General features: G+C 41.0%; 10 protein-coding genes, 2 long non-coding RNA genes and 3 pseudogenes across 48 annotated transcripts; 6 read left to right on the top strand and 9 right to left on the bottom strand.

Moving 5' to 3' along the window:
- Window positions 1-5,770: 5,770 nt before the first annotated feature.
- On the top strand, window positions 5,771-28,705 carry PRDM1 (PR/SET domain 1). Of its 3 annotated transcripts, XM_004264770.4 has the most exons (7): window positions 5,771-6,074; window positions 7,682-7,930; window positions 14,345-14,464; window positions 18,430-18,682; window positions 23,642-24,747; window positions 25,214-25,342; window positions 25,696-28,705. In XM_004264770.4, the coding sequence occupies exons 1-7, from the start codon at window positions 6,033-6,035 to the stop codon at window positions 26,266-26,268; spliced, it is 2,472 nt and encodes an 823-aa protein (XP_004264818.1). In that variant the 5' UTR covers window positions 5,771-6,032; the 3' UTR covers window positions 26,269-28,705. The 3 variants fall into 3 exon arrangements, with proteins under 3 accessions (XP_004264818.1, XP_049551257.1, XP_033274640.1); XM_049695300.1 differs by lacking the exons at window positions 5,771-6,074; window positions 7,682-7,930 and having other exon boundaries at window positions 14,343-14,464; window positions 15,477-18,682; XM_033418749.2 differs by lacking the exons at window positions 5,771-6,074; window positions 7,682-7,930; window positions 14,345-14,464 and adding an exon at window positions 14,471-18,222.
- A 51,404-nt stretch (window positions 28,706-80,109) lies between these two features.
- LOC101278376 (40S ribosomal protein S3a-like) lies at window positions 80,110-89,955 on the top strand (annotated as a pseudogene).
- Window positions 89,956-99,404: 9,449 nt separating this feature from the next.
- ATG5 (autophagy related 5) lies at window positions 99,405-219,018 on the bottom strand. 6 transcript variants are annotated; one of them, XM_004264768.3, is made up of 8 exons: window positions 218,732-219,008; window positions 213,346-213,510; window positions 204,545-204,672; window positions 195,642-195,720; window positions 178,728-178,890; window positions 150,576-150,670; window positions 117,267-117,384; window positions 99,405-101,610 (listed from the first exon to the last, which is right to left on the bottom strand). In XM_004264768.3, exons 2-8 carry the CDS (start codon window positions 213,451-213,453, stop codon window positions 101,474-101,476), a joined length of 828 nt encoding a protein of 275 aa, XP_004264816.1. In that variant the 5' UTR covers window positions 213,454-213,510; window positions 218,732-219,008; the 3' UTR covers window positions 99,405-101,473. The 6 variants fall into 6 exon arrangements, with proteins under 6 accessions (XP_004264816.1, XP_033274637.1, XP_004264815.1 ...); XM_033418746.2 differs by having other exon boundaries at window positions 218,737-219,007; XM_004264767.4 differs by lacking the exon at window positions 218,732-219,008 and adding an exon at window positions 218,480-218,628.
- A 60-nt stretch (window positions 219,019-219,078) lies between these two features.
- LOC125960649 (uncharacterized) lies at window positions 219,079-224,681 on the top strand. The gene is made up of 2 exons (XR_007470526.1): window positions 219,079-219,463; window positions 224,081-224,681. It is a non-coding gene; the product is annotated as an uncharacterized LOC125960649 (long non-coding RNA).
- A 3,920-nt stretch (window positions 224,682-228,601) lies between these two features.
- On the bottom strand, window positions 228,602-229,235 carry LOC101278133 (RNA-binding protein with multiple splicing 2-like). The gene is made up of 2 exons (XM_004264858.2): window positions 228,714-229,235; window positions 228,602-228,664 (listed from the first exon to the last, which is right to left on the bottom strand). Exons 1-2 carry the CDS (start codon window positions 229,233-229,235, stop codon window positions 228,602-228,604), a joined length of 585 nt encoding a protein of 194 aa, XP_004264906.2.
- A 14,969-nt stretch (window positions 229,236-244,204) lies between these two features.
- CRYBG1 (crystallin beta-gamma domain containing 1) lies at window positions 244,205-450,667 on the top strand. Of its 3 annotated transcripts, XM_049695279.1 has the most exons (22): window positions 244,205-244,485; window positions 329,037-329,175; window positions 390,438-391,990; window positions 396,956-399,242; window positions 402,328-402,375; window positions 402,462-402,580; window positions 404,231-404,399; window positions 407,331-407,470; window positions 420,639-420,765; window positions 423,574-423,609; window positions 424,864-425,012; window positions 425,708-425,834; window positions 425,926-426,071; window positions 434,364-434,490; window positions 434,689-434,721; window positions 435,648-435,760; window positions 437,323-437,452; window positions 440,615-440,754; window positions 442,382-442,505; window positions 443,172-443,330; window positions 444,991-445,153; window positions 448,772-450,667. In XM_049695279.1, the coding sequence occupies exons 1-22, from the start codon at window positions 244,313-244,315 to the stop codon at window positions 448,858-448,860; spliced, it is 6,291 nt and encodes a 2,096-aa protein (XP_049551236.1). In that variant the 5' UTR covers window positions 244,205-244,312; the 3' UTR covers window positions 448,861-450,667. The 3 variants fall into 3 exon arrangements, with proteins under 3 accessions (XP_049551236.1, XP_049551237.1, XP_049551238.1); XM_049695280.1 differs by lacking the exons at window positions 244,205-244,485; window positions 329,037-329,175 and adding an exon at window positions 373,689-373,849; XM_049695281.1 differs by lacking the exons at window positions 244,205-244,485; window positions 329,037-329,175 and adding an exon at window positions 389,731-389,765.
- On the bottom strand, window positions 433,984-448,776 carry LOC125960650 (uncharacterized). Of its 2 annotated transcripts, none has more exons than XR_007470527.1 (2): window positions 446,921-448,776; window positions 433,984-443,952 (listed from the first exon to the last, which is right to left on the bottom strand). It is a non-coding gene; the product is annotated as an uncharacterized LOC125960650 (long non-coding RNA). The 2 variants fall into 2 exon arrangements; XR_007470528.1 differs by having other exon boundaries at window positions 433,984-443,949.
- A 524-nt stretch (window positions 450,668-451,191) lies between the features above and the next one.
- On the bottom strand, window positions 451,192-561,965 carry RTN4IP1 (reticulon 4 interacting protein 1). Of its 9 annotated transcripts, none has more exons than XR_004480603.2 (11): window positions 494,772-495,494; window positions 490,284-490,435; window positions 489,419-489,487; window positions 488,379-488,503; window positions 475,857-475,905; window positions 468,503-468,639; window positions 464,660-464,843; window positions 460,429-460,521; window positions 456,144-456,209; window positions 454,937-455,146; window positions 451,192-452,202 (listed from the first exon to the last, which is right to left on the bottom strand). XR_004480603.2 is itself a non-coding variant. In XM_033418743.2 (11 exons), exons 4-11 carry the CDS (start codon window positions 490,407-490,409, stop codon window positions 452,095-452,097), a joined length of 891 nt encoding a protein of 296 aa, XP_033274634.1. In that variant the 5' UTR covers window positions 490,410-490,435; window positions 554,999-555,077; window positions 559,351-559,434; window positions 561,910-561,965; the 3' UTR covers window positions 451,192-452,094. The 9 variants fall into 9 exon arrangements, 7 of the variants coding, with proteins under 7 accessions (XP_033274634.1, XP_033274635.1, XP_004264814.1 ...); XM_033418743.2 differs by lacking the exons at window positions 454,937-455,146; window positions 456,144-456,209; window positions 494,772-495,494 and adding exons at window positions 554,999-555,077; window positions 559,351-559,434; window positions 561,910-561,965; XR_004480602.2 differs by lacking the exon at window positions 456,144-456,209 and having other exon boundaries at window positions 494,772-495,495.
- Window positions 495,553-528,256, top strand: QRSL1 (glutaminyl-tRNA amidotransferase subunit QRSL1). Of its 3 annotated transcripts, none has more exons than XM_004264764.4 (11): window positions 495,553-495,683; window positions 504,554-504,713; window positions 505,256-505,354; window positions 506,826-506,922; window positions 509,206-509,382; window positions 517,510-517,685; window positions 517,772-517,884; window positions 518,761-518,953; window positions 519,501-519,618; window positions 523,517-523,722; window positions 526,389-528,256. In XM_004264764.4, exons 1-11 carry the CDS (start codon window positions 495,660-495,662, stop codon window positions 526,604-526,606), a joined length of 1,581 nt encoding a protein of 526 aa, XP_004264812.2. In that variant the 5' UTR covers window positions 495,553-495,659; the 3' UTR covers window positions 526,607-528,256. The 3 variants fall into 3 exon arrangements, with proteins under 3 accessions (XP_004264812.2, XP_049551264.1, XP_049551263.1); XM_049695306.1 differs by having other exon boundaries at window positions 495,562-495,781; XM_049695307.1 differs by lacking the exon at window positions 517,510-517,685 and having other exon boundaries at window positions 495,559-495,781; window positions 509,206-509,297.
- LOC101277396 (60S acidic ribosomal protein P1-like) lies at window positions 558,575-825,777 on the bottom strand (annotated as a pseudogene).
- Window positions 757,429-762,049, bottom strand: CD24 (CD24 molecule). Its single transcript, XM_004264763.4, has 2 exons — window positions 761,869-762,049; window positions 757,429-759,104 (listed from the first exon to the last, which is right to left on the bottom strand). Exons 1-2 carry the CDS (start codon window positions 761,935-761,937, stop codon window positions 758,937-758,939), a joined length of 237 nt encoding a protein of 78 aa, XP_004264811.1. The 5' UTR covers window positions 761,938-762,049; the 3' UTR covers window positions 757,429-758,936.
- MTRES1 (mitochondrial transcription rescue factor 1) lies at window positions 802,116-811,045 on the top strand. Its single transcript, XM_012539550.3, has 4 exons — window positions 802,116-802,256; window positions 804,583-805,064; window positions 806,692-806,764; window positions 810,769-811,045. Exons 2-4 carry the CDS (start codon window positions 804,595-804,597, stop codon window positions 810,946-810,948), a joined length of 723 nt encoding a protein of 240 aa, XP_012395004.1. The 5' UTR covers window positions 802,116-802,256; window positions 804,583-804,594; the 3' UTR covers window positions 810,949-811,045.
- Window positions 825,778-827,931: 2,154 nt separating the features above from the next.
- Window positions 827,932-877,641, bottom strand: BEND3 (BEN domain containing 3). 13 transcript variants are annotated; one of them, XM_049695292.1, is made up of 6 exons: window positions 859,154-865,383; window positions 844,908-844,955; window positions 844,212-844,414; window positions 828,198-831,116; window positions 828,092-828,161; window positions 827,932-828,056 (listed from the first exon to the last, which is right to left on the bottom strand). In XM_049695292.1, exons 2-4 carry the CDS (start codon window positions 844,942-844,944, stop codon window positions 828,870-828,872), a joined length of 2,487 nt encoding a protein of 828 aa, XP_049551249.1. In that variant the 5' UTR covers window positions 844,945-844,955; window positions 859,154-865,383; the 3' UTR covers window positions 827,932-828,056; window positions 828,092-828,161; window positions 828,198-828,869. The 13 variants fall into 13 exon arrangements, with proteins under 13 accessions (XP_049551249.1, XP_049551250.1, XP_049551251.1 ...); XM_049695293.1 differs by having other exon boundaries at window positions 828,127-828,161; XM_049695294.1 differs by having other exon boundaries at window positions 828,278-831,116.
- LOC117199378 (60S ribosomal protein L17-like) lies at window positions 836,304-836,887 on the bottom strand (annotated as a pseudogene).
- An 818-nt stretch (window positions 877,642-878,459) lies between the features above and the next one.
- Window positions 878,460-1,140,351, bottom strand: PDSS2 (decaprenyl diphosphate synthase subunit 2). 5 transcript variants are annotated; one of them, XM_049695312.1, is made up of 8 exons: window positions 1,139,738-1,140,300; window positions 1,037,340-1,037,474; window positions 988,713-988,911; window positions 969,663-969,737; window positions 932,622-932,795; window positions 931,550-931,681; window positions 914,674-914,706; window positions 878,460-878,594 (listed from the first exon to the last, which is right to left on the bottom strand). In XM_049695312.1, the coding sequence occupies exons 1-8, from the start codon at window positions 1,140,016-1,140,018 to the stop codon at window positions 878,514-878,516; spliced, it is 1,110 nt and encodes a 369-aa protein (XP_049551269.1). In that variant the 5' UTR covers window positions 1,140,019-1,140,300; the 3' UTR covers window positions 878,460-878,513. The 5 variants fall into 5 exon arrangements, with proteins under 5 accessions (XP_049551269.1, XP_004264807.1, XP_033274623.1 ...); XM_004264759.2 differs by lacking the exon at window positions 878,460-878,594 and adding an exon at window positions 884,044-888,105 and having other exon boundaries at window positions 1,139,738-1,140,351; XM_049695311.1 differs by lacking the exon at window positions 878,460-878,594 and adding an exon at window positions 905,449-905,572.
- Between the last annotated feature and the right edge of the window lie 13,082 nt (window positions 1,140,352-1,153,433).

Here is a 1,153,433-nt window from a genome sequence, read left to right as displayed (position 1 = left end):
GAAAGGTTTCCTGGCGTATTCTTAGTATTCTTCTGTCAACATCGGAGAGTTTTTCAAAAGATAAGATGTCTATTAAATTAGGTTTGTCATTGTATTGCCTTCCCTTTCCTCCATCACCTCTCAACTCAGGTGGAGAAGAAAGCATTTAAAGGACCACTCACCAGTCTCCAAACCCAGGCACCGAATTAGGCAGGTTTAATTTTATTCCTGTCACCACCAGTTTAGCATTTAAAAGATTCTACAATAGGTGAGTCTCCCCCCTCCCCCTTTCCTAGCCCACCTGTACTTTAGGCCTCACAGGTGCTAAAGCATCCAGGAGGATGAGGATACGACGCTCAACAGAGCCAGGTTCTGGTTTTGCTCTCTGTGGGAGCTGAGGCCTGCCTGGGGGCTGGCATCTATCTGCCGGGTTCCCAGCTGTCTGTAAGATCCAAGTATGGAAGGAGGGCTGGCAGGGATGAGCTTCCTGACCTCTGGCCGTCAGCTTCCTCAGCAGGAAAATAAGATGTTGGGCTGGGTCTATGGTCCTCACCGCCATTGGCATATGAAATCCCCTTTGGAGCAGAACTGGGGGATGGGGGACATCTTTCTGTCTTTAAACAAATTACAAAGGTCCTACTCCCCCCCACCCCGCCCCGTTTGGTGGGGAGTTCAAAGGATTTCACTATTATTTCTGTCTCTTCTCTCCTAACTCACTCTGGCACATAAAAATCAAGCCTCCACAACCTCGAATCTTTGCTTAGAAAGGATGGGAAGAAACCGTCAGTCCCTTTTTTTTTTTTTTTTTTTTTTTGCAGTACGCGGGCCTCTCACTGCTGTGGCCTCTCCCGTTGCGGAGCACAGTCTCCATCCTGATGCACAGGCTCAGCGGCCATGGCTCACGGGCCCAGCCGCTCCGCGGCATGTGGAATCCTCCCGGACCGGGGCACGAACCCGTGTCCCCTGTATCGGCAGGCGGACTCTCAACCACTGTGCCACCAGGGAAACCCTGTCAGTCCCATTTTTAATAAGAAACCATTCTTCCCTGATCCTTTGTTAAACACTCTGGGATTTCAGGGAAGCAGAGTGTGGCAGGCCCAGCCGTGGGGCATTTTTCCTGTTCCGTGGGGACGGCCCCTGCCTGTGCGGCCTCTCCTGGCCTCACGGCTGCCCTTCTGGCTGCTGCTGCTTCTCAGGGCTCACCTTTGTGTTAAGACAACTCGCCCCTCTTTCATCTCACTCTGCTAAAACATCCTCTCTACAACCATCCTTTGTATTTCCACCTTGGATCCCTACTCCCCCCCACCCCCCGCCCCCGTCCCTTCGGTGTGGTTTCTTCCTCCCACTGGAAGGTGCGAGAAGCAAACTTCTGCCGTGAGGTGTTCCTTCTCCTATGTGGCAGCTGCTTCTCCTCTTCCGTAAAGGAAGAGAAGAGGTAAGAGGAAGTCGAGTTTCAGGATGGACACCTTTCCCATTGCTCTCTTTCTCCCTTATTTACAGCCCATATTTTGTCTCCTGTTAGTTTGTTTTATTCCTTTGTCCCACCAAATGCAAGACTAGGAAATGTTTTCTGGATTCAGAAATGATCTTCCTTCCTGTGTCCTTCCCCATAGCCTTTTCAGACATTTAAATCTCTCTCTTGTCTGACTGTTGGATAAAATAGATATATGAGGAAGAAACACCGACATTGGACACCCACCTTGGTTTCCCCCCAAATCACATAGAAATAATTATAGTTGCTGCTGTTGTTTATTAAGTGGGTGGATGTCAAACTCAATGAATAAATTTAAAATATGTAAATGATTCAATAAGAACACAAGTGTCTGTCTGCAGGGAAGGCTGACAACACTTAGGTATGATGAGACACAGGTGGTTCTGTAACTACTGAGACCTCGGACACTGTGTGGGTTTTATAAAGTCCTTCGGATGGCGCTTGCCAGTGCTTTATTCCTAGGAAGGGGAGGGAACTCAGCTTTGGTTCTTCAATTTACTTAATTTTTGTTTCCCTTATTTAAGAATTCAAAATACTGACCTCATTTCAAAACACCCACAGCCCCCTAGGATCACTGACCCGAGGTTTAGGCCCTGAATACGTCTGTCCAAAGTGTTGGAGCGGTGAGCTGTGTCACGGGAAGGAAGCCTTGTGCTATTTTTAAACTGATGCAACCCATCATTGAAACATATCATGCACATATCATACCAGTGACACACACGCTGCATTGTAACATGGCATGTGTCATACATACATTCTCTCTCACTCACACACATCCCTGCCCTTCTTGTCCGGCTTTAAAAAAGGAAGGCGGCCAGCACACGGAGCACAGTGATTTGAGTTGAAAAGGCTGTCAAAGTGGAAAAACCAAGTGCCCCTCTAGTGCTCAGCGTGGCTTTGAGACATGTGGGAGGCCTTCAAAGCCTCAGTGCCCCTCGTTTAGAGCTCAGGCTTGCAGTTGGTCCCCAAATGTTTACCAGCATGAAGATGCCTGACTTACAGGAAGTGGGAAGTGGGTGTTGGGGTGAGGGTGGGGAGGGGGGAGAGGAGGGTGGGGTGTTCTCTTGATGTGGTTAGTCCGTCATTGACCTTGTCTGGGTAGAGCAGGAGTTGAATTAGAAAATGAAAACACGTTTCATTCTAGGCACATTTCATCCCATTTTTTACTTTCCTCAGGAAAAAAATGTTTCTTTTTTTTCCTGAGTCAGGTCTCCAGATTTGGTACTCAATTTCCCTTCGTTCTGCAGTAGTCTTTGCCCACACTTATCTGACCACCTACATTGCAACTCCCGGGCCACCGAGGACTGGGCCGGCCCGGTAGCTGAGACTGAGTATTATAGGCCTGTCGAGCCGTTGTGATGATACCATAAAAGGGAATAGATGGGAGTTTCTGAGGGCTGAGCTGTTGGGATCATTCATGATTTGCTGCCATTGTGAACACTTGTAAGGAGAGAACTCTGCCTGAGAAGTGCTGATTAAAAAAGGTAACTGATGGGCTTCCCTGGTGGTGCAGTGGTTGAGAGTCCGCCTGCCGATGCTGGAGGACACGGGTTCGTGCCCCGGTCCGGGAAGAGCCCACATGCCGCGGAGCGGCTGGGCCCGTGAGCCACGGCCGCTGAGCCTGCGCGTCTGGAGCCTGTACTCCACAACGGGAGAGGCCACAACAGTGAGAGGCCTGCGTACCGCAAAAAAAAAAAAGTAACTGAGGTTGGCTTTTTTTGTGTGTGTGTGTATTCTAACAGGGAAGGAAATAATATAGTGACTAAAAAGGCACCAAGGTACTACTTAGAAACAAGCATTTTGAGACTTAAGATTCCAGACAGTGGCGGCCTCAGCTAGTTCTCTCTGCACAGCTGTACCAGCACTGACATTGGCCTGCTTGTCAGCATTCTAAATGCCACACTCTGGCCATCTAGAAGCGGGGAGTGAAGTTTGGAAGACCCCTTCTTCTTCCCCCTTAACACTTTTGTGCTGGACACACCTAGATATGATTGTATGAACACGCTTTTCCTTACCATGGGGCCTGCTTCCTTTATTCCTTCTTCTGTTTTTGCAGCTTTCATGTTAAATTATATTACGGCCTACCCTTGACTGCTATGATTGCAATAAAAATGGCTGGGTTTGGTGCTTTTGGTATTATCGGAAGGATCTCCTAGTCCAGTTCTCTGGGTGTCTTTTTTCCTTAAAGCTCCACTCCTGGCCTTCTCCAGCTCAGCTGGAGCACCTGGAACTAATTTTAGGGTTGCCTGGCTAAGTCCCACACTGGTATTTGAAGTTTGCATCCTCCTTAGACTCAAGCCCATTTCACCACCGCTGAAGGTGAGTGCAGGCTGATATCAATTAACAGAGAGCTGATTCACTGGCATCTTCCAGTCATTAAAATAAATATTTGGTTTAAAATAGCCTCTTCCCACCTCAACTCTCCAACTTTTGGCCCCTTCCCTTACCCCACCGTGGTTGACTCACCAGCGCTTGCAGGGTGTATGTGGCCTAAGAACAGCGTTTGATTCTAAAAGGGAAGTGAAATACTCTTTAACATCTGCAGGCGAGACTGTTTGAACAGCAGGCCAGCCTTCAGTATGACTACATTGTTTTTTTGTCCATTGTGGTGCTGACTCAGCATCGGTTAATAAGTCCTCTCCAGAAGCCTGGATTTCTCTTGTTTAATTATCATCTTGGAGCTTTCTGAGAACACTTTAAGGAATTGTTCATTCAGTTTTATACCCCTAGCACATCTACCAACTCAAAGTCCTATTTCCTCTAGGTGCTAGCGTCCCCTCTGGCATAAGATGTAACCACAGGTCACCAGGCAGTGAGCGGGGAGTGTGTTACTTATGTCCCCTAGTGGGAATTTAATTGTTCTGTACTACAGAGATTGAGGAAGGACTTTAGACATAAATACCATTTCCTGGCAAGTAATCTTTTACTTCCCACCTACTCCCCCCAAAAAAAATTCTAGAAAAGTTTCCTAAAAGAGAGAAAAGAAATTTTAAAGATAAACAGACATATTTTTATGATCGAGCTGGGCTTTTTTTTTGCTTTCTTTTGTTTCTTCCTATAAACAAATACTCACATGTCCACTTCACTGTATGACTAAGTTGGTATCATTAGGTGGGGACTGGGTGTGTGTACGTCGGGGTGTGCATGTCTGTCGGGACGTGAGTGTGTAGGCACACGTGTATTTAAAATGTTAGAGAAAACATTGCAGCCTAAGGTTGAAGGAGAGAGATGATTTTAAAAACCACCATGTATAGAAGGCAAGCAGGAATAGTGGGAGACTTGTGTTACAATGACCTAAACAGTCCTTGTAATGGGGTGTCTGCTCTAAATGGACCCTTTGCATCATTGTTTCTCTGAATTAGACGATTCCTTGCTGAAGGCACAAGACCATTGAAGGAAGTAAAGCATCTGGTTTGTTTTGTAATGAGAAGCAGGAATGCAAGGTCCACGCTCTTAATAATAAACAAACAGGACATTGTATGCCATCATCACAGGATGTCCTTCCTTCAACAGAGGGCTGACTGGGGCTGGAGGAAAAGCCGGGCAGGGCTCCCAGCGTAGAGCGCCACTAATTACTGCCTTCGTCTGCCTTCCACTTGCTGCGATCAGTTCCACATTCCCTTTAACTAGGAAACGATTAATGCTCTACACTTTGCAAACACACTCCTCGGAAGTCTGCCTGTGGGCTTTGGGGAGGAGAGAAAAGGCAAAGAAATTTTAATCTGTAGGATTATACCTTTTTCCTATTTCCCTATTTACTAAATAATTGAAAGAGGGAAGTCAGCTCTACCAAAGATGAGTTCCCTTTAGTTAGCAGGAGAAATGGAAGCTTTCAAGTTTGCGGGGAGGAAACGTGTATTTCACAGGCAGTAGCTTGAGGACTAGACAGCTACATCTTATTCCATTCCATGCAAAAATAATTGCTCTTTTCACGTGATCTTTTCAAGTAAGTTTTGTATGTTCTGTAACTGGATCTGAGCCGAGGAACCCAAACGATTTTAGGTCATTTTTAGGTTTCCCTGAATTTAAGGAATGTGCGCCCCCTTATAAAGCCGCAGCAGGAAGGAGGGCGGTCTGGAGTCTTTAGAATACAATACAGCCCGAGTAAACGCTGAGGTTAAGTGCCCTCAAAGGGAAGTCAGAAGATTCCGAGTAAATGTTGAAATTCAGATACGGAGGGAGGAAGCTCTGGGCGCTCCCGGGCTGGAGGAAAGCCCTGGGGTGAGCTCTGCACGGCTCGGCCAGGTGTGGCCACGCCCCCACTTCAGGCGGCTGGTAGGAGTGAATCACGAATGGGAAATCTGCGGCAGGGAGGGGGAAAGGGCCGAGCCGCCGGCCGGGTTAACACAGTCTGAGCGTGCTGCCGTGACACTCGGCCCTCCAGTGTTGCGGAGAGGCAGGGCAGCGGGCAGCGAGGCACCTGTCCGCGCCGGGATTCGGGACACGGGCGCCAGCCGCCGGAGGAGAGGGGCACCGCCGCGGTCGGTGCGCGCCAGCCCTCGGCTGGGAGGGGACGCGGAGCACATGCGGACTGTGTAGGCATGAGCGACATTTATCTCAGATGTTGGATATTTGCTTGGAAAAACGTGTGGGTACGACCTTGGTAAGGAACTTGATCTTGTTTTTCATTCTGAAATTGATCTGAAAACTTTTTTTTTTTTTTCCTCTCTTGGCTAACGTAGCCGTAGTAGAAACCAGAAGGGCTTCTGCTTTCGGGCGCTTAGTACTGTCAAACATTTATAAGACTTTTTCCTTATGAATCATTAACCCTTTCAGTTCTAGGCGTAATTGTCAGTTCATTGAAATTTCGGTAGTGGCTCCCGCCCACACCCGTCCAACAAAGTAACTATTCCGCGTTGGCTTAAGTTTAAATTTTGGTTTTATTTTAACACTCATTTGGCATCGTGACTGTACATGTTGCAACTACGTAGAAATAAGCACGTTTGTTTAAATCGTGGCTGAGGGAAAGACAACTTCGCATCCGACTTTTTTTTTTTTTTTTTTAAAGAGCATCATATTTAGGGAAGAAATAAAAGAATGGAAAAGCCACCCTGAAGGACTTGGACAGTGTTATGTTTACATTCTAACAAGGACATGTTCTTACATGGAAATGATACCCACGTTCCTACTTCTTCCCCAACCCGTCTGTATGCGAAAACACTGCAGACGTTGTTTACCTTTTTTTTCTCTCTTTCTTTGGAAAGCACTTTTCCTGCGTGTGAGGGGGGATTTGCGGGAATACCCTTATCAGTTTGTAAGTGGAAGCAGAGCTTGTCTTCTGAGTCTTCTATATTTGTTATAACTTTAGTTACAGTAACTGTGGCCCATCAGTGACTTCTGGGAATTCGTACACTTTCAGATTTAAATGGAAAGTGCTATTTGTAGCTGAGGGCTCCTAAAGGAATTCTCTCCAGGGAATTCTATTGAACAGTTTTATGTTTTGTTTTTACTTTTTCAATTTGGCGTGAGATGCCCACAGTCAAAAGAAACTGCGGGGAGTTGCCCCCCCTTCCGCCCCCATCTTTCCTTCTCTTTTCCTATGGTCCAAACGATCTCGGAAAAGCTGCAGCTCAGTGATGCTGGCAGGATGCAGCCCTTTTCGGCCTTCCCTGTGAGAGGATGAAAGAGATCGCGCTGCAGAGGGGGGGGAGCGAGTTGTTTTGAAAGTTGTTTTGAGTTGGGAGCTGGTGGGAAAGTTCAGTCTTCCCCATTTGGAAAAGGCAGGCTGGGTTCCGCTCCTGCACCACACGCGCTTTCCATTTTTAGCTTCATTCAGAGGCAGACAGAGCTCCTTCCTCTTCCTCTCCTTGTTTGTGACACTTTTCTGAGGCAGCTTTTCCACAGCGCTGAGGGTCTGGCGGCCATGACCCCAGGCGTCCTGGGACAGAGGACTAGGCGCCTCAACGTTTTTCTGCCGTGAGAGGTAAAGCCAGGGATTGGAGGTGTTTCTTTTCCTTTTTTCTTTTTTTCACTTTGTCCCCCAATGTGGTTGCCACACTTTTTTTTTATTTTTATTTTTTTTCCACTAAGGATAACATTTTAAAACCTTGCTTCTCCAAGGCAATCTTTATACGGCTTTCTGGCTCTTACTCAACTGTACCAAGCACTCTGCATCTGCTTTGAAAGTCTTCAGACGACTGTATTAGTCATAGCCTCTCTCGGAGGAGCCACAGGACAATGGGGATTAAAGGCCTTTCCTTTCTCTTCCAGGCTGCCCCTAAGTGTAACTCCAGTGCTGTGAAGGTTCCAGGGTTGGCAGAGGGGACTGAGGGGACCATGAAAATGGACATGGAGGACGCGGACATGACTCTGTGGACAGAGGCTGAGTTTGAGGAGAAGTGTACATACATTGTGAACGACCACCCCTGGGATTCTGGCACCGAAGGAGGCACTTCGGTTCAGGCAGAGGCATCCTTACCGAGGAATCTGCTTTTCAAATATGCCACAAACAGCAAAGAGGTAAGCCTCTGGTTTCTTGCTGAAGAAGATTGGCACCTGACGCCAAATCTCCCTACTTGCCCTTGAGGCCTCGTATGTCTGTGAGAATCTGTAAGTATCAGTAAATAACTGATCACTTAATTCACTTCTTTCATTGTTTTCTCTTGCCCTAAGTCCATCCCTTCTTATTCCTCCAGCTCTTCACTGTTCCATAAGAATTAGTAAACAGTGAAATCTTTTTGCCAAGTTGACATGTCTTGGAAAAGCCGACTTGCAGCATGGGGTGGGTGAAATCGTCAGCAGCTTTGAGAACTCGTCCCCCAGTGTACTAGCTTTTGAGGGAGAGAAACTTTTTCTTAGAAAAAATGTTTGACATGTTTCTTTTGTCTCTTTTTGGTCATGAGATGGCTTTATTTATTTACTTGTTCAACGAGCCAGCTTTATTAGCTGGGTTTCTAAAATTATTCTCAAAACCTTGACGTGTTTATGAACTGAAGTGATGGTATAAACGGAGAAGAGTTTCATGTAAAAGTGCTCTCTGTCCGGATGACTTCAGAGCTAACCCCTGTTTATCTGCGGCAGCTCCTTTGCTCTGACCGGGCTGGCAGGCCAATTTCTTCTTGGCCTCTGAAGTGGGTACACCCTTTGTTGTTTCAAAGGGGCTGAAAACCCAAACTTGGAATGAGCAAAGGATTTGTGTTTACCCTTTTCTATAATGATTGTATCTAGGCGTGATGTTTGGCTGTGAAATAACTTGCAGAACCACCTCTTGTTTTGAGAATTCAGCTACTGCAGCTGCTTTCATTGGTCTACTGCCTGCCGGGCTGAGCTGGAGGAATCCACCCGTCCACAGCCCTGCCATCACAACCATTCCCATAGGTCACTGTCCGTCCTATCACTGCCTTCAGAAAGTCGCGAAAAGGGGGTCATTTGCTGCAGGAGCCCAGAATTCTATACTGGGACTATTCATTACAACCATGTCAAATCACTTTCCTCCTTCCCTAAGGAACAGCATTTGAAGGAGTTGAGAGCCGGTTTGGGAAATACTTTGTCTCTTTCCTGTTTGTGTATCTGAGTTCAGTGTTTTTGGTGAGGGGGTGACACAGCTGTCTAAAATTAAATAGAGCAACTCTGCTTTGGGTTTCATTAAAGCTCAACTTTTTTTTTTTTTTTTTTTCTTTTTTCCTGCTGGGAGAGAGGAGGCTGATTTCGTAGAAAGCAAAATTTAAATTGTATTTTAATGTGAACATTACCAAAAATTTCACGCCAGAGATCGGCCTTAATTACACCTCTTTCTGAAAGTAACACCCTTTTCTATAGAAGGTCTCTTAGTGTGTGGCCCATGGAATCAGTGTAGGATTTGTTTGGGTATTTAAGGTTTGGCTGTGGCTTTATAAGCTGTAGCATTTTTTCCCATATCAAATCTGACCAAATATTGATCTGTTCCCTGGTTTCGATTGTGCTGTGTTGCCCCATCCAGCCCCTTGGGATTGAAATCAAGACCTCTATTCTGTGGGTCATCCTTGCCCTTTAGTTCTGTAGTGTTCTTATCCTCAGTTTAGCTCTTAGCTTAAGTTTTTCAATTTTCATCATTCTATGTAAAATCATAGCTAAATAGAATAATGCCCTTAGTCCAAGGTTCAGAAAGATAGTCACTTACTTAAGGTATATACTTAGAGCCAGAGCCAGGCCTTGGAGCAAAATTCTTCAGACTTCCCCAACCAGTGCTACTTGATTGTGCTACACTGGCCCCTCTTGGTGTCACTGTGGTTTTAGTTATCGTCTTAACATAACTTCAGGACGATCATTTATTAAGCTTGTTTGGGGTTTTTTTCTCTGAATGTGTAACTCCATATTTCATAAATTCAGCACCCAGAAAGCATACAGTGCCTGTATTCCTAAGGAGGGTCCTTCAAAACGAACCTAATAAGAGATCAGCTTTCTCTTATTCTATTTTCCCCTAGAAATGCTTGAAGAGAGCAGTATATCTGTTGTCCCTCATCATAAAAGCGACCAGGAGACCAACTTAATGTAATGCTGTCTTAAGCTCTCTCTGGAAACGTGTTCCTGTTATTCAGTTTCTCCCTCCTTCCTTTTTGCACTTTGGGGAAGGAGAGCTCCCTCCAGGTGGTGAAAGAGAACCGTAGAATTGAGCCATTGAGAGTATAAGAGCTGCACACCAGTTCTAGAACAGAAATCTTCAGGATGGGTGAAATGTTTACATTATCATTATTCAGTTAGTTCTTTCAGTCCCACAAGCCGTGGAAAGAGGAAAAAGGCCTTTGTACGTGTAGTTTTCATCTGACTGATTTATCTTGCCCTTCTTTAAATGTTTTCATTTAAGTAGCGAAGATGTTACCTTATGTACTGATGTTCTGACATCCTGGGGATTTTTTTTTAGCAAAGACCATTTTTCATTATGAATTTGCGCTATGTGTCAGCACCTTTTTTTTTTTTTTTTTGGTTTAAAAACAAAACATACAAACCATATTTCTGATCTTGACCCTCATTTTTAGATTGGGTTTAGAATCATTCTGCACCTTTAATGAGGCTGTTCTTACTTCCTATTTCCAGAACTCAGACCAAATATAGACATACTATTCAAAAAACTTGTAAAACTTTTTAAACTGCTGGGTTATTCTTTTAGGGGGATTTTCCCCTTGACCTCCTGAAATAATCTTCTGTGAATACTTGAATACAGAAAGATCGATTGAAACACTTCTGTTCTGGAAGCAGTAGCCTGTACTGAGGTTGCTTGAGTTGAATTCAGAGGCTCTGTGGCTCCGAGCCTGACCTCCAGAGTCGTGTGGCAGTGAAACATCAGGCCGAAGATGGGGACTCAGTGGCCATTTTGATTGAAGTCCATTATTCAGCCATCTCTAAAAAGCATCTTGCCATAAGTGCAATTCCCTCTTCATACTGCCTTTTATTGTGGAGACTATGTACCCAGGCATTGCCACATTTCCTTTACTATGAAGATAATTAAGGAGACTTTCCAAAAACATTGTTATCCACTCCACCCCGTTTTTTTAAAAATGGGGTGAAGTACAGGCTGAAGTCTTGATCCAGTGAGTATATACCCACTCATCCATTGAGATGAGCTCTAGTCATCTCATTGCAACTATAATTGTATTCGAAATAGAATTTTAATCGAATGAGTCATTTTTATGGAGGGAGAGGGGAAGAGGTAGCTAGTAATTTAAATGATTTTAATATAATTTGGGGTGAGGCTGCTTATACCACATTTAGACCTGAATGATGTTTCTGCTTGAAACTCACTGCGATGCATGTGTATTCATATATTCTAAAGAGGGAATTTGCTTTCAAAAAAAAAAGCAAATTTGTTCTTCTTACTATCAGACTTTCATTCAGAACCCCCAGTCCATCTATACTAAGTTGTGACATCTTCATTTTGTAAAATGGAAAACAAGCCCTGTTTTTTGTCTGCAAGCCTTGGACTTCAGGGTTTGTTCTGTAACGGAGGCCGCTGACGGATCTGAAGGGGTCAGCCCCACACATAGCACACAGTGGGGAAGAGCGGGCAGGCGGGGAAGTGTTGAGGCCAGTGTCCTCTCGCTGGTGGGTTTATGGGAGGCATGCAGCAATCCGTGCCCAGCAGGGATGCTTTAGGACCCTGGTCAGTTCCAGTGAAGTTTCCTTCCTGAACTAGGTGACCACATTCTTAGTCTTTTTAGCTCTGGGAAATTCAGGGCACATACCAGGTTCCCCTGTATCATAGGCTAGCTCCAAGGATAGAACTTTGTTGGCTAAGATTCACATCTGGATCTTTCCAGGGCCAGAGGGAGAAGTATGACTTGGTCTCCCACGAAAAACTACCCTGGTTCCGATCCCCACTCCGGTTACCTGGCTGAGCACTGGAATCTTAGAATTGGAATCTTAGAGTTGCAGCTCTTCTGTGCTCTTTGAATAATGTCTCAGACACGGATTTGAGGTGAAGGTGCTGATTGTGAGATAGGGTGCTGGACTGGGAACGGATAGAGATGGTATATAAGCTACACCGTTCCTTCCAACCTTGAAATTCTGTGATTTTGTGTCTATTTATTCATATGTGTGAGTTTACATGTACCCAAAGCTCTGTGCATCACACAGCTTAAAATATTAGGGTTCTGTCTCACTTGCAAAGATAATCTAATATTGAGGCTCTTTTTATTTGTTTGGGACATGAGGATTTTCACAGACCTCCCTTTCCTAACAAATTATTCTCCTGTCTGGCCTGCTGAGTTTCATTTGTAAGGTTATCGATGACAAGAGCTACTTCCAGTGCTGTCACACAGCTTCCCCAGTGACTTGCCTATAGCTGTGCTCAAAGGTGTCAGGTGGCTTATGTCTACTTCAGATTCCTTTGTGGGAACAAAATGCTAGTTGACTTCTTCTGGACCATAAGAAAATGGTGTATGTTTCTTAGTGTAAGATTGATAGCTGAATACCACAAAGCCCATTGGTTAAAAGAATGGCAATTCAGAAGAAAAACCCTGGCCTCAATGTCATGCTACTTGTTGGTAATCAAGCTCTGACCCCCAAGACACTGTCTGCGAGAGACTATAATTTAAAACAAGGTTGATAAACCAGTTGAGTACCTTTTTTAGAATTACTGCTTTGAAGTGGATATGTTGAAAATATCAACCGCTAATTATTGGCTCACCAACAAATGACATTATTTGTTTTTCCTGTTTGTCATTTTAATATTATGGAATAATCATTCAGATATGAATGCCAAATGATTTGTGTCATAGAAGCCAGTTCCATGCATTTTTCAAATTAATTATTTTCAATAATATATCATAAACAATGAGCCTCTGAATAAGTAAGTCTACTTAAGCTTTAGGATGTATTTTTATCTCAAGACTGTTCTGAAGTACTCCCGTCCCCCAGAGTTATACTGCCAACATATACCAATAATGATGAACTGTTATTGAAAGGGCAGATAGATGTAAATGAGGCAGAGGAGGATGAAATGAACATCTGCTTTTTTCAGCTCTTGCCAGAAATTCATAACGGGCCAAAAATAACACTAGCTCACCAACCTTGTTTCAACTTGTGTTAGATATAGGAAATTTTCTTTTTTTCTGTCTTTCCAGTCTGGGTATGCTCCATTGGCTTGTATATTGAATACTAAATTTTTTAAAAAATTAATTCTTTAAGTCACGTACATGAGAAAGCCTGGTCTGTCACAAGCATGTAGGTATGCTTATTCCATATTCATTTAAACAGAGACAAATTATTGATGAAATTAGTGAGGTGTCAGTGTATATCATAACCAGAACCTTAGATTCCACTGCAGACATTTATTGCTTCATGTATTGGGGCCTACCATTTCAGGTACACAATTATAAAGGAGCCACCAGGGATAATAAAAACTGGAAATAAATATGTTTTACCTCCTTTCTTGGTCCATATCAGTAAGTTATTCAGTAAGTGATTTGTAGGCTGTTTGGAGCAAAAGGAAAATGAAAAGAGGAGAGTGAGTGAATAAAAACCAAAACAAAATGTACTACAAAATGTACTGCAAAATGTCATAAGGGACTATTACAGAGGAGAAGGAGTTCTTTTGAATAGTAATGAATTGCTTCCTGATTCCTGGTTGGTGACTTTTTTTTCAACCCCCCCCCCCAAAGAAATTTACGACCCAGGAGGAACTGGTATATTTAACATGCTTCTTTAGCAAGGCCCTACAAAGTCAAAATGTGTGATACATCCAAGTCTGAGAAGGTCATTTCCTCAGATCTTAGAACCCACAGCTCTCCTCGGTATAAATTCCACTTCAAAGGAAGACTTTTGACCACTGTTGAGCAGAAGATGCTAGAGAAGAACAAAGTTACTTGAAAGAATTCCCTTCTATTAAACAGAACTTACAAGTTAGAAGAAGAAAAAACAAACCCTCATCTGGAATGAAAAAAAAAATAATATGTTTTGTTTCTGGTTCCTTAGGCCTTTGTGGAACAACCAAAGAACATTATTTTGGTTTCTGAGGTTAAAACTATTTTATTCCCCTTAAGCATACTGTGTTTATGGCTTGAGGGAGAAGAAGAAATAGGAAACTAGGAGCCGGCTGAAGTGGGCTAAACTTGACTGTCTAGTTCTTCAGTATCTGAAACTTGTTCTAATATGGAATGGTTACCCTCTCCGTTCTCGCATAAAAAGTATTAATAGAAAATAGAGGACCCTCAGTCACCGGAGAATGACTGTTTTATACTTGGTTGTGTATTTGCTTATGACCTGCGAGTTTAAAAGATGGTCTTCCCCAAAAGTCAAGCTCGTTGTTAATTATGTAGGCACCATTAATGTCTGCTCTCCATAGTACAATTTCATCATTGTTGGTTATATTACCATTTGACAATTCAACTCATTGAAATGAAAAGATTGATTAATATTTTACAGTTGAACTCATTGTTTCATATGTTTTACCCCCTTTAGGTTATTGGAGTGGTGAGTAAAGAATACATACCAAAGGGGACACGTTTTGGACCTCTAATAGGTGAAATCTACACCAGTGATACAGTTCCCAAGAACGCCAACAGGAAATATTTTTGGCGGGTAAGTAGGGAAATTTTTCCAGACTCATTAAGTATTAGGGGAAAAAAATGAAACTAAAATTGCTGGGTCACTTCCATTTTCAACCTGTCCTGGGGCTCCCCACAAGTATTCAGGGTCCCCATGGACATAGGGAATTCTAAGCAACCGTGATGAACCTGGTTAAATGTTTGGCCTGGGAAACACAGCCTGTAGGTGGTTAGGGATGGAGAGATGGTCTATATGTGAATCTTAATTTTTGCAATTCATTAGAGCTTTGTGATGAAAGGCAAGAGTTTGCTGCTTGCTTCAAGGGTAAGTTCATTTGCATTTCTGTGCAAGGAAGTAGTAATGAGTCACCAAGCCTTAGATTTCACCCCTTGTTGATTTCTTGCTGACTTAACTTTAATTGAATGGACAAGTAATCATAAATGAATTACCTCAAAAATAAATGCCTTTGGGCTTCCCTGGTGGCACAGTGGTTGAGAGTCTGCCTGCCGATGCAGGGGACACGGGTTCGTGCCCCGGTCCGGGAAGATCCCACATGCCGCGGAGCGGCTGGGCCCGTGAGACATGGCCGCTGAGCCTGCGCGTCTGGAGCCTGTGCTCCACAATGGGAGAGGCCACAACAGTGACAGGCCCGCGTATCGCAATCAATCAATCAATCAAACCAATAATGATGAACTGTTATTGATTGATTGCGGCAAACAAAACATTGATTTTGTTTACGCAGAATAAATAAATAAATAAATGCCTTTAAGGAAGGATGGGTAGAAGATGGTACTAGGGGAATGGAGATGGACCACAAGACTCGTCCTGTTTCAACGCACCTGTACCATGAAACTTTTGGGTTTGATAGTACATAAGTTACTCCCATAGCATAAGGGAAATGCTTATAATCATTCGGGATGATGAACTTTCCTTTAACATCCAAAGAGTCTGGCCAATCCAATTTCCTTTGGAATATCACAGTTAGAAAGGATCTCACAGGACTTCCCTGGTGGCGCAGTGGTTGAGAGTCCTCCTGCCGTTGCAGGGGACCTGGGTTCGTGCCCCGAGCATGTGCTCCACAACGGGAGAGGCCACAACAGTGAGAGGCCCGCGTATCACAAAAAAAAAGGAGAGAGAGAAGCCACTGCAATGAGAATCCCGCACACGCAACGAAGAGTAGCCCCCACTCGCTGCAACTAGAGAAAGCGCACACAGCAAGGAAGACCCAGCACAGCCAAAAATAAAAAATTAATTAATTAAAAAAATAAAAAAGGACCTCACAGGTGAACTAATTAGGTGGAATCTTTGAGTAAAAGACCCTGGATTAGGATGAACAGAGAAAAAATTGGACTGCTTTCCGTTTTCCCATAGATCTCTTTGGGATATTTGGTTTCCTTTAATTAGAAAATAAAGCTACATTTACTAAATTTAAAAGCAATTTTTTATATACATACTTGCACAAAATGTACATGATTACTGGGAAACTGTTACTAAAATTCTTTTAAGAAACAGCTGCATGGTAGCAACAAAAATTGTATTATACTTACTCTGGCCAGATTTACCTAGAATGCTTATATCATCTGGACAAGTATATTTATAAAAGACTTCTATTTGGGGATCACTCAGAAGCTGTTCCTAAGAAACAAGGTTTTGTTTTAAATCTGGGAAGTTTTGTGTTTTAAGAAATGTATTTTACTATTTTCCAAACAAAAGAGATCACTGAGAATTTTTCACTCTGAGTTGTGTGCTCACAATTTTTATTTAATTAATTAGTCATGCTTAAAATATATTTAATACCTGACTAATAATGGGCAAAATGTAAGTGAGTTCATTTTCCCCTTTACTGCCAATAAAGTCTTCTCAGAAATGAGCCATAGACACGTGTAGTTTTTGGAGTTGAAGGTCGGAATTAAGAAAATCCAGCATAAGTCTCGTTAATTCATGATCCTTTTGAAAAAAAATGACAAGAAATATTTAAGAACCTCCTATCTCTGTCCCAGTTCCCTGCTTCATTGAAGATTCACTCTAAGTAGCTGAAATGCTTTCCTTGGGAGGATTTATTGAAATCGGCCCTTCACATGCAAAGGATATTGTAGGAGATAACTTCCCACATGTTGTTAAAAGCATCCTGATTTTGCTGGCAGGAATATGAACATCTGTTGTGAGGAAAGAAAAAGTTTCATGCAAATTACACAGTCAAAGAAGAGAAGGGATGTTCAAGTTGAGAAACCAGTGACATTTCTTGTAACTGTGCTATGAGTCAGCACGTTTTTAATCTTCTTGATAATATATGGAAATGTAGTGAGGGTGACAGGGAGCAGTGTTCATCTGACGTATCATTATTTTATTTTCGTGTGTGTGTGACTTCATGGCGTCGACATTTGTTTTTAAATGAGCATACAGTAAATTGTAGTCCGTGGAAGGCTGACTGGAATCAACATAGCCGTAGCTTTAGAAAGCAGTTTCCGCCCAGCGAAGAGTGCAAGAGCGATGGAACCCCGTGTTCCTGGAAGTTTGCACATCAGAGTAAACAAACTTGAAAACCCCTCTTGATAGCAGAATTCACCCGGCCTTGTTCCATTTTCTCTTAACAAAACACACCGCAAAAGCTCTCACAAGCTGCTTTGATGAAGCCACATGTATTTCCCCCTTCACAATTTACAGGAAGTTACTCTTAAAAGAAAGTGATTCTGGTGTTTACTGCCCGTGTTAAAGGGACAGAGTTCCTTTTTGTCTGATAACATTAGAGCGAAATACAGAAACATTTTAGAGACTAACATAGCATGTGACTAAGAAGAAAGCAATAACCTGCTGTCCGGTTAGAGCAAAACTTCTGCTATGAACCAGGCCCTATGACTTGGAACCTCTAAGTTGCAGATAACCAGGTATTTCTTATATATGTGTTAAGGATCTCTTAAGTGTGAAGACGAGTTGGGTACATCTTAAAAAGAGGGAAAGAGAGAAAGTTACTGTGGAAGGGCAAGGAGTTTGTTTATAAAGTTGTTTATAAAGTTTCAGTAAGAATGTATACTTTAATTTTTCCTATTCTTACCTCTACCTTTTTACCGAGTGGCCTGAGGGTATCTGTTAACCAAAAGCAGTATTACTCTAGGGCAGACTTTGAATTCTTCATTTTGCATTGCCTTTAAAGAACAACATGGTTTCTTTCTGTTCTTTTACCAAAAACACGAACCTTATGGCTCTGTGAGTGGTGTTTTAGCCCAACCACCTCACGGATGAGAGGGTTCCCTCTCCCCTCCTCTGCCTTGAAAGAAAAGTGCAAGGCCGAACACGTTTATCAAGAGGAAAAGTGACTTCTCAGTAGACTGTCTGATGCTGGCTTCTGTCCCAGTGCTCACTTTGTTATGGCAGGTGAAGTTCACCTTGGCCTCACCCAGCATTTCCCCAAAAAGGCAAGCTTCCAAGTATTCATATGAACAAGTGTTCCTGCTGGACTTGGAGGCTTGGGGGTGGAGGATGTTTGCATAGTTTAAGCCTTGGGCGGGGGTGTAGGAAACGGCAAGTACAGAGGCCATAGAAAAAGTTGAGAGACTCGGTTTGACGTACTCAGTCGGGTTGGTCTAATACCCAGTGACTCAAAGCATTAAAAGTCTGCATGATCGGAACTCAAGTTAAGTAGCATTGCCTGTGTGCCATTCACTGTGGCAGCAGAAACAGTACTCGGTGGTTGTTTAGTCCTTCTGAGGCAGCTCCTTAAATGAAATCTTGTGTTTCACTCTTCTGTTACTTTTCCCCAAAAGTGAAAAGACACTAAAACTGAAATGGAAAAGGTAACTGACAAAGTGTCCCTTCCCTGTTTCTGCCCTTATTTCTGCTGATTCAAGACAACTCCGGCTAAACTGATTTCCTTTTCTAACCAGGCAATAAGGGACCAGAAATCAAACCCGGTATTTGCTGGGTTTATTCTCAGAGGTGCCAGGGAAGCTTTTCGTTGCTTTGGGGCTTTCTTTTCCATGTCTGTCTTCTCTTTTGGGCAGATCTATTCCCGAGGGGAGCTTCACCACTTCATCGATGGCTTTAATGAGGAGAAGAGCAACTGGCTGCGCTACGTGAACCCAGCACATTCTGCCCGGGAGCAGAACCTGGCCGCCTGTCAGAACGGCATGAACATCTACTTCTACACCATTAAGCCCATCCCCGCCAACCAGGAGCTTCTTGTGTGGTATTGCCGGGACTTTGCGGAAAGGCTTCACTACCCTTATCCTGGAGAGCTGACAATGATGAATCTCAGTAAGTGGATGACAGAACAAAAAAATTAGAAATGCCAGTAACGTCAGTTCTGCCCCTTTGCGCTAATAACATGTTGTTTAATTACATGGCTTCATCTGATGGGCCAAGTAGGTGGCTTAAACTAGGGACTGGGAACAGGAAAACAGCTTTTTTTAGTCTCTGTTTCCTATAATGAAACTTGATCATTTAAAAAATACTAAGAGCTACTTTGAATGTTCAGAAAGTTACAGGAAGAAATCTATGTTCAATGCTAATCTATCCAAAAGGGGGCAGGTAGGATTATAATATAATAGAGATTCGTTCTGACATGCCAAGGATGCACGGTATATAGTTCCTTGTTTGTGGTAACTTGTCAGTGCTTAACATGTACATTGAACTATTGTAGAGATGCACATTTGGTTATCAAGTTATGGTCTGATGTGAAACATAAAAGGTTTCTAGAAAAACTCGGAGATATAATTTTTCAAATCTCATTTGAATATGGATAACCCTAAAGATTTTATATCTTAGCTTCCTCCCTAATGGTAAAAACCTAATTATCTGATCTCCTGATGAGTATTACAGTAACCACCTATCACTTGATCTTAACAAATTCTCCGTTCCTTAGGTCTGCAAGCTTTTACTTTTTTATTTGGTTAAAGTTGGCTATCGTGACCTCTCTGCAAAACCCTACTTCATTTTAGTCATTCTCAAGTGATCTCTATGAATGATTTAAGATTTACCATAAAATTCCAACCTGTTGTAACTATGGTTGTATATTCTCAGACTGCTAAGTTTTAAAGCAGTTTTTTAAATCAGCTCCTTCTGGTTTAAAAGTTTTGGCCTCTAAATGCTGACATTTTTGTAACCTTTTGTTTTGATCTCATTTCCAACCTAAGGAGAAGTTGCAAAAACAGTACCAAGAATTCCCAGAGACCCTTTAACCAGATTCATCAATAGTCCATATGCTGTCCCACTTGCTTTATCTGGAGGCTAAATTGTTTTAGTTCACACTTTGTCCTTTGAGATGAATGTTAATATTAACATAAATTAGAATTTGACTTAAACTTTAGGACCAATTATTTATCCTAGTCAGGTATAATCCAATTGTACAGCTATTTGGTGCTCATCCCACACTGTCTAGTTTACTTTTGCTCTCCCTGTGATCCCAAGACTATATTTATAGTTTTCTGAAAAGCTGGGGCTATAAAAGCTTAAGGACCTCCACCATAAGATCATCTTTAAATTTGTGTTTATGGTCCTTACACACACACATATAGTGCACCTTGAGCTTCAGGAAGAAGTCTTAGAATAGTTGGAACAAATTGGCTTACGGCTTGAGTATGGTGGGTATAATCAGGTCCTGGCCAATGGTGGTGGTTCTTTTCCCTTATCTCTCTTTAGCGCTTCCAAGAGTCTCCATCATGTCATTAGTGCCAAGCATCCCAGGAGCCCTTCGGCTATTATACCACCTGTAGGTGCCAGGCCCAGTGGTAAAAGGCAACTTATATTCCGGCAGGACATCTCCCAGGAAGATGTGCTGCTTCCTCCTGACTTTCTCAGCATAGCCGGTCACTTCCTCTTGAGGGTCTCCTCCCACTCCTTGAGCTTCATCATTCACGGATTCAGAAAAAGACTTTGATTTTTTCTTTTTTGAACAGTAACTCCATTTGAGATGACCCACCCTGGTGACTTTGCTCCAACCACAAAGAAGTTTTTTCACATACATCCCTTACCTCCTGCCAGTCAAAGAAAGGTCTTAAAAGGCCTTGCATTTATTCAAATGCTTATTCTTTGTGTTCAGAAGCAACTGTCCTGTATACTATGAAATGACACCTTTGTTCCCTCAAATGTCCCTTTTTGTTTACGCAGAATTTTTTCTAAATGGTGGTTTAACATTTTCAGGTACCCATTTATTGTCCAGTATTCGTAGTAAAGAATGAGAGTTAACGATAGCCAGTGACAGTAAGTAAGCCAAGACTCCAGTTGCCTTGTGAAACCAGTTGTCGTAGGTGTGGTAACTGATGACTGAGATGCTGATCAGGAAAATCTCCACTGTTTCATCAGGCCTAATAGGCAGATTGCGTCTTCACATGAGTTGTATTGGGTTCCATGCTTCAAGCACGATAGAGGCTTGTGTCAGAATCTCCGTGAGGGCTTTAAAATGGCAGTGATAGTTCAACTGGTAGAGTTTTGAGGAGAAGAGATTTGAAGAAAACTGAGGTAAAGAAAAATAAGTTGCCAGAAATCATAAATAGGCATTTTTTAAAAACCAAAGAAAAGGAGTAGGATCTCTCAGGTTTAACTCTTACCCCTCCCAAGTTTTTTTGGTAGTTTTTTTCAATCTATCTAACTAACCCATCTAGAAAACAGTTGACCAGATTATAGACTTCTAAATGTTAATCTGCGTTCTCAGTTTCAGTTGAAAACAGGCTTTGTTTTGCCTACTGCAGAACTTCTAGGTTCTTTCTTGTAGTCTTGGGGGTTCTTATTATAGATCGAAAATGTGAGTCGGCATAATTAAGCCATTCAGAGCCTTCAGAAGCAGTTCACTCTTGAAATGACTCCGTCCGCCTACAGCCATTTAAGATTTAAGAACAAAAACAGATCTTGATTTTCTTTTTCATGTTAACTCAAGCTGCTGCTGAGTGGGAGAGTCAGAAATGACACCAGCTCCACTGATTACTCAGCTGCTGAAGGATGGTTTTCTTAAATGTACCTTTTCACATAGACTCCATGATCGCCACCTTAGAACACCTGAGGGGGGCTGACGTTGCCCTCCGGATATTGTATTTTTATGAAGGCATAAGAGATATCGAACATATATCATGGATTTACTATATGCTAGGCACACTGTGCTCAGTATTTTGCACAGAAAATTATAAATTCCGACTTTCTGGTTTGTTGGCCCAATCGTTAGCTTATTTTTTAAGTTTCTTTTTTTAATTAATTTTTATTTTGGCTGCACCGGGTGTTAGTTGCAGCATGCGGACTCTTAGTTGCGGCATGCGTGAGAGACCTAGTTCCCCGACCAGGGATCGAACCGGGGCCCTCTGCATTGGGAGGGCGGAGTCTTTCCCGCTGGACCACCAGGCAAGTCCCCCATCGTTAGCTTTGTGGTAGTTCAACAATCGGATTATGGAGGTGCTCAGTAAGAACACCAGGCTAAATAAATAGTAGGGACAGTGCTACGGACAGACGTAAACTTTTTGCTTATGGCTTTAATTTATTGAATTTTAGAACCAAGACAGTGTTGAAGCCAGTAAAGAAAATTAGGAGACTTAGACGTAACTTGCCACATAAAAATGGCAGAAAGTTATGATGGTGAAGTTTCTGTATTTTCATTATTTTTAGGGTGACATCTTTCTGTGGATGCCTCCAAATCATTCTTTTTCACCTCAAAATTCCCTCCTGTGGGTGTGAGATGCCTTGCCTATCAGCTCTCCAACTTACTTGTCTCTCTTCCTTTACCATTTCAGCTTTAAAAAACAAAAGTGACAATTTGAACTTCCTGCCTGCTGAGCCTCACTGAAAGACTGATATTGGCCTGATAAGGGGCTATTTATTTTGGTTTAGTGGCTTCAGAAATCCCTCTCCCTCAACAAGCTTTCCATCACTGCCCCCATCAGCATCTTCCCTGATAGTGTCTGGGCTGTGTTTATTCTGGGGCTGCTGGCTCACCCAGGAGTAACTGATAACAGCCAGCAGAGATAACATTCTCTGAGGGGCTCTCAAACTGGAATCGAATCCCTCAAGCTTGTCAGTCTAGAGAATGGATTTGAAGAATTCAGACTCTGGAGTTCCACAGAGTTCATTTCTAGACCTATCAGGTATCAAGCCTGGAGTTCCTCCTCCGTTAAATCGAACAGGGACTTTTTTAAAGACAGTGAATGATACTTTTACAGAGGCTTCAGCCCAGTCCCCCAAGCCTGTCCTCTTCTGAGGCTAAGGCCACGAGGTCCCTGCCTCTCCTGGCATCTACACACACCGACAGCTGATGCCTATGCCTACGGCAGGTGTGCAGGCTGGAGGGGTTGCCCTCCAACAACCAGAGCTCCGACTAAGCAGCGTGTATTTTACTTTTGGTTTCCAGGGAAGGCTGAGCAGCGAGTGTTTGGTTTTCCCTGCTCTGGCTGGTGTCTTCTCGAAGGCATCGTTTGTTCTGTGTGTTTGGAGGGGCAGTGCTGGCAATGGCCTGGAGAGCCTGTCCTCTCATTGCTGCTGTTCCTAAACAGTCTGTTTACCGAGTAATAATATGCCGTCTTTTGGAATACACGCTTTCGTCTTTGGTGCTCTAAGTAATTGAACTGGCTCAGAAAGTGCCAGTTGTGGTCTGGCAGAGATGCCTATGTCACGCCCTGTGACTCCAGGGGACAGCATTACTGGGAGCCTGGTTATAGACCAGAGCCTCAGTGAAATTCTGGTGTTGTCAGCAGATCGAGGGGAAGGGGTGGCATCACATCGCTAATCTGTCTGTTTGGGAAGAGGCAGTTTGAACAGGGTTTTATCAAATTCGTATTAAACAAGAATGGAGGCGAAAATTGATGACTGCTTATTACTTGAAATGAGTCTTAATCTTGCACATCTAGTTCTCAGGGTGTGCTGATTTCCTTTAGGTAAACCGTGAACATGAGAATGACTTTTATTAACCTGTGACACCCCGTCCCGGTATTGTTCCACGCCATTTTCATGGAGGCTCTCCTACTCTTGGTCGAACAGGACTGTCCTATCATGAGGTTTTTACCGTTGGAAACAAAATAACACAAACGGTGCTATTCGTTTTATCGATTCCACCAGTGACCTGGTTTTGCTGAGAAGGAACTGGAGTGGCGAGAGCCTTCTAGAATGAGTGGGCGTTGAGATGCCAGGTGTCCCTCTTGGGGCAGCTGGGGCTCAGGTTTGCTCAAGGAGAGCGCAACTTGGGCAACGTCGCTCCGATTTTCTGTCTCCATCTGAGTAATCACCCTTTCTTTATTTCAGCGCAAACCCAGAGCCATCCAAAGCAGCAGAGCACTGAGAAACATGAACTTTGCCCAAAGAATGTCCCGAAGAGAGAGTACAGCGTGAAAGAAATACTAAAATTGGACTCCCACCCCTCCAAAGGGAAGGACTTATACCGCTCCAACATTTCACCCCTCACTTTGGAAAAGGACGCGGATGACTTTCGGAAAAATGGGAGCCCCGAGATGCCCTTCTACCCGCGGGTGGTGTACCCGATCCGGGCCCCTCTACCGGAAGACTTTCTGAAAGCTTCCCTGGCCTACGGGATGGAGCGGCCGCCCTACATCGCGCACTCCCCCATCCCGTCCTCCACGACGCCCAGCCCCTCGACGCGCAGCAGCCCAGACCGGAGCCTGCACAGCAGCCCCGGGAACACCGTGTCGCCGCGGGCCCCCGGCTCCCAGGAGCACCGGGACCCTTATGCCTACTTGAACGCTCCGTACGCCGCCGCCGCCGCTGAGGGGCTGGGCTCCTACCCCGGCTACGCGCCGCCCCCGCACCTGCCGCCCGCCTTCATCCCTTCCTACAACGCGCACTACCCCAAGTTCCTGCTGCCCCCCTACGGCATGAACTGCAACGGCCTGGGCGCCGTGGGCAACATCAACGGCCTCGGCAGCTTCGGCCTCTTCCCGAGGCTGTACCCCGTGTACGGCGGCCTCCTGGGCGGGGGCGGCCTGCCTCCCCCGATGCTGGCGCCCGCCTCCCTTCCCAGCTCGCTGCCCTCGGAGGGGGCGCGTCGCCTGCTGCAGCCCGAGCACCCCCGGGAGGTGCTGGTGCCCGCGCCGCACAGTGCCTTCTCCCTGCCCGGGGCGGCCGCCAGCCTGAAGGACAAGGCCTGCAGCCCCACCAGCGGGTCCCCGACGGCCGGCACCGCCGCCACGGCCGAGCACGTGGTGCAGCCCAAAGCTACCTCAGCGGCCGCGGCAGCCCCCGGCGGCGGCGACGAGGCCGTGAATCTAATCAAGAACAAAAGGAACATGACTGGCTACAAGACGCTCCCCTACCCCCTGAAGAAGCAGAACGGCAAGATCAAGTACGAGTGCAACGTCTGCGCCAAGACTTTTGGCCAACTCTCAAACCTGAAGGTAGGCCTGGCGTGGGCCGCCCGATGGCGCGGGGTCAGTCCCCGGGAGTGCACGACGCGCGTGGGTATTTAGTTCACCTCCCGCAGGTTATAACTTGCCATTTCCACAGCGTGAGACCTGGGCTGGGCATGGTCGATGCGGCTTTGCTTTTGCCTTTGCCTTTGCTGCTCTGGCTGCGCCGCTTGGGACACGTTGCTTCCCCTCTCCTGCGTGTCTTCTGAATGATAAACACGTGGGGTTTGCGCTAGAACATCAGTTTCGAGTCCCTGCTTAGCCTATGACTTCTGTTCCTTTAGCTCCAACACAACAGAGTTCTGAAAATCACATCGGGGTTTGATTTGTTCTAAGACTTCACCTTGATGCTTTTCTTAAGAGGTTTGCATCCTAAATGCCCCAGTCCTTGCACGGGAATGTTCGCTTTTGCAGCCAAGTGACAGCCGACCTAACGTGTGTGGCTTCTTCCCAGGTCCACCTCCGAGTGCACAGCGGAGAACGGCCTTTCAAATGCCAGACTTGCAACAAAGGCTTCACTCAGCTCGCCCACCTGCAGAAACACTACCTGGTACACACGGGAGAGAAGCCACATGAATGCCAGGTGGGCAGTGTTTTCTGGGTTGAACTTTCGACCTTTGTAGACAGTGTCTCAGGAGTCGCCCTCCCATCATCCCATAGCCCATAGTTTAAACCAGCACAAGAATTCTGCCTTCTTTGGGCTGCTGATGCGCTGAGATGATGACACACCAGCTTCCAGTGGTTGGACAAGTGGTCTGGAAGGGAAACAACACCCCACGGGCAGTGCGTTCCCATCGCTCCATTTGCCTAACGCTGCTGCGAGTTTTTTCACCTCCCAGGTTGCTGGGTGTGGGTGGGCAGCGCGCCCCTCCGCTTGGCAGTTCTTAACCTTCTGGTCTCCCACCTCCCTCCCCTGCCCCCTTCCCCACGCTGCAGGTTTGCCACAAGCGATTTAGCAGCACCAGCAATCTCAAGACCCACCTGCGACTCCACTCCGGAGAGAAACCTTACCAGTGCAAGGTGTGCCCCGCCAAGTTCACCCAGTTTGTGCACCTGAAACTCCACAAGCGCCTACACACCCGGGAGCGGCCCCACAAGTGTGCCCACTGCCACAAGAGCTACATCCATCTCTGCAGCCTCAAGGTCCACCTGAAGGGGTATTGTCCTGTGGCCCCAGCCACGGGGCTGCCTCTGGAGGACCTGACCAGAATCAACGAAGAAATCGAGAAGTTTGACATCAGCGACAATGCCGACCGGCTGGAGGACATGGAGGACAACGTTGACGTGACCTCTGTGGTGGAGAAGGAGATTCTGGCCGTGGTCAGAAAAGAGAAAGAAGAAACTGGCCTGAAAGTGTCTTTGCAAAGAAACATGGGGAATGGACTGCTCTCAGGATGTAGCCTCTACGAGTCAACAGACCCGTCCCTCCTGAAGTTGCCTCACAGCAACCCACTACCTCTGGGACCTGTAAAGGTCAAACAAGAAACAGTCGAACCAATGGATCCTTAAGATTTGCAGAAAACAAAAGGTGTTTTGTCTTTTTTCTTAACTTATGACTTGGCGAGTCAGGGTGCCTGTAGCAAATGCTTGTACATAATTCCAGTTCTGCAAAGCTCTCCTGACGGCAGATGGTTCCCCCTCACCTCTCTGGAATTAACGAAGGATCCCCAAAGTTACTGAAATCTCAGGGCATAAATGAGGGAAAGACAATATATATACATATTATATATACTTATTTACACCCCCATCTATATATTTGAACCTGTGTATTTTGAATATTTGTGTGGATATGTTTGCATAGCCCTCCCATTGCTAAGACTATTGCCTAGTCATAATTATTTTTTCAATGATAATCCTTCATAATTTATTATACAATTTATCATTCAAAAAGCAATAATTAAAAAAGTTTACAATGACTGGAAGAATTCCTTGTAATTTGAGTTGTTCTATCTTTGTCTGGTGGCTGTTCTTTGTAGATAATTTCTGCACATCTGTTTTAAGTACCTAAGATTTAGTAAACAAATACATTACATCAGCCGACCTCCCTCTATAATAATGGTTTGAAAATGAGGTTTTGGTATTGCCATAGTTAGGCAATTGATGTGTTCATTCATAGGACTGTATCATTTGAACAGCACTGTATAACTTGGGGGTATGTGTGCAGAATTACCCAGTAATAACTCTGGTAGAAGAAATAAGAAAGAGAGAATCTTGTATGTTTCTGTAGATAGTTCAGCATTTTCCCCCCTAATCACAGATTTACCAGAAAGGCTACAAGAAGGCTTTGTCTCCCTCTGTCTCCCTCTCCAAAAAACAGGGTCGCCCCACCCCCAAAGTCATGTGACCATTCGGAGTGGCCACGAGACTTTGGCATCCCAGTGTATTATCTGAAAATGTGAAGACAAAATGCCATGTTTAAAACCACTGCAAAACATTCCCAAAGCACAGGTGGTTTTGTATGGGTGAGGTGAGGAAGCATGAGTCTGGGTGTTTTTGTTGTTGGTCTTTTTTGTTGTTATGTCAAAATTGCACAAACGTGGTGCTCTACCAGGAAGGATTTGAGTTAGATAGGCTCAGGCCACACTTTAAAAACCAAAAACCGGAAAACGGGTATTCTCGTTGTCTTAGGGTCAAAGCGGGTAATGAACATTCCTATCCCCAACACATCAATTGTATTTTTTTCTGTACAACTCAGACTTTCCTCAGTATTTGTGTTTTTACATTTTATGGTTAATTTAATTGAAGAAGAAAGGGCATTGCAGAGTTGTTCAACAATTACCTCATTGAGTGTGTCCAGTAGTGCAGGAAGTGATGGCTTCTCTGATGATTTGCTACTCAAGAGGAGAGAGCCAGCGTGCACCAGAAAGCTGGAATGCGTCGCATTCTGTCTCCTCTTCTGCTAAACCCAAAGATGACATGTTGGCATTTGAGGTGTAGCGGAGAATGATGTATATTTATAAATCTATTTATACCACTATACCATGTGTATATATAATATATTTATAACCACTTAAATTGTGAGCCAAACCATGTAAAATATCCTTCTTTTCCTAATGGCATAAAAAAATAAACAAAACCCTTTCTGAGACTTTGCTTAATTAGTACTCGATGACCTCACAGTCATATTGGTGAGCTTGGGCACCCCCTTGCTATTGTAAGTGACCCTAAAACCTTGGTGCAAAGGTGGGGACTGCATAACAACCAGGGAGAAAGAGACATACTTTTTTACTATTAAGGACAATCTAAGATGGGGTTTTTTTTGGTTTGTTTTGCCACATTCTGATGATGTGGTCACACCCAAGCCCCAGAAATAAAAATCCCATCGACCACTGCAACTTTTCTCTCTCTTCCTCTCCCTCCTTCCTAAATAACTGATGTATCACTCATCAGTCTGGTTTATATATTCAGTATTTTGGTCCATGGCAACTAATGTCAACCTGCAGAAGAGAACAACAAATTTAGGATAATGCAGAGAAACCTAAGAGCCTTACTGATCTGTTCCTTTAACTAACAAAACTGACAGTTTTTTATGGTATTTTTTAGTCAGTGTTTGACAAACACAGTCCTTAATTGTAGGTAAACCAAAGCATCACATTCTGACGTTGACACCAAATACTTTCTATTCCCAATTACTCATTTGTTCTCTTTCTCCCCTTTCATGCTTTCTCATTAATGGGAATTTTTCCTGAGACCTGCACAGTGGCTTGAGACTTCTTGATTCTCTTTACCTTCTGACTTTCCCTGAGGCCTCTTACATGTGAATGTTGAGCCCACAATCAACAGTGGTTTTTTTTTTTTTCCTTCTACTCAAAGTTAAAACCGACCAAAGTTATTGGCTTTTTACTTTGCTAGAACAACAAACTATCTTATGTTTACGTACTGGTTTACATTGTTATTTATGTGCAAATTGTCAAAATGTAAATTAAATATAAATGTTCATGCTTTACCAATGCTTGTCTAGTGTCTTGAGTGAAGGGTGAGTGAACGACACCTTAACCATGCTGCAAGGGTGGCCCCAAAACAAATTCTGAACATGACACAATTTGCCTCTATCCTGCCCACATCCCCACCCCGACCCTTCATCCCCCCCAGAGATGATTCCCTAATTTCACCTCCTCTATCGGCGACTGCTCTAACGGGGTTGGTCTCTTGCCTCTCTCATAACTCAAAGATTTTTCTCTTTAATTATGAGCTATAAAAGTGCCCTCTAAGGAGATCATTTCAACATTAGCCAGTAAGTAGGGGAAGATTTGTTTGCTTTTGTTGGACTTTTTTGTTTGTTTTACTTTGCTGATGGACGGGGTGGGGGTGGCGAGGTGAGGAAGAATTGAGATCAAGTCCAGAAATGCCGTCCTAGCCTCGATCCAGCGTGAGTGTGTGTGGACCCAGCCAGCTGCTGGGTGAGGGGCTCTGGAGAGCCCTGGGAACCTGAGAAGCATTTTGCCCACTGGTGGTTTCGTGTTTGCTTCAGTAGCCAGCGTTGAGCCCCCCACAGGGAATCAGGGCTTTTGTGCTTCTGCATAGTCTTCCTGCCCTCCATCCCATCGTATCTTTTTCCTTCACATCTTAACTCGGGAAGTAGATTTGCCACTGGTGCATTTAAAGCCAATTTCAAGAAAGCTGTTGTTTGGCCAGCCTCTGGGCATTGTTAGTATGAAGCCCAGGGATCATGGTGGCTTGGCCATGTGGTCCCAAGGGTCATATGTTGGGAGCGAGTCTACTTGCTCCTCCATTGATGCTCCAGTAACTCATCTTTCTCCAGTCACAAACAAAAAGGCACAAATTATCTTGAGTCTCACTTGGTAGATGTGAATACGAGAGATGCCTGTATAAAAGTGCTACTGCCCTCAATGAAACAACCAAAAAAAAAAATCTAAAAGCCCTTTGCAAATGGTTTTCGTGCTTGCCATTTCATCCATTACCGACTTCATGGTACCATGCCCATGCTAACTGCATGTTAAGAAAACAATGCTCCCTACATTGAGACACTCAAAACTGCCCACTTTCTTTTTAATGCTGCTTCTTTATATTCACTTAAACATCTGTGCCAAGAATTTGAAATGCTGCCAACATTTCACTGTGGAGTTAAGAAAACCAGAACCCTATTGTCATAAACGGGCCAAATGGTGCTGGTTGCACTACTAAATTCTACAGAACCATTGTGGTAATAATTTTTCAAAACAAAGCCCAAAAGGAGTCAGAGTGTAACAGTTACTACCATAAATCATAGTTCTTTACTTGGCAAATCATGCCTTTTTTTTCTTGAGAGTTATCTATCTCGGGAACACTTGTGGACTTAGCTGTTTAACGAAACATTACATGAGAACATAATATTCACTAGGAGCTCAAGTCTCCCTGGCTGACATCCACCCTGTCGAACTGAGACTTTGGGCAGCTGTTTGTAGAGCAAGGCAAAAATGAAGAAGCCACCTTTTTGAATCTTTCCTTAAACTAAAAGCCCTGTTCAGAAATGATGCATTCAATTCTTCACCAGAAGAAAACATATAGGATATACAGTTCCATGGGAGTATATGGGCACACATCTCAAATTTTTTCTCTTGAGGGACAGGAAACCAATTTAGGACCCATAAGTTTGTATCAGTGAACTTATTTCTGTGTGTGTGTGTGTGTGTGTGTGTGTGTGTGTGTGTGTGTGTGTGTGAAGCCTTCTTTAAAAGAAGATAATGGGGAAAGGCCAGAGCAGAGAAATGAAAGTAATTAGAGGCACATGGTGGAGGAGTTCTAATGTAAAACCAGGCCTCTGGGATAATCTGGTCTACAAAGGAAGGCTGTACCACCGAGGTTGGCAGCTAAAAACATTAATGCATAGAAGCGAAGTTACATAGAATGGGATCATTGAACCAACTGAAAAGACATTTCTATTTCCTTTATTAGACCATAGAGTTCTTTCTCCATAACATGTCTGTTTCATTATCAGTGTCTGGCCAGAAGGAACTGGATCATCCTGAGCACTGGCTACCTCTTTGGAGTCCACTTCTGGGCATACAGCAGCTGCGAGGAATGTTTCAGGACCCAGGAATAAGCCTCCCATCACATCCTTTTTTAAGCTTCAAGTCCTCAGGACCCCCGAGTCCATTTGCTCAAAGTGCTACTGACAGCTGCTCCTTCAATAAGTGAGAAGTGATTTAATCTCAATATAGCTTTAATCATGTAATTTAGGCCCAAAACAGAGCAAGATTCCAAAAAGTTATTTTTAACCTGATTTATGCAAATACTCCCCATGCCCAGTTTCACAGAATACTATAAACTAACAAACACTCTCCTGGTTTGCTCTTCCTTCCAGGTTTGATAAATAACGAACCAGAGCTGGTCATGTACCCATTCCTTCTCTCTGAATTTAAGATAGAAGCTTTTATTTAGCATAAATGTGAACACAGTCACCTTGTAGTTTTCTCCTACTCCCATCAAGAAAGAAAGAGGAAGTGACAGGTAAATGCCAGTGGGTAGTTTTGGTAAGAAATTCTTCAGTGTGTTAACGAAAGGGGGTTGTTCTCATGGAATCGTGGTACAACTTCCCATCTTTAGGTATCTGAAGAATTCATCTGTGGGCTATGGCAACCAGGGTGAGGAATAGAGCAAAAGAAATGAAGTTAAATCATTAGCAGAAGGGACTTTGGTTTAAATGACAAAAAATAACACCCACCTTTAGGGTTGGTAACACAATGGGTTCCTTTCCATGGGAGGGAGGAAGTAGTCTCCTTGCTGGGAGGGCTTAGAGAGGAGCCAGCTTGTTTGAAAGCACAGGATAAGCAAGATGCCTGGCAAGTCCTTCCCACGTCTGTAATTCAAAGGTTTCTCTCAACCTTACAAATGATGGTGCACCTGGAGACGAGACAGAGCTAAGGCTCTGGTAGAGAACTTAAGTTTCCTTAATGTTCCTGAGGCCTCCTAGGAAACTATTTCTATAAATCTATATGGAAGACAAATCTGAAGAGCTTGTCTAATTCTGAGGAAGAGTCCATGACACCGCGAAATGAACTGTGCTGTATATTTTCTAAAATATTTGGAAACGTATTCCCCATTTGAGTTCTTCCCAGGGATTCTGAAAGGGGGTGGAAAATGCGACATGGTACCACTCTTACCTGGCACCCAGCACTCTGCAGAGCAATGTCCAGGCTAGCAGCCCGTCCGTGTAGTTACGCCTTGGGAAGAGAAGGGACCGTCTCCACCCTCCCTCCTTCCACAGCAAGGCTGCCCTATTGGGCAGTACAGTACAAGGCTGTACTATTTCCCATCCACACAGGCAAAGGAAGTGGGATGCACCCTCATCCCTTTCTGTGGGACCCTTTCTTGCCTCCCCAGTTTTAGAACAATTAACGTGAGGGTGATTTGCTGTGAGACTAACCATCTAAAGATCATGAATGGGGTGACTTAAGTCCTTCTTCTGTGCTCCCCAGGCCAGAGTCTAAATACACGCCCAAGGTGGGAACTGAGATTATGTGCTCCTACTCTGCAGGAAAGAGTGAACTGGGGGTTTAGTTCTAGTCCTGGTTCAACGCCTAGTTACCTGTGTGCTCTCAAGAAAGTCCTGGAACTTCTTGGGCCTCAGTTTCCTGATCCATAAAATGAAGGAGTCATTCCTAGGTTTTCTTTGCCTCTTTCGGAAGTATTACATCTCTTAATATGCTAAAAGTCCATCGTTTTCTCTTATTTCCTTCTGGTTTGTTTTCCTTGGAAGTCTGATTGTTGCTATAGGCAGATATTTGCAATTTAGAGAGCAGATGTCAGAGGAAAATGGAAATGAGGGGCAGGCTTATATGGAAAAAACTATTGTGGCTTCTTTTGGCAAGAGATTGGGCTCGCAAAGGTCCTGCTAATTTGTGAGAACCATGAAATTTCCCTAGGAATTAATATGCTCATCTGAAAGGAATCAAGATCCTTTTAATGGAAATAATGATTTGTGTGCAAATCAAACCTCTGCTCAAGTACCATGAATTCTAGGCTGTTTAGTTTAGCGGCTTTTTGTTTTTTCTTATACATCGTTTTTCTTTCTTTCTTTCTTTTTATGCAAAGGCTTACTTGTATGAAGACTAAGAAAGATTTCATTTTGTTGCCACAAAAAGGAAAGGGGGTCAAAAATATGAGAGCTAAAGAAGAGAAGGTGAGGCCAGTCGAGAGAACCCAAGAAGACGTTGAAAGAAACATTCTGGTTAGCAAAGCAATGGAGGCCTTGGTACTGGTCTAACGGTTCAAGGTTTAAAAAGGGGAATAAAGAAAAATGAAGCAGCAAGAGGGAGGAGGAGAGGGAAAGGTTAAGCCAAGACAGAAACTGTGAGCAGACAGATGTGAAAGGGGCTGAAAATAAGTGAAAAGTGAAAAATTGCTTTATGAATAAACCGTTAAAAAATAGTGAGTGAAAAAGCAATCGTGCTTCCAGTTATTACTGAATCACCAGCTCGTGGCAGCCGGAGGCTGACCTGAGCTGCGACTCCAGGCTTAACCTATATGCAGCAGTTGGTGCAGGGCTGCTCCTGTGGGCGGACTCCGTTTTCTACTTGAGTGTCAGTTTCATTGTGATTACTCGCCATCACAGACGCATGTGGCCCATTTTACCGCCTTGAACACAGAAGACATGACTTGATCCTCTCTCCAACCTGCTGACACTACAAGGCAGGCGATAGCTTCTCCGTACATACAGGACACAGGCAAGGCAAGGAGCGAGGGCCGAGGGCCGGGGAGGGTGAACAGATCTTCTAAGAGAAGTTGATGCGGCCTGAACGCTCAGCCTGCCTCTGCGTTTTTCTGAAAATGGGGCTGTGAGTTCATACTCAGTGATTCTTTTCATTCCTGGTGGTGTGTCAGGGCAGGGACACAGTGGCCGTCCCACAATGTCTTCTGTGCCAAGAGCTGACAGAACAACCTCTCCGGATCACATCAGGGCCCGCAAAGAAAATGCCAATCATAGCAGAACTGCCTCTGCCCCCGCCTACTTGAGGAAGCATTGGGAGCCCTAGGAAGTGAACCGGTTCCACCAGTTGACCCCGCCCTCCGAGCCTCCCAGAAGCGTGAGGACCGGAAGTGTTCGCACCCGCCGGAAGACGGCTCAAGCATCACGAGGAAGGGCTGGTGCAAATAGTACAAGCCGTCTCCAAAGCTGCAGGGTCGCCCCCCTGCTCCTTCCAGATGTAGAACATACTTCTCTATCGGAGCTGCCTGCGTGCAGCTAACTTTTGGTTCTGTTTCCACAGAAAGGAGGTGGAAGATGGGTGGTCACAAATCCCGAGATAATTTGCTTGCGAGGGCTTCACTGGTTGTCTCCGGTGGACTCCAGGGAGGCGGGTGGCCCGCCAGGGTTCTAGGGGCTGGCAGAAGCCAGCCCCAGGGAACATTTGACTCAAGTGACCCGTGGAGCAGTGAGCCCATGCACACAGCTGGCTGTAAAATCAAAGAATGAGGCCCAATTTTAATGAATCCGTTTCATTTTTAAGAACCAAGGTAAGACTGTAGTTCTGTACATCTGGCCAACGGGGCTGAGGTTTCCTTCAGAGCCTCACACAGATCTTAGTATCTGCTCTTGCTGTTGCTGCAAGAAGTACCTGGCCTTGTGCTGGTGGAAGGTTTAAGGCTTTCGTCCTTGAATGTTTTCACGAAGGAGGAAGGTAGGGATGGGCTTTGAGCATCTCCATCTTAGAAACGGGACTGTCAAAGCATTGAGGGTCAGGAGAGAGGCCCAAACCACCTGACAAGTTTCTGCTGGACCTGGAAACCGAATCCCAGCTTCCTGATTCTGCTTCCCAAGTTAGCAGGTTACACAGCACTGCTATTGCCTAGCGGGGCAGGGCCACAGGAGTCACTGATGCTGTTTGTACTTAGGGCAGACTTGCCAAAACAGCAGGGTTTTACAGCATTAAGTTACTGTCTTTTGCCTTGTCTGGAGCTCGACTCTTAACGAGTTCTGCAGACATTTCAGGAAAGCAAGGTGGAGACAGCAAGCCTTGGGGAACCGTGGCCTACTATGGCCCAACGTTATTCTGAATCCATCCCAGCTCAACACAATTATTAACGTCTCTGAAACCAAGCTCCCTCCAGATGCCCCTTTTCTGAAAGGCTTTCATCACTCTGGGGTTAGCCAGTTCCCCTTCAAAGAGCCAGATTGAGTTGGCAGTTCCACGTGCGTTAACAGAGGGTGGGTGTCAGGCTTCAGTGGTTCCGGGACAGCCTCAGGTCAGCAGTGCTCCAAAGAGGAAACTGAGGCAGAGAGCACCTCATTCCCTGTCAGGACATGCCTCAGGGACCTGACAACTACAGCTGAGGGGCACAGTGATGCTCAGACAGAAGGCACTGCGCACTTGCAAAAATTCAGCTGCTATTTCGGATAAAGTGAATAAGCTCGTTGCACTTAAAAAGCATGGAGGTCTGTGTTTTCTACAAAGGAGAGGAAACACATAAATGGACATCTTGTCTGCTTCGAGTACACATAAAAATTCTTTTGTTGCTTCTGAGTTTAAGGAGGTATGTTCTCTGTTTTAAGTATTGCCCATATATAGTTAACCAACATACCTGGAGACAGAGATGAAAGTTGAGAAAGAGCAATCTGTTCTACCTTTTTGTTCCCAGGCAGTGTAATCCCAAAAGGCACGATTTCACTAAGAATTATCTGAAGACTTGCAATATACCCACCTGTTATACAGCTTTTGCAACCAACAGAAACCCTGTAGATTTATAGTCATGTTGCTTCAAATTGGTAGTTTTTGTCTTCTCTAGTTTTGACCTGCACATGGATTCCAGACTGAAAATTACATTTATCTGTAGCAAACCATTCAGCCCATCTTAGATAGGTTACAGCTGTTTCAATCATCCCTCCAACTTTAGTGTAATAACATCATATATTATGGTTCATCTACAGCCTGAAGAATTAGGTGCTCTTAAGAGGACTGGCAGGAAAGAAAGAAAGAAAGAAAAAAAGAAAGAAAGAGAAGGAAGGAAGGAAGGAAAGAAAAGAAAGAAAGAAAGGAAGGAAGGAAGGAAAGAAGGGAAGAAGAAAAGAGAGAAAAAGAAAGAAAAAAGAAAGGAAGGAAGGAAGGAAAGAAGGGAAGAAAGAAAGAAAAGAAAGAAAGAAAGAAAAAGAGAAAGAAAGGAAGGAAGGAAGGAAGGGAAGAAAGAAAGAAAAAAAGAACGGAAGGAAGGAAGAAAAGGAAGGAAGAAAGGAATCTTTTAAGACTAGCTATATAACTTAGACATGAGAGAAGCATCTCTTGAATTCAGGCCCAAATCTTGTTCACATCAGAGGAATGAGTTAGAACGTGATCAGGTGGAGATGAGCATTGGCTGGCAGGGATGCTGAACCCCAGCTCACCATGAGTTCTGCTGAGGGCCACTGGCCTTCTTGAAAACAGAAGCATGTATTTCTTATAGACAAAAACCAGAAAAAGGCAGAGCAAAGTCTGTGCTGAAGGTGCACAGACTTCCTTCCTTCCGTATTTGGGTTTTTCTCCCTTCTAAGGGGTGTTTGAAAGTTTTTCCTGTGCTTCTAACTGAGCAGAAACCACATCACGTCTTTTGTCACCGTCACTGCTCACCACTGGAGACCCTGGTGGTTAGAGAGGGAAAGTCCCTTTCGATGGGGGTAGAGGGTGTTGGGGGCCAGGCAGGGGGGTGGTGGGGAAAGGGGAGAGGGGAGAGGAGGGATCACTAAGCTTTCCTCCTGGCCTCTACATTGTACCCACCCCGGCCGGTCTCTCCAATCCTCCGAGCCGCAAAGCATGTCTTTTAATGCCCCTGATCACCTTGGGGTGATGGAGGAAGAGATCATTCAACGAAGGAAAGAACATCCACTTCCAGAGCTCTGTGGTTCTGGGAAGCCAGAAGAGTGGCCACGGGGACCTCTGTGTAGCCTGAGGATAGCTTATACCTGACTCCTTAGCACCCGTCCCGATGGACAGGTGACATATTGGGAGGACAAGGGGAGAGAGGCTGGGGCACAGCTATATATTTGGTTTGAGCTGTTTTAGGGCAGTCTCTGTAGTGACATTTCTTCTTTCTCTTTTTTTAAATCATGGTAAAAGTACACACAAAATGTACCACCTTCACTGTTTTTAAGTGTACAGTTCAGTAATGTTCACTCTAATCACATTGTTGTGCAAAGATCTCTAGAACGTTTTCATCTTGCAAAGCTGAAACTCTAAGCCCGTGAAACAACAGCGCCCCTTTGGACTCCCCCTGAGCCCCTGTGCACTGACGTGTCTTGATCATGAGTGCTCTTTTTTCAGTTAAATCTATAAACTTGATTTCCGTGCCAAGACCTGTTGCAAGTTCATGCACCAGCCTCCCTGTCTAGGGAGCAGTTCAGATTCACTTGGCCATGAATATTCATCACTCACTGGGGATCACGTTCCCAAATGCTTGTCCTCATCACTCCGGCTGGGCTTCAGCAGTTTATGGACTTGTTATTGGCACCACCAAACTGGTCAGGAATGAAAATAACAATCAACTCCTTAAATGTTTACAAGCTTCCTGGGCTATTGCACATGTAATTTCAAGCTGCCATCTTGTCTCCTCTCGCTCAGTAGAATGGAATGTCCTCTCCAGCAGCTTGGTGGCTGCCGGACCCTGGGGAGGACAAGGACCCTTGCTCCGATTTTCTAATGGAGCCTGGGCTGCAGTCGTCTCTGGTGGCGGGTTGTTTGGGCTCTTGTTGCTCTGCACCACTTCCTCATACAAGTTACGTCTAAACAAATCCTCCCAGTAGGTTGTCCTTGGAGCCAGAGCAGGAGGCAGGTGAGGTACTCTCACTCAATCAGCACGATCAGTTTGTCATTCCCTGAAAATAGAGTCGTCCCTCCAGTCTGTCCAGTCTCCCACCCCCAGCACTTGGTGGCGGGGATGGCGAGGAGGGCACGCCTTGGAGCAAAGCCACATTCCAGGGGGAGGGTTCCTCCCACTCACCGCACTGGACAGGCGTGTTGTGCCTCGTGCCTGTAGCCACCCTTGAAGTGTTGCTGTTACACAACAGTCATGAACTCTGGAATGTCTCTGGTCATTTACAGCGTGACTGGGTCACTCCATAAATGACACGGTCAAGCTTCAAGGCTCAGAATGAGGTTGGCTTGTTTTTCAGTAGACCATTTTCTCCCGCCCAGAACAAAGCTTCCAGGCTTTTATGATGTACTTCTTACTCTGAGACTCCTGAGAATGGGAATTCAGGGGAAAGAAAATATGGGAATAGATTACAAATCACACTCCAGTAGTCCTACGGATGCTTTCAGAACACTCTGAGCAATGTGACCATACTATTTGCAGATAAGAAGCTTTCTAGAAATTAGCTGGGCACTTCTTAGAGTAACTTTTCATCTTCTCTCACTCCTGCCTTGACTTTTTCCTTCTTTGGTTCATTTCCTTCATGAGATAAATGAAGAGAGCAACAGATTAAGGTTCCAAAGAACATAGGATTTATGAGTCATGCCTATTTTTTTCTCTACTGTATTCATTGTAAATGGCATTGTTCCAGTAGAAGAAACAGAAAGTAAAATATGTACCTTAAATACTGATTTTGGTGCTTCTGTAGTATAATAATCATTATGAAAATAATGCCTCATTTGATTTATACTGTATAAGTTACTAGGGTCTGCCATGGCCATTTTCTCATTTTATCCTCATGAATACCTTTTTTTTTTTTTTTTTTTTTTTTTGCGGTACGCAGGCCTCTCACTGTTGTGGCCTCTCCCATTGCGGAGCACAGGCTCCAGACGCGCAGGCTCAGCGGCCATGGCTCACGGGCCCAGCCGCTCCGCGGCATGTGGGATCCTCCCGGACCGGGGCACGAACCCGTGTCCCCTGCGTCGGCAGGAGGACTCTCAACCACTGCGCCACCAGGGAAGCCACCTCATGAATACCCTTTGAGATGGGTTCTATTATACATACAAGGAAACAGAGGCCCAAAGAGATCAAATAAATTAGGTGATGCAGGGAAAAAAACCCTTAACCCAGTTCACATCGAAAGTACTCCAAAACAGTAACTGTTCTTAAGTAACTTGCTTAATATCACCCAACGAGTAACTATGACCAGAACCTCCCTAAACCATGGCCACTAACTTCTCTCTCTACTTCAGCATAGCAATCTTAGTCCATGAAATACAAGAGATTTAGTTTTAAACATTTTCTGGAACCTCCACTTTATTATGTATTAGCTATAGAATTAGTTTGTTGAGGAGTCACTAAATGTAATTCATACAACCTTGTGGGGTTTTAACCCATTTCTCCCAAGGGGGGGGGAAAAAAAACGCTGGGAAAATCCTCCCTACTGCTCCTCTTATTTTTAAATCATTTTATCAGAATGACTGAGTTTGGGGTGCGGGGGGCATGTTTTAAATTGTGAGGCTTTCAACCTAATAATGAAAGGTAAATCCAGCATTTTGACTCATGCATTCAATCATTTGTTCATTCAACAATATTTATTGCCTGTCTATTATACGTTAAATATTGGGCCAGGCTAAAGTATCCCAGCTGGCCAAACCAGGAATAAACCCAGGAGCAGGTACAAATAAGACCAAGACCTTGATGTCAAAGAGTTTCCTGCCTCTGGAGAGAGAGAGCTATGTACAATTTGATTGATGTTATTGGCCTCTTTCAAATAAATTAGTTCTATTAATAACTGCTAAGAGGGATCAAATTGAATTAGAAACACAAATTCCTAGCTTTCATTTGAAGCATTTAGTTTTATATGTATTTTGGGTATCTTCTGCATATAACTCACCTTTGGCTCAAAAACGATAATTTAAGTAAGAACAGTGTACATCCTGACTATATTTGGGTTTGGATGTCTAACAGAGAATTCCATGTCCACTTCTTACATTTGTACCAGCCTCCATGGGGCAGTGCTAGAACTGAATATCAGCAAAACACATTGTTAAATCTGGCTGTGCCTGCAAGGAATTTTTTTTAATTAAAAAAATTTTGTTATACATCAGTGATAATTTAGGAGTTGGTGGTCATAGGACTACAGTATCATTTCTGCCTTCAGAAATGTGAGTTTCTGGATGAGATCATAAACAAAGAGAGCTCTAAGTTGTTTGTTCTTAATATTATATAAAACACACTATGCTGAGATGTGCTAGGTTTAACTTTAACTACCCAAGCATCTCATAAGGATTCATAAAATCATGTCAGGTCATTTTTTTCTTTCAAAAAGATGTATTCCCAGAAAAATAGCAATAATGGTGGGGGGGTCTTGAAATGGAAGGGGCGCTATACTGGGGGGAGTTGTGGGGTATGGGGACAGGTAATCAGGACACCTGGGTTTATTCCTGGTATGGCCAGCTGGGCTACTTCAGCAAGAGGTGTAGCTTCTCCAGGTCTATTTCCACATCTGTAAAATGCAGTAGTTAAACGTCTAAGTCCATTTCTACAAATCAATGGATGTAAAAGCTTGTTGCTCATTTTAGTAAAGCTGTATTAACATGAAAAGATCTCAGGGAAACCTCACTCAGCTGGTGGCCTCCCTTCTAGCCATTCTGTGTTTCAGCCAAACACGGTGTTTTGGTCAGGGTGGCAAAGGAAAACAGGGTGGCGTTGCCCTGCAGCTCTTGGCTCAGAGCTTTGGGAGGTATTGATGACTCAACACGTGGCTCTCTGCCCCGTGGTCAGGGCTGCAGGTGCCCAGGAGGGCCTTGTTAGGAGGGAGCTGCCAGCACTTTGGGGTGACGCAGGAACTTGAAATGCAGACCATTCATAAGCACTTAGATTCCAGGATACCTTACTCAAGCTTAGGAGTGTCAACCTCCATCCCTTCATCAAACTGCCACCTTGGATAATTATGCTTCTCACATTAGTCTTGCATTTCAGTGCCATGTGGCATATCCACACTTTTCCCTGGTGTTGTGCAGTTTGCTTGTTGTCATCTAGCCCATAAACCTGATGACAAGGCTTTTATTGCTTGGGGGTGGGAATAAGGGTGAATTGGGATATTTTTCTTAGACCCAATGAATCTGCTCTTTCAGGTCATTAAAGAGAAAAGAGAAAGAGAGAGAGAGAGAGAGAGAGAAAAAAAAAAAAAGCAATCTAACACTCTTCCCAATTTGAGGACAAAGGAAACTTACCACCTCAAAAACATTGGTGTCAATACTAGAGTCACCCTCGGTAGACAGGGGTCTTGGAAATCCTGGAAACATTTTGTAAAGATTAATACAACAATTATTTGTATGGAAAACTATTTTTAAGTGGGTAGTAAGTTGTGAAACTACAAGGCTGTATAATCTTTAAGCTATGAGATGTCGACATAATTGTTTTGAGATCAACCAATCAGACAACACATTTCGTGCTACCAGGTTATAATGAGTGTTCATTAAACATCGTGATAACAACACCCTCCTTCTTTGCTAACAAAGGAGCATTCTCTTTATGTATCACCGATGACAGGTGATGTGGCACAATTAAAGTCATCTACTCATTCCCTTTTTTCCTGATTTCTTTCAGAGCTGTCAAATGGTCAGAGAACATTTTTTTCCTCCTCCTGATATTTCCTCTTTCCTTCCTTCTCCTTTTTTACCTTCCTCTGGGTTGAACTAGGGTTCCTCATGTGAGGAAATGTCTCCCTCCTGACCAGTCAGGCACTTTGGGCAATGCTTGACTTTTCCAGGTCACGTTGGGTGAACTACAGTCAACATTTATGGAGTGAACTTCCAATAGCTGGAGACATCTACCCACCTCCCAATACGACCAGTTTTTCCAGAGGAGTTATTTACTCACCTTGAAGAGCTAGACAATGGAGTGAACTCTTCCATGTGTGCATGTAAATCTGGAAAAATAGCCTACTTTTGGAATATTCTAAATATCTGCTTTTATTTGCATCTATTTTAATTTATTGGTGTTTCCTATGTCTGACTGGTTCTCTGTGATTTTAGGCAAGTCATTGAACCTTTGATTTACCATTTACTTATCTCTGAAGTATCATTGGTACAAATGAGGAGCTTTAATTCTTTCATCCAATATTTATGAAACCCAAACTTTTGTGCATGATGCTGCATTTTGTGTTTTCGGAGTCACAGGACAGAACAGTGTCTGCTGCTGTTCCCTAGAGTTTACAATCTAACTGGAAAGATGGACATTTACACATAAAATTAACACCAACAGAGCAAGGCCATAAGTGATTATGCCCAGTAAGACAAATGTTGTATGTACAAGGATATTCACTGCAGCATTGTTTGTTATAACAACATTTGGGGAAACGTCTAAATGTCCATTAATACAGAAGACTGGTTAAACAAAACACGATCATCTATACAGTGGAATACTATGCAGCTAGTAAAAAAGAATGGGCTGGCTCTCCATCTACTAAAATGGAAGCGCTCCAAAATACAGCTTTAAGAGAAAAAAGCAAGTGTGTAATAGTGTGTTCTATGCTACCACTTGTGAAAAAGACAAAAATGGGCATAGATGCAAAGTCTTATGTATGCATTGGATATCTTTGAACAGAAATACAGGAATCTGGAAAAAGCAAATGGCTCTTGGGAAAGAGATGGGAGGCTAAGGAATGGGGAAGGAGGAAGAGTCACCTTACCTTTAGCATCCTCCTGTCACTTGTGAATTTTCCAACCTGGTACATACATTATCAAATTTTTAAATAAAAATAATAATATTTAAGATGTGCCCTAATCCCTAACTGGAAGATCTACTGCTCTGATCCCTTCAAGTCAGTTCCCATCTGATGCTTCTAACATGTAGAGCAGGACAGAAGGGGTTTCTATAACCTAACATTCCATTAAACTTGGAGTTTTAGGGAACTGATTCAACATGATAATTCAAAAGGATGTGGGACATCGTTGAGGGAAGGAATTTGGGGAACACAGGAGAGCCAGCCATATGTGCCCTGAGTAGAAGGTTCTTTCTTCCCTGAGAACCTCTTCTGACTCTGTCACACTTGTGGGTGTCCTTTGTCACCTGGACACCTGTGGCCAAGAAGGGGACTGACAGCCCTGGCTCCTGTCATAAGGAGGGTCACGTCTTCTTGGTTCTAAGTTCTTCCTGGCGCATTCCCAGAGGGTACGACAGCTTATCAGAACTTTGTTACCATTGGTAGTAACATCTCCTAGACCAGTAGAATCTCAGAGGCAGGAAGGACTCTGGAAACTCTCCTCAGTGCCCTCATCTTACAGTCAGGCCCTGGGGAAGACTGACCCGCCCATGGACATATCAGGCATCAGGCGCAGAGCTGGGATGGTGCCCTCGCTCTTCTAATCCTGAGTCCAGGGCTCTTTTTATGACACTACATAAAGCTACAGTCCCCTTGGATTTTCAGTTGGGGTGATTCTAAGGCCATGATAGCCGTTCCTCCAAAATGGATTGAACACTGTGAGGGCAAACTCAGCAAGTCAGAGTCAGGGCTTCCCTAAGGCCAGGCTGCTGAGACGGGTTTCAGGGTGGGAATAAGGGGGCCAGGAGATTCCCTCTTCCTGCTGGAGAGAAGGTGGGTATCACACAGACTCCCAGCCAACAGCCAGACAGGTAGTCTTCAGGATATATACCCACCACTCCCCCCATGGATCAAGTCCACCCTAGAAGCTTCAGCATGAAAAAATCTTCACCCCAAGATGTAACATACCAATTTTGATCAGTGATGGGTTATATAAAACTTCCTACAGTCTCAGGTCTGGAAACCATACTATAGGAGCAAAGCAGTAAGGGAAATAGACAAATTTGTCCTTTTCTTTTTCTGTTGGAAAAAGAAAACCTCAGTCCTTGGACTAACTTTAAAAAACATAATAAGGGCTAAATGTGCTCCTCCATTCGATACCACTTCTCTTTCTGCTATTTGTATGAGTCCCCTGTGTCTATGGGATCAAGCTAAGTCTCTGGGCATCAGAGTCCACTGGGGTGGGTCTGCAAATGGCTCATCACTCCTGGGCGCTGACCTCTAACCCTACTGAGAGTCTCACATGGGCAGCTCTGACGGCTTTTACTTTCTATTTACTAAAATAAATTTCCTCCTTTATGATGACTTCAGAAAATGGACTCTGGACTTGGAGTTTATAAAGACAAGAACCAGCTTATCTCCGTCCTGGCCATGAATCACTGCCTCTTCCCACCCAGTTCCACAGACACCTGAGTTAATTTAGTCTCATCTAATTCCTCCTGCTGTTCTCAGCGGGACTTCCGCCAACTCGGCAGCATGAGTCAAAACGGATCATCCAACTGCTTAACGAATGAAGGTATTTGTTTGGAGCTGAATGTTTACAATGAAAACCACCAACTATCTTGTTTTTTCGTGTTGGGACAGCCCGGAAGCTGAGCTCCAGGGAGAGAGGCTCTCCATTCCTGCCTAGAAGATGGGGGGCTTCTGATTTCTTGGCTTGTTTGGCTTTCGTTGAAAGGTTCGAAAGTTCTACCCTATGTCCAGTGTCTCAGGTCTCGATGAATAAGAAAAGTGTCAGCACCTAAGTTAATCTTTATTCTTCGTTTCCAGCCACAGCTCAAGGGTTTTGGTGTCTGTCTTTGGAAATGACTCAACTAACAAAAGGGGGGGGGGCGGGAACTGCACCACTGAATTAATTATGCTGCAACTTCAGGCTTTGTCCTGATTCATTTACTGAATCGTGTTTAATTAACAACTCAAGACGGCACTTCCTTGCAGTTGAGTTTGTGTTTCATGAGATCATAAAATTAAAGAAAAAGTCTGCCACACTCATTGCTCACCAGCCCTTGGCCCTTGCCTGACCCCAGCTGCTTTCATTCCTGAGTTCTCTCTGGCACTCCCCCGTCTAACTAGGAAAGTCTCCCAGTAGGGGCAGTGAGTGCTTGCCACTTCAGAAGTCACCTTCGGAGCACTGTCCTTGTCGCCTCTGTTCCCATGACTTTTTCCACTCTCTCTCTCTTCCTTTGTCTTCTCTGAATTTTTATTTGCCAGATACTGGTGGATCGTTAAGCTGCCATCACTATTTACGTACAGTTCTGTTTTAGCTAATGGTCATTTTACGAATAGACACAAATAGTCACAAAGTACCTCCATGGCCTCGCTCCTTCACCGCCATTTTTACCATCCCTTTTTCTCTTTTTTTCCTTTGCCTGAAGCAGGAAGAAGGTAGGGGAGAGGGAATTTACTCTTGTTCTAACCTAGAACCAGTCTTCAGCCCTGGCTCATTTTTCTCCCTGACTAAAAATAAAAGTTCAAAAATAAAATAAAATAAAATAAAATAATAATAAAGAAAAGTTCAAGTTTACCAAATGCTTTACCAATACCAACTCATGTAACTCCCAACAACTGTGTGCTTGTCCTCATTTTACCATGGAGGTGGTCTGGCTCTTAATACTGTGCTTACCCTGCCTCTCACCACCTATGTGCTGCCCAATCACCTCTTGGCCAATTAAAACACACCCACACACACACTTAAATTTAAAAATAATTCCTCTGATGTAATTTGGATCCACGGATATTAACTCCCTTCAATAAGCTGACATCTTTGAGCCTAGGCATTGTCGACAGTGGTGAAGTCTGGAGTGGAAAACACTAAAATGTTGATAAAGGGGGGGAAAGAAACAACATAAAGCTCAAAATATAAGACAGAAATGTTATATTTACCAACACCATGTAAGTTATTTTGATGATAAGACCTTATCCATTGAGAATACCGGCCTCTGATCCACCAGAAAGGGTCTCATAAAAGTTCAGTGCTAAAATCCAGCCCTCGGCGTATTAGCTGAGCCCCTCGTCTAGAGTCATTGACATTCTACTCACTCTTACTTTCTACACAATTCTAAAGGGGCCAGGGATCTTCTTACCAGTCCATAGTAGAAGACTAGAGACCGCAAATCAAAAGGCAAAGCCAGAGGGAAAGACGCTGGAAACCTGCTTCCTAGAGTGGGTAGAAGAGGTGGCCAACACCTGAGTCGGAGGAAGAGGTGCTTTACAAAGGAGCACACGTAGACCATTTAGTGTAGGAGGTGAGGGCTCCACCCGCAGCTACCCGACATCAAGAAACAGAGTAACTGTTCATCATCCCATCCCTAAGTCACCAAGACAAGGACTGACCACGACCAATTATAACACGATGAAGAGGTTCACAACTTTGTCAAGGAATCCCTATACATAATGGTTAGAGTTTTACTGCCTGAAGGATATCAGTAACAACAAGATAGCAAAAATGACTCACTCCCCAAGATTTCTGGTTGGCCAAGTTTTACTTTGTGTGTTTACAGGCAAGTTATCCCAGAGATAAGCCACAGTGTCACTCTTAAACTAGTTTCTGATGACCATATTTTTATATCATCCAGTGACAAGTCCTCAGATTATGTAACAATAATTACCCTTAATGCCATGAGTGTCTAAAGCATGTCTGACTATTTCAAGAGACTCTGCATTTCTGCTAGTACAGGTTTCATGAATGATTCTGGCAAGAGCTGGAGTCAGCCCGGACTGTGGTTATTTTGCATACATGAAAAGTCGGGTCATCTCTTTGAAGGGCCTGGACTGCGTCCAAAGATCCCTTCCTTTTTGCATAATGGGGCTTTACTTCCTGGATTACAAAAATATTATTTTACTAAAGAGAAAAGAACTGGACTTGTGGCATACTTTTGTACAATAATTTAACTTAATTCCCCGTGTTCAAAATGCACCTGTCGGTTATGAAATAATATATTGAAATAATATATTTGAAATAATGAAATGAATATGAAATAATATATTTCAAAATCAACAGAATATTTTTATTCGCTCTTCCAACCTACATAGAGTCAAAAGCCCAACATCATCACCGCCCCAGTCTCTGGTTAAAGAGCATTCTAAGCCTTTCTATTATGGAAATTTCCAAGCATCTATAAAAGTAGAGACAATGGTATAATGAACTTCCATGTACCCATCATCCAGCTTCAACTTTTCTCAGTTTTTTGTCAGTCTTAAAGAGTACACATTAGGACTTCCCTGGTGGCACAGTGGTTAAGAATCTGCCTGCCAATGCAGGGGACACGGGTTCAAGCCCTGGTCCAGGAAGATCCCACATGCCACGGAGCAACTAAGCCCGTGCGCCACAACTACTGAGCCTGTGCTCTAGAGCCCACAAGCCACAACTACTGAGCCCACATGACACAACTACTGAAGCCCGCACGCCTAGAGCCTGTGCTCCGTCCACAATAGGAGAAGCCAGCACAATAAGAAGCCCGCACACCGCAACAACGAGTGGTCCCTGCTAGCTGCAACTAGAGAAATCCCGCGAGCAGCAACGAAGACGCAACGCGGCCAAAAATAAAAATAAATAAATTAAAGAAAAAAAAAAAGAGTACACCTTAGTTTCACCTACATGAAACTCCTTCTATTTTCATTTTCCAGTAGGCCGGAAATATTTGGGGTTGGCCTCCAGCAGGGCAGAGCAGCCACGCATCCAACTACAAGGGTGATTGGGAGCATGTCAAAGGCTCTTTACCCCCCAGATGATGACTGCCACCATTGGTGCTGACATTCCTGGTGCTAACCATTGCACCTTCTCTCTCTCTCTCTCTCTCAAGTTCTGTTTCAAAATGCCCTCCTGCTGGGAAATTCCTAAAAATCTTGTTAATAATTGGTTTTATCAAAGTAAGTTGGTTTTTATCAAGTGATTTTTTTTCTAGAAGAGAAGACTTGGAGAGACAGTCTAACATCCCTGTAGTCTGGAGATACACAGGGCCCCTGAAATGGTGAAAGAAAATAGAATAATGTGAGGTAAAAAAGACAAATTCACAGGGCCGCACAGGATTAGCCCTGGTAGTATTTCCTTTAAGAGAATGCCTTGGAAAAAACTCATAACTGAAACATTTTTATGACCAATAATCAGGGTTTGGGAGTAGTAAAAAGGATAGTCCTTTTGTCACTTTAAAAAAATAGCTTAAAGCCACATCATTTAAAAATACTTTTTAGTTAAGGTGAAATGACATTCAAAAGTTTCCAGCCACCTCCATTTTGAGCAGCTGTGACAACTGGCTGGTCACCTTAGGAAGAATCATTTTGGTGGTCCTTTTCACTTACGTACTATGAGAAACGGTTAATAGGACTTTGTGTGTGTGTGTGTGTGTGTGTGTGTGTGTGTGTGTGTGTGTGTGTGTGTGTGTGGCTTGACAAAAGTGGTCCCTCTTTGGGAATTCCCTGACGGTCCAGTGGTTAGGACTCAGCGCTTTCAGTGTTGAGGGCCTGGGTTCAATCTCTTGGTTGGGGAACTAAGATCCTGAAAGCCACACGGGGCAGCCAAAGGAAAAAATAAAGTGGTCCCTCTTTATATATGTTTTAGGACATCCCTGCAGCAGGGAGTGGACACGTTGTCAGGACTGCCAGAGGAAAGAGACTGAGTTCTTAGTTGTTGTTCTTTGAGGTTCAGTATCATAAGAACATTTCTGATGGATTGATGTAGCCTGGATTGAGGTCAGCTGATGAAAAAGGATCCTAGCATTCCACCCTGTGCCAGCCCTACCCCTGGCCTTGCGAACTCAGCGGGTGTGATGAAGAGTTTGAACTGGTGACCCAGGCTTGGGTCTGTCTTGTTCAGGAGAAAGTGGGTCTGGGAGCAACCATACATCCTGACAGCTCTGCAACCAGCAGCAAGACCAGTAAGCCTCCTGGTTCTTAAAATCATCACAGGAAGAAACAGACTTATAGGCGGGAAGGAAAGACAGACTCATAGGCAGGATGGGGGCTCAAATCTTATCAATTTTAATGTTAAAAGAACTGTGATTATTTTGTAGCTCAAACTGGTTAAGCAGAGCATAAGTTTCTAGAAAAAGATTCTAGGGAATTTTATTCATGGGTTAATTATTTTATCTATAGTGTGAGTTTGTAGTACATTTTTGTTTTCTTTCTTATTCTTTTTTTGGTTCTTTTAAAGTCCACCTTTTCCTCAATAAAAATGCATTGTTTTCTATTTAGGAAATATAAGGACAGTAGGAGTTTTCATTTTTTCACCCAATTATCTTGCTAGGGTGCAATCCGCCTCTCCCACCGGATCACCTGTCTCCCCCTCCTCCTTCCCTCTGCTTTCCTTCCCTCTGGAACACAAGAGAGCCTCTCCTAGAGGTGGGCACTGACTACCAACAAACTCTAGAAAGTTCCAGAGGACAGCAGGATGGGCAGTTTGGCTAGCAGACAATAAGCTTTGAGGAACAGGGATAGCAGAACACCATCTCCAGGAAGATGAGGGGGCGGACTGACAGCCGGGGGAAGCGAGAGATGGGGGTTGAGGGAAGGGTCAGGGCGGTCACTCTCCACAGCGGTTCGCAAATGTCCCCGGGGGCACTCACACAGAGTGCAGATTTCTGGGTCTCACCCCAGCCCCAGACCTGGTTTGGAAGATTCGGGGTGAGGCCCAGGAATCCCCAGGTGATTCTGGCCTGCAAGTAGCCTGAGGGACTCTCTTTAAAATCTGCGGCAAGAGAGGAAGGAGATACGGGGATGTATGTGTACGTATAGCTGATTCACTTTGTTGTAAAGCAGAAACTAACACACCACTGTAAAACAACTATACTCCAATAAAGATGTTAAAAATAAATAAATCAATAAATATAAAATAAAATCTGCGGCAAGGCCGGTAAGTCCACCTGAAGAGGAAACCAAGCTGGGGTTTCGTAAGATGGTGCTCACTGTAACTCAGGAACCGCCTCCCAGCAGCGAGCAAGAAACTCACTGGCTCTGGTTCCACAGAAACTCCCCGTGGACTTGGATGACGTAATGGGGTGATGACGACAGTGTCACGCTGGTTCCTGCTCCACACGCTCCTGGCTGACAACCTGAGGGCAGGACACCGTGACTTTGACGGGCATCACCCGCCAAACTCCCCTGGTGATATGCTCACTTTCCTGATGCCTTCTGGGTGGAGTCTGATCCACACAAAGGGGAGGAACCATCACTTCACCTTCAGTGATTGTCACCCTCCCTTTTGGGGGCAGGGTCTTGCTAGAAGGTCTAAAAAATATATATTTTTAAAATTTATTTTAATAAATTTATTTATTTTTGTCTGCGTTAGGTCTTCGTTGCTGCGCGTGGGCTTTTCTCTAGTTGTGGCGAGCGGGGGCTACTCTTTGTTGTGGTGCGTGGGCTGCTCATTGCGGCTTCTCTTGTGGAACACGGGCTCTAGGCGCTCAGGCTTCAGTAGTTGTGGCATGTGGGCTCAGTAGTTGTGGCTCGCGGGCTCTAGAGCACAGGCTCAGTAGTTGTGAGGCACGGGCATAGTTGCTCCGTGGCATGTGGGATCTTCCCAGATCAGGGCTCGAACCCGTGTCCCCTGCATTGGCAGATGGAATCTTAACCACTGCGCAACCAGGGAAGTCCTATACATATTTTTTAGTGTGTTGCTCCTCAAAGTGCTCTACTGAGTACAATCATATCTACAGTATTGACAAGAATTCACAGGAAGTGTCCTACCATTGACGCTTTGCACAAAGCCTGGCAGGGGTCCCTGGACTCTCTCTTGCTGCTCTGCCAGGCATTTCTGAATCCTGAACCACTGAGCACTGACACAGAAAAGCACTGAGTCCATGGCTGGAAAGAGCCTGCCTGCCCCTGATATTTTGTCACCAATAAGCTCTGCCTGGAATTCCCTGAGCACCGACTCCTGCTCAGCCACGTGGCGGGGGGGGGGGACTTCCTGGGGAGGTAACCACATGACTGTCCTCCGGGAGCCTCCACTGGAGGTGGAGATCAAAGGCTTAAGGAGAGCTGAGATAGGCTTCTCCAGCCTCTGTACTTGACCTTCATAGTTTCCAGGAAAACCATGATTTGTGTAATTATTTCCTCACTAGACAGTAGACTCCAGGGGGTAGGAATGGAGTCTGTCTGCATCTTCAAAGCCTAGGAGAACTCAAGGCACATCCTCAGCCTTCAGTCCCTGGCTGAGGAATGAACAAATGACCCACCAGCTGGCTGAACCGTTAGCGGAGTGCTGGGAAGGGAAGTGAGAGGCGGAACCAGAGACCAGAGTGGGGGACTTAGACAACAGAAGCTCATGGAAAGTTTCTGAGCACAGGATCACATGCAGCCTTCCATGTTTCAGGAAGATGAGCATGGGGCGAGGCTGATGGACAGGAGAAGGGAGGGTGTGCAGGAGGCCACCCCAGGAGGAAAGCATCGCTCTGGACCTCCTGCCTCCCCTTCCCCAGGCACTGTCACAGAATCGGGAGTCCCATAGGTGGGTTTTCAACCACTACTGCATTAGAAGGGATAACACCACTGGAGCTGTTTTTTTGTTTGTTTGTTTTTGCGGTACGCGGGCCTCTCACTGTTGTGGCCTCTCCCGTTGCGGAGCGCAGGCTCCGGACGCGCAGGCTCAGCGGCCATGGCTCACGGGCCCAGCCGCTCCGCGGCATGTGGGATCCTCCCGGACCGGGGCACGAACCCGTGTCCCCTGCATTGGCAGGCGGACTCTCAACCACTGCGCCACCAGGGAAGCCCTGGAGCTGTTTTTAATACACCAAAGAAATGGGGTTGCATGGACGCATCTATGGTGATTTTGAGAGCCGTACCTGTCCACCGGAGTTAAGGAAGCATGGCTTGGCGGTACATGCCTTTGCCATGAACTCTGTCAGGACTTCAAGTATCCTTTAGTTCCTAGAAGAGCTCATTGTCCAAACACACACTCCAGTGCCCTGAGTTAATGGGTGCACATCTCACCCTCGTGGAATATTTTACTCACTCCGGCTGAACAGATGATTATTATGGCTATTATTAATATTGGGCCTAATACTAGTCACAGTAATAAACATGTTTCTCGGGGGCCACTGCATGGATAGCAATTAAAGCCTAAAAGAACATAGTCTCCAGGGACCTACAATACAAGCTAATCAGGCAGTTAGGGAGGATTTTTTTTTTTAACTTTCCCCCTTAATCCCATCCTCACTGTGTGGGTGGAAATCACCCCTTGAGGGGTCAGCCTTAAGGCCACATTCTCGAGCTATTTCAAAAGGGCTAAGGGGTGGTGTTGTGGGCCCAGGAGCCCTGTGAAGTAATGGCTGGTGCCTGAGATAAGTTTCTTTTCCAGAGGATTTGGGTGGAGGTGGCTATTCTACCAAAACACTGCTTTGTTGCTGCCCTTGCTGTTTCTTACTCCATAATTCGTGGCAATCCTGCCATTGGGGGAGGCTGGAAAAAGACAAAAGAAAAGGGGAAATGTGTGTGGGAATGTGGTAGTGAGTGAATGGAGGAACAAAAGATTAAAATAGGAAGGCAAAGAGCAAGGGGAAATGGAAAGGATAAGGAAAATATAAAAATAACCAGAAAAGTTGGTAAACAAATAGTATCAGCGTAAATAGAATCATGGCATATGGTAGCCAGCCCAGACCAGTGCTACCCAACAGAAATGCAGTGCGAGCCACAGGTGTAATTTAAAATTTTCTAGTAGCCACTTTAAAAAAGGTAAAAAGAAACAGGCTAAAGAATTTTAGTATTTTCTTTAACCTAATGTATCCAAAATATCATTTCAACATATAATCAATCTAAAAATTATTAATGAGATATTGGAGGGGTTTTTTTGCTGTTGTTGCTCTAAGTCTTAGAAGTCTGCTGTTTTACCCTTACAGCATGTTTTTCTGCGAACGAGCCACGTTGCCAAGGTAGCTATTGGCTGCCATAGTAGGCATCACAAATGGAGCCCCTCTGGGAAGATGCTGGGGTGTCACCAGGCTGCGGACACTGTGGGCACCAAATGAGGAGGCCCCTCTCGGGCACTAACCACAGGAATTTAGTACTGGGCGCCAAAGGAAGGGACAATGTCCAAAGCTTGCCCCTCCCGGTGCCAGCTGAGCGGAATAAATGCTCTTCCGGTTGAGAAGAAATGTTGGGGCAGAGGGAGGTGAAAGCCTCTATCGGTTCAGAGATTCTGAGATTTTGTAAATCTAAGTCATGTTGTTAGGAGTCTGGGTGGTCAGGGAAGAGAATGACAGGCCCAGGCAGAACCAAGAGAGGAAGAGGAAATGAGGCCGGTGAGAAGGGATTTGCTACACCAGAGTCTAGCGGGGAGGGATTGCTGACTTTGGGGCTTCCTTAGAGATGATCCTGTCTACCTGGGGCTGGAGAGCTTGCCAAGGAAGGAAGGAGCCACCAACTGCACCAGAGAGACTTATCCTTAGGGATGAAAGTAATGTCACTCAACAACCCAAGGGGAAGTGCAGACTAGTGGGCCTCCTTTGGCACAAAGACCCAGCTGGGCCACATGGCCAGTGCCCTGTCTCTAGCCACGAGGCCTTGGGGGCTGGGGGTGCCCACTCCCCCCTTCAGCTTACCTAAATAGAATTTGAAATAACACATTATAAAACGATCCAAATTATGTCAGATGACTCTAAGCGATTAAATTCGAAGCAACAGAGAGGTGGGTAATGGGCAGTGGCTGCCTGCCTCCCCCACTGTCTGTATCACTGAAATGAATCAACCTCGAGACTGAGTAATGCAGGGCAGGGCCACCCCACTCGGGCTGCTGCTTCCTAAAGAGAACTGGGATCTTTCCACATTTCACAGGTTCAGCCAGGGGATCTCGCCACAGGTAAAAGTGCTGCTTCACGCCCTGAAACCACAAGATCTGCCTTCTGCTGCTTGGCAGGAATTTTCCGTTCAAGGCCACAGTGTGAAGTGATGCTTTAGAATTAGGCCTTTTAAAGTGAACGTAGAGTTCCAGGGTCACAGGACATTGACCACTGTGACCGAGACTTTGGGTCAAGTGTCAGCCTATAAGCTGTGAAGACGGCACACGGTGTGGGCCTGGCAGGGCGTGACCCACTGGGTTCCTCCAGGGCCAGGGTCCATTAGCACATTCAGACAGCTGGTGCGTTTAGGCAGCTGTTGGGTTTCAGGCCAATTTCTAAAGAAATTATACATATTTAGGCTTTGGGGGTCGGAAAATGACCATTTGACTGACTTCTGGAGAGCCCAAGGGGACTTCGCAGTCTCGCGGTGTGGGGCAGGGCCACCCAGAGGCCCACCCCAGCCATGTTAGCGATGTGCCCACTCCAGGCCAGCTTGCTTGAAGGCCACACATCTGGCAAACAAACGGGAGGGAAACACGTTCATCCTGGGTTGGCTCCAGTCGTTTCTCTCCCACCGAGGAAACGGCCCACTCCCAGAGTTCAAAGCTTCCCCGCTGCTCGGGAGCTGGGACGATGTGTATCGGCCTACTGGGCTCTCTCTGCTCCGATTCTGAAAGCCCGGACACCGAGGACAGGTATCTGCTAAGTGACGGTAAAGAATGAAGTCCGAGTCTGGCAACGAAGGAGTAAGGCAGGGGAAGTCTTGCTCCAGGGAGGCTGGCTGACCCGACGATTATTTTTTATGACACGGCGTATATTATGTTGATGGTTTCATTTCTGGTTATTACTTTCTATTAAAAAGCATCTTGAGTAAGATGATTATGGGGGCATCTGATTCCCACCTCAGGAATCTACTCTCAAATTTTCAGTGAACTGTTGTTTTTCCTGGACATATTATTATGATTGTTCTTGTTATGGTTGTGGTTATGGAAACTGCTAGTTGTCAAAGGGCTCTTTTTATTAGCCATTGCTCACAACCCCATTGCTTTGAGGTAAACAGGGCACGGAGAGATTAAGTACCCCAGGAAGTTGTCTTCTGGCCAGGGCCCGCTCCTAGACTAGAGGGCCAGCATTTTGCTGGGGCCAGGGATGCCAGAGGGGGTCCCTCTCCTGCCCTCCCCAACCGCCCTGCCAGGAGCAGTCTTGGGAACTGTGAACAAATGAAGAATATGCCCAGAGCGGTGTCACTTCTCCTCGTTCTGGGTCCAGCTCCGGTGCCACGCTGGCGCTGGAGGTTTGCCATGGATCTCCTGAGCTTTTGATTTGAGTGGCTAGCCTAGTGGCAGACAGGATGGCCTAGGCTGGCCGCATTCCAAAATGAAGAGTCAGAGCTTGGAACCACAAATGTCCCTGAATCCTGAATTGGAACTAAAACACTACGGGCCGTTGTCACCTGGCTGTCCCACCAGTGCCTCAATCAATGGGTCTAAATCAGATGTATTATCTTAACCCCAAGCCAAAACTTAGCGTCTCCTGAATTCTGTCAGTGGCATCTCTCAGTTACCCAGGAGAAAAAGACTTAGATTTCTAAATAATCTAACTTTTTAAATTATACACTTATTGCAAAAAAATGCAGAAGCTTATAAAACAACTAAAAATATGCCCTGCAGCCCCAACTTCCCATCCCGCTCCTCCCAAGTACCGGTGTGTGTGTCACTCAACACTCTGTTCTCCGCAACCCAAAAACCAAGTTTCTTGTGTTGTGGCCACCATCTCTGACCCTACCCTTGCCTGCATCAACTCCCCCTAGTTTTTCCTTTATGTTTCTCATATCTTTCCATCCAAATTCCTACTGACCTGCGTTCAGAATATCAGTGTTCCACAGGGAAATGAGAGAGGGCTTTGGAACGGAAAGACTTAGGTCTCCATTTCTCCACTTGAACAACTGACTTTCCTTCTTTGAGTTTCAGTTTCTTTATCTGCTCAAACGAACAATATCTGCCTTCTGAGGTTGATAAAAACGGATAAAGTTGTAAAGTGCTAGGACATAGTAGGTGCTTAATAAATGTCCACAATTAATATTCTCTTCTGAGTGGCCTTGCTGAACACTCATTTCAGTTCCCTCCAAGTTAGCCTGCATATCATGGTTGGATTCATCTTTCTTAAAACACTCCTTTTATTTTGAAAGTCTCTTGCTCATACCCTTTAAAAGGCTTCCCACTGTTTATAGTGCTGGTGACAAATAGTCTTTAACTCACACCTCAGTTCTAGTTGATTAGTAGTGTCTGCTTGAGAGGTTGCCCCTGGGCCTGGTGGGAGAGAGTGCCGGGTTAGATTAGCAATATCTGCTCCGAGAGCAAAGGCAGGGAGTAGCAGGCAGCCCTGACCTGCAGAATAGAGTCCGACCTTACTTCATGTCCTCCACCCCCTGGAGGATTCCCTCCTTACAGGCGTCATTCCTCCCTCTGGACTGGTCTCCTGATGTGCCACACATACTGTAGATCCTCTGCCAGTGAAATCTCCCCCCGCCCCAGATCATGCTGCAGCTGGCTGACTTCCCATCACCTGAGCTCACGTGTTATGTGCCCAAAGAGGCCGAGCACTTTTTATAACACTGCCATTGGTTTTCTTCGTAGCACTTCATCTCTGTCGGAAGCAGTCCTCTTGATTTGTTTTCATGTTTATTGTCTGTCTCCCCCACAAAAATCTGAGCAACTGAAGGCAGGGACTTTCTCTTATTCACTGTGTGTCCCAAAAGCCTAGACCTGGTCTGGCACCAGTGGGAGCTCAGCGCTGGGCGCTCATCGAGCCCAGGGCTCCTTCCGTGACCAAATCCTGTCTTCGCAAGCAGATTGTGGCTGGAGGCCAAGGCCTGGGTCTGATTTTTCTTGGTGCCCGCCACATGTTGTCCAGCCTGCCATATTAAATGTGCTCAGTAAATCCTGGATTGGCTGGTGGCTATGGCCTTCAGGGGGAAATTTACTAAGGCATGTGCTCCCATGAACTGCATCAGATTCTGTGCTCAAAGGCTGTAGGTCGCACCTGTGGCCAATCTGCCTTATACAGGCCACTTGGCACGCCTGCTGGCAATTTCTCTCTGGACTTTCTCCTTGGTAGTTCTCACAAAATCACTTGTTGCTGAGTTTCCTGTTTCCCAGAGATACCTGATAATGTGCTGGTTACCTGCGCCATTTACATCTTGACTTCTGGTCTTCTACTTTCTGTCTAACATCATGTGTCTGCAGGAATGAAAGCATCCAAAGGGCTTAGAATATTAAAATCCACCCTGCAGAGGAATAGCACGGACCTTAGAGAATGCTGCAGAACAGAAATGGTGGGTAACATGGAATGAACAATCTTTTTTTGCCAATGTGAGTTAACTTCCAAAGGACAAATGATGAAAGATTATTAAGTCCCCTGTGTTTAAATATATTTTCATTGGTCATTTTTCTACTCCTGGTCATATTGTTTTAATTGAAGTTTTTTTCTCCAGTTTATGTCTGAGATCACATAACATCAACACTGAAGAGCACATTCTGAAGGAGAAATGTTTTCATATTCTGCCACCCTAACAACTGCTTTCATTTTTCTCTTGTTTCCTCCCAATCTTTCTGCATATGCGTATTTTTTCACATAGTTATAATCAGACATTTTTGAGAAAGATAAACGTTTCACTGCTAAAGCCAATAATAATAAACGTAAGAAAGCACCAAATAGGGCTTCCCTGGTGGCGCAGTGGTTGAGAGTCCGCCTGCCGATGCAGGGCACACGGGTTCGTGCCCCGGTCCGGGAAGATCCCACATGCCACGGAGCGGCTGGGCCCGTGAGGCATGGCCGCTGAGCCTGCGCGTCCGGAGCCTGTGCTCTGCAATGGGAGAGGCCACAACAGTGAGAGGCCCATGTACCGCGCCCCCCCCCCCAAAAAAAGAAAGCACCAAATAGTTTTACTTTCTATAATAATATGCTCATTCCCCCCCAAAAGTCTAGGTTTTTCATTGTTGGCCTTGAACATAGTCCAGAGGTATAAAATATCAAGGAAGAAAATAATGGAAACGTCTGGTAAAGGATGCCCATACCTATACCGAAAGACATTTTACTTGTTCCTGGCTTAGACACATTCCTACGGGTTGCGAAAGGTAAAACACTTCACCCTGCCCCAGGTACCACAGAATTGGCTTCCATGGGTTGAATGCCTGGAGACGATATAAGTCAATCCTTATTATTTGCAGATTCTGTATTTGCAAATTCATCTACTCGTTAAGATTTATTTGTAATCCCAGGATCAATACTCTTGGTGCTTTTGTAGTCATCTGCAGACACACACTTGTGCAGTGCAGCAAAAATTTTGAGTCACCCAATACGCACACTTCAGCTAAAGTTGACCAAGGCAACATTGTCTCCTTGTTTTGGCCCTGACACTGTAAACAAGTGACTTTTTGCAGTCTATTTCATTCCATGTTATGCGCCTCTTGTACTTTTTGTTAGTGATTTCACTGTTTAAAAAGGCCCCAGGCACAGTGCTGAAGAGCTGCCCCATGTTCCTAAGTGCAAGAAGGCTGTGATGTTCCTTACAGAGAAAATATGTTAGAGCAGCTTCATTCAGGCATGAGTTACAGCGCTGGAGTGCTGGCTGTGAGTTCAATGTTAATGAATCAATTTCTATTAAATCAGGTGTCTTTAAACAGAACCACACATAACACAAAGTTATGCACTGATCAGTTGATGAAAATGTTGTGACCAGAGGCTGGCAGGACCCTAACTCTGTATCTTCCCTAGGGGCAGTGGTTCCACACTCGTGAATTCAGTATTCCTAGCAGTCATAGAACATAACCACCACAAGGAACGAGAATTGACTCTGTAAACTTTTGTGTGCATTGGCATTTTTTTGAGAGGGAGAGGACGATGACTTTTATCAAATTCCCAAGGGGGCATTAAGACAGGTTTAGTCATTGCATCACATCTTCTATTAGAAGAGAAATAATGCTGGTCCTCTTGAAAAACCATGGGAGTGTTTTCAGATGACTGGATGGATCAGCCCCCAGATGGTCCCGGCCGTCATCTCGGTCCATGCTCGTCCCAAGGGAATGAAAAGCCAGGGTGTTCTAGGCCAAGCAAAATCAGTCATGTTTCATAGACTTGGAATGTAGAGGTACTCTGAACCAGCTTGGAGGAATGGTGTGTTTTAGAACCCTAAAGAAACAGTGCTCTCATTCGTCATCTACAGGAGGTGTCCTTTCAGTAAAGACAAACCAATATGTAAACTGTAAGAACATAATAACAGCTGCTGTTCATTGAATGCTTATTAGGAACTAGTATTATTGCAGGTAACTTTTTTTTTTTTTAACTTCAATCATTCTTTGGCAAAGACTAGTCCTTTGTTTTATTAACTTATATATTTATTTTTGCTGTGTTGGGCCTTTGTTTCTGTGCAAGGGCTTTCTCTAGTTGTGGCAAGCAGGGGCCACTCTTCATCGTGGTGCGCGGGCCTCTCACTATCGCGGCCTCTCTTGTTGCGGAGCACAGGCTCCAGACATGCAGGCTCAGTACTTGTGGCTCACGGGCCCAGCCGCTCCGCGGCATGTGGGATCTTCCCAGACCAGGGCTCGAACCCGTGTCCCCTGCATTAGCAGGCAGATTCTCAACCACTGCGCCACCAGGGGAGCCCTGCAGGTAACTCTTCCAACCATCCCAGGAGGGAGGGCATGACTAGCCCCAATTAACAGATGAAGAAAATGAGGCTCAAAGGGATCAAGCCGCTTACCGAGGTGACCCAGCTATGGCGGGAGGCGGGGCTGGGATTGGAGCTCAGCTCAGCAGAACTAAAAAGCCCACATTTCCAACCGCTGCCTCAGGGGGGTCATGACTTGTTTGCCCTGATCCTCCCCGCCAAGTCCTGTAACCACGAGGAGCCCCAGTGTGCTCGAGGTGTGATGCACTTTACTAACATCTGTTCTGATCACTTCTCAGAAGCCTATCGGCCACAGTGGAGAGAAGGGTGACGCTGCACTGCAGGGTGATGAACTGTAACTCTGGCTCTTCTCATACCATGTTGTGGTGGCAAATTCTAGGAGTTTCCAAAAATAGCATTGGGACTTCTGCTTTGCTAGAGAAGGGATTGTTCTGACCTTTCGCCCAACAAGGCCCACCTCCTGAGGGTGACAATTGCACTGCTTCACATGACATTTGGTTTCCCTCACATGTGGCCAGTCGGATTATACTTACAGGAAGTCAGAGAGAACCTCTAACCTCCTCCTGCTCTATTTTTTGCTTTTCATTCTCTTTCTCTTCTACTCCTCACCCCGCCTTTGGTTTCTTGAATCTCTGAGAATCTTCTTAACCCCCTCTCCCCCGCTCGCAGCCACAGTAAGTGTGCACTGGGGAACGTGTGTCCTGGGGAGGGAAAGGTGGCCAGGTGACACGGGCCTGGCTTCCACCCACTGAGCCGCCCTCTCTGCCTCTCCCCCACTTCAGAGGTAGGATTGCCCCACCATCCAGTCTCAGCTTCTCGAGGGAGGCGCTGCCTGAAGTCCTCCCAATCTATAAACACCAGGTGATCACTCAGCTTCCGGGCACAGGTGTTGTGAGGATTAATTACTGTCCGCCAGTGCTTTGTGATGCTCGGATGAAAGCCTTTCTGTAGTTAACTCCTGTGGTCCTGTGTTTCTGAGCTTCCCTGCCCTGCACACTCCACCAACGTGACTCTTCAGCTGGGAGGAATGTTATCAGGTTGATGAGGTACATGTGAAATAGGACCAATATTCAGGGCAGAGGCCCGAATTCCTAGCACAGGTTATGCAGAGCTGCGTCTTCTGGAAGGTGCTTGTTAAATGTTGTTGGGGGGCGGGAGTCGGCCAGGTCCAGCCAAAGCCAAACACGACACAACGGCCTGCACACAACCTTTCAAACATGGGGTAGCATTTCAGAAATCCCTTTTTTCCAGCATCTATGCCTTGATGCTTGTAAAGTCCAACTGACTAAAGCAGTGTCTGTAAGTGGATTTTGATGGAAGTGGAAATGGCGTTGAGGGGCTCAAAGCACGGGCAACTAACGTCATTCTGCGCGAGTCTCTCGCCGAGCCGAGCCAGCCTGGCTTTCTGTGTCCCGAGCATGGCGGCTCCACACAGACGCCCACCCAGATCCTGTTCTTCAGCAGCAAAGCTCCTCTGTGTGCTTCCTTCTTTCACCAAGAGCACCATCCCTGGGAAGAAATCCCCCATCAGGTGACTCAACTGGCCTCTCGGCCTTCCTAACACTTCTTGGGCAATTCTTTCACCATAAGAGATCCTGAAATATTTTCTACTTCCACTGAAACCTCTAATTACAGAGATTGTGGATGGGACTGTGGTCTCTAAATACCAAAGAGATGGAAGCCTGGGCTTTGGAGACTGGATGACACAGTTCAAATGCCTGTTCTACCACATACTAGCTGTGTGTCCTTGGGCAGGCCACTTAACCTCTCTGTGCCTTAGCTTCCTCATCTGTAGAAGTGAGCTCCTCAGCTGATGTGAGGGTTAAATGAGAGACTGTATGTAATCGTGCCCGACATGCCGTAAGTGCTCCATTCATGTTAGCTCTGCCGAAAAAGGAAGAGAGGGATGGCTGTGCTGAGTGATGATTCTAGATTTGAGAAGCTACTTTTCTTTTGTATCACTTGGCCATGTGAATTATGCTATAGCTCATGCCAGAAAACTCCAGGGTGGGGTGGGGGTGATTTTTCTGGGATGTGCTTGCCTTACTTTCCCCATGACCAGTGGGTCGGATGCCTCTTCCGGAGTCAGCCTCACCGCTGGCGTCTCTCCTCTGGATGCTGTCTCTCCTCTGCTCTCTCCAGATGCTCCTGAATTCTTCAGGATAAAGCATCTGCTCAAAAGTACATGAGGAGAATCGAATCTGCTGTCAGTGCCCACCTCACCCGCCGCTGTGAGCAGGGCTGTGGCCTCACTCACGGAGCTGCTCTGAACTGAGAGGGGGCAGGAGAGGGTGGAACCCGAGGCTTTGCCGGGTTTTGCTCTGCTTTCTAGCTCCATTCCAGGCCAGGCCTGCATTCTCGATGCACATTTGGCCTTCAATGTATTCTGAAGCTGCAATTTTTAAAAACGGAGCTATGGAATAAACTCACTATTTAATAAAAGAAATCCCACAGCACCTCAGGCCACAGCACTAGGCCACAGAGCTTGGTCAGGGGCGCACACAGTGTGTGGTGTTAGTTGGATCTCAGAGTCACCGAAGGGCCCTTCAAATGGTTTCTGAGGCTGTCCTCACAGCAGCAGTGGCCCCGTCAGGAGAGGCTGCACCCCCGGCTGTAGGATCAGATCAACCGTCCCTCCCAACCCCAAGGCCACATAGCCCCACCTTTGAGGGTTTAGACCTAGAACCAAGTAGTAGGTCTGTTGAGATGCCTCCTTTGGGGAACTAAGCTGGGAGAAGACAGCCAGCGCAATGGTTTGAAGGTTTGCGTGCTCCCAAATTCATATGTTGAAATACTAATGCCCAGGGCAATGTGTTAGGATTGGGAGGTGCTTCGCTCATGAGGGTGGAGTCCTCACGAATGGGATTAGTTCTCTTTAAAAAGGGGCCTCCCGCAGTGGTTGGGAGTCCGCCTGCCAGTGCAGGGGACACAAGTTCGAGCCCTGAGCCAGGAAGATCCCACATGCCGCGGAGCAACTGAGTCCGTGCACCACAACTACTGAGCCTGCGCTCTGGAGCTCATGAGCCACAACTACTGAGCCCACACGCCACAACTACTGAAGCCCTCATGCCTACAGCCCGTGCTACACAAGGGAGGCCAGCGTAATGAGAAGCCCACGCACCGCAACAAAGAGTAGCCCCTGCTCGCGGCAACTAGAGAAAGCACGCGTGCAGCAATGAAGACCCAACACAGCCCAAAATAAATAAAATTAATTAAAAAAAATAATAAAAATAAAAAGGGGCCTCCACACAGCCCCCACCCCTTCCGCCATGTGAGGACCCAAAGAGAAGCCTTCAAACTGGAGGACAGCCCTTCCCCGACCATGTGGGCGCCCTGATCTCAGACTTCAGCCTCCACCATCGGGAGCCATATATTTCTGGTGTTTATAAGCCACCCAGACTGTGGTATTTTGTTACAGCAGCTCAAAGGGCTAAGATAACCAGCAATGTCTGCACCCTCTGAGCCTCCGCTGAAAGAACATCTACCGATCCAAGAAGAGCTCTGTGCTTGGGGAGGAGAAATGCAGCACTCCACATTTGCATTTATTCACATAGAGCAATCATTTGTTTTCAGATTAGTTCTATCATCTCAGAAGGAAATTTTGGAAAATACAGAAAAGAACATGACACCACCTGAAACCTCACCACCCTGAATTACAACTGGCTATTGAGGAAGAAGCCAGGCTGCAGAGTGGGAAGGCCAGCCTCAAGCCTCATTCCCCAGCCAGCTCTGTCATCTTGGACCAGTAGTTGGACTGGATCTCAGATTCGTCATCTGTGAAGGGAGGGCATGACACAGACGGATTCTGAGACCTCTCTGGCCCTGCCATTCTATGGGATGTCAGATTCTGGGTCCACAAGCCTCAGGCAGCACAGTGCTGGGGCTGCGGTCAGCACCCAGAGACCAGGTGCTCCTGAGAGGGTTCGCCTCGGGCAAATGTATCAGGGAGCCTCTTCAGTGTCTTCTGGCATATCCTGCCAGGTGCCTGGAGTCTGCTGCAATCACTGCCCGTGTCGGAGGGCACTGCTCAGTCTGGGGCTCAGGAGAGCTGGGTGCACCCTGGCCCTGTCACTAGGTTCTAGACGCCCTGGGGCCTTAATGTCTGTAAAATGGGGAAAACACCACCTGCCTTCCCCAGCACACAGAGCTACTCTGTCAACGAGCACGTGTACATAGGAGTATCTAGAAAAGAGTTCAGGCCTAAAAATACGTAAAAGAGAGAATGATCAGATCACGTGAACAAGTGAGTCCATCCGCTAAATGGAAAGTAGGGCTTCACTCTGGGCTCCATCCTGCCCTCACACAGAAACGTTCTAATCACCGTAATCAAGAAATCAAATAAACATCAGCGAACTTACCAAACAGGTGAATGGGAAACAGAGCGGCAGTTTCAGAGCCTGGCTTTCGGTAAACGTTAGCATGACAGCCGCAAAGCAGGCAGTGCTTCGAGAGCAGGTGGGAGACGAGGAGAGGTTTCCTGGCCCCTGCCCTTCACCTTGGTCACTGACTCAGTGTGAAACAGCGCCTGCAGAGAGGAGGAGGGCTCTCATCCTAGTTCACAGATCAGCCTGCGGCCACAGTGGGGGCAGTGAGCTGAGTTCAAGGCAAAGGATGACTAAACAGCCTTCTCATCATTAATAATAATAATACTTGGCATTTATCTAGTTCTTTATGTTTTCAAAGTGCTTTATAATCATTAATTAGTTAACTAGCACTCACCACTAGCCCTGCTGTCTGCCTGTTGTGCTGAGCAGACGGAAGAGCCAGGCGGGACCTGCCTGTCCGCCAGGGGATTGCAGATCTGGGGAAAGTGAGGGCCGGGGTGTGTGGGGTGAAGAGTCGGGGGATGGTATCAACATCAAGAACTAAATTTGGGGGCTTCCCTGGTGGCGCAGTGGTTGAGAGTCCGCCTGCCGATGCAGGGGACACGGGTTCGTGCCCTGGTCCGGGAAGATCCCACATGCCGTGGAGCGGCTGGGCCCGTGAGCCACGGCTGCTGAGCCTGCGCATCCGGAGCCTGTGCTCCGCAACGGGAGAGGCCACAACAGTGAGAGGCCCGCGTACCACAAAAAAAAAAAAGAACTAAATTTGGAAGGAGACGGTTATGAATCAGCGCAAATAGATGTGGGCATGTCCCTTGACGAGGATGTCAAGCGCACAGGCAGGGACGTGATCTGCACTTGGACAATGGGATTCAGTCCTCGGTGGGTAAGCATGGTGCTTCACCAGGGGGCTTAGGGTTTTCCTAAAATCAGACTGTTCCAGCCCCTGCCAAGTGAGATGATACAGGATAGAGGTGGCATCTGTGCCCTGGACGGTCAGCTTCACCCCTTCTCCTCTTCAGAATGCCCATGGATTTGGGCATCATTTTCTAAACTCCAGGGTTCTACACGTGGCCAAGACCCAAACTTGCTGGTACTGTTTATCCAACTTGCAGTGGATATGAGGAGATTAACCTCCCTGCGAAAGATTAAAAGTGCAGTGTCTCCCAGACACTCAGCAGTGATCCTGAGTGGGGAAGCAGATGGCAGCAGGTGGGGTGAGGTGAGCTTTCTCTCCTTCCCCCGTGCCCTGAAGTTTAAATGACTCTGGGAAAAGCACAACGAGGCATCTGCGACTAGGTCAACCCACAAGCGTAGTCCATGAAGCTGGATGTGCCAATTGTCAGCTACCTACTTACATGGAAATCTGATAACTGTTGTACTTAGAGAGTAGAAACCGAAGTCATCAGCCAAATAAGTGACCAGAAGAAAGCGATTAGTCATCTTTCTTCATGAGTGATCACAACACTTCTGAAGCTTCCCACCTGTAACTTGCAATTTAGGACCCTGTCTAATGACAGGCTGAGCGTCTCTTATTGATCTCCAGACTCCTTAGTAAATTAAATGGCAGGTACACAAAGAGGCGAGGGACAGGAGCGTGGAAGCAGCCTCACAACTCTTGCTCTGTTCGAACGAGGTTCTAGGAAAGCCTGTGGGTCTCTGGGCTGCCCTGGAACTCCAGAACCAAAGCCTGTGGCTGACAGAGCCTCCCGGGGCCAGTCCCTTGTGGTGAGACATGCACAAATCTGCTAATTAATAACAGCCTTGATTTATGGCCCTTCTCACCACCTGGGGCTATACCTTGTCAGGTCTCAGGAACTAAAAACAAGGCAAGGGCTCGGCTTCAACGTGGCTGAAAAACCCAGAAATGATAATAATAATTAACACAGCTCAACTTCCACTTGCCCGATAAATAGTAATTAATGCACACGGCAGCCCAGGGAGGCATCTAGACTTTGATTATGAGCCTTGTTTTGCAGACAGGGAAACTGAGGCCAGGAAGTTAAGTGGCTTTTTCAAGGCCACACAAGGACTCCATATCATACCTGATGTAGGCTTCCCTGTCTCTCAGTCTGAGGTCTGGATCATACCTGTCAGTCAACGAAGACTTAAGAAAATCACACTTATACACACACATCAGAAAAGGCATTTCCCCAGAAGTCCAGAAAAAAACGATAGACTGAGTGTGGCACTGGCCTACCAGTCACCTGCTGTGAGTGGACAGCATCTAAAACAGATAAGAAATGGTGGTGCTGTGTCCATTCTGTGAGGAAAGGCAGTGTTCCCCAAAACTGCCTTTAATGCATTTAATTGCATTTAATGTCATGCACTCCGTCTGTTATACTTCCTTTCTTTGCCTCCTCCATTTTTGTAGTTTGAACTAAGGAGTTGATGGGGATAGTTGCCTTAACTTGTCATAAACTAAAGAATTGAAGATGTTTTTCCAATAACTTGGACACTGCATGGGAATCACCTTTCCTCATGTTTACCTTGCCCAATTGTTGCTTGAGTATTATAAAACTCTCATGAACTTAAGAAATTCCAAATATTGCTTGTACAATAATTGAAAACAGGCTCATTTGGTCTCTTCCACTCATACATCATATGTCTAATAATTGATACATTCAATATAGAAAAAAAAAATACAACTACCAATCCAGTTATTTTCTCCAAGTAGATACGTTTTAGTTGTCAAAAGGATAACCTTATTCTGGCCTCTTAGCTGTCAGTGACAGAAACTCCATTCAAATTGGTTTAGATGGAGAATTTCAGGGATGGCTTCAGATACAGCTGGACCCCTATGAGCAAACGATGTCATTGGCACCTGAGTTTCTCCATCTCTCAGCCTGGCTCACGGCTCATCTGTGGGGACAAAGATGGCCACTTGAATTCAGGCTGACTTCCCCCAGTGGAGCAGCTCTGCAGGTGGAGAGCCTTTCTTTAATGATAACACAGGCAAAAAGTTCTGGGACTGACCATGGCTGGCCCACTGGACCGCTTGACCCTCTCTGAGGTCACTGTGATAGGAGGACACGTCACTCTTGTTCAGGCCTAGGTCACACACTCATCCAAAGAGCCAGGGTATAGGGGTGGCCCCTCACAGACAACTGGGGTCAAGTATGGGAAAGGAGTGGTTCCCCAAAATTGGGGTGCTGTTTGCAAAAGAAGAGGGAAAGGATGTAAGGCAGTTAAAAGCAAAAGATCTCTACTACCTTTGTATAAAACTTAAAAGTCTACATTTTACCATATAAAGTAACAGAATATTCTTCTAGATGCTATTTCCATTGCCACTCATAAAACCCTAGCTAGGCCCTCAAATACAATTGCTAAGGGACAACACCACCTTGAGGAACCTAAAAGCAAATGTGATTCTCCTACTAGTTCGAGTGTCTGCCCACATCCTTGCTCATTCAGGATGCTTATGGTCATGGACCTCAGAACCACATTCTAGAGCTGGGAGAGGGAGCCAGGGCCAACAAGAAAGCAGACAGCATACCAAGCCAACAAGCACCTCCCTGCCTAAGAGATCTGGCAAATGCCACAGGCCTGGTGCATCTTGATTTTAACATAACACTTGACAAAATGTTCTCCAATGGGCTTCTGCATCATTTGGATTTTCATGAGGAGTACAGATAACTTTTGTAATTAAAAAGAAACCCCAACAATCTACAGAAAATAAAGATGAAGACAAGTGGGTAGGATGATAACAACACAGCTAGAGGGCTGTTGGGCTCATTGACTCCCCCAGGTATGAGTCCACACCCAGAGCATGTTACTTACATGCTAATGTTAAATGTTAAATTGACAGTGTCTGAAAGACTTCCTCCTGTGGCTGAGTGCGTGTAGCCTGGACATCCCACATTCTCCAGCCCTCGCAGGCTACCCTCTCCTGAGTAACCCATAACAGAAAATCCAGCTATGTCCCCATTCCTCCTCTCATCGGTTGGGGACTCCCTAGGAGGATGTCCTTGTCCCCAGAGTCATCCTGTTGTTTTTTTTTTTTTGCGGTACGCGGGCCTCTCACTGTTGTGGCCTCTCCCGTTGCGGAGCACAGGCTCCGGACGCGCAGGCTCAGCGGCCATGGCTCACGGGCCCAGCCACTCCGCGGCATGTGGGATCTTTCCGGACCGGGGCACGAACCCCTGTCCCCTGCATCGGCAGGCGTACTCTCAACCACTGTGCCACCAGGGAAGCCCCTGGTTATTTCTTATTGTCTCTCACTGCTGCCCCTCCTGGTCAGCACCAGCTGCCTCTCTTTCCCCCAAGGACCCTCACAGTTCTCCAAAGCACAGTGAAAACAACAACAGTTTAACAGCATCTACTGAGGACTCTAGCCTAACACCAGGGAATTACAGAGCAGAAGAAGAAACTTCAAGTAGATATCAGCAGCCCCACATGCCACTGGCCTTCCTCATCACCACTACCTTTTCCTTTTTCTCACTAAAGCACTGCTCCATCACATGTGACCAGGATAGGTCATCTCTCCTGGAAGGTTGTCCCATAACATCTAGCCTTATACCTGATGACTTACAAAGAAAAGAAAAGCCTCATCAAAGCGTTTCTTCCAGAACAAAAGGACAAATTAACTCCAAGAGCTAATGTCCTTCCTCCCTAGAATGCAAAAATCACTCACAAAATCAAAATGGAAATTTCTTGGTTTCAACTCTGTCAGGGTTCGGACCCAAACTTCAGTAACAGTAAAAAACTGGCAAATTTGGGCTTCCCTGGTGGCACAGTGGTTGGGGGTCTGCCTGCCGATGCGGGGGATACGGGTTCATGCCCTGGTCCGGGAAGATCCCACATGCCGCGGAGCGGCTGGGCCCGTGAGCCATGGCTGCTGGGCCTGTGCGTCCGGAGCCTGTGCTCTGCAACGGGAGAGGCCACAGCAGTGAGAGGCCCGCGTACCGCAAAAAAAAAAAAAAAATTCATAATGTTTAACCACTATGCTATCTACACCCAAACTTTTTCATCATTCCCAACAAAAACTCTGTACCCGTTGAATAATAACTCCTCCTTTCCCCTCCTCCCAGCCCTTGGTAACCACCATTCTACTTTCTGCCTCTATGAGTTTGTCTATGCCAAGTATCTTGTATAAGTGGCATCATACAATATTTATCCTTCTGTGTCTGACTTATTTCACTAAGCAAATGTTTCCAGGCTTCATCCATGTGTAGCATGTGTGAGAACTTCATTCCTTTTCATGGCTGAATAATATTCCACTGTATGGATGTACCATATCTCTTTATCCATTCATCTGTTCATGGACACTTGCATTGTTTCCACCTTTTGGCTATTGTGAATAATGGTGCTATGAATATGCGTGTGCAAGTATCTATCCAATTCTGTTGGATATACACCAGGAAGAGAATTGCTGGGCCATATGGTAGTTCTATGTCTAACCTTTTAAGAAACCGCCAGTTTGTAATCGTGTTTTGATGGAAATGCTCCCCGCAGGTAGGTAACTTTCTTGGGTAGAGATGGCTGGGACATTTGAGCTGGGAGTAGAGATGAGTAATTGCTTTGACATCAGGACAAAGGACCCAAGAAAAGCCTGGCTGTACCTCAGGCACTTTCCAGGTCACAGTGCTGATGGGCCACCCCAGACACTTTCCTTGTCAGGGTGGTTGTCACATGGATAGAAACCAGAAAACCACTTGACAAACTGAATTATTCACCATCGTCCCCTGATCAGGTGAGCACAATACTGTTGGCCATCACCCAGGACAGGGAAATGGCTTCCTTAGAATTCTTGCATAATGGCGTTCATTTATATATATATATATATATATATATATATATATTTTTTTTTTTTTTTTTTTTTTTTTTGCGGTACGCGGGCCTCTCACTGCTGCGGCCTCTCCTGCCACGGAGCACAGGCTCCGGACGCGCAGGCTCAGCAGCCATGGCTCACAGGCCCAGCCGCTCCGCGGCACGTGGGATCCTCCCGGACCGGGGCACAAACCCGCGTCCTCTGCATCGGCAGGCGGACTCCCAACAACTGCGCCACCAGGGAAGCCCTATATATATTTTTAATTACAAAGTATATCATATGAACAAAAAGAGTACGTAAGTATAGATTAAATCATAATAAAGTTAATGCTGTCACATCTACCACTCAGCTTAAGAAATAGAACATTACCAACCTGTTTGAAGCTCTGCGTTTATCTGTTCCTGAGCACATTTTCATTCTCCACCACATAAGTGACCATTATACTGAATTTAGTCTATCATTCTCTCTTTTTTCTTTATAGTTTACCATACACATAAGTAAGACTACATTGTAATATATTGTCCAATTTTGCATGTTTCTGAACCTCATAAGTGAAAACATCTGGATGTATTTTTCTGTGCCTTGCTTTTTTCATGCATCGTTATACTTTCAAGATTCATCCATACTAAACTGTGTAGCTGTAGCTCATTGATTTTCACCGCTGTGTTGTGGGTTCCATTTTATGCCCATCCTTAATGTATTTATCTATTCAACTGAAGATGGGTCGTTTTGGTTATTTCCTAAGAGCTCATTCTAATCAGGGTTTTTATCCTTACAATAATTAGCACTAAATGATTTTAACTGTCTGTTTTCCTACATGTGCAGGTTTTTCTCCAGATTGTATGAAGGGAACAGGTACTATGGCCCTTTTCTTTTGTTGGATTACTAAATATTGAGTGATCCTATCCCATCACCCACACACTTTTTCTGAGCACTGGCTCTGGCTGACTCAGAAGCCATATTTATACCCATGACCCCACCCTCCCATCAGAGCTGATTGGGCAAGAGGCAGATACAGCTCTCAAGCTGGACCAATCAGATGCTCTTTCTTGAGAATTTTAAACTAGTGCCAAAAGAGAGCGGTCTTCAGGGACTTCCCTGGAGGTCCAGTGGTTAAATCTCTGTGCTTCCAACGCAAGGGGTGCAAGTTCAATCCCTGGTCAGGGAACTAAGATCCCACATGCCGTGCTGTAAAAAAAAAAAAAAAAAAAGAGAAAGAGAGAGAGAGAGAGAGAGTGGTCTTTGTTTCTTTGCTGGTTGGCCCTGTGAAAGTGGAAATTTGGGATCCTGGGTCAGTTCTGCTTTCTCTACCCTGTGTATGGGCGGCAAAGGGAAGGACAAGGGGGGGTTAAGGTATAAATGAGAGAACTGAAGAGGATGGATAGTTTTTTTTTTAAAGGGGAGGTGGGTGCTGAGAGATGGACCAAGAATCCTAAAGCCTTCCAGGCATCAGCCCCAGCCCTTTGCAGAGGCCTGGTCCTTGGGTCCCATGAGATCCTCTGCTGAGTCTTTATAATAAATTGACCTTTTTGGCTTAAATTAGTTTCAGTTGTTTTCTATTACTTGTAATCAAAGACCCTCACTTATCTATTCAATTTACTTCTTCCCAGCCATTCAAAAGAACTGCAGGGCTGCGAGGGACCCCTATTAACCTGAGAATTAGTTAAATTCTTTCCCCGACCAACAAGAGATAGGAAATTCTCCACTTCCAAAGTCAGCCGGCTCCAGAGAGCTAAACAATGGAATGGATACAAGGTATAAAGTAGGTATGCTAGTTTTATCTCCAGTTATTTTGACCAGCTCTTAGAAATGACTGAAGAATTTTGCCCTTAACTTCCTAAAAACAGGTGCTTGATAAAGACACCCCCCCCCCATTATCCTCAGGTGATTGGGAGGGTAACCACAAATAAGTGAATTTTACAGATAATTCCCAAACCTTATCTAAACTCTTATCTTGGGCAATAGCTTCCTCTTCTGCCTTTTAGCAGAGCTGTCGACAAGAAGCAAATGGACTGTGACAACGTGGAGTTTTTATCCCCTTTTATTCCCCTTGCACACCTCCAGTGGAGATGCTAAGGAACAATGGCAAGGACAAAAAGACATGTGGCAGGAGAGCAAAGAGGAGAAACAAAGCCTGGATGGTTTGAGCACTGGCAAGACAGCTTCCAGGAGTTGTCTTAAAGGAGTCGGGGGCTTTGGGAACATGGGTCACCGAGGATGAGGAAGAGAAGCAGCCGGAAGGGGAGCACAGTCACAAGTGGGGAGGGGGAGCCCTTGCTCCGCATTTCACAAAACACCTTTCCCAAGCTGGCACCTCTGCACTTACAAGACAACACACTCCTTGCAGGTATCTGAGATTCTGAAGATGTGGCCCTCACTAAGTGGAAGGGAAGCCCACTTGCCTCCTAAGTTTGGTTTTGCTTAAAATCTTCTATCCGTTGGTACAGCTCCTAAAAAGGCATCGGAGTTTTTACTCTAGCCTCTGCCAAGTGATGAAGCCAGAGCGCAGCCCGTCTCACTCTAGAGGTGGCCATTCAGCTTTGATGTGTAATTTGAGGCAAGCTATCTTCTGCCGCCCCTTTCTTTTTTCACTGAAAACCACTGTGTAGCCACAAAGCTCAAGTTCAGAGGGGAGGATGGCTCCCCAGCAGCGCCATCTTAGAACAGGGGGAAAAGACTCCGTTGCTTAAACCTCAGCCCACTGAATCAGATCATCCTTTGCTGTGATGTTACAACTGTAACGTTTCAAACTTGCTCTCAGAAGCCGTTAGGTATTCCTTGCCGAGACCTTGACTTTGGTGGGCACTACCACTGCATAAGATTGCCAGCAGAGGAGGACAGTGGTGTTTCGTTATTCATGGAAACATGCTGCTCGTGTGCTTCGGGTTGAGCTTTTGATGAACAGAAAATGTGCTCTTTACATTTTCCTTTTTGTGAAATCCTGACACAGCATTTCTGGTTTCAAAGGAAGCTGTATAAAGACCAGCAGAAAATCCCACAAAATGAGACCACCTTAAAAATCAAGTTTACTGGCTAAATGGGATTAAGCTAGAGTTGTGTTTTAAAAAGAATAAACCAGAAGAAAACAAATCTTTGCTGCATGGTGCCCACTTCTATCTAAACAGCTCTGAAGTCCAGATGCAGGCTGTCACTGGAGCATCTCTGGAGAGAGCGTGGGAAGTTAAAAGTCAGTGTTTTTGATTAATTAATAATCATCCTCAGCTGTGTTGGCAAATGATAAAAACAAATTGTCTGCCTTTAAAGTAAGGGTGGAAGACGTGTGCTTACCCAGAACCGAGGGGGAAGGAGGAAGAGCCTAGTCGGCCCTTGGCTGGTCTGGTGGTGGCTGAACAAAAACGACACTGTATGTCTCTTACCCTGTATGGTCATGATAACCACCACAGCTTGGGCAGTCAGCAGGGAGGGGGGTGGAGGAAGCCAGTGGCTAAGGAATGGCCCAAAGGGCTACCCAGTTGTCTTCTAGAACAACCCAACTGAGCATGTGCAGGAATAACCGTTTCACCATGTTTGTCACTGAGGCGCGCTTCAGCAGGCTCCAGCTAAGTGAGTGTCCGCGTGTGTGCGTGCGTGCGTGTGTGTGTGTACCAGGATGAGGTGAAGTTTCATTGGTAGTTTAGAGAAGAGATGCAAAGACCCCTCTCCTTTTAAATTTGCCACCTACAAGTTAAACAGTGACTCCACGTCATTCTTTCTTGAAGACTCTGACTGCAGCTGGACGCCATCTTCCTCCCTCCCGAACCTGTAGTTCTCCAGCCACACTTCTCTTACAGGACTTAGACCATTTGTCTCTTGGTAGGCACCATGTCTGTGGTGTCTCACAGTCATTCCTACTTCCTCACATATAGTGATGTTTGCCTTTGGGGCAGCACCTGGGACAGATTATTGGGTAGAGGAGACATACGATACATCTTAAATATTGGAATGAGTGGAGGAAGGTGGGACTTCCACCTTCCTCTCATTGGAATGAGTGGAGGAAGGTGGGATGGACCTGTGCTGGATGCTATGTTCATTTCGTGGCTCTGTTGGTGGAATTTCTATCTTCCCCAGTGACTGTGACATTCTCTCCTTCCTTCTGTCCCTACTGCCAGAGCCATGATGCAGGCTCTGATTAATTTTTACCTCTTCTCCCCTCATGGTTGCAAATAATCCCCATCTCCTACCTGCCTCTACTTTAATCCATCTTACATACTCAGTCCACCTTGATTCTATTCCTCCCCAGCCTCCAAATTTTCCTTGGTCCCTAATTCCTCACCAAATCACCCAAACACACTACACCTGACGATTCAAGAGCCTTCACACACTGGGGACCCAGAATACTGTTTCTGTCCTAACTCACACTACCCCTGATGTGTCAAGTGTCCAACACGCTATTTCTCTAAAAATTCACTCAGTTTCCTATTTCCATCCCTAAAGTAAAACACCACTCAGCCTTCAGGGCTCAGGTCCAATGTCACTTCCTCTAATAAGTTTTTGATTTCACATACTGGATGTGATTTCCCTTGCCTTGATCTTCTTTGTATTAGACTCTTTCAGTGATTGTCCAATTGCTATATTAGAAGCCCCTGAGGGCAGGAAGGCCAAGTTCATCTTTGCCTCGGAGTTGGCAGCAGAGTGCTGAGAACCAAGAATCCCCCTTATTGCTGAATTATATTCAGAGGGAACCAGGTGGCCAGGCTCTTCTGCTGGGAGTCTACAACCTAAGACTGACATCAACACAAGTGTGGCTGTAGCTACTGACCTGAGACTCTGGTGCCAGGATAAATGTGGAAAATCCACAACTCCAACACAATTAAATATTTACCTGTATTAGTTTTCTATGGCTCCATAACAAATTACCACCAATTTACCAGCTGAAAACAATACCCATTTATTAGTTCACAGTTAAATTCTATAAATCAGAAGGCTGGCACAACATGCCTGGGCTTCTGCTCAGAGTAACACAACGTTGAAATCAAGGTGTTGGCGCAGCTGAACTCTTGTCTGGAGGCTCTGGAGAAACAGGGCACTTTTAGCACTTTCTTGTTGGTAGTAGAATTTAGTTCCTTGTGGTTATAGGACTGAGGTCCCTGTTATGATTAGGTCAGGGCCACTGGGATAATCTCCCTTAAGGTCAAATGTGCTATAAAACGTATCTAATCACACAGGTAAAATCCATCATATTCACAGGGTGTGCATGCAAGTCGGGAAACAGGAAATCTTGGGTCATTTTAGAATTCTGCCTATCACATCACCTTAAATATAAATTTGAGATACTGGTGAGAGAGTTGAGGCCAAATCAGATTTGGGGGCAAATGGCAGCTGGAGAGACCACGATGTTTCTTCAGGCAGTACAGGAAGACATTGCAGAGAAGGAAAAACAGGAGTTCTTGAAGAGTTGGGAGGGGCCTTGAATTCCTGAAAGAGCCTAGATGGTACAGGAAGAGGAGGGCTTTCCAGGCAGAGAAAGAAATGAGGAAGAGGATGCAGGGAGTGGCTGAAGGAACAAGAGAGACCAGTGTGGGTGACAGAAGCAGTAAGGGAAGGAAACAAGCCTGGGAGCCCCAGGTCAGGGCTGTGTTTCTGAGCCACACTGTGTGGGGAGGTTGCCACCATGGCCAAGGCCGAGGGCACGGGGACCACTTGGTGGATGTGCTGGAGTGAGTGGGGAGGCCAACTGGGACGAGTCTGTAAGAGGCCAGTTGGAGTTGGACAACCCGCGAGACGGCCAAAGGGCTGTGTGAAGGGAGACTGAGGAAGGCAGGGCCTCAGGCTGTTGAGCAAACCTGAGGAGAACAGAGAATGTTAGGGCAGGATTCACGGAATGAGTGTCACAAAGAACTCTTGCTATGGATAAGTCAGGAGACATCTTCTCTGAGACCACAGAGGCCGAGGCAGAGCCGAAGGCTGGCCCAGAGGCACAAAATTGGTGTGCTGGGCCCAGTTTACTGCTGACTCACCCTGCGGCAGTGGGTGCCTTACTTGCTCTTTCAATGCCTTTGCTTCCTGATCTACAAAGTGGAGACTAATGACAGCCCTGTCCTGCTCGATCTAATTAGTGCATAGAGATCACTTTCCAGTCACTGGCTGCCGGGAACATGCCTTTCCCATTCCAGGGCTCTGCGCTGGGCCTCTGCTAGTGAGTCGAGTGGACAATTCCGTGCTGAGGGAGCACAGCACAGGTGAAGCTTGGCTGGTTATGTCCACCCCTGGGTCAGGCTGGTTCAGACCATCTCCTAGCTGGGCCCTGAGCCTAAGGAGATTCACCTCCAAATCCGGTGTACATCAGATGGCAAGTATTGTTCAGGAGACTCGCTTTAAGCTGTATAATCATCTCCTGTTAGATTCCTTTCTAGAGGAACTCTCCTTCTAGAGATCCCAGGGCAGAGAAGTGTGTATAAGCCTCATTTAAATCACTATTCACTTTCAAACCGTGTCATTCATGTTGTCAGGTGAAGCCCAAATGTCACTGCTGAAAATTCTGCTGAACTCTGAGACTACCAGAAAATCTTTGGAACAAGAGCCAAGCATTAGCCTCCACCCCCTATACCCCGTAGACATACTCCGGGTGGTAGGAGAGGCAGTAGGAAGCCTCTGTGGGCAGAAGTCCATTCCTACGACGGGCCCAGATCAAGTCTTAAACACTCAAGACAACAGCAGGCAGTCACTGACATGTCTTAGAATTTTCCGGCCCTAAAAAAAAGTGCTTTGAAAGAGCTGGGTTGCCTTTTCAAGGGCTTTGAGGAGCAGGCAGAAATGTGAACTGAGGAGAAACCCAAAGTGAAAGCGTTCGTCCACAGCTGCCACTTCCCAAGAAAACCTAGGACAAAGTGCCTGGCAGGGGGGTGCAGGGTGCTTTGCTCCTGCCTGCTGGGTACAATGTCAGCGGCTCCTATAGTCCAGAGCAGGAAGATCCTCCCGTGATGCACGTGTCCTGTGGCCTGAAGGTCTCCACTGCTGACAGTGTGCCCCTCAGGACTGGGTCTTCTCCATGTGGGGTCTCAGTCAGGCCAAGCAGTTGGGCAGTGGGGTCCCAACGTGAGACTGCTTGCTGTGGGCCCACCTGCCCCCCAACTCCCAGGACGGACCCAGGGCCTGCGGGCTATACTGGATCAGGTCCAGAATCTTCTGGAGTTTCTAGGTAGATAGGCCTGTTGTGATCCAGAACCCAAAGTCTCCTGTGGAGTCTTGAGGTGCAACCAGAGCTTATGTTAGCAACGATCTTCCTCGGGCCTCTCTACCCAACCTGGAAGTTTCTTTCAGTCTTTTTCTAGAATTGAGCAATGTCCGGCCATATCTTCAATTCCAAGTGGCTTTGTGTGCAACAATTCTTGGTGCCTATTTTTGTTTCTGAACATACTACCTTTAACACCTCAAACTCCACCCTGTCCCTGTTCTGTGAGTAGCAGGAATTAGCCCTTTAAGAAAGGTCCTTCTGGGGCTTCCCTGGTGGCACAGTGGTTAAGAATCCACCCACCAATGCAGGGGACATGGGTTCGAGCCCTGGTCCGGGAGGATCCCACATGCCGCGGAGCAACTAGACCCGTGCGCCACAACTACTGAGGCTACGCTCTAGAGCCCGTGAGCCACAACTACTGAAGCCCGTGCGCCTAGAGCCCGTGCTCCGCAGCAAGAGAAGCCACGGCAATGAGAAGCCCACGCACCGCAATGAAGAGTAGCCCCTGCTTGCCACAACTAGAGAAAGCCCGCGCGCAGCAACAAAGACCCAATGCAACCTAAAATAAATAAATTTATTTTTAAAAAGAAAAAAAAAAGAAAGGTCCTTCTGCAGCTTGGGGCTGTGGTTTATTGACTTGTTGACTCTAGGGTTGGTTTATAGGAAAGAATATAACTCCCCCACTAGGGGCTGAGGGACTTTGGAGAAGTCACTGTGTGGCTCTGGACCTCAATTTCCTCATCTAGATAATGAAGAAACTGGAATAGATCAGTGCTAAGGTGCACTGGGCCCTAACGCCCCATCATCTGTGATCTAACCATCTTGGGCTTCCCTGGGGAGCTTCAGTTATTCACTCAATTCATGTTCATTCAGCAACTATCATGTGACAACTCCTATGCTAGATCCTGTTTTTTGTGGGGGCTGTTTCAGACCGGAGGGTAAATTTGGTCTCTATTAGTCCACATGGTCAGAAGCAACAGTCCCAGCAAACTTCTTTGATCATACAATCCAGTCCCCACCCTCTGCAAAATTAGAACCTGTATCCCCATCACATTTATATTTATTTGTAAATGTTATACACATATACTTGCAAATATGTATAGCAAATATTAGTCATATTATTATTACTAGTAGTACTAGTAAAGCTTAATTCCTTTCTTCATTTTTACATTAAAACATAGATGTGGGTACTTCCCTGGTGGCACAGTGGTTAAGAATCCGTCTGCCAATGCAGGGGACACGGGTTCGGGCCCTGGTCTGGGAGGATCCTACGTGCCGCGGAGCAACTGAGCCTGTGCGCCACAACTACTGAGCCTGCGCTCTAGAGTCCGCGAGCCACAACTACTGAGCCCACGTGCCGCAGCTACTGAGGCCCGCGTGCCTGGAGCCCGTGCTCCGCAACAAGAGAGGCCACTGCGATCAGAAGCCCGCGTGCCGCAGGGAAGAGTTACCCTCGCTCGCCGCAACTAGAGAAAGCCCGTGCGCAGCAGCGAAGACCCAATGCAGCCCAAAATAAGTAAGTAAGTAAATAAATTTATTAAAAAAAGAAAAACATAAATGTAAACAGAAGTTAAAATATTTTCTCTTTGCACTTCAGTGGATCATCCGTGTACTCCACAGGTCTAGAGTAGAAGGCCTCAGAAGTCCAGCTCTGTGAACTTTCAAGATCAATTGAAAAAGATATCCAAGATACTTGGTATGGGTAACATTATACATTTAGCTCTAAAATAAGATGGTCAGAAAGGAGATTGGCACACTTTGGCTGATGGCAACTAAAGCTAAGGTTCTATAAAAATAGTTCTTTAAAAATAGAGTTATATGATCCAGCAATTCCACTCCTGGGCATATATCTGGAGAAAACTATAATTTGAGAAGATACATGCACCCCAGTGTTCATAGCAGCACTACTTACAATAGCCAAGACATGGAAGCAACCTAAATGTCCACTGACAGATGAACGGATAAAGAAGATGTGGTATAAGTACAATGGAATACTACTCAGCTATAAAAAAGAATGAAATGTTGCCATTTGCAGCAACATGGATGTAACTAGAGATTATCATACTAAGGGAAGTACATCAGAAAGAGTAAGACAAATACCATATGATATCACTTATATGTGGAATCTAAAGTATGACACAAATGAACTTATTTATGAAGCAGAAACAGACTCACAGACATAGAAAACAAACTTGTGGTTATCAAAGGGGAAGGGGGGTGGAGGAGGGATAAATTTGGAGTTTGGGATTAGCAGATACAAACTATTGTATATAAAATAGGTAAACAACAAGGTCGTATTACATAGCACAGGGAACTATATTCAATATTCTATAATAAACCATAATAGAAGAGAAAAAAATAATAAAATAGAGTTTAAGAAATTACATTCTTTGGTCCTGTTTGGCAAAATTCCTATTATCTTTTCCTTTTATCTTGGCCAGGCCTTACTTAATGCCAAAAGGGTCCATAAATATTAAATGCATTCTCAGCACCATACCAGGTAATATGGGTGAATATAAAAGATCTCTGAATACAGATGTCCATCTTGAGTTTAGCTGTATTTGCTTTCTTGCCTGTGTCATAGGTGAGATGCACCCATGGGTGGGCTTTAACCACTAGCACCAGGATTTGGGCTGCATTGCCTTTCTGGGACTTAAGACCTGTCTCACTCCTTTCTTCAACCAGCCTGTTCAGCCTGGCTTTGGAGCTTGGCTCACACAGCAGCAGCAGAAAGGCATCAAGGGGAGGTCAGGCTGGGGAAAGGTGCTGCAGACGCCGAGGTAGCTGTGGAACTCAGGGTGTTAATCACTTTCACTCAGACGCCGCTGCTCCGGCTGCTGCAGGCTCCCCCCTTGCTGCCGGCAGAGGGTCCATGCAGCAAACCAGCAGGAAAAAGAATGGTCAGGAGAGAGCATAAGAAAGAAACATATCCTTTCTCAGACAGGAGCTTTTATTTCCACCCTGGTCCACAGCTTCAAAGGGCAGCTGCCTCACAAGGAGAGTGTTTGACCAAATTCAGTTTGCATGTTTGAAATAAGAAGACCGCTTTCTTGATCTCTGAAACTGAGTCCTAGAAGGCCCCGTTCCCAGCATCCTTGCCGTCCCCTTCCCCTCCTACCCCGTCAGCTTGCTCCAGCTGTGCTGGTTGACCCTCCGGGAAGGGAGGTGTGGCCAAGAAACTACAGACCTGTCCTCCTCTTGGACAATTTTGCAAACCTTTGTATAAGGACAGATTGCACAAGGCTGCATGGGTGAGGTGGAGGGAAGAAAAAGGGAAGAGCGTTTTCTGCTTATGGCCGGGACCCTGTTATTCATTGGCTTGGGTGTTTCAGCTGAGTTTTGTGGATTAGGAGGCCAAGTCATGTCAGCACAAGAAACCTCCTGGGTCTCTGTCACATGTGCTACCCCACCTCTTCCCCGCAGCCCAGACCATTCCTTTCAGAGAACCCTCCCTGTTTCGCGCTTTCACAGAGCGAAGCTGTTCTGAGTCTTGGGGTCACACCCAACTCACACATCCCAGCAGAAGCTGAGGAGAGGTCTGGGGTCCTTCTCTGTGGCCTCCATCTTCAGCCCTGCCCCTGCTTCCGCAGACGGGCATGAAGCAGGGCTCACAGTAAGAGTTGGTGCTGGCGTCTGGCCGTGGCAGAGCTTCCGTCCTGCCAAATTGGCTCAGGGGAGGGATGCTGGGCAAACGAAAGCTGGGGCGGCTGTGTAATGTGGGAGATGGCGAGGGCCATGTTCCCAAACTGTAAGTCATGATGACACTGTTAAAAAGGGCTGGTGGGTGGGGGAAAGTGAAAGAAAAAGAACAGGGGGAACAGAAACCAAAGTGAGGCACACAGAAGGGTCGAACAAGAGTAATGGCCAATGCACGAACAGAGGCCAGGAAATGGGACAGGCCTGCAAGAGAATCAGGGAAAAGCAGGATAAGACTGTGGGTAGGAGGAGAGAGATTAAACCAAGGAAAACACAATGAGACATGAACGGGAGATGTGATCGTTTGCTGGAGGAAATGGCAGGTAATTTGCCAACACATACACCAACAGAGGATGTTGGAGGCCTAGTCCAAGGACGCCCCTGGGTGTATCACCTTCAAAGCCCCAAATACAGGACAGATCATCCCGGACAATGAAATCTACGTCTCTGCTTGCTTAAGGCCTAGTGAGACACTTAGGAGAAAAGAAAGAGGCTGTAAGCAGAGGGAAAGGATCAGGGAGATCCATAGATGCAGTCACAGCCCTTCCACAAGTTAATCCCCAGGCAGACCTGCCCACGGTCTTGCAGGTGATGCAAAGAAATAGAAGCAATGGCTTTTGGCCTCAAGAAATTCACAATCTGAGAGAAGGGACAAGATGTACATATGCGAAGCAATAAATACCAGCAATATTAGTGGGACTGCTCAGGTGAACACAGTAAAGAATATTGGTTGAAAGAAACAAAGAATGAATTAAGATAAAGAAATGAACTACAGGGCTTCCCTGGTGGCGCAGTGGTTGAGAGTCCACCTGCCGATGTAGGGGACACGGGTTCGTGCCCTGGTCTGGAAAGATCCCACATGCCACGGAGCGGCTGGGCCTGTGAGCCATGGCCGCTGAGCCTGCGCGTCCGGAGCCTGCGCTCCGCAACGGGAGAGGCCACAACAGTGAGAGGCCTGCGTACCGCAAGAAAAAAAAAAGAAGTGAACTACAGAAAGGCTTTCTTGACAATGTTCCCATGTGGAAATTTTTTTAAATGCAGGAATTAAGTGAAATGATGTTGGTTGAACTGGATGAAACATTTAAAACTGGGCCAAGAAGGTGACCTGGGCTTGACTACAGCATAGCACAGGCTCCGAATCAAAGCAAAGAACAGGAGGCATAACTGCCCAATCTGGTCTCCCAGGTGAGTTGGATCCACATAACATGAAATTCAGTTCAATATTCAACATTTTGAATTCAGTTCAATATTCAACATTCAACAAACTGAGATCAAGATCAAATGAATAACTGAGGTTGGGGGGAGACCCAGTAGGTAGGTTGTATACGTGTGAGTCAAAGAGGCAAGGTCATTTAACTTGCGATTGAGAAAAAAGGATAGTGAAGGTAATGATAATTACAGCAACAAACATTTATCGAGTGAAAACTATGTGCCAGGTGCTGGTGTAAACACTTTACATGCATTCGTTTACATGACCCATTATAAAGCAGAAACTAACACACTACCACCCATGAGGGATTTTATTATTATTATTCTTTGCATTTTATATGTGAGGAAACACAGAGAGATCAAGCAATTACACAGCAGAGGTTAGCCCAGGACTCTAATTAAATTCCACAACACTCTCTCTGAAGCCATCAATGTCTCTGTTTCCTCATCTGTAAACATTTGTTATCTAACCTGCCTATAGAGACACTGTAGATGATAAAGCCTCTGTGAGGAGACTGGCTGTGGTGTCATTATGAGAGTATTAGCATTAATAGGAAGGCCATGCTTTTTCCAGGAATGCTAAATATATGCTCACTTTTTCATGTTAATACCACAAGGCCTTGAAGAAGTTTACAGAGGCTCATGAGGTGGATGGACCTAGAGTCTGTCATACAGAGTGAAGTAAGTCAGAAAGAGAAAGACAAATACCGTATGCTAACACATATATATGGAATCTACAAAAAAAAAAAAAATGTCATGAAGAACCTAGGGGTAAGATGGGAATAAAGACACAGACCTACTAGAGAATGGACTAGAGGACATGGGGAGGGGAAGGGTAAGCTGGGACGAAGTGAGAGAGAAGCATGGACATATATACACTACCAAACGTAAGGTAGATAGCTAGTGGGAAGCAGCCGCATAGCACAGGGAGATCAGCTCGGTGCTTTGTGACCACCTGGAGGGGTGGGACAGGGAGGGTGGGAGGGAGGGAGACGCAAGAGGGAAGAGATATGGGAACATATGTATATGTATAGCTGATTCACTTTGTTATAAAGCAGAAACTAACACACCATTGTAAAGCAATTATACTTCAATAAAGATGTAAAGAAAAATAAAATAAAATAAAACCCCCTCCTCTGGGTTCACAGTAGACATTAATGCCAAGTGAATCTTCTCTCAAAAGGTGAAAGGTCTCTTTCTGACACCCCTTTACAATTCTTATAATGTTTGGGGGCTGGGACTCTTGTTTCTTATGAAAAGGTTTCCCACTGAGAAGAGCAGCTTGCCGGAGCCTCTCCCACAAGGCCCAACCAGAGGACCACGCCATCTTAGAAATAGGGTTTTGAGCCTGAGAGGCAGCAGATAGAGAAACAGATAGCAAATACATCTGTTTTTACAAGAGCCTGTTGTTCTCTGTACTAACTGCTATAAAAACGACATGAAACTGGCCACACATTAGTTTTGGTTCTCATGACTAAATCAAGGAATGGCATGATGGTGCTGTGTCATTAGAAATGAAACCAGCTCTTAAACAAGGGAAGAGGGCCGACATTTTAGTAACCTGAACGATTTCATAGAAAAATCAGAGATGAAACTTCAACACCCCATCCCTGAACACCTGCTGCTTAAGTTTGGTTCTGAACCAGTGAAACTTCTTTCTCGCCATGAAGACACGAGATGGGCCCTGACTTGCCCAACACTCGGTGGCCAGGAAAGCCTTCCTTCCACCTGCCGTCCTACTAGGCAGCAACGTGGGCTCAGTCTTGGCTTCTACAAGACTGACTGTAATTGCCACTTTGAGAAAATACAAAAAGTACCTCATTTTATTTTTACTTTTTCAAATATATAACCTCATATATTTTCAGATATATATATATATATATGACATAATTAGATATATGAATTTTACCCTCCCTGAGGTATTTTCATCCACATCTTTTCAGATAAAGAAACTGAGACCTGAAGAGGTTAAGTCACTCACCTAGAAGCAGGCAGAACTGGGGTTCTGAACAAAGGTTTCCTTATCTATATCTGCACTGCCTCCAGTTTGGCCTTTATCACGATAATAATGATGTTGATGTAGTAAACATACATAGGCTGCCTCCCTAGCGTCCCTCTCCTCCCTTTTCCTGCCACAGCACCCACATTTTGCCTTGAGGGAACCACCCACCCCCTCACGGTCTCCCTCTTCTCTAACAGCTGGATACATCCAGCTCCCAGGGGTAGCCCTGATGTGCTTAAGCAGAGAGTACCCATCACCTGGCCATGGTGACTGGCTCAGGCGTGGGCATACAGCCCGATTCAGGCCAGTGGGATTTGAGGAAATGTTTCCTAGGGCTTCTGGAAAAAAGGCTTCCTCAGCCCTCTGTGGGTTTACCAGAGGGGACAATCCCCCTTCTCCTGGATGGTGTATTGGAGAATACAAGGTTCAAAATTCCCTCAGCCATTTGTGCCGCCAAGAGAATTGCCAGCCTGAGGATGAAGCCGACACCCAGAAGAGGCAGTGCTCTAAACAAAACGGGCATGGAGCTGGCACCGCGAGGAAGATTTAAATTCTAGACTGCGTGCTGGAGTTCTCAGGCCGTAAGCTAACACAATCCCTTTGTTTGCTTAAGCCAGTATGAGTTTGTTATTCTGTCATATGAAAATTCTTAACCAATGCAAACACCACTGGCATCACTCCCAGTAACATCTGATGGTTGCTTTGGTTTCTCAGTCAAGAGCATGAAACCCATCTGACCAAAAGGACCAACGCTTCAAAATTAATCAGCATTTCTGGAGCACGCCCATCTCTGGTGCCCGACTTTCCAGAGAGGACTCACATTTTTCTGTACCTGGGGTCTGGCTCCTCCTGTTTTCTGCTCCATGTTGGCTCTGTCTAGGCCTGTCCTTGTCCCAGTCCCTCCACAGTGACAGGAGGTGGCTGCCCTCTGCTGAGGAAGCCAGCGGCCAAGTGGGCAGCCAGCTGCAGACCTCAGGCATCAGCACTGTCAAGAAAAGGAGTATCAAGAAAGGATTTGGCCACAATATATTTTACTAAGACATAAAATCGGGTGGGAGAAGGGTCTTTGGCACATAGCTATACACGATTACCCTCGGCCCCCAGCCAGCTCCCTGTCCGAATGCTAAAACGCCAGGGAGTTTGGTGCCCCTCTGAGGATCTTTATTTGCTAGTGATTGGCGCTCACAGAACTTCAGAGATTTGGCATCAAAGATTATAAAATCTGCGGGTCTGAAAATCTGTGCTAAGAACTGTTTTTTGTGATTCTGCTCAATCTCAGTTTCTCTTGAAAAATTCTGTTATTTCCACTTCTGGCCACTATGACTAAGCACAGAGGTAGAAACAGTCTAAACAGTTAAAGGATCCTGTAACTGCCCAAAGCAGAGAAAGCAAGCAAATGTCAGCACTGGCGGGGTGCAGTGTGTGAGGGAGGGCTCTCACTCTGCCCGTCCACTTCCCCCAGACCCAATCTGTCAGCAAGACTTGCCAGTTTCCAAACATGTCTTGACTCAACCACTTCTCTCCGTCTTTACTACAGTCATGTAACTTACTCATTCAACACGTATACACTGAAGGTCTTCTGTGTTCCAGGCATTGTTCTAGTGGCTGGGAGTACAAGACTGACAATGGAATGTGAACGCATGTCCTAGTGACTCTTCTTGCTGGGGCCTCCCTCTGTACGACCCTTCTCGCTGACTGGCTCCGGCTTCCTCATTTGCCCTCTCCTTCCATTCTCCACATAGGAGCCTAAAAGATCTTCTTAAATATCAACACTTCCCCATTTGAAACCCTCCAATGACTTCCCATTGCTCCTTAATGAAAATACCGAGGCTTCCTGGGCCCTGGCCTTGTTCGAGGGCTGCGCACCTCCCTACATTTACAGCCTCTTCTCACACCCTAGGCTCACTCCCCAGTCGCACTGGCCTCCTTTCAGATCCTCAAGTATGTTACGGCTTTTTCTCTTTTCAGAGCTTTCAATCTGCCTTTATTTCCTCCTAAAACACTTGCTTTCAACTTGTTTTTTTGACAATACTCCCCTGTAAGAAATATTTTATACCATGAACCAGTAAATACATCAACCTATAAATAAAGGCAACATTAGTTTTACATGATAACACTTCTGGTATGTTCTGTCCTTTTTTTAAAAAGCTAGCCATGACCCACTAACCTGCAGTTTGAAAACACTCCTCCCTATGCTCTTTGAATGGCTGAATCGTTCTCAGCAACTTTCTATCTAAATGTTAGCTACCCATGGGGGGCTTCTCTGGCCACCTGATGCAACCCAGGTCCCTGACTTAGGTTATTTTTCATCTGAGGGCCATGTCCCTTCCCTTTGAAGCACGTATCAAAGTTATAATTACGTATTTCTTTGTTGAGACTTGCTCATTGTCTGTCTCGTAGGCCACATCACTAGCTTTTAAAGGCAGGGACTTGCATGCTCTGTTCCCCACTGTATATCCCACATCTGGTTCAATGATCAGCATGAGAGAAGAATATACCTAGGTATTCCTTGACAGGCTGACTGAGTGGGTGGGTAAGTGATGCTGAGGTCTGGACTGAAAAACAGGCCTCCCCAATAAAAGGGACCGGGGTTCCTTGGAGAAATGGCTGATTCTAAGGCTGGGGCAGGAAATATACAGTAGTGCCAGAAAGTAAAGAAACACTCAAAAAACAAAAGGATGGGGCATGTCAAAGGGACACAGGAGCCAACCTAAAAAGAACTCCCAATGGCCAAAATCAGAACAATTTGAGCAGCAAAATAAATAGCCTAGTATCAGATTCTAACCCAAATCTTTACATAAATATGCATGAGAGTCCACACTGATATAAGTGGTTGACTAAATAAATAAAGAGGGGGAGAGTTACATCTTTCTTACAGAAGAATTTAAATAATGTACATAAATACTACCCTCCAGGAGGTGGAGCTTAATTCTCCCCACCCCCTACCCCCTTGAGGGGAGGGGGAAGGCACTTAGTGACTTGATTCCAAGCAACAAAGTAGGTAAAAGGGGAACAGGGTCACCTTCGGTGAGGAAAGCTGGCAAACTGTACCTTGGCCAGGTGTTCAAGATTGATTGTACTGTCCCGTCATGTGGATGGCATGTACCCCCGACAAGATGTGAGAAGGGCACTACTCCTCTAGCCCACAACCCCAGTGCAACCATAAAAAAAGCATCAGGGAAACCCAACTAGAGGGGCATTCTACAAAATACCTAACTAGAGCTCTTCAAATCTGTCAAAACTGCATGAGAAACAAGACTAGAAACTATCACAGACCAGAGGGATTAAGGAGACACAACAACCACTTGTGGTGTGGCATCCTAGATGAGACCCTGGAACCGAAAAAGGATATCAGTGGAAAAGCTAAGGAAATCTGAGTAAGATATAGACTTTAGTTAATAACAACGTATCAGTATTGGTTCATTAATTGTGACAAATATACCATTGTAATGTCAGGTGCTAATGACAGGAGGAGCTGGCTGAGGGGTGTACGGGAACTCTGTACATTATCTTTGCAACTATTCTGTGAATAAAAAAACGTTTTAAAATTAAAAGCTTACTTTAAAAAAAGTTCAGCCTTAATGCCAAGAGCCGGGCCTTCATTCAGTCACTTTTATGGAGTGCCCACAAAGAGCTTCCAACCCTGCTGGGCACAAAGAAGACACTTAGGCACATGGGAGATGAATAGATGCATATACACAGGCAGGGCATCCGGGGTGACGAAACGAAGAGCAGAGAATGCAGGTTTGCGGGTTGACTAGAGAGGGTAGGCGTGTGTGTGTGTGTGGGGGGGGGGTGGGTGGAGGTGTGGGGCGGAGCTGGTAATGAGAGAAAGCAATGACCAGAATGAGGAAGAAAGACAAAGACTGGCTGGCTTTGGTGAGGTGGAGCCAGCTATTCCCCACTGGAATGTAAACTCCCCGAAAGCAGGAACCTTGTCTCTCTTCTCATACCCCTAGGAGCAGAACTGTGCCTGGAACACAGTAAATGTTCATAAATGTGTATTGAATAGATGAGAGACTAGATAAACAGACAAAGTCCTGCTGGAACTCCACTTGAACTCCAGAACCACTACTGTCATGTGAGGTCTCCCAGGTGCCCACTGGATTTGCATTTTGTACATGGTGATGATTGTTCTGCACCATCAGAGGTCTTCTGGAAAGCATGCAGATGTTAGCATTGGTTTGGAATGGTTCTAATGTTCACCCACAGGCATGGAAGTGCCTTGGAGCATTCCTTGATGGTATTAACCGGTAGGTCTGCTGATACGAAGGAGTGAATGGCATCTCCTCTTTGCTCTGTTCTAGCGTCCTGTTAAACCCAGCAGGGGCTCCTAGAATTGTAAGAATGGAGAGTTAGCAGGGGCTTCAAGCTTTTGATACAGTCTCTACAAATATAAGGGAACAGTTTAGAGGGATGTTGAATTTCCCTGTAGGCATCTACTGACATTCCTCCTTAATGGTCCTAAATGCTCAATATATTCAGTTGCATGTAACTTTCTTTATGAAGAAAAATTCAAATTGGGGGAAATTATGGAAAAATCATATCCAATTATGTAGCTATTAAGAATAGTGCAGACTATATGTATTAATATGAAATATTAAACATACAAAGTAAAGCTGTTTTCTGAAATAGACACAAGATACTGGTTGACAAAGGGGAGTTCTGTGAAGACAGCATGGGAGGGAGGAGACTTTCACCGTACACGCTTGGAACCTTTTGCATTTTGCACGTGTACAAAGTATTACAAATGAAGAAAACTTAAAAAAAATTATTTATTTATTTGGCCGAGTCAGGTCTTAGTTGCAGCACGCGGGATCTTCGTTGCAGCATGTGGGATCTTTCGCTGCAGCTCGCAGGCTTCTCTCTAGTTGTGGTGCGCGGGCTCCAGAGCACGCGGGCTCAGTAGTTGTGGCGTGTGGGCTCTCTAGTTGTGGTGTGCGGGCTCTAGAGCATGCAGGCTCAGTAGTTGTGGCGCGTGGGCTCACTTGCCCGCAGCATGTGGGATCGTAGTTCCCTGACCAAGGATCAAACCCATGTCCCCTGCGTTGGAAGGCAGATTCTTAACTACTGGACCACCAGGGAAGTCCCGAAACTTTTAAAAATGATTCCAGAGGAAGAAAATTTTGAATTTTGTCTTCAGGTTATAATAATCTCCTTTTCTGATCTATGCTTGATTACCTTTGAGCCTCTGCTTTCTGCAGGATCTGACCCATGTCGGGTGACAGGCAGGCTATTCCACCTGTCTAGTCCTGGCTTTTAACATCATCTCAAATAAACTTTTACATGAAGTGACAGAAGTATGCTGATGGGATTGAAAGAGGAAGACATTCATCATAGTTTATGCGTTCAAAACTAGGAATTAATAATAAAAAAATAAGTCCTATAGTTATTTTGTAAACAGCATGCTTACATTATATTGCAGTTTTCTGTTAAAAAGCATTACGCTGGCTTTTTGGCTCTCTGAGCACCACCACGGTGGTTGGCAAGAACAAGCACCTTACGAAAGTGGCAAAAAGGGAGCCAAGAAGAAAGTGGTTGACTCATTTTCTAAGAAAGATTGGTATGATGTGAAAGCACTAGCTATGTGTCAATATAAGAAATATTGGGAAAACACTAGTCACAAAAACTCAAGAAATCAAAATCACATCTGATGACCTTACGAATTGTTTTTTTTTTTTTTTTTTGCATTACGCGGGCCTCTCACTGTTGTGGCCTCTCCCGTTGTGGAGCACAGGCTCCGGACGCGCAGGCTCAGCGGCCATGGCTCACGGGCCCAGCCGCTCCGCGGCATGTGGGATCTTCCCGGACCAGGGCACGAACCCGTGTCCCCTGCATCGGCAGGCGGACTCTCAACCACTGCGCCACCAGGGAAGCCCCCGGATTCTGTTTTTGAAGTGAGCCTTGCTGATCTGCAGAATGATGAAGCTGCATTTAGAAAATTCAAGCTAATTACTGAAGATGTTCAGGGCAAAAAATTGCCTGATTTCCATGGCATGGATCTTACCTGTGAGAAAATGTGCTCCATGGTCAAAAAATGGCAGACCATGGTTGAAGCTCACATTGGTGTCAAGACTACCCATGGTTATTTGCTTCGTCTATTCTGTGTGGGTTTTACTAAAAAATGTAACAGTCAGATTCGGAAGACCTCTTATGCCCAGCACCAACAGGTCTGCCAAATCCGGAAGAAGATGATGGAAACCATGACCCAAGAGGTGAAGACAAATGACTTGAAAGAAGTGGTCAATAAATTGATTCCAGGCAGCATTGGAAAAGACATAGAAAAGGCTTGCCAGTCTACTTATCTGCTCTATGATGTCTTTGTTAGGAAAGTAAAAATGCTGAAGAAGCCCAAGTTTGAATTGGGAAAACTCATGGAGTGTCACATGGTGAAGGTAGTAGTTCTGGAAAAGCTTCTGTGGATGAGACAGGTGCTAAAGTCGAACGAGCTGGTGGATATGAGACAGTAGTACAAGAATCTGTTTAAAATTTACACTTTTAATGATGACAAATAAAAGATCTTATTCGTGAAAAAAAGCATTACTTTGCTAAATGTTAACATTTAAAAAGTATATCTAGACCATTAATAATGAATCATACTAATACCCTAAAAACACTTGTAGAAAAGATTGAGAAGTCCCTTTGAATCAACAAACAGTATATCCCTCAAAAAAATAACTGATCAATAATTCACTATAGGGCTTCCCTGGTGGTGCAGTGGTTAAGAATCCTCCTGCCGGGCTTCCCTGGTGGCGCAGTGGTTGAGAGTCCGCCTGCCGATGCAGGGGACGCGGGTTTGTGTCCCGGTCTGGGAAGATCCCACATGCCGCGGAGCGGCTGGGCCCGTGAGCCATGGCCGCTGAGCCTGCGCGTCCGGAGCCTGTGCTCCGCAACGGCAGAGGCCACAACAGTGAGAGGCCCGCGTACCACAAAAAAAAAAAAAAAAAAGAATCCGCCTGCCAATGCAGGAGACATGGGTTTGATCCCTGGTCCAGGAAGATCCCACATGCCGCGGGGCAACTAAGCCCATGCGCCACAACTACTGAGCCTGCGCTCTAGAGCCCGTGAGCCACAACTCCTGAAGCCCGTGCACCTAGAGCCTGTGCTCCACAACAAGAGAAGCCGCCACAATGAGAAGCCCACGCACCACAATGAAGAGTAGCCCCTGCTCGCTGCAACCAGAGAAAAGCCCGCGTGCAGCAACGAAGACCCAACGCAGCCAAAAATAAAATAAATAAAATAAAATAAAATTTAAATAATACTAATTCACTACAGATAAATATTTCATCAAGATCACATTCTGCTTTTAAGCAATTTCGTTTTCTAATATTCCAAAACAATATGGTTTCAAATTCTGAAGACAACCTTTCTTAGCACTGAGAAAATTAATGTTTGAGATACACATGAGCATTTTGAGTTCTTTAAAACTAGAACACATTTGTGATAAGATGTATTTCAACCTTATTTCAGCTAACTTCAGAAGAAAGGGTGTTCAGTATTTCTCACATAAATTCCATTACAAGGTTAGGCCAATGTAAAACATTTACATTCAGCTGCCATTGCAAAAAAAAAAAAAAAAAGCATCCTGGAAGCAAAGATGGAAGGTCTAAGACAGCAGCAACCGCATCCCTGGGGTGTTTTTTGGAAATGCAGATCATCAGGCCCTGTCCCACCTCCTCTTCACAATCTGCATTTAAACAGGCAGTGATTCCCATGCTTGTCACAGTTGGAAAAGCTGCTGGGCTAAGAAACCTTAATCATGTTCAAATTCAGGTTATACTCTTTAGTGAACACTGGATATAATCTTTAGTAATAAGGACAATGTGACTTTTTTATTTTTTGAGACCAGAGAGTCACACTTATCAGAAATGACTGTAATTAATAATCACTGGTCCCACCCTCCTCCTCTTACTTGTGAAACATCCTTCCTCTTTTCTGAGTCCACCCCCTCCACTTGCTCCAAGACCATCTATCACTCCTTCCTCCAGGATGACCACTGTCATTTTCCACTGATTCCTCCCCTTTCACCTATGAACACACTGAGGTCTCCCTTATGCATAAAACACACACACACGCACATGCACACGCACACACACAGACATTTTCTCTCCACCATGTTAACAGCTCAGCTACACCCTTTTTTTCCCCATCACTAAATTTCTCAAGATTAGTCTGCACGCAACCTGACAGCTATCAGACCCGAATTAGCTCTCTTGAAGGTCCGAAGTATTTAACTGCCAAATCCAAAGGCCCGGTCCCTGTGACTTCCCTAGATCCCTCTGCAGGTTATGAATTCTTTCTCTGGCTCTATTGTCTCTGGCCCTTCTTCCTCTTTTTGCCACCCAAGCAGGGGCATTCCCCTCAGCTTAGCCCAGGGTCTTCTCTTTCCACTCCATACCTTTGCTGTGTTCTTCCCTTCCTCCACTTGCTCCTGCTTCAAAGGTCACCTCCACGCAGAAAACTTCCCAGACAGTATCTTCAGTCCTGGCCTCCCTCTAGAACTCTAATAGCCTCTTATTGTTTTCACTCATTTAATATTTATTGAGGGCCTATGACATGCTATTGCACTGTGCTAGGCATTGGTGAACAAAGAAGACTCACCCCTGCCCTCATGGTACTTACAGCCTTACAGGTACCACAGATGTGGATCAATGAATACAAGGGAGATAAATACTGAGGAAAAGTAAAGAGTGAGCTAGGGGAGAGAATAACCAAATCTAGCTGGAAAGCAGGGTTTCCAGTTAAAATACAAGATGTCCGGTTAAAGGTAAATTTCAGATAAACAACTAAATTTTTTTAGTAGAAGTATGCCCCAAATATTGCAAGGGATATACTTATACTAAAAAATTAGTTCTTGTTTATCTGAAATTCAACTTTAACTGGGCATCTTGTATTTTACTCTGCTACATCAGCAACCCTACCAAGAAGGGATTGTGCAGTTACAGAGGAAAGTCCTGAGGAACCGAGAGAAAGGATAAGTAGGAATTAGCAAGCAAAAGCGGGTGGTGGGAGAGGACATTCCAGAGAGAAAGAATAGTCGAGGCAAGAGTTTGTATTAATAGAGCGCTTCATGCTTTGAGAATCTGAAAGACGTACAGTATGGTTGGATCATGAAGAGGAAGAGTAATGGGGAATAAATCTATTGGGGAGAAGCCAGATCTTGCAAAGCCTGTGTATAGTACGGATTTTGGAGTTCCTTAAAGACAACAGGAAGCCATTTCAAGATTTCAAGCAGAGGAGAAAATGGACCTAAAATGGTTCTGTACCAACGTCAAAGTCCAGGGAGGGGGATGTTCCCCACACCACCAATAAGCGATTTTCTAGATACCAGCAGAGAATCCTACAATTCAACTCAATTCTGACACATCTGCCCAGAAATAGCATCACCTTCCAGAACTAAGGGTTTAGTCCCACAGGACTGCCTCCTCCCTCCGGCCACACCTCAGACCCCAATCGCCAACCCGCGCTGCTGCCTGGCCTTCGACCAAGAGCTGTAGACCAGGGGTTCCACAACTCCCGCTTCTTTTCACTTAATTCGCTAGAACACCTCACAAAACTCAGAGTAACATTTTGTTTTCTAGTTTATTATAAAAGGATATAAACCAGGAACCACCAGATAAAAGAAGTGCATAGGGCAAGGTATGTGGGAAGAGGCGCCATTCTCTCCAAATGTCCATGAATTCACCCACGAGGAAGCTTGAGGAAGCTTTTGGGTTTTTACAGAGGCTTCGTTAACTAGGCATAACTGATTAAGTCATTGACCAATGGTGACTGATTCAAGCTCCGGCCTCTCTTCTCCTCCCTAGAGGTCAAGGCGGGGTAGGACTGAAAGTTCCAAACCTCTAATCACATGACTGGTTCTCCCAGCAACCAGCCCCCATCTTTAGGTGTGGTTCACAAGTCATCAATAACATAACGAAAGATATCGTGATTGCTCTCATCACTAGGAAATTCCCAGTTTTAGGAGCTCTGGGCCGGAAAGGACAAAAAGACCAAATATGTATTTCTTATTATAAATCACAATATCATAAGACCTGAGCTGAAGCTTTAAATGATCTTTCTGGCTGCCAGATGGAGAAAGGAATTGCAGGGCCAGGAGTGGATGCAGGAACTCCATTTTTGAGATTACTGTGATAGTCAAGAGATGTTAGTGACTCGATCATCGCAGCCTTTCTCTCATTGGTCTCCCAGACTCAGCCTATACTAAACCTCTCTACAAGATGTTACCAGAGTCATCATCTCAAAAAGTTACTCTAAACATATGATCTAACTACTAAAAATATTCAGTGGCTCTCACTGCACACCAAATAAAATCTCATCTCCTTAGCCTGGTACTCAAGGCTTTCTATAATCTTCTCAGAACAGACCTTTCCTGTCATATCTTTCCTTCTCTCCTGCAAGTGACTTAGCCCAATTAGACAATCTTTGAGGTTTTATTCATATACCTCTCTCTGTATGAATATCTATATCCGTATCTCACTTTCCTTCCCTCTTTTTCAAATTTCTTGAAAAAAGAATTTCCCTTCAAGTTCCAGCTCAAAAGCCTTCTTCAATGAGGCTTTTCCTAACCTACTCAAATAGAAGCTTTAGAAACTTACGCATTCAACAAATATTCAATAAGGCCCTGCAATATGTCAGGCATCGTTAGAGGTAAGAGGATGAAGAGAAGAATATCCCTGCCCTCATGGAGCTTACACTCTGTTGTGAGACCAAAGGTAAGCTAAGGCAATTGCAGAAAGTGGGTGAGAGTGTGGACCTGGCCCGTTCCACCTGGGTTTAAATCCTAGATCTATTACCCACCTCATGATGCTAGTATAGTAACTTAATTTTCCTGTGCCCCAGTTTCCCCATGGGGATAATATCAGTAACTATCTCATACAGCTCTGAAACTAAATGAGTTAATACCTGAAAAGCACTTAGAACAGTGCCTGGAACACTCAATAACTGTTAGCTACATAGCCATGCAGAATCCCCAGAGGGAGAACCATCTTGGTGTATTTAAAGGACAAGGTGGGGAAGGAGGCCAGTACAGACATAATAAAGTAGTGGAGGCAGAGAGTGATGAGGTCAGAAGCAGGGATCAGATCAAGCAGAACTTGGTAACTTTAGATCTATTTTGGTGGGCTGGAAAGACACTGGAATGTTTTCATCAAAGAACTGCCATGACGTCACATGTTTTAAGGAGAGGCCAGATAAGAGGCTACTGTTAAGTAGTCCAGGAGAGACAATGATTGCTGAGACTTTGGTGGAAACAGTGGAGGTGGTAAAAAAAATATATTCAGGGTATATTTTAAGGTAGACTCATTAGGACTCGTTGATGGACTAGACACGGATGTGGAGAAAGAAATTAAAGATGACTAGGTTAGGGGACTTCCCTGGTGGCGCAATGGTTAAGAATCCAGCTGCCGGGCTTCCCTGGTGGCGCAGTGGTTGAGAGTCCTCCTGCCGATGCAGGGCACACGGGATCGTGCCCCGGTCCGGGAAGATCCCACATGCTGCGGAGCGGCTGGGCCGGTGAGGCATGGCCGCTGAGCCTGCGCGTCCGGAGCCTGTGCTCCGCAACGGGAGAGGCCACAACAGTGAGAGGCCCACGTACCGCAAGAAAAAAAAAAAAGAATCCACCTGCCAATGCAGGGGAGACATGTTCGAGCCCTACTCCATGACGATCCCACATGCCGCAGAGCAACTAAGCCCATGCGCCACAACTACCGAGCCTGCGCTCTAGAGCCCACGAGCCACAACTATTGAAGCCTGTGCGCCTAGAACCATGCTCCGCAACAAGAGAAGCCACCACAACGAGTAGCCCCCACTAGCTGCAATTAGAGAAAGACTGCACGCAGCAACAAAGACCCAACACAGCCCAAAATAAATAAATTAAAAAAAAAAAAGATACTAGGCTTTGGGGCTGGGTTGCATTTATTAGGATGGGAAAGAGAGAGCTACAGGTACGGGCAGAAAATCAAGAGTTCTGCTTTGACTCAATAAAATTTGAACTATTAGACATCTAAGATGGTTGTCAAGTAAGTGGTTGGGTAGAAGTCTGGAACTCATGAGAAGTTAATATTGCAGAAAACATATGCTGTTAAAAGCCACAGGATGAGCTCACACGCTGAGTGTAGCTAGAGAAGAGGACCAAAGCCTGAGCCCTAGAGTACTGCAACATTTAGGAGTGAAGAAAAGAATCATCAAAGAAAACTGAGAAAGGGGCTGAGGTAGGCGGAAAACCAGGAGGAGGGTGTGGTGTCCAGTGAAGAAAGTGTTTCAAGAATGAAGGTGTGATGAACTGTCAAATGCTTCTGAGAGGTCAAGCAAGATAACATCTAGTTCGCTCAAAGTAAATCATTCTCTCAGCTCCATTTTTCTCATAGTGGTTTATTTGTATGTTCTCATTGCAATATCCAACTATTATGTTGTAGTTACTTTTGTCTTCTCTCCTCTTACAGAGGTCCCTTAAGGTCAGAGACCATGTCTTTTCTCTCAAAATATCCACTACCCTACTTGCTCAACAAATGTTTGAATAGACGAATCATGTAGAATTCTTTAAGATTTGGGAGAATATGCGGAACACAGAATTAGCAATCAGAGTTGGTTTTTACTAAGATATCCTAAATGCTCTAAGACTAAGGCATGGTCTTCATTCTGCCTAGAATGAAAAGTGTCCACCATGCATCTGAATTAGAGTTGAACTACAGCTAATCACAACCTATCTGGCATTTCTATTTTTTTATTCGAATGTTTCATGCATGGTACAACCCCAAAGTAACTTAACTTTTACCTGATTTGCTTATATATATATACTCCTCCCCAACCCCTGCCCCCACCTGGCTAGCCCTCATCTAAAGTTGGCTCCAGTTGATACCTTCACACGTCAGCAGTATCATCAATAACTTTCTGTGTCACACTTGAATGTTAGCATCACTATGGAACATCAGAGACTGCAGGTAAGTTGACATTTCATATTACATGATAATTAATTTCAAAACCATGACAAAAGGAACTATTGAAATACAGGCACTTAGGAATGACCAAATTCTTAAGGGGGGCATGGTTGAGATGGCCTACGCAGAAAAAGGCTAGTAGTCAGGGCACGAAATTTTTCTCTAGGCCTGCACACAACAGATCAGATACAGGTAACAGGTCACTGAGTTACTGTCTCTGTAAAAGAAAGCTAAAACCCAACAGTTTTGAGTAACAAGAATATCAACGTCCAAATTATGGATTTAAGCTTTCAGCAACATAGCTTATTTGGAAAATGTGCATTAGACAGCACAAAGATATAGTCACCACATCCCAAACAAGTACAGTGTCTCCCTAGAGATAAGAAACGCCTGCCACATGTACCAGTGCCACAGAAAATCACCCATCTGTGGAGCCAGGCTCTCTGCTTGGCCTTTCCATTTGGAGCTCTGGTAATTAGTTCCCTGGAATGCCGCATTTCAGCTCCATGGCTCTTTTGCCTACCTTAATGGAGGTTCCCTGAGAGCAATTATTCACCCCTGATTCCTGCTTACTTTCACACCTAAGGACTGACCATTTGCCTAGTTTTTATACTGGGATGGAAGTCTTGTAAAGAGACCCTGTGGTTTCCAGCCCTTTGACCACATCTTACTCTGTATGTGCCGTCAAATTATGGCACTGCTGTGCACCCAGACCGTCCACCCAGCGTTACGACGACAAGTTCTAACCTATTGTATTTCTTGCACATAGCTTGGCATATATTACTCATTATACACTTGGTGAATGAATTTCAGGAATGATACTGACAAAAATGGAACATAGCTAGAGGATGGCATGAATAGACTCGAGATATTTTTTGGAGGGGTCCTAAGCTTAAGAGCTACTTTCAAATGGAGTTGTCAGAAAAAGTGGGATAAGGCTTACGCTCTAAACCCTAGGTCATTAGGATGTAACGATTTAATGTAGTATTCCCCAAACTAGAGTTCAATATGATGTGGTACTGGAGGAAAAATCCTATAATCAAGAAAATTTGGGAAATGCTAGATCAAATAGGGCTCTTAACCTTAGAATTTCTCAAAGTCTTTAATGTATCAATATGCTTTGGAGTCTAAAAGGGAGATATACTACACAGACTTTTCCAACCTTTTATTCAACAAGTATGTAGTATATAGTCCGCTGTGTTGCAGCACAGTGCTAGGTCCTGAGAATACAATCCTGGGCCAAACAGACCTGGTCTCTGCTCTTATGGAGTTTGTGCTCAGTGTGAGAAACAAATAGCATACAAATATTTATTATAAACCACAGTAAACATTACGAAGGAAAAGTTCATCAGTATTTTCTAAATGATACATGAAGCAGATACCTCTTCCACTGAATATAAAAGACTGAAAGACAAATATTTCTCTTAAAGCTTTTCATAAACTTGGTCCTAAGAGTCTACCTCAGTTTGAAGAACCCTGCTCACAGGTCTAACACATTTCCCTTGCTAAACATGTATTACATTTTCAGAAGTAAGGTCTAAAGGCAAAAGCAAGACACAAACCACTCATTTATGAAAAGGCCAGAATTAATAAATACCTCTAGACGCTTGATGAGAATAGCTCAAACTTTAGGGGCTGCTTAAATTAGAGTCATGTTGAAACAGAAGACCCGTGCTGCGGTCTATGCTACAACTAAAATGAACGTGGACTGACGCAAGGTTCCGATCCACAGTGGTTCCTGCTGAAAGTAGCCAATTTGAGTAAGCCAGTCTTCACCAGTACTGCAGACCTGCACTCACTGCACTTTGTATATTGATTTCTAAACAACAAGGTCCTTCCTATCATTATAGCTGGTATTTTTAACAGGAAAACACAGCATTGATTTTAAAGCATCATTAAATAATCCTGTTAATTTTTTTCTTTTTTATACATAGTTGCAAAGCACCAACTATGTGCAAGACACTCTACTAAGAACCATGGTAAACAAAGAGGAAAAAGCCTGGTTGTGCTTTATTTATTCTTGTCATATGGGGGTGGGGAAGCTATAGAGGGAAAGCCAAATTCATCACTTTCAGAAGAATCAATTAGTATGTTGAAACATGTTGACATTTCTAAATCTTCAGATTAGTCTTTATCTCACTGGTGATCATTCCAACATATTGTCAGTTGACAAGAATAGTTAAATATTAAAAAACTTAAATACTTAATGAACCACCTACAGGATCTAAAAGTAGAGTGCTTTTTCACTCTATGGTTCCTATATTGTGACTACTAAGATTCCATAGTAGTATTACATTTGCCAATAAGTGTGGAGAATCAAATCTGTAATTCATGTTTGAGAAAATTGGACAAATAAATCTATGTGGTAAATGAATTTTTATTACAAAGAATCATTTAATCTCAAATTACTTGAAAAGAGGCATGAGGTCCTTCTCTCCAACACCCGTGTCGGTAATTTTTAATACTTTCAGACCAAGAGATGACTGTATTTATAAAAACATAAGTGGATGACAGAACTCAAGAGACAGGTAAGTATTTTGACTGATTCCACGCCAGTGATTGACCATGAATGGAATGGACTATAAATACTGTCATACTTGATTTTTTCCTATCATACTCCAAGATCCTACACTTCTATTTCAACTGTGTTGGCACATCTAAAAGGAAACCCAACTTACCTCAGACCTAAATATCAACAGTATGATAAATAAAACATGAGACTGTCATTCTTGGGCATGACCCATGTAAACCATATTTCTGAAAATTGAAAGAAAAAAATGTTAACCTCATAGAGCCTACAAAATATAAACATATCCTAGAAAGATTACCATTAAAAGTAAGTGTCACTCAATATCACATCTTGTATATTGTTTTCTTAGCAAACCATCCATTCCCACCTAGCTTCCAGTGAATGGGGGAATAAACATAACAGGAGCAGCCCATCCTGCGTTCACGTCCGACGGACTACAATGTGTTCTGAACATCACCATGCTATAAAGACTAGTAGGTCAGCTTTAACTATGAGCAAGCTACTTTGGGTCTTTAGATACATAAAGTCCTTATCAGTTCACTCTATCCATGAACTTGGGCCATCCAAGTGAAAAACAACATTATGAAGGACAAGCAATGATTTCCTTTATTTAGGCTGCATTTATTCCTTCCTAGTTAAACAATGCCAATAACTTAAGAACACATTTTCATTTCCTTAGGATGCTCACTGCCGAGGATGAGTTAAACAAGCACACTGAGATTTGTGGTCCTCTCCAGTTTTCTTTCATATGTTCTCCTTTAACCCTCCTATCGGTTATTTCTTTGAGAAACTTTTATGACAGGTGTAAGAATAAGGAAATTTTAATGATTTCCCCAATAGGTAACCTGATTTATAGTAAATTTCATTTTCAACTTCTAGAAATAAAGACAGACACAAAATTAATTTAATTTTTTAATAAACCATAAAATTTAAATATTCAAATAAAAAGAAACAAAAATAGATATTTAAGCCAGCACTAATTTCTGTTTTTATTCTTTCTCTGGGTATCAGAAGCTTGACTTACCTGGGACTAGAGTAGAGTAATACAGTTATGATGCTGGTGTAATAATGAACAAGTAGGTAAAAATGGGAAATGGCTTGATAAAACTTACTTTCAAATCTGGAAGTAAAGATCAGTAGCTCACTTGAGCCCACTGCAGAGACCATGCATTGGTCTTGTCTGTGAAAACTACTAAGGCTTACTGCTCTTACCACACTTATCTTCTTCACAGCTTAGCACTCCTGGCATTTTGATCCCTTTGCTCACTGAAGCTCACATCAGTCTGTCAAAACATCAAGAGGGAAAATCCCCAAACTGAATAGATGAATAAACACTTTTAATGTGAACAATCATATTCAGATCAACCTCTTTTGAAAAAATACAAGTCAGTGGGATTTTTAATCCTTAAGTACCTGAAATATTACTATTTTTTCCGCCTTACTAAAATGGCACTTTTCATTTTATTGACATTAGCCAAGTATTTGCTACTTGCTTCTATTTTTCTCTGATCATATTGGTATCCTGTGTTTTTCTTTTTGATTGAGGCATATACTTTCCATTCCAGAATATTTGATCTTTGACTAACTTTATCTCATTCTGTGGATAAGTCTGCTGCTGATTAGTGAAAATCATAAAAGGAAAAAGGAAGCAGTGAGCACTAGCAGGATCTCACTTCACATTCGTACAATTTTTTTTTTTATGAGAAAAACATTCATCTTTATTTTGGAATCTAAAACCATTATTGTATGATACTGTCTTTTAGCATACTCAAACGGGTCAACATTCAATATGAACAGCAAGCTAGCTCACAAGAAACAAAGTGTAATGCACAAGTACGTTCAGCTGGTAGAATCCCAGCAGCGTGGTAATAAAGTGCAGCAAAAATTTCCTTATTTGAATAAGAACTCTAGTAACCTCTGAATATTTTTGGTAAAGTTAAGGAAAAGCTATTGCAGTCTGGAGATCGGTAATCTTTAAACTTCAAAGATTGGCTACCAGGGACCACCGTGAAACATTAGACCTGAGGCCAATGAAAAACACTAGCTTGAAAAGGAATGGGTTTTTCCAAAAAAAAATGTAAAATTATACAGATGCTTAAGATACTATGATTTGACAGATTTACAGTGATAAATGGCAACATTATTTATACTTTTGGTGTAAATAACACAGATTGAAAAATCGGCAGCAAGAAATTCTATGACAGCTCCTGAGACAAGTTATCCTATGCCCTACACCCATTCCATGCCAATGATGACCAGACTGAAAGGTAACACACAGTGAAAACAGTGATCTAATGTATGTGAGTCAGAAAGTACTGGAAAAATGACAAAATTGTATGTTATTAAATGACAAAACATATTTAGAGGCTTTATTTAAAAATCTCTCACTGTTCATTATCAAAGTTACAAGATTGCATACCAATAGACAGACTGTAAACATAGGAAATTTTCATTAAGATGGGTTTACTGTAATTTGATCTTTTACAAAAAATTACTGAAAGTTATTGATAACAGAATTTCTCTTTTACTTTCTTAAGTCTAATGCTCTTGAAAATTAAACCAATGTTTCCACTCCCTTGAGCTAAAGTTCAACCATGGTCACCTTAGGAAATACCCCTGTTTATTTGTTAATCAGAAATACAAATTGAGTGGCACATATTTCCATTTTCTTCTTAGGCCAAAGGCTTCAGCTTCATTATATTTTACAAGAAAACAGAAGACTTGCAGTGGTCCTGTAAAGTCTTTCATGTCGCAGCTGAGGTTTAATGACGGCAGCGGAGGAAAGCAGTGGTGATGCAAAGTAAGACCAGCCCAAGTGCCCTTATCTGACATGGAATCTTTTTCCTGTTTGGCTTGTAGCAGTGTTTCTGGTCAGGCTGCCTCCACCAAACCTGATTGAAGCAGAAAGGTGACATGCTCTGGTAAATCCTGTTTAACGGTGATTCCGTTTAAGCAAATGGTTGATCCTTCAATCTGTTGGTTGCGGGATGATACTAATATGAAGAAAATTATCTGGGTAGCTCAGATGTTCACTCAGCCACTGCAAAGGTGTTTCCAACATTGGTTCAATTCCATGAATCATCACTTGATTCTTTTTTCCCCCATCTATTCCAAGAAAGAAATCCAACAATAATCGATAAGAGTCAAAACAGTTGAAGAAAAAATAATCTGTTGCCTTTGAGAATCCTCAGTGAATTAAATGGATTTTACTGCTTTAACAGGTTAAAAACCTGGTCTGTTTCCTGAGCAGGAAATGTGGACATGGAGAAAGTTCAAATGTTGCAATATGTATCACCCAAAACAGAAACCTGAGGGTTACAATGAATTCTGATAAAAATTCTGTTGCTATATGTGAAAGTATTCATTCTTTCTTAATTACTGTGCTTACCTAAGATTGACGTTAATGAAACCACAGTGGAGAAAACAGCCCATTGTACCCACTGACCAAAATTTATTTTAGTTACACATTAAAAACTGTACTATACGGCTATTAAAAATGACAGGTGGGTGAAGTAGGTCAATACATATTTAAAACATACAAAACAGAAATGTGTCTAGAAGTCATCAAGAATAAGAGCAGTGTTTAGGAAGATGTTTAATAAAACAGATGGGAGCTGTAAGTTAATTTTCAATAAAGCTGTTCATATATGTATGAGAAAATTTTAGGGACTATTAGAAGAAGAGTTAAAGTTTTAATGAGAAGGAACTGGGAGTCTGACTCAGGGATTTCTGTTTCAGAGTACTGAAACTTGATTGATTTTTGTTAACACCCATTCGCTAATTAAAACGTTGCTGAAATTCACACTCTTCTCTGAAGTTCAAATTTTATTACAAATTAAATTTAAGATTAGTTTTGTGTCTTTTATGATTTTTGTATGATATACTGACGATCTTTAAAGAAAACGGAAGCATGCTTGGTTGCTACAGAAAAACAAAGAAAGTAAAACCAAACTCTTTTTCTAAAAACAGAAAACAAAATAAAACAAAACAAAGAACCTTCAAGAAACTTTGTATCACTCCTTTAGCACAATTCTTGGTTTGTCTCTTTTAGTCTCTTCAATCTACAACATCTAAATCTCTCAGTTTCCTGAACACAGAAGACAGCAAGGCAACAGGGAATTCATGGAACTGTATGAGAAGGAAATACCCTATTTTTCCTTTCTGCTCTGTTCAAAATGACTTTTGCATCCCTAGTGCTCAAATGTCTAGGCAAAATGGGCTGATGATGTATGGTGATAATGGCTTGGCTGGCACCTGAAACAAGAGACCCTTTTAAAGAAATATTTAAACTCCCTATTAGAGGCAGCACAGTCCTGGGCAGTGACAGTCAACAGATTGACAATGAGAGGACACAAAAACACTAGAGAATTGCTAAAAGAATGCCAAAAATAAAGACCTAACAAACATATTATCAACCCCAAAGATAACCAAATAAATGTCTCCAAAAAACCCTGAAACACTGTGTCATAGCTTAAAACAATTTTGGAAAAAGATATCACCTTATAATACTACTAACTTAAAAAAATTCTCTCATTGTTTTGATTTGTCCACCAATCTTTGTTGCATCTATACATACTTTTTACACGGTTGTGATCACAGTATTAATACAATGATTGGTTTCCATAATGATGTGAATCATTTATAACTAAAAGATTAAGCTATATACAGAATACTATAGAAAGCACAGTATTAGTACTTTGAGAAGATTTTAAAATGTTGATATTCAAATGGATAAGCCCTCAGCTATCTGGAATGATTCATACTTTGTAAGTTCTAGACTGCCAAGGTTTCACTGTATTAAATCTTTCTTAGAATATTTAAAAACATTTCCGCTGTAGTTCTCTTTATATTCTTGTATATTTCTTTGAAATACCTTAATGGTCTCAGAATCTTCCTCCTACTTAGCACTGAGTCAAAAAAAAATTAAAGAGCACTGGTATAAGAGTCAAAGTTCCTTAACTGTAAAGCTCTTCCTTAAGCAGTGTCACCTTTGGATACTATGAAATAGAGCTGAATATCCAAAATACTCTGCCTGAAGCAGCATGTAGATGTGGCACACTGACGCATGGTGTGTCTGAAAGGCAAAAGGCTATAACCCTGTTACACAAGAGGACAGTTTAAGAACTGTACAGCAGAAGCTGGAGAACATAAGCACAATTCAAACACTTTGTAAAACAAACCCAATAAATCACGTTATCAGAAACCTGAATAGGCAGCCCTGATTCTCTGGTTTAACCTGGGGCCACTTTTAATCTGGAACATAAACGTGTCGCTAAACACAGACAACTAAGCAAGTGATGTCATATCCCTCAACACAACAGTCTAAGATTTTAAATATATAATTTGGTCACTGCTTACATTTGTCCAAATATTTCACCTGTGTATATTTATCTTTTTGGTTTTCTGACTTTCTCTGATGACGTAACTCTCATCAGAAGGATTCTTACAATGGGACAGCAGTTTCCTTGAAACTCTTAAATAATACTTCTCTCTTATTTATCACTGTATCCTCAGTGCCTAGCATGGTACCTGACAATAAGTGTTTTCAGAGCTTGGATCATTTTGCTGCTGGTAAAACACACTATCAAAATTAATGTTTTGAAAATAGTTTCTAATGACTACCACTCCTATGTAGAAGAGCTCTACTGATAAAGACTGTTTTGGTTATTGAAACAACAAAAAGTCAAAATGTTTCCAAATAAGCCAAGAAGTATATATGCCATCACCAAAACTGACGCTACCACAAATAACAACAAAGCATGACTGGACATTTTGGCAATATCAAAGCTAACAAGACTAAATAGTAAAAATTTAGCAGATTTTTTTCCCCTAACAGAAAGGAAACACTTGATGATACTGCTACTAAAGTAAATCGTGTTTTTGGTAAATATATCTTTGTGTTTCAAAATTGGAATCTAGAATTTAATACTTGGGAATAAGAAATATGTCACTACAAAGTAAATGACTCAGGAGAAATATGTTACTCCACGTCCCACCCACTCAGATTTTTAAAAACGTTAGTCTGATGCTTTAAAGTAGGCAAACGTTTGAGACAGTTACCGAGTGAACTCATTCTATATGAAATTTTCACATACAGGGCACTTTTGGGGGTAACTTTTGATTTGGATATAATTTCAAACTTAGAGAAAAGTTGCAAGAATAGCACAAGGAATTCCTCTTCACCCAGAGTCATCAACTGTTTACATTTTTACCCCAATTGCTTTATCATTCTGTGTATATATATAAATACTTTCTGAATCATTTGAGAGTAAATTAGAAACAGAGTCCTTTACCTTTAAATATTTCAGTATATACTTTCTAATAAAAATATTCTTTTATATAACCATAGTACAGTTATCAAAATAAAAAACATTAACATTGATATTATACTATTATGTAATCATTTCAAATGTTACTAACTATCCTAATTATTTTTTTCTCCAGTCTAAGATCCAGTCCAGGAACCACACACTGCATTTAATTTTCAGGTCTCTATACTCTCCTTTAACTTGGACAGTTTTTAGCCTTTCCTTGCCTTTCTTAACCTCGACAATTTTGAAGAACACATGTCATTATTTTGTAGAATGTCCACACAGCAATTTAAAAAAACAACTCTTTTAATTCATCTTGTAAATATAAGGACAATCATTCATAAATACTTTGAGTTTGTGAATTAAGGAAAAGGACAGAAAAAAATATCAGAGACAAGCATTTTCTTTGAGTAGCAATTAAATTCACTTTAAGAGTTAGATGTTAAATCTAAAGAGATCATAAATCAATAGAGAATATCATAATAAAATTTCATTTCTTATATTCATCTTACTTATAAGCCTCAGTATTATGAAAGATAAAAATGTAAACACATCACATAATGTTTTATTATCACCAATACCCTAATAAAAACAAACAATTCTAGCATCTACTTTAAAGTGAGCATTTTAGAGATGTGTGACATTTTAAGAAAAATATATTTAGACAGATTTTGGCTGTATGATTAAAAGAGTAAGAATTACATACAGAAACAAAAAGAAGAGAAAGAAAATTCATATTAGTCAACAAGTCATTAATGAAAATTATGAACTTTAAAAAAAGACACAAATTGGGAGGGAGGCAACTTGAATTCCAATTCTGATAATGAAGGACTCTAGGCAGAACTCATCTCTTTCCTTATATATAAAATGAAGATGTCTGTCTAGATCTATGGTTTGCAAATCTGGCTGACCATCAGAATCATTTGGAAGATTTTAAAAAATATATAACCTCTCCAGACCTGAATCAATCTCTGGGGTAAAGTCTTTTTTAAAATGTTCCCTTAAATAAATCGTATAATAATATGGGTATAGAATTTTTCTTCAAACAAAATCTTATGCAGAAGCACAATATATAACACAGGTGAAGGTGGGGCAGCTTTGGCTGATGTGGGATTGAAGCCCGTCTCCCAAGTCCTGCTGCTTGCTGACTTACGATCCATGGCAGTTTGTGATTCAACGCCACGGGTCAGTTTGTAAAGCACTGGTCTGAAACAGAGGATTGGTAACAAGTCTTCCAGTTCTAGTACATGAGTCTTTTATGCAAAGACAGTGAACTATTTGAGTTTAAACCAGCATAATACACTAGCTTTTAATTCTTAGGCAAATCACTTAACCTTTTGAGTCCCAGTTTCCTCCTCCTACAGTGTAGGTAAAGAATTCTAACCTCCAGGGTTGCAGAGAGGATCAAATGGGATATCCAAATAAAGCACTCAGCACAGAGCCCAGCACAGGGCTTGGACATAGTAGGCATTCAATAAAGTGAGTGATATACCAAAACGTATATAAAAACTGTGGATTTAATTAAGTGACTGGCATGCAAAGGGCGTGAGAATTTGGCCTTATGTTAATATACACTCTGCATTACTCAGACCCATTATTATGCAGTGTGGCACAAGGATTTTATGAATGTGTTAAGAAAAAAAAAAGAGAGAGATGAGAACAAAAAAACCCAAAGACTCTATCATTATGCAAACAACAAAATGAATGACATTTTTAAAAAGTCATTAAGCACTGTAAACCTCTGGATAAATCTAGTACTGCTCTAAATATGTATATTCAGCAGAGCACATCCTGGATAAGTCAAATGAGCCCTACTGTACCATGGTGATGTTACTTAATAGACTTTAGGTATGGTTCTTATTTTATTTTAAAGATGAAAAATTCAAGTAGGGGGAAAAAAACTTCAAAAATCTTTGTTATACATTTTAAAGTATATCATTATTTGAGAACTTAAGAGTATGTGATGAATCTGCTTTTTAGAGATTTCTATTAGCAATGGCTCACAGCCTTCCCCATCCCAATCTGCATTTTAGCCATTATTTTTAAGCCAATTATTAACAAGGAATATGACCTAAATGTCTTTAAAAACAGGTTACTTGAGATTCTAGAGAGATGCATGAGTTTCACTCTTACTATTAATACGTGTAACTAAATATGTGAAACTTCTTTGAATTTAAAGGAAGCTAGAGAAATGGATGATATATCTTTAAGGGAAAGTGCTTTTAATCAGAACATTTCAGATTAGTAACTTGTTTTTTTAGTTCACACCTGTGGATATGGAATAACAGAAATCTAAGGCCAAAGGTTGTAACCACTGTGTTTAGATTTGTGGCTTCACATTTATATTTTACATAGTTCAGCAGAAAATGCCTTGATTTGCTATCTTGGAATGTGTGATGCTGAAGGTAAAACTTCTGAAAAATATTTGATACTTCTGAAAAACAGAGATAAACTTTTTTACTGTCACTATTCTGAACAATGTTGCTCTGACAAATTCTTTAACTTCTGGTATGTTCATTAGTAAAATGCCAACTAATTGAGTCCATCGACATGAAAAACCACAGGCTGAAATCTGAAGTGCATACATCATGCTGAAGGATTTTGACTCAGCTTCAGCGATAATAGTCAGTGAGGTCAGGTCAAAGAGGGTTAAACCAAGCCAGGATATAGCCAAAGGAATACATCAAACGCTGATTTTAAAAGGGCAATTAATCTTAGACAGAAATGCTTCCTGGGGAATGAGATCTCAATCTTAAGAGCATACTACATGATGTAGCAGTAAAAATGAACATATACAAGCTTACAGAGCTTTTATCCTATGATCACAAACAGAAGGAGAGTGCTGTTTATCAGAGAAATACAAACCTATTTAAAAATACTTACATTAACTTCTTCTGGATCTATGCTCACTTAGTAGTATAGGTTTTAATGAACATAGAATATCACAGTTAATATATACCGAATATCTTTTCCCATGCGTAAATTTTATCTTTATATATATTTTTATTATTTCTGTCCAAAATATTACCAAAGCCTTGACTCTTAACATTTTGTATAAGATTTTTCAAAACATGTCTATGTTAATTCTTTCACTGACTTGCTTATAACCTTTATATTTCTTAATGAGGAGGTAATAAACCAAAATTTAAACTTAACCCCCAAATTAGCTATAATTATAAAAAGAACATTGTATTAAGTGACTGTGAGACCATTTACATAAACTGATTAAATGCCTCCTGATAAGATAAAAGTGTGGTACAAGTTAGAAATTAAAACTTGTTCACTTCAAGAAACCTCCCGCCCCCAAAAATAAAACTTTGAAAATATAGGTTCAAATGTTTTTGAACTAATTTTATAAAATGATCCAGTAATTCTAGTTGGGTGTAATAGGGCCCGTTAATATTTGTCAATTATGAGTTACAGAATAATTCAAAACTAATTGTTTTATTTAAAATACAGGCAGTAATTACACTGTTTATATATGGTCAGATTAAGGTCTCACAGGACTTGTTTTAACGAAGAGATGACTTGCTTTTAATTGCCTGCATGTGTTATTATTTTGTTAAGGGAATTGTTTTCTAGTGCTAAAGATGAAATATTAATTGTGTAAGATCTGTTCCCACTTTTCAAAGAGTCAAGTTAATGCATTTAACTTCTTGGGATCTAGATAAAGGAAATCAGAGGCATCTCCTGACAGGCCCAGTAATCCCATCTTCACTAATGGAGAATAATGAAAATAATCAGTTTATTATTTCTTTCATTTTAGAAAAGACATATGTCAATGGGTTAAGTCATTAACAGATTCTGTACCACCAAAATTAGCCCATGTTACCCATGTGTTGGGACAAAGCACAGAGATGGAGGGAGAATCAAACAAACAAGGCGAAGAGTTCGATTCAGTTTAGATTTGATGACATAATCATACATTTAAGAAAATATATTATAATTACCAAGTTTAAAATAAGCCTCATAAGTTACTTCTGTCCAGACTTGAATATAGTAGATCTTTGTTGATGAGGGCTACATTTGAAGAACTTCTTGTATTACCACTGTGAATGACACTGTATCATTTCTTTTACACCCAGAGAGAGAAAACAATGAAGAGTAGAGAGTGTTAGGATAAGACTGCAGTCCAATGACCCAGTCCCACATGGCAGGCTCACGGTACCTCAGTGGAGTTACAAATGGGCCTTCCAGGGTTACTTGTGAATAGATGAAACTTCAAATAAATATGTGATTTGTTGCTTATAGTCTTCAGTGAAAAGCTTTCACTAGCAGCAACACTTCCGGACCTCTTGCCTTAAGATTTTTCCTTTTTAACGTATTTTAACAAGTATATGCTAGTCCAGCTGGCTGCAGGGACTATGGAGATAAGCTTACTTATGTCTTACCAGAGCATTCCTAATCACATCCAGAAGGTAACTTCTAAAAAAAGTTAAAAACTCAGTAGCACAGAACTCTTGCCATAACCTGAGGTATAAGCGGTTCCAACATCAGTTTACATTTAGAGCTCATCCTACATCTCTATTTTCCGTGCAGAGGCTGAATATCAACACGTACTTATCTCTGCAGAGTAGGATTATCAACAAATGACAACAAGAAAAAATAAAACTGGTTCTTGCTAACTCCACTTGGTAAATTTCTTATGAGTACGGTTATTTGTGAAAAAATACTAACAAAACCATAAGAAAACAAAAAAATGTTAATTGTAAAACTGTGAAAAATATTAGATTATGAAATCTCACTTAAACAAATCTTTTGTTCATTTAAACCCTCCAACCATCCTATCGGGTGCGTAGCAGGTAACACCCTTATTTTATTGAGTAAGAACCATTAAAAAAAAAGCAACTACTAAATGATCTTCTAAATCAATCAATCATACCTTTGTATGAAGGTACAAAAGGATACTAGAATGAAAACAAATTTTAAATGAGTGAAAAAAGAATTACTGAAACTGTAAAACGATTATTATTCTTACTCCTAAACCCTCATTCTGATGAAGTTTGGGGTTTGAAGGCTTCATGTTTCTGTGGCATGAACTGGCAAATTGAAATGCCACCTCTTTGGGGGTCAGTGTCACCATGCTGACAAAAGTGCCAATTTGAAGTTCAAACTTCAAATTGAAGGATCTGCCTTGGAAGAATAATGTGAGATTTAGATGTTTCTTCTTTTTTTTTTTTGCGGTATAGATGTTTCTTTTCTCTAATTGCTTTATGTCTGAAAAAAGCTGTTACAACAAACAGTTGATTCACTTTATAAAACAATCTAATCATATGCTATGGGGCTAAGGAGAAAAAAATGTGAATGCACCATCTTTCCTTACTTTTTATAGAAACTATTCTGTGGTTTCTCATAAAGCATGTCAAAAATAAAGCAGTATAATTTTCAAGTTAGACTACCTAAATGGGATATTATGACTCCCTAGCCTCAGTTGTTAAAATTATATTCTAATGTACTGACAAATAAAAGATTTGTACTAATAAAAGATTAGTACAAATAAGATTTGTACTAAAAAAGATTAGCACAAATAAAAGATCTGTACAATAAAAGACTTGTACAAATAAAAAGATTTGTACTAAGCAAATAAAAGATCAATTTTAGTCACTTAGTTCCTCAATACTTTCCCCCCACATCTGACCTCATTGAAAATCTTGTCCACATTTATGGGAGAAAAGTAGAAAAATAAAGCTAGTCTTTCAGGAAATAGAGTAGGGACATTTTAGGTCAGCATTTCAGACTAGACATTACCCCTGAACAACCAGCCCCTGGCTAACTAGTGAAGGATTCTACTACAGTGGGACACTGTGACCTGGTCCCTCCTTTGCAACTAATTTCTGCTCATCTTTTAAGACTTAGCTCAGTCTTTACTGCCTACTCTGGAATGGATAAGACAATGAATCTTCCTACTATCTTTTGCATATCTCCATTCCTACACATATCACATCTGTGCATCTTTCTGTCCACTCCAACTGGACTAAAGTTTCTTAAAAGCAGGGACACCTTAGTAACCCCAGTGTCAGAAGACAGTATGATGTGAAGAAACTGACGAATAATGAAAGCTACAACATCAAATGGAACCCAAAAGTTAAATGGTAGTTGGGAAGGGGCTCAAAGAGTAAATAAAACCCCAGGAAGCAGGGCAGAAATGGAAAAAGGCAAGCAGCAAGAAGACTGTACTTGCTGGTAAGAGAGATGCAGGCAACCCTGACTAATTTGCCACTGAATGTAAGCCTTTCCCTATACACACACTCCATTTGTACAATACCAAATATAAATTCAGGATTATAAGAGCCCAACTGTTACAGAGGACTGATCAACCGGAACTTTGAAATAAACTTATAAGAGTGAGAATGGGGCTTCCCTGGTGGTGCAGTGGTTGGGAGTCCGCCTGCCGATGCAGGGGACGCGGGTTCGTGCCCCGGTCCGGGAAGATCCCACGTGCCGCGGAGCGGCTGGGCCCGTGAGCCGTGGCCGCTGGCCCTGCACGTCTGGAGCCTGTGCTCCACCAACGGGAGAGGCCGCAGCGGTGAGAGGCCCGTGTACCGCAAAAAAAAAAAAAAAAAAGTGAGAATGGACATTATTATTTTTATAACCCTAACTTACTAGGTTTTTATACATTACATTAGAAAACTAAGCAATGAAACATGATTGGGCAAAGCTTATAAGATTTTTGTATTCTCCAAAGTAAAAGAATAAAAGCTATGATTTTTAGTTTTTTAAAAATTTTTGTATGTTGTTTCTAATGGGCAAAGAAAGAAATTTCACTTCAAGCCTGCTACAGAAGCTTAGCTCTCTGAGTCATTTTAACTACTACTGACACCACAGAAAAAATTTACCTGAGTTCACCTTTGGTTACTTCCTGTTACCTTGGCTAACTTATCTAGTCACTTACAAAACAAAAACAGAAACACATGAAGCAGCTCATCATTAGTTACAAGAATAATGACCTAAAGCACGTCTTCATGCATATTAGTACATTCTACCTTCATATGATGAAATAAGGCAAAATTCCTTCATGCATGAATCACTTGTTGTAAGGAATAGTAGACAATGGTGCCACATAACTTTTATGAAGCACTTTCTCCTGTAATCATGTGATGACAGCTAGTTCTTATCCATACACACCCAATCTTAAAGTCTTTCACTTTCAACTTAAGTTGGGTGCAGGTGTTTCAAAATGCTTCACTACGGACAGTATCACAGGTGTACTGAACGAGACAGTAAAGTTTTTTACTGAAAGAGTGACTTGATGTTTTGAATACTCCCCATAGATCCTGAAATGACTGACAGTTATTTTCCAATGAGGTGACAAAAAGAAGAGGCAAATAAAAGTTTTTCCAAAGATAAGATACTGGTATTAGAAATGTGGCCTCCTCCTGGTATGAAATGTACCATCAAGAGTACCTCAAAAGTATACGTACTATTTACATCATTTCAATGAAGTATGTGTATGGTATGTGTATGTTCCCTGATGGATACAAGCATGTGACAGTTTGGGTGGGAAGAAGTCTGTCACAAAAAGATACCTGCCTAAGAGGCAGGTTAGTGGATTAATGCTGTGAGTGGCTACCTCACTGCCCTCCCTTTAAAAAAGAACCAAAAAACAAGGGGAGTCACCTTGTGTATTATTTAGGAATGGATGGGCAGGTAGTGCAGGTTAAAAATTTAGGAGAGGGCTTCCCTGGTGGTGCAGTAGTTAAGAATCCGCCTGACAACACAGGGGACATGGGTTTGAGCCCTGGTCCGGGAAGATCCCACATGCCACGGAGCAACTAAGCCCGTGCGCCACAACTACTGAGCCTGCGCTCTAGAGCCCATGAGCCACAACTACTGAGCCTGCGAGCCACTACTACTGAGCCTGTGAGCCACAACTACTGAAGCCCATGTGCCTAGAGCCCATGCTCCGCAACAAGCCACCGCAATGAGAAGCCCGCGCACTGCAACAAAGAGTAGCCCTCGCTCGCCACAACCAGAGAAAACCCGCGTGTAGCAGCAAAGACCTAACATAGCCAAAAATAAATAAACAAAATAAATAAACATTTTACAAATGTTTTAAAAAAATTTAGGAGAGAATAAAGAGTCTTTAAAGGAATAAAAAAGCCTCACAAATGTGTGTGCCACTCTTGTGCAGGACCACAGTAACTTTGTATATATACTGTGATCTGGGTGTAGGAATGGCAAAAAAGCACTAAGGTGCATTCTGACAAATGTGTCAGCTCAAACCACGTGACTGCTTATCATTTACATGTCAGAACGTCATAGACAGCATTTTCATAAAATCAACCAAGAAGAGTAGCCAGAATTATACACAGGAACACTACAGTAACAACAGCAGCTCAGATCCCTAATATCACGCCAGGGAACACTGAAAGAAAAGTGTAGGTCTTGCGTGCAGGCCAGATTAGGTACTAAACACAAATCATAGAATAAATTGAGTTAGGAAAAAGCAAACATTTCAGAATGTTATTTTAAAGTAAACAAAAAAGTGAAAAGATTGAAAAGGTGAAAATGAAAATAAATGGTAGCATAGTAAAGTGGAAAAACCAATGGACCAGGAGATGAGACTTGAGTTCTAAACCTAGTTCTACAATTAAGCAGCTAAGAGACCTTTAGCAAATCATCTAAAAAACTAAGAGAATGGGGCTTCCCTAGTGGCGCCGTGGTTGAGAGTCCGCCTGCTGATGCAGGGGACACGGGTTCGTGCCCTGGTCCGGGAAGATCCCACATGCCGTGGAGCGGCTGGGCCTGTGAGCCATGGCCGCTGAGCCTGCGCGTCCGGAGCCTGTGCTCCGCAACGGGAAAGGCCACAACAGTGAGAGGCCCGCGTACCACAAAACAACAACAACAACAAAAAACTAAGAGACTGAACTAAAATAACTCTAAGGTTCAACAGTTATATGATTCTTTAAAGATGTCAAATACAAAATTAACACCCAACCAATTTCTTCCTGCTCTCCCTCCACTAAGGTTTTGTCTCATCATTCTGTGGATTTGTTGATAACTGTGCTGCCAGTTGGGGGGCTAGCGCCTTACAGTAGAACAGTTTTATTAAGGTTTTGAGTCTTATTGTGATGTTCTCACTCAATAGTCAAGGATGTTATAAAGAAGTACATTTTACATGACAATGTTCTGGAAAGAAGATTGTCAAAAAACATCTAAGAAAAGTACAATCAGGTAGCCATTTCAACATTAAGCTTTAGCTTAAATTTCAATTTACTCTTAATTGATAAAAGCATTTTTTCGATGTTCTTTAAAATACTGCAAAGTACTCAAAAAGAAAGAAAAATACAGTGCAGAGAAATGAATAACTGAAGGCCAATGCTTGCAGTGGGGGCAGCCTGTGGGTCCTGTCTCTGACAGCAATAAAAATGATCAATCTCTTAATTATACTTCAAATGGAAAAACTAGTCTATATTCCCAAATCTTCAAGAATGTAGCAAAATAGACATTAAATAGATTTTAAAAACACGCACAAAACCCTTATAGCATGGATCAAATGAATTGGAAAAATAAGATTATTCCTAAAATTACTGGGAATATCCCAGTCCAAATTTCTATAACTTGAGTACAAAACTAAAAAGTTTACTTAACTATCTCTGTGAGGATTTACAGGAAAATGGCAACACTGGTTGTCTCTGGAGAGGGGAACTGAGTCAGGATTTTATGTACAGGAGTTGAGATAGAGACTTTTCACTAAATTCCTTTATAAACTTTTAGATTTTGGAACTATACAAGTGTATTGTCTACTAGAAAAAATATTTGATTATTTAACTGAACACATGTATTAAAAACCTTGATAAATAGGACTTCATCAAAATAAAATATTTTTTACTCTTCCAAAAAAATGAAAAGGTAAGTCTCAGACTAGAAGAAAATAATTACAAACCATGTCTGGTAAAGTACTTGTATGAAGAATATATAAATAACTCTCAAAACTCATGGATTATATGACATATAATAATCCATGAAAAAAATGAGAAAAGGATTTACATAAGACATTTCATCAAATATATCCATGAGTAACAATAAGCACATGAAAACACTCAACATCATTAGTCATTAGGGAAATTTTAAAAAACCAACATGAGATACCACTACACAACACTAGGATGGCTATAATAAGACAAAAAATATATACACTGATGAAGATGTGAAGAAACTGGAATCCCCATTCATTGCTGGTAGAACTGTAAAACGGTGCAGCCACTTTGGAAAAGTTTAGCAGCTTCTTAAAAAATTAAATATAAACTTACCATACAACCCAGCCATTCCACTCCTAGGAATCTACCCAAGAAAAATGAAAACATATGTCCTGTATGTGGATGTTCAGAGCAGCATCATTCGTAAAGGTGAAAAGGTAGAAACAACCCAAATGCCCATCAATTGGTGAATAAACAAAATGTGATACATACACCCAATGGAATACTACTCAGTAATGAAAAGGAACAAACTACTAATTTATACTACAATATGAATGAAACCCAAAAACATTATGCTAAGTGAAAACAATCAGTTGCAATTTTGTATAATTCCCTTTATGTGAAATATCCAAAAGAGGTAAATTACAGAGACAGAAAGCAGACTGGTAATTGTCTATAATTGGCAACAGGAGCAGAAATTAGCTACAAACAAGCACGTGGGAACTCTGAGGTGATGGAAATATTCCAAAACTAGATTGTGGCGATGGCTGCACAACTCTATAAATTTAATAAAAATCACTGAATGGCAAAAAAATTATTTAACAAAAACTCTTACTGAAAATGAAAACTATATAGCAATAAAGAAGATTAGGATTATAAGATAGTATTATCCTATTATTAGAGATATGAGTATGTATGACAGTATCAAAAACCTTGACTAGTATAGTACAGTGGTGACAAATGACTCAGTAAATATAGTTTACTATATTTAGTAAACTGTAAGGTTATTATAAGAGGTTATAACTTAGAGGTTATTTAGTAACCTCTTAAACCAATGAAACTTGCTCAATTTTCATAATTTTGAGTGGTCAATGATCTTTTCTATTTATCCCTTCTGGAACTGGTTCTGATGGTATTTCAGATGCCCCTCTTCTCCCCTCCTTTTGAGCCTTTGTGTATTTTCAAAGTGCTAGATATACATAGGAATGCCAGGAAAGGCAAGCATATTTAATTAAGAAAAATAGTTATATTCACAGGCCAAATAGCATATATTTTGAGTTCCATATTCTTTGTTTAGTCTTTTAGGCTAGAATATCAACATTCCTCTCAATCCTACTATTTCTAATTCTACTTAATAGGCAAACCATTTCCATAGATACTATATGATTCTTGAACTGTGTGATATAGTTACAAGTCATGTAAATAATACTGCCATCACCACAACTTAGGATATATTAATAAGAAACACAGCATTATCTACTGAAGTATTACCTTTGTATTTACTAATGCCTTACCTCTTCCCATAAAGGATTTAAAGTGGCAAGTTTTAAATGTTTTTCTATATGATAAATCCAAGTCTAGGCAATATATTAACAAATACAGCAATATGCCACTGAAATTTCCCCTATAGCTTAGTGTAACCAATAATAAGACAAGTCATTCAGTAACAGGGTGATGGTCAAATGATGGTACATTGATATAAAGGACCATAGTGCTGGTATTTAAAAACATAGCTTTAAAGAATTTTTAATGACTATCATGTTATGTTAGGTGAAAAAAGCAGCAGGACATATAATTTTATACACACACACACCCCTCAAATATTCAAGTATATATCTGCATGTGTGTGTCAATAGTGGCCTCTATGGGTTAGGGGTTTATAGCATTTCCCCTGCTAGTTTTCTGCATTTTCCTAGTGTTCCTTATGTTGCAATTAAGAAAAGAGAATTGTGATTTTTATATTTTTCCTCTGCTTACAGGAAAACAATCTTAACCTAAGCTACAAAATGAGGACTACAAAACAGGGCAAGTTCTTGACTGGACTTGTGAAATGTTAAAGCCTCAGAGAACAATGTTGAGTAAAACATTAAAGAGTAGCAAAAAATTCAAATAAAATATGTATCCATTATTCAATATTTTGAAATTTAAAATATCAACCAAAGGCAAGACCTTTTCTTTTTTTTTACTATCTCTTATTCCTTTAGAATGAAGAAACACAATGGGAGATTAAAAATAATGTTTACCAGAACTGAATTCACAAATGAAAGATGCAAGGTCCCAGAAATATGAGAGTAATTTTAAAAGTGTATTTTAGTTTGCTAAAGAGAGTGAAATTCTTATTCTCTTAGTGTCAATAATTTATAAAATAATAAGTTAAATATCAAGTGCTTCTATTTCAAAAGATGAACAAGATAATGAAAATATCTTCCTGAAGTAACTAACAACTGTTATTTATAAATATAGAATGCTTATGTTACTTCAGTAACAAAGAGAAATGAAAGAGATGTTTTAATGTTGCTGATTATATTACCTTCAGGAGCAACTGCAGAAGGACAGACTTCTTTGAGGAGGTCTCCTAGTGTATGCAATTGTCCATCTGTAGCCACAGGACGAAAAAGCTTCTGAATGAAAGGCCGTTCAGTTGTTGTCTATTCGAAAAATGAAAAAAGATTTCAAACAATTAAGTCTCTGTTGCTGCGAATTATGAACTAATAGATCAGAAATTTAAAGCTGGCATTAGCTGTCTTCTGATATAGTGTAATATAGTGTAATATAGTGTAATCAGAAGCATATAACATCACAAATGTGGTATTATGGCCCAAAATGCTTAACACAAACTCAAGTAAATCTAATCACAGGAAGCAATAAAACAAATTCAGAATGTGCAGCATTCTAAACACAGCTGGCCTGAACACTTCAAAAAAGTCAAAGGCATTAAAAAAACAAAAACAATACAAAAAGATTAAGAGAGACTGACAAGATATAACAACTAAATACAAAACACAAAAGTCTGACTGAATACTGGATTGGAGAAAGAAATTTAAAAAGATCAGCTATAAAAGACATTTTTGGAATAAATGGGGAAATACGAAATGAACATTAGATAATATTATTAAATTAATGTCAAATTTCTTAGGTGTGATAATGTTTATAAGGACAATATCCTTATTGTTAAGAAATTCAGGATCCAGTATTTAGGAGTAAGGTACCATGATGTCTGAAACCTACAGTCTAATGGTTTGGGGAGGGGAGTGCGAAAGAGTATGTGTGTAGAAAGAGACAGCAAATGTGAAAAAATGTTAATTACTGGTGAATCCAGGTGAAGGGTATTATATGGTCTTAGTTGTTTTATTATTTTATCTTTTCTATAGGTTCAACAAATTTCAAAATAGTAGATGTATTTCCTCGGACAATTGTTATTAGCACTATGTCATAATTTATTGCTAAGAATTTCAACATCTTACCCATTCGAAAAATTAGGTTTAATTTTCTCAAACTCCCTCTCTAGAAGCACGACAACAATGATGCAGCCTCCCCATGACAGACTGTGGAGGCTCTGGAATCAGCCAATCTATGAATAAATAGCACTGTCGTTTCTGAGTTCTATGATCTTGCACCCAGTTTCTTTGGAAATCTGGGACATTCCATACCTCTTAAGTTTATTCTGGGAATAAGAGAACTGCCAAGAACAGAATAAGTAAATGATAAGGAGAATAATACCCACCACAACTCTTAACTGGTATTTCATTTTAAGATGCTAAGTTTTTGTTTTAAGCTTCCTGGAATGAAAAATCATAAAAACCTACAGGAACAGAGTAATACCTTAATATTTTATAAGAAAATGATTTCAAATACCTAGCTATTAAAGACAAGTTTTTGGTTTGTTTGTTCATTTTTTAATTAATTTATTTATTTAGGCTGCACCGGGTCGTAGTTGCGGCATGTTTAGTTGCAGCATGTGGTATCATTAGTTGTGGCATGCATGTGGGATCTAGTTTCCCAACTAGGTATAGAACCTGGGTCCTCTGCATTGGGCGCATGGAGTTTTACCCCCTGGACCACCAGGGAAGTCCCTGTTTGTTTGTTTGTTTGTTTTTAAATCACAGAGGTATATATCTCAACTTCTTCAAGATAACTTTTACCAGATTTGGTAAAAAAATCATCTGATTTTAAGTGCAGACATAAACTACGATGTAAGAAAAGCTAGATGTGGTGCAAGCATGTGAGTACCTCTCCTGGCTTTACACTGTGTGTTCAGTGAATACATAATAAATGTTAAAAACGGTGTTACAATAATACAGTTGAGCATATATGGAAAGTATGAAAAAAACTAAAATTTTAATAAGTATGCACTGAATATAATGCAATTCACTTCACTAACTGAACTCTTCATTTTTTAAAAGTATAATTGAACAGGGAACTCTACTCAATACTCTGTAATGGCCTATATGGGAAAAGAATCTAAAAAAGAGTGGATATATGTATTTGTGTAACAGATTCACTTTGCTGTACACCTGAAACTAACACAACACTGTAAATCAATTATACACCAATAAAAATTTTTTTTAAAAGTGTGATTGATATCCTTCAATTTTGGAAGCTCATAGTTTTCCCACAGGTGAAACTGAGAATGATATCATGCACAATCAAGGATTAACTATGTGAAGATAATAAAGGTTAGAAGAATTCAGAGAAAAAAGAAATGAATAGGGGACTGCAGTAATAATTTAAAATAGCCACCACCCACTTAGGGCTTTCTATCTTCCAGGCAATGAAGAGGCTTTTAAGACTTTTTAGGAAAGGAAGTGACGTGATGAAAGAGGCTTTTTCTGAAGACTAATGGAAAGCAGCTCTGTGTACAATGACTTGGTGAAGAGGTAACATCAGGATGATCGGTGAGAGGCTGTCTGAGTAATGCAAGCCTATGTGATGACAACTAGGCCCCGGTCAGTAGAAAAGGAGGGGCAGGACTGTACCCCCAATTAAAAAAAAGTCAAAATGTATCATCCATGCTCTGATCTGAAAATACTAAGGTTTTCAGCAAAGCCAAATAAATCTTTTCAAGATTCATTCGCCCCCTACTTAGTGACAGAACTATGAGGTGGCTTAGCTCTAATAATATAATATATATTATAATAATTTGAAAAAATATGCTAAACAGGAAAGGCTGAGTAGTCTTAGCCACATATTAAAAAACAGAAATTCTCCCCTATTCCCATTCCTAGAAAAAATGGCCTGTAATTTCCCTGTACTTCTCTTTTTTCAACTCTCTCCCAAAGTGGAGCAGTTATAATAAAGGTGTAACTTCAACAAACTTTATAATGCAATTTGCTTGGGGGGGAGGGGGAAAGCCCACATATTCTAAGTAAATTCCGTAGAATGGTAACCAAGAAAACTCTCATCAAAGTAAACTGCTGTTTTTCAAATAATAAAAACCTTTATTAAGATACCCCAATAAAAAATCTAATAAACACTTTCTGTTTAACATTTATTCGAGTGCCTTTAAAAACCTGCATTCTCGGGCTTCCCTGGTTGCGCAGTGGTTAAGAGCCCGCCTGACAATGCATGGGACACGGGTTTGAGCCCTGGTCCAGGAAGATCCCACATGCCGCGGAGCAACTAAGCCTGTGAGCCACAACTACTGAAGCCCGCGCACCTAGAGCCTGTGATCCGCAACAAGAGAAGCCACTGCAATGAGAAGCCCACACACCACAAAGAAGGGTAGCCCCCGCTCGCCACAACGAGAGAAAGCCTGCGTGTAGCAGCGAAGACCGAACACAGCCAAAAATACATAATAAATAAATTAATTTTAAAAAATCATATTAAAAAAACATATTCTCATTCTTAAAAAGTTAGTATGTTAGAAAAGAGCCATTAAGTGTCTAAGTTACACCAAAGATTATGAAAACTACTCAATTTTGAGAGTTATTTATCCTTAAAACAAAAGCCCTCCACAGACAGATCAGGAATTCAACTACTGTACAGAGGGGTTCTAAAGGGCAATGGGAATGAAGGGTAAATTCATGTAAATTTCTTAACAGATCTCATTAAACCTAAGTTGGAGTTAAGCAGAGAAGACTAAATTATACTAGGAAGTATTTAAAAGCTATTTTCCTTTTGAATATAGCAAGAATTTTAAAAATACAAAAACTCCACGAACATGAATTCTTTAAACTTTGATTTAGTATACATAAAACCAGATAATGCTAACAATATCCATGGTAATCTGAACCTTAGCCTGATAGATAAGAAAGCCACTGTAATAAAACTACACCACAACACTTAATCTAGCCATGTATTTGTAAATATGCAAACTATTTCAGGGACTTTCAAGAAACAGAATTACTTTCTCATGAGAAATAATATGACTTGGTAAAGTCATATTTGAAACTGCCCTTGCTAGTTTTTAAATTAAATATGTTAGTCATTTCTTTTTTTTTTTTTGCGTCACGCGGGCCTCTCACTGTTGTGGCCTCTCCCACCGCCGAGCACAGGCTCCGGACGCGCAGGCTCAGCGGCCATGGCTCACGGGCCCAGCCGCTCCGCGGCATGTGGGATCCTCCCAGACCGGGGCACGAACCCGTGTCCCCTGCATCGGCAGGCGGACTCTCAACCACTGCGCCACCAGGGAAGCCCCTGTTAGTCATTTCTTAAACACATCAAATGTATATAAAATTAGGATGCTACTGGCTGGCTGTGCCCCATCCCTTCTTTACTTAGGCACCCTCATCACTGTACCAATAACTTTTTCTTGTATGAAAAAGTTATGCTGTTGATTTACCTTGGAGATATACTGAACAGAAGCAGAGGAACTAAATTTGTAAAAATTTTAAGTTAAATTTGTAAGCTTTTACTGAATCAAGTTTGCACACATATGCATGAGTATAAATGGAGGTAATATCTACACTGCAGAGTTTCTGAGATAAAATATATACACAGTACAATCATGGTACACACAACCACCTAAATACACACTAAAACACACACTACCACCGCAACATTACCACCACCACAATCAACAGTTTTAGAGCACTGTAATGAATATTTAACTTAATACTGTCCCAATTTAGCAGACTCAAATTTTATTTCTTTTTAGTTTTAATCTACTTTCTCTAAGTTCACTTATCTAGATGCTAAAAAGTCCAGAATCATGAAATTCAGCTTATGTTGTAATGTTTTTATACGGCAGGGTAAAAAAAGCAAAGTCACTTTAGGACTTGATTCAGAGCTAGTCTAGAACTTAACACCAAAAAGCAAGATCCATAAAAGGAAATATTGATAAACTGGACCCTTATCAAAATAAACTTTTACTCTAGAAAAGATTCTGTGAAGAAGATGAAAAGACAAGACTGAAAGAAAATATCTGCAAGACTACATATCCAACAAAGGTCTTGTATCCAGAATATATAAAGAACTCTAAGAATCCAACAGTAAAAAACACAAAGAATTCAATTAGAAAATAAGCAAAAGACACCAACAGACATTTCACCAAACAGGATATACATATGGCAAATAAGCACGTGAAAAGATGTTTGAGGGTTTCCCTGGTGGCGCAGTGGTTAAGAATACGCCTGCCAATGCAGAGGATGTAGGTTCGAGCCCTGGTCCAGGAAGATCCCACATGCCGCAGAGCAACTAAGCCCGTGCGCCACAACTACTAAGTCTGCGCTCTAGAGCCTGTGAGCCACAACTACTGAGCCCGCATGCCACAACTACTGAAGCCTGCATGCCTAGAGCCTGTGCTCCGCCACAAGAGAAGCCACCACAATGAGAAGCCTGCGCCCCACAACAAAGAGTAGCCCCCGCTCGCCGCAACTAGAGAACGCCCACGCGCAGCAACGAAGACCCAACTCAGCCAAAAATAAATAAATAAAATAAATTAATTAATAATAAAAAGATGTCTGACATGTCATTAGCCACTAAGGAAATGCAAATTAAAACCACAATACAACATCCCTACACACCTACCAGCATGTCTAAAATAAAAAAATGGTAATAATACCAAATGCTGGTGAGCATGTGGAGAAACGAGATCTCTCGTACTATTGCTAGTACAAATGTAAAATGGTTCAGCTCTTATGGAAAAGGGTAAGGTAGTTTCTTACAAAACTAAACATACATTTACCATATGACCCAGCAATTGTACTCTTGAGTACTTCCAGAGAAGCGCAAACATATGTTCTCAAAAAAATTGTACACAATTGTTCATAGTAAAAACAATTCCAATGTCTTTCAACAGGTGAATGGTTAAACTGTGGTATATCTATACCACAGAATACTACTCAGTAATAATAATGTAAAAACCTATTAATACATGCAACAAATTGTATGGAATGCAAAGGAATTACACTACGTGAAAAAAATCCAATCTCAAGCTTATGTACTATATGATTATACTTACATAACATTAGTAAAATGATAAAATTTTAGAAATGGGGAACAAATTAGTAGTTGTCAGAGGTCAGGGAAAGGAGAAAGTGAGGTTGCAGGCTGAGCTATAAAAGGGTAGCCTTTGTGTTGGAACAAAACTAATGAAATATGAATAAAGTTTGTGGATTGTATCAACGTCACTTTTCCTGGCTATGATATTTTACTGTAGTTATAGAAGACGTCACCAGTCGGGGTAACTGGGTGAAGAGTATGGACATGTTTCTGTATCATCTGTTAAAACTTCATCTGACGATTATACATGTTAATTTATGAAAAGCATTTAGAAGAAGGCCTAGTGAACAGTAATTGCTCAATAAGTGCTGTTACTGTTCTTATTAAGCATGACTTGACAGTCAAAGGAAATTTATTAAACACTAACATGTATTTTATATTGAGTTGTAATATGAAATATGGATGATAAGAAGATATACTAATCTTGTCATCACACTGTTACTACATAGCATTAGGGCTGATTTTGTCGTTTTGGTAATATATATTGTATCAATGTAATGAGTTAGAAATGTTAGTTTGTTGAAAATGACAAATTACAGCTGGACACATTTGGTTCACGGACCATGGAGTTAGTGACCTTAAAGAGGAAAGAATCATATCCAATAGGAAAAGGAGATTCTATTCACTGAAACAAAGAGATTAAAAGTTATGAAAGAGAAAAACAAAAATTCAGAAAGGATACAACCTAAAAGATGCCCAGTAGATGCATGATGATTCACTTGTTTGTGAAACTTATAAACGCCCTTAATTAAAAGGCTGGGGGTAGGTGGGTCTCTTACTGATACATCAAGCAGTACCTCATGATGACAAGGGACTCCGTTTGTTAGAACTGCTTGGATAGAATCATCCCAGTAGTAGTACCCAGGTTCAGGATCTCTGATCTGACTCGCTGTAAACTGAATCCATAATATTTGGTCCAGTGAGCCTTAGACTGGTATTCTAAGCCCTTGGTTGGGCTGAAGAAATAAATATTATATTGATACTTTATATATGTTGTAGTTCTCCAGGTACAGCAACAAGTTTTGATATCATCAGCTACTTTGTATGTTTTGCTTTTAAGTCCTATGAAAGAGTCAGGATAATTGGTTTACTATATTTGTAAATAAAATTTGATTTACAAGACTTGCTTAAGTATATCAAAGGAGTTCTGGGCTTCCCTGGTGGTGCAGTGGTTGAAAGTCTGCCTGCCGATGCAGGGGACGCAGGTTCGTGCCCTGGTCCGGGAGGATCCCACATGCTGCGGAGCAGCTGGGCCCGTTAGCCATGGCTGCTGAGCCTGCACGTCCGGAGCCTGTGCTCCGCAACGGGAGAGGCCACAGCAGTGAGAGGCCCGCGTATCGAAAAAAAAAAGGAGTTCACTTGTTAGGTTTTTAGATTTTTTTAAAAAAAATCAGCTATACTGAACTATAACGAATTAGCAATGCCTACTTATTAATAGAGAATGTTAATTAGATTTATTTCATTGACTATATAGATAGTACTATGTGTTTTAGAAGAATTAAATATGGAAAAGGAATAAATTATAAAAATATCAAGAAGTGAAAAAAATTGCTCTGATTTTTATGTAAATCTACTATATTTGTAACTAGCATAAATTGAACTGAAAGGCATTGGAAACACTAGATTTTATAAGTCCAATAAAACACATATAACTGTAAAGTTACTTCCAATATTAAAAACTCCACTAACTAGGGCCATCAAAATCAGTGCATTTTCACTTGACACAATTTTAAAATAACTAAATTTACTATATTTTAAAAGCTTTACATAATAAGTAATGAAGCCTTCATTATTGCCAAAATGGTGACATGATGAACACCAATAAAACTTTCCTTATATCCGTAGAAAAAACCCACAATATATACTTTACTTTTGAGAATCATGTGGCCACTGATATTCCATTAATCCTTGTAATGTGACAAGCATTACAAGGATATAAAGATAAATAAACTGAAACAAAGAATATTACATTTATTTCCTGTCAATGTTTTTTTAAAAAAAGGATTTGAGATTGCTTGTAGCAAAAGCATGCATATAATAACAATAAAAACTATTAACACAACTTTGTCTTGGATAGAATGATCCCATCTCTTATATGCAGAATCCAAAAAATAAAAACAACAAACCAGGGGCTTCCCAGGTGGCGCAGTGGTTGAGAGTCCGCCTGCCGATGCAGGGGACACAGGTTCGTGCCCCGGTCCGGGAAGATCCCACATGCCGCGGAGCGGCTGGGCCCGTGAGCCATGGCCGCTGAGCCTGCGCATCCGGAGCCTGTGCTCCGCAACGGAAGAGGCCACAACTGTGAGAGGCCCGCGTACCGCAAAAACAAAAAACAAAAAAACCCAACAAACCAAGCTCACTGATCCAGAGAACAGATCAGTGGTTGCCAGAGGCGGGGAGTATGGGGGTGGGAGAATTGGGTGAACTGTTTTTGTTTTTAGTTTACAGAAATTGAATGAGGGGAAAAAAGGACTAATCCTGCTACAGTCTATAACATAAATTAAAATTGGAAGAGATTGGAGAATTGGGGAGTCTCTTTGGTTAGCTTGAGAAATAATGAGGATAAGAACTTGTGTGGTGGCAAAGAAAATGGAGAGAGTGGATATAAGGGATGTGGATAGATTGTGTGATCTGAAAATAGATTTGTTTCCTTAATTCATTTGTTTATTCTTACTTTAATTCACCTCTTTTCTGTATCAGGCAGTTGTTAAAGGTATTCAGCAGAAAATGAGCAGGGTTACTCCCCTCACAAAGTTCTCTGACCAGCCCTGAGTAGCTCTCCTTTAATCCAGTAACTCAAAAATTAGTCCCACCCCCTAAGAGTGCTCACAGCCTCCATCCAGAAACATTCCCTCCACATCCTTTCAAATTCTGCTTCCTAGCCTGTTCCCAAATCTCCCAGTTTCTGATCACATCTTCTTTTCCTGACTATGATTCCACTTCACCCCATTGGCAGCTCTCATCTCTGGCTTCTTAGATGCACTTCCTACTTCCTATTTTTAGAGAGTTAGGCTGATTTCATGTGTTTTGGGTAAATTCTTGCCTAGTCCAGTGAAGCCCTGTGGTCTTGGCAACTAGGCACAGTCCTCATGGCTGTCTCCCCACCCGCCCCCAAACAGCCCAGACCCAGACAGTCAAGAGTCCAGCCACAACACAACAAAACAAACAAACAAAAAGAATTATCCCAGTAGTAGTACCCATGTCCAGGATCTGTAACAACCAAAGGGCAGGGGTAAATACATTAGAAATCTTCATTCATTAAACATTTGTTGAGCACTTATGAAGGTATCACTTGTGCTAGTAAATACAAAGATGAACAATGCACACATAAACAAATAACTGTAACAGTGTTAAGTGATAACAGAAATACGTACAAAGTGCTATGAGAAAATTTTAAAGCCCAAGCATAAACTTTTTAACTCTGGACTTTTTGGCAGCTAGAGCAAAAACAAAAGTAAAAAACAAACAAACAAACATCAAACAAAAAACTGGTTACCTAATTTCATTTTATAAGTGTGCAAGATATACCAGTAGGTTCAAAGTAAAATATGCTAAGTGTGGTAGAATGTAATGTATTAAATAAAATTGTAGGGAGTTTCCAAAGAAGATGAAAACAAAGGAGAGAATATAGGTCTTCCAGTTTCCAACTTGAAATGGAGAATTTTTTTTTAAAACAGAGAAAGAGACAAGACTATTTCAGGCAGAGTACAGCACCAATCCTTCCCTTTCATATGCCCCTCCCCACTAAAATATTCAGAGGCAGATGGAATATAACAGTACCTGTGAGAAATTAGTGGATAAGGGGAGCAAAGTGGGCTACAAATTTAGCACATAAAGCGTGGAATGTCAAATGCACTGAATTAGCAGGGGCTTGGTTGGAATCCCAACTCACAACACAACTGACTGGGTACGTAAGGCAAATTACATCAGTCTTTGGGAGTCTGTTTCTAAATCTGAAAAATGGAAATAATATATATTTTTGAATGACTGTTGTAACAATTAAGTAAGATGAGATACACAAAACACCTAGTGCAACAGGTGTTTTAACAATGATTAATTCCTTTCATTTCTCCCTTTAAAACCACGGTTAAATGTGGACCAAAGAAAGGTAACACTATCTAGTCTTTACAGAACCAAAATCAGAGAGAATAAAAAATAATTAGTATCCAACCATGAGTTGTTCCCTTTGAAGTCTTGTTCATTAGAATATGTGGCACAAAGAAAAAGAAAATAGGGGTTTATAGAGGATATGCTGACAGACTTTACCAACAATGACACATGATATGTGCTTCAAACTGTCACATGCATATCTGGCCTTAGATATATTCATGCATGTCAAATTTTGCATCACATGCTTTTCAAAAGAAGCCTCATGTTAAAATTAGCTTAAGAATATACACAATTACAATACCTCATTAAGTAAAAAGAACAGGCCATTTTCAAATGAATGCTTTTAGACCTTTACAGTAAACAGTCCTTTTGGTGGTGGGAAGTAGGGGGACAGGGAGGACAGCGGGAGGGGGGAGTCTGTGCCACTTAATCAGACTACTTTTATCCTTTATGTAGGGAAATAGGAGACTTGAAAATAAGCACTTTCTGTAGTTACGCTACCAGAGTCTGAAGTCCATTTTTAATATTCCCGACAACTCTGAAAAATAATAATTAACATTTGAAAAGCTGTCATTATTATAGTCAGGGACACTTAATCCTCAAGGCAGCAGTGTCTTAATTGAGACTATGTTTAAATGAAAGCACCCATCAGAATTATATCCACACATCTGGTTTGAAGCTTATGTTTTGTCTTATTTAAATTGTTATATTTATTATAATTCTGCCTAGACAATACAAAATATATTTTGCCGCATAAATAATTAAGGCAAATTTTTTTCAGATACAGGCAACAGTTTGTGTCTTCCTCATATCCTTTCACTGAATAAAATGTGTTACAGGGAAGTACCATATCCCTCTTACTCAAGATTGAGATCAATTTGATGCTGTTTATGAGCTAATTTATAAAACAAGTTATATGGCTTTAAAATGTTTTATTTGAAATTATTAGTAGAGTGGCCAACTGAAAAGCTTCCTATAAAAGTGCTAGGATTGATGTGTTTAGTAATAATTATCTTAATTCTTCTAAGGTTTCTCTGGAAAGATTTCAAAACCATACCTGGGGAATCATAGTTTAAATTTCATTATCTATAAGAGCTTTAAAATATCTTTTCTAATTTTACCTAAAAGCCATACTAAAAGGTAGGCTACTACAAGAGTAATGTAATTAATAAACTGTTTTTGACTAAAGAATCAAAGGATATTTTTATATACATATTATTTCTATCTTTATGGTATAATTACATAAAATAACTATGCAGCACTTTTAATTTGTACAAATATAGAAATCCAGGTAGCAAGAAGAAACATCTGGGTAAAAGAGGTTGTGTTGACCTCAGAATTAAAATTCTGTTCTCTTGATGTCCAGTCAAGTGTCTTATCCACTAGAAAAGTGTTTCTAAACTTGGGCCAGGAGCTATGAAGCTCTACAAGATCCTCAGTCCTCTGAGCAAGGTCTGTAGGTTTTACAGTGAATGCTAAATAAAGTTTATAACATGGGAATGTTGATATTTTTGTTTCTGATACAAATAACTTAAAAAAATTATCCTACTGAAGTATCATCAAAAGCAGATTTCATAAATTCCTGTGAATTTTTTACAAGTAGCAAATAAAAACTAGTGATAAATATTTTACAGATCTCACTGTTGAAAGTAATCTGCTGATTAAGAAATTAAAAAAACATAGCCCTTGACTACTGTAAAAAACATATGAAGAAAAACAATGTAGTAAAACTATAAAACTCTTGAAAGGAAACATAGAAGGAAATCTTTATGGCCTCGGATTTGGCAAGACAAGCTGAAAGCACAAGCAACCAAAGAAAAAATAAGCTGAATTTAATCAAAATTAAAAATCTCTGTATTTCAAAGGACACTATTAAGAAAATGAAAATAATATCTACGGTATGGGAGAAAATATATGCAAATCATATATCTGATAAGGAATTAGTGTCTAGAAGATATAAAGAGCTCTTATAATTCAGTAATAAAAAGACAACCCAACTAAAAAAGAACAAAGGTTTTGAAGATATTTCTCCTAAGATAACATACAAATGACCACTAAACGTATGAAAAGATGTTTAACATCGTTAGTAATTAGGGAAGTGAAAACTGACACCAAAACAATATACCCCTTCATACCCACTAAGATGGCTATAATTAAAATGATAGAAAATAACAAGTGCTGACAAGGATGTAGACAAATTGGAACCCTCGTACTTGGCTAGCGAAAAGTAAAATGGTGCACATGCTTTGGAAAACAGTCTGGCAGTTCCTCAAAAGATTAAACATAGAATTATCGCATAACCCAGCAATTCCACTCTTAAGTATCTACCCAAGAGAACTGAAAGTATATGTCCACACAAAAACTAGTACATTATTGTCTACAGAAACGTTTATCCATAACAGCCAAAATGCAGAAACAATCCAAATAACCATCAATTGGTGAACAGATAAACAAGATGTGATATCTCCAAACAGTGGAATATTACTTGGCCATAAAAAGGAATGTACTGAAACATGCTACAACATTGATGAACCACGGAAATATAATGAAAGTGAAAGAAGCCAGACACAAAAGGCCATATACTTTAAGATTACATCTACACAAAACGTTCAGAATAGGCAAATCCATGGAGAGACAGAGAGAGAAAGTAGATTAGTGGTTGCCATGAACTGGAGGCGAGGGAGAATTTGTCATGGGCTGAAAGGAAGGAAGGAAGGAAGAATGAGTGACTGCTAATCAGGTGTAGGGTCTTTTGGGGGTGATAAAAGTGTTCTGAAATTACATAACAGTGATGGTTGCACCAATTTTGTGAATATTCTTTTAAAAAATCAATGAATAGCACACTTTAAAAGGGTGAACTTTAGGACTTCACAGGCAGCCCAGTGGTTAAGACTGCACTTCCGCTGCAGGGGGCCTGGGTTTGATCACTGGTCGGGGAACTAAGATTCCGCATGCCATGCGGCACAGCCGAAAGAAAAAAAAGGGTGAACTTTATGATATCAAAGTTATACTTTAATAAAGCTATTATTAAAAAGAAAACATAATGTAAAAAGTCTTCAAATGGGTGGGCAGTGGTGGGAGTCCTTCTGGGGTGATAATTCAGATTCATCATAGTTTGATTTACAACTATTCATCAAACCATGTTTGTTTCATGAGTTCTTAAAAAACAATAATTATACCACCCCCACAAATTAAAAAATTTTAAAGTCAAGAGTTTCCAAACAATAAGGATCAGGGAAATACCCCTGTCCTCATGAATTCAGAAAAATTATAAATTTTTCTTTAAAAAGTTGTATAGCATTGTGCCAATTTTAAAGTTGCCTGTGGGAATTTAAATAACTCTGCCTTAATTTGTTTAACTCATTTAAAATCATGTTCTGATGCTTAAAATGAAGCCCGAAAGTTTTGAAATTATAAAACCTAGTTTAAAGCATGCATGTGCGGCGGGGGTGGGGTGGGGGGGACTTACTAAAATGAGTTCAGAATTTAATAATAAAGGGTTATATAAAACAGAATTAATCTATCTTACCAAACAGGGTGTCTGGATCATAAAAAATGTCCTTATTGATCAACTGTTGCCCAGCTTGTAGATTCATTACGTCTATTATTTCTGAGATTTCCCAGAACCCGCTCCACCAGTCAGGGCAGGAGGGGAACTCCTCATCTACCTACTTCCTTCCTGCTAGCTTGGAACCTCTGATTCCAACCCACGCTTCTGAGACCCGAATGGAGAGGAGGGACTCTGCAGTAAGAGGGGCTCTTCCTCTCACAGATTCTCGACTTAGAATCTAGAATGGTAAAGGAATGATATTCTAAGTGCAGGTTAGGCTTTACAGTACCAATATCATAGTTCAATTTCATTACTAATTATGTAGCCTATCCTAGGAATTTTTTTTACTTATAATACAAGTCCTATCTCCTTTACAGATCCAAATGTTTGGAACACAATATATGAAGAAAGGACTGTCTGTAGAATCCAAAGTAGGCTAATATATCCCATCAGAATTTTAGTTCAAGATAATTTTCCAATACCACCAATTCAGCAAGTCAGAATTGCAGGTTTCTTTCCACAATGGGAGTTTTAAGATAGCATAAACATTTTGCTATTTAGTACACTGAAGTGGTGATTTTTTAAATAAGGGTCTAAGAGGACCATAGAGAGCGAAGATTAATTCTTGTGTAACTTAAGTGACAGTTTATCCAGCTGAGAAATGGAAGACTGTGGTGAGGCAGAAGAGAATAAACTGTGGCTAAAAGCTATTATCATGACACTTATGAAGAGTTATCAGCTGAACTACAAAATGGGTGAAAGAGTATGTATTTCAACTTAAAATATAGTTCTTTATTTAAGGAATTTTATTTGTTGTTCCAAAAGCAGATCATTATTCCCCAGAATTAATTACAATTAAAGAAAGCCTTCTTTACACAGAACATAAATTACTATATTATTTAATGTGGACATTGTTAAAACATTCCGAAGTAATAAATCTATTCAATTATATGTGATATGACTCAGGAAGGCATGGAAGTAAAAAAGTTTTTAAAACAAGAGCAAATTTGTTATTTCTACTCCATTAAGGATTCCTTAAGCAACGTAAAAACCAGAGTTCTAGTTATACTTTGATGTGTAGATCCTTTTGAAAGCTACTCTACCCTGTTTTATATGAAGCATCTGTAGCTAAAATGAACACCTAGTGAAGAGTACGAATGCTGCATTACACAAGCAGACGTCAGAACGTCCCAAGGCTAAGTTACTTTAAACATGTATGCAGTCAGAAATTAGCTGTGGCTTACTTCTTAGAAGTAACAGATAATTACCCTCATCATGATGAAAAGGATTTTAAATGTAAGCTAATAGAGGTATTTTTCCTTTAGTAAAGCTCTGCTTTTAAAAGTAAACTTCAAAACTTTAATTAAAATAGGAAATGCTGGGCTTCCCTGGTGGCACAGTGGTTGGGAGTCTGCCTGCCAATGCAGGGGACACTGGTTCGTAACCCAGTCCGGGAAGATCCCACATGCCGCAGAGCAGCTGGGCGCGTGAGCCATGGCCACTGAGCCTGCGCGTCCTGAGCCTGTGCTCCGCAGCGGGAGAGGCCACAACAGTGAGAGGCCCGTGTTCCGCAAAAAAAAAAAAAAAAAAAAAAAAAGGAAATGCTTATTACATAGTAAAAACTTCTCAGATTAGTGAGGCAGAGAAAAGGAGGGGTTCTGTAAAAGAAAAAGGTGGGACAGAAAGATGAAGAAAAAGAGAAATGGAGGAGGAAAAGAAAAGAAAGGAAGGAAAGACTAAAAGGACAGAAGTGCCTACTGAAATACATTATTTCTTTCAAATTTTAAACTAACAGGAGAAATTCTTTCTTCTCATATACATGAAATAACCAACGTTTCTCTTATCTATGCTTTGAAATACCTAGACAAACAGAAATCCAAGGCAGTATGTATTCTTAACATTTTGAGTGTTTAGTTTTGAGGACATGTTATTTCTTAGTTTGTTAATTTTCTACATTTGAAATGTAATATCCATTTACATGAATGTTTTGAAGACAGATTTAATATGGTGTAAAATATGGTTAATGAAGTTTAATAATAAGTAACATATTAGTTCGACTTCTCAAAGTTTTGTGCACATTAACTCAGCCACACATCTAATACACAAATCACTCATCAGTGAATTCAATAATCATTTGAAATCCTCAGCTTACTAATTCATACAATTTCACAACTGTATGAATTTTACAATTCATACAATTTCAAAAGTTGTATGAATTTTACAATTCATACAATTTCAAAAGTTGTATGAATTTTACAATTCATACAATTTCAAAATTGTATGAATTTTACAGTTCATACGATTTTAATTAATTTAAGTCGTGTACATAACTGTGTCACAACATAACAGATAGGTGACTTTCATGAAAAGATCACGCCCAAGGTAGACATATGGTCTCCTCATGTGACTGCCAAATGTAGATCCAATCCTGTTGAACTTAATTGTGATCAAGACTCATCATTCCATTGTTAGAGAGCCCTCCCTATCCACTACCCACTCTAAGCAACACACTCAAACAGTGGCTCTTTGAACCAGCATTGACATTCTCTTACATTTACAGGGTTGTTTGAAACAGACCTTTGAGAGACACATCCTGTTTGAGACAAGATATATTCTATAAAATGCTCCCAAGGCATCAAAAGATAACGCAATTGACTGTTTAGTATAGTTTAGATTATATTTCTTAACTGAGAATTAACATTTTAATGTATCACAATCGATCTGCAAAAGGAGCAACTTGCCTAGCCAACAATTTAGAAATTTCAAATATGTATATATCAAGATCTGCATCTATATGTAATAGCAATACAATTGATGCATGCATCAATATATCTACACATATATCTCTGTATTTACATGATCTCCTTAATACTTGTCTTATTATTATAAACAACCTGCATGGATCACAAAGCAAATATATAAACCCCCCCAAAACCTTGAAAATTAAAAAAAAAATTAAAAAAAAAAAAAAAAAGGGTATGACCCAACAACTAAGACACAAACTTCATCAAAGAGTAATATACCAGGATATAAAATGCCAAACAAAATTTTCTAGGTTCAGGCCAGAAATAAAGAATAAGATATTAGCCTGTGTATTTTTATATTGGTTTTTCCTTCTAATATTCCTAAATAATCACACATACATTACCTACTTGAAATTATTAGTAAGTAGTTATTTTAAAAGTATGAGTAATTAGACCAAGAGCAATTCTCATATTTACCCAAAAGAAGGAACCACTACTAAGAATCAAAGCCTAGTAATTCTGTTCTTAACGGACAGGTGTTGTGTGTTCTGGCCTGTTATATGAAAATCATTTATGAGAAGAACAGGAAAAAAAAATCAGAAGGTAGTTTTCACTATTGGAATAGATAAGTGATTAAGCAAATTTTCTTACACCATGAAATTGTCAATAGATTAAATGATCACCCTATAGGGCATCATTTCTGGATGCTGGCATTCTCTGAGATGGAAAGGGACTGAAAGAAAAATGTGATAACGACACACACAGATGATATGGGTAGTAGAAAACTTTCTGAAGGAAAAAAACATTCTTTAGACAGGGACTGAGCTTAACATCTGCCAAGACCTCATTAGGCCAGCAGTAAATCAGGAAACTAAAACCCATGTCAGTTAGAAAAAGATGGGAAGGCTGTAAATCAACCCATTAAAGCAGCAGCTGACCATCCTAAGGTGTAGGTTATCCATGGCATACGGTTGACAATTCCTCCAAGAAACTCAATTATTACCTGTAATATAAGGTGCCTTAATAAATAAATAATAATAATAAACCAAGGAGTAAACTTGAATTGAAAATATTTTCTTAAAAGAGTTATACACCAAGATCTTATTTTGTGATATAAATACTATTGAATACTTAGGAATGAAACAACTCTATTTTCATTTTAGCCAAATTATAATTTTTTATGTCATCTCACAGTTAACCTAAGCTTTTTTCAAATTTCAAACTGACTGGAGTTCAACTTATTTTTACCATATCTACTCATATTCTCAGTGTTTAAGGAGAGTTGAAATTATCAAAAGGAGAGAATGAGAAAGAAAATACACAAGAATAACTGACAGTAATGTTAATTTTTACATATATTAGAATACCATAATAAAATATAAGCATGTTATTAAACTAATAATTTTTTATGGAGGGATCTAAAATATAATTTTTAGTGAAATAATTAAGACCATCTTATCAAAATTTGCCTATCTTTTTTTTTTTTGCAGCATGCGGGCTTCTCACTGCTGTGGCCTCTCCCGTTGCGGAGCACAGTCTCCGGACGCGCAGGCTCAGCAGCCATGGCTCACGGGCCCAGCCGCTCCGCGGCATGTGGGATCCTCCTGGACCGGGGCACGAACCCGTGTCCCCCGCATCGAAAGGCGGACTCTCAACCACTGTGCCACCAGGGAAGCCCTGTCTATCTTTTTAAAATGAGGTATTTAATCTTTCAGTTCTTAAAATTATCCCATAGTACTACATGCTTAAGCAGGGGAGTGAAGTTCATTCTATTCCTAAATTTGAGAGTTTATGCTTTAATGTGATCACTAAAAATCGCTTAATTGGTAACTGGAAAAAGAACATTCTGTAAATAAAAGAGAAAGAAAACCGCACAGCTTTAGCTATCTGTTTCAATCTCTTCACACTAAAGGGAGGATGTCATGTTTTTACTTTCTGTCCATGCATTTTCTCTATTAGAAGAAGAAGAAGTAAAAAAGGACTGAAGGCAGGAAGCAACAGAAAGGGTGGAGTAGTAAGTAGCCTGATGTGTGTAAAAACTGGAAAACAGTCTCAAATGGAAAGTTGTGATAGAAAGGAGTAAGAAAATAAAAGCAATGAACTCAACAATGTATCAAAGGAATAGTGATTAAGAGTGAGAGCTCTGGAGCCAGACTTCCTGGGTTCAAACCCCAGCTCTTCCACTTCCTGAGTGACCCTAGGCAATTTTCAATAACCAACCAATTACTTCATCCATACAATAGGGACAGTACCAGCATATGTCCCAGAGGACTCTAGTGAGAAGTAAATGAACTAATACATGTAAAGTAGTATTTCAAATAGTACCTGGCACACAAAGTACTCAATAAATGTTAGCTATTATTGGTGTTTCTCTATAGCTTACTTTAATTACCAGCAATGTTTTTTATTCTTGAAAATATTAAATGAAACAATGACTTAGCTTAGTGTAACAAATTAGTAATAAGAAAATGTTGACTTCATTTAATAATAACTTTAGTACTTTGGGATAATACTATTAATTTGCATATTTTAACTTAACAATAAATTAAGGACAACATTTGCCATTACATTATCTGTGTTATTTTGGAATTAATAAACGAAGCAAATTTTTAAGAAGCTCTACTATATATCCAATGCCTTAAAAACAAAACAGCAAATCATCTGTATCAAAAAGTTCCCATTCTTATACAAGACAATTTTAAAAAAATATACCCGCCAAATAAGCTTATAATTAATAGTTGCTTTCATTTTTCAAAAATCCACATAGGAAGCAATTTAAGACTAAAACAATCCCAGACAGTAGTAGCTAGCTTATTTAGCAAGGGCAATCAAAATCTGCTGTGTTGGGCTGCCCCCTACAGGCCTCAATTTACCAATTTCTTTTAAAAGGTGTCTAAGGGAATATCATTAGAATCTTACATTAAGAATATTAATTAATTCTAAAGCAAAGTATTATTCATTCATTCATTCTAGCAGGAAACAGTCTCTAAGAAACCTCTATAAAGATACAGAGAGAAATGAAACAATTCCTTGACCTCCAGTAATTCACAGGTTACATCTTACAGAGAAATCACATAGACTTCAACAGATCCATGGTGAAATACTGCAAAATAGCTTAAGAAATGTCTATATTACAATGTTGCATGTAGAAAAAGGACCAGGCTGGAAATCCAAGACTCAAGTTCTACTCTTTTTGTCTCTGCCATTAAGTATCCAGTTGAACATCTGGGCAAGAGTTTTGTGCAAGCTTTCTAAAATTAGGGGGCTGAATTAGATGATTCCTAAGGATTCCTCCTAATGTATAATTACATTTGCCATAATAAGAGGCAGAAGGGAATGTTTTAAAACAAAATTCAGAGAAAGAAGAAATAATTTATACATGGTATGAAGAGTTGGGGCACATACAGAGAAATCAAGAAAGACTTCTTGGGGGAAGTGACATTTGAGCTGCGTTAAGAAGCATTCTGGGAATAGGGGCTATTCCCAGCAGGAGTGAACAGAGTAAGAAAATAAAAATATCAAGCATGTTTTGGGGAACAATACATGATGTTATCTGGTAGGAGTCTAGCTTTGTTTCATGAAAATCAAATTAACAGTAACTGAAATTAGTGCAAATGGCAAGAAAGTGATAAATGCAAATGGTTCTGGTACTGTACAATTCTAAGAAACTAATCAAAAGAGATTCCAAGGTATTTTGTCTAGAAAATTGAAAGAAAGTGGTAAAGAAATAGGGAACTGAAACAGAAAGAGTCGGTTATGTGAGTACTTGGCAGTAATGAGTAATAGATTTGGGGGACCAGACAGAGCCTCACAGAGAAGACTACACTAAGACCAGAAATACATTGATAAATGGAGTGAACTATTTGTCACATATGTTATAGTAGTCATAGGAGGTATGGCAATCCCTATCATCACTGATAAGATAATTCATAGCAATAAAATCTAATAATAATTACAGCAAATAATTTGTAAATTATTTCCTATGTGCCAGGCATAATATCAAAAAGTATTACATTTAATTTTCATTAACAACCCTATGAAATATTATTATCCCTATTCTACGAATGATAAAATTGAGGTCCAGAGATGTGACGTGAATGCCCCAAATCACAGCTAACTGGGATATACTTCCCTAAACGAAACTTCTCCATCTTAACCACTTGGTATATTAATGAAAGTTACAGATTCAATTCCTACAAATTTTTCAAAGTTCTTTACTGGAGAACCTATGTAGAAAAAAAATTCCAAAATAATCAAGGATAGACAACTTTTAGAAAAAGTAATAATCATCTACCATTTATAGCAATATTCATGTTCTTAAGCAATACGTTAAGTTAAAATTTTTGTATTTAGAAATAATTAGAAAGAACAGATTAAAAAAAAAACCTTAGAAAACTCCTCAGTCTTTATTCTCTTTCCCAAATTTCTACAAAATCCACCTATCTAAATTTGGAGGTTAAGAATTATTAGAAGTGGTGATGTCATCAGTAATGATGGAGTAAGGACTTCAAATATCCTATCTTCCATAAAAGCAATGAGGACACTGGCAAAAACTGTTGAGAGACTGAATTATTAATTTTTAAAACTTCCCACAAAGAAACACCCAGAACCAGATGGCTTCCCAGGTGAATTCTACCAATTATTTCAAGATTTAACACGAATCCTTCACAAACTCTTCCAAAAACTAGAAGAGGGAACACTACCCAACTCATTCTATGAGGCCAGTATTACCCGGATATCAAAACCAGATGAAGACATACAAGATAAGAATACTAGAGACCAACAATCATTATGAATATAGACACAAAATCCTCAACAAGAAACCAGCGAACTTGGATTTCCCTGGTGGCACAGTAGTTAAGAATCCACCTGCCAATGCAATGGACACGGGTTCGAGCCCTGGTCCAGGAAGATCCCACATGCCACGGAGCAACTAAGCCCATGCACCACAACTACTGAGCTGAGCACCTAGAGCCTGTGAGCCACAACCACTGAGCTCGCGTGCTGCAACTACGGAAGCCCATGCACTTAGAGCCCGTGCTCCGCAACAAGAGAAGCCTGCGCACAGCAATGAAGAGTAGCCCCTGCTCGCTGCAACTAGAGAAAGCCCACATGCAGCAACAAAGACCCAAAGCAGCTAAAAATTTTAATAAGTAAATAAATTAAAAAAAAAAAAAAGAAAAGAAAGAAACCAACAAACCAAACCCAGCTACATATGTTATATAATCTGACTGACTGGTATCTATCCCAGGAATACGAGGTTGGTTCAACAAAGAAAATCAAGCAATGCAATACATCGTATTAATAGAATAAAGGGGAAAAACCCACATAAGAACCTGAATAGACACAGAAAAAGCACCTGACAAAATCCAACACCCTTTCATGATAAAAATACTCAACAAAATATAGGGAACAGAACTCAATCTTATAAAGGGCATATAAGAGAAACTTACAGGCTAACATCATACTCAATAATGAGAGACTGTAAGCTTTCTTCCCCCTTAAGATCAGGAATAAAACAAGGATGTCTGCTTTTGCCACTTTTATTTTGATTCTGTACTGAAGGTTCTAGTCAGGGAAATGAGGCAGGAAAAAGAAGTAAAAGGCATTCAAACTGGAAAGGGAGAAGTAAAACTATCTCCATTTGTAGTGACATGACCTTCTATATGGAAAATTCTAAGGAAGCAGCAGTAAAAAAACAAACAAACAAAAAAACCCCCCCAAAACTGTTAGAAGTAAGAAACAAGTTCAATGAGGCTACTGGACAAGATCAATATACAAAAAAATCAATACTATTTATACACACTAGCAAAAAGTTCAAAAATGATAATAAAAACTGGATCAAAAAGAAAAAATTACGTAGGAATAAATTTAACAAAAGAAGTGGGCAACTTGTACACTGAAAACTACAAAACATCATTGAAGACCTACATATATGGGAAAAAATCCTGTGTTTACTGATTGGAAGACTTAATATTGTTTGTTAAGATAGCAATACTCCAGGGAATTCCCTGGCAGTCCAGTGGTTAGGACATGGGCTTTTACTGCTGTGGGCCCAGGTTCGATCCCTGGTCAGGGAACTAAGATCCTGCAAGCTGTGTGGTGCAGCCAAAAAGAAAAAAAAGATAGCAGTACTCCAAAAATTGATCTACATATTGAATACAATTCCTATCAAAATCCTAAGTGTCTTTTTTTTTGGTAGAAACTGACAAGCTGATCCTAGTATTCATATGGAAATGCAAAAGATCCAGAATAGCCAAAATAATCTTGAAAAGAAAAAGATGGAGGACTCATACCTCTTGATTTCAAAACTTACTATACAAAGCTACAGAATTCAAGAACAGACATATAATCAGTGGAATAGAATTGAGACTCTAGATACAAATCCACACATTGTGGACAACTAATTTTCAAAAAGAGTGCTAAGACAATCTAATGAGAGAAAGAGAAGTCTTCAACAAATCACGCTGGGAGAACTGGAATATGTACATACAAAAGAATGAAGTTGGACCCCTTTACCTTACACCATATACAAAAAATTAACTCAAAATGGATCAAACACCTAAATGAAAGAACCAAAACTATAAAACTTTAGAAGAAAACATAAGAGGAAATCTTCATCACTTAGTATTAGGCAAGGTTTTCTTAGATATGATAACATAAAAGCATAAGTAACAACAACACAAAAAGAACTGGACTTCATCAGAACTAAAAACTTCTGTGTTTCAAAGGCCATGACCACGAAAGTAAAAAGACAGCCCACAGAACAGAAGTAACTATTTATAAAGCATATATCTAGTAAAGGTCTAGGATCCAGAATATATAAAGAACTTTTACAACTCAACAATGAAAAGACAACCCAATTTAAAAATAAGCAAAGAAGAGACATTTTTCCGAAGAAGATATATAAACCGTCAGTGAGCACATAAAAAGACGCTCAGCATCATTAGTCATTAGGGGAATGCAAATCAAAATCATAATGAAATACCCCTTCATATCCACTTAGGATAACTAATCAAAACGATGTACAATAACAAGTGTTGGCAGGGACATGGAGAAACTGAAACCCTCATTCATTGCTGGTGGGAATGTAAAATGGTGCAACCAATTTGGAAAACAATATGGCAGTTCCTCAAAAGGCTCAATGTGGAGTTATTATATGACCCACCAGTTCCACTCCTAGGTATATACTCAGGAAAAGTGAAAACATATGCCCACCCCCAAATTTGTACATAAATGTTCATAGGAGCTTTCTTCGTAACAGCCCTAAAGTGGAAACCACCCAAATATTCATCAACCCGATGAATGGTTAAACAAAATGTGATGTATCCATACAACGGAATGTTACTTAGTTAAAAAAATGATGCAGTACTACATGCTACAAGACAGATGAACCTTGAAAATATTATGCCACAGGAAAGAAGGCAGACACAAAAAGACACATATGATGTGATTCCATTTATACGTCCATGTAGCACATCCACAAAAACAGAAAGTAAATTAGTAGTTGCCAGGGAGAGGAGGGAAGAGAAGTGACTACTAATGGGTGATATGATTCCATTTATATGTCCATATAGCACATCCACAGAAACAGAAAGTAAATTAGTAGTTGCCAGGGGCCAGGGAGAGGAGGGAAGAGAAGTGACTACTAATGGTATGGAGTTTCTTTTTGAGGTGATGAAAATATTTTGAAATTAGATAGTGGTGATGGCTGCACAATTGTGAAATACTAAAACTGTACACTTTAAAGGGGTGAATTTTATGGATGTGAATTAGATCTCAAAAAAATAACCCACTAGAATATCTGATCCTAAAATTTTGTGATATGGAACCACAAAAGATCCTGAATAGCCAAAGCAATCTTAAGAAGAACAAAGGGCTTCCCTGGTGGCACAGTGGTTGAGAGTGGTTAGGGCAACAGTAGAGAATGATAGTTTACTCAACAGAAAATCCAGCCCAGAATTCTGTAGTAAAAATGTATGGTATGAATGTTACAGTCTAATTTATTATGAGACCAGAATGACCACCACCTTCATAGATAATGAGACCTTCCTTAGTTTGTTATACAGTTTGTGTATTTACCGAGCACCTATTATGTGTATGGCATTGTGATGAACACAAAGATATAAGCACAGTACAGAGGCTCAACTTCTTCTCTGCGCTTACTAAAGAAGAAATTCTCCTTAGCTGTTTAATAAATGTTTAAAATACTCTGACCAACCTAAATGTCCATCGACGCATGAATGGTAAAGAAGATGTGGCACACATATACAATGGAATATTACTCAGCCATAAAAAGAAACGAAATTGAGTTATTTGTAGTGAGGTGGATAGACCTAGAGTCTGTCATACAGAGTGAAGTCAGAAAGAGAAAAACAAATACCGTATGCTAACACATATATATGGAATCTAAAAAAAAAAAAACAGTACTGATGAACCTAGTTGCAGGGCAGGAATAAAGAGGTAGACATAGAGAATGGACTTGATGACATGGGGTGGGAGGGCAAAGCTGGGGCGAAGTGAGAGTAGCATGGACATATATACACTACTGAATGTAAAATAGCTGGCTGGTGGGAAGCAGCAGCACAGCACAGGGAGATCAGCTCGGTGCTTTGTGATGACCTAGACGGGTGGGATAGGGAGGGTGGGAGGGAGGCTCAAGAGGGAGGGGATAAGGGGATATGTGTATGCATATGGCTGATTTGCTTTGTTGTGCAACAGAAACTAACACAGTATTGTGAAGCAATTATACTCTAATAAAGATCTATTAAAAAAAAAGAGAGGGCTTCCCTGGTGGCACAGTGGTTGAGAGTCCGCCTGCCGATGCGGGGGACAAGGGTTCGTGCCCCGGTCCGGGAAGATCCCACATGCCGCGGAGCGGCTGGGCCCGTGAGCCATGGCCGCTGAGCCTGCCCGTCCGGAGCCTGTGCTCCGCAACGGGAGAGGCCACAACAGTGAGAGGCTTGCATACCGCAAAAAAAAAAAAAGAGAGAGAGAGAAAAAAATACTCTGGAAAGAAATTAACTTCATAAGCTCACCTTAAATTTATATATAGAAAGGTGAAAATGAATGATATGCCTTCAACTTGCAGGTTATTTATCATTTTATAACTGTTACCTTCACTTGGATCAGAAGTGAAGTTATTTTGAGAACTGAGCATCCATTCTCTACTTTCTTGTCTTTACATATGAGATACAAATCCTGTTTTTAAGCACAGATGTCTTAATATTCATTGTAGCATGTACCGCCACAGCTAGAGTGTGAATTAAGTATTAGACACCTTGCCCCAAGGATTACCGCCATATAATTCTTTACATGAAAAAACAGCATAATAACAACTATACATGGAGAGGATTCTGGGAGCATGGAAGCTTAACGCTTCCCCCTCCCCCTTCTACTCCCAAATCTATCTCATACCCAACACAGTGGCTCTCCTGAGCTAAGGCACCTATTGGGGTGAGTAGGCAGGGAGGACCTACATGGAGGAGCTACAAACCCTCTGCAATATTCTCCCCTCTGGGTGGACATGAGCCTAAGGACCAACGAGCCTATGGATCCCCAAAGGCTAAGGAAAAAGCTGGGAAAAAAGGCTGAATTCCTGCTAGTAACATTTATTTTCAATACTGTCTTGGCAATGCAATACTAGCAATGTGATAAAGCAAACAAGAAATGGCTGATAAAAATGACAGCAAGAGGTGTTGTTTTTGGGGCTGATGCCATAAATAAATATCTAGAAATGGAAATGAAATAAAGAAAAACAAAATCTAAAAAACACCTAGAAATAAATTAAAAAGAAAGGCACAGGGCCTATTTGAGAACATAAAACAAAATCTGAATAAGAAAGATGTACCTGGGCTTCCCTGGTAGCGCAGTGGTTAAGAATCCGCCTGCCAACACAGGGGTCATGGGTTCGAGCCCTGGTCCGGGAATATCCCACATGCCGCAGAGCAACTAAGCCCGTGCACCACAACTACTGAGCCTGCGCTCTAGAGCCCACGAGCCACAACTACTGAAGCCCGCGCGCCTAGAGCCCGTGCTCCGTAACAAGAGAAGCCACCACAATGAGAAGCCCGCGCACTGCAACGAAGACCCAATGCAGCCAAAACCAAAAACAAACAAAAAAGATGTACCATGTTCTTATGTAGGAAGATTTAATGATATAAAAAGGTGAATTCTACCAAAATTAAAACAGAAATGTATTTCCACTTATTAAGCATGAAAAGACTGAAAAAAAGGTAAGGGGTGAATTGTCCCAGCAGATATCAGAAGACTAAAATCAAATAAAAATAATACTGTTATAAGAAAATACGAATAGGGCTTCCCTGGTGGCGCAGTGGTTGAGAGTCTGCCTGCCGATGCAGGGGACATGGGTTCGTGCCCCGGTCTGGGAAGATCCCACATGCCGTGGAGCGGCTGGGCCCGTGAGCCATGGCTGCTGAGCCTGCGCGTCCGGAGTCTGTGCTCCGCAGCGGGAGAGGCCACAACAGTGAGAGGCCCGCGTATCGCAAAAAAAAAAAAAGAAAAGAAAAGAAAATACAAATAAACCAATGGAATGGTTTGTAAACATTTTTTACATAAAGATACCATAAAAAATCAAGACAAATTTTATAGTTGTGATTATTTTTTACAAAGTGTTTGACAGAAAAATGGTTAATATCTATAAAAATAATTTTTTTTAAATCAGATAAATAACCCAAAAGAAAAGTAAGCAAAATATTTATTTTGCTCCCAACTCTGTGCTCAAGACCAACAGGCTGTCCTCATACTTACAATGTCCCCTCTGCCTTCAAAGGTCCTCTCATTACTCTTTGCCTACCTTAAGTCTATCCACTTGTCAGACCTCAAAAGACATGACACTTTCATCAAAGAAGGCTTCTCTGCCCTATTAAGCTAGATCAGATTCCCCTTAGAGGAATTAGGCTTTATTGCACTATATACCTCTCCTTCACAGCACCAATCACAGTTGTGATTTAAAATTTGTTTGTGTACTTATTTGATTAATTTATTTCCACCTCTAGATTTTAAACTTTTAAAGGATGATGTACCGTATTAATAACCACTTGCATCCCCTATGCACAGTATTAGGCATAGCATGCAATGTCTGTGAACAAATGAACTTGAATGAATGAATGAGACAACCTTTTCATACATGTAGCATATTGGTAGGATAACAGTTATGAATCCACTGCTTCTTGAAAAACAGAAATTATGTGCCTAATTTTTACTATACAACCTAAATACCAATGCCTAAGGATTTCACAGTCACTTTACAAGTCTTTTTAAACAGATATCCTCCTTAATCACACCTGTTTACGTGTGCTTATCTCAATAACATTTTAGTTACATTTTTGAAGCACTTCCTGCCATTAACCTTGTCTCTAGAATACTGGCTAATATGAAGCACCTGGATTTCAGGAACACAGAGGCTAAAGTAAACTGCCATGTAAATGACAGAAATGACACATTTTGGGGTCTGTAATGGATCTCTAAACTACTTTTGGACCTATTTTACTTTTACCACTAAAATTCCATCATTGAATTTAGAGTCATTTTGAGTCCATGGTAATCAAATTACAGATGAAAAAGAACTAAAGTTTTCCAACAATCTGTATAAAAGTCAACCTTTAAACAATATCACCAGTTAGAGATTTTCTAGGTTTGGTCAAAGTGGACTTCACTTTATGTAATACTTGTCTTGAAAATTCTGTAAACTTAATTTTTATAAATAAAATTATATTTTCTTCGTAAGTCTCACCTACGTCTGGATACTAGTTGTTCCACATTTCATATGTGTGCCCCTGAGCAAGTGATTTAAAATTCCTCAGCTGGGGCTTCCCTGGTGGCGCAGTGGTTGAGAGTCCGCCTGCCGATGCAGGGGACACGGGTTCGTGCCCCGGTCCGGGAAGATCCCACATGCCGCGGAGCGGCTGGGCCCGTGAGCCATGGCCGCTGGGCCTGCGCGTCCGGAGCCTGTGCTCCGTAACGGGATAGGCCACAACAGTGACAGGCCCGCGTTCCGCAAAAAAAAAAAAAAAAAAAAAAAAAATTCCTCAGCTTCAGTTTCCTGAGTGTAAAATCAGATAATGATCCCTACATCCTAAGATGGTTTTGAGGCTTCCAAAGATAAAATGGGCCTCACCCAAGCATGCTCGCTGTCCTATCCTTTCTACCCCCTGCTATACAGGAATTCTATTAGAATGCTGCAAAGAAAAAAGTTTAGCAAAATTATGCCCTTTATTTGTCTTATTAATAAACCTGGATTTTCAGGTTTTATTTAAATTTACTTACTAATTTAAGGTCTCAAATAGTACAGAGATCTATATCTAGTATATTAAAGAAATGAAAAGTACAGATTAATCAAAATGCCACATAAGTAAAAGCTACACTTAATCAACAGACTATCCCAACCACACAAACTAATCAGCTGTAGAACAGGAGAAATATGGTATCACCTTTAGATCATATAATTAAGGAAAACAGAAAGCAGATCCCATCTTCCTTTGGTCAAGGTATGAATGAAGATTCAAAAGTACAAAATAGGGAAATGGAAAAAGCCAGAGAATGGACAATGGGCAAAAACTAAGTCTCCTAAATTTTTATATTCACTTATGCATCTCACGTCTAAAATTTTAATCAAGTTCCAGTAAGAACCAAACCAGATAAGGGTAAAGCCAACAGCAAAGTCAATAAAGAGAACCAATAAAACCATGAGGCTCAGGGTCTTCTCTGGTGGCGCAGCAGTTAAGAACCCGCCTTTCAATGCAGGGGACATGGGTTCGAGCCCTGGTCCAGGAAGATCCCACATGCTGCAGAGCAACTAAGCCCGTGTGCCACAACTACTGAGCCTGCACTCTAGAGCTCACGAGCCACAACTACTGAAGCCTGCATGCCTAGAGCCCGTGCTCCACAACAAGAGAAGCCACCGCAATGGGAAGCCTGCACACCACAACGAAGAGTAGCCCCCCATCGCCACAACTAGAGAAAGCCTATGCGCAGCAACGAAGACCCAACGCAGCCAAAAATAAATAAATAGATGAATAACAAAAAACCCTGAGGCTCTGTCTCTCCCTGTTTGAGGAAAAGCTGCCACTGTCTTGACAGAGGAAAGATCAGGCAGCAAGCTCTGCCCTAACAGTCACCACCTGGCAGCCAGGTTTTGTCAAGCAAATTTTGAGAATTCTCTAGCTTCCCACTTTCTATCTAATTATAGCACTTTATGAAAACCATTCTCTCTCACACATACACATTCTCTTTCCCTCTCTCTCTCACATTCTCTCTCTGAATCCTTTTAATGTTATGATATGACAGTAACAGGTATGGATACATCTGACAATATTCCCCAGAAAAGAATGGTAAATACTGCCATAAAGGAAAGAACTGTACTTACTGTAAAAATAATAAATCTGCTCTGAAATCAGGAGTATAAAGTGTTTGAAAAAGAATATCATTGGTATAATTAGATAAACCTGTAATATGGCTTCTTTAAAGAACAATTCTGACCAGATGTATAAATTCACTCAGTCATGCCCTTTTCATTTTGTGCATGAGGAAATGAAGGCCCAGCAAGACAGTAAGCGCCTGTGGACACACAACTCGTCAGTGTCACACCTCCCACAGAGCCTCAGAGGCCTCCCTTCTAGTGCAGTGCTCTTAGTAGGAAACCTGTTTTTCAAGGGAAACTGCTTTGGCCTTTATGTCTCAAATATCTGACAACTTGGCGAGCTCAGAGAGGTTTACATGAAGTCACAAATTGTCAGACTAGGTGAATAAGGCAAAACTGTGATCTTGATCTATCATGCGCTGTTTCTGGATGCAACCCCTCCAACAGCTCTTTTCCACTTGCTCCTACTATTCTCCCACCATTTGAATTAATTTTAGAAGTGTGTTTTCTTCAATTACTACAACAGCACTATCCTTGTTAAAGCCAGCTAGTTCTTTCAGTTTTGGATTATTTGAACTATAAAGTCTTTTTTTCAGCTTCAGAATTATGTGATCTTTGGTGCTTTTAATATTCCAAGATTCAACGAAGTAAGTACTTGTGAAGCACCTACAGTGTACGTAACACTGTGCTAAATAAATCCTACTACACAGATTTAAAAAGGAAAAAACAAAAAAAAAGCCCAAACAAACAAAAAAAACTAACCTTGCCTTCAAAGATATCACTAGCATGTTGAGCGTATTAGTGTATCCACAGTGCTAGTTAGATCAAGAATTACCTAACTTGGGCAAATCACTGAACCTGTCCAGGCCTAGATAAAGAGATTTTCAAACTGTGCTTTAGAATTTCCATAAATATGTGATGCTATAACCACTGGTCCCCAGGAGGACAGAGTCAAGCCACCTGAGTCAATATCACTTATCCCCATCTACCCACCCCTTCCAAGTTCAACCCAAAAGTGGGCTGCTGCATTAAAAAAAAAAAAAAATGAAATCTACTCAGAAAACTTCAGGACCACTCTAAAATTCCATAATAACCTGTTACTGTTTTTAATCCGTATTTTAATCACCAATATCTATGTCAGTGATGGTGAAGACGCAGCCTCTCCCTATGAGATTTACAGACCACATAAAGGATCCTACCCACTATAAGTACTATACTTAGTCCATAAAATCTGACTCCGTTTTGGCTTTTCTCAGTGCAATAATTAAAGCATATCACTACTGAATCTAGTTCTGTAAAATCACTGCTGAAGTTCTCTTAGGGAATACCTAGGTGGTCAGTACCAATTTATGTAACGTGAGACATTTCTTCTCTCCATACAACTAGGCTTCCTGCCACCTTTCTCACATTATTTTATGCAGATATAGAAACTGTCCTATTTGCACACTGTTTAACATTAACAGTTGCCGAAACTGTTCTACTGCTCTGCTGCCTGTACAGAGAAGACTGAGACTCTCTCATGTGAGCAGCGACAATGTTTCCCTTCCTTTTCCTTAACAGGTCTCTGCAAACCTCTCTTCTCTTGGGCTAAAAACTTTACTGGTTAATCCCAATCCTCAACTGCCTTGCTCCATCAATTACTTTCCTTCTTATTTGATAAACACATTCTTCCATAAAATAACCTAAAATTTTATTCTGCCTTAGCCTTCCCATTACTTCGCCAAGTCTTTATTATACTGTGGATGATCCATGGCTTATGACACATTGTCTTTAGCTATCGCTGAGTGACACTTTAGGAAGCAGCTTTACTGAAACTATTATTATATTTTTACTGTAGGTAAGGTATAAAGGATATTGATTGCCCTGTCCCTTCAAAGTGAGGCCATGTGAGAATTTCTTTCCTAGGTGGTGCTCAAGAAAAGTCAGCTTTCCTGATGACCTAGTAAGTTTTCATCATATATAAAATGAAAAACAAAGTTATATCTCATCACATTTCCTTCCCCTTTGCTCTGGCTACAAGGAAGCTTGGGGTCAAATTTATAGGTCAATTTTAATAAATTTGACGATCTCACTTATTCATAGCGTAGTTCATTTCATGCTGGGTTTCCATTTTATATCTTTGGTGGCTCTAATTTTAAATTTCAACCTTTTTCTATTTTGTGACTATACAAAATATATTCTTGTAAATTGCCTCAGATTCTTCATGATATAAGATAAAGTATAAATAAATAAATTATGGCATTTCCAAACCCACTGGGTAATATTTGTGCTTAACAAAGACTCGTGGAATTAAAATTTTACTTTCCTGAAAAAAGGAAGCAGAGGAGTGCGGCTGATTAGATCATCTGGTCTTTATTCCATCAGGCATTTTTCTCATTTTATTTCTATTGTACGTATTATGAATCCATGATCTAAACATAGTCTATTTGCCATTATGTTAATGAAATAAATGAGAAGCAACCTTATTTAAGTCATAAAAACTTTTCATTCTTTGAGTATATTGGGATTTTTGTTTTTTACTTTTCAATTGGACAGTTTGTTTTCCTCTTTGAACACACATTAATCTGATGGCACTATAAAAGATTAAAAAATAACTGTAGAAGTAACTATGAGTAAAGACTGTTAGATAGTAAAAATGGCTACAGAGAGAAGTTATGACACAATCTCTTTGAGTCTGAATCGAAGGCCTGCTAGATGAGAGTCTATGTTTGTGATACTGTGTTTCTAATTCCTATTCTTAACTGCTTTTTCCATGATCGTAGGCAACTAGCTTTCTGGATACCATTCATTCAATGAAAATTTACTCAGTATTGCTATATAGGAAATATATGGTAGTTTTAAAGTACTCTACAGAAACATGGAGTTTCTTAACCCCATGAAAGTGTACAGTAATGAGACGCTACTATTTATTTTGTTGTACAACACTGAGGACCCATCATCTAAAACAAATACAGTCGATTCTCATCTGTGGTACTTATGTTCTATAAAGTTACTGCAAACACTGACTGAATTAACAAATACTGAACCATTGCTCTTAGGGGGACTACAAGGGTTACTGCAAGTCTCTGGTCACATGTCTTCAACTCATCAATACATAACCTTGTTTTATGTATGTTTCTGTATAAAGGTAGCACTTCAGCACTATGCTTGGGAGTCATTTTTAACATCTAAATTACCAACGAAAAGCACAAAAACGTGAAGAACGCGGCACTAAATAGACTGGGAAAAGTCACTTGTTTACAGTATGAGAGCAGAAACAAGAAGGCACAGCATCACTGAAAATGTGCACATGGGCAAAGCAAATTTTTCATCACTCTGCACATGTCCAGGGAAGTACTGTTGAGTACTGACTTTGAGGTTGCAAATAAATTTTAGCAAGCAGGCTAATCTGCAAATACAAAATCTGCAAATAAAGAGCACCAACTAAATGAGTCACATATTTCACAGTACAGTCTCTGATTTGACTGCCACCAAAAGGAAGAGATCTGGAAAACCCTAATAAATGTTATTCAGTTACTATGCAAACTGAAAAGAGTTTGGACTAGAGTGCTTCAAGAAGTAAGATGTCCGAGACTTTCATAAGTTGGTATTGTTAAAAATGTTACTTCCTACCTGGTATATTCTAAAAGGGATGTAACGAAATCCATTTTCCTCTGCAGGATATTCCATGAGTTTCCGATTGATGGCCCAAAACTGGTCAAATCTGTCTGTAATGATAAATTATTCATTAAAAATGAACAACATTATAATTTAATACCTCATATGAAGAGATTAAAGTTGTTAAGCATCCATTCTAATAGAAGTTTCTGAAAGGGCATTATTTCTATATTATTTTTCTTAAACTTATCTTTCCATAACTAAACATAAAGCAAGATATAAAATTTTTTTTTTTCTACATTATTGTTGCTTCCTTTTCCTAGATATCTCCATAGACATTTTTTCTCATAAGAGAAACTCTAAATAGATTATGACTACTGGTGTTATCACAGCAAAAAACATCAGGTATAGATGAATGTCTCGATTCCCTTGGTCCTATTCCTACTGTCTAAACTAAAGGCACAGCTTCAAGTGACCTAAAGTTTAACCACAAATTGTTTAAAGAAACAAAGTAAAAATACCAAACACAGTACACATTAAACAGAAAAAAGATAAAATTATAGGACAGGCTTTGAAAGAAATGTGAAACTGACACTTAAATAACTGTCAGTTGCAGCTTAATCCCAGACTGATTAAACAACTCCTTTTTAAAAATGTAAGGCTTGCTTTAAACAAAAAAACCCCCACTTTACTGATATATAATTCACATACCATAAAATTCACCCTTTTGAAGTGTTAACTGAGTGGTTGTTAGCATATTCAGAGTTGCCAATATATAATTTCAGAACATTTTCATCATCCCCAAAAGAAACCTGTACCCATTAATAATTATGCCCTCCCCCCACATCCCCTGGAAATCACTAATCTCTACTCTATTCCAGAAATTTCATATAAATGGAATCATATAATATGTGGTCTTCTGCATCTGTTTTTCTTTCTTACTATGTTTTCAAGGTTCATTCATGTTGTAGCATGTTATCAGAACTTTATTTTTACTACCAAATAATATGTCATTGTATGGAGATACCACATTTTGTTTACCCATTCAATAGTTTGTAGACATTTGGGCTGTTCCCACTTTTTGGCTATTATGATTAATGCTACCATGAACATTCACGTACAAGTTTCTGTATGGATGCGTATTTTCTATTTTCTTGGGCATATTACCTAAGAATGGAACTGCTGAGTTACACAGTAACTGTTTATCTGCCATATGGTAACTATGTTTTGAAGAACTGCCAAACTGCTTTCCAAAGAGGCTGCACCATTTTACACCCCCACCAACAATGTATGAGGGTTCTGATCTGTCCACATCCTTGCCAACACATTATTGTCCATCTTCTTTATTATAGTCATTCTAGTGGGTATGAAGTGGTATCCCCTTATGGTTTGATTTCCATTTCCCTAAAGACTAATTATGCTGAGTATCTTTTCATTTGTTTCCTAACCATTTATATATTTTCTTTTGGAGAAATGACTATCAAATCCTTTGTCCTCTTTTTAACTGGGTTGTTTATCTTTTTGTTGTTGAGTATTGTAAGAGTTCTTTATGTATTCTGGATACAAGCCCCTTAATCTGATAAATAATACACAACTATTTTTTTTCCCATTCTGTGTGTTGTTTTTTAACGCCTTTAACTCACCCGGATTTCTACCTTAAAATATTTTTTATACACAGAAATTTATCTCAGAATCAAATCTCTGTAAAGTACATGAATACTCCAGAATCTCAGGTCAGCCTGGTATATTCTCTACTACTAGACTCATCTCAACCCAATTTACTGGTAATATATTCATACTGCTTAAGCCATCATAATTATATATAAAAAACAAAGTTTAGCTGTTTCTTCTTAGATGACTGTGACAGGCTCTAGGCCTTCTCTAATCTCATTTTCAACTCCAATCTGGGGAAAGACACATACTACAATAGAACTGGTAGGATAGGGAATTTAGAACCCAGTCAGTCCAGGGCAATTTCACAGATGACAACTAAGGTCCAGCTTGTTATGAGTTTAGTTAAGAACCAAGACAAGACTCTTGGTCTTCTGATTCAAAGCCCACAACCGTTTCAACAGTTGCAACCACAAAACTGCATCTTAATGCTAAGAGTAGCTCCTTTAACCACAATTCTTTCATGTATGAATCAATTATTCAGTCAATGCTTTTTTAAAAGTATCTTTCTGCTTTCAAGTATCAAGCAAGAATGTGATAGCTAAATAAAGTCATTCTTCGTGCACTGCTAAAATTTTACTCACTGCCTCGTCATTAAATCTCTAACACCTACCACAGTGCATGCACAACATATGCTCTTGAATCAATGAATAACAGAATACTACATATATAAATTTTCATTAAAATTTTTGGATTCTTATCCTAGGTCTGTAACTTAATAGCTAGACTAGAAATAACAAATCAACTGAAAATTCTGCCCTAATTCACTTACAGATGAAATAAAAGGAGTTAAATAGTTCTAATACCTCTTCTAAAAATAAAATTTTATAATTATTTAAGACACCTTCTTTATCAAAATATAACATTAAAAACCACAAGCAAACCTCTATTAAATGAAAAATTTATACTGTTTCTAACAGAGGGGAAAAAATGGGCTAAAGCAGTGGTCCTTAACCAGGGAAGATTTTGCTCCACTGTGGGTCTGGGGACATTTTTGGATGTCACCAATATGTGTGTGTTACTAGCATCTAGTGGGTAAAAGACAGGGATGCTGCTAAACATACCACAATGCATAGGACAGCTCTCCACAACCAAGAATTATCTGACTCAAAATGTCAATAGGGCTAAAGGAAGGAAAGCAAACACAAACAAACAAAAAGTACAGAAAGGTAATTAGTGAAAAGCTTTCACGTACCTATACTGCAAAAAAGTAAACTGGAAAAAGAAACATTACTGTGCACATTATCAATTTGCTGACACTCAACTCCAAATTCACCCTTCAATATATACACAGGCATAACGGACACAATTTCTTTAAGCATCTCTAGCGTGACAATCACATTAAGCTTTCTCAGTAGAGAGTACTGAAAGGACACTGCAGGAGAAAGGGGCTCCTGCCTACACACACACACACTGAAGGCTCCTTGCCCAAATTAGCACCCTGCTTTCCTCTGCAGGCCCATATGGGTGGCTGGCCTACAGTTTCCCACAGAGACGCCAGTCCCTCTGCATGCTTGTGCCACTTGTTGCTGGTGGCCCGCACTCCAGATTTTCCTGACTTCCCAGCCACTGCAGACCTGCTCCAATCTGGGCAAAATAGTGAACACTTCTCTACTAACCCAATGCGCTGGAATATACATTCTCCAATGAGTTCTAAACCCAGCCCTGGGAAGGGGCTCCTTTTAAGTGTGACCTTCCTCTTTAGCCCCAGGGTACCAGATAGGATTTTCTTATATCTTCAGTTACTCTTTTACCGGAGTTTAATCATTCAGTATATCATACTTAACCTATTTATCCCTCTGTGTGGTTTCTATCTCCTAACTGGACCTAGTCTGATACAACTATGTTTTAAAGGAATAAAGACATAATAAAAATCTGTATTAATTAAGATTAGCTTTATCTTCTTATAAAAATGTTATGTTCTTATATAAAATAGGCATTTCCTCAACAATACCAAAAACATTCCAACCAAGAATAATCTAACTTTTATAAGTCAAAGTTATTAATTAGAAAGACACAAATAAAAGAAATTAAAAGAAAATCAGTGCTGAGTTTCAGTTTATAACCAAATGTCTTTCACACTGGGTTTTGTAACATCAGGAACTCTTTTATCCCTTAGTCAATAATTAAATAAAATTGGAGTAAGGATGTATTGCTAACTTCCTACATAGTAATGAATCAAGTATATATTAACCTGTCACCAAACAATTAGTTATTATAATTAAGTTGTAAATTTAGTTATTTGTGTCATTGGCCACGAAAACAGTACCTACAAGTAAAAGAAGCTCAATGGTCTTTAGCTGCTCATTTTTTAAACTGTAAAGTTAGGTAAATGTATATCTATTTCAACAGCTTTCATGTTAATTTAGTTCTAATTCTAAAACAAAACAAACTACTAAGTAGAAGAAAAAATTAAAACTAGCAGTCACTTAGCTTATACAAAGAATGGGAGAAAAGAAGGTAACTTAACGTACTTCTTGCCAGAGCTATTAAGAATATGATTGATAAGCTGGTTTCTGTTTTCTATAGCTGTGCTATAGAAAGTCAATCTATTTTTTTTAAAGATATTAAAAACAGAATTCCTCAAAATCCTGGTGGCCACCAATTTTTTTTTTCTCACTCTCTGCTGAATTAAGCTTTTATATTGGTCTTGGAAATTTTTTAAAAATCCAGAAAAAAAATTTTTTTAAACCAAAGATCTTCTTAAGAAGCATGAAAAATAAATTGATTACATTTGTATTCTTTGTTCCTCACATGGAAAAAGCTGCAGAAAAAAGTGGCGATCTTAAAGGATGTTTCTGCTCTTCCACTTAAGCTTTATTAAGAACTCAAGGCAAAATAATTTTTAATATTCAAATGCCACAAACAATGTATTCGTTTACAGGATCCCACAGGAAACGTGGAGGACATCTAAGGGACTGCGACCCAGCCTCAATTCAGTAATGTGGTATTGCTGGCTGGGATATAACCATAGGAAAGGGGTGAAATGGCTTCCACATGCACACCATCCACTTCCTGCTCTTTAAGTCTGTGATGTCAGAAAGAACAGATTTACAGCACCCGAAATAAGTGTCAGATCATGATGGCCCATAAAACACAGGCTTTAAGCTTTTCTTTAAAGAGAAAAGCAAATGGTTGAAAATCACTACTGAAGGGAACACACTCCTCACAGAATTCTGCATTTATCAACAGTATTATTCAAATCAGTACTACAGGTGGTCATGTAATACACATGGTGTTTTGACCAGAGGCTTTCAAAATTTATAGCAGAAAACATATCCAAGTACAGACCTATTCGAATTAATTTCTTAACATGTAATATAGTAAACATCTTTGTGAAGCAAAGTAGGAGGGGAAAAAAAACAGTAATTACCGGTAGGTACCAAACACAGGTGTGTTAAATATGTGACCTGTATCTTCAAACTCATTTGTCCTCTGAGTCATATGTTAACAGGACAGTTAGGGCTGACCCAGGGAAGGGAACATTCTCTGTACGGCAGCAAGTCCACTGGTGCTTGGATGCTTCTTAACAGAACTGCACCCACACATTTCCATGAGAACTTCTGTTTGAGGTTTAAAGTTACTGTGATGTATCTTCAAAGAAGTCTTGAAAATGCTTCAAGGACCCCTGAAAATTTGTCATGAAAACAGACGTAGGCAGGACCAGCAGGCTGGCCTCTGTATTAAGGCTGAGAGGAGAACCAAACCAGGAGAAGGTCAATCCTTAATCCTGTTCGTAAACACTCATCTTGGCAATAGGATTGTACGCTGGGGAATTTGTTGTTAGAGTGAATCAAAAGAGCAATAAAACCTGGATCTGAGGAAATCTTTGACCTGGAGCATCACTGTCTCAGAATAAACTGAGAGAAGACATTTATAGTAGTCTCCCCTTATCCATGGGGGATACGTTCCAAGACCTCCAGTGGATGCCTGAAACAGCGGATAGTACCGAATCCTACACATACTGTGTTTTTCTTATACCTACATACCTGTAATAAAGTTTAATTTATAAATTAGGCACAGTAAGAGACTATCCCGATTGCCAGCATCACTAACATTTTGTGGCCATTATTAAGTAAAATAAGGGTTACTTGAACACAAGCCCAGCAATACCACAACAGTTGATGTGATAACTGAGACGGCTACTACGTGACTAACAGGAGGGTAGCACATACAGTGTGGATATACCAGAATCATCCCCTATACTTCACATGCTGAGGTGAGACGGAACAAGGTTTCATCATGCTACTCAGAACAGTGCACGATTTAAAACTTGTGAATTACTGATTTCTGGAATTTTTCATTTAATATCTTCAGACCATGTATGCCCACAGGAAACTGAAACTGTGGAAAACAAAACCATGAATAAGGAGAACTACCATAGTCCTCTGCCCTAAAAAAGAAGTGCTGTCTATTAAAATAAAGTCAATTACTGGGATTCACTCTTGGAAAACATTAAAGATGCTGTAACACACCGTCTAGAAAACTGGCCTCAAGGAGAGGAATCAATATATATTTTTACAGTGCAATTCTCTCTGTATTCACTGCTACAACTTTCATCTAAACCACTATCAACTCTCATCTGAACCATTGCGACAGCCTCCTAATTGGGCTCTGCCCTTCCACTTGTATCCATAATACACAGCATCCAGAATGCTCTTTTAAAACATAAATTGAATCATACCATGAATGAATAAATTTCTAAACATTTTTCTAATGGGCCATAAGGAATAATGCTTTATAATGTACTTTAACAATACGATTATTTGAAGTTAAGTACTAGAATCATTATTAAAAGAAAAAATCCAATGCATCTCCTTACTGGCTACAAATGGGGCAGACTGCTCCCCACTCAAACTCTGCATGCAAGCAACCATAATGTTGGTAATGAAATACCTCCTTCCCGGGAAGCTGGTTCCTTTCAGCCCCCTCCCACTCCCTTGGAATGCAATGGTTCCTGCATCCCTCTGAGATCTCGCTGCTACCAATCTGCTTACTTACTAAAGCTCCAAATCACACTATTTTTCTTTTCTGTCCCTAGAAAACACCAAGCTTATCCCCATATCACAGTTAGAGGCTTGGAATCCCCCAATTTTCCAATCGTCACATAGCTGCTTTTTTGTCATCAACCAAGTCTCAACAGAAGTGTCACCTCCTCAGGGGAGAATTTCCTCATAATTCTAGCTAAAGTATTATTCTGTTTTCTTCTAAACACTTAACCGTTCTTTGAAATTACCCTATTTACATGTTTAATTAGTTACTCTCTCTCCCCCAATTAAAATGCATTCCAAGAGTCAATCCCAGTAGTTGACTTTATTTTAATAGACAGAATTCAATTACTGTATTTCAACCAATTAAGAAACATTTACTTCAAATTTATTTTCAAATTGGGCCAGTAACAACATAAAAGGGATTCAAAATTCAAAAAAAATCATAATGTTAAAAACCCGCAACTTATTCTATGTGCTCATGTTAAAAATTTAAGAAAAGGAAGAAATGACCCTCAATTATATTCAAGTCTTCACTGGCTCTACAAGACAATTTTTAAAGTAGCTTGTTTGCTAAAAAGAGATTTAAAGAGCTATAGCCAGTGGCAGGCCAGCGCTAATTAACTAAATGTATTCCTGCGTAAATCACCTATAGATTTTTAAGCAGATTACCTGACTTGTTACCTTTCAAAACTACTGTAAATTGAGAAAATATTCTTCCTCTCAGGTTAAGTTACAGTTTATCACTTTCCTAAATTCAGAGGGCCAGAAACAAACTTAACATGTAATCAAGCCCAGTTTTACTTCACTCAGAGCACTCCAAAGTCATAAGACAAAAACAAAAATCTATTTTAACTTTTGAAAGACCAATGGAGAAAAAGATACTCCATTATATTCACTATTATCTTTGCAATGTTTGTTATGCAGGATACTCTATCTTTATTCTAATACAAATTCCTCATGCTTCTGATGAGAAACTGTAAATGAAAAAATTTTATTAATAATTCTTCATAGACCAATGACAAAAGCTTAAAAAGCTGGGTGGGGCACCAGCGGTCACTGGAGATGCAATATATCATGCAACATTTCTCAGCTTTAGCTGCCTACCTGGACCACCTGAGAAACTTTTAAAAAAATACTAATGTCAAGGACCCACTCCAGACCAGTTATTTCAGATTCCCTGGAACTGTATTTTTTGGAAACGCCCAGATGATTCCAATATGTAGCCAGAGTTAACAGCCTCCAGATGGAAAATACACTGGCTTTAGAATCAGAGATCTAAGATCAAATCCTGGTCCCATCTCTTACTAGCCCTGTAAGCTCTTTTCCTCATTTTTAAAGTTGATAATGTTTATCTAATTCTTAGGAAGAATCACTAAGAAGGCATATCCAGGACTGGGACATCACAGGAATTTAGTAAATGTAATATGATTATAGGTAAATTCTGTTCTATTTCAAATCCATCTCATCTGTCCAAGGTGGCTACATGAAAAATGCCTCTTTAAAAGAAGTCCCCCATTTGCAAATAGTTCATATTATGAATCTCCAGTTTAATTCAGGCAAGGAAGAGAAAAGTAAAAGTAAAACAACTGATAGAAGTAACAGTGTACTCAATTAAGTTTTTACTTTGTAGGATCTGCATAGAGTTAAATCTATTAAAGTGTTTATTTACTCCTATTATGTACCTAATTGAGTACTGGGAGCTGTAGAGAATTAAAAACCAAAATATAAAACAAGTACACGGACTCTCCTTTACTTAATATGTAGCTGGGGAAGCCAAACTGACATACATAAAGTTATCACAATTTCTAATGGGTCCGATTGGTCCTTTATTGTGCATTAGTAGTGCCTGATGGTTCAAGTCCTCCCCGCCCTTCTCTTCTAATGCAGGTGACCAAGTGACAGATGCTTAAGTAAAAAGCATGTTAAAAGTTAGGCTGGGGACTTCCCTGGTGGCGCAGGGGTTAAGAATCTGCCTGCCAATGCAGGGGGACACGGGTTTGATCTCTGGTCCAGGAAGATCCCACATGCCATGGAACAACCAAGCCCATGCGCCACAACTACTGAGCCTGCGCTCTAGAGCCCACGCGCCGCAACTACTGAAGCCCGCATGATCTAGGGCCCGTGCTCCACAACAAGATAGGCCATCACAATGAGAAGCCCGCACACCGCAACCTGTTCGCCACAACCAGAGAAAGCCCGCGCACAGCAACAAAGACCCAACACAGCCAAAAATAAAAATTTTTTAAAAAGTTAGGCTGGTAAAAAAGTGGTATTAAAATAACTCAAGTGATGCTAGAGTGAAAAGTCATGGGTTCTGATTATAGTAGAAACTCAGAGATCATTTTTATTAATAACATACCTGAACAGAATTTAACTGTTTTTTTAAAACCCTAAATGAATTTTATGTTGTTTGATTTTCAAAGCAACTTTTGAGGGAAGCTGCGGTTCAAAGCAGGTAAATGATTTGCTTGAGGTCACCAGGTCAGTAGATTCTCAGGGATGCTACCATATCACAGAAAACTTTCAGTTACATTTCTATAAATTAAAACGCTGCTTGCTTGTTAAAACTCCAAGTTGAGTCAATTCAATGACGTATGATTAACAGGAATCTGAGAAACTGTTCATGAACAGAATGTTCACATTATCAAAAATTCCAGTCCTATACTTCAAAATTCATGGTAGTGTCAGGTATAATAGTTTACCAAATCTTGTCTCCTTTGGCAGTTACAGATCTCAAACTGAACAGTTAGCAGTAGCTGCTGCAGAAATACTTAATAAACATTTAAGTAAATAAAAATTTACTTCAACATGCACATTAAGGCATTATTTTTCAATGAGAACAAGGAAAAATGCAACTGATAATTGAAAACATCATTCAACTAGGAACAACTACCTCTTAAAAGCAGACATGGACAATGATGAGGAAAACGGGAAAATTCAACCATAGTTTAGCTTTTAGCTACTAGGATTATTCAGGTGGCAATTACTACACAATTTATTTATTATAACAACTCATTCACTATCAAAACAAAGTTGACTTGTAAAATTATACACATACCCCCCAAAATAGGGCCCATCCAACATTTTATAAACTATATTACTTCCTATAGTGAGTTTATTTTAGAATAAATACTATTATTTTAAATGTATTCAGTAGGTTTTAGTAATAAGTGATATAATGTATCCTAAAAGTTAATCAGGATTTCTAAGAATTCCAGTAGAAATAAGAATAAAGTTATTAAAAATTGAAATTATTCTACCAGTGCTTCTCAACTTATTCATTTACACTCAAATATCTGAATCCCACAGAATATTATTCTGAGTGTAATAACACCTTAAAATAAATGATGATAAAAATATTGGGGGGAAACTTTTTTTTGAATTTTATATTATTTATTTTGTACAGCAGGTTGTTATTAGTTATCTATTTTATACATATTAGTGTATATATGTCAATCCCAATCTCCCAATTCATCCCATCACCACCACCACCCTCCCCTGCCACTTTTGGGGGGAAACTTCTGTATGTAAACCCTTTCTCCTTCACTCAATGAGCCTATGCAGTTGCTCTCTTCTATTCCTCCTTCCCAGATATTAGATGTCCACTAATTGCCTTTTTTCCTCTGCTCCTCCTTCCTTATATTCTGAGTGGACAAATAGCAATACATTTTTTTTCTTGCAAAAATGTTTTTATAGGGTTTTAAAAACCCACATAAAAATAATTTCACCTTAAAATAAGTGAAAAGTTAAGTGCAGGTTAATATACTTGTAGGAAAAAAAAATCTGAGTTTATTAACAAAAACAAGAAGCTACTTTACGAAAAAGAGGCATATATCTTGAAGTGTACTTCTGAGTGTGGTTTATGGTAATGTGAAATAAAGCGAAATCTGAATCTGGTTAAATCTTTTATGCAAATAAACTCCAATTAAAAATACCATTTGGGATATTTTATTGATATTCCTCTACAGAGAAAGATAGAAATAAGCTAGATGTAGAAAAGCCCAGGAACCAGAGATAGTCTGGATCCTAAAGGGACCCTGTGGGAAGAAATGCTTCTTAAGTAGAAAGCCACTTTGAAGATAATGATCAGGACTTGACTGAACACCCTGTATCTTAGATACACAAATTTGTTTATTTTGCACTCATTTTTTATGGGTTGCTTCTTTTCTAGTTTTCCAGCATTTGGGTTAAAATCGTGCAACTCTCTAAATACTAATTAAAACACTGGAATAGTTTAATATTTAAATGTAATTTTCACATAAAAGGATTTCTGAATCTTTTAGTTTCTAAAGCAATAAAAGAGACATGCAACGAATAATAACAAATTAGCCCTGCTATAGAACGGCAGTTACTTCTTTGGTTCAGAAAAAACATCATTAATATGGAGAACTGTGACATCAAGAACTTCTTATCACAGCCACTAGTCAGGACTGGTCTGCACAGGCAGAGATGGAGTAAATAGAATGTCACAGGGATAGGACTGGGAGAGTGGAGGGGGAGGAAATTCTAGAATTCTCAATAAAGTAATTTCTAGGTCTTTGTTAAAAAGTACATGAAATAGGTACCTGGGAATAGGTAACACACTGGCCCGCATTAATTAGACTGTTGAGCTAAAATGTTTATCTGGTCATCCAGACCCTAGAAAGATAATGAAAGAATTGGTCAGAGAGTAGGTAAAAGTTTAAATGAGAGGTAAGAGAGGGAAAGAAGTGTTAGCAACATACTCAGAACTAGATCAAGTGCCACACAGAAAGCTGGAGAGGGAGAGGAAAGGCAGCAAAAGAAGGAAAAGGAAAAATATGGAAGACACATGTTACTTCAAAAAATGTAAACAGGGACTTCCCTGGTGGTGCAGTGGTTAAGAATCCGCCTGCCAATGCAGGGACATGGGCTCGATCCCTGGTCCGGGAAGATCCCACATGCCGCAGAGCAACTAAGCCCGTGTGCCACAACTACTGAGCCCATGCTCTAGAGCCGACGAGCCAGAACTACTGAGCCCATGTGCTGCAACTACTGAAGCCCGTGCGCCTAGAGCCCGTGCTCTTCTACAAGAGAAGCCACCACAATGAGAAGCCCGCGCACTGCAATGAAGAGTAGCCCCCGTTCACCACAACTAGAGAAACCCCGCACGCAGCAACGAAGACCCAACGCAGCCAAAAATAAATAAATAAATGAATTTTTAAAAAATGTAAACAGTCTTACTGAAATGACAGCATACTATTGATTCATTTGTCATTTAACAGTAACCTCAACAAAAATAAAATAATCCTCATCATCCAGAAACAATTATAGCTAAGTTTACAATAAGAAGTTCACATGGTTATGGTTACATACAAGAAGAGTTAACTGATTAAAATAACTTTTTAATTTGTTTACATGTCAAAGTCCTTTTGTTTAAAGAATATAGTTCCAAATACAGCCTAAATGAGTCACTGTAACAACTGAACATAGTAGTTCTCAAAGGCTGAGTTGGTGGAACAGATGAGAAACTTCATAAATAAATTGGCCCAGGCTTTAGACTTTCAAACACATCTTACAAGGCTGTTGAGATGACAGTGATAATTCATGTAAAGTACCCAGGACAGAACTTGGGGATTCAATAAATGATCACTGCTACTTTAATGGAGAAGCAGTTTTATGCATTAATTCTACATCACGGACTCCGGAGCGCGGCCGGCTGCGGCGCTTGCACACTTGGAGCACGCCTGGCTGTCAGTAACGCCAGGAAGTTAGCTGTCGGGATCTAGAAAATTGTTTTCCGTCCCTTTTCCCCAGTTTTTAGTGTCAGGAAACAGCAACGTGTGATTGCCTCACAGCTAGCCGCAAAGCGCAAAAGCCGCCCAAGGATGACAAGAAGAAGAAAGATGCCGGAAAGTCGGCCAAGAAAGACAAAGACCCAGTGAACAAATCTGGGGGCAAGGCCAAAAAGAAGAAGTGGTCCAAAGGCAAAGCTCGGGACAAGCTCAATAACCTAGTCTTGTTTGACAAAGCAACGTATGACAAACTCTGTAAAGAAGTTCCAAACTATAAGCTTATAACTCCAGCTGTCGTCTCTGAGAGACTGAAGATTTGTGGCTCCCTGGCCAGGGCAGCCCTGCAGGAGCTGCTTAGTAAAGGACTTATGAAACTGGTTTCAAAGCACAGAGCTCAAGTAATTTACACCAGAAATACCAAGGGTGGAGATGCTCCAGCTGCTGGTGAAGATGCATTAACAGGTCCCACCAGCTGTATATTTTGAAAAATAAAACTTTATTAAATCAAAAAAAAAATTCTACATCACCTCTCTCAGAGCAGTGGTACTCAAATGGGGTGATTCTGCCGCTTAGGGGATATCTGGCAATGTCTGGAGACATTTTTTAATGTGATGATTGAGAACGGGGAGTAGTGTGCTCCTGGCATCTAGTGAGTGGGCAGAGGCCAGGAATGCTGCCAAACATCCTATAGTGCACAGGACAGCCCCTCCCTGCCGCCACCCCAACATCAAAGAATTATCCAGTCCAAAATATCTAATGGTGCCAACAATGAGAAATCCTGCTCAAGAGTAGTGGCTCTCAAACTTTAGTGCATCACAATCACCTGGAGGGGTGCTGGACCACAAGTTACTGGGATCTGCCCCAGAGTTTCTGACTCAGTTGGTTTAGGATACATTTCTAATCAGTTCCTAGCTAAAACTGATACTTCTGTCCCATTGTCTACACTTTGAGAAACACTGCTCTAGGGAAAAGTGATCAGGAGCTAATTGACAAAACAAAAAAAATATTACGAAAAGTAAGTACACTTGGGGTTTTCCATTCTCTTGAGGAGAATTACGATATTAAGTTTCAAAACAAAAGATTCATTTAAAAACAAAATAAGTTAAAATATATATGCACATATACCTTAACATAGGTCCTGGCAATTTTTTTCAGTCTGACATCAAAAGCAAAGCCAACAAAAGCAAAAATAAACAAGTGGAACTACATCAAGCTAAAAAGCTTCTGCTCAGCGAAAGAAATCATCAACAAAATGAAAAGACAACTTACTGAATGGGAAAAAATATTTGCAAATCTTGTATCTGACAAGAGGTTAATATCCAAAATATATAAAAAAACTCATACAACTCAATAGCAAAAAACCCCTAAACAATCCAATTTAAAAATGGGCAGAAGATCTGAATGGACATTTTCAAAGAAGACATATAGATGGCTAACAGGTAGATGAAAAGTGCTCAACATCACTAATAATAAGAAAATCAAAACCACAATAAGATATCACCTCACGGGCTTCCCTGGTGGCACAGTGATTAAGAATCTGCCTGCCAATGCAGGGGACATGCGTTCGAGCCCTGGTCCAGGAAGATCCCACATGCCAGCGGAGCAACTAAGCCTGTGCACCACAACTACTGAGCCTGCGCTCTAAAGCCCACGAGCCACAACTACTGAGCCTGCATGCCACAACTACTGAAGCCCGTGAGCCTAGAGCCCGTGCTCCGCAACAAGAGAAGCCACCGCAATGAGAAGCCCGCGCACCTCAACGAAGAGTAGCCCCCGCTCGCCACAACTAGAGAAAGTCCGCACACAGCAACGAAGATACAACACAGCCAAAAAAAAAAGATATCACCTCACACCTGTCAGAATGGCTACTGTCAAAAAGAAAAGAGATAACAAGTGTTGGCAAGGACGGGGAGAAAAGGAAACCCTGTGCACTGCTGGTGGGAATGTAAACTGGTGCAGCCAGTATTTTAGTTATTTTTAGTTATTTTATAACTGGTAAGGTACAGCATGGTGACTACAGTTCATAATACTGTATGGCATATTTGAAAGTTGCTAAGAGAGTAGATCTTAAAAGTTCTCATCACAAAAAAAAGTTTTTTACAACTATGTAAAATGACATGTTAACTAGACTTACTGTGGTAGTGAGCACTTTGCTATATATACAAATATCGAATCATTATATTGTACACCTGAAAATAATATAACGCTACATGTCAATTATATCTAAATTTAAAAAATTAAAAACTAAAATAAAAATATAAAAACAAAGTTAAGTTAAATTATATATGCATATATACCTGTGTATATATATGTGTGTTTTGTGTTTGTGTGTATACCATGTTTTGTTTTTTTTTAAGAAGAAAGAGGAATCATACTGTAAATTCAAATAATAAGAATAGGTCATGAGTCCAAGAGTGAAAATCAATATCCGGATATTGATATTGGATCAATATCTGACAGATGTTCATCTGCATTTCCTTTATATAGGGTACCAACATTCATAAGAAAAAGCTTCTTGAACCTTCCCAAACTTACCTTACAAAAAAGTGACAGTACATCACAAGGCATACATTTTTTTAAAGTTTTTTAACTGGACCAGATAAATAAAAGATATGATAAGGTAGTCTTCTTACTGTAGATAATTTGGAATTTTACTTAAAATGACATTACAAACTAAACCTTTGTATTCCTGCAACACTAAGAGTTCACTAAAAATATTTTCAAGTACTGATCAGAGTTTAGACTGAACTATAAATCTAGTCTCATAGATTTGTACATTTATCAACTGAATCTCATACACAAAAATGTATTCTCTCTACCACTGATTAACTCTGGAACATATGACCATTCACTGTAATTAATGGACTCTTCAATAAACTTATGTTAGTATAATTTGTAGTGTATTATGAAATAACTGTCTAAATGTTTTCACCAAGTTTTATTATCCATGACGTTCACTGCCAAGTATACCCAAAGCACTGTAAGAAGCTATGATCCAAGTTATCACCAAATTTATTTATTCATTCAAATCATGTAATTCCCAAGAGCAATCTTTCTCCAGAAGCCAAGCAAAGTATCTTTATGATTTTATATTAAAACACAAATGCATAAACTTTTTAGATTTTCATCATTATTTCTAATTACAGAAAGTTAGAATACCAAGAGATTGATTTAAAACATGTAGCATAATATAGTAAAATGCTTGTTTGTTCAACAGTAAAACTTGAATGCTCAAGCAGGTTACAAATTTTCTCTAAGCAAATTTCTCACAAATTTGTAGATTCTTGAAGCCACACACACAGCTTCAGACTGAACTTATTCATCTTACTATACTGCAGACAAAACAATAAAGGAAACGACTATCTCAGCTGTATGCAGAAAAAAAGCAAAACACAGTTAGTGGATATAAAGAACTCTCAAACATTAGGAATGTATGGGATTGCTCCATATTCATTGCCTTGTATCACTGGGACATCAACTGTCATATCCTTTAAGATAAAATAATAAACAGGGCACTTATTGTTAAAGTAAATGACTATGAAATTAGAAGTTGCAGCATTCGATTCAAATCTGTTAAGCTTTCTTCATCTACTGACACACACTCACAATACTTAATTCTATCAACATCTAACTCAATGCATCTGCACGTGAATGTCTCAGAGACATTTCAAACTTTTCTTTTTAAATTTATTTTATTTATTTATTTTTGGCTGCGTTGGGACTTCGTTGCTGTACACGGGCTTTCTCTAGTTGTGGTGAGCGGGGTCTACTCTTCGTTGCGGTATGTGGGCTTTTCATTGTGGTGGCTTCTCCTGTTGTGCAGCACAGGCTCTAGGCATACGGGCTCAGCAGTTATGGTTCACGGGCTCTAGTGCATGCTCAGTAGTTGTGGTGCACAGGCTTAGCTGCTCCGCGGCATGTGGAATCTTCCCGGACCAGGGCTCGAACCTGTGTCCCCTGCGCTGGAAGGTGGATTCTTAACCACTGCACCACCAGGGAAGCCCACATTTCAAACTTTTGCCTTCAAGGCTGACCTTCTCAATTTGGCTTTGTTCCCCATCCCAAACCTATTTTTTATCTAGTTATTTCATATCATGGTATAAAGCGCTACTATCCATCTAGCTGCCCAAGTCAGAACTCAGGAATGATTCTTTCCTTTCTTTCAACCTAAACTTGAAACCATACACAAACCCCTGTGTCCCTGTCCTTTGAAGTAAAAGGCTTTTGCTTTAGTCTCCCAGGCCTCCCTTGTGTCTCAAAAGGCTGACTCAAGAGTTAATGATTAGGAAATGTGAAGATGTAGAAATAAAGAATAGCTGTTGGGCTGGGAAACTGGTAACAATTTAGACTAAAAATCCACCACACAGCACAGTCACCCAACTCCCAGGTCCCTGAAAGATACAGATAAAGGCCTGACACACATTCCTGAGTTGTCTTTTTTCTTTTTTTTTTTTTTTGCGGTATGCGGGCCTCTCACTGTTGTGGCCTCTCCCGCTGCGGAGCACAGGCTCCGGATGCACAGGCTCAGCGGCCATGGCTCACGGGCCCAGCCGCTCCGCAGCATGTGGGATCTTCCCAGACCGGGGCACGAACCCGTGTCCCCTGCTTCGGCAGGCAGACTCTCAACCACTGCACCACCCGGGAAGCCCTCCTGAGTTATTTTTAAAGGAAGCAGGCCCCCACCAGATGGAAACTGCTGACCACAAGAACACAGATCCTAGTCTGGTTGAAACCAGAAGGTTGATGATGCTTGGAACTTCACCTTGATGCCAACCAATCAGAGAATTGTGCAACAGCTGATCACACACCCTGCAGCCCCTCCCTCACACTGCCTTTAAAACCCCTTCCCTGAAAGCCGTTGGTGAGTTTGGGTCTTTTGAGCGTGAATTGCCCATTCTCCTTGCTTGGTGCCCTGCAGTAAACACTGTACTTTCCTTCACCACAACCCAGTGTCAGTAGATTGGCTTTACTGTGTGTGGGTGAGCAGACTCAAGTTTGGTTTAATAACAACCTAATACCCCACCTAATAATAGATTCTGTCAATGCTACCTCCAAAATAAACCCCAGATTTACTGACTTTTCTCCATCTCTACCATCATCACCCTAAAGGTCACCATCATCTTATACCTGAACCTACTACTACAGACTCTCCACTGCCACTCTTGGCTCCCTCTATTCCACCCTCTATTCAGCAGCTACAATGTTCTTCCGTCATATTCTGCATCTCATCACTCTCCTGCTCAAAAATCCTCCAATGGCTTCGCAATGCACTTAATATCACAATTCTTTCCTTGGGCTTCCCTGGTGGCGAAGTGGTTAAGAGTCCGCCTGCCAATGCAGGGGACACGGGTTCGAGCCCTGGTCCGGGAAGATCCCACATGCCACTGAGCAACTAAGCCCGTGTGCCACAACTGCTAAGCCTATGCTCTAGAGCCCACAAGCCACAACTACTGAGCCTGCATGCCACATCTATTGAAGCCCACGTGCCTAGAGCCTGTGCTCCGCAATAGGAGAGGCCGCTGCGATGAGGAGCCTGTGCACCACAATGGGGAGCGGCCCCCACTCGCCGCAGCTGGAAAAAGCCCGCATGCAGCAATGAAGACCCAACATAGCCAAAAATAAAAATAAATAAAATAAATAAATAAATAAATAATTTTCTTTTCCTTGACTTGAAAGGCCCTATATCACCTAGATCTTTCCCATTTCTCTAACCTCATTGCATGTCACTCTTCCGTCTTGGTCACTGGCCAAGACACACTGGCCTTCTTTCTATTTTTTAAAATGTACCGAACTCCTTTTTGCCTCATGTTCTTAAAACATGCCATTCCCTAATGTGACTAGTTCCCTTTCATCCTTAAGATTTCAGCTTAAATATCATCTTGTCAAACAGGTCTTTTATAACTACCTTAATAAAAACAGGCCCAATCCCTAATGATCTCTATTCTCAGCACTGTTTATTGCTTTCAAAATAGGGTAAGATCACTGCCAAAAGGATGCTTTCTGTCACATGAAACTTATGGAAAGAACCAGATAATAGAAAAGTGACATTTTTGCTACTTAGAATTTTTTTTTTTTAATGATGAGACTATACTATAGATTGTTTCTCACAGGGGAAATATGACAAGCACACTAGAGGAAAACGGTATCCTAGGGAAAAACAACTTATGTTCTCCCTCACTTTTGGTAAAAGCTACTAATAGGATTAAGTCTTCAAAAGTACCTAGCATTTTTCCCCACCTCAGGGGCTTTGCCCCTTCCATTCCCTCTGCCTAGGAAGGTATTAGGAACCCCAGATAAATGTATGGTCCTGCTTTAGGTCTTCATTTAATGTCATGCAATCAGTGAGGCCTCTGAGACAACCTGATTAAAAACAGCAATGCCCTCTCCCAACACAGTCCTTTCTCATCTTTCCCTGCTTTTTCTCCCACAGCACTCCTCATCGTCATAAGGCACATAATGTATGTTACTTTTATGTATACTTATTGTCTGTCTCCCCCACGATAATTTAAGCTGCATAAGGGCAGGAGATTCAGTCTATTTTTTTTTACTACTTTATCTCCAGTATGGATTCAATAATTATCTGTTCAATGAATTAACACTAAAATGACACCCATAAAAGATGAACCAAGTTACAGCAGGAATGTGATGGTTAATTTTATGCATCAACTTGACTGGCCACAGATGCCCAGATTAAACATTATTCCTGGGTGTGCCTGTGAGGGGGTCTGGGGATGAGATTAGCATATGACTATGTGTCATTTCAGTAGACTGCCCACCCCAATGTGAGTGGACATCGTCCAATCAGTTGAGAACCTGAAGAGAACAAAAGGAAAGGCAGAGGAAATAGGAATCTGCCCCCCTTTTTTCTGCCCCATTGCTTGAGCTGAGACATCTCATCTTTTCCTACCATTGAACTGGGATTTACACCAGCAGCATCCTTGGTTCTCAGGCCTTGAAACTCAGAGTGAATTACACCTCTGACTTTCCTGAGTCTTCAGCTTGCAGAGGGCAGATTGTGGGACTTGTAAGACTCCAAAATCACATGACCCAGTTCCTCATAATAAATCTGTGTGTGTGTGTGTGTGTGTGTGTGTGTGTGTGTGTGTGTGTATTCATTCTATTTCTCTGGAGAATCCTGACTAATAAAAGGAGTATGTAAGTATGTAAGAAGAGTGGCAGGAAGGTCAACACCAAGCACAAGATGAGGTTTATTTAAAAAAAAAAAAAAAGGGAGGAAAAACAAAACGAGCTTTATAAACCATGTTTGGCAAAGAAAGAACGAACGCATGGAGAACATTATTGGGAAAGATGGTTATCATATTAAGAGATGACAGAGAGAAAGCTAAACTATCCAACTTCTGTTTAGTTTCCATTTTCTTCAACAAGAGAATGATTTTCAAAGAAGCAAGTGTGAAAACTTAGCTAAAATAAAAATGACATATTCAGACATAACAGTAGGTACTTTGCTTTAAATTAATGCAAGTCTTCAGACAAAGGAAAATTACTTCAGAGGACACTAAAAGAACTTAAAGATAGGATTACAAAACCAATGCCAATAATCTTATGAAACAATGGAAAATGAGAGAGGTGCCTGAGGTCAGCAGACAGGCAAATGTCTCAACCTAAAAATATGAATGGATTTTATCAACTGGTAAGCCTGACGTCAATCTTTAGCAAAGTTTTAGAATGTTTTTGAGCATTCAGAAAGTAAAACAATAATTAGTAGAAATCAGCATAAATTTTAAAATACTTATAGCATCAAAGAGACCATGTTTCTTTTTATGACAGTATTAAGGTACTGGATACCAAAAAAGTGGTTTATCTTAATGTAACGATAAAGATCTCCTTCTGGGTGTCTATAAGCTGGATAAGTGTAGTTAGACACACTCAACAGTTTCTAAAATGTCTGGGAACAAACTATGACAGTTTTCATTCTATTACCCACCACATTCAACCAAATACTAAGTCCTAGCAAGTCTACATCTCAAATATTTCTCAAAACCGTCCACTTCTCTCTACCTTCAAGACTGCCCTGTAGTCTGAAAAATTCATCTGCTACCTAACCACTGGAATGGACTCGTACTTGGCCTTTTAATTCCATATTTGTTCCCTTCTAATTCATTAACCATACAGTAGCCAGAGATAACTTAAAAAAGAACATCTGATTCCTTTATATCCCTGCTTATAATCTTTCAGCAGTCCCCTATCTACCTCGCCTCACTCCCTGGAGATTAAGTTCAATATCACTAAAATGTCCTATCAGACCCTGAATACATAGGGTCCTCTATCCAATTTGCAGTGTTATCTGCCTGCCACTCTCAATCACCGTGCTCTAGTCAGAATTGCCTTCTGGGGCCTTATAAAGAAAGCTGAGGCCTTGGAGAACCGCTGATTAAACACAGAAGAACCACAGGAGGCTTGAAGGGGGAAGTCCAAGTAAAATGGCTTTAAAGATTTGCTTAAAGGAAGTAAAAGTACCCCTTAAATAAAATACTGATTTTGGAAAAAAAAAAAAAAAAAAAAAGAATAGCCTTCTTAGAGCCCCTAGAATTTATTAAGCTCTTTTCTCCTTCTCAGCCTAACCTACATCATTCCCTGTGCCTGGAACACTTTCATCACAACCACACTGCTCTCTATCCCTTCCTCTATAACTCAAGATACAAATGTAATAATTATTTAAAGGCTATCTGTTTAATGTCTGCCTCCCCCACCAGCATGTGAACTCTGAGGGAAGGAACCGTGGCTGTCATACTCACCCCGGCGCCCCCTATGCCTAGCACAGTGCCTGGCATGTGGTAGATTCTTATAATTGGCTAATCCATACTATCAGGATCTGGGCACAACTCTCGTATAATGATTGTTCTTTCCAAGACTTGATTAAATAACAAAGTCTGTGAAGAATATAAATCTGTGAGCAATATTCGTAGCGCTAGATTAAAGAATGAAAATTTCCATAAACTCAAAGTGGGGCAGGGGTGAGAGCAGAGGAAACAAGACTGACCATATACTGCTAACTGCTGAGATGGGTGATAGGTGTGTGGATGCTCATTACACTGTTTTCTTTGCTCTTATTTATACAATGTGATCCCAGTGTTCCCATGACTGATAAACATCTGAGTTTTTCTAAAGAAAGGAAGCTTACCAAATAGTGACCTTTCACTGAGACAAAAGGTTCAAGAAGAATACTTATGCTTCCTATTGACAGTTCTACTTAGTAATCTCCTTCCACACCATCTATACATTAGAACAGTACTGACACTGTGATAACAGCACAGAAATGGAAGCTTCAAGATACAGAGTTAAGTCCAAAAATCTCTTGTCTTTCTGTTTTAGTAGTCTTTCTAGGACACCACATTTATTTTTAGAAAGTTATCTATTGCCTTTTACCTAAGTCCTGCTTGAAAGGACCAGGGAGGAAGAGAGGGAAAGAGGGAGAGGTAAAGAGAGAAAGACAGAGAGAGAGAGAGAGAGAGAGAGAGAAATAAACAATAATTATTCTTCCAGGAAATCCTCTGGAATCAAGAATATCTAATCACCAGAATTCAGGTGTTAAGTGATTACCACTGTACAGTCTTTGAATCTGAGTCTTGTGAGGTATCATCACCTTGACATTTATAAGGAAACTCCATCTCAGAAGAGTGATCTGCCATGGCCACACAACCAATAGGAGATAAGCAAAGAAAGATCAATGCTCCTTTGGAGCATATGTCAATGACCCAATGCTCCTTCTCGGACCAAGAGATTCTCAGTCCATTACTTATACTACTATATTGCAACTGATAAAAACAAAGCAATGCAATCACAACCCAACTGTCTCTATCATATAAGCCTGTTAGAACCATTGCGTTTCTTTTGCATCACCCACCAAACAAAAGAATTTTCAAAATGCTATGACTTACCATAAAATTCACCTTAAGCTAACCACTATTTCCTCTTAAAAACCACTACCAAATAACTGATTTCTCTAAAAAATTACTTAGCTCAAAAGGATTAACCATACTTTATAAACAATGTAAATTTCCAATATTTAGCAGTGAAAACTTGCATTTATTTGAAGGTCTATGGAATTTATTTGATGCCATCTTTTCTTTTTTAGTATACTCAGAAAATCAAAGCTGAAAACTAAGTCATATATTATGTTAAAAATATTTTTTAGAGATTTCCTCAAATCTCTAGCTTATAAGAAAAACCTCCTGACATTTAATAGAAAATAGCCTGCAAATATAGTGACAAGTGCCTCATAAATAATAAAAATGTTACTTTCTTCTCTTTTTTTGTGGTCATTACCTTTGTTTCACAAGGTGGTTAAATACTTTTATATCTAAAATGAAAACCCATAAAAAACACTGAAAGGCACAGTATGTCTTAAATGAGCTTTCTTGGTTTCAAAAGCTTTTCTTATTTCTCTTTCACAGAGATCTGAAAAATTAAAATTAGCATTTGAAAGTATTCAAAAATTGTTTAAATCGTTTAGTTGCTATGCTGGTACAGGTGCAGTTCTGAATGAAAGAAATTTACCATCTGCTTTTTCTCAATTCTGACCAGTTTACAATTACACTAACCAACAGGTGAAATGTCTTTGCCCTAACAAATCTGTAAGACTTTCTTTTGGATGGAAAAATTCTTAAACATAAAATCCACTTCCATAATTAAAAATTTTAAAGGTACTTCCTCTATTTTATCTAATATTAATCTATTTATAAAAAGCTGGTAACAGTATTTCCTTGTTGTACTACATAGGATTAAAATAAAGGAGTCACTCGGTCAGTATTTATTTTGTTCATTCTATGCCTAAGAATATACTAGGTGCTGGGGATACAGAAAATGCATGATACACTCTAACCAAGAGAAATTTATATTCTAGCAGAATACATAAACCATAACTATAACCAGAGAGTGAATTATGAGAGCAAGAATGCATATGAATGGACAAGGAGCCATGAGAGCATGAAAATATAAATAGTTCTGCCTCCACTTGGCTGTAGCTTCACAAAAACAGGATTCATGTTTGTTCTATCACCGCTGGATGATCACTAGCTCCTAGCATAGTGTCAGGCACATATTAGATGTTCAATAAATAGTTTGTTGGCTAAAAAAAAATGAAACAGGGAAGTTTTCACTTAGAGGGTGACAAGACAGATGAGCATTAAAACATTAAGTAAGAATTAAATAGACAAAAAGGGAGGGAAAGGTTATTCTAGGCAGAAGGAACAGAATGAACTACTATACCCACCTTTCACCAATTTACCTTAATGTAGGTAACATTCAACATTTTACCCCAAAATATATTTTCTACAAACAACCTCTAGCCAGCCAAAGATTTTCTAAATGTATATTTCAATTTTAAAAAGTAGAAAATAAACTATCAAGGTCCCCACAGGATACCACATGTAGGATTTTGAGTGTGTAAACTTAATCATTAGCAGTACCAATAAAACCAAACATAATAGCTACAAAAATAATTTATAGCTAAAAGAAGGAACAAAATATATTTTAACCACATACCATTTTAAGTTGGATTTAATGAAACTCAATTTGAAAAGTAATTTAATAAAAGTTAAATTAATAAAAATAACTTTAAAATAGTCATATATCCAAGCAAGAATATAAGCTAAGACAAAAACAGGAAAAAAGGAATTTTATAAAACAATATATTTTTTATATAAAAAATAGCAATGAAGGCAGTTATTAGACTAAGTCTGATACGTTAAGTTATACCAAGTTCTGAATGTGTGACACTGTGAGTCATGCTTTAGATCGATGATAAATACAAGCTGTTGGTTTAATCAACCTTCTATAGGCTGGCAAATGTTTTCTAAAAGGGTTAGAGGGCTTCCCTGGTGGTGCAGTGGTTGAGAGTCTGCCTGCCGATGCAGGGGACACGGGTTCATGCCCCGGTTCGGGAAGATCCCACATGCCCCGGAGCGGCTGGGCCCATGAGCCATGGCCGCTGGGCCTGCGCGTCTGGAGCCTGTGCTCCACAACGGGAGAGACCACAACAGTAAGAAGCCCGCGTATCGCAAAAAATAAATAAATAAATAAATAAAAGGGTTAGAGAGTAAATATTTTAAGCTGTGGGCCACATGGTCTCCTTCACAACTATTTTTTTTTGACCTTTTTTTTTTAGCATCTTTATTGGAGTATAATTGCTTTACATTGTTGTGTTAGCTGCTGCTGTATAACAAAAGTGAATCAGCCATACATATACATATATCCCCATACCCCCTCCCTTTTGCGTCTCTATCCCACCCCTCTAGGTGGTCACAAAGCATGAGCTGATCTCCCTGTGCTAATTGGCTGCTTCCCACTAGCTATTTTACATTTAGTGGTATATGTATGTCCATGCCACTCTCTCACTGTTTGTAGATTTTTTTTTTTTTTTTTGCGGTACGCGGGCCTCTCACTGCTGTGGCCTCTCCCGCTGCGGAGCACAGGCTCCGGACACGCAGGCCCAGCGACCGCTCTGCAGCATGTGGGATCCTCCCGGACCGGGGCACGAACCCACGTCCCCTGCAGCGGCAGGCGGACTCTCAAACACTGCACCACCAGGGAAGCCCATGTTTGTAGATTTTTTGATGATGGCCATTCTGATTGGTGTGAGGTGATACCTTATTGTAGTTTTGATTTGCATTTCTCTAATGATTAGTGATGTTGAGTACCCTTTCATGTGTTTGTTGGCAATCTGTATATCTTCTTTGGAGAAATGTCTATTTAGGTCTTCTGCCCATTTTTGGATTGGGTTGTTTGTTTTTTTGATCACAACTATTTAACTCAGCTGTTGTAGCATGGAAGTAGCCACAGATGTTACATAAATGAATTGTTGTGGCAGGGTTCTAATAAATCTTTATTTACAAAAACAGGTGGCTGGCTCATGACCACACTTTTTGTTTGTTTGTTTGTGTTTTTTTTTTGCAGTACGCGGGCCTCTCACTGCCGTGGCCTCTCCCGCTGTGGAGCACAGGTTCCGGACGTGCAGGCTCAGCGGCCATGGCTCACGGGCCCAGCCGCTCCGCGGCATGTGGGATCTTCCCGGACCGGGGCACAAACCCGTGTCCCCTGCATCGGCAGGCGGGACCACACTTTTTGCCAACCCCTGTTCTCGTGTCTCAAAGTGACTTCTCAATAATTCTTTTTATCAAGACAGCTTTACTTCCTTTCAAACACTTTCACATAAACTGTATTAGTGTTTCGTTAAAGCTTCTAAAAACATTTATAGGAAACCACAGCAGATATTCTCTTATTTTACAGATAAAGAAACTGAAGCTAAAAGGGATTGAGTGACTTGCCCTAAGGAGCTACCAGAAGAGCTGAGTCTAAAAACCACACCTTTGTTATTTCCACAACTCTTACCCATCACCCTCCATAACTAATCCTCTAATGCCCCAACTGAAACAGTTCAATCATTTTTAGAATCCTCTGCTGAATCCCTGGGCTCTCTATAGCTGACTCACCATGCTCACAATAGATTTCAAGAACATCTACTTAAAAGTTCATCTAAATTATTTACTTAAATTCTGAAGACAAATTACTCTCAGATCTCTTCTCTCTTTAGAACATTCCTGTCTTCTTCCATTTCAGCAATCCTCTTATTCACAAGCCTCCTAAAATGTCACTTCATCTACAAATAGCCAGCCAGGAAAAGGAAAAAGTACACCTTCTTAAGGGGTTGTAAACTCTTTTGATCACTTAATAAGAATATGTGTACTCAGTAATATAAATGAAGTGAAAGGCCTGGTGCCTTCCTTTTGCAAACCTTACAACCTAATTGAGAAATATCAGAGGTACAAATATGAAACTAAGGAGCAACTCCATGTAACCTGGGTCAAATCTAAGAAACTTAAAAGAAATGTGAAAATTTAATTTACAGGACACACTGTCATAAAATACGTACCTTTTGTACTAATGAAGTCACAGATAATGCCCTGTATTTTGCATAATGAAAGTTTAATAAATACTAAATAACTACAGACAACTCTGTGAGATGGTTAATGATATAGTCCAAAAGATAAAACTGTATCACATTTTTAAAATTTTTTTTTTTAAGGGGAAAAGAGGGGTCTTCTCTTATTCTAGTTGTTGCTATGAAAGAGCAGCTTATATTGTACCAACTCCTTGTCCAAAAACAACTATTGAAGATGGACAAAATACAGACAGTCCTTGCTTTGCACAGTAGTGCAGGACTGGAAAAATTACCATGTAACATAAAACCATGCAAAGTGATCTTAATAGTTAATGGGAAAATTTATGATTGTTTTGTGATCTTTTAGAAAATTGTCAAAATATTAAAAACTCTGATGGTTATAAATGTACAGGAAAATGAAAAAAGTAAATAAAACTAATATTTATTTAGTACTGTGTTTAACAGTACACTAATTAAAGCATTAGAAACATGGAGAATTAAAGTGCTTTATTTGTAAAAATCTTAAACACAGTTTGAATAGCGCCTGCTTTCTTACAAGCAAGCATCTTTCCTAAACTTTGGCAAATTATCATACTCCCTTTCTAAGTTTGGATCAACTTCAAACATGTTACTTGCACTTTCAACACCATGAGATATCCCTGTTCCTTTAATGTGATATTTTTGCCAGTATCACTCCCTCTGGGATAACTTCATCCTTTTCATCACAACCACTTCCCTCATTTGTGTGGAAGAGTCTGCCTTCACTAACCTCCTGGGGCTACATATCTAAAGTCTCTCAAATGGTGGTAATGTCAACAGCCCCACAGTTAGCTATGTCTTCTATAATTCCACTACCTTCTATTCAAATTTCACTTCCAGCATTATCACTTTTTGTTTCTTTGCTACACTTTCATCTTTCTTGGCTAATTCCCTCTTTCAATTATCCAGTTTTACAAAACGTTATGTGGGCTTATCAATGGACACAAGGGGGCAACACAACTGCATGCTTTGCTGTCTGTGAGTGAATTAAATAACAGCAGCATAATGACGATTCACTGACAGACACTCAAAGAAAGTGACCGGTCACTGATCATGACATGTATCTGTTGTTACATAATGACTGAACCGAAGAGCTCACTCTTACATAATTGTACTTTATGTGATTATTCACAGTTAATACACACAAACGAAATTTGAACCACATTGTTGGGGAACTGGCATTATTTAACTAAAGCATGTTAACTGAAATTCATGCATATTTGACCCATGCAAAGTGAGAACTGCCTGCATACAGAACTGTGTATAGGCACTGGAGGGCAATCAATGCAGGCAAGATTAAGGAACTACGATGGCTAAGAGAAGAAGAATACATCAGTAAATTGCAGATTCCCCTCAGCTTTTTCCTTGAGTGTATTTTCTAAATCCCAGCCAGGAGAGAGAGAATCTGAGCACGAAGCAAGGCTTCCTGTTCTGAGAAAGCAGAGACTAGAGATTGTGCCCTACCCAGGTGGAGGTATTTTGGTACATACACAGGGTATTCAGTTGCAATTCCAGAAGGATTGTGACTAGGACTAAGGGCACTTTTTCCAGAAGCTAAACACAGGAAGTTTATACTGTCTTATATTAGGGGCAAAGCAATCTGTCTACTAGGGAATCCAGGAAGAGAGGGATGCTAGAAGGGTACAATGTAAGAAAGGTATGACCAAAGGTGGCTTCTTTGTGAAATTCTGTGCACAGAGGCTGGAATTTAAACTTGTATCACCAACCCTAAGATGTACCAATTACTCACAGGATTATAGTTACTTCATACTTCATAAAGTGGTATTATGAAATTAAACACTGTTATAGTTACCATTTTGTAAACCCATCCAGAGTTGCTTGTGATCTTTTTTCTGCATTTCATTGATTACTTGACTTTTGTGCTTTAAAGCATCTGCTTCTTTCACACAAGACATAAAATGAGCTTCAATTACATCCTTAGATGGACAGTGCAGAAGGTCCTTTTCTGGAAAACTCTATCAAAGGAAGAAAAAATACACATATAAAGCAGGTACACACATTACAAAGTTAGCTCTTCAAAGAACTGTTATCTCCTGCAATTTTCCAATATTTTAAGCAAACCACCTCTTACCTTTGCAATAAAGAGATTTTAGTATAACTCCAAATACTTTTTTAAATTAACTTAAAAATCTTTAGCTGTCTGGCATATTCTGCACTTTTTCCAAATAATCCTTATGTGATATGGTATGCATTTATACAACATGAAAAAAGATATGAAAGAACAAGAATTTTAAAAATAGCTTTTTGACTGACCATACCTAGTATTGTCAAGAATGTGGATGGAAATGTAAAATGGTACAAACACTGTGGAAAACAGTTTCGTAGTTTCTTCTAAAAAAGCAGACACCTACCATCTGATCCTGTCATTCTACAACTAGGTATTTACTTAAGAGGAATAAAAGCATATGTCTACACAAAGACTTGTACATGAATGTTCACAGCAGCTTTATTTGTAGCAGTAAAAACACAGGAAGCAACCTAAGTGTCAACAGGTAAACAAATATATAAACTGCAGTATAAACTTATCAAAGTGTACACTTTTAACATGCATAGTTTCCTTTAGGTCAATTAGAGCTTAACAAAGGTGTTAAAATGTAAGGTCAAATAGCTAAATTTACATTCTTTACCTTCACTGAATCTTTTAGGCAGTTGAGGCAATGATCATTGGATAAATAAGCAGTAATGTAAATGAGATGACATGTACTTTTCACCGAAAAAAAAGAAAGATATTAACAATAATAGCTAACTGAACGCTTAGTATGTGACAAACATTGTACTAAGACTTTAATATGGATTAAATCATTTAATTTTCCTAACATCTCTTGAGGTAAACACTATTGTTATTGCTATTTTACAGATAAAAAATATATAAATAAAGCTCTGGGAGTGGATGGAATTGTACAGCTTGCTAGTGGTGGAGCTAGAATTAGTCTGACTCAACAGTCCCAGCTCTTAAACCACCATGCAATACCACTTCCTCCCTAAGACCTAAATATGTACTTAATGATTATATTTGAACATTATCTTACCAAAAAAAGACATTGTTCTATAAGTCCTTTAATAAAAATGGAGTCAAATAATAATGGTAGAAAATAGCATTAGTTATAGCCTACTCATGTTATTAATAGACAACATTCAATTATCCAAGTCATGGAAAGCTCCTGAATGATTAGGAAATTTACCATAGATGCCCTCCTACCAAAGGAAAAGGCACTTGACTACCTATGGCTATCTCCTAAAGCATATTTTTTAAACACAAATAATCAGTCACACCTCCTTCTATTTTCATAGAATCCAGTCTCACAGTTTCTGCTGAGTAAACGGTAAGCCACTGTATAACTACCCGCTAGTCCCAGTTGCCTAGAGCAGAAGGAAACAGCTGAGACAATCAAATTGTCTCTCTAGGTACAAATGGATTCCAGTTTCATGGTGCTCTTGGACTAGAAGTCCATAAAGAATTAAGATGGATACTTTCAAACAGGCACACAAAGGCAAAGAATAGGAGAAAATATAAAATGTCTTAAGAATGAAAAGGCAAAAGGAGAGTATGAGGGACAGATAAAACTAAAAGATGAGAGAGGATATGGACAGCAGAGACAGTGTCCCTGCCTTAAGCAACTTTACAATCAGCTGTATTTGCTTTGAATCAGCTAGACTGAAGGGATTTGCCCTGGATTCCTGACCAGGACAAAGAATTAAGTGTACATCATGTCAATTCTATTACAGTCAAATGGATTAGCAATATGATAATGATTAGCATTATGATTTAAGAAAATTTCAATTTTGTTATACTTGATCTATAAAATTAGAAGGGCTTTTTCAGACCAATGCTTTCTTTATTTTTTACTTTTTTAGGCGTGCAGCATGTGGGATCTTTGCTCCCCAACCAACCAGGGATAGAACCTGAACCCCCTGCAGTGGAAGGGCAGAGTCTTAGCCACTGGACCGCCAGGGAAGTCTAGAAGGGCTTTTTCAGTTATGGTACAGTAGTCCCCAACCTTTTCGGCACCAGGGACCTGTTTTTCCTGGGAAGGGATTTGGGCGGGCAGGCGGGGGAGGTTCAGGGGGTAATGAAGCTTCGCTCGCTTGCCTGCCACTCACCTCCTGCTGTGAGGCCTGGTTCCTAACACGCTGGGGACCCCTGTTGTACAGTTCACTACACTGCCAATTATCCACTTTGGTTATGAATGAGTGGCAGAAAATATAAAAGTTCATATTCCAAAGAAAATATTGTCTTCATGTACTTTAATTTATGACCTATTTAAGCTTAAATACCGTTAGAATTTCTTAAAATTGTATACAAGCTGATTATGAAAAAAAGGAGTTAGGATCTCTCAAACCACTGGTTTGAAAAATCAGGAGGAAAAAAATCCCGCCATTTTTTAGTGTTACATCAGCATAGGCTGCTAATTCCTTCAATGGCTCTTGTAACCAGAGAAGGTACTGAGGTTTTCCTTTTCCCAGACTTCCACTGCTTTGCAGGTTTCTAAACTTAACCAATGCCGACACCTATAAGTGACAGCTGACAATTCCAAATGCCTAGTCTTTATAGCAAAAGAGGGGGTCTGTTAAGAATGTGCATGTTTGTACACCTACCCTTTAACAGAGAATGCCCTATCTCCAGATGAACTCTTTAATGAAATGAACTCAGGGGAAGCATGAGAGCAGTAACAGAAAAACGGAGATACCTGCTTAGGCAGCCATAGCAGTTGAATTAATCGTGGCAATGAATGCAGTGTCAGATGTCTCAGCCAAAGCCCCCACAGCTTCTACTCATGAAATGCTCTTCTTTCCATGATTAGCTTGGGCTGGGGTGGGAAATCTTTTTTTTGAAAGCTTCACAATAAAATTACAAGCAGAATCTTGATTTGTTACATTACATTTCTAAATCTCTTCTCATATACATGAGCAGTTGTGTTTAAGTGCATATCTTTTCAGTCCAAATTCTTGCAAATAAAGGCAGCGACTTTAACACCATGTTTACTTGCTTTCATTAATCTTCCAAGTCAGAATCCTAATAAACTAGATCTAATTTCACTTTTTTCCTGAAAGGTTCCATTTACTTATATATTATTACCTGTGTCCTTTAATTAAAATATTAATCCAGGCAGTCTGGAGTATGTCCAGATGCATTAGAGATAACCAAATAACACTAAACGAAACACTAAAACTACTTACAAAGTTAGTGGGAAAAAAAGCTTTTTCAGTCGATTAATAATAATATTACAAGCTCTATTATGACAATAGAGCAAAACAAAAAAACATTTCCCATGTACTGCTGATTCCTCCTTCTCCCCGTCTCCCACATCCAATCAAGTTCTGTTGAATCTACATCCTAAATAGATCTGAATCCATTCACTTTCAACATTCCCAATGCCACTTTCCTAGTACAAATTAACAACTATGTGAAATTTCTCAAAAACCTCGTGACTGGATCCCATGCCCAAAATCTTACCCTCTTTAATTCATTTTTCACATTTGGAGTCATGGTGATCTTTCTAAAATGCAAATCTGGTCTTCTCACTCAGCTGCTCTGTTCTACTTTTAGGATAAAATCAAACTTCTAATGCTTTCAACATTCAAATGATTTCTCTCCCTGCTAACCTCTCCAGCATAATCTCTTACTCGCATTTCACGTACTCCATTCTCTTTCCCTTCTCTCCCACATACAGTCTCTGCTCCAACGATCCTGAATATCTGTCATCTGTTCAGACATTCTTTCAGCCACACTCTCTTTTCTGTTCCTTTACACAAACTATTTCTTCTGCCTGGCACACTCTCCTTGCCTATCTCTCAACCACCTACATGCCTACCCCCCAAAAAAATCCTCCTCAAAATTCAGATTCAGTTTTGATATCACTTCCTTCAGGAAATTTCCCTTACTCCCCAAGTCTAGGTCATGTTCACAAAGTCCTTATACTTAACTCTATAATATCATTTATATTCTTATGTCACCGTACTCTTAAAGCTGGTCTCTGTCGCTACAAGACAGAGACTAAGACTGTTCTCAAGTCTGTGTCATCTCAATAAACTTTTAAAAATAAGTAACTTTATTGAGATATGATTTCACATACAGCCAAATGAAGAAATTTTACACATACAGTTAGATGAATTTTGATACTGCGTAACTGTCAGCCCAAACAAGATACAGAACATTACCATCACCTTCTAAAAAGTTCCTTGGTGCCCTGTGCAATCAGTTCCCCCATTTTGAACCTCAGCTACCACTGATGTGATTTGTATCACCAGAGATTAGTTTTGCCTATAATATAATCACATATCAACAGAATCATACAATGTGCGGTGTTGTGTACTCTAGCATCTTTCACTTAGCATGTTTTTGAGATTCATTTTTGTTACTGCATGTATCCGTAGTTTCTTTTTATTGCATAGTAGCGTACAACTGAATGGACATACCACCATCTGTTAATCCAAAACCCTGTTAGTAGACATTAAGATTATATGCAAATTTTGGCTATTATTAAGAAAGTTGCTATGAACATTAGTGTACAAGTCTTCTGAGAACATGTTTTCATTTTTCTTGAGTATATACCTTGAAATAGTAATGTTGTCATAAAGAAAGTTTATGTCTAACTTTATTTAAAAACTGCCAAACTATTTTCCAAGATGAAAGTACAATTTTACACTCCCTCCAGAAATGTAAGAGAGTTCTGGTTACTACATTCCTCAAACTTAGTACTGTCAGAATTTTTTTTTTTGCCCGCACCATGTGTGGCTTGCAGGATCTTAGTTCCCTGACCAGAGACTGAACCTGCCCCAGGGCAGTGAAAGTGCCAAGTCCTAACCACTGGACCACCAGGGAATCCCTTTTTTAATACACATTTCCCTGATGACTGATGATGGTGAGCACCTTTTCATGTGCTAATTGGTTATTCCCATATGAACATATATGACATACATATATTATATACCTGTTCATATATATACACATATATATGTGTGTGTGCATATATATGTCTGTTTAGATCTTTTGGATGTGTTCCAAAGTGAATGAGGTATTAGGGAACAATTTGAACAATGTAAATTTCATGTTTACTTTTGTAAACATTGTTCACAATAGTAGGTGAAGACAAAAAATGTACCCAGCTAAACCAAACCAAATCAGAACACACAGAACACACATACACCTCAGAAATGGATGCACTACTTCAGTTCATACTATGAGCTACACTCATCCACATCCTATGTTATAATTTTGTCTGATTTCAGATAACCTTCCTCCTATCACTTCACAATAACTAACAAGCTGCAATCCTTTCCAATGCTCATTTCAACAAGCAAATTTCCAGTCTTTTTCAACACAGAGTGCCATATTCATTGTAGTACTTATGTATTCCTTAACCATTAAACATGTGTAAAATTTGTTAAAATGTAAAATTGTGCTTTTATTAGGTTCCTATCTTTTTCATTTGTCATTAATGAAGTTTTGGGGTTTCCTCTGATTTTTAACAACACAGTACTTTTTAGGAATATGTATCCTGCAGTAGAGCAAAACTATGTAGAAGTGGTGAAAGCAGACACTCTTGCCTTTTTCCTGATCTTGGGTGAAACATTCAGTAAGCCACCATTTAGCATGATTTCAGCTGTAGGCTTCTCATATTTAGTCTTTGTCAAATTGAGACAATTCCCTTCTATTCCTAAGCTTGCTAAGAGTTTTGATGAAAAACGGGTACTGAGTTTTGTCAATAGCTTTTTTTGCGTCTATTCATCAAATCATGATTTCTCTTTTTTCTGCTAATATGCTGAAATGAATTAAATCGATTCACTGATAATGAAGTTGAGTCACCCTTGTATTTGTGGGACAATCTCAACATGGTCATGGTGTACTGTCCTTTTTATATGTTGCTACATTCGATTTGCTTGTATTTTCTTGAGTGTCTGCATCTAAGTTCATTAGAAATACTGGTCTGCAATTTTCCTTTAATATCTTTAATAGGTTTTGGTATCAGAGTTATTCTGACCTGTAAAACAAATTGGGAAATATTCCCTCCCCTTCTATTTCTGGAAAAAGCCTACAGATTGACATTACTTATTCCTTAAATGTTTGATAGAATTCACCAATCACGAAACTAGGCAAGGAATTTTACTTTGTGAGGATTTTTCTTTAAATTACAAATCTAACTTCTACATATATTCAGGGGCTATTCATATCTGCTACTTCTTCTTTTCATTGAATTTGTCCATTTGTCAAATTTTCTGGCATAAAGTTGTTCATGATATTTCTTACTATCCTATTAATGTTTATAGGATCTGTAGAAATATCCCATCTTTTTCATTCCTGGTATCAGAAATTATGTTTTCCTACTATAGAAAGATTTTTCTTTTTTTTTTGCGGTACGCGGGCCTCTCACTGCTGTGGCCTCTCCCATTGCGGAGCACAGGCTCCGGATGCGCAGGCTCAGTGGCCATGGCTCACGGGCCCAGCCGCTCCGCGGCATGTGGGATCCTCCCGCATCAGGGCATGAACCCGTGTCCCCTGCATCGGCAGGCGGACTCTCAACCACTGCTCCACCAGGGAAGCCCTGTAGAAAGTTTTTAATTCCCTCTAAGCACTGCTTAGGATGACTCCCACAAACTTCAATATGTTGTGTTTCCATTATCATTCAGTTTGAAATACTTTTAAAATTTCCCTTGTGATTTCTTCTTTGACCCACAGATAATTGAAGATTTAGTGGCCTCATCCTTTAGATAAATGCGGCCACATATTTTACTTACAGACATTATTAACCCTTCCTTAAAATTATATTATTCTTGCCTTAAACTGTCATTTCTCTTTTAAAGAAGTTAAAAGAGGTAATTTTTTCTATTTATCATTTATTTACCATTTCTAGTGTTCTTCATTCCTGCCTGTAGCTTCTTCCAGTGCTTTAAGACATCATTCCATTTTCTTCTGTTCTTCACTATTTGATGAGAAGTCACCCATCATTAACCTACTGTTCTCTTGTGTCATTTTTTTAGTGGCTGCTTTCAAGATTTTCTGTTTATAACTGGTTTTCAGCAGTTTGTGATGTGCTTGGATGTGGTTTTCTATATAGTTACTTGCTTTAGATTTGCTGACCTTCTTTAACACACAGACTGTTTTCTCCCCCAAATTTGGAAAATTATTAATCATTATTTCTTTTTTTAAAAATTGAGAAATAGTTCATATACAATTCACTTAAAATTGACCATTTTAAAGACCAGAACTCAGTAGTTTTTAGTATGCAGTTGCCCTCCATACCTGCAGCTTCTTCATCCATGTATTCAACCAACCACGGATCAAAATGTAGTTGGTTTTACCTGTGGATGCAGAACTTGTGGATACGGAGGGTTGACTGTACTACACCATTTTATATAAGGGACTTCAGCATCCAGCGGATTTTGTTATGGAGAGGGGGGTCATGGAACCAACCCCCCACAACACCCAGGGACAACTCTATTCACAAGCTGTACAACCATTACTGCTATCTAATTACATAATATTTTCAACACTCAAGAAACAAACCTTGTATCTGTAAGCAGTCACTCCCCATTCTGTCCTCCCTCCAGCTCTTGAAAACCACTACTCAACTTTCTGTCTCCATGGATTTGCATATTTTGGACGTTTCATATAATGAATCATATAAAGTGCAGCCTTTTGAGTCTGCCTCCTTTTGCTCAGGCTCAGTATGATGTTTCAAGGTTCATCTGTGCTACAGCATGTAACAGTACTCCGTTCCTTTTTACGGCCAAACTATATTCCATTGTATGGATATACATTTTGTATATCCATTCATCAGTTGATAAGCATCTGGATTGCTTCCACTTCTTGGTTCTTATGACTAAAGCTGCTATGAACAACCATGTACAAGTTGATGGGTAGACATATGTTTTCAATTCCCTTGTGTATATAACTATGAATGGAGTTGGTGGGTCACATGGCATTTGAGGGAATTGCCAGATTTTTCTCCAAAGCAGCTGCAGCATTTTACATTCACAACAGTAACATGTAACATATGAAAAGTACCGATTAGCCCACTCTCTCCAACACCTGTTATTGTCCAACATTTTGATTATAGCTATTTTAGTGGGCATGAAGGGGTAACTCACTGAGGTATTTCTTTGCAGTTCCCTAATGACTAATTATGCTGAGGTTTTGTGGGGTTTTTTTCATTTTTTATTTTTATACAATTTTTAAAGGTTACTTTCCATTTACAATTATTACAAAATACTGGCTATATTCCTCATGTTGCTCAGTACATCCTTGAGCCTATCTAACACCGAAGAGTTTGTACCTCCCACTTCCCCCACCTCTATGTCTCCTCTCCCCCAACAGTGGTAACCACTAGTTTGTTCTCTGTATCTGTGAATCTCCTTCTTTTACGTCATATTCACTAGTTTATCCTATTTTTTAGATTCCACACATAAGTGACATCATACAGTGTTTATCTTTCTCTGACTTATTTCACTTAGCATAATGCCTCCAAGTCTATCCATGTTACTGCAAATGGCAAAATTTCATTCTTTCTTATGGCTGAGTAGTATCCCATTATATGTATGTATGTGTGTGTATATATATATATATATATATATATATGTATATACACCACATCTTCCTTATCCATTCATCTGTTGATGGACACTGAGGTTTTTTCCATGTCTTGGCAACTATAAATAATTATGCTTGGTTTCTTTTCATATGCTTACTGGCCATTTATATATCTTCTTTGGAGAAATGTCTACTCAAATCCTTTTTCCATTTTTAATTGGGTTATTTACCTTTTTATTACTAAATTCTAACAGTTCTTTATATATTCGGGACACCAGACCATATTAAATATATAATTTTGCAAATATTTTCTCCTAATCTGTGGGTTGTCTTTTCGCTTCCTTTGAAGCACAGAAAGTATTTCATTTTGATGAAGTCCAATTTATCTATTTTTTTCTTTGGTTGCTTGTACTTTAGTTGCTGGTACCATGTAGTTGTGTTTACTGTTGCTTTGAAACCAGGAAATGTGAGTCAAATCATATTTCTTAAAATTTTCTTTCTGACCCATGCCCTCCTTCCTTTCCTTCTAGGACTCCAATTACATGACGTTAGACTGCTTGATATTATCCTAGAAGTCATTGGGACTCTGTCCCCACCTCCCTCCAATTTTCTTCTCTCAGTTCTTTACATTGGATAATTTCTATGGATCTGTCAAGTTCACAGAAGCTTTCTTAGGCCATCTCCAATTCACTGTTAAGTCCATCAGTGAACTTTTAATTTCAGATACTGTTCTTTTCAGTTCTGCAATTTTGTTATCTTAAGTCACTGAGTTTTTAATAGTTGCTTTAATTCAGTTTTTGCTAATTCCAAATGTGGGTTATCTCAGGGTCAATGTCTACTGACAGCACTTTTCCCCTTGATATGGTTCAAGTTTCCCTGCTTATTTGCATGTCTAGTAATAGACGATTGTATGCTAAACATTGTGAATATGGTGTAAGGATTCTAGATTATACTGTCTTTCTTGTTGAGTTTGTTCTGCCTGGAGCCTCTCCTTGATCTTAAAAAGGCTTAATTTTAGGCTTTATTAGGGCAGATCTAGAGCAATCCTTACTCTGTAAGAGGAGTTAAACTTTGTAAAGAGCAAGATGGTAAATGTATTATTTGTGGGCCATACAATGTCTATCGCAAGCACTCAACTCTGCTGTTGTAGTCCAAAAGCAGTATGTAAATGAATTAGCATGGCTGGCTGCATCCATCCATTATTTATGGTCACTAGAATTTATATTCCACATCATTTTCACATGTCACAAAATATTATTCTTTTAATTTCTTTTCAGCCACTAACAAATATAAAAAACATCCTTAGATCACAGGACATATAAAAACAGTCAGTGGGCCAGATTTGGCACACAGGCCATAACTTGCCAAACCTTTCCAAAAGCACAGCCTTTCAGGAATCTAAGATTAATATCCAGTATATTAACTAGGTCTTTCTCCACTCTGGATGGGCTGAAATCCAACATCTCCAGGTATTATGATATTTCTCCCACTTTTAACCCCCTAATATGCACTCTCTACTAGGCCTTAAGGAACATCACCTACATGTGTGCAGCCCAACCCTCAGCCAGGCACTCTTGGGGAACTCATACTTCTGTACGTACCTTCTTCTTCAACAACCTGTCTAACAAGTTCCAGCTGCTTCAGCAGCCCAAAACTCCAATCTCTGCACCCTCAGTTCAGTAGAACTTCCTTGCTCTGCTTGAGTTCCACTCCCCATGACATAGTTAGCCAATTACCCTGAAGCACAGAGATGGGCTAAATGTGGGGCTCACCTAGTTTCTTCTCTTTCTCGCTACATCCAGTGCCTGAAAACAGCTCTACTACATATACCTTGTCTGGCTTTATAGCTGCTTATGACTAGAGGAAAAATACAATCCACTTACTGTCAGAGATTAAAGCAGATGTTAACCACAATAAATATTTGATACATAAGTTAATGACTAAACAAACCTTATTTCATAAAGTTTTAAGTATGTGTGACCCTCTGTGATCTCAACCTCTTGGTGTCCACACCTTTCTGTAATCCCTTCCCCTGGAGTGTAGGTAGGACCTGTGATATGCATTAATCAAAAGAATATGGCAAAGGGACTTCCCTGGTGGCACAGTGGTTAAGAATCTGCCTGCCAATAAAGGGGACACGGGTTCAATCCCTGGTCCGGGAAGATCCCACATGCCGTGGAGAAACTAAGCCCATGCGCCACAACTACTGAGCCTGTGCTCTAGAGCCTGTGTGCTGCAGCTACTGAGCCCACATGCTGCTACTACTGAAGCCTGCACGCCTACAGCCCGTGCTCCGTAACAAGAGAAGCCACTGCAATGAGAAGCCCGCGCACCACAACGAAGAGTAGCCCCCGCTCGCCGCAACTAGAGAAAGCCCACATGCAACAACAAAGACCCAAAGCAGCCAAAAATAAATTAAAAATTAAAAAAAATGTGGCAGAGATTATGGGATACTACTCCTGTGATTAAGTCATGTTATATAACTCTGGTCTTGCTAACAGACTAGCTCTAGAGGCTCTTTTTGTTGACTCAATGAAGTAAGCTACCATGCTGGGAAAATCCACATGGCAAGGAACTTCAAGCAGCCTGTAGGTGCTGAGTATGGCCTCTAGCTAACAGTCAACAAGAAGATATATCCCTCAGTCCCACAATCACAAAGAAATGAACTCTGCCAGCAACCTGAGTGAACTTGGAAGCAGATTCTCAAGTCTCGAGGCAAGAATACAGGCCAGTCAATACCTTGACTACAGCCTTGTGAGACACTAAGCTGAGGATCCAGGTAAGCCTCACCCACAGAAACTGTGCAATAATAAATGTGCGCTGTTTTAAGCTGCTACATTTCTGGTGACCTGTCCCACCATGACAGACAGATAATATAATACACTATTGATAAAACACTTCAAGACAGCCACCAATATATAGAGCTGGGAAGTACAGGCAGCAGAAGCATAGGGGAGACCATGATGTGCACTTAAGAACAAGGAAAGCTACCTCAGATCTATGTCATCAACACACAGTGGAAGGAGCAGGGACATGGTAAATTACCTTAGAGAGAGACACAGTGGCTCTTGGCCTAGTAAGAAAACTTGTCCATCAGAAAAAGGGTGTTGTCAGTCCTACAAGTACAGTCAGGACCAGTCGTAGTGCCTTCCCATGCACCGCAGGAAAGATAGAGTGCCTTGATCCAAAAACCTAAGTTTGTCTGGTCACAATCATTCAGCAGTGTTTTACACAGAAACATCTACCTTAATGCTGACCCAATTTTGCCTAGCAAATGTGAGCTCTGACCCCTAATAATCACTGTCAAGATTCAAAATTTAAATGTCTGTTCTTTTCAAAACCTAAATAAATCAGTTTAGCACCATTTTATTAAGAGAAAAAGAAAAACACTGAATTATTGTTGGGTTTTTTTTACTCCATTAATTTTTTTTTAGGATAGATATGCAATAGACCTGAGCATTTTAAAGAGCCCACTCTCTTCATTCGATGTTACTAAATTTCTGAATCACACTAACTTCCCTCTTTAAAAACTGCACGCTGTAAGCAACCTTTTGATTATAATGCAGCTTTGCAAGCAAAATGCCTATAGGAATAATAAAATAGCAAATAAAAAATCAGAGAGAAATAAAGCAAAGGTAGCAAAATACCAATTGGCAAATCCAGGTGAAAGGTATGTGGGTGTTCGACTCTCAATCTTTCTAATACAGGTTTGAATTTTAAAAAATAAAAGCTGAGGAAAGAGAAATAAAATAATTTTCTCAGGAGGCTAATCAGATTTAGGAATCAAAAATGTCCTTGAAGCTAATTAAGAAAACCATGAAGAAGATACCTTTTTCATTCCTGTTTTGGTAAACAGGAAAAGAAAGCAAAGTAAATCTACATGTTTTAAAGTAGTTAACACTTTACAATTGCATAATATTTCTCTCTCAGAATTCAAAAAATAATATAAAAATTCCTACAAAAACAATTTTCTGAATCATCCTTTACAACCTTTTGGTTTTGTACACACCACTAACTTTTTTTAAAAAATAAATTTATTTATTTATGGCTGCGATGCGTCTTTGTTGCTGCGCACGGACTTTTCTCTAGTTGCGGCGAGCAGGGGCTACTCTTCATTCTGGTGCATGGGCTTCCCATTGTGGTGGCTTCTCTTGTTGTGGAGCACAGGCTCTAGGCACACACGCTTCAGTAGTTGTGGCTTGCGGGCTCTAGAGTGCAGGCTCCGTAGTTGTGGCTCACAGGCCCAGCCGCTCCACGGCATGTGGGATCTTCCCGGACCTGAGCTCGAACCCATATCCCCTGCATTGGCAGGTGGATTCTCAACCACTGCGCCACCAGGGAAGTCCAACACTAACTTTTAAACCTACATTGTTTTCTAAACTCTTGTTATTCAACCCATGGTCTGGTGCATCAACAGCACTGCGAACTTGTTAAAAATGCAGAACCTCAGCGCAAACCTATGGAATCAGAATCAAAATCTGCACTTTAACAAGACACACATGTGATTTGTACGTATGTTAAATTTTGTAAAGTACTGCTCTAGACATTAAAATTCATTTACTATAAACATTATGAATCTATTCAAATGACAAGCATCAAAGTCAGTTAAAGATTAGAGAAAATATGTCCTTTCGAAAAATTTTTAACAGGTTTTCTCCCCAAGAATTCAGTGTGAACTATGAACTGACAGAAATGTGTGTGATGGAGGTGGGGGAATCTCTTGGAGACTTCAGTGTTGCACAAAATCTAATTAAAATCAGTATCTTTGAAAGTAACTGTAAAATAAAAATTCTAAGCAGTCTGGTTAAAGCACACACATCATCTGACACACTCAATACAAAATCATAAAAGATAAAATACTGATGCATCAACTGACAGAAAGTTGTTACTCGATAAATTTAACCTGTTGATGAGAAACTATTTTCTAGAAACTTAAAGAAAACTTGCTGCCTCAATCTAAAAGCATTGCTTTTCTACCTGCAAATTTAATGCTTACTCAGTTTCATTATAATCAATCAAAAGCCGTAAGGCACTACAAGGGGATATGGGCCTACATCTGGCCGTATAAGCTATCAATTAAATACCTGAGGATGACCTTTGTGGTAAACCAGGTCTTATAACCCTAAATAAAGGGAACTTAGTATAGGGAGAAAGAAATCTGGGCAATAATTTTCCTCCAACACAGGCCAGGGTCAGAAAGAGTAAGAGCAGCTGACAGAAACACGCTGGTAGTTGGAGCAAATTTAAAACATCCTCTAACATTCTGCTTTCTATTTAATTTCTCTAAAAAACTTTCCATCGGGGAAGACAATGTATGACCTACTAAGGATCCCAAAGAGCAATTCATTTTAAAATATCAAGAATAAACCCAGGGCTTCCCTGGTGGCGCAGTGGTTGAGCGTCCGCCTGCCGATGCAGGGGACACAGGTTCATGCCCCGTTCCAGGAAGATCCCACATGCTGCGGAGCGGCTAGGCCCATGAGCCATGGCCGCTGAGCCTGCGCGTCCGGAGCCTGTGCTCCGCAATGGGAGAGGCCACAGCAGTGAGGGGACCACGTGCCGCAAAAAAAAGAAAAAAAAAAGAATAAACCCATTACCTGTCAACACAAAAACTGTATTTTTGTGAAAAATAACTATATTTTCCAGGATGACAACAACAACAATTTAGGGAGAAGACCGGCACTGCTGTATAGTTTTGCAAATATCTTTATAACGTCTGGCTTAATGGGAAGTAGATGGAGTTATCTTATTTGCTTCCACATTCAATACTATGCAGTTGTTTTGGTTAAAGTATGTAATTATACAGGTTTATAAAAATATGTAGTTGGAAAAAGTAGTATTTTAATAGTTTTTTCAGATTTATGGATATTCTTTTTTGATACTACATCAATTCAATTAGTTTATTATAACATTAATGTGGAATCTGAAAACACATCAATAAACATTTTGACCTCTGTTACATTAAAATTCCTGATGCCAGCCATGCACTTTGAACAGATCTTTCACATATGCATAATTTCTCAACATAATGCATTGATCATTTGGAAAGTATCTGTTTACTGAGTTAAGGTAGGCCTTCTCCAAACGTTTTCATGTTTCACTATATAAAATTTCTTAAAAATCAATTTGTTAAAATGACCACCAATCTCATCAGAAAATTCTTTGAGAATAATAAAGCTGTCAAGCTCATGGTGACAGATACATGTTTTCTAAAATTCTAATTTTCACTTAAAGTGCAAATCTTATTATTGGAAACAAATACTGTCAGTTGTTTTCTCTGCAATGAGAGGTCACTTTGTTTGTTTTAAAGAAACTAACAAATACCCAAGTGTGAATAAACCACAGTTTGTCAGTCACTCTTTCAAATAAAAAATGCTGTTCCGTGAGAAAAGTGGCTCATGTAGCTCTCAAAGTAAACAAGGGCACAATGCTTTTCCTTAAGACAACATCGTATTTGGCACACAGCAGAAGTGCTTTATGTGTATTCCCATTTCACCACATGAGATTAAAAAGACATGTACTTAAGAGTCAAGATTAATAATAATTAATAATTTGTACCACTTCACCCAGGACAGGCCTAGTGTGTGGTGGTGAAGAATACAACGACCACTAGCACATTTTGGTACAGGGCCTTGCTCTGTGCTAAGGTGCCAAAAGTTTTGCTCACCATCGCTTTTGCAGATCAGTACAAATTTAAACACAGTGGAAAGGGCAAATAGCATCTTAATATTATTATGGAAATAGGAATCCCCATGGATCTGGGTCCATCAAGCACTCTGAGAACCATAACACTATACCAATCATAAGAATTCTAAGCCTTTCCTATCATTATTACAATCCATCAACTAATTCAACCAATAATTACAGACGGCCTAACAGGCAATGCCAACTAGGTACCATAAAATTTGTTTGAGTATCTTTTGTATCATTCACTCGTATATCCCAGGCTCCTAGAACAGTGCGTGGCTGGCACACAGCAGGCTCTCAGTATTTGTTGAATGACTAAATAAGTGGGTAACTATGATATATTTTAACCTAGATTTCAAAGTCTTTTAGATGCATTCTACACACACACACACACACACACACACACACACACACACACACACACAATCAATTACTGGAAATGCTTTTCAACGTAATGGGAAAGACCTGTTAGACAATATGGAACCTCTACACTTATTATACTTGGAGTAGTTTTACCTTCCTACCATTCTACATTTAAATTATTATACATACAGGCAGTCCTTGTTCTTCATGGTAACTGAAACTCATGCATATTAGAACCATGTCCTCACTCTATGGTTCCGTGGTAACTAACATCTGTGGTAGCATGGTGCTGTGCAAAGTATATCAGTGCAAATAACAGTGAAATAAATGCAAACGCCCCACAAATCCACTTTCAGTAAAACGGAAAGGAAAGTAACTTAGGAAGACTGGGTGAGCCTTTGGGCAATGACTTTGAATAAGTGACCCTAATGGGAAAGCAAATCAGACACCTAAATGACTTCTCAAACTCTTAGCATGTCTCCCTCCCACTATATGTCACCATTTGAGAATCACTGCCTAGTGATCAATTAATAGAGGGGGTTCAATCCTTCAGCGGTACTTGCTTGTGGGGTGGAGGATGGAGAATCAGGGTGTTTAGTGAGAAAGAGTGATGAGATTTTTATAAAATAATGAGACAAAATTAGGTTACAAAAAATCTAGCCTGGACTCTTAAAAACTACAGGAATTAATATTTCTCAAAACAGACTTGAATCAAGTCTTTGTATTTCTGTCTCCTAACGCTTCTTTTCATTCCATCAAAAGAGCCTTAGAGTTACTCAGTGTTAGGTTGCCTCCTTCCCCATTCCCAAGCCCACATGCACTCAGGATTTTGTTCTTCCTATTTGAGGGTTTTTTTTAATGAATATAAATATTCCAAAATATTATAAATTTTAAACATAGTGCATCCAGCTCCAACAAAGAATAGGCACTTATACGTTAAATGTTTAAATGGTTCTGTCAAGAGTTAAGAAGAAAATGAAAGGCATTTTATAAACACTAATGGCAGCTTAGCAAATAAAAAGTATCATGGGAAAAGCAATAAACAACTTAAAAAAAAATTCTACTCTAAGTCTACTTACTAAGTAGTACCACAAGTGGGACAAATGGGAAATGTTATTTAAACTATACCTTAAAATGTACTGTGATGTTCCAAGGAAGAGCTGAACTTGATGCAAGAAGATCAAAGAGCAAACCAATTGGATAATGCCTAAAAATGAAAGAGTATATTTTAAGATAAAATAAATATTTAAAGTTAAACTACAACTCCAAAATAAATTTCCAGCATGTTTCAACATCAAACATCAGGGGACTTCAACCACAAATCACAGAAAGGTAATGTTTTACACAGTTACTTGCCTGGGCTAATATGGCATAGTTTCTAGGCATCGGGTGTTTTTTTTTTTTTCTTTCTAACCATACTGTTCCCCAGGGAATCCTCAATATACATAATGAAATTGTACTAAGGCACCTTTTATCAGCCATGAGCACGGTTATGTCACAGTACTGCCACATCTAATTATCATCCAAGCACTCACATTGGGCAACCAGTTTTTTTCTAGAGGGGTGGGATAGGGAAGGTGGGAGGGAGGGAGACACAAGAGGGAGGAGATATGGGGATATATGTATATGTATAGCTGATTCACTTTGTTATAAAGCAGAAACTAACACACCATTGTAAAGCAATTATACTGCAATAAAGATGTTAAAAAAAAACCTCAAAATTTTAGAAAATGTTAAGAACTGAGAAGAGCACCTAAAAGAGCATGCAATCACCTATTTTGTACTTATTACTATTAACATTACAGTATATAAATTTCCAGTCTTTTCTTTATGCATACATATCTAAATATACATTAGGCTTATCCTTTACAGACTGCTATAACCTGCTTTTTTCATATAACAATATGTGAACATTTTGCAAAGTCACTAAACATTCTTCTGTAGCCTAATAATAAAATAATAAATTTGGGACTTCCTAAATGAGAGAACATTTCCTAATATAACCATTACCCACAGTGAAGCAAATTATTTAGTAACAAGCAAGTTAATAATACAAACCTTGCAGATTTCAGTGGACAAACCTTATTTTTTACATCCTTTTAAAGAATCTAAAGTAGCTTAATCAGTGAATCAGAATAAATAATCCTCCCAACAAAGACAAAAAGAAGACTGTCTGGTTTTATGTACAGTCCCGTTCTTTCCTATATATTAGTGAATTACTCCTAAATTTAAGAGTGGAAAACTTTGAAAATACATCTAATTTCCTTCCAAATGAGTGACCCAAATATATGACCTGATCAATATTCAAATATTAGCTAATACTATTTATGTTTGCTTACATCTACATAATATAATTGTGGAAAAATCATCAGTCATTAGAGATCATATATTTATTTAGAATGAATTTAAGATGAATGCCCTGCTAGCAAAATAAAACAGTGAGTAGTTTTAGTCATATATGTGTTGTATCTCTTAATAAAACCCTCAAACTTCTCTCTAGTCGAAAGTCAGTATCTAACACAAATCCTTCATAACTAGGAATGAATATGAAGTAAATCTTGAATTAACTAAATTACAGAATGCTTCCTTTAGGAAATTCTCTAATCAGGAAAAACTCCAGTCTCAGTTAAAAACTGAAATAAAAATATTAATTAAAAAAACACAAAAACATTGCACTATAAACAAGTTATAGATTCTATCCAATTCTGATCTTTCTCTCTGACCTCTTAAAATTGCACAGGCTCTACATAATGCCCTGCACTTTTACAAATTAGACCTTTTTTAGTCTTCATGTCCCTCTGAGTTATGTGCAACTAGGTTAAGAATGAATATGGGTACTTAAACTAATAGAGCATACTGCTTTCCAAACTCGATGCAGCACTGCAGATATAATTGTAGAATCCCTTTAGCAAATTATTGACCTATTGGATAGATTCACCAGTAACCCCATAAAATGACTAGCAATTCAGTGTTGTACACGTTCTCCACCATTCACAAATGGAACTATATACAAATTCTAAAGTTAAATAAAATATTATCTTAAAGTAATCTATACAGTCACATAAAATCAAGTACAACCTTAAAAATAAATAACAAGTATTTGAGTTAGAATACAATTTAAACATAAAAAGACTCAAAATAATCAGTTATTTTTTTACCCTCAATATTAAAAAAAAAAAAAAGGCCTGCAAGTGCACAGAATCTTGAACAAAGTAGCTAATAGCTGCTGAATGCATAAATCAAAGATCCACAGAATAGTTAACCCTTGGTATACCATGAAGATCCAATGCACCCAATTTTAGGTTCTGAACTTCTTTTCTGAGCAGCTCTATTTTAAGATTAATACTTTATAACTTTTATTCTTTTTTTTAAAGATTTTTTTGATATGGACCATTTTAAAAGTCTTTACTGAATTTGTTACAATATTGCTTCTGTTTTATTTTTTTGGCCGTGAGGCATGTGGGCTCTTAGCTCCCAACCAAGGATTAAACCCGCACCCCCTGCACTGGAAGGTGAACTCTTATCCACTGGACCACCAGGGAAGTCCCCCCTTTTATTCTTTCTTAAAAGTCTTCCAAAAATCACAGAGAAAACTCACTTAAGAAAAAAGAAGAAAAAAACTTAGTCTGTCTAGAAACTGCCATGTGAATTCACTGGACCCTTCTACAAATCTAAGATATATTGTGGTATCTTAGTGATCCTATTTTTTTCCTCTATCTTGAAACATTTTTCTATTTCATCATTCTAGGGATTTTTTCATCATTACTTATCAATTATTCCTAACTAAAAAAAAGATTAAAATAATAAGAATTTGGAAGAATAATGTTATGCCTAGAAGAAAGATATAATAATGCATCCTTCTTCCATTTTCTTACTTTGTCACCCAAAACATTATATCATATTCCAAAAAGCATAAAATAAGGATGCATACCCCATCTTTGGAGTCTACTTTTATCTCTCATTAATACAGCTGAAAATTCAAAATGTCTTATTTTCCACCTATATCGACAGAGGAAGATGTTACATAATTAGATAAATCAAAAGATTTTTGCAAAGAGACAGATAGCAGTACTTTAGACTTTAATGACATTGGTAAACTGATCATATAAGTGAAATCTCAGACTATGAGTCTTTAGATGATGATTTCCTAGGTGAAGTTTATAAAACTCAAGAACTAATGCATAAACAATGTATTTCTAAGGACATATGGCATTCTTATCCACTTAGTCATTCAAAACAAAGGATTTCTTCATACAGTATTTCATGACTAGAACCTAGACCATTCCATTTTGCTAAAAGGATGTGGATCAGTATTCTTATCTTTAATGCCATTTGTACACTGCAATTTACTTGACAGTAAGTGGGCAAATATTAAAGCCAGATTTGTACACAAAGATGACTGGAAGGAATTAAGATGATGTAGAAATTAAAAACAATTGGACTGCTCATTCAGGATGTTTACTCATGTAATAAAGAAATTATTTTACAACAAAATCACGATCTAGGGCTTTTTAAATTTCGTAAAGTATTGCCGTTAAACGCAAGAAGAGCCAGAAGCGATGACAAGCTGGAACCTCATACAAGTCTATTTGAATGTTTGACAACTAATGAGCAGTAACTTGCATTGAGGACATTGCCCACTTCTGGTATATATATACCTTTGAAACCAGGAAAACATGGAGTGAAAAATTGAATTTCTATATTTAAATGCTTATTAAAATTTCTATAATAAAGTTGTTATATGCCATTCCTTTATACTTCTCTAAGTTATTTATAAAGTGACTTACACACACACACACATACATACACACACACACACACACACACACACACACACACACACACACACACATATTTTAAAGTTCATTGGTCGCAAATAGTAAATGATGGGCTTCCCTGGTGGTGCAGTGGTTGAGAGTCCACCTGCCGATGCAGGGGACACAGGTTTGTGCCCCAGGCCAGGAAGATCCCACAAGCCGCGGAGTGGCTGGGCCTGTGAGCCATGGCCGCTGAGCCTGCGTGTCCGGAGCCTGTGCTCCGCAACCGGAGAGGCCACAACAGTGAGAGGCCCACGTACCGCAAAAAAAAAAAAGTAAAGGATGATGACTTTTTCCTGATATACGAAGGGTTAGGATGGAAATTTAAGTATGATAATTTCTAAAACTTATATTTAAGATTTAAAAATATAAAAAATATTAACCTAAGAGCATTCTAAATAATACAATAGCTAACAGTTACCCTGTAACAATCGTTAGAAATAAAACTAAGCCAGAAAAATTTAGGAGTAAAATAACTATTTACTTCTATCTATTGTCAAAGTATATAGACCATACGTGGATCATCAATGCAGATGCTTATGTCAGAACGATTTTGATGCAAGTATTATACTAACTGCAAACAAATACACCACCTGAATTAACTGGTTCCAAGATTGCTTATTTCTGATGAATCTATTAGTATGCAAGAAAATCTAAAAAACAGAACTGGCAAAAATTACAAGTACTGACTTTCTCTTACACTATTATCTGATTTATGTCAAAGATTTCAAAGTACTAATTTGCACAATTCCTCTAAACAGATATTCCATGTAATTCTGTTATGAGGCTCCTAACCCGTAACACAGAAACCATGTAAGCCATAACTGTGAGTAAATCGTAATGTAGCCATTTGGCTGTTACACTGCTATTCCTGCCAATTTAACCTAAATTTAAAAGAAAAGGAAGTGGTGAGGATTTGAACCTGGAATACCGCAGAAGAGGACCAAACTGGTAAAGTTTCAATCTACCGCGCTATAAAAATTAACTGCACCGGAATATTTAGTGTTGTGTCTACTTCCACATTTTATTCATTTTCTTTCTCTTCCTTAAATTGCTCTAGCCTTTTCTAAATTCAATTCTCTAAATGAATTAACATTTTCTTTTTTTTTTTTTGCATAAGTTGCTTCTTCTTTACCCTTTCATTACTGCTAAAATACATATACATACTGGCACATGGCATGGCAGTAACAGATACGCTTTGACGTCAGCCAAGGGTGCTCATTCTAGTCTAAACATCTGCAGTTAGATAGCAAACCAGTATTTTAAGATCAGTATTGAAAGGAATCTTCCCTATATACTAGAGAACTATTGTCCCACTCCATTTCACTGAAATAAATGCATCCTATTCATAAGTTTGCTACATTAGCGATTCACTGAAAACAGGATTACATTCTAATGAATAAGGGTTTAACTCAAACGTAAACCAAAGTAATTTAATGATTACAATCTATTTTGCGTTACTCTGTCTATAGTACAAACACAGACAATTACAGGCCAGTGCTGTGTTTCTCAGCTTTCTAAGGCTATTCTTATGGATGGAAAAGTACAGAAATAACCAACTAAAGGGATACTACATGTATAAAATGCTAAGTCAACCACATTTCAAAAAATCTAGTTTACAGAATAATTTATAAAATTCTAAAAATGCACAACCTTAGAAAAATGACTGGACATAAGAGAAGAGCCTGCACAATATTTACAATTAAGATGTTTAAATTACTTTGTTAAAATTTACTTCTGAAATCACATAGGTACAGTATTAAATTCTGGGTCACTGTATTATGCCTACATTTAAGATCAACATCAGTATTTGCTGCCTTTTTTTTTTTTAATTCCAAAGGTAGTTTCAACATTTTCAACAACCAGTCCTGAAAATAAGTCAATTTACACAAAGTAATAATATCCTTGTAGAGACACTTGTTTTACAGTTGACAAAGAAACTTTTTCTAAATTTTGTACCTGGAGGCCTAAGAGGCATTAGGGTATACCAACAAAGTATTCTTTAGAAGAACCAAGAACTTTTCTCTTAAGATAAGCCTAATATAAAAGTAACAAATACAAAGTTTGAACACTTGAGTTATGGTAACAAGAAACTTTATCCCTTAAAATGCAATGTTAGAGCACCCTCTGCTGACTAATCAACTCAAATCACTCTTTAAAAAGAGATCCTTAATTTGAATTAAGATCAGCACTTTCCATTTCCCATACAATTTTTAAAAGCACTAATCAGATAAGGCCTCCTTGGCATCTCTCTACAAATCAACAACATATTAAGTATTCATTATGTGCATACCACTGTTCTTAAATACTTTTCTATTCTAATATAGACAAATTAACATAAGTAATTAGAACATACAGAATCAGAGAAAACAACAACTAAGAAAGAGAATATCAGCATGTATGGTAGAAAGAGCCCTCAAAATATGGTCCTACTTGCTCATTTGAGTAAGTTATTTATTTGAGCCTCAGTTTTCTCAATTAAAAAAAGAGACTTATTTAGATTCATTTTTTCATTCAACAAACATTTATGTAGCACCTCTTACAAGCTACTGCTTAAGGTACAGAGCACCTGCTCAAGCATCTCACAGATGATTAAATATTTGTAATAATAATTAATATGAATAGGAGAAAGGGTTACAGAGAGAGAAGGAATATCAATTTATGCTTTCTTCCTTCTTTTATGAATTGTCTAAACTGGTGTTTGATTTCCTTTCTCACTTGAATTTACTTAAAACTCCAAAGAATCAAGTATAAGGCAGATATTATCATCCTACTGAAATAAATGCTCCTCTATGCTTAAGACACATTTATGGTCTCAAAAGTCCAAGTCCTACAAAGCTTCAGTGGTAGCTGCTTCCCTACAATGATTATCCTATCCTATGAAGCCCCTGCTTAAATGCCAGATAGATATCAACATCCTATTTCCAGGAAGATAACTCTTATCACACAAGAGAAAATTGCTATTGTTGGGAGCAAAGAGAGAAAAGATCAGAACTTAGTCCAGAGGTCCTAAATTCTATTCATGCCTCGATAAGTTATTCATTCCTCAAATATATGGAATACCTAACAGTACAGGAAAAGCTGTATCAAAAGCCATTAAATACAATGAGTGTACAGCAAGACACAGCTATGAAAGTGGTATCATGCATAAAAAGCTTATGCTAACACCCCAAAAACTAAAATGAAGATATGTGAACACAACTGCTTTCACATAAGCTCTCTAAAAGGAAGAATAATTTCACTCTTTAATAAAAGACTTTCAGAAGGGATAAATAATGACAAAGTAGGAACACGTCTCTTGAAGCCAAAATCATCACTCTGTCGTAACAGGGAGGAATGAGTCCAAATGTTGTTTACTGATATCATATACAGAATACAAACCTACAGAAGACAAATCATAGCAAATACAAAAATAATCACCACACAAGATAAATTAAAATGGCAGCTGAAAGATGATGACTTAATAATCATTCACTATAAAAACTAAATTGAGGTTTCCCATCTTTTCCAGAGTTTCTCAACTGGGGGTGGTTTTGCACCCCTTGCCCCAGGACATTTAGCAACATTTTTACAATCACAACTGAAGGGCGTGCAACTGGCAATAGTGGGCAGAGACCAGGGCTGCTGCTAAAAACACTACAACATACAGAGTAGCTCTCCCACAGCAAAGAATTATCTGGGTCCAAAATGTCAGTAGGGCCCTTGTTGAGAACCCATGCTTTACAGTGATAAAACTGAAAAGCCCACTGTCAGTCACATGAGTTCTTAAGGGAATCTATAACTAATACACATAAAGCAATACAATTTCAACATCCATCTATAATACAGATAGAACCGTCAAGAACACAGAGATACCCTATTGCTGCTACTCACCCACAATCTTTCCCCCTCCTTCCTCTCCCTCTACTCTCCTGATCCTTGCTCCTCTTATACTTCTTCTAAGCCACCTTCCCATTCCAAAACCTCCAATTCTTCTGAGAAATAAAAAGAAACAGAAAACATTGACTTATCTATGCTGCCAGAGGTCTAGAACTATTCAAGAGTCATAATGAGTCTGATAATGTGATTATGAAGCTCAGTATTCTGTTTTGACTAAATAATGAACGTTATACAAAAAAAAAAAGAAAAAAAAGGTTAGTGATGTGACCCATAACTCAATACAAGATATCACCTTGCATGTCTCTAAATCATTAAGAGAAATCTACCCACTCTTGGAAATTCATCAGCACAAGGTGAGTTCTAAAAGTTCACTCCTTGTTTCTAAGTAATCCTTGGATTCAAGTCAGCTGCACTTATTACACACCTACTAGCTTCCTTTTATTTGCTTTAAGTCTCTTTTAAAACTCTTCATTTTTATTATTCCCAGATTCAAAGAGCAAGTCCATTATTAAACTATTTACATTTTTCATATTTCACTTAAAGCTCAACTCAGCCTGTATCTTTCTCATTCAACTACATCTATATGGCAGCATTTCAACACCTATATCTCAGCGTATCTTGAGTCATTTTTTAACATTCTTCTCCCTGTAATTTCTTCAATTTCATTAAATATTTTTGGAAGCACAATGACCAAAGCTCCCAGTAACAGAGGAAGTACAAAATTACATCATCTATACATGGATAAGCCCAGATTTATGTGTCTGAAAAGGTATTTATTTTAAATGTTTCTGAAAAAATGGTATTCCGATATACTACCAAAATTATTTTTCACACAAAAAGGAAATCAATATAATTTAAATACTAAACCAAGGCTAAACAACATGTGCTTATAGCACAGTGGTCAACTATATATGACAATCAGTTTAAAAGATGCCCCTTTAGGTAATCATGTGTATATAAAGTTCTGTTTATAAAGATTTTAGAGATAGAAACAAAACTGAATAGTGTCACAGAGTGACTTATTCATAAGGGCGTTTTAAATATAGGTTTAAAAAAAATAAAAAACAAAAACTCCATAACCAAATATACTATTATTATGCCGTATAAAAAAATCTATTGATGAAAATATACAAATCTGTCCAGTCTCCCATGCATCCAAATAGAAGACAGAAATATTGCCAATAAAATATTCCAGCATTGGTTTAAAATTCACTGTATTATAGAGCTAGACTAGTGATTTCTTGTATAGAACTTTTAAAAAACTGCTTCAAGGCACTATACCTTCTTAAAGCTAGTATATACTCAACGCTTAATAATGCAGAAAAATTCACTCACCATTTCAGTGGTGTGCCTTCATATTCAAACCATATCTCACTAATGTCTTCTTGTCTCATAACCTTCTGAAAGTGCTTTTTCACTTTGTCAGTTACCAACGTCAAATAACTTACTCTTGGCAAAAGCAACTGAAATGAAAATTTGTAAACCATATTTATTTACTATTTTTTCAAAAAGAAATATACTAAATAGGTTTTTTAATATATTTTGAATATTCTGAAAAACAACCATTTTCTTTGCATTATTTTGAATATTCCACACAATGTCAACTGCTTTTTATAGAAAATCAAAGGCTAAAGGCTAAGATGTTTTAAAATTTCTTATGAGGTCATTACTTATGTATAGCTTATAAGATAAATGCCTGGAATAATAAACAACACAAGTCTATGTGCAATCTTTCTGTAATACTTTTTTCCAAATAAAAATACAATGCAATCAGATGTCATACTATTTAGGATACTTATTAGTTCTATCAAATTTAACTTAAAAATTAATATGATTCACCTGAGTTAATTCAACTTCTGAGAAGATAATCAACTCAGTCTAATGTACACCTTGACTTATCAATCAGGACTTCTCAATTGGTCCATCACATTTTGATAATCTACTGTGTACTGGCTTAGTTGCAGTGAAGAACACCAAGACAAGGACATAATCTATCCTTTTCTATGAGGCTAAAATAAAGTGGAGGCTAAAAACAAAACAAAATAAAGAAAATTCATAAAAAGTACTTACAAAAATACTTCATGGCAGCAATAGAAAGAACTTTGAAGGTGGAATAGAAATTTTCATTTGATAAACAGTGAAGCCTACTATGATACCATTAATGGCATGATGAAAAACAGTACTTGAGGAATATTCTAGCCATTGTATGTAAAAATTGCAATAAGGTAAGATTCTAGATAGGAAATCTGTTAAGGAAATATTACATGAGATGAGAAAGAAGGAATGGAAAAGTGGGGGAGGTCTGGAAGTCAGAACAGATTTTTGTGATTACTAATGAAGAAATCTCAAGGAGAGAGGTAAGTTAGATGACTGACTTTTGAGCTACACATTTAAATATTTAAATGCAATGAAGTACAAGCTTAGAGTATAATGCTGGTAGACTGATGATCCTCCCACTGTCAATCAACTCCCTCAATCTATCCTTATGGAGGCTGGACCTACTTGGACTCTGGAGAGAGAAAAGTCTGGAAAGGAACACTGAGGTTAGTAAAGCCTCAACTGGAATAGTATGAAGGCTGTCAGCGTTTTTCCCCTAGGAAAGGTACCGAGAAAAAAAACATAAAAGAGCAAGAATTTATTTAAAGAACCTACAAGTAGATAAAAGGAGGAAACTGGCAAAAATTCATGTGTTTTCCTCCTTTGCAGCAGACTCTCCAGCCATTTCTTGTTTTCCTAAGCTTCTGTCTTCTTTTGCTGGTAAAACTGTTTTGTTACTCTCTTTCACCTGCTTCTGTGAGTGTAACTCTGCATCAATTTTCATGCTGCTTATTCAAGGTTATGTCTTTTGATCAGTAAATTAAGTAGAATTATGTAGCAGGCTGGGAAATACATACAAAGAGAAATATTCTGGTTAAAGGAACTCTGATACTTAATCACTGAAGATCAAGGTAACAGGTCCCAGTTAGGTAAGGGAACATGACAGTAGTCCTAGGAGCTACAGGGTACAGGGGTATGGGCAGTAGGTGGCATGCTCCAGTATGGAATAAAAGGTACCAATACTAGGAACAAGGTGTTGGATAGCTGTGTGGATTCAACAGAACATAAGTTCCTCTTTTATAAAGAAACAACTAGAATGTGATTAGGGAAGAAAAAAAAAGGAATCTAATACTATGTATAAGGAAAAGCACTAGCTGTTTTACAGGCAGAATTATTATCACCTCTATTTTACATACAGCTTAAATAACTTGCCAAAACCATATTCTATTAAATAAATGGCAAAGAAATGATTCATTAGAGTCAGAAATGACAGAATCAAGTACAGAAGTATCATGGACAGTCTCTAAGAAATTAAAATAGCACGGTAAGTTAGCCATTTTTAAAAAATAAATAAGTATGGTCTATTAGTCCAATAGTTCTATGTTAGTAAGTCAAGGACTTTAATTTAAAATGTCTGTTGGGCATTGCATAGCTATCTATTCTGTAGAGAATGATATTACCCTATGGAGATCATAGGAAGGAAGATATATCAGGACTAAATGAGTAAGGATATCAACTCCTGATTTTGGAAAGAGCTGTACTACATGCATAGGGTTCAACCAAATATGCTGAAAAATTCACAAATGATTTTCATGAAACAAAAACTTATTTACAATAAGGAATGAGGAACATTAGAATGTAAGCTCCAGTAAGACAGGGGTTTTCATCTGTTTTGTTCACTGCTAACTAACATTCCCAATGCCCAATATCGTGCCTGCTTCATAGCAGGCATACAATAAATATTTGCTGAATGAATCGGAGATGCAAAAGGTTAAGTGGGACAAAAGGTCAAAAGTGATAAATTGTAAAAGAATGCTCATTCTTCAGACAGAAGGTACACTAAAATGTAGCTGGAATCTTCTGTCCTAAATTAGCCTGTGTGAGTAATCAGTAACTAACATAAATATCTATACACAGTAGCATTAAGAAATAACTAGAGTAGGTATAGATACTTTATCTAGTAAATATTTAAATAGGTAAAAAGGGAAAGAAAGTAACAGCAAAAAGACATCACCCTGCCTTCTACAACCAGATTGTATCACATAAGGTTTTTCTTTGGTGTACCAAATTGGTTTACTTCAAGTTCATTTTTTAAAATTGTGGTAAAATATACCTAGTGTTAAATTTACCAGGTTAACCATTTTAAGTGTATAGTTCAGTGGCATTAAGTACATCCACACTGCTGTGCAACTATCACCACTGTCCATCTCCAGAACTTTTCATCATCCCAAACTCAAACGCTGTACCTATTAAACAGTAATTCCCCCGTTCTCCTCTTCCCCCCGGCCCTTTATAATCACTTTTTTACTTTCTGTCTCTTTGAATTAGATCATTCTAGGTACCTCATCTAAATGGAATCATAAAATATTTGTCCTTTTGTGTCTGGCTTATTTCACTTTGATTAATGTCTTCAAGGTTCTTTAAGTTCTTTTAATACAAAAAGGATTAACCCCCCCCGGGGACACTGTCCACTACGTGGACTCTGTCATTCCCTTATTCCTCATTCAGCACTGTCAAGTACTCAGTATGACACAAGTGATTCATTTTTTTTTTCTGTACAGCTTATAAGTAATACATGTTTTACATAGTTGTATAGATTACTTATGTTTCAGAAAAAAAGTGCCCGTAATATTATTTGTTTACACCAAATCCTATTTTGTCCAACAATTTTCAATTATAAAATTAGAGATTCACTTATCTAAAAACAAAAACAGAATTAAAATACACTAGAATTCTGTCCCATTTCAATGTGTGAGGCATCACACTAGGTGATGAGGATAGAGCACTGAATGAGACAAAGAATTCTTCCTCTCACGGAGCTCACAGGCTTGAGAGGCAGACAGCAAAAACAAAATTACAAATATGATGAATGCAAAGAGGAAGTAAAGAACATTATAGGAGCAAGTAGCAAAGAAATTTAACCCAACCTAGGAGCTCAGGGAAGCCTTGACAGGAAGTCAATTTTAAGGCAAGGGTCAAAAGGGAAACAGGAATGAACCAAACATGCGTTGGTGTGGATGTCTGGGTGTGAGTAGGGGTGGGAGATACTGCTGCTCATTACAGCAGAGGGAACTGCAAGAAGGCATGGCGTGAATACAAAAGGACAAAGACTGGCACGTGAGGAATTATAAGAAGTTGAATACAACAGGACTGTAGAGGTTTAGGACAGAATAATACTGAAGAAGCAAGGGACCAGATCACGAAGAGCCTTGCAAACTATATTAAGGATCCTAAAGACAATGAAAAGCCACTAAAGGTTTCTAGCTGGCAGGTGACAATGTCAGATACGTGTTCTGAAAAGATGACTCCAACTGCAGACTGGAAAATGGAAAGAGGGCAAGACTGAAACCAGGGAAATTAGTTAATACTATACAATACACTAGTTTTTTGTTGTTGTTGTTGTTTTATAAATTTATTTATTTATTTGGCTGAGTTGGGTCTTCGTTGCTACGCACAGGGGCGAGAGGGGGCTACTCTTTGTTGCGGTGCGCAAGTTTCTCATTGCGGTGGCTTCTCTCATTGTGGAGCACGGGCTCTAGGCACGCGGGCTTCAGTAGTTGTGGTATGCGGGCTCAGTAGTTGTGGCTCGCGGGCTCTAGAGCACAGGCTCAGTAGTTGTGGCACACGGGCTTAGTTGCTCCGCAGCATGTGGGACCTTTGCAGACCGGGGCTTGAACCCGTGTCCCCCGCATTGGTAGGTGGATTCTTAACCACTGTGCCACCAGGGAAGTCCCAATACACTAGTTTTTAAATGGTGTCCTGAACTAGGCTGTATCAGTGGGTATGAAAGGAATCAGAAAAGCGTGAAATATTTGAGATGTAAAATCAGATGGACTAAGTTATGAATTAATGTCAGGGATACGGGAGAAGGAAGTATCAAAGCATGAGTCCCATATTAATTACTGTAAGAGTAATTAATTAGCTGGATGATAAAACAGGAAGGGAAGATGGCAGATAATCAGGTTTTCTGGAGTAAAGATGATGAGTCCAGTTTCAAACTCACTCAGTTTGAGTTCCTTCAAGACATCTAAGTGAGGTCATCCAGCAGAAAGACATATAGGTCTGGAGCTCAGGAGAAAAATCCTGGGGAGCTGTCAATATAAAAATGCTCAACAAAGACATAAAAATGGAGTGAAAGCTCTGGGCGGGGGGGAACAGTGATGTGGAAAAAGAAAAAAAAAAGGCAAAGCCCCAACGGATGCCAACACTGAGCAACAAGCAAAAGAGGTCCCCTGGCAAAGGGGACCACAGAAGCAAAACCAGGAATGAGGCACTGCAGAGCAATGGAGAAAACAGCCAATGACAACAAATAGTGCTGAGAGATCAAGCAAATGAAAGGTCAAAAACAGACTCTAGGTCTGGTAAAAAAAAAAAAAAAAAAGATGTCATTAGTGACAGTGACAAGAACAGTTCTGTTGGAGTAGGGTGAAATATGATTACAGTGAAGTAAGTGATGGGAGATGGGAAGGAAACAATGAGTACAGACAGTCTTTTTAATAAGTCTGGCTGTGAAGGAAAAGCAAGCAGTTGAAAGGAGGATGAGGTCAACAGAGGGCTGTTTTAGGATAGATAGGATTTGAGACAATATAAATACTGCAAAGAAGAAGTCAGTAGATAGAAAAATTTGAAAGTAAAGTAAATAGAGAAGCAGGAGATGGGATCCAGAACACAGATGGAAGGCTGGGCCTTGTCTAGGAAGAAAGCACACCTCTTCCATTAAAACAGGAGAGAGAAGTAAAAATATGTTGAGTGCAGATATGTTTTACAGACTTGGTGGCAGAAAGTTAAGGAAGGTCCTATTGTATGGTTTCTATTTCCTTTGTAAAGTGGAAAGTGAGGTCACCTGTCAAGAAAGATGAGGTCAGGACTCAGAGAAATAGTCCTAGCGGAGAAGAACAGAGACAGCTAACTAAGGAAACATAAAAGGAATGCTGGGAAATGTTTAGGGTCCACTCAAATCGATGACCACGTATCTGTGTGATTTCCTCTGGTAACAAGTCACAAACTATGAATGCGATTTAGTATGTATGTTTCATACTGGACAATCTAAATGAAAAGCAACAGTTCAAATGAATATAACAGAAACAACAAAAACAGAAAAGTTGCCTATTTTCCTTCCTAATACTCCCTGTAAAATAAGATGTAATTCTCAATGATATACATATAGGATGATGGCTGAAAGATTTATACGGAGCCAACAAATAGACAGGAATATGTCTAACATTAACATGCTTTTCCAATGGAAACAGGAAATTCCAGAAGACTATATGAATAATAGTTTATAAATTTGGTACAAGTGGATATTTTTAAATCTAGTTTCTAAGAAATAAGCTATAAACATTAATAAAAATAAACTACATTCCCTTTCACCCATCCTTCCTGCACCTCCACGTGAACGTGAATGGACTCTTCAACCCTTGGTGACAACCCTGTTATGTTACCTCACCTGAACTTTGAGAATGTCTGGGAAAGAGGTCTACTGGCTCTCAGGCTATGATATTTTCATCTCATTTCATCCAGAATTTTTAAAACGTTATCATTATTATAACTCAAAGCAATTAAAAAATACATTCAAGTTTAATTTACAACCAAGAGACAGGTGAACTAAAATCATGTTGGCACTAAAATGCTCACCTGTAATAATTCTAAGGGTAACCACTGCTAGTGGTTTTGTATATTGTCTTTCTTATACTTAAGTACGTATGTGTTTATTAAGTATGTATGTATTTAAAGAACAAAATCTGAATTATGCTGCATGGTTTTAAAATCCAGTTCTTTGTTTAATATTTATTATATGCCTATCACCCAATATTCTGCAAAAACATAATCACAATGACTATGTAAGAGTTTCTTTTGGGGGAAGAATTAGGAAGAATTCAAGAAAAAAATCAATTACTATTAGACAAAACAATCCTCTTCCTCCAACAGTTATCCCCTGTTACTCTTTGCCATTTTTAATTCGATTAGGAACAGACAGAAAACAACTTACCCTCTAGTTCTCACAACGGTCTTTTCATATTTAAACAGATTCATATATAAGGAAGGAAAAATGTTATATTCTTTACTTGGATTTTTTTTTAACTGCAGAAAGTGTGTCAAACATCATACTCTGATTTAAAAGTAAACAGTCTTAAATTACATATTTCTTAGTTTTTGCCACTTTGACCAACTGGACACATATACTCTTTTGTTTAGATACTATCAGAAAGCTACCCAAAGTTAAAAGTTTTCATTAAAATAGCAAAAGCTAGTTTGGAAACAAACATAAATGATATCCTAACCCATGCTACAGGGGGAGAAGAGGAAAAATACATCTAACAAATGAAATGTCTCTAAAAATAAACTATGATCACACTTCATTTTTAACTATGGAAGTTTTTCTAAAGGCAGAAAATTGTTGAGGTTTCCAAAGTTAAAACGACTCAAATTTATAAATGTAATCAGCTACGACTACCTAAATACTAGTACAAAAGACTGCCCAATTTCTCTGAAATTATCATTCATTAAGAAAACCCAGAGAAGTTAAAACAAACCCCTAACATGGGTGTGGAGAGGCTTTCATGCACTGAGTATCTACCATTTGCATGACGTATGCCAGATTCGAGAATGTGCAGAGAAAAATGCAAGTTCCTCTACCCAAAAATTTAGTGAATGGGCCCCTGAAGGAGCTTCTTCCAGCAGTCTGACTTCCCACAGCTGGAGAAGGCTGTGGAATACTGCTGCCTCTCCAACAGACAGGAATAAAGCCAAGCGCAAGCATTACTTAAGTGAAACAAGAGGACTTCCCTGGTGGCGCAGTGGTTAAGATCCGCCTGCCGATGCAGGGGACACGGGTTCGAGCCCTGGTCCGGGAAGATCCCACATGCTGCGGAGCAACTAAGCCCGTGTGCCACAACTACTGAGCCTGAGCTCTAGAGCTCGCGGGCCACAACTACTGAAGCCCTCGCACTTAAAGCCCGTGCTCCGCTACAAGAGAAGCCACTGCAATGAGAAGCCAGTGCGCCGCAATGAAGAGAAGCCCCCGCTCGCCGCAACTAGAGAAAGCCTGCGCGCAGCAACGAAGACCCAATGCAGCCCAAAAAATTAATTAATTTTTTTAAAAAGCGAAACAAGAAATAATCCAGAACCACAGATACATTTCCACTTCTCCAGATCCTCCTGAGTAAACAATATTATGTGTATCTGAGATGAAAAGAAAAAACCTAAAATAACAATTGAGAATGTCTTTGCCTACTAGGGACTATTTAGTAAAAAGGCAAGATACTATTATCTCTGACTGACAGATGCTTATGTTTGGATCTTATATATGCAGTTAGACAAGAAAAAGAAGCAGACTAAAATCAGAAGATAATTGATACTCTTTTTTTTTTTTTTTTTTGTGGTATGCGGGCCTCTCACTGTTGTGGCCTCTCCCGTTGAGGAGCACAGGCTCCGGACGCGCAGGCTCAGCGGCCATGGCTCACGGGCCCAGCTGCTCCGCGGCATGTGGGATCTTCCCGGACCGGGGCATGAACCCGCGTCCCCTGCATCGGCAGGCGGACTCCCAACCACTGCGCCACCAGGGAAGCCCAATACTCTTTTTTTTTTAGAACAGATAATACACTAACTCAAACCTACAAGCCTATATACAGTGATTTATGTTATTAAACAATATATTTCATATAATCTATATTAGCTCATGAACATATGAAGTCACACACACATTCATATGTTCACTCAGCTTGCAAAAGGATTTAAATAGTTGCTTTGAACCACCTAAATACAAAAGAATCAAGTCTGAACTTAGCATTTTCAAAATACCTTCCTGTTAAAAAACCACACATAACTTATGATTCATTATCATATACTATATATGCATAAGAAAAAGAAAGTCAAGAAGGTCCCACATCAACACAACAGTGGTTTTTGCCTCTGAGTAGTAGGATGAGAGGTAATTCTTATTTCCTTCTTTTCGTAGATCTGTCTCCTAATTTTTTCCCACAATAAGCACATACTAATTGTATATAAAATGTTGAAAAACAGCCTCCAGGTTCTTAGAGCTTTATTTACAAAAATGGACAAAGTTATGGTATCCCATTTGCCACCATCAACATACTTACATAATATGGTTCTGCCTCCCGTTCAGTTATCTCATCCTGATAGAGGGTGAAGCAAGTTGGAATTCGTCCAAACCACACATCTCGAAGCACATCTTTGTCATCTGTCATTCTTCCAATGGTTAAAGCAGTACATATAGGCTAAATTCTTTTCCAGCCAAAGCCAAACTGAAAATAAAACAGAGTATTAGATCCTTGCAGGTATAAATGAACCTGCTCCAAAACAAAGAAAGATTATAGGAAAAAAAGAATGCATACAGATTATTCACTTCAAAAAACTCCGTGATGGGCATTCTTTAGAATGAATGCAAAAATCAGTACAACAAATTCTAAATGTGGAGCTATTATTTATTTAAAGAGATCACGGAAGTAACCATTTCAAAATTACATATACAACTAATGAACCACAGCCAAAGTGAAATTATACTTGCATCATTCTCTCAAGCCCCAAAAGTCTACCGCTTTATCTAAAATGAACTCTTCACCTATAACTTCTCTGTGTCTCAGTTTTCTCATCCGTAAAATGGGAATAACAGCACTGACCACATAAGATAGATATGAAAATTAAATTAATACATGTAGAACACTTAGAACAATGCCTATAACACAGTACTATAAAATGTATTTATCATCATAATTGATAGAACCAACCAGAGCATGTCTCAAAAAATGTTCAAAAGTCAAAGACTTTAAGAACTTAGAATAATCAAAAGCATTATTTAGTGTAAACTGGAATTATGAGAGTAAAGGAAAATAACTAAAAATTATACATTGAACACTGCTAATAACATTCAATAGAGAGTCAATAAACATTTGATCATCTGATATGTCCAGCTCTGTGGCAGGTGCTGAGGGCCTACAAGATGATGATGATGATGATGATGATGGTGGTGATAACAACTTTTTTAAAACCTCAGGCATTGCCTAGAAGGTATTAGTTACAAATCTGCTAAACATACCATGCACTTTCATGTCCTTTGCATGGCTTTGCTCATGCCGGTGGTTCCTTACCCTGAAGTAGCCTTCCCCACCTCGCCTTCCAACTTACACATCATTCAGGACACTGCTCAAAATAGCCTTTCTTCTATGTATGAATCAGACAGAACCTCTGTTACCTCACTGTGCCTTTACTTTTCCTCTACTACAGCAGGATTTCCAATCTCATATTTTTTCCATCATACCATACTTACTGCCAAACATCCCTTCCAATTCCAAAATGTCCACGGTTATAACTAAATGTTACTTGTGAGAGCTTTCATAATGCAGGAGGGGAAGAAGTTAAATATTAACAGAACCTATAGTGTTCAGGGAAGAATCTTAAAAGATATTGAACTTGAAGAATGGGTAGAATATGGACAGACAAAAAGAAGACAAATATTCCAAGCAAGGCAAAATAGCATCAGCAAAGGCAGGAAGTGGCAGGCGCAGTATGTGTACCAACTTTTAAGGAAACTTTGTGTTGGGAGGAGTAGTAGATAATGAAACAGCTGAGCTGTGACACGTTTTACTATCATACCTGATCCTAGGTAAGTCACTTTACTTCACTAAGTCTAAATTTCCTTACCTGTAAAAGTCGCCAGGTTGTTCTAGAAAAAAAAAAAGTCTATAAAGTATTTGACATGGTAATGGACACAGCATGTGCTGAGAAATAAAAGCAATTATTATTCTTTTAATGTCAAATTTGTAAATATAAAATGTAACTGGATCATGAAGTACACCAAATAGAAAATTGTGGGTTTTCAATTTCATCCAACAAGCCTACAAAGGTTTTATAATGGTGAAACAAAAACAATTATCTGGTAGCAGTGCACAAAAGGGGATCCAAAGCCAGAGAGAGGCTAGCCAGGAAGCAATTTCAGCAACTAAGGCATATAATGAGTGCCTAACCTAGACTGGTAGCAGTGGATTGATGAGAGACAGGAGGGCTTTCCAAGGAAGAATGAATAGAAGTTGGTAAAAAGACTGGCTGAGGGACAAAGAACAAGGACAGAGAAGATTTAAATGCTTACAGCAGGCTATACAGTAAAGTAGTTAAGGGGTTTTGAAATCAGACTGACATGGGTTTCAACCCTGACTTCCACATATAAGCTGTATGTCCTTGGACAACAAACCTGACATCTCTAAACCTCATATCTATAAACTGAAGATAATTCTAATTTCACAGGGTTGTTGGGTGTTTAGCACCTAGTAACCAACCACTGGAAAAATGGTAAATGTATTTAATACATGGTTTCCCTGTGCTTCCATGGCCCCTCTGCTTGAATACCCTTTGCCCCTTCTCTTGGCCAACTCTTAATCCTCTTTTAAGAGTCAGCTTAACATTAACTCCTTGGGAAGCTTTCCACTAAGCACACTATAATCTAATTACTTCTGTTATTATATCTTTATTGTTATATGGTATAACAATGAATTGCAGCTGTGTATCTTATCTGTCTCTTGCCCCTCCCCACACTGACCTGTCAGTTCCTTGACAACAGAAACTGAGTCATATATACCTTTGTATCCAGGATGTTAGCATAATCAGCACATAATAGGCTCTGGAATTTTTGTTAAACAACTGGAAAATATATAAATAAATAAAATGTGTAAATCCAAAAGTTGTACTAGCTACTTAAACTTTTCCACCTAAACTCTTTCCTAAATATGTACAATCACACTTCATATTCAGCAAATTTCACTATTTTTCCCTCTCATACATATACTATGATATCAACACCATGCATCCAACTTGAAGGCAATGTTTTGGAAGAATAGAAATCCCAACCCATGATGCAGTCTACTAGAAGTAAGCTTCCTGAGGGCAGGGACTACCTCTTGACTGCTGTATTCTCAGCATCTAATTCATGGCCTGGAAAAGAGGCAGGTGCCCAACCAACAACACTCAGCAAACAGCACAGTGAGTATGATAAAAATATTGGGCTGGTCAAAAAGTTCGTTTGGGTTTTTCCATAACCTGTTACAGAAACCTTTTTGGCCAACCCAATATAATGCACAATTAACAGTCCCTTTTACACTACAAACCAAGAAAGGCTAACCTATTACCTGAAGCTGTTTTGCTGACAAAATCCCCAACTACTCATAAATTACTTAAAATATCAAATACCTACTAGTAGTAGTAAATTTGTAAACATCTAAAAATATATATGTTGGCTGGTCTCCCTTTAAATTCATGAACACTGACCTCAGAAGTGGGCTCTGAGTATTGCCCAGTATTCTCATACTTCCCTAGTCCATTTATTCTTCCACTGTCCTAAATCAACTCCCCCTCCTCAAATTTTCACATCTCCTTCCTCACTCTCTCTCAGCTAATGACCTGGCTTTCTATTTCCTTCTATCTGGTTACTGAGGATCACTGGTTCTGAACAGGGGTTTTAAGGAACAGCCCCACCTCCACCCTGGGGGATAGTTCATAACTCCCTCCAATCTCCAAATGCTGAAGTGCCCCACGGTCCTTGAACCCTGCCTTTGGAGATCTCTCAGAGCTTTAAATATCACTTACACATTAACAATTCCCACATTTACATCTTCAGCCTAGACTTCTGAACTCCAGTTTCATATATACTACTGTATACTGAAATTTCATTTGAAAATTCATTTTTGAAACTGAAAATGATTGCAGATCTTCCTCCCTCCTCTCCCTATTACTCTGTGATCTTCCCCAAATCACTGAGTGGTAACTCCATTCTTTAGCTTCTCAGGCCATAAATCTGGGAGTCATCCATGACCCCTCTTCACACTTGATGGCTCTAGCTTAGATATAAATCTAGAATCTGGTCATTTCTCACCACCTCCACTCTTACCACACTGATCCAAGTCACCTTGACCTTTAACCCAGATAAATGCAATGGCCTACCAACAGAGGTCTCAACGTTTCTGCCCTTGCTACAGAGAGACAACAAAGTAATCAGAAAAATCCTTTAAAACAGAAGTCAGATCAGTTCACTCCTTGACTCAAAACCCCACCATCTCATTCAAAGTAAAAACTAAAGTCTTACAAGGTGTTAGCAGGCCCTATATGACCCGACCCCACTCTGACCTGCTTATCTACTTCTCTCCGCAACTTGCTCCCCCAGTTCCAGCCAAACTCGCTGATGTGCTCCCGCCTCAGGGACTTTGTGGTTGCTCTGATGGCCCTCTCCACTACATCCACGGGCACCCTTCTTTATCACTATTAGGTCTCTGCTCAAATGTCATCTTTTCTAAGGCCACCACTATAATTTCCCATGCATGCTACCAGCACTCCCCATTCCCCTTCATTACTTATTTTTTCTCCATAGCACTTTTCACTACCTGACACATATTTTAATTAATTTTTAAATTAATGTCTCCCCCCTCAACCCTCAAAGTGAACTTCATGATGGCAGGGGTTTTTATTGTCTTCCTCACTGTTTACTGTTTTGTTTACTTTTTGTTCAGTGCCTGGCACATAAGTAGCACTTAGTATCTGTTAAATTAATAAAGTGAACCTACACTTGAAGCTTGTACCTTATTCTAAAAACTCTTAACCATATAGTACCATTCTGTTCACTTTCCCCAATTTTAATCAGCATACATTTGAGGATCAAAGCACCTACTTAAATCCAATATAAAATTCTAAAAGTTCCCTCCACTGCTACCCTCAGCCCAACATCTTTACTTTCAAATTCAAAATTCAACCAACAACTCCCTTTATGGAAAACACAAAATAAGTCCGTTCAGATCCAAGTACACACAGTCCCAAAGACTGAAATTTATCAAGTAAACTCCGGAAGGCCTTGGAAATTCAGTGCTGTTTGATAGCCTCTGGGTTCTGATTCTTGCTGAAAACATGCTGTGCCTCCCCATCCCTCAGAAAAATCTAGAACCAGTCCACTTTCCCTAGGTTCCCCAAGTTCAGGTGTGACTTGAAAATAATCCGAACTATAAAGTATGTGAAAGTGCTCTGCCAAGGGAAAATGGCTTTGTTGGCACTAAATATTATTATTAAAATGAGACAATGAATGCGTCTGAGAAGATAAATTGGGGAGAAACCCCACCGATTTCGGATAGAATCGAACTTGCTGTAAAAATAACTATGATCTAAATAACTAACTATTCCACGAAAAATGGAGGTCCCGAACTAAACTCTAGAGCCTGCGACGAGACCCAAGCTTCCCACCTTAGTAAGGAACAGACGTATTCCCCGAAAGACCGCGCAGGCTACACCCTCCAGCCGGCACTAGGGCTCCGAGGTCGGCGCTCGGCCAACGCCACCTCCCCCGGAGGAACCACCTTCACCCGCCACCACCGCCCGGGGGAGCGCTCCTCTCGCCGCACACGCCCCCCTCCTTCTTACCACACCTACCTAGCACTTCCCCAACCCTCTTCCTCCGGGCACTTCCTCACACTGGGGTGACAGACACACACATACCCTACCAGAAGCTCAGGCTTCTCCTCCGCCTTCCTGCACCGGTGAGGACGCTCGGGTCCCGGGCTCTGGCTGGGCGGTGGCGGAGAGCGCCAGACACACAGTCCCGCAGAGGTGCACCAGACTGGAGTCCCGCTGGCCCGCGCAGCCGCAGAAGGCACCAGCGTGGAGGTCGGAGTCGAACCCTGCTGCACTTCCGCCCTCCCGTATCCAGCGAAGACAGCCTGCAGCGCCGCGGAGCTCTGGAAGCCCACCGCAAGTGCAGTCACCCTCGGCGCCCGGAGATGACGTCACGGGGCCCCACGTGGCCCGCACTCCGCCCTCCCAGTTCGGCCCAACCCCGTGAGGAGGCTGGAGCCGCGCTTGAGCATGCGCGGACAGAGCAGAGAGCGTGAATGTTCGGTGAAACCCCTGGCAAGTTCCCCGCTTCTACCCTCTTCCGAGAGTCCTGTGCTTTTGGCATAGTCATTGTTGTTTAGTGAGGTTAATATAACAGTTCCGTGAGAGCAGAGAGTTTTACAAATAATGAGTCACTGCGTCACTAGAGCTTCATCGCAGCATCCCTGTCCTGGCTTCACACAGTAAAATTAATAAAACGTTGGTTTTCAAAGTGTTTTCATATCTATTTTCTCATTTGATCTTCTCCACTTTGTCAGAGCCACAGAACGGATTAAGAGCCGCATTTAACAAAAGACTAAAATACTTGAATACTGAAGCCCAGCCATCTCTCCAATTGTTAAGTACCTATGTCTTCCTGTTGGTGAAAATGACAAGCAATTAGTCAATTTACTCCTAAAAAGTGTTTGCATTAGGTCTATCCAGAAGTCTTAGCAGGCATTTAGCGTTTTTTCTCTTCATTACACATGGCTTTCAACATAATGCTATGCATGCCAAGTGAATACTACTGTGCTGAGACTCGATAGGTTCCTGATAAGTGGGAAGACTAGGAAAATCCTAGTATTAGCCACAGGATTCTTTTTAAAGGAAGAATCTTCTAGGAATTCCCTGGCTGTCCGGTGGTTAGGACTCCACGCTTTCACTGCCTGAGGGCGTGGGTTCAATCCCTGGTCGGGGAACTAAGATCCCACAGGCCCGTGCAGCGCAGCCAAAAAAAAAACAAAAAAACAAAACGTATTGGAGGTTGTCTAGCCCAATGATTTTCCAGTGGGGAATCACAACTCATTGGGGAGTCATCAAATCAAGTTAGTGGGCCATGACTAGCAATTTTTAAGTTAAAAAAGATAGAAAATATTGGCATGCTTCACACATACTAAAGGTAAATATTGTTTCCTGAAGTTTTTACTTTAGTATGTACATGGTTTACACTGTGTAGGAATGTGAAATACATTTCTTGATATGGGTAACAGTCAAAAAAAATTGAAAGCCACAGTCCAGTCCACTCCACTTACTTAATGCAGAAATCCTCTCTATAGCGTCCCCAACAGACAGCCATTAGCCTCTGTAAAAAAGCTCTTGGGATAAAGTTGCCCCCACTTCCCAAAGGTAGGCAAAACTAAATGGAATTTACTCTGAAATGTATCGAAAAAATTAGGTGGATGGACGAATGGCTAGAGGGATGGATAGATGGATAAATATGTGATAATGCAAGTACAGTAAAATGTTAATGGTAGAATCTAGGTGGTGAGAATATGGGTGTTCACTGTAAAACTCTTTCAACTTTGCTGTTATGCTTGAAGTTTTTCCTAATAAAATGTTTGGGGAGGGGGCAGAGAAACGATTTATGGAGAACCCTAATGGGGAGAAAGTGATTATATTGAGCTAAAATCCAGCTTCTTGTAACCTTTAAAAATTGACCCTGTTTATTTCCTTCCTCCCCTTGTCCCTCCTCTACCCCACCCCCAACCTACAATAGAAATAGCTAACCCTTGTTCTAATAGACAGCACTTCAGCTATGAAAAGATATGCCTCATAACCCACTCAGGATAAACACTGTCAGTTCTTTCAGCCATTCTTCACATGACATATCTCTCCTCTGGATATGGTCCAGTTGTTGTACTCTTTCCCATCTCATGGTTATGCTCCTTGAGCAAAAATTTGGAAATAAGAGGAATTCTATATTTGTTCTCCGTCATTTCCATTTGTTAACATTATGTCGTCTCTCTCAATCAGTTACCAAGAGTGACAGATATCCACTCTGCCCTTTAAAATGTTTCTTAAACTCTAAAAAAAAGGGGGAAAATGGTAACAGGTTTCAAAAATTTGGATTTCTGACTTATCCTGGAATCTGACAACCCTGGGACCACATTCCCACATGGCAACCAAGTGCTGGAGTGGAGCTGCAGCCTGCCCCCTTTTAGGCTGGGAATGCCCTCTCCAGTTTCTCACTGTCCCCACACTATCACTTATTTAGACTTTAGATTACCTATCTGGATGCTAAAGGCTTTGGAGCGTAACACTCCTCTATAGCTCTTCTTCTAGTTTCTAAGGCACTGCCTACCTCAGTTCTTTGCACGTAAATATTCATTTTGAACAAAAGACCAAAACAACTAGGCCAGAATGCATTATTCAAATGTGAATAACACACATTTGACTGTGATTGTGATCATATTTATAGTTCTAAGTTTTTACCTTTAGGCAATTCTAAGGACACACACTTGAAAGTTGGGAAAATATCATTATACAGTGTTCTCTCCTGTGAGGTGAGAGAGTATTTGGAGGATTCAAATACTATTTTGAGGCTTTCAAAGCTGAACAGTCATAGACATCCCATTTGTATCTATTTAATTGACATTCTAAAATGAATCCAGGAGCTGGATAGATAGACTCTTTTAGCTTCAGTGACAGCCTTTCATTCACTGTGACAAGTCTTCATTCAGTCATTTAAACATTTCTTGTGTTCACATAATTAGGTACTTGGTAAAGTGAAAATAAGTAACTCTTAAGTAACAACAAAGGAACCTCCCAAATTTCATTACATGAATATATATTTTAAAATCACAATTTGGAGCAGTTTTCTTATGACTACCATGTCAACTATATAATACCATATGTAATTCCAGCACTGCTACAGATAAAATGTGGGTTTTTGTTGAAAATATTGTGTTATAAGACTATGATTCCAGTTACTCAGTACTCTCTATCTACTTGCCTACATAGATTGTATAGGAGTGAATCAAAACAATATGCCGAATATTCTTTGGAAAAAATATATACATTCATAACTTGTATACATTTGTGTTTTAATTTTTGATGCCCCAAATTACTATTATTCTTAAAAAAATCTTTGAATTAGATTATTTGGCTGTTCCCATAGGAATATTTTCTATAAATAGCTCCTATTAAAAACTGGGAAAAATTAGTCAAGCAGCTTTTCAATCTGTTTTCTCAATGTGTGCAGAAGAAAAATAGTCTGGGAAATATAAAACTGAAGGGAAAGTCTTAAAAAAAACAAAACCCAACTGAACAACCTGATTCTTGAAACAGCAAAATAAATCCTTGCAATAATATCTTGCTGTCACCAGGTGTCACAATCAACCTGACACAAAGCTCAGAGCTCCCCAACCAGCAAGTCCAGTCAGTAGCACCCTCAGTGATATAATAGACTGTTTCCCAATAGGAAAGTTCAAGTTATCTCAAGAGATTTTGTGAAATCCTAAAAAAGTTTTCACAACAAAATTATTTTAATTTGAAAAAAAACAAACACTTTCTAAACCTTGTCAGTACTGACAAAATTTCCTTCAAATCCATTCCCTTTCCTTCACCTGTGTTTGTTTTTCGATCATAAACTAGTGCAGTATAGCATAGCTGAGGATGTGCTTTTAAATCCCATATGCGACATCTATTACCTGTGTGGCCCCAGAAAAAAAATTATTTAACCAGTACTGGCTACGTAATTCCACAGGGCCAGTGCAAAATGAAAATGAGGGCTCTTTGTTGAGGAAAGGAATTTGAAGATGGCGACAGCAGAGCATTAAATCAAGTGCTGTGCAGACGACAGGTCACATGCCCAAGAACCTGACTCTTATGTAACTTCTCCCAGCCTCCATTTCTCCATTTTCCTCATGGTTAAATGAGGATAATGATAGCACCTGCTTCATAGACTCGTTGTGAAGGTGAGGGAGGATGATGCACATGAAACATTTACCACAGTGCTTGGTAAATGGTGAGCTCTCAATAAACAGGAGCTGTTGTTTTTATGTCCTTCATCAGGCTCTGTGCCTCCCTTCCCCTGCACCAACCCATTTTACAATCTTCTGCCAGAGTAATCTTCTTTAGCACAGTTCTAATTATGTCGCTGCCCTGTTTTTTACAAAAGCCAAACCCTCACTGCCTACAGAATAAAACCCAAATTTCTTGGACTAACCTAATCCAGTTTTCCAGCTTCATCACCCATCACTTGTCTGGCTCCCTGGTCTCTCTCTGACCTCTGCCTCACATCCTGCGTCTTTGCTGATGCTGTTCCTTCTGCTGGAAATGCCTTCTCCCCGGGACTGTAGGGGAAATACAAGAATAAGAGTCACAGTTCTGCCTTAGAGCTGTTTACAATATAGACTGGGAAACAATATCACACAGAGATTCAGCAAGAACGCAAGACAAGGTGAAAAGAATGGTCAAGGAAAAAAATGTCTTAGAAGTTCAGAAGTAGAAGCCATGACTGAAATGGCACTTTTTAAAGCATTTCATTTCATAGTTTATTAATGGTTACTATGTTATGCACAGACTCTATGTTATATGTATCAAAACACAGAGCTTTGGATTCTTTTTCAAAAATATAATTCATATCCCTCAGTTATTAAATGCTAAACTTAAAAGCAGGGGTAATATATACTTTTAATTAATTATTTTTAGAGCAGTTTTAGGTTTACAGCAAAATTGAGCAGAAAGTCCGGAGTTCCCATATGCCATCGCCACACACACACAACTCCTTCCATTATCACATCCTGCAACAGTACGTTTGTTACAATTGATGAACCTACACTGACACATCTTTATCACCTGAAGTCCATATTTACATTATGGTTCACTCTTGATTTAGTCAGAGAGGCTAAATGTGAGTTTAGTCAAATGTATAATGACAGGTATTCACCATTATAGTATCATACAGAGTTGTTTCATTGCCTTCAAAACCCTCTGTGCTCTGTCTATTCATCCCTCCCTCCTCTGAACACTTGGCAACCACTGATCCTCTTATGTCTCCATAGTTTTGAGTTTCTGAGAATGTTGTATAGTTGAAATGATAAAGTATGAGGCCTTTTTAGATTGGTTTCTTTCAGTTAGTCATATGCAATTAAATTTTCTTCATGTCTTTTCAGGGTACAATGTTTTTTAAATAAAATTTTAAATGAAAGTCACATTTAATTACACAGAGTACTAATTTTTTACTTTAAAAAGTAGGTTTAGGACTTCCCTGGTGCCGCAGTGGTTAAGAAACCACCTGCCAATGCAGGGGACATGGGTTTGATCCCTGGTCCAGGAAGATCCCACATGCCGCAGAGCAACTAAGCCCGTGTGCCACAGTTACTACTGAGCCTGTGCTCTAGAGCCTGCGAGCCACAACTGCGCCTAGAGCCCATGCTCCACAACAAGAGAAGCCACCGCAATGAGAAGCCCACGCACTGCACTGAAGAGTAGCCCTGGTTCGCTGCAACTAGAGAAAAGCCCGCGGGCAGCAACGAAGACCCAACGCCGCCATAAATAAATAAATAAATAAATAAATAAATAATTTTAAAAAGAAGACCCAAAACATACACATAATTTAAAAAGTAAAAAAAAAAAAATGTATGTTTACCAACAACTCTTGTGTTGGGGACCTTTCTGTGGGATAATTTGCCCACATACATTAAGTATCAGAATTGTCATCTCAGACGTGGTATGTTCCTAAAGTCTCTCTCAATTTTAGGGACAAGCGGGGTGGTTTAAAATACTGATTTTTTAAAAAATTCAGGTATTCAGTTTGCCTAAAAATAAAGTCTGTTGTGGAATAACTGCTGAATTTTTTAAAAGCCCATTGTGTAATCATTACTTTTTCATTCGCCTCCCAGATCTGATGGCACAGTCAGTCCATACCTTTCTCCTTTATCTTTCTCCTTTAGTGGTATCGCTACCACACACATGCCATGGTTTACTTTTCATGTTTTCCTAAACACTACTACTGAAACGCTCTATAGCCATCACTGAGTTCCTAGGATCCATTTATTACCTTGGGCTTTATAGGACTGTCATGATTTAAGAGAATGAGAGAGAAGGGAAAGGTATAGGTATTTCAGGAAAGGAAAAAAGAATGATCAAAAGCAGGGATGAAACAGTCACGTTCATGCCTGGATGCTGTGAGTATATTTTATTCTGCAAATGTAAGATACTCTAGGTCAGGAGGTTAGACAATTCATCATACACACTACTTATCTAGTTAGTTAACATTTACAGAGCATACTATGTGCTGGGCATGATTCTATAACACTTTTCTAATATTCTAACCTCATACAATTTGGGAGGTCCTCTTTGGAAAGCACACACACAAAGAAACACAAAATTAGGTGGCCTTAGAAAGGACCCATGTAAGTGAAGAGACCTGAAAATTAAGCTTCACAGTAAACTCACCTCCATTTCCCATGACTGAGAGACTGAAGTAAAGAAGTAAGCTTCAGGCAGCCCAATTCTTCACCTCTCACAGGTATCCAAGACTGCTTCTTGTCCCATGATCTCCATTTCTCCCTAGAAGAGCTCGATTATATTGCCATTAGAGCAAAGGGCAAAATTAAACAAGAAGCTTTCATGTTCTGCTTGCCACACATTTCTAGCCACCATTTATGCACTGATTTTATTCACTGCCTTATTCTTATTAGGCAGATTTTCTAACATTCTTTTCATCTTTTCATCAAACTATAACATGAAATTTCTGTATTCCAGAAAGACGGATATGAATAAAGTATCCTTTTTTGCCCCCTCTCCACACTTTCCCAGCAATTTATAAAATGATTAGTGTTCTCACAGAACAGTGTGTTCATTCACTTAATAGGCTTTTATGTGCCAGGCTGTACCAGGTACTCAGGATACTAAGATGCATCAGAAATTAATTTCTTCCCTCAGGGAACTCACATTCCAGTTTGGCAGAGAACAGATAAGTAAACAAATGATTGCAATAGTCCCTAACTGGCTGTAATAGGACTATGTACAACTGTTATGGGAACCTAGCTTTGAGAATCAGTAGAAACGTATAAAATAAATCTTAGAGGATAAATAGATACAACATGTGGACAAGGAAAGAAAGGGCTTTTCAGCCAGGGACTCTTAACCAAGGGGTCCACGGTTCAAATTACGGAGCTTGAAGAATTTGGATGAGAAAATGAGTACGTCTTTATTTTCACTAACCTCCAGTTTGAAATTTAGCATTTTTTTCCATTATAAATATAGGGCACAAACTGGAGTAGTATTAGCAATACTTGTAACTTGTCACCAGTAGAAACATAGATATATTCAACATAGATATATTCATATTGCAGTTGACTCAGATTCTTGAAACATTATTTTACACATATTGCTACTTTGAAATTACAGTAGGAATTTGACTCACTGCGAGACCTTATTATTTATTGCATACTACATAACACAAATTTGTTTTCCTAACATTCTGATAATTGTATAGGAATATACAATTATCTCTTTGTAGTAATACGTATGTCTATGTAATAATATGTATGTTTATGCATTTAAATATATTATTCTGAGAAGGCCTCCACAGGCTTCACCAGACTAAGAGATTCATTGTGAAAAAATAATAAAAGTAAGGTTAAGAATCGCTGTTCCAGGCAAAGGGAACAGAAGACACAGCAAGTTTGGGACTTCCCTGGTGGTGCAGTGGTTAAGAATCTGCCTGCCAATGCAGGGGACACGGGTTTGATCCCTGGTCCAGGAAGATCCCACATGCCGCAGAGCACCTAAGCCCATGCACCGCAACTACTGAGCCTGCACTCTAGAGCCCGCGGGCCACAACTACTGAAGCCTGCGCGCCTAGAGCCTGGGCTCCGCAACAAGAGAAGCCACCGCAATGAGAAGCCCACGTGCCACAACAAAGAATAGCCCCCGCTCATCGCAACTAGAGAAAGCCCGCACGCAGCAACAAAGACCCAACGCAGCCAAAAAAAAAAAGACACAGCAAGTTTAAAGATGAGGACTTGCTCAAGAATTCAGTCACCAGTGCTGCCTTTTCTTTCTCTTGACTCTGAATTCTTCCCACTCCTCTTTCTGCCACTCCCCTAGTTTGGGACACCTGTCCATTTGGCCCTCTTCTAATCTATGTTCCACACTTCCCACTGTTGGGAATCCATATTCCCAAAGCTGATATTGTGTCACTGCTATCCTGGTTGAAGGGGATCAGGAGAGCCCAGCCTGCTTGGCCTTGGTATTGCCTCTGCAGGCAGAGGCAAGATCAAGGAGCCCTTGGGATCCCTCGGACAGATCTGGAAACCCCTGGCCTAAAAGAGCAAGTGTGGCTTTCAACACCCTCCATGGGGCATTATTACCTCTCCATCCTTATCTTCTGTCATATTCCCTGAGCTCTGTCCTCCAGCCTCACAGAAACACTTTTCACTTTTCATAAAGATCCTGCCCTCTGTCACCTCCGGGGGTATACACGCTATTTTTTCTGCTCGGGACTCTCCTTCTCACCACTCCTTTTTCCTGGTTAACACCTACTTATCTGTTAGGTGTTAGTTTAGAGGTCTCTTCCTCTGGGAAGTCCTTCTACTCCCCACAAGCATGGCCCAAATATCTCTCCTATGTGTTGCCTTAACAGCTTGTATTTACCTTTTTTTTTTTCTACTTTATGTGGCATAAATATTTTGTTACACAAGGTACAAAAATACTTTCACGTTTTGGTTGGTTTCAAAGTTTGAAAAGAATGATGGGGCACAGTAGGGGTGGGGTGCGATGTGGAGAGGTACGCAAAACGGGCAGAGAAAGGATTTTTTTTTTTTTTTTTGGTTGCTTTGGGTCTTCGTTGCTGCACATGGGCTTTCTCTGGTTGCAGCAAGTGGGGGCTACTTTTCGTTGCAGTGCGCGGGCTTCCTATTGCAGTGGCTTCTCTTGTTGCCGAGGCAGGGCTTTAGGCGGGGACTTCAGTAGTTGCAACACGCAGGCTTCAGTAGTTGTGGCACATGGGCTTAGTTGCTCTGCGGCATGTAGGATCTTCCTGGACCAGGGATCAAACCCATGTCCCCTGCATTGGCAGGGGGATTCTTAACCACTGGACCACCAGGGAAGTCCCGAGAAAGGATTTTATTAACGGCTGTTGGCCCATCTGAGGAGGAGGAAGCAGAGGACCCCGATTTGAAGTGACCAGGAAAATGCTCTGTCTTGGCTGGGTGGTCCTTCCTGTTGGGCGGAACTAGCTGCAGGGCTTGGTGCTCACTGAAGCAGGGTGGGTGCAGGGAGGGGTGTGGACAGAGGGGCTGGGAATGATGAACCATTCATGGTCAGGACCTGTTGTTATGGTGACACAATGTGAGAACAAATGGCACACTCACATATACACAGGTTTAAGTGTCTTAATCCATGCCAGAAAACATGCAAAATTAAACGCGTCGTTTCTTTGAGATGGAGCTATGGAAGCACGTTTGGACTGGAGGTCAGGCCTCGCTCAGTCCCAGGGAGGCCTCTGAGCTGGGTCTGGGTGTCCCAGAGAGAAGGCCCCTGAATCCTGCCGTAAGCACCTTGAAGAGGGGTTTTGGGGCAGGACAGGGCTGAGGAAGAGGAGAGAAAGGAAACGGGAAACAGTGCACTGAGTCAGGCTTAAAATTCTCAGGCTTTGGAGGGAAGCAGCAGCTCTGCACAGGCTGCCTGGGGGCAGTGGAAGCTCAGGATGGCTTCCTCCTCAGTGGGGCGGGGGCCTCGAGCTGTGGTGACAAGACTGAAGAACTAACAGAACTGACAAGACTTCCAACCTTGCTGGGTGGTATCAGAGGAAGGGTACCAGCGCACCTCTGGACATCAGTTTCTTCATCCTGAAAATGGGAGAGCGCCACCTGACCTGCATCCTCTGAGCATGTAGGGCAGCGACGGCAGCGGTAGCGGCAGCGGGGTAGGTGAGCGCAGCAGGTGAGGTGCCTGGGGTCAGCTCTGTGGTGTACAGAGGGAAGGGGGCCCAGGACCCTGGGTATGCAGGGATCAGAGGGGCCCCCATCAGCTCTGAGTGTGCTCCTAGGGAGGGGTGAGCGTTGGTGGGATTTGGCGTAGCCGTCAGCTTGTTCTTGGACGTCTTGGTGTTGGCTTTGGCACACTCTAGCCTCAGAGTCTGCAGGGTCTCAGGATCAAAGCGAGTACCGTTCAACGCCTGCTGGGCGGCTTCTGCTCCTGTCCGGTCGTCAAAGGTCGTAAAAGCAGCAGGCTGCCTCGATGTGAGCTTGATCGGGGACGCTTCATACCCCTTGCACGGCCTGAAGAGCAGGTAGAGTTCTTTGGGTTGAATGTCCACAGGGAGGCCACTGGCGAACAGGGTTCGGAGCGCCTCCTCCGTGCGAGCCGTGCGGGCGCTGGGCGCGCAGTCCGGCATCAGGTTGCTCGCGGTGCTGGGGGTGGGGTGTGGTGGCGGTGACAGGGGCAGCCAGCGGGTCCGGCTGGAGTCGCATCAGGCTTCGCGGGCGCGGGAGACGGGGAGGGGGTGCGGCGGACGTGGCGCTGGGAACCCCGGCCGAGCCGTGGTGGCCGCCGCCTCCGCCTTTTCCCTGCGACCGGCGAGTCTTGCCTTCCTTTTATCACGGAATGGTAATAGACCTTTTACTGGTTTCGCTCTTCTCTCTGGTCGGCACTGAGCCTTTACCCACTGTTTAATTCCCCACATAGGGCCTGACAGTAGTGGGCGTTGGGCGGCTACTTACTGGTTAGACGGATAAATGAATGAAGCCAGAATTGTCACCTAGGGCTATAGCAGAAAAAGGCTTGGACACCGAGGTAAGTGGTTTGAACTATATCCCCTAGGCCAGGATTTTCCAAACTGTACCTTATGACCTATTAGTGGATTGTGAGATCAACTTAGTGGTTTGCAATAATTTTTTAATGTGAAATAGAATTTTATAGAACAGAAGAATAGAATAGAATAGATCCGAGTGCATCACAAGAAGCAAGGGTAAGTTTGTTTCCTAAAACTTTTACTTCAGTTATACATATCATGCATATATATATGCACATCCTGAACTAGTATGTGTGCCTTGAGTTGTGATTATTTCTTCCAATAGATTAAGTCAAGAAGATTCTAAAGCTCCTGCTGTAACCACAGGGGAGCCGTTGTGAAGGGTTTCAATTAAGGATGTGATATGATCAGATCTGTGGTTTGGGAAACTTCCTCAGACCATGGCATGAAGGGTATTTTGACCAGCGATGGTGGCAATGGGAGCATCTGAAAAGCTACTAGAGTCAACTGAGAAATGACAAGAAAGATAATGGCGTGGGATGGAAAGGAAGGGGTGGGAAGGAGAAATAGTGACTGACTGGAAGACGGTGCTTTTGAGGGGGTTGAGGTTTAAGATCTAGTACTATGGGCTTGATCTGGAATGCCGTAATTCAGGTAATGGAAACATCACAGCCAATGTCAATTCAGTAGGAGGAAAATCAATTATACTAACTTTTGAATTGAATTGACTGATCCATTTGGTCAGAATAATTAGCCCACATTGATATGAATTGCTCTGGATGCTAAATATAGTAGTGACTAATGGGCTAGATTGTCCCAAGTATAAATTACCCATAACTAGTGTTTGAATCTAGTTGCTTAAACATTTAAGCTACTTTTATTATGCTATCACTACAGTGTATGAAACTATCTATGTTTTTGAGTGGGGAAATCAACCTACATAGCCCATTGCTTATGAATTATCTATAGTTTACTCACCTACCTCAAATTCTTTTCTGGAACAAGACAAATATGAGGGAAAAATCCAGTAATATGTAATTCATATAATTTAATAAGCATTGCATATGAGAATAAATATTATTTTTGTTTCTCTATATAATAATTAAGTCTTCTCTCGCAAAGTCCTCATTCATCTGGAAGAATTATATAATGTTCTCAATTTACTACGGATGGGTAATGCTTAACCTGGGTGGTATGTGGATCACCATATCTTAGTTGTAGGACGGGACCGCCTCCAAGCAATCTGAATGTAAATCAGGTATGCGTGTTGTCCTGAATAGTTATTTAGGAGCAGAGGAGTAATGGTGGACGAAGGTGCAGCCAAGGAATGAGACAAAATAAAATGTATTAGTTTTTATGCATTAGATGAGTAAGCGAATGATAAAATAATGATTAAAGGCTCACATTAGAGCAACAACTCTTAAATTTTGACCCTTACCATTTAATATTTAGTCTTACGTGTTAAACTGGATGTTAAATTCCTAAAGGAGGTTGTGGGCCCCGCATAGCACTTAGCAGTGCCCTGAGCCATGCTTACTGACTGAATGATATATTTATTAAAAATTACAATGTTGCCCATCAACAGACAATTGGCTTGAGGAGATGTGATATATAATGGAATATTACTCAGCCATGAAAAGAATGAAATATTGCCATTTGCAGCAACATGGATAGACTTAGAGAATATTATGCTTACTGAAATAAGTCAGAGAAAGATAAATACTCTATGATATCACTTATATGTGGAATCTAAAAAATAACACAAATGAATCTATAAACAGAACAGAAACAGATTCACAGACATAGAAAACAAATTTATGGTTACCAAAGTGGGGGAGGAGGGACAAATTAGGAGTATGGAATTAACAGATAAAAACTACTATACATAAAACAGATAAGCAACAAGGATTTACTGTATAACATAGGGATTTATGCCCAATATCTTGAAATAACCTATAATGGAATATAATCTGCAAAAAAAAAAAAATCTGAATCACTATACTGTACACCTGAAACTGATATGATATTGTAAATCAACTATACTTCAATAAAAATAAATAAAATATTTTCAAACTCTTAAAAAAAATTCCAGTGTTAATTTCCAATTACCACTAAATTCTTTTTTTTTTTTTACGGTACGCGGGCCTCTCACTGTTGTGGCCTCTCCCGTTGCGGAGCACAGGCTCCGGACGCGCAGGCCCAGCGGCCATGGCTTACAGGCCCAGCCGCTCCGCGGCACGTGGGATCTTCCCGGACCGGGGCACGAACCCGTGTCCCCTGCATCGGCAGGCGGACTCTCAACCACTGCGCCACCAGGGAAGCCCCACCACTAAATTCTTTTTATAGCTAAAATGAATTACTTGAATTAAAGCCATCTGCTTAAAGGTACAACTATAAATTTAGGTGACTTTTAAAAAAAACATAATGAAATATAAATTATGTTGTTCCTCAAAGTTGAAACTCCAGAAGGCTACACACTTGTTGAACAATAATGTAATTACTCAAAATGAAACAGGAGGGAAGGAGGCAGGGCACAGCCTTTGAAAGAATGACATAGCCTGAGGACATGACATAAACTGATTAGAACCAAATAGGTCCAAAATGGTGGACAAGTCGACTTCCACTAGACCTTGAGCCTCAGTATACGCCCACATCAGCAAGCTGAATGACACACCCACAGGCGCCATGACAGTTCCATTAGGATCAAAAAGTGGGCAGTGGCCCAATTCCTAGAAATCCCCTCCCCTTCCTAAAATAGCTGGAGTACTCCTCCCACTCTTTAGCCTATGAAATTTATATATCTTTATATCTTATTTATATATCTTTATATCTCTCCACTCCTATAAAAACTGAAAAGGCCATACCCTGGGGCCTTTCTCACCTTCTGAGATGGCCCACACTCTGTCTGTGGAGTGTGTTTCTCTCTAAATAAATTCACTTCTTACCTAACACTTTGTCTCTCACTGAATTCTTTCTGCAATGAAACATCAAGAACCTGACCTTCGTTAAGTCCTGAAACCAGGTGTGTGATCTCAGTTGGAAGACTGTGGGTTTTGGCTCGGGTTCGAGTCCCAGCTGTGTGGGTTCAAGTCCCAATCTGAGGTGCATGGTTTCAAAAGCATCATCAAACTCTTTTGCAATTGCCTTTAAAGCCAATTTAAGAAACATACAAGAAAAACAATTCAGTTTATAAATACGGCTAATTTCTGTTACCCCTCCCACAGGAAAAAAATACATATTTGGATTGTTCATTTTATTCATCATATTTGGCTTTAGATAACTCTTGGTTGTGTGTGTGTGGTTTTTTTTGTGTGTGTGGTACGTGGGCCTCTCACTGCTGTGGCCTCTCCCATTGCGGAGCACAGGCTCCGGACGCGCAGGCTCAGCGGCCATGGCTCACGGGCCCAGCCACTCCGCGGCATGTGGAATCTTCCCGGACCGGGGCACGAACCCGCGTCCCCTGCATCGTCAGGCGGACTCTCAACCACTGCGCCACCAGGGAAGCCCTCTTGGTTGTGTTTTTAAAAAATGTCCTTGAAGAATAAATTTGTAGCCATTAAATGTACTGAAATAAACATGACATAGGATCATTGTAATATACTAAATCTCCATATTGAGAAATTTTTAAAATTGTATTGAAGTATAGTTGATTTACAGTGTTTGTTAATTTCTGCTGTACAGCAAAGTGACTCAGTTTTATATATATATATATATATATATATATATTCTTTTCCATCATGGTTTATCACAGGATATTGAATATGGTTCCCTGGGCTATACAGTAGGACCATGTTGTTTATCCATCCTATATATAATAGTTTGCATCTGTTAATCCCAAACTCCCAATCCTTCCCTCCCCTCCCCTCCCTTCCCCTTGGCAACCACAAGTTTGTTCTCTATGTCTTTGAGTCTGTTTCTGTTTCATAGATAGGTTCACTTGTGTTGTATTTTAGATTCCAAATATAAGTAATATCATATAGTATTTGTCTTTCTCTTTCTGACTTACTTTGCTTAGTATTATAATCTCTAGGTCCATCCATGTTGCTGCAAATGGCATTATTTCATTCTTTTTCATGGCTGAGTAATATTCCATTGTATATGTATATATCATACCTTCTTTATCCATTCATCTGTCAATGGACTTTTTTTTTAAACATCTTTATTGGAGTATAATTGCTTTACAGTGGTTTGTTAGTTTCTGCTGTATGACAAAATGAATCAGCTATAGATATACATACATCCCCATATCTCCTCCCTCTTGCATCTCCCTCCCACCCTCCCTATCCCACCCCTCTAGGTGGACACAAAGCACGGAGCTGATCTCCGTGTGCTATGCAGCTGCTCCCCACTAGCTATCTATTTTACATTTGGTACTGTATATATGTCCATGCCACTCTCTCACTTCGTCCCAGCTTACCTTTCCCCCTCCCCGTGTCCTCAACTCCATTCTCTATGTCTGCGTCTTTATTCCTGTCCTGCCCCTAGGTTCTTCAGAACCATTATTATTATTTTTATTTTTAGATTCCATATATATGTGTTAGCATATGGTATTTGTTTTTCTCTTGCTGACTTACTTCAATCTATATGACAGTCTCTAGGTCCATCTACCTCACTACAAATAACTCAATTTCGTTTATTTTTATGGCTGAGTAATATTCCATTGTATATATGTGCCACATCATCTTTATCCATTCATCTGTCGATGGACACTTAGGTTGCTTCCATGTCTTGGCTATTGTAAATAGTGCTGCTGTGAACATAGGGGTGCATGTATGTTTTCGAATTATAGTTTTGTCTGGGTATATACCCAGGAGTGGAATTGCTGGATCATATGGCAACTGTATTTTTAGTTTTTTGAGGCACATCCATACTGTTTTCCACAGTGGCTGTACCTATTTACATTCCCACCAACAGTGTAAGAGGGTTCCCTTTTCTCCACACACTCTCCAGCATTTATTATTTGTAGATTTTTTAATGACGGCCATTCTGACTGGTGTGAGGTGATACCTCATTGTAGTTTTAATTTGCATTTCTCTAATAATTAGCAATGATGAGCATCTTTTCATGTGCATAATTGGCCATCTGTATGTCTTTTTTGGAGAAATAGCTATTTAGGTCTTCTGCCCATTTTTCAATTAGGTTGTTTGTTTTATTCTTATTGAATTGTACGTGCTGTTTGTATATTTTGGAAATTAAGCCCTTATAGGTCTCATCATTGGCAAATATTTTCTCCCAGTCCGTAGGTTGTCTTTTCATTTTGTTTTTGGTTGCCTTTGCTGTGCAAAAGCTTATAAGCTTGATTAGGTCCCATTTGTTTATTTTGTTTTTTATTTCTATTGCCTTGGGAGACTGACCTAAGAAAACATTTGTATGATTTATGTCAGAGAATGTTTTGCCTATGTTCTCTTCTAGGAGTTTTATGGTGTCTTGTCTTATATTTAAGTCTTTAAGCCATTATGAGTTTATTTTTGTGTATGGTGTGAGGGTGTGTTCTAACTTCATTGATTTACATGTGGCTGTCCAACTTTCCCAACACAACTTGCTGAAGAGATTGTCTTTTCTCCATTGTATATTCTTGCCTCCTTTGTCAAAGATTAGTTGTCCATAGGTGTGTTGGTTTACTTCTGGGCACTCTATTCTGTTCCATTGATCTGTATGTCTGTTTTTGTGCCACATATTGAGAAATCTTAAACCGTGTATACAGGCTGAAACTGTATAGTGAGGATTGTCTATAATTAACCCATGGACCACTCTCTTTAGGCATTCTTTCTTTTAAAAAATTTATTTATTTATTTATTTTTGGCCGCTTTGGGTGTTCGTTGCTGCACGCGGGCCCTCTCTAGTTGCAGCGAGCGGGGGCTACTCCTTGTTGCAGTGTGCAGGCCTCCCGTTGCAGTGGCTTCTCTTGTTGCAGAGCACGGGCTCTAGGCGCACAGGCTTCAGTAGTTGTGGCATGCGGGCTCAGCATTTGTGGCTCGCAGCTCTAGAGCACAGGCTCGGTAGCTGTGGCGCACGGACCTCGTTGCTCCGCGGCATGTGGGATCCTCCTGGACCAGGGCCCGAACCTGTGTCCCCTGCATTGGCAGGCGGACTCCCAACCACTGCACCACCAGGGAAGCCCTCTCTAGGCATTAAGTTTGCTCAAGCATTAATACTAATAATACACCAATAAAGGGGAGAATTTTTACCGTGCATCTCCTAGGACCCAAAGTTGGTTAATGACAACTATGTTTGTAATATTAGCATCACCAGATGCCACAGCAGTTTGATTAAATGTAGATAGGAGAACAACTATGTTTTGTGACTATAAGCAAACATCTAGGTACACTTCAACATGTCTCCTAAGTACAAGAATAATCTCCTATGTAACCACAGTATAATTACTACACTCAGAAAATCCAGCATTGATACAATACCATCATCTAACATAAATCCATATTCAAATATCCCCAACTGTCCATAGGCCACATGTTTTGAATCCAAAATTGAGAATCCCTCCCAGAAAGAAGTTCTCTACCACTAGGATTATATCTTTCACCTTCTTATCTGCCATATTCCTTGCACCACAAAAAGAAAACTCTTGGTTTGCTCTCATCTCTGCTGAATTTCAGGTCAGCTATTCTTTGTGGAATGTTTCCAAGCCAGCTATCGATTTGTATCTATTTTTGAGACGTTTAATATGTATTTGGGTAATTCCTGGGTTAAAGTCCACTTCTCCCACAAGACTGTTTCACAAGGATAGTGAGTGTTTCCTCCAGCCCCAAATGTATTGCCAGGTGCAAGTGCTTGGTGCACAGTAGGTTTTCAAGAAATATTTTTGGAATGAATGAATATATAAAGTGTTTAAGTTGGCAGAATGCCTGTATTGTCTTTATATCTCTCTGCATCCCATAGAGTGGGCCCTCAATGGGAGTTTAACAGACCTTTGTAAAGTGAAAATATTCAGCACCATAGCTGGAAGTATGTTCTGACTATTTCCTTTGCACTTTCCTTTGATATTTAATAACATTTAAAGAGCAGAAGAGGTATACAGGGAATGCTGAATTTGATCTCCAATTCAGTACACCGAGATGTAGGAATTTATTAACTATGGGGAGAATCATTGCTGTGACAATGGAAAAATTAATTTTTCATAATTTTCATATATTAAACTATCATTTATTATGCACTTACTAAGTGTCAAACACTGTGCTAACTACTTCACATGCATTGAAAATTTTTATTATTATATTTTTAAAGATAAGTTTTACTGAGGTATACTTGACATTCAGTAAAATTCATACCTTTTGGTGTACAGTTCCATGAATTTTGACAAATGCTTTAGTCATGTAACTAACTACCATTACAATCATGATATAGAATATGAATATTTCCATCCCCCCAAATCCTCTTATGTTCCCTATTAACACACGTCACTTACCTTCCTACTTTAGTATATTTTTCTCATTTTTTAAAATAAATTTGTTTATTTTATCTATGTATTTTTGGCTGCATTGGGTCTTTGTTGCTGCGTGGGCTCTCTCTAGTTGCAGCGAGCAGGTGCTACTGTTCGTTGTAGTGTGTGGGCTTCTCATTGCGGTGGCTTCTCTTGTTGCGGAGAATGAGCTCTAGGTGTGCGGGCTTCAGTAGTTGTGTCACGTGGGCTCAGTAGTTGTGGCTCGTGGGCCCTAGAGCTCAGGCTCAGTAGTTGTGGCACGCGGGCTTGGTTGCTCTGCAGCATGTGGGATCTTCCCAGACCAGGGCTCGAACCCATGTCCCCTGCATTGGCAGGCAGACTCTTAACCACTGCACCACCAGGGAAGCCCCTTTCCCATTTTTTTTGGAGAAGAAAAACTGAGGCTAAGAGCAGTTGAGTAATTTATTCAGAGTTACATAATTAGTAAGTGGCAGAGCTTGGACTCCAGCCAAGGTCTGTCTGACTCTAAATCACAAGATTTAACTATGCCACCCTGCCGTTACTACTTTGTGGTATTCCACTTGCTCAGCATTGTATTTCCCATTTTGTTACACAATGGCCATAGAGCTGTAACAACAAGAGGAAATTAAAATGAACCTTTCAAAAATACTAAGAATAGGGTAAATGAATTACAAGATAAATTTTATGTCAAACTAGAGGTATATACTCTATTGCATAAGATTAAAAGCAAGTAAATTTTTGGTTCGTTGATATGGTAGTAAATATTTTAGTAGTTGTGAGTTTTAACTTTACTTCACAACTGAGGACTCTATTAGCCACTTGAATCTAGGAATATCCTAGGATAAAATTTGGGGGTTTGTCGCTGCCTGACATGTCAGACCCAGACAGTTCCTGTCCTCAGGTAGCTTACCACTGAATCTCAGATAAAACGATTACCTGCATTATGGTTTTATTTAGAGTTCTAACATGATGCATCTTAGCCTAAATCAGTTACAGAGTGTTTTGCTGAATTAGATAAATTAAAAATCTACTTAAAAATAATTTTAATAGATGGAACAGGGAATCCTCAAAGTAGCCTTAATATAATAAACATTTTGTATTTGTAGTATATTAGAAAGACAGTGTTCAATTTAACTACTAAATTTGGGGGTGGTTTGTTATGCAGCAAAAGACAATAGAAAACTGATACAGGTACTAGCTTATTGGTCTGTTCAAGCAGGAAGATCAAGTCGCATTTTTGAAGTCTCCAAATTACAAATTAGCTGCATTTTGTAAGTCAGTTGTTTAAAATTTAGAATATATTGTCTCATAGAAACAGATGCATTTTCTTACCAAGTAGTTTGGAATAATTGAATCTTTATGTGGTAGTTCAGGATTTTTCCATTGCCTACATTCATTGCACATCTCTGAGGTTAAGATACAAAAGGTGCTCACAACTGAGTTGGCTGTTTATTGACCTTGTGCCAGGTCACTGCTTTTTTTTTTTTTTTGTTTGTTTGTTTGTTTGTTTGTTTTTGCGGTACGCGGGCCTCTCACCGCTGTGGCCTCTCCCGTTGCGGAGCACAGGCTGCGGACGTGCAGGCTCAGCGGCCATGGCTCACGGGCCCAGCCGCTCCGCGGCATGTGGGATCCTCCTGGACCGGGGCACGAACCCGCGTCCCCTGCATCGGCAGGCGGACTCTCAACCACTGCGCCACCAGGGAAGCCCCAGGTCACTGTTTTTTTTTAAGCAAATGTTTTTAGACAAAAAACTAGTGGCTTAAAACTGCACTATTTATTTGGCTCATGAATCTGCTGGGCAGTCCTGGTCTGGGACAGGCTTAGCTGATCTCCAATGGCTCTTTCGTGTGTCAGGGATCAGTTGGTGGCTTGACTGGGTATTGGCTTGTCCCAGATAATCTCACTCATATTTCTGATGGTTTGCTGTCTGTTCGTTGGGGGTAATAGGGGTGACTTAGCCACACATCTCTCATAATCCTGTAGGCTAGTTTAGGTATGTTCATAGAGCAGCAGGATTCCAAGAGAAGCAAGGAACTAAGCCCCAAAGTGCAAGTTCTTTTCAAGTACTGCTTGCATCACATGTGCTAATGTTTCATTTGCCAAAATAAGTCACATAACTCACTTAGATTTAAGGAGTGAGTAAATGGATTCTACTTCTTTATGGGAAGAGTGGAGAATTATGGGCATTTTTACAGTTTACCTCAATGTCAACTTAAATTCAGATAGAAAATATAAGAGAAGGCTAAAGAAAGAAATAAAAAATCAGTGTAGGTTAGAGAGAGCTGGCCTCTTGACCTCATTCTCTGTTGGAGAATGAGAAGAGATGTTAAATGCACCTGAGATTGCTGGATAGAGGGAGAAGAGTGCAAAGGGCATAATAAGATAGAGGACCCAGCTTCTATCTATCTATAAAATCTTGAAGATAGGCATCACATGACATTGCCAAAGGGATGCACTTTGCCCCAGACAACCTCCTACCTCTTTAACTGCACTGTCTTGCCTCTGTTGTGTGTAGGCTCCCCCTTACCTGCAAAGCACATAAATGTCAGTGTTACTCAGAGTTTTGTCCTTGCTCCTCCTTTATCCTTATTCTACACATTTGCCCTAGGTAATTTCACCTGATTTCACAGCATCAGCTTCCACCTATTCAGTGATGAAGTCCAAATCTACGTATGTAGCCCTGACCTGTGGCCTCCATAACCATATGTTTCAATGAATTCTTAGACATCTGTGCCTATATAGCCTCCAAGCCCTTCAGCCTCAATATGTTCAAAACCAAATTTATTTTCATGCCCAGAGACCCTGATCTTTCTCCTGCTTTCCTGTTTTTAGTTAATGGTTTCACCTTCATCCATTTACCTAAGCTAAAAATCTAACCTCATTGTCATTCTTGATTACTTCTTCTCTATTTACTACAATTCCTGGTGATTCCATCTCCTACATGATTTTGTATCCATCCCCTTCAGTCCATTTCCACCCCATTGCCTTGGTGTGGACTCTCATCACCTCTCCCCTGACCTCTTGCAGCAACCTCTTAACTGGTCTTCCTCAAATATTTTCACCTTTCTAGTTTTTCGCTACTCCATTCCAGTCAGGGACGTTGTAAGACCCAAGTTTGTTCATGTCACTCTATTTAAAAATGTAAGCTGGGCTTACCTGGTGGCGCAGTGGTTGAGAGTCCGCCTGCTGATGCAGGGGACGCGGGTTCGTGCCCCGGTCTGGGAAGATCCCACATGCTGCAGAGCGGCTGGGCCTGTGAGCCATGGCCGCTGAGCCTGCACATCCGGAGCCTGTGCTCCGCAATGGGAGAGGCCACAACAGTGAGAGCCCGCATACCACAAAAAAAAAGAAAAAAAAAATGTAAGCTGGGTCCCTATTGCCTACAAAGCTAAGTCCCAATTCCTTAAAAGCATGGCTCACCAAGTGCTTAGCAATCTGGCCCCACCTGATCATACCAGCATCATCTCCTGCCATCCTGCCCCACCCCATCCCCTTTTATCCAACCTCACTGAACTTCTCACTATTCCCCACCAACACATGCCCCTTGCACAATGCTGGGCTTTGGCCCATGTTGTTTACCCTTTCTGGATTGCCAGCCCTCTCTTCCCTATCTGATAAATTCTTATTCATCAGCACAGCTCATCAACCTGTCACCTCCCTGCTGATGACTTCCCAGAGCCATCCAGAGTTAGTCACTTGTTCTGTGTTCCCATAGCCTTTTGCCCTTTCCTTCGGCAGTGACCATCTTGTGTGCTTTTGGCTGCCTAGGTTCTTTTGAGTATCGGTGTTATGTTTGGCAAATTTTGAGCCACATGAATTCCATCTCTCTGAAGTAGAACCCAGAAATCTCAAATTTCCCTTGCAGCTAAGAAGCCATTAAAGGATCTGAGCTCCCTCAATCAGATGTACCTGAACGGAACTTTTTTTTTAGAAGTGAGCATTAGTGTGTAAGGGGGCAAGGTGTGGGGCTGATCTTCGGTCAAGAGTGATCAGAACAAGTCTTTGATTCTTGGGATGGCAGTAGCAGAGCTGCCTGTGTGTAGCCCCTACTGAGGAGAGGTGATAAGTGTGGTGTTTGCTAGACCAGCTCTCAGGAGTGGCTGGGCATGTTTGGGCTTCAGAGTCTGGCTCTCCAGCTTTGTGGGATAGTCTGTGAGCCATCTCACATGCCATGGTAAGTTAATTTATTGCTTAAACAAGCCTAAGTTTGTCTACTTTTGCAATGACTGGAAAACAGTGAAACACTTTGGTTAGAACATATCAAGTTTTATGGTACAAGTTGTATTTAAGTGTCTATTTCCCTCACTAGATTAATCACAAGTACTGTATTTTAGGTCTCCTATACGTAGTTCTAATTTCTTATAACTCAGATAAAAAAATCTATATTGGGTGCCAACTCTGTGCCATGCACCGTGCTAGTCACTGGGGATATAATAGTAAAAAAGACCCATGTGATCTTTGCTCTTACAAACTAAACAGTCTACAAGATCTGTGCCTGAAACATTCTAGGTATCCAGTTAGTTTAAATACCAATTCATTTGATTAATTATTTCAATGAATGGATATTTACATTTTGAAAATGTAAAAATAAATGAGAAATGTTCTTGTGTTTCAGGCTAATAGGAGACACATACGTAAACAAATCATGTCCGTGCGGTATGGACAGTGTGATAACTGAAATATGTTCCAGATTCCTTGATGGTAGAAGGGAATAGCATGAAGAATCTGCTTGGAGGAGTCAGGAATGAAAGAATGAATTACTGAACTTGTAATATTTGAGCAAGTGTGCTTGAGAAGATGTCCTCTTTTTTCCCTTTAACTTCTCTTTTCCCTCTTTCCCTCTTCCCTTCTCTTCCTTTTTTCTTGCTGATCCCTTTGCCCTTTAAGATTCAACTCAAGGGGCTTCCCTAGTGGCACAGTGGTTAAGAATCCTCCTGCCAATGCAGGGGACACAGGTTCGAGCCCTGGTCCGGGAAGATCCCACATGCCGCGGAGCAACTAAGCCCGTGCACCACAACTACTGATCCTGCGCTCTAGAGTTCATGAACCACAACTACTGAAGCCCACGCGCCTACGCTCTGCAACAAGGGAAGCCACCGCAATGAGAAGCCCATGCACCGCAACGAAGAGTAACCCCCGCTCGCCGCATCTAGAGAAAGCCCGTGCGCAGCAACAAAGAGCCAACACAGCCACAAATAAATAAATAAATAAATAAGATTCAACTCAAGGGCTACTTTTATAATAAACCTTTACTGACCACTCCTCTTCCTCCCTCCCAAACTCCCAGGCTGGGTTAGTAATGTTTCCAAACTCCCATAAGGCCTGGTACATACCTCTACTAATTCTCTTACCCTTTGACGTATATCATCTATGTGTCTGTCAGTCACCAACAACCCTTCCCCCCCAAGTCAAGGCCTGGCACATAATTAGTACTCAGTAAACTCAATAAATGTTTCTTGAGGAAATATAAATTAAGACTACAGTGAGATAACATTACACCTCCATCAAAATGGCTGAAATTTAAAAAATTGATATCAAGTGTTGATGAAAATATAGAAAAACTGGAAGTTTTAAACATTGCTGAAAGGAGAACAAATTGATACAACCATTTTGGAAAATTTTTTGGCAAAATCGATTGACGCTGAACATACGCCCACCGTGTTACCCAGAGGCTGAGCTCCTGGGTACATATCCAAAAGAAATGGATGCTTATAGTGCAACAGGTTCACACCAGCTTTATTCGTAATAGCCCCAATCTGGAAACACCTAAATGTCCATCCACAGTAGAACAGACAAGTGAATTGTGGTATATTTATATCATGGGAGAGTACACAATAATTTTTTAAATGAAAAACTGCTATGTGAAGCAATGTGGATGATTCTCATAGACTAATACTGAGCAAAAGAAACCAGAGACAAAGAGGTACATCTTGTGATTCCACTTCAGTGAAGTTCCAGAAGAGTCAAAATTAATCTCTGGTGATATAAATTGAAATAATCGTAAACTTTTACAGAAGGGAGGGGTAAGGCAGTGGAAGGGGACAGGAGAGGGACTAAGGTGGTTTGGGAAGTATTCTATATTTTTATAATGGTATATTTAAAATCCACATACAGAAGGATTTTCTAAGGCAATGTCAACTGTCCTTTTTAAAAACATTTTATACCCCCAACCACATAAATATGTAAATATTTGAGTTATATACTTAATGGTTTGTGCTTTTTTTTTTACTATATGTAGGATTACATTGATAAAAATGTAAATATAAAAATAATTAAATAAAAATGAATGTTCTTGAATGAATGAATGAATAAGTTGGGTCTTCAAAGAGCAAAGAAAGAAGAAAGTATTACAGTGTAAGAGGGACTTGTACTGCATTGAATTTTAAAGCAGTACTTGGTTCTTCAGCACTTTATACTCCAATAATGCCCAAAGTGAATTGCTCATGGACTTCTTTTGCTTAAGTATTAGTCCCCTTTGCTACTTAACCAGGATTGTGTGGTTAAAAAAGGAAATCATTAACAGTAAAACAGATGTCGGAGAGGCCTGTGGGACTGGCATTAATTCACAATGAGGGATCTATTAAGCCCTTGGGAACTGGGGAATATGCCTCATTCCCTTCAGTTTTTTATCCTTTTGTGCTTTATGAGGTGCAAGTACAAATTAATTTTTCAGACTCTTGAAGGGAGAGGAGAGGAGTTGGCACCCGTGATTACAAACAGGAACAGAAGCCACCCCTCACATGACATTGCTCAAGACACCTAAAGGGCAGAGTAGATGAGTTCTAATTGCCGAGCAGCCCGGCCACGGGATGCGCCTCTCCCCATACTTCTTTCAGGCGGGGCTCGTGGCTTAGCATTCTTCGTGCCAGCCTTGCGAAGGCCAAGAGTGACCAGCAACTCCTCAGACGACCGATGGCACATGCGTCAGAGGTGGTGTCAAAACCCGACCCGACTCTTGCTCCCACTAGGGTAGAGGATGCAGCGTCAGGAGACGCGGTTCCCAGGCTGTCCAGTAGGTGTCGCTGTCCCGCGACCGCCGCGCTCCTCGAGGCCAGGGCCCGGGGGCGTGTCCTCCCTACCTTGGGACTCCGGCGCGCGCACCTCACCTGGGCTCCCGCCCCTTGCCTTCCGCGCCGCGGTCGGTGGGGGGGCGCGCTGTGCTGCGGTCCCGCGACCAGGGGGCGGGGTCGGACGGCGCGCTGGGAAAGGCGGGCCAGCTTGGCGCCCAGGTGCGTTCTTCCACAAGGGCCGGGCGGCGGAGACGGCAGCATCCGAGGAGCCGGAGGAGGAAGCAGACGAGAAGATGCCACTGTCGCTGCCACCTCAGGGCGACCACGGGGAGTCCAGTCCGTCCAGGACCCCCAAGAAGCACGCCTCTTTCCATATCTGGCGCTCCAAGAAGAAACAGCAGCCTCCGCGGTCTGACTGTGGGGTGTTCATTCCTCACCCGCCCCCGGCGTCCTTCGGCGAGGCCAGGTAAGCCCCTCGCCGAGCTCCTCCCTCCCCCCAACAGTCTCACCTCCTCCTGCCCCCTTTCTACTCCTGCTGCGCTGACCCTGGAGTCCTCTCCACCGTCAGCCCGCTCGACCCCTCTCGGAGAAGGGGAAAGGCCCAGGGTCGTTTCCCCCGACAGGAGCGTAACGGGCTCCAAGGGGGGGATGTGGTGGCCGCTGCGTGTGACCGGGTTCCTCGCGGCTTCTAGCTCAGACCAAGCTCCAGCGAGAGGAACTTGTGCCCACACATGTGTTCTTTATTTTGACTGGCAAAGACTCTACACCAGAGTCTATACTATCAACTTGCTAACGAGAGCGTGTGGGTTGTGAAGGGTTATTACCATAACGAACGATGATCGGAGCTCCACCTGGGGATTCTGTAAGACTTGATAGTGGTGCCTGAATTGTGAAGAGTCCCACTCTTGCAGTTGTTATATCTCCATTGTCCTCAGAGGATCCGAATGGAGGAAGAAGTGGGAGGAATGGTTACCCCCATTTTATGCGTGGAGAATCTGAGACCAAAGGGTGAATGGCTTGTCCCCATTGGAATCAGTGGGAGAACCAGGCAGAACCTAGTTATTCAAAGTGTAACTGCCATTGTGCTTTTAAATTCTTTGCCATGATTTTGTGATGATTTTATCCTTTATGCATAATTATTCAATTATACTATCTGAACTGATGGATTCGTTGAACAATAATCAATTGGATGTAACAGTATTTTTATGGAGTACAGGTGTGTGAAATATTTTTAATGAAGGACAGTTGGCAATATCCAGTATATCCTTCTGTATGTGTTTTTAAAACACACCTTTATGAACAATGAGAATAATATTGTGCAAGATTTGCATTGTAGGAATATTTTTCCTTTGTTTCTAAAAAAAGTCTTAATTTGCAACACATTTTCATTCATTTAGCAAATATTTTATTAACTAAGTGCTGGGATATCAAAAACAATGAGAGTGGTCTCTGTTATCAAAGACTTTTTAGTGTCTTGAGGAGCCCAAAAAGTAAACAGTGGGATAAGTGCTATGATAGTTGTTAGCATAGAGGAGGGGATCTAGGGAGGCTTCCTGGAGGAGGATGACTGAAGCGCTTTAGTCAGACAGAAAAGGGGAGGAGCAACAAGGTCTAGGCAGAGGTGCATTATGAGCATCGCCAACACTTGGAAGAATATGGTACTTTCTGAGAAGTACTTCCTGAACAGGTGGTTCAGGGCAGTCTATGTGTGAGGGCATAGGGAGAGGTGTGCTAAGAGAGAAGGTATTTTTTCTCATATTTATCATTCCCGGTAGTACTTGGTTGTAATAGGACATTTTTTTTATCCACATAAAGACTTACTGTGCTTAACTACTAATTGAAATTTCTAACAAAATATGTTACTTAATAATGATGTATCCAACATAAAAGCATTTTTCCTATTACCTCAGTAAATATTTTAAAAACTTCCATAGTGGTGGTTCTTATTTGACCTAGTCACATCATTTCATATCTATCAAATGAGATAATGCACAGCTGTAAACAATTTATTCAAACGCAAATACGTTTTAGATTGAAACTTAAAATAGGAGTCTTTGTTTCTCTCCTCGAGCTTCATGTATTTTAGTTCAGTCTTGAAGCATTCCATTCTTTCCTTCAGAACTATGATGAACTTTGTACTAACAAATGTCCTGAGAACTAAACTTACTGGTCTGTCTTTAGGATGTTTTTCTAGTTATACCATGTTTATAAATATTTTGTTTACTTCTGAGAGATTGTACCTGTTTCTAGTAAAGAGAGCAGCTAAAGCACACTTAGGTTTCCGGCCCATCTTTGGCCAACGTGGCTCTCTTGAGCCATCTGCCCTGTACGTTCATTTCTGTCCAGGATTTGGAGGTGGTGGACCTCAGCTGGAAGGTGCAGCACTCACTGTGGCCTTTGTTTCTACATAACGATGGGACAGTCAGGTGGCCACACGTATCTGCTGGGCATACACGATTAATATTGTGGGCTTTTAGAGCAAATGAAAGTGAATTTATGTCCTGGATGCGTGACCTTGCGCAAGTTACTTCACCTTTCTGAGTCTCAGTTTCTTCATATGGAAAATGGAGAAAAGAGTAATACTAACTTTGTAAGGCTGTCATGAATATCACATGATAATTCATGTGATTAAATGTAAAACTCTTATCACACTTCTGGACACAAAGTAGAAACTCAGTAAATGTGAAGCCACCACCACCACCACCACCACCATCATTATTATAAATGCAAAGGTCTAATGGGAGAAACGGAAAAAACAGGGTTGGGGAGGGGGAAAATGCTTCTCTTCCTAAAAGAGCTTTTACCACTCCAACGATGGTTCAAAGTTTATTGATGTCAGATTTCTGTATTCTGCAAATATTTGTGACTTTCAGTGTAAATGTTCTAAAATTCAGTGACCATTGCTTGCTTTCTTTACATAAAATAATTTGAACATGGCTGACTCTCCTCCTGAAATTCACACTTAGAGGTTTTTTCCAGCTTGGTTTTGGTAAACATGTTAATATGTAATTTTCCATAGAAATAGAGCCTCGCCCTTCTGGGTCAGCCTCATCTCCTGTCTCGTGCATTCTGCTCTTGCCATCAGAGGGACCACGTTGGTGTGTGGAGAGGGCATGGCGAGCTATGGCCAGACTTTCCTTAGCAGCCATTAGTGGCACCGTCATTTATTAGGTTTTGAATTACACTTCATTTTTAAAAAATTTTTTATTTATTTATTTTTGGCTGCGTTGGGTCTTTGTTGTTGCGTGCAGGCTGTCTCTAGTTGTCGTGAGCGGGGGGCTACTCTTCGTTGCGGTGCGCGGGCTCCTCATTGCGATGGCGTCTCTTGTTGCGGAGCACGGGCTCTAGGGGCACGGGCTCTGTAGTTGTGGCTTGTGGGCTCAGCACGGGCTCAGTAGTTGTGGCGCACGGGCTTAGTTGCTCCTCGGCATGTGGGATCTTCCCGGACCAGGGGTCGAACCCGTGTCCCCTGCATTGGCAGGCGAATTCTTAACCACTGCACCAGCAGGGAAGCCCTTGAATTATACTTCATTTTGTAAACAATTTATTCAGAGTGTGGATTCTCTATCTGGGTTTAAATCCCTGTTCTACTTACTGTGACACTGAGCTGTGTCATCCTGGGCAAGTTATTATCCTTTCTGTGCTTCAGTTTTCTCATCCATAAAAGGGACATAATAAGCATTGTTATAAAAATAAGTAAGTTAATGCATGTCAGGTGCTCAGAAAAGTGACTGGCACATTATGAGTGCTCAATAAATGGGAGCTGTTTCTCCTTTTTCTTACTAGTATCTTGCCTATACTTTCTTTTTTTTTTTAATAAATTTAGTTTATTTTATTTATCTTTGGCTGTGTTGAGTCTTTATTGCCGCGCACGGGCTTTCTCTAGTTGCAGTAAGCGGGGGCTACTCTTCGTTGCAGTGTGTGGGCTTCTCATTGCGGTGGCTTCTCTTGTTGTGGAGCACAGGCTCTAGGCACGCAAGCTTCAGTAGTTGTGGCACGCAGGCCCAGTAGTTGTGGCTCGTGGGCTCTAGAGCGTAGGCTCAGTAGTTGTGGCACATGAGCTTAGTTGCTCGGTGGCATGTGGGATCTTCCTGGACCAGGGCTCGAACCTGTGTCCCCTGCATTGGCAGGTGGATTCTTAACCACTGTGACACCAGGGAAGCCCTATACTTTCTTTTGAGTAGTAATTTCATTGTTTATTTTCTGCTAGAAAATAGTTCTTCCTTTTTATTCTCCCTAATCAAGACATCCAGTGTTATTTTGACTAGAAATGGGCTCTTCGCTAAGGTCAGTACAGTGAATTAAAAATGATCACCCACGAACTGAACTGAACTCGAAACCTAGAAGCAAGCATTAATGCTCTCTGCAGGGAAGCCAAACTCAGGTGATGGCTGGGCTCCATAATCCTCTGAAAATCAGCAGACCTGGTTTCATTTGGAGGAAAAAATGCAGCCAGAGCCAGAGAGCAGAGCATCCTCATTTCAGGGTACATAGGTTCAAGTTTTGGGACTGTCAACAGTCCCTTAGTTTTTCTGTCCTGGCATGGACCTTTTCCTTCCATAAAGGGAAAACAACTTAACTCCCTGTTTATATCACTAGAGTGTTGTGAGGATAAACTGCTGTTTTATTCCATGAGAAAAAGAACAATAAAATGTTATTTGAAAGCGTTCTGGAACTGTAGAGTGTTAGTCTTCGTGACTTAATTGACTCTAGTTTTCAGTCTTTTGTGGCTGGTTTAGTGTTTAGAACTCTAAACAGGTTTAATTATTTTCTAATATAAAGGACATAGCTAGATAAGCCTAAGTTTGTTTTACCTAATATTGCATCTAAACTGGTTAATACATACTGGGTTATTTCCCTTATTTAGCTTATGCCAAAGGCAAGAGTTTGACATTTTAAGTTTATGTGGTTTCACCACTGATAAAGCAGGAGTTTAAATTTTAGCCCTGTCACTTACTAGCGGTGAGCTCCTGGGGAAGTTTCTTTACTGCTCTAACTTCAGTTTCATGATCTGCGACCTACCTCTTAGCATTGTTTTGGAGACTTCTAAATATGTATTTACAATGACTAGCACAGTGCCTGGAAGATAACAGAGGCTCAATAAATAGCTCTGAGAGCACGCTGCAGTGGAAAAAGGCATAGACTGTGGTGTTGGACAGACTCAGTTTCAAATTTGTCTCTGCTATTTGGATAAGTTTTGCTAAGCCTCAGCTTTCTCTGTAAAATGGAGACAATAGCACTTCTCTTCTGGGGCTCTCTGATGGTTAAATACTATCTATGTAAAACACCTGGCCCAGGGCCCAACCTGAAGCAGGTGCTGGACAGATGAAAGGTGATGGGAGTGGGAGTGATTGTGGCAGTGATGTTGTAATTGTCGTTGTCTGCATAGTAATGGTGGTAGCATTCATAAATCCCTTTGTACTTTGTAAGTGGAGTCAAACAACTCCAAGTCCAGGAGAGGTTGTAACCAGGTCTGTCAAGACTTGAAGTACCTTTGGGTAACTGGAAGTACCTTTGTAGTTGTAAAAGTGCAGGCCTTTGTGCATTCAATGACTTAAAAGTCTTAATACATCTGATTTAAGAAGCCAAAGATAAACTTTATACTTGAAGTAAGAGGCATTTCTCCTGAAGTGATTTTTTGGTTTTGTTTTTTTAGATTTTTTTAAAAATGTGGACCTTTTTTTTAAAGTCTTTATTGAATTTGTTACAATATTGCTTTCTGTTTTTATGTTTTGGTTTTTGGCCACAAGGCATATGGGATTTTAGTTCCCCAACCAGGGGTCGAACCCACACCCCCCGCATTGGAAGGCACAGTTTTAAACCACTGGACCGCCAGGGAAATCCCTCTCCTGAAGTGATTTTGGAGTCTAAGTTTAGTATAGGATAATTCTTTGCCACTTAGCTCTGTCATTATATTACTTTATCCACTCTATTTCTACACTTTTAGTCATAATCGTCTTAGTCCGTAACCAAGTGATGTGAACACTTTTGGAGACCTTTAGTACTTCTGGGCTTAGGTTTATTTCTTTTTTCTTCTGTAGCTTTCAATTATAAATTTTATTTATAAGGATGAGACAGCGAATCACTGCTTTACTATTCATGCATGATTAGAGCCATGTAGCAAAGATATTCAATATTGAAATTTATTTTCTAACTGCTAATATTCATTCAAAATGCCCATCTTACTATGAACATTAAAAACGCTTATCTGTCTTAACTTTTAGTTCACCTAAGGCGTTGGTTGTGTTTTAGGAATGTCCATGCAGAAAGAAGTGATTTAGTTATTAAAAAAACTGTGTCTGGTGAGATTATTTGAATCTTGAACTGTATGCATTTCTGTTTACCTTGAAAAATTTATCAAATGATTGTTTAATCTCCCTTTCATGTTTTAGCTACTGTATAGAAGATCTAGAGAGCCTGTTCATGAAAAGCAATGCAATCTTACCTACAGAATCATTTTTCTAGGATTAATGATACATTTTTCTATGGCAGCAAATTCCTTTCTGTATCTTATTGAAATGATTCTCAATCCGAAGTTAAAGAGAAGTTTCTTATGTCCAACAAACACTTAGCACTTATTCTGTATCAGGCACTGGAGAAAAGAACAATGAAATTAGAGCTGACCTCTGCTCCTAAGATACTTGTAATTTAGTGGAGGAGGGGCATATAGATGAATAAAGTAGCATATCATGCCTTAAGTGCAGAAATAGAAGATTTAACCAAATGCACTGAGGTCAGAATAAGGATTACCTTGAAGGAGGAGAAAATTTTTTCTCTCCTGAAGAAGTTTTACTCATACTGAATAATTAATGAGAATTTTTATTCTCTCATATAGAGATCGTCAAAGGCTCTAAATCTTCTTCAGATTATGCTCATCTTAAACTATATCCAATACTGGACAAAAAGAAAAATCATGGAAACTTTTATTTTCTCAGTGGCATTTAAAACAAAGAGAATCATGTATTCAGGATTATGCATAAATAATTTTCTATTTAAAATATCTAGAGCCTTAGATTATCTCAGCTATTCTATCGCATTTTGGCACCTAGGAATAAAGATTGGCCTTCAATTGTGACATATTGATTTGAAAACCTTCGCTGAAATTATAGGTAAACATGATATTAATACTCTAAAATTACAGGCTGAAAATGAGTGGTTCTTGACATTTTTTAGATAGATTTACAGATCCAGAGAGGATTGTTATATAGGGTACACAGCTAACTTGGTGTCTACTCAGTCTCCGTCAGAATGATTCTGGAGTCTCCTTCAGGAAGAGTCCAGCATTGCCTGTGTTCTAAAAGCAAGGTGTTCTTCCTTAAGAGCAACCTATCTTTATTGCCATACCAAATTTCCTGGCATATCCAACAGGTGTCTTTTCATATATGCACTTTAGAAAAATGAATTCTGGACTTTTACCCAAGAGAGGATTGAAATGTGAATTCTATATCTTGTCCCAAAGTGAGTTTTCAAGATAAGGTATGTATAAATATCTGACACCTGTGGGGATTTTGGCAAGAAAGGCCAGTCAATTGTTTATGAGTCTCATTAGCTCACTTATTGCTCCCTTAAAACACAGCTGCGTTGGGCCAATGCAAATGCCTCATCAAAATACCTCTGTGCGTTCAGGTTTATGAGACGCCTTCATGCTAGAGAATGAGCACTTGCTTAGTGCTGTCTTTACAGCACTGTGTGTCTCCTGGATTGGCCTATTCAATGGGAGTGAAGCAATGATAGAGAAACTTCATAACAAGGGATCATTTTGACAAAGTACCAGGAGACCCCGAGACACACAGGTGAGGCAGAGAATCCTAAGTCCGTTTGTGGTGTCCCAGTTTCTCTCATCTACAAGTTATAGGTAAGACGAGGACGGGTAGAACCTGTAGCTAACACGGAAGAATGAAACACAGAATTAACGAGTGCCTTTTGTTTTTTAGCTTCCCCTGTATGGAAGTTAAATGAGTGAAAATAAGTTACTGTTAAGCTTGGCAAGATATTGGTTTGTAGTTTGGTTCTCTAGTTGGATAGTTTTTTATCTTGAAGTTGGGGTCAAGAGGCAAAATAACATGTGCTATGAATAAGACAAGAAAATACAGGAGGCATTTGATTTATAATAACTTTAGACCATGTCTATGAAAACATTGTTTTCCATCAAGATTTCGTTGAAAGATGCAGTTTATTTAACATACACTGTGTCTGTCAGACACTGTTCTAAGTACTTTACAACTATTAACTCACTACAGTTAATTCATAACATCCCTGAGAGGTAGGTAATATTATCAATATTATTCCTATTTTGAGGAAGAATGAGGTACAGAGAGGCGTATGGTAACTTGACTGTCAGGGAATTCATTATGGTTGGGGCTAGGGTTCTCCAGCTGGTGGTCTTGAGTCCTGCAGTTAATCACTGCAAATTGAAAGCACTGTGGTTAACGCTACCTTCTTTGTATTCCCACAGTGAGTGTATTTAGGCTGTAGATTTCACATGCAGGAATTATAATATACATAGGAAAACAAATTAATGTTTGGTACTAAACAATTTCTATATTAATTAGTGAAGAGAAAAACTATTTAAATACATTAAAGTACAATGTGTTAAATTCTTGGAAGAAAAAACAATTTTAAAGCAGAAATTCTAAAGTGTATGTTATATCCAAAAGCATCCGTGTCTAGATCCTTAGTCTGGGGCTTCTGCCCAAGCTTCGTCAGGAAACAGCATGACCTGGAAGGGGACCTGGTTGGTACACCCTTCTTCTTCCCTCACAGTCTCAGCCCGGGCAGTAGAGTGCAAAGTCAGATATAAGTGGCTAGCTAGGTGGCCCTCAGAATTTATAGTTGCTGCTCAGGCTAAGTGGGGTGTCAGAATTTCTCAAGGAGTAACTCTCACTTAGGTCTCTAGAGGTCCTGCTGCTTGAATCCTTTGGTTTTACTTGCTGATTTATCATTGAGGGTTCCCTGTTAACGAATACAAGTTTCACCTTATGTTGACCTTACACTTCAAGGATTATAAACTACTGCTGGTATTTTATCCCTCATGAAGCTCGTAATGGCTCTGTGCAGTAAGCCCAGACCCTCATTTTATAGATGAGGGAACTGAAGTTCAAAGAATGCAATGCAAATGGGGAAGTGCAACTAAAAGCAGGTTTTCTGCTTTCTGCTCAGCTGTTCTTTTGGATTCTCTTGGGTTATAGACTGTACCGCTCCATTCCTGGCCTCTACCCAACTCTGGCAGGAGCCCAACTGACTCATCTAACTTCCTGATGACTATTCTCTGGGAAATCTTTGCCTAGATTCATAAACCAACAACTATGAGACTGTCTGATCCCCAGATTGAGTTATTAGTTATTCAGCTGGAATATACACTATAGTCTGGTTACTGACATACTGAATACCTTCAGAGTTCCTGCTATAATTAGTATTTCACCTACTACCTAAAAAACAAAAAAGAAACAAACCCAAAACCCAAACAAACAAAACACGCACACACACAAAATATCTTAATTCATGTTTTCAAAAAATGTTTAAAGTTTGCACAACCCATATTTTATAATAATAAGATGGTCTGTAAAATTATAGAGTAGGGACTTCCTGGTGGCGCAGTGGTTAGGAATCCGCCTGCCAGGGCTTCCCTGGTGGCGCAGTGGTTGGGAGTCTGCCTACCAATGCAGGGAACATGGGTTCGTGCCCTGGTCCGGCAGGATCCCACATGCCGCGGAGCGGCTTGGCCTGTGAGCCATGGCCACTGAGCCTGCGCGTCCGGAGCCTGTGCTCTGCAACGGGAGAGGCCACAACAGTGAGAGGCCCGCATACCGCAAAAAAGAAAAAAAAAAAAAAAAGAATCCGCCTGCCAATGCAGGGGACATGGGTTCGAGCCCTGGTCCAGGAAGATCCCACATGCCACTGAGCAACTAAGCTCGTGTTCCACAACTACTGAGCCTGCACTGTAGAGCCCACGAGCCACAACTACTGAGCCTGTATGCCACAACTACTGAAGCCCATGTGCCTAGAGCCTGTGCTCTGCAACAAGAGAAGCCACCGCGATGAGAAGCCCACGCACCGCAACGAAGAGTAGCCTCTGCTCTCCACAACTAGAGAAGGCCCGCGTGTAGCAACGAAGACCCAACGCAGCCATAAAAAAATAAATGAAATGAAAAAAAGTATAGAGTATATGAATGTGTCCCCCTAAAATTCATAACTGAAGCGCTAAACTCCAATACCTCAGAATGTGATTGTATTTGGAGAGAGGGACTTTAAAGGGAAAAAGTTAAATAATGAGGCCATTAGGGTGGGCCCCAAACAAATCTAACTGTTGTCATAATAAGAAGAGGAGATTAGGATACACAGAGAGACACCGGGGCATGTACGCACAGAGGAGCAACCATGTGAGGAGGCAGCAAGAGAGCAGCCGTCTGTAAGCCAAGGAGAGAGGCCTCAGGAAAATCAGCCCTGCCGACACTTAGGGCTGGGATTTCTAGCCTCCAGAACTGTGAGAAAATAAATTTCTGTTGTCTTATCCAAAAAATAAATAAAATAAAATTATAGAGTCTATCCATATTGTACCCATTCAAGAATTCCTTTTATGGGGCCTGACATAATAATGGTGCTGAGATGGGGAATATATTTTATTTATGATCTGTCATTTAAATGTTTTCGTAATACTGATGAATTTCATAAATACTCTATGAAAGCACAGTTTGATTGTTTTTGCCTCTGCTATTAGAAAAAGTTGACAGTAGAACCAAACTGTTGACATTGATATTGACATACAGTGTAAGTGTCTCCCTTATCATGAGCGCCTCGTGCAAACCTAAGAACTGGCCCTTTTCAAGCCTGTGCAGGGGAGGCTGCCCCAGGCCTTGCCAGCCGTTCTTGGCTCTACTTGCAAAGGTTGGCTTGCTTGCCCACTGTTGCCCTCCTGAGAACTAAGTGGTTGCTATTATCTGCAAGGAATATTATCTTGCTGTTATTATATGCAAAACAAAATGTAGTTGCTCCAAGGTGGGGTTACAAAACTATTCTCTTTTACTATTGACTCCCCAAAACAATTTTGTCTGGAATAGACTCAGTTATCGTTCAGGAATCCTTCATTGGAGGCTACTTTGGATGGAAACAAGAACATTTGTATTCCCCATATGTGTCAGTAAACATGTTTAAACAAGTTAGTCTAAAACTAGAAATTGGATAATTTTTTCAAGATAAAAAAGCAAAGTATGACAAGTATGACTGAATATCCAGCATTGGCTCGGTTTTGACTTTTACCACTTTGCATAATGTGATTGTCCTAATCTGACCCTGTAAGAAGTTTCAAGTACTTTGACCTAGAAGTCATAGTAGCTAGTGCATTACCGGTGCTTAATTGTATCCTTCCTTGTTATTTCACTTTTATTTAAAGCTCTTTTTTATGCCCATAAGGGAACAATCAGTCCTAGATCTAGGTGATAACTTGATGCATTGAGGCTGTGTTTGCTTCATCACGTGGTTTCCCACAGAGAAGCGTCTCAGGAGTTTATGCATCGACTTCCTTGCTCACTACAGGACTCCTGGTTGCTTTCTGTGTGTGTAATCATACTCTGGTTACAATTCCACAAATTTACAAAGCCAGCAGATGTTAAACAAAGGGGAGCACCAATTTTTGTCTTCATGCCACCCAGGAACTGATCAACAAAGAGCAAAAGACAGCCAGTTGGGTTTGGGCCGTTTTCTGAGGAAAATGGGTGCGGAGGTGGGGAATGGAGGAGGGGAATTCTTCTCAGCCCAATAATTCCCAACCTCTCCTATAAGTTAAGTAAACATAAGAAACTTAAGAATACATAGGTGGGGACTTACCTGGTGGCGCAGTGGTTGGGAGTCCGCCTACCAATGCAGGGGACATGGGTTCGATCCCTGGTCCGGGAGGATCCCGCATGCCACGAAGCAACTGAGGCCATACGCACGGCTACTAAGCCTGCGCTCTAGAGCCCACGAGCCAAAAAGAAAAAAAAAAGAATACATAGGTGAAAGGGCACGAGTTGTTGATTACCTATGTGACAGTTGCCTTAATATTCAGTGTATCTCATCTAATCTTCATAATAGCTCTGCTAAGTAGGTGATTTTACCCCCATTTTTACAGTTGAGAACACAGAACCTGAAAGAGGGGAAGTAGCTTACGCAGGCTGATTTAGCTGGTAAATGACAGAACAGTATTTGAACCCAGGTCTTTCAGACTCCAGAGCTCGTAATATTTTCACCACACCATGAGAAAACTAAAGCTGATTGGATGAGCAGTTGGTAGAATGTGTGAATGAGTGTGTGTGTGTGTGTGTGTGTGTGTGTGTGTGTGTGTGTGGTAGTTAAAGAACAGAAGCATCAAACAGAAATGCAGAAATGTAGTTATCCATTTACTCTCAGAGCAATCACCCTTTCAAAGACCAGGAAAGATGCATTTCTCCTTTTTAATTATCTGCACACTACCACATCCTATTTAGAAAAGGGGAATACCCAAGAATGAAGAATTCATGTGTGCTGGGAAGTCCATGAGGCATTCTTGTTTTCCTGGGAACATTTGACTTGAGATAATACTGCCGAGAATCAGTGACTCAGTCCCTGAAGTGTTAGCTAAACTTGTTGCACCTGATTTCCAATCTACTCTCAAAGCCACCAAGCCTTTACCTGTCGCTGAGATGATTTACAGAGTATGCAAAGGAATCTAAGGCGAAAAATGTTGAGGATTTTTCACTCTGCGCAAAGATTAATCATAGCCCTAGAAGAGGAAAGAAAATGCCGGTGACCAAGACTCGGAATTTATAGGAAATACTGTTGGCTTGAAAGATGTAGGTCTAGAGAGTTTGATGTAAAAGGATTATGAAAACCCTTTAAATCTTTCTCTTTATAGGAGCTAGCAAGTTTGTCTTTAGTGCTCATTTCTCTGAAAATTGAATTTTATTTTGACTTTTATGTGTTTGAGTTATTCTTAAAATTACATTTAAGAATGTTCATTAATTTCTATGAGTATTATTATACGCACAAAACTAACTTACAGTAGTTCATAGAAGAGAGTGAATTTCTTTTTCCATTATACTAGGCTAAAACTTCTGCTCTGGTACTTAGATTTATTGTAGTTATTTTAAAGCATAAATTACTATAGTCATTAGTACTGCCTAATTTCCAGAGTACAACTGGAAATTTGCTACTTTATCTTGAACCACACTCTCTGCTCAGTTCTGCTTATTATAGACTTTCTCCAATTTTAAAAACAGTTATCCAGTGATAATGGTAATTGAAGCATCAGGTTTGCTTCTTTCATGTGACTCAAGCAACTGAGCAGATGTTCTCTCTATCAAAAGCGGTCTTAATGTATGGTCTTTGGTGTCTGTGTCTGTCACACTCAGGAAGGTAAGTAAATGTGAGAGTGAAAGTGCACCAATGGGGCTTCCCTGGTGGCGCAGTGGTTGAGAGTCCACCTGCTGATGCAGGGGACACGGGTTCGTGCCCCGGTCCGGGAAGATCCCACACGCCGCGGAGTGGCTAGGCCCATGAGCCGTGGCCGCTGAGCCTGCGTGTCCGGAGCCTGTGCTCCGCAACGCGAGAGGCCACAACAATGAGAGGCCCGTGTGCTGCAAAAAAAAAAAAAAAGTAATTCACTTATTTAACATATGTGGACATCTGCTGTGTGTGAGGCCCTGGGGTATGGACTGGCAAACCAGTTCAAGCTCTATTGTTGGGAAACTGAGTCTCATTCTCCTGTCTCTGAAGACTGTGCAATACTCACCATTAAAATGAAAAGTTGCCCATTTGCCATTATAATAAGGTAGAAGAGTAAATGTTCAAACATGCACAAGACAGAGGCTGAGAGATACAGGAACTTAAGACTCACGGGGGATGAAGGATTTATGATGTTTGAGAGGTCTCAACATTGATACTGCTAAAGGAATTCCAAAGACCACTCGATAATGTTCTATCCATCTATTCTATGGACATATATATGTGTAAAGTACTTATGCTGGCCTGTATGTGTGTGTATATATACACACACTCAGTGTGTATCTTTATATGCACACACCTATATGTATTTATATGTACTCACCTATGCATGCATATGTGTATACACACATGTACTCATATCTGTGCTCAGTGCTAGATTACTTACTTGGTAAATTAAGCATGTGCTTACAATATTAGCAAAGCAGGGAGGGATGAGAAAGAGAAAAAACTTCAGAATATGCCTAGAAGTTTTATGTTATTTCAGAATATCAACACTTTGTTTTAGAGTTTAGAATTGTTTTTATTTTGAGTGGCATATTGGTTGAGAGAGGCATAATCTTTTTAGTGGTTCAAGTGATCATTATACAGATTTCTCTATATTCCTTGTTTAAAGAGCTGCCGGTTGGGGTTGGCGGGGGTGGAGGAAAATATGATGTGAACTATGGAAAGTAAGAGAGAAATGTGCCCAGTTTATTCTCATGTTCTTCACATGAGTTGTATTCCAGATCCCAAAAGTATCATTTTATCTTCCCTGAAAAGGCTTGATTGGTTGATACCACTTTTCAAATGACCTGTCCAGTTCTATGGAAGTGGTCAGAGTAGTGAACCTTCGAAGGGACTGTTCTTTTATGATTGAGACTCTTGTTTTTTTTGTTGATGTAGACTACATTTGCTTCAGCTATTTTGGTAGCTTTAATAAGTAGTTATGAAAACACTTTCTGTTCTTTTTCTGTGCGTATTTTCATATAATTTAGCACTAAAGATGAAATTACAAAGGCAGCATTAGATGCCTTTTGTGTCCTGTTTTATTTTCACTTAGTGTTATATCATAAGCATATTCTCATGTCGTTAAAATATGTAAAATAATTTTCTTACTCATTCCCCTATCGCTGGACACTTAGGTTCTTTCTGATTTTTCATTATTAGTAGTAATGCTGCAGTGAACATCTCTGTGTGAAACCTCAGTCTCTGGATATTCTCTGTTTGCCCTTCCAGATCCACTCTCCACCTTCCTCTGTGCTCCTGAGAGCTGATTGACAGACTGTGTGGACCAAGCTCTCCTGCCCTCTGGTTTCTAGCTGGGTTCAGCCAATGGGAGGCTTTGGAGGAGAGGGCAGGAGCAGGAGGTGGCACTGGAGTGTGGTAGTGGTTTTGTTACTCTGCTGAAAGCTACAGCCTCTTCTACAGCTCAGATCTTGCCAGTTCCAGTACTCACACCCTCCCCTTGCCTATCTGTCTAGAGGTAGCAATGATTTCCTGCTGTTAGGAGCCCTGGGCTGCTCCACTGCCCTTTATTGATTTTCCTTCTCCTTCCCACATCTTGTAAATAGTTCTTTAAACACTTTTCAGTCATCTCTTCTGTGTGTGCCATCTGTTCCCTGCTGGGATCCTGTCTGACATTATCTGAATCTGAGTGGTATGTTCTTTTTATTATATTTTAAGTTAGGGTCTTTGCACTGCAGAAAGGTAAAAGACCATTCAGAATAGGGTAGGAAAGTTCAATGAGGTCAGGACCAAGCTGGTGCTAGATTGAATTAAATTACTCTCATAGAGATATAAGCAAATTGCTTTTGGAACAGAGAGAAGGGGGCAATAAAGTCTTCCGTGCCCTGTGTTGAAAATGCCTGTACTTAAAAGATAAGGAGGATATCTTAGCTGCCAAATGTTTCCAGTTCTCATGTTGCATTTGGATATAATTGGCTCAGTTGATTCATTTTCATTCTGGGATTTTGTGGCTCACCCCTTATATTTTTCCTCCTGTTCTTGGCAGTTTGCACATTCATATATATGGCCTTCTATATCCACTTACATTGTGTTGGCCAAAAAGTTTGTTTGGGTTTTTCCATAAGATGTTATGGAACTTTTTGGCCAACCCAATATTCCTTCTTCATCTACATGTTTCTTATGACCTCTTCCTTATAGAAAGCACACTTAGGATTTTGTGAGCTGAGTAGATGCCATGTGTTTGGAATTCTTCCATATATGAGTGATAACTTTCTTAGTCTTTAAATAAAAAGCAAAGCACCTAGCAAACAGTTAACTTCATTCACTTTTGCTTCGTTTCGAAATCTTAGAGTCTATAATTTTCCAGCACAAATGCCAAAGTGTTCATCAAACTTACTAGGGGCTGTTATTAGTTCACAAATCTTTTCAGTCGAATGATAATGTCATCCATGGCTAATGGGTCATCACTGACCAGATCCCTGACTGACATGGAGTATTGAGGCTTATCCAAGGACTCACCTGGTTGCTCAAAAGTCTAGTCCCTTTTAAAAAATAAATTTTATGTATTTTAGGAAATGTCTTTGTTGATTTGATATTCACATTATATTTCATGCTCTTAGAAATGTGAATTGTTATGAATATATTCTACCCCAGGTATGGAGTAAGGATAATTCACTTAAAATTCAATGTATAAAATTCTCACCATTTAATAATTACCAGTGATGGCAGAAAAGAAAAAACAAAACCAAAAACCCAGCAGTAGAGAAATGAGAGGACTTCGGTCTTAATCCCGTATTTCTCAGTTCCAAATTAGAAAACTTTGGGCAAATCATCTAAACTCTTTGAGCCTCAGGGTATTCATCAATAAAATGGGAATGATACCAACCTGCCTAGCTCCCCACCAGGCTGTTGAGAGGCTCCTTGGAAACTGTGTGAAAAGTGTGGTGAGAACTGTGAGGTTTTCGGTAAACTCCATCACCCCTTGACTCATCCCTTGGCTCTCCTCACTTCTTTTCTGGAAGACTCGTAAATTATTTTCCCTTTTCCTTTGGTCTTTTCAAAACTGAGTGGATACATGGCAGTATTCGCTTTTCCCTATCTTTTCTCCATCCTAATCTCCTCGGTGTCCATTCCTCCCCGTCTCCGGAATTCTGGTCTGAAGCTGGTATGGGGCACTCCCATCCATGTCCCTGTGCAAAGTGACGAGGTGAAAGTGGGGACTCTGTGGATCCTTGTGCTGTTCTGCACGGCCCCTCCTTCTCGGCTTTCTTCCCCTGTCCCTTCAGTCTGTGCCACCTAAATGCCTATGGGAATTGTGGTAGCTGGATGGACACCGCCAGCTATTTATTTCCTCAGCCACTGCCAAGTGGTTGCCTTTCTCTTACAGATGCAGCGTATTTCACAGAGGAGGCTCATGGGATTCCCAAATAATTCTAAGTAGTTAGGTCTGGTTGTCTCCACTTAACAGATTAAGCAGTTGAGGCATGAAGTTTTTTAATGAAAGTGAGCACTATATCCCAGGACTCCAGAATTGTAGCCAGTGCTCTTTCCGCTCTAGCTTCACAGATGTCCCAGCAGGGTAGATAGAAAAAAAAATGTTTGTAGCTTTATTGGTTTTTGTGATGTGCTTTCTTTTTCTTCCCTTTTTTAATTTAACATGGTCAAGTTAATGGAATAAAATGATATTTAAGTAGAAGAAGAAATTGAAAAATATTTATTTGATTAGTAGCGTAAGACATTATCCTTACATTCTATTTAAAGATTGCACTTTAAAAAAAAAATTATTTATTTATTTATTTTTGGCTGCGTTGGATCTTCGGTGCTGCGTGCTGGCTTTCTCTAGTTGCGGTGAGCGGGGGCCGCTCTTCCTTGCGGTGCGCGGGCTCCTCACTGCAGTGGCTTCTCTTGTTGCGGAGCACGGGCTCTAGGGCGCGTGGGCTTCAGGAGTTGCGGCACACGGGCTCAGTAGTTGTGGCTTGCAGGCTCTAGAGCGCAGGCTCAGTAGTTCTGGCGCATGGGTTTAGTTGCTTCGCGGCATGTGGGATCTTCCCAGATCAGGGCTCAAACCCCTGTCTCCTGTATTGGCAGGTGGATTCTTAATCACTGCATCACCAGGGAAGCCCAAGATTACACTATTATAAATATTAAATTTCTAAGATAACATTTCTAAGAAAATTCTATATGTAGAAAATAATGGATTTTTTTTTTCTTTTTTCTTTTGCTATACATGGGCCTCTCACTGTCGTGGCCTCTCCCGCTGCAGAGCACAGGCTCCGGAAGTGCAGGCTCAGCGGCCATGACTCACGGGCCCAGCCGCTCCGCGGCATGTGGGATCCTCCCGGACCGGGGCACAAACCCGTGTCCCCCGCATGGACAGGCGGACTCTCAACCACTGTGCCACCAGGGAAGCCCCCAAAATAATGGATTTTTGTTAGTAACAAATGGATGGCTGTTGAATTGGCAAGTTTGACTCTTACCTATTGTATGCTCTTTTGAAAGACAGTTGTCTCTAGGGCCTTTCAGTGTTTGGAGTTGGATAACCAAAGACACTGTCCTGACTTGTACAACTTCAGTGGAGCAAAATCTCAGAAGTTATTACTCCACCAGACACCTTTCCTATCAGAGCTACTCATGTTCAAGTCCTAGCACACACCTTCAGTTGTGTTTTTTCCCTAAGTGGAAATTTGAGTATCATTGAACACAATGTATTTAGGAAATTCAAATATTTAACAAATAAAAATATCCCTAGGGTAATTTCATTTGGGAACTCGCGATGTGAATTATCAAGAGGTTCTGTAGCCCCAAAGCCAAGGCTTGGGCATGGACAGGAACCCAGAGTAGCTGCAGTCAACTTCCCTGAGCATTGAAGCCTGGTGGTGGGTCAGAGGGCCGATGGACTAGCCACCTAAAGGAGTCTGATGGTTTATTAGCCATCAGAGGAGGATGTAGCTGTTTCTATCACAATCTTTGTATTTTTGTACCAGTCATGTAGATGAATTTTTTTAAAAAAGGAGATTAATAACAATTTGGGGAAAGAGCCAAAGCAGAAATCTGAAGACTTGGATCTCTACTTATTGGCTATGTTAATTCAGTAAAATCAGTTGTCTTTCCTGGAGCTTAGGTTCCTCATTTATAGTAGGAGGGGGTGAATTTGGTCTTCCATCATAAGGTTTGTTCTTGTCTAAGTCCTCTGAATTATGTATTTGAGTTGATCATTTTCCAGGAAAGTTGGTCAAGGTTTAAGTACAATAAACAGCAATGTGTAAGGCATACAGAAACTGAGTTGGTTCTAATGATAAGTAGTTATTTCTACCCTTTTCAATGAGAGTGTCCCTTGATGAAAAGTAGAGCCATCAAGGTCATGAGGTAGGTTGGCAAGGTTAGAGTTTCTATACCTCTTATGAGTAGGAAGCTTGTACGTCTTGCACAGCTGCAAAAGGGAAAAGAAGGAAACATTAAGAGTTATGCGTTTAACTTAGACACATGACATGAAGGGTGAATCATATAAATACTGTTTTGAGGAGTCTCTTAAGATGTATACATCTGTGTCTTTATGTTTGATCGTCATTTCACTAATGCAGCCTAGGATCGTAAAATTCAACTGAGGAATGTGCAGACAATCCTATTTGCAGCCTAGAAGCCTTTACTAATGACACATATTTGGGGAAAAAATGTCGAAAATGTCTATGTCTGGCTTCTACGTAGTCATAAAGTATCTTTTGACTTCATAAAATAGCATACTACTTTCTTTACAGGTTTGAGGCATAGTGTCTTCAGCCCTGAACTTGTGGCCAAAATATCTAAATTCTGCTCCTGGTTCAGCCGTTTCTGATTGTGTTGCCTTAGGCAAATCATTTCACCTCTTTGGAGCTCAGTTCCCTCAGATATGAAAAGTGAACCAGTGGGATGATGAAGGGATTTTAATCAACCTCTTTCCAGATTTTATATTCTGTTTGTCTACAGATTCCAGCTTGCTATTGGGGAGGTTGAACGACATAAACAAATGCAAATGTTATCTCCAACATTTATGCACCAGCCAATCGCAAATGTTAAAAACCGTATCCAGGGAAAGCTAGTTTAACTGAGGACTGGCTCCTAGGAGATGGTTCTCCCAGAAGCAGATGCTATGACAAGGATTCAAGTACAGATAGAACTCAGGAAATACTTCTAGGGAGTGAGAAAGTGAGCAGGGAAGGGAAGCCAGCCAGTAAAGGGGGAATGATCACTTCTGTTTCCACTGTAGGTAAATGGAGGTTAGTCCCCTCAGGGAATCCTGAATGTCACTGTAAAAGTCAGAGCTGTGCTATCTCTGGGGCAGGGGAATTGGAGTATTAGAACAGCAGGTTCTGCAAGTCACTGGTTGAGAGCTGCCCCTGCAGGGCATTGTTTCTCTGGCACTTCCTGCCTCAGGCAATGTGGACTGTTGCAGGCCAGAAAGCCCCCTGGTGGTTGGAAGTGCAGGGTCCCAGGCCACAGTGTCCTGAAGGGATTACAGTGCCTGCCATCATCTGGTTACAGCGGTACAGCCAGAGCAGTACAGCGAAACTACTGCCCTGTGGTGCACCAACTGAAGGTAGGTATGCATCCACGTTCAGAAGGATGCACCACTAAGGGACACTGAAGCAGTTCACCCGGAAGTGATGAGCAGCCCTCCCAGCTGCAGAGATTTCCTGTCTAACAACGTTTTCCTAAACACAATGACCTGTAGCAGCCAGGGAGGGGCAGGCTCCTGAGTGCCTGTTTACGGTAGATCTGGGAGGCAGGCCATGGACATTGCAAAAAGACGTGTTGACAGTACACGTGCCATGAGTGTAGTCAAAATTGCAGGGCCTAATTGCTGGCTGGCTACGTCTGGGACACTTTAAAGGGAGTAGCATCCATGAGAACTTTGTGATGCAAAGGGTGAAACTCGCAAGGAATATGTTTTTATTTTGTAGAAACTGTCCTTTTGATAGAGAAAGCACATTCTCTGAGGTGTTATAAAAGCATGTTAGGAGATACAGAATCTTCTTCTATCAGGTTCTATGGAGAATCAGACCAGCTGTCAGCAACATCCTTGACTGATTTTGAAACATCTGGGTTTTAAAATAGAATGTTTGGCATGAGCATTAAATTTTTGTTCCTTCAGCATCACCCAAAGTTTTGTGAAAACTCTGTTGCTTTCTAGGTGAAGTTGGCTTTTAAAAATCAATCTTTTTTTCTATGTTTTGCTATTTATACAGTGGAAAAATGTGTTTTCGAAATATAACTATATTTCTGTTAGAAATGTAACTTTGTTTCATATTTCTGTAATAATTAAAATTAAATATTTAGGCCAGAATTAAAAGCTAAGTGTTTAAAAATGGTTTCTGTACTCCTGGTATGGAGAAGCTAGCAGAAGACCTTTGATAATCGGTGTACTTACAATTATTATAAAAAAGGTGTTATTAACAATAATATGCCCCAGTGTATAATCGTCCTTGATTTAGTCACATTGCAAAAGAAAATGATAATGAAGGCATCATGACTATATTGCTATTAGGTAATCTGCTTACTACAAGATTATTGATATCCAGGTAGGACTAATGGGAAGTCCTGCAGTCGTTTTCTCATGTCTGCATGTCCACGAAAGGCAGATAAGAAATCAAGAGGGCAGATGGACTCTTTAGGTAAGATCTTTGGGGAAAGGATGTTGAAAAGTGAATTTGAGCTAATCATGAAGCAGAATTTTATGGATTTTTAAAAAGTATGTAAGGAGGTCTAGTGTTTCTCAAAATGTGTTTCTTAAATATCCAAATCAGAATCACCTGGAGAAAAAAGCAGAGTCCTGTCCCCACGTCCAGGAATTAAAATTTGGTAGGTTTGGAGTAGGGCCTAGGAATCTGCATTTTGACCCACCTGTCAATGTTTGAGAACCACAGATCTAGCCCAATGGGGATTAGGATATAAAAATCTCAAGAGGATGGGGCTTCCCTGGTGGAGCAGTGGCTGAGAGTCCGCCTGCCAATGCAGGGGACGCGGGTTCGTAACCCAGTCCGGGAAGATCCCACATGCCGTGGAGCAGCTGGGCACGTGAGCCATGGCCGCTGAGCCTGCACGTCCGGAGCCTGTGCTCCGCAACGGGAGAGGCCACAACAGTGAGAGGCCCAGTACCGCAAAATAAATAAATAAATAAATAAATAAAAATCTCAAGAGGGTCTTCCCGAGGTTACCCAGCTGCCTGGTGGCAGAGCTGGGGCCAAAACCAGGTCTCTTGAGTTTAAAGTTTGTTTCTTTATATTTATAATTTTTATAAATATTTGAACCCATATTCCAAACTTATCCTTTGCATAAGTAATTATTGACTAGAGAACCAAATACAGCAGATGTGTAAAGTCTCAACCCTCTTATATGTATAAATATGTAAATGAAATGTATGCAGACTAGAATAATAGGAACAGTTTTGGAAGGCTGGGCTTTACATCCTAAAAAAATACAAAGCACAACAAATGACTAGTTCTGGTATGAATGGATTTCTAACAAGGCTCTGATACGAATGTATCATATGATTTGTCATACGTATTTTTCCTCTGATCACTTCTTCATTTCCACATCTATTGTTCATATTTGACAAGTTTGCCACAGATAACTTCCTCCTGCAGTTTTTCATATTCAACCTCCTACGTGTTCCAACCAGCAAGTCAACTGCTCAGAGCCAGGTAGTTGATGACTGTGTGGGCTGGTGAGTTTGCATGATTAGTACTTGGGGCTAGGGAAGCTGTAATTGTGGTTCTCATTCCTGTATGTGACCAGTCAGCTTTGCTCTAAGAAAAAAAAAATGCTTCCTTGTTCATAAACTGCATTTGTCACAAGGCAAGTCTTCCTGAAGATGTGCAGTGTTGTCCGTGCAGGCACCAGGTGAGAGCAAGTGTACAGCTCAGCTCAGCACATCACCTGGGAGGAGGGCAACTTGCAGGGCACTTCCTGCTGTTGGTAGGTGGTTAGTGTCACCTTTGTTGAGGATGGGAAATTCCATGAGTTTAAACAAGGCTGCGGAGAATCTTCTGTGACCCTCTGACCCTCCAGGAGCCTCTCACAGGTACCTGGGCCCTCTAATTTAGAGGAGACAGAGTCGCGACAGGTTGATTTTGCACCAGGGTTGATTTTGACATGGATTAAAGCAAAAATAGAATTGGGAGACAATTGCTCTACTTTGTCTCCTCTCTTGCCCTTCCTTCTTGTTCTTGTAACCTTATCTTAACCCAGTAAGGATTTCAAGCCTTTACCGGGGGCATAAAATATAACAAAGTAGCATAATTTACAAATATAGTAAAACAACAATGAAAAAACAAAGGTGGGACCCAAGTTAGTAAGGCTAAATTTATTGATCATAATGACCTACCCACTAGTATGACTGGGCCTCAAATTTGGTGCTGAGTTTTCTAACACTCTCATAAAACAAGAAATGGTTTAAGTCACACAGTTCAGTCCTTAATTTAGAAGAGACCCATAAAGAGAATTACAACACTTCTTTTTATTCAGATCAGAATTCTCTCTGGGGCATCCTTATAAAGAGAATTCTATGATCTAAGGAACAATGCTATTGACAATTTCTTAAAATAGATTAAACAATAAATTTCCTGGGGTGAGGGGTGTTTCTTAAAACCCCTAATGTTGACTTGGAATATAATTTAGTTAAGGCAGTTCTGCAGGAGGCCAATACAAAGCAATCTAGGAATTGATATGCAAATTAATAAAATGACAATATGAAGTTGTAGGGATTTAAAGAATGTGTTGAGCTATTAGAATTTCCACCAACACTGAGGAAAGGTGAGGAAGAAAAAAGCTGAGGAAGATAAACTCAACCTGCCTTTCATGTGCAGGAGAGACAAGTTTCCAAGTTTCCTCATGGGGCCTGGAGCATGGGGCAACTGTACCTTCCTCTGTACTCACAGCCCACCCCTCCAGAGGCCCTTTCTCCTCTCCCCTGCCTGGCACTCTTATTACCAGCATCCCCTTGTACTCTTGAAAAGATCCTTGTTTGAACGATAAGTTATAAGGTCACCCCACCCTGAACTAACTACACTGCTTTTTCTAAGCTTAAACTTAAGGCCCTGCTGCCACATCGGGAGACTGGTGAATTACATGCACTTCCTTTCTGTGTATGTTGAAAAGCTTCCCCAGAAGTCTGCAAATCACTTGATGGGTATTTTTACTACCTACATCTTTGCACCTCCAACTATTTCTGGGCCCTGAACTATCTTGGGGCTAATGCAAGCGCTAATGCACTGCACTTAAATGTGAAGAAGGGAGGGGAGATTTGATTCCCTTTTCCACCCTGTCCCTTTCCTCCATCCTCGCCCAGGAACTAAGTATTCTTCATAAATTATTGGCAATTGTTTAATTGAACTACTTCCTTCTAGCTCTATTAGTAGCGATTTCAGAGCAAACTCTCTTATGGTTCAAAGATATCTTAAATATATAATTTTATGTGTATTAAGACATTTCATTTTCAGCAGAAGCCTCATAAAAAGGGGAATATACTTCAATTCAGAGTAGTATAGTAATTTCTGGCATCAACCATCAATCAGTGTGCAGAGAAAAATACCATCTAATCTATGGCCTTGTGAATTACATTACACTTTTCACTTTATAGGTTCAGATTGGCAAGTTTATTTCTCAAGCTGTTTCTATTTATGTACTCTCCTAATAATTAGAGTAAGATGCCGCCATACAAGAAACAGTATTTGGGTTACAGCCATCTTGTGAAAACCCTTTATACCACAGAGGTGTCTAGCTAAGAGAAAAACCAGTGTCTTTCACAGTTTTATCTAATTTAAAATAAAAATAGAATTCTTTACTATGATACCTAGGAATATTTAGTACTTCTAAACTTTTAAAAAAGTAAATACCTAAGCAGAAAAATAAACACTGGCATAAAGTTGGTACTGATTTCACCAATTTCTAAATTACCCAGAGTTTAGTTTATATTTTTGCTCACCTATTTATCCTCAGCTCAGTACTGAGATTGCACTTTGAATTAAAATTCCTTTCCCCAAAACTTCCTTCATAGTTTCATCTGTCTTTCATAATTTTAAAAATCTCTTTCTTTTTTTTAGGTTAAAAATTGCCTTTTGTTGATGTATGATTTGTATTTATTTGATTACTAGGGAAGTAGAAATTGCCTCATATGCTTATTGGCTATTTATTTGTATTTATTCTTTTGTGGCATGTCCTTTGCCAATTTTAATATTGGTGTGTTTGTATTTTCTTACTGATTTGTAAGAGTTTAGGAGTAAAATTAAAGTGGGCAGAGGGCGTTTATTGGCAATATGCTTTTTCTTAATATGGTGAATGGAACCACTTTTCTTTTACAAAATTCAAGTCTATATGTCCAATTAAAAATTTTTTATGAACCATAGTATTGTTCCAAATTTTGTCAAAATTAATTCTTTGAAAAAAATACTATGAAATAAACCAATCAATTGCTTCAAAATTCAAGGCATCCTGGTAAGACAGAGATCACATATTTTTTTTTTAGTTTGTCATCTTAAGTTATATTTTAGAAAAATAGTAATTATTTACCTCTTTATATACTAGAAATATGAGTTTTCTTTCTTGAGCAGGAATTGGAAGTAATTTATACAACATGTTAGCTGGATATTTTTGTGTGTGAGAGAGATGGTTGAGTCCTTTTTGACATTTACTTTTATGAATTATATATATATATATGAATATTTTATCACTTTATTTTTTGCATAATTTTCTAGTCTAATTGAACCCTGTAATGAGAGGTTGTATTGTATTTCTGTTGTATTGTGATTTTTGGCTTTTTTCAGCTGCCATAACTTGTCATTAATGTTAAAATCAACTTTATTTCATAATTACTGTTAAAGTAATTTAAGTGCTCACTCTTTTGGCAGAAGAAATTATTAATTATGTCTGTAATTGATTTTAATTGAAAATAATCCATAGATTTAGATAAATAGTTTAATTAATTTTATCCCTGAAGACTGTTATTGTTCAAAGACAAATAGCATTAAGATGAATCTTTTGTAAGATGGACCTATAAAGAAAACTGTATTCTGATTAGACCTACCAAAGAACAAATATTCTACCGTTTGGAGATGCTGGGTTTTAAGGGCTTGGTAACAAAGCAGAAAATATTATTGTAGAAATTACCACAGGTTCTTTGGTGCTTCCTTATTAAATCACAGTGTCTGAGGCAGCGGCATGGTGTAGTAGCTCTCATGCCCCCCAGCCCCTGCTTCCTATCCTCTCTCTTTCTTCACTTTCCTTTCCTCTTCCCTTCTTTCATTTCTAATTGTGGTATAGCTTACACAGAGCAAAGTACCAAAATATTAAGTACAGCTATTACTTATTATTAGTACAGCTAGTTTATTTTTTATGTATTTATGTACCCATGTAATCACAACTCAGATAAAAATGCAGAACAATGCCATCACCCCAGAAGCCTTTCTTGTGTAATGCCCCCTTCCTCCACCAATGTGAAAATAACTGCTATTCTGGTCTCTGTTCACCATGAATTAACTTTACTGTTTTTATCTTTATATCATTGGAATCATATGGTATGTGTCTGGCTCTCACTCAATATTACATTTATAAGAGTCATCCATATTTTGCATAAAATAGTTATTGCTGTGTAATATTCTATTATATGACTATGTCATAGTTTATTTTATACATTCTATTGTCACTGGACCTTCGGGTTGTTCCCAGTTTTTCACTATTATGTATAAAGCTCCTATGAGCCTTCTTGTGCCTTTTGACAAACATAAACATCTGTACTCATATCTGTTGGGTATACTCAATATTTGAATGGCTGGGACGTAAGGCAAACATATGCTTAGAGTAGTAGATACTTCCAAACTATTTTCCAAAGGGATTGTACCAACTTACATTCCCACCAGTAGTGTATTAGCATCCCGGTTACTTGTCAGTCCTGTTAATTTTGGCCATTCTGGTGTGCACTGGTGGTTGATAGTGTATCTTGTTGTGGTTTTTTTTTTTTTTTTACAGATTTTTTTTTTGATGTGCACCATTTTTAAAGTCTTTATCGAATTTGTTACAATATTGCTTCTGTTTTATGTTTTGTGGTTTTGGCCGTGAGGCATGTGGGATCTTAGTTCCTTGACCAGAGATCGAACCTGCACCCCCTGCATTGGAAGGTGAAGTCTCAACCACTGAACTGCCAGGGAAGTCCCTCGTTGTGGTTTTAATTTATCTCTTTTCCCTGATGACTAATGATCTTGAAAACCTTTTCATAAACTTACTGGCCATTTGATATCCTTTTTTTGTGAAGTGACTATTAAATATTTTACCCATTTCAGAAAATGGATTGTTTTCTTTTTTATTTATTTTTAAAATTTATTGGAGTATAGTTGATTTACAATGTTGTGTTAGTTTCAGGTGTACAGCAAAGTGAATCAGTTATACATATATGCACTCTCTTTTAGATTCTTTTCCCATAAAGGCCATTACAGAGTATTGAATAGAGAGTTCCCTGTGCTATACAGTAGGTCCTTGTTAGTTATCTATTTTATATATAGTAGTGTGTATATGTCAATCCCAATCTCCCAGTTTATCCCTCCTCTCCCTTACCCCCTGGTAACCATAAGTTTGTGTTCTACATCTGTGACTCTATTTCTGTTTTGTAGTTAAGTTCATTTGTACCCTTATTTTTAGATTCCACATATAAGCGATATCATATGATATCTGTCTTTCTCTGTCTGATTTACTTCACTCAGTATGGCAATCTCTAGGTCCATCCATGTTGCGGCAAATGGCATTATTTCATTGTTTTTTGTAGCTGATTAATATTCTGGACTGTTTTCTTTTAAAATTATTGATTTATATGCATTCTTTTATATCTTTTATATATACCAAGAATGGTATATATAATATACAAATACAACATTAATTTATCAATCTTTTCTTTCATAATTCTTTTATGTTTACTGTTTTGGAAATCTTTGCCCACCATGTAATAGACATGTAGTAAATATTTAATAGATGAATGAGCTATAGGAACAAGTATATTTTCTACATTTTATAAGTAGTATTTCACAGCACCAATTACTTCTATTTGAGGTGTTGTATCTATATTATTTATATTTTCTCTCCAGTCTTATTTCATGGAAATAAATGTATTGATTACTGTTTCCCACAAACTCTGTGCCCCTGCCGTATGGGAATGTCTCCTGCCTCCATCAAAAGTTTGGGAAACACCTGTTAAGGACAGCTGACGAGTCTGGGTGAGGTGCTGTATGTCATGTGTAGCTGAAGATAAGCAAGTGTTTCTTTATTCACTAGTGATGAATCACCCAAGTTTGCCTGGCTCTGACTGTGCAGCCAGTGCCCTCCACATGTAAACACTCCATACTTAGGTGTCTTCTGCAAACGTCATCTTTCTTCTCTGCTTTTTTTGTCCACTCTTTCTAGAAGCACCTTTACTATGAACTTGTACACTTTACGCTTGATTCAACTTCCCTGGCACCACATTTCTTTGGCATCTCTGAACACTGCTTGCTAATAATTGTCTCTAACATTGTTTATCCTTCGCTTTGTCCTGTTTACCCTCATGTTTTCCGAAGGTTCCATGTCTGCTATTTTTCTTAGAAGTACAAAACAGCATCTTACACTCATGGGTGTTCACTACTCATTAAGTGTTTACTAAATATTTATATTTTCTGCATCATGCCCATTTCCATTTATCACAGACAACTGAGTAAACATTTTTACTCAACTGGTAAACATATTGGTAAACATTTTTTTTTCTTTCAAACCTCCAAGCTTCTCTTATGTTCTTATAAGATTATCTTAGAGTTGTTATCAAGGGATTGCTTTAAGCGGCCAAATTCTAGAAAAGCTGGGCATCAAAACACCTTGATTTTCATTCCTGGCATCGTTAAGCACCGTATCTGGTAAAGAAAAAATAAAGTGATTTTAAGTTATTTCCGAAATATAAGCTTGTTTTCTAAAGTAAAGCAGTTTCTAAACAAGTAAGTTGTTTGTTTCATAATAGTGCATTCAAGTTAAATGAACCATGTAATTTCTGCTTATGGATGTTAAGTTAAAAAGCAAACATTTTAAAGAAACTTGACAAGCTTAATCTTTCAAAGAAGAAAAAAAGAGTATTTCTTATTTGGTAGTGCAATGCCTTAGGGAGGTTATAGCGATTGTGTTAAATGCACACAGCAGGAATTGATACTAATCACATTTTAAAGTGCTCTTTCTAAAAATACTTAGACTTCAAAGGAAAAGTGAAGAAACACTGGAGATCTTACTAGAACCTTAAATATAGCTCAGTATATACTTGATAATTTGTAAAGAACAATTTAAGGGAAAAGGAATCACCTATATCAACTTCTGAAAGTAGAAACGTAAAAAGTTTATTTCCTTGAGTTATTCTTGCTACAGTTATTAAAAATATTATACATTATTATTATATCATAGTTTTAAGAGTGCTTTAAATATTGAATCTCCTTTGAAATTATGGATATATTGTAGAGTTCCAAAGAGTGCTAATACCCATCTATGTCTTTCTTGAAAACTTTTTTGTTTTAAATTGTTCAATGTGTATTTCATGCACAAAAAATAGGTTTGCTTTTTTTTTTTACAAACTTTATAATTGTTAACAATTTGCCAATCTGTCTCCTTTTTTTTTTTTAAGAAAAAACTTACAGATTTGTGGGGTTTTTTTTTTTTGTGGTACGTGGGCCTCTCACTGTTGTGGCCTCTCCCGCTGCAGAGCACAGGCTTTGGACGCGCAGGCTCAGCAGCCATGGCTGTCGGGCCCAGCCGCTCCGTGGCATGTGGGATCTTCCCGGACCAGGGCAGGAACCCACGTCCCCTGCATGGGCAGGCGGACTCCCAACCACTGCCAACCAGGGAAGCCCTTACAGATGTATTTTAAGGCTGTCCCCATTCATTCCATTTTCCTCCCTTTCTCTAGTTGTTATTTTTAACTGAAATTGGTGGGTATCCTTCCCACTCATGTTTGAATACTTTTATTGCATGTGCATGTGCCCATAAGTGATATATATTATTGTTTTAAATATTTTAAGTTTACACAAATAGTATTGTATTGCTTTTACCTATCCTTTTACGATCTGCTTTTTAAAATACTCTATGTTTTTTGAGATTTATATATGATGGTATAAGTAGATCTAGGATTTTTTAACTGCTATAGAAATTTACATATTTTTGCAATATCGTAATTTATTTATATCCAATCTCTTCTGATGGATATTTAGGTTTTCCTGATTTTTCTAATTTTTCATCATGTGAAAACACCATCCTATTTGAGTGTGAACACTGAATGAACTACCAATTCAGTGGGAAGCAAAGATCACATGACAATTCTTCCATATTTAAACATCAAATAATTATAGTATTAGCCTTTGTATGTATGACTTCACCAACCTCTAGCAAAGGAGAATTCTACCGCTTTTGCCAGAGTATGTAATTTCATTTCTAGCATTTCAGGAATGACCCATTTTTCCTCATTGACAGCTTTAACACCAGAGTCAGGAAAACCAGCACCTAAAATCTCTGGCATGCCATTCTTAGCATGGGTCAGTGGAAAGGCCAAGTCTAATGATATTGCCTTCTGACCAAATATGCAAACGATGTGGCAGTGAGCACCCTTGTCTACCTCTCTTTATAGCACATGTATAAACGTTTCTCTAGGGTTTTTACCTAGAAGTAGACTTGCTGGGTAATAGGATATGTGCATTTTAAACCTTATTAGAAAGTAAGAAATTCTTTTCCAGTGTGGATTTATCAAAATGTGTGAGTTCCCATTTCCTACATCCTCACCAACATTTGGTATTATCCAACTCTTAAATTTTTGCCAATCTGATGGGTGTAAAATGGTATCTGTGTGTTGGGTTTTTAAGAAAATTTTAATTTGGAAGCATTTTCAAACTTACAGAAATGTGGGGAAAATAGTACAAAGCACTCTCATATACTCTTTACCCAGATTCACCAATTGTTAACATTTTGCCTTATTTGCTTTTTCATTCTCTCTGTATATGCATATTTTTCTGAGTCACTTCAGATTAAGCTGTTTGCATTATGCCCCCTTACACCTAAATGTTTCAATGTATATTTCCTAAGAATAAGAATATCTCTTACATTATCCCAGTACAATGATCAGCTTCAGGAAAATTAACCTAACATATAACACTTTTATCCAATCTACCACTCATAATTTTGTCCATTGACTAATAATGTCCTTTATAGCAATTTTCTCCCTTGTTCAAAATCAGGTATAGTATTTGATTAAAGTCTTTGATCTTTAATCTGGATCAGATCCTCAGCCTTTCTTTGTTTTAAAGAATATAGAATATTTGAAGAATATAAGAATATAGTCCTAGTGTATTGATAGAATGTTCTTCATTTTGAGTTTTAATGTAGTTTAATCTACATTTTCCTGGTGAAATTTTTTTTTTTTTTTTTTGGTGGTTCGCGGGCCTCTCACTGTTGTGGCCTCTCCCGTTGCGGAGCACAGGCTCCGGACGCGCAGGCTCAGCGGCCATGGCTCACGGGCCCAGCCGCTCCGCGGCATGTGGGATCTTCCCGGACCGGGGCACGAACCTGCGTCCCCTGCATCGGCAGGTGGACTCTCAACCACTGCGCCACCAGGGAAGCCCTCCTGGTGAAATTTTTTATATGTGTATTGGTTATTTAAATTTCCTCTTCCATGAATTAATACGTGTATGTTTTGCCCATTTTTCCGTTGAGTTATCCTTCTTGAGTTCTTTCTATATTCTGAATACTAATCCTTTGCTTCTTATATGTATTGTGAATAGCTCCTCTCAGCCTATGGCGTTTTTGTTGTTATTGTTTAACTTTAATGGTTTCTTGTGTAATATAGAAGTTTAAAAAATTTTAATGTAATAACATTTATCAATATCTCCCTGAAAGATTTCTTAGTCTTCCTCAAAATTGCCTTGGCTATTTTTGGCCTTTTGCTCTTCCATTATAAATTTAGGATCATCTCGGTAAGTTTGTTGAAAAGATCTCATGGCATTTCTATTAGAAAAGCAGTGGGTTTGTAGGATAATTGGAAGGAAATTTGACATCTTTGTGATGTGAATTATTCTTATCCATAATTATCTCTCTCTATTTAGATCTTTATTCATGTCCTTTAGGAAAGATTATAATTTTATTCCTGAAAGCCTGGACTGTTTTTTTGAATGCCTAGATACCTTTAGTTTTTGTTGTTGTGGACAGGATTTTAACAGTTTTTTTTACATTCTCTAATTATAGTTTTTGGTATATAGAAACATAACTGATTTTTATACATCAATCTTAAATGTAACAACCTTGATAAACTCTCTTGTTACTTTTAATAGTTTGTAGATTGCCTTGGCTTTTCTTAGATAATCATTTAATCCATGAATAATAACAATTTTGTTTCTTTTATTCTAATCTTTATACTATATTTCTTTTTCTTATCTTTTTCACTGACTAGAAACTCCAGTTCAGTGATGAATAGACATGGTGATAGAGGTATCATGGTCTTAATCTTGGCTTTAAAGAGACTGTTTCTAACATTTCACTATCGTATGATGCTTGCTGTATGCTTTTTGTAGATATCCTTTGTCAGGGAAGAACTCCAACCTCTGTTGAGAATTACAGAAAGTAACAAGACTCCAAAAGAGACACAAGGCATCAGGTTGTCTTGCCATAACTCCACAGATGCCTAAAATAGATAATGAGACTCAGTGGGTCAGAGCATGACAGTTTATTATTCACACACAGCAAACAGCTTGAGCATCAGCATGGCATGCCAGTTCTCCTGACCCCCAAGGACCTTGGTGTGATGTGACGGCCCAGCGTGCCAAGCTGAGAAACCCAGGGCTAAGAGCTCAGCACATTTTATATCAAGCAGTAAACAAGCCAGTCCTCCCCCACAGAATGAGTAGTTGTCCCATAGTCATGTCTCGGTTGCCTTGATCTATTTAGTTGGCTGCAGAAATGGTTCAAGGATGGGCTGGTTAAGGCCTTGAGATTTCGCATACTCAGAAAGGCCCTGTAAGGATGTTTGGAAGTGATAGCAGATTGCATCTCACAACAAGAATTTTTCTATTTAGTTTGCTAGGGGATTTTTTTTTTTTTACTTTTTTAGCTGCGCTGGGTCTTTGCTTCGTTGTGGCGTGCAGGCTCCAGAGCACGCAGGCTCAGTAGTTGTGGCGCTTGGGCTCTCTAGTTGTGACACGCAGCCTCTCTAGTTGTGACGTGCGGGCTTCTCTAGTTGTGGTGTGTAGGCTTCTCTAGTTGTGCTGTGTGTGGGCTCCAGAGCACACAGGCTCAGTAGTTGCGGTGCGTGGACTCTAGTTGCAGTGTGTGGGCTTAGTTGCCCCGTGGCATGTGGGATCTTAGTTCCCGGACCAGGGATCGAACCCATGTCCCCTGCATTGGAAGGCAGATCCTTAACCACTGGACCACCAGGTAAGTCCCTGCTAGGGGATTTTGACATGAATGGCTATTGAATTTTATCATAAGATTGTTCTGTGTATATTGAGAAAACCATATAGTTTTTCTCCTTTAATCTGTTACTCTCATTTGTTATATTAGTAGTAACATTAATTGTCTAATGTTAAATCAGGCTGAAATTTATGGGGTAAATTCTTCTTGGTGAAGATACATTGTATTTTTATACATTGATTGATTCATTTTGCCAATATTTTATTTAGCATTTTTATGACTATGCCTGTAATTGAGATTGGCCCACAGTTTTCTTTCCTTTATATAACCCATATCTGTTTGGATATCAAGTATATATGAGCCTCAAAAAATTAATTGCTGAGCTTTTCCTCTTTCTGTATTCTCTGTAACAGTTTACATAAGAGAGGTTATAAGATAAATGTTACCAGAAGTTTTAGTAAAGGTTACTGTAAAAATATCAGGGCCAATGAGTTTTTGGTAATTTTTGGAATACTGATTCAATTTCCTTAATTTAATAGGACTTTAATCAGTGTGTCTATTTCATCTTGAGTCAATTTTGTTAATTTATATACTTTTAGAAAAGTTTCTATTCTCTTTAAATTTTCAAATACATTGGCATAATATTTCATGATTTAGAAAACCATTTCTGTTTCTGCAGTTAGGTTTCTGTCATTATTCCTAATGTTTTTAGTTTTCTTTTTCCTCTCAAGTATTTGTTTCCTATTTCATTAATTTCTGATCTTATCTTTATATTCCTCTCATTTGTATAAACTGTATAAACTGTTCTTTTTCTAACTTATTATGTGAATGCTCAGTTCATTAATTTTTTATCTTTTTTCTTTTATATATATTTAAAGCTCTAAATTATTTTCCAAGTACTGATTTACCCAAATACCTTTAATTTGTTAAACAGTATAGTATTTTCATTGTTATTCAGTTCTGTTTTACAGTTCTAATTATGATGTCTCCTTGGACTCATGAATAATTTAGGTGTGAGATTATAAATTTTCAAAGATTTAGGATTTTGTTTATTTTCTTTAAGTGGTGGTTTTGCTTCTGCCCTACCTGCAGGAGTCTCATCTATTCAAGACTAGTTTTTATATTAATTCCTCAGCTGTGATTACTACATTACAAAGGTACTATAAATTCAGACCTTGGCGTTTTGTTTTTCATGGGAGACTTTTTTCCCTATCCTGAGCCCTGGGCACATGGCAAGCTTCCTTATTCTTTCCCTGGGCCATTGTGGGGTGTTTCTGCTTCCATTTTCATGGAAGAGGTATCCCACCCATGGATCCAACCTTATGACTGGGTCTTATTTCCAGCTCTCTGCCTTGCATGATCCTAGGGCTATGTGTCTTGTCTCCTCAGGATCATTGAAGCCCTAATCTCTAGATATTAGAGCTTATTTCTGGATCTGCTATCTGCATCAGGATGTCTGAGTGCCAGCTTGTGCACTTACTGCTTTTGCTTTGAGTCCTTTATTTATTTCTGATGCCAGGATATTTGTTTTTCTTTCTTCTCTCTCTCTCTTTAGCTCAGCTATGAATTTTAATTTAGTAACTTTTTTCTCACATTTCTGTGTTTATAGTGAAAGGGTGTCAACCTTTGATTAGCCTCTCAGTGATCTTTCTAGGCAGAATTGTGACCCCTGTTTCAGAGTGGACAGCAAATGAACTCATAAATTGAGTGGGAAGTAAAGAGCACATCACAGTTCTTCTGTAGTTTACATCAAGTAATTTTAGTATTGGCATCTGTGTGTGTGACTTCACCAACCTCTAGCAAAGGAGAATTCTACCACTTTTGCCAGAATATGTAGTTTCATTTCTACCATTTCAAGAAGGACCCATTTTTCCTCATTGACAGCTTTAGCACCAGAGTCAGAAAAACAAGTACCTAAAACCTCAGGCATTCCACTCTTAGCATGGGTAAGTAGAAAGGTCAGGTTTAATAGTATTGTCTTTTGACCAAATGTGCAGACTGTGGACTTGCTGATGCCCTGTTCTGCCAGAAAAACAAGACCTCAGGGCAACACCCACTGCTTGAATTTTGATTGATTACATCATGGTATGCAAAGACACCCAAACGGAAGTTGCTGTGGTATTACATGAAGTCATAGTATTTAAGAACTATATTTTTCCAAATGGCTGTTATCCTGATTCACTTTACTTTTAATATGTATGTGACTGTAGATTCAAAGAGGGCTTGAAATCATTGTTTCAGAAATTGCCTCAAGTAAGAGAAACATCAGGTTAGAGTTTAGGAGCTGAAAGGTTAGGTACTTTTAATGAGCTCCATTCAGTTCATGGCCTGCGACACAATCCTGCTATAATCCTCGGCTCTAGTCCGCTCATCTCTGATAAAGGAGAGGGTGTGATCAAGGAACACAGAGTGCAGAAGTCAGCTTTATGCCCAGAGTGAGGTGGCTTGGGGTCAGTGGAAGGCTATTTTCATACCTGCCTCTATGAAAACAGTGGGGCGTATCACCACCCACTCCCTGACCACTGAGTGATAATCTTCACATTTGAAATATTTCTAATGAAGAATTAACTAGGGATAAATTGTAATACTCACCCACTCCCTATATAATTCCAGGAAATCCTATGTTTTTACCCTTTGCTATTATAAATGCAGGAATTTGAGCTGCTGTATCTCTGCATCAATGGAGCCTTTGGGTGTTGACTGTCTCTAAATCAAATTTATAGGGCCCTACATTCCCTAGCAATTAGTGTCATCATGAAATGTACCCTAGTTTATCAGTAAGTGCCCAAAACACCAAGTCTCATTGTGCTGTCATACAAATTGTCTTTCATTTTTTTTCTCAGGAAGTTATGAAGTACAATATATATATTGAACCCTTGCCCATCTTCCCTACGTTCAAGGATCTCAGGTCTAGTAGACAGGAGTATACTAAGCAAAGGGAACAGAATAATAACAACAAAAATTCAACAAACAACAACCAATGAATTCAGAAGCCATTTCAGCAATCGATGGCAAAAAATCTATCTCCTATAAAATATACAGAAGTGTGTTCTTTTTTTAATTGAAGTGTAGTTGACTTACAATATTGTGTTAGTTCAGGTACGGAGCTTATTGATTCAGTTACTATTTTTTCTGATTATATTCCATTATAGGTTATTATAAGATATTGAATATAATTCCTTGTGCTATACAGTAAATCCTTGTTGCTTATTTATGTATAATAGTTTGTATCTATTAATTTCATACTCCTAATTTGCCCCTCCCCTTCTTTGGTAACCACAACTTTGTTTTCTATGTCTGTGAGTCTGTTTCTGTTTTGTGTATAGATGAATTTGCATTATTTTTTAGACTCCACATATAGATGATATCATACAGTATGTCTTTCTCTGTCTGACTTACTTCACTAAGTATAATATTCTCTAGGTCCATCCATGTTGTGGCAAATGACAATACTTCATTCTTTTATATGGCTGAGTAATATTCCATTGTGTGTGTGTGTGTGTGTGTGTGTGTGTGTGTGTATGTATATATATATGTATCTCACAACTTCTTAAGCCAATCATCCGTAGATGGGCACTTGGGTTGTTTCCATATCTTGGCTACTGTAAATAATGCTACTGTGAACATTGGGGTGCATGTATCTTTTTGAATTAGTGTTTTCATTTTTTCTGGATATATACCTAAGAGTGGGATTGCGGGATCATACGGTAGCTCTATTTTTAGTTTCTTAAGGAACCTCCATGCTGTTTTCCATAGTGATCATGCTAATTTACATCCCTACCAGCAATGTGCAAGGGTTCCCTTTTCTCCATACCCTCTCCAGTCTTTATTATTTGTAGACTTCTTGGTGATAGCCATTCTGACATGTGTGAGGTGATACCTCATTGTGGTTTTGATTTACATTTCTCTAATAATTAGTGATGCTGAGCATCTTTTCATGTGCCTATTGGCCATCTGTATGTCTTCTTTGGAAAAATTTCTGTTTAGGTCTTCTGCCCATTTTTTGATTGAGTTGTTTGTTTTTCAGTATTGAGTTGTATGAGTTGTTTGTGTATTTTGAATATTAACCCCTTGTTGGTTGTATCATTTGCAAATATTTTCTCCCAGTCCATAGGTTGTCTTTTCATTTTCTTTATGGTTTCCTTTGCTGTGCAAAAGCTTTTAAGTTTGATTAGGTCGATTTGTTTATTTTTACTTTTATTTCTTTTGGATCAGGAGGCTGATCTAAGAAAACATTGCTGTGATTTATGTCTGAGAATGTTTTGCCTAGGTTCTCTTCTACGGATTTTATGGTATCATGTTTTATATTTAGATCGTTAAACCATTTTATTTTTGTATATGGTATGAGGAAATGTTTTGATTTCATTGATTTACATGTAGCTGTCCAGCTTTCCCAGCACCACTTGTTGAAGGGACTGTCTTTTCTTCATTGTACATTCTTGCCTCTTTTGTCATAGATTAATTGACCGTATGTGGGTGAGTTTATTTCTGTGCTCTCTATTCTGTTCCATTGATCTGTATGTCTGTTTTTGTGCCAGTATCACACTGTTTTGATTACTGTAGCTTTGTAGTATAGTCTGTAAGGATTGCTTTGACAATTCTGGGTCTTTTGTGATTCTGTATAAATTTGAGGATTATTCTAGTTCTGTGAAAAGTGTCATGGGTATTTTGATAGGGATTGCATTAAATTTGTAGATTGCTTTGAGTAGTATGGCCATTTTAATAACATTAATTCTTCCAATCCAAGATTATGGGATATCTTTCCATCTCTTTGAACCATCTTTAATTTCCTTCATCAGTGTTTTATAGTTTTCTGAGTATAGGTCTTTTAGCTCCTTAGTTAAATTTATTCCTAGTTATTTTATTCTTTTTGATGCAGTTGTAAATAGGGTTGTTTTCTTCATTTCTCTTTCTGATAGTTCATTGTTAGTGTATAGAAATGCAACAGATTTCTTTAAACTAATTTTGTATCCTGCAACCTTGCTGAATTCATTTATTAGTTGTAATAGTTTTTGGATGGAGACTTTAGGGTTCCCTATACAGAGTATCATGTCATCTGCAAACAGTGACAGTTTTACCTTTTCCCTTACAATCTGCATACCTTTTATTTCTTTATCTTGTCTGATTGCTGTGGCTAGGACTTCCAATACTATGTTAAATAGAGCAGTGAGGATGGGCACCCTTGTCTTGTTCCTGAATTTAACAGGAAGGCTTTTATCTTTACACCACTGAGTGTGATGTTGGCTGTGGGTTTGTCATAAATGATCTTTATTATGTTGAGCTATGTTCTTTCTATACCCACTTTGGTGAGAGTTTTTATCATTAATGAATGTTGAATTTTGTCAGATGCCTTTTCTGTGTCTATTGAGATGGTCATGTGACTTTTGTCTTTTGTTAATGTGGTCTATCACATTGATGATTTGCATATGTTGAACCATCCCTGTGATCCTGGAATGAATCCAGGTTGATCATGGTGTATGATCCTTTTTATGTATTGTTGGATTTGGTTTGCTAATATTTTGTTGAGAATTTTTGCATCTATATTCATCAAAGATATTAGCCTGTGTCTTTATTTTTTTGTAGTGTCTTTCTCTGGTTCTGGTATCAGGGTGATGGTGGCCTCATAGAATGAATTTGGGAATATTCCCTCCTCTTCAGTCTTTTGGAATAGTTTGAGAAGGATAGGTATTAGCTCTTTTTTGTATGTTTGGTAGAATTCCCCAGTGAAGCCGTCTGGTCCTGGACTTCTTTTGCAGGGAGTTTTTTTTTGCTTGTTTTTTTTTTAACTACAGATTTTCTCTATGAGTGATCAGTCTGTTCAAATTATCTGTTTCTTCTTGACTCGGTTTTGGCAGGCTGCATGTTTCTGGAAACTTGTCCATTTCTTCTAGGTTGTCCAATTTGTTTATAGTTATTCTCTTATGATTTTTTATATTTCTGTGGTATTGGTTGTTATTTCTCTTCTTTCATTCTTATTTTGTTTATTTGGGTCCTCTCTCCTTTATTCCTGGTGAGCCTGGCTAGAAGTTTGTTAATTTTGTTTCTCTTTTCAAAAAATCAGCTCTTGGTCTCATTGATCTTTTCTATTCTTTAATCTCTATTTTATTTATTTCCTCTCTGATCTTTATTATTTCCTTTGGAAGTGTGTTCTTTTGAACACTAAAATATTCAAAGTCTCTCTGGGGTGACCTTTTTTCTGACCTTTAAGCTATCCTCAAGTCTTATTTATTCATTTTCTTATCCTCCTTCTCAGTTGCTCGAATGTTATTTCAGAGTGCTACCTCTTCTATGAAATCTTCTTGGTTTCCTTCAAGCAAAATTGACCCCCTTCCTTCTTTTTGTCATATCTTCTAAATCCTTCTGTCACAATGCTTTCTTGCATTTGTTTGTTTACATGCCTGTTTCTCTCCACCAGAACATCAGCTTCTTAAAGGCTAGTGTCATCCTTTGTCCCTAGTGCCTAGCATGATATGTGGCACATAATACATCTCCCATAGAGATTTGTTGAGTGAATAAATGAAGACTAGGTTAGTCTTAGTGTTTTTTTACCTAGATTCTGTCAAGAACAATAGTGCACCTTTCTATTAAACCTTTCCAGTGAGGAAGTTTGCCCAGAGAGCCAGTTTATTTTCCATAGTAGAAGCACCGACAAATATATAGAATACTTTAAATACTTTAAAATACCAAATTTAATTCCAACTTGAGTCTGTGCATTTAAAACATAACTGAAGAAGCGTGGTGAGTCACCTTGCCACTTCTTGTCAAAGCCTCTTCACCTCAGAAAAACCTTTTGGTCAGCACTTTGATAATTGAGTATGTAGAAAATCCTGACATGAGTCAATAGATCAAACACTGTAGACAGTTTTTGCAATAAGCTTAAAAGGAATTTCTTTTTCACCCTTTAATTGTCTAAATTACAATTTGTCTCATACTTTAGTTTACCCTTCTAACTTTCTAGACCAAAAAATAACTCACTACTATCTTACAACTTACTTGGTGCCCTTGTTGCACCTCAATCATTAAATATCAAGAACTTAAAAAGTTACATTCATGTTTCTTTTAGACAGTTTTGAACTTGTTGAGAGCAGCCATTTGAACAACTTTTTGGATGTGTAATATAGAGATGGTAAAACCTTTAAAAACTCTGTGGACCCAGGGAAGTAAGCTTTAAATATTCTCTTATTGTTTAGAAAGAGATTTTTCTGTGTGATAACTTTAGTTTGGGTTTTCCAGATCTGTTCTTTAAGATGCAATATTAAACGTATTGCCTCCACATATAAAAACAGACATTGCCAAATCTTACTTGAGGCAGTACCCTTTTTCTTTCATTTTTTATATTAGTGAAATTATGTTTGTGTTTTCTCCATCTCTTATTTCACTTTATTGGACCCTAGAAATGGATGGAAAAAATATTCCAGAAGGATAGGAATGAAAACAGGTGCAACAGAAGGAGCAGTTTAATCACAAGTGAGGGCAGAATATTTTCAGGTAGTCATGAAAAGATTTGCCTTGGTGTTGGAAGAAACTGAATGATTTATCGGAGCCCTTTAAGAGTGGACTCTTAAATATTTATTGGATACTTATAGAACATAGAATGAACCCCAGTAAGTGCCAGCCACTGTGCAAAGAACGAGAATAGAAATAGAAAGATGAATGTGATACACTTCATGCCTACATGGACCTCATAATCTAGTGGTACAGACAGACACTGACCAACTATCTATAATGTCATAAGAAAATTACGACACCCACAGCGTTTATGAGGACATAGAGGAGGGTGATCAGTTCTTTGAGGGAAAGTCAAAGATTTCACAAAGGAGGCACATGAGCTAAATCTTAAAGTAGGAGCTAGGTAGAGGAGGGCTAGGGGAAGAGCATTTTAAGCAAAGAGAAGGTGAGTACAGCTACGAAAGTGCCTGGTGCTTCGGGAAACTGTCTTGCTAGCTAGTTGAGGTATTGATCAGTGACCCAGTGCTATGCTCTCACTGAGGCAGTGCCCGCAGGCACTACCTTTTCTTCTCCAAGTTCCTAGATTATCTAATGATCTTCTGGTCATAACTGAGTTTTCAGGTAAAAAGAGGTATGAAGGATTTTTTTCTTGATATTAACTCTAAAATTGTGAAGATTCTCTGAACCTCTTTTCGACATGCAGAGCAAATAATAGAGTTGGATTCATTTGTAACAAATAACTCTTAAGAAAGAACTGGTGAATGCTTTGGACTTTACTTGTATTTTGTGTGTGTTATCTACCACGGAGAGAGTTTTACCTTCATTTTGCTTTTTTAAATTTTTATTATTTTTAATTTCTAAATTGCTTTTTCATTTTGCTTTTTTTTAAAATAGGAAATTAGATTCTGAGAATTTTTCAGTCATATTTTCTATCACTAGTAATATCATTCTCTTGTCTTGTGAATGAGTCTTTGACACTCGCTCAGGATCATTCAGTGAATGATGGGGACATGTCAGGGGAAGTGACCGTGAGGAAATGACACCCGAGCCCTTTGTCTGTGGCCTGAAAAAGGAATGAGCATTAGATCGTTAGCTCAACGGTATGTGGGCTTGGGGTGCTGGGCCAGGAGTAGAGAGTGAGGGCTGTGTACTGAGCAGACCCACCGGTGGCGAGGAGCATGCTGCATTCAGACCTGCATTGTAAGCTCTGTGGGGGCAGGGAGCTGGTCCGGGCTAGCTCGTGCACCTAGAACATCGTCTGACATGTGGCAGGTTCCTAACCAAACAACCTGTTGAAGGAGGAATTGAAAAGATCCCTTTGTGGCTGGGACACAGAGCACAAGGGGTTGCATGGAATAATGTGATTCTGAGAGAAAGACAGAGCTCTACAAGGCCTTGTGTCCATGTTAAAGATAAGGGGCTTTGTCCTTGGCAGTGGAACACCAGTAAAGGATCTTAAGCATGACTGGATTTGCTCTGCAGTATAAAGCCAGTGCTTTCCAACTCTTTGATGGTGACCAATAGTGAGAAACACATTTTACATTAAAACCCGGTAAAACACACATACACATAACTGAAATAATGTTTATGAACAATGCTTATCCTTACTAAGTGTGATGTGCTCCATTATTTTCTGTTCTATTTGGTATTTTTAAAAAGTAGTGGTCGAAACCAATATGACTCATGGGTCGTAAGTATACTTTGAAATGGATTTGATTCTGTGGGGAATAAAATCTCTACTGATGGAGGCTCTCTGCATAAAATTATAGGCACCATCAACTTTAGGTGATCTAAGAAAGGTCAAAACATGATAGCTTAAAAACAATATGCAAAGCAGAAATCTGGAGAGATGCTAGTTCCAGGGGAATGTATAACAGCTGTGTGGGAAAGATTTTAGGAGTTATAGAATCCAGATGGAAAGTCTGCCATAGAGAAAACCTGCTTCAGGGCACAGGGGAGTACTATCAGAGGGGACTAATGCCCAGACTTCTCCCCTATCTGTGATCTTTCCATGGTTCCCTTCAGCCTTGCCTGTCAGTGCTTTTTCACAATGATCTGAGGCGCGGAGGCTTGCTGATCTTATCACCATTTCATACATCTGGATACTGAAGCCTAGGGAGGTCCTGTGACTTGCCGCAAGGCTACAAGGCTACATGGCTACTGAGAGGATACAGCAGAGCTGGGTTCCGGGCCTCCTTATCACTGGTCTGGCGATCTTTGCATCATACTGCACTGTTTCATACATACGTGTGGAAAAAGAACTAGGCTTATAAAGTGACGGTGCTACGTTTTGACAGGTCTACATTTCTGTGCTAGAACTATGAGTTCTGCTGCTAATACTGTTTAATCAATTTGGTATTAAAAATGAAGATTGAGGTGTATGAACTGCTTCTTCAGAAATCTAGGAACATAATCGTTAATCTGTGTCGTAAAAAGAGTGATTATATCTGAACCTCCAAATCTCAGTCACATAATATCTTCATTGATATTTTGGCAGAAAGAGTGGGAGAGTAAATCAAGAAATGTATTCATCATAAAACTGCTAATGGTTGAAAACCCCTGGGAGATTGATTTCAATCTTAAGAACTGGGTAAAAAGATGAAAGGTAAAATGTGGTTAATAAGTAACATATATAACTTAGAAAGCATTTGTGATGTTGACTTGAGGTAGTAAAATCAGTTTGAAATACGTTTTCTGCTGAGCTTCTAGAGGAGATTGGCTTTTTGAACTATCACAGAGCACTTTGGGCCATAAAATGTTCTGAAAAAAAATTTTGTAACCATGTATGGTGACAGGATGTTAACTAGACTTCTTGTGATGATCATTTAGCAATAGGTACAAGTATCAAATCATTACATTTTATATTTGAAACTAATACAGTGCTGTACATAAATTATACCTCAGTTTTAAAAAAAGAAAAGAAAAATCATGTACACAGCAAAAAAAAAAAAAATCCAACTTGTATTGACCTACTTTTGACTGGGAAATGTTTCTGAGATGAGCTTGTCTGTAGCAGGGTTGATTTCTATGGGCACCCCATATGTGTCCTGGCCTGTGGGGTTACACCCAGGAGGCAGCCTAGCATCTGCCTACTGGTTTCACCAGGGTTCAACAGGTTTTTTTTGTTTTTTGTTTTTGTGGTACGCGGGCCTCTCACTGTTGTGGCCTCTCCCGTTGCGGAGCACGGGCTTCGGACGCACAGGCTCAGCGGCCATGGCTCACGGGCCCAGCCGCTCCGCGGCATGTGGGATCTTCCCAGACCGGGGCACGAACCCGTGTCCCCTGCATCAGCAGGCGGACTCTCAACCACTGCGCCACCAGGGAAGCCCAGAACTCAACCGTTTTAACGTTAGTTTAGTTTCTTGTCTGAGAGCTTCTGTCACCATATATTTGTATCTACATAGGCTTAAGGTCTTGGGTATAAATTTTTTTGAGTGATTTTTTTTACCCAGAGTTCTCTTTGCATCTTATTGCCGGGGCTGCAGGTGAATCTTCTTCTAGTCCTTCTTACAACTTCACCTTCCTCACATGAGGCATGATGCCCCCATGCCCGTCCTGGTACTGGCATTAAAGACCCAGCTCTAGGGAGTGGATTTTTGGCCCCAGTACGCCCCCTCCCCCTATGCCAGGCAGCTTCACACTGCTTTGCTGATGGTTTGAGTCTCCTCTTCTTTTTGGCACCATAAAATTCTCTTTCTTGCTTTTGAGTGTAAATTACATATTTTAAATATTTTATTATGTATCCAGATTTTCTTTGTGTTTGGAATGGCATCACCTGAAGTACTTCCTATTACTTTAAAGTCTGACTTTGTTAGCAAAAGAAGGTATCAATATGTTATTGCAGTATTGTTTTATCCCACACATGTGCAGGGTGGCATGGACTGTAATGGATTGTTACTGTGGTTGTGTGGTCATCACTGCTACATGAGCCTCGCCCTCATGATTAGGGAAATTGGTCTTTGTTTACTTTGTCCTAACAGAAGTTGGGAAATATTAAAGCAAAGAAAATATGACAAAGCTTATTCTCTCTTATTTTCACCTTCAACTCTGAACCTGATGCGGCTCCAGATTTCAGTGCTTTTTGTTCTCCCCAGTGAACTTAGCCAAACTTTTGGAGAAGTTGGCAATGTTCTCATTCCTTGTAGCATCCAACTGAATGAAATTGCTGACACCTCTTGGTACGATCAGCTCCTGGTTTTGCTCCATCCTGTGTGTGCTCTTTCATCTGATAAGACTTTCTGGTTTGTGAGCCTCTTTTGGATACTACAAAGACTTCCATTGCCTTTGAAATATCCAGAAAGTTTCAAAACTTACCTTTTTAAACAACACTTCAGATGGAAGTGAATCTTGACCTTCTGTGCTCTGGTGGAATTCCTTTGATGCATAGCAACACACTTAGTTTGCTCCTTTGGTGAAGAAGAAACTCCACAAGCTGTGCAGGCTCACTGACCGTCTGCACAGGCATGGATTGCCACCATGGGCCTGGCCAAAGAAAGCCTTGTCCGTTGCAGACTACTCCTCCAGAGCCAGAGTCGGGAATTTCTTCCCCTTTGAGAAGTTTTTACCAAGAACTGGAGCAGCATATCAAGTTTTTCTCTATTCCACAGAGGGCCATTGGTTCTGGAAGACAAGTTGGAAATACTTAATTGACCTTCAGAAGTTTCACTTTCTTTTGACAGAGAGATAAGGAAAGTCCATTCTTGGAGCAAGTTTACAGGGAGCTGTAAATGTTTGTTTTGGCTTCACTTATACATTTTTAGCTTTGTCAGTCATGTGAACCTTGATATTCACAGCCCTGCAGGCAATGTTAAGGATGCTGCTCCTAGAGCAGAGGGAAACATGGGGAGAATAGCTGTGAGTTCTAAGCCATCCCTCTGGATGAAGAGTTCGGAGGCACACAATTATGTGGACTTTTCAGGACTAGAAGCAGGGTTGAGGCAGGCTTTCATCACTTTCTTTGTAGGCAAAGATCACCTGGAAACACTATCAATTACTTTCAAGAGTACTTTTTAGCCCACGTGACTTAAAAATTGGAAGTGGATTTATAATCTCTTCCTTTCTCATAGAACCAACATCAGCCACATAGCCCTGGCTGAAGATGATCTCATGGACTTGAGGACAAAAGAAAGAATGCAAATGAATTCCACTGGCAGAATTTTGAAGAAATCCTGACCTTTTTTCACATAAGTTTGACTTTAACCTGGCAAAGTGAGAGATGAGAGTTTTTTCTTTCCAGTTTTATTGAGATGTGATCGACATACAGTGAAAGCTCAGAGTCTACCTGGTTCTACAGCCTTTATGAGTCCAGGTTTTCAGCTGTGATTGCCCTTAATATGCAAAGTTAAAATTGATAGAATGTCAAAGACCATCTCATGGTTTTAGCTTCTTACTCAGGTTAAATAACATTAAGTATCTCATTAGGATGTTTCTTTATATTTTTTATATATAGTTAATTGTTCTTGGGAAATAGATATTACTTTTTTTCATAAAAAAATAGTAGGTGACATAATTCTGCATTAAAATGCTCTTTGAAAAATCTGTTTATATAAAAGTAATCCCCAGTGCTTTTTCCCCAGCTCTACTTTTAAGACTGGGCAGGGGAAGGAGTGATTGGAGGAAGAAGGGCAAAAATCTTCCACTTGGCTGGTAACATTTGACTCTCCTCTTTTGGCTCTGCATATGGCAGGTCTTCAAATGTTGGCTGTTTCTCTCTTGGTTCACTCTTGGGGTGATTTTATGGATTCCTTGGAAGCTTCAACAGGTGATTTGACCCTGCAGCATTCCCCGATACGGGCAGTGATGTGACTCTCCTCTTAACATCCCTTTTCTGGCCTCTGCCCTGGAGTCCAGCCCACAGCCTCTCATTGTCTAGTTCCCTTTGCCAGAGCAGCAGGCCTCTTGGGGGGCCCAATTAAGACGGCGCAAGTCTGGCAACTTTGCAGCACGGATCTCTTCCAAGAAAAACTCCTGCAAACTTACTGGAGACTCCTCCCTCTGCTGCCCCCTTTCTTGGTCTCACAGTTGAGAGTGACTCTAGTCCCTCAGCCTTCAGACTTCTACTGGTAAGAAGCCAGCACTGCCCTCTGTCCGTGTATGTCCCCAGACTCCAGGGCATACTGGTCAGACTCTCCCAAGAATGCTTCTACGGTGGACCCATGGCACCTCCAGGGCCAAATTCCATAGTGCAATAAACAGTATTGGGGGAAGTGCTGTCTTTCCTTCTTGCAGGCATTTCTAATTTCTATTTTTGATTTTCTTGGGGCTTCCCTCACTTGGTTTGCTGCAGTGGAGAGAAAAGTACTCTCTCTTCCCACCATGAGGGAAGGGAAAGACACCCAGGTGTAAGCTTTACTCTGATGGCGCTCTTAGGTCTCCCCTCAGATTTCTAGTCTTGTTTTATTTTAGCCTAAGGTGAAAGGCGGGGGTAGATAGTTGCTAGACTGGTTCTGCTGTATTTTAGTCAGTCTGGCACAGGGTTTTCTGATACCTTTCTTCAGAATGTGTTGCCCATTGTTCTCAAATGTGGAGCTTCAGCTGAAATTTTGAGAACAAAAAGGAAAGCTGTAAATATTTGAATAAATGAATGTTTATCTCAGAGTGATTTAGAAAAGCAAAAAAACTGGAACCATCCAAAAAGTCCTTCAATCAAGGATTTAGTAAAAAAAAAATTATGGTATTCGTTAAATACATTGTGTGTGTATGTTTTGGGGCACAGAAGCTACTCATGATACACTGTTAAGTAAATAAAATAAGAACAGTATGTATAGTCTAATCTCATTTTTGTTGAAAAAGATGTGTGTGCATGTGTGGGTGTGCATACGCAGTGAATAATCTTTATAATGTTTATCTCTGGCTGTGGCATTATGGGGATTTTAATTTCCAACTTGTTTCTGTGGTTTTTTTCTTCCAGTTTTACTGAGATATAATTGACATACAGCACTATATAAGTTTAAGGTGTACAGCATAATTACTAGACTTAAATATATTGCAAAATGATTACCACAATAAGTTTAGTTAACATCTATCATCTCATATAGAGAAAAAAAAAAGAAGAAACAAAAGTGTATTTTTCTTTGTGATGAGAACTTTTAGGGCTTACTCTCTTAGCAACTTTCCTACAGGCCATACAGCAGTGCTAACTATGGTCATCATGCTGTATATGACAGCCCTAGTACTTATTTATCGAGTAACTAGAAGTTTGTACCTTTTGACCACCTTCATTCAGTTCCCCTACCCCTACCCACCCAGCTTCTGAAAACCACAAATCTGATCTCTTCTTCTATGCGTTTTTTTGTTTTTTTGTTTTTAAATAAATTTGAGTTACTTTTTGATTTACACAATACTCCTTTTTTAAAAAATTTTATTTATTTATTTTTGGCTGTGTTGGGTCTTTGTTGCTGCGCACGGGCTTTCTCTATTCGCGGCGAACGGGGGCTACTCTTCATTGCAGTGCGCGGGCTTCTCATTGTGGTGGCTTCTCTTGTTGTGGAGCACGGGCTCTAGGTGTGCAGGCTCAGTAGTTGTGGCACATGGGCTCAGTAGTTGTGGCTCGTGGGCTCTAGAGTGCAGGCTCAGTAGTTGTGGCGAACACGGGCTTAGTTGCTCCGCAGCATGTGAGATCTTCCCGGACCAGGGCTCGAACCCGTGTCCCCTGCATTGGCAGGAGGATTCTTAACCACTGTGGCATCAGGGAAGCCCCTTTGAGTTTTTATTTATTTTTAAGATTCCACTTATACTGTGTTTCTTGAATTGTTCTCCTTTAAGCACGTTTTTCTTTAACAAATAGAAGAAAGCCATAGTGGAATTTACATTTTTTTTAAATTGATTTTTTTAATTTTTAAAAAATATATTTTAAAAGGAGGGCTAGAAATTGGCAGCTGAGATGTTGAAGAGTAAGGAAGAGAAAGTGGCAGCCGAGCTGAGACTAGGGTGAGTCAAGAGAGGCATCTAGGGTTTAAAACAGACGCTCGATCTCAGGGTCGAGCAAGTGGCCTGAGAGTGGGCACTTCTTTAGAGTTCGCACCATAGATGCCTCTCTTGCTCACCCTAGTCCTAGCCCTGTGTGTCAGAAAGAAACCCAAGGAGCAAAATGTGGAAGATATTGCTCTGTTTGACCCTCAGACCACCACCCTAGACACAGGGCATGTATGTCTCCCAAAGTCTAAATCCTGTAAAGATAATCAAATGCTCTTACCTTTTTCTGCTGCTTTATCTTCCATCATTGGTATCTTCCATCAATGGAAGGTGATACATTATCTGTTCTTTACCATTTACAACTCAAATTCAATTCTAAATTCCTTTTCCAAACTCCACTTTTGTTTCAGCCTGAACAGCCTCACCGTCAACTCACAGCTGTTTTCCAACCTGTTAACTGCCATCATGACAAGAGTTTGGCAATGACTTGGGTTCATAATTATGGAATCAGTAGACATGACTCATCTACATTAAGCATAGTACCACGAGAAAGATAAAGAAATATAAGAATTAACATTAGCCCTTCCAAGTTTTAAAGTGACAAGCTAGTCATGCTGGGAAAGTTTAGCACAGAAACGTTACTCCACTAATTCAAAAGAGCCTCCAGCAAGCTCAGCTCTGATTTATGATCAAAAATCCCAAGGCAGGAAAAAAATCCTCCGAGTTGCAAATATAGCTGTTTTGCAATTTTTATTCCTTTCTGAATAGAGATTGAAGCTGTCCCTGAGGCCAGACCATACTGATTTAGATTTGTATCTGTAAAGCCACTGATCTAATAAACTTTGCTCTCTGATTTCCTCGGCAGTTCATCCTAAGTCTAGCAGGTCAGAAACATGTGCTTTTAGCATGTGTTTACAACGGGAGATGGGACCATATAGAAGTCCTCTCAGCCAGCTCAGACAGTACGCTGTAGTAATTTTGTACACTTCAATATGATTCCAAATATTAAAGGAAAGGTACGTTATATTCCGTGTACTCTGAGGGCAAAGAATCACATACTTTGGCACAAATTGCTGTCAAAAATGGTTACGTTTTTGGTAAAGTTACGTTTTTGGTAAGCTTCCATTTTTTAGTATATTCACTTATGGGGAAAGCCTCATTTGCTGATAATGCCAAGTACCGGAGAGGTGAGGGTAAGAGTAGGATGTGCCAACAGAGCAGTGAGGAGAGTGAGAACATGGACACGTGCAAAAAGGAGAGATCTCCAAGGAGGCTTCCTGGCCCTGTGGGGAGGCTTCAGAGGGGCTGGGGCTGTGCTGGAATGGAGGCAGAAAGCCCTCCCACCCAGAAAAACCGAGGGAGTCAACACATCCAGGAGAGAAGCAGTGACGGGGTCAGAGGCCAGGGAAGCCTGGGGATTTGGGAGGCTACAGTGGCAATGGAAAATAAGTCATATATCAGCATAATAATGCAGGGAGACTCATTGCAGCTTAGCTGCTGACCGGTTATGGGTAATGGGAGTGTAGAGGAGTAGAGAATGATTTCAGAATTTCAAGTTTGGGCAATGAAGTTTCCCTTACCATATCCTGAACGGAACTTGATGTAAAGTCATTTTTGGCTGCAGGGGAGATGGGGTGGTGGAAACCATCCTTTTTATTATTGAAGTGTAATTGAATTGCAATTTTATATTATTTTTAGGTGTAAAACATAGTGGCTTGATATTTTTATACATTATGAAATGATCATCTTGATAAGTCTAGTTGCCATCTGTCACCATACAAAGTTACTACAATAGTCCCTGTGCTGCACCTTACATCCCCATGACATTTATTTTTTTTTTTTCCCATGACATTTATTTTATAACTGAAGTTTGTACCTCTTAATCCCCTTCACCTATTTCACTCATCCCCCCACGTCCCCTCCCTGGCAACCACTAGTTTATTCTCTCTATATACCATACTTTTCTACATGTAATCAGTTCCAGATGGTAGACGCCCATATGTGTGGATGTGTTTCTTGGGAGTTTGGGTCCCGATTGCCTTTAGGACCACTGGAGCTAAGCCTGAGAGAGTAGGGCCTCTAGCTTCCATGAGAGGCCCTCGAAAGCAGAGGGCTATGCGTCGGGTGTCATTTGGACCCCACCTTAGATAGACTCGGTATCTTGTCCTTCTAGTCTACGGACTAGGATCTCAAATTTCTCTTGGTTTCAGCTTCCTCTCTCACCTTCCTCCACCCCAGATTCAGCTTTCTTTCAGTGTTTTGGGCCTTGAGGTCAGCTTGCGGTCTTCTCTGAGCTCTTCTCATTAGAGTCGGTGACCCCCTCCTGGATCCAACTGTGGCCTATACATACGTACTTCCTTTATGGCCCGACAACCCTTTTTGCACACAGTCTTTACATGTTTGTCTCCTCAGTAGTTGATAAACTCTTAACAGAAGAAAACATGGCTTTGAAGCTCTAGTGACTAGTGATTTCCTGGAACCAAAGAATCTCAGTAAATGCTAGTTCGTGTGTGTGTGTGTGTGTGTGTGTGTGTGTGTGTGTGAAAAATTCATTCAGGTTTTTCCATAACATCATATATATATATCCTTCGTTTATCCCTTAAAATGTATTATGATTCCTTGAGAGTGGATTCACCAGAATCTGGGATAACCCCTTATATTTCCCCATGATGTCTGATGTTTTTGATTTGGGGCAGGAAGGATCACTTTAGGATAGGAATTATTCTTTGTTTCTCTGGTACTGAACAGTCTGCTTTCTTCTCTCTGCTATTAGCTCATTTGTTAGAATACATAAGGTATTCAAATTAGAATAATATCTTACATTCATACATCACTCTATTAAGCGATTTCATAAACATTATTAGACTAATCAAATAACAAGGGCTTCCCTGGTGGCGCAGTGGTTAAGAATCTGTCTGCCAATGCAGGGAACATGGGTTCGAGCCCTGGTCCGGGAAGATCCCACGTGCCGCGGAGCAACTAAGCCCGAGCACCACAGCTACTGAGCCTGTGCTCTAGAGCCTGTGAGCCACAACTACTGAGCCCATGTGCCTAGAGCCCATGCTCTGCAACGAGAGAAGCCACCGCAATGAGAAGCCCACACACCGCAATGAAGAGTAGCCCCTGCTCCCCGCAACTAGAGAAAGCCCACGCACAGCAACGAAGACACAACGCAGCCAAAAATAAATAAATTAATTTAAAAAACCCCAACAAATCAGCCAAATGAATGCCTTAACAAATGGACAATTAAAAAAAGATAAACTTCTGGACAATTAAACTACATACATATATTATAATTTTCCATGTGATTAGTTATTTCTCAAAAAAAAAAAAAGGTTAATGGGTGCAAATTATTCCATTGTGTCCAGAACTGATATATGGCAGATGCCCACCGGTAAAATATCCTAGTCAACTTCCATTTGGATTGATTGGGTGTCTGTTTTAATTAGTTGGCATCTATCTGGTTCTTAAATATTTTGAATATCATCCCTGATTGTATGAGTAGATTATGTCTACTTAGAGACTATGAAATACATTATAATATCTAAATCCAAATTCAAATAAAACTATTTAAGGCTTTTCTTATTTCAGTATAATACCCATTTCTTCTGTATCTAGGTATGGTATCACTGTTTTATGACTTGAGAAAATTGATATCTCATATTTAATATTTTTAAGAAGCAATTTGGTAGATTTTGTATTAATGTTTTCATGGTTTGGCCCTTAGTTAGCTATCCTGTCAACATTATTCTTATTAGTGTTTCAAACTGTATTTTTATGAATTCAAAATTGTAGTGCCCCTTTAAAAATAGTTTTCTTTTTTCCAAATAATCATACTCCTTTTCTCTTGCTACCCTGACCTATTTCATTTCTCCTCCATCCCACTCTCTCTCTCTTTTTTTTTTATAAAATACTATGGAAACTTGGAATTCCATAGAGGAATCAATTCCTTGTTAAAAGAGCATGTTAAGTATTATTTGGGAAGTATTAGCAAATAAAACTCTTCAGGTGGTAGCATTGTCAAGAATCTAGTAGATAGATTTTTGTTTTGTTTTTTCAGGAATAAAAAGCACACATTTCAATCCTTCTTCTGCAGTCTAACTTGGGACAATACATAAATGTTCTTATTTGCTACTTATTCCGTAATGTTTTTTATATAGACTACTGGGGATGATGAAAGATGGTCCCTTCCCTCAAGGAGTTCTTTTCAAGTAAATGGACAGAATCAACAGCTAGATAAGGATGTGGTGATGCTATCAACAATTGTGGAGATTAGGTGCCTAAAACCAGTGTGACTCACATTATCACCTTTTTCAGGAGCTTCATTTTAGAATAGTGATGTTGCTGTGGTAAAGTCGGAGAAGAGCAGGTACTTTTTAAAGTCCTTCAAAGGTGGATGGTGACTAGCATACTCTAAAGTGAATTGTCCTGTTGGTAAGTTCAACAGACTCTTGGAAGCAACCAGGACACCATTTGGTCACTTGCTGCCCTGATGTGGTTCTTGGTGTGTGGAAAAAACACATTTACTTTTTAGTGAACTCTTGATCTTTGGAAAATAATGAATTGATGTCAGAGAATCACAGTCTGGGTTGAATTAATTGAGGAACTGATATCACCTGCAGACTAAAGGAAGCTTGACTCATCAAAGTAATGCTGGAGTTAATTGTTTTTATGAACAAAGACTTTTTCATAGCAAGTACATTTTGCTAAGGTACCTCCCAGCCACAGTTCAGTCATTCAACTTCTTCTTTTTCTTTTTTGAATCAAATTCATTAGGAAAAAAAAACTTGATCTGTCAAGCAGTTTTCATGTAAAACTCTGCAGCAGAAACATTTTTATTTGTGTTATAGACACAAGCATAACATTCAGGCCTATTTATGTTAATACAAGAGGTGTATTGAAGCACATTCCAGTTGAACTATTGGGGTACTGTTTTAAAATACTGGAAGATTTAATTTGCTTTAACTTCCTTTTCTCCCTTTCTCCTCCTCCTTCCTCTTCCTCCTTCACCGCTCTCCTTTGTATGTTGTGATTTAAGGTAACCTAATATACAAAAAGCAAAATTATGTAAATAAGCAAGCCAGAACCATTTGTACTGCAAAGGATTCTCCACTTAGAAAAATAACTTCTTGTACCTCACAAGCTATAGATAATATTTGGTTTATAAAATTCTGCGTCCAAACAACTTTTCTAGGAACACGTAGTACAAAGCACGATAACAGGTGGGTTTTTTCCTCCTATTTGTTGCACTCTTTGAAGGGTGATTAATCAGCCAACTGGCTTTTCCTCAGCTTCCAAATAAAACTACAAAAGTTATTAACAATGTACATTTTAATAACAATCTAATGATGACACAGGACTCACAGGACTCTCTTACTGCAGTGAAAAGCCAGACTTGTTTCTATTGATTCACTCATTCACCACATGTGTGAGGAGCACGTGGAGGCCCAAAGAGCCCCCTGAGCACCACCTTCTCCTCCAGCCCAGCTGCACGTGGCCCTGAGAACCGGCCCCAAAAGGAGGCTCTAGTGAGAACCGATTATTCAGAGGCCGTCAGGACCAACCTGCCAGGGCCTGCGTGCTGTCGGCCTCAGTCATTACCAGAAGTCTCTTCACTCTAGTCACTCTTTGTCATTGGGCTTTTCTCTCCAGACTCTCTGAACTTCTCCCCAAGTCCTTCCACTGTGTCCTCTGCAATCTGCGGTGCATCATCAGGAAAATCCCCCCAGACTCCCTCCGGGTACGCTTCAGAGCAAATACTTGATACCCCCCCAGGATATTACCTTTCCCGCGTCCCTCTCCCATAGTGGATGCCTGCTTTCTCAGTTCTGCCGCTCACTCAGTGGGGGAGGGGTTTTCCTGCCTCCTGTCGCTCTTTCTAGACCATTGTTCTGCCTACCTTTTCAGCCCCACAGAGACATATGCCGTCCTTGCCAGTCCTCCTGCTACCCCCCTCTCACTCAGTGAAGACTTAGCACTGGGATCACCTTCTCTCTGGCTGGCCCTATTCCTGGCCTGGCTCTTGGCAATTTCAATATCCATGTAGATGATCCAGCCTTGATTCTCAGGTTGCTGTCCTCACCTCCGCCATGCCCACTGTTATGCCCTAGGCCTTGTCATTACCAGCATTTTCACTATCTCCAGAAACCTTAGTTTATCCCATGCCTTGACCTTCACCTTTTATACCGTCTATCATTCCACCTGACTCCCTCCAGTGTAGAGTTTTGGTCCATTACCATCACTCCTTTGCACACAGCCTCAGCTTCCTTGCCTCCGTCCCATTATATTCACCTGGGAAAACCCCAATACTGACAAAATACAGTTGCCTAACCAAATACCTTTTCTAACTGAAAGTGACTGGAGAAAAATTCACAACTGTGCTGACTGGTTTCACTTTACAATCATGACCGCATAGGCTGGATGGGTCCTAGGTGCTGACCCGCAAGCCTATGGTATTTCCTTAAATCCTTCATTCTCCCACATCATTGCCTGTCCCCAGATCTTCAACCCCACACCCCATCTCAGCGGATGACGTTGCTTCTCATTTGGAGAAAATTCAGCCACCGCTAATTTACCTTCACTTGTACTTATACCCTGACTTTTCTCCTACTACCATGGATGTCCATGCTCCTATGTAAAGCCAAGCCTTCCACTTGTGCACTTAATCCCATCCCTTTTCACCTACTCAGGGATCTTTGCTCCATGAGTAAGCTCTCTCCCGCTTCGTTATTCCTCCCACTCTCTGTTGGGTCATTCCTATCAGCAAACTAGCACTATAATACCGTCTATCTTAAAACACATACAGCTGCCTTGACCCCATGTCCCCCTCTTCATTTCTCTGATGCCCTTGAGCAGAAAACCTCACATATGTGTTGTTTATACTTGCTGTCTCCATATTTTTTCTCTTCACGTTTTTTCCTTTGAAGCTTACTCCAACCAGTCTCCTCTGACACAGTGAGGCTCTGGAGGTCTCCATGGGCTGCCTAATTAATAGCACTCATTTTCTTGCCTGGGTTCTGTACAGATTATATCTCAGGCTCCCCGGCCTGGGCAGAGATCCTGCCCCCGGAGAAGCAGAGAATACCTGCTCCCTGCAAGCAACCAGCTCCCAAGAGGAGGAGAGATGAACCAAGCGTGCCCAGTTAATTCTGCCGAGATTTACCGCCTGGAGAAGTCACTGTCTCTACAGAGGCAGAGTGAGGAGAGGTGTGGACAGGGGCCAAGAGTCACTCTAAATGAATTCCTTCCATGTGGAACGAAACATCAGGTTTAAGGGCTACCAGGCTGCAAAATTCAACAGTCAGTTTGTAGACCTTATTTAACTCAAATTATCAGCATCGTTTTGCACACCTCCAGGCTTCCTTCTTTCATTGTGTTCGTGTGACGCTAATACGTCTTCATTTTTCTCCTGTCTCTGTAGAATCTCTTTTTGCCTCCTTGGCTGTTTATTCCTCCTCTTCCCAGTCTTGGAGGTTACTCTTTCTCTTCTAAATGTTGGAAGGCCTCAGGGCTCAACCCTTGGAGCCCTTTCCTTTCTCTGCATTTACTTTCTTAGGTGAGCTGTCCAGTCCCACACATTTAATCATGCATATGCTGATGACTCTCATATTTATATCTCCAGCGTCAACCTCTCTCCCACATCCCAGACTCATATATCCAGTAGCCTTCTGACATCACGATGTAAATGTCTAACGTGCCATTCTAGCATATCAGGTCCAAAACCCACCTCTTCCCTAGCGCTCCCCATCTAGCAAACCTAATAACCCAGTAGTTCAGGCCAAAAAAAATCCTGTAATCATCTTGAAAACCTCTTTTTCTCACACCCCAACTTCATTTTATCAGTAAATTCTGTTGGCCATAGCTTTAAAATATGTCTAGAATCTGACCACTGCTTAGCACGTACTCTGCTACTTTCATCCTGGTGCCTACTTGTACCATATCTAGCTTGGATTATTCCAGCGGCTTCTGGTCTGGTTTTTCTCTTTTCACTCTTACTCTCCCTACAGTCTGTTCCCTACGTATCAGCCAGGGGGATTCTTGAAAAACCTGTCATATGGTATTATTTCCCTGTTCCAATTCTCCCCATTGCAATAAGAATAAAATTCCAAGCAGCATGGCCCATGACCTAGTCCCTAACTGCATCACCTCCTGCCACTGTCTGCCTTATTCAGCCCTTCCATACACACTAGCCTTTTTGACTTTCTTGGACCACATCAAGCTCAAGTCTGTGTTTGCTGTTCCCTCTGCATAGTAATGCTCTTCCCCGAGATGTGGGCTTATTTTACATATATATGTGTGTGTGTGTGTGTGTGTGTATATATATATATGAAATATATATATATAAATATCTCCTCTCTTCTGGTTTTTGATGTGTCTGATTTAAACAATCAATATGATGTATAATAGTATATTGTTTTGGAAAGTTAAGAGTAGTACACTCATGTAATATATAGTAAAATGTTCCTATAAGGTAGGAGACCTTATAATAATTAAAATTTGTCATGAGCTTTGCAATTTACAAAGTGCTTTCACAAGTACCATCTCATTTAAACCTTACAACAACTCTGTGGCATGTCGTATCATCATCCTTATTTTACAGATGAATCTGAAAATCAGACAGATTAAGTGTCTTGCCCAAAGTGATACAGTTAGATGTGGCAGAGATGGTATTTTAGGTGAGGTCCTCTGATACCAAATCAGATTCTCCTTTTACTCTAAGGATGCAAATACACACAAACGTTTGTCCTAAAACAAGCATATCAGTCCTTTAGTTCATTGTCCTTTGCACATATCAAAGCATCATCCTGAATTCTAGTGCGATTTGGTAAAGCCGAGAGGCTATAAAGGCTCTTTGTGGAAGTAACAGATCAGGTGTTCTGAGGTTTGGTAGCTTCTCCTCCAACTTTTTATCAGATAAACAAGAGTGTCCTTTCCCTTGATCTTTTGTGAAAGCAAGTTGTGGATTAAAGTTCTAGAAGCAACCAAAACTAGCCATTCACTTGGTTTTAGAACAACACTTTTCTGGGGATTTTTACAATGTGTTTAAACTCTTTGAAATAGAAAACTATCTTGTAGTGCTGGCAGAGTTGATAACCTGGAAATTATACCCTTTGACAAAATTATGTTCCTTTCATTTCCTTCTGTTCTCTGGCTCTGTGTGGACTATATTGCTATCTGCAGCCTTGCTAATCAGGGTTATTGAGTATGAGCCCTCTCAATAATGAAAGGATAGCATGTACTTGTGTGAGGGAGAGTGTGTGTCTTTGAAAGAAAGGAAAAATAGGTGAGATGGGCAGGGCCAGCCCTGTAGAGAGCAAATCAAATGTTACGGTTCACAGGAGGACTGGTCAGGATAAATCCTCAGAATCAGATGGTGATGCCTCAGTTCTACCTTTTGTATAACAAATAATCTTCTAGGAAGTATAAAACAAAATAGCAAAAGGACAGATGTCCATACTGTACACGAGAAATTTTCCTATAGCTTCCAATAATTATATAGCATGAATCTGACAGAATACTGTAGTAATGCAAAAGGATGCCAAAATGCATGCAAAATACTTAAGACCAAAATATGGCTTTATTTTCACTATTGTTACTGTGGGACACATTCTCCTCTGAACATAAAAGTACCCAAATAATGAAACTATTTTACTGTTAAAGCTGCAGGCTGTATTGTACATTAAGTAGTTAAAAGGCTTTCATGTTGGGCTGGCCAAGTTCAAATCCCAGCTCCACAACTTCCTAGCTGGGTGATTTTAGGCCAATTGCTTAATCTCTTTGAGCCTCAGTTTCCTCATCTATATAAAAGGCAGATAATAACAGCTATCTCACAGTTTTTTGTTTTTTTGTTTTTTTGCGGTACGCGGGCCTCTCACTGTTGTGGCCTCTCCCGTTGCGGAGCACAGGCTCCGGACGCCCAGGCTCAGTGGCCATGGCTTACGGGCCCAGCCGCTCTGCGGCATGTGGGATCTTCCCGGACCGGGGCACGAACCCGCGTCCCCTGCATCGGCAGGCGGACTCTCAACCACTGTGCCACCAGGGAAGCCCTCTCACAGTTTTGTTGTAAGGATTAAATGATATAATAACTGTAAAGCACTTAGCACAGTGCTTGGGATATAGCAATCACCCCATAAAAGGTAGTTATTACTACTACACTACAATTATCTTAGGTGCTTAGTACTGCTGAGTTGATTCTCTATTTGTCCTCCCCTACTGCTCTATTCATTTAAAATAAGATAAAAATTACAAAACGTATATATATATTTTAAAATAAAAACTGGGACTCCCTGAATCTTTCTATCCTTTCTAGAGTATATCTATTCAGATTCCAGGTTCTACCTAATAAATTCTTAGTACAACTGGGTTTTCTGTGGATGATTTCTGTAAGAAATAACCAAGTGTGGCGTTTTAAAAAAAAAGGATTTCAGCAGAAAGCTATTTGACATTAACCTGTTTCAGTTATCTATTGCTGCATAACATCTATCCCAAAAGTTGGTGACCTAAAATAACAATCACTTTATTGCTTCTGATGATTGGAATTCGAGCAGGACACATGGGATCAGCTTGTCCCTGCTCTACGTGATGTCTGCTGAGGCTGGAACTTCTCAGATTGCTCCCTCAGTCCCATGCCTGACAACTCAGCTAAACAGCTGGGAGCTGTTGGGGACTGTCCTACTGGGACTGTATGTCCAGGGCCTCAGTTCTTGCTTTTGGTCGAGTCCCAAGGTTCTCCCTGTATCCTCCCTCCATGTGGCCTCTCCCCCAGGGTAGCTGCATCTCTTACAAGGCAGCTCAAAAGGGGAAAATAACTCCACCATTCAGCGTGAGGATTAGCAAGCAGAACCCAGAGAGGGCAGACTGCTGGGGCCGTCTCTGGAGACCACAGCCTCCTAAAAATGTGTCCATCCAGCCCTCTACCATTTAGGCTCCTAATCCCTGCTTTGTAATAAACCTCTCTAAATAGCCTATAACCTTCCTAAGTGATATATAAATACATTCTTAGGTGGACACTTTAATATTTCATTCAGTCCAAATACTTTCTTCACACAGTCTTTTCGAAACTCAAACATTCAGATTCCAAACCATCTTGGGAATCATGTCTGAAGTGGAATTTAAGACAAGGGGATTATAGACCCAGATGGGCAAACAAACTGCCTATTTTAGTTAAGCAGACACACCAAACTGAAAAGGCGGCATTGGGTTCTATTTTATTGACTTCATCTTTCTACCTGTAGGTAGGACGATTACACCAGGGTCGGGGGAAGATACATGCAGAAATAGCCACATTGCTTTGTGGTTTGTTGTATTTTTTGTTTTGAGCACTTTAAATATTTTGTAGAGCTTGTCCTGTGAAGGTGCCCAGGTGTGCTTGGAATGTTTCTATAGCCTGCAGCACCCGCTGTACCGAGGCTTGGCTGGCTCCCTGGGAGTCTATCAGGGCCAAGAGCTGATGTGGGTCCACTCTGGACTGTCAGAACCAGATGTTATCAGTGGGTACAAATGACATGATGAAGGTGCCACCCACAAGGTTGTGTTTACATGGAGGGGTTTCTTTACATTGTTCGCTGAGTCATCAATTTGTTTACAGGTGCTTGTGGGCAGGGCCCTTGGTAACACTGCTATAAATAACGATTATGTTCTTTTTTTTTTTAAACATCTTTATTGGGGTATAATTGCTTTACAATGGTGTGTTAGTTTCTGCTTTATAACAAAGTGAATCAGTCATACATAAACATATGTTCCCATATGTCTTCCCTCTTGCATCTCCCTCCCTCCCACCCTCCCTAACGATTATGTTCTTAAGGGAGCAGAATATTAATTTCAGCATGACAAAAATCATTGCTGTCTTCTGCATGCCTCTTGTCTCTTGAAGCTCTTTGAGAGTGCAACATTCCAATACACATAGTCTCTTAATTGTGCCTCATAACCTAGATTTCTTAGAAGATGAGTCACTGTTAATTCAAAGAGGAGCTTTTCTCCCCTCCTTTGTCTTCCATTAATGTTTTCTGCCAGATTTTTGTCCACTTCAGAAATTGTAAATAGAAGGAAGTCCATCAAGGGAAATTATACACCTTTGTTTAAAATACTTTGTAATACAGTGGGTTTTATAGGTTGAAGAAGAAAATTATATTATTCGTCACATCCCTTCTTTACTTCCTTCCTCTTTTCCACTCTCCTTTCCTTTCTCACACATTTATTGAGGACCTTCCATGTGAATTCACTGTACTGCAAGCTGCTGGGGGGTACAAAGATGAGTACCTGCCCTCCAGGAGTTAAGTATGTTATCAGGGTAACAAAGGTTCTTGGAGGGCTTGAACAGTTGAGGGTCAAGGGTGTGATTCTCTAATCCAAACATAGAAGTTATTATGGAGAGTGTGCCCTGGGTAGTGAACCTGAGGAAAAAATGGGGTTCTCTGGTAGAATCCTGGTAATGGGGTGCCACCAGGGTGACCTCAGCCTGTCCCCACGACCCCTGATTTGGCCTCTGAGGCCCCTCCATTAAACTTCTGGGCTTTACACATTCTCTGCAAAACATCCTAATACTTCACAGAAATAATCAGATGCTATTTTCTATTCTGATACTAATATTCTCTGTCTTAAATATTAATCTCTCTTAATGTTCTCTCTCATCTCATCTTAAAGTAAGATGACTCTTTTTTATTGAAGTATAGTTGATTTACAATATTATATTAGTTTCAGGTGTACAACATAGTGATTCAATATTTTTATAGATTATACTCTAAAGTTATTACAAAATAATGGCTATACATCCCTGTGCGGTACAACATTAAAGTAAGATAACACTTTAAACCTACAAGTCAGGGTTGCTTTGAGGATTAAAGATAGAATATCACATAAAGTCATTACTTTTCTAATGACTAAGTGCTACAGAAATGTGAATATTTTTGGTATCGTTCACCTCTCCTGGTAGAAGTACAAACAAGGCTGAAAGCTGTTTGGAAGCCTAAACTGGTCTGCGAAGTTTGAGCTCAGGTTCCCACGACACTTTGGGGGTTTGTTTGCTGTGTTCTGGTGGGTTTTAGTCCTCCTGGTGTGAACATGGTGTTGTTTCCAGGGCCCCCATGTTACCTCAGTCATCTCAGTCTTTAGCATCTTTGTTGCAGTAGAGAGGAATAATTAAGAGCTGCTTTAGTGGCTGACGTAAACCTGGAGTTTTTATAGTACAGAGGAAAGTTTCCGATTGGTTTGAAGCCCATGACATTTATATTGTGACCTGAGCTAGGTCCAATTCAGGATCCGTTTCAAGGACCATGTCTTATGTCTGACAGTCCTGTGCAGAAAGCTTTCCAAAGCTAGAAACTGGGATATGTAAGTGGAGGCAGAGGAAAGTGTATTCGTTACCTGTTGCTGTGTAAACAAATTACCCCCAAATTAAGGGGCTTAAAAAACAAACACTTATCATCTGACAGTCTGAGCAAATCAGGAATTTGGGAGCAGCTTAGCTGTGTGGTTGCAGCGCAGGTTCTCTCTTCGGTAGCAGTCAAGCTCTCGGCCAGGGCTGCAGTCGTATGGAAGACTGACGGGGGCTGTTACTCATATGGCTGTTGTGAGGGGGCCTCAGTTCCTCACTGGCAATTGGTTGGAGGTCCCAGTTCCTTGTCATGTGGGCCTCTCCATGGGATGACAGCAGTAGGTGATGAGAGACAGAGAGATAGAGACAGAGGGAGAGAAAAGCTACATTGTTATGAGTCTTAGAAGTGAGATACCGTCACATGTGTGAGTGAACTACCCAAAGCCATAAATACCAGGTGGAGCAGATCATGGGGGACATCTTGGAGGACAGCTGCAACAGGAGTCAAGAAAACTAAGTAAATCAAAGAATTATGCAGATTTGGACCTACCTCTAGGATTGTGGGTGAATTTTTCCTGTCTTTGAATTTATCCAAACTTGGGTAAACTTGAGCCTAAGGTGTATGGTGACTACCTAATAATATTTATTAGAGTTTTAGGAGTACTTATTCCTCTTCAATGAAGGTTATAAAGGTGCAAAAAGAAGACCCTCTGCCAAGCAAGCCTGCAGGAGTTTATGATCTAAAAGAGGGATCAGCAAATAAAGGGCCAAAGAGTGAATAGTTTAGACACCGTCGACCATCTAGTCTCTGCCATTGTAGCACTAAAGCAGCCATAGATACTTCTGGGTTACAACTACTGTGTGGTTGTTTCAATAAAACTTTATTTACAAAAATAGGCAGTGGGCCAGACATGGCCTCCAGACCATAGTTTGCCAACCCGTGATGTAAAAGAAAACTACAGAATAATAAATCAGAAGATTTGGGGCTTCCCTGGTGGCGCAGTGGTTGAGAGGGCTCAGTGGTTGAGAGTCCGCCTGCTGATGCAGGGGACACGGGTTCGTGCCCTGGTCTGGGAAGATCCCACATGCCGCGGAGCGGCTAGGCCCATGAGCCATGGCTGCTGAGCCTGCGCGTCTGGAGCCTGTGCTCCGCAACGGGAGAGGCCACAACAGTGAGAGGCCCGCGTACTGCAAAAAAAAAAAAAAAAAAAAATCAGAAGATTTTATCCAGGATCAGTGTGAAAGCAGACCTCCACCAGTTTCATTTTACGGATTTACTGATTTATTCTATTAAATGTATATAAATAATAAAAAAAAAAGAGCTGCAGGAGCAATAAAAAGATACAGAGCCCTGGAAAATGAAACAATAAGTGAAATCAGGATACTCATTGGTTATTTGCACCATATCCCCTTTGAAGTAGAATAAATGATTTTGGAATTACGCACAGTAGGAAACAAAATCATCCTCTGTCAGTTTCTGTGCTCTCCTGTCCCTCATCTCAATCTAGCTGCCACCACTGCAAACCTACCTTTCGATCAAGATATGTTTTGACAAACTCAAAACAGATCTTGATTGCCTCAAACAGGGTGAGGTTCCCTGAAAGTATTCTTTTTCCTTGCAAATTTTTTTTTTTTTTTTTTTTTTTGTGGTACGCGGACCTCTCACTGCTGTGGCGTCTCCTGCTGCAGAGCACAGGCTCCGGACCCGCAGGCTCAGCGGCCATGGCTCACGGGCCCAGCCGCTCCACGGCATGTGGGATCTTCCCGGACTGGGGCACGAACCCGCGTCCCCTGCATTGGCAGGCGGACTCTCAACCTCTGCGCCACCAGGGAAGCCCTTCCTTGCAAATTTTAAAAACAAATGGTGTCTTGGAAACTACCCAAGAGAAAATTTGTGACTCTCATGAGATAATTGACAATAACTTGGGGTATTCCAAAATCTAGGTTGGGAATTATTGATATTAGCCTAAGAAATTGGCAAAAAGAAATTGAGACTGGCAAGTAAAAATCTGTGCATTAATATTTTATTAGATTATATAAAAAGTCTGTCTCATCATTTAGGTTTTACCTTCTGCTACTGCCACTCAAAATCATTATTTAAACTTCCCTGAGGAGGCTATTAGGAGTTTTAAAACTTTTTAAATTAAATATTTTTCTTACTGGAAGAGACTGTATGACAATGTGGAAAATACTGATAAGAGCATAAATTACTCATAATCCAACTAGCCAGAGATGACCACTGTTAAGATTTTAGCGTCTGTCCTTTCCATGTGTTCTTGGATATTTAATGTAGTTGATACATACAATTTTTTATTCCACTTTTCAGCTTACCATGATATCACAAGTCTTACCCCATGCCTTAAAGGATTAATGGTATTCTATAATATGGATGTTCCATAACTTACTTAATCATTACCCAAGTTGGTTGAGTTGTTTACAAATTTTATTATAGATAACACTGCCATAACATCTTGGTAAAAAAACTTTGAATACGTCTTTATTTCCTTATAAACCTTTCCTAGAAGTATAATCACAGGGTACAGGTATATTAACATTTTAAAGTCTCTGGATAGATACTAATAAATTGCTTACTAAATGGCTGTGGCAATTGATATACCTGCCCCCAGTAGTATGTAAAAGCATTGAGCATTGTTAATTTTAAAATTGTATCTATTGTTACTTTAATTTGCATATTTTAATTACTAGTGAATTTGGGGAAGTATTGTCATTAAACATTTCTTTCTTCCTTTGAAAATTATTTATTTCCTTTACCCATTTTACCGGGTTTGTTAGTATTTTTCTTATATATTTGTATGATATCTTAACCAGTTGTTGGATGTTTATGTTGAAAATATTTTCTTGGCTTGTTATTGCCTTTCACTTTTTAAAAAATGTATAAAAATTTAAACTTTTTGCACAGTAAAATTACCAGTATTTTTCTTTTTCTTTTTTCTATTGCTTTTAATCTTAGGAAATTGTTTCCCATCCTGTATTATCTTCTAACATGACATATAGTGACCTTCTAATCTTCTTTATGATTTCATGTTTTTATATTTAATTCTTTCAGCCACCTAGCATTAATATTGCTATATGTTGTGACTTTGCTAGGATATAAAGGAGCGAGTGGTATAGAGATATACAGTGCTGTTTGTTAGAGATTCTCTCTTAGTACTCCTGTGATTCTTGATTTTATTTCAGGGTTTCTGGTTACCCAAAGCAGCATTTTTTTACCTCAGGACTTTTGGTGTCTTTTGAGTGCCCTGGATGGCAAAGTGCATTCACCCTTTTCATTTCTCTTTCTTCCCTCCCTAAGGCTTAGTAAAATGCTCCACTCAAACTAGTCCAGACGCACATCTCCATGGAGGAGGCTGCTACATGCCAAGCTTTATTTAAAAGGAACTCAGAAGGCCCACATCCCTAAAAATGTCTTCTCTAAGTTATTTTTCATGCCGGAAACACCTGTTATTTCATCTCTTTGCATTAAAGATCGCCCTCTTCCAGAAAGCTTCTTAAAAACGCACATTCACCTCAGCAGAGTAGCACAGTGTTTTAGTTTCTTCTGGCAGCCATGACAAATTACCACAAACTTGGTGGTTTAGAACAACAGAAATTTATTCTGTCACAGTTCTGGAGGCTAGAAGTCTGAAAACAAGGTGTCGGCAGGGCCATCCTCCCTCAAAGGCTCCAGGGAAGCTCCTTCCTTGCCTCTTCCCAGCTTCTGGTCATTGCAAGAAATCCTTGGTGTCCTCAACTAGCATCACTGCAGTCTCTGTCTCCAGCATCACATGGTTTTCTTCCCTCTGGGTCTGGGTCTGTGTTTGTGTATCCAGATTTCCCTCTCCTTATAAGTTCACCAGTCATTGGATTAGGGTCCAACCAAATCCAGTATGACTTCATCTTAATTTAATTAATTACACCTGAAAAGACCATGTGTCAGATAAGGTCATGTTCTGAGGTTCCAGATGAACATGAATTTGGGGGGATACTATTCATCCCAGTACACACAGTGAGTGAATAGTTCTTTCACATTATTTAGTTTTATTAGATCACCTTTCTGTTTAACAGCTGACATGGAACCAGAGGAAGATCCTGGGATCTGTAGTGAGGAGGCAAAGGGAGAAAATGCAGGGAGAACTGAGGGGGAGGGGAAAGGGGCCAATGTCAGATTCCACCCCTTTGTCCATGGCTGGTCCTATAACCAGATAAATGGTAAACCCGCATCTGTTTTGCTTTCTCGGTAACTTGCTTGCATTTTAAGTGGGGAGTCCAAGTGTTTAATTAGGTTGACCAATATCTTCCTTTTCTGTTAGTAACATATATAAACTGTTTGATGGGGAAGTAAAAGAATAAAATGAGTAATCCTTTGGAATGATTTAAAAGATTCATGTCAAATCTTTTCTGTTTTCTAAAAAATATATTACATAAATTAATAGTAACTGAAATCATTGGATTTTTTCATATTTGATGTCTAGTGACATGAGTTGTAACTACTAAATTCAATAACGGGAGAAAAATACTTCAACTCTTTCCTAAATAGGGGGAACCCTAAGATTCTGTTAATTTAAAGGGAAAAAAGAATGACAGATTGGAAATTATTTTTGCTAATCATATTATTTTGATTCTTTTTAGTAAAAAGCAATTGCTAAGGCTGGGGAAATGCCAGTAGCCCTTTTTATCCATTTAAAACAATATGCCAAATGAAAATTTTAAATAAAATTTGCATATCTACTATTTGATTTTATAAATTGCTCATTTTTTAGAAGCATTTTAAGTCCCACCATTACCTGGTTTATGCAAAACAAGTTTATTTCCTTTTTGAAGTATTGGCCATATTTAAACATTTTTATTACAGAAACAGTCTGAAGATATTTTTAAGCGAAGAAAGTGAAGATAGCTCTTCCTTTCTGTTAGCTTGTGGCTGATTTCACAGCCAAACAGTGAGAAAGTCCCTTCCTTCATCTTGAGTACAGAAGTAAAGCTCTCCTGTGTACACAGAGCTTGTTGACTCACAAGTTCTCATTATACTGATGAGGTAACACTGCCTAATTTAAAATCCTATTAGACAAAATAAATATTTTCTTAGGGTAGAATGCTTTGTGGTTTAGTGACTCAACTCTCTCTCAGTGCTGGAAACTGGGTTCTCAGTCAGTGCCACAAGAAAAAACTTGTTTTAAATCATCTCTGTCTTAAAAAAAAAAAAAGCACTTATTATATACCTATTGAGTTCAGGTTATAGGGATAGAAGAAGATATGATTCTTAACTCCCCAAAGCACATAATTGAATTGAAAAATGATATATGTTCACAGAAAACCTAATTGAACACCTAACAAATAATACTAGGTTGAACCATATGGAATTACAATATTTGACTGGTTTTGACCTACACAAATGATACTTAAAAACATTCAACCTAGGGCTTCCCTGGTGGCGCAGTGGTTGAGAGTCCACCTGCCGATGCAGGGGACATGGGTTCGTGCCCCGGTCCGGGAAGATCCCACATGCCACGGAGCAGCTAGGCCCATAAGCCATGGCTGCTGAGCCAGCACGTCCGGAGCCTGTGCTCCGCAACAAGAGAGGCCACGACAGTGAGAGCCCCGCGTACCGCAAAAAAAAAAATTCAACCTAAAAGTTCAAAACCAGTTACTGTCACTCACCTGAATTTTGCACATCCTTTAGTCCTTTGTGTATAAAAAACTGTGGTGCACAACATCCTGTCCTGAGCCTTGTACCTCAACCCTCAGCCTAGGGGATGGGGGGCCGGTGTGTTTTCCCTCGGAGAACTGTGCACAGGCCATGCTGCCTCTTTTCTTCTGCCCTCAGCTGTCTGTCCCCAGCTCTATTATTTCCACATGTGAGGATTTTCTTTCCTCCTAAGCATAGCCTCACCTTGTTTTGAATACTTTCCTCTCTTCCTGTTTCTTTCTGGTTTTTGCCAAGGAAATTCTCTCCCCATCCCTCTCCTCCCTTCCTCTTCCTCTTTTTTTTTTTTATTTTTAAATTTTATTTATTTTTTTTATACAGCAGGTTCTTATTAGTCATCAATTTTATACACATCAGTGTATACCTGTCAATCCCAGTCGCCCAATTCATCACACTACCACCACCACCACCCACGGCTTTCCCCCCTTGATGTCCATATGTTTGTTCTCTACATCTATGTCTCAATTTCTGCCCTGCAAACCAGTTCATCTGTACCATTTTTCTAGGTTCCACATATATGCGTTAATATACGATATTTGTTTTTCTCTTTCTGACTTACTTCACTCTGTATGACAGTCTCTAGATCCATCCACGTCTCAACAAATGACCCAATTTTGTTCCTTTTTATGGCTGAGGAATATTCCATTGTATATATGTGCCACATCTTCTTTATCCATTCATCTGTCGATGGGCATTTAGGTTGCTTGACCTGGCTATTGTAAATAGTGCTGCAATGAACATTGGGGTGCATGTGCCTTTTTGAATTGTGGTTTTCTCTGGGTATATGCCCAGTAGTGGGATTGCTAGATCATACGGTAATTCTATTTTTAGTTTTTTAAGGAACCTCCATACTGTCATCCATAGTGGCTGTATCAGTTTACATTCCCACCAACAGTGCAAGAGGGTTCCCTTTTCTCCACACCCTCTCCAGCATTTGTTGTTTGTAGATTTTCTGATGAAGCCCATTCTAACTGGTGTGAGGTGATACTTCATTGTAGTTTTTACTTGCATTTCTCTAATAATTAGTGATGTTGAGCAGCTTTTCATGTGCTTCTTGGCCATCTTTATGTCTTCTTTGGAGAAATATCTATTTAAGTCTTCTGTCCATTTTTGGATTGGGTTGTTTGTTTTTTTAATATTGAGCTGCATGAGTTGTTTATATATTTTGGAGATTAATCCTTTGTCCGTTGATTTGTTTGCAAATATTTTCTCCCATTCTGACAGTTGTCTTTTCGTCTTGTTTATGGTTTCCTTTGCTGTGCAAAAGCTTTTAAGTCTCATTAGGTCCCATTTGTTTATTTTTGTTTTTATTTCCATTACTGTAGGAGGTGAATCAAAAAAGATCTTGCTGTGATTTATGTCAAAGAGTGTCCTTCCTATGTTTTCCTCTAAGAATTTTACAGTGTCCGGTCTTACATTTAGGTATCTAATCCATTTTGAGTTTATTTTTGTGTATGGTGTTAGGGAGTGTTCTAATTTCATTCTTTTACATGTAGCTGTCCAGTTTTCCCAGCACCACTTGTTGAAGAGACTGTCTTTTCTCCATTGTATATCCTTGCCTCCTTTGTCATAGATTAGTTGACCAAAGGTGTGTGGGTTTACCTCTGGGCTTTCTATCTTGTTCCATTGATCTATGTTTCTGTTTTTGTGCCAGTACCATATTGTCTTGATTACTGTAGCTTTGTAGTATAGTCTGAAGTCAGTGAGCCTGACTCCTTCAGCTCCGTTTTTTTCCCTCAAGACTGCTTTGGCTATTCGGGGTCTTTGGTGTCTCCATACAAATTGTAAGATTTTTTGTTCTAGTTCCATAAAAAATGCCATTGGTCATTTGATATGGATTGCATTAAATCTGTAGATTGCTTTGGGTAGTATAGTCATTTTCACAATATTGATTCTTCCAATCCAAGAACATAGTATATCTCTCCATCTGTTGGTATCATCTTTAATTTCTTTCATCAGTGTCTTATAGTTTTCTGCATACAGGTCTTTTGTCTCCCTCAGAAGGTTTATTCCTAGGTATTTTATTCTTTTTGTTGCAGTGGTAAATAGGAGTGTTTCCTTAATTTCTCGTTTAGATTTTTCATCGTTAGTGTATAGGAATGCAAGAGATTTCTGTGCATTAATTTTGTATCCTGCAACTTTACCAAATTCATTGATCAGCTCTAGTAGTTTTCTGGTGGCATCTTTAGGATTCTCTATGTATAGTATCATGTCATCTGCAAACAGTGACAGTTTTACTACTTCTTTTCCAATTTGTATTCCTTTTATTTCTTTTTCTTCTCTGATCGCCATGTCTAGGACTTCCAAAACTATGTTGAATAATAGTGGTGAGAGTGGACATCCTTGTCTTGTTCCTGATCTTAGAGGAAATGCTTTCAGTTTTTCACCATTGATAATGATGTTTGCTGTGGGTTTGTCATATATGGCCTTTATTTTGTTGAGGTAGGTTCCCTCTATGCCCACTTTCTGGAGAGTTTTTATCATAAATGGGTGTTGAATTTTGTCAAAAGCTTTTTCTGCATCTATTGAGATGATCATATGGTTTTTATTCTTCAATTTGTTAATATGGTACATCACATTGATTGATTTGCATATATTGAAGGATCCTTGCATCCCTGGGATAAATCCCACTTGATCATGGTGTATGATCCTTTTAATGTGTTGCTGGATTCTGTTTGCTAGTATTTGGTTGAGGATTTTTGCATCTATATTCATCAGTGATATTGGTCTGTAATTTTCTTTTTTTGTAGTATCTTTGTCTGATTTTGGTATCAGGGTGATGATGGCCTCATAGAATGAGTTTGGAAGTGTTCCTTCCTCTGCAATTTTTTGGAAGAGTTTGAGAAGGATGGGTATTAGTTCTTCTCTAAATGTTTGATAGAATTCACCTGTGAAGCCATCTGGTCCTGCACTTTGGTTTGTTGGAATATTTTTAATCACTGTTTCAATTTCATTACTTGTGATTCGTCTGTTCATATTTTCTGTTTCTTCCTTGGTTCAGTCTTGGAACGTTATACCTTTCTAAGAATTTGTCCATTTCTTCCAGGTTGTCCATTTTATTGGCATAGAGTTGCTTATAGTAGTCTCTTCTGATGCTTTGTATTTCTGTGGTGTCTGTTGTAACTTCTCCTTTTTCATTTCTGATTTTATTGATTTGAGTCCTCTCCTTTTTCCTGGTGAGTATTGCTAATGGTTTATCAATTTTGTTTATCTTCTCAAAGAACCAGCTTTTAGTTTTATTGATCTTTGCTATTGTTTTCTTTGTTTCTATTTCATTAATTTCTGTCTGATCGTTATGATTTCTCTCCTTCTGCTAACTTTGGGTTTTGTTTGTTCTTCTTTCTCAAGTTCCTCTAGGTGTAAGGTTAGATTGTTTATTTGAGATTTTTCTTGTTTCTTGAGGTACGCTTGTATAGCTATAAACTTCCCTCTTAGAACTGCTTTTGCTGTATCCCATAGGTTTTGGATTGTCATGTTTTCATTGTCATTTGTCTCTAGGTATTTTTTGATTTCCTCTTTGATTTCTTCAGTGATCTCTTGGTTATTTAGTAACGCATTGTTTAGCCTCCATGTGTTTGTGTTTTTTACGTTTTTTCCCCTGTAATTCATTTCTAATCTCATAGCATTGTGGTCAGAAAAGATGCTTGATAGGATTTCAGTTTTCTTAAATTTACTGAGGCTTGATTTGTGACCCAAGATGTGATCTATCCTGGAGAATGTTCCATGTGCACTTGAGAAGAAAGTGTAATCTGCTGTTTTTGGATGGAATGTCGTATAAATATCAATTAAATCTATCTGGTCTATTGTGTCATTTAAAGCTCTGTTTCCTTATTTATTTTCATTTTGGATGATCTGCCCATTGGTGTAAGTGAGGTGTTAAAGTCCCCCAGTATTACTCTGTTACTGTCAATTTCCTCTTTTACAGCTGTTAGCAGTTGCCTCATGTATCGAGGTGCTCCTATGTTGGGTGCATATATATTTATAATTGTTATATCTTCCTCTTGGATTGATCCCTTGATCATTATGTAGTGTCCTTCCTTGTCTCTTAGAACATTCTTTATTTTAAAGTCTATTTTATCTGAGATGAGTACTGCTACTCCAGCTTTCTTTCTTTTTTTAATAAATTTATTATTTATTTATTTATGCCTGCATTGGGCCTCCGTTGCTGCACACGGGCTTTCTCTAGTTGCGGCCAGCAGGGGCTACTCGTTGTTGTGGAGTGCCGGCTTCTCACCGCAGTGGCTTCTCTTGTTGTGGAGCAAGGGCTCTAGGCGTGGGCTTCAGTAGTTGTGGCTCACAGGCTCTAGAGCACATGCTCAGTAGTTGTGGCACATGGGTGTAGTTGCCCTGCGGCATGTGGGAATCTTCCCAGACCAGGGCTCGAACCCATGTCCCCTGCATTGTCAGGTGGATTCTTAACCATTGCACCACCAGAGAAGCCCTCCAGCTTTCTTTTCATTTCCATATGCATGGAATATCGTTTTCCATCCCCTCACTTTCAGTCTGTATATGTCCCTTGGTCTGAAGTGGGCCTTTTGTAGACAGCATATATATGGGTGCTTGTTTATGTATCCATTCAGCAAGCCTGTGTCTTTTGGTTGGAGCATTTAATCCATTCACATTTAAGGTAATTATCGATATGTATGTTCCTATGACCATTTTCTGAGTTGTTTTGGGTTTGTTTTTGTAGGTCCTTTTCTTCTCTTGTGTTTCCCACTTAGAGAAGTTCCTTTAGCATTTGTTGTAGAGCTGGTTTGGTGGTGCTGAATTCTCTTAGCTTTTGCTTGTCTGTAAAGCTTTTGATTTCTCCATTGAATCTGAATGAGATTCTTGCCGGGTAGAGTAATCTTGGTTGTAGATTCTTCCCTTTCATCACTTTAGGTATATCATGCCACTCCCTTCTGGCTTGTAGAGTTTCTGCTAAGAAATCAGCTGTTAACCTTATGGGAGTTCCCTTGTATGTTACTTGTCATTTTTCCCTCGCTGCTTTCAAAAATTTTTCTTTGTCTTTAATTTTTGCCAATTTGATTACTGTGTGTCTCAACGTGTTTCTCCTTGGGTTTATCCTGTATGGGACTCGCTGCGCTTCCTGGACATGGGTGGTTATTTCCTTTTCCATGTTAGGGAAGTTTTTGACTATAATCTCTTCAAATATTTTCTCTGGTCCTTTCTCTCTCTCTTATCCTTCTGGGACCCTATAATGCGAATGTTGTTGCGCGTAATGTTGTCCCAGAGGTCTCTTAGGCTGTCTTCATTTCTTTTCATTCTTTATTCTGTTCTGCAGCAGTGAATTCCACCATTCTGTCTTCTAGGTCACTTATCTGTTCTTCTGCCTCAGTTATTCTGCTATTGATTCCTTCTAGTGTAGTTTTCATTGCAATTTTTGTATTGTTCATTTCTGTATGTTTGTTCCTTAATTCTTCTAGGTCTTTGTTAAACATTTCTTGCATCTCCTCGATCTTTGCCTCCATTCTTTTTCCGAAGTTCCATTCTTTTTCCGAGGTCCTGGATCATCTTCACTATCATTATTCTGGATTCTTTTTCTGGAAGGTTGCCTATCTCCACTTCATTTAATTGTTTTTCTGGGGTTTTATCTTGTTTCTTCATCTGGTACATAGCCCTCTGCCTTTTCTTCTTGTCTGTTTTTCTGTGAATGTGGTTTTTGTTCCACAGGCTGCAGGATTGTCCTCTTCCTCTTTTTCTTTCCTTCTTTGTGTTTTCTTTCATTCCACTATGAATCATGATCACACGGTCAATGGCTGTAAAGCCCAAGAGTAAAGCTAGTGATACATTTGTGTGAAGGAAAGGGAAAACCATGAGTTCTGATGTGAAATAATAGCAATCTAGATCTGGTAATAACAAAAGCTCTGTAAAGTCACTTTATAATCTCTGAAAAAATCTCTAACCATTATCTCTTTTCAACTGAACCTTTTTCTCAGTAATCCTTATCTCAGAAAGAGAATAATCCCCTTGGGAAAAAGAAAGACTATTTCTCAGACTGTTTTATTGCTTTCTTGTTTTTTTGTTTTGTTTTTACCAATACTGAAACAGTTCTGTCTTTCATATTGGCTTTCATTTTTCCTTTCTTTTTTGCTATGACGTACTATTTCAGCTACATGAAATTGACTTTAGGGCTTATTTGGGAATTAAACCACCACTTATAACTTTGTATTTACAGAATAATAAATCAATTATTTAAAAAAAAAAGTTTGGAACACAACCTTTTGGTAAATTAGGACTTCCTTTAGTATAAACCGGATATCTAAGGGGTAAGGAAACACAAGATTCATTACAATCAGTGATATTCCGGGATAAATGACTTTTGTAATTAGTTTTAATAGAATCTGACAGCCAAAGATTGCAAAGAGAAAAGGGAAAAGAATTAATAGGCAGCCCAAGCAAAGACATATAAATAATGAAGCAAGGTGTACATAAGGGAAATGCAAACAGATTTCTCTGACCATGACTGAAAGGCTGAGTTTGGAGAGAGGAGAGGGGGGTTAGAGTGGTGTTGGAGAACCCCTCAGGGTGGGGAATTTGGAGATTGTTGCTAGCATCTCTGTAAGGACAACTTTATTAAGCTAGATGGAGAGTAGGGACACAGTGATAATCTCTTGTTGCCTCATACACCTGAGAGATTTCAGTTCATGAGAGCCGAGATGATAAATGTCAGTCTGGTCTCAGATCCAGCTTCCCACCATCTTCAGTCAGCAATCTGGATTCCTGATATGTCGGCAAGATGTTTTACATTATTACTTCTTGTTAGAGATGATTTTTAATTAGAGTTTTCTTTTGTAAAGACAATTAATTTTCTAATGTAAAGACATTAATTGAACTCATTCATTAAGTAAATGATAACAGTTCTAGTCACTACCAAAGGATGTATCTAGGAGACCCTTGTGGCGTTTACCCACCTGGTGCAGGTGGATAGGGGAAGCCAAAGATGTAATTCAGGCAATTATGTACTAATTACTGTGCATGTTACATTAATCATCAAACAACTGACAGGTATTTGGAAATCCAGTAAGTCAAACATGATGAAACTGACAGTTACGAAAATTAATGTAAAAGCTAAACTCCATAAGACTTATCTTGAAAAGTAAAAAAAAAGAGATAATGAGACTCATCCTCATATTTTGAAAGTTTTTTTAGTTTCACATTATCATCAAAGGACATTTACTATAAGTACCAGATTGTGTGTGGGAATGTTTTAATGTCTTACAAGTAACATTTAAAGACTCAATTCTCACTTTTAGGTTTATGAGAATTACAGACCATCATATAGCAAAAACATATTGATTAGAGGCTTTAAATCTCTGAATTATAGCTGAGAATTTTGAGAGTATCTGATTTGTAGGAAAAATAAGTATTTGTAAGTTCAGGAAATGCCGTAAATACTAAACATTATTGGTATGAGGAACAAATTACACAATTTCTCTTGAAACTTTATTGCTCCTAGAAATGCTACAAAGTAATAATGTTTACAGCAATGCAAGTATTATCAAAGCTCTGGATTGAGGAAGATAATTCTTTGAGTGCCTGGAAGGACTAACTAAGGCAGAAGAGTTCAGTGCCAGGTTATTTAGGGACCCCAGAGTTTCATAAACTCCTAATTGTCATGGCACCAGAGTCGTTTTGGACTAGTGAGGTAGGTGGGGCCACGGTAAACAAAGGAAGTAGATGGTGCCTAGTAAAGGTGCTGTAAAGTCAACTTCAAAGTATGTGACATCACCACAGACTTGTGGAAAATAACGACAGACCAGCCTAGCATGCAGCTATCGTGGTTAGGAAGAGGTGCTTTTGAACTAAAGCTTTATGTTGACCTTCTTTGAAACAGTCGTAAACAGCAGGCTCTGCAAACTGCTACTTACGAGTAGTTGTAAGCTACTAGTTATGAGTCAAACCGTCTTTGCGAAAGGGGCTTTGTATTCTCTCACCCAGGAAGTCCTTACTGAATGTCTGTGATGTGCCAGATGTGGTCAGATGCTGTGTCAGAAACAGAGGGAATTATATACACAAAGGAACTTCCTCTCTGGGATGAGAGAAAGAACCATCCATGATTATGATAAAGCTAAATTACAGTAAAATTGCCTGTGACATAGGGCGTGTAGGAAAGCTATGTTTGAAAAGGTAAATTGGGTCCAGAAAGTAGAAGAGCTTGAATACTAAACTATGGAGTTAAGACTCTTCTGTACACCGTGCTGAACCATCTGATGGTTTTCAAACACCAGTATACACCAGGAAGATCAATCCATTCATAGCTTTAGAATGGGTTAGAGGATGCAGGAGAGACCAGATAGCAGAGAATAGCTGGAAAACTCTGTAAATTGAAGAGATAGTGAAGTTAGGAAGTAGGATAATGGTAGTTGGAGTGGACAAGGGTAGATGGACATCATACTGGCAAGGTGAAAGCATGTTCCATGTATTTATAACTTCCACCCCATCCCTTCCTCCTCTAAAGATTTACAGTTTATCTTGAATTAACAATGTAAATAAGTGAAGATAAGAAAACTAAAGGAATAGTAGTGTGATAAGGCCAGAGAGACAATTACTTTACAGAATGTATATGATTCTGTATAATTATTAACATTTTTTCATGGTCAGGTACACAGTCCACATTGTCTGAAAGACACCTGGTGAGGAAAAGAAAAGGTTTATTTGGCACTTAAGAAAGAGAGAAACTTCTCCTTTCAGTCCCTACAGAGAGAATATTAAATAAGATGGTGGCTTACACCCTTCTCGGGTTCCCTGCAATATGTTCAACAAAGAGGTCTAATGTGGCTGCATTTTTAGTGGTTCTCAAAGCAAGCTCGGGTATGATGACAAAGAGCCCCTGACCAGTGATCGGAGGTGGGGTGCTGGGAACAGGAGAGCTCAGGGATAACTCACCAGAGTTGCCTCTGGGGATTCGGGGTTGGTTTTCCACCCTTGTACATATAACTATATTCCAAGCTTCCTGCTCATTGCCTGCTCCATGGTTATATAATCACCATTAGCTCTTGTTTTGTGTTGCAAAAGACAGCAATTTAAAATACTCTTTCTTGGGCTTCCCTGGTGGCGCAGTGGTTGAGAGTCCGCCTGCCGATGCAGGGGACGCTGGTTCGTGCCCCGGTCTGGGAAGATCCCACATGCCGCAGAGCGACTAGGCCCGTGAGCCATGGCCGCTGAGCCTGTGCGTCCGGAGCCTGTGCTCCGCAACGGAAGAGGCCACAACAGTGAGAGGCCCGCGTACCGCAAGAAAAAAAAAAACTCTCTCTTGAGTGGCATGGACATATATACACTACCAAGCGTAAGATAGATAGCTAGTGGGAAGCAGCCGCATAGCACAGGGAGATCTGCTCGGTGCTTTGTGACCACCTAGAGGGGTGGGATAGGGAGGGTGGGAGGGAGACGCAAGAGGGAGGAGATATGGGGATATATGTATACATATAGCTGATTCACTTTGTGATACATCAGAAACTAACACACCATTGTAAAGCAATTATACTCCAATAAAGATGTTAAAAATAAATAAATAAAATACTCTCTCTTGCATTATTTATTTGTTATTTATGAGCTTAGTAAAGTCATTAGTCTTTCTTTGGGTGTTATATATGTCGTCAAAAGAAGAGCTACATTTTCTCTGCTCTTAGGTTATAGAAATTTGAGTAGGCTTAAAAGGAAAATACCAGCAATCAAGAAAACTTTTTATATTTTGACAACTAAAAACTAAACTTGTCCAACTGGAATATTGTAAAGAGAAGCTGAAAAAAAAAGCCAGAATCTTCAGCAGCTGTAAGTGAGAGCATATGCAGTCATGCATGAAACACAAGACTCCTGGTAAACCTAAGCCATTCCTTGAGATACAGACCACGGGTCCTCAGTTCCCTCGGGGTTTTGGGCAATGATTCCCAGGCTGGTTTGGGCCCTGGTCCTCTTTGCTCTTGCTCAGATTGAGATCCTTCTTTCCTCTGGGACCAACACTAATAAAGCCGAACCTCGCTGAGCCCAGACTGGTTCTGGAGGGGCTTCATAGTTTGTTAATCATGGGAAGCGATCCCAAGTGACCAAAATTTGTGTATTATATTGGTCCTGAGATAGCTTAGTTGAATTTCACACACTCTGTAGCACCCAAAGCCTAGATTCCACTGCATGGAACTACTAGGGCAAAACCCAGCCTTTGTAGGAGAGAAGATGATCTGCATTCCCAGCGGTCAGATATGAGGGGAACTTGGACAGACACGGGGGGAATTCTGTCCCACGCAGCACATCGGGAGATGGTTCCCAGCTTTTGAGCTGCCATTTAAAGCATCGAGTTTAGTGACACGCACTGCACTGGGGTTTGCTGGCCACTGTATTTTTTGGTCATTTGTAGTTGGGTTTATATTCTGTTTCAGAAATGATAGCTGAAAAATAGTTTATTTTTATGGAAATAATGAGCCATAGAAGAATGTTTTATCATTTGTTAGTGGCATCTGCCAGTTTCCTTGGCAGTGCATAACAATAAATATCTTTCTTGCTCTAAAAAAAAAAAAAAAAAAAAAAAAATCAAGGGGCCCAGAAAGATGGAGGCAGTTGGGAGCAATAGAGGCCAACCAAACCAGGATGTGTTACTGTTTACAGAAACACTACTAAAAAGGATGAAAAGATTGATGCTCTAGTGAAACCACTAGATGGCAGCCTTTCTTCATTAAAAGCTATCACCGTTTGCTAACACCAAATACTGGTATTAATGATGTAAGTAATTCTTTATATGGCTAAAACTATGAGGATGTTTTGGATTTTCAAAACTTGAATGAGCATAGAGAATTTATTCATCTCTCCATCCAACTAGGGATTTTGTGATCATAAAACTCATCTACAGAGAATTTGAAATCAGTCTCTAAACTAGACGGGTTCTATACCCTCAACTCTGCCAATAATTTGCCCTGTGACCATGAACAATGAACGTCTCTGGTCCTCAATGAGCTCAACTGAAAAATGAGATGATTGGGTCACTAGATTATCTCTGAGATATCTTCCAACTCAGATATTCTCATTTCTATATCCTTTCGTAGTTGAGCCTGATAAATATGCTAGCTCAAAATACAATCCACATGATGCCTAGTAAGTTATTGTATTATTCAGCAAATGTCAACTGATATTCATAGGCGTAATTAACATAGCTGATACTTATTGAGCACCTACTATGTGGCAATACTAGGCTAAGTGTTTCATGAGCATTACCTAATTTAAGTCTTCTGACAGTCTGATTCTAATCCCCATTTTTCAGATGAGGAAACTGAGGCTGAGAGAAGTTAAGTAAGTAGCCCAAGATCACATGGCTAATGACTAGGCTGGTATGACTCTGAAATCGGTGTGTATACCATTGCTATATTTCCTCTCTAATTCAGGTGAGAAAAATACAAATTTGAATACATCATTGCTTCTGAAAGAAAAACTCGTTCTGTAAATCCAAAATCCTTGGTTTTCCAAGGGAAATATATTAGGGTTTTTTTCGTTTGGTTTTTGGTCTTTTTTCCTGGAGATAGGACAGATTTACTTGGCTCTACTGTCACACTGTCATTAGATGCCTCTTTGTGAGCCTTGGCAGAAAAGCCTAACATCCAGTTTCATGCACATGGGTAACCAGCAGGCCCAGGGCCCCGTCAACCTTGTGGTTTCTCAGAGCCAGTGTCTCTTTAAATGTGCAATGAGGGACTGCGCCAGGTACTCACTAGGGACCTTTCCAGGTCTAGAATTATCTGATGGTGTGTCCATAATCTGATACAGGGTCTAATATTAGCAGGATAGAAGTTGCTCAGTATATGGCAGCTCCCTACCATTTAGCAGTTGCAGCAAGGAAATACTACACATACTATTTAGTGCTGTTTGTTAGTAAATTAAAAGTTTCCTCCCTTTCTTTGCGGCCAGAAAACTTACGTAGCCTTACAACCACTGCCTTAATTCAGAAGAGTGGTTCTAATATCTGGTGTTTTCAGCTCTCTTGGAGACGCCTTTTGGTATCTTTCAAGTCACACCTCCAAGGTTTAGTAGAACATACTGTGAATTCTCTGAGTAGCCACTAGATGGCAGTAGAGCATCAATTTATACCCTAGAGTTAATCCCAAACCTTTAGTTTTCTGTCTCATTTTATTTTACATGTACATTATCTCTGAAGCAAGAATTATTAGACAGAGAAGCTCATAACTTGCTTTATATTGGGCTACGCATGTTAAAATGCTTGAGGAACAGCTTGATGGAGCAGACCAGATTAGGAAAACCTGAGGTGGATTTATAGGAAGCAAACAAAGCTGAAGTTTCATGGGCAGCTCCAATGCCTTAGGAGGGGCCCTAGTGCTATAAATTTTGTTTTCTTTTTCTTAAAGAGGGCTCCAAAATTATATAAGCTTCAAGCCTCCCAAAGCTTGGATTTGTCTGGAAATAGCCATGTGGCTCTTTTAATTTAGGAAAGGGTAAACAATCCTGCCGTTATTAATTTTCTACCTACTTAATCTCCAAGGACAAGGGCAATCTGGTTTTTAAAAGCAAGCCAAATAAAAAGGAAACAGGAAATAATGGAATGAGTGGGCCAATATTCCACTTGTTTATGAGTCTGAGTAAAATACAATACTCAACACTGAAATTCACTTCTGGCAGCATAATACCTGTACTAAAAAGAGGAAAGTACAGATTATAAATTAGCAAATTAGTAAATTATCCTCTGCTAAAACTCCAGACCGGTATGGCAGTGTTTGAGGATTTGATTTTATTCTGTCTTATTTTTTAACCCCAGAAGTGTTGTGCTTAATAAGAGACCAGTAGTGACTATTCAGAAGGGAAAGTCTACTTTCATTTATAAATCTTAAATTTCTCACCAGGGGGCTATGCTTAGTCTTTCTTAAGACTACCAACAGCCCATCAGGAGTTAAACTGAAATGTACCCTTTGGAAAAGAAAAATGAACTTTCCAATTGGTCTTTCCTGTTGCAAACACTAAGATTTTCTTTTAAGCTAGGGGGACTTATCTATGTCTAGCTCCATCTGTGACTATTATTCACAATTAAAATATTTTGTCCACGCGATGCGCTCCTATGTCTACTAGACCTTGATATCCTGAGGGCTTCACCTTTGTGTCCTTGGACATATGACACATGGCAGGAAATGTAAAAATGCTTGCTGAAAGAATGAGAGCTAGATATTATTTCAAAGTTAATGTAGGGCCTGGGGGTCCCTCCAGCATGATTCTGGGTGTATTATATCTGTGACATGTTTCGCAAAGGTTGTGTTTCAGGAGACACACTTGTGTAATACGTTTGCCATGAGTAGAAGTTCTGTGTCTGACATTAGAGGAACTAGAAAAGGCTCCCAGGGTGGCCTCAGCGTCTGCGGGGAGAAGCTCCCAAAGCTGAACTCGGCTTGTGAAGCCCTCCCAGCCCACACATCCCGTGGCCTTTCTTCACCTCCCAACCGAGTCCTGGAGCCAACTTTGAAATAATGACACCTGTGACCAGGTGCTCAGCAGGACTGCTTGGATCTGGATCTGGAAGAAAAGGAATTCAGCCAACCCCTCATCCCCCTCCCCTCCAAGGGAGGTCAGAGGTCACTGGCTGTAGCACAAACTCGGCAATTCCTGGCTTGGGAATTGCAGATGAAGCAAGGACCTTGCCTGGACTACCTGTGAGGGTCATCCCCTTCCTCTGACCACTGGGAAGCTAAATCTGCCTTCTGAGATCATGACCCAAAGCATATAGAATTGACCTTTGGATAGCAGGCTAAGTCTTGTTAGTTTATCCCCAAATCAGGAGGACAAGTACACTGCCTGGGTTCAACATGCAATGAGGCCAGAGTCATGAACGTTTCTGCTTTGGTAACTCAAATTCAACCATGAGTATATACCGACTCCACGTCTACCAACAGTGTAGTAGGTGTGGGGAACGTGTTGTCAGACAGGGAGGTGAGGTGACACACACCAACATCCACGTCCACTTGCCCCCTAATCCTCTCTTCCTGATAGAACACCAGCTTGTTCTGGTGCCCACTCTCTGCATGGTGATGTCCTTTAGGCCCCAGCCTCAAGGGGGTAGGTCCAGTGATTGTTTTGGTGTAGGCATGAGACACGTAGAGAAGTCTGCTAGATGGTTTCTAGAGAAGACTTCCTTACTTCTTTATATATATATATATATATATATATATATATATACACACACACACACACACAGACACACATATATTTTTTATATTGGAGCATAGCCGATTAACAATGCTGTGATAGTTTCAGGTGCACAGCAAAGTGACTCAGCCATACATATACAGGTATCCATTCTCCCCCAGACTCCCCTTCCATCCAGGCTGCCACATAACATTGAGCAGAGTCTCCTGTGCCATACAGTAGGTCCTCGTTGGCTATCCTTTTTAAATATAGCAATGTGTACATGTCAATCCCAAACTCCCAAGACTTCCTTACTTCTGAGAGAGAGACACAGGAAAAGATAGTCTTTTCATCCCCTGGAATTATCGTATCTATCATATCTATATGTAATGACCAGAACTGTAGCAGTCACTCAATTCAGCAGAAACTGAATAAACTGATTAAACCAACTCAGTCCACCCTTCTCGTTTATATGCAGTAATAAACTTCGTGTTTGATTAGGCTTCTGTGAGTTGGAATTTCTGTTACTTGTAGGCAAAAGAATCCTATACTATAGGCAGGGATTGGATCACAAGAAAAATTTAGAAAAAAGAGCACCATTGCCAGCTTTTCATCACACAATACATAAGTATCTAGCAGGAAGGGAGAATTCCGTTTTGGAACTCTGCCCACCTCCAACAATATAAAGCTTAGGAAGCACATGTAGTTCAGGTTTATCACTGCATCACTAGATCCATTCAATGGCATATATTTTTTTCCTCAAAAAGAAAAAAATACTAAAAGTGGCGGACTTTCTGTACATTTCTTGTTACTTTTACAATTTATAAAACTGCAGTGGTTGGAATCCATTTTCTGTCCTGAGTCCAAGCTTGTACTGCTCACCTCACAATATGCCAAGAAATGAGGTGTTGACGCAAGGAATACGATTTTATTTGGAAAACCAGCAGATGGAGAAGATGGTGGACCAAGGTCCCAAAGAACCATCTTGCCTGGGTTTGGATGCTAGTTTCTTTTACAGAACAAAGAGTGGGAGGAGGGGAGGCAAAGTTAAAAAGGGGATAAAGCTGTTGCAAATACTTCCTGGTCCAGCCAGACTCCGGAGGGGGTGTGTTAATTTCTTCTTTCCTGCTGCCGTTTACAGGTGGGCCTGGTGAGGATGTTTCCTGTGAACTTAAACAAAGGCACTTTAGCTTACACCTCAGGCTTGGGAGGCAGGGTTCCCAGATACCGGCCATTATGTATACTTTAAACTATAGGCAATGTCTCTTTAGTGATGAACTTGCAACAAAAGCAATAGAATATGAAAGTAAAAGGAATAGATCCAATATGGAGTCAGATTTGTTCTTCCCCATTGTAGTCCTAGTGGTCTTCTCTTGCTTGCTGTTCTTCTTGGCTTATTTGTGAGCAGAAGAAGGACAAGGACTGTGGTTTAGGGTCAGTGGACCAATTAGTAAAAATAAGTCTTGATGCAGACATACAAGCGTGGTTAAGTCTTCAACACCTTCTCAACTCTAAGATACCTTTCAGTTGTTATGTGATTCTCGGGAGCTAGGTGGTGTTTTTCTATCCCTTTATACATGCTGTCTGTCATTCCTAAGGAGAGATTTTCCTCAAAGGTGAGCTTCAGTGCTTTCTTTCAGAGGGTAGAAATGTTTTTTTCTAAGTCCTTACATACGACTTAAATGTTACAGGAAGGAAACAGTTCAGAGTGGTTACTTATGCAGAGAGAAATTGTGACTGGGCTAAAGAAATTATTTTTTTATTTCAGTTCCCATGGAGAAGACAAAAAGAAATTGTTGCTGCTAATATATTTTCTATAACACAAAGAATAATGTTTTCTAAAACAAAGAGGTACAAGATGAATTGCTTCAAATTACTCCCATTCAGCCTTAATTTCTCAGCCTTAATTATATGCTTAAGAAATATATCAACCTGGACTTCCCTGGTGCCTCAGTGGTTAAGAATCCGCCTGCCAATGCAAGGGCCTAGGGTTCGATTCCTGGTCCGGGAAGATCCCACATGCCGCGGAGCAACTAAGCCCATACGCCATAACTACTGAGACTGTGCTCTAGAGCCCGCATGCAACAACTACTGAAGCCTGCATGCCTAGAGCCCGTGCTCCACAAGAGAAGCCACTGCAATGAGAAACCCATGCACTGCAACGAAGAGTAGACCCCGCTCGCCACAACTAGAGAAAGCCCACGCACAGCAACAAAGACCCAACACAGGCAAAAATAAATAAATTTTTTAAAAAAGAAAATGAAACATATTAACCCTTGTATCAGTTATAACGCTGCTCAACTACAGATAATAGAGAACAGGTGACTCAAAGTGGCTTAAAGAATAGGACATTTATTATGCAACATAACAAGAACTCTAGAGCTAGGGCAGGTCTAGGGTTGGTTAATTCAGCTACTCAACAATGTATTTGAAGACTCAAGTTGCTCTCATATTTCTGCCCTGCTTTCTCCTCCATCTATTCTCCATAGGCTAATGCCACTTCTGGTCCCAGGATGGCTGTCACATTCATCACATGCAGTCGTGACACTGGCTTTCAGGGAAGAATTGTTGCTTTCTGTAAACCTTCTTTTAAGAGAAAGACCTTCTCCTGATTCCTTCAGCAGATGTCTCTCTCATATCAGTGGCCAGAGTTGCATCAGATAAGTAGGGCAAAGTACAAACACTTTAAGGGTCAGGTGGACCTAAATCAGTGTGTTGATATCAGCCAGACATATGTATGGACATATGTCTGAGTCAGTTACTGGCGAGGGGCATGGAACACCAGGATTAGACCAATCGTGATTGATTATCAGGGCAGGAAGCAGCTTCCTCTGAAGCACATGGATATCTGAACAAAATCAGGGTTATTAGCAAAGAAAATGTGTGTTAGGGGTGTGGCAGTTAGGCTGGGGGTTTAGATAAAGGAAATGGTTTGGGGCTAGGCAACCACCAGTGTCTGCTAAAACCCTCTGCCTTCGTTGGTTTGCATTCCTTTTAAATCTAATAAATATTATAATCCTGGGAACAGTTTCCTTTGCCTGACATAGCCTAGATTCCTCCCCTAACTGGGAGTCAGTTTCCACTTTATTTCCAATGTTCAGGAAACATACAAATGTCTTTTTTTTTTTTTCTTAAGAGCAATGACAGCAGAGCAACCATACAAATATAAAATGAAATTGTATTGCTTTCATGTCAAAATATAACCATCTAGCAATTTACCTATTTACCCATCTATCTCGATTTGTTTTCTGCACAGGGTTTAAAAGAATTCTGTTTATAAATGTGTTATGAGAGTACCAAGTTATCTGCAATCCTGTGTAGGCTTTGAAGAATGATTCATTATTTTGGTTGATTGGAAATATACACAGGGAAGTGTGCCTTTGGGCTTCTTGATTTTCCAGCATCCTTGATAAGTTGTTGTTTCCACTCTTTACAGAGCTTTGGAGGTAGTGGATGGAGGCCATGTGGCTGGAGAGTGCCAAGAATTTACACTGCACTGCGGGGAGTCCCGGTTCTTCCACACTGCCTGTGAGGTGCCTGGTCCTTTACCTACAGAGTCTGGAATGTTTAAAAAGGTAATGCTTCATTTCCAGTATTTGGCTCCCAGGACTAAACACTTTAATGAATTAAAAAGTGAAAAATAACCCCTGTCTGATTGAAAAACACATACTTGAAAAGAACGTAGATGGTAAAAAGGTCATTATATATCAACGCACCAGGATAATAAATAAGGATCAAGGGATAAGTTTGAATCTTTGCTCTTTGCTGCCTTCAAATGTTCTACCTCGTTGTCCTGGGTGCCTTTTGCCTGCCTTTTTCCCTTTGTATACCTTTAACTCAAAGGTATACAAAATAAAATGACATCAATATTTGGAAATAGTGATTCATTCCCATAAAAGGCATTTTTACTACTTCCTACTGTAAGGCATTTAAAGTTGTTACCATTCTATCGGTAGTTACATCTTAATATCTAGATGTTTACGCAGAAAGTTCTGACTTAACTATATTGCCTTGAAAAGTTTTTCCCAAAGTGGGAGATAACGTGTATGCATGTTAACTGCATCCTTTCACCCATGAAAAGACATGGCTCCTGTCCTTGCCTGCAGGCAACAAAGTAGAATAAAGTCTTGAGTCACAGTGTGAGAGCTGGTTTAGCTGCCAGGCTTTGAAGGTTGTATAATACATTTCTTGTTACAACTTCTTATAAGATCACTGAGGGTTAGTAATGAAAGATATTTTGTCATGAAAGAAATCTCCCTCCCAAAGGAATTTGCTTTAGTAATGCTATATATTAAAAGTGAAAAAATTACTTAGTGCAAGATGAAAAATTTTGGAGATTGGATGCACAACAATGTGAATGTATTTAGGACTACTGAGCTATATACTTAAAATGGTTAAGATGGCAAATTGTATGTTATGTGTATTCTACCACAATTAAAAATTAAAATGAAAAAATATCCTTACTGGTGGAAAGCAGTAAGAAAAAAGGACATGATGCGATTATAAACTCATATTTTATTAGAAAATGACAAAAGTAGGTAGGGAAATTCAACAGAAAATGCTTTCTAACTCAAAGTAGGATAATATCAATCAGAGTACCAGAAATATAAAATTAAATTTTATGAAATGTTGAAATTAAAAAATCAAATTTAAACTAAAAAATTAAATAACCTGGCTTCCTATAATTTATACTCACTTTCAAATTGGTTTTGCATTTTGTTCTTCTTTCTGTATAAGAAATAGTTTATAACTGGAAACAAAACCTGATAAATCCAGTCACTGGCCCTGAGTTTCGAGTTGTTTTCTACATTTTTCCTTTAATAACTTAAAATAAAAATAATTCTGCAAGTATCATGCCATTAACTATCCTATGATGTTTCCTGAAGTCCAGGAAACAATTGGGGGCAGCATTCAAAGTTGCGGCAAAAAGTAAATTCCCTGAGAAGGGTGGCGGTGAAGGGTCTGCAGTGCCCCCTCCCTTGGTCTGCAGTTCAGCAATAGGCGTGTCTTCTTCCTAGTCCCCTTATCCCATCTAGACATGCTCTCTCAGCCCTTGCTTGCTGTCCCAGGCTGCAGTCAAGGAGCCCTGAGCACCAGGCAGCTCATGGGAGAGGCCCCGAGGCCAAGCCAGAGAGCTCAGTCCCATGAAGGCTGGCAGGGAGAAAGAGGCCAGTCGGTACACCTGGGGAAGGCAGAGGCCTGGGACCAGAAACGGATGAACTGGGAACCCAGTGTAGGAAGGGAGCCAGGGCAGATAGAAACAGGGTAGGAACTGGACGAAAGGAGCAAGCAGAGGCAAAATGTCCTTCTGGCTACACTGTCTCCACGTGTTGCCTGAAATGGGGTCAGCCAGGCACCGTCTGTACTCTCTGCCTGTACCACACCCTCCTGCTCAGAGATGGTCAAACGTCCACATCAGGAAGAACTGGCTCCCGGGTCCACTTCTGGATCTGCCTGTTTCTCCCTCTCCCGCTCCCCACCTCCATCAGCCCTCTTTCTTCCTCCTGCTTGCTCTGGGCTCTAGCTCTCTGGATCTTTCTCATCTGCATATTCTACTAGGGCTGGGAGAAAGGAAGAGGCATGGAACAGACGTTCTCTTGCCTACTGATGTGTTCTCAACTTTATGTCTCTTGAGATCATGGCTGAGAGGAGTAACCAGACCATTCTCAGAAGTGCAGGACAGCCCCACACCACCAGCCTGGCCAGTAGTACTGGGAAACAGAAGCTAACTCCATGTAGATTCTGGGTAGTTCGTACCCACTGTGAGTGCCAGCATGCCAGGGCGCCTCCCATACGTCCAAAGGACTCTTCTCTTAATCCACTCTGGGCAGCAAGCCTGGTCATTTCCTGCAGGATTCAGCAGATTTACTAGGCAGTTGTATCAGGGCCACCCTTGGCGCCTTTCCCAGGCAGAAGGCCATCAGTTCTTCTTAAGATACCTGACTTGATCTAGCCCTCTAAGTTATATCTATTTACTCAGATGAATGTTTCAATTTTTTATTTTCATTGAAGTGAAGCCATGTGCCTTCCCCCAAACAACCAGGATTGATTCCTTCTCTATATTTGTTCCATACACTCTGTGTTACTGTGTTTACTTATTTAACATGCTATTAACATTCCTTAGACATTCTTTAGAGCTGACAATACTGTACTGAATCCTTCAATTAAAAGAAGACATTGTTCTTCCAGCTTGTATAAACAGAAATAGGGATTTATAATTATAAAGCTGGTATTGCCTCTCAAATGCATGTATACGTCAACTAGGAAAAAAAGCACAACTACAAATCAAAGGAGAATATTACTAGAATTTAAATCTTAGATGAGAAACATCATCAGGGATTATATTTATTTATACCAAACAATTTTTCCTTTAAACGGCTACATAAAACCTTTAGTCAGCTTTAGAGTAGAAGATATATTTATGTAAATATTTATTACAAATATTTATATTTGTAACAGACTTTTAATATGAGAGAAAAGCATAAGGAAGTGGTATCATTGAGTGAAAACATATATCATATGTGATAATTATATTGAATAATTCTTTCTTTGCATGTAAGAAAGGATTAATATTGTAGATTAATATGTTTTGCTGTATTATATACTTATTATATTTACTACTGAATTCATTTTTTAAGTGAAAATGTCTTAATTCCACTACATAGAGATATTTCCAGAACATGAAGTAACACCCTTTATTAATTAAAGCATTTCTTTAAAAAAAAATAGAATAAGAATACTGAGCAAAGTATTGTTAATTAAAATTAGCATCTTCAAAGAGAGTAATTACCTTAATGAGAATTTCAGTGATTTCTAGTATGAAAATCTTTTAATTTCCCTTCAATTCTAATCACTTATTTTGATCTAGAAAATTGTATCTGACAATAGTGATAAGTAAAATTGTCACATTTTCAATCCTTCCGGAGCCAAGTTCAAACAAGTAAAAAGGAATAAGTGGGCACAGCAATTGTTTGATTAATTCAAGCAAAAGAAAAGAATGATTTTGCTTTAGCCGTTTGGATTTTTTCATTCTTGACTTGGATAAAGCCTCTAATTCCCATTGCCTGCAAGTGTGTTTGCACGTGCGTGTGTATAAGTGTGTGTATGTGTACTTTTTAAAAGAAAAAATAAGCCCCACACCCCCAAACCAAAGTTGCTATAATCTATAGAGGAGAAAGAATTTTGCCAAATCAGTGCTGCTTCTTCAGAACTCACGTGTACAGATTTTGATTCTTGTTAATGCTTCTCTGCCTCATCATTCAGGAGATATCTGTGAAGGTCTCATCCCACTCTTGAGATTGGGATGCTCCCAAATCATCCAAGACAGGTATCTGCCTTAGTCTCAAGTATCTCAGAGATGGTTCTACCACAGTTGCTTTTGACAGCTTTTTCATCGCCCAGTTAATCTTGTAATTGTCAAGGTGGAGTGTTGTCCAGCTTCCAGCCTGGTTACTCTAGTTCAGTCAATAAGGATAACAGTTCAATTCAACAAGCATTTGTCGAGGTAGCAGAGAGGACAGAACATTTCCTAACACGTTCATTTCCATGTTTCTCAGGTGGTTGAACACTCTGAGAGGTGACATCCGTTTCTCTTCCCAACCCTATAACTCCTGCTTTCTCTCTCTCTAGCTGCTCCACATGGGCCTACTGGTTTTCCTCTGGATGCCCAATCCCCAGGCTTACCTCATTTCTTTGGTTGGACCAAGTTCAAAATATGAAGTACTTAAGAGGGCTCAGACTTGTCCACCCGCCCTGCCCCATCCCATGCAGCCCAGTGTTGGGTTGGCCTGGGACACAGTACGTGAACATTGGTTGCTGGGCTCCTACATTTTGTCTCAGATCACCCATGTTGCTGATCTCACCAAGGACTCTTCTGAAATTATCCTGCAAGTAGTAAGACCTTCGAAATCCAAGTTCCGACCCCCAAGCCCTAATCCTGAGACAGAGGCATTTAATTACTAAGGTTAGCCCTTTCCGATAGTGACTTCCTTGAAGGACTTAAGAGTATAATCCATCTGTTCCAACTCTGCATTCCACACTCCTATTGGCACTTTGTCTTACACTTGCATGTGTCATCTGTTGTGTGATTAGGGACTGCTGGCCCCTTAGACCTACCTTGTCCCAAATCTCTGCTTTCATCGTCCTTCAGATCTTGACATCATTTTACCCACCCCACCCTGGGACCGGCCCTAGCCATACAGGTAGGCCTAGTGCCCAGTTTCAATCTCTCATCCCTTTCCCTACTGGCTACATGGCAGGAGTCTCTCTGTGCTCTATAAGTACTGATCTAAAAGGCTAAATATACTGTTAAGAAAAATAATTCAACATAGAGAGCAATGTGTACAGCATGTTACATTTTGTGTAAAAGGGGGATTAGAATAGATAGATAGATAGATATAGATATATCTTTGTAGATTCATTAAGAAATTATGGAAGGATACATGAAAAGCTAGTAATAATTACTTGTGATAGAGGTGGGGGAAAAGAGTAGATAGGGGATGCAGGTGGGAGAGAGACTTTACTGTGCACCTTTTCATATTTTGAATTTTGAACTATTTGAAAGTATTGCCTACTCAAAATATTTTTGAAGATGGAGGAATGAATAGATATGATTTAAGTTATATTGTGATTAAAGTCACATTGAAATGGTTTAGGTATGCACGTGTGATTTTTTTATGATTCTCTGATTTGCTGTAAACCCTACCAGTCCTGATTGCATTGCCCGAGGACGTTACTGTTGTTCCCAAATTTCTTATTGCACCATTCTACTACCTTTGCCTATGTTCTTTCCCATGCCTAGAAAGTCTTTCCACTTGTCTACCTGCAAAATTCTACTCATCCTTTAAGATCCTGCTGAAACAGCTCTTTCTTTGTGATCCCTGCCCTCAAAAACTTGTTTATTTACCTTGGATGTATCACGAACTCAGCATTTACCATATTGATTTACAAGTCTCCTTCCTTACCAGACTGGGAGGCCCTAAGGGTCAGATTGCATTTGTATGGCTGGAACATTATCAATTTTGCATGAATGAAATGCTGTCTATTTGCAGTAAAAAGTAGTGGAAAACAATGCTATTGCAAATGTGCAGCATTTCAGCTCCGTATGAGTTGAATTTTTATTTACGCTCTAGAAGGTAGAGAAGGAAAGCTCACCAAATGCATATACACACAGGTAAGCCATGTGTGGGCAGCAGAAAGAGAATGTGATTGTTTCCGGAGCATGACTCCACCCTCCTTCTCCAGCACTTGGGCTGTGGGGTCCGCGAAGATCAAGGTAGAGCATAGTGGCCTAGGGAGCACTTTTCCTCTGAAAAAGCCTGGTATTATTGGATGCAGCAAGAGGTGCTTTTCCTACATAGGAAGTTTCACATGTTGGGCATTCTGTAGGCTGGAGAATGTTGCTTTAATAACCCAAGAATGGCATTACAAAAGCAGGATATGGTATACCAGTTCTTTTTCTCATTAAAGCTAAATGTCTGGCCTTATAAGAAAAAGATTGATTGCCTATGATAGCTGGCTTTGGGAAAATCAAGCCTTTGGATATAACTATCTGTGATATTGTACATTTGAAGGTACCGTGATCACAAGGAAGCAGCAGGAGATCAATGAGTGATTTGTTGTTGTTTATTTTTGTTTGTTTGTTATTTGCGATACGCAGGCCTCTCACTGTTGTGGCCTCTCCCTTTGCGGAGCACAGGCTCCAGATGTGCAGGCTCAGCGGCCATGGCTCACGGGCCCAGCCGCTCCACGGCATGTGGGATCCTCCCAGACCAGGGCACGAACCCGTGTCCCCTGCATCGGCAGGCGGACTCTCAAGCACTGTGCCGCCAGGGAAGCCCGGTTTTGTTTTGTTTTTTTACACCCCAAGTACATGTGTTGTCTTCCTTTGAGGTAGTGGCTGTGGGTGCTGTTTATTCACATATGTATAAATAAATATATAAGTATATATTAACTAGTCCATTTCCCCATAACCCAAACTGGAAAGCTTTGTCTGTGGTAGGGTTTTGAGGTCTGTTTGTTTTTTAAGTGTGGTAATATATTTATTATTTTTCTTCTAAATATTATATTTGTTTGTTGCAAAAAATTTCCAAGAGTGTGAAACATACAAAATGAAGACTTAAATTCTCCCATTACACTTGAAGGTAACTAGTTTGGTGTGTATACTTTCAGAGTTTTTTGTTATGCATTTATGTAAACAGAGTTAGTGTATTTGTACTTTTCCAACCAAAAGATATCACGCAATGCATACAATTCTCTAATTTGTTTCTTTTTACTAAGCAATCTTTGTGATCATCTTTCCAAGTCAGTATCTATAAATACGCCTCTTTTGAACTACTACGTGATAGTATTCCATATGTATATTACGATGGCTGTACTATTCTATAGTTAACCAATCTTTATTTATGAACATTTAAGTTATTTCCACTTTTTTTTCTTTTATAAACATTGCCCTCTCTCTGGGTGTTTTTTTGTCAGTATTTCTTTTTTTTTTTTTTTTTTTTTTTTATGGTACGCGGGCCTCTCACTGCCGTGACCTCTCCCGTTGCAGAGCACAAGGCTCCGGACGCACAGGCTCAGTGGCCATGGCTCATGGGCCTAGCCACTCCGCAGCATGTGAGATCTTCCCGGACCGGGGCATGAACCCGTGTCCCCTGCATCGGCAGGTGGACTCTCAACCACTGCGCCACCAGGGAAGCCCTGTCAGTATTTCTATGGGATAAATTCTCTAGAAATGGAATTACTGAATCAAAAGTACACTTATTTTTAGATGTTATAGATATTGTCAAATTGCCCGTAAAAAGGTTTTATCAACCTAAGTTCCCAACCAAAGTGAATGAATGTGCCTATTTTCCTACCACTTCATAAATGTTGTAATTGATTTTTTTTTTTCGTTTTGTCATTCTGTTGGTATCTCATTGTTTAAAGCTATAGTTCTTCAATTAGGAATGAGGTTGGGGGACTTCCCTGGTGGCACAGTGGTTAAGAATCTGCCTGCCAATGCAAGGGACACAGGTTCGAGCCCTGGCCCGGGAAGATCCCACATACCATGGAGCAACTAAGCCCGTGTGCCACAACTACTGAGCCCACGTGCCACAACCACTGAAGCCTGCGTGCCTAGAGCCTGTGCTCCGCAACAAGAGAAGCCACCACGAGAAGCCTGCGCACCGCAATGAAGAGTAGCCCCTGCTCACCACGACTAAACAATGCCTGCCCTCAGCAGCAAAGACCCAACACAGCCAAAAATAAATAAATTTATATAAAAAAAAAAAAGCATGAGGTTGGGCTCTTTTTTTATGTTTACTGGCCATTTGTATTTCTTCAGTGAATTATCTTTTCATGTATTTTGCTCACTTATGTGTTGGGTTTATCTTGCTTAAGATATTGTGACAAAGTGATAATCATTGGTATTCAAACTGGTTAAAAATTGTGTTTTTACAGGGGACATTTTAACCTTTTTGTATTCTTTTTCTTTTAAAAAGTTATTTTAAGTTATTGAAAATAACTTAGTGTTCGGTTATCCAGTTAAGGTTTAAATTTGTCGTGTGCTTGTAGGGGCGGGAGTTTTGTGTGGCTGGAACTGTTAGGTAGTGAAGACCCGAAATGCTTCTCTGCTCTTACTAGAGAGTGGGTATCAGAGGAGACGGGAGTGGGAATGGGACTTGTGAAATAATATTTTTTGGTCACTCATGTAGTGGAACTAAATGACAGTCTCAGAAGAGTCACTGAAATGTTTTTCCCTCTCATTCACCTCAGTCCTGCTCCTGTGTGTCTTTCAGTCCCTTTGTTCAAATGAATTTCTTTCACTTATTATAAAAAATATTTACAACAGTCTTAGACTCAAAGTATCAAGGGCTGAAAATATTTAAGTTCAAGTCCTTCAGGATTCTGTGTCTAGCTCTAGTCAAGACAGATCCATTTCCATCAGGAATCCCTGGCTGGTGGTCATCCTGACCAGCATGGCTGTCTTGTAAGGATCGTTAGTGATTGTAAAGCCCAGGGCATATACAAAGCTCTCTATAAGTAGTAATTATTGTTATTTTCTGATATCCTTAAAGTTCAAACTGAATTCCTACCAGCTAATGTACAGGAGAAAATTAAAGTTCTTGTGACGTCATTCCCAGAATAAAGAGGAGTCACTGGCCAGTGACACTCATTTGTTTTCCTGAAGACATCGAGAGAGGATCACGTCGTCATGTTGGCCAGAGAGAAGACAATTTGGGAGGGGGGGGTCTTCTTTCGAATATTCTAATCATAGAATATTTATGTAGGTCAGGAATCCCTCATTGGGGATCCCTTCTTTAGTCAAGAACAAAGCCCTCTGGCTACACTCGACGACATTTGGGCCAATTGGAACGCGATCTGGTTGCTTATGTAGCTCTGGACACTGCATTTCTGCAATACTTACTTCTGAGGAAAATCTGAAGACTGGCCTAACCCAGAGCCTCAATGGGTGGGTCGAACCTGCTGTGGTTCTGGTTGTGGCAGGTGCAGTGGGTGTGCCGACAGTCGCAGTGGGAGGGCAGACTCTCGGAATAGGTGCCCCGACTCCCGGAATAGATATGAAAATTCCAGAAACAGGTACTGTAACCGGGATCTAGAGATGAGTCCTGCTGAGGGAATCTTTCTGAATATTGATTTGTCCAATGTCACTTTAATAACAATTGAGTATGAGGTACATGATTGGGAATCAGTATGTGTTACTGTTTCACAGGGCTAATGCCATGGTAGTCTTATATATTTGATAGTATCCTGGGCACTATTTATTAACATACTCCCTTACTTTTTTTTCTGAGTGTTAAACAATTTTTTTTTTTTTTGCAGTTGGTTAGAGCTTAATTGGGAAAGTCGATGCCGGTGAAGGTAACTCCTGCTGGGTACTGTTCTCTGAGACTTAGTCTTCTCTACTTTAGGCTTTTGAGAACTTTGAATGCTGGGAGAGAACCATGCTGCCCTACATTCTCTCAAAAGCTACTTTCCTGTGAGCTGAGCTTATTTGCAGATTACCAAGTTCTTAATTGAATCAGATATTAAATCACATAAAGGTGCTTTGAACAGTGGAATGATTCGTTTAAGATTCTGAATCAGCAGCTCAGAATTGCTTTTTGTGTACAGAATTTGACAGGAGCTGTTGTCTTTTTTATATATATACATTTATTTATTTATTTTTGGCTGTGTTGGGTGTTCGTTGCTGCACGCAGGCTTTCTCTAGTTGCAGCGAGTGGGGCGCTACTCTTTGTCGTGGTGAGCAGGCTTCTCATTGCGGTGGCTTCTCTTGTTGCGGAGCACAGGCTCTAGGCGCACGGGCTTCAGTAGTTGTGGCACGCAGGCTCAGTAGTTGTGGTGCTCGGGCTTAGTTGCTCTGTGGCATGTGGGATCTTCCTGGACCAGGGCTCGAACCCATGTCCCCTGCATTGGCAGGCGGATTCTTAACCACTGTGCCACCAGGGAAGTCCCAGGAGATGTTGTCTTAAGATTGAGAGGTGACTCAAGGTCTCAACACCAGTGGTCACTCATTATCCCCAGTCCCTGTTTGTTAAAGCCAGTGTTTTGTTTTAGTAGTAGATCGTCTGTGCTACTTTGTAATATGTGAGGTGGCCAGCACCACCAGCCTGAGCTTGCCTTTGATGCTTATTCATCCCCCTCTTCTCCACCTGTAATATTATACATCTGCTTTGTTTTGCACATGATAGCTTTGAAGCTACTGGAATGGAATGTGTAGAATGTGTATGTCAGACTAGTTTTGTAATGTGCTTTAGAAAAAGCAAGCTGTATGTACTTCTGAGCTACAGTTTCCTCAGGGTACTGATTAGAATGTAACCCATAACTTAATGAAATGGGTAATAGATTTAAATATATATATGTGTTTGTATGTGTGTGTGTGTGTATGTATATACATATATGTTTGTGTTACACACATACACATACACACACACACACACACTTTTGAAGAACATCTAAATGCTGAAGTGACAATTGAAGGTGGAATTAAACATTTGAAGTTAGTACTTTGCAGACCACATTGGTCAGATGGACCCCTCTTAGCTGTTTCTTATGTTCAAGTCTTCAGACTTGAATACAAGGGACTTAGTATTTTAATTATTCTATGTGTATTCCCATGATTATTGATTTTACTGTCTTCTTAGCAGAGCTTTGATTTCTCTCTGCCATTTTACCTAATGACTTTCTCTTTTGGAAGCTTTAGTCAAACACCATCTATAGAGAGGTCAAAAATTTAGTATTACAGATTTGTGTCCTCTGATAATTAGTGGTTCATTATCAGCTACCAAGGGGTATTTTTAATGACTTTCAACCAGCAATATGGAAAAAATGTCCAGAAAAACATGGGAAAAAACGAAAATTTGTGACTGGAAGACAACCAGATAACACTAACTTAAATGCTTAGAGCCTTTGGGTAACATGTGATTATGAGAGATCTCTGTAATTATATGACAATTGCAACCTAAGTGAATCTCTCCAAGGCAACCTGGGTCATCTCAATGAACAGTGGACCATCTCACCTAATTCCCTGCTGACTTTGAATGTAGATCTTAGAAACTTGAACATGCTATTCACCAAAATGATCCAAAAAAGAACCCCAAATAATGTGGAACTTTTGTCTTATTTGATTTTGTTTTATTAGTATCTTAAAATGAACATCAACCAACTTAGAAGATGAGGCAAGTAGGGACTGATTTGGCACTGATGCTAAAATTCCTAATTTAAAGCATCTCCCTATTGGTGATAATGTCATTCAAACCAGTGCAGAAGACTTTGCCCTTGAGTTCTCTCATAAGCTTTGCCCAAAATAACTAAAGAGAATATCAAAATACTTCTAAGAATTAACTTCTATGAGCTTAGCAATTAAGTGAAGTTCCATCATAATGTATATGTTAATTCAAAATATTGAATTTTTTCAGATATTTTCCAAAATGACAATATACATTGTAACAATGATAAATACCCTGAAAAAAAAAACTCTTTGATTTTCTATTTTAAAATGGTGATAATCCAAACTGGCTAAAGTAATCTGGTAAGTACCTGTGAATGCGAAAAATTATGACTTATCAACATCTATTCATCTTTAAAACCCCAATTAAATATCATTTCATTTGTGAAGTTCCCCTGAATTCTCAGGTGGTATTGTCTGATATCTCTCATGTTCTCATGGAATTTTATAATATCCCAAGTGATTTCTCCATATTATTATTCAGAAATTATGTCTCTTCTCCACTAGACTTCTCTAGGGCAGGGTATTCACATTCACATCTTATTCACACCTAATACTGTGCCTGCCATATAGAAGACACTAAATACACTAATTGCAATAACTGGAAAAGTGAATTATAAAGCACAGAATGTAGCCCAAAGACCAGAGCTCTGATTTCAACTTTTATATTTGTAAATTAGGAGATGAGAGTTGGATGAGACAGTGCTCTGTAGAACCCTAGGGATCCCCTGAGATGCCTTGGAGGCTGCAACAGGAAGAAAGGGATGGATGGAAAGCTGGATGGGAGAGGAACTCAGGCTTGCAAGCTTCACGCCTTGTCTTCACTCAGAGATGCTCACTTATATCTGTTTTCTATATATGACTGAATCCCTGTACAACTTCTTTTGAATAAAATGCTTTACTGCTGATAGAATCATGAAAACAACTGGACTAGATTACATATAATGTTCTTCCACTTCTAGTGTCTGTAATTTTATGTAACATTTTTATTAATTCATCTTATCATATTGTCTTTTTTTACAGATTTATTATTTTTAAATTTCATTTTATTTATTTTTGGCAGCCTCGAGTCTTAGTTGCATCATGCGGGATCTTCGTTGAGGCACGAGGGATCTTTCGTTGAGGGTGCGCGGGCTCCTCATTGCGGAGCGCAGCCTTCTTTCTAGCTGTGGTGTGTAGGTTTTCTCTCTAGTTGTGGCACGCGGCTCCAGGGCACCTGGGCTCTGTAGTTTGCAGCACGCGGGCTCTAGTTGAGGCGCGCGAGCTCAGTAGTTGTGGTGCGCGGGCTTAGTTGCCCCGCGGCATGTGGAATCTCAGTTCCCCAACCAGGGATCGAACCCCCGTCCCTTGCATTGCAAGTGGATTCTTTACCACTGGACCACTAGGGAAATCCCTGATATTGTCTTTTAAGAGAAACTTAATAATCACATTGCTCTCACTGACTTGTTACTTATACCCACACCACCCCCCATCATACCAGTCTTTTCTGTTCTATTTTGTGCTTAGCCAGCTTGTCTATTACACCTTGTAGTTACTCTTTAAATCTGAATGTTCTTTAGTTTTGTAAAATCTGAATGTTCTTTAGTTTTTAAAATCATTCTTAAATTTAATTGTTTTGAAATTCATTCCTATCTATCTGAGCATTAGCAACCTTGAATATCTAGTTTCATCTATAAATCTGATGATAGTATTCAGGTTGGAGTTATTGGGAGAGGGATGGTTGAGTAAATTGATATTCCGACCTTCCTATGGTGCTTGCTGATTTTGCAATGAGTTGTCTTCTCGACCCTCATCTTGTTTAAAAATGATATTTGAGAGAGCAAATATTTTAAAGTTTATGAGTAAATATTCATGATGGTCATCTAAAGTACTAAATAGAGCAACACATATTTTCACAGCATAGATAGTAATGATGGAATTAGTAGGTAGGTTATAGGAGAAAAGGAAAGAAGCAGGAGAAGGTCAAAGTACACAAAATAAGGAAAGAGATTCAAATACCCATGTGCTCAGCATTCATTCAAAGCTCATTAAACGTCCCTAGTGCGTCTGCAGTTTTAGTGCTAGCATTCTGCGGATGGCTTATCCTTTGTTCCTTATGTTTGGTACCTGTGCTATTTATTTATTCATTTCATGCTTGTTAATGAGGTACAAGCATGGGAGTTTCCTCTTTCAATGGAGGGGAATGAAAAGGGAATTGTTGGAAGTACACTGACTAATTCAGTCTCACAAATTACCAACAACTTACCCTAAAACAAGCCTAAAAGAAATGACAAACTAATTTTACTTAAGACAAAAAATAAGACCCAGTGTACCAGTTACATTTGATACTGTGTTGTTCTGTCTTACAATTAGGAAAGGCATCAGAATTGAGGCGATAGTTGAACACATGAGATGATAAATTAAGCAAAGTATTGATAGAATGTATTTGGTTAGAGAGAATGGTACAGAAAGGAAACTTAGGAAGTAGAATTTTTTTCAGGAATAAGTGTGGGGTGGGGTCCAGTCTTTAAATACAGAGAAATTATTGTAAGTTCTTGAGGAAAGAAGAATTCGTAATGAATGCAGTATTTCAGAGGTAGTGGCATTGATATTCCTGGTGTGATGGAAGGGAAGGGTTGAGGGATGTAAAAAGCTGTGAACAGAGGTGGGGACTGGGATCTCAGAAACTGCCCAAGAGGCTATTAAAACAGTATGGGCTTGGGGCTTCCCTGGTGGCACAGTGGTTAAGAATCCGCCTGCCAATGCAGGGGACACAGGTTCAAGCCCTGGTCTGGGAAGATCCCACATGCCACAGAGCAACTAAGCCTGTGCACCACAACTACTGAGCCTGTGCTCTAGAGCCCGCGAGCCACAACTACTGAGCCCGCGTGCTACAACTACTGAAACCCAAGTGCCTAGAGCCTGTGCTCCCCAACAAGAGAAGCCACTGCAATGAGAAGCCTGTGCACCGCAACAAAGAGTAGCCCCCACTCGCCGCAACTAGAGAAAGCCCGTGCACAGCAACGAAGACCCAATGCAGCCAAAAAAAAAACCAGTATGGGCTTGTATTAAGGTAGAGGCTGTTGAATGGGTGAAGTCAAGAGATCCAATGATGCATTACATGTAGGAGCAAAAGTGCATAGAATGAAAGATTTTAAGATTTTTAATTTGGGAGGCTAGAAAAAATGGTGTTCCTGGTGACAAATGAAATCCTTTAGAAAGGAAGCCTGCTTGCAAGGAAAAATTGATTTGTTCCTTTTAGAAAATGTTGACTTTGAAGTAGGAACTTGAAAACCAGGTAGAAAGTTTTAGAATAAAAGAGAGAGCAGGGCTTCCCTGGTGGCGCAGTGGTTGAGAGTCCACCTGCCAATGCAGGGGACGCGGGTTCGTGCCCTGGTCCGGGAGGATCCCACATGCCGCGGAGCGGTTGGGCCCATGGGCCATGGTGAGAGGCCCACGTACCGCAAAAAAAAAAAAAAAAAAAAGAGAGCAGTATGGAGAAATAGATTTGTGCTATCATCAGAGCAAATGAGAAGTGGAAAAATTTTCAGTTTTACTTTTCTTTCTCTCTCTCTTTCTTTCATTTTTTTGTTTGTTTTTGTTTTTTTTGTAGATTGACATTGAAACTCATTTGGCAGCAAAATCTGACCTGAATGCTTATAAGGCAATTTATTATCTTTAATTATCCCATTTACAGTAAATTGTCATACATTTTTGCTACAGAAATATTAATGTGTTATGGTACGTATACATACTACCTTTCCAAAATCTGAAGATTCTTACTTTTGAAATACTTCTGACCCCAATGAGATTTGCATCAGGGATTTTAAGTTTGGAGAAAGAATGCCAGTGATGGGGTAAGACAGAATCATCCATAACTGGGAGTTGTCTGTAAGGTTGAATAAATGACAAGAGAATGAATGATTAAACTTAAAAAGAAAAACATTATAGTTCACACAAGTAGAAGGTAAAATTGAAAGAGGGAATTCAAGAAATAAGTAAGTTGAAGGGGATAATGGATTTGGCAAAAAGAAGGATATAGCTGCATTCATACAGTTCTTAAAGGTTATGGGAGTGGTGGAAAATGGGCACTGGCAGCTGGAGAGAGAGCCTGAGGTTTATTTACAGGTTAAAGGAGAGCAAAGACTGGACGGGGAAGATTTAGGAAAGACTGTCAAAGGGGTAGCAGCACAGAGGGAAGGGCTGCTTGTTAAGATAGGACAAGGCAGATATAGAAGCTGAAAAGAGGAAAAAGGAGAAGGGACTATAGTAAAAATGCTTCAGAACGAGGGCATCATTTGGGAGGTGCATATTGGTTGCAAGACAGACCTTGAGCTCAGGTGGTCCGTAGTTTTGGAGAAGAGAGACATCTTCTCAAACTAAGAGGAAGCTATCAGAATGTGAAGCTGACACAAGAAGGAATTCCTCCTGAAGAGTTTCACTTTTCTTTGTAGAGAAAGAAAGTCGCTACCCCAAAAAATAGGTCTGGGGGAGAATTGATGATTGAGTGTGGTTTTGGTGTAACCACTGACAAAAGTATGGTAGGAAGTCAACAGTAAACCGAGGGCGTCAAAAGGGCCAGGATGAGTAAAACACCATAAATCTACAATTCAGGTGTACACAGAGTACCACTTGGCAATGACTCTCTTGTTATTTAATGCGATCTAAAATTTCCCAGTCCACAAAAGTGGGATAGCTCTGTGTCCCAGCAGACATGTAGATGTGACATGTGAAGTGATGCACACAAAATGATCATTTGTCATTTGCTTTCCCAACAATGAGCAAGTAGTTATCCCAGGACTAAGGACGTAAGTGCCACAGTGCAGTCGTCTCCTCGCTGGTCTCTCTGCCCCCCTTCTTACCCCCACCATTATTTCTGCATAGGGCAGCAGAGTCATCTTTTCAAGGCATAAATCAAATCCTACTGTTTCTCTGCTTGTAACTCTCCAAGGGCTTCCTATCACACATAAAAGAGAAAACTCTGGGGTTTTGGGTTTTTTTATTTTATTGGAGTATAGTTGTTCAGTTATACATATACATATATTCAGTCTTTTTTAGATTCTTTTGTCATATAGGTTATCACAGAATATTGAGTAGAGTTCCCTGTGCTATGTAGGTCCTTGTCAGTTATCTATCTTATATATGGTAGTGTGTGTATGTTCATTCCAAGCTCCTGATTTATCCCTCCCCCTGCCCCATGTTTCCCCTTTGGTAACCATAAGTTTGTTTTCTATATCTGCAAGTCTGTTCCTGTTTTGTAAATAAGTTCATTTGTATCGTTTTTTAAAATTAGATTCCACATATGAGTGATATCATATGATATTTGTCTTTGCCTGTCTGACTTACTTCACCTAGTATGGTAATCTCTAGGTCCATCCATGTTGCTGCAAATGGTGTTATTTCATTCTTTTTTATGGCTGAGTAATATTCCATTGTATACATGGACCACATCTTCTTCATCCATTCCTCGGTTGATGGACATTTAGGTTGTTTCCATGACTTGGCTATTGTAAATACTGCTGCAATGAACATTGGGGTGCGTGTATCTTTTTGGATTATGGTTTTCTCTGGATATATGCCTAGGAGTGGGATTGCTGCATCATATGGTAGTTCTATTTTTAATTTTTTGAGGAACCTTCATAGCGGCTGTACCAATTTACATTCCCACCAACAGTGTAGGACGGTTCCCTTTTCTCCATACCCTCTCCAGCATTTATTGTTTGTGGGCTTTTTGATGATGGCCATTCTGACTGGTGTGAGGTGATAACTCATTGTAGTTTTGATTTGTGTTTCTCTGATAATTAGTGATGTTGAGCATTTTTTCATGTGCTTTTTGGCCGTCTGTATGTCTTCTTTGGAGAAATGTCTATTTAGATCTTCTGCCCATTTTTTGATTGGGTTGTTTGTTTTTTTGATATAGAGCTGCATGAGTTGTTTGTATATTTTGAAGATCAATTCCTTGTCAGTTGCTTTTTTTGCAGATATTTTCTCTTGAGAAAACTCAGGTCTTTATACGTGTTTACAGGCCTTTTGTGAACTGGCCCCTTCCCTTGCCCAGCTCAAACTCCCCCCAGCTCTGCCCCAGACACACTGGAGCAGTTACTTGATGTGCTGAACCCTTTTTTTGTCTTGAGAATTGGACCCTACCTGTTTGCCTGGCCTGGAACACACTCCCCCAGTCCTCACAGGACTGATTCCTTCTCATCCTTCACAGCTTAAGTGTCACCTGTGCAGAAAGGTCAGTCACCATCACCTCAACCTGCATGAATTATCTGCACAATACGGATTGCTATATATTTTCTTGCTTATTTGTTTGCTTGTTATTTTCTGTCTTTCTCCCCTACAATATAAACTCTGTGAAGCAGAGCTTTTTGTCTCTTATTTACTGCTATGCCCCCTTCCTAACACAATGTCTGACACACACTAGGTGCTCAATAAATGTTTGTTGAATGAATGAACAAATGTTTCTCTGTGCCTTCTACTTTCAACTTAATGTCCTTAACTATTTTATTTTTTAATGACTACTTAGTAGGTATTCAGCACTTTGTTCAATTTTCTTAATTTGGTTTGATTTATTAATTTCAATTTGATACTGTAAGTACAGTGCTTCTCTTTTCTACAGTTTTGTAACTGTTGGGATTAACCATCCCTGCAGTGTTTCCTAGGCAGTCGCGTCTGAAACCTGTTTTGTTCCCTTGTGCCACAACCTTCCCATCTTCTAACCCAATTAATGGCATTAAAAGGACCTTGCAGCTATCTTACGTAACAGAAAGTCAGTATTTTTGGTCAGGAACCAGTTTTGTAACAAACAGCTTTGACGACTCTGCCCCAAGGCCCATGGAGCCTACACATACAGAGATAGTAAGCTGTCACACGTGCTGCTGGGGGTGGTGGTATAGCACTCAGGCTGCCAGGCCAAGTCCTGGACACGGAGCTTCCTTTTGTCCCCAGGTCGTTAGTGTAGTCACTCCCGTCCTGTCTGTCCAGCAGAAGCCTGGTAAACACAATGCTCCGAAGTGATTGAAAGCCAGACACAGGTAAGAAGTTAAATAAGAAATATAAATACAGTAATTCTGCACCATGAAAAGGATGAATCTAAAATAGGAAAACAGGGACTTCCCCTCTGGTCCAGTGGTAAAGAATCTGCCTTCCAATGCAGGGGACGCGGATTTGAACCCTGGTTGGGGAACTAAGATCCCACATGCTGCAGGACACCTAAGCCCATATGCCACAACTACTGAGCTCACGTGCCTCAACTAGAGAGACCGCGTGCTACAAACTGCAGAGCCCACGTGCCCTGGAGCCTGCGCGGCACAACTAGAGAGAAGCCTGAGCGCCGCAATGAAAAAGCCCAAGTGCTGCAACGAAAAAGATCCTGCGTGCCTCAACTAAGACCTGACACAGCCAAAAATAATAATAATAATAATAAAGAAAATAAATAGATAAAATAGGAAACCAAAAAACAAGTATATAATCATAAAGAACTGGGGTGGGTCTGCTAAGACCACCTTCCTCAGTGATTGACACAGCTTTGCTGGGCTCTCACACAGTGTAATTCGCATGTGTTACTCCTAAAGGGACATATTACCTGCCTGTACCATGAGGCCTCTTTATATTTAGCCCTGTGCAATCATTAATTAGCTCATACGTGAGCCCCTGAGTTGGTATCATTAGCTCTCCTTTGCAAACAAGAAAAAGCAAGGGTGTTGGTGCCTAGACTCCAAGCAGTGTGCTGCTGGGCTCAGTAAAGAATCCTGGAATTCCTGAACTTGAGTTTCCTGCACTGTAGAGTCAATGTATCACATTGTCAAACACAGTCAAATGGAAATGACCCAAATACCTGTTGTTCTTGCAGTGTTTTGGCCCCGCCCTTGTGGTCTTCTACCTGAAGGGAGGCTGCTTTCTGCTTGGCACAGTTGGGGCTGGAGGAGAGGGACCGGAGAGGAGGGGCATGGCATGGGGAAGTGGAAGGGACATGCATCATGTGATTTCTAGTCTTTAGAGAGAAGTTACTTGAACTAAGCTTTTTGAGGATGTCTCTTAGGTCTGAAAGTTATGTTGGTCTCCATGGAGCAGGGCTGAACATGCAACGTGGCCTCCCCTTCCAGAATGTTGCTGATAAATCCTAGAAGCAAAAAGCAGACAAATCTTGACTTAAGGCAATATCCCGGCACCAGGAATGGCAGAACAATGAACTATGAAAACAGAGGGAACATGTGTATATCAATGAGCGGGTCTTCTCTGCAGGCATTTCAGAGGTACCTGCCTGGTCTGCTGAGAGGTAATGCTGACCTGGTTTCACTCTTCATATTTCCACAGGATCATCTCTATTTTAATCATCTCTATAAATTATTCAAATGAGCTCAGAAGCCTTTCTGTACCAGATAGGTAAAAAGTACCTGGGGATTAATTTCTGGAACATCACACCCCAAGAAGAGTCCTCTTAAGGGAGTGCTTGGCACAATCTCTTGAATGCAAGTTACTCTCCCAAGGAGGCGACAGCACTACCAGCCAGGTGACAAGTGGGATGTGGGTTAGGGGTGAGCAGGAGCCTCTGAGCTGTTGCAGTTTGCCAAGCCTCTCGCCTTCCCAAGCATGTTTTAGCCTTATTAAGCTCTCTTTATGCCAGGCACTCAAAAGAGAAAGAGTCCTCTTTATTTGCATGCCATAGACGAAAAGGATAGAATAAGTAAAAATAGATAATAGCTAACAGAATAGACAAAAACAGAGAATCTTTCACCCTCTATCTCTTATCTTTGGTCTGATTTAAGAGAGAAGTTTAATAGTAACTGTCGAAACATTTCTTTCAACAGAATGGGCTGGCCAATAAATTGCTCACTGATTCAGGGTATTTTTAAGCAAAAGATACTCTCTGACACTAGGCATATCAGTATGGCTTTAGCTTCTCCTTTGCAGGGAGAGAAGAAGATCACAGTATTCTATGAAAAACTTTGCGAGGGCTTCCCTGGTGGCGCAGTGGTTGGGAGTCCGCCTGCCGATGCAGGGGACACGGGTTCGCGCCCCGGTCTGGGAAGATCCCACGTGCCGCGGAGCGGCTGGGCCCGTGAGCCATGGCCGCTGAGCCTGCGGGTCCGGAGCCTGTGCTCCGCAGTGGGAGAGGCCACAGCAGTAAGAGGCCCGCGTACCACCAAAAAAAAAAAAACAAAAAAAAAAACTTTGCGAACATAAGATGATATCTGCTTAATATCTTTAATCAGAAGTGGAATTTGAAAAAAGTCAAGTAGTATTTTTCCTTCAAAGAGTTATTAGAGTGGAAACTGATTTTGTTGAATTATTTTTTTTTCTTTTTAAGGTAAATTTGAGACTGCCATGAACACTAAATGTGTTTCTGTGGAAATATAAATTACATAGGTATTTTGGAGAACCGGGTGTCTATCCCTGGCTTGTGGTACTTGGCTGTCTGGAACTTTGGGAAGTGAGTTGTTCTAAACAGCTGAGTTTTATAGATGACTTAGTGTCTATCCTTGTATGTTGGAAACTTTTAAAGTTTTACTGTTTTGAGTAAAAACTATCTGAAGATATGTTTACTTATTTTTTCTTTTTTAAAACAGAATATGCTAAAATTATTTAGCTTTTTCTTGATGAAGCACGATTATTATGGATAACAGCATTTTTAATGGAAATACAGTAATGTTCTGAGAGCCTATTGAAGTGTATTGTTCTGTCTGCTATTGCAGCAAATTATTTCTGTATTATTCTTTTTTTTCTAGAAGTTTCCTTTTTATTACCTGTCATTTCTTACTTTTGTCACTGTGTACTTTAAAAAAATCTTTTAAAATGTTTGAAGTGTTTGGATTAGTTATATGTTTGGAAATTAGCTAACAATGCTCTTTAGAATCTTGTATAAAGGAAGGGTAAATGGGCTTGGAGTGAGGCCAAGACTACCTTGTCTAACTGTTCTTATTTAAAAAAAATTTTTTTATTATGTATAAAAATTTTTTTTGGTGTGTATTATTCTCTCTACACAAAAGTAGAGAGAATAGCATAATGTACCATCACACCATTCAACAATTACCAACTTCTGGGCAGTCTTGTTTCTCTACACCTCCCCTACTTTCCCACCTTACAGCTGGATTAAAAACTGCTTTCAACATTAGTATGAACTCATATTCAACTTAATATAGATACAGGTGGTTACATATGGAAACATTTAGGTATATTTGTATATACACCAGTTAGTATACACACACATATTTCCTTGCTCTGTCAGGTGAGCGGGTCTAGAAGCAATGACACCGCAGTAGCAACAAGCAGTAGAGCCCAGATCTAGGCTTCTGATACCATTCTCCAGTAAAATAAACCAGGGCTTCTTGAAAAAATGGCTGATTTTAGGACTGGAGCACAGAATATACAAGGTGAGCCTGGAATGTCTTATAGTGCCAGAAAGTAAAAATGTGCCAAACACACACACACACACACACACACACACACACACACACGAATATGCAATAATAGAGATATGTCAAAAGGTCCTAGAAGCTAACTGAAATAGTTCCCAATAGTCAAAACTGGAACAATTTGAGCAATAAAATAAAGAAAGCAGCACTGTATTATAACTCAAAGTATAAAATAAGTATCGTTGAGTCCGTACTGATAGAAATAAGTGAGTAAATAAATAAATAAATAGAGGAGAAGAGACAAAGCTCCAATGCAGAATTTCAAATAATTTATGTAAATACTGCACCTTTAAGGAGGGGGAACATAATAGCCCCACTCTGTAAGTGTGAGCTCCGCATGGGGACTTCCTTCCAAAGACGACACTATAGAAGGGGGATCAAAGAGTAACTTCACAGTGGAGAAACATGGCAAACATTACCAAAGTCAACATCAGTAGCCACAAATCATGTTGATAGTATGTACCCTTGATATAATATGGTGAAAATCACATTGACCTCTGTACTCGTCTTCACCAAAACCCATAACCCCAGTCTAATCATGAGAGAAACACCAGACAAATTCCAGTAGAGGCTCATTCTACAGAAGGTCAGACCTGTACTCCTCAAAACTGTCAAGGTCATAAAAACCAATGGGAGTCACTCATGGCCAAGAGGAGTCTAAGGAGACATGACAACTAACTATTCAGCTAGTGTCATAATTGTCTGTGCTGTGACTGCATCTCTGCCAAAATTATATTACGGGAATATAAAAGATGAAAAACATCCATTCATTAGGCTTATATGACACTGGTAAAGTTTTAATCTTTAAAAATGTGTATTCATAATGTTAAGAAAGTCAATTCCAGAGGAGGGAAATAGCAGGAAGAGGATTACATTTCTAGCAAGGGTGACTATCACTGGAAGATTTAAGGCACAAACAAAAGAGAAGAGAGAACCAGGTAATGGATGCAGCAGAAGTGAATAAAGAAAGAAGAGGGGACAACAGGAAAAAGAGAAGAGAGAGAGAGATACATACAGTGGAGAGAATGTCAATAATATTCTGTCCGCCAGTAATAATAGCTGCTGACCTAAACAGTCTCTGTTTTGCCATCCCTTTTTTGGATTCTTTATTTACTATGAATACTAACGAAAAATTATCAGAATAAGATTGAGTACTGTTTCTTGACATTTTTCTTTTTCTTCGGTGGTACATAAGATAATTTTCGGGACATGTAATTTCAAAACATGTTTTGGTCTGTTGTCATCTTCTGAACTAACCATGAAAGATAGACTTGTCTTGCATAAACTGAGACAAACATGTATTTACATATTCAGTGAGGAATCTAATTCATGGAGAGTTGACTTATGATTATATCTTTATAAGAAGAGCACTGCTTGCTTAGAAAAGATGGCGACTATGATTACATTTGCCAAACTACTCCATGACTCAGAAGCTAATCTGGAGAAGGACTGAAAAAAATAACAATGCAAAAGAAGCTGTGTCTTGCTGTTCATTAAGTTATATATCTGTGGTCATTTTTTAAGTTATATGTTCAGATATTGTCAGTTGTGACCTTGACACCTTTGCCAATGTGTTTTTTGTTTGTTTGTTTGTTTGTTTGCGGTACGCAGGCCTCTCACTGTTGGGGCCTCTCCCATTGCGGAGCACAGGCTCCGGACGTGCAGGTTCAGCGGCTGTGGCTCACGGGGCCAGCCGCTCCGCGGCATATGGGATCTTCCCGGACTGGGGCACGAACCCGTGTCCCCTGCATCGGCAGGCAGACTCCCAACCACTGCGCCACCAGGGAAGCCCCGCCAATGTGTTTTTAATATTAACCATCTTGCTGTTCACACACTGATATGTTCCTAGCAATAGTTATAGTGTGTAGTAACTTGCAAACATTTATAATTGTACTATATATTTCTCTTTTTAAAGTGCTTTTACATTTAAGAAGATGAAATTTAATTTAACTGATTTTTTAAAGTCATAAAGGTTTTACTTTTATTTGGTATTTTGAATGCAGCTATAAATTCTGAATGAATTTATGTTAAGAAGTAAAAAAGAACAGATTCAATATCTCCCCTAGACCTGGGCAAGAATGGCCCCACGTTAAAAAGAATTCTTCTTTGCCTTCCTCCCTGAGGGCAGGCCCTGCTACCACGGTGTGTATCCCCAGGCCTGAGAGGTGGCAGGGAGTGTGTCCAGAGGATGGAGAAGCAAGGTAATATCCACTTGCGAACGTGGGAGGCCACTTGTAGTGCAGAATGGAGACAGGGGAGGGAAGAGAAGTAGGCAAAGCTGGGCTTGAGGTCATTTTGAAGGTTTTTTTTTGTTTTGTTTTTTGTTTTTGCGGTACGCGGGCCTCTGACTGTTTTGGCCTCTCCCGTTGCGGAGCACAGGCTCCGGACGCGCAGGCTCTGGACGCGCAGGCTCAGCGGCCATGGCTCACGGGCCCAGCCGCTCCGCGGCATGCGGGATCCTCCCGGACCGGGGCACAAACCCGTGTCCCCTGCATCGGCAAGGAAGCCCTGAAGGTGTATTTTTAAAGGCAAGAAATTAGAACATACTTTAATAGTTTGTTAGCTTCATTTATAATGTTGAAATATTTAAACATATAGTAAGTGAGCCTCAATTTATATTCTTATTCCCCTTTAGCCACCAATGTTGGGGCAAATTTGGGTAGATTTTAAAAGCAAGACAAAAACACATTAAGCTCATCTGTTCCTATTTTCTTAATTCTCTTAACCTATTAATAAGTACTCTAACAGGTGATCTTTGAATTTAATCATGAATTATAGGTAAAAGGCTCTTACTTAAAGATATATCCTATAAGCTTTTCGGTTTTTAGAATAAGTGTATAAAATTATCCCAAATGTTTTCAATGCCAGCTCTTCAAGGAGAATATTGGGGGAGGAGGAAGAAAATGGAAAAGCAATTAAATAACCAGCTATTGATACTTAGTTCTTTATGTGTTTAATGCAGAGGAAATATTTTTAGTCTTAAAAAAGGTATCCTGCTCTAAAGGATAAACTGGATGGGAAGGCAAGAGAAATGCACATGGAAAAATTAAAGTACGACTGCAAATATGAAATCAGTGTTACTAGTAATAAATGCTTTCAGAAAAGGAATTCAGGAAGTTTGGGTTGTCAGGGAGGCCTCCAGGCTGGACCTTGCAGTGTGAATCAGAATGGGATTGGCACATCTATTTACAATAGCCAGGACATGGAAGCAACCTAAGTGCCCATCGACAGATGAATGGATAAAGAAGATGTGGCACATATATACAGTGGAATATTACTCAGCCATAAAAAGAAATGAAATTGAATTATTTGTAGTGAGGTGGATGGACCTAGAGTCTGTCATACAGAGTGAAGTAAGTCAGAAAGAGAAAAATACCATATGTTAACACATATATATAGAATCTAAAAAAAAAAAAGGTTCTGAAGAACCTAGGGGCAGGACAGGAATAAAGACACAGATGTAGAGAATGGACTAGAGGACATGGGGAGGGGGGAGGGGAAGATGGGACGAAGTGAGAGAGTGGCATGAACATATATACACTACCAAATGTAAAATAGATAGCTAGTGGGAAGCAGCCACATAGCACAGGGAGATCAGCTCGGTGCTTTGTGACCACCTAGAAGGGTGGGATAGGGAGAGTGGGAGGGAGAGGCAAGAGGGAGGAGATATGGGGATATATGTATATGTAGAGCTGATTCACTTCGTTATAAAGCAGAAACTAACACACCATTGTAAAGCAATTATACTCCAAGAAAGATGTTAAAAAAAAAAATGGGATTGGCACAGACAGATGAGGTGATATCCTGGGAGGGAAAAGCCACATAGGCTAAGGTACCATGAGACAGGTAAGCACTACGTGTGTTTGGGGGAACTGGAGACTTACTAATTTGGCAGGAGAGGACGGTTTGTATCACACACAAAGGCAAATGGACTTGAAAGATACGTAGTACTGTCTGTTTAGGGTTCTGAAAGTTTGGGCTTTACCCTGTAGACAGTGGATAGTTGCTGAAGGTTTTTGAGATACAGATGATAGTATGAAATCTGTGACTTGCAAGGAACGATCAAATGGCTGTGTTCAGACGCACTGGCAGAGAGAGATGAGAGGCAGGCAGACCATCTGGCAGGAAGTCCTGAGCTCCTGGACCAGAGAACAGGCCAGGGATCAGACATTTTGAAAAAGAGACATTTTCTTTTTCACAGAATTTTAAACATTTCCTGATGGTTTTCAGAAATATTAGCAACAGTTTCCACCAGGAACAAATGACTGGTGATGAAATATAATGGAATAATAGAAAATAAAAGTAATATACATTTTCCACTTAGGACACTCATATTCCATGTCCTAGTGTTTCTTATTTACCTGTCTGCTTCTCTAAATGAAGAAAGGTAAGCACCACCTAACTCATAATTGAAGCAGTTCAAGTATATTTACAAAATTCAACTGTTGGAATATCATTATGTTAACCTTGTCTGTACAGAGCATAGGAAAGTGTCTTTAGCCCCAGGTAATGAGAACATGTCACTCCTTTATATAAAAATGTCACATCGGGTGAGGTAAGCAATGTGGTAAAGAGGAAAAAGACATTGGAACCTAGGGGTCTGTGAGGTTGTTCTGGTGACGGTCCTTCCACCGAATGGCTCTTAAGACCTGGGGCAACTCCTTTATCCTTCTGGGACAGCCTCCCTTAAGGAGATTAAATTCTAAAAACTCCAAGGCCCTTTTCAACTCTAACGTTCTATAATTATGGAGTTAGATCTAATACCAAAAGAGCATTTCATAAAATGGATTTCTAATATACTTTGAGTCAGACTCTCTGATTAGGTTTCCTGGCGGCTGAGAATAAATGCAAGTATGGATTTATCTACAGTTAATTTGAGGGAAACTTGAGGTAGAGTTTTTGTTTTTTTTTAATGCTGGATGTATAACAAGGTTATTAGGTCATTCAGTATGTGAAATGGTATTTCCCCTTCCCCATGAATCACCGTTAAAAATGGGTTAGTGTGTAAATGTGACTTTTTTGGTTGTTTTTTTTTTTTTTTTTTTGCGGTACGCGGGCCTCTCACTGTTGTGGCCTCTCGCGTCGCGGAGCACAGGCTCCAGACGCGCAGGCTCAGAGGCCATGGCTCACGGGCCCAGCCGCTCCGCGGCATGTGGGATCTTCCCGGACCGGGTCACGAACCCGTGTCCCCAGCATCGGCAGGCGGACCCTCAACCACTGCGCCACCAGGGAAGCCCATGTAGATGTAACTTGATGATATTCCTTCTGTGAAATTTTTAGGGACTGCCCACGAGGGACAGGAAGTGTGGCCAGTTCCCTGTAGACAGTGTGGTAAATTGGTTAAAAGCATACATTCTGGAGTCACATCACCTCAGGTTCAAATCTGAGTTCTGCCACTTGTTAGCTGTATGACCTTGGGATAGTTACTAAACCTTTCTGTGCTTCTGTTTACTCATCTGCCTCATTGGGTTGCCGTGGGGATTAAGTGAGTTTATTACAAGTAAAGCACTGGAACACCACCCACCACAAGGATTTGGTAAGATGTTATTATTATTAGACAAGGCAGGAATAAAGCTATTTATCTAGGAAGGCACCCTGGCATGGAGAGCTGGAGGCGTAATTATGTGGACCAGCCTATCTCCTTCAAGATCAGTTCAGCCACTTTTGCAGTGATTTTTTGTATTGGTCGGATTGTAACTCCAAAGCCACAAAAAATGACTGTTCTCATCATTGTTTCATCCTATTTGCGGTTTGCTAAAGATGAATGTATTTTTTTCTGTATGCTTTCAAGAAGGAATGTTCTGCAGTGAACATTCAGGAAGAGGAGGTTTAGAGGCAGAACGAAGGAAGTGGATCTTATGTTAGCATTGTGCTTCCAGTAGATAGTGAATATTCTTTAAAAGGTGTTTTCTGGGGGAAAATTCTGCTATAGGTCGAGGAACTAAAATTTCAAGTTCAGCTGAAGCAGTGAGTCAGGGTTTCTAAGACCAGCCCCATCCAGGCTACTTCATCTTAGATAACAAACTGAGGTTGGTTTTCAACTTATAGCTAATGGATTACCTCAGATTACCTCAAATTAAGCTTCATTTATTTGGGTTTTAGAAAACTCCTAGCAAAACATCTCACTTTCAATCATCCCTGGTGATCCGAGCTCTGACCAAATAGACAGAAAAGAAAAAAAGAGAGAGGGAGGGGGACGATGGGTCTTCTTGTAGCCCCACCCTTCCTTCAGACCTTTGCCCTATTGGAGAGCAACTTTCTGCTGAGGTTTTCCTGAAGTTTCTCTCTGTTCCTTAGCTGAGAGGGAACCACGTTTATGGGGCTCATCAGAAGAGGGTGTGAAGGCTTTCTTCCTGTCTGAAGGATCTCAAGCCATGAAAAGGTCTTTTCATTCTCCATTTGGTGGAGCCAGAGCAGGGCACTGGGCCGTTTGGGAGAGGTGTGCCAAGGCACCAGTTCCTTCCCTTAGGGCAGGGGAGGCTCTGTAGGAGTTCCTGTCCCTCCTCCAGGAGGAGGGCACACTGTGCTCCCTGGCGGGGAGCCTGACAGCAGCTCAAGTGCCAGAATTGTGCCTCCTGAGCTGGGATGTGGCCATCCACAGTGTGAGACAAAGTGTGGAGGGACGGCGATGGTTTCCACGACTGCCCCCTAGGTTTAGAAGATGCCAGGAGAACCCTTCATAAGCTGCCCTCCGAGGCTAGATCTGCACGCCGTGGAAGAGCTGCTCTGTAATGAGGGTGCAGGAAAATGAAAAAGAAAATGAGTGTGTTTTCTTTTATTTTAAGAAGATTAGCTCTATCTCATCTCTCCTTCTAAACCTTTAATTCCAATTATGTTTGTAACCAGACAAAGCCAGTTAAACTGTGGTTTGGGCTGAGGCTGATGACAGCTACAATCTAGAAACTGATGCACAGGCTGAATTGTAAAATCTTGGGCTGAAAGTAATGGCCACGTGGGACAACGCCTGAAGGATTGGGTTGTGCCTCTCACACATCTGCTAAGGACAGGTCGACATTTGACAGAGCACAAATCAATGGAAAGGATGCCCATGTCAAGTGTATTTTGCAGGCATTCTTTGAATACCGACCCCAGCTTTACTTTTGAACCCTTTCAGGCTGAGGAGACCATGCCTTTCCCAGGCCTTTTCTAATCAGTGTGTACCTCTGATTAGACATAAACACAGGACAAGAGAAACCTTGCTGGGGTAATAGCTGATGCTCAATGAATGTGTGAAGGAATGAATGGATGAACCCAGTTTCGCATGGGCTTTGACACCAAGAGCATATACTTTAATCAAAAATCACTTCCACCAGTGGAACATCTGTATCCTTCCTGGTGTTTTACATGTATTCTATGATTGCATGTTCACTCTCCTTATAGCAGTAGCTACAACATGTTATACAGATTTCACCTTGTTCTATTTGAATCTCATATTCCACCCCCCCCCTTATAATCTAGAAGGTGCATATTTTATCATTTGTGCATTTCTCATGTCCAGGTCACCCCCTCCACCCGGACCCGCAACTCAGCCCTGCTTTCTGAATTGTGAGGAGGGCTACTCATCTGAGTGGCATTCCTTTGATTGCGAAGGACTCAGTATGTGAAAGCAGAAACAATCAAGGTTATTCCTTGTCATCACTGTCTTTTCAAAAAAGTTCTATGGGGCTTCCCTGGTGGCGCAGTGGTTGAGAGTCCACCTGCCGATGCAGGGGACACGGGTTCGTGCCCCGGTCTGGGAAGATCCCACATACCGCGGAGCGGCTGGCCCCGTGAACCATGGCCACTGAGCCTGCGCGTCCGGAGCCTGTGCTCTGTAACGGGAGAGGCCACAGCAGTGAGAGGCCCGCGTACCAAAAAAAAAAAAAAAAAAAATTCTATGAACTATTTCCTTTCCGTCCCCTGGATTTATCACTCCTTCTTAGAAAGTAAAAATCTTTAATTCCAGTGATTTAAATGTCTGGCCCAATGTAGTAGTTAAAATTCTAAATGTCATCCAAGTGGTCATTCTCCCTTTGCCCAGCTAGGGTGGGTTTTGGGTGGGGCCCCCTGCAGGGAGGGAGGGGGTAGCTGGCTTCTGCTCTGTTCCCCCCGCTCCCCGATTTTACCCCTTTGCTCTTCAGTCCCAGCTCACACTCATTCTCTGTGGGTTAGGCCCAGACGGAGTGGGGATTTGGGTGGAAAAGGGGCACTGTCTTATGTTGAAGGTGTTGTCTGGCTTAAGTGGATATTTATAGCTGCTTCTTTCTCTCCAGGGGCTTTTGTGGTTTTCTCTAGGGCTCTTGTTGGACATATAGCTCACTGTAATTCCCAGGATGGCCAGAACTTGCCCCTTAGCCCTCAGGCGTTGAGTCCACCCCACACTGACCCTGCTAGAGTCCAGATCCACACCCTCCCCCTTCTCGGGCAGAGTCTCCATCAAGACTGCTCCAGTCTGGCTCTCTCCTGCAGGGTCCACATCTGTTCCATGGAAAACTTCCCTCACCATCAGTCCAAATACCAGTGCCTCCTTCTTTCTGTCCAATAATCTCAGCCCCTTAACTTTAGATCTCCCAAATGTGAGGCAGACACTTGTCTTCTGTGTCTCCCAACCTCTAAGAGACACACATGAAGCTCTCCGTTTGTCCCCCTGAATTTCTCTCACTAGGCTTGAGGGAGGGGAAGCACCTGTGTTCTCTCTTCCACGGGGGAAGTGAGAGAGGGAAGAAAAATTCCACCCTGCAGCAGCCTTCTCCAAATGCAGTCTCTTTCACAGCTTCTTTGACTTCAGAATTTCTTATACTGGCTCTGAGACATCACCTCTGCAAGTCCTGGTATAGGCAGTCGATGCACCTCACTTTGGAATGTGCAGGTACCTGGCACTACGGGTTTGTTCTCAGATTTGAGGTTTACCTGAAACTGAGCACAAAGCATTCCATTTCAACATCCTGTTACATATGTATATAGAGGATAGGTATTTTTACAACCCCTGCTCATTGTACTGTGTTGACATGGAGAAATTGTATAAAACAATAATAGCAGATTCTTACATAGCACAGCATTTATTGTATGCCAGGCACTGTTCTAATCCTGGCATTGTTTAGTGTTTTTGTTTTTATAGCAGTATTCACATATTTATTGAAAGGTATAAAATACATGTGGCCAATGTTGTTATTTTCATTTGCAAATGGAAGTGTCGGAAAGTATAAAGACCTGTACTTAACTTTTTGTCAAGGTTATCTGCTGTCAAACTACTCTCATTGAGGCTTCTGCAGGTCTGGAATCTCTTTCCACTGGATAAGAGTATGTAGTGGGAATCCCAGTTGATGATAACTTACTTGTTCAAAAAAAAAAGAAAATCAGTACAGTCAAGTTTCTTAGTCGTAAGGATTTTTGGATTTTGTCCTTGAAAGAGGTCAGGATCTTCCCGAGTCCTGGGTCCTTGAATGTTCTTTCAGTCATCAAAAGTGGAGTCCTTTATTTTCTCATACTCTGATTCCAATGACAATTCATTCATTTTTAGTTTTTTTTTCCAATTTAAGATCAATTAGATTACCAGTTTATTATAAAAGGATGCAACTCAGGAACAGCCAGATGGAAGAGATGCATAGGGCAAGGTATGGAGAAGGGACCACAGAGCTTCCATGCCCTCTCCAAGCACACCCCTCTCCCAGCACCTCCACATGTTCACAACCCAGAAGCTCCCTTTAATCCTTATAACAACCCTATGAGGTAGATACAATTATTACTCCTATTTCTCCAGATGAGAACCCTGAGGAATAGAGGTCTCTCGACTTGCCCAAGGTCACTCAGTAGTAAGTGTCAGAGCTGGGATTTGAACCTGTGTAACAAAGCTACATGTGTGCTCCTGACCACTGCATTATGCCGCCTCACATGCTATTGTAGAGGGAGGGGCATCCTCTCTGGAGCCAGGCGGACCTGGGATGAATTCCATCCAGCTCTACTTGCCATGTGGCTTTGGAAAAGTTACTCTTACCTCTAGTTTCTTCCTCCGGAAAATGAGGTAATGCATTTGGCCTTTTGCATCCATGTGGCATGCATCCGGTGGGACTGGGCCCTTCCCACTCCTTCTCTACTCTCCTCCCACCATGCTAGCTGAAGAAGAGTCTGTTTACATCAGGTGCTCCGAATCCTTTAGGATTTGTCCAGCATGGCGATAGTAAGCCCTGCTCTTGCTTAGCAAGCAACCAGAGATGGCATTTCTGCTCTATTTAATGTGTGGTCCTCTCTTTCAGAAAGTAGGGAAGGTGCTGCAAAGATATTTCTCTATTTCTGGTCAAATGCAGGCCTTGAGTGAAGTTTCTCAGTTGTGTGTCCTTCTTCCAAGTATTCCTGAAACATTTTCAGGAGCAGCAGAGCTTTGGGGAAGGGTTCTAGCAGGATGTGAGTAGTTCCTCCAGCAGCCTGGCTATGATCAAGACTGTACACAAGGGCACCATGTGGTCCCGGGGACCTTGGGAGAGGGGGTGCTCTGGTGCATTTAAGTGGAGAAAAACCTACAGTTTCACCCTTCATCTTCTTTAACATGTGAAAGTGGCACCATGAGTTCTGGTATCAAACAGACCTTGGGTTCAAAGCCCAGTCACATGACTTTGCAAGACAGGTCAATTAATTTAGTCTTACTGAACCTCAGTTTTCTCACTTATGAAATGGGACCATAATATTTACCTCTTGGGGTGGCTGTGGGGCTTAAATATTATCAGGGCTCCTCAGAAATTAAGAGAGGCCGCGCTCACTCCCATTTTAGAAACTCCTAATACATTAGAACAACAACAACAACCAAAAGTCAAGTGTCAAAATGTCAAAAATAGGGTTATGAAAATACTGATTTTTACTTTTACTAAATTTTTACTTTTTAAAAATTAATATTCTTAGCATACACAAATATAATTATTTGCAAATAAGGATATGCTAAAAAATATTAGTTTATATTTCATGAGATGTCATTTTATAAGGGACAAAAATTCCTGTTATTGTCTCCATGTACTTGAGTCTTTTATGTCATTGACAAATACAAGTTTGTATCTGAGGCCCTTCATGAATGTGAGTCCTGGGCTGACTGCCATGCTCCTGCCCCTTGTTAGGGACCTCAGGCTTTGCCGAAGTCCCCGGCTCATAGGAGGCCTTCCCGGACCTTAATTACCATCCTCCCTTCTTTCCATTTCCCTTTCTGCAGCTGCCACTAGAACACAGTGAGAAGGCCTTCCATAGCGCTTTCATGGATTTGGCCTTAGCATTGTTCCAGGGCCCCATAACTTTTTTCTTGCAACTTGAGATCTTATTTTACTTTCATTAGTTTCCTTGCACTGGGGCAATAAGGACACTGGAAATAGTCTCACTTCATTATTGTTTATCATCCATTTTTTAAAATTGAGAAGTGATCCACATACCATAAAACTTGTCCTTTTAAAGTATACAGTGGTTCAGTGGTTTTTATTTCCAAGGTTGTACAGCCATCACCACTACCTAATCCCAGAACATCTTCAGCACCCCAAAAAGAAACCCATCCATAGTCCCTCCCCACTCCCTGTCCTCCCGCCACCCCCCCCCCCGCCCCATCCTTGGCAACCGTTAATCCATTTTCTGTCTCTGTGGATTTGCCCGCTCTGGATATATGGTAAAAGTGGAATTATACAATATGTGGTCTTTTGTGTCTGGCTTTTTTCACTTAGCATCATGGTCTCAAGGTTCTTCCAGTATGTAGTATGTATTGCAACGTAATATTCTCCTGCATGGATATGCCAGATTTTGTTTATTCATTCATCAGTCAATGAACTTCGGGGTTGTTTCCACTTTTTCGCTATTATGAATAATATTACTGTGAACATTCATGTTCAAGTTTTTTTTGTGAATGTGTATTTTCAATTCTGATAGTATATACGTAACAGTGAAGTTGCTGGGTCATATGGTACTTTTATGTACCAAAACTGGTACTACCAAACTGTTTCCCAAATTGGCTGCAATTTTACAATATGTAAGAGTTCTAATTTATCCATATCCTCACCAGAATTTGTCATTGTTTTGATTGTATCTATCCTAGTGGGTGTGAAGTGGTATCTTATTATGCTTTTGATTTGTGTTTGCCTAATGACTAATGATGTTGAGCATCGTTTCATGTGCTTACTGTCTATTTGTATATCTTCTCTGGAGGAATGTCTATTCAAGTCCTTTTAGAATTGGGTTATTCGTATTTTTGTTGTTGAATTGTAAGAGTTCTGGATACTAAACCCCCACATGTGGTTTGATGTTTGATTTACAAGATATGTGATTTGCAGATATTTCCTCCCATTCTGTGGGCTATCTTTTCACTTTCTTGATAGTATTCTTAGAAGCACAAAAGTTTATTTTTGATGAAGTCCAATTTATCTGTATATATTTTTGGTGCTTTACATATTATAAGAAACCATTGCCAAATTTAAAGTCACAAAGATTTACACCTATGTTTTCTCTTAAGAGTTTATAGTTTTAGCTTACATTTAGGTCGTTGATCAGTTTTGAGGTTTTTTTTTATATATGGGGTGAGATGGGGGTCAGCATCCAGGTTTTTGCTAGAATTATAGTTTATTTTCTCAGTGACATGATGTCAGGGAAGACATAATTGCAGAAATGATTGCCAGGACTTAAGGGAAGTATAAAGCTCATAAGGTCTGAGGTCCAGTGATTCTCATTAGGTCCAGTATGGCCGGCAAAGATGGTGTGGGCCACAGGAGGGCCTGGCTGACCCTGTGACCAAGCTAGGATTGCTCAATGCAGCCTAGCATGTACCAAGAGGATCTGAGTATTAAAGGAAACTTGGCTGCTACAATGGAGATGAAAGTTCAGCTTAGAAGAATTCTGTCACTCTGACGAAGTAAATTTAGGAAGAGAATAATTACAAACCCTTACCAGCTGGTGATTCTTATCAGCCAGTAGAATTAGACCATGACTCATGTGTCTGCAGTACTCCATGCTAGTCTTTATGATGATGAGGCCTCTAGCTCTTCCTTTCCCTAATCTCAGCTGCACCTCCTTCAGAAACAGCAAGAGGGAGAGGCGAGGCTTACTCTTGCCTCAGAGATTCCTTTGCCTTCTCAGCTGGAAACCCTCCATTGGGCCCTCTGGGTTCCTCTCCACCCTTCTCCAGGTCTGGCTTTGGCCTCTCGCTTCCTGATGAGCTCAGTCAAAGGGAGTCACACCAGGAGATCAGAGGGAGGGAGGGGAGATGGGGCATCTACCCACCCTGATCCCCTCCCTCCGGGGTGGCTGCAGGCTCCTCTCAGTGTCCTACTCAGCACATCCCTCTGCTCTGTCTGTCCTGGTATCTGCTCCCTCCTTGCCCTTCAGACCGGTTAGCAGCCTCAGAGCAGGACATAAGCTTCTTCGCGCCCTGCCCACACCTTTGCCCTGTTGTCAGACTCTCATCAAATTCTCCCACTCTTCCTGTACTTACTTCCACCTGGCTGATACACCTTATCTCCCAGTCAGGCATGTATGTGCAGACCAGACCTGAATCAAGCCTTTCACTATCTGTGAGCGCCTCTATTCATTTAGCGGATGTCTTTCAAGTACCTATTATATATGTGAGATGCCTCTTATGAGCCAGCTCTTTTAGGCAACTGGGGGTTTGGGGTGAGTGAAATAGGGAAAGTCCCTGCTCTCCAGGAACCTGCATTCTGACAGAAGACAATCAAATAGATACATTGTATCATTAGCTAGTGGTAGGTGCTGGGGGAAGCAGCACAGGCAGAGGAAGCAGAAATGATGGCAGGGAGTGCCATTTTAGATAGCATCAGCAGTCACGGAAGGCCTCCCTGAAGGGACTTGAGTTAAGTGAAGAATGCCCATGCAGCTCTGTGGGAGAAGGGCAGCACACACAAAGGCCCTTGGCTCTGTTAAGGAGTGGTAACGAGAGCACAGCGGCTGGAGGGGAGCGACTGAGGCAGGCAGGGGCTGGATCACGCAGGGGCTTGATGGCCATTGTCAGAGCTTTGAATTTCTTTCTGAACATCATGGAAGCCATTGGAGGATTTTAAGCAGGGGAGTGACATGATCTGACTTGTGGTTTTAAAAGGATCGCCATTCAGCGGGACCAGGGAAAAAGGGTCCCTAGATAGCACTGTCAACTGACAAAAATAATACAATGTAGTAACAAGTTTGATGTCCTTTATTCAAGGGAAAGGACTGGATCTGGGAAGTGCAGTGCCTCACAAGCGGTGGAGCTCTCTTCCTGAGGGATTTTGGGCAAGAGCGAGATTTATGCAGCGTTGGAAGTGGCAACAAGGAAACAGGATGTGATTGGCTAGGAGGTGGTGATTTCCATATAAGGCTAGTAGGTGCTGGTTTCTAGGGCGAGGTGAGCTAAAGCTGAGTTGGAGATTTGTGATTGGTGTGTGTTCGGTTTCCTTGACAGGTGTTTCCTATAAGAGCCGGATGACTTAGATTTGTGATGTGGGCTAGGCTACTGGGGCAGTCTCCATTTTATGGGCCCCCATATACGAATTACCTTTATCAGCAACTAGCCTTGCCTCTTCCTGTGTGGCCTCAGCCACATTCCCTAACCCATCCCAGGAGGCTGAGTGTCTATCTACCCAATGAACTTGACACGGTATCTATGGTGCGGGAACATACCGAGAGAGACGCCCCCAGAAGATGGCTGGATGCTCCCAAGAGACAGCAGAAATTACATTTGAGGTGGCGGGGGGATTAAAAAGGAAATTGATAAGAGGGAGACAAGCAAGAGGGTTATGAGGGAAGACAAGGGGGAACCAGAGAAACAGAGTGGTTCCCGGTAGAGCAGTGTGGTGAAAGCTGGTGTAGAGAGCGGAGGGTAAGAACATGGGATTCGGAGCCCAGCAGCACTGGGTTTGAATCAGGACACTGTTGATTCGTTCTCTGCCCTTGGGCAAGTTACTTACCTTCTCTGAACTTGCTTCCTCATTTGAAAATGGGGACAGTAACAAGTACCTCTTCAGAGTCAATAAGATTATGTATATCAAGCACTTAGCAACATGTTTGGGACATAGTTAACCCTTATGGTTGAAATTTATAAAAATATAATACAAATATCTGCTATTTGGTGTCCCCCAAGACTTCCAGCCATAAGAGGACACCTGTCCTTCAATGCTCAAATAAAAAGAGGGAAGCCCCCTTCCACATGCTGGGTAAAGCCAGAGGCCTCCCTGCCCTCCCCCACCTCTGGCACTGACCCTTCTCAGGGTGTCCACTCCCTCTCTCACCTCTCCTCCCATGTTTCCTTTGGCCACACGTCAGCCTGTACGTGGACTTCAGTCCCCTTCTTGATTCTCCAGAAGCACCACTACCCTCACAGTCGCATACAGAGAACTCTTACTGAGGGTGTGGCACAGTATGGCTAGCAATTGAAAATCATGTATTCATCACTACTGTTGATAAAATTTCCTCAGCCATTCTCCACACTGGGAATGACTCACTGACCTTTTCTCTAAGTCTCAACCTTTATTCTATTTTTAGAGGCCAGTCTTCAATCCCCCAAATTCCTTTTTTTAAAAATTTCCCATGAAGATCTATGCTTCCTACTCTGATCTGTCCTATTTTTCAATATATAAATCTTTTAAAAATTTCTCTAAACCAAGGGCCATCTTATTTGAGATGTCTATCCACTAAAATGCACAGATTTTGAAATGATTATCTTCTTTTCCACATAATTTGATTCTTGTTAGATATGAGTCTCTTAAATGGAAGAGAGCGTATAGACTGAGCCTGCTGCTGCGTGCCCTTCCTCCACCTCCTGATGAAATGGATCCGGTATGTGTTTTGTTGCAGAGATCGGAAATCTCCTTTCTGTTAGTAAACAAGATATTTGATATCATAGAAGGAAAAAAACCCTTAGTGTTTACTGCATAGTGAGAATCAGGAAGCAGGGGAGATAACAGTATCAACATCTGAAAAGCCAGGAGAGAGCAAAGGATCTCCCTTATCTTCTGAACCAAGAAAGCAGTCAACCTTTCCACTTAGATGGAGAGCCAAACATTTGCTACCCTTGTTAACACACAAAAGGTGCCTCTCTTGCCTTCAAAGGCTGCCTGTTGATCACCAATAAAGTCCCAAGCAACCCCTACGGGAACTCTGTTTCAGCCAGAGTGTTTCATTGGCTCCTCCCTAAATAGACATTGCACTTTTCCATCTCTGCTTTGCTCACGCTCTTCCTTTGTCCTGGGATGCTGATCTACCTCATTTCTACCTAACACAACTATTCAAACTCCAGCTTGTGCCACCGCTTTCACAAAGCCTTCCCTGATTGCTCTCCTCCTTCACATTCCTAGTTTAAGAATTGCTACAACTTATCAGATACATGCTGCTTTATTTTGTCCCCACAGAGTTGCCTATATTATGGTCCCCAGTAGATTAAAGTTTCTCAAATACATGGATTAATCTTTACACTTAAAAAAAAATCTATTGCAAAATGTAGCCCAGCAAAAAGTGGCCAATAAATATTTATTGATATTGAATTAGTTTTCTATTGCTGCATAACATCATGAATTTAGCAGCTGAAAACAACATGCATTTCATTGTCTCAGATTCCGTGGGTCAGGAGTCTGAACAAGGCTTAACTGGATTCTCCACTCAGGGTCTCACAACCTGCAGTCATGGTGTCAGCTGGGGCTGGAGTTGCATCTGAGGCTAGGAGTCCTCTTCCAAGCTCCTGTGGCTGTTGGCAAGATTCCACTTCCTTGCTGTAGACCTCATAGCAGCTTGCTTTTCAAAAGTCATCAGGGGAGAGTCTTTGATGCTTCAAGTTTCTGACCTCTGGGCTCTCTTTTAAAGGGCTCACCTGACTGGGTCAGGTCTACCTAGGATAATCTCCCTTTAGAGTAACTCAAAGTCAGCTCATTAGGGAACTTAATTACATCTGCAAAATCCCTTCACCTTTGCCTCATAATGTACCTAATCACAGAAGCGACATCCATCATATTGATAGGACCTGCCCACACTCCAAGGGAGGGGATTACACAGGGTGTGTGTACCAAGGGTGGGAATTTGGGGAACCATCTTAGAATTCTTCCTACCACAAATACTTTTTGAGCAACAGTCTTAATAGAGTGTTTTTTATTTGATCGTGTCACAGATCCCAAATTACTTCAAAATAATAGGAAAAATTTCAAATTCATTACTATTTTGAGAGATTGAAAAGGAAAACTAATTATTTTGGATCATTTTAGTTTGGTTGTAGTTTATGTTGTTTAGAGTTGGTTTCAGTTCATTTTATTCAGTCTGTACACAAGTACACAAAATTATCCCGTGTAAGTGACAGAGTTGAGTTTGTTTATTAATAGTGAGGAAACAGACTAAATGTCTAAAAAGTGCATAGATTGAGGAACAGGTAAAGAACTATGGGAAGACTTTGTCTGGAATGGAGAGACCAATGCCTCTAGCAGGGCATGAAAATTCAACCACAGGGGAGTCCTTAGTCTAATGAGCTCACATTACAGTGTTGTTTCCCTCTCAGAATCCCACCCAGCGTTTTATTAAAATATATCCACAAAAAAGAAACAAAATTGAGTTATTTGTAGTGAGGTGGATGGACCTAGAGTCTGCCATACAGAGTGAAGTAAGTCAGAAAGAGAAAAACAAATACCATATGCTAACACATATATGTGGAATCTAAGGGAAAAAAAAAAAAAGGTCATGAAGAACCTAGGGGCAAGACAGGAATAAAGACACAGACCTACTAGAGAATGGACTTGAGGATATGGGGAAGGGGAAGGGGAAGCTGGGACAAAGTGAGAGAGTGGCATGGACATATATACACTACCAAATGTAAAATAGATAGCTAGTGGGAAGCAGCCACATAGCACAGGGAGATCAGCTCGGTGCTTTGTGACCACCTAGAGGGGTGGGATAGGGAGGGAGAGGCAAGAGGGAGGAGATATGGGGACATATGTATACGTATAACTGATTCACTTTGTTATAAAGCAGAAACTAACACACCATTGTAAAGCAATTATACTCCAATAAAGATGTTAAAAACAAAAAACAAATATACCCACAGAGACAGGGTGGTGTAATGCTGCCGGTTTCTTAATACAGCTAGAAGAATCCCTAGTTCATGCTGGTGTGAATGGAAGCACTTTCCCCTAGAAGACTGTGAGCTTTGGGAAATCAACAGCGATGGCATAACCATCTTTAAATCAGATTTGTGACTGGTCTGATGGTTCCTAAAGGAATAAGCACAGAAAGAAAACTCTACAATTCAGTTAATGAGGGGGACATCTCACCAGGAGGATTATGAAAGAGGAATTAGAACCTAAAGCGATAGATTGAGTAGATTAAAAAAAACAGAGGTTGGCAATTTAAAGATGAATTTCTTTTTTTTAATAAATTTATTTATTTTATTATTTGTTTATTATTTTTGGCTGTGTTGGGTCTTTGTTGCTGTGCCCGGGCTTTCTCTAGTTGTGGCGAATGGGGGCTACTCTTCGTTGCGGTGCGCCGGCTTCTCATTGTGGTGGCTTCTCTCATTGTGGAGCACAGGCTCTAGGTGCATGGGCTTCAGTAGTTGTGGCATGCAGGCTCAGTAGTTGTGGCTCACGGCCTCTACAACGCAGGCTCAGTAGTTGTGTTGCACGGGCTTAGTTGCTCCACAGCATGTGGGATCTTCCCGGACCAGGGCTGGAACCCGTGTCCCCTGCATTGGCAGGTGGATTCTTAACCACTGCACCACCAGGGAAACCCCTAAAGATGAATTTCTTTTGCAAAATTGTAAAGTTTGCATATTGAATTTTTGCACTGGGAAGATTCACTGGGCCCTGTGAACACATGCTCTGCATTTATTCATACGCCTATTCTGTGACTAGTAGCTGAAATATGTTGATGTGAATATTTTCCAATGTGATACAGAAGGGCAGGGCCAATGAATGTGGGAGGAAAGTCAGGCGTTGGCAATTCTGCTGTCTTTTGCATTTAGCTCCTGCTCTGTGCTCTTTAGAGACCCAGCCATAGAGTCAGGGGCAGGAATTTTTCGTATTTTCCTATTCCTGCCTTCCTGCTCCAGAATACAGATTCCCACAGGTAGAGAGGGAATGAGTGGGTGAGGAAATGAAAGGCCCTGAAGCTGGAATGACCCCAGGGGAACTGGGGAACTTGGCTGAGGGGGCAGGAGGGAGGCCTGCCAGATTCTCAGGCCTTTCCCCACCCCCTGTGAGGAGTCCTGTTGCTGGCTCTGAGCGTCTGTTTTTCAAGTTGCACTTAAAAAAAATGTACAGTAATGAAACAGTACAGCACCTCCAGTGAGGCTGGAAAGTAAATGAAACTGGCAGCTCTTCCTCTCATCTCCGTGTGATGTTAATTTAATGAAGTCTCCTCTCCCAAGAGGATTTTCATTGGTTTCAAAACAGAACTACACGCTTGCTGTTTTTACTTCATTCATTATGAGAATCACAAAGCATGACCTTTTTTCAAACACTTTATTTAAACAAAATGATGTCATGTCAGAGTGGTTATTACTGACGTTTATTAATGCCCTTCTCACTACAGAGGTGGCTCAGCAGGGGCCATGTGTGGATGAGGCACATTTGGAGAGACTGAGTCCTGACCCAGATCTGTAAAGCGCCGATGGCAGCTGAGGACAGACACAGGTGTCTTTCATCTCTTTTACGGGGAGTAAGAGCACGTCTGGCCCTTCATAGAGCCGGCGATGCCAGTTACAAACTGTCACTTATGTCTTTCCTACCAAATTGTGATCTGGTATGTGACTGCTTGAGACTTCAGGTACAGTGTAGATATGTAGCTTTGAAAATGGAAATGGGTTCCAGGTCTGTTCCAGATGGCGTGTGGACATTTCCATGTGGAAACATTTACTGTGCCCTGAGTTCAACATGACTCACGCCAGACTCCTGAGCTCCGATGGAGCTCCCAGGGTTCTCTGAGGCATCACGGAGTTCTTCGGAGTCATCTCTCTCTCTCTCAGTGTCTGCTTTCCTGCAGTCCTTTCTTTTGTTCCCTCTGTTTCCACAGTCGGTGGTCACTTCAGGCTCCTCAGCCCTTCATGTCTCAACTGCTGACTCCAGGTCCGCATGCAGTTGAGCCCACCGCAGCCTGCCATGCTTGTCTTCCTCCATCACTGCTTTGAATCATGTCACTTCCCTGCTCAGAAATCTGCAAAGAGCCCATATTTCTCATGACATCACACCTAGGCTTCTTGACGAGCCTTTCAAGGCCCTCACCAAACTAAATTATTCTTACTTATTCAGCCTCCTACTTACTTATCCCACTGACCTTCTTTATGCACCGTCACTCAAGCGAACCCCTATGCCTGTTGTCACTTCATTGCCTTTATTCTGGCTGTTCCCTTCACCTGGAATGCTGTTCCTCCACTCTTGCCTCATTAAATCTATCCTTCCAGGCAGTCCTAGGTCCTTCCTGCAGTCTTCCGGCACATTGTCACTCCTCTCTTCCTCTTTGAACTCTTGAAGCATTACAAATGTCTCTTCTACACATTTTAGCACTTAATTATATGCCTGTCTGCACACTGGTGGTTGTTTTATAGACAACTCTATAAGCTTCTAGAAGTCAAAATAAGCCTTATGTTCTCTACCTCTCACCGAGTGAGTACATGGTAGGTACTTACAGAAGACAGTAATTGTTTCATGGCTTTTCTGTCCAGGTTGAGTCAGTAGAAGAATTCTTATTTTCATATTGTGTATATATATATGTATATATATATATATATATATATATATCCATATCACCAGGTAAATATTTTTAATATAAATGATTTATATTAAACTGCAGAATTAATATTAGATTAAAAGGGTTTTATCTGTTACCAACCACAGTACCATAACTAGGATACATGCATTTTAAGTATCAATTCAAATGCCACCCCTTCTATAAAGCACTACTTTTTCTACACAGGCCATCCATTCATGGTAGCTATCATCAGATGCCCACTGCATCCTATACACACCTCTAAACAATAACATTGCTTTGCTCTGTCTTGGCACACATCTGTCCTCTTTCCGTCCCTTTTACCCCAAACTGTGAGTTCCTTGATGGCAGAGACTGTATCTTTTAATTCCTGAATCTGCAGAAACTGACAGAGTTGGCAACCAATAACTGCTTGTTGAATGAATACGTGAACTATAAGAACCCTCATGTAATCATGAGTGTGACACTCTATAAATACAGTTATGGTTGGCAAATGACCATTGAGTCTTTTTATAAACAAACCTTTTAATATTTTTTAAGTAGTTATTTAAGATAATTTTTTTTTTTTTAGTTTTTGGAGAGTTTATCTCTCAATCTATTCAAAATTTATCTTTTTACATAGATGATTACAGAGGAAATTACAGCTGAGTTTGCCAAGCCTAGAGAAATTTATAATATATATTTTAAATAAGTTTAGCCATCTACTTCTTCTAGCTTTTCTTTAGAATAGCACTATCACTCAAAAACAAAACAAAACAAAAAACAACTAATCACCACTTCATCATTAGGAAGACCACTACCAAAAAACCAAAAAATAACAAGTGTTGGTGAAGATGTGGAGAAATTGGAACACTTGTGCCCTGTTGGTGGGAAAGTAAAATGGTACAGCTGCTAGGGAAAACAGTATGATGGTTACTAAAAAAATTAAAAATAAATTACCATATGATCCACTTCTGGGTATATATCCTAAAGAATTGAATGCAGGATCTTGAAGAGATACTTGCACACCCATGTTCACTGCAGCGTTATTCACAAAAGCCAAGAGGTGGAAGTAACCCAAATGTCCATTAACAGATGAATGGATAAAGAAAATGTGATCCATACATACAGTGGAATATTGTTCAACCTTAAAAGAGGAGGAAATCCTGTCTTATGCTACAACATAGACAAATCGTGAGGACATTATGCCAAATGAAATAAGGTAGTCACAAAAAGACAAGTACTGTACGTTTCCACTTTATGCGGTACCTAAATAGTCCAGCTCATAGAGACAGAAAGGAGAATAGTGGTTTCCAGGGGCTGCAGCGTTGGCAAAATGGGGAGTTGTTGTTCAATAGGTATAAAGCTTCAGTTGTTCAAGATGAAAAAGTTCTAGAGATCTGTGCACAGCAGTGTGAATATAGTGAGCACTACTAACCTGTACACTTGAAAATGGTTAAGATGTAAATTTTGTTGTGTGCTTTTTACCATAATTTAAAAGAAAATTGAAAACATACAAAAGAATAATAGTACCTCACATACACACTCACCATCATCAATACAAACTTGCACATTGAAATGAGCCAGTAGATGCTCAATAAATGTTTCTAATACTGATGCTCATGATGAAAAAATTAGGAGAGTACTTTTTTATGATTGATGTCACCTAATAACAAAGACTTAAGAAATATTGGTCTAATAGTAGTGTGACTATTTCGTTGAAGAATAAACTTGTTACCAAATACTGAAAACTTCTGATCAGACATATGGACTAGAAACTTTTGGAACAAATGTCATGGTAATCTCTAGTTATTGAATCCTACTTATTGATGAAAATAGGTATCAGTTGTTTGGGTTTTAATGAGGTGGACATAATTTTTACATTTTCTGTTATGCTGCATGCTTTCATTTTTGGTAATGTTACATGGTATGTGGCTTATGGGATATAATTTATATCTTTTTAAGAAAGCATAAGTAAATAGAAGCTGGAATTAAAACGAGACATAACAAAAACTCGGCATTAAAGAAAGCTGACCTCGTTCACCAGAGAAAGAAAATCAAAGCTAAGAGGTTCTTCTCGCTCTACTTCCTATCAGGTTTTCCAATTTAATATATTCAGGGCACCTTTCCCCAAACTGCCTACTACTTCCTCTGTTGTCTTTTCAGCAATTTTGGGTCAGTGTCACACCCAAAAAAGGGCGCACCTCGTTAACCCTTTCAACTTTTGACTCAAACACGCCTTTGTTAAATGTGCTCTTCACATAAACAGTCAGTAGCTGTCATTCAGCTCGGGCTCTGGGAGAGAGCAGCACTGCCAGGAAGGTGAGCTGGAGAGAGTTAAACACAGTCATCTGGAAGGAGGAGGACAGACAAGGCTATTCTGAGAAGTAGGAAGATTGATCTTGGTAATGCCTGCCCAGCTACACTGTACTTCTCATATTCTCTTGGTGTGTCTATAGAAAGGAAAAAAGAAGCCACATCATGGTAAGAAACTAAGTGAAGTTTTGTTATCTCTTCACTGACCGAGACTTTTTATTTTAAATTAATTAGTTAATTAATTTTTATTTTTGGCTGTGTTGGGTTTTTGTTGCTGCGTGCGGGCTTTCTCTAGTTGTGGTGAGCGGGAGCTACGCTTCGTTGCGGCGCGCTGGCTTCTCATTGCGGTGGCTTCTCTTGTCGCGGAGCACAGGCTCTAGGCGCGCGGGCTTCGGTAGTTGTGGCAGTTCGGCTCAGTAACTGTGATTCGCGGGCTCCAGAGCTCAGGCTCAGTAGTTGTGGCACACAGGCTTAGTTGCTCCGTGGCACATGGGATCTTCCTGGACCAGGGCTCGAACCCGTGTACCCCTGCATTGGCAGGCGGATTCTTAACCACTGCGCCAACAGGGAAGCCCACTGACCGAGACTTTGTTTTGAATTTATGTAGTATTATTATTAATGACATCAGTTAACTTCACAGTGTGTTTATTGTCTAGAGCTGGTAAATTCTCTGGGCTTAAAAATCGTGAGCAATTGTGAGTAGAAGGAATATAGTAGGAGGCTGAGGAGTAGAGTGGGGGCTAAGTAGCCTTGGAGACTTTGAAATAGAAATGAAAACACTAGTATGTGATCTACTGTGTCTGCCCTTCTCGAGGTTCTTTAAATTATTGCAGGTAATCATTGACAAGCTGCCCTTGCTGACTATATTTGAGTTAGTTCCATCAGCCATTCTAACAACGCCAATTTTATAGACCTGTTGTTGAGTGTGCTGCAAAGAACTTAGTTACTCCTTTTTTCTCCCGAGTTGAAAAAAATCTTTTCCCCACCCCTTTTCCAAATATCAAAGGCAAACTGACATCTAGCCCCTTGGAAGAAACTAGTTGGGAAACATTGTGTCGAGTGCTAAGGATTGATTTTTATTTTTCATCATGGTAGGGAAAGGTAGATCTCTATTACACTTTCTTTTAAAATGTAGGTTATCTTTCAAATACGTTCTCCACTGGGTGTCAGCTGTTGCTGCTCACGCGGGCCTGTCCCCATAACACGTTATTATGTGTTGCACGTACTTTCCCCAAATGAGATTTTATTAGGACACAGAAATTTATAAGAGCGACTCGGCTCCTTACAACCCTATCATTCTAGAAGTGCCATGGCTTAAAGGAAGTTATGAGCAAAAAGCAATCTTGTAAACTTTTCAGAAAAAGGGTTTATGTAAGAGTCTATTAAACTTTGCTTCACTACTTTGCTCAGAGAGGCATAAATATAAAGCGCCAGGTAAGTGTTGGGCATTGTTGCCATCATCTTCTCTGTTAATTCTTATCACTTTCCCCATCCTTTGATATTTTAGACACAGTGGCTTAATAACTACGTGGACAAATAGTCTTTACACTTAGGATATGAACTCCTAATCATCCCCTAGAAATCTTAACAGAATTAATACCTTGTGTTTTACAAGAAATGCCTTTTTTAAAGTGAATTTTCCAAATTAAAAAAATAATAATAAACAGCTAGGATTAAGAGCATTAGGACTATAAACCTCCAGAAAACATTTTAAGTTTAATAAGTAAAATTTCTGATGTTTTGGTCAACCATCTGATTAAGGCCTAATTGTAAATACCTATAAATGCACTAAGCAGATTAATGTAACTGTAGCCTATGCACCTTGGTAAGTAAGCTTGGCGTGGGGTGGGGAGGACAGTGGGGGGAGGTATAGTGGCCAGGCTGGTAATTTTGAAGGTTGCTTTTCCCTTGAGTTTCTCTGTGATATGAGGTAAAGGTACGTGGAGTGCTAAGAAGGCACTGTGGGTGTTAAGAGCATGGTGGCTAGTGAGCCAACATTCTCATTTTAATTCAGATGTTGAAATGGGCAGGAAGCTGCTGCCTGTGTCTCCAGGCATAACCAGGACTGGGGCAGTGCTCAACTTGGGTGCACAGGCTTGTCCGCCTCAAGTCTGTACAGGAGCAGTGTTTGCAAAACACACTCCAGACCTGCAAGCTGAGGCAGAGAGTGGCATCCAAGGCTCCTGCCGCCCGCCGGGAACAGAGTGGTGAGAGGTGATGAAATGCTTCTCTTTTCAAAATTGAACGAGCAGCAACTTTCTCACAGTCTTCCCACTCCCAACACACACACACACACACACACACACACACACACACGCACGCACGCACGCACGCACGCACAGTCCCAATCCCCCATGACAGTCTAGTGGAGCCAATGAAGAATAAGGCTAAATTCCTTGGGAGGGTAAAAAGGAAGCGAGAGGAAGGGTCAGAGACCCAGAAAGTGGAAAAAATATTCATTCAACGCTGGATGAAAACCCATAATTGTATAGGCCCCAGCGAGCTAAAGTGTGAATTCCCCCCACCCCCTCCAGTTTGTTGGTTCAGTGCTGTTCTCTGGACTCCCCTGGAGCTGCCCCTCCCAGCCATTTCCTGTCCTCACAGGGCCCCTCCTCCCCACCTTCCTTAGCAGCACCCTTTACCTCTCGGCTTTTTCTGTGTCTGGGGTGACCTCCCTTATCTCTCTGTTCATATTTAAGTGTGTGTGTGTGTGTGTGTGTGTGTGTGTGTGTGTGTGTGTGTGTGTGTGTGTGTGTGTGTGTGTGTGTGTGTGTGTGTGTGTGTGTGTGTGTGTGTGTGTGTGTGTGTAACCAATGTAACCCAAAGGAACAGAGGAGAGAAATAGCACAAACATCGCAATGCATCTTCTGGTGCCACCAGCTATGCATGACCTTGGGCAAATCACTTTTCACATTGCAGTTTTCTCAAACGTAAAATGAGGATGATAGTTATCACCTCACAGGACTGTTAAGAGGTACCTGGCACATGGTAGGTTCTTAAATGTTAGCTGAAATAAATCACAAAAGAGGAAAAATAAAAGGTCAATAAGGATATAAAAAACATGTTCAATCCCATTGGAAAGCAAAGAAATGCAGTTTACCTAGTCATTGTAAATTACAGCATGCATCAGAAAAGTGTGTAAAATATAGATGTAAGGTATAATGAATAATTATAAAGCAAGCACCTCTAATAACTAGGCGCAGGTCAAGAAATAGCATATTGCTACACCTCTTAAGTCTCCTGTGGGGGTCTCTTTCTGATCACACCCCATCCCCTCCTTCACCATCAGGGCTAGTAGTAGGGTAAGGGGAGTGGGGCTCTTGCCTCAGGAGCAAAGTTTAAGGGGGTGCCAAAAAACTCGGTAATCAAGATAAATAATATATCAATTCAGTCTTTTATTGCAATATTTTTAAAAACAAAAGTTAAGGGGCTTCCCTCGTGGCGCAGTGGTTGAGGGTCCGCCTGCCGATGCGGGGGACGTGGGTTCGTGCCTGGGTCCGGGAGGATCCCACATGCCGTGGAGCGGGTGGGCCCGTGAGCCATGGCCGCTGAGCCTGTGCGTCCGGAGCCTGTGCTCCGCAACAGGAGAGGCCACAACAGTGAGAGGCCCGCGTAACGCAAAAAAAAAAAAAAAAAAAGTTAATGCAAAAAATCCATGTGAACAAAATATCAAATTTTTAAATAAAGAGAGGATCTGTACCACAAGAGGTAACTACTCTCTTAACTGTTATAATCATCATATCTCTTCTTTTCTTTATAATTTTACCACCTATGATTGTATCCCAAGACAGTGCAAATTAACTTACCTGTTCTTGAATTTCACATAAATGGAATTATACCCCAAGTTCTCATTCGGGTCTGGATTCTTTCAATCAACTTTATGTTTATAAAATTCATCCACGGATTTTGCTGCCGAAGTTCATTCATTTCTGTTGCTGTAGAGAATTCTGTTCTATGAATGAACCACAATGAACTTACTCATCTTGCTGTGGCTGGGATCTGGGGTGGTTTCTTGTTGGGGGCTTGTACAAGCAATGCTGCTGGGAACATCCTTGTGAGCCTCTCGAGGGCAGCAGTTCTCAAAGTGAGGTCTGGGGACACTTGGGGGTTCCCCAGATCTTCCAGGGGAGTCCGTAATGTCAAAACTATTTTCATAAAAATGCTAAGATGTTATTTGCCTTTCACTTTCATCCTATCACAAGGGTACAGTGAAGATCGAGAGGCAACGTGATATGCGATGATGTCTTGCTCTGATGACTAATAGAATGTGTCCTGAGTATTGCTGAACTTTAAAAACAGCTCAGTTTTAATTTCTAAGCTGAGAAGTGTAGATCGATATAACCCATACAAACAAAGGCTCTTGGGGGCCTTAACTTTTTAAGGGTGTCAAGGAATTCTGAAACCAAAATTTTGAGGACTGCTACTCTAGGGAATATGCTGCTATGCTCATAGGGTATGCATATCTTCTGTTCTATTCAACAATGCCAAAGTGTTTTCCAAAGCAGTGGTTCCAATTTACACTCCCATCACCAGTGTGTGAGCGTTCCTATTGCTCCACAGCCTCTCTTATATTTGGAATCATTGCTCTTTTTAATTATTTTCCAATCTGATGGATTTGTAAAGATATCTCATTGTGGTTTTCCTTTTCATTCCCTTCACTACTAATTAGGAACATATCCTAATTAAGGATGTGTGTAATTAAGGATGTGTGTAGAGATAAGGTACAAATATAGTTTCTGTAGTCTGCAATGCATTGAAAATAACATAAACTGTAGGCATTGTGGTACACTGACATGGTAGAATTTAATGCAACCATTAAAATATTGTAATAGAAATGTATTTATTGGCATGAATTCAGTGAAAGAATAATACACCAAAAAGCAGGTACAAAATGCTATTATACAATGCCCTGATAAAAGCCAGAAAGAAAAAATAGTAATAGTGGTATTTGGGGATAGAAAAGATAAAGGACAATTTATATTTTCTTCATTGTACTTGTTTATATAGTCTGACTTTCAAATATGAATATGTATATATATTTTTTAAGGTTTCCTTTCCCATTCCCTGTCTCTTCCCCAGAGACTGTGCTAGGTGTTTCACAGACATCTCATTTGATCCTCAAACAGTCCAGAGGATGAGCATTTCAGAAACTGGATTTTAAGGGAATCATTTGAGAAGTGGGCCAAGGCTAGAGACAGGCCTTTGTTCCTGTCTGAGAACGTTCACTGAGGGCCTCAGTCATAATTCATTGCCCCCAAACTACTGGCTGAACCATTACACAATGTCGTCTGGCTCTTGTCTGTGGGAGACTGAGAGATTTCTGGAAAATATGGTTGGTGTGTTCTTTTGATAAATATTTATTCAGTGCCTATTGGTACCACACATTGAGGAAGGAATAGGGACATAGTGGTGAACAAAACTACATTCTTATTCTCATGAAGCTTACATTCTATGAGGAACGACAGACAACAAAGTATACAAATATTAAGTACTTTCAGTTCAGGTAATAATAAGTGCTATGAAGAAAAATAAAGGAGCATAAGGTTATAGAAAGTGAGGTGCTTTTTTTACATAGGGTGATCCAGAGGTGTTCATTCTACCTAGTTGCATATCTTCTATACATGATGATCTGGAAAAGATAATGTTTACAAGGAAGGGTAGACTTCAGTTTTTCTTTATTCTAGTCATGACACATTGAAGATGAGTGCCCATGAGCAATGATATGCCAAGTTCTGCATGTCTATCATATTCTATGTTCATCTCCATCTCACCAAGAATCATAAATTAATCCTGTTATTTAGTCAGCGTCAACTTGGGTTATGAAACATCAGCAGAATATCAGACTATGAATTAGGCCAGCCATCACCGTCTTAGGTACTTTGTGCTTTTCAAAGCATGTTCACATATATCATTTCACGTGAATTTCTCAATACCCTCGAGGACAGAAGAGGGATTTTTGAGAGGACAAATTATTTGATCCCTATTTAGCAGTATTCCTGAGTTCTCTCCATGAAAGCCTGCATTTTCCTTCTTAATTTGAAATGAATTGCCAGGAAGTCAATAATTCTCACTAGAAATTGCAGAAAACGGAGATATTTCTGGGAAGTGTATATTAATTGGAAAGATAAAGAAATAAATTTATTTTCTAGGGGAAAACCCCACCATTTTCTGCCATACTTTTAACTGTGGTTACACTAACCTCAAGTTATGAGGCGTCAAGGTCACTAGAAGTCTCAGAGGGAGCCTGGAGTTGACAGTGCTGTGTCGGAGAGGCTTCTTCATTCTTTACAGAGCTGCTACCTCCGAGTTCCTTCTCTCATCCTGGTCCCCTTAGTGGACTTGGTTGCCAGCTGTGCCTGGTGGAGACAGGCATGCTGTGTCAGTCTCTCTTGGGCTGCTTCACCCTCATCTCCCCAATATCCCTATCTGTCTCATCACATCATCTACATATGGATGACCTAACTGGAAGTTAATCCTTGGGACTTGAGCGCTTGGATTCGGCAATGCGCTGATGGTTTTCTAGTGTTTTAAAGTACTTATTCTTGATCTTTGGCCTGAGTTATTGTACAAGTCGTTCTTTTTTTTTAATATAAATTTATTTATTTATTTTTGGCTGTGTCGGGTCTTCGTTTCTGTGCGAGGGCTTTCTCTAGTTGCGGCGAGCGGGGGCCACTCTTCATCGCGGTGCACGGGCCTCTCACTATCTCGGCCTCTCTTGTTGGCAGAGCACAGGCTCCAGACGCGCAGGCTCAGTAGTTGTGGCTCACGGGCCCAGTTGCTCCGCGGCATGTGGGATCTTCCCAGACCAGGGCTCAAACCCGTGTGCCCTGCATTGGCAGGCAGATTCTCAACCACCGCGCCACCAGGGAAGACCCGTCATTCTTTTTTTTTTTTTTTTTTTTGCGGTACGTGGGCCTCTCACTGTGCCGGCCTCTCCCGTTGCAGAGCACAGGCTCCGGATGCGCAGGCTCAGCGGCCATAGCTCACGGGCCCAGCCGCTCCGCGGCATGTGGAATCCTCCCGGACCGGGGCACGAACCCGTGTCCCCTGCATCGGCAGGCGGACTCTCAACCACTGCGCCACCAGGGGAGCCCCCGTCATTCTTTTTTAAAATATATAAAGGACATGCTTTTTTTGTTCTGAGTCAATAAAAAAGGAACTAATTTGACAATGAGCACATTTTCATTTTCCAGTTTGGCTAAGCTGCTTTACTCCAACTAGGAGCTAGCTAGCTAGCTAGTGATTTGAATATGTACTTATCAAAATATGCCCACAATCCAGGAGGTAGTAAGAAATATTCGCTATCCATGTCAAATCCCCATATCTCCTGTACTTTACACATTATACATGGGAAAAAATTATTCACCAAATTAGGATTATATTTACATCTCTACTGTAAAGCAAATTAATTCAGTGTGATAGAGAAAAAAAAATGTTGGGGGAAACTGTTCAGTTTACACGGAGAGAAACATTGTGAGTTATCTGTTACCCATGATTGAGCGCATAGTAAATTCCAATCAGGATCCCAGCATGGGAAAGGGCACAGTCAACTTGGATGATTGAGTTAAATAAGAGGGGCTATGTACAAAGCATGGGCAAAGTGTTAAGGAAACCACAAGAGGCAAAAGAAGCTTAAGCTTCACGATTTCTTCCTTCACAAGGCCTCTTCCCAGGCTCTGTCCCTAAATCTGTAATCTAATATTATGTTGTCGTCTTCTTAAAGAAAGCTCTCAAAATTATATATGCTTCATGCCCCACAAAACCTGGTTCCAGGGGCTTCCCTGGTAGTGCAGTGGTTAAGAATCCGCCTGCCAATGCAGGTGACATGGGTTCGAGCCCTGGTCTGGGAAGATCCCACATGCTGTGGAGCAACTAAGCCTGTGTGCCACAACTATGGAGCCTGTGCTCTAGAGCCCGCAAGCCACAACTACTGAGCCTGCGTGCCACAACTACTGAAGCCTGCGTGCCTAGAGCCCATGCTCCACAACAAGAGAAGCCACCGCAATTGGAAGCCCGCGCACCGCAACGAAGAGTAGCCCCCGCTTGCTGCAACTCGAGAAAGCCCGCGCGCAGCAACGAAGACCCAAGGCAGCCAAAAATAAAAAAACAAAAAAAACAAAAAATCTTGGTTCCACCCCAAGCAAAGGATAGTGAAACACTGCCAGGCCATCACCACTGAGACCCTTTCCATCTAGGGCCTGGAGGAGTGAGAGAAGAAGCAATTACTGGGACGTGGCGACAGAAGTGTAGCTGCAGGCGTGGTGCTATGACCGATGCTATGGTCATGCTGGACCACACCCAACCCAGAGCCTAACAAGGAGAGAGAGGGGTGGGAAGGAATTACCTTGACCTCACTTTAGTCCCTCCCTTTGATTTCCTGTCAGTGTCTTTTACTGGTTGAACCTATCAAAGCCAAAAGGTAAGGGAGTCTGTTTCTCTGTTCCTCATGGTCAAGGGCCTGGGGCACAGAGAAGGGTGACAAAGGGTGAGCAAACAGAAGTGCCCACTGTTTACAGAGTTACCTGATTCTACAGCCAGCACTCCATCATAAGTGAGAGCTCAATCCCGGCCATTATTATATTGCAAGGCTCAGGAGGAAGCATGCCACACAGGTGTAACATACTCTATATAGTCAGTACGTACATAAAAGTGGTACGAAAGTCATATTCTAGTAAACGAAATCTTATTTTCCTAATGATATACTATAAGTTCAAATGGGAAAATTTACTGAGCTAACTTTTAGAAAGCCCGACTTGTGTCTTAGGAAAATTATCTGATGCTTTGGGCCACAGTTTGCTTCTTTAAGGTAAGAAGAAAATCTGACACAAAGCAGACTCTCAATAATTATTAGCGGCATGAACGAGTAAACGACCCTACAATTCAAACATTCTATGATCTTACCTTCCTTTCTAATTGATCAAGTGTCAGTGGCTTTAAACAATTAGCTTTCACTCTGCTTCTTTCAAACAGTAAATGACCTAAAGACAATCCTTAGCTGGAACTGGGAGTCTACTTTTTAAAAGAAACTCTTTACTTCTTCAAACCCTCTGAAAGGGTGGGGAATACTTTTGGAATAACGAACATACAACTATTTCCTAAATTATGGCTTTCATATTCAATAATGCCTCTTTTTCAGGATGCTGTTAAACCTGAGAGTTTAAAAAAAAAGTCTGCTCCTATCCTTTTACATGATAGTATACCTATAATTCTATCAACAGGATATGATTGCCATTTGGTTTGAAGTGACAACATTAGAAACAAAACAAACATTGAGGTTGTAAGTAGAGAAGTATGTGTCACATGAAATGGAAAGGACAGAGATTTAAAAAAAAAGAGAGAACAATGGTGAGCAGCAGAGATGGGGTGGGCAGTGGGATGCTGACAGATATTGAAAACAGCACAGGGGCAAGCATCCCACCCCGAGAGACAGGGGAGCAGTGAGAGTGGAGAGAGGCTCTGAAGGTCTGATGCAACGTACTGTTGGTTGCACCATATGAAATTGTACATAGATCAAAACTGGTTGAATGCAGTAATTTCCTGTGCCTCTTTGTAAGAGGCCTGCTTATGATTAAACAGTATTATAGTCTGTGGGTCATTTAGTGCAAACCTTAGTCTATACTCATTGTAACAGCCGTGGAAGAAATCATTATTATAGCACAAATGTAAATAGTTCTGTCTCCAGAATCATTAAGCCATAGCTAAATTATATTTAGTATACTCTGAGGGAGGGAACTTGATAACATATGAAAAAAAATACTTGAAAAGTTAAAATGAAAAGTTTCAGTGTTTAATAGGTCAAGGTGTATTTATGTGAACATTTCTTCTTTTGCATTTTGTGTGCATGTATGTTGTATTATTTAGAGTGGGCCATATATATTAGCACAAGCAATACCAAAAAGATAGATTGATGAAGAGGACAGTAGATCATTTTAAATGCCTATTACAAATCTCAGTCCATAGTGAGCTCACAGGGAATCACAAGTGTTTAAAAAAAAAGAGTTACTTTTGTACATCACTGACCACATTTTAGCAGGAGGCACATGTGAATACATGTAAAAGATCTTGATCTGCTTTCTCAAGTGAGACTCAGGCTGGGAACCAGCAGTAAACCTGAAGAAATCCAAGTTTGTGTGCCAGCAGCTGCATCGCCGTGCAGAATCCTCACATGGGCAGAAGAGAGCTGCAAATTCTTGACCACACTAAGTCTTTTTTTTTTTAATAGATCTTTATTGGAGTATAATTGCTTCACAATACTGTGTTAGTTTCTGTTGCACAACAAAGTGAATCAGCCATATGCATACACATGTCCCCTTATCCCCTCCCTCTTGAGCCTCCCTCCCACCCCTCTAGGTCATGGCAAAGCACGGAGCCAATCTCCCTGTGCTATGTTGCTGCTTCCCACCAGCCAACTATTTTACATACTGTAGTGTATATATGTCCATGCTACTCTCACTTCGCCCCAGCTTCACCCTCCCACCCCATGTCATCAAGTCCATTCTCTATGTCTGCCTCTTTATTCCTGCCCTGCAACTAGGTTCATCAGTACCATTTTTTTTGTTTTTTAGATTCCATATATATGTGTTAGCATACGGTATTTGTTTTTCTCTTTCTGACTTACTTCACTCTGTATGACAGACTCTAGGTCCATCCACCTCACTACAAATAACTCAATTTCGTTTCTTTTTATGGCTGAGTAATATTCCATTGTATATATGTGCCACATCTTCTTTATCCATTCATCTGTCAGTGGACATTTAGGTTGGTTCCATGTCCTGGCTATTGTAAATAGTGCTGCAATGAACATTGTGGTACATGTCTCTTTTTGAATTATGGTTTTCTCAGGATATGTGCCCAGTAGTGGGATTGCTGGGTCATATGGTAGTTCTATTTTTAGTTCTTTAAGGAACCTCCATACTGTTTTCCATAGTGGTTGTATCAATTTACATTCCCACCAGCAGTGCAGGAGGGTTTCCTTTTCACCACACCCTTTCTAGCATTTATTGTTTCTAGATTTTTGATAATGGCCATTCTGACCTGCGTGAGGTGATACCTCATTGTAGTTTTGATTTGCATTTCTCTAATAATTAGTGACGTTGAGCGTCTTTTCATGTGCCTCTTGGCCATCTGTATGTCTTCCTTGGTGAAATGTCTATTTAGGTCTTCTGCCCATATTTTAACTGGATTATTTGTTTTCTTGATATTGAGCTCCCTGAGCTGTTTGTATATTTTGGAGATTAATCCTTTGTCTGTTTCATTTGCAAATATTTTCTCCCATTCTGAGGGTTGTCTTTTTGTCATGTTTATGGTTTCCTTTGCTGTGCAAAAGCTTTTAAGTTTAATTAAGTCCCATTTGTTTATTTTTGTTTTTACTTCTGTTACTCTAGGAGGTTGGTCAAAAAAGATCTTGATGTGGTTTATGTCAAAGTGTGTTTTTCCTATGTTTTCCTCTAAGAGTTTTATAGTGTCTGGTCTTACATTTAAGTCTTTAATCCATTTGGAGGTTTTTGTTTTGTTTTGTTTTTTTGCGGTATGCAGGCCTCTCACTGTTGTGGCCTCTCCTGTTGCAGAGCACAGGCTCCGGACACGCAGGCTCAGCAGCCATGGCTCACAGGCCTAGCCGCTCCGCGGCATGTGGGATCCTCCGAGACCAGGGCACGAACCCGTGTCCCCTGCATTGGCAGGCGGACTCTCAACCATTGCGCCACCAGGGAAGCCTGGTATTTTATTCTTTTTGTTGCAGTGGTAAATGGGAGTGTTTCCTTAATTTCTCTTTCTGATTTTTCGTTGTTGGTATATAGGAATGCCAGAGATTTCTGTGCATTAATTTTGTATCCTGCAACCTTACCGAATTCATTGATTAGTTCTAGTAGTTTTCTGGTGGCATCTTTAGGATTTTCTATGTATAGTATCATTTCATCGGCAAACAGTGACCATTTTACTTCTTCTTTTTCAATTTGTGTTCCTTTTATTTCTTTTTCTTCTCTGATTGCTGTGGCTAGGACTCCAAAACTATGTTGAATAAGAGTGGCGATAGTGGACATCCTTGTCTTGTTCCTGATCTTAGTGGAAATGCTTTCAGTTTTTCACCATTGAGTAGGATGCTTGCAACCACACTAAGTCTTGTGCAGAAAAGATTTCCATTCTGTTTTTGTTTTGTTTAGAACTAACCATGTTTATAGTTGTCTGCAAGAGTGCTGATGACTCCCTTTGGAAGGGAGTGGGGATGTTACTAATTTTTTAGTAGCATCAAATAATTTATGTCCACCTCTACTGTAAGTCCCTGTGCTAAGTGCTGGGAATACAGATTGGTCAATTTTCTTGCTCTTAAGGGGCTTATATTCCACTGTGCAAGGAAAAGATGGGAAATATATGAAAGATTTATTTTTAAACAGTTTGTTAGTTACATTTTCAAATAATATGCTCAACGTATTTTTCTTCAACCTCCAAACATGATTTAGGTGAAGCACTTCTAAATTTAAAGCAACAACTTCAAGGTAATCTTTAAAAAGCAATAAACTATTTTGCCTGTATATCCAAACATTTTGGTATACTAACAGTTTATCCTGTATTTCCTGACCTTTTGTTCCCCACCAGTGAGCAGATAGTAGAGATCTCTGAAATTATTTATAACAGTACAAGGTAGCTTTTATCTAGTGGCCGCTGTTGATAGTAGGTGCTACCATACCAAGAAGGTTGAGAATCAGAGAACAGCACTGCAGCCAGTACTGCCTGGGCCTCTACACACTGCTGGACTGTGGTCTTGTTATAGATACTTGCACACGGCCCCTCATGAGCCACATGTAATGTTTGACAACAAGAACACTAAAACGAATCCCAGCACACAACCCATGGACCATTTCTAACATTGTCCTATTGTGGATTACGCTTATCTCAGTAGGGCATGGGTGACAGGAGGATTCCAGGTGCAGGTTTCTGCACAGTGAGGTGGGCAGAAAGGACAGGGGAAAAAGCTAACTACAAAGGAGGTCCCGGGTTTGCATGGCTGTGCTATAGTCCGAGAACACCCAGCCTGAGAACTCTCAGGACCCTGACCACACCAGAAGAGCCTGAGGAGTAGCCTGGGGGAGCAGGAAGAAGACTGATGGGCCCCCATGGCCTCTGTGCAGAACACTCCCCTTCCTAACAGATGATCATCAAGGTCGAGGGGGAAGGTGCTGGGTCTTTGGCCTCCCATTCTAGGTTTAGGACTCTAGGTGCAAAGGCTCCTACTTAAGGAGGTGCCTACTCTCTAGACAACTCCCAGGCCATCTCATTTTTGTTTTCCATCTACTATATTCATCCTTCCTCCATGAACACTGTAATGAAATAATCCCTGGCTGAAAAGAAACGTGTCCTGTTTTAGAAGGGGTGTTCCTCAAAGATGTGACTGTGAACTTTACTCAGGAGGAATGGTGCACTCTGAACTCTGAACTCTCAGAGATCCTACACAGAGATCTGATGCTGGAGATGCAGGGCCTGGACCCCTTGGGGGAAGACTGCATTCCCCTGTAAATGAGGAAGTAGCCTTTGAAACAACTTGAGGCCCCCATTGACTAAGAACTATGAAATGGGCACCTGAGCCAGATGGATTGTGTTTCTGCTCTTTACTTCCCAGGGAAAACCTTTATTTTTAAATCAACTTTATTAAGATAATTTACATATAAAAATTGTCCCCATTTTAAGTGTACAGTTTGATGAGTTTTGAAAGATATGTACACATGTGTAACCATCACCACAATCAAGATCTGGAACACTGCCTTTATCCCCCAAAGTTCCTTTGTGCCTGTTTCCAGTCACACCTCCTTGCCCACCCCGCACTCAGGCAACCTTTGATTTACTTTCTACGATTATAGATTGGATTTGCATTGCCTAGAATGTCATCTAAATTGAACCATGCAATACCTTTTGAGTCTGGCTTCTTCCAGTTAGCATAATGCTTGTGAGATTCATCCATGTCATTACATGTTTTAGAAGTTCGGTCCTTTTTATCGCTGAGTAGCATTCTGTTGTATGGGTGTACCACTGTTGGATCCATTCACCAGCTGATGGGACATTTCAGTTTCCAGTTTTTGATTATTATGAATGAAGCTGCTGTGAACATTCACATCTAAACAAAAGTCTGGAATTCTAGTAAGTTCAACAGACAGAGCAGCTTGGCAGGTGACAAACTGGTTGCCCCTCTGGGGGGAGAAGGAGTCAAGTAGTTGATGAGGTCAAGTTACAAAGAACAACCGGTTCTGTAAAAAGCAGCTATAGCCAAAAATGAAAAACAAAAACCTGTACTGAGCAGAGAAGACGGCTGATCAGACGCCTTTCAACCGCATGGGAAAAATGGATTGCAACATCATTGGCAGGACGGGATAACATGTACACTAGTTTTTTTTGGACATGGTCTAGAATTGAGCCAATAAGACTCAAACCTATTCCTGGCTACTTCTTTAGGATATGTTTGAAGGCCTGTTGAGGCAGCAGAGACAAAGAGCTCCATTTCCGGAGTTAGAGAGACTACTGGCTGTGGGACCTTGAGCAAGGATAAGGAACCTTGGCAAATGAGCATAAAAACACTACCTATCTTCAGGGCTGTCTCTGATGAGAATCTATGTAAATCACTTAGTAAGTCTAGTGCCTAAGGAATTATTACGTTTCAAAACCATGTAATACCTTTGACTCATAGTGAAAGAGTCCAAATATATTCCTTAGGAGACTGGAATATTTTAATGTATTTTTTCTTAAATTACACAGTGAATTCTTCCTATATTATTTATATAACCACTGAATAATTATTAATCAAAATCTGGTTAAATTTTAGAAGCGTATCAACTCAGTCACAAAAGCTCCCGTGGCTGCAACGTTCTTTTGTCCCTCTCCTCATGCAGCAGCTGTCTAGTTCCAAAGCTCCCACCAGGGCCTTCTCAAGCGCGAAGAATCACCTCTGGAGTTTGTCAGTAAATCTGATTCAGGAGCATTTCCTCAGGAGCCGATTCTGGGGGAAGTGTGGCCTGCAGTCTACTCCTCTGGGCTGACTCTGGCTCAGGGGTGCCCACTGCACTGCCATGTCCTCAGTGGGGAGTTGGGGGTGCTCGGACTGGAAGCTGAGGACCTGGGTTTGGATCCTGACTTTATTGCCCCCACCCCTAACACACCTTAAGTCTCTCTGCTCTGAGCTTTGCTTTCCTTATTTCTGCTGTTGGGTGACAAGCACCTCACGGGGCTGTTGCAGAATGACATGATGTTACAGTGCCAGGACTGTCTCAGTAAATGCTTGTGGACCCTGCTACTTCCATGCTTTATCTTATAGTCTTTCCTATTTCCCACCATCTCCCACGTCCACTGGCTGCATATAATTCAAATGAAATGAAGCCGCTTTAAAGAGTGATTCAGGAACCCCTCTGTAAGCAGTCAATATTGTAAAAACTGCCCTTCCGAGAAAGGTAGCTCTCGGGTTTTAGGTGGAAGAGGTAATTCTTAAGTTATTTTAGCCACACGTGTGGTCTGGGTTGCCGTGGGCTCGTTTCCGGGAATAGGCTTCTCTCCGCTAGGAGCTTGTCTGGACTCGCCGCTCGCGCTCCCTCCTCCCGCAGGCGGGCCTCCTCCTCTTTCTGCCCGCCCGGGCACCTCGCGTACCGGCTCCCGGCGCGCCACGGCGCCCATTGGCCGATTTGCTTTAATTGATTTGTTCTGAGCGCCCTCCTGGCTTCCCGCGCGGGCGCCAGGTGCCGGCCGTTTTGCCGCAGGCTTTGTAACAGGCGCAGGTTTCTCCCCTTACCGGCACCCCAGCTGCTCGTCGCCGGCGGCCAGGGCCCCTCCCATGGGTGGGTCCGCCCCCTGGGGTTCCCCCCCGCCCCTGGGGTTTCCCCCCCCGCCCCGGTGCGCAGCCGGAGCCCAGCGGGGTGGTGAGGGACCGAACCCCGGCCGAGGTCGGCTTGGGAGAGCCCCGCGCCCTTCCGTCAGCCCCGGCCAGATCGGGGTGGGGTCGGGGGGTGGGGACCTGCGAAGGCGGTCGCCCAGCACCTTCGCCCTCCCTCCCGCAGGTGCTCGACCTACTGACACTCCCCGGAACTACCCGCGGAGAAGACCCTCTCGGGTGAGCTCGGCAGGGGTCAGCTGTGTTCCATGAGGACTAGCGGGCGTTTGATGCCCACGTGCTTCTCCCATTGGACGCGCGCTGCCTGGAGCGCCGAGAACCTCGGGCTTGGTGAAGGGCACGCCCAGGGGCTCGAATTCTCGTTTTCTCAAGGTTTTTCGTTTGCAGTCACGTTGAACCCAAGTGGTTTCCTTCAGTTCTGGAGAAGGCTGTTCTTCCTCGTACTCCTTTCCGCCTACAAAAAGAAAAGGCGGCATTTCAGAAAAAATTCCGCCTTTAGTATGGTTACTGCTGCCCTGTAGTCACGCATGGATGTTTTGCAATTGCATCTTTACAGAGGAAGGAGGTAAAAAGCAAAACGTAGCAAGGCCTAGGAGTTGTTTATTTTGCTTGAGTGATTATTTGGACCTTCCGAATTTTCTTTAATAATTTTCTTTCTGTAGTTAATGTTACTCTTCAGTAGCGCCAAGCATAGATGGTGTTTGAGAAAAATTCAAAAGATAAAATAAGAGTTTATTTTGTTGGAATGAATTCCCAAACACAAATCTCGTTTTCAGTTAGAAACTCTGGCCTATTATCATTTTGGCTTGTAGTTCCATAATATACTTAACTACTAAAGGAAAAAACCGGATTCTCAGGTTCTCTCTTTCCCCATCCCCTTTTATTTTTCAGTCCAGCGCACAACCACCAGAAGAGAACAAAAGGAAACCAGTTTTGGGAAAACTCGGCACTCTGTTCACGGCAGGAAGGAGAAGGAACACCAGAAACGGGTTAGAGAGTCCCACCAGCTCAAATGCCGTATCAGTCTCTCCCAAAGAAGTAACCTCTTCCAAACTCCCCGAAACAGAGACTGAGAAGAGTCAACTTCAGGGCAGCCAACGAAAGCAGACAGACACGTGTGAGGAGGGCTCCCCCCAGGAAAAGTGCCAGGAGCTGGAGGGCCAGCGCCCCGAGGGCTGCGTCCAGGCGGCCCCCCCGGACGCCGAGCGGTCACCTGGCTCGGGCAGCCGTGCAGCGGAGGCGGCTGTGCAGCAGGGCCATGAAAGTGATTCACCCCAATTAGAACCTCTGGAGGCAGAGAGAGAGACTTTCCCAGATGCCACCACCGCTGCCAAGCAGCTGCACTCCTCACTAGGGAATTCCTCCGGGCAGGAGAACGCTTCGCCCGGCGCTGGCCGCGAGCAGGAGCCAGCTCGGGGAGCGAGGGGCGTGCCGGGCTCGCCCGCCGGGGAGCAGTCGGCCGACAGGGCCGCCCGCTTGTGTGCCCAAGGAGGCTCTCCGGAGCACCCAGACGCGCCGAGCCAGCCCCCCAAGGACGCATCGGCTCCTGCGGGCAACCGTCCCGCTGAGGGCGCAGAGAACCAGACGGGTTCGGCGCCGGGAAACAGCAAAGCCGACCCCCCGGGGCGAGACTGTTGGCCCCGCGAGCGCGCCCACCCCGCCAAAGTGTTGACTCTGGACATCTACTTGAGTAAGACTGAGGTGGCGCGGGTGGACGAGCCGGTCGTGATCAGTCCCGGGGCTGAAGATTGCGGCGATTGCGAAGATATGGAGAAGAGGTCGAGTGGCCGAAGGTCGGGGAGGCGGAGGAGGTCGCAGAAATCCACCGACTCCCCCGGTGCTGACCCGCTGCCGCCTGACTTTGAGCCCCGGAATGACGCGGTCTTCGACAACGAGGTGGCGCCAAACGCAGCCGCCGAAAACGGCTCTGCTGAAAAGAAAGTGAAATCTCCTCCAGCGGCCCCCGACGGGGGCGTTGCCTCTGTTTCCGGCCTAGAGTCCAAGCCCAGCCCCGACCCCAAAGGGCAGCCGCTAGGGGAGTCCGAGCGGAGCAAACAGCCGCCGCCCGCCTCGTCCCCCGCCAAGAGGAGGGGCCGGAGCCACGTTCCGGAGGCCGTGCCCACCTCACCCGCCGGCGGCCCGCGGGCTCCGGCCAAGGACTCTCTTCTCAGGAGGGCGTCCGGCCCCGGCCCGGCCGCCAAGGAGAGCGGGGAGGAGGCGGCCCGGGTCATCCACCGCAAGCTTATGGTCAAGAGCAGCTCGCTGCCGCCCGAGATCAAGCCCAAGCCCAAGAGGGGGCCGCTCCCCAACCTCTTCGACGGCCGGGGAGAGGGAAGTCGAAGCAAAGAGCTGGGCAGATCGGTCGGAGGTTCTGACGCCGACGGCTTGAAGCCCAGGAACCATTTCGGTGGGGGCAGGTGGACAGTGACCACTACAGTGACCATGTAAGTAACTGCGGGGTTGGGCTGGCGAGCCGCGGTCGCCGCACACGGGCTGGGCGGCCGCTCCGAGGGGCGCAGGTTCTTTGCATTTGTGGAAGAAGTGTGTGCACTGGGTTTTCTCCTCGGTGGTGAAATTAAGATAGTGAAGGGCTAGTTAGCACAGTTAAGGTTTAAGAAGATGACCCATTCGGGACCTTAGTTGGTTGTTAATTCCTGTTAATATAAGCCTTTTAAGTTCAATGAATGTGAAAGTGAGATATCTCTGGAGGTTCAGTGTTTACATAAATAATAGAAGACTGCATGGCTTGACGAACTAATTCTATTCTTTATTCAGAATATGCACCAGCATTCCTGGGTGGGTCATTCTTAAAACACAAATGAATTTGAAAACGGAGCAAACACTAGTACGTACAGTATACCCAGTAGCTTTGACGTGTCTGAGTTCAAGAGAATTCACAGAACCTTTTATGGAACTTGGTGCATTATGGGCCTAAAGCTTTACAAAAAAAATCTCTAATACGAGTATCTTGGTTCCCCTTTATAATGTTAGGTAGTTTTGTGATATCTTTGCCACCAGGTCGAAAAGTAATTTTCAATTATTGAAATGAAGAAAGATCAGTGTTTTTACTGGAAGACTATTTGATAAATGAAAGGACACGTTAGAAGGATCAAGCTCAACAGCAGACTGTGACCACTTGCTGTTAAGTTGATTGATTTCTCAAATATTTATTGAGTACCTTCTTTCTGTGCATGGTAGTGTGCTAGGCACAATGGGAAAAATGCCACAACTGTGATTCAGTATATATTGCCTTTGAAAAGTTTATGACACATTCTGGCACCCAAGATGCTGACAAATCAGGTAACTGTAAGAGGTGATAATCTGATTAAACTGCCAAATGGATGTTACCATCCCCAAGGCTGGGGATGTGCACAGGAGGAAGAAATCACTGTTGGTGTTTTGGAGGAAATGGGATTGTGCCTTGATGGTGGGTGTGATCTGTATAGGTAGACAGGACGGGGAGGGCACCCTGGAAAACTCTTAAGACCATCCCCCTTCCCACACTCATCCTCCTGCGTCTCTCAGCACATGTGAAAAGTGAGTATCTAAACTTTTTCCAGCATTCACACATTTATTAAAAGAGCTGAGATTTTCACAGTGTTATCATTCTTTTTATATATATATAAATTTATTTCTGGCTGCATTGGGTCTTCGTTGCTGTGTGTGGGCTCTCTCCAGTCGTGGAGAGCGGGGGCCTCCCACTGCAGTGGCCTCATTCGTTGCAGAGCACGGGCTCCAGGCACGCGGCCTTCAGTAGCTGTGCACGTGGGCTCAGCAGTTGTGGCGCATGGGCCCAGTTGCTCCGCGGCATGTGGGATCCTCCCGGACCAGGGCTCGAACCCCTGTCCCCTGCATTGGCAGGCGGATTCTCAACCACTGCCCCACCAGGAAAGTCCACAGCATTATCATCTTAAACTGAATGGATTCATTCTATTTGAATTCTTGGATAAGTAAGCTTAAGAGTAGGCAGTCTGCTTGGTAAACACCGGGGAGGAAACCCTGCTTAATGAATAACTTGAGCTACGTCACCAGCTGCCAACCTGGAGAACTTTGATAGAGTCAGCAATTTATTCTCTAACAGCAGCATCGGAGAAATAACCTGAGTGAATGATGCCCATTATTTGTAGAAGGCCAGTGTGACTGAACATTCAGACCTCCTAAGTGTGAGCCTTAGAGAAACTATGCTGTGTACCTGGTTAAGGGTGCTTCCCCGGTCTTCCAGTCAGAATACACCAGTGGAAAAACCAGAAATGTTACACCGTTAAGGGATAGGGTAAACAAACCAAGCAATCTTGCAGTGAAACTCTTCTGCATGTGCTGTTTCCTGTGACGGAACTAAACCAAATGTCTTTTTCTAAGGAGTGATTATTTCCTACCTAAAACTTTCCTTTGCCAGAGGCTCAGTTTAATTCTGTTTTGCACACGGCCTTGCACTTGGTGAATCGGCAAATTATTGGAATGGAGAATTAATAATTGTTTCTCATCCTTTGACCCATTTATGTTTGACTGATGGATTTTTTTCAGACCCTTTAGTTTTTCCTCATTGTTTTCAACTGGAGATGTTACACGGATTATTTCTAAAAACAACTTGAATCTAAAATTTTATAGTTAAAACCATTTTATATTCCCCGAAAAATAATCACTGTGAAGCAGCATGTTTCTTGATGCTGGTAGAGAAATTATGTCTTCAGTTCTACCAAGTATTGAATGTTGAGATTCTTAACATGGTATGTTTAGAATAAGGAGAATTTTCTTCTCATTATAGCCATGGCTTCTTAGACTCCAGGATATTTTCCCTTCTCACATCTTAATGAAGGCATTACAACGTGAATTATAGGAGTCTTCCTTTTAATCAGTTTGAACCAGGTTAATTGTAGTGACTCTCTGTAGCAGAAGTTAATAGTACAGAAAGTTTGGTTGTAAAATGTATTTTGATCTTGGTGTAAATCTTTAACGTGCAGATGTGTGTGTCCTGTCCTTAACGTAGCTTATTGGCTAACCTGGAGCATTTTCCATTTACATCATAAGATCTACTTTGATATTTGACTGTTCCTTGAGCTGATTAGTGAGAATTTTTTAAATGTATATTCCCTGCTATGTGAACATCCCTCATTAACTGATAGCATTTGTAAGTTCTCTTATTTCTAATCATCTCACTGGTTTTAGAATTTAATCTTTAAGGAAGTGCTTGTAAGTTAATTTTGCTTTTAAATTTCAGGTAAGGGCCCACCGTGAGGGAGCTTAGATATCTTAAGGAGCTATTGGGGAAAGCAATGCCAAGGAGAAATTCATGAGAATATATCAAATATAGTATTTAAATAAAAAATTTTAAAATGAACATCTAATTCTTAATGCTGTATTTGGGAAGGACATCTCAAGTCTTCTCAGTCTAATCCTTTTCTCCAGAAGAATAAAGTGTCTTCTTCCAAGGTCCTACTGCCTGTTCCTTCAAAAGGCTCCTCAGGCCCAGCCTTCTGGAAGGCCAGTGAGTCCATGCAGGAGACAGTGTGAGATGTTAGTGCTTCCCTACTTTGTGTTCTCGTTATCGAGGTGGCCTCTGAGGTATGATTATCTTATAGCTCTCTTGATAATTTACTGACTCCGTGGATCATAAAGCTGGACAGAACCAGAGGCGGTCATTGAGGCGAAGCTAGTCTGATCCTATCTGGGGAAGCAGAATAGTAGAGTTGTTGGGAGCATAGCATCTGAAACCAGAACACCTGGCTTCTGTCACTTACTAGCTGTGTGACTTCAGGCAAAGTACTTACCTTCTCTAGATGCCAACTTCCTCATCTTAAAAGAGAATGTGGGGCTTCCCTGGTGGCGCAGTGGTTGAGAGTCCGCCTGCTCGATGCAGGAGACATGGGTTCGTGCCCCGGTCTGGGAAGATCCCACATGCCGCGGAGCAGCTGGGCCCGTGAGCCATGGCCACTGAGCCTGCACGTCCGGAGCCTGTGCTCCGCAACGGGAGAGGCCACAACAGTGACAGGCCCGCATACCGCAAAAAAAAAAAAAAAAGAGAGAATGTGTAAAATTGTACATGAGGCAAGCCATAGAAAGTGCTTGACGATCAGTGAATGTCAGTGGGTGTTACCTCTTACATTTTATAAATCACTAGACTAATGATTTAGACATTTTTGTTTTTAGCTTTAGAGTCTGTTCTTCTTGGAAAGCTTATATAAAAGTGATATATAAAACATAAGTAGGAGTGATTCTGGTTGAAAGGAGGGTGGTTGGCCAACAGTTCCATCCCCCAGTTTCTACTGTCCCCTTTTGCAGCCCTTGAAGAGAACCACAGGATATCTTCAATGATAATATGTATGTGTGTGAACCAGTACACACACACGTTCTAAACCATCTAGTTTTTTGTTTATTTTTACAGGTAGAGTTTAGAGAGTTAAGGTGGCTTGACCAAGTTCACACAGATAATTGGTATAAGAGCCAGGACCAGAGCCAGAGGACATTTTTTTCTCAGAAAGAAAACAGTGTGTACATTCAAAGACTTAAAATTTCCATTAGGGGGCAATTACACCCAAGAAATGTGAGAAAGAAGGGAGACCCTCTTTGCCCCCAGAATGGTGGCAAAACCAACAACTGAGTAATTGATAAGTAAATTGTGGTACATCTATATGATGGATTTTTATGCAGACATTATGAAGACTTTTCATATTTTTTAGTAACTTGAAAAATGTTAAAAATGTTAAATCTCTTTTTTTTTTTTAAGGCAAGATACCAAACTCTATGAACAGACTAATCTCAATTCTATTGAAAATATTTCCCTATGCATACAAAAAAGACGGGAAGTATACTAGAATGTTGACAGGGATAGTGTTTGAGTGGTAAGATTATGAGTGGTTTTTTTGTCTTTATATTTTCTAAATGTTCTATAGTGGACACACTTGTATAGTCAGAGAAAATTTTTATGGGGGAAGGATGAAGGGAATAAACTATCCAAAGAGGTAAATAATAGATAAATATTTTTTATAATCTCACTTTTGAGATAATGTAAAAAAAAAGTTATAAAAAAATACACAGTTGATTTTTGGGGAAATCATTTACATATTTAAAGTATGGGAGTACAGGAAGTATTTACATTGGTTCTAATGTTCTTCAGTCCCAACTCTAGTGCCAAGCACTGTACTTATCTACTAGGTACATGATAAACTTATTAGAAAACTTGTTACCCTCTCACCTCTAGCCTTTCTTAGCTATATAATTTTTCATCCCTCATACGGAAGCGCAACATCCATTAAAGGTAATTGATAGTGTATTTAGAATTGTTTAAAAATTGTTTCATCAAAAATGTTACCTATCAGAAAGATACTGGCTTTTCACAGTTTTGTAATAAATCGGTATGTTCACTTTAAAACCCAGGTTAATAACTTTATCTTGTTGCTTTATTCTTGCAGCCCTGCCAAGCCCAAACATGTGGAACTAAATCTTAAAACCCCTAAGAATCTTGGCGGTTTGGGAAATGGGCATAATCCACTTAGCCAGCCAGTTCACAAAGGAAACACTGCCACCAAAATCTCCTTATTTGAAAACAAGCAGGCAAATAGCCCAAGACACACTGACCTTCGAGGTGCGAGGAACACTCCTGCCTCTAATAAAACATTTGTCGGGAGGGCACAGCTGAATTTAGCCAAAAAAGCCAAGGAAATGGAGCGGCCTGAAAAGAAGTTGCCGCCAGACAGTCACCAGAATGGTGCGCTGGGGAAGGAAGCCTCGGCAGAAGCCAGAGTTACTGTTCCTGAAGAGGAGACTCCGGGTTCTCCGCTTAACCAAGGTGATGAGGTAGATGGGCAAACAGATGCTGGCTGCCCTTCTGAACCAGTGGTTGCTGCTCTGATTCCTGTTAAGGACCACGAGCTCTTAGGAGAGGACGACTCAAAGGCTGCTGACCGCAAAAGACCTGAACGTGAAAATATGACTGATACAGCACAAGACAGCCCTGCCGTTCTTGAGGCCAAAGATTCACCTCCAACAGCCATACCGAAGCCGCAGGATGGATTTTCTGACTCCCAGCACCCAGCTGGGTCATCTAATGGGCCTTCTCTTTCACTGGCTGCCCCCATTCCTGTGGATGATCCCAAAGACACAGGTGCTCAAGCTCCTGTAAGCAGTTTGCTGTGCACTGATCTAAAAGTGTCAGAAAACCATAATGGATGTACTCTGCCTGTGTCTCATCAGGATAATGAGAAGATGTCCCCCTCCAGACTGGCAGGAGGAGGAGGGGGAGAAAGAAGCCTTCCCTTGTCCCCAGAGCACAGCCTGGCAGCTATGGGAAATGAGTGTCCATCCAAGGTCCTTGTCCAGGTCAGGTCCTTCATGCTCCCTATGGAGAACACCAAGGATGTCCACTCTGGGATCATCTCAGATAGCTCTGAAGTTAGAGAAGCACAGTTGCCAAGCTGTCACAATAATGAACTTGAAGTGGTTTCTGTTGCAAGTCGTACTCCCCAGAAAGAGGAAGTACAGGGCAATAAGAGCACATCACCCAAACACATTCATTGCACAGAGGAACATGTAGCAAAATCTGGCCCACAAGTCATGCTGCCCGAATCAGAAAAAACTCTGCCTATTCAGGGCAACGGAAAACCCCTAAAGACTGAATCCAGCACCACCAACTACCCTGGCAACAGAAATCATTTAGAAACCCCTCAAAGACCCAATCAAAATGTTGTAAATGGCCAGGACAGTCCTGCAAGCCTTTTGAACATTTCTGCTGGTAGTGATGATAGTGTATTCGATTCTTCTTCTGATATGGAAAAATTCACCGAGATTATAAAAAAGATGGACAGCGCAGTTTGTGTGCCCCAGAAGAAAAAGAAGGCCAGGATGCCAAACTCCCCTGCCCCTCACTTCGCCATGCCTCCTATTCATGAGGACAATTTAGAAAAGGTGTTTGATACCAACGTGTTTACCTTTGGTTTGGGTAAGAAAAAGGAAGGCCAGCCAGAAATGTCACTGGCTTTACATTGGATGCAGAATCTTGACACCAAATCCAAACTGAGACCCAAACGTTCATCCACTGAACAGAGTGTCCTTTTCAAGTCCTTGCAAACTCGCACTAATGGGAAAGGCGAGCCTCTGGCGGCTCCAGAAGTAAATGACAAGGAGAACAGGGATGTCACAAACGGTGGAGTCAAGAGATCGAGGCTAGAAAAAAGTGCGCTTTTCTCAAGCATCTTATCTTCTTTACCACAAGACAAAATCTTTTCTCCCTCTGTAACATCAGTCAATACCATGACCACATCTTTCGACACCGCTCACAACAGTTCTCTTTCTCGGCCTTCCGTGTTACAGCCTGTGGCTGAGGGTGCCCCACCCTGTGGTTCAGAGAAAGAACAGCCAAGTCTGCCACCCAGCAACGTAAAGGTCTTCAATTTCAACTCATCAGATACGTCTCATTCGGGATTGGAAAGTCCAAGCTCCGTGGAAAAGTACCTGCAAAAAGAGGAAACCGGAAAAGATCTGGATTCACGAAGCAACCTACCCGTGCCCAAAACTACATATTCTGAATTTTCAAAACTGCAGAACAGTGGTGATATGGAAAAGGCTAATCATATTGAAAGTGTTCTTAAATCGAACTTGCCGAGCTATGGAAGCAGTGACACAGACTTCCCCGGTCTTTTCAAATCCACCCTGTTTGACCCAAGCATTTCTTTTTCTGAAATGTCATTATCAGATACAACAGTAAGTAGCAACATAGTATTATTTATGTGGGGTAGTTTTAAGTCAGAGGAGAAGGGGACGATGAACAATTCATGTTATTTGTTTAAAAATGGTTATGCTCGTGTCTGATAGTTTTTTATTCATTCATCACATATTTGAAAACCTACTAGGTACAAGGGTTTTTAGAGTCCAAGAGAAAAGGTACTTGGATTCTGTTCTCAAGGCATTTGTAGTCCAGCAAGGAAAATAAGCTACAAATATTTTAGGGCACTTGTGAATTTATGTGTTGTATTGTGAAAGGTGTAGTTAAGGTACCTTGAGAGCTCAGAGACAGGGTGTTTTTTCTTCCCTAGTTCTGTGTAAAAATGCTCAATACTATACCTAGAATTTTGAGCATTTATGAAGCAAGCTTCCTTTATCTGGAAAAGCCTCCACCGAGGAATCTTGTTCCTAACCGTTTCTCTTGTACTTTGAGATTCACTCTTTCTTCCCCTTAGTAGCAATAAATGTTTATCCCACATGGTTGATAAAGTATTTTCTCTTTATCTGGAATTAGTTTTCATTAGGGAAATATTATTTTCCTGCAAAGCTGTTGGGGAGTAAAGAATTTGGTCTACATTAGCACTTTCCTGTAACAGAGTAGAAAGGATGGCAAAATACCATTTTGAGAAAGAGTTAAGATTTCTCCATCTTCTTTTATCTGACTGCTGGAAGTTGTTTTCTTTACTCAGTTTTTGATGTGAATTTGTGGCTTTCCGTTACCAAGCTCAAGTTGAAAGAGGGAGGCAGATAAGATTTAGAGCTCAGCTCTGCTAAGCCCAGAAACAGGAGTGGGCCTCTGTATTCCTATTGCCCACCCTGTGAACCAGGCTACCTGGCAAGTGTAGATCAACATCCAACACAGTTTATCCAGGCAGAAAATATCTTGCCCACTTCCTCATTTGTACAGGGCACTGCCCCATGTTTGAATTTGTTGTATTAGCTTTTGCTACAAGCCTATCATGGAATACAATTCTGGAAGCTCTTTCAAAACGTATAGTTGGATTTCCAGCAGAGGCTCAGATCCCTCTGCTCAAAAGTTTTCATATTTTTTACTCTTAGGATGACACACACACACACACACACACACACACACACACACACACACACACACACACACACACACACACACACACACACACACACACACACACACACACACACACACACACACACACACACACACACACACACACACATAGATGTAGATACAAAGTAAAAATTATTGAGGACCCCAAAGAGTTTTTGTTGATGTGGGTTATGCCTATTGGCATCTATTACATTAGAAATTAATACTGAGAAAAATTAGAACATACAAATGTACATTCCTGTAGCCATCAGAGCAATGATGTCATCACATGTCATGGACCCTCTGGAAAATTCCGCACTACACCTGTGAGAGAAAGAAAGTGAAAAAGAGAAATAACCTCTTCTTATTATGAAAATGGTTTTGACCTAATGGACTCCCTGCAGAATTATTGGGGACCCTCCAGGGACCCCTGGATTTCACTTTGAGAACCACTGCTATAAACAGATAGCACTTAGAATCAGCCTATAGCACTTAGAAATCCTAAGATTTTTGAGTATTTCTCTGAAGCACAAAAGTGACACTGGTCCACTTCCCGTTCATTACAGCATTATTCTGTCTTTTTAATCATTCTTAGATTACCTCTCTTTGACAACGAGTCTGACAACAGAATATACAGTTTCCCTATGGAGTCCCTTGAAAAACCCGATCAAATGGAGTAAAAAGGAGAAACAAAGTACTTTATACTTTCTCTAGGCCTTTTTATGATTAAAAAAATTTTTTTGTTTTGTTTTTTTTACACCTTGGGCTTTGTTGACTATATAACTATTCTCCCTTTAATGTCTTAACTGAATTTCATTTAAATATCAGGCTTTTTCTTTAGCTTGTCTTCTTGAAATGTGCATATATAAATAAGCATATGGCATTTTAATCTGTAATAATGCTCTACTGAGGCCCTTCCTATGGTCTTTCAGGCATATTCCACCCTGGTGTGGTGCAAGAGCGATCAGATCAAAGGCCATCCTTAGAATAGGCATCCTGTTCAGCAGTGAAAGTAGTCCATGTTTTATAATATTTTTACATGTGTAATTACTATTTTTATTATCTTAGGCATTTCTGGTTTTACTGGTCAGATGGTCTTGAAAATGATTAGTTTTGGAGCCATATAAAAATATATTTTGTTCATCAAAAACGAGGGATTAAAGTAACCATGTACAATGTACATTGTGAAATATACCATAAACACTTTATTTAGACTAGTTATGTGATGAAAAAACAGTAATTATAGATTCAGATAAGATATGTATATGAACACATAAAATGGATTCAGCTCATTCTAGATATGTGATTAATCCATTAGAATTTCTCTGTTTATTTGAAATTATACTGAGATTGTTTGACTTATAATCTCTTAGCTGAGTTCTTGTTCTGTGAACTGATGTAAAACATAGGTCTGACTCTTTCGCCCTGAACTTTCCAGATTGGTGGAAGTATCCTAGGCATTTAAATGAAAAGAAATTGAAATGGCAAATACAGTTAGAGGGGGGGAAAAGCCCTTATTTTAATAGAGTCAAAGAGAGTTTGTTTTGTTTTTTAATTTTTTATTTCTTTTTATTTTTGGCTGCCTTGGGTCTTTGTTGCTGTGCGCAGGCTATTCTTCGTTGAGGTTCCCGGGCTTCTCATTGCGGTGGCTTCTCTTGTTGCAGAGCACGGGCTCTAGGCGTGCAGGCTTCAGTAGTTGTGGCACTTGGGCTCAGTAGTTGTGGCTCGCGGGCTTAGTTGCTCTGTGGCACGTGGGCTCTTCCCGGACCAGGGCTCGAACCCATGTCCCCTGCACTGGCAGGCGGATTCTTAACCACTGTGCCACCAGCGAAGTCCCGTCAAAGAGAGTTTTAAGACAACTTTGGCATAGATCAAGGTAGACATGTTTCCAAATTGACAAATATGAGGCAAATACGATCTTAAAGGATCATGAGAGGAGAAAAGAGGACTTTACGTAAAGTTTAATTATTTGTTGTGTTTTTGTTCATCTGATTACAGACACTTAAAGGAGGTGTCCAGAATAAAATCAATCCCCGACCTGGAAAGGTAAGATTATTTTCTATTCCAAGTCTAGATTTCATTTTGATCTGTTAAAGTGCAGTAAAACGTGCTACCACTCTCACTTTCTTTAGGTGGTGATATACGGTGAACCTGACGTGTCAGAGGAGTGCATTGAAGTGTTCAGTGACATTGAGGATTGCAGCTCTTGGAGCCTCTCTCCCGTGGTACTCATAAAAGTTGTTAGAGGATGGTAAGAGTGACACTTTGTGTTTCTGACTTGGAGGGTGTGTGTTTCACATTTTTAATTACCCTTTTGGTCATTAGTACTTATTTTAAATTATGCCCTTAGCAGTGTAAAGGGCAGACAATACTAGTCATAGTGAATACTAAAAGAAATTCATGTGTAAGAAATATGGTTTATAATGTTATTTCTGATGATAGGAATGATGCATGTTGTTGTTAGAAAAATCAGAAAAGTGCAGCAGTATAAGTTTCTTTTTCCCACATAATGTTGGTTTGGACTCTGAGCACCGGAGTCCATAACATACTTTTGGTTTTTGAATTTTCAATGAGGTTGATAAGAATTGCACGACTCATGTTGATAGGTCATAGTCATGTTGATAGCATTTTTTAAATTCTATAAGAAAAAACATCTTTGCTAACATTTTTTAATGACAGTTCAGTGAAGGACTAATCTAAATTTTATTTTCTAACTTTTTGACAGCAGATAGTTTTTATTAAGTAAAGAAACCGTGAAACAATTATATTACCAGCTTAAATGCTTTGAGGAAATACGCAGGAAATTGAATAAAGAAAAGCAGTTTTAAAAAAAAAATCACTTACCCGGCATGAATACTTGTCTTTAGTGCCTGTTTATAAGCTTGTTTAAGAGAAAGAGTGTAGGGCTCTTTATGGTTTACAAAATTATTAAGCTTTTCTTTAGGTCTCCATTTGATTAAATATGCAGCATCTTTCCTCTTAGGTTTTAGATATTTTAATATATTTTTCTGTATATTCAACATATTCATTAGAAAAATACAATTAGCTTTTGTTCTTAAATTTGAAAACTGAAAGTTATAATTTTGTTTTTAATGAATAGTGATTCTTCAGCTTTTGTTGACTTCTCTTAAGACCAGCACTGTCATATATTGTCATGAGGTTTTTCTTTAGTGTTCGGATGTTGTTGGGAAGAATACTGTAAAAATGCTTTCTGGGTCACTAAAGTTAAAGTATTACATAGTATATCTGAAAGTTGCTAAGACAGTAGATCTTAAAAGTTCTCATCACTAGGAAAAAAATTGTAACTGTGAGGTGGTGGATGTTAACTAAACTTATTATGGTGATCATTTCGTAATATACACAGATATCAAATCATCATGTTGTACAACTTAAACTAATACAATGTTATATGTCAATTAGATCTCAATAAAACTGCAAAAAGTGCTTTCCATTAACATGCATGTAGTAGTCCTTTGTATCAATATATCCATTGATATGGTTCTAATATATAAGTTAAAATCCCTCAAGAGAAGTGTTTTTTGCATACATAAAAAGAAAAAAATTGCAATAAACGTCCATTTATCCGACATATTACTAAGTCTCCACCAACTGGCAATTCTATAAAACTTTAGTAGTTCTATAATGTTCATATTGATAGTCAAAAGTCCTCTAAAATCCTGATAAAATTCTTCAGTTATCAGAGCTTAATTATGCCCACTGAAGTTTTAGTTTTAGGGAGAGTTTATGCTGTTTTAATTGCTAGAGAATTGGCCACTAATATATGGTATATATATATATATATATATATATATATATATAGTGGCTATTGGCCAGAATATTTGCGTATTCAAAATCTCTCTCACCAAGACTGGCTAATAGTTTTGCTATGTTTTATTCTTAGCTGGATTTTTTATGAGAAACCAAATTTTGAAGGACACTCCATCCCCTTAGAAGAGGGAGAATTGGAACTGTCTGGTCTTTGGGATATAGAAGATATTCTGGAAAGAAACGATGACGAGGCAGAGTCGGCCAAGCCTGTGGTGATTGGTTCAATCAGACTTGTGGTCCAGGTAGGTAAAATTCGTAAGGTTTTAATAAAGGCAAACTGGATTTCATCCATTCTTTCAGCAAATATTTATTGAATGCTGGGTATAATTCTTTTGAGAGAGAGTTTCATTTTATGATAAAAGTGGGACAAATATTTGGTGTTTTATGGATGTATTTTCTGTATTTTAAACATTTGTACATGTTAAATGAATTAGAACTAAGTAACATTCTAGTTGGTTAGTCATCTTTTTCACAATAAATCCTGAAGGTAAATTTCTCATTCTGGCCCCCCATTCCCATCTGCAAATGTATTTTACTTAATAACCTAGTTTTGATGAGTTCTGTATGTACAGATTTTTGTTTTTTTAAAAATAAATTTATGTATTTATTTTTGGCTACGTTGGGTCTTCGTTGCTGCATGCAGACTTTCTCTAGTTGCAGAGAGCGGGGCCTACTCTTTGTTGCGGTGAACGGGCTTCTCATTGCGGTGGCTTCTCGTGTTGCACGTGTTGCGGAGCACGGGCTCTAGGTGCGCGGGCTTCAGTAGTTGTGGCACGTGCGTACAGTAGTTGTGGCTTGCAGGCTCTAGAGCACAGACTCAGTAGTTGTGGTGCACGGGCTTAGTTGTTCCGTGCATGTGGGATCTTCCCGGGTTCCCTGCATTGGCAGGTGGATTCTTAACCTTAACCACTGTGCCACCAGGGAAGTCCTGAACAGATTTTTCTTTCTTTTTTTTTTTTTTAAATTAATTTATTATTTATTTATTTTTGGCTGCGTTCAGTCTTCGTTGCTGTGTGCGGGCTTTCTTTTTTAGTTGAGGCGAGCGGGGGCTACTCTTCATTGTGGTACACAGGTCTCTCATTGCGGTGGCTTCTCTTGTTGCGGAGCATGGGCCAGATTTTTCTTTTACTTAGTTTTTTGGTTGCTGTGCGAGTTCTTATTACCTTGAGTGGCTTACAGGAGTTATGTTTTGGAAAAATAAATAATCCAAAGATAATTCAGTTGATCAACTCTGGCATTTCATGTGGGTTTTTAGAAAAATAGGTATTTAAGGCCACTTTATGGATTGGGTAAAAATTTCTTGGTCCCTTATTCGTTGTTGAGGAACTTGTATCAGTTCTTCACGGTTCTTGGCATTTGATGATTCTTTACCTTTAAAAATGTAAAAGGTATCTTCCAAGTGAAAAAACTCCATTTGTGTACTAGACATGGGTGTTGGGGTACAATAGGGAAAAAAGCCATGTTCCAAAATGAGAACGAGTAAGAGTGACTAACAGCTTTTGGCGGAGGAAAATGTCACCTGTTTCCTGGGTCAACATTTCTGAGTGACTTAGGTGGTAATATTGGTATTCTAAACGATTTATCTCTTACTAGTTTTAAGTACATAATGTGATGAACCTTATGTAAGATACGAGAAACACCATTTTAAAATGTCATAGTGGAATAATTTAGTGCAGTTTTTATTTATTACTCAAATAGTATTGGTAATGAAACAATATTTTAAACTATCATCCAAAATCCCATCTCTCATGAAGTGTCCTCCCTTCATTTTTCTGAATTCTCTACTTTTTCTTGGCCATATTATAATCTGCTTTTTCTATAGTTGTAATCATAATACAGGTACAGTGTTGTTTTCCTTTAAAACTGTGATTCTCAATCCTTTTTTTCTCTCTCCATACCACTTTCCTGAAGGTTACACTCCCGTTTGTAACATCTCTCAATGATTTGCAACTGGGGGAGGTATTAGGATCTGGTGGGGTGGGGATTTAGGGATCCCGGAAGGTGGGCTAAGGGAAATGAAGCACATTGGTAAAGAGGCCTCCTATTTCCCTTGATAATAGCAGACCTAAGGTGAATTAATGCTTTTCATGTTATTATATGGTTTGGGGTTTAACTGAGCATCATATTCCATTGGTATGATGCGCTATCATTTATTTTACCTTTCTTCTTACTGTGGGACTTAGGGAAAAACTTACCTTAAATAATACTGCATGAACATTTTTGTGCATTTAATAATGTATACATTTTCTGATTTATTTCCTTGGGGTAAGTTTTTCTGAATGGTGTCATGTTAAAGAGAAGGAATACTTTTATGGCTCCTAATATGTGACGAATTGTAACTTTTTACAGATTGTGTTTATGGTTTCTTGACACATAAACATAAGTCACAACGTATATTCAAGGGTGTCACCTTTTCAGTTCACTAGATTTGTTCCTTTTGTTAATGTTTGAAAGAGCTGCCCCTAAACTGACCCAAGTGTTAACCATTTTTTCTGTACCTCAGTTCACCTCGCTCTGCAACACAGAAGAGGTTCAAAAACCATTCGATCAGGGCTCAGGCACTCAGCCAAGAGAGGCCTTTTGTAGAGTGTTTGATAGACATGCAGTGCATGGAATAGTGACTAAAGTGTAGAGATTTAAATCACCATAAACGTGTGCCTTTGCCTTTTATGACTTAGACCAAGCTGACATCATACTCAAGGAGAGTTACCACAGGGGGCTTATGGGCACAAAACAGCTGAGGAAGATTCCAAGTGCAACCACTCTATAAACCAGTATCCCTGGACATGGATGGTCACAGGAGAGCAAAGGAACTAAAACTCATGTTACCAAGGAAAGCGAAGCAGTTTTGTTTTTTTGTTTGTTTGTTTGTGAGGATGAGAGAAATAACTATGTTCCAAAACTCTAAAATACATTTCTGGTGCTCTTTGCTTGAATGTAACACTGAGATATATGACTAAACCAATGTGTCTGCCCCGAAAGATCATATATTATTAGGTCATGGGTGAAAACAGGAAAGGGATAAAGTGGCAGGTGATCTGTGCAACCTATTGTATATTTAAAGCTTCTTTTAACTATTTGAAAAGAAGAATAATGAGCTTACTGTAGAGTTTAATACATGGTGTACTATTATACATGTATACGTGTATTCATTTTTCTTTTTTTTTTTTTAGGATTACAGAGTTAGTCAAATTGACTTATTTACTGAACCAGAAGGGTTAGGACTTCTAAATTCCTACTTTGATGATATTGAAGAAATGCAGGGGTTTGGTATGATGCAGAAGACTTGTTCCATTAAAGTACATTGGGGCACGTGAGTATTTTATTTCCAATACAATTCTAATGAAGCCCTTTTTTGAGTGTAAAAGGAGGACTTAAGATACTCTGTCTCTGATTTGTTGTCCTGTCAAGTAATTATTGACTACAAGGTTTTATTATTTTTTGATAAGGCACATAAAAATCTGATATTTTTGGTTACTGTGTTACCTATGTTCTTATGATTCAGCTGTCTTATAAACAATGATGATTTCTTGGAGGAAGTGCAGGGAGAAAACTGCATTTTTTAAAAAAATTTATTTATTTATTTTTGGCTGTGTTGGGTCTTCGTTGCTGCACACGGGCTTTCTCTAGCTGCCGCGAGTAGGGGCTACTCTTTGTTGTGGTGTGCAGGCTTCTCATTGTGGTGGCTTCTCTTGTTACGGAGCACGGGCTCTAGGTGCGCAGGCTTCAGTAGTTGTGGCTCATGGGCTCTAGAGCGCAGGCTCAGTAGTTGTGGCGCACGGGCTTTGTTGCTCTGCGGCATGTGGGATCTTCCTGGACCAGGGCTCGAACCCATGTCCCCTGCATTGGCAGGTGGATTCTTAACCACTGCACCACCAGGGAAGTCCAAAAACTGCATTTTTAATGTGGGAATTTCCTTTTTGCAAAGGAACCTGATTCATTCAAAGCTGAGTTGCAGATTATACCTTCAGGGTAATTCAAAGGAGGTAATTAAAACATGTGTGCCCCTGATATTTCAGGTGGGATGGAGGCCAACATGCATGCTACTTCCTTTAACATTTTCACACAATGCTTTCCAAAGCCCCTAGAATGGTGGTTTCAAAAATCACAGGAAATTGCAAGGGTATTTTGAAGGAAATGGGAATATCTCAGAGGAGAAATAAGGCTAGAAAGTTCAGGCTGCAGAACTGAAGCTTGTGGCTTCTGCAGTGGAGCGCACAGCCCAGGGCATGTGACAGACATCCACTGAGATGCAGGAAAAAACACTAAAGCTTCTTTATATATTATTTAAAATCTTCTTTTCAAATTTTGTCTTTGTGTATATTTTCTAATCAATTCATAATATATTCAGTGGTTATATATATAAGTTATATATTCAGAGACTGCTCAAGAGATTTTATTAATGGCATATGCATAAGATAATACATATGTAATGAGTCCGAAGGTAAATACTACAAGAAACATAAATTATGGAGAGGGACAGTGGAAGTTCTACTTTAGAGAGTGGTCGGGAAGGTCCCTGGTGACCTTTAAGCAGAGACCTGAGGAAGTGAGGGAGTCTGCTGAGGGACATCTGAGGGAGGCGGAGCAGGGGAGTGTCCTAGGCAGGAAGCCCAGCATTTGCAAAGCCCTCCAGGGGATGTTTGGGCAACAGGTGGGAGGTCTGGCTGCAGTAGAGTGAGCTAGGAGGACCAGTGATGGGAGAGAGGCCTCCTGTCATGTCAGACCTTGAAGGACTTGGGAGGGATTTTAGATGGCTCCAAGTGACGTGAGAACTCATTGGAGGATTTTGATCTAACTTGTGTTTTAGGAGGATCACTCTAGCTGCTGTGTAAAAGTAGATTGTAAAGAGGTAAGAATGGAAGCAAAGAAACCAGTGAGGAGGTCACTGCAGTTACATAGGCAAGAGGTTTTGGTGACTTGGCATGATAGTAGTGGTGAAAAATGGTCAGATTCTGGATACATTTTGAAGACAGAACCAACATGTGCTGACAGATTTTATGTGGGGTGTGAGGGGCTGAGAAATGTCCAGGGTTTGGGACCCCAGCATTTACCAGAATGGAGAAAACTAGGAGGGGGAATGAAATCCAGGAGTTGAGTTTGTGAGGTTAAGTTGGAGATGTCAACTGCACATTCAAGTAAGAGGTCAGGAAGGTGACTGGATGCATGACACTGGAATTCGGGATTGGGGTGAGGCTGGAGATAAAATCAGGAGTCATCAGCATGGAGAATGTATCTAAACCGGGTGCTAGATAAGATCTCATCGGGGAGTGAGTGTAAAGAGCAGAAAAGGCATCTGAGCTTCGGGCACTTTTGTGTTTAGTGATTGGTAAGAAAAGGAGGAATCTAAACAAAAAAAGTGTCTTCATCTCTTGCTGCCTTTTATTTTTTTCACATCAAAGAGATCTCTACATTTTTTTTCTCAAAGCATTTAATGTTGAGAAATATCACTTTCCTTAGAAGAATGAAATAGGCGTCTGCCATAATATTTTAATCTCCATGTCTGGAAGGTTTCATGACTCAGGCTTGGGCTATGTGGAAGCATAATGAGCTACACTTAAATAAAGTTTCTTAGCTTGACAGTAAGTTTAACCTAGTTTTATAGGTGGTAGTTACAAACCAGTAATGTTTTACAAGTTTTGATGGGCTTGCATGGCAGTAGACTTTTTTTTTTTTTTCTGGTTCTTCATTTCCATTAGGATAATAGGAAGCTGCCTTGGATGTCAGCTCAAAGTTTGGGGTCATTGAACTTGGTCATCTTGGGACCAGGTCAGTAGTACTTTTACAGATCTCCAAGGAGAATCTCAATGGGTTGGGAGAATTCAGCTGATAACAGGTGCCCGAGCTCATGTTGCTTCTGTTGGTGCAGCAGTCCCCTGAACTGGTGTAAGAGAAGATTTTGCTGGGGGTGGTGTAGGAGGCATGGTACTTGTTTAGATTCCATTAGGAGGTTTATTTCAGGGCCTATTCATTCTGGATTAGGTTTTGCTACACATACACAAATTAAGAGTATTACTTGTCGGTTTCTTATTTGGGAAAGTGAGACATTTCTAACTCACATTTCCTTTCAGATTCTGTTGCCTGTGATTTGTTTTTAAACCTTTGTTTAAAGCAGCTGGCTAATCCTGGTACCCATCCTTGTAGAGGTGAGGGCACATCTTGTTTTGAGTATATTTCTAATAAACAAAGCTAAAGGATTTTAGAACTTCAAAGGGAGCATTATGAGCATCTGTTCCAACACCATCATTTAACCAAGGAAGACAGGTTTTGGTCACTTTCTCAAGTTGGATTAGTTGTTAGGATTAGTCATCAGCAGAACAGGTACTGTAATGCAGGTGTTCTGAAGTCAAGGGACATTTTTTAATAGCCACATATTCTTTTGATCAGTGCTGTTATGAAATATTTGATATATAAGAATATGTGTATATGTGAATTACGAAGTCTAGTAGTCAAGCCCCCACGTGCCCATCTGAGAACCGACTGAGAACCTCACCGTTACCAATGCTGCCGCAGGACCTGGCATAGCCCGCCTGCTCCCATCCCCCTGACTCCTCTACGTGTGTGACCCCTCTCTGAAACTTTGTGGTTTTCTCATTCCCTTATTTTATAGTTTCATCCTATGGTATCTGTCCCTGCACTGTTTTCGTTGTGCTTGCTTTTGAACTTCATAAAAATGTTATCAAACGTCCGTGTGGCTTGTTCCTTTTTCTTTACGTTGTTTCTAAGATTACCCATATTGATGAGTATATCTGTACTTACTCTTTTTGTTTGTTTTAAATTTATTTTTTGGCTACATTGGGTCTTTTTTTTTTTTTAAGTAGGACTCTATTCACAGGAGTCTTAGCCTCTAGAAATGTTTTGCATTGAAAGAAAGCTATAAAGAATTGATCTTTTCTTTAGATCAATTCTTTAGAATTGTTTAAAAGTTTTATGTTATATAACCACATGTAAAAATTATGACTAATGAATTCAATCAAACTCCAAATACTAATCCTCTGAAAGTAGCTTTTAGGTTAAGATATTAAGTGTGGCTCAATGTTGTACCTTCAGTTGACTTGTCATCTATTGAAAGAAGGCCCACTTGGATGGGAGCCCCATCTTCCTCTCTGCCTTGACTCAGGTGGGCCTGTGCTCATACATATCCCTACTTGTAGGCATGACCTGTTCTTAGATTTCAACTCTCTGATGGGTTCAAGAAATTCTGTAATCTTCTACTTTATCCAGCTTTTTCTTCTTGTTAGGATAACACTCTTCACAGCTTTCTCCATCTTAAGTGGAAACTAGCAGTCCCATTGTGATGATTTTTTTTAATTAATTATTTTATACAGCAGGTTCTTCTTAGTCATCCATTCTACACATATCAGTGTATATATGTCCATCCCAATCTCCCAATTCATCCCACCACCATCCCCCGCCACTTCCCCCTCTTGGTGTCCATACGTTTGTTCTCTACATCTGTGTCTCTATTTCTGCCCTGCAAACCAGTTCATCTGTACCATTTTTCTAGGTTCCACGTATATGTGTTAATATATGATACTTGTTTTTCTCTTTCTGCCTTACTTCACTCTGTATGACAGTCTCATCCATCCACATATCCACAAATGACCCAATTTTGTTCCTTTTTATGGCTGAGTAATACTCCATTGTATATATGTACCACATCTTTATCCATTCATCTGTTGATGAGCATTTAGGTTGCTTCCATGTCCTGGCTATTGTAAATAGTGCTGCAGTGAACATTGGGGTGCATGTGTCTTTTTGAATTATGGTTTTCTCTGGGTATATGCCCAGTAGTGGGATTGCTGGGTCATATGGTAATTCTATTTTTAGTTTTTCAAGGAACCTCCATACTCTTCTCCACAGTGGCTGTATCAATTTACATTCCCACCAACAGTGCAAGAGGGTTCCCTTTCCTCCACACCCTCTCAAGCATTTGTTGTTTGTAGATTTTCTGATGATGCCCATTCTAACTGGTGTGAAGTGATACTTCATTGTAGTTTTGATTTGCATTTCTCTAATGATTAGTGACGTTGAACAGCTTTTCATGTGCTTCTTGGCCATCTATATGTCTTCTTTGGAGAAATGTCTATTTAGTCTTCTGCCCATTTTTGGATTGGGTTGTTTGTTTTTTTTAATATTGAGCTGCATGAGCTGTTTATATATTTTGGACATTAGTCCTTTGTCCATTGATTCGTTTGCAAATATTTTCTCCCATTCTGAGGGTTGTCTTTTCGTCTTGTTTATGGTTTCCTTTGCTGTGCAAAAGGTTTTAGGTCTCATTAGGTCTCATTTGTTTATTTTTGTTTTTATTTCCATTACTCTAGGAGGTGGATCAAAAAAAGATCTTGCTGTGATTTATGTCAAAGAGTGTTCTTCCTATGTTTTCCTCTAAGAGTTTTATAGTGTCCAGTCTTACATTTAGGTCTCTACTCCATTTTGAATTTATTTTTGTGTATGGTGTTAGGGAGTGTTCTAACTTTACTCTTTTACATGTAGCTGTCCAGTTTTCCCAGCACCACTTATTGAAGAGACTGTCCTTTCTCCATTGTATATCCTTGCCTCCTTTGTCATAGATTAGTTGACCATACCTGCGTGGGTTTATCTCAGGGCTTCCTATCTTGTTCCATTGATCTATATTTCTGTTTCTGTGCCAGTACTATATTGTCTTGATTACTGTAGCTTTGTAGTATAGTCTGATTCTTCCAGCTCCATTTTTTTCCCTAAAGACTGCTTTGGCTATTCGGGGTCTTTGGTGTCGCCATACAAATTTTACGATGTTTTGTTCTTGTTCTGTAAAAAATGCCATTGGTAATGGCATCGAATCTGTAGATTGCTTTGGGTAGTATAGTCATTTTCACAGTATTGATTCTTTCAATCCAAGAACATGGTATATCTCTCCATCTGTTGGTATCATCTTTAATTCCTTTCATCAGTGTCTTATAGTTTTCTGCATACAGGTCTTTTGTCTCCCTAGGTAGGTTTATTCCTAGGTATTTTATTCTTTTTGTTGCAATGGTAAATGGGAGTGTTTCCTTCAGATTTTCCATTATTACTGTATAGGAATGCAAGAGGTTTCTGTGCATTAATTTTGTATCCTGCAACTTTACCAAATTCATTGATTAGCTCTAGTAGTTTTCTGGTGGCATCTTTAGGATTCTCTATGTATAGTATCATGTCATCTGCAAACAGTGACAGTTTTACTACTTCTATTCCAATTTGTATTCCTTTTATTTCTTTTTCTTCTCTGATTGCCGTGGCTAGGACTTCCAAAACTATGTTGAATAATAGTGGTGAGAGTGGACATCCTTGTCTTGTTCCTGATCTTAGAGGAAATGCTTTCAGTTTTTCACCATTGATAATGATGTTTGCTGTGGGTTTGTCGTATATGGCCTTTATTTTGTTGAGGTAGGTTCCCTCTCTGACCACTTTCTGAAGAGTTTTTATCATAAATTGGTGTTGAATTTTGTCAGAAGCTTCTGCATCTATTGAGATGATCATATGGTTTTTATTCTTCAATTTGTTAATATGGTGTATCACATTGATTGATTTGCGCATATTGAAGGATCCTTGCATACCTGGGATACTTCCCACTTGATCATGGTGTATGATCCTTTTAATGTGTTGTTGGATTCTGTTTGCTAGTATTTTGTTGAGGATTTTTGCATCTATATTCTTCAGTGATATTGGTCTGTAATTTCCTTTTTTTGTAGTATCTTTGTCTGATTTTGGTATCAGGGTGATGGTGGCCTCATAGAATGAGTTTGGGAGTGTTCCTTCCCCTGCAATTTTTGGAAGAGTTTGAAAAGGATGGGTGTTAACTCTTCTCTAAATGTTTGATAGAATTCACCTGTGAAGCCATCTGGTCCTGCACTTTTGTTTGTTGGAAGATTTTTAATCACTGTTTCAATTTCATTACTTGTGATTCGTCTGTTCATATTTTCTGTTTCTTCCTGGTTCATTCTTGGAAGGTTATGCCTCTCTAAGAATTTGTCCATTTCTTTCAGGTTGTCCATTTTATTGGCATAGAGTTGCTTGTAGTAGTCTCTTTTGATGCTTTGTATTTCTGCGGTGTCTGTTATAACTTCTCCTTTTTCATTTCTAATTTTATTGATTTGAGTCCTCTCCCTCTTTTTGTTGATGAGTCTTGCTAATGGTTTATCAATTTTGTTTATCTTCTCAAAGAACCAGCTTTTAGTCTTATTGATCTTTGCTATTGTTTTCTTTGTTTCTATTTCATTTATTTCTGCTCTGATCTTTATGATTTCTTTCCTTCTGCTAACTTTGGGTTTTGTTTGTTCTTCTTTCTGTAGTTCCTTTAGGTGTAAGGTTAGGTTGTTTATTTGAGATTTTTCTTGTTTCTTGAGGTAGGCTTGTATAGCTATAAACTTCCCTCTTAGAACTGCTTTTGCTGCATCCCATAGGTTTTGGATTGTCGTGTTTTCATTGTCATTTGTCTCTAGGTATTTTTTATTTCCTCTTTAATTTCTTCAGTGATCTCTTGGTTATTTAGTAACATATTGTTTATCCTCCATGTGTTTGTGTTTTTTACATTTTTTTTTCCTTGTAATTGATTTCTAATCTCATAGCATTGTGGTCAGAAAAGATGCTTGATATGATTTCAATTTTCTTAAATTTACTGAGGCTTGATTTATGACCCAGGATGTGATCTATCCTGGAGAATGTTCCGTGTGCACTTGAGAAGAAAGTGTAATCTGCCGTTTTTGGATGGAATGTCGTATAAATATCAATTAAATATATCTGGTTTATTGTGTCTTTTAAAGCTTCTGTTTCCTTATTTATTTTCATTTTGGATGATCTGTCCATTGGTGTAAGTGAGGCGTTAAAGTCTCCCACTATTATTGGGTTACTGTCGATTTTCTCTTTTACAGCTGTTAGCAGTTGCCTTATGTGTTGAGGTGCTTCTATGTTGGGTGCATATATATTTATAATTGTTATATCTTCTTCTTGGATTGATCCCTTGATCATTATGTAGTGTCCTTCCTTGTCTCTTGTAACATTCTTTATTTTAAAGTCTATTTTATCTGATATGAGTATTGCTACTCCAGCTTTCTTTTGATATCCATTTGCATGGAATATCTTTTTCTCTCCCCTCACTTTCAGTCTGTATGTGTCCCTAGGTCTGAAGTGGGTCTCTTGTAGACAGCATATGTATGGGTCTTGTTTTAGTATCCATTCAGCAAGCCTGTGTCTTTTGATTGGAGCATTTAATCCATTGACGTTTAAGGTAATTATTGATATGTATGTTCCTGTGACCATTTTCTGAGTTGTTTTGGGTTTGTTTTTGTAGGTCCTTTTCTTCTCTTGTGTTTCCCACTTAGAGAAGTTCCTTTAGCATATTTTGTAGAGCTGGTTTGGTGGTGCTGAATTCTCTTAGCTTTTGCTTGTCTGTAAAGCTTTTGATTTCTCCATTGAATCTGAATGAGATCCTTGCCAGGTAGAGTAATCTTGGTTATAGGTTCTTCCCTTTCATCACTTTAAGTATATAATGCCACTCCCTTCTGGCTTGTAGAGTTTCTGCTGAGAAATCAGCTGTTAACCTTATGGGAGTTCCCTTGTATGTTATTTGTCATTTTTCCCTTGCTGCTTTCAATAATTTTTCTTTGTCTTTAATTTTTGCCAATTTGATGACTGTGTTTCTCCTTGGGTTTATCCTGTATGGGACTCGCTGCGCTTCCTGGACCTGGGTGGCTATTTCCTTTCCCATGTTAGGTAAGTTTTTGACTATAATCTCTGCAAATATTTTCTCTGGTCTTTCCTCTCTCTCTTCTTCTGGGACCACTGTAATGCGAATGTTGTTGCGTGTAATGTTGTCCCAGAGGTCTCTTAGGTTGTCTTCATTTCTTTTCATTCTTTTTTCTTTATTCTGTTCCGCAACAGAATTCCACCATTCTGTCTTCCAGGTCAGTTATCTGTTCTTCTGCCTCAGTTATTCTGCTATTGACTCCTTGTAGTGTATTTTTCATTTCAGTTATTGTATTATTCATCTCTGTTTGTTCATTCTTCTAGATCTTTGTTAAACATTTCTTGCATCTTCTGGATCTTTGCCTCCCTTCTTTTTCTGAGGTCCTGGATCATCTTCACTATCATTATTCTGAATTCTTTTTCTGGAAGGTTGCATATCTCCACTTCATTTAGATGTTTTTCTGGGGTTTTATCTTGTTCCTTCATCTGGTACATAGCCCTCTGCCTTTTCATCTTGTCTGTCTTTCTGTGAATGTGGTTTTTGTTCCACAGGCTGCAGGATTGTAGTTCTTCTTGCTTCTGCTGTCTGCCCTCTGGTGGCTGAGGCTATCTAAGAGGCTTGTGCAAGTTTCCTGGTGGGAGGGACCAGTGGTGGGTAGAGCTGGCTGTTGCTCTGGTGGGCAGAGCTCAGTAAAACTTTAATCCACTTATTTGCTGATAGGTGGGGTGTGGTTCCCTCCCTGTTGGTTGTTTGCCCTGAGGTGACCCAACACTGGAGCCTACCCAGCCAGGCTCTTTGGTGGGGCTAATGGTGGACTCTGGGAGGGCTCACGCCAAGGGGTACTTCCCAGAACTGCTGCTGCTGGTGTCCTTGTCCCTTGGTGAGCCACAGCTGCCCCCTGCCTCTGCAGGAGACCCTCCAACACTACCAGGTAGGTCTGGTTTAGTCTCCTATGGGGTCACTGCTCCTTCTTCTGGGTCCCGATGTGAACACTACTTTGTGTGTGCCCTCCAAGAGTGGAGTCTCTGTTTCCCCCAGTCCTGCCAAAGTCCTGCAATCAAATCCTGCTAGCCTCCAAAGTCTGATTTTCTAGGAATTCCTCCTCCCTTTTCCAGACCCCCTGGTTTGGAAGCCTGACGTGGGGCTCAGAACCATCACTCCAGTGGGTGGACTTCTGTGGTATAAGTGTTCTCCAGCCAGTTTGTGAGTCACCCACCCAGCAGTTATGGGATTTGATTTTATTGTGATTGCGCCCCTCCTACCGTCTCATTGTGGCTTCTCCTTTGTCTTTGGATGTGGAGTATCTTTTTTGGTGAGTTCCGGTGTCTTCCTGTCGATGATTGTTCAGCAGTTAGTTGTGATTCTGGTGTTTTTGCAAGAGGGAGTGCAAGCACGTCCTTCTACTTCACCATCTTGAACCAATCTCCTGCGTTGGGTCGAACCAATCTCCTGCGTTGGGTCTTTGTTGCTGCGTGCAGGCTGTCTCTGGTTGCGGTGAGTGGGGGCTACTCTTCCTTGCGGTGTGCGGGCTTCTCATTGCGATGGTTTGTCTTGTTGCGGAGCATGGGCTCTAGGTGCACAGGCTTCAGTAGTTGCAGCACATGGGCTCAGTAGTTGTGGTGTGTGGGCTTCGGTAATTGTGGCTCATGGGCTCAGTAGTTGTGGCTCGCGGGCTCTAGAGCGCAGGCTCAGTAGTTGTGGTGCACGGGCCTAGCTGGTCCGCCGCATGTGGGATCTTCCCGGACCAGGGATCAAACCTGTGTCCCCTGAATTGGCAGGAGGATTCTTAACCACTGAGCCACCAGGGAAGTCCCAGCCACTGACTTTTTGAAGAATTTAGATTAGCTGCTTAGAGAATGTGCTACATTCTGGATTTTCTGAGTGTTTCCTCATGATATCATTTAACTCGTTCTTCTGTCACCTGAATTTTCTGTATAGAGGTGGTTGAGTCTGCAGGTATGATCAGATGCAGATTGAAGAGTTTTGACAAGGTTGCTACTTCCTGTAGATAGTGGTGTATATTCATGCTGTATCACAACTTGTGGTACATGCCAGCCTGCTTCTCATTAATGATCCCAAGTTTGATTGCTTGGTTAAATTGGTGCTTCCCACATCTCCCCATTGTAAAGGCACATTTCCCCGCTTGAGATTCAGAGCTCACCCTCCTCTGAATAACCTCAAAGTTGGTACGTTCATACTTAATCTTTTGAGTACCCCGCTGGTTTCTGTACGTAGCCAACATTCATGTGCAGCCATGTCTGGAGAATAAGACTGAGGATCCAGCCGGAAATACTGTTTCTTTGTTTGTTTAAGAACAGTGTTTGTTTAAGATAAGACCAGTTTTTCTTGTCTGACTCAAAGGGTATTTCTGAAAGAGTAATTATGCAAATGTTTTTAATGAATGGATGGCCATTGTTATTAGTTCAACAATGTTCATTTGTATGTATACTTCTGTTATTTTTTTAAAAGTTCTTTATAGTCATACTGTTTATTCATAATGTAAGCAAAAGCTCATTATCTGAGTACATGGGAAAATAAAAGAATACCTTTAGAAAATGAAATAACACTGCCTGAAGGTAGTTTCCTCCTCTCTTGAGCGCCTCGTGAATAATGTATCTTGTTGGAATAGAATTTAGGGGAAAAGGATCACACTCTGTATATGAGTTTTCAAATTCCAGAGTCCACTGAACATTCATAAATGTCTGTTTGAGTTACCCAGGAGGCCCTTAGCACTCACTCACTGAGGAGGGACCCTCAGAACAGCAGTCTTTTCAAATGTGGCAGTTTATATGTTCAGTTTTTTGAGAAATTACCCTTTACCCCAAATTACCTTCCTTCTATGAATGTTATTGTGACTAAACCATGTGCTTCAAGGAAAGTGAGATATTTAGTATCAGATGAATACATACCTTCGGACCTCAAACTATAGAAGGAAAGACTGAATGAAAGGGTACTTCAGTAAGCATCATGTCGGAATCTCAGGATCACTGGTTTATGAGCTGTCCATTGTGTTTATGAAAAATTCACCCTGTTTACTTGGGAAGAGTCAGACTTCAAGGCCCGTGGCTAGTTAGCCAGATACCACAGTGTATGACAAGTTGCCATTATATAGCTAGGGCATCAGTGTGCGGTGCGTGTGAGAGCTTTGAGCTCCAAAAAAGACATAATGCATCCTTAACTGTCGTGCTTTAAACAAAAGGAGGTTTAGAGGGCCCCACTCTTAGCCTCTGCTTTCTTGTGGTTTAGGGATATTGCAGTGATATTTAGAAGATGTCTCTTTTTTCCCTTAATTTTTTACTGAAGTATATATAACATTTGTATTAAAAGGTGCACAACAAATCATACATGTGTAACCTGAGTGAATTTTCAAAATGTCGCCATCATTCAGATCAAGAAATAGTGCACAACCAGTGTCTTAGAAGCTCCCCCTCATTCCTGCCTTCTCCTGGTTGTCCTTGTAGCTATTATCCTGACTTCTGACCCTGTGGATTAGTTTTGATCCCGCACCCATACACCACACACAGCCTCTCAGCATTCGTGTGTGTGTGTGTGTGTGTGTGTGTGTGTGTGTGTGTGTGTGTGTTGACAGGTCTTCAGTGGGATTTTGATTATAAAACTCTGTATAACTAGTCGAACGAAGTTGCTAATTCATCCAGGGGAATCTTTAACAAAAACCATCCTCAAAAATATGCCCTTGGGCCAAAATTGTGAACAAGAGAAAAACAAAGAGGGGAGAATCAGAACCATTTTGCTGGTAAAAGATTGCCTTTCCAGCCATCCTCTTCTTGGTTCGGTATTCCGGGAAACATGGTCACGTTACCCCAACTAGGATGCTTTAGCAAGACTAATAAAGAATTGTCGGGTGTGAGTGATCACCGAGAATTCCTTATTTGTTTACGAAGAGGAGGGTGAGGCTTCTGATTTCCTGACTGCAGCAGACGTGACAGCTGACAAGTCTGATAGAAGGGTGTGCTACTGAAAAGCCATAAAAATCACGTCCAAGAACTCAACAAGCTTTGGGCCTGGGAACAAGCAGCCTTAGACTTTCAAAAGCCCCACAGAGGTCCCTGTGCATTGAGTCATGCTCACGGCGATGATCTTGAGTCATTGTGAAATTACGTTCAGTGCACTCTCTGGAAAGAGAAGCATTGCTGTCAAAGGGTGATTGGGAGCTTGGCTTTGGGGTCAGCTAGAATCAGCCCTGCATTTGGTACTTGTAGCTGTGTGACCCTGGGCAATTTACTTAGCCTCATCTGTAAAATGGGGACAATAGTATTTTTTCCCAATAGCATTGTTGTGAGGATTAGGTAGAATTCTGAGTGGCATTCCTTGTAAGCTCTTTTGCTAGATGTTATTATTGATTGTGAAAAATTATTAGCTGGAACATCCTATTCTTTGGTTACAAATGGGATGTAACCTTTTAAAACATTTGAGATCTCCTGGGTAGAGCCTCTCTAAACACATATAGTGCAAAAGATAACTACTTTTATTACTTGGAAGTAATAGAGACATTTACACTTTGAAGCAATTCATAGTAGAAAGTAAAGTAAGTGGACAAAGACAGCAAGCCAGGGAGACTAGTAGAAGCTCAAGAAGAGGCGCATATAATGGCCTGTTCCTCCTTGAGTTTAATGTTGCTCTATTACCTACGTGTAACCGTACATCGTCCAGATCCACATCCTCTCCTGCTCTGTTCCTCTCTCATTAGTGGGGTGCTGTGTCCCACTGACGGAAATGATGAATTGTCTCTGTTTCTTCCTTCTTGGTACTTATTTAGATGGCTGATTTATGAAGAGCCTGGATTTCAGGGTGTCCCTTTTATCCTGGAACCTGGTGAATACCCTGACTTATCCTTCTGGGATACAGAGGAGGCGTATATTGGATCCATGCGGCCTCTGAAAATGGTAAAGATGGAATCCAACGATGTGTTCTTAGAATCAGTAATTCTTTGCTTAACTTTGATAATTCATGGGATGTGACTTTAAAGCAATAAAGCAGACTTTTTAAAAACAAATATGTAGAAGATGGGACCTATTGCTAGATAGAAATAATAGAAAGGTTAACTTGCTAGATGCTACAGATGAAAAAATGTGGATAAGCCTATGGCCTTGGCCTTCAAGGTGTTCTCGGCCTTGCAGAGCCACTGATGTGTGTGCAGAGCTCAGCCCAGAGGAGAAATGAGACAGTGAAGAATTAAACCTTTGGGGAAGAACAGGAGGACGGGCAGATAAAGTCCAACTTGTAGGTGTTAGAAAAGAGAAGGGGGATAATTAGGAGAGCTTCACGATAATTCAAGAGGGTCTTATAAACCAAGCAGGGTTAATTTAGGTGAAGGTTTCAGAGTACACTGCATGATCCAGGGCGGAGCTGGGCAAGGACGGGGCTTGCTGCGGACCAGCCAGTTGTAGTGACAGGAGGCCAGGCGGGTGGCAGCTTTGGGGGCCCTGGAGCTGGATGTCGGAATGAGTGTTGTTCTCCAAAGCTTTTGCCTTAGAAAGGGCCTGTGCTTCCTTCCCCTGTATTTTGCCTTGTTCTTTGTCTGTTTCATCTGCAAGACTCTAAGCCTTGGGAGGATCCAGTCTGCAGCTCAACCCATGTTGAGCTGCATTGTAGTAGGTGCTCACTAAAAACCTACCGCATGAGTGAGGCTCCTGTTAAACCGTGTTCTTGAAATTCCGCTTCGTGATTGTCTTCTGAGGCAGTTTGAGACAAATTAGAAAGGCAGGAAGATAATTTTTTTATCTTAATTTTACCCCTCCTGCCAAAGCTTGTAGTTTAATTACCTAGATGTCTGCTGGTCTTCATGCAAATAATGTTGGGCTTTTTTCTAAAGTTAAATCCATTTTCAAAGAACAAAGTTTTGTTAGTTTTATGAATGTATGAAAGAATCACCTCAGGTTTTGAAGCCAGGTTTTTTTAATACATCTTTATTGGAGTATAATTGCTTCACAATGTTGTTAGTTTCTGCCATACAACAGAATGAATCAGCTGTATGCACACACATATCCCCATATCCCCTCCCTCTTGAGCCTCCTTCCCACCCTCCCTATCCCTCCCCTCTAGGTGGTCACAAAGCACCGAGCTGATCTCCCCGTGCTATGCAGCAGCTTCCCACCAGCCATCCATTTTACATTTGGTAGTGTATTATATATGTCAGTGCTACTCTCTAAGTTGGTCCCAGCTTACCCTTCCCCCCTGTGTCCTCAAGTCCATTCTCAACGTCTGCATCTTTATTCCTGCCCTACCACTAGGTTCATCAGTACCATTTTTCTAGATTCCATATATATGCGTTAGCATACGGTATTTGTTTTTCTCTTTCTGACTTACTTCACTCTGTATGACAGACTCTAGGTCCATCCACCTCACTACAAACAACTCAGTTTCGTTCCTTTTCATGGCTGAGTAATACTCCATTGTACCTATGTGCCACGTCCTCTTTATCCATTTGTCTGTCGACGGACATTTAGGTTGTTTCCGTGTCCTGGCTCTTGTAAATAGTGCTGCAGTGAACATTTGTGGTACATGTATCTTTTTTGGTTTTTTTTTACGTAAGTAAATTTTATTTTTTTTGTACAGCAGGTTCTTATTAGTTATCTATTTTATACAAATTAGCGTATATATGTCAATCCCAATCTCCCAGTTCATCCCACCGCCACCACCACATACTACATGTATCTTCTGAGGTATGGTTTTCTCAGGGTACATGCCCGGTAGTGGGTTGGTGGCAGTTTTTAATGGTAAGCAGCAGAACTGTGAAGTTCACAGCATTCCGAAAGGATTACTTTTGAAAAGCGTACTTACTTGGCTGTGTGAGCCCTGGTTTGTTGATAAAATCAGCCACATTCCTTTATAATTACAGTTCATTTGCTGTATTTGAGTGTCTTTGGCTGTACTTTTTTTTAAGGCTTTTAAACATAGAGGTGAAAACTATCCTTCTTACTTTCCCACTGCTGATTTTAACTTTTACCCTATTTAATATTTGTATGAGATACCTCTTCTGTGGTTGATTTTTAGTGAGATTTTTGGATTAAAAAAACCATTTTTATTATAAAAATAGAGCAACCCCCATAGACCCATCCTTCGGGATGTTTTAAATTTATCTAACAGTTTACCTGGTTATTTCAAAAGTCCTTCAGATCATACTGTGAACTTGAGGGAACTTCAACAGTTTTGTAAGCCAGCGGTTGCAAAATCAAATGCCTCCGGGGCCAGGCAGCAAATAGGCGTGAGTAGGCTGGCAGGGAGTTGAACTGCGGAAGAGGTGGAGACAGGCAAACCGCAGCCTGTATCCTGGCTGGAGGGTGAGCCCAATTAATAAGCGCAGATGGTGAAGGTTGCTGCCTGTGAGAATTTGGGTCCAGAGATGTCAGATTTTAGGACTCCTTTTTAAGGTAAGTGAGAAATACGCATTTTTTTTTGAGAAGTTTACTGAGTTAAAACAAAACAAAAAAAACCCTAACACTCATTTGGTTAAAAAGCACAGCTGCTGTACAGATTCAGCTTATAGACCGCCACTGTGAGACTCTGCTTTAAGTCTTCCTATATCTTCCCTGCATTTTTGGTAATTTTAGAACTGTCTCAGCATTGATTAAACAAACAGGAATGTGGTTGCTCTGCAGTTCCATGGCTTACCGCAGACTGCTGTGGGTAATAGAAAATGGTAACGTATCAGTGACAAACCGCTTTTCTTATTATGTTATTTTTCTTTTCAGGGTGGCCGTAAAGTTGAATTCCCTATAGATCCAAAGGTAATCTATATATTTTAAAAATTTTATTCCCGTTCCATCTCCACGAAGGTAATACTTGTGTGATTTTACATATCAGCTTCCATAAAACATAATTGCAGCCAAAGGAAGTTGTCCAACTTACACGGCATCCTTCAGGCTGGAAGGTGATGCTGACGGCACCAGTTGTCACTAACAGTATGTGTAGCCATGGCTCAAAGCGTTCGCTGTTGTATTAGGTTTGTAGTTTGTGGTTGTATTTAGTAACTGCAGGACCTGTTGCTACTTGCCAGTTAGCAAGGAAGAACCTCACTTTTCAAGACAAGTTCTCCCTACTCCCAAATGCTCTTTCTGTTAGTTCTACTTCACACATCTATGACACATAGTTTGATCTATAGTTTGTTTCATTTTTAAAGCAACTTAGAATACTTTGGCTCCTTTAGTTTGGCCTGAGCAAAATTCTAAATATCAGTTATAGACATTGAACAAAAACCAATTATGCATAAACTGTCTTTTGAACCTTGACTTCAGGCTCCACCACAGCAGAAAAAAATTTCTGATTTTTAAAATTACATTTCATGGGGCTTCCCTGGTGGCACAGTGGTTAAGAATCCGCCTGCCAAGGCAGGGGACACAGGTTTGAGCCCTGGTCCGGGAAGATCCCACGTGCCGTGGAGCAACTAAGCCCGTGTGCCACAACTGCTGAGCCCGCATGCCACAACTACTGAAGCCCGTGCACCTAGAGCCCATGCTCCACAACAAGAGAAGCCACCGCAATGAGAAGCCTGCGCACCACAACAAAGAGTAGCCCCTGCTTGCTGCAACTAAAGAAAGCCTGCGCACAGCCAACGAAGACCTAATGCAGCCAAAAATGAATAAATTTATAAAAAAAATTACAAGATACTGTTATTTAATTAATTTAAAAAATATTAGAACATTTTTTTTTCTTTTTTCTTTTTTTTTTTGCAGTATGTGGGCCTCTCACTGTTGTGGCCTCTCCCGTTGCGGAGCACAGGCTCTGGACGCGCAGGCTCAGCAGCCATGGCTCATGGGCCCAGCCGCTCCGCGGCATGTGGGATCTTCCTGGACCGGGGCACAAACCCATGTCCCCTGCATCGGCAGGCGGACTCTCAACCACTGCGCCACAAGGGAAGCCCTAAAAAATATTAGAACATTTTAATTTGTGTTCCAGGACTTAGTGATATTAAGTGACTAATGTTTGGCTCTTGAGATATTTAACTTTCAACAAATTACTAGCATATCTCATTTATGTTATAGGTAGTTATTTATGAAAAGCCTTTCTTTGAAGGAAAATGTGTGGAACTAGAAAAAGAGGTGTGTAATTTTATCATGGAAGGAGGTGAAACAACTGGAAATGAACATTTGCCCCTTACATCAGTGGGATCTATGAAAGTTCTAAGAGGCATGTAAGTAGACAGGAGTGACCTGTAAGGATTTCTTTTTATTCCCTTTAATAAAGTAAAAATACATGTTCTCTCTCTCCCAAAGATAGCATTCCAGATTGTATGGTAGAGTGAATTTCAAACATGTTTTCTTCAGCTGGTTGTGACCTGGATCTGACACAGCAGTTTGATGGGCTGTTTTGGGGTCAGTCAGCTGAGCAAGGCTGATAAAGTGGCCCATCCAGATTGATCAAATCTACAGTCTTGTTTATTAATATTATGCTCCAAACTATTGAACTGTTAGTTTGCTTTCTATTTTTTAGGATCATATTTTGCACTTTATAGATCTTAATATATTTCCTTTAGAATTGTACCCTGAAAATGGCTTGTAAATAGCCCAAAATATACAATATTTTAATTACTATTGGAAGAAAGTTCATTCGGTTTTATTTGCTGAAGTTCTTTTGAGTCAGTTCTTAGACGTACACGCTCAGACACACGTGTACGCATGCACACTTACCCCACCACACCCCTTCTCGGAACGTTGGTGTGTGCATCTTAGGTTGATTTCTTGGGGCCACTCTTCAATGCTAGGGAAGCATTCCAATAGTCATAATGCATGAGTCCATGTCTAGCTTTATAGCTATTTATATTTGTCAATGAAACTGATACTTTAACACTACTGAAAATTTCTACTCCTTCATGTTCTTTTGTTGTAGTTGGGTTGCTTATGAGAAGCCTGGCTTTACTGGTCATCAGTATTTGCTTGAAGAAGGAGAATATAAGGACTGGAATGACTGGGGAGGCTACAGTGGAGAACTTCAGTCTTTACGACCTGTATTAGGTGTAAGTCAAAGAAAAGCTAATGGCTAATACTAGGGCGTTTTGGGATAATAAACGGCTAGCCTTTGAATTTTGAATTTTTTTTTCTCAATAGGATTTTTCAAATGCTCACATGATAATGTACAATGAAAAAAACTTTGGATCCAAAGGTTCCAGTATTGATGTATTAGGAATTGTTGCTGATTTAAAGGAGACTGGATACGGAGTGAAGACACAGTCTGTTAATGTACTGAGTGGAGTGTAAGTGCACTAACCCAACTGGGATTTTAAATATGGGTTTCACTTTGGTTTGTGTTAAAGTAATGGAGTCTCTGACCCAGAGTAGCACTCAATAAGTACATATCTCAAAAACTAAAACATTAAGTCAGCCATTTAATACTTACTGCCACTATATTTTAATAGCTGCTTTTAAAATCGTTCTCATATAGTATTTTTTTTATGTGTAATATAACATTGGAGCAGGCTTTTGAGTTTCATGATAGAACTCTGCAGATCCACTTCCCTTGTCATTCTTCATGGAAAGAACTCATGAATTTCTTATGATGGGAAACAAATAATAATAGTGATCTAACATTAGAAACCTGAGGTTGGGACAAAGTCCCATTTGATTTTCCTATGGTCCTACACCTGCTCCATTATATTTCCTCACTTTCATGTATAATGTACAGCAGAGTTAATTATATTAATCATATTCTAGATTATATCCCCAGTATTTATCTTATAACTGGAAGTTTGTACCTTTTGACCCCCTTCCTCCAACTCCCCCTCCCCCCCGACTCCCACCTCTGGTAACCACAAATTTGATCTCTTTTTCTATGAGTTTGTTTGTTTTTTAAGTATAATTGGACTTTCAACAGCATGTTAGTTTGTGGTATACAGCATAGTGATTCAGTATTTCTATGCATTTTAAAATGATCACCATGATAAGTCAGGTTACCTTCTGTCACCACACAAAGATATAACGTAATTATTGATAATATTCCTCATGCTGTACATTTCACTCCCGTGACTCCTTTATTTTGTAACTGGAAGTTTGTACCTCTTAATTTCCCTCACCTATTTTACTAAGCCTCCCACACCCCTCCACTCTGGCAACCACCTGTTCTCTGTGTCTGTGACTGTTTCCTGTTTTGTTATGTTTGTTCATTTGTTTTGTTTTTTAGATTCTACATATAAATGAAATCGTATGGTGTTTGTCTTTGTCTGACTTACTTCATTTAGCATAATACTCTCTAGGTCCACCCATGTTGTCACAAATGGCAAAATTTCATTCTTTTTCATGGCTAATATAATTTTTATATATATATATATATATATATATATATATATATATATATATATATAGACATAGACCACATCTAGCTATCCATGTAGATAAATAGGTTGCTTCCATATCTTGGCTATTGTCAATAATGCTGCAGTGAACATAGAGGTGCACATATCCTTTTGAATTAGTATTTTTGTTTTGGTGGGTTTTTTTGTTTTTTTGTTTTTTTAATGGTACGCGGGCCTCTCACTGCTGTGGCCTCTCCCGTTGCGGAGCACAGGCTCTGGACGCGCGGGCTCAGAGGCCATGCCTCACGGGCCCAGCCGCTCTGCGGCATGTGGGATCTTCCCGGACCGGGGCACGAACCCGTGTCCCCTGCATCGGCAGGCGGACTCTCAACCACTGCGCCACCAGGGAAGCCCTTGGTGGGTTTTTTTTTTGGAAAAATACCCAGAAGTGAAATTGCTGGATTGTATAGTACTTCTATTTTTAACGTTTTGAGGAACCTCCATACTGTTTTCCACAGTGTCTGCGCCAATTTACATTCCCACCCAGTTCACAAGGATTACCTTTTCTCTACATCCTCACCAACAATTGTTGTTTGTTGCCTTCTTGATAATAACCATTCTGACAGGTGTGAGGCAATATCTCATTGTGGTTTTGATTTGCGTTTTCCCGATGATTAATTATATTGAGCATCTTTTCATGTGCCTCTTGGCCATACTGGGTCTTTTTTGGAAAAATGTCTCTTTAGGTCCTCTGCCCATTTTGTAATTGGGTTGCTTGCTTTTTTGATGTTGGGTTGTATGAGTCCTTTGTATATGTGGGATATTAACCCCTTACCAGATACATTGTTTGCAAATATCTTTTCCCATTCAGTAGGCAGCCTTTTCTTTGGTTGATAGTTTTCTTTGTTGTGCAATAGCTTTGTAGTTTGATGTGGTCCCTTTTGTTTGTTTTTGTTCTTATTTCCTTTGCCTGAGGAGTCACATCCAAAAAAATACTGCTAAGGCTGATGTCAGAGAGCCTACTGCCTGTGTTTTCTTCTAGGAGTTTTATGGTTTCAGGTCTTCCGTGTAAGTCTTTAATGCATTTTGGGTTTATTTTTTTATATGGTGTGAGAAAGTAGTCCAATTTGATTCTTTTGCATGTAGCTGTTGAGTTTTCCCAAAATGATTTATTGAAGAATCTGTCTTCCCCTTTGTATATTCTTGCCTCCTCTGTGGTAGATTAATTGACCATGTAGGTGGGTTCATTTCTGGGCTCTATGTTATTTTAATATAAAAATAATTGTTTCAGTGTACCTGGAATTAGCAGTTGAATGTTTTACTAATGCTAAAGTAAGTTTTTATTGAAAGATGATTAGTCAAGACTCTTTGGGACGCAAGTGACTGCAGGTCAGTCTAAACTGGCATAAATGATAAAAATGCAATATATTGACGTGCATAACTGAAAAGTCCTGGGAGAGATTTTGCTTGCGTCACGGCCAACGCAGGGATTCAGACACTGTCATTAGGACTTGGTCTCTCTCTGTCTCTTGACCGCGCTTTTGCTATGCTGGCTACACTTTAGGCAGGTACTTTTGTTGCCGAGGTGAAGCTCCTACTGCTTGCCACACAACAGGCCAATAAATTGAGAGATGAGGTTTTGGGACAAGGAATAGCAACTTTATTTGAAAAGCCAGGAGACTGAGAAGGTGGCAGACTAGTGTCCAAAAGAGCCATCTTGCTGGGGTTTGGATGCTAGTTTCTTTTTTTTTTTTTTTTTTGCAGTACGTGGGCCTCTCACTGTTGTGGCTTCTCCCGCTGCAGAGCACAGGCTCTGGACGCGCAGGCTCAGCGGCCATGGCTCACGGGCCCAGCCACTCCGCGTCATGTGGGATCTTCCCAGACCGGGGCACGAACCCAGGTCCCCTGCATCGTCAGGCGGTCTCTCAACCACTGCGCCACCAGGGAAACCCTGGATGCTAGTTTCTTTTATAGAACAAACAGGGGGAGGTGAGGAGGTAAAGTTAAAAAGGTGATACATTGTTGCAAATACTTCTTGGTTCTAACCAGCCTCCCCAGAGGATGTGCTAATTTCTTCTTTCCTGCAGCCCAGGTTTGTGGAGATGTTTCCTGTGAACTCAAACAAGAGTATTTTAGCTTAACACTTGGGCATGGGAGGCAGGGTTCCCAGAGGTGGGCTATTTTGTTGACTTTAAGCTATGGCAACATCCCTTTAGGGATTAACTTGTAGCAAAAGCAATAAGGTTAAAGTAAAGAAAAGGATCCAGTATGGAGTCAGATTTGTTCTTCCCTGTTCCGCTTTCTATCTGGGACCTGTGGTGGGAGAATCTTGCTTTTGTTCTCAAATCTCACTGCTTCTAGGGGAAAGCTTCTCTTTCCCACAGAAGTTCCAGGTTTGACTTTGATTCTGTATGCTTAAGTCATGTGCACCTGTCTGAATCAATTGCTGTAGCCAAGGAGATGGCTGTGCCTGTGTTACATGCCCAGCCCTGCAGCTGAGATATAGGGTCAGTCCCATGGGGAGTACTAGTGTATATAGGGCTGAGGAGTTCCCCAGGCACATCAGAAAGGGTGGGTACAGATACTGGATTGGCAAAAGCAGATGTCTGTTAAAGTGAGTTATACAGTTATTTTTATGGTCCAGGTTGATGTCAGTTATAATTTGTTATAAGTGAGAGTATTCTTAAATGGTCATATGAAATCATTTGACACTGATTCTGTTAAAAATGTTTGGTGTTAGGCTCTTATGCTATGAGTAACATAGACTATGCGTCATTCTAACCTCAACTCTACTGTATTTCAAGGGGCTTCCCACAATAGCCCTGGATATTTGAGATGTGTCTACAATGTAATATGCTTTTAGTGTTAGTCACGTTCACTAAATTCTTGTGTTGGTTTAGAGGGAAAATACAATGACCAACTCAATGTAGGGAAACAGTTGCACATTTTCATACTCACCAGGTGTGTTGGTTTCATTAGTCAGAGCCCAGTCATGTACCCTAGCAGAGGAAGCAAAAGGATGCTGGGAGGGATTCCCTTAGGGCATTTATGTAGATTATGCTGTTAGCACCTGTGGAATTATTGTGCCTGGAGCCAGTCTCTTTTTAATCCAACCCTTACTTAAAATCCCTTTCCTTTATAAAATGTTGCTTTTATATGTTTCTATTTTTAGTTATTTCTAGTTACATTTCCTGGCTTAGGCTTTTTTTTGGGGGGGGCGGTTGTAGCAGTTGAGTTTTGTTGTTGGGAGGAAGTTGAAAGGAGGCATGCATGTGTGCGCACACACACAACTTCCTTTTAAATTCTGTGGTTATAGAAGCGCTTCTGTACTTACCAGGGCCAGCTGCTTCCTCATATTTCATTCAGTCCATCGTTTGCTAAATATTTATTGAGGTCTGTTATGTGCAAAGCATTGTATTACATCCTCAAAGAAGTTACAGTATTTATATGAAACCTAATTATTGCTACAAAATACAGAAAGATTAAGTGCTTTGGGGATCCACGGCAGAGAGAGATTAATTTCCAGTTTGGACACAGGGAAGACTTTGGAGGAGGTAGCATTGGAGTTCAGCCCTGCAGGATAGGAAGGTTGAGATGTGCCACTATCACATGCGTAATAAATTCCCTGGGTGGTAAACTCATTATTAGCTCTGAAACTGAGAACAGCCTTCAGGAAGCATCCTTACAAATCCAGCAAATGAGGTTTTAGGAACCGCATTTTGTTTCTTGTTGAAACATCAAAAGAGATGCCTTTACACATCCCTCCTAATCATTTTCTAGTTCTGTGCTGTCCTCTTGTTCAAGTAGTGGAAACTGGACTGATTTTTTTAAAACTCAGAGAAAAATGAAATATTTCTAGAGTCCAGATTTTTTTTAAAAGTGTTGGTTTTGAGTTTTTTCCTTTTCCCTCCACAGAAGGGCAGGTTTGCCCTGCTGCCCTTAAATTCTGAGCAGTGACCCCAGGAGGCTAAGACCTGTTTGTACTTATACTTGGCAATCGTATAGACAGAGAAGTGTTGACTCACATGTACGGAATATGCTTAAACAAGGACAGGAAGGAGTTTTTTTCTTAAGAGTTTCAGGTGTAAGTTATAAGTAGACTCTAGATCATAGATATACCAGAGAAGCTCAGAAATGAATTTTGGGTTGGGGGCTGCATCTTGGAAGGAAAACAACACTATTGTCAATTCAAGTGACATTTTAATAAATGGTTTTCCTTTTTCAATTTCAGTGGGTTAGATAGGCATACTTGGGTGTTGGGTATTTTCTTACAGGTAATTTATTTTGTTTTATAGGGAAATATAGTACTCACAGTTGTGCTTTTTTTTAAAAAAGCACTGGCTAAAGTGTCATCCAAGGTTTGCTCAGTTGTCACCTTCTCTCCTGCATATTCAGACTTTCCCTCCTCATTGGCTGTTTTCCCTCCAAACCTTAAAATCAAACAATCAAGCAAAAAGGACTTTACCCTCTCTGTTTCCCTCTTACTTGCTATAGACCCAGAGCCTTGCCAAGACTACTTTTCTGTGATATGTCTTATCCTCTTTAATTTTTTTTTTTAGGTCTTGGCTTTTGTAAAGTAGATGTACTTGCTCTGCAGAAATTCCTCCCCACATAGCAGTGTTCTGGGCCCCCCACTTTGTTTTCTCTTCATGACTCGTGATAAGCCAAAGGCTGTGTGAACAGAGGCCACACACAGAGGCACCTGTGAGCTGTACAGCCTCCCATCCTGTCAACACTGGGATCTTGGTCAATGCCCTTACTTAAAAATGAAAATACGGACTTTGACAAAGGTTAAATGACCTCTTTAAAGTTATCTGAAAGTTAATGTCATGACCACACCTAGAACCAGGCCTCCTAATTCCTCACTTCACAGTGTTGAAGAATAGGATTTTAAAGTTGCTAATGAGGTTCTGAAGTGGGAAAGCGGCATTTTCTGAAATAGACTGTGATTGGTGCTTCTAGCAGTTTCTCCATTCAGCTGGCCAGAAATGAGTCCACAGATACTAGCTGCCGTAGCTAATTATCACTTGAGATTTTTACAGTGTTCTTCTTGAAGGCTGCTCATTTCCAAGTAATAACTGCACTTGAGTTTTTAAGTCAAACCCTTTAGATAGTAAAATTGTAATCTGTTGTCATTGTGAAGCCTGTGGGCTGTTTTAGGTATGGCTTAATGGAATGGTAAATGAAAAAACTACAAGGGTAGGTGGCAGTTCGGGTCACAAGGTGAAGAGACCTGGTGAGCCTCAGGAGACTTGGTCAAGGGTTCATTCATCCCTGGCCACTAACTGACAGGTCACTTCCCATTCAAAACAAACACCAACAAATAATACCACGTGATGCTCCGTACCCATCTCTGAACTTTCGAGGGCAAGGATTTTGTCTTTTTTTTCATCTTGCATTCCTAGTGCCAGTCTAGTTCCCAGCACATGGTAAACGGCCAATCAGTTTGTTGAATGAATAAATGAATTACTTTTTCTGTCTTTAGGTTTTCTTCTCAGTAAAATGTGAAAACCAGTACCTCCCTGTTACCGAGTCCAAGCACGTACTGCTGGCCGCACAACAGGCTAGCAAATCGAGAGACAAGGTGTTAGGGCAAGGAATAGTGACTTTATTTAGAAAGCCAGCAGACGGAGAAGATAGTGGGCTAGTGGCCCAAAGAACCATCCTCCCCGACTTAGCATTCAGGCTTCTTTTATACTAAAAGGCGAGGGGCTTTGGTAGGTTGTTGCCAACTTCTTGGTGCTGGAATCCTTTGCTCTTGCAGCTGTCCACGTAGGTTTGGTCACAGTGTTCCTAGAAACCTCCACAAGACAGTTGTTATTTTCTGTTCTGCAACTTGATTTATCTCTATGTGAATGGAAGTTTTACACTAAAGCTTTAAAGGTCAGAGCCTTGAGAATGGACCATCATGTATATTTCAGGCACTAGGCAGCATTCCTTTATAAAGGTGCAGAGCCAGCATGACTAAGCACAGGCAACAGAGCACAAAGGTTAGAGCTAAAGGACTAGATCTAATACGAAGTCAGGTTTATTATTTGTTATTCTGTGTTACATCCCTAAAAGATTAAATGTGATAATAGATGTGAATGCATTTTGGAAAGTTCTGAGCATATATATGGGCATAAAGGTATTATTTCTTTAAGCTGTGAGAGGATCAGTATAGGGCTATGAATTAACTGAGGAGAAAACAGTATCTCCTGAATATAACAGAATTGAAAAACTCTTTTCCCTTCAAAGACTTTATCTTTGTATAAGAAATAGCATCAGTAATTTGTTGATTTTCCTCTCTGAGTGTGGATCATTTAAAAGATAAATATGAAAACATTCCAAAAGAGATTCATTCTTAGTATTCTCAAGAGTTTGTTCAATTTTGCTTATTACATAGTTGTGTCATGTTGGAAATCCTGATTGAAACAAAATTTTCATTATTTAGCTGTTTTATTATCTTTTTTTTTTAAGCATTTTTTTATGTCAGCTTTTTTTTTTCCAGTGTGGTTTGTTGTGTAATAGAGACATAGCTTCCTGTAGTATCTTTCTGGAAAAATACTTTAATATTGATAACAAAAAGACTTGTTTATTAAAAGAACTTTTACAGCTACTTCTTTAAAGTCCAAATTGTTTCCTTAGAATAGAATTAGAAAGAAATATAGAGAAATGGGCTTATTGGAGTTTTCTCAGGGAATAAGATTTGATAAGCGAGAACACCAAAAGGTTCATGTAAAGATACTCTTTCACTTGCCACTTTGATTTATCCTACAGACAAATCTATCTGCTCCTATAAGATTAATGGAGAACCAGAAAAATTATTCAGATTACTTATTAGTAAAACAAATGGAAGTTGCTGTACAATGTATATTTATCCAAATGGGTGTGATAGTTTTTTTTTTTTAATTTTTTAAAATTAATTTATTTATTTATGGCTGTGTTGGGTCTTCGTTTCTGTGCGAGGGCTTTCTCTAGTTGTGGCAAGCTGGGGCCACTCTTCATTGCCGTGTGCGGGCCTCTCACTATCGCTGCCTCTCTTGTTCTCTGTGGAGCACAGGCTCCAGACGCGCAGGCTCAGTAGTTGTGGCTCACGGGCCCAGTTGCTCCGCGGCATGTGGGATCTTCCCAGACCAGGGCTCGAACCCGTGTCCCCTGCATTGGCAGGCAGATAGATTCTCAACCACTGCGCCACCAGGGAAGCCCTGGGTGTGATAGTTTTATTGTGAATGTAAACTATGAACTATAACAAGTCAGTGTTTTTTGTTTCCTTAGATGGGTGGCCTATGAAAATCCTGACTTCACAGGAGAACAGTATATACTGGATAAAGGCTTTTATACCAGCTTTGAGGACTGGGGAGGCAAAAATTGTAAGATCTCTTCTGTTCAACCCATATGTTTGGTAAGGAGTTACATTTTTCTCTGAGAATATTTAACTGAATTTTGGATTCCCTTAATGTGTGCTTCTGGTTCATGTAATACTTAACTATAGAAACTATCCTGAGATGATTTTTAATGGTAATTGTCAATGACCCACAGAACAATTTGCAAGATGTCTGCCCCACTCACTTCCTTTTCTCTTCTCTTTAAAAATTCTTAGGATTCTTTCACCAGACCAGGGAGACAAAATCAGGTAACTTAACATTCTATCATTCATAATTAGAAACCTTCTGTTAAAAAGCTGAATTTATGTGTAAAACATCATACATTTGGGAACATATTGTTAGTTTTACCCATTTTTGTGCCTGAAAGCATAACTGTATTTTAAAATTAAGTTTACAGTAAGGCTTAATTGATAGCACTGACCCATATCTAAATATTTCTTATAAAATGTTCTTATGTAAAGTTAAATTTTTATATCATTACAGTGGATCAGAGTTTTACATTAATACACTAGGACTAGTATTTCAAACAATAGCGTAGAGTTATTGTGGAAAACAGTAAAATGAATTTTCGTATTTGCTGTGTCTGCATTAGGCTTTTTATATAGTGTCTTTTATATGGTGTCTCACTTAAGCCTTTTGAATGCTGACTCTCTGTATCAACTGAAGTGTTAAATTTGTTAAAGACTTTTTAATGGAAGTGTTCAGAGAGCCATAATTACAGAGGCACAAACACCACTGTAGCCTCCTTTATTGGCATACAAAAGAGTCTAATAAGTCAGCAGGTAGCTTCCATTGAGAGGGAGGAAAACTGCACTACATGTTTCCAAAATATAGTTTCTTGTAAATGTTAGAACTGTGAACAATTACTTTTGGCCACAGTAAAGCTTTAAAATGCCTGGCAGCTTGTTACAAGAGGGTGTTCTGTAGAAAGCTGCCTCTATTGTTGGACTATCCTTTGATGTCTCTGAATGAAATTAAACAATCACGATTGGTGCAGCCAAAGTATTTCTAATTGATCATTAATGTAGAAGTAAAAAATTAAAGGTTTTATAAAATTCATACCAGTTTACAGTAACAAAAGTTAGCAGGTCATGTCTGGTTATCATTTCAGAGGCTGAATGAGTTAATGTGTTTAGGAAAAGAATTTTATGTATTTCTGTTTACTTTTTCAAAGATTCACTTGTTTTCGGAACCACAGTTTCAAGGTCGCAGTCAGTGTTTTGAAGAAACAACAAGTCAAATTGATGAGTCATTTTCTGCCAAGTCTTGCAGAGTTTTAGGAGGCAGGTAAGCAAAACAGTGGACTGGCAGAGCCCAACCCGTGGGGGAAAACAGGATTCACGTATCAGCAAGTAAATACACTTGTAGGAGCCTGGTACCTTATGAGACCACCACATAGTACAAGACCATGTGAGTACTGAAGTGGACTTAGAGCACTGAGTGCTGGGCGGCAGAGTACATGGACATCAGTGTGGGTGGGAGAAGTTGAAGATCACCACCTCGTTGTGCAATGGGACTCAGACCAGGTTCTCTGCTCTCTAGGCCTCTCCCGTCATCTGTAAAGGGACTTTAGATCATCTCTAAGGACCTCCCAAGATAGATTTTTTTTTACAGGTGGGTAGGAGTAGGGCAGGCATTCTGCATGATAGGCAAGTGCATGGTTGGGGTGGAGATGCTGATGAGGGGCACACCACCCTCTCTAGCTGGGAGGGCTTTGTACAGGGGGGAGGGGAAGTGAGTTTGGACAGGGAGGGTGGGCTCAGGTGATGACTCTTCTGAGCATATGAATTTGGATGGATGCCAAAGGAAAACACAAGATGGGCAAGGCAAGGAGCTCAAAGTCAGGGAAACGGATCAGGAAACCCTTGGAGCAATCTGTGCAAAAGGTGATGAATTAAGTTGAATAATAAGAAGTAGTAGTAGCAGTAGTAGTAGTAGTAATGCCTTTAATCGTATAGTTCTTCATGGGCTAAACAGCACCATCATGCCATTTGGCAATGCAAAGTGGAAAGAGCACCGGCTTTGCATTCAAATGCATAGATTTATATAAAGCTTCACTGTTTATTAGCACATACCTGCACCTCTGTCCTAGTTTTTCTTTGTCCCATATGCTGCTTCATTTATTACTACCAGGCATGTACTTTTTTGTTATTCATTTATTGTCTGTCTCAGCTCACTAGGGTATAAACTTCAAGATACCAGGGACTTTGTCTTGTTATATCCCCAGCAATGGAAAAATACCTGACACACAGTTATTCCTCAATAAGTATGTGTTGGGTTAAACAAAAACAAAACAAAAAGACCCCCACCTCCTCTAGGGAAGCATGATAAGTCACCATTTTGTCAGTAATGCTGAGTGCTAGAGAGACTAAGTGACTTGTCTAAGTCACTGTGGTATCTTGACTCCCGGCCCAGTGCAGAGGTGTTGGAAATGAGGATAAAGGGGTGAGGGAGAAATCTGGGGAGGAAGCAGTAGACCCAGGTGACTGACTAGCTCTGAAGGTTGAAGGAGTGTTCAGAAAAGACTCGAAGACTCAAGGGCTTGACAGAACCACCTTGGCTGGGAGAATGGTGGCACCATGAGAGGTGCAAGGAATGCTGGTAGGTGGAGAGGTGAAAGCATTAATCATTTCATGGAGAAAAAAGTTGTATTTCCCAAATGACTTACGAATATTAGGTTGCCACAAGATGAAATGCAGTAAACATATCCAGACATTTTTGCAGAGAGAACACTGTTAGCCATAAGCGTTGTGTTTATTGTATGGCAGCTACCTCTAAATTCAGACTCCTTGACTAGGAAGACTCAAATTACACTTTATACGTGTGTGTGTGTGGTTTTTCCTCTATAGCTGGGTTGCATATGACGGAGAAAATTTCTCGGGTAATCAGTACGTGTTGGAGGAAGGCCACTATCCTTCGCTGTCTGCAATGGGATGTCTGCCTGAAGCAACTTTCAAGTCTGTTCGTTTTATAGATGTCGTAAGTATCTCAGGGTGAATATAGCGTTACAGAGATGTATGGTCACACAGCTGACAGACAGAGCAAGGGAACCAGCAGGCAGGCTTACTCAGGACAGAGTTGGAGGCAGAAAAAATAGTTTCGTGGACAACTTTCTACCCTGGTCTCTTTCCAGATCTTTAAAATGTAAACTGTTTGCTGTTTTCTCAGACTTCAGGGGCAGTGTTGGGTCAGTCATGGTGCACAGTGCACAATCATGGGCTAGTTCAAGGCCCTTCCGTCTTGTTTTTTTCCGTTTCACACCTGAGCCCTATTTCTTTTTTTAAGATTTATTTATTTATTATTAATTAATTTATTTATTTATGGCTGCATCGGGTCTTAGTTGCAGGATCTTTGTTGAGGCATGCGGGATCTTTTGTTGTGGCGTGCAGGCTCCAGGGCGCATGGGCTCTGTAGTTTGCGGCACTCGGGCTCTCTCATCGAGGCGCCCGAGCTCAGTAGTTTCAGGGCGCTGGCTTAGCTGCCCCGCGCCATGTGGGATCTTAGTTCCCCGACCAGGGATTGAACCCGTGTCCCCGGCATTGTAAGGCAGATTCTTTACCACTGGACCACCAGGGAAGTCCCCCTGAGCCCTATTTCTATACCTCTACCTTTAGAGGTACCCATTCTAATGTGTTTGGAGTACAGCTTGGATATTCCTGTAAAATACATGTTTTTAAAAATATGTATACAGCCTTTTAATTTATATACAGTATTATGCTATAGTTCTCATCTCTCCTTACATGAAATTTTTTGGGAGCCATCCGTTATGCTGTATGTACATCTAGTTATTGATTCTAATGGGTGCCCATGATGTAATATGTGTTTACAATATGGAATCATTAACTAGATGTACATACAGCATAATGGATTACCCTGTGATCTTTTGGGGATACGTATTAAAAAGTGGATTGGGACTTCCCTGGTGGCACAGTGGTTAAGAATCTGCCTGCCAGTGCAGGGGACACGGGTTCGAGCCCTGGTCCGGGAAGATCCCACATGCCGCAGAGCAACTAAGCCCGTGCGCCACAACTCCTAAGCCTGTGCTCTAGAGCCCGCGCACCTAGAGCCTGTGCTCTGCAACAAGAGAAGACACCGCAATGAGAAACCCGCCCACCACAATGAAGAGTGGCCCCCGCTTGCCGCAACTAGAGAAAGCCTGTGGGCAGCAACGAAGACCCAGTGCAGCCAAAAACAAAGAGTGGATTTACTGGATCTCACATGCGTGAATATGCAACCTTCAGTAAGTACTGCCAAATTCCACCACTTTACACTGTTGCTGGCAGTGCATGTGGATTCGTTTTCAGCATCATGGCCATTATTGAGTATTCTCTGACATTCTAACTTTTGTCAGTTTGAAAGAATGGGGTAGAAGTTGTGTTAGTTTGCATTTCACTGTTGGTGAGATCTCATATACGTACTAGTCATTTAGGTTTTCTGTTCAGTGAATTGCCTATTTATATCCTTTGCCCAGCTCTTTAGTTTCCCGTCATTGTTGTTATTGATTTGCAGAAATTCCTTATAGTTTTTAAATCTATTCCTCTGTTGTTTTAGAGATTTGCAATGAAATGACTTTTCTCAGTTTCTCATGTATGTGCCAATCCAGATTATAGTGCTCCTTTTTGACCAGAGATCTTTAATATTAATGCAGACAAAGCAATATTCGATAGAACAATACTGCAAGATAATGTTCAGATGTTAAAGTCTGGGTGTATCTGACAGTTTGGGAAGTATTTGTTAGTTTTTGGTAGCTTTAAACATATGTAGTTGGTGATTTTAGCTTTAAAGGTAGAAGGAACATATGTGAGTTGGCTTTTTCTCATCCCCTCCTGCCCGTTCAAATAACGAAAATGTTGACCTTCCTTGAGATGTGAAAATAGTAGCAGTGAAACATAAAATGATGTGGTAAGATTCATTAGCTTACAAATAATAAAATATCTAAAAATTTGATATTTAACCTGCTTAGAATTCTAAAAGCAACCTACAAGTATTTAAAAAAAAAACAAACCCACTTTAGATTTAAAGCTTTCAAATGCCTTCCTTCAAGCAGAACTTAGCATATATGCTCACATCACTTTTGACATTTACAGATGATGTTCTTTTAAGTTTTGATTATGATGAAATGAATATTTTACCCATATTCAGAATGTATATTTTAATTGTGACTTAGTACTTCAAAATCGTTTGGTTGTTGTCGCTAGATTAGAGTGCTTGGAACGTTTTAGCATGCCATCTCAGAAAAGTGCAGTGAACGTGCAAAGTAGCAATACTACTACAGTTTCTGTCATTTCCTTCTTGTATGGTTTATATAACCTAATTTCTAGACCATATAGAACACGTCTACACACTGATCTGCTCTGTTTATTGGTCAAGATCTTTCTACACATCAGAGCACATCCACATAAATGAAGCAGTAAGGTGTCACAAAACTTTAAGCAAGTTAGGGAATTTTTCATGTATCATTTATGATTTTAGGATTATCATCATCAGAGCTTAGTCTAGGGTCATAAGGGTCTGTAATCTGAAAAACAAGCATAAGCTGCCAACTTCTCATTTTTCTGAAAATCAGTGGACTTGAACTTGGGGCTTCCATCCTATTTTTTCTCTCCTAACAATTATTCCTACAGGAAAGTTTGGGAATACACAGAATCATTGTCTTATTGACAGTTAAAAGCAACAAAAAAAAGACATCTGAAAATGCATACAAGGGGAAGCTTCCTTTATTAGGCAGATTACCACTAGACCCCCAAAGATCACCACAGCCCCCGACCCTCGCCATTTATGTCTTTGACTTTCCAGCCCCTTCTTATCTCAATAGAAAACAGAAAAGTTGAAAATAAAGTCCATTAGAATTGATATTCCAGGCATATATACCTGTTCCTTTATGCCTGGGATATTTGCCCCGTTTTATAATACTTTATATTTACCTGCCTTTCTACTAAGGGAAAAACTTTCTGCCCTCCATCCTTCCTTGCTTTAGCTTTGGAGTATATAACCACCCAGACGTTGCTGGAAAAGGGAGTTTATGAGCAGGCCAAGTCCAGCCAGATCTTCTGCTTTGTCCTTGTAACAAGGTGATTTTCATGTTAAGTTCGAATTAGTATCAAGGATGAGTAACAGAATATTATTTTTGTTCCTAAACAGGAATTGTCTGAACCAACAATTATTCTTTTTGAAAGAGAAGACTTCAAAGGAAAAAAGATTGAATTTAGTACAGAAATAGTTAATCTCCAATCCCTAGGATTCAACACGCGCATACGCTCTGTTCAGGTGATTGGTGGCATGTAAGTGAGTTACCTACTTGTTTATTCAATAAAATAGATTTTAAAAATTAAGTTTGATCATATTTCTCTTCTCTGTTACCTTAACCAAATTGACGTATAACCCCTTTTTTTCTGTAAGGGTTAATATTTATGTTCCCTCACAGTATACTTTTCCTATTGGGAAGAGCCATGTGTGGGACATCATCTCTTCATCCAGATTTTTAGTTTACTTAAGATAAGGACTCTCAAAGTTCCTAGGCGAATGCTTTGCAATAAATTGAGCACTTCCTTAGCAAGTAGGAAAGATAACTGATTTTGCTTATCCTTTTGAAAGACCAAGTCCTTTGATTTTGGAGTAAGGGTTGGGATTTTCCTTCAGCTAGGAGTGACTAGCAGATGTTATAGGCAAAATGACTTAATGTCAACATGGGAAGATTTTTCTCAACTTTGAATAATTTTGAAATTAAGATGTAAAAATGAATAAGGACTATCAATGTAATGTGTTTTTACAAAAGTATTTTTCTTTCACTCACCAGAACAGCAGGTATAGTTTGAAGGCATCAAATGGTGGAGAGGACTCTAGCTATTTAAAAAACAAATTCGGATTATTAGGGTGATTGATAGAATTTTATGCATGACTTTTTTTTCCAACAGGTTTAAACTAATATTTTGTTTTTATGATAAAATGACTACGATGATAACATTTTAGAGTTGCAGGGTTAAAAACAGAGAACCTTGATGTAATACATCAACCAGAGAGAAAGATTGCTGTGTTGCTTGCATGCTGGTCTGCGCTGGAACCCAGACTTCAGGTGTGGGTACCAGCATCTCTGTGTGGAAGAGACCTGAGCATCTTTAGTAGTTTTCTGGATTGAGGAAGATTACTCTCATTTTAAATAAAACTTTATTATTTATTTTTATCTAACCCTTATATAGCACCCTGTGTAAGAACTTTACAAGTATTAACCATTTAAATAAAGGTCTGTTACTACAACTGAAGATGTTTTATGTAAAGTTCACAGGAAGTACTGGGCTGTCCTGCTAAAAGACTATCTCTAGTTATTACCTTATTGAAGAAAAAACTTACCTATTTCTCTTCAAGAGTGGAACTTTTGGGCATAAATACTCATGTACCATGAATTTGCTATTTGTCAAGACATGGGTGCTGTAGCTGTTTCTGATAATAAGGTAGTTTCCTTTTTTTATCCTCCAACGTATATTTAAAGTATAAAAAGCTCGGTCTAGGTACTTCCCTGGTGGCGCAGTGGTTAAGAATCCGCCTGCCAATGCAGGGGACACGGGTTTGAGCCCTGGTCCAGGAAGATCCCACGTGCCATGGAGCAACTAAGCCCATGTGCCACAACTACTGAGCCTGCGCTCTACAGCCCATGAGCCACAACTGCTGAAGCCCGCATGCTGCAACAAGAGAAGCCACCACAATGAGAAGTCCGTGCACCGCAATGAAGAGTAGCCCCCACTCACCGCAACTAGAGAAAGCCCAAGTACAGCAATGAAGACCCAACGCAGCCAAAAATAAATTAAAAATAAAAAGCTCAGTCTAAAAATCAAAGTGTTCTGAAAATATAATTGGTGCCCACTGTGAAATGGATATTGCTACTTACTGTGGTTATCTCTTTTTGTTTTCCAGATGGGTTACTTATGAATATGGCAATTACAGGGGTCGACAGTTCCTATTGTCACCAGCAGAAGTACCTAATTGGTATGAATTCAGTGGCTGTCACCAAATAGGTTCTCTACGACCTTTTGTTCAGGTACTTTCTTCTTTTACATGCTTTGAATAGACTCTTCTCTGAAATCTTTTTTGTAAATGTAATTAACTTTTTAGTTTCAATTTTAAGTGTGAAATTGGCTTCTCCCCCACCCCACCCCCGAGAATTTCTGAATTTCGGCTGTGTCTCTGGTGCCAGAAGGTTGTGACTGCTTTCAGAAATGTTATTACACCTGACATCAAAACCTGGTATGGGGCTTCCCTGGTGGCGCCGTGGTTGAGAGTCCGCCTGCCGATGCAGGGGACACGGGTTCGTGCCCCAGTCCGGGAAGATCCCACATGCCGCGGAGCGGCTGGGCCCGTGAGCCATGGCCGCTGAGCCTGCGCGTCCCGAGCCTGTGCTCCACAATGGGAGAGGCCACAACAGTGAGATGCCCGCATACTGTAAAATAAACAAAACAAACAAACAAACAAAAAACCTGGTATGTCCCAAGCCCTGGGTTGTCCATAGGCAGGCTCCCAGCCCCAGGCACTTTGGAATTCTGTCAACCTCTCCTCATCGAGAAAATCCTAAAGCCTCTGAAACTCTCAGATGCAGCAGTTTTCCCGTATCCAGCCTCATCTGGGATCCTGCCCCTGCTACTGATACTTGTTCAGTGCTTCTGAAGTACAGCTTGTATATGACTATTGCTGGGGTTTTGTCTTCTAGAAACGAATTTATTTCAGACTTCGAAACAAAGCAACAGGGTTATTCATGTCAACCAATGGAAACTTAGAGGATCTGAAGCTTCTCAGAATACAGGCCATGGAGGATGTCGGTGCTGATGATCAGATTTGGATGTATCAAGAAGGATGCTTCAAATGCAGGGTGAGCTTTCTGGATTAGACAAGGGTCTATAGTAGCATCTCTCTTCAAGTAGATGCTACTTCATGATTCCTGGAGCATTTTCAGAAATAAGTTAGAAGGTTTTTCATGAAACTATTTCTTAGTTCTGATAGAACCTGTCTAGGAACCAAATGGGAGGTAAATCTAGCACTGATCCAAGATAGAATCTTTATATCTATACTTGATTTTTATACAGTAATAGAAAAAGCAAGTGTCTGTGTTACCCTCCCCTTTTTCCTTAACCTACTTGTTATAGAAATAAACTTATAAGCCCCATCATTATCAACACAGATCACTCTTGGTTTGTTTCCATTTTGGAGGACCCCACAGACTAGGTTGAAGCGTGAAGAGATAACCACCCTGTGTACAACACAGTCCATTTCCTAATTGTCACACGTTGTAAAATGGAAAATTGCCCATCTCCCTCCTATCACTCCCGCCACAATGCACATTTAAAAGCTGAGTGCTGTAAGATTTTGTGAGAGATGCTCACACTTCTATTGTACGTACTCATTTTAACTCCTTGATTTTATGGGCTTGACTGTTTGCTCCTGATTTTTTTAATCCTGGTGCCCTGTGAGTCAGCAGAAGGCATTACGCCCTGCTGAAAGGAAGTACAACTTGCTAATTGGGTCTGTTGTGCTTGAGGGAGAATCATCCTTTCAGTAAACAGAAGTACTATTTAGACATGCATAGAAGAAATAGCATGAGAAACAGAAGTAACTAATATAGAGGCATAGAAAAAGCAAACTTCTGCCTTTGAATTATCTTAATTCAAGAAAATGGCATCTTTCAACAATTATTTCTAATGAACATTACAGTGATATTATTTTAACAGCTTTGAATTCGGTAGGTCAGTGAGAAAAAGGAAAGTGTCCTAGATTATCACCATCCTTTTATCTGAATATATTGTAGAACAGTACACTTTTCGTAAGCATTTTCTATAGCAATATGTGTGAATGCCATATGAACATGACTACCGTACCTTATTTATATTACATTAAGGGTAGATTCACTTCATAGAAGGACCCATAAGATCTTTGCATTAGAACACACTCTACTGCATTTATGTTTTCTCTTTTTATACTTGGATAGCATGCCTTTTTAGAAAATTTTAGACATTTCTCATGAAGGAAGACAAGACAAATCAGTAAATGGAATTCCAAGTTTTAAAATGATAAAATGCCCTTTTAGCAACTTCAGTGCTACAGCAGGCTTCAAAATTAGAGATGCAGTCATATTCCGGAAGGGTCAGGCTGAGTGGAATGGATACATCGGGGAGATTAGCTACAGACCCAGCCTCAGATCATGGTGATTTCTGGGGGGAAATATCATGATGGGCATTTTTAGTGTTCTAAGGAGGCTTCCCTTACTTATAAGACAGAGGGCCTCACAAAGGGCATAAATCTCTTAATGGACAAGAATTGAGAACTTTCTATCACATGTTATCTGAAATGAAGGGCATAAATATTTGTTTGATCCCAGTTACCATGGCTAAAAGCTGAAATTCCTCATGTGGGGTATAAATGAAGCTAGGAACTAAGATAACTTTAAAAATCAGCTCACACAGGAAATTGCTTACAATGGTAGCTGAATGTATATCCACCCGTGTCTACGATACCTTGTCTTTTCCACTGAGCAGATAGCAGAAGACTGCTGCCTGACCATCGTGGGGAACCTAGTAACCTCTGGCTCTAAACTGGGCCTGGCACTCGAACAGAACATCGACAGTCAGTTCTGGAGCATGAAGTCTGACGGCAGGATCTATAGCAAGCTGAAGCCACATTTAGTTTTAGATATCAAAGGTAAGGACCGTTTCCTTTATTTTCTTTGTTGTGTCTTCTTTAGTTAACTAAAAAGCTCTTCTTTACTTTTGAAAATGATGCATGTACTATTATTAATAGCAAGTGATCCCTTACTACGTGCCAGCCTCAATGCTATACACTGTACATACGTTATCTCACGTGATCTTCACAGCAGCCCCAAGAGGCCTGTGTTATGCCTCCTCCCCCCACTTTACAGCCTCCAAACTGAGGCTCAGAGGAGTTAATCAGTTTGGCCACAATCTCACACCCATTAAGTGCTGAGGTGGAATCCGGACATGGGCCGACTTTAAACCATTTATTGTAACAATGTTAGACTAAAATCCACAAGTTAAAAGGCTATGACCTCAGTCTGTAGAGTTGATGATTCTCATGTACACGCATGTAAACTTTCATTGTAAAGATCTAAGACTGAAAAGGAATTAAAACAAACAACATAGCCAAAAAGATTTCAACTGAACATTTGTTCAGTGAAGGTAATCCAGAGCAAACCGATTGATGGTGCTTGGGGAAGAACAAATACATTTAGGCCAGGGGTTTCCAAACTTCATCTGCATGAGAATCCCCTGGAGGGCTTGTTAAAAAACACAGATTGCTGGGTTCCACCCTCAGAGGGTCTGATTCAGTAGGTCTGGGGTAGGGCCCAAGAATCTGCATGTCTAACAAGTTCCCAGGTAATGCCCATGCTGCCTGTCTACGAGAACTACTGATGATAATTTTAAAACAACATAAAGCAAAAAACACTGACCTCAAGTAGACATGGGAATTCAGTGAACCTTTGTTGCTATAGACAAGCAAATGACGATGGTGTGTTTTATTCATGTCATATGGGGTGATTTTGCTTCAAATTATTAATGGAGACTTTCTGTCCCCTATCAGGAAACCAGTGTGGTTATGTTCGTCAATTTAGTGGAACCGTACTATACCACACACCACTTTAAATCATGGCTAGAAAGTTGGCTCAATTTTACCTGAGTCAGGGTTCTAGGCCAAAGCTGTCATTAAAAATTAAGACAGAGTGGTAAAGAAACAGCTGCAACCTGGTTTTAAAATAAATTTTGTGGAAGATGGAGAATAAGCCTGAACATTTCCATCAGGGGCTTTGGTGAAAAGTGGCCAAGCCACCTAACAATGGGATTCGAATTTACAAAGAATCTGAGGAACTGAAAGGTGCTCAGAGGCAAACTAAGTTTAATGAGGCAAAGGCAGGGCACTACATTTAGGGAGCACCACTAAGCAGTATCTAACTCCAGGCTGGATGGGGCCCAAAGTTGTACAGTGTATAAAGTACAAGCAGGAGACAAATGCATTGTAGGCTGGCACGACAGGTCTGTCAGTATGTACACAAGTAAGATACCCATTTTATAGATGATCAACCGCAGGTTCAAACTGTTAAGAGTCACTATCATTTTATTCTTATTTTGAACAACTTGTTAAACTGGAGCGCCTCAGTCTATACAAGATAGAGTTTCAAAACCTCCAGAGAAGCCAAAGGAATGTGACTAGACTGAATTGGAAACATGGATTTTGGGGAAAGTACGGACTCATGTTTCTTACAGATGTGATCAGCTTCCTATGTCCAGGGTTAAGGTCACTGCAGGGTTAAGGTCACTGTAATCTTTACGAGCTAGTCTCTTAGAGCATTCCTTTTATTCTTTCAACGTGTATTTATTGGGTACCCAATATGTGACAGGCTCTGTGCCACACACTGGGGGTATCAAACTGAAAGGAAAAAAAAAAAGACAGTACCTTGGCTTCAGAGCGCTTACATTCTGGAAGCGCCAAGGATATGGGATTTTCCCCCACTTGCTACCCTGGCGGTTGACCAGGAGTAAGGATTCCTGGCTTTCTAGTCTTCGACTCTGAAAAGGACTGTGGGACTTCAGGAGCCTCCTCCTTAGGGCTTCGCTTGAAACCGCCAAGATCACTTCCTAAAATGCAATATAAATTAGTCCAGTGCCTTTGGAATAAGGCTACTGTTGTGTATGTTTGTGAACTCTCAGTATATCGAGTATGGTAGCTACAGTAATCACTTGTTAAACTAGTTTAAATGTCTCAGAATGTGGGAGAATGATGCCATCTTGTGGACAAGAGAGAGTAGGGCCACACATCCCACATACTGTGCAAGGGGGATAGAAATACATCCCTCAATAGGAGACTGACTTTCACTGGCTACAACTGTTGACCATTTGTTACCTACTAATATTACCATAAGGTTTATTTCTTTTAACCTATCTCCTGGTGTTTTGGTAGACATCCGTGTATTATTCCAGACCAAAGACATTATAACAACAGTGTAAGCTGGTTCACACTCACTTTAAAAAAGTCTGTGAGGATTTTAATCCTCCCCAAAGGCAAAGAATGAATCAGATTATTTCTCAAGAACTTTCTAGTCATCATGACTCTAATTAGAATTATGATGTAATATACACAGAAAGTATGTTTAAGATACTATAATCTTGAAGAATGAAAAAAGACATTGTGACCTTAAGACAATATTTGCTGAAATCTCAGTGGAGTGGAGTGTGTTGTGTCTCAGTGGAGATGGTGGGGTTTGTGGTGGTGGTGACTTTTTTTTCCAGACTTAAGCATAAAATGCCCAGGGCACCTTGCCTTTGTATTCTATACCTAGCTGTGCAGAGGCTCTTAGTTATCATGATGATTAACCAATTTCTTAGAAGAGGGGCATGCATAAGAGATGATTTCATCCCTATCAAAATCTATTGTGTAAGTTTTCAGACCTTTTGGATGTTTTGTAAATGCTTTAAAAGAGAATAAGAACATCTAATTCCTCTTGGCCTGAGGCTGCAGTATGATTTCAATACCAGTCGCACTTACCCTGCAGTGAGTTGAACAGATTGTAATTTTGATGGAGTCCTTGGTGCTATGACGTTGGTACAGAGGCTTATGCTGAAAAGGATAAGGTATCTGTTTACTCCACACTGGAAAAAACAATCACATGACCCTTTCTTTTGTTAATGATACGTCTCCATTGAAAGAAGAGGCCATGAGGCTAAAGAATCTGAAATATCTAGTAGGCACCCTTGGAAAAAAATATTCTGGTGAAAGGGAAACCATACTAGCTTTACGGTCTGATGGAACGCAGCATGTTAAATGCTATGAATTTTTATACACCACAGCCTGTGGGTTCCCAGAAGTGGGAGTGCTGCCCTGCCTATACTTCTGGGTGTCACTCAGACCTCCCCTTTGACCTAATACAACTATTTTTCATTGTTCATGCAAAATTTGTTCCGATGACTATTCTACTCAGGCCTGCCTGCTTATTTTGCTGGTACCTCAAATCCACAATCCCACACTGAATATTTGTCACAATCTCTTTACTCCTTTTCCCATTTCTAGATTCTGCCCCCACCCCCTGCCGGTGCCGTATGATGGGGCTTTAACACATCGCCCCCCAGAGGCGGGAGCCTCTCAGCCCTCCGTGCGTTTCTGGGCTTTCCTCCCTGCTTTGTCTCCTCGAGGCACATAGTTTTACACTTTGCTTGCTCTTGTTACATTGGTGTTGTGATAAACTGTGTCTGCTACAGCCTCTTCATGTGGGCATGTTTCCTTCTATCGTTTTCCTCTTCTGTCTTTCAGGGGGTACACAGTATGATCAAAATCACCTTATCCTCAACAGTGTCAGCAAAGAGAAGTCAACACAAGTGTGGGAAGCCATGGTCCTATAGACCTGAATTAAAGAATGCAGGAGGAATATTTCTGGAGGTCTTTCAGCTACCTTATTTAAACAAAAAAAAAAAAAAAGAAAAAACAAGGGCTGCAGACAGAAGCACCAAGAAGAAAGTGGACCTGCTCCTTCAACAGCTCTAAATTCTCTCTTGAATCGCACCACCGTGGCCAGGACAACCACTCATCTTCTCAAAAGACTGTAATCGTTTTAAACCAGTCATTTATCCTCCTCTTGTTTCATCCCTTTCATTTCTTTTCAGTAGCTGCTTAAACAGGTTGTCTTAGCAGCAAGACTATGTACATTTTAAATTATATCCAAAGATAGAGAACAAGAACAAACTTACCGACCTTGCAGACCTACAAGTCCTGTACACTTTAAAGGGAAGGACAGAAGCTCAAGTTTGTAAGGTAGGAGACTGTTCAGCATCTGAGAAGAAATAGTTTATTAGGCCTGTAATTTTGGTCCTTGATCTTCTGATTTCTGGACTTATTAATTATGCCATATAGCAAAGTGGGGAAAGCCTTATCTAGTCAGACCTACCTTAAGCAACTAAGTATAAACAAAATGTTTCTGTTCATATTAAAAATTAGGGGACTTCCTTGGGGGCACAGTGGTTAAGAATCTGCCTGCCAATGCAGGGGACACGGGTCCGAGCCCTGGTCTGGGAAGATCCCACATGCCACGGAGCAACTAAGCCCGTGTGCCACAAAAAACTGAGCCAGCGTGACACAGCTCCTGAAGCCCGTGTGCCTAGAGCCCGTGCTCCGCAACAAGAGAAGCCACTGCAATGAGAAGCCCACACACCGCAAGGAAGAGTAGCCCCTGCTCGCCACAACTAGAGAAAGCCCGTGCACAGCAGCAAAGACCCAACACAGCCAAAAATATATTTTAAAAAAATTAGTAAATTTACAAAGATAGCATGTCCATGTCTGCTAACATTTATTAGCAGGATCTGGATTATTTTAACCCACCCTAGAATGTCACATGTGAGTGTTGTTTAGTGCTTTTCTTGCAGATGCTACTGAAACAGTATTACCATGACCTAATTTATGAGCCCATCCTCATCTACAGGTGGTTCTGAAGCAGCGTTACGCAGGCCTTTGCTAAACTCAGGTCTTTTAGCCCAATTTCCTGCCCCCCTGTCCAGCTGCACTGGCACGGGGCTGCCTTCCCTGTGAGGCTCCACAGCCCCGCACCTGCTGTGACTGCTGGGGGACAGCCTCAGGTCATGTACTTCTGGGAGCAGAAACGAGAGGTGTGGGAGGCTCAAGAGGATGACCAGCAATTCTCTCCAGAAAGCGAAAGAAAGGAGACTGAAGCAATCCTAGTTGGCCAAACCTCAGATCTGAGAACCCTAAGACACAGCAAGTATTTCAGTGGGAATTGAAACTATTTAGCTGCTGATTGTACACTCGCTGGCCTCAGTGCTGGTCATAGTTTGAACAAAACTGCTAAACATTCCTTGAATACACGCTTCCTCTTTTTGTCCTCATGTCGTCGTCCTCGTCACTGAACACTGGTGCTTGGAAGAACAAATCTTGTTTCCTTTTCAGCTACTCCGTATGTTTCCAGTTGTAAAATGTTGATCCTCTGGAGCCTGTGGTGGGCAGTGGCGGCCATCAGAGTAGTTTACCTTCAGCTTTAAGATGCTCGCACACGTCCGGCAGCAGCCGCCACGCGTCTTGTTCTTGGGTGCACAGCTCTGGCCTTAGGCCTTTGTGTGTCTCACTGCAGTAAGGTGGGGTAAGACTGTCTAGTCTGTGTTGAATTTATCTCTTGAATAAACTTGTTTCTGGTTAACCGTATTGATGAAATCTGAGAGAGTCCATTCTAGCCCTCGTAACACTTCAAAGAGGGTCAGCAGGCAGATTAGAAACAAATGTCTGATCTGGACAAGGTGGGTTTCAGAGCTGCTAGAATAACAGCAGGGGGAGATTTTTGACTACCCTCTTTCCAGACTCAGTGGTGAAGGGGCACACTCCACTTTTCTGAGTGGACATGAGGGTCCCTCGAGAGATGCCCCTCACTACCACTGGGAGGCCTCAAAGAGAAAGAGCTGAGGTTGAATTCAGAGAAGTCAAAAGTGGCTTATTCACACCTGGAAAAACATCTTGCTTTTGAGGTAAATTTGTACTGGTGAGAACAGCAATTCTAGAGAAAAACCCTCATGCAACACTACAAATGAGTGTCTATCAATCAGGAAGAAACCAAGTAGAAGGCTTCTCAGACAGGTCTACGTCAGAAGCCAAATGATAGCAGCTGAGCTGCAGTAATGAGGGGATCGTGGCAGGAACTGGACACTTACCGTCAATGATCAGAGGGCACAGACTAGAGACTCAAAAGCCGCAACGGGTTTATTGGCGAGATACCTAAATGCAAGCATTTCAGGTCAAACTGGAGAACTCTGGTCCCCAATGGAAGGGTGGTAATTTCCACGGAAAAGTCCCCAGAGAAGCACGTTTCCGTTGCCGAAAGAGGACTAGCCTTATGCAAAAAAGTAAGTGTTTTAAAAAGTTACAAACTTTACATCACATTTCATTTTCTAAAAGCGTAAACAACCAAATCGCTGGCGAGATTTTTACATATGACCCTAAGAGATTCATAACTCTGAGGGCTGTTATGACCGTACACTGGAGCAGATGGAATAAAAATCAAAGGAAACTTTGGCCAGTGGGAAAAGTGCTCACTATGACCCTAAGAAGGAATTAGCTTTAGGTAAGCTCTTCATGCTGCCATCCCTCCACATGCTGAAAGTTCTAATCTCTCACAATTATTAAGATGATAAAACAAACAGAGTTTGAGCTACTGGAACAGAAGGTGCCGCCACAATTTGCAAATCTGCTGTGAAAGAACAGCTTGAAAAAACAATAGGCAATTTTCAGCAACTTTATAGACAAGTCCAAGTGCAGAGATGTTCATATCTTGTCCCTGCTTACGTGTGTATCCCCTGCGCTTGGCATGGAGGAGCTCGGCGGACGGTGCGCGGCCGCGTCGGGGCAGGTGACGCGAGAACGCTCTGGGCAGAGCAAGGTGATGACAGAGGGTGGGGCTGTGGCTATAAAATCAGTCTCTGCTCAGCTCAGCAGACAGGAAATGACTGGCAGAAACGTGTGTGTGCTAAATTTATTTCATGGAACTTCTAGTCTAAGCTGGAAAGGGACGGCTGGAAAAGAGTCGGGGCCTACAGGCACTCACCAAATAAGAGCCCACAGGCACCGAACTGAGTGTTTATTTAAACGACACTGACGACGGTCTTTCCTCGCGCGTGTCCTCTTTCTACCTTCAGGAAGGCTTCTGGAACTTTAGAAAACGGAAAGGTTTTCTCAATAACTGGCTGAATCTGTAAAACACAAGAAAGGTTGACGAGCAGGTGAGAAGAGCCGCGTGGGTCAAGTCGGGTGACGTCGGTGGTTGGTTGCGTCGCGTGCCCAGCCCGGGCGGGCCTCTCTCCGGTCTGCGTGGTGCTCCCGGGTCAGGAACTCAAGGCGGGCCGGCAAGACGGCTGCCCCCCGGCTTCTCCTGCCTCTTCGCGTCTCCGGTGTAAGGGAGCCCAGCCTGACCAGTAACCCTCCTCCGGCTCCACGCCGGGCGCCTCGCTCCCCTGCTCAGGGCCCTTCCACGGCGCCCGAGGCCAGCATCCCAAGGCCACTACCGTTCCAACCTCCACCCTCCGTGGACCCCGCGTTCCCAAAATGGCCTGGCTGCCATTGTCTGAGCGTGGGGTGTGTGCCCCTCTGCGACGTCTGCCGGGCGCCCGGCCCGGCCCGGCCCGGCCCCAACCCGAGCCTGCGGTGCGTCCTCTCCTTGAACCACCGCAGAGCCTGTGTGGCCCTCCTCACAGACGGCCTGCTACAGCCCAGTGCCCGTCTCAGCCACGCCGTCCTGCGTGGTAAACGCCAAAGAAGGCGTCCCAGGGTTCTCGCTGCATGTGTCCCCGTGGCCCCTCACAGGCAGTGCACAGAAGAGGGACAGATTGTTTCCATTTGTTGAATGTCTGGCCCGTCTACTCAGTCAAAGCTTAGCACACCTGTGGGCTAGTCACCTCTTGTATCCGCCCCCCAACACCCAGCACAATGCTAGGCACACAGCAGGAGCTTAATAAGTGTCACTTAGGTGAAAACCAGTAAGATAACTGGGAAGCGAGAGTCTTGCGTGGGCTCTGTGGCCCTTCCCTGGCTGCAGCTGCCCTAGGGGCTTTGCTAAGCCACACAGCAGCTGGGTGGAACTTACAGGAACGCCAGCTCAGCCAGCGCAGAAAGGCTTGAGTGCTGCCGGTTCTTTTTACTGTAGCGTTAGTACTGCCAGCAACCTTTGAAACTAGGACCAGTTAGCGCCCTCTCCCTATGCACGAATCCAACTGAACTCATCCTTTTCAAAACTTCAAGCAAAAATCAAAAACTATCCACTGGCTCTTTCCACAGGCAGGTGTAAGTTGTCAGAAGGCATAAGCCTACGTCTCGCAACCCTCTCCCTTTTACAAGAGGAAGAAGTACGTGCTTTTGTGTTCGCATGCACCCGACAGACCTTGCTCTTGTGTGAATTTCACAGCCCTGCCACCAGAGAGCATCTCGGACTCCAAAAGTTCCCTTCTCCAGAGTTGAAAATTCTTTTGTACCCACAAACCACGATAAGCTCATAAAAGTCACAGCACATACTGTGCTCACTGTGTGCCAGGCACTCTTCTAAGTGCTCTGTGTCTTTTACTTCATTTAATCCCTACAACCACCTTATGAGGTAGGTACTATTCCCCTTTTACAGATGAATAAATTAAGGCGCAGAGTTCAGTAAGTTGCCCAACGTCCCATAACTGCTAAGCGGCAGAGCAGGATTCAAGCTGGTGCCAGAGTCTGTGCTCTCTCCACTGCGCACTAAGCCTTTCATACATCAGCAGCTGCTCTCTACATCTACTCCTGAAATCTTAAGGGGAGGGAAAGGTAGCCAAGGATTATGAGGATTGATCACAGCCTGCATCTTGGCTGGCCTGCCTCATGCTAACAGACTGCGCCACCTGAGGATCCAGTCTCCAGGCCACCAGGATAGCAGTTGCATGGTCCATAGGCCACCACTCCCACCTGCACCTGTGGACGACATCACTGATGAATAATCGTGGCACTCTCCAGCAAGCTGAGGGTGACCTCAACCTCCCCCAGCATGGTGGCCACTGTGAACGGAACAGATCTGAGCTGGCTTGTTAGAGGAAATCAGTTTGCCTTGTCTGGTAAAGGAGTGGAATGCACCCAAGTTGTTCCCTGCATGTCCCACCCAAAACCTCCCGAACCCGTCCCTCTCCTTCAAGCTGCTGGGACACTGCTTTCTGGATGCTGATTACTTGAAAAGGAATCACCTGAATGCATGTTTAAAATGCAGAGTCCTTGGCCTCCAGTTAGAACAACTAAATCAGGATCTCTAGGGGTGGAGGTGAGTTTTCTGCACATCAGGGAGGGAATCACTGCAGCCTTTTGCCTTATGCTTAGGGTTCCTGACTTGTGTCCTGCACATTCACCCACTCCACAGACACTGTCTTCCCTCTAAGTTTCAGGAACTGACGCAGGGCAGGCACACAAAGCAGGCACCAGAGAGAGACATCGAGAAAAGAAAGGAGGCAGGAACACCCGTTCGTTGTCACTGAGCACCGGACAGCGGCAGCGGCATTACCAGAGGTCACAAGGGAACGGGAATCCACCTGCTCCACCCAGGATAAGCGGCCCGCCCACCTAGCTCCGCCCACTCTAGAACCTGACCGGAGAGACAGACCCTGAACTGATGACCCAGGCAGCCCACAGCGACGGCACACTTTAATCTGGCTGGTCAGGCCTATTGTGGCGGATAATCCCACAGGGCTGACTGTAGCATAACGGGCATTCAGTTCTTCCCGTAAGTGACAATGAAAAAGAGGCTTTCAATTAACAGGCAGGCAAAAGCCACCGTTGGCTGAATATATGACAGCAAACAGAGATTAACGGGATAATGAGGCAGTGTCTACACACAGCCTCACGTCAGACCTGGAATGCTTGTTTGCTATGGACAAAGGGATCAGAGCAAAAGTCCAGAGAGGGGAAAGAAAGGTTACTCACGGTGAGGTGGGGACATTTATGTGATGACACTGCTGTAGTCTGGCCGGCTCAGGGAGCCCTGGTATAAAGCGGCGGGCTCGATACCACACTCGAGGGCGACACGGACGCGCGGGGCGCACGGCTGACCGGGAGTCCACGGCGGCAGCGTTCATCCCAGTCTCAGACCCAAATTCAGGCTCTCTGATTGTCCTTTCCCTTCCTAAACAAAGGCTGCACAAAACCAGGCCCCGGGGTTTGGCACCTGCTGCCTGACATCCCTTCCGTGAGAACAGGGACCATGGGAACCTCAACCTCCCTGGTGTGGCCTCAGAAGGGCAAGCCTCCCTGCTTCTCAGGCAGAAACCCTCTCAGCACAGGAGCTTCGGAGAGCTGGTGGAGAGAGGATGGCACCCAGGCAGGCACGGTGGCCTGCAGAGAGGCTCTCCCTCCATCCCCACTTCCCTGCGCAAATCACAGAACAGTAGAGCTTAAAGCAGGGGAGCCTCTGAGCCAGCCTGTTGGATAGATTAGGAAACTGAAGCGCAGGTGTTTACATGCTAAGTGCAAGGTCAGAGCTCTTAGCAGAGGAGCAGACTTAGGGTCCCAGACACCCGATGTCATCACTGCATGGCATGGGGGTGTTTTGGGGAGGTAAGCCCAAGTCTGTCACCTCTTCCCCAGACCCTCGGCCGCAGCCTCCACGGGGCACAGAAACTGATCTCAGAGCGGGGGGAGTGCGAGGAGACAGAGGCCGATGACAGAGATCCAGGGAGACCTAAAGGCCCCTGGCAATCCCTGTCCTCACGCCTGTGGACGGGCCCCGGCGCAGGGCGGCAGGACACGGTGCCAGCACCCTCTCGGATAGGCGTGGCCCTGAGCTCTGACACAGGATCAGTATTTCCTGGGGCGGGATAAAGGGGAAGAAGGGGGCTTAAACTGAGCAGATATGAAGAAGGAAAAGGTGGGCTTTGCTCAGACTTGATATTTCTGAACTTCCTGGCCCCAGATGGAAAACTCAAGGCTGGAAGATAGGAGGTGCGATTGAGGGGGGAGGATACTCTCCAAGGCAGTAAATGTGCATCCCAGGACTTGTCCCTAGGCCCCCCTAAAAACAGGCACTCCTTCTAGCCAGAAGGTGAGGGGAGAAACTCGGCCTTTGTTTACCCATAGAAACAATTTTCAGTGGCATCTGAAAACTTCAGTTGCATCAAGGCTGTGAGGTACCTACCACATCTGGCAAGATAACACTCTCGTAGTGGTCCCAGGGATTCAGTCCCTAGCCGTTACATTTTTTCTATGGGAGAAAAAATCCAGCTGCAAATAAGGAGTTCAAAGTTTTGGAATACAGTTCATTGCAAAACTAGGGCCTGGCCATCCCAAAGCGGGTCTGGGAAATCATTTGCCTCAGAACTTATTACACTGTCTCTAAAGCTGCACTGTCCAAAATGGTTAACCTCGAGCCACACGGGGCTACTTAAATTTAAATTAATCAAAAGTAAATAAAATGAAAAATTGAGTCCCTCAGTTGCACTAGGCACATTTCAAGTGGTCAACAGCCACACAGCTAGTGGCTACCACACTGGACAATGCAGACAGAGAACATATCCATCACTGCAGAAAGTTCTAGTGGACAGCACTGCTCAGGATGTAATTCAGCGTGACCAACGCATCTCTCCACGCACTACTGGGCGAAGCAAAGTGCCCACTAGCCCTCAGTAACTGTTTTGAATTAAATTCAAATAAGTTCCACAGGAACTATTCTGATGCTGGCTAAAATAAATAAACCGAGATACATCATCGTTCAACCGAGAAGCTTGGCTGGTCACCTAGGATCTTGAATGGGCCTGTGGACTCCAATGGCCTTAATAAGTACACGAACCACAAGTGCGAACACACGCTCAACAAGATGAAAGGGTATGAAGGAACATCTCCCTCCCATACTTGATCCTCAGCCATCTAGTTCCCCTCCTCAGGGGCAGCAACCAGTATTGCAAGTTTCTTTCATGTCTTTTTTTTTTTTTAAGTGTTTTTTTTTTAATAGAACTTTATTGGAGTATAATTGCTTCACAATACCATGTTAGTTTCTGTTGCACAACAAAGCGAATCAGCCATCTGCATACACGTGTCCCCTTATCCCCTCCCTCTTGAGCCTCCCTCCCACCCTCCCTATCCCACCCCGCTAGGTCATCACAAAGCACCGAGCTGATCTCCCTGTGCTGTGCTGCTGCTTCCCACCAGGCAGCTATTTTACATTCAGTAGTGTATATATGTCCATGCTACTCTCACTTCACCCCAGCTTCACCCTCCCACCCCATGTCCTCAAGTCCATTCTCTATGTCTACCTCTTTATTCCTGCCCTGCAACTAGGTTCATCAGTACCTTTTTTTTTTTTTAGATTCCACATATATGCATTAGCATATGGTATTTGTTTTTCTCTCTTACTTCACTCTGTATGACAGACTCTAGGTCCATCCACCTCACTACAAATAACTCAATTTCATTTCTTTTTATGGCTGAGTAATATTCCACTGTATATGTGTGCCCCATGCATTGTGGTAGGCACCCCACCAAAAACAGTTTGCTAAATAGTATAAAAACATGAAATGTTTATTGTGCTTAGGAGAAAATGCCAATAAACTTCAGGCATAAGGCACAGTGTCAGTAGCAGCCCATTAACCTCATTGTGCTAATTATAAATCATTTTTTTGTTTCACCCTACTGAATCACAAAACATCTTTGGAATGTCCAAAAAACTGGTAATGTTGGGGCCCTGACAAGGAGAATCTCCATGACTGAGGGACAGGAGTCAAAGGAAGAGTCTATGAAATAACTTTTCCTACCTTTTGGATTTTGAATATTACAAATGTATTATTCATTCCAAAGCTTAAAGTATTTTAAGAGTAGCCTCTTCTGGTTCATGGCCTCACACTGTCAAAAAACAACTCCAGCCCCTCTATCGGATACCTGCTAATTAGATTCATTAAGCAGTCAGCCAAAGGTTGGAAGGATTTCAGTGTCCTCGTCCAACTTTACAGTCTTTACTAACCACACAATGGGTAAGCAGATCTGTTCTGTTATCCTTTCCAACTTCCCAGTGTAGACAGGCAACAACCTCTCACACCCACAAAGAAGCAGGATGCACAGCACAGCTGGCCGCTTCGTGGATCCGGTGTCGCATATCAACCGCCATAGTCCCAGAGCCCTTCACTGTCAGAAATGACTCCTGAGCCCAAATAACCCTGGTGAGAAGAGAATCAAAGGCCAGAGGAACATCTCCTCACTCACCCTTGGAGGAGGACACTTGAAGGGCATCATTATTTCTACCATGTCCTCTTTTAGCCATTCCACCAGTTATCTACCAAATTCAACAGGGACATGTACACAAACACCTCTCTTTGTTGCATAAATAGTAATTTCTAGGTAGAGAGAGCGTCACAATATTTTGAACACAAAAGAGCAATGATAAGCATGTGGACAGTCTGGAGCCGACGTCAGGACAAGTGTGGTGACTTCTGGCGGACGGGGACCTCTCTAATGATGAGGCTGCATCCCCATTCAGCACTGTGCAGAACTATGGGCCGTGTTATCTGACGATGGCTCATTTCCTTCCTCCTAGAAATAAAATAAGCATCCCTGTGGGATATGGGGAGATCCCTACAGAGAGGCACATTGCAGCCACAACAGGCTGAGCTCCTGTCTACCCAGTACACATCAAGACTTAGAAGTCTGAGAAGAGGCAAGCAAACTTGGAACCAAAATATTTGGTAAATAGTAGTGGGCCATTTTCTATCATAAGTTCCTTGGCTGAAATAGAATAAAAAAACTAAATGCACAAAAAGCAGCCAGTAGTTCCTAAAAACATTTTTTTCCCAAACCAAAATGGAAAGATGAGATGGGCCAGCAAGGGGCAGGTGCCAACACAAGAAAACCCATTTCAAGGGGCTCTTTCCGTATGGCTTAGCAAGGATCACGTGGTGTGATGCTAGACTTGCTCCAGACCCTTTCCCTGCCCAGTGTAAAATGACAAGTCAATTTAAGCTGAAGTCCTAGATCAGCTTCAAGCACGAAGAATGCAGCTTAATGGTGGGGAGGGAAAAGCACAGGACTGGGGTCAGAGGTATGAGTCCTGGTCCCACGTCTACAAATTTGAGCATGTCCCCTTATCCCTTTGAGCCAGTTTTCTCATCTATAAAATGAGAATCATTTTATCTATGACTTCATGCAACCCTCTAGGGTACATAAGCCTCTCCAATCATTTGGAGAAAAAATAATCATTATTATTTATTTATTTTTTTTTACTTTTGGCTGAGTTGGGTCTTCGTTGCTGCCCGCGGGCTTTCTCTAGTTGCAATGAGCAGGGGCTACTCTTTGTTGTGGTGCGCGGGCTTCTCATTGTGGTGACTTCTGTTGTTGCGGAGCACAGGCTCTAGGCGCGTGGGCTCAGTAGTTGCGGCTCACGGGCTCTAGAGCGCAGGCTCAGTAGTTGTGGCGCACGGACTTAGCTGCTCCGCAGCATGTGGGATCTTCCCGGACCAGGGCTCGAACCCATGTCCCCTGCACTGGCAGGCGGGTTCTTAACCAATGCGCCACCAGGGAAGCCCTCCCTTCATTTATAATTCCATATAATTTCTCAATAAAATCACGAATATCAGTACCAGAATATGAGTTTGCCTTCTGGGTTATTCTTCCAGAGGTGGCACGTCTGAGCCATTAAAACCACGTAAGAAGTTAAATAGGCAGGTGGTAGCTAAGGAGTCTTTCAACTGCCATCAGCCCTAAGAGCCCTTTCGACACCCAGAAAGAGCTGACCAGGCTCCAAGCAGTAGTCCCTCCCCACCAAGTCCGCTGCAGGACAGACTCGAATAGACAGAAACGCCAACCAGCTGTCTCTACCAAAATCGCCATCAATCCTGAATCACATCCTGCCCACTGACCCTCTCAGACATACCATTTATTTGCCGACATTATTACACTGGCCTGGGAACAGGAGACCCAGGGACCTAACTTCTAGTCCAGTTCTGTTTAGATTCCACAGTGTTTGATCTCCTTGCTCATCTGGAAATCTGCTTGCCTCCAAAGCAGCCTCACCCTCGGACTGAAGAAGCTCAAGAAGCAATTCAGCTGTAAACTCACAAGTGTGTCCCCACCTTTGTGCAACAGTTGCCTTCACGGTGCCTTCTCTTCAGGACCATTATCAAAATAGCAGCAGCCCAGCTGTAGATCCCAGCTCTGCTACCACGTAACCAAGCGTCTTTGGGAAAATCACATAAGCTCTCTGGGCCTGCCTCTCATCTGCAGACCAAAGGGGCTGCGCTAGATGGTGTACGCTCTGTCTCAAATGCAGCAGTCTATGGCTATGAGTTCCATGGGGACAGAACCCAAAACACAGCACTTAAACTCGGCGTGTAAGGCAGTGTGGACATCGGCCGAGCCTACCTCTGCGGAGTTCCCATTGACTAGGCTTGCTGGGCAGGTCACCAAGGTGACAAGGGACGCCCTGGCAATACACTTACCTTTCCCGCATCCACCAGTTCTGCAATGTCATCTAGATATGGACCACTGGCCATGAAAAAAGCCCAGCGATAATGGACTCCTTGCCAGAAATGCTAAAAAGAAAACAAAACGTGTCAAATATAGGAAAGGATGAAATCTGACAAAATGCAAATTTGGGGAAAAGTATTGCCTGCATGACTAAGACAGACAAACTGCTTTCCCATTTCATGCTGCCACAATGAGCTGTACACCCAGCACCTCAGCACAGTGACTGACAGACAGTGGATGCTCCATAAATGTTTCATAAATAAGTGAATGAACAGAGATATACCCATGTGAACTCGGGCTTCTCCCCCAGGTTGTGACTGACAAGCAAGCAAGCACAGGAAAGCCCTTCTTAAAATGACAGTCTAACCTTACACACTCAGTTTCTTCCCTAGAACATATGAGGGGCTGAGACCTCTAGACTTTCCCTACCAAGGTTTGAATAAAGCCCTGAGGCACCAGAAAAGAGCCTTCACCTAATCCAAGAATGCTTTAAGGGCAGTACGGCACCAACATATGATCTTAAACAAGAATCCAATCAAAACATTTTTTCCTGGCTCTGAGAGGAATTAAGACAGCTTTAAAGACAAAACAAAGCATAAAGTTCCTCACGCATCGTGGCTGGATCTTCCCCTATAGTTATAGCAAGTCCCAAGCCACCTAATCTACTGTGGGGCAAAATGCCCCCTGGTGAAGACAGGCAAAAATCATACACCAAGAGGGTTCATGACCACTCTACTGCCATAGCCACTTTGATTATTATTCTTTATGTCGGAGGTAGGGTAGGCCATTATCAAAACAGCAAGTGAGCTGAGGTTCTCAGTGATACCTCAATGACCTGCCCAACTAAACTTCATCAGACGGGAGCGACCCAGAGGCAGGAGGGGGGCCAGCCAGTACCTCCCCGCCGCCTCCCTCCCTGCACCTGCCCCAACTGCTGGGCGAGCTCAGACTTTCTCCACTGAGCTCACCGCACAATCTCAGCATGATGATCAGCTACCATCACGGCATGAAGCCGGCAGGTGCAGTGGAACTCCCCTGCTACTCTACCTCAGGCCTTGACAGTTGTCTTATTTAGGGCAAGCTACCACTTTCAGCCTGTTTCCCGGCCTGCAGAATGGAGGTACCACCACCCAGCTGACAGGGGGGCTGGAGGGACTAAGTGAGAATGTATGTAAGGTGCCTGACACATCGAAAATATTTGATAAATATTTACCTAGTGCTGAAAGTAAAGCTTACTGAGGAAAGGCTGGGGCAATGCGAATAGAGTTTAAGATTGCGGAGAGACAAACCCAAGCTGTGGTCTAGGCAGAGCTCCGCAATGAGTGCGCCAGGAACAGCCTACTGGTTTGGCTGGGTGACCCTTATTGTCTAACCTGGAACAACTTGTAAGAGTTAAAGGGGTCACCACTGATCATTATCTCAGGACCACAGATGTAAATAGAGCCAAGCTCACCCCAGAATAGGTACGACAAGCCCTCAGGGTAGCAGGGCAGAGCCTGGGCTAACGCAAGCCTCCAGGTAGCTTGCTCTTGGCCCAGAGTGGTCTCGATATGCTGTTCAAATACTATCATTTTCTCTGCGTGTCAGAGCATGAAAGAGGTCAGGAAGCATTGGTCTAGACAACTAACTTAAAAACAAACAAACACACAAAAAAAACATTTGAAGGCTTAGGTGGCTAGACACCAGAGGCACTGGGACTGTCCCAAGCTTAGAGCAGGTCCAGTTAATTACAATCACAGAAGACCTGTTCATGTACTTCTCCATAGGGCTGGTTTTACAGACTATAATTAAAACCTTCTGATCACTGTTTAGAGTTTTAAAGAGGAACAGCGGTGGCCATAACTGCCATATCTGTAATTCCTTTGCAGCAGGCTGCCCCGTAAAGTGAAACATTTGGTCTGCAACAGCAGAATTTTTATATTCTGCTCTAAGAGGTCTGTGTAGGTTTTCCAGGCCATTACAGGAGAGAGTAAACCAAAGCAGGCAGGCATTACAATGAGGCTTTAACTGTGCACATTCTCAGAAAGACATCAGAAACTACTTAAAAGGTTTTCACGTGAGATTACCACTATCATCTTTCAAGACGGGGGAAAGGGAAACGAAGAGAGCTATGCCTGTCTTACTCTCGGAGGATAGCTCTGAAGCTTAACTTGTAAGAGGTCTCACTGCAATTCAAACTGTGAAATTTTATGGAAAACTTAAACTTATATCTTAAAGCAGGTGGGAAGCCCGAGTTTCATGAAAAGAGAAAGAAGAGACAAAGGACAGCTAAGATTCCTTCCTCCACCACAAAGCGCCCCGTGGACACTGCTGCTGGCTGCCGTCTGAACCAAGTGAAACTGAAGAACCCAGAGCACAGCGCCCGGTTTGTTCACTCCTAGCACCCAGACCCAGCTCCTAAGGACTGAGCAGCAGTCTCCTCCGTCACAGCTCTCCTTCACCACCTCCAAGGACTTAGTACACAGCATTCAAGAGACCAAAGTCCTCAACTTCACCCCTCAAAAGGTTCCAAATTAATTTCGAGAATCAAGGAGACGCTAAAGAGAATTATCAAGCCAGTCATCTTGCAAATACATGGCAGTGCTGGCTAGGTCGACGTGACTCACAACCTTTTCACCCTTGAGGAACCTTCTACTGCCTTTTTCCTGAGCCTGAAGTATTTTGTCTAATTAAAAAAAAAGAACAATGTATATTTTCTTGTCACTTATTCCATTTCAACACTAATTCAGATTTTAAACCAATAAGCTATAATTACCAACAGTGCATAACATGAAATTATAAGCCTCTGTCACCACTGTCATGTCGGGTAGAGAGCAGACTCTGGAGCTCTGCTGTCAGTCCTGTACTAGGGCTGATCTGCACTAGTCTTGAAGGCCCACCATGCACGGGATGTGTTCAGTTGGGTGACATAGCTCCTTACGGCCCTGTTAACAAAATCAGGCTGACTAATCAAATCTTTGAAACCCCCAGAATGCCATCAATAGTTAGAGTTTCTGATTCACATGGGACATGTACTGTCAAGACAAGTTGATACAATTCCAGAAGAAGCATGATGGTTCCATTAGTCTTTGTAGGCTCACTGACGGAAGAATACAATTTCCTTCAGTTTCTTTTTTTTAAAATTAATTAATTTAATTTAATGGCATGTGGAATCTTCCCGGACCAGGGCTCAAACCCGTGTCCCCTGCATTGGCAGGTGGATTCTTAACCACTGTGCCACCAGGGAAGCCCCTTCCTTCAGGCTTTTGAAATTCAAAAACATTCCCATGGACCTCTAAAGGTCCGAAAGCCCCAGTCTGGGAGTCACTGGCATATCCCAGTGTTACTACCATGAAAACAGCCAGCTCTATGCTGTCTTAATGAAGCTTCTGCCTTCATATACAAGAGACTGTATGTATTAAGACAGTGAAACAGAGAGGCATCAGGTGCAGACAAGAAAAAAGTGGAAGGTGTATCAGATGGAATCAGGAGCGGTAATAATAGCTGATAATAAAGGTTAACATTTAACGGGACTTCCCTGGTGGCACAGTGGTTAAGAATCCGCCTGCCAATGCAGGGGACATGGGTTCGAGCCCTGGTCTGGGAAGATCCCACATGCCATGAGCAACTAAGCCCACGAGCCACAACTACTGAGCCTGCGCTCTAGAGCCCACGAGCCACAACTACTGAGCCCGTGTGCCACAAGTACTGAAGGCTGCGCACCTACAGCCCGTGCTCCACAACAAGAGAAGCCACCGCAATGAGAAGCCCACACGCCGCAACGAAGAGTAGCCCCTACTCACCGCAACTAGAGAAAGCCCTCACGCAGCAAAGACCCAACGCACCAAAAATAAATAAATAAATTTTTAAAATAAATGCTAACATTTAATAAGAACGTCTTGGGTACCAGGCATTGTGCCAAGTTCTTCACATGGGTGGATTATCTCATTTAATCCTTACAACATACAGTAAGGGAGATACACCATTAGCCTCATTTCTCAGGTGAAGATGTTGAGGCTTAGTGACGCTAAGTAACTTGCACGGGGCTACACAGCTACCAAGTGGAGGCCAGAATTTGTACCCCGTCAGTACGTGACTCCAGAGCCCGGCTTGCAGCCGCTGTGCTATGCTGGCTCCATGAGAAAAGAAACTGGCTAGGAGGAAACCAAATTCCAGAAGCCCCAGGCGCCTGCTTGCTCTCACCAACCAAGACTCTCCCCCTACCTTCAATGTCTTAGAGCCCACGGTGACGCCTGTCTGCAACATGCCATCCGCTATGCCCAACCGGTCCATGTTCAGGAGGAAAGGAGTCACCAAAGTCACATACGTGGCTCCCGACCACTTCTTGAGAAAATTTAGAGCCCATGTTTCAGTGGATCCACCAACACTGTCGAGAATGAAATCAAACCTGGAGAGAAAGAATCAAATCAAAACATCCTGGTCAGCCTTTATCCAGGGCTCCAAGCCGCCCTCACTCCCAGTGCCGGTTAGCTACAGGGTTTGTTTCCGTGACAGCTCGCAGACAGCAGGGGGTGGATGCCCGGACAAAGGAGAAAAGGGCACACCCACTTACTGGATCTCTGGGTTTTCTCCACCGTAAGTCAATGTCATTTTTTTAAATCATAAAATCATATTATTTTCAAATACTTTAAGAATGACTTAAACAAGTGGTTTTCAACCGAGGGTGATTTTGGCCCCCGGGAGACATATAAGGCAATGTCTAGAGACATTTTTAGTTGTGACCATTGGGGGAGGCGGTGGGAAGGGGGTACTGGCATCTAGAGGCCAGGGATGATGATAAACAACCTACAACGCACAGAACAGCCCCTCACAACAAAAAATTATCCACCCAAAATGTCAGTAGTTGAGAAACTAAGGTTGCCAAGGCTGAGAAACCCTGACTCAAGCTTTATAGAAAACTGCAGGGCTTCCCTGGTGGCGCAGTGGTTGAGAGTACGCCTGCCGATGCAGGGGACACGGGTTCGTGCCCCGGTCCGGGAAGATCCCACATGCCGTGGAGCGGCTGGGCCCGTGAGCCATGGCCGCTGAGCCTGCGCGTCCGGAGCCTGTGCTCCGCAACGGGAGAGGCCACAACAGTGAGAGGCCCGCGTACCGCAAAATAAATAAATAAAAATTTAAAAAAAAGAAAACTGCAAAGCTATCCATCCAATGTGAAGTCAAAGTACTCTTTCGTTCACATGAATACTTGAGAGAAAAGTGTATTAGGTGTTGACCCACACAAGTCATTTGCTTGCATTCCCTCCACAATCAGAACTGCTTATAGAAGCATCCTCTTCACCTTATGGAATTTTCTTCTTTTGGTTTCATGCACATCAGCACAAAGCAAAAGCGAAATCAACAGCCTGCTCTCAGTCTTCAGCTCTGCTCTAACATGCCAAAAAAATGCAGTCATGATGGAATGCACAGGAACTGACAGATATTCAGCTCCTTAAATCTAACCTAAAATTGCTATAATCGCTACATTCTACTTAAAGGGGATAAAACCCAATGAAGCTTTAAAATACTTTAGAAAATAAAGGTCTGTTTAGAGAATGCATGCTTACATATTAAGCAAATTAACAGAGGAACTCCTTTTGGTAAGTCCCTTTTCCCTCCTAAGTTCGTCTGGATGAACGTCAAAGCTTCTAAAACCAGCTCTGGCCAACTTTGTGGCTCTTGAGTTCTTTCATGGGACTAAAGAAGGGCAAATAAAAATTAAAAGATATGAAGTGCAGGAGAATGACCTTACTAGATGGCTATTCTCATTAGAAAAGAACAGAAAAATTCTTCTTCATGAGTTTACGTTTCTGCTTAAGTTTCTACTTTTAAGTTCCTATTTCATTCCCAAATTTTGGATAAACAAACACGATGGCACTTAATTTAGATAAAACTTAAGGGCAGCCTGGTATTTGCACTGCCTGCAAAAAGAAGTCCAGAGACCAGGCTCTAGACCCAGCTCTCCCACCAATGATTAAGTGGCATGACCCTGAGCATGAAAAAAACTCCTAAATCCTCTGCCCCTTATTTTCTCGACTATAATGCCACAGAGAAGGACTGAAGGATTTCAAAGCCCTTTCCTGCTGTAAAATCCTAGGATTCAAATCCAAAAGGCTGCTGTTTGGAAGGAGGAACACATTTATTCTAGGTGGATTAAGAGGCCAACCTCCAGGCAGAAGTTACAAAGATCAATTTTAACTAAAGCGATCATTAAAAAAACAATAGCCTGCATTTGCGAGCTGGTGAGGTCCCGACTGGACAAGAGCAAGCAGAAGGGGCAAGGCCGCCGGGCGGAGACTCGGAGGAAGAGAGTGAGGTGCAGGGTGGGAGGCTAGCCTGGGTGCGCTCTCACCTTCACCCATCAGGGTCTCTATTCTCTAGCAAAAGGTTCCAGACATGCCAAAAACTCAAGGTGGATGGGGGGAAAGGGTGGGCCTTGGCCTGTCTCTGCTGCTATTCCTAGAAGCAGCAGACGAGAGGTGACTGACCGAAACTACCACTATCTGGAAGCCTCGGTCCTGCCACACAGGCAGGGATCTCCTCAAGGGACAGCGTTAGTCCTCAAATGTGCCGTAGAGCGTGTTCCTGCCACAGGGGCTTTACATTGGGTGTTAGCTCCACCTGGAACAAGTGCTCCTCTCCTAGATTCCCTCGACAAGTCATTAAACAAATATTGACTGTAGGTCACTACACCATCCTGGGGTGGAGGGGGACACAGCAGGGAACAAGACCCCTGCCCCCAACAAAAAGAAGTCCTATCCTCCTGGCTTGCTCCCGAAGCCTCTGCCCAAATGCCTCACTTAGAGGCATTCTTCAACCACACCATCGCAAACAGCCTCCTCCTTCTAAAACAGCCTTTCTTTCCCCCTTTCGCTGCATCAGTGTTCTTGAGAGCACTAACCACTAGAATACAAGCCCACGAAAGGGGGCAATGTGTCTTGTTCGCCACTGCGTCTTAGCCTGTGCTTAGAACACTGCCGTGCAGGAAGGGACATTCCATAAAGAGCTCCAGGACGATGAGTGGCCAGCTGCTCCCGGCTGTACAGCCAAACATCTACTGTTGGGAGTTGGGGTGCTGGCTGAGAGGCTGGGCTGTGTCAGATAGGGGCACCCTTTGTCTCCTTTTTTTTTTTAACCCATGAAAATATACTTCTACTTAAAGTGGGCAAGAATAATCTGAAAACTAATTTAAAAAAGGAAAAATCTTTGAAATAGAAGCAGTAAAACAGCTTTCCAAATACTCCTCAGGCACGCTCTCCGCTGCAGCTTTGCCTGGGCTGGGTGAAGACCAGATTCCTAAGCACCCCCGTCCCTGCCCGAGCCACAGTCAGGAGGGACAGGGCCTGAGAGAATTCCTGAATCCTCTCTCACTTGGTACACTCCGTCAGACCACAGCCTGGCATTCAGACCCACCGAGAACATCCACGGAGTCCCATTACTGATATCTATACTGCCTTTGCTTCTCTGAAACCCTCATTATGAAGCCAAAACACTAATCATGTATTTCACGTACTGCTCTATGTGCTTCTTGCGGCGTCAAATGCCCCTGGAGGGAATACACTTCCAATTTTGCCTTCGGACCTATTACACACGAGCAATAAAAGGAAGTTAACTTAAAAATTAGCAAAAGGGGGCTTCCCTAGTGGCGCAGTGGTTGGGAGTCCGCCTGCCGATGCAGGGGACGCGGGTTCGTGCCCCGGTCCGGGGGGATCCCGCATGCCGTGAAGCGGCTGGGCCCGTGAGCCATGGCCGCTGAGCCTGCGCTCCACGGCGGGGGAGGCCACAGCAGTGGGAGGCCCGCGTGCCGCAAAAAAAAAGAGAAAAAATTAGCAAAAGGCTAGGTAGGCAAAATGTCTTCCTCAGTACAAATTTCATTCCACAATCATGCTGTATTAACATCTGGAGTTAAAACAGAAACCAACCTAAATAACCTCTGGAGACATGGAGTGTTTTCGTAGATTCTTGTCTAAGACTCCAACATGACAGTAAGGCCACCCAACCATCTCAGGCTTGCATTATCAGCTGTCTTTGTTCCCACCTTCCCAATATGAACATTGTTTGAATACATACGGCTTTAAATATTTCAACTGCTCTTCCATATTTCCGGATTTGTAATCAATTACATCATCTGCCCCGAGCTTCCTTACAAGTTCACTGGCATCCTGAGAGCAGACTGCTGTCACATGAGCATCCCACGCTTTCATTACCTGCCCAAAAAAGGGAAAGAAAGGGGGGAGGGGAGTAGAAAAACTGAATTAAATAAAAAATAGTTGGCACCATGTATACATATATCAGGTTAATCGCTAGACAATTCTAAGTGCTCTGTCTTAACAAGAGCTACAGGAAGCTATCTGCCAGAGACTAGTAAAATGATTAAACTTTTGTTCACTAAGAAAAATCCAAGAAATAGATCTCATTTTCCCTGGACGAGACAGTTAGTCGCCTTGCTGTCATGAAGTTATAACCAATCCAATTATAGAAGGGCTTAGTGCCTCACCAGCATCAGAAAAGACAGGAGTTGATGGCCTTAAGCTCAGCATTTTCAATGATGACAAAGGAAAATGGGGAAAAAAAAAAATCATGTCCTCAGAAGATGAATATTTAAAATGCGCCCAAAACATAAAAACGCAACATCTCTTCATTTGCATCTCCAGTAAGTGTTACTATAATCTTGAGTCAGACAACTGGGTAATCAGGTACTGGGTAATAAATGAAAGGTGCTCTTAAAAAGAGGGGAAGAAGGGACTTCCCTGGTGGTCCAGTGGTAAAGAATCCATCTTGCAATGCAGGGGACACGGGTTTGATCCCTGGTCGGAGAACTAGCAATCCATGTGCCGCGGGGCAACTAGGCCTGCGCACAACTGCTGAGTTCGCACACCTCAACAAGAGAGCCCGTGAGCCGCAAACTGCGGAACACACGCGCCACAACTAGAGAGAGAAAACCCACAAGCCACAACTAGAGAGAGGAAACCCACAAGCCACAACTAGAGAGAGGCCCACACACCACAACTAGAGAGAAGCCCGCGCTCTGCAAGTAAGACCCACCACAGCCAAAAAAAAAAAAAGAGGGGAAGAAAACATGGCCATTTTACTTTTTTTTTTTTTTTGCGGTACGCGGGCCTCTCGCTGTTGTGGCCTCTCCCGTTGTGGAGCACAGGCTCCGGACGCGCAGGCTCAGCGGCCATGGCTCACGGGCCTAGCCGCTCCGCGGCATGTGGGAACTTCCCGGACCGGGGCACGAACCCGTGTCCCCTGCATCGGCAGGCGGACTCTCAACCACTGCGCCACCAGGGAAGCCCCATTTTACTTTTAAAACATGCATCAGGTCCTCTCCTTTGGAGTAAAAAGACCTAAATAAATGGTTTGGAGGATTTAAAATGCAGATACCTTATATTTTAAAAATAATATATTTTAAAATAACTAGACTTAAAAAAAAAGGATTCAGGATTAAGTATCCAGAAAGCATCATGCTCCAAAATGACTACAGTTCCTTTCTATAATGACAATTTGATAGAATTAAAAGGGGGCCATCAGCAGCAGAATTTGAGAACAGTTACTTGAAGTTCACGGAGAAATTTTCAAATGGGCAGTTATAGGTCATAACAAATCAGCTGTCTTCTCACTCCTGTCCTCAATACCAATTTCCTGAACTTCCCTAATATAAGCTGCAGAGGTTCACTAGAATATACGAGATCTGTGTTTGTTCTGTTCACTACTGAATCCCCATTCTGTGGTACACACAGATGCTGGAGATCTGTTAAAAACAAAACACAATAAAGGATTGAAAAACTACTCACAATCTTATCTCTCACTTTGAAAAAGTAATACTGACCAGGGAATATACCCTGGAAACCTGAGGGGAATTAAAACATTTAGGGACTGACATGATATATGATAGTTTATGGGCCACAAACAGAGACACTTGAGTATAATGACATGTTGCCTTCAACAGCAAGTCCCAAACTAAATTCAAATATGTGAAGAATACAATCCAAGATAACCATCCGGTATCTGTATAAAAAAAGAAACTGTCAAGGAAAAAGGAAATTGTGTTCTAAGCACCTACATTTGTGTTTTCCTTAAACAGCATTGAATCCTCAGGAAGAATCTGTCATATCTTGAAACAGTTCAATGAATTTTTTTCCAAATTTCTAGATTTTCCTCTCCCACTTAGAACTATCTAATACCTTTGCACACTACTAAAAGGTTTTAAAACAGCTTTAGTTGTTTTACTATTTTATGTAAACTAAAACACAAGTGTAAGAGACGTCCGTAAGGCAGACACCACTCAGACAGAGACAGCAAGCTGGCTGCCACTCCAAAAGCTCTTCCCTGTGCCCGGTCCCCACACAAGTCACCGTTACCCTGATATTTATAGTAATCACCTCCTTGCATTAAAAAAAAAAAGGTTTTATCACCCATATATGCATTCCCTAGATACCATAGTTTAGTCTTACGTCCCTATCGATTTATTTGACTGTGCTGGGTCTTAATTGCAGCACTCAGGATCTCCGTTGCAACATGTGGGATCTAGTTCCCCGACCAGGGATCAAACCGGGGCCCCTGCATTGGGAGTGCGGCGTCTTAGCCACGGGAGCACCAGGGAAGCCCCTATCCCCTTGCCTTTCTTAAAATTTATCTGTGAAAGAATCTAGGCCATGTGACCTGCAGAGCTTTTCCCACTGGAAACTCTGGGATTTCTGACTGCACACCTGGGACAGTTCTACCTGTTACTCTGTCTCTTCTGTTTCAATCCATTTAGCAAGACTATGAATGGTGTCTGGCAAAATTATAGGATGCATAGCATATCTGGTTGTTGCCCTTTTTATTATCTCAGTGGCTGTCTACTGGTGGTTGCAAAATGGTGATATTCTCTCTCCTTTTTTCATTTAGTAGTTGGAATACTTTTACAAAGAAACACCTCTCCTCATATATTAATTTACTCAGGTGTACAGTTCATATAGAAAAGGCCAATATTTTTTTCCTTTTTTCAGTTTATAAAATAATAAATTGGTTTCCTATCATCTTCCAAAAGTGACCGCTTTTTAAAAAATATCATCATGAACTCATGGATTTAAACACAGTTGAAGGATTTCAATTCACTGTAATTATCATTATGATTACTGAATCTCAAATTGTCTTCTTTGACGATCTTTGGGAGTTTCTTCAAGTTGGCTCCCGAGTCTTTTTGACATGGCTCAACTAGTCTTTACTAACTTCCTTGCTATTAATATACTCTAGGCTCATTCTCGTACATTTTGCGCCCTAGATCTGGAATCTGCCGTTTCTCCAAGGCGCTGCATTTTTTCTGTGTGTAAGCAATGATATTTCAAGAGACAGCTTTACATACATACATATACAAAATATCTCTTGAGTTCATATTGATACTTCAAATTCCAGACTGTCAAGCTTTTACTTAACCTCTTTTCTGTTACATCTGTATCTCCTTTCCTCCACTCCTAAAACCCTGGTTGTCAAAGACAAAGGGGATGACAGAATTAAAATATGCCATAAATACCCAACTGTTCCACTGTATATTACAACATAACAGTCTCTGAATAATAGTACTAATATCACTACCAATATGATTAATGAAAGGATTCAAATAATTTTAATATATGCTCTCTGTTCCTCCGCTTTTTAAACACAGCTGTACTGTTTACCTTGTCAGAGCATATGGCTGTTACACACTATACTCTCTTTTTCTAAGCCCTCATTTAGTTTTAGTTCTACAGATAACTTTATATTTAACATTTACCACCAGTCCTTGGTTCGATGTCTCTCTGGCCATTTTAGTTTTCAGAAGCTCATTTTCTAGTAGATTTCTCAGAAAGGGATCAGAAGAACATATTCCCCAAGTTCTTGCATGTTATTCACAGTTCGTTATGCGCCCTTTAGTGTTTGGAGCCCAGTTTTGCTGTATATAAAATTCTTAGCATATTCCTTCTCGAGTGTCTTAAATATGTTACTCCATCCCTGCTGCCTCCACTAGCATTAAAGCACTGCTGTCAAAAAGTCTGCTGATAATTGAATTTTACTTACATGTCACATGCTCTTTTTTTAAAAAAAATATTTTTTTCTTAAAAAAAAAACAACTGGTGTATAAAGCAGAAACTAACACACTATTGTAAAGCAATTATACTATTTAAAAAAAAAAAAAAAAAGAATCGGTCCCAAAAGGGAAATGTGAAGGCAGTACTACGGAGAAACTTCCTCTACTTAACCACTTGACTCAATTCTAGATCATAAAGACCAAGTTTGACTTTAATTATCTTTCTTTCCAAGTCCCTTTCATTATATCCTCTGTCAGCCTTGGTTTCCTCATTTGTGAAATAAGAATAGTAATGCCCACCTTATAGTTTCATCAGAGGATTAGACATTAAAATAATTAAATGCAACCAGGATATTGTATCTAGCATCTAGTGTGTACTCAATAAAACTACTTTCCTCCCCTTGTAAAACAAACAAACAACAAGCAAAAAACCTGGTGGCGCAGCAGTTAAGAATCCGCCTGCCAATGCAGGGGACACGGGTTCGAGCCCTGGTCTGCGAAGATCCCACATGCCACGGAGCAACTAAGCCCGTGAGCCACAACTACTGAGCCCACACACCACAACTACTGAAGCCCACGCACCCTAGAGCCCGTGCTCTGCAACAAGAGAAGCCACCGCAATGAGAAGCCCGTGCAACAAAGAGTAGCCCCAGCTCGCCGAAACTAGAGAGAGCCCGCACGCAGCAATGAAGAACCAACACAGCCAAAAAAAAAAAAAAGAAAAAAAAAATGTCCCAAGGTTTTTTTTGTTTGTTTCTGCTTTTTCTTTAAGTGCCAGTAATTTTACTAGAGTTCCCCTGGATATTGCTCATTCTGGGTCCATGTTCTTAGATAAGTGCTTTGGTTATTTAATACGTAGTTTCAAATCATTTAACTTCAGGAAAGCAGGGAAGTTTCTTGAATTACTGATTTTAGTATTTGTTCTATCCCCTTGTTTAGGTTTTCTTCTTCAGAAACTCCTATTATCCATACAGCAATCTTCGTTCCTGTCTTCAATATGTGACACTTTCTCTGAATCTGTTTTTATCTCTTCCCTTCTTTCGTAATTTACAATTTTTCCTGTTTACACGTTCTGTTTCTATCAGGCCAGCATTATGTGTTGTGTTTGTTATTGAGTTCCTTCTAGTTTAGTCTTCATTGCTAAATAATTTTTTTTTACTTTTTTTTGAGTTTTCCAATTATGATTTATTTCGTTCTTTCATGCTCTCTATCGTATTTTTTTAAGATATATTAATTTGTTTATTTTTAATTTATTTATTTATTTTTGGCTGCATTGGGTCTTTGTTGCTGTGCAGGCTTTCTCTAGTTGCGACGAGCGGGGGCTACTCTTCATTGCCATGCGCAGGCCACTCATTGCGGTGGCTTCTCTTGTTGTGGAGCACAGGCACTAGGCGCACAGGCTTCAGTAGTTGTGGCGCACAGACTCAGTAGTTGTGGCTCATGGGCTCTAGAGCGCAGGCTCAGTGGTTGTGGCGCACGGATTTAGTTGCTCTGTGGCATATAGGATCTTCCTGGACCAGGGCTTGAACCTTCTTAACCACTGCAATACCAGGGAAGCCCTCTATCGTATTTTTGTTTTTTTTGCTTGTTTTTGAAATTGCAGGTTTCATTTTGATGTTTTCCAATGTGTTTTGTCTGTAGATATATTATTCTACCTTGATATTTATCTATTACTCAACTGTTTAATCTTATTAAAATATGTTCATTGTGAAACATAACACACAAAGTGCATGGAATATAAATGTACAGCTTAACAAATTATTATAAAGCAAATACTATTTTAAGCATCACTCAAGATTAAGAACTAGATTAATCTAGTTCCATCCCTGCTGCCTCCACTAGCATTAAAGCACTGCTGTCAAAAAGTCTGCTGATAATTGAATTTTACTTACATGTCACATATTTTATGGCTGAATAATATTGCTTTGTGTATACATACATACATACACACACACACACACACACACACACATCTCCTTAAGCCAATCATTCAATTGCGGCTTTGATTTGCATTTCCCTAATGACTAATGATGTTGAACATCTTTCCATCGACTTACTATCCATTTTTATATCTTCTTTGAAGAAATGTCTATTCAGGTCCTTTGTTGATTTTTTAACTTGATTGTCTTTTTGTTGTTGAGTTGTGAGAGTTCTCTACATATTCCGGATACCATACCTTTATTAGATAAGTGATTTGTAAATATCTGCTCCCATTCTGTGTGTTGTCTTTTTACTTTCTTGATAGTATCCTTTGATGCACAAAAGTTTTGAATTTAATCAAGTCCAATTCATCTAATTTTTTCTTCTTTTGCTTGTGCTTTTGCTGTCATCTCTAAGAATCTATTGCCAAATCCAATGTATGAAGATTTACTCCTGTGTTTCCTTCTAAGAGTTTTATGGTTTTAGCTCTTACATTTAGGTCTTTAACCCCGTTTGAATTAGTTTTCACATATGACATGAGGTAGAGGTCCAACTTCATCCTTTTGCATGTGCATCTAGTTGCCCCAGTACCATTCACTGAAAAGACTATTCTTTCCCCTGTTTAATGGTCTTGCCACCCAGGTAAAAAATCAATTGGCCACTGGGACTTCCCTGGTGGTCCAGTGGTTAAGAATCTGTGCTTCCACTGCAGGGGGGCACGGGTTGGATCCCTGGTTGGGGAACTAAGATCCTACATGCCACATGGTGTGGCCAAAAATAAAATAAAATAAACCTTTAAAAAGTAAATCAACTGACCATAGGTTCATTTCTGGATGCTCTATTCTGTTCCACTGATCTATATATCTATCTTTATGCCAGTACCACTGTTTTGATTACTGTAGTTTTGTAAGTAAGTTTTAAATTAGAGAAGTGTGAGTCCTCCAATTTTGTTCTTTTTCAAGATGGTTTGGCAATTTGGGGTCCCTTGCAATTCCATATGCATTTTAGGTTCAGCTTTTTGCCCATTTATGCAAAAAAAAGGCAGCTGCCGTTTTGATAAGACTGCACTGAATCTGTAGATCACTTTGGGGGAGTATTGTCGTTTCTATACAGCATTTTGGCTATTGCATTTCTACATATATTTTAGAACCAGCTTATCAATTTCTACAGAATTGTAAACTTCCATCCACTTTCACTGCCCATGGTCTTCCTCCTTAAAAGCTTTCCTACATTTGTTACATAGGCCAGCCAGAAACTCACTCATATATTAAACCACTGGAAAGGTTAACACTTCCTTCTACATTAGAAAATTTCCTTCTTAGAAGAGCAAGCTGAAATCACAATGAATGTAATTTCTCTCACCTTTCAAGGAAAAATAGTTCACAATATATAAATTTATAAATTCATGAAAATAATAATCTTCCTATTCACAAGATAAAGAAATTGTCTTACCTGTATAGCAAAAGTACCAACTCCGCCTGAAGCACCCAAGATTAAAACACTGCAATGCAAAAATACTATAACTAATGAAAATATTAAGCCAACATAACTGGATAAACAAATAAGACGTTTTCAACATGTAACTGGCTCAAAGATAATCCCCAAAGCAAACAAAATCATTCAGCTTCCCAAGATTCTACTACACAAGGATTTTTTAGGTTCACCAAGAACCTATAAGTGCTTGAAGTTAGACATACTATGAACTCTTTGCCAAGAATACAATATACCAAAAATACCAATGATTTGTATTTTTTAAAGTAGCTCAGATGCTGCTTGGTAACATCTGTCTTACAATTTTTCTGGGCTTAAATTACCACAGCTTTCTCTATAAGAGGGAGCTTTGGGATCCTTTTTAGTGTGTTACAGTATATTCAGTTGCTCTCTAAGAAAAATCACATTCCTGACCACATTCTTGCCAAAGTGGAATAAACGTCTTTTGTTCAGACATGTCCCATCACACTCACCAGCTTTCATAAATGGAAACCAATCTTATCTTCAATTTGGCTTCTCGTTAAGCAGATGAATCTGTTCTGTCAGCACAAACATGCTTGTGCTCCAGGCTTTTACCATGTTTCCTTACTGTATGTAGTCTTCCTGCCACTCTAGACCAAGGATGTGCAGCCTGGAGTTTGTGGATGAGTGCTGGTGAGAGCTGTGATGGTGTGAACCCTGTGAAATTGTGAACTGACTGAAATAACATGCAAAGTTTGGTGAGATCATGCATATGTGCATCGGGGAGAAGAAGGATCCAGACTTATCATCAATTTCCCAAAGAAGGCATGATTCAAAAGAAAATCACGAGTCAAGAATCACTGCTTTACATATTCTCACATTTTATTCTGAATTAAGCTAGAGCTCCAGTGAACTGCCTTCCCTAGACTGCATAGATTCAGGTCCTCAGAAAATTGTTTGTACTGAACTGCACTTTGGTGTTCTGTTACCAGTCTAGGCTGAGAGACATTATAAAAAGTGTCCATTTGATATTTGACACTACATTAGCTAAGGAGATACTGTTGAGAGAATTCTTCCTGAGAATTCTCTTTATGAGTGCCCACAGGAAAAAAACATTTGTCTGAAGACTAAGTTGGTGGCAGTAGCTATGCTTCTATTTATCTGTCACTGCAAATTGCGTAACTGCAGGCTGTGGGTCCCTCTTTGACTTGGCTGCTGGAAAGCGCAGGGAATTCTGTCACCTATCTCAATCAGGTACACCTGGAACGTACATTCTGTCTACAATCTTAACCCTAGTTTCATTTTATTTTTTTTTTCTCTCTTACCCAAATCACAGAAGGTTGGTTGTCACCCTTTAGATCTTAGAAGTTATTAGTAATATTTGTAAGCCAGCTATTCCCTTTGTAATTACCACCAAATTACCATCAAATGTAATTAAGGCAAGTCTTTTTGAAAATGATGTTCCTTTTAGAAGTTACTTTTCGTTTCATGGAATTATAAATTGTGAAGAATAAAAGAAACTTTAAAGACCAACTCCTCCAAAATCCTTCAATTCACACATTTAATAGCTTTAATGCTTCCTAAATGGGGGCACGGTTGGGGAGGGGAGAAGCACTAAGACTGCTTCACAGATACAGCCCAAAATTAGTTCATCCATTGGATATTATACCCTCTTATTTTGGCACATTCTTATAAAATGTAACTAGTCAAACTCTCAGTTAAGTTCTTCACAATCTAATCTTTTTTGCAACTCCGACTTCCTCTACTTCTGGAACAGAACTCTCCACCTGAGCCTCCCTAGTCCCCTCACTCGGAACCCAAAGTCCCATGCACGCTGGCCCACGCCTCAGGCTCTCAAATGCCTTTCACTGCCTGCTGAGGTCTCCCTTCCCTCAAAGGCTCAAATCCCAGTTTGCCTGCGCAATACCCTAGAGATAGCCCTGAGCCTGATATCCATGTCCGCATTTGGCATTGGACACATTGTTAACTTTCATTCACATGCTTGCTGCCCAGGCCATTCTTCAAGACTCTGAGGACAGAGACCTCATATTACACCCAGCACCAGCCATACTACCCTGGGTGTAGCAGATGCCTGATCAATGTTGCTTGACTTTAAAAATCATCTAGGGACTTCACTGGTGGCGCAGCGGTTCAGAATCCCCCTGCCAATGCAGGGGACATGGGTTCGATCCCTGGTCCGGGAAGATCCCCCATGCCACAGAGCAACTAAGCCCATGTGCCACAACTACTGAGCCTGTGCTCTAGAGCCCACAAGCCACAACTACTGAGCCCGAGTGCTGCAACTACTGAAGCCCATGTGCCTAGAGCCCGTGCTCCACAACAAAGAGAAGCCACCACAACGAGAAGCCTGTGCACCGCAACAAAGAGTAGCCCCCGCTCGCCGCAAGTGGAGAAAGCCCGCACACAGCAACAAAGACCCAACGCAGCAAAAAAAAAAAAAAAAATTAAATAAATAAAAATAATCGAAATCAGCATTATATCCCACAATTAACAACAACTGCTACTACCCCAAATGAGGGAATCACCTGGCTATTTGAAAGACTGCATTAAAATTTCTTCCAGTAAAGAAAAACTTGAAATGAATTTCTAATTCTCACCCTGAGAATTAAGAGGATACCAAACACAATGGATGCTTAAGGATCCAATGGCCAGACACATCTCCAACTCATTATTGTCAATTCATAGCTTCCCCATAACTCTTGATTCAAAGCAGTCTCACTCCTCCATATGAAAATGCAAAAATGTGTTTCTTAGCATTCTTGGTGGAAGAGGGAGTGGTTCTGCATTAGCAGCTTCAGTTCCTGATGGTGCCACTTGACGGCGCCCGCGAGTGCAAAACAGGCAAGGAACAAGCCCAAAGAAGTACTACAGACAGGTCAGTTTGTGAAGCAGCCCTGGGGGCACACCATTCATTCTCTGGTCATGCAAACTCCATGTTTCGTGCAGGTTCAACCAGGGCCTGTACTTTTCTTTAAACAAAGAAAGTCCCCAAAACGGACAGCAGGCAAATATATTTTTCAAGCCAGCAATAAGTCAGGTGGTCCTCCATGGTTTGAAGCCCTATGGCTGAAGGAACTATTCTTGTACTCTTCAAAGCACTTTCAATACAAAGGGAAAATACTGCTGCTGCTTACCCCCTGTGGCCATTCACTTCATAGTGGGAATACTTTCTACCCTGCTTGCTATAATGGTCGTGAAATATATTCAAACTTCGCCGAAGTAGTAGCCTATTTGTAGAGTGAAGAAAGGTGTACTGCTGTATCTTCTACGTATTGCTTATCGGTTTATAAAGAGTAAGGGCCCAGGAAATACTCTCTTTACAGAAAGCACTATAATTCAAAATTGCCAAGAATTTTAGTCACATTCTTCTCTTACTTCCTAAGTCCACACGCACAGCTTCTTTGGCAGTCAGTGGGAACCGCACTGTGGCAGATGTAAAAATATGAGAGAGGGCTTTCCTGGTGGTGCAGTGGTTAAGAATCCACCTGCCAATGCAGGGGACGTGGGTTCAAGCCCTGGTCCGGGAAGATCCCACGTGCTGCGGAGCAACTAGTTTCCTTTCCATGACTGAGTCACTTTGTGTTTAGCATCTGGGCACCTAAGTCCTCTACAATCACATTTTTCAGTACCACAATCTTACGAGACAAGGCATCAACACCCTAATTGCCTCACGCATAAAAAATATATGAAACATACTACAAAACAGCAGGCGATCCAGAAGCAGGGAATTGCCTTTCAAATTTCTACATTCTGGCTAAGCCCCAGAAATCTCTGAATGCCAGGGCCAGATATCTAGAGACCTGGGATCTAGTCACAACTCTCTCATTAACTGAATCTCTAGGCCTCAGATTCATCAGCTATGAAATGATCATCACAGAGGTGTACTCTAGGTGTTAGTGAATGAGAACTGGCATTTTCAATCTAATTTAAGCTTATATTTAGTTTCTCCACCTTTCTAACGTAGACGTATATGACCTTCACGATTCCCCCCAGACCACATACTTGTAATGGGAAAAAAAAAGTCACAAGAGTAGAGTGCCCTTCATTAAGTCCTGATGGCTCTGAAACAAGGCTGATTCAAATATGGCTAAATCTTCCATCAGTAGAAATAAGTGGTCTTTAAAAGACAAGGATGATGCTGAAAATGTATAAACTCATCTTTTAGTTTCACACACTACTTTTAAATCTGGAGGAAAAATGGGTGAAAGATAGCAAAGCGTATCATAATATGCTAAATTTATTCCCTTAAGTGAGAAACTTAATCTGAATAAGGGGAATAGAATTACAAAATAAATCAACCAAACATGACTAAGACAGCCTGGGTTTGTGTGTCCCCTTCTTCTACTCCTCCGTAATTCATGCAGACATTCCCCAATTTACAGAAGAGTTCATGTGTAAATTAGTTGTTCAGAACTTTAAACACATTTTCCCATGAAAACAAAGCTATTTATACATCTTGGCAAGATGCCCAGGGTAGCCCTTTAAAAAGGTTTAGTTAACCCATAATGGACCAAGAACCTTATACACAGTATAACGATGGTTCTGGGGGACATGTACTCAGAATTTCAACCTGGGGTACTGGGAACACATCTCCCCAAATGGGACAGGCAGTGGGAACCATTCCAAGACACTGGTTCCTTCCATCTGGTGGCAACACGAGAATGGATGAGAGAAGTAGCATGGTCAGAGGAGGTTCACCGTGGAAGTGACAGGATTCAGGAAGTACCACCTGAACATAAGGCACCTTAGCAGACTGAATATTTTAAGCTGAAGGAATTCGAGAAACAGCATGTGAGGGAAGGACCCTCTGATCTTCTCCCATGAAGCTGGTCATAAGACCCTCGTGTGAGAGGTGTACGCCCTAAACCTGGAGGAAAAGAGCACCTTATCTCCAAGATGGGACACAGTGAGGACTCGGAACGAACAGGCCTTGCTAAGTTTTCTCAGTGTACTACACTTGGCGCATATGTTTGTCCTATCACGTTTTTTTCACGACTCTCCGCTCTTCATCAAAGCTGGCATAAAAATGCTCAGGTTTAAAAATGGAAACAGGGACTTCCTTGGCGGTCCAGTGGTTAAGACTCTGTACTTCCAGTGCAGGGGGCACGGGTTCCATCCCTGGTTGGAGAAGCAGGATCCCACATGCGGCGCGGCCAAAAAATTAAAAAAAAAAAAAAAAAGAAATAGACTTACAGACACAGAGAGCAAATAGGTGGTTGCCAGAAGGGAAGAAGACTTGGGCAAAATAGGTGAAGGGGATTAAGAGATAAAAACTTACAGTGAGGGCTTCCCTGGTGGCGCAGTGGTTGAGAGTCCGCCTGCCGATGCAGGGGACACGGGTTCGTGCCCCGGTTCGGATAGATCCCACATGCCGCGGAGCGGCTGGGCCCGTGAGCCATGGCCGCTGAGCCTGCGCATCCGGAGCCTATGCTCCGCAACAGGAGAGGCCACAACAGTGAGAGGCCCGCGTACCACAAAAAAAAAAAAAAAAAAAAAAAAAAAGCTTACAGTGATGAAATAAGTCATGGGGATGTAATGTACAGCATAAGGAATACAGTCGATAACACTGTAATAAGTTTGTATGGTGAAAGATGGTTACTGGACTTGTGGTGACCGTTTTGTAATACATTTGATTGTTGGATCGTGTGTCCTACACTTGAAACTAACATAATACTATATGCCAACTGTACTTCAATTAAAAAAAAAAGCTCAGGTTTAACCACTTCTTTGGGTCTTCATTTCCTTATAAAGGCTCCCATGTTGCATAAAACTTACAAACAAATAAATGTGTATGCTTTTCTCTTGCTAATTTATCTGCCTTTTGTTACCGGGGCCCCAGCCAAGACTTAAAAGAGCAGAGGAAAGATATTTTTCCTCCCCTACAGAGCCAGTGAAGCTTAAGCTTCAGTCCCTCCCACTTACACAAGGCCTGGAGAAGAGCCCCAGCAATGTATCTGAATGGACATGTAAGCAGATAGGGTAGGGGATCCCCAAAGAAAGAGAACCAGGCCGGGCTTTCTTGACAGAAGAGAAGCCATTTTTTGGCCTAAACCATTTTGTGATATAAGCCTGGCCACAAGGCTTGCCCTTGAACAGGTCTCAGTAATTAACGATCTTAAGGGAACAAAAGAATGCAGAAATAACTCTTATCAGGCAAGAAAGTAACAATAGCAAAGATAGTATGTCAGTTGTAATGACTCCCAGTTCTGTCAATGATAAAGATTAGCCTGAAGCGCTCAACCACCAGACGAACTGGAACCTAAGGGATGATGATGTTGCCCTTTTCTGACCCTTGTGACTTCAATCAACTAAAGGCCAAGCCCCTTCATGAATATTCATGTTCTCTTAGCTTAAAATTTACCCAATTTTGCTGTTTGGAGAGAGACTGCTTTGGGAAAGAGCCCCACCGTTCTCCTTACTTGCTGCAAGTGATAATGTTACAAGTCCTTCCTTCTCCTTATCTTTGGCGTGGTTGTGTCTTTTGGCTTGACACCCACCAAGAGGCGAACCAAGTTTTAGGGTAACAGACGTATGCTTTTGTAAAACTTGCAAAAGTAAGATATGCTAATGAAGGCTAGAAGAATATGGCACGCCAAAATATGCCACTTACGCATAAGAATTATTCAGAGCTGAAGGCAACTGAGAAGAAGTAGGCGTAAGAAATCTCTGTACTCCCCCTATTTGCCTAAAAGCAGGACAGAAGTTTACAAAGGTGCTTGCTTTACTCTTTACCAAGGACAAAGGTTAATCCCTGGAGATAACTGTAGACCCTTATCAATGGAGGAGGCAGCAATTTAAATCTGCATGACTAACTTTATTCTTGCTTTTCCTGGTAAACTTTCCACAACTGGCCTTCCCTACACTCCTCTATCTTTTGTCTTGAACTAAAAGATGGCATTTTGGCCTGAATTCTAAGCTAACTCTTTGAGTTACTCATTTTGCCTGGGTATCTCGTGTATACGTGAGGTGCACATGTTAAGAAACTTCTGTTTGTTTTTCTCTTGTTTCCCTGTCTTCTGTTACAGAGGTCTCGGCAGAGAACTCAGAAGGGTAGACGGAAAATTATCTTTCCTCCCTACTAACCACAATCAGTAAAACTGCTGCCTCTTTCCACTCCTACTTTCCTCTCCACTATACTTCCTCTCTTGTCAGGTGACACTAGATTTGATTTGGAAATACAGCTGCTTTGGGCTTAGTGGGAAATACTGATGTGGTTCATAGTAATTTCTGAGTACAGTTAAGTTATTACAGGCTGTCCTGGTTTAAGAATGCCTTCCAGGAATATTCCTATTTCCCACTAAGTCAACACAACAAGGTATCATAACATTTTATTACGATAAGACTGAATATCATGGTACCTAGCATTGGATTATATGAGCAGTGAAAGAGAAGTGAAGCCTGAAATGTACAGAACCAGAAGCTGGTCTATAGAAAATTCTTCCAATTAAAAGACATGTAAAAACGTACAACACATCACTGATAAAGGTAATTTGTGATTCAGGACCCACAAAATGGAGGCCGCCCCAGTGGCCCAGCCCATGTCCCAGCCTGCCTCACTGCCAAGGAAACCTAGCACTAATCACCATCCTTCAACTCAGCTTTAGCTCACCTCACCCTAGAAACCAGCACCTGCTAGCCTTATAGGGAAATCTGACCTCCTAGCCAATCACGCCTTGTGTCTGTGTTGCCACTTCTAACGCTGCATAAAACACAGTCTTGCCCAAAATCCCTTGGGAAGAGAGCTCCGCCACTTGTGGACGGTTTTTCATTGAATAAAGGATATTAAACTGGTTATTAAATTGTATTATTTGATACCACTATAGGGAAGATATCAATAACAAGCTAGTAAATGAAAGTTGTCAATTAAAATGCAAAAGTATTTTGCGCTTATTCACTGCACAAGGAAACATGAGATGCCCTGGAATCTTGCAACTCATAAAGACACTTGGAAGACATTTTTCCAAATCTGACAAGAATCCTAAGTTTTACATGACACGGACAATAACGAGTTGCACAGAAGGGGAGGGAGCAGGGTTTGGGAACAATACCATATTTTGGCTTATGGAAAATCACAGTTAACTGACAGTAGGAATATAGAGAAAGCGTCAGGGTGGTCATCGGTAAGTCTTGTTTTGTACAAGTTGAGTTTCAGCTGCAAAGGGGACACCTAACTGGATGGAACTGAGTAGAGAGGATGGGGTCAGAAATAGGATCTGCAAGTTACCAAAATATAAAAAGAGGGCTTCCCTGGTGGCCTGGTGGTTGAGAGTCCGCCTGCTGATGCAGGGAACACGGGTTTGTGCCCCGGTCTGGGAAGATCCCACATGCCGCGGAGTGGCTGGGCCTGTGAGCCATGGCCCCTGAGCCTGCGTGTCCGGAGCCTGTGCTCCGCAAGGGAAGAGGCCACAACAGTGAGAGGCCCGCATACCGCAAAAAAAAAAAAAAAAAATTATATATATGTGTGTGTGTATATATATATATATATATATATATATATATAAAGAAACTGGGAGCAGATGAGATAACCCTGGGAGACAGGAAAGACGGAGGGAGACAACGGGAAAGCAGGTACAGTGCAAGGGCTGGGGGAGGAAAGGGAACCTTTAAAAATGATAAGAATTGGTTCAAAAGGCAAGAAGAAAACTAAAGGAGTTTAGTGTCCCTGAAACCATAGAAAAAGTGAGCATAACAAAAGTGGGCAACAGTGCCAGAGACTTCAGAGGTCAAATTGTAAGAACTGAAAAGTATCGTTGGGTTGGCAACTGGGTCAGCTATGACCCCGGTGAGAACACCTGCACCTGACTGGCAAAGCCGGAAGTGAGGTTACGGTGCACTGAAGAGTGAACGACTCCTAAACGTCACAAGATAGTTTTCTAGGTGACAGGAGCAACTATCTGTAAAACACAAATGGCCAGGAAAGAGTTTGCTACTAATTCCTTTAACAGATCCCTCCCGGAGCTCCCTGGAAAACAGGCCTGGGGTGGAGACGATTCATCGGCAGCACACCAGCCAGGCCAGAGCCAGCTCCCTTCCTCACAACCCCAGGATTTCTCCAAGCAAGTAGACCACAGGGGTTTCTTTCTCTTTCCCCTTTCCCCTCTCCCCGTACAATCTAGTCAAAGTGCAAATGAAAACCCAAAGTCCCCAGGGGTGGTGGGAGTGGAGAGGGCAGAGGAACAGGTGGGTCGGGTGGGGGAAGGACAGGCAGGCAAAGGCAGCTGAAAGAAGGAAGCTGTTGTAATTACCGGTGTAAGCATATGGGGTGGGGGGCGATACAATGTTTTATGTTTGAGCCTGTCTAATTCTATAAACAGAATTAATCAGACACCTAATTTACAATTACATGACTAAGTGTTACTGTCGTAAAGCCTAATCTCAAAAAAGAAAAAGGGAAAAGCATTCCTAAATCCACTTCATTGAGTTTCAAGTATACACAATTTAAAAGTGAAATTTATTTTGCGGGGGAGGAATGGTTCAATTTCTAACACTTTCTAATACCTCTGTCAAACAGTGAAGTACAACCTCGCAGCAAGAGATGAATTTCAGGCAGAGCATGACACTACCAATAAATATAACCATCAAATAGAACCCCTTTCCAAAAATATCTGGTGTAACCACTTTTTTAAAAAGTTCTATTCATCTTGAGAACCCTAAGTTATCTATGTGTTCCTACGGAATAAATCACGAAGAAACTATGGATGGGCTGATAACAGGGAAATCATTTCATCTGACTTTTCTAGTGATACCAAAGCACGGGCAAAAAAGACACATGACGTCAATATTAAATTATCCCCTTGGTTAACTGATGCTCAGTTGTTACAGAAATATAATTATAGAACAAAGAAGGAAAAGCAAAACACCATCGAGGCCTTAGAAAGCTTTGTCTTAATTTCAAAAAGCTGTTTGTTACAAAGAAATCCTGTAAAATCTTTCAAGGTGGGTGTTTTTGTCATTGTTAGTTTTAGGGTTTTTTAATTAACTGGCTAGAAAAACACTGTTGGTCCTTGATGACAAACACTGATTTGCTTTGTGCAGACTAAAGACTACCTTAATGCCGAGAGCTAACAGTAAAAGAATAATTATTGCTTAGAGAAGCCAAAATATGCTCCACCAATCACAAAGGATAGTCAAACTGAAAAAAGCAACTTTGGACACCGGAAACTCTGCATTTAAGTTAGTAAAGTCCCCCTATGATAGTAATTTCTTCATGTAAAATTATTTTTACAGTATTTTAAGGTGCTCACATCTCTCATGTGATTCTCACAAATAAGGAGTTGGAGGGACTTCCCTGGTGGTACCGTGGTTAGGAATCCGCCTGCCAATGCAGGGGACACAGGTTCGAGCCCTGGTCCGGGAAGATCCCACATGCCACAGAGCATCTAAGCCCATGTGCCGCAACTACAGAGCCTGCGCTCTAAAGCCCGCGAGCCACAACTACTGAGCCCACGCGCCTAGAGCCTGTGCTCCACAAGAGAAGCCACCGCAACAAGAAGCCCGTGCACCACAACGAAGAGTAGCCCCTGCTCGCTGCAACGAGAGAAAGCCTGCGCGCAGCAACGAAGACCCAACGCAGCCCCCAAAAATTAATTATTAAAATTTCTAAAAAAAAATAAAAATAAGGAGTTGGAGAGGAAGGCCATTATTACTACCCATGTGTAATAATTTCAGTAAACAAATTTCCTAGAGCAGCAAGGGAACTCGGAACAAAGGCATCCTGAGTCACCACACATGTGGGAATGTGACACAAGTCCATGATATGAGCCAGTGAGGCTCTTTCAGTGGATTTCATTCCAGTGTGGTTAACATGTGGCTAAATCAATGAACTGACGCAACTCAATATAATATATAAATCACTTCTATAAGTATAAAACTTTCCACTTCTCAAAGCTCGCCTAACAACCTACATTGTCCTACACTCAGTAACTTGGTGGAAACAGCAAAGAGACCATAAAAAGCATGCATGTGGTCAGCTGATTAGTTAGTAGCGGTGTAGAGAGAGGAACCCAGGTCTCTACTTCCCCAGCTCCCAGCCATTACTGCTTAAACAGAAGATAACATAGTACCTACAAAGCCAACGATAAACTGGGAAGACAAGAGATAGTTAGATCAGTTTCTAACTCATTTTCTACAGAATACTAAAAAATGTATGCCTGGAGGGCCTGAACCAGCAAAAGGAATGAGAGCTCTTTATCTGGAGTGGTCATGGGGGCACAGAAAGCTGAATGCTTTTAAGGAAAAGCAAAACAAAGCATCAATGTCACTGCAGAGCCTACAATAATAATAAACGTCTAAAAATCCTGAACATGATTTTTGCAAGGTTATTATTAACTAAGACAAACCATTAGAAAAATCTACATGATCAAACTGATTTAATTTAAACAAAGTGTTGGACCAAAACGGCAACCTCAAGAATGATAAGGCCCAAAAGCTTAAAAATTAAACAGCGCTGACCTTTAGAATATTTACCTTGAATTCTATGATGAAGGGTAGCACCTCATTAGATGAATAGCCTTTATACTGCTTTCAGAAATACAGCTATTAAGCGTTCACTAAATTCAATGTCTATAATCCAACCCATTAAAGGTAAAGTGCAATGTTTCATAACAACAGGAGTATAGATTGACACAGACTTGTTATTTTTCTGGCACAGTCTTTAGCAATCAGAAAACAAAATTTGACCTACAGCTCTCTCCTTCATCACAATCACTGAATGGTTCTGAGGACCTAGTTTTCTCACCAAATAATAAAATCATCCGTTTTCTCTATGAGGCCAACTTTCTGAAACACAAAGAACACAGCAGTTGCATTGCTAAGAACAGTAGCCACCATGTACTGAGTGCCTTCTGTGTGCCACAGCCTGTGCCACCGATTTTATATGTGTGATCTCATCTCACCCCTAAAACAAAACTCACAAAAGAGAAGTGTCCAAGTGGGCCACCCGGCTAGAAAGCAGCAGAATCTGAATATGAACTCAAGAACATCTAACACTCACTGTGTTTTTGCAAACTCAGCAAGCACACCTGCAAGTCCTGGAAGCACCAGAACTGCCTAAAGGAGCCTGAGAGAGCACAGAGCCTAAGAGAACTCAACAATGTTCGAACCCTTTATACCTGTTTTTCATAGAAACCTTCAAGTGTGAGAGCAACTCCATCATTCTTTAAAATCTGTAAGGAGGTCATTCTTAACCTTTTTAGGAATCTGATGAAAGCTACGGATCTTCTTCCGAGAGACTGACATACAAAAATTTTGCATCATTTTAGAAGGTTCAGACTCCTAACATCCATCTACATATTTTTAAAATTCTCAATTGATTGGGCTAAGAATCAACAGAATGAGATTAAAAAAGTACAAACTGGCACAAGAGTTCTTTGGAAATTGTTTTAACTGTTAGCACAACTCTGCTCATGTAAGTGAGCCTAGTTTTCATGCTTCTGACAAATCTACTGCAAAGACGTCACCAAATGAAAGAAGGGAGTTTTAGATGCCACCGCTGATGCTCACCGTTTTCCTGTGCAATTCTTATCATTCAGGCCACCAATCTTGTTTATGGCAGACCAGGCTGTGAGGGCCACGTATGGCAGAGAGGCAGCTTGAGCATGAGTGAGTGACTTGGGCTTGTGAGAGACCTAGATTTGAAGATAACAGTCAAAAATAAGCAATGACTTGCAAACCTATGAACACAATTAAGTACATCTATCTTCACAGGAATCCGACTATTTTCAGAGATATAACATTCGGCCAGGTTCAGTGGTTATTGCAAACCCTACTCCAAGATTATCCCTAAGGAATTTCTCCAAATGACTCCACCTGCCTCGTAGAGGTTCAGAAAGGTTTTTATAGGTCACATTATCAGATACTGCTGCATAATGCTTCATAAAAAGACCACATTCAACAATACCATTAGTCCTAACTATACCCAGAAATAAACCCAAATAAACCTTGAACCCTCATAAATACATTCTAATTTGTTTTTGTGATCAGCTGTTTCCTTCACCCCCATTTACTGGAAGGTAATCTTTCCAGACTTTTTCTAATCTTATCTTTTTTCTAATCCTTTTTCCCTTCCTGCCCTCCCTTCTGTAGGCAATTTCCTTAATATTAACCCCCTTCTTTCTAATTAAATCGTTAGGCCTCCTGACTGGATTTGATTAGACTCCTGTTTTGAAAGTTATCTGAAACAGCTCGATACTTCCACGCTTCTGTTTATGATGCATCGGTATGCGCCACTTGGTATATTTGGTTTCAACTATTTATACTGGATAAAACCAAGAAACACAGCAGGGTTTCTAGATCTTGCTCCAAATCCCTGTTCCACAAGACAAAGATAAAAACGCTTTGGCAGGCAGTGTTATTTAAACGACATCCAATACTTTTTTAGATCTTTTAAAAATTCCTATTCTCTATCTCGGTTCTTTCAAAACTACCCATAAAACTTGAACCTGATCTCAGAAAAAAAAAACAAACTCCAATTATTTCAGAGATATTTGTCAGTCTTTGTTTCTACTTTCCAGTGGCATTTCAGCACAGAACTGGTGAGTTACCTCATTCCCACTGACTACAACAAACTCTGAGAGAGTGCCTTGCTTCCAGGGAGGAACTGCAGCCCAGACCTGAAACACACACAACTTCGTTAGAAACAGATCTTTTTAAGCCAAAGTGAAGCATGAGAGTGTTCCCCAATACATATGCCACCCTGTGATAAAAAGCACAAGTCAGCAATCCAGCAAATAATAGAGTTACTTTCACATGATATCAATGTATTATTTAGTATGATTCTAGATTTACCAAGTCAAACCAGTTTGGAGGTAGATAACCAGTAAATCCTGCTGTATTTACTGGCTGCTTAGAGTACCAGTAAGAACACAGTCTCTGGGGCCTGAATCCTGGCTCTACCACTTATTAGCTGTGGGACCTCTTTATAGCTTGACTTTCCTCACCTGTAAACTGGGCCTAACTGTACTTACTTCATAGGGATTAAATGAGTTATTTTATGAAAAACAACTAGAACAGTGCTAGCTATTATTATAAGCTGACCTTAATTTCTTGGTATAAAAGTTCAAAGTGACAAGGGACAGGTGATTATATCAACCTTTAGCTATTTTAAAACCATCTAACCCATAAGGTAGAAATTGTCATTTAAAGACTTAAAAAGTCCCAATCATATATATCTTAAAGTCTTGCAATTCTTAAGCACTAGATTTAGAAAAGTTCAAGCACAGCAAGCTATTGTGACAGAACTAGAAACAACAGAAAGAAGAACTGAACCAAGAAAATGAGGGCTCCAGCCAAAGCTCACTATATTTGTTGAAAAGAAGAAAAAAGGTCAATGATACGGAATATATTTCCAAAAGCAGCAGAATGAAATCTGCAAATTTTGAGAAGGAATAGTGGAATGTGATGACTCACCTCATCGCCAGGCTTGAAGTACCTCACATCAAGTCCACACTCCATCACCACACCAGACACATCCCGGCCCAGAGTCAGGGGAAATTCTTCTCCTTTGATTTTAATATGTAAAGGATCACGTTTCATATTTAAAGCTGTAGCTCCATAGCCACCTATGAAATACAAGTTATTTGTTTCTTCCAAAAGAATGGGATGATTTCAAAACTACTGCAGGGTTACAGGCCAGGTACAATTCTAGATCTTCAAGATGCAGATTATAAAGTAATCAACCTTATACATTTTTTACCATCACACAAGAAAGCATAAAAACAATGAATGTTGTTCCTTTCAAAAAAAATTATTTGGAAAGTCATAATCACTGTTTTTAATTTTTCTTTTATACTGGAGTATAGTTGATTCACAATCACTGGTTTTGAGATTCCAATTTTGAAACTGTCTTCAGAACTTTAAGTATTTCCTTTTATAGGTTTTACTTTGTTCTTTGAAGATGGTTTCTTTGTTAATTTATTCATTCATGGACTTTTTAAATGACAAAGTCATCTGAAGCCAAGTCTGGTGAAGAAGATAATGTAAAAGTTGTCTGGTTGATAAACAAATAAATAAGGCATGGATATAGTAGTTGACACTGACACTGGTCTATGAGTAATTGTCCCTGCCTCACAAAAAATGTTTCTAGAACATCTCTGGGTTAAGTGCAAGGTTCCCAAATGGAAAAGAACCACTTGGCTGCATCAGTTCTGATATGTTAAATCAGGTTGACTGCTTTATTATACATCATTTTATTTTTAAGAACATTTACATAAACATCAGCTAAACAGAGCTGAAAACATTCCTCTGATCAGTATTTTTTTGGTTCAAATAAATTGGCTACAATAATCCAAAGTAGTTTATTACACAGCTTCAACATCTAAAATGGCTTTTCTAAGACACAAAAGTACTGTTGTCATCTCTTCTGCTCGACATCCTTCTAAGAACATTTCTGCCATGTAAGGCTCTCCAAGATAAGCACCCTGCTTACCTTTCTAGTATCATGTACCACAATTTATGCTCCAGAATCACTAAACCACTCAGTAAGTCTTCCCCTTTTCTCCCACTCATCCTCATTAAATCCTAAGGATGGGGAGAAACCAGCAAAGGAGCCTGAGAAGGCTTGGCCACTGAAAAGGTGTTCAGAAAGCCAAGAGAAGAGGGTCATTTAAAGAAGTCAAATGCTGCTGATGGGGAAGACAGTTTTTCAAATAAGGTCAAAAGCTGCCAATAGACTTTTAAAAAACAAAACCCCCCAAACAAACAAAACAAAATACTAGATCCAACAACACAGCAGTCTTTCGTGACCTTCATAGGAGCAGTTGCTGTGGCATGGGGTGACAGAGAGAATGGGAGTGAGGAATTGGAGACCATGAGAACATTCAACTCTTTCAAATAGTTTTGCTTACAGAGGAGAGCAGAGAAATGGGGCAGTGGCTGGAGGGGGACTAGTGCGATAGAGGAAGGATGTTTAAGGTTGTTTTCTTTTTCCTCTTTAAGAATGGAGAAATTAACAGCAAGTTTGTATGCCAATGGGAATGATCCAGTAGAAAGGAAAAGACTGAAGATGCAGGAGAGAACTGCTGAAACAATGCTCCTGTGTGGGTGAGAGGGCATGGGGTCTAGAACCCAGGTGGAGAGCTGGGCTTAGATGAGAGCAATGACAGTTAATCCATGCAGCAGGAGGTAGAGGATACAGGGAGAGAGGCTGACAGGAGGGTAGCTTGCAGAAGTTGTTTTTAATAAAAATCAAGACACATGGAAGAAAGTGTTTGAAAGTTGGGAAAGTCCCAGAAAATCTAAGCTGATGGCCACCATGCCAATATTACAAACTTGCCAGCTGGCTGGTTACGAGTGCATTCTATCAGGGGAAAGAAAAACTTCACATGTAATACTCACAAAAGTCACATTTTACTTTCCTGTCTTACATTCCTTTTCCACTCTCAAACACAATTAAACAATTATTCACTGAAATTCCTATGGGGTTTGATCAACAGAAGCGGGCATTTAGCTATGTCAAATTTTAGCTGCTGTTTCAGAGCTGCAAAAAAAAAAAAAATCTTCAGTCCTCTCTAAGCTACACAGCCTGCAGGGCAAGGTTGTTTTCTTGGTCACCTCGATATCACCTGCGTTAACTCTGGCTCATTGGTACCAGCTAAACTAGCCCCAAATCCAGAAACAGCTGGTAGTTAGGAACTGAGAACCTGCTTGGTGACACAATGAATGGGAACCCTTAGGAGCTCTGTCCCATTCTTAGAGGTGACCAGTTTGGTTCAGAGTTGGAGTGGTTTGGAAAATCCTAAATCTGCCCTCCGTTTCAAAAGCTTTAATTCCATCTAAAGAAACCAAACTTTGTTGGTATGATGCTGTTGGCTGTATTTTTTTTCTATTTTAAGATTATTCATTAGCCATTTATATGATTTATGATTTTATGTCCAACAATAGTGGACATCTCCAGAAAAACAGTTGGCTTTCATCTTTCAAAACAGACATGTCCTTGCTTTCTCGTCAAGGGAAATAACTGCTCCCTACACTTTACGATCTTATACTCATTATTTTATTTCCCCATATTTCAGGTATCTTCCACAACGATAATCACACATTCTCCAAAAAGAATTCATGAGCAGGAAATAAAGAGGATAACTTGCAAATAATATTACCCACTCAAGTCATAAAAAACTAAGATGTCTCAAGAATACTATATAAAAGTAAAATGTGTTATAATATTATATTAAATAGCAGCCAAGAAAGTCCAGATGCAGCCATTCTACTGAAGTTAAAATGTACACGATACAAATTGTGCATGTGCATTCAAAGAAATGAAAAGTTAACAGACCTAAATGAAGATGAAAACCACTTATTTTAGTTTGTAACCTTAAAATAGAATGAAAATATAAAATGACATTAAAAATAATGACTGGGCTTCCCTGGTGGCGCAGTGGTTGAGAGTCCGCCTGCCGATGCAGGGGACGCGGGTTCGTGCCCCGGTCTGGGAGGATCCCACATTCCGTGGAGCGGCTGGGCCCGTGAGCCATGGCTGCTGAGCCTGCGCGTCCAGAGCCTGTGCTCCACAACAGGAGAGGCCACAACGTACCGCAAAAAAAAAAAAAAAAAAAAAAAAGACTGAATGACAACTACACATGTTAAGCATAGAAACAGGCTGCAGTTGACAGGGCATGGGATCTACCTACAAAGCGCTTATAATCAAGGAAATGAAAAAAACATAATGCTCACTGGGTATAAATCTACCACTTAAAGATAATTCTGATAAAACCTACATTATCTTCACGCACAATGTAAATGGAATAAACTGAAACAATATGCCCAACTAGTAATAGCAATTATTACTTTAAAGCGAACAAAAAGAATACAAATGTGTATTTCATGAGGCAATCATCATAAAGTCATTTCAATTAATTCTTAATAGACCTCTCCAGCTACATTTTGAGTCCAAGTCTTTCCCCAAACTCCCTCCCCACAAAGAAATACGTATCAGTTATTCCTCACATGTCTAGATCAGCACTGTCCAATAGAGATATAATGCAAGCCACATATCTGACTTAAAATTTTCTAGTAGCCACTATAAAAAGAAAGAAGTGAAATTAATGTTAATATTTTACTTAATATATCCAAAATATTATCAGGTTAATATGTAATGAACATAAAATTATTAATAAGATATTTTACATGCATATTTTTCTAAGCCTTTGAAATCTAGTGTATATTTTACACTAACTGTACATCCCACACTAGCCACATTTCAATTGCTCATTTTTTTGTCATTATTTTCCAAAGTTAAAGTAATTCACAAATGGTAATCAATCTTTTCAGCACTATAATAATTGCATAAGGAATACAGTACTCTCCAAGCTTTGTCAATATCCACCAGCAGAAATTAAGATAACATTATTCCCATTGAGGATGGCGCAAAACAGAAAAGTGTATTTTAACTTTGCAGAATGCAACAGCAAAAATGAGGAAAGTACTGTGTCTATATCCTGGCATCCTGTTCTGCTGCTTTGTCCACTGGACCGTTAAACAAAGCTGTGATTAGTGGGAGGGAAATAAAAATTACTATGGAAATGCTAATTCTGAACTGATATGAAAACATAAGCATACCTCTAAAACCTGTGATGGACCTCAGAATATCACAAAGTTCCCAGGAGAGTGTATCACAAAGTTAGCTGTGGATACAATTCTCAAGTCCCAATTTACATTTCTAGGTAGTATTGGAAGCAATTCAAACTTATATTTTGTGAAAGATTAAAGCATACCGTAGACATTGCAATTTCAAAAATTTTGGAAATAATATACACTGAGATACTGTCAAAACCCTAAACAATTCCTTTGTGTTAACCAGAAAAATGTAGTCAATAACAACTGACCTTTTAAAACTAATCCCTGATGAGATTGTCTTAAGGGAAAAAAAAAGGTAATTGAGGAATGTCTTTTGAAACTTACTTCTCATATTAACATCTATAGGATTTATACTCGCAGCGTGAACTTTGATAATGACTTCATTTGGATAGTGTATCATTGGTATCATCATGTTCTGAGTAAATCGAAGCACTTCATTACTCCCATATTTATCTATCACCCAAGCGGGCATGACAGTGCTCCTTGGAGAGGTAGTACTAATCTTTCTCACTGAAGGCTTTTGTACAACTTGTCTTCTCCAGAAGCAAACCGCAGTGCATGCATTTCTTCTAAGTACACAGGTCTTCAGAAATCCCATCGTAAACAGTGGTTGAATTGCGTGCCCTAATTAAAAGGCACTTATACTGGCTCAAACCCTCACACCTGAATTCGGTCAAATTCTGCCAAACACTCTGGCCGGTTTCAAAGTTGAGAATTCAAAAATGAAGTTAGACTGATGGAGCAACTGAAGAAAGAAGAGTACGGAACTACTCTACTCTTCACATCTGAAATGCTCCAATTAACGTTCCAGCCAGTATTCTGTCCATTCTCCTCCTCCCTTACACCCCCTCCCCTTAAAAACAAAAACAAAACCGCTAGAATCCTGCCCTGTCCCGGGAGCTCTCTGCGGGACAAGCCGACTCCGCTCGCGATTCGGATGTCAGAGAAATTCACACACTTCCAGGCTCCCGCCGCGACCCCCGGAGTCTCCTTGCCACCAGCTCTACTTCCCCGCAGGACTTCCTTAGCGGCGCCAGCCAATCGCGTGCAAAGATCATTTTCCTCGGGCTGCAGTTCGACCAATCTGAGTACTCGGTGCTGACAGGTTCGCTGGCAAATGGCTGCGCCCATGTAATACCGGCAGCGGCAGCTGACCTTTCTTTTTCCTCCTTGACACCAAGCCCATGTGGTGGCGGTTGGGATACGAGGACCATGTTGGGCCGGACCCTCCGAGAAGTGAGTGGAATTGTCTGCTGAGGGCCCAGGGAGGTCGGGAAGATTCGCGGAGTCCTTGTTCACGTGGACGTGGCGTCCCCCGGCCGGCGTGCATCTTGGTCAGCCTCGCCGCTTCCTTCCCTGGAACTTGGTGGGGGATTCGGACCGCCGGGTCCTTAGGCTGTGCTCCTTATATCCGTTCAAGAGTTAGGATCTCCGCGGGGGAGGCTTCTGCACCGCCGCGCTGTGGGGTGGAAGGGAACAGTGGCTTCTCTCGATTATTCATTCGCCCTGGCTGCGTGGGGCCCTGGCCGGTCTCAGCCAGATATGGGGGATTTGGCTGGTCCACGTCAGTCTTTCTTGTCCGCTACACACATCTGATGCAGTCCTCACTAAGAAGCCCGCAAATCTGTCCCTTGCAAAAGCCAAACTAGTGATTCTTAGCTTTTTTCCCTCCTGGACATATTCAAGCTTCAACTACCACCAAGATACCAATGATTCTCTTACCTGTGTCTCCATTAATTGGACATCGTTTTTGAACTCTAGGCTATATTTGTGAATGTCTAATGGACATCTCTTCCAAAACTCCCACAAGAGTTTGATGAATCTAACCAAAGCTGACTTCATCATTGTAACAGAATCACCTCTTGCGTCTCAATCTCCATCATAAAAAACAAAAATCTAATTATGGAATTCTTAATATTCTGTTTTTAGCGGCACAACTGTTATCCCAGGTGCCCTTAGATTCTTCTTCATAGGTCATATCCAGTAAGTCACTAAACCGTGTTAGTTCTCTTTTGAACTTATGTCTGGGATCTGTTCTCTCACTTTATCCGTGCTGTTAGGGCTTTAGTTCCGATCTCCTTGCTTTCTGATCTCTCAACCTGCAGAGCTGTCTGCAGACCCACTGCTATCAGAATCACCTCGGCCCGCCTTAAAACTATAGCTGTGTCCCACTCAGGAAGGTTAGTATGGTAAGGCCCAGAGTGTATGGTTTAACTTGGGTTCCAGGTGATTCTGCTGATAAGTGGCAATTGAGGACGTACCCCGTCTTCCATCTTCATTTGTATCTTCACCTGGGAAGTCTTTTTTTTCTTTTTCCAGCTGGCAGCCTTTTAGAACGCCGTAAATTATGAGAACTTTAAATCCACAGGTTTTAAATAATAGTTATTCCCCTAAATACATTTTTGTTTTATTATCCTAAATTGTATCTTGTATACTGTCGGTGAAGAATCCAATTTGTTTTTAAAAATTAAAAAATTTTTAACTCCAAACTTGTTTTAAAATGAAATATAACCTAAAAAAATACGGTATTTTCTTTTTCTGCCCTTTCCCCCAACACTACCTTTTTTGTGCCACCCCTTCCTAATGTCCAGTGAGCCATTGTCAGAAACAACTTTTACCTCAAGGGGGAAAAGGGAAGCTGACCCAAGGGTAGTCAGGAAATTGCCTTGGCATGATTACTTTCACTTAATCACTCTTAACAAATATTTATCGATGCCTATTGTGTGGAAAACATTATTTGCTTATTTTCCCAGCCCATAATATATCTTCTGTCCACTCTGTTCTTTCCATATCATCGTACCAATGCCCTAAATTCTACCAATTAGAGATTAATTAATTTAGTACACATTCTATTTTAAATATGTAAAGATGCTTGGGAAGGGTGAATGATTTATTTATCCACTGTTGTGAATTATTATAGTTCAATCAGATTTCTCTCCATCACACCCTGGCTGAGATAATCAGTTAAGGAAAGGGAAAATTTTGCGGGGGAGGGGATTGAGGGAGGGGCTGGAAACTATGGCATTTTGAGACAATTTGGGGGGCCTAAGTGGAGGCTTAGGGCAGTAGAGGAGCCCTAGGAGGAAGCACTAAAAGGAGGTAAAATGCCAAATAGGAGGTATACCTGCTACTTGTAAATTTTACCCAGGTACACTCAGTAAGGGGGAAGAGTCTTACTTTCACCTTCCTTTCTTGTGGCATGATCCCAGTGTTTCTAGGAACCAGATGCCAGGCTATTATTATTAACCCTAAAATTATATTAAATGATTACTGTTATATTAAAGAAAGTTAATTATATATCCAGTAGCCTTCTTGGGGGTCTAGCCTAAGAACATTTAATTACTGTTCTATGGGAAAATAGCCTCCAAATTTTAAACAACTCAGTTATTCATTCAGTTAACATTTATTGAGCACCTCTGTGTTCCAGACACTGGGGATTAGCATTGAAGACAGTAATTCCTGCCCTCATGAAGCCTACATTTTTGTGGGGAAGCAGGCATTAAATAAGTTTCTTTGTTTAAGTAAATAATAGAATTTCAGGTAGTGTAGGTGCTATGAAAAAAGGTTAAGCAGGCTATAGTGTGCGAATTAGTTGGAGAGATGGATGTTTTAGATAGAGTGGTCAAGGAAGGTTTCGCTGACTGAGCGGGTGATATTTAGTAGAGACCTGAAGGGTGAGAAGGGTGAGCCCTGGGAAGATCTGGGAGAAGGGTGTTCCAGGCAGAGGAAAGAATAAAAGTGCAATGTCTCTGAAGCAAGAGCAAACTTGATGTGGTCAAGGAATAGCAGGAAGGCCAGCAGACCCAAGAGAACTGAACGAGAAGAGTAGTGGGAGATGAGGTTATAGATAAGGAGGAGCCGGATTACCTTTCCGGCCATGTTAAGGAGCGTGGATTTTATTCTAAATGTAATGCAGATCCTCTGCGAAGTTGTGAGTCTTTGGACATGATCTGACTTAAAAATTAAAAAGCTCCTTCAGGTTATTCAGGATTATGGTCTATAGGAAAGCAAGTAGGGAAGCAAGAAGACCAGTTAGAAGGTCGTTGCATTGTCAAGAGCTGATGGCAGCATGGATAGGGTGATGGGAGGAGAGGTAATGCAAAGTGGGTGTTAGTTTTTTGTTGCTGTTGTTTTGGGGTTTTTAAATTTTATTTAGTTATTTATTTTTGGCTGTGCTGGGTCTTCGTTGCTGCCTGCAGGTTTTCTCTAGTTGCAGCGAGCAGGGGCTACTCTTCGTTGCGGTGCACGGGCTTCATTGCGGTGGCTTCTCTTGTTGCGGAGCACAGGCTCTAGGCACGTGGGCTTCAGTAGTTGTGGCACATGGGCTCAGTAGTTGTGGCTCACGGGCTTAGTTGCTCCACGGCATGTGGGATCTTCCTGGACCAGAGCTCAAACCTATGTCATCTGCATTGGCAGGCGGATTCTTAACCACTGCACCACCAGGGAAACCCAGGTGTTAGTTTTTTAAGGTATGGCTTTCTGGTGGATTGGATATGGGATTTGAGGGAAAAGAGATGAATCAAGGAGGATGCTTAGGTTTGGGGCTTGGGCAATTGGAGAAATGGTAACATTTGTCAAGATGGGAAAGACTCTACAGGGAGCATGTTGTGAGGAGAAAGTTATCAAGACATGTTAATTTTGAGATGCTTCTAAAGATATCCAAGTGAAGATGTCAGTTAAGCAGGTGGATATAGGAACGTGGAGATCAAGAAAGAAGCTAGGTATGAGGATATAAATTGTCCAGAGTAGAGGACATAATTGAAGTTATATGGTCAGATGAGATCTGAGTGTAAATATAGAACAAGGCCTAAAACTTTCCAACATTTAGGGGTCAGCGGTAGGAAGCAGAGCCCGCAAAGGAGACTTGGAGGAGTGGCCAGTAAGGCAAGAGGAAAACCAGGATGGCTTGGTGTCCCGAAGTACAAGTGAAAAAGAAGTGCTTCAAGGAGGGAGTGATGTCTTGTGTTGAATGCTGAGTGCTGCTGGACTGGGCCATGACTGCTGGATTTAGGAATGTGGAGGTTACTGGTGATCTTGATGTGCTATTTCTTGGAACAATGGCGACAAAAAGCATGAATGTTAAATGAGTGTGTTAAAGAGAGTACCAGTCAACCAGACACTCAGCTTTCAAGGGCTCTTCTATACCTTCAGCGTTTATCAAGACAGTTTTTCTTTTGAAAGACAGTTCTTTTCCTAAGTGAAGCTTTGATGCTATCTGTAAAGTTAACAAAATGTTCTCTCTTTGCTACAGAGGAGTAAATGCTGTTAACAGCCTGCATAGAGAAGTAGTAGAATATAGTGGTCCAGAGCATGGGCTTTGGAAACAAGACCAGGCCTTGGTTGAATCCCAGCTCTGCTACTTCCTAGCTATGTGATTTTAAGCAGGAACTTCAGTAATTTATCTGTAAAATGGAAATAATATCAGCCTCTTAGTGTGGATATGAAGATTAAATGAAATACAAAACATCTAGGATAATGCCTAGAACCAAGTGCCATTATTAACACTAATTTTGTTACAGTGACAAAATTACTAGATTATATGTATTTACAGTTTTCTCTTCCCCTGTTTTCTAAGAAGAATGGTTCCTGAGGGAGATTTCTTAATTTTTCTAAGAAGGTATATTACTTTTCTACTGCTGTGTAACAAATTAGTATAAACTTTTCAGCTTAAAATAACACATTCTTAAAACACACACACAATCTTATCGTCTCACAGTTTTGTGGGTCAGGAATCCAGGAATGGAGTAGCTGGGTTCTCTACTCAGAGTCTCACAAGGCTGAAATCAAGGTGTCAGCCAGAGCCGCAGTCTCTTTGGATGCCTTGGGATCCTCTTTCCACCTCACTGGTTGGCAGAATCCATTTCTTTGTGGTTGTAGGACTGAGGTCCCCGTATTCTTTCTTTCTTTTTTTTTTTTTTTTTTTTTAACATTTATTTATTTATTTTTGGCTGTGTTGGGTCTTCATTGCCGCACGTGGGCTTTTCCCTAGTTGCGGCGAGCAGGGGCTACTCTTTGTTGCAGCACGAGGGCTTCTCATCGTGGTGGCTTCTCTTGTTGCAGAGCACGGGCTCTAGGCACACAGGCTTCAGTAGTTGTGGCACATGGGCTCAGTAGTTGTGGCTCGCAGGCTCTAGAGCATGGGCTCAGTAGTTGTGGCGCACGGGCTTAGTTGCTCCATGGCATGTGGGATCTTCCTGGACCAGGGATCAAACCCATGTCCTCTGCATTGGCAGGCGGATTCTTAACCACTGCGCCACCAGGGAAGTCCCTGTTCCCCGATTTTTTGCTGACCATGTGGGTAGTAGAGTAAATGAGCTCAGGGGACGAGATGTGGGATAATTAGAACTGAGGTTTGGGAGATGATACAGATGTTGGTAATGATATAGTCTGGGCTAATGACCATGTGAGCTGGTAACTGGGGTGAGGTGACGGAAGAGTTTGTGTGAAGTGAGGTCAGGAACGGAGAGGCCTGGTGTCCGTGTACCTGACTTGAATTTTGAAGTCAACAAAAAGAGCAATAGGAGCCATAGAAAAGAAGATTACAGCAAACCAGCTGCTAAAAACTTCAGTGAATGAAAAGGAGTATCAGGAAGACTGTAGATTAACACACCAGGGAGAGTTATATAATCTCCTTCAAGGCCTGTGCGTCAGATGAGCTGGGGGTTTTGAGAAAAGAGGGAAGAGAAAACTTTTCTAGTTGATTTCATCTTATATTCAGATATGATACCTTTAGTTTTGCTCCAGGAGAGCTGTACTATTTTTATGTCATAATCCTTACATCTAATCTATTCTAGCTAATTAGCATCTTTGTTTTCATTTCTCTTCTCCAATACCCTTATTGAGGTTGTCAAATCTAAATTTCCTAAAAATGATCCTAACAAAGATTACCATTTAAAATGAGTACTCCCAAGGACTTCCCTGGTGGTCCAGGGTAAAGAATCCTCCTTCCAACGCAGGGGATGCAGGTTCCATCCCTGGTCGGGGAACTAAGATCCCACATGCCACGGGGCAACTAAGCCCACGCGCCACAACTACTGAGCTCGCGTGCCCCAACAAGAGAATCTGCATGCCACAAACTACAGAGCCCATGTGCTCTGGACCCTGTGCATGTCACAACTAGAGAGAAGCCCGCGCACCACAACTAGAGAGAAACATGTGCACCACAAGGAAGAGCCCACGCTGCAACGAAAGATCCTGCACGCCTCAACAAAGACCCAGCGTGCTGCAACTAAGACCCAACGCAGCCAAACAAAATAAAGAAAATAAATACAATTTTTTAAAAATAAATAAAAAATAAAATGAGTACTCCCAGAACAGTAGGGCGCGGCCTTAAAAAACTAAAAATAGAGCTACCGTATGATCTGCAGTCCCACTCCTGGGCATATATCTGGAGAAAACCATAATTCGAAAAAATACACACCCCTCAATGTTCATTGCAGCACTATTTACAATAGCCAAGACATGGAAACAACCTAAATGTCCATCAACAGATGAAAGGATAAAGAAGATGTGGTACATATATACAATGGAATATTACTCAGCCATAAAAAATGAAATAATGCCATTTGCAGCAACATGGATGGACCTAGATATTATCATACTAAGTGAAGTAAGCCAGACAGAGAAAGACAAATATATGATATTGCTTATATGTAGAAACTACAAAAAAAGAAAATTATACAAATGAACTTATATACAAAACAGAAATAGACCCGCAGACAAAACAAATTTATGGTTACCAAAGGGGAGGGGCGTGGGGGAGATGGATAAATTAGGAGCTTGAGATTAACATATACACACTACTATATATAAGATAGGTAACTATATACTTTATAGCACAGGGAACTATATTCAATACTACGTCATAACCTATAAGGGAAAAGAATCTGGAAAAAATAGATATATTTGTATGTATCACTGAATCACTGTGCTTTGCACCTGAAACCAACACAACATTATAAATCAACTATACTTCAATAAATAAAGAAAAAGAATGCTCCCAGACAGTCTCATTTCTTGCCCTTGTAACCATAACTGCAGTTCCTTACCTCTTATTCTCATATCACTTGGCAAGTCAGAAGACAACTTGGCATTAGGGGACTTGAAGGGAGGCAAAGAAGAAGAGAAAATGGCAGGCATAATTTTCCTCATTTTTATAATTTTGCTCCGGGGTAGGCCTGTCTATATACCTCTCTGTGTCTCTAGCTTTCCGTTTTTGCTAGTTCTGACGCTTGCACTCAGCCTATTTACATAAGCCCACTCCATGTTTACAACATTACAATACACTGCTGTCGTTTCTTTTTCTCCAGTTTCTCTCTTCTAAAGAGTTTACATCTCATACAAACCGTTCAACAGAAATATCTCTTCTTGTTGCTAGGTTACCTCCTTTAAGTTGAGCCCAGCTGCCCCTCCCCATTCTGAACCCCTCCCCCAGCATCCCCATGGCAGCCCTTTCCTCCTCTTGTGCATCAGCGTTAGGGGTCCTCTCAATGGCCTATTTGCACTGCTTTTCTGGCTTAAAACCCTCAGACCTAAGAATACCACCACTTTGATGATTTATTCAACAGCCTAGAGCAGATCATTTGCAGATTTTCCCCTAAATGCAAATTCCTATTGCTTGATGCATATAGGACACGTGGAAGTACAGTCAGCATACAGGACAAGCTAAGCTTCCACTGGTGCAGAGAGAAATGGTGAAGGAGCAGTTAGTTACCTGTTAAATTTTACTATTACTACCTGTTAAGTTACCCTTTACTATTTCTGTGACTTTGGACACATCACTTAACCTCTCTTAGCTTCAGTTTCTTTATCTATAAAATGAGGTTAATAATACCTAACTTAAGTAGTTGGGGTTTTTTTGTTTTTTTAATAAATTTATTTATTTATTTTTTGGCTGCATTGAGTCTTCGTTGCTGTGCACAGTCTTTCTCTAGTTGCAGCGAGCGGGGGCTACTGTTCGTTGCAGTGCGCGGGCTTCTCATTGCGGTGGCTTCTGTTGCTCTAGGTGCACGGGCTTCACTAGTTGTGGCTCACGTGCTCAGTAGTTGTGGCTTGCTGGCTCTAGAGCGCAGGCTCAGTAGTTGTGGCGCATGGGCTTAGTTGTTCCATGGCATGTGGGATCTTCCCGGACCAGGGCTCGAACCTGTGTCCCCTGCATTGGCAGGCGGATTCTTAACCACTGTGCCACCAGGGAAGCCCTAAGTGGTTGTTTTAAGGGCTAAGTAAAGTAATAATGAATCTAAAGCAACAACAGTGCCTGGCTCTTGGTAAATATTCAGAAAATGTTACTTTTCCCCCCATCCCCCTTGTCTGAGCTACCATCTTATCCAACTCTTTTCAGATGGTCTCTAAAGACTTGGTATCATCTTTGACTTCTTGTTATTCATTCCTTTTATTCAATTAGTAAGTATTTATTATTACTTCCTACAGGAAGTATTACAAGTCATCACTTCACCTTAGGCTTTACTTACTGTCAATATGCAAGTTCTGGTCACTTGAAGTGCAGTTTATTTTAACGCGTTCTTTACTAGCCTTCCTAATGCATCAAAGACAGAGTTTTAGAAAAGCTTGTTTTTAGTTGGCTTTTGAACCCATATTTTACAAGCATTTCTCTCAATTTGTAGTGGCTCTTGCTTGAATTCTCCAATAGATAAAAAGGTCTGTTTAATAAAGATCACTTATTTGGGGCCATAAAGTCCTGTAATGCCTTGTCTAGTTCATTCTGTTTTTTGCACTGTGGATGGCCTGTGTTGCAGCTAAGCTTCTCTCTGTACACTATCTACCCTAACCCATGATTCACCCACACTGGGCCTCTCCTTCTCCTAGACAGGGCGGCTTACCTAAACCAGCGATCTTGTTTGTTCAAGCCTGATGTAGAGTTCCTCAGCTAGGGCTATGACTGTGGTGTCCTCCAACCCATCTTTCAGCTGACCAATGTTACCCTTATTCACCACCCTAAGCAAGTGTAGACTTGATAGGTTCTCTTGGTTTTGAATCCAAGCCTCACTTTAAATTTTTATACTCGACCACTCTATCTGCACGCCTCAGTGTAACATTTGAAACTTCTGCAGACTTGGCAAAGGGTTTTTGAATTGTGTATACTCTAGGTTTCTGCGGCACTGAAACAAGGCCGAGTTACTCCAACTGAGCTCTGTCAAAGATGTCTCTCCCTTATCAAGAAGACCAAGTTTCTAAATGCTTACATTACTGTATCAGAAGAGGTGGCCTTAAAGCAAGCTGAAGAATCAGAGAAAAGATATAAGAAAGGTAAATTACTTTGAATTATACTTAATTGTGACATCCCAAGAGAAAGAGTTTAATTGGATGTAGCAGTCTCCATTTGGCAAGTGGAGCTTTAAACATAAGAAATTCCCTTATTTAAAGAACTGGGGAATTCCCTGGCGATCCAGTGGTTAGGACTCCGAGCTTCCACTGCTGGGGGCCCAGGTTCAGTCCCTGGTCGGGGAGCTAAGATCCTGCAAGCCAGCCGGCATGGCCAAAAAATTTTTTAAATATAAATAAATATATACATACATAAAAGAACTGGCCATGAGGTATAATAAAAATGAGGCTAACGGGTATAATGTCCAACTGTAATAATTTCTAACACAAATTTGATTTCTGAAGATGTATCTTTAGCAAAAACTAGTAGTTATTTTAGTAACTATTATTAATATCTGTATTTTGAACTAGATAGTGGGTTGGCCAAAAAGTTCATTTGGCTTTTCCCATAAGATGCTATGAAAAAACCCTAACAAACTTTTTGGCCAACCCAGTATTTCTTCTATTCTTTTGGCTTTTTAATGCAGGTCACTCACTTGGGGATTTAGATGGAATTCCTGTTGCGGTAAAAGACAACTTTAGCACGGCCGGCATTGAGACAACATGTGCATCAAACATGCTGAAAGGTAAAGTTTAACTGACCGGAGCATTGTTTTATAAAACTAGGTATTTTTCAGTTTAAATTAAAGATAAGATACTAAAGCACAAAGATATTCTCAGACTGATTATATTTGCAAAGGAAATAACTTAGGGTAGAATATTACCTTTTTACTATTTGCTCTTTCAGAATGCAAAATTATTCTTCAGGGGTAGGCCTGCTTAATGGATGCATCCTACTTAGGAAGACTTGATAACTGACCACAAACATGCTAAGTGACCTCTAACACCCACTCGTTGGTAACACAGAAATAAGTATAAAGTGGCTGTCATTCCCCCTCTTTTGCAAATGGTATGAGGATTTATTAGCATTTACTGTCTGGTTTTTTTTTTTTTTGCGGTACGCGGGCCTCTCACTGTTGTGGCCTCTCCTGTTGCGGAGCACAGGCTCCGGATGCGCAGGCTCAGCGACCATGGCTCACGGGCCCAGCCGCTCCGCGGCATGTGGGATCTTCCCGGACTGGGGCACGAATTCGTGTCCCCTGCATCGGCAGGCAGACTGTCAACCACTGCGCCACCAGGGAAGCCCTGTCTGGTTATTTTTATCTCCTGACTCCTCCATCTATCACTATACTTAGTATAGTGAAGCTTAGTTTTATTTTTTAAAGTTTAGTAGGTCAAAAAGGAATCATATTTATCAAGATATTTGGATCCAAGGAGGAAAAAGAAATGGAAAAAGCATATTTAGGGTACTGTGCACTAAAACTAACATTCTATGAGGTGTATGCCCCAAGTTCCTCTGATAGGTAGACTTGTTAATTGTCTGGGAATATACACTAGATAGAGGAAATTTTAATTGACAATGAAGATCTATTCCTGCTGGAAATAGATAAAAATTACCATGGTATTTGCACATCTGAGAAGAGAAAGTCAAGTACAATGAGCAAAATAATGATTTGTGATTAGTTTCAAATGAATTGGGTACATCTCATTCAATACTTTGTAGTACTAACTGTTAAAAGTCAATTGTTTTAGGATGTAAAGACAGAATATATAGACTTTCTTTGGAAAACATATAGCAATTAGCAGTAGAAAAAATTAACTTTCAGAAGAAAGTACAACCTACTACTTAAATTAGGAATAATTAACATGTCAATATGAATTGCTTAATTGCAGTTTAAAATTTTGTTTCTTGTATATGATTTACGTGTTCCCTGTTTTCTTTCCTATGATAAAAATTACTGAATTTTTAAGAGGACAGGGGCAAGGTAGGGGAGGGGATTAAGAGGTACAAACTACTGTGTATAAAATAAGCTACAAGAATATATTATACAGCACAGGGAATTTTATCATAAAATTCCAACATTTTATAATAACTTTAAATGGAGTATAATCTATAAAATTTTTGAATTACTATGTTGTACACCTGTAATATAACATTATAAATCAATTATACCTCAATTTTTTTAAAAAAGAAGAAAATAACTGAATTTTTTTCAGGTTATGTACCACCTTACAATGCTACAGTAGTTCAGAAGTTGTTGGATCAGGGAGCTCTACTAATGGGAAAAACAAACTTAGATGAGTTTGCTATGGGGTAAGTAAAATTGAAATTTTCTCTTCTTGTATTTCTTTCATCTGCATCTTTAATTTCATTAAGTGTAGGTACCTAAAAGTAGTGAGGTGATTTCTTGAGGACTCTAATGCCAGTTTCTCAGACCCTCCATGAGATTTTGTTCTGCTAATAGGTCATATCTCATTTTAGTTTTAATTTGTATTTCCCTGATGACTAACGATGTTAAACACCATGTGTTTATTTTGCTACCCATATATCTTCAGTGAAGTATCTATTAAAATCTTTTGCCCTTTTTTAAAAGTTGCCTTGTCTTCTTACTGAGTTATAATAGTTTTTTCCATATATTCTGGATTCAGGTCCATTATCAGATAGGTGATTTGAAAATATGTTCTCTGAATCTCTGGCTTGTCGTTGCATTCTCTGAACATGCCTTTCAAAGAGTGAAAGTTTCTAATTTTGATGAAGTCCAGTTCATCATTTTCTTTAATGACTTATGTTTTTGTCTTTTCAAAGAAATTGTTACCTTTCCCAAGGTCATAAAGGTTTTTATCCTATGTTTTCTCCTAGAAGTTTTATAGTTTCAGTTCTTACATTTAAACTTGTGATCCAGTTGAGTTAATTATTTTGTACATGATATGAAGAAAGCCAGAGTTCAGTTTTTTTACATATGTCTGTCCTATAGATCTGGGACTATCTGTATAAGAATTCAAATTAAATTACTTTGATTCCTTTGGCAAAAATCAGTTGAACAGGGGTTTCCCTGGTGGCGTAGTGGTTAAGAATCCACCTGCCAATGCAGCGGTCCCGGGTTTGAGCCCTGGTCCCAGAAGATCCCACGTGCCCCGGAGCAACTAAGCCTGTGCGCCACAACTACTGAGCCTGCGAGCCACAACTACTGAAGCCCGTGTGCCTAGAGCCTGTGCTCCGCAACAAGAGAAGCCACCAGAATGAGAAGCCCGTGCACTGCAATGAAGAGTAGCCCCCGCTCGCTGCAACTAGAGAAAGCCCGCGCACAGCAACAAAGACCCAATGCAGCCAAAAATAAATTAATTAATTAAAAAAAAATCAGTTGAACACATATATAGGTTCATTTCTGGATTCTGTTTTGATCTGTGTATCCAGTATCACGCTATCTTGATTATTGTAGCTTTATAGTAAGCCTTGAAATTAGGTAATAAGAGTTCTTCAACTTTGTTGTTCCTCTTCAAAATTATTTTACGTATGCTAGATCCTTTGCGTTTCCATATAAGGTTTAGAATTGGCTTACTAATTTCTACAGAGAAGCTTGATAGGATTTTGATTGTGGTGGTATTGAATTTATAGATCAAGTTGTAGAAAATTGACATCTTAATATGTGCCTTCTGACCTATGAATTCTGTATATCTTTCCATTTAGAGTTTAATTTTTCTCAGCAATATTTTTATGATTTCTGTATATAAATCTTGCACATTTGATCTGTCTCCAATTATTTCATGTTTGTTTGTTTTTTGCGGTACGCGGGCCTCTCACTGTTGTGGCCTCTCCCGTTGTGGAGCACAGGCTCCGGATGCGCAGGCTCAGTGGCCATGGCTCACGGGCCTAGCCGCTCCGCGGCATGTGGGATCCTCCCAGACCGGGGCACAAACCCATGTCCCCTGCATCAGCAGGTGGACTCTCAATCACTGCGCCACCAGGGAAGCCCTATTTCATGTTTTTTTAATGTTATAGAAAATGGTGTTTTCTTTTCAATTTCTAATTGTTTAACATTGTTCGTTTATAGAAATGTAACTGACTTTTTAATTTTTTTTTATTAAAAAAAATTTTTTTTGGCTTCCCCATGCGGCATGTGGGATCCTAGTTCCCTGACCAGGGGTGGATCCTAGTTGCCCCTTGCAGTGGAAGTGTGGAGTCCTAACCACTGGACCACTGGGGAACTTGCCTCTTAAAACTTCTGATTAACAGAGGAATTCCTTCAAAAGACTACTTGTTAACTGTTTGGATGTTTTGTGACACTCTTCAACTGGAAGACCTTAATTTACGAAGGAAATCATCCTAAGCTGAATTAGATGATCAATTGGGATAAAAATTTTCTTTTCTTATCAGACTAGTTTTTTCCTACTTTCCACCACAAATGCTTTTACTTCCCTTCCTTCACCTCCTCTACTGTCTAATTAAAGAAAGGTACATCTAAGCAGGCTTCCTACCTTTTCTAATTCAAGTTATAGTGGATTATACAGTGTCAGAAGCAAATAATACAATCAGGAGATGAAAATTTTACATAAAATGAATTGTATTAAGATATCTTGCTTCACTTCTTCATCTCAGATCTGGAAGCACAGATGGCATATTTGGACCAGTTAAAAACCCCTGGAGTTATTCAAAACAATACAGAGAAAAGAGGAAGCAGAAGTCTCATGGTGAGAATGAGGATTCACATTGGCTCATAACTGGAGGAAGCTCAGGAGGGAGCGCGGCGGCTGTGTCAGCGTTCACGTGCTTTGCGTAAGATGTTTTTTACTATCTGTACTTTAAAAACCCAACCTAATACAAATAGTCATAAACCATACACAAAATTCAACAATAGAGTCGTTCATACCTTGGTATTTTTATTTCCCTTTACTGAGCTATTTGTGCTCAATGGTGTATCAAAATTATATCTTAAATACGCTCAACTTTATGGTACACTTATGTGTATTCTATACATTTAACTTCAATTTAAGACAGCATTTAAACTCTTCCTCTACAGTATATGGTCCTCTTAAAAACATGATTTTACAGAATAAACCAGTTAGCTTAAATAGACTTCATTGAATTTCATTTTTAAATAATTTATTTGGGTATCTGCTCACTGATTGTACAGATATTTAGAGACTAACATACCTTGGCTTTAGTCGAGTGCTGCTGAACTAAATTGTTAGCTATGGTTTATCCTTCAGCTAAATCTGACTTAAGAAAAAAAAAAGGAAGGAAAGAAAGAAGGGAGGGAGGGAGGGAGGGAGGGAGGAAGAAAATGTTCCTAATATGTATCAATAGAATATATTAAATAGTGTTTTTCTAAACCTACAACTAAAAATGTATATAAGTACATAAAATTTTTTCAAATTTGTAGGGAGGTTATTTGTTCAACTGTCATAGTTTGTATTTGGAAAGAATCCATCAATCAATGCTTTTGTCTTAAGTCCCGTTTGTAAAGCATTTCTTAACCATCTAAAGAAGAGTAAATAAATATTGCTGTTATTATATTTATTTTATTGGTCTCAATTTAACCAAATAGAATGTTTTCTTTAGCAGTACTATGTGTATTTTAATTATCCACTGAAACTAAGCTCTTTCTGAGGCACTGCAATCAATAAATGATTTATATTTTTTAGAGCTATGGAGATTTAGATTCTACAGGTTTTTAAGTTTCCCTGAAATCTTGTTAACAAGTAAAAGCATTTCATTTTATCTCTGTGGAATTTTATAGCACCACATTAATATTAATGAGAGTTCTGACAAGCAAGGGTTGCAAGATTAGGGGCTTTTTTCTATCCTCCTCACCCCACTTAGTGTTCATCTTTCTGAATGTGCTTTGAGAAGATGGCATTTTGACACATAATTCCTATGGAAATGTAGGTTTTACTTTTACCCAGACATCAGGGAATCCTAATAAGAAAATGTGTCCTTTTAGAAATTGTGAAAGCAGCAGTCTGATTTTGTGGCTCAAGTGGACTTGGTAAGAAAGACAATCTAATTTGCATTTTCTGTAGAGCACAAGGGCCATGTGACACGTAGGAGCCTTGTTCAGTCCAAAGCTTCACTCTGGATGTACTCAAGAGAGGCACAGACCCAAAGTAACTCCAGGTTGAATGGGTCCCAAACCATCAGGTGTTCTGATTTGTTTTCCCCCCTATTGACTTGTTTCTTTTATAATAGTTTTTAAAACAGGAAGATTCTAGGAGTATTGATACTATGCAACCACTAAAAAGAATGATTTAGAGTGCTATGTGGTGACATGGGAAGAAATCCAAAATACACTGTTAAGTGGAGAACAAGTTGCAGAACAGTATGTATAGTATGTCTTATTTCTGTTAAAAATAATAATTACATATGTATATATGTTAGTTGCATGGAAGTGTCTGAATAAATATATATAAAAAGTGATAACAGGATTATTATGGGGGCAGTGATTATAAGAGAAATATCACTTTATAGATCATATAGTTATAAAATATTTTAATTTTTACAGTAGACATTACACTTTTCTAATTAGAAAAACCTTTTTTCCTGAAATAGTTAAAATTTTAAAATTTTTAATTGTGGTAAAATATACATAACAAAATTTCTCGTCTTAACTATTTTTAAGTGTACAATTCTGTGGGGTTAAGTACATCCACATTATCACACAGCCAGTCTCCAGAACTTGTTTCATTTGCAAAGCTTAAACTCTATACCACTTAAACAATAGCCTCCCATTTGCCCTCCCCCCACCTCTCCAGCCCCTGGCCACCACTCTTTTACTTTCTGTCACTGTGAATTTGACCACTCTAGGTACCTCATATAAGTGAAATTGTGCAGTATTTGTGCTTTTGTGACTCACTTATTTCACTTAGCATAATGTCCTCAAGGTTTTTTCCTTAATAAGAAAAACATAGACTATATAGATAACTAAGCAAAGAAATGAACAGACACTTCATAGTTGGGTAATGCAAATACAAATAGATGTGAAAATTTATTCACAAATGCACATTAGCAAAGCTTTAGGTTATCAAATTAACCAAATTTTAAGAGCTGCTAGTATTCAGTGATGATAATGAAACATAAAAAAATCCGACTCACTGCAATTGGGAATATAAATTGGCATAACCTTTCTGACAAGTAATTTGACAAAATATATTAAGAACTCATAATGACAGGTAGACCTTTTGTCCCATTAACTCTACTTCCTGGAAGCTAGCCTAAAATTTAATCAGATATATGGACAAAGATTTATGTCTAAAGGTGTTTATTACAAAGTACTTTATTGATTGATTGATTGCTGCACTGCATGGCTTGTGGGATCCCCAACCAGAGATCAAACCCAGGCCCTCGGCAGTGAAAGCACAAAGTCCTAACTACTGGACCACCAGGGAATTCCCTACAAGTACTTTATTATGCAGTTATACTAGCTGGCAACAACATAAATGTTTAAATAACTTAAAATACATTTCTAGCCATGAATCTAAATAAGGTAGTAGAATGGCTGTATCTGAATTTCTGGGAGGGGTGTGTTTAGTTTGTAAAAGCATATTATAAAATTGCCATTAAAAGAAGGTATAAGATTTGTATGTGTATAAATTGTACCAATGTTTTCTTAGGTCAGTCTCCCAAGGCAATAGAAATAAAAATAAACAAGTGGGACCTAATCAAACTTACAAGCTTTTGCACAGCAAAGGAAACCATAAAACAAAAAGACAACCTATGGAATAGGAGAAAATATTTGCAAACAATGCAACCAACAGGGGCTTAATATCCAAAATGTACAAACAGCTCATACAGCTCTATATCAAAAAAACAAACAACCCAATCAAAAAACTGGCAGGAGACCTAAACAGACATTTCTCTAAAGAAGACATACAGATGGCCAATAGGCACATGAAAAGATACTCAACATCACTAATTATTAGAGAAACACAAATCAAAACTAGAGTGAGGTACCACACCACCTCACACTGATCAGAATGGCCATCATTAAAAAGTCTACAAATAACAAATGCTGGAGAGGGTGTGGAGAAAAGGGAACCCTCCTACACTGTTGGTAGGAATGTAAGTTGGTGCAGCCACTGTGGAAAACAGTATGGAAGTTTCTCCGAAAACTAAAAATAGAATTACTATATGATCTAGCAATCCCACTCTTGGGCATATATTCAGACAAAACTATAATTCAAAAAGTTACATGCACCCCTGTGTTCACTGCAACACTATTCACAATAGCCAAGACATGGAAACAACCTAAATGTCCATCAGCAGATGGATGGATAAAGAAAATTCGTGTATATAATGGAATGCTACTCAGCCATAAAAAAGAATGAAGTAATGCCATTTGTAGCAACATGGATACAACTAGAGATTATCATACTAAGTGAAGTAAGTCAGAAAGACAAATACCATATGATATCACTTATATGTGGAATCTAAAATATGGCACAGATGAACCTAACTACGAAACAGAAAGACTCACAGACAGAGAGAGCAGACTTGTGGTTGCCAAGGGGGAGGTGGGGAGGGGAAGGGATCGACTGGGAGTTTGGGGTTAGTAGATGCAAACTATTACATATAGAATGGATAAACAACAAGGTCCTACTGTATAGCACAGGGAAATATATCCAATATCCTGGAATAAACCATAATGGAAAAGAATATAAAAAAGAATGTATATATGTGTATAATTGAGGCACTTTGCTGTACAGCAGAAATTAACACAACACTGTAAATCAACTATACTTCAATTAAAAAAATAAAGAACTTAAAAGAAAGATTTGTATGTATATGAATAGGAGAATGGACTTTAAAAATGGGAATCAGTTGGGAATTGCCAATTGATATGATAGAGTATTATACATATTTAAAATTTTCAGTAATTTTATTGACATAGTAAAAGGCTCATGATAAGCAAAAAAGAGATGGAAACTTATGATTACAGAATGACCTGAACCGTGAAAGAAAAATTCATTTAAAAAAAGACTTGAATATCAGATCAGAAATAAATGAAAAAGAAATGAAGGAAACGATAGCAAAGATCAATAAAACTAAAAGCTGGTTCTTTGAGAAGATAAACAAAATTGATAAACCATTAGCCAGACTCATCAAGAAAAAAAGGGAGAAGACTCAAATCAATAGAATTAGAAATTAAAAAGGAGAAGTAACAACTGACATTGCACAAATACAAAGGATCATGAGATTACTACAAGCAACTCTATGCCAATAAAATGGACAACCTGGAAGAAATGGACAAATTATTATAAATGCACAACCTGCCGAGACTGAACCAGGAAGAAACAGAAAATATGAACAGACCAGTCACAAGTAATGAAATTGAAACTGTGATTAAAAATCTTCCAACAAACAAAAGCCCAGGACCAGATGGCTTCACAGGCGGATTCTATCAAACATTTAGAGAATAGCTAACACCTATCCTTCTCAAACTCTTCCAAAATATAGCAGAGGGAGGAACACTCCCAAACTCATTCTACAAGGCCACCCTGATACCAAAACCAGACAAAGATGTCACAAAGAAAGAAAACTACAGGCCAATATCACTGATGAACATAGATGCAAAAATCCTCAACCAAATACTAGCAAACAGAATCCAACAGCACATTAAAAGGATCATACACCATGATCAAGTGGGGTTTATTCCAGGAATGCAAGGATTCTTTAATATATGCAAATCAATCAACGTGATACACCATATTAACAAATTGAAGGAGAAAAACCATATGATCATCTCAATAGATGCAGAGAAAGCTTTCGACAAAATTCAACACCCATTTATGATAAAAACCCTGCAGAAAATAGGCATAGAGGGAACTTTCCTCAACATAATAAAGGCCATATATGACAAACCCACAGCCAACATTGTCCTCAATGGTGAAAAACTGAAACCATTTCCACTAAGATCAGGAACAAGACAAGATTGCCCACTCTTACCACTATTATTCAACATAGTTTGGAAGTTTTAGCCACAGCAGTCAGAGAAGAAAAAGAAATAAAAGGAATCCAAATCGGAAAAGAAGAAGTAAAGCTGTCACTGTTTGCAGATGACATGATACTATACATAGAGAATCCTAAAGATGCTACCAGAACACTACTAGAGCTAATCAATGAATTTGGTAAAGTAGCAGGATACAAAATTAATGCACAGAAATCTGTGGCATTCCTGTACACTAATGATGAAAAATCTGAAAGTGAAATTAAGAAAACACTCCCATTTACCACTGCAACAAAAAGAATAAAATATCTAGGAATGAACCTACCTAAGGAGGGCTTCCCCGATGGCGCAGTGGTTGAGAATCTGCCTGTCAATACGGGGGACACAGGTTCGAGCCCTGGTCGGGGAAGATCCCACATGCCGTGGAGCAACTAGGCCCGTGAGCCACAACTACTGAGCCTGTGCGTCTGGAGCTTGTGCTCCGCAACAAGAGAGGCCGCGACAGTGAGAGGCCCACGCACCGCAATGAAGAGTGGCCCCCGCTTGCCACAACTGGAGAAAGCCCTCGCACAGAAACGAAGACCCAACACAGCCATAAATAAATAAATAAATAATTTTTAAAAAAATAAAAATAAAAACCTACCTAAGGAGACAAAAGACCTGTATGCAGAAAATTATAAGACACTGATGAAAGAAATTAAAGATGATACAAGTAGATGGAGAGATATACCATGTTCTTGGATTGGAAGAATCAACATTGTGAAAATGACTCTACTACCCAAAGCAATCTACAGATTCAATGCAATCCCTATCAAACCACCACTGGCATTTTTCACAGAACTAGAACAAAAAATTTCACAATTTGTATGGAAACACAGAAGACCCCGAATAGCCAGAGCAATCTTGAGAACGAAAAATGGAGCTGGAGGAATCAGGCGCCCTGACTTCAGACTATACTACAAAGCTACAGTAATCAAGACAGTATGGTACTGGCACAAAAACAGAAATATAGATCAATGGAACAGGATAGAAAGCCCAGAGGTAAACCCACGCACATATGGTCACCTTATCTTTGATAAAGGAGGCAAGAATATACAGTGGAGAAAAGACAGCCTCTTCAATAAGTGGTGCTGGGAAAACTGGACAGGTACATGTAAAAGTATGAAATTAGAACACTTCCTAACACCATATACAAAAATAATCTCAAAATGGATTAAAGACCTAAATGTAAGGCCAGACACTATAAAACTCTTAGAGGAAAACATAGGCAGAACACTCTATGACATAAATCACAGCAAGATCCTTTTTGACCCGCCTCCTAGAGAAATGAAAATAAAAACAAAAATAAACAAATGGGACCTAATGAAACTTAAAAGCTTTTGCACAGCAAAGGAAACCGTAAACAAGACCAAAAGACAACCCTCAGAGTGGGAGAAAATATTTGCAAATGAAGCAACTGACAAAGGATTAATCTTCAAAATTTACAAGCAGCTCAGGCAGCTCAATATCAAAAAAACAAACAACCCAATCCAAAAATGGGCAGAAGACCTACATAGACATTTCTCCAACGAAGACATACAGATTGCCAACAAACACATGAACGAATGCTCAACATCATTAATCATTAGAGAAATGCAAATCAAAACTGCAAGGAGATATCTCACACTGGTCAGAATGGCCATTATCAAAAAATCTAGAAACAATAAATGCTGGAGAGGGTGTGGAGAAAAGGGAACCCTCTTGCACTGTTGGTGGGAATGTAAATTGATACACCCACTATGGAGAACAGTATGGAGGTTCCTTAAAAACTAGAAATAGAACTACCATATGACCCAGCAATCCCACTACTGGGCATATACCCTGAGAAAACCATAATTCAAAGAGTCATATACCAAAATGTTCATTGCAGCTCTATTTACAATAGCCAGGACAGGGAAGCAACCTAAGTGTCCATCAACAGATGAATGGATAAAGAAGATGTGGCACATATATACAGTGGAATATTACTCTGCCATAAAAAGAAACGAAATTGAGTTATTTGTAGTGAGGTGGATGGACCTAGAGTCTGTCATACAGAGTGAAGTAAGTCAGAAAGAGAAAAACAAATACCGTATGCTAACACATATATATGGAATCTAGAAAAAAAATGGCTCTGAAGAACCTAGGGTCAGGACAGGAATAAAGACGCAGACATAGAGAATGGACTTGAGGACACGGGGAGGGGAAGGGGTAAGCTGGGATGAAGTGAGAGAGTGGCATGGACTTATATATACTACCAAATGTAAAACAGATAGCTAGTGGGAAGCAGCTGCATAGTACAGGGAGATCAGCTCGGTGGTTTGTGACCACGTAGAGGGGTGGGATAGGGAGGGTGGGAGGGAGACACAAGAGGAAAGAGGTATGGGAACATATTTATATGTATAACTGATTCACTTTGTTATAAAGCAGAAACTAACACACCAGTGTAAAGCAATTATACTCCAATAAAGATGTTAAAAAAAAAAAAAAAAAGACGAAGTTACTATGCCAAAATGTTAACAGTGCTTGCCTCAGGGTGGTGGAATATTTTGTTACATCTTTACACTTTTCTGTATTTTAAGAATTCTCTGGGGCTTCCCTGGTGGCACAGTGGTTGAGAGTCCGCCTGTCGATGCAGGGGACACGGGTTCATGCCTCAGTCCGGGAAGACCCCACATGCCGCGGAGCGGCTGGGCCCGTGAGCCATGGCCGCTGAGCCTGCGCGTCTGGAGCCTGTGCTCCTCAACGGGAGAGGCCACAACAGTGAGAGGCCCGCGTATCACAAAAAAAATAAAATAAAAAAAATTCTCTGAGATGAGCACGTTTTATTTTTTGTAAAATCAGGAGGAAATACATTTTTAAAATATACATTTAAAAAGATAAATTTCAAATATAATTAGAGATATATTATCCTGCTAAAGAGAATTTCATTTAAATTTCAGGGCTTTAGGATCAGATACAGGAGGATCAACCAGAAATCCAGCTGCCCACTGTGGGGTTGTTGGTTTGAAACCTAGCTACGGCTTAGTTTCTCGTCATGGCCTCATTCCCCTGGTGAATTCAATGGATGTGCCAGGAATCTTAACCAGATGTGTGGATGATGCAGCCATTGTGTTGGGTATTTAAACGATTCCATATAGTTTCAAAACATTGTTATTTCACTTCAGTACTGTGTCTGTCACTCATAAATATTCCTACTTACAGGTATACTAGCTGGGCATGATCCCAAAGATTCTACCACAATTCAAGATCCTGTTAAACCATTTACGCTTCCCAGTTTGACAGATATGAGCAAACTATGTATAGGAATTCCGAAGGTAAGTCTCTCTTTACAAAAGTACTGTCAAGTCAAATACAGAGCACAGACTTGGGAAACAGACTGGTTGGGTTTGAAGCCCTGCTCTGCCACTTTTATTAGCTATGTGACCTGAGCACATGAAAATAGATATGTTAAATTACTAACCTTTTAAAATTTTAACTTTGAGCTTAGCAATAATTTTTTGTTCTGGGAGACTGTGCTGTGCATTGTAAGATGTTGAGCAGCATCGCTGGCCTCTAACCCTAGAGGTAGCATCCCCACCACCACCACTGCCCCACTAGCAAAACTGTCTACAGATGTTACCAGATATCCCCTGGTTGAGAGGAAGAGGAGAGGAAACTGCCCCCAGTTGAGACCACTGCTGTAGAGAAATACTGTAAAATCTTTAAATCTTTAAAATCTTCAATTAAGGTAATAGGTGTGCCTACTTTTAAGGATTTAGAGAGAAACAGACTTAGTTGAGAATCCTGGATCCTCTACTTACCTGCTGTGTAACATTAGGAAAGTTAGTTAACTTCTCTAGTCTCAATATTTTTCATTAATAAAAAGAAGGATGATAATACCTACATCGTAAGACTGTTAAAAGCATTAAATGAGAGAACCTGTGGAAAGTATCTAGCAGAGTGCCTGATATATAATGAACATTTAACAAATATAAGTTCTCCAACCAGATCTCCAATCTTTAATATTATTATATCGAGCTCACAGTATCTTGTCATGCCATAAGCACTCTTAAATTAGTTCAGTCTTTCTAGCTACCTGCTAGCCATTTAATCAGATGTTCTAATGTATTGCCAAAGTTTCTGGAGTACAAATTTTTATAACACCATCTATATGATATTTTAATTTCTGTATTTTGACTTTCTCCAATAAGGAATATCTTACACCAGAATTGTCGAGTGAAGTACAATCTCTTTGGTCCAAAGCTGCTAATCTCTTTGAGTCTGAGGGCGCCAAAGTAATTGAAGTGTCCCTGCCCCACACCAGTTACTCAATTGTCTGCTACCACGTATTGTGTACATCGGAAGTGGCTTCGAATATGGCAAGATTTGATGGGCTAGAATATGGTAAGTTGCCTGTGTTTTGGAAGTTGTCTCAAACATTTGAAAGGTTCGTTTATTAGTAGCAAAATATATTATTGCCAGGGATAATGTTAAGATTTAGAGAAGTAAATCAGTGAATCCTTTTACCTTTGTCATTTTAGCATTATAGTCACACTATTCATCATAATATCTCTGTATCTTCAGCTTACCCTCTGGACTGTGCGTATCTTGAAGGTAGAGTATTTTAGCTTTGTATTATCAGTCCATACAGTGTGGTACCTGGCACAGGGTAGGAGCTCAGTAAACATCTGAATAAAATGAATGAATGAATGAATGAATGAGGGAGTGAACAACTGAAGTTTCCCTCTTCATTATCATTTTCTCTCTCCTTGCTTCCTGACAAGTCAGTCAGTCCAAAGGCAGATGAAAAAGAGAAAGCATTAAGGTCAATCTCATGAAATTTTAGTATTGGTCACAAATGTGAATCTAGACCTGCTTTTCAGCCAAAACTTTACTTCCTTTTCAATTAATGTTTTGTGGGTTTTTGTTTGTTTTTGTTTTTTGTTATCAGGTCACAGATGTGACATTGATGTGTCTACTGAAGCCATGTATGCTGCAACCAGACGAGAAGGCTTCAATGATGTGGTGAGAGGACGAATCCTCTCAGGAAACTTTTTCTTATTAAAAGAGTAAGATAATCAGCTTAGGAATTTTCCCCATTCTTGAAAACTCCATAGTAAAGTAGTAGCATGTCTATCAAGTCTTGTAAGTTGAGATATTTGCTAAGGAAGCAAAATCCTTATGATTTAAATTAGAAATCATAATTAAAGGCCCATTTATGGTACTTTTGGCTCCTGGTTATTCAAAAACAAACCAAATCATTGATGCTCTAGCTGAATGATTAGTACAAGCTAAGTAGGAAGCCCTGAAGGATTTTAGCCTCATTAAATGTCCCTTATTATTGCCACATTGTCTTACTGCTCTGAGAGCCTTAAGCAGGAAGTTACACTGGTGTCTCTTAAAAAACTTAGTGAATCAACGTAGTTTTCCCTTGCATCATGTATCTGTTCACTCCAAAAAAGAATTTTAAATTACTATGACTTTGGTATAAGTTTGTTCACCATCTTGTGAATAGGATTCATCTTCCATACTACCAGGTCTGTCTAAGAGGACATGAGAAGTGTGAAAAAGCAAGAGTGGTTGTACCAATAGCTTCCTGGGGTTTTGCTCTATGTCCCATAGATAGATACATACATACATACATACATACATAGCATTTTATTCATGTGTGCATCTCCTCAGGGCCAATAGTTAGGATTACTTTTTCCAAAGATACTATTTGAACAGCTACTGTGAAAAACAGTATGGAGATTCCCCAAAAAATTAAAAAGAGAATTACCATGTGATCCAGAAATCCCACTTCTGGGTATATATCTGAAGGAAAGAAATCACTGCCTCAAAGCATTATTCACAGTAGCCAAGACATGGAAACAACCTAAGTGTCCGTCAACAGATGAATGGACAAAGAAAATATGGTGTGTGTGTGTGTGTGTGTGTGTGTGTATATATATATATATATATATATTTGTAATAATGAATAATATTCCATTGTATGTATGTGTGTGTGCATGTGGGGTGTGTGTATATATATATATACACACACAGCAATTTTATAGTCAATTATATCAATAAAGCTGGAAAACAAAAACTAAAATTATTATTTGATTAATAGGGAAATCAAAGGGCTTTGTTTATTTGCTTCCCTTCTAATGTTGTCTAATGTCTGAAAATGGTGGTTTCATTTTGTCTAGTTTTCGGTTGTTTAAAATGGCAGAGTAAATCCATCCCTAATATTCCCATCATTGATGGAAGCAGAAGTTGGGCTTTTGAACTATATTTAAAGTAGGAAGAAGTTTAATAGAAGTATTTGTTCTTTTATAAAAAGATATTGTTAGTACATTATTTAAGCCATCAGCTGTTGGGTAAATTATACGTGATGCCTGCATTCATCTCCCTATAGATCCTGTGGTCAAATGATAATAAGGACATCTGATATTTCTATAGCATTTTTCGGGATAAAAAGATTTCACATTTTTATCTCATTGTATTTGGTCCTCAGAAAGATTGGAGTTGTTATATCCATTTTTCAGGTGAGGAAACTGAAGTTAGATAATACTTTTGCCACCTTCATTAACAGCTTCAGGAGGATCTAAGGAGTATTTTCTTTTTCCATTTCTTTGCATCACTGACTTATAGTCACGCCTGTGTCTGGCTAATTCCTTAATCTTTTCAGTAAAGTAAGCATTTTTTCTTTTGGGGGCGGGTGGGGAGTAACCATATCCTTCATTATTATTTTTTATTACCACAATTAGTTTAGTGAACATCTATCATCTCATATAGACACACCATTAAAGAAATAGGAAGAAAAAATTTTTTTCTTATGATGAGAACTCTTAGGATTTACTCTCTTATCAACGTTCGTGTATAACATACAGCCGTGTTAATTATATTTATCATGTTGTGCATTACATCCCTAGTACTTATTTATTTTATAACTGGAAGTTTGTACCTTTTGACCACCTTCATCCAATTCCCCCTCCCTCCACACCCCGCCTCTGGTAACAACAAATCTGATCTCTTTTTCTGTGTACTTTGTTTTTGAAGTACAATTGACCTACAACACTATGTTAGTTCCTGGTGCATAACATAAGTGACTTGATATTTCTCTGCATTTCAAAATGATCACCATGATACATCTAGTTGTCATCTGTCACCATACAAAGATATTACATAATTACTGACTGTAGTCCCCAAACTGTACATTTCATAGCTGAAAGTTTATAACTCTTAATCTCCTTCACCTGTTTCTCTCCTTGCCCCTCACCCCCCTCTTCTCTGGCAGCCACCTGTTTGTTTATCTATGACTCTGTTTCTGTTAGTTATGTTTGTTCATTTGTTTTTTGGATTCCACACATAAGTGACATCATACAGTGTCTTTCTCTGACTTATTTCACTTAGCATGATACCCTCTAGGTCTATCCATGTTGTCACAGATGGCAAGATTTCATTCTTTTTTATGGCTAATTTTCCATTTTTTATATGTATTGATACTACATCTTTATCCATTCATCTACTGATGGACACTTTAGGTGGTTTCCAAATCTTAACTACTGTAAATAATGCTGCAGTGAACATAAGGGTGCATATATCTTTTCAAATTAGTGTTTCTGTTTTCTTTGGATAAATACCCAGGAGTGGAATCGCTGCATTGTGTGGTAATTCTATTTTTAATTTTTTGAGGAATCGCCATACCGTTTTCCATAGTGGCTGCACCACTTTACATTCCCACCAACAGTGCACGAAGGTTCCCTTTTTCCTACATCCTTGCCAGTATTTGTTATTTGTTATCTTTTTTTTTTTTTTTTTTTTTTTTTGCTGTATGTGGGCCTCTCACTGTTGTGGCCTCTCCCGTCCGGAGGACGCGCAGGCTCAACGGCCATGGCTCATGGGCCCAGCCGCTCCGCGGCATGTGGGATCTTCCCGGACCAGGGCACGAATCCGTGTCCCCTGCATCGGCAGGCAGACTCTCAACCACTGCGCCACCAGGGAAGCCCTGTTGTCTTTGATAATAGCCATTCTGAAAGGTGTGAGGTGATATTTCATTGTAGTTTTGAATTGCATTTCTCTGATGATTAGTGAGGTTGAGCATCTTTTCATGTGCCTGTTGGCACATCTGTATGTCTTCTTTGGAAAAAATCTCTGTTCTGGGCCTCTGCCCATTTTTTAATTGGTTGTTTATTTTTTTGATGTTGAATTGTATGAGTTCTTTGCATGTTTTGGATATTAACCCCTTATCAGATACAGCATTTGCAAATATCTTCTCCCATTCAGCAGGCAGGCCTGAAGCATCTTTTCATGAATTTCACATTTCCATTCCTGGGCTATACCTGTCTGTAAAGTACGAAATTGCAAACACTGCATACTTTCCCCAGTTACTGTGTCCAGAGCTTGCTAGTTTCTAGTGTCTAATTCTGATGGCATGTTAGAATTTTCCAAAACTTCAGAGTCCTTGTAATAATTATAACTATAGATGAAATAGGACATTATAATAATAGAAAGGATTGGAATGAGCCTCCAGAGACCTAAGTTCTAGTCCTTCCTCTACCCCTGTCAATCTTTGCAGCCTTTAGAAAGTCATTTAGTTGCTATGCACTTGATTTTCCTCACCTGAAAATGAATGTTCTGGTTTAATGATGTCCCTGGAAGCGTTAATATTTTGTGATTATATGTACAGAATTGCATCTACTGGTGATTTTTAATTAATTCCAGTTATACAAACTTTTAGAGTAACAGCGTGGTTGAACAAAATTCATTTTTATGTGTTGTTAGGAATCTTACCGGCGCCTGCTCCAACAGGCCAAGAATCCAGTGATTCTTTAACAAGCCTTATGCATGAGAATTGATTCAAAGAAATAACAAAAAGCCCTTAAAGTGTCATCTATTTTTTTTTTAACAAGCCTTATGCATGAGAATTGATTCAAAGAAATAACAAAAAGCCCTTAAAGTGTCATCTACTTTTTTCCACAGAAACTATGAGAATTATTTTGTCAAAGCACAGAAGGTGAGACGACTCATTGCTCGTGATTTTGTGAATGTTTTTAACTCTGGAGTGGATGTCTTGCTAACTCCTACCACCTTGAGTGAGGCAGTGCCACACACAGAGTTCATCAGAGAAGACAACAGAACACGAAGTGCCCAGGATGATCTTTTTACACAGGCTGTAAATATGGCAGGTGAGGATCCCTCAAGAACATTCTGGTTTTCTTCAATTTTCAGGTAGACACCCTGATCTTCGACTTAGGTTCTAGCTAGATTGTTCCCTAAACGCAATAGCTTGTCCTTCTGGAATGCTTGGGAATGTGTGTTTGTGTGTGCATGCGTGTATCTATAGGCTTGCACTTACCACACACACATACATTAATTTTCAAACCTACAGAAAAGTTGAAGAAGTCGTATAATGAATACCCATATGTCCTTTGCTTGGATTCATCTTTGTTAACATTTTGCCTCACTTGCTTTCTCCTTCCTCTCTCTCTCTCTCTTTCACACACACACACACACACACACACACACACTCAGCTTTTATTTGAATAATTTGGAAGTTTCAACATCGTGTTACTTCACCCCTAAATACTTTAGCATGAATCGTCTAAGAATAAAGACATTCTCCTACATAACCACAATTCCATCATCACACCTAAGAAAACTAACACAAATACAATAATATTCCAAATACAGTTCATATTTAACTTTCCTCAGTTGTACCAAAAATGCCTTTTATAGGGTGTTTTCCCCGATATACTTGTTCATGATATCTCTTAAAGTCTAGAACAGTTCCCCAGTTCTGTATGTTCTACAACAGTCTGAACCACATCAGACTGTTATAATTTTTGTTTTAATCATCAAACATAATGTAGGAAACTCAGGGGCAGAGGGAAAAGTCTGTTGTATTTATCTATCTATACTTTTATTTACTGTGTTCATTTCTCCCTGATGTATCAGATCCTTTGCTTTACCATATCCTTTCTGTTTGGAGAACAATTAGCCATTCTTTTAGGGTAGGTCTGCTGGCAACCAGTTCTCTTAGCTTTCTTCTGAGAATGTCCTGATTTTCCTTTCATTTTTAAAGGTTATTTTTGCTGGATATATGATCCTGATTTGACAGTTCTTTTCTTTAGCACTTAAAAAATGCCCTGCTACTTTCTTCTGGCCTGCATAGTTACTGATAAGAAATACCCAACCTTTTAAAAATTTTGTTTTAAGTGACATTGACTCTTTTGAGGAGTCTAGTACACTTGACCTGTAGGATATCCCATCTGTAATCTGAATTTGTCAGACTGCTTCCTCATGATTGGGTTGAGTTGAACATTTTTGGTACAAATACTACATATGCTTCATGTCAAGAAACAGTTAAATATCAGTTTGTCCCGCTTTTGGAAGCTAAGTTAATCCCTTGGTTAAGGAAGTAACTACCAGATATTTTCCTTATGAAGGCACGTTTTCCTTTTGTCATTTGTAAGCAATTGGTGATGTAATACTTTGAGACAGTGTTTCCCAATAAACTTGAACCCACTTTTAGCATCTATTGATCCTTGCCTGAATTAAATATTACTTAGAGAATTACAAAATGCTGACTTTTCTAATTCTACCATTCCTTCTACATATGTTAGCTAGCAGCCTTCTCTAAAGAACAGCTTTCCTGGGACTTCCCTGGTGGTGCAGTGGTTAAGAATCCGCCTGCCAGTACAGGGGACATGGGTTCGAGCCCTGATCTGGGAAGATCCCACATACCACAGAGCAACTAAGTCCGTGCATCACAATAACCGAGCCTGCGCTCTACAGCCTGCAAGCCACAACTACTGAGCCCACGTGCCACAACTACTGAGCCCACGTGCCACAACTACTGAGCCCACGTGCCACAACTACTAAGCCCATGTGCCACAACTACTGAAGTCCACACGGTTGGAGCCCGTGCTCTGCAACAAGAGAAGCCACCGCAATGCGAAGCCTGTGTACCACAACAGAGTAGTCCCTGCTCGCCGCAACTAGAGAAAGCCTGCAAACAGCAACGAAGACCCAACGCAGCCAAAAAATACATAAATTAATTTTAAAAAAGCAAACATAATTTTTAAAAAAGCTTTCCTTTTTTAAAAGAATTCAATGTATTATAAGTAATTAACTGTCATTATTTTTGATGCTCAAATTTAACCAACAGTTGCGTATCCTTTAGACCAGCCCCCATTAATTTTTGAAAACTTTCTTATTTTATGGCATAACAAGATGTCCCAGGCTGTCCTACTTTCTCTTCCCCAAAACTAAAATTAAAACGACCCTGAATTAGTATTTTTCATGTAACAAATTGGCAAAAATTCAAAAACTGAACAACACACTCTATAGGTGAGGCTGTAGGAAAACACTCATTTTGCTGATAGGAGTTGAAAAGGTACAACTTTTTTGGAGGGAAAGTTGGCAAAATATCTAATTACATATGCATTTATCTTTTGATGAAACAGTTCCTCTTCAGCTGAGAAACGTTCAGGAATACCAGAAAAATACACAAGGTAATTCACTGGGGCTTGGCATGAAATAGCTAAATACCGAAAACAACCAAAATCTCCAACCACAGAAGAATGGTTGAATAAATTATGGTAAAAGCACATGATGGAATACTATGCAGCTATAAAAAAGGAATGAAGAAGGTCTCTGTGAACAGATATACAGTGATTTCTAAGATATTAAATGAACAAAGGAAGATACAGAAGCATACATATAATTTTTGTGATTCTTTTTCATTAACCTTGTCTTGTACCTACTGGCACTGGAAAGTGGAAGAGGTCTCTGCATCTTAGGGTGGAGAATTAATTAATCAACATTTAATGGGTCTCTTTCTTTTCCTCAGGGTTGCCAGCAGTGAGTGTCCCTATGGCCCTCTCAAGCCAAGGGTTGCCAATCGGACTACAGTTTATTGGACGTGCATTTTGTGACCAGCAGCTTCTTACAGTTGCCAAATGGTTTGAAAAACAAGTACAGTTTCCTGTTATTCAGCTTCAGGAGCTAATGGATGATTGTTCATCAATCTTTGAAAATGAAAAGTTAGCTTCTGTTTCTCTAAAATAGTAGTGATAACTATATCATGCAAATTATGACTTTTAAAGATTTTATATTCTAGAAAAGTCAAGTGATCTTGCAATTTGGTTCACTGTCAACACAGTCATTCCTTGGAATCGCTTTTTAAAATTCTTGTGATATAGTTAATTACTTATGAATAATCTGTCAGCATTTATTAAGCATCCACTAAGTATAAACAAAGTACAGGATTTCTATTATAATACAAGATACATGTTCCTGAAAAATGATGCATTCTGTAAAAATGTTCATTAAAAAGAACATTGCTTACAGTACTAGTACTGTACTGTACTGTAAGCAATGTAGGTACTAGTAAACCTCTCAAAACTTGTACATCTTTGTATCCAAAGCACTAACAAAAACAGGAAGTGGTACCTCCAGAGATAACCTGGACAGCCCAGCTGACAGGCAACTCATCATGCGGTGGAGGCCGCCTCAGCGGATGTTAAAAATGCACAAAAACAATAAAATGGGAATATCCACTTCTAGGTCTGAGAAGAACAGGTATAGGAGGAGCTCTGAGCACAGCAGGAAGTGCAACATGCTGGGGCCCAGAGTCCTGCAAGACAAGGGTGTGCCTCTCTCTCTAGGGAGAGCCCCAGGTGCAGACACTTCTCTAAGAATAGAGCTGCAATGACTGAGAACTTTTTTCCTTTCCTGCTAACAGTTAAAATCTTACTTCTGCCATTCCAGAGCCCCATGCCAAGGAACCAGAGTAACTCCATGTTACACTGAGTTCATTCTAGTTCGATCCCAAACAAGCTCAGTGATGCCATAGAGACATTTGTTGTGACCTAACAGACCAGACTGGACTCGAAACTTGGTAGCTAGTAGAGCATGGTTTTAGTGAGAAAGTTTCAAGGTACACAAGTAAGATCCCATATGAAAAACTTGTATATAATTTGGTGAGGATGCCAAAGAGAAGAAGCCCGTGGACCTCCCTTACCCCAGATTCTCTATTCCTTATGGTTTTCTTACCCTCTTGACTTTCTTTACAAGTGCTCTCTCTTTGGGCTCCTTGAGCACAAAGAAACATTAACGGGAATATGTATTCAGAATCTGAAAAAAAAAACCTGATGAAAATCATACGTTTACCCGCTATAAAGTTTCACTGTTGGATTTGTCTTTGCCAGAACACCATTGTCATCTCATATTTATCATGTGTTCTAATTTGACACTTGTTTGTTGTTGATAAGTGTAAGTGGGGAGCTGAATTATTATTTAACAGATTCACTTTGTTTAGTAAGAAAAAAGTCCTTTCTAAATATGAAAGACCTGAAGGAAAAACATAGGCAGAACCTTCCCAGAACCACTAGGATGTTGAGTGGTGGTAGTTTAACCTGCCTGGTACTTTTCATTAATAATTTTCTCTCCCCCTGGGATCCTCCCACTCCCAAATACTCTGGTAAACTTTACATAAAAGTTTTCTGTGCCAGGCCCGTAGGCCTACTAGGATTCTTAAATATTTTGACGTGAGTCCCTGAAAAAGGAAGAAATTCATGACAGAGAACTGCTTTACTTTATAACACGAGAAAACTCTTAGTTGGGGGAGCTAGTATGATGCAAATGGCAAGCAGATGAATCTTTGCCCCAGTCTTTCTTTTATGTGTGTATAATTCAAAATAAAAATTTTTCAAAGAATATTTATGTAATTTCCCTTATTCCTGTATCTCTGCTTGAGTTGCACTAACGATTTGAACTGGAAATAACGAAGTGAAACATTTACTGTTCTCACGTAATAACACCCAACTAGCGTGAAATGATACCTAATCTGTTCTTTCTTTTCCATCTTTACCCTAAATCTAGTAGATCTCATTTTGCCAAATCACTGTCTGGGAATTTAAGGGGAAAATGGTTTCTGTGTCTCAGCTAATTAAACCCTGAAATTGTTAGCAACAGGGCTGCCACAGCAGAGCACGTCAGAAAGGCGAAGGTGGCTGCAAGTGTAAGATGAGTTCCTTGATAAGACAGCAAAACAAAGCACTGCTAGAGTGAAAAAATGTGATGCGTTCACAAATCTTTGCACCCTGACACCACACAGCCAAATCCAAGCCAGATCCGTGTTGATCAACACTTAGCGTTACCAAGAAAATCGCTTGAAACCAGGGAGGCAGAATGTTCTATTTGAATGGCTATTTGACACCAGGTTGTTGGGAACACAGGACTGTGGGCCATCTAGAAAAGACAGCATGGTACAGAAGAGGAGCTTCTAAAAATGACAAAGGATGGTGATTCCTATGAGGAAATCGCCTGCACCTTCTACAGTGGACAAGAAATATCTTTAGGATTTTAGAACAGGATCTAAAGAACAGTGAAAAGAGATCTGGTTACAGGGCACCAAAAAGTAGACCTCGGGGATTCTATAAACTGTGTCATACCCTGTTCCAGTTTAAGTAAGGGAACAAACTAATGCGATTTTCACAATAGTTTCTGTTACGAACTTTCATTTATTAACTACTTTTACTCTCCCTCCCTTTCCTCAAATATCCGATTATGCTGAGGCTAAATATGTGTTGCCTGTGCGAGCCTAGGGTAAACTTTACTCATTGCGTTTAGAAGCACCAGAGGACAGTTTAAAGTAGAAGGCTTTCCTCAGTTAGTTCATAACTTAAGCAGTGTGTACACTAGAACAAAACCCTGAAAATTTAATGAAAGCCAATAACACGAGAAAACCCCAGCCAACATTAAATAAAAGGAATTACGGGATTTCAGAGGGGCTTGCATTTCTTTTTCTTTGTACCTCAATGGAATATAAATCCAAAAGGATTTTAGGCACTTTATTAGAAATGTATTATTACAATGGTATAAAAGTAAATAGTTGAGGAAATCACTGAATTGATAAAAATAGGGGAAAAGGTTAAAACCAAGAATAAGATTAAAAGTTAACAATGCTTGTCAAGGTATTTATTATACAGATACTAAGGCTGTGTAGTGTGATATGGTGGGAAATTTCCCAGCTGCTTCCCTAGTGGGTAAGGCCACCAGATTTAAAAATCAGATATACCTGGGTTTGAATCCTATTACTGCCATTTACAAGCTGCGTAACCTGTCTGAGCTTCAGTATCCTGACCTGTAAAACGGAGGTAATATTTACTCCGAGGGAGGGTTGGGAGGATTAAATTTAAATGATGCACTTAAAGCACCCAGCATAACAACACAGAATAAGTATTCAAAAGTTTGGAGCTATAAATATATGCATACAATCATGAAATTACCATTTTCCCATGGATGCTATAGATACACATTAAACTAATATGACCAAATTGCAATTTACTGAAAAACTTATGCTAGAGACCAGCTATATAGCTCTCTGATGATCTGGCTTCCTCTGAAGATAAAGTTTAAAATATCTGAAGAACTGATGGACTGCGCATTTTTAAAGCAATTTCCGTGAGCCTATAATAAAGAATTGGCTAACACAGGGTTCAAAGACCTGGAGGTCTTTTTTTGTTTTTTTAACATCTTTATTGGAGTATAATTGCTTTACAATGGTGTGTTAGTTTCTGATGTATCACAAAGTGAATCAGCTATATGTATACATATATCCCCATATCTCCTCCCTCTTGCGTCTCCCTCCCACCCTCCCTATCCCACCCCTCTAGGTGGTCACAAAGCACCGAGCTGATCTCCCTGTGCTATGTGGCTGCTTCCCACTAACTATTTTACGTTTGGTAGTGTACATATGTACATGCTACTCTCTTACTTTGTCCCAGCTTACCCTTCCCCCTCCCCATATCCTCAACTGTGTTTAACTTTTCGAGGAACAGCCAAACTTTTCCAAAGTGGCTGCACCGTTTTACATTCCCACCAGCAATATATGAGGGTTCCATTTGTCCATATTCTTGCTAACCCTTGTTATTGTCTGTCTTTGTTATTTTAGCAATCCCAGTGAGAGTGAAGTGATATCTCACTGTGGTTTTGATTTGCATTTTTCTAATAAGTAATGATATTGAGTATCTTTTCATGTGCTGACTGGACAATTATATATATATATATATTTTGGTGGGGGGAAGAAATGTGTATTTAAATCCTCTGCTTATTTTAAAATTGGGTTGTCTTTTTATCATTGAGTTTAAGAGGTTTTTTAAAAGATATATTTGGGACACAAGTCCCTTATCAGATATATGATTTGCAAATATTTTCTCCCATTCTGTGAATTGTCTTTTCATGTTCTTGATAGTTTTCTTAAAAACAGTAAAGTTTTTTATTTTATCAAAGGCTAATGTACCTATTTTTGATTTTGTGGCTTTTGCCTTTGGTGTCACATATCAAATGTACCTGTAATGAGACGGAGTCAAGATAGCAGGTGGGAAGATGCAGAGTTAGCATCTCCCCACAACTAGGGGGCCTAACGGCTGCTGGTGGAGGATTCTGATGCCCAAGGAGATGGAAGGAACCCCAGAGTGAACCGGTAGGACATAGCGAGACTGAGGGGGGAGGAGAAGTGGAGGCCAGACAGGATTGGCGCCTCTGAGACTGGGGAGATCAGGAGAGGTAGAAGGGAGGGACTCTCCGGGAAGAGTGGGAGAGGAGCAGAGGGTGATCGCCAGGGCCACTCGGGCCAGGGAGTCTGCTGGGCTCCCAGGTTGATCCCCTGCCCTCAGAGCCCCCCCCCCAAGGCCGCATAGGTCCTTGGGGGCATAGGACGGAGGCCAGGGAAACCAGGAGAGGCAGGTGGGAGAGGCCCTCCCAGACTGGAGGAGGAGGAGGAGAGGAGAGAAGGGCGTTTGCCTCGCCCACTCGAGCCCAGGAAGCCTGCTGGGCTCCCAGGTGAGGTCCTCCGCCCTCTGAGACCAGGGGTATGGGGCATGGCTGGGCCCTTCTGTTCCTTGAGCCTAAGCCCCACCCCTCACAGCCCCCAGGGCCTTTTCCAGCCATGTGGGTCCTGAGCATAGGCCCTGCCCACTGCCCAAACCCCACCCTTGCTTAGGCCCCGCCCTCCACAGCCAAGGCCTCCCCCCTTTTTTTTCTTTTCCCTCCTCCTCCTCTTTACTGTTGTGGTACTGATGTACCTTCATTCATCTATATTTTAATTTATTCTTCCTAACATACCTGTTAGTTTCCTAGTCTAATTTTTTACTTTGTTATTGTTTTGTTTTTTCCCACCGCAGGTGGATTGCGGGACCTTGGTTCACGAACCCAGGGTCGGGCCAAAGCTCCTGTGGTGGGAGCTCCGAGTCCGAACCACTGGACCAACAGAGAACCTCAGACCCCAGAGAATATTCAAAGGAGTGAGGTCTCACGGAGTTCCTTATCTCAGCACCAAGACACAGCTCTACCCAAGAGCCTACAAACTCCACTGTTGGAAGCCTCAGGCCAAACAACCAGTAAGAAAGGGACACCAACCATTTAAAAAAAAAAATGAGATGGCAAAAAAAGGTCACAGATGAAGGAGCAAGGTAAAAACCTACAAGACCACATAAATGAAGAGAAAATAGGCAATCTGCCTGAAAAAGAATTCAGAATAATGACAGTATGATGATCCAGAATCTCGGAAATAGAATGGAGGTATGGATTGAGAAAACAAAAGCAATGCTTAACAAAGATCTAGAAGAACTAAAGAACAAACAAACAGAGATGAACAGCACAATAACTGAAATGAAAAATACACTAGAAGGAATCAATAGCAGAATAACTGAGGCAGAAGAACGAATAAGTGAGCTGGAAGACGAAATGGTGGAAATAACTACCGAGGAGCAGAATAAAGAAGAGAGAACAAAAAGAACTGAAGACGGGCTTCCCTGGTGGCGCAGTGGTTGAGAGTCCGCCTGCTGATGCAGAGGACATGGGTTCATGCCCTGGTCCGGGAAGATCCCACATGCCACGGAGCGGCTGAGCCCGTGAGCCATGGCCACTGAGCCTGCATGTCCGGAGCCTGTGCTCTGCAATGGGAGAGGCCACAAAAGTGAGAGGCCCGTGTACCACAAAAAAAAAAAAAAAAAAGAATTGAAGACAATCTCAGAGACCTCTGGGACAACACTAAATGCACCAACATTAGAATTACAGGGGTCCCTGAAGAAAAAGAGAAAAAGAAAGGGTCTGAAAAATATTTGAAGAGATTATACAGTTGAAAACTTCCCTAACATGGGAAATAGTCACCCAAGTCCAGGAAGCACAGAGTCCCATACAAGATAAATCCTAGGAAAAACACACCAAGACACATAGTAATCAAAGTAACAAAAATTAAATTCAAAGAAAAAATATTAAAAGCAGCAAGGGAAAAACAAAAAATAACATACATAAGGAATCCCCATAAAGTGATCAGCTGATCTTTCAGCAGACATGCTGCAGGCCAGAAGGGAGTGGCAGAACATAGTTAAAGTGATGAAAGAGAAAAACCTACAACCAAATTACTCTACCCAGCAAGGGTCTCATTCAGATTCGATGGAGAAGTCAAAACTTTTCAGACAAGCAAAAGATAAGAGAATTCAGCACCAACAAACCAACTTTAAAACAAATGCTAAAGAAACTTCTCTAAGCAGGAAACACAAGAGAAGAAAAAGACCCACAAGAACAAGCCCAAAACAATTAAGAAAATGGTAATAGGAACATACATATCGATAATAACCTTGAATGTAAATGGATTAAATGCCCCAGCCAAAAGACACAGACTGGCTGAATAGATACAAAAACAAGACCCATATATATGCTGTCTACAAGACACCCACTTCAGACCTAGGGACACATACAGACTGAAAGTGAAGGGATGGAGAAAGATATTCCATGCAAATGGAAATCAAAAGAAAGCTGGAATAACAATACTTGTATCAAATAAAATAGACTTTAAAATAAAGACTGTTACAAGAGATAGGAGGGACACGACATAATAATCAAAGGATCAATCCAAGAAGAAGATATAACACTTATAAATGTATATCCACCCAACATAGGAACACCTCAATACATGAGGCAAATGCTAACAACCATGAAAGGAGAAACTGACAGTAACACAATAATAGTAGGGGACTTTAACACCCCACTTACACCAATGGACAGATCATCCAAACAGAAAACAAATAAGGAAACACAAGTTTAAATTATACTTTAAACAAGATGGACTGAATTGATATTTATAGGACATTCCATCCAAAAGTGGCAGAATACACTTTCTTCTCAAGTGCACACGGAACATTCTCCAGGATAGATCACATCTTGGATCACAAATCAACCTCGGAAAATTTAAGAAAATTAAAATCATATCAAGCATCTTTTCTGACCACAAAGCTATGAGACTGGAAATCAATTACAGGAAAAAACTAAAAAACACAAATACATGGAGACTAAACAGTGTGCTACTAAATAACCAAGAGATGACTGAAGAAATCAAAGAAGAAATTTAAAAATACATAGAAACAAATGACAATGAAAACACGATGACCCAAAACCTATGGGATACAGCAAAAGCAGCTCTAAGAGGGAAGTTTATAGCAATACAATCTCACCTCAAGAAACAAGAAAAATCTCAAGTAAAGAATCTAACCCTACACTTAAAACAACTAGAGAAAGATGAACAAAGAAAACCCAAAGTTAGTAGAAGGAAAGAAATCATAAAGATCAGAGCAGAAATAAATGAAATAGAAACGAAGCAAACAATAGCAAAGATCAATAAAACTCAAAGCTGGTTCTTTGAGAAGATAAACAAAATTGATAAACCGTTAGCCAGACTCATCAAGAAAAAAAGGAGAGGACACAAATCAATAAAATTAGAAATGAAAAAGGAGAAATCACAACTGACAATGCAGAAATACAAAGGATTATGAGAGACTACTACAAACAACTATATGCCAAAAAAATGGACAACCACAAAGAAATGGACAAATTCTTGTAAAGGTACAGTTTTCCAAGACTGAATCAGGAAGAATTAGAAAATATAAACAGACATATCACAAGTAATGAAATTGAAACCGTGATTAAAAATATTCCAACAAACAGGGCTTCCCTGGTGACACAGTGGTTAAGAATCCGCCTGCCAATGCAGGGGACACAGGTTCAAGCCCTGGTCCAGGAAGATCCCACATGCTGTGGGGCAACTAAGCCTGTGCACCACAACTACTGAGCATGAACTCTGGAGCCCGCGAGCCACAACTACTGAAACCGGCATGCCTAGAGCCTGGGCTCTGCAACAAGAGAAGCCACTGCAGTGAGAAGCCTGTGCACTGCAACGAAGCGCAGCCCCCGCTCTCTGCAACTAGAGAAAGCCTGCATGCATCAACAAAGACCCAATGCAGCCAAAAATAAATAAATAAATATATGTATATTCCAACAAACAAAAGTCCAGGACCAGATGGCTTCACAGGCAAATTCTATCAAACATTTAGAGAAGAGCTAACACCCATCCTTCTCAAACTCTTCCAAAAAACCGCAGATGGAGAAACACTCCCAAATTCATTCTACAAAGCCACCATCACCCTGATACCAAAACCAGAAAAAGATATCACAAAAAAAATTATAGACCAATATCACTGATGAACATAAATGCAAAAATCCTGAACAAAATGCTAGCAAACAGAATCCAACAGCACTTTAAAAGGCTCATACACCATGATCAAGTGGGGTTTATCCCAGGGGTGCAAGGATTCTTCAATATATGCAAATCGATCGATGTGATGCCCCACATTAACAAATTAAGGAATAAAAGCCGTATGATCATCTCAATAGATGAAGAAAAAACTTTTGACAAAATTCAACACCCATTTATGATAAAAACTCTCCAGAAAATGGGCACAGAGGGAACTTACCTCAACATAATAAAGGCCATATATGACAAACCCACAGCAAGCATCATACTCAATGGTGAAAAACTGAAACCATTTCCACTAAGATCAGGAACAAGACAAGGATGTCCACTCTCGCCACTCTTATTCAACATAGTTTTGGAAGTCCTAGTCACGGCAATCAGAGAAGAAAAAGAAAAGGAATACAAATTGGAAAAGAAGAAGTAAAACTGTCACTGTTTGCAGATGACATGATACTACACACAGAAAATCCTAAAGACTCTACCAGAAAACTACTAGAGGTAATCAATGAATTTGGTAAGGTTGCAGGATACAAAATTAATGTGCAGAAATCTCTGGCATCCCTATACACTAATGATGAAACATCTGAAAAAGGAATTAAGGAAACACTCCCATTTACCATTGCAACAAAAAGAATAAAATACCTAGGAATAAATCTACCTAAGGAGACAAAAGACCTGTATGCAGAAAACTATAAGACACTGATGAAAGAAATTAAAGATGATACCAACAGATGGAGAGATACACCATGTTCTTGGATTGGAAGAATCAACATTGTGAAAATGACTGTACTACCCAAAGCAATCTACAGAGTCAGTGCAATCCCTATCAAACTACCAATGGCATTCTTCACAGTATTAGAACAAAAAATTTTACAATTTGTATGGAAACACAAAACACCCCAAAGAGCCAAAGCAATCTTGAGAAAGAAAAACGGAGTTGGAGGAATCAGGCTCCCCAACTTCAAACTATACCACAAATCTACAGTAATCAAGACAGTATGGTACTGGCACAAAAACAGAAATATAGATCAATGGTACAGGATAGAATGCCCAGAGATAAACCCACACACATATGGGCACCTAATTTACAACAAAGGGGGCAAGAACATACAATGGAGAAAAGACGGCCTCTTCAATAAGTACTGCTGGTTAAACTGGACAGCTATATGTAAAAGAATGAAATTAGAATACTCCCTAACACCATACACAAAAATAAACTCCAAATGGATTAAAGACTTAAATGTAAGACCAGACACTATAAAACTCTTAGAGGAAAACATAGGAAAAACACGCTTTGACATAAACCACAGCAAGATGTTTTTTGACCCACCTCATAGAGTAACAGAAATAAAAACAAAAATAAACAGATGGAACCTAATGAAACTTAAAAGCTTTTGCACAGCAAAGGAAACCATAAACAAGACAAAAAGACAACCCTCAGAATGGGAGAAAATATTTGCAAATGAAACAACAGACAAAGGATTAATCTCCAAAATACACAAACAGCTCATGGAGCTCAATATCAAAGAAAACAATCCAGTTAAAAAATGGGCAGAAGACCTAAACAGACATTTCACCAAGGAAGACATACAGATGGCCAAGAGGCACATGAAAAGATGCTCAACATCACTAATTACTAGAGAAATGCAAATCAAAGCTACAGTGAGGTATCACCTCACACCAGTCAGAATGGCCATTATCAAAAAATCTAGAAAGAATAAATGCTGGAGAGGGTGTCGAGAAAAGGGAACCCTCCTGCACTGTTGGTGGGAATGGAAATTGATACAACCACTATGGAAAACAGTATGGAGGTTCCTTAAAAAACTAAAAATAAAACTACCATATGACCTAGCAATCCCACTACTGGGCACATACCCTGAGAAAACCATAATTCAAAAAGAGACATGTACCACAATGTTCATTGCAGCACTATTTACAATAGCCAGGACATGGAAGCAACTTAAATGTCCATCGACAGATGAATGGATAAAGAAGATGTGGCACATATATACAATGGAATATTACTCAGCCATAAAAAGAAACGAAATTGAGTTATTTGTAGTGAGGTGGATGGACCTAGAGTCTGTCACACAGAGTGAAGTTAAGTCAGAAAGAGAAAAACAAATACCATATGCTAACACAGATATGGAATCTAAAAAAAAAAAAAAGTTTATGAAGAACCTAGGGGCAGGACAGGAATAAAGACGCAGACGTAGAGAATGGACTTGAGGACACGGGGAGGGGGAAGGGTAAGCTGGGACGAAGTGAGAGAGTGGCATGGACATATATACACTACCAAATGTAAAATAGATAGCTAGTGGGAAGCAGCCACATAGCACAGGGAGATCAGCTCGGTGCTTTGTGACCACCTAGAGGGGTGGGATAGGGAGGGTGGGAGGGAAACCCGAGAGGGAGGAGATCTGGGGATATATGTATATGTATAGCTGATTCACTTTGTTACATAGCAGAAACTAACACACCATTGTAAAGCAATTATACTCCAATAAAGATGTTAAAATAATAAAATAAAATAAACAGAAGTCATATTCATTGGAAGTAAAGAGATAAAATGATCACTTTTAGATTATACTAATTGCATACTTAGAAAATTGAAGAGAATCAAATGAGAAATTATTCTAAATAATGTAAGAATTGAATAAAGTGGCTGAACACAAAATTAATGTTCAGAAATAAATAATCTTTCTATATACAAATAAGAATCTGTTAGAACCGCTTTGTCCAACACAGCAGCCACTAGCCACACGTAACTATTTAAATTTTAATAACAGAAAATTTTAAATTCGGTTCATTAGTAACATTAGTCATACCCCAAGTCCTCAATAGTCACTTGAAATTTGGAGGGAAAGAGCCAATTTGGAATTATTTTCCATAGGCCCTATGAAAAAATAAACAAGCAATAAAGGCCAGGAAAATTCTGAAGAATAGTAATAACGGAAACAGTCCTATAAGATATCAAAACACATTACAAGGCTATAATAATTAAAGTGTTTGAATAGACTGCTCTATAATAAATAAAACAGAATAGGAATTCTAGAAACTTACTCCAACACCTATAAAAATTTTGCATGTGATAAAGGAGGCATTTCAAATCAGTGGTAAAGAGGAATTATTCAATAAATCATGTTAGGACTAGACTTCTAGAAAAAAAACTGTATCCCTACTTCACTTCTTACTCCAAAATAAATTCCAAATGTAGCAAAGATGTAAACATAAAAGAAAGCCCTATTACAGGTTTGCTTACAGTAGCAAAGGATTGGAAAGAACCTGAAGGCCCTTTAATGATTTAATAATCATGGTATATACATTCAATTTAATACTATTTAGTTAATGGGAAAGAATATTAGTATTATGTTCAGATAATATAAGTGGGCCACATAAGTGGCCCATTATCATTCCTTGTTAACAAAGAGGCAACCAATCCCTTCTAAATATATCAGATTTGTTTAATTCTTTTTGTCTTCACCTGCACTAAGGTTGCCAAGTGTCCAGCACTGAATTGTGGTTTAGCTTTCTGTCCAGCAAAAGGAAAAATGTAAAACTAGATACAAGATGCCTTTATCATTAAAAACTTACTGGAAAAATTTTTTAGAAATAACATTATCCTGGTGGGTAGACAAAGCAGTGTTTTTAATAAGGGGAAAAGAGGAATACCTGAATAAATGACACCATTTGTGGAGTCTCTGTCGTAACAGGTATTTTTGTTGTAATTTTTTAAACAAAATTTGAGATCTAATCTATTGGCTTCCTGTCATGTAAAGGGAGGTTTTTAAATTTACAGTCTTCCACCTCATACACACACACAAAACACACGTTTCTCCTCTCAATTACAGCATACTTTTTGGTTAGATAAAAATTTAGCATTTACATTATTACAAGTAAGCTGCAGTGGCTGCTGTGATGAGCCACCCAGCTCCCTCCTTAGTACAGAATATATCCCCCAGCTGCTGGAGGCACTGCTGGCAGACGCCTCTCCACCGGCAGCCTTGGAATTAGCTTCTGAGAGTCGGCTCACGGATGTCAAGACCCCTTCCCAGACATGGTGAGTGGCTGTCATTCAACGACTGCTCAGCATGGAGGTAAAAGGCCCTCACTGCAACTTGGGACAATCCTCAAGGGCCAGCCCAGCTTTAGAGCTCCCTATGGGTTCAGCTAAGGCCTTTATCAAGGCCAAATTTTTCATCTGCCCAATCCTGCTTCCTTGCTTTTCTTCCTTCCCACAGGTATTGATCTCAAGCGCTCTCCCTAGTAAACCTCCTGCCTGCCAATCTCTGTCTCCGAGGCTCCTTTCAAGGAGCGCAACCTGTGACAGTGGGTACCAGAAATGGTCTGAGAAAGCGGTTGCTAGGATGGGATTCTGGAGCTGGATCTGCCGTCTGGTTGGCAGAGCCCCAGTGTTGGTGGAAGGGGAAGCAGACAGCACAAGGCAACAGTGCAATTGTTAAACGTTCACTGGTGGTAGCAAAAGCACTAGCTGATGCATTGTATCAGGCATTTGAACAATAGGGGGAAAATGATAATATTGGTAAAAGGACAGTGAAAGTGGCTATCGCTAAACTCAATTCATGCTTTGGAAAAAGATAACAGACTAAGAGTGATTAATTGACTTCATAAAGTGTGCAAATGTGAAAGCCAGAAGGCCTCCTTGGTAGCATGTAAAAAATCTTTTTTCTCCTGCAGCAAAGATGTAGAGAAAACTGAGGACCAGGCTCAGGACTTAATCTTAAGGGTAGCAGAGCTCCAAAAAAGTTAATCTCTCAGACAAGGCAGGCTTGCTCTGCCAAGGTCAGGGCCCTGGTTAAACACACAACAGGAGCCTGAGGAGAGGATGGAGACCTCTGGATTGAGGCACCTGCAGAACTGCTCCATCCCCCGCCTATTACGGGCTAGCCCTCCCCTCTTCTAGAAGACAATTTGAAGGCCACACCCCTATGAAACAGCACGACACCCTCAGATCTGCCCCAACCTCCCAGCCTGGCCACCAGGCCAATCACTAGATTTAAGTCACAACACAACTCAGCTGAGGAGTGCAGGACTCAGCAAACAGGTCCTGGTAGGGCCGGGAGAGAATCCATGGGACAAGATTCAAAGGGTGTTGGATCAAAGCAGGCAAACTTTACTTTGGATTCAACACCCTGGCAGGAACCCCAGGAGATGGTGCGAGCATGCTGTCAGGATGACCCCAGGAAGTAAGGAAAAAGCAATGATCCGCATTAAGTGAGGTTTAAACGCCAGCATTGCCCTGTCAGATGGTGGAAGAAGGGGTAAAAGGCTCAGAGAAGTGGGCGTGTCAGAGTGGATGTACTCTATAAGGCCTAGATGACTGTGCTGGGGGGCAGCACCAGAGTATACACGATTTACCAAAGCAGTAAGCGACGTGCTGGCGAGAGGGGTGCCAATGGCTCTAAGACTTCAGCGGTAGCTCTCCTCCACAGACCAGGGATGAAGTGCTGTCTTTACAGAACTCGGCTCACTGACAGCAGTGAGAGGGATAGGGCAACTCCCACCTTTGCCCCAACCCCGTCCTCATAGAGGCCAGTGGTGGTACTTAGCCGTCAGAAGCCAGGTGGATGCAATTACTGTAATGAGCGGTAGGGTTGAAGTGGCAGCCAAGTGGCCTGACCTACATAGAGTTATGGAGATGGTAAATAAGCGTAGTGTTCCCAGAAGCAAACGCATGAGTAGCCAAAGAAGGTACTACTTAACCTGTACAAACAAAAGAAATCAAGGATGGAGGATGAAGGCAGTCATCCCAATGAAAAGTCAGGATTCCTTTTGCCCATTTTACAGAACGGAGCCAGCTTTGGGGCCCGGAACCCATCAATTAAAAGAGGCCAGGGCTTCCCTGGTGGCTCAGTGGTTGAGAGTCCGCCTGCAGATGCAGGGGACACGGGTTACTGCCCCGGTCCGGGAAGATCCCACATGCCGCGGGGCAGCTGGGCCCGTGAGCCATGGCTGCTGAGCCTGCGCGTCTGGAGCCTGTGCTCTGCAACGGGAGAGGCCACAGCAGTGAGAGGCCCGCGTACTGCGAAAAAAAAAAAAAAAAAAAGAGGCCAGGTGCCCAGGAAGGCACAAGTGTTCATAGTAATGATTTCCTAGTCCTTCTCCAATGGGATCCATGGCCATTTACTTGGGTAACTCTACACTGGGGGAAGTGGAAGACCGAAACACTATAAGGACAGTTGGACACAGGGTCCAGGTTGACATTAATGCCCAGAGCCCTGAAACAGCAGTATGGAACCCTGTTAGAGTGGGGGCCAGTGTCATGGATGTGTGTGTGACCTGTGAGGTTCTAAGTGTGGTTTAGTTCTTGGTTTAATGCTCTGATATTGCCCTTTTGAAATTCTTAATAGCTTTCGAACAAGGGACCCTTCATGTTCAGCTTGTGCTGGGCCCTGCAGAGTGTGTAGTTGGCCCTAGTGGGAATATATGAGTGGCCTGGAAATGAATGGAGCTCTAGCCGAGGTGTGGCTTACTGTGCATCTGTTGGGTCTGCAGACCCATCTGTAATACTTTCCTGGTCTCTGACTGTATACTTGGGATAGACATTCCCAGTAACTGACAGCAAGCACCATTCTGCCTCCTTGGCCTGTGGGATAAATAAGAGCTATCACAGTGAAGACGGCCAAGTGGAGAGCGCTGAAACTGCCAATCTCTTACACACACACACACACACACACACACACACACACACACACACGGCCAAGATAGTAAATAAAAAACAATATTGCATCACAGAGGATCTGGCAGAAATTAGTGCCACTCTTAAAAACTTAAAGAATGCAGGGGTGGTGTGTGGACCCCATAATACCTCCATTTAAATTGACCAATCTGTCCTCTGCAAAAAAACAATAAAACAAAACCAGAATTTGAAGGGTAACAGTGGACTATTTAAACGTAAACAAGAACTAGCCCTGATTACAGAGGCTGTATCAGATGTGGTATATTTCCTAGACCCCATTTAAATTCCACCAACCGTCCAAACCACCCCTCTTTTTCTTTGAAGGTCTAGATTCTCATATGGAATCATATTTATGTGTCAGTCTGAAACAGTTCCACAGTCTTTCCCTGTCTCTCAAGTCATCAACAGTCTTAAGAGGCTTCCCTGGTGGCGCGGTGGTTAAGAATCTGCCTGCCAATGCAGGGGACACGGGTTCGAGCCCTGGACCAGAAAAGAAGCTTCACTTATAATGTTTTTGAAATCTTCAACTGCTCCCTATAATATTTCTGTTTTCTCCAAGTCCCTTCTTTCTTCTTGTTTCTTCTCTTTCATACTGGAGGTTTTCTTAAAATACCTGGCCTCCCTCGGCTGTCTGCTTCATGAGAATGGGGCACCGAAAACCTATGTTTAGAAGCTATGGGGAAGGAGAGGAGGGAGAGATTATTGACTGATAGATTCTACTGTAGGGCTTAGGGTGATCTGGACAGGCTTGGTCAGTTTCTCATAATAATCCTCCAGTCACATGCCTGGATAATGCATTTGTGGATGTCTATGTTCTCAGAGCTTAGTCGAGCAAGAGGCTAGAATCCCACTGGCTTTATTAGATTCTTACATAATACCCACATTCAGTATGAAACCTTTACTTCACCTTCTCAGAATCAGCCTCTCTAAAGAATGAATTGCTGGCAGCCAGAGGATAGGGTTTTCTGCCTGGTGCCTCCTGCTCCTAGCCTTTGGGGAATTCTCTGGCGAGAACAAACCTGCTTCTGGACTCTCCCTTAGAGCTACTTTTGGTTTTTTTCTGATTCCCTAAATCAATGGTTATGAACCAGGGACAACTTTGCACTCAGAAGACATTTGACAATACTGGAGATATTTTTGGTTGTCACAGTTGGGGAGGAGATGCTACCAGCATCTAGTGGGTTGAAGCTAGGGCTGCCGCCAAACATCCTACCAGGCCCAGAACAGCTCTTTACAATAAACAATTAGCTGGCCCCAAGTGTCAACAGTACCCTGTTGAGAAGCTCTTACCTAAATCATTCAGCGCAAATATTGCTTCTAGCTTCTAGTTTTTGGATGCCACCTCATTTTTTCTTCCACTCTCAGGTTTTGTACCTTTATGCCTTTTAAAAATCCTTTCCTGACATTTAAGAGTTAGTCCTAGTAAACATAATTGTTTAACTAGCACATTTGACCTAAACTCACATGGTGGAATTTGAATTTGAATTTGTTGAAAATATTTCAATTCCTGTCTCAAATGCTGGCTTAGATGAATGGTTAGTGTTAGGAAGAATGTGTGAACCAAAGAGTGAAACAGGATGCATGTGGAATCAGTAAGAAATGGACTTTGGGTCTTATGGAACATTCCATACAGTTGTTCTGAAGGTAAGCTGTCCTTTTTTTTTTAAAAATAAATTTATTTATTTATTTTTGGCTGTGTTGGGTCTTCGTTGCTACATGTGGGCTTTCTCTATTTGCGGCGAACGGGGGCTACTCTTCATTGTGGTGTGCGGGCTTCTCATTGCGGTAGCTTCTCTTTGTTGCGGAGCACAGGCTCTAGGTGCACGGGCTTCAGTAGTTGTGGCTCGCAGGCTCTAGAGGACAGGCTCAGTAGTTGTGGCGCACAGGCTTGGTTACTCTGCAGCATGTGGGATCTTCCCAGACCAGGGCTCGAACCCATATCTCCTGCATTGGCAGGCAGATTCTTAACCACTGCGCCACCAGGGAAGTCCCAAGTTGCCATTTTTTTTAAAATAAGAAATGAATAAATGAAAGCTATAGAGAGCAAAAACTACATTATCACTTGAAATGTATAAAATACTTTTTAATCTTCACAGGGACTGACCAGAATTTTTTTTTTTTTTTTTGCAGTACGCGGGCCTCTCACTGCTGTGGCCTCTCCTGTTGTGGAGCACAGGCTCCGGACGCGCAGGCTCAACGGCCATGGCTCACGGGCCCAGCCGCTCTGCGGCATGTGGGATCTTCCCAGACCAGGGCACGACCCGTCTCCCCTGCATCGGCAGGCGGACTCTCAACAACTGCGCCACCAGGGAAGCCCAAGAGTTAAGTCTTTGGTTGAAAATCATACACATACTCCTCCAACATTTCTGGTTGTGTCTTTTTCCATGAAAAACCTCCATGGTTCTCAAAAACACAAGAGAAATAGCTGAATAAGTAAATCTTGATTAAATTTGTATATTCATTACTAAATAATTGCTTCAATTGGTAATTCCATTTACTATAATTTGAAGAGAAAGGTATTTGTGTGGCCTAGAAAGAACATGTAAGACTCAGTCATCATAGTTTTTTTATAGATAAAATGATTCTGAAGCTAAATTATTTTAGCAATTCTTGACATAAAGATAAAGGCAAAAACATACATATTTTTCTCTGATGCCCTTTTCCACTCTTACAAGAAAAAAATAAACAACTGCATTTCAAAGAAAGTATATTAGTTGCCTAAGATTTGATCGGTTTTTAAACTATCAGGGAATTTGTTCCTTTTGAGAAATGAGAAAGCCTAGCTATGACCTGGAAGTGAAATATAGAGCTCTCATAACCACAGCAAGACCAAAAATCAATCTCCCAGATCTATGCCAAAGTCAACCCTTCCAGTCCCTCCCACCTGAGACATAGATAGTTCATTGAATTCTACTCCATGGCATTGAGGAATGAAGCCTGTCAGGCGGTTTCTGCATGTCAGTGAGGGCGGCCTTTCTGCTGGAGGTCAGCCTGGGAGGGAACTCCTAGGCAGCAGGGTCAAGGCCGCAAGTTGTGACACAGCAAGTTGGCAGCATCGCGTGACAGCTTGCTCTAGACTCTCCTTCGTGCGTGGCTTCGGTTTCTAACGCCACACAAAGCACTTCAAGACAAAAGGCTAGAAATGCTACCCCTCCTGAGACTTGCAGAGAAACCGTAGCTATAAGCCAATTCCCTGCCCTACACTCAGTGAAAATACTGTTACGCAGCCTCCCACAGGGTTTCCACAGAGGTAAACCTACAGAACTTCTGAAAATATTATTAATAATCCACTAATTGTTTTCCTGCACCTCCTCCACTCCCATCAAATGACTCTGAAGTCTAATTTCTTTTGCTCTGACAAACAGAGCAAGGGAAGAATCCATGATCTCAAGGGAGATAAAGGCAAAGCAGAGATAAGGCCAGGGACCCTGGAATGGTGTCCATATTCACACATCCCCTCTTGGATGTCCCCTGTACCACCCCTCCCCGCTTTACAACCCATTTCTGTTTCAGTAATCCTAGGAATCATCAGAAAGGGGGTGGGGGGGTGGGGGGAAGGGTGTTTTTCCTCCAACACAAAGTATTCAGCTGGGACTTCCCTGGTGGCACAGTGGTTAAGAATCCATCTGCCAATGCAGAGGACACGGGTTCGAGCCCTAGTCCAGGAAGATCCCACATGCCACAGAGCAACTAAGCCTGTGTGCCACAACTACTGAGCCTGTGCTCTAGAGCCCGCGAGCCACAACTACTGAGCCCATGTACCACAACTACTGAAGCCCGTGTGCCTAGAGCCCACGCTTGGCAACAAGAGAAGCCCACCCACCGCAACGAAGAGTAGACCCTGAGAAAGCCCGTGCACAGCAATGAAGACCCAATGCAGCCATAAACAAACAAACAAACAAAGTATTCAGCAAGCCTTTCTCTACCCTCTTACAGGATTAAGCTGATAGGAGACAGATTAACAGGAGGAAAGCATGCAAATTCTATTTAGTAGTTTTACACGCACATAGGAGCCTTCCCAGGCAAATGAAGACCCAAAATGCAGTTAGGCCTGAGTGGTTAGACACTAGGTTGAACAACAAGTAGTCACTGTGGAAAAGTAACTAAAATGTCTGTGCAGGCTAAAGGAAGATGAAGGTTATCCTAACAAGGTCTGTTTGTACAGATCTCTCTTAGCCTCAACTTTCCATCTCTGCTGATAAGAACGTTTCTTTCCTCCTGGTATGGGGAGGGCATCGTTCACGTGGGAGTTTTATCTCCTGCTTTTAGGAAGAAAGGTGAGGTCAGCACACCTTTCTTGCATGTGCTGTTTTTCAAGTGCCTTTATCTCAAGATCATCCTTTTGACAAAGTGGTATGTTTGGGGGTGGCCATGCGGCTTATAGGATCTTAGTTCCCCGACCGGGGATTGAACCTGGACCCCAGCAGTGAAAGTGCCAAGTCCTAACCACTGGACCACCAGGGAATTCCAAACAAGGTGTTATAGACTGAATTGTATCCCCCTCAAAATTCATACGTTAAAAAAAAAAATTTATAGGTTGAAGTCTTAACCCCTGGTACCTTAGAATGTGACTGTATTTGGAGATAGGACCATTTAATTAAGGTTAAATGAGGTCATATGGGTGGGCCCTAATCCAACATAACCCATGTCCTTATAAAAAGAGATACTGGGGCACAAGCACAGAGGATCCACCATGTGAGCACACAGCAAGAGGGCAACCATCTGCAAGCCAAGGAGAGACACCACAGAAGGATCCAACCCTGCAGAAACCTTGACCTCAGATTTCTGGCCTCCAGAACTGTGAGAAAACGCATTTCTGTTGTTTGAGCCACCCAGTCGTGATATTTTGTTATGGCGGCCTGAGCAGGTTAATATACAAGGTAAAAGAGTATCACATAAAATGTTTTCCTGAGGAACTATGTAGACTTTCCCCTTGATAAATTCCAGCAGTCTTAAAGCACAAGAAGATATATCTAAAGGAGTTCTGTAGCTAGTGAATGATTAAACTTAGAACCTATTTACAATCAGCGCTGTCTTCCAAAAGGTTACATCTTACAGGCTCTTGTCCGATGTGTGTGTGCTCCCTCCTGGCTCTGTGATGACACTTTGCTGCATCATTTGCCAGTTCCCTAATTGGTTTTCTATTTTCCAAGGGCCAGTTTTTTCTGATGAAAGCTCTTTACAGCCTCACCACTTTGGACAGAGGAGGGGGCGGGAGGGAGACTGCCTGTTGACAGAAGCTGTTTCTAAGAAACTCATCTCTTGTTTTCTCTTGATACAGTCTGTGATGGGAGAAGAGACTGAAGGGACAAACTTAGGAAACAAAGTACCAAATCTCAAGCAGGGATGCGATTCCCTGCAGGGTGCTAGCCGCGAGCCATTCAGCCACTATGGCTTGCGCTCCAATCCTGAGCCAGGCACTGAGGACATACACAGCCAAGAATGAGTTAACCTTCTAGTTAAGTGTGATGTCTTTTTTTTTTATGATGCTATCTTTTTTAATATTTATTTATTATTCATTTTGGCTGTGCCGGGTCTTAGTTGCAGCACATGGGATCTTCGCTGTGGCATGCATGTGGGATCTAGCTTCCCAACCCAGGGATAGAACCTGGGCTCCCTGCATTGGGAGCTCGGACTCTTACCCACTGGACCACCAGTGAAGTCCCAAGAGTAATGTCTTAATTCATGAACCCTGAGACTAGTGCTCCTCTAAAATGAAGTTGTGTGCATTAAAAAATAAAATAAAATCTCCCATTCTGAAGGCACCACAGAGACGTTTGGAGCTCAGAATGAAGAAAGTGGGGGAGAGGGTCTCACTTCCAGAGAGCTAAGTGGCAGAATCAGAATGAAGAGGCAGAGACATGGCAGAAGGGGGGTCGGGGCTAAGGAAGAGGCGGCCTCGGTGAATGGAAGAGGCCTTGACCTTCTCCCAGCTGTAACCTCAGGGCACCTCCCACCCCCCAGCACAAATGCTGACACCTTCTCTGTGGTGGGAACCTGTTCGCAGGGCTCCGCCAGCCCTCTAGGCAAGAGGCAGGCGTTTAGAAGGAAGGCGGGACCTTGCCCCTTCTGGAGCAGGAGAGCAACACCAGTGTGTGAACTGCAAGCCGCAGCTAAGCAACCAGACTGAGAACCGTCACAGTCTCCCTCGACCAACCTGAGACTCTCCCTCTATCAATCGCACCCCACCCCAGCCATGGGGTCAGAAAGCAGATCCCCAAACAACACCCAGGATCAACCAAACCAAAAGCTGGTTCTTTGGGAAAATTTCCAGATCTACCCACATGGAAAATAAGCAGCCCACAGAAAATTACGGGTTTTACTGCTTCAGGAAATAGAGGAAAAAATTGAGAGGAAAAAATGCTAACAGTGTGGGCTTCCCCGGTGGCACAGTGGTTGAAGGTCCGCCTGCTGATGCAGGGGACACGTGTTCGTGCCCCGGTCCGGGAAGATCCCACATGCCGCGGAGCGGCTGGGCCCATGAGCCGTGGCCGCTGAGCCTGCGCGTTCGGAGCCTGTGCTCCGCGACGGGAGAGGCGACAACAGTGACAGGCCCGCGTACCAGGAAAAAAAAAAAAAAAAAGCTAACGGTGAGTGATAAAAAGAGTGACCAAGGGAATGAACTTAGAGGCCCAACCCCCAGCCCTCTTCAATGCTGAGCTCCAGCTGCAAGCAAGCCAGTTTAAAAGATGAGTTCAGTGCATTTGACCTGGAGTTGGAAATTATTGAATTCCCAAAAGATGACAGCCTCCGGGGACACCTGGAGGGGGTGGGAGGTGGTGCTGCTACCTCCTAGTTTGAACCTTTGAATCAGCATAGGTGATAGAACTACCTTACATCTAAACAAACCCTCAGATTCTATTCCTACCCTTCAAACAACAGGTCATGTAGACTTGAGGGTATTGGCTGGGCCACATTTGTAGTGTGTGGGTTTGTGATATATAGAAGAGAAAAACGAGCCATGAAGCCGTCTAGAAACAGAAAAGCACCACTTTGATTTCGGAGGTTTCCCAAACCCAGTTGCATGAGGAATAGTTCTACTTTGACCGGAATGCATGTGAGATGGTCTGCTGTTGTTCTACTTTCATTTTTGTAACAAGCTCTCTCTTTTTTGAACTGACCTGGATGTGTTTCTGTCTCCTGTAATAAAAAGCTCTCTGGCTAAGACCCTCTCCAGAAGACCACATCTAGATGACCATAAAATAAGACATTTAAAAATATATCTACTGGCTATGCAATTTTCTACTCAGTGAAACAGAGGTTTCCTGACAAATTTTATATTAGGAGAGAAATGAAAGACCATGCCAGGAAACATGAAGTTCTTAGGAAATAATTTGGTTATCAACATATTTCCTTAATAGGATACAACTGGATTCTCTCATTACCTTTTGATAAGAACATAAGACACCCGTTGTTTAGTCAACGATTCATGATGCTTTCTCAAATGTTTGCAGCCCAGTAGAGTACACAGCAGATGCCAGCATCCATCTTCATTTTACTGATGGGGCTGAACTCTATGGCTGGAGAATATGTGAGATCACAAGGGCAGTACGTAAGAAGCTGGCCCGTCTTTGGGTTCTTGGTCCAGTGCTCTTTTTACCACCATGCATTATTCCATGGTGCCTTTTTCTCCCTTGTAAGCATCAAGGAAACTTTTTTCTGACCAAACAGACCTCCAGGTTCCATTAGAGCCTTTCTAGAGCTTACTGTTCCATAGAGGTCGTTATCATATCATGGTCAGTTAGGGAGCTCTTCAAAATATAATGCTTGTCATAAAGTCATCTGCTTGCAGATGTGTCCTTCTATGACCAGAAATTTCAGTGCTCTGAGGACATCCTAGCTTTGAAATATTTTATTGAACCCACTTCTATCAATGTTATGAAAATCACTCGAAGTCCCATTCTTGTGACAAAGGTGACCATATAATCAAACTTTTGGGCACTGTTCACAATGGCACAGCATTCAAATGGGACAACAGGGTAATCTTTATTCACTTCCTGTGGATATTCTGAAACATTATTTTGAAAGCTCACACCTGCCTTCTGCTCATAAAGTAGCAAGGTCAGTGTGCCCCTGATGCTGCCATGACCCCCTCCCAAACCAAGAAGCTTATTCAGTTTTTGCATCCTTTTGAAATGTTCTCAACCTTAAGTGGCCGTTGGAGAGTTTGGTTAAGCTCCAACAGAAGTTTAAATGCAAGAAACATTTCAGGGGCTTCCCTGGTGGCGCAGTGGTTGAGAGTCCGCCTGCCGATGTGGGGGACGCGGGTTCGCGCCCCGGTCCGGGAGGATCCCACATGCCGCGGAGCGGCTGGGCCCGTGAGCCACGCCCACTGAGTCTGCGCGTCCGGAGCCTGTGCTCCGCAATGGGAGAGACCACAACAGTGAGAGGCCCGCGTACCGAAAAAAATAAAAAATAAAAAAAATAATAAATAAAAAGAAACATTTCAGGAGGATTTCGGAAAAAGGAATAAGCTATAACGGTAGTTGAAGTGGTGCACTGACATTCCAAGTTTAACGTGGGAAGGTCATGTACCATTTGGTAGGTTTTGTTTGACTCTCCTTTCCCTGTCAGGCATGCCATCCTTGACCCTCCTTTCTTCTAGTCCTGAGATTGGCCTTTATGCAACTCAGGCAAAGGCCAAAGGGGCTATGGCCTGAAGGGCTGCTAGGCCTGTCAACCTGCACCCTAGAATGTTGCGGCCTGGTCATCTCTCTGCTAGGCAAGAGCAAGGATGGACTCTGATGTGCACAGGTTTGCATCTCCCAAACACAGAACAGTCCACTGTCCATTAACATGCTTCTCGCGAGATGACTAGGGATAAGGCTCACACCCTGACAGTCAGTGACAACACAGCGTCAGATCATTTCTCAGCCGTTTCTCTGCTTCGTCTTATGTTTTGATCTCAAGTTGAAGAGGGTAGGAGGTTGTCTAGACATAAAGATACAGCTCCCTCTTTGGGGCTATTGTCAACAGCGGTCTAGAAAGTCTTTGGATCTGATTTGTGCAAATCTGAGAGAATCACACACAACTTAGTGCAGTTGTTCCTTGGTATCCATGGACCCCTGCAGACACCAAAATCCTGTTGATGCTCAAGTCCCTTATATAATGTTGTAGTATTTGCATATAACCTATGTACATCTTCTCATATACTTTAATTCATCTTTAGGTTACTTGCAATACCTAATACAATGTAAATGTTATGTAAATACAATGTAAATGTTATGCTAATAGTTGCTGGAGCACAACAAATTCAAGTACTTTTTGGAACATTCTGGAATTTTTTCCTCGAATATTTTTTCAATTGAAGTATAGTTGATTTACAATATTGTCTTAGTATCAGGTGTATGGCAAAGTGGTTCAGTTATATATATAATTCTTTTCCAGATTATTTTCCATTATAGGTTATTATAAGATATTAAATATATTTCCCAGTGCTATACAGTAAATCCTTGTTGCTTATCTATTTTATGTATAGTAGTTTATATTTGTTAATCCCTTACTCCTAATTTATCCCTCGTCCCCCTCCCTTTCCCCTTGAGTGACCATAAGTTTGTTTTCTGTGTCTGAGTTTCCATTTTGTATATAATTAGATTCATTTGCATTATTTTTTAGATTCCACATAAGTGATATTATAGGATATTTGTCTTTGTCTGACTTATTTCACTTAGTGTGATAATCTGTAGGTCCATCCATGTTGCAGCAATATTTCATTCTTTTTTACGGCTGAGTAATATTCCATTGTATATATGGACCACATCTTCTTAATCTAATCATCTACTGATAGGCACTTGGGTTTTTTCATGTCTTGGCTACTGTAGATAGTGCTGCTATGAACACTGGGGTGCATGTATCTTTTCTAATTAGAATTTATCTTTTCCAGATATATGCCCAGGATCGTATGGTAGCTCTATTTTTAGTTTTTTAAGGAACCTCCAGACTGTTTTCCATAGTGGCTATCAATTTACATTCCCACCAACAGTGTGCAAGGGTTCCCTTTCCTCCACACCCTCTCCAACATTTATTATTTGTAGACTTTTTGATTATAGCCATTCTGACCAGTATGAGGTAATACCTCATTGTGGTTTTGATTTGCATTTCTCTAAAAATTAGCAATGTCAAGCATCTTTTCATGTTGGGCATCTGTATGTCTTCTTTGGAGAAATGTCTATTTAGGTCTTCTGCCCATTTTTTGATTGGGTTGTTTGCTTTTTTTTTTTTTTGGCTGCACTGGGTCTTCGTTGCTGTGCACGGGCTCTCTCTAATTGTGGCAAGTGGGGGCTACACCTCATTGTGGTGCACGTGCTTCTCATTGCAGTGGCTTCTGTTGTTGTAGAGTACAGGCTCTAGGCATGCGGGCTTCAGTAGTTGTAGCACATGGGCTCAGTAGTTGTTGCTCGTGGGCTCTAGAGCACAGGCTCTGCAGTTGTGGTGCACGGGCTTAGTTGCTCCACGGCATGTGGGATCTTTCCGGACCAGGGATCAAACCCATGTCCTCTGCATTGGCAGGCAGATTCTTAACTACTGCACCACTAGGGAAGTCCCCTGTTTGCTTTTTTTGATTATGAGTTGTATGAGCAGCAAATTGAACAATGTAGAAGAAATGGACAAGTTTCTAGAAATATACAGCCTGCCAAAATTGAGTCAAGAAGAAACAGATAATTTGAATGGACTGATCACTGGAAGTGAAAAAGAATCTAAATAAATAAATAAAAACCACCTCCCTGCAAATAAAAGTCCAGGACCAGAAGACTTCACTGGGGAATGCTACTAAACATACAGAGAAGACCTTGTACCAACCCTTCTCAAACTATTCCAAAAGATTGAAGAGGAGGGAACACTCCCAAGTTCATTCTATGAGGCCACCATCACCCGGGTACCAAAACCAAAGACACTACAAAAAAAGAAAATTACAGGCCAATATCTCTGATGAATATAGATGCAAAATCCTCAACAAAATATTAGCAAACTGAATCCAACGATACATAAAACGGATCATACGCTATGATTAAGTTAGATTCATTCCAGGGTCACAAGGATGGTTCAACATACGCAAATCAATCAACGTGATACACCACGTTAACACAAGAAAAGACAAAAAACACACAATCATCTTAATAGACACAGAAAAAGCATTTGATAAAATTCAACATCCAGTCATAATAAAAACTGTCACCGAAGTGGGTATAGAGGGAACATATCTCAACATAATAAAAGCCATTTACGACAACCCACAACAAACATAATACTCAACAGTGAAAAGCTGAACGCCTTCTTGCTTAAATTCAGGAAAAAACAGGGATGCCCACTCTCACCACTTCTATTCAACATATTTTTACCGAATATTTGCAATCCCCAATTGGTTGAATTCTCGAATGCAGAACCCACAGACATGAAGGGCCAGCCGTAAATTTGTTTGAATCAAAACAAGTCTTCCTGAAAGGAGCTACCCTGATTTATACTGATTTTTAAGTAGGCCTGAGGAATTATCAACCAAGATACTCCCCTTAGATTGAGCCTATCTGTGCTTTAATCTCAGGCCCCAAGTTAACATCACAAATTTCTCTTCCCACTAAATTCTTCAAAGTGAGCCCATGCTTTCATTGGTCTAACCTACCTCCATAGGCCTCTGTGATTCCACCAATTCACCTCAACATTGAAAGCCTGGAACAGCTGTGGGTAAATACCAGGGTTGTATCTCGGGTGATACGAAAATCTGCATTTCCTAATTTTGCCACATCTCTTCTTTGCCAGTGGGGTTTGGCCCTTAGGGAATTGAGAATTTTAGTCTCTTGAGACTTCATTTACAACTTTTTTTTTGGGCCGAGTCATAAAGGAAAGTATAACCCCTAGACCTGAGATGTTAACGGGACAGTTCTAGGTCAATTTTTTTTTAGCCTCACATGATTGGCATTTGGGGCCAGATAATTCTTTGTCATGGGGGCTGTCCTGTGCAATGTAGGATGTCGAGCATCCCCAGTCTCTACCCACTAGACGCCAGTAGCTCTCCCCACCCCCACCAGTATGACAAACCAAAAGTATCTCAGACAGAAAATGTCTCTTGAAGGGCAAATGGCTCCTGGTTGAAACCTGCTGTGCTTATACGAAGCAAAAGGCCTGCAAGGACTTTTCCCCTTGCCGGCCTTCTCTCACATGGCTCTCAATGAAACTCTGCCAAAAACTAAATCTTGGTTTACTTGCAGTAGCTCTATTCATGTAGCATTTCATAACAAAATTGATTCGGCATTCACCATATGACAGCCTTTGTAGTAAGTGCTTTCCATACATTACTTCATTAAATCCTGACAACAATCCTACATGGTAGGTACAATGGTGAGTAATGCCCACTTAAAAAGGAAGAAACTGAGGCTTGACAAGGTCAAGTGACTTGCCCAAGGTCACACAGTGAGTCAGTGCAGAGACACCTCCCCCGCCCCTTGACCACCAGGCTTTACTGTCTCATTTCTGCAGGACAATAGAATTGATGAGATTCACAACACCCGGCAAAACTACAGCAGACCTCGTGGGTATACTCATGGTTTCCGAAAACTCTTCAAGTCTGTGTGAATCTGTCTCCATTCATTTCACATGTTTTTATAAACACCAGGGGAACAATAATCATTTGAACAGTTAACTGATTTAGCACGGTAAAATCCACTTTTTTTCAGTCTTGAAATTACAGTGAATTTTGCCATTCTAACTGGGCTACTGCTTCTCCTTAGCCCCCGACACCACCCCATTTCTCTCCCGCTGCTCCTCAGGCCCCAGTACCTACACTTCTATTTTTCTTTTTATTTTTCCAAACAAAAAGATTGTATTTTATAGTCCAGATATCACTCCAAGGGACAATCATGGGGAACGCTGCAGCAAAAATGCTCAGAAGGAAATCAAACGAATTGAGAACGGAAGAGAGTGGAAAAGGAAAAATGAGAACACAAATATTTTCTAGACCCCTTGAAGTTAAAGCTTGAAAAACCCCAGTGCTTTGCAAAATATCACATTCAATTAGTAGTTAAAAAAACTTTTGTTGGACGCGCCCTTTGTGCACCAAACGGTTGGGAGAAGGCGCTGTCTGACCTGGGGAACCGCACCCTGGGGGTCCAGGCCTTTCTGATATGCTAGAAAGGTATGAACAGAATCTTTTAAAATCACTAATCTTTCTTACCTTTCTCGAGGCACCAGGAGGCCTTTTGGGGTCCGGAGTTAGGTCAGGTTGGTTAGGTCCTCTCTCCCTCAGACTGAGTCTGGCTCGGGGGTCCAGGAAGTGGCATTCAGACACGAATTAGGAGGTGAAGGGAGGAAAGAGCGTCTTCAGGTAAGACTGCCCGGGAGACTCCTGATGCCATAGTCCGAATTGGCATCATCCCCTTATATGGGTTCTCAGCTGTGATCTCAATTAGAACAAATCTCGAGAACAGCTGTGAATCGTTTATAGCTTAAGACGACAGAATCACACTTAAAATTTGAAAGCCTCATTTTAATAACAGTTTTAACCACAGTTTTCCCTGTTCTTTTCCAAAAGCAGGGCCTAGTCAAGATCTTTTATTGCACGAAGAAGGTATTTGGTACTACTTTTCCTGAAGGAAAAACCCAGCCCTAAGGCCTCTCCTGCCTATTCTACCCCAGGAGGTAATTAGCATGGAATTCTTTGGAGGAAGAGGTCTAAGACTTTTAACATGCTTAAGTTTAGATTGAATTTGGTATTTTTCAAATTGCAACCCTTTAGAGATTGATAAAATCAATTTGGTAAGTTGCAAACAGCACTTCAAAAGAAAGAAAAAGATTCAACTCCCATGGCATGGTTTGAAGCTTTGCCTGGTGAGAGCGTATCCAGGAAAGGCCTAGCTTGAGTTCTCCCACCTGCAGGGAGGCATCCTCTCCAGGTCACTGTTTATCACAGTCAGGTTTAGAGGCTTGAGGAAGTTTAATAGCCCTTTCAAGAACTCACTAACGCAGTGGTAACAAGCCCTTCCCTACCGATCTAGTAGAATCTGCTTAGAAACTGCACACTTAGCCCACAGCCTTCTTCCCAAGCCCAGGTGCAGAGGGATACCTAGGCTTAGAGCAGCTTTATTTTCTAATGTAGGTTTTTTGAAAAAAAGTTTCTAGGGTCAAATATTTGAGAAACACTCTATACTGGGATCTTCTCGTAGATTCCCAGGGTACCTTAGCCTATGGACGAATACAGTAAAGAGACCCATTTACTTATTTCACCTGATGTGTTCCCTGCACGTTTGACCTGGGCGCCCTTTAGTAAACAACCTCTGTCAACAGTTCGGCTCCCCCAGACCAAGCCCTTAGCCTCGCAGCTCCTCCCTCAGCTTACCACATCGCAGCATTGCCCTTTATCACGCTGGGACCCGGGCAGTCTCTACTCTGCAGTCCACAGTAGGTCGTCTGTGTTCTCTTGATGGACTCAGGAAGTAAGATTTGCCAAATTACCTCCTCGACAATTCAAGGACCTTTAACGCTGGGGACCCGATCATCACTATCACACTTTGGATTTTATTTAGAAAAGGACTTTCCACCCTGAGTTGATTTCTACCGTGACTGTGGAATTAAATCGAATTGAATCTAGCTGTTGGTCAGTTGATCACTGTGTGTGAAGTCTGTTTTTCTTGGCTTTCACGTTATTTTATATATTTTTTTCCTCTTTTTTCCCTGGGGTGCTGTGCTGTGCAGTGTGACCTGAGCACCTGCCGGTGTGCACAGCGCCAGGAACTCAACTGTTCAGCCACTTTCTTTCTTTTTGTATCATGTTCACACAGGAGAAACGGCTCGCTGGCCTGGAGTTCATTTAGGAACTGAATATATATATTGTTACAAAGCAGTCAACACTGCAGCCTGTCCTTTAGAAACAGGTGCCAAGAAAGGAAATGTTTCATATTTTCCAAGTGGCACGGACGCCCTCAGAGAGTGTTTCCAATCAGAGTCTGTTTGCGCAGCTAAATCATAGGTCTCGATTCTTCCTTATGCCTCAAGGGTACGGTTGCTGGCTCACGGCCGGCCTCTCTCTGACCCTGTGTCTTTCCTGCCATCATGCTGCTGTGCCAGCTGCCACTTCTGGGTGAAAACCTAGCTCCGGTCCCCTCCAGTGTCAGCTGGCCGGGATATGTGAAAGCTACTCTTTTCAACTAACCCTTCTTTGTCATTTCAGAAACCAATCCTGCTTTCCAGCAACTAGGCTGGCCAGGGTGTTCCATGCTTGCCGACTGCAGCAGCTGTTTTCTGCCCCCAGTAGGAGCCCCGGGGACGTACCCACCCACTGAGAGCCACCCTTGGCAGGCGGCTTGAGGGGCAACTCCCGTCAGGGCCGAAGTGAGTTGTGCCACTGCCCGGGCTTCTACTCAGCCCAGCCTGCTCCCACCCCAAACCCCCAGTTTCCATCCTCTCTTTGTTCTAATTTCTACTTATTTTCCTCCCTCGCATTTAAACAGCACCAGTGAAATAATGCCAGATGTGAAGGCTTTTTAGTTGACAGGCTCTAATCATCATGTTACCAAATTCTGCATGTCCCTGCAAAGTAAGGCTTAGCGGTCTGAAGGTTTCATTTGTTCATTTTACCAGTAAGTATGGACTGTGAACTGTGTACCAGACAGTTCTAGGCCCTAGAGAAACAACAATGACACAATCCCTGCCCTGGTGCCTACGTACTAATGAGGGAAGCAGAAAATAAACAAAGCAGGCCAAATATATAGAACACTAGTGATAAGTGCTCAGAAGAGAAAATAAGGCTGTGAAGGTGGGGAATGGAAGTTTGGGGGCAGGGGTGGGGGGGTGAGATTCTCGCAGGGGTGACCAGGGAAGCCCTCTCTGACAAGACGGTGTTTGTACAAAGACCCGAAAGGACAGTGGGAGAGAGCTGTGTGAGGGAAGCACATTTCAGACCAAGGGACCCACTGGTGCCAAGGCCCTGGGGTGGGATATGCCTGGTAGGGTCAGTGTGCACCGAGCCACAGGGCTGCTGTGAAGATTAAATGTCTGTGGAGTGCCTGGCATACAGATAGTGCTCAATAAATGGGAGCTATAGTTATGATAGGCACTGATCAGATATTTGTGGTTTGATTGTTGTAAAGAGGTACATAGGTCCAAGTAGGTCCAAGTCTGTTCCTTGGCCTCGAGAGGAGTGTTTTATTACAACCCTGCAGACCTCTGAGTGTGACCCCAACATGCCTCCCATTGGCATCCCTAGTTTTCCCTTTCAGTAGGGGCATAAAGCCATTGCCCAGCAAAAAAATGTTGCTGAGCAGATTGCTTTTGCCTACTACGGGGCAGTCATTCCTGAAGTCTCGGTAACACGTGGGAACTTGTTAGAAATGCCACATCTCAAGCTGCACCCAGATCTACTGAATCAGAAACTCTGGGACGGTGCTCAGCGAGCAGTGTTTATCAAGCCCTCCAGGTCATTCTGACATAGGCTAAGTTTCAGAACCATTGCCTAGAGTTTCTGTTCAAAAAGTCTCCCAGGGCTGGAAAAGGCTTCACTAAGTCCCCTTGGTTGAACCAACTGATCAGAAAGAAGGTTCGTTTCCATTGTTGCTATTTAAGTTTCCTGAGATGCCCTGTGGCCTCTAGGATGGTTGCTCCCCAGATCTCTAGAGATGGTACATCTGCTTTTCCTATGTCACCGAGTTCTGAATGAAAACAGCTGCAGCTGGGCTCTGAGACCCACTTGGAGGATTCCCTCTGCCCTGATTACCTCCTCCAGCACTTGCAAAAATGACACTGACCACCTCTGAGAGCTATTTTAAGTTTTGTTATTATGGAATTTAAAAAAAAAACAAAACTTTCAAAACCAAGATAGACCAGCTCAGATTTTCAGACACGACTCAGCGTTTATTTCTCTCCCTGTCCCAGGAAGATGTTATCTTGCTGTTTACTGTGAATGAGATGAAACCTGATGCTCCAGGAACCAAGGCCACTTCCAGTAACTTTTCTGGCATTGAATGGCAACATGACCCAACTTTTCCATAGGAAATGGTGTAGTTAGAGTAACAGCCCTACTTGTCCTCCACGTGGGGATGGGTGCGCTGCGGGGAGAAGAGGAAGGAGGAGGTCTTTGAAAATCCCATTTTGTTGCTCTTCAGTTTGAACCCTCTGGTAACTTCTGTTGTCCTAAGTAGCGGTTCTCAAAGTTAATCCAAAACCTCAAAAGTGTGCTCAGTGAAAGAAACCAGACACAAAATAACACCTATCGTATGATTCTACTTACGTGAAATATCCTAAAAGGAAAATATAGAGAGAAGGAAAGAAAGAAGATTAGTAGCTGCCTAGGGCTAGAGGTGGGAATAGGGAGTGACTAGATGGGCACAAACTTCTTTTCAGAGTAATGGAGTTGTTCTAAAATTAGATTCTGGTAGATGATTGTATAACTTTGTAAATATACTAAAATTCATTGTATTGTACGCTTAAAATGGGTAAATTCTATGCTACGTAAAATATCTCAATAAAACTTTTTTTAAAAGCAAAAAAAAAAAAAGTAGTATTAAAAAAAAAGTTAATCCAAAACAGACTTACCTGGGTCTCTTGTTTGAAATGTAGATTCCTGGGACCCTAAAACAAGTGCTTCTAATACAGGTGGTCCTTCACATTTTGGGGACTCTAGGAAAGAAATAGCTTAACATTCTTAATTTCACAGGCACAAAAAAGTTCTTTATGATGTAGAAGTTGCTACCTCTCAAGACCAAATCTCCTACCATTCTCCTTTTGCCATTTAGGATAATATTTGTTCTTATTGTTTGTAGTCTTTAGTATGTTTTATCATTTTTGTAAATTTTATCATTTTTCTTCTGTTTGTAATTTACCTTATTAGGAATGTCTACTAAATTTTATTTTAAAATATTTTTAGGACCAAAATGTCCATCAACAGATGAATATATAACAAAGATGTGGTGTATATATTTACAATGGAATAGTATTCAGCCATAAGAAAGAATGACATAATGCCATTTGCAGCAACATGGACAGACCTAGAGATTATTATACTAAGTGAAGTAAGTCAGAGAAAGACAAATATATCACTTATATGTGGAATCTAAAAAAAAATGATACAAATGAACTTATTTACAAAACAAAAATAGACTTGCAGACATAGAAAAAATTTATGGTTACCAAAGGGAAAAAGGGGAGGGGGAGGGATAAATTAGGAGTTTGGGATTAGCAGGTACAGACTATTATATATAAAATAGATACACAACAAGGACCTACTCTGTAGCACAGGGAACTATATTCAATATCTTGTAATAACCTATAATGGAAAAGAATCTGAAAAAGAATATATATATATATATATATATATATATTCAGTTATCTTCCTAAAATCTCCATCTTTTATCATTTTAGGGATTGCCTGACTCTCTCTCCTGCGGTCCTTATCTTCTTTCTTGGTTAACTCTCACATCGTGAGGGAGCACATCCTCCAATAGCTTTCTGAGGAAGGGTACATATAAGTTAAGTTTTTCGAAAGATTCCAGAAAAAATTTTTTATTCTGCCTTCAGATCTGATGGTCTGTTTAGCTGGGGTATAGAATTCTAGACCAGAAATAAATTTTCTCTGAGAATTCAGAAGGCATTTCTCCCTTGTTTTCTGTAGAAAATTTTTGCCGTTCTCATTCCTAATCCTCTGTATGTGGCTTGATCTTTCACTGTTTTGTCCTTAGTGCTATGCAATGTCATAATGATTTTTTTTAATTAAATTTATTTATTTATTTTACTTTTGGCTGCATTGGGTCTTCGTTGCTGAGAGCGGGCTTTCTCTAGTTGCGGCAAGCGGGGGCTACTCTTCCTTGCAGTGCATGGGCTTCTCATTGCGGTGGCTTCTCTTTGTTGTGGAGCATGGGCTCTAGGCACATGGGCTCCATAGTTGTGGCTTGTGGGCTCTAGAGCGCAGGCTCAGTAGTTGTGGCGCATGGGTTTAGTTGCGCTGAGGCATGTGGGATCCTCCCGGACCAGGGCTCAAACCTGTGTCCCCTGCATTGGTAGGTGGATTCTTAACCACTGTACCAAAATGGAAGTCCCATAATGATGTGTTTTGTCAGAGATTTTTTTATCCTTGTGCTTGGCTCTGGGTAGACTCTCTCAATCAGTTCTGGGAAACTTCCTTGATAATTTTTTGTGTCTGTTTTCTCTGTTCTCTTTTTCTAGAACTCCTTATCATTCAAATACTGGACTTCCTCAAATGATCTTTGAATTTTATTATGCCTCTCTCCCTCTCTGGTTATATTTTCTTGGAGATTTCATCAAATTTGTCTTGGAACTAGGGTTACTAAATAAAATATAGGATATTTAGGTAAATATTAATTTCAGACAAACGAAGTATTGCCTGGGACATATTCATACTAAAAAAATTTTTTGTTTTCTGAAATTCAGATTAAACTGAGAGTCCTGTATTTCTGTTTGCTAAAATTGACAATACTTCATCTAATTATTCTCTTGAATTTTTCCTTTCTGCTATCCTATTTTTAATCTCCAATTAAAAATATATCTCTAAAATATATATATATATTAGAACAGACTTCTGGTTGCCAAGCACGAGGGGTTTGGGGGAAGGATGGAGTGGGAGATTGGGGTTAGTAGATGTAAACGATTATATATGGAATGGATAAACAACAAGGTCCTACTGTATAGCTCAGAGAGGTATATTCCGTATCCTATGATAAACCATAATGGAAAAGAATATTTAAAAAAAGAATGTATAGGGGCTTCCCTGGTGGCGCAGTGGTTGAGAGTCCGCCTGCTGATGCAGGGGACATGGGTTCATGCCCCGGTCCGGGAAGATCCCACATGCCGTGGAGCGGCTGGGCCCGTGAGCCTTGGCCACTAAGCCTGCGCGTCCGGAGCCTGTGCTCCGCAACAGGAGAGGCCACAGCAGTGAGAGGCCCGCGTACGGCAAAAAAAAAAAAAAAAAGAATGTATATATATGTATAACTGAACCACTTTGCAGTACAGCAGAAATTAGCACAACATTGTAAATCAACTTGACTTCAATAAATAAATAAATATATATATATCTATATATAGAAATTGTTCTCTAAATGTTACTTTTTAATTGCTTCTTTTGTTTCTTGAATACAATACCTTTTCTCTCTAGGAGATACTGAGGACTTTTTAAGTTTTCTTCTGTTGCCTATACTTTTTCCTTTTTTCCAAATTTTTTTATCTTTCTTTCTGGTCTCTGCCTTCCATGTTAGATTTTTCTCGCGTATCCGGTGATCCTTGATTATTTGCTCATATTTAAGAGTGATGCACTACAGACATAAAAAACAAACATGGTTACCAAAGGGGAAAGCGGAGGAGGGATAAATTAAAAATTGGGGATTAACAGATATACTCTACTGTATATAAAATAAACAATAAGTACTTACAGTACAGCACAAGGAACTGTATTCAATATCTTGAATATCAATAACTTATAATGGAAAAGAATCTGAAAAAGAATATATAATATGTATATGTGTGTGTGCGTGTGTGTGTGTGTATAACTGAATCACTTTGCTGTACACCTGAAACGTTATAAATCAATTATACTTCAATTTTTAAAAAAAAGAATGCTGTACTAGATGGCAGTGTAGGAGTTCAGTGTGTGGGCGGAATCTCTTGACTGGTGGGCTTCCCTGCAGCACTGTTTCATTGAGTGTTTCTAACTATCAATATCTTTAGGTCTTCTCCCCGGAGCTGGTCAGGTCCTCCAAGGGGAAACCTCCAGTTCCCTTCTGAGAGGGATAAGCATGGCTACTAGTGTCTGAGAGGTGCGGCACAGAAGAAGACCAGGGCCCAGGGATCCCACCTTTCTGTAACTCATCTTCCACCTCGTCCCCATTTTCAGTGTGGTTTCCTTGCCTCGGTGTGCCTGGTGGCCTTTAGTCCAGAATCCCTCTGGTTCAGCCTCTAGGAGAGTCTTTGGCCAGGAGGCATTGGAGGGCCACTCATCCTGGGTGAGGCAAGAGAGGTGACCTGGGAGCCTAACTCCTTCTTATACAGATTTTTAAAAAAAATTATATATATATTTTTCTGAGAACAAGATATTATTTTCCTCACCAATTTGCATCATTTCCCCACAGAGATGCTTCAGCTCTCTTCTGATTCCCCCTCACTCCAATAAGATGAGAGGTTTAGAATCATTTTACTTTCCATTTTCCTCCCTTAGACTTTTGGAATTTTATTTTTTTCTCCCTCTCTTTCCACCCACCAGCAGTTGCTATTTTGTCATGGAAGCTCATATCCCTGTCCCTCCCCCACTCAGACACGCCTCTCACAGCTTCATCTTGCTGGGAATGTATTTTGCTTTTTCTCCCTGGCTGCTGGCCCCTTTTAGATGGCATGGTATTTTTCTGTGTGAGCTCCTCACGTCTTAGGACATGGGGGTTTATGAGTCCCAAGTGATGAGAATCCCACAGATGGCAGAAGCAATCTCTGTCCCCACGGGCTGACTTACAGAAGCTGCAGGAAACCCTTCCCTCCAGACTTCTCACACTGGCCCAGCTACAGGGTAGAGGACCCAGTCCCCATTCAGTTCCTTCTTCGCCTCTTGGGGTGGGAAGCCCAGCACAGACACACTGGGCCTGTGTTGACTTTATCCCCAACAGCCCAATCTTTCCAGGGTTTGCTGCTTCCACTCCTGGCCTTTGACATCATTCTCTAGGCACCTGCCCAACCCACTGGGAGAAGCAGGAACCTCACAATTCTCTCTACTTGGAACCCACCAAAGCCCAAGGCCTCACTCGTACCCAGCCACCCACAGGAGTTAGCAGCTTATCTGGTTCCAGAGAGGAAGAAATTGGGGGTTTGGGAGTAGGAAAGATGAAAGTTGCATCTCGGTTGTTATATTCCCAGACTCCCCTTCAGCCACCATAATTTATTTTCATAGCCATTCATCACACAAGGGCAGCCCTGATTAAAAGAGCAGAGTTGGAATGAATAGCTATAGTCCTGGTTTGAAACCTGAATACAAGCTCATCCCACTCTTGAACTTCAGGTTGGTCCATCTGGGAGACACATGCCAACTCCTGTGTCCTACACCATGATTTTAGCACCAATGCATTCAGAGATGAGAGAGAGTTACTGCACTTTCACCATGAAAGAAAAAAAAAAATCAAAATGACTCAGAGTAAAAATGTAAGCCTTTCCTAACCCTGCTTTATCTGATGAGATATCTACCTGCAATGAGGAATCACTGCCAGTCTCACCTCAGAAAGTTTAAAGATCAGGCTAGTTCTGGAAAGGAAGATTGAGTGGGCACGTTATTAACCTAAATGGAATTAGGTTTCTGTTTCAATAAAGATTCCCATGAAAGCTGAAAGCAATACAGCTACAGCAGTGCAGCCATAACACCCCACTGCCTGTAGGAAGATGTGCTTAAATTACACCTGGCTGTGCACCCCATTATCACTTTGCAAAAGGCAGTAACTTGAGGTGGACCTCTGTGGTCACAGTGTCCTTCAGGTGACAGCCTCAAAGGAATTCTAGCTTGGATGCAATCAATACTCCCAACAAGAGGCTGACAATGATTAATCAACTACTTATGATAGGCTCTCCTCATCCCATTATACGTGACTTATTGAATGTTTTGTATTTTTGGTTTAGTTGCAGTGAAAATGGTGTGACAGCCATATTTCATTCAAACTGTGTCCATCTGGAAAGGTAATCAGCATCTTCATCCTCATCAGGTAGGCATCGCCAGGGCCTACCACACTGGGGCAAACAGCAATGCAAGAGACTTTGTCTCGTTTGCCTGTTTCCAGTCTGGTGAAAATTTCAATTCTCCTCTCTTACGAGACTCAGGAAGGACATCACACACTGGCAGCTTGTGGCTGCGTCCAGCCCTCAAATGTGTTTTGTATGAGCAACAGGGTTTTAAAAATGAATTCACTGTCAGCCTTTAAAATCAGAAAATTTAACATGAAAGTCTGGACTTCTAGCTTTTCTTGGAATAAAGATCATCCAGGGGACTTCCCTGGTGGCGCAGTGTTTGGGAATCCGCCTGCCAATGCAGGGGACACGGGTTCGAGCCCTGGTCTGAGAAGATCCCATGTGCTGTGGAGCAACTGGGCATGTGCACCACAGCTACTGAGCCTGCACTCTAGAGCCCGCGAGCTGCGGCTGCTGAGCCTGCGTGCCACAACTACTGAACCCACGTGCCACAACTACTGAGGCCTGCACGCCTAGAGCCCGTGCTCCGCAACAAGAGAAGCCACCGCAATGAGAAGCCTGTGCACTGCAACAAAGAGCAGCCCCTGCTCGCCACAACTAAAGAAAGCCCGTGAGCAGCAGCAAAGACCCAACACAGCCATAAATTAATTTAAAAAACAGGTTTAAAAAAAAAAAAAGATCATCTGGCCACTCTGGCCCTGACAGCTGGCAGGTCTGAGTGGAGGCCACCACTGTTTTGACGCGTCAAGTGCTCTCCTGTTGACCCTAGACCCAACACTTTCTTTTTTTTTATATCCAGCAACTTCTCTCATTTTCACCACCTGCCTGGCTGCTGACTTAGGGGTACAATCCAGTAGAACAGTCTCCAGAGGCCACAGTTCCAGTCCCCACTGCACTGGGAAACTCCGGGCATCTCACATCACAATATTAAGGTTTTATTATATGTCAGGGAACAGGGAAGTGGTTGCCCGAGGGCATGAGTCTAGTATTCTTTCCCATGCACCTGTGATGAAGACCCTCCATGCAGGGCACAGACAAAAATGCTTCCATTGTTCAGGGGCAAGAAAGGGCAGCAGGAGCTGAAGGGACATGTGGCAGCATGCATGTCGGGCAGGGTGCCTCCCTGGGTGACCAGACATGTCTAAAGGACAGTCCTAACCCTCCATAGAGAACGAATGTTAACCACGCCTTAGTTCCTCCACGCCTGTTACTTTGGATCCAGATGACAAGTTCTAAGAATCCCTCAGCGCCTCCAGCCTGACTCTGGCTTGGGGCACCTCTGTCCAGATCAGAGTGCCAAGGGGAGTGACACATCCTGGATCTTGGACCCCACCTGTTTAATTGGGACAGCTTCCTGGTAAATTCAGAGATCACACAAAGCCCCAGGCGCCTTCCTGTTGATTTGAATCTGTTTAACCCCCAGCAGAGGAAAACAACATCAACAGATTAGTGGACACAGGAATCACCTGAGACCTTGTTAAAATGTGAACTCTGATTCAGAAGGTCTGGGGAGGGGCCCGAAACTCTGCATTTCTAACAAATTCCTGGGTGAGGTCAATGCTGCCAGTCCAAGGACACTTTCAGTAGAAAAGGGCTATGAAAACACCTTCTGTACCTGTTCATGGACATTGTTTGCCCTTCCTTCTGGGGCTCTTGTCTGTTTTCTCCACCCTATCCTTCTTTTTTCTTATCCTGCTTTTCCTCTCTCCATCCATCCTTCTTCTTGCCAACTCATTATTCCTACCAGGCATCCCTACCATCTCCCAACCTTCCCCCTTTCAAAGGATAAAGAAATTCCTGCCCCTTTCCCCCTGGACATTCATCTCCCTCCCTCCTCTCCTCAGTAGTGCCAGAAAAATAAAAGTCACCATTTATCAACAATTGGGTGCCAAGCACTGTCTCAGTGTGTTACTGTTACGTTGCACCCCGCAGGCCTGCAAGCCATGTAATTGCCCAGCTGCAAGACCCAAGAAAGAGCCCAGAGATAGAGATATCAACCATTTATTGAATAGGGAATCTTATAAGTCTGAAGCAAAGTCCTGGAGCAATACTCTACCATGTATGGCTGCAGTCAGGAACCTTCGCCACTCAGGGGAGAAGGAGGCTACCATTTATAGGAAAACCAGTGGCTGGGGCAGGGGGCAAGCGCATAGGTAGTTCATGATTAAGCCCTATGATTAAGAGGATTGGATAGTCATGTGGGTAGGGTATAGGTGAAGCAGGGACTGGTCCAGCAGGGGATGTATAAAGAGCAAGAGAACAGCCATCCTGAGTGGCCTGACCATACAGTTACCCATATTATTTAATTCTCACAACAACCCTACAGAGTATATATCAATACTGTCATTTTAGAAATGAAAAAATTGAGATTTGGGTAGTTAAAGAAACTTTGTCCTCAACTAGGAATTAATAAGTAGAGATTAGAATTTGGATCTGTTCAATCCCAAAGGCTACAACCTTTATACTACATTATGCTCATATAAGGTGAAATGGTCTAGAAGTCAGCAGGTAAGGGTGGACTGAGAAAGAAAAAAAAAAAAAAAAAGTGCCCCAAGCATCACTCTAGTTATGCATCCTGTATGGTCCTCTGCACCCTCCTTAAGCAAGTGCCCTATGGGACAGCTTGACATAGCGACAATAAGAGCTATTTTAGGAAAGCCCAGATTAGCTGCAGTGGTACAGGGTTCCCAATAACAGAGTAGTAGTATTAGAACCCAAACTTACCAATATGCCTAAATTTTCAAGGTAACTCTTAAATTGGGTTCATAACTGTACACATAGAGCCTACTACCAAAAAGAGAGTCCCACCATTAGCCAATCACCCAATCATATGGAGTCTAAAGGATGGTTCCAAATCTCTCCTATCAATCCACACAGGGTCCTCCATGGATGGGAAGTCAATTCCCTTCTCTCTTTCTAGCTCCTCTTCCATAACCGCACCTCTAGCATCCCCTTGGTCTGTTATTATTCTCTGCCTGTTCTCAAGATTCTACCTAAGTGTCCTGGTTTCCAACCAGGGAGCCTTAGCTGATCTTAAAAACCTTTGTTTCTTTCAACAGAAACAGAATCACAGACATAGAGAACAGACTGGTGGTTGCCAAGGGAGAGGGGGTTGGAGGAGGGATGGAGTGGGAGCTTGGGGTGAGCAGCTGTAAGCTTTTATATATAGAATGGATAAACAACAAGGTCCTAGCACAGAGAACTATATTCAATATAGTTGAATATAGCACAGAGAAATATATTCAATATCCTATGATAAACCATAATGGAAAAGAACATTAAAAAAAAGAATGTATATATATGTATTGCTGAATCACTTTGCTGTATAGCAGAAATTAACACAACACTGTAAATCAAGTGTACTTCGATTTAAATAAATAAATACCTTTGTGTCTTTCAGATTCTTCAGACTGCAACATTTACAAGACAAGCAAGTCTTGCTTATGTTGGCTATCTCCCTCCCCTGACTTTTTTAGGTGTAGCAAAATTTTTTTTAATCTCCTTTTAATTGATCCCAAAGATCCCACAAGGTATGAAAAGAGAAAAGGCAAGAGGTACGGATGAGGAAAATTCCATCTTGACACAAAAATTTTTTAAAGGTCTAAATTCACTCAAAGGAGAAGAGTCAGAATTTTAAAATATGGAATGGACAGGGAAATTGGGAGCAGTATCATTTGGGGGAAGGAGCCCTGGCCCAGTAGTCATGAGATTTAGGTTCTAAATCCATCTTTGCCACAAACCAGCTGTACAACCTTGGATAAGCTGTGTCAGTTTTTTGGACACTGGTTTCTTCACCTTTGGAGTGAGGGGATTGAATTGAATGATTGCCAAGATTCCTTTGATCTCTACTTTTCAGTGTCTTCCCTAGCACCTAAAATAAAATGAACCAGAAAGCTGTTGTGAAATAAGGTGGCATTTCACCAGAAATTTAGACATAAACTAGGTTGAGTCAATGCATGAAAACAAGAGGGTAAAAAAAACAGTGATTAATAATGATAAGTGAATAAAAATGATAAAAATAAAAGACCAAGAAAGTAAAGACAAAAAATGGCTGATTCTATAGTTTTTCTTTTTAAAAAGATTTTAAATTCTCTACCAAGTGGCCACCCACTGTCCATAATTATCAGTTACTTATAAAGTATGTAATTGGGGCAAGGCATGTTCCATTCTGTAATATATTGTCATTGAAAAAATGTTTTCTGATAGAACTATTGAATTATAAGGTCAACCACCAACATTTTTATCTAAACAATGGTAGGTAGATCAGAAATAAAATTAGGTCAATGTGAATAATTTCCTTCCTGGCAGGTTATGTAATTTTGCATACATGGTATTTTCCATCTCTGAAGTCAACATGTAATTATGTTTGTTTTAGACCAACTCATCTGCCCCCAAATGTTTCAAACTGAAAAAGAGAAAAAGTGGCCTGTAGCTACCACTCCCTCCATGCACATACCCGGCCGGAAAAGAGAATTGCTGGGACACACCAGCACTGGACTCTTTTGGGGAGTGTGCTTGGGGGAAGGCCCACCCCCCAATACTATAATGGCAAAGATAATAACTCTCTGTGTTTTCTAATCATCTGGATCAGTAAAAATGTATCACTCAGTCTGTATGGACACCACCTTCCTCAGTCTGTAATTAAGGATGCCCTCCCACATCTGGCCCTTGAAGACCTGATCTCTCCTGAAGGGTCATCACTTGTCTTCTGTGAATCACCCTTCATCAGCCCAAACCATGTGTGTAGGAGGATGCCTCAGCCACTCTACTCAGGGGGGTGTGCCTTGGTGGAACATTTTCTGTGATGATGCTACAGTTGAAGATTCATCTCATTATCTTCCTTCTGGAGCTCCATCCTGGTCTCAGGTACCCTCTATGCCAAAAATCACATTTGAAAATAATATTTTGATCCTTTGTCCTGAACTCCCCAGGCTGACTTAACGTTTACCATTGAGAGAACTCTTCTTTATGAAATAGCAGTTATTAGCTTGGAGAACCCAAGTCCCATCATTTTGTGTCTACCACATTCCCAGATGAGGGAAATGAAAGGCACCAAGAAGCCTGGAGTGTCAGAATCCTTACCTAGATCGAAAGACAAATTTCGAACAACCTCCTGCTCTTCTCCACTAGTCACTAGGACCTACTTACTTCTTACCTTCATCAAGAACAATTGGAAAACACGGCTGAAGATGTGGATTGCAAATTGACGCAAGCCATTTGACAATTTGGTAATTATGACACCCCTGTGGTAAATAGTGCTAGTACCTGGGGTTAGAAGAGGGTGGAGCCTCTGTATCCCTTTCCCCCACCATCTCACCCCCAAGCAGGTCATCATGGTGAAAGTCATTCTTAGGCCAGTTTCTGCCACACATACAAACCTTCATTAAGATACAAATACCGAATCACTATGTTGCACACCTGAAACTAATATGTCAATTCTATCTCAATTTTTTTTTAACTTACTTTACAGCGCTTCCCTGGTGGCGCAGTGGTTACGAGTCCGCCTGCAGATGCAGGGGACATGGGTTCGTGTCCTGGTCTGGAAAGATCCTACATGCTGCGGAGTGGCTGGGCCCGTGAGCCATAGCCGCTGAACCTGCACGTCCAGAGCCTGTGCTCTGCAACGGGAGAGGCCACAGCAGTGAGAGGCCCGCATACCACAAAAAAAAATAAAAATTACTTTACACATGAAGGGATAAATATTTAAATGTACTTAAAAAAATCTTCGTTAGCAAACAGGCACAAAACCCATCATCGTATCCTTCCTTTAATCTTGGTCAAGGCCACACACTCAGATACTAACACTCACCTTAATGAGAAGGAGCAGACATCCCAATATTCTGACAGCTGTTCAGCTGGGCTTCTGGAGAAATCAGGCAGCAGAGACCCCCAGGCAGTGGAAGGAGGCAGGGTCAGATGGATTTCTGGACCTGGAGCACTGCCCCAACGTGTAAGGCTCGTGGGCTTGCTGGAAAGGTATACTCTTTCCATGTAAGGTGGGCGGGACCTATCAGTCTTCTATCAAACCTCAAAGTTTGAACACTCTTCATTTAGCCAATGAAAAAGTCTTTTTTACACCACCTAGGCTAGTTGACATACCCTCTGGAATAGAATTTTATAACAATATTTAGAATGCTTACATAACCACTTCTGGATGGTGATTTCCTTATTAGTTTCCTTCACGTGCTATCCGTAACTCCTAGAGTGAAAATTAGAGTTAATTTACACATATGTGCATCACAGTGTTTATAAGGAATTATTTTCAATCACCAAAGAGACAACTTTCTGACACATCCTATCTGCAGATTTGATGTCTGAAACCCTTCCACTACTCTCATCCATTATATTGCTGGAGAAATTATGGAAACTTGCAAATAAAAATAGTAGCATTCTTTTTTGAGGTTACATCCCAGTTCCATGTTTAGCCATTACAGAAAATGTGTTTGAATAGAGTACAGTGGAAGAAAGGCATGTGAAGACAAGGTGGAGAAAGAAAAGACCTGGGGACCTAGGAAGTTGTTTTAGCTTAATTAAATTGTCTTAGCAAAGCAGACTTTGCTAGAAAGGATGGTGAGAGATGGGACAGAGGAAGGGACTGGAGAGAGATGGGTGGGGGGCATCCCCACAGGCATCCTCCCTGCAAGAGGAGCCCAAGCCACTTGGTAGAGGAGGGATTCCCTTTCTGGGCTTCGCGTGGTGTACACTGAGCTTATTAATAGCAGCTCGTGGAGTCACTGGTCAGATAAAAACACAGTGAAAGGGGCCATTGATCAGGTCCTTCCGTCACCTGTTCATTGAAGGAACAAACCAAGTTCTTTACCAGAGTCACTTACCTTTGCAGACAACTCAGACCATTGTTCCCTGGGGTAGGACAACGACTCACTTGATCAGTAACCTGCTGCTTTATCAGTTATAATAACTCATGCCTCGCCCCTTTCCACTCACTGTTGACATTTGCTTTGGACAATAAGTTAGTAGATTAAAAGAACAGCATAGTTTTATTTGGCAAAATGTTCAGGAACACGTTCGGTACTATCCCCTATTATTTTTCTTAATTATCAGTTATCAGTATTGAACTTCCACGGATGACTAAAAAGTCATAGAATAAGAAGAGCAATGAAAAAGAGACCTGGGTTCTTGTCCCATCTCTACCACTCACTAAACATGTAGCAGCCTGGTCCCTTCTCTGAATTGAGACCAGACCAGATGACCTCTAAGGTCCCAACATTCATTCCTTTAACCATTATTATTATTTTTTAAAAATATATATATATTTATTTATTTATTTTTGACTGCATTGGATCTTCTTTGCTGCACGTGGGCTTTCTCTAGTTGTGGCGAGCGGGGGCTACTCTTTGTTGCAGTGCGCGGACTTCTCATTGTGGTGGCTTCTTTTGTTGTCTAGCATGGGTTCTAGGCACGCGGGCTTCAGTAGCTGCAGCACACAGGCTCAGTAGTTATGGCTCGCAGGCTTAGTTGCTCCATGGCATGTGGGATCTTCCTGGACCAGGGCTCAAACCCGTGTCCCCTGCCTTGGCAGGCAGATTCTTAACCACTGCACCACCAGGGAAGTCCTCCTTTAACCATTATTTATTGAGCATCTCCTACATGTGAAACATTGTTCTAGGCTGTGTCTAGAGGATACGATAATGAATTAGAAAGAGAGTCCTAACCTAATGGAACTGACACTTTAATGGGCGGTGAAAAATAATAAATAAAATAAGAAAATAAACACATAATATGTCACATTATGTGATAACTGCTATGGAGGAAAATGAGGTGGAGTAAGGGGGATAGGGTGTTGTTTTATGTCACGTGGTAAGAGAAGGCCTCACTAGCATTTAAGCAGAGACCCCCTGTCTCTGTGTTTATTGGGGTGAGGAGTGTTCTAGTAGAAGGAACAGCAAATACAAAGCCTCTGAGGTAGGAATGTGCTCAGAGTGAACAAGGAACAGCAAGGCAGCCAGTGTGACTGGAGCAGAGTTAAGAGAAGACGACAGTGGCGAAGAGGCGAGGGGGCAGTAGGGTGTGTAGGCATATGAGGTCTTTGGCTTGTACTCTGGGAAATTTGGGTGACCACTAAGGGATTTTTGACCTGAGAACTGCAATGTTCTGACTTACACTGGAACGGGATCCCTCTAGCCACTGACTACAGGGGTTAAAGCGTAGAAACAGGCCAGAGATGATGGTGGCCTGGACCATGATGAAAGCTGTAGAGGTGGTAAAAAAGTGGTCAGGTTCTGGATATATCTTGAGGACAGAACCAACAGTTTATAAGAAAAAGAGAAAAATCAAAGACACCTCTAGGATTTTTTTTTTTTTTTTAATTTTTTGGCGCGGCATGCGGGATCTTAGTTCCCCGCCCAGGGATCAAACCCACGCCCCCTGCAGTGGAAGCACAGAGTCTTAACCACTGGGCCACCAGGGAAGTCCCCTAGGATTTTTGCAAATGGAAGAATGCAAGGGTTTTTTTCTATTTGTTAACTGGTGGTGTGAAAAAGTAGAATTAAGTTTGGCTTGGGACGTGTTAAGGACGAGTTGCCTATTAGATGTCCAAGAGGAGATATTAAGTAGCCTGTTGTATATACTTCTGAAATTCAGGAAGGTTTAGGATATAGATATAGAGTAGGTCCTGAAAGTGTCTTGCCAATATCTATTTGGCACACGCTGGAGGTCACCTTCAGCTTGGTAGATAGTTTCCATACCTTCTGTGGCAGATAGACTCCTAAGGTGGCCCTATGATTCCTGCCTCTTGGTGTTCTTCCTCTTGTGGGATGTCCCTCCCTGTAAGTGTGGGACCTGTGACTTGAATGGAGCAAAGGTGGCAGGATATATGTGATTATGTGTACATGATTATGTGATTATGTTCCACAGAACTGCGGTGCCCATCGTACTGGAGTTTTCCTTTCCCTGTGAAGAAGTAAGTGGCCAAGTTGGGCAATCCCAAGTAGTGAAGAACCATGAGCATCCTCTAAAAGCCAAGGGTGGCCTCTGGCCAACAGCCAACCCAAGACTAAAGCTCTCAGTTCTATAACCACAAGGAGATATATGTTGCTACCACCACCATGTGAGTGGGGAAGTGAACCCTAAGGGCTTTCCTTGGAGCAGGGTAGCAGTATTAGAGAGTCAATGTCCCCAGGGGCAACCTTTAAGCAATGAGTAAGAGGAGTGGGGGAATAAATATTCCAGATTCCTCAGCCCTTGGTGAGATAAATCTGGAATGTGAAGTCAAGCCCCAAGGACAAATAGACCAAAGGAAAGGAAGGAGAGAATCCAGAAGCAGATGCTCACTTGGATGAACACTTGATTGTGACAAAGGTGGCACTGAAGAGTAGGAAAAGAATGGCCATTTCAATACATAGTGCTAGATCAATAAGATGGGAAGAATTGAAACTCGACCCCTGTCTCACACCATACTAAAAATCAATTCCAGGGGGACTTCCCTGGTGGCACAGTGGTTGAGAGTCTGCCTGCTGATGCAGGGGACACGGGTTCGTGCCCCGGTCCAGGAAGATCCCACATGCCGCGGAGCGGCTGGGCCCGTGAGCCATGGCCGCTGAGCCTGCGCGTCCGGAGCCTGTGCTCCACGATGGGAGAGGCCACAACAGTGAGAGGCCCACGTACTGCAAAAAAAAAAAAAAAAATCAATTCCAGGTAGACTAGATATAAATTTGAAAAGTAAAACAATCAAGATTCTAGACAATAACATAAGAGAATAATTTTATATCCTCTGAGGTAGGCAAAGATGTCTTAATCAGGAATTGTAAAGCACTAACTATAAAGGAAAAGACTGACAAATTGAACACCCAAAATTAGGAATGTCTGTTCATCCAAGGACACCATTAAGAGAACCACAAAGAGGGTGAAATTATTTGTGACACGTATAACAAAGAGCTTGTATCCAAGCTCTCTAAAGACCTACAAATTAGCAAGTAAAAACTGACAACACGATAGAGAAATGGGCAAAACACTTGAGCAGTCACTTCACAAGCGAGGAAATTCAAATGACTGAAAATATGTGAAAAGGAGCTTAACCTCATTAGTCATCACAGTGGTACAAATGAGATATGACTATATACCCACTAAAAGGCTAAAACTTAGTAAAGTAAAATACTGAGTATTGGTGACAATGTACCTACTTAGTTTAGAAAACTGGCAATATCTACGAAAGTTGAATAGATGCGCACACCATGAGGCTGCATTTTCACTCCAATGTATATACCCAAGAGAACCAAGTGCATTTGGGCATCAAAAGATGTATACAAGAATGTTCACAGCAGGATTATTTGCAATAGCCAATAAATGGAAACAACTTACATGGCCATCAATAGCAGAATGAATAAAGGTGTTCTAGTCACACGATGGACAATTACTCAGCACTGAAAATCAACAGAAGCCCCATTGATGAACCCCACAGGTGCAATGCTGGGGAGTGCAGCAAGGAATGCCAACTTTAAGAAATGTTCTTCATTTCATATAAAACAGTGTCTGAAACAAAAGTGAAAATTTGCCAACATTTGTTAATTCTGGGTAAGGGGAACACAGGTGTTTATTACACTATTCTTTGTACTTTCTAGAATTAAAAAAAAATGTGCCCTCCTCAAAAGGCAAAAGCAAGCCAACGTGTGGTGTGTGAGCAGAGGTAGTGAGGATGCCCATGCTAAGGCCTATTTTCCTCTCTGCTAACTTTTTTTTTTTAATACCACACAGTTTAACACCTAATTACTGATTATTTTGCCTCACTGGCTAATTGCTTCATGTATATTATTTTTGCAACCTGAACTAGATTGTAAATTCAGGCCACAGACTGAGTAACATTTCTCCAATATTCCTCACTGGTTCTTTGTATCATGAAAGGCACATCTTGAAATAATCAATAAACACTTGAGTGATTTATGAATTGATTGGCAGAAGTAAACTTGGTAACCTCAGGCAAGACATTTACTTAACTTTCCAGGCCCCATTTTCCCCATTTGTGTGAATTCTTTCCTGTGTACTTTTATATCCATCCCCGTATTTCGCTAAGGCTTTGCTGTAATAGACTTCAATAACTATGTATTAAATAAATACATTAATTTTAGGGGGATTCACACACAAGCGCACATATTTTCCCCATCTGGAAGATGCAAGAAATTTTAAGCTGCATCTCTTCCACTGGCTGTTGAGCCTGGCAAAATGCCAATATCTCCATAGAAATAACATTTTCAATTGTTATTAGTCATTTACACTTTAGCATAAACTAAGCCCACTATTTTAATGTTTTTAAAAGTTCAAAACCTATTTTAATTTGATTCCTCTTTTCAGCAAGCCTGGAGCACAGAACCCGGAGATGAAGCATTTCTCTTTAAATGTGTTATTGCCAAGTGTTATTGCTGGCCTGCCGGGGAATGTGACTTGCAATATAGAAGCAGCTAGCAAATTCATTCTAGATCGTCCTGGTGGAATGTGGAGTCTACTTGAAATTTGCTAAAGCAATGCCAAGGTTTTTTCCCTTTCACTGAGTGTGAGTGTTTTTGGGCTAAAAAAAAATTAGTTTTTCGACTCCTATGTATAATACGGAACTGGTAGGAATTAGGCCTCATCTCTCCCATTCCTCTCACTTTTCTGCTTTTCCGCAATTTGCCCCAGCAGGACCCTTTGAATTCTGAGCAGCTCAGAGAGAGCCTAGACCCAGGTTGGAGCAGCACGGCCCTGAACCTCTTCCCAGAACCCTTCTTCAAGGCAGGAGCCACCTCCCTCCTCAGCCTTGGCCTGTGGCTCAGCAGCCCACCTGGGCCTCAGTTCACAGTCAAATTCAGCATATCCTGAGACCCTCTGGGGGTGGGGCTGCCAGGATAGAAACGAAGTTTGAAGGTTGTTCTATGCAAGCAATTTCCTCCACAGAACAGGTTAATTTCAAACTGGCAAAAATTATACACTTAGTAATTATCTAGACTGGGGGCAAAGTACCAGTAAGTTGATGGCCACATAAAATAGAATTTAAAGAAAAGAGCACAGAGAGAAGCAATCTGGGAGTTTGCCTCCAGCTATTCTAAGCAGGTATTTGCTTACAATGACCCTCCGCTCTGTATCTTCTGCCCTAACCTGACTTGTCAGCTCCACACCCAAATTTCAACCCTGTGACCTTCAGTGACTCCTACTTGCCCTCAGGGAGCCATGTGAGGTGCGTGCAATCCCTTTCTGAGCCAGCCCCACTGACATTCCCGGCTCACACCCGTACGCCAGCCACACACAGCAGCTCCCTTGCAGCTCCCCGGAGGCCCCGTGCTCTAGGGGCCTTCCTGTGCTGTACCTCCTGCCCGGAACCCTTTCCGCTCAGCCTTCCTGCCTGGCTCACTCCCGCTCATCCTCCAGAATGCAGCTTACGCCCCATCTCTTTACAATATTCCGGAGCTCCCTGCTCAGGGAGGTGCTTGTCTGTGCGTCACCACAGTCCCCATGGCTCTGTCTGATGACTGACTATACTGATCTGTTTTCTCATCTTTTGCGCACCAGGTTTAGTGGGGATCTGGGCCTTCCATCCTTGTGCCCCCAGCTCAGGTCCTGGGTACCTCTCCCAGGGACTTCTGTAGACACCTTCATAACAGGCCTTGCTGCTTTCAATCAGCTTCTCCCCTCCCCCATTCTCCCTCTTCCCCACTCCAGAGTTATAGCTCTAAAGCATTTCATTCGCCCCCCTTCTTTTCTTTCAAAATCTTCTGTTGCTTCTCATTGCCCAAATTCTGGGGCCCGCAAGCGTTCAAGGACCTTGCCAACCTGACCCCAAATTCCTCTTCCGTGTTCTTGCACCATTTGGGCCCTACGGCCCATCACCCATTCAGGATTCCCCAATGGGATCACAAAATAGCTCTCTTCCACTTTGGCTCCTGGGGTTCCCTCCTTCTCCGTACCTGATAGGCAAGTCCCAGGTGAAATAGTACCAGTGAATGCCGTCAACTCCTAAGCCAGTGTCCAGCCCTTCTCTGGGTTCTGGTAACTCTGGCCAGCTCTGCTCAGCTTCTCCTTCTCGGCAGGCTGAGCTCCTGACCAGATACTTCAGCTGCACCAGCAGGTGGCAGCTGGATTTGGTTGTCTGACCTTGTGCTCTGAGCCTGAGGTGAATCTTCAGGAGCTGAAGCAGCAACGGCTACCTCCCAACACATCACACAGACACACACACGACACAGACTCACAACACACCGTGACAGCCCTTCAACAAGAGTGCGCCATCTGTCCCAGGATGGCCAGGGGTGCTCTGTTACATGCACTAGCACAGACCCCACTAGCCCCAGGGCATGGGTGACCACTGGGTCCACTGCAGGCAGCTGTCAGGGAGAAAAAAATTTCCTCTACCCTTCTAGGCTCTACTGACTGGTCTAAGAGTTAAACTGACATGAGACAGATGAACAGAAAGTCACATGAATTTTAATGACATGCGTACATGAGGGAGACCCAGGAAAACTGAGTCACTTGCCAAAATGGCTGAAGCCACACTTTAAACCCCATCTTCAGCTAAAAACCAAAAAGGAAGTTGGGGTAGTGGTTCGGGATTCAAAGGGAGGTAGGCAATTCACATGGAGATGGCAGAGCAAATGTTGGGTAAACAAATGTTTTCTGGGCCAGGCAGAGGCAATGGGACACAGAGAGGAATGATAATAAACAGACATTACTAGGTTCCTTCCTGTCTACACATCTAGCTCATAATGCAGTTATCTACATTATGATGGAGTTAGAGGACCAGGTCCTCTGTCTACATTCTTTTAGGCAGTTAAGAGGAAGGGCAAAGGTTCCTTCTGAGTCTTTTGGGCCTTACATATTTTCAGCTTGAAATAATCCACGTGCCAAAGAGACACGTTTTGGGGTGGCAAGTTATGCTCCCCTGCACCGCCTTCACGAATGCTCGTTTCTTCAGTGCTGTCCTAGTCCATTCAGGCTACTGTCACAAAGTACCATAGGCTGGGCGGCTTAACATCAGCAGAAATATACTGCTCACAGTTCCAGTGGCTGGAAGTCCCAGCTCAAGGTGCCAGCACGGTTGGGCTCTGGTGGGAGCCCTCTTCCGGTCTGCAGATGGCTGTCTCCTCGTTATGTCCTCACGTGGTAGAAGGGGCCCTAATCCCATTCATGAGGGCTCTGTCCTCATGACCTAATCACCTCGTAATCAGAGGCCCCATCTCCTAATACCATGAGGATGTCAACATATACATTTTGCAGGGAAACAAACATTCAAGCCATAACAAGTGGGATCCTCTTAAATCTTTCTGAAGAGACTAAGAACAGGCTCTAAAAACCTAGCATGTACCCTCTCGCCAACCTGGACACAATCTGGTGCTTGGTTTTCTCAGGCAGCCCCTGTAGGGTGGATAAAAGTGTGGGGATGTGTCCATTCTACTCCTTCCAATGGGGCCTCCCAAGACACACCTTCTCAAGCCCCAGGCTGAACAGGCTAGAAAGACAGTGCAGTGTCTGCCCTTGAAGTGAGTACTGACAAAACTGTATCTGTTCTGGGTGTCAAATAAGCCAGGTACACACCAACCACAGCCACAGAAATGTAGCCTGGTCCCTGCTGGGTCATTTAGTCTTATCTTGGCTGCCCCTGCTTCTGCAGTTACTCTTACTCACATAACTGCACCATTTCCTACTCACTCTTTATTTGTATGTGTGTAGTGTAGGTTAGAGAAAGTTTTTTCCTCTACCCTCCTAGGTTTTCCAGCTGGGGCCCTGCAAACTAGACTAACAAAAGACAGATTAACAAGGGAAAAACAAACAGAGCTTATTAACATGTGCATCACACACACACACACACACACACACACACACACACACACACACACACAGAGAGAAATTCATAACTCAAAGGGGTGATTAGAACTTGGGCTTATATAGCATCTTAACAAAGATCAATACATTTGTAGAGAAGCTGCAAGACAAAGAAAATAGGTTTTAGGCTTCCAAGGGCAGCAAACTTGTGGGAAGGTGAATACATGGGGGAAACTAATGGAAGATAAGGGTTGCTTTAGTAAGTCGATTCCTCTCCTGTTGTCTCTGGACTGATAAGAGTCCCTGGTGGTAAGGAGTCTACGCCTGCTTTTAGGCAAATAGGAGAGGGAAAAAAAAAAAAATAGGAGAGGGCAGAGAGCTTTTTTGCATCTGCTGTTTCTCAATTGTCTTCAGCTCAAAATAATCCTTATGCCAAAGTGGTGTATTTTGGAGTGGCACATTCTGGTCCCCTAAGTAGTGACCTCTAGAGCCAGCTCCTCTTAGGGGAAGCCAACGCCCTCTAGCTTCTTCCTGTTCTCTGGGTGCCTTGCTTCTCAGAGGACTCCAGTGTTTCCAGCTTTCACTGTCCCTCCAAGAAAACTGGGGCAGATGAACTCAGCATGCTGTCCAGGGCCACGTCCCAGACCCTCGGCCTGCAGGGTGGAGCAAGCCCCAGTACACCCCAGGGAATCTCAGAGAGCCCCTTCTTCCAAGCACTCTGCTTACTAGAAAGGCATTTCTAAGAAAGAAATGAGCTGGGAAGTATTGCAAAATATTGTCGCTCTACAAGTATGACTGAATATTCCTGCCATGCCAGGGGCATGGGGACTTCCTGACTATATCTCTATGGGTCTGTTTGCATGTTTACACCCAGCAGCCCTCAGGCTTAAGTGATAGGAGATTATCTGAGCCTCTTGGGGGATCTGGATCTCCATTACCGGAGGATTGCATTCTTTTTTAAAGTTTAGGTAGATGTCTTTATATTAAAGAGAATGCTGAGATCATATCACCTGTTACTCACCCCAAGGAGCCCACAGGTGTGATAACACAATTGGCTAAGAAGATTTCAACTCCCCACTGTGCCTGCAACATTGCAGTGAACGTGCTCATATACAGAGACAAGTTCACAGAGAGGCTGATGAAGCCTCAGCTTTGAGACTTCTCACCTGCACAAATCCTTTTCAAAGCTCTGTCCCCAGCTTTTATGTTTATAATCTGTACCCTTCTTCTCAAATAGTGTTCCCCAGTTATATAAACTTCAAGCCCCACAAACCCTGATTGACTCCTGCTTCTACGTGTCCCTTTAATGGGCATGCATGAGAATTGCTAAAGGACCTAGGCCATGAAGGGAATTGCTGGGTTCTAAGGTAACCATACACTTAATCTGATTAGCTACTGACAGATAATTCTCCAACCTGTGCTCCCACCAGCAGCAAGAGGAATCTCTATCCCCACACCCTGCCAGCACTTGGCATTACCCAGCTTTCTAGCTATGCTAGGCTAGTAGCTGCAAGCCTTATAGCATATTACTCCCTTCGAATATCACCTGCACCTATGCATTTCTCTGGTTATCAATGAGCAATTTCTTTCATATACTTGTAAAGCCTTTGGCTTTCCTCTTTCATAAGTTGTCTGTTTATATATTTAACCCATTTTTCTTTTGGTGTATTCTCCTTTCTAATTGAATTGCAGGAGTTCTTTGTGTGTTCTAGATGTCTATCCTTTGTCACTTCTAGACATCATAAACCTCATAAATTTCCCAATCTGTCACCCATCTCTTAAATTCAACTGTGGTGCCGCTCGTTAACAGAAACCCTTAATTTTGATGTAATCGGATCTATCATTTTGCCTTGTGGTTTGTACTTTCTAAGTCTGGTTTAAGAAATTCTTACCTGTCCCAGGTTATGCTTTTCACCTGTTTAACTTTATAGTTTTACCTTTTGTATTTAGGTCTCTAATCCACTGGAAATCTCCGTTGTATGTGGGGTTAGATAGAGACCCAACTTTACTTCTCTCCATTCTTTCTTTCACTGCCTGTTTTCCCACCACCACCTACTAAACAATCCATCTTCCCCCTATCGATCTGTGGTACCACCTCTGTGTGAGATGAAGTTTACAGGTAAACACAGGACCAGTGCACTCTCGATTCTTCTCCACTGCCACATTAAAAACAACTTTGTAAGCGTCTCAGTATCTGGTGGGCAATTTCCCCCTCTTTATACTTCTGTTTCTAGATTGATTTTGCTATCTGTGAAACTTATTTTTCCCTATACATTTTAGGATAAGTATATTAGGTTTCTTAAAAAAACTACAACTAGAATTTTGATTGGGATTGCACTGAATTTATAAATTCATTCGGAGATAGTTGATATCTTTATAATTTAAGTTGTGCAATCCAAGACGTGATATGTCTGAAATGACAGAATCGTGAGAAGAAATTAAGATAGCTATGAATGAATATCTTTGAACGGGCCCCAAACCCTGTTCTCACTATGCCTCCTTATTTGGGTCTGGGGAGGCGGGGCAATAAAAAATTCCCATGCTGATCAAGGAGGAACCAAGTGTGCAGGGAACTGTGCTTCACTTCCCGGGGTGTGGGCCAGGAGCTCTGCAAGCATGTAAGAGATGGCTCTGACTGGCATGGCACCAGCAGTGACTGGGCAAGGGGGCAAGGGAGTGTTTCAGAGATGCCCACTCCCCAGCAAGGGCAAGAGGAAGCAACCAAGTGTGCCCAAGTGGCCAAGCACTTCCAGCTTGCAGAGTCAAAGGAATCTGAGATGTAGATCAAGAGAATGTGAACATGGAGGCCTGCTGGTTGGAGGTCGTGGTGGGATTGGGGGCATGAATGGTGGATCCCAGCCCACGAGGACAAGACATGATGAGTTCTGGCTGAGTTCATGCCAGTGGGGGGCAGAGGATGCCAATAAACCAGAAACTCCCTCTCACCAATGCCTGGGGGCTGCAGTGCCCTCTCTCCCTCTGCACAGGGACTGGGAAGTTATCTTGAATTAGTAAGTTCAGTTCTGTAGAAATAAATACTTGCCTTTTTTTTCTTTTAAAGCATCTGAGATGTCAAACTACAGTGGTTCTATAAATTTCATGTCCACTCTACAGCTTTTAGTTTCTGCAGACTGGATTTCAGCAGTAGAAGAAAAATCTCGTAAGGAGGGGCTGGGAGAATTAAATAAATATGACATAACCGTAAGGCAGGTAAAGGAACTGAGGCATAAAGAAACCAAAAGCTTTGCTTCTCAGCAAAGTGAATGAATGGCAGGCAATCGCATCATTTCCGGTTCTCATTCTGGCTCTGAATTTCAACAAGTACCTTGAGGGGATTCTGGAATAACCCCCTTGAGACCACAGCCCTGCTCACAAGAGCTCTGCTCAGTCTAGGATGTTGAATTGCAGAACGGGGAGCTTTTCCCTGAGGCCCCCTGTCTGCAGGGTGATGTGACTGCCCCACAGGAAGCGTCCAGCACACCAGGGCTGGCTGGGCTTCCTGCCACTGCCAGGTGACCCCTTTCTCAGACAGAATGTGCAGCCCCTTGGGTGGCCAAGCATCCTGCAGCTGATCTGGGAAGCCCTCCTTGTCCTCTGGTAAGAGATGGCTGTGGCTTTTCCACATCCCTCCTTTTGTGTGGATAAAAATGTTCTCAGCAGATACTGCTGCTAAGAGGACACACCGGATCCTAGGTCAGCTTCAGTTCTGGCGTTGGCAAGCTCAGAACATGCAGTCCCCCAGGTTCCTCTAGCACAAGTAGATGAAAAGCCCTTCTCCCCTGACCCTCATCAGCTCCGGGGAACCCGGAGGAGCGGAAGCAGGCTGCTTCTCCTCCAAGGAGAGCCTCGTGCCACAAAGGCTTTGGGTGTCAACCGCTGCCTCTGCCGTCCCTGCTGAGGTCCCCTGTCCTGCCATGGCCTCCGGCTGTGGGCCCGGGCAGGTCGCTCCTCTCAGCCCAGCCTTCTCTGAATCGGCTGGCTGCCAGACAGCATCCCCCAACACTCTCTCTGAATGGGGCCCCGGGAGCTCTGATGCTTTGCTCTCACCGCTCTGGCCGCGTATCACAGAGCTGGAGCCAGGCCCTTCTGTCCGTGCGTCTCCCTCAGCCACTGTTGCTCTGATGCTCCTGTGCCGAGGGGCACATGGCATTTCCACAGGGAGCTCACAGCCTCCCCAGGGCTCACCCTGGGAGGAAAGCCCAAGCCTTCTCCGCCCTGGGTGCCCCTACCCGCACGTTTATCTGAGGCACCCATTCTATACCCCAAACCCCCAGCCCTCAGGCGGGGCAGAAAGCAGGCGCTTCAAACCTGCACCTATGCCCTCATATTGTTTTGGTACAGCCTGCAAGGTAAGGACGGCGCTTACATTTCTAAATGGCTGAAAATACATCAAAAGGATATTTTGTGGCACATGAAAATTTATAAAATTCAGATGTCAGGGACCAGAAATAAACTTTTATAGGAACACAGCAGTACCCACTCGTTGACGTGTTGTCTGTGGCTGCTTTTGTGCTCCAAGGGCAGATTGGAGTAGTTGTGATGGAGACTGTAAGGCCCACAGAACCTAAAATATCTGGCCCTTTGCAGTAAACATTTGCTGACTCTTGTCAGGCACGAACCCTCCCTGTCACCCCCCTCCTGAAGCCCCACTGGCCATGTGTAGCGAAAGCTACCACTGCTCCAGGAATGGTGGGGAAAAGCAGAGAGAACAGCCTCCACCAGTAGACTGACAGCCACTGGAGGGGATCATGGCTTTCATCATCATATTAGGGGATCGCTACATGTTCCTCCTATAGTAAATAATTTTCCATAGCTCCAAATTATAAGCTCTCCTTATAACCAAACTAATTTTTATTTCTATGGAAAAAAAAGGTTACTGCTTTCTTATAATAAATTAACTGTCCTTCAAAGTTACAATACAGTGAGTTGATAAATAACTTCCAAAGGGGAAGATGATCTCAAACCAGTTCTGGTTAATTTTTAGATGAATCAGTTGGAACCACAAAATTGGGTACTAAAAGTACTGAGTACCATCTAAAATCAAAACAATTCCTCTATCAGGACTATTAACCAAAGGGACTGGGTCTGTTCTATGTAATGATGTACGTGATGGAGGGTACCAATTCCACTGCACACAGAAGCAGATTATGTTACAGTTATAGACAATCTTCTCTTAACATGAACTTAGACTGCTCTTTTTCTGAGAATTATTCTGTGTCCCCTAATATTATGTATCTCTGGAACATTATATCTGTGTGATATAAAAAAACAAACAAACAAACAAACAAAAACAATTCCTCTGGGTGTGTGTGTTTATCCGTGTCTGTTTCCGTGTGTCTCTGTGTGTTCTTTAGTTCAACAAACTAGATTGAGAATAGGATAGGAGAATTTACCTTCTCAAGGGAGATTTTTAAATCTGATTAAGGATTTATATTTTAAAAAATTAGCAGTGTTTCTCTAATCTCATGGAATAGGAAAGGCTCGGGGAAGGGGAGTCGGTGCTAGGAAACATGACCATCCTTTGTTCAACTTTGAGAGAGCCAAACTGAAGGTATTGCAACCTAAGACAATAATTGCATAAACCTGTCTGCTCATTGGGCTTTCAAAAATTTTCTTAATCAGCATTCGTTTCCTGAGAACCCATTATTTACCATGCGTTGTATTAGGGGAAAAGAGCTACAAAGATACATGCCGCCATCTTTGCCTACAGAGAGAACACAGTAAAGGCTGCAGGGGGTGGAGGTGCTCTCGGTCCTCAGGGGCAGATCCAGGCTGCCTCGCTCAGGAGGAGGATTTTTTTTTTTTGTAAAACTACATGTGAAGCATTAATGGGGCTGGTCTTTCACGGACGGCCAGGGACAGGCATTGGAGGGGGCAAGTTCCTGGCACTGGGAAGCCACTCTAGTTTCAGGAGACCGCTGGGCTCTGTGGCAGGAGTCATGCCTATTGACCTATAGCTCAGTCTCTGCTGGGCTTGAAACTCTTCTCTCCTCCATCACTTCTGCTTACTCATAGTTTCAATATTTTGTAATTTGGGCTCATTGTGACTCACTGTGGCCTCAACTCTTATTTTCTTGTTTCTAAACATCCTACCAAGTCTTTTTCTCTTGACATTTCCCTGTTTAAATTTCTAAGGGAGAAATTGGGATGAACCCAGCTTTCAGACGTGTGTGTGCCAGGTTATGAAATGAGCTGCCGACCAGCCTACTGAGTGGCTGCCTGTTGGTTGGGTGTCCACCCTGCACCGATCAGCTCTAGGGGTGGGGTCATACGGGACAAAGCGTAACCACTTACAGCTGCTCCTTTGGGTTTCCCCTAGCAGGGTTAGTGAGAATGACAGATAATGTGAATAAGTTGTTCACCATGGAGAGATCCATATAAAATTAACCCTCTGCTGTGAAAACACTACAAGCGAAATTCACTGGGCAAGCTTGGCAGCACAGGTGGTGGTGGGGAAAACGATCCTATAACCAGGTAGGACGGGGAGCCTTGTCAGCAGGGCTCCCTTCCCCAGGGGCAGCCAGGAGGGCGATATCCAGAGGAGTTAGCAGCTGCAGGCTGTGTATTGTACCCAAACGGGCTCATGGCAGCCGGTCAGGCAGCATAGCGTGGTTCTGGGTGATGCGTCTGCTGATAGCCAGTGATTGGTTATATCATAACCAGGGTAGGTTTTAGGCCTATAGGGAGGAGCGACAAGATCAAGGCAGGATCTCCATGTTGTCTAAGTTCAGAGCAAACCACTAATCCCAGTGAGGAAATGGAGTGCCAAGCAGACACACAAGATTGGGGCCCACTCTTACGGAATTTGCGTGGGGCACGCAGGTGTATGTGTAGGGGAGAGCACTGATACAACTCTGGGGACACGTATCAGCTGCAGTAACACCAAGGGTCAGTAGTGGCACAAATAGCTTGAGACCTCTACCTGCGACGGGGCTTGGGCTCCCGGCCGGCATGGAGGGTCAGCAGTGCATCCGTGTCCAAGGCTCGGAGTCTAGAGGAGGAGGGAGCAGCAGAAGTTTGTACAGAACTGGGGCAGCCATGACAGATGACTTTTCAGCTGACGTTTGCTGTAAGTATTTATCAGGAAAAAGGGAGGAAGGTGAGGAACCTTCCAAGTGGTCAGTAGAACCAAAAGATTCTGGGGCCCCTCTGATATCTTCCTCTGGGGCTCAAAATTACCTACTTAGCTAAGGAGGTTGTAAGGGAACTCAGAAGGTAAATTACTCCAGTTACAACCCCCAGACTGAGAGCCACCTGGGGAAGTCAGCAAGTAGACCAAACCCCCAGAGCGTTGGTAGGCACACTAAGAACGGTGGTGGGAGGGGGGAGCTCCAGGGCCCAGCTGCTCTTCTCTTCATTTTCAAAGAGCAGGGTCTCATGGACCTTTCTTTCTTTCTTTCCCTTCCCTTTCCTTTCCCTTCCTTCCTTCCTTCCTTCCTTTCTTTCATGGCTGCATTCGGTCTTTGTTGCTGTGCTCAGGCTTTTCTCTAGTTGCGGTGAGCGGGGCCTACTCTTCGCTGCAGTGCACAGGCTTCTCATTGCGGTGGCTTCTCCTGTCGTGGAGCACGGGCTCTAGGCGCTCCAGCTTCAGTAGTTGTGGCATGCGGGCTCAGCAGTTGTGGCTCGCGGGCTTAGTTGCTCGGCGGCATGTGGGATCTTCCCGGACCAGGGCTCAAACCCGTGTCCCCTGCATTGGCAGGCAGATTCTTAACCACTGCGCCACCAGGGAAGTCCTCATGGACATTTTTAATTGCTCTTTAAAAGTCTCAGTGACTTCTGTTGTGTCCATTAGTTCACCATAAAAAATGTACTCAGGTTGTTGCCCCAAGTGCTTTAACTATCTTTATCTGGAATCAGAAGCTTGGCTAATTAGCAAAATGAATGATAGAAATGGCTTCTGTTGGCAAAATTAGAGATCTGTTAATTAACATAAAGGATATTATACATGGGCTTTTACCGTGAAACCTTAATGGTGTTCAAGACATGAGCTTGGCTAGAACATCAGGGCTATACTCTCTGTCTACTCTATGTAAGCTGAGAATAAGATTCTAGCCAGACCTTTACCAGTCACCTTTCAGAATGGCGTCAGAGGCGTGATTTGGAACTTGTCCTGTGTTCAGCCACGAATTCAGACAATTCTGGTTGCCTGATGCTAACAAAAATCTGGTCTTTAGAATACTGCCCTGTCACTCTCAAGAGAACCTTTCATGTAAAGTGTGGACGGAGCACCTAAAAGGTCAGAGGGCTGGGACTTCTCTGAGCTTACAGAACCAGCTGCTTGAACATTTTTAGATCTTCTTACTGATAAATATGTACGTGTGTGTCACAGCACTTGGTCTGAGACCTACTTTCATTATTACATCACAGCGGGGCTGTGGGGAGATGGGGTTAATCAGATCCCACCACATCTTGGCTAGGAATGGGCAACCTCAGTGATGCGGAAGTGGGATACTCTGTTGCGGTTGAATTCATCCCTTCAGCAAATATTTCTGGCATAACGTCTATTTGCCAGGCATGTGCTTGATACTGAGGGTACAATGTTGCATGAGGCAGACATGATCCCCTCCCTCGAGAAGCTTCCAGTCCAGGAGGCAAGCGATCAAGCAAATAGCAACAATCAGTAGTGAGCATCACGGCGGGGGAAGTACAGAGGCGTGGGGACACGGAGTAGACAGGATATACGAACTGGGAGGTTAAAGCAGTTTCTTCTTTTTTCTGGAAAAATACAAGTGCTAGAATTGACCCCACAGGCCACTGGACAAATGCCCAAGGGCACTGATGTGGCCTGACCCTGTTGCAGAGTTTGAAGCTCAAGGATATTTTTGAGGTCCTGTGGTCATTCTCCTCCCATCAGTTTGAGCCCACATGGACACCTGGCTCCCTTGTATTTTTATCCCGGAGGCCACTAAGGTTCAAATCCACATGATGCAGTTGGCAGATTTCATCCCCAGAGACCACAGCACGAAGAGGCTTAGTGACTTGCCCAAGGGCATGTATTGAGTCAAGTGTAGAACTGGGAACAAAACTCAGTCACCTGACGCTGGGGCCAGCTCCCCTTCCCTTAGACACGTCACCTAACAGGGAAAATAATCTTCTGAAATATCAAATAGCATTGGTCTTTTGATGAGTAAGCAAGCTGATGAGCAAATAATGAGAAAAGTGGGTATTGAATTTCCTTTGACATACCCCTTTGGAAAACGCAGCAACAGATGCAAGAAGAGTGTGACTTATAAATGAAAGCAAAAATCTTTTAAGATAGCCTCAGACAGCTGATAAACAGCCACGAGGCCTGAGTGTCAGTGCAAAGGAGAGAAAGAACCAAACATGTAAGACACTAGAGTTCTCAGGCAGGCAAGGGAGTCACGGTCTCAGGAGTCACGGTGTTTGTATAGGGACTGAGTTGCCCTTTCTCGTCCTCTTGGTTATGGAGGGAGAGGGGAGGGGTACTTTTGAAACACAGATCACTTGAGGGTAGTCCCATGTGAGACTCTGATACGCTGACTAATGACGCATGCCTGATAAAATCACAGTTGCCCGAGTTCTTGTTGAGATGAGAGAAAATACCACCTGCTTCTGAGAAACAAACTTATGGTTACCAAAGGGAAGGGTGAGGGAGGGATAAATTAGGAGCTTGGGATTAACAGATACACACCACTATATATAAAATAAACAGCAAGGACCTACCGTATAGCACAGGAACTATATTGAATATCTTGTAATAACCTATAACCTCTGCCCCGCACCAAAATAGTGCTGTGTCATTGCCTCAATGGCAGCACCTAGGACTAGGTTTCTCCAGCCTTCTTTAACAAAACAGAACAAACAACAACAAAACCGAATTTCCTTAATGTCTTTCAGTTTGAGAGAGAAAAGGAAGTTGGAAGAGAAAAGGGTTTCCTTTGACCCTCTAATCCACTCAGTTTACTGAAACATGTCTGTGGGTTTCATTTTGTAGATACAACCAAATACTGTCAACGTCATGGAACATATAACATCCAGGCCCCTGGGTAATTTAGGATCAGAAAGTTCAGGTATGATTGGCCTCGGTGTGCTCACTGCACTCCATTTCTGCTTCCTCATCTACAAGATACTCAAGTGTTGACTCCCGGGTTGTATTGGGAAAGGGGAGGGGGCAAAGGTCATTGGAAGTTGGTAACACTTTGACAGGTTTTATAAGTTTCCTAACGTGGGAACAAATCTCCCTAGACCTAACTACACAAGAAAAAAATTCTATTCCTATGAACAAATGTTCCACTTGACAGGATGAAACCTTTAGTCTTTCTTTTGTAGGTCAATTCTATGGAAGAACCCAGAAGCTAGTTTACAGAGAAATCTCAGTGAGGATCTGTCTCTTGAGCTCTACACACATATCCAACTGTGGAAGTCATTTTCCTAGATGCCCCCAAACTCGACGCTTTCCGAGCAGAGCCCGTCGTCTCCTCTCCCCGCCCCTCCAGCGCTGCTCTACTGACCGCGCTCTGCCTCAGCGAATGCCACCATCTTCCTCACGGGCATCCAATCTAGAAGCCACGGAGTCCTCTTTGATGCCTTTCTCTCTCACTCGCTCCGCTTCCAGTAAGTTACCCAGTCTGGTTACTGCTGCCTCCTAAATCTCTCCCATATTTACTTGCTTCTCTTCATTCCCACCACCTGCCACCTCCCTAGCCCAGTCTGCTAGCACCTCTCACCTGGATCACTGCACCAGCCCCTAATCAGGCTCCGCCTTGCCTGCCATGCTTCCTACATGCGGGGAGAGTGATACTTCTAAAATACAACTCTGATCCCCTCATTTTCCTGCTTAAGACCCTGCAATGGCTCCCCACCATCAGGGAATAAGGACCAAATAAGACCTTCTCTGTTTGAAGGTTTATCTCTTCGGATTCTTGACTTGCCACTCCTACCCCCTCATACTCCAACCTTGAGCTATGAAAACTTTTAGGTCCCGGACGAACCTGCCTTGCACTCTGCCTCCTCTTGGCCTCAGGTATCCCTATTCCCACAGCTTGGAACGCTTCTTACTCTCACTCCTCCTCACCTGATTAACTGCTATTAGCCTTCAGCACTCAGCTTGGAAGTCCCTTCTTGACATCACTGATGTGCTCCAATAGCACAGTCTGTGTGTCCCATTTCAAAACTCTTGCCTCATTTGGGAGTGCACATGCCTATCTATTGTTTTCGCTGTATTTGCTATTGGAAAGTATGTTCCTTATATGATGCTAGAAAAGGCAAACTATAGGGACAGAAAGCAGATCAGTGGTTGCCAGGTGCTGAGGGTGGGGGGAGGGGATTGACTGCAAAGCAGCCAAGCAAACTTTTTGAGGTGATGGAAGTGCTCTATAACTTGACTGTGGTGGTGGTTATATCAGAAGGAGAAAGGGAAAGAAAATCCCATTTAAAAACACCTCAAAAAACAAAAACAAACCTAGGAATAAACTTAACCAAGGACGTGAAAGACTTATACACTGAAAACTATAAAACACTGATAAAGTAAACTGAAGATGATTCAAAGAAATGGAAAGATGTCCTATGCTCTTGGATTGGAAAAATTAATATTGTCATACTACCCAAAGCAATCTACAGATTTAATGCAATTTCTATCAAAATACCTATGTCATTTTTCACAGAACTAGAAAAAATAATCCTAAAATTTATATGGAATCATAAAAGACCCCAAATTGCCAAGCCAATCCTGAGAAAAAAGAACAAAGCTGGAGATATATCCCTTCCAGATTTCAGATTTTACTACAAAGCTATGGTAATCAAAACAGTGAGGTATTGGCACAAAAACAGACACTTGGATCAATGGAACAGAATAGAGAGCCCAGAAATAAACCCACACACTTATGGTCAATTAATCTACAACAAAGGAGGCAAGAATATACAATGGAGAAAAGACAGTCTCTTCAACAAGTGGTGCTAGGAAAGCTGGACAGCTACATGTAAATCAATGAAATTAGAACATTCCCTCACAGGACTTCCCTGGTGGCGCAGTGGTTAAGAATCCGCCTGCCAATACAGGGGACATGGGTTTGATCCCTGGTCTGGGAAGATCTCACATGCCGTGGAGCAACTAAGCCCGTGTGCCACAACTACTGAGCCCGTGTGCCACAACTACTGAGCCCGTGTGCCACAACTACTAAAGCCCTCACGCCTAGACCCCTGCTCTGCAATGAGAAGTCCACGCACCACAATGAAGAGTAGCCCCTGCTTGCTGCAACTAGAGAAAGTCCGCATGCAGCCAAACGCAGCCAAAAAATAAAGAATTTTTTTTTAAAAAGAATATTTCCTCACACCATATACAAAAATAAACTCAAAATGGTTTAAAGACCTAAATGTAAGACATGACACCATAAAACTCCTAGAAGAGAACATAGGGAAATCTCTTTGACATAAATCAGAGCAATATTTTCTTAGATCAATCCCCCAAGGCAAAAGAAATAAAAGCAAAATTAAATAGATCCTAATCAAATATAAAAGCATTTGCACAGCAAAGGAAGCCATCAACAAAACAAAAAGATAACCTACGGAATGGGAGAAAATATTTGCAAATGATGTGACCCACAAGGAGTTAATATCCAAAATATACAAACAGGTCATACAACTCAATATCAAAAAAACAAACAACCCAATCAAAAAATGGGCCGAAGACCTGAATAGACATTTCTCCGAAGAAGACATACAGATGACTAACAGGCACATAAAATGATGCTCAACATCACTAATTATTAGAGAAATATAAATCAGAATCACAATGAGGTATCATCTCACTCCAGTCAGAATAGCTGTCATCAAAAAGTCTACAAACAGTAAATACGAGAGAGGATGTGGAGAAAAGGGACCCTCGTACACTATTGGTAGGAATGTAAATTGGTGCAGCCACTATGGAAAACAGTATGAAGGTTCCTCAAAAGACTAAAAATAGAACTACCATATGATCCAGCAATTCCGCTCCTGAGTATATTATATAGTCAAAGAAAACAAAAACACTAATTCAAAAAGATACATGCCCCACAATGTTCACAGCATCATTATTTACAATAACCAAGACATGAAGCAACCCAAGTGCCCATCAACAGACAACTGGCTTGTGAATACACACACACACAGGAATATTACTCAGCCATAAAAAAGAATGAAATACTACTGTTTGCAGCAACATGGATGGACCTAGAGAATATTATGCTTAGTGAGATAAGTCAGACAGAGAAACACAAATACTACATGATATCACTTACATGTGGAATCTAAAACAGAATGCAAACTACTATACATAAAATAGATAAGCAACAAGGATTTACCTATAGCACAGAGAATTATACCCAATATCTTATAACAATTTATAATGGAATATAATCTGCAAAAACACCCAAAAAACAAAAAACTGAATCACAATGCTATACACCTGAAACTAACACAATATTATAAATCAACTGTACTTCAATTTAAAAATTTAAAAATGCATCAAACTTTACACTTAAAATGGGTGAATTTATTGTATAGAAATTACATGTCAATAAAGCTGGTTTTAAGAAAAATAAATGTATCCCCCTTGAGGGCAAGTTTGTACTTAGAACAGTGCCTGGCCCATAGTAAGTGCCTACAATAAGTCATTGTTAAATGAATGGATGGATGAATGAATGCATATTATTGCCTTTCCCTACTGTTTTATACAATTGGCATAAAAAATTTTTAAATCAATGTGTAAAAAATGTGTTATGACTTGCCCTGGCATCCCATGAATGGGATTCAAATTTCTCTCAGTGAAACATGTAAACATAAGCCCCATGCATGTCCTTTGGAGAAACATGGTTCCAGCAAGAGCTCAGGAGAAGGCATTTCAGTGACATGAGACAGCAGTTCTGCTCGCCTTACGAATGGAGAGGGTGAGAAATAAAAGCTTCAGTGGGGTGGCTACTGGCATTTCTGAGGCCTGTCTGCCCAGAGGCTTCCTTCCTGGAGCTCCAGGCAGATCTGTGCTCTGAAGACACTGACAACACCCACCTCCATTCCTTAGCTGCAAACTCTTTGTTCCCACAGACCAGGCAGCTCAGGAGAAGCGGGGTGGAAGCTGCTGCCTAGACCACCACGTAAATGCCTGGCCATCGCTGCAGAGAGACTAGAAACAAGCACCTGCCCTGGCCTGAGATCCCCTTGACCAGAGGCATGGGTTGTCCTTGGTTCACAGGGACCTAGCCCCAGAGTTAACCCTTGCTCAGCTGTCCAAGGTTAAGAGCCCTTTCTCTTTATGGAGACCTACACTTACAATCCCTACCAAGAACAAAAGAAAATTTAGAACTGGAAAGGGTCAGCTTGCTCATTAGTTCATTTTCAGATGAGGAAACTGAGGTCAGAAAGGATGAGAGACTTGGCTGGATTCTGACCAGACAGCTGGGCTAGATCTTTGTTTCTAGCCATAAGGACCAGCCACCAGCCGCCTCTTCTCTGAGCACTCAGCCTCCCTGGTCAGTTTGCTCATCTTAAAGCGCTGCAGTGGGGACCGTGCTGCTCCTTTACAGCCAAGCAGGGGTTAACCCAGTTTGCTTCGCCGGTTTTAGAGAATACTTGGTGAATCAAAATAACGGATCTCGGAATTCAAATTTCCTCTCAGATTTTATCATTGAACGAAGGAAAAGAAGAAAAAGCGAAAGCAAATGGACTGATTTTCTGATCACACAACTCCTTTGGCTGGGAGACGGGAGACTCCCCACCTCTCTTCGAAGGTATCGTCTCCCTGGGAAGGTGCCCGCTTCTCTCCCATCTGTCCAGGCACACACAGAACACAACAAGTCTGCTCTGTGTATCTCTCAACACCACCTCTTTTCTTCTCGCACACCTGGTGCAGACTGTTGAATGAATAAACAGACAAGCTCATTGGAAAGTAGGTGGCATGGAATCCAGGATACGTTTTCCAAAGGAAACGACGTCATGAGAGGGTTTGGGTTTCCTGAGCCTGCCCACAAAGCCGAATCAATCTATCACACCACTGAAAGGCTACACATTTTAGTAGGAAATAAGGGGGAAAAGGAGTACAGTTACCATATTAATCATAAAATAAACAAACAAAAAACCTGAGCAAGAAATGTTTGCTGGGGCAGATCTTACCCACACTGCTCAGCTCCACTTGGAAGATGAAGGGGGGCCGTCTCCCTCTTGAGTGATTATGCCTTGAAATTAGTGACTTTCTTTGCTAACAGCCGAATCTCTCTCTGACAGCTGCTCAGATCAACCAGGCATGCATTACTTTCATCTTTAATAAACAGGCACTCTGAAGTCAGTGGCTGGTCTCCATGGCAACCAGATCAAGTTTTTCCACTGATGTTAGAGGCAGAAAGGAAGAAGGGATAGATCACTTTTGCTGAGGCGCTGAACCCTGAGATGGCAGAGGAAGGCAGGTGTGGGGTACACGTACTGTCCTCCACTTCTTTATGGGTCCCAGGAGAACGGGAAGTGACTGTCCTGATCAGCAATATAAGACACAAGGGAAAGGGTTCCTTGAGACAGCATAGCCCACATCAAGGCCTGCACTGCCAAGCACCTAAATGCAATTCAGTCCAACTTAAATCACATTCACTGTGTGTGCCTGGCCCTCTGCTACATGCTTCAGGGGTTACTTACAGTAGGAGGATATAGAAAAAGTGACCAGCAGCTATGTTGAGGGGTGTGAGGTGCGTGGGACAGGTTCCCAGAGAAGGTTCAGCCCCTGCCTCTCCCAGCCCAGAATGGCTGCAGCTCACAGCACCCCTCCCCATCAAACTCAGCCATACCTAGTCCTTGAGCTGTAGCTGGGATGACTAGCAGCTGGTCAGGCTGGAATGAATAGTTTGTTGATAGTTCACTGCTGCAGTGTCCATGGGCCTTTACCACCTGGGGCCCATGGAATTTCCACCTTCTCTGAGCTCTCCCTGGTGGGTCCACTTGGTCTGCATGACTGGGATCTGAGTCACTCTCCTGATCCAGGCTGGGGCCCTGACATTTTGCCTCGCTCTTGCCTGCCTCTTCTCTCGGGCTTTGGAATCGGAATTGTAGTTCCATATCCCCAGGTGGGGTCCTGCTCTAAGGAAGCTGGTTACCTGGAGCCACACTGAGGGACTTGTCCCTTAACTTCAGCTGTCGCCCCCTCTGCAACCGTCTGCCTCTCTGCCCCAGCAGGAAGCTGGACCCTCCAGGTTACTGACTGATGCTTACGGGAACTAAGCTGTTAGTCTGCTGTTGGCCCCTGGAAACTGGACCTTGGGCCACTAGCACCCACTCACATTACCACCCCAAGGCCTGTCAGCTTCTGGTCCTAAGATCCTCCTTTCCCCCCCAGACCAGGGCTGCTGCCAAAATACCAGAAAGCCTTACTCCTGAGCCTGGTGGGCTATAATGGACGTGGTATTTGAGGTGAGTCTTGAAGGGCAGCCAGGATTTGGAAGGTAGAAGAGAACTTTCTGTCAGAACAAGGGTCCTGGATGAGATTCCGAGGGTGAGGAGGCATGCCTTTATCCCAACCTCAATTAGGCAATCCCAACTTCCTGAGCCCACTCAGCAGGGAAGGGTGCGGGTCATCCCGGCTGGAGGGGTCAAGTCCTGCAGGGCACCTGTTTCAGGAACTCTCTCACAGCTTCTCCTGGAGTTGGGCCCGGTAAATACAGTTGATACCCTCCTAGGATTCTTCAAGTGGAACTAGACAGCCAGATTCTGTGAACAGGATTGTAACTAAAATTTACTAACACATTAACTCATTATTCACAAAATAGATGAGGGTGGAGGAACGAGAAGGGATGTGTCAAGAAAGGCGCTTGTAAGCCATATTAAGAAGCTTGGACTTTTTAAAGAGATAATGTCAAGCTATTAGATAATTTTAATCTGGGGATTAATGTGATCAGATGAGGTTTTATGTTGTAGGCACAGTGGAGGGAGAGGCGAGCTCAGAGTCTGAGAAGAGAAGCCAGGAGACAGCTCGCCCACCCAGCTGCTTCCCGAGGGGCACAGATTCCCAGGCTGCAGATGCCAAGGGCACAGTGGCCCTGGCTTCGGGGTCTCATCCACTCACACCATCTACGTTTTCATTGAACTCTCTGCCGGGTTCCCTTCCCCTCTCCTTGCTCCTGCTGTGTCTTCTGTTTGGTCCCCATGGTGCTGCCCTGTACTCACTTTCTCCCGTGCTTTTTCACTTTCACCCTCACTTCAGCATCCTCTATCCTGGCCTCTCTTTTTCCTGCTTTCTGTCTGCAACCTCAATGCAGATGGAAAGCTGCTCGAGAGACCCACCCTCCCCACCAGCTTTAAAGGAAAAGACTGACCCCAGGAGACAAACGCTTCCTCTGGGCTGTTGGAAACAAGCCAGTTGATTTTTCCATTACAGAAGCGGAACACCAAAGGCTGTTGACCACCCCAGTAGATCAGCACAAATGGCTATTAGGAGTTTACTGCTCACTTCTACCCATTCAGTGTGGAATATGCTAGGAGCTTCCCTTGACCCTCCCTTGACCTGAAATACCTCCTCTACTGATGCCTGAAAGCCCACCATTGAACCGGTCATTCCTTTGTGTTAATCATTACTTTCTCCCAATGGTTTTCCTTTGAACATAACAAATCCTCCTGGAAGGGGAAACATATTAGCTTCCTAATGCTTTGATGTAACAAAGCACAGAGGGGAAAAGTACAAAAGGTTTCCATTCTCTCCTGAACATCATACGTGTGACTGGGTATACATCTAATTTGACTGGATGCAGAATTAACAAAACATTTAAATTATAGAACTGCTGATGTCCATGTGATCATTTTCTTCTTTTACCTTTTCTTTTTGTCTTTTTCGCTGAAGTATAACACATACAATAAAGCATACAAGTCTTAAGTGTACAGCTTAATGGATTTTTACATATTTATACACCCATGTAACTACCACCTAGATTAAATATATTTCCAGCACTCCAGAAGGCTCCCTGTGCCTCTTCCTAGTCAATATTCCCACAAAGATAATCACTGTTCTGACTTCTATTACCATAGATTAGTTCTGCCTGTCTTCAACTTTATGTAAATTGAGTCATGTGAACTCTTAGCTTTTGGCTCAATACAATTTTTCTGAGATTCATACACATTCTTACATGTATGAGTCATCCGTCTTTTCTATTGGTGCTTAGTATTCCACTGTATGAATATACTACAATTTCTTTATTTTTCTGTTAATGAACACTTAGGTTGTTTCTAGTTTCTGGTTATTATGAATAAAGTAGCTATGAACATTCTTTTTTTTTTTTTTTTTTTTTGCAGTACGCGGGCCTCTCACTCTTGTGGCCTCTCCCGTTGTGGAGCACAGGCTCCGGACGCGCAGGCTCAGCGGCCGTGGCTCACGGGCCCAGCCGCTCCACGGCATGTGGGATCTTCCCGGACCAGGGCACGAACCCGCGTCCCTTGCATCGGCAGGCGGACTCTCAACCACTGCACCACCAGGGAAGCCCCTATGAACATTCTTATACAAGTTTTTTTGTAAACATATGCACTAATTTTTCTTCGATATATATCTAGAAGTGGGATTGTTAGGTCAAAGAGTAGGCATATATTTAACTTTATTAGAAACTGTCAAACAGATTTCCAAAAGTGACTGTATCATTTTGCATTCCCACCAGCAAATATATTAGAGCTGCAGTTGCTCTGCATCCTTGCAAACACTGGGTGTTGTCAGTCTTTTTAATTTTAGCTATTCTGGTAGAGAAATATTTGTGATATGTTTGCCTGAGACAGGTGGATTCCTGAGCTGGGAGTTCTGAGCAGGAGAATGGAGCCCTCCTATCAGTGATAGCTATGGGAGCGGAGTCCTAATGAATTTTGTTGTTTGTTTGAAATAACAAGAAACTGTAAGGGCTAGAAAGCTAGAGGAACATTTTCTATTAGTACCAGCTTTAAAAAACCAATCCTGGAGGCTGTGTCACCAGTGGAAGAAAGAGCTCATTTAGGCTAATTCTAGAATACTCTAGACAGGGTGGATGTGAAGCTAACACTGCAGACCCACCTGGGATGGTCTAGCCAGAAAGGGATCTTGTACCAGAATTCTTGGTTGCAAGCAACAGAAACCAGTTCAAGCTAAGATAACCAAGTGGGAATGGATTAAAAGCCATCTGGGTACTCACAGAATGGACAGGAGTGTCAAGGGCCAGGCTTGAGATGGGCAGGAATCGAGGAGGGTCTAAGAGGTCAGGAGCAGACACGTCAGCCTACTCAGCGTGGCTTCCTGCCAACTATTCCGGAGTTCCAGGTTAAAGTTCCAGAAGAGCTCATCAGATTTGCTGGCTTAGACCATATGTCCACCCTCGGGGCTGGGAGAGGCAGAAGCAGGTCTCTCCTAGACTTTCCATAGTGGGGTAGGCACCTGGGTTTATACCCCACTACGACTGCATGCGTGGGGAGGAGGTGATTCCCTAAAAGAAATCAGATGCCGTCAGGGACGGGGAAAGGACGTCGCGTAGCCCAAGAAATACTACACGTTCACCACAGCCCTGACTTCAACAGCATTCCTTTCACACCAGGATGTTAATCAGGAAAGAAGTGGTGAAAGAACACTGGCCTGGGCCTACAGGGTGGGGAGGGAAAGGGAATTTGACAGGACAATAAAACCTGATTTGCTAACCTGTTTTCCAATGGACTTGAATAAGATGAGATCAAATGACTCACAGTTTGCTAAACTGTCATTTTCAGCAAGTCTGAGTCACTCCATGATCCCTTTACCGTGCAGTCAACCCTGACTGAGGGAGTCCTGGGTGGATGTGAAGGGTGGGGACTGCAGAAACTAAGAAGAGAAGATCACCCGGACGGCACTCCTTTTCAAGTCCTCATCTCACAGGCTCTACAAACATAGTGTCTAGGGCCCATGAGCTTCTCAGGGCCTTAGGAAATATCTGAGAGTCGGGGGGAAATTACAGGTGCCAAAATACATAAAGAAAAATCGCAAATTAAAAAATTTTTAAGTGCTCAATCAGCATTTAGCTACCCTTTTCCCCCTCTTTTGTGACACTCCTACCCCCAGCTCAGAGTTCCCCAACCTTCAGCCTATGGTGCGTTGTTCCTAATTACAAAGCCACCAGCAAATGAGAGCAAGCAAGAGAGAGCGGAGGCAGGTGACGTGGCTTCTCCACAACAGGTGACCACATCTTGGTCTTCATCTGAAACGAAGAGTCCAATCAGCTCCAAAAAGAAGGAAAAATGACTAAAGCTTTAACCTTAAGTTCAGAGACCTAGTTTCTGAATCCCTTTGCTCAATGGAATTAACTCAACATGGCTTTACATCCAGGAAAGATTTTGAAAATGTCTTTGAGTTACCTGAAATTGGGCCAGAGGTCACACCCAGCCTGGACTTTTGGAGCGTGCATTTTCTTACAATGGTAAGAACACAGGTCTGGGCGTCAGAAGACCCAAGTATCATCCAGGCTGTCATGAACTCGCTATATGACCTCAGACAAGTCACAGCCTTTTTTCTCCTCTTTCCTCTTTTGTAAAATGAAAGGAGTTGACTGAATGAGCACTGACGTTTGTTCAAGTCCTGTGATCACTTAAACTCTTAAGTGGATTCCTAAAGCAAAGAAAGAAACCACATTAGCCTCGCTGACACGTCTTCCGTTATGCTCCACAAAAGACCAAACGATATAATAAAAAGCATCTCTGTCCCCCAAACCATGCTTAATCTCCAAGTTATGCAGCCTGTGATTAGTAGAACCTATTTCGCCGTAACTGAGTGGGGTAGTTCTAGGAAAAGATTATACCGAATTTCACTAAATATGCATTCATTTGGTTAACCAGACCACTAGGGCTAACATACTGTACCGATTACCTAATACGAGTACCATCAACGTTCTTCCATTTTCGGTGAATTGGCTTTTTAGCCATCAGGCTAGAGCTCACTATAATTTATTTTCTTTGTGGTAGCAGCAAGCATGTCTAAATTAGTTAAATTACTTAAATATGTGGTTGCTTTAAGGCTCAAAAATTCCTGACCGCTCCTTCCAAGGAAACATCAACCCACAACATGTGGAATAAATCTCCATTTTCATGTCTTTGTTTCACTTGGGGTTCTTCTGAATGACTTCATTTTTGTTGCTGTTGCTAAATCAACTTAAATTGGGGACCTGACTAAACACTCCTAGAGCTGTGCTTTTGACCAAACACCTTCCTTCATTTTCCTCCCCTGACCCCCACTGGGCAACATAACTGTGATCAATTACAAATTGCTGGATGGCGAGCTCTTCATTGTGTCCACAGCAAGATAAATGACTTCCTTGCCTAAACAACCTCTCGTGGATTAAGATTCTGCCCTCCTCTCATTCTCCATCCTTCTCAGAGGAGGCCAGTCCAAGCCAGGCTGCCGAGCCACGTGGACGTAATTAGAGCAGTTTGAAAAATGTGCAAACACGGTATTAGCAACGTGTTTAAACAGCACCATTCCCTGAGGTGTTCATAATCCTTTAAAGTTATGACATAATTACTCCTTCCGGCATCACTCTAACACGTATACAGCACAGCAAGAATTATATTTGTCAAGGAACATGACAGTTATGAATAAATAAAAATTATTTCTCAGATCACACACAGCATTGGTCTTTATTTATGGGATCTAGGTATCCCCTGTCTCTTTCAAAAGGATCTGAGGCATCTTACAAACTAATGTTATAGCATAACTCTAACAAAATAGGAATGAAACCACGATGGGAGGTAGGAAAGCTCTACCCAACAAGACAAGAAGCCTTAAAGGGAAGTGTGACAGATTTGATCTCACAGAAATCTAAAAGTTTTAGGTTGCAAAGGTCAAGCAGCAGGGCAACAGGTAAGGTGTGTGTGTGTAACACCACAATATCAACTGTATAAAAATGCCTAAAAATCAATAAAAGAACAATCACTCAAGTGTGTATTTTGTGTAAAGAATGTGAAGATTAGGCCAGAAGAAGAAATACAAATAATCAAAAATCTTGGGGAAAAAAATGCTTGAACTCTAGTTCCTACAGAAGGAGTTTCAAATTAAAACAAGATGACAGTTTGCACCTACTCAATGGCAAAAAGAAAAATAGAAAGAGGTATAGCATACAGTATTATATGGCCATTTTGGTTGTTTTAAATTTTTTCCCAGTGCAAACAATGCTGTAATGAACATCCTGGTACATACATCTTTTAGCAAGTACACAAATATTTCTATAAGATAGGGTCCTAGAAGCAAAATTGAGTTAAAATGTATATGCATTTAAAAAAATGATAAACACTGCCCATTTACTCTCCTAAAATATTGTTCTGCTTTACACTTACATCTGTAGCATGAGTGTGCCCATTTCCCCTAAACATGCAATCACCATACAACCCAGCAATTACACTTATGGACATTTATCCCACAGAAATATAAACACATGTTCACACAAAAATTGTCATGAATGTTCAAAACAACTTTATTCATAACAGTCAAAAACTGGAAACAATCCAGCTGTCCTTCTGTGGTTGAGTGGTTAAACCAACTGGTACGTCCACATCATGGATACTACTCAGCAAGAAAAAATTGATACACACAACAACTTGGATGAATCCCCAGGGAGTTATGCTAAATGAAAAAGCCAATTCCCAAAGGTTATAAACGATATGATTACATTTATAGAACATTTCTGAAATGACCAAAGGATAAAAATGGAGAACAGATGAGTGCTTGACAGGAGTTAGGAGTGAGGGAAGGTGCAGGAGGGCAGGGGGGTGGGTATAAAAGGGCAACACAAGGATCCTCATGGTGACGGAACTGCTCTGTACCTTGACTGTGATGGTTCACACAGGAAACTGCACATGTGATAAAACTGCATAGAACACACACACACCCGCACACATACACACACCCAAATGAGTACAAGTAAATCTAGGGATGTCCGAATAAGATTGACGAATTGTATCGGTATCAATATCCTAGTTGTGATACTGTACTATAATTTTGCAAGATGTTACATCGGAGGAAACTTGCTACAGGGTATATGGGATCTCCCTGTACTATTTCTTACAACTGCCTGTGAACCTACCATTATCTCAAAATATAAAGTTTAATTTTAAAAAGCTATAAGGTGGATCTATATGATGTAATATGAGATCTGTGATATACTGTTGAGTGAGAAAAGCATGTCACAAAATAATGGGTACGGCATTATCCTATTTGTGATAAACAAACAAAGCCATATATCGGCTTGTGTGTGCATGTGAGTAAATAGAACATTTAACACTGCTTACCTCTGAGGAAGGAAGGGAAAAAGGGAGTCCATTTTTAGTCCGTATTTAGTCTGTATTGGTGCAGTGCTTTACAGCCAACATGTCTGACTTTTGTGATTTAAGTTTTTTTTTTTTTTTTGCGGTACGCAGGCCTCTCACTGTTGTGGCCTCTCCTGTTGCGGAGCACAGGCTCTGGACGCGCAGGCTCAGCGGCCATGGCTCACGGGCCCAGCTGCTCCGCGGCATGTGGGATCTTCCTGGACCGGGGCACGAACCCACGTCCCCTGCATCGGCAGGCGGACTCTCAACCACTGCGCCACCAGGGAAGCCCTGATTTAAGCATTTTTTAATTGTACGGAGAGATTAAATATACCAACATGAGGGTTAACCAACTGCTCTAGAGTATAAGCTGTATCTCCTCAAGCAAACTGGGCCCAAGGAGGTGCTCACTGGAAGGGCAAGTTTCAGCGAAGGCAACGAAGCACAGGAGCCTGAGAGAGGAACAGAAGGATGTAGAAAGGGGAGTGGTCTGCAGCGGAACAGGCATTGAGCGAAGGGTTGAGTGAGGGAGGAGCATCCTGAGAAGAAACGCAGAGCCGAGAGTAAGAGGGAAGCTGGAGAGGGACGCTTTTGGGGTTTCCCAGTGGGGACAGGAATAAAATATTGCTTTTGGTTTGCTATTTGGGGTAGGGCATTTATCATTTATCAGGGAGGTGGTGGCACTGCCATCATAACCCTCAGGGAACCACCATGGGGAGCATTCCATTTCCTGAGGACATCTCCTCGAACGATCCATTCTGGGACAGGGGATCGCGTTGGACTGTGGTCTCACTGGACCCCTTGTTAGTTCAGGTCAAGGCTCTATCATCTGATCTCAATAGCCATTCCTCTAGTGAACCCAGATGGCATTTCTGATCTAGGGATCAGCATAAGCTCAATAACAACCCCCCAAGGAGATGGATAGTACCCTTTCCCCAGTACTCAGTCATCCTGATAAATGGTCACTTGTCCCTCTAGGCTTGAGGTAAGTTGCAGGGTCCTTTCTCAAAAGGTTCTTGGTCTGCAAACTGGCTTAGGTGTGGGAACTGGATAAGAAGCTATATATTCCCAATATGATGATGCAAGTTTGGTCTCTGCCCAGCAGAGCTAGAATTTTTCTCCCTACATTTGTAAGGAAGTAACTTAGTACACTGCCCATCCAGTTCATTTTAGGTGATCAATTAGCCATTGATTGCCACAGATCCCTGCATATAAAATTCTATTTCTCCATCCCTGTGGCTTATTAAGGTAATTGCATTTACCTTCTCTCTGATGGAAACCAGAGACCACAGAAACCAATTTCATTGCCACATCAGCACTGTAATTTCTTTTTTTTTTAACATTTTTTTGATGTGGACCATTTTTAAAGTCTTTGTTGAATTTGTTACAATTTTGCTTCTGTTCTATGTTTTGGTTTTTTGGCCACGAGGCGTCTGGGATCTTAGCTCCCCGACCAGGGATCGAACCCGCACCCCCTGCATTGGAAGGCAAAGTCTTAACCACTGGACTGTCAGGGAAGTCCTCTGTTATTTCCGATCTTCAGAGAGCCACCTCAGAACTCTTCAATGATTCTGGTGCCCTTTACCAATGCATTTTTTCCTTCCTCGGTGGGTCCTCCCAGGGCATTTTTTAAAGATTAACTATTTATTTTTGGCTGCATTGGGTCTTCGCTGCTGCACGTGGGCTTTCTCTAGTTGCGGTGAGCAGGGGCCACTCCTCGCTGCAGTGTGTGGGCCTCTCCCACTGTGGAGCATGGGCTCTAGGTGTGCGGGCCCCAGCAGCTGTGGTGCGTGGGCTCAGCAGTTGTGGCTCGCAGGCTCTAGAGCGCAGGGTCAGTAGTGGTGGCACATGGGCTTAGTTGCTCCGCGGCATGTGGGATCCTCCCGGACCGGGGCACGAACCCATGTCCCCTGCCTCGGCAGGCGGACTCTCAACCACTGCGCCACCAGGGAAGCCCCTGATTCTTTTTTGAAAGAGCAAATGCCCAAGCCTCAGCTTCAGAGTTTCTAATTCTGTAAATCTGGGATAAGATTTAAAAATTTCCATTTCTGTAATACATTCCCAGTTGATGTTGATGGTCCCAGGTGATGTGGTCACCACTCTGTTTGAACCACTGTTCTACATTATGCCAGAGAATTTACAGAACTTTGACCTAAAGAACCACAGACCATTATAGACTCCAGGCTCTAATATCCAATCCAACATACTATTCACGCCACTCCCTGGCGCTTGAGCCAACCCTGAGTCCTAGGTGCTATCCCGTGTCAATACATTCAGCCTGATGGAATCTCACTATCTTCCCCCAACACCCTTACAATCTCCTCCCACATATGATCTTCCCACTCCTCCAGATACCACGTGTCAAGATCTTGTAACTCTCTTGGTGGGTAGACTATTTTACCCTGGAGCAGGACTTTTCTATTTCTCCTTATGGGCTATATTGAGCTCTAACTCTTCTTACAGAGCTGGAGGCAGAGAAGAGAGAGTGCGGGCCCGAGAATAAGCAGTAGCTCTCGAGGCAACTGCTCCACGTATAGTCACTGAAAACACTGTTTTGCAGAAACAAGGCTCAGGGACATTTAGAGCTCAAAGTTTTCAGCCTTATCCATGTCCCACCAGTGCCTTACACTAGCATTAGAGACCTAGAAAGGCTGAACTTTTCATTGGCACTTTAACTCTGCAACCCTTGCAATGAGACCCAGGGCTTGGCTGTTCACGGTAAGAACTTCAGGACAAGAGATTTCTTCAAGTTTGCCATGGAAGTTCGATTCTCCACAAGTGTTCTTAAATTATATATATTATATATATATGTACATATATATATTCATACTCTTATCTTTTTTGCCTATATATGCACTTTGGAGCTGTAAGAAAAACGTAGATGACTCTATAATCTGTAAAATCACTTCCTTCAACAGAGCAGCTAAGTGCCACAGCCTCTCGATCTCCCCATGTCTTGCACTCCCCTTGCTCTTCATGCCGTGCTATGACCGCTGATCATCTGAATGATTGTGATACTACTGCATGCATGCATGATGAGCGTCCATTTCCATCCTTTAAACCTCCGCGAACATGACCAACCCAATCCCAGAAGCACATTATGAGGATCTATTTCTTGGTGCAACTTCTAATATCAATGACTCTATCAGCCGAGTACCAGAAAGAAACAGCAGGTGTTCAAATGAGGATAATTTCAAGAGGGAACTATTTACAATGGTGTAGACAGGATATAGGGAAATCACAAGAGAGAAAGCAATAACCAGGAGCTGGTAGCAGCTGAGCAGAACTGCCCTAGACTTGAGGAGGAGGGTCATGCAGAGACGCCCCATTAAGAGAAGCAGCGACCTTCAGTTAAGGGAATCAGGCAGCTCCTGGCAACCTCACAGACAGGGAGCTAAGGGAGTGAACACCTTGACCTCACTCTCTCCCCAGTTTCCAACCTCTCCCCAGGGATCCCCAGTGGCCAAACCCAAGTGGAAGTCAGAGGTAAGGGAGCCAGTGGATATAGTCAACTAAATCAGCCTCCTGGGCTGTGAAAGCGGATCTGGAGAGGAAAATGCAAGATCTCTGGCATGATGGGAAAGGCCATGAGTTTAGTTCTAAACAAATGTGTTTGTGTCATCTAAGCATAGATGTAAAGCAGGTAGTCAAGAAGCTCTGGAGATTGGAGAAAAGTCCGAGCTGTTGTACAAATTTGAGAGGATAGAGATGAGGCCGTGAAGGTGGGTGAGATGACTTAGGCAGACAGTGTAGAGTGAGAAAAGTAGAGGATCCAGGGTTGAACCTGAGCAGTTCCAATGTTTAAAGGTCAATTAGAAGAGGAAAATCTGCAAAGGGACAGAGAGATAGAGCCATAGAAGTGGGAGAAAAACCAGGAGAGTATATGGCAGCTTAGATACCAAGAAAAATAGTTTTTCCCAAAGAAGGAAGGTTAAATTGGCTACAGTCTACTGAGAGGTCAAATACTGTGAAAATTCCGCAGTGTCCATGAGATGTAGGGGTGTAGAGGCCACTGGATACTGTGATAAAAATAGTTTTAACAGAGAAGTAGGGGAGGATGCCAGCTGGACGGGGCTGATGGGTAAACAGGTGCTGAATGAGGGCAAACAATGACTGTGCACAACTCTCCCAAGCAGTTTGGGTGTGAAGGGGAGGAGAGGAAAAGAGAACCAGGAAGGAAATTGGGGGTCTGGGAGCGGGATTTTTTAAGAATAGGAGTGACTAGAGCACGTTTAGATGCTGATGAAAAGAATCCATTAGAGGGGAACAGATCAAGGCTAGAAAAGGTGAGATGGTTGGTAACACACATTTTCTGAGAAGGTTGGAATCCATGGCCTTGGGAAGGGAACTGACCTTTCAAGGAGGAGGGACATCACTTCCATTTTGTCAGGAGGGAGGTGCAGAGAATGGGCTCAGGCGCTAGTACAGGTGCAGGCTGGGTTATGGGTGCAGGTGGCAGGAAGTGAGATAATTCCCACCTGAGGGCCTCTATTTCTTCTGTGAAGTAGGAACAAAGACACCTGGCACTAGAGAGGGATGAGATAGGGACTAAAGACTTGAAGAGGAAAGTTTGAAATGGTTGTTCAGAGACTGAAAGGTGAGTGGACAAGAGGACAGTGGGATTCCTCAGGGGTGGAGGTGATAATGAAGAAGACTCTGCTAGGCTGGGGGGTTCTTCTCGAGTCGTGCTTTGCTGCCTAGGCAGAGATGTGAAAAGGGCTACGGTTGAGTTCTTCTAGGACTGACTTTTTCCCCAGGTAAAAGTGATAAAAGGACAAAATAGACCAGTAAGTTTTGGGTGTTGGTGAGACAGTGATTGACATAATGGACCATGTATCTAACGTGGCTTCAAAGGGAAACAGATAGAGTAGGTTGATGGATAAGGAAAAGTAGAGGGGCCAGGAGGCTAAGGGCCTCAATAAGGTTGGGGCACAGACTAGGTGAGCAAGCAGACTAGACTAGAATGAGAGGGGACTGTGAACAGAGGGGAGTTTTGACAGATGACAAAGTCCACAGTGTGACAGAGAAGTAGGTGCTGGAGGTGGCAGGGTAGATTAAGGAACTGGGAGGCCAGAGTACGGACTGGGTCATCCGTGGGTACCCTCACGTCTTCCAGGAATATGGCAGAGTTGAGGTGTGAGGGAATAGTGTGCGTTAGGAGGCAAAGTTCTCAGGGAAGCAGAGGGAGTGTTCCAGCGGCCAGTGGCTGTCAACGACACCAGCACTTCAGAGAGCAGCCAGTTTTACAGGAATGTTTGGACTCTGCTCCAGGGAATGAGGAGCGGGCTATTCCCACCCTTCATCCTGGGGGTGTGGGCTGCGGAAGAATACTTAAGAGAGCTGCAAAAGAAGTGATACCCTCTGGGTAGAGCGGAGTTTCAACTCAGGCCAGGAGACAGAGGTTCTCCAGGGGGCCGATGCAAGCAGAGACAGCAGAAGTGACCAGGGATGAAGGGGGAGGCTTCAACTTGAGTACGTTTGGGTCACGGATTGTAAAAAAAAAAAAAAAAAAGGTGCCATTAGGAAGATTCAAAATAAGTATAGAATCTATAATAAGTCCAGAAAGCATTATACTGCTTTTCAAAGACAGACACATATGCCAGCCCCAGTTGTCCTTCACTTTCAACAGTGACCCGCTGTGTGTGTGGTCTGACTCGGGAACAATGCCTAACCAGCAGTATTTTCTTCACGCTCAGGGCTGTCCTTGGGCTTCCTTGTTTCCAGCTGTTTTTTTGCTGAGTCTGGCATGAGTTTTACCTTTGTCTCCATATTGCCTAGTTTACCAAACTCCTTGGTTAGGAGATTCTTAAAAAGAATCCTCCCACCAAGGACTGTTTAGGCCAGTTTTCTCTAGGGTTTCTGTCTTCCTCTCACCACATCTTTCGGCCTTGTCACATCCTTTGCTCTTGTTCTCCAAAGATTTCTCTGTGCTGTTCTACCCCCACTTCACTTCTGCGTGGGTATCCATCCTCTGTCTTTACCCATTTTCAGCACATCTAGGGCAATGAATGGGGTTACGGGGCAGCCAGGGTGCCTCTAAGATCACGAGGTGGATGACAGTGTAACTGATGTCTGTTCTCAATAAAAAAGATGACGAGAGTAAACTTTCAGGATATTTTAGTTGCACCATAGATGGCTAAACGAACGCTGCAGGTATCACTAAGCAAAATAAAAGTCAATGTGTAAACGGTGAAACTGAACTCACCAATTTTCCCCTTGAGTTTCCCAATAAGCTTTTTTCCTTTCCGTTTGACTTGGTTACTAATTCTTAGTAGGCAGGCTGTGACCTCCTCTTGACAAACAGATCGCCAGTGTATGCTGTTGTTTTTTCTCATTCCTAAGGATACTCACGCACCATGGTGAACACGCCAACTCAGTATCTAATCACATGTGAAAGACGCACTAAACAAACTGGTTTCTTTATGCAACAGGATGACTTAGAGCAGTCACATAACAAGTTCTTGCCCTTTGGGTACTCTCAGTCAAAACTCTTCACATAACTTTCAATTCAGTGTTCTCTCGTCCATGTTGTCTTGTGATTATTGTTGGGAATTTTGTTGCTGTTGTTGTGAGAGCCCTCAATATTTCCTGGATGACACTGTGAGCAGACTGGCTCTATTACTGGCACTATGATTATTATCATCTATTACCTAAAATGCTCTTAAACTGTCTCAAACACCGTACCTTTGCTGGCTGTCAGAGGTTGTCTCGAGGGGCAGGAGAGATGGCTGATCCTAAGGAAAGCCCCACAGTGCTGGCCATCAGACAGAGCTTCCACAGCAACTCCATTGGCTTGTCAGTTTACCCTTTAGGAACATAAAGGAAAAATGTAATTTACTCTTGCTACAGGAAATTTACTTCTAAGTGATAGAGATAGGTAACTGCAACACCCTCTTGATATCAGAGGCCCCTCCTAGGAACCTGAGTAGAAACTCAGGCTTAAAGTTACCCCACACAGCTCTGTTCTAAAACCTTATTGTTAGCATTTAAGATAAATACCTTTTTCATTATAGGCACAACTTAAGTTAGCTGGATCAGACCAAAGGGAAGGATTTATACTCCTTGCTTCAAGGAGGAGTTTTCTTGCTTTTTCTTCCTCATGCTAGATGTGAACAAATCCATACACATAGCCCCGTGCCCCAGCAGGTTTCTTAAAACCTGAAGGGAATCAATCTTAAGGTGAAGGCTTTGCAGAGAACAGCAGAACAGGGAAGGAGAAAACATGGGTCCTTGTTGACATGGTGGAGTTGCTGAATCAACCAGCCCTGGAGCCCACCCTACCTCTGGAAATTTCAGTTTTGTGAGATAATGAATTTCTTTATCTTTAAGTCAGTTTGGTACAGTTTGTTTTTTAATTTTTTAAAATTGTTATTATTTGCCATGGAAAGCCTCCCAGGTATCACAGGTACTCACAAGTGCCTGAGCTGTGTAGCAGAGGAGAACCCAGCAGGAATGTGAGTGATCAGGGGTAATTCCTGCCAATCTTTTCTCTATTTCCCCTCCCTCAACCTGATTCCTGATATGAGATTATTTGTGCTTTGAGTTAGCTTTCCGTTGTTTCTTCCCCACCCCACCCCATTTTCTCTACCTCTCAGAAATCAGTTATTCTCCATCTAAATATAATATGACGTTCAAGTTGAAGTTAAGCTGGAGTCAAATCAAGGTAAAATGTTTGGAGACCCCATCTCAGGGTGGCCTGAAAGAGGAACGTGAGAAAAGTGTACCTTAGAGTTGCTTTCTGGAGTCAGCCAAATTCTGGGATGAGATCTTTGGAATTCTGTCAGCATCACCACTGCCTCTCAGTATTTGTATCCTACCCCAGAAGTTTTATATCTTGTCAGTGAGTGGGTGGGGCTGGGTTTTGGGTCAAAGATATCTAAATGTCTGAAATTATCCTATTTGAGGTATGCTGACATTACTATTTTTCATCAAATTAAAAAAAATTCCAATATTTCTTCAAATACTTTTTCTTCTTCATCTGCTCTCTCCCCTCTTTCTGGGACTCTAATTACATGTACATTAGATTGCTTGATACTATCCCACAGGTTATTAAGGCCCTATTCTTTTTCTTTTAATCTTTCTTTTCCTCTTTGTTTAGATAATATCCATTGACTTTTCTATAGATTCACTGATAATTTCATGTGTTGTGTTCATTGTGCCTAACCAATGAGTCTTCAATTTCATATATTGTATTTTTCAGTTCTAGGATTTCCATTTGACTCTTTTTTCAAGTTTACATATCTTTTCTGAAATTTCCCATCTCTTCACCTACTATTTGCATATTTCCCACAGATTCCTTAACATATTTATCATAATTATTAAGACTTAGTTAATTCTAACATCTGGGTCCTATGTGGGTCTGTGTTTATTGACTATTGTTTCCCTTCATTATGGAGTACATTTTCCTGCTTCTTTGCACATTGAGTAATGTTTTTATTGTATACTGAGCCTTATGGACAGTAAATTAAAGAGACTTTAGATTCTGCTATCTTTCTTTAAAGAAAATTGAGATTTGTTGTAAGCAGTTAAATTACTAGCATACCACCTTGAGCCCCTAGAGCTATGGCATTCAAATGCCGTATACAAATGTTCTATACTCTGTGCAGTCCACTATAATGGACATTAACCACAAGTGGCTATCAGCCTTTAAAATGTAGCTAGTGACTAAGGAACTGCAATTTGTTTTATTTAATTTTAATCAAATTTCAAATGTACATGGAGGTTATTGTATTGAATAGTGTAGCTGTGAATAATTGGTTTTAAGATCTGTTAGGGTGGGTCTATTTGGGTTTTGCCTTTACTCCTAGGGCACAACCTTCAGTCCTGGGAAGTAGTCCTTACTCCTAAGGTGTGCCCTCTGTGGTCTCCGTGGAAAGTCTTGGGTATTTGCCACACCACTCTAACTGGGGAGGAATTGAACTCTAAGCTCCATCTTCCAACACAAGGCAGCCATAATTTCAGCCTTCCAGCTATTGCTCTTCCCTGGGCTCCCTGCACCTCACTTTGCACATGCACCGTGCAAGAGTCAGCTGAGGAGCTGAGGGAAGTTTGTACGTAGATTTTGGAGCTCCCCCTCTGAGGCTCCCTCCTTTCTGGGGAAGCCCCAAACCCCAGCTTCTGCCTCCTCAGCTCATAGGGCTGCCACTTTCCACTTGAGCTCTGTCTCTTGCCATCCTGGGAAGAGGAGAGTACTGCCAGAGGAAACGCCTGATCAACATGGACCTCGCCCAGTGAGATCCCCCCCGACTTTTTTCAAGGGTCATATCTTCTCCAGTTTTTGTCTTCAGAACCAAACCATTTTGGTTGTCCTCCAGGACCTTAGAACAGGTTTTGTTATTGTCTTGTTTTAGGTCCAGAACTTATCATTGTTTTTGGCAGAAGGATTAGTCAGATAGTATTTACTCAGCCGTTATCAAAAGCTGGAACTGATCTGAATGGCCAAAACTAGACACTAAAATACTGAGTTCAGTGGGAAAGCTTGGCTCTCCTATCCTCCCAACATACTCTCTTGCGTCTCTTTGCACCAGAAGGGGCTCAATATTTGCTAATGAAAATTTGCTGAAAACTGGAAATTCTCTTGAAGGAGCCATACTTTGAAGCATTATCAGTTGTTCATAATTTAGAATGGACAATCCTTTCCTGAAAGAAGATTGTGATAGGGGTTAATGAGAAGGAACAAGAGGTTCTTGGGTGTATCTGAATTCTGATTACAAGTGGTAGAAAACCTGACACAATTTTGGTGTAAGCAAAAGGGGAATTTATTGAAAAGCCTAGCTTAACACTCCATGGTAGGGCTGGCTCTAGGCATAGCAGTTTTTAGACCTCATATAGTATCATCAGAATGCAGGTTTTTCTTTTTTTTAATAAATTTATTTATTTTATTTTATTTATTTTTGGCTGTGTTGGGTCTTCATTGCTGTGCATGGGCTTTGTCTAGTTGCGGCGAGCGGGGGTACTCTTCGTTGCAGTGTGCGGGCTTCTCGTTGCGGTGGCTTCTGTTGTTGTGGAGCACGGGATCTAGGCATGTGGGCTTCAGTAGTTGTGGCACATGGGCTCAGTAGTTGTGGCTCACGGGTTCTAGAGTGCACGCTCAGTAGTTGTGGTGCACGGGCTTAGCTGCTCTGCGGCATGTGGGATCTTCCTGGACCAGGGCTCAAACCTGTGTCCCCTGCATTGGCAGGCAGATTCTTAACCACTGCGCCACGAGGGAAGCCCAGAATGGAGGGATTTGGGTTTTGTTTTTTTATTTCTGTTCCCAGCTTTCAGACCTGCCTGTTGCATTGATAGAATTAATCTCAGCTTCCTGTGACTGCAAGAGGATGGCAGCAGCTTCAGCCCTGCGTCCTCTCAAGTGTCCAGTCCAGAGGAGAAAGTGCAAGCCTATTTTCCAGAAATACCCATGAAAATCTCACTGCCTCTCATAGGTTCTGCCTGGGTCATGGGCCCATCGGAAGCAATCACGTGGCCATGAAACAGGATGAAATGATTGGCCTAAGCACGCCTCATAGGCTCCACTCCCCAGTCAGAGGGGTGTCAGTTTCATCAGACCCCCACGGACTGAGGGGGGGGAAGGGGCACTTCCCCTGATAAATATCTGGATTCTTATTCACTGGAAGGGCAGACACACGCTGGGGCAGAAACAACGGAAGCCCACTAAGGTTGTTATTGGAGGAGACTGGAGCCAAGGTACCCGGAAGGGGTTAAAAGGCTACAAGTAGAGAAGCAGGGGGCCTAAAGGAAAACCCTGCCTCTCTCTCCACTTAGCCCCTTGGCTTAGGGCCGCTGGAGGCTGGGCTATGCTGTGTCATTGCTGCATGGTGACTGTGCTTGGGCACCTGCCATGAGTAAAATCCATGAAATTTAGATACCACAGCGGTATCTTTAAAAGGTATCAGGTGGAGAATGGCTTTTAATGTGGAATCCAGGCCTCCAATGAGAGGCTTGTTCCACTTGCTAAATTTGGTTTGGGTTAAATGCCCACTGACCTCTTGTCCCTATAGCATTTCATCACTGTGATGAATGCTCGAGAACAAATCCTCCTCTCCCCCGCCCTTCCTAATGGTACATGCTCTCTATACCGTTAGAGTTCTGAATTCTTTTCCCAGATCAATTGCCAGGCCCCCCGCTCCATCTCTTCCATGAGTGAGGAAGCAATCCAAGGAAAAAAGACAACTGCGCCAAATGCAGCAGTGCTTCCGAACGTCCGCTTGGCTCGGCCAGTGCCTGACCGGCACCTGCCACTGCTCCAAACCTCCAGCAGCATTTGGCTGGGGGGGCGGGGGGGGTTGGGGAGGGGGCTGGGGAAGTGGAGGCTTCCTTTTCTCTCCCCCTCCAGGAAACCAGAGAAAACATAGCCGACCTCAGAGACCAGCGAGAAATACCTCTGGAGTCTCTCAATCCACTCAGTCCCCACTGACTGCTCCTAAGCACGTTCTAACTTGAACCTAATGGTTCTAAGATAGCCCAGTGAAAGGGGCTTAATTGCTTCCCTAAGCAATGAAGAGAACTCTCCCCAGTTTTTCAAAAACGTCTGTGCTTTTTAGGATCTCACTTTTTTTTTTTTTTTTACAATAAGCATGCCTCACTTTTGCCACAAAAAAAAAAAGTACGGATATTCAAAGTTTCAGAATTTCCACAACGCTTTGCCCCCTTCAAAGCTCCCTCTGTAACCAGTGGCTGACTTGAAAGTCGCTGCTCGCAGCATTTCAGGCTTTTTCTGTCACTGCAATTACATCTAATCATAAAAAGAGAAATATACTTCTGACGAATTTAAAAATGCAACATGGAAGATGCCTCTGGAAAAAATTCCTGTCAGCTCTTTTCATACCCGGGTGCCCTTGGTGATAAATTCCTAGTCTTTTCAGGAAATCAGTTCCTCCTTGCTTGCTTGATGAAACAACTCAGCTCACTCGCCTCAGCCTCACCTTCCTGATGAGCTTGTCTTCTGAAGCATAGAGATATTCTGGTAGTTTCGCCCCCCCACCGCCCACCCAGCTTCTTCACTTGCTCTGCATCCCACCGTGCCGAGGACACCTGCCGCTGACCTCGTTCTCAGCTTTGTTTCCCCGATAAGTTTATTGGCCAGGTGCTGTAATCTTTGGTTTGCTGGGCAATTGCCTCCGTGCAGTTCCTGTGACCTACTTGGACTATGGAGCAGACTTCTTCATTATTCACGATGAGCTAGAGGTGCAGTTACCAGTAGGGTCCACCTCCGAAACTTGTTTAGCCAGTTTCCTTCTTTCACTGAGCCATTCCAAGACCGGCACATGCAGATTGACAAAAACACCGAGAGTTTCTGTGTTCCCAGAAACAAATCCCACCAGAACAAACCTCCGTCTGTTGCTAAACTATGATTCTCGTTTCCTCTCCCCACACTGTCTTCCCCCTCTGCCTCCACCTCCCTTTCCTACAAAGCTAAGGACCATCAGGTTTAAATGCAGTGTTGAGTTGTTGATGAAAACAGGGTGTTTTTTTCTGAATGTCAAACAACATATGAACATAAAGCAGGCATAAAAATATCAGGAAAACAAGCGTGCACTGCTTCTGCCCAGGATGCAAGTGCACAACTGGCTGAGCTTAAAAAGCTTCCATGCTCACGAGAAGTTCTGGAGCATTAAAATTGACGATGGGGATTAGGTTGTCTTTCAGAGCAGCAGAATCTGTATAACTGAATCCTCCTGGATGGAACCATTTTCAGCCCAGGCATATTAAGTTGGCTGGCTCTGAGTCGACTTTTGTACACACACGCACAGTATTTAACCACGAGTGCGGTGGGCCCCAAATTGAAACCATATTTTGTTAGCACCACGTGTTCCAGCCTTGACAGTATTTATCAAAGGGGAAGCTGCTGGATTTATTGAAAGAAATGAACTTAACCAGAGTCTGGCAGACCCAACCCCAATAGGGAGTTGTTATTTTTACCCCGCCTGGTGAGCAGTACTGTAGCTGTCAGCGCAACGCTGTTAACTGGCTTCGGGCACTGTTTGCTACCGGACCTCTCCAGGGCCTGCCTCCCAGCTGCCTGGGCCTCATGTGACGTCATCAGCGCCACAGCCGTTTGTTCTTCAAGCCCCTGTTTGTGTTCCTTTCTCTTCTGTGAGGTCCTTGCTCCTTGAGCCAAAGGTCGTTTCTTCCTCCTCTGATCTCTCCAGCATCAGCTGGGGCTGTGGTGGAAATGCAGAGTCCCAGGCTCCACCGCAGACCTCCTGCACCTGCATCTTAGGAAGAATCCCAGGAGACTCCGGAGCACACTGAAGTTTGAGAAACACTGCTCTACCCGCACTGACCTTCTCTACCAGTGGCTCTCAGTGGGAGTTGTTACCCCCTACAGGTGCTTTGGAAATGTACAGGGGGATTTGGGAGTTGTCACAATGGTGGGTGCTGGGCGGGAGAATGCTGGACGGGAGAATGCTGGGCAGCCTGCAGTGTAGAGCACAGCTCCACATAAGGAAGACTTGGTTCACACATCACATAACTTTCTAAAGTGCCGCCAGGCAGGCAGGTTGGTGAAAAACCTATTTTTAATTATCTGAACCCGGAACTGAATTCCATTTTCCACACAGACACAAAGTATTGTTTGCACAGTTTTAATATACACTCAATTTTCTAGGAATTCAACTTCTGAGAATTCAGGGAAGACTGTGCTTTGTTTTGTTCAGAATTTTACCTTCGTTTTTCTTTCTTTTTTTTTTTTTTTGCTGTATGTGGGCCTCTCACTGTTGTGGCCTCTCCCGTTGCAGAGCACAGGCTCCGGATGCGCAGGCTCAGCAGCCATGGCTCACGGGCCCAGCCGCTCCGCGGCATGTGGGATCTTGCCGGACCGGAGCACGAACCCGCGTCCCCTGCATCGGCAGGCAGACTCTCAACCACTGCGCCACCAGGGAAGCCCCGTTCTTCATTTTGGAAGCACATTATTGACAGGAATGCTGCTTACAGTATTTCAGTCTCCAGGACAATATATCTGTATCAGTGTGCTTTGGTAGCTGTCCCAGTACAGTGATTTTATATCTGACGACTTCATTGGTTTTTGGTATAAATATGCCTGAGCATTTATATATTGAAATATGTTGTTTTATTACAAATTGATTTTATTCCTTCATATCAGAATTAAGGAATTCATTATACAGATTGAGTTAGTTGTATTATTCATGGATTCTAGTTATTTAATTCATGGATTCTATTTTAAGAAAATGAAGTCATTTTAAGGTATTAGAGAATGTTGGGGTCTGGTAGGGTTGGTGCTACATTCTTCAGTTGGCCCTTATTACATACTACCTAATCAGCTTAGTTATATTTTTGAGACCATGCATAGTCTCACCTACGAGATTATAAACATTCTTGGGGCAGGACTGTGTTTTATAAACTTGGTATTCTACTCACCACTTAGTTCAGCATAATGCACCTATTGACCATTAAGTAATTGATCACATGACTACTTCAAGGACAGCCCCCCATCCTGCATTCCATCCCTCAAACGCTACTGAGTTCCTACCGTGCGCGGAGAACTGACAGCCCGGCTACAACAGTCATTAAGAGAAGGTTCGGCACTTGCGCTGAGCGTAAAGCTTAACACAAAGATTTCTGAAAGAAGTGGAGGTTGGAAGTGGTCCACTAGGGAAACAAAATGCTATGGGGTTATGGAGGGGAAAACAATCCCAACACGTGCATGTGCACATACACAAGTCTGGAGCGGCAAATTGCACGTATAGGTTCCTTTATGTACGTTTTTATTTAATGGGATGGCCACCATCTTCTTTGCCCCGTTGAATCAGAAGCGTTTTGAGAGCCGGTCTCAAGTTCTCTAATTCCTTCGTATTACTGCCAAGCTTCAGTGTTGTGTCCGACAAAATCCCTTCTATTTCTTGGGACAAGGACCACAGACGTACAGTCTTTTCAATCTCATGTGATAATGTGACATTTTTTGTGTAGGCTAGATTGGCCTGGGGGTCAAGGGTCTGGATTTTAATCTGTTGATAATTTGGATAGGTCATTTCACCACCCTGGTGGTCATTTTCCTCATCAGAAAAGATGGACCAGATTGATGCTTCCCAAACGTGACTGTTCCTGAGGAGATTTTTAAAAAGACAGAATTCACTGGGCTCTACTCCCAACATGTTGAAAAGACTTTGGAGGTGGAGTCCAAGTCGCTGTAGATTTTAAAGGCTATCAGGGAATTCCAATAGGTGGCCTGGTTTTCTTTCTTTCTTTCTTTCTTTCTTTTGGCCACGCTGCGTGACATGCGGGATCTTAGTTCCCTGACCAGGGATCAAACCCATGCACCCTGCAGTGGAAGCACAGAGTCTTAACCACTGGGCCACCAGGAAAGCCCCTGGCCAGTGTTTCTTTTCAAACTTTAATATGAATACAAATCACCTGAAAGATCTTAAGATACAGATTTGATACATCAACTCAGGAGTGTAGCCTGGGCGTCTGTAGCCCAACAAGCTCTCAGGTGACATCGATGCTGCTGATCGATGAATCCCACTCTAGTAGCCAAGAAAAAAAGACTTAAGTCTTTTTCAGGTGAATACTCTCCATCTCCATCAATTACTAGTGAGTAACGTTATATAAGATGCCATTAAAAATCATCCACATTTAGTGTAAGATGACCTAGTTAAATTGTCCTGGCAGAGTATAGAATTAGTTCCCTCATTTATAAATTTTAAGTGATACTCTCAAATAATCTATGGAGGATTTTTTTTCCTCTTAAGTTAGCATCCCACAGTACAACATCGAAAGAGTTTTCAAAAATCCTTAAGACGAGAAGAAAATTTTCAACCAAGCAGCAGACTTCAAACTGACCTTTTTGTGGCACAGGGAGCTCAGTGCCAGTGTGATCTGAACATCATAGAAGGCACTATGTCTTCCCAAATCCTCCCATGGGCTGGCATATGCCTGAAATTCCTTTAGCAGAGGACAGAGACTCTCGCTCACTCCGTAATTAGTGATGAGACTTAAAATACAAATATCTCTCAGGAGGGTAAAGCACTGACTTTACATCTTAGCAGAATAAAGAAATGATGGGGGAGATTTTCACAGAAAGACGTTTTCATAGGAAAGAGTTGGATTGGGGGATGCGGGCTGGAGCAGAGAGTGAAAAAGATGTTTCAGAAAGGGAAGCCAGGGGCTGAAGTACACTTAACCTTCTTCATAACCTTGTCCAAAGGAGGCTGACCTAATGGTTTTCAGAGAACTGCAACTAGCCAGGAGAGCCGCCACGCTCTCTGGGGAGGCAGCAGGGGGAAGGGAGGAGAGTGGGTCTCCTCCTGAGAAACAGACACACCCCCAATTCCTCTGCTCGTTTCTTAGGTTCGTATGAGAGGCCCTTAGGCCTCTTTTTCCTACAGTCCTGCAAACAAGCAAAGGAGTGGGTCCCAGGGAGGAGAAGGGTCAGGATGAGGGACACTTGTGGGCCCTGAGCTGACCAAGGAGGCTGAGGGAGGGAGAGGGTCAGCAGGAGAACTGCGGTGGACACCAGAAGAGGGAGGGGGGTGTGACCCGCAAGACAAGGGGCCCCATAAAGCTAGGTTTGCTTCCAGCACTACACAGCTGCTCAAGGTCTTGGCAATGCAACCTCTTCCCAGTCTCCTGTAACTCACCTGGAGGTCACGACTGCCAGTTTGCAACACGTAAACAAGGCCGAGGAAGTTGATCTTTCTTCCAGCAATTAAGACACTCAGTCTCCGCCACAAGCTCGTGATACTCAAGGGCGCCCACTCTCAAGGGAGGCAGCGAGGCAGCTGGAAGATCTATGAGTCTGGCTGCTGCCCAGGCTAGATTCGCCTCTGGGCATAGCGGCCGAGTATCTAAGATCTGGAACAATCTCTAAGAGCGGGGACAGACTGGGCACCTGACAGGACGTTAAAGCCGGGAAGAGCTTTTGCTCCAGCATACCTCCCTCTCAAGGTGTATTCTTTTACCTCTTAATCACTTTTCTTTCCTGAAAAGGAAAGGAGCTGAAGAGAGGCATACAGATCACCTGGGCTGTGGAGGCCAAGAGGAAAGATATTCCAGGTTCATATGACATCTCTACGTCTATAAACCACATGATTCACTGAGTATCAACTGACATGCAGACCCACAAGTGAATACTCAACTCAACTGACGTGAGGGGAAAGAAACTGTGCAGTGAAGCCTGCAGGAGCACGGCAGCCCAGACCTGCCAAAAAGATGAGAGGAAGGTCTCTGGTCCCTGTTGACTCAGGGCAAATGGACAGGGTCTCTTTCCAGGGCCCCCAGGACACAGGCTGCCCACCACGACTTCAGAATGAAGTCCATTTGTGCTGAAGGAGAAGAGAGGAGTGTTACCTTCACTTACGTTAGAAGTCACCTTAGAACCCTCCTACACTGTTGGTGCAAATGTAAACTGGTACAACCATTATGGAGAACAGTATGGAGGCTCCTTAGAAAACTAAAAAGAGGGCTTCCCTGGTGGCACAGTGGTTGAGAGTCCGCCTGTCGATGCAGGGGACACGCGTTCGTGCCCCGGTCTGGGAGGATCCCACATGCCGCGGAGCAGCTGGGCCCGTGAGCCATGGCCGCTGAGCCTGCGCGTCCGGAGCCTGTGCTCCACAACGGGAGAGGCCACAACAGTGAGAGGCCTGCGAACCGCAAAAAAAAAAAACAAAAAACTAAAAATAGAACTACCATATGATCCAGCAATCCCACTCCTGGGCATATATCCGGAGAAAACCATAATTCGAAAACATACACACCCCGCAATGTTCATTGCAGTACTATTTACAATAGCCAAGACATGGAAGCAGCCTTAAATGTCCACTGACAGAGGAATGGATAAAGAAGATGTGGTACAGGGCTTCCCTGGTGGCGCAGTGGTTGAGAGTCCGCCTGCCGATGCAGGGGACGCGGGTTCGTGCCCCGGTCTGGGAAGATCCCACATGCCGCGGAGCAGCGGGGCCCATGAACCATGGCTGCTGAGCCTGCACGTCCGGAGCCTCTGCTCCGCGATGGGAGAGGCCACAACAGTGAGAGGCCCACGTACCGCCAAAAAAAAAAAAAAAAAAAAAAGATGTGGTACAGATATACAATGGAATATTACTCAGCCATAAAAAGAATGAAATAATGCCATTTGCAGCAACATGGATGGACATAGAGATTATCAAACTAAGTGAAGTAAATAAGACATAGAAAGACAAATATAATATGATATCACTCATATGGGGAATCTAAGTTAAAAAATGATATAAATGAACTCATTTATAAAACAGAAACAGACTCACAGATTTCAGAAACAAACTTATGGTTACCAAAGGCAAACATCGGGGGGAGGAATAAATTAGGAGCTTGGGATTAACATACACTCACTACTATATATAAAATAGATAACCAACAAGGACCTACTGTATAGCACAGGGAACTCTACTCAATATTCTATAATAACCTATATGGGAAAAGAATCTGAAAAAGGATGAATACATGTATAACTGAATTACTATGCTGTACACCTGAAACAAAACATTGTAAATCAACTATACTCCAATAAAATTTAAAAAAGAAGGAGTCACCTTACCCAATGAGAGCAAGGTAGCCTAAGGATTTTGGCACTTGGAGGGATTTTAGATCATTTAATTCACACTCATTTTATAGGTAGGGAAACAGAGGCCCAGCAAGGGAAAGAAGTTTGTACAAGTTCACTGGTAAATTCTTGGCAATGTTGAGTCTAGAATCCAGCTGACTCCCAGAGCCACTCTCCTCCCTTCCCCTCTGCTGCCTCCCAGAGAGCCCAGTGGCCCTCCTGGCTTACTGCAGTTTTCTGAAACCTCTGGAGTTATCAGAGCTTGCATTCCCATACCCTTATTTCCTCAGCTCTCTAGGTGGTGCTGGATGAGGCTGCCCTCCAAGGTGCCCCAGCTCCAAGCTTAAAGACCAGTGTGAAAGGGGTCCTTGGCAAAGGCCCATGATGGGCTTGAAGAGACAAAACTTAGGTTCATGAACTTATACCACCCCTTTCAGAACTCCATTTTCAAGTTTAGAGGGAGAAATGAAAGCTCTTACCAGACCCAACAGCTGGGCTGCATCGCACAGGCCTGTAAGCCTCGTAGTTGCCCAGCCCAGAGACTGAAGAAAGAGCCCAGACACAGCAACAGAGACGCCAGAGAGCAACACCCCACTGTAGATAGCAGGCAGCATGTGGCGGCAACCTCCGCTACTTAGCGGGAGAAGGAGGCTACCACTTACAGGCGGAATTGATGTCAGGTTGGCTCATCAGTTACCAGGGAAACCAGAGGCTGGGGCAGGGGGCAAGCACACAGGCAGTTACTTATTAAGCCTTATAATTAAGAGAATTGGATAGTCATGTGAGTGAAGCAGGGCGTGATCCAGCAGGGGACGTACAGAGAGCAAGAGAAAAGCCATCTTGAATGACCCGATCATACACGAACTCATTCAGCACACGCTAAATCCAGTGTGGGCGTGAGCAGGTGCAAACGGGACTCTCAGGCCATGGTTGGCTCTGCATCTGGAAGTTAGGATCCCATAACCATAGAAAATATCAGTAGCCTGCTACGGTCGGACACAAGTGGGGCCTGCACATCTCTACCCCAACAAGCTTGCTGCCAAACGGGGTTGTTGCAATAAATGTGGGTCTCAGCTCACACCAAATCCCATCCAATGCAGGGAACTTTGTCAGCTAGCAGACAAAATTAATCTAACAAGTCTCATTTGTGGTTCAGAAGATATTTCTCTTTTTTCTTCCTGCACCCCTCTCACTCCCACAAAAAAATCAGCAGAAACACCCAGGCAAGAAGGCTTGCTGTTCTCAGCCTTGTCCTTCAAGGGGTAACTCTCTGGCCCTCCTCAGGCACCCTCTCCACACAGGGCAATGAGTCACAGGGCCCAGGGAGTGTGTCTACCCAGAGCTCATACCTCACCTTCTAGACCACCCTTTGGTACCTGGGATCCCAGAGTTCCCTGCCCAAGGGTCCTGAAATCATCTCCAAAGCCTGCATAGTCCTCTCCTCGGGCTCTGAGTTCTGAGGATGGACTGGCCCATGGCTGTGCCTCGCCCCTAGGCCTGAGGAAAGGCCGGGAGACAGCTCTTCCCAGAGACATGGGGAGTGGGATAGAGCTGGGGGTAGGCAGAGAAGGGGCAGCCAGGGAGGAGCAGGTGGAACTCTGAGGGGTCTGAGGATTCTACATTCAGACTCTGCATTCCAGGTCCCTCTGAAGACAAAAGGATAGAACATAGTCTATAATATAGTTTCTAGGCTAGATTTGCTGCTTTTCAGTATTTGGACATACGGTATGTGGGTCTCCATCTGCCGTCTTGCCCCGGTCTGTAAACCTCTGTTGGAGGCATGTTTTTTGAAGCAAACACAAAGACTGGGCTCCTGTGGTTAGATGGTGGGGAGAGGGTGAGAGTCATCCTATCCCTGGAGACACCACACCAGTGGACCCTAAGCTCAAGGCTTGCTGATTTTTAACCCTTATGCACACAAGGCAATTAGCCCTATTATATACACATACCAAACACATACCAAAAAATCGGGGGTTCTACTAAATCAAGAATTCCTTCTCTAAAAAAAAGAATTACTTAGAACACTTTTATGCAAATAAGGCAACTTAAATTGTTGACAGAGACTAGAATTGATTGGCTTGCTTTACCCACTAATTAACCCACCCTGAAAAGCTAAAACAGATTAGGATTTACTTGTTCATGTACATATCACGTTACTCATGCCAGGGTATTTAAAAATAAATGACCACATATACAACACAACAGCCAGCCTCCCGGGGTCCCCCTTTGTTCCTCAGATGGATAAGCCTAGGATGGTGCTGGGAGCGCAGCCCCTGGGGTGAGGAGTGGGCCGGGCCCCAGCAGCCCAGGACTAAGGGGTTCTCTGGCTCCCCCCCTCATCCCCCCGAAGGGGCATGCCAGCCCCCAGAGATGATTTGTATCACTGTATCAAGCAATAATTCTGCCACTCCACAAGCCACATACCCCAGGTCTATGTCCAGGTTTGGGATTATAAAATATTTACTCTACAATATGTAAACAATCTCTCTTTTTTCCTGTGCCAGCGCTCCATGTTAAGCAACTTCCCTTTACCTGCACTTATTCTACAGGACCTAAGAATTTTCTATTTACATCCACTGAGGGGCTTATGAGCCGGCCTGGCCAGGACCTACTACGTGCTGATTTTCCAACTCTCTGCCGTGGTTACTCTTCACATAAGCTTGGGCTACTCTAACAATTGCTTTTCAACATTCTCAGGAGTTATAAGAAGGCAACGTTGAGCCCAAAACACAGGATCAGAACGAAAAGCTGTGACATTAAAAATTCTCTCCAAAATTCTCCAGAAAGTCGATTAGAACCCTAGGTAAATTAACTGGAAGAAAATCTTTATCATTTAACAGCAGACAGTAGCAGGTACCAACCTTAGTCTACAGATACGTAAATGTTTCTTTACTTTTCTATAACCCAACTTAATCTCTAACCCTCATTTCACGAGGAGAGAAAACTTTATCAGTTTGGGGTTATATCTTTGCTCTAGGGCACAAAGGGCTGTGGGAGGGTGGTGAGGCCAGGCATCTAGTCTTCAGTCATCTGTCCACAAGGGCATCTGCTGAGACCATCATCACCTCATCTGACCTTGGCCATCGTCCATGCAGATGGCTGCTGAGCTACCCCTCATCCTACCCACTAAGCCCTTTCAAAACCCTTGCTCTCAATCCATGCTGTGGCATGGGGAACTTTGTGAGGCTGTTTCTACAGCCCTGTCTGCCTAGACATGCCCCAAATCCATTTCTTTAGGGTCTTGCCACTTTCCTAGGGCGCTACCCTAGAAGTAAGAAACGGGTCCCTCTCTCTCTAGTCTCACAACCTAATCGGTGGGTTCTATCATGGGGTTCCATTTCCACCCACCTGGGACACACAATCCTGCTTTCAAACATCCCTTAATGACTATACAGTTCTTGCTTTTGCTCTGTGCCCCCTCTTCCCCCAGAGCCCTCAGGGACTGGGGACAGGGACCTTCAAGTGGGGTATCATGTCCTCTCTCAAACCTCTGGTATATGTCAGAGTCCTTCCTTCACACACACACGGGCTTAGACTTGAGAAACTCAAAAGCCAGCAAACAGGCCCTTCTCTCTGTTGAGAATCCTTCACTGAGGTGATGAACACAGACTAACCTTGCTCAGAGGAGCAAGATGAGAGGTAGGTGAGACGGTGAAGAAAGATATTAGGAGAAGAAAGCCTGCTGGTATTTCAAAATTATCCCCAAGCATAATACTAACTGACGATAGAATGATCTTTCTGAGATACAAATATGATTATCTAACTGCTCTGCTTCAAATCCTCCAGTGCGTCCACGTTGCCCACAAAGGCAGTCCAAGATCCTCGCCTTCAGAGAAGTGAAGGGCTTTCTGAGCTGTTCGTCTGGGAGACCTACAATTTGCACGAGCAGACAAAGCAAACATTCACGTGGCCTATCCAACCACTAAAGCATCAGGTCCTGGGACCAAAACGAACAATTTCCCGAACAGTTCCAAAACCTGGCTCCGACCTCTTCTTGGGCAAAAACTCTGACCTAATTTTAGAAGATCCTGTTTGATTTCTTAAATCAAATATCCTTATCCTTCATGTACTATGGCTGCTCTCAACCAATAAGAACAAGAGCAACATTAAAAAATACCATAAGGGCAGTTTCAATGCTCGTTTTCTCTCCTCCTTTCTCCCTGCCTGACCCTGGTTTCTCTTTTCCAAAACATGGCTGGAGCACCTCCTTCAAGAAGTCTTCCTCCCTGTCTTGACCTTATTTTAATCACACCATGGCTTGTGTGAGAGGCACAGATCCCGGCTGTTGCAGCTGTGTGTATCGTGTTGTTTTCTCTGTCTTCTTTCTCTGATTAGCCTATGAACTCTCCTCGATGAGGTCTGTACCCCTACTTCTTTTGCAGCACCCCAAGCATTTAGTCTGCACACAGAGGGAACTTAATAATTTCTGCAGTTTGATATCTGGGTCCCTACCCCAGCTCCTGGGTAATCACTGTCAGCAAACAAATTAGTTATCAGTACAACAGCCAAGGTTTCCAGAGTGAATCATTTGTATTTCCACTGCTGGAAAAAACAACACATGCCACTCTCCTTGCAAAGAGGAATTTCAGTAGAGGAATGTGGTCATGACGCCACGGGCAGATCTCTCCTGAGAGTTTTGACACTTGTAACTCTTTGACCTGAAAAGATGAATCAACTTTTATTTGGAATCCTGTGATCCCCTAGGTTCTTTTAACCTAAAGGCGGAAAAGTCAGAGAAGGTGAGCCACGTCCTACTGGTAACAACAACAAGTAAATATGCATATGGTCTTGGCTGACCACCCACTAATAAAATTCCTGGGAGCTGAGCCCCGCCTCAGCCCCTGCAGCATTCGGGACCGGCTAAGAGATGGCTCAGAGGCTGCACCTGCCTTGGTTCATCCCAGGCGCGGTCCCACCCACGTGCCAAGGCTGCTTCTCTCTTGCAGGGGCTGATTCTCCTGCTGATGCCCAGAGCCTGCCTCTTCGGCCTGCCTCACAGCTCTAAGCCTGTCCGGGGGAGGAAGGTCCTGCCCTGGTCTCTCCTTGTCCCCTATTCCCAGGTGGGCAGCTTCTTGAGTCAGCCCAGCCCCAGGGGAGCTTTTTGAGGAAGGGTTCTTTCCCTCCACCTCCTGTCTCCACCTCCCTCTTCCCCTCTTCCTTCCTTTTTTTCTCCCTCCTCCCTTCCTAACTCAAGTAGGGCTTGAGGGCGCAATGTCTGGTCCCGAATGGGGTTTTGTCCTCCCTGCAGCATCTTTCCTTCTTCCACCAGCAGTGTGGGAGAACCCAGACACCCCAGACACTCCACCCACCAGAAAAGGGAATCTCTTCCCTCTCCTGTCCAAGTCCCCTGCACAACAGGACAGCTCCATTTCAGTTCCCAGCCAGGTTTCCAAGCTCCATCCCCACACGGGGCCTCCAGACCTGCTACCCTGTTTCTTCAGGGAACGTAGTGGCCATTAGCTAGAGACAGGGCTGGCTCTGTGTTCTTCTGGACCACAGGAGGTGCCCCTGAGAGCCCTTTCCTTCCACCACGGCACACAGGCAGGCCCTCTGTGCCAGGCACACTGCAAAACACTTGTTGGGCCCAGATAACCAATGCCCAAGGAGTGCAGTCTGCAATGGAGCAGAAGGGCGGGAACTGGCCAGGTCCAACCACCACTCATCGGGATGCAGACAAGAGAAAGGGGCTCTGGGAGGAGAGGGGGCTGCACCCCAGCATCAGGGAGGGAGTGGGCAGGACACCAGGAGTGGGCCAGACTTCAAGTGGACAATCTACTGTGGAGTTTGAAGATCTCTGAGGGACCTCCAAAAGATTCCTCTGCCCTTTGCCCTGCCTCGGGTGCACGTGCAGGGTCTCAGCAAGGCGGCTGGACTTTCCTCTTCCTCTATCCATTCCTGCTTCTATGGAGGTCCTGCCCGACACCTGTATGTTCACTCCTAAGTACCAAATCTCACGCACAACACACTTCAGTAGCTATAGACTCTTTAAATGTTACTGCTGAAATTCTGTTCCCCTCCTTTACCGTCATCCCATTCCCTTCCACCCACTCTCCCAGTATTTTCACAAGGAAATCATGAATCGAACATTTGAGTCACCCTCAATTAGCCCTTTCTGCAAGTTTCAGGGCCTTGTGACCATCTGTGATCTCCTGTGAGGTCATTGTAAATCCAAACACTTGAACTGCAGTGGACCACGGTGATCGTGCCTTTCACTTTCTCCCTGTCATCCTGGACAGGGGCAGGCCTGGCTGGTTTCAGGGCACACAGATTCTTTCCTGCCTCCACAGTAAAAAAAAAAGGGCCAGTCACAGCAGAGGTAAAGGCCCCATGGACAGTCCTCACTCCCTCTGACCAGGAGGAGGTGGGCAGCAGGACTCAATACTTGGCAGGGGAGGAGACAAGACTGAATGTCTCCGGAAGCTATAAAGTCAGAGAAATGATACTGACGAGCAGGCACTGGGCTCTGATCCCTGTGCTGGGTGAATTATATTCCCTGAATCTTTACAAGAATCCTGGGGGTTAAATTCTATTACTATCCCCCCCACCCGCAACAGACAAGTAAATTAAGACTCAGAATGGCTCCATAACTCACCCATGGTCACACAGGCCAAAATGAAGAGGAAATGGCTTGCTGCATCTCCCTTTGTCCCCAGGAGCTGGGCAAGAAGGAGTTGGACCCAGCTGGCATAATAAGGTGATGGAGATTTGCTGAATTGGCCCCAGAGCTTCAAGAAAGAGCACGTCTGATGAAGAGAGACCGGGCTTCCTGGGGAAGAGACAAGGAGGATTGTTAGAAACTTGTAAAAACTTGTCTGGTGTTGACTTATTGGCATGTGCTCATGCTGGGTTGGGAAGACCTGTAATTCCCTTCTGCTACTCCCAAATCTCCCGTAAAAGGCAGCCAGATGTACTCATACCACCTACCCTCATTAATTAGCAGAGGTATGTGTTGCTTGGAGAACAACATGGGGGAGCAAGGTCTGGCCTGGAGGGAAGCAATGGAGAGAGAGGACTAGCCAGACAGCACTGGGCCACTTGAGGGCTTGCTCTGAGCAGGACCCAGAGGGAGAGGAAGGCCATAGGAATGTACATATGCCCTGGGAATCTTCAAACATGCTGGGAGGAAGCTAGATTCCGCGTGTAATTGGGGATGCAGGCTTGAGCCGTTTGATGTGGATATTAAAGAAAAATGATTTCCAGAAAGTTGAAGGATTTAGAAACCTGCTTTACCTCATGCAATTCTAAAAACCACCCTATGAGGTAAATAATTTACTTTCTCCTTTGTGCAGATAAGTAAACCCACGTCATTTAGGAGGTGGAACTTGTCTGGAACCAAAAGCTAGGGCCCTAACACAGGCCCTGTCCACCCGCTCTGCTCCAAGAGCTGCTCTCCCACAGAGAACTTCAACCTGCCTCAAGCTCCATCCATTCCTCACAGGCCTTGGTCGGAAGCCCTTCTTCGTGAAGAGTTCATATTCTACCTTACTCCCCATGCCAGTGCAGCCTAAGTCTCTTTCCTTGAGGACTGCAGTGTTAGCAGTCCTGACTCTAAAGTCAGGCAGCCCAACTGTGTGACCCTGACTTCACTGAGACTCAGTTTCTTTATCTGTAAAACAAATAATAATAACATCTATTTTGTAGGGCTGGTGTCAGGATTAAATGGGGAAAAAAAAGAAAAGAAAAGAAAAAAAAAGGAAGTCCCTAGCATATAGTTAACTTGCAATAAAAATTAATTGTATTTCTATTATGGTTTTGCTTCGGCTAATGGGCACAGTTTTCCTTAAGTTCTAGAAACATTGAAAAAAAACAAAACTTCAAATTAAGTTGTACTCTGCAACATATGGATATTAAAGTTATCACAAGAAAAGTATTTTGGAAGGACTCATTTTGGAAGGAATAATAAATCCTGATTGGTTACTTTCCCTATTGCTGTCATTTCAATGCAGATTTACATTTAGTGTTCCCAAGAACTTTACAACCTATAATTAAATACTTTGATAGCCTCAGGCAGAACTTAGAAAATCACCAACTGTAATTTCGCTATCTGCATATTTTGATACACTAACATTTCTTGGCATGCTTTAAAACTAACAACATTTCTTTTACTTCTAATGATAAAAGTCAAATATTGTAGAACATTTAAAAATAAATGTATAAAAAGTATAAAATAGGAAATAAAAATTGTACACTCACCATCCATAGATATCACTATTAACAAAGATTTATTGCTATCTTGTCTGCTTAAAAATTACACTTATCGGGCTTCCCTGGTGGCGCAGTGGCTGAGAGTCTGCCTGCCGATGCAGGGGACACGGCGTCGTGCCCCGGTCCAGGAAGATCCCACATGCCGCAGAGCGGCTGGGCCCATGAGCCACGGCCGCTGAGCCTGCGCGTCCGGAGCCTGTGCTCCGCAATGGGAGAGGCCCCAACAGTGAGACGCCCGCGTACCGCAAAAAAAAAAAAAAAGAATCCGCCTGCCAATGCAGGGGACATGGGTTCAAGCCCTGGTCCGGGAAGATCCCACATGGTGCAGAGCAACTAAGCCCATGCGCCACCACTATCGAGCCTGTGCTCTAGAGCCCGCGAGTCGCAACTACTGAAGCCTGCGTGCCTAGAGCCCGTGCTCCGCAACAAGAGAAGCCACCGCAGTGAGAAGCCCGCGCACCGCAACGAAGAGTAGCCCCTGCTCTCAGCAACTAGAGGAAACCCATGTGCAGCAGCGAAGACCCAATGCAGCCAAAAATTAAATAAATGAATAAATGAATTAAAAAAATATATTCAGGATATGCACCATATGTCCTTACTAAAATCCAAAAATCGGACCCACAGGGTTTCCACAATAAAGTGATGATTCTCAATCTTGCTTCAATTGGAATAATCTGGTAAGCTTTTAAAACAAAAAACACTAATGCCCAGGCCCAGTCCTAAATATTCCGGTTCAATTATATCTCCCAGTTTTTGTAATATACTTTTTTAAAATTAATTACTCTATTTATTTATTTATTTTTGGCTGCGTTGGGTCTTCCTTGCTGCACGTGGGCTTTCTCTAGTTGCGGCGAGCGAGGGCTACTCTTCGTTTTGGTGCACGGCCTTCTCCTTGCGGTGGCTTCTCTTGTTGCCAGGCACAGGTTCCAGGCACTCAGGCTTCAGTAGTTGTGGCACGTGGGCTCACTTGTTGTGGCTCGTGGGCTCTAGAGCACAGATTCAGTAGTGGCTCACGCGCTCTAGAGCGCAGGCTCAGTAGTTGTGGTGCACGGGCTTCGTTGCTCTGTGGCATGTGGGATCTTCCCAGACCGGGGCTCGAACCTGTGTCCCCTGCATTGGCAGGCGGATTCTTAACCACTTGCGCCACCAGGGAAGTCCCAGCTTTTTATTTTGAAATAATTATAGATTCATAGGAAGTTGCAGAAATAGCTCAGAAAGCTCCTGTTACCCTTAGTTTTCCTCAGTGGTAACATCTTGTATAAAACCAAGACATTGATATTGCTACAATCCACAGATTTCATCAATTTTACATGTACTCGTGTGTGTGTGTGTGTGTGTGTGTGTGTGTGTGTGTGTGTGTAGTTCTGTGTAATTTTATCACCTGTGTAGATTCATGTAACAACCACCAGAATCAAGATATAGAACTGTTCTATCTCCACAACGATCCCTGTGCTACTCCACCTCCCTCCTTGCCGCATTCTTAACCTCTGGCCCCATTTATTTCTGAGTTCCAAGGAGATGTCTCACAGAGAAACCTCACATATGTTTCCCCACACCAGCATGCTTGATACCGTCACTTCCTACAGGCCCTCTGGAGGAGGCCCAGTGCTGTCCCTTCTACCATTGCTGTCTCCAAGTCCATGCCCTCCTGTTTCCAGGAATACCCGAATCCTACAAACCTTAGATATGCCAAATGGGGCCATGATATGTGTCATTTACCCAGGATGATCTCTAAGAAATGGAAAGGCTGCCCATTCTCCAGCTGTGTCCCAGTTTGCCAGCAGGGTACCGGAGCAAGATTGCCTCTGCCAGAATGATACACCCTCTAACCCTTCTGACTGCCATTCCCGTGTCTTTGGAGGTCAGCTCTAAGCCCCAGTGCTGTGCTGGGCAGGCACTGCCTTTCCTCCCTATGTCTCCATCTCTGTCCCGCAGGGGCCTCTGTTCAAAGCTCCTTCATCACAGTGTCCAGATCCTCTAGGTAAACAGATGCCTGGGGGGTTCATTGCGCACAAGTGCATCAGTTACCACTAGGCTAAATTGCAGAATCACAAGTTTAGGCTTGGCTGGGAGTCCCACTCATCTCAGGATAAATTCAACAGCATTAAAAAGGGATGGATAGGGCTTCCCCGGTGGCTCAGTGGTTGAGAGTCCGCCTGCCGATGCGGGGGATGCGGGTTCGTGCCCCGGTCCGGGAGGATCCCACATGCCGCGGAATGGCTGGGCCCGTGAGCCATGGCCGCTGAGCCTGCGCGTCCAGAGCTTGTGCTCCACGGCGGGAGGGGCCGCGTACCGCCAAAAAAGAAAAAAAAAAAAAAAGGGATGGATATAGCCAACTTAAGCTCAGGGACTATGTCATCAGTTTAGCGCATCCATAATCTCATTCAAAATATACAGGTTTTACTGAGTCTAGCTTTGGTCAAAAATGTTTGATTGTCTAAAGAAGATCCTCTCTCATTCCCCTCCCGTGTAACGTAAGATGTGTTCCTGGTAATTAACTGTATACTCTAGTATTCAAGTCACAGAACAGCAACAAGGGAGTGTGACTTTGCTAGGACAGGAATTAACGTCACCCAAAGAGAGATACAAGGAGTCTAGAACCTCTTTACAGGAGAGGGTAGCATGTTTTAGGTGGTCCAAGAATAATTACACCATGTTAGGCAAAAACACAACGTTGCTATTGTCTTTATTTGGAAGCAAAACAGGAATAAAAGAAGGGTATGTGAATGCCAAGTCGACAAGGCCTAGACTGTAGCGGCTTTGTACCATGGGAACTGAGCTGCAGTAGAACTACGTTTCCACGAATTCCCTTGTCTGTAGAGTTCCAGGTTTGCACTGGCCACAGGCAATGTTTTGCATCAGATTTGGAAGGTGGCAGGAAAGCAGTAGCTGTGTTCTCACTTCCTGGAGGTACCTGCAGAGTAGCGGCACCGTGGTCGCCTGTGAATATTGTCACTGATTTGCTGGCTGGGCTGGTTAGCGGGAGGCAACATCTAGTCCAAGGTTCCTCCAGCTCCTGCCAGATCTCCTCTGTCAGTTTCTCTGAGTCCTAGGCCAGGTACGAGTGCAGATCTGTCGCAAAGAGAGCAAGCTTCTCCTTCAGGTCACCTCGTAATGAAGGTTGGGGACGATGAGAGACAGATGGAGGTCCCAGTGTGTCTTTGCTGTGTCTGTCTGTTCTTATCCATCCCCAGCTCCCTTCTCAACTGCCCATCTCGTTGACCCATAGCAACTTCAGCCTTAACCTTAGATGCATGGCCGAAGGTACACACAGGCAGCTCCGTCAGCTCATCCAAATGCAAAGACAGGACCCCTGTTCTCGCTATTCCACATTCCTCCAGTGCTCCTGCATCTTTGATCAACCCCTGACGGACACAGATTTCTGTACCGATTACCTCTCAGAGAAGCTCTAACTGACGGGACTTGGAATTTGTTGATTGAACAGAAGATCAAGTGTTAACTGTATACTGATTGGAGTGGTGGAAAATGAGCAAGAAATAAAAATGCCCTGTGGAGATGCATGAAAATATATATTCTCGACCCGGAACAACAAATCCAACGTAACACTGGGCCTTTCTACTCTGACACTCAAATATCCTGCCTGTTCCTCAAACGGGAAGCGTCTTTACGAATGCTTAATCATTCATTTACTGGACAAACGATGTATGGTTAACCTCTGAGGTATGTCTGCCCCACCTGCTATGCCCCACCTGGACTCAAGCACGCATTAGCAATGGTTCAACAAATTTGCTTAGACATTTTCCTTCCTCCCACCCTAGCCTTGACCCCAGACTTCCTTCACTTCCACTTGCTCTCTCAAACTTGCAGCTCTAGATTCTGAGGCCCTGACTCAGATCCCGGCCTTAGGAGGGGTCCCAAGATGTCACATTCATCTGTGTGCACCCTGGTACCTGGACCTCAGTCTGCCTATGGACCCTGGCACCTCCTGGGATCTTGTAGGAACCCATAGCCCCAGCTCCTACCGAAGTCAGTTTCAACTTTGATGACCTCGATGGTGCTTCCCAGTGGGACCCCACATGAAGGTCCCAACACCCTGGAAGTGAAATTAAGCCACATAAGAAATACAATGTAAGCATCTAAACAGTTTTGAGGAAAGCCCACTCCATTCCACCCAACCCAAGGTAATCAGGGAAGTCCTCCCGGATTAGGTGACCTTTGTAGGACTGGTACAAATTTAAGCATAACCCCAGCTATATTTCACGGTCCAAGAGATGAGCTGGGCAGGTTGGAAGGGAAAAAATGCTTTGGATAATGGGGGAAGCCACAGAATTGGAGCATGAGGCCTTGTGTGCATAAAAATCAGTTAAATGATTAAAATGTTGTAGAGAAAAAGGTAGGAAATACAGGCAAGTTCTAATTTTCGGTTCTAAAAAGAACCAAGGAAACTCTAACCACCAAAAATCAGCCTTTAGTTTGTCGATCGCTTAAAACTTGTCTTTCACAAACTTCTTGCTGGGGTAACAAACACCTGAACGGTGAAAAAGAGGAAAAACCAGATGAACATAAATTGTTAGTTGGTTGCCCCCAGATTAAGAGTGCACCATTCCATAACGATGAGAGACAAGTCCCAGTTCTGAGGCTTTCGGCAGTTCAGGGAAGCACACACACACCTCCTGGACTCCACGAGCGCTCTTTACAGGCTGCGTTGGTGAACACGGCCTAAGAATGCATTTTTGAACCTGATAAATCATATTAACAACTTCTCTAGTAAAATACATAGGGAAAAAAATGGCTGAAGATACTTGCTATAGATAAATATAGCACCACAGCTTTCTGACGGCTTATGGAAGTAGAGATTTCTCTCATAATAATTTTTTTAAAAAAACAAGTTGGAAGGACACCAGAGGGACACTGTTCCCTCTAAAAAAATTGTTTTGACTACACTTCTGCAAGACAGGTGTGATCCTCAGAGGATTCTCCAGACAAGAGGATGGAACAAACCTGGAATATTTTGAAACTTATCTAACAAATATTCCAGTCAATACATTTGGAATAAGTTCCACAGATCCTCACTATTTAAATAAACTCTGATTAAAAAGTTTCTCACCAGGGAATTCCCTGGTGGTCCAGTGGTTAGGACTCTGCGCTTCCACTGCAGGCAGCCTGGATTTAAACCCTGGTAGGGTAACTAGGATCCCATAAGCTTCACCTCATGGCCAAAAAAAAAAAAAAGAAAGTTTCTCACCCATGGTAATAAAATAGTTCTTCTCAGATTCATCAGATTAGTTAGAGATGAACTATGTCTACAGTTACTGTAGACACATCCAAAGGACTGTGATCTACCTCAGGATAGACAAATCATGAAGCTGTGTGATCATAATATTGTGCCCCTGAATTGGAACTAAGTAGCAGAAAGGCTTAGAAAAGGAGGGAACACAGGAATAGTTTTCATGGATAACCTGTACAAAGCCAGGATCCACATGGTTCAGTCTCAGAGTGGTATGGTGGTCAAAGAAATACAGTCCACTAGAGATTATCATATGAAGTGAAGAACACCAGACAGAGAAAGACAAACATCATATGACATTGTTTATACATGGAATCTAAAAAAAAAAGAAAGAAAGAAAGAAAAAGAACTTATTCACAAAACAGAAATAGACCCACAGACATAGAAAAGAAACTTATGGTTACCAAAGGGGAAAGGTGGGGAGAGATAAATTAGGAGTTTGGGATTAACATATACACACAACTATATATAAAATAGATAACCAACAAGGACCTGCTATAAAGCACAGGGAACTCTGTTCAATATTTTGTAATAACCTATAATGGAAAAGAATCTGAAAAAGAATATATATATATATATATATATATATATATATATATATACACCTGAAACTAACACAATGTAAATCAACTATACTTCAATTAAAAAAAAAATTTTTTTTACATAAGAGACTACAGAAAAAAACCCCTCCATCTCAACACATTGGTTTGTTGGTAGTGATGACGTGGAACAGACACCTTCAGACATTGCTGATGGCTGTGTTTGTTAGCAGAACTTTTTGGGGAAGCAATTTGCAATATGTATCAAGAGTCATTAGTATATTCATACTCTGAGCCTGTAATTCAACTTGTAGAAACTAAAGAAAAAATTAAAATATAGAAAATGCATTACAATGGTATATATTATGGATTTATTAATACCATTAAAATTATAAACAAACAGAAATATGATTAATATATTTTAGTAATCTCCTGAATGAAAAACCATCCATTCATTAAAATGTGTCCTTAAAAAAAAAAAAAGAAAGAAATACAGTCCAGCACAAAAAGGAATTTCAAAGACTCACATTCTTTAGTTGAGGTTCTTAGAAACCATGAAGGCCAATATGGCGCACAGCAACATTTACGAATTTTCCTTTCTTCTCTGCCCATCTCACTCATAGCTGCTGCATTTGTTCTAAAGAATCTCTTTCCACAATTTCCCCATTCCTTTTTCCAAACCCAGCCCCTGTCTTTCCTTTCTTTACTTTCTCTCCTTTTCTATCTCTTGATTGTGTATGTTGATACAGCCCCCCTCCCAGCAATTAAAAAAGGAATAAAACCACTCCCTTTTTAGGGGGGGAAGGGGGGAGGAAATTGGGCAGGCCAGGACAGCATTATTTTTTGTTATCTGGGAAAGGGAGGAAGGCTGCAGACATTCCCACATAACAATCTTTATCCCATTGAACACCCTCCCTGCCAGAGAGAGATAAGAGGACTTAATTTATAGTGAGATCAGGATGGGGAACCCAATTCAGAGACAGAAATGAATCCAGGGCCACACACTCACAAAAAGCATATATTTCAACCATCCTTGTTGGTTGATGTATTATTTCTTTATTGTAAGAGACTAAATATGTCAAAGAGCTCATGCTTTGAAAATCATGAAGAGGCAACAAAACTTGACTTAATAAATGTCACAAATAAATATAACAATAATAAATGATAAATGCTGATATGTATCCAATTATCTCTCTTACCTTCAATAGAGATGTAATGTTAGATAATTTGAAGGGGTGTGGGTTCAGATAAAAGAAGGTTCTTCCTCACATAAAAGCTATACCCTAACTCCAGCATGGGAAAACATCATAGAATTCATCCCTCATAAATTCCAGGTACTATGCCAGCCCTTAGAGCCACACCAATATTCCAGTGTCTGTGAAGCCCATTTTACAATTTTTTAAAGCAAGATTTTAAGTAGAATCTTATTATGGTATACACACTCTGGGGCAGGATTTTACTTCCCTGACCAACATCGGGGCTGGGGTGGGGCGGGGCCCCTTGAGGAATGAGGGCTGCTGAGCTCAACTGCTCAGCCTGGCGGGAGCATCGAAACTGGCAGAGGAGAGAGGTCTGGTAGGGAACTGGGGGTTGGAGCTCCTGCAAATTCCTTGAAGCCAAAAAGGTGTGGAGAGAGTGAACAGCAGGAACCTAACAGCCTGAAGTGGCATTTCTGGTGTGCAGCCAGGCAGCTTTTTTCATCTGAGTTTTGGAAAAGTCCTCCCTTACATAGAACTGGTACATCCCTCTGTGAACTGCTTAAGCCAGGGCAAGATGTGCACAGCCTCTGGGAACAAACATGATGCCCCCCTCCAACCTACCCCCAAAACAACTCAGCGCAGCACTGTGCTTCAAATAAACTGACGAGCCCTGCGGCCTATAGTCAGTGACTTCACCCTTAAGCCACCAAGGACTTCACCCTGGCAAGAAAATGATGATGATACATAATGTAGGATTAGTCTGCTTGAGCTGTTATAACAAATTACCATAGACCAGGTATCTCAAACAATAGAAACATTTATTTCTCACAGTTCTAGAGGGTAGAAGTTCAAGATCAAGGTGCCAGCATGATCAGGTTCTGATGAAAACCCTCCTCCTGTTTCATGGCCACCTTCTCCTTGTGTCCTCACATGGTGGAGAGAGAGAAAGCAGCAAGCTCTGATGTCTCTTTTTATATGGGCACTAACTGCATTCATGAGGGCTCCACCCTCATGACCTTAACACCCTCCAAAGCCCCCACCTCCTAATACTGTTACATTGGGGTTAGGATTTCAACATATGGATTTTGGGGGTCCACAAACATCTGGTCTGTCACACACACACGCGCGCACACACACACAATTTACAGGCATAGGATTCTAAAACACAGCGTGAATTCTCTTAAAAGTCACCAACATTCACTGATCATCTATCTAAGCAGAATTCTATACTAAGGTCAAGAGATTTTTGGTTTTATTTTTAATTATAGGATATTGCACTTTGCTAAAGAGGCATCATGGATGGAATAAAGGCAGTCCCAATGATACTGCTATTTATTTACCTGAGGAAGCCACTTACCTGCTCAGAGCCTCAGTTTCCTCATCTGAAAATTTGGGGATGATAAAACCCGCCTTATAGAATTTGCAAGAATACTAAGTGAACGAATTACTCTATGAAAAGCAACTGGCCAGAAATAGTAACAAGCAACAGTAGAATTTAGAAAAAGGATTTGTTTGGCTCTAACAGATGCTCTCCAAAGGTGAAAAAACGAGGTTGGTGAGAAAGGCGGTGGCTGGTTGGTAACGAGGCTTTGAGAGCCGCCCGCCCGCCCGCCCGCCTGCCTGCTGCCATGTTTGATTGTGAAATCTCGGGCTCTTAGAAGCTTCTATAAGGGAACGAGCAGTCACAATGCCGCACCTTGTAGCGCCGGTTGCAAGGATGCTTGTAAAACACTCAAAGCCTATTAAAAATTCCCAGCAGATCTCTTCTCCCAGATCCTTCCCCACTCCCCACCAATGAACCACTACACATCCAAGGGAAACAAAGAAGCAATTCTAAAGCACAAAGGAGCTGCCCAACTATTCCAGTAGTTTCCCCAGGGGGGGAGATGTGCGTCCTGACATGCTTGGCTGCAACTGATTGGGAACCAGACTGCGTTCACTGAGCAAGCTGAGAAAGATTTGCCTCTAGCTTTGGCACGTTATGACATCATCTCTTGGCATTTTAAATATTCAATTGTTTACCTTGAAAAGCCTCTTGCATTCATGTCTTGTCTGGGTTGAATAAAATAGGCCTACTTCCAGCTTGTGTTAATTTAAACTCTTAAGGAAAGAAGCTTTATCTAACCCACTTGAGAAAAAACAGTTCCTGGTCTGATGGGAAGAAAGCACTGGAACGGAAGACTGCAGAACTGGGTTCCCGGTCACTCCCTCGTGGTTACCAGAAACAATACAGAAACACGTTCCAGCCTCCATTTCCTCACTTGTAAGATGGACTGAGACATCTTTAAGGTTCCTTTCAGCTCTGAGAGCTACATGACTTGGGGACAAATGAGCCAAAGAGCGAAGGGCTTGACTCTCACCTGCGGCTTCTGCTCCTTGAAGGAGTGAGGATTAGCTGCCATTTAGCCACAGGAATGCAGTGCTTTGATTATTTTGGTGTCTGTTTTCACAGGCATTGAAGCTGAACCCACAGCCAGCCGTGAGACCTGACCGGACCTCTCCTCCCCTTTGAAAGTCAGCAGGCCTGGCTGATACGTGACACAACAGAGGTGCGGCCCCCCACCAGCCCAGCTACGATTACACCCCATCTTGTTGCTTGCTGGGTGTGTGGCCTTGGTAAACCACAAACCCAGCTACCTGCCTCCCTGGCGGGCCAGCTGAATGCCGCTGCTTCCTACCCAGCCCCTTAGGGATATGATTAGAAGAGTTACTTAAAATGTGAAGATGTTACATTCCTAAGGCCCTGGCTGTAACCCAGAGGGGCTCCAGGCAAGATGACTGTCCCAACCACTTCACTCCTAGATGAAACTGAAGTCACCTGGTGTCCTTGGGGTGGCATGGTGTAGAGAATGGTGAGTGAAACTAAAGCTTTTTCAGCAGTGAACTGAGGTTCTCTGAGCAGGTGGCAAAGGAAGAAAGCTCTGGCTTTATTTAAAAGGGCAATTAAAGTTCAGGCAGGAAAGGAAGTGTTGTTCTTCTTAATTTTTCACACTCTCCCTGACCCCAACTTCCATTCCACAAATAGCCCAGGGTACCAGTTTGCTGCCAGCAGAAGTATATGGATACCTCTGGAAAGCTATGAATGATTTACAAGCTGGGTCAATAATTAAGTTGCTAGGGAATGTGTACAAGACATAACGAACCTTAACTCCTTCAATTCCAGGAGAAATGCTCCTGGGGCTGGCAAGAGAATAATGGTTGCAAACAAAACACAATCCACGCAGATTTGAAATGCTCTGAGGTAGTAAAATGTGTCAGTCTGTTACTTGGGACCCAAACCCACAACTTCTGTTCTATCTCTGCTCTGGGAGGCTGGGTGGGCTTGAGTGGACCCTTTTCCTGGACCCTGCTGGAGCTCCCTCAAGGACCTCCCCAACGAAGATTTTAATCATGGCAGATCCAGGTCAGTCCTAAGGGAAAATCACCCACACATTCATGTGGGGGAAGGGAGTCTATGTGTGCAATCCATGGGAGGCACAGTCCCAGTCACCCATTCTAAGTAAGGGGTCAAGGATAACACCCCGGAAAGAGTCAGCAACAGGAGCCTGTGCAAAGCGCAGAGAAGTGCAGAGAAGTCAGCCAGGTGTGGGAAGGCCTCTCAGGTGAAGCAGGGCTGGACCCAGGCCTCAGATGATGTGTGGATGAGGGACAGGACACTTCAGGGACAGACAGTAGCTTCTTTCATACAGTCATTCCAGCCACAGGCCTACGCTGAGTGCTGCCTTCCACAAGCCAGACACGGGGATGGGCGCTGGGGACACACGAGCGACAGAGAAGGATAGTGCCCGTTATGGGCAGAGCTGTGTTCCCCCAAATTCACACGTTGAAGCCATAACTGCCAGTACCTCAGAATGTGACTGTGTTTGGAGACAGAGCCTTTAAAGAGGTGATTACATTAAAACGAGGCCATTGGGTAGGTCCTAAGCCAATCTGACTGGTGTCCTTATAAGAAGAGGAAACACGGATACACAAGGAGACGGCAGGGATGCAGGGCACAGAGGGAAGACCGCGCGAGGACACAGTGAGGAGGAGCCATCTGCAAGGCAAGGAGAGCGGCCACAGGAGAAAGCAAACTGGCAGACGCCTTGGCCTTGGACTTCCAGCCTCCAGAAGTGTGAGGAAATGCACAGCTGTGTAAGCCTACCAGTCTGTGGTACTTTGTCACGGCAGCCCTGACAGACTAACACGGCGCCCCCAGCGCCCACAGGGCTTGAGTCTGTTGAGACAAACAGACAATAAACAGAAATTACACAGTCAATACTTCAGTGACCACTGTGCCAGGTACTAGGAAGGCGAGGACAAGGCACTTGAAAGCACCCAAAGAACAAAATTGGGCCGAGGGAGTCCTGAAGCCTAGCCTCAAAGGGGCAGGGATCGCGGGGAGGAGCTGGACCGGAGCGGCCGCAGGGAGTGTTGGCAAGACAGGCTGACGAGCCTGGGAAGTCCAGAGCGCAAAGCTCCTTGATATGGGCAGAGGGATTCACGCTCCACCTCCAAGGCGATGCGGAGCTATTTCAGGTTTCCAAGTGGAGAAACAGCTCAAGGAGAGCAAGACTTTGCAGAGATTTGTCTCTTGGCATATGCTGAGGAGCTGCAGGCCTCAAGGCAAGGGCGGGGCGGGGGAGGAGGGGGGCAGGGAGGAGGGCTGAACCAAGGTGGAGGAGAAGGGGGGGATGGAGGGGAGAGGCTGCATGTGGAAAGCCTTGTGAAGAAGGGACAGGCCTTGGTGACTGACGGGAAACCCTTTGTTCATTATCTTGTCCCTGCAGTGGCCCGTTGGGGATGCTACTGACCCAGGAAGGCCCTCCATAGACCCATCTCCAGGGTCAGTGGTTGCTATGGCATCCGGCTTTGGGCTTAAAGACCAAACGGAGAGTTTACCTGACACCTTCCTTCTCCATCCCCGAGGTTGTGCACTCCTGAGACCCAGAGAGCTTCTTTAATCTGCGCAATGGGTATCCTCCGGACAGTGGCCGGAAGGCATTTCATCATGGCTTTGAGACTCAGGAAGAAAGTAATACCTGGATGATGTCCATAAAGCCATATTACAGATTTCTTTCTTAGGGTGTCCAACTTCTGGCTGCATTTTCAGCTGTTCACAGCCAGAGTGGGGTGGCAGTGGAGGGGTTTTGGTTAAAAAAAAATGACTGAAATAATCAAACTTCCCATACCTCCCCCTGAAGGGATGTTCATGTCTGACTGACAGAAGCAGGCCAGCAGTTGCTTAGATCTACTGGGAAAGAGATGAAAATGTGAAAAATACTGGGGCTAACGTTCCAGAGCGCCTGCACAGCCAAAGCCCATTGACTTGCAGAAACAGCCTGATGGAGAGAGCTGTAAGGAAGTGGATCCTGGGCTGTCAAGTGCCGGATGAAGCTTGTCACCAGTGTCAAGGAGAGGGGATGCCGAGCCCTGTCAGGAAACCATGGCTCTACAAGCCAAACTTCACAACTGCAGACAGCTACCAAGGCCAGAGCCCACCGCAAGGCGCAGACAGGAGAATGTCAGCCTCATCTGCCATCCGTCAGCAGCCGATGGTTAACTTAGAGATCAAATTAGAGGCACTGCACTCTGCGAGACCCGCATCTGAAGTACTAGGTAAAGGCTAATATAAGCACATGTGGATAAAACACAGGGCAAGAGAGTCTAGCAAAACATCTTAGCATGCCAGCTGACTCTAAATGCATTCTCAGGATGCTGGTGGGAGGCAGGGGGAGTCTTTTTAAGGAGTAGACCATTTAAGAAACTATTTGTGCATGGTGGGCAGCTTTCATTATTTTACCATTACTTTTTAAAATCTCTTAGAACTACGTGGCTTCAAGATGCTCCATTTTGCCCTGGCCAGAAAAGCTAGTAAATGTTATTTGTAATTTGGGTCTGAAGACCAGCTGCACTGAGACTAGCCAGGAGTCCAATACAATCAGAGAATCTCAGACTCCAGCCCAGACCAACTGAACCAGAATCTGCATTTGAGCAAGATCCCTGGAAGCTTCGAGTTCAACTTATAGTGTTAAAAGCACCGCTTTAGAGCAAGTTAGGCAAAAAGAAGAACTGAGACAGGTTGATAGCTAAGTGCTGGCTGGCTTTAAACACGGAGTAATGCTATAGCCAGTTCAGTGCCCACTTCCACTCACTGGGCAGGAGAACTAGAAACAGCCCCTGGGGCCACAGCGAGATGGTGTCGATGGCAATAAAGAGGCAGAGGAAGAGGGCCCAGCTTTAGCTTCTTCCACGAAAAGGACAGCACAGGTGCCTCTCCCTCTACATACTATCATATGTTCTCAGCCTTTAACCACAGAAGGCCAAGGCCCCGAGGAGTACAGTTCATTCAAAGGAAGCCTAAGCAATGTAAAAGAAAAGAGATTTGTTTTCCCAATTAACAAAGGGTAATGGACCTCTTCGAAAAATTGTGCTTGGTGGTACAGGCCACATAAGTAATTTTCCTTTTGTTTACTTTTCCAAAGAGGCTATACCAGGACTAGCCCAGATAATTGCTTTCAGTCTGGTGGAGCAGCAACTGTTTGTGGTACCTATGCTTCCCACCTGAAAGATCAATGAGAAAGGGATTCTGTTCATCAAAGCTGGGCTTAAATCCTGGCTGTTCTAGTTACCATGTGACCCAGGACAAGTCTTTTACTTCCTGAAATGGAGAGAGTAAACTATAAAATGCCGAGTGTTAATTACAATTATTACTCATCATGGAGTGGAAGCATAGCAGCACAGCTTAGCGTGGCCTAATAACAGCCACTATTATCCCTGTGTTACAGTCTAGGAGACCAAAGCTTTGAGAGGTATGGCCCAATGTCCTCCAGCTAGAAAGTGACAGAGCCCCGAACTGGTAGATGCCAGGACTGTCTCTCTCAAGAGCCCAGAGGATGGTTAAAACTGATTCCATAGTCTCCATGCACGGAAGGCGCAGTCTCTCTCCCAGCCCCTTTCACCCTGCCCCATAATTGATGCTCCCACACTTTAAGATGAAATTACAAGTGAACCAGATTTACAAAGGGTACTCATCGACAATTTATGTTAGGAGAGTAATCAATGCTCACATCATTTATCTTACTACCCTTATGACTGCAAAAGCAATTATTGATATTTTAAATTGTGACCTGTTCAATCTTTGCTCTCCTTTGCTCCTGAATCATTTCATTTTTCACCCCGGAAAAATCTTAACTCTTCATGTCAACAAGAAAAATCTCAAAACAAGCTGGTAAAACAAACACCCTATCTACTCTCCTACTGTAAAATAACTAGCCTTCTCCCTCTTTCTCCCCACCCCGTCTTCCCCCTCCTCTTTTCTTTTTTTTTTTTTCTTTTTTTTTTAGTGCAAATGAAACTGAGCTTTGAGCTCTCTCCCAGGCCGGAGAGTAAGTATACCCTTAGCCTGAGTGAAACAGAGAAGGTTGAAACTGAAAGATTGAATAGACTTGAATTAAAACAACTTTCTCTCAAACAATAGCATTTAAGAGAATTTGGCAAAGGTTAGGCATGCCGAGAATGCTGTATTTCCTGGTATCATCTGATTAGCTTTTAAGATAATTAGTGGCAATGAGAGTATTACTTGAGCAACAAGCACATTCCTGGAGAGAAGCAGGAAGGGTAGAGCTGAGAATCCTGAGCAGTAGCCTTGCTGGCTCACCAGCTTCTTTTGCATCTGTAAATTCTCTCCCTGGCTTCAGTGCCATGTGGGTGACCCTAGGGGCAAGACTTTGATGTGTGGGTTTGGTGGCATTCAAACTCCCAGCACTTTGCCTGCATTACCCTTAGCTATGCGTCCTACTACTTTTCTGGGGGAAATATTTGCTCTCCCCATCGCAGGAAGAAGGAATGGCTGCACGCACACTGACAGTCCTCATGACAATCCAGTGTGGCACCTACAATTATTATTCCCATTTTGCAGATGAAGCAACCGAGGTCTAGACAGATTTAGTAACTTTCCCAATACAGTTCAATAAATATTGAAGCTGGAATTAAACCCAACTTTCTCTGACTCCAGAGCCCGGGCTACAACAAGTAACGTTTCTGCCTTATCTCACGTCCTTGTTTTACGTCTACATTTCCACAACTGCAAGATAAAGAGAGAAATAAAAATGTCATGAATGTTTCCAAGAAGTACTAGGCTTTTTTTTTTTTTTTTTTTTTTACCATCTGGCTGGCCAAGCAGCCAGGCGGGTGCTACCAGAATAGATATTCAACCAACTCTGGTTTCTATCTTTTCTCAGACACGAATTACTTCTGAGTAATGTTCATAGTTTCTCTTTCTTTCTTTCTTTCTTCTTTCCTTCCTTTCCTTCCTTCCTTCCTTTCCTTCTCTTCTTCCTTCCTCACTCCCTCCCTTCCTCCCTCCCTCCCTTCCTTCCTTTCTCCGCCAACCAGGGATCAAACCCACGCGCCCTCAGTGGAAGCACAGGGTCTTAACCGCTGGACCGCCAGGGAAGTTTTTCATTTTTGAAAAATCTCTCCCAATGTTGCCACATTTTAAGAGAAAAACTTAGCAGCTGCTGAGTATTTAGTGTGGGCTATGTTAACAAACAGACTGCCACTCAACTGCTCCCACACCTCATCAGTCATCATTAATCAGTCATACTACTCTTCCCTAGTAAGGCTGAAAAGAGCTTCAGAGTCCTTCTCAACACAATGCTTTAGACAACTGTATACTAGAAATCAACTAGAGCTGGCCCACAGGGCGACACCTATTTGTGCTTCCTTGTCTAAGTATGTAGCTGGGTACTTTCCCATAGCTGTTAAACTACCCAAGTTTCAGATGTGAGGTTGCGCAGAAAAAGCAAAAGTCATCATAACACAAAAATATTCACTCAAGGAACTGACCACTCTTCTATGTCAGACCTCCTCAGCCATCTGTCCCATTTTTACACAAGCCAGTTCCCCTGAAGTAAGAATGTTATGCTCTTTGTTGACTGTTTTGCAAGTATATATTCAAACATGCAAAGAGATGGCAAACGTTGGGAAATATAAACTTTTGTGAAGTGGGTAAAAGTGATATTGACAAACTGCTCAAATCAGACACATGAAGCCATCAACAAATGAGAATCTGGAAAAACTATACCAGCTAACAATTGAAGAAGAGAAAATCTAAGGGTGATGACAAGACAGGTGCTTCAAAAGAGATTATTTATATATCAAAGGGTTGGGCTGAAGCTCCTGGGAAAAACTGATAAAGCCTTGGAATACTTTTGCAAAAAACAGGCATCTTGCTTATGCATGTACTGTGAAATCCAAACAAAAAGTGGAGATTATGCCATGCCCCTGCACAAGTTTGTCAGAAAACAATTATGCTGAGAAAAAAATCAACACTCCACTAATTGAATTCTTAATGAAGTATTTTTTGCAGGTAATTCTATGCAAAATGAATCAGACCCGGTCCCACCATTCATATTGTTTTGGAATTTAATATGGAGCTTGGAATTAGCTGGGGGAATTATGTGGTTGTTGTTTTGTTTAAAAAGAAAAAACCCTTAGTCCAAACCTCTTTACAGATGAACTGACTAAAGGTCACCGAGAGAATCAGTGATTTGCTGAAGTCACACAGCAACCTAGAGCCTAGACATAGTGCCAGAGACCCTGAGGAGCCATCGATTTAACATCTTCTCAGTCACGTCTCTGACCTGAACCTAATTCCTTAGTTCCCCAGAGGTGATAAAGAGAGTGGTGAGACTAGGTCTGATTCATTTTGTATAGAATTACCTGCAAATAAAACTTCATCAAGATTTCAAAGAAAGGCACATGTCCCATCTCCTGCCCCATCACATTTTTTACCTGTCATATCTCCCAAGAGATAAGGTGTTTCTGGATGGTTCCTCCCAAAATCGGGTAGGGCAAAGATGTAAAGCTCAAAGGGAACCGGGGCTTCCCTGGTGGCGCAGTGGTTGAGAATCTGCCTGCCAATGCAGGGGACACGGGTTCGAGCCCTGGTCTGGGAAGATCCCACGTGCCACGGAGCAACTAGGCCCGTGAGCCACAACTACTGAGCCTGCACGTCTGGCTCCTGTGCTCCACAACAAGAGAGGCCGCGATAGTGAGGGGCCCGCGCACCGTGATGAAGAGTAGCCCCTGCTTGCCGCAACTAGAGAAAGCCCTCGCACAGAAACGAAGACCCAACACAGCCAAAAAATAAATTAATTAATTTTAAAAAAAAGCTTAAAAATTTTTAATTAATTAATTTTTAAAAAAGCTCAAAGGGAACCTTCTGGTGAGGGCTCCTGGGTAGTATGCTCAAGTGGTTAAGGCCACGGACATTGAGTCCAACAGTATAGAGTGTGGCTCCACAATGTACTAGCTGGGTGACCATGGGCAGGTGAACTAACCTCTCTGAGCCTCAGTTACCTCATCTGTAAAGTGGAGATAATAATAGCCACCCCACAGTGTGGTTATGAGGTTCAAGTCAGCAAATGCCCGCTAAGTACCCAGAGTAAGATTCAGTCAAAGATAGACTTCTTCCTATCCCCCTTCTCCTTCCTATCCCTTCCTATCCCAGTCTTGGTCCAGCCCTTTAGGAATGCCTCCTCCTCCCCTGTCCCAGGTACAAATGCATAGACAATGAAAATCACATCTTCCTTTTCCACCCTGTTCCACAGACACCATGGCCCTCTCCCCAGAGGCAGGCAGGTCATCACCTTCCTGTGATTACTTCCTGAGATGGTCAAAGCACATACAAACATGTATATGTCCCTGTGATTACCACACTAATAGCACAGCTCTGTACACCCGTTCTCATCTGTCTCCCAAGTCACTATAGGTCTGTACCACAATCTACTCAACCAGGCCCCTGTTGAAAGGCACCTGGGGTGTCCCGTCCATCTTTTGCAACTTACAAACAATGCTGAGATGACTATGTCTTTACAAATGTCCTCTCACATACATATCTATATCCTGCACAGTATTCCATCCTGGGAAGGTACATAATTTATTTAGTCAACTCACTATTGAAAATCATTTAGGTGATTTTCAACTTTTGGTGTAACAAACCATTCTGTGATGAACATCTTTCTACATAAATTTCTTAAAATAATTCCTTACAAAGAAATTGCTAGGTCGAAATGTGTTCAAATTTTAAATTTTTGTCAATATTGTCGATTTTCCCTCCAAAGAGGTTGTACCAACCTACCTGTCTCCCAACTGTGTTTGAGTGTTCCTTTCTCTGAAGTCTCACCTAAACTGTTTGTTATAAAAACTTTTTGATTTTTAACAATCTAATAGGTGAAAAATGTCATCTTGCTGTTGTTTTTGTTAGCATTTATTTAATTATTCATGCACTTGGCATTCTCCTTTATGTTTATAAAGCAGTTGTATTTCTTTTGTTGGCCTCTAGCTGGTCTTTGCCCATTCTTCTACCGAGTTGTAGGTCCTTTTCTTACTGAGTTGTAAAACTTTTGAAATATATATTCAGTAAATTATCTCTTTGCCATGTATATATATATATATATATATATATATATATATATATAGAAGGCAAAATATTCAAAATACAAATAACTTAGGAAAATGTCTCAAATATTTTCCTAAGTTTTTATTTGTATTTTGAATGTCTTTATGGTAATTCTTTGCTATGTAGAAATTTAAAACTTTTTATAAATTTATTTTATTTATTTATTTTTGGCTGTGTTAGGTCTTTGTTGCTGCATGTGGGCTTTCTCTAGTTGTGGTGAGTGGGGGCTACTCTTCGTTGCGGTGCGCGGGCTTCTCATTGCGGTGGCTTCTCTTGTTGCAGAGCACGGGCTCTAGGCGTGCAGGCTTCAGTAGTTGTGGCTCACAGGCTCTAGAGCTCAGGCTCAGAAGTTGCGGCGCATGGGTTTCGTTGCTCCACAGCATGTGGGATCTTCCTGGTCCAGGGCTCAAACCCATGTCCCCTGCATTGGCAGACGGATTCTTAACCACTGAGCCGCCAGAGAAATCCCTTAAATTCTTGATGTAGTCAAACTTGCTAGTCTTTTCTTTTATGGATTCTAGGTTCTGTATCTTAGCCTCAGAAAGCCTGGACTCATTTAAAATTCTTTCATGTTTATTTCTAACATTTTTATGATTTTACTTTCTTATACTTAAATTTGTGATCCATCTGGAATTTATTTTGGTATAAGGAATAAGGTACAAGGGGTGTCCCGTGCCCCTCCTCCTGGGGTCTGCAGCACCAGCCTAAAGTGTCTCAGGTCCTATTTGGCAGCCACAAATAGAACTCCTAATGAAAACATCATTTCAAAAATAAGCATAGTAAATGATGTAGGAAAAACAATATATACAACTTCATTCACAATTTTGAAGCAAAAACTTAAAGGAAAAGGAATTTGGAGAAGTCATCAGCAGAGGGGCACCCGGACATAATACAAAGTGCCCTGGGTGAAAAGCCAGAGCCTTGGCCTCTTGTTCCAGCCATGGAGTACCTACACGTCTCCTCTCCTCTTCATCTCTAAAATATGGAGCTTGTGCTAGAAAAAGCCTGAGTTTCTTTCAGCAGTAATACTTGAGATTCCAGAACTGCCTCGGAGACCCTTTCCAAGGTTTCTTCTCAAGTCCCATAGGCTCCTTGGTGAGAGTCCCCTGAAGCTACTCTCATGCTCTGAAGCTTCCTTGACTTAGCCTTGCCCGGGAAGTCTCAGATCATGACCCTAGAAGGAAGCCCCTCCTTTACGTTATTATTTTCAAAAATTTCTCATGAAACTAGCAGAGTCTCTCACCTTCCTGGGTCTCATTCTTTGAAAGAAACAGTAAAGTAGGACGGTCACCTGGACTTTAACAAGCTTCTCTTTTCAGCTAAGATACTAGAACTCAGAGACGTGAGCCTGTGGGGGCCCTGGAGAGCATTTGACCCTTGGAAAAGAGGAAATGCTGAGTCCATCTCTTGATAAGGAAAAAAGGCCACTTCTGGGGAGCCTTCAATGCACGCTGCATGACCCAGCAAAGGGAACAGAACCCAGGTTACCATCATTTCCACCCTGAAGCAACCAAATCAGGAAGTTCTCAAAGCAGTTATTTTACAAGAAGTTTTGAGGATTTGGAGCATGGGAAAGATTACTGTCTTTTCCTCCTGCTCCTCCTCCCCCTCCTCCTCCCCTCCCCTCCCCTCTCCCTCCTCTCCCCCTCCTCCCTCCTCCTCCTCCTCCCCACTCCCCCTCCTCCTTCTTCTTTTTTTTTAATAGTTAAGATTGTTTTCTAGGCATCACATATAAGGCAGGCTGAAACTAGAAGCCCAGAGCCTTCCGTGAATGAGTCTAGCTAAGAGTTCATTTCAACCGTGGGCTGCACAGATCCAGATGGGATAGAGGAGAAGGAATGGGGAGCATTAAATACTATGAATTTTGATATGTGTGAGTTTCAGGGCAAGTGAAGGTTCTCTCAGACGTATTCGTTAGGACTTTACATTTTTAGATAGGATAGAGAAGTAAAAGAAAAAAACGAAAAGAACTGAGCCTTCAATGTCGAGAGGGCTTGGGATTGATAACCTGATGGCATATTCTGGTTGTCCAAGAAGCTTCTAGATTCCACGTTTGTGGATACAATGATTCAGCACTCAGGGGCTTAAATGCTCTTTGTTCTTATTGCAGAGAAAAGGGCCTGGAAGGACTCATTTCCAATGCCAGCAGTGTCTCTATTGAGGCGTCAAGGATGGGGGTGAGGGAGAAGGTGGATGGAAACTTTCACTTTTCACTTTATCTGCTTCCATGCATTTTATTTTTTATAACAGATATTTATTCCACTGAATGTTGCAAACACATTTTTAAAGACCTCATTGAGATCATTCAATCCCATGAAGCAAAAGGGTGCCTGGACATTGCATTGCGGAGGAGGGTTTGGCCAGAACTTACGATATTCGGTTCCCCAACCAGAGCTTTGGGTGTCAGCTGAAGCCACCCTGGGCGTTTGTGTCACCTGCTCCTGTCCCCGCTTCCACAGAGATGACTTGCAAATGAAGTTCCTTTGCTGACCTGCCCTTGGGGTTGAGGCGTGAGTGGGAGGCTGGAAGAGCAGTGTGGAAGGTGGTCCTGGTGGGCTGGGAAGGGAGCCTGGAGGTGAGGGAGTCAAGGTTAGCCAGCAAGGTCAGAGCTGGAGACACCACACCTCTGATGGGATTCTCCTCCTCTGTCTCTGCCAGTCTAGCACTTTCAAGGCAGAGATCCCCGCCTATAGAACAAGGCAGGTCCTGAGCTTTCTAATCCGGCAGGAGGAGAGTGGGAGGGGCAATGGGGAGACCTTCCCCTGCCAGGAGGTTGGAGAAGCTCAAAGGTGCCCTAGATTTCTTGCTAAGAAAAACGAGAAAGTGGTCTTGACCCCAGTCCTAGCCCAGAGCACTGAGAAAGGCCCAGGGGGAAGAGAACAAGATAAATCTCCGACTCCAGCCCCCAGTCACTAGGAGACTGAGCAGTTTTCTCAGGGGCCCCGCTGCCCAGCTAATGGATGTTTTTTGGGGGTTGGGTTTTTTTTCCAGTTCGTTAAATCTCTCTTCAAAATGCTGGGTTAAAGTGTGCCCTCCATGTAATTTCTCACCTGGTGGGGGGACCAGGGTAGAGAGGAGTGGGATTTACGTGGTTTGAATCCTGTGTAATTAATCTGTGTCCTTCTTCCCTCCCCCCAATAAAAGTTACATGATCTTTGGATGTTTTCTCCATGTATATTTTGCATATACAAATACACAGTATTCTCCTCTGGGTTAGACTTTCCTATGTTTCTAAAGCATTGACAACCCTTCTCCTTGTCTGAGTTCATTTCTGATGCCTTTCCACTGCTTCTACCATATTTAGCCTCAAATCCTGTACCCAAATACTGAACCTGGTTCTTTTTTTTTTTTTTTTGCGGTACGCGGGCCTCTCACTCTTGTGGCCTCTCCCGCTGCGGAGCACAGACTCCGGACGCGCAGGCTCAGCGGCCATGGCTCACGGGCCCAGCCGCTCCGCGGCATGTGGGATCTTCCCGGACCGGGACACGAACCCGTGTCCCCTGCATCGGCAGGCGGACTCTCAACCACTGCGCCACCAGGGAAGCCCGAGCCTGGTTCTTTTAGACAGCTCTGTAACTTGATATAATCCCTCAGTTCTGAAACAGACTAGAGCAGTGAGCACGTGGCTGTTGACCTCATCAGTGACATCAGATTGGTGACAACGACTGTCCTTTCTCATGGGTTTGGGCAGTCTTGGATTTTTAGATAGTCTCTAATATAAATGCGTAGAGTCCTTCCATAGAATACCTAGCTCTGACTTATGCCTGTTTCAGGAGAAAATCAAAAGTTGAACTAGTGTTTCATGTCTGGCATCACCCTGGTAGAACCCTCACGGGACTGGAGGATCCTGAGGACCAAGGCCCTCACCAGACAGACTTTCAGCCCAAGGAGGAAGGGAGGGATTTAACCTTGGTGAAAAGCCTAATAGTTGCCACTCAGACTTATCCCATTCTGCAAGTTCCCAGGCCCATTTCTGCTCTGCTTCTCTGCCACACCCCATACAAGCAATAATTTAACGAAAAGCAGGCTTGAAAATTGACTACAAAACATCAGAATCAACAAGGTCTTCAGTGCCCCCACCGCATCACTGTAGCATCTTACCCTGGACAAATAGGTAATAAAGACTCTTTTTTTTTTTTGGCCTCCTTTTGCATCTCTCTCAGGAAAGCTGAGCTAATTAAAAAATAAAAGTAACCAGCTGGTAGAGATCTTGGATCTGTGCTTTGAAGCCAAGGTAATAAGCCTTTTGAACAAACTGCAAAATAAAGGACAAGGGGAAAATTCAGGCGGACTTTTGCACAGATTCTTTCTTATCATTTCGTGACATGGTTTTCACATCAGATATTTAATAGCCCATCAATCTGATTATGGTACCATTAGTCCCACTTCCAAACCTGATTAGCCACTCTGGTCTTGTTTCTTACAAAGATTAATTTTAGATTTTTCTCAATTAGGATTAAATGTCAACCAAAATGTAATACATGAAAAGTATTATTAAAATTATCATAATAACAACTTATGTTCCCTCCACATTAAAGCATGTAACACATTTGCCTACAATGTGTGGTTGAGACCCTTTTCTTCCCGAACTTAGAAGAAAAGCCAAAGATACTGGAACTGAATATGAATGAAACATCTGTCAAGAGCTTTGCAAATCCTGCCCTTCATGCAAAATCAAATTTATCTCCATTGGATTAAGTTTAACTGGTTCAGGTCCACACAGTTGCCAAAGATAAGGCGTTAAACTCCTTTAAGGAACGATAACTTAGGAAACGTCCATTGGATTCCTGCACTTTTCTATTGGAACATTCAAATGCCCCTCATGAATTATCAGTGAGATTGGACAGCACTGACTTTCCTTGGGAATTATGTGAGATATTCTATTTTTAACCAGAAGCTTAAAAAGTGTGATGAAATCAATGCTTTAAATTAAGTCTGCATAATACCTCCAGAAAAGTTCTCATTAAAGGAACCAACGAGATTGCAAAAACTGAGGAGCAGATTGAAGTAATCCTGGCTAAAATTCCTGATAGACAATAGTTGTTGCTATTCCTCGTTGCCATGGAAGTCTGGTGTCTGAATGATGGCTTAAGAAAAGAAACAAAACGAGAAACACAACTTGCACACTATCAGCCAGAAACTAGCAGAAATCCCCAGTTGCTGGCACTGAAGCTAACCTTGGCATTTATATTCCAAACCAGTTCTAGAGATGAAATTGCAAAGGCAAGGCCTGGGGTTTTAGCTGACAGAAAAATGAATTAGAAACATCTTCAATTTAGATTTTGAAAATGAAGGCAAGTATCAAGAAAAACATTAAAACCATGCTTTTTGGGCTTCTCTGGTGGCACAGTGGTTAAGAATCTGCCTGCCAATGCAGGGGACACGGGTTCAAGCCCCGGTCCGGGAAGATCGCACGGGTCGCGGAGCAACTAAGCCCGTGTGTCACAACTACTGAGCCTGCACTCTAAAGCCCACGTGCCACAACTACTGAGCCTATGTACTGCAACTACTGAAGCCCGCGCTCCTAGAGCCCATGCTCTGCAACAAGAGAAGCCACCACAATGAGAAGCCTGCACACCGCAACAGAGTAGCCCCTGCTCGCCACAACTAGAGAAAGCCCGCGCGCAGCAACGAAGACCCAGTGCAGCCAAAAATAAATAAATTTAAAAAAAAAGAAAGCATGCTTTATTCAACAGCCCTAGAATGTAGATATAATAACTACTATTTCTAATATTTCAGAATATTTCAACCAATATTCTAATATTGGTTTCCAACCAGTATTTTTGAGAAAGAGAACTAGATCAGTTGTGCATGTTTGTGAGTGTATATGTGTGTGTGTGTGTGTGTGTGTGTGTGTGTGTGTAATCTTTTACAAACGAAATTGGGATCCTACTACATATAAATTTTACCATCGCTATTCACCAAAGGGCTATCCCTACAGGCCAAGCTCTGAGAGGCTGTCCCTTCCTCTCTAACACTGATGGATGCCAGCAACCACCATAATGGTGCAGGTATAAAAAGGTCTCTGTGTTTCTCTTCACAGCACAAAGGCTAATAGAATGAAGTGGGTGTAAGAGTTAGTGTCCAAAGGTGGAAATTCAAGGCGATATGGAGCCCATCATCTCATAACAGAAAATCATCAGGTTTACTATGTTCAGTTAAGGAAATCCTACCCTTAAAAAGCATGGTAAAGCCTAGTCCTAGAAGGATGTGATGTGTTCAGGAACCTAAGTGACTGATGCAGGAGGAAATGGGCCCACAGAGGAAAGCCTTCCTGCCTCTACTGTGAGTCTTAGGACGATGAACGGGGGAGAAAGGGAACCATACTGAGCACCACCCCTCCGGTGCTCAGCCAGCCACTCTATGAACCTGCAGCCCTATGGCAACCTTGGAAAGTAAAAACTTATTTTGCTGTTAACAAAACTGAGGTTCTGAGCCCAAAGTCACCAGCTAATAACTGGCAGAGCCATGACTTAAATCCAGATCTCTCCATCACTGAACCTCCCCACTATACAACTCCGTATCACCAGAACTGGGATCCTTTTGTCTGCTCAGTTACACACAGGATGAAAAAGTAACTCCAAGTGTCTACAGAGCCTCAGACTCCAACAGGTCATCCATCTATTCATTCAGTAACCACCAAGCATCTTCTGTGTCCTGGGCATTGTTCTAGCTGCTGGCGATAGCCGTGAACAAAGACAAAGCCTTTGGTTTGCATTCAAGATAAAGAATAAACAAATTTAGATAGATAGATAGATAGATAGATAGATAGATAGATAGATAGATAGATAGATAGAGATATAACATGTCAGGTGCTGGTAAGGGTACACCTTGTTGAAAGGAAGGGTAAAGGGAACAGAGAGTGGCAAGGGTGGGGCTGCATATTAGTTTCCTGTGGCTGCCATTAGTTAGTGGTAACAAATTACCACCAACTTGATGGCTTAAAATAACAGAAACTTATTCTCTCAGAGTTCTGGAGGCCAGAAATCCAACATCAACATTATCAGTAAGGCCTTGCTTCCTCCAGAAGCTCTCAGGGAGGGCCCCTTTTCAGCCTCTGGGGGCTGTCAGCATTCCTTGTGGCCACATACTCCACTCTCTGCCTCTGTCTGCATGTTTGTCCTTCTTACTGTTGGTCTCCAATCTCCCTCTTTCTCTTACAGGGACACTTGGCATTGGATTTAGGGTCCACCCAAATAATCCAGGACGATGCACCCTCATCTCAACATCCTTAACTTAATTACATCTGCAAGGACCTATTTTCCAAATAAGGTCACCTTCACGAGTTCTGGGGTTAGGATGTAGACATACCTTTAGGGAGGCCACCACTCAACCCACTACAGGTTGCTGTCACTGTTTCTCACGAGGTGGTCAGAAAAGCCCTCCCGATTAAAAGGAAATTTGATGGGCCTTCCCTGGTGGTGCAGTGCTTAAGAACCCACCTGCCAATGCAGGGGACACAGGTTCGAGCCCTGGTCCGGGAAGATCCCAAATGTCTCGGGGCAGCTAAGCCCGTGAGCCACAACTATTGAAGCCCACACACCTAGAGCCCGTGCTCTGCAACAAGAGAAGCCACCGCAATGAGAAGCCCGCGCACCATAACGAAGAGTAGCCCCCGCTCGCTGCAACTAGAGAACAGCCCGCGCACAGCAATAAAGACCCAACGCAGCCAGAAACAAATAAAATTAATAAATAAATTTTTAAGAAAAGGACATTTGAGGGCTTCACTGGTGGCGCAGTGGTTGAGAGTCCGCCTGCCGATGCAGGGGACACGGGTTCGTGCCCCGATCCTGGAGGATCCCACATGCCTCGGAGCGGCTGGGCCTGTGAGCCATGGCCACTGAGCCTGCGCGTCTGGAGCCTGAGGAACATATGGGGATACGTGGGCAAGTGATCAGAGCGGGGAGTCAACCCAAAGGTCTGGGGTGGGAGTGTGCTTGCGGTGTCTGAGTCACAGCGAGGAGGGTGAACAAGAGGTGAGGGCCTTGAGGAGATGAATCGTGAAGAAGGATCTTGGTGCCACATGTGATCATAATGTCTGAAGGTTACAAGCTGTTTCCATCGAGTGGCCCACAGAGGCCAGCCAATCTAAACAGTTGGTGAGATGAACATACAAGGACAGCTCACTGCCATGTTTCTTCAAAATAGTTCAGGAACTCTGGCAGAGTAAACTGTACTGTCGAAAGGTAAATTCCAGTCCAGCAACCATACCCTTACTATTTTATAAATGGACACATCTGAAAGGATGTCCCTGACCCACATCTGACTGCGTTAGATAACCTCCTTTTTTTATTTCCTTAGAACCCTCTCCATGGCTGTCCCACACACATCGTGGTGTGTCATGATGGGCTGTCACCAACCCCCTTAGGCTGCTGTGTCTCCCATTCTAATCTTCACACTTCTTGAGGAGAGGAAATAATCCATCTTTATTCCCCACACCTACACATGTCTGGCATACAACAGGCAAACAATTAATGCCTGTTGAATGAGTGAATGAATGAATGAATAGTGAAGATCTCATTTCATCCATGATTGGAATGCCACACAGTCACACTTCAAAGAAAGTTTTAGCCCTGAAGGTTTTATTTCATCTAGGTATAAATGTAACTAAGAATATATTTATCCTCGTACCTGGAGCCGAGTAAAATAAGAGACAGAGCTTTGCTTCCTATTATCACAAGGAGATCTTGGTTCTAGTTCTATCTCTGCCAATAGCTGTGTGACCTCAGACATATCACTTCACTTCTCAGGGCTCTGGGTCCTCACCAGCAATAAGACCCAAAGTCAGTCATCTCAGCCAGCTGCCCTCAACAATCCAAGCCCTTTCTGGACATCCAGACTGGGCTTGAGAACCTCCTTCTCCGTGATTCTCACTGCCTGATAGTGTCATTTGGTTCTGCTAAAGCCTGTTCTCAAACTTCTCTGCTGAAATAACCCCAAAAGCAGAAGACCGTGAACGACTTACTATTCCAAGAAAGCCAGGGGAGTAGGTCTATGGCTGTCCTCAGAGGCTAGAAATTTAAATATTTTACTTTCTTACAAGAAATTTATTTTAAAATCTGTGCTGACTGTTTAAAATTCATGTGGATTTTATACTCTACAATCTATCTGCTTATTTAAAAAAATAATGTAGCTTTTCTGCCAAACCTTTGAGGGAAATCATTGCACAAAGGCGCTCTGCAAGGTGGGATAGCCCTTTCTTTACGGATTCTCTTTCAGGAATTAAGGAGCTTCTTAGGAATTAGAAAAAGACTACTTCTCTGTGCGCACACAACCCCCCAGCAAAGATTCCCTCCCTGCTGTTGCTGGAAGCGCTCTTGGAGCATGCTTGGTTTCTGCTCCACTTGCCCCTCAGCCACAGGCCTTGTGCAGGTCACCAAAAATAACTGCAGTCGGGACTTCCCTGGTGGCGCAGTGGTTAAGAATCCACCTGTCAGTGCAGGAGACACGGGTTCGAGCTCCGGTCTGGGAAGATCCCATATGCCGCAGAGCAACTAAGCCCGTGCACCACAACTACTGAGCCTGCGCTCTAGAGCCCACGAGCCACAACTACTGAGCCCACGTGCCTAGAGCCCGCGTTCCACAACAAGAGAAGCCACCGCAACGAGAAGCCCACGCACCGCAAGGAAGAGTAGCCCCCGCTCGCCACAACTACAGAAAGCCCACGCACAGCAACAAAGACCCAATGCAGCCATAAATAAATAAATTTTATTTTAATAAAATAAAAAATAACTGAAGCTTTTAAGAGTCAGGGAGCTTCACTGGTGCCTCTGAAATCCCCCCACAGGGGCAGCTGTCTTCTCTGGTACCCACAATAGACCTTGTTCTGGGCATTCCTAGCCCAATATCATGGATTACTTTTGGGTCTTCCCTCATTGTTACGAAACCCTCTACCACAGAAGTTAAGTCTCTTTTTGCCCGGTTGTTTTTAGCCCTGACCCTAAAGCAATCTTACTTTTATTTTCTTCACTTTTCACTTGTTGGCAGAAAATGCTTTTCTCATTTACCTCTTAACTGAAGTCCTTTATCCCCTCACTGTCCCCCCTTTTATTCTTTTCTTCCTAGAAACTTCTTATCTCTTGCCATCCCCCAATGCCCCCTCCAGGGGAAGAGAGCCGGCTTTCACCTTTAGGCATTTACCAGAAGTCTCTGTGTCAGGTGCCTTGGGAGGGGGCTGGCTCTTTCAGGCGGCTGTGGAAGCCTCAGGCCTTTTCCTGGGTAAAGGTCACAAGGAAGGCCAACCAAGAGTAACTGGGTTTCTGGGAAAAGCCTAGAGGCCCTAGAAAGCCCTTCCAGACAGTTCTACCCACTGTTGCCATAGATATCAGAAATAATTTCTTTAGCACTGATATGCATAAGACTCTGTCGAATACTGTTTTGAATTACAAATGAAGAGTGTTCCAGTATACCTCACCAAACACATGTTAAAAATGGCAAAGAGTAGAGTTAATTCAGAAATTTTTGTGACAATTTTGCAAACAATCTGTTAGTACAGGTTTGGGGGGGCGTGTAGAAAGAGTTCCAGAATACACCACTGTGGCAGAAAAATTATTTTGAGCAGAAGCCATTTGAGTTCCTGAAATCTCTTATCTGCCTCAAAGCAGAGCCAAAGAAGTAAAGAAATTCAATTGTCATAAATCCCTTCCCCCAGGAGCAAGTGGAGATGAGAAGTCTCACAACACACTTAAACAGACATTGTCACAAAATGATCACATCTCCCGTCTACTCTCCTGAGGGCTCATTTTATCTTGGCAGAAAGTCAGGTTTTCCTGTAAATGTTGCTCTCCCTCTCCCCTTCCTCTACTAAGAGGGTATATAAGCCCCAATTTTTTTAACTGTCCCTTTGAGTCACATTTTTCTGTAAGCTCCTGTACATACATTAATAATAATATGTGATTAACAGGGAACTATACTCAATATTCTGTGATAAATCATAATAGAAAAGAATATGGGGGCTTCCTTGGTGGCGAAGTGGTTAAGAATCCGCCTGCCAGTGCAGGGGACACAGATTCAAGCCCTGGTCTGGGAAGATCCCACATGCCGTGGAGCAGCTAAGCCCATGAGCCACAACTACTGAGCCCAGGTGCCACAGCTAATGAAGCCTGCCCGTGCTCAGCAACAAGAGAAGCCACCGCAACGAGAAGCACCCTCACCGCAATGAAGAGTAGCCCTCGCTCGCAGCAACTAGAGAAAGCCCACGTGCAGCAACGAAGACCCAACGCAGACAAAAATAAATAAATAAAATAAAATTTTAAAATACATATAAAAAAATAAAAGAATATGAAAAAGAATGTATATATATGTATAACTGAATCACTTGGCTGTACAGTAGAAATTAACACATTGTAAATCAACTATATATCAATAAAACAAATTAAAAAAAAATACTATGTGATTAAATTTTGTCTTACCTCTGGCTATGTGTCTTTTGCCAGTTTCATTTGCAGGCCTCCAAGAACTAAACCTAAGAGTTTAGAGGAAAAGTGTTTCCTCCCGGACAAGGGTTCGGAGTAGATTAAGGGGAGAGAAAATGCTAGCTGCTTAGTTACTCTAAGATATATAATATTTTGCAAAGCATAAACATGTATAAAGTTGAAAGATTCCTTGGTATCTTTAAAATGAAAACTTTATACAAGTCATGCAAATCATGATGTCTTTATACTGTCCTCAAGTTATTTCTGGTATGTTACATTTCGCATAACACCTCCATTAAGCTTGACTTCTTGATGAGAAAGCAGAACGAGAGAAAAAGGAGTGTATTAAGGTATAAAGACTGGACCTCAAAAATCCACGATCTGAAATTGGTGAAGAGCAATATTACTTCCCACTGAAAGATTATATAAATACTATTGTCTAATCTTTTAACACACATAATATTTCTTTTGATAATTATATTAACTTTTTAAAAATTTAAACTACTTATTGTTAAAAATGTGCAAAATACTCTTGGTAAAACATTTAGACAGGGCTTCCCTGGTGGCGCAGTGGTTGAGAGTCCGCCTGCCGATGCAGGGGACACGGGTTCGTGCCTGGTCCAGGAAGATCCCACATGCCGCAGAGTGGCTGGGCCCGTGAGCCATGGCCCCTGAGCCTGCGCGTCAGGAGCCTGTGCTCCGCAACGGGAGAGGCCACAGCAGTGAGAGGCCCGTGTACAGCAAAAAAAAAATCAAAAAAACAAAAAACCATTTAGACAGCAAGCAAAATGAATGAACCAAACAACTGGATGAATCTCAACAATTCAGTAAATAGTAACTAGCAAACACAAATGCCAAAATTTTACTTGAAATATTATTCCTCTTTCATAAAATTTAAGACAATGACAATAAAGAGACATAATTTTTAGGAATCCATTAGCTGCAATAAAACTCTATAAAAAGGAAAGCGAGAGAAAGATTAATTCCCAGCAAAGATGATAATGGCTGGGGCAGTGGCAGGGAGATAAGATGGAATGAGAGAACCATATGGTTACATGTAAATTATTAGAAAGATCATAGCGTTTTTGTTTGCGATGGTGGCTTCACAGGTACTTACTGCAGTATTTAATAATAAAAGGGAAAAAAGAAATTGAAAAAGTTCAGAAATGGATAAGTATATAAAGCATATTGGATCTCCAGTCCAATACCCCAGGAGTATCCACTGAATCAGTTTCTTATACATCCTTCGAAATTTTTTCACATTAGTATTTGAAAGCATATTCTGATTCCCTAATTTAAAAGTAAGAAATAGCCTGCAAGCTTACTCCCAGGGAAAACAAGTGAGGTCGTGAGTGAAGTTGCTGGTGTTAACAGTGACTGCAAGAAGGGCCTCTTGGGTAACTATGTACAGTACAGTAAAGGCTTTGAAAAAGCAGAGTAAAGTCTTATGCAATGGGCCTGAAAACTGTTAGTAATGGAAACCCACAGCTTCCTCCTAGCTCAACCCAGGCTGCTCTCCCCTCAGAGCCGCTGGACAGACAAGTCTTAAAATGTTTTCTGTCTGCCCTGAATTCCTAATATTAGACTAGAGCAATCAGAGGGGCTGGTGAGGGCAGAGGGCTCTGAACAGAGTCCTCCACGTCTCCACTCTCTAGAAAACCACAGATTTCTCAGGGTCCAGAATCCAACAGAGGAGCATTGGGAGTTTCTCTTTTTTATAAGAGAACTGGGTATAAAAACTTTGTAGGTCTAGACCCCAAAAGGGAAAAACATTTTAATTCATAATTAATAATTAGTTCATAATCTCTTCCTGGGACAAAGGTCAACTTAGCCCTGTCAGATGGAGACCACAGCTCTCAATCTCCAAGCAAGCTACCTCTTTAGCTCCTCCAAAGAGAAGGTCCCCCAGCCTGTTCCCCAAACCGTCTACTTCCTCAATCTCACCACAGATCTCACACCCCAACTTGAACAGCACATGCAGAAAGTGGGCAGGAAGTAGAGATGAAAGAGGACATTATATCCCTCACAGTTGCATCGAGGGACTTCGTTGTCATTGCCTGATTCAGGATGGTGGAATTCTGCACCATTGCCACTGTCCCTCCTCACCAATTGGGTTGTCACCATTTCTTCAATGAGCAATTAGATTTCACTAATATTTCACCCCACATTTGGACTGTAACCAGTAGTGTGCTGGTAAATGCTTAACAACTGGCTCCATGGGGGAAAAGAATCAGTAACATTTGTTGATCTCCGTGGTGTAAACACTCCCACCATGGCCGATATCAGGCTACCAATGTGATGTCACTGAAGGCAGAGCTGGGAAATGATACATGCAATCAGCTCTCACGAGCTGGTTTGAGCGGGCTCCCTTATACCACTAACTCTAATACTTCCATTATAGTTTATTATTATTTGGGTAGGTAGCTGTACAAGTGGCCAATATTTTACAGCCATGCCCCAGTTTCTTCAGTTTCTAACATGGGAAAATAAGACCCACTTCTCCAGACTACAGTGAGAATCCAAATGATGGGCACATAAAGTTTTCAATTCACGTCAGTCTTGCTTCCCTCATCTCCTTTCCTTCTCACATTGCACCTTTATTCCTTTCCCTCATTGTGAAGACACAATCCCACCAGGGACCTAAGTTCAAGGAAGGGCCACCTGGAGCCCAGGAGATGGAGAAGGGCTCCAGTTGATGGCCAGCTGGAATGCCAAGAGGACATTTTCTCATAGAAAGATGATAGCAGACTCTATATAACATTGAGGTCTACGCAATGAACGTGTCTCCCTATAATGGGTTCTGCTTGTGTTTGGCATTCTCCCTAGTGGTGCCCTTGGGGATCTTTGTGGAAATGGACAATGGGTCCTACCTGGTGACAGATCCTACACAACAGTGAGTTCCAAATGGTGGTGTATCCTACAATAGCACTGGCACCATACTGTACCATAGATATGACATAGGTTAATAGGTGTTTGTGGGGTTGCTCCATTTCCTATGGAAGGCATTTCTGTGGGAAAAAGCATTCCCAATTCCAAATTTATTCAACCCATATTGAATTCAAGCTTTAATATTTGGGGAGCTATAGAGCAGAAGCAAGAAGAACTACAATCCTGCAGCCTGTGGAACAAAAACTACATTCACAGAAAGATAGACAAGATGAAAAGGCAGAGGGCTATATACCAGATGAAAGAACAAGATAAAACCCCAGAAAAACAACTAAATGAAGTAGAGATAGGCAACCTTCAAGAAAAAGAAATCAGAATAATGATAGTGAAGATGATCCAGGACCTCGGAAAAACAATGGAGGCAAAGATCGAGAAGATGCAAGAAACGTTTAACAGAGACCTAGAGGAATTAATGAACAAACAAACAGAGAAGAACAATACAATAACTGAAATGAAAACTACACTAGAAGGAATCAATAGCAGAATAACTGAGGCAGAAGAACAGATAAGTGACCTGGAAGACAGAAGGGTGGAATTCACTGCTGCAGAACAGAATAAAGAAAAAAGAATAAAAAGAAATGAAGACAGCCTAAGAGACCTCTGGGACAACATTAAACACAACAACATTCGCATTATAGGTGTCCCAGAAGGAGAAGAGAGAGAGAAAGGACCCAAGAAAATATTTGAAGAGATTATACTCAAAAACTTCCCTAACATGAGAAAAGAAATAGCCACCCAAGTCCAGGAAGCTCAGCGAGTCCCAAACAGGATAAACCCAAGGAGAAACATGCCGAGACACATAGTAATCAAATTGGCAAAAATTAAAGACCAAGAAAAATTATTGAAAACAGCAAGGGAAAAATGACAAATAACATACAAGGGAACTCCCATAAGGTTAACAGCTGATTTCTCAGCAGAAACTCTACAAGCCAGAAGGGAGTGGCATGATATATTTAAAGTGATGAAAGGGAAGAACCTAAAACCAAGATTACTCTACCCAGCAAGGATCTCATTCAGATTTGATGGAGAAATTAAAAGCTTTACAGACAAGCAAAAGCTAAGAGAATTAAGCACCACCAAACCAGCTCTACAAAAAATGCTAAAGGAATTTCTCTAAGTGGGAAACAAAAGAGAAGAAAAGTACCTACAAAAACAAACCCAAAACAATTAAGAAAATGGTCACAGGAACATACATATCGATAATTACCTTAAACATGAATGGATTAAATGCTCCAACCAAAAGACACAAGCTTGCTGAATGGATACAAAAATAAGACCCATATATATGCTGTCTATAAGAGACCCACTTCAAACCTAGGGACACATACAGACTGAAAGTGATGGGTGGAAAAAGATATTCCATGCAAATGAAAATCAAAAGAAAGCTGGAGTAGCTATACTCATATCAGATAAAATAGACTTTAAAATAAAGAATGTTACAAGAGACAAGGAAGGACACTACATAATGATCAAGGGATCAATCCAAGAAGAAGATATAACACTTATAAATATATATGCACCCAACATAGCAGCACCTCAATACAAAAGGTAACTGCTAACAGCTATAAAAGAGGAAATCGACAGTAACACAATAATAGTGCGGACTTTAACACCTCACTTACACCAATGGACAGATCATCCAAAATGAAAATAAATAAGGAAACAGAAGCTTTAAATGACACAATAGACCAGATAGATTTAATTGATATTTATAGGACATTCCATCCCAAAACAGCAGATTACACTTTCTTCTCAAGTGTGCATGGAACATTCTCCAGGATAGATCACATCTTGGGTCACAAATCAAGCCTCAGTAAATTTAAGAAAATTGAAATCATATCAAGCATCTTTTCTGACCACAATGCTATGAGATTAGAAATGAATTATAGGGAAAAAAAAGTAAAAAACACAAAAACATGGAGGCTAAACAATACGTTACTAAATAACCAAGAGATCACTGAAGAAATCAAAGAGGAAATCAAAAAATACCTAGAGACAAATGAAAATGAAAACACAACATGGGATGCAGCAAAAGCAGTTCTAAGAGGGAAGTTTATAGCTATACAAGCCTACCTCAAGAAACAAGAAAAACCTCAAATAAACAATCTAACCTTACACATAAAGGAACTAGAGAAAGAAGAACAAACAACACCCAAAGTTAGCAGAAGGAAAGAAATCATAAAGATCAGAGCAGAAATAAATGAAATAGAAACAAAGAAAACAATAGCAAAGATCAATACAACTAAAAGCTGGTTCTTTGAGAAGATAAACAAAATTGATAAACCATTAGCCAGACTCATCAAGAAAAAGAGGAAGAGGACTCAAATCAATAAAATTAGACATGAAGGGCTTCCCTGGTGGCGCAGTGGTTGGGAGTCCGCCTGCCGATGCACGGGACGCGGGTTCGTGTCCCGGTCCGGGAAGATCCCACATGCCGCGGAGCGGCTGGGCCTGTGAGCCATGGCCGCTGAGCCTGCGCTCCGCAACGGGAGAGGCCACAACGGTGAGAGGCCCGCGTACTGAAAAAAAAAAAAAAAAAGAAAAGAAAATTAGACATGAAAAAGGAGAAGTTACAACAGACACTGCAGAAATACAAAGCATCCTAAGAGACTACTGCAAGCAACTCTATGCCAATAAAATGGACAACCTGGAAGAAATGGACAAATTCTTAGAAAGGTATAAGCTTCCAAGACTGAACCAGGAAGAAACAGAAAATATGAACAGACCAATCACAAGCAAAGAAATTGAAACTGTGATTAAAAATCTTCCAAAAAACAGAAGTCCAGGACCAGATGGCTTCACGGGTGAATTCTATCAAACATTTAGAGAAGAGCTAACACGCATCCTTCTCAAGCTCTTCCAAAAAATTGCAGAGGAAGGAACACTCCCAAACTCATTCTGTGAGGCCACCATCACCCTGATACCAAAACCAGACAAAGATACTACAAAAAAAGAAAATTACAGACCAATATCACTGATGAATATAGACGCAAAAATCCTCAACAAAATACTAGCAAACAGAATCCAACAGCACATTAAAAGGATTATACACCATGATCAAGTGGGATTTATCCCAGGGATGCAAGGATTCTTCAATATACACAAATCAATCAATGTGATACACCATATTAACAAATTGAAGAATAAAAACCATATGATCATCTCAATAGATGCAGAAAAACCTTTTGACAAAATTCAACACCCACTTATGATAAAAACTCTCCAGAAATTGGGCATAGAGGGAACCTACCTCAACATAATAAAGGCCATATATGACAAACCCACAGCAAACATCATTCTCAATGGTGAAAAACTGAAAGCATTTCCTCTAAGATCAGGAACGAGACAAGGATGTCCACTCTCACCACTATTATTCAACACAGTTTTGGAAGTCCTAGCCATGGCAATCAGAGAAGAAAAAGAAATAAAAGGAATACAAATTAGAAAAGAAGAACTGTCACTGTTTGCAGATGACATGATACTATACATAGAGAATCCTAAAAATGCCACCAGAAAACTACTTGAGCTAATCAATGAATTTGGTAAAGTTACAGGATACAAAATTAATGCACAGAAATCTCTTGCATTCCTATACACTAATGAAGAAAAATCTGAAAGAGAAATTATGGAAACACTCCCATTTACCATTGCAACAAAAAGAATAAATACCTAGGAATAAACCTACCTGTATGCAGACAAAAGACCTGTATGCAGAAAATTATAAGACACTGTTGAAATAAATTAAAGATGATACCAACAGATGGGGAGATATACCATGTTCTTGGATTGAAAGAATCAATATTGTGAAAATGACTATACTACCCAAAGCAATCTACAGATTCAATGCAATCCCTATTAAATTACCAATGGCATTTTTTATGGAACTAGAACAAATCATCTTAAAGTTTGTATGGAGACACAAAAGACCCCGAATAGCCAAAGCAGTCTTGAAGGAAAAAAACGGAGCTAGAGGAATCAGACTCCCTGACTTCAGACTATACTACAAAGCTACAGTCATCAAGACAATATGGTACTGGCACAAAAACAGAAACATAGATCAATGGAACAAGATAGAAAGCCCAGAAATAAATCCACGTACCTATAGTCAACTAAACTATGACAAAGGAGGCAAAGATATACAATGGAGAAAAGACAGTCTCTTCAATAAGTGCTGCTGGGAAAACTGGACAGCTACATGTAAAAGAATGAAATTAGAACACTCCCTAACACCACACACAAAAATAAACTCAAAATGGATTAGAGACCTAAATGTAAGACTGGACACTATAAAACTCTTAGAGGAAAACATAGGAGGAACACTCTTTGACATAAATCACAGCAAGATCTTTTTTGATCCACCTCCTAGAGTAATGGAAATAAAAACAAAAATAAACAAATGGGACCTAATGAAACTTCAAAGCTTTTGCACAGCAAAGGAAACCATAAACAAGACGAAAAGACAACCCTCAGAATGGGAGAAAATATTAACAAATGAATCAACAGACAAAGGATTAATCTCCAAAATATATAAAAAGCTCATGCAGCTCAATATTAAAGAAACAAACAACCCAATCAAAAATGGGCAGAAGACTAAATAGACATTTCTCCAAAGAAGACATACAGATGGCCAAGAAGCACATGAAAAGCTGCTCAACATCACTAATTATTAGAGAAATGCAGATCAAAAGTACAATGAAGTATCACCTCACACCAGTTAGAAGGGGCTTCATCAGAAAATCTACAAACAACAAATGCTGAGAGGGTACGGGGAAAACGGAACCCTCTTGCACTGTTGGTGGGAATGTAAATTGATACAGCCACTATGGAGAACAGTATGGAGGTTCCTTAAAAAACTAAAAATAGAATTACCATATAATCCAGCAATCCCACTACTGGGCATATACCCAGAGAAAACCATAATTCAAAAAGACACATGTACCTCAATGTTCATTGCAGCACTATTTACAATAGCCAGGTCATGGAAGCAACCTAAATGCCCATTGACAGATGAATCGATAAAGAAGATGTGGTACGTATATACAATGGAATATTACTCAGCCATAAAAAGGAACGAAATTGAGTCATTTGTTGAGACCTGGATGGATCTAGAGAGTGTCATACAGAGTGAAGTAAGTCAGAAAGAGAAAAACAAATATCGTATATTAACGCATGTATGTGGAACCTAGAAAAATGGTACAGGTGAACCGGTTTGCAGGGCAGCAGTTGAGACACAGATGTACAGAACAAACATATGGACACCAAGTGGGAAAAACCGCGGTGGGGTGGGGATGGTGGTGTGCTGAAATGGGTGATTGGTATTGACAGGTATACACTGATGTGTATAAAATTGATGACTAATAAGAACCTGCAGTGTAAAAAACCAAACAAATAAACAAACAAAACAACTAATACTAAACTTTCTTTGGGTTATTTGTATGGAAATATGTTAATATAAATGTTTCAGACGTTACATGAAATTTCTAAAAATCTTATATGTTCTGGTATAATGTTATAAGTCATAATTCTAGTTATTACTTTAAAATGTATATCTCAGAAATAACTAAATTTCCTTGTCAATTGCATTATTATGAACTTTCCTCAAATCTTTAACCGTGGTCATTTTTTTTTTTTTTTTTTGGTGCGGTACGCGGGCCTCTCACTGTTGTGTCCTCTCCCATTGCGGAGCACAGGCTCCGGACACGCAGGCTCAGGGGCCATGGCTCACAGGCCCAGCCACTCCACTGCATGTGGGATCTTCCCAGACCGGGGCACGAACCCGTGTCCCCTGCATCGGCAGGTGGACTCTCAACCACTGCGCCACCAGGGAAGCCCCCGTGGTCATTTTTAAGTCTTTTGTCATTTACAGATAGTTCTGGGTGCACTCTGATGCTTTTGCAAATATGTTCCTATGAAAGGGTTTCATCTTCAAGGAATTCATGGAAAACACTCTGACAAGTACAGGTTTCTGGTAACTGACTATACTGCTGAACTGAATGAATAAGCATTTTCAGAACTCTAATGGAAAACTGATGAACTCATAAAAGTGCTAACAAAAGATCAAGATGAAAAAATTAATTACATGGGACTGAGTGAACTGATGAGGATGATTATAACTTTTGTGACTTTCTGTTTGAATTAAAAAAAAATCCCACAAGGACTCAGAAGCAAAAAATATACATATCAATTTTCACTGCAAAGTAAAGGAGCTGTTACAGTGGAGGATTACTGGACTGAATGTCAATATTATGACATAGTATGAGTGTGTTTCCTGTTTGGTAATTGCAATCATTGTTGCTTTCGTTGTGGTCATCCACTTACAATGCTTGGTGTCAGTCTATTTATCTCTTGTAAAAATAAAATACAGTGTGTGTGTGTGTGTGTGTGTGTGTGTGTGAAAAAAAAATATTTGGGGGGCTATATAAAAATACAGGCACTGTGCTAACAAATAGATATTATATGAGGTTTAAAAAATCTTCCTCCTCTAACAATGAAGTTATACCTCTTTTTCTTTACAGTCAAGTTTCTAGAAAGAGCTGAATTGCCTTCCCCTCGCTCAACTGCCCACACGGTCACGTTTCTTTCCACCCAATTTCCTGACACAGCTCTGGTAGAAATCACCCAAGGCTTCTGAAGTGGTTTTGAAAATATATCCACAAATTCTTTGATACTTCTCCCCTAAAGGGGTGGAGTGTAATTCCCTTCTTCTTGAGTGTGGGCTGTACTTAGTGACTTGCTTCAAGTGAACAGAAAATGGCACAAATGGTGGGTTATCACTTCCAAGATTAGGTTGTAAAGAGACTACAGTTCTGTCCTGGATCACTTGCCATGGAGCCATGGAGAAAGCTACAGATGTCCCTCAGAGATAATATGAGTTTGGTTTCAGAACACCACAATAAAGCAAACACCAAATAAAGTCACATGAAGTTTTTGGTTTCCCAGTGCATATAAAAGTTGTGTTTACACTATACTGTAGTCTATTAAGTGTGAAATAGCATTATGTCTTTAAAAAGTACATACCTTAATTAAAAAATACTTCATTGTGGGCTTCGCTGGTGGCGCAATGGTTGAGAATCTGCCTGTCAATGCAGGGGACACGGGTTCGAGCCCCGGTCTGGGAAGGTCCCACATGCCGCGGAGCAACTAGGCCCGTTAGCCACAACTACTGAGCCTGCGCGTCTGGAGCTTGTGCTCCGCAACAAGAGAGGCCACGAGAGTGAGAGGCCCACGCACCGCAATGAAGAGTGGCCCCCGCTCGCCGCAACTAGAGAAAGCCTTCGCACGGAAACGAAGCCCCAACACAGCCATAAATTAATTAATTAATTAAATTTAAAAAAATACTTCATTGCTAAATAAAAATTGCTAACCATCATCAGAGCCTTCAGTGAGTCATAATCTTTTTGCTGGTGGAGGATGTTGATGGCTGCTGACTGATCAGGGTGGTGCTTACTGAAGGCTGGGGTAGCTGTGGCAATCTATTAAAATAAGACAATAATGAAATTTGCCTCATCAATTGACTCTTCCTTTCATGAAGGATTTCTCTGTAGCATGCAGTGCTGTTTGGCAACATTTTACCCCACAGTAGAACTTCTTTCAAAATTGGAGTCAATTCTCTCAAACCCTGCCACAACTTTGTAAACTAAGTTTATGTGATATTCTAAATCTTTTGTTGTCTTCTCAACAATCTTCACAGCATCTTCACCAGGAATAGCTTCCATCTCAAGAAACCACTCTTTGCTCATGTGTAAGAAGCAATTCCTCATCTGTGAAAGTTTTATCCTAAGACTGCAGCAATTCAATCACATCTTCAGGCTCCACTTCTGATTCTAGTTCTCTTGCTATTTCCACCACAGCTGCAGTTACTCCCTCCACTGAGGTCTTGAACCCCTCAAAGTTATTCATGAGGATTGGAAATCAACTTCTTCCAAACTCCTGTCAATGTTGATATTTTGACCTCTCCCCATGACTCATGAATGTTCTTAATGGCATCTAGAACAGTGAATCCTTTCCAGAAGGTTTTCAATTTACTTTGCCCAGATCCATCAGAGGAATCATTATCTATGGCAGCTACAGACTTACAAAATGTATTTCTTAAATCATGAGACTTGAAAGTCAAAATTACTCCTTGATCCACAGGCTGCAGAGCAGATATTTTGTTAGCAGGCATGAAAACAACATTAATCTCATTGTACAGTACATCTCCATCAGAGCTCTCAGGTGACCAGGTGTATTGTCAATGAGCAGTAACATTTTGCAAGGAATCTTTTTTTTCTGAAAAGTAGGTCACAACAGTGGCTTAAAATATTCAGCAAAACATGTTGTAAATAAATGTGCTCTCATCCAGTCTTTGTTGTTACATTTATAGAGTACAGGCAGAGTAGATTTAGCATAATTCTTAAGGGCCATAGGATTCTCAGAATAATAAATGAGCATTGCCTTCAACTTAAAATTACCAGCTGCATTAGCCCCTAGCAAGAGGGTCAGCCTGTCCTTGGAAGCTTTGAAGCCAGGAATTGACTTCTCCTCTATAGCTATGAAAATCCTAGATGGCATCTTCTTCCAATATAAGGCCGTTTTGTCTACATTGAAAACCTAGTGTTTTGTGTAGCCAACTTTATTAATTATCTTAGCTAGATCTTCTGGATAATTTGCTGCAGCTTCTACATCAGCACTTGCTGGTTCATCTTGCACTTTTATGTTATGGAGACGGCTTCTTTCCTTAAACCTCATGAACCAATGTCTGCTAGCTTCAAACTTTTATTCAGCTTCCTCACTTCTCCCAATCTTCATAGAATTGAAGAGAGTTAGGACCATGTTTTGGATTAGGCTTTGGCTTAAGGGAATGTTGTGGCTGGTTTGATCTTCCATTCAGACCACTAAAACTTTCTCCATATCAGCAATAAGGCTGTTTTGCTTTCTTTATCATTTGTGTGTTCACTGAAGTAGCACTTATAATTTCCTTCAAGAACTTTTCCTTTGCATTCACAACTTAGCTAACTGGTTCGAGGCTAAAGTCACATCTCGGCTTTTGATATGCCTTCCTCACTAAGCTTAATCATTTCTAGTGCTTGATTTAAAATGAGAGACGTGCAAGTCTTCCTTTTACTTGAACACCTTAGAGGCCATTGTAGCCTAATTTCAATATTGTGTCTCAGGGAAAAGGGAGGCCCCAGGAGAGGGAGAGAGATGGGGGAATGGCCAGTGTGTGGAACAGCCAGAACACACGTGTTTATAGATTAAGTTCACTGTCTTATATACAGGCACAGTTTGTGTCACTTCAAAACAATTACAACAGTAACAGCAAAGGTCACTGATCACAGGTCACCATAACAAATATAATAGTAATGAAAAAGTTTGAAATATTGCGAGAATTACCAAAATGTGACACAGAGATACAAAGTGAGCCAGTGCTGCTGGGAAAACGGTGCTGATAGACTTGCTTGAAGAGGGTTGCCACATACCTTCAATTTGTAAAAAACGCAATATCTGCAAAGCACAGTAAAATGAGGTGTGCCTGTATGTGTTGAGCAGTCCCTTAGAGAGGCCCACAGGGGAGGACCTGAAGCCTCCAGCCAAGAGCCATGTGAGTAGCCATATTGGAAGTTGATCCTCAGGCCCAGTCAAACCTTCAGAGGCTGTAGCCCTGATTGACAACTTGACCACAAACCCATGAGGGACCCTGAGCCAGAACGACCCAGCTAAGCCAATTCTGGATTCCTGACCCTCAGAAACTGCATAACATATTAAATGTCTGTTGTTTTAAGTTGCTAAATTTTGGAGTGATTCATTATATGGTAATGGTTAACTCAGTAATGACATGCAGTAAGTGTATCTAAATAAGATAAACAGTAGTAGATAACTAAGCTTTCTAGGGTACAAATCCTATGACTGTTTTTTTCCTTTACTTGACTCAAGTTCTGTTATATGTGACACTTCTTTTTCTTTTTCACATTCCCTTCTAGAATCGTGAAACACTCTGCTCCCTTATCTTCTGTATAGTCCCACCTCTCATATGAACGTTTCTTGGCCTCCTCCTCCTTGGGGTTCCCAGAGTTCTGTCTTGACCTTATTATTTTCTCACTTTACATGTACTGCCTCATCCACTCTCATGATTTTGATTAACACTTGTATTCTTTTGAAGGCAGATGACAACTCAAACTCACAGAAGCAGATGAAGAACATATTGCCTCATATATAAATGGATGAAGGGTCGGGGCCTGGGGTGGCTAGGGGAGCTCACAGAATTCCTACAAGATCTGCAAGAATTTGGCCCCAGGGGCTAGAACCCAAGACTCAATACTACCAGGACATTTTATCTCTGACCACTTCTTATCACCACTTGCTTTGGTTTCTCTTTGAGTGCTTGCCACATTCTTTTCCTGCTACAGACAGACTGTCTACAGTCTGAAGAAGACAGTGCCATAACTGTCAGTCCCACTAAGACCACACAAAGTGGCAGAGAAGTAGTTCAGCAAAAGAAGGGATGACAGCCAGATAGAAATGTCCTATGCCCACCACCCTGGGGGATGGATGATTGACTCCATCAGTGGCCTAGTGCTGTTTCCTGAACTCCAGACCTGTGCATCAATTGGTTCCCAGACATCTCCAGTTGGATAGACATTGGGTACTACATTAGTTTGCTAGGGCTGCCATAACAAAGTACCAAAAACTGGTTGGCTGAGAACAATGGAATTTATTGTCTCACAGTTATGGAGGTCAGAAATCCAAAATCAAGCTGCTGACAGGGCCCTGCTCCCTCTGGAGGTGCTGGGGAATAACCTGTCCCAGGTTTCTCTCCTAGTTTCTGGTAGTTCCTTGGCTTACAGATGCGTCACCCCAATCTCTGCCTTCATCTTCACGTGGTGTTCTCCCTGTGTGCATGTCTGTCTCCGTGTCCAAACTTCCCCTTTTTATCAGGGTAGAGTCATATTGAATTAGGAACCATTCTCATGACCTCATCTTAACTTGATTACACCTGCAAAGATCTCATATCCAAATAAGGCCACACACTGCTGGACTAGGGGTTAGGACTTCAATATATGAATTTCAGAGGGACACAACTGAATCCATAACAGGCACGGTAAGAACTCTAATTGAGAATGTATTGTCTTTGCCAGTTCTTATCTCCCTGTTCCCTAAATTGGTTCCTTTCCCCATATATGTTGTCCTGGTTATAGATAACATTACATATCCTGTCATCCAAACCAAAAAACTGGGAGTCGTTTTTCTTCTGTATTCAATCTTCTTTAAGTCCTGCCATGGCTACACCTTAAATGTCTCTTAAATAGGTCCCTCCCTCTCCAATCCCAGGGTGACACTACTTTAGCTCAGGTTCTTAATACTTAATACTTCATGTCTTGATGTTACAAACACCTCCTAAATGGTCTCTTTACCTCCATTTTTGGCTCGGTGTTCAGCCCACTCCACTCCCTCCCCTACCACCAATCCATCCAATACCCAGAAGCCTGTGTGATCTGTCAAAAAATAAAACTGTTTTTTTTAACCACTTCAGAACTTTTCCAAAAAGTCCCAATAAATAAACACAAAGCACAAAGTTCTTAGTAAAGCCCCACCCCTGGCCCTGATACTGTGATCCCTTCATGGTCTCACCTCTGACCATTCTTCTCTTTAACCTTCAAGCCGACTGAAATGGCTGCAGTTCCCCTAAGATCAGGCCTCTGTTCCTCCCCACCATTTACCTGTCAAAAGCCTCCTCACTCTTTAAGGCTCAGCTCAAGAACTCTCTGGGAAGCCTTCTGTCTTAGTCTGTTTAGGGTGCTGTAACAAAAAAGCCATAGACTGGGTGGCTTAAACAACAAATATTTATTTCTCACATTTCTGGAGACTGCGAAGTACAAGATCAAGGAGCCAGCAAATCCGTGTCTGGTAAGAGCCCTCTTCCTGGCTTGTAGTGTGAAAGGAAAATCAAAATGGAGTTGGTATTGCTAAGAGAGCTCTCTAAAATGGAACTAGAAGGCCATTGAGGAAGTGTGCACGTCTCAGCCTGGATTCTGGATGGATTCTGACCTTTTGATACCTACTGTGCTAACAAAGATATCCAGCACAGCTGACAGAAACTCAAGACACTTATCCAAACTTTACCCTAAAACAACTTGTCATGGCCACCCCTTAAGGACAACTATTTCCTTTCTTGCATCAGAGCACAACTTCATGGCTTTTGCATAAGCCCTTAGCTCTGTCTCTTCCCCAGAACACTCTTTCACTTTTACCCAAATCTGTGTCTCCTGAATTGCAATTCTTAAGACTTCAAATTTTAAATTTTAGGACACCCAGCTAGTGTCTGACAATTGCTTGTTGGTGTGGGAAAACTCCCCCTTCTTCATCGGAATCGAAGTCAGAATTCTTTTAGGAGTTGATCCCACTGGGCAATGGTGGGTGAAGTGCTAGATGCCGGCCAAGTGGGTGGCAACTATGGGTGGACCCGCTGGCAGAGGCCCTGTCACAGGCAGTTGGCAGGTGATGATGACTTGGCTCCCATCAGGCTCCTGGACCAGGACAGTGTCCTGGCTGAGGCCCTTTGCTAGGTCCTTTCACCCAACTCTTCCCAGCAGGAAGAGTTCCCCCTCCTGTCATGGGCAACTACAAAACAAACCAGCTAAGTGCCAGTCATAGAGGAGTTGGAATATTCAATTCCAACTAATAGTTGGAACTTCCTAGCATAAGCTAGGAAGGACAGGGACTGTGCCTTCAGCTTTGTAGACCCAGCACCAAGCACAGGAAAGGACACATAGAGGGTGATAATACCAGCAACTTCCATTTATTGAGCACTAGTCATGTGCCAGACACTGCTAGAAGCTTAAGGAGTACTCAGTCTTTTAATCTTCACAACAATTTTATGAAGTTAGGTCTATCATTATCTCCATTGCATAGATGGGGGTACTGAGGCACAGAGAGGCAAAGGAATTTGCCCAAGGTTGCACACCTAGTAAGAGGTAGACCAAGGATTTGAACCTGGGCTATCTGGCTCCAGAGCCCACAGTCTTAGCTTTTATGCTCTATGGCCCATCAAGTAATATGATTAGTCTTTGTAAATAAAATTAAGATGTTAATATCCCATTTTATTTCAGTACACACAAAATCACTTTTGGGGCCCCAGGAAGGTCACCTCAAGGCTGTAGTTTTCCATCCTCTAAAGCAGCTGAAACGTGAAACCACTGTCTGGGCAGCACAGGCCACAAGGACTAAGAAGCCATAGAGGGAGATTGGCCTAGAAGGTGGAGTAGAAAGACCCTGAGCTCAGCTCCTCTCACAAGCACACCAAAATTACAACTATTTACAGAACAACTATCAGTGAAAAAGCCTGGAACCTGCCAGAAAATATCTTCTACGACTAAAGACATAAAGAAGGAACCACGATAAGATGGGTAGGAGATGGAAAGTTGCAGTATAGTCAAGATCACGTCCCCAGGGTGGGCACTCCATGAAAGAGAGAATAATCACAGTTGCAGAGATTCTCCCCAGGGAGCAAGGGGTCCAAGCTCCACACTGGGCTCCCCAGCTCGGAGGTCCCGCACCAGGAAGACAAGCCCTCAGACGTATGTACGGCTTTGAAGGCCAGTGAGGCTTTTACTTTCAGGAGAGCCAGAGGCCTGTGGGAAATAGAGACTCCACTCTTAACGGGCTCACACAAAACCTCACACAGTCTGGGACCCAGGGCAGAGGCAGTCATTTGAAACGAGCCTGGGTCAGACTGACATTCTGATCTTAGAGAGTCTCCCAGAGAGGCAGGAAGCAACTGGAGCTCACCCTGGAGACGCAGACACTGGCAGAAGCCATTCTGGGGAGCTCCTTCTACCACGTGGACACTGGTGCTGGCAGAAGCCATCTTGGAATCCTCCCTTTAGCTTATTAGTACCAGAATCAGCCTCACCCTTGACCAACACCTGTAAGCCCTGGACGTCTTAGGCCAAGCAACTAACTGGGTAGGGCTGTGTCCCTCCCCACCGGCAGACAGCCTGCCTCAAGACCCTCTGAGCCCACAGCCACTCCTGCCCAACAGAGGGTCCAAACCCGGCCATGCACACCAATGTGCAGGCTTTAGATCCAGGGCGCCCAGGGCCCTGCAGCCAGAGACTCTGGGTCTCAGCTCCACCCACCAGTGAGCCTGCTCTAGCCTCATGACCAGCCTCACGCACCAGCAGGTGGACCCCAATGGTGGGATGACTGCAGCCACAGTCCCCCACCAGCGGGCCAGCACCAGCCCTAGGACCAGCCGGCCAGCACAAGCTTCAAGACACCCTGGACCCCACTGCCACCTGTGTCGGGCACAGGCCCCATCCACCGGCAATCCAACAGCAGCTCTGGGACCCCAGGGCCCTGCAGCCAGACGTCAGGATACAGCTCTGCCCACCAGTGGGCCACCACTAGCCCCAGGACCTGACTTCACTCACCAGTGGGCGGGCACCAGCCCAAAGGTCTCCTGGAGCCCATCTCCACCCACCAGTAAGCCAGCACTAGACCTGCCCCCCCACCAGTGATTCCATAGCCAGCTGCCTCATGACCCAGCCCTGCCAACCAGCAGCCTCTGCATAATGCAGGGCCTGGCACCAAACGGACCGGGGACCAGGCAAGCCTACCAGATAGATCACCCACATAAGCAGTCCACCACAGCAGAAGGACCCACACAACTCACACAGGGGGCGCCCCCATAGCTCTGATAACGAGAGGGGAGTGCACTTCTCACAGGATACAAACATGTATAAAATAAATAAGCTACAAGGATATATTGTACAGCACAGGGAATAGAGCCAATCTTTTATAATACCTATAAGTGGAATATAACCTTTAAAATTTGTGAATCACTGTGTTGCACACCTGAAATTTATAAATACTATAAATCAATTATACCACAATAAAAGAGAAAGAGAGATAAGCTGAACTGAAAAAAAATGAATCCATATAGAGAGAAACCTTCAGTGTTTTTTCCCTTTAAACCCCGAACAAAAAGCCACGAGGGCAAAGGCTCCAATGCACCAGGGTAAATTTGCGATGGAGCCATTTCTCACATGGGCCACTGTTATGGGTTGAACTGTTTCTCCCCAGAAAAGATATGCTGAAGTCCTAACCCCCAGCACCTCAGAATGGGACCTAATTTGGAAACAGGGTCTTTACAGATGTAAGTAAGTTAAAATGAGGTTATTAGGGTGGGCCCTTACACAACACGACTGGGGTCCTTATAAAAAGGGGAAATTTGGACACAGATACAGACGCACACACAGGGAGAACAACAAGTGAAGGTGAAGAGGCAGAGATCAGGGTGATGCATCCACAAGCCAAGGGAGCCCAAAGATGGCAGCAAACCACCAGAAGCCAGGAGAGAGGCCTGGAAGAGGGTCTCCCCCCCAGCCCTCAGAAGGAACACTCTGACACCTGCTAACACCTTCATCTCAGATTCCTAGCCTCCAGAACTGTGAGATGATACATTTCTGTTGTTTAACCCGCTATGCTCCCTCAAGTGGCACATGGTTACCGACACTTAGCAAACTCACACAACCAGTTTTTGTAGATGCTCCTGGGTGTTTGGGAGCTAGATTGACATTGATAGTCCACAATTCTCCTGGGATTCTCCAGGGAAGCCAGCACAGAAATGAAAAGCAAGGAAGGTAGGGATAAATAGTCTAAGTCACAGTGGGTAGAAGAGAGCTTCACATGATCTCGGGATTGACCTGCCATCTTAAGAGGTGGACAAGATTAGGGCTAGTAGGGAGGAAAGGATTCTAGGAGGAGGGCCCAATGTGAGCAACGTTTTGGAGGGCAAGTGTGCATGGGTGTTGGGAGAATGATAGTATGACTTAAGTGCAGGGGGTGGTGGAGAAGAATTCTTATGGCAACGACATAAAAATGAAAGTCTTAAAATAGGGCATGATTCCTCACGTCAGAGGTCAACAGGGAGTGCATATAAAAACCATTTAATCATTAAACACATGCTCTTGAATGCTTATTGTGTTTGCAACACTATGCAAGTGTGGGAATAATTCATGAAATCCCACGACAAACTAAATGCTGAGACTTCAGCCAGCCTTCACCTCTGATGACAGCACAGTCAACTTGACTTCCCAATTTACTGCCAACTTTTAGTTCAGCTGAGTGATTTCTTTAAATAGTCCTAGTACTAAACTCCTCCGAAGACACTGAATATGGAAACAAGATTTTTATTAAGGGATCCCAGAAATGTGTATAACAAAAGTCTTCTAATTTTATAAACATGCAAGTACTAAACATACTGAGTTACCATGTCTAATGCTATGAGTTGGAGGATTCTGAGAGGAAATTCATCTTTTCACTAAAGCCTTCCTGCAGTCCTCCTTCTGGTAAAGATAATCAGGAATGAAACCCAGTCTTCAAAAACGATGTTTTAAAAATTAATGGATTTTGATACTCAGGTTAGAGGTTTATTAAATTTCTTCTTATGTACTCTGTAATCTCTCTATAATCACCACCTGTTTTATTCAGTTCTTTTGACCACCCGGTCAGTACACTGCTAATTCAAGTCATATTTACTTTAGCTTTAGTCAATATTTGATATTTTTAGTAAATGTTATACTGTTATACTGCTTAAACATTTATTAAGCAGTTAAAATTGACTCTTTACCACATTTAGTATTTATCTTTGAACAGACCAGGTACAGCACAGATAATCATAAAATTCATAACTTATTTTAGTCAACTTGACCGAAAGTCATTCTGCATACTTGGAAATGTGTGTGACCAAAGCAGTTCAACACAGAGAAATCAGCCTGTACAACAACCAGGAAGCCCGTTTATTAGTGATTCCACCAACTCCAACCCTTGTTGGAAGAAGCTAGTTAATCTTCAATTAAAATTGCAAATTAACTTTTAATTAATCTTTTTTTAAAAAATAAATTTACTTATTTATTTATTTATTTTTGGTTGCACTGGGTCTTCATTGCTGTGTGCGGGCTTTCTCTAGTTGTGGTGAGCGGGGCTACTCTTCGTTGTGGTGAGCAGGCTTCTCATTGTGGTGGCTTCTATTGCCATGGAGCACGGACTCTAGGCACATGGGCTTCAATATAGTTGTGGCCCACGGGCTCAGTAGTTGTGGCTCGCAGGCTGTAGAGCGCAGGCTCAGTAGTTGTGGAGCACGGGCTTAGTTGCTCCGTGGCACGTGGGATCTTCCTGGACCAGGACTTGAACCCATGTCCCCTGCATTGGCAGGCGGATTCTTAACAACTGCGCCACCAGGGAAGTCCTTTAATTAATCTTGAAGCATATGCTGAGTATGTCAGTACACTCACAACAGTTCTGTACCTTGAACAGTTCCTCATATTCTACGTTTCTTTTTTGTCTGGTGAAATTCTGAAAATACAGTATTCTTCCTCTGATAGCCAGAGTGAGTCAGCCTTTGTGCGGTCAAAGCAAACTCGTAGAAGGTGGGAATGGAGAGGGGAGACTCACTTCTTTGACACCAGAAAGTGCTTTGAGTCCCACCAAGAAGAAGAGGAAGACCACCCTCTAGTAAATAGCCTGTGGATCTGGAACCCAAACTCATTCATCCTGCAAATGTTTATGGAGCATCTTCTATGTGCTACTGTGTGCCAGGCACTATGCCAGGGGCTGAGGCTATGATGTTGAACAAAACAGACCATGTTCCTGCTACCTTGAGGAAAGAGAAAATAGGCAAATAAACAAGAAAAAATTCAGATGTTGATCATTTCAGGAAATTTTAAATAGGATAATTTGGTAGACAGTTGACTAGAGTCTCCTCTGGATTGAGCATCAGAGAAGATCCCTCTAAGGTGGTGACAGTGAAGTCTGAAAGAAGAGAAGGATCCAGCCATGGAAAAAGCTGGGAAAAGAACATTCCAGAAGAGGACACAGTTATGCAAAGACCCTAAGGCAGGAAGGAGTCTGTCAGCTTCTGGGAATAGAAAGAAAGTCAACTTTTCCCCCCAAATGTTCATAATGATCGTCTATTATTTTATAAAAAGAAAAAAATATTATTCTGGAAAAAGTTCATGCCCTTTAGCATTTGTGGGCATCAATCTTAATGAAATTCTGAATGAAGAAGAAACTTTTAGGCACACTGATATTCATAGCAGCAGCATCAACAATAGTGAAAAAATAGAAACAACCTAAATGCCCAACCCTAGCTGTATGGTTACATAAATTGCAGCATATTCATTTGTTGGGGATTATATAAAATTTCAAGAATTTTGAGATAATGCTAAATGAAAACAAGCAGACTATAAAACTGATGCTCTCAGCTATATGGAAATTTAAAAGGGAAAAAAATGAAATATGAAAACATTTTAAAATTGTGTTTGGGGAGAATTATTTTTCTATTCTCTATTCTCCAAATGTCATTTAATAAACATGAATTACTGTTATGATTAAACAAAAAATCCTTGAGCCTGTAAATAGTATAGTCCTTTCTCTCCTCTCTGCTTTGGCCCCCCCAAAATGTTTTTCCCCTTCCCATCCTCCACCCTAGCTTTTACTCAAGAGTGTAAGCATGCATGGATTCTCCTATCCCACTGCAGTAGACAGACATTTCTGTGGATACAAATATGTATGAATGGCTACATAAATACCAATGAACCACATACTATGTAAGTCAGTGGCTATGACTACTGACTTATACCATCAGCCCAGAGACTGCACTGAACAGTTAGCACCTGGATAATACATGAAAAGAAAAAGGCAGGCAGTGGTGGAAGGGGAGAAAAAGTTTTGATATCCTGGCAGAAGTAGAATTCCCCTGGGGGGAGGGCACTAAATATGGGAAAACTAAGAGTTAGCCATGAAACTCTGGGGGAAGATGACGGTAGGTCTGGAATGCAGAATCATAAGTAAACCAGTAGTGTCACAGATCGGATTCCCTGGAAAATAGATAGAGATTTGCAAGCAGGTAATTTGTTGGTGTTGTGGGTTGAATTGTGCTCCACTCACTCCCCAAAATAAGCTGAAGTCCTAACCCCCATACCTGTATATATGACCTCATTTGGAAATGGAGTCGTTGCAGATATAATTAGTTACAACGAGAACATACTGGATTAGGGTGGACCCTTAATTCAATATAACTGGCGTCCTTATAAGAAGAAGAAAATCTGGACAGAGTCAGCAGGAGAATGTCACGATACGACGCAGGCAGAGATGGGAGTGATGCATCTACAAGGAACACGGAAGATTGCTGGCATCACAAGAAGCTAAGAAAAAGGTATGGAAAAGATTCTCCCCTAAAGCCTACAGGAGGGAGCATGACCCTGCTGACAGCTTGACTTGAGACTTCTAACCTCCAGAACCATGAGAGAATACCTTTCTGTTGTTTTAAGCCAAGTCTGTGACACTTTTTATGCCAGGGCAGCCTTAGGAAAAAGACGCAGGTGGGGACGGCTCTCGGGAGCTACACCCTAGGGAGGGAGGGAGGGAGGGAGGACTGGGCAGTTGTCAAAGTGGCTCAGCCTTGGGGGAGCTCTGGAGTTGGAAAGACCCTACAGAAACATCTCAAATGGAGGCAAAGGGCCTTTGGGCCTCCAGCATCCATCTGTCGTTGGATTGAGGCTGCCCCCTGGGAAGGTTGAAAGCTGGGATGAGGCAGTTTCCTTCAGATCTTTGCTCCAACCCCACAAGCCAACATCGGACTCTATCCAAAAGTGAGGGGGAAGTGCAGCCTCCCTCTACAGTGACCCTTTCCCCAGGAGATGGAGAAGTTCTTCCCTACTGTCAGCTGAGATCAGCTTTCCTGGGACTCTGTTTTTCCACCTTGCCAAACCTACTTACTCCCAGCAGACAAAAGATACGTTGAGTTTCATGTTTTGTAGTTTGCTGTACCACTCTTTCCAATGACACACAGTTTCCCCACCCCCTTTCCCAGACAGCTACTGAGGTTCATTGCTTGGCAGCTCCAGGGAATGTGTCTCCCTTCCTCCATCCGGCAGCTCTTCAGATATTAGAAGACACTTTGTACGTCCTCCCTGAATCTTTTCTCCAGGCCATATATCCCCAGGACTGGAAAAACTCTAAGTTCCTATCCACCTATACAATTCATTACACTAGGACATTCCTTGATCTTCCTTATATGCTCGTGTTTCAAACATTCATTCAATCATCATTTATTTATTAAGCATCGATTTGGGGGCAGGTGCTTTACTAGGTTCTGGGGATAAAATAATAAACAAGGAAACTCCTGCTCCATGAGTTTATACTCTAAAGTAGAAAAGACAAGGAAAAACCAACTGCAGTTGAGTGCAGAGGTGAAGAGCTCAGGACATGTAGAGTTGTACTGCCTAGATTCAAATTCCATCTCCACCACTCACTAGTACTATGTCTTTGACTTACTTAATCTCCTGACCTTAGTTCATTCCTTCATAAAAGGGATAGATACAATGCCTACTTCATAGCATTGTCATTAAGGGATTAACGTGACACTCTTAAAACAATGCCTGCCATATCATAAGGGCTTAAGGAAAGTGACCCGTGACTACTGTCCTTATTACTACTGTGAAATTAAAGATTCTATGGGAAAGAGAGGCATCAAAGATGATGTTCAAGGTTCTGCCTGGTCCACTAAATGGAGGGTAGAATATTTACTGAGACCAGAAGAGGGGCGGGCCTGGGATAAAGTGTTGAGCTTATTTTTGCACACCTTAGGTTTGAGGGAATGATGGGACATTCAAAAATAGTTGTCCAGGAGACAGTGGATATAAATTTCTGGATCTCAGGGCACAGGTGTGAGTTGGAAATTTTCATAACCTCTTAGTATCCTAACCACCCTTTTCAGAATACTCTCCATGTTCTCAGCCTCTAGAAACAAGGTGTTCAGAGTTGGACACAGCCCTTCAGAGAGCAGCCGAGGGCACATATATGTCTCGGAATGAAGGGCAGTTCTTACACGTGGTCGAAGACAACGAGCCCCTACCCTTGCCAGTGCTGTGCTGGGTGCCGGGCACACGAAGATCAGTGACTCACACTCCTGCTCTCAGAGAGCTTGCTGCCAACAAATCAGTCATTCCTGAGGTGGGTACAGAGCTCTATCCCTAACAAAAGAAAGAAAATGCCCTTTGGTTTTTTAAGGTCTCAATTTACTTTCCAGTAGTAGCCCCCATTCTACTGGGTGGCAGAAACTCAATTTCAGTCAGTTTGGGTTTTCTTTGCCCTTTCCCTGGGGTTGTGTCTAGGTTCCAGGGAGTCTCTAGGGGCATCCAGAAGGAATTTTGGGGAACTTTGCTGTCAAGTGTGTGTTCTTCCACTGAGATGGCTGTTAGCCTCTCCAATTCTAAGTTACGGGCCCACACGGCACCTGCTGAGCTGTCTTGTTCCTCTCCTCCCACGGGGCTCCTAAGGCCTAGGACTCAGTCTCTCTCTCCCCCCTTTTCTCCATTCTTCACCCGACCCCTACCCCATCTCCCTGCCTCCATACCCTCTCTGAGGTGGTCATGGGGAAATGCTGGGGGGTCAACCGAGGCACTGTCTAGCTAACACACCACAAAGCCATCCCTATCATAGGTCCTCCAAGGAAGCCTGAGCCCCAGGGAGGCACAGGCTTGCAAGGGGGCCGTTTATCAGAGACTGTCTACCCATTCATCAATTCCTCTCCAAAACGGGTCCCCCAAATAAAAGAAATACTACAAAATAAAAACATTCTTACTATTTCACCCCCAGTTCACCCCATCATACCTCTCAGTTCACCCCATCTCTGTCCCTTGAAGCCAGGCGGATCCATCACCCACAACGCTAGACGCCGCAATCTTTCGATTCTCATGTTTTTAACCTGATGTCCTCTCCCCACTGCCAGACTCTTGACTCCATTGTTTTTCTTCCATTCTGATTAGAACTTCACTCAGTCAGCCTCACTCTGGCTCAGTCGAATCCCCACCTCCAGTGTCTCCTGGTGTTTGAGGCAGGAGAGCGAGGTAATCAAAACCAGAGGCAGGTAGGAAGACCAGAGGATGTTGGCTGTAATCTAGGCAAGATGCAATGAAGGTCTAACCTCAGGCAGGGCCAGGGGGTGTTCGATCCCCCTACCTTGGGGGATGCCAAGGCCACTCCAGGCAGCTGGCTAGTCGGTGTAGTGCCACAATCCAGGCTGAGCGATCATGAGAATCACAAAAGCAGAAAGCCCGTCAAGAGAAATTCTGAAAGTAGAATCTAGATTCTCTTGGTGGCTTTTGGTGAGATCCTCCAGCAGGCCTGGGAGGTGTAGCAATTACATCTAAAGTGTTGACATGGGGCCGTCAGGGGAATGGAGACAGTGCAGAAGAGAGAGATTTATCTACAGAATCTGGTAACCAATCGGTGTGGAGAGCAAAGAACCTGACAAACCCAAATTTCATATTGTAGGAAAGGAAAAAATACTTTCCTCTACCCTCTGTGTTCAGCTCTATGTTCTGTGACTGGGACCGGCAAATTAAACTGACAAAGGACCAGATTAACAGGAGAAAAAGCATACAAATTTTATTTGATGTTAATATTTAATTTTTTTTTTTTAATGTGCACAGGAGGCCTTAATAGATAAGAAGTGAAGACCCAAAGAAGCAGTTAGACCCAGGGGCTTATGTACCACTTAACAAAGGATGATAAATATGTAAAGAAGTGACAAGACAAAGGAAAAAGTGTTTGGGCTTCTAGGCATTATAAATTGTGAGGAGGTAATTATATGGGGGAAACTAATGATAGACAAGGATTATTTTCATAAGGTTTATTTGTGTAGACTGATGACAGTGACAACGGTCTGTCTCTAGTGATAAGGGTTGTTCTCCCTGTTATGGGAGAGGAGAGGGTGAACACCTTCACAAAGGGAAATTTATGTCCGCGTCTAGACAGCAAGTGGGAGGGCAGAGAGTTTTTTCTGCATTTTGGCTTCTCAATTGCCTTCAGCTCAAAACAATTCCTATGCTATAGTGGCGTGTTTGGGGGTGGCATATTCTGATTCCCTTCAATATTCAAGTCAGGGGTCGTTCAGGGAGTGGTAGGGACATGCCCAAGTTTCCAGCTTGGAGCCTGGGTGAAAAGTGGTAGCATTCGCTAATGCAGATGGGAAAGGAATGGTTAGGAACAGGGAGACGATAAGCTCAGAACAGGTGTAGTGCAAGAGATGGAAGCGCGAGATGGAATCGTGCAAGACAGTGCTTGGAGAGTGTGGTGCTGGAGGGGTACCAGGGGGAGCAGCTCAGAGTAACAGCGAGGTCCAGAACATGGTCATGATATTAAAGAAGACAAAACTCCTTAGAAGGAATAGGCCCAGGATCTGAGGGCTGCGGGTGTTGGATGGGGTGTCCACAGGGACACGGACGCATCGAGGTGTGAGGTTGCCCTTCCTGGCACGGCTGCTCGCCCCTCTGTCTCTACGCGACATATCAGCCGTCCCTCCCCACCTCTGTCAGCTGAACAAGCTGTGAACGTTCCTTTTACATTACTCTTCAAGTTGCTGATAGAAATACTAAACAGGCCAGAACCGAATACTTACTTTGAATGTGCTTGGGGAGTTCCAAATACGCTTTTACAGTTATGAAGAACTTTGTTTTATACAGTTAGGAAGAAATTAATATTCTATATTTTCAGCCAATACCTCACCTCCACTTATTTTCCCATGACAGCCTGACCATAAGGTATGGCAGAGAGAGAAGGGTAAGCTATTTATCTCGTGGCTTATTTCCTGGGTTTTCTCATGTATTGGTAAGTCAGATTTCCTGGAATCTACTGAGCTCGGGTCCCATAGATAATAAAAGGCTGTACTTCTCTCCATACGATACATGCAAAATGCAAAAAGGCTCTTGGGCTTTCCAGCAGTGATGCATTTTCTGTTGCACCTGAACCCGATAAACTCAAATTTCATATTCAAGTCAAGGATGGTCAGGGGGATGGGAGGGGGGCAGGGAGGTAATATGAGGGGAGGCTGCTGGTGGTAAACAGGCTAGAATGAAGACAAATTGAGTCACATGAGCTGGATTCTCACTTAGGCCCTGCCCTTCTTAGCTCTGGGAAGTGAGCTGAACTCTGGTTTCCTCTCCGCTAAGTGAAGATCACACTCAGTTTACTACGCTGGGCTTAGTAGGTTAGCACAGGAATAAAGGTGAAACAATGGCTTGGAAAACACTTTGTGAACTCTTAGCCATTAGAGATGTGCCTTGTGTTTATTAGGAAGAGCCACTGGACCTGCATTTCAAACACTCAGCAAGTCTTTGTTGCTATTAACTCTTTGCCCATCGCTATGCATAATCCTTCCCCTCAGCAAGATCTTTTGAAACCCACGGGCTGCCTGAAGAACTGATTGATTCTGGTTGCAGAGAAAAGCTTCTCTGGCCAATCTAACCTAAACCAAGGCCACCTGTAGACCCATCTCAGCACCAGGTGGCAGGGGAAAAAATCTGAATGTGAAACATCTTAAAGAGTCATTTTAAATTTCCGGATGGCAGGGGGGTGCAGCCTGGAAAGAGGGATGACACTCTGTCAGAAACACTCTCAGATCCTCATTAGACAACACTCTCGCCAAGGCCTGTCGTTCTTACTCACATTTTTCATTCTTATGTGGATAATTTTCAGATGCTTCTCTCCACTCATAACCCAAACAGCCTAGCAGCTCAGCTTCACAGGCGCATTAGAGGAAATGCTGTGAATACTTAACTTTTTTTCCGATGACACTTAATTTCCAGATCATGACTGCCTCTGCCCTGAAGCTGTGTATGCATTGTGTCAGACTCAGGACGGTAGCAAAAGACGAGATAAAGATCTTCAAGCCTTCACCTCCACTCTCCCCCAGCTCCTGGGCAGAGCTTGCTAATCCAGGAGGGCTGCCTGCCCTCAGAAGCTGGAGTCCCTGGGTGGGCAGTTGACGCCACACCATGGCCCACTCCCTCCCTTCTCTCCCCATAGTAACCACTGCTCCACAAGTTTAAGGCAGGTAAGTGGCTCATAAATTGTTCAGTAAAGGGTAGCTGTTAAGATTACTAATAGCATGCTATGTGCTGTGGGGTATTCAAGGGAAATATGACCCAACTCGCCTTAGAGACCCTTAAGATCTATCCATCCATCCGGGTGAATAGTGTTTCTTAGGTTCTAATATAGAACCTTAAATCTGACAAGACCTCAGGAAAACAAAGGTCAAGTCCTCTGCCTTTCAGCAGGAAAAATATCTTTAGTTTACATATGAAGCCCTTGAGGCTTGGACGGGTTATAATTTTCTCAAGGTCACACATTTGGCCGGGGCAAGAACCAGGTCTTCCCCTGGCCTTAATGTTGTCTCCTTAAGACAACGTTCATGTGCTTTCTTCAGAAAGTAGCCTTTGCCTTCTAAAAGTGTCGAGTACAACGCTGTGAAAATTGATAATTCTATTGTTTTTACTCCCTTAAGATAGTTGGGTCATCTCAGACTGAGGCTAATTAAACCCCCAGAGCTGTGTCTGCAAACCAGCAGCAAAGAGGCTGAAGTAGACACCATCTATCCCGAGAGGACAGATGTACCCTTAAGAGGGAGGGAAGAAAATGTAATAAACAGTGTAACGGCCACGTGACAACAAAGGAAAGATCTTGAACGTACTAACAGCATTTTCTTTAAAAAAAAAAAATGTGGCAAGGTGGGAAAAGGAAGAAGCAGGATGTGGTCTCAAAGAATGTAACTATAGAGACATGCTGATTAAGACATGTGGGTAGCTGCATGAAATCAATGTAAAAGAAATACCTGAGGGCTTCCCTGGTGGCGCAGTGGTTGAGAATCTGCCTGCTAATGGGGAGTACACGGGTTCGAGCCCTGGTCTGGGAAGATCCTACATGCCGCGGAGCAACTAGGCCCGTTAGCCACAACTACTGAGCCTGTGCGTCTGGAGCCCGTGCTCCACAACAAGAGAGGCCAAGGTAGTGAGAGGCCCGCGCACTGCGACGAAGAGTGGCCCCCGCTCAACACAACTAGAGAAAGCCCTCGCACAGAAATGAAGACCCAACACATCCAAAAATAAATAATTAAATAAATAAAAATTTTAAAATAAAATAAAATGCTTTATTTAAAAAAAAGAGATACCTGATCAGGGGCTTCCCTGGGGGCGCAGTGGTTAAGAACCCACCTGCCAATGCAGGGGACACGGGTTTGAGCCCTGGTCTGGGTAGATCCCACATGCCACAGAGCGACTAAGCCTATGCACCACAACTACTGAAGCCCACGTGCCTAGAGCCTGTGCTCCGCAACAAGAGAAGTCACCGCAATGAGAAGCCCAGGCATCTCAACGAAGAGTAGCCCCCGCTCGCCGCAACTAGAGAAAGCCCACGCACAGCAACAAAGACCCAATGCAGCCAAAAATGAAAGGAAGGAAAGGAAGGAAGGAAGGAAGACCTGATCAGGTTAGACTCTGCCACTACAAGGAATTAGAGAAGATGAAAATCCTTCCTTCCTTCCTTTTGGTCTCTGGCTCTCAAGAAGGTACTGTCTCACTCTCTCTCTCTCTCTCTCTCTCTCTCTCTCTCTCTCTCTCTCTCTCTCTCTCTCTCTCTCTCACACACACACACACACACACACACACACACACAGCGGGGTAAATATTGTGGATGCAGAACAAACTACCAATCAAAGGTCATAAACATCCTATTTCAAGTTTTTCTGCAACTCCAGTACTTGAGATGGTTTATTTGAAGAGCTTTCAAATGCTACAGGCTACAAAAGCCTCTGGATCTACTTCTTGCCTTTAAACTCAGTTGAAAAGTATCTTTCTTCCTCCCCTGTCTCTCTGAGATGGAAGTCTGTGCTATCATCAGTAGTTCTAAGATGGTGACAGTGGAGTGCTCTTCAGCCGACCAGTAAGTTAAATCCACCAACTGGACTCCTGGTGGTGAAAACACCACCTCAGGGATCAGCCTTTGTGGTGGCTCAGAAAAATTCAGATCAGTGTTGGCCATACTGCCCTTGACCCTCTAATGGCATCATTCTTCCCACACTCTTTTCAGATCCATCTTTTTGTTTTCTTTTAATCAGTAGACATTTTTTCTAAAACAGTTTTAGGTTTATAGAAAAATTGAGCAGAAAGTACAGGGTTCCCATATACCCCCTCCCGCTCTCTCAGTTCCCCTGTTATTAACATCTTGCATTAGTGTACGTTGGTTACAGTTGATAAGCAAATATTGATCTGTTATTATTAACTACAGTCCATAGTTTACATTAGGGTTCACTCTTTGTGTTGTACATCATGTGGGTTTCAACAAATGTTTAATGTCATGTATCCACTGTTTCAGTATCACGCAGAGTAGATTCACTGCCCAAAAAATCCCCTAATCTCCACCTAGTCATCACTTCCTCCCCTACCAACCTGCCAACCGCTAATCTTTTTATTATCTCCAGAATATTGCCTTTTCCAGAATGTTACACAGTTGGAATCATACAGTAATCTTGCCAACCGCTAACCGCTAATCTTTTTATTATCTCCAGAATATTGCCTTTTCCAGAATGTTACATAGTTGGAATCATACAGTAATCTTGCCAACCGCTAACCGCTAATCTTTTTATTATCTCCAGAATATTGCCTTTTCCAGAATGTTACATAGTTGGAATCATACAGTAATCTTGCCAACCGCTAACCGCTAATCTTTTTATTATCTCCAGAATATTGCCTTTTCCAGAATGTTACACAGTTGGAAGCATACAGTAATCTTGCCAACCGCTAACCGCTAATCTTTTTATTATCTCCAGAATATTGCCTTTTCCAGAATGTTACACAGTTGGAAGCATACAGTAATCTTGCCAACCGCTAACCGCTAATCTTTTTATTATCTCCAGAATATTGCCTTTTCCAGAATGTTACACAGTTGGAAGCATACAGTAATCTTGCCAACCGCTAACCGCTAATCTTTTTATTATCTCCAGAATATTGCCTTTTCCAGAATGTTACACAGTTGGAAGCATACAGTAATCTTGCCAACCGCTAACCGCTAATCTTTTTATTATCTCCAGAATATTGCCTTTTCCAGAATGTTACACAGTTGGAATCATACAGTAATCTTGCCAACCGCTAACCGCTAATCTTTTTATTATCTCCAGAATATTGCCTTTTCCAGAATGTTACACAGTTGGAAGCATACAGTAATCTTGCCAACCGCTAACCGCTAATCTTTTTATTATCTCCAGAATATTGCCTTTTCCAGAATGTTACACAGTTGGAAGCATACAGTAATCTTGCCAACCGCTAACCGCTAATCTTTTTATTATCTCCAGAATATTGCCTTTTCCAGAATGTTACACAGTTGGAAGCATACAGTAATCTTGCCAACCGCTAACCGCTAATCTTTTTATTATCTCCAGAATATTGCCTTTTCCAGAATGTTACACAGTTGGAAGCATACAGTAATCTTGCCAACCGCTAACCGCTAATCTTTTTATTATCTCCAGAATATTGCCTTTTCCAGAATGTTACACAGTTGGAAGCATACAGTAATCTTGCCAACCGCTAACCGCTAATCTTTTTATTATCTCCAGAATATTGCCTTTTCCAGAATGTTACACAGTTGGAATCATACAGTAATCTTGCCAACCGCTAACCGCTAATCTTTTTATTATCTCCAGAATATTGCCTTTTCCAGAATGTTACACAGTTGGAAGCATACAGTAATCTTGCCAACCGCTAACCGCTAATCTTTTTATTATCTCCAGAATATTGCCTTTTCCAGAATGTTACACAGTTGGAAGCATACAGTAATCTTGCCAACCGCTAACCGCTAATCTTTTTATTATCTCCAGAATATTGCCTTTTCCAGACTGTTACACAGTTGGAAGCATACAGTACGCGTGCATTTCAGCCTGGCTTCTTTCACCTAGCAATATACATTTAAGGTTCCTCCATTTCTCTTCACGGCTTGATAGCGCAGTTCTCTATAGCGCTGAATAATATTCTACTGTCTGGATGTCTCACAGTTTATGTATTCACCTACAGAAAAACATCTTGGTTGCTTCCGAATTTTGGCAATTATGAATAAAGCTGCTGTAAACATCCTTGGGCAGGTTTTTGTGTGAACATAATTTTTTAACTCCTTTGGGTAAATACCAAGGAGCATAACTGCTGGATCGTGGGGTACGAGTGTGTTTAGTTTTGGAAGAAACTGCCAAGTTGTTTTCCAAAGTGGCTCTACCATTTTGCATTCCCACCAGCAATGAGTGAGAGTTCCTACACATCCTTGCCAGCATTTGGTATTGTCAGTGTTTTGGATTTTAACCATTCTTTTAGATGTGCATTCTTTTAGATCTTGTTGTTTTAATACGCAAATCCCTAATGATATTTTCATATGCTCATTTGCCATCTGTACATCTTCTTTGGGGAAGTGTCTGCTCAAATCTTTTACCCACTTTTCAATTGGTTGTTTGTTTCCTTATTGCTGAGTTTTAAGAGTTCTTTATATATTTGGGGTTTTTTTTTGTTTTTCGGTTTCTTCTAAATTAACACTTTCGCTCTTTATTATTATTTTTTATATTTATTTATTATCTTTTTATTTATTTTGGCTGCACCGGGTCTTAGTTGTGGCATGCATGCCAGATCTAGTTCCCCGACCAGGGATCAAACCTGGGCCCCCTGCATTGGGAGCGTGGAGTCTTACCCACTGGAGCACCAGGTAAGTCCTAAGAGTTCTTTATATATTTTGGATACTAGTCCTTTATCAGATGTGTCTTTTGCAAATATTTTCTCCAAGCCTGTAAATATTTTCTCCCAGCCTGTGGCTTGTCTTTTCATTCTCCTAAAGACCCATCTATTTTTCTAAATCAATGTGTTCTCTATCCTTAGCCACCCTGTCTCCTTGACAAAGTCTTCTCTTTGTCAAGAGAAGAAAACGTCTCTTGAAAACTGGAGAAAAGTACAGTTCTATATCAAAACTCCCGAGGTCCTATGAAGGAAGTCAAACAAACCCAAGAGTCCTGAAACAACCTGACAATCTGGGTCCTAAGGAGAATCAACTCCTAACAGCTACAGAACTGAGCCCAGGAAATAAAACCTGCTCCTGCCTCCGTAGAACCTAGGATGGAGCATTGTAAAAGAATCTGGATGCAGTTTGCAGATTTTTAACTGCCCGAGAAAGAGAGCGAGAACACCCCAATGAGCACACGACTAGCTGGCCCTCATCAGCCCATGAACACTGAGTGCAAAAAGAATGAATAAATCAAATCTAAGAGAGTTAAAAACGGATACGGTTACATCTTAATGATAAGTTCATTATTTTCCACATTGGCTCAGCTCTGGACTCTATCAAATAAATTGATGGTACTATCTAATGCAACCCAGACCACTGGAAGCGGTTCCGTGGGCAGGATCACATGTGCACATGAGTGCGAGGGTTCAGAAAGACCAAGAAAGTAATCTAAATAACAGAGGTCCAAGAAGTGGTGATTCCAAAGAGAAGCCTGAAATATCTTCTCCAAACTTTACAGTCTCACATTTGCCCTGATTACCCTGTGGAAACAGGATGAACTCGTTGGGTAGGTTTTACCCATTTGTTGGTTTTTTTACTGTTGCCAAACATAAGTCCCAGGAATTGTGTGTGTGTGTGTTGTTTTTTTTTTTTTTGCGGTATGTGGGCCTCTCACTGTTGTGGCCTCTCCCATTGCGGAGCACAGGCTCCAGACGCGCAGGCCCAGCGGCCATGGCTCACAGGCCCAGCCGCTCTGCGGCATGTGGACCCTCCCGGACAGGGGCACGAACCCGCGTCCCCTGCATCGGCAGGCGTACTCTCAACCACTGCGCCACCAGGGAAGCCCCCAGGAATTGTGTTTTGATCACTTACTCTCTTGCCTTTTCCAGGCTGTCTCGATTAGGCACCATGGAATGGGAAAAAATAACCCCTTTTACAGTTTAAGAAGAGGCACCTATAAAATCAGCTGTAATGGAGCCACTCTCACTGGGCCATGCGCTGGGCAAGAAAGGCCAAGAAGAGTCACCTAAAAGGTGAACTGGGGCTTCCCTGGTGGCGCAGTGGTTGGGAGTCCGCCTGCTGATGCAGGGGATGAGGGTTCGTGCCCCGGTCCAGGAAGATCCCACTTAAAAAAAAAAAAAAAAAAAGGTGAACTGTCCCCCACCAGCGTAACTGAAAATAAAATTAAACTACAAAATAAATGTCAGAGTTAAAATTTTTCTATTTCTTATGATGACTACATCAACACTTTTTTATTTGTACATCGAATAATATATACTTTCCAAAATCTCTCTCTCTTTCTCTCTGCTGCCGCTGCTGGTGACCTCATCACAGGTTGTGTAGCTGACTTGAATGATCCCACATGATAGGGTCCAGCTACGCCCTGGGTTCCATTGGACAACTACCCCAAACCCAAGAATGGTCCAGCCCAGTCCTGGGATCGTCAAAAAGTCCTGAAGAAGATCACTTATTGACAGACATCATTAATTCTTAGCTACTTTTTATGGTCTGCCCTACCTTTTCTATCACAAACTAAATCAACGTACTGTGGTGACATGGTGTTTAATTTGATGGTGGCTGAGGAAGGAAGGGTATTTCAAAGCCCCGTAGGGTTTTCTTTGCCTGTTACTAGACATTTCTTCCAGGTAGCTGACAATAAAACATTTATATCTATGTATTAGTAAATACTACTGAATTGTCACGTGTTCTGGCTTCTTTGCCATTTGACCAGTAGAATGTGAAATTTTACACAATGGTTTTTTGTTTGTCTGTTTGTTTTCCGGCTGGGCTGCACAGCTTGTGGGATCTCAGTTCCCCAACCAGGGACTGAACATGGGCCACAGCAGGGAAAGCCCAGCATCCTAACCAGAAGGCCACCAGGGAACTCCCAGTAAAACGTGAAATTTTAAAAAGATCAACTTTTGGACACTTTCAGGATTGGGAAATACTAATTTTCTATCCAACCTTGAGATTTCTTTTTTCTGGCAAGATTTAACCTTCAAATTGCTTTTCCAATTAATCTGACTGCTTTCTTCTCCTTCCTTCTCTTATCCTGTTCACAGTTCTCACAGGGAGGGCTGACAATCTCCTATCTTGGGAGCCGTGAGCCATTCACACTCCAGGCCTCTCAGTCATCCCAGGGGGTGATCAATGCATGGCTCTCTCTTCCTTCAGAGAATTTGAAGGTAAAATACAATCTATATTAGCACAGGAGAGGTGGGTATTTCTCTCCCTGGAGGTCCTTTCAGAAATAATTCTCTTGCCTAACAAACAGGTTGGTTCAGGCACTGCCCTGCCTAAATTCTGAGCAAGACAAGTTAGGAGACTTCTTTCTTTCTTTTTCTTTTTTTTTTTTTTAGGAGACTTCTTTCTGCCTGACGGATCTTTTACTGACAATTAGGGACAATTTTGTTTAAATTCAGAATGCAAGGTGACTCCCCCATCACAGATGACCAACCGCACATCACTCACCTCAAGGAAAAACCCTTCAGCTTATTCTTCCCAAGGTTAGAGAATATATTCACGACCACCACTAGCATCGCTGAAGAAGGGATCAATTGTACCCAAAACTATAGGGAAATGATATCGCTTACATGTGGAATCTAAATAAAGGGTACAGAACTTCCCTGGTGGTACAGTGCTTAAGGCTCCATGCTTCCAATGTAGGGAGTACAGGTTTGATCCCTGGTCGGGGAAGTTCCACATGCTACACGGTGTGGCCAAAAACAAAACAAAAAAAAGGGTACAAATGAACTTACCTACAAAACGGAAATAGAGTTACAGATGTAGAAAACAAACTTTTGGCTACCAGGGGATGAGGGGGAGGATAAATTGGGAGATTGGGATTGACATATACACACTACTATATATAAAATAGATAACTAATAAGGACCTATTATATAGCACAGGGAACTCTACTCAGTACTCTGTAATGCCTATATGGGAAAAGAATCTAAAAAAGAGTGGATACATGTATATGTATAACTGATTCACTCTGCGATACAGCTGAAATTAACACAACATTGTAAATCAACTATATTCCAATAAAAATTAAAAAAAAAACTATAGGGCAAAATAATCAGACTTAGCATAAGATGAATCTAATTCTCACTTTTATCAACGTGCTTACTCAAGTTCTGATTGTTGCGACAAAGTAATTACGTAGTGAAGGAGCTATTTATTCCAGCTGACATTCTAATAAAGCAGCATCAGGGAGCTAATCTCCCAACGTTATTGGGTAAAGAATTTCAAATTGAAGCAAAATTATAAATAAATGTCTCACTGCTCTTACATAGTTTGGATATACTAAAATTAATGGCTAGGATCTGGTGGTGCAATTAATTTTGATATAAGGCCCAGTGTAGGGCATGGTAAACAGTACAGACTGGTAGCTCTAGGACTTAGAGCCTGAGGCTAGACCATAGTGCCCAGACATATCTCCTAGCTAACTTCCTCCAAATCTTCTGGAATATAGCTGAATGATGCAAAAGTGTCCACTGCACCTGTGCTTAGAGGATAAAGGGGTTCTTCTTCAGGCTGAGGAATTTAAAGGAATGCTAAACGCATGCAAATTCCACCCTAAATACTGGGACTAGCTAATCACTGCAGCAAAGGTAAGAATTCGGGCATTCATTCAAAGGAAAGCTTACGGTTTCTAGAACAGAGATAATGTTACAAAACCACCACAGACCCCACCACAGGCTCAAATGTAATTTTGTATAAAATGTAATTTATGCATAAAATGTTGACTTTTCATATGTATTTGTGTTTTCACAAGGATTTGGGAGCTGTTCAAATACAGCTCTGAGATTGTTTTCAACAGCATTTTTTGCTGTCCCCTTGTACCACATCAAAGCAACTGAAACTCTATATTTAATTTTAAGAAAGCATTCTAAAATGTCCAAGTTCTTAAGCCCCAAAGGAGAACAAGGCAAAGCTAAGCCCTTCACAAACAGTAACAGAAATGATCTCATTAAGCATCATTGTCCAAACACGTCCGCTCTTCAAACAGACCAGGTAGTGAAAGATTGAATAAAGGTGCTGGTTTCTATTTTATCTCCACCTAAAGGTTTCTGTCTTAGGCTGAAACTGAAGCTTATGTTCTTCACAGAGTTCACTTGTTTCAGAAGGAAAGGGAAACATTCCAAACAAATTACTCTAAAAACTAAAAATTATGGTTTAAGTAATGCTATCTCCATCGGTCATAGCCTGAAATACAAAATCAGCGACACAGAAAGACCCTTTAAATGTTCACACTGATTTTCTCCCCTAATTTTGGTTTCCCTGCCGTACCCTCTCCACCCCTACTCCTGCCTCTTCATTTAGGGCAACACAAACACTCTCTGTTCACAGCAGTTGTTTCAGGGGAAAACAAACCTCTATGTCACTTAACCCATTAGGAGCTAGTTAGTAATTTGTGTGAATGATTCAATTCAACAAATATTTTGTGCATCTACTAGGGATACATCAGTGAAATAAGCAATCATAAAGAATCTCTACCCTTGGGAAGCTTACATTCCAGTGGGGAAAACAAACAATAAACATTGCAAACAGTAACTATTCAGTATGTTTGAAGGTATTAAATAGAATGGACAGGGTAGGCGTCGTTGAGAAGCTGGGGGAGTTTGCAGAGTGGACACCACATCGCAGGGAAGAGCTTTCTAGGCTGAGGGAAGAGCTGGAGCGAATGTCGGGGGGCTGGAGAATATTCAAGGAACCAGTGAACGTCCGCTGTGGCTGGGGTAGGGTGAGCAGAGAGATGCTCAGAGAGGTGGATGGGGAGTATGTTAGAGAAGGATGGCAGAATGTGTCATTCCAAAACATGCCTCTTCGGCATAAGGATTATTTTGAGCTGATTATTTTGAGAAACAGCAGACACAGGAGAAGCTCAGAAAATAGAGTCGAAGTTCCCCTTACATAAGGGAAATTTACATTGAGAAAGAAAATTTCCCTGTGTAAGGGTGTGTCCCTCTCTGTACCAGGAAGAGAAGGTTCACTAAATCACAGTAGACTCTTGTCAATGGAGAAACATCACGGAAAACTTCATAGCAAAGCTTACCCTGTTGACCATGCTTTCCCTGGTAACTTCCTCATAACCAACCTCCCCATAGATAGTATTTAAGCTGGAGTTCGAAGCCACCACAGGGAGTTCCTCATTTTTCCCTGGGTGTCTCCCATGCTTCCGTGAGGTTGATATGTTGATAAACTTCTCTTTGTTTCCTCTCTTGTTAATCTGTCTTTTGTTATAGGGGCCTCAGCTGAGAACTAAGAAAGGTAGAAGGAAAAATTTTTTTCTCCCCTACATAAGGACTCTGATTTCTCCTTCTTAAAGGAGACAAGACAGTCTTAGAAAGGTGACACACATCTCACAGCAGAGCCTTGACGGCCAGTGTTCTTGTCCCATGTCTTCCAACATCAGAAGATGAGGCATGGTTTAATTTTTCTAACGTGCATAAGTCACCCTGCAATTCTCCATTTATTGGTGTCTTTCATCCTTAACATTTAACTTGGAATTGTTTTCCAGTGATAGCTCTTTCTTTTTATTTGCAGAAAAGATCTTCACTTTGGAACTTCTTGCCCTCAGATGAACATTGTAAACTTTACCTTTCTGCTGGCTACACAACTGTTGGCTCATAAAAATGTCGTTTGCTTTTAGTTCAGACATAAAACTTTCTTCTCCAGGCACACTTTCATCACAATTGTGAACTTTACCAACTAAGACATTTTATCTCTTTCCAGTTCTCAGTCTCCAACCCTCCACCTTCCACTCTTACTCCTCAGACCTCTTTTCTGTGCCATCTTAAAAGGGCAATTATCTCCCCATTATTCAGAGATGGGTTATCCATCTTGTGGCTCATTTATACCCTTTGCTCATTAACTTCTTTTCCTGTTTTAGTCATTTCAAATTATCATTACTAGAGAAAAGCTAGAGATAACATTTTATAAAACACATTTACCTACATATGATAGAGACAATGCCATTATTTTACCAAATCTCATTTTATCTTTCTCTTACTGGGCACTTGGGAAACTACATTTTTCAGCATACCTTGCTGTTCTTTGGGGCCATGTGACTCAGTACTGGCTGGTAGGGAATGGATGGAAGTGACATAAACCACTCCTACATCTGAACATTTGCAATATATCATGCAGTCCTGCATCCTTTCTTCCCTTTCTTCAATAATCTTGGAGGCCACATGTTCAGGCTGTATCAGAAGATGATGAAAATAAGGATCTCAGGGTTTTCAGAAGGAGGGGAACCTCCACTGATTCACATCTGAGTCCACTTTGGTTGCGCTAAGCCACTGAGTTTCAGGGGTCGTTTCTGTAACAATCTACAGAATCTAGACTCTGTAACAATCTATCACCATAATCTATCGTATTCAATTCTTGTTTCACTTTCCCATCTCCCCTGAAAACATTTCACAGATGGGGAAACCAGGGCTCAGTTATGCCTGTGGACTTGCTAAGCTAACACAGCTAGTAAATGAGGCAGCCAGCCCTTGGTCTTCTCTACACCAGAACTACTCTGTTTCTGGGGTTCTCAGTGTACGCTTTCTGCTCTTTGTTATGTAGGGAAGGGAAAAGAATCTTTTTCCCTCTACCCTACTAGGATCTCTGCATGGGGCCCTGCAAATTAGACTGACAAGAGACAGACTAACAAGAGGAAAAATAAACACAGAAGTTGATGAGTAGCTCAAAGAGGTGGTTAGAACTTGCGCTTATAGAACATCTTAGCAAAAGAACAAAGAATTTTTAGAGCTTTGACAAGACAAAGGAAAAGGACTTTGAGTTTCTAAGGCAGCAGATTGTAAGAAAGTAAACATATGGGGAAACTAATGGAAGATAAGAGTCAGTCAGGTTTATTATGTAGATTCCTCTGGTGCCATCTCTGGGCTGGTAAGGGTCTAGAGTTGTCTCCAGTAGTTATCTTCTGTCGTTCTTGGTAGAAAGGGGAGGGGCACAACTTTACAAATGTATGTCCTGCTTTTAGGTAAATAGAGGGAGGGCAGAGAGCTCTTCTTTTTTTTTTTTTTTTTTTTTTTGGCGGTACGCGGGCCTCTCACTGTTGTGGTCTCTCCCGTTGAGGATGCGCAGGCTCAGCGGCCATGGCTCATGGGCCCAGCTGCTCTGCGGCATGTGGGATCCTCCCGGACCGGGGCACGAACCTGTGTCCCCTGCATTGGCAGGCGGACTCTCAACCACTGCGCCACCAGGGAAGCCCAGAGAGCTCTTCTTGTATCTCTCTTCTCTCAATTGCCTTTAGCTCAAAATAACCCTTATTCCAAAGTGGTACATTTGGGGGTGGGCTACAACTTTCATTGGGTCATTCACCCCAAAGTATCCTACACTTAATCTCTTCAGAATGGTCATTTATTCCTAACCACCATAGCTCTATTAATATGCAAGTAGAGAGGGAACAGACACACTGCAGCTGTGGCCTACTGGGGAATAATGGCAGACCTCTCTGATGTTCAGCTTATATAACCAAAATAGCCACTAGTTTCATGCTTCCAACCAATAAGGCAAAACAAACAAAAAGCCATGTATCACAACAGATACTACAAGGAAGGACCCAAGCAAAAGTCACCAGGTGCTATGAAAAGGGTCTGAAGCAAACCTTCATAATTCAGGCTTCTTCTCCTGTGCCATGTTGTGAGGAACCTCTACACCATCTATTCATTTTGCAGCCACATTGACATTATAAATAATGATACCTCCCAAAAGACATGGCAAACATAATTCTACATTTATGGGTTTGTGTGTATATGGCCAGACTTTAGAGATAACTCTGCAAACATCCTTATATCTAGAATTTCGTCTCTATATCAATGCACCACAATCTACCCAGTTATCAGAGCCAGGAATCCAAGTGTCATCCCTGAGTCATCTGTTTCCTTCACCCAACATCAAGTCCAATCATTCTTCCTCCAAAATAACCCTCATCCCTGACTTCTATCCATCTTCAATGTCACCTCATCTCTTACCTGAATTAATGGAGAAACCTTGTAACTGGTCTCCCAGCTTACACTTGAAATCTCCATTAGCCAAATCTCCTCAGCAAAAGTGATCTAAAAACATAAATCAGATCATTTCACCCTTCCACCTAAATCTTTAAAATAATTTATTATTGCACTTAGAATAGAATCTAAACTCTTCTCTATGGCCTTCAAGATTCTGCAAGACCTGGGTCCTGCCTATTTCTCTGGCCTCATGTCACAGAGTTCTCCCTGCTCCCCCCTCTCTATTCACTGTCCTTCCAACAGCTCTGTCTCACCTTTGCCTTGAGATCTGCTCTTGCCTCTGCCTGGAATGCTTTTGATTTTTAGACATCACCTCTCCAGGGAGTCCACGCTGACCACCTACATGAAGAAGGTCCCTCCCCCATTATTCTCTATTACGGCATTCAACCTCTTCAGGAAACCCAACACAGCCTGCAGTGATCTTATCCATCTTCTGTTTACTTGTCTGTTTTCCCCACCAGAAAGTTATGTTCATAAAGGTAAGATAATAGCTAATACTTTCTTTGTGCCAAGCACTGTCCTAAGTGCTTTATATATGCAAGCATAGCCTGCCAAGTATCTCCCAGAAACAACACCTTTTGTTTTTTTAATACCCAAACTTCATAGAATGTATGTATTTCTCAATAGAGTTTGTCTATTTTAAGCTGGTATTAAATTTTATATCTTTGTCTCCAAAAATGTAATACACATTAGCAAAACAACATGGAGGAAGGTTTTCCAGTTACCATCCAAATTCAAGTGGTAGAACAGCAGGAACAATCGTAGACATTTTGAAAAGCACAGCAAGTATCCACAGAGGGGAGGTAGTCTTTGGATGTTGCTGACGCTTCCAGTGACCTCAGAGCACCATGCTCAGAGTGAGTCATGCTCTGTCACTGGCGCTTGTCCTGAATGCATTTACCAGTGCTTTCCATATTGAGCCATTGTGTTTTGCCCAGAGCTGTACAGTGAGTACCAGAAACGTTGAGAAATTTTGGAGAGCATGATGGATAAGGAATTAAAGGAGTAAAAATAGTACTTACAATGGAAGAGATGTTACTATACATAAAGCAACTGTTTTAATTTTCCGGTGATCAATGTTTTAAACATTTTGCACCCTAATATGACCATTGTTAATAATACCTAGGTGTGTCAAGGAGAAAAAACTTTTTCTCTACTCTTAGGTGTTCTCTTGGGGACCTGTAAATTAAACTGACAAAAGACAGATTAGTAAGATAAAAGAAAGATTTTTATTCATGTGTATGTGGGAGTTCACAGAAAAATGTGACTCAAGGAGGTGGTTAGAATAGTTTATATATCATCTTCGTAAAAGATGGGAGGAGTAGAGCAGCACTTTTTGGAGAACAAATGTCTTCTTAGAAGGAGGGGAGAAAGGGCTCTTATACAAACACCATTTTTGAAAAATAAATGTGCCCTCAAGGAGGATAGAAGGAAGGCATGATAGTTTGTGACAATGTCTGTCTGGGTGTGGTACAACTTCTGACTTCTTATCTGTGAGAAGAGAAAATCAGGGTTGCTCCAGGGAGGGAATTTATGACTATTGAATTCTTTTGTGAGGCTCTGCTTTTAGGCAGGTAAGAGAGTTCAGGAACTCAGATGCCTTTGCTTAAAATAATTCTTATGCCAAAGTGGCATATTTTGGGGTGACCTCTCCTGATCCCTTCAGACGTTTTAGTGTACTTTAGTTATGCCTCAGGAAGTTGGTTGGGGGTTTAGGGTTGATATGTAATGTGTTATAATTTTTCCCTTTAAAGATAATGTGAAATAGAACCCAGGTAGCATCTTCACACAGAACATCTAATTTTCAGATGCAAATTACTAATATTTACTGAGATGTCAGTATTGTGGTGCTGCGAGGACAAAGGACGACCCTGCCTGAAAGAGTGTCAGCCTTACGCCCCCTCCTGGACTCTTAATCGCCCTCCCCACCCTGTTGCGATGTTTACGAAATTCCTGAGCCCACCTGGGCGATGTCCACCTGGGCCACAGGACCTGTTCCAAATAAGGAAAGGCATCGGCCCTGACCCACTCCCATCCTATAGAAGGAAGGTATATGTGCCTCGACCAATCAGTAAACAAAATGTTCACCTCGGACCATTCCTTTGTCATCTGGCTATAAAAACTAATCAATAGCACATGTTTGGGCTCGACTCTCCCAGACTACTAGGAAGTCAGCCCGCTGTTCTGGCAGCGACCCTTCCCTCTAATAAATTCTATCTTCTTTACATTCGGCCTTGTGTCTGCAAATTCTTTTCCAACCATGACAATATGAACTCATTCCAAGCAAACGTCTGTCTTATGTGATAGGTATTTTTATTCACCTTGCCTCTTTCTGTGCAGCATGTAAAGGTTTAGCAACATGCCCAAGATTCTAATGGAAGTCAGTACATCTGGGACCTGAACCCAGCTATACTCAATCGAAATTCTGCTTTCTTACCCATTACAGAGGCTATAAGGGCCTCTCCCAAGGGAAGGTCTGCATCCATCTAGTTCACCATAGATCCCAATGCCTGACAGGGCTCCGTCCATAGTAGATGATCAATTACTTGTCCCAAATGAATGAATTTATGGATTGAAGGAAACCAGAATGTGTCACCTCTTTGCCATAAAAATTATTTTGAGCTGAAGGCATTTAAGAAGCAGCAAATACAGGAAAAAGTTCTCTCTACCCTTAACAGATGGCACTAGAGGAATCTACAAACAGTCCTCCCTCCAGTAGTTTTCTCCCATATATTTACCTTCCCACAGTTTGCCACCCTTGGAAGCCTAAAACCACTTTCTTTTTTCCAGTCATTTCTCTACAAATATATTGTTCTTTGCTGAAGATGCTATTATAAACCAGAGTTCTAAGCCACCTCCCTGAGTTACTCTTTCCTTGAGTCTCTCCCTTGTACGAGATATACATGTTAATAAAATTCTGTATTTTCTCTTGTTAATCTGCCTTCTGTTACAAGGGCCCCAGCCAAGAATTTTGAAGGGTAGAGGGACAAGAATTTTTTCCCTCCCTTACAGATGAATGGATGAATGGGTTAAAACAGGTGCCATAGGGCTTCCCTGGTGGCACAGTGGTTGAGAGTCCGCCTGCCGATGCAGGGGACACGGGTTCGTGTCCCGGTCTGGGAAGATCCCACATGCCGTGGAGCGGCTGGGCCCGCGAGCCATGGCCGCTGAGCCTGCGCGTCTGGAGCCTGTGCTCTGCAACGGGAGAGGTCGCAACAGTGAGAGGCCCGCGTACCGCAAAAACAAAAACAAAATAGGTGCCGTAATAACTGGCCTGTAATCTTCAAACCTATTCCCGAGGAACTCTTCTAGATTGAAGAAAATCAAAGAGATATGACAACTAAATGCATATGCGTGATCCTGGATTGAAACCTTTTGCTCCAAAGGATGCTATTAGGGCAACCGGTAAAGTCTGAATGGGGACTGTGGATTAGATGGTATGATTCATGGGACTGATAACGCACCTGAACGACACAAAGATAACTTCAAGGTGGAAACAACTAAGCTACAACTGATGCAGAAAGAGCTCTTATCTGAACTTTCCTTACCATGGCTTCATGAGAGTCCGCTGCCACAGCCCCTCCAAGATTTCCAATCAGAGAAGCCTGACCTTGGGCACCGGGACATTCCAAAAGATTGTGTAAACAAGCCTCATCCCAGCCTTCCATCCTTTGAAGCCCTAATCGGCACTAACACCACCCCCCACCCCACCCCCCCCCCACCCCCGCTGTTAAGTTGATACATAAACCTCTACCTTCAGCTGTTCAAGTTGTCTCTTCATCTGAAGGCTCCCACATGCATAAACAAACTTATCCTGTTAATCTGTGTGAGTTAATTCACAGAACGCCCCCCCCCCCTTACCATATAAAATGGTAAAAGAAAATCTTCCTTCCAACATGATCTATCTCGGTTAAGTTCCTGATTTTGATGGTTGTACTAAGGTTATGTAAGAGAATGTCCTTGCTTGCCAGGAGGAAAATTGGCTTCTATGAACACTTTTGCCATGATATCTACAGGAGTTTTTTTGTTTTTAAGTTATGAGATGAATAAAGTCTGTACTCCCTTACAAGGGAGATGGGGAAGTTATATGGCAGCAGAGGGATGAGTGATGATGGCCACATATATCAAGGCTATAACCATACCTGTTAACACAGGCCAGAGTTGGTGGAACCCAGGGAACTTCCTCAAGGATCAGACCCCGCAGAAGGCCACGTGGTAAATGAATCAGGAGAGGTGCAAAGGGTAGAACTTCGAGTGATTCGTACTCTTTTTTTTTTTTTTTTTTTTTGTCTATGCCCTCGGCAGTGAAAGCACAGAGTCCTAACCACTGGACCTCCAGGGAGTTCCCTGAGTGATTCTTATTCTTGTGCACATTTGACTGCCTTGGCCCTCACACTGCAGGCCATTACCATCACCTTAGGCACCCCCCTAGAGCCCACCTGGGTTCCCTAGAGTGAGACAGACGGTAACACAGGGCTGAGTGAGTGGGTTCAGAACATGCCGCCCCAAAATATGCCAATTTGACTTTTTGATTATTTTGAGCTAAAGGCACTTGAAAAACAGTAGGTGTGAGAAAGGCACTCTGACCTACCCTTTTCTTCCTGAGGACAGAAGACAAAACTCCTATATGAAACGCACCCTCCGTGAACCTGGAGACAGCAAGGGGAGGCCAAGAAGCATTCGTGCAAGGAAACCTTGTTAAAATAACCTTTATCTTCCTTTAGTCTCCACGTATATTTTAGTTACTTTCTCATAAATACTACTCTTTGCTCCACCTAATATATAGAACACTTAGGCCTAACTGCTTTGGGGGTTTTCATTCCCCTGTGAAGCCTCCCATGTACACATAAAAATAAAATGTGTATGCTTTTCTCCTGTGTATCTGTCTTATGACAACTTAATTCTCAGGCCCAGCCAGAGTCACTAAGGAGGTAAAGGAAAAGTTCTGTCTCCTTAACAAACCCTAATAAAGTCCATGGGAGGGGAGGGGGAGGGGGACAGGGGAGGCGGTGCTCTGAAAACGGTGGCCACCGAAACAGAATTTTCCTTTCCTTTTTCAGAAGATTTGCTATCATACACATACCTGGGTTATTCTCAACATGGACTGACAGAGGAAGGTGTAGCACTGACCACATTGCTAACATAGCCCGTTTCCTGTGACCAGTGACTTAATTTGACGAACAGCTTAAATTCTTGGCTCTCTGATTCCCTGCTGACACCAAGATAAATGCTGTCAGTCTCAGGGATTTATTTTAATTCACTTCCATGTATTAATTTGATGCAAATAAATCATTAACTCCTCCACTGTACCTTTGCTCTTCTGATGCTTCCCTCTACTACCTGGGTATCTTGCTGATTCCCACAGACTAGTGAAGGTGGCTCTTAGCTGGGATACACTTAAAAGGCCCAGTGGGCCATCTGGTTTCTCCTTCACCTCCAGTACCAGCCATAACTGCCTCTCTTTATGTTCTCTTTGTTGAGTATCACTTTAGGCTTTATTTTCACTGTGTGGAGGATTTCATTACCCTGATTTGATCCAGTTACAGCGCCCATTTAATTATATTGCCTAACTTTCTTATTTGGATAAATCTTTCCAAATCTTAAGAAGGCATTTTAGAGGGCAATCAGGCCGGTTCCCAAGGTTTTACACTTCACACTTAAGAATTTTATTTAAAATGAGTGTGGTTAAAAAAATAAAAAATAAAAAAAATAAAATAAAATAAAATAAAAAATAAAATGAGTGTGGTTGTAAAAACAAAAACAAACAAACCCTAGACATAGAAAAATTATTGAAAGACAATACATCAAAATATGTTTTCTGGGACTTCCCTGGTGGCACAGTGGTTAAGAATATGACTGTCAATGCAAGGGACACGGGTTCAAGCCCTGGTCCGGGAAGATCCCACATGCCGCAGAGCAACTAAGCCCGTGAGCCACAACTACAGAGCCTGTGCTCTAGAGCCCACGAGCCACAACTACTGAGCTCACGTGCCACAACTACTGAAGCCCACGCGCCTAGAGCCCGTGCTCCGCAACAAGAGAAGCCACTGCAATGAGAAGCCCACGCACCACAACAAAGAGTAGCCCCCGCTCACCACAACTACAGAAAGCCTGCGCACAGCAATGAAGACCCAATGCAGCCAAAAATAAATTAATTAAATTTTAAAAATATATATGTTTTCTTTTTAATTTTTCTGTGTGAGTTTATATACTATTCATAATGGGAAAATGCAATTACTTTGTTAAATAAATTGAACACAGAACATTATCTTTCTTTTTAAAACATCTTACCATATCTTGGATCAAGGTGAAGATAGGATAGCCTTGGTTTGACACAATATTTTTTCCCCAAAAAGTAGCTATAAGGACTATTTCTCTGATGCAAATCTTATTTCCAGTTGACTCTTACTAAAAAATTAACGATGTGGTCGCACTGAAAAAAAAGAAAGAAAAAAATCTCAGTAGTGAGCATGTAGTACTTTCAATACTTGTAAATGTACTCAAAACAATGCAAAATGTAGTTCCGTTAATAGGGAACTCATTTATCTCTCCATCCATTCATTCAATAAGTCATCCAATTCCTGAGCCCCCTGAGGTCTTGGGGAAGCAGCGGTGAATAAGACAAGCCCATCTGCCACTCTGAAGCTAGAGGACTGGTGATGAATGGCAGCAACGAAACAGGCCATCTGGAGTAATTACACTGGGAGTCACAGAACCCAGAGAGTAGAGAGAAGGGCAGCTGTAAGGAGTGGACAATCTCTTTGGATGATGGCCTGATGAATTTGCTTAGAATTTCCAAGAATTAGGAATTTTTTTAAAGATGCAAATTCCTGAGTAAGTCTTCTTGGCCCACCCCTTGGCTGGGGGGAGCATAGCCCCCAGCAGCAGATGAAGCCCTTCCATCACAGCCCCTACTACTGGATATTGACATTACCTGCCTCCCCACATACCCTAAGAGCTGTATGTCCAATTCACTTAGTCATCTTGGTATCTGGCTCAGGGCCTGGGCCAGAAAATACATTTAATAATGCTGAGTGAACTGTTTGCTGATAAGTAACGGGACTGCAGGTCCTTGCCTTCTGTCGAGTATGTGAGACTCACTCTATGAATCTAAATAATGATGAATTCATGAGAATTAGTACTCATTACTGGTGGAGAGTGGAGGTGAGGGAGCTTAAAAGTATTATTTGTTAAGTGCAAACGTGTAAAATAGTTCACATTTATGTAACCTTGCGGGTGCTTCTCCTGATCTTATCCAGATGTGGCTATAAAGGTGACCTGAGATGATCCAGACCAGCGACGACCTCGCCAGGCCAAGGACCACCACGCATCCACATATGCACGTATGGGAGGGCAACGTGTATTAACACTGGTGAGTTTGCCAACTTCTCTGCTCCCTTAATCTGCCAGTGAAGATCCCAACATTTTTGGTCCCTTCTTCTCAGCTGTACCCCAGCCTCTGAGGACAGGCCACTCCTGCCACATTTCTTTCTGGACATTGTGTGATGGGGAAGCCAAAGAAGGAGGCAAAGAGTTTGTGGGGGAGGAAAAAACCGTCTTTCTTCTACTTCCCAGGTTCTCCAGCTGGAGCCTTGTAAATTAGACTGACAAAAGAGAGATTAACAAGAAAGAAACAAAAACAGAAGTTTATGACCATGAGCTTCACGCGTACACATGGGAACACTCAGTGATGAATAACTAACTAAAAGCGCTGGTTAAAACTTGGGCTTATATAGCATCTTAACAAAAGAACAATACATCTTAGAGAAGTGACAGGACAAAGGAAAAGGACCTTGAGTTTTTAGGGGTGGCAAACCGTGGAAAGGCAAACATATGGGGAAAGTAACGATAGATGAGTGCTAGTATTAGCAAGGTTTGTTATGCAGATCCCTTTGGTGCCACCTCTGGGTTGATAGGGGTCTCTGGTGATTAACTTCTGTCCTTCCTGGTAGAGTGGGGAGGGGAACATCTTCACAAATTTATGTCCTACTTTTAGGCAAATAAGAGGAGGCCAGAGAACGTTTCTTGTACCTGCTTCTTCTCAAATGCCTTCAACTCAAAATAATCCTTATGCCAAAGTGGTTCAGGTTGGGGTGGCATACTCTGCCACCCTTCAGGTTCAAAGAGATGTAGTCACTCTACAACCTGAAGAGACTCCAGAGCTGGGAGCCAACACACTGAGACTGAAGAGAAAGAGTGCTTTGAGAGAATGCAGTGGCCAGCGAGAGGCATCTGGGAGTATGGATGACAACAGAATTTGAGGAGGAAAGGAGAGGGACAGGAGAAGGCATGCTAGGGACCATGACTTAGATCTTCTTTGATGTCCTTGGAGAGACCAGAATAAAGAAAGTAATTTCTTGTTTCTCTATCTACCTGCCTTGGTCCATTCGGGCTGCTGTAACAAATATACCAAATACCAAATCACAAGGGTGGCTATAAAGAGCAGAAATTTATTGCTCACAGTTCTGGAGGCTGGAAGTCAGAGACCAGGGTGCCAGCACGGACAGGTGAGGGCCTTCCTCTGAATCAGAGCCCAAATTTCTTGCCATGTCCACACACGGTGGAAGGGGCTAGGCAGCTCTGTGAAGTGTCTTCTATAAGAACGTTAATCCCATTCAGGAGGACTCCACCTTCATGACCTAGGCACCTTTGAAAGGCCTCACCTTCTAAGGTCATCACCTTTGGGGGTTAGGATTTCAATGTATGAATTGGGTTGAGGCCGGGGGCGGGGGGGTGGGGGTGGGCAGGGGCGGGATGCAAACATTCAGACCATAGCACCATCTTATCTCTCTCCTTCACCTTTGGGGATAGTATTTATTTAAATATGACACCCCTCCAGGACTGAGTGATGAGGTCCCAGTGTACCTATTCATCTCTACTTGGTTCTGACGAGAACAAATGAGCATCTCACGCTCAGCATGTCCAGCACTGAAGCCCGGACCCTCCTCCACAATCTGCTCTACCCACAGTCCACTGCTTCTCAGCTGATGGCAACTCCATCCTTCCACAGACTCAGGCCAAAGCCTTAGTGTCCTCCATGACTTCTCTCCTCTCATTCCAGTGTCCCATTCATCAGGAAATCCTCTAGGCTCTACCTTCCAAATACCTCCAGGACCTGACCACTTGCCCCGACCACGGCTCCTCCCAGTTGGAGCATCCATCAGCTTAGGTTACAGCAGGGACTCCCAACAGGTGTCCCTGCTTCTCCCCCCTCCTTCTTATGACCTATTCTCACCAGAGAAACCAGAATGATCTTTATGTACCTTCTAATAAGGTAAAAATAATTTAGCTCATTTACCTCCAATGCTTAAAATGCTGGAATGGCTAAGATAAGATAAGATGGTTAAGATAAAAGCCAAAATTCTTTTAAAGACCTAGAAGGATGCGTTTTGCCCTACCCACCCCGCCTCACCTACTCTCCTCTCTTTGGATAACTCCCCTGCAGTCACAATGGCCTCGTCTCGTCTACACTCACTGGGCACACTCCAGATGAGGAACTTAGGGCCTCCGGCTGCTCTCTCTGCTGAAACACCGGCCCCAAAAGCCATGAGGCTAACTTCTTCCGCTCCTTCAAACCTTTGCGCAGATGCCACCTTCTTGATGAGACCTACTCCTATAAAAAATTGCAGGTCTGTCCTGAGCCCCACATTCCTAATCCCCTCACCCTGCTTCATCGTTTTTAGAATTTATCACCTTATCTATGATGCTAACTGTTTAGCCTGACCAGATTGTAAAGTCCATGAATCCATGAGGATGGATGTCTTTGTTTTGATCTCTGCCACATCCCTATCACCTGCAAGAGTGACTAGCACAGAGCAGCTGTTCAATAAGTATTTGCTGAATGAATGAATGGAATCCATTTACACCAACAGGCAATCGAGGATGGCTTCTAGACTAGGGGAACTGTCCATGCCAGACGCAGCCTTCACGAGCTGGGGAGTGAGCCTTGTCCTTACTGACAGATACAGGCTGAGCTTCAGAGTCAAGCTCCAGGGACCCAGCCGTCTGGCACACAGACTTTTATCTTCATTATTAATCTGCTTTGCTTCAGGACAAAGGCAAGGACATTAGTGTTGACACAATTCAAAGACAACTCCTACCGTTTCTATGCTCCATTTTATTCAATGGCTAGACATGCAGCAGGCCCAAGGTCCAAGCCAGATGAGGGCAGCTGGATGGTTTCAACTAAAATCTTGGATATATGTGATATACTCATATATGGATACACTTGATAAATTCCTTTAGGTACAAACGGCAGACCAATTGGTCTCAAATGCAACATCTGGGCTTCCCTGGTGGCGCAGTGGTTGAGAGCCCGCCTACCGATGCAGGGGACACGGGTTCGTGCCCCGGTCCGGGAGGATCCCACATGCCGCGGAGCGGCTGGGTCCGTGAGCCATGGCCGCTGAGCCTGCGCGTCCGGAGCCTGTGCTCCGCAACGGGAGAAGCCACAACAGTGAGAGGCCTGCGTACCGCAAAAAAAAAAAAAAAAATCCAACATCTGGCAGCCCTAAGCAAGGTGGAAAGGGAAGCCAGAGGGAGGCTCACAGATCTCTCCATCTTTTCCAGAGAGAAATATTTACCTCCTCACCATTACCATAAGAACAACCAATGTTTGCCCCCTTCATCCAGTACCAAACAGGAGCAAATGCATCCATCACTGCAGTCACAGGGTCTCACCAGTGAGCTAAAACCTACCTCTGCAAATCAGCTCCGTGAGAACCATGAAAAAGATGCATCAATATGCTGCGGGGTGGGGAAGGTGGAGCTACACACATAAATAAGAAAATTGCTATTTTTCAAGATAGACAAGTGTATGGGTTGAATTGCGTGCCCCCAAAATTCATACGCTGAACTCTTAACACCCACTACCCAAGAATGTGACCATATGGAGATAGAGTCTTTACAGAGGTGATCAAGTTAAAATGAGGTCATTAGAGTGGACCCTAATCGAATATGACTTCTGTCCTTATAAAAGGGAAAATTTGGACGCAGACATGCACAGAGGGATGAGGATGTGAAGAGATGTAGGGAGACGGTGACCACCCACAAGACAAGGAGAGAGACCTTTGGACAGATCCCTCCCTCACAGCCCCCAGAGGGAACCAAACCTGCTGACACTTTTTTTTTTTTTTTTTGGCTGTGTCAGATGTTCGTTGCTGTGCACAGGCTTTTTCTAGTTGTGGTGAGCAGGGGCTACTCTTTGTTGTGGTTCTGACTTCTCACTGCGGTGGCCTCTCTTGTTGCGGAGCACAGGCTCTAGCTGCACGGGCTTCAGTAGTTGCGGCACACGGGCTCGGTAGTTGTGGCTCATGAGCTCTAGAGCACAGGCTCAGGGGTCATGGCTCTCGGGCTTAATTGCTCCGTGGCATGTGGGATCTTCCCAGACCAGGGCTCAAACCTGTATGCCCTGCATTGGCAGGTGGATTCTTAACCACTGCACCACCAGGGAAGCCCAACCCTGAGGACACCTTTATCTCAGACTTCCAGCCTCCAGAGCTGTGAGATAATAAATTTCTGTTGTAGAAGCCAACTAGTTGCAGTACTTTGTTATGGCAGCCCTAGCAGACTAATACAACAAGAAATTACATTTCAACGTGTAGTTAATATGATAATCCTGCCTCGTCTTACATCACTAAAATTTTAGAACTTGTTGTGACCTGATCATTCAAGTACGTAGCACTGGGCAATGGGTATCACCGAATCACCCATATGTAGTCAGTGTTTATATGTTACACAAAGCTGTCACTTCACCAGCAAAGATTGTTGGTGTTACCTTTGGCTGCCTTTACCTGCCCTCTATTTCTCTTCCACCCAGGGTCTTCTGAGGAAACTTGAAAAACTTTTCTTTTCCCAGGGACAACACCCCTAGCCCCACCCCAAGGCAAACATTCAGTCTCCCTCCCAAGAATACACCAGGCTAGTCATTTCTTTCGGCAAAACCTGATTACTCCTTTTCTTGATTCTCTCTGACCCATCAATTCATGCCTTTCAGTGGGCCTTCCACAGCCCATTCCAAGGTAGATTTACTGCCCACTCCATCTTCCTTTTGCACGATTTAATCTGCTGTATTTTAATTGGGTAATAAAACTCTGTGTGCCACCCAGCAAAATTCCACAGGAAGCAATCACCAGGGACATTCTCTCAGCAGCCAATTTCTAATTATTTATTCAGGCCCAAAGCCTAATTCCACCCCTGAGTGCCAGTGGCTCTGACCTGCTACATTCTCCGTGGAGGGGGGAGGGGGCAGGGCGGCCACCACTTGGAATCCCCTGCAAGCACCTCCCTGGACAGCAGACTGTCTCTGAGTCAAGAAGGCCTTACTCTTCTTGTCTCTGAGTCAGAGGCCTGGGAGAAGCCTCTGCTCTGCTGTTACAGCAAATGGGAGGATTGCCCTGGGGCCTCTGCTTCATCAGCACCTCCACTCCCGCACCCCGCATTGCTCGGGAATGAGACTGCCACAATCTGTGAGGCAGTGTCCCCAACATTTAAGGAAAAAACAGGACTAGTCAATTCACAGTGTCACAGTGTCAGCACAACTGGAGAGCCATGTGGAAGCAAATTGACACAGAATAAATTCCATACAAATAAAAACACTGAAAGGCAGCAGAATATGCACCCAAAAATATGACCATGAGAGTTTAGGACATGCCACCCCCAAACATATGGCTCTGTTAAAATACGCTGCTTTGGTACATTGATTATGTTGCGCTGAAGGCACTTGAAAAACAGCAAACGCAGGGACAGGCTTTTCTGAACTCCCCTTACCTGCCTAATGGCCGATCCTCCAGAGGGAACTCAGTTGTCGTATATACCCACCCCGGAGCCGCATCAACCAGGGGAAGAGTGACTCGTCCCAGGAGATGAGACTAGACATCGACACGGCACCCAGACAAACTTTGTCACAAACTGTCGGACATGTACTCTTCCGAGAGCCCATTCATCTTTCCTGAAAATCATTTACCCACCCTAGGAGGCCTCCATCCCCTGTCCCCTTTCCCTATTAAGATGGCATTCAATGCTAAATTCTAAGCCACTTCAGGGAGTTCCTCATTTTTCCCTGGGTGTCTCCCATATACACGTGAGGTACACATGTTAATAAACTTCTGTTTGTCTTTCTCCAGTTAATCTACCTTTTATTACAGGAGTCCCAGCCAAGAATTCAGAAATGTTGAGGGAAAATTGTTTTCCCCCCTTACAAGATCAATATGAATATGAATTTATAAAAATGTTAGAATAGAACACAGAAGAATTTTTTATAACTTCAAAATAGATTAGGTCTTTCTAACTATTACACAAAATCCAAAAACCTTAAAAGAGAAGATTGATACCTTTGACTATATAAAAATTAAAACTTGTTAAAACATGCATTCCTCTCCAAAAATATCATAAGTCAGAAGATAAATGACAGATTGGGGGAAATATTTACAACACTCGTCACCCTAATATATGTTAAAAAACAAAATTCAACTGAATATATTTTAAAGACCTTACAGGCTTCATTCATGAATCAGGTAGCATCCCATCTAGCAAATGTAAAGGAGCTCCAAGAAGATGTACAAAATGCAAGGTTTTTATAGGCAGAAGGGAGCAGGAACAAGGAGGTTACTAGCAAAGAGTGGATTGTTTGTGGCAAGGTCACCTTCCTTTAGGGGACAACACGGGTCTAGCAGGCAGATTACCTCACTAGTGCTGACCAGGTAATTCCAGACTGACTGGTTTAAGATTCCACTCCTGGGAGAGTTTGAAACTGTACTTACTTAGGTATTAATTCTCAGTTTGGTGACGTGGGGCTTGGCAAATATGACTTCATTTGGGGGCCTGTTGTTTCTTTTTTTAACCTATATAAAGATGTCTCCTAAAAATCCATAAGAAATATCAACAACCCAATAGAAAAGTTGCAAATGTCTAAGCAGAGAGTTTATTGAAGGAAAATAATGAGTACCTCTTTTGTAATGGGCACTTTTTAAAATGCCCACTACAAAAGGAATGAAAATTATAATGAAATACCATTTTTCACTTATTAGACTAGCAAACACTAAATCTCATATATTGTTGGTGGGATTATGAAATAGTTCAATGTCTATGAAGAGCAATTTAGCAGCAACTCTATAAATTACAAATATATACACCCTTCGACCCTAAGAATTTATCTTCCAGATATGCTCACACGTGGGAAGTAACACACTGTACAAAAGCTATTTATGAGACATTGTCTGTAATAGCCAAAGATTGGAAGCCACCTAAGTGTTTATCAAAAAAGAGCTGATTTCATCAACTGTGGTAAATCCATACATTCAAATATTCTGTAAGAACAAAATAGCTCTTAATAAATCAATAAAGAAAAATCATGCAGAAGAATACAGATATACATACCATATCTATATGTAAAGCAGGCTGTCACTGTGTAAAAAAAAAAGATGAGGGGGAATAAAATATGTCTCTATGACTGACTTATGCATAAAAATATCTGAGAGGATAAAAATAAAGAAATAGGGCTTGCCTGGTGGCGCAGTGGTTGGGAGTCTGCCTGCCAATGCGGGGGCATCCCATGTGCCGCGGAGCGGCTGGGCCTGTGGGCCATGGCCGCTGGGCCTGCGTGTCCGGAGCCTGTGCTCCGCGACGGCAGAAGCCGCAGCAGTGAGAGGCCCGCGTATCGCCAAAAAAATAAATAAATAAAATTAAAAATATAAAAAAGAAATAACAGTGCTTATATGTTGAGAAGGATGGGAACTAAATAAAGAAGGATAAGGTGGGAGGGAGTCTTTTGTTTTATAGCTTTTTGTAATTTTAATGTTTGAAACATGTGAATGTGTTACCTATTCAAAAAACTAAATTAAAAACAAAATCTGCCTGGGGCAGGGGGGAGGAAGGGGATAAGGGGAGGAGAGAGGACCCAGATCACCCATATAGTGTGGTTTCCAGACTGCACAAATCCTCCACATACTCCTTCCAGAACCCATCACAGTGATGACAGCACTGGGAGGTGGGGAAGGCGAGGAAAGGGGATGAAGACAGAACTGCAAGACCTCACATCCATGCAGTTCTGCTTTTGACATCGCTGTCAAATGAAACTAGACATACACCATTGTGTCTCTGTGTGTGAAAATGTTCCTCTGCTAAGCGTAAACAGTTTGCAATCCTGTTTCCTCGTTTCTTCACCGTTAAAAAGATGCCAGGAGCCTAAATGAAGAGAAGTCATGTAGAGTCCTTTCACCCCTGAGAAAGACTACCCATTGAGATTTTGTCACATCTCCTTTCTTTTCATCTTAAAACTCCCCCCCCCACCCCGATCGTGGCTATTGTATGGCAATCAACCAGACCAGGGGTCAACCAAGCCTACCAGGCCACCCACAGTAGTCAGCCCGCCACAACAGAAGGACCCAAAGAGCCCATGTAGGGAGCACCCCTAGAGCATATATCTGTGGTGATGAGAGGAGAGTGCACTGCTAGCACACATAGGACATCTCCTACAAAGGCCATTTCTCCAAAGTCGGGAAACATAACCAAACTACCAGATACAGAGAAATAAAAATGGCAAGCTAGGCAAAATGAGGCAATAGAGGAACATGTTCCAAATGAAGGAACAAAATAAAAACCAGAAGAACAAATAAGTGATATAGGTAATCTACCCTAGAAAGAGTTTAGGGTACTGATTGTAAAGATGATCAAATACTCAGAAGAATGGATGCACAGAGTGAGAAGTTAGAAGTTTTTAACAAAGAGTTAGAAAATATAAAGAACAACCAAATAGAGATGAAGAATACAATAACTGAAATGAAAAATCCACTAGAGGGAATCAACAGTAGATTAAATGATACAGAGGGGTAGACCAGCAAGCTGGAAGACAGAGTAGTGGAAATCACTGAGAGTGAACAGAAAAAAGGAAAAAGAATGAAGAGCAATGAGGACAGTTTGAGAGACTTCTGGGACAATATAAAGTGCACTAATATTCACATTATAAGGGTCCCAGAAGGAGAAGAGAGAAGGAAAGGGGCTGGGAGCATATTTAAAGACATAATAGCTGAAAACTTCCCTAACCTGGGAAAAGAAACAGACATTCAAGCCAGGAAGCACAGGGAATGCTTAAGCCAAAGAGGAACACACCGATACACATTGTAATTATAATGAGAAAAATTAAAGATAGATAGAATATTAAAAGCAGCAAGGGAAAATCAACAAATAACATACGTGGCAACTCCCAAAAGGCTATCAGCTGACTTTTCAGCAGAAACTCTGCAGGCCAGAAGGGAGTGGCACAATATATTTAAAGTGATAAAAGGGAAAAAAATACAATGAAAAATATTCTGCCCAACAAGGATCTCATTCAGATTTGATGGAGAGATCAAAGGTTTCACAAAGAAGCAAAAGCTAAATGAGTTCAACACCATCAAACCAGCTTTACAAGAAATGTTAAAGGGACTTCTCTAAGCAAAAAAAGAAAGGGCCACAACTAGAAACATGAAAATTACAAAAGGAAACAGCTCCTCAGTAAAGGCAAATATTCAGTAAAGGTAGTAAATTATCCATGCACAAAGCTAGTAGGAAGGTTAGGAGACAAAAGTAGTAACATCATCTATATCCACAATAAGCAGTTAATGGATACACAAAACAGATGTAAAATATGACGTCAAAAACAGTAATATTGAGGGAAGGGGAGTACAAATTCAGGGTTGTTAAAATACATTTGAAATTAAGAGATCAGCAACTTAAAACAATCACATATACATACAGATTGCTATGTATAAACCTCATGGTAACCACAAACCAAAATTCTATAATAGATACACACACAAAAAAAGAGAAGGGAATCCAAACAGAACACAAAAGACAGTCATCATATCACAAAAGAAGAGAACAAAAGAAGGAACAAACAAGAACATATTGTAAATAATGCTGCTATGAACAATGGGGTGCATGTATCTTTTCTAATTAGTGGTTTTGTTTTCTTTGGATATATATTGAGGAGTACAACTCCTGGATCATATGGTAGTTCTACTTTTAGTTTTTTAAGGAACCTCCATATTGTTTTCCACAGTGGCTGTACCAATTTATATTCCCACAAAAAAAATGTACAAGGGTTCCCTTTTCTCCATATCCTCTCCAATATTTGTTATTTGTGGTCTTTCTGATGATAACCATTCTGACATGTGTGAGATGATATCTCATTGTGGTTTTGACTTGCATTTCTCTGATGATTAATGATGTTGAGCATCTTTTCATGTGCCTGTATGTCTTCTTTGGAAAACTGTCTATTCAGGTCTTTGTTCATTTTTTACTTGGGTTGTTTGTTTTCCTGATGTTGAGTTGTATGAGCTGTTTATATATTTTGGATATGAATCCCTTATCAGTCATATAATTTGCAAATATTTTTTCTCATTCAGTAGGTTGTCTTTTCATTTTGTTGATGGTTTGCTTTGTTGTGCAAAAGCTTTTAAGCTTAATTAGGTCCCATTTGTTTATTTTTGCTTTTGTTTCCTTTACCTTAGGAGGCAGATCCAAAAAAATATTGCTGCAATTTACATCAAAGAGTATCCTCCCTATGTTTTCTTCTAGGAATTTTATGGTTTCTGGTCTTACATTTAAGTCTTTAATCAATTTTGAGTGTGTTTTTTGTATATGGTGTTAGAAGTGTTCTAATTTCATTCTTTACCATGTAACTGTCCAGTTTTCCCAGCACCACTTATCGAAAAGACTGTCTTTTCTCTATTGTGTATTCTTGCCTCCTTTGTTGTAGATTAATTGACCATAAGTACATAGATTTATTTCTGGGTTCTCTATTCTGTTCCATTGATCTATGTGTCTGTTTTTGTGCTAGTACTATAGTGTTTTGGTTACCGTAACTTTGTAGTATAGTCTGAAGTCAGGTGGTGTGAAACCTCCATTTCTGGGTTTCATTCTCAAGATTATTTTGGATATTCAGGGTCTATGTGTTTCCATATAAATTTTAAAATTATTTGTTCTAGTTCTGTGAAGAATGCCATTGGTAATTTGATAGAGATTACACTGAATCTTTAGATTGCCTTGGGTAGTGTGGTCATTTTAACAATTTTAATTCTTCATCTTCATGAACACTGTATATCTTTCCATCTGCTTGTGTCATCTTCAATTTCTTTCATCAGTGGCTTAAAGTTTTCCAAGTATAGGTCTTTTACCTCCTTAAGTAGGTTTATTCCTAGGTATTTTATTCTTTTTGATGTGATTATAAACAGGATTATTTCCTTAATTTCTCTTTCTGAGAGTTTGTTGTTAGTGTACAGAAGTGCAACAGACTTCTGTATATAAATTTTGTATTCTGCAACTTTACTGAATTTGTTGATGAGCTCCAGTAGTTTTTTAGTGGCATCTTTAGGATTTTCTATATATAGTATCATGTCATCTGCAAAGAGTGACAATTTCACTTCTTCCTTTCCAGTTTGAATTCCTTTTATTTCTTTTTCTTGTCTGATTGCGGTAGCTAGGACTTCCAATACTATGTTGAGTAAAAGTGGCAAGAGTGGACATCCTTGTCTTGTTCCTGATCTTAGGGGAAATGCTTTCACCTTTTCACCAACGAGTATGATGTTAGCTGTGAGCTTATCATATATGACCTTTATTATATTGAGGTAAGTCCCCTCTATGCCCACTTTCTGCAGAGTTTTTATCATAAGTCAATGTTGTATTTTGTCAAAAGTTTTTTCTGCACCTACAGAGATGATCATATAACCATTTATTCTTCAGTTTGTTAATGTGATTTATCACATTGATTTTCACATATTGAACCATTTTTGCGTCCCTGGGATAAGTCGCATTTGATCGTGGTGTATGATCCTTTTAGTATACTGTTGGATCTGATTTGCTAGTATTTTGTTGAGGATTTTTGCATCTATGTTCATCAGTGACATTGGCCTGTAATTTTCTTTTTTGTGTCATATCTTTGTCTGGTTTGGGAATCAGGGTGATGCTGGCCTCGTAGAATAAGTTCAGAAGTGTTCTTTCCCCTCCAATTTTTTGGAAGAGTTTCAGAAGGATATGTGTTAACTCTTCTCTAAATGTTTGGTAGAATTCACCTGTGAATCCATCTAATCCTGGATTTTGGCATTGGGAGTCACTTTATTACTGATTCAGTTTCATTACTGGTAATTGTTCTGTTCATATTTTCTATTTTCTCCTGTTTCAGTCTTGTGAGATTGCACTTTTCTAGGAATTTGTCCATTTCTTCTAAGTTGTTCGTATTATTGGCATATATGATCCTTTGTATATCTGTGGTGTTGGTTGTAACTTCTCCCTTTTCATTTCTGATTTTTATTGATTTGGGCCTTCTCTCTTTTTCTGTTGAGGAGTCTGGCTAAAGGTTTATAGATTTCGTTTATCTTTTCAAAGAACCAGCTCTTAGTTTCATTGATCTTTTCTATTTTTTCTTTTTTTTGTCATCTCTATTCCATTTATTTCTGCTGTAATCTTTGATTTCTCTCATTCTACTAACTTTGGGTTTTGTTTGTTCTTCTTTTTCCAGTTCCTTTAGTTATAAGGTTAGGTTGTTTATTTGAGATTTTTCTTGTTTCCTGAGGTAAGCTTATATCGCTATAAACTTCCCTCTTAGAACTGCTTTTGCTGTGTCCCATAGATTTTGAATCATTGTGTTTTTTGTTTTCATTCGTCTCCAGGTAGTTTCTGATTTCCTTTTTGATTTCTTCAATGATACTTTTTTTTTTCCTTCAGTGATCCATTTTTTTTAATGTTTAGTAGCATATTGTTTAGTCTCCATGTGTTTGGGGGTTTTTTTTGCAGTTCTTTTTCTTGTAGTTGATTTCTAGTCTCACAGCATGTGGTCAGAAAAGATACTTGATATTTCAGTTTTCTTAAACTTACCCAGGCTTGTTTTGTGGCCTAGAATGTGATCTATTCTGGAGAATGTTCCATGTGCACTTGAAAAGAATATGTATTCTGCTCCTTTGGGATGGAATGTTGTATATATAGCTGTTAAGTTCATCTGGTCTAATGTGTCACTTAAGGTTAATGTTTCCTTATTGATTTTCTATCTGAATGATCTGTCCACTGATGTAAGTGGGGGCATTAAATTCCCTTGCTATTATTGTGATATTGTTGATTTCTCCCTTTATGTCTGTTAATATTTGCTCTATGTGTTTAGGTACTCCCATGTTGGGTGCATCTATATTTACAATTTGTTATATCTTCTTCTTGGATTGATCCCTTGATCATTAAGTAATGGCCTTCTTTGTCTCTTTTAACAGTCTTTGTTTTGAAGTCTATTTTGTTTGATATTAGTATTGTTACCCTGGCTTTCTTTTGATTTCCATTTGTATAGAATACCTTTTTCCATCCCCTCACTTTCAGTCTATGTGTGTCTTTAGATCTGAAGTGAGTCTCTTGTAGGCAGCATATATATGGGTCTTGTTTTTTGTATCCATTCAGCCACTCTATGTTTTTTGATTGGAGCATTTAGTCCATTTACATTTCAAGTAATTATTGACATATATGTTTTTATTGTCATTCTGTTTAGTGTCCATCAACAGATGAATGAATAAAGAAGACGTGGTGTATAAATATTCAGTGGAATATTACTCAGCCATAAAAAAGAATGAAGTTTTGCCACTTGCAACAACATGGATGGACTTGGAGGGTATTATGCTTAGTGAAATAAGTCAGACAGAGAAAGACAAATACTGTATGAGATCACTTACATGTGGAATTAAAAAAAAACAAAAACCAGTGGATATAACAAAAAAGAAAGACTCACAGATATAGAGAACAAGGTGGTGGTTACCAGTGGGAAGAGGGAAGCGGGGAAGGGCAAGATAGCGGTAGGGTATTTAAGAGATACAAACTGCTATGTATAAAATAAATAAGTTACAAGGATATATTGTACAGCACAAGGAATATAGCCAATAATTTATAATAACTATAAATGGAGTATAACCTTGAATATTGTGAATCACTGTGTTGTACACCTGAAACTTATATAGTATTGTGAATCAACTATACCTCAATTAAAAGAAAACTTCCCCCCAAGTGTCTACTCTAACCAAATCTCACTTGGAAACAAACATGAGATGGGGCACTCATGGATGACTCACCCAGATACCACATTCTCCCCAGGAAGCCTTAGTCCCTCTAGTTCCATCTTAGGGAAGTAGATAGAGGCCAGATGCTGCTGTTTCAAGGTACATGTGCTCCTTCTTAGTAATTCAATACTCACTTAATATTTAGTGAGGGACTGCAGGGAAGGTATCTTAATATAATAGGAATCTTACCACAGGGTTTCTCTAAAGGCAAATCCTCCATTTTGTGTTCAGTTTTGGTCATTACTGAAAGGCAAGGGAAGGGAATTTGTTGGCAAGGAAAAGAAATTAGGGGTCTTTAAAAAAATAAAACATAGCATGAAGAAACAATAGTGAAGTCAGAATTCCCCTGGGACATTCATGTCCCCTGGCAATACTACAAAGGGTTTACTTAAAGTGTCACGCAGCACAAAGATTTTTCAGGAGCTGACAGGAAAGATTTAGTGTTCTAGAGATGGAGTACTCAAGGGCAAACATAAGTTTCTACACAGAATAATTATTGGAGAAAGACTACTTGCTTTCTTTGGGTGGAGTCACGGGTCATATTGGTCATATATCTTTGAAAGCCTGGGATAAAAACTGCTGCTTGAAAGTCACTTTTGAAGCATGATCTGATTAGAAGGAGCCATATCCAGGTACAGACTGGCTTGGGGAGGGGTGCCAGGCCACAGAAAAAGAGTTGAACATGTCCCAGGAGAAGGGGGCAGGAGCCAGAAACTACGCCACTCCACCCATGGCCCTGAGTTCTTGGTAGAAGAGGTCTTCTATATAACTATGCACCAAGGTCCCCAGCTCACCTGCCCCAGCAATGCAGGCATCATCCTCCCCACTCACCCCACGGTCCGACCTCAGCCCATTTTCTAGGTTCTGGCACTGCTACACTTCTGACAACAGTGCCTCCAGAAACCATTGCAACAACGCTACCATCATTTTGCACCTAAGATATATAGGGCCTTGACTCTGGGGGAGGCAAACCGATTACAATGAGAGGTATAGGATACAAGGATATACTCGGTGGAGCTCATTCCTGTAGAGGTAACCCAAGTCCTGAGGCCTTCCTAAAAGCAGATTACTGTGAAGCTGGGAGGAACACACTGTATGGTCTTGACTATCCTCACGGACCTCTGGGGTAGAAGACCAGCTTTTAAAGGGGCTGAGTTTGCCTAATGGGGAAGAGAGTTATTAAGTGTCACACAGGGGGTGAAAATGCTGAACAGATATCAAAAGAAATTTTCAGATGCCAAAAGAAATCAGAAAGCATAGGTCAGGGCCAGAGCAAGTAAGACCTTGGAAACGTTCTGGAACCTTAATAATTTCCTCATGTTTGCTTCTTCTGTTATCTTTCTATTATCCTTCCTGGTAGCACGACTTTTAAAACACTTAAAACAAAAGGTGTCTCTGTGTTTGCTTTGAGAGCAACAGTTAGTCATGGGGTATTGCAGCCCAAGAAGGCAACCTGGAGGATTAGGGTAATTAGGGAAGTTTTGGGAAGGGCCGATGGCTATATTGAGAAGGAGGAAGGAGCAGCAGCTTTGGCTGTTAGGTGTCCCAGAAACTTAGCAATTAAGGTTTCTTTAAAGCTTTTATTTTTATGTCATTATGCATTTTTGGTTTATAACCTACCTTATTCCATAAAATATTTAAGTAGCTTATAGGAATATAAGCTACTTAATAAGAAATATAAGAAACGTATGGGGCTTCCCTGGTGGCGCAGTGGTTGAGAGTCCGCCTGCCGATGCAGGGGACGCGGGTTCGTGCCCTGGTCCGGGAGGATCCCACATGCCGCGGAGTGCCTGGGCCTGTGAGCCATGGCCGCTGAGCCTGCGCGTCTGGAGCCTGTGCTCCGCGGCGGGAGAGGCCACGGCAGTGGGAGGCCCGTGTACCGCAAAAAAAAAAAAAAAAAAATAGTATGCAATAAGATATAAAGTCAGGGGCAGGAAAATGTCAATTTTTAAAAGAGGTCATGATTAGGAGAAAGTTAGAATACATGTCCACATAAGGTCCTACTCAGTTACTTAACGGCAAGCTTGGATCTGTCTCTGAGTTTCCAGGCACCCAAAGAGGAAAGGGAAATCAGATGGATTACCAGATTCTCATCGTCCATGAGAAGACAACAATTGCTAAGGTAAAGTTCTTGTGGTTCTTATCTCTAAAAGATAAATCCCTTATGGTCCTTCATAGAGTGGTGGAGGAGAGATGTGGTAGCAACACCTCTACATTATCATCAAGAGAAAAATCCATGAACCTGTCTCTTGTAGATGCCAAAAGGATGACCCCAAAGCAAAATTCACAGGAAGGCTTTCTGTGGAAACCCTCCCCTCTCACTTAACCAGAAAGCAGCAGAACTAGATTTGGAATCAGGTCATATGATGTCAACTCCTGTTTGCTTTTCACCTCCTTTCAGCTACCTATTTCCTACTCCTCTTTTAGCCTCAATTTAAACTTCACCTCTTTTTAAATTTTTTTATTAAAGTATAGTTGATTTACAACGTTGTGTTAGTTTCTGGTGTACAAAAAAGTGATATATATTCTTTTTCATATTCTTTTCCATTATGGTTTATTTCCAGGATATTAAATATAGTTCCCTGTGCTATACAATAGGACCTTGTTGTTTATCCATTCTGTATATAATATAAACTTCACTGTTTGAAAAAGACCTTCTCTGACCCTGGGCTGGACTAGGCTCCTGGATTTTCCCTATCTTTCATACATCACATTCTTTGTTTTCACTTATTTGGTGTCTATCTTTACCAATGAACTAAAAGCTCATGGGAGCAGGAACTACCTGATCATCTCAATAGATACTGGAAAAGCCTTTGACAAAATTCAACACCCATTCATGATAAAATCTCTTATCAAACTAGGACTAGAAGTGAACTTCCTCAACCTGACAAAGGGCAACTAAGAAAAACCTACAGCTACTTACTGGTGAAAGACTAAATGCCTTCCTTCAGAGAGTAGTAACAAGGCAAGAATGTCCATTCTCATCACTTATATTCAACATTGTACTGGAGGTCCTAGCCAGTAGAATAATGCAAGAAAAAAGAAATGAAAGGTATCAGATTGGAAAGGGAAAATTTTATTCACAGATGACATGAGCCATCTATGCAGAAAATCCTAAGAGATTGATTTTCCCAATACCTATTAATAAATATAGCAAAGATGGAATATATATGGTTAATATATAAAAATCAACTATATTTCTATATAATAGTAATGAACAATTGAAAAATAAAATTCAAAAACAATAAAGTAAAACAACACCAGTAATGTGAAATATTTATGGACACATTTAACAAAAATATGCAAGACATGTAAACTGAAACCTCAAAACATCTTTGTGAGAAATTAAGGATGACAAATAAATGGAGAGACATTCCATGTTCACAGATTAGAAGATTCAATACTGTTAAGATGTCAATTCTCCCCAAATCAATCTATGGATACAAAGCAATCTCAAGTAAAATTGCAGAAGACATTTTTGTAGAAACTGACAAGCTAATTTTAAAACTCATATGGAAATACAAAGGACATAGAATAGCCAAACAATTTTGAAAAAGAACAAAGTTTGAAAACTTATACTACCTGATTTCAAGAATTACTGTAAAGGTAATCAGATGGTGTGATATTGCACAAGGATAAAGATCTAGATCAGGAGTCAGCAAACTTTTTCTGTAAAAGGCCAGATAGTAAATATTTTTGGCTTTGTAATCTGTTTCAACTCTGCCTTTGTAGCACGAAAACAGTCACAGACAATATTTAAAGAAATAAATAGGCTTGACTGAGTTCCTGGTAAAACTTTATTTACAAAACAGGTAGTGGGACAGATTTGGCCCTCGGGCCATAGTTTTTTGACCCCTGATATAGAGCAATGGAACAGAAATAGACCCATAGTTATATAGTCTATTGACTTTCAAGAAGGCGCCAATGTATTTAAATGGAGAAAGGATAATCTTGTCAATGAATGGTATTAGAACAACTGGACAATCATATACTTCATAGCATACACACAAACACACACGCACACACACACACAAAATACTCAGAATGAATCATAGACCAAAATGTAAAAGCTACATCTATAAAACATCTAGAAGAAAAAATAGGATAAAAATCTTTGCATCTTTGGGCACAAAACACAATCTTTAGGCAAAGATTATTTTGATATGACACAAAAGCACTAATCATAAAAGAAAACAAATGGACTTTATCAATATTAACCTCTATGGCCAACGTGAAAAGAATACAGTGCTGCATATGCATAAGCTGTGACTAACAGACTCAGACTTGCTCCCAGAGGTCAAGGTGGCCTCAGAGACCAAATGACTTTTCTGTGTTTCAATTTCTGAATTTGTAAAAGGAAAGTTGAGGGAACACATCTGAGTAAAATCTTCATACAGGCCCTCATACAAGCAATGAGAAATAAAGGGGAGCTCATCTGTGCAAAGTATGGAGGAGACCTACATGATCTGCCTCAAGAGAAACAGGTTAACATAAGGAACCACATGGCTGGGAACTGGAATTGGAAATCCTAGAAAGTAAAAAACTTCTGAGGGCAGGACCCTCTCAACAGCTCTGCTTCTCTCTGCAATTATCTGACCTCTTTTTTTTAAAATAAATTTATTTATTCTTTTTTTTTTTTTTTTTTGGCTGCGTTACTGCACGCAGGCTTTCTTTAGTTGCGGCTAGCAGGGACTACTCTTCGTTGCACTGAGCAAGCTTCTCATTGCGGTGGCTTCTCTTGTTGCGGAGCACGGGCTCTAGGCGCGCCGGTTTCAGTAGTTGTGGCTCATGGGCTCTAGAGCGTAGGCTCAGTAGTTGTGGCGTAAGGGCTCAGGTGCTCCATGGCATGTGGGATGGACCAGGGCTCAAACCCGTGTCCCCTGTGTTGGCAGGCGGATTCTTAACCACTGTACCACCAGGAAAGCCCCTGACCTCTTCTTTTTTATAGGCTGGCTCCCTCATTCTTTTATGCTCTTTCACATACCTTTGTTTGCTTGACCCAGGCCCTACATTATGGCATTACTTCACCCTCAGGTCTGCTGCTAATTGCGGGAAGTGTTTTCAGAATTTGTTTCACATTCTCTAGGGAAACATATTGATTGACTCAACTCATCATGTCAGGTCATGGATTGCTGGTCAGCCTAGGGATTTGCTTCCTACCCAGGTCCAACCAGCTGTGGTGAGGGTAGGGAGAAAAGGATCACAATGATATAAAGGGGCTTACTATCCAGGCAGAATCCATAAAACATTTCAATTCCAGGAGGACACATAAATGAAAGACCGATCTGTCCAGAACTGCCATTGTTTCTGCTAGTCTGGTAATGATGCCAGTTTCATAAAGGAGTAATTTAGAGGAGGATGGAAGGTGCTATGTCATCAACAAAGTATGTACTGAGTTCCTAAATTCAGTATTTGCATAATATGACTGTGATGGTTAATTTTATGTGTCATCTTGACTGGGTTATGGGGGGCCTAGATATTTGGTTAAACATTATTCTCAGTATATCTGTAAAAGCACTTCCAGATAAGATTAGCATTCGAACTGATGGGCTAAGTAAAGCAGACGGCCCTCTCCAATATGGGTGAACCTCATCCAATCCACTGGGGCCTTAAAAGAACAAAAGGCAGAGTAAGAGAGAATTCATTCTCTCTGCCTGACTGTCTTTGTGCTGGGACATCAGTCTCCTGTCTTCAGACTCAGACTAGAGCTGTACTTTTGGGTCTCTTGGGTCTCCAGCTTGCAGACCTTGACACTTCTTAGCCTCCATAATTATGTGAACCAATTCCTCATAATATGTAATGTACGCACACACACAAAAGCATCCTATTTGTTTGGTTCTGTTTTGCTGGAGAACCCTGACTAATACAATGACTCAAATGCACAAAAATCAGACCAACAGGAACAAGATCAAGTGAAAGTATATTTCACTCCAGACTTTGTGATTCCTCATACAGAGCTATGGGATTCAGTTCTGCTATGACATCTTACCTTATACCCTCATCTTCTCCAAGACAGTAAACAAGAAACTGGAGACATGTGAATGAGCTGCACATTCATCCCCATTTCTCGCATCAGTCACAGATCCATCCCATCAACTCCCCACAGCATAAAATCCTTATAACACTTAAACCTCCTCAGCCCAAAGAGAACCTCATGAACCATATGTAAAATACAGTCTCATTTTCTTTCCTCTGTTTAATTAGTCACTTCATTTAGTTTTATTTTTCTCTTTCGCATTGGGCAAAGACAACTCTGTATTTGGATAAATTAGTCTAAGTTCTAATAATAAAGGAAGAATGTGTTTCCCTTTGACGTTTACTAGCATGATGAAAATTCCCAAATGTGCCCTGAACCACTAACATTTACTTCTTTTTACAAACAAGCTCATATCTTTTCTCTCATTAAACACCTAAGATGATCCCTCTTTCCTCCCAAAATGATTCCTGTTGGTTTTCTGTTTAGGCCAGAAAACCTAAAAATCTCTCTTGCTGGGAGAAGCAGCTGCCAGTGTCAAAAGGAAACAGATGGTTTTGGAAACTTTCTTATTTAGAGTAAGTAGGTGGTGTGATTCCAAAGAAACTCCCTTGTGTTATACTCTGCTGTTACAAGTTGTACATTTGTACCTCTTTTCTCCAGAATGTCCTTTCTCATCATTCTAGGCTCATAGCTGGATTTCAGTCCATGGCAATGCTCTTCAAATCTGAAAGTGTCTCCTGGGGTTTTTCCTAATAGATCACTTTTCCTAGTGGGAGCTGTTAATGGTTTTTCTTTCCAGCTAAGTTTTGATAACCAGATGAAAGCAGTGTCAATGAGACTGTGAAAATGTTTCCTTCCCAAGGCCTCATAAACCACTTCATCAAGCACCTCAGACCTAGCTCTGCCCATAAGAAGGGGCAGGAAAGATTCTATTTTCTCCTCATGCAAGAATTAAACAAAAGCTCTGAGGCCACGTGTGGTCTTTTAAAGCAGTCAACCATTTTCTTTCCATTCCTCTTCTTTTTCTTTTTTTTTTTTTTAATGTCTGCTCATATCTGCTTCAAATGTGGACTTATTCTATCACATGTAAAGTAAGAAACGACTAAGAGTAATACTTTGCTCTCACCGAACTAATGTGGTCAGTGGATTTTGTGCCCTATAGGAGTATAAACCCTGTCACTGTAAACAGGTTTTCTGGTAGAGTCTAGAGAACTAAGGATATTTAATATATTATAGCTCATCTGGGCATAGCTAGGGATCACCACTAGCTTCTGAAACAGCTATAAAATTAAGGTTTATCTAATGTGTCAGATGCTTTCAATGGCTACTCATTTCCCACTGCTTATTTTAGCTGTTAGTTCCTAAATACGAGCCAGATGTGGTTGGTGGTAATTAACAAAACTTGTTAGCCATTTTGTATTTTTCATGCCGTTATTTATCCCAAGGTAATCTCTTTCCAGTCAGGGAAAGCACAGGGCAGTTCCTAGAGATTATCAGGTCTACTGTTCTCATTTTACAGAGGTGGTATGGAGGCCTGGAGGAAGCATAATGTTGGATAATCAAGTATGATAAAAATTTGTGCAGAGCCTTCCCATTTTCTTTTACCTAATCCTCATAAAAATCCCATGAAGTAGGTAAGACAGTTGCTATGAACATCTGTGTTAGTTACAGCAAAGGCCAACCTACTGTAACAAACAGACTAATGAGACAGTGCCTCAAAGAGCAAAGAAATGTATTTCTGGTTCACATAACAGTGTCGAGGTAAATAATGCAGGATGGTGCTACAGTTCTGTTCCACAGAGTCACTGAGAGATTCTGGTTCCTTCCATCGTGTAGCTCTGCCATTCCCTCAGGCATTTTTATGGTCAGAGCTGAGTGGTCAAAGATCCATCCCTCGCAGAAAGGGGACGATGGCACAAATGCAGCACATCCACTATTTTGAGACCTAGGCTCAGAGCGGCATACATACACCCCTTTCGCTCACATTCCATTGGAAAAAACACGGTCATGTGGCTACTTTGACTGCCAGGAGGCTGGGAAATGTAGGATAATGTGCGCACGAAGAAGGGGAGAATGGATTTTAGTGGGCGACTAACAATTTCCACCAACCCATTCTCATTTTACAGATAAAGAAATTGAAGCTCACAGACTAATACAGACAAAACTTCTGCTCCTGGGCTTCCCTGGTGGCACAGTGGTTGAGAGCCCACCTGCCGATGCAGGGGACACGGGCTCGTGCCCCGGTCCGGGAAGATCCCACATGCCGCGGAGCGGCTGGGCCCGTGAGCCGTGGCCACTGAGCCTGCGCGTCCGGAGCCTGTGCTCCGCAACGGGAGAGGCCACAACAGTAAGAGGCCCGCGAACCGCAAAAAAAAAAAAAACCAAAAAAAAAAAACCAAAAAAAACTTCTGCTCCTAATACAGAATCAAGTCATGAAGTAGTTTCACTTGAAAAATAGTATATAATTTCAAATGCTAGTTATACCCCCCCAAAATGAGCGTGGTTAATGTATTAGTCAGGGTTCTCCAAAGAAACAGAACCAATAGGGTGTGTATATAAAGAGAAAGATTTATAGCAATTCAGATCACTGTAACAAGGAACTAGAAACTATAAAGAGGAACCAATCAAAATTAGACAACTCAATTGCCGAGATAAAACCAAGCTAAAGGCAATGAATAGCAGACTAAATAATGCAGAAGAATGAGTAAGTGATCTGGAAGATAGAATAATGGAAATCACCCAATTAGAATAGCAGACAGAAAGACAAATGAAAGCAACATAGAAGATCTATGGGATAATATAAAGCGTGCTAACCTATGCATAATAGGGATTCCAGAAGGAGACAAAAGAGAAAGGGGGACCAAAAATATAAATATTTGGTAAAATTATGGCTGAAAACTTCCCAAACCTAAAAAAGGAAACAGATATCCAGGTACAAGAAGCCCAGAGGGTCCCAAACAAGATGAACCCAAGCAGATCCATACTAAGACATATCAAAATTAAAATGGCAAGGATACCGAGGGGGTGGGATGAATTGGGAGATCGGGATTGATATATATGCACTACTACGTATAAAATAACTAATAAGAACCTACAGTATAGCACAGGGAACTCTACTCAATGTTCTGTAGTGACCTAAATGGAAAGGAAATCTAAAAAAGAGGGGATACATGTATACGTATGACTGATTCACTTTGCTGTACAACAGAAATTAACACAACACTGTAAAGCAACTATACTCCAATAAAAATTAATTTAAAAAATTAAAATGGCAAAAGTTAAGGAGAAGATTCTAAAGGGAGCAAGAGGAAAAGTGTCAGTTACAAGGGAACCCCCATAAGGCTATCAGCTGACTTCGCTACAGAAACTTTGCAGGCCAGAAGGGAGTGGCAAGATATATTCAAAGTCCTGAAAGAGAGATTTATTTTAAGGAATTGGCTCACATGATTCGGAGGTCCACATGTGCAGGCTAGGCTGGCAGGCTGGAGACCCAGGGAAGAGCTGATGTTGCAGTTCAACTCCCAGGCTGTCAGCTGGCAGAATTACTTCTTGCTCAGGGGAGGTCAGTCTCTGTGCCCTTAAGGCCCTCAGCTGAGTGGATGAGGCTCGCTCATATTATGAAAGGCAATCTACTTGACTCAGAGTCCACTGATTTAAATGTTAGTCTTATCCCCAAAACACCCTGACAGCAACATCCGGAATGTTTGACCAAATATCTGGGCATAATGGCCCAGCCAAATTGACACATAAAATCCCTGTGGTTGTCTTTTTTCTAATACTATATGTTAAAGATCTGTCTATATCAGAACATAAAGAGTTTTTTGTGGGACTTCCCTGGTGGCACAGTGGTTAAGAATCCGCCTGCCAATGCAGGGTACACGGGTTCAATCCCTGGTCGGGGAAGATCCCACATGCTGCGGAGCAACTAAGCCCGTGCACCACAACTACTGAAGCCGGGGCACCTAGAGCCTGTGCTTCACGACAAGAGAAGCCACTGCAATGAGAAGCCCGCGCACCGCAATGAAGAGTAGGCCCTGCTCATCGCGACTAGAGGAAGCTGGCGTGCAGCAACAAAGACCAACGCAGCCAAAAATAAATTTTTTAAAAAAGAGATTTTTGCTTCTTATAGCTGCACAGTATTCCATGGCATGGATAGGTCATAATAGATTTTACCAGTCCCCTATTGGTGAACATGTAGGTCATTTCCTTTTTTTGCTGTTATAAGAAGTAAAATAGGGCTTCCCTTGTGGCGCACTGGTTGAGAGTCCGCCTGCCAATGCAGGGGACACGGGTTCGTGCCCCGGTCCGGGAAGATCCCACATGCCGTGGAGCGGCTAGGCCTGTGAGCCATGGCCGCTGAGCCTGCACGTCCGGAGCCTGTGCTCCGCAACGGGAGAGGCCACAACAGTGAGAGGCCCGCGTACCGCAAAAAAAAAAAAGAAGTACAATAACTAACATTGTATGGACATAATTTTGCATGCACCCAGGTATGTCTATAAGCTAATTTCTTTAAAATGAATTGCTGTTAAAAAAAACAGATGTGCATTTCAACTTTTGACAGTTACTGCCAAATTGGCCTCCATAGATGTCATACCATTCATATCCCACCAACAATATAAAGAGTGCTTTGCCAACCCAAAGTTTTATCAAATATCTGGACATTTGTCTATCTGATATGTGAAAAACGGTATGTAAGTATAATTTAAATTTGTGTATCTCCTGGGCTTCCCTGGTGGCACAGTGGTTGAGAGTCCGCCTGCCGATGCAGGGGACACGGGCTCGTGCCCCGGTCCGGGAAGATCCCACATGCCGCGGAGCGGCTAGGCCCGTGAGCCATGGCCGCTGAGCCTGCGCGTCTGGAGCCTGTGCTCCGCAACGGGAGAGGCCACAACAGTGAGAGGCCCGCATACCGCAAAACAAAACAAAACAAAACAAAACAAAACAAAACAAAACAAAGATACTGCAAGATGGACCCTCACGAAAAGACTTGCTTTGTGTGTCACTGTCCGTGGTGCTGACAGCATCCCTGTGGGCTGAGGCAGGGTGGCTTTTCCTCCTCCTGGGGCAGTAAAGTGTCTTATACAAACCCTCCTGGGGAATTCTGGACAGGAGAGAAAGGAGGCAGTCAAGGGAAACGAGAAGTAAAAAGGACAAGGGCTACTTAGGCAGAATGTTTGTGAGGTTGGATGGAGAAGGAAGACGGATTGGTATATGACTGGGTATTGTGTACAAATCATCATAGATACTAAAAGATAATTCTGCCCCCTTTGACACAGTGGTGGGTCAGGGGACATATGCACATTGCCTTATGCATTCCATTATTGTATGCATATATCCCCTGAGGGCTTGAAGAAAAAGGTTATAGAAAGAGCTTAGAGAAAGTTATCATGTGGCATTTGAGTGGACAATTTTAGAAATAAAATGGACTGCCATCTTCCTGAGCTGATTTGACTATAATCCTGCTACGACTGGGAATAGACTGGATAACCTCCCGAGAACTTCGCGATATTTGAAGTCACAACTTCAGTGAAAACATTCATCCTTTCGTGCCCCGGTCCGGGAAGATCCCACATGCCGCGGAGCAGCTGGGCCCGTGAGCCATGGCTGCTGGGCCTGCGCGTCCGGAGCCTGTGCTCCGCAATGGGAGAGGCCACAACAGTGAGAGGCCCGGGTACCTCAAAAAAAAAAAAAAAACAAAAAACATTCATCCTATTCTTGCTCTTTACCTGTTTGACCTTCAGGGCAACCTGGATTTAAACTAAAGTAATATCACAATCTATACTGATTATTTTTGTCTTATCTAAAGACACTTGCTTTCAAGTGTTTTTGTTTTTTTTAATTTATTTTTGGCTGCGTTGGGTGTTTGTTGCTGCGCTTGGGCTTTCTCTAGTTGCGGCGAGCGGGGGCAAGTCTGTGTTGCAGTGCGCGGGCTTCTCATTGCGGTGGCTTCTCTTGTCGCGGAGCACCGGCTCTAGGCAGGCGGGTTTCAGTAGTTGTAGCACGCAGGCTCAGTAGTTGTGGCTTGCAGGCTCTAGAGCACAGGCTCAGTAGTTGTGACGCATGGGCTTAGTTGCTTTGCAGCATGTGGGATCTTCTCAGACTAGGGCTCAAACCCTTGTCCCCTGCATTGGCAGGCGGATTCTTAATCACTGAGCCACCAGGGAAGCCCCAAGTGTTGTTTTAATACACACGAGAAGTTAATAACTCTCTCAACCTGTCAGTTCTTTCCCTAGCAGCATAAAAGTATAGTACAGAACATGAATTCAATAAATCCCATTCATTCCTCATTGGTGCACTGAAATTGAACAATCTTCAATTCACATGATTAAGTATAAAAAATATTTATGTTCTGGTGCAAAAAGAAAAAGAAACTCTTGGATTTATATTAAGTGTAAAAATATAATTGTTTACATTTCTAGCCTTGGTTTTGTTTTCAATTTTTAAATGCTAAATTTTCCAGTTGGAGGAAATATGTAATTTGGGGGATTAGGCCAGAGATTCCATAAATGTTAAAATCTATTTCCCAATATTTTAATGGCCTCACTGGCGATGCAGTTGGCTTTGTGCTTGGCTGTGGTTATAATCACTGCCGCTACAGGGGCACAGGTTTCGAACTATCTGGGCTCGGGGAGCTCTTGTGCATGAGCAGTCAAAGCAACATCCAGACAGAGTCTCCAGAGGCCCTTACTGGTATATCTGTCCCCACACAGGGTGAGATTTCCCCATAGACCACCAGAAAAATAAGCTATTCTCCCCAAGGGTTATCTGATTCTGCCTGTGGGCAGTGACTCTTATAAACCTTCTCATATTCCAAGCTTAGAGACCGCCCTCAAGTTCTACATCAAATTTCTCTATTCCAGGGCTGTGACTCAGCTCCAATCTAAAATCCATTTGAGAAAAGAAAACATTTAAGGGAAAGGGTATCATCCTTTCTTCTGGATCATCTGTTTCAACATTTTCTTTTCCTCGCACACAGCTAACACAATGATCATCTTTTATCACACTGTTGGTGATTCTCTGCCAAAGTGTGGATGGGAAAGGCAGAGCACACGTCCTTTTCTGGTCCACCCAAAAATGCTTATCAAAATGGAGGGTGGGGAGGGTGACAAAATCTATAGGAAATCAATTTACTCTTATAAATAAATTCAACAACCTGGCTGTATTTTATGACCAAATCTAATAAGTACCTGTTAACTCTTTTGAGTTTTCTTTGTATACAATCACATCAACTGAGAATTATTCAAATCTGACTTTTTTTTTGAGGTTCCATATTGTGTAGTGCATGCACCCTGTTATGATTATCGTCACAAACAACAACAAATATATACTGAGTGTTTACCAGGTAAAAGACATGGAACGGGGTGATATGGGGATCTAAGGGATGAATGAGACAGAGCCTTTGCCCTCTCAAAAGGATAATAATTGGGATATGGTTTGTCTATGTGAAAAATAGAACCAATAAACAAAATGCAACAAGGTCATAATTACCTTTGCAGACTCAAACTTCATTTAAAAGAATTGCTTTTCTTTCACGCCTACTATGTTGGCAGGCTGCATACCCTAGATGGGCTGCTTGGTCACAATTCTCCGCTCTCCTCTTTTTTTCCCCCTTGTTTTGGACAAATGTCCATTGCACAGTCTATGGTCTGAGTCATGAACATAATGATATTAGAAGTAAATGGAAAAGGAAAAGCAGAGTAGGAGAATATTGTAGGAGAACAGCTATCACTCACTCTGCTATTCTCTCCATCTGGCAGGGCTTCCTGGCTCCCCCATAAAGTGCAGATCACCATGGCCACAAAAGACTCTGAAACCTTTCCCAGAAACCAATTGTCAGAATGGGAATTCTGAAGGAACATAACCCAAGTGAATAACACATTATTTTCTCCTCTAAGAGCAAAAGGTTATAAAAAGTAATAAAAAAAAAATACGATCATGAAATCTGGATGAAGGAGACAGTTTTAGCCTGACTTTCAATCGTTTATAGACAATTTTGAAGTAGCTTAAATTTAGCTAACCCATAGCATGGATGACTCTTAAAGTTTTTTAAGTGGTTTACAAAATAGGATATATAAAAAAATCTGTTTTTGTAAAAAAGAAATAAAGGTATATTTATGAATAGGAAAGACTATCACTTCTAATTTTTCCTAAGCACTGTAATGTTAGTTCATTTTATTTTCATCTCGGGTATAGGAATAGGGGACAGGGATGGGGAAGGAAGAGAACAGACTATTTTGATAACAAAGCCCACAGAACTACTGAACTTTTAAAAATATGTACATTTCGGGGCTTCCCTGGTGGCGCAGTGGTTGAGAGTCCGCCTGCCGATGCAGGGGACACGGGTTCGTGCCCCGGTCCGGGAAGATCCCACATGCGGCAGAGCGGCTGGGCCCGTGAGCCATGGCCGCTGAGCCTGCGCGTCCGGAGCCTGTGCTCCGCAACGGGAGAGGCCACAACAGTGAGAGGCCGCGTACCGCAAAAAAAAAAAAAAAAAAAAAAAAAAAAAAAAATATATATATATATATATATATATACACACATTTATTTTTGTCAAGAATAAAAAATTATGTTTAATTTTTTCAATTAAAAAAATTTAATGTAGCCTTAGAAGCAAAAAAGTGCTGCTATCCAGTAAGCAGTCGGTAAATGTTTGCTAATGTTATTATGTAGTGAGAATGATCTTCAGAAAGAAAATCAGGATTATATTGCTTCTGAAGCTTTTGTGAAATCAAGCCTTCACCTAACCAAGTTGTTGACAAAAAGATAACGTCAGCATGGGAGCTACAAAAGCAGAGCTCACAGAGCAGGAATTAGGTGGCCAGTAGTTTTTTGGGTTTTTTTGTTTTTTGTTTTTTTAGGTAAGAAGTCGATTTATTTAGAGAGATACACATTCCCTAGACAGATTGCGGTCCGTCTCAAAAGGCGAGAACAGCCTTGGGAGAAACTCCACAGACAGAGTGTGGGCCATCTCAGAAGGCGAGAGGCCTGGATGGCCAATAGTAAAACCATACTGTGCCGAGGCCAGAGATCCTGAAGAGAGAAAGAGGCTGGGATGCTACTTGCTAGCAACTTGTGCCGTTTGAGAAGCACAGAAAGTTCACTGAGCACCACTAGGGCCACCTCCCTGCCTTTTGATTCCTTGATCCTCTGCTCACCCTATGACAATTCTGATGAATCATTCATCCTCTGGTTAGCATAAGTACAACTGGTGCAGTGATATTTCCTTTATCATGAAGTAACTGGTTTGCACAGTAACCTTGGGTGAGTGTGTTTGATGTCCCCCTGAGCTGATGAGCAAAATGTGTAGTGAAGGAAGTAAGCCTGGGACATAGGGGCCCAAGAACATACCATTCCCCCTGTGAGTCTCCACAGGAGCAGGCAGACAGCCCCTCTACAGTTCACGGCTTTCTTATCTATAGCGCCAACCACAATATTCCCATCTGAAAACCAAGTGCGCATATCATCCAAAATATTTACTCTGGACCACAGCCAAACCTTTACTCATGCTGATTAATGCATACACTGTTTACAGTCATTGTTGGTCCTACTTATCTTCACCCCTTCTCTGGGAACTGATTGTACTCCCAAACCAGAGGTGGGCATGTGAGCTGGGCTGGGTGAAACACAGAGTACTCTACCCTTCTGTGGTCAGTGATCCTGCCAGTGATGGGAACCTGACTCAAGACAGACCCATCAGAGTCCTGCCCAGGATTGTATCCAGCTAGACTCCACTTGCAAAACAAAATGTAAGACTGAGCCATTCATTCAAGTAGCCAGAAGACTGTTTGTAGCATTGGCCCAGGGAAGAACAGCTGACTGACCTTGGGCAAGTCACTTAAACTCTGTTGGAACAAAGTTCTTTCTCCTATGAAGTGAGAGCTCTGATTAAGACCATCTGGAAAGTTCTGACATTCGGAGATGAGAATTTCCTGTTATGTAGACAGTTGAACCAAGACAACCTTATCAAGCTAGGCTAATGGATTTACTCTAATGATTCCTTCTCAGTCCTACAACTGGGTTTTCCAGGAACCCAGATAATTGCACCTGGAATCCCAATACCAAAACAAGCACAAAACTTGCTGAGCTGAGTTACTACAAAATACGAACTATAGTTCCCTGTGCTACATAGTAGGTCCTTGTTGCTTATCTATTTTATATATAGTAGTGTGTATATATTAATCCCAAACCCATCAAAAAATGCAGAAGATCTAAATAGATATTTCTCCAAAGAAGACATACAGATGGCCAACAGGCACATGAAAATTTGCTCAACATCGCTATTAGAGAAATGCATATCAAACATACAATGAGGTATCCCCTCACTCCAGTCAGAATGGCTGTCATCAAAAAGTCTACAAATAATAAATGCTAGTGAGAGTGTGGGAAAAAAGGAACCCTCCTACACTGTTGGTGGGAATGTAAATTGGTTCAGCCACTATGGAGAACGGTATGGAGGTTCTTTAAAAAACTAAAAATAGTGTTACCGTATGATCCAGCAATCCCACTCCTGGGCATATATGCAGAGAAAACTATAATTCGAAAAAATATGTGCACCACAATGTTCATTGCAGCAGTATTTACCATAGCCAAGACTTGGAAACAACCTAAATGTCCGTCGACAGATGAATGGATAAAGAAGATATGGTATATATATACAATGGAAAATACTATAGTTTTGCAAAATATTACCATTGGGGAAACTGGACAAAGTCACAGGATCACTCTATTACTTCTTACAACTGCATATGAATCTACTTGATCTCACTAAAAATTTCAATTAAGAAAAAAGGTTTGATAGGCATAGGGGATTAAGAGGTACAAAACCTACTATGTATAAAATAAGTTACAAGAATATATTGTACAGCACAGGGAATATAGCCAACATTTTATAATAACTTTAAATGGAATATAATCTATAAAAATATTGAATCACTATGTTATATACCTGAAACTACTATAATGTTGAAAATCAATTATACTTCAATAAATTTTTTTTAAAGAAAAGTTTGGGGCTTCCCTGGTGGCACAGTGGTTGAGAGTCCGCCTGCCGATGCAGGGGGCATGGGCTCGTGCCCCGCTCCGGGAAGAACCCACATGCCGCGGAGCGGCTAGGCCCGTGAGCCATGGCCGCTGAGCCTGCGCGTCCGGAGCCTGTGCTCCGCAACGGGAGAGGCCACAGCGGTGAGAGGCCAGTGTACCTAAAAAAAAAAAAAAAAAAAAAAAAAAGAAAAGTTTTTTTGTTTTGTTTTTTTTGTTTTTTGTGGTACGCGGGCCTCTCACTGTTTTGGCCTCCCCCGTATGCGGAGCACAGGCCCCAGACGCGCAGGCTCCGCGCAAAAAAAATCACAAATCAATCACAAAAACACCCTAAGTATAAATATTGGTGCAAACATCTTATGTAAAACATTACCAAGCAGAATCCAGCATTAGATTAACAGAATAGTGTACCAGTCCAAGTAGAGTTCATTTTAAAAATGGTTCAACATAGGAATTCTATTAATGAAATTCATCATGTTGTTTTGTCTGTTTGTTTGTTTGTTTTAGCGGTACGCGGACCTCTCACTGCCGCGGCCTCTCCTGTTGCGGAGCACAGGCTCCGGACGCGCAGGCCCACCGGCGGTGGCTCACGGGCCCAGCCGCTCCGCGGCATGTGGGACCCTCCCGGACCAGGGAACGAACCCGCGCCCCCTGCATCAGCAGGCGGACTCTCAACCACTGCGCCACCAGGGAAGCCCTACCTTTTTTCTTTAAGTCAGTCAAAACCTGATTTTTTTTCAACCAAATAACTGTAACTGAATCAAATAGAAAGACATACTATTATAAAGATGTCAACTACCTCTAAATTAATCTATAATACAATACACACCAATACCATAACAGAAATGGAACCAAGCAGTCTTAAATTTCATCTTGTAAAGTGGTACTCAACTTTGGCTACACATTAGAATCATCTGGGGGGGATTTTACAACTCTGTTCCCAGGATAAACCCCAAAGCAATTAAACCCGGACCTCTGGGAGTAGAACAAAGTGTTTATTGAGCCCCTTGAGTGATTATGATGTGCTGCCAAGATTGAGAATTACTTCTCTAGAAGATATGTAAGACTAGCAAGACGGAGTGGCTGGGCCCCTGAGCCATGGCCGCTGAGCCTGTGCGTCCGGAGCCTGTGCTCCGCAACGGGAGAGGCCACAACAGTGAGAGGCCTGCGTACTGCAACCAAAAAAAAAAAAAAAAAAAAAAAAGACTAGCAAGAAGTTTCTGGGGAAGAAAAGAAAAACGAGCAGGCTTGTCCTATCAGTAATTGAAATATATTATAAAGCTATAGTAATTAAAACAGTATATTATGAGCACAAGAACTGACAGACAAATCAATAGAACAAAATACATACTCCAAAAAAGAGTCAAGTCTGTACAATTTAAAATATAATAGAGATGGCATTTAAAATCAGTGGGGAAAAGAGGGACTACTCTGTGAATAATGTTGGAACAACTAGCTAACCATTTGAAAAAAACGAAGCCATTAAAATAAATTCTAGATTAACTGAATGTGAAAATTAAAACTGTATGTTGCTTTTGCCTATGCAGTATATATTCATCCTTATCTTGGTGAAAGAACCCCAGTTTTCCTTGGGAAACCACTCACCAGCAATATTCAATCCATTTGATTGAAGGTTGAAGTAAAAAGATGAAAAGATATTAACTCTCTCTCTCTTAAACTAAAGAATATAATAAGAGCAATGAGATATCACTTATTGACCATGATATTGGCAAAATAAAATTTTTTATTGGTAATATCTGGTCTTGTTCAGTGAGTGGGGATTAGAAACTCTCAGAATATAAATGGCAGTAAACACTGTAAATATATATACCTTTAATTCAGTACTTCAACTTTTGGTAGTATAATACAAGCTTACGGTCAATCACAACCACAGAGATGTACCTACAAAGATTTTATTGATATAGCTTTGTTTCCACAGTGAAAAACTAAATGTCTTTCAAGAGGATAATATATCTATACATGTGTTGACATTAAATATTTCCATGACTCTTCACACTCATTCGAATTACTATCATTGAAACACACACACAAAACACACACAGAAAATAAGGGTTGGCAAGGATGTGGAGAAATTGGAACCTTTGTGTACTGTTGGAATGTAAAATGATGCAGCCACTATGGAAAACAGTATGGTGATTCCTCAAAACCTTAAACATAGAATTACCATATGATCCAGCATTTCCACTTCCACTTTGTGTGTATACCCAAAATATTTGAAAGCAGGAACTCCAACAGATATTTGTACACCATGTTCACAACAGCATTATTTACTGTGGTCAAAAGTAGGAGCAACTCAAGTGTCCATCGATAAATACATAGATAAGCAAAATGTGGTCCATACGTCCAATGTAACATCAGTCTTTAAAAGGAAGGATATTTTGATACATGTACAACATGGATGAACTTTGAGGACATCATGCTAAATGAAATGAGTCACCAAAGGACAAATATTGTATGATTCTACTTATATAAATTTGACTAGAATAGTCAAATTCATAGAGACAGAAAATAGAATGGTGGTTGCCAGGGGCTGGAAGGGGGAGGAGTAGGGAGTTATTGTTCAATGGATAGAGTTTCAGATTTGCAAGATGAAAAAGTTCTAGAGATGGGAACTTCCCTGGTGGTCCAATGGTTAAGACTCCACACTCCCAATGCCAGGGGCCGGGGGTCAATCCCTGGTCAGGGAACTAGATCCTGCATGCCGCAACTAAGACCTGGCACAGCCAAATAAATAAATATATTTTTTTAACGTTCTAGAGATGGATGATGGTGATGGCTGCAGAACAATGTAAAATGTACTTAATACCACAGAACTGTGCACATAAAAATGCTTAAGATGGCAAATTTTATGTTATGCATATTTCACCACAATAAAACATTTTTCTATAAAAAAATAAGGTTTTGTTTATTTATTTTGATTTCCTCAAGATTCGTCTTTATTATTGGTGTCTGGGAAATTTGCTTTTATGATGAGTCATTCATGAATGATGTTGACAGGCTCCCCTGCTGGCACAGTGGATAAGAATCTGCCTGCCAACACAGGGGACAGGGGTTCGAGCCCTGGTCCAGAAAGATCCCACATGCCGCAGAGCAACTAAGCCCATGCACCACAACTACTGAGCCTGTGCTCTAGAGCCCGTGAGCCACAACTACTGAGCCCACACACCACAACTACTGAAGCCCACGCACCTAGAGCCCATACTCTGTGACAAAGATAAGCCACCGCAATGAGAAGGCCACGCGCCACAACAAACAGTAGCCCCCACTCACCGCACATAGAGAAAGCCCGCATGCAGCAACGAAGATCCAACGCAGACAAAAATAAAATAAAATAAAAATAAATTTTAAAAAAAAAGAATGACTCTGAAACACAAATATTGAGTTATGCAGCAGCTTCCTAGATGTCATTCTTCATGATCACTTTTATAGTTTGTGATCATCAATAATTTTTATTTGTAGTCATTGTTCACAAAGTAGGAAAAGTCTTTTTAAAGAGCGAGACAGACAGACAGAGAGCAGAACCCTTAAAAACATCAAAGAGAATCCTTATACAGGGTCAATCACAAATGCAATTATGGAAAATTAGGTGGTGACATCATATCTTAAGTTACAAGTCACTTCTTTGTGAGATAATTTTCCATGTTGGACTTTTGCTTCACATTTCTCAGCAGCTCTATTTCACTCCCAGAAGCTAGCTGCTCATAAAGATTCTAGTGGCCCAGTCATGCATGCCAGGGACCCAAAATCTGGAAGGATTCACTTGGCTAGCCAAGAACCCTGAACTAGAGGCGATCTGGTTTCTTTCTCAGGGCTGGAACAAAACAGTGAAAATATTTCCACTCAAAATAGAAACTGCAATCTAAAAGTAGCCCTGTTGCTTTTCTTTTAAAATAAGAACACAAGGGCTTCCCTGGTGGGGCAGTGGTTGAGAGTCCGCCTGCCGATGCAGGGGACACAGGTTCGTGCCCTGGTCCAGGAAGATCCCACATGCCACGGAGCAGCTGGGCCCGTGAGCCATGGCCGCTGAGCCTGCACGTCTGGAGCCTGTGCTCCGCAATGGGAGAGGCCGCAACAGTGAGAGGCCCGCGTACCGCAAAAAAAAAAAAAAAAAAAAAAAAAAGAACACAAGCAGAAATAAGGAGTGGGACTTTCATTTGCCTTACACTGTGGTTCAAGAAAGGAACTGCAGCATATATAAAACAAAATCTTAACTGCATTTAAAAACTGTATCTAGTGCAGCTGCTTAGTATAGAACATGATCAAGAGTGAAGAGAAATAATGCCAACCTCTTGTCAGAAAATCAGAACACTAAGCCATCTGCATGTATCTGGACAAAACTATAATTTGAAAAGATAATGCAGCCTTATGTTCATAGCAGCACTATTTATAATAGCCAAGACATGGAAGCAACATAAATGTCCATCAACAGAAGAATGGATAAAGAAGATGTGGTACATATATACAATGGAATATTATTCAGCCATAAAAAGAGAAAAAAATAATGCCATTTGCAGTGACATGGATGGACCTAGAGATTGTCATACTGAGCAAAGTCAGACAGAAAGGGAAAGACCAATACCATATGATATCACTTATATGTGGAATATAAAATATGACACAAATGAACTTATGTATGAAACACAAACAGACTCACATAGAGAACAGGCTTGCAGTTGCCAAGGGGGAGAAAGGGTGGGGGAGGGGTGGCTTAGGAGTTTGGGACTAGCAGATGCAAACTATTATACATAGAAAGGATAAACAAGGTCCTACTGTATAGCACTAAGAACTATATTCAATATCTTGTAATAAAACATAATGGAAAAGAAAAAAAAACACTAAGCCATCTAAAGGCAGATAAATACCTTCCATTAATATCCATTTAAATATGTACTGAGGTTTCTAAACAAACAGTGTCACTGTGGAATGTAAATTGATACAGCCACTATGGAGAACAGTATGGAGGTTCCTTAAAAAACTAAAAATAGAATTACCATATGACCCAGCAATCTCATTACCGGGCATATACCCAGATAAAACCATAATTCAAAATGACACATGTACCCAATGTTCATTGCAGCACTATTTACAATAGCCAGGTCATGGAAGCAACCTAAATGCCCATCAACAGACAAATGGATAAAGAAGATGTGGTACATATATACAATGGAATATTACTCCGCCATAAAAAGGAACGAAATTGGGTCATTTGTAGAGACGTGGATGGATCTAGAGACTGTCATACAGAGTGAAGTAAGTTAGAAAGAGAAAAATATCATATGTTAATGCATATATGTGGAACCTAGAAAAATGGTACACATGAACTGGTTTGCAGGGCAGAAATAGAGACATGGATGTAGAGAACAAACGTATGGACACCAAGGGGGGAAAGCAGCAGGTGGTGGTGGTGTGATGAATTGGGAGATTGGGATTGACATGTATACACTAATATGTATAAAATGGATAACTAATAAGAACCTGCTGTATAAAAATTAAGTAAAATAAAATATAAAATTTTTTTTTAAAAGTGCCACTGTGCACACCTTACATAATCTGATCCAAGGAACTAGCTGACTTTGATGAAGTTCCCCGCTTGCAACCAAACTCAGCAAAATTGTTCAAAAGGAACCAAAAGAACAGGAAAAGTCTTCGGAGTCAAACCATTTATGACTGTCTGCCCTCTGACCAGTTGTGCTTCTGTTCCAATATAAAGTCACTCTTCTTAGGGACTTCACACCATCTGTTTCTGAGGTTTATTTAGACCAGGCTTAGTGATTTTATGCCAAAGGTGCATAAAAGTGTTGTTGTTTAACTCTGATATTTGGTGAGATATTTCTTGAATAAATGAAAGAGGTATGACACCTTCATATTTCTGACATTCTAAAATTATTTTCAAATACGACACAGAAATACTACATCACAAAAATACTATCAAAATCTGCCTACTCTCATTCTTGCAGGGGATTACAAATTGTTCATTCTAGTCATCCCAGCGTCTATGAGCATGCATTTAGAACTGAAGTGGCACAGTGACTCTAATAAATGCCAGTCTTTGCTGAGAAACCTCAGAAATCCATCCAACAGCAATCTGGGGGCTCAGCCGAGGCGATGCCCATAAATCAGTTGACGAAAATAATCAGTTCTTGCTGAAAATGAGAAGACTCCCATGATCCACCAATGCCAGGACTAGGTATAAACCTTGAAAAATACATGTACAACAAGAGGTGACAGAATGTTCATGCAACACTGTCTGTAGTAGCATAATTCGGAAAAACCTAAAAGCTCATCAGCAGGAAATTAGATGCATAATTGTGATATAATTGTGTAACAGAATAACAGAATTTTAACTTATAGAAGTTAAAATTAATAATTACTATGTAGGGCTTCCCTGGTGGCGCAGTGGTTGGGAGTCCGCCTGCCGATGCAGGGGACGTGGGTTCATGCCCCGGTCCGGGAAGATCCCACATGCCGTGAAGCGGCTGGGCCCGTGAGTCATGGCCTCTGAGCCTGCGCGTCTGGAGCCTGTGCTCCGCGACGCGAGAGGCCACAACAGTGAGAGGCCCGCGTACCGCAAAAAAAAAAAAAAAAAATTAAAACATCGACCTGAAGCAAATATGACAAAATGCTAACGTTTATTCTAATTATGAAAACCCAGGTGATTATAACTCCCCATGTACTTTTCTGTATTCACTTTCCCCTACCACACCAAAGGTAAATCTAGTATTTAAGGGTCCTTTTTTGTTTTTTGTTTTTTTTTACTTTTGGTTGTTGTTTCCTTCTCTATGGGAAAAAACAAATTCCCTTATTAAAAATACCTTCACACAAAACTAATCACCTAAGGATCCAACTTAAAATCCTTGACAATTTCTCTTGATAATTTGAAATGGGTTTTGTTTGTTTTTTTAGGAGAGTTACTTTAAGAAGTCAAGGTATAAATTGATGCTATAATTATTTGTGAAGATCTTTCTGGATAATAATAGATCAATAATAATAATATAAGAAGAAATTAATAATAATAAATATGCTAAAACTCCTCCATGATAAATTGAAACCCTGCTTCTCAGATCCATGTTCTATATGAGGAGCCAGTGAGTTTTAGGACAAGCTATTCCACTGTAGACTGTGGTTTTGTATATATCATATTGCGGAGAAATCTGCCAGGAGTTCCATGAGGTACTTTGTCACACTCCCAGTCTAGCTCTGGGCAGGAACCAGCCACAGACCACACTAAGTCACGTTGGCTCAGTACAGGCTCAGTGACTCATTGCAAGCCTGTCCCCAGTCATAGCCTCCATTCAGGACCATTGGAGACATGTTACAGACCAAGAGAGGGACCAGATATGATATTGTGAGAGGGTAAACTAGGATGTCTTGGAGGGTACCCTACCTTTTATCTTTAACTTTGATCTTTGGGGTGAACCAAATGCACATGTAACAGACGGGGCCCTGAAAACAGATGGTACACCAAAAGGGTTTAACTGAAGCAAACTGAATGAAGGAGTTACTTGCAAAAATAACTTGGGTCCCAGGATTAAGGGACCAACGAAGGAAGGTGAGGCACACAGTCCAGCACCAGTGAGAACCCTGACCTCCCTCAGGCTCCACAGTGTTACTGGAGTAGGAGAGAACTGCCCTGCAGAAGAGGGGCCCACCCTCGGGACAGTGCACACAGAGGGAGGCGGCTGCTGACCAGACAGAAGCCCAGTTGCTGAGGAAGTAAATACTTCAACCCCCTACTCCCGCCCTCCCATCTTCTGCCAGTACCTCCCATTAACCGACCAACCAATAGCCAGAGGTCAAGGGCATCCGGGGATGCTGTCCACACATGGTAACAAGGCAGGACACAGAGTGGGGCAGAGAATGAATCTTGGGGCCAAACAGAAAATTAACCATCACATTTTTCCCTCAGAGAAAACAGAAAGATAGAACAATGCTATGGCATAGTTTGATTGACAGAAAGTACAAGTTGCAGAGAATATAGGTGAAGACCAAATCCTCTAAAACCTCAAACTCCATGTTTTGCAGATGCTAACAGATGTTAACCTATAGAACAGTTCATGTCCAGGAATACCTGGTTACTTAAGAAAACATTTGAAATAATCTTTGGAAATATACTATAAGTTAAATTATATAATGTTAGCCTTCTGTTGATCATGATTCTATTGATTATTTTATATGTTAGATATATATATAGATGATAGCTAGAGATATACACATAGAACATATATATAAATATATAGAATGTATTCTATATAGAGAATATATAGGATTATATGTTTTCTATGTGTATATATAGACCATTATATATGTCTGTATATAGATATATATAGATATTTCTATAGATCAAAATATTAATGGCTAGAGATGAGTGATTGGTAACTTCTGCTTCACAAAATTTCCAAGCTAAAATTACTGCATGCTGGTAGGAATGAAAATTGATATGATCTTTCTGGCAGATAGTGGGGCAATATACTATCAAAAGCCTTAAAAATGTGCACGCTAACATTTTTTAAAATTCATAATGGCCAATGTAAATGCTCTTATAGGCTGTTAAGAAAAGTATAAATTGGTACAGTTTCTTTGGATGTCAGTTTGGCAGTACCTACTAAAATTTTCCATGCACACACACTTTGACCTAGTAACTTCACTCTTAGGGAATTGAATGTGTGTACAAAATACACGAATAAGAAGAATGCTTAACCTGAAACCATAAAACTCCTAGAAAAGAACATAGGCAGTAAGCTCCTTGACATTGGTCTTGATGATTTTTCGGATTTGGCACCAAATGCAAAGGCAACTTAAGCAAAAATAAACAAGTGGGACTACGTCAAACTAAAAAACTTTTGCACAGCAAATGAAATTATCAACAAAATGAAAAGGTAACCTAACGAATGGGAGAAAACATTTGCAAATCATATATCCAATGAGGAGGTCATATCCAAAATATATAAAGAACTCATACAACTTAATAACAACAAAAAAATAAACAATCCAATTAAAATATGGGCAGAGGATCTGAATAGTCAGTTTTCTAAAGAAGACATACAGATGGCCAACAGGTACGTGGAAAGATGCTCAACATCATTAATCAGAGAAATGCAAATCATAACCACAATGAAATATCACCTTACATCTGTTAGAACGGCTATTACTAAAAAGACAAGAAATAACAAGTGCTGGAGAGGATGTGGAGAAAAGGGAACACTTGTACACTGTTGGTGAGAATGTAAATTGGTGTGGTCACCACTATGGAAAATAGTATGGAGGTTCCTCAAAAAATTAAAAATAGAGCCACCATATGATCCAGCAATTCCACTTCTGGGTATTTATCAGAATAAAAAAAACCACTAACTCCAAAGGATATATGCACCCCAATGTTCAGCATTATTTACAATAGCCAAGATATGGAAACAACATAAATGTCTATCAACAGATGAATGAATAAAGAAAATGCGGTATATATACACAATGGAATATTCTTCAGCCATAGAAAATAATGAAATCTTGCCATTTGCGACAATATGGATGGACCTCGAGGGTATTATGCCAGGTGAAATAAGTCAGACAGCGAAAGGCAAATACCATATGATCTCCCTTTTACGTGGAATTAAAAAAAAAAGCAAGCTCATAGATACAGAGACGAGATTGGTGGTTGCCAGAGGCTGGGGGTGGGAGTGGGGGAGGTTAGGCAAAATGGGTGAATGAAAGCAAAAAGTACCAACTTCCAGTTCTAAAATAAATAAGTCCTGGGGATGTGAGGCACAGCACAGTGACTCTAGTTAATAATACCGTACTGCAGTTTCAAAGTTGCTAAGAAAGTAGATGTTAAAAGTTCTCATACAAGAAAGCAAAATTCTGTTAACTAGATCTGGTGGCAGATGTTAACTAGACTTATTTGGGTGATCATTTCACATTACAAATATCGAATCGTTATGTTGTACACCTGAAACCAACATGATGTTGTACATTAGTTATACCTCAATTTAGAGAAGAATGCTTACTGTTTCATTGTTTGTAATAGCACTAAATATATGTGTGTATGTGTATATATACACATATATAAACACATCTGAAACTATTTAAGTATACATCAGTAAGAGAAACTATTCAAGTATACATCAGTAAGAGAACAGTTGAAACAGTAATCTTCTTCAAGGGTCTCCCATTTCACCAGCCATTCACTTGTATACCCTGGAAACTTAGGAGACAACCTGTACCCCTCAGTGTCTAGAAGAGGATGTGGCTGGCACAATAAATATTTTTATGTCTCCTCCTTTACCCAGGATATCCAATCCATTATCAAGAGGTATTGATTTTATTTCCTAAATCTCTCTCGAATCCATCCACTTCTTCTCCACTGCTAGGAGTGGAGTCTATCTATTTATCTCTCACCTGGATTATACAATAGCCTCCTATTTTGGTGTCTCTGCACCTACTCTGGCCACTTTCTAATCAATTCTCAGCTGCAACCAGGCATCTTTCCAAAATAAAGATCTAATCACCTCACCCCGCCCCCAACCTTCAATGACCTAAATAGGTTAGTTTGCTAGAGCTGCCATAAAATACCACGGGCTGCGTGGCTTCAATAATAGAAATTAATTTTCTCACAGTTCTTGAACCTAGAAGTCCAAAAGCAAGGTCGGTTGATTTCTTCCGAGGCCTCTCCCCTTGGCTGTAGGTGGCTACCTTCTCTCTGTCCTCACATGGCCTTTCCCCTGTGGATGTCTGTGTCCTAATCTCCTTACAAGAACACGAGTCATATTAAATTAGGGCCTACCCATGTGACTTCATTTTACCCAAATTACCTCTTTAAAGTCCCTGTCTCCAAATATAGCCACATTCTGAGGCAGTAGGGTTAGAATTTCAACATATGAATTTGGGGGGACACCATTCAGCCTCTAACACCATGGCTCTTAGGATGAAGCCAAAGCTGTGTCCACGGCCGTGCGGGAGGTTTTTGGTTCGCCCCTCCTGGTTCACTCTTTACTTGGCTTCACCCTGTCAGCAGTGTCCCTGGAGGCTGACCTATATGGACCCTGCTCTCTGGCTGCCAGGAGGGTACGGCAAATGGCAGGCACCAGTAGGAGATCTGGAGGGTGGCAGGAGGGTAAAGCTGAGGCGCCTTTCCCCCACCTTCCTCTCTGTCAGGTCACCTCAGGGTGACTGTGTCCCTCTACTGAAAAGCCCCAGCTCCTGTGAGGCAGCCCTCTCCACACAGTGACCAGCTGGGGTCCAGGCAGTGCTCCTTCAAGCTTTGGTTCTTAAGGGTGCCCTGCTAACACCAGGGATAATGGTCACCCCTTCGGGCCTTTACTAAACCCTGTCCACACCTTTGAAAGTGGACATACTGTCCTCGAATTACCCAACTGGATGCGTCACCTGCTTCCTGCCATGCACCTACTATAACTTTGTAAAGTCCTTTACGGTCTGGCCCTTTCAGAACTCTGCACCCTCATCTTACACTCTCCTCCTTCTCTCTGCTGCAGCCACGCTAGCCTCCTTCAATTCTGCAGACAGGCCCACCGATTTGAAGTCTTAACAAGCATACATCCCTGTTGTCTTAAAACTATTTAGAGTTATATAAAAATGTATGTAACATTTCTGTCTTAGGTCAGGTTCCCAGGGAAGCAGATGCTGACAGGAGATCCGTGTGCGTGAGGTTTTGGGGGGATGCCCTGGGATTCAACACCTGTGAGGGGTGAGGGAAGCAGCAGTGGGCAGAAGCAACAGCTGGGCTGTGATGCATCCGAAACAAAGGCCTTACCCAGAGCTGGGCTGACCCTCCATAGCTGATTGGGATTGAAGCAAGGGGACTGGGCCTCTGGCCTCCACATCCACAATCACTGGAAGTGAGCTGCCCAGAAGGAGGGGAATACCCTTAGGAGAGGGAACTTCCTTCAGCCAAGGGAGGTCCTGGGAAGGGAATCAGTTGTGAGCTGTCAGCAGTCAACACCCTCAGAAGTGGGGAAACGAGTTGCTGTGTCCTGAAAGGAGGATCTAGGTGGCAGCCACAACAGCCCCCAAGAAATCCTACTCCTAACAATTCACTAAAGGGAAATAGAGCTTTCCAGCAACTGTGAAGCTAGCTGGGAAGATCCCAGCCAAGTGCGAACTTGGGATCTCCCTGTCCTCCCAGCCCTTCGACCCTCCCCCAAAGCCCCTCAGTGGGTGGGGTTTGACCCCACCCACAAAAAAAGGAAATACAGATCTAAGCCAAGAGCTAGGTACAAAGGTGTTCATTAAAATATTACTTATAATTGGGAGAACACTGGATACAATCTAAATAGCCAGTAACAGGATTAAGTATAGTACACCTGAAGAATACAATATTATGGAGCTATTTTAAAAGCATGTTGCAGAAATGATTAATCACGTGATAATAATTAAATTAAAAGGTAGGTTATAAAACAACTTTGTTGAAATATATATGTTTGTGTGTACAAGTATCTGTATAAACGCACTGGGGGAAAAAGACCGGAAGAATTTGTATCAAAATACAAATTGTAGTTATTTCTAGGTGGTAGGATTATAGGTGACTTGTACTTTCTTCTTTGTACCTTTTTCCCCCTTTTAGCAATGAACGTATATTGCTTACATAATCAGAAAGAAACAATAAATTTGGGGATTGAAAAAATTATTGTGCTTGTGATGGCAGAGAACACTAATTTCTGACTGGTTTTCCTTGGAATTTTTTGCTTAATTAACATTTGCATGTAAACCCCAAAAGGGAAACAGATCACCACAGCAGTGCTCTACTTGGGTGGGGGGGACGGGCCAAGGGGAAAGGGCTGTGAGGCACAGTCTGCTCAGTTCTCTCCTTCACCACCTGCCCCCAACCCTCACATGCCCTTGTTGGGTCCCTTCACATCCCGCTTGAAAACCATAGACTTCTGTGGCCAGCAGCACAGATTTTTTGACACACCAATGTGGACACGCCATGGCTGCTCTCCAGCCCTGAGCACACTCCTTTATTTTCACAACATGATGTCAGCTTTACTGTATATACAAATGTAAAAACTTATGCCTTTGTTCTTAAACAGCAAATGGAAAAGCCATACTCCATGATCTTGTCAGAGAAGATGACGCCGAACAGTCAGAGAGGTGCTGATGGTGCAGTGGCTGAGAGCAAGGAACCACAGAACATGGGTTCAAACACCGTCTATTATGGGGTGACTTTGGGCAAGCTACTGAACGTCTTTCTGTTTAGGTTTCCTCATCTGTAAAAAGATGGTGATGCTTGTAGCACTGACCATGTAGAAACATCAAGCATTAAATGAGCAAATATATGTAAAAGCATTTAGGGTAGCAACTGGTACATGCTGTTTGCCATTGTTTTCTGCTCAATCTATATCAAAAAGCTCAATTACAAAAGATAATATTCGTGGAGGATGTTGACCGTATATTCCTCTAAATATTCAGTTTTTTCCTATGAATATTCAATTACAGAGGTGCATATTTGGTTAACACTACTTTGGTGACTGATAAAATTACTTCTGCTGAATTATGCTTTGCTATATCATTTGTTTTGATGAAAATGATAAGAAATAGACATCCATAAGAAAGTTGCCTTTGCTGCCATTGCAGGGATGGTGCCAATGACATTGACCATATTCACCTGGAAGCCTCCCCTAAGGACCCACACTAAAAGCTTTCCTCAGAACTCGGTACTTCTGGTTTACTCATGTGCTTTAAATGCAAGGCAATTTAGCTTCTGTTTCTAAGCATGGCCCCTTCCTTCCATTGGCTACAGAAGCTACTCAGGACCCTAGGACAAGCATTCTCCGATCCTATCCATGAATTCATGGCTTTCTTTTACTGTTATTTATCCTCTACCTCAAATTCTTCATCTATCTGTAACCTGGTGTATAATGCATGTTTCTATAAGCTGACTCAAAAATTTTTTTAATTGGAATAAGACAGAATAAATAAGTAAATAAGTAATAAGTAAATACTGGACTTCCCTGGTAATGCAGTGGTTAAGAATCCGCCTGCCAACGCAGGGGACAAGGGTTCAAGCCCTGGTCTGGGAAGATTCCACATGCCAAGGAGCAACTAAGCCTGTACACAACTACTGAGCCTGCGCTCTAGAACCCACGAACCACAACTACCGAGCCCGTGTGCCACAACTACTGAAGCCCACACGCCTAGAGCCCGTGCTGTGCAACGAGAGAAGCCACCGCAATGAGACGCCTGCGCACTGCAAGGAAGAGTAGCCCCCTGTCGCCGCAACTAGAGAAAGCCCGTGCGCAGCAATGAAGACCCAATACAGCCAAAAACAAAATGTATACATCTTTAAAAATAAGTAAATACAAAACCAAATGCATACTGATAAACAGTGTTAATGATGAAACTACAAAGGGAAACTCTTGTTTCCTCAATGCATTCACACTCAACTCTCAACAAGCATTGTGTCACTGGTCATATTTCACAAGCCCCGTCAAACAGTTCAAAGTTGTTGCAGCCTCATTTAAAATGAACAGCAACTACCAATTAGACTGTGCTAATCTATCATTAAGAGAACCCTTCTCCAAGTCTTCAGAAAATGCAGTAGGGTGCAAAATGACAACTGACTAACAGAACAGATGAATATGATGAATGCCCGGTATCTCCTCGAGTAATAACAATGAATTTGCATTAATTTTTGAAGGCTCAGCATAGAGTAGTGAGACAAAGTTTTCACGGATGGGAGGGCAAGCTCACAAAAGCTCACAGGAAAAAAAAATTGTGACTCACGGAATGTTTCAAGTTGGATGGAATCTTAATATAAATATTCTTAAACTGGAAAATATCTCCAAAAAGCCCAATCCTCTTAAAGCCCAGAGAGGTTTCCAGGGGCCACGGAGCAAGTTTTCAGAACAAGGACTGGCATCTATATCTGCTTATGATGCTGGCTCAGACGCCGGACCCAGAGGACTCTAGCATGAGTCCGTGTGTCCTTTTCGAGTTGGGTAGAAATCCAAACGATGAACTAGAGGAAAGTGACCTTACCTGTCTCCAAGCACAGCTCTACTGTAAGCACCTCTGATAGTCACAGTGGCTGGAAGCCAGGGGCCAGAACCCCGTCTGACTCCCCAGCCCCTGCCCGCCAAATGAGCTAAGAAAGCAGAGCTGCCTGAGCCCACTCTCAGGCCCGTGCTTCGCAATCTGGCTGCACATTAGAATCATCTGGGGGGCTTTTTAAATCTACTGATGACTAAACTCCACCCAGGCCAATTAAATCAGAATCTTCTAGGTAGGCAAAGCTGACAGACATCACCTTTTTAAAAAGCTTCCCAAGTGATTCTAATATGCAGTCAGATTTGAGAACCATTGTTGGAGATAAGCAGGTTTGCCTGTATGATGAAAACCGAGCAGCCACAAGAGACTAGCCTGTTTAGAAATAGCCCTAACTACCTTCTTGTGCTTCCCCCAAGACCTAATATAGTATCAAAAGTCTGCCCGCCCCTCCCCCACCTACTCTGCTACTAAGGTACTGCTGCTGGCTGTTTTACTAACTCAGTATTAACTTAGCACCTACTCTCAGGAATCCAGAAATGAAATATGAAGCACAAAATGAAATGTGCTTCCTGCCTTCAAGGAGCACAGACAGGTCAATGCAATGTCCACACATCCATAAAAAAGAATGCTGACAACAAGGTCCTACTGTCTAGCACAGGGAACTCTATTCAATATCCTGTGATAAACCATAATGGAAAAGAATATTTAAAAAGAATGTATGTGTAGAACTGAGTCACTCTGCTGCACAGCAGAGATCGGCACAGCACTGTAAATCAACTATACTTCAATAAAAAAAATTTTTTTAATGAAATTAATGTAACGAAAAACAAAAAGAATGCTGGCCAATGTTTATCAAGTACTAGCAATGTACCACTCTTCTAAAACTTTGTGTATTAACTCATTTAATTCTCCCAACAGCCTTACGAGATAGGTACCATTATCCAGTGCCTTTACAGACTCCTGAGTCACAGAGAATTTATGTACATGCCTGTGCTCCTTTCACTAGTCAGAGCTGGGCGGGGAGTCAAACTGAGGCAGCCTGGCTCTAGCATCCATGCCTTTAACCGCTACACTGAGTTGCATGCATGGGTGCATTCAAAGCCATGGAGGCATAAAAAGACATTGTTGATTCAGAGAATGGTGGGCAATCCAGTGTGGCTAAAAATGGGGCTGAAAAGTTGGGCTGGAACCAGACTATGAAAAGCCTTATGGTCTGTGAATGGGGGTTTCTCTTCTATCTTCTGTGGGCAAAGGGTAGCCAACCAAACTTTTAAAGTTAGGAGCAAAATGATCAGATCCACATTTCAAAGAATAGCCACTGGGTGGAAAGACTAAGGGCAGAGAGGCACAGCTCTGACAGAGGATGCAAGTCAGAGGAAGGCAGGCAGATGGGGAAGAGAGGCAGGATGCCTAGACATTTCTGACTCAGAAGTGACAGGATGCTGTGGCCGATTGGAGATGGGAAGAGAGAGGAAGGAGGCTCCTCCTTTGTGATGAGACTTGGCAGGTAGGTGCTCTGAAGAGAGAAGCAGTGGGTCTGTGGAGGGAAGGTAATGAGTTCCGTTTCGGACATTGTTAGGTTTCCGCAAACCGTAGTATCCTCCAGTTGCTAAGAGGCATGACAGTTACACCACCTCAAACCCTTTGAGCTCACAGAGAGATTTCTTTGCAATATCATAAATATGAAAACTTCCTAACGTTTCTTAGAAATGCATTTGGTTTTAAATTTACATGTAATTTGAAGAGACACTGAGGAGCAAATCATGATGGTGATTGTATTGTTTCAAAAAATGCCATCCTACCAAAGTTAGAAAAAATACTCTCTTTAGACTAAGGAAGGAATCAACAAATATTCACACTAACCCCAGATAAGGTCTATGAGAAACGGAAAACACATACTTTTCAGCTACCTAAATATTTGAGTTCTATTTTAAGGACAGTGGCATTGGGTATGTGTGTTTAGAATATGTTTAGTTCTAAACAGATTTTTCTCGTCTTAACGTTATGGCAAAGCAACTATCTGCTTTTCTCTAAATTGTCTGCTTTTCTCTATTAAGGCTCAACTTAGCTAAAGAGACACCCATACAATGGCCACTCATTACTCAATTTAGCCATTAATTATATGACTAGTATTTCAGCGTGAATATTTAAAGTATAACCCCAAAATCGAATTTTGAGTATTTTTCTAATAAATTTAAAACAGCTCATATTTGTTTAAAGCCATTTCCAAAGAATAGTTGAAAAAGTAATTATATAATAGTTCCTCCTCCATGAGCATTGATGATTACTTTTTAAAATATATACCCAAGTTTGGGGGACTTCCCTGGTGGTCCTGTGGCTAAGACTCCAGGCTCCCAATGCAGGGGGCCCGGGTTCAATCCACAGTCAGGGAACTAGATCCCGCATGCCGCAACTAAGAGTTCGCACGTCTCAACTAAAGATCCTGCACGCGGCAACAAAGATCCCGAGTGTCAAAACTAAGACCCGGCGCAGCCAAATAAATAAATAAAGTATTTTTTAAAAATAAAAAAATAAAAGATATATGCAAGTTTTTGGTTGCTTTTCTATAAATGTATATTAGACCAAGGTTTGGCGTCAATTGTCTGTTTTCAGATTTCAGAGCTAAGCCCTGCCATCCTCTGCAGGCAGCAACCCTTCCTTGAGAAACAGGCTTTGGCTTGTTATTGGGCTTAAGATTGAATGCTTGACCGCGGATCGCCATGCAACCTGAGCTGCCCATCATGACCTGGGTATGGTCTAACCACCAACCCATAAAGTTGGATGTGCACATCAGCACTCCATTGTCAAATGAAGGTGGCATGAATGACACTGGGCTTGAGCAGGCCCTAAAAATACATACGCGTAAGTTATAGGAGGAAGTGGCCCAAATGCCCATGGGCCATATTCCTGCTACATTACCATCTCTCTCCCAGCCTGTACCTATATCTTCACGGGGAGTTCCCTATGACCAGTTGACTGAGGAAGAGAAAACTTGGACCTGGTTTACAGAAGCTGCTGCACAATATGCAGGGCACACCCCAAAGTGGACAGCTACAGCTACACAACGCCATTCTGGGACATCCCTGAAGGACAGTGATAAAGGGAAACGCTCCTAGGGGGCAAAATTACAAGCAGTGGTCGGAAGGAGAAATGGCCAGAGATTAAGTCTATACCAGCTCATGGTCTGTGGCCAACAGTTTGGCTGAATGGACATAGATAGAATATGATTAGAAAATCGGTGACAAGGCAGGATGAGGAAGAGGTATGTGGAGAGACGTCTTTGAACAGGAAAAGAATGTGAAGATATTTTTGTCCCATGTGAATGTTCACTAAAAGGTAACCTCAGCAGAGGGGGATTCTAATAATCAAGTGGATAAGATGGCCTGTTCTGTGGATACCAGTCAGCTTCCTTCCCTGCCCATCCCTGTCATCATCCAATGGGCTCATGAACAAAGTGGCCACGGTGGCAGATATGGAGATTATGCATGGTCCCAGTAACATCGGCTTGTATTAAGGCTGTTCTGGCTACAGCCACTGCTGAGGGCTCAGTCTGCTGCATCAGAGACCAATACCGAGCTCCCTATACGGCTCCATTGCTTGAGGTGATCGGCCAGATGGAATGTTGATTACATGGGACCACATCATCATAGAAGGGGCAGCATTTTATTCTTAAAGGAGTAAACACTTATTCTGAATATGGATTTGCCTTCCCTGCATGCGATGCTTCTACCAAAACTACCATCCGTGGATTTACAGAGCACCCTATCAACCACCATGGTGATTCACACAACATTGCTTCTGATCAAGGAACTTCTTATTCCCAAATTCCAGCCTTTTGGCTAGAGCTAGGAGTCCAGGACTACACTGGAAGAGTCAAAGAACTCAGGACTACTAAAGGAGCAGATGGAAATGACAATCTCAGAAAACCAAAGTGACTTGTGGCCCTCCGTGCAGATATGAATACATTGCCAGTGACTACACAGACTGAGGGACCTAGCACGTGCTGTTCCCTCCACCAGGAATTCTGCAGATCCTCCATAACATAGCTCAAATGTCAAAGACCATCCATAATCACTCAACCATAGCCCATGCTTCTTGCTACCCTGGCCTGTTTCCCTCACAGTACTTGCCAGTATACTGCCTATTTGTCATATACATACTCTTTTCCTCAGCTATAGTAAAAGGCCTTGTCCAGCAAGTTCAGCATTCAATCGAATCTTCAGTAACCTGACACGTAGCTGGCATTCAATAGTTGCTGAGTAAGTAGGGATGCCCACTTGAAGGCCTAAAGATGTCAAATTTCAGATGGATTCTTTAGCCAAGACATGCTGCTCGCTGCCAACGCAAAATAGCTTAACTGTAATGTTCTGTTTACTAGGAAAATACTGAGGTATATACATCCCTAATGGTTTAAGACTCACACAACCATGATAACCCACAAAGTATTCCTTGCATTGGAAAAACATTCAATGGATTGCTTTCAGCCATCTTTTTATTTACAGTTTGTGTTTAATGCAAATCAATTCCATAACAAGAGAAGTTACTATGAATCAAAGCATAAATACACAAACACAATATACAATCCAAAATAGATGTACAGCATTCAGGCATGAAACAAAAGAGAATGTTCATTCACACACACAGTAGCTTGAGATCTGTTGGATATGGTTGTTCCAGTGTAGATTTCTAAAGATGGAAAAAAAATGACTGGTTATCAAGACTACTGTGGCCATATTAGATTTCGGAACATCTAAGCATCAGTGTGTGACCATGCGAACAAAAGACTTTAGGGAGTGTCTATTTTTAAAAAGGTTTCTGTGCATCAAGGCAGTTGTGAAAAGATTTACTTTCCAAAATCAAGCCCATTTTAGGCTTAGGACCAGGTTCTAACTATCTAAAAATATTGAATGATAACATAAAGTGTTCCAAATGTGGCTATTCTGATTCAGTTTAAAAAGAAGTATTTACAGAAAAGAGTACAAAAGTTTTTCTGAATTTAATGTAAGCAAGCTTCCAGTCTTCCCTTGCCAAATATATTTGATTTATAGTTTAGCTCCTTCACATTGCCTTTTTAATTTCAAGATTTGTCAATCTTCCCTTCAAAGCAGATCATTTTTTAAACTGTAAAAAGTATCTGACATATGCAGAAATAAAAAGCATTTTGAATTAGTTGAGATCAATGTAATTCTACTCTTTGTTATCTGTTTAGCTAAATGAATCTACTGCTCTTTTTGAATAAGAATAGTCAATAAATATATAAGCAAAATGTACTCATTATGCTTGGATTTGGGGTAGATTCCAATCCATCATTGCCCTGGTACATATCAATGACTATATAAAAATTCAAATGCAATGTCAAACCCAAACCCCAAGGGAAAGAAAGAGTTCAGTTCCCAAGAGAACAGCGATAGCTTAACATAAAATTTTCTCTAGAGTACATCAGCATTAAATTAGTACTGCTGAAACAACACATTGAGGATTTACAGTAACACCTGGAAGTTCCTTCTAATGTACATATAAATAGAATCACAGAAGCTTTGTTTTACCTCATTGTTTTATGGCCTTATAAATTTAATGAACAAATGAAAACTGAATCTCTGTTCCACATCCCATTCTTTATCTCTAGGTAAGATAAAATCTATTCTCACTTTCAAGGTAGAGTTTTATGTGTCCATACTTCTTAAGCCACATTTAAGGAAATCATCTCTTAACTAATTTTGGATGTTGTCTCTCTTCATCTTGTACAGGAAACTCCAGCAGATTTAATATTGGCATTCGTCATCTAGTCAAACCCTTCACATGCTCTTCAAACCAATCAAATTTGGGATCCTCAACAGTTTCTGTCAATAAAATAAGGTGTGGAACTAGCAGATTCATTCAATGAAGACCTGTTCTTTTTTCCCTTGTCACACTGGATGTCTGGATGCCATCTGAATTGGGTTTAGAGGATGGGAAGTACAGATGTTTCTTGGCCTGAGTCTCTTAACAGTAGAGATGTAGAAGGGAGAGCGAGATCACCAAGAGACCGGCTGTTGACTGCAGAGTACCGGCACTTGCCTTGGTGGTGGCATTCGCTGGATTGGGGGCAGCTGAGGTATGCTGGGAGGAATTACTTGGAGGCGTTACAACAGTTGTTTGATTTGAATAAATCTAAAATATATAAGAAGTTACACCGATCAATTTCCAACATCACGGTTGTCTCCACATACACTTAATATGCAATTAAGATGATATATTCTCAGATTGCTCTGTTCCCATTATTCCCTTACACACATCATTTAATTCTGAATTTTTGCTTAGTCCCACCAAGATCTTTTAGTTTCAAAACCCACTACCTAGAGATACCTAATGACTGCAAGTAGCAACAACCACCAAAAACAAGCAAACAAAAATGTTCTTCAATAACTACATAACTACCAAGAGTATGACTTTACCCTTAAAAAGTAATAAGTAACCAAGTTAACTAATCCAGTTTCTGATTATATTAACTGGCATTGCAAAAAAGGTTTCCTCTATTTTCCCAAGAAGGGGAGATTTTAAAGTTGCACAAATAATTTGGATTTTAAAATATGGTAATTTGAGACACGTTATGGGAATTGAGTCGTCTATCCTGGATTTGCTGGGTAACTTTCACATACCCATTTAATACAGCCTTGCGTTTAACTTAAGGGGCCCTGCGTATCTTATCTGCTCCCTTGAAATCTTGAAAATTATATATAACCCATCTCAAAAATGGCCACGATATTCATTTTAAGTTGAAAAGTATAATATAATGAACCCCTGCCTTAAGGCAAAATGATTTCACCCAAAGCATCGTGAAGTCGGAATGACTTCACAACAGATGAGAGGGTTTGGTGTTGTTTTCACCAGCTGCAGCCTTCCTGCCTGGTCACTAAGCTCACCACTGTGGCCAAGGACCAAGGTCCCCCCCCAGTGTCCCAGCGCCTGAGTGGCATTATTCACCACACTATTTTTCAAGTCACTAAATGCACAGTCCAGCGGGGCACGTGGTAATCTCTCCTTTGTCACGGAACAAAGGCAGTTGGGGGATTTCAGCTCTCACTGCAAGAGAGGGTTTACAACGGCTTCTGATTACAGGCGGGACCAGGACGTGGCACCAAGCAGGTCTGGCCACATGTACGTTTGGCTGCCTTATCAATCCAAAGATAAAACCATTCTATCTTTTGTTGTAAACCCATAAGGTAAACCCAGCTCCTTTTGTTATAAAACCCATAAGGACATTAAGCAAGCATTGACTAAAAAATTGGTAAATCCTATTTAAAATAGACTAATTTTTAAAATCTCGATCAAGTCAAATATATTTATTGGAAACCTACCCAATAGCTTGTGCTTCCATGAAAAAGCACTTCCACTAAAAGGAAAGCATTAATATGGTACATAATTTAAAACAGGGCTCGCTGTTTGGGGGCAAGACCTGTTTTGGGATCCCTTAAGGCAATCTGTTCTTATTCAACAAAGCTTTGGTGCATCAGGTGACTTTTTTACTAGAGCCCAGTGCAGCAATAGGAGAATCAAAGGGTCCTCCACAACAACGAAAAAAACTGTTAATATATTAAACTGACATGAAACAAAATTTTCCCTACCAAACTACCAAAGATTTATTTGCGTAACTATTAATAAAAACCCTCAAATTTGGAGGTGGGGTGGAGGATCTGGTTGGAAAGGTGATGGAGTGGGCGGGGGAGAGCAGCGTTTCTGGTGGCCGTGCCCCTCCCCCACCGAGGAATGGTGAAAGGCTCGCGAGCGCAGCCGACCCGCAAGACAACAATAGGGTACAGTTACGCAGCCCGCGGAGCAGAAGACGAGGAGCGCTCCGCTCTCAGGCTGCGCTCCCAGGTGAGCCCGGCGGCTGGGTGTCTGGGGACCTGGCGCACCCAACTTTTCGGACGAAATGCTCAGCAGACACTCAGAAAGCCCCAATGGAAGGCGATGGCGAGCCACCCGCTCGGGCACCTCTACCTACCCTCCAAGCCCAAGCTGCTGGAGACAAGTGCCCCTTCTCTCTCTCCCAGCGCCCCCCCACCACTTGGATCTCCCAGGCTCAGCCCCTGGCCTCCCTCGCGGCCGCCGCGCACCCACCCGGCCGGACACCGCAAGCGAGGTCGGTTCCCGGGACAGAGGATCTGGAGAGGAGGCATTGGGGACAGGGACAAAGCCTTGCGGGGACTCGGGACAGAAATGTCCCACCCACCGCCTGCCCAGAGCTAGTCAATCTGGCTAACACGGGGTTCCGTGGTGACAAGAGATGGACCTGTAAAGTCGTCCTCGGGAGAGCACAGGGTCAGGAGAGGGTCCCCGCCCAGGCCTCAGCCCCGAAACACGCGGGACTGAGGTGGGTTGATAGGGCCAGGTAGCCGCGGCTTCCTCGGGATCCACGAACCGGCCTGAGCGGAGAACGGACGAGAGCAGCGCCCCCGAAGGGTATCGTTCCCTCTCTTTGTGTGGTGCGCTGGGGACGCGAAGACACTCGTAGAGGGAAGCGGGGTGTTCATGGGATCCAGGGACGACCTCCCCAAAGGGCCTGAGGTCTCCAGGCGCTCCAGAGGTGGGGAGCGCACCTTCTCTTCCCTGCTAGCACCTCGGACTTCTGGGTGAAAGCAGGCGGTGGGCGTCAGGCTGCCTGGGAAGGGCTGCGCGGAACCCGAGGTGGGGCGGAGTCCTCCCAGCCCACGCGCGGAGGTGCTTTGTTTCCGGGGCCGCGGAGGGTGGAGGCAGCCGCCACGGAGTGGAAAGTGGGCTCCACATTGCCGTCCCACCAGGTCTGATTCTACTAGATTCTCTCTCCGAGTCCGGGCCCGTGGCCCGAGGTGGGGGGCACAAGCCAGTCCCCAGGGGGCGGCCCCACCCCCCCTAGGGCGCGGACCCCAAGCCCCAGCGTGCGCCAGGACCTCACCTGCGTAGGTAAGAGCAGTGCCAGAAGCAGCAGCCCCAGTCCAAGCCTGGCCACCATCGCTTTGCCCATGTCCGCTCCGTCGGTGCGCAGCGCGTCTCACTGGATGCGAGGTACGTGAAGGACCGCTGGCTCCGGGCGGGCGCAGGCAAGGTGGGGAGGGCGGCTGGCGGGTGGGACCTTATATACCGGGACAGCCACAATAGCCGTGACGTGGCGCCGCCCGCCCACCCGCGCTCCCCTCCTCCGCCGCCGCCGCCGCCGCCACCGCCCACCGCGCGCGCCCGCTGGCCGCCTCCCCGCCTCTCCGCATCCCGGCCCTCGCCTGGCTCCCAGCGCCCTCTCCCTCCGCCGGCCCCGGAGACCTCCGGGCGGCAGGTGGGCGGCCGGCGCTGCTGGCTCCCGGAGGGATGCTTTGTCTTTCCCCGGGCAGGCAGCGTGCAGGCTGGCACAGGCGCCCGGCACCTCCCACAGACGACCCGGGGCGAACTAGCGAGCCACACACGCCGTTCCCGGTGCCGAGCCCAAGTTTCCTTTGTTTCCCCGGACCTGCCATCTTACCCCCCAAAAGAAAAGTATGAGCCTCCCGCGCGGCGGCCAGCCTCCAGTCCCGGCTGTGACTACGGCGCGGACCCCGGGGCTCCCTCGGCTAGGGTTTTCTCCGATTTCCGCCCCAGAGGAAGGGGAACCGTGCGGGGTTTGTGGGTGTCCCGGACCTGGCGACGGGAAAAGGGCGCCGGCACGCGCGTGCCCTTCCCAGGCTGGTCGGCCGGGCTGGCAGGCGACGCCCGCGCTCAAAGCAATGTGTGTGTGCTCGGCCCCGCGCCCGTCACGCCCGCCCCTTCCCCCAGCCACTCGCTTTGTTTTTGGAGCTCCTCGTGTTCGCCTGTGAGAGTTCTATGGGGCATCCCAGGTCCCCGTACCCCCGAGAGGTGGGGAGCCGCCCGCCGGGCGCGGACACGCTGCCCGGACACTGGTGACGACTGAGTTTCGGTCCCCGGCGCTCCTCCCTGCCGCCACTGGCGGACGGGGGCGAGGAGACGATAACCCACTCTGAGGGGTGATTTCCCCCTCCCCAGCCCTAAAGGGCCCGCCGGCCCTTACCACGCGGCTTTGCTCCCAGGTCCTACCCAGGGAGCGGGAACCTCCTTGGCGGTCCCATTAGAATTCGCTGCCCCAGTGGAATTCCTGGGGACATGCTTCTTTGGTCTCTGTTGCAACGTACTTGCTCATTATCCTTTTAAAGAGCAAAAGCTTTCGGGATAAGGCTTTTACTTTTCCATAGCTGCCATTAGGCGATTTAATGAACTGGTGCATGTAGGAGATTAGTCATTATTCTGCAGATTTGAGTGGAATATATTTTCTAACCATCCTATTGTGAAAACTTTCAAGCACACAGTGAAAGTAGAAACTCTTACTGGTGGAAGGTTTTTTATTTAATTTGAGTTGCGGGACATAATCTTTTTATTTAAAGTTTGCCCAAGTAGTTTGCCTTCTTTGAAGCAAACAGAGACCAAACATAGTAAGGCTGTAAATTTGTTTAAATTTTACTTTTGCAGAGCAACCTGGTTAAACAAGGTTTGTTTTACGGAAGCAGAGTGGCAATGGAATCCACAATAGTTGGTCTGTGACTGAATGGGCCTGTGCCTTACTGGTCAACCACTTTAACTCAGTAACTTTCCACGTTTAGTATGTACTCTGCAGCACTTGAATTTCTGTCCTGCACCAGCGGATTTTCCTGTTTTACAGTATTATCACCTTGTATAGAAATAACCTAGCCTGTTCCAGGACGTGAATGGTCTGTGGCCCAGAGGTGCCTCGTCCCAAGGCAGGGCCCATAGGAGAAGCTGCTTGTTGAACTACATGGTAGTATTCATAGGATGCATTAATTTTGTCCTGCATCTCCTTTTTCTATTCCTGGTCCCCTCCTCCTCCCTCCTCCCTGTTATTAATTTGAAGAGATTAACTAAGGGAGTGGTTAAGAATAGATTCTAGAGCCAGACTGCCTTGGTCCAAATCCCGGTTGTGCTACTTTTACTTGAGGCAAAAAGCCTCTGTTTCTTCATCTGTAAAATGGAGATAATAGAGCCATTATGAATTAGTTATTAAAGGGTTGTTGTATACAAAGTGTTAGAACAGTGCCTGCCTTACCCCGGGAGCTCTCAGGTGATATTTGCTCCTGCACTGAAGGTCCCAGGAACCTTCTTTGCAGCTGTGTGATTCATGAAAGACATAGCAAGCACCAACTAGTACCCAGATCCCGTAAGGCACCTCATCACCAGCTAAGGAGACTGCATAATTCACAAAGCAAGGCCCTTCGTATCTGCCTAGCAGTTCCCCTGGGCATCCTATAAGGGGTGTTACTTGGGGCTTTGGCAATTCTGTACCCTGGAGGCTTAGCCCTCCTAGGGAAGTCCTCATTACAAATCCTCCGTGCCACTCTATTTCCTATATGGCAAGAAACTCAAGAAAACTGCCTGAATCTTTCCTCTAGGTTTCTTTCTGTGAATTCCTTCTTCCTGTTCATTCTTCTCTTCTGGTTTTCCATAGTCATTTGTTTGCTTTTCCCGTAGTCAATAATAGCTCATGCTCCTAAGACTATACACTGTGAATCTCAATAGTTATCCTAGAATTTTTCTTAAGACACATCGCCAATTTATATTTTTATAAAGAAAGTATTTCATGGAACGATCTTGTAACTGATGGATTCCATACATTGGCATATGTGTGGAAAGTCATAGCTTTAAGTTTTAATATTTTTTCCATGAGATAGCATGTGACCCAATTTTTTGATGCTAGTTCTCTTATGAGTAAAATTAAGGAAGCAATACGTACAATTTCTTAGTGCAGAACTGTGAGGAGTGATGAAGAACCAAACTAAAGATCCAGAGTCTAGGTAGACTCTGAAGTCAGACCTGGACTTGAACCCTGCTCCATCACTTTCTAGGGGTCTGACTTTGGGAGAGCTTCCCAACCTCTGACACCTCAGTTTTCTCATCTGGAAAATGGGCTAATAATACCTGCCTCACAGGGGTATGATCTTCACTGAGATAATGTGTATGGTTAGCAGAGTGCCTGGCACATAGTAGGGACTCACTAAGCTGCCACTTCTGTTGCTGTAGGATCTATTCATTATAGTGTGGCTTTTGAAATCTTTCATTTGTATAGCAATTGCTCTTTTTCTCAAGCACCTTTGCAGGTGGTATTTTGTATGTGCACCTATGAGGTCAGTAAGGCAGACCTCATTTCTGAGGCACAGAGAAGTTAAGTAACTTACCCAAAGCCACATAGCCAGTTATGGTACCTCACCTAAAACCATAACCAAAGTTTCCTGACCAGATCCCAAGTGTTTTCTGTTTTGCCAACAAGAGCAGAGACACATCTTCCTACACCATATCCTCTTCGTCAAGCACTCAATCAATGTTTGCTGGCTGAATAGGCTAATGTTAAGGGAGCAGGTTAATTTGCTTTTTAAGGTAAAATAGTAAATCCTATTTTTAGGGGAAGAGAAGATATTACTTGACATTTTTAGAACGTCAACAAAATGGGTATGAAATATATTAATCCAATAACGGATGTTTCTTCTGTGCTCTGTAGCAGAAATGGTGGCTGGAATAATTAAATAATTCGTTTAAATTCTATTCTGCAATATGGTGGTGTTTATGTTCACAATACTCTTCCCCCTTATTCCGTACCACCATTAAATGCATTAAATTCCATGCATTTAATATTTTGATCTATCCTGGTTTTTTAGCTAAGCTTTGTTCCAAACCCAGGAACTCCAGCCTGCTCCAACCATGAGATGGCAGTGAAGGTGACCAAGTTAAAGAGCGTTTTTGACTGAGTAGGTTCTAAGTCCTGAGGCTAGAGCTTGTTGAATCAGCAGATGGAGTCGCAGCCTGACTCTCTGTGGGGACGTGCTGCCCTCTGCTGACCATAGGAACCCCTCAGCTCTCACTGTCAAAAAATAAAATAAAACCCCTCCTTTGTGCCGACTATAAACGCCCTGAATTTTTGAAGCCTTGTAAAGCTAATAAACCGCAATGAGCTTCCTTGACTATTAGTTCCTTTTTTCCCTCTAGAGACTCTCAAAGAAATTCTCTGAGGTCTTAGGCTTCAATCAAACAAGAAAACAAATGTAAAGTGTAGGAATTGTATTATTTTCAAATGCAAATTGAGTAGTAGGATGCCTGCCTCTAAGCATCCTGGGGATTTTTTTCTTAAGGAAATGAAACAAAAAGAAGTAACTCTTAATCTCCTTGGCCAGAATTTAAATTCAGTGTCTCCATTGTGTGTTGTCAAGGATGTGAGAAAGCCAGTCTTCTCATCGACACTGATGGGATTATGAATGGAATTTGACATCTATCAGTATTAAAAATACATATCCCCTTAGACCTAGCAGTTCTAATTTTAGGAACTTAATTTAGGAACAGATATACTTGCAGAAATGCAAAAGGGTTTTTGCAGCACTGCTTGTAACAGCAAAGGATTGGAAATCACCTAATTATCCACCGATAAAGCCCCAACTAAAGAAATGATAGCATGTCCGTATCACGAAATAGTATCAGTCATTTAAAAGAGCATAATATATACTACAAAGAAAAATAACCAAATAAATTCTTAAGTGAATAAAAGTAAGATGCAGAACACTGTGTACACTAGGGTACTATCTGTGTTGAAAGGAAGGAAGGAAGGAAGGGGGAAAGGAAGAAAGAAAGAAAGAAAAAACTAGACAGAAAAAGAGATTATTTCCAAAGGGATACACAAGAAATTGATAGTGGTGCTTGCCTCTGAGCAGGGAGCTGGCTGGGCTAGGGCACAGAAGAAGTAAGAGCCATTTTTCATTACATACTGGTTTGTACTCTTTGAATTTTGTACATTACTTATTCACAAATAGATAAAATCATTTAAATAATGTCAATACATTCTGTGGCTGACTCCCATACAGCAAGTGTGTGGAAAACGGATTTTTTCTGGCCCCCGGGAAAGAAATTCCTTGTACCCCGCCCCCACCCCGCCTTCTCTCAGGAGCCCTCCTTCCATCATTCACAGGTTCTTGAACAGAAATTATAGTTTTGCCTCAGCTCATCCGTCCAATGACAACTGTGAGACCAATTCTCTCGAGTCCAGATGGTACACACACAAAAGCTTTCAGGAAAAATGAAGAACAGAGCTGAAGAAAGAATAATGAGAAATCACTTGGCAAATCATCTATTTCATCATTTTATTCTCCCTGCGGTGTCTTGAGCGGCTGAGGCTGTTAGAGGAAGAAGAGCTTGGGGTTGGGGGTTGCTTCACAGGAAGGCCTGAGCTGGGAGGGGTTAGTCCCTTTAAGGGAGCTTTTAAAGATTCCCCTTCCACTCCTGGGCAGGAGATGGAGGCGAGGGCTAATTTGGTAAATCCTAGCGTGGGTGAAACCCTACTTCATCCTCACAGAAATGAATCTTCAGGCCACAAGAGTGCTACATCATTTGCCATTTACATGTGGACCCTAAACGACCCTTGGCTTGGGAATAATGAAACTGGAAGAGTGGTAAAGTATAGATTTATTTATTTATTTATTTTTTGTGTGTTATGTGGGCCTCTCACTGTCGTGGCCTCTCTCGTTGCGGAGCACAGGCTCCGGACATGCTGGCTCAGCGGCCATGGCTTATGGGCCTAGCCGCTCTGCGGCATGTGGGATCTTCCTGGACCAGGGCACGAACCCGTGTCCCCTGCATCGGCAGGTGGACTCTCAACCACTGCGCCACCAGGGAAGCCCAAAGTATAGATATTTTTTTCATGCTCCTATGATTTTTAGTCTTATTTCCATATCCTTTGTTTGTCCAGGTCCTTCCTTTTACATTAGATTTCAGGCAAGAGGGTCCCTTATGCTACAAGAGATTAGTAAAATTTTAAGTGGCCAGGAAAATTGGATTAAATATTTTTACAAACCTAAATAATGTTATAACATGTAACACAATGGTCCATTTCATAAAATGTGACATTGTGCCGGAAACAGGAACCACATTTTCAGACTTTGTGAAATAAGAGTCAACCATTAAAATAAGATTAAGTGATTTTTTTTTTTTTTTTTTTTTGGCTGCACTGCACGGCATGTGGGAAAACTTAGTCCCCCAACCTGGGATCGAACCTGCACCCCCGGCAGTGGAAGCACCGAGTTTTAACCACTGGACCGCCAGGGAAGTCCTAAGGCTAGGTGAATTTAATAAGCTAGGTTGAAAAGGGATTTCTCTATTGAGAGCCATATCTATATATATAGATCTTTGAGTTTTAAAAAAAAGTCCTCTCAACATTCTTTTACATATTTTTTTCTTTTTCAGATTTTAAGTGTAATATTTTAAGGTCCAATATAGAAAAATTTGGAAAATACAGAAAAGTACAGTAAAGAATATTAAAATTACTCATAGACCCCTAACCAGAAATAACCACTAATAATAAATTTTTTAGTATTTTCTTTTTGATTATGTATATACTTATGTATTTAGAGTTTGCTGGCTTATTTGTTTTGCTGAATTAGGAGCAAATTGTGCATAAAGTTTTCTATCTTGTTTTTTCCACTCAATAGAAAACAGTAAAAAAAATTTAATCATAAAATTTGAGGCCACATGACAAGATTAATGAAATAATGGGGTGACCTGTGCAAGCGACCAGCTAGGGTTTCTGCAAGATCCAAATTCACCCAGGTCCTCCTGGCTTCAGTCTGGTGCACTGGTAGCATTTATTTGCTCCAAATATTGATGGGGATGATTCAGGGTTCAGGGGTTGGCAGGACTTCCAGGACAGCAGTGTCAATTTCTGGACTCTTTTGGAGGTAGGAGAACACTGGGTCTCTGCATCCCTGCTTTCCAAGAAGGGATGCTCTGTCCCTTGTCCTCCCTCTACATTCCCCACACCCCAGAAGGCCTTTAGTGCAGCCTTATTAGAATTAGAAAAGGGGAGCTGATAAGGATGAGAGCCAATAGCATTGTATCTGAATTTGTGTTATCTCAGGACGTATTTTTGGCAGCCTTTACTCTATTTTTCTTTGTCATTACATGTTCTTCAAAAACATTATTCATAATGACTGTACAAAATTCTTTCTTATTGAATGTTTGTTCCTATTGTAGATAACCTCATAAACATTCTAACACACGTTTTGTTTTCATTCCTGGTTATTTTCTTAATGGTACATTCCTAGTTTGGATCTTGAAATGAACTGCCAAATTGTCATCTAGAAATGTACACTCACAACAGCAACGTGTGAGATCGCCAAACCCACAAACCTTTGCTGAACGTGAGAATTATAATATAAAAATATTTTAAAATTTCATAGGAGAAAAATCTCATTTGGACTTGCATTTTCACTATCAGTGAGATGAAGCTTTTTTCAGTTATTTATTAGCCATTTGGATTTTTCTTTTTATGAATTGTTCTGCATACATTTTGCATATGCACAGAAGTGACATGTGTCATGAGTGTGCTCAGGGTGAGGAGACAGTAGACTCAGATGTCATTTGGTTAGGTCACATAGAACCTACATATGGAAAGGATGCAGAAGTAAGTCAGTGCAGTCAGCCGGGCTTCAAAGCAGAGAGATCTACAGTATTTTCCAGGCTAGTCAGAACATGTTTTCAGACCCTGAAATCCTCCTTGGGGGTGTACAATTGCAGATGATAAAATCCAGGTGAATGAGGGTGAGATCAGTACTTCAGGAAGCTTACTGGTCTCTCTCAACACCCAGTCTTACACACTTGAGGCTAAAACAGTTCTGTACATAAACTCTAAACAAGTACTACAGGCCACCACCACTGGACCTGGAGCACCTCTTCAATCTTGGAGTTATTATGCTTCCTGATTACAGGGTATGGTGCCCTGAGGCATGAACTGGGTCCTCGTAATCACTTTCAGCCTCAAAGGAGAACACATCCTGGTTCAAGTACATTTTCAAAGTTAGAATATTTACTATAGGTCTTAGTTGTCCACATATCTGTGGGTGTCAAACTAATAAGTATTTTTTTTAAATATATTTATTTATTTATTTTTGGCTGCATTGGGTCTTCGTCGCTGCGCAAGGGCTTTCTCTAGTTGCGGTGAACGGGGGCTACTCTGCATTACGGTGCGCTTCTCACTACGGTGGCTTCTCTTGTTTTGAAGCATGGGCTCTAGGCGCGTGGGCTCCATAGTTGTGGTCTGTGGGCTCTAGAGCGCAGGCTCAGTAGTTGTGGTGCACGGGCTTAGTTGCTCTGCAGCATGTGGGATCTTCGCAGACCAGGGCTCAAACCCATGTCCCCTGCATTGGCAGGCGGATTCTTAACCACTGCGCCACCAGGGAAGTCCCTAGTAAGTTCTTGAACCAGCGAAAAGCCTCTTCCTGTTGTGTTCTTATGTATTGTAAGAACTCTTTACATATTAAGAAACATTCGCTCATTAGAGATTTGAGTGAGGCCTTTGCTCATATGCTTATATCTGACCAGAGTCAAATTAAGTATAAGGACAGCCAGACAGTGCCACGTGTACCAATCTACAAGGGACCCTTCAGCATCAGAAGTGAAATGAGGAAGAAAATATTTTCTTTTTTTTTAAGATTTTTGTTTATGTGTTTTATTTATTTATCTTTGGCTGTGTTGGGTCTTTAGTTGCAGCACGCAGGCTCCTCGTTGCCGTGTGCGGGCCTCTCTCTAGTTGTGGCGTGCGGATTTTCTGTTCTTTTGTTCAGACGTGCAGGCTTAGTTGCCCCACGGCATGTGGGATCTTAGTTCCCTGACCAGGGATTGAACCCGCGTCCCCTGCATTATAAGGCGGATTCTTTACCACTGGACCACCAGGGAAGTCCCGAAAATATTTTCTTTAAAACCATCCTCTCCAGAGAATTCCGTATGTGGTTAGAAGCAGTATTTGATATACACTTGGGGAAGTACTTGAATGAAGTAATATCCAAACTGTTAACCTGTTTTCTTGCTTGTTTTGTTTTGCCAGTTAATTTGCTTAAGATAACGGAGGACACGTTGAATGGTGCTGCCACTGGGAGTTCCTCTCTCTTTAAATTTCTCAAACTCTCCTCTAAAGAAAGGTAGAAGGGAATTCCCCAGTGGTCCAGTGGTTAGGACTCCACGCTTCCACCGCAGGGGGCACGGATTCAATCCCTAGTCAGGGCACTAACTTCCTACTTGCCACATGACGTGGCCAAAAAAAAAAAGGTAGAAATATTTTAAAATATTGAAGGTACAACAATTAGTTACCGTACCCAGGGTACCCAAATGTCTTGGTTACTTTTTACTTATTCTTAGCCCTTTTTTTCTGCCCCAACATGCTAGAGGATGATAGCAACCTACATTAGCATCAATATCTCTGGACAGCAGCAATTCCCAGGGGAGTCATTGGGAGCACAGGTCTGCCGGGAAATCAGACCCTTCAGAGGGAGTGTGGTTTGAAAGAGTTTCCTAGAGTTTAGAATCACTAGTGATGGTATTATAGCTTTATTAATTAGCGATAAAGAGTGTAGCATAAGTTGTAAAGCGTTAATCAGTAAAAAGCACACATATGACACAATGAGTAAACAAATAATTTAAAATAATTAGTATTTATTCCCTGACTGTGTACCTGCCATCACAAATAAGGAAGTTCAGAATATAGTGCTTAATTTGCAATTTTTTCCCTTTAATTGCATCTGCCACCTGCTGTTAATTTGAAGCAAATTAAACCCTGAAGGCAGCATCCAAAAGTAAGAAGACTAAGCAGATTTCACTTTTCGGCAAAAATTATACAACAGCTTCCCCATCTTCAAAACGGTGAGTCATTCTTTTCCAGATGTGATAAACTATTTTCTGTTTCAATAGCATGCCCCAAGAAGTGACACGGTGATGCCAAGGATATGACCACCAACTCCCTTCTGCATGCTGGGCTACATAAGCTACATGAAACCCTTATCTCTTTGGGGTTCTATACCAGTGCTGTCCAATATAATTATAACACAAGGCACATATTTTAAATGTTCAATTTTCTAGTAGCCACATTAAAAAAGTAAAAAGAAACAGGTAAAATTAATTTTGGTAAGGTATTCTATTTGACCCAATATATCCAAAATATTATCATTTCATCATGACCTCAATATTAAACAATTATTGATGAGATCATTTATATTCTTTTTAGGCTCCATATTAGTTATCTATTGCAGCATAATAAATGACTACCAACTTAGCAACTGACAAGAACACATTTATTATCTCATTGTTTCTGTGCGTCAGGAATCTAGGCATGACTTAGTGGATTCTCTGCTTCCCGGTCTCTCAATCAACAAGGCTGCAGTCAAGGTATCAACCAGGGACAGGGTCTCATCTAAGGCTCAGCTGGGGAAGAACACTTCCAAACTCACACAGTTGCTGGCAGGATTCAGTTCTTAGTGACAGTCAAACTAAGGGGTTCACCTTGCTGCTGGCTGTCAGCTGGAACCCACTCTCGGTTCTTTGCCACATGGGTCTCTCCATAGGGTGGGTTACTTCATCAGAGCCAGCAAACAAGAGTCAGTAGAAAGAGTCTACCAGCAAGATGGAAATTACAATCTGTGTCATATAATTGTGGAAGTGGCATCCCATCACCTTTGCCATATTCTGTTGGGTAGAAGGAAGTCACAGGTCCCACCCACATTCAAAGATTCCAAGAAGGTGTGAGGCAAGGATTATTGGAGCCATCCTAGAAACTGTCCACCACAGTACTATCTTTGAGATCCACTGTGTATTTTCCACTTACAATACCTCTCAAGTCAGATCAACCACATTTCAAGGGCTCAGTAGCCACTGACTAGTGGCTACCATATTGGACAACAGTATTCTGTAACAGCTTAAGCCCATACATCAGGGAATTACAGGATACCCGAAAACCGGTGTAAGCAATCATGTGTTTATGTGGACAACTTAAACTCAAAAGAATCGAAAGTATAAAACATAGAAGGTTAAAAACATTTTGTTACTTTTAATAGGTAAAGAACTTGGGACTTCCCTGGTGGTCCAGTGGTTAAGACTCCACGCTCCCAATGTAGGGGGCTCGGGTTGCATCCCTGGTCAGGGAACTAGATCCCCCATGCCGCAGCTAAGAGTTAGCATGCCACAACTAAAATCAAAAAAAGATCCCATGTGCTGCAACTAAGACCCGGCGCAGACAAATAAATAAGTATTGAAAAAAAACCTCTTATTACTATCATTTTAAATCTGGATCCTCAAAGCAACTAAGGCCAGGAAAACAGTTTTGCATTTGTTTTTACAATTTTATATTATCCTTCACACTTCCCCTGGCTTATTGGGCAAGTCCTATAGGCTGAGAGAAAGAGCTAAACAAAGGCAATTTACAGAAGGGTTAGGTAACCATAATATCAGAGGGCTCCCAGAAAGATATCTTGGTGAGTAATCTTATACTTTTCCCCTGCCTGATTCCTAGCAGGACCACTTTAGCCAGTCAAAACAAAGAATCGATCCTTGCATAATATTTTACCAGAAATAGGAGGCTCAGAGGAGGGATGAAGATGGGGATAGTTTCCAAGCAATTCTCCAGTTTCCCACTTGACCCCTGTGCGAGGCAGCCCTGTGTGAAGAGGAGCTGATCCCTGATAAATTAATTAAACAAGGAGGCCATTAGACTGAGGTGGCCCTCTGCCTTGGCAGCCTACATAAAAGCACGCCCAAAACTAAGCCTGTCACTGCCTCAAGATTATGAAATTGAAACCGAAGGACAACCCATCACAAAAACCCAAATAAGGCAAACACTTAAGCTCTATAGCCAATCAAAAAACTTCTTTGCGGGCTTCCCTGGTGGCGCAGTGGTTGAGCGTCTGCCTGCCGATGCAGGGGACGTGGGTTCGTGCCCCGGTCCGGGAAGATCCCACATAACACGGAGCGGCTGCGCCCGTGAGCCATGGCCGCTGAGCCTGCGCGTCCGGAGCCTGTGCTCCGCAACGGGAGAGGCCACAACAGTGAGAGGCCCGCATACCACAAAAAAAAAAAAAAAAAGCTTAAAAAACTTCTTTGCTTTACTTCTGCATCTGTTCTCTAAAAGTCTTGCCCCAGCCCCTATCAGTGGAGCTCTCTTAACCACTTCCAGTTTGATGTTGCCCAATTGGAATGGATGTTTGCTGAAGTAAACTCTTCACAATTTTAATGTGCCTCAGTTTATCTGTAACAACCCCGAGCATGAGCTGGTAGAGGAGTTTGCAGATGGACTGCTTTTTTTACTAAAGCCTAGGCATCCCACATGCAAGCCAATGGGCTCACTCTAGCTCCTCCAAGCTCTTCGTGCCACACAGCACTCAGTTCAAGTGTTCACTCTATATGCAAATGTGCACTTGTTTCAGCTGTTCACATGATATGTTCATGCATCTGTTCTCATGTCTTCCTCTGTCACCTCTCTAAAGACAGCCCCAAACCTACCCTGACTTCTTGTGGGAATTTCCAGTCCTACCTCCCCAACTGCCTCCTGGGTATTTCACTCTGAATATTCCCCTTTCATTTTCAGCCCAACATATCTATCAGCAAATGTCAAACGTTAAATGCCCCTCCGTGGGCTACACAGCCTCAGCAGGGGCTGGAGGCATTCTGCAGAGCCAAAGGCAAGGTGGGGAGGTGGGCATCGAAAGCCATATAGCAGCACTGCCCGGGTCAGGGCTGTTTCCACACAATAAAGAGATCCTATGAATTTTAAAGAGTTTAATCTTCTCAATATACATAATCATATAGGTCGACATGAATGAATCAGAGTTATTTTCCCTTTCTATGTCCCAGAAAGCCCTTGACTCTGGAAGGGGAAGTATTTCCATTAGTGTGCCTCAGTGCGACCCTAGGTAATCCCTGCCCGCATCAAACACCAAGGCTACAGGGGTATCCCCAGTCCTGGGGAAATGGAGTAAAAACCTCCCAAGTCATGGTTCCCCCGGTGACCATAACTGGTAGTACAAAATCATCCTAAATCTTCATCAGTGACTCACAGTCAGATGAAATATAAGATTCATAAAATGTATACTGGAGCCCAGGGCGAAGAAAGGATAGCGTCTAATGTGACTTTATGTGACTTGTAGGTAATGAATGGGAAGGATAGCACACTTACACAAATGTCCGTACTCATTAAATTCTTGTAGTAGAAAGAGTAACATCATTTTACGAATCATATAAAACAAAGAGTATCATGATGGTATGACACCATCGTTCTCTCCCACTCACCTTTCACCAAACAATTCTGAGGCTAAGATTTCATTCATCATCAAGATCTGAGCTAATATATATATTTTTAAATTGAAGTATAGTTCATTTACTGAGCTAATATATTTGTAATAAACAAAATTCCAGACCCGGGATGCTATAGACTGAATGCATCCCCCTAAAATTCATACTGTAGGAGAGGAAAAAAATTTTTCCCCATCATTGTAAGTTCTTGGCTGGGGCCCCTGTAACAAGACAGACTAACAAGAAAAAAATGAGTTTTTTAACATGTATACCTCATGTACACATGGGAGATACCCAGGGAAAAAATCGGTAACTCTCAGGGAGAGTTAGATTTTAAGCTTAGGATTCAGGCTTAAATGTCATCTTCAGCTAAAGCACAAAAAGAAAAGGTGTAGGGGAGGCCAGTTATGGGTTGGTGACCAGGAAAGTTTGGTGCCTTCTCCATTGATGAGTCTTTAGTGATTTAGAGTCAACCTTTCCTTCCTGGTACAGAAAGGGAGTCACCCTTACAAATGGAGATTTCCTTTGTAAATACAAATTTCCCTTACACAAAGGGAAAAAGGGTAACTTCTACTCTGTTTTCAGAGGTTCTCCTGTGTCTGTTTCTCAAAATAATCCTTATGCCAAAGAGGCATATTTTGTGGTGGCATATTCTACCATCCTTCAATATGTTGAAACCTAATCTCCAACATGATGGTATTTGGAGATGGGGCCTAGGCAGTTGATTATGTGATTAGGGATTAGCGCCCTTATAAAGAAACCCCAGAGAGCTCCCTCACCCCTTCTGCCATGGGAGGACTCAGTGAAGACTCAGTGAGAAGAGGACTGTTTATGAACCAGAAAGTAGGAGAAACTGAATCTGCTGGTGCTTTGATCTTGGACTTCCCAGCCTCCAGAACTGTTAGAAATAAATGTGGAATTCTGTTACAGCAGCCAGAACTGAGTAAGACAAGGTGTAGGCACATCTAGACCTGCCCTTAGACCCAAATTAGGGGGACGTTAGACCCAGCCTTCGCACCTGTGCCTCTAGGATGCATCCACTCTGTAACTAATGCCAAATGCTTCTCCACATCTCTTACCCTCTGTCTTCAAAACAAAGGCAGGGGACTTCCCTGGTGGTGCAGTGGTTAAGAATCCACCTGCCAATGCAGGAGACGATCGCTCATCCGGGAAGATCCCACATGCCACAGAGCAACTAAGCCCGTGCGCCACAGCTACTGAGACTGCGCTCTTGAGCCCACGAGCCACAACTACTGAAGCCTGTGCTCCACAACAAGAGAAGCCACCGCAATGAGAAGCCCACGCACCGCAACGAAGAGTAGCTCCCGCTCACCGCAACTAGAGAAAAGTCCGCGTGGAGCAAGGAAGACCCAATGCAGCCAAACATACATACATACATACATACATACATTTATTAAAAAGAAAAAACAAAGGCAGATGGTTGGTGGTTTGGGCCACTGCCAAAGTGGAAGATGGACATTGCCTTGGGCTGTGGGAAGAATGTGAATGGCACAACCATTTAGGTAAGAGAAAAACTGAATTAATTAACTTGTCAATCCTTCCCTGTGATATGCGAATGCAGTAGGTTCTCACATGATGGATTACAATTTCTCTGGTGTCAGAAGCTGCTTCTCTTCATATTTGTAGTTTGCAATTCTGGAGGGTCTTATGACTCTCTGGAGGGTCATGGAGGGTGGTATTCAACACAATTGCCCACAGCTGCTGAGGAACACCTTGCAGTATGAAATATAAATTTTCATACATATAAACTTGCTGTAACATGCATGAAACATGATGTCAGTTCTTTACAATGGAAACAAGATGGATACTGAACACAAGAAGTTAAATTGCTTTGCTTTTACTAAACTATTAAATAGTATTTAAATACTTAAAAAATAAATTCAAGATGTTAGCTTTAAAGAATTTTGATTTAAAATATTGATATTCATTAATAATTTGCTCTCTTTTTAGCAGATAATTTTGACTAGTTTAGAAAGTTTTAAATACATATATTAAATAACTTAAAATTTTGTACTGTTTGTATTAATTTTAATATACAGTTTAATGATACACACTACTATGTATAAAATAGATAACCAACAAGAACCTACTGTAGAGCACAGGGAACTATATTCAATATTTTGTAATAACCTATAAGGGAAAAGTATCTGAAATAGAGTAAATAAATAAATATAAAACCAAATCACTTTGCTATACACCTGAAACTAACAGAATGTAAATCAACTATACTTCAATTTAAAAAATAGATAAATATACAGCCTGCATAGGCTATGTAACTGTAAATACACACACACACACACACACACAGTTTAATGAAAACCTATTTGAATACAACTATATTTTCATTTTTAATCCTCTAGTCCATTGCTAAAAAACTTGATAACATTATTAGTAATTTTGCTGAAGTGAAAGTACGAAAAATAGATTTACAGAAACTTATAAATTATGTATGTCTTTTTTTTGTCTCACCCCAGACATCAGTAGCCATTAACAGAACACTGACATGTGCACTAATAATTAGATTTAGTCAAATTTCACCAACTTCCTGTTGTATAAAAACCATCTCTTTAAACACGCTTTATTTTTGTCATTATGAAGGTATATTTATCAATGTAGGAGGTCAAAGCGTACTTTATTTCTCAGCTGTTAGCTTGATTTATAGCTTTTAAATACTTAGACACTTGGAATGTGCCTACATTTGAATGCTTGCCCTGCGTGTTAGTGACCTAGGATGAGTCAGGTGCCTGTTATCAATCCATCAGAATTAAGAGCAGTATCTGTCTGGCACCTTTACTCACAACTGAAATCCCTGCAGCCATTCAGAAATAAGAGAGCCCTTTTAAAAATGAAGCTATTCCTGAAAATTGTCCATTTATAATGCTGTCTTATGATAGGATGTCACGGACAGAAAAAGACCAGTGACATCTTTTGTAAAGTCATATGCAGAAGGGTCATATATCGCAAAGCGACAAGAAAACCTCAGCAGGAGAAAGAAGACAGATAAACTGAAGGAGACATTTTAACTGTTGTTGAAAGGACCATATCAATGAGCCCATAATAGATAGGAAGGTGAGATTTTGTCAGACTTAATCACCAGGGAAATGAGAAATCAGTCACTCTTAGAGACTGAAATATACTGGGGACAAGTTGGTAAGAAGCAACTTAAGAGAAAAAGGAATCAAGATTTCTTGAGCACCCCCCAGGAGCCAGGGCCAGTGCTAAGCACCTAAGATACGCTGATGCCTTCAGCTACATGTCACACCAGAGTTTTTAACAGGATTTAATACATTAAAGCTATAGAAGGGAGACTACTTAACCCTTAATGTAACCAAGCTCTGTGCTCCTGTGCCCACGGCGCAGAAAGCCAAACGGCAGCTGTTTGCAGCAAAGTCAGGGCTTCCTGCAGGGCGTCAAGCAAGGGAGTGGGAGACGAGCCTCAGATCCACTCCAACTTGGTCTTCGAGGTGGGGGTGTTTTAAAGAGGAAGAACAAAGAAGCTGGGGTTAATCATCATCTTGTGACGTTTCTTAACCGTAGTTTCAGAGGTCAGGATACCTACTGTTGATGAGTCTCTGCTCTGGTGATGCATGACCCAAGGGTCTGTGAGTTCATCTTGCCCTGGAGAAACAACCTGAGTCTGTGCATGAACAACGTTATCAACAACAGCAATTTTAGTCCTCTGACTCTGGTTTAGTGTTCAGTTAGCATAGGATTGGGGTCAGAGGGGACAAGACAGGGTATGAAGTTTTGGATAGAGAGGTTAATCATAAATTCGGCAGGGGAATTCGGCTTTAGAGGGTTGCATTAATGCCTGTAGGGCAAAGTTCAAACTTGTTAGTAAGCCACTCCCCACCTGTGCCCACCTGGCCCTAATTAGCCACCCAGTCTCCCCCTCCCCCAGCATATTGCCCTTCTCACTCTCCCCAGCACACCAGCCATTTCGTGCCTCTGTGCCTTTGCACATGCTGTTCACGTGGCTGGGGGTGCCTTAATCCACTGGCAAACTGCCACCCATCCTGCAAGCCTCAGCTTGAAACCGAGCAGGACCCTGTGGGGCTCCTGGCCATGGAAGCCTTTCTATGTCCCCTGTTTCTTGCTTGTAGGAAATAGGCTTCAGCCTCCATGACCTTCCCTGAGTTCCAAAGGGCAGGTTCAAACAGTTGCTAATCAGGGAAGGGAGGGGATGCAGCGACAAGGGAGGAGCAGTGAGAAATAGTGAAGCCTTGGGACAGGATCCTGGTTCCCCCTCAAGGGACACACATGACAATATCTCTGAGCTCTTCTGCAGAACTAAAACCCCCAACAAATGGAAGATGTTAACTCCTTGATGAAGCATTCTTCATTCCAGAGAGAAGGTCAGAGTTTGATAACCTCGAGAACCACAGAAGCTCATCAGGAGACCACCTGAGGCCAGATTAAAGGAATGCAGGCCCTGCACACACCCTGATCCCAATCAGCAACCCCACCCTTGAACCATTGCTGGAAAACTCCTCACCAAATGCCCCCTGGGTTGGGACACACAGCTTTGAGGGCATGAGCCCACTGTGTCCCCCTTTGCCTGGCAAAGCAATAAAGCTATTCTTTTTTGTTTCACCCAAAATTCTATCTCTGAGATTCGATTCAGCACCAGTGCACAGAGGCCGAGTTTCAGCATCAAGCTCAAATGTCACCTTCTCTGTGATATTTTATCAAATTCTTCCAGGCCCAGCAAGTTTATTTCCTCTGTTTCCATAAAACCCTCCACATCATCATACGTATTAAAACATGTTGTGTTGCATTACGATGACCTGCTCTTGTGTCTGTCTTCTCCAGACAGTAGTTCCTCATGGACGGTGCAGTATCCCAGCACCTACACTATGCCTGGAACACAATAGGGATGTAATAAGTGCACACTGACTGAAAGAATAATTGAATGAATGTTCACAGGTACTATTTACTGAACAATGACATGTAAACCACAGGCATGAAAGCAACTAACTAGAATATCTCAGAGTAGCTCACTTTTGTCTTAGTTCAATCTGCTGGATGAGATCTGGGCATTACCCTTCTTTCTTGGCAATATCTTTGAGACACAGGAAGCAAGTGAATGATTCAAATGACATGACTTGCGTCAACATATAATCTGCCAACAATAGATCACTTTAGACCGGGGCAGAACATTCAGCAGTGATGGAAATATTCTATATTTGCACTTGCTGGTATGGTAGCCACTAGCCAAATGCAGCTACTGAGCGCTTGAAATGTGGGAAGTGCAAATGAGGAACTGAATTTTTAATTTTAATTAATTGAAGATAACCACACATGGCTAGTAGCTACTATATTGGACAGCACAGCTTTAGATAATCATTAACACACAATGTAACAGGGAAGAGCCAATTCTGACTCCATGTTGGATCTGTTTCTTTTACTTTAACCTTTGCTTTTCATCGCTCTTGTTATTATAATCACTGTCTATAGCTATAAGCGTAGTACAGAATGGCCTGCCACAGGGAACCCTGCCCTCTGCCTGAAAAAGTGCCTTTGTTCAGCTCAGAGAGATGTTCTGACCCTGCCCACCTGTGAATGGTTGCAGAAAAGAAGAAATTAACACAGCCCCACCTATTTTGCAAGATAAATGGCCTTTTTACTTTACTTCCTCACCTCCTCCCCCTCTCTGTTCTATAAAAGAACCTGTCATCCAGACCCCAATAAGATGGTTTATTTGGGGTACACTAGTCCGCCGTCTTCTCGGTCTGCCAGCCTTCCGAATAAAGTCGCTATTCCTTGCCTCGACACCTCGTCTCCTGATCTACTGGCCTGTCATACAGAGAGCAGAGCGAGCTTGGACTTGGTAACAACAACATTGTAGGGAAGTTCTACCTCATTATAATTGTTCTGTAAACAAAACCAGCCACTGACAGGTTGGGTAATCTTAAGAACTTCCTTAACTTTTCTGTTTCTCATTCTACTCACCTATAAACCCAGCAGTAGGGACTAGATGATGTAAGACTGACAGCTTTTCTATCCTCTTCCCCAGAAACTGAGACATAGTCACATTAAGCTCCGCGGATGTACATCTCTGGGGCTCAGTTCTCTTTGCCACGTCAAGCCCTCTGGAGGGACAGCTGATGGGAGCACCCCTCTACCCCTTCCCGAAGTGTGAGGGCAGACGTAGGCTTATGTGCCCTTGTGGATTCCAGGGGTTTTCTCCAGAGAATTACAGATGTTAGGTTCATTCCAACCCATGAATCAGAGGACCACGCTGAAAACACCTAAAAGGTCCCTGGGGGAAATCCCACGTTCTAAACCTTAAAGAAGAATGGGAAAAGGCCTGACTAGTGCAAAGCAATGCATCCTCAGGCCCTTTCAGTTCTTCAGGTTGGAGCCGACTAGGGTAGCTCCCTGTGTCGAGGGGTAAAATCATTCGGCTTCTTTCCCTTAGGATTTTGCGCTTAAGAAGAGTGAGGCTTGTAGAGCCAGCTGGGCTTCTAATCATGTGCACTAAGCCTGACTATCTAATTTCCACCTGTAAAAAGAGCACTTTGCAATTCCTCAGCTCCAAGGAGAGAAAATGCTAAATCCCCTTTCCAGGGTCTCTGAGACAACTGGGCTCATGTGCACATAACTTGGAAAGACCTAGCCAGTCCCTTTTTCTTAGGAAGGGAAGGGGGAAGACAGAGAGATGTGGAGAGAGAGAGAGAGAGAGAGAGAGAGGGAAAGGAGAAGGAAGAAGAGGAGAAGGAGGAGGGGGAAAGAACAGGAGGGAGAGGAGGGGAAGAAGGTGGGGGAAGACGAGAAGGTAGGGAAAGAAAGGTGGGGAGAGCGGCTGAAGCTCCAGGCTGGTGGCTCTCAGTTGAGTGAGCATCAGAATCACCTGGAGGACTTGTTAAAACACATTGCTGGGCCCTATTCTAGAGTTTCTGACTCAGTAGCTCGGGAGCAGGACCCTATAGGCTGTGCATTTCCAAGTCCTCAAGTGATGCTAATACTGATGATGAGCCTGGCATCACACTTGGAGAGCCACGGCTCACGGTCATCACATCAGCCCTCGGCTATTCTTCTTGCAGTTCCGTACAGGGTTTGAGTCAGTTCCTCAAAAGGAAAAGACGTGTAAGTGTGTGTGCTTAGGGGGGACTTGGTTGATATGTTTCCGCATTGTCCCTCCTGCTGCTCAGACAGATGTGCGGCAATGCGGACTGAGGCACAGTGGCCGCTGCGAGTGACAGGAGCCGTTGGGAAGATCTGGAACACCTTGAAGGTGGTTTCGGTCACCTGGCCCGCATCCTTGGCTGGAGAGCATGCAGGCTAAGGGCACGCCTGTGCACAGAGGGACGGCTTTCTCCTCAGAGTATCACAGCCCACCTCCCCTCACCACCCCCCTTGCAGCATGCTCGTCTTATCACCATAACTTGTCAAAGGCCAAATGATAAATAGCATTATCATTTCCTGTCAAGAAAGAAGAAAATCTATAAATGAGTAGGGGCTTTTAACAATGGTCTGCATTGGTCATTTACAAGAGAACAGTTTATATTTTCATAGAAAGACCATAGATAAGGATGATTAAATTGGCCAGTTCACTGAAGGATGTTAGAGAGATACCCCACCTGTCAGCAAAGATCCAGAGCTCATCTTTCCTTTTTTTTCCTTTTTAGCTAACACATATATATTACTTACCACATGGCATGCACTGTTCTAAATACTTTACATATATTAACTCATTTAACCTTCACCGCCATCCTTTAAGAGAGATATACTATTATCCCCATTTTACAATAAAGGAAAGTGAGGCATGGAGGTTAACTGACACGGCCAAGGTCACACTGCTAATAAGTATCAGAACCAAGATATCTGGCTTTAGAATCCACGTTCATAACCATTCTATAGACTTTTGGTGTTTTCTGTTCATCCCTTTACTCACTTGTCTTGAGAAAGTTTACAGCCGAGAATGGAATATTTGTGTGGATGGCCCACCATATATATTTCCCAACAGGAAAGTCTAGTTGAGAAACAGCCTCAGGATATCAGTTGCTGGGAGAAAAGAGAATCAAGGTAAAGTGAACTGGAAGATCTCAACGGACCCTGACAGGCAGCCTCATGCCCCCAGCTTCTCTCACTAACTGGACGGGAAGATTTGTATTGACCAGCCATCCAGTGCTGAAGATATGGCCAACCTTTCAACCTGGCTCTTGCCTGAATTTCTTTCTACAAATACGCATGTATCCTGCCCCTGCTACACGCAGAACGCTAGACTAGATACTAGATGGTGGGGTGGGGAAGGGAAACAAGACATGGTTATCACCCTCTGGGAGCTGACAGACTGGGAGGGGAGAGAGGTAAACAGGCAGTTGTAATACCAGAGTTCATCTTATTATTAGTGACAGTTCAGTCTGCTGATGAGATTTGTGAGATGCCTTCCTACTTGGACAATATCCTTGATGGAGACATGGGAAATTGCTTTTCTTTATTTGTGCCAGGAACGATAATGAGCATGTTTACATAGGTAGGGTTGGCAGATAAAATACAAGCCACCCAGTTAAATTTGAATGCGTATGTCCCATACAATATTTGAGACATACCTATACTAAAAAAGTATTTGTGGGTCATCTGAAATTGAAATTTCATTGGGCATTCTGTATTTTCACTTGCTAAATCTTGCAGCCCTGTGCACAGATTATCTTTAATCCTCACAGTAATTTTTTGTCTTCATTTTAGAGATCCAGAAACGGAGACATAGTCACATTAAATAACTTGTCCAAAGGCATACATCTATCTTCTAACACACATTAGAAACCAAGTTCTTAGGCTGCTTTGTTTCCACCAATGGCCAATTTTGTGCGTTTTATGTTGATAACTATCATCATCTGTCTCAATGAATCCCATTTCCTGACCCTGTTCTCAAATTATCTGAGTATACCCTACTCACTGACCAACATGTAAAGTTCTGAGTCCTGATTTTCAGAGTTAAGAAACAGATTCAAGTACTATATAAAAGGAGGCTAGGGATAGCATTTACTCATTATAGCAAAAATCAGATTTGTAATTTCTAAGAATGTGTGTTTTAGTGCAGTACACACACAAGGGGAGTGCAAAAAAAGATCAGATACTGGAACCCCATGACACCTGAAGATGAGAATACTACAACACAACAACTAAACTAATCTGGGGGACAGATGACAGTAACATTATAAGCTTATACTCTGGAACATGTGAGTTTGAGATTATTCAAGTTTAGTTCTTCATATAACAGTTAAAACTGCCTGATAGTGAATGAGTGAATTTAACTTGGTCTTTGTGATATCGATTCTTTCTGTCCTCTCTCCCAACTCCCTGTATTGGTCATTTCCCCACCAGCTGCTTAAAAGAAAACAAAGCCCATTTAATAGTGTGCCAGCATTTGAAACGCCACCAATCTTCCTCCTTTAGACTCAAAGCAAGACTTATTTCCTGATCAGATCCTAATGGTTTATCAAAAGTTCAACATTGAATTAGTAGCCTTGAATTTTAAGGTTTACCAACATATGACACAATTACCTATGGTGGTTCTTTAATCTTCACCAATTTTTTTCCCCTTAGCATTAAAGAGAGTTTCCAGGGCTTCCCTGGTGGCGCAGTGGTTGAGAGTCCACCTGCCGATGCAGGCGACACGGGTTCGTGCCCCGGTCCGGGAAGATCCCACATGCCGCGGAGCGGCTGGGCCCGTGAGCCATGGCGGCTGAGCCTGCGCGTCTGGAGCCTGTGCTCCGCAACGGGAGAGGCCACAGCAGTGAGAGGCCCGCGTACAGCAAAAAAAAAAAAAGAGAGAGAGTTTCCATAACCATGCCATAGGATTTGCTTCCATTCAAGCTCTAAATATACACAATTCAGCCATATGAAATTGCTATCTTTATAGGTTAAAAATGGTTACATATCAGCAATCTCATGTGGTTCAACCCAATATACCTGCCATTTGCAACAACACGGATGGACCTGGAGGACATTATACTAAGAGAAATAAGCCAGACACAGAAAGGAAAAACTGCATGATCTCACTGATATGTGGAATCTAAAAAAGTCAAATGCAGGGACTTCCCTGGTGGTCCAGTGGGTAAGACTCTGCGCTCCCAATGCAGGGGGCCCAAGTCTGACCCCTAGTCAGAGAACTAGATCCTGTACACATGCAGCAACTAAGAGTTCACATGCCACAACTAAGACGTCTGCATGCCGCAACTAAAGATCCTGCATGCCACAACTAAGACCTGGCACAGCCTAAATTAATTAAATAAATAAATAAATAAATAATTAAAAATACAAAAGTCAAATACATAGGAGCAGAGAGTAGACTGGTGGTTCCCAGAGTTGGGAGGTGGAGGAAATGAGGAGATGTTGGTCAAAGGATACAAAGTTGCAGTTCTGTAACGTGAATAAGTCATGGGGATGTAATATACCCTATGATGATGGTAATTTATAATAGTGTACTGAATACAGAAATTTACTGAGAGAATAGATTCCAGGTGCTCTCATCACACATACAAAAAGACTAACTATGTGAGGAGGTGATATGCTAATTAGCTCAACTATAGTAATCATTTCACTATGTATATGTATATCAAGTCATCATGTTGATGAAACTTAGAAGCTTTTGCACAGCAAAGGCAACCATAAACAAGGTGAAAAGACAACCCTCAGAATGGGAGAAAATATTTGCAAATGAAGCAACTGACAAAGGATTAATCTCCAAAATTTACAAGCAGCTCATGCAGCTCAATATCAAAAAAACAAAAAACCCAATCAAAAAATGGGCAGAAGACCTAAATACACATTTCTCCAAAGAAGATATACAGATTGCCAACAAACACATGAAAGAATGCTCAACATCATTAATCATTAGAGAAAATGTAAATCAAAACTACAATGAGAAAAAAAAAAAAAAAAACTACAATGAGATATCATCTCACACCAGTCAGAATAGCCATCATCAAAAAATCTACGAACAATAGGGCTTCCCTGGTGGCCCAGTGGTTGAGAGTCCACCTGCCGATTCAGGGGACGAGGGTTCGTGTCCCGGTCTGGGAGGATCCCACATGCCGCGGAGCGGCTGGGCCCGTGAGCCATGGCCGCTGAGCCTGCACATCCGGAGCCTGTACTCCGCAGTGGGAGAGACCACAACAGTGAGAGGACCGAGTACTGCAAAAAATGTATATACAAACATTAAATTCTGGAGAGGGTGTGGAGAAAAGGGGACCCTCTTGCACTGTTGGTGGGAATGTAAATTGATAGAGCCACTATGGAGAACAGTATGGAGGTTCCTTAAAAAACTAAAACTAGAACTGCCATACAACCCAGCAATCCCACTACTGGGCATATACCCTGAGAAAACCATAATTTAAAAAGAGTCATGTACCACAATGTTCACTGCAGCTCTATTTACAATGGCCAGGACATGGAAGCAACCTAAGTGTCCATCCACAGATGAATGGATAAAGAAGATGTGGCGCATATATACAATGGCATATTACTCAGCCATAAAAAAAACGAAATTGAGTTATTTGTAGTGAGGTGGATGGACCTAGAGTCTGTCATACAGAGTGAAGTAAGCCAGAAAGAGAAAAACAAATACCGTATGCTAACACATATATATGGAATCTAAAAAAAAAAAAAAAAAAGTCATGACGAATCTAGGGGCAGGATAGGAATAAAGATGCAGACCTACTAGGGAATAGACTTGAGGACACAGGGAGGGGGAAGGGTAAGCTGGCACAAAGTGAGAGAGTGGCATGGACATATACACACTACCAAATGTAAAACCAATAGCTAGTAGGAAGCAGCCGCACAGCACAGGGAGATCAGCTTAGTGCTTTCTGACCACCTAGAGGGGTGGGATAGGGAGGATGGGAGGGAGTGAGATGCAAGAGGGAAGAGATATGGGGACATATGTATATGTATAGCTGATTCACTTTGTAATAAAGCAGAAACTAACACACCATAGTAAAGCAATTATACTCCAATAAAGATGTTAAAAAAAACATCATGTTGCATACTTTAAATACATACAATATTTATTAAAATATAAAAATAAAAATTTTAAAATACACATGATATATAAATCAGTGCAATCCTCCTTCATTCTTCCTGGCCATTAAGACAATAATAAAAAGATTCCTAGTTACCTGTACAATATCCATCCAAATACAGATGTTGAAATTGTGGGACAGCAGAAAATGAATGGTGGCAAGGCACGTGTTTATGGAAACTTAGAACAAATTATAGATTCAGAGCATGAAAGACTGCCCTTTAGAATCTTCTAAACCACACTGTTCAAAGAACTGAGAATTCCACTGGCCAAAGAACTTTTCCTTTTCCTTTTACTAGAAAACTATAATTTTTGGTTTCTCTTTCAGGCTAGGGTAGAGAACAAATAAGAAGCGCATTTATTTTTTAAAAACTGCCACCTAGGGCTTCCCTGGTGGCGCAGTGGTTGAGAGTCCGCCTGCCAATGCAGGGGACACGGGTTCGTGTCCCGGTCCGGGAAGATCCCACATGCCGCGGAGCGGCTGGGTCCGTGAGCCATGGCCGCTGAGCCTGCACGTTCGGAGCCTGTGCTCCGCAATGGGAGAGGCCACAACAGTGAGAGGCCTGCGTACCACAAAAAAAGAAAAAAAAAGTTCTTTTCATTAAAAGGCACCGTAAGGAAAGTAAAAAGATAGCCACAAACTAGGAGAAGATATTTGCAACATCATAATCGATATAGATTTGTAGCACAGAATATATAATAAATTCCTACAAATTTATAACTTGAATTTATAATCTTTCTATTATATTAATTTATAATAGATAAAAAGAAACTGGCTGTTTTAGTTCTTAGGGCTGCTGTAACAAGTTATCACAAACTGGGTAGCTTAAAACAGAAATTTATTCTCTTACAGTTCACGAGGGCAGATGTCTGAAATCAAGATATCAGCAGAGTTGGCTCCTTCTGGAGGCTCTGAGGGAGAATATGTTACATGCCTCTCTCCTAGCTCTTGGTGGTTACCATCAATCCCTGGTATTCCTTAGATTGTAACTGTGTCTCTCCAGTCTCTTCCTCAATCATCATGTTGCCGAAAACTCGGCCTCTGTGCGCCAGTGACGAATCAAATCTTGGAGACAGAGTTTTGGGTGAAATAGAAAAGAATAGCTTTGTTGCTTCACCAGGCAAAGGGGGATACAGTGGGCTCATGCCCTCAAAACTGTGTGTCCCAACCCAGGGGGATTTGGTGAGGAGTTTTCTAGCAATGGTTCAAGGGCGGGGTTGATGATAGGTATCAGGGTGTGTGCAGGGCCTGCATTCCTTTAATCTGGCCTCAGGTGGTCTCCTGATGAGCTTCTGTGGTTCTCGAGGTTATCAAACTCTGACCTTCTCTCTGGAATGAAGAATGCTTCATCAAGGAGTTAACATCTTCCATTTCTTGGGGGTTTTAGTTCTGCAGAAGAGCTCAAAGATATTGTTACTGTGTCCCTTGAGGGGGAACCAGGCTCCTGTCCCAAGGCTTCACTATTTCTCACTGCTCCTCCCTTGTCTCTGCATCCCCTCCCTTCCCTGATTGGTAACTGTTAGAATCAGCCCTTTGGGACTCAGGGAAGGTTATGGAGGCTGGAGCCTGTTCCCTACAAACAAGGAACGTGGGACATAGAAAGGCTTCCATGCCCAGGAGCCCCACAGGGTCATGCTTGGTTTCAATCACATGGCCTTCTTCCCTTTGTGCATCCTCTGTGTCTCTGTATCCAAATCTCCCTCTCTTTTTTCTTATAAAGACACCAAATATTGGACTCAAGGCACACCCTAATCCAGTATGACCTTATCTTGATTACATCTGTGAAGACCCTATTTCCAAAGAAGGTCACATTCACTGGGACCGGGGGTTAAGACTTGAACATATCTTTCAGGGGGACAAAACTCAGCCCACAATATAGCCCAACAGAAAACATAAAAATAGAACCCCCAAATGGGCAAAACAGATGTAGAGGAAACAAAAGTTGCTAATAAACAAATAAAAAGATGCTCAACCTCATGGGTTATCAGAGAAGCACCAATTAAAAGCACAATGAGATACCATTCCATATCCACTCGATTGGTAAAAATTGTTGGAAACAAGTAAATTAAATAAATGTGAATGAGATAAGAGTTTTTAGTCAAACCCTTTAATAATTATATTTTATGGTATATCTACTTAAAATAGTTTCTCCGAAGCTTTTTGGTAAATGAAACTTTTAGTTTGCTAAGTTAAGTTAAATTACGGCAATTCATTGAATGTCTAGATCATTTCCAAATAAGATAAAATACGGAAACATTCATTGCTAAACAAGTCTAACTACTTTTGTCATCTTATTACAGAAAAACTAAAGATGTTTAAGTTAATTAGAAATGTCTTATACCACACTGAAAAAAAAATGCTATGAGAAATTATGATATTGTTGAGGAAGAAGAAAGTTTCCTCTACCCTTCTGGGTTCTTCTGGCTGGTCTAAGAATTAAATGGACATGAGGCAGATTAACAGGAGAAACTCAAAATTTAATAACACGTATACATGGGAGAGGCCAAGGAAAACTGAGTAAGTCACTGAAATGGCTGAAGCCCTCACCTTAAATACCATCCTCAGCTAAAGACAAAAGAGGATGATGAGAGTGAGGAGAGTCAAGGTTACCAGGAAAAGCACAGTAAACAAGCATGATTGTGATGCAGATTGAAGGTAGGGCCTTCTCCATTGATAAGAGTTTCTAGAGATTTGGTCATATTCTTCTTCCAGGCACAGAGAGGGAGACACCCTTACAAATGGAGATTTCTCTTATAAATGTAAATGTTTCTTACAAAAGGGCAACTTCAGAGCCCTTCCCATGTCTGTGGTTTCTCAGAAAATAACCAGCATTTAAAATTATTATGCCAAAGAGACATATTTTAGGGTAGTAAATTTTGCTCCCCTACCATAGGTAGTCATAAGTTTGCCAATCCAAAAAAAAATACTAGTATAACAAACAGTTTAAAATTGCTCACATATTAGTTTTCACTAGAAATTAATGCTTCTAAGGTTTAAAAATTCTAATTAATGTATGTAATTAAAATTACTAAAATTAAGAAACATTTTTATATGCAAGGAAGAAAAAAGTATAAAGAATGGAAATGCATTTTGTTAAAAGAAAGTATTTTTGTCCTAAAATGAGATTAAAGAAAAAAGGGGTTGGGGGAAGCACAGGACAATCTGAGTGTAAAAAAGGGAGTTATAGAAGGTTTGTGGAAAAGGAACCTTGAGAAGAGAGTTATGCATAGTCAAGATGGCTGGGATTGGAATAAATTTAATTGAGTGAATAAATTTTAATATCAAAAGTAAGCTGGTGCAAAGCTAGAATTTGGTTCTACCTGTTGAGAGGGCAAGGTTTTCTTGAACCATTGATCTGCCTTTGATAACAGATTGTAGAAGGTTCTTTACTTTTTAAGTAATCCATTGTAACAGTCTGTATTTGCCTTTGAAATCTTTTGTCACTTTGTTGGATGGTGTAATTAAATATTGTTTAACAGTGACCTATGATCCTATTTGACTAAGTGTTTTAAAACCTTTTTGATATTTTTGACAAACTCCCCCAAAATCGAATTCTAAATGAAGGGTTATTGACCTAGAAATAACTGAGGTTTTTTCTAGAAGTCCCTGGAACACCTTGAGAGATTTGTTTTCTCTCCTTGTTAAAGAGCTATTAACTAATTAGGCTTATTTGGTGTTAAATTACACAAGGAACATTGTCAAATGAGCGATGGTAAAGCCTCTTAGGTTATATTGTATGGGTAAATGTTATTAATATAAATGTTCTAGAAATTATATGACATTCCTAGAATTCTGATGTGTCTTGGTGTAATGGTATCAGTCATAATTCTAGTAACATCTTAAAATGTTGTATGTCAGAGATAACTGAAACCCAACAGGACCCTTGTGGGGCCCTCAGGGACACAAATCCTTTCCATATCCCTCATTTCTTCTTTGTAGGAAATAGGCTTTACTCAGCCCCTAAGACCTTCCCTGAGTTCCAAAGGGAAGATTCCAACAGTTTTAATCAGGGAAGTAAGGGAATGCGGAAACAAAGGATAAGCAATTAAGAAACGATAGTGCCGCGATTAAAGCTGGGTCCTAGTTCCTCCTCAAGGGATATACAGAACAATACCTTTGAGTTCTTCTACAGGAACTAAGGGGACTTTCCTGGCAGTCCTGTGGGTAAGACTCTGGGCTCCCAATGCAGGGGACACAGTTCGATCCCTACACTCGGCCAAAAAAAAAAAACCAAACCAGGAACCGAGGCCCCACCCAGCTGGGGGATGGTAACTTCAGGCTGAGCACACTCCTGGAACACCACCCTGCTACCTCACTACCAACCAAGCAGAGGAAAGTCACACATCCTTAAGCCCTCACCCCAAATTTTGCCTATAAAAACCTCTCCCCAAAAGCCATCAGGAAGTTTGGGGTTTTGAGCACAAGCCACCCGTTCACCTTGCTTGGCCCTGCAATAAACCTTTCTCAAACTTGATATTTTGGTTTGTTTGGTCTCACTGTGAATTGGGCACCTGAACCTGTGTTCAGTAACATAACCAAACTCCTTTGCCAATTGCATTGTAATTAGATCTTTAACCATGCCTTTTTTTTCTTTTTTTTTTTGCGGTACGCGGGCCTCTCACTGTTGTGGCCTCTCCCATTGCAGAGCACAGGCTCCGGACGCGCAGGCTCAGCGGCCATGGCTCACGGACCCAGCCGCTCCGCAGCATGTGGGATCTTCCCGGACAGGGGCACGAACCCGTGTCCCCTGCATCAGCAGGTGGACTCTCAACCACTGTGCCACCAGGGAAGCCCTAACCATGCCATTTTAAGTCTTTTGTCATTTACAGACTGTTATAGTTTTATTCTGATGCTTTTGTAAATTGCTTTATCTTCATGGAAAGAACTCTGAGTACACATTTCTGATAACTTTAAGATCATGACTTTTGTTTGAAAAATTGCTGATTCTTTTTAATGTCTTGTTTTTCCAGATTGGAGGAAATTTTCTCTTTTCTCTTAAGCTAACTCTGATTTACAGCAATTTGTAAATTATATCTTTGTAAGCAGAATTGAAACATTTATCTTTTTTCCCCCTGCCTGATCCCTCCAGATTTTGGAAACTTCGTGAGTATTCAAATACAACTCTCCAAACTAATATTTCTAATTTTTCTCCCACTTTTGACTTGGAATCATTGAGAGCTAGTGCTGTGCCTTTCCTGAAGCCCTGCAAATTGAAACTGAACAACTTAGATATAAAGTTGAGAGAGATCACCAAAACAGTCCATGTTTAGAAAATCTTCATGCCTATTGCTGTGCAAGTCACTCAGAAAGTTTACCCGATCACCCAATGACATCATCAGAAACATTCTAATTGCAAAAGGTGCTTTGACCCCTACATCTAGACTGCCCTCCAGACTCAGACTGAAACAGAGCAGGACCCTGTGGGGCTCCTGGTCACAGAAGCCTCTCTCAGTCCCCTGTTCCTTGTTTGTAGGAAATAGGCTTCAGCCTCCATAACCTTCCCTGAATTCCAAAGGGCAGGTTCAAACAGTTGCTAATCAGGGAAGGGAGGGGATGCAGAGACAAGGGAGGAGTGGCCAAGAAACAATAGTGCAGGCTTGAAACAGGGTCCTGGTTCCACCTCAAGGGATACACCTGACAAAATCTTTGAGCTCTTCTGCAGAACTAAAACCCCGAACAAATGGAAGATGTTAACTTTTTTTTTTTTTTTGGCAGTACGCAGGCCTCTCACTGTTGTGGCCCCACCCGCTGCGGAGCACAGGCTCCGGACGCGCAGGCTCAGCGGCCATGGCTCACGGGCCCAGCCGCTCCGCAGCATGTGGGATCTTCCCGGACCGGGGCACGAACCCGTGTCCCCTGCATGGCCAGACTGACTCTCAACCACTGCACCACCAGGGAAGTCCCGATGTCAGCCATTTGATGAAGCATTCTTCATTCCAGAGAGAAGGTCAGAGTTTGATAACCTGGAGAACCACAGAAGCTCATCAGCAGACCACCTGAGGCCAGATTAAAGGGATGCAGGCCCTGCACACACCCTGATCCCTATCATCAACCCCGCCCTTGAACCATTGCTAGAAAACTCCTCACCAAATCCCCCTGGGTTAGGACACACAGTTTTGAGGGCATGAGCCCACTGTGTCCCCCTTTGCCTAGCAAAGCAATAAAGCTATTCTTTTCTACTTGACCCAAAACTCTGTCTCCGAGATTTGGTTCGGCACCAGTGAATAGAAGCTGAGTTTTCGGCATCAAGACTGGCTTTATAACTTCCTCCAACCATTAACTTTTATTTTCGTTCTGTCTCTGTAGAAATGCTTCTTATTAAATTCCTAACTGCTTGTACCCTTAGGCCTAACTTTGAGAGCCCCACCTCTCTTTTGAAATGAGTAACTGAACTGACCTAGTGTCAGGACTAAGAGACTGGTTCAGTGAGATGAAACCATCTACCAACTCACCTTCTGGACATGAAATTTCTTAAAAGTTTCAAAGGTGGTCCCGCAGGGGAGCAAAACTTGCCACCCTAAAATACGTCTCTTTGGCACATTAATTGTTTTAAGCTGGTTATTCTCTGAAAACAGCAGACATGGGAAGGGCTCTGAAAACCGACTAGGAGTTGTCCTTTTGTAAGAAATGTTTACATTTGTAAGAGAAATCTCCATTGGTAAGTGTGTCTCCCTCTCTGTGCCTGGAAGAAGAGGATGACAAAATCTCTAGAAACTCTTATCAGTGCAGAAGACCCTAACTTAAATCTGCATCACATCACCCTTGTTTACTGAGCTTTTCCTGGGAACCTCCCTTAACTGCCTCTCCTCATCCTCAACATCATCTTTTATCATTAGCTGAGGATGGTATTTCAACCATTTTGGTGATTTACTCAGTTTTTCTGGGTCTATCTCATGTATACATGTTAAACTTTGATTTTCTCCTGTTAACAAATAATAATAAATTAAAAAAATAAAAAGGCGATTCATAAGCACATTTTCCATTATATCAAAACAAAACCCAAGAAAAAACCTAGAAAGAAGTCTAGTCCATCAACAGAAGAATAAAAAATAAATTATGGGGCTTCCCTGGTGGCGCAGTGGTTGAGAGTCCGCCTGTCGATGCAGGGGACACGGGTTCGTGCCCCGGTATGGGAGGATACCACATGCCGCGGAGCGGCTGGGCCCGTGAGCCATGGCCGCTAAGCCTGCGCGTCTGGAGCCTGTGCTCCGCAGCGGGAGAGGCCACAACAGTGAGAGGCCCGCGTACCACACAAAAAAATGGTACACTAACACTATGGAGTATTATAAGTGGTAAAATAAGTGGGGGAACTACAGTTGCCAGCAACAAAAGGGTATATCTTGAAACTGAGTCCCCCTGAAACTGAATTCCCTTACCAAGTTTATGATTAACCTCTCTATCCAAAACTTTATTCCTGTTCTTGTTCCCTCTGATCACAATCCTGTGCTAACTGAATACTAATCAACCATAGTCAGATGACTAAAACTGCTGCTGTGAATAGCATCCTTTGTTTTTCTTTTTGTAAACTGATTTGGAACAACTGCTTTATTTATTTTTAAAAATTTTTTATTTATTTATTTATTTTTGGCTGCTTTGGGTCTTTGTTGCTGCACGCGAGCTTTTTCTAGTTGCGGCAAGCAGGGGCTACTCTTTGTTGTGGTGTGCGGGCTTCTCATTGCAGTGGTTTCTCTTGTTGTGGAGCACGGGCTCTAGAGCGCATGCTCAGTACCTGCGGCACACGGGCTCAGTACCTGTGGCACGCAGGCTCAGTAGTTGCAGCTCTCAAACTCTAGAGCGCAGGCTCAGTAGCTGTGGCACGCAGGCTCAGTAGCTGTGGCACCCGGGCTCAGTAGTTGTGGCTCTTGAGCTCTAGAGCACAGGCTCAGTAGTTGTGGTGCACGGGATTAGTTGCTCTGCAGCATGTGGGATCTTCCTGGACCAGGGCTTGAACCTGTGTCCCCTGCATTGGCAGGCGGATTCTTAACCACTGTGCCACCAGGGAAGTCCCAAGAGCATCCTTAATGTAATAAAATTGCTAGCATAGATATTGTCATAAACACATCGACACACATTGTTTCTCGAGGGTAAGATGAGCTCACAGATCCCTGAGCCATGGACCACCTGACCAGAGAATCATAAACCAGAGACATCCTGACTCTCAGAACTATAATTTAAGAAATGTCACAGAGGGAATTCCCTGGCAGTTCAGTGGTTAGGACTTGGCGCTTTCACTGCCGTGGCCTGGGTTCAATCCCTGGTTGGGGAACTGAGATCTCACAAGGCTTGCGGCATGGCCAAAAGAAAAAATAGTCACAGAGGTGTCACAAGATGATTAACCCCAACTTCTTTGTTCTTTCCCTTTAAAACATCCCAAACTCAAAAACCAAATTGGAGTGTATCTGAGGCTTGTCTCCCACTCCCTTGCTTGGTGCCCTGCAATAAACACTGTATTTTCCTTCATCACAACCTGGTGTCAGTAGATTGGCTTTGCTGCACTTCAGGCAGGCGGACTCAAGTTTCGTTTGGTAACATAGAAACCTAATGTTGAGTGAAAGCACAAGTCATAAACATATAGTATGTTGATGACATATAGCCATCATATGTGTGACATTTAGTATGACACAATTTATGTAAATTTTAAGAACAAAACTTGCCAATACATTGTTTAGAGAAACACATGCATGTGACTTTTTAATTAAAAAAAATTTTTTTAAATTTTTTATTTTTTTGGCCACACCACAGGCTTGTGGGATCTTACTACCCTGACTAGGGATTGAACCCAGGCCGCCTGCAGTGGAAGCACAGAGTCTTAACCACTAGACACCAGGGAATTCCCTAAAAAACTATTGTTAAAGAAAGCAAAGGCATCATAGACCCAGATCAGAAGCATGGGTACTATGGCCACTACACTGCACAACCCCAGGGGTGCCATCTCCACTGCAGTTAATTTGAATGGCGCTGCAGATGAGTATGAGTGAGTTCCTAGAGTTATGCACGCCCATACGTAGTGGTACTGGCATTTACCTTCGGGACAGGCAAAAAGAAAAGACAACTATTACAAAGAAAAGTGGGCAAAGGATATAAACTGGCAAATAAAAGAAGAGAAACCTGAAGAGCCATCAAACATATAAAAAGATATTCAATCTCACTACCAATCAGGGAAAGTTTACAAATTAAAACAAGGTACCATTTTTCATCCATGAGACTGATAATACTTAAAAATCTGATAACATGAACTATTAAGAAGAATTGGGGGGGGCTTCCCTGGTGGCACAGCGGTTAAGAATCCGCCTGCCAATGCAGGGGACATGGGTTCGAGCCCTGGTCCGGGAAGATCCCACATGCTGCAGAGCAACTAAGGCCATGCACCACAACTACTGAGCCTGTGTGCCATAACTACTGGAGCCCACAAGCCTAGAGACCGTGCTCCACAGCAAGAGAAGCCACCGCAATGAGAAGCCCGCGCACCGTAACGAAGAGTAGCCCCCACTCACCGCAACTAGAGAAAGCCCACGTGCAGCAACAAAGACCCAACACAGCCAAAAATGAATGAATGAATGAATGAATAAATGAAGAATGGGGAAAAATATTATGTTCATGAGCTTGTGCAAATGTAAATTAGTAAAATTAGGCCATTTTTTAGTAAGATTGAAGAAAATATAATTACTTTTGGACCCAGAGATTCCTATTCTTTTTTTTCTTTTTAAAAAGTTTTATTTATTTATTTATTTTGGCTGCACCAGGTCTTAGTTGCGGCACATGGGGTCTTAGTTGCAGCATGCATGCGGGACCTAGTTTCCCCACCAGGAATCGAACCCAGGTTCCCTGCATTGGGAGCTCGAAGTCTTACCCACTGGACCACCAGGGAAGTCCCCAGAGATTCCTATTCTAAGTAAACACACTAGAGAAAGTTTCAAAGGATGATACCTCCATAAGTAAATTGCTGCAATGTTTGAAAGAAACTTTAGGAAGGAAACAACTGGGAATAATTTATATATGAATTGTATAAAGGAGCCAAAATATATGTATAAACATGGAAAGAATCTCAAAAATAAAGTGGACTGAAAAAAGTATCACTACATTATTTCTATTAAATTTTTAAAATTTTAAATATTATCTTAGCTATATATAACATAATCAGAACTCGTTAACATGTTGTGTTTGTGTGCTGGCAGGAATGATATGGAAGAGTGAGAAAGATTCAGGAAGGAGGAGACTCTAAAGAGTAAACTCCTTGAGAAGGTGAGAGAGGGTGGGGGTCAGAGTGGAGGGAGGGGGCTTTGGAACTGATCACGCTTAAAATACCTTTCTTTGGTGATTAGCTAACCTTGAGGTTTGTGATCAGTGAGGCAGTGGAAAGAACTTTCTTCTCCAGGTAATTTTTCTTCATTTAAACAAGGAAACAAATAAATAAGTAGTAAATTGTAAGAGAAAATAAAAGAAAGTAAAGCCTATAACAATGTTGAGAGTATGGAAAGTAAGGCTGCTCCTCCTGCATTAAAATATAACGTTAAAGTCACCTACAGGCCCCAATGAAAAGTGCTCTGATTTACTCATAACTTTATGTAAAATTAAAAGCTGGAGCCCAGGGACTTCCCTGGTGGCGCAGTGGTTAAGAATCTGCCTGCCAATGCAGGGGACACAGGTTCGAGCCCTGGTCTGGGAAGATCCCACATGCTGCGGAGCAACTAAGCCCGTGCACCACAGCTACCGAGTCTGCGCTCTACAGCCCGCAAGCCACAACTACTTAGCCCATGAGCCACAACTACTGAAGCCCGCGCACCTAGAGCCCATGCTCTGCAACAAGAGAAGCCACTGCAATGAGAAGCCTGCACACCGCAAGGAAGAGTAGCCCCCTCTCGCTGCAACTTGAAAAAGCCCGCGTGCAACAACGAAGACCCAACGCAGCCAAAAATAAAATTAATTAATTAAAAAAAAATTGAACTTCATTTAAATAAATAAATAAAATTAAAAGCTGGAGCCCAGACTTGTAGGCTCAACTCTGATTTCAATTCTCAGTGTCTTTTGGTCTGACCCAGTGCAGCAGCCCTGTTGATGGAGTAAAAATTTAGTCCACTAGGTGGTCTAAACCAGTCAGAACTACAATCGCTACAATGTACTACAGCAGGGGCAGGTTTCTGTGAAAAAAATTAAAAATCACAAATATGTGTATACACACATATCACTTCTTAATTTCACAGCAGTTTTTTATATTAATTAGCACTTTAAAGTTAAAAATCAACTTGATTCATCTAATGAAATGTTTATTTTGTTTTAAAGGCCAGTGACTAAGTTGATTTTATGTAATCCAATAGCACTGTATTCTTTTTTTTTTTTTTTTTTTTGTGGTATGTGGGCCTCTCACTGTTGTGGCCTCTCCCGTTGTGGAGCACAGGCTCCGGACGCGCAGGCTCAGCGGCCATGGCTCACGGGCCCAGCCGCTCCGCGGCATGTGGGATCTTCCCGGACCGGGGCACGAACCCGTGTCCCCTGCATCGACAGGCGGACTCTCAACCACTGCACCACCAGGGAAGCCCCACTGTATTCTTTTATCTCCTTCCATAATCACCTATAACCATACAGCAATCTTGTCAGTTTATAATAATAATGATTAACTCCTATTCTTGGCAGATTTAACAATATATTTGTAGTCATTTACAAATGACTTAAAATAGTAAATGCAACTGTATATCACCTGTGTAAAATGTCAACAGTATATGCTAAACTGATACAATATATGAAGTTCTGTCACTTCAGCACTTGATACAATTTGTAACTGCCTTTGCTTATTTGCACAAATGCAACCAAGCAGGTTATAAATTCTGGGGGTGTGGGGGTGTGTGCATTTTTCTGGAGACAACAGTCTATAACTCTCAAACATGTTCAAAGGGGTTGGTGATCGCAGAAAAATCCAAGACCCACAGCATTAAAATGAGTTCTCTTCCCAGAAATAAACCCATGAACTAATGGTCAGTTAATCTACGACAAAGAAGGCAAGAATATACAGTAGAGGGCTTCCCTGGTGGTGCAGTGGTTGAGAGTCTGCCTGCCGATGCAGGGGACACGGGTTCGTGCCCCGGTCCGGGAAGATCCCACATGCCGCAGAGCGGCTGGGCCCATGAGCCATGGCTGCTGAGCCTGCGCGTCCGGAGCCTGTGCTCCACAATGGGAGATGCCCGTGTACTGCAAAAAAAAAAAAAAAAGAATATACAGTAGAGAAAAGAGAGCCTCTTCAATAAGTGGTGCTGGGAAAACTGGACAGCTACATGTAAAAGAATGAAATTAGAACATTTGCTAACACCATACACAAGAATACATTCAAAATGGATTAAAGACCTAAATGTAAGACCAGATACCATAAAACACCGAGAGGAAAACATAGGCAGAACACTCTTTGACATAAATCACATCAGTATTATTTTGGATCCTTCTCCCAAAACAAAGGAAATTAAAAGCAAAAATAAACAAATGGGACCTAATTAAACTGAAAAGCTTTTGCACAGCAAAGGATACCATGGAGAAAATGAAAAGACAACCTATTGAATGGGAGAAAAAAATTGAAATGATATGACTGATAAGGGGTTAATATACAACATGTATAAACAGCTCAACAGCAAAAAAAAAAAAAACCCAATTAAAAATGGGCAGGGGGCTTCCCTGGTGGTGCAGTGATTGAGAGTCCACCTGCCCATGCAGGGGACACAGGTTCGTGCCCCGGTCCGTGAAGATCCCACATGCCGCGGAGCAGCTAGGCCCGTGAGCCATGGCCACTGAGCCTGCGTGTCCGGAGCCTGTGCTCCGCAACGGGAGAGGCCACAACAGCGAGAGGCCCGTGTACTGCAAAAAAAAAAAAAAAAAAAAAAAGGGCAGGGACTTCCCTGGTGGCACAGTGGTTAAGAATCTGCCTGCCAATGCAGGGGACATGGATTCAAGCTCTGGTCCAGGAGGATCCCACATGCCGTGGAGCAACTAAGCCCATGTGCCACAGCTACTGAGCCTGCGCTCTAGAGCCCACAAGGCACAACTACGGAGCCCAAGTGCCACAAGTACTGAAGCCCGCGCGCCTAGAGCCCATGCTCCACAACAAAGAGAAGCCACTGCAATGAGAAGCCCACGCGCCGCAACGAAGTGTAGCCCCCGTTCGCCGCAACTAGAGAAAGCCTGCACGCGGCAACGAAGACCCAAAGCAGCCAAAAATAAAAATAAATAAAATTAAAAATTTAGTAAAAAAAAAAGATAGCTGTTAAAAATGGGCAGAAGAACTGAACAGACATTTTTCCAAAGAGGAAACGCATATGGCCAACAGACACATGCAAATATACTCGACATCATGAATCATCAGAGATATGCAAATTAAAATCACAATGAGAGCCGCAAGAGGGAGGAGATATGGGGATATATGTATATGTATAACTGATTCACTTTGTTATAAAGCAGAAACTAACACACCATTGTAAAGCAATTATACTCCAATAAAGATGTTAAAAAAAAAAAACAAAACCCACAATGAGGTATTACCTCAGACCTGTCAGAATGACTATCATCAAAAAGAACACAAATAACAAATGTTAGCAAGGACTGGAGAAGAGGGAACACTTGTACACAGTTGGTGGGAATGTAAATTGATGCAGCCACTGTGGAAAACTGTATGGAGGTTTCTCAAAAAACTAAAAATAGAACTACCATATGACCCTGCAATTCTACTCCTGGGTATATTTCCGAAAAAATGCAAAAACACTAATTTGAAAAGATAACATGTACCCCAATGTTCACAGCAACAGTATTCACAGTTGTCAAGATAGGGAAGCAACCTAAGTGTCCAACTTGGAGGATGGACTTGGAGGGCATTATTCTAAGTGAAATAAGTCAGACAGAGAAAGACAAATATTGTATGATATCACTTACATATGGAATCTAAAAAACACACCAGCTAGTGAATATAACAAAAAAGAAGCTGACTCACAGATGTAGAGAACAAACTAGCTGCTATCAGTGGGGAGAGGAAAGAAGAAGGGTCAATATAGAGATAGGGGATTAAGATTAAGATTTATTAGGTATAAAATAAGCTACAAGGATATATTATACAAAATGGGAATATAGCAAATATGGAGTATAACTTTTAAAAATTGTGACTCACATTGTACACCTGTAATTTATATAATATTATACATCAACTATACTTCAATGAAAAATAAATTACTTAATAATTTATTTATTTTATTTTTGGCTGCATTGGGTCTTCGTTGCTGCCTGCAGGCTTTCTCCAGCTGTGGCGAGCAGGGGCTACTCCGTTGAGGTGCGTGGGCTTCTCATTGTGGTGGCTCCTCTTGTGGAGCACAGGCTCTAGGCGCATGGCTCAGTAGTTGCGGCACACGGACTCAGTAGTTGTGGCACACGGGCTTAGTTGCTCTGCGGCTTGTGGAATCTTCCCCAAGCAGGGATCAAACCCTTGTCCCCTCACTGGCAGGCAGATTCTTAACCACTGTGCCATTAGGGAAGTCCTACTTAATTAATTAAAAAGAAAAGCTTTCTTCAACAATGTGGAATCAATCACTCAGCTTGCGCTTCCCGCTCAGCTCAGAGCTGGCCCTGTCCTCTCTCAGCAGCCCTCCCGGCGCAGTCCTCCGAGGCGCGGCTTCCAGCAGGGATCGCTGTGCCGCTGCCATCGCCGCCGTGCCAGTGCGCACCGCCCAGCCTGCTCTCACCGCGCCGGCGCCGGCGCCGGCGCCGGCGGAAGGGGAGGGGCAAGGGCAGGGCGGGGTGTGGAGACCGGCGCTCGGCGAAGCCGTGGGGTGGGGGGGCGGGTCGGGGAGGGGGGAGAGGCGGTGACGTACAGGTAACTGCGCCCCTGCCCGGTGTGCAGTTCCCCCTGTTCGCTCCCGTTTCTGTTGCAAGCACATGGGAAATACGGGCAGGGCGAGCTCCAGTCCCCCTCCCGCGCTCCTGCCAGGTCTCCGCGTGAGTCTCTGGCGTCCTGCCTCAGCCGGGCCAGCTCGGGACGCCCCGTGGATCCGGGAATTCTTAGGGGCCTTGTGAACCCGGCGGGCCGAGGCCGTCTTCCCCTGGGCCCGGCCGTTCCTGTTGGCTGCAGACGCAGACCGCGAGCTCGAGGACTCTGGTGTCCAGTTTCCCTTGACCTTGAGGACCCGGGAAGGTGCGCAGCCCGAACGGGGGTAGGGAGGGAGCGAGGGGAACATGACCTTGTCTCAGCACTTGGTCAGCCTCTGAGGTCTCCAAGAGAAGAGAAGAGAAGATTTTTGCTTGCAGTTGAACTAAAAGCAGTTAAATCAGGTTTTCCATACGGAGTAGTTAACAGGCCTAGGAACATGGAGGGATTTCAAATGTCCCGCAGGTCAAGGACAGCGTTGCCTCTACATTCCAGTCGTTGCTTTTCTTACAGCCTTCGGTTAGTTCACCGATTTTATGTCTCTCCTGAAGATTTCACTCTAAACCTTCAGGCCTCCTTCCGTGATACTCCCCTTACATCCACGCTGTCGCCAAAGAAATCTTTTAAAAAGCACTCCTATCAGATCACTTCCCTACTTAAGGTCTTGCTATAGTTCTCATGCGTTCTGGGTAAGTCCAAGCTTTGATAGGGAAGGCCCTTGGAGCTCTAGCCTCTTACCCATCAGCCCAGCCCCATCATTGTTCTTCATTCTAATGCACCGGTTTTTTTGACCTACTTTCACAGTATTTAATTAAGCACTTACCATGTGTCAGGCACTATTCTGGGCACTTGGGATTGAGCAGTAAATTATATAACATAGCAGATAAGTGCTATTGCAAAAGAAAGTAGAATGGGGCAAGGGGAGATTTGGAGGACAAGACACCTGTTAAATGGAGTTGGAATGAGTAGACCTCATTGAGGTGAAGGTGATTTGTCCATGCAGATATCTGGGCTGAGAGTGTTCTGGGCAGCTGGAACAAAGGAGTCTACCCAGAAGTGTGCCTGTTGTGTATGAGGATCTTCAGGAAGGAGCTGAGTGAGCATGGGTGAGAGAGGCAGGAGATGAGGTCAGAGCGGAAATGAAGGGGATAGATCACACAGGGACTGTAGGCCAAGGGAGGGATTTTGCTTTTCTCTGTGCTTTTATAAGGTTGTGAGGGAAGGAGTGACATGATATAAATTACTTTTTAAAAGACTCACTCTGACTGCTCTATGGAGAACACACTGTAATGGAGCCTTTGTAGTAATCCTGGTGATAGATGGTGGCCTGAATCTGTGGTAACAGTGGGAATGATGAGAAGTCATGGGATACTGGACATGTTTTGGAGATAAGCCACATGATTTCCTGACACTATGGATCTGAGTACGGGGGAAAGAGAAGAGTCAAGAGTGACTGGAAGCCTTTGTTCTCAGGAACTAGAAAGGTGGAGTTACCATTAACTGAGATGGGGAAGGCCACAGGTAGAGCAGATTTGGGCTTAGAGATATATCAGGAGTTTGTTTCTGGGCCAATTAAGTTTGAGGTGCCTGTTATGCACCCAAATGGAGATGTCGAAAAGGCAGTTGGATATTTCGTCAGGGTTCCCAAGACCACCCCTAGGTTCATTGATTTCACTAGGAAGACTCAACAGGACTCAGCTGTGGGTCATGGCTATGATTTACTACAGCAAAAGGATACAACATGCAAGGTAGAAAATGCATGGGGCAAAGTCTGGAGGGAACCAGGTGCAGTCTTCCAAGAGTCCTCCCAGTGGAGCACACAGGACATGTGGCATGTCAGCACCTCTGCCTCAGGAAACAATTACCTAGTTTGTGGGTCTCCAGGCCCCTTCTTTCTCTGCTAGCTACTGCCTCTGTTAAACAGTGGGAAGAAGATGTGAAAGGAGGTGAAATGCAGATCTGTACAATTTGCTCATTCCTAGCTCTGATTTGCTGGAGTTGGAGATTGAAATAAAGTTTAGAGACTCACTGGCTTCCATGAAGTCATGATCTGGTATCTTCTGCAAAGTCAATATTGTAAGGATGTAATATATGTCAGTAAATAGTCTTTCTTGTCCTGAGATTTTCCTTTTTAAAATAAATCATTGAGGGAGTTCCCTGGTGGCCTAGTGGTTAGGATTTCTGCTGTGGCCTGGGTTTAATCCCTGGTGGGGGAACTGAGATCCCCGCAAGCTGCATGGCACAGCCAAAAAAAAAAAAAATCATTGAGAACTATTGTTAATATTTTTCAGTAGCAGTCAGTACCCAAGCTAATTTGGGGGAGTGAGAAGAGTAGAACCAGTGTTTTCATACGTATTAGTATGTAATTCAACCTTCACGACCACCGTGTGAGGTCAGCACGTTAATTACAGCCGGAAGACTCACCTAGTACAGTGTGCATGGCCCTTGGTACATGTGGACCAACATGGCCTTTTGTAGGAGGAAGCATAAGTACAGTACTAGATGTAAAGTGTTCATGGTGTGTATGGTTTATGTTGTAAGAATGCCAGGATACCACACTTGGGAAGTAAAACTGAATTATTGTCTGTTTCAGGTCGTATGAGCCATGGCTATGACTAGCATCAGATTGCCCAGCAGCGTTTTAAGAAAGCCAGATGCCTGGATTGGGCTTTGCGGAGCGCTACGAGGGACACCTTCACATAAACACTGTGCTTCCTGGAATCGATACTTATATTTGTCTAGTACCAAGTTAAATGCTTCAAATTATAAAACATTTTTCCATAACATTTTCTCACTGAGACTCTCAGGGCTTTTAATATCTCAAGAATATATTTTCCCATTTTCCATAAGACTCAAAAGTAATGTAAGCTCTAAAAAATCCACTAAAAAGACTCTGCAAAAAGTGGAAGATGAAGGGGACTCTGATGAAGAGAGTGAGCATCATGAGATGAGTGAGCAGGAAGAGGAGCCAGAGGACGACCCCAGTGCGGTCAGAGACCATAAGGACCTGGACAAAGTAGTGCAGTCTTTCCGATATGATGTTATCCTGAAGACAGGCCTAGATATCGGGAGAAAGTAAGTATATGCGTTTTAATACAAAATCGCTTGTCCGCTTGTTGGTTATTTTAAAGCAGCATTACCAATTACATGGCTTATATTATGGTGAAGAGTAACCATAGATGTGAAAGGATCTTATAGGTAATCTGTTCCAATTATTTCATTCTATAGATGAGAAAACTAATTCCCAAAGAAGTCAAGTGACTGCCTGCAAGTCCCACATGGCATATTTCCTTGATTCTAAGACACAATCAACTTTGTAAGATGAACCATTGATGTAAAAACAGCTTCTTGGGGAAAAAAGGAATCACCATGTTAGATGTATATAGCAAGCATAGAATGCACCTGGGTTTCACAAACGCTACAGTGAGAAGGTACCTCTTAGAATCAACAGAAGCAGTATAACATAGTGGTTAAGACTGCAGGCTTTGTAGCCAGACTACTGGGGTTTCAATCCTGGGTTGTGTGTGACCTTGGACAAGTTACTTAAAATCTCTGTGCAGTTTCCTCATCTGTAAAATGGGGGTAATAGAACCAGCTTTAGAAGGTGGTGGCTAGGATTAAATGAGTCTGTCTATCTACCTAAAGCATTTATAACAGTGTGTGGCACATAGTGGGTACTCGGTATGTTAGCTATGATGATGAAAATACTACGTGTGTTCATATATAGTGCATAGAGACACTAAGTGTAACTTTCAAGATTTCTTTAATATTCTCATTCCTTCTCTGCTAGACTAATTGTATAAGAATAGTGATCCTCATTGTTCATTCATTCCTTTAGCAATCATTGTGTGCATACTGCATGCAAGATAAGAACTGTGGTATGAATAATAAATTAAGAAAGATTCCCTTGTGTAATTTGTATCTTTATGTCCTCATTTAAAGGCATAGTTCAGTTTTTAACTCTGAACCCACAGGCACCCTGGTCGGGACTTGAATGTTCTCTGAAATCTGGCAGGCTCACGAGGGGCCTCTCCCTCTCTCACAGTAGTAACTGCTGCTGTTCTTATTAGGAGAACCCCAGATGTCAGTCGCCTGGAGTCAGAGCACTAAAACGAAAGGGCACTCGTTTTTGTCTGTATCCTGCCCTGGTCTGGTTGTCCCAGTGATCAAATTCAGAGAGATCAGCAGCTGCTGGATTGGCACTTCCCCATCCTCAGTGCAGATCAGCAGAGGGTTTCTCAATAGCCTCACCATACATGGGGTGCCTGGTTTTTCTCACAGCACGTGAAGGGAAGGGAGTGCCCACTCATTATGGCTGTCGTGAATCACAGGCGCTACCACCTCTAAGGTGACTGCTGTAGGGGGAGTCACGTGGAGAGCACCGGGCCCATCCTGAATGCGCTAGATGCGGGTTCCAGCCCCCTTGGAAACCCCAGCAGGGCGCTGGTTACCTGCCTGCTAGCGCTAGCAGGTCTTTGCAGCAGCCAGTGTGTACTCGGCAGTGCCCTTTGGTCTCCCTGTTTAGATGTATATGGAAGCAGTTGACTTTCACTTTCCCAGCACCCAGAATGGAGATTTTGTGGGGAGGCCAGTCACTGTCAGGATAAGCATTACAAACAGCTGGTACTTTTCTCAAAATTATATAATTGTTTTGAATATATTTCAATTTTAAAGCACTTTGATTTTTTTCTTCTTTTTTTAGCAAAGTGGAAGATGCATTCTACAAAGGTGAACTCAGGCTGAACGGGGAAAAATTATGGAAGAAAAGCAGAACGGTGAGTTTTGTTGTTGTTTTTTTGGCTGTGTTGGGTCTTCATTGCTGCGCGCGGGCTTTCTCTAGTTGCAGTGAGCGGGGGCTACTCTTAGTAGAGGTGCGTGGGCGTCTCATTGTGTTGGCTTCTCTTGTTGCGGAGCACGGGCTCTAGGTGCGCAAGCTTCAGTAGCTGTGGCCCGTGGGCTCAGTAGTTGTGGCGCACGGGCTTAGTTGCTCTGCGGCGTGTGGGATCTTCCCAGATCAGGGCTCGAACCCGTGTCCCCTGCATTGGCAGGCGGATTCTTAACCACTGCGCCCCCAGAAAAGCCCACAGTGAGATATTATGACAGCCAGATATTTTTGTCTGTTGTTCTTCCAGTACTCAGTTAATGCCTCCCCCAGTTTCCCCCGGGGCTCCTTCTTTGGGGCATCAGTGGCTCCTCGTGTATGTCTGTCTTGCCCCCTCTAAGGTTTCCCTCAGGCCTGGTCACATAGCTTCAGTTACACAGACCACTTGCTCTTTGCAGCCATAATGACTTTGAGATGAAGCTTTCCCTTTCTTTAAAAAATTTTAAGACAAGTCACTATCAGAACTGGCAAAAATCTATTAAACTTCTAAGTCATTAATGTTAGGCCCGTGAAATCATAATAATCAGGCTAAATCCATGTAGAGGTTTCTTTGGCCTGCTGTTACCTGAGCAGATGTGCAGTTCTGTTCAGCTCAGCAGTAGCCCCCAACCCCCAGTACCTGCTGGATACACTGCTCTGTGTGCAGGGCAGCCATCAAAAAGAAGGTTTCATACTTCCTGACAGCTCCATATCAGTACTATTGTTAAGTGAAAGAATCACCCACAAGTGTTATAAGAAAATGTATTTCTAGTATCCAGTGTTATAATAAATGATATATATATTCTTTTAAAAATGAATTTTTGTAAAAAGTTACATATATACATATATAGAATTAAAATATTAATACTACTAGTATTTATCTTTGAGTGGGGCACTGTGGGTTATATGTTCTTCATGCATTTTATTTTCTGAATTTTTTACGAGTATGTTTCACTTTTGTAATTGGAAAATATAATGATAGTAAAAGTTAACAAAACAATTTTAAAAAGTGTATGACAGAGACCCTTAAAAAGTTTGGAAGACACAGACCTATGAGGCATTGGCAGACATAATCTAACTCTTAGTCAGTGTCCAGGGAATAAATGTTCCAGGGAAGTTAGACACACTTTTGAAGGTTGTTTTTATTTTAGCTTCTTTCATATTTCAAACACTCCTGGGATTGGAGGACCTGAGCTGCATCCTGTACCCCTGGGACATGGGAGGGTGTGAGCCATTGGCCACGGACCTGGGTGAGCACTGAGGCTGTCTTCAGTCTCTGCTCCCCAGACTCAGAGTGGTTCTTGTAGCTGAGTGGACAGGAGGGGGGATCCCCAGTGCTTGTCTTGGCCGCCAAGTCACAAGGCCCAGATCCCTCTGATGGCACCTGACCTGACAGGTTCAGACTGCAGGTGTCAGTCCTTGCTCAGTGAGCTGTAGGAAATCAAGCACTCCAGACATGCACCTGGAGATCAGGTCCTTCTTGTCCCTTAATTGCTTTTTCCTGCTTGTAGCCCAACCCCCTTCTCACCAGCCACAGTGTTCCAAAGACAAGATCTGTTCTTCGTGCACAGTGTCTCTGCCAGGGCCTCATTTACAGACACCATAAATCTATTTTTCTCCCTGTGCTTTGAGATATTGTTAACTACAGTCTAATTGCTGCTTCTTCATTCTGCCTTGGGTGTTCTGTTGTCTTGGCTGCCTTCCAGATTTCTCCTGAGGGTCAGCAAAGGAAGGGGCCAGCATTAACACTCGGCTGCCTTGTTACTAGGAGGCCTGGTAGCCATAGTAACTGCAGCTAAGGGGAGATTGGAAATGTAGATGCTTGGAACAGCCCCTAATTCCAGCCAGTTTTGCTTTGTGCCTACTGTGCCGTCTCCCACGGTAGAAGGGACAGGGCTTTGCAGGGAATGAGGAACACCTCCCCTTCTGTGGCCTGCTCCGTGGGGCCTGAGCCTGGCTGCTGGCTGAAGGGTCAGGCGCCTGTCTGATGCTGCAGCTCTAACCCTGGCTGCCTGCAGCTGAGCAGAGCTTTTCTGTGAGTTGCACACCAGATGGGGCCCAGAGTGCTGTGGGTGCTGGGTAACTGTTGACCTAAATAGAGGGTGTATGGAGCCCAAATATGGGACTGAAGCCTTCCTAACCTCACCTCTCCCTGGGATTCACCAGGTAAAGGAGAAACATTGCTTCCCTATTCTCTGCCCTAGAAGAAAGCCACCAGAACGATCCACTCTCCTCTTAAGGGGCAGACATCACACATAGTATATCCACGAAAGGATACATGAGAAGGGTTGCCTTTTTCTATGTATACCCTTTTATACCTTTTTTTTACGTATTGTATCATGTGCTTATATTACTTATTAAAAAATGAATTTTAATGACACAAAGTTATGCCAAAAAAGGTAAAGCAGAGTTCCCAAGCCGTGTATTTCTGAACATTGATTTTAAATGTCTACACAGTTTGGGCAAATGGTCATTTAAAAAATAAAATTGAATCCAGCAGAACTTCAGGAGGACTGACCGCCCCTCCCCGCAACTCCCCACTCCCCCCTCTGCCCAGCCCAGATGATGCCTTCAAACCCACAAGGAGAAGTGGTCTTCATGCCTCGCTGTGGTTTGAGTCTCTGCTTCTCAGCCCAGAGGGGAGAGTTAATGGTTTAAAATTAGCCCCTGTGAGTTTTACATCCAGCTGCCTGGATTGACCAGTGTGGCATCATGGTGAGCAGGCATGCATTCCCACGTTGTAGACTTAGTATTGGGCCTACGGAAGCCTTGAGTGGGTGGCTTGCCCTAGTGAGGTACAGATATCCCAACAGCGTGAAGTTAGACTGCCTCAGGGCATTCATCGACAAATGAGGCAAACATAAGCATTTGGCACCATGCTCCTTAAACAGAAGCCCCCAAGTAGGCTTTTGAATGGGTACCTGTGCCCACTTAGAGTCCATGGCCCACACATGGAGGTCTGTCCCTGTCTTTCTGTCCATCGCTTCACCACTGCCCCCATCCTTGGCTTGGAAGCGGTGGTGAATGGTCTGAGACGGCCTCTGGTCATCCTGGCTTGTGTTCTAGTAGAAGCATGTGGCACCTGGGTCAGTTTATCCCCTTCCTGAGTTGCTGGGCAGATCCCCTGGGATCCTGAGCTGCCAGGACCAGGTGTCTCATGGGCTGTTTGCACCGTGGCAGCACTGATGTGACTGCCCCCAGGGCATGTCCTGCACTCGCTCAACCCAAAGCTCCCATCTGGACAAAAATGGGTTTGACCTCAGCCCTTTTAACCCAAGTCAGCATCCAGCTCGACCCTCTTTTCTGTGGCATTCCATCCTTGTGCGTTGAGTCCTGTCTCCTTGATGATGTGGCATCACTGGCGCTAGCCAATGCTGGAAAGCAGTTTATTTACTTCGATTTCTTTAGGAGATGCAGCTGACCGTTGTTCCACTGTGACAGATTTCCAACAAATTGTGCCCTGTCCCCAATGATGTAGCTTAACTGTGTTGAAATCAGTGAAAGTGTTACACTGAAAATTGTCTTCTCAGTGCATGTAGTAATTACTGTGCTCATAATCTCTAAGGTTGTGCCCCGCTTCATCTTTTGCCACTGTTACAAAATAAATGCTTCCATTCAAGTGTTTCCTGAAGTCATGCAATAGACAAAACTGAAGCCACACAGGCCCTGTCCACGAGCAGCCAGTTGTCTCAGCCTGAAGGAGGGACACTGGCCCCTACTGAGCCACATGGTTCTGAGGCATCTGCCCGGAGAGGGGGGGGCCCTCTCACCTGGAAGCACTAGGGAGAAGTGACCATTACAGAGGAGTCACCTGTGCCCTGGGTGGTGGTCGCCCAGTGAAAACTCAAAGGAGAGATGTTTGCATTGGCCGAGTTTCCCAAAATGTAATGAAGGTTCTGTTTTCTTTTTAATTTTCAGGTGAAAGTGGGAGATACATTGGATCTTCTAATTGGAGAGGATAGAGAAGCAGAAACAGAGACAGTGATGAGGATTCTCCTGAAAAAAGTGTTTGAAGAGAAGACCAGCAGTGAGAAATACAGAGTGGTGTTACGGCGGTGGAAACAGTTAAAATTGCCTAAAAAATGTACGCTCAAATAAATGGATTGCTTTTTAGCGATAAAGCTGCTTTCTAGTGGTGGGGGAAGGGGCCAGGTTAAAAAGAGGACGTTTTTATTAAAATAAGGTTCTCCTACCATTTGTGGAATCTCCTGAGCCAATTTTGTGGAAGTCAGCATTCGTATCGCGGCTCCTATAGACGCTTCCCTTGGCCTGGATTTCCCTCCCAGGCTTGATTTGTCCACAGTTTGACCTCGTGAGCATGAGTGAGACATGTGCTGAATGAACTAAGCCCAGAGAGGGTGTTCACGACCAGCCTGCTGTTCCCCACGTTAACTACCTCAGGAGGCAGTGCAAAATAAATTGGCCTTGTTCTTAGTGTCATTTCAGTTTTATCCCTGTCAACCAGCTTCCCTGGGTTCAGGCTTCTTAAGGCAAAACCAAGCCAAGTCAAGGTCCCCTTTATCTCCTTAGGGGAGCAGCACTGGGAGACCCCTTTATCCACTGGCCTTTCTGAATTACCAACATGTTGGCCTTAGTTCCCTTCAGTTTGTCTCCAGATGTCTGGATAGTAAAGTTGTTCCAACTGATTCCAAATGGGCTAGTTAGGGCCCATTTAAAATTAATTGTTTAGGGCATGGGGTTGATAGACTAAGGCAGCTGGAGGCCTTTTGTATGGCATGCAAGTTAGGAATGGCTTTTACATTTTTATTTTTTATTTTTATTTTTTTTGTGGTACGTGGGCCTCTCACCGCTGTGGCCTCTCCCGCTGCGGACCACAGGCTCCGGACGCGCAGGCTCAGTGGCCATGGCTCACGGGCCCAGCCACTCTGCAGCATGTGGGATCTTCCCGGACCGGGACACGAACCCACGTCCCCTGCATTGGCAGGCGGACTCTCAACCACTGCGCCACCAGGGAAGCCCCCGGCTTTTACATTTTTAAAGGGTTGTTTTAAAAAAAAGAGAAAGGAACATATGGCAGAGACCTTATGTAGCCCACAAAGCATAAAATATTTACATTGACCTACAGAAAGAATGTGATGACCCTCTCTGATTAAGCGATGGTTTACTTTTCAGGTGAAAGTAGAAAATACACAGATTTTATCAGTAAAGAGAATAAAGAATCAGAGACTAGTTATTCTAATTCTCAAGAAAGTGTTATAAAAGGGACTAAAAAAATAGAGTAGTAATAGAAAGGACACACACATAATACACATCATCTAAGAAAAGGGCATCTGCATAAATAAATTGGTTTGTAGATTCCCAGGAGCAGTGTGCTAGCACTGGAAGGGTTGGCTCAAATAGACTTATTAGACTCTGTTGTGTCATAAAGACCGACTATGTCTGGGTCCTTTTATTTGCCCTCCAGGAATTCTTGAGAATTCAGGTTAACTGATACAGAAGGGAAACTTCTGTAGCCCAAAACAGTGAGATGTTTGGTCACATGAGCCTGGAAGTCTTACCAGCTCAGATTTCAGAGGAGCTCAGGAAAATTGATTTTTATTTGAAAGCTTAAATCAGCTCTCAGGAAGCAATAATATATACTGTGCAGTGTAACAGAAGGAATTTTTCTATTTTACCACTTGTTAATTAGGCTTTTACATCAGTGAAAATAGTATAATTAATTTCAACATGAGTTAATTATGAGTTTTAATTTAGGAGATTATAGTAATGATGATGCTTTTTCTCATTTTCTTCACCTCTCTGTGCCTTTCTATCTCTCCTTCCCTGCCACCCTCTCTCCCTCCCTTCTCTTGATTGCTCTTTGGAAAGTAATAGAAAGCCAACTAAGTCTTGCATGGTGAGGGGCAGCATGACCTAGTGATATATGTCAGGGGTCCCAGTTTTTAGGCTCTATCTTGCCCTTAGCAAGTTTGGTTACCTTGGTTATATTCTGGCCTTAACCTCTCTGAGCTTCAGCTTCTTCACTGGTCAGGAAGGGATCAGGATACTAATTTCCTTACCTTGTTGAGTTCAGTCTTCAGAAGAGTTAAAATGTGTTGTGTGAGGCAAGATGAGTTGATAGTAGCTGGAAAGCAGGAAGGCCCATTTGAAAGGCTGTTGGAAGCTCTGTTGGTAATTAAGTACCTCAACTTAGCTGGTGGGATTTGACCCATTACAGGCTTCTCTGTTTTTAAAAATCAAAATAAGCAAAAAGACGTCTGATGGTGGAGAATGTTGGTTTGGTCATACCACATGGCAAAAACTGATCTCTCATAGTTGTCTACAGCACAAGGGATTTAGAACATATTTATGAAACAGCAGAAACAAAAGCAATTCATAAAGATTTATGGAACTCTTGCAGCTCACTCTATGATAGCTGCTTTATAAATGCCATCCTGGCAAGGCCTCCTCAGTGAACATGTGACCAACATGATGAAAAACTTAAAAGATTTGGATGTTTCTAATTCAGTGCTTCTCAACCTGGCATGATTTTACCCCCTTGGGGACATTTGGCAATGTCTGGAGATATTTTTGTCTGTCACAACTGAGGGGGAGGGGGTGGGATGGGCGTCAAATGGGTAGAGACAGGTGATGCTGCTAAACATCCTACAGTGTACAGATAGTCCCCACAACACAGAATGATCAGACCTTAAATGTCAGTGCTACTGAGGCTGAGATGCCCTGCTCTAGTGGGGTGACAAGAATTCTTTTTTTCAATAGGTCTGGCTTTCACAGCAATCAGACAACAAAGAAATAAAAGATATCCAAATCGGAAGGGAAGAGGTAAAACTGTTATTATATGCAGATGACATGATACTCTCTATACAGAATACCCTGAGACTTCACACAAAAACTATTAGAACTGATAAATGAATTCAACAAGATAGCAGGATACAAGACTAATATACAGAAACCTGATGCATTTCTTTACACTAACAAATATCAGAAAGTTAAAAAAAAAAATCTCGTTTAAAATCACTTCAAAAGAAAAACAAAAACACGCAGTGGTTGAGAGTCCGCCTGCTGATGCAGGGAACACGGGTTCGTGCCCCGTTCTGGGAAGATCCCATATGCCGTGGAGCGGCTGGGCCTGTGAGCCATGGCCGCTGAGCCTGTGCGTCCGGAGCCTGTGCTCCGCAACGGAAGAGGCCACTACAGTGAGAGGCCTGCATACTGCAAAAAAAAACCCACCAAAAAACAAACAAAAAAAACCACAAAAAAACCCAAATACCTAGGGGCTTCCCTGGTGGCGCAGTGGTTAAGAATCCGCCTGCCAGTGCAGAGGACACGGGTTTGAGGCCTGGTCCGGGAAGATCCCACATGCTGCAGAGCAACTAAGCCTGTGAGCCACAACTCCCGAGCCTGTGCTCTAGAGCCCACGAGGCACAAGTACTGAAGCCTGCGTGCCTAGAGCCTGTGCTCCGCAGGAAGAGATGCCACCACAGTGAGAAGCCCGTGCACCACAACAAAGAGTAGCCCCCACTTGCCGCAACTAGAGAAAGTCTGCGCACAGCAATGAAGACCCAACGCAGCCAAAAATAAATAAAATTAAAAAACAAAAAACCACAAATACCTAGGAATAAACCTAACCAAAGAGATTAAAGACTTATACGCTGAGAACTATAAAACATTGGTAAAGGAAATTGAAGATGATTCAAGGAAATGAAAAGATATCCCATGTTCTTGGATTGGAAGGATTAATATTGTTAAATTAATATTGTTAAAATGGCCATACTACCCAAAGCAATCTACAGATTTAATGCAATCCATATCAAATTACCCATGACATTTTTCACAGAACTAGGACAAATAATCCTAAAATTTATGTAGAACTACAAAAGCAATCCTGAGGAAAAAGAATGAAGCTGAAGGCATAATCCTTACTTTAGACGGTACTAGAAACTTACAGTAATCAAAACAGTGTGGTATTGGCACAAAAACACATATAGATCAATGTACAGAATAGAGAGCCTAGAAATAAACACACACTTATGGTCAATCTTAAAAGAGGCAAGAATATACGATGGAGAAAAGACAGTCTCTTCGGCAAGTGGTGTTGGGAAAGTTGGATAGCCGCATGTAAATCAATGAAGTTAGGACACACCCTCACACCATACACAAAAATAAACTTGGAATGGCTTAAAAATACAAGACATGACACCATAAAACTCCTAGAAGGTAACATAGGCAAAACATTCTTTGACATAAGTCATACCAACGTTTTCTTAGGTCAGTTTACCAAGGCTATAGAAATAAAAGCAGGGGCTTCCCTGGTGGCGCAGTGGTTAAGAATCAGCCTGCCAATGCAGGGGACACGGGTTCAAGCCCTGGTCCGGGAAGATCCCACATGCTGTGGAGCAACTAAGCCTGTGTGCCACAGCTACTGAAGCCTGTGCGCCTGGAGCCTGTGCTCCGCAACAAGAGAAGCCACTGCAATGAGAAGCCCTTGGCAACTAGAGAAAGCCCGTGCACAGCCACGGAAGACCTGACGCAGCCAATAAATAAATAAATAAAATAAATCTATTTTAAAAAAAAAATAAAAGCAAAAATAAATGGGGCCTAATCAAACTTATAAGGTTTTTTAAAATATATATTTATTTATTTATTTGGCTGTGCTGGCTCTTTGCTGCTGCATGCGGGATCTTCGTTGAGGTGTGCAGGATCTTTAGTTGCAGCATGTGAACTCTTAGTTGCAGCATGTGGGATCTATTTCCCTGACCAGGGATCGAACCCAGGCCCCCTGCATTGGGAGTGTGGAGTCTTAGCCACTGGACCACCAGGGAAGCCCCAAACTTTTTAAAAAAATTAATTAATTTATTTTTGGCTGCATTGGGTCTTTGTTGCTGCACGCAGGCTTTCTCTAGTTGCAGCGAGTAGGGGCTACTCTTTGATGTGGTGTGTGGGCTTCTTATTGCGGTGGCTTCTCTTGTTGTAGAACATGGGCTCTAGGCACGTGGGTTTCAGTAGTTGTGGCATGCGGGCTCTAGAGCGCAGGCTCAGTAGTTGTGGCGCATGGGCTCAGTTGCTCTGCGGCATGTGGAATCTTCCTGGACCAGGGTTCAAACCCGTGTCCCCTGCATTGGCAGGCAGATTCTTAACCACTGCGCCACCAGGGAAGTCCGGGAAGTCCCCAAACTTACAAGCTTTTGCACAACAAAGGAAACCATAAACAAAAAAGGAAAAGACAACCTACAGACTGGGAGAAAATATTTGTAAATGATGTGACCAACAAGGGCTTAATTTCCAAAATATACAAACAGCTCATACAACTCAATAACAAAAACAAAACAATGCAATCAAAAAATGAGCAGACCTAAATAGACATTTCTCCAAAGAAGACGCACAGATGGCCAACAGGCACATGAAAAGATGCTCAACATCGCTAATTATAGAAATGTGAATCAAAACTACAGTGAGGTACCACCTCATACAGGTCAGAATGGCCATCATTAAAAAGTCCATAAACAGGGCTTCCCTGGTGGCATAGTGGTTAAGAATCCTCCTGCCAATGCAGAGCACACGGGTTCGAGCCCTGGTCTGGGAAGATCCCACATGCCACAGAGCAACTAAGCCCATGTGCCACAACTACTGAAGCCCGCGTGCCTAGAGCCCGTGCTCCGCAACAACAGAAGTCACCACAATGAGAAGCCCGTGCACTGTGATGAAGAGTAGCCCCCACTCGCCGCAACTAGAGGAAGCCTGCACACAGCAACGAAGACCCAATGCAGCCAATAAATAAAGAATAAAATATATTCTTTAAAAAAAAAAGTCCATAAGGGCTTCCCTGGTGGCGCAGTGGTTGAGAGTCCGCCTGCCGATGCAGGGGACACAGGTTCGTGCCCCGGTCCGGGAAGATCCCACATGCCGCGGAGCGGCTGGGCCCGTGAGCCATGGCCGCTGAGCCTGCGCGTCCGGAGCCTGTGCTCTGCAACGGGAGAGGTCACAACAGTGAGAGGCCTGCGTATCGCAAAAAAAAAAAAAAAAAAGTCCATAAACAATAAATGCTGGAGAGGGTGCAGAGAAAAGGGAACCCACCTACACTGTTGGTGTGGGAATGTAAGTTGGTGCAGCCACTATGGAAAACGGTATGGAGCTTCCTCAAAAAACTAATAATAGAGTTGCCATATGATCCAGAAATCCCACTCCTGGGCATATATCCAGAGAAAACACTATTTGAAAAGATGCATGCACCCCAATGTTTATTGCAGCACTATTTACAATAGCCAAGACATGGAAACAACCCAAGTGCCCATTGACAGATGAATGGATAAAGAAGTGGTATATATATATACAGTGGAATAAGATTCAGCCATAAAAAAAGAATGAAATATTGCCATTTGCAGCAACATGGATGGACACAGAGATTATCATCATACTAAGTGAAGTAAGTCAGAGAAAGACATATGATATCACTTATATGTGGAATCTAAAAAATAATACAAATGAACTTATTTACAAAACAGAAACAGACTCACAGACATAGAAAACAAATTTATGGTTACCAAAGGAGAGGAGGGGCAAATTCGGAGTATGGGATTAACAGATACAATCTACTATACATAAAATAGATAAACAACAAGGATTTACTGCATAGCACAGGGAAATACATTCAATATCTTATATAATGGAAAAGAATCTGAAAAACGTATACATATATATGTGTGTGGGTATATATATGTATATATACATATATATATATATTTGGATCACTTTGCTGTACAACTGAAACTAACACAATATTGTAAATCAACTATACTTCAATTAAAAAAATAATAAAAATAAAAAATATCTGGCTTTCCCAGGAAAGTCTGAAAATGCTTCTAGTGTATGTTTGCAGTTTTTAAGGATGAACAATTTAAAGTTACGACTATTTTTGTAGAGCAGGGGTCCCCAACCCCTGGGCTGCGGACTGGTACCAGTCTGAGGCCTGTTAGGAACTGGGCCGCACAGTAGGAGGTGAGTGGCGGGTGAACAAGCGAAACTTCATCTGCCGCTCCCCATTGCTCCCCATAGCTCACACTGCCACATGAACCCAACACCCACCCCCCTGGCCGTGGAAAATTTGTCTTCCATGAAACCAGTCCCTGGTGCCAAAAAGTTGGGGACTGCTGCTGTAGAGGCCTATCCAATCCTTTTACCAGTAATGGTTAATCCCTTCAAAGAAATAGCTCTCCCCTGGTCAGTGTGACGCTAATTGCATTTCTCTGCCAAATAGCATTTACCATGTTCCATGGAAAATTATATAGACGGCTAGGCAATAGCTTCCTTATTTTTTTAGCATTTTGGGGAGAAAAGTAGACATTTGGGGGAAAATTCTTAGGTCATGGTTTATTTGGTCAATAATGATTGAGGGAATAGAAACTACCATTTTTCAAGACACTAAAAACAAAACAGATTTCCTTTGGAGAGGTGGTGTATATTCTGTGAACTTTCTTAAAGGGTGTGCAATGTATACGAGGCAAGTAAAGAGACACTCTACGGAAGTCCTGCCTTATCTTGGTCGTATGTATTTTGGCTTTCAAAAAGCTACTGTCAGAATTAGATAGATAACCAACAAGGACCTACTGTATAGCACAGGGAACTCTACTGAATATTCTGGGATAACTTAGAAAAGAATCTAAAAAGGAGTGAATATATGTATATGTATAACAATCACTTTGCTGTACACCTGAAACTAACACAACATTGTAAATCAACTATACTCCAATAAAATAAAAATAAAAAAAATAAAAAGTTACTGCCAGGGTTATCAGTCGGCTTACTGACCATCTTGAGAAATTAGAAACTCCATCGAGCAGACTCCATAGAGCAGAATGTGAGCATCTCCCAAATGGCTTCCGAGTCATATGGGTGGCTTAAGATGAGCCATGGTAGCAGGATTTTCACCTTGGAAATCAGCAAGCACCGTGAAACAGAATGGATTTTTCCCTTGGAGAGCCAGTTGTCACACATTTACCAGCACACCCCTGGGTGGAATGGGGAGGTGCACCCACAAGAGTTTCCACTGGGAGATGCCGGGGCACCAGCACCCACCCTCCAAGTTCTTCTTTCAAGTTATCTTTTCTCTTTTCTTGTTCTCACATCGTTCCACATGTCCTCCTCCCTTACTTTAGCTAACCATTCTAATGTGCTTAATGTGTATCTTTTTGTTGGTATGCAGTCTTATAAAATGTTTTGTTGTTCTGTGCACATATTATAAATATATTTATATATTATAATTATTATATTATAAATAAAATAAAATATATTTTAAATTTCATAAATGACATTACTATATATTTCATTTTGTATCTTACTTTCTTCACTAAGCCCATCCATGGCACTCTAGGCACATCTAATCCATTGCTTCTCACTGCTGCATAATAAATACTGAAGTACATCCACCACATTTTGCCCATCCACTCTCCCAGTGACATTCTCCCACCCAACTCCCCTCACCACAAAAACCACAGTGCTGCTTTCTCTCCAGGATGGCTGCACCAGGCTGCCCTCCCACCAGCAATACCCAAAGTACCTATAGACTCATAGCCTCACCCAGCCCCTGGCATGACCCAGCTTTCTAATTTTTGCCAGTCTAATTATGAGTATAAAGAGATACAGTTAGTTTGACATACACTCTTTGTAAGTTCTCTCCACAGCCTGTGCTTCTGCCTTTTGGTAGCTGCTACAACCAGTCTGTGCTTGGCATTTCTCTGAGGGCTCTGAAATTGGACACAGCTTTCTGAGACGGCCACTCTCCTGTCCTCTCAAAGACACGCTTGATGGCCCGTTCTTGTTTTAAGATTTTTTTGTTCGTTATTAGTTAACAGACCAGGTATGTCAAAAGATGGATGGTGAAAGTCAACAATTTTGCAAGATCCTGAGGACATGGGTCACTCACAATGCACTTCTTGATTCCCTTGTGGAGATGTCAACTGTATCCAATGGACCTTCGATCCTGGGACTTTATCCTTAAAGTTGGAGGAACCTTCCCCAGGCCAGACAAGTGAAGGCCCAAAGACTGATTGCAGTCAGAGTAGAACAGCAAGTATCTAAAATGGGCAATTTCTGTTTAGAAGTCTGGACTGGTAAAGCCCATTTCTGGAGTCCCACTCAGAGGGGTTGCTTATATTAGATACTTCCCCACAGAATGTGTAGGGAATTTTCTTTAGGATTGTAGGGGAAATCCCTTAACTCTTGATTCTGAGACAGATAAATCTAAGGTGAGGCTACAATAATAGCAGCCAATTCTTTGGACTCAAGCAATCAGTATTAATTACCTGAAGACAAGGCAGCCGTCACCATATGCTGAAGGATATGCCTTGTCATGCCTGGCACCGTGCCTGCACTGCGATATCAGCTGGTCAGATACAATGGGGAGACTTGGGTTTAATACCTCACGTCAGAAAGAGCAGGATACCTAGCAACTGTGTTTCAGCCTGTGAGAGACAGGAGACTCAGGAACCTGCACTCCGGCAGGTGTACCTCAGGCCAAAGCCTGACCCTGTCCTCCTGCCACGGCCTCAGCCGTCTGCACCCGGGCAGAGCCGATGTCCTCAACCTGCTTATACCCACATGCATCTTGAAAATCAACCGAAGGCAAGAGGCATCATGTTTTATACTGTTTACCATCAGACCCTTCTCTCCAAGCTCAAACAGGCTTCGTACCTACCAACGAACAAGGCTTGCTAGAATCATGAAACGGTGCCCAGGAGATAGTAGAGGTTACAAATATTTTTGCTAAATGAATGAACTTCCTTTAGAGGCAGAGATGATTCTTAACTGCATGCCTTGTTATATTTCCTGTGGCATTGAGAGGTTTCCTGAGTCAGATACTCTGACTGGGGTGGATCCAGAAGCTCAGCGACTGTGGACAGTCAGCAAAACCCCAAGTTAAACAGCCGGGAACCACCAGGCAGACAGACGAACAGATTTAGTCCACACAGCTACATAAGCGGCAGCGTGGAAATCAAGAGCACAAACTGGGGAGCCAGCCTGGCCATCGTTAGAGGCTCCCAGCTCTGCCAGCATTGTGACCTTGACCAAGTTACTTAACCTCTGAAAGCATCCCCATGTGTAAGATGGGGAATAGGGGAATACAAATATCTATCCCACAGGGTTTCCGTGAGGAATAAATGAAATAACGTACGTCACATCCCTAGCACATTCCTGACCCATTGCAGGAGCCTAGAGACTGGGAGCTCTTCTGAAAAACACGACTCCCTATAATTTGAGGCCCCACCGTCACTTCTGAATACACAGCTGCCACACCGCAGAAGCTTCTGGAAGGAAAAGCTGTGGCATTCCATGTTCTCAACCTCTGTCAAGGACACAGTTCACCATCTGGACTACACACTCTAAAAGAACAAACAAATTCCTGCTCTTTAAAATAAAAGCAATGGGGCTTCCCTGGTGGCGCAGTGGTTGAGAGTCCGCCTGCCAATGCAGGGGACACGGGATCGTGCCCCGGTCCGGGAAGATCCCACATGCCGCGGAGCGGCTGGGCCCGTGAGCCATGGCCGCGGAGCCTGCGCGTCCGGAGCCTGTGCTCCGCAACGGGAGAGACCACAACAGTGAGAGGCCCGCGTACCGCAAAAAAAAAAAAAAAAAAAAAAGCAATGGACAGGCCTCCCCCTGCAGAAATGTTCTGGCAAAAGCTACCACATTTGGCCAGTGACCCTAAGCCCTGATGCTGAAGCATTTGTAAACCTGCCTCTTCCCACTGACCTGAAAGCTAAGATCTCGTTTATCACTAGTTAAGAAGTCAGGATGGCAAGGTGACTAGAACACCAGCAGAGGAAGGCAGCCTTACTGGGCTGAGAAGGCAGAGTTCAACACGATTGTATCAGAACAGAATATTCCCCTCCCTACTTAGAACAGGTGAAGAGTTTCTTCTTTTCGTACGGATCCAAGGACAATTTGGTGAAAACAAAGTCATCCAGCCCTGGACTAATTCTGCAGGTTCACAAAACTCCTCCTCCTCCTCTAGTTCCAGCCCCATTGGCTTCCTTTTATTGTTTCCTAAGGGGTTCTTCTTGTACCCCAAAGCTTGTTTGCATGCTGAACTTTTCACCTAATTAATTCCTCATTTTCAAATCTAGGCTAGTCATCCATTTCCTTGGGGAAGTTTTTTTTTTTTTTTTTTTTTTTTTCGGTACGCGGGCCTCTCATTGCTGTGGCCTCTCCTGTTGCGGAGCACAGGCTCCGGACGCGCAGGCTCAGCGGCCATGGCTCACGGGCCCAGCCGCTCCGCGGCATGTGGGATCTTCCCAGACCGGGGCACGAACCCGTGTCCCCTGCATCGGCAGGCGGACTCTCAACCACTGCGCCACCAGGGGAGCCCGGGGAAGTTTTTCCTGACAACTCCAACAAGGACCAGTCTACCTGTTTCACAATATTAAGTACTCCTCATTAGTAAACTTATAATTTGTAATTTTAAAAAAGGTCAGTTTTTTTTTTTAACTTTATAAAAAAGGTCAGTTTTATTTGAACACAACAGGAAACCACTTATTTCAGCTCAGATCTATTTCTACTAATCAGTAAAGTGCTAAGCCTTCAGTTTCTGAGATGTACACAGTGTATTTTTCGAAGTCACTGTCATGCAGTGGTTCTGCAGCCCCTGGACATAGCACCAGTACGACCTGGGAACTCTTTAGAAATGCAAATGCTTAGGCACCACCCCAGTCAGACAGAATCAGAACCCCTGGGGTAACGTGCCCTCTGGTGGTTCTGCCCCTTAGTGGATGCTGATGGAGTCCCACCCAGATTCCCTTTCCAGCGCACCCATGCCCTTGCTGCTGAGAGCCAGCTAACCACTCACAATCGCCCTTCTGGAACACTGCCCTTGGCAAAGGGAGCCACCCTGCCAGGCGAGCTACCCCTCTCCCTGGAGAAGACCTCACCGACCAACTGGCCCCTTTGCTGCACCTGGTACTAATTCTGCCAAACAATTCATGTTCTAGGGCCTCCCAGTGGCTGGCAATGAGGCCGGACTGCAGAGGAGACCACACTCTCGCTCACAGCCTTCCCTGGGCCCGTCCTGCTTCCCATCTCCTGGGAGCAGGTCCTCAATCAATTGCACAAGAATCCTAGTATCAGGCTCTGCTCCCTAAGGAATCTGATCCATGGCAGTCACTTTCACTATCTCAAAAAATTTACTCTTACCAGAACATGTCTGTCCACAATTGCCACAATTATTTCACCCAGGGCAGTTTGAGGACCGGCACCCCCATATCTAAGATCAGACAAACTGGGGCTTAGAGGATGTGGGTGACAGGACACCACTGACTTGTAACTGGTTTCGGGTCTGAATCTCTGTGTATTGTGTGTGACTCAGGGGTGTTTAGTTTCTGAGATGGTACGGCGGAACGAGACAAACTTGGGTTCAAATCCTGACACTGAAGTTTGCCAGTTGTGTGAACTTGGCCGGTAAACCTTTCTGCTACCTCACCACAAGACGGAGATAATGGCATTGCCCAAGACACTGAGTTTTTATGAGAATTAAATGAGATAACACACATACCCTTCAGGGCCTTAGCTTTCTTGCCTCAACCGGCTTAATTAGGGAACTTACGTCACAGGGTTCCGGGATGATTGCAAGCCGCGATCCAGGTGCAACTCTCAGCGGTGTGCCTCGGCACTGTTGTATATACTCAATGAATGTTAGGTATGCCCAACACTGCCTTCACAGCAAGCAGACAATGAATGTTCGTTCCCACCACTGGCCGAAGGATTTTAGATTTCTCTGGAAGCTCTCTTAAAGAGTCCATTGCATCCCACCGTTCCAAACTTCAGGATAATTTGGTGTGGCGCTCTTATTTCTGAGAACTGCTTTTACAAGTGAAACCACATATACTGAAATTCTCTGATTTTTTTTTTTTGCAAGACCAACAGAAGCAAAGCAAAAACAGAAGCAAAGAGTTCAGCTTTTTTTTTTAACAGTTCAGCTTTTTGTTAAATGTGTTACGTTTAGTCAAAAAAAAAAAAGCCTGTGTCATCATCAGACTCCTCAGATTCTTCTTTCTTTGCTTCTGCTTTCTTCTCCTCAGCTGGGGCAACGGCGCTGGAGTGGGCAGGACCGCCTGCTTCTCCTGCTGGACCGGTCCGCCTGCCCCCCACCTTGCAGATGAGGCTCCCGAGGTTGACACTGGCCAGAGCCTCGGCAAACAAGCCTGGCCAGAAAGGCTCGACATTTACGCGGGCTGCTTTAATGAGAGCATTGATCTTACCCTCCGTGACCGTCACTTCACTCGCCGTGCAGACCGGGGGCCGAGTAGATGCAGGCGAGCTCGGAGACCGAAGCCGTGGCGCGGGCGAGCGCTGGGCGGCGGGGTGCCGGCCGCGGCGCCAGTCGCGGCTGAAGGGCGGGCCTCACCCCCGTGCGGCCTCCGCTTCCTTGGAAGCACCGAGCACCTACTCGGCAGCTGAGGAAAGGCACTTTTTTCTTTTCTTTTGGTCGAAAACAAAGATACCCACAGCCAGAACGGACCTAAAGAATTTAGCTTTCCTTCAAGTCTTGCTTAAACCTGCTCACGGAGTAAATGTCTGAGGCTCCAGCCCCGACCAGCCCTGACCTGCGCGAGGCTTACAGCACAGGTGTCAGGACTCAGGACTGAGCGCTCACGCCCTGGAGGCGGCGGGCTCCAATCGCAGGCCACGACTCACTTCAGGCCGCGCGAACCCCGGGTCCAAAACAGTGTTGCTCTGATAGCTTGAGACCTTATTTTCACTGTGAAATAGTATTCAATGATTTATAATTCGCCAAAGAGGCGAGAAAAAAACATGCATCCTTTTGTTACCAGTTAATAATACGTTAGCTTTGAGGAACGAAATCTCATTTAATCCAAAGTGGAAAAAAAAAGAGTGAACTGAAGCTCTGCTAGTTTAGCAGCAGGGCGGGTCTGGCACCCGACCAGGAAAGGGGGGCAGTCAGCCGCGCCCCTACTGCATGGCCAGGAAGCGGTTTGTGTGGAGACGTCTCAGTCACTCGGCTGTGACAAACTGCACCCCGATAGCCAGAGCGCGTTAAGTCCGAGAGGCCGAGGTGCCCCGAGTGCCCGCGCCCTCCCCGGGGACGAGGGGGGAGGGGGGAGGCCGCACGCAAAGACAGACAGACCCAGACGTTCCGAGAGACCTCTGCCTTAAGAAAATAAGATGTTACGAGACCATATATTTTCTATTTTTATAACATTTTATATAACTCATAAAACAGTGCTTGTATAAAAATTCACACAAAGTTGCTAGAGAGCATACAATTTCCAAAAATGTCCTGGGTTTTTGTTACATTCAGTTTTCTAAGGATGCACTCAAATCAATGGTAAAATGCAGACATTATGCGATATTTCATTATCTTTGGTAAAACTATACTCATTATTTTGTCTCCTCACAGTATTAATTCTGATATCCACTTTGTGCAGGGTCTGCTGTCACTAGGATGTCAGAAGAACATTAAGGCTGGATCTACAAGAGGCAAGTATCTCCACGTGACAGTCGGAGCCCCTCGGCCCCCGCCCCCTGCCCACTCCGTATCACCATCTACACAGCGAGGCAGGGTAAGAGCCCAATGGCCTCCAGTCCGGGGTCTCGAGACCCTCCTCCTCAGTCAGGCAAGAAGTAAACATCTGGGGGCAAAGGTGAAAACTGAGGCCATCTCTGCAGGAACGCGAGTGGCCATGCTGTGGCAGGGTAGGCCAGTGACTCTTCGCATTTAAACAGCGAATCCCTTCACCACTAAGTAGATCCCATTGGTTGGTCGATGATTGCTGCTGAGGTGGAGCCCCTCCCCCCCAACTTAAAAAGAAAGGAAGGTTTGGAGCCAACACTGAAGGGGGAAGGGGCACACTAACACCCATGACACTGGACACGACTTTATTCCCTGTCAAACGTGTGTGGTCAGGTAGACACAGCCAAAGTGAACTGAAGCAGGATTAGAACACTTAGTACATTCATGACTATCTTCATACATTCTTTTAAAACTTACTAACAGAGGAAAACAAGGGACACTACCACCTACTGTGACTTGCTATTTTACTCAACATCAGAATGTATCTGTGCTACTTCTTTAGTCCTCTGGACATGAGGGGGGAGAAATTCCAAAAAAAGCAAACAAGTAAAAATCAAAGAATTTAGATGCGGAGGGAGAAGGGGTTTTGCCAACAGATTTTATGGAAAACATTAAATTTTGAAAAAAAATTAGTATTTTGTACTTCTATTGCTTCGTGTAAAAAAAACTGCCCCTGGAGCCCACCTGTATGGCTGGAGCTCTGAGGACACCACAGAGACAGACACGGGACCCACAGGCGGTTCCTGATGAGTCAGTCCAGAGAGACAAGAAACAGGTCACAGAGTGTGTCCACCTCTCTTCACTGGAAGGGACTCTAAGATTTGGGGGGAAGAAGCCCTACAAGGAAAGGTATTAAGGAAACCACCAAAACACGGTTTCCAAAAACTGAACATGCGTTAGGTTCTAAAGAGACATAGTTCGTTCCTAGAACCTTGTTGATGTCTCTATCGTGGGTATAGGATGATTTTTTTTTTTTAAATTATTAAATGATTGTGCTTCTGAAGTTGCAGGGTCACATTCCACCCTCCAGAAAGCAGGGCAGTTTTCACATGGCTTGGAATCCTCTTGGATACATCCTAGAGACCAGAACAAATTCCATGGCACCCTCGCGCCCACAGGGCTGGTGAGTGAGAGAGCGCCACTGCCGTCTTTGGGTGTGTGTGCGCGCGCGCAGGCATGCATTTATGTGCTGGAGAGACTAAGGCATAGAGAAAGGCCCAGGAGAGGGGGAAGTGAGTCTCTGGCTGCTCCAGTCTTCCTCCTTTCCAGGCACAAAGAGGTTGAGCTTGTTATTCATGTCGGTCCCCTTCCTCTCACTTCAGTTTTCTACTAAGAAATGTGTGTGTGCACATGTGGGTGTGTGGGGAGACAGTCATTTATTAAGTCCCTGTGCATTTCTAAATTGCAATAATTCAGGTCTGCAGTTTCAATAGAAATAATCTGTAAATGACATTTAAAAGCAAATTTACTAAAATTAGATCAGCAACTTGACACTGCTCAGAATCTTGTCATATTAAAAAAAAAACTGCCCGCTGGGTGCAGGCAAAATTCTGTCATACAGCCACTGAAACTGAAGTCCTTATCTGTATGAAGAAAAGTCATAGACTGTTTCTATTATTTCTGCATTTTAAGGTAGCAAAATATTAAGCCATTAGATTATTAAATCTGTAACATTCCACAAGGGTTTTAGGACTACCCTGTGTGATTTAATTCATTTTCTAGCTTTCTGGTATGATGTACTGTGTTTGGGTTAGACTGTTTCCTTTCCCCCTTAGGCACTGGCCCCCACAGTCAGGTAGGTAAAAGTATTGTTTTTATATTAAGGACTTTACCTGTTGGGGAGTTTCCTCCAGGTTGGAATCCTGGAGAGCATGCCGCTGGCCTGGAGCAATGTGACCTTCCCAACCAGGGGAGAGAAAAGAGGTGTCTCATCCCGAGGCCAAGGGACCAGCCAGATGTAGGACAGCAGGACCTTCTGAGGGCCCAGAGGGAAAGCTCTGAGTGGACCCTAGGAAGGGATATGGGAGCCCCATTTGAGATGGCCTGTGTCCTTCCAATACCAGGTATCCCCAAGAGAGCCCAAGGCTTGGGCCCACCCTGAGGAACAAGGATGTGTACTGACTGGAGGAGCTGACACTGAGGTGTGGTGAAGTCACCATACAGCTCCCAGAACCCGGGTTTTGTTTTGTACAAATACACACATGGAAAGTAAACAGTTCTTGGTGAGCCCAAAGGGGCCCATCCTTAAATCAAACAAGATATCCACACACACTTCTCCAAGGTAATGTGTTTGCCCCTCCAACAGCATCCTTGCCTAGAGAGGAAAGGGGGCAGTGGGAGGACACAGCTCAAATGAAGACATTGTGAACGTGTTTCCACGTCTCTCTACATTCATATCATCATCATCATCATCATCATCATCATCATCATCATCATCCAGTGTTCTCGTCTACAGAGTGAGCACAATATTCTACCGGCGCGGCAATGTGGGCCAGGCCGCCCCCTAAGCCCCTTCCTCGGCACCACAGTGGGAGGGAGAAGGTGACTGACCATGGTCAGAAAGACATCGCACTATTCCATCCCCTCCACCGCCATCCAAGAGGCATCCTGACTCTTCCAAAATCCAATGTAAAAGACAAGGTCAGTAAATCCATCTCTGTGCCACCTGAAGCTATTAGCCACACGCATGATCATGGCCACCTGAAGCTATTAGCCACAGGCATGATCATGGCCACCTGAAGCTATTAGCCACAGGCATGATCATGGACACCTGAAGCTATTAGCCATCACGCATGATCACGGCCACCTGAAGCTATTAATTAGCCACACACATGATCATGGCCACCTGAAGCTGTTAGCCACAGGCATGATCATGGCCATGGCCACCTGAAGCTATTAGCCACATGCATGATCATGGCCACCTGAAGCTATTAATTAGCCACACACATGATCATGGCACTTCTAAACATTTCATTTATCTGAAACCGTCTTTAAAAAAAAATTCCCAGCAACTGAATTCATCTTACAGTACTTCATCTCAAATATTTAAAAGATTTTTTTCTAAGTAAAATGGCCTCCACAGAGCCCAATGATTTTCTTAAAAAAGGTTTCTTTTTAACTTAAAAAAAACTGATAAAAGTGGAAGATGTAAAACGTGGGAAGAGGACCAAGAGGGTTGCTCGATTTGCATTTCAAATTGTGAGGGGACTGGGAGGACACTGCCGAGGAGAGGGAACCCTGACTCCTGAGGCCTCTCTTCTATCACAGCTTGGCCCTCCCCCGACTCTGGCTGTACCACCAGGAACACAGGACAAAAGTCGTAAGTACAAGAGGCCAAATGCGAGGCTTCTTTCTCGCGGCCGTGGCCGGCGGGGCGGTCACGTGTGCAAGTGCAGCAGGCCACTCCCCGCCGACATAAGGTGCGCGGCTGTGGACACGTCGCGGGCTCCAGCAGAACGCTCAGTGCCCGCGGCGCCCATCACTTCTCCACCTTCTTGGCTTTCTTCAGGATGTCGCATTTCTTCCTGTTGGGGCGGCGGCACCGTTCGTCGATGCTGGGGATACATTCATAGTGCCACACCTCCTCCATCTTCTCCACCGGGTACACGGCCTCCACGTAGTGGCGGATGAGCCTCAGCCGCGTGGGGTCCAGCTGCTTCTTGTTGCACGCCCCGGAGTGGTTGTACTGCAGCCGTAGGTTCTCGGCGGTGAAGAGTTCGGGGAAGAGCCTGACGAGCAGCCGCGCGGCGAAGTTGCCCACAGAGAGGCTCTGCTGCACGATCTCGCGAACCTCCTTGTCTGACAGCAGGTATGGCGAAGGCACCGGGAAGTCGGGCGAGGGCACCACCAGCTCATCCAGGGGGATCTTGCAGAAGTCCTTGCTGCTCCTTTCGGGGGGCAGCGGGGGCCCCTCAAATTCCTCCCGGAACCGCTCGGGGTTGATTGCATAGCTGGCCAGGTCCCTGCACTCCGGGCCCGGCACATGGACCTTGCGCTGCTGCTGGTAGGAGCGCCTCTGCTCCGTGTCCCGGCGCCGGCAGCGCTCGTCCAGTTTGCCCACGAACTCCAGTGTCCAGACGCGGTCATTCTTGGCCCGCGGGTAGAGCAGCTGCACGTAGTGGCGGATGAGCTTGATGCGGGACGGGTCCAGCTGCTTCTTGCCCAGCGAGCCGCTGCAGTTGTACTGCTTGCGCAGGTTCTCGTGGGTGAAGAGCTCGGGGAACAGGTGCACGAGCAGGCGTGAGGCAAAGTTGCCAATGGACAGGCTGCTTTCGTAGATGCTGCGCAGCTGCTCCTTGCTGAGCAGGCAGTCGGCGCCAGGCACCTCGAAGTCGGGCTGCGGGATCTCCAGCTTGTCGAAGTCGATGGGCACCAGCCAGATCTTCTTGGACCGCCGGCCGGGCCGCTCGCCCTCGAAGCTGTCTTCCACCTTGACCACGGAGATGTCATCGGGAAGGCTGGAAGAGTCGTAGCAGTCGTCCCGCGGGGGCTCGCCCTCGCTGCCCGCGTCCAGCCCCAGGCCCTCCAGCTCGTCGTTGATGCGCTGGGCGCACTGCTGCAGCCAGGCCTCCTCCTCCTGCATGTCGGGGAAGTAGATCTCCGTGTAGTTGCGGATGATCTGCAGCCTCTGTGCGTCTAGCTCCTGCTTGCCTCCGTCCCCGTAGCAGCTGTACTGCTCGCCCAGCTTTCGGTGGTCGAAGAGCTCGGGGAAGAGCCGGTGCAGAAGGAAGACCGCGAACTCCCCTGGCGACGAGGCTTCGTCCAGGAACTCAGTTAGGTCCTGCGTGTCCACCACGTGGTCCGAGGCGATGGTACTGCTCCGGTCCAGGGACAGGGCCTCCTCCTGGTCTTTGTTGTCCAGGAAGTGGCTGGTGTCCACTTGCTCAGCCTCGAAGAAGCCAGCGACCTGGCCGCCGGGCTGGCTGTCCTCCATTTCCCGTTGGGCCCAGAAGCGGCTGAAGAAGTCGTTCAGCTGGGGCAGGCACTCAGCCTGCCACACGGCCGTGTCCTTCACTGATGGGTAGTAGACCTCCACGTAGTTGCGGATGAGCTGCAGGTGCAGCGACTCCAGCTTCCGCTTGGCCGCAAAGCCGCAGGCGCTGCAGCCCCGGGAGAAGTCCACGTCGCTGAAGAGCTCAGGGAAGAGCTGCACCAGCAGGCGGCAGGCCAGGTCGCCGCCCGACAGGCTCTGGTCCACGATCTGCTTGAGCTCGGCTGCCGTGAGCTGGTACTCGGGGGGCGGCTGGAACTTGGCTACCATCTCGGTGGGGCTCACCTGCTTCTTGATGCGGCTCACCTCCAGGGAGAGCAGGTCCACCTTGCTGTGCAGCTGCGACATGTTGGAGGAGAGCGTGTTGAGCATGTAGAACATCTTCTGGATGAGAAAGTAGATGTTGGGGTCACTGTCGGTGGCTGCCGCGGCACCGCCGCCGTCCCGCTTCTGCGGCTCGTTCAGGAGCCGCAGTGGTGAGGGGCTGTTCCTGGGGTTCGCCTTCTCGAAGAGCTCGAACATGTTAAGCGCGTCTCCGGTGGGAGGGTTCTTCTTCTCCATGATCTTGTGCGAGATGCCATACAAAGGCTTCTTGTAGGAGGGCGTGGTCACGTCGTTGCTGGGCTCCTCCTCGCCCGGCCACGCGGAGCCCGAGCTCTTGCCCCTGCCTGCCTGCTCCCCGTTGCCCTGGCAGGGCGAGCCGTTCTCCCGGTTCCGCATGCCTGCTAGGAGCGCCTGGAAGACAAGAAGTGCGTTAGCTGAGGGTTCTGGTTTAATACCCTAGACACAAAAGAGGGGCCGAAGTCGATCGCAGGAGCCTGTGAGAAAGTGTTTCCCTTGCCCGGGAATCACTCTACCGGTACACAACACACCACTAACACAAACCTGCATCCCAGCACCAAACTTGCTCGCTCTCCCTACTTCCTGAGAGGCTCAGGCTGGACCTCAAAAGCTTCTAATTCCTGTAGGACACAAGCCCTGAACTTCCTGTCTACAAGGCCTGGCAGGAGAGCAAACACATATCCTGGCAAGGCCGGGCAAGAGTCCTCAAGGGATGGGAGAGAGACCCCCGGGCACGGGAAGCGCTCCTGTGGCAGTTCAGCCTTGGGCAGGCCACCTCATTGCCCTGACTGCTCTCAGACAGGGAGGATTCCTGCCAACGGCAGCTCCAGAAGGCAGCAGTGTGTTGTCCAGTCTGCAGCCTCTAGGAGAGCAGGTGTCTCCACTCTGGACAGCTCCCAAGATGCCTGGTGTTGAGCACGGAAGAACTGGGGTCCAGCAGTCTCCAACCTTTTTGGCACCAGGGACCGGTTTCGTGGAAGGCAATTTTCCCACGGACAGTGGTGGGCTGGGGGATGGTTCAGGCGGTGATGTGAGTGATGGGGAGCCATGGGGAGCGGCAGATGAAGCTCCGCTTGCTTACCCGCTGCTCACCTCCTGCTGTGCGGCCTGGTTACTAACAGGCAGTCCACGGCCCAGGGGTTGGGGACCCCTGGTCTAGAGAGTGGCAGTCTGTTGTCAACTCTACCACTGCCTGGAGTCACATCTAATCTCAGACTGGAAAAGGCTCAGAACTCGCCCAAGCTCGGGCGACTGTGGATGCTGTGAAGTGATGAGGCCTCCCAGCTTTCTAAGTCTCGGTCTCCTAGCCCTTCTTGGTCCAGCAGCCCTTCTCAACCAGAATTGCGGAAGAGCATTAAGCCCCATGTCCTAAAGCACCCACTGCATGTACTGAATTAACACCTTTCCTATGCATCTAGAAAGGTACTTTCTATGTACTCTCCAGCCTTGCTCAATAGAGGACAGTGAGAGAATTAAGCCCTACCAAAAATGATTTCAGGGATTATCTCCTCAACTCTCCCAAGGTTGGCACACTCTGCAGGTCCACTCCTGATGGACTCCCAGGGCAAGTTCAAAATAGCCTTTTCTTTTTTAAAATAAATAAATAAATTTATTTTTGGCTGCACTGGGTCTTCGTTGCTCTGCGCGGGCTTTTCTCTAGCTGCGGTGAGCGGGGGCTACTCTTTGTTGCAGTGCTCGGGCTTCTCATTGCGGTGGCTTCTCTTGTTGCGGAGCACAGGCTCTGGGTGCGTGGGCTTCAGTAGTTGTGGCACGTGGGCTCAGTAGTTGTGGCACATGGGCTTAGTTGCTCCACGGCATGTGGGATCTCCCCAGACCAGGGATCGAACCCGTGTCCCCTGCACTGGCAGGCAGATTCTTAACCACTGTACCACGAGGGAAGTCCTGAAGATACCCTTAAAGGCTCCAAAGCTTGAGCCCAAGCTTCATACCAGAAGGCAACTGCCCAGACCATTTGGGATCCCAGAGTCCTCAGCTTTCTTTAGTGGTTTTCCCTACTGCCAGGCCCTGGACGTTTTAAGAGGCTTATTTACATATATATGGACAAGTGATTTTCAACACAGGTTCAAAGGCAATTCAGTAGAAAAAGGAGAATCTTTTCAACAAATGCTGTTAGAAAAATTGGATATACATATGCAAAAAAAAAAAAAGCAAAAACGTTTCATCCTACATATATCATATAAAAAATTAACTAAAAATGGATCATGGGTGTAAAACTAAAAACGAACTTACAATTCTAACACTTGTAGAAGAAAGCATAAGAGCAATCCCTTATGACCTTGTTTTAGGCAAATATTTCTCAGATACAATACCACAAGCATGATCCATAAGAGAACAAACTGATAAACTGGACTTCATCCAAATTTAACACTTCTTTAAAAGATGAAAAACAAGCCCAGACTGGAAGAAAACACAGGCAAATCATTTATCTGATAAAGGACTTGAATCCAGATTACATAAAGAACACTCAAACTCAGTATGACATACAACCCAATTAATGGCTTCAATAGTCACTTTGGAGAAGCCATATAGATGGCAAAAAAGCACATAAAAAGATGCTTAGTGGGACTTCCATGGTGGTCCAGTGATTAAGACTCCACACTTCTACTGCAGGGGGCACGGGTTTGATCCCTGTTTGGGGAACTAACATCCCACATGTTCCACAGTGCGGCCAAAAAATAAATTAATTTTAAAAAAAAAGATGCTTAGTAATCTGCACATTAAAACCACACGGAGATACCACATCACCCCCACTAGGATGGGTGTAATCAAAAAGACAGGCAGTACTGAATGACGGAGATGATGTGAAGGAACTGGAACTCTCACACGCTGCTGGGGTGGATATAAAATGGTATAACCACTGTAGAAAACAATTGGTATTCTTTTAAGAAGTTAAATATATATGGGACCATATGATCCAGGTATTCCATTCCTAGGTATCCATTTACCAAGCAAAATGAATGCACATGACCACACGAAGACTTACATGCAGATGTTCATGGCAGCCCTGTGTGTAAATAGCCCCAAACTGGAAACAACCCAAGTTTTAAACAAGTATATAGATATGCTGTGTTATACAGCAGAATGCTACTCAGCAATACAGATGATAAACATGATACTCACGATGAATCTCAAAATAATTAAGCTGAGTGAAAGAAGCCAGTCAAACGAAAGAGGCCTGTAGGATTCCAGTCATAAAATTCTAGAAAATGCCAATTCATCTTTAGTGACAGAAAGCAGATTAGTCGTTACCTGGGGATGGGGGGAGGATGCAAAAGGGCACAAGGAGACGTTCATGGTAGCAGGCGATGGATATGTTTCTCATCTTGATCGTGGCATAGTTTTGTTGGTATACACGTCAAAACTTACCAAATGGTATGCTTTAAGTATGTGCCGTTTACATATTTCAGTCATCAATTTGTTTTTGACAAATGTTGAATTTGACCCCAAAACATACTGGAATATATTTTTGAGGGTCTAATGAAGCAGAAGAACTAATTGGTGAGCACCTGTGGGTGTCAGGGGAGCAGGCAGGGTTGAAGCACAAAGCACGTGCTTCCACAGACATGCGCATGCCTCAGGCAACCAGAAAATGGACGACGACAGAGTGCATCCTTAGGCTGCTCCCCACCTGGGGAAGAATATGGTTGGCACAGCCTGGCCCAGCCCAGCGCTTCTGAAAGTCGAATATCCATATGAACAGCCTGGGGTCTAGTTAGAATACAGATTCTAGGGCTTCCCTGGTGGTGCAGTGGTTGGGAGTCCGCCTGCCGATGCAGGGGACACGGGTTCGTGCCCCGGTCCGGGAAGATCCCACATGCTGCAGAGCAGCTGGGCCCGTGAGCCATGGCCGCTGAGCCTGCGCATCCGGAGCCTGTGCTCCACAACGGGAGAGGCCACAACAGTGAGAGGCCCACGTACCGCAAAAAACAAAAACAAAAACAACAACAAAAAAAACTACAATGAGGTATCACCTCACACCAGTGAGAATGGGCATCATTAGAAAATCTACAAACAACAAATGCTGGAGAGGGTGTGGAGGAAAGGGAACCCTCTTGCACTGTTGGTGGGAATGTAAATTGATACAGCCACTATGGAGAACAGTATGGAGGTTCCTTAAAAAACTAAAAATAGAATTACCATATGACCCAGCAATCCCACGACTGGGCATATACCCTGAGAAAACCATAATTCAAAAAGACACATGCATCCCAATGTTCATTGCAGCACTATTTACAATAGCCAGGTCATGGAAGCAACCTAAATGCCCATCAACAGACGAATGGATAAAGAAGATGTGGCACAGATATGCAATGGAATATTACTCAGCCGTAAAAAGGAATGAAATTGGGTCATTTGTAGAAACATGGATGGATCTAGAGACTGTCATACAGAGTGAAGTAAGTCAGAAAGAGAAAAACAAATATCGTATATTAATGCATATATGTGGAACCTAGAAAAATGGTACAGATGAACTGGTTTGCAGGGCAGAAATAGAGACACAGATGTAGAGAACAAACATATGGACACCAAGGGGGGAAAGTGGTTGTTGTTGGTGGTGGTGGTGGGATGAATTGGGATATTGGGATTGACATATATACACTAATATGTATAAAATGGATAACTAATAAGAACCTGCTGTATAAAAAATAAAATAAAATTCAAAAAAAAATTTATAGAACAAAAAACCAAATCCACCTTCCAATCCAGGGGATGCGGGTTCGATCCCTGGTTGGGGAATTAAGATCCCGCATGCCGCAGGGCAACTGAGCCCTCGTGCCACAACTAGAGAGCCTGTGCACCACAACAAAGATCCTGAGTGCTGCAACTAAGACCTGACGCAGCCAAAAATAAATAAATAAAATAAATAAATATTAAAAAAAAGAAAACTTAAAAAAAATTAAAACAAATAAAAAGGAAGAAAGAAAGGAAAGAAAGAAACCACATACATATACATCAGAAACTTGGAGAAAGAAAGGGATGGAGATGGTTGAAAATCTTTACTCCTGACACAGTGTGTTTAGAACTGTGGGTTGTCACGTGACCCATTACTAAATGATGACATTGATTTGATGGGTCAAGACCAGCATAAAAGAGGGAGGGGAGAATTCCTTGGCAGTCCAGTGGTTAGGGCTCCATGCTTCTACTGCAGGGGGCACGGGTTCAATCCCTGGTCGGGGAACTAAGATCCTGCATGCCGCGCAGTGCAGCCAAAAAAACAAAAACAAAGAAAGAAAGAGGGAGGGAAGGAGGAAGTATGAAAGAGAGACAGGAAAGAAAGAAAAAAAGAACAGAATAGAAAATATCAGAGGGCATTGCACACAGTAAGTAAATTCAAGAAGTTTTGTTCTACTGCTCTGTGTCTATGTATTTACATACAAATCCACATATGTGGACCAGATGGCTCTATAAGGTGAATTTATAACTGTGGGTCACTGTTGAGAAGCACTGCCCTAATAAATTCATATTGTCTTACTTGCTAATTCCTATAGACTGTAAATTAGATTTTTAGCAATTTACTCACCATTAAATTTTTTCTTTTTTTTTACTTTTATTTCCATTTATTTTTTGCAGCATTTATTCCCGGGCCATAAGTTTTTGTTTCTTCAGTTTCTTCTGGGATATCTTTTTCTTATGGTCAACCTCCCCTTCTGGTTTAGGAACAATCTGTTCTTTTACAGTAAGGATCATCTCAGTGTGGCAGGGAGAGCTCATGTATGGGTTGATCCCACCATGAACTCTGTAAGTCCTGCACCGCATCTTGGGGGCTTTGTTCACCTGGATGTGCTCAATGACCAGAGAATCTACATCTAAGCCCTTAAGTTCAGCATTACTCTCTGCATTTTTGAGCGTGTGCAGTGAAAATTCAGCACTCTTTTTGGGCCACCGACCCTGCATCCAGCCCCACTGTTTGGCCTGGGCACACCTACCAGCTCCACCATTGTAGCGACAGAATGGCACACGTTGCTCCTTTAAAGTGACATCCTTCAGATACTTGGTGGCTTTCGGATATGCGTACTCTTAGTGGCCTGGGCAGTTTCATGAGTGTTCTTAAAGTGAACACGAAGATTTGAACCTCTTGATTTGCATGATTTTGTGGGGTTTTCTGGGTCAAGTGAATAGTGAACCATTTTTAGAGGTCACCTCAAGCTGCTTACCGGAAAAGGAAAAAGCACTCACCATTAAATTTTATTACACCAAAATAATTTTGGAGGTCCCATGGATCATAAGATTTCCGTGAGGTTTTACCAATATAGAGTAATTTGAGTGTGTAATGTCAATCATTAAAAATATATATATAATTACATTACAACTGATTTTGGAAAGGGGCAAAGGCTTTGTAACAAGCAGTTCCGCTAATACATTTAAATAAGATTCCATGCAGAGAAAGATCACCAGAAACTCACATGCCATGCAATAAGAGTACACGTTCTAGGGGGGATCTGCCCTTATTAACACTCAGAGTAGCAAATAAGCACAGGGACAAGTTTCTGGGTGAACTATCTGAACAAAACAAACAGAAGTCGTTTGACTCCAGCACATTCCTACAGTGAGCGAAGTGCAGTGTATCAGAACTGGAGACCCCCCATAACTCTCAATAGTCAGCCTCATTAATAAAAACATTTCAGTTTCTACCAAGCATGTTAGAAACACTGCCATCAATACAAACATTTTTGGCTAAGTGGCTTGAATAAAAAATTAAGTTAGAGTCCCAGCAGAGGGCAACATTCCTCACTCCCAGAGACCTTGGATACACAATTCAACACAAAGCATGACACAAGCACCAAAGAGAAGGTTCTTAGATATCCCCACACTGGTGTCCTGTCAACTCAGTGCTCCAGTTAATTCCACAAACGCTGCCAAGGCACGATGGGCTGGCTGCATTTGCTGCTGCTGATAAAATCTCTGCTCAGCTGTCTAGGAGTATCAAGAAATCTTTAAATCTGTGCTACTTGGCACTGGTGTCTGGCTGACACCGTTCCCAATTCTCCGAGGCTCATCTTCCAACCATATGTGAACTCTGCTGCACAGCTCAGGCTCTGCAGTGCCAGCGTCTCTCCTGGATCCGATCCGTGCATTTCAGTCTGTCACTAGCACCCTTAGACTCCAGCGGGAATGCCCAATCTCTTGGCTGGAGAGTCTGACTGATCAAAAACAGGTTGATGTAAGGTTACGGATGTGTCCATGCCCAGTGACATCTTGGGGACCGGGTCACCATGGAGATGCTCCAAGTCCTGAGTCTTCCTCAAGACTCCAAATCCAAGAGCAGTCACTGAATTCAGTTCAACGAATGATGAGTGGCTAAGTGGTGCCCAGTCAGCTAAGTGGAACACCAAGAAAGCAGCAAGCCTTCAGAGGAGCAGGGAGTTGAGAATCAATGTGGCATCAAGGGCAGACCATGGAAAAGGGCTCCTAGGGCGCTGGCATCACCACCTACCTCCAAATAAGCGAGACGGGGTGATGCTTTTCATTTTAACAGAATGTTTATCTTCATCATCATCATCATTAAATGACCAGATGTAGTTAGCAATAAGGAATGGAAGAGCTTTCTACCACACAGAGTCAGTAAACAAACATTACTGAGTGCCCAGCATCTGTCAGGCACGGTGCAAGGCCCTGGGGACACAGGGAACAAGCCTGTCTCTGCCCTCATGGCTTTTATCCTTTGGGTTATCCTTTATACTGCTGACACTGTGTGGTGAGGATGGAGAATGTGTTATCATGCCTGAAAAAATAAGAATCTGGGGAGATAAAGCAACTTATAGGAAGGGAGAAGAGAAAGACCACAGGGATGGCAAACTATCAGGGCAGGGCATCCTCAGAGGCTCCTCACTGCATATCCTACAAATACCCCACAGTGCTCAGGGCCACCAGTGCTTTAAGTGCACAGTTCCAAATCAAGCAGGCTTGGTAGTGCTAGCTTCTCTGAGCCTCATTAAAATGGGAATGGCCACAGTACCTATCTGCTAGGGCTGCTGTGGAAATGACTACGAATCTCCAGCTGGGACCATACTGAATGACACCTAGGAGGTGTTCAGTACATTTGCACTGAGCGAATGAGATGGCAGTTCCATTCTCCAACTGAAAACCAAACTGCAATGACACTTTAGGATTAAAAACAAACATAGAAACAAAGAACCCCAGGAGAACAAGGCTAACTTCTGCCTGGCCCAGGGCTCTTGAATATCACCCCCAGTTCCATGAACAAAAAGATGATTAGCAATAAAAACGCTGGCTACTCACCTCCCACATCTGCTGTATTTGGCTATCATGCCTCTCCCAGCAGAGGCGCCAAATATGTCTTTATGCAGCCTTTTGTTAGATTTTTTGAGGGAGGTTTTATTTTTCTTCTAAGCATTGTACTAAATGCTTAGTATGTCACTTAGTAAATGTCACTCATAAACAGGCCATCAGCACCGATGGGAGTTTGAATGTGACAGACCTTTAGCATCAGGGCTGCCACTCAAATCCTCCCCCCTCGCCCTCATCCCCCTTCCTTGGGGTCAAAGGAGAAGATGGAAGGTGCTCAGAATCAAGGGCACTCGGGCCGGCGGCAGCCAGGAGGGCATCAGGTGGCCTCTCCTGGCAATTCCATGCCATTCTCCTTCTGATAAACATGGAGGGAGGTGGCTGAATACTGACCGTAAGGGGTGGTAGCTGGAGATGGGGGTTGGGGAGCAGTAAATAAACATTTTTGAAGGCTGATGTAGGGCAGGCCCCGTGCTGGGCTCCTTCCAGGGGCTGTCGCAATCCACACAAGGAACCAATGAGGAAGCAGTGTCACCCCTCATCACCGTGGAGGGACCTGAGTTTGGGAGGTCACAGAATTGGCCAAAGGCTCCATGGTGAACTCCCCCTTATCCGACTCCAGTCTCCATTCATTCTGGAACTGACCATTCCTATGGGCTGGATCAGAGAAGGTGGGGCTCACCTCCTGGATACGCAGCGGGGAGCTGAGAGCTGAGTGTTCCCAGTCACTCCTGCCACCTCACGCCAGGATCAAGGCTGCCCCACTCGTATCCTGGCACTTGACTTTAACTTATATGTCTGAGCTGGCTCTTCTCTCTGGGGGAGATATTCCCTCATCACTGTTACACGGATTAAATGAAACAAGACAAGGAATGGGGTTATTTGTCAGGTAGGGCGTCAACAGCTGTTAACGTACATCCTTTCCACTTTTTTGGATTATTGCTTGACTCAGCCTCCGTTCCTCCGTCTTACCCTGTGATGAAAGTGCTTAAGATAGTTGTATATACTCCCTGCTTCCGCTCTCCCACTTCCTCCTTCCCCACCACACATGTAAGATGGATCAGAGAAAACCCAGGGAGAGAAGGATAAAGGGCTATCCACTCTAAATTAAGACTAGTACCATTTGGAAAAATCAGCACATGCTATAATTTCATAAAACCAATGGATTGTTCGAAAGCCCCCAGGGCTCTGAGGCTACTGATTTACTGACATATCAGCTTGTACAAACTTTTAAAAGGAAGCACTGCCTTGACTTCACACGTCACCATTCTACAAGGAGCTCAAGAATTTCAAAAGGTTCATACTTACATATACATATACTTTTTACAGAACAGGAAGGGGAGCAGGGCTATCAACCTCATGTTATCTACGCTAACGGAAATGAACAAAGCTAACAGCACTCCCAAAATAAAACCCAGGACTTAAAGTTTCTTTTCTACTCCAAAATCTAATGGGTTACAGCTGCCTGCTGTATCCAATCCATTGAAAAGTAAACATAGGGGACTTCCCTGGTGGCGCAGTGGCTGGGAGTCCGCCTGCCAATGGAGGGAACACAGGTGGGATCCTGGTCCGGGAGGATCCCACATGCCGCGGAGCGGCTGAGCCCGTGCGCCACAACTATTGAAGCCCATGCTCTGCAGCAGGGGAGGCCACCGCAATGAGAGGCCTGCACACCGTGATGAGGGGTGGACCCCGCTCACCACAACTGGAGAGGGCCTACGTGCAGCAACAAAGACCCAACGCAGCCAAAAATAAATAAAAAAAAAAAAAAAAAAAAAAAAAAGTAGGGCTTCCCTGGTGGCGCAGTGGTTGAGAGTCCGCCTGCCGATGCAGGGGACGCGGGTTCGTGCCCCGGTCCGGGAGGATCCCACATGCCGCAGAGCGGCTAGGCCCATGAGCCATGGCCGCTGAGCCTGCGTGTCCGGAGCCTGTGCTCCACAACAGGAGAGGCCACAACAGTGAGAGGCCCGCGTACCGCAAAAAAAAAAAAAGAAAAAAAAAAAAGTAAACATAGATGACCAATTAGAATATGTAAATTGGACAAGTCATATTAGAAATATTCAAATATATATTGGTTCCCTTTTCTCCAAACATGTCAGGATTCCTGCATGCTGCTGCAGCTCCGGCCAGACGAAGCTTATTGCCTCACCAGATCTAGAAGACCATCTGCAACCTTCAAATCATTTCTGTGATGCTCAGGGAAATCCTTCCACTGTGAACCTCAGTGGACCTTTCCCCAATGCAGGACTTTCCTGACTTGCTTCATACACTGAAGGATTCAACTAAAATACAAATCATGAGAACCTTCTCCTTCCCTTTCTATCCCCAGAAGACGAAGATGCTCCCTTCTCTACGATGCCAATAAAATGTGTTGGACGAAAGGATGAAGAGTGACACCATTTGTGCAATGAGGCAATGGGGCCAACCTGGGCTGCCCACAAAGGCCACAAACCAGCCTACATGTGATCAGAATTCCTTCTTGATGCAAGAGCTGGCTGTTCCTTGCTGTGGTGAATTGTTTATGAAAATGGCCATCATAGTTCCTCTGTCCTTGTGTGGAAATCTCTTTGCAACGTGACTTTGTTGCTCCCACCATCGGGAGGTGGTGTCTAGTTTTCCACCCCTTGATCTAGATTTGGCCACATGACTGGCTTTGACTGGTGGCCCATGAGCAAATGTGTCGCAAGCAGAGGCATCAAAAGTGTTTGCTCCCCAGAGTCTGCCCTCCTCGCTCCTCCTTGGAAATCTTCCACGCGTGAGAGTAAGCCTGGACTAGCCTCCTCCTCGTAGGGGGTGAGGAAGTGCATAAAGGGAAGCTGGAGTCACCCCACCAGCCCAGGTGAGGCCCGGATATGGGAGTGAGGTCCTCCCTTACCATCTGGCCCCAGCCACATCAGGCCAAACCAGAGGAAGCACCAGCTGACTCACAGAACTGAATGGAACAGTGGTTACTTTAAGGCGGCTAAGTTTGGGGATGGTTTGCCACAGCAAAGGTGAACCAATACACTCAACTTTGTGCTCCATTTCTTGAACTCAAGCTTTACTTATAAACGTGAGTGTGCAGAATTGATCATAAGCAGAATTGATCGTGACACACAGAAGACGTTTCCTGGAGTTCCTTCAGGGACATACCATAGTGCTTCTCAAACTCCTCAACCCTTTCAGAATAACCTCGAGGAGCCCAACCCTTAGAATCACTCACAGGAGGGCACGAGGTTTATGGATATGGACACGGATGGTCCCTGTGGCACTACATGTAATGACATAAAAGTTCCTATATACCAATCGTTAGGGAAAAGGATAATAAATTATGGTTTACAAATAAAGCATTTTTTAAAAAGCAGATGGGTAAAGGTTTTTCAAACAAGCTATTGGACTAACCATCTCGTAGCTTCATTGGCCACAGCAGGCATCTCTCCAGTCAGGAATCTGAGTTTTCATCTACAATCAACTTACTGCACTGGAAACTGCCGTCCACACATGAAACTTTCCCTAGAGTCCCAAGGCATGCAGCAAGCGGCTGGTTTAGGCAGCCAGGGTCAAGGGTGGGGTATTTTTCGTTAATCCTTCATAAAAAAATGATCATACAGGTATAAGAAAATTCAACTTTTTTCTGGGTATTATGGATTTTCTAAAATGTATTGCTGGAGTACTCATGATAGCCAAAAAGTGGGAACAACCCAAATGTCCATCAACTGATGAATGATAAACAAAATGTGATATATTCACACCATGAAATATTATTTGGCCATAAAAAGGAATGAAGAACTGATAACATGCTTCAGCAAGGATGAACTTTAAAAACATTAGGCTAAGTAAAAGAAGCCAGATACAAAAAGCCACATAGTCTATGATTCCATTTATATGAAATGTCCAGAACTGGCAAATCCACAGAGACAGAAAGCAGATGAGTGGTTGCCAAGAGCGACAGGAGCGGTGGATGGGGAGTGACTGCTTAACTGGGTACAAGATTTCTTTGCGGCGTGACGAAAATGTGCTAAAATTTATCATAGTAATGGTTGTACAACTCTCCGAATCTACTAAAAACCACTGACTTGAACAATGTAAACTGGTGAATTGTATAGTATGTGAATTATATCTCAATAGAGCTGTTTGGAAAAAAATTCCAAATAAATAAATAAATGAATGTATCCCTCAATGTTCCATGATGTGGCATGCAGATCAGTCCTCATTATAATGTAATATTAACTTGCATATTGAAATCCTAGTGAAAATCTTAATCTCATCACTTTACTAAATCTCTAAAACCTATCAATTCCCAATTTATTTAGATCTGGGGTAGCATCTAATAGAGGAGAATTAAAACAAACCAGTAACAACCCAGAGTCCCAGGCTGATACCCCATGGTGTGCTGGCTAATGATGATGAACTCTGAAACGTGGGCTCTATTGAACAGACGTGCAGAAGCTGAAATGCCTATCTGGGTCCCTCATAGAGCACGCGCGCATGTGTGTGTGTGAGTGGTGAGTAGCTGCGTTAGAGAGCTTGGGAAAACATTCTTCTAAGAGTTTAAGGTGTGATCTGCCCGTCTGTGGAGAGGCTCTGTGGAACAGGCATTCCGGGCCAGACACCTCATCTCCCAAACTCCCCTCTCTCCTCAGTCTTAACTGTTTTGTGTACCTGTCTTGTCTCCCATCTGGACTCCAGGCTACTAGAGGGGACCACTATGTCCAGTTCCATTTTCTCTCTCTCAGAACTTAGCAAAGTTCAATATAATCAGCAGGTGATTAAGAAATAAAGCAGGGCTTCCCTGGTGGTGCAGTGGTTGAGAGTCCGCCTGCCGATGCAGGGGACACGGGTTCGTGCCCCGGTCCGGGAGGATCCCACATGCCGCGGAGCGGCTGGGCCCGTGAGCCATGGCCGCTGAGCCTGCGCGCCCGGAGCCTGTGCTCCGCAGCGGGAGAGGCCACAACAGTGAGAGGCCCACGTGCCACAAAAAAAAAAAAAAAGAAAGCAAATTCATAAAATAGGTAGGTTAGGGGTCACAGGCATGTTATAAAATAATTGGTCTTTTTACAAAAAGATTCATTGAATAAGCTCTCCTAATAGATACAAAAGATGGATCTGATTTAGGAAAAGACCTGCTAAGCCTCACCTTCTCCAGGAATCTAGGTAAGGTGTGCGCTATGTGAAATGTGGTAGGCTTTCACTAACAGTCCTTGCTATCAACAAGTTCCTGCTTTCCCTGTGAGCCCTCACCTCGGGAATCAGCCGCCGCCTCTTCACGCTTGGGACGGAGTCCGGCGGGCCCTCGCCGCCCGGCTGCTTTCTCTTGCTGGAGTCCTGGAGGCCAGTGAAGACGCTGTCCAGAGCGTGCTTCTCGGAGGACCTGGAATTCACTGAGCAGTCCAGGGCAGCATCTTCGGCCTCTGTCTCCACTTTCACAGAGTTATTTTTCAGAACTGTGGCAGAGAAGAAATAGGGCTCAGTGGGGAGACCACCTGGCGGCGCTGGGATTAGCAGGGTCCCCTGAGCGGCAGGTTGTATGCGGCCGCCCTTTGATACTATCACTCAGATAACAATATCTGAGTAACAGATCACAATAAAACTGGCTTTCCAATCAAGCAATCTGTATCTCACCACACTAGTGCTATACAATGATACCATGTTCCAAGCACATTTTGTTCAAAACAGGTTTTAAAGTCTTTTCTCAGGGGAGGGAGAGGAGATGGAAGGAGAGAAACTACTCTTTTAAATGATGCTTTTAAAAAAGTAACTCTGGAAAGATACATAAAACACCACACGTGTGAGCGGAGAAGGATGGGAATCAGGGGTGAGAGGAGACTTTTCTTGAGTTTTCATCATGTATCTTTTAATATTTTTGAACCACGTAAACGTATCTAAAAAAAGTATTCAGTTAAAATATTTTTTAAAAAGAGGCTTTTCTTTTTTTACCTTCTTCTACATCTTCACTGAATTCAGTTGCATTCATCTTCTATTCCACTAAATGAAAAGACAAAGACAAAGTCTTGATTTATTGTTCGTTTTTTAAAATTTTACCCACCCATAAGAAATTCCCTTACCCTCCCAACCCTGGCTCCCGGTAATAGAAGGTTAAGCCAACGCGACTCTGCAACATCAAGGAAAACTTCATCCTCTTGTCTGCAGTTGCTCAGAAACAGCCAGGCCTCCTGTATGCCTGCTGGGAGCGCTTCTCCAAGACTTTATGTGGGCAGAATGCATCTTAAAGCATCAACTGAGACCCACTTACAGAAAGAAAGGAACATATTTGAGAAAATCAAGTCTTACAAAAGACCTCAGTTTGGATGATCTGTTAGTCCCTGCCTTAAACATTCTAGGCACAAAATGAAAAGGCTGACAAAGGTCCACAGGAGGCTGTGGACCCTGTGGACCCGGTGAAGGTCTTAGGTGGTCCAAAAAGACCTGTGCTGCCCATGACGGTAGCCACTAGTCACACACAGCTCCTGAGCACTTGGAATGTGGCCAGTGCAAGTGGAGACATGCTGTAAGCTTAAGATACATGCTGGATTCAAAGACTCAGCACAGTAAAAAGGTGAAATATCTCATTAATAATCTATTGATTGCATGTTAAAATGATAATATTTCAGATCTGTTGGGCAAAATAAAATATTAAAATTAATTTCACCTTTTTTTAATGTGGCTGCTAGAGAAGTTAAAATTACGTATGTGGCTTTTGCATTATGTTTTTATTGGATGGTGCTGTCTTGCCCTTCCTTCAGAAGCAATGAAGAGAAAGAGGCACTGTGGGTTCTTAAAGCTCCTGAGCCATACGATCTGGTCCAAACCACTCTTTTTATTGATGAGGGAACGTGGCAGGAGGCAGTGGCGGCGCCCTGTATGGGCTGCAGGGTCTGGGGCAGAGCCAGCCCCCGACTCTCGCTGCCCCAGCCGAAATGCAGTGGACACCATGGTTAAAAGCACCATTACGTCTTGGAGATTCCCCAGATTACATAACAGCATGTCCATAACTAGGATAAAGTATAAATGAGGCAGTAACATGGCAGAAGAACACACATGACAGCCTCTAGTGTTGGCATTGAGGAGCTGTGGTTCCCACCGCTGGCGAAGCAGCCCGCAAACCCTGAGTGCCCATTCCAATTACGGGTCAGAGGGGGCAGGCTCTGGGGTATCTTTATGGAATTTCTATAAGGAGGAGGGATGCCATCCACAAAGTTCAGTAAACCATTCACGGAGCGGCTGTGGAATGGTGTGTGGTCCCATTTTAGACGGATGGATGGGGAGAGAGTAAGACTATGTCTAGGTGATCTGTGCACAGGATCATAACTTCAAAACTCACTAATAGGAGGGAGGGAGATGCAAGAGGGAAGAGATATGGGGACATATGTATATGTATAACTGATTCACTTTGTTATAAAGCAGAAACTGACACACCACTGTAAAGCAATTATACTCTAATAAAGATGTTAAAAAAAACTAATACAGCAACACTCATATAGTGCTACGATGTATGAAAAAAACTCACTAATACAGCAACACTCATATAGTGCTACGACGTATGAAAAAAAAACTCACTAATACAGCAACACTCATATAGTAGTGCTACAACGTATGGCACTATTCTCAGTCGTCACAGTTACTTCATGACAGGCACAATTGTTTTCATCCCTGTATTACTAATTTTAAAAGGATTGAATAAGAAATTTTAAGATTTATTTGAAACTGAAATTAATTCCTACTTACTAAACTATCTCCTGTCTGAAAAACATAACATGTAGGTGAGACTGAGTGAAAATAAACAGTAAGTCAACTTCAAGGGGCCAAGAACTATTTTACCAGAGGTGAATTTCAGCAAAGACAATTTCCATTGTATTTCAAGGAAAGAAATCTCACGTTTGGGTGTCTCTGAGGGGAGGGAGTCCCAGGCAGGTTAGGTGTGCACCAGTACTCTTTTCAGACAGCAAGGTTGGCGAACGCTGGGCAGAAACTCAGGGCTGATTCGCAGCCCAGACAGGGGGCTTCTCAAGGAGACGCAGGTGAGCTGCCATCTTCCCCGGGAGGCCCTGCCGCCCCGTCACATAAGCCGTCTCCTCAAGTGAGAGGCTGCAGAACAGCTGAGGAGGAATGAGTACAGGGTTGCTGGAGAGGGTATGGTGTACTGGACAAATTACATTCCGAAGGGAAAAGGTGGGAAAGGGAGGAGACGGCACGTGGTTAATTTTGGGGGAAAAAAGGGTCACGGCGAAAAGCCACAAAGCCTCTGGCTAAGTGGAAAGCATGAAAACGACGAGCGAATCCTAGAGGAAAAGAAACAGGAGTCAATGAGAAAACCCAGCACAGAACCACAGGCACTGAGCAAGGAGGGTCCGCTTGTCTAACACTCCATTTCCGAGAGTGCGGCGCGGGAAGGCGACTCGGGCGCCGAAGCGTTTTCGCCGAACCACCAACAAGTGACCCTACTGCAGGCAATTTAGCACCTGAATTCTGAGCTCGCCCCAATTCTCGCGTCATAAAACGATGAGCGAAGGGCGCACGCCCGAGCCACCTGCGGGTGGGAGGAGAGCCGGAGGGGGCTGGGCAGCCTCACGGAAGGGGCGGCCAGAGTGCATCTGCCTTGGAAAACATTTCCGTGTCCATTTATAGACCAGCGACAGATGCTAGATTGGCACAGAAGGAACCCGGAACGCAGTGTGGTGCGCCCCTTCCCTCCTAGCTGGCGAACAAGCCACTCTCATTGGGAAGCCAGGGAGTTTCCCGTTTGCAAGGCCTGGAAAGCCAAGTGCCTGTGGCTCGTGTTGGGCGGAGCGAGGTGAGGGTCCCCGTTAACACCCACGGCCTGCGCACTTGGGGCCCGGCGCTGCCTGCCCACTTCGTGTGCGCCTTGATCTTACCCTGAGCTACTTCAATCCCAACTGAATAAAAAAACTGCGGGCGTACACCTTAAATATTTACAATTTTGATTTGTCAATTATACCTCAGTGAAGCTGGAAAACTTTTATATCATTTTGATTACAGAAATAAGATGTTTGACTATTGGAAAGGGGAGGAAGAGAACAGAGGGCAGGTACCTGACCAGTATAACACAGCTGTTTGGTGGCAGAACTAGGATTCAAACCAAATCCGTGTGTATCTCCCGTCAGCCACCAGGAGAGGGAATGACAGAATCCTCATTCTTCTGTTAAGGTTCTTCTCATGAACACACAGGCCAGTTTCCAGCCTTGGATCTCTCTGACCGCTAGCAGCTGGAAATCTCCTTTCATCTCCGTGTCACTAGCAGGAAAATGAGGCTGCTCTGTGCTTATATAGAGTCCACTTCACAATACAGAAGTTTCTACAAGAGGGAGGGGATGTGTGGGTCACTTGCCGGCATCCCGAGCTGATGTAGACCCGGCACATCAACACCGCCCCAGCTGGGTAGAAAGGGGATGGGTATCACACGTTGCTACCTCCGTTTCCTGGTCATCTGCCCAGATGAAGGTCACAAGGTTGTTCATCCTGGGCGGACACTAAACACCCGGATGCCAAGCGTGCCGCAGAAATTCCTTTCGTTTACACAACTATAGGTTATGAAGGAGCTACCAACTCTGCAGCACCCGCCCGCTGGGCTGCTAGGATTACAATCTCCTTTGCCTGCAGGACTTCGTAGAATTTCTCATTTTAACATTCTCTCCTTCTCAAAACCCTCTTATTCCTCTCACCACGAATCTCGAATTGCGACACAGTCTAACTATGCATCCACATGTCCCTGAAAATCAGCTTTTCCCCAAGGGGTGCCTGTTCCAGATCCCTGACCAATCCCAAGGGAGGATTTAAACGAGTGAAAGGGACGTGTGTCAAGGAGACACATGTCGCTTGCCACTGCCTCTAGTTAAAACACACAGCTTCTAAGACACGGGTGACCTATGGGAGGGTAACTCTCAAACAGGACCAATCTCCAGTGGTTAATCCAATAAGCGAAAATGCTTTTTGTTTGTTTTGAACCCAAATAGCCTAGGAAGCCTCAGGCAAAGTGACTGTCAGCGGTGAAGAAAGGTTTTAAATATCGCAGAGCTCGTAGGAGCACATATCATTTTATTATAATACCTAATAGTCTCTATCTTTCTTCACAGGGCGAGATGACAGTGTTCAATTTTCCATGCAGGGCACAGGGGTGGGGTGGGGTGGGAAGCAGCTATCAGAAAACCTTCAGTTTTTACCAAAAGTGCAAAAGGAACGGTAATCCCAAATGTTTAAGATGCCTTAGACACTCAAACATCAAATTACAAGGATAAGTTGCTTAAATTGGCTACATAAATGCAGGACCTGGCAGGGCCACCTCGGGGCCTCCTGCTGCAGCAGCGGCTGGATCTGCCTCCTGCATTTCAGTGCGCCTGGCCCACAGAGGGAAGCAAGGGCGAAGCAAGGCAAGGGGCCGGCAGAGCAGTGAGAACCAGTCACCGGCGCTTTGAAAGAACCAGTTCTAAGAGATGCCACAAAGAAGTGGAAAAGCTGAAGACTGACAAATTATGGATCAACTTAGTTAATTTTAAGAAGGGAAGATTCTTAAAGTCTCCTTTTCTTTTGACTAGATGGGCATGCATCTGACAATTCCCAAGGTATAAAAGGATATTTGGTTAAAAAGCCCAGGGTCCTCCAGTCACTGGGTTACACTCTTGGAGGCAACCTCGTCGGTTTTCCTGAGTCCTTCTGCAGACACTCTGCCAGAGGTCCTCAAAGTGTGACATGAATGCAGTGCGCTGCCTGCACAGACTGCACGTCTCTCCCCAACTCCAGCATTAGTGGAGTCAAGTTGGTAGCTTCAAATTGGCACACCATGGAAAGTGACACTTTTACAAACCAGTCCTGTTCCGGGCTTTGTTTTTTTCTTTCTTTTTGGAGACCCAGTTTACTAGTACAGCCAAGGCCCTTTCGGGGGGTCCATGAGATCAAAACTATTTTCATAATAAAACTGAGATGCTGTTGCCTCCTTTTCACAGCTGTGCAGGAGACTTTCCCAGAGGCTACACGATACTTTATTTTGCAAAAGATTGAATACAGAGGCAGATATGAAAATTCAGCTGTCTTCTATTAAGGCAGATATAAGAGATATTTGCAAAAATGTAAACGATACCACTTTTTTCACTTATTTTCTTTGGAAAAATTTTTTTTTCATAAAAATATTATTGACATGAACTTGTAATATATTTATTTTGGTTATTTTTCAATGAATTGGTAAATCAATATTTAAACATTTTTTCTTTTTCTGTTTTAGTTTCTACCACGGTAAATACTGACAGGAACCCATATAAACAAAAGCTGTTTGGGGTCCTCAATACTTTTTAAGGATAGAAAGGGATCTTGAGGCTAAAAGGTTTAAGATCCTTGCTCCTTGCTTCTTTTGCTTAATGTATCATGGAAATTTCGGTATCACTTCTTTTTTTAGTGTAAGTTCCCCCAGAAGTAGATTTTGAGACAAGGATCTGGAGTGAGTAGTCCCTTTGGGAGGAGACAGAGAAGGGCTGAAAACCAGTAAGGGGGCCTGTTAATGGGCTTCCGATGGGAGAGTCCCTGGCTGAGGTCAGCCCTGAGGGTGCTAATGGAGGTGTCCAACAGGGGTGTGGCTGGAGCAGAGGGACACCCCAGCTCACCTGGGCAAACCCTGGAAGGCAGAAACCCTGCCGTGCCATTCCCTTCCAACTCCTCACCACATTGCCCAGTGCTTTGCACACTTGACGGAGACTCAATGCAAACAACAGCCTACACTGTGGAAGATGCTGTGCTAAGAGCTCTACTAAATGTAATTAACCTAACAATCCTAGGAGGTGGAAACTCTTCTTAGTCCCATTTTACAAGTGAGGAAACCGAGGCAGAGTTTTAGAGCCAAACGGGACCTCAGAAATCATCTCGTTGTATAGGTGTGAGACCCGAGGCTCAGAGAGGTTAGTAACATGCTCGAGACCATACACTGGGAGTGGCCCCCGGTCTCCCTGCCCTGTGCTTTGGTGGCTACACTCCCCACTGTGTGACGGGGAGCTGTTGGTGCCAGTGGGGTGACTGTCCTCTGTGCAGAGGGGATCGATCGACTGTATAGCTTATTTACAGGGATTGAAACCAACACAGGGTAGAGATGGGAGGACCCGGAGGATGAAGACAGAACTCTGGGAACTTCTGTTGGAGGGGAGGATGGGTAAACACTAGAAGATAACAGTAACAGGAAGGAAAGAGCAGTCAGAACCTCAAGGTTAGAAGATATTACATTAAGGTTTCTATAACAACTGTAACTCACATCTAATAAACACAGGCCGCATGCCACAGCTGTGCAGACCACCAGTGCTTACAATCTTGCGATCTGGATACAAATAATATTACAGTCTGACATATATCTACAAGATTTTTTTCCTTTGGGGTAAGAAATAACATTAAAGCAAATTCTAGGGGAAAATACTTGCTCTGGAAATAACGCTGTCAATGTGTAAATGGGCATATCTTGATCTTCTTCATCACTTTCAGCTTATAAAGACCTATAGCCAAATCTGTCACTTAGAGCCTCACACACTTGAAAATTATGATACGAAATGAGCAAAGGCCAGAAGGGCAAAGAACCTGGGCCAGGGGGTCTTTTACTTCGAATTGATCTTAGGTTAAACACAGGCAGGAACTCTAGGGTCAGGCTGAGGGTGGAAATCCTGGTGCAGAGTAAGCCCTCTGTAACCATCAGTCACTATTAATTACTGATAAATTCCACAAAAACCTGCAGAGAAAATGGAAGGGACAACAAACTCAATGTGACCTGGATTGAGATCACCTTTGATCACTATTGTTATTTCCAATATACAAAGTTAGAAAGTCAACTTCTACACATTTTTCTCAACACACGACTTCAAAACCTCTATTGACAGAAAGAGCCGAACATTAAATTATGTGTAAAGATTCAAAATCAATTGTTCATTACAGGGCCACCCAGTCAATAACAATGTACTTCAAAGTTCACAGGGGATATCTTGACAATGTAATTGAAAAATGCCATAAGCAGTCGGAAGAAAACATGCCAAGATGTTAATTACCTCCAATTAGGATGGTTATGGATGACTTTTCTTCTTTAGTTTCCTCTACTTTCCAAATATTCTACCGTGAGCATGCAATTCTTTGAAAATGAGACTTTTTTTTAAATGAAAAAATAAGAAGTTTAGCAATCTTTACTGCTAGCCAGGTCATATTCTAAGTTATACCCATAAATAGCAACAAGCTAAGAATGTAAAATCAAATCATTTAAGTATTTAAAATACTGATGCTGGGACCTCCCTGGTGGTCCAGTGGTTAAGAATCCGCCTTCCAATGCAGGGGACTCAGGTTCGAGCCCTGGTCGGGGAACTAAGATCCCACATGCCGCGTGGCAACTAAGCCCGCGCACCACAACCAGAGAGCCCGCGCGGGGCGACAAAGAGCCTGTGTGCTGCAACAAAAGATCTCGCATGTTGCAGCAAAGATCCCACATGCTGCAACTAAGACACGACGCAGCCAAATAAATAAAATAAATAAAAAAATAAAAAAAAAAAGAGGGCCTCCCTGGTGGCGCAGTGGTTGACAGTCCGCTTGCTGATGCAGGGGACACAGGTTCGTGCCCCGGTCCGGGAAGATCCCACATGCCGCGGAGCGGCTGGGCCCGAAAAAAAAAAAGAAAGAAAAGAAAAATAGACTGACTTTCCAGGAGCTTCTTGGGATCTCCAGGGAATCAGACTGGGAAGATATTTTAAAATACTGATGCTCTAAGAAACAATATATAACTGACAAACTAGTGCAGACCTTTCATTTCATAACTGTCTCTGAATTATTGCCTCTGAAGGTGTTAAAAGCTCCTCAGTATGGGGTGATGGGGAGATCAGAAAAAATTCTCAGCTCACAAGCCAAGGTGTGAACAGAAAGGTGAAAAGATCAGCTTTGAACACTAAGGAAATGCCATTTCCTGGCGGGTGTATTATAGGCCCCATCAGTGCATTGCCCTGATACTTGTGTTTTTCAAAATAAGTCAAATTTCATGGGAGGAAAAAAAAAAACCAAACGAGGACCAAGTCTCCTGGATTAGGGATCCAAGCTGAGCGCTAAAGCCAGGTCATTTAGAGAGTCTGTGGCTGGCTGGAGAAAACAAATGGGCTGGAGAGCAGCTTAGCAATTCTCTAGGCTGGACTTGCCGGGTTCCTGCATTCTAGATGATGGACGGCGCTTTCTTTGGGGTTCTCTCATGTCTGTGTCTGAGCACCCTGGAAGACTTCTGACCCGTACCTGGAGCCCTCCTTCCCTGATTCCTCAAAACCGGACAAAACTGGGCAAATCAGGGGCCTGCTCTAGGGGCCCTGGCTCCAGGGTTGAAGCAGCAGGATATAGTGGGGAGAGGGGAGGGGAGGTCTGGGGAGCTGAGGAGTGGCTGGGCCACAGAAAAAGGAAGGAGTGTCCTGAGGTCACCAGCTCAAAGTGCGTAATAAGGAGTCACGCGAGAATCTGATTGGGGGGTTGGGAGAGGATGTCTTTCTTAGGAGCTGGAGGCTAGACCACGGTAAGGCAAGCAGGGGGCACCTGGCATGGCAAACCCTTGGCAAACCCCTCTGCCCGCACAGGATCACTGGGCTCTTCCCTAAGCGCCCCACAGGTTTCCAAAGCAAAACGTCCTCTAGCGGCGCCCACAGGGGGCTGGGAGTGACCTGGGGTGCCTCTGCATTGAGTTCGTTTAGGAGAATCTAGCCCAGGCTAATCAGAGGCGCTGGAAGCTTGCGGCTGCCCAAGTCTCACAGGACAAGCAGCAGGCCCAGAAATGGGAAGTACTTGGGCTTCCTGAAACCTCAACATTCAAATCCCAGTCGGCTGACTCAGGATTCTGCCCTACCACATCGGAAACGTCCACGGGACTTAGGACTCCCCCGCACGATGAGGTCAGGTCCAAAGACCTGGCCCAGCAGCCCGACCTCAGGCCGCCTTGGGGCAAATCCTCCCGACCTCCACTCCTGTTCCCAGATGTAAAGCGAGGCGAACTCGTACCACCTGAGGGTCTCCTTGAGAACGTGAGCCCCAGAGCCCCAGCATAGGAATGATCGGAGCCTGAGACCCCCGGGATGGTGGCTGTGCAGCCCTGCCACATACAAAAGGTAAAGCACGGAGAACAGGCCCAGACCATTTTAAAGGTGTTATTAATAAAATACATGCAAGGATTTAAACAGTTTGACTAAGACCTAACCAAACCATACTTCATCTTGCCAAGCCATGTGATCTGACTTCATGAAGCCTCCCCACTGCAGGTTATACTGATTTTTAAAAATTAAACATAGAAAAGGAGGACAGCAGCTGACATTCATGCAGTGCTGCCTCTGAGGTCTAACTGTTTTACACGTTCACCGGTGCAGTCCTCACAACAGTCCTCCTAGTTTGCAGAGAAGCAGGGGGGCGGCGGGTTGCGCCTCGCTTGGGGTGGGTGCTGCGGAGAGCAAGAAGAGGGAAAGAGGCGGGTGGACTCGGGGTGGGGGCCTCATTCCAGCCTTCCGAGAAGAGCTGGGACCGAAAGGGGGTGGGCCATCCCCGCTCTGCCTTCTCCCTTCCCTGCGGAGCACACGTTTGTAGGCTGGGCTCAGATGCAGGAGCGAGTCAACAGGCCAGGTAGGCCTTCGGATCATGAAGGTACAGCTGATTTGGATGAAAATGGAATTCCCTACCAAACTTTAGGGGCAGAAAGACCTGTGTTCTATCTAATCCTGGCTTCACCTACGTTTAGCTTCTAATCCCGGGCAAGTTGGCTTACCCAGCCAAGCCTTGGTGCTTTCTTCTGTAAAAGGAGCTGCACACACTACCTTTCCTTCTAGAGACTCTATGAAAACTACAGAGGAGAATGTGCCTGGCACACAGCACTCAGTAAACGTTACTTATTATAAAGCCTTTTTTTTTTTTTGAAAGATGCTTAAAGTGCATCTTAACAGTGAAGATTTTTTAAAACTAAAATAAAATGGTTTAAAACTTTTAAAAAGTTTTGTAATGTTTCTTTCAAATGAAAGAAAAAAGAAACGTTCAACTGGAAGGGGTGAAATCAAAATGCCCTCCCTAAGGACGGGAAGAATGTTCCCATGCCATCCACCCTTGCCGGGCTCCGTCTCTGGGTCTGCAGGAACGGCTGGGAGCCTTGGGGATCTCAGAACCCGGCCCTCTTGGCTGTGGCACCCAGCCCATGGGACTTGCAGGACATGTTTGCAATTTGTTTTTATTTTTAGACACATCTTCAAATAAAGTTTGAAAAATACCAGTCCTCACAAAACCAGGGCAATGTTCCCCTGAGTTTCCTTAAGCTGTAATTGTCGCTGCCTTCCTTATTCAGTCAGAGAACAGCCTTATCTTTCAGTGTGCGCAGCGAAGGACAACCGCACAGCCCTGCCTGCCTGCGATGTGGCGTCTCACCCTTCGGAGACTGCGTTTTCTGAATGTGACTAAATGTGATGTCTTCTTCAGCTAAGGGCTTCTACTTATTAAGCCCTCCCTGGCCTCACGAAGGACTGGCTACCTCCTTCGACATCAATGGTAGGAGGAGTCAGACTCTGCTTTTAACTTTAACCGTGGAACCCAGAAGCTGGGGTCAAGGAGAAAAGGGCTAGCATATCCCAGCAGCCACCCATGTGACTGACTGGACGATGGTGACTAATTTTCCTAGGAGGTATAAGCAGAGTTTCCTCTGTACTTCCCACTTTTACAAATGTGTTGTCTTGTGACCACATAAGCTAACTGGAGTTGGGGCACAGTCGGGTGTAAGCTACCCTCCTCCATATCCCCAGCCTCCCCTCTTCAATTTACTAGCTCCATGCTCAAACCAACAGCCCCTGGCAAACAAGAAAAGACCGACACGTGATTTATTCAACTGAGCATTCAATGCCTTTACAGATACTGTGTTTCACTGGGCAGTGATAACTGATAACTGAAAATCAGACAAGAGGAGAGGAGAGGTGGCCGTTAGTAGAGAACAAAAACCTAAAAGTGCTGATTTTAAATACAGCCAGCCTTCCAAATCTGTGGGTTCGAAATCCGAGGATATGAAGGACTCGCTGTAAGGGACTTGAGCGTGTGTGGACTGTGGTATCTGAAGGGGGTCCTGGATCCAATCCCCCACAAATATTGAGGGATGGCCGTACATGTGTTTCAAGTTGAATTAAAAATAGAGGAAGGGCATGTTACCAGGTGAGCTGCTGAGAAAAACTCAGCTCTAAAACAACAGTTTGTAAAAAGTCTAATCATTCAGGGACTAACATGCCAGGCATTAATGCCACTCCAAATGAAATCGCACCTCTCCTGTTTGACACACTGAAGGCTTGATGCCAGCGTGGAGAGCCCTTAGCTTGGCATGTGCGGGTCACGTGTGGCAGCTCGTTCCAGAAACTACAAGAGCCTGGGCTGAAATAATAATGTTGCAAGAGATACTAGAACATCAGACGGGGCAGAAGAGCCATTGTCCAATGTGAAGTGGGAAAGAAACAGCAAGAACAAGGTGATACAAAGCACATAAAAGATCCCTTTTGGGATCTTGTTTTGTGTTGTGTGTGTGCCTTCAATTTCTATTTTTTTAAAATTACCATACAGTAAAATTTACTTTCTGGAGGGAGGGGGTGTACAGTTCTATGAAAGGTAACACAGGTATACATCCCTGTAGCTACCATCAAGAGGATACAGAAAAGTTCCATCACCCCGAAGACTGATTCTACAAATAATTCTCCCAAACTTGCTTTAGCCAATAATAGGTACAATGAATAACAGGAGAGGTACCATGATTTGCCACCAAAATTAAGTGCCAGGAAAAACAAAAACGTTCACCCCAACCTCCCATACACTAACACCAAATTAATTGTGCTGGTTGGCTAGCAACCTTCACGTGTCTCTACGTTATAAAATTTGAGGTCTTTTAAAAGACAGATCCCCCAATTTTTCACCATGGTGTCAATACAATTCATAAAAGCATGTGGTTTTCTTTCCCTGTTGCTTCAGGGGCTTTCGAAACAGCTCTCCTGCTGGACTGTCCCACCTGTGGCAGGTGGGACAGTCCAGCAGGAGATTAAATCTTCACCTACTCAAACTTCTGTCAGGGTTGATTCCAGTTTTTTTTTTTTTGCGGTACGCGGGCCTCTCACTGTTGCGGCCCCTCCGGTTGCGGAGCACAGGCTCCGGACGCGCAGGCTCAGCGGCCATGGCTCACAGGCCCAGCCGCTCCGCGGCATGTGGGATCTTCCCAGACCCGGGCACAATCCCGTGTCCCCTGCATGGGCAGGCGGACTCTCAACCACTGTGCCACCAGGGAAGCCCAAGATTCCAGTTTTTTTCTTCCTAATTATTAGACATTCTACTCCTCTTTTGCTCATCTATGAGATGCTTAGGAGCCCAGAAGTTTGGAAGAGGGTAAAGAAAATGTGTCCATGTGGTACCTTTAACAGATTATTGGGATGCTGGCCATCTTGTCTACTAGGTAGTAGGTGGTCTCTCTTCTATTACTAGTGCTTTGTACGTGGTGGGGGAAGGCAAGAACACAACACTTTTCTGTTAAATCGCTTCAACAAGGACATGGCCTCTACGGTAAAACCTACGTTCAGTGGTGGAATGTTTATGTGACAGATTTTAAAGGCTCTGGTTTTTCCATGAATTTCATTTCAAGGGCCATGCACACGCCAGCTAGACCACTAGCAGGAACAGGATGCACTGGCCCCACTTTCTTCTGGAATCCAAGAAGCTCTACGTTCATTCAGCAAAAATTTATTGAGCACCTACTAAGTTATCAGACACCGAGTTAATGGCTCGGGATGTAAAACTGTGAAGATACAAAATCTCAGCAAATCTCAGTACTAAGGGTGAAGGAAGCTGACAGAGTCCTGTACGGCGACATGAAACTGGATATTAGGAATGGATGGTTAAAAAAACAAACAACAGCAACAAAAACCCCAGAAAAATTGAGGGGGGGGGCGGGTTTGGGAGTGTGGATAACAAAAGAATCTCCTTCGTCTCTGTCCCTCTGGACCCATCCCGAGCCAGCCCCAGCCCGAGAACTCACTTCCTAGCCTCAGTTTCCCGAAGCCGCAGCTTTGGGGCACTGGACGCGTTGCCCGAGGCACAGGGAACAGTTAAAAAGTTACAAAAATTACTTTAAGAAGGTGAAGTTGACACCGAAGTGCTTAACCCTGTTCCGCACATCCTTGCCTGGTTGGCATTTGCGTGTAAAATTCTTCCGGACGGGCCCCCTGAGCACTCAAAAGTCCTTTACCTCTGCAAAAAACACCTTGGAAAAAAAACTGTGTCGGCACGCAAGGCCCTCACGTGCGCTGCAGCACAACTCACCGGCGCGGCGAGGACCAAGTCTGCGTGGGAACTCACGTTTACGAGAAAGAGGGGGCGGTCACGAGGGGCGGCGGGCGCCTCGGCTCCGGCTTGGCGGCCGGCCGCCAAGGCCTCGCGCCTGCCGGGCGCCCGCCTCTAGCTCCCGGGCAGCGGGAACCGCGAACCGCGCCGTGGATGGCCGGGGAGGGAGCGCTGCGCCCCCTGGCGGCGGGGCCCGTCCCTGTCCGCTCCCGGCCGCCGCCGCCGCCGTCGCCGCGGGCCTGCCTCGCTCCATTTGCTGACTCCGGCGGCAGCGTCCCTCCGAGCGGCAGCTTCTCGGGCCTCCCGCTCCCCGCTCGGCATCTCCCTCCAGTCCCCGCCCCCTGCTCCTGCTCTGACACCCCCTTCTGCACGCCCAGCCGTCCCCAGCCGCAGCCCGGCCGAACGCGAGCGCCGAGTCCACCGCGGGCTTCGCAGAGCCTTCCGGCGGCTCCGGCCGCTCCATCGCGGCGCCCAGCGGGGGTGCGGGGCCAGCGCGCGGCGCGAGTGGGGCGGCGGCGCGGACTGTTCCACTACGCGTCCCCCCCCCCCCGCCCCCGCGCGGCGCGCGTGCTCCCCGGAACGCCATGGAGCCGCCGCGTTCCGAGCGGGCACAAAGGAGCGCGCGGCACAATGGGTGCGGCGAGCCCGTGGGCACCGGGCGCCCGCTCCGGCAGCTCGGCCCTGCGCGGGGGTGGGCGCTCTTCCCGGCGAGCGCGCTCCGGGCAGCCCCCCTGCGCGTCTCCTCCCTTGCTCCCGCCCCCACCCCAGCATGGATGTTGCAGCCACTCTCCCGTACGTCTGCTCCGGAGCCGCCGCCGCCGCCGCCACCGCGCGGCCGGCTTGAACCGCCCCGCACTTACCTGGGACACGAGTTCTGTACTTTGCAGAGCGGGCCCGCGCCGAGTTGGGGCGCCACGTGGGGGTTGGGGGGAGCGCGGGGCTGGGGAGTGGGGGCCGCGCGCGGAGGGCCAGGCCGGGGCGGCCCGGGGAGTTGCTGGGGGCAGCGGGCGGGCGCCGTGTATTTTCCCCTCTCTTTGTGTGTGTCCGTGCGCTGCGCTCTCGCGTGACGTGACGGGACTCCGTGTGTCATTTCCGCACAAGGACACAGGAGCCCCCGCTGCAGTGGAACCACAACCCCTCCGCCCCCACCCCCGGCCCGCCCCTCCCCCTCAGCGGGGCACACGCGGGACCGGCGGCGGCGCTCGGGCGTGAACGGCCGCGGCAGGGAGCTGGGGCGCGCACTCCGGGGACCCGGGCTGCCCGGCGCGCTCATCCGGTACCGCGCGGCTCCACGTGGGCCCGCGCCCGCTGCCCGGGGCGGGGAGCGGCGGCCGCGCACCCACGGTGAGCCGGGCCAGCGCTGGCTAACAATGTACCCTGCACACCGTGTGTTCTCCCCATCGCGAGTCATTTCTCTAAAACGTGGTTTCTTAGATACGAGGAGTTTGACCTGAAAAGCCTCTTTTTCTACTTTTTTTTTTTTCCTCCGCGGATCGGCGACTGTACTGGGCGCCTCCCCTCGCGCCCGCGCCTCAACAGCATTTTTGGTATCTCCGCCGTGGCCCTGGCCCCCCGGGCGAGTGTTCCCGCGCCGCGATCGGCACAAAGACATCGGGGCGCGGGGACCCAGCGGCCCCGCGGAGCCGGCATGGAGTCTGGCGGGCCGCGGGAGAGCGACCCCGGCGCTGGGAAACACTGGCTCAGGCCACTCCCCCAGCAGGGTGGCCGCCCTCTCTTGTAAGCCTGAGAGCTAAAAATCTGCCTTCTACTTGTAACCCGAAGTTTTGAGGTTTGAGGCCGCAGACCCAGAGATTCAGAAGTGCGCGCGCTCGCAGACCCACATGCCACAGACAAACCCACGGGGTATCTGCGCCAAGCTCTTAAAATAGAAAAACACGAGTCACCAACTCAGTAAAAGCTGATTCTTTCTATTCATGACTCCCGGACTGGAGATTCCAAGTTGATAAACACGAAACCTACCGCTCGGGTATTTTCTCAAGTCTCACTGACTTGAAGGAGTGTGGGGTGTGAGGGTCAGGGAAGCCCAACGCAGCAGTTAAGCCATGTTTATATTTAAGGCAAACAATGAGAATGTAAATTTTTAAAAAATCCTTTAATTTGCCGGTCGAAGAAAGTATAAAAAGAAAAATGCAAATTATCCCATCTGCTGCTCACAGCTGACTGGCTGCAAGGAAGGGCCATGTGGCCCAGCCCTGCGCGGTCAGTGAATTGGTAGAATAGATTTTAAAAGAAGGCATATGCTGGCTCCTTGCTGCCCAGGCGCGGGGAGGGTTTGAATTAACGTATAGTTTTGGATTACGTATCCTCTGCCAGACCGCTCCAACTGGGAATTTAGCAATTATGCAAGTTCTTCCCCTTCGGGTTTGAAATCAAGGGGCAAGAGGTTATCTAAGACCTTTGAGGAACTACGTGGAACGTTCTCGAACTGTATTTGGATAGCCGATTCTGAGAAGTCAGTACTAATTGCTATGCAAAATTAGCAAGCAGCCGGGAGAACCAAGCCCTGCATCCAGGGGGTGCTTTTATAAAAGAATCCATACGTGCTCAGTGTCATTCAAAACAGGATGATGAAAAGAATGGGGCCGAGATAGCAGCCCTTCAAATTCAAAAGACTTGGGTTGCCCTATCTACATTTAAAATAGGGCGGAGGGAGGAAGGGAGGAGGACCGCTTGGGGCAGAATGGTTAATTTATACATTCCCTGAAGACAGAATGGAGGTACTTCGATTTCTGCCGGGAACTTGACTTTTAACATTCGCACATTAAATAACACGTATGATATAGTACATCACTTGACTTAGTTAACAGATATAGCAGTTTTAGTCTCACCTTCAATTTAATGTGACAGTTATAATTAGAATTTAAAAAGCATAAGTTGCATTTCATTAATTCAGTTTTCTAGGGTTTCCCAGTGGAAAAGTTAGGAAGAGTTAAGAGTAGCATTTAAGCTCACTTTGCATTTTTAAACCACTTTATGGTTTAAAAATGTAAAATGACCTTGTTACATTTTTACAAAAGGGACTAGATGAAATATGTGTTAAGGGATGTATCTATAGCCAATCATTCACAAAACAACTCAGGTATTGGAGGAGAAATTAAATAATAAAACAATAGATATATATAAAATAATTAGAAATTAACATTTCTTTGTTCACATTGTTCAAAACCAAAGTTTTTGTCAAATACAATAATTTTATTAATAAATAGCATCTAAGGTAAGCAGCGTGCTTAACTGACTTAAACTGACTTTTCAAAACAATCTCTCAGGAAACTACAAAGTGACCTTGAGTATTATTCAAATTAATGTATCTTAATTTGCATAACTGGATCAGCATTGCTGCTTAACAAAGTAAGCTGTTCCAAATAAGTTATTAACAGATAGAAATGGAAGTTATTGCTATGTGGGAAAGGAAACTACCTACCTTCACATGGTTTTGTATGTTTATATGAATTTCTATTTTTTTTTAATAAGGAGAAAGGGAAAACAGATGCATTGGAATTGTATTCCAGTTGTATCTTGGAGCCTTTAAAAAACAATAGTTTTGAAAGTGCTATTGGATAAACATAATGCCTTATGAAAAAATATGAATAAACATGGAGTAAGATGGGGAGAGGAATGAGGTTTAAAAAACACAGTGCTTGCCTGACACAATCTTACAAAGTCAGTAGGAGTGACTGCTAATGGTTCATAAGGATATGTATAAAGACCTGAAAGAAATAACAACCTGAGATTTAGAAGTCTACTTGATTGGAAATTTCTTAATTAGCAAGGCATTTTTCAAGATTTCAAATTAGAGTTGCTGCAATTGATCTAATGAATTCATTTCCAATTTTACCTGAGTAAAAGGCAGCAGGGGGTAAACTGGCTACTTGGCCATATAAAGGACTCACATAAAACACTAACTGTAAAAACTCAAAAGGAAAATTACACAGCACTTAATGAAGAGTGGGATATCTTTAATGTCAATATATATAATTAAGAGTGGCAAGACAGACATCAGGTTTCAGGTATCTTTTAGCTGTTCTAAAAGTTTTGACCATTGCTAAAATGTATTTACAGTTGCCAAGACAGTAGGACTCTTTTCCCCCCAGTAGTTAAGTCAGAACAATGTAACAGATTTCACTGTTACTTGTAGACATTTCCACTTTATTTCTTGCCTGCTTCATGTAAAATTTTGCCAAGCCTTCAACTTCAAACAGAAGTAGCTGGCAGATCCAGATTCCGTGAATACTCACAACGGAGAAGTAAGAGGGGAAAAAGAGGAGGGGCAGAGGAGCCTGTATTAACTTTATTAAATAGAACCTACTGAAAGCCACCTTGCTGAATAACTTGCAAAACTGACTTTTGTTTGGGAAGGTGGGCTCAGGGAGTTGAGTTTAACCCCTTGTGTGCTGGGAGGTGGCAGGGAAGCCCTACCTTTAGTGGAATCTGGAGCAGGTAGTGACACACCGTGACCCAATGTGGAAAAAAATGAGATTTTGAATGAAAAGCTGCAGAGACTTTTGCTGGGCAGTTTTCCTTATGAGTAGAAGAACTAATGAATAATTTATAGCACCTTTAGATTTTAAGCACCCAGCATAACCATTAGGATCTGATTTTAGTTGAATATCTGGCTCGCACAATAGGAGTCTGCAAAAAGAAATATTAGGGAGAGTGAAAACTGCTGCAATCCCACTCTCAATCTCAAGCCCTTGAGAAAACAAATGGCAGTCTGAACTATAGCTCATTCTGAGCCCAGAGTGCTAGCTGGAGGCGCTGCAGCCACCAGGGCCCCCGAGCCCAGAGGGCACTCAAGGGCCTGCAGTCAGGAGTTCCCCACACTGATCACACAGCCGCGGCGACAGGCAGGAAGCAGGGAGCAGGGGGAGGCTGGTTTCCCAGCCAATCAGAGCCCACTAACAAAGAAAAAAAAAAGGAGATATAATACTGCTCTAGTAATTGGCTGGTTTTTAAGAAATTATTTCATGCTGTGGTTCAAAAGACTCTAAATGAGATGCTCTCCATACATACATATACATTTTTAAAGTCTTACTTGACTTGCCTGAAATCTTCTCTGTAAAATGAAATACATCGTAGAAATGAACTTGAGATCCAGTGATTCTACCTTTAGGAATCTATCCTAACTCAACCAAGGCTACATCTATCTACAAGAATGTTCATTGCAGGATCATTCATAATAGAAAAAAATTGGAGAGGACCTGGAAAATAGTCAAATGGATGACACATGCTATGTTATACTATGTCAGCTTTAGAAAGAGGGGAGGTACTCTTTTTTATGGGTACAGAAAAGTGTCTATGACATATTATTGAGTAAAAAGAAAATTATAGATCTCTATATAGTGTAATCCCATTTTTGTAAAAAAGGAGAAACATGTATGTACCTATCTGGGTGTGAATAGAAAAGGTCTGGAAAACATGGGTAACAGTGGATACCCCTGAGGTATAGAATGGTGGAAAGGAGGACTTACTTTTTCATGTTAAACCTTTATGAAATGTTTGATTTCATTTTTTTCCCCCACAATGAGCATCTATTGCTTTTGCAGCCCTTTCCCCCTCCCACAGACCCAAAAAGAGTCGAGTTGTCACCTTGGCCTAAGGAACAAAAGTCACCCTGGAGTAGCTAAAAGTCATGCAACACTGGTGTGAGTGCCTGGATTGACACCTGTCACCTGACTCCCCTTTATCAATCTGTTGTCATGACAGGAAAAAAAAAAGAAGAAATCTTAGTAATAATGCTCCAAAAGTAAATACAGTATTTGGCTACAGAATCCACAGCTCCCTTTCCCCAAGCTTCTAAAGTGTCAGCACAGTATTTTAGAGATGTAACCAAATATGTCTAAGGATTTCCCTATAATCACGGCACGTTAGGGCCTGAGAAGTAATAGATGCCAATGGCCTGATTGTACCAATAAGGAAACTGAGGCAAAAAGGAAAGGTAGCTTGCCCAAGGCACACCGGCCTCTGAAACGATGCTTTGGGGTTCCTTTTTGTATGTCACACCTACCAAAGGCCAAATAGGTTTAAAAATAAATGAGCCCACCAAAGAGTAACAGATACAAATGCAAATGCCTGCAGGAAGCGTGTAATCCGGGTTAAAGAGGACCACCCACTAACTCCAGGTTAGTGCTTCACACAGTTGTATTCATTAAAGTAGCAGCTCGGGGAATTTCCTGTCAGTCCAGTGGTTAGGACTCCACGCTCCCACTGCAGGGGGCACGGGTTCGACCCTTGGTTGGGGAACTTAGATCCTGCATGCTGTGGTGCAGCCCCAACATTTAATTAATTAATTAATTAAAAATAGTAGCAGCTCAGCCTCCAGCCTCATTCTTCAGTCCTCGGCAGCTTAACTCTCTTCCTCAAGAGGCCTCGTGGGTCCCAGTCTGGGGTGGAGGCCCCTGCTCTGCACCTGCATGGCACCTTGTTCTCTCCCTGTCATAGAAGCTGTTATGGACTGAATTGTGGCCCCTCAAATTTAGGTGTTGGATCCTAACCCCCAGCGTAGCTCAGAATGGGACTGTATTTGGATATAGGGCCTTTAAAGAGGTGGTTAAGGTTAAATGAGTTTATGTGAGTGGCCCTCAATCCAGTGACTGGTGTCCTTATAAGAGGGATGTGCATACACAGAGAAAAGGCCATGTCAGGACACATAGGTGGCTGTCTGCAGGCCTGGAAGAGAGCCTCAGGAGACCCCTGCTGGCACCTTGATCTTAGACTTCCAGCCTCCAGAATTGTGAGAAAATACATTTCTGGTGTTTAAGTTCCTCAGTCTGTGGTATTTTGTTATAGAAGCCTGAGCAGACTGACACAGAGACCCGGCTCATGTGAAGCTGTGATTGCCTTTTTATCTGTCTCCCCAACTAGAATGTAAACTTTTGGAGGGCAAGACCATGTTCCAGCACTCTCTCCAAGTGCCTGGCTCTGTGCTTGAGACATAGTCAATTCTCAACAAATAGTTGCTGAAAGAATAAGTGAATTGTTGTTAGATATCATATGTTCCATTTCTCTTTCCCTCTCTATAGATGAAGAAACAAAGGGTCAAAGGCTTGGAGCAGGACAGCTCCTAGTCTATGTGAACAGCGCCTCCTGGAATTGTCCCTGAACCATCTATGTGTTATAAGGGAATAGCCCAAAGGCAGGCAGCTAAGTCATGGCAGGATCTGGGCCACATGCCAGAACCCCACCACCACCCAATCTAGGGCTCCATCCACCCTTCTATACCAACTCTGGAATAATATCATACAGGTACAAAGTTCTTTCCATAGTTGTCTTAGTCTGCTCAGGCTGCTATAATAAAGTACCATACACTGGGTTGCTTAAATAGCAGAAATTTCTTTTCTCACATCTCCGGAAGCTGGAAGTCCAAGATCAGGGTGCTGGCATGGTTGGGTTCTGGTGAGAGCTGTCTTCCTGGTTTGCAGATAGCCACCTTCTTGCTGCATCCTCACATGGTGGATAGAGAGCAAGTTCCTTCCCTGGTATCTCTTCTTATTAGGGCACTAATCCCATCACAAGGGCCCCACACTTACAACCTAGTCATCTAACCCTAATTACTTCCCAAAGGCTCCATCTCCAAATAGCATTATGTTGGCAGTTAGGGCTTCAGCATATGAATTTGGGAGGGACACAAACATTTAATCTATAACAATAGCGTTTTCAAATTTTGTCATCCTGTTTGCCCTTGATCATAGACCTGAGAGAGGTGGAATAGCTATATCACCTCGCCATACCAATCCACCCCATTTTTATTTATTTTTTTTGGCCACACTGCCCACAGCATGTGGGATCTTAGTTCCCCAGCCAGGAATTGAACCGACGCCCTCTGCATTGGAAGCTTGGAGTCTTAACTGCTGGACCACCAAGGAAGTCCCAATCCATCCCATTTAAAAAAATAATAAATTTATTTATTTTTGGCTGCGTTAGGTCTTCGTTGCTGTGCGTGGTCTTTCTCTAGTTGAGGCGAGCAAGGGCTTCTGTTCGTTGCAGTGTGCAGGCTTCTTATGTTGTGGAGCACGGGCTCTAGGCGTGCAGGCTTCAGTTGTTGCAGCATGTGGGCTCAGTAGTTGTGGCACTCGGGCCTTAGAGCGCATGGGCTTCAGCAGTTGTGGTGCATGGGCTTAGTTGCTCCGCGGCACGTGAGATCTTCCTGGACCAGGGATTGAACCCATGTCCCCTGCGTTGGCAGGCAGATTCTTAACCACTGACCACCAGGCAAGTCCCCCACCCCATTTTTAAACAGATGGGAAAAAAAATAAAGCCAGGAGAGATGACATGGTTTGTAATTCATTCTTTCATTTAACAAATAATTATTGCAGGCCTAATATGTGCCAGACTCTAGATGCATAACTGGTAATTGGCATGACCGGCATTATATCCTGAGTACTAATTCTTCTGCTGTTTCCCAATTAATTCTGGTTATTTCCCAGTTTAGCTGCTTGAAACGCAGTAGTGCTAACCAGAATAGAATTTAATCTTTTCCTTTCAGAAAATTCCATTCTACTGTAAGACACAAGGGAGTCCTTAAGCACTCCTTCCTGCTCAGGCTGGGCATTTCTCTCTCCTCTGCCTTTGCTTGTGATGCTTCTATGGTGCCCTTGCCAACTCCTATTCATCCTTCGAAGTCCAGCCAAATGTCTTCTCTGTCGTGAGGTTTTCACCATCCCCGTCCCACACCAGAGGCAGTAGCACCCAGGACTATGCTCCCAGCGTTCTACTTACTCCTTTATTGCAGACAGTCCCTATCTCAGCCTAACTGGCGTTACCTGACTATACTGTTTATTTGTGTTTGCTATGATGCTCTTGTACTAGACTCCATGACGCCTCAGATGCATGTCATCCCTCCTGTTGCCTTCTGCAGTATCTCAAGTGGCTCTTCCGTGCTGTGACTGTGACACATGCACTCGCCGCTCCAGCTGACTGGACTTGGGGCTGAAGCTTGAAATGTGGGTAGTCACTCGAGGCTGCGTGTGGATGATGCCAGACCTTCCCAGGGGCTCGGTGCCAGCCCTGCTCAGCAGGCCTCTGAAACGGACAATGACAAACCCACACAATGTGTATGTATTGGGTGATGTTTTTCTTTCCTAGGACTGCCATTATAAAGTACCACAAACTGGATGGTTTAGATCATCAGAAATTTATTGTGTCAGTGGATCTGGAGGCTAGAAGTCCCAAATCGAGATGTTGGCTGGCTTGGTTCTGTCTGAGGGCTGGGACAGAACCAAGGACTGTCTGGGACTCTCTCCTAGCTTCTGTGGACCTCAGGCATTCCTTGGCACTTAGATGGCATTCTCCCTGGGTCTTCACATCCTCTCCCTTCTGTACATGTCTGTCTCTGTGTCTAAATTTCTTCTTTATATAAGGACACAATCATCTTGGATCAGGACCCACCCTAACAGCCTCATCTTAACTTGATCATCTGCAAAGACGATCCTATTTCCAAACAGACCCTATTTCACAGACAATGGGGGTAAGGAGTTCAACATCATCTTGGGGACACAGTCCACCTCATAACAGGTGGGAAAAAGAGGAGTAAGCTCACTTGGACTCAGTCCTAACATCCCAGAGGCACTGGGTCCCAGAGTGAACGTCTGCTGACAAGGTGGCTTCCTCTGCCACAGCACAACTCCAAGGATCACTGCCAACATCTCTGTCACTGCAGGAATCTGCTTTCCCTTTTCTTTCTAAAGAACGTGCCTAATTTAGTTTTGCTGTTCCTTGGGGACTTGGCCCTTTGCATTCACATTTCCATCCCTCCAGCCCTATTGCTGTCCTGCAGGTAGTAGGTGGTGATAAATGCTGTCACACTTGCTGGCTGTAGACTGCAGAGCTTATGAAGTCCTGGATTTGAACTCAGGCTCCCACTTGTACTAAGTGTGAGAGTTTGGACGCTGCTTAAGCTTTCAGCTTCCATTTCCTTTTTCAAAGCATGGGGCAACCCCACCTTACAGGGTGGTTATAAATGAGGCATGCAATTATGGGTAGCACTGCAGAGCAGCTGGTATAAGCTTAGTTCAATAAAGAATAGCTGTTATTTTTATTGGTTATAAATGAGGTGAGCAAACTGTTGAAATAACTAGCCCAGGCACGTAACAGTTAGGGTTTTGAAAAACACATTTCTAGTTTAGCAGAAAAAGCACAAAGGTTCATAAGACCACCCAGAATGCCATCTGGAAGACAGCGCTTTAAATTCAAACTCCACCCAGGAAGGAAAAAGGGTAGTGTCATATAATTCTAAAACATGTGATGGTCCCCAAACTACAAGTCTAATGTCCATTCTCCTTACCCCTCTCATAAGGAAAGGACAGTGAATCCTGCCATCTTTCTCCAGGACAGGCCCTGGTGGCCTCTGTTGCATGTTCACTTTGGTGCCACCAGAGCCCTGAGCTAAATGACCAAGCCAGCCAGAAAGTAAAGGTACTGCAAGCAAATCTCAGTCGATACATCTGTGTGTACGAAATAACAACTTTTATAATTTACTTTCTATCTTGAGCCCCAGCCTTTTGGAGTCCTCCCCACCCCCACCAGAAGCTTCCAGGGGCCTCTGCCCTCCAGGCACCTGCCCACATGGGTTCTTGCCTGTCTATCATTCTGCTCGCCCGTGCCCTGCAGGCAGCAGCTCTGCCATGCCCAACCAGGGACACGGTCATCTCTTTGCGAGGCTGCCTAGAACAGGGATACGTGATGCAAATGCCTACAGGAAGCGTGTAAGGAGAGCTCATGAGTGAAGCAAGCAGTCTGCCTGTTAGACACATAAGAACATCTTCAGGTCTACAAAGAAATGCACCAGCTCCTCTGTTTCTTTCAGCATGAGCCATCTTTAGTCTATCTTGTACTTCTTCACTTACGGAAAAAATCTGGGTTAAAGAGGACCACCCTCTATCGTCTGGAGAGCAGCAGTGCAAGTGCCATGATGAGTGGCAATTAACCCTTGGCTTCAGTGTAGGGATGAAACAGGGACTTCTAGGGACTCCGGCAAACTACAGCGTTCATTCCTTATCTAAGGCAGGCAGCCTTGGTGCCATAAAGGACTGAACACAGTGTGGCCCAAACTGCTAATTATTCAAGAGAAGCCCCAACCCGGACTTTTATGTAAAATTGCCTAGATTTGTAATGCTGAGCGACTGAAATTCACATGGCCAAACAAAGTCAAATGTAACCCACTGGCCTTTACTTTGTGGTCACAACTCACCGCTACAGCTTCTTGGGGGTAGGCCTGCTAGAGAGCCCACACAGCAGCCCTGCCTGTCCCCACTACTCTGTCCAGGGTCTTCCTGCTTCTGCCCAAGACAGTTTGCCTCTGGCTCAAATCTTCTCCCTGCTGGGGCTTAAGCTTTTAGAAACAAAAGCTTGAGGGCGATTTCAACTTTCTGCCCCATCTCATCCCTTCGCCAAGATGATAAACCCAGATGGGAATATCTGCTAGGAGACAGGGAAGGGAAAGGAGGAAATACCAGGAGAATAAAAATATAGATGAGTATCTCAAAGATATTATCTTGCCACACATACTTACTGAACATATTTGATCTGAGGCTATTTATAAAACAGTTTCAGAATTTCTCTACGCTATGGACTCTAAGGAAGAAAGCACTAGGAAAATCTTTTAGAAAGGAAATCCCAATTCAGCCAATTAATCAAGATTCCATTTTTCACGGTAAAATAGATGTATCTAACCTAGCATCTTGTTAATAATATAGTATGATGTAACACTTACTTTTATTAGTATAGGTCCCTTGTATTCTTGATTCTGCCATGGGCAATTTCTGAATTCAGTTATAAGGTTTTTGAAAAAATATGTAATACCTTGAAGGTTTGAGTTAATAGTAAACACAATACTAGTTATTACTGAGCCATCATGGATTTAAAGGACTAACGTTATTACTGAGCCATAACTGGTTTAAAGGACTAAAGCAATATAACCCTTGTGCTCTGGGAAGATGAAAGATTTGGGAGCAGAAAGTTCACACTCAAATTACCTTTGTTTCATCATTTTCTTTGGTGGTGGGAGAGAGATGCTGGTCTCACCGTGATACTGATTTGAGTGGTCAGGAATGGGGCAAGAATATTAGAAATATACCTTCAAATAAATGAACTTATTACCCTCCTGACCTATATAATCAGCATGGAGCAAAGAGGAATAATTGCCCTGCAGCACACGAGTATGTGAATTTGAGGGAAAAGGTACCAGAGGAATCCAATAATCCACGTTACCTGCTTCTTCCCTCTGAATATTTTACACTAGAAATTAGAGAAGTTTTGGGTTACTTTCCTCCAGTAAAGTTACAAACATTTTTTTAAAGGAGAGTATTAGTATCAGCAGAAATAAATGGCATATCTATAGTGGCAGGGAGAAATGAATGTTTTGGGACAAATATGGTGCTTATGTTACGATGCCCTAAGACTCAAAACATCTGGTATTTCCTGAATTTTCCTTCTAGAGATACTGAAGTTTTCAAATGCTGTCTATAATAAAATACATGACACCCAAATTGACATCTAATGATTTAATAACATTTAAATATTAAAAAATTAAGACACATAAAAGGTACAGCTTCTGTAGCCATGCAAATTCTTCGTGAGATGCTTGATGCAATCCTAGTTTTCAGTAAGTAAACTTTGTACTTGTGGAAACTGCATTTATTCAGCCTTGACATTAGGAAAGTAAGCAAATTATTTCAGTGCCAAAGGGATCGCTCACCTAGGCTGGAGTAAGTGAATGTGCTTTTCCAATGCTACACTCCCAGAGAATTTTTGCAGTGACAGAATTAGGCTCACGTCAATTGTGGAGAGAGGTGGGGGAGACCATTAGTACCTAAATATAGGGCTCAGCACCCATGCAGTTGGCAGGAGGAGGTGAGACCCCTTGGGAAGATGGCGTGGCCGGCTTTAACGTGACAACAGCTTTCAAAACTAAACAAATATTTACTGAACACCTATGACTGCAAAGCTTTGAGTCCTTTGGGGAATTAAGAAACAGATAAGCAAGGTCCCTGTCCTCAAAGAGATGTCATTCTACCCCAGGAATCAATCATGAACCCTGAAAACTGTGATATAAAGCAGAAGGCAGCACCAGAGGAGAGACCCAGAGCGGGGATGAGTGAGGAGCCAGAACAATTCAGGAAGGCTCTGTGGAGAAGGGGCTGTCCTAGGAGCCCGTAGGAATGCTGAGCAGGATTCTGACCCACAAAGGCCGGGTGAAGGGCATTCTGAGTGGGGAAAACTATAGGCAGTAGCTAAGGCAAGAAACTGCAGGTCCTATTTGGAAAACTTTAAATAGCCCTTTTGAGTGAAACACAGAGAGCCTTCAAGTTAGAGGGTGGGCAGAAGAAGGTAAGATGAGAGCAAGAGGTGGTGGACAGATTAAGTCTTTTGCTGGTGTGTGCCACAAATCTTCCAAAATCCAACACTCAGCTTGGTGTTTGACAGTTTCATTGAAGACACATGTGACCTCTGGCAGCCGTAGGGCAAGAAGACCCTGATCCCAAAACGCTACTTCGGCTGGTCTCTCAGACTGCCTTTCCCTGACTCCGTTTTAGTGACCCAGCGGTAACTCAGAAGTGGGAGGATGCCAGGAAGGGTGATGGGGACAGAAACTAAAGGTAATGATAACTGATCACTGCCCCCCCTATAGCCTTGCACCTCCATGCAGTTTCCAAGAAGCCCAGTGTGTGTGTGTTCAGCGGGTGTACCTATAAGTACTGGAGCAGGGCAACATGTTTATACAAAGAAGGAAAAGCTGCTCCTCCAAATCAAGAAATTTAACAAAGAAGTAACCGAACTAAGAATTTCTGAACCTGCTGGGTGACGAGAGATCACCCACAAAAGGCAATCATAAATTTAAGATTTCATGGCATTCATGTAATAGGGTTAATATTCTCTGCACGGAATTTTCCACCTTTGCCTGTCTTCCCTTTTCTTACTGCTTTATTTTTTGTTTTTCTGGTCACGCTGTGCAGCTTGAGATATGTCAGTTCTCCGACTAGGGATCGAACCCAGGCCCCAGCAGTGAAAGCACTGAGTCCTAACCACTGGACCGCCAGGGAATTCCCTTGAATTTCAATTAGTTTCAACCTAATAACGGCTTTTTATAGCCAACCAGAAACTCCTGCAGTAATCAAAGGCTCTAAACTAAAAACTATAGTGCTAATATGTTGTAAGCATTCAGGGGATCCTGGATAAAGCACAGTCAAACCCCCTGATAATGCACTCATCAAAAATATAATTTTAGATATACTTCAGAATTGGCAACTGGTTCCCATTTCTTGCCTAGCCCCTATTTGAGAACAAGGCAGGGATAAGGGTCAGGGGTAGGGCTTAAAGTTATACACTAGGGTGGGGAAGGGGGTCTTGGAGTGGAGGCAAAGGTCATGAAGGTGAAGGAAAGTCATGGGAACTTGTTTCAGAAAGAGAGGAGGTGAAGGGTGAGTCCCTGGTCCTCAGTATTCTCCCAGATGAATTTCTGAATCTGGCCAACTAACTGGTACATTTCTGGGATCATGGATGCTATCCTGTTGCCTCTGGACTCAAAATTATCCCCAAAAATATTTAAGTTGGAGCCAACCACCACCACCAGGTGGCACCAAATCACAGTTGAGTTGGGCATGAATTTAGATAGGGCAGCTAGACTCCCAGAATTCCTCACCAGCTAGCTCTATACTGGTCATTTTTTTTTGTTAATCTTACAAAAAATTGTGACCTCACATTTTACATCACTGAATTCTTTGGATATCACATATCCAATTACTAATAATTGAGGCAAGTATTCTCTTAGTAGACTAAAGACCAAAAGAGACTAAATTAGACATTGTGCTAATTGCTTTATAGACATTAGCTAGTTTAATCCCTCAAAAACCTATGAGGCATAGTATGAAAATACCTATTTTTATAGGCAAAAAATTCTCAACTGTTGACATTTTCATCTAGTACAGTCTAACAGTTATTACTAAACTACTCGTTGGGTGCTGAGCTCTATATATATACTTCATAGCTTGAGCTTATTAATTTATCTGATTCAAAATTTTGATATGTGTATTTTATGTCTGCTTGATTGATCAATTTCTGAAAGATGTGGCTAAAATCTTTTAACTGTAACTTGATTTATCCATTTCTCCCTGCATTTTTTTTTTCAGTTGTTCCTTTGTATATTTTGAGGCTGTATTGTTCAGTGCATACATGTTTTTTATGGTTATATCTTTTTGCTCTATTGTTCCTTTTATCAGCATATAATGCCCTTCTTTGTCCATTATATTTTTTTGCCTTATATTCTATATTGTCAGATATTAATATTCCTTTCCTTTTTTCTTTTGGCTCATATTTTTTTCCATCTTTTATTTTCAATCTTTCTGTGTCTCTTTGTTTTAAGTTTCTCTTTTAGACAACTTATTATTGGATATTGCTTTTTTTTTTTTTGCGGTACGCGGACATTTCACCGCTGCGGCCTCTCCCGCTGCTGAGCACACGCTCCGGACGCGCAGGCTCAGTGGCCATGGCTCATGGGCCCAGCTGCTCCGTGGCATGTGGGATCCTCCCGGACCGGGGCACGAACCCGCGCCCCCCGCATTGGCAGGCAGCCTCCCAACCACTGCGCCACCAGGGAAGCCCCCGGATATTGCTTTTTAACTGAATCTGAGATTCTGTTTTTTTAATTGGTGAATTTAATTAATTTATTATAATTCGTTCTCATATAGGTACTAATTTCTGCCATTTTATTCTATATTTTTCACTTATTACACAGTTTATACTTCTTTTCCCTTTTTTTGTTTTCTTTTTTAATTGAGGTACAAATACATATAACATAGTTTCAGGTGTGCAACATAATGATTAGATATTTGTATATACTGAGAGATAACTACCCCAGTAAATCTAGTTAACATCCATCACCATACATAGTTAACGAAGTTTTTTTAGGATTTACTCTCTTAGCAACTTTCAAATATGCAACACAGTATCACTAGCTGTAGGTCACTGTGCTGTACGTTACCTCCCCACGACTTACATTTTATAACTGGAGGTTTGTGCCTTTTGACCACCTTTACCCATTCCCCTCCTCCCCCATCCGAACCCCTGCTGCTGGCAACCACCAATCTGTTCTCTGAATCTATGAGTTCAGTTTTTTTCAGATTCCACATGTAAGTGGGATCATACAGTATTTATCTTTCTCCCCTTTCTACTTTCTATTGGGTAGGGTTTTGTTTGTTTGTTTTTGCTGGCTTAAATGTTGAGCATTCCAGTTTGCCTGGAATCTGTCTTACTTCAAAACTCATGTTTTGTCTTTTGTACCACACCAAGAGTTAGATGTCATTGGAACCTTAGAAATTTGTCATCTACCCACTGAATCTAAAACTGGTATTGGTGTGAAAATTATTTGGAAGTTTATAAGAAATGTTGATTCCTGGACCTCCTCTTTAGAGATTCTGCCTCAGTAGGTCTGGGTAAAGTCCTGAATCTACAGCAAGCCCCTGACTTTGATGCAGGTGGTTCACAGACCACATTGTGGGAATACTGTTCTCATCCAACCCCACAGCTTTCCAAATAGCAAGCTTTACACTTCTCTTTGCTCTTTAAATATTGCTTTTTAAAGATACACCCCTGGGTGGGCTCTACAATCTCCTTTATATTGTCCTATATGTTAAAAGAATTCTCTAGACCTACTTTATATATAATTTATATTCTTCTAATTAGTTTCCAATCCAATGTTCCTTTACTATTGCTCTATCTTACTTGCTTCCTTCATCATTATAAACACATATTTCCTGGGAGTACCCTAGCGGTCTAGTGGTTAGGACTCAGTGCTTTCACTGCTGTGGCCCTGGGTTCGATCCCTGGTCAGAGAACTAAGATCCTGCAAACCGCATGGCGGGACCAAAAAAATGAAATAAAATTTTAAAAAATTAAAAAATAAAATAAAAACATATTTCCTTTGACAGCATTTACTGAATGTCAACCTCTGTAATGGGTGCGGAGATAGGGGCTTTCGAGCACTCAGCAGCCACTTTGCTAGTAAGCACGACTGTCTCCACTTCTGAAAGGCAAGACAAAGCTTGGGGAATTTGCCTAATGTCACATTCAATGGGGAAGCTAGTATTTGAACCCAGATCTGTCTGTTCTATTTGTTATATCCCACTCTGCCTTCACAGAGACTCTGATCCTCAGAAGCCCACAGTATAGTGGTGAAAGACACAATCTCCCTCTCTGGTCATCTTTGTATCCAAGATAGTGCTTTGCACATAGTCACACTTAATAAATGTCAGTGAAAAGAAAACATGAATTTATCCTGGTTTCTTACTTCTTTCTCAGTTTATGGTTTCCAAGTCAGGGGAATCACAATCGGGTAAAACAGAGAAGTAAAGAGGACCGTTTGGAAAAACACAAATTCGGAGACAAAACAGAAAGAACACTCTATGTCACACAGTGAGTTTCTTCCTCTGAACAGCTACTGTAACAGATCATCAAAGTCCCATTATGTGAAAATGCCCATTATAATAAGCTAGGGCTACTTTCATTTTGAACTCTTCAATTTATTTTTCTAATTAATTCAGTAAAAGTCTTTAGGTGATACAACATGTAATATTACTACTATTTTCTCCTTCCTGGACTCAGTTTTATAATGCTGATGTTGAACATAATAGAGCAAGCAACTATAGGTAATTGTAGAAATTATTGTTGGGAATTTGCATATGAAATACACACCTTTTACTGCCTCTAGTTGGCATTGTTAACTCAGTTATAAATAGTACAGCTGACATACTGCAAACAGAAAGTGCTTTTTGATGGGCAAAAATGGAAGATTGCTACGGAGGAGGAAGTGTTAGCACACAATGTTTAAGTTGGAAAGCTTTCATTAGCACTAGTCAAGGGGGAAAGTGATTAATTTACTAATCATGGCCTTCCTTAAGAATCCAATCATATAGAAAGACTTACAGTAAAGCTTTCTAAAAACAGATATTTATGCTACTATTTAGGTAAACAAGTAATACATCCAGTCTATAAACATATTTGAAGAGTGTTGATGGGCACTTTTAAGAAAATGAAGCAGTTCCCTTCGGATTAATCTCTTGCTGTGTATATGTGGTGAGGCAAAGGAAATAATAGGACTGAGATATAACATTGGAGAGTGCAGTTTATATTTATACCACTCTTGAAGATAAAGCTTACACTGGGGTCATTTTGCTGAAATCATCTACTAGAATTTGAAAATTTAAAAACTATTTGAAAAACTTTAACCATTGAGAAAGAACAAAAATATGCCATTCATTGTGACTGTATGACCATAAAAATTATAATTCATAGGGCAGTATTTTTGCGGTGTTTTATACTGCTTGAGGGCAAAAATTCAATCACTGTTACCATGCAGGCTGTTTCAATCATTACGAGGCATAGGTACAGACTAGTGATGACTTTTGTAAATGATAAAACATTTGCAGAAATCGTTATATTTTTATGGGCTGTAATACTTCAGTTTTCAAAAGTTTGGGGTCATTTTGGGTTTTTTTTGTTATGGGTATAAAGCAACTATGACACAGAATTTTAATGCTGAACTACTCATCCAGATGACAGGAGAGGTGAGGGGGCTAGGGACAAAATTTTCTTCCTACGCATTTGTTTTTAGGCATTTATATTTGCCTGAGTGCTTTGGTACCATGGTGACAGCTTAGCAACAGCTAGATGAAAATTAAGGTAATCTGCCATGCCAGCCTCTGATCATAAAAAGTTGGTAGGTAGGACACTGGGAAGAAAAATACAGATGTTTAGACATTTAATGGTTTAATCAAAAAGAGACTTGTTCTATTACCTGCCCTTGTCCGTCTCTTCACCTTCTCTCTCTCTCTATCTCTTTATAAAGAGATGAGGATCTAAAAAAAAAACAAAAACAAGAAACAACCCAGGGCTTCCCTGGTGGCGCAGTGGTTGAGAATCTGCCTGCCAATGCAGGGGACACGGGTTCGAGCACTGGTCTGGGAAGATCCCACATGCCGCGGAGCAACTAGGCCCGTGAGCCACAACTGCTGAGTCTGCGCGTCTGGAGCCTGTGCTCCTCAACAAGAGAGGCCGCGATAGTGAGAGGCCCGCGCACCGCGATGAAGAGTGGCCCCTGCTCGCCGCAACTAGAGAAAGCCCTCACATAGAAACGAAGACCCAACACAGCCAAAAATAAATAAATAAAATTAAAAAAAAAAAAAAAAAAAAAAAAAAAGAAACAACCCAAACAAACCCCGTATTTAAATTGATGAGATGAAACAAAAATTAAACCTTTTTAAATAGGAAATAAAACAACACACTTTATTCTTTCTTAAATAGGATCTAATGATCACAACATGTGCATGGAAAGTGTTTTTTGTTTTTTTACTTTTTGTTTCTGGCTTCGCTGCGTGGCACCCGGGATGTTAGTTCCCAGACCAGGGATCAAACCCATGCCCCCTGTAGTGGAAGTGCGGAGTCCTAAGCACTGGACTGCCAGGGAAGTCCCTGGAAAGTGTTTTGCAAAGACATTTCCAAAGGGTTTTTTCATACTAACGGACACTTGATTTCTGTTGATGGCTATTAAAGGGACAAAGTTACATACCTTTGGACCAGCAGATTTGGATGACATGATGGATACTGTCATTTTTAAAGACAACATATGATGTCTTTCATTATCTTTATTATAATTTATATGTAAAATAGAGAAAGTAAAATAATCTGAAAGGAAGAACATAACCTTTGGAAAGCTAAGAGGAAATAAAATCACCTTGATTTTCAGGGCTATTAATTTTATTTCAAATACCCTGGTAATGGTAAAATACAGGTTAAATCAAATAGTCCTTAGCTAGTTGAACAGACATGGCAAATGGACTTCAACTTGCCTGCTGGCTCTGACACAATAATAGTGGCCCTGGAGAGCTGTGTTGAGGAGGATTCTGAGGTTCTGTAGGAAAAGGGCTGTGAATGATGAGTGAATGCCTGTCACAGCTGAGAGGGAGACTAGAGGGTAAAAGACTTGTTAAGTGCAATGTGGGGGGTGGAAGGGAAGGAGGGTTAGCCCAAAGCACCCAAATACAGACTGTAAATTTAAGTCTTACATTTTATAATATAATGAATGCAAATCTTACATTTAATTCCATAATATATATATCTGGTATGCTATACAAGTTTAAAGGCTCATTTGTAGTTAAATTACCTAACGTTAACTTTGTGGGAAAAAAATATGTTCTTAGACAATGTGCATGTTCATTCTGTGGCTTCCACAGTACCTGGCAGGCTTCTGAGTATCCCTGGGAGTCTCTGCACCCCATTTAGTGACACCCACACCTGGAAGATTGATAGAAATAAAACAGTTTAAATTTGTGCATGATAATGTAAGACTCAGAGAAGTAAATTAACCTGCTTGTCAATAGCAGAGCTGGGATTTGAAGACTCTAAAGCCTAATTTCTTGTTTGTTTGGTTTTTTTTTGGCTGCACCATGCAGCATGTAGGATCTTAGTTCCCAGACCAGGGATTGAACCCGTGTGTCCTGCAATGGCAGCTTGGAGTCTTAATCCCTGGACCACCATGGAAGTCCCTAAAGCCCAATTTCTTAACAAAGAGTCTGTCTATATTATTCCAAAGACAAGTACCAGGATTCCCTGGGATTCAGGGTTTGGTATTAAATTACTGATTTGAAAAAGAATTTTTGGGGCTACAGAAGACCATACGGTAACTAGTAAGTTGGCAATTACAGTACTGCTGTTAAAGAAAAGCATGGTTTCCATTTGGGGTTATGGAAAATTTACAGAAATAGTGGTGATGGCTGCACAACAGAGTGAATATAATTAATGTCACTAAATTGTACACTTAAAATTACTAAAATAGCACAGATTATGCTATACATATATATATATATATTACCACAATAAAAAAAAAGAAAATTGTGATTCATGGATTAGAAGATTAATATCGTTAAAATGGCAATTATCCAAAATTAGATCAATAGATTCAATGCAGTCCCTATCAAAATCCCAGCAGGCTCTTTTGTAGAAATTGACAAGCTGATCCTAAAATTTTTATAGAAATGCAAAGGACCCAGAGTGGCCAAAACAATTCTGTAAAAGAACTACAAGTGTAAATGGGGAAATCTGAATAAGATTGATGGACTGTATCAACGTCAGCATTCTGGTTGTGATCTTGTCCTATAGTTTTACAAGATGATACCATTGGGGAAAATTGTAAATGGTACCTAGAATCTCTCTGTATTATTTCTTACAACTACTTGTGAATCCATAATTACCTCAAAATTAAAAGTTTAATAAAAAAATAAGCTGGAGGACTTCTACTTCCCAATTATAAAATTTAATATAAAACTGTAGTAATCGGGCTTCCTTGGTGGCGCAGTGGTTAAGAATCCACCTGCCAACGCAGGAGACATGGGTTCGAGCCCTGGTCCAGGAAGATCCCACATGCCACAGGTCAACTAAGCCTGTGTGCCACAGCTACTGAGCCTGCGCTCTAGAGCCCATGAGCCACAACTACTGAAGCCCGCGCACCTAGAGCCCGTGCTCTGTAACAAGAGAAGCCATCGCAATGAGAAGCCCATGCACCGCAACGAAGGGTAGCCCCCGCTCGCCGCAACTAGAAAAAGCCTGCGCACAGCAACGAAGACCCAACACAGCCAATAAATAAACAAACAAGTAAATGAAAATAAAGATATAGTAATCAAGGAAGTGTGGTTCTGGCATAAGGACAGACATAGAAATCAATGGAACAGAATTGACAGAAACAGACTCTTGTATTTAGGGTCGACTGATTTTCTACAAAGTTGCTAAGGCAACTCAAAGGAGGAAAGAATAGTCTTTTCAACAAATGGTTCTAGAACAGCTGGATATCCACATACAAAAAAAAATTAATTTAGTCCAGTGGTTTTCAATGGGGGAGATTTTGGCTTCCCAAAGGCAGGGAACTTTTGGCAATGTCTAGAGACAATTCTGGTTGTTGCAGCTGGGGTTGGCGTGCTACTGGCATTTAATGGGTATACACCAGAGATGCTGCTGAACATCCAGCAATGCACAGGGCAACCCCACAACAAAGAATGACCCAGCCCAATATGTCAACAGTGCTGAGGATGAGATACCCGATTTAAACCTTGACCTCACACTTCATACAAAAGTTAACTAAAAATGGATCATAGACCTAAATGTAAGAGCTAAAACTATACAACTTTGAGCAAAGAACATTGGAGAAAATCTTTGTGACTTTGGGTTAGGCAAAGATTACTTAGATATGACACTGAAAGCATGATCTATAGAAGAAGAAATTGATAAATTGGACTTCATCAAAATTAAAGACTTTTGCGCTTCAAAAGGAATCATTATGAAAATGAATTTAAGCTATAGATTGGGAGCAAATATTTGCACACCATATAGCAGATAAAGGACTATATTCAGAATATATAAAGAATGCTTATATCTCAATAAGACAAACAACCCAATTAAGAAATAGGCAAAAGATCTGAACAGACATTTCGCCAAAGAAGATATATAAATGACTAACATGCTCATGAGACGATGCTTAACATCATTAGTCATTAGGAAAATGCAAATACAAATCACAATGAGATACAGTCTCATTCCTATTAGAATAGCTATAATAAAAAATGGAATACCGGGGACTTCCCTAGTGGTCCAGTGGTAAAGAATCTGCCTTGCAATGCATGGGATGCACAGGTCTGATCCCTGGTCAGGGAACTAAGATCCCACATGCTGCGGGGCCACTAAGCCCGCGCCACAACTACTGAGCCCACACACCGCAAGGAAAGATCTTGTGTGCCACAACTAAGACCCGACACAACCAAAAAAAATAGCAATAAAAGAAAAATAAATAAATATTTTTTTTTAAAAGGGAATACCAAGAGTTAGCAAGAATGTGAAAAACTTGGAACCCACATGTGTTGGAAAGGTAAAATGATACAGTCACTTTGGAAAACGGTCTGGCAATTTCTAACAGGTTAAACATAAATTTATTATAAATTTTACTCCTGAGGATCTACTCAGGAGAAATGAAAACTTATGTCCACATAACGACTTGTACATGAGTATTCACAACAGCATTATTAATAATAGGTCAACAGTAGAAACAACCCAAATGCCAATCAACTGGTAAAGGGATAAATGAATATAATATATCTGTTCGATGGAATATTATTTAGCAATATAAAGGAATGAAATAATGATTAATTCCATAACATACATAAACCTCAAAAACATTATGCTAAGTGACAGAAACCAGATGCAAAAGACTAAGTACTGTAAAACTCCATTTATATAAAATGTCCAGAGAAGGCAAATCTATAGCAACAGAGAATAGATTAGTGGCTGCCTAGGATTGAGGGTGGGAGCAGGTGTTGACTGCAAATGTGCACAAGGGATCTTTAAAACTGAATTGTAGTGATGCTTGCACAACTTTGTAAATTTATTAAAAAAGCATTGGATTGTATACTTAAACTAGATGAATTTTATGATATGTAAACTATACTTCAATAAAGCTGCTTTTGAAAATGCAATTAAAGCAATTCTAAATCTTCAAAAAAAGAAGAATAAAAGGAAAGAAAAGTACAGAACTGCATAAACAGGCAGCAATTAGGAAGCTCACAATTAATTGATCGTATTCCACATACACAAGTAAGTTTAAGTAACTGTGCAACTCATGATATAAGGGAGGAGGACAGGCAGGGAGACTTCATTGAAATGTGACAAGTGAGAAGTAATGCGAATAGTAAAGTTATGATGATTAATTTAAGGAAGGAAAGGTTGCAAGTGTAGCTTAATTCTTTGAGGATGATGCTGTTTTCTCCTTCATTTGAAGGCTTACAAAAAAAGAAAGATCCAAACAATAGAAGACAATAACAAAACACAATAAACTCATACTGTTATAGCATGAAAGATTTGAGTCAGATAAAGGTTATTTTGTTTCCCTTCAAACAAACCCTAGGAGTTTCTAGAGTCCTCTTCTCCCAAGTCCTTGAAGAAGGAAAGACGGCTCCTCAACTCTTAGAAAATGGTTTCTCCTTGGTTTTGGCCAAGAGCAGAACCTAACACAACTGCCTGAGGGCCTTTCCCGTCCTAGGAGATTGTGAACCTCAGTGGGAAGAAAGAAGTCATCCTACTGAAGTGTGGCTGGCTGAGAACCTGCAGTGAAGCAAGAGGAAAATACATAGAGATGTGAATCCATTTTGAGCATCGTCTCGAAGGAATGGGAACCACCAACTGAAAAGATTAATCATTCAGGCTAAAGAATTTTAAGGGAATTTATTTCACAGTTTTAACTTGCTGCTGTGGAGAACCTGCAGGGGCACTATTTTTCCAAGACAAAGACTTTCTTAGTAGCAGGTTGGGATGTTGACTTATGAGTATTTACCGTATACCCATTTATCCCAGAGAAACCAATCAGGAATAAAAATTCAATATACCTTGTTTAGAATTTAAGCTACTTATCAATAGTGGTGATGAAGACTGCAGCACCATGAAAAAATGTTTATGATGTATTATGTAAAAACAGCAGGACCCAAAGTTGAATTTATACTATAAGTACAACCATGCAAAAAAGATAGGCATAGCAGAAAAGGCTGGATTAAATACAAATGAAATGGTGATACTGATTATGTGAGCATGGTGAGACTGAGAGTAATTTTTTTCTACTTTCCAAAATGTCTTTAGAAGTGTTTATTTACTTAAATGCATCAAAAAGTGAAATCTTCCCAACAACAGTCAAGGCAGTGGGGAGCCTACTCATCTGCTCAGGATGCACAGTGACCGGTATACTATCAGTCTTAGACGTGAGCAGATCACATTGAAAGAAAGCTGATAGAGCTTCTCCATGAAGATGGAATCAGCATCTATAAAAAGAAAGAAAAGGAATGAAAGCCTGAGAAACTTTCTCTTTCTACGGAAGAGTAAGAAATACATGTCTAGGAAGAATATTCCTCTACCGGTAGAGGCCTAAAACCTAGCACTTCAGCGCCCCAAGGGCAGGTGGGGAAGCTAAAGGGGTGGACACCACTGTCAGTTCTGGCCACACTGGGTTCTCCCCAGGTGACCTTCTTTTTCAAAAGTACGTTATCTCCTTAATGTAAAGGCAGGATCCCTTCTGAAAAAATAAAACAGTTAATTTGAGAAGGGATTAGGAGTGATGGTAGGAAATGGAGAAAGAGGTAAATGACAGTCTTGTTAGATTGCTTTGTGTTTTAAAAAGAAAGAAAGTGCAAATAGCTTTATTATTACTAAAAGGTGATTAACAATAATGGAAACTATTAATAACAATGGAGTGACAATTGTTTCCTCACAAATAGATTAAAAAGTCAACCCAATCCATCTCTGCCCTTTTGAGTTTTAGCAAAGGTGTGGCATGCCTTCTCCAGATTGAGAGGCAGTCATTAGATTCTAAAGATAAATCCTGGAACTTCTATTGGTCAGAAAGGTGAGATCTTAACAACAGGATTTCACAGTGGGAAGACAAATGAAGGGGCAGGAAAGAATCTTCCTGAATCTAAGAGCTCTAGGAAGGAACGTGAAAAGAGTTTTCTGAAAGCAACGTTCTCCTTGTCTGTGATGGACCTGCTGTTTAGTTAGTCTTTTATTTTTTTTTTGGCTGCGCCATGTGGCTTACAGGATCCTAGTTCCCTGACCAGGGATTGAACCCAGGCCATGGCAGTGAAAGCACTGAGTCCTAACCACTGGACTGCCAGGGAATTCCTAGGTAAGTCTTAAAAAAGAGAGAAAGAAAAAGAAGTAGCCTTTAGCTGCAATTTTGTTGATTAAACACAATTCCCCCAAAGCCACTTGCCCAAAGAGATCTATGTTACAGCAACTTGTCAGGTTTTGAAAGATAATCACGGATTATTCAGATTACTTTCTGGTCACCTGAGTGACCAGAATGTTGTAGGTACTGGGCCTTAAAAAACGTGTACATCTTTTTGGAGCATTTTGCACTAATGTATATGTCTTTTACCCCAAGTCTGTAGGTTTCACCTGCATGCTGGGCCATAGCAATAACATTGGCATAGGTAAGAGAAAGTCTCAAACATTAGAGAACGAGACCTGGACCAGGCACACAATGTCACTGATCACTTATTTTTAGGTGTGACTGGGTTACCACATTATATAAGAAAACATGAAGAGGATTTAGTGTTGTCATCAAGTAAAACTCACAACAAAGTTTAATGATAGTCATAATCCTTATCTTCTTTCAAAATAACTAACAGTGAATGGCAAATAACTCACTATCTAATCAATATCTAATTGATACTGTTTTTTAGAAACAGTTTTTCTAAGTTGGGAAATTCAAAAGAAGATGACTTAGTGGCACAGGAAACGGCTTTGTAGTTCCTCGGGAAATATAATTTAAAAATTTAGAAAAGAATGTCTCTAGAGGTGGGACTAAGAGAGAGATGTATGAGACACAAAAGGAAGGGTAGTCAGAGAAGAGGGGAAGTGGGTCACAGGTGCTGTGGGGGTGAGGGCGGAAGCTGCATTAGCAAGGTGAAATGCTGTGGGGAAGTCTGCATGCAGGGGGACGTCTGGTAAACTTCACAGTGAGGTCACCATCTGTGAACGAGAAGAAGGCATCTCAGTGGAGTAGTGCCGTGAGACCCGATAGATTTGTTGAACAAGTAGTCTTTGAGTGTCTACAGTGCTGGCGCTGGTCTAGATGGTGGGGACCCGGCAGTGAATGACCAATTGCCAGGGTTAAGGAGTTAGTAGCCTGTAAGAAGGTGTGCTGCTAATGCTAGGAAGAAAAAAGTAGAGGTGGAAGGATAAATAGGGGAAGTGAGGGATGTCATTTAGGGGAGAACTGAGCCCATTCATAGCCAGCAGGGGAAACACAAGACTCAAGAATAGGGACATGAGGGAGACAGGAGGCTGAAGGCTCGAGATCTTTGGAAAGGAGTAGAGTCTTATCTGGAAAGAGCAGCAAAGGAAGAGAGAAAGAGGTGCTGTCTGGAATGACTCTAAAGTGGGGAGATGGCGTGTGAAGGCAAGCCAGTCTGTCAGAGGCAGTCCTTTCTGCTGGCTCCTGCATCTATAAATGGGGGATTAAGTCTTACCCCCAGAGAGTGGTCATGGGATTCGAACAAGACAGTACTGTTAAAGCCCTTAGCAGAGTGCCTGGTATACACGCAGAGCCCTTACTTGAAGAAAAGACTGATAGGGAGGAAGGAGAGTGCAGGTGGGCTCAGGGGCCTGAAGTGAGTGAGGTTTGCAGGTCCAGGTGGGGGGGAAGAGGGACAATGGTTAATGAATGAATTCTTCACTCTAGCAAGAAACTGGGGGTGAAGAGTGATGCAGAGGGGGTAAAGGAGGAGACATTCTAAGGTCACTAACTCTGCCTTGTCAGTACCTTCCCTGGCAGCACTCAGGCAGTAGGCCAAAAGGTGTAATTAAGCACGTCTTGCTGCCCCCAAATTTCTCCCTAGAGATTGTCTGAAATTATAAGGGCTTAAAATGAATTAATAAATAAATATCCCTGAAGAAGGGGTACGGAGAAGACTATCAGTATTTAATACTTTAGACTGACTTAGCCAGCGTATTAGGTTTAACAAAAGCAGAGCTGTCACTCAACAGTGAGGGCAGGGCTGTTGCTCCCAGGGAGTCGGACAGACAGCAGGGCACAGGAGAGGGAACAGAGGCCTGGAAGGCAGCTGGGAAGATGAAAGGGAGGTAGGAAATGTTCCAAAGAAAGCAGAAAGGCGGGTGTTGAAACAAAGAGTCCAGGATTATAAGTCATACAAAGGAGAGCTGGGAATTCTTTAGGTCACCTGTGAGGCAGCTTGGCAAGAAGTCTGCCATTAAGTTTTATGCTTTCCTTCATAGCCTCTCTTTGTGTTTCACCTTCCCTGTTCCCTGAATTTCACATAGCATCTTTGTTATCTAGAGAGTCAGAAATGGCAAACTTTTAGAAAATAAAACAAAGCTGGAGAGGACCTCATATATTCTCTTGTTTAACCTTATTTTACAAATGTGGAAACTGAGGCTCAGAGGGAAGTGACTTGTTCAAGGTCACACAGCGAACCAGGTGCTAAACCAGAACTAGAAGAGCCCTAGAATCCTGCCTGTGTTCCATTGTACCCGACCATCTGCTTAATAAAACCTACAGCTTGCTGAAGTTCCTGCTCATCCAGAGAACACAAAGCATGACTCCTCCTTTGTGGAAGTTAATGATTAAAACCTAGTCTGATCTAAAGCATCTAACCATAGTTACTAATTAAGCCAATTGCTGTGAGAAAAGGCATTTCAAACAGAAGAGTGGAGTATTCTCTTCAGCTAAATCTATAGGCCTTCAAATTGTAGTAGCATAAACTGTACAATTACAACATTTCAAGTACGCTTAAAAATATTTCAAAATACAATACCTTAACCTCTGTAGCTTACATTTTCTTTTCATTGCATGCCACATGATGGGTCCTGATAAAACGGTTTTGTAACTTTTGAAGAAGGAATTTAACTAAAGTGACTTCACTTAGTGTTTGAGTGAACTAGGTAATAAAATCTGTTTGCTGTGTTCGCTGTCTCCAGATAGGGCTGTAATTACACCACATAAGGAAGAAAGGTAGCTGAGTCTCAATCTAGATCATTTATGTAAACTCAGCCTTCTTGTCAGCGGTGTTCTCATATTGCATGCATGCAAACCTCAAAAATCATCTCCTATGAACCACAGAGAGACAGTGTCCAATTGCAGGCCTGTGAGATTGCTTATATTCTTTCTGTAATTGGATGTCTGTGGTTCAAGACCAAAATCTGACACTCTGAGGCTAAAAAAAAAAATCACCAATGAATTCCCCAGTACAACAATTATATATCTGACACTTGTAAAAATTAAAGGTATTCTCTACACCAATGTATTACAAATGAATACATTTACTTGAAAAAAAGAAGCATCCTGTTCAGCTTGAAAAAAAAAAAAGTTTGGTTCTTTGAAATGCGTTTGAAAAAATCTGGTCTTTCAGAAAGAAAAACAGGCAATTCCTACTATAACCAAGTTAACATTTGATAACATTTTAATCTCCTACTTCAAATATTTGGCCTTATTTTTTCAGCAGTTTCCCCCCCAAAATCTTACAGAACCCAAGAAGCACAAAGTATATCCATACTGCATCTATAAAATACAAAGACATAATTGCAAGAAGACAAAGCATGTTTTTTTTTCTTAATCATTAAACTACCCTCCGTTATGAAAAATTGGTCACTGGCTTTTGATTTGACAGTCCTCCCTGGCTGGCATTGATAGTGTTTCTCTTGACACCTGCAGCTTCCAGCTTGCCCTGTCCTCTCTAGAAGGAAAACCACAGGCCACCGCCCTGGCGCCATCCCTGGCTCAGTCCAATCAATAAGGACTTATTTCCTGTCCATTTGCTGAGGTCACAGGAGCGAATCTCATTAATTATTTCTTCTACTGAAGCCTCAAGTGTGCTTGTGGCGTGACAACTGAAAACTGCTTGACCTTTTTTCTTCTAATTTTGTTTGTAGCAGTTCCAAAAAGAGGGCAGTATTCATTTAGCAGTGTGGTAAAAAGAAAAAAAATGTATATGTTGTTAAAGTCATTAACACATTTAGATCTTTCATCATGAAAGCTCTCCCGATCACCTCATTCCCCAGTTTTTTTCAGCTAACGAACAATAGTCTTTTTAATTTGGTGTCATGAAAATCTGGTCACAGCAAACACAATGTTTTCTAAAGCAGTTCTGGCCTCCGAGGGAGGAAAGCTCTCCAGGGCCTCCAGTGCCTTGTTTCCATGGTAACGACACAGGTCAATAGCTGAAGTCACACCTTTGCCAGCGCTGATTGTTTCTCGCAACTGTTAAGAAACAAATGCACAGGAAAAGTCAGTTTTTAAGGTACCACAATTAAATTGGGGAGGAGAGGTGGAAAACAAAAAAGGGGAGAAACAGTATAGATTCACTGTTTCTGCTTTTGAGGTTAAAGAGGACACCATCCTCCAGTGATTTTGAGGCACTAACATTCCCTAAGGCTGCTAGGTTTGGCCCTCCAGAGCAGAACAATAGGCTCCAATTAGCCTAATTACACCTCTTCCCCAACTCCCGCCCTGTGATATCTTGAAGTGGGCCCTGCTGGAGGGTGGTGGCGATGAGGCAGAGGGCATTTACATCTCTGACATTTTGAATTCAGCAGCCTGATATTCTTAGGTGAGGAAGGCTTCATTAACATCCTAGTTAATAACTAATATTTTTACACTGTATGTTGGCACAATAGTCCATGTGAAAATTCAAGAAAGACACATAGTATTAGATCTGAGCACCACATTATTAAAACTGTAAGACTTTGGGAGGAATGAATTAAAATACCCTTTGTGAAGAATAAAGTCAACTCTTGCCCACAAATGGAGTTGATTTCCAATCCCGCTCCCTGATGACTGGAAAGGACCAATACAATGGTTACACTTTAGAGCTGAAAAAGACTTATAATGATTTGGCTGGTCCACTTCCCCTTGCCCCGATTCCATCTGCTTCTCAGTGAATACCTCTAATGTCTGCTTTACTCCCTAAATCAGAAACTCGGGAGTTCTCCTTCATCCATTCAGGCACCATGGCTCACCCATGACTGAACTTTCTGGCTCCCCACTAGGTTGGTTGGCGCCCAGTGACAAGTTCTAGTCCATGAGACGTGAATGGTGTGTGTCACTTCTGGGCTGTAGCATTTAATGGTCCATATGAGTCCCGCCAGAGGTTTCCCTCTGGTACATCAACCAGTCACATTGAAGAAGCCCGTCAGGTTGGATCCCCGAGCGGCCACAGTGAGCAACCATGGTGCCTCTCCAACCTGCACAGGACATGTAGTATGGGCAAGAAACACGTCTGTTGTCTGAAGAGACGGTCAGGTTGTCTGTGGCCATCTTGACTGATATACTCACTGAGTCTCAGCCATTCTATCTCATACAAAGCCCTCAAATTATCATCTGCTCTTCACTCTCATTGCCACATCAGTTCAGGCTATCATCATCGCTTGCCTGGGTTATTTTTGCAATCACCTCCTAAAGCGTCTTCCCAACACCAGTTCGTTGCCTCTGGACTCCATCCTTCACGCTGCCAAGAAAATCTTTATAAAAAGCAAATGTGATCTTGCTTAAAATCCTCCACTGCCTTCCAATAGCTTTAAGGAAAAAAAAGTCCAAGCTCTTTCATGAGGCATGGAAGTCCTTTCCCTTTCCGCCGTTTCATCATTACTTAGGGAAACTACTTGCAGCTGATGGCTTGAGACAGTCTCCACACACGCCCCTCGTGCCACCAAGCTCCCCAAATTCCACTTGGGTGGAATGTACACAGCTAGGATGACAGGCCTAAGGGGCTAGGTGCCCTTCTTCCTTGGGGCTCCTGGAGTGCCCTGTGCATATGTGGAGTACAGCATTATTATATAGTGTTGTATTTTAATTCTCCATTCACTTATCTATCTCTTCATTAGACTTGGAGCTATCGTATAATGCATGAAACATAAAGGAATAAAAGAAATAACCTGCTTTACTCCCCTAATTATATAGATGAGAGGAGAGGGCCAGAGAAGCTCAGCGGCTCACACAAGATCACAGATGGATAGTGACAAAGCTGCGATCGGAAGCCAGTTTTCCTAACACCCAGTCCAGTGGCACTTAATATTATACTCCGCCAGACTCTCAGCATTCTACAGGTATTTCCACACTGCATATGAACTTTGGTATTGTTTCAGCCTAGGGTTCCCTGGTTTCCTGCCATCATTGAATGCATGAAGGCACTAAAATGGGCCTGGGTATCAGAGGTAGCCAGATTCAAGCTCCTCTTCTAGCTCCCATCTTAGAGAGGCCAGTTAACTGCTCTGAGTTTAAATGGGGATAATATCAGTCCCTTGTAGGACTGCTGGGGGGCGGGTACTGCATGAGAGAGTATAGAGTGCTTGACAGTGTCTAAAACACTACAGATATTCAGAAGTACTTAATTCTTCTTCCTCCTCAAGCCCTTAGCCATTGCAAAGAAAGCTACACCATCCAAAATAGATCAAGTCTATTTTAGCTTGACGCACAGCAACCTCAAAGGTAGCTGAACTTGGATCAGACCAGCCTTAAAGATTAAAAAAAAAGAAAAAGAAAGAACATGCTTCTTATTTTCATTATCTTTAATTCCCTCAAGTCTAAATTAGACTGGCCAACATCCTCTATTCTGGACTTCTAGGTTGGTGACTGCAGGCAAGTGGATATCTGCATGACTGGATTTCAATTTGTAAATATTAATTGAGCACCTATTATGTGTAAAGGGTACAATGATCCTTTTTTGCTTTATGGGTCAGGAACTAACAAAGGGTATACTGTGAAAAGCAGCAAGTGAAGGACTACAGATGACCAGAGAAATGAGAGCAACTTTGATTAGAAGAGATTTAAGAGGGCCTTACAGAAAAGGGATTTAAGGCATGTCCTGAGAATGGTGATAAGTAGTTATGGCGTCGGGGTAGCAAGAAAATTATAGGGAAAGAGAATAGCTTGAACAAAGGCACAGAGGAGACCAGAGCGAATGAAAACAGATTGGTGTGATACTTTACAGGAGTAGGTGAGAGGGAACCCAGGTGGGTTCTGAAAACCAACCTAAGAACTTATTTATTTATTTTATTTATTATTATTATTATTATTCTTTGCGGTACGCGGGCCTCTCACTGTCGTGGCCTCTACCGTTGCGGAGCACAGGCTCCGGACGCGCAGGCTCAGAGGCCATGGCTCACGGGCCCAGCCGCTCCGCGGCATGTGGGATCTTCCTGGACCGGGGCACGAACCCGTGTCCCCTGCATCGGCAGGCGGACTCTCAACCACTGCGCCACCAGGGAAGCCCAACCTAAGAACTTTATTAAAAATTTCTTTTATTATCAAACATTTATTTTTTATTTTATTTTTTTATTTTTTGGCTGTGCTGCGTGGCACACGGGTTCTTAGTTCCCTGACCAGGGATCGAACGCATGGCCCCTGCAGTGGAAGCGCAGTGTCTTAACCATTGGACCAGCCGGGAAATCCCTCAAATATTTTAAAAGTACAGAAAAGTTGAAAGACTAGCCCAGGAGTTGGCAACCTATGGCCTCAGGCCAAATTTGGCCCCCCTGTTTTTATAAATTAAGTTCTGCTGGAATATAACCATGCCCATTTATTTAAGTATTGTCTATGGTTGTTTCTGTGCTATAACGGCAGACCTACAGAGTTGAGTAGCTGCCACAGAGACTGTATGGATTGCAAAGCCTAAAATATTTACACTTTGGCCTTTACAGGAAGTCTGTGACTTCTGGACGTAGCATAATTAATGAACGCGTATCTTCTACCTAGATTCAACAACCATTAATATTTTGCTATTTTTGTTCTATCTACTTGTATGTGTGTGTTTTCTGAATCATTTGAAAGTAAGCTGTTTAAGCTGGTATATTAGCTCTCCAGAGGAGGAAAAAGCCCTATTTGTAGCATTTGCAGATTTTTGTGGTATAAATACTCCCATCATGGCTGATTTCAAGCTACCAAGGGTTGTAGAATCACAAAATTCTTGAATATTTAACAACTGGCTCTCAACTGGTAGGAGGAGGCTTGGACATACCACAGGCTGCAGGATGCTTTACCCTTGTTTTGAGAAGCATCTCCAAAGATAAGAACATTCTCCTACATGGCCAGAATACCATTATCACAGCTCGGAAAGTTAACAGTAATCCTCTCCTATTATCAATATCTAGTCCATCTGCAAATTTCCCCAATTGGCTCCACAATGTCTTTTTTAGCCTTTTTTTCCCCCCAAACCACAACGAATCCTGGTTTACACACTGCATTCATCTGTTATGACACTTTAAACTTCTTCCCACTATGATATTACCATTTTGAAAGGACCAAGCTATGTTGTACAATGTTCTACATTCTGTGTTTCTCTGATTGCTACGCTTAGTTTGTTAGTCTGTAAACTTTATTCAGTCAGGCTCAACTGAATATTTGATGGTGACTTATATGGTATTTAACCCTACAATGAAGGGTAATTCAGACTAGGGCAAAACAGCACCCAGGAGGACATCACTAAAAGTTACTCAAGCCCTAAAAGAGTTAATTTCTCTTCCCCAATGACTACTGTATTTCCAGTTAATACTCCAATCTGCTCTCCACACGGTTGGCTCCCAGGACTTTGCATACCAAGGACCTGATAGCTTCCGCGTGTAAAATGCCCATTTCAGAACTCATCAGTAATCTAATCCTTCATGGAAGGTATTATTCCTCACAGACATCTGTATACACTTCCACAAACCAAACATAAACTACTGGCTCAAAGGAAATCCTTTAGATATAATTAATAGCGCATAAACGAGACTCGTTTTTACTATAAATTAGAAGAGGCCATGAGTTTACCCAGAAAAATACAATCTTGTCCTTTGTAAATAAATGCGACAAAAGACACATTAAGCTGGAGTTCCTAAACTTGGCTGATCATAAGATTCATCTGGGGAGCTTTCAAATGCAGATGCATAGGCCTCATTCTTGGAGATGGATTCAGTAAGGCCTAAAAAAAAATGCTTCTTTTTTTAATGTTTTTTTAAAATGCTAATCACTGGTCATTGCAATGATTAGCCAGATTTGGGAGTACCTCACTCGCTGGGGCATGTATTTTGAAAGATTGTATTTTAAAACTGTCATGTTGGGTTTATATCGTTTTTTGTTTTTTGTTTTTTTTTCCTTTTGCGGTATGTGGGCCTCTCCCGTTGTGGAGCACAGGCTCTGGACGCGCAGGCTCAGCGGCCATGGCTCACGGGCCCAGCCGCTCCACGGCATGTGGGATCTTCCCGGACCGGGGCACGAACCCGTGTTCCCTGCATAGGCAGGCGGACTCTCAACCACTGTGCCACCAGAGAAGCCCTATATCGTTTTTTTTTTTTTTTTTTTTGCGGTATGCGGGCCTCTCACTGTTGTGGCCTCTCCCGCTGCGGAGCACAGGCTCCGGACGCGCAGGCTCAGCGGCCATGGCTCACGGGCCCAGCCGCTCCGCGGCATGTGGGATCTTCCCGGACCGGGTCACGAACCCGTGTCCCCTGCATCGGCAGGCGGCCTCCCAATCATTGTGCCACCAAGGAAGCCCCCCTATATCGTTTTAACCACACTTCCAAAGGGTTGTTCTTGTGATGCTCAAATTAAATTTAGCAAGCGTTTATTGGGCACCTATATGGTATAGGTATATAGTAGGGGCTGTAGGTACAGAGAGAAACACAGTTGCTGCCCCCAGGACCACTGTTAGAGGGCTTGTCATAGGGCTACAGAACCAGAGAGGGTTGAATGGAACACTGAGGGATTGGGCCCATGACCTTGGTTCTAATAACTGCAAGAGAAAAGACCACAATTAAAAAAAAATTATTTCTGCTTTTGCCTTCCCCTACATTTTGACTGGGCAAATTCCCAATTGATGCATAGGTAGAACTTTCCATATTAGGATGTGGCTAGAAATGCTAGTATGCCCACTCTGGCCTTTATGGCCTGAAAAACACTTTAGCTGTAAGACAAATTAAAAAAATACAAAATGGTGAATTACCAGTCTCCATTTTATTTCCCTGATATAGCACTTTAGGGCAATAATGTAATTAAATCTCTAATTAAGTCAACTGAATAACTGTATAAGTGCAGAATCACCCGAAATAAATTAAGTCCAAATCCCCTGCTAGAGGATCCAATTAAAGATATTAACACCAAGAGGATCCACAGTACTTAAAATGCATTATTATTTAACATTTATTAAAAGGTGTTATTAAACACCTTTTCCGTGATAAATGTTGCTTTTATGAGACCCTTTTGAGAAATCATTGTATGCCTCTGAAAACTATTTGGTTTGAAAGTCCTCTTAAAATATTAAAGGCAAGCCCTTGCCACGGGATCTAAGCAGCTTTAGAAGACGTGGAGGCAGCAGTCGCTTCTCTCCAATGAAATCAAAACAAAACCTTAGACCTAGAAGAAACCCCAAGCACCATCTTCGCTTCTCACCTCATTTTGCAGAAGACACTGGATGAGAGAGGCTAAGTGATGTGGACCAGAGTCAAGAGCAAATTTGAGAAATGGCCTAGGTTTCATTTCTGCACATCCAGAGCTCTTCTCCTCTATAGCACTGGAAAGATTTGGAGATAGGCCCAAATTTTCTTTCACCCAACCAGATAGAGTGCTTAGAGAGAACAGGGATACTAAAACTCATCTGGAACACGGGGCAGACCTTGTTCTGAAGAAACTGTATAATAGAGAGTAAGGGAGTATGAAACAATATGTTAAAGTTTTGTTTTGTATTTAAATGGTTGAAAACAGCTGGATAAGGGTAAAAGGAAACAAATGGGAGCCATGCTGTTATGGGAAGAGACCACATACCTCTCACCCAAGTGGTAGAAGTGGACCATGCTTCCTTAACACATTATACAGCTGGCAGAAAGGTATGATGCAGTAATGATACGGGACTTCAACTTTGAACATCTGCTAAAACTTGCATTCTATAGTTGGCAAATTCCTGGTGTGCCTAACTGATAATCTTATGTATTAGAAGATAGAAGAAGCACTTTTTGCTTAATTATGTCAGCATAATTGGATATAAAGGTGATAGGAATTAACAAAAAATTAATGCCATCTTGGTATTACTTGGTATTAGAATCAGTCCTTAGAAAGGCCTAGCAGGAATGGGTTTGGACACCCAGACTATATGTTAGGAAAGTGCATTGCAAAAATAAGTTTAGTGAAAAGATTGCCATTAACTATAACTGGAAATAAAGTTCAAGGGTGATGGAAGCCTCTGAAAAACTAATTCCAACAATGTCATACTTAATTATGAAAGTGATCAAAATAATGGCTACTGAATAAGCTCTCTCAGGGCTCTCATTTGAGAAGGTCCAGGTGTAAAAGGAGGAGCCTACGATTCCCTCCACTGCTGAGCATTTCCTCTGCACAGAGCACCACTGTGGAGACAGGGCACTATCCCTGTTTTGAAGGAGCTGACAAGAGAGATGTATAAAACTGTAAAAATTGTGTGGGACTCCACCCAGAGGCTTGTATTGTCACCAGGACACTTGCCACAAGTGTTTTTAAAGTGCTGTTCCTCACAGAAAATGTTCAGAAACAAACAACCTTGTCAGAATCTGCTAAAAGACTGATGGGCATGCATGAGGGAAGGAGATGATGACAAAAATAAGGGGCTCCCAGATGTAAAGGCTGTATGTTGAGTAACAACAAGTATGTGCAAATATTTCCAAAAGATAATATACTATTAACACTCCCTAACACCATACACAAAAATAAACTCAAAATGGATGAAAGACCTAAATCTAAGGCCAGACACTATAAAACTCTTAGAGGAAAACATAGGCAGCATACTCTATGACATAAATCACAGCAAGATCCTTTTTGACCCACCTCCTAGAGAAAGGGAAATAACACTAAAAATAAACAAATGGGACCTAATGAAACTTAAAAGCTTTTGCACAGCAAAGGAAACCATAAACAAGACGAAAGGACAACCCTCAGAATGGGAGAAAATATTTGCAAATGAAGCAACTGAAAAGGATTAATCTCCAAAATATACAAGCAGCTCATGCAGCTCAATATCAAAGAAACAAACAAAATGGGCAGAAGACCTAAACAGACATTTCTCCAAAGAAGATATACAGATTGCCAACAAACACATGAAAGGATGCTCAACATCACTAATCATTAGAGAAATGCAAATCAAAACCACAATGAGGTATCACCTCACACCAGTGAGAATGGCCATCATCAAAAAAGTATACAAACAATAAATGCTGGAGAGGGTGTGGAGAAAGGGGAACCCTCTTGCACTGTTGGTGGGAATGTAAATTGATACAGCCACTATGGAGAACAGTATGGAGGTTCCTTAAAAAACTAAAAATAGAACTACCATATGACACAGCAATCCCACTCCTGGGCATATACCCTGAGAAAACTATAATTCAAAAAGTACATGCACCTCAATGTTCACTGCAGCACTATTTACAATAGCCAGGACATGGAAGCAACCTAAGTGTCCATCAGCAGATGAATGGATAAAGAAGATGTGGCACATATATACAGTGGAATATTACTCAGCCATAAAAAGAAATGAAATTGAGTTATTTGTAGTGAGGTGGATGGACCTAGAGTCTGTCATACAGAGTGAAGTAAGTCAGAAAGAGAAAAACAAATACTATATGCTAACACATATATATGGAATCTAAAAAAAAATGGTTCTAATGAACCTAGAGGCAGGACAGGAATAAAGATGCAGACGTACAGAATGGACTTGAGGACATGGGGAGGGGGAAGGGTAAGCTTGCATGAAGTGAGAGAGTGGCATGGACATATATACACTACCAAATGTAAAACAGAGAGCTACTGGGAAGCAGCCGCATAGCACAGGGAGATCAGCTCGGTGCTTTGTGACCACCTAGAGGGGTGGGACAGGGAGGGTGGGAGGGAGATGCAAGAGGGAGTGGATATGGGGATATATGTATATGTATAGCTGATTCATTTTGTTATAAAGCAGAAACTAACACACCATTGTAAAGCAATTATACTTCAATAAAGATGTTAAAAAGAAAAAGATAATATACTATTGAAAGAAAAAGGAAATAGAACAACTGAAGAATGAGTTCAAAGTCGTAAAGACTAAAATAAATTCCATGAAGAGGGGCCTTTAAAGATGAAATGTGCATTCACATAGCCCATTACAAGTTGTCAGGGGGGCCTTGGATGCAGCTACCATCCTGGCTTCTGTTGTCCTTTGCTTTCCAAGACCACCCACCCTCCCATTCCAAACATCATATTATCCTCTAGGACAAATAACTGTGCAGCACCCCACTGAGCCCCTCCCTGCGTCAGCTTTCTCACTCTTTTTTTCTGATGTTCTTGTCCAGCTTTCATCCTCTAACACGTCCCTTCTCTGTCTTCCTCCTCACTCTGGAGACCTAGCTTCTGGTCTAGGGCACCTTCACAGACGCACCCACCCACCCACCTCTGTTCTGCTCTCTCATGCTCAGAACGCACATAACTGTCCTTCCCGGCTACTGAAAGACTGTGAGAAATGTCACAGATGGGAGAGTCAAATGACTAATGCCTTCCAACACAGGACAAAAAAGAAAAAGATGAGGACGAATGTGCATTCTGGAACACAGATCTGGGAGCTTATGAAAATTACGGCAAAATTCCAGAAAAGGTTATTAAATAGTTTGTGGGCTCTCGAGAAAAGGCAGCAGTGATAGCAGCCCCAAGGTAGGTGGGTCACAATGAGCACATTATGACAAAACACTCTCATTCTTCTTTTGATATTAACTTGGCTGTTAGCTTCAGAAATAGTAAAGATAGAGTATATTCAGATTATGGAAACTTAGTCGTGGATAAGACAGAGAAATGGGATCTGTATAAGAGTTTGGCAATATGGATTCAAATACGTAAAATAACTATTCCTAGAAAATGTTTAGTAGTGGATTTATATTGAGCAGAAAAGCGATCTCTAGTGTTGTGCTACAAGACTCAATACTTGGTTCCTTTCCCTTATCACAGTGCTTGAATGAAGATGAAGAAGAAATGCATATTAAATTTTAATTTTCAGATGTCATATAGCCAAGAGAGAAAGGCAACACATGGATAGCATCAAAATCTTAATGGTTTTGACATGTTGAGCAACAGACTGATACTAGCCAGAAGAAATGTAACAGGGCAACTGTACAGTTGAGCATTTAGGTTTCAAAAACTAATTGCAAAAGTTTAAACCTCAGTTTGGCAGTGACTCATAAAAAAATGCTGAAAATCTTTGATAACCACATTCTGTATGTAAGCCAACACTATGATGTAGACACTAAAAAAGAAAAAAGCAAACGCAAACTGTGGCAGTATAAACAGATGTACATGTCCAAAAGACAGGCAGGAACAGTCTCACCGCAATCTTTGGTGGTCAATCATGTTTAGAAAACTATGTTCAGTCCTGGGTGCCATGTCTCAAGAAGGACACTGACAAGATAGAAAGGGTCCAGTGTTGGGATGAAGAAATATTTGGAAACATGTCATTTAAGGAATGTTTAACCTGGAGGAAAGGATTAAAGGAAGATATTAAACCCATCTTCAAACTTCTAAAGCAATTAAATGGGAGAAGGAGCAGTCTTGTTCTATACGCTTCAGGGAACAGAACAAAGAGCAACAAGATGAAGTTTCTAGGAAGCTTTAATTTCAGTAACAAACAAGAAAGAGTTTTCAAATGACTAGTTTGTCTAACACGAATAGTTTTTTTTTTTGACGAGCTGTTAACTCCCTATTATTTAAAGTCCTCAGCGACTAGATGCCCACATCTGAAAAAGGTATGAATGAAACTCTAAGCTGAAGGGGGAGGTGGCACAAGGCTGCCTCCAAGGTACCATGCAACTTCAACATCCTAGCTGACACTGCTTCAGCTGAATGGTTTTGCCAGCTTCTGAGTGGCAAGACTTGGTACAAAAGGAAAAGCTACAATTAAAACGTTTCTCTAGGGCTTCCCTGGTGGTGCAGTGGTTGAGAGTCCACCTGCCGATGCAGGGGACACGAGTTCGTGCCCCGGTCCAGGAAGATCCCACATGCTGCGGACTGGCTGGGCCTGTGAGCCATGGCCACTGAGCCTGCACGTCCGGAGCCTCCGCAACGGGAGAGGCCACAACAGTGAGAGGCCCGCGTACCGCAAAACAAAACAAAACAAAACAAAAACCTTTCTCTAATACAAGAAACTGTGAAATGTACTACAAACAACATAAAAATTTCCTTTTTGCTTAGAATAACAAATTATTTAAAAGAATCTATAGGAAAAAAAATCTACTGATCTACTGACCTTATTAAATACCTTATTTTGGCAAAAGTGGAAGGAGGTGGAAATAAGAGAATTTTTAGTTATTATATTTCCTCAATCACATGAATTCACATGGCAACACACAATTAGAATGGTAGTGCTTCACAATATTAAAATAGTAATAATATTAATAATCGCAATAATAACAAAGACAATCCCATATATAGTACTTATATGTGCCTAGCACTGTGGTAATATATCTATATAATATATATATATATATCTGTAAGATATATATAATAGTACCTACCTCATAGGGCTGTTGTGAGGATTGTACATCTATCTATCTATCTATCTACCTATCTATCTATCTATCTTCTGTTCTATATACCCTATGAGGTATGTGTGTATCTGTCAATCTATCTATCTATCTATCTATCTATCTATCTATCTATCTAGGAAAACATTAGAATTTCCTTTGAGAAGAGAACACATACCTATGTTAATAATGTCCTTTGCACAAGGGCAAACTTTTAAAATACACATCACAGATTAAAAGAATAAATCAAGTCAAATACCTTTGGATAAAACTATATTTACAGAGATGACAAAAAACTGAAGCCATCATTAGATTAATTATGTACCTCTATTACAACATATACATTTTTTTTCTACCACAAGTAAAAATGCCATACGGTTGTAGAACAAATGTCAATAAGAATTGGAGGTGGAAAATTTCCACATTTCCTGGGAAGAAAAAGCCATAAATATCTCAATTGATTAAGTATACTCTTCTGGACATTTTTTCTTTTTTTTTTTTTAAACAAAAAGGCACTGAACAAGACTACTGTGTTACAAAACAAAACTAATATATTTGTAGTTTAAAAATTCTTAATAATAAAACCATATTTTTTTTAACTAAAAATCTCAACCAAAGACTGACTGCAGCAGTGGTATTTGGGGTTTCACACAACAACAGGACACTGCCTCATGTCATTTTCACAATTTTTTAAAAACCAATTTCAGGGTTCATCATACTACATTTAAGTCACTGAATAAAGCATTATTCAGTGCTAATAATAAAGCATTATTCAATGAGTTCAAAATGATAAACATAATTTATCCCATGCTTTAACATTTTTACTGTTCCCTAAAATATCAGAATATTTTTCTTTTGTAAAATAGCCTGCAAAATTACTATAATATAGATTTGTATTGAGCTTTAAGATATTCACTTTTAACAAGTTCTATTTATTGTTTTTTGTTGTTGTTGTTGTTTTTGCGGTACGCGGGCCTCTCACCTTTGGGGCCTCTCCCGTTGCGGAACACAGGCTCCGGATGCGCAGGCTCAGCAGCCATGGCCCACGGGCCCAGCCGCTCTGCGGCACGCGGGATCCCCCCGTACCGGGGCACGAACCCACGTCCTCTGCATCGGCAGGCGGACTCTCAACCACTGCGCCACCAGGGAAGCCCTCTGTTTATTGTTTTGCAGAATTAAAATCATTCTGTATAACTGTGTGAGAGCACAGGACACACATGACGTTTGTTACACTCTTCTTCTTTTCCCTGGCCAAGTTCTGGAAGCCCATGGAGATGGGAGGTAAGAGAGGTGGACTCTGGGAAAAACAAAATGCCATGTATTTCCAGACATGATGGTCTTTCAAGCACCTTGGAGCAGAATCCTCCAGATGAAGCCACACAGGAACCTTTTTTTTCTTATAATATGATGAGATGTTCTCCTCCTAAGACTGATTAATCCATTTATGCTATTTCATAATAATATGAAAAATGATCATAGAGAGGCAGTGAGCAAACTTTGGTAGGGAAACTCTGGACCTGGACATGTGTGACCTTGGGCAAAGCAACTTCTCTAAGCCCACCTCACCTATAAAATCTCAGAGGTAGTATTTATGCCACAGGCAATTATTATGAGGAACAAATAAGATAATGTATGTGAAATTCCTCTGACATCAATGAAATGCTACACAAAGGCAAGGTTTGAAGAGTAAGTGAGCACTGGGTTCATTGCAAACCTTACGTGTAACATTTTTAATGATGTACCTGCCTTTAACTATAAACATTCATAGATTATTTTACATAGATTCATGAAGATGTTTTAAATATTTAAACACTGTGATTATTAGTGAATAGGAAACATGCTTGTTTTGAAAAATGAATTTCCAAATCATCTTGACCATTTAAAATTCAGTCTATTCCCCTTAAAAGGAAAAAAGAAAAAAACATAATAAAGACAGGTAAGCTATCATTTTTCTCGCCCTCTCTTCCACACATGAGTCTGTTAGGCTCGGTCTGGACGGTGTGTGGCCTCCTACTGAGAGTGAGATTTCAGAACTGATTTCAAGGCTCAACCTCTCAGCTAAGTACATTTATGAGTCTGTGCTGTGAACTACTATCCACAAAGACCTGAACATAACCAAACAACTCATTTCATACAAGTTATCATGTCTGAATATATATGTATATTATATGTATAAATACCTCTAAACAAACACACACACATACAGTTTAATATATATAACTATATATTATATATATATGTAGTTTAGAGATATTTTCATTAAAAACATTTTACTACCATCATCAAAACTGACCTAAATTGTTGACTCTGTGGCTGAGCGTTCAGGCAAAGTGATGCTTGCTACTTAAGAAACAGAGGTCAACCTTGTAGCTCACGATATGAGTAGATGTGCCTGATTTCAAAATGTAATTAAATGGAATAAATGTACAATTTAGTTTAATTTTTAAAAGTTAACTTATAAACTTTCATTAACATTTGATAGGTAGGGTATCTGAAGTTGGTAATATGGAATTATATTAAATTGAGGCTTAATTCCATAGGAAAAGCAAGCTTTGCTTCCTGGTTATCATGTCTTCTGAAGGAAAATTTAATGATTTATAAATAATCACTGATTTATCTATAACCTGACTCAAAAAGCTAATTTTTAATTTTAGTACTATATTCCAAAGAAAAACTTAATTCTATACATTGAAATTCAAAAAGCAAAACTGGGACCTTGAAGCTTTTTAGCAAACTCTGTACCAGAAATTCAACAAGCAAAACATATCATAGGTTGTAGATTGCAGCAATGAGCTACTCTTGCGGGTAGCTTTTTTAGGAGTGAATCAATAAATAGTAAGCTCTGCAATCTCATGACAAATGCAATGCTGGTTATTTAATTAAAAAGAACACTGTGGGACAAGAGCATGCATGTCATGTAGGTAAACAGTCCTGGGGGTTATTTGAGGAATACATAAACTATGCCAGAGTGAATTTGGGTTTCTATTATTTTACTTGAGTCCATATCTTATACATTTCTTAAATCCTCCTCATGTCCAGGTTTTTCATCTGCTGATACCTGGGGATCAATTACCTTAAAACTACCATTACCACCTCCAACACCATCCACATGACCCTAGATTCTTGACATCCTAACATGCATCCTGACACAAGATGAGATCAAAAGTCATTTATGATTTCTATCACTAGAACGTAAATCATATAACTAGAAAACTACGTCAACTGAGAGCAATGACAATGAAACCAATGTATACCTCAGCCATGCCTTCCAGGCAGATTGCATCAGACTGGGGGCAAATGCAGGAATCAATGTATGGGGTGACGCTGTTACTCGGCCATGTAACTGTAATCATATCTGCAGGATTAACACCTCTTCCAGATGCAGGAGGGCTCGACGTTATGCTGCTATGGTATTTGTTAACATAGATTCTTGCTTTCCTCAAGAGAACAGTAATGAGAACTTGTTTTATTTACTTTTTTTGGTCATGCTGCATGGCTTGCAGGATCTTAGTTCCCTGACCAGGGATCGAACCTGTGCCCCCTGCAGTGGAAGTGTGAAGTCCTAACCACTGGACTGCTGGGGAAATCCTGAGAACTTGTGTTATTTTTATTTATTTATTTATATAAATTTATTTATTTTATTTATTTATTTTTGACTGCATTGGGTCTTCGTTGCTGTGCACAGGCTTTCTCTAGTTGCAGCAAGCAGGGGCTACGCTTCGTTGCGGCGCGCGGGCTTCTCATTGCAGTCGCTTCTCTTGTTGCGGAGCACAGGTTCTAGGCATGTGAGCTTCAGTAGTTGTGGTGTGCGGGCTCAGTAGTTGTGCCTCGTGGGCTCTAGACTGCAGGCTCAGTAGTTGTGGCACACGAGCTTAGTTGCTCCATGGCATGTGGGATCTTCCCGGACCAGGGCTTGAACCCGTGTCCTCTGCGCTGGCAGGTGGATTCTTAACCACTGCGCCACCAGGGAAGCCCTATAATTTTATTTATTAAAAAAAATTTTTTTTAGGGCTTCCCTGGTGGCGCAGTGGTTGAGAATCTCCCTGCTAATGCAGGGGACACGGGTTCGAGCCCTGGTCTGGGAGGATCCCACATGCCGCGGAGCAAATAGGCCCATGAGCCACAACTACTGAGCCTGCGCGTCTGGAGCCTGTGCTCCGCAACAAGAGAGGTCACAATAGTGAGAGGCCCGCGCACCGCGATTAAGAGTGGCCCCCACTTGCCACAACTAGAGAAAGCCCTCACACAGAAACGAAGACCCAACACAGCAAAAATAAATTAATTAATTAATAAACTCCTACCCACCAACATCTTCTTTAAAAAAAAATTTTTTTTAAATTAATTTTTATTGGAGTATAGTTGCTTTATCAAGAACTTGGTTTAAATGGTTATACCTATAAAACTTTCTTGAAAGAGTGAAGAATGCTTACCAGCTTAAAAAAAAATCACAATAATCACTGTACTGGTTCAGCAAATAAATGATAAGACAGTCACTTACTAGACAATCACTATTTTTGAGACCAGAATTATGTTAGATTACAGAGTAATGCATACCATTTTCTGGATTTTTGTAAGACCAGAGCCTGCCTACAAATTCTCTCTTCTTTTTGTAGTATGTCTAAAGCACCTTGGGAAGCAGTATGGTAGTGAAGAGTACAGTGTGGAGTCAGCGGACTCAGGTGGAATCATGACTGTGAGATAGTCAACTGTGAACGCTGTTAGCTTATTCAATCTCTTCTCCATAAAATGAAGTGCTTAGTGTGTGTCTTGAACAGAGTGCACAGTGAAAAACACGCGTACGATGGCATGCATCTGACAGAGATCACAGGACGTCAAAAGGCCTACAACTTTTCCTAACAGGTGCGCACAAATCTTGTCAGGAATGAAGATAAAAGGTAGCATAATTTCATTAGATCTAGAATAGGGAGACCTTCCATAGGGGGCACCATTGCACCATGCAGGAATCAATCTTCAGAGGTACATCTTTGGCTTTATTACTATCTGGTGGATAGGTAAGACCTTTCATCAATCCAAAAAGTCAAGGATTTGGGGGAAAGAAAGGATCTACTCACCCGCAATCTTTAGTTAGGAGCACTGTACACATCACCGGCCTATGTTACAGGTCCTGTGATCTCTACTGCTATCTCAGTAATTCTGTTTGAAAATTGAGGCGGCACGGCCTCCTTGCTATTTCAGAAAGGTGGTTAAGCACATCCAGGATCAATATTCTGTCTCACGTGTCATTGGGGAGGCTGAGTAGTGCCTGCAGACACTGCTTAGGAAACATGAGGGAATGTCTTCAGATGTACCAAATGAACAAATTACAGCTTTCTGAAAGATGAGACATCTTGACAAAAATCCTTAATTCTGTAAAAAATCAGCCTGTAGGATTAGTGAATAAGTTTGAAAATATCAATCTAAGGTAATGACAAAGACTTCTGACTTACTAAAAAACCACATTCAACATCAACACAGAGGTGCCTCCCTTTTCATTCTCTTTTTAGAAAACTCATGCCTCTCCACTGTTTTTTTTTTATGACAGGGAAAGAGACAGCATTCTCTTCAGCTCTACTTAAAACTCTTCCGTGGACTAAGCAGGCTCCTCTATGGGGACAGAAGGCTCAATCCTCCACATAAAGTCATACAGGCTCTCCCTGTGCATAAGTGGCTCCTGATACCACAAACTGAGAACGATAATTGAATCCAGCCACCCCACCGTGCAAAGTATTTACCCACAGAACCAGCCTGGTGGGCATCTGTAGTTAGCTTTCTAGACTAAGAGTCAAAAGGTTACCCCAATTGAATCTTTGTTTCAACCCAGAGGGTATATGGCATTGAGGAGGTAACCATTTGATTAAAAATATACTTGGGGAGAAATAAGAGGAGCAAAGATGGGGTCAAATATGTCTTATGAATTAAAAGGAATATAGGCACAAACATCTGGCCCATCTTGGGTTATTCATTCATTCATTCAATGGTAGTTCAGCATATATTTATTGGGTACCCAGTATGTGGCAGGAACTGTGTTAGGCCCTCAGGGTATAACGGTGTGCAAAACCAGACTCGATTCCAGGCTTACACTTAAGAACTGGTCTTCATCAACAATCTAAGTTTGCCGTAGCTTCCTGATAAATGTTAGGTATTTTGCAGACATGTAATTTTTCAGGTCCCAGTAATTCAGAATGATGAATCTAAGGATGGGAGAGATTGCCCCAATAAATACTATTGTCATAAACTAAATAATGTTTTATATATAAAATTAGAGATTAAAGACCAATAAGCTAGGAATATATGATTTGAAGAAAAATAAAGAAGATTTATAACTGCCTAGAGGATTGAATTTAAAGAGTATCAATAGGGCTTCCCTGGTGGCACAGTGGTTAAGAATACACTTGCCAATGCAGGGGACACGGGTTTGAGCGCTGGTCGGGGAATATCCCACGTGCTGCGGAGCAACTAAGCCCGTGTGCCACAACTACTGAAGCCCACGTGCCTAGAGCCCGTGCTCCGCAACAACAGAAGCCACCAGAATGAGAAGCCCGCACACCGCACCGAAGAGTAGCCTCCGCTCACTGCAACTAGAGAAAGCCACGCACAGCAAAGAACCAAAGCAGACAAAAAATAAATAAAATTTAAAAAAGTAAAATAAAATAAAAAATAAAGAGTATCAATAGTACTTGGGTGAACAACTTAGAGGGTGGCAATATTTTATGATGTCACAAAGAGGCTTATCATTTTTATCATTTAATAATTTTATTCGTGGTCCACAAGGGACTAGAGATTATGATCATTAAATCTGTTGATGCCATTGAGGTGTGTGGGATTGTCAACACCTCAGAGAACAAGAATCTAATTTTAAAATAACATTAAGATATTAGTGGAATAGATCATCAGGGCAAGATGATAGTCACTGGGGACAAATGCAAAATAATACACTCAGAGACTTAAGGAGGAAAAGAACTAGCTTGATAATGGGGAATGAATGAATGAATGTCCAGAGGGTGACTGTTTTGCAAAAAGACTTGAGGGCTCATAATAAGGCACAACTCTTGGCTCAAGATACTGACTATTGCATGTGGAATTAGAATTTATTTTTTATTTTATTTATTTTTAATTAATTAATTGTATTTGGCTGCGTTAGATCTTTGTTGCTGTGCACGGGCTTTCTCTAGTTGCGGTGAGTGGGGGCTACTCTTCGTTGTGGTGTGTGGGCTTCTCCCTGCAGTGGCTTCTCTTGTGGAGCACGGGCTCTAGGCGTGCGGGCTTCAGTAGTTGTGGCTTGTGTGCTCTAGAGCACAGGCTCAGTAGTTGTGGCGCACGGGCTCAGTTGCTCCACGGCATGTGGGAGCTTCCCAGGCCAGGGCTCGAACCCGTGTCCCCTGCATTGGCAGGCGGATTCTTAACCACTGTGCCACCAGGGAAGTCCTAGAATTTATTTTTGATTAAAAGTTTCACATGGTACAAAAGCTTCTTTGCTTTATTACAGACAGAAATTGATCAATGATTATTTTTCCATCATTGATAACTGTATTTTGAAGGAGATTTGTAATCAAAGCAGTGGTTGCAAAAACTGGCTTTAGTAAATTAATTGTTTTGAAAAAAAGATTAAACAGAACCTATTCATTATTGCTGAAAAAAAAGGAAACCCAAAACAAAAAATACCCCACTTCTGAAATGTGATTGCCAAAAGAAAAACAACTGGTTTTATCTGATTTTTAAGGAAACAAGGAGTGGAGGATTTAAAACTTTCAGATGGCTGTTCTGGCAGTGTCTTCCAGCACCCACCCCTCTGCTGTGGGTAGGTCATCAGATCAGCGCCTGCACTGCGGGCTCGGTGTACGACGTTTCTGTCTTCCTCAACTGTTCCCCAGCACCTCAACCACAACTTCAGCCCTCACACAAAAATTCACAGTGTAAAAAAAATCACATTTCCGAAAACAGACTTATGGTTACCAATGGGGAAGGGGTGGAGATAAATTAGGAGTTTGAGATGAACATGTATACACAACTACATATAAAATAGATAACCAACAAGGACTTGTTGTACAGCACAGGGAACTATACTCAATATTTTGTAATAACGTATAAGGGAAAAGAATCTGAAAAAGAATATATATACATATATTCAATTAAATATATATAACTGAATCACTGTGCTGTACACCTGAAACTAACACAACATTGTAAATAAACTATACTTCAATCAAAAAAATTTTTAAAAAACCCCACATTTTCCAATGGTGTATTCCTTCTATCGCCATAGAAGCAAGCAATTCTTTAGGAGCCTAGAATTAAATGCTGGTTATGTCACTAAAAACACGAGTTCAGGCAAGTTATTTTTCAATTCTCAGTAGCTCAGGTTGTAATCTGGAAAAATTCCAATTCAAATCAGAGTCTACACTTTTAAAACAGATACCTTTCAGAAAAAAACCCTGCTCAGATGTATTACCTTAATACCCTTATTTACATTTTTACATGTTGTCATTCAGTCTTTATCAAGCATATAAAATTTTATATAGCTGCATCCATATCATAATGGTATTTGGATTTTTTTCCTTTAAATTGTTTTACAAACATCTCATCTAATTGGACCACAAGTCTTTAATGAAAAACGATGGGAGAGGGGAATGTCAATGCTTCTACATAGTCTCCATAATTATCACTAAAACAGAAATCCTAAGTGTTAAGACAGCTTCAAGAGGTTAGAAGAAATGAGAGATTTAGTGCATACAGTGATGCTGTTTGGAATATTTTACCAAAGGAGCTAATGCGAAGTCCCAGGGTAGGAGAAGGAGCATCTGCCCAAGAAAGGGGTACAGGGAAGAGAAAACACAGCAACATCTGGTCTCTAAATGTGCCAATGTGAAAAATTCTCAGAGCCAGTTAGCTAGGGTTATGGGAAAGAACAAGCAGGAAAAAATTGTCTGCCAAAAAAAAAAAAGTCTCTGGCTTTGTCAGTAAACAAAGGACAGTAATACTTACAGAAAATTTCCTATACTATACTCAAGGTTCAAAAAAGAATTTTGGATTCAATAGGCAGCAAAATGGCTGAAGCAATCTATGGATAATAAATGAGAAGAAATGGCTAAAGGGCAAGCCTTGGAAAGGAAAGACTCTTTTTCTTCTTAAAGGGAAATGATGATATGTGATCATGCAAATGCAAATGTCTGTGGACAGCACAGTTTGCTGCTGGGAAGGGAATTTTAATGCGTACCCTATGCAAATGCGTTTTATAATAAAACAAAATGTGCAGGGCCTTCTGAGGGCAGGGAGGAAAGAGGAGGGCAGGGGCTGTAGATGCTGTGCCTGAGAGGCAGGGGAATGCGCTACTCTGGGACCTTGAACAAATTCCAGGAGAGGGGGCATGGCAAAAACCCACTCCTTTCAAAAAACCTCTCTCACGTTTGACTGAGAACTGGATGCCTGATAAATCAACACCTGCAAAATCTTTCTTTACCAAGGGCTTAACCTTGAGCAATTCTCTGTGTTTCAAGTGAACCTCAGTAAGAAGACATGAAAAACAACTCTCTTTTCTGTACTGAGTCGTGGGGAAAATTATATGAACTACACAGTCAAGACTGGAGATGGATACAAAGAAAGCTCCTGCAAACCATTTAGAGTCTTTGTGTCAAAATCAGCATGACTGTCAAAGCCCATGTAAGGCCCAGTCCTAGGCACTTGGGGAAGAATGAGCAGGAGGCCGGCCCACATGGCTGACAGTCTGGTTTTGACCAAGTGATATTTATTCATATTTGCATACCTGAAGCAATTATTAACAGGAAATTGAGAAAAAGTCTGTATCTCTGTGATGGAGATATTTAAGCCAGCCTTTTTGAAAGTGTTAAAAAATTAAAATTGTAGAAAGCCAAACCATAGGTGCCGTGTTTTGCCTGAAGTGGTAAAAATACCATCTGCCTCAGTCTCTGAGCAGCATGCTTCTTTCAAGTAGCAGTAGGCTAAACTACCGGCATACGCTCAGCCCCAGCTGGGGAAAATACACAGCCGTTTGTAGATGTTTTTCTAAGTAAGAGTAGTCAACATGCTCGTTTTCCTTCAGACATATATATTAGTTACCATAGCAAACCAAGAGTGAATGTGGCCTGAGAAACTTCTCCACTGGTCTTGACACACGCCCATGAATTTCTACAATTCAATAGGTGGCACTCTTCCCTGTAACACTGAACTCAATCTGCTTGGGGCCAGAAACCTAGGGAACATGGACTAGTTCCCTATTCCATGAAAGATACACACTCAGGGCTGCAGACCAATCGCTGTAATGAAGATCCCCATTGCATCGCGCATATGAGCAAAACTGTCGGCACCGGTGTTTTGGTCACAATTCGCTTCTGGTAATTACATTCTGTCCAATAAAACTTCTGCAGTTTTAACTAGGTAAGTAAGATACTTCTTGTTTTTTCATTTTAGAAGCTGGGTAGAATTGCCTTACAGTTCAACAGCTTCCAGTCCTGCCCAGCCCTGGGTGGATGAGCTTCAGGGGTAGGTAGCGTGCTCCTGTGCTGGTGTGAACCACCTTCCAGAGGCGGGAGAGACTTAATGAATGAATAGTTGCTGAGTGCTTTGATAGCTTTAGATGATAAAGGCAGTGCAGCAGTGTAAAGCATTCACATCCAGGCTTCATCGCCACAGGAACTCAATTAAGAAGTAATTCAATTTCTTTTCTGAGTGTTTGAGGACAGACCACTGTTTTGCTGAATGTGACAGGCACTCTCGAGACCTAGCTGAGACTGATTTTGATCGTCACTTCTGCCCTCTCCCCTGCTTCCTTGCCATTCTGGGACTGACAAAATTGGAGAGCTGGTATACAAAGCCATAGAGCACATGGTCAAAATAATTTTCTATGGTTCTTAAAATCTGATTTTTTAGATAAAATTTGGCTTTTGAGAAAACACTCACCACTTGGAAATAAAGAAATCTCCAGCAATAAATAAATTTCATGACACTCTCCAGAAATGGCCATTGAGTTTTTCAAATGTAGTTTTACAGAGGGACATCCCTGGTGGTCCAGTGGGTAAGATTCCACGCTCCCAATGCAGGGGGCCCGGGTTCAATCCCTGGTCGGGGAACTAGATCCTACATGCAAGTTGCAACTAAGAGTTCACATGTCGCAACTAAAGATCCCACATGCTGCAACTAAAGATCCCACAAGCCGCAACAAAGATCCTGCGTGCCTGCAACTAAGACCTGGCGCAGCCAAAAATTAAAAAAAAAAAAAAAAAAGTAGTTTTACAGATAAACCCACCAGGGGAGTCCTAAGCTGCCTAGCATGATGCCTGCATCAGTCAGCATGAGCACCAGGACCATATCATGGACCCATGATATGCTACGTAAGAGACAATACTGTGAGCTGGACCCTGCAGACGTCTCCCCGACACTTGGTAGGGATGGATATAATTGTTTTTACCCATGGTACTTGGATTTGGGTCTATGTATGGATGATAGGTCTGGGTTAATCGCCTAGATCCCTTAAATATCAGCACAGCACCACATACCCTAGCAGGGTGGGTTTCTGTTTATTGGCATGAGAAATATTCTCACTGGGCACTTGGGAAGGCAACCTTAGGGCTACTGAACATAGGGATGGACTGTGTTATATAGTCAATATACTCTTTAAATGGCTAATTTGAGTCTACAAACCCCAATTCCAGACCTCTTAGCTTCCTGCACTTCTCCTAGCATCGCACCAATGCAGCACTCATCCATACGCATTTGTCACCCCTATACGTAAGCTTGTGCTGGGTACAGACGATGCAACCATGGACAAGGCCGTTGAAGGCCCTGCCTTCAGGGCTCTTACATTTTAGTGGAAGAAAACAGAAAAAACAAGCAACTAAATAAAAATGATAATTTTAGATTATGATAAATGTTAAAGAGAGAAAAAACAGAGAAAAGGTGGACTTTCAATAGGAAGGTCTGAGTCAGTCCTGGTTGTGGCGGTCGTCAGCCCCAGCGCAGCACCTCGCCCACATTAAATATCAGATCCACAGTGCTTGGGCGTATGAAGCGGATGAAGGAATGAATCTGGACTGCAGTAGTACACAAGATAAGAATGTCCCCTCTCCCCCCAAAAAGAACGTCTCCTCTCAAATTTGGGCCTAAAGAGTAGAACAGTACTATTCTAAACTGCTCCTTTTATACTAAGGAAACTGAGGGAAGACCTAAAAGGTTAAGTGGCTGATAACAGATTTTGCAGTGAGTTGGTAACAGAGCCATTGCTCGGTTCAGGGTGTTCTATCTGTGCCCCATATTCTTTTCTTTTCTTCCAGTCTCTTCCACTATCAGGTGCTTCTGCAATAAGAAATCCTAAAGGAGTTCTCTGAGTCATAAATAAGCATCAATGATAAATAATCACTCTATTGCCAAATCATGATGTCATTTCCCTTACTTTTTCATTTATAAGTTATTTCCTTTACTATCCCAGTGAAATCCCAGCATTTATCTCCAAGCTAGTTTATTACAACCTTCCCAAGCAATCTTCTTATCCCTGCTGATACCTGCAACTTGTGTCAAAAGCTTTCCTTTCCTCTTTGACTGAAATAAAAAACCCTATACCAGAATATCTCCTGTAACTAACTTCATGGGTCTTCTATTTTCTTATGGCCTCACTCACTCACTCACCATTTACCAAGTGCCAAGCACTGTGTTGGGCACCAAGCATACAAATAAGATACTGTCTCTGGGGGGGCTTCCCTGGTGGCGCAGTGGTTGGGAGTCCGCTTGCCGATGCAGGGGACGCGGGTTCGTGCCCTGGTCCGGGAGGATCCCGCGTGCCGCGGAGCGGCTGGGTCCGTGAGCCATGGCCGCTGAGCCTGCACGTCCGGAGTCTGTGCTCAGCAACGGGAGAGGCCACAGCAGTGAGAGGCCCGTGTATCGCAAAAAAAAAAAAAAAAAAAAGATACTGTCTCTGCCCTCAAAGAGCTCACAGTCTATGATCTGTCTCATAAATGGTCATTATAAAATAACAGAGTTAAGTGCAATGACTGAGAGATGCACAGTGTGTTAGAGAATGGAGCACCTCATCCAGCCTAGGGAACCAGGAGGGACTTCCTCTTGGAGATGATCCTACATTAAGCCTTACAGAAGAGGCAGGGGTAGCCAGATTAAGGGAGACACTGCTGCATTCCAAGCAGAGGGGACAGCATGGGTCAAGGCACGGAGAATAGAAACAGTATGTTTTATGTAATTTGGTGCCGCTGGAGCACAGGGTAGGAGGGGACAAAGCTGGAGAGTCCCTCCAGGGGATGAGACCACAGTGCTTTATATGCCACTCCAGCAAGCTCTGAATTTGCCTTATAGACAACATGGAGCCAAGGAAGGTTTTAAGCTGGAATGTGAAACTACCAGATTTGTGGTTCAGATAGACATTCTGGCTGGCGATGGATCTGTGGGGACAAAAGAGAGGCATAGAGACCAGTCAGTAGGCTTCCTAGTGGTTCAGATGAGGAGACTCAACATGAACAATGAAAGAGAGATCAAGAGGAGGGGCTGGATTCAAGAAAATGTAGGATATAAAACTGATGTGACTTGGTCATGGAACATAGCGGTGAGGGGGTAAGAGCATTTGAGAGTGACTTCTAAGTTTCTCACACGGTTGACTGGTGGGATGACAGTGCCAACGTCAGGAGACAGAATGAGTAACAAGGACCAGAGATAAAACACTAAGACTGGACCCTAATGTCAACGATGGACTTTGGGTTATAAAGATGCATCAATGCAGGTTCACTGATTGTAGCAAAGATACCACTCTGCAGCAGGATGTTGGTAGTGGGGAAGGCTGTGCCTGTGTGGGGTCAGGGGGTAATGGAAACTCTCTATACTTTTTTGCTCAATTTTGTTGTGAACTTAAAACTGCTCTGAAAAATAAAAGTGTATTAAAAAAAAAAGGGTCCAGAGATGTTGGGAAGATGCCGAGTTCAGTTTAAGACACTTTGAGCCTGTGGAAGACCATTTGGGTATTAGGCTCAAGTAGACATCTAAGATACAGTGACAGATATAGAAGTCCTCAGTTTAGAGGTGCTCCTATTAATCTAATTTTTCTTGAAGAATGCAAAAGTTTGTGAGATAGAGAAAAGGAGGACCTGCATTTCAGGCAAGGAAAAGGCACGGAGCCAGGGGTGTGCGCTCCGGAGCTGTCAGGAGAGCACAAGGTTCTGGATCAGCCCTGGAGAGATCACTGAGGGTTTTGGTTGTCCCACTGCAAGCAGAGCCCTTACAGGTCCCACTTCTCCCTCCTTGTCTTTGGTGTGCAGATGTGCTCACACTCTGGCTATTCTTGACTGTTGTGAAAACCAGATGGTTAGAATGTTCCTTTAGCCAAGCAGCTGTATGCATCCCATACACTTGCTAAAATATTCCGTTTGTTCCTCAGGAGAAAACAGAATGTGACCCAAGTGTGTTCATAGGCTTGCACCGGTGTACTGAAATCTGAAATCCCACAGCAGTTTTTTTTTTTTTTTTTGGCACTACGCGGGCCTCTCACTGTTGTGGCTTCTCCCGTTGCGGAGCACAGGCTCCGGACGCGCAGGCTCAGCGGCCATGGCTCACGGGCCCAGCCGCTCTGCGGCATGTGGGATCATCCCGGACCGGGGCACGAACCCGTGTCCCCTGCATCGGCAGGTGGACTCTCAACCACTGCGCCACCAGGGAAGCCCCACAGCAGTTTTTGAACAAGGCTGTGAGTCAGAATTATCTGTGGAGCCTTTTTTCAAACCCTTCCATTCTGCCCCCGCCCTGCTCTGCCCACCAGTGGATTTTGACGTTGGTGGAAGAGGGTATTATGCTGTGGTAACCCAGGCATGTATGTTTTCAAAAGCCCCACAGGTGATATGAAAAATACTGCCTTTACAAATCCAAATCTGCCCTGAATGGTGCTTCCCAGGTATTAGCTGATGAGGCTAAAAGCTGTTTTCCATAGTCCAAAGGCATCTTTCCAGCAATGGTTGGTGCTTACCCAGTTCTTCTTCACAACACTTACCACCATTTGACGTTATATTATGCATCCATTTAGTTGTTTATTAGTTACCCATCTCCCCCACTAGCTTGTAAATGTCATGAAAGAAAGAGTTGATCTGGTTCACTCTTGTATTTCCAACACCTAACAGTGTCTGGAATGACGCAGGCATTCAGTAAATATGCTTATCATTAAATGAATCCTATTTTACCTGCTAATCAGCTTTGAATGTGATGACTCTCTTTTGACCTTTCAAATATAAACAAAAACCAAGCGTCAAATTGAAATGTATAAAACTGTGTAGAAGGTACAAAATCTACCTACCTTAGCATAGTCTAATCTTCCTTTCCGTTGAGCCTAAAACAGAAAAGAGGGGCAAATTAATTAGTTCTTTAAAAATCATTTAGTATTTCTATAACTTTTGCTTCTCAAAGAATGTCAACTCTCTCCCCCCTCACCTCTCCCCTTCTCTGTCTCTATATATGTATATAGTGAAATATATATATATATGTATGTGTATACATATAAATAAAACTCTCAAACATATTGAAGAGTTGTAAGAACAGTACCACAAGCACACATATACACTCTAGGTTTGACAGTGGCAGACACCATGACCTCTCACCCCTTCGTGCTTCAGCACACAACTCATAAGCATAGGACATCTCATACATGATCACTTTCAAATTAAAAAAACTAACAATAATGCCATATCATCTGACATACAACCCATGTTCAAATTTCTCCTGCTGTCCCAAGAATATATTTTATTTTAGCTTTTTTTCTCAAACTAGAATTAATCAAGATTCACACATTGCACTTGGTTTTTATGTCTCTGTTTCGCCTTTTAAATCTAGACTAGCCCCTCCCCATTTTTTAAGAAATGAAAATAAAAATCATTAACTTTTAAAATAATTGACTTTTTGAGGAGACCAGGGCAGCTGTTGTATAAAATTTCTCTTTCTGGATTTGTTACATTATTTCTTCGTTGTGTCATTTCACTTGTCCCTGTGTGCTTACAAACTGGAAGTTGGGTCTGAAGAAGCTTGCTTAGGTTTAGGTTAAACATTTTTGGCAAGAATATTTTACATGGAATATTATATACTTCATATTGCATCAATGTGGAAGGCACCAAATGTCAGGCTGTCCTACTCCTAATAATGCTATAAATTTGATCACTTGGTTAAAGTGGTGACTATCAGATGGTTCCACTGTAATGACATATTTCCTTCTCTACAATTAGTAATCTATGGGGTCAAGTTTTCCACTTGCTTTGGCATAATTTTTAATATGTTGTATCATGCCAAAAGACACTCACCTCCATCCCACTGTCACCAGGGATGAGGAGAGGGAAGAAAGCTGGAGGTAGGAGACATCCTGTATGAGGTCAAATTTTATTTTAAATTATTTTTAGTTATTAAAGAACAACTTAAAATGAAAACATATACTCAAAAGTGTATGTATCAAATCTGAACATAATAGAGACAACCAATGAGTTAGTATTTGCTGGTAGGTAAGCTCATTTTTTGTGGACTTCAGAACAAACTTCTCCTGACACCTCTGCACAGAGCAAGAGCCCTTCAACTTATGAACAGGTTAGGTCTTGAGACCATTTTGTTCCTGAGTCCAAAATGACACTATACAGATAATAAATGTGGGTAGATTACTTTCATGAGAGAAAATGAGATCTTTATAACATTAATCCTGACTCTTCTCGCTTCTTTATAATCTTTTAAAAATTTATCCAAAAGATGCCTGCATTTTGTTTTTCTTGTTTTCATAAAAAGCAACTTCTAATAAGACACTGCTCATGTATAGCTGTTGGCACTATCACAAACGACTCAGTTAAAACTGTGACTTGTACACTTTCAATGAACCAAAAGGCCTCTGCAACCAATATACTATAAAAAAGAATTCGTGGTTCAATCTGCTCTTCAAAGATGTTTTGGGGATCTAGGAGTTTCAGTGAACTAAGAAGGGTTTGAATTAGTCCTGAGATGCAATATACCAACAGGAATGAGAATCGGTTCTTGCAGGTATTTTAAAACCAGGCTCATTCTTCTCTCTGCTCAGAGATTTCATATTTACTTGTTTGTTTGTCTATGGACATCTTTTCCCAAGATAAAACAGTTTTGGCTACACTGAAATCTCTCTCCCCGCACTATAACTTCTGCAGGAGCAGTGTGGAGCCCCTGAGCACGTCTGCATAGTGCACTCATGACCTAGCTACTCACTTTCATATTATACAAATATGAATTGGCCTTGATCTCATGAATAATCCATGGCTTGTGACCAAAATTTCAGCAGCAGCATTTCACAATATGCTTAGTCTTTAAGTTCTCAAACTCTCAGCTGTCTCTCAAATTCATTTTAGGTTAAGGGATATCTGACATGGAGGCTGATCCTGTGGTCACCAGTTTTCCACCTTTTCAATTGTTCATCCTTTCCCTGTCTCTTGCTGATCAGCATGGGCTGCTCAGGCACAGTACTTTTCCAATGACGCACAAACTAGGACCCCTGTGGAATGATTCCTACTGTCAAACAACTCATTCCTGGAACACATCTGCCATTTCCTCACTACTTTCAGTCTTGTTTCTGTTCTAACCACCTCCTCTTCATTCTTGCACTTTCAACATCCTCACCTTACAGTGTTTAACACAAACGACATGGTAGAAGTGTTGAAAGTGGTACCTGTTGAAAGTTAGAAAGTTGAGTACCTTTCATATCTTGAGGTTGCAGTGTAAAGTGCAGAGAAACTATAATTTACAATGATGTAGGTGGACTTTTCCTTTTGGACGTATTGAGCCATTTCCCCAATTGTCTCAGAAAAAAAAAAATCAGTTTTTTCAGGTAGTAACAGTAACTATAATGCTGTTTACAGATAAGGACATCTAGAGTAGTCTCATCACATACCTTGTTTATAAACTAATCATCTTAGAGAATTCTATTATTTTGAAGTACTTGTGCTTAATCAATTACAAGCTATTTTCCTTTTTTAAAAAATCAAAGTATAGTTGATTTACAATATTATTTTAGTTTCAGGTGTACAATATAGTGATTCAATATTTTTACAGAATCACAAGCTATTTTCAAACCTTCTCTCTTTATTTATGTATTTATTTATTTTTCTCACTTTATTTTGTATTACTAGCTTGGCCACCCCCTTTCACCCAGTGGAGATATACTTTGCTGGGGATGACGGCAAAGAAACGCCATGTATGTAAATCCCTATTTGTTCAACATCAGCTCTCACGGCCCAGCCGCTCCGCGGCATGGGGGATCTTCCCGGACCGGGGCAAGAACCCGCGTCCCCTGCATCGGCAGGCGGACCTCCAACCACTGCGCCACCAGGGAAGCCCAGCTCTTAAACGTTTTGAAAGCTGAGACTAGAAGCCTACATAAAATGACAGCACGATTACCACGGCCATTACCACCTGAACAGGCTGTAACTACTGATATGCTGCTCACCTGAATGTCCTTTTTATTTTATCACAACAAACATTCCAGTCCTGTGAAACCATTTCACCCTTGACTGCTTTAGCTTGTACAGAAAAGTATCATTTATTTTATAAAACAAAATACTATAAATATTTAGATCTTTATAGGTATATATTTCCAGCTGCTATGTGAGTTAGTATCTATGTATGCCAGACGCAAGCCTGAAAGTACACACTGATATAAAAATTTTTTCACAAAAAGCTTTTAGAGTTTACAAAATACAGCAAATTATAAACAAATGTAAATGATTTAATCCCCTACGTAAGTAATATTTCTCATTGAACATTACCAAATTCTTTTTGTAAAAAATTTAATTTGGGCGGGGCTGTAGTTTCTGTTTCATCTGATGGTGCTCATTCACTCCGTAATTGTCCATGTGCACCTACTATGTGTTAGGTATTGCTCAGGCACTGGACACACAGCCAGGAACGGAACAAGTAAAAATCTTCCTCTGGGGGTTGCGTAGTCTTGTTTTCACATACAATCTCCCTCTAGAACTTAAGCTCCATGAGAGTATGGACATTTTCTCTCCTGATCATAACAGTATTCCATGTCTAGATCAGTGCTTGTAGATAGTAGATGGTCAATATCTGGTGAATGAATGAATAAATGGATAAATGCTTTTTCTTAATAAGTGTTGGTTATGTACCATTTATTCAGGAAACTTACAAAGCAAAGTTCCTATTACTCTCTCCTAGTTCTAAGCAAGCTGGGTGTTTAGATTCAGTCAGTATGCAGTTGATGTGGAGCCACTACCTGGTGCCTTACAGATAATTTTTACTCGTATTGAACAGTACCATATTTTGACTTTATTACTCAACTTCTATTTAGAAGTAGACTGAAGAAGGGAATCTATAGAAAATAAATTCTAAGAATTCATGAAACTCAAACAACAAAAGGATAGAACAAAAGAATCATCTATCAGCCTTCTCACAGATGCAGCGGTTTAGAGTAATTGAGTGTCTCAACCTTGGTATCAGTGTATTGAAGAGAAAAGAGCCTGACTGGAGGTCAGGAGACCTCAGATTTCAAATGTACTCCCCCAAGCCCCAGGTGGTAAGTAGGCCCTGCTACGGAGGGAAACAGGTAGCCTAAGCTCTTAACTATGACCACTTTAAGAGGCACTGTGACCTCCTAGGAAATGGATATGCTGGGAGCCAGAAAATATGGTTTCTAGCCCATAATAGGTTAATACCTCAAGTAATTTTAAATTTTTACATGGGTCTTCATTTTCTTATCTGTAAAGTAAGAGTACTGGGTCAGAAAAGGCATCCCCAAATGCTGGGCTGGCTGTATCAGAATCACCTGGGTAGCCTATTAAAAATGCAGATCCTTAACACTCTAGCCCCGAATTCTGAGTCATCTGAGGATCACTGGTGTGGACTATGTCTAACATCCTTTTCAATTTATGCTCTGTATGCATCAGTGTTTATTTCAAAGAGAACAACTATATAAGCTCCATAAGTCTCAAGGAGAATGGAGTGCTGTAACTTTACCCTCTTTTTCTGACATCTACCACTTACCATGTATATTTCTAGCAGAGCAAGATATTAAAATAACTTCCTCACTGGGGCCCAAAATAGGCTGATATAAAATAAATGCAGACTGTATTTCAATAGCCGGCAGTCCTGAACCTCTTCCTGCCACACTGTTCGTCTCCAGAAACCACTGTAAATTCTGCCACACACGGCGATTCCCTGAGGGCTTCATTACTTGGGTCTTTAAAAGGGATTCACTCATCTTTTGCCTCCTGTAGGTGTGCTCCTTGTCAATCCAGGTCATGAGAAAAGAAAGTAATTTTTCCCAGTCTTTAGCAGTTCACAGAGAATGTGTGGTTTGAACCTTGTTTTATCTTAAAAAAATGTGAAAATAGACAAGCTAGTGTGCCAGTGCTCATGACATTGAAGGCCTCCTCTGACAGCTACAGTGAGCGCTGTAAAACAATATTCTACACCAAAGCAAACAAAGCCAGTGCTCTGATTGAGAGGATGCACAGAGGGATTAATTCCAAAGGTTTATATACCAGTCTCTGCAGACCAAAGGCAGATAGATTCTCTGTTGGTAAGTAATGGATGTACAATGTGGTCTTTTACTTTAAGAAACAAATGCTTTTTTATAAGTCAGGTAACAAAGAAGGATTGGATGACATAAATGAACTGCTTCCAATTTCTAACTACTGCTATCTGGACTTGAAAACTGGATATGGAAAAACCTTTTTCTAAAAGCAGAAAACTAATATTCCACAGCAGGGAGTGCAGAAATTGCTAGAGACTGATCATCTCTTCTTATCATGTTATTCTTCCCCAATGCTACCAGCTATATTTTAGAATAACAATTTAAAAAATAAGATTCTCTTCTTCAGCCTTCAAGAAAAACTATCTTTCTTTCCAATTTGTTAGTTGAAAGAACATAATGAACACCCATTTGCCCTCCAACTAGATTAATTAGTTGCTAATATTTTGTCATCTTTGCTTTCTCTCTAGATGATCATTTGCTAACTATATGAGAGTAAATTATAAACATAATGATATCTCATCCCTAAATATGTCAGCATTTATCTCCTAAGAACAATGGTGTTCTCCTACATAACTACAAACCCATGACCATATCCAACAAGTTTAACGTTTACTATAGTATTTAAGATAATGTCTGTATTCAAAATTTCTGGTCCAACCAGTAGCGTCCTTTAGAGCTATGTTTATCCCAATCCAAGATCAAATTAAAAATCACACATTCCCTTTGGATGTCACGGCTTTTTAATCTCTTATCTACAACATTCTCCACACCACCACCTTTTCTTTTATAATATGGCATTTTTTAAAAGAATCCACGTCAGTTGCCCCGCAGAATGTCCCTTCTCCTGGACTTGTCTAATTGTTTTCACATGATTAGATTCAGGTTAAAATATTTTTGAAAAGACTCCTACATAGATGATGCTGAACACTTCTCCATTACATCAGGAGTCATACAATATCAGTTGTCTCGTTACTGGTGAGACTAAGTTTGTTCACTTCCTCCCTTTGTCTTCAATAAGTAATCTGTAGGGTGCTTTGAGTCCCTGTGAATATTCAGTTCCCTACTAACCATTCATCTAATTGTTTTAACCAATTATTCACTAATGATTCTTGTTTGAGTAAAATATTATATTGGTGGCTACAAAAATAACGATATTAAAAAAATAATGATATTTTAAAGGTCTGCCTTGGTACTGGAAGAAATATCATCAATTTCTTTAGAGAAAACATGTCTTACTGAAAACAAACTCTCCTTGCATTTGCATTGGTATTAAGAGGTGGAGTTTAGTATATATATGTAAGATTTGTTGGTGGACAGAGGAACGGAGAAAGGACACATCCCAAAATTGTTTGGGTATAGTGTATGAAGATTTTAAAAGGTCACAAATCAGATATCTACTAGATCTGCTAGCCCCCAAGTTGAAGCAGCCAGCTAGCTAAGTTTGGTTTGGGAGGAGAAGCAATCCTTGCTGGGCTCTCCAGTTACGGAGCTGGAAAGGTGTCAGAATATAAAGGAACAGGGCAAGCCTTTTCTTTGCTATCTTGACCATTCTAACCTACTAATAAGAGAGCGCAGAAGGCATCTGCAAGGAAGTGAACACCCTTCAGAACTTGGGTACCTGATTTTCCATCTCCTTCACCGGGGAAAGCTAATTTTTGGAGGCAAATTTCAATCTCCATGGAATTAACTTTCTCATATTCTCTTCCTTTGGTTTGATGCGAGAAGAGGAAGAAATAGACAGATGCAGAAGGCTATGGTAACCCATTAAAAAAAGGGGAGGGGGCTTTTATCATTTACATGATAAATCTCTCTCTGTTCAGAAGTCCTGTTATCACTTTTCTTTTTAATTTTATTTATTTTTTTGTACAGCAGGTTCTTATTAGTTATCTATTTTATAAATATTAGTGTATATATGTCAGTCTCAATCTCCCAATTCATCCCACCAGTACCACCCTCCCCCACCACTTTCCCCCCTTGGTGTCCATACATTTGTTCTCTACATCTGTGTCTCTATTTCTGCCCTGCAAACCAGTTCATCTGTACCATTTTTCTAGGTTCCACATATATGCATTAATATACGATATTTGTATTTCTCTTTCTGAACTTACTTCACTCTGTATGACAGTCTCTAGATCCATCCATGTCTCTACAAATGACCCAATTTTGTTCCTTTTTATGGCTGAATAATATTCCATTGTATATACGTATCACATCTTCTTTATCCATTCGTCTGTTGATGGGCATTTAGGTTGCTTCCATGACTTGGCTATTGTAAATAGTGAGGCAATGAACGTTGGGGTGCATGTGTCTTTTTGAATTATGGTTTTCTCTGGGTATACACCCAGTAGTGGGGATTGCTGGGTCATATGGTAATTCTATTTTTAGTTTTTTAAGGAACCTCCATACTGTTCTCCATAGTGGCTGTATCAATTTACATTCCCACCAACAGTGCAAGAGGCTTCCCTTTTCTCCACACCCTCTCCAGCATTTGTTGTTTGTAGATTTTCTGATGATGCCCATTCTAACTGGTGTGAGGTGATACCTCATTGTAGTTTTGATTTGCATTTCTCTAATAATTAGTGATGTTGAGCAGCTTTTCATGTGTTTCTTGGCCATCTGTATGTCTTCTTTGGAGAAATGTCTATTTAGGTATTCTGCCCATTTTTGGATTGGGTTGTTTTTTTGGTATTGAGCTGCATGAGCTGTTTATATATTTTGGAGATTAATCCCTTGTCCACTGATTCGTTTGCAAATATTTTATCCCATTCTGAGGGTTGTCTTTTCGTCTTGTTTGTAGTTTCCTTTGCTTTGCAAAAGCTTTTAAATTTCAATAGGTCCCATTTGTTTATTTTTATTTCCATTACTCTAGGAGGTGGATCAAAAAAGATCTTGCTGTGATTTATGTCAAAGAGTGTTCTGCCTATGTTTTCCTCTAAGAGTTTTATAGTGTCTGGTCTTACATTTAGGTCTCTAATCCATTTTGAGTTTATTTTTGTGTATGGCGTTAGGGAGTGTTCTAATTTCATTCTTTTATATGTAGCTGTCCAGTTTTCCCAGCACCACTTATTGAACAGGCTTTTTTTCTCCATTGTATATTCTTGCCTCCTTTATCAAAAATAAGGTGACCCAAGGTGCGTGGGTTTATCTCTGGGCTTTCTATCCTGTTCCATTGATGTATATTTCTGTTTTTGTGCCAGTACCATATTGTCTTGATTACTGTGGCTTTGTAGTATAGTCTGAAGTCAGGGAGTCTGATTCCTCCGCCCCGTTTTTTTCCCTCAAGCAGAAGTCTTGTTATCACTTATAATCCATTTTCCTTACTATGCACTCTTGGAATCCGGAAGAGACGTGAAATATAAAATTACAGTTTGACTAAGAAAAAAAAATCTACCCAGATCTCAGAAAGCCATGAGCAAGGAAATGAGGCTGACAGGAGAACTGAGCTGTTTCCTCCTGTGGCCAGGTCCCAAGGTGATGTCCACCAACCCTGACAGCGTATCTCAAGCCACCATGTCAAAAACCAAACTTATGCCAATGTTCCCACTTCACTTTCCTGTTTTTATTTATGGCACAATTCTTTCTGTTATCCAAGTTCAAAATCCTCGTTTTGGCCTCTGACCACCCCTCCCCAGTAGACATCTGCCAGGTTCTCCCTATCATATCAGTTTTCAGGTCCTATATATTTTCTCTCTGAAGTGAATTTTATGCCTAACCTCCTTACCTTCCCATTCTCATGGCCAATACTCTGATTAGGACTTTTTCCCTGCACTTATGAACAGATTCCTCACAACCTCCTGACTGATCTCCTTTTCTATAGTATCTCCTTGTTCTTCTGATTCTATATAACGTAGTTAGATATACCTCTCTAAAACACATTTCAAACCTTGACAATACCTGGCTCAGAAACTTCAATTTCTGCTCCATGACTTCTGAATCAAGTTCATTTTCTAAAGACAAACATCCCAAAATCCTTTTTTTAAATTGACGTAAAATTCACATAACATAAATGTGAATTTATGTTACTCAGTGACATCTAATACGTTCACAATGTTGTGCAACCATCACCACTATCTAGTTCCAGAACATTTTTGTCACGTTGTAACATGTATCAATACTTCATTCCTTTTTATGGCTGGATAATAATCCATTGCATGGATATACCATATTTTGTTTATCCATTCATCATTTGATGGACACTGGGTCGTTTCCACTTTTTGGCTTTTGTAAATATTGCTATACATGTTTTTGTTTGAACCAAAGTCTTTTAAGTATAGTCATTATGTACTATTTTGGCAATTCTTCATCTATCCCTATATGCCCCACGTTTTTCACCTTCCATCCAAATTATAATACTTCTTTTTTCTTTGAATACACTGCATGCTTGCCCATCTGCAGCCCTTTTTCATGGTTTCTGTTGTGTAGGAAGCCCTTATTCCCATCTTTGTTGTCAAGATCTTCTTCAAGGACTATCTCAGATATCACTTACTTCACAAACCCTTTGTTGACTTTTCCAACAGGATTCAAACTCTTTTTCCTCTGAGCTGCCCCACTGGCATCAATTACAGTATTCCTTATATTTGTGTGCTTCTCTTAACAAGGCCAAGACAACCATCAGGCAATTTACTGCTGTATCTCCTACAGTCAAGCACTTTGTTTCCTTAAGTGCTCAGAAAACCTTAAGAAATATTTTAACTTAGGAGATAGTTAGAGCCATTTCATAGTCTTTGTGGTCTCATACAGAGTCCTTTCAAATGCCCACACTCTACACCCTCTATGGTAGAGGATGCTGTCAGTATTATTCCTTTTGAAACAACTCAAAATAACTTAAATAATTAGAAAAATATCATGTTGCATTCATGAGGACTCTCTGAATGTGCACTTTCTCTTTTGTTTAAGAATATATATGTGTTATATATTCATGCACATCAGCCTTGCTTAGCAATTTTTGTTTCACTTTTTGAATAAGAAGGAAAAGTAGGATATCTAGGGACAACTGAGCTATAGTTTAGCACTGGTAATATGTAGTTCACTTAAGGTACTTTATGGATGGTTATGACAGTGGCAGAATGTCACAAGCCTAAGTGACATTTCAATACTTTCAGAAATAGCCAAGAAAAAAATAATCATAATTCTTATTTCTTCAGGTGACTTATAATGGCAGCAGAAAACTAGAAGGATCATTAAAAATAAAGTTTGCTGACCTGCAATAGCCCCTGGACTCCCTGAGAGAGTCAGAGCTCTGTGGTTCTCTGAAGGATTCTACCTTCTTTTATTCGGAATCAAAATGATAGCTGAGTAATGACTTCACCTCCCTAGGGCCAATCACCCATTCACTATCAGTATTTTTAACCTGATCATTATTTTTCAGCAGCTATAAATTTAAATTTAAAATTAAGGTAGGAAGGGATCTGTAGAATTCAGTATGGAGACATTGCTTAACAAATATTTTTCATCTGTTTCTGGTCTGGCCTGGTGCTCTAAACTGCCTCTTACGAAAGTGCATAGTGTGTGTACACCTGAGGGTGCGATGGAAGACAGCTATCCGATCTTAAGATTTGGGAAGGACGGGGAAGTTGGAGGGTGTAGCAGGGCCTGATATGAAAAATTCCAGAGGTGCTGTGCTTCTTGGCTTCGCAGTGATGTTGCATGGGCGCTAAGGGTATGTGATCCCCTCTTCCCTTCCTTTCCGGTCATTAATTCTCACTCTCCCTAAGCAGGAAATCAAAAGGGAGATGGGACACAAACCTGTCTATAATTTTACATGTGATAATAACAAATCATAGTTGTCTTCTGTCACTGGGAGCAAGACTTTTCTATTTCTATGTGTCAAAGACAGTATTTAGCTTCTAATAGAGATAAATATTTTCTTATAATGCATCTCTTGCCTAAGAGATTATTTAAAGAAATTTCTTAGATTTATTTGAGAGCTGAAAGGGACCTTAGAAAGGATCTAGTTCAATGCCATCATTTTGCAAAAAAAATAATAAAAAGGATGTTAAAGAATGTTACCAAGGTAAACAGATGCTAGCAGAGCCCAAACTGGAATACAGGTCTTCCAAATCCTGGTCCTCTATGGACCATTTCTGCTATACCAACTTGATTCTTTCTATTTAACAAAACAGGTTGCCACCAGTTTTGTCCCCCGAAGACCACACCACACACACTTTCTGACAAATACTAATTAGATGACTATTCCAAGTAAGTTACTATACAGGACTATTGGTAATTCAAAGGTAAATTCACTACGATCCTTAAGGATCTTACAATAAAATTCAAAACCTGGGAGAAGAAAGGTTTACAAAAATGCAGAGGAGAAAAATATCACAGAAAGTTGGAAAGAGAGCACTAGAACTAATTTCAGGATTAATAAGCAGCCTCCTTGAGATTCAGGATAGAATGTCCCTCTCAAATGTTATGCAAATTGTGTTCCCTAACCCTGACTAGGCAGTGTTCACAGAACAAGATCATTATTATAGAGAGCTTTATATAAACATGAATAAAATTTAGAAAATTAAAATAAACTCAAGTAAGGAGTCTTTAATCTGAAAAATGTTGCCCCCTGCATGACAGAAACTGATTTCTTAAATTTCTTATTTGCTTCAGACAAATTCACCTTCTCTTCTTCTGTGACCCTGTTCATGACTCAGACATGTAGATATAAGGAGAAGGGCCCGAAGTCCATGGAGCAAATCACAGCAGTCTGGTGGGGCCTTGAGAGGTGGGCAATAAACTGCCAGTTCTTCCTGAAGGATGAGGATTTAGAGATGATCACAGGGGACCTAGGCTGGAGGATGTAACCTCATCTGCTCATGGGTGTCATCTTGGCAGTTTACTGACCTCTGGACAAGATCTATTTAATTTACTGGAGATAATGCCTAAGGCATAGGCTGTTTGGAAAGGATATCCCTTTGAACTGAAAATCAAATTGAAGATAATGATTTGGGAATATTTCACCAGCTGTTTAGGAAATCCTGGACTCTCATGTAGTCTATATTTACAACTTTGCATGCTTGCAAAGACACTAAGAGTTAAATATGTTCCTTTTCTGTGAAGCTTCTTTAAAATTCATATCTATGCTGCTCATATATATATATATACACACACACAAACACACACACATATATATATATGTATATATGTGAATAGCCAACGGAGACTTGATAGCTTTCTTTTTTAAAATAATTAATTAATTAATTAATTAATTTTTGGCTGTGTTGGGTCTTCGTTTCTCTGCGAGGGCTTTCTCTAGTTGCAGCGAGCGGGGTCACTCTTCATTGTGGTGCATGGGCTTCTCATTGCAGTGGCTTCTCTTGTTGCGGAGCACGGGCTCTAGGCGCGCGGGCTTCAGTAGTTGTGGCATGCGGGCTTCAGCAGTTGTGGCTCGCAGGCTTCAGCAGTTGTGGCTCGCAGGCTCTAGAGTGCAGGCTCAGTAGTTGTGGCTCACGGGCCCAGTTGCTCCGCAGCATGTGGGATCTTCCCAGACCAGGGCTCGAACCCGTGTCCCCTTCATTTGCAGGCAGATTCTCAACCACTGCGCCACCAGGGAAGCCCCGATAGCTTTCATTTAACAGATTTAGCTGGATCTTTTCAACCAAAATGTGTATCTGCAATGTATTCTAATGTAATCCAATTAGAGCCACTAACACCATCTGTATATACATTTTTGGTTCAGCTGTCAAAAAACACATAAATACAACGCTCATAATACAATATTCAATAGTTGTGTAATATTTTATTGTACTATACTTCATTTAACTTTTTTCTATTTTCAAATGGATCAATTTTCATTTTCTTCCTTTTATAATTAGTATTTTACTACATATTTTAATATGTAAATCTTTGCCCACATCTCTCTTATTTTTCTTGGGATACGTTACTAGAGTGCAATTACTATAGCAAAGTATATAAACTTTTAAACCAAAGGTTTAAATTATGTATAGTATTTAAAGAGTCTAATAACACAAGACTTCTAACAAAATATCCTAGCACTCTCCAGACTTTGTCTGTCTCATTTCCCTCACTTTAGCTGTTTCTTCTGTTTATCTTCAAATACTGTTTTCTTGATTTTTAAATTTTAAGACATTATCTATTGATCCTATGATAAAAGGAATAATTACATTTCTTACGTGACCAAAAACATTCCTTTCCCCTACCCTCTCCCCAGTGATTATACTTTTTGGTTTAAATCAGTATTTGGTATTTACATTTTTATGCTATATAAATATTATCCTCTAAGCCATGTTAAGTATTATGATTACATTTTCTTTCTTATACATTAAAAATTTATTCACTACACCTAAGAACTGCCTCATTTCGTATCATATGTTTAATGTGGCTGTTTAAAAATGTGGGCCCCAAATTCTCTGAAATTGTTCCCAGTGATAGGTGAGGTATACAGCCCCTCCCCTTGATTCTGGGTGGGCTTGTGACTATTTTGATAGGAGATCATGAAAATGGCGTGTGATTTCAGAGGCTGGTCATAAAAGAAGGTGCAGCCTCTGCCTTGTTTGCTGGAAGGAACACTTGTGTTTGGAGTTCTGAGCTGGCAAGAAAGAAGTCTGACTACTCTGAGGCTGCCATGCTGTGAGGAAGCCAAGCCAAGTGGAGGAGCCACGTGTGAATACTCTGGTTGTTAAGAAGTCTGGTTTTCTTGACAGCCCAGCCTAGGTGCCAGGTGTGAGTGGAGACTCCAAATGATTCCAGTCCCCAGCATCACTGAATCACCTCTAGCCTCTGGGTTTTTCCAGCTGAGGCCCCAGACATCATGGAGCAGTCATCCCTTCTGTGCATTGTCCAAATTCCTGACCCACAGAATCCATGAACATAATAAAATGATTATTTTAAGCAGCTAAGTTTTGGGGTAATTTGTTATGCAGCAGTGGTAACTGGTACTCTTACTCTTAACTGGTACTTTCTATGTTCCTGTTATTAATTTGTCCCTAAATTCTCAATATGGCCAAGTACATTAGGGGATCATCAGTTCCATTGTTTCCTTGGAGATATTACTTCTGGAGATCTCTGTCCTCTTGTCCCAATTGAGCCTGGATGCAGAGCCATCAGCCTAGGACTTGTATGGGTGAGAGACAATGTAGCATGCTATTGTACTTACAGATGTGGGCCCTGTAGTGAGGCTGCCTGGGTTTGCATCCTGGCTCTACCACTTACCAGTGCTGTGTGACTGTGCTCAAGTTAATCTCTTTCTGCTTCAGGTTTCTCATTAGAACAGTGGTTGGCACAAAGTAAGTTCTCTTATTGTTGGCATTCTTGTTGTTGTTTATTATTCTTCCCTTCATATTGTCCTGGGAATTCCCATCATCTCACACCTATGTCTGATGCCCTAGTTCCTAAATTCCACATGTTTTTCTTTCTTGGTTATTCCCTTGATAGAATATATCACCAGCTCCCTAAAAAAAGATGCTTAGGAGGTAAGTTTTTTGAGACTTTATTTATGCTTTAATTGTCTTTAACATCACACTTGATAATATGACTGGCATAAAATTCTAATTTGGAAACAATTTCTCTTTGAATGTTGAAGTTATTACTTCATTGTCTTGAAGCTTTCAGTGTCACTACTAAGACAATTCTGATTCTTGATCCTTTGTACGTAGGTTTTTCTTTCTGGAAGTATTAAGATCTCTTCTTTATCCCCATTGTTTCAAAATTTGATAATGATGTCACTTGGTGTAGGTCTTTTAAAATTCACAATTTAGAGTGCCATTTCAATTTGAAGACACCTTCAGGTCCCTCATTTCTTAGAATTTTTCTTTTCTTTTAATTCTTTATTAATTTTTCACCTCCATTTTCATTAAGTCTCTTTCTGGGACTCATAATCGGTATAAGATCTCTCAGATTGGTCCTCTAATTTTCTTATCTTTTTTATTTTCTATTATCTTTTTAGTCAATTTTCTGGGAGATTCTTTTAATATCTTCCATTCTTCTTCTGATTTTTTAAAAAAATAAATTTATTTATTTTATTTATTTATTTTTCACTGTCTCGGGTCTTCATTGCTGCGTGACGGCTTCCTCTAGTTGCAGTGAGCGGGGGTCTATGCTTTGTTGCGGTGCATGGGCTTCTCACTGCGGTGGCTTCTCTTGTTGCAGAGCACAGGCTCTAGGTGCATGGGCTGCAGTAGTTGTGGCACACAGGCTCTAGAGCACAGGCTCAGCAGTTGTGGCGCACTGGCTTTGTTGTTCCGCAGCATGTGGGATCTTCCCGGTCCAGGGTTCGAACCTGTGTCCCCTGCATTGGCAAGCAGATTCTTAACCACTGCGCCACCAGGGAGGCCCCTTCTTCCAATTTTCTTTGAAATTCTGCTTTCATATTTTTATACTTTATAATTCTGATTTCTTATTCTTGAATTGTCCTTTTTTACATATCACCTGTTCTTATTTCATGGATTTAATATCTTATCTCACTGAATATATTGATTGTAGTACATTTGGAAATGTCTTTTTTCCCCCTTGCACTGCCTCTGTTTCCTCTAAGTTCCCTCTTTTTTTTTTTTTTTTTAATCAGTTTGATTTTGACTTGTTCTTTCACGGCAGAGGCTGCTTTCAAATGCCCAGTGGTCCTTTAATAGCTATTCTACTTCAGTTGGATGTTCTGTGCCCTTGGATACTCTGAGGCTTGTCAACTGGTGGACCTCACTGTAAGGCAGCTGGCCAGGGTTACGGCATGTTTACTGAGGGAGCCCCAAAAGTCCACATCTGCAGGGCTTTTCCTCTGGGTTTGACAGTTTCCCCAGAAAGGAATCCTCTCATTTTCTACCTGGTGAATATAACGGATTTTAAGCTGGCTGTAAGTATTTTGAGATCTATTAGGGAGGAGTGGCTGGAGAGGGAAAATCTTATCTTTCCAAAAGCAGATATCTCAGGCTCTCTCTACTTGAAGTGTGCCATCTACCTCCGCCTCAGCTGTGCCTGCTTTCCCATGTCCAGTCTCAGATTAACCCAATCAACTAGAACCACCAAGTTAAATAAATTCCATGAAGTTTTGGATAGAAAGGCAAGAACTTTTTGTACCTGGATTTAAAAAAACCCAAAAAAGTTTCTGGATTTAAGAAAAACCTAAAAAAGCTCCCTTTCATCTTCCATACCTTCCCTCCCCAACAAAAAAGTAGAAAATTCACCCAAGTCCCTTTACCCCTCTTACTTAACCATACTTTTTTTTTTTTTTCCTTTGATAATGCCTCAGAACTTGAGTACTCAGGATCCAAGTTTGTTTTTTTTTGTTTTTTTTTTCCCCAAGTTTGTTTTAAAATAACCCAATGAAGTGACAGGCAGAACTCCTGGAATTCTGCAGCTTGTGCTAGAGTCTACATATGGGAAATTGCCGTCAGTTAAAGGGTGATGCTATTACCATAGCCCAATTTTTGAAAGCCTTTACAAAAAAAAAAATCATCTGAGTTAATTAGTATTTACCACAGGCACAGATTTTGTATTGCAGTATTCTATGAATTCAGATAAGAAAACACAGTACTACAGTTTCTAACTTTTAACTAACACTTAGCTCTCAAAAATGTATATTATAAATTAAGAATTTTACCTGTTATATGAATAAGCTCTTATATGACTGATCTATATGCTCCATATGGCTGATCAGTCTTAGATCATCATAAAATATGAGTTATGTTTTAAAATCAACCAAATACTATTGGTACCTAAAATAAGAGTAATTTCATTTTACCTCTCTGATCTGTTTAATCCACAAATCTCTTCCAAGAAACTCCTGATGTAAGACTACAGGAGCTGAGTTTAGATTAAAAGTCAAGGAGTCACTGGTCTTTTCTTTAATAAAAGGCTGGAGATCAGAATTTATCTAGAAGGAGTAGTGAAAAGAGTTAAATCAGTGAAATGCATATACATTGGCATGTTTTAGTCATATTCAGAAAGCACCAGTTACTACAGTGAAAAATTAAGCTTAAGGAACTCAGTTTTTAGATGTACTTTAATAAGCAAAAGAACAGCTCATATGATTAACAATAATCTTAAAAAAACTTTTAAAATAGTTTTCCCCTAACATATTCCTTTTTTATTTGGCAGCAGCCTTTATTTTGCTTTTTAAGTTCAAGGTAAGGATCATAAATTATATTTATTTAATAAATATAATCAAATAATAAATAAATTAATCAAAGATTTAATAAAGGACATAAAAACTCACCTGAAGATATTACATATTTTTGTATATATTTCCCCCTTCTTATGAGCTATTTAAATGGCATCTAAGAAATATGTACTAAATGGAATTTAAAATTACATATACATGGAGGTAACAAAATAACAGCTAATCTTGAGACATTTTATATTTCATTATGCCCATTCAAAAGAATCAGTTATTGGAATTAAAGCTTTCAACTTTGCTCCATATATTTCTAAATTTCATTAACTTTCCACAGTTTGTTTTACATAGGAACTATAAGGGAACTGTAACAAAAATGCAAATATTCTTCCATTTTGTGACTGGCAACATTACATGTTATTTAATAATTTGCAAGAGTTCTTTCAAGAACCCTTTCAGGTGGTAAGAAGAGACAAACATCACAAATATGGTTTAAGTAAGCTGTAGCTTTCTATCAAAATTATACAGTACTCACCAATCGTACTGTTTATATTATGTAATAACCACCACGAGTGATAGATTTTATGTACTCAATAGACAGTTTTTGAGATATAAAAGCAGTTCATTAAATGGTAAAATGTTTCTTGTGTATCATTTTAGCTATTTAAATACAGAAAAAATAGAAAGGGTATGCAAATACCTTATGACTCATGGCCATGTGCTTCCCATACTGAAATGCCATATCCTGAACCTCAGCATCATGCTTTGCTAATTCCATTGCAGCTTGGCAGCTCTTTGCTAATAAGGCACCATGGGAGAGAAAAGTCTGCTTCTTCCAAGTTAATATTCCAATATCATCTGTGATATGATTTTCCTAAAAATTGCAACAAAAGCCAAGATTAAAAAGGTTTGAGGAGTAATTTGTTTCGGTTTTTGAAGAATAAGCATTAAAAAATGAACTATTCAAAACACTCAGGCTGTTGCAACAAGACAGAACTAAAAGATGCTGACCCTGACCTCTACCTAAAGAGAACTAAGGAGGTGGGAACTGCTTGTTTAGGGTAATTGGGAAAAAATGAAAGAAATGCTGAAGCAAATTTTATTTCGAGCTAGGGAAGTTCTATGAAAATATACTTATAAGCAAAATTAGAAACTTAGACCTTCAAACTAACTCTCTTCTAGATTCATATCAGTTCTTAATTAAGTGCTAATATTCCAAAACACAAGAATCCTATTGTCTTTAACTTACATTAAAATGTCAAGGGCATAGTGAAGGAACTGCATTCTCTTATAAGCAGGTAGATAGAAAAAATCAGAGAGAAAGTAACCCATTACAATGGAGTGTGATTAGATCATACTATTCATCAAAGTTTATTCCCATAAGAAGAAACAAGATGATAAGGGAAGACATAACTGTAGTTTATTTAATTTCATCTTTTCACATTACGAAAATCACAGTAGTATCTTTAAGTAGCATAAGCATACACATACCTACTGACTCTAGACCAGTGATGTCCAATGAAATTATAATGTAAGCCCCATATGCAATTAAAAATTTGCTAGTAGCTACATTAAACAAGTGAAAAGAAACAGGTGACATTAATTTTAATGACATTTTATCTAACCCAATATATCTAAAATATTACTATAATAAAATAAAAAATATAATCAATATAAAATTATTAATAATATTTTACATTCTTTTTTTACACTAACTTTTCAAAATCAGTGTATATTTTACACTTACAGCACATCACTAGTGACATTTCAAGTACTCAATAGATACAAGGAGCTGGTGGTTACCCTAGTGGACAGCTCTGCTTTAGGCAGTTAGCTCTCTGAGGACAAGAATGATGAAGCGATATACATAATGATGCTCATTTTACGGTGTTTCTTTGAAACCTCAAACTAACTAGAACCCATCCAGAAGGATTAATTAACTCAAACACTTTACTTCCTGCCGCCCATACCACAATCCTTCTCCTTCCACCATTATTTGGGGACAAAATAAAAAATAATAAGAAAACTTAGACACCATTAAAAAATGATCTTAGATTTAGCCCCACCTCTTTCACCATGTTGAAGGGAATCTCCAACCCATTGGTCAGATCAAATTCTCAACTTAATTTTACATGCTTTTAAACAAAAAGAGAGTTTCACTTATAGCAACAGTTACAAATATGCAACATAGTATTGTGTAATAATCAAAAAGCCACTTGGGGAGAAACAGTGCGTAAACTGCTTCATAAAACATTGCGAATAAATGATAGTATTTAATTTTGGAAATCTGAGAATGGATTTTAAAATATGTGAAGTTAATATCATATTAATAAACCTAGATAAAAACCATATTATCTCCCCAGATATACTAAAGATGCATTTGACAAAATTCAACTCCTAGTCTTTCTTTCTTTCTTTCTTTTTTTCTTTATTTTGTGGTACGCGGGCCTCTCACTGTTGTGGCCTCTCCCGTTGCAAAGCACAGGCTCCGGACGCACAGGCTCAGCGGCCATGGCTCACGGGCCCAGCCGCTCCGCGGCATGTGGGATCTTCCCGGACCGGGGCACGAACCCATGTCCTCTGCATCGACAGGCGGACTCTTAACCACTGCGCCACCAAGGAAGCCCTCAACTCCTATTCTTGATGGGAAAAAAGCACTGAATAAAACAGGAACAGATGTGTATTTCTTCTTTTTTTATAAATGTAATATACTGCAATTTTATTTCAATGGCACAAACGAAGTTAGTGTGTAGGAAATTTATTTATATTTAAAAAAAAAATTTATTTATTTGGTTGTGCCGGGTCTTAGTTGCGGTGGGTGGGCTCCTTAGCTGAGGCTCAAGGGCTCCTTAGTTGCGGCAGGCAGGCTCCTTGGTTGTAGCTCCAGGGCTCCTTAGTTGTGGCATGCAGGCTCCTTAGTTGTGGCATGTGAACTCTTAGTTGCGGCATGCATGTGGGATCTAGTTCCCTGACAAGGGATCAACCCAGGCCCCCTGAATTGGGAGTGCAGTCTTATCCACTGCGCCACCAGGGAAGTCCTGCGTGTAGGAAATTTCAATGAAACAGTATGGTAAAAATAGCAGAGAACCAAAAAATCTAAAAAGCAAGTACACCTAAAGCATGAGAATTCATTAGTGTTTCATCTTCAGTTATGACTGACACTTGATGCTTGCAAATTTTGAAATAAACTTTGAGATCATGATCACTATTCTGAAGAGATTTCAGCACCAGCACTAAGATTTGTACATTCAGTTGGTTTGCAGTTGACTTGTTAGCCATTTACATACTATGGTACAGATTTGTCACAGGTCAGATCACAGTGTTGAAGGAAAGAAAGACCTTCCTGTAATTATACAGAAAGGATCCTCTAACCTGCACTCAGCTTAAGACATCCAATGTACAAGAGCACGAAAACCATCACAGTAATGTGGTTCCAAAGAACATAGTTTTGGTAAGGAAAATAACCTAAGCTCCTGTTTCCCATTTTAATTACTGAAATCTCTACCAATGACAGAAATGTCATATAGGACACTAAATGTACACAGTAATTCAAACTTCATGCAAAGAACATATTTAGCAATCTGGGATAATGCAGAATGACTGGAAATATAACAAATGTGATTCAACACTGGTTCTTTTTGTCATTTTACACAGACGTCATGTTAATATTAGACCAAAACACAAAATGTTTAGTGCATAAACCAGTTTCTTTTTTAAGATCTATCATTTTTATCGTAGTCTTTTATCTTACTTTGGACCACCTGTACCCCGTACTCTATCCTACTATAGACTGTTTAACTTAATCAACAAAATCAAAAGTAATTTCTGACCAGATTTATGGGGGACATAAAAATTTATAACATCAAAGTGTCTGCATAACCAAAAGTACAATAATAAAGAAGAAAATGCCTCCTATTTCTTTTAGGAAATAGTACTTTGTAAGCTTGCTGCATCTTTAATGCTTTTACTATTGCATGACAATGAATAGTTGATAGAAAAAAAGAACTGTATACTTGAATTATGATAACTCATCCATCACAGATTAATCTAATAATGAAGTTTCTGCAGAAACAGGAACTATTTTAACAAGGAAAAAAAAATGCCCTCATTCCAGATGTATATTTCTTTAATGTGAAAGGTGCCTGTGTTTGTGCGTGTGTGTGTACAAGCATGCATGATCACCCAAAAGTCAGCAAATACTTTATGGGGAAACACATGAGCCCTTCTTCCTAAAATCAGGAACAGGACAGAGATGAACACAATACCATTACTATTTAACAATGTAATAGAAGAGGCAAGAAAAGGATAGCTGTATAAAAATTAGAAAGGAAGAGTTTAACTATCACTATTTGAAGACAGTATAACTGTATATTGGGGAAGACCAATATACAAAACTCAACCAAAAAACTACTAAAACAAGAAGATAATTCAGTAAGGTAGCAGCATATAAAATCAATATAATTTATAATTAACATAATAGATGTAACCATAGCTTTCATACATAAAAACTAATCAGAAAGTATTGTAAATAGGGCCTTTTCTTACATTATATCTATGAAAGAAAGATTTAAAAGCTGGGAATAAACTTAGAAATGTACAAAATTGATATGAAAAAAATACTACTGAAGGAAAGCAAGTTAAATAAATATAAAGGCATATCATGTTTAAAGATAGTAAGATCCAACCTCATAAAGTTACTCCAATAAAATTAACACCACCCCTCCCCCTCCCCCCCCAACTTAGGCAAGCTGATTCTAAAGTTCATATTGGAAACAGCATGAAGAATAACCAGAATAAGCAGGAAGCCATGAAAAAGAAGAGCAGTGTAGGGTGAGGTGGGGGGAAGAAGGGTAGATGAGGAGAGCTAATGATGTCTAGCCCTACTAGATACTATATTATAAAGCCTCGGTAATTAAAAAAAAAAAAAAGTGCACTTTTTAGATAGACAAATGATGGAACGAAATAGAAAGTCCAGCAATCAATCAAACTATACACAGGAACTTACTATATTTTAGGGAAAAGTTGGACTTTTCAGTAAATGGTGCTGGTACAACTGAATAGATTTCTGGAAGAAAATTAAGACTGCTCTGTATTTCACACAATTTATCAGGATAAACTCTACATAGCAAAAAATAAAAGCAAAAGAACCACAAACAATAGAAGACAAAAGACAATAAGGAAAGGTATGTGCACTTTCTATCACAGATGAATGACAAATCTCCCTGTGATAGGCTAACAATGGTCCCCCACAAAGATAGCCACATCTTAATCCCTAGAGTCTGTGACTGTTACCTTACATGGTAAAGGGGACTTTGCAGTTATGTTAATTCAGGATCTTGAGATGGAGGAATTATCCCAGATTAACTGGATGAGCCTAATGCAGTCAAAAGGATCCTCATAAAAGGGAGGCAGCAGGGTCTGAAGATGGAGGATGAAGCCACAAACCAAGAAATGAAGGTGGAAACTAGAAAGGGCAAGGAAAGGGATTCTTCCCTAGAGCCTCCAGAAGGAAAGACAACATCTTGATTTGCAGGCTTCTGACCAAACAAACAAACAAACCACTTTCCACCGCCTTAAAGCATCACTCAGTGTTGGTGAGGCTGTGAAGAAACAGGCATCTCAAATATGACTGGTAGAGTCTGTCATACGGAGTGAAGTAAGTCAGAAAGAGAAAAATGAAATACCGTATGCTAACTAACGTACATATATGGAATCTAAAAAAACGGTACTGATGAACCTAGTGGCAGGGCAGGAATAAAGACGCAGATGTAGAGAATGGACTTGAGGACACGGGGCAGGGGGAGGGAAAGCTGGGGCGAAGTGAGAGAGTGGCATGGACAAATATACACTACCAAATGTAAAATAGATAGCTAGTAGGAAGCAGCTGCATAGCACAGGGAGATCAGCTCGGTGCTTTGTGAGCACCTAGAGGGGTGGGATAGGGAGGGTGGGAGGGAGGGAGAAGCAAGAGGGAAGAGATATGGGAACACATGTATATGTATAACTGATTCACTTTGTTATAAAGCAGAAACTAACACACCATTGTAAAGCAATTATACTCCAATAAAGATGTAAAAAAATAAAATAAAATAAAAATAAAGTTCCTAAAAAAGAAAAAAGGGTAATGAATATAAAATTTTACATTTCTTGGTCTCAAATGCTTAACATTTAAAAAAGTTATATGATTCTCAATCAACTTTTCGTGGTTTGTATACCATCCTCATGTATTCATATAACAAACATTTATTTAGTTTCTATTATGGGTTAGGTTCTTTGTAAAGCAATATAGATGTGAATATATTTATTAATAATATTTATTAATGAATAGCCTGTCCTCAAGAAGCTCACAATACAGGAATGACATCTATATCTATCTATATGTGGATATTAATATAATAGATAAATCAATACAGTTCTATCTCAGAATAATTCTTGGAAGATCTCCAATGGTCAAAGATTCAGTTTTATTATATTTTCCTTATTCTGATTAAGACATTTTATTATTCACCATTTCTACATTTTAATTCAATTAATACACGATCTCCGAAAACAAAATTAGAAAATTCAGATAGCCGAGAAACACTTAATATATAGTCCCTTGAAATCTGCTATCATAAGTTAATCAGGTCATAAGTCAATAATTCTGTTCCTAAATTAATCAGAAAATTTATTACCTGAACATTAAATTATTACCTATCGTGACCTTGGTTACAAATGAAACAAAGTCCCTCTATTCATTTCTGTCAGCTTGCCATGTATACATTATGAGAGCATGCTTTATTACAAAGGAAAAGTTAATGTACAATTGTAAAATACCAAGAAACTAGTTTGATAACCACATCCAAATTAGTATCTTCAGATATCAGATATACAGAATTGGTGTGAAATGAATGAGAGCAGTCAGAGTAAATGAGATTCAGATATACTTACAGCATCAACTTACATCTGTACAGTTTATAGAAGGAGGATACATTCAGTGAACATTGACTTTTGATGGGATTTTCTCTTTTTCAGAAAGGTAATATACGTCAACATACCTACTGAAGGACTGTCAGACTGAAGGATATTAATTTTTAAAATGTAGGTCTCTCATTCACTGTAACATGACCTTTTCGCTCAAGCAAGGTTAGTTCAAAAAACACACAGGAAAAAAACCCTGAAGCTTGCAAGATGATGTTTCCCAAGACAGTGGCACTGGTGGTTGTACTCAGATATAATATTCTGTTCTGCTACTGAGCTGTCTGGGGAATGTGTACTTTGAGTTGCTTTCCTAATGGTAGTGATACATTTGTACATACCTATTTACATGAAACCAAAGTGTGTTTGTAAAGTGGCTGCTTGGGATTAAAGGTCTAGTCCACGGTCACAGAACAAAGGCAAACTGATTCAGGAAGATGTTCAAGCCCCAACCGGAACCTGCCGAGCCAAACTTCTATCTTTCACATTATCAGAGAAGAAGAGTGTTAAAAGTACTTTAAAGAAAGCATGCAAATATTTCCTGTTGTCATGCTTCTTTCAGATTCATATACTGAGCTGCTACCTTTATAATTTATCTTTAAAATATATCTTTGTTTATTTATGCAGCATAAATTTGGGTCTGATAAGAGATCAGATCTAATGCCACATTTCACCATTTTAAATGTTTGCTTTGAATTAGCCTTTTCAGCTATTTTGAGAAGCTAAACAATAGCCAAAATGTTTACCAGCTTTATTTTTAAGTCAAGGAAAATTTCAAAAAGACTCCCTAAATTTAGGGATAAGAAGAAAGCAAGGGGGAGAATAGAATCTAATATTTCCTGGGAGTCAACAATATGTGATGACACTTTCATGTTCATTATTCTATTACCTCTCAAAAATCTTAATTATCATTATTCCCATTCAGTAGGTAAGGAGACTTGAAGGCTGTATTTCGATCATGATCAGACATTAGTAAATGGCAGAGATGGGTCTTAGCTGTATAGCAGTCGGATTCTATTTTGCTTAATACATAGTAGAAATACTTAAAAATATCTTTTACAGTCTAAAAAGTAGGTTGTATTTAAGAGTAAATGACACGTTTCATTTATGTATCAACAAAGCATTTTAAACCTGTAAATTAAGTCTTTTAATAATATCCACTGAAAAGATCCAAGAATCTAGAGCATATAAGTAACAAGATTAGGAATAGTAGATGTCACAGTATTTTTTCAGGAATCCTGAGGAAGGGGGAAAGAGTATAACATTTTAACAGCATCATCTAATAGGATGAAATAATTTGCTTTGATTTATAATCCAATCACACTGGAGACAGTAAAGTAGGTATCTAGGTAAATCATGGGAGAGAAACTGATAAGATGTGATAAATGTATAACTAAAGTCTGTTTTAAAAAGTGCTTCTATATAATAAATAAAGCTATTAAAATTTTAGTCACACATTAGAGAGAATGGTTGTCAGGGAATTTAAAAGTCAGGAATTCTTTGGTCTAGGGCTAGCCAGCCCCTTCCTGTACTCCCCACGAGTCAGTTCTTGCTGAGATGTATGGGAATGATATGTTGAGGAGGGGTCAGGATGGAGAAGGGAAGACTGTTTTACAGCTCAAATCCTTCAGCAAGGGGTATCCTTGGGATGGGGAAAGCTTTGAACAGCTAGAGGGCAGCAGATAGTCTTCAGAGGGGTTGCACAGTAGGGGCAGTAGGGAACGCTGCTTCATTCTTTGAGATGAACAAACAGCACCAAAGGGAAACTTGGCTTGCTGTGAAACGTGCAGTGTATGTTGGTGCTTGATATACCATGTAAATGTGCAGTAGATGCAGTTCAATTAATTTTTGTGTGTGCTTACTACGCCAGGCACTACAGATTTGAGAATTAGGTATTACTCCTTGACCTTTAGCAGAAGTTCAGTAAGGGAGAAAGACAGTACACAGGAACTAGTATGGTATGTGAAAAGAAAGCTATGCTTACAGCACAGAGAAGGGAGTGACTAGTTTTACCAAGGAAGGCTTCAGTTGGAGAACTGTTAGCTGAATCAGGTTCTGAATAATAAATTGGAATTAGCCAGGAAGATAAGGTATGAGATGACTTTGGGGCATCAATATTAGTTCCATATTGTTGAAGCAGACAGTGGGAAAGGTAGATGAAGAAGGACAAGGCTAGTCAGGTAGGTGAGAGGTCCAGAGGGTTGGATCTTATTACTTAGATGCTAGAAAACTGTCTTTAGCAGGAAGTTATATGACTACACATGCAATTAGATGGGTTGCTTCGGAGGCAGTTTGGACTGGAGGGGCAACAACTGGAAGATCCATTAGGGGTTAAGTTATATTCCAGGCAAGCAGGGATGACATATAGTGGTGGCCAGCGGGAACTGAGAGGCAAGGGCAATCTGAGCTGCTCAAAGAGTGAAACAAGACAGCTCCCTGCTGTGTACACGATAGTCGCTCACCGAGGATCTACTTCCCTCTCTCTCTTTACTAACAAACCCTAATTTTGTTCAGGTAGTCACTGCTCTTGTCAATGATTAATTTAGGAATGGGCATGTGGTCCAATTCTAGGCAATAAGACATGAGGAAAGTATACTGCAGAGCTCCCAGAAAGAGATCCAGGCAAAAGCGGCACCTGTGGATGTTGCTCTGTCTTGATGAGCCACACCCAGGACTACTGTAGCCAAACTGCCACAAGCTTGGTAATAAAGAGGACACTAGGAAGCAGAACAGAGATATAGAGAAAACCTTGATATCTGGAGTTGTCATGTTAACTGTCCCTTGATGCCTGACTACCTCTGCATGCTCAGTTAGAGTAAAACATGTTTCCTTACTTTTGTATCTATTTAATTGGATTTCCCATTTTTTGCAGCTGAAAGCATTTCAATGAATTAGTTCATTCCTTAAGATGAGAAATGTTTATACTATATAAAGTCTGCATTGCCAACATTAGCAAACTATTAAAACATTTTAGGAAGAATTTCCTTAGGATGGAGTATTAGTTATCTATTGCCACATAGCAAATTACCCACAAATGTAGCATCTTAAAACAACACACACTTATTATCTCAGAGTTTCTGAGGGTCAGGAGTCTAGGCATGGCTTAGCTGGCTGGTTACGGCTCAGGATGTCTCAGGAGACTGCGGTCAAGCTGTTTGCTCAGGCAACAGCCACAAAAAGGGTCTGGAGAATACACTCTTAAGCTCACTCGGGTGGTTGCTGGCAGCAGGTGTTAGTTCCTTGCCACGTGGGTCACTCTGCAGGGCTGCTCCCATGACATGGTAGCTGGCTTCCCCAGAGCTAGTGATCCAGTAGAATGAGGGAGAGTGAGAGCACACTCCGGGGGGTAGCGTCACAATCTTTCATAACCTAATCTTGGAAGTGACACACCATCATTTCTGCCGTATGCTATTGGTCACACAGACCAACCTAGTATAGTATGGGAAGGAATTAGACTCAGAATACTAGGAGGTGGGGCTCATTGGGGGTCACCTTGGAAGCTGGCTACTAGAGATAGAGTCTATGATTAGAATTACTGGGACAATAGATTTGAACATTTTAAAGTTTCTTAAAATATTCTGCAAGTTGTTTTATAGAAAGGTTCTGATATGCACACTGACCAGCCAAGTTTGAGACTGTCTTGTCACTGAGTAGAATTATTGTTTTACTTGTGAATTTAACAGGTGAAAAGTGGCATTTCATTTAAATATGGGAAGTAATTTCATTGATTAACCATTTGTATTTCCTCCATTCATTCGTTTATTTACTATCGTCTACAGACAAGGCATTGTTTTAGGTGTTCACACCAGTGAGAAAACCAGAGAGTCCTTGCATTCACAGTTCTTACAGTCTAGAAGGGAAGCCAGACAATCAGATAACCACACAGATAAATATGTAACTGCAAACTGAGATACTTCCAATGGGGAAAATGAACATACTTTTATGACAGCAGTAATAAAAGAACCTGACTGAGACTGGGGCTTTGGGGAGTAGTTTCCTTGAGGAAGTGACACTTGAGCTGACACAGGAAGGATGAATAAGGGATAAGTTAGTAAAGGTGAAGAAGTATGCAAGGATTGTAAATACAAAGGAGAATGCTTTGTCTGAGGAATGAGAGAAGGCTACTGGGGCTGATATGCAGACAGTGAGGGTAAAAATGGTACAAGGTGAGGTTGGAGGGATAGACTGGGTCGGATTACGCAGGGTCTTTTGGGTCACTGTCAGGATTTCGGTATTTATCCATGGAGTGATGAGATGTTACTGGGGGTTGAGATGAAGGAACAGCAGCATCAGATCCGCATTTTGAGACCTCTGGTGGTGTGGAGAAAGACTAGAAGATGGGAGGATTGAACACACGGAGAAGGAAGAGGTAACTGGAATTGCTCAGGCAAGAGAGGATGGCATCTTGGACCATGCAAAAGGGGGAGGCATGGGGTAAAGCCAGGCTGCAGCCTATGCCATCAATGGTGGGGGAGTGAGGGCATCAACAAGGTACTGCTCTTGACCACTGTTGTGGACCAAATGTATGTGTCCTTGCAAAATTCATATGTTGAAGCCCTAACTGCCAGTGTGTTTATATTTACAGTAAGTATGTAAAGAAGGTTAAATTAGTCATAAGGGTAGGGATTAGTGTCCTTATAACGAGAGACACCAGAGGGCTTGCTCGGCTTTCTCTCCACTGTGTGAGTGCACAGTAAGAAGGCGGTCATCTGCAAACCAGGAAGGCAGCTCTCACCAGAAACTGAATTGCTAGAACCTTCATCTTGGACTTCTCATCTCCAGAACTGCGAGAAAATAAATTTCTGTTGTTTAAATCACTCAGTCTATGGTATTTTGTTATGGCAGCCCGAGCTGAATAAAGTAACTACCTTCTCTATAAATCTTAGGATTCAATCAGTGATGTTTTGGAAGTATATTTATACTGTTTCTCCCAACATCTTTTCAGCATGGTCTTAACCAGCTTGTTGGAAAGATCTATATTCTAGTTATCTATTTCTGTGTAACAAACTACCCCAAAACTCACGGGCAAAAAAACCACCACCATTTTATCATGATCACAGATTCTGTGGGTCAGGAACTCAGGAAGGGAACAGAGAAGACAGCTTGTCTCTGTTCCATGATGTCTGGGGCCTCAGGTGGGAAGGCCTAAAAAGCTAGCGATGATTCAGAGGGCTGGGGCTGTAAGAACTGAACTGCTAGAGGTCCACTTCCAATGAACTGGCTGAGTCCCCCACACATCAGGCCCATCTGGGATGGGGGGCTGGAGTACCTACCCATGGTCTCTCACTGCATGGTGGTTAAATTCTGAGAGGAGGCAGAGACAGTGAGCATTTCAAGAAAGTGAGCAATTCTAAGAGACCCTTTTATGGCCCAGCCTGAGAATTCAGGTAGTGTCACTTCTACCCTATTCTATCAGTTGAGGGGACCACAAGCCCACTGAGGTTCAAGGGTCATATATCCTCACCACTCGATAGGAGACAATGGGAGGAGAGTTAAAGAATTTGTGGCCTTTTTTTGGTTTGTTTTTAACCACCACAGTCTACTACTGAAGAGAGTGCTGAGGAAAGCAACTTGCTTTCTCTGCTCCCTCTCAGTTACGCTTCTGGCTAAGGTGGTGATACAGGAGATGGAGTAAGGCAGCCATGGGGCTAAGCCTGGTGAGGGGCAGAAGTATTAAGGATGACTCGTAAGTTTTTGACTTGAGAGCCTGGATGAATGGTGGTGCTCTTCATGAAGACAGAGGACAAGGGAATAGGTTTGGAGAGAAAGGTCATACATCTGGTCTTATAAGTACTGAGTTTGAGATGCCTGTGATACCACCAGGTGGAAGTATTGAATAAGCAGCAAAATATTCAGTAGTGATCTGGGATGGAGATTAAATCGGGACTTACTGGCATATAGACAGATGGTAATTGAGGTCTTGGGCTTCATTTTCTGAATGGTCTATTCTTGTCCTGTGATCAAAATGGTATTCTATTAAACAATTTACAAGCTTAATAGTGATGCTTCATCTCTCAGGCAAATAAACTGCCTTTTAAGATGCTTTGCTGCGATAGCTGACAGTGAGTGACCTGGAGTACCTCTAAATGGCGTACAAATTCAATTTAAACATTTATCAAATAAAAACATTCACCAACCATACCCACTCTAAACTTGAGGGCCTGCTTAATCGAAAGGGCTATTATACACACTTAGCTTTCTCAGTCACCAAGGGCTTTTCTGCCTTCTTCATATCTGTATCAACCTTTGCTTTCTCACCTTTGCATATCTAATATAATATTCCTATATTTGATTTCTAATAAGCTTACTTCACAATACATTTTCTGTTTTTCTTTTAAATAAAAACATTTTGTGGATTAAAAAAATATAGACAGCATTATTTCTTAAATGTGGTAGTGGGCACCTAGGTGTTTTATTTTATTTTCAGTCTTTAAACTGTATAGATCTGTCATATACACTCTTTTGTATGCTTGATATATTTCATAATAAAAAAACATTTAAACCATACTCAATAACTTTTAAATCTGAATAAATTCAACAGTTTTATTTGCAACGAATGACTTAAGACTGTGTCTACTTTATGAAAAAAGGATGTTAGTAAAATTATAGGTATTTATTATCACCACCACCAGCATCTTTGAAGTCTTGGATATGTGAGTGATACAAGATTGAACAGATGCCCAGCAAACAATAAAACATGACATGGCATGTTTTATTAGCTCATTAATACATGCCTTGAGTACAATGAGAGAGACAGGTTGTGAGTAAATGTACCAATGAAATACACCCCAGAGTATCTTAATGCTTTTATACTGTACTCACTGTTTCACTTTCAAACCTCTTAAAATAGGTTTTCTTTTAAAGGTACTTTTTACATGTATATATACTTGGGATATTTTTTACTTCAAAGAAAGGAAAATGAAATTTTCCTATTTCTAATCTATAGAAGAAAATTTTCAGTATGAGCTCCATTGCACTTTAATAAGGTTAATTAGCTTCTTTGAACTCAAATGCACTTATTTCCTTTCTCTAGTCAACCTCCCCTGGCCACCTTCACCCATTTTTATGGGAATAGTCTGCAAAGCTCTGAATTTTCCATCACTATCCCGTGCTTCTGTTTTCACACTGCACAATAATGTCTCCATATAAAACACTGTAGTCCTCTCTGGCTGCTGAGGATTGACTGCCATCATGAACAACATGGTATAAATCCTAACCAGGGAGTGCATGACCAACCAACTACTTCAGTGGAAACAAATGATCACTGATGACCTTCATCCTGGGAAGGAAGGCAACAGTGCCTTAGACAGAAATTTGGGAAAAACTTGCTAAAATGTACAAAACCACACTTGATGTCATCTTTGAATTTGGCTTAAAAAAACCCATTTTGGTAGTGGCAAGACACCTGGCTTCAGCATGATTTACAATTCATGAAGCCAAACACAGACTTGCAAGACATGGTCTTTATGAGGAGAAAAAGATCTCAAGAAAACAGTGAAAAGAACACAAAAACAGACTGAAGGAAGTTGGTGCTGGAAAAAAGAAGGTGCAGATTTTGCAATGACTTTATTTGTGGTGATTATGCAGATTTTTCATAAGAGAATTAATAAACTATGGAAACGTAAGGAAAAGCACAAAAAACCCCCACTGTAGGTGCTTTGTGAACAGTCTTGACATGGATTTCCTGAAATTCCAAATACCAAACCTCTGCTCTCTCCAGCCAGGGGGCAGCTGGCATTCCAGTTACTAAGTGGGTCCTAGCCCTAGAAGGCAAGGCTTCGGTACTCAGGCTAGAAGCCTCCAATTAGCTCCTCAAATCAGAACCCTAATTAAGGGCTTGGCCTAGACCTTCAGGTTCCCATGGATTCTCTGACTCCATCTGACTCCAGTTCACTTGTGGTAAAGCTACCCCCAGACTCAGCTGATTCAAACAATAGTCATTTATTATTGCTCATGTGTCTGTGGACCAGCTGGGATTCAGCTAATCTAGATGGGTGGCTCTGCTTCTCACTGCATGTCTCTGGGCTGGGTGGAGAGGTTCTGCTCCAAGTGTCTCCCATTCTTCTTGGACCAGCAGTCTAGCCAGGACATGTTTTTCTCATGGTGATGGCAGAGGACCAAGAGAGCCTCCTATTAGCCAAAGCAAATCAAATGGCTAAGCTCAGGGTTAAAGGGAATATAAGAACACCCTGTTCACATGCATCACAATTATATGGCAAAGGACATGGATGAGTATATTATCTACTGCTGCATAATAAATTACCCCAAACGTAGTGGCTTAAAACAATAATAGGGGCTTCCCTGGTGGCACAGTGGTTGAGAGTCCGCCTGCCGATGCAGGGGACACGGGTTCGTGTCCCGGTCCAGGAAGACCCCACATGCCACGGAGCAGCTGGGCCCGTGAGCCATGGCCACTGAGCCTGCGCGTCCGGAGCCTGTGCTCCTCAACGGGAGAGGCCACAACAGTGAGAGGCCTGTGTACCGCAAAAAAACCCCCCAAAAACAATAATAAACTTTCATTGTGTTTCACAATTGCTTTGGGTCAGGAATTCAGAAGTGGCTCAGCTGGGTGGTTCTAGCTTGGGGCTTCTCATGAAAGACTAGAAATGCTATATTTTGCAGACAAAGAGACTGAAATGAACCTGTACAAATACCCTATATTTCTAATTATTGTCTATCAGTTTTTTTTTTCTTTGCAGCCATATCAATGAAGGCAAACACTCTTTAATGAGGTATATAGTTGTGGACTCTGATGATTGTAAAGTAGCCTCAAATAGCCTCCTTATTCCTTTTAGGGATGAAGTTTTATTTTTCCCCTGCACAGTCATGCTGTTCTTTTGCCAGTGACTCATTTGTCCATTTTATCTCTTATGAAACACACACACACGCACACACAGAACACACTATGAACAGTATTTCTTAAATCACCACAGGTACTAGTACCAAGCATGTAAATATAGGTAAAAAGCAGATTGGGACATTGATATCAAGGTAACAGTAGTGGTTTTTCTTTTTAATTACACACATGTCTATAAACCTAATAAATAGGTTTTTTCTATTTATTTTTATACAGCAGGTTCTTATTAGTCATCAATTTTATACACATCAGTGTATACATGTCAATCCCAATCTCCCAGTTCATCCCACCACGATCCCCACTCCCCCGCAGCTTTACCCCCTTGGTTTCCATACGTTTGTTCTCTACATCTGTGTCTCAATTTCTGCCCTGCAAACCGGTTCATCTGTACCATTTTTCTAGGTTCCACATATATGTGTTAATATATGATATTTGTTTTTCTCTTTCTGACTTACTTCACTCTGTATGACAGTCTCTAGATCCATCCACGTCTCAACAAATGACCCGATTTCGTTCCTTATTATGGCTGAGTAATATTCCATTGTATGTATATACCACATCTTCCTTCTCCATTCGTCTGTCAATGGGCATTTAGGTTGCTTCCACGACCTGGCTATTGTAAACAGTGCTGCAATGAACGTTGGGGTGCATGTGCCTTTTTGAATTGTGGTTTTCTCTGGGTATATGCCCAGTAGTGGGATTGCTGGGTCATATGGTAATTCTATTTTTAGTTCTTTAAGGAATCTCCATACTGTTCTCCATAGTGGCTGTAACAGTTTACATTCCCACCAACAGTGCAAGAGGGTTCCCTTTTCTCCATACCCTCTCCAGCATTCGTTGTTTGTAGATTTTCTGATGAAGCCCATTCTAACTGGTGTGAGGTGATACTTCATTGTACTTTTGATCTGCCTTTCTCTAATAATTAGTGATGCTGAGCAGCTTTTCATGTGCTTCTTGGCCATCTGTATGTCTTCTTTGGAGAAATGTCTATTTAGGTATTCTGCCCATTTTTGGATTGGGTTGTTTTTTTTTTAATATTGAGCTGCATGAGCTGTTTATATATTTTGGAGATTAATCCTTTGTTGATTCGTTTGCAAATATTTTCTCCCATTCTGAGGGTTGTCTTTTCGTCTTGTTTATGGTTTCCTTTGCTGTGCAAAAGCTTTGAAGTTTCATTAGGTCCCATTTGTTTTTTTTTGTTTTTATTTCCATTTCTCTAGGAGGTGGATCAAAAAAGATCTTGCTGTGATTTATGTCAAAGAGTGTTCTTCCTATGTTTTCCTCTAAGAGTTTTATAGTGTCCAGTCTTATATTTAGGTCTCTAATCCATTTTGAGTTTATTTTTGTGTATGGTGTTAGAGAGTGTTCTAATTTCATTCTTTTACATGTAGCTGTCCAGTTTTCCCAGCACCACTTATTGAAGAGACTGTCTTTTCTCCATTGTATATCCTTGCCTCCTTTGTCATAGATTAGTTGACCAAAGGTGCGTGGGTTTACCTCTGGGCTTTCTATCTTGTTCCATTGATCTATGTTTCTGTTTTTGTGCCAGTACCATATTGTCTTGATTACTGTAGCTCTGTAGTATAGTCTGAAGTCAGGGAGTCGGATTCCTCCAGCTCCGTTTTTTTCCCTCAAGGCTGCTTTGGCTATTCGGGGTCTTCTGTGTCTCCATACAAATTGTAAGATTTTTTGGTCTAGTTCCATAAAAAATGCCATTGGTAATTTGATAGGGATTGCACTGAATCTGTAGATTGCTTTGGGTAGTATAGTCATTTTCACAATATTGATTCTTTCAATCCAAGAACATGGTATATCTCCCCATCTGTTGGTATCACCTTTAATTTCTTTCATCAGTGTCTTATAGTTTCCTGCATACAGGTCTTTTGTCTCCCTAGGTAGGTTTACTCCCAGGTATTTTATTCTTTTTGTTGCAATGGTAAATGGGAGTGTTTCCATAATTTCTCTTTCAGATTTTTCTTCATTAGTGTATAGGAATGCCAGAGATTTCTGTGCATTAATTTTGTATCCTGCAACTTTACCAAATTCATTGATTAGCTCAAGTAGTTTTCTGGTGGCATTTTTAGGATTCTCTATGTATAGTATCATGTCATCTGCAAACAGTGACAGTTTTACTTCTTCTTTTCTAATTTGTATTCCTTTTATTTTTCTTCTCTGATTGCTGTGGCTAGGACTTCCAAAACTATGTTGAATAATAGTGGTGAGAGTGGACATCCTTGTCTTGTTCTTGATCTTAGAGGAAATGCTTTCAGTTTTTCACCGTTGAGAATGATGTTTGCTGTGGGTTTGTCATAGATGGCCTTTATTATGTTGAGGTAGGTTCCCTCTATGCCCACTTTTTGGAGAGTTTTTATCATAAATGGGTGTTGAATTTTGTCAAAAGGCTTTTCTGCATCTATTGATATGATCATATGGTTTTTATTCTTCAATTTGTTAATATGGTGTATCACATTTATTGATTTGTGCATATTGAAGAATCCTTGCATCCCTGGGATAAATCCCACTTGATCATGGTGTATGATCCTTTTAATGTGCTGTTGGATTCTGTTTGCTAGTATTTGGTTGAGGATTTTTGCATCTATATTCATCAGTGATATTGGTCTGTAATTTTCTTTTTTTGTAGTATCTTTGTCTAGTTTTGGTATCAGGGTGATGGTGGCCTCCTAGAATGAGTTTGGAAGTGTTCCTTCCTCTGCAATTTTTTGTAAGAGTTTGAGAAGGATGGGTATTAGCTCTTCTCTAAATGTTCGATAGAATTCACCTGTGAAGCTATCTGGTCCTGGACTTTTGTTTGCTGGAAGATTTTTAATCACATTTTCAATTTCATTACTTGTGATTGGTCTGTTCATATTTTCTGTTTCTTCCTGATTCAGTCTTGGAAGGTTATACCTTTCTAAGAATTTGTCCATTTCTTCCAGGTTGTCTATTTTATTGGCATAGAGTTGCTTGTAGTAGTCTCTTAGGATGCTTTGTATTTCTGCGGTGTCTGTTGTAACTTCTCCTTTTTCATTTCTAATCTTATTGACTTGAGTCCTCTCCCTCTTTTTCTTGATGAGTCTGGCTAAAGGTTTATCAACTTTGTTTATCTTCTCAAAGAACCAGCTTTTAGTTTTATTGATCTTTGCTATTGTTTTCTTTGTTTCTATTTCATTTATTTCTGCTCTGATCTTTATGATTTCTTTCCTTCTGCGAACTTTGGGTTTTGTTTGTTCTTCTTTCTCTAGTTCCTTTAGGTGTAACGTTAGACTGTTTACTTGAGATTTTTCTTGTTTCTTGAGGTAGGCTTGTATAGCTCTAAACTTCCCTCTTAGAACTGCTTTTGCTGCATCCCATAGGCTTTGGATCATCATTTTCATTGTCATTTGTCTCTAGGTAATTTTTGATTTCCTCCGATTTCTTCAGTGATCTCTTGGTTATTTAGTAACATAGTGTTTAGCCTCCATGTGTTTGTGTTTTTTACGTTTTTTTCCCTGTAATCCATTTCTAATCTCATAGCATTGTGGTCAGAAAAGATGCTTGGTATGATATCAATTTTCTTAAATTTACTGAGGCTTGATTTGTGACCCAAGATGTGATCTATCCTGGAGAATGTTCCATGCACATTTGAGAAGAAAGTGTAATCTGCTGTTTTTGGATGGAATGTCCTATAAATATCAATTAAATCTATCTGGTCTATTGTGTCATTTAAAGCTTCTGTTTCCTTATTTTTCATTTTGGATGATCTGTCCATTGGTGTAAGTGAGGTGTTAAAGTCCCCCACTATTATTGTGTTACTGTCGATTTCCTCTTTTACAGCTGTTAGCAGTTGCCTTATGTATTGAGGTGCTGCTATGTTGGGTGCATATATATTTATAATTGTTATATCTTCTTCTTGGATTGATCCCTTGATCATTATGTAGTGTCCCTCCTTGTCTCTTGTAACATTCTTTATTTTAAAGTCTATTTTATCGGATATGAGTATTGCTGCTCAAGCTTTCTTTGATTTCCATATGCATGGAATATCGTTTTCCATCCCCTCATTTTCAGTCTGTATGTGTCCCTAGGTCAGAAGTGGGTCTCTTGTAGACAGCATATATATATGGGTCTTGTTTTTTTATCCATTCAGCAAGCCTGTGTCTTTTGGTTGGAGCATTTAATCCATTCATGTTTAAGGTAATTATCGACATGTATGTTCCTATGACCATTTTCTTAATTGTTTTGGGTTTTTTTGTAGGTCCTTTTCTTCTCTTGTGTTTCCCACTTAGAGAAGTTCCTTTAGCATTGGTTGTAGAGCTGGTTTGGTGGTGCTGAATTCTCTTAGCTTTTGCTTCTTAGCTTTTGATTTCTCCATTGAATCAGAATGAGATCCTTGCCGGGTAGAGTAATCTTGGTTGTAGATTCTTGCCTTTCATCACTTTAAATATATCATGCCACTCCCTTCTGGCTTGTAGAGTGTCTGCTAAGAAATCAGCTGTTGACCTTATGAGAGTTCCCTTGTATGATATTTGTCATTTTTCCCTTGCTGCTTTCAATAATTTTTCTTTGTCTTTAATTTTTCCCAGTTTGATTACTATGAGTCTCGGTGTGTTTCTCCTTGGGTTTATCCTGTATGGGACTTGCTGTGCTTCCTGGACTTGGGTGGCTATTTCCTTTCCCATGTTAAGGAAGTTTTTGACTATAATCTCTGCAAATATTTTCTGAGGTCCTCTCTCTCTCTTCTCCTTCTGGGACCCCTATAATGCAAATGTTGCTGCGTTTAATGTTGTCCCAGAGGTCTCTTAGGCTGTCTTCATTTCTTTTCATTCTTTTTTCTTTATTCTGTTCTGCAGCAGTGAATTCCACCATTCTGTCTTCCAGGTCAGTTATCCGTTCTTCTGCCCCAGTTATTCTGCTATTGATTCCTTCTAGTTTAGTTTTCATTTTAGTTATTGTATTGTGCATCTCTGTTTGTTTGTTCTTTAATTCTTCTAGGTCTTTGTTAAACATTTCTTGGTCTTTGTTAAACATTTCTTGCATCTTCTCCATCTTTGCCTCCATTGTTTTTCCAAGGTCCTGGATCATCTTCACTATCATTATTCTGAATTCTTTTTCTGGAAGGTTGCCTATCTCCATTTCATTTAGTTGTTTTTCTGGGGTTTTATCTTGTTCCTTCATCTGGTACATAGCCCTCTGCCTTTTCATCTTGTCTACCTTTCTGTGAATGTGGTTTTTGTTCCACAGGCTGCAGGATTGTAGTTCTTCTTGTTTCTGCTGTCTGCCCTCTGGTGGATGAGGCTATCTAAGAGGCTTGTGCAGGTTTCCTGATGGAAGGGAGTGGTGGTGTGTAGAGCTGGGTGTTGCTCTGGTGGGCAGAGCTCAGTAAAACTTTAATCTGCTTGACTGCTGACGGGTGGGTCTGGGTTCCCTCCCTGTTGGTTGTTTGGCCTGAGGAAGCCCAATACTGGAGCCTACCTGGGCTCTTTGGTAGGGCTAATGGCAGACTCTGGGAGGGTGCATGCCAAGGAATACTTCCCAGAACTTCTGCTGCCAGTGTTCCTGTCCCCATGGTGAGCCACAGCCAACCCCTGCCTCTGCAGGAGACCCTCCAACACTAGCAGGTAGGTCTGGTTCAGTCTCCCCTGGGTTCAGTGCTCCTTCCCCGGGTCCTGATGCGCACACCACTTTGTGTGTGCCCTCCAAGAGTGGAGTCTCTGTTTCCCCCAGTCCTGTCAAAGTCCTGCAATCAAATCCCGCTAGCCTTCAAAGTCTGATTCTCTAGGAATTCCTCCTCCTGTTGCCAGACCCCAGGTTGGGAAGCCTGACGTGGGGCTCAGAACCTTCACTCCAGTGGGTGGACTTCTATGGTATAATTGTTCTCCAGTCTGTGAGTCACCCACCCAGCAGTTATGGGATTTGATTTTACTGTGATCGTGCCACTCCTACCGTCTCATTGTGGCTTCTCCTTTGTCTTTGGATGCCGGGTATCTTTTTTTGGTGAATTCTAGTGTCTTCCTGTCGATGATTGTCCAGCAGCTAGTTGTGATTCTGGTGTTCTCACAAGAGGGAGTGAGAGCACGTCCTTCTACTCCGCCACCTTGGTTCATGCTCGTCTATTACTTTCTAAAACATAGTTTTGTGCAATGCATTTTATGGGAAGATGCTGTTTAGAGAGTTCTCAGCACCAAAATAAACTCTGTGATGTGTAAGGAACAGGTTAAAAGATGGTGAACGTTGACTCAATTCCACGAAATACATAGCAAGAGAGTAATAAAACAGGAGACATAAATTGCAAATCACTTTAAAAGTTGAGAGATAGGATACATGTGGAATTTCTGGGCCCTTGCCCTATGCTTGTTTCCACTGCCAACAGTCTTGTCTGTTGCTTCACACCTGTGTTATTTTAACACTCTTCCAGCTAATACCTCTGCTTCTAATTCCTCTGGCTTCCCTATTCATAGCTTCTACAATAATCCTTATCAAAGATCTTCTCTTTGTGTAAGATTCTATGGTACTTTCCTTCTACTTACTATTTTAAATCCAAACTCCCCAATACTAATGTTCAAGATCTATCCATTGATTCATTGATTCCTTTTAAAATGATCACCCATCCCTAGCAAATGCCCTTTGCTCCAGATCTAACTATAGCTTTGTCTCTATCTCAGCTCTCAATACATATGCTCCAGATTTGTCTAGCACAGCTGCTAGTGCATAATAGGTACTCATTAACATCTGTTGAATGAGCAGACCTAAAAAATAACTAGGTAACCCTAAAACAAAATTATAAGTTTCTCTTCTCAGTTTTATTTGAACCTGTGTTCAAAGCACCTTCATGACTGAGTCACATATATTGTCATAATACCTGTCTGCCTTTCTAACCTTACCTCCAATCACTCTTTTGTTCATCTACCATGTTTCAGCTGAGTGGACCTTCTATTTTTTGGATACATTAAGCTGGTTCCTCTCTCAAGACCTTGCCTGAGTTGCTTGCTGCTTTTTGTTACTCAGATCTCAGCTTAGAAGTTATTTCCTCAGGACTTTCAAGAACATTCACTCCAAAGTAACTCACTTAATCCTTCACTGTCACTTCTCCCTATTCAATTCTATGTTGTGCAGTATCAGTTATTTCTCTTGTTCATTTATTTATGTGATTAATTGTTTACAGTTGGCCTCTCCACTAGGATGTAAGCTCCATGAGAACAAAGATGTCTTATTCACCGAGCTCTTATACCACTAATGTCTGCCACATGGCAGATGCTCAAAGAATATGTTAAATGAATGAATAAACAAATCTGACCTCCCACACAATGCTCTGATTCCAACAAACCTCAACAACTTCTCCTAATTCTACTATACCTTCTAAGACTCAACTTAAAAGAAAATTAGCTCCTCCAAGAAGCTTCCCCTGAAATACTTCTATTTATTCTTAATGTTGCACGTTTGCCTAAATATTTAGCCTGTATCATATAATTTGACATGTGGTCTCATGGGTAAACTGCTATCCAGTGGTTTCATGCACACTTTTCTTCTGACCTATATGTATCATCAGATCCCTGAGAGAAGGTTTGTGTTTTTTGCTGTAGCTTTGTTTTCAGTGCTCTGGTAGTACTCAGTGTGCTGTTGTAGATAGAGAAGCAATTCAATACAAGTTTACTAATAAGCACTTTATCAAAATGGCCTAATTCAACGCTATGGCTAAATGCAGAATTCATGATAACAAACAAATCAACCAGAATCCAATGAGAAACACTTTATCTAGATTTCCAAAATTCAATCTCTTTATTATGTGAAAGTATCAGGAGACAGAATCTTATTCTCCCAGTTTTCCATCACAAGAAATATCTTCACTACGATATGAGTTACTACATATCCTCCAATTTCTGAGTAGATGCTGGTAGAATGCACTGTTTGCAATTTTATGTTGAACGTACTATTCACTATGTTTGCCGATATCCCTTACATAGGGGTCCATCACATATATCCCTATTTGTTTAAGTTTAGGAGAAAATTTCTATATAAAAATTATTTGTAGCATTAGTCATCAAATAATAAATTCAGAACACAACATATTTCTCTTTCAGTCTTAGTTGGGAAGAAGTAGTGTCAAATTCAAAATCCACTTACAGTGCATCCTGGTAGTACTGATTGCCATATCTACCTCCTTTGTATTCTCCATTCTATTTTTATTTTTCTAAACTTTTTTGTTTCTTTGTCTACCAAAACTCATTTACCTATAAGTTTACAAAGAGAATTTCCAACATTGCCTCTCTGGAGCTCTTGACTCTCTCTTTCATCTAGAGAGTCTGCCAGCAGCTCAACATTAATCTGATATCAACTAAACTCATTCACTTCTCTTTATAACCTACTCTCTTTTATGTGAAATCTACCATCATTTTTCTGGTCAACCAGGTGAAAAACATTGGAGCCATTGTTGATTTCTTATTTTCATGGATGAAGTACCCAATAGACACACTAAAATAAGTATTTTAGGGTACCAACACCCTGAAATTTATAGGCGGAAAATTTTATACTTGTTATTTTTTTAAAAGTTATTGTAATGTACACTAAAAAATAAAATTATGAAGACTGGTGCTTCCAGCAAAATGGAGCAATAGGATTTCTCACACCTGAAACAATTAAAATATTGCACAAAATATATGAAACAAGAGCTTTTAAGTCATTTAAAATCAGTCAACAGAGGACAGTGATCTCTGAGAGACAGGAAATAAATGAATCTTACAATTGTTCCAGCTTACTGCCTGGAGAGAATGCCAGGTTGCACTAGAGCCTTAATAGTTTCCTTGAGTTGAGGAGATGGACCTGGATGTCTAGAGAGCACAAAGGGGTTTGAGTTAGGCGCCAGAGTTCACAGGAGAGTACTCAAGAAAAGAGAGCTGCACAAAGCTCTGGAGGGGTATAGAGGGTCTCTTGAAAGTCTTTAGCTGAGTATTCCCAGTGCATGGGTGCAAAGAAACTACCAAAGTCTGGGGAAAGAATCATTCAGAACGTATGGAGGGAACAATCCCTAGAGCTCACACAGGGCTGGGAATAGTTCCTGTTCCCACCAGATGGAGGGGGAAAACTCATAATGCACAGGGTATCAGTAAAGTACTCGGAAGGGTTTGCCTTAGCAGTGGGGAAAATTAGCCCTAGACTAAATGCCACTCTGGTCCTGAGTAACAAAGCTTAAAGGTAAGACCTGAAAGGATCAAACTGTTTCCAGTAATTTAACTGCATTCCAGAAGAAAGCTCAAGAATATTTATAGAGACACAAAAATATCTAGCATCCACAAAATAAAATTCACAGTGTCTGGCACCCAATCAAAAATAACCAAGCATGCAAAAAAAAAAAAAAAAAAAAGGAGGCAGGAAAATACAATGTACAATGAGGAATAAAATCAGTCAATTGAAATCAACTTAGAAATGACACAGATGATAGAGTTAGTAGATAGGGATATTAAAACAGTTTTCATAACTGTATTCCATATGGTCTAGGAGAGCTAGAAGAAACATTGAGTATGTTAAGTAGAAACATGGAAGATATAAATTGGTGAACTTGAATGCACACCAACAGAAATTATCCAAAATGAAATGCAGAGAGAAAAATATGGGAAAAAAAAAGACTACAGCACAGTGGGCTCTGCGATAACTTCAAGCAGCCTGGTGTCCCTGTGATAGAGGAGAAAGGAGGAAAGATCAAAAAAATATTTAAAGAAATAATGACCAAAATTTCCCAAAATTTGATAAAAACAATAAAGTCACAGATCCAAGAAGCTCAATGAATCACAAGCACAAGAAACAGAAAGAAAAAAAAATGACACTAAGGCATCATAATCCAATTGCTCAAAACCAGTGGTAAAAAGAAAATCAGAAAAACAGCCAGAGAAATTTAGACATGCTATGTACAGAGGAACAAAGATAAGAATAACAGCAGCTTTGTTGTTGGATACAATGTAAGTGAAAAGACCATGAAGCAATATCTTTAAAACATTGAAAGAAAAAAATAATCAATCTTGAATTCTATATCCAGTGAATATACCTTTCAAAAGCAAGGTTGAAATAAAGACTTTTTCAGACACACGAAAGTTGAAAGAATTAATCACCAGCAGGCCTGCACTATAAGCAATGTTAAAAGAAATCTTTTAGGAAGAAATAAAAAAATACCACAAGGAAATTTGGATCAACATAAAGAAATGAAAAGCACTGAAGATAGTAACCATGTGGGTAAATATAAAAGACTTAAAAAATGAAATCACCTGAAAATATAATTGAATGTTTAAAGCAAAAATAATAATTTATTGTGGGATTTTTAATATATATGGAAGTAAAATGTATGACAATGATAACACAAAACCTGGGAGGGAAGAAACAGAAATAAACTTTCGTAAGGTTCTTATACTATAAGTAAAGGTATACTATCACTTGAAGGTAGACTGCGATAAGTTAAAGATATATATATTATAAACTCAATAGCAACCACTAAAAAAATGCATCAAAGATTTATAGTTAATAAGTTAAAAAAGGAGAAAAAATAGCATCATGTAAAATAATCTAAGAGAAGGCAAAAAAAGAAGAAAAAGGAAGAAAGAAAAAATGAGACAAATAAATAAATAACAAGATGGTATTATAGATTTAAACTGAACCATACTAATAAATGCATCTGGTGTAAATGATCTAAATGCACAAATTAAAAGGTAGAGATTGTCATACTGGATAAAAGAGCAAAATCCTTCATACAAGAAGCCCATTTTAAATATATAAAAAGTAAAAGGATGGAAATATATATATATATATATATATACCATGATAATTTTAATCAAAAGGATAGAGTTGTTATATTAATATCAGATTAAGTACATATTGAAAAAATATAAAGAATATTACCAGAGATTACAAAGGTCAGTTAACAATAAAGGGATGAATCGTCAAGATAACATAATGATCCTAAAAATAATATATTAATCCTAAAGGTTAATGTACCTAAAGCAAAGCTTCAAGATACATGAAGGAAAAATTAGAACTGCAGGAAGAAATAGAAAAATCCACACAGTCAGAGACTTTAACACCTTTCTGTCAGTAACAGAATGAAAATAATAACAAATATAAAAGACTTTAATGATACTATCAAATTGACTTAATTGGTATTTATAGAACACTCTAAGAAATAATAGCAGAATACATATTCTTTTTTTTCTAACATCTTTATTGGAGTATAATTGCTTTACAATGGTGTGTTAGTTTCTGCTTTATATAAAAGTGAATCAGTTATACAGATACATATCCTCATAGCCCTACCCTCTTGCGTCTCCCTCCCTCCCACCCTCCCTATCCCATCCCTCTAGGTGCTCACAAAGCACCGAGCTGATCTCCCTGTGCTATGCAGCTGCTTCCCACTAGCTATCTATTTTACATTGGGTAGTGTATATATGTCCATGCCACTCTCTCACTTTGTCCCAGCTTACCCTTCCCTCTCCCCATATCCTCAAGTCCATTCTCTAGTAGGTCTGTGTCTTTATTCCTGTCTTGCCCCTAGGTTCTTCATGACCTTTTTTTTTTAGATTCCATATATATGTGTTAGCATAAGGTATTTGTTTTTCTCTTTCTGACTTACTTCACTCTGTATGACAGACTCTAGGTCCATCCACCTCACTACAAATAGCTCAATTTCGTTTCTTTTTATGGCTGAGTAATATTCCATTGTATGTATGTGCCACATCTTCTTTATCCATTAATCTGTTGATGGACACTTAGGTTGCTTCCATGTCCTGGCTATTGTAAACAGAGCTGCAATGAACATTGGGGTGCATGTGTCTTTTTGAATTGTGGTTTTCTCTGGGTATATGCCCAGTAGTGGGATTGCTGGATCATATGGTAATTCTATTTTTAGTTTTTTAAGGAACCTCCATACTGTTCTCCATAGTGGCTGTATCAATTTACATTCCCACCAACAGTGCAAGAGGGTTCCCTTTTCTCCACACCCTCTCCAGCATTTACTGTTTGTAGATTTTTTGATGATGGCCATTCTGACTGGTGTGAGATGATATATCATTGTACTTTTGAATTGCATTTCTCTAATCATTAATGATGTTGAGCATTCTTTCATGTGTTTGTTGACAATCTGTATATCTTCTTTGGAGAAACGTATATTTAGGTCTTCTGCCCATTTTTGGATTGGGTTGTTTGTTTTTTTGATATTGAGCTGCATGAACTGCTTGTAAATTTTGGAGATTAATCCTTTGTCAGTTGCTTCATTTGCAAATATTTTCTCCCATTCTGAGGGCTGTCTTTTAGTCTTGTTTATGGTTTCCTTTGCTGTGCAAAAGCTTTGAAGTTTCATTAGGTCCCATTTGTTTATTTTTGTTTTTACTTCCATTTCTCTAGGAGGTGGGTCAAAAAGGATCTTGCTGTGATTTATGTCATACAGTGTTCTCCCCATGTTTTCCTCTAAGAGTTGTATAGTATCTTCCCTTACATTTAGGTCTTTAATCCATTTTGAGTTTATTTTTGTGTATGGTGTTAGGGAGTGTTCTGATTTCATTATTTTACATGTAGCTGTCCAGTTTTCCCAGCACCACTTACTGAAGAGGCTGTCTTTTCTCCACTGTATATTCTTGCCTCCTTTATCAAAGATAAGGTGACCATATGTGTGTGGGTTTATCTCTGGGCTTTCTGTCCTGTTCCATTGATCTATATTTCTGTTTTTGTGTCAGTACCGTACCGTCTTGATTACTGTAGCTTTGTAGTATAGTTTGAAGTCAGGGAGTCTGATTCCTCCAGCTCCGTTTTTCTTTCTCAAGATTGCTTTGGCTATTCAGGGTCTTTTGTGTTTCCATACAAATTGTGAAATATTTTTTTCTAGTTCTGTGAAAAATGCCAGTGGTAGTTTGAAAGGGATTGCATTGACTCTGTAGATTGCTTTGGGTGGTATAGTCATTTTCACAATGTTGATTCTTCCAATCCAAGAACATGGTATATCTCTCCATCTATTTGTATCATCTTTAATTTCTTTCATCAGTGTCTTATAATTTTCTGCATACAGGTCTTTTGTCTCCTTAGGTAGGTTTATTCCTAGATATTTTATCCTTTTTGTTGCAGTGGTAAATGGGAGTGTTTTCTTAATTTCACTTTTAGATTTTTCTTCATTAGTGTATAGGAATGCCAGAGATCTCTGTGCATTAATTTTGTATCCTGCTACTTTACCAAATTCATTGATTAGCTCAAGTAGTTTTCTGTTGGCATCTTTAGGATTCTCTATGTATAGTATCATGTCATCTACATATTCTTTTTAAGTGAATATAAAACATTTACTGGGATAGTTCATATCTGGGCCATAAAACAACTCTCAATAAATTTAAAATAATTCAAACCATATAAAATGTTCCCAGGGCTTCCCTGGTGGCGCAGTGGTTGAGAGTCCGCCTGCCGATGCAGGAGACACGGGTTCGTGCCCCAGTCCGGGAAGACCCCACATGCCGAGGAGTGGCTGGGCCCGTGAGCCATGGCCGCTAAGCCTGCGTGTCTGGAGCCTGTGCTCCACAACGGAAGAGGCCACAACAGTGAGAGGCCTGCGTACCGCAAAAAAAAAAAAAAAAAAAGTTCCCTAGTCACAATGGTATTATAAATCAATAACAGAAAGACAGCTGTAAAATCCCCAAATATTTGGAAACTAAATAACAAACTGTAAAATAATCCATGAGTCTAAGGAAAAGAGAAATTAGTAAGTGGCTTGAACTGAATGGAAATGAAAAACAACATAATGGAAATTTGTGGGATGCCACTAAAGTAGCACTTAGATGGAAATTCATTGCACTAAATACCATATTAGAAAAGAAATCAGAGTTCAAATACATGATTTCAGCTTAAAAGAATAAAAATAGAAGAGGAAATAAAACCAAAGCAATCAAAAGAAAAGAGATTGTAAAAATCAGAGTGAAAAATCAATGTAAAAGAAAGGAGAAAAAATAAAGTCAATGAAACCAAAAGCTGGTGCTCTGAAATCAATAATATTGTTAAGCCTCTAGGAAAATTAGAGAGAAGATACAAATTACCAGTATCAGAAATGAGAGAAGTGACATTACTGCAAATTCTACAGATATTACAAGGATAATATGGGAATAATATGAAGAACTTTAGGCCAATAAATTTGACAACTTAAATTAAATAGTGTTTCATTGCAGCGAACAAACTACCAAAATCTACTCATGAAGAAATACATAACCTAAATAGTATGATACTTTTAAGCAACTAAATTTGTAGTAGGGAAAAAAAAAACAAAAAAACTTTCCCATAAAGAAAGATCCAGATGGTTTCATTAGTGGATTCTATCAAATATGTAAGGAAGAAACAGTACTAATTCTACACAAAATCTTTCAAAAAATCAAAGAGGAAATACTTCCCAATTCATTTTGAGGCCAGCATTATCTTGATATTGACAAAAGACAAAGACATTACAAAGAACTGAAAATAACACACCTTATTCCTCACGAATAAAAATGTAAACATTAACAAAATTTTAGAGCATCAAATCCAACAATATAGAAAAGGGTGACTGCATCATGATCAAGTGAGGTTTATTCCAGGAATCCAAGGCTGATTTAACATTTGAAAATCAATCAATTAAGTCACCATATTAACAGACTAAAAAAGAAAATCTCAAAAGAGAAGAAAACTAAAAAAATATATATATACATATATATATATATATGATCACCTCAGTAGCTCCAGAAATAAAAATGGTCAAAACCTAACATTAATTTCTGGTAAAAAACCCTCAGGAAATTAAGAATATAAGGGAACATATTCACTAATCAGGAGCCTCTATCAAAACCAAAACCAAAACCAAAACCAAAACCTGCAGCTAACATCATACTTAATAGTGGTCAAATATTGAATGTTTTCTTCCTAGCATCAGGAGGAAAGCAAGGATGTCCATTCTCACCACTTCAACATTATACTGGAGGGTCTAGTTGTTGGATCTGGGATTTGCTTTTATCCTACATACATACAACCTAGTGAGTTAGTCTGTTACTGTTTTGCTGTTTTGTGGATGCTAACAGAAGACATAAGACTCCTGGTTCAGAGATAAAGGACTTTATTATTTATGGCATGGGAAGAATCATGTGCATTAGCATATTTGTGTTGGTTACCCTTTACCCCAAATCCTGCAGGGGCAACGCAATGGGCTCAGACGGATGCTATGCCTTCAGTGGACTTATATTACAGCTAACGAACACTGAGTTTGGGGGATCCACTGCTTTTGCAGCAAGGAGTGATGTATATATTTATTATCTTGATTGTGATGATAGCTTTACTGGTGCACACATATATCAAAACATATCAGATAGTGTACTTTAAATATTTGCAGCTGACTTACATCAATAAAGCTGTCAGAAAAATGAGAAAAATCTTCCATTCCAAGCACTCTAGGCCTTTCTATATCATTAATTTAACAAATATTTTTGGGCTACTACTAATGTGCTAGGCACCGTGCTGATATTGGGATTACTATGGTAAACAAAATCCTTCCTCCCATGGAGTTTATATTCTTGTAGGAGGAGACTGAAAGTAAACAATAAGAAAAACATCAGATGGTGGCTATTGTGATTAAGATAAAGAGAATTAATAAGTAGGGTGGCTACTTTAGATTGGGGGTCGGTCATCTCTCTGAGAAGATGATACCAATGTAGAGATATGAATATCAAGAAGGGGCCAACCACATCGAAGTGGGAGAAGAGCACCTCTGACCTTCATCATTATTTTGGCTTTCTAACTGTTCTCATTTCCCTCCAATCTCCTGTAAGCCACGCTGAATTAACTTCCCCGAAGGTTAATATGATCGTGTAATTACTGTGTTTAAAAACCTTCATTCTCTCTCTTATCTCAATTACTAAAAAGGATATTAGCTCTACATTCCAGCATTATGAGTCTTCTTGCATATGACAAAACCTACTTTTCCAGTCTTCTCACTATTCCTTTATTCTAACATGGAGAAAGCCCTGATCTTACGTATGCTTCCCTACTTTTGATCATGCTGTTTCTTCTGCTTGAAATGCCATCCTTCTCCTCAAGAATGCCATCAGTAGACATCCTTCCTATCCTTAAATGTCTGTCTCAAATATCACATTCTCCATAATATCTTTTCTGATTTTCCCAGCCAGATGTAATTTTTGTTCACAAGTCCCTCCTGTTATATTTCTCAATGGGAAAAACTCAGCTTGCTCATTTTTTATTATATTTTAGATGGTGGCATAGTGCTTTGCAGATAGGACATAATCCATAACTTCCTAGTGGACTGAATTATCTTATTTTTGTTTTACTTGAAAGCTGCATGAGAGCCAAAAAGAAAAGATAAACATAAAGATAAAACAGGGACTTCCCGTGGATGTCCAGTGGTTAAGACTTTGCCTTCCAGTACAGGGGGTGCAGGTTCAATCCCTGGTCAGGGAGCTATGATCATATATGCCTCACGGCCAAAAAACCAAAACATAAGACAGAAGCAATATTGTGACAAATTCAATAAAGACTTTAAAAATGGTCCACATAGAGACTTTCCTGGTGGTGCAGTGGTTAAGAATCCCCCTGCCAATGCAGGGGACATGGGTTCAATCCCTGGTCCAGGAAGATCCCACATGCCGTGGAGCAACAAAGCCCGTGTGCCACAACTACTGAGCCCACGCGCCTAGAGCCTGTGCTCCGCAACGAAAAGCGACCACAATGAGAAGCCCGCACACCGCAATGAAGAGTAGCCCCTGCTCGCTGCAACTAGAGAAATCCTGTGCACAGCAACGAAGACCCAGTGCTGCCATAAATAACCAATAAATAAATAAATTTATATTAAAAAAAATGGTCCACATCAAAAAAATCTTTAAAAAAAGAAAAAGATAAAACAAATAAGTGGATAGAAGTTATCTTGCCCCACAAAAACAATGATATTCCTCATAAGAGAATAATCTACTGGAAATACAATGTGTTTAGAAAAAAAATAGAACGGATCTTTACAATTTCAGTGACTCTGTTAAAATCAGTTCTTTTCCAAGACAACTGGATTCTCTTTAAAACCCTCTCACTTTCCTGAGACTGGGACCAAGCTAACATGAGCAGAACCTCTGAAAATAGGGAAGAAGTCTGCTGTTATCCATCTCAACACCAACATGGGTTGAAGACACATGCCTTACAGAGGACCTTGATTAGATTCCTAAGGAGGGAGCAGGAATGGATGGGAAATAAACAATAAAAAATCAGAAAAAGAGTGTGTTGGGATCCCCAAGATCACCCCCAGGTTTCATGGTTTGTGAGGAGGATACACAGGACTTAGCATATAGTTGAACTCACAGGTGTAGTTTACTACAGCAAAAGGATAAAAAGTAAAACCAGCAAAGGAAAAAGGTGCAGAGATGAAGTCTGGAGGAAACCAGGTGTAAGCTTCTAAGAATCCTTCCTCTACCAGTGGAGTCACACAGGTTGTGATTAATTCCTCCAAGAATTAACATGTACGAGAACATATGTGAAATGCTGTCTAGCAGGGATATTCACTGGAGACTCAGTTTTCAGAGTTTTTGTTGGAATTGGTGATGTAGGCAACCACTGCCTAGGATGTACTGAAATTCCAGACTCCCAGAAAGAAAGCAGGTGATCAGTATAAATAACATTGTTTGCAGAGACAATTTAGGTACAGTGAACTGCCCTTATCAGTTAGAGAACGGTGGAAACATCCCTAAAATCCAAGGCCAACCTTACAAGCAGTTTTTCTAAGGACAGTAGTCCTTTTCTGCATAGGGATATATTGAAAATATTCTTACTTTTTTAATTCAAGGATCTCACTTTCAGATTTTTCTTTTTTAGCAAATAGTATGAAATAGAGCAAAGTTATGTACAGTAAAATGTTCATCACAATATTGTTTAAATTAGTTAAAAAAAAAAAACCACAAGTGTCCAAAAACTGTGGACTGGTTCAGTAAATTATAGTACAGTAGTATGAAGAAATATTAAACAGCTATTAAATATTTTTGAAGACTTTTAATAACAAAAATGACTATCCTGGAGAGTAAATCAGGATGAAAAATTATATGTACAATAATAACTCAAAAATGGGAGAAATATAGAATGAACTCTAGAAGGAAATACACTAAAATGTAATCGTGATTCATTTCTGGGGGATGGCTTATATAAAATAATTTTTATTTTCCTCTTGACCTTTTCTGTACTTTCAATTTTTATTTAATGAACATGTATTTACTTTTCTAATTAGAAAACAAGTTATAATAATAAGATAATTGTGTTAAAAAGATTTTAGATAGGGCTTCCCTGGTGGCACAGTGGTTGAGAGTTGGCCTGCCGATGCAGGGGACGCAGGTTCGTGCCCCAGTCCGGGAAGATCCCACATGCCGTGGAGCGCTGGGCCCGTGAGCCATGGTCGCTGGGCCTGCGCGTCTGGAGCCTGTGCTCCGCAACAGGAGAGGCCACAACAGTGAGAGGCCCGCGTACAGCAAAAAAAAAAAAAAAAAAGATTTTAGATATAATGGCCTATGGATTCAAAGCAAAATTTGCTAAAATGTAAAATATTTAGTGTGCACAGTAATATGAATACAATGACTAGGGAACTCTTAGGATGGCAAACGACCATTTAAAGTGCATTTTTTCTATCTGATGTGCTTCTTTCTTCAATTAGCTAACAAAAAAAGAAAAAGCAGGTAAAGTGAAGGGAGATATAAACACTAAAGAAAGCACAATGGCTAATTTTTATTTCAAGGAAGAAATGGTTCGCAAACTAGGAAATGCAAAAATAAAAATGTTATTTTTCAATGGACAGAACAAGGATGAATTTCCTAAATAACACTGAATCCCAATTTACGTACAATCTGTTAAGTATTACTAACATAAGTCACATACATTTTCATAGTTTTAAGGAGGATTAGGTAATTACAAACTTCTAGAGAAGGTGATTTCTAACATATTCAGTTACGATTCCCCTCCATTTGCTTTAATGCATCTACCCTAGTCACAGAGATACTACTCCACAGAAAGCTATTTTTATACTACCCAGCTTCTCCATCACTGTAGTAAGTAGCCATATAGAAAACAGACCACTATTGTATCCTCTTATCCCTGGAGAGATGAAATGGTTTGCAGCTTATTTTAAATCACAAAGCAATTCTTTTGTGTACTGAATTGGCCCCAGGCTACGGAGGTTGTGCAACTCACTTCCCACATGACCTCCACTTGTGGCTGCTTCCCAATCTTGTCAGAACATGAAAACCTTGAAGGCACTCCATGTGGGGGGCAGTGCTCTCTCTGTCTCTGAAATGATTCCTGGGCCAAGTTAGAAAAACCAGATTCTGAACAGCCACTGTAATGGCAAGCACACGCAGAAGGGGAAAAAAAAAAGCTCAGAATTTTTCTGGTTAGGAAGGGAAATGTGGTTAACCTAAATTGGACCTAAAGAGCAAATGAAGGCATCAAGAAGCACTCCCACTGCTTCAGTTCAACTATGCATTTCTGTTTCCGTTATAAAAAAAGAACAGCTCTTTAAATGGTTTGGCTATATTCAGAAATGTAACTACTTAAAAAAGTTCTCAAGTGTTTGAAAGGACTGTGTTTGGGAAGGTGGTGGGGAAAAAGGGCAGATGACAAAGCATTGCTAGAGTCTTTTGAGTAAAACTTAAATTAGATAATCAAAGTCAGCAACTGGTGCTTGCTAAGTGATGGTTCATGTATGATCAACAGTCCTTCAAAGACTCTGCTGCTGCCTCTCTTCTCTTTCCCAGGAAGAAAGAGATTATATAGGACTTGGAGTCAAAAAACCTGGGTTCAGATCATGTCACTGTCAAACATGCATTAACAATTTCCAGACACTATGCTTTCTTGGCATTTGTCATCTCTGAATTTTAGGCTTTTCCTCTATAAAATGGGTACCAACAAATGTCACCCTTTTCATAGGTGATTATGTAGAAAGTATAAGCAAACTGTGAAGTGCTAAGCATTTTTATTGTTGTTGCTAGTAGGTCTGCTTGAAATATAAAAAGTACTTAACAAATGTTCACAAAATTATTAATAAACTGGAGTAATTATAGTGGACAAATGATAAGAGTGAATAAGTCAAGAACCTTAAAATCAACAATAACACTTTCACTTAAAACTTAACAGATATTTAACTATAAAACATTAATATCTTATATGGAACTAAACTGAACACCTTAGAAATATTCCGGGGGGGAAACAATGCTTCAGCTGCCAGAAGAGGTCACTGTAATCATCATATATGGTAGGATCTCAGGTATGGCAGAGGCATGCTAGCAAATCAGGTTTCATTAAGGTTACAGAGGCAGTGAATGAGAGGTTAAGAGCCTGAGGTCTGAAGTTCAATCTCAACTAACAAGTTGTATGACTATGGGCACATTAATCTTTTCTAAGCCTCAGTTTTCACAGATGTAAAATGGGGAGAGCAGCAGTCTCTGCTAGCAGGATTACTGTGAAGACTTTAAGGAAGAAACAGGTGAATTACTTACCACAGTGTTATTTGCTTACCTACCATCGTCTTCATCATACTATATACAAGGGGTCTTTTTATAAGTGGAACTAGACCAGGAGTCCTCCATTTTACAATCTCCTATTAACCTTCAGCCATGGTAGAGAACTATGGTATGTTTTTGTTTTGTTTTGTTTTGTTTGTTTTTTGCGGTACGCGGGCCTCTCACTGTTGTGGCCTCTCCCGTTGCGGAGCACAGGCTCCGGACGCGCAGGCTCAGCGGCCATGGCTCATGGGCCCAGCCGCTCCACGGCATGTGGGATCTTCCCGGACCGGAGCACAAACCCATGTCCCCTGCATCGGCAGGCGGACTCTCAACCACTGTGCCACCAGGGAAGCCCTATGGTATGTTTTTGAAAAACACAGGAAAGGGGGTCTACTGTGGTCATATACCCTGCCAGGTCCCCACACAGCACTATGCTGCTTAGGTGAAGTTTGATATGCCTGCCAGGAACTATGGTTCCCTGAACCAAATGATAGCAGATGTTCAAGGTATAATTCTTCATATTTCACTAACCACTCTCTGAACCATCCAGAATCCCTGGGTTATACTTTTAAATTTTAAATTTCATATGCAAGTTGCTCATGCCCTATGTTTCACTTCGAGTAAAATTTGTCTTTCTTTTTCACATGGAAATGTCAAAAAGCTTAAGATGTGCATACATGCATTTTTTTTTTCTAATTTGCAGTGAGTGAAATCTTGCTAATGCAGAAGCTTAAGAAGTTAGAATGAAACACTTATATAGGAGTCCCTTATAATATTTTATAACATGTTAACTGATGGTGGTGGTCAATGAAGCAATTGCTTCACATTCAATATCCTGCTGAAATGAAATAACTGCATTTTAAGGAAATAAAACGTAACCCTTTTTGAGATGTCCTGCTAAATGAGTCAAAAATCCTTAATTCTAGATCTATAAAATTAATCAAAATAATCCAACTGTGCAATCATCTTACGTCTTATCACAGAGAATTTAATAATGCAGTAAATTCTGGTTCTTGGATATAAAAGACATTCCTCCCTCATGCCCCCAACAGTCACCTTCCTGGGACCATGTCCACTCTTTTGGGACATGGAAAGCCCCTTCTTCTGAGGAAAGGCTGGGTCCAGCCACCTCAGCGTGAGCTGCTTCTCCAGCCTGCCTGCCTTTTTGACAGTGCTACCTACCAGCCAGAAGCATCCTGGTGTCTTCTGGGCTGCTGCAGATTGAACAGACTTTGAATCCAGCCAGAGGATAAGAGGTTGTTTTAATTGGCTAAATCTGCTATGTGCAAAGCATATGACCATGAATTTGTAGCCAAAACACTAATCTAAAAAAATGTCACGAACAATTTAAACACAAAACAAGAATGATATTTTTGCTTGTCAATTCTACTTTTGCCCCGAGGGTTTTTAACCTAACATTTTATAATGACTACCAAATCTTTACCTTTGCTGAAGTAGAATTTTCATGGTATACTCCTTGTACCAAATCCATAAGAGCACTTGCTAAAAGTTCCACAACCTAAAAAACAAGAAAAAAATCAAAAGAGACAATTAAAAAAATGTATTCCTATTTTTACCTCAGAATGCTTCACAAGGCTTAGTAGCAAGGCAGTATTCTGCTTGATAGAAAAAAAAAATGGGGTTATGTGCAAAGATCCTGGCAAATGGCATTGCCCACCTGGATATTAGAGCTGTGATCCAATATTTCCGGTCATAATTCAAGCAAAAAAAAAAAAATCTTGTAAGCATAGCATTTAATATATGTGAAAATCCAGTAATAGCCATATTGAACATAAGCTTAAATTTCAGATAACTGATGAAAATTTTTTTTAAATTAATTTATTTTTGGCTGCTTTGGGTCTCCATTGCTGCGCGTGGGCTTTCCCTAGTTGCGGCTAAAGGGGGCTACTCTTCGTTGTGGTGCGTGGTCTTCTCATTGTGGTGGCTTCTCTTGTTGTGTTGCACGGGCTCTAGGTGCGCGGGCTTCAGTAGTTGTGGCACGCGGGCTCTAGGGTGCAGGCTCAGTAGTTGTGGGACATGGGCTTAGCTGCTCCACGGGATCTTCCCGGACCAGGGATCGAACTCGTGTGCCCTGCATTGGCAGGCGGATTCTTAACCACTGCGCTACCAGGGAAGTCCCTCAGATAACTAATGAAATCTTAACCCAATTTATTTGCTGAATGTTTATTTCTGTCAGGTGGATACTTTTTCAATATCCCCATTCTGGGAGGCATCACAATGCTAATTTTCATACGTAATACAGAGAGAAAAGCAACCTTTCTAACGTGTTCATTCTGTTGTACTAAAAATGCACTGTGGATATATTTGGTGTAGGTCCCCTGGGTCAAATGTACCATAAACACTGAAAATTTTTACAGAACTGTAATATTGAAATTGTATCATCAAACCTGTATTATTTTCAAGGCCCAGGCTATTAAAAAAAATCAAACAAAATCAAAAGCTTTGAACTTGTTCCAGAATGTAAAACAAGCAGAAAATAGTAAATGGTCTCTTTGGAACTACTGTACAATTTAGAGTTGTTTGCATAAACCATCTTAATTCAAGAGGATAAAACAGTGGTATTTATTATAATGTTCAGTGCAGCCATTTCAAACAAGAATTCCTCAAGGCAACCCTACCCGCTTCCTAAGAAGTCTTAATATCTTATATACTTAACTTCCTATGTTATGCAGTCCTGTATCAGATTTCCACTCTTTGCTTCCTAAAATTTAGCTCAGTTTTGACTGAATTAAAGGATTTTGTTTCAGCTTTTATCATTCTTGTAATTGAAGACATTATTAAGCCAAAGGATACAGACCCAAACAACAAGATACTTCAATCTCAGGTACCTTGGATTTAATAAACATTTTCTTAGAGGCAAATGACATGAATTTTTAGAAAGATATGCTTTAAAATTTTAACACATAAGCATTTATCTCCAAATTTATGTTTACATGCATCCTGCACAACACACACAAGGCTGCCGATATGGAAATTTTGCTGATTAAAGGGATTATTTTTTTCTAGCTCTGCAGATGGGTTAATTTGTAAGACCTATACAAAGTCTTTTTTTTTTTTTTAATCGCATTGCCCTTTAGGTAACCAAATACTTAAGAAATATTGTAGCAATATGAGCTGCAGAGGAACTGCGAGGACAATGATCCTACAGTGTTACCAGATGTGTTGAGTTATTTAAGTGGGGAAAGAGAGAAAAATGAATGGATTTTTTCCCCCCTGAAGGTATCAGATAAGCTCTATTCCCAAATCCAGGAGGATAGAGTATTGCCAATAGGTCTATGAAAGACTGTAACTAAATGCACAGCATCAGATTGGATTACAGTTTACACAAGCAACATCCCAAGATCCCTCTGATGGCTGGACACATAATACAGATCAATCAGTCACTAAGAAATGTTATGGTTTTGAAACAGTTTGAGGTCTGAGACCAGCACTGGTAAAGTGAAGAGGGATTTACAAAAAGAAAGTCCGACACTAATTTTAACAATGGATCTGGTTTTGGATAAACAGAGTGTTCCTTTATTTCCCTGAAATTCCAGACCAGGAAGAAGCAACAAAACCTTTTTATTCTCCAATTCTTTTTCTGTTAATGCAATTAGCAAATATATGTAGATCTGTACTTACAAGTTTATAATTTATAAATGACCTGTACTTCCAAACGGCCATCCTTGCTTAAGCAGAATACACCTCCACTGCCAACAGCAACCACAAGGAAAAAGCTTTGGACTTCCTTAGGTTAACAAGTCCAGGAAGGCAAGAGAGTATAAAAAGCAGTCTAGCCTAGGGGAGTTGAATATGTCCCAGGCAAAAGTGACTTATCCAGCACACACTTAAATATCTTTCCACTGCCTGAAGTGTTTACTTTTAAAATTATACCAAAAAGAGATGTGTTTAAGTATTATCCTCCTTTAAAATTGCAAATATTTCTAGGAAGACCACAGGGCTAACAGCCCATACATATGTTAACAAGACCATTTAATGATCTCATCTTTTTTTTTCATCACATGGTTTACTACCACAGGCATTCACCTGTTTAAATAACTACTGTACTTAAATACAAGAAGGCACCTACTGGGACTTCCCTGGTGGCTCAGTGGTTAAGAATCCGCCTGCCAATGCAGGGGACACAGGTTTGAGCGCTGGTCCAGGAAGATCCCACATGCCGCGGAGCAACTAAGCCCGCGCGCCACAACTATTGAGCCTGTGCTCTAGAGCCTGTGAGCTACAACTACTGAGCCCGCACGCCACAACTACTGAAGCCCGCATGCTCTAGGGCCCACGTGCCACAACTACTGGGCCTGTGTGCTGCAACTAATGAAGCCTGCGCACCTAGAGCCCATGCTCCTCAATAAGAGAAGCCACTGCAATGAGAGAGGCCCGCGCACTGCAATGAAGAGTAGCCCCTGCTTGCCGCAACTAGAGAAAAGTCCACGTACAGCAACAAAAACCCAATGTAGCCAAAAGATAAATTAAAAAAAAAGAAAAGAAAGCACTTGCTTAATGAGCTCCTCCCTTCCCTCAGATTACTGAGGAATGATTTGTTCAAGCAACCTAAAACGGTAGCAAGGATAACGTCAGCCAGAAGAGAATCTAGAGCTCAACTGCCAGACTGTCTGAGACTAAGAGTCCCCGTCCCAGACTTTTTGGTGCTCCAGAGAAAGACCAAGGACTTCTGTTCCAAGCCCAGGGGGGCAAGCAAACACTTTCTACTAGAAAAAGTGGGTTTTAATTCAACAACAGAACACATGAAAAGACTATTTTAACCAAAATCAGAGGTCTCTGTAACACTGACTTGTTGCATCCTGAAACATTATTTCAGATTATATGACTGTCACCAACACTATTATAAAGTTTAGTTTACCTGCCTAGAGAGTAATCAAATAGGAGATGTTTCTTCATTTCTGCATTTCTGGAGGTTGTGAGAATAGCAGAATTGCTTAACTGTACATGCAAATGCAAATATGCTTTTTTCTTTGATTTGTGTCGTGTTTAACGATACAGCAATGTCATACACTATCTCCCAATCTTTTAAGTAACACCTTAGATTTCAGTGAGCCAGAAGTCGTAACCATTCACAATGTCAGTGTTATGAGCTGGTTTCTCGTGCCACCTCGTTTTTGGCTACCAGAGAGGAGGTTGCATAGGAAAGGAAGTGGACATCAAATTGTTGTTCTCAAGCAAACAACCTCTGTTACCTCTCCCATTTTAATCACTACCCTCTCATCAAAGATAAGGAATAGGTAGTATTCAGATCTGTCTGAACCTTAGCACAATTACAGATCCAATATAACTGACCTTTGGAATGAATTTCTTAAATGGTTAATTTACAGGACAAATTTTACCAACTACAAGGGAATATGTAATTGCTTCCTTCTTTATCTTTTGGCAAGGGTAACTAAAATTCAGTGATTTTTTTTAAACTGAAAAACTAAAGTGATGCATACCCTTACAAAAGGTGTTGTAATTATTATATAATAAAATTATAAATTAATATAATTATACATAATAGAATTAATTATATATAAATATATAATATATATTTTTATATTATATAATTATATATTATAATTATAATAAAATTCTCAACTTAAAAATTAGAAATTGAGAGAAGTAGGAGGTGGTAATGACCAAATGGCCAAAAGACATCCTCTCTTACTGCTATACAAAGATGTCTATAACATATTCTTAAGGAAACGAAAAAGAAAAGCTGGGTACAAAACAGAACAACATGATAGGTATTTTTAAAACAAAAATGAGGTCAATCTATGTGTTCATATATGCTGAGAAAAAAGTCTGAAACAGCAAAATATTGATAATAATGATAATCTGTAAGTGGTAAGATTCTAGATGTTTTTAATTAAAATTTTTTCTTCAACTTTTCTGAATTGCTTAAATGTACAACTGCTTAGTATATAATGTACTATATTTTCTCTCCTTTTATTAGCTTGCTTTCATAATCAGATAAAATAAACCTACTTCTAGGGGGTGGGACGGGAAGAAGCATACCCTGTTTCAGTCTCAGAAAGGCTTCAAGCTAAGCTGTGCCCACAAATTGATTTATGGAATATAGCAATCAATAGTCTCTTGATTAGCAAAAATAAGATCTGTAAGTGGTGATAAGCATACTGTGCAGAAAACTTGTGCCTTTCTCAATAAATGTGATTCAGGAGTACTGTCAGTCAGCATTTGACAGATGGAATAGACTCAACAGAGTTGTACATGCTTCACTAGTAAACCAGACCACTTCGGTTTGAGCAAAGGAGCGCCTATACTAAATTTAAAGTAAAATGCAACTAAATCTTTAGAAAAATTTTAATTATAAACTAATGTGGCCCAAATGAAACTCAAGTCAGCATAAGCTGAGTTGATGTCATAAGGTAGTATAGTTGTATTTTAATTCACTTTTAAAAGGTTGCTATGTACTTAATTTGCTTGGTATACTCAAACTGTGGAGGCTACTACAGATTTATAATCGTCTTTCAAAAACTTGCCCTGGGAAGGTTACTTTAATGACATTTTTTACTACAGCATGGAATGAAAGGACAACGTGTGATCCATCACTCTATTTGGGAGGCAAATGAACCCACAGCCCCTCAGTCTTTAGTACTCTTAACAGCTGCTAGCAAAGGAAACAGTCATGTGTGTGCACGCATCTGCAGTTCTGATGGCATTAATTACACACGAATCTATTGCACCCCTCCCCCAATCCCCAGAAACAAATAGCAACGCATGAAGCAGTATCAAAGGTAAAACACCCTTGAGGGAAAATTAATTCTAATATACATCTTGGGAGGAACAAAAGACAGATTTAGTGTAAATATGTTCTTTTCAAAGTGCTTTGGCATTTGAAGGGATACTGTCAAGATTTTTAAGTCACAAAAACTATATTGTCAGTGAAAATACTTTACAGAAAAATACTTTTATAGATAAAGGATGCTGAATAGCCTGCTAATGGTAACCAGAGTGGTTAGCTTCACTCTTCCGTTCCTCTTCATACAAATGGAGCACAAAGTATTTGAGAGTTGCTTTTAAAGAAGAAAGATTTACCTACATTACCAAGGTGAGATAGAGAAGGACTGGTAAAGGAGTAGCGCTCTCCCATAGAGGCCAATAATATCTAACATTTGTAAAGCACTTTATCATTTACAAACTGGGTTTAAGCACTATCTGGTTCCAGGTAGAGTCCTCAGCACCCAGCCAGATCTTCCAGGTTGGCAGCCTCCTTGGAGAAGCAACCTCTGAAGAACACGGGGAGCAGAAGCAGTGGCCAAATAAGGGGTGAATCTACTCACCCACCACCTGGGCACACACAACCCAGATGAGCCCTAATCTGCATGCTGATTAATATAAATGAGTGGCTTTAATAAGCCACTGATGAAGTCGGTGAAAGAATGGTTCTCTCCACTCCTTCCTACCAGACAAGGACCAGGTTTAATGAAGACAATGATGAAAGGTCTGTTGCAGTAAACATACCACTAACTCACAGGAGTTCTGGAAGAAGCTTCTAACTCAGCTTTTTGAAGGGAGCCTCTTCAATGCTGCCAAATATGTAAGGCCGTGCTTATTGTGGGAGGGATGGCAATCTGTTCTAGTGAGCTGGGAACTTCTTTCTGGCTAAGGGCGAAGAGCAGAGAGAGAAATGGCACTACCAGTAGGACAGGTGCAGCAAAAACTAAGCAAATTGGTAATCTTAATTTTTAATTTAGAACAGCTGATACATTGGTTTATAAACTAACTACTGGTAACATTTGTCAAAATGGTTCACGAAAACTCAGTGAACTCCAGAAAAGTAAAATCACAGCTGATAAAACTTAAATAGTCCACAAGTTCAGGAAAATGGCTTGAGTATGAAGTGTTGAAATTTAACATTATATTGGCTGGTGCACTCATTTCAGAAACATTTGCTGATAGCCTACTATGTACCTGGCACTGTATTAATGAGACTAGTGATGGCCATATAAAGGCCATGTATTTGTCTTTGATCACCTAGAGGATTAATACACAGATGAGCTGCATGACCTTGGGCCAGCACATCACTTCTTTGGGCCTCAGTTTGCATATCTAGGTAAGAGGCATCTGTGCTTTATCAACAGTAAGCCCCATGATCAGAAACACCTAAATGTGCAGCTGCACACATTTTTTATTCATAACAATTGTAAGGAATGGTCAATTTGCCAAAAATGTGGATTCCTTTTACTAGCAATACAAAAGTAATCCAAAAAGTTGTTCACTTTTTGAATGATGGTGCATGATTCTTGGCCTTGTCACTTAACAATGAAAAATATCATTTATTTATTTAAACAATGATTAGGTTCCTGAAAAGTGGCAGATAATTTAAAATGCTGACATCAAGATGAAACTTTTCAGAAGAAATAAAGAAAAAGGAGATGCTTTCCAGTGGTTAAAAAATGGTTCTGCCAAGTACCTTGCATTGCTACAAAAACTGTAAATAGTTGCTGAGGATTGCATGCTTAGTCATGAAACAAAGCAATTCTGCCTGTCATTATCATACAGCAGTCAGCTGCTTTATTTTCCACCTTCTCCAACATGAGAATTCCTGCACATGAAGTCTGTTGGACTCAGGATGGTCCACGTTAATATGCTCTTTACTTAAGGGTACTGTTACACCATGTTTTGACTGGACTTTCTCTGAAGAGAATCATGTCTGCCATTTCAATGATCTGTACACTTTTCCCCATGTAGCCGATAACCTACATTTTGCTTTCTCTGCTTCTTCATTTGAGGTCCTCTCAGTGATGTTAACTAAGGCTTTCCAAGTATGATTTTACTGAAAAGTTAATCCCACTTTTGAGACGTTTACAATGTGAATCTTCAGAACACCAGCATCATAGTACAGTATTTCATGCAACTGAAAGGATGCTGCTGGCTAGAACACTGCTTAGTAGTACCAGCTTTCAAAATTTTTAAATTGTAACCCAGAGTAAGAACTATATTTTACATCATGACACAGTATATGCATACATGCATATGCACAAAAATGAGTGAAAAGTTCTATAAAACAAAAGTTTCATTATTCTTATTTTCTTTTGCATTTCATTAAAAAAAAAAGTGTTGACAGTGATTTACTAAAACGATTTCACCACCCACCAATAAATAGGATGTGATCTGTGGTTTGAACCATTATCTTACATCATGCTGATATACGTCACGTATAGCTCATACTTTGGTCAGCCATCTGAATTGCAAACAAAGGCCTCAAATTTTCGCCATGCAGTTTAAACACTGTTATTCTGAAATATATTTGTAAAGGTGTTAACTTCTTTATCACTTTATAACAAAAACATGTAAATTAACTGAGTGTAAACAGGCAGGATAAAACAGAATCATTCTTGGGTACTATGGGATATATGCTGTTAGAGTGCATATCAGTCTTGTTGGTTTACAGTAACTGATGTTGACTATTAGCTTCAAACTTATTAGATTCATGAAAACAAATTGGTTTAGACCACATTGGCCGAAGAGTTAAATATTTCAGGATTTTTCTGGAATTCACACATACATCTTGCAAATTCCAGGGATACCATGTCCTTTGGGTAACACAGTTCACCTTTCAGCACAATCAGTTCCTCTTCAAATTGCCACACTGAAAAGCAGATGTTTGTAATTTACAGACATCCCAAGGTCGGCACTTCAAAGGCAGTCACAGAAATAAAAGCATGACTCATATGCATTAAAATCCATGCATCTTGTCTAAATTGTATTTCTTCCAAATACCCTCGCAGCTCTTCAAAATCTGTGATTCAATGAAATTCTAAAAATAACTGGCCCTACTAATACTGCATTCTAGAAAATTAGATAATCCATTTTCCCCTCCTTTAAAAAAATTAGGTAGTAGAAACTTGACACTAGCTGCATTGTCCCTTGAATCAAATAATGGATACACTTGGGTTTGAAATTCTCAAATCTATAAAGATATACAATTGACTTTCAAACTGTTATCTCTAATGCTTAGCACATGCACACAAAAATTTTTGTTGAATTACCAGTACTCCTCTAATATTTGAATTCATTGTATAAATCTTAACTATTTAAAAATAAATTTGCACAGTTACCACTTTGTCCAAACACTATTTTCAGAAATTTACATCTGCATATCACCTTATGGCTTAAAGTACTGATAAAATAAAGCCTAAGTTTCTCATCACAAATCTGCCATAAAGATGAGTTCACTAATTTGGGGTATTACTTTATTTATTTATTTTTAAACATCTTTACTGGAGTGTAATTGCTTTACAATGGTGTGTTAGTTTCTGCTTTATAACAAAGTGAATCAGCTATGGGGCTGATATTACTTTAGATTGCTGAAATATGCATGTCAATCTTAAGATCTCTGACATTTATAAAATATTTTGGCTTCTCTATTACACCTTTGATTTTTTTTTTTTTTTTTTTTTTTGCGATACGCGGGCCTCTCACTGCTGTGGCCTCTCCCGCTGCGGAGCACAGCCTCCGGACACGCAGGCTCAGAGGCCATGGCTCACGGACCCAGCCGCTCCGCAGCATGTGGGATCCTCCCGGACTGGGGCACGAACCCGTGTCCCCTGCATCGGCAGGCGGACTCTCAACCAATTCCCCCCAAGGGAAGCCCTCATCTTTGATTTTTATTAACAATTTTTCTTGATTTCTTTGTTTCTCTTCATATTTAATGCCCTTGTCCGAATCTGGTTATATATTGTACCTTTACAGTCTTTCTTACAACACTCAGAACTGTAGACTATTGGCACTGGCAAGGAGGTAGGGGATGGAAATAATGCTGCCTTTATTTTATAGATGAGGAAACTAAGAAAACAAGTTGCCTTTGCTTAGTAGTTATTTCTCTAAAATGTTTTATAAAGCCCTATTGATGTTTGTATTGTTTATTCCAATATTTAAAAACCACTAGTTGTTTAAGATATTATAAATTCCTGTATCTGTAACTGCAAAACTGCTGGCAAAAAAGGCATCATGGTTCTTTGTTGGTTTGTCTTCTACTTTAGTTAAGCACGAGGATTTCAGAGCCGGACTGCCTGGATTCAGGCAGCAGCTCTACCATTTATTACCACGAGGAAATTATTTAACCCTTTCCTCTGTCTCAGGAGAGATTAAATGGGTTAATACGCAAAAAACACAACAGTGCCTGCTACATAGTAAATACTCAAAAATATAAGGTGTTTTTTTTTAATGTTTCGTAGTAATTTTAATAACTATTAAATATTCTACATTATGAAGTTTCTAATTTCATTTCAAAAATGGAATATTAACACATTAGATAAACAATATGGAGGAAAAGATCTCAACTGGAATTCTAAGAGATTAAATGAGCTGTCCAATGTTAAATGGCGAATTAAAAAAAAAAAAGGTAGGGATAGGAACTAGGTCTACAGACTTCTACTTCAGGTCTATTTCCATGACTCTTTGTAGCTTTATATGTCATCACTGAGGAATATAAAATAGGTAAGTGCTATAAAGCTCAACATATGATGAAAACATAAGTGATCCACAAGAGTGTAGCTGCTTAGTAATGAAGTAGTTAATCTGATATTCTAAACAGAGAAACTGTCCTTTAAAAACTAAAGATTGAACACAGACACAGTATAGTTTTGATGTTTACTGATATCTGACTGACCTGAACAAAGAACAAAGACGATTAAGCCACATGAATAACAAACAACTTAATGCATTTTCCAAAATTCTTAAAAACAAAGTTCCTTGGCATAGCCATACTTTCTAACAAACCCACTTTAATGTTTTCACAGTTTACAATATCAGAAATGACCTCAGGGTCAGGCATTTGTCAGTTAATGACCTGCTGGGCTAATGGCCTTCAGCTTTGCCTTGGGCACACAAGTCCTCCAGTAGGTCATTAGCTGCCAGAAAAGGGCTCTTCCCCAATCACTATTGCTAAATAAATAAAATTTGCTCCTGGGTTAAGGCCCTGTAAGCCAACTTTGGCTTAGAGTGAATTTTTTCGTTGAGTATTTACAACTCAGAGGAAAATGATGGAAATGCTAAAACCAAAGCTATATCAATAAAAGTAATGAAAAGCAGTCACGTGGATCCTTTTGGACGCTCTTAAATTTTCTTTTGCTTATGGTGTTCAAATTCAGTCTTAATTTAATATAGCAGGCACCAGATTACAAATGCACTGCATTTGGAATTTCATCTATAAGTAAATTTTTTTGGAGCTTATACTACATTTTCCTAAAATAAAAGGCTATAAACGATGGCTAGGTTCCCAGGGAAGCCCACAAAAGCTTAGTTAGCCCATAATATTAGAAATACCATATACTTGTAATTAAAAATAAGATTGAAAACCACAATCTTATAATACTTGCAACTAAACAAAATTGGAAAACAAAACTAAATAGGAAACATTTTTAAAATGATCTTTAAATGTTGATGGTTGCAGGGAAATTTGGTTTAATAAGAGAATAAGGGTAGAGACACTGGTTCTTTCCTATGCCTATCTCATTTCTAATTATAATTTTCCTTTTTCTTAACACAAGAGTATACCAAGCTTTACTCTGTGTTCTTCAACTCCAAGTTTCTTGGTTTATTTTTCCTCTTGAAAAAAGCAGAGAGAAGGCAAAATGGTGGATGGCAATTTTTCTTTTTTCTTTAAAAAAAAATTTTTTTTTTTTGGCAATTTTTCTGAAACAACAGGTAAAAGAAGAATGAAAATCTGGAGGAAAACAGCTGAAGAGGATGTGTATACATTTTGGAGACTGTCTAAGGTGAAATGAACTGAGTTGTGAACAGTAAGAGACAAAGAAAGGGGCACTGTGTACCAGTCTACTGGGTGAAGAAATGATGGTTGGAGAAGAGACTGGGGTCAGGTGGCTGAGGATGAAGAGGAAGTAATCAGCTGTTCATCTGCCTAGTACTTTGTAAACTCTGAACTCAGGAAATTCCTTGAGTAAAATCATTAGAAAGGCAAAAGAAGAGTACTGAATAACTCAAGCTGGAAAATACATTTTTTCTCTCTCTGGCTTTGGAGAAATAGCAATTTATGTCAGTGAAATTGGAGGGGAAAAAAAAGCTGGTTTAATTAATTTTACTTCTAGAAAGTGGGAAAAGGGATTTACAAAAATTGAGGTTGCCGAAGTATACAATGAGATTGCCATAATCAGTATGTTTCTACCTCTCATGGCCAACCACGGGGTGTGGTTCAACTGTACCCATGTCAGAGGGTGTATTTTTGTAGAACACAGACTTTTTTTTTTTTTTTTTTGCGGTACGCGGGCCTCTCACTGTTGTGGTCTCTCCCGTTGCAGAGCACAGGCTCCGGACGCGCAGGCTCAGCGGCCATGGCTCACGGGCCCAGCCGCTCCACGGCAGTGGGATCTTCCCAGACGGGGGCACGAACCCGTGTCCCCCGCATCGGCAGGCGGACTCTCAACCACTGCGCCACCAGGGAAGCCCAGTACACAGACTTTTTAAAAAATGGGTTTCTTTAAATGCCAGGCATATGGAAGAAATGCTTCTCTTGCTCTTTTTTTCGTCTTCAGGTTTCTGGTTTGACACAGACACTCAGAGAAGTGTCCATTTTGCATGATGGCATTTGACCTTCCTATGACAAAAAGATACTTCATTCCATTGTTTTATGGCACCACAAGGGTAAAGTTCAAGGTTTTAATGAGATAATACATTTTAAAAGAACATAATATTTTGCCTTTTTAAAAAATTGATTGATTTATTGATTTAAGGCTGTGTTGGGTCTCCGTTGCTGCGTGTGGGCTTTCTCTAGCTGCGGAGAGCGGGGGCTGCTCTTCATTGCGGTGTGCGGGCTTCTCATTGCAGTGGCTTCCCTTGTTGCAGGGCATGGGCTCTAGGCGCATGGGCTTCAATAGTTGGCGGCACGCAGGCTCAGTAGTTGTGGCTCGCGGGCTCTAGAGTGCAGGCTCAGTAGTTGTGGCACACAGGCTTAGTTGCTCTACGGCATGTGGGATCTTCCCAGACCAGGGCTTGAATCCAAGTCCCCTGCACTGGCAGGCATACTCTTAACCACTGCACCACCAGGGAAGTCCCTGTCTTCTTATTTCTAGCACACATCTCAAACATTTATCACTTTCACTTTAAATACAAGGAAGCAGACTCAGAATATAAATACAGTGTCTGTTTAATATGTGGCTATGTATGTGATAAGAAAAAAGCTGGAAAAATTATTTTGGGGATTTTGAAATTGTAATTTTATAATAGTATTTTGACTTCTCTGATATGGAGATAGTTTCCTTTATCGTTACAACATATGACACCCCACTTACGTTCTGCACATATTTACTCTAGTCATGAAAATCTACCCTCGACTGGGTCATATGAAGAAAAGAACATTAATCATGGGTGTCAAACTAAAGAGGATGAAAGCAATTAATTCAATAATTTCCACAGGTAAAATACTTATGACAAGACTGTAAACACACAAGGTCACAATAATGTCTATTTTAAATGAATATGACAGAGAAAAACTTAAATTTCATATGACATAGTATGTTTTTAGGTTTCACTTTTCAACATGAACTTGAAAGTAAACAATATAACAGATAAGAAAAACATCAAATAACCAATAGCAGCTGCTTTATTAAAATATATAGATGGTATAAAAGGAGATTTATATGCATAAATTGAGCATATTTATACAAACAAAATTATTCCTTGTAAACAACATATTTATGCCTTTTGGAAAACAAAGTTAACATAAGAGAATACATCAGTTATGCAAGGACTACATCTGTGCCACTGGTTATTTAGAAATATAAATCACTAATGCTTAATAGAATGGCTCCCAGGAGTGACATCATGACAATGTTCTGGGATGTTTAGACAAGACCCCAGAACTAACTAACTCACAGATGTATAATCATAGGTCCATTAAATGAAAATCACTACAAAGATTAAAAAAATAACATGGCGAATTAAATTCTTTAGATACTAGGGTCATCACTGTACATATAAAACACTATGTTTTTTTAAAAAATAGATGACAAATAATAATATGCACAGTCTTATTTACACTGTGGCTTAATCTTAAAATACAAATCCAGTCTACAAGTAAACACAGAGACGAGGGAAAAGCTCTAATGGTCAGCCAGATTTCTAAATTATAGTGCTTTTCCATGTTATGATTTTCCCCCAGTTATTCAGTGTGTCTCATTGATAGCTTGATGCTCAAACACTAAAATTTTAGATTCTGGCATGACCCCATCATTTCAGCATTCAGTGATGTTCTGCATGAACACAACATAGAGCAATTTATTTCAATGGAGTCAGGGAATTTACAGCTTAAAAAGAGGCATCTGAGGTCTCTTAGTTCAGGGTCTTTATGTAGTGAAGTACTAAAAAAAAAGTTGCCCTTAGGTCCGAAAATTGAAAATGAATGATAACTCAAGCATTAATTTTTAAACTCACTACTGAATTCAAAATCTTGTTAATTCACACGTACGTGACTACAGCTATAACAGTAAGAAGACAATTATCAGAGGATTAATATACCAATTTCTATACTTAGAGATATTTAAAAATCTAAGTGTTACCTAAGGCAATTACCTTGAAGACCCCTAATATCTTCAGGGAAAAGCCAAAGGGAGAATAATTGACTTTGCTAATTTTACCCTTGGCAATTATAAAACAGCTCTGAATTTCATATGACTGCAGAATACTTCATCTAATGGCCTGTCCCTGCAGAAGTACAGTGATAAACACATAATATAGAAATTCAGACAAGAATTCAGTAGCAAAAGAAAATGGGAAATTGGTAGAATGAGTAAGTCATAAAAAATTAAAGTTACTACAAATATGCTAATTTTAATTACAAAGTTAAATATACACCCTCAAAGAAAAAGCAGACAGTTACTGTGGAGAAACAGAAAACTATACACAACAATTCTGTGTTATGTTCTACCTGCTCCCTTATTTCTGTGGCCTCTATTTATGTTGCTATTGCCGACAATTTTTCTTTCTTATAAAAGAAAATTAAAACATCATTAAATAGAATCTAACTTTACCAAGATATTAACCATATGTAGAGAGCTTATTTATCGCCACCTCTTCTTCCCCTTCAAAATCCCCCTTTTAGTAGTTAGTAATTATACTTAAGCTTCTGGGAACTCATTTAATAAAATTATTCCTCTTCTGAGATAAAACTTTACTTTCCTTAAAAAAAATATTCTAAGGGGAATATTGCCATGTATTTAAATGAAAGGAACTGGCTCTGAATATGGGAGATTTGCTTTATCAAAGAAAATTCTTTGATAAAGCATTTTAGTTACCCCTTACAATCTACTCAGTTTAAAATACTGTTCACATGATTTGGAAATCATCTATTATGATTAAAAGAGGGCTACAAAAAGCCTAGATTTGTAGAAGATCAATTATGGACCCCTGGACATGGTAGTCAAGGTCTTTCACAAAAAGTGAGCCAGTGAAGCATCTTTTGAAATTGACCTTGTAGAGCCTTCAATGACCCTTTGAAGAACAATGTGCAAAAGATCCATGTTTTGGATGAACGGGGTTGTGTAGAATAAAGGCTTCAATTTAACACACAACTATCAAAGTCAGAAAAAAACATACCATGGTTTAAAAAGGAAAAAAATTCCTCACCAGACAAAGGTTGATAAAATGCAAATCTAAAGGTGCAAACCTGTGCACAGACCGTGAAGGTACAGGGCTCACTGGAGGGGAAGGGAATGCCTGATCATTCTTATTCCAAGGAGAAGCTTCAGGCTGAACCGTTGCTTGGATATTCTAAGCTTTTTTTGGGGGGTGGGGGGAGTAAATCAAGTAGTGCTACTGAAATCCAGTGCCTAATGGAGCAGATGGTGGAGGTCTTAGACTCTGGAACATTTATAGTGATGCTTCTGAATGCAAAACACCAGGAGTGGATTTCACCGGCTGTGAATCTGATTTGATTTTGATGGGAACAAAGCCTCCATTTTCTCTGAACTTGAACCACACTGAAAGAAAGAATGTGTGAATGATACAAGCTAGCTAAGAAAAAGGAACATATTAAATATTATTCCCATAAAGTGGTTAACACAAGTGAATACTTGTTTGTGTCATTATAGCATGTTAATAATATTTGTACTTAATATTTGTACCATCATCTTAACCTTATATAACATTTCATCAGAATAGCTTAAGTGAGTTAGATCTGATGATCAGAGCAAACAGATATAAATTTGTCTGAAGGCAATAAGCTTTTTTTTTTTTTCTTTTTTAATGGTAGGGGCCAGGCTGAGGGCTAATTACTGAAATGTGGACCTAGTTAGTATGTCCGTAACATCTCTTCCTCTCAGGTATGTGAGTCTAAACCATGAGTGGCCAGTGTGTGTGGCTAATCATCTGCATACCAGACCTGTACTTTCTGAGGCTTCCTCCTTCTCCAAGACCCAAAGTTCAACACAGACCATAGCAGGTATGGTGAAGAGGGAAGTTGGACAATGCAGTCAGAGAGTGGCTCCCAAGTCAACTGAGATTATTTATTATTCCATTTTATTTTTAATTTTTTTTTGCGGTACGTGGGCCTCTCACTGTTGTGGCCTCTCCCGTTGCGGAGCACAGGCTCCAGATGCGCAGGCTCAGCGGCCATGGCTCACGGGCCCAGCCATTCTGCGGCATGTGGTATCTTCCCGGACCGGGGCACGAACCCGTGTCCCCTGCATCGGCAGGCAGACTCTCAACCACTGTGCCACCAGGGAAGCCCCTATTATTCCATTTTATACGGCCAATTCATTTCTTTCTTTAGCTTCCTTTTCAGATGAATATAAACTATATATTAAAGGTACCATACTATTTTCTCCCTAAAACCAGCAGGTCTGTCTTATGAAAATATGTGCTAGCCAAAAGTGGGATGGGAAGGTAGGGCAGAATGCTACTTGTCTCCCAGTATCTATTCTCTGCATCTTGCGGATTTTTGGTTGGGCACATGGCAACCTCACAATCGTTTACATTTCTTAGTCTCCCTGACAGTTAGGTGTGACCATATCATTAAATTCTAGCCAATAGGATGTAAGCAGAAGGATTTCAAATAACTTCTGAGAAACGTCTTTAAAGTGGTGACACTATACAATTTATCATCTGAACTGGGCCATGTGAGAGTAAAAGGGAGTGCTAAAATAATTAAAATTTTGTACTTTTTGAAACTGGTATTTATTAACTAACAATTGATTTGATTATACTGGGGGACTTGTTAACTAGTTCTATTCAAAAACCATTTTCAAAAATAAAATTTCAAAAGAAATAAAAATAACATATATCCATGTACATTAAAATAAAATAAAAAAGAACTTCTTTATATTGATAATCTGAATATTAAAAAATAGTCAGTAGAATAATTATTCTTTGTACATATTCACATACTTTGTTTCTTAGCAATATCTGTCTCTAATATTGTGTCACTGGCATTTTTCTGAAGGATGTGTCTGTAAAAATATGGCATTTAAAAATAAAACTGCTAGCAATATTCTTCACAGTTGCATTTTATAATTAATTAATTTGAAATTACTGATATTTTAATTGATTCTTATTGGTAGACCATAATATTTTTAATTGAGAAAGATGCTCTTTCCACAGGTTCTGAGTTACTTGGTAAGCTCAGAGCAAATTTTCTAAATGGAAGAGACACTCAGTTCTAATTTTTTTTTTCACATTGAAAAGTGTAACTATTCCACCCCAAATATTTTCAAGGTACTGTCTTCTTGCTTCCTTCAGAGTACTTTCCTTTGACAAATATTTTTAAAAGGTAAAACTTGTCAAATAAATTGACTCTATGATTCTTTTGAATGTTTTGCCAAAATTAGATGCTGCAAAGTCTAGGCCTTCTCAATTTCATTTCATTCATGTATGTGTATAATTTATTAAAAATAGGAGCACCACCAAAAGATTCTTCCTGCAAGATGAAATATTCCCAATCAGAAGTACAGAATTGCAAATTTTAATCTTGTAGAGCATTTGAGTTCTTACCATTTATGTTGTTCAATTCCTTCTTCCCTTCTGTAGGGAAAAATTCCAATGGAAATTTTGTTTTCATTAATTGCAGTTCTATAAAAGCTTCGTTGGGTGTTTCAGTTGTTGAACACTTGATTTCAGATTTCCACTTGATTTTGAACAAAATGTCACCAAAACTTTGATGAGCCATTTATAACAAAGTTCAATACCATTGTTGGGTATAAAGATTTCTAAAATCTGATTGATGACAGGCAACAAAGAGAGAAGGCACATATTGTGGTGCTGAACTATATAGTTTTATACTCAATATCAGCTATATCCCCCAAATCTTGTAGTCCAGAGAGTCTGACTATAAAGATATTTGTAAATTTTTGTAACAATAGCTTCTATTTCAATTAGTAGAATGTTGATGTTTGTTTCGATGCAATTATGAATTATGGGTGTGCCTCAACCAGTTCCAAGTCCTCCATAGATTTCTCAAGATAGTAAGACGGTCATTTTTATCACAACACTGTATGTGTTTCACCTAAATTTGTACTTGTATTAATATTGTAAACTAACAATTTTATCTTTCATGTTCAACTTTTTTTTTAAAGTCTTTATTGAATTTATTACAATATTGCTTCTGTTTTACGTTTTGGTTTTTTGGCCGTGAGGCATGTGACATCTTAGCTCCCTGACCAGGGATTGAACCCACACCCCCTTCACTGGAAGGCGAAGTCTTAACCACTGGACCACCAGGGAAGTCCCTCATATTCAACTTTTTTTTTTTTTTTGTGGTACGTGGGCCTCTCACTGTTGTGGTCTCTCCCGTTGCGGAGCACAGGCTCCAGACGTGCAGGCTCAGCAGCCATGGCTCACGGGCCCAGCCGCTCCACGGCATGTGGGATCTTCCCGGACCGGGGCACAAACCCGTGTCCCCTGCATCGGCAGGTAGACTCTCAACCACTGCGCCACCAGGGAAGCCCAAGGAACTTCTTAAATAAACAATATTGCATCTAAATAATTGAATATTGTGCAACCATTAGAAAGTTTATGAAAAAAGTTAATGACATGGGAAAATGCCCACATCATATATGCCATGAGAGAAAACAGGCAGGATTAAAAAAAATCTTGCACATGTAAGTTCTCACTTATGTTACCCCCAAATCCACATATATAAATGTATGAATAAACAAACAAAAAAAGACTGAAAGGAAATACATGAAAATATTAACCAACAGTGATTATTTCTGGATAGTGAGATGATAGGTAATATTTATTTATATCTTTATATTGAATATTTAACACTACCCTATAATTAACAAATAATTCCATCTGTAATCAGAAAAAAATAGAAATTAATTTCAAAACTCTTTCCTAGCATTTACCAGTTTTAACTAGTGTTGACACTGCCATCATCGTCATTATCATCATCACAATTTTACTGAGCATCTATGTGTGGGGAGCTGAGGCAGCAGGGTGTCCAGACCTCTGTGGCTCCTGCAGTCAACCAAAGGCCATCCAGATACAAGCAAACCCTGCCCAGTTTTACCTTGGTGTTCTGAAGAAGAGCTAGTCCATTGCAGGCATTTGCTAGAAGAAAGTCTCCACTCAGGATAGCTATTTTATTTCCAAACTGCATGTCTTTCAGTGGCCCATCAGAAGATTGCAATTCATCTAAATTTACTATCCCACGATGTACAAGGAGAGCAGTATGGATAAGTTCTGTGATCTCTGCCAAACTTCTTTGACTAAAACATAAAGGTAAGACTTGTCTGAGTATAAAGAATACCAACTTATCACTAATGTCAGACTTCAGTTTTCAACAACAAAATATTTTATAGATTAGTGTCTCTTTTTTTAGATTATTCCTTTTTCATGAAGTTTTTTTCTATTGAGATATAATTGACATATAACATTACATTAGTTTCAGGTGTACAACATAATGATTTGGTATTTGTACATACAGTTGACCTTTGAACAACACGGAATTGAACTGTGTGAGTCCATTTACATGAGGATATTTTCAATAAATACTTAGGTATTATACAATCTGAGGTTGGTTGAATTTGCAGATGTGGAACCACAGATATGGAGGACCGGCTATGGGCCTTGAGCATCCGTGGATTTTGGTATCTGAAGTGGGTCCTGGAACCAATCCCCCGTGGATATCAAGGGAGGGCTGTATTGCAAAATGAACACCACCGTAAGCCTAGTTAACATCTGTCACCACATATAGTCACAAATTTTTTTTTCTTGTTATGAGAAGATCTACTGTCTTAGCAACTTACAAATACACAATACAGTATTATTAACCACAGTCACCATTTATGCATTATATCCCCAGTACATTATATCTTCATGGCTTTTCTTTTTAAAATAACTAGAAGTTCGTGCCTTTTGACCACCTTCACCCATTTTGTCTCCCTTCCTACCCTCCACCCGCCCCCCGACCCCAACCTCTGACAGCCACCAATCTGTTCTCTGTATCTATGAGTTGTTTTTGGTTTTGTTTTGTTTTTTTTATATCCCACATATAAGTGAAACCATACAGTATTTGTCTTTCTCTGACTTATTTCACTTAGCATTTTCAAGCTTCGTGGGGTTTCTTTTTGAAGGTTTCAAATGCACTTTTTTTCAATCATGCCATATTTTAATGGGTACATGGTACTTTTACTTGGCATCAATTATGAGTTGGTTTTGAAGCAATTCAGTATTATACCAGCTGGATGACTGATGATCACTGATCTCTCCATTCTTTGGGGTGACTCTGCTAGCAGGGGACAGGTTCCACAGTATTCCAATTTGTGTTGCTGCATATACCCATATAGCAACACAAAGTGGCCCCACTAGTATTACCAGTTTGTCATGGAAATCAGGTGTACGTTTCTGGTGTCTCTGCCTTGCCATTGTTAGCTGAATGCTTCAAACTCAGGGAAACATCATGAAGCTGAAGACAGAAACTGTGGCAAATGCAGCTGAGGGTTTGGTGTAACTTCATATCAAGCACCCTCGCAAAGACACTTGAATGAAGTTTTTATTAGAGGCCTTTCCACCAAGTAGTTTGTGATCCATAAGCAGATCCTGACACCTTTCTTCTCTCTACCATTCCCCATTCTCTATCCCACGAGTCACCAGGATTCCCCAGAGAGAAGCTGACCAGTAAGGGCCACCCTCTACAGTTCCACTTAGATACTTTGTCCTCAGTATAACTTTAAGATTTACGAGAATTCTTACTGGTATCTAATAAAACTCCAATTTGAGTGGGAATATAACTTGTGCCAGACATTAGGTTAAGCACTTTTATGCATTATTACTTTTAATCCTAAATGCAAAGCTGTGGGATTTACAGACATGAATAGAATGTGGTCTCTTCCTTCAAGGACCTTATCTTTCAGAACAAGAACCAAGATATATATCTACAGCAGTAATTAAAATAGAGAAGGCCCTTGAGGAGCTTATAGTATAGTGCTGTATCAGACAGGATTTCAAGAGATGTTTGTTTTCTTTTTTATACTTTTCTATAGTTTGTACCTTTTCTATAACAAAAGTATTACTTTTATAATCATAAAAAATTAACAATTACTATAAAATTTAAACCTCATAACCACCCTATGATAGGTATTACTAACCTCTTTTTATAGGTGAGAAAATTGATGTACACAGTTTAATGACTTGCCCAAAGGCACACAGTAATACAGAGCTAGAAATCCATTGAAATTTGTTACAAATGGCCCCATGTGAATCATGCCACTTCGTTTCCACGCTCCTGTGTAGTCCCCTCCACCCTAACTTTGGGCTTCACCATGTGACTTACTTTGGCCAAAAAGACATTAGCACACGTGACATAAGTAAAGCCTTCTAAGTGTTTATGCATTAAGGCTTGTCCAGTGCAGTCACACGAGTGACCCCAGAATGTAAGAAATAAAATGGCTGTTTCAAGTCACTAAATCTTAGGATAGTTTGCTATGAAGCAATAGCTATCTGATACAGAAACTGGTATATCTAGGAGTGGGTGCTGTTGCAAAAAAAGCCTAAAATATGTGTCAATGGCTTTCAGTCTGAATGTTTGGGGCTAGAGGTAAAGGCTGAAGAAATGGCAAAGTTTTAGTAGAATCTGGAAAGGCAGTGAGGAAACTGTTATTGGGGGATTGAGCAAAAACATATGGTGTTATAAGGTAGGGAAACAACTTGCAAAACTTTTATCTGTGGTAACCTGAAAGACAGAAAATATACCTAAATATTAAAAAGTAGGTAGTCAAAGTGGAGAGATCAGTGGAGGAAGCTGTAACAAAGGCCCAAGTAACAAAAGGGTTTGACCTAAAGGTCAAATTTAAGCATTTGACCTAGAATAACAGCCTTAGACAAGGAGACAAATAAATATAAAACAATCTAATAATAAATATAAGAGACTCTTCTCTAAAAAAAATGTAGTACTTGTTTAACAACTACAGTACAGTAATTACATAAAGATGCAATAAAATAAAGGAGCCAAAATACTTGGCATATACAAAACAAAAATTACGTTTCTGATTTACTCCCCTTGCTTCAAAAAAAAAAAAAAAAGTAAAAGAATATGTAAAAATGACCCCGTGTACATACTGTATCTGACTACAAATTGGGGGTGTAGGAGAAGATGAACCAGTGAGTTAAACAGCTTCTGAAAAGAGTAGATTCATGGTTTAGATTAAAACCTCACTACATCCCAAAGAAAATCACCAAGGATGGAGCCTTATAAGACTATTGAGAAGTTAACAGAAAACATTTTTGAAAAGGGAGCTAAAATTTAAAACTATCCTTTAAAAGAGTGACTAAAAGAAAGGAATAAAAATATATTTTATTAGTACCCTGCAAATGTATTCTAGCTTACGAAAAAGTTCGCTGCTACATTTCACAAAAATTGCACAATGAGATTATGAGCAAGTATAAAACTCAAGAAGGGTTAAGCACTGGATAAATCTCTCATGCAGTTCAGCTTGTGAAAGAAAGTAATAACCAGGGAAGCAGAAGTTGTAGGTGTTTTGAATTACCCTAAGGATGAAAATGAATGATTGGGAGCTTTTAATAAAGACATCTATAATCATAAAACTGCATTCATTAAACAAATGGCAATCTTTAAATGCCACATGGCCAGAAACAACAAAAACAGTGGTAATAATAAAAGTGAAAAACCATAATATGTACAGTACCCACCATTTGCAAAGAACTTTCACTTATATTATCTACTTGTGATTCTAATTACAGCAGGTCTGGGAGGTTAAAGACCTGGTCGGAACATTCAGTTTATAAAGGACAAAGCTGGAACTCAGAGTCACCTTGTCATAGTGACCAATGATAATTTAAAATGTTTATTTGCCTAATGAATAGCAAATGGTGGTAGGGGGCCAAAGTCACCAATGTTACCAAGATTGGTATATGCCCACCACAAACTTGTCCAATTTTCATCCTTAGTTCTAAGCACTACAGAAGAGAATATTTCTAGGAGAAAGTATATTATGACTAGACTTGACTCTTTTTGTTCATAGTAGCTAGGCAAAGTAATCAAGTTGTTTCCAAATCATTTGGTTAGAATCAAATCAAGTGATTTAACTCAATCAGGAACCTAGATAACAGTTCTACCTCTACCTATAACAGACAGGGCGTGGGCAAATCCCTTAAACTCTCAGGTCCTTGGTCTTCTGAACACTGAAAGGAGGGGAACTGGAGAAACAGTCTCTTCCAGTTCTAAGGTTCAGGGATTTGAGTCCTAAAATTTAAGATTCAGCTCTAAAATTCTAAGATTCGGGGATTAAAAAAAAATTACTTAGACTGGTAGTTAATAGTTAAAAAGAGACAAAATTATTGCTATTATTGGTACCTACTTTTCTACAAGAAATAGAAATGAACTGATTGGTCATCTTGAAATCTGTCCTGCAATTCCACTATCTAGTATGATGCTCTCAACTTCTAAGATTTTACCATTAGATAAACAACTTCAGGCCACATTACACAAGAGTTAATTTAGCATACAGCAGAGAAGCAGTGACAATATGAAAGAATCTGGGAATTTTTCCTTTTCATTATCTTATTCCTATTTTAGCCACCCAAAGCAATCTAGTAAACTTTCAATGTACTGGATTTTTAAAATTATCTTGTATAAAAGTCTTCATGCAATCTTATGTATATATGTTTTAGTACTTGGGTATTTTTCATGCTAAATCTTGATTGGAAAAGAGTCACAAATGAATACTGCTTATGTTAAGTAATCAGAGTAAGGAAGTAATTACTACATTGAATGTAACTCCGAGGATTAATCAATGTTTTTACACGAATTTTCACCAAATTACTTTCTTTCAGTTATATGTTAAACAACTTAACCTGCTTTGATCCATATTCTTCCAACCATTCTCCAATTTTTTTAGCATCCTAAGCTTTAGAAATAAGATGGCAGACATTGCTAGTTACCTCTTCACTCTCTCCTTCCTCACTACTAACATACCTGTAGTTATAGCCGGAGAGACAATGTACTCATTTAAAAATACTCACCTCCTCGAGATCCCTTGAGGCTAGAGGGGATTGTGTAGCAGTCTGGCCAATGAATGTAAGCAGAGGTCCACTAGGTGGAGTTTCTGAGAAATCTACTGAGTTTCTGATATAAGAGAACAGATTCAGATGGCATGCCTTTGGCATTTTGAGCTTACCTCGTCCTCCCGTTTGGTTATGGCCCAGCTGCCTGGGGGCACAATAGAAACTTTAAGGATCCTAAGAGGGCCCCCAACCTAAGGATGGTAGAGCAGGAAGAAATGAGAAGCCTGGACCCCTGATGACTTCTTAGGGCTGCACCAGCTCTGACATGCCCATCTCTACACTTCTTGTTATCTGAGACAAATAAACACTGCATTCCTTTAAGCTACTGTTTGCTGGAGTCAAACTCCTAAAAGATATGGTCAATAAAAACTATACCACAGGGGCTTCCCTGGTGGCGCAGTGGTTAGGAACCCACCTGTCAATGGAGGGGACATGGGTTCGAGCCCTGGTCTGGGAAGATCCCACATGCCACGGAGCAACTAACTGAGCCTGCACTCTAGAGCCCGCAAGCCACGACTACTGAAGCCTGTGTGCCACAACTACTGAAGCCCACATGCCTAGAGCCCATGCTTTGTAACAAGAGAAGCCACCACAATGAGAAGCCTGTGCACTGCAACGAAGAGTAGCCCCCGCTCACCACAAATGGAGAAAGCCTGTGTGGAGCAACAAAGACAAAACAAAACAAAACAAACAAGCAATGAAGACAAGACAAAACAAAACAAACAAACAGCTATACCACAAAAATGGTAAAGAAGACATTTTACGTTCATATTTCTGCACTCTGGTTTTATTCACCTAATATTATCTCTTGGAGATAGTTCCACATTATTTACAAATAAAGGATCGCCTAGTTCTCTTTAACATCTCTTCAGAGGTCCATTGTATAGATGTGCCATACTTTTGCTGCTATACGGTGAATGATAAATTTTTGTTTAAACAATTTTTAAGAATCAGCCCATGCGTCACTTCTCTGAAGTCTTCCCTCATTTCCCCAAAGTTAACTCCTTCTGCCCTTGAAAGCCTTCGAACATAGCTCAGTCATTTGTTGTACTATGTTGTAATTATTACTTTTTAAAAAATTAATTATTTTGTTTATTTATTTGTTTTTGGGCTGTGTTGGGTCTTCACTACTGTGTGAGGGCTTTCTCTAGTTGCAGCGAGCGGGGGCCACTCTTCATCGTGGTGTGCGTGCCTCTCACTGTCGCGGCCTCTCGTTGCAGAGCACAGGCTCCAGATGCGCAGGCTCTGTAGTTGTGGTTCACAGGCCTAGTTGCTCCGTGGCATGTGGGATCTTCCCAGACCAGGGCTCGAACCCGTGTCCCCTGCATTGGCAGGCAGATTCTCAACCACTGTGCCACCAGGGAAGCCCCTGTAATTATTTCGTTAGCCATATTTCTTCCTGCTCTCTCTCTCCCTCACAACACTGTAAATGATACTATCCTATTTCCCTAGCCTGCCTATAAACATTTGTTAAACGAATAGCTCTTTACTTAGCAATCAATTTTATAAAGGTAGAGGGAACAGCTATCACTCTGAGTTTCAAAAGGTGAGGAATGATATAAACTAAAAAGTCAGATTTATAGAATCAGAGTTGGAAATGACCCATAGGTCAATTAAGCTCAATTAGCCCCTTCCAGGGATGAGTAATCACAAATTACACAGGAGCCAGGTCTGCCGATGAACAGTTTTAATTATCAGAAATTGTTCCTAATATTAACTTGAAATTTCTTAAAATGTTTTACATGTTTAAGTTGGTGTTAAAATAATACAAGAGTCAATAGTGTTTCACCACACAGGCAAAGGAGATAAAAGATAATATAGTCTTCTTTCTCTTTCTTTCTTATTCTTTCTTTTTTTCCCCTCCTTCCTTCTTTGCTTTCCTTTTTAAAGATGCATTTCTTGAAAACACTTTTTATTTTGGGAATTTTCAAACATAACAAAAGTAGAAAATATAGCATAAAGAACCTCTGTGGACCCTAATCTTGTTTTAGATACACCTTTCACTCTCCTTCCAGATTTTCTTCCTTCCAGATTATTTTGAAGCAAATGTCAGACATCATGTTATTTCATCTGAAAATACTTCAAATATCCTATTTTTTAAAATGCCTAACAGCAGAAATGGCTCCCACTTACTAAATTACTTTAAGCCAATTAGTTACTGTATGCCAAGCAAGTTTATATAATTTTGCAAGCATAATAATAATTCAATTAACAGATTAATAAATAAAATAATGTAAAACTCACAGCAGCTCTCTGAGGTAAGCATTATCTCTATTGTATAGAAGGAAGCTGGGTGGGCAGGCTAAGTAACTTGCTCAAGTCTAGCTGGTAAACTGCAGAGCTGGAGTTGAAGCCCAGGGTTCTCTGATTCTAAAACCCAAAACACAAAATATACAAAATTCCGGGTGTTTCTGAAAGTATTAAAATGGTAGGCAAGAGTCATTTATTTAAAATCATTTTACTTGAGCCCTAAAAGGTTTTTTTTTTTAAGTTGGAAAATTGACTTTTATGTTCACGTGGGAAGAATAAATTTGAAAATTACAAAGAAAATTTTGGAAGAGGCCTGTCATTCTAGATTTTAAAACTTATTATGAAGCTATTGCAATTTTTAAAAGAATAGTGATATCACAAGAACAAACTAATAGATTAGTGGAATGAACTCCAGAAAGAGATCCAAATATATTTGGAAAATTATTTATGATAAAGATAACACTTCAAATTGTTAGGGAAAAAAATGGAATATTCTTACAAAAACTGTTGGGGCAACTGGCTATCGATTAAAGGAAAAAAAATAATGAAGTTAGATACTTACTGTACTCCGAGGATAAAAATATATTTAGCTGGATCAAATATATAAATGTGAAAAACGAAACTATAACTTTAGGAAAACATTCTTAGGACCCTGGGCTGAGGAAGCCTTGCAAAATAAAATGGGAAGTCATGAAGTCATAAAGAAAATAATGGATAAAATTGAGTGAAATATACAAAAATGTTTATATAATAAAATATAGGCTGATTTGAAATAACAGATTTGAAATAACATATTTGCAACACATACAACAGACAGAAGATTATATTCAAAATACGTGTGGAGCTTGTCCAAGCTGGACAAGAAATTAATAAGAAAAAGATAAACAGCGCAAGAGCAAAATGGGAAAGGAAATGAAGAGGTAATTCCAAAAGAAACACAAATGGTCAAAAACCATATAAAATGACGCTTAACTAATAATTTGGAAAAGGAGTATTATAATAATAATGAGATAATATTTTTAGTACATTAGCTTTGCAAAAATGAAAAGATTAGAAATGAGGCAAGCAGGAAGATGAAGAAACAATGAAGTCCACCACTTTGCTCCTTTGTTCAAAACCCTCCAATGGCTCCCCATCTCACTCAGGGTAAAAGCCAAACTTCCAACAATGGATTCCAAGGCCCAACACAATCTGCCCCTGCTCCTCTAACCCCTTAACTCTCTGACTTCATTTGCTACTCTCTTCCCCCTTGCTCACTCTCCTCCAGCTACATTAGCTTCCTTGGTGTTCCCTGAACAAGCCAAGCCTGTTCCTACCACAGGGCCTTTGTCCCTTCCTCTGTCTGGACTAATCTGCCCCTATATATTTGCGAGGTTTCGTTACTTGCTTCCTTCAGGTCCCTTCAAAGTGCACCTGATCAGGAGGGCCTTCTCTGACTACTCCACTTACAAGAGCAACCTTCCCCTTCCTGCCGGCACTCTATATCTCTACTTCCTGCTTTTTTTTCCCCTCCATAGCACTTATTGTCATCTGACACACTAGTTATTTCATCTGTGTTTTGCTTCTCTGTCCAGGGTCCCATAGAAAGAAAGTTCCAAAAGAGCAAAGAATGGAGAAAGTAGAGGGGAAAGCTGATATGAGCAATAGAGTTCCTAAAATACACTTCAAAAATACCAAAGTATCAAAAATACTAAGATAGCAATAATAAAAAGGAAAAGTATATGCTTTTAACGCCAGGTGAAAGAAACTTTCATGGTGATAACTTTGTCAAATATTACTTTTTAATAAGTAACTAGGCCCAAAGTCCTAAGACATTTATTCAATTCATTGTAAAAATTACAGAAACATAGTGATTCTCCTATTTTGTCACTTACTCGCATAGATATCTTTGAATTTTAGGTTTGCCACGACCACAGCATTCAAAACTAATCTTGCTTCATTCCTTCATTTGGCAATGAGAATTGTGATTTTAAAAACAGTGACTAAACCCAAAATCTCAAAGCTGTAGGTTGCAGTAATGGTAACTTCCAAATAGAGATCAAGTCACAGATTCAAGGGCTGAAACATTGCCCAGGTCTTACTTCCAGCTCTGACCACACACACTAAGCAATCACTCAAAAGGACTAAGGACTCTGCATCTCTTTTAGGAAAGCTCACCTGACATTCTAAGTTAGAATATATAGAAAAGAGGCAGAAAGCAAGAAGTCTTTGCATCTGGTCTCATTCAAAGAGATTAGATATCCAAGCAATGTTAGAATCTTGCCATGCCATGAAAACACACGGTCTGGAAGTGAGGGGGAAGAAAAGACAAAAAAAACCCAGAGAAGTCCCGACAGTTCAGTATTGATGGATTCTGTAATTAGTTCCCTCTATACCTGCCAACCAATCTACAGAGAGGTGAGCTGCCTTCAGTGGTGGTATTCATACTTGAGAAAGCAGAGGATGTTGGGACTCAGCAAGGAATCACAATAGTTATTACTAGAAATTAGCCAAACAAAACAAAATTTGTGGGACTTCCCTAGTGGCACAGTGATTAAGAATGTGCCTGCTGGGAAGAACTTCAAGATGGCGGAGGAGTAAGACATGGAGATCACCTTCCTCCCCACAAAAACATCAGAAATACATTTACATGTGGACCAACTCCTACAGAACACCTACTGAATGCTGGTGGAAGACCTCAGACATCCCAAAAGGCAGGAACTCCCCCACGTACCTGGGTAGGGCAAAAGGAGAAAGAAAAAACAGACAAAAGAATAGGGACGGGGCCTGCACCTCAGGGAGGAAGCTGTGAAGGAGGAAAATTTTCTGCACACTAGGAAGCCCCTTCACTGCTGGATATGGGGGGTGGCAGGGGGGAAGCTTCAGAGCCACAGAGGAGAGCGCAGCAACAGGGGTGCGGAGGGCAAAGCGGAGAGATCCCCACACAGAGGATCGGTGTCGACCAGCACTCACCAGCCCGAGAGGCTTGTCTGCTCACCCGCCAGGGCGGGCGGAGGCTGGGAGCTGAGGCTCGGGCTTCGGAGGTCGGATCCCAGGGAGAGGACTGGGGTTGGCAGCGTGAACACAGCTTGAAGGGGGCTAGTGCACCATGGCCAACCGGGAGGGAGTCCGGGGAAAAGTCTGGAGCTGCCGAAGAGTCAAGAGACCATTGTTTCTGGGTGTGCGAGGAGAGGGGATTCAGAGCACCGCCTAAACGAGCTCCAGAGACAGGCGTGAGCTGTGACTATCAGCGCGGACCCCAGAGACGGGCATGGGACGCTAAGGCTGCTATTGTCGCCACCAAGAAGCCTGTGTGCGAGCACAGGTCACTCTCCACACCTCCCCTCCCGGGAGCCCGTGCAGCCCGCCACTGCCAGGGTCCCGTGATCCAAGGACAACTTCCCCTGGAGAACACACGGCGTGCCTCAGGCTGCTGCAACATCATCCTGGCCTCTGCCGCCACAGGCTGACCACACATTCCATACACCTCCCTCCCGCCGGCCTGAGTGAGCCAGAGCCCCCTAATCAGCTGCTACTTCAACCCCGTCCTGTCTGGGCCATGAATAAATGCCCTCAGGAGACCTACACCCAGAGGCGGGGGTAATCCGAAGCTGAACCCCAGGAGCTGAGCGAACAAAGAAGAGAAAGGGAAATCTCTCCCAGCAGCCTCGGGGGCAGCGGATTAAATCTCCACAATCAACCTGATGTACGCTGCATCTGTGGAATACCTGAATAGACAACAAATCATCCCAAAATTGAGGCGGTAGACTTTGGGAGCAACTGTAGACTTGGGGTTTGCTGTATGCGACTGACTGGTTTCTGGTTTTATGTTTATTCTTAGTTTAGTATTTAGAGTTTATTATCATTGGTGGATTTGTTTATTGATTTGGTTGCTCTCTTCCTTTTTTTATATATATAGATATATACATACATTTTTCCATTTTCTCTTTTTGTGAGTGTGTATGTGTATGCTTCTTTGTGTGATTTTGTCTGTATAGCTTTGCTTTTACCATCTGTCCTAGGGTTCTGTCTCTCCGTTTTTTTTGTTTTTGTTTTTTTTTTTTTTGCGGTACGCAGGCCTCTCACTGCTGTGGCCTCTCCCGTTGCGGAGCACAGGTTCCGGATGCGCAGGCTCAGCGGCCATGGCTCACGGGCCCAGCTACTCTGTGGCATGTGGCATCTTCCTGGACCGGGGCACAAACCCGTGTCCCCTGCATTGGCAGGCAGACTCTTAACCACTGCGCCACCAGGGAAGCCCCGTTTTTTTTTTTTCGTATAGTTCTTAGCACTTGTTATCATTGGTGGATTTGTTTTTTGGTTTGGTTGCTCTCTTCTTTCTTTCTTTTTCTTTTTTACTTTTTAAAATTTTTAATAATTTTAAACTTTATTTATTTATTACTTTAATAACTTTATTTCTTCTTATTTTATTTTTTTCTCCCTTTTCTTCTGAGCCATGTGGCTGACAGGGTCTTGGCGCTCAGGTCGGGTGTCAGGCCTGTGCCTCTGAGGTGGGAGAGCCGAATTCAGGACATTGGTCCACCAGACACCTCCCAGCTCCACGTAATATCAAATGGCGAAAGCTCTCGGACAGATCTCCATCTCAACACTGAGACCCAGCTCCACTCAATGACCAGCAAGCTACAGTGCTGGACACCCTATGCCAAGCAACTAGCAAGACAGGAACAGAACCCCAACCATTAGCAGAGAGGCTGCCTAAAATCATATAAGGTCACAGACACCCCAAAATACCACCAGATGCGGTCCTGCCCCCCAGCAAGACAAGATCCAGCCTCATCCACCAGAGCACAGGCACTAGTCCCCTCCACCAAGAAGCCTACACAGCTCACTGAACCAACCTTAGCCACTGGGGACAGACACCAAAAACAATGGGAACTACGAACCTGCAGCCTGTGCAGAGGAGACCCCAAACACAGTAAGATAAGCAAAATGAGAAGACAGAGAAACACACAGCAGATGAAGGAGCAAGGTAAAAACCCACCAGACCAAACAAATGAAGAGGAGAAACATGCCAAGACACATATTAATCAAACTATCAAAAAATTAAATACAAAGAAAAAAATATTAAAAGCAGCAAGGGAAAAATAACATACAAAAGAATCCCCATAAGGTTAACAGCTGATTTTCAGCAGAAACTCTGCAAGCCACAAGGGAGTGGCAAGACATATTTAAAGTGATGAAAGGGAAAAACCTACAACCAAGATTACTCTACCCAGCAAGGATCTCATTCAGATTCAACAGAGAAATTAAAACCTTTACACACAAGCAAAAGCTAAGAGAATTCAGCACCACCAAACCAGCTTTACAACAAAGGCTAAAGGAACTTCTCTAGGCAGGAAACACAAGAGAAGGAAAAGACCTACAAAAACAAACTGAAACAATTAATAAAATGGTAATAGGAACATATATATTGATAATTACCTTAAATGTAAATGGATTAAATGCTCCCACCAAAAGACACAGATTGGCTGAATGGATGCAAAAACAAGACCTGTATATATGCTGTCTACAAGAGACCCACTTCAGACTTAGGGACACATACAGACAGAAAGTGAGGGGATGGAAAAAGATATTCCACGCAAATGGAAATCAAAAGAAAGCTGGAGTACCAATTCTCATATCAGACAAAATAGACTTTAAAATAAAAACTACTATAAGAGACAAAGAAGGACACTACATAATGATCAAGGGATCAATCCAAGAAGAATATATAACAATTGTAAATATTTATGCACCCAACATAGGAGCACCTCAATATATAAGGCAAATGCTAACAGCCATAAAAGGGGGAAACTGACATTAACACAATCATAGTAGGGGACTTTAACACCCCACTTTCACCAATGGACTGATTATCCAAAATGAAAATAGACAAGGAAACACAAGCTTTAAATGACACATTAAACAAGATGGGCTTAATTGATATTTATAGGACATTCCATCCAAAAACAACAGAATACACTTTCTTCTCAAATGCTCATGGAACATTCTCCAAGATCATATCGTCGGTCACAAATCAATCCCTGATAAGTTTAAGAAAACTGACACTGTATCAAGTATCTTTTCTGACCACAATGCTATGAGACTAAATATGAATTACAGGAAAAAATCTGTAAAAAATACAAACACATGGATGCTAAACAATACACCACTTAATAACCAAGAGATCACTGAAGAAATCAAAGAGGAAATCAAAAAATAGGTAGAAACAAATGACAGTGAAAACATGACGACCCAAAACCTATGGGATGCAGCAAAAGCAGTTCTAAGAGGGAAGTTTATAGCAATACAATCCGACAACAAGAAACAAGAAACAACTCAAGTAAACAACCTAAACTTACACCTAAAGCAATTAGAGAAAGGAGAACAAAAAAACCCCGAAGTTAGCAGAAGGAAAGAAATCATAAAGATCAGAGCAGAAATAAATGAAAAAGAAATGAAGTAAATGATAGCAAAGATCAATAAAACTAAAACCTGGTTCTTTGAGAAGATAAACAAAATTGATAAACCATTAGCCAGACTCATCAAGAAAAAAAGGGAGAAGACTCAGATCAATAGAATTTGAAATGAAAAAGGAGAAATAACAACTGACACTGCAGAAATACAAAGGATCATGAGAGATTACTACAAGCAACTATATGCCAATAAAATGGACAACCTGGAAGAAATGGACACATTCTTAGAAAAGCACAACCTTCCGAGACTGAACCAGGAAGAAACAGAAAATATAAACAGACCAATCACAAGCACTGAAATTGAGACTGTGATTAACAATCTTCCAACAAACAAAAGCCAAGGACCAGATGGCTTCGCAGGCGAATTCTATCAAACATTTAGAGAAGAGCTGACACCGATTCTTCTCAAACTCTTCCAAAATATAGCAGAGGGAGGAACACTCCCAAACTCATTCTATGAGGCCACCATCCATGATACCAAACCATGATACCAAAACCGGACAAGGATGCCACAAAGAAAGAAAACTACAGGTCAATATCACTGATGAACATAGATGCAAAAGTCCTCAACAAAATACTAGCAAACAGAATCCAGCAGCATATTAAAAGGACCATACACCATGATCAAGTGGGGTTCCAGCAGCACATTAAAAGGACCATACACCATGATCAAGTGGGGTTTATCCCAGCAATGCAAGGATTCTTCAGTATTCGCAAATCAATCCATGTGATACACCATATTAACAAATTCAAGGAGAAAAACCATGTTATCATCTCAATAGATGCAGAAAAAGCTTTCGACAAAACTCAACACTCATTTATGATAAAAACCCTCCAAAAAGTAGGCATAGAGGGAACTTACCTCAATGTAATAAAGGCCATATATGACAAACCCATAGCCAACATCGTTCTCAATGGTGAAAAACTGAAAAACTCTTTCCTCTAAGATCAGGAACAAGACAAGGTTGTCCACTCTCACCACTATTATTCAACATAGTTTTGGGAGTTGTAGCCACAGGAATCAGAGAAGAAAAAGAAATAAAAGGAATCCAAATCAGAAAAGAAGAAGTAAAGCTGTCACTGTTGGCAGATGACACGATACTATACATAGAGAATCCTAAAGATGCTACCAGAAAACTACTAGAGCTAATCAATGAATTTGGTAAAGTAGCAGGATACAGAATTAATGCACAGAAATCTCTGGCATTCCTATACACTAATGATGAAGAATCTGAAAGTGAAATTAAGAAAACACTCCCATTTACCACTGCAACAAAAAGAATAAAATACCTGGGAATAAACCTACCTAAGGAGACAAAAGACCTGTATGCAGAAAACTATAAGACACTGATGAAGGAAATTAAAGATGATAAAAACATGTAGAGAGATATACCATGTTCTTGGATTGGAAGAATCAACATTGTGAAAATGACTCTACTACCCAAAGCAATCTACAGATTCAATGCAATCCCTATCAAACTGCCAATGGCATTTTTCACAGAACTAGAACAAAAAATTTCACAATTTGTATGGAAACACAAAAGACCCCAAATAGCCAAAGCAATCTTGAGAAAGAAAAACGGAGCTGGAGGAATCAGGCTCCCGGACTTCAGACTATACTACAAAGCTACAGTAATCAAGACAGTATGATACTGGCAAAAAAACAGAAATATAGATCAATGGAACAGGATAGAAATCCCAGAGATAAACCCATGCACATATGGTCACCTTATTTTTGATAAAGGAGGCAAGAATACACAATGGAGAAAAGATAGCCTCTTCAATAAGTGGTGCTGGGAAAACTGGACAGTGACATGTAAAAGAATGAAATTAGAACATCCCCTAACACCACACACAAAAATAAACTCAAAATGGATTAGAGACCTAAATGTAAGGCCAGACACTATAAAACTCTTAGAGGAAAACATAGGCAGAATACTCTGTGACATACTTCACAGCAAGATCCTTTTTGAGCGACCTCCTAGAGAAATGGAAATAAAAACAAAAATAAACAAATGGGACCTAATGAAACTTAAAAGCTTTTGCAAAGCAAAGGAAACCATAAATAAGACAAAAAGACAATCCTCAGAATGGGAGAAAATATTTGCAAATGAAGCAACTGACAGAGGATTAATCTCCAAAATTTACAAGCAGCTCATGCAGCTCAATATCAAAAAAACAAACAACCCAATCCAAAAATGGGCAGAAGACCTAAATAGACATTTCTCCAAAGAAGATATACAGATTGCCAAAAAATACATGAAAGGATTTTCAACATCACTAATCATTAGAGAAATGCAAATCAACACTACAATGAGGTTTCACCTCACACCAGTCAGAATGGCCATCATCAAAAAATCTACAAACAATAAATGCTGGAGAGGGTGTGGAGAAAAGGGAACCCTCTTGCACTGTTGGTGGGAAAGTAAATTGACACAGCCAGCATGGAGAACAGTATGGAGTTTCCTTAAAAATCTAAAAATAGAACTACCATATGAGCCAGCAATCCCACTCCTGGGCATATACCCTGAGAAAGCCATAATTCAAAAAGAGTCATGTACCACAATGTTCACTGCAGCTCTATTTACAATAGCCAGGACATGGAAGCAACCTAAGTGTCTATCGACAGATGAATGGATAAAGAAAATATGGCACATATATACAGTGGAATATTACTCAGCCATAAAAAGAAATGAAATTGAGTTATTCGTAGTGAGGTGGATGGACCTAGAGACTGTCATACAGAGTGAAGTAACTCAGAAAGAGAAAAATAAATACCATATGCTAACACATATATATGGAATCTAAAAAAAAAAAAAAAGTGGTTCTGAAGAACCTAGGGGCAGGACAGGAATAAAGATGCAGACATAGAGAATGGACTTGAGGACACGGGGAGAGGGAAGGGTAAGCTGGGACGAAGTGAGAGAGTGTCATGGACAAATATACACTACCAAATATAAAATAGATAGCTAGTGGGAAGCAGTCGCATAGCCCAGGGAGATCAGCTCGGTGCTTTGTGACCACCTAGAGGGGTGGGATAGGGAGGGTGGAGGGAGACGCAAGAGGGAGGAGATATGGGGATATATGTATATGTATAGCTGATTCACTTTGTTATAAAGCAGAAACTCACACACCATTGTAAAGCAATTATACTCCAATAAAGATGTTTAAAAAACAAATCTGCCTGCCAATCAATGCAGGGGACACTGGTTCGATCCCTGGTCCAGGAAGATGCTACATGCTGCAGAGCACCTAAGCCCATGCGCCACAAGTACTGAGGCTGCGCTCTAGAGCCCGTGTGCTGCAACTACTGTCCCCTGCATTGGCAGGTGGATTCTTAATCACCGCACCACCAGGGAAGTCCCTAAAAACATTTTAAGAAACATTATTCTGAATAACTAGACACTACTTGACACTGTCAACACATAATTATCCTGCTGGTTAACTAGATGCTTTTTATGAGGAGAGGTAGCTAACTAAGTATGTGGTTTCTGGAAACAGTTTAAGCTGGGCTGTTTTCTGCCAGAGAAGCAAAGGGCAAACCTTGCTAGGCCTCCTTATCTAGGTCTCTAAAAGTACTTTTTGTTTGGGTATCACAAAAGGGGTTAAAAATACTTGAGACTACCAAAAAAGCCTAATAAGACATCTGGGTGCTGTGGCTGTCACTGTCAGGGCAGCCTCGGAGGGAATGCCCGTATCAGTTCAGTTTATCAGATGGACAGCTGATCAACATTAAACAGATTTGCTCTGGGCAGACTGAGCTGAGCTTCCTGACATGAATTCCAATGAGAGCCCTCTGCACTCTACCACTGAGCTCTGACATTTTTTACTGTTACAGCTCCCTGGACATATGGGAATCCCTAGTGATGAGCACATAAAGCTGCCTCTAACTCAAGTGACGGCTCATTTCCCCCAGTTGAAGGCAGACATTAATATCCTGAGGAGATCAGACCCGCCTCTCTGACCCCCATCTACCGAAGCAAAACGACTGTCCTATTTCTTCATTTAATAAGCTTTTAATAAAGAAAAGCAAAACCCCCTCTCTGACTGCAGCACAGTTCTACATGAAAAGGTTATACAAATACATCTGATTCTGTGTCAAAGTTTCCAAAATACCTGTCCCCCTCCCCACTGGAGTGTAGATTCTGTCACTTGCCCTCCCACAGTGCTCATTCTTTCTGCTGCAGTACAGGAGTTTGGTTCTCTGCTCCGATAATTATGAGCTGTCGCTACATTATGGCAGGTGGAGGATTAAAGAACTGATTACAAAGAGCACGCTGGTGTTTACATTTTCATTACAAACCTCTTTCTTCGAAGGTTCATCATTTAGCTATGAAATCTGCTACAGGCTCAACCAGACTGGGAGAAATGACACTCCAGTGAAACCCAGATAATACACCAGAAAATGCTTGGGAGCTATGTTAGAATAGGAGAAAGTTAAAAATATTTGGTGAATTGGAGTTGCCATGCACAGTTTCGTTTTAGGAGGGATGAAAGGAAGAATGTGTGATGGCAAACGAAGAAGACAAGCAGATTTTTACCTGCGAATCTTGGAGATTGTTTAAAAATACGGGGAATCAGAATCATTACTGAACTTTAGTGCTGGGCCCAATACCTATTGGCAGGGCTCTGTGAGTTCTGAATTGTTCATGATAGGAAAGCAAGTAGGGGTTAGGAGAAATGCAAAGGCTGCATGTTAAATGGGGCACAGGAAGCACTGTGGGATGGAAATGTCATTCTGCAAAGACCTCTCCAACTGAATAACAGGAGGCAATGATGTCTGAAAAGGCAACTTTGGCAGGCTTCGTTTAGACCATGAAATGTGTCTAAGGCTAGGAAATGTGAAGGAAAGGTGAGCATAAAGGGGCAAAGATTTGTTTCCTATGAAAAAAGGGTGTCAGGGTATAGGCTATAAAGTGATATGCTTTAAATTCGATTGCTTACACTTGCTATCTAATCAACCTAGGAATCTAGAGTCATAGATCCTAAATGTTCCCCCAAATATTTTGTGAATAAAAGTAGAGTGGTTCCCCTACATGTTTAAACTACAGACAATAAAAACCATGGACAGGTACTCAGTATGCACAATTCATAACCTACTACATCCCAGATATTATGATTTTTAAAAAATAGAATCTCATTTAATCTTCACCAAGTTTAGTTATTAACCCTATTTTACAGATGAAGAAATAGATTTTCACAGGGGAAAGAAATGCCAAAGAGCCTCTACAGGAAATACTACCCAAGAGAGGGAAAGACATACAATCTGAACATTAAATGAAAGGAATATTTAAAAATCAAATGGCATTTCTAAATACCACTTTAAACAATTAGATCCTACAAAATACTCATTACCATGCATAAAATTATTTTCAGACTATAGTTCACTGAAGCCTACTTTATCTTCATTTTAAAAACAGCTTTGAGATATAATTTATATATCATAAAATTCACCTATTTTTAACTGTACAATTCACTGAATTTTAGTATTTACAGAGTTGTACAACCATCACTACAACCTAATTTTAGAACATTTCCATCACCCTAAAAAATAAACCTTATGCTCATTTAGAGTCATTCTTAATTTAGGCTATTTGTCTTGATTTTTGTTTTAATTTTTCAAGTATTTAAAATTTTAAATGAAATTAATTATAAAGAGCAACAATTATAAAATGGAAATGTCAACATACTTTTACTGAAAAAATATTACAATCTGTGACAAAGAGTGAAATGTCCACATGATATACATGTTCTTCAAAGCCAAATATAAATGACAGATCTATCAGGTATCTGAAAGTAATGCTTGTTTTTAAAAAACTGACTATAAGGTATCTCAAAGGACATATGCAGAAAATGGTATCCATATACAGCTTTCAAGCAAATTACTTTGAAAGACAAATGTATAGTTTGTTTATTCACCAATAAATAAACAAACCAACCATATTACTTTATAATCACACCCCACACCCCGGGCAACCTTTAAGTTTCACATTTCTCCTTTAGTGTGTTTCTGTTTACATCCAAAGAAACAACAGAAATGTTCAAAAGGCTGCCACAGGAAAGCTGCAAGGAAAGGAGTAATACATACATAAGAAGTAATGAAAAACTCTGTGAATCACCGTTTAGATGCGATAAAAAGCTATCTCCATTTGTTTTTTCAAACTGTACTACTTTATTTAATTCCAATATGGACTTAATGTGTGTTCACTGGAATGAAAATCCATGACTACTGATTTCAAGTGAAACAAGCATGCCATCCAAATTTCTTTTTCATAGAAAAGTGGTACAGGAAGATTAAAAGGTAGGATTAAAACTCACCTTTAAAATATCACAGCAATTAAATGGTCTACTTACAAAAATAAATCATACAAGTCAGATGAGAAAATACTCTTACTGTAAAAAAATCAAAACAATACAAAAGTATATTGAGATAAGCTGTTCAGTGTGATAGACGCTAACCACATGCAGCTATTAAGCACTGAAAACGTCGCTGGTCTGAACTGGGATGTCCTTAAGCATTAAAGACAGTCAAATTTTTTTAACAATCTCAATAATAAGTGATTTATATTGAAGATGTTAAAATGATAATATTTTAGCTATGTTAGTTTAAATAAAATATATTGCTAACATTAATTAAACACATTTTCTTTTACATTTTTAGTATGTTTACTAGCAAATTTAAAATTATATTCCTGTGGGGTCCTACCAGGTTCATTATCCCTCCATCTTACTTTCTTCCCCAGAAGTTCTCTCCCTTACAGTTTAGCGTATTTTCTTTCAGACTTCTGCTGTATGTTTTTAACATGTTTATAAACATACAGCAAATGCAATGCATTTATAAACAGAGCAAATGCCATGCATTTTCCTATAAAAATGAGTTCATACTGTATATATATTGTACTGTAACTTGCTTTATTCACTTAAGGTAGTTTGTAGAATTTTCTTGTCATTACATATGGGACTACTTAATTCTTTTTAATGATAGATATTTATGGATATACCATAATGTTCTCCAGACCCCACTAATAAATATTTAGGTCATTTCCTATTTTCTCATATTATAAACAATATTTCAGTGAACATCCTCATACATATATCTATGTGCATGTGGAAGTATTTCTGTAGGATAAAACCCCTAAGAAGTGAAATTGCGTTAGATATTGCTAAACGGGCTATTTTACTTTCAAAATAAAAAGAAAAATGATCTGGTTTGTGGCAGTCCATAATTTCTCCATGAGTCTCTGAAATGACAAGGACATAAGCTTCATGTCAGAGACTCAGGGAAGAAAAACAATTCTAAGCTATGTCCTGAAGTCAGCCCAGACTTAGCCAATTGATTATTGTGGTGAACACCTTTTGGGTGATCACCCTGATAATGATTCCCTTTTCTCTGGAAATGCTGCCTCCTCATCCCCTACTGAGATCATAACGTGGGTAGTAGCTGTCATGTCTCTTCTATGTGGCCTCAGTCTCCCCTACCCTGGCTGAGTGACCTAGAGCTGAGCACCTGGCCTAATTAAGGGCACTCAGATTCTTTCTTCAGGGAATCTGAAATTCAGGTTTATCTGGGAATTGCAAAAGGCAATGCTCCGAAGCAGCATTTATGATCTTCAGATATTCAAGCATCATACTCAAGTATGCAGTCATTTCTGCATATACCACATATACTCTTATGTATTTAAGGTTTTCTTTAAATCTTATCTTCAAATTCTCTTTTAGGATTTGTTTAGAGACACCTTATGGCAAAGAGCTTAAGAGTGCAGATTCTGTAGCCAGACTGCCTAGATCCATATCTCAGCTCTGCCATTTATTACCTGTGTGATCTTGAACAATTTGCTCAACCACTCTCAGTGCCTAGTCTTTTCATCTGCAAAATGGGGATAACAAAAGCACATGTCAGTGTTGTGGGCGTCAGATGACTGTATGTATACTTCTTAGAACAATAACATCACATAGTAAGGGCCCAATAAACATTAACTATTACTGCTTTTAAATCAATTCACCTTTCAATTAAAATAAAGCTTGAGAGGAAACTTTATATCTCAATTATCTCATTAGTACATGTCAGGAGTGAGGCACCTACAGAGCAGCAAGATCTGAACCTGTGGTGACAGGGAGTCATCCATTACAGTACCACAGGCATTCTTACAGGGGCATCCTGGGCTTGGTATAGACCACAGAGTCCCCTGGACTTCTGGGTGCCTCCCTTGGTGACGGGCAATCCTTTCCTATCTCTCTAGTTCAATCCCCACTCCCTACCCCTGTCCAGCCCTTGAAGTTCTTCTATGAATCTTTGTAAAAATTCACTGATCTAGACTAACACATCTATATTACAGATGAGGGATCAGTAGATTGAAAAGGTCTACTGAATTACTTAAGGTCCCATGGGTTGTAGATATTAGAACTAAAATCCAGGTGCCCTAACTCCCAACCTGTGTTTTTTCTTCTATACTCATTAAGTTTGTTTTACGAGCAAAGAAAATACTTTTTTCATATTGATACCTCACCTACTTGAAAAGAAAACTGCTAAGAATTGCAAGTAATCTCAATGGTTGGGCCAGGTACAACTCCAGAAAGGTGGTAAGCTTGATTTCTGTGTTCCTATCTTCCCACAACACTTGAAGTATGTGTCTTCCTATTCTAATCTTGCCTCCTCACATCAGAACCTTTGGGAATAATTATGAGTTATTTATACTTTACGATGAATTAAGTTTATCTAAATAGTGACTTTTGTTATCAGAAAGCTCTAGTTTTAAATCCTGGCTTCATTTCCTATGAGCTGCAAAACCTTAACAAGTTATTTCATCCCTCCCAAATCTCGGTTTTCTCTTGTTTGAAAATGGGCCAAACAACAGGTATTCCACATGACTTTTGTAAGGAGGAAGTAAACTTCCTTCATTGAGCAAGCAATAAAGATTTATGTAATACTAACTATCGGCTGGGTAACAGACAAGGCTTTTTCCTAATTACACTGATTGCTTAAACGGGTAGACAGATAATGAATGTCTTTTTTTTTTTCCCCATTTTTACATTTACAAAATGGGACTAGTTCTCTAGCTCTATTTATTCAATGAAGAGACATTTAGTAAGTACTTGTTACCTGACAGGTACTACGCAGGCACGAGGAATACAGAGTAGGCTAAAACATGGTTCCAGAAACCTATACCATTATGGGAAGGGGCTTGACATGGTTCTTAGACCTTTGAAAGCCAAACACCAAATTTAGGACTTTTTTCAGAAAAGAATTATAATGAGGACCTTGGATGCCCATCATCCAATTCTGCTGTCTCAGTTACAGAGGTAGAAATCTAGGTCCAGAAATTCTAAGCACTTTATTCAAGGCCATACAGGCAGTCACCCATTGTATCTAGGGGTACAACCTTTATCTTCTAATCTTTTCTATATATAATGCTACCCCAAGGAGCAGATAAAATAATTTAAGTGTAAGTTTTCTAGATGGAAGTTTCTCAAAAAATTTCTGTTTAGTGACAAAATCAGGTGGCACAGAATAATCATTCTTTTATTATGCTGGAATGTATATGTTCCAGAAATTATAACTTCTTAGTGGTCTTTCAGATATGTATATGGGTATGCAGATATTCAATATACAGAAATGTAAAAAAATTGAACTAGCATTTGACAAGAAATCTTAAAAATCAATTAATTTGATTACATGGTATTAAATAATCAAAGAGGATCACAGAGATGAATTTCATAATCCAATTTGTGAAATTTTTCTTTTTCTGTATAATAAACAGAAATAGATATATTTGAAAATAGCTCCCGATCACCTCAGAAAATACATTAGCTTTACAAAATATGTTAAGTTTGCAAATGTTGGCTTCAAACCCCAAATAGTTCTGAGCATAAGTATCTGGTTTTTATAGAGACTTCTAAGACCACGTTACTTTTGGTTGCACCCCAGTGATCGCTCTCTTTCCCTGTACGTAACCATGACTTCTCATCCTGGCCTTCTGGATCCACAGTGCTCACCTCTACTCCTGGAAAGGCAGGTGATATGCTTATTTAAATATGCACACATTTTAAGAACATACTTTTTAAACAAACAACTAATAAAATGTACTTTCAAAGAATGGCCAAATGTGCACATGGCTCTGCCAGTCTTGTGTATTGTGAGCTGTGATGTGCCAGGCATTGTGCTTGGCGCTGCCTTTACCCTGTAAACACGCTGGAGTACTGTTCCCAAGAAGCTTAAAGCCTGGCAGGGACAAAAAACATAAACAAAAACAACAAAACCAGAAACAGACATCTGAATATGCCCCCTGCTCACCCCAGAAAATACATTAACTTTGCAAAGGGATAAAACTATATATCCCAATCAGGAAACGTTTTATTCATGCTTTCAACTGAAATACAAGGTAGCATCTTAAAAGGTCTGGACTTAAAGAATCAAATGAAGGGAATTTCCTGGCAGTCCAGTAGTTAGGACTCCGCACTTTCATTGCCATGGGCCCGGTCAGGGAACTAAGATCCCGCAAACCGCCCGGCACGGCCAAAAATTAAAAAAAGAATTAAATGGAGACCTTGAAGCTCATCTAATATACTTCGAACTCATAGACAAGCACTTCTGCTCTATAAGACTTTTCAGTAAGCAAGCAGTTGAGAGTGTGGCTGCCTATATTATTGTGCTTATTCTGAGCAAACTCTGCAATGCCTAACTATCCAAGTAATCTGATTTTTTCCATTTCTTGTGGGCTTTGCCTTGCCTTTTATGTCTTTATACATTTCCACATTTAATCATCTTGGCACTCTGCTACCATTATTATCTTCCCCACGCTCTGGTCTAGTTAATTCTTATGTCCACAGTATGATTTTCTTAAAGGAAACCAGCTTCCTTTCACTACTCTGCATTTTTAGACGTTCCTCCAAGTCCAGTCACTTAAAGAGTAATCGAAGCCTACAGTAATCATTTAAAAAACACTGATGACTCTTCTTATAAATGTGTTTGTAAGTTTAAAAAATAAGGAGGTTGTAAGGAATAAGATAAACCTAAAATATCTGAGTACAAGTCACCAAATTCCCTTATTAAAAACCTTGCTGAAGAGATATGGGAGCATATGTATATGTATGACTGATTCACTTTGTTATGGAGCGGAAACTAACACACCACTGTAAAACAACTGTACCCCAATAAAGATGTAAAAAAAAAACCTTGCTGATAGTTGATGATACCAAATGGTTCACAAGCTAATTTGGAAGTCGAAGATCAGTAGAATGTAATAAGGAGAAAGGGTCATTTAATAAACACTCACTCAATTCAGATTATATATAGTCCCATTACAGTAAACTAAAATATGTTAACCTTAATATATGTATTTCACAACCACATGAAATAGCTCATTCCTGAGTTAATTCATGGGGGAAAAAAACTTTAAAAGCAAAATACTTTGATTATTTGTAACTTAAATGAGTCAGAACAGGTGAAAATTGAGAAAACTGTTAACCTGGGTTATGTGATTATCATTATTCTCAATAAAATTATTAATAGAATACCCACTATGTGTCAGACCCCAGAAATAGAAATTATAAGTGGTTTTGTTCTATCCCTGAGTATGTATCAAAGTATGAGTGTATATGTATTCTTTCTCTTAAAGTTGTTTAAGACATGGTCTCTGCCCTGAGGGCTCACAGTTTAGTTGGGTATAGATCACAGTGACACAAAAAAATTTAACAAGGAAACTCTATAGCATCTAGTAAATGTAAAATGAATGCCACAGTCCGTAACTGCAGTAGGGATACACAGCAATGATCACTGAGGATATGGGGGAGTCATGGGAAGGCTCCATGGAAGAGGTAACGGGAGAGCTGGACTTTTCTTGATCAGTGAGAGCAAGGATGCTGCTGCTCACACCCGCCACGCCAATGCCATGCGTGGCTGCCACAGCGCTGCTGGGAGTGCGTGTGTGGGAGGGCGGGGGTGGCTCTCCAGTCCGCTTGCTGATGCTACTGCTGCTGCTGGTCCCAACAGGGCTCACTGCCCCTGCCAGACAATGAACAAAGTCGACAGCTGCCATGGAATGGTTCGAGAATGGCTGCAGCCAGCAGACAGAAACGGGAATATGGGCGGAGCGTAGGTTTAGGACAAAGGCTTGGGTGTCTCCTCTCAGACAGGGCCTGAGAGGAAAAGAAATGAGAACAATACAAGTAAGGAGGAGAAAAGTCCAGGAGCATCCTTTATCCTCTGGCCACAGTACCAAATGGCTTGGATAAATTAAGGAGAACGAAATAATGGAATTGCTACTATTTGCCCAAAAGTCATTTTCACCCAGAGACAAAAGAAAATTAACATGCTTCTTATTTATATTTTGCTTAAGTAAGGTTACCTAAACCAAAGAAATGTGAATGAACAGTTGGGTCTTAGAAACTGCAGTAAAATATTCACTGCCAATTAATTATCAGAATGTCAAGTCATTATACTACCTAATTTCACCAGCATACTTTCATCTGGACACAAGTGCCCAGCTTGTGGTCTAAAACAGAGGCCTACATATTAATCAAAGTGAATTGACAGAATTAACTCAGATTGAAAGCAGAGAAATGAATAAGCTAACTTAGCCCTTTGTCTTCAATCTCATTCTAAAGAGAAGAATGCAGTGAAGACTTTATCAGGGGAGGTGATACAGAGAACACCCTGGCTTGCCCTTTTAGCAAGCCCTCTTGAAAGATAAAAATGTACCCACAGTTCAGCCTCACTGGGTCTTAGGTTCAGGCAATAATTTAGATAGTTCCTAATTGAACTGCCTTCTGCTGTAAAGGTCTTGCCCTTCTCCATAGGAAAGGACTAAGCCAGGAGTCCCGAGAGAGGGGCTTGAGAGGGGATTGCTGGTGAAGTTTTGGTGCCCACAGAGAGAAAAGGGCAGGATGTTGGGTTGTTCCTCAGGGGCTAAAGGTAAATGGCTGTCATTCTGAATCCCTGCTAATAGCCGCAGTTCAATTTCTCTGTATTTCTACAAATACTTTATAGTTATTCGAATCATATTATTAATGGCATATCTTGAGTAATTTTATGGTACTACCTTTTGTTGCATATTTATCATGTTAAATTATCAATTATGAACATTTATTCATATAATATTTGATTTAAATCCTAAAGCAAGATCTAGAGTAACCTACCCAGCAATATCTGTATATGGTTTTTACTGATTGATAATATATTAAAGTCAAAAGAAAATTACATTAAACTTTGCTCATTACAAAACACATTTAAAATTCAAGTTCATTTAGAAAAAAATAAGCATGTTTTAATATTCTGTTTCTTTCTTCTTTAAAGCACAATTTCGATAGGATCTAGGGTTAAAAAAAAATGAGTAAAACACAGTACATTCCTTGAAGGGTTTGTAATCTGATTATGTGAAAGACAAAAGCAGATAATGTCAACAAAGCATGGTAAATACACTGCAGTTATTAAGAATATGAGTTTGGAGTAAGAAAGACCTGGTTTAAATCCCAGATCTGCCACTTACGGCTGTATGATCTTGGCTAAATTATTTAATGCCCCCAACCTTTACTGTCCTCATCTATCACTACTGACCCTTTAAGACTGTTGTGAGACATGAATGAGATCACATGTGTAAAGTGCTTTCAACACCATGCCTGGCACATGGTCTGTACCCAGTGCATGGTAGCTATTACTGCTATCACCACTAATATTTGTATAGTCTTATGCACAGTGTGCTATGGGAGCCCAGAAAAGGGATACTTAGTTAAGCCTGGGGATCAGGGAAGGTTTTCTGGAGAAGATGAGAGCTAAGCTGTGTCTTAAGGAATAGGTAAGAGTCAGATGAAAAGAAGTAGGAATGGCATTCCATGCTGAGGAAACAGCACAGTATACAGGGCACTGCAAACATTTGGTATTTGCTGGCAGGTCTAGTACAAGAATAGATGTCACTCAGTTCCCCCTTTCCTTGGCATCCTATAGCATAGCTGCTTCTTTCTCCACATAGTTTACCATCTATCCTCCCCAGAAATACCCAGCCTACCCCTGACAGCTACGTTGGCTTTGTCCTCTAAGGATAATTCAGCCTTACAAGGAAAAGCAGACCAGCCCTCTCTAGAACCTTACCAGAACCTGCTCTTTCCCTTTGTGACATGAGAAAGGGTAAACTGCAGAGGAATGTAGCTGAGTTGAAGAGTCTGGGCTCTGGAGTTAGACTGCCTGGGTTCAAATCCTGGCTCCATCACTATCACTCTGGGCAAGTTGCTTCACCTCTGTACTTCAGTCTTTTCTGTCTGTTAAAAGGGGATGATAATAATCTCTTAGGTTGCTGTGAGGATTCAGTGAGTTAATACATGTAAGAAAATTAGAACAGGGTCTGGCTACTAACAAGGATTAGCTATTATAAACTAACAAAATTAAAATTCCATGTTTCATGGGCAGGACATCCTTGAGAAAGTAGAGAATGCACTAGATTAGAAATGTCATCTGTGAGGGGTGGAAGGAGGAAGGGAGAATAAAAGGGCAAAAAGAAGTATAATATTTACTGAGTACCTACTAGGTACCAAGAGTACTACATTAAGTGCTTCATGTGTTTTTCCAAATGATCGTTATAACAGCTGTGCTAGGTAGGTAGTATTGTTCCTATTTTTATACATGAGTACACTGGGGCTCAGAAAGATCAAGAAATTTGCCTAGATAAATGGACAGAATCACAATTCAAAACCATGGGTGGACGAATACAGAGCCACGCTCTCTCAAACACCTACTTCTCTTCACCAGAATGGTGAAAATGGGCCTCCATCTTCTTAGCTTGAAAATTATGATATCAAACTTCACATTGCTAAGAAGAAACCTGAGAACTGCCTAAGTTTTCACATGATTTTTTGGGCCTACTCCAGGAAATATAAACATTTGTTCATGTTCTGATTTCATGTGTTATATGCTGAGGATTCCATTTCATAAAGATCATGAACTATAGGATATAAATCAAGAGTACATTTCCTTGTCTGAAGTTCAGAGCATATTACAATTATACAATGGGTAACAAAAATATTATTCTTTAGAACTCCAATTTTACATTTTCAGACATAAACTGACTAGGCCTACATTTGTTTTATAACATGAGGCAGGCCCAATTCTAATCTTTAATTTACATTTTTATTCCAAGCTTAAATATTCTGTAAGGTGTTCTGTGGGTTTTTAATATCCTTGAGATTCATAATTTCATAGTAATTTGGCTCCTCAGGTATCGTTTTTTTCTATCAAAGAATATAAATTTCTTATACCAAAATGAGAATAAAGTTAGGAAAAAATAAAGAAAACCATGGGAAAGGTGAATAATATCAGACTGCCTGGCTATAAAGCACTAACTTCATGAGCTGAACCCAGAAGTATAAACTACAGTCTTACAGATCTTATACATACCTAGGAGCTTTGCATATTGTCACTTCTTTGTCAATGGAGATGTCTTTTTCAAGTGTGGAGGAAAATCAATCTCTCTCTCTCTCTCTCTCTCTCTCTCTCACACACACACACACACACACACACACACACACACACAAACACACACACACACACACACACACACACACACACACACGAGACCTGTCACATGTTGGTTCTGTATTGAAAAAAAGAGCACCAATCCTCGGGGGAAGCTTCAAATACTCTAAGACAAGAAGCTGCAAAGGGAGGTTGGGGGGCAGAGGAGAGCAGACAATCCTCTACAGAGATATTTTATATATATACATACAATGTTTTTAACCTAAAATATATAAAATTTTTTTCTTTAATTACAGTTTCCCATATAACCATTAGTGGGTTCCAGCGATGTAAGCCATATTTATTAGAAGCAGCATGTCAAATAGGAGTTGACAATTACAGTCTCTATCAATACATATTATGCCAGATGGTAATGAGCCATCCACAAAGGGCTAGCCATCCAAAATAATCACGCCGCTTTCCAGAGAAATGTCGAAGAGGTTATGGTTTATTACACAGTGCTCATTAGATATACAGTGGCAGCATTAGCAATTTTTCCTTCATTTGTGTCTCATTTAAGGATCTGCCCCCACAAGCACAGTCAAATTAGTATACAAGGTTAAAACCATTATGCTCAGAAAAAAATTAAGTTGCATTCTATTTTACAGTAATGGTGGATCAAAGGTCCTTGGAATCTATTATTTGCGAAACCATTATCTAACACAGAATATTAACAAAAGGGAAAAGAAAAGCAATGCCCTGGCAGCACAGCTTTGACAGGAACAAAGACAGACTGAAATAAGCAAACACCACATTACTTAATTAAGTATCCCTTAAAAAAAAAAAAAACTATTTAAAAAATAATACTAAGGTTGTGACATCAACTGACAAAAGTCACAAAACTAAAGTTAATGAAGAAGCACCAACCTATACTTTGAAATGCTTTGTTCACCTATCAACTTATTTTAAATATTTTTTTACACTGCCTTTGTGCACAATTTTGTAATAAATTCACTTATTGCTATAAAGTATTTATTTTCTTAAAAAGATAACCTAGGTTCTCATCTTTGTGGCAAACCCACATTTATTAATATTTAATAAATTGGAAATTTGGATAAAACTATTATAGCTGGAAAGATCTGGTCAAAAAAGCAAATATTGGAGTAGGTAACAAAAACTAAAATAGATACTACTAAAAAATAGCTACTTAATGGATTTTGTTAAATCATCAGATAACTGATTAGTAGCATCTGAATTACTAACAGAGTAAACAGTTGTAGCAAAGAGATCTTTTGAAGAGATTTCTAAAGTCCTGCTTGGTTGTTAATAAAATATTACAGTTAATTATAGTTAGAAGGATAATATTTCAAATATACTTTCCCCATATTTTATTATTAACAGACTGTAATTGTAGTGGATATTCAAAGATCTCTTGCTTTCATTTAATGAACATTTATTTAGTGCCTGCCACATGTCAAACTGTGTGACAGGTTCTGAGAATTCGTCCCAAAATGGGGAGATGGGGGCAGAAAACTATAGCTGTGTCCTTAAGAAGCTCATGGACAGATCAGTGAAGGATTCAGACAGGAAGTGAAATGATTTCAATCCTAGGCAACAACTGCTATCAAAGAAGTCAACACACGCAGGGGGCCAGGGGAGCCCAAATCTTGCTGGAGTAAGGGAAGTGTTCCCAAAGAAAGTAACACCTAAAGTGGGACCAAAAGGATAATTCTACCTAGTAGAGAATGAGGGGGAGAAATACACAGAGAATGTGGAGAAGTGGGGAGTGAGGGTGCTGAAGTGGGATCATTTACCTCAGAGAATCAGAAAATACAATTTTAAGGAATCTCTTTTAAAAGCCGATCCAAATTAGAGGAAAATATTCCAACACTGGAATGACGGACTTTATGAAATAAAGTCAGTAAGGAAGGTCTAGGAAGTTCAAATGATCATGTTAAAAAAAAAAAAAAAAGGTATCTTAAGGAAAACATTCCCTGGTTAGGTCCATGTATGATTAATCAAATTTCAGAGTGAATAAAGGTATCATCCATCTAATGTTAACTCTAAGTCCAATTGAATAACTTGCCATGACCAAATTTTGAATTTCACTGGCTGTTCTAATTGTCCTTTACCCCCTCAAATGAGAGAAGTATCCTTGTGTCTTTCCTCTTAAACTGATAAAAGTATGAACTATAATATACTATAGTCTAATATATGTGTGTCTACTCTCGAAATATGTGTAAAACATAGCAAACTTTTAGAGGGAAGAGAATAGAATTATTTAATTCTTTTGGTATGGTACCCACTACAGTTCAGGTATAATCAGATACCCACAAAAATTTGTTGTTGTTGTTTTTTTAACAGAAATGCCATTATGTCCTAATACAGCCTCTATACATAGCTATGGTCTAGGATATAATGAATTCCTGAATGGATTGTGGCATCATGATAGTAATACTTCATTTCTTCCAGAGCATAACAGATATCCTCTTTTTTGAGTATCGTGATATTTCTAAACTAGGTCCTATAAATCTATGCTGATTTAGATTCTTATGTAACAGTCATTCCCCCTTTCTAAATAGTGTTTCAATTCAGTAGTATTTGACCTTCCAAGATATTCATCTGTTGAACAAACATAAGTAAAGATTCCAAAGATTTTTAAAAACTATATGTAAGATGATATCTATAACTGTGTACATATTATGTACATACAGCTTTGTGTAAATGGTTGCAGCATCATTCCTGACTTTGAATTTTGCTTGGCTCAATTTTCTTCTGTCAGGAAAAGCCCCAGCTGAAGAACATCAGAAGTCACAAGAGGTATAGAGCATCATGAGATGGTAATTGTAATACAACAATAAGAAGTCATATTGTTAAACTACAGAAAAGGAAAAAGCAATGGGGCCCCATACTGATTATTTATTGCTCTAAGTTCACATCATTACTATGTGGAATTATGAGCTGCAAGGAACAAAACAAAAATGAGACTGTTGAAGGTGCACAGAGAGAAGAGCATGGGGGGCCCACTTCACGAGGGCATCCAGAGGTCCTGCTGGAGCAGCTGTTTTGTCAATGTCTTTTCTTCCCACCATTCTAAGGACTGTAATTTATTCATTTGCTCTCACCTCTGCCTTATTCTAGAGTTTAAAATGGTTTAGGTATTATTAGATGATGTTCAATAACAGATAAAAAGCACAACCAGTAGATGTGGGGAAAACATGAGACAAGAGTGTAACAAGAGATGAAGTATGATAAATTGAGAAAGAAAGGCACAAAATACAAGGGAGGGGGGAACGCAGAGCAATAACAGTCTGAATTACAGACTTTAATGAAGCACTCAGAAACAGAGCCTTTTTCTGTGTGTAGCAAACCTATTTTATCTCAAAATGTTAAGATGTTTGAGTTTTAGGTGTGATGACTATGCATCACCAAACCAAACACAGTACATAGATTAAAACCTTTCCTGACCTCCCAGTTTTAGGAAAGAAAGGAATTCTGTTTTGGAAACCATCAGGGCTTTGGGTTACATCTCTAACTCCTATTCTACGGGTGCAAATAAAAGCTTCTGATTCATCATTTATAACAGTAACAGAGGGGCTCATGTTTTACTATTTGAAAATGGCACTAAATTAGTAACGATCACCATTTGTATAGCAAAAATATTTGAGCACTTATTGCTTGATAATACACTCTAAGTCAGTGGTTCCCTGTCTGGATTTCCTAGATCTTTAAGGATTCTTCACAGAAAGAATTCTTCAGAGAAGTGAGTTATTTTCCCCTTTCCAAAATGTCTAAGGAAAGCCATTCATTCACCCCTGGATAAAGGAACATCTATTAATAAAAAACATCAATTTCCTTTAGTTCTATACTCATTAATAAGATGTGATAGTAGTGGTTACATCTTGGTCATGAGGCACCCAGTTACAAGTATATCTGATAAAATGGAAAATCAAGTAATCATTATTTTACATATAAAGTGTGTTTGGTAAACAAACTCCTTTACAGAAGGCAGAAGAACAGCAAAAGGAGTCCTGAGTGGTGAAAAGGCTGAGAGGTTACCATCACGGAGTCTACACTGGCTAACTTCCCTCTACTTTTCCTTGGCCACCCCCTATCACCAAGGTATTCTAAGAGACAGCGGCTGTCCACTTCAATAACACATCTAACAGGAGGCCAGAAGAGGTCAGTGGAGAGCAGTGCTGGGCACCCCATCCTCGCACCCAGACAGCTGGGCTCTGGCACATCTCAGGTCTCTGTTTACTCAAGAGGAAGAAGCCAAAAAGACAGAATAAATCCTTACACTCAATTTTTCGCTTTGTCACGATCAGAGATGACTTTAAGGCTGTTGTAATGTTTAACTTAAAAAAGAAAAAAAGGTTTGAATTAGAAAACAAAGAAATTCTCCTGTGACAACGTCCCAGCTTCTACATTAATTCTAAAACAAACAGGAGAGTGGAACAATTAAACATGTTGCTTTAAATGTTTTAAATATTTACATATAAAATTTTCCTCTAACTCCAGGGAAGTGTAAACGAAATAGAAAGCTCTTCCTCCATCAAGAGCCAAAGAATTAGAAGGAAAAAGGCTTTTAGTTACCAGTTCTTGGGTTTTTACTTCTCTCTTAGGAAGTTCCCTCACTGAAGGCTCATCTATAAGGTACAGAACCTAAAAGTGAGCCCTAGTCCTTCACAGAGGGGCTACTTTCCCATCAAAATGGAGGTCATGGTCTGCGGCATATTTATTGAGTATAAACTTGCAGTAGTGTACTAGGCACAGAGAGAATGGCAACCACAAAAGACTATGTAGTACCTGACTTTAGGGGCTTTATGAATCTAAGAGTGGAACCAATAAAATTAGAAAATGCTAAGGAAGGACCTAAAATGGGTGGATTACAGAGAGGTCCATGTTACCTTGCCTACCCTTCTAAGTATTCCTGAGGAAGATTAACTTCCAGCCAAAGCAGTATAGATAAAACAAAATTTGCATAAGGTACCTTTGAAAAATAACAAGTTGCCTATTAAACACTGTAGGTGTGTCAAAAAAAAAAAGCTTTTGCAAAATTGAAGCCATAAATTGACTTAAACCCTCTTAATTTAGTACTATTCCATTTGAATTCTCTGACAACTGATTTTTCAGCTTGTTTTTGTTAAATTAAAATTGCTCTGGCCTCTACAAAAAGAGATAAAAAGTAAATTCCTATTTCTAAAGTTCTGAAGTGAATGATATAAAATTAAATACAGAGATGCATTTTAAGTGCTAAGTATCCTTCCGCTGTTGCCAGAAAACAACTAACAAAGGGGAGGTAAGTAATTTCGCAGCCCTATTTTCTCACTCTCCTTCACTGAGTGAGAAGTAAGTCGTTTGCATGGCATAATAAGCTGTAAATTATAAACATTTTTACATTACATAGCCTGCTGCAAAGAGAAGTCTGCCAGCTTTCTACTATATTGGATAGGGTTCAAGTGATTAACTACAGCTTTGGAAAGAAGGGGTGGAAACTTGTTTTGCGTCTCAGTTTGTTGGTTCTCTTATGCATAGACTCTAAAAATCCGTTACATCATTATTTGCAATGAATATGTAAGTTATTCATTGTAATTATAGTAGGGTAATAGAAGCTCCATATTACTGCAGAATGTAAATTACCCATGGACGGCAGCAAATCTTGTAGGTGCATAATTATCCAAGTATTTCCTTGAAACCGTGTCTCCAATGAGTATGAATGTAATGGTTTTTAATACCAAAATTTATAGCACTGAGCATTTCAGGACTAATGACAAATGAAGTACACTTTGTTTTTTGTCTATAGGGGAAGGCCATTAGACAGAATATCTATGTGGGGCAGGCCTATTTAAAAACATGGTTTCTGTATCAAAGAAAACATACAGATATCTGTATTCCCAATACATAAAAGAGTAAAGGAAATGTGCAATAAAAGAGGTATAGCCTACAAACCTAAATGTTTTTATTTTTAAACTGTATAGAACACCATGATCCACATTCAACGTCTAAACAAAAGCAAATTTTGTCTGAATAAATCAACAATAATTCATGGAGCACCTGAGTGCCCACCACAGTGCTTGGGCTTTAGAGGCCAAAGAAAAAAGTCTATAACCTGGTTTCTAAGCACTATGCAATTCAATACCACCAAACATAAAGGTCTGCGCTCAGTCTTGAGGATGTCAAGATGAAAAAGAAAGTACAGTTGGCCCCCATATCCTTGGGTTTCGCATCCATGGATTCAACCAACTGTGGAGCTGGCTAAATCTACAAATGGAAAACCTGTGGCTGCAGAGAGCCGACTGTATTCATTGTACTATACCATTGTATATAAGGGACTTGAGCATCAAAGTGGATTTTGGTATCCACGGGGGCTCCTGGAACCAACCCCACGGGGATACTGAGGAGCAACTGTATATTTAGGGCACTCTAATTCAGAGGCGTCTACAGTAATGGAAAAAGCACGAATTCTATGGTCAAATGGGGTCTGAATTCCAACTCTGCCATTTATTTACACTACCAACTTTGTCAGGTTATTAAATTTCTCTAAGCCTGTTTCCCAAGAAAAGTGATTTTTTTGTTAACCAATATTGTAAGGATTAAATGAGTTAACATTTATAAAGCACAGGGAACAGTACCAGACATATACAAAATTCGATATGTGTTAGCTATAGTGATTATTTTTCTATATTTATCATAGCTTTGCACATAGCAGGTGCTCAACAAATGTTTGTTGAATGAATGAGTCAATGAGTGATAAGACAGGTATACAAATTACTAAAAAATAGATAAAAAGTGCCTCAAAGGTACAAAATGTAATAAAAGGCTCAGTGGTTGGAGAGGTGTTGAGTTGGACGATGGCTAAAACATAGGCCCTGACCTCTAGAAGGTACTATCTAGTGGGGAAACATATACATAAATCAGTCATTACAAAACAATGTGTTAAGTGTTCTAAAAATTCACAGAACAGTCCCTCTAGGTTCTGGCTCTAATTGAGCCAGAGCTTTTCCTGGGGTACCAATATCCCTGTATCTTTGTGAGTGGATATACTTAACTTCCTACAAGCCACAAACTGAAGAGTTGAGAGGTGGGACTGGTGCTTTGTTTCTGCACTGTCTTGAGAGACCACTGCTCCTTTGCAGCAGCTCTACTTTCCACCACTCTCTTCTCTGGCACCCTGCATTCACTGGAGTCCTCAGCACTTCGCTTAGTTCTGTTCTCTTGGTTGACTTCAATCATGTGAACTGCCCACCTGTAGTTTCTCAATCTACTCAATTCAAATGCTGTCAATCCCACTCTCAGGGACAACTGGAACTTATCATTTAGAGCTGTTCTACTTCTGAAATCTTCAATTCACATATACTGCTTTCTATCTATGACCTCCTAACCTCTCAGTTCTCTCACTGAATTATTACTTTTCCCCCTAAAATATGAATCTTCATGACCTCCAATCCTTGATCACTATTTTTTACCTAATTTTGGATTCCCTCAGCCTTCCTTCCTGATTGAGCCTAAACAGTTCTATTAGGTCAACAACCATTCTTTTGCACATACCTTTTTCTTGGTGGGCAAAGAAAAATCACAATCATGCTTTTATTTTTACCTCCATCACTTCTACTCTAGGGCTGCTAGGAAGTAACTGCTGCTGTTAAGGAATTCGGATTTAATCCTGTAGGGAATGGGATACTATTGAAAAATTAAGGATATTTTATTCCACTTAAAAAGTTGAGCAGAATAGAAGGGAATAGGGCAATCTTAATAATAGAAAATGGACACTCAATATGCCACTGACTATAGAGAAGAAGGATTACAGGGTTAGAGATAACCAACCTGAGAATCTTCTCTCTTTGCCTCTATTACCATTGCCACCCAGCTACCCAGTCCAAGAGCAAGAAGAAGAGGATAGCGAAGAAGGAGTTCCTTGGGCACTAAGCCACCTGTAGATGCCAGTTTCTCCTAGCATCTTAGGTGAAGGGTATTAAGGACTGTCTTTAATCAAACAAATGGCTGTGAGTAGACATGGGTGGATTGTGGACCCAAGAGTGAATATGGTTACAGCTCTAGAAATTAAGCTCCAAAAACAGAGTTCTAGAAATGAAATTGCATCAATAGTGTCAATAGTGTCATAAATTGGAGGTCAAAGACTACTGTCACTGGAGGTCAAAGACTATTTCTTATTAATATTTGCATTTCCTTCAACGCTTAGCCCTGTGCCTTGCAGAGAGGAGGTGGTCAGGATGTGCTATATTGGACCACAGGCTACTTGAACCTAACTGGATATATGCCCATTAAGCTCTGTGACTTAAAGTCCATTTTATCCCTATCTGCCTTATAGATGAGTAATCACACAGCATGATTAGTGACTTGCTTAAGATCAAATAAATAATCAGTTACAGATTTGAGACAAGAACCCAGATCTCTGGCCCTTTACCCAAGTCTCTTTTATATCACACTGTTTACCACTGGGGGTGCCTTGAGTTTGGGTTCAAAGAATATAACATTATGTCATGAAGCTATTAAGTAAACTCTGTCATTAGACATTTTAAATGACTGCAATTCTTCTAACAGAACTAACATTTTACTACAGTGAATATCAAGAATTAAGCACAGTTTAAAATTTAGAATTAGACACTGGACAATGCCTTTGACTGTGGCTTCTTACTAGTCAACATACAGCCCTTCTTTAAGGAAAAGACTTAAACTTTTTCACTATTGACAAAACAATTTATGCAGCTTGTTTTTTGTTGTGATATAGTCAGGCAGGCTAATCTGTACCAAGATATTTATATACGATTAACTCTCAGCTGAGTAGATTAGTAACTGAGCCCACCTACTTTTTGTGGTGAATTATACTTGTTTTGTAAGAGGCTGTTCCTATTTTGTGTTTTTCCAACAGCTCTGGTGAAGTAAAGACTTCTGATGTACAGTACATGGAACAAAGAGTCTTCCCCTTTCTTACTCAACATATAATTGCTGCATTTGTGCATGCTGTGTAAGTTGAAAAATAATAATAAAAAGTTAATGAAGAAAATAAGTACTGTTTGTAATTAATTAGTAATATTGCTAGATTTGTACCTGGAGTTTATTTTTTTTGTTGTAAATGGAACACAATCAATAGGAATATGTAATCAAACTGCACATGCTTTCATCTCTTGGGATCTCTCTGAAAAGGAGCTGAGATATCTTTAGGAAATTATCTTCAATAGCCTACTCTGAATTCAATTATTCAGGATAATCATTTTATTTTATTTTTTTAAAGTCCTCATGTTGCTTTTTAAAAATATTTATTTATTTATTTTTGGCTGCGTTGGGTCTTCGCTGCTGCGCGCAGGCTCTCTCTAGTTGCAATGAGTGGGGGCGACTCTTCGTCACGGTGCGCAGGCTTCTCATTGCAGTGGCTTCTCTTGTTGCAGAGCATGGGCTCTAGGTACGTGGGCTTCAGCAGTTGTGGCTCATGGGCTCTAGAACGCAGGTTCAGTAGTTGTGGCTCACAGGCTTAGTTGCTCTGTGTCATGTGGGATCTTCCCAGACCAGGGCTTGAACCCGTGTCCCCTGCATTGGCAGGCAGATTCTTAACCACTGCGTCACCAGGGAAACCCAGCATAATCATTTAAAATCACTGTCAATTCCTCCTTTTCGAGGTTCTTGTAGTACAAAAAGATACATTTCTTAAATAGGTTGTTATTGCTTTATAAGTATGAAATATAACTTTCTTTTAATTTTCAAGTTTAATTGGATTTTCTTTATTTAAAAAAAGAAATATTACAAATAAAGTTCCCTTTGACTATCCCCTATACCTGTTTCCAAACCATTCCCCCTCCCCACTTCCTCCAACCACAGGTATCATCAGGTGGGTGAAGTTTCTTCCAGACTTTTTCCTATGCATTTACACATGCCATTTGTTTATTTTGTTTGTTTGGGTTTTTTTTGGCTGCACTGGGTCTTAGTTGCAGCACGCGGGATCTTTGATGAGGCATGCGGGATCTTTTCTTTCACTGTAGTGCATGGGCTCTTCATTGCAGCTCTTGGGCTTCTCTCTAGTTGTGGCATGTGGGTTTTCTCTCTCTAGTTGTGGTGTGTGGGCTCTGTAGTTTGCAGCACGCGGGCTCTCTCAATGAGGTGCACGAGCTCAGTAGTTGTCGTGCGCAGGCTTAGTTGCTCCGCGGCATGTGGGACCAGGGATCGAACCCGCGTCCCCTGCATTGGAAGGCGGATTCTTTACCACTGGACCACTGGGGAAGTCCCCTACACATGCCATCTTAAAATAAAATAATAACCATAACTTTTAAAATGCTATCTATTTCAATATTAATTATTTCACATTAATAAAAACTGAGCCCTAAATCAATAATATAATCAACAAGTTCCTACTTAAGTGTCATTTCTTATGGTGCTTTCTGATTTGGTCAATCACCAAGGGAAATATGGTTTGTTAATTCTGTTTGGCATTTTTAAGTGCCAGACAAATTCTAATATGCAGTGTGAAGGTGAGGATTGATAGTCACAGCCTATTGTTACTATAATTAGAAGGCATCAGAAGCTAATTAGTACCACATTAAAAATGATAAATTATGAACCATAAATTTGCAGCTAAGACCTAGTCCAATTCCCTAAATTTAAAGATTTATTTTTTTTAAAAAAAAAGACTTGCCTCTTTCACAGCTTTTATATTCTCCACTTGTCTTTGTAAATTATATAGGCCTCTGAGTATTCCACCACCACTTCCTCTAACAGCACACCAAGCATGACCAATTTTCACTTAGAGGAGAAAGTAATGTTAAGGTCAGTAATTTGATTATAAGATGTTTTCTACATTAACTTAGTTATGTTTATAATGCCTTTTTTCTGATTAGTCCTTTAAGCCCAACAATCACCTTAGCATGTTTAACCTTAGTCATTAATTTAATCTGAATCAATTGAATGATACACTGAGCTAGAATTAGCACAGTTACCGAGAAATTGATAGTGTCCATTTTAACATGGATGGTAAACCTAAGAAAGTTAATCAAAAGATAGCATTTTGCTTCACTTCTGCTTTCTTTATTTAAAAAACACCTAGAGTTTATGCATTTTCATAGGATATCTGACCCTGTCAAAGAGGGCAAAAGATAAAAGTTTAAGTCAGCTCAGGGCCTCTAAGGCCCTCATTTTAATAGTAGGATAGAATTTCTAAGCTAACTACCAACACTCAACAAAAAATTTTACTAATTTTTAAGAAGTACATAAATAAACATGTATAAATTAAAAATAATTCAGCCCACTGAAGAGGACAAAGAATGAACAAAGTCTTTCATCCCGTTTCCCTCCACAGCTGCCGCTCCCCAGAGGTGACCACTACTAACAGCTCTTTGTGTCTCCTTTGAGATATTTTTCATGCAAATAAAAATCCACTGCCCACCCAGTCAAGCCCCAAGAGGATCAAACTATAATACGTTTTCCAGTCTTGCTTTTCTTACATGTTCCTTGAGCCCTTTCCAGATCAGCACATACCGATCTCCTTAATTCTTTTAAACGATCCATTGATACTCCCCTGCATCAATAACATAACGTGTGCCCTCTTGGTGGACACTTTGGTTGTTTCCTTTGTTGCTGTTGTTCTTGCAAAGTATACTGCAAAGAGCATTCTTATAAATACATCTTTGAGCACTTATGCTAATACATCAGTACACAATTTTGCTAAATCAAAGGGTAGCTGGATTAAAATAAAATTTACTGCTATTACCAAATTGTTCTCTAAGCAACTATACCTATTAACATCCCCATTGACAAAACATTCAAGTGCCTCTTCCTCACCAAGAAATGCTGAGTATCAAACTTTTTAATCTTTGCCAATCTGACAGGGGGAAACTATGATTTTTTTTTTTTTTTTTTGCGGTACGCGGGCCTCTCACTGTTGTGGCCTCTCCCGTTGTGGAGCACAGGCTCTGGACACGCAGGCTCAGCGGCCACGGCTCACGGGCCTAGCCGCTCCGCGGCATGTGGGATCTTCCCAGACTGGGGCATGGACTCGTGTCCCCTGCATCGGGAGGCGGACTCTCAACCACTGCGCCACCAGGGAGGCCCTGATTTTTTTTTAATTTGCCCTGTATGATGAGGTCCAGCCTTTTCCCCCTTTTGTTTACTAACCATCTATGAGTTTTCTTCACTGAACAGCCTGTTCATGTCTTTTGTCCATGTCTGTGTTGTACTATCTTCTTCCTGATTCATAAGATCTCCAACAGATTTTTTTTAATTAAAACTCGGTCTGGTCCCTTGTCATGTATGCTGCAAATATTTTTATAATTTTGGCACTTATCTTTGGACTTTATGGGAATTATTTTCCTTTGAAGAATTCTTTTTTAATGAAGTCAAATGTGTTAATCTTTTTGTTTATAGGTCCAGAGTGTTGAAACATTTTAGAAAGGTCTTCCTTCCTTCAAGATTAAATAATAATAACAACAATAATAATAGATATTATTATTCAGCTGTAACCAAATAGTCATTGACTGTCATCCATGTGCTAGGAACATGCTGAATGCTGGGCTAATATGAAGAAAACAGATCATCTGAACTGTGTTTAATGGCACATAGAGCACAGAGTCTTCTTTTATCAGCACTACAAATAAATACAGAAAAAGATCAGTCCATAATTTTATTCCTATTCATCAGCTCACCTGCCACTCAGAAGCCAAATAAGTAGTAAGATAAAAGTACTTGTTTTACACATAGACTTGGCATGCTTTAAAATTCGCCAACAGACCCAAGCCAACAGACCATCTAAAAGGCGAAAATAACAATCACTTTACCCCTGACTCATTTAATACTTTTTCATTCTTGCATGTTCTACTTATCACAATTTATCTCTAGCAAACTGAGACAGAGAACGGTGGGCAAGAAGAAGGTGGCAGCATGTGAGAAATCTGATAAAGGACATAAAGCAGCATGACAGGGGTCTGGAATAACAATAATAGACAACACTTGTTAAGTGCAGTCTACACACAAGGCACTGTTCTAAGTGTTTTATTCATATTACCTGCTTTAATCCACTCAACAAACCTATGAGGTACAGACAGGTGACCTAACTTGTCTGGGGTCACATAGCAAATAAGTGATAGATTTAAACTAAGGCAATTTATAACCAACATGATATACTTCTTCCCCTACTTGATCACTTAATGTAGGATCTCAGAAAGTTACTTCATCTTTTTGAGTCTCAGTTTTCTGGTTGGTGACTGTTATTTCTGCCTCACAGAGTCCCCCTTAGGGTTCAAAGTTAGGTACCCTAACATAAAATAACATTTACCAAACTGTTTTGCAGCATTCTACAAGATGTACTGCTGACAGTCAAAAAAAAAAAATCATCGTTTCCCCCTGTCAGATTGGCAAAGATTAAAAGGGTTACAGAGTTTTAGAGTAAAATAACTGGGAAACAATATCTCTTCTTAAAGATTCGTGATGCATGCCACATATACCTAACAATTCTTCAGATTTATGAAATGAAGCAATCTTTTGGCATGCCCAAATTTATCTGACCACAGGACCTTTTGTCCCACTGACAACCTAGCAAAACCTTCATCCCAAATGAAGCACAAATTGGGAAATGTTGGTAGAAAATGGCATGAAATCAAAGGACCTAATGAGTCTATGTCTGAGTCTGGCTTGGCCAACTGCTAACCTCTTGTTTTAGGTAAAGACTCCTTAACCTCTCCAGGTCTCTGTTTTCCCTCTCAGCCATCACCTAGACTGCTTCAATAACTCCTTGGCTGGTTCTCTCTACCTCTTGGACCTCAACTCTCTGGGTTACCTTCTCAACTAATTACATTCTATAGCACAGATATATTAATGTGACTCCTTTGCTTAAAGACCTTTATAATAGCTATGAATAAGAATAAACACTTAGAGAATGCTTACTATGCTATGCATTACTCTATTCACTCATTTAATTCTTAAAACCATTCTCTGAAATGTGAGAGCTGAAATCTGAGGCACAGCTAATAGGTGATATAGTCTGTTTCCAGATTCCAAGTCTATTCTGCTGCCTCTTGGATGGCTCCCCACTGTTCCTCCAGGATATAGCTCTAATTCCTTCGGCCCTTCACAATTCAACTTCAACCTTCCTTTTCTACACTGTCTCCTCATCAGTATTCTGTAATACATTAGTTTGCCAGCACTATGAGGGAAGAACTTGTTCTAGGTCCCTCTCCTTGGCTTGAAAAAAACCATTTTCATGTTCACAGGGTGTGCTGCTGGTATATGCATGTTTGTGTCCAAATTTCCCCTTTTTTAAAATAAGGACACTAAATTAGGATCCATTCTAATAACCTCATTTTAACTTGATTATATCAATAAAGACCCTATCTCCAAATAAGGGCACATTGTGAGAACGAGGGGTTAGGACTTCAACATATGAATTTTGGGGGGGACACAATTCAATCCATAACATCTATATACATGAACCTGGTCTCTATTATGTAAATTCATACATTCATATAATAATTATGTACTGAGTGCCCACTACAGTGTCAGCACTCTGTGGGCCCTGCTATGTACTATGTACCAGACCACATGTCTTTGGTCAGTCTGTTCCTTACTTCCTTTGCCTAGAACGCAACCACCTTTTACCAAACCCCTTGACTACCTGCGTTCCTCCAACTGACAACCTCCTAGTTACCTTCAAAACCCACTTATAAATTCCCTATTTTGTAAAGTTCAAATGGTCTCTTTTTCTGAAATTTCTCCTTTCCTCTCCCAACATATTTAATTGCCCCCAAGAATTCTGTTTATACTTTACTTACAGTATCTATAGCATCATATTACAGTTGTTTGTAAACTTGTATGTTCCCTGGCTTGATGCTAATAAGGTCACGGAGGGTAAATACTATACAGTATTCAGCTTGTATCTCCTGCACTAAGCATACTGCCTGGAACACCACACAGTAATTGCTTAATAAGAGCTTGTTTAATGAGTGATCAAAGCAGGGTGTTCAATTTAACAAGACCCAATGGGAAAAAATTGAAGGAGGAACATCTAGAGACACAGAGACCCAACAGACAACTATTGATAAAATCTAAACATAAAGTAGGGCTTCCCCGGTGGTGCAGTGGTTAAGAATCCGCCTGCCAACGCAGGGGACACGGGTTCGAGCCCTGGTCCGGGAAGATCCCACATGCTGCAGAGCAACTAAGCCTGTGCGCCACAACTACTGAAGCCTGCGCACCTAGAGCCCGTGCTCCGCAACAGGAGAAGCCACCGCAATGGGAAGCCCGCACACTGCAATGAAGAGTAGCCCCCGCTCGCCGCAACTAAAGAAAGCGCGTGCGCAGCAATGAAGACCCAACGCAGCCAAAAATAAAATAAATAAATAAATAAATTAATTAAAATAAATAAATAAACATGAAGTAACAAAGGCCTGTAACGGGAGAGTGGAAAGTTAACTGAAAGAAAAAGAGACCTGGAGAAACTTGTGAGTTGGTGGTTTATTAGACACAGAAGATAAAAGAGTGGGAGTAACCAAGGATTACCAAATTCACTGGGATAACTGGGTGACAGAAACAGCAAAATATTAATTAAGGTGCCACTGTTATTAACAGATAAACCCTAAAGTTTAAGTGGTTGAACAAATAAATTTTTCCTCTCACACATCAAGTCAACATGGATATTCCTGATGGACAGGTGGCTCTCCTCCAAGGGGTGCAGGTACCTTTCATCTTGAATTGGTCACTTCCAAAATCACCTGCTTAAGGTATACTGCAAATGTAAGATTTTTATGGTCAGGAAATTGTAAATTTCATTTATGCTTTTATTTTATTGGCTAGATCTCATTCATACGGCCCAGCCAACTGCAAAGGAAGGCTGGGAAATGTAGTCTACTGAATACTCAGGAAGAAAAGAAAATGTGCTTGGCAAACTTGTTTTAATTGCTTCTAATACAGTTAACAAGAGGTGGTAGGAAATTTCAGGGAATGAAGGTAGAGTGAAAATTTGTGGCCTGTTTATAATTGCTAGTTAGATGAGAAATATTTGAGTCAGTTCTTCCTAAACCAACTGAGAAAACTGAACCATTAGTCACAAAATTCACCTGCATTTCTTTAAATGTAATAATCATGTAACACTAGAGAAGTCTATACTTTGTTATGCTATGTATTATATATTACATGATCTATCTTTTGTACACAAAATATAAACATCCCATCATTAAGAATAAGTTATAAACATTTTCCCAGTTGTGGCTAGGGATGCTTGTAAATTCAGTAATACTTTTTTTTGCCTGATCACCTTTGTAACCAATTTTTAAAGTCAGGGTTGGTGGAATAAACCTAAAGTCCATGGTCTTGTTTGAAAAAGGTTATGGTAGATGTTTACAGTGCATTTTTATAAATGTGACTCATCTGTTTTTCAAAATGCAGTTATTACATTTTAGCCTAAATTCTGCCTCTCTTGGCCATTATGTGATAAGTTCACAAGACACATCCACAAGATATATCCAGCAGTTATATCCTTAGGCCAAACAAAACAGGTCACCTAACTCACTTTTGTTCCCTTAGGTAATTTACTCAGGTTCCATTAACTGACATCAAAGTCAAGTTTATGAGGAAAAACACCAACAATGTAAATCCCAGTAGTTAAGAGGTGAATTTAAAAGCTCCCAAATCAGTACTTCCCTCAAATGTTAAATAATTCACTGTGGCATTATAGATACAAGCCTCCAGCAAAAGTTACACTTGAACAATTAAGCTAGCAGGAGCCAAACAAATGACTTCAGGGATAGAGAAACAAATGAATGGTTTCTCGTAGTAGTATGCCAAATTACATTTTCACATTAACCAGTGTGTAGAACACCCAAGCATCAGCAATGACTTACTAGATAAAGTTTGATTACAGAAAAACAGCCTGGAACCACAAACCAGGATTATTCCCTAAATGTAACTGTGGATTCTATACACTTGGGTATGAAACCCATTTACGCCATTTGGAAAAATTTTATATTCATAATGTACCACCTACTCTTTTGCAGAGTTCTTTTACAATTGCTCATATTACAACGACTATCTACCAAATGCATTATGTTCCTGTAAAGGATCAGAAGGCAATGCAGCTATTTCTTAGAGGCTAAATAAGAAATTGGAAACACAAGGTCACAACACAGTGCACTGTGTACATACAATAAAGATAACAGCATCTGCATAGTAGAAAGAAATACACTTTATATTTAAATTCTAACTCCATCACTTTCTACCTAGAGGATTTTAGACAAGTCTTAATCTCAGCATTAGTTTGTTTTTCTATAAAATGGGGACTATTCATTTATGCAATAAATATTTACTGAATACCTATCATGTGTCGAATACTTCCAAGTGTTAGTTTAGGATTAGTGATAGTAAACCATAGCTGGTATTCATTAGAGGCGTGTATGGCTACCCAAATGCAAGAGCAGATGACTGGCCATGGACTTCCCTGGTGGTACAGTGGTTAAGAATTCACCTGCCAATGCAGGGAACATGGGTTCGAGCCCTGGTCCGGGAAGATCCCACATGCCGCGGAGCAACTAAGCCCGTGCGCCACAACTACTGAGCCCACATCTCACAACAACTGAAGCCCGGGCACCTAGAGCCTGTGCTCCACAACAAAGACAAGCCACCACAATGAGAAGCCTGCGCACCGCAACAAAGAGTAGCCCCTGCTCACTGCAACTAGAGAAAACCCACGTACAGCAACGAAGACCCAACTCAGCCAAGAATAAATAAATAAATTTAAAAAAAGAGCAGATGACTGACCAATAAAACGGTTAAAGTCGGAGACTGAAAAATCAATGGAGTTCCAAACAGGAAACAGAGATACATGGTTACAAGGTGATGTGAGGTCTAATTCCTTTCCAGGGACTAACAGGTTATTAGTATTCATTGTAGATGTTTATGTATTTTCTCTAATTATTTCAACTGAACTCAGCCAACAGCTTTTCTACAAAATTTACAGGGTAAAGTTTTGAGCTCCAATTCAAACAGGTTGGGGAAGGATGTAGATAGATGTATTGAAGATTTGCCAAGTTACTGTCCGTTCATAAGTTTTCCTAGACATACTTAAGGGAAGACCTTTTTTGGTATACTAATTTAATGGCTAGTCTAATCTACAAGTGAAATACATTTTTTGAATCAGACTAGAAAAGCCGAATAAAATTAAGAAGAAAAAAAAAACAACAAAACATGAGATTTGGAAGAAAGAGAACTATAGTTAGAGCCTGAACTTTTCCTCATTTGCTAGTCATGTCACCTTGAAAAACATCTCAAGGTTTCTGAAACTCAGTTTTCTCAAGAGTAAAATAAGTATAACGACAATTCTTACCTATGGAATTGTTGTAAGGATCAAATGGGATAACTGTCATTAAAATGATCAGTAACCTACAAAGCACTAAATAAATATAAATTATCTTAGAGTGAACAGGAACTGAAAATGATCCCAAGATATTTCTTCTAGTGAAGACACTTACGTGGATCAATGGTAAAAGCTCTGCAAAATTACCCTGGCTAGAGGAGAGGCCATTTGTAACCCCAACAGTGATAATCTTTGCTTGCATGTTAATGAAGGTCACTGGACTTCACAGTGACCTTCACTAGTCATCTTTAAATATTACAGAAGAAAAAAAACATTTATGGGTAAGACTACCAGGAATTTTTTAAAAATCTAAGATGTGGATTTGTTTTTAAAGTAAATAAATAAAAGCTATATTAACCGTAAGCCGAAGTTTCTAGAAATACTTCTTTTTGTGAGGAAAATTTTCCTGTCACCCGTGTTTCTGGGTGGTTTTAATTTCAGGTGCCCACGTCCACTTGCAGACTATTACTTCCATACAGGCTTTTAACACAGTGTCAAGTATACTGCTAAGATCTGATATATTATTACTAAAAAACATGCTGTCATTTAAAAAAGTAAAACTGAAAATTTAAAGTTTGTTTTATATGCAGCAAAAATGACTGATATGTACACATAAATTTATTTTTTAATCTAAATGTGTGATATGTAAAAGTTTCTTATTCCAGTCACTTTAATAAAAACCTCTTCACCATAAAAATAAGCAAAATAAAATAAATGATATAGCACTGAAGTAGACATCTCCTAAAATGGTAGTTGTAATTATTATATACACAACTAAGTTATCATATTGAGTAGGTTTAAAAATCATGAATCCTGGACTAAATGACATAGAGTTCTCTACAGAAATACAATGAAACCATGATGGGGCAGGAGAGTAGTGTTCAATAGGAATGTTTAAATGCTCAAGGCAGAAATGAGAAATATTAGACACAAAATTTACCAGAGTTACATACAAAGCAGCTAAGCCTATTAGATTTGTTAAGAATAATAAAAATCCATGTTTTAACTTAACAAAATATTTTAATCTATCTTTGAATCAGAGAATGACAAAAAACTAAACAGTGATTTCTACTGACCACTGTAAGAAAACACGCTTTAGAGAGCAATGTCAAAATTTCTTCTTACCATGAATAGATACCACTGACCATGTCATAGCTCTGACATGAAGCATTCACACTGCTGGGCCCAGCTGCCTTAGAAATAAGTAGCACCACCAAGCCCCTCAACTGGAGGTTATTCTGGCTGTCGTGTACAAGGCCCCTGTCAACAAGTAAAGAAAGAAGAGGATTAACACACCCTCACAATATCAGTCAGATCAAATTAGAGAATTGCTGCAAATACACCCATGCTTCCAAAATCAGACAATGTCACTTGTTGAAAAGAAACAGGATTGGTGGAAGAAAGAGTTAACAGGAGGAAGCAACAAGTTCAGCAAACAACTAGAGAAACCCATGGCTGGTTTTGAAAGTGACAATCTCAAAATTGTGAGGCCTAATGATTTGGCTTCCTCCTCTTTCTGGGTTTTTCCACTGTCTATACCCTACCACGCAATCTTAACCATTTGCTCTGATAATGAGAGGAACCCATAGTTTTAAACTGTTCTGTGGTAGTTGACAGCAGGTGAAATACAAATTGTATGGCTTGGATGAAGTGGTATTATGTGGCGATGATGCTGGTAAGGGCAAGTGGTAAAAAATGGTTTCTGTCTTCACAGGTAGAAAATTTATTTGAGAAGTAAAATGGAAATGAATGCCATGGGCAAATATCTTGCCATTTCTTATTTTTTATGCAAAGAATAATCATTCTAGACAATGTTAGTCTTTAACATAGAATGTAATATTTTTTTGCTATGAGGATTGAATTTTTATAATTTCTACTACAACTAAGGTCAGGAATACTTTCTAAGATTATATGTTTGTTTAAGTATTGCAAATGGTTGTCATACAAGAAATAAATGACATCATTAAAAAAAGAAAAAAGACAGAAAACTATGGGTAACATATTATAATAAATTAATATTTAGAACAATGTTCATGAGCATTAATCAAATAGGTTATACTAAAGTATACATAAATAACATAAATATAATTCTTGAATGTGGTGAAAATGGTAAAAAATATTTTATTAATTTGTATTGGAGTATAGTTGATTTACAATGCTGTGTTTGTTTCTGCTGTACAGCAAAGTGAATCAGTTATACGTATACGTATATCCACATTTTTTAGGTTCTATTCCCATATAGGTCATTACAAAGTATTGAGTAGACTTCCCTGTGCTATACAGTAGGTTCTTTTTTTTTTTTTTTGCAGTACGCGGGCCTCTCACTGTTGTGGCCTCTCCCGTTGCGGAGCACAGGCTCCAGATGCGCAGGTTCAGTGGCCATGGCTCACGGGCCCAGCCACTCCACAGCATGTGGGATCTTCCCAGACTGGGGCACGAACCCGTGTCCCCTGCATCGGCAGGCGGACTCTCAACCACTGCGCCACCAGGGAAGCCCAGTAGGTTCTTATTAGTTATGTATTTTATATATAGTAGTGTGTATATGTCGACCCCAATCTCCCAATTTATCCCTCCCCCATCTTTCCCCCTTGTTAACCATAAATTTGCTTTCCAAATCTGTGACTCTGTTTCTAAAAACAGTAAAATTTTGTATTTTAATACTTCACTGAATTATTAAGACTTCCTTGGGTGAATTCTGAACAACGAATTAATTTAAATTAAGTAAGTTAACATAGCCAAAATTAATGAGTCAGTCCATTACTTAAGAAAATTTTCACCCTTCATGCCTCCAAATAAATTTTTAAAAGGGATCCCTCCTTGCTCTTTCAATAGTTTCAAAATAAGACAGCTCTTCAGGCTCTCTGCAAGATAACAGTTACAGCTCTTTCTCTACTTATATTTTCTCCTTAATCTAGTAAGTGACCTTCAGCAAGCTAGAGGGATTAATGATTTTTACAAAGAAGTTCTAATATCTGTTAATTTAAGGTAATTAAGCTATATTATAGTAGAAACAAATAATCACCAGAAATGTCCAAAGCTCTGTATTATTATGTAACAATCTACTTAAATCCTACAGACCTGAACTGTTGGGAGGTTGCGAAGCATCCTATTTTGGAAGAAGAAAATGTAAAATGGGAGCGCTCTCCAAATTTTTTGCTTTGAATTACAGATTTTAACTTATGCTACTAGACCCTTATTTATGTATTACCTGAGGTAGATAATAATAATATTAAAGAGAAGCTCTGAATTGGCTCCTAATTCTAGAAAGGGAAAAGAGGAAGGTGAGGATGTGTGTGTGGCTGTGTGTTTGGGGGGTTGAGCCTGGTTAGGAATGAAGGATATGAAGGTAAGAACTCATATCCTCTAATGAAGGATATGAGGGTAAGAACTCTGACAGCTGGCCAAGCCACGTTGAAGAAATAGGCCTGGCAACAGTTCTGACAACACCTTCCTCAAATTTCTCAGAGAGGGGACCTTTCACAGAGGACACATACATCATCATCATCATCATCAAAATACAACAGCAGCAGCAGCAGCAACAAATCCTTACATAGGACTTTATATATGCCAGGAACTATTCTAAGCATTTTACTATATATTAATTAAATTAATTCACAACAACTCTATGAGGAAAGTACCACAATTACTTTGATTTTACAGATGAGGAGAATGAGGCACACAGAGAGATCAAGCAACTTGTTCAAGGTACCAGAGACAGTAGGCGTTAGAGCCTTGATAGAGCCAGGATTTGAACCCAGGCCACCTGGCCCTAGAGTCTATATACATGCTTACCCATTATGCTATAGTGACTCTCCATCTGCTTCACCTCATGTACCAACTATTTGCTAAGTCAGTAGAATAGTGACCGTTTTAGAACAAGGTTTGAAAAATCCTTCTGCCATTTATTAGCTGTATGACTCAGAATATCACCTCTTCCGTAAAATGAGATTAACAACATCTACTTTCTGTAGTCATTGTATGGAACAGACAACATGAGTGAAGCACAAACCACTGTGGAAGCACATGGAAGGTGACAAGGTGATCAGAAAACTACATCTCTCTCCTTATTACTTTTTTAAAAAATTAATTTATTTATTTAGGCTGTGTTGGGTCTTCATTGCTGTGCGTGGGCTTTCTCTCTAGTTGTGGCGAGCGGGGGCTACTCTTTGTTGTGGTGCGCGAGCTTCTCACTGCAGTGGCTTCTCTTGTTGCGGAGCACAAGTTCTAGGCACGCAGGCTCAGTAGTTGTGATGCATGGGCTTAGCTGCTCCGCGGCATGTGGGATCTTCCCAGACCAGAGCTCGAACCCGTGTCCCCTGCATTGGCAGGCGGATTCTTAACCACTGCGCCAGCAGGGAAGTCCCTCATTACTTTTTGCCATCTATTTTTTCTCAACTCTTATATTTTCTTTTTCTTTTTCTCCTTCTGTCTCTCAAAGTCTTACCCACTACCAGCATATATAATTTCCTATAAATACTGTTTCCTTTTCTACCCCCCAACATAACAAAAGTTAAGGAATTCTTCCGACCATGACCCAGAAACATCATGTATCACTGAAACACTGGCCACTTTCAGAATGCATTACTGAAAAGGTCAGGAAAAGAAACTATAGTAGACCAGTTACCAGAAATCAAGAGAGCAGTCAGAAAAGCACACCTTCTAACCATCAATTTTCACACAAGACAGTAGTTAACAACCCAGAGAACAGATTAACAGGTTGAGTAAATTAAATGTTTCCAAAACACCATGTCTTTAAATTCACTTCATTAACACCCTTAAAAAAAAAAAAGTACTAAGATAATTCGATAATGTTCACAGCTCAAAAACTAGCTCACAACAAAAATAAGAAATTTTGCTCCTGAGCATAAAAAGTCCCTAGGATTCTAAACTTGCAGAGTTAATGTTTCATATGGTCCAGGTCATACTTCACCTGGAACACTATGATTTATTCTGAGTGCCTCTCTTAAGGAGAAATACTGACAAGCTGGGGCATATCCAGAAGATGGTGAAATCATATACTGCCACATGCTTGGCTGACCAAAAAAAAAAATGAATGCTAGCTTGGAGAACAGTAAAGTTGGTGTTCTCAAATTTACGCAGTCAAAAATGTAGTAAATGCTTACTACATGTCAGGTACAGAGCTAAACAGAGAGTGGAGGACATGATGGCGAGCAATGGTGAGCTGTGGTCTCCCTTCTTGTGGATAATACAGTCTGGATTTAAAATAATAATAAAATGTGGTATGAGCTACTTTAGGAGATGAACAAGGACAACTAACATAGGCACAGAGAAAGGGCAACTAACATAAGCAGGGGTGAAGGAGTGGTGAAAGGGACCTCCCTGAGACCTAAAGGATGAGACGAAGTAGTCAGGGGAGCTGAAGCAAGGAGGGGAAGTGAAAAAAGAGTGTTCTAGAGAGGAGACAATATGTGTGAAAGTTTGGAGGAGAAAGAGGAAGACACAGCTGTCTGCAGAATCAATAAGGCAGGAATACAGTGTGTGAAGGGCAGGGTTGGGAGAATTAAAGCTAGACGAGTACATGATGACTGTATGTTCATCTGAAAGGGTACCAGAAGGATAGGCGATAGACCTGGTAAGTATTACTTTAGAGACTGACACTAATAGACAGAAAATATAGCTGGTGAATTTTGGCTCGACATGAAGAGATTAAAAAACAGAGGAGTCTCTGTTGATGCTGAGTCCCTTGAGAATAAAGATGTTTAAGAAGCTGCACAGCCTCTGATATGACACATTAGAGGGAAGCCTGGACTATTCAACATCTGGGTTTTTCTCTTACTCTGTGATTCTTTATTATCTCACTTTACTACATTTAATTATCTAATACCCTACAATATGTATAATAAGTATAAAAATTGGGAGAATTCGTTAACATCATCTAAGTGTCATAAACGAAAGCAATATTTAGTATCTTGTAATCTTTATCACTAAAATTCTACAGAATTGTTTTCCTTTCACTAATATAGATTTAAAAAAAAAAACCCAAAAAACCTTTATCATTCATTCAACTAATGCAGACCGAAAACCTTCCATACATCAGGCACAGTGCTTGGCATAGATGTCATGGTGAGCAAAACCAGGCACGGAGCTTGTGAAGCTTACAACCTAGTGGAAGAGACTGGTAATAATGAAAGAATGACAAATAAATGTAAAATTACAATAGTAATAAATGCCACAAAGGAAAAAGAGAGACGATGCTGTGAGAGCTTACAACGGGGAACTAGCCTAGCAGGGAAAGTCAGAGGCTTCCTTAGGAAATGATGACCGAGTTGACCCCCAAAGGAAGATGTAAAAGAGGGGTGTGGGAAGAGAATAGGTAAGGGGAGTGTCTCCACAGCACAAGAATGAGCACATGCAAGGCTGAGTACACTGTACAAAGTGAGGCTAGAGGCAGACAGAGACCAGACCACACAGGTCAAACAGGCCATGATTGGATGTTAGCTCTTTATCCAAAGAGCAATGTGAAGCCACCACAGTAACTTAAGCATCTTGTCATGTAATCAGATATTTTTTAAAAAATAAAAAAAAAAGAAAGAAAAAAGAAAAACTTCTATCATCAGTGTGGAAAAATGACTTAGGTGTGTGTTTGGGGTGGGGGGCACAAAGTGGATATGAGGAGACCGGTTAGAAGGCTTTTGTGGTAGTCAATGAGAAATATGGGGGTAGCTTGGTGGACAAACAAGAGGTGTAGCAAATCTAAAGTAATATTTCAACTCAATTTAAATATATGTCAGATACTATGTAGTCCTGGAAAATTAGCTATTATAGATATATCACTAATTTAAAATAATATTCTGAAAAGTCTGTAAGTTGAATTTTGGGGGGACAAACTTGGCCTTCAAAATTCTGCTCCAGAGCTACAACAGATCAACAGTAAACATGAATATTCTAATAGCTTTACAATTTCATGGAAATAAGGATTGAACAGGTGAACTTTGTGCAATCCAGCTCTATAGCCTTCTCACATTATGGCTTCTATGGCTAACTGCAGTTCCTACTGCATCATCCTATCTTTCCACAACTATTAACTAGTTTCTCTTCCTTAACCCTATCCTATAAATATTTCAAATATTTCAAATAAATATTTCAAATGACAGTTATGGCATCTTTCCATATTCTCTCAAATTCTATTTCTTCAACACTTATATACTAAGAGGTATACAAAGAAATAAGAGGTCTAATAAAAGAGCTATAATAATGTGTTCCAAAAATGGTTAAACTGTATAATATTAATGAACAGATAACAAAGATAGTAGAGTAACAAAAAGCAACAAAGGAAGAAAGAAAACCACTTCTTGTTAGAGGTGTGCCTCACAGTAGAGACAGAATTCAGACTGCGCCTTAAAGATGGTCAAATTTCCCTGAGCAGAGAATGGAGGAAGAAGTGGGATGGAGTTATTGGAATGGAAAGAGTGGTATTTTAGGAGAAAGGAACAGGTTAGAGTAATAAGCAGGTAAAAGTATGGCGAGCAGGCTCAGGAGCTGTGGGGCTGCCCATTTGGGCAATGTGTGAAGGTGAACAAGCTCCAGAAGACAGCCTGAAGAGTGAAGGGCCTTGAAAGGTTTAGAGTCAGGGCTTCATTCTGCAGGCAATCTGAAGGCATGGATGATTTGTCAGCAAGGGAGCAATGTGATTAAAGCTAAAGACTAAAAGTGTTACTCTGGGCCTAATATTGTTACTCTGGCAATAGTGTGCTGGGTGCAGGGGAAAGGAGAGGGAAGATTAGTTAGGAGTAGTTTCTTCCAATATTCCAGGTGAGAGATAATGAGGGCCTAAATTAGGGTAGTGGCAGCAGGGATGGGAAAGAAAAGCTGAATGATGGCAGTATCATGGAGGTGGATCAGGCTAGTCTGGCCAACTGACTGCATGAGAGAGACATCAGGAAGGGATCAGGAAGCAAAGGAAAGATAAGGGCTGAATTTAAGATTCAAACCTGTTTGCCGGAGGTGATGATGCTAGTATTAGCAAGGACTGGAAAGAAAAGGAAGTGTTAATGGGGAATTAATGAGTTCAGTTTTGGACATGTTAACTTTGAATGCAAGAAGGACTTCCAGATGGAGATGCCCAGCAGGCACCTGGAAATGCTGCAGGTATAGATTTGGGAAGCATCTTTGTAGAGGATAATGGCTGAAGCAGTAGGATTTGATGGATGAGATTTTGGGGGGAGAAAAAGGAGAAAAGAAGGGGAAAGGAAGAGGGAAAAGGAAGGTATGGGAAGAGAGAAAGGGAATCTTAGACAACTCCTATATGTAGGGAACTGGGGAAGGATGAGTGACCCATGTGAAAGAACACAGTATGTCCACAAACAAATAAAGGGGGTCTCCACAGACACCCAGAAAGAAGAGTGAACATATATGCACAACAGAGGCAGAGAACTGTGTGCGGTGTATAGGAACTGGGGCCAGGTATTTGTCTCTTCCATGGGCTTTTACAGTATTTATTGTAAAGTTCTAGTTTGGCACTTAATACACTGAATAATAAAAATGACAACAATGACACAGAAAACAATGCTTACAACATACTATAATGCCAGGCATGTGCTGTTTTACATGCATACACTCTTATTCTCATAAAAACCACGTAAAGGAACTGGTAATATCTCTTTACAAATGAGGAGAATTAGCAAGCAGGCTTAGAGAACTTAAATAATTACTAGTTACACTAGTCAACTAGTAATATAAGTGCCAAGATTTAGACATAATTTGGACTCCAAGGTCCAGGAGCCTTTGCAGCCTTGCTATTTAATTATTTGTTCTCAGGTACTCCTCACGAAGTTATGAGAACCTTGAGGGCTCTCAGGCTTAGTTATCTTTGGATGCCCTGAACCAAGCAGAGTAACTGACACAGAATAGGTCTCAAAAAATGCAAGATGAGAGAATAAATAACTTCCAAGAAGTAGAGAAGCAGACACCATCGTAAACATCTTTCCCAAATGGACCTATTGCTATTCCAAACTTTCCTCATCTCTCCTATCATCCATTTGCTACATTCAACCATCCAGCTCTGAAGTCTTGAGTCCCTCCTTCCTAAATCATAGTGGATTCTTTAAAAGTGACAGCCAGGGCTTCCCTGGTGGCACAGTGGTTGGGAGTCCGCCTGCCGATGCAGGGAACGCGGGTTCGTGCCCCAGTCCGGGAAGATCCCACATGCTGCGGAGCGACTGGGCCCGTGAGCCATGGCCGCTGAGCCTGTGCGTCCGGAGCCTGTGCTCCGCAACGGGAGAGGCCACAGCAGTAAGAGGCCCTCACGTACCGCAAAAAAAACAAAAAAAAAAACAAAAAACTGACAGCCACACAAGAGAAAAGCCCCAATACATTCCAAGAAAACATGCTGAGATTTATTTTAATGCAATGTTGAAAAGTTACTGTATATAAGAATCATGTCATATCAAAGTACCTATCTTAAGTTTTAAATAGAGAGAACTCAATATACTAGAGTGTTTATGTGTTTTGTATCTTCATTTAGGAGAACTGACTGAATTCACTACTGCATCAGTACCCGTGAGAGGAGGCTACCCTCACTTTAACAGAAGGTAGGGGTAGTTCCAGATGGAGAGCTGAGGTAGGATGGCAGAATTGGAGCATGAGAGAAAACTTTTGATATTTATGCTCAAGAGTTCAGAATTCTTCATCAGTAGAGAATTGTTTAAATAAACTGTGGTACATCCCCACAACGGACTATCAAAAAAAAAAAAAGTGTTCAGAATTCTAATGTATGCCAGTGATTCAAATCACAATATTTTGGTAAATTGATAATCAAATATTAAGGAAACAATTTATCACCTACAAGCGATCATCACCCTCAAGTTAGCTCAAAGCTCCCCAGACTAAAACTGAATGGGAAAAATCAGCACTTCCCAGACCCCCACAAGGAGAACTCCCTCCAGTGCTAAAATCTAGAGGCATAGAGTTTATTTCACAATTTGATTACCCCACTTTAACATATCTAGTTCTAATAAATCAATCCAGAAAATGTAAGCATAAAAGATGGATGTCAAATCTAACATACATGAGGTGGGCTGGTTGATAAGACTCCTAATAATGCTTGTGACTGTGACCCCTAGTCAAAACATTTTTTAAATTTACATACAGATAACTGAAACAAAAGGACTGACTAGAAGATGCACAATTTTTGCCAAAGAATCACAGAAATACCCTGATCTTCTCTATTCTTTTTTTTTTTTAATTAATTAATTTATTTATTTATTTTTGGCTGCGTTGGGTCTTCGTTGCTGCGAGCGGGCTTTCTCTAGTTGCAGTGAGCGGGGGCCACTCTTTGTTGAGGTGCGCGGACCTCTCATTGTTGTGGCTTCTCTTGTTGCAGAGCATGGGCTCTAGGCGCGCGGGCTTCAGTAGCCGCGGCATGTGGGCTCAGCAGTTGTGGCTTGCGGGCTCTAGAGCGCAGGCTCAGAAATTGTGGCGCACGGACTTAGTTGGTCTGCGGCATGTGGGATCCTCCCGGGCCAGGGCTCGAACCCACGTCCCCTGCATTGGCAGGCGGACTCTCAACCACTGAACCACCAGGGAAGGCCTCTATTCTTTTTTTTTAATGTTGACTGTAACTGGCTAAATTGATCTTGTGACCCACTAACGAGTTGCAACTTGCAGTTTTTTGAAAAACAGTGTTTTAAGTCATGCCTAGTATGTGATATATTAAAAGAACTAGAAGTAAATGTAAAATTAATTAAATAGGAATAGAATTATCACTATTTAAAAACAGAAAATCTGTGCATACACTAGAACAAATTTAGTGTTGCAACAAAGCATTAAACAAATTTTAATGATATGGGAAAATACTTAAAATGTTAAAGAAAAGACAGAAGTATAAAACTATGTATATATAACACGATCCCAATTATGTTTCAATATATGCACACATATATACATATGAACAAGGCCAAGAAAAAACTAGGAATAAATATGACAAAACATTAACATTTTATTTTTTTTGACTGAAGTATAGTTGATTTACAATGTTGTGTTAGTTTCTGGTATACAGCAAAGTGATATATATATAATATACACACACACACACATATGTTCTTTTCCATATTCTTTTCCATTATGGTTTATTATAGGATATTAAATATAGTTCTCTGTGCTATACAGTAGGACCTGTTGTTTATCTATTTTACATATAGTAGTTTATATCTGCTAATCCCAAACTCCTAATTTGTCCTTTCCCCCAACCCCTTTCCCATTTGGTAACCATAAGTTTGTTTTCTAAAACAGTAACATTTTAAATGAGTGTCATTATATAGGAGCCAATACACAAAGTGTCCATGTATTTTTTGTGTGTGTTTAAAATATTTTGTTTAAAAAGTAAAAAGAAACAGATAGGAAGGAAATACCCCTAAATTGTAACAAGTGTTAATCAATGGATTTTTAGATTAAGGGTGATTTATTTTCCGAATTGCATAAGAGCACAGATCGCTTTGTAAGTCTGGAGAAAAAAATAGCTGTATTTTTAAAATAACAGAATTTTAAGAAGGCATATGGCATACTGCATTATAGCTGTATTTCTCATTTGAAGAAAAAATTTAACTCACCTTTAATGAACCCCAAAGTCCTATGCTGGGTGCCTTTTGGGTTCTCATATTTCACCTTTAATTTCTCTAAGGTTTAGATATAAGGCCAAAGTTTAAATGGTATCAAATATATATATGATTAGGAATTCTGTGACAGTAATATTACTCAGTTGCAAAAGAAAAACATTAACACTCATGAAAATTGTCTTAAAACACTATAATTTGAGGGAGACTAAAAGCAGTCTGCATGTCACAGATTTTTACATAAAATTAGCAGAAGAGCTGGAGGTTAATTTCCATTGACAAAATGACCCAGATTGTATTATTCCTGCCATATCTATCCTGAGACTAAAATGCCCTAGACTTGAAACAACTTTAGGGCCTGAGGTGACCAGCCTTTAGAATCTGGGAGCTGTAGCAGCCACTGACATGGCTCGAGGGCCACCTGCACATTCCACCCGCATTAAATCCCCAAGGGACAGTAGGGCCAAGGAACTGCCTCACCAAAGCTCTCCCAAAGATGCAATTAGGTTTGATGGGCATGTGGCAGAAGACAGGCACTGGAAAGAAAGGAAGAGAGAAGAGAAAGTAGAACAGGTGTAGGGCACAGGGGTTGTTGAGCAGAGGGGAGATCAAGCCAGGAGCTTTTTAGAAATAGTTAATGAATGAACATCAGTAGTTTAATGAAATATGACTGAAATAAAAAACAAGTATAAAATGATGTTATCATCAATCAAGTTTGCAGCAAGATGTAAGCTGGCCACCTTAGAATTAAACTATCACCAGGGGAAAAAAAAACAACAACAAAGATTTCCCCACTCAAATGATAACTGAAGATTTATTTTAAAATACTAATGTAGTAAAACAGGCCATTAAAAAATATTCTGGTCACACTGAAAACTCTGTTAAAACAATCCCTTACAATAAGTTTTACATATAGACCCCTTTGTTCACATTAGAAAAAGATCAATTTAGTTTCGAAGCAAAGGGGTAGAAAAACCGAGTGCTGGAATACAGGCATCATTACACTATACAGACACACGAAACTCATACCACCACTCAAGCAGTGACACTGGCTAAGAGCTGACGTGCTGTGAATCACACCTCCCACTACCACAGTCCGTCTGTGTAGGGAATAAATCAACCAAATGTGAATAAGTGTTCCCTTAGTGCTCAGTGCTTTTCTCAACTTGCAGCCCTAATTTCAAAAGACTCTGCCATTCAAATGCAAGAGAACTGCTCTCAGATTGATCTTCTATTATTATTATTATTTTTTGGTTTTACTCGGGTATAAGCACATTTTTATCAAAAAGAATATCTCAATGTAAGTACTAAATATTTATTTAGTAGTTGGTGGGTCAGTCCTACTAGCTAATGAAGATGGTTCAACTGTGCCAAATTTAGAATATTTGCATTAGGACAAGTCGAAAAAGATAGGTCATTCAATTGGCTTTACACAAGATATTATTAAGACGCTAAAGCCAAATGTAGAAGATACAACAGGAGATGGGAGAAGCCAGTAAAAATAAGCAAGTTAGAAAAAAAATTATAAAACACTTTATAGAGAAACAGGTAATACCCCAAAGGCAAATTGAGCTGGGAGTGGGGGAATAGCAACACATCATGGGTTTTAGTTGGAGAAATGAGTTTTTTTAAAATGAATGGAAAAAAAATCAAAACCTAAAAATATTATTGCAACATGATGGTTCAGAAATCAAGTGAAAAATTTTTAGGAAAATCTCATTTATTTTTCCAAAATCAACACTGAAATCAAGGTACAGCAGACCAAAACATGGGAGAATTAGAAGTGATGGCTGCAGGACATAGACTGCTTGCTTTCATCTTCCACAGAAATAACGTCCACCACAGAAAAGATCCCATGTTTGGCTGCCTAAGTTAAAATCTGTTAGCTCTCAAAATCACAAAAATTGCCACCCAAATAACAATAAGACCATATAGATATTTAAAATAGCTACCAACAGAGGTAAAGGAAAATGATTACCATGATAGTGGCATGTCTCAAATTACGTGTGTCAACAGGAAAACATGATTTGATTTTTTAAAGTTTCATTTACATGGTATTAATTAATAGATAGCACCTACTGAATGAAGAGAGAGACACTTGGAATAAATTACATATATGTTACTCTAGCCCATTTAATCCTCAGAGAACATAACACTTGCTCTACTCTAGCAGGTCAAAAGGGTCTGGGAAGAAATCCCTTATTTACCAGACTGCCAGCAAGCTACCTAGAGGCAGACTGTCTCATCCACCCTGGTATATCCTCAAGCCTTTACGGTGCCAGCTCATCTAACCTGACAACTATTCTGGGAGGTGGTAGTTTTCCTCATTTTATGGATGAAGATACTGAGGCTCACAGGGCAAGTTTATCTTCTCCACATCAACGATTAACACTGATAAACTACATATTTGTATTTACTTATTTTGGTTATTACTTGTCTTCCTTGACTAGAACATAAGCATGTTACAGCACATTTACTTGTCCACAGTTGTATCTTCAGTGCTTAGAACAGTGCCTGGCACACATAGACAGTCAATAAATACTTGTTGAATGAATTAATAAGGTAACCTGCCCAAAACTATATAGCCAATAAGTGAGAGACCTGGGGCTCGATTCAGAAGTCTGCCTCCAAAGCCAACCTAGAGAAATAATGATCGCAGCAATAACATACAAAGAGTAAAAAGGAGCTTAGAATTAGAGCTCAGAAAGTACTTTACAGGTAAAGGGAGTGAAAAAAAATTTTTAATTCATTTCTCCTAAGCACCTCCTTGAAACTTTTCTTGATTACTTGCCTGGTGCACTGACAGCTGGACAAGAAGTTGGGTGCTGCCCTCTCCTTATAGGCAAGTTCAACAAGACTCCCAAGTAGAACAGAGCCAGAGGATTTGTGGTCCATTAAACACAGAGCCATGGGAAGACTTCAAAAGCCCCCATTCACGCACAGGCTGAGAAAAGTTGGCACTGCAGTGAAAGTGCAGTCCAGATTAAAAACCACAACTAAAAAACAACAAAAACCCACACAGACTGCAGGAGTAACCAGGGTCTATACCACAGCCAAGGAGTCTTACGCTGATCTGCATAGGCCCAGCTTGTGGCATATGGCTCTGTGCCCTTCTGGTGGCCTGTGACAGTCGATTCTCTAAAATACTCCACAAAATTATAACTTTTAGGGAAGGAGGAGATCACATTTTTCATCATTCTTTACTGAATACCTCCGATCCTTTCCTTGAAATTGGGCAGAATGTACATTTCTCTATGGATATAGTTGACTGAAGGACTACTACTCCAAAAGCAGCCAGATAAATACTAAATTTAGAGATCAGGTGAAGACTGTGGCCAATATATTTCAGGACTATTTATTTTGTTCATGAACAGGTAAAATCTAGAAACTTATCAATAGGTTATTTAGGCCTATCAAAATGTTTGACTGTTTGGATGTGTTCCTCACCTTCAAATATTGTGTATTTAAATCAATGCCTGGTGAATGGTTCTAACTGCTGCATATTATTCAAGAGCTGAAAAGTGTTTCACAATATATAAGCACTAACAATCATCACTGTATACCTGGTCCCCATTCAGTCTGGTCTCAAAATGTGATATAAATGCTCCACAAGCTTTTGCCTAGATAAAAAACAATAGTTAAAATTCACAATTATTTAAGTGTATCTAAAGGGTCTAATATTCTTATTCTTTCCAAAAAAGCTATTATTCTCTATGTTTGCATTCTTCCAAAGTGTTCTTTAGTTAACTATAGTGAGATGCAGTAATTTCTTACCAAATCGCAATAGAGTCATTTATTAATACACATTTCTGAAATAATCTTTCAGATAACAGAAAAATGTTTTCATATTTTTAGATTTTAGGGGAATGGGTTAATAAGCTAAGACTTGGGGGTGCAGAGTCAAGATGGCGGTGTGGGAAGACGCCAAGTTAGCGCCTCCCCACAACTAGTGCGCCTGCCAGCTGCTGGTGGCAGACCCTGATGCTCAAGGAGATGGGAGGAAACAACCCCCAAGTGAACCGGTAGGACGTGGGGGGACTGAGAGAGGAGGAGAAGTGGAGGCCAGACAGGATCGGTGCCCCTGAGGCCGGGGAGATCAGGCGAGGCAGGAGGGAGGGAGCCTCCAGGAAGAGCAGAAGAGAAGTGGCTGGTGATCTCCTGGCCCACTCGGGGTGGGCTCCCAGGCTGGTAACCCCCCTCCAAAACCCCCTCCAGGATGCGTGGGTCCTGGAGGCATAAGAGGGAGTCTGGGAGATCAAGAGAGGCAGGCAGGAGGGGCCCTCTGGGAGGAGCAGGAGAGGAGAGGAGGGCGTTTGCCCTGCCCACTTGAGCCCAGGAAGACTGCTGGGCTCCCAGGTGAGGTCCTCCGCCCTCTGAGACTAGGGGTGTGGGGCATGCCTGGGCCCATTCTATTCCTTGAGCCTAAGCTCCACCCCCTACAGCCCTCAGGGCCTTTTCCAGCCATGTGGGTCCTAAGCATAGGCCCCGACCATGACCCCAAACTTGCCCTTGCTTAGGCCCTGCCCTCCATAGCCAAGGCCTTTTTTTTCCTCCTCCTCTTTTCTACTATTGTGGTAGTGAGGTACCTTCCAGTTGTTGATTCATCTATATTTTTATTTTTATATTCTTTCTAACATATCTATTAGTTTCCTAGTTTAATTTTATTTTTTACTTTTTTATTTTTTATTTTTGGCCAACCCACGCAGCTTGTGGGATCCTGGCTCATGAGCCGGGGGTCGGGCCGAAGCTCCTGTGGTGGGAGCTTGGAGTCCGAACCACTGGACTAACAGAGAATTTCAGACCCCATGGAATATTCATTGGAGTGAGGTCTCAAGGAGGTCCTCATCTCAGCACGAAAACCCAGCTTTACCCAACAGCCTACAAACTCCAGTGTTGGACGCCTCAGGCCAAACAACCAGTAACACAGGAACACAATCCCACTTGTAAAAAAAAAAAAAAAAAAAGAGACAGCAAAAAAATATGTCACAGATGAAGGAGCAAGGTAAAAGCCTACAAGACCAAAGAAATGAACAGGAAATAGGCAATCTACCTGAAAAAGAATTCAGAGTAATGACAGTAAAGATGATCCAGAATCTCGGATATACAATGGAGGCACCAATTGAGAAAATACAAGAAATGTTTAACAAAGATCTAGAAGAACTAAAGAACAATCAAAGAGAGATGAACAATGCAATAACTGAAATGAAAAATACACTAGAAGGAAGCAATAACAGAATAACTGAGGCAGAAGAACGAATAAGTGAGCTGGAAGACAAAATGGTGGAAATAACTGCTGAGGAGCAGAATAAAGAAAAAAGAATGGAAAGAATTGAAGACAATCTCAGAGACCTCTGGGACAACACAAAACGTACCAACATTTGAATTACAGGGGTCCCAGAAGAATAAGAGAAAAAGAAAGGGTCTGAGAAAATATTTGAAGAGATTATAGTCAAAAACTTCCCTACCATGGGAAAGGAAATAGTCACCCAAGGCCAGGAAGGAGAGAAAAGTCCCATACAGGAAAAACCCTAGAAAAAACACACCAAGACAAATATTAATCAAACTAACAAAAATTAAATTCAAAGAAAAAATATTAAAAGCAGCAAGGGAAAAACAAAAAATAACATACAAAGGGATCCCCATAAGGTTATCAGCTGATTTTTCAGTGGAAACTCTGCAGGCCGGTAGGGAGTGGCAGGATATACTTAAAGTGATGAAAGAAAAAAACCTACAACGAAGATTACTCTACCCAGCAAGGATCTCATTCAGATTCGATGGAGAAGTCAAAAGTTTTTCAGACAAGCAAAAGCTAAGAGAATTCAGCACCATCAAACCAACTTTACAACAAATGCTAAAGAAACTTCTCTAGGCAGGAAACACAAGAGAAAAAAAGACTCACAAAAACAAACTCAAAACAATTAAGAAAATGGTAATAGGAACATACATATTGGTAATAACCTTGAATGTAAATGGATTAAATGCCCCAACCAAAAGACACAGACTGGCTGAACTGATACAAAAACAAGACCCATATATATGCTGTCTACAAGAAACCCACTTCTGACCTAGGGACACATACAGATGGAAAGTGAAGGGATGGAAAAAGATATTCCATGCAAATGGAAATCAAAAGAAAGCTGAAGTAGCAATACTCATATCAGATAAAACAGATTTTAAAATAAAGCCTGTTACAAGAGATAAGGAGGGACACTACATAATGATCAAAGGATCAATCCAAGAAGAAGATATAACAATTATAAATGTTTATGCACCCAACATAGGAACACCTCAATACATAAGGCAAATGCTAACAACCATGAAAGGAGAAATCGACAGTAACAAAATAATAGTAGGAGACTTTAACACCCCACTTACACCAATGGACAGATCACCCAAAATGAAAATAAATAAGGAAACACAAGCTTTAAATGAAACAGTAAACTAGATAGATTTAATTGATATTTATAGAACATTCCACCCAAAAGTGGCAGAATACACTTTCTTCTCAAGTGCACACAGAACATTCTCCAGGACAGATCACATATTGGGTCACAAATCAAGCCTTGGAAAATTTAAGAACACTGAAATTGTACCAAGCATCTTTTCTGACCACCATGCTATGAGACTGGAAATCAATTACAGGAAAAAAAAAACTGTAAAAAAACCCACCAAATACATGGAGGCTAAACAGTACACTACTAAATAACCAAGAGATCACTGAAGAAATCAAAGAAGAAATTTAAAAAAAAATACATAGGAAAAAATGACAATGAAAACACGACAACCCAAAACCTATGGGATGCAGCAAAAGCAGTTCTAAGAGGGAAGTTTATAGCAATTCAATCTCATCTCAAGAAACAAGAAAAGTCTCAAATAAACAATCTAAACCTACACTTAGAAACAACTAGAGAAAGAAGAACAAAGAAAACCCAAAGACAGGAGAAGGAAAGAAATCATAAGGATCAAAACAGAAGTAGATGAAAAACAAGGAAAACAATAGCAAAGATCAATAAAACTAATAGCTGGGGGCTTCCCTGGTGGCGAAATGGTTAAGAATCAGCCTGCCAATGCAGGGGACACGGGTTCAAGCTCTGATCTGGGAAGATCCCACATGCCGCGGAGCAACAAAGCCCGTGCGCCACCACTACTGAGCCTGGGCTCTAGAGCCCTCGAGCCACATCTGCTGAGCCCGTGTGGCACTACTACTGAAGCCCATGCACCTAGAGCCCATGCTCCACAACAAGAGAAGCCACCTTAATGAGAGGACTGTGCACCACAATGAAGAGTAGCCCCCACTAGCCACAAATAAAATGAAAGCCCACACGCAGCAGTGAAGACCCAGCACAGCCAAAAATAAATAAATAAATACACTTAATAGCTGGTTCTTTGAGAAGATAAAATTGATAAATGCTTAGCCAGACTCATCAAGAAAAAAAGGGAGAGGATGTAAATCAATAAAATTAGAAATGAAAAAGTTGAAATCACAACTGACACCACAGAAGCACAAAGAATTATAAGAGACTACTACAAACAACTACATGCCAATAAAATGGACAACCACAAAGAAATGGACAAATTCTTGGAAAGTTACAATATCCCAAGACTGAACCAGGAAGAATTAGAAAATATAAACAGACCTATCACAAGTTATGAAATTGAAACCATAATTAAAAATCTTCCAACAAACAAAAGTCCAGGGCCACATGGCTTCACAGGCGAATTCTATCAAACATTTAGAGGAGAGCTAACACCTATCTTTCTCAAACTCTCCCAAAAAATTGCAGCGGGAGAAACACTCCCAAATTCATTCTACGAAGCCTCCATCAGAAAAAGATATCACAAAAAAAGGAAATTATAGACCAACATCACTGATGAACATAGATGCAAAAATCCTGATCAAAATACTAGCAAACAGAATCCAACAACACATTAAAAGGATCATACACCATGATCAAGTGGGATTTATCCCAGGGGTGCAAGGATTCTTCAATATATGCAAATCAATCAATGTGATACACCACATTAACAAATTAAGGAATAAAAACCAATGATCATCTCAATAGATGCAGAAAAAGCTTTTGATAAAATTCAACACCCATTTATGATAAAAACTCTCCAGAAAGTGGGCATAGAGGGAACCTAACTTAACATAATAAAGACCATATATGATAAACCCACAGCAAGCATCATATTCAATGGTGAGAAACTGAAAGCATTTCCATTAAGATCAGAAACAAGACAAGGATGTCCACTCTCACCACTCTTATTCAACATAGTTTTGGAAGTCCTAGCCACGGCAATCACAGAAGAAAAAGAAATAAAAGGAATACAAATTGGAAAAGAAGAAGTAAAACTGTCACTGTTTGCAGATGACATGATACTATACATAGAAAATCCTAAAGATGCCACGAGAAATTACTAGAACTAATCAATGAATTCGGTAAGGTTGCAGGATACAAAATTAATGCACAGAAAACTCTGGCATTCGTATACACCAACAATGAAAAATCGGAAACAGAAATTAAGGAAACACTCCCATTTACCACCGCAACAAAAAGAATAAAATACCTAGGAATAAACCTGCCTAAGGAGGTGAAAGACTTGTACTCAGAAAACTATAAAACACTGATGAAAGAAATCAAAGATGCCATAAACTGATGGAGAAATACACCATGTTCTTGGATTGGAAGAATCAATATTGTGAAAATGACTATACTACCCAAAGCAATCTACAGATTTGATGCAATCCCTTTCAAACTACCACTGGCATTCTTCACAGAATTAGAACAAAAACTTTACAAATTTGTATGGAAACACAAAAGACCCCGAATAGCCAAAGCAATCTTGAGAAAGAAAAATGGAGTTGGAGGAATCAGGCTCCCCAACTTCAAACTATACCACAAAGCTACAGTAATCAAGACAGTATGGTACTGGCACAAAAACAGAAATATAGATCAATGGTACAGGATAGAATGCCCAGAGATAAACCTATGCACATATGAGCATCTAGTTTATGAGAAAAGAGACAAGAACATACAAGGGAGAAAAGACAGCCTCTTCAATAAGCTGAGCTGGGAAAACTGGACAGTTACATGTAAAAGAATGAAATTAGAACACTACCTAACACCATACACAAAAATAAACTCCAAATGGATTAAAGACTTAAATGAGACTAGACACTATAAAACTCTTAGAGGAAAACACAGGAAAAACACTCTTTGACATAAACCACAGCAAAATCTTTTTTGACCCACATCCAAGAGTAACAGAAATAAAAACAAAAATAAACAAATGGGACTTAATTAAACTTCAAAGCTTTTGCACAGCAAAGGAAACCATAAGACAAAAAGACAACCCTCAGAATGGAAGAAAATATCTACAAATGAAACAACAGACAAAGGATTAATCTCCAAAATATATAAACAGCTCATGGAGCTCAGCATCAAAAAAAACAACAAACAGGGCTTCCCTGGTGGCGCAGTGGTTAAGAATCCACCTGCCAATGCAGGGGACACAGGTTTGAGCCCTGGTCCGGGAAGATCCCACATGCCACAGAGTAACTACACCCATGAGCCACAACTACTGAGCCCGCATGCTGCAACTACTGAAGCCTGCGTACCTAGATCCTTTGCTCCGCGACAAGAGAAGCCATCACAATGAGCACCCACTGCAACGAAGAGTAGCCCCCACTTGCCGCAATTAGAGAAAGCCCACGCGTAGCAACAAAGACCCAATGCAGCCAAAAATATAAATAAATAAATAAAATTTTAACAAACAATCCAGTTAAAAAATGGGTGGAACACCTAAATAGACATCCCACCAAGGAAGACATAAAGATGGCCAAGAGGCACATGAAAAGATGTTCAACATCACTAATTACTAGAGAAATGCAAATCAAAAGTACAATGAGGTATCACCTCACACAGGTCAGAATGGCCATTATCAAAAAATGCTGGAAAGGGTGTGGTGAAAAGGGAACCCTCCTGCACTGTCGGTGGGAATGTAAATTGATACAACCACTATGGAAAACAGTATGGAGGTTCCTTAAAAATGTAAAAATAGAACTACCATATGACCCAGCAATCCCACTACTGGGCATACACCCTGAGAAAACCATAATTCAAAAAGAGACATGTACCATAATGTTCATTGCAGCGCTATTTACAATAGCCAGGACATGGAAGCAACCTAAGTGTCCATCAGCAGATGAATGGATAAAGAAGATGCAGCACATATATACAATGGAATATTACTCAGCCATAAAAAGAAATGAAATTGAGTTATTTGTAGTGAGGTGGATGGACCTAGAGTTTGTTATACAGTGTAGTAAGTCAGAAAGAGAAAAACAAATACCATACACTAACACATATATATGGAATCTAAAAAAAAAAAAAAATGGTACTGATGAACCTAGCTGCAAGGCAGGAATAAAGATGTAGACATAGAGAATGGACTTGAGGACACGGGGTGGGAAGGGTAAGCTGGGATGAAGTGAGAGTAGCAGTGACATATATACACTACCGAATGTAAAATAGTTAGCTAGTGGGAAGTAGCAACATCGCACAGGGAGATCAGCTCGGTGCTTTGCGATGACCGAGACGGGTGTGATAGGGAGGATGGGAGGGAGGCCCAAGAGGGTGAGGATATGGGGACATATGTATGCATATGGCTGATTCACTTTGTTGTACAACAGAAACTAACACAGTATTGTGAAGCAATTATACTCCAGTAAACATCTATTAAAAAAGAAAAACAGTGATAAGGCTAACAGAACTGCATATACTTATCAGACATTAAAAAAAAGAAAAATAAGCTAAGACTTTTTGGTAAAGAAACTTGAGCATCACAGAAACCTGACTAACTTTGTCAATTCAAAGCCTGCTGAGTCCCATTTCACAGTATCACAGTTTTTAAATGTCGCTAAGAAATGTTTTTTGTATTAAAGCAAACGTTCATAAGAAAATGCAACAAAAACAGTCATGTTTTTCAAAAAGAGCAGAAAATTAACCATAACTATTAAGTTAGTATCGCTATTATGAGTTTATTTTTTAAAAAGATTCTTTAACTTTTAAGAATGGGCCATGATTGACCATCTTCTAATTTTTCAGTATCAGAGAAAATATTCACACAGACTCAACTATACTAAATATTCCCAGACAGGTCAATAATAGGAAAAACAAACAATGATCTTAGTTTGGCACTTATAGTTGAATACATGGAAATAAGGATTTCCTCCAATTTTTAGTATATGAAACTCAGCAGAAGATTCTAAAATTTTATTATTAAAAATTATCTTTTATGAATATGTAATTTTAGTGCAACTTACATTAATTATTCCATTTGTTTCATTATGCTGCAAAAGTTTTCAAAATCCTGGATAAAGAAAGCTATCATAATACACGGATTCTGGTTAAGTTACTCAGACAAGTAACTGAACAAAACTGGAGAGTAGCTCATTTTAGAAAGGATGGTAGTAAGGGTATACAGCATGTGAACAGCAGGAAGCGGTGTACAAACTATTTCTACCAGAAAAAAATCAAACTGCTGGTTCATCTACAGCAGTGGTTCTCAGATGGGGGGCGATTTTAGTCCCCCAGGAGGCTTTGCCAATGTCTAGAGATATTTTTGCTTGTCACAACTTGAGGGAATGCTATTGGTTTCTAGAGAGTAGATGCCAGGTCTGCTGTTGAACATCCTACAACATAACTGATAGTCTCACACAACGAAGAACTACCAGCCAGCCCAACATGTCAATAGTGCCAAGGATGAGAAAACAGAATCCAGTCCAGTACTTACAGGACTTACTTCATAGGATTATTATGACGTTTAAATATAAACATTTAGCATGTAAAATGCTAGGTATACTCCCTGGCACAACTATGCACACAATATGCATCAGTAATTACTATTATCAGTATTATTATTGTTATCCACATAGACAATGATTTTGGGCTTTAGTGAAAGCTGGAACAGATGCAATCCTATTTTACCTGCCCCAGTGTAAAAACATCAAGAATAACTTTTAAGATGTTGGAAAAAAAGATTTTTTTAAAAAGAATATAGCAAAAGAGCTTCTTGAGTGTCTATATAGACCCCAGGTTTGCGTGGATGCACACAATCAGTTGGCATTAGAAAAAATTAGTTCTAGATTTTCATTTACAGTAAGAACAACAGTCCAACATATATTTCACTTCTTTCTTCCCTAGGGAGGATTCCCAGGAATAGCAACTGGTTTTATTTACAATTATTATAACAAAATATTTTTTAGTAGCCACAACTTTTAAAGTCAGAACCATTCTGTTTAAAGCCAAGTACTCGCCTCCTGTAATTTTTCTCATATTAGCTAATATGACAGCAATAACTAAACATGGTTAGCCATTTTAAGTACATTACAACTGCTTTTCCTCCCCAGATGACCACGTAACTATATCTGTCACCTCTTCAGCCTCCTTTCTATTGTTACACTAGTAAAAAGTTTTTTCTGAAGACGTAAAGCCTTTACTTATAAAGATAGGTGGCAGCCCTCAATAGAATAGTGCTAACATTTTCTCCCCAGTTCTTGAAAATGCCAAAGAATTCTCAAATTAAGAGTCCCTCAATTTAATTCATGAAATCCTGAGGCAAAATATCAGCCTAGAAATAATAAATGAATTTTACAGAGAAACGACTTTAGGAAAATCACTGGAAATTTTAAAATGTATTTTTCTATTCTTTTTCTCAGGAAAAAAAAGCTTATGTCTTTAAAAGGTTGAAGAATTTAAGCAAACACTCAGTGGTTTTGGAAATGTAGTTTCCATAGCAACCAACATGGTCTTCTTTATATAGCATTATAAACAGATGGTAAAGAGTGGTCATGTTTGTTTCTTTGCCAGTATATCAATAACACTGCTGTAATAGAGTATTGAATACACTTGAACTATTTAATAAATTTAATATACCAACCACGAGATCTAGTAATTTAGACAGACAAATATAATTAACCAGTATCTGGGTGGGGTTTTTTTTTTCCTTTTTAATAAACACATGAGGATCTTGAACAGTGAAGTCACTATACTCCACAGAGTCAACAGTCTTTCTTGGCAAGACTTTGTGTAAATGTTTTCTCAACACTTGCCATGCAGGGCATATCACCACAAATATGGATCTGATGAGGAGAAAATAATGCATTGAAATAATAAAAGTCGAACCACATCTGTAAATATATTCCTTGGCCATCTGTTCTTAAAGAGTAAATGAGAAATTAAGAAGCACAAAGAGTTTCTTTACAATAAACAATAGGTTGTAAAGCAAATGGCAAAACTGTTGTTTAAAAATCAGATCCATTCCATGTACAAAGTAATGCCTTCAGAAATGCAGGTGCTCTGAACTCCACTAATTTAACTGTGGTAACTCGCTAGGTACTATTTGCTAAAAAACTAATAAGCCAAGAAACTATAAATGTGAATAGTCTGGCAGTAAAAGTTTGAAAAGCCAATTCCTACATGAATTATCAACACATCTGAGGCAGTGACTATGTCTGGAAGGCAGGCAGTCAGTCAGAAGCAGCCATACGTGAGTCCGTGGCTCCACAGGGGCACTGGCATCCCTTCTTAATAGGCCCATCTTAGAGGTTCTGACATATTTTCCAAGCAAGACAAGGAATGCTTACCTTAAAAAAACTGGGGACAATATTTACTATTGTAAATTATATAAATGGCCATTTTGATTACACTTATAAAACAACATTTGGTAAATGGTACCTGTACTACATTCTCCCTCTCATGTATCTATCCCTAAATTTGATGATTTTTATCATTTATAAATTCTTTCCATGCTTCTCACATCAAAGCAAGTTCACTGGAAATGAGATATTTCATTCTGCAGAACAATCCATGATGGAAATACAGAAAAGGGGTATGCATATTTATGAAAGGAGTGAATTTGAACGATGTAAAGTGTATCATGGTTTAACTGAAAAGCAAAAAAATCTGAATTAGGGACTTCCCTGGTGGTGCAGTGGTTAAGAATCCATCTGCCAATGCAGGGGACACGGATTCGAGCCCTGGTCCGGGAAGATCCCACATGCTGCGGAGCAACTAAGCCCGTGCACCAAAACTACTGAGCCTGAGCTCTAGAGCCCAAGAGCCACAATTACCAAGCCCTCATGCCACAACTACTAAAGCCCGTGTGCTTAGAGCCCGTGCTCTGCAACAAGAGAAGCCACTGCAATGAGAAGCCCGTGCACCACAACGAAGAGTAGCCCCTGCTCACCACAACTAGAGAAAGCCAGCGCACAACAACGGACCCAACGCAGCCAAAAATAGATAAGTAAACAAATAAATTTATATAATATATAATTTATATAAAATTTTTTGAAAAATTAAAAATTTTGAATTAGAACATTTTAAGACTGGTAGAAACTGTCTCAGATTTATATTTGACTCAAAACTGGGAAAAGTTTAACAAATTATGTATCTTGGATGAGCTACAGTGAACTCCACAGTCTACCAAAAACTGCTCTCATTATACAATTTTGGGGAATTATTTAAACCTGGAGAACCCAGGAAAGAGCCTCCTTTCTCACATGAGGCTGGAGAGTCTCCAATAAGGTACCCAGCTCATCCACCCAAAAAACATGCCTACCTACAGCAAGTGATCACTATCTGAGTGACCATGTAACCAGAAGCCCTTTTCAAAGGATTTTCAGTTTGCCTTCTATAGTACTTGTACTGTGGGAGAGTATCAAGCAACTAATAGCCCCTAGTTTAGGTTAACTTCTCCTAGGAGTGGTTCTCAACCCTGGTGACAAAACAATATCACCTGAAAAGTTTTAAATATAACAATACCCACAGCATATGCCAATCTAGGCAGAATCTCCAGAGGTGGGGGCCAGGCATGGGTAGTTTAAAAATACTCCTCAGGTATTATTTTAATGTGCAGCCAGCATTTAAAAAAACAAACACCAGGGCTTCCCTGGTGGCGCAGTGGTTGAGAGTCTGCCTGCCGATGCAGGAGATGCGGGTTCGTGCCCTGGTCTGGGAAGATCCCACATGCCGTGGAGTGGCTGCGCCCCGTGAGCCACGGCCGCTGAGCCTGCGCGTCCGGAGCCTGTGCTCCGCAACGGGAGAGGCCATAACCGCGAGAGGCCCGCGTACCACAAAAAAACAAAAACAAAAAAACAACAACAACAAAAAACAAACACCAGAGAGATTGTGACTCACATTTCTCTTTACACACGGTGAGAAAGAGATCTCAAATCACCACTTTCATTTTTTCAGGATACACATTTCAGAGTTAGATTTCCTTCTCACTACAGATAGGCACACAGCTAAAGAACAGGAATTGCTGGACTGATTTGGTGTGGTAAATTTTATTATGAAGGAGTTCAACAAAATACAAGACTGAGGTGTGAAAAAACTTTTCCTGAGAACTATGCCAGATAGTAATGTTTACCTCTTAAAAAGACTATCATTATCAGGAAGACTTGTGAATGGTGAATTTACTTTCACTCCTTTTGGGATATACTGTGTGTTTGAGCTGGTTACGATGTATTCTCCACCTTCAACAGTCAAAAAATAAGTGCTTTCTGGATTTCCAGTGTACTTCACAGATATTCTGAATAACTGATTTAAATGATCAGCAGTGTAATTCTCACTTGTTACTTCAGAGATATGATATTCTCTTTTTTCAAGAATGACCTTTAAACTATCACCAACAGCAGTGAAAATTCAGGTGTTTAGAGCAGGAAAAGCTGCATAAGAAGGATGCCATTTATCTTCTTCTGCAGCACACATTAAAAAAAAAAAACAATTTTAAGAAACCTGTTAATCTACTGTCCCCAAAAGAGAGTAGAAATGAACGCCGTAGATCACAAATGTTATTTCAAGCCACACACTCATGGCAAAATTCTACCATGTAGAAAAATGCAAAGGTCTGATAGATTGTGATAGTAGTTCTTTATATATATGATTTTCTCCTTTCAGATTATTTGTAAGAAGACCAATGACTTTTGCTTGCTATGAAATAGCAAACAGAAATAAAATAAATACACACTCTCCAAATCGTCAGTGATAGAGAATCGGGAGAGGAGTGCACAGTTAACTCAGAGAATAAACCATGATAATACAAGGGCCTTGGAGTCTACTTCTACATTTTTGTTTGTTTTCTTACATTTCCACAGGCTACTAAAATTTCCACAAGTCATTTATTCTTTCCTTGAGAAACTTTATTTGGCTATTTTTGTGTCTGGTGCTATTAACTCATCATAATTTTACATCAAATCCTCATAACATAACATGATTGAGGTTTAATTCCAAAAAAATTCAAAACACACAAAACAGGAAAAAATATCACCCTAATGTATTTGGGAAGAAACAACCTATTAAAGGGAATAAGTGTGTCTGGCAGAATGCTAGAGATGACAGAAAACAAGAGGAAACAACATTTCTTAATGTTATTTAAATATGCACACAGGAGACAGGGAGATATGCTAGGACAGAGAATCAACAGGAACTCTAGTCTTCCTGCACATAGAATAGAGCTTCATTAACAATAAAGGAACAGGTGTCTTGGGACCCATTTATACAGGCTATTAACTATTATGAGCTGCTGGTATCCAAATTTATTTTAGTACTAGGCAACTGATTAAAAATAAATACAAATTTAAATTCCATCTATTAGCATGTGAAAGCAATGCCTAGCTTTCCAGAGCTTAATTTAATATAAAGGTATTTTTCTATGGTCCTGATCACAGAGGATACCGAAGTTCATATACAGTATTTCCTAAGTCCCCAAATGAAAACCTTCATATTAAACCTCATCTGAATGTAAAAAATTGATGAGTGGCCTTTTGTCTTGACCCGACAAAGCCAAACAAGCTTTGTTTACTAAGAACAAAATTCTTATTCAAACTTAAACAAATAATGAAACAAACACGCATCTATCTTTTTAAAACTGGGAGAGGGAATCACATACACTCCCACTCTATTCAGTGCATTTCACTGCATTATATACTACTTATTTTGAAAAACATGAGTATCAATGGTTATCTTCTGATAATTTTTACTGTCTCATCTATAAATACTGGTTAATAAACTAAATATTTGAGTATTTATGAGGAATCATCTGTACATCTTAATAAAAATACTTAGAATGTTAGAGTTGGAACTGCAGCAGGGATAATCCAGTTCAATATATTTTTTACAGTGCAAGAAAATAAAGTACAGTGAGGCTAATTTGCCAAAAATAAACACAATAGCAATATGTGACCACATAAACTGTCAGAATACTATTATACTGTAAAACTAGTATACTAGTACCTATCTCCCAACGTTATGAAAATTCAATGTGTTATTGTTCTTGATGTTATTTCAAACTACTACATTTACCGGCATCTAGTTTTTTTAAAAAATTTGGTTTATTCACTTATATATGTTCTAATAGTGATATTATTTCTACTTATTCCAGAAGTATGAAGTGATTATGAATTTTGTGCCATACTCTACAGAGAATAAAGGTGGTATAGCATGATCTATATCCACAAGGACGTAGTAAAAGCCACTGTAGAAATGAAATGGTGAAAAATTTGAGGGATTGATGAGTAAGTCAAAGACAGAATGATGATTCTTAAAAATATGGTGGTATTTTAAATGGAAATAATTTGATAAGACAGTGTTTCTCAACCTTGGCACTACAGGCATTTTGAGCTGGAAAACTCTTTGCTGTATGGGTTTGTGCATTGCAGTCTGTTTAGCAGCATCCCTAACTTCTACCCACTAGATGCCAGTAGCACACCCCAGTTGAAACAACCAAAACCAGCTCTAGACATTGCCAAATGTCCCCAGGGGGCAAAATCATCCCTGGTTGAGAACACTGGATAAGGCAGACTAATATACCTTATGTTGCTTTTCAAGCTAGTGATACATACTAAAATATCACCTAGAGACAAAGCAAATCTGAAGCTTTAGTATTCTAAAGCTGTATCTAAAGATAACTTCAGCTCTAAGGCATCAAGCCTTATTATTAGGGTATTGAATAGAGGAATAAAAGCACAAACTCAATATCAAGTTGTGTCCTGGGTTCTGATTCTACAGTTTTCTGCCATTAATTTCCCAAAGTCCAAAGAAATATGAATAGGTCCATGTTCCTAATGAGAGATAGGTTATCTCTCATTATATTAAAGTTTCTCAAATTAGAAATAGCTCTGCCACCTTCCAAGAAACCCATAGCACTTCCTTTCCGACTCTTCCAAAATATAATAACTTGTCAATAACTTGTCAATCTGCTAAAGCACAAGTTTCTTTCAAGTACAATTCCAGGCTAGAATTCAGGAGCAAGCCATTTAGCTTATATGTAACCTATCCAGTGGCCTAGGAGAATTAAAACAATGTGGTTTTGTTCTCTGTGTATGGATTTTATGGGGAAAATTTGTTATAAAACCATTCTCATATTTCACACTTTCCAAAGGTTTCAAAAGTACTGAAGGTTTATTATACTGGAGATTTCTAAAATGTTAGATTAAGAACCAAATAATTGAAGTGGCAAGCAAATGTCAGGCCTATATAATATATGAAGGGGAAGAAGTGACCTCCTCTGCCTCATGCATCATCTTCTCTTGCTCTCTACTCTAGCCTTCACTCCTGCTGAAGTATGACACTCTATAAACAACTGGTTGGTAATGATAGCACTTCATTAAATATCTGGGGCACAGGGCATATCAAAGTACTCTATAAGAAGACCACTAAGAGAGAAAGATGAAAAGGAATGTCTGAGAACCAGTGACCAAGCATGAGTTGGCTCAGAATCAATTTTTAAAAGAATTAGGGAGGGAGGGGATATGGGGATATATGTATACATATAGCTGATTCACTTTGTTATACATCAGAAACTAATACAACATTGTAAGGCAATTATACTCCAATAAAGATGTTAAAAAAAAAAAAGAAGAATTAGGGCCACTGGAGGCATAGTCCATGAGATAGGACTGCCATTAGTGCCTCCTCCAATTCTGGGAACCTACTGGCTCCGCACTGAAAACAAACAAGCAAACAAAAAGTAGTCTGGACAACTGACGAATTTGGAAATTACAAACATCAAGAGGAGAGTGTTGCTCATTTTGGTTTTGCCTTCACTTGAAAAGTTACCAAGTGGTCTCCATTGTACATACTCAACAAACTTTTGTTTCTTCAACATTGTGAAAGAAGAGAGCGGTCTGTTTTCACAAAGGGAGGCCTACAGGCTGAAAGCTCTATTAATACTATTTTGGTTTGGCTCTCTGTATAGTGATATATCCAACATTAGAAATTTGGACATAATCTGCTAAATATGAATTTACATACTGGGCAGTATTTCCTTTAACAAAGTCTAATTGGAACAGTAGATGAAAATTTTTGGTACATGAAAATTTAATTTCAAATGTTAGATATACTAAGAAATCTGATTTAGATAGAAGACAACTTATTTTTAGTTGCAAAAAACTGCAATGCCAAAGGATTTTGCATTTACTGCTATAATTTACATATATTACAATATTCATGATACCTGATAAATACACAAATCCTATTTGGAAAACCTATTGTGAAAAATTAGAATTTTAACAAAATGGTGTTTCACATTTTAAACAACGTCCTCACTTAGAAAAAGAAATAAACATACCAATTTGGCAAATAATACTGAACCTATGGCTAATAAATTTAGATTCCTTTGATATTCCTTGAATAATTCTAAATATTAAACACCATGCATATGCTAATAAATTTCTAAATTTATAAAACAAATAAATAGGCACCCTGCATTTTACTTACACATTGTGGACATTTCACACAGGTACAGGATTACTTTAACAAACAATTCTTTAGTTATTACAGGAAACATGCTGCTACAAACTAAAGAGGAAAGAGCTCTAAAAAAAATTGAGCTCTCTGACCCATTTCATTTATAAATTTGGGTTTCAAGGAAAATTTTTAGGGTTGACATTTTCTACTTGACCCTACAAATGTCTTTTCTCTAAAGTATTACTTCACTTAGGTAACAAATCATCTATATTTCTACACAATGGAAATGAAAACTTCCCCCCAAAAGACTAACCAACGAGACATTATTTACAAATAATACCAAAAGATCACACATGTAACATAACCCAAATCACTACTGCTTTAAAACGTATAGAGACTTTGGACTACATCATGAGTGAGGTGGTGGACAAACCCTCCCTCAGCAACTATAAAGCTGGACAAAACTGTCAAAAGCAACAGTTTTATTAGCCCTCTGGAATTTAAAGGCAGGAACAGTGTGAGTCTTGCCTGGGGCTGCTCCACAACTATTCCTGGCTTTGTCAGTGCAGCCGTTCAATCAGAGCAGGGCAGGCTGTGCAAACCAGGAGCTTTGTCACCTCTGCCAGAGAGCGATCACTTGATATGGAGCACTGTCAGTTACAGTGGTAACCTCTGTGGCAAGCAAACAGAAATGGTCAGTGGCTCTGTAAGCCTGAGTAAGCAAACCTGAGTGGGGCAAGTAGCAGACAAGCAGATGAGCCAGGGATTTAACAGGGAGTTCCAGCAGGTCAGAGAGCCAGAGGGGGCTTGACCTCACATGTCTGGGGTTGACTAGAGGCTGTATGCACTGCTGCAGAGGACAGAAAGGGCCCATATATCCCTGGATGATGAAGACTCAAGCATGTGAGGTGACACAGAAGAGGGCCCAATGAAAAGTAAAGCCAGGGCAGCCTGAAGTGTGAATGTGCTTCCCCAGTTTGCACACAGATCCATCAGGAGAGATCAGAAGTCTTACTGGCTTGAGGTGTTTCCGCATTACTTTTGACAAATCTTTGGTCATTAAGTTATGCAGATACAGGGGTAACCCCTAGGAAGCCAGGCTTACAAATAAAAACAAGGGAAAAATAGTGAGCTGAGATAGCAGCAGCTGCACACTGAGGGGGATTACAGACTTCAAAGGTTCAGTCCAGGCAAGTTATTAAAGAAACAAATGAAAACAACAACCAACATAACCAGTGCAGGGAAAAAGTCACTAACTACAGTTGCTATAATATATTATCTAAAATGTTCAGAATTCAACAGAAAGTTATGAGTTATGCAAGAAAAAAGAAAATGTGATCCATAAAAAAGCTGTCAACAGAAAATGTCTCCAAGTGTCTTTAGATCTTGTATTTAGCAGACAGATTTCAAACTAGCTTTTATATATATGCTCAAAGAACTAAAAAAAAACATATTTAAAGAATGACTATGGAATCTCAGTAAAAGTTTAGAAATTATTTTTAAAAGAACCAAATGGAAATTCCAGAGATGAAAAGCACAATAACTGAAGTGAAAATATCACCAGAGAGGTTCAACAGTAGATTTGAGATAGCAGAAAAAGATCAGTGAATTTGAAGACAGATCAACAGAAATTATTCAGTTTGAAGAGCACAGGAAAAAAAAAAAAAAACTGACTAAAGAAAAATGAACAGACTTTCAGAGACCTATGAGACAATACCATGTATACTAAAATATGTGTGATAAGAGCCCAGAGAGTAAGGAAAAGCAAGAAAAGGGCAGAAAAAAATACTTAAACACTGGATGAAAACTTCCTAAATCTGAATAAAACATTAATTTATAAAGTCAACCTACTCAATGAAATCCCATGTAGGACAAGCACAAAACACCTAGAACCATCATTAACTTTTGAAAAACAAAGAGAAAATATTGAAAATAGCAAGAAAAAAATGACTCACCAGGTACAAAGGAACTATAATACAATAATGGGTGACTTCTCACCAGAAACGATGAAGGCCAGAAGGCAGTGGAATGATGTTTTAAAGTGCTAGGGGGTTTGTATGGAGACACAAAAGACCCTGAATAGCCAAAGTAGTCTTGAGGGAAAAAAACGGAGCTGGAGGAATCAGGCTCCCTGACTTCAGACTATACTACAAAGCTACAGTCATCAAGACAATATGGTACTGGCACAAAAACAGAAACATAGATCAATGGAACAAGATAGAAAGCCCAGAGGTACACCCACGCACCTGTGGTCAACTAATCTATGACAAAGGAGGCAAGGATATACAATGAAGAAAAGACAGTCTCTTCAATAAGTGGTGCTGGGAAAACTGGACAGCTACATGTAAAAGAATGAAATTAGAACACTCCCTAACACCATACACAAAAATAAACTCAAAATGGATTCGAGACCTAAATGTAAGACTGGACACTATAAAACTCTTAGCGGAAAACAGAAAGAACATTCTTTGACATAAATCACAGCAAGATCTTTTTTGATCCACCTCCTAGAGTAATGGAAATAAAAACAAAAATAAACAAATGGGACCTAATGAAACTTCAAAGCTTTTGCACAGCAAAGGAAACCATAAACAAGACGAAAAGACAACCCTCAGAATGGGAGGAAATATTTGCAAATGAATCAATGGACAAAGGATTAATCTCCAAAATATATAAACAGCTCATGCAGCTCAATATTAAAGAAACAAACAACCCAATCCAAACATGAGCAGAATACCTAAATAGACATTTCTCCAAAGAAGACATACAGATGGCCAAGAAGCACATGAAAAGCTGCTCAACATCACTAATTATTAGAGAAACGCAAATCAAAACTACAATGAGGTATCACCTCACACCAGTCAGAATGGGCTTCATCAGAAAATCTACAAACCACAAATGCTGGAGAGGGTGTGGAGAAAAGGGAACCCTCTTGCACTGTTGGTGGGAATGTAAATTGATACAGCCACTATGGAGAACAGTATGGAGGTTCCTTAAAAAACTAAAAATAGAATTACCATATGATCCAGCAATCCCACTACTGGGCGTATACCCAGAGAAAACCATAATTCAAAAAGACACATGCACCCCAATGTTCACTGCAGCACTATTTACAATAGCCAGGTCATGGAAGCAACCTAAATGCCCATCGACAGATGAATGGATAAAGAAGTTGTGGTACATGTATACAATGGACTATTACTCAGCCATAAAAAGGAATGAAATTGAGTCATTTGTTGAGACGTGCATGGATCTAGAGACTGTCATACAGAGTGAAGTCAGAAAGAGAAAAACAAACATTGTATATTAATGCATGTATGTGGAACCTAGAAAAATGGTACAGATGAACCAGTTTGCAGGGCAGAAGTTGAGACACAGATGTAGAGAACAAACATATGGACACCAAGGGGGGAAAACCGTGGGGGGGTGGGGATGGTTGGTGTGCTGAATTGGGCGATTGGGAGTGACATGTATACACCGATGTGTATAAAATTGATGACTAATAAGAACCTGCTGTATAAAAAAATTTAAAAAATAAAATTTAAAAATTAAAGAAAAAGATATTTAAGATACAAATTGAATGAAAAGAAGTCAGGTAGGTAGAAAAGGTCAATGTTAAAAATGTGGGAGTAAAAAAAAAAAGTGCTAGGGGGAAAGGGAATTCCCTGGCAGTCCAGTGGTTAGGACTCCATGCTTCCACTGCAGGGGGTATGGGTTCCATTCCTGGTCGGAGAACTAAGATACCACAAGCTGTGTAGTGCAGCCAAAAAAAAATTTTTTTAAATAAATAAATAAAGTGCTGGCGGAAAAAGGCTGGCAACTAAAAATTCTACATGCTTTAAAAATAAAAGTGAAACAAAGGCATTGAGATAAACAAAAGGTGAAGAAAATTTGTTGTCAGACTTGCCTTACAAAAAGTACTGAAGGAAGTTCTTCACATTGAATAGAGTGATATCAGACAGCAATCTGAATCCACATGAATAAACGATGAGCACCAGAAACAGTGAATATGTGAGTAAATGTGAAAGATTGTGTAAATATTTTTTCTCATTTCTTCTCTTAAATTTTATAAAAGACGTAAGATTATATAAAGCAAAAATTATAACAATGTATTGATGGATTATAACATATATACAGATACAATATATATAATAATAGTAATACAAACGAAGGGAGGAAGGAGATATATTGGAGCAAGTTTCTACAGTTTGCTGGAATTGAAATTAGTGTTATTCTGAAGCAGACTGTGATAAATAAAGATGCGCATTGTAAATGCCAGAACCACCACTAAGAAAATAACTCAAAATCATATAGTTTTAAAAAAAAGCACAGGGCTTCCCTGGTGGCACAGTGGTTGAGAGTCCGCCTGCCGATGCAGGGGACATGGGTTCGTGCCCCGGTCCGGGAAGATCCCACATGCCACGTAGGAATTAAGCCGATGCGCCACAACTACTGAAGCCCGTGCGCCTAGAGCCCGTGCTCCACAACAAGAGAAGCCACCGCAATGAGAAGCCCACACACCGCAACGAAGAGTAGCCCCCGCTCGCTGCATCTAGAGAAAGCCTGGGCGCAGCAATGAAGACCCAACACAGACATACATACATACATACATAAATACATACATAAGTACATACATAAGTACATACATACATACATACATACATACATAAATTTATATTTTAAAAAAGGCACAGCAGAGAAATTAAAATGGTATACTAAAATAAACATATTTAATATAAAAGAAGGGAGTAAAGAAGGAACAGAGGGACAAAAAAGACATGAGACAAATACAAAAATAAATTAAATGACAAACTTAGAGCCAACCATATAAATAATTAGATCAGATATGCGTTGTCCAAATAACCTACTCAAAAGGCAGGGATATTCAGACTACATTAAAATGCAAGACCCAACTATATACTGTATCCAAAAGACATACATTAGACACAAAGACAAAGAGATTAAAAGTAATAGGATAGAAATTGATATGTCATACAAATAGTCACCATAAAAGAGCAGGAATGGCTATATTAATATCAGACAAAACATACTTTAAGGCAAGAAATGTTACTGGAGACAATGAAGGACATTTCATAATCATAAAAGCATCAGTACATAAGGAAGCTATAACAATTATAAATGCATATACACCTAGTAATAGAGACCCAAAATGAAGGAAAAACTGAAAGGAGAAATAGGCAATTCAGCAATAACAGATAGAGACTCCAACAGTCCCCTTTCAATAATTGATAGAACAACTATACAGAGAATCACCAAAGATATAGAAGATTTTAACAGCACTATCAATCAATATGATATAATTGACATTTATAGAGTATTCCACACAATGAGTATAGAATACACATTCTTTTCAAGCACACATGGAGCATTCTCCACATGTTGGACCACAAAACAAGTCTCAATAAATCTAAGAAGACTGAAATCATTAAAAGTATGTTCCGGGCTTCCCTGGTGGCGCAGTGGTTGAGAGTCCGCCTGCCGATGCAGGCGACACGGGTTCGTGCCCCGGTCTGGGAGGATCCCACATGCCGTGGAGCGGCTGGGCCCGTGAGCCATGGCCGCTGAGCCTGCGCGTCCGGAGTCTGTGCTCCGCAACGGGAGAGGCCACAACAGTGAGAGGCCCACGTACCGCAAAAAAAAAAAAAAGTATGTTCCATGACCACAAATGAACTAAGTCAAAGATCTCCAGTGGTAAGAAGTCTGAGAAAACTGACATATTTAGAAATTAAACAACACACTTCTAAATACCACAGGGATCAAAAAGGAAATCATAGAGAAAATTAAAAAAAATATTTTGAACTGGATGAAAATGAAAACACAATGTACCAAATTTTATAGGATGCAACTGAATAAGTGATTAGAGGGAAATTTATGGCTTATAAGCAGGAAAGGTCTGAAATCAATAATCTAAGCCTCCACCTTAAAAAACTATACAAGGAAGAGCAAACTAAACCCCAGACAAGCAGGAAAAAAAAGTTAATAATAAAGTTTAGTGTGAATATCAACAAAATAGAAAACAAAAACAACAGAGAAAAATCAATAAAATCTCAAAGTGGCTATTTGAAAAGATCGATAAAATTGACAAACCCTTACCTTTAGACTGATCAAAAACGTAAGAGAGAAGACACAACTTACCTAATTTAGTAATGAAAGAAGAGACCTCACTACTGACCCTACAGGAATTAAAAGGACTGTAAGGGAATATTATAAACAACCTTACACCAACAAGTTAGACAACTTAGAAAAAATGGACAAATTCTTAGAGAGGAACAAATTTCCAAAATTGAGACAAGAAGAAATAGAAACTATGGATAGACTTGTAACAAGTAAATAAATTGAATTTTAATTAAAAACCCTCTCACAAAATCTCAGGATTTGCTGGCAAAATCTATCAACTATTTGCAAAAAAGAAATAACCAATCCTTCACAAACTCTTAAAAAAACAGAGGAGAGAAACTTCCCAACTCACTCTATAAGGCCAGTTCTACCCTCACACCAAAGCCAGATAAAAATATCACAAGAAAACTACAGATCAATATCCCTCATGAATACAGACACAAAAATCCTCACAAAATATTAGCAAACTGAATCCAGCAACATATAAAAAAGCTCATACATGATGACCAAGTAGGATTCATCCCAGGAGAGCAGTTTGTTTAACATCCAAAAACCAGTCATATAATATACTATATTAACAGAATAAAGAACAAAAACCAAATGACCATTTCAATAGACATGGAAAAATCATTTAACGAAATCCAACACCCATGATAAAAACTCTCAATACATAAGGAACAGAAGAGAACCTCCTCAGCCTAATAAAAGGCATCCTACAGCTAACATCATAAAACAATCAAAGACTGAATGCTTCCCATCAAATACTGGGAATAAGATAAGAATGGCAGTTCTTGCTTTTTCTATTCAACATTGTACTAACATTTCTAGCCAGTGTAATAAAAAAATAAAGCCATTCAGACTGGAAAGGAAGAAGAAAAAAAGTTTTTATTCAAGGGTGATCATCTTTGTACAAAATCCTAAGGAATCTACAATAAAAATACTAGAATTTATACATGATTTTTGTAAGGTATCAGGACATATGATCAACATACAAAATAAATTGTACTTCTACATACTAGCAAAAAAATGCAAAAATAAAATTCAAAAAACAATTGTATTCCTGATAGCATCAAAAAGAATACTCAGGAATAAACCTAACCAAAAAAATGCAGTATTTGACACTGAAAACTATAAGACTTTACTGAGAGAAATGAAAGAAGATCTAAATAGAGACATTCCATTTTTATAGACTGTTCACCTCAGTATTGTTAAGATATTAATCCTCCCAAATTGACATATAGATTCAGTATAATCGCTGTCAAAATTCCAGCAAATTTTTTGTAGAAATTGGTAAGGTGATTCTAAAATTTATATGGAGATGCAAAGTGCCCAGAATAGCCAAAATGACTTTGAAAACAAAGTTGGAGGACTTGTAATACCTGAACTTACAAAGCTACAGTAATTAAGGCAGTGTAGTATTAGCCTAAAGACAGGCATACAAGATCAATGGAACAGAGCTGAGAGTACAGAAATAAATCCTAAACATTTATGGTCAATCATTTTTTACAGAAGTATCAAGACAATTCAATGGGCAAAGAATCTTTTCAACCAACAGTGCTGGAGCCACTGAATAGCCATGTATATGACTTGAATAAAAAGTTTTATTTCTTCCTTTCCAACTGATGCCTTACTTTTTTACTGCACTGGCTGTAAACTTCAATATAATGTTGAAAAAAAGTGGCAAGAATTGGCATTCTTACCTTGTTCCCAATCATTATATATATAAACTCAGACCCTCACCCCACACCATACACAAAAATTAACTCAAATGAATCACAGACCTAAGTAAAAGAGCTGAGAACTATGTCTTCATCAAAGAAGATACATGAATGGCTAAATTCCCTTTCCATACTTTCCTATACAGTTTTCTTAAGCTGTTAATACCTACTACTACAATCCAATGGACACCTGATTTTGGTTATTTTGGGCTTACCAAATTTCACTTGAAGGAAAATGACTTCAATGTACTCTGCCACTTAATAAATTTGAGGATCAGTCCAAGACCATGCCACAAAGAGACTTAAAACAGAATCCTGGATTTTCCTCCTTTTTCATTCCCAGATCCAATTATCAACCAGAAACAGCCTGAACTCATAACACTCTGGTTTCAAGTCAGAACCTAGTAGCCAAGTAGTTCTAAAATCTTTTCACACTAGCAACTTCCCTCTCTACATTCAACTTTTGTCAAACTATTGTATCATCTGGTTAATTCTGTCAGTTTCATCAGATTACAAACTAAACTGAGGGGAAAGACTGTTTTATTCATCTTTACATCTCTTCTGTATTACATGAATACATTATGTCTTTAATAAATGTTTAGAAACTTTCAGTGTATCCTTTGTATGATTTCCTTATACCAGATCTTTATACATTTGTTCTTAACAATTTACCTGTTGCTTGAACAAAATTTCCTTTTCAATGTCTAGTGCTTATCTTTGTTATCTGTGTGAGATAGCTTCTCCAGAAACATTAAGAGAATGTTAAAACAGGAGAGTACTTCAGCTTAGAAAACACCTAATCCATTTTATCTCTCAGATACCAAAGGCAGTTGTAGAATACGAATAGGGCATTGCAAGCAATCTGGGCTTGACATCAGCTTGACCATTTACTTACCTAGACGGTTTGGCACAAGTCACTTAATTTCTGTGAGTTTCAATATTCTTACTAGTAAAATCAGGACAAAATCTACTCAAAGGGTTTTGTGAAGATTATAAGAAATAGCCTGGAAATAAGCTCCCCTAACCAGCCTTCACTGCATCTGAGCACCAGAGAGCTAAACTGACTTAAACCAAGAACTCAAGTCTCCATTAGCGTTCTACTTCATTAAATGGAGAATGGAGTACCACAGAGTAAATCACTGTCAATTCATTCAGAGACGTCGCTTACACAAAAATAAACATATTTTACCAAGTGTTTGGTGTATCTGTGAGATAAAAAGAATATGTATTTCCTATGACATTAAAAAACAATTAATTAACTATCTTTCAGATCCAGCTTTTACACGTTCTTCTTTAGACATTTAATTTGTCATCCAGGCCCAACTATCTCTCTAAGTAGATCAACTGAATTTTATGGTAATGATTCTTTTTTAATACATCACAATGTGTTTGAGGGTGTTTCTTGTTTTCACATAAGATAAATTTAGAGTATATACACATAAAGCACTAAGGGATAAGCATGACAACTGGACAAATATCTATGGTATAACTTACAACTGAAAATCTGGAAATAAAAGGTCAAATAAAAAGGAAGTAGATTTAACTGGACAGAATGTTAGACAGTCATTAAAAAATAAATATCAAGATTACAGTAATATGGAATATGTGTACATTTAGCCTAAATGAAAAGTCGAACGTAACTACATATACACTATGACTACACCTACGTAAAACATATAAACATGAATAAACTTGGAAAGGAAAAATATTGGAAGGTTGCCCCCCAAAACACATGTTATATTATCATGATGGGATTATAGGGAAATTTATTTTCTTTTAGTACTGATATGATAAATATATATCATATATATTTTGTATTTGTTTGTTTTGACCCATGATAAAGCTGACAACTCTTTTTTGTAGATATATTTAACTACTAAGAAAAAGGAACCATTAGAGAAAAGACAACATACATATTTCTATCAATACAAAACTTATTACTATTAAGTGATTTAAAGAACTTAGTATTAGTAATAAGCAATTTTAAGGTACAGAAAGAATGCCAAAAGATCTTCAACAATGAGAAATAGTTTTCTCAACTCTGAAAAGTAAACCACAGTTTTGAACTTCTGAGTTTTGGAACCACTAAAGAGGTGGAGTGATGAAGGAGCAAGAGAGACCTTGGAGAACATCACTTCATAGCCCACCCTGTAGCTGCAGTTAGTTCTGGATTATGCTCAAGAGTTGTGGCAGGTTTGGTAAAACTTACAGAATCATCATCCTGAGGTCCAGACATTTTTAGTACAAATTACCAGCAAGGTCTTGAGTAATTCAGGTAATATTCACCAGTGATAAGTGGGATGTGTACCAGTGAATGAACGCATCAGCAGCTCCTTTGGATCACTTATACAAGATCACCTTCAAAAGTTTCCCAATTTGTAGGGCTATTTAAGTATCCCAATTTGAAGAAAATAAGACTAGGCAAAGATCTGAATACCCTACCAGACTGATTTCCACAAAGAATTTCATCAGTAAAACAAAGATTCTTGATCTGCAGTTTCCATTGGGAACTTGGCATCCAATAACATCTGCAGAATTAAAGAATCTCCAAAGATAGTATGGTGTGGTTTACAATGCTGAATCTTAAGTCTGCCACCTAGGTATAGCTGGCGTGTATTTCAAAGATAAGTACATATTTAAAAATATTGAAATTTTAATTTCTCCCTCTCCAGTTACAATGCAGGGTATTCAAGTATCAATTCTGTTCCTTCCCCATTTAGCAAACATCAGTTCTAGACCTACAGATAACAGCTCTAGAATAATGTATTTTATCACCTCCTCTCAAGTGTCAGAAGGCAAGATAGCGCTTCATGATGCTAAGAAAATATAGGTACCTCTGAACCTCCAGTTTCTAGTTCACAATCAGAGCAATCCTCCATTTTTCCTCTTTAAATACAGATGTAATGACTGCTTTAAGAAAATGCCAACTACCAGAAGCCAAAGAAAAGCTTACTGAATATGAGATTTCCCTGTAAAACATCACTAAGAAAGGTTGATTTACAGGTTACCACAGTTATTTAACCTGGATTAAATGGACCAACTTCTTTTTACTAAAGGATTGGGAGACCCAAAATTCAGGTATAATGGAAAAGGAAATAGAGTATTTTAGGTTTTCCTTCTAGCTCCCATATTAAGAGGAAGAAAATGTTTAAGATTCAACTGAATATAGCAAGATTCAAGGACAACCTGAAGTAGCAAAGAAATTATCTGCATGTTACATGTTCCCATATTTTCATTTATTTCAACTGACAGTTTCTCTGTAATCTACTAAATAATTATTCTAGTAAATGTTAAGTGTTCCCTGGCATGTTGATTTACGTTATTTTAGATGTAATGTAAAATTGGTAGCTATCCATTAGTAAGAATTAGTAAGAATAAAGGAAGACAGACAACTCCAGGACCAAAAAAAATAGCTCGGTCTTAAAGAATCTTAGGGTCTATGATACTTTAAGATGCCAGTTCCTTGAGGAACTATTTACAAACTAAACAATTTGTCAAAGAGTCTAACAAGAATGGAAGGGACCTAATATCTTCTGAGTTCCTATTCTGATGCAAGCACATGCTAGAGAACATGCATTATCTCAATTATCTTCATAACAACCCTGACAGGCATTTTGTCTCCTCACAGATAAGAAGTATGCTATTCAGAAGAATTAAGTAATTTGCTTACAGTGGGACCAAGGCAAAATTCAAACCAAGTACCCAGACTCTAATTTTTTCTTTCATATCTTACTACATTCAATCAAAATATTAGAGATTCTATTCTTTTGAAAGATCCAGTTATAAAGAAAGTAATAATCATTTATTATATCCTGATGTTATGGACTTTCCATATTCTATTGGGCAGTCAGGAAAGTGGCCAACAAACTGTGTGCTGGAGGCAAGGTACGCAGGCAAAGATTCCAGCGGGTACCAGCTTTCTTTTTTCATTCTGTCTCTTGGTTTCTCTTTCACTGTTGCACACTGGTGGCTTAAAGACCATGGTCAGTAAGTATGAATGAATCTCAAGGCTCAGTAGTATATCTATTCTAAGAATTTCTAGGTAGACTGCTTTTAGGGAAAATTCACGGCAACTGGATTTAGTCATGTGGGCAGGGGGTAGAGGGAACAAAAATAACTCTCCTTGGTCTAAAGTGTGTTACCTCAATATCACATAATTCATGCTTTAACCCTTCTATATTAGCAACTGAAAAGTTTTGAATTGCTCAGTTCTAATCAAATAAGTAATAAATTTGAATGACCACTTTCCAATTCTAGGCCTCAATTTTTCATGTTTCCCAATATATATAGGCAATTGTAAAAGAATTCCAAAACTAAACCTATGCACTAGACTTTTTTTGCTTGATAAATCCAATAATCCATTTTATAAGCAAGTTGAGTAATGGTGAGTAATTTCTTAGTCTACTGCGGCTGAGTGAAAATAGCAGGCTTTCAAAAGAACTAGAACTAACTTAAGAAAATGAGTTTAACTCAAAGAAATAATTTTACCTTCTTTGTTGCAATATTTTTATATTATTATGATTAATACTACCTACAAACAGGAAGCAATGTGTTAAATTTACATTTTAGGGCTTGTTCTGAATCTAGAGATAGCTTAGAGTCTTATTTTGCTCCCCATTATTCCTTGTATTCTCATATGATCAACCAGGAATTCTTGAGCTGGGCCTACCTATCTTTCCTTCAAAAGTTCCATCAATAACTTTTATATAAAGCTGAAAGGAGAAAGCAGCAAGCAGCCCTTCTTCTCCTCCCCTGAGCCACCTACTAGCCTAATGCCTCTCTATAAGGACCGGGAAGGAATTATCTATCCCCCACCTTCTTTCTGCTAGAGACCATAGTTCGTCAAAGCACAGAAGGTATGGTTCTGTGGGTCAAACCTACTGCTTTTTCTCACTCTGGATGATGGATAAAGTAGAAGTTTTAGCATGGCCCTCTATCTCATTTCCAGACCTGGGTTACTACCTAAGACAGGAGGGAAACCTCTTTTTTCTTAAGCAAATGAGTAAGATTTTCGCTTCAAAAAGGAGGATCCCATGAACATCTTATAAATGATCACTAATTAAAGCAACTAAAGGCAGCTAATACTTTTTAGTACTGTTGCCAATGTCAGTGCTGAATGTTAGATACAAAAACTTGATCCCTTAATCGAAAGTGATAACTGAACTGATCTAATTCTTTATTTTTATAATTTAACATGGAATTATGCAGTCTTATTCAGTTTGACAATTGCTGAGACCTACTAAGTGCCAGAACTGTGCTAAGCCTTGGATATGAAAAGAATAAAGTTGAGTTGCTACCAAATCCATGTGCTCAAGACTTAGATTGGTTTTGGGTGGGGGGTGGGTGGAGGAAGCTCCAGCATAGAATGTTAACAAAGTGTGTTAAATGCCATAACAGTGATTTGCACAGCTTACCACAGAGTACAGAAAATAATTCCTAGAGGACATGCTGCTGGACTTGAGCATTTTCATAGCTTTTCTTTCTTTTGATTTCTTTTCCTTGTTTTCTCTCTTTAATCATTTTAAACACTTACTTTATAGCCCCTTTCATATTTTCCTATATCTTAGGTTCCCGAGGTGCTAACCCTCCTGCTTCCTTTTATTTATGGTGGGTAATGTCCACAGTTTGTCATTTCTGTTCGTGAGTGCACCACCAGGTATTATTTTCATTGTGGTAATCTTAGATGTTCTGGATTCTAGCAATGTTACTCCAAACCAGTTTTGCATTTGTTAACACTGCAGTCCCAGCAGACCAAATTATGATGTGGTTACAATGGAACCTCCACTCCTGATTCTGGACTTGAGGATCCCATATCACATAGGTAGGATAAAATCAGACGTGAAACTCACAATAAGACACAGGTTTGGGGATGGTGGCAGACTATATTTCCAAATTTGGCTGCAACAACATCTCCCATTTTAAATGTTCTTTGCATGAGACCCTGACATCCCTCCCATGAAGCAGTATAATCTATGTGCTCTCTCTTGAAACTGGATGGGCCTTTGTGACTACCTTCACAAATAGAATATTGTAGAAGTGACACTGGATTCCAAAGTCTAGGTCATTAAAATGCCACAGATGTCCTCCTAGTTCCTTTAGGTACTGTCTGGTACCCTTGAGTATTTGTAGCAAGAGGGGCTCCATATTATCGTATTCTACCATGTTGCTAGAACAGCGAGCTCTTTAGCCAAGTAGAGAGAGAAGGAAAAACATTTTACATAGAGAAAACAGCATCTGCAAAGACTCAGCTGAGCAACAACTTGGTTTCATCCTGGAACTCCACTATGGAAATCCACTATTGTTGCAGGGCAAAGATGATACAAGGTAATAAGTGGCAAGAAATGAGATGCAGAGGCACGTAGTTGCTAGATTATAAATACTTTGTAATACAAACTAAGGAGCTTGAATCTTTCCTGTAGGAAATAGGGAGCCACCAAAGACTGTAAAGACATATTTCAAGAGATCATTTCAACAGATTATGTGGAAAATAGATTTGGGTTGGGGGTGGAGGACCTGAAATAGAAAGATCATTTATCTTTGGCAGGGGTGGAGGTGGGGGGGGTGGAGAACAAAACGCAGGCCAAAGATGAAGCTCTGAACTATGGCAGTAATAGTAGTGACTGAGAGGAAGGTAGAGCTCAGAAATTTAAGGAGCTACAATGAATATGGATTAGAGAATCAGGGAGAAGAAAGAATTTAGGCTGTCTTCCAGATGTGTAGTCTGAGCAACCAAGTGGATAATGGGAATGCAGCAGAAATGGGTTTGGTATAAGGAATTCAATTTTAGACACAGAGTCAATATCCTGATAGAGATGACCAGTGGGCAGTTAGATATCACTGCCAAAGGGGAACTGTGGGAAATGGAACGACCCCAATTCCACTGTGGATTCTATTTTTATTCTAGGAATTTGCATGTCCAACACTATGCAGTTGACATTAATAGTGTCAAGTATAAGCTCGTCCTAGCAACCCAGGAGACTGAAGTTAAGCCTCTGAATTCAGGTATCCAAGCTACAGCTAGCTATGGCAACCATATATCTTAGGTTTTCTGAGACACTCAATTTTTGGTTAGTAAAACATCTTTACTGAAGCTATATCATTCCAACACATGCATTGAGAAAGGCATTTAAGCCACATTTTCCCTGAGCACTAAGTACCTAAGAAGAAAAAAAGTGGTCCAGGTCAGAAACAAAACAGATCATTTGAGTAGCCCTGTGTGCTTATCAGATGATGACCCAGGGTGTCACTTTCTATTTTTGAACCCTGTCTTTTCTTTCCCCAACAAGACTAAGATGGAAAAGAGAAATTTATAAAGTCCCTCAGATATTAATTAATAATTTTTCAAGTGCCTAGAGCAAAACTCCTTCTCTTTTGTTGAATATTTTTTTTCTTTTAACTTTTAATTTTGACATAATTTGAGGCTCACAGAAAAGCCGTAAGACTAGAAAGAATCTCAACATACAAATTTTAACAATTTGCCCTATTATTTTCTCTATATAAAATACTCATTTTTTCCTGAACTGTTTGAGAGCAAGTTGCTGACATGATGCTCTTTTACCCCTAAATACCTCAATGTGTATTTCTTAAAAACAAGGTCATTCTCTTACATAACTCAGTACAAATACAAATATCAGGAAATTAATAGTGATACAATGATTAATCAACAGACCTCATTTGGCTTTGCCAATCGTCCCAAAAATGTCCCTTAGAGCAAAAGAAAATCCCAGATCACACTGCCTTCAGTTGTCAGTCTCCTTAATATGGAACAGTTCTTTAGCCTTTGTTTTTCCTTTTGATGGTAAACTTTCTGAAGTTATTTTGTAGAAAGCCCCCCATATTGAGCCTTTCTTAATTTTTCACATGATTAGATTTCAGGTTATGCATTTTTGGCAGGAATACCATGGAAGTAATGTTGTGTTCTTTTTAGTACAAGAAGCATACAAGGTTAATTTGTCTCAATATTGGTGATGCTGGGTTTACAACTTTGTCAAGGTGGTGTCTGCTAGTTTTCTCCAGTTACTGTTTTTCCCTTTGTAATTAATATTATGGGTAGATACTCTGAAATTATTGAAATATTCTATTACTGATCAAACTTTACCTACCAACTTTAATGTCTACTGATGATTCTTGCCTAAAACAGTTATTATTTTGATGGATGCCAAATGGTGATTTTCTATTTCTATTATTTTTTTCTACTTTCATAGTTGGCATTATATTGTACTTTAACAAAGAAATTTCCCTTTTCTTTTACCTATCTATCTATCTATCTATTTTTATCAGGATGAACTCATGCATTCTTATTTGGTTCAATGAATTATATAATTCATTATTTTCACTCCTTCGATGCTCACATTGTTTGAGATCTGGCATGTGGGAGTTCATCTGATCTGGTTCCTGTCCTTTGGACATGTCCTCATCATTTCTGAGCACTTCCCACTTTTGGTCACAAAAAGATGTTCCAGGGACATCTTGTCCTTTCAAAGGGGACTGTGGTTCTTCTTAGTGGAGAAGGTATGTAGTAACCATTATATGGCATGAAATGTACTCATAACTACTGGGGTATCATTATTTCTAAGTCCTCTCAGCAAAAAGAAATAGGAAATAGATGGGTATATATGTGTGTGTGTGTGTGTGTGTGTGTGTGTATATATATATATATGTATATATATATATATATATATATGTATCTCAGCATGGATGTTTATTTTATACTTTGGGTTTTTTTAATTTGTAATTCTGGCTTTACCGCATTTTTTAAATTAATTTTTATCTGAGTATAGTGGCTTTACAATGTTGTGTTAGTTTGTCCTGTATGGTTTTACTGCATTTGATCAAAGCATGTAGCTTCTAATATTTCTATATTATGACACTTAAATGATGTTTACTTTTGTGACCTAGTAATGATCAATTTTTGTGAACATTTCACATGCACTTGAGAAAAAGATGTATTTTGTATTATCAGAGTTTAAAGTTTGATATATATACACATACGTATTTGATTATATTGTTAAAGCCTTTTATATATTTGTCTGTCTTGCATTGAAAGTGGTGTGTTGAAGTCTCCCAATATAAATTAGCATGCTTATGTCTCCTTGTATGTCTTGTATTTTTTGCTTTATAAATGTGGGTACCATTTTATCTACTGCATAGATACTTGTAACTGTTATATCTTCATTATGAATTGTGGCCTTTTATATTGAAATGTGTTCTTCCTCATTTTTAATAATTTTTGGCTTGACTTCTACTTTGTCTGTTGTCAGAACTATACCCTCTGCTTTTTAATCATTTTTGATTTGTGTGATATTCCTTTACTCACCCCTTTATTTTTGGCTTTTCTAAATCATGTTGTTTTAGGTGTAACCCTTGTGCACAGCATATAGTAGCTTTTTTTGAAAACACCAAATTGAAAATATTTTTTTGTTAATAGGTGAGGTGAGTTGAGGCTATTCACACTTACTGATATAATTCATATGTTTGGTCTTAACTATGCCATTTTATTTTATAATTATTATGTTTATATGTTATATTTTATTTCTCTATTACCTGTTTTCTTTGGCTTTTTCGTTTGTAAGATTTCTTTTATATTTAGGAAAGGTTTTTCCCCCTGTTGTAGTGATTGCCTTTGTGCTTTACTGAAAACAGGCCTTTAGCGTGAGGTTATATGTTTATCTGCCTAGGAGCTAGGCTGCGCTTAATGTTTGCTGTAGCTGTAGGTATCAGAGGTTTCAATTTCCTCTAGTGTCCTTTTTTTGGTCTTTCCTGTTATCTTTGGGTTTCCCTAGAAACTCCCTCTTAAATAGGGTCTGTGTCTTGTAGCTCTCTCAGTTGTAATGCATTGTTACTTTACTGGAGCTCTGTTGATGTGGTCTGAAGGTACTGTGGGAGAAGTTTTCTATATTCTTATGATTAAATCTCAGGGTTTTTTTTCGTGGGCCTGAGCCCCTCGGCTGTAACCTTCAGAAAAGATTCTTAGTGTTTTTCCATCCTCTTATATGAGAAGGAAAGGATACAGGGGGATAAGCTGCCTAACTGCCCTTTCCCTAGGTCAGATAAAGCTCTAGGAGTGTCCTTTGAGGGCTGGCCTTCCTTCCTGAGAATAGAAGTGGGAGCGTTTCAAAATGGTTACTTTCCCCCTCCACCTGTCAGAAGTATAAGGGGATTTTTCTCAGATCTTCAGCTTGAAAATGTGGTGAGACACCTGGAGATAAAAGTCATGAAAGTGTGGGGACCTCCTTAAACTGTTTTCCCAGGAGCTTTTAACAACTCTCAAGCTAGTCCACACTCGGTCCTCGGCAAATAGTAAGTTATCATTTAAGTGATCCTACCAGTTGCAGCAGCTCACGCTCCTAGCAAGCTGTGATTCTCCATATTCACCTGTCTCTCTAGTTTTCAGAGTGGTGATTTGCCCTATGACCTCAACTCTCTGAGAAATCTATTAAAAATTACTGATTTTCATTTTTTGAATTTTTTTCTTGTTGTGAGAAGGGGAGCAACAACTTCTAAGCTCTTTACATGTCAGAGCATAAACTGGAAGTCTCTGTAGATTTATTTTTCTACTATTTCTTTCTTTCCCCAAAAGCTGTTAATAATCTGAATTAAAGAATGGAATGTGGGCTTCCCTGGTGGTGCAGTGGTTGAGGGTCCGCCTGCCGATGCAGGGGACGCGGGTTCGTGCCCCGGTCTGGGAGGATCCCACATGCTGCGGAGCGGCTGGGCCTGTGGGCCATGGCCGCTGGGCCTGTGCGTCTGGAGACTGTGCTCCGCACCGGGAGAGGCCAGAGCAGTGAGAGGCCCACGTACCGAAAAAAAAAAAAAAAAAAAAGAATGGAATGTGCTAAAAGAGGTAAAAGGAAAACATAAAGGTTTATTTTAGGAAAAAGTGGCCATTGGACTGTATTTTATGCCATCCCCTCATTTCTCTTTATCAGTCTACCCTATCAACTCCTAAACTCCCTGATGGCAGGCGCCTTGTTTGCCATGGCCATACTGGCAAACATACTGGTATTCCTGGTGCATAAAACAGTATGCGGCACATAGTAAACATTCAATAAAAGTTTGTTAGACTAATGAGCTAGTCTTGACTTTTCTTGACTCTGATCTCCATTATCATAAGGCTGGAAAGGGGCCAAATCCAGCCCTTGTCTTCTGGGTTTTGTGTTTCATCACCAATTGAGATAGAAAACAGTTTTAAATCAAAGAGCATATGTAAAATACTATTAAATACTCAGTAACAACAGAATTTATGGCAACAGAAAATTGACTAATTCATCTTGGTTATCTTGGAAATGCGATTTTTTTTTTTCACCTCATTCATGGATATGTTCCATTTTCTTATGATGCTGCTTATGTTTACTTACCATATCCAAGAAATTGAAGTAGTAAATTCATTACGTGTTTGTTTGTTTGTTTTTATTTTTGGCTGCGTTGGGTCTTCATTGCTGTGCGTGGGCTTTCTCTAGTTGCAGCGAGCGGGGGCTACTCTTCGTTGTGGTGCGCAGGCTGCTCATTGCAGTGGTTTCTCTTGTTGCGGAGCACGGGCTCTAGGCGCGTGGGCTTCAGTAGTTGTGGCACACGGGCTCTAGAGCACAGGCTCAGTAGTTGTGGCGCACGGGCTTAGTTGTTCCGTGGCATGTGGGATATTCCCGGACTAGGGCTCGAACCCGTGTCCCCTGCACTGGCAGGCAGATTCTTAACCACCGTGCCACCAGGGAAGCTCTGTTAAGTGTTTTTTTTGTTTTGTTTTGTTTTGTTTTGTGGTACGTGGGCCTCTCACTGTTGTGGCCTCTCCCGTTGCGGAGCAACAGGCTCCAGACGTGCAGGCTCAGCGGCCATAGCTCACGGGCCCAGCCGCTCCGCGGCATGTGGGATCTTCCCGGACCGGGGCACGAACCCGTGTCCCCTGCATCGGCAGGCGGACTCTCAACCACTGTGCCAACAGGGAAGCCCTGTTAAGTGTTTTTTAAAATAAGCCAGGCAGTATGGTCAAAGGCATAATTTAATATTTTAGAACATTTGGCACATTCAAAGACCACAATTAGACAGACTTGCTATGATCTAGTTTCATGCAATGCAACTACAATGCTTTCACTATGAGATAACTTTTGCAACTGTACTTTTTGACTTCCTTATTAAGATGTCAATATACTCCTTTAAAATACTTCATCTTATAAATATTTCATTAAAATTATAGCATTTAATTAAAGTATATTCCAATATACAAGACAATATTGTAAGAGCCTACTGCAAAGTTTTTATAGCTACAGATGAATTTTTAAAAGGTTTAATACAGGGTTTACAGAGTCTATAAGAAATATTCACAAAGGAAGATAGCAGAGAACTTACTAGAAAGATGTTAATGTTGAAAAAATTTCTCTTATAATTAGATAAGATAAAGTGATCTTATAATTAAGTCAGGAACTTGAACACCATCCTGAAAGTAATGGGGAGTTACTGAAGAATTTTAATCAGGAAAGTAGCCAGATTAGATTTATTTTTATAAAGATAATTTTGCTTAATTCCCTTCATCACACTAATTGTTTTAAACTTATTTATTGTGCTTTCCCAACTAGAAGGTGAGGTCTACAAGACTATAGATTGTATCTGACATATTCATCATTATACCCCCAATACCCATATAATGTCAAGTTCAGCAAGTAAACAAACAAAAATGGTTGAATGAATTAATGTAAAGAACCAGTTAAAGCACATGTACTTGCTGAATTGAATTTAAAAAAATAAAATAAAAAAAGAAGCAGTTAAGAAGCATTTAATGCTTTTGGGTGGGGGTGCAGAAAGGAGGTCTGGGCAACAAAACAACAATAACAACAAACAATTAAGATCCTAAAACAATGAATTGTTAGTGGGGGCACAAATAGTCTCACACCAGTCTGAAAAATATTAAAAAGTGAGAGTTGAAAACTGGTAACCAAGAGGATGTGGGCAATGAGGAAAAGTACAAAGTAAAAAAATCATGTGTGGAATTTCAAAACTTACTACAAAGCCACAATAATAAAGACAGTGTGGCAATGGCATAAAGACAGACATACAGATAAATGGAACAGACTTGAGAATACAGAAATAAACCCTTACATTTACAATCAACTGATTTTTGACAAGGGTGCCAAGTTCATTCAATGGGGGGAAAGAACAGTATAAATAGTATGGGACAACTGGGTAGCTACATACTAAAGAATGAAGCTGGACCCTTACCTCACACCATATTCAAAATTTAACTCAAAATGGATCATAGAACTAAACTATAAACTCTTATAAGAAATTATAGGAGTAAATCTTCATAGCCTTGTATTAGGCAATGGTTTCTTAGATATGACATGGGCAACAAAAGAAAAAAATAAACTGATGTCATCAGAATTAAAAACTTTTGTGCTTCAAAGGATACCATCAAGAAAGTAAAAAGACAACCCACAGAATGGAAGAGAATATTTGCAAATCATACAGCTGATAAGAGTTTGTACGTAGATTATATAAAGAACTCTTACAACTCAACAACAAAAAGACAAATAACACAATTTTTAGATGTGCAAAGGATTCAAGTAGAAATTTCTCCAAAGATACTCAAGTGGCCATCAAGCTCATGAAAAGATGCTCAATGTCATTAGCTATTAGGGAAATTCAAATCAAAGCCACAATGACATACCACTTCACACCCATTAGGATGGCTATAATTAAAAAAGAGACAACAACAAGTGCTGATGAGGATATAGAGAAACTGGAACCCTCATTCATTGATGGTAGAATTGAAAAATCACATAGTCACTTTAGAAAACAGTTTTAAAAGATTAAACAAAGTCACCATATGACCCAATAATTCCACTCGTAGGTATATCCAAGAGAAATTAGAGCATACATCTATATAAAAACATACAAATGTATACAGCAGTATTATTCATAATAGCCAACTCAAATATCCATCAGCTGATCGATGGATAAACAAAATGTGGTAAATCCATACAACAGAATATTATTCAGTCATAAAAAGAAATGAAGTATTAATATATGATACAAAATAGATGAACCTTGAACACATTATGCAAAGTGAAAGAAGCCAGACACAAAAAGACAAATATTCTATAATTCCATTTACATGAAATGTCCAGAATAGGCAAATGCATAAAGACAGAAATCAGATTAGTGGTGAAGAGTTAGGAGAAGTGACCACTAATGGGTATAGTTGTTTTGGGGATGATGAAAATGTTCTAAAATTAGATAGTGGTGATGACTGCACAACTCTGTGAGTATACTAAAACCCAAAGAACTGGACTCTTTAAAAGGGTCAATTTTATGGTATGTAAATTATATCTCAATAAAGCTATATTAACATACACACACACACTTGTGGGCTTCTGAATAGATCATTCGCCTTCCTGGTGGCTTCCAGTTGACTGCTGCAAAATGCTCAAATTCCAAAAATAAAAATATACCAAAACTCCCCCAGATTTATAACTATAGGCCTGAAAGTTAATTTAGTTAACTTTCAGGCCTATAGTTATAGGCCTGAAATTAATTTAACTGTTAAGAGTGTGAAGTCCTTGACGGTCACAAAACTATCAACAGCATAGTTCTATTTCCCTTCATTCCTGACCCCATTGTTTACTTCCTATCACATTATCTTATACATAGTAAGTGCTCAGTAAACGTTTGCTCAAATGAATCTTCAAGAAATGTCTAGGGAATGTGAATGGTTAGAAGGAAGTACTGCTATAGCAAGGCTTTCCAGAGGAATACTGATTTCTGAATTCCATCTCTCTTTATTAAGTCTTCAACCATTTTGGGGGGAGGAAAGATTTGAGAAATCTTCAGAACATGACCCTAATATAAGGGGTGCTAGCATTACCTTCTCCAGTGTTTTAATTAAAAACATCTTTCATGCAGAACATCTCTACAACAGAGTTGAAGTAAAACACAACAAACATGCTGGTACCCTCTTGGATCGGGGAATGGGGTATTCTTGTTAATATCCACTTACTAAACGTAGATTAGTACTTGTCAAATGAATTGGAACAAAATACACAACAGATTGAGTTGATTATGAGCTTATCTTTCTTGAATAAATCAGAAAACATTTAGGTATCTTGCGCTGCCCTAGGGTCATGGTTATAACCAACGATCATTATTCTCTATGTTAGGTTGTTGTTGCATGTGTACTCAGTGAGGAAGTTTCAGTTAATGCCAGACAGACAATTTTTTACTATAGGGCAGTGAAACCAAGAAAATTGAAAGCTCAAGTCTGCAAGCTGAAACATTTTTTAAAAAAATAAATAAATAAAATAATTGGTAATTCACCACTAAATTATGAAAGGAAACAAAGAAAAAGCTGAATGAAAGCTTAACGAGGAGGAATGCTGGCATTTGTGAATCCTTACAGAGAGGAGGGATCAAAGGAGGAAGTTTCATACAGTCTTTCAAATATGAAATGTTTGATTCCTGGTGGACTGTAAAAAGAGGAGGAACAGAAGGAACTCTGCAAATACTGGTTTGATGAAGACATGAAAAGAGAAAAGTCCATTTATTTCTTTGTGCCTTTTAATGGCATTCTCTGTGTCCATTCCAAGAATAAGACAACCACACCAGGCCAAGCAAACATGGACACAGAGTTATAATGCTCCTTTACGTGCTAAGTACACAGCAGCAATTTTATGTGGCCTTGAACTTTCATCAAATCTGTTTCCGGGTGCTGTCAATTCCACCTTTAAAAAGCACTACCGTACATCAGCAAAAATACATGACTCAAAATATGTAACAGGATTGCCTAGTGGAACAAGAGATATCATTCCCTGAAAAGTATAGTAAAGAGTCTACAGAAAATCATATGTAATATTTAAATATCTTATTGTTAAGTAAATAGAACATCTATCTTGGAACTTCATGTTAAATGAAGGTAAGGATAACCTACCTTTGCCCACGCTCTTCATTCTCTAGCCTGTCCTCTAAAAAAGTATCTTTCAAAAGGCAGCTACAAATTTTTCTCTTCAAAAATCAACTCGAACACATTTTAAAAAATTAAGATTATATTAATTATTTAATAAATAGCTACATGTATTCACAGGGAAAAAAATCTGGCACTGAACACAGTGATTCACTTTTCTTCTGGGTTCCTATATACAGGAATCAAAACAATTTACAAAATATATTTGTACAATAAAAATTTAGACTTATTGATATTATAAAGTAACTTCATGCATATTAGATACATGCAGAAAGGTTATAATTGTAAACAGAATTATATTTGAGATATAGATTTCAAAAAAAATAATAAAAACAAGAGCTGAAAAGTTGACCCTATATTAAAATGTCATTTGAACACAGTAAACATTGTTCTGTGTTCTACTAAGACTCACAGTACGACTAGGCTTACATTTAAATCATTGACATTATTTGGTAAATGTTCATTTTAGGGTAAAATCTAATACAGCCACTCATGTCATAAAACCACATACTACAGAGTTGGAAGGTATCCAAGAGCTCACTAGTCCAAATATTCTCATTTTACAAAAGAACGAAACAGGGCCAACTGGGTAACTGCCTTGTCCAAAATGCCTGGTGCTCTCAAGATTAGGGCACAGCATAGCGGTAGGCATAATATTTTAACACTGAAGCTAACTGAATCACATTCAACCAAGAAGAAATATCTTTCAAAGGCTTAATTTTTTTCTTTCACCATAAAGTGATTTTCTGAATTTGAAAGAACATAAAGATCAAATAGCAATCACTTTCAGTAATAAAGCAAATATTCAAAATATTTCCTCAAGATTTAAAGCAATGGAAAATTTTTAAATAATCCAGGATAAACAACAAGGTCCTACTGTAGAGCACAGGGAACTAAATTCAATATCCTATGATAAACCATAATGGAAAAGAATATAAAAAAGAATGTGTGTGTGTATATATATATATATATATATATGTATGTATGTATAACTGAATCACGTTGCTGTACAGCAGAAATTAACACAACATTGTAAATCAACTATACTTCAATAAAAATAAATAAATGAATAAAAATAAACCAGGGAAGTCCAAAGTTAGGGTTCTCCCTACCATCTTTCTCCCATAGTACTAGATGCACAGGAATATTACAACTGAATTCGATCTAAAGAAAGGAAAATCACTAGTGGAGCAATTTAATCCACAAGTTGCCATCTCCTCAAATAAATCTGACAGGTTTGTCAATTTTCTGCTAACCACTGCAATCTGCTTTGGTACCCTGACCATTGTGGACTAGGCATTCCCAAAGAGGTTCTGACTTGACCTACTTAGACCTTGACATCTGGAAACTGCATCATTCCCCATCTTCTTCCCACCACATACGAAAAAGACCAGAAAGGTTGGTTGGCAATTCCTAAACATGAGATGACAGGCCTGTAGATGCACCTGTGGCCTCTGACCTGTGAGAAATCTCACTTGCATGACTAAGTGAAGCAGCAGCCTGGCTTTCTAGAAATATTAGCAGTTTTCATTTAAATGAACTGTCCCTAGAGATCGTGGGTAGATAACGCGAATGAGCTGCTCATAAATTATCTCAGCAAATCTTTAACTCTCATTTTTGCTGACACCATTATTTTTGTATGAATAAGGAAGAGTAAGTACAGAGATATGAGCATAGAAAATTTTTAAAGAAAGAAAAGCATTATTTGCTCTGTTTGGCTTCAAGATAAGGCAGAAAGGGCACATGCCCAAGGCTAATATGCAGCATGCCAAAAGTGTAACTGAAATATCTAACCCCAGAATCCAAAGAATAAATATGAAAATTAAAATAACACTGAGACACAAAGATCTGAAGGCTAAAGGGTACCCACATTTAGTTTGCAGGTGTTCCACAGACAGAGATGGCTTTCTGGTACTGCTGACTTTCCCTAGAGGCTTCAACCTTAAGTCTGATACAGAACTACATTAAAAGCTGTAATGATTTCATTTTCTCCATCTTTTGAGGTATTAAGAAAGGTCCAAATTATGGTTGGGCTGCAAGATTAAAAGTAAAAAAAAAGTACAAAATTACTTGTGGGTGCCATTTCAGAAAGTGAACAGACACCTAGAAGGTGGTATCAAAATGAGTAACCTCACAAAGAGATTGGCACTCATTACATGATGTTGACCCGATTTAATCAACTGAATTACTTTTTTTCTGATTTCCTTTACCTATTTATTTCCTTAATCCACCATTATTGAAATTAGAAGATCTAAAATCATGTTCCTAATGAGGAAAATCCTAACTCTCAAAAAAAATACTGGAGTATACTCCAGTATACTGGAGTATAGAGTCACCAAAATTCCTCACCAGTAGAGTCACAAAGCATAAGAAGATAGAATATGTTATTATGCTTACTTAATACAGCATAGTTTATCATACAAACCTGGACACAATTGAAAGTGAAAGGGGGCACTATTAAAAATTATACAAGGCAAGGATGCAGAGCAACAGCAACTCTCATTCATTGCTGATAGAAATGCAAAATGTTAACGGCCACTTCAGACAGTTCGACAGTTTCTTACCAAGTTAGACATATATTCACCCTACAATCAACTTAGCAGTCATGTCCCTAGTTATTTACCCAAGTGAAATGAAAACATGTTCATGCAAAAATTTATATGTAAGTTTTTTACAGCAGCTTTATTCATAATCACTAAAAACTGGAAGCAACCAAGCTACTGTTCAACAGGAGAATGGATAAACAAACTGTGAGACATCCATACAACGTAATACTATTCAGTGATAAAAAGGAACAAGCTATTGATTCAGACAAGATGGATATATCTTAAATGCATTTTGCTACATGAAAACAGTCTGATCTGAAAGGTTACATATTATATGATTCCCTTCATTTGACATTCTAGAGAAGGCAAACTAAAAGTACAGAAAAACAGTTAAGTGGTTGCCAGGAACTGGTGGGAGTGAAGAGCGGTTTACTAAAGGGGACACACAGAGGAATTTTTAGGGTGGTGGAAATATTCTGGACTGGTGAATACATGACACTATATATTGGGCAAAGCACAAAGAACTCTACAACACAAAAAGTGAATTTTAATGTACGCACATTAAAAAAAATCAACCAAGAGGTTGGGGACCCCAGGCTGGAATGCAGACTGTGTCAAAAGAATATAATTGGGGCTTCCCGGGTGGCACAGTGGTTGAGAGTCCGCCTGCCGATGCAGGGGACACGGGTTCGTGCCCCGGTCCAGGAAGATCCCACATGCCGCAGAGCGGCTGGGCCCGTGAGCCATGGCCACTGAGCCTGAGTGTCTGGAGCCTGTGCTCTCAACAGGAGAGGCCACAACAGTGAGAGGCCCGTGTAGCGCAAAAAAAAAAAAAAAAAAAAGAATATAACTGTATTATAAATGTATGACATAATCTCACTGAAGAGGGTACAAGAAAAAAATAAAAAGGAGCTGACTTTAAATTATTTTGGAAAATCATGTTTTGACTGGAAACAGTAAGGGTAGAAGAAAAAGGAACTGTACATGAACACTGTTTTCTAGTTTGGGTAGAAATTAACATTTCTGAAACTGCTTTACATGTATACTACAGTTGAAGAAATAAGTAAATGGATGATGGATGACAGAAGTCAGGTTAATCACAGCTGGAGAGGGAAGTTCAGATAAACAGAAGGGGAAAGCTAAAAGAATTCTATGTTATTGGATTAGTCAGTATCATCAGTATGAACTCATGTTTAGCTTAATGTACATACAGATGAAAAGATACAGAAATAATTATAGATATGTGTATATATATGAATTAGTACATATACATATATTTCCTTGCTCTGTCTGTTGAGAAGGCCTAGAAACAATGACACTCTAGTAGCAATGAGCATATTCACTGCCCAGATATTGGTTTCTAAATACCACTAATCATGGAACCAGGGCTCCTTGGAGAAATGGCTGATTCTAGGACTAGGGTAGGGAAAACACAAGATGAGCCCACAGCATCTTGTAGTGCCAGAAAGTAAAGAAGTATTCAGAAAGCCAAAAGGATAGGGGCATGTCAAAGGGACATAAGAGGCCAACCTGAAAGAGCTTCCATCTGCCCAAGTTGGAACCATTTGAGCAACAAAGTAACGTAGTAAGGAACTATAACTCAAAGTATAAAATAAATATGCATGAGTCCACATTGATATAAATAAATGATTGAAGAAATAAATGGGAAAGAAAAGATCTTCCTTACAGAATTCCAAATAATTTATGTAGATACTCTAAAAGCTTATCCTACCCCCTCCTTTGAGCATAGGCTAGACTTAGTGACTTGTAAAGAACAGAGTATGGGGAGTGGGGGTAACCTTATAGTAGAGAAGCCTAGCAAACACTGCCCTGGCCAGATGACTCCAGGTTAACACCAAGAATCGTAAGTCACATTAATAGAACATACCCCTAATATTATGTGATGAGAAAGGCAGTTTATTTCTGTGGTATCATTCACAAAATAACATAAGTGCAGTCTATATGAGGAAAACATCAAGCAAACCCAAACTGCGATAAGCTCCACAAAATAGTTGACCAATATTCCTCAAAACTGTTAAAGTCATGAAAGATAATTAAAGACATAAACTGCCAAAGAACAGAGGAGATGAAGAGACATGACATCTAAATGCAATGTGGTATCCTGGATTGAATCATGGAACAGAAAAAGGACGTTAGTGGAAAAGCTAGTGGAATATGAATAAAGTCTAGAGTTCAGTTAATAGTAATGTACTGTAATGTACTGTTGATTTCTTAGTTTTGACAAATGTACCATGGTTATATCACATGCTAACAACAGGGAAAATGAGATGAGGGGTATACAAGAACTCTCTGTAATATATTTGCAACTTTTCTGTAAATCTAAAATTATTCCCAAATAAAAAGTGCAGTTAAAAAGTATGCCAGGGGGGCTTCCCTGGTGGCGCAGTGGTTGAGAGTCCACCTGCCGATGCAGGGAACACGGGTTCGTGCCCCGGTACGGGAAGATCCCACATGCCGCGGAGCGGCTGGGCCCGTGAGCCATGGCCGCTGAGCCTGAGCGTCTGGAGCCTGTGCTCTCAACGGGAGAGGCCACAACAGTGAGAGGCCCGCGTACCGCAAAAAAAAAAAAAAGTATGCCAGGAAAATAGATATAAGCCAGGAAAAAGCAGGACATTATGCTCATCTGATGTATGACCCAAGTCTACCTTCATTCTTAACATCCTCTGTTGAAAATCTAGAGCACAACAGTCGAGTTTGTGCTATTTGGTGATCAATGGAAAATCGAACTGGATTCCATCACTGCTAAGGAAACAATTTTTAGATTCTCTTTTATAATTCCTAGCTGTACAAAACAATGCTTTAAACAAGGCTCCTTGAACTGGGGAAATGCAGAAGGAAAGATGATTTGTGATGAAACTGTGAATTTCCTTTCTGTTCAGGTTTTATATTTAGGGCTTAAGTATTTTATTCTTGTGGAAGAGATAACGACAACACAGCAATTGGAAAAGAAATCCCACTACTCACAAGAGCAGTGGTGAACTGGGGAGCCCACAACACTATACTACATCTCAAGAGAGATAAGAAAGAAACAAATTGGTAGAGTTTAAAGACCACTTACAAGGATAAGAGGGAGTAAAAGACAAGGATAACAGGGAGGAAAAGAAGATACTGAAAACTGACAAGCCGCCTTCTATCCTGGCTGGGAGCAAACACGCTATGTTTTTAAATTAACTCTTTGTACAACTCTGCCTGCTGAGGTAAGGACTAACATTCTCCTTAGAGAGTTCCTGCTGCCAGAAATAGTTTCTATTCCCAGCAGGGGGAAAAAAAATTACAGAGAGGGTACAGAAATCATTTGGAAGCAAATATTTTTCTTGATGCTTTTCCCCCTTCAATAGCTGTATGAGGAAGGTAGGTGTATATTAAAATGGCATAAACCCACATATTTCATGGGGGGGGTGGGGTTGGTGTGCGTAACCAACTAGAATTACTGACAAAATGACTTTCCAGTATGTCCAATATACCAATGAGCATTATAACTAAACCTAACAGTAATATAATAAATATTACCCTTAATATTCCCACAGAATCCATTTTATTCATTCATTTATTCAGTAGATATTTACTTTATGTTTCCTATGTGCTAGGCACTTTTTTAACAGTTCTATGGCTTGGGGAAGAAAAGATACATGTTCATTATTTTAAAATTCAAGCAATTCAAACAAGTACAAAAATGACAGGCAGTAAAAATCATTCTACAATCTACCACCCAGAATTTAACATCTGGTGAAAAAGAATCTAGACATTTCTCTTTTGTCAGGCACATTAATAAATAGTTTATAAAAAGCACTTTAGCCACTTTTCAAATAAGTTTTCTTTTAAAAAAAGGATAACCCAGCTATAGTTTGAATTTTCTATCAATATTAATCCTAGACTCTTCTCTTATTAAACATAATCTGAGAATTCAACCCAATGATTTTTCCTTCACCTGAAATGTACCTAGCAGAACTTTTTTCTATTTCTACTTAGCCTATAGTACATACAATGACTGGTCAGCTACTACCTGCAGCAGTAAAAAGTAACAGTAAACAAAACAGAACCAAAAAAACCCAGTAAAATACTTACTGTTGAAAATCACCTTTAAAAGGGGGAGTGGGGCTTCTCTGGTGGCGCAGTGGTTGAGAGTCCGCCTGCCGATGCAGGGGACACGGGTTCGTGCCCCGGTACGGGAAGATCCCACATGCCGCAGAGTGGCTAGGCCCGTGAGCCTCTGAGCCTGCGCGTCCGGAGGCTGTGCTCCGCAACAAGAGAGGCCACAAGAGTGAGAGAGGCCCGCGTACCACAAAATAAAAATAAAAATAAAAATAAAAGGGGGGGGGTAGGGGGAGAGCACAAGCAGTTGCATATTTCTGTTGATTTTCACTTCCATGTTCATCTTGAAAATTCTCCAAAGAAAAATGTTTAGGCATTTTCTTACTAAATACAGTTTAACTTAACTTGACCCTGATTCATTAGGTTCAATCTGAGAGTGAAAAATGACCACATCTAAGGCTTTCGCAGCATCTGAATTTTTCATGCAGAAATAGTCAAAGAATTTTTCACAAGGGCAAACCAAACATTACTCTCTTCTAAGTGGTAGGTTATCCCTGCCCCCCCCCCACCTTTCCTTTCATGCCTAGTTACATCGATATCAAAAGATGGCTTGTTGGATCCCCTGACTTCCACCCTGGCCTCCCTTCACTTTCTCCTCACCTCACTTTAGTGGCAGAAGTATAGGCATACTCTGGATTGATCCCAGAACAGTTCCACTAAGAACTCAAACTTGGCATTCCCCTTCTTGAAGCCTAGCCTCTGTTTTGGCTCTTCTCTTGCTGCCCCATAACTCAATATATTGTCTTTATGCCCAACTGGGGACTGCCCATGTCTCTACCTACTCTTCTTCTCAATATCATTTCTGATACTGGTGAGGCTATTGATCTTTTCAAAAAACAGCACTTGATTTTATTAATTTTTCTCTATTTTCTATTTCTCTGACTTCTCATCTTTATTTTTGGATTCCTTCTACTTACTTTGGGTTTGCTTTGTTCTTCTTTCCTAGCTTATTCAGGTAGAAGATTAGACCATTGTTTTAAAGTGATAAATTCCCCTCTAAGCATTGCTTTAGCTGCATTCCACAAATTGACATGTTGTTTTTTCATTTTCATTCAAAATATTTTCTAATGTTCCCTGTGATTTAGTTTATCGATGAGTTATTTAGAAAACTGTTGTTTAATTTCTAAATATTTTAGAATTTTCCAGATATCCTGCTAGAGATTAATTCTGGTTTTGGTCAGGGCACATTCTCTGTGTGATTTAGAAACTTTCAAATTTATCAAAACTTTTATTTTTTAATCATCCAGCATATGGTCAATCTAGATGAATGTTCCATGTACACTTGAAAAGAATGTTTACTTCGTAGTGGCGGGAGGCATGTTTTATAAATGTCAATTAGGTCACATTAGTTGACAGTGTTGTTTGAGTCTTCTACATCCCTATAAATTTTATGTACACTTGTTCTATCAATTACTGAGACATGAATGTTGAAATCTCCAAACATAATTGTGGATTTGTCAATTTCAGTTGTCAGTTTTTGCTCCATGTACTCTGAAGCTCTCTCATTACAGGTATATGTATTAAGAATAGTTATACCTTCTTGATGAATTAATCCCATTATCATTTTCAAATGTTCCTCTTTATCCCTATAATATTCTTTGTTCTGAATATTTGTTTAATTCTTTGAAATTAATATAGCCATTCTAGCTTTCTTATGATTAGTGTTTGTTTGGTACATATTTCCCCATACTCTTGTCTGTATATTTAAAATGAATTTCACATAGACAGCAGAGACTTTATATGCAGCCTGAAAATCTTTGGCTTTTAACTGGAGTATTTAGGTCCTTTATAGTTAATGCAACTATTGATGAGACTGGGTTTAAATCTACCATATTGATCTTTGTTTTCTATTTGTTCCATTTGTTCTTTGTTCCTTTTTTCCCCTCATTTCCTGTCGTCCTCTGGATTGTTTTTTTTTGTTTTTTAGTATTCCATTTTATCTCCATTATTTGGCTTATTAGTTCACTCTCTTTTTTTAATGTGGTTGTTTTAGGACTTGCACTATGCATCTTTTACTTATGGTCTACTCTTTCATGTGTAATAACTTTTTAACAATATACTTCCATTATCCCTCTCCTATTGTTTGTTCTATTGGTTTTATACAATTTACTTCCTCGTATGTTTTAAGTCCGACAGTATACTGCCACTATTTTTGCTTTAAACAGTTAATTATTTTTAAATTTTTAAATGAGGGAAAAGAATTCTGTTTAATCACATGTTTAGCATTTTAAGAGCTCTTCATTCTTTCATGTAGCTCAAAGGTTCCATCAGGTATCATTTTCCTTCTGTCTAAAGAATCCTGTCTAACATTTCTGTGGCAGTAGTCTGCCAGTGATGAATTCTCTCAGCTTTGTTGTCTGAAATAGTATTTCACCTCCTTTAATGAAACATATTCTCAGTGGATATAGTAATCTAGGTTAACAGTTTTTTTTTTCCTATCAATACTTTAAAGATGTTATTCTATTATCTTCTCTTTTTATAGTTTCTGATAGAAGTCTACAATAACCACTATCTTTTGTCCTTTGTACTTAATGTACTCATTTTTTTTCTACCTGAATTTAAGAATTTCTCTTTATCACTTTTTTTAGCAATTTGATTATGATTAATTCTAGTGTGATTTCCTTTATGATTATACTGCTTGGGGGTTGTGAAGAGCTTCTTGGATCTGGAAGTTTATACTTTCCATCAAAGTCTGAAAATTTGGGACATTATTTCTTCAAATAGTTTTTCCAGTCCCCACCTTTTGGTGCTACAATAACTTCTATTTTAAACCACTTGATATTGGTCTAAATAAAAATAAGGCTCTGTAAATTTTTTCAGTCATTTTCCTATGTTCATTCTGGATCTGTTTTTTTTTTTTTCAAGATCACTGATCTTTTCTTCTGTTAAGATCTAACTTGTCTGTAATCCCATCAAGTGAAATTCATTTAATATACTTTATATTTCAACTCTAAAAGCTCCATTTGGTTCTTTATATCTTCCATTACTCTAATTATAGTGTTCATTATATTTTCCTTTAATAACTTGACTATATTGAGCATATTTATTTTAGCTGTTTCAACATTCTTGTCTGTTAATTCCATCATTTCTGCCTTTTCTGGGTCTGTTTCTCATTTGGTTGTGAGTTATGTTTTCTCACTTCTTGACATGTCCATAATTTTTTTATTGTATGTTAAATGTTGCTGATTTATGTTCTTGAGTGTTAGATTTTGTTAAAGAGGATTGGACTTTGTTCTAGTGGGCAATTAAATTACATGTAAACCAATTTGATCCATACTGGGTTTATGTTTAGGGTGGGTATAGAATAACCTTTATTCTAGAGCTAATTTAGTCCCACTACAAAGGGGGTGACCCTTCTGAAGTCTTCCCTGAATACCCCATGTATTCAGAGAGGTCTTTTTACTCTGGTGATGGGAACCCAAACAATTTCTGATCCTGTATGAGCTCTGGGAATTGTTCAGTTTACAGATTTCAATAACTTTTTTCCTAGAAGTTGTTCTTTGCCAACATCATGGTGTTTCACCATAGCCAATGTACAGAACTCTGGGACACCTATACGGATTTCTAGAGCTCTTCCTCTGTAGAACTCCTTCCTCTATGGTATATTACCCTGTAAATTCTAGCCACCATGGGCTTCCCCAAACTCTGATCTGTGTCTCACACCACTCAGCAATACCACAGGGTTCTATTTGGGTTTCCCCTCCCTGCACCACAATCTGAAAATTGCCTCCAGGCAAAAAGCCAAAGCAATTGTAGAGTTTACCTCTTCTGTTTCCCTTCTTTTAGGAACCAGAGTGTTATGTTGCCTGTGGTCCAGTATGTGAAGATAGTTGCTTCAAGTATCTGTCCAGTTTTCCAGTTGTTTATAGACAGCCAGCAATTCCAGATCCTGTTATTCTCTCATGGTGAGAAGCAAAAGTCCTTTCTCACAATATTTGATCTTATGTCAAACACTACATATAAAATAACTGTAGAGACTATAGTTGATATTGTTTTCCACAGAGGATTGCCATTTCCTCTGTTAGGTAGAAAGGACTGAACTGGATTGGGACTGGAATGTAGCTTTAGTTAGACTCCATTCATTTCTATTTTCAAATGTCTCAAGGGTAAAACTGTCAAGTGTTTGTTGCAGGTCCCTTTCCCCAGATTAGTGGTTCTCAAAGTCTAGTCTGTGAACCTCCAGGGGTCCCCGAGATTTTTTTAGGAGGGAGTCCATGAAATAAAAACTATAATATAATAATACTAAGATATTTGCCTTTCTCACTGTGTCGACATTGACACTGATCGTACCAAAGCAATAGCAGGTAAAACTGCTGCAGCCTTAGCATAAATCAAGGCAGTAACACCAACTATACAGCTATATTCCTCAGGATCATGCATTCATAGTAAAAGAAATATCACTTTTACTTAAGAATATCGCTGATGAAACAGTATGGTTAATTTTATTAAATCCCAACCCCTGAATATATATCTTTTTTATAATCCAAGTCACAAAATCAAAGCATGTACAAAGTATTCTGTTGTATACCAAAGTATGGTAGTTGTCTTGAGGAAAAGCACTTAATGTGACTGAGTCACCAGCTGAATTAGTTTTTTTTTTTTCCATAAAATACCATTTTTACTTGAAAGAACAACCAATAGATAAATTATGGTCTTTCAACTTGGATATTCAGCAGGAGTTTTCTCAAAAATGAATGCAGTGAGCCTATTACTTCAAGGGATAAAAACAGCAGCATTTGTTGCCAACAATAAAGTTTGAACTTTCAGGCAAAAATTAGAATTGCACAAAACATATCAGCCACCATAATCTTGACAACTTTCCAATACTTAATACTTTTCTGATGAGCTCAGTGGTGATATTAACAAATGTGTGGGGTTTTTGTATTGTCTACAGAAGATTTGCACACCTCAGTGAACCACTATTTCCAAATAACCAACGCATGATACAGAATTATGTGTGGGTAAAAGATCCATTCAAAATAAAAGACAGAACAATAGATTTTAATGTAATAACACACAAAAAGTTCACTGAAATGATTTCATACTCCACACTGCAACTAACCTTTAAGAAACTACCACTTGTCAACTTTTGCCATAGGATCAAAGATGAATGTTCACAATTATCTGAAAAGACTATTAAATTACTCCTTTTTCCAACTACATACTGTGTAAGGCTGGATTTTCTTCATTTACTTCACCCAAAACAACGCTTTTCAACAAACTGAAGGCAGAAGCAGATACGAATAGTCAGTTGTCTGCTATTAAGCCAAAGATTTACAAAAATATTAAAAAATTAACTCTTTTCAATAACATATTTTTTGTTTTCAAAAATGTAACTGTTTTTCCAAAAAAAGCCTATTAATGTTAACATGCAATGAGTTTATTATTACTGTTATTTTTAAATTAATAAATATTTTAAATTTCTCTTATTTTTAATTTCTGAATTTCTGATATAGTAAATATGAACAGATATAATCCACTGAAGCAAAATCTCCTTGGTGTCTTCAATAACTTTTAAGATTGAAAAGGGGTCCTGAAATCAAGAAGTCTGAGAACATAGCAAGTCTCCTAAGTACCATGAGACTGCAAGAGATTTTACTCACTTTTACCAGGCTAGCTCCAGCCTCTGACACTGCCCCAGCACTTAGCAAGTGTCTAGTGGAGAAAAAAAAAGCTCTGCATTTTGGGCTCACCTAGATTTCCATCTGTCAAACCAGCCCACGCAACTGTTAAAAGCTCTTCTGATTTCTCTTTTTCCCTGTGGACTCCCTCTGCCTGGATCAAACCTAATCCTAAGAACATGCCCATATTTGGCAATTGCTCTCAGGGAAAAAACAGCTGGCTATCTCAGTTCACACAAGAAGGGAGACTAGAATTTGAGTTTACTTCCTCCTCTTTGCTTCCACAGCTCCATAACTTTCAAAATAAGATTTTTGGAATTTATCCATTTTCTACATAGGAGCTATAGCCTGCCACTACCTACTACTCAGTTCTTTTAATCCATTACCAAATAACAGTAGCCAACACATACATCATTAACTATCTGCCAAGCAATATTCTAAGCATTTTATATAATGCTTAGAACTCACTTAACTCTGAAGAGAACATCATAAGGTATCGCCACTGAAGTTATACAGCTCATAACTGGTAAAGCCAGAATTCAAATCCAAGCAGTTTGGTTTCAGAGTCCTGGCCTCTAACCTCTAACAAGCTATCCTTTGCCTTATCTACCACACATTTTTCCCTCAGGAAACTCAGCCCATTTTCATAGTTGCTACTATCATCTCAAGATTGAAGATACCTAAATCTTTATCTGCAGGTCTAACCTATTTAACTGCTTGCTGAACTTCAACTTGGATATTCCGCATATCTAAAACCAATGCATTGGGATTTCCCTGGTGGTCCAGTGGCTAAGACTTCCTGCTCCCAATGCAGGGGGCGCAGTTTCGATCCCTGGTCAGGGAACTAGATCCCACATGCCGCAACTAAGAGTTCACAAGCCGCAACTAAAAGATCCCACACGTGGCGACAAAGATCCTGCATGCCGCAACTAAGACCCGGTGCAACCAAATAAATAAATAAATATTTTAATAAATAAATAAATAAAACCAATGCATCTTCTTCACCACTGAAAACTTTCTTTTCCAAACATTGCCCTTTCACTGGCACCATCCTTTCCACCTTTGGTCAATCCAGGCAATTATGATTTTCCTTTCCTCTAATTTCAAAAACATTTATAACTGTACCAGTAATCCCCAAACATTAATTCACAACTAAGTCTACTGTGGTGCATAGAAAAATAGTAATATAATGTGCTGTTCTATTTTAAAATCTGTCCTTAATTCTAAGATAATTCCTACATTTTATTGTTAGAATGTTTTTTCTTTTGTGAAATTGTGATAATAGATAATTAATTTTTAAAAATAATTTTGTGTGTGTGTGAACTGAAAAGTTAACAACACTATAATAATTCCCAAAGTTATTTGGTTGATTTGTTTTGAAAATTACTGATCCAGGAAATTTGAATATCTGCAAACTACTGGTCTATACCAACGTTATCAATTTACCAGGATCTGCTTTTCACTGTTCCATTGCTTCTCTAATAAAGTCATGTATCCATTTATCAAGTCAGATATCCTGCTCAAAAAGGCCCAAACAAAAGTAATAAAAGTTAGTAACTCTTGTGGCAGTACCAAAGAGTTAGAAATGTATTGAAATTGTTTCCAAGTAGTATCAGTTGGCTTTTCAAAATGCTCAAAAGATACTGCCTTCTTACTGCTTTTAGACTCAGTTAACTATTCTTAAATTCATTCTCTCCTCACATAATATACAGCCCCACTTATCTGTGCAATAAGGAATTAAGTTCCTTACTTAATTCTTAAGCTATTTCCAACAGCCCTGTACAGAAATCTTTTTATAGTCTTAATCATGGTAAAACCACCTCTACCAAGCACCTTCTGATATATAATCTTATTTGATTCACAGATACCTAAATGGATTTCCATCAATTTTTGCTTTTACCACCATGCTGAAAGCAAGTAGCATGTTTTAAATGATAAAATATCATTGAGAGTTAGAAGAAATCAGAAATATCATCTACTCCAAAACTCTTCATTTCATGATTGAGAATAGCGTAGCTTAAACTCACACAGCTAATTAATGACACAGCTGACACGAGAAAGCTAAGCCTTCTAGACATCTAAGGAGTTGCATGAAGGTGTAATTCACAGGAAAAGAACATATAGTCATATAGAACCAAGTCAGAAATCACTATACTCCTAGAATTAAGCAAGAGAGTGGGTTAGGATAAGTTCGGAATATACATAATACAACAGCTTCACTAATGTCCAAAGGAAGCAGAATTACTTTCGGTTCACAATGACCAAAAATCATGCTGATGTGCAAGGCTCCTGGGGAGATGTGAGAGAAAGAACATCAACAAGCCAGTGAGGATGAAGAACAAAAAGGATCTACGCTCCAATTTAGCCACTAAAGGAAGGTGCAGTACAGTCAAAAAATTAGAGTTCTGATCCATCAACAGATAAATGAATAAACGAAATGTGTTATATCCATACTATGGAGTACTATTCAGCCATAAAAAGAATGAAATTCTGATACATGCTACAACATGGATGAACCTTGAAAACTTGCTAAGTAAGGCAGACAGAAAAAGACAAATATTGTATATTTCCACTATATGAGGTACCTAGAATGGGCAAATTCATATAGACAGAAAGGAGAATAGAGGTTACCAGGTCTGGCGAGAGGGGGAATAAGGAGTTACTGTTTAATGAGTACAGAGTTTTTGTTTGGGATGATGAAAAAGTTCTAGAAATGGATAGTGGTGATGATTGCACAGCAATGAAAATATACTTAACATTAGTGAATTGTACACATTAAAATGGTTAAAATGGTAAATTTTATGTTATGTATATTTTACCACAATGAAAAAAAATGGAAGAAAAAGAGTTTTGAAGGTGTGAGGAATTTTTGGTTTTCTAGGCCACTTACCAACTTGTCAACTTGTTAATAATGAGTTATTTCCCCTAAAAACATTTCTTGAAAAAAGTAATAAACATTTTCACATCAACAGGTAACATATTTTGACAAACTTAGAGGAATTACACGAAGCTCCAGAAAACAGTCCTGGCAGTAAAACCAGTCCTGACTGGGTAGTATTATAGTTCTTATTCAATGGTTATTTAATCATCCTAAATTTATTTCTACAAGACATCTATTCCTACAAGACAGCCATTAAAAAAAAAAATCTCATTTACCAGGGAGGGACCAAGAACTCCCTTGATCAGGATGCCACAGGGATGGAAGACCTCTGAGACTGTATAACAGAATCAGCTCAGCAGACCACTGATTTTAGCCTCTTTTGCTCTTAACCTGATAGCATCCTACCTCTCTATGCCAGAGGTCACAATCTCAAATGTCTAAAGAAGCCAGAAGCCAGGCAAGGAACATAAATTAATGAAGCAAGCGGGATGAATCTGGGGAGAAGCAGGGAGACAGAGAAAGCTACAGCAGCCTGGAGTGTTTCTGTCACACCTACAGAGCACAGTCAATTGCTGCAAAGTGGTAATGCTAGCCCACTGTTGCCATACCTTCCGAATTTTTAAATGAGGCTGGAAATTCAGATTTTTCAACTTACTCTACAAGCTAAGCAAAACAGATCTGAGAAGCCCAAGTAGCCTACAGACCCCCCGTTTGTGCTTTCTGCTCCATGCATATCCTTCTCCAAGCCATGAAGGAAAATGGCAGGAAACAATACTTTACAGTTATGCATATCTCATTTTGCAATAAGGACTCCAATTCCCTAAGAGCAGGGCAGCAGGCAACATTCAAGGAACATAAAATAAAGAAACCAAAGGAGTGAACCAAAAAGGCAATTTACCTACTTAATATATGAAAAGTAAAAACCTGGGACTTCAAATAATCTACCAACTTTCAAAATGTCAGGAACTGAGATGAGGCTATTGTAACTGAACAATGCTGGAACAAAATATTACGCAGCTAGAATACAACTTTTCAAACTCTTTAAAGCCACCTTACTATAAATTACACGATAGGGAATATGATCCCAGTGATTCACAATAAACCTGTCCCCTATGGCACAACATGAAATGTCTGTTGTATCATTTTGGATCCCACTGTCTTGAATTCTACCTGATTTTTACAACTTTGGTCGATATGACAAATACAGAACTGCAAGTGCACGTACAAATTCCCAGATTCCAAGTGAAAAATTCTATTTGAGACAGAGAGAGAGAGAGAGAGAGAGAGAGAGAGAGAGAGAGGGAGGGAGGGAGAGAGAGAGAGAGAAAGAGAGAAAGAGAGAAAGAGAGAAAGAGAGAAAGAAAGAGAGAAAGAGAGAAAGAGAGAAAGAGAGAAAGAAAGAAAGAAAGAAAGAAAGAAAGAAAGAAAGAAAGAAAGAAAGAAAAGGAAAGAAGAAAAAAGAGAAAGAGAAAGAGAGAAAGAAAAAGAAAGAAAGAAGGGAAGAAGGAAAGAAAGAAAGGAAAGAAGGGAAAAAGAAATGCAACTGAAAAAGGGGAAAATATTTCGGAAAAAAAGTTGCTTTCTTGCAGTTTGACAGATACAGGAGCCAAGAATAGTGGAGGAGTAAAAGCTAATTTTTCTCTTTTCACAAAAAGACTAGCTACTCCCCTCCAAAGGTAATCCTTCCTCTGGCCAAGAAGAGTCAGAATTCTTCCTTAAACTTTATCCACTTAATTTATCCACAAACAATATCATTTCCTTCTACTAAAAACAAAATATATAGCAGGATCTAATTAGCATTACATGCTTATGTGCTAGGTACCAGGCTAAGCACATAACATGTATCATCTCATTTAATCCTCACAACTCTATGAAATAGCTACTTTTATCTCTGATCAAAGTAAACACGGCCCCTACCCTCATGAGGCTTATTTTCTAGTGGGAGAGGCAGACATTAAACAATCCCAACAAAGAATGCACAACTGCATTTATAACCAGAGTTAGAAAGGAGATGGGGAAGGCACTACTAACTCACGGAAAAAGCAAATTTGATCTTACCCAAGAAGGCATCTTTGTAGAAGTAACTATTGAGATCAAAGGCTAAACATGTTTTAACTAGGCGAAGTCTCCTGTCAGGGGTAAGAGCATGAGAAAAGGCCCTGTGATGGAAGGAAACACAAGGAGTTTGAGGTACAGAAAAAAGGCCAATGTGGCAAAAGCAGAGAGAACAAGGGGAAGCATGCTGTGCCGTCAGGGCAGAAGAAACAGGCCATCCAGGGCCCTGCTATTTACATTAGAAGTCTCCATCCTCAGAGCAACAAAAACCACTAAAATTATTAGGAGAAGGGGGGGATGATCAGATTTGTGGGTATTTTTATGCATTTTTTAAATCAAAAGAAAATAAAAAGATCTCCTCTCTTAGCAACTTTCAAATATACAGTACAGTATTGTTAACTCATCATGTTACATGTTAATCCCCAGGACTTACTTATCTCATAACTGGAAGTTTGTACCTTCTGACCACTTTCAATTATTTTGCCCACCCCCCACCTCTGGCAACCCCAATTTGTTCTCTGTAATCTGTAAGTGCTTCTTCTTCCTCCTCTTCCTCCTCTTCTTCCTCTTCCTCCTCTTCTCTTTCTCCTTCTTCCTCTCCTTCTTATTCTTCTTCCTCTCCTTCTCCTTCTTTTAGATTCCACACATAAGTGATATTACGCAACGTGTCTCTCATTGTCTGAGAACACACGGTATGTGCCTTTCTCTGTCTGACTTATTTCACTTAGCATAATGCCCTCAAGGTCCATCCATGTTGTCACAAAAGCAAGATTTCCTTCTTCTTTATGGCTGAATAATATTTAGTGTGTGTGTGTGTGTGTGTGTATCACTGTTTCTTTATCCTTTCAACTGTTGATGAACACAGGTTGTTCCCATGTCTTGGCCATTGTAAATAATGCTGCAATGAACATGGGGGTGCAGATATCTTTTTGACATAGTGATTCTGTTTCCTTTGGATAAGTACTCAGTCGTGAAATTGCTGGATAATACGGTAGTTCTATTTTCAATTTTTTTCAGTACTCTCCATACTGTTTTCCATAGTGGCTGCACCAATTTACATTCCCACCAACAGTGCAAAAGTGTTCCTTTTTCTCCACATCCTTGCCAACACTGATTTCTTATCTTTTTGATAACAGCCATTCTAATAGGTGTGAGATGATATCTCATTGTGATTTTGATTAGCTTCTCTCTGATTAGTGATGTTAAACGCTTTTTCATGTACCTGTTGGCCATTTGTATATCTTCTTTGGAAGATCTATTTAGATCCTCTGCCTATTTTTTAATTGGATTGTTTCAGTTTTTTCCATTGAGTTGTACGAGTTCTTTATCTACTTTAGATATTAACCCCTTATCAAATATATAACTTGCAAATATCTTCTCCCATTCAGTAGGTTGCCTTTTCATTTTGTTGATTATTTCCTTTGCTGTACAGAAGCTTTTTAGTTTAATATAGTCCTACTTGTTTCTTTTTGCTTTTTTTTTTTTTGCCTGTTTTTGGTGTCAAATCAAAAAAAAAAAAATCATTGCCAAGACCACTGTCAAGGAGCTTATCCCCTATGATTTCTTCTAGGAATTTTATGGTTTCGGATTTTATATTCAAGTCTTTAACCCATTCTGAATTGATTTCTTTGTGTATGGTAAGATAATGATCCAGTTTCATTGTTTTGCTTGTAGCTGTCCACCTTTCCCAACCTCATTTATTAAAGAAACTTTAACTCCATTGTATATTCTTGGCATCTTCCCCCATTGTATATTCTTGGCTCCTCTGTTACAAATTAATTGACCATGTATGCATGGGTTTATTTCTGGGCTCTCTACTTTGTTCCATTGATTGATGTGTCTGTTTTTAAGTCAATGCCATAATGTTTTGATTACTACAGCTTTGCAATATTGTTTGAAATCAGGAAGTGATTCCCCCAGATTGGTTATTCTTTCTCTACATTGCTTGGCTATTTGGGGTCTTTTGTAGTTTCATACAAATTTTAGGATTGTTTGTTCTATTTCTATGAAAAATGTCACTGGAATTTTGACAGGAATTACAATGCATCTCATATTTCTCTTCGGACTTTGCTTATGGTGAGTTTTGGTCACGTACATTTTTCAAAGGCAAATAAACCAACCTTCTGAGTTTAGGATTTTGAGTCATAATTTTAGAAAGGCTTTATAACTCTAAAGTTATAATTAAATTCTCCCATGATTTCACATTTTATGTTTAAATCTCTGACCAATCTGGAGTTTATCCAAATATACAATGTCAAGTATGGACCTAACACATTCTCTTTCCAGATGGCTACACAGTTATACCAGTACCAGTTATCAGAGTCCATCCTTACTCCCAACTGCTATGATACTGCTTTTTAGCATATCCTAAGTTGCTATATTTTCTATTTCTGAATTTTCAATTCCGTGCTATTAGTCTGTCAATTCATGCACCAGTATTACATTGCTCTAATTGAAACTTCATAGGATGTTTTAATCTGGAAGGGCTAGTCCCCCTCTCATTGCTCTTCTTTTTCAATGTTATTCAGGGTTCAATATGCACTTTACAATTAGTGCTTCTAGTATTTTCATTGAGATCACTTTAATTTGTAAATTAGTATGGGAGAATCAGCACTTTATGACGCTGAGATTTCCTATTCAAGAACATGGTATGTTTACATTCACATCTACTTTTGTGTTCTTCAGGAATATGGGGAGTAGACTGGAAGGAGGCCAGGTGGATAGGTTAGACTAATGTAGATTATTTCTGGTAATTGAAGAATACGGAAGGGATAAACTGGAGAAAGAATAGAGTGATAAGAGGGCATAGCAATATTTAATCACCTGGACAAGCCTGCCACAGGGGGAAGGAATGGTATAAAGAACAAAATCAAGTAAAAAGTGTTTTTCAAGAAAAAAGAAACTATCAACAATACAATTAGGATAAAAACATTTTCAAATAAATCCATTAGATTTAGTGATATGGAAGTCATTAGTGATCTTAGTAAGATCTATTGTGGGGAGACTTATAAGGCTGGAAGCCACAGTGGGACTTCCATTCCAGTATGGACAAACATAATTAGTTTGCTCTAATTTGATCCTAAAAGGGTCTTCCTGAAGTCAAAATGCCACTAAATTTGGAATATAACTGTAAGTTATTATTCCTAAAATGGAGTTCAAACATAGTCTTGGAAGAGGGTTCTTGAATAATTCATGCAAAGAATGCATGGATCCAGAAAATACTGCCAATAGAAGGAAATATCAGAAACCAGAGTAGGAAATAACAGCTACAGAGCAAAGGGGGGCAAACATGAAGCAAATTTTCTCCAAAGCAAACTAAGCTATAACTTCACAGAACGATTTGGCTTGGAGTTAGGTCCTGCTAACATTCTAAAAAGCACAGCTGGAGATCCAGATAAAATAGGTAACTCCTTAAATAGGATGCACAGAACAAGCCCTGGCTGCTCAGAAATACTTCCTTCTGCATCTTTTCAAGATATCACTCTCTCCCTCCCTCTACTTGATCTCCAAATCCTAATTGTGGCTTCTCTTTTGGATAGTCCCAGTAGAAGCATACAGACTTCCCTGGTGGCGCAGGGTTTGAGAGTCCACCGGCTGATGCAGGGGACGCGCGTTCGTGCCCCGGTCCGGGAGGATCCCATGTGCCGCGGAGCGGCTGGGCCCGTGAGCCATGGCCGCTGAGCCTGCGCGTCCAGAGCCTGTGCTCCGCAGGCCACAGCAGTGAGAGGCCCGCGTACCGCAAAAAAAAAAAAAAAAAAAAAAAAAAAGAAGCATAGAGACTTCCCTGGTAGGAAAGTAAGGATACTGGTAGTAAAGTTAGGGTTAGAATTATTCCTAATTCTTTCCTAATATTCAGACAGAATAGTACACAGGATCTAGCTTCAAGGAGATACCAAGAGGGGCCAGAAAACAGAGGAGTCAAAACAAAACAAAACAAAACACAACAAGAGGAGTCAATAAAATAGTAACAATGCCTTGGACAGATCCAAACTGCCTTGGTCAGATCCAAACCGGGGCTGAACAGGCCCGAAGGAGAATATTCCATGGGAAACTCCAGAAACCTGGGACTGTGTGAAGCTGGAGAATACACACAGAACGAAGCAAAGCGTTCAAGGGACATATCATAGAATCTTAAGGGGAGACCTTAGATGTCATCTAGCTCAGAAAGGATGCTTTAAAAGAAGAAGGGTGATTTTACATTACAATTTTATCACTCATATTTGAGCCAAACAAAACTAACACTCTCAAATGGAACTGATTACTGAGAACTTTCTAGGTTTAAAGAAAAAAAATTATTATAGTTCTGCAGAATTCTTCAGAACAGAAAGAACTTTCAAGCCCACGTGAGTTGATTTGCATGCCAAAACCAATCTGCAATATGGAAAAATATGGTAAGTGAAATAAACCAATATCTTTTGACCTTTCATTTTAACACAAATTTGGACCAAGAATGGAAACAAAAAAATCATGGCAGTAAAATGCAGAAGTTCCAGGTCCCTTCTACCACTTACCAGCTGCTTGAACAGGGGAACATCCACCGTGACAGTGTTATACCTAAAGCCCTGGTGAGCTCTCCTTTAGGTATAAGATCCTTGTCCATAAAAAGAGGATACTCTCAAATAAGAATTATTATCTTCTTTGCTTGCTAAAGATACCAGGCAGGATCAGTAGATTCAACTAAAATCATTAAGGTAAAGGTAGAAGAGAAGGAAAAAAGGGTCTCTGGAATAGAAAAGGCAATTAACAGCTCTTCACTGCAACTACATCGAAGAGGCGGAGTATAATTTTCCTTAGGTTGTTCTACACCGTTTCATGCCCACACACTGCAGCCCCACTCCAATGTTCAGCTTAACGTGGTGGTGTTCAAATATACTGGGGTCAACTAAGGAAATGTAATGCTTCTAAATTATGCTGTGGAACTAGTGCCACTGGTTGTTCATTCTGCCATCAGCCTTAAGTGGTAGAATTTTAAGAAGGTACTGCGTCAGAGAAAGGCGTTCACTTGGTAAAATCTACTCCCTAATATTAATTTTCTGTACAAGGTTGTTGCAAAAGAAAAAAACAAGAGCTGTTTCAGTTTAATCTGCATTCCTCTTTTTTTTTTGAAACCAGCGGGAAGTAACAGAGGATACTAAAGGATGTGGTGGCTATTCTAGGGGGCAAAGTTTTTATTTCTTTACAGAATTAGAATTGTTAGTTCTTACCAGGGCAGCAAGGAATAAATCACATATTAGTACATTACGGTGACAGTTTATTCTATTTACTGTTACTGGGGGGAATACATTTTATTCCTACGGTAAAGTGACAGAACTCTCTCCCAGGCATGTGCCTAAACCTTATTTCAAGAAAAAGAATTTGTAAGCACAGGATTCTACCAACTTACAGCAGGCTGAGTGGGGGCACAGGAGCCAAGAAATGGGAAACAAACAGGAAAGAAACTGGGCACAGGCATTTCAGGCTAATAAATATAACAGCAATCTAGAAGATGAACGGTTCATGTTGTTTGTGATTACAGACTTATTATTCCTCTAAGTGCAAAGGCTATCCAATAAGTCATATCCGGGTTGATTTATTAGCAAGGTACTTTCACCAGATAATAAATTAGAATGTAATTAAAGTGCATTCTGTCTGTTTATCATGGACTAAGATAGCTCACTATAATTCTCAATTATCTGCATGAACACACAACATGACAGGCATGGTGAGTAAACCTTTCAGCAAAGGGCAAAAAACATCTTAGGAATGCACTAAAATTGCTAGATTCTTCTCTAGTCCTTTTAAAAATTTGTTTCCAATTTGATGAATTATGTGAATGGAACCAAATTAATTCGGTACTTGCTTTCATACAGTAAGTCATACAGTAAGTTTAGACTCATAAGTCTCCAAACTTCTTAGTTTGCTGGTAATTTGCTAAGGGCAGTGACTAAACCATGAAAGAAATCAAAGAAAACAAAATTGAATATTTACTGCAAACCTCTGCTAGGTGGAAAAACTTAAGCACAGAGAAAACAGAAAAATCACAAAGGAAAAAACATATATGAACATTTAAAATTTAAAAATGTGTTTAAAAAAGCATCTGTAGCATATAAGATAATAAATTCACTATATAAAAATCTCATAAGTATTAATAACAAGAAACTTAGACCATGAGAAATAAAGGAGCAAAACATACAAAGAGAAACAAACAGAAACATAAAAAACAATTCTGAGTAAATTAAATTTAAATCAGGGTAATATTTTTCTATCTATCTAATTAGTAAAAAGTCTTTTTTTAAATGATAATGACCAATATTGGCAAAAATATAGCGCCACTTATACTCTCATACATTATTTCTTATAATAAATTGATCAGAACTCTTCAAAATTACAACTTGTTTTGAATTAAACAGTATAAAAATATTTCTAATGTTTTAGTTCAGTACTCCCACATCATGGAATCTATCTAATAAACAAAAATATTTATCACAGCTTCACTTACCAGTAATAAAAATCTGAAACAACAAAAATCCAACAACAGAGTAAAGACACAATGTAAAATATGATATAATCATGGATGGAATATTATGTGACTCTTTTAAATGATGGTTATGAAAACTAAGTAGAAAAGGCTAGAAAACTGTATATGTAAGGTGATCACGTTTAAATTAAAAATATGCACATTAAAGAAGACTAGGAAAGAAAATACCAAAATGATAATCATGTTAAGCTGGTATGGTACTCTGAACAATTGCCCCCACCACCACACCACACTCCAAAGATGTCCAGGTCCTAAATGCCTGGAACATGTGACTGCTACTTTACTTGGCAATAGGGACTTTGCAGATGTGATTAAAGATTTTGAGATGAGGAGACTGTCCTGGATTACCTGGATGGGCCCAACACAATCACAGGGGTCCTTATAAGAGGGAGTCAGAAGGGTCGAGTCAGAAAAGGAGATGTGACAACAGAAGCACAGGTTGGAATGATGTGACCACAGGTCAAGGAAAATGGGCAGTCTCCAGAAGTTGGAAAAGATAAGAAATGGATTTTCCCTAGAGCCTCCAGAAGGAACTCAGCTCTGCTGACACCTTGATTTTATCCCCATGAGAGTCATTTCTGACTTCTGACCTCCAAAAGCGTTAGATAATAAACTTGTGTTGTTTTAAGCCACTTAATTTGTGGTAATTTGTTACAACAACAGGAAACTCATAAATGGTAAGATCGCCCTTTCTAAACTTTCTGTAATGTTCAAATTACAGAATTCTATTGATGCGTTCTAATATACAAATTTAGCTAAAATTTAAGATTCTAGATGAAAACTTACTCTGCTGTAGTGGTTCCCAACCCTGGCTGCATATCAGTACAGACATACCTCAGAGACATTACAGGTTCGGTTCCAGACCATCAGAATAAAGTGAATATCGCAATAAAGCAAGTCACAGGAATTTTTTGGTATCCCAGTGCAAATAAAAGTTATGTTTACACTATACTTAGTCTATTAAGTGTGCAGTAGCATTATGTCTAAAACAACAATGTACATACCTTAATTAAATAATACTGTATTGCTAAAAAATGCTAACCATCACCTGAACCTTCAGTGAGTCATAATCTTTTTGCAATAGTAATATCAAAGCTCATTGATCACAGATCACCATAACAAATATAATAATAATGAAAAAGTTTGAAATATTGTGAGAATTACCAAAATGTGACACAGAGATGCAAAGTGAGCAAATGTTACTGGAAAAATGGTGCCAACAGACTTGCAGGGTTGCCACAAACCTTCAGTTTGTTAAAAAAATGCGGTATCTATAAAGCACAATAAAGCAAAGAACAATAAAACGAGTATGCTTATATCAAATAATCGGCTTTAAGGAAAAAAAAAAAAAACCAATGCCATGCTTTCTCCCCAGTCCCAGAGATTCTGATTTAACTTTTGTTAGGCTCAAACATCAGCGCTTTTTAAAAGCCCTACACACTACTGTGCAGCCAGGGTTGAGAATCACTGCTCTAGTATATCAGCTCACGACTGACAAGTTTCCCTAACCCCAAACAGGAATGTATACCACTCTAAAACTGCATTTCTTTCAAGAATTCTGCAAATGAAAACACTCAACGACAGTTTGGCTTAAGACTGGAAGCTGTGACCTAGTTTAACTGACATTGTCAAAGGAAAAGAAAAGAAAAAATAAGGTCACTCTTCTTCCTCAATGTTTTTCATTTTTGTAGTTCAAAGGACTCTTTAGAGACACTGTGCTCCAAGAAAAAGGTTCTTATTAGCTGTTACACTGAGGCCCCATATTTAAATAAGAGTAATTCATAACAAGAATTGTTCTTCCTTTGCTTTTCTATTGACAATTGACTTAGATTCCTAAAACTATGTAAGATATTTAGTCTTTGAATTTTTATGGTATGATTTAGAAATAGTATAGACTCGCCAAGTCTGTCAAATTCCACAGATAATGTATTCTTCAAAGTCATATTTTCCCTCTATTTTCCAGGTAGCAAGCTTACTTATTAAAAAACAAGACAAAACACACACACTTTAGTATGTTTGTGAGCAAATGTATAGAGCTTTCAAATGTGAGATTCTCAGCTAGAAAAATCACTGACAAAGTCTTACGCATCTCTTGGTCAACTCATAGCAGCAATATCCACATGTGAGAGACATCGTTATCAACCAAGTGTGTCCAAAGGTTGATCTCCATAGCAACTGTAACTCTGCCAAATGCAGCGTTTAAGGCATCAGAGTTAACACCACATGCACACAAAGTGTTGGTATATGTAGTCTGGACTGTTGCTGTAGAAACCTAAAACCAAGTCTCTGACAACCTTGGATAAAATGAAAACAACAACAGAAGGGTCCTTGAGTACTCAGCCATATACTACTTTGCTTTCAAGCAGGACAATGCCATTCTAAACACCACATAGTAGTCTTGATATCACTAAAGGAAAATCTTCTATAAAAATATTATTTAATGATGTCATGTATCTGTTTAACATTAGGAACTACTCTGTATTCCCTAAAAGATTGTCCCTCCCACCCTGGGCTCAGATGAATGTTCAAAAGCTCACCCCAACAGAGTACTGTCACCTCCTCCTGGCCTCAGCCAGAGCCAGTTCCGCACCCTGGCAAGCTAGTGAGGTACCAAGTTTTGCTGCCGCCACCATGATAACTACAACAGATAGAAACAAGCTTATTCGAAAACAATTTTGCAAAAAAGAATAAAGTAGGAAAAATCACTCTATCTGATGTTAAGTCTTACTATACAGCCATCATAATCAAGACAGTGCGGTACTGGCAAAAGAACAGAAACATAGATCAATGGAACAGATAACCCAGAAATGGATCAATACAAATGCACCAAATGATTTTTTTTTTTTAAGAAGATGTTGGGGGTCGGAGTTTATTAATTTATATATTTATTTTTGCTGTGTTGGGTCTTCGTTTCTGTGCGAGGGCTTTCTCTAGTTGTGGCAAACAGGGGCCACTCTTCATTGCGGTTCGCGGGCCTCTCACTATCGTGGCCTCTCTTGTTGCGGAGGACAGGCTCCAGATGCGCAGGTTCAATAGCTGTGGCTCACAGGCCTAGTTGCTCCGCAGCATATGGGATCCTCCCAGACCAGGGCTCAAACCCATGTCCCCTGCATTAGCAGGCAGATTCTCAACCACTGTGCCACCAGGGAAGCCTGCATCAACTAATTTTTGTTTGTTTGTTTGTTTGTTTTTGCATCAACTGATTTTTGATAAAGGTGTAAAATCAGTTCAATGGAGAAAGGAGAGTCTTTCAAACAAATTATTCTGGAACAACTGGACATCCATAGGCCAAATAATAATACTGAACCTTGACTTAAAACTCATGCTATATACAAAAGTGGGTGCAAAATAAATCATGAATTTAAACGTAAAACACGAAACAACAAAGCTTTTAGATGAAAACACAGGAGAACATTTTGGGACCCAGGGCTAGGAAAAGAGCACTTAGATATCACATCAAAAACCTGATCCATAAAAGAAAAGAAAATCAATAATTCAAGTTCATCAAAATTGAAAACTTTTGCTTTGTGAAAGACCCCATTAGCAAGATAAAAAGATGAGCCACAGACTGGAAGAAAATATTTGCAAATCACATACCTAAAGGACTTGTATCCATAGTGTATTAAGAACTCTCTGAACTAAACAGTAAGAAAACAATTTATTTGAATATGGGCAAAAAGACCTGAACAGACACTTCACCAAGAAGTTAAGATACTAAGATGGCAAGTTAGCACATGAAAAAATGCTCAAAATCATCAGTCATTAAGGAAATGCAAATTAAAACGAAGATGAGACATTACTACACACCTATTAGAATAGTTAAAATAAAAAATACTGACAATACCAAATGCTGGCAAGGATGTGGAGGAACTGGATTTCTCATATTTATATATACATTTACCACACAATCTAACAATCACACTCCTGAGCATTTATCTTCGAGAAATGAAAACTTATGTTCACATAAAAACCTATGTGTGTTCACTGCAGCTTTATTTGTAATAGACAAAACTGGGGAGGGAAAAAACCCAATGGTCTTATGGTAAATGGATAAACTATGGCACATTGATAAAATGGAATACTAATCAGCAATAAAAGGGAATAAACTATTGACACACACGACAACTTCGGTGGATCACGAGAACACTGCTGAGTGAAAATAGCCAATCTCAAAAAGTTACATACTATATGATTCCATTTCAAAATTACAAACATATAGAAATGGAGATCAGATCAATGAATGCCCAGGGTGAGGAAAGAGGTGAGGCTGAGAATATAAACAGGTACCACTAGGAAGTTTCTTCATGGTGATGGAACAGATGTATAACTTGGCTGTGATGGTTACACAAATCTGTACATGTGATCAGTTTACAGAACACACACACAGGCACACACACAACTGAATGCATGTAAAAATTGGTAAAATCCAAATAACATCTGTAGTTAACAGTATTGTACCAATGTCAATTTCCTGGTTTTAATAATGTTCTATAAATATGCAAGATGTTACCCTTGTGGAAAGCTGGATAACAGGGACAAGGGACATCTCTATACTATTTTTGAACTTCCTGTGACTCTATTATTTCAAAACAAAAAAGTAAAAAAACCCAAAACTTATATTCACCAAAAAGCCATGATAAAATTTAAAACTGGGGGAAAAAAAATACAACATTTGAGAAAAAGTAAAACCCTTAATATACAAAGAGCTCTTATTTGTCACTAAGTAGATTAAATGCAATTAATAATGAGCAAAAGATATAGACAACTCACAAAAGAATAAAATTGGCAAATAAACATAATAAAAAAGACTCAATCTCACTAGTATTAAAATTTTTTCAACATAAAACAAGATATTTTTAGCACCTATAAAATTGGCAAAATTTTCCAATATCCAAGGTTGGCAAGAACAAGGAAAACAGGTGCTCCTATATAATACTATGGATAGAAACTAAAATATGAAAATATTTTCAAAAAAAGATACACATACCCTGATTCCCTATAATTCAAATCTAGGAATTATCCCAAGGAAATAAACAAGCATGCAATGACATACACGTAAATTTCTTCATAGTACTATCTACAACAGTGAAAAATTTAGGGGAAAAAATGTCCAACAAAAGAGGATAATGAATTATACTATGGTATATCCATACAATGGAATATCATGTAGTTACGGTATATCTATACAATGGAATATCATGTAGTTTTAAATTATGTTTATTTAATATTAAAAGCAATTCTCTATATAGTGCTATGAGAGAAAGGCAAGAAACAAAAATACACACATGGGACAAACTCATTTTTACAGTCTTGCAGCTATATACCAAAATATTAACAGTAGCTATCTCTGAGTGGTAAGATTATGGGTACTTTTTGAATAAATCTCTGTATTGTCTCATTTTATATAAAAATGAGAAGATTTTTAAATCAAATAACACATACTAAAGAAGGCTCTTTCGACTACAGATTTTTATATATTATAATGCTAAAACCCTACTTGATATTTTAGTTTCACAGAAACAAAAAACCACCCTGCCTAGTACAGCAACATTTGCTTTTTCTTTATGATTCCTCCAGGTTCCTGAAAAGATGCCCTTCATTTCTAGTCTAAAAACAAACAAAACTTGATAAGATTTGCTTTAAAAAACAGTCCATGCAACCCAAGGAATGTTTATGCCCATTCCCCATGAAGTTGATAATCTCTACATCTCTACTTATATCTAATTGTAAATGGCAACGAGTACAGATTTAGATATTTTTAAATAGACAGTTTATTAAAACATACTGATAAGTGTACCCTATAATAAATATAGTAAAAGAAAGATAGACAGGAAAAAGAGAAAAGTGAATACAATGACAAGAATGATAACAACATCTTCTTTAACATGATCTTGAGAAACAGAAGCACCTTAGCTCTAAGGATAAGGAAGAAGGAAAGTTTTTCCTCTTTAGTTTGGTAATTTGTATCAAGCTCAGAATCTCTGAAAGCTTATTTGATGCTCTGTAGTTAACAAGGCTTATTATGTGTTGAAAGCTAAGGTTTCTCTATTAGAGACACATGGCTCCTTTGAGCATGTTCTTTCCCTCAGTTAAACTGCTTCAAGTGTCTAAGCTTAAAAATGTAATATTGCTGCTTTGATAGTGAATATCTCAGATGGCATCACTTTCTCTATTCCCTTCCAGCATTTAAAAAACTTTTTTGTTTTTGTTTTATAGGCCTGAAGTAATGGGACTTACAATATGCCGAAATCATCAAGAGGTTTTCCCTGGCTCATTAAGTTAAAATTCTCCCACATAGTTAACTGCTGATTTTCACTCAAAATTACCATGATATTAACTCTGCTCTTCCTGACTTCCACACTTTAAACTCTGTATGTTTATATCGAGTTTCCTCAAGAACGCCCTCAGTTCTCTGAGAAAAGGAAGTCCTTTTACCTCAACACACCCCTCACTGTTTTTTGTTTTGTTTTGGTTTGTTTTTTTTGCGGTACGCGCCCCTCACTGTTGTGGCCTCTCCCATTGCGGAGCACAGGTTCCGGACGCGCAAGCTCAGCGGCCATGGCTCACGGGCCGAGCCGCTCCGCGGCATGTGGGATCTTCCCAGACCGAGGCACGAACCCGTGTCCCCTGCATTGGCAGGCGGACTCTCAACCACTGCGCCACTAGGGAAGTCCCTCCCTCACTGTTTTAATATATAGTAGATGGTCAATAAATATCGGTTGGCAACACGTCCATGTCTTTCAATTCCCCTCCTTAATTGATACTATTTTTCCCCCCCAAGCCTTAGCTATTATTGCTCCTCCATTCCCTCTGCCTTACTTATAGGGACAGAACCACAAAGCAGAAGCTGAAGACAGGGACTTGGAAGGGCATTGTTTTCTCTTTGTCTCCCTTCAGAAACTTGTTTAAACATTTTAAAAGAGAATAAAACTAAATTTATACCTTTGGCACATGTCTTTGAAAGTAAAACAACCATCATTTAACAAATAAGCTTCCTTTATTGGAGAACAGTCTAAGGGAAAAGCTGAGGGAATACCCCTTGTGCACTAATGGTTTTAGAGGATTGCTTTCCTCTAAAAGCATATGAACTCCATCAGTCTTGGTCCCCAGTGCTCCGAAACTCTGCACTCATGACTTGTGAGAGCCTTCATGAATTCAAATATATTTTTACCAATCATGTGACTTCTATCTATCCAAGAGAATTTTTCAGTGCCAGAAAAGTTTATGATTAGGGGTCCATTCTTTTAAGAATATTTATACTGCCTAAATAACTCCAGATGTTTTGCTTTGGTTTTTGGTTAAGGGGTGGAGGCAGGAGGGCAGGAATCAAAATGAAGACCCTCCCAATTAGAAATGTTTGCCATTCCATCCTAAATGAGCTCTTTCTTATATTTCTGCTTGGAAGTCCCAGAATTTAAACTTATGACACTCATGTGTAATGCCAAAATATGAGGATTTAGATAGGACTGTTACTTTAAAAAAATGGTTTGTGGATAGCTTACATCTAAATTATTTTTACAAATCACAATCATATGAAGCAGAGATTGCTTCCTGCATTTGTAATTAATTTGCCAACAGTATGAAGCACTCTTTACAGTCAGCTGTTTTTGATAGAGGAGCAAATTATGGAATGACAAACTCCATATTTTTTGAGAATTTGTGCACCTGCTGATTAGAATTTATTCTCAAATTCTATCTAAACCTACAATGTCTTAAAGTTAATATATTTTCATACTATATATTAAGTATAGTCAAAACTGTCTGAAACATTCTGAACATCACTAGACTCATAAGGAATTTAATTTTGCTCTTTCTGTCTTCAAGAACGTATATGCCAATCCCATGGAAGATTTCAAAATAAAAGGATGTAACAGCATCTCGTGGTAATCCATTCCTAAAAAATGTTATATCTAGGAAGAAGTTTCCCTACCTAACTGTAACCAATTCTGCTATAATTTAAGTGCATTCTCCCTTCTCTGTCTTCAGGAAGAGTTGATCACTATCTTCAACTATGATATTCTAGGCTATGAAGAATAATATGTAAGATAAACACCATGATCTAATTAAAGTAATGAGTAAGGCAAAGGTCAGGAAAAGGCCTCTGGTTAGGAAAGGTTTTGCTTTATTCAATTCAATTCTGTGAGTACTTACTGAAGGCTTTCTGTGTCAAGTATATGCCAGGCAATATGAATATACAGACAAAATCATCTCCTTTGAAAAGTTCACAGTCTTAGAAATACTTATACCTAAATTAGAGGTCCAAAATAAAGGATCCACAGAAGCCAATTAATCCATGAAATGGCCAGCTGTAACTGAAGCATCTCAAATGGTGAAGTGGAGAACACAAGGCCAATCTTTTTTCTTTCCAGCTTTATTGTGGAATAATTGACAAATATAACTGTATACATTTAAAGCATACAACACATGCCCAGTCTAACGCAGCCACCACTTGACATGAGCAGATTAAGACCATGGAGAATGCAAGCTCAATAGCATCACAGCTTCCAATTTTTTGAAGAGAATGAAAGTTAGAGGAATGAGCAAAATATTTAACCTGGAGAAAGTCAGGGAATGCTTAGCAAAAGAGCTAACACTTGAGTCCTAAAGGTGAAGCAATGCTTACCAGGTATGAATATAGATGATTTATCTCCTATGGCCACAGCTTAGGGTGGAAAGCGGGGAGTGGCAGAAGTGACTAGAGAAGAAGGAAGGGATGTTTTGCCATGCACAGGCCAAACTGTATCCTACAGAACATGGGAAGCTACTAAAGAGTCTGTGACTCCACATCGTAGAAGGGTACAATTTATCAATCTGTAGTAAGCTTTACCAAAATGCTATCCAGTGAGAGGTCAAGATTTGATAGGCATATAAAGAAGCAGGCACCTTGCTCATAATCCATAAAGCTAGAGTGGGCATCACTGTACCTAAATACTTGTCTTAGGCCTCCAACTACTGTGATGTCTAAGTGCCCATATGGTTCCAGTAGCAGCAATGACTGCTTAAACAGCAGCCAATTTACCCATGGAAAAGAGTATACCAAACCCAAAAAGAAAGTTTTGGGAGATCTACCATCCCCAGATGTTTCCCCTTTACTCTTGGCAAGGGTTTAAAAAAAAAAAAAAAAAGATAATACCTTAGTCGTTGCTAAAATGACCTAAAGTTAGCAAAACATCTTGACATATATTATCCTCTCCCATCTAAGAGATCCTCGGCTCCCTATTTTCTACTTTGGGTTTATAACACACCCACAGCAACCAACTGTATTCATATTTTGAACTCTTTTCTTTATACTAAACTACTTTGAATTCAAGAGTACTAAAATCTAATTCAGGGCCACAGGTTAACCAGCACCCCTTTCTTCATCCTCCTAACCCATTTTAGTCATCATCTTAACCCATTGGTCAATCTTATTTTACCTGCAATTCAGTAATGAAAATATAATCAACTCTAACCCAAAATTAATCTGCATTTTGCTTCAGAAAGGATGTTTGTTTTTGCCAGGGACGTTTCCTATTCTCCACTGAGAAACAGGGAAAGAAAACTATGTTGTCCTCTAAGCCTTTCATTCAAGCCTCACAACAGGATAGGTATTATTATTCCACAAGATCGCTATTATTATTCTCATTTTCAATGATGAGAAAACTGAAGCTCTGAGTAGTCAACTTGTCCAACAGCAGCTGGTAAATGACATAAGCCAGGTCTGAACAGGTCAATCTGCTTCCAATACTATGTTCTTTCCACTATACTACATAGCTTCAACTGCTGTTTCTAATAATAACAGTCATAATACTCCACTTCCACCTTATATTTGTACAGTGCGGTATACCTTTCAAATCATTTTCATCTGTAATATTTTTCTGGGTTCCTAAAACTATCCTTCAAGCAACTTAGGCAAAGGAAAACAACAACAACAAAAATAACCTAATATCACAGAGAAGGGATTATTGGGCACAAACAACAGCTAATAACAGCAGCTATGTTTATCGAGCACTTGAGCTAAACATTTTACAGTGTTGTCTCATGTAATTCTCATTACAATCCTGTGAAACAAGAATAATAACAATCTCATCTCTTTTACAGATGAGGTAACAAGGCTCAAAAAATTCTGTAGTTCACACAGCTAGGAAACAGCAGTACCCCGAACTTGGAATTCAAGTTCGGGTACTGGTTAGCTCACAAGCCCATGTTCTTCCCTACAACCTCAGCCAGTACTGCCTCCCTCCCTCACGGTGCTCCTCATAGAATATTATGCTTTCACTGTAATTAAGTTAAACTAAAATTAGTTGGAGTTCCAAGTTAAAATCTGTATGCATTCCCCAACCCACTATTAAATAAAAGTGGTAGAAGCAGCAAACAGGTGGCAGGATAATATCGACCCGGAATTTAAAAGAAATTCTTCACTGGAAAACCGACATGTAGATAATCAGAAACTCAATATTTTGGAGGGAAATCAAACCATCAAGCTCCCAGGACTGCCCTCTTATGGGGCAAGAAACATTACCCTGACCATTTAACAAATGAACATATTATTCTAACATACATTCAATATCAAGAAATTTTTTTTTAACATATCCTATGCAGTAGTTAAAGTTATCAAGGATGGAAAAGATCCATTCCAGTTTTTTTTCTAAGTTGCCCAGGTACATCCATAAGTATTTTTAAAATTAGGTTAAAATACTGGGGCCAGGACCACTAACCTCTAGATGTTCATTTCTGGGGCTCCTTTCTATGTACTCATAAAATTATACCAGGCACACTTTATTGTCATATAGTCATACTTGTTTTTAATCATGGGTACTATGGAATAAAAAGTACATGAAAAAATAAATAATATTTAAAAATAATAGAACTACATAAAAATGCTTTTAAATAAAAGCTTTGTTAGTATTAGTCCTGTGAAACTGACACTCCTTTAAATACACAGTAACATAAAAGAAATAACCTAAAGTTAGAAAGAAATGTTGATGAAGATTTGTGAAACCATTTTTATTGAGGATAAAATAAATTTCATTTATTTGGTGATATTTAACCATTTAAGATATAGAAAGCACCTGTCACAAAGCCCTGTAATTCACCAGGGATCGAATCCATGTTTTTTAGGACAATAAACTGGAACAGTGAAAAACTAAGAGAGTATTAAAATTTCAATTAAGACATTGGCAGTGAAAAAAGAAAAGTGAAATTATGCATACTGAAAATTAAGAGAAAAAGCTTTAAGAGAAGTTTGGAGATACAATATGATACTGTTGGGAAATAGATTTTTTTCTTGAGAAACAAAAATTTGTACAAACACAAAGTAGACACTGGCAGTAAGGGTGGGAAGAAAAATGAATAAGTGACTAAAACCATTATGTATGCACAAACTTGGAAATCTCAGGGAAAATTCAGCAACTCTTGAATTTTCTCTCTCAGTACCTCTCCTTCACTTCCAACACTAATAAATAAATAGCACAACTCCAATGATCGGAGTATCCCTGGAGAATAATAAACCATGCAGGTATTATTATTTTAAAAATATTAACATCACCAATTTGGAATAATACAACTAGAAACTTCCAGAACATTTTTGAAGATTCTCTTCCATTTTACCTTCAATTTTTCAAATTTGGCTTTTTAAAAAAACAAGTTGAATTTTTATTCAAATACTCCTTTCTTAATAAGAACACATTTTAATAGTCTAGTGGTTGCACACGGGCTTTATTTTCCTTTAAAAGAATTTCAATGACCTACTCTACCCTTCTTCCACCTGGTAATTTGTACTCCAGCACAGAGGAGAAAGCCAAGATATAATTGACAACCTAGGACATAGTACATTGACTCTTGAGCAACACAGGTTTGAACTGCACTTATATGCAGTTCCACGTATATGCAGATCTTTTCTTCAATAGTAAATACTTCAGTATTACACAATAGTTGGCTGGTTGAATCAGCAGATGCAGAACCACATACTATATACAGAAAGGGACTATAAATTATCTGTGGTGTTTCAACTGTGGGGAGGGTGGGCACTCCTAACCCCTACATTGTTCAAGGATCAACTGCTTTTCAAAAAGTCATCTTCCTTTCTATGGAGTCCGCTTATTAACAGTGTTTTAAGTTCAGAGAAGAAAGAGGAATTCTATTCTACATAGGCACATAAGAAATATTTAAACTATAAACCACCACCTATCCCAAACAAACCAAAGGAATCTCATTAATGTCCCACACAAACTATCTTAGGAAGGGAGGAGTATTTCCCCATCCCAAGCCCCCTACAAGCAAAGACACACCAATGCAGAGAGAGATCATTTCTCAAGTGATTCACAGGCATTTATAAGGTGGCATATTGAAGAACACCAACGTGAAGACCAACGTACCTTCTGCTCCAGCAGGGCCTTTATTTATGGAGGAGTTGTGAAGTGACAAGTGCAAAAACCACATCTATTTTATTCATCCACTAGCTCGCATACTACCCTGCATAGGCATTCAAGAAATATGTCTGAGTAAAATGCCATTCAAGGATAGCAAGAGAGAAAAAGAATACAGCTGATGTAGACTCTTTATTTCCTTAAACTATAGACAGATATATTGAGAATTATCTACATTTAGTATAAGAATCTTAATGTATAAGGAGGCAACTCTGCCAATGCAGAGACTGAATACTATGGAAGGTCATTAAGAATCAAGTGCTGATCAGTCCACATACAGAACCAAGACAATGAAAGTGATGGTCTGGACAAGACTAGAAGTGAGACAATTCCCACCTGGTGGGACTTTCTTAGTTCATTGCCTTACAAAGTTGGAAGGTAGATATTAGAGCTACAAAATATCAGTTTATTACATATGTGATCATGCTTATTTTATATGTGAATAATATATATATATTTTATATGTTTGTTTTGCATGTAACCATATTCTGGAGTATGGATTATCACTCTCAATGTAGCCTTGTGTTTATTTTTTTACTTTGGAACTCAGTGCTTTGTATTTACAGAAGAAAAATAATAAAGGAAAAGTCTAAAACTAAAAAAAAAAAAAAAGCCCTGTAATTATTAAACACTATAAAGAATATGCTCATGCAAATTACCAATGCTTGAAAAATTCAAAACACTACTGCTAAGTTTTTAGAATATGATATAATATTCACTAGAAGTATCTCTAGCCTCACAATTGTGGAAACAAAACCAATTCAGTTTGCTAAAAAAAAAATCTCTGGAGCAAATGAAATAAACTTCCAAGGAGATTCCAAGAGAATGGTAATTTTTAAAGCTATTTTAAAATATCTGTTAAAATGAAGTTTCAGTGCACAAAAATAGAAAAAAATGAAAGGCTTTGAGAAGACTTTGGTGAGTCACAGGAAGAAAAGCAAATCCAGCTGCACTCCATAAACTAAAGATTTGTATCTAGAACTTCGGATAAGTATTAAATCAGAAACAACTATCTGAATAGTTAACATCTAGTACCCATTTTTAAAATCTACTCTAGGGTAGCTATTCTTGGGAAAACATTCGTTAAACTCTTAAAACCACAAACACAGATAAATAAATTTTGGTAACTAAAGAACGTCCAAGGTGTGTAAAACACGTACACACACACAAGAAGATTCTGAATCCTACAGAATAAAGAAGGAACAATTATAGAATACAATATTGATGAAAAGCATTTGGCAATACAGCAGTAATGAGCAATATGAGAAGAGAGATGTGGATGTCTGAATCCTAATTCATTAGAATCTAACCACAAAGAATTAAGTATTATAGCACTTAAGAACCTACAACCAACTTATCTTTATTAACTGGGCCCAGAATTAAGAACACAGACTAGTCAGTATTCCTCAACCTTGAGTAACATTTGGAATATTTTTAAAGGGTAAAAATTCAGTCATCCAGTATTGCCTTAAATGATTTTTATTAAAATGTTATTTAAATATGTATTAATATAAAAATTATAAACACTGTATGGTTACGGTTCTTAAACAACTAAAATAAATAAAATTACAAATTGAATACAAAACTTATTCAAAGTGGCATTAATTTACTATGACAGGTGATGGTACTTGACTTAAACTAAATTGCAATTCCCAGTAATGAAAATGGTTCTGACCGTCTGGGGCGGTTCTTTGGAATAAGGGGATCCTATGGTAAAGATGCTATTCTCTCACCACTATTCTCTATTCGAACTATATGAAACTTTTATTTATTTAACACACTGCTTTTACCAGGCCTCCTGACTGGGCCCACAAGATTCTCTCTTAACTCTTGACACAAGAAAAAGATTGGTGAGGAGCATACCACAATCATTACTAATCACTTTAGTGGCTTCTAGAAAGGGCTAAAGATTTGGGTGGGAGGGACTACAAATGAAATGGACTCCCTGAACCCAAAAAGCAATGAGAGGAGCCCAGGGGAGGCTAGGTCTGGTGGTAGCAGTTAACTGCCAGAAGCAAAGTGGGCATGGTGACTCTCACAGGCAGCAAGGTGGATATTGGGAATATTAGGTAATCTCAGGCTTCGTTGTGATAGGCAGAAATCCCTGTCTATATTTAATTGGTCAGATTCAAGAATTCAAATCAATAGCCATCCCACTAAGATGTTTTGGTTTAAATAACCAAAACCAAACAACTCCAGGTCTAGTGAACAGAGACCTCTCTGAGACGCTACAGTGGAGAGTATTGGCCTCTCATTCAAATCTAAGACCCACAGTTCTTAATGAAGAGGAGGCCAAATCCCTCTGGAAGATTTTTTTCCCGAATGCATCTCTGGCCATTACCCAGGTAATGATGAGTTGGCAAAAGGAAAATACCCAATCCCCTTGAGGATTATTACCTACTAGCTCTGAGCTAACGTTAATTAGTAGGAATTAAGAATACCACTGGTCCCATTACTAAGGCATAACTTTTCTGGGTAAAGTTCTGGGCACTTCTCTAGAGTGCCCAGCTGTCCAACAAGTGCTTTCCACATTGTCCAGTCAGAACTTGCACGTCTCCCAGCTCTGGGAGAACTCTGACAGTTGTACAGCTTATAGCGCCCAAGCATCCTATGTATGTGCCGCTTAGTTATCAGTAACAGACTCAAGTGGGCACCTTAGATTTCTGAAGCCTTTCTGTGCATGCTCTCTCCTCTTCTGCATTCTGTCCCACAATTTCCATCTGCCTCAGCCTCCCCCAGATTTGATCCGTCTCTTCAACTCAGCAGTGCCAGCACCCTGTGCTCGAGTTCCCCCTCTCTGTGCTGCTATTTGGAAAGTACCTCTCAGCAGAAAGTCAGTGATCACAGCTCTCACCTCATTTGTTTTCTCACTCACAGGGATCACAATCCTGTGCTCCCTGTACTCTAAGCAGAATATAGTTGTTTCATATATATTTTATCCAGTTTTCTATTTGTTTACAGCATATTATTCTAGCTTAGCAGAAGCAGACATTTCCAATCTATCCTTTTTGCCTCGTCTATCCCTTGTTCAGCATACCCCAAACTACTACTTCCCTACACTTTGCTAGGCAACTCCTTGTGGCTTATTTTTCCCTGCCTTGGTCATTTTCTTCCCATCCAACACAACCCAACTCTTACATCACCTTAACTTTGGAAGTCTTCAATTTTCTCTAGAGAGAGATTTTTTCCTCTTTCTCTGCCTCTACAGCATATTGTTCACACATACTACAGCATATATCTCAATATCCTCTATTTGCATGTCTCCCCACTAAAATGGCTTTCTAATAATAACGGTAACTGCTAACATGTGACTACTTTCTACATTCCAGGTACTCTTCTAAGTACTTTGCCTATACTTGCCCATTTACTCTTCATAAAACCCTAAGATATAGGTACTATTATTATCTTCATTTTACAAATGAGGAAACTAAGGCACAGAGAGGTAAAGTAAATTGCCTGAGATCCCATACCTTGGCAGTGGTAGAGTCAGGATATGCATCTAAACAGTCTGATTCCAGAGCTCATGCTCACTATACTGCCTCTCACGAATTCCTGAAGGGCAGCAACTATGTCTTATTCTTATTTGTATATCCATGCCCAGAGCACCTCAAATATTTGTGGAATGAATTAAAATTTATAATTTTCTCGAAGTCTTCCAAGAAAAAGTCCTTCATAAGTAATGTAGGCTTTCAGTACAGTAATTACAGAACTGAATCTAGAAAGGGTCTTTCATAAACATGGGAGAGACTAAAATTAAATTTCTAATAATAAATTCAAAGAGCTCTAAAGAAGTTTACCATGCAGAAAAAGACTAATAAGGTTTTTTAGGTAGCTAAGTAACTAGTGAACTCAGTCAGGAACAAAAAGTCTCTACCCAGGAATCAATACCCTCTAAGAGAGAGACTAAATGTCATAATTTGTCTCCAATAAAGGCATACCAAATTGATCCCATCTATCTAAATCTAAAATAGAGATCACAGTTTTTCCAAGGCAAAAGTAAAAAGACAGAATATTTAAACAAAAATTTAATCCTAAGAGCCAAATCTGTCAAGAGTAATCAATGAACACAAAGCCACATTGCTCAATGGACTTAGCTATGTTAAATAACAAGAATTTAACCAATTCTATATGAAAAAAAGTATTGTTATTATCTTTGAAACAATTAAGTGTCCTCCATATGTTTATTAAAAGCTCTTAAGTTCTTGACAGTAGATAGTATATGCAGTGAATTTATAAAAGCTAGAAGTACTTAAAAATAATACTGATTTATAGAAATTTAAGTGACTAAAAATAAAAATATGTATTTTGCACAAATGGATAATTACATTTAATTAGCAAGATAGTAATGGCCCATAGGGTTCAAGCTGTACTGGGAGAAAGTGGGGACTGATGCACTGTCACTACCTTCAACCTCTCCCACACTACCCATCCACATCACATACCTGGACTTTGACATCATCCTACATATAATATACCACTGTCTAGCTTGGACAGGTCCACAATCCCTCATCCAAAGTTCTTGAAACCAAACGTCTTTCAGAATTTGAAATTTTTCAATTTCAGGAAGGTGCAATTCACCCAGCACTCCAGAAAAATCTGGGGCAGCACCCTGTAATCAAACACATTAATATTTCTGTAGCAAAATGCAAGAATATTCACATTAAGTGGGATAAAGAAGACTATAAGTGATCTCACATCAGTTCAGGTCAGATTTATGAGTCTAAGAAAACATTTTTTCTGAGCTTTCAGGATTTTTAAACAGTAGGAAAAGGATGATAGATTTGTACTATCAATACATACTGCATTCAATCTGCTCATTCCCTGCCTGAGAAGTGACAATAGCTCCCTTAGCTGCTATGTTCAGTTACAACACTAATTTCTACTAGTCCAGAACTGGCAACACTTTTGGAAATCATTTAGCCAAACTTTCTACTTCACTGCTTAGGACACTACAGCCCAGAGATGGAATAACTTGCCTAAGGTCACACTGCTACGTACTGACAGAGATGAAACTGGAACATACAAGCTTCCTGTCTCCTAGGCTTACTTACTGGTTTGTTCATCCATCCATCCATCCATCCATTCATTCTCTCTCTTTTCAAAGTGATTTATTTTAGCTTTTCAAAATAACGAAATAATGATAGACTCACAGAAAGATGCAAAAATAGTACAGTCTTCCCTAGGTATCCACAGGGGCATTGGTTACAGGACCCCCTGAGGATACCAAAATTTGTGTTGCTCAAGTCCCTTTTATAAAAGGGCGTAGTATCTGCATATAACCTATGTGCATCCTCCAGTATACTTTTTTTTTTTTTTTTTTTTTTCGGTACGCGGGCCTCTCACTGCCGTGGCCTCTCCCGTTGTGGAGCACAGGCTCCGGACACGCAGGCTCAGCAGCCATGGCTCACGGGCCCAGCCGCTCCGCGGCACGTGGGATCCTCCCGGACCGGGGTTACGAACCTGTGCCCCTGCATCGGTAGGTGGACTCTCAAGCACTGTGCCACCAGGGAAGCCCCAGTATACTTTTTTTTTTTTGGCTGCATTGGGTCTTCGTTGCTGCACACGGGCTTTCTCTAGTTGCGGCGAGTGGGGGCTACTCTTCTGCGGTGTGCGGGCTTCTCATTGCGGTGGCCTCTCTTGTTGCGGAGCACGAGCTCTAGGCACGCGGGCTTCAGTAGTTGTGGCTCACGAGCTCTAGAGCGCAGGCTCAGTAGTTGTGGCGCACAGGCTTAGTTTCTCTGCAGCACATGGGATCTTCCTGCACCAGGGCTCGAACCCATGTCCCCTGCATTGGCAGGCGGATTCTTAACCACTGTGCCACGAGGGAAGCCCCGAGGGAAGCCCCCAGGGAAGCCCCCTCCAGTATACTTTAAATCATCTCTAGATTACTTACAATACCTAATACAATGTAAATATCATGTAAATAGTAGTAAATACAATGTAAATGTTATATATAAATAGTTGCCTGGCTCAGCAAATTCAAGTTTTGCTTTTGGGGAATTTTTTTCCCCCAAATATTCTCAATCCATGGTTGGCTGAATCCACAGACACAGAACTCGTGGTTAAGGACTGACTGTATAGAAAGTCCTTATGTATCTTTCATCCAGCTTCCCCCAATATATAGCTGTAGTACAATATCAAAACCTAAAAATTAACATTGGTATATTATTGTTAACAAAACTACAGACCTTATTCCATTTTCAGCACTTTTCAAAAACCTGTATTCATTTGTGTGTAGGTATATACTGTTCTACACAACTTTATACCGTGTATTTATTCATGTACCTACCATCACAATCACGATACTAAACTGTTCCATCACCACAATATACTCCTTTGTATTTACACTCCTCCCTGTTCCCCACAGTTTATGACTTAGTAGCCACTAATCTGTTCTCTATCTCTATAGTTTTGTCATTTTGAAAATGTTGTATAAATGGAATCATACTTTTGAAATTGACTTTTTCCTTAGTTGTGGTAAAATACACATAAAATTTACCATCTTAGCTATTTTTAAGTATACAGTTTGGTAGTGTTAAGTATATTCACATTAATAGTTCATTTCTTTTCATTGTTGAGTAGTATTCCATTGTATGGTTATACCACAGTTTGTTCAACCCCTCACCTTTGAATGACATATGGGTTGTTTCCAGTTTTTGGCTGTTACAAATAAGGTTGCTACAAGCATTCATGATAGGTTTTGATATAAGTTATTATTTCTCCGGGATAAATGCTCACAAGTGTGATAGCTGGGTTGTATGTTAAGTGTATGTTTAATTTTATAAAAAATTGCCATGCTGTATTCCAGAGTGGCTGTACCATTTTTACATTCCCATCAGCAATGTATGAGAAATCTAGTTTCTCACCAGGACTTCATATTGTATTTTTTATTTTAGCCATTATAATAGGTTTGTAGTGGTATCTCATCATGGTTTTAACTTACATTTTTCTAATGGCTAATAATGTTGAACAACTTTTCATATGCTTACTTGCCATCTTTAAAGGCTCTTTTTGCCCATTTCCTAATTGTATTGTTCGTTCTCTTACCACTGAGTTTAGAGAGTTCTTTACATATTCTGGATACAAGTCCTTCTTCAGATAGTGATTTGCAAATGTTTTCTTCCTGTGGCTAACCTTTCATCCTATTACAAGGTCTTTTTGCAGAGCAAAGTTTTCAATTTTGATTAAGTCCAATTATTATATTTTTTCTTTAATGAACTGCATTTTTGGTTTCATGTCTAAGAACTGTTTACCTAGCCCTAGGTCCCAAAAATGTTCTCCTATGTTTTCTTAAGTTTTATAGTTTTACATTTCACATTTAATTCCATTTTACATAGACCTTTTTTTTTAATATGGTGTGAGGTTTAGGTCAAGGTTCATTTTCTTGCCTATACTGTCCAATTGTTCCAGCAGCATTTGTTGAAAAGACTATCCTCCCTCCATTGAATTGCTTTTGCACCTTTGTCAAAAATCAATTGGGTATTATTTGTGTTGATCTATTTCTGAGTTCTCTATTCTGTTCCCTCAATCTGTCTATTCCGCTGCCAATACAACACTGTCTTGATCAATTAAGCTATATATATTAGGCTTAACATAAGGTAGAATGACTCCTTCCACTTTCTTCTTTGTTTTTTTTTTCAATATTGTTTTAGCTATTCTAGCTCCATTCATGCTGTTCATTTTACTTTACTGTACTGATTATTCTTGCTTTTAAGGTCCTCCCTATGCCTAGTAGAGGTATGACAGCCTAAGAAGAAAAAAGAATCAAGAAGAAAAAAAATTGTAATATAGTACCACCACTCTAAAACACTACCCATGTAATTTCTATCCATCTATCCCAATCACATCCCAGTTTCTTCATGAAAGGTCCTCTATTATTCCAGCCACTTTAGTTTTTTTATTTTTGTTACTGAGGTATAGTTAATGTACAATAGTGTATGTTTCAGGTGTACAACATAGTGAATCACAATTTTTAAAGGTTATACCCCATTCACAGTTATTATAAAATATTAGCTATATTCCCTGTGTTATACAACATATTCTTGTAGCTTATTTATTTTATACTTAGTAATTTGTACCTCTTAATCCCCTACCCCTATCTTGCCCCTCCCCCCTTCCCTCTCCTTACTAGTAACCACCAGATTGTTCTCTGTACCTGTTAATTTGTTTCTTTTTTTGTTATATCCACTAGATTGTTTTATATTTTATTCCACATTAAGTAATATCATACAGGGTTTACCTTTCGCCAGGCCACTTCAGTATCTCTAAATGCAATAGCTAATATATCTCTACTACTCATTAGTAACAAGTCATGTACCTCCTTTTGATATTTGTAAATATATTTGTGTCCAACACAATGTCTATTCTCAAAGGACATGGTCCATGTTTTAGAATTCTTTATATTCCTCCATAAGCTTTAATAAACATTGAATTAAGGATTATTTATCTAATTGGAACTTACAACACAGAGAAACTAGAACATGTAGAACAAGAGTAAAAAATTAGCTAATTGCTACATTGTTCCTAGTAATAAGATCATTATCTCACTAAATCTCAAGATTTTAAATTTAATCTCATTTCTCAATTAAATTGTTATAAAAGTATACTTCTAGGCTTTTTTCCTTTTTCTTGGTGAGATAACTTAGGTGAAGAAAGAGAAGGTAGTGAATACTGAATTATGGTGATTTCCTTTTTTTCTCCTTCTGTTTGCCAAAAATGTCACTATACATCTAAATTTTAGGGCCATAAGATATGATTCACCCCTAATATATCAATACCATGTATATCTACCCAAAAAGTAAAATGACCCAAGGGATTAGAATGTTGATTTAAGTAAATAATGTAAAATGGAACTAGTAAAAGAATTTACCAAATCCAATTTCCTATGGTCCTAACTATATTAACTCTATGGGGTATTTGTGTCCTTTGGATAGCATCCTGAGAGGCTCTCTCTCTTAATCATCAATGCTTTCTTTGCTCACAAGATTTCAACAAAGTAAGGTGCAGTACGTGAAACAATATAGCTGCTTAATCCATGTTTTTTAGCTATAATTTACAATAACCACAATCTGCCTACCCTATGGATCAGATGCCTGCTTCTTTGCTAAAACAGATATATGCACAACCCCCTCCCCAAAAGTTTTTTGTTCATTAGCTGCCTGTGAGTTTAGACTGTTTAAATAATTTAAATAAATGTAATAAAACTATATGCAGATTAGCTCCTCCTTTTCTTACAAAATAATCTATATATGTTACTACAACTTTGCTGAAACTTACTATTTTGTTCCTCTTCAATTCTTTCACTGTAGTATGGGACTAGGCAGGCAGGGTAGGCTACATACAGTCAGGGAAGTTTCAGAGCCATCAGTCTTACAAGCTTTCATCTAGGGTGTCTCTGGTGCCCTCAGAAGGAATCTTCTCTAAGACCCCAAATGATGCTCTGACATTTAAGTAGATGAACTGCAATTCTCAGAATACATACATTAATAAGGCTCTTTCTAGTTCTGCCCTTTTCACTTCAACACTTTATTACAGAGACTACAATATGCATCTGCACAATGTAATATACAGTCCAGGAGGATTGGAGCCAGGAACCCCCACAGATATGAAAATCCAAGGATGCTCAATTCTCTCATATAAAATGGCATATAACCCAAGGCACATCCTCCCCTATACTTTAAATCATCTCTAGATTACCTACAATACCTAATACAATGTAAATTCTATGTAAATAGTTGTAAATACAATGGTAATGCTATAAAAATATTTGCTGGTGCACAGCAAATTCAAGTTTTGTTTTTTGGAACTTTCTGCAATTTTTCTTCCCCTGCATATTTTCGATCCACACTTGGTTCAATCTGTGGTTGTGGAACCTACAGATCCGGAGGGCTGGCTGTACTACTACAACCTCAACCGCTAACACTATCATTCCCATCACATACAGAAAAACCCACTATTTGATTAGCAAAAATTAAGACACTTCATGGTTCGTGTGTTGTGAGAACACAGAGTAACCTGAACTCAGCCACTGCTAGTGAGAACGTACACTGGTACAACCACTTCGGAAAACAATTTACTATCTCCTAAAGCTGAACACATGTGCACACACGCCTTTATTCTCTCAAGACAAGTACACCAGGAGACGCGTGCTGCATATTCACAGCAGCACTTTTCATAGCACTAAAAACTGCAAACAACCCAAAGGCTGATCGAAAGAAGACTGTGGTATATTTACACAGTAGGATTTTACACACCAGTGAAAAACTAATGAAGTATAGTTAAACATAACAGGGATAAATCTCAGAAACAATGTCGAATTTAAAAGCAAGTCATAAAGGACTGCATGCAATAAACTAGTATATTTATAAATTTCAAAAATGAGCAAAATTATACACATTACTATTTAAGGAAACACTCGTGTAATTGCTGAAAGAAAAATAAACACAAAACTCAGTAGAGTGGGGATCAGGGAGATGGACCAGTGAAGAGAGAAGGTTCAATAGGATCGATAAAGTTACACTTCTTCAACTGGGTGGTAAGCTCATTCGTTTCATTAATAAGCTTTAAAATATATACGTATGTGTGTTTTGAGTGTGTATCATCTAGAATCTCTGGAGAACTAACATTCCAGCTTCAGGACAAGTTTAGCCTACTCATAAAATGACATTCCTGATAACTGGGAATGATGCCAAGAAATAAAATCACTCTACTATTGCTATTTGGTAACTAGTAACAAAGAAATAGCAAGTGTCTCATAAAAAATTAAAGCAAGAGGATGAGCAAGGGAAGTGAGGGTGGCAATAAAAGGGCAACGTGAGGGATGCTTGTAGTGATGGAAACGTTCTGCATCTTGACTGTATCAGTGTCAATATCCTGCCTGGGGGGAGAAACTGCATAAAGGGTACATTGGCTCTCTCTGCATTATTTCTTCCAACTGCATGTGAATCTCCAATTATTTCAAAAGTGTTTTTTTTGTTTAAAGAAAATATTTTTTAAAAAGATAATTTTTGTCCAGGATTTCTCCACCTTGGTACTACTGACATCTTGGTGCACCTAATACTTCATTGTAGGGGGCTGTCCTGGGCATTGTAGGGTGTTTAACAACATCCCTGGCCTCTACCTACTAAACACCAGTAGCATGCCCCAGTTGCGACATCTCCATACACTGCCAAATGTTCCCTAGTGGGCAGACTGCACCATTTGAGAACCAATGCTGCAGTCATAAAAGTGAAGAACTGTGGAAATATTCTCAATTGAAGGAGACTAAAGAGACATGACAACTAAAGTAATAGCTCATCTTAGGCTGGATCCTGTACTAAAGAGGAAAGAATGCTATAAAAAAAAAATTATTGGGTCAATTAACAAAAGTGGACTATCAATGGTAGATTAAATAAAAGTACTGTATCAAGATTAAAAGTAAGTTGATTAATGTAGTTATGTAAAGAATATCCCTATGCTTATGAAATGAAGTACTTGGGGGTAAAGGACCATGACATATGCAATGTACCCCAAAATGATTCAGGAAAAATATATCTGTGTGTGTGTGTGTGTGTATGTATTCTGTTTACATATACATGTGAATAGCATACGTATGTATGTATACCATAGGTGAATATGATTATAAAGTATGTTCTTTGTATTATTTTTATTCTTGCAAATTTTCAGTATGTTTGAAATTATTAATAAAAAGTTGGAGTTTTTAAAAATGGAACCAAAAGTTGTGGTCCTTAAAGTCCTAATGGCAGATTTCACAGTAGTAGTTCAGCATAAGTGACAAAAATCCCGAGGGGAAAATGACTACTGACTAGATAAATTCCTAGTTCAAGCCTGAGACAAACGTTGCAAGTAACTAACTTTCGGCCTATCTCCCCCTCCCCTTTCTTTTTAGAGGTGACCTCTCGAATAATGCGGAACCAAAAATAAACCTATCCCACTTTTAAAAGACTATTTCTAGGAAGCGACTCAAACCCACATCCCTACTCGATTTCTCCACAAATCACTGTGACTTCACCTTCAGTAGTTAAGAAGCAAAAACGCGAAAAGCGCACGTGTTCTCATTCTTCCTCCGCAAACAGAGTTAGTAAGTTAAGGTGAGTAGAATAGAGAAGACAAAACATCGAATGCCTAGGATGGCTGAGGAAAGGAAGAGGTAAAAAGGGATAAGCAGGCAGTCAGTCTCAGAGAGGGAGGAAAGGGTGTATAGGCCAGAAAAAAGGACCCGAGTGGGTACGAGTGTGTCAGGGCGAGAGGGAGTAGCTCACCTGGCTGTGGTAAGCAGAGGGTGCTGAGTCCCCACCAGCTTCCGCACCTGCATAGCGATGTTGCTGAGCTCGTCGCTCAGCAGGCAGCGGAGGCTCATGAAGGACGTGGGGTAGCCCACGATCTTCTCCGCCTCTGACACCACTTGGTTCCAGTGGGCCGGGGACCTGGAGGACTGACCACGCCAGGAGACCACCGAGGAGATGGTGTCGAGGGGGCCACGTCGGGGCCCCGAGGCCCCGAGATAACAGGGCAAGCGCAAAAGCAGCTGCCGAAGGCTCATAGTTTGAGTCTGGGGGTGTCAGGGACTTGAGGGTGTCCGGAGGTGGCGCGGGAAACAAGCTAGAAGCAGATGAGGAACTTGCGGGAACTAGAAGGAAGCAGCGCTTCTTGACCCTCAGAGGAGGGTGGGTTTCTGGAGCCGTGACCAGAAACGAACTTTAACTGCAGCTTTCTGCAGCCTGGGTTAGACAGACAACAGCCCCAAGTCAGCGCTGCCCACGGCCATCTAGGGTAGCAGCCACAGCACTGCCTAAGTGGGGAACGCCATATTGTGAGCGTCAAACGCGGCTTGCCGTAAAGACGGAGGCGGGCTGTTCTGCGGCAAAGAATTTTTTCCTACTTTACGGCGCAGCCGTGAACGGCCCGGAGGGGCGGGGCTTTGGAGGTGAACCTCGGAAGGCGAGGTAGGATGAAAACATCAGCTCCTCCCACATTCTCGTCCCTGCCTTCGAGGACAGAGGGTGACAGAGACCGGGTTGTGGGCCCCGAGTGGTGCCCCAGCCCGTTGAATCTGGGACGAGTCTGAATCGTCGTAGGATTCTCACCGCGCAGCGCAGAGTGGGCACGCATAAATATGTGTCGTGAACGAGGGTCGGTGTCTACTAATGGTCTTTTCGCGGCCTCCAGCCCTCCGGAAGGAAGGGGTCAGGCGGAGGCGCCAGCTCCTCTGGGAAGCCATCGGCCGCCAACCCCCGGCAGTAGTGGTGGACTGGCGTGAGGGCCGCCTCTCGGACTGCGGGGCTTCAGGAGCTGTGGGCCACGGCTCATGTGGAGTGAGGTGGGAGGCAGAATCCGGACGTGGGGCTGAGCGCTCGTGACCTCTGCTCCCAACCTAGGAAAGGTGGCGTAGCCCCGCAGAAAGGGTGTTTTTTGTTTTTTATTTCCCCAGGGTGTGTCCTCATTCCTTGTCTCTGGCCGCCTCACTGAGCCTCAGTTCCCATGTGTACAGCTCAGGCAGAACCAGCAGTGCCCCCTGAACGGGTGCAGAGAGACACTTGTAGAAGGAAGCTCCGCTCACCGTCGAGAATCCAAAACTACTACTGACTCTAGTGCTTCCACTTACATACAGCCCATGTATTAGTTCATTTAATCCTGAAAACAACCCCGTTAAGTAGATAATATTAGTATTCTCCGTGTTTCACATGAGGAAACTGAGGCACAGCCAAGTCGTGTAAATTGCCTAAGGCCACACTAGGCAGGAAAGTAAACCCAGGTAATCTGGTTTCTGAATCCATGTTCTTAGCTACAACATTACTGTCTAAGTAACAGGTTACCAACCACTTCTCATTGTTGTCAGTGTGGTCCTGTAATGCTACCTATTCTTTATCATGTATGTCTAGCATCTTGCCCCCTTTTTCATCACCCAAAACAAGTGTTAACAAACCCTTGTTAATAATAAAGATATATTACCGAGTTTTACACCCTAAAAAAATAGCTTGTAAAACTCTCTTTAACTTTCAAAATCCTTTCAAATTCATGATTGATATTTTTAAAATTAGCATCATGCCTAATACTGGACTAGACTCGGGCTACATAAAAAAATTCAGACTTAAAAACGGGCAAATTAAGGAGTAATTATTCACTTTGCACAAAAGATGCTTTCTCTAAAAAGGTTTAGCCTCAGACTCCCTTTGAATGGCAAATTTCCCTTGTGATTTAACAATCCAATTTTATTTCCAAAAATTCAGTTTAGGCATAACTTTTCAAGGGTACATTTTAGATAAAGTGAATTACGCTCATAAGTATTAAAAACAGTCTGGCCCAATAAATAAGGCAGGCCGAAGTTCAAAAACAATTCCTGTGAAAGAGATAACACACTCCCGGCAATAAAATTCAGGTCTGTTCTAGATGAAAATAAATGTGGAGAGTGAGATACCTTACCATTCTAAAAAGTTCCAAGGCCTGAGCTTCTGGGTTATCCAAGGTGAAAGAAGTCATGAAAAAAAGGAAGGGAGATAAGGACTGAATGTGATATATTGTGCACCTGAGGCTGTTTCTTTAGCAGCATGGTACTTTAAGACTAACTTTTCATGCAATTTCCTTAATACTAATTCACAGCATGTACTTTAATTTCTCCACAGAAGCCAAGAGCATTATTCTCTGGTCATACTCTATTAACCAAGTTTTTGATTATTCATGGGACTTTTAGTCCCATTTACTTTAAATAAATAGCAGTTTCCTTTATTCTTAGAGTTAAAAGTTTGCATTATACCTAATGATAATCAGTTTTTAGAAGGTTAAAATGGTATTTATTATTTAATCTTCCAGATAAATACATAACTCCTTAGAGTCTGACTAAAGAGATATCTGAATTGCTAGTGACTTCTGGAGGTGCAGAGAGGGAGCATCTGTGACTCTGCCCTTCCTCTGTCACTGATGATAGTCATTTTGAGGATGTCTGTGAATGTGTGCATAAAGGAAGAATACAGCAGGGTTCCTTACCTTGGCACTAATGACATTTTGGAGCAAATAATCCTTTGTTATGGTAGGCAGGGGGCCAGGGGTGAAGACTGTCCTGTGCATAGTAGATGTTTTGCAGCATCCCTGGCTTCTACTCACTAGGTGCCAGTAGTACCCCTCTCCAACCAGATTTGTCTGAGGACCTGGCCAAATGTCCCCTGGGGGGCAAAATCGCCCATAAGAATACAGGGAAATGGGAGATGCTGAAAGAAAGAAATTCCCATCCATGACATTTACTCCTACAAAGCAGCAGAAGAGGTCCTGGGTGTGAGCAGCCCTGCAGATTAGAGAGAAGTCACTCTACAATCTGTGGAAACCTCCAGCCATACACAGGGACATCTCCTTGGCATTGGGATTTTTCTGGAGACAGAAAGCTGACAAAAGATGGTCACAGTTCCTCCTTCACCTTTCTAAAGACCCTGAAGCTGGTAAAGTACTAGTGGACTTCACTTGCTGTCTCTCTGCATTCTGCTGACCTTAGAAAGAAGTGAGGTCATATTTGATGTCCTTTTCTTTGGCCAGAAACTCGAACCAGCCTTTGGAAATACAAGGTCTTAACACGGATGGTGTATGCTTTGGGCTTTAGCATTTCCATGATTAGGTGAGTGGAAATAGATAGGGATACTGCAGCCACCCTCCTATCACCCTCAAAACAATCACCTATTGTTTACGCTAAGAGAGTTCTTCCAAAAGTAGATGAAAGCATGGTGTATATCTTGGGGCAGAATGATAAAAGGAGGCAATAATCTGATTAGCAAAAGTCCAAAAGTTTGACCACCTACTGGGTTGGCAGGCTAGAGAACAGGGATGGTACATATTACCAGTAAGAATGTAAAATGCTGTGTAAGCAGCACCTATGGAAGGGAATTTGATAATCCCTAGCAAAATTACATATATGTTTATATACTGTGTGTAATTACAATATACATTTGACCCAGAAATCCGAATTCCAGAAATCCTTCCCAAAATATAAAATGACTTATGCACAAGGTTTTTCACTGCACTATTATTTGTAATAGCAGAAGACTGGAAACAAACCAAATAACCATACGTAGGGGACTAGCTGAATAAACTGGGGTAGATCTATACAATGAAACACTATGCAACTCTGAAAAAGAATGAGGGCCATCTCCAGAAAATCTGTCTCGTATATCTCCAGAAAATATGTCAGCTTTAAACAACAACAAAAGCACAACCAAGGTGCAGAACAGTATAGTATGCTATTTTTTTAGATAGGTGAACTACAAATATATATTTTTATACATTTGGGAGGGGGAAAACAGGTGGAAAGGACAGGCATGCAAGCAAAGTACTCTGATGAATATACCTTGACTATATAGTTTTGACTTTAGAATCATATATATATATTTTACATATTCAAAATAATTTTAAACTCAAAAGAAAAATGTGATTCCTAAAATTTGAAAACAACTGAAGCAAATTACCTAACTGTATATTAAGTTGGTGGTATAATCACACCAAGTAATTAATTTAATGACTTCAGAAAATACTATTTTCACTGTACATTCACCGAAGAATATGCTCTCAGGATAAATAGATTTACAAAGAAGTCTTAAACTTCATTCAGTGTCTTATTGCTAGTAGAAATACAGATATTATTACTTTCAAACTATTCTTGTATATGACAGGTAAAAACCAATATTAGAGTTGTTATGAATGCTTTTCAGAGTAAGTAGAATCCATGTAAGATTAAAGGTGAATTGGAAATAGTATGAACTTATGATTTTTCCTTTTGAAAAGTGTTTCTTATAACAGAAACAGACTCACAGATATAGAGAACAGACTTGTGGTTACCAAGGGGGAGGGGGGGTGGGGAAGGGAAGGATTGGGAGTTTGGGATTAGCAGATGCAAACTATTATATATAGAATGGATAAACAACAAGGTCTTACTGTATAGCACAGGGAACTATATTCAATATCTTGTAATAAACCATAATGGAAAAGAATATGAAAAAGAATATATATATCTATATATGTATAACTGAATCACTTCGCTGTGCAGCAGAAATTAACATAGTAAATCAACTATACTTCAATAAAATAAATTTTTAAAAAATAAGTAAGTACATTTCAGGAAAAAAAAATGTTTCTTATATCCCAACAAGGAAAATTTTACATTTATTGAAGAAGGAAAAAAAATTTACTTGCTTTATCCCTTGAAAAGTCCTAGAAGTAATGATAATCGTGTACCAATGAGCACCTTTAGCGTTCATATTGTACTTTTAATACATCATTTCCAATTAAAAGGAAGGACATTCTTTGGAGGAATGACAGATATCAGGTCTGGGGCTAGAAATGTGCATGATGAGCCTGGGACACCCTGTTGTGCCAGAAGCTATTAAAGTCTAAAGTCTAATGGGACAAGTCAAAGGGAAAATGCTGTCAGCATAAAGGACCTTCTACTGGCTAAAAAAGGGACAATCTGAGCATCGGAAAAGAGTAAGACAAGTACAATTGATTGAAATTCATTGATGACATATAAATCTTTTTCATTATTAGACATAACTAATTGAGTATTTGCAATATAATGAAAGAATTGAGCATTTATCCTGCCCTTCCTGAAAGAATTACATTTAGTGGTGTCTTAGTCTGGCTTACCCCCTTGAAAGCTGAACCTGGGACAAGGGCTTACTTTTAGGTAGTATATTTTGGACAGCATTCTCAGGAAACAGCAGTGGATGGCTAGGAGAGTGAAACAGGGCAAGTCAATACAAGGGTGTTCTTGAGTTAGTCATCACAGTGGGCAATAAGGCCTTGAGCCTGCAGGGACTCCTTGAATTGCTATGTAGAATATACCTCCTAATTGTCAGCTTGATGCAAGAGAGGAGCAGTTATCAACCAGCTTCCATGACCCATTGATCCATATTTTCCCCTTGGAACCTTAGCCCCCTCACATTTCTAAGCTGTTCTGTGAGTGCTAGCAGATGTCCCACCTTCATGGAGTCAGAGGAACTTGGGGGTAGAACGTGAGATGTATGAGGAGAGATGCTGTCAGGTTACACCTGCAGGAAGCAGGTTGCTTCAGCAATGGCTGTAGTAGGAGGCAGGCTGAGAGGATGTGAAACTGGGAACAACTGCCTCTTCTAATGTGGTAACCAAATAGCTCAGGCTGGTGAAAGAAAGTTTATAACACAATTCCACCTAATAGAAGGGGAATAAAGGATAGGATTAGGAAATCACCATATTGTAATTCCTTACGAAATAATCAATTCAGGCAACAATCATCAGTAGATGAGAGGTTGGTGGGGAACTTTGCAATGGAGGCCTCAGGCTGACACCACCTGCAACCACTAACCACTGACAGCATCACTAGGAGTGGGGAGTCCACATAGTTGTGCCTCCTGGTGTGGTGCATTATGAAGTATACAAAACTACCTATGAAATATTCTTGCCCATATAGTTGAATCTAAACCTCCTCAAGCCTGTAGGTCTAACTCCCAATTTTCTAGAAACATAGGAGGGAGACGAACAAGTGAAATAGCTTCACAAGGAAGCAAACAGACCAATCCAGCATGTAAGATATTCTACAACTGACTGAATTTATTTAACAAGACAAGAGGGTAAAATGGGAATGAGTACAAGGACTCCTCTAAGTTGAAAGATTTTTAAGGGGCATACCAAACCAAATGTAACCTGTAGACTTTGTTTAAATCCTGATTCTATCAAACCAACTGTAAAAAAGTAAGTTTTGAGACATTTAAAGAAATCTGAGCCATAGTTTTGATATATTAGATATTGCAAAGGAATTATTAATTTTATGTGTTAGTCTGCAAGAAAAATATCCGTATTTTTAAGTGATACATACTAAAGTATATAGGGATAGAATAATGCAGTGTCAGGAACTTGCTTTCTGACATTTCAGGAGGGGGAAAAATAGATAAAGCAAGTATGCTAAAATCTAGAAAGTTGTTGATTTAGGATGATGAGTATATGGTATTTGTTATTCAATTTCATGTATGATTGAATATTTTCATAATTAAAAAAATTTTAAGAGGCAAGTAAATATCCTCATCCCTTTTTTATAAATGGAAGGAAGTCAAATGAATCGCCCAAAGTCATAAAGCTGGAAAGTGGTAGAGCTAGATTTAAAGCTCATCTCACTCCTTCCCCCGTATCCTGTTGTCTTCAGAACTGAATGCATTTATTTATTTATTTGTTTATTTTCCAGCTTCAGGTACACATAATTGCTTCTTAACACACTTTCATCATTGGTCCATGCATTGTTCTTTTTTATTTTATTATGGTGGTAGGCAGCCTCTAAGATGGTTCCCAGTGACCCCTGCATCCGAATAGTCGTACCTTGTGTGGTCCCCTTCCACTTTGTCTCAAGGTTGGTATGTGTGATCAATAGCATGCAGCAAAAGTGATGGTGTGTTAATTCAATATTAGTTTTATGAAAGACATTGCAGCTTCCCTCTTGGTCTCTCTCTCTCTCATATTCTCTCTGTCTCTGTCTGTCTCTTTCTCTCTCTCATTACTTGCTCTAGTGGGGGAAGCCATGTTATGAGCAGTCCTATGAAGAGGCCCATGTATTGAGGAACTGAGCCTTTTGCCAAGAGCCATGTGAATGAGCCATCTTGGAAGCAGACCCTCCAGCTCTTTTAGAGACTGCAGCCCTGACGCACAGCTTTACTGTAACCTCGTGAGAAACTCTGAGCCAAACCACCCAGCGAAGATGCACCCAGATGCCTGACCCAAGGAACTATGTGAAATAACAAATATTGTTTTAAGTTGCTAAATTATAGGATAATTTGCTTTGCTACAATTAAAAGACTATAAATCTTTTATAAATTATAATTACAAATATATAATGCATAATTTTAAATCCTTGTAAAATATATATAGTGAACCCACCACCAGCACAAGCTCTAGAATACTGACAATAGCTTACTTCTGACAGTGTGGCCTTCCTCCATCCCACTCTCCTTACTTCCTAATCCAAGGTTATCTTTATCCTTAATTTGTATTTATCATTCCCATGATTTTTAAGACACGTAGTTTAATACTATATGTATTCCTAAAAGCTATATTATTTAGTTTGTTATTTTTAGCTTAAAAAGGAGATCCAATGCTAGATGTAATTTTCTGTGACCTTTTTTATTTACTCAACATTGTTTTCCTGAGATTCACCCATATTGATGTTTATAGTGGCAGTTCATTTGTTTTGACTGCTGTTTAATATACATACCACACTTTATCCCTTCTCCTGTCAATGGACATTTGGATTGCTTCCAGATGTTTTTCTTTTTTCTGTTACAACAATGTTGCCATGAGGAGGTTTACAAATGCCTCCAGGTTCACATGTTAAAAAAGTTTACATCTAGCATTGGAATTACTGGGTTGTAGGATATGTGAATATTCAACTTTAATAGATAATGCCCAACAGCTTTCCAAAGTGGCTTTTCCAATTTACACTTCCACCAGCTATTTACGAGAGATCCTGTTGATCACTCCCTCTCAACATTTGATATTGTCAGACTTCTTAAAATTTACAACAAATGGGTATAAAATGGAATCTCATTACAGTAGGAATCTGCATTTCCCACATCACTGAATGTCCTCTCCATCTTACAGATTAACCTTCAAAGATGATGTGGGAGAGTATATATGACTATAATTCTTCATTTTAATTTTCCTTCTCAAATCCTCCCCATGTTCACATGTTCTTTCTTGACATCTAATGATCTGAGTGTTTTACCTTAGAACAACTCTAATTAGGGAGGAAATGGACCAAGACGGCTCTCCTTTTTTCCTAGTTTCTCTCCCTACAGAACAGCAATGTGGAATTGACTAGCAATGCTGCTAGTTAATGTCACACTAGGATTAGCTCAGTGGGTGGGGGAAAAACTTGGTCCTTTTCTTTTACAAAGACTCCTTCCAGGAGACTATTTTCTTTTAGGAACTTGGAGTGGAAAAAAAAAAAATCTGCTGAGACGGTTTTTGCTTGAACATAGACAGCATTAAAAACAGTTAGCAACACCATACCGAGAGCTCTGCCGCGCATGCTCCCACTGCTTTGGTTTCCATCTCTAACTTTGTTTCCTGCCCCTGGGTGCCCTCCTCACTTTCTTGGAAGCCCAGCTTAATTTTCAAAGGATGTTTGTAAAGTTTATCTGTATTTCTGGATGTCTATAGTAGAGACGTTTTCTGTTCTCTAATTTACCATAAAGGTCTGATCTGGAAGTTTCCACCCTCATTGTCCTCTCTTTCTCTTTTCCTTCACTTAAAAAATAAATTAAACTTTTTATTTTGGAATAAATTTAGATTCACAGAAAAGTTGAAAAAAAATGGCTAGCAATCTGAGTTCAACAGTTCTGAATCACTGTATGATCATAGGCTAGTCATTAACCCTTCTGAGTTTAACATTACAAATCTGTAAAACAAAAGTAAATGATCTCTGAGGTCCAGTTAAGTATCAAAACGTTTTTATTCCATGATTGAAATTAACTAGTAGACTAATCTGGTCCTTATGGTCATTTCAGTCTTTCTCTGTCTCTCTGATCCAAACAACCCAGTTGACCTTGGCATTAACATAGGTTGTAACACCAGGCCCATAAGGAAGATTTCAGAGAGGACCCTATCATTCTTCTTTAATGGTTCTGTTTGTCGTTGCATCCCCACTCTTAATACAGTGTCTGCTGAAGAATAGACACCACATAAATATTTGTTGGTCAGTTGAATGAATACTGAATGAGCTGGGCCTTTATTCTCCATTCCTTTCTTTATTCCATCATCACACTCAAGTTCAGAAGTTATTTTAGTTGTATTTTATTTATGATAAGATCAGTAAACCCAGAGCAAAGAATGTCTCCATGACTACAAATTCAGCTAGTTCTCCATTGCCACTTAAACATTTCTCATGAAGACCAAAAAGTCACCATAACTAACTGAATCAAAATCTCTGGACTTGAGGACCAGGTATCAGTATTTTTCAAATACTCCTCAGGAGATTCTAATATGCAGCCAGGGTTGAGAATAACTATTCTAGAAAAATGATAATCTAACCATTTTTACTATTATTTCTTGTTGGTTCTCTCTCTCTCTCTCTCTCATTTTCTCTCTCCCTTCCTATCTACTTTCTTTCTTTATTTTCTTTCTTTTTTAAGAAAAATAAATATATAGGTCAGACTTCATCCCCTAAGTTTCTAGAGAAATTGTGATAGAATTCTACATATAGAAGAATCCTCCTTTTGTTGCATAGAATGCATACATAGGTAACATCAGGCAGAAGGGGGTCAAGACATACTGCATTTGTTATACATAGAAAGGTTGACAACATCAAATTATAGAGTTGTCAAGGCATCTTATCAGTAACTGCTGCCCTGTAGTAATAAATATAACTCCCAAATTACCTGAAAATATTTTCTCTGTCTTAAGATGCAGCTTTCTTCTAAAATTGGAAAATGGAAAATTCAAGGATGGATGTGTCTATGGATGAACAATCAAATCAGTATGGTCAGTTAATTCTAAAAAATCACTTTTTACAAATTTACTGAAACAACTCAGTCAAGCCATTCTTTTCATAAGTCCAATGACCAAGTCAACTAAATAAGTCAATCTGAAGCCCCATGTAGACTCACACTAATTCTTATCTAGAAATAGCCATTCAAAGTCCCCCAAATTAAAGTCATCATATGCAAAGGCTATTATGGTGTGGCCCATAGATAAATATATCTTTAAAAACGATTTTTTCCCAAATAAAGATAACGTGTCTGAAATGAGAGGGAGAAAGAGAAAGAGATTCCATTATTAAACCTGGAAATACAGAAGCAGTGGTATCAACTTGCTGGGCTGAAGAAAATTTGCGAAAGACCATCTGAGATCAGATGATTAGGAAAAAATCATGTAAGGTCATTTCCCAACAGCTGACATCCACATAAAAGAGATGTCATTGTCAACTACTACGGTGTCAGAGCTCTTTCTCAAAAGTACCGTGGTTTAAATCAATCAGAAGAGCTCGCTGTGATGTTTTCTGTTCTTTGAAATCATGCCATAAGCAAACATCTGTAATAAATATGTTTGAGTATTATAGGGCTGGTATGACTACGTTGGGAGTAATAGGTTTGAAGTGCATAACAAAATAAAAGGAACATGCTGATGTCAAAGGGAGTAAGAGTTGCTTTATTTTTCTAAGAATAAAAGAGACTGGGTCCCCAAAGTCTAAACAAAGAACAACTCTACAAGACACTCTTTCCATGGAGAGTGACAGAGCTTGGTGATTAAGGGATCAAACACAAGAGCCAGATTCCCTGCATTTGAATCCCAGCCTTACTATTAACCAATAGTGCAAAACTGGGCAAATTATGTAATTTACTCTCAGTGCTGTGGTTTTCTTAGTTGTAAAATGGGAAGAACAATATTACCTATATTAATGGGTAATTTTGAATATTAGCATGAGTTCATAAACATAAAGTACCTAGATCAGTGCCTGGCAAATAGGAAACTTACATCACAAACCCCCATCGTTCTCCACTGTTCAACCATAGGTCCTCCCGACTTCAAATCAGTAAAAAATATAGATATAAAGTGCTTTTGTTTCTTATACTTCTAGGAGAATGGCTATTTTTAACTCCAGAACAAATCATACAATTTACCCACATAGCATACACATGTGCGTACAAAAGACAATTGAAATGCTGTGTTGCTTGTGAATATTATGGTGATGTGTTGTTTTAAGGATGTTGAAAGTTATAGGGCTTAGAACTTACTTTATTTCAGGTAGAAATCCATTCACTTCTGAAGCCCTCTTTTGAATTATTAGATTTCTCTTACAGAGGTCTTTTTGTGATATTTTTATATGGGTATTTTTTTTACTTTTTATTACTTTCTATTATAGTTTTCAAACTTTACACAAAAGTAGAAAAAAAAGGATAATGAGACCATATGTACTTATTATCTGGTTTTGGCAGTTATCCACATTTTTCACTCCCCTTCCCAACAGTGCTGGAGTATTTCGAAGCAACTCCCAGATATCATATTTTGCCTCTAAATATTTCAGAATTTATTTACAAGAAATGAAGACTTCCTTTTTAAAAAGTAATCACAATACAATTGCACCTAACAAAATAACCAAAATTCTTAACATTCAAATTGTCTCAAAAATGCCTTTATATGGGTGATTTGTTTAAGTTAAGATCTGAACAATGTGAAACGGGTAGTTTAAGTTGTAGCTATTCGGTTTTATATGTTGGAAGATGTTTCAGCTTCATACTTTTTCTAAAGGGAAATGAATGACCACAGCTGCAATTTGAAGTTGAAATCATGATAATAATAGAGGAGAAAAAGCTAGAGTAAGAAGTGGGAGTCTCACAGTAGGTTTGGGCTTTACTTGTAACACTGACCCAGGGGTCTATTCATGACAGTAGATTCTTTTGCTATCGTAGAAAGAAGAAAAACAATTCTTCTAAAGTACTTGTGATATAGGAAGCATATGGAGTTTAAAAAACAGCCTGTCTGTGGGCATTCCAAGACACTGAAGCTGAATGAACTGGTCAACATCTCAATCTTTGAAGTCCCCTGGGCATAGAACTCTCTCCTGTTTTTCATTTATCCCAGGCTGTAAGAGAGACAGTCTTTTCTTTAAAAATATTTCCAAAGGATTTGTTGGTGATATTTGCACCTTCATTCTCATATTTTATAATCATGTCTCAGGTTTTTTTTTTCTCTGCAGGACTGTTTGCATGCCTCTTAAGGCTCGAATCTAATGTTTTTATTGGACCTCATTGTTTTTAATATTGATTTAATACGACTGCCATTGAAGGCCCCAAGCGTTTTTACAAGGAGACACTTTATAATTCCTTTATAGGTTACTTGTAATTATCAGAATAAATGAGATATCCCTTTCAAAGGAGGTGGATAGGAAATAAGTAACAAAGGTAGTATTTATGTAGATAAAATGTTAACATATTGGTACGGTGTGGGGGGAATCCAAAAATAAATGAACCCACATCCTTCTGTGGATTGCTACAGTATAACCTCTTGCAGCTATGAAAGCTAGTGAGAAAATCATCTTTATTGATTAGGAACTCAAAATAGTCTTTCATCTTGCATACTTCTTTTCCTCGGGTCCCATTTATTATTGTAAAATTACCACTGCTTCTATATTTCTCTTTATAATGCCTTTTGGAGTATGGTTTGTTAAAGCTGTATAGAGTGATAGTTAAGATACTAGGCTCTGGAATCAGGCTAGATCTAAATCTTGGTTCTATCACTTCCTAGCTGAATGTCTTTGGGCAAGTCACTTAACCTTTCTATGCTTTGGTTCATTCATCTGTAAAATGGGTGTAAAATACCTATATACCTACCTTATTATAAAATATTTTTGATTATAGTTCAGCAAATATTCACTCCCATCTCCCTTGGGGTATGACCCCCACCCCGCCCCACTGATGTTGGTCTTGGTCATGGAATACTGGTAGAAGTGACAGTGTGCCAGTTCCACGCCTGGCAGCATGTGTTTTCACTTGCCCTCTTGTTCTCCTAACGTCACCATGAGGAGCATATACCCCAGGTAGCTGTTCTTCCCAAAATAATGAGACACTTATGGAGCAGATCTAACCTAACACGCACCCTGGAGCCAGTCTCCCCTGCCCACAGCCTGAATTAAAGCTGTGCAGCAGAGCTCAGCCTAGATCACCCAAACAGCTGGCCTGCAGAAGGATGAAAAAGAGAATAAATGCCTGTTGCTGCAAGGTACTGGATTTTGGGGTGGCTGTTACAAAGCATTATTGCAGCAGTAGCTGACTAATACATAAGACTATTGTGAGGAACAACTAAGATAGTTTAGATAAATCATTTAGCCTAGTGCTAGGCATATAGTCAGTGCCCTGCTCAATTAATGTTTACTATTATTATCATAATCATCACTTTCATTTTTTTTCTGGATAAAAATATCCAAATTATATATTGTGATTAATTTATACGTATTCAGTGTTA

Source organism: Orcinus orca, chromosome 12, assembly GCF_937001465.1.
Source record: "Orcinus orca chromosome 12, mOrcOrc1.1, whole genome shotgun sequence".
NCBI classification, from domain to species: Eukaryota; Metazoa; Chordata; class Mammalia; order Artiodactyla; family Delphinidae; genus Orcinus; species Orcinus orca.
This window is presented reverse-complemented; position numbering and strand designations above follow the sequence as displayed.

Bases quoted from the DNA above. Each gene is read 5' to 3' on its own strand.
- PRDM1 (XM_004264770.4), top strand. From the start codon at position 6,033: ATGTTGGATATTTGCTTGGAAAAACGTGTGGGTACGACCTTG. The intron at 18,683-23,641 runs GTAAGTGGATGA...TCTTTATTTCAG, and splicing joins GCTGACAATGATGAATCTCA to CGCAAACCCAGAGCCATCCA. The intron at 24,748-25,213 runs GTAGGCCTGGCG...GCTTCTTCCCAG, and splicing joins GCCAACTCTCAAACCTGAAG to GTCCACCTCCGAGTGCACAG.
- ATG5 (XM_004264768.3), bottom strand. From the start codon at position 213,453: ATGACAGATGACAAAGATGTGCTTCGAGATGTGTGGTTTGGACGAATT. The intron at 178,891-195,641 runs GTATAGTTTAAA...TTCCTTTGATAG, and splicing joins ACATCACAGTACATTTTAAG to AGTTTTCCAGAAAAGGACCT. The intron at 117,385-150,575 runs GTAGGAAGTAAC...TTTTTCGAATAG, and splicing joins TCCCTTTTAGAATATACCAG to ACAACAACTGAACGGCCTTT.
- LOC101278133 (XM_004264858.2), bottom strand. From the start codon at position 229,235: ATGCCGGACTGCGCGCCCAGCGCCCGCACGGCTCGCACGGAGGAGGCG. The intron at 228,665-228,713 runs GTCAGGTGGCGC...TGATGTCCAGAG, and splicing joins TACATGCTCAGAGGATGCAG to GTGCGCTGGTACCCTTCCTC.
- CRYBG1 (XM_049695279.1), top strand. From the start codon at position 244,313: ATGCCACTGTCGCTGCCACCTCAGGGCGACCACGGGGAGTCCAGTCCG. The intron at 407,471-420,638 runs GTGAGTATTTTA...GTACTTATTTAG, and splicing joins ATTAAAGTACATTGGGGCAC to ATGGCTGATTTATGAAGAGC. The intron at 435,761-437,322 runs GTAAGCAAAACA...TTTCCTCTATAG, and splicing joins TGCAGAGTTTTAGGAGGCAG to CTGGGTTGCATATGACGGAG.
- RTN4IP1 (XM_004264766.4), bottom strand. From the start codon at position 495,045: ATGGGATTTCTGAAGACCTGTGTACTTAGAAGAAATGCATGCACTGCG. The intron at 490,436-494,771 runs GTAAGTTTCAAA...TGTATTTCATAG, and splicing joins TATAGATGTTAATATGAGAA to GTGGCTATGGAGCTACAGCT. The intron at 460,522-464,659 runs GTAGGGGGAGAG...TTTTCTTTTTAG, and splicing joins TGGGCTCTAAGACATTGAAG to CATTTCTGGCAAGGAGTCCA.
- QRSL1 (XM_049695306.1), top strand. From the start codon at position 495,632: ATGTGGTGGCGGTTGGGATACGAGGACCATGTTGGGCCGGACCCTCCG. The intron at 495,782-504,553 runs GTCAGCCTCGCC...TGTATACTCTAG, and splicing joins CCCGGCCGGCGTGCATCTTG to GTTTCTGCGGCACTGAAACA. The intron at 518,954-519,500 runs GTAAGTTGCCTG...TTTTGTTATCAG, and splicing joins ATTTGATGGGCTAGAATATG to GTCACAGATGTGACATTGAT.
- CD24 (XM_004264763.4), bottom strand. From the start codon at position 761,937: ATGGGCAAAGCGATGGTGGCCAGGCTTGGACTGGGGCTGCTGCTTCTG. The intron at 759,105-761,868 runs GTGAGGTCCTGG...TATATATTTTAG, and splicing joins CACTGCTCTTACCTACGCAG to ATTTATTCAAATCAAACAAC.
- MTRES1 (XM_012539550.3), top strand. From the start codon at position 804,595: ATGGCTATGACTAGCATCAGATTGCCCAGCAGCGTTTTAAGAAAGCCA. The intron at 805,065-806,691 runs GTAAGTATATGC...TTCTTTTTTTAG, and splicing joins GGCCTAGATATCGGGAGAAA to CAAAGTGGAAGATGCATTCT. The intron at 806,765-810,768 runs GTGAGTTTTGTT...TTTAATTTTCAG, and splicing joins TATGGAAGAAAAGCAGAACG to GTGAAAGTGGGAGATACATT.
- BEND3 (XM_049695290.1), bottom strand. From the start codon at position 844,944: ATGAATGCAACTGAATTCAGTGAAGATGTAGAAGAAG. The intron at 844,415-844,907 runs GTAAAAAAAGAA...TCTCTGCCACAG, and splicing joins CAGTGAAGATGTAGAAGAAG to TTCTGAAAAATAACTCTGTG. The intron at 831,117-844,211 runs GTGAGGGCTCAC...CTTGTCTTCCAG, and splicing joins GGCGGCGGCTGATTCCCGAG to GCGCTCCTAGCAGGCATGCG.
- PDSS2 (XM_004264759.2), bottom strand. From the start codon at position 1,140,018: ATGAGCCTTCGGCAGCTGCTTTTGCGCTTGCCCTGTTATCTCGGGGCC. The intron at 1,037,475-1,139,737 runs GTGAGCTACTCC...ACTTGTTGACAG, and splicing joins CCTCTGCTTACCACAGCCAG to GGGCCTTGTACACGACAGCC. The intron at 931,682-932,621 runs GTATTTGCATAC...TACTCCTTCTAG, and splicing joins ACATGGCCATGAGTCATAAG to ATAAATTCTGATCTCCAGCC.